The following is a 1,097,425-nucleotide window of genomic DNA, read 5'->3' as shown; positions in this document are numbered from 1 at the left end:
ACCACCACATAAAAAACTTGCCCCAGTACGACAAAAAGTTAAGGATGTCAAGCGTATTGGTGCTGAAGAAGCTGGAGTTCTTGAACTGTGGTATAACAATCTCGCAAGGGTTACCAAAACCCTTCCGCCGCACTTAGTATTCAACTTTGATGAATGTGGCTTTCAACCTGGTAAGGGAAAGCCTCAGAATGTCATAAGTGGTACAGAATACCGTTCAGATCTGCCCGAGGCAGAGCATTCAGAAAATATTACAGCACTTGAATGTATTGCTGCAGATGGCTCTTCAATTCCTCCACTCTATATTTTCAAAGGATCAACTTTCCAGGAAGATTGGTTTTATGCATCTGAACAATTACCTGAGGGTACGATAACCAGTGTCTCTAAAAATGGATGGATTAATGATGATCTTGCTCTTGAATGGTTAAATCATTTTCAGAAGCATACAATTGATCGAGTCCGCCCAGGTGAGAAGAGGTTATTATTGTTTGATGGTCATGGGTCACATAAAACTGAGGAATTTATCACACGATGCCTCAATTGGGATATTATACCCTTTTGTTTCTTAGCTCATTCAACTCATATCTGTCAACCGCTTGATGGGAAGCCTTTTCTTGCACTGAAGCAACATTTCAAGAAGGAAAATAATGAGTTATCCTTCTGGGGACGTGAGCCCGCAGGCAAATCTGAATTCTTACGTGTTATTACAAATGTTCGGCGAGATGCCTGGGGAAGTCGGCGTATTCTTCGTGATGGCTTCAAGGAACGTGGGATATATCCGACCGATGGTACTGCAATTGTTAAGGCTCTAGAGAAGGAGATGCCTATATTTGATGATCTGGTTATACCCGATTATGCTATACATGGGGAAAAAACACCACCACCAGAGTTTCCCTCATCCTCTAGTGTTGAAGCTACGCCTCCTAAAAGCATGGAAAAACGCTTGAAAAATTACGCCAAATGCGCAAATATCCCAGGGATTCAACCAAAACACCAGCGCAATATTGATCGAATATTTCAATATGCTGAGATTGACGCCGAACGCGCTACAATTGCTTCTGATACTGTTGCCAAAATGGCAGCCATACGCACGCCATTACAACGTCGAAAAAGTAAGCGTCAGATTAAGCCACTATCGCAGAATGGGATACTCAGTATTAAAGATGCCAATCGCAGTATTGCTACGAGCGCGTTAAAACGCGAGAGAACTGCTAAAACGAAGCTCCGCAACGCATACAAAAAGCAGTACGGCCGATCGCCACCACCATCTCCAAAACCATTAATTTTGCCGTCAAATGATGCAGAATTGGCAAATTTACCAGATAGTGCCCTATTTAGTATAGATACTACGCCGTTGCGTTGATATATTAGGTATAATTGCAATAAAATTCGATTTGGACGTTAATTCTATGTGGACGTGGGCCACCCATACCGCTGAAGGCGGTATGGGTGGCCAGTACGCTCGGAATGCCACGACTACCATCTACCTTGTGCCAGAGACGGTAGACGTGCTTCAATTGCTGAGGATAGGATGTTGAACACTTGGAGAAATTCCTTCAAGCAATTCTACTAACTAAACACCAACCCACAAGGACCAGCTAGGATATTAGTACCTGAGATGACATACACTGAAAGGAATCTTGTATGGGCTCCAAGGAGGCACAGCAGTAGCTAAAGCATGTAAATTTAGATCAGTGATAGTTGCCCCTTCTGCTCAGTCCACGGGCGTTAATGAATTGTGTGTGTGTGTGTGTGTGTGTGTGTGTGTGTGTATCAAATAATGGGCCCCCACGATGGGTCGTGGGCCTAATAAAAATCCCAAAGCCCATCGTAGACCCTCCACCCAACTAGGGTGACCCTCTGAGGTGACCTTGGACCTGAGTGCCAGGCCTACTAATTTGGGCTACCTACGCCTTGGAGTGTTACTGCACAACCACCGCAGCAAAACCCAATAGTAAGGACATTCCTTGCTGATTTATCTCTTGTGGAAACCGCATGCCCACAGCAGGCACAAAGACCTACGCTGACTGCTTAGGATGCCATTTTGTGGAAGTAATGTCTTCAATATTAATTAACCTCAAGTTCTCAAGATAAAGTGTGCGCAAAAATACTTACAATGAGATTGATATCTCAATTTAAGATGATACAACAAGATAGTTGTAAGAAGCAAACTGATATATGTTGTGAAGATAAACTAAATTGCACAAATCCTTTGATGCAGTGGAGGGGCGTGGGTAATGGAAAAGGACTTTTCGAAGGTATATGACAGTTGCATGGAGTAGGACGGAAAAATTATTCGAACAACTGCAGTGAGACTCCCGAAGTCGAGCGGGTGGGAGTTATATAACTATCAGTAGGCATGAGCATTAGGGTAAGTTGGGCCAAAGTTTCAAAATCGCCTTGGAAGACCCAAACGAAGAAAGGACGGTTAGTTAAGTCGTTTGCTATGTACGCAAGAAGACTGAAACCCTTACTGAAGTACATTTTACAGATTATAGAAAAATTCTCTGAGCCATCAGGATGCCAAGAACGAAAAGATCTGTGTCGACCTGGCCGACATATTTAGTCGTCGATTAGCTGCCATGGAATTTCACGTGAAAGATTTGCACAAGGAGATCATGGCGATGAGAAGGAACGGATTGGGGGAATTACCATCCGATTAGCTCAGCAAAAGGGTTTCGGTCGTCGATCGTGATCTTAGCCACTCGTGCTGTGTCATTTGCTCGCTACTGCTTGTCAGTAGCCGGTCATTGCCATTTCTGCAACTGATAAACACGTTTGGAATGCAAATGGATTGATTTTCCTAGGTTGGCAATGACATAGCCTGCGTAAGTTAGTTAGGTCTAAGGTCCATGACGGATAAAGTTCGACGGCTCCGATCTCGCTTTATCCCATCTCTCGTTCTTAATTTAGTTTACTAAATTAGTCGGAACCATGGATGGTCAAAGGCCAAACAATGCATTCTTGTGGGCTTCAGTGTGGAGTCAGGCTCCAGGGCCTTCAGGTCGATCTAATTGTTTCTTCAAAAACGACACCTTTGTTCTAGAAAATTACTGCTGTTGAGTAGATGCGTCAATTATGTCCCAAGAAAGATTGGGTTCACCCGGTCATTGAGAATGAAATGAAGACTAATAGTATGATCTCGACACGCCCTCCGTGGCTCGGTCTGATGCTTTGAATATCGTACAAATATAACCTTAAGCAAGGACTGTTGCCTGGGAAACAGAAGGGTAGGCCCGAGTGTTACGAGATTTGGAGCCATGGAACCAAGTTAGGACAACAGTACTGCTCATAGTGCTCTCCAATCGGAGCTACTCGTTAGCGAAGATCAAAAAAGAAATATGATTTGATCAGAAGAGTAAGCAAAGTTTTATCATTCATGCATTGGTGGAAATAACCTTTCATGTCCTTCGAAATGTCAACATATAAAGGATGGCTGATACTGATTGGCCGAGAATGGCACTTGCGAGGACAAAAATATTGCTAAGGTTTGGCCGAATTAAGAAGGTAGCTCACTCACAGGCCTGACAGGTTTGCCATCAAGCTCAGGTCTCAAGTCTGTCCCTCCAACTTCCGTTGGTATCGATACTGGGACCGAGTCTTGTTGAGGTTCTCGAATTCTTTCGCGACGATGGAGTCGATGAAGCAAAATTAAAAATCCAACAATTACGGCTGTACCGATAGAAACGCCTATTCCAGTCCCGATCTTACCTCCTCGGCTCAGTCCGCCTCTTTTTGTCTCATTGGCTGCTTCTTGCGCTTGGGCTGAGTCCGTGGGTAATCCAGAGGTTTGATCGATCGTTTGGCTAGCGATCTGGACTGTAGAGATTGTGGATGTGTAATTCGTTACAGCTGTTGCTGAAATGATTGAAAGCGTGCTGCGAGGATCGGATGAAAAAGACGCCCTCAGGCCATTTACTCCGAAAATCTCATTGTCAAACAAGAAATTGAGACCGTAAGACTCTGCCACAAACACTGCAGTTTTAATCTTATATGCGCCGCGAGTAATGTTGAGGTTATATCCCACGGTTGTAATACTCGTATGAGCACCCTGGAATTGAAGAAATTGAATGGAGAGGGGCCTTGCAATATCGTCGGTTGAATTATACGACCATGTGGTATCAATACCATTGAAGATGCTCACAACATCTCCATCATTAGGCCAGGTGACTTTGAATGCTGCGTGACTGCGATTTCAGCGAGTTATGAATGCTTTCAGAAATAGGGGTATTCTTACCAGAGACATGGAAGGCCAGTGAAATGAGGACATAAGACCTCACTATCGACAAGTTCATCATATTGGCAATTCCACCATAACGTCGTAGATGTGAGCTATCAATTGGCAGAGAGCTCAGAAAAGCGAGCTTGAATTCATGATCAAGTGTGGGAGGCCTGGGTCAGAAAGGGGCTAAACTATCAGTTATTCTTGGGAGATGAACCACTGTTGACAACCAAAGAAGCGAATCAGCGAAAAGTCAGAAGAGATAGTCGCCCATTCCACGTAATTTTCATTCTGTAACAAAAAGTACGTTACTTCTATTTCGTCCAGCTGACTGTAAACATTGGAGCCATTTTCCCCCTTGATTTAAATTCTAGACAGGGATAGAGCATGAGATACTGTGGCACGTCTTTGGTAGCAGTGGAAAATTCCCATTCAGTGGGTCTCAGTGGATCACCAAGCTGCTATTCCAACCCGTGCCGAACTTTGACCAGCAAACTGATAGCTTGCAATGGATCAAATACATACAGTGGTAGTAGTAGTAGTAGTAGTAGTAGTAGATTTCATTTACACTGACCCCTCGCAAAGCGATATGCAGTATACGACAACTATATATCTGAGTGTGTACATTTAGAATGATCCACTTCCTGACAGGAACTTAGAGCCTCGTCACGGCCTATCCTGGCCCATTGCCGCTTCCGTTGTTAGGCTGCCCTCATGGCGCACGACTGCGGAACCGCTGTGACGCCTCGGCGAAGTCCAATACGGCCTGAACCGTCTTCGCCCTTGAGACGTTGTCTGGTCTACCTTTCTCACCTTCGGTTGAGCCTCCCAGCAGACTCGACACGCTGTTGCACGCGTCCCCGGTTTTTTTCCTCAATTCACCCCGCAGCTCTTGCAGGTTTGGACAGTGCAGCAACACGTGGCTGATCGTCTCTTGCGCGCCGCACTCGCACAAATCATCTTCGCGGAAGCCGAACCTCTTCGCGTAGGTGGATAACCAGTTGTGGCCCGTGCGTAGTTGCGTCAGCAGGTATGCGCGATTCCTGGGTAAGTTCCCATAGAGCTTTCTCGTGTACCGCGCCGGTAGGTCGCTGTCAATCTTTCGTAAGTGAGCACCTTTGGTGCTAACTTTCCACTCCTGTTCCCATTGAGCATGAATTTTGCTGCGTATGAACGCGTTCGCCCTCGATAGTAGCAGCCGGAAGGAATGGGTTTTACCCGGTTGCGCGGCTTCCTTGGCGAGTTCATCTGCCGCATCATTCCCGGCATTCTCACAATGTCCTGGGATCCACTGGAGGCAGAGTCTGATGTTCTTTGCTTGAACCTCGGAGGCTGCCTGGGTGATCGCATGGACGATTCGCTGTCCCGATTTGTTGCTTGGGTTCCGGATTGCTTGCAGCGCCGATCTGCTGTCGCTTAAGATTGTTGCCGTCCCGTGTGTTCCCCCCAGCGATCCCAGTCTGTCTATGCGTTGGTGGGCCAGCTTGAATACCATATCGACCGCGTAAAGGATGCCGATGAGCTCTGCGATGTGGACCGACCAGCGTTCCATCGGACCCACTTGGATCTGTTGGGCTTCTAACACTTCTCCATTGTCGTTGAGTGTGACGATGGCCGCTCCTAGATGCTCCTCACGCCCGGAGGCGTCCGAGTAGACCACAATATCAGACGTGTCTTTTGCGGACTCTGCTCTTCCTCTCGCCATTTCCCGGTCGTGCTCCAGTTCGATGTCTGTGAAGGAGTCCGCTCGCCAGCGCGGCAGCGGGCGTGGGTCGATCGTTTCTAACTCATTAAGCCTGTCGACTTCCATGGTTTTTAACGCTTCCGCAAAGGGGAAGCGTGCGTAGGATCCCACGTTGTTTCTACGATTCTGGGCACGCGCCAGTGCGCCCCAAATGGGGTGGTCCCGGGGTAGAGTATGTAGTCTCGCTATGGTGCGCTGCGCTCGGTGGCGAAGACGGAGATGCGTGGGAAGTATATGGGCTTCCACTTCTAGCGCTGATGTTGCTACTGTTCGGAAAGCGGATAGGATCCGGATCAACACGCTTCTTTGGACTGTATTCAATTGACGCAGGTGAGTTTTGTCCCGAAGCGGGTCATGCCAGACCGTCGATGCATAGTCCACGATGGGCGTGACACAGGTTTGGTAGAGCTGACGCATTTGCTCTGGGCGCAAGTGTCGTAATCCACTCAGAGCGAGAGTCGTTTTGGTGGCGCGTTTGATGGCTTGCTGGACGTGTTCCTTCCAGCGGAGTCCCTGGTCGAACACCACACCCAACAGTTTGGCTGTTGGTGACGGCTTGATGTCGGTTCCATCGAAGCTGACCTTTCCTCTCAAGTGCTCTCCCTTCTTTCTGGTGATGTGGATGAGCTCGGTCTTCTCCGCTGCGAAAGAGGATCCGGTTTGTCGCGCCCATTCCTCAATGCGAGGGACATCCTCGGACTGTATTTTGGCTAGGTTCTCCTCGGTCGAGTGGCCCACTCGCCACCGGAAGTAGTCGTCGATAAATGCCGATGCACCTCCGTGTGAGTCGACGGGCTGGTCGACCAGGTCGGCGTTAAAGAATGCAAACAAGATGGGGGAAAGTGGTGATCCTTGCGCTAGACCAGCATTCACCAGCAGTGCAGTCTTAGTGCGGAAGTCGTCGGACCCAATGTTGGCGTGCCGGTCGCTCATAAAGCTTGCAATCCATTTTCTGGCCACAATCGGGATCCGTCTCGCCTGCAGAGACGCCTCCAGGCTCGCCTTATTAACTCCGTTGAAGGCGCCTTTGAGGTCGAAGGCGACCAGGGTCACCACCTTGTGCTTGTACCAGGCTTTGTCGATCGCACTAGACAGCACCAGTAGGGCTTGCTCGGTGTTCCTACCCGGCCGTCCGCCAAACTGGCTGTTCGGTAGCAGGCCGTGCTTCTCCGCAAGATAGGACAACCGTCGGGCCATCACTGCCTCTAGGAGCTTGCCGAGCGTGTTGAGAAGTGTGATTGGGCGGTAGGCACCGGGTGACGAGTAATCCGGCTTGCCTGGTTTCCGTAGGACGATGATTTTTGCGCTTCTCCACTGTCTCGGATGGTGCCCTAGCTCTACACACGCTGTGAAGATGCTAACAATAAAGGCCTTTAGATGCCTCCAAAGCTTCTTCCAAACCAGCATCGGTAAGGTATCTTCCCCGGGCGCTGTATTCCCTTTGGCTGCTTTCAGTGATCGCTCAATCTCCGATTCAGTGATCGGGTGCCACGGGAGTTCCGTCTCCGGTGTGGTAGGTGGGCTGAACTCGGGTGTATTCATGGCGGGGAAGAACGCATCCAGGAATACCTTCGCTTTGTCTTCGTTTTGGGTGCACTCCTCCGAACCCACTCGCAGTGCTGGGACGCAATCCCATGTCTCTCGGGGCTTCATGTATGTCGCAGCCTTCCAGAGCTTCCCTTCACCCGCTTCGTCTAGAAACTGCTTCCAGTGTGAGGACTTGGCTTTCTCGATGGTCCGCGTCCACGCTCGTCGTTTCTGCTGCATAGCTTGGAAGGCAGCCGTAGTGCTAGCGTGGTCTCTTCCCAGCCCGGCGCAGCTTGCCTGCCACCTCCTACGCAGTTGGTTGACTTCGACTTGTTGGACCTTAAGATCTGGAGTGAACCATCGCTTGGAGTATGGCGTGGGGCGTGTGTCAGGTGTGAACCGGTCGACCGCCTGGGCCGTCGCCGATGTGAGGTTTTCCACTACCCGGTCGGGTGTTGGCCGGGTCTTGATCTGCTTCCCTGGGCTCATCTGTCGGGCTACTTCCTCGCCGATTCTGGCCCAGTCCGCGCGCTCATACGCCTTCCTTGCTTTGGCGTTTGGCCTGCTCTGGGGTTGAAGGTTCCATTCTGAATAGGTGGCACGGTGGTCGGATCCGTAGTTTTCGTGATACAGATGGCATTTGACAAGCAAGTCCGGGCTATCTGTCGCCGTCTGGTCAATGGTCGAGTTTTGTCCCGGGTTGTTGAGTGCCCAGTAAGTCGCCGTCCCTCGAGGGAGACAACTGTGGAGGTTGTGGGCTTGGAAGAAATCGATCAGGTCGCTGGCGTCTTCAATGAATCTGGGAGCGATATAGTTGTTGCCCCACATTGGATGGTGTCGGTTGAAATCACCAGAAACAATGATGCTAGTCGCGCGCTGCTCATTTTGTGTCGCGGTTGTGATGGAGTTTTGTATCGCCGTAAGGGTTGGCAATGCTGACGAGTCATCGCCCGTGAAAAGTGGTACTGGAGGTATGTAGATGGAAAATACCAGCGTTTGGGAGTCGGCTGTCCAGATCCTGATGGCCGCGACATCTGGGTGGTCACACGGTAGTTGACGGTGCGATGAGGTAGAAATTCTTCGATTGACGTAGAGCAAGCTGCGAAACCGAACGGCGTCGGTCTGAGTCGTAGGTCGGTATAAACGCCAGGCGCTGTGGTTGACATGCGTGCGGTAGGTGGTAATATATGGCTCCTGGATCAGCAGAACGTCCAGCTCTAGGCTCTGGGGATCATTGATCAGCGCCTCCATTCTCGGTCCCGATTTCATCATGTTCAACTGTAGGATGCGGAGATTCTTCTCTAGCATCTGCTAGGGTTGGAGGTCGATGGTGTTGGGCACTCTCGATCGCCCTAGGGTGTTCACGGCTGCAATCCAGGCATCGGGCTCTCACTCCAGGCGGGCATCGCTCCCGCTCGTGTTGTCCTGCGCAGTGTCCGCATCGTGGTGTTTCCTTGCATGACCACGCTAGGTGACCGAACCGTTGGCACCGGAAGCACCGCTTCTTCTTGATTTCGCGTCGTTCAACACTGGTGATGAGTTGTCCGCTGACAAGGAACCCTTTTCGAAGCATATAGTCCACCCCCTCTTGGGAATCGAACCAGATTCCCAGCGACGCGAACTTCCCCAGAGCCTTATCCTTCGCTTTCATCCAAGCTAGTTCCTCGATGTGGAAGCTGTGATCCGCTAGGTCGTTATCCGCGATGATTTTCTCCGCCGCCTGGGCGGCCCCTGTCTCAATATCAAATTCCTCGGTGGGGGTCCGGTGTACGACGACCCCGAATCGTGGCTTCACTAGCCTCGTGTTGTTGCCCAGCTTGTGTAGCCACTCCGTATTGCTACGGGCCATCTCGGCTGACTCCGTGTTCTTGAATCGAATGATGTAGCCGGTTTTGGTAGTGCCAATGCCGGCTACTTGGGCGTCTTGGGTCGCGGTGTCGCTCTGCAACGCGGTACGAATATGACTGTTGGCGGCATCGATAGAGAGATATCGTCCGAACGTGTTTCCATCGCTGTTATCGTTGTCTCGTGGGTCCACAAAAGTCCTCTGGGTGCTGATCCGGACGCAATCCTGGTCTCTCTCGGGTCGTTGGGGGTTCACTAGGGAGGTGCTACTGCCGCCCTCCACCGCGACGGCGGCCCAGGTCTTGGTTGCTGTCGCCGGAGGGTTGCTCTCGATTTGTGTCCGCAGCGCCTTCACCTCATCGTGTAGCTTCTCGTTCTGTTCCTGGAGGACATGCTGGTTGTGCTTGACCTCCTGGAGTTCCTGTTGGGTTGCTGCGATGGTCGCGGTTTGGTGGTGGATGACGTCCTTTAGTGTGCCGATCAGTTTCCACACCTCCTTGGTGGTGATTCGACCGGCTGGATCCGAAGGACCGAAGGCATCTCCACTCCGGGTTCGCTTCCGGTTCTCGACGGTGGTCCTGGCTGCGAGATCTTCCCTAGTGAAGCCGTTGGTGGTTTCTTGAGTGTTTGTGGGAGGGCTCTCGGGCCCTCCCGCGTGTGGGTCTGCCATCGGTCAGGGGTTAGTTCCCGCTCGGTACACAACGTCGCAGTTTTATATCGCCGTAATGTCAACCACAACGCAGTCTCTCGAGTCGACAAGGTCCCTCAATTGGTACCCAAATACATACAGTAGTTTAAACCCTAAGAACCTACAAGCTATTATACGGTGCTGGTAAATATGATAGATCAGATCGGAGAGCGGTGGTGCCCCGAAAACCCTAACCCCTGGGAAGGAGCGGCCCGGTCGCACCCTATCAACAAAACCCTAGATTTTGACCTGCGCCAAGATCGCCCAGAAACGGCTCGAAAGTTCCCGAAACTGACAGGACTTCTAAATCAACTATCAACCGGTAGCTAGTGTATTTCAGGAGGAGATCGATCTACCGGTGCGCGAACGGCTGTGGCGTGAAATCAAACCGGATGCGCCGTGCTGGGGGGGGGGGGTGGGGGCCATACTGGCGCCAACCCTAGGAAAGCGGATGCGGCGCATCCCGTTTACCCCCGTGGGATAGGCCACCCGCGTAGGAAAACGGTAGACAGCGCAGGAACATCATTATGGCCCGAGTATGCTCCCACGTGATAAAATGGCGGTCATTGATGCTATAGACAGTCTCAAACCCCACATAGAACTTGTTGATATTCTAGTGGAACCAAAAGAGAAGGGTCGGGGTAGGGAGAGAGTAAAACGGCTCAACTTCTGATGGAACCCCTGGAAGTGGCCTGTTGTGGAGATTGCGCTCTCGAAGCTCCTGGTCGATCGAATAGAACAGGCGGAGTGAGACGCGATGTTCCTCACGAAGCCCGAAGACTTTTATGTATGATCCTTACAAGGCAGCATGGCATCTCTGCTTCATATTCAGATAAGCCCGTATTAACGCGATAGGGTCATGGCTGAGACCACCTCTGACGTGCTGCCATGTCTTGCGTAGCTGGGGATCGAGTGCCAAGGTTTCCAGGGCCGGGTTGGAAAATGGGTACACATCCCGCGCTGCAAAAACCTCCTTCACACTTGAATAGAGCTGCGTGTAGAGAAAACCCGCCTGCCGCTGTGGGGAAGATCGACGCGTTTCCAATGTGAGGCTGCCAGTATCGTGGAGCAGGCTGGTCGGATAAAACTGCTGCTTTGGACGCAAGGATCCAGGAGGATGCTGCTGCCCGATCCAATCCGCATACGATTCAAGGCAGCATCGTCGTTAGAGGATGGTCTGTGGCACTAGTAGGTTTATACGGGGCTCTGTGTCCGAACGGTACCTCGATGCGTGAAGTCCCACACCACCAACCCGTGAGGGCCCAGTAGGACACGTCTCTTTCCCGATGTCGACGTAGAATTGATCGGAGAGATGAGAGTCATCGATCGTGTTACCCCAATGCTGGGCAAACTCCTGCATCATACCATCCCACGTGTTGGCTTTGGTCAACGTCTTCAAGTTTTTGCCTTGGACGAGGATAGTCACGCCCGAGAATTGCTGAAGTCCAGTATTCTCGATGGTCTCTAGAATACTTGCCCACACAAGCGCGAGTGTATTTGGTGGGAGAAAAATAGAATAGAAGCTGCTGCCGAGCGACTGGGTCCACTCGCTGCGAGCGCATCTCAACTCCCCGGGCCATAGCGTTCATCCGGCTGTGATCAAAGCTAGCAGGATAATACTGGACAAGGGAGCCGTCATAGTGCCGGTAGAGTGCCGGCAGAAGAACCTGGTCCATCCAAATACGAAAGTCTTCATCCCGGAGACGGCTGGACTGCTGGTCCTCGCGATACAGTCGTGGAAACAGGAAGTAAAGAGATATATCCTCAAAACCGACCAACCGCCCAAAGGTATAATGTGGGATCTTATGCACTGGCCGCCGGACGTGGTGAGGGCGGCCGTCACTATCAACATATTGAAGCGGAAGGGGGTCAAGATGTAGACTTAAGTGAAGATCAGACACAGGCATCTGAGTTGAGTTCCACCGCACTCCAAGTTTAGCCACTGCTAGGCTGTACGCAAATCCTACGATACTATCGATATCAAATGTTACCGCGGTCGGGCGTTCTGGCTCATGGTCGGCAGCAAGGCAGAGGTGCACTGGACCAGCGTCAGGCATGGCTAAATTGATCCCAGTATAGATCTCCCGTTTTCGGTCTGCGCTGGTCTGTCCCGCTAGGTTGTCCTCACGTTTAGCCATTGTCGCGGCACTCAAGACATCTAGATATCCACCATCTGCCTGAAGCCGTTCCATATACTCTCCTAGCCCAAGATGCTCTGTATGCTGCATTTAATGCTCACTCTCCTGTTGCGTATGACACTGGTGACAGCAGCCATGGTGGTGTTGGAGTTGGTCAGTAAGAAGTCGGGCAAGGTCGTGAGAATTACTAGCTAGGTTGGCTATAAGGATTTCTGAGTCCCCAGGGTCTGGTTCCGTAAATGATTCAGTCGCCTGGACCAGACTTTCCGTCATCCTTGGTAATTGGCTGACTGTGTTCGCGTCGTTTTCTGTATTTTCAAGTGGGGCCATGATACCAGGCTCGTCAACCACATCATGTACGCCTTCTGCTGTTGGTTCATTACCTTGTAGGACATCAGGAGTCGATAGTTCCCATGGTCCTAAGGCTGGGCTGAGAGGGGGAAGAAGCTGCTCAAGCTCAGTAGCAATAGAGGGTACCCCTGGAGGGAAGGAGATTGATGGAGTTTCACTGGTATCAGTGTATAGAGGCGTCTCTATGGAGTAGTACTGATCAAATTGTTGGGCGCGTTGAGCAGCGCGGGTAGCCTGACGCTTCTCCCGCTGTTGGGCTATCTTGGACGCTTTTCTCTCTTGAACAGATCCATATTTTTGACGTTGGCCTCTTGGCCGAAAAGGATCACAGGCTAGTGTTGCCATAATAATGTAAGTAGAGCTTGATCATAAGCCCGAACCGAACAGAAGAGTGAAGAGGAGGATTGCTTTCTAGAAACCCAAAATAGGGGTCGTAAAAGGTGTTACCACTATCTTCAGATCTATCACATTAAGGGGATTGCTTTGCGTTTAACTTAAAGGGGTTTAGTTTTGAAGACAACTTCCTAAAAGGGTTTAGTGTCGAGCGGAAAGAGTGGTCAAATACCACTAAGACGCTTTTGGGTGGGATGTTCATCGTCCGCCCAATTCCCCACGTATTCGTGTGGTATTCGGTGTAGACTCGGAGTATGGTGTCGTAACACACCGAAACTAGATGATACAGACTCTCACGAGTGTTCAACCACTCTGATCTTTAATCAATCAATCATATGTTTCTATGGGACATGTTCAGTACTAGCCAGTACATCAATTCCTTATCCTGACATTTAGTTTTGAGGACAACTCGGGACTTTTTGATTACATAATCTATTTCGGTCATCCCGGCCAAAAATGCCAGAATTCAATGCAATATATTTCGTCGAGCACGTAAATAATATAAATTTTACAAACGGTTAAAGGACTGCAAATATCAATTGTACTAACCCTCAAAGTCTGAGCCTTCTAAAATACTGTGGTGGTTGAAGGCGAGGTCGAGTTGACCGTACTGGTATAAACTTAGAGGTATCTCGAGCTTGATTGAATAGTTCCTCCGATTCTTCCTTGTCCTGCTAAATTGCGCCCTTTGTCAGAAGAGAAGACCATCTTTTTTCATAAATAGCCACTTACCTCAATCAAATTTCAAGCTTTTGCATCACTTGGATACCATCTGACACGCTTCCCAAGATACTAAGGGCTTCAAGCCAGTGAAGAAACTTCTGCTGTAGAAACGTATCCACGCGACCCTTGTCATAAATGCTTAGCTCGGGAGCTCTATAACGCTTGCTCCCTTGCAGATGGTCTACCCAGTAGAAACACGCGTATTCTGCTGCTGCTAGTGGATTTGGGCTAGGTTTGCAGATATCCTTCGCAGGTAGTCCAGGTAATTTGATTTTGAAGATATAATGTTGAAGTGCCTTGAACATAACTTCGAGGGAACGTGAGAAAATCATATAGTGCTCATCTCCGATACCTTTAGGAAATACATTTACAGCTTCCTAGAGTAGAAAATCCTTTGCAGACTAATAGACAAATGTTATAGTATCTTCGCGTAACGTCAGAAATGAGCCACAAACTGCGATAATCTCGGAGAGGAATTCCTGCTCATAACAGTCGTCATCTGGCACTTCAATGAGTGAACTTAGTTCGCTAACCGTAATAGGTCGAAAAACTGTTGACATAATAGCTAGTATCTGCTTGCAAAGCTCGGCATCTAATGACCGGCGAACCTGATCAATCATTCGGCTATACAGAGCATTCAGTCCGGGAGGGAATGCTTCTAGCATATTGATAGCGTGCCTTGATGGTGTTCCATCAAGGTTTTGGCAGACCACAAAGCTACCCATAGAAAAGTATCTTGAGAGTTTAGCAACAAATGATGGCAAATCCTATCACAGATTCTGTCTTTATATCTTTTAACCTTTGCTAAAGCATCAACCTTGTGTTGATTGAATATATTCACAGCTTCGGACACGGATACATCATTTAGCTCTAATGGGATGGGAGCTACTTGGGTTGCAATATCAAGACGCTCGGTAATTTCAGGCCAATTTCGGCTAGAGACAATCCAATTTATCTGTCTGTGGACCGATGACTCCTGGACAATCAAATCTAGAAGGGAATGAAGCTTATATGTACACTGATCTAGAGCATCAATTACCAAATAAGTCATCTGCAAGGTCTTGTCTTTTAGAGAGTGTAACATTATGGGGTCATCTAGCGCCGGCCAGCCTTTTCATGACTTCACTACGCACTTCTGGACGGGCAAGGAAGCCTACTGGCCAGCCAATTACTTTCAAAGTTATTAAATAACTGTTAATTTTATAAATTTTTTCCTATTTCTCAAAAGTATTATCTGTATTTTTGACTGTATTTATATTTATATTTAACAGCTATAGTACAAAGAATATAGCGTATTCCTCATAAATTATGCTTCAAAACTAGCCCCACTCTCACGGGCCATCCGCAGCGAATGTCCCACTGTCTAGTAAAGTTCAGAAATAAGACAATAGGTGCAATGAAATACAGAGTTCTTCACATATCCAATTAGTCGGCTATAATTGAGATTGAAATCAAATGCGTTAGGCAAGACCCGTGTCCAGGAGCATTTAACCTGAGTTGAATCAAGCTGCAATCTGCACAGCCTTGGTAAATTCAGCGCTAAACTCCCAATCATTATACCCCTTTGGGTCTTTAGGAAGATATAACACATTTCTGTCGTGTGGCACGAGAGCCACATTCTCTTTGATTCGGAATGGCAGATCCGGGTTCGAGGTAAACGGCCGACCAAACGCAACAATCACATCGTGATCCTTGTACTTGTGATCCACTGCCTCCCTCGCCAATTCAGGCTCATATCCACCAGCTACCATCACTGACCCAGCACCCCGATACGCATCCAAGAAAAAGTGCAACTCATCGGTGGTTTCAATAATCTCACTACCTTCAAGTCGGCCCTCAACCAAATGCACATACGCCAGCTTCAAGGGAGCTAGCTCGCGCGCCAAATACGCAAATTGCGGCTGCGGGTCCTTCATCTTCATACCCTGAAATTTGCTGTAAGGGCTGAAGCGGATAGCTGTACGGTCCGCGCCAACAGCGTCGGCGACGGCGCGGGTCACCTCAAGCGCAAAGCGGGCACGGTTCTCGACACTGCCACCCCACTGATCAGTTCGCTTGTTGGTGACATCCTGTATGAACTGGTCAATGAGGTAGCCATTGGCGCCGTGAATCTCAACACCATCGAAGCCCGCAGCAATAGCATTGCGAGCGGCCTGCACAAAGTGATGGATGTATGACTGGATTTCGTCCTCGTTTAGGGGACGTGGGGATGGCGCCTCTGAAGAGGTTGGTACATCACTAGGAGCGACGAGGTCGAAGCCGGAGGCTTTGAGCATGTCAGCGCTCGCTACACGGCCCAGCGCCCAAAGCTGCATGTAGATGTAAGAGCCTTTCGCGTGCACAGCGTCCGCGACTTCCTTCCAGGCGGTAACTTGGGCGTCGTTCCAGATACCGGGCACGTTGGCATAACCGCCTGCTTGAGGAGTAATGATGGTTCCTTCGGTAACGAGGAGAGTTCCTGGCACGGAAGCACGCTGGGCGTAGTACTCCGTGACGATAGGGAGAGGGACATGGTGATCATTGACGCGAAAGCGGGTCATGGGGGCCATGGCAATGCGGTTAGAAAGCTCCATGCCTCCAACGCGCAAAGGGGTGAAAAGCCTGGTCATAATGGGTGAAGTGATTGCTAGAAAGTATTGCTGTCTACTAATGGAGTGGAAATTCCAATTAATCAAGAAAGGGCTGCATTGAAGTGATAAAGTTAAGTGAAAAGTAATATCAAGAAAGTAAAAGAAAGGACAAGAATCTCATAGTCCTATAGACCTTGTCAATCTCAAGATAACGAACCCCGAGAGATTGATTTATAATGAGTAATTTGTCATCGGCAGCTAGGGTGATTAGGGTCATGTGGAGCTCGGGGTTAACGGGATTTGGGGTTAACGGGATCCCCCGAGGAACAGGAAATTTTTCGGTTCGCCCTGGATGATCCCACAGGACCCAATAGGACCCTATCCCATATAGGTCTAGGTGTAGGGGCTTCTTGGCCGCTGGATCCCTCCACTCCCACCAAAGCCCATTAATCATTTCAACTTTGAAACGAACAATCTGAGGTTCAAGGTCAAAGTCTTTCAAACATAACTACGCACTTAGCACTGCTATATATTCAGCACATTTGATTACATACTGCCCACATATCATGTCTTCATACTTGGTGACAGGAGCCGGACGAGGCCTCGGCCTCGAGTTCGTCCGACAACTCAGCCAGCAGCCCGCAGAGAAGGTCTCTATCGTCTTTGCCGCAATCCGCGGCTCGCCCAGCAAAGCACTCCAAACGCTCGCAGATGAATCAAACGGTCGCGTCATAGTTCTTCACATGGCAGTGTCGAACAAGAGCAGCATTACCACGGCAGTGGAGCAGGTAAAGGACAAACTTGCCGACCGGGGTCTGGACGTCCTCATCAACAACGCGGGCATCATGCCCGCCACCCCGGAGGGCATTGCCGCCATGGACAACCTGCTGGAGGTAATCCAAGTCAATGTCGAAACTGTTCAAGACGTCACATCTGCTTTCCTCCCATTAATAAAAAAAGGAAACCAGAAGAAAGTCTTAAACTTGTAAGTTTGATTACTCCTTAATCATACAGACAATTATCCTTAACTAGATATATTTATAGGGGTTCGAGTGTAGGCGCCATTTCGAATACTCGCAAGTTTGCCCAGGCAACGTATCCTGCATACAAGATTTCTAAGGCTGCATTAAACAGTCTAACTGCGCAGTATGCTATCCAGTATGAGGAAGAGGGATTTGCGTTCTTCGCGGTTTGTCCTGGTGTACGTTTCTCAAGTTTATATTATCTTTAACTTCTACTAACTTTGGACAAAGTGGGTTAAAACTGACATGGGAAGCCAATGGGCGCAACTTGAAGTTGACACCAGTATCAAGGCAATCCTTGATATTCTAGACAAGCATGCAGTGGAAATCAATGGAAAGTTCCTGAAACTTCTCATCCCGGGGATGGAAAACGTTGAGGGTCTCCACCAGTATGATGGAGCTGAGATCCCGTGGTAGGGCGTTTGAGATAGACTGAAGGACAAATGCATATATATACTTTATTGTATTCAACCACTAAATCATTGGTATCAAGTTCGGAATTGCCGGTGTTAGATGTTCCCACTCTGAATAGAAGGCAGAAAATTCCGCACTCAGTAGGTAGAGTATGAGCTATCAACATATAGAGATATTCCGTCGTCAAAAGGACATTTCCTAGCTCAACTTAAATCCTTTCCAATCCGGCACAATAGCGTCTTGAATTACTTGCCGATATATAGGGATCCCATCAGCAAACTTAAGAGGCTCGCGCTGTTCCCCAGGTAAATTAAGGCTAAGCGTGTGTCAGCATGATACACATAGAAGACGGAAAGGCTTAACTTACCCCAAATAGCAGCTCCGTTCGATATTGTCGCGAAGCCTCATAGCATGAATAGCAAACACTTTCGCCTTCCATTCGCGCTCTGACTGTTGGGTAGGATCAATCCGGGTGTGTCCCTCGTCTCTCATCTTCCTCATCACAGAGACAATCCAATCTGCCTGCGACTCGGCAACAACCGGTCCATTGGCATACGCCGAAGGTAAGAATGGTCCTTAAGTATAGAATAAATTTGGGAATTCCGAAACCGCCATGCCCAAATACGCATGTGTCCCGTCGCTCCATCGTTCCTGAAGTGTAAGTCCTCCAAGCCTAGTGATATCTATATCCTTGAATCCACCCGTGGCAGCATCGAAGCCCGTCGCTAGGGCGAAATCTTCTGCTCCGTGAACAGTCACATCCGCAAGGACGATGTCATTGCATACAAGACGCGTGACTGGGTTGCTTCTAATGTCCACGAGAGTAACTTTTGGCTTATCCATCATTTCATAGTATTTTTGCTCGAGTGAAGCCGCTTAGCGGCGAAGGAATGTGGCGGTTTTGCCGGAGCGAGTATCTCAGCTTTGGCGGCATCCGTCATGTGCTCGTGAGTCTTTCGTCGCCAGAACTGATACATCTCGCCTTTCATCAACAATGGAAATTCCAGCTTCAACCAAAACGCGACAAGGCTTTGACCGTGCTCCGGTCGTATGGTTTTTCCACAGCGACGGTGAGTGGCGTAATATGTTATGGGATACCCAAGTGGGCGTTTGGTTGTTATTGATTTGGAGGACGTGGAATGATTGAAGCGGCCTCGGGCTCTTGAATAAACTTCAGGAAACACAGGGTATGGTTTTCGCGTCGAGACAGGAAAATAAAGACAAAGGCTCCTATCAAACTCAACTGCTGTCTTCACATAACGGCCCTGATCTTTCAGATATCTGAATTACGCAACTCCTACCATGGCCGACCCGTTTAAGGTCCGGACTTTGAAACGCAATAACGTCAAAGGTCTTGACCTCAACGCGGCCCTAAGCTCGCTGCGTCCGAGGGCGATGCTCAGGTCCCTGGAGGCATCGGGAACAGCGAGAGCAGCAGTACAGACACCCTCGAGATTGGCTTGGAGTTCCGCCTCGATCTTCGCAGTGAGGACTTGGTCTCGTTGAAGGAACTCGGGGCTGGGAAATGAGGATACCGTGTCTAAGTTGATGCACGTATCCACCAAGGTGGTGGTGGCTTGAAAGGTACGTAAAAATCTTCTGGTTTGCTCTTTCATTTGCTCTTTATCAATCAATGCTGATTTCGCATTCCCTCCGCATTAGATTATCCGTGTCGAGGCCAAAGAAAACGTGCGGAAACAGATTCTACGAGAACTCCGAGTGGGACATGACTGCAACTGTCCCAATATTGTCATCTTTTACGGTGCATTCCAGAATGAAGGGAGAGATATTGTGCTGTGAATGGAATACATGGATCTCGGGTAATTCAATCGGCGGGGAAATCGGTGAGGACATAGTTAACATGCCACGATAGCTCTTGATCGCGTTTCCGAAGATTTCGGTCCTGTGCGAGTCGATATAGTAGAAAAAATCACCGAGTCTGTCCTGGTTGGTGTTGTCTACCTCTACGAGGCCCACCGCATCATGCACCGTGATATGGAACCCTCCAATATTTTGGTCAACTCCCGCGGCAACATCAAGCTTGGTGATTTCGGTGTCGCTACTGAGACCGTCGACTCCTTTGCCGATACATTTGTTGGCACTTCCACCTACATGGCCCCCGAGCGAATTCAGGACGGAGCCTACACGGTTCGTTCCGACGTGTGGAGAGTGTGGGCCTGACAGTCACGGAGCTAGCTATTGGATGGAAAGTTCCCAAATCGTCCACGAAACAGCGCCCAAGCTGCCCAATAACGATGCTTTCCCACCTATTCTGCCTAAATTTTTTTGGCAAGTGTTTATTGAAGAAAGCTGAAGAGCGGTCGACGCCACGTGAACTATATGTAAGTTGAACTTTTTGACGGCAAAATCAAACAGTTCCAAACTCCCAGGATAAGGACGCTCCTTGCAAGTCGCTACGCGGACGCCCGTTGACCTTGGGGGTTGGGCACTATGAAAGACCAACACAACCGCAAGACCTATCTCGGGCCACCAGCACCAAAATCGCTCCGTGACGCCCAGACACCAACCTCGAACTCAGCCTCATCTCCTGTCGTAGGCCCACATCAGCGACAATTTGCAAGCACCCTCCTATCAGCAAGTCAAGCCACACTCCGCAGCAGTCACCATATACCTCAAACTCAGGCGACATTTCTCTAAAGATTGCCAACGATTTTTCCAACTCCCCATCCTATAATTCTCAGGCCCAGCCCCAGCCTCAGTTCTCTCCCTATTACTCATCGTCTCGCTCCACGCATTCTCCGCCCCCTCCCTCCCTGGAGCACCTCTTACTGGAAACCAACGATGACGACGATATCCGCTCCGGTCACCGCCAGATGCGCCAGCACCTCGGTGATCCCACTTCTGCGGTTGATGCCCCATCCCGCCCATTCATGAGTCGATGCTCCGCGAGCTCCAACAACACCAATTCCCGCACAAACCTGCACTCCGCGATGTTGCCCTTACGCACCGCTTCCCCTAATGGACCACCTCCTCTCCCGCCTGTTTCAGCAGGCGGAAACTGGCGTAGTCAACCAGGTGCCACGTCTCGGTAAGGTGATTGATCAAAGATTGATGTGCTCAAGTATGATTTATTGTCATTTCCTTCACCCCTTTCTACATATCATGTCTACGTCCATCCCTCTGTGGATAATACAGCCTTCGAGAGTTGACTGTATAGCTTCATGTATCCCCTCTGAAATAAAAACAACTCAATCAATCTCGCTGAGCTCCAAAAGCAACCAGTAACGTGGTCAACTACCGAGTGGGCCACACCACCGAGTGGGCCACCTATTCCCATAACCACTACGTTTTGTATGAAAAAAGCCACCAACACCAATTAAATTGCAAAAACTAGGCGTTATTATTAAGCGGGCACCTATTTCGCTCATGCCCTACTTCCCTACAATTACCACAACGTTGTGGTGGCCTCTCATTCGCCGATCCTGCTGCGCGCGCGGGTGCCATGGTGTCGCGATATTGGTTTCATTTACCAATTGTAGACGAATTTGCATATCCTCCACAGTAATACCGCCCTCGTAGGCAATTTGAACACTATTTATAGTATTCTTGCGCTGTTTCCGCCCATTCTCAGCCATCACACGAGTCATATTGGCCTTTAGAATAGCATGGTTATTTGCAAGTTTTTGTGCACCCTTGCTAACCTGCTCCAATTGCTGTTGTATATCGGTATTTGTAACTGATTGCTCTTCAATTAAGTGATTAATTGAAGCTATTTGCCGTCTGAAATTGACCGATTTGCATGGTGTATGTGGTATAAAATCATTGCTGCTATTGCTACCGCGTGATGGTGGTGGTGGTGTAGGCGTTGTAGGGCGTATATCTAGTTTTTGTAGTACTCTCTCAGGCGAATAGGGTATAATACCTGAGCCTGTAAAGCTTGCTATAATAACAGAGGTTTTATAGGTTGCTGCACGTGCTTTAGGGTATATATCCAGAAAGTCAAACTTATCAATATGTGTAGTACCCAATCGGGCCATATCTTGCACATACTGGCCATAAAAGTGCTTCAATATGCCAAAACAACCAACATCTAATGGTTGTAATAGATGGGATGAGTGTGCAGGCATACAAATTGTAATAATATTATTTGCCATACAAATCTCATCAAATTTAGGAGTAAGATGACTCCCATGGCCATCCATCACCAAGAGTGAGTAGGCACCACGTTGCCTTCGTTTGACATACGGAATGAAGCAATCTTCAAGCCATGAGAGGCCTATTTGATCAGTTGTCCATCCATTATCGCTGACCTCAAACCGCCAGTCTTCAGGGATAGTATTGAACCAGCCTGTCATTAAGTTCTTGGCTTTGAAAATAATGGTTGGGGGTAGAACCTCGTTCATATTGATGCACTCAATTGCAGTTACCCACTCTCGGTTACCAGGCTGTAGGAGTTTTCGCTTGCCATGATAGTCTCTGCCAGTTACAACCTTTGAAGTACTGGTAATCCCCATTGCAAAACCAGTTTCATCAAAATTGTAGATATCATCATCAAGAATACCATATTCGGCAATCTTTTTGGCATATTGCAGGAACCATTCCTTTATGACCTCTGGATCCTCACATAACGCACGTTGTGCATTATATCGGCGTGAAAATCGGGTTTTGAGAGCCTCTCGACGTTTGACGTATTTGTACGCCCAGTTTTGGCCAACGGTAGTAGTATGCCGTTCCGCAAGCAATATATTGGCCATATCTGCTACCATTCTATAGGTAGGGGCTTTTCCACGCGAATCAAGGTCCAATATCCAATCTTCTAATGAATCCTCCTCGATTGGAGTCAATTTCATTGAATTTGGGCGAGTAATTGGTCGATGGGTATTGCCATTCAGCCGCCCTTGTAACGTTGTGCGCGGTACACCAAAAATGCGTGCAGCTTCGCGAATCGACGTAATTTTTTGGTCTTTTAGGGCCTTAATAGCAAATTCAAGCCTGCCCTCTTGTTCCACCAATTTTTGGCGTCTTTCATGGCGAATTGGAGGCATGGTGGTGGTTGTAAAAGGGGGATTGCGACACGCGACGCGTCTGTGGAGATGGGTGGCCCACTCGGTGGTTGACCACGTTAGTGGGGCGCGGGACTGATCCATACAGCCCCATCTCACAACGGAGTCTCTTGTTTAGTGAGTCAGATTATATGTCAATTACAATTCTGTAGAACAAACCTTTGCGATCAGTCTCGTCTTTGGGTATGGCAATACCCACATTAATGTCCTGGGAACGAAGCGGAGGCGGGTGGGTACTCGGACAATATAAGCCAATTAGTGCCATCGATGGCCCACATGCTCACAAGTCGTCTTTGAGATAATTGGCTCATAATTGGTCTTGGCTCCCAGGAGCCTGTGGGTCGTCAATTAAAATGCTATAATTGGATACCACCAATAGAGCGGACGAATGATGAGCCAATAGGTGCCATGATTAGTCCAAATTATCCACAAAGCCTCCGTAGAAATGATTGGTCTAAATTTAGCTATGAACTCCTGGGAGCCTGACCCTACCATCACACCTACCGTAATTGGATAGCCCGTCAGCAATACCCACATCGAATTCCCGGGAACTGAGTGCATATGTGAATTTGGGTACCGCTGCAAAGAGTTATAAGCCAATCAGAGCCATGAATGTCCATAGACGCCTAAGGCCGGAATCCTGTGATCTGGAGCCAAGTTGATTGTCTGTATAGACATCTCGGAGCTAATTCCGATGGTGCGGCTTGCTTCCTGATCTGTACAGCCTCATCTCACGATATATTCCCTTGTTCTCCAACCTGATCTTAAAGTACCAATCTTCTTTTCTTAGGCTTTTAGAAATTTCGTGGATTGACAGATGGCTTCAGCACAAGAGCTATATAACCACTGCTGTGTTCGACCGTGATATTGTTGTCATGTGAAGTTATAAACATCCCCTGTGTCAAGCTAAAAAAAGGAAATGGAGCTAAGCGGGCTGGCATTGTAGGATCGCAGCTCTCCATAGATTGTCTTTCACCAGGCCCCTTAATGTACAATCATTCTTTTGTGGTGTAAATCTAGCCTACATGAAAAAGCTACGACCAAGCTTTACAGCCATCTGACACCCATTCTCCACTTGCAAACCCTTTCCACTGGAGTCAATGATATGATTGATTCATCATTGACAACTTCCTGATCCTTCGGAATGGCCTAATTTGGTTCAGCCAATATACATAAAGCCATTCATTGCACTTTACGTAATAGACTGGCTGTATATCGTCCGCATTGTACAAATGATAAGCTGGAACTAATCTGTGTCAGCTCTCTCATAGTGTAAGCTTTCATGATGGAAAAATACCTCAAGCACAATTTCCCAATTTCTTGAAATCGCGCCAAGGATAGCGGCTCCTAGCAATATAAGACCCATGTTTGATAAATGGGTCAAAATAACATGTAGCTTCTTCCGACCCTGCGTGGCACCTTTTACTAACCATAGGCACCATGCAATTTCACTGAGATGATCCAAGAAAAGTAAGAAGGGAGTAATGAAATGAATGTCATCGCGCATGAATGTCCCAATGAATGTAATTATTATCTTCGAAACCGTAGACGTCAAAGGATAAATTCTGAATGCGACACGCGTCGATGGTTTTATGAATGGATTATTGAGCTGCTGAAAACCGATGCGGAGAAACTAGGCTAGTATTAGCATAGAACTGGCTTTTCTCAAGCTACAACGAACATTTTGCATCGAAGGAATTGTGGAAAGAATTCCAAGAAGGATTCTTATCCATATAGATTGCTTCTCGCCCCAGAACAGCCCTGCCAGTACAGTGGACAGGAGAAAGGATAGGACGTATAGCGCCAAGTCCATCTTATGAAGTGGCCAACTATCTCCGAACACCCACAAGAGAAGTAGCCTGGCAATCAAAGCAAATAGAAGCATCGTGATCAGCAGTGCTTGGAAGGATAGTTCGGAAGCCATGACAAACGAAATTGAAATAGATGTGTCACGGTGAGAAGAGGGCGTCGATGGCGAGATAAAGATCACCAAATAAGGCGACGCTTCATTGAACGCCAGGAGAGCTTTAAAGTATCCAAGGAGGAGGCGAATCGTCACTCTTTACCCGTAGAATATTTGCCTTACCATCAGCTTTGAGCTTGCATAAGGCAATATTTAGATCAAGCTCCTGGGAACTATGTTAATAATGTGACAGGGACTGGCATGCAGTATACACGATTTGTGCAGGGTACGGTCCCACATGGCTCATATGTGGTACTCTAAACACGAGGAAGCTAATTTTTCTCCTGATTGCTCGCGCTAAGCCTTGTGTCTAAGGTCAGCTTGTGGTTTCCTATTTTTGGCTGTTAACGCTCTGAAAAATAAAATCCGGATCTAAAGATATGTTAGCCCTTGACAGCTAGATTCCTAGGAGCAGAACGCTTGTTCCTCGGAATCAGTCTCTTCTGAGGACTTCAGAGATCCATAATATTATTTGATGAACTCTCAATAAACCGGCAATCGGATTAGCCCAACTATGGGAGCTCACGCATACAAATATGTGAATTCAGATCAAATATTCTCGAGATCAAAGCTGCTCGCAACAAAGTCTCGTTATAAATACTGCCCTGCATGTATTTGTGATGATAGCGCAACAAGTTCTCTCTTCTCCACATCGCGAAAATCGAGATACCAAAATAGCGAGATAATCCCATCCTTTTCGATTATATGGCCCACCTCCCACCTGTCATTCGTGAGTCACTACCACACATACAATTATAAGTACGACCAAAGAGAGCTGACCCGTCTGATGATATCAGCCCTCCAGGGATCTTCTGGTCTAGTTGGTCCATTTCCATGCGACAAGTCTCTAGATATCTCTTCCTCCAACCAATGGGCACAAGCCGCCCTGTCCTTTGCTATCATGCAAGGAAAACTGTCAAACGTCCGAAAGTTACTTTGTCAACATGATATTAATATCAATGCTGGGGGTTCGAAAGCCCAACCTCCAATCCTGACAGCCCTCGAATATCAACAACACGAGATTTTGAGGATTCTTCTGAAAGACCCGCGACTCAATATCAACACTCGATACAACCGAGGATACACCGCACTTCATCTGGCTGTTATATATGAAGACCCCGCTGCAATACAAATCCTGTTGAATCACAAACGCATTGACGTCAACCATCTCGATTCCGCGGGGAATAGCGCACTTCTTCTAGCTACCATGGCATACGGCGGCCAGAACCCCAAGAGAGACGAGATCATAGATCTTTTACTTTCAAGTTGGAAGACTCTGGTGAATGAGCGAGACCAGAGAGGCCGCTCGGTACTGTGGCATGCAGCAAATACTGGCAACAAAAGACTGATCCTTCAACTGGCGCAGCTGCCAGATCTGGAGCGCGAGATTCCAGACAATGATGGCGTGTCTCCCCTGAACCAAGCTAGGAAAAGAGGGAGCATCGAGATAGTTGCGCTTCTGCAGAGCCTTGCTGCACGTGCTAGTTCAGGGGGGATATCCACGCATGACATGCGATGGCCTGATAATCGCAAACTTGAAATGTATTGCTAAAAGGCTAGGTCGTTCAAACCAACAAGAAAAATATTTCGGGATGTTTTGTCTGAACATCGTAGCTTGGGAGGTTTGCAAACTAAGGGTTTGTTTCTCGGGGGGTAATCTGTCTTCGTAATCTTCTATGTGTGTGTAGAGCCTATACATGCTGTATCTCCTCGTATATCTTAAGCTCTTACCGCTGAAAGTCTCCATCGATTGATAGGTCAGGGGAAGCCAGAGGCTAGGTCGCGAATCTAGGTCGTAAATTTCGCGTTGAGAGTTTGAACTTACTCTCCCAGCGATACGGTCCCTTATTCCTGTGGCTCATTTGTTTCATCAAGTTAAGACGCAAGAGTGTAGTAATCGAAATTCCGCTTCTGAACAGATTACTGTAAGCGTCGGCACTGGGTGTTATTGCGTTGACTCAGCGTGTCTCAAAGCGGGGCGCATGGGAATGGCATTTCCGTTAATACCGATGAGCTCGCGGTCTTGCTGGAACTAAATCTTGACTGGTGATTTTGCGGGTCCTAGAATTCTCCTAATGTGGCCTGCTAATGAATTTCTCCATTGATTTTCACTGCCCTCTACGGCATCGGCTTCTAACCTAATTACCACCCCGGGAGTCAATCATGCTCGACTCATATTTTGGGAGGCAATACTGTTTCCACATTGATCTGTGTCACCTTTACATTATAATTGCGACGTAGGAAGATTTTTGGCTTTTACAGCAACGTCCAGGAATGCTTTATTAGTCGGCAACAAGATTCTGCGGAAAAGAAGTCTTCGGGTACAGGTCGTACAACCGAAGAGTTCGTTTAAGCATCCTTGGATCGGATATTATTTTAATATGGCAGAAATCTGATAGGCATAAAAAAGCATAAAGTAGCAGGTGAATGCCAAGATTCAAATCTTAGAGGCTATAAATAAAAACTTGATAATTTTTCGATCCCAGTTTGTGTGCCGTCTGCAATATCATGCTAAACGTCAGGGTCGACACCATACAGCACAATCAAGTTCAAATGGCTTCGCATACTACCACAAGCATCATTGATAAAGAGTTTGAGCTCCTGAAGTATATACGGGAGAACCGATTGAACAAAGACATAATGAATTACCTCGATAAAACACACGACGAGATCCAACTCAGGGGTATATGCAACCCTAGAGGCCCATATAAAAAGTCTCTCATCCATTTCGCTGCAATGGGAGATTGCACCGCACTTCTTCAAAATTTGCTGTACATCGGTGCTCTTGTCGACGATCTTGATCATAATAAACGAACTCCTCTCTCTTGGGCCGCAGAGTATGGCTCGCTCGGCGCCACCAGAATTCTGCTGAAGAACGGTGCCAAGGTCAATTCCCTGGATGATATATACTGCTCGCCGCTTACATGGTTGATCAATGCTGGTAGTCCTCAATACAAGGATCTCGAAGCTACCAGATCATACCTCAAAGAGAACGGGGCCACTACGAAGGGTGCAAAACGCGCATGGATACTTAATAAATTGCGACTCCTCTGAGGACGAGAATGAGGCTGTCAAGGTCTCTTTTGGCCTAATGAAGCCAAAATTTGTCTTGATTGAAGCCAGCATAGATATTTCCAGCTTCAAGGTCCCGGCAATACAGTACAAATAGTCGGACACAGCCTTGTACGAGGCCCAAGTCTGCTAGAGCTTGTAGTCTAAAAATCTAATATCGATTATGAAGGAAGATGAAATTTGAGAAAAGAATAGGGATTCGTGTTGCCAGTTCCTCATGGCCATCAAATAGAGTGTTATTTATTGGTGACCTCACGCAGTCAAGAGAAGCAAGAAGAGTGTAGTTTGGCCATAACGGGTCACCTGTCGCTGCGGTCATAGACCGTAGCGTCAGATATGGCCCCGTCCGCGCTCCCTTGTAGGGAGGCAATGTGTCTGTATTGTAGTGGATTCTATATACAGAGGGAAGGCGGAAGGGACAAAATTGAGACTTGACTGCGTGAGAGATGACGAGCTACCAGCAGAGGCGAGCAACTGACTCTCGTTAGGCAGTTGGTCGAGGAAGAGGCCCTCAGTAATGTCGGTGTAGATATCACGTGAGGGAGGGCATTGTGAGGTGACCCCAATAAAACTACTTCCTAAAAGCGGTAGTTAGCGATCTTATCCAATCAAGACTCGTACGTGGCGGATTCCCTTCCCGGGAATCAAGTCGTAAGACTGTGGAGGTATGCAGTACCTGAACTCGAAAAAAAACCCTCAGTTCAGAGTTTCAAGGTCATTGCGAGGGGTCAGGATAAATGATACGCACACACACACTGTACTTATACCATGTGAGTGACAAATATCTGAAGTGAACTAGATTCCAACTAACAATTGCACTGCTTATCCCATAAGATATCAATCTACCCAAGATCCTCTCCTTGTCAAACGTAAAGAGCCACGCGCGGCGGCCCATGATATGGCTGTGCCGCCATCGCTATCCTTCGAGTCGGGCTCAACGTCATTCTGCTTCTCTAGCAGCTTCACCACTTCTGCGTTTCCGTGCAACGCCGCGTACGCTATTGCTGTCCGGCCATCATTGTCTTTTGAGTCCGCTCTGACGTCATCTTGCTCTAGCAACAATTTGACGACATCTTCATGCCCACGCTCGGCGGCCCACGATAAAGGTGTGCGGCCGTTGTTGTCCATCAAGTCAGCGTCAACATCATTTCGTTTCACTAGTAGAGCCACCACCCCCGCCTCTCCTTGTAAAGCTGCGTACGCTAGTGCTGTACGTCCATAGTTATCTCTCGAGTCCGCTCTGACGTCATCTCGCTCCAGCAACAGTTTGACGACATCTTCATGTCCAAGGGCAGCGGCCCGCGATAAAGGTGTGCGGCCGTTGTTTTCCATCAAGTCAGCGTCAATATCATTCCGTTTCACTAGTAGAGCCACCACCCCCGCCTCTCCTTGTAAAGCTGCGTACGTTAGTGCTGTACGTCCATAGTTATCTCTCGAGTCCGCTCTGACGTCATCTCGCTCCAGCAATAGTTTGACGACATCTTCATGCCCACGTGCTGCGGCCAATAATAAAGACGTGCGACCGACATTATCTTTTGAGTCAGCATCAACATCATAGCGATTCACCAGCAGATTGGCCACTCTTGCGTGTCCTTGGAAAGCTGCACATGTCAAGGGTGTCTGTCCGTAATCGTCTCTTGAGTCTGCTTTGACGTCATCTCGCTCCATCAACATTTTCACGATGTTTTCATGCCCACGAGTCGCTGCCCATGATAAAGCAGTCCGATTGTAATGATCTTTTGAGTCCGCTGTGACATCATTTCTCTCTGCTAGTAGTATCGCCATACATTTATTTCCATACTGAGCTGCGTACAATAGTGGCGTTTGACCCTTATTATTCTTCGCGTCTGGTGGAATGTTTCTCTTTGATAGCAGTCTTTTGATCAGCTTCTCCTCAGTGCTCTCCGCAAGTAAGTGTAAAATTGTATTTCCCTCGTCGTTTTGAATACTTGTGTGTCGAAATGTAAACCCTCCTATGAGTGTAGGGAATACAGTCAAGAGTGATATTTGGGTATGGGGGTCGAGATTCTCTACCACCATAAAAATGATCTCCATCGGAAGATAACCCCTATATCTGTACCCTTTCATAGTGCAAACGCAAAACGAATCCGAATGTTGCGGTGCTCTGTGCTGATGCCGCGCAATCACTATTTGTTGTCAGCTTTATTTCCGTCAGTAACTTGCTTAAGTCGAAACATGACTTCCTGGCCGGGGAAGGGTGAATGTCGTACGCACCATCGGGTGGAAGCACCTCTCGCCTTAAGACCTTTAGGGCAGCACTCTTGTGGGACATCAAAGCTTCACTTGCAGAAAACGAATACATGAATTGGAATATCAAAGGAGTACTTTTGCTACTGATAAAGAGGCAAACTGATGATACCGGTGGACGTTGAGACTGGATATCACTCATTCGAAGTTGTTAGGGCATGGCATAGTCACTTTAAATGCGTTTTATTCACTCCTAGCTCGCTTCATAAGAATAAATCAGCGTTTATTTTTGCGTCATATTACGTGTTATTGAATTGAGGATGTAAACAAAGATCCACGAAGAGAAGCATATTTCTAGTGTTCGCATCACATACCCGGGATTAAGTTCCGTCACTACTACGGCGAATATTTCCGATTCGAACCTGTCCACAAGAGGATAGGGCTCACTACCATTTGCTCTAACTGGACCGCAGTATGTCCCTCATCTGAGCCTGAAGTCTGGTCCCTCAATCAAGCCATCTGATGCTCTGTTGTGCAACCCCCCAGCGAACCCTCAACGGCGCTTTCTTGCGTGATTCAATGACGGTTTATGTGAGTCGTTTCTTGTCAAATGTTTCACCATCTTACGCACTCCGAGTGATGATGCCTTGTCACGCTCCCATTGAAAAAAAGGCTCGGCAGGATGGAACAGCTCTTTCGCCATAGGACCATCAAACCATCGCCCAAAAGCATATTCGACCGCATCCTCACTATCTTACACGAACGTGAATTCTTGACCTTGTAACGGTCCTGCCGGTAGGACGACATCCTATGTAGGGACCGTCCTATAGTGCCACAAGATTAGTGTCCGGCCACCCCCTGCGTTATTAGCTCCCTTAAAATCTGCCTATTTGTGTTCTATACAAGAAATAATCTATTATTGGGTGCGATAATAACGATATTAGAATGTAATAGATTATCGACTTAACCTATTGACACTAGCGAAGTATTAATGCTGATCAAGTCTCCTCGTTGCTTTACATTCCTGGATTGCCGTGTAACCATAAAGCATTTTGCTCTACGTCGCTTACGGGCTTCATGTGTCCTATTGTGCAAGAAATGCAAACTTGCGCAAGTACAAAGTTTATCTCTGCGTCGAGTTGATGCTTTGATTCTTGCGCATCGATATATACCGGCCTTCGAAAATTAGATCCAAAATGAAGTGGAATATGCAGAGCATGTGGAAGCCATTGACGGAAATGTAGACAAATAGTTTGTTGCAATGGGCAATGTTTTTCCAGTCATCAATATGTCTTCTCTGGTCCATGACTCTCCCGACCGAGCTATTACGGCTATCGAGCCTCTGACAGGAAGCGACAATTTCGCGACCTGGAAACGTCTCATGACCTCCTACCTCAAAGCGAGGCAGGTCTGGGATATGGTGTCGGGCGACCTTCAACGTCCAGACTGCTTGTTCAAGTATGCCAAGCCAATTACAGCGGACATCAGCCCCTTAGTAGATTCCCACCTTAATGGGGCGGTGAGGCAGCGAGCCATTGACACGCACCTCGAAGTGGAGATCCAAGCGTTCGAGCGCCATCGTGAATGGTCGCGTCGCGAGGCTAAGGCCTACCACACCATCTTCCGGTACCTTTCCCCCAACATCAGTATGCACGTCGCGGGATTGGAGACCTCCCGTGACCTGTGGAATGAACTCGAAGAACAGTACCGGCGCATAGAGCTCGCCACGTTTTGCGAGCTGTTCGCCCAGCTTCGCGAAACGACTGGCGACCGTTGTGCCAGCGTGCGTGAATTTGTAGATCGCGTGCGAATGCTGGTGCATCGGCTGAATGCCATCGCCCCTGGATCAATTGGCGACAGGGCACATATTGCAATGCTGTTGACACAGATCGGACCGGAATACATCCTGATCGTGGATGCCATCCAAAATGACAAAGATCCGGTCAATCCAACCACAATCGGAAACCGTCTGGCTAATGCCGAACAGACGGTACGGAGAAAGGACTCTCCCACCCCACCGCAAGGGGCAACAGGGCCATCTGTCAATACAGTCCAAGCTAACACAAAGAAATGCAACCATTGCAAGAAGCGAGGTCATATAGCCGCTAAGTGTTGGAAGAAACACCCAGAATTATGCCCGCAAAGGGACTCAGCCGTCAAGACAGAACGGAGTGCTTCCGGCTCACCAGGAAACACCATATCATCAAGCCAGGTGGAAGAACGGCAGGGCCAGCTGACTTCCAAGAGACCGAGGATCAATATCGTGAGGGCGAGGGTAACGACCCTTTATACCCACGCACCGCAACCCCGGTGGAACCTGGACTCGGCCGCCACCAGCCACATCTGCTGGGACCGGAGCTGCTTCAGTAGTCTGCGGCCCTACCGCAAGATGCTGGACACGGCGGGCAATCCAGTGGAAGCCGAAGGGATTGGTACGGTGAAGCTCACACTCCGGGGGAAGTTCAACCAACCCCTGGTGTTAAAGAATGTGTACTTCGCGCCACGCGTCGGGATGAACCTGATTAGCATGCCGAAACTACTACGAGACCGCTACTCGGTGGTGGCGCATCCACAGAACGTCTTTGTGCAACACCGAAGACGGACGGTAGGGACCGCCTACCATACGGAGGAGGATCTGCTGATCCTGCGGTGCCATGTGAGCCAGAGATCCCAAGAACGAGTCCAACTGGCGAGGGCGCCGGCGGCTCATGACCATGCAGATTCCCTGGAACCGCAGGTGGTGGCCATGGACGTCGACGACCTTCCGGAGTCAAGTGGCGCAGAATGCGCAGCGTCAACCTCTGAACTCGGTGGTGAAGCTGTGATACTTGAAGAATATGCTTGCAGAGAAGTGGACCAGGCCACCGAAGCGCTGTGGCACGCTCGGATGGGACATCTGAACCGGGGAGACTTGAGGGTGGTCCTCCGGCAGACCGGCACTCCATACCAACCACTGACTAGGACGGAGCTGCTGGCAACGCCACAGTGTCCGGCCTGCATGGCGGGTAAGCAGCATCAGAAGAGGAACTCCCGTGCAAGACGGCCACGTCTGCACTCGTCGAGAATATTTGAAATGATCCACTCGGACATTATGGAAATGCCAGTTGCCAAAAATGGCTCTAGGTACGTTATCACTTATACTGACGATTATTCTCGTGGCTCGTGGGCATATGCCATGAGATGGAAGCATGAAGCGCTACAAAATTTCCGACAGTTCGAAGCCTGGGTGCACCGACAATTCGGCGCCCGGATAAAAAGGTTCCTCACCGATAATAGAAGAGAATACTTGCCGATTGGAACACACCTCGAGTCCCAGGGAGTTGAGTTTGATACCTCGCCGCCATACTGCAAAGGGCAGAACGGGCTGGCCGAACGCACGAATCGCACTATCCGGGAACGGATCAACACGCTCCTGTCCGATGCGAAACTTCCTCCTTCCTGGTGGACCGAGCTTGTGGATACGGTCGTCTATCTCAAGCTGCGCGCTCCAGCATCAATTCTGCAGAAAAAGACACCGTTTCAAATGCTATACGGGAAGCCGCCCACACTGTTGCACCTGCGACGAATCGGCTCCCGCGCATGGGTATTGATCCCAAAAGAACATCGGGCGAAACTCGGACCTCGATCCTCCGAGTGCCGAATGCTTGGTTAATGCGAACCCAACCAGTACAAGCTCTACGAGGTTCATTCAGGGAAGGCAGTCTTTTCCCGTGATGTCGAGTTCGATGAAAGGACCCCTGTGGCGCCAATCATCAAGGGGGAGACAGGCAACGACCTCCCGGACAACGCTCCTCCATCACCTGCCTTTCCACAACCAGCGCCACCACTACCTGGCGCAATGCTAACACCACCTGCCACACCTCCGGCGCCGGACAAGCTAACGAGAATGCCATCTGAACCAGTGCCGGAGACACCTCCACCGATCAATCCAACCCACCATAAAGCTCCATCGATACCAGACCTCGGCCACTCTCTATATGGTCGTAGGAGAAGACCTTCCCGGCGGCTTCTGGAGTCGCTCGGAAAGGTGTACTCAACAGGGGTGCTGAAAGCTTCCCTGGCGGAAGAAGTCGACCCCTCGACCTTTGGTGAAGCTGTATCAGGTCCGAACCAGTTAGAGTGGTGGGCAGCCATCCAGAAAGAATATGCATCTCTACTCGAGCATGGAACCTGGGAAAAGGTTCTACGTAAAGACGTTCCGGCTGGAGAGCATGTGATCGCTGCAAATGGGTCTTTAAGACCAAGACTAGTGGAACACGCAAGGCGCGACTGGTCATCAAAGGCTACCGACAGAAACAGGGTGTCGACTACCATGAAACATTCACAGCCGTATCTCGGATGGACTCGGTCCGCGGCATCGTCGCTAGCGCCGTGCTGCGTAGATGGAAACTTCACCAATTCGACGCGGTCACCGCGTTCCTCCATGGTGATGTTGACTCATCTATCTATATGGAGTTACCCGAAGGCTTCGAAGAGCCAGGGTATGTATGCCGACTTCGACGATCCTTGTATGGCCTAAAACAGGCCCCGCGGATCTGGTACCAATGCGTCCGCCGCGTCCTGACCGCACACGGTTTCACCATGGCTCAATCCGACAATTGTGTTTTCTACAAGAGCGACTGTGTTGTTTGCGTCTATGTTGATGATTTCCTAGTTGCAGCAGCCAATGACAAGGAAATCCAGCGTGTTCGAAAGGCATTAGAGACAGAGTTCAAATTGAACGACTTAGGAACCCCACGTTCGTTCCTGGGAATCCAGTTCGAATTTCATGCGGATAGATCTGTCTCGATACACCAACAACAGTACATCCAGAAGGTGCTCTCTGACTTTTGCATGGAGACATGTCAGCCGAAGAACACGCCCATGAACCCAAAGCTTGTCCTTAATTATCGTCCGGAGGAGCCGGACTCCGACGAAGAAACCAAAGCACGATTTGGGGCCGCCATCGGTTCGTTGATGTATCTCATGGTCGGAACCCGGCCCGATATCGCGTTTGCGCTGGGGGCGTTGAGTCGCTTCACATCCCGACCGCAAGCGCACCATCAAGCCGCACTGCAGCGACTATTACGCTATATTAAGGCCACACAATCCTATTGTATCACATACCGCAACGGAAGATTGATTGGATACACTGACGCCGACTTTGGTGGCTCCGTCGTTTCAGATGGTGCCTACTCCACGTCCGGCTATGTGTTCCAACTTGCAGGAGCTCCAGTATCCTGGTCGTCTAAAAGGCAGGGGGAAGTGGCCACGTCCACGACTCATGCCGAGTATTTCGGACAGTATAATGCCATTCTCCATCTCCAGTGGCTCCGCACATTCTTGGCGGAAACGCACCTTTACACATCGCCAGTGACCAATATCATGGCTGACAACCAATCGGCGATTGCACTTTCTCGAAACTCAGAGTTTCACAAGCCGACAAAGCACTTCAATGTGAAGTTCCATTACCAGCGAGCAGCTCTGAATACCGGAGAAATCAGCCTGCGGTATGTTCCGACAGCCGAACAAGCAGCCGATGGTTTCACCAAGCCTTTGGGACCGACGGCATTTTCCAACTTCTGTAGTCTCTTAGGAGTCGAAACCACAGAAACTCAGAAGCCGACCTTCCATTAGCACAGGCGCTCTTTCCACTGTTTTCCCATGAGGTTTGAAGTGGTTTTACCGAGGTCTGGCAGCAATGTATGGATCCAGTATCGCCCTGCGAGCAAAGCGATCCTGAGGGGGAATGTTGTGATATGAGGCTGGCGCAGGCCAGGAACAAAGCCGCAACATCGGAAATAATCCCGGGTTGCCTATACGAAGAATCAAGTTGATTGCAAATCAACTTGGTCTTCCCGTTGTATATAGCCTCGTGTATCCCCTCAAGAATAATAACAACTCAATCAATTCCTCTGAACTACAACAGAAAACATATTTTCGTGGAGGAGATGTTTTCTGTGTAAAAGTCTAGTCTACAATAACTATCTGAATGGAATCCGAGAAATATTGCTTAATATTATCTTTCCTTGTCATTAGAAGTGACGGATTTGGACCCTAGACATTGGTTGAATCTTTGCGTAGGACCTTGACCGCTATCTACTGAAATACATTTTCATTTACCACTCTTCTGTGTCCTGAGAAGCGATTTCAAGATGCCAAATCAAGTATAGGTGATTTTTGCGCAACACACAGTGTTGGTAGTTTATACATAATAGTGTCTTATTTCGTATACCTACGAAACCAAATACATGCCAACATACTTTAGTTGTCATCAAATCACTACTATACATATTTGAAAGGGTAATGTAAAATTCTGAGATCAAGGGTATTATCGCTCTAGAATTCCTGTAACCCAAGAATGCGCCCTGCTGGCTCCAGGTCGTATCCAATTACCGCAATATCACCAATGTTAAGCTAGCCTCCCTTTAGATACGTCTTACAGAGAAAATCAAACATTCTTTGGCCTCTGCGTACGCGACCGAGTATTCAACAATCGTGAAGTTGATCCAGCTTCATGCAAGGCGCAGTATTTCGCCGGTAATAAAAGACATCTGACCGTATATCATGACCGCTGTAAGATGAGACAAGCCTTCAGGAGGCGCGTTGCGATAAATAGGCTCAGAACTCATGAACTGCGGCCTTGGATCATCTCCATCCTCACTTTCATCAAAATATGTGGTGGTAGGCTGGTTTTCAAGGCGCAACGACTCTCCATGCGCCTGGTCAGCAAACAGCCATCCTCCCACGCATTGCTCCTCGGAAATCAATCTCCCAAAGAGAACAGTGGATAGTAGTACCGAAAGAAGGATTCTCAGAAAACTTTCTATGATGTTTAACTCATCATCGTCCGTCTGAAACTGGAACATAAGTCGGCAATCTGGGTCGCCCAGTGACGTATGGCCGATTCCGACAAACGACACACATACCGAGAATTGGCAAACAACCTGGCGGAGTAGATTCTTCGTAAGTAACATTTTCGAAGAATAATTGCCCGTTTCCTATATGATGAACTGAAAAATACAGATCTATGAAAAACCGCTTTGGGTGGGGAGAAGCGCACATCGTGCTGTGGCTGTCATATATCGTTAGCAAGGCAGAACAGGCAATTTATAATTATCAAACTAGAAGCAAATTATGCACAAAACACAGACACATTTCAATTTAAGCAGGTGATATCGGGCGCTGCTTCTGGGAGGCGCTGATCTCCCACGAAGCATCGGATGTTAAACAATAATTATACTCTCAAAAATTGCAGATGACACAAGCTCTAGTTATCCACTATTAATACTAAAAATAACCCATTGTTCAATAGGCACGACTAGACAGGTGAAGAGACCTGACACAGAGAGAAATGAAGACATACTATCCATATTTCTTCTGACCACCCTCAATCTTTCTCCAGGGAGAATCACATACATCCATATACGTAGCGGATCCGCTACATGAAGTTTGCAACAAGAAATCCTGCCAAAACATCAAGAAGTGATCGACCATATGTGGTGGATGAAGCACCACTGTACAGGGTGCTGGAAGAAGGAGTGCTAGCGGCCTATAATAAGTTAGCTGTCTGTGCAAACTGGAAGCCCTATAAGTAGAAGCGAAACTGACCGAGCTTCTAGCAGCGGTAGCCGAAGGAATCGACGAGAATGGCCGAGAAGAGATATGTACACCGTTGGAGCTTGGCACCGAGGTCGAGATGATGGTGGTACGAGTGGCGGAGCTTGCCGTATCAGTAATTATGCTGGAGTCGACTACAGAAGTAGCGCTCTGTTCGGCAGTCTCCGTAGCGCTAGCGCTGTCAGACGTAGTAGTGGATGATGCTTCGGCGGGGGTGGCGGTCAATCCGCATGCTTCAGCAGCCTCGGACACAGAGGTCCCGTAGTATTGCCAGATGTCATACTCAAGAGCACAAGCCAAACAATCAGCCAGCTCGATGGTGAAATCCTCAGAATCACAGTATCCATCCGTACGAGCGTCGACAATCACACCGCCTTGTTGGTCAGTCAAGGAGTCGCATTATAGGGTTATATGATATGGAGCATACCGCAGTTGGCATGACATTCGTATGCAGGCGTTCCCGCTTCCTGGCGCCGGTGCAGAGGAACAAATTCTGGAAATTGGAATGCGCTGGCACTAATTACAGTGCAGGCAAAAGAAATAAGAGTGACAAGGTGCATGATGGTGTTTAAAAAATAATCAAAAGATGTAGGATTCACTGTTTTTAACGGTAAAGACTGACGATCTAGGCACCGAAGCCACGGCATTTCAGGAGCTACTTATAGACTTGTGAATGTTACTAAAATATAATGACTTGGCTGGACCGTCTCATCTAGAGCTTACCGAGGTCATACGAGATCTCGGAGGCTCGCGGATTTTCGGAACAAATTACCCGTCTCGGCCATGTCTCACATGAGCCAAGGATGCAAGATGAAATTGTGGAAGCGATGCCGCTAAGCGAGACCCACCCATCTTATCTGATTGATCTAATCTGATCAAGATCCCATTTTTCTCTCTACGCTCTTTGTACACGGGGTTTTCCGGCTTCAATTGATTCACTTGCTTTCCTTGGCAAGCTATCAAAATTGGACTAACGTCTTGGCTCATTGGTCGACATTGACAGCTCACTAACGGTTATCAGATATGCCCCTTCGGTGAGAGGATTCCCGATTCTGACATCCTGAAAAAAGTCTGGTCGTCACGCCCTTAGAAATTATTCAACCCCTTGGAAGTGGATTCGGCCCAGCCAAAGAAATAATCATACATCTCTCAGATGACTCACAGTTTGCAAGCAAGGTCGGGATGGTTAGGAAACCCCAATTTATAAACTCCAATGTCTCTCGGTTTTCCGTCTTTACCTTCCAAAACTTATTTGTTCGCCTCTTGCCAGATTAAGTTTTTTGATGATGAAGAACTACCTCGCATTAATTACTCTCTATGTCGTTGGAGTATGTGCTCACGGCGAAGAAGCTAGCACTGAGATGGGCCCGGTTGCCTTTCTGTGGCCACCTGATCGTCTCTGGGGTGCAGCACATGACAATGCCGCGCCGTGTGGCTCATCAACCGGGGCCGTGAACAGAACAAACTTTCCAATGAGTAAGAGCATATTATCTGAAAACCTTCGAAAGCACATATACTGAGAACACTCTAGTAAACGGCCAGCTCGCACTTGTGGTCCAAGACGAGTCATGGAACGTGCAGGTTGCCATCTCCCACAAAAGCAGTAAGCTAGTACCATCTTTTGTATTTATCCTGACTGACTCGCCCTCAGATCCAACTACAAACGACGACTTCGAGTCCTTCATTGGAGGCTCCAGCATCTCCGACATCGAGCCAGGACACGAATGCTACTCCGTCCCCAACCCATCCATCGACGTGGAAGAGGGAATGAACGCAACATTTCAAATCAAATACACCTCCGATTTCGATACCAACAAAAACGAAACCTACTACGCGTGTGCGGATATTACCTACATTCCGGCGAGCAAGTTTACCTACCAAGTCCCCTGCTTCAATGTGACTACGGACGACTTCACCGCCGTGAGTACTACGACTGCGGCTGGCTCTACTGCCACAGCAAGATCGGATTCAACTTCGGTTGCCAGTGAGACGACCCAGAAGAGCTCCGGCTCCGGCTCAGGTCTTTCAGGCGGGGCGATTGCGGGTATTATAGTTGCCTCTGTGGCCACTGTAGCCTTTGGAATTGCCCTACTGTTTGGATACAGAAGAATTCTACAGAAGTATCGCTTCTTTCGGCAGAAAGCATCAGTTCGGAATGTAGATTGGACGTCGCCTCATCCCATGGCGGATGACAATCTTCCATTTGGGCTACGCAAGATCAGGTGAGTTGAATAGTGGTGCAATCGCGTACATTTCAGATGTGGGAAGTGTGAACCTGTTTAGTTATTGTTTCCAGTTATTATTAGTATGAATTTGATATATGACTTTAGGTGTTTTGAACTCAGTTTTTCAAAAGTGACTAGCTCAATTTTACCTGATGTACAAAATTTCTGTGCGCAGCTTGATCGTAACAAATATGAGATCATCCATAATTAACGAAGAAGATGTTGGCCCCCATCTCATCTAAAGGTAGAATTTGTATGCTTTGTATGATATCTTGATCTCTAAACTCTAAAACCAGGTTCACATTTCTGGAAAATAAGCTCCAAGAACAACCACCTACGGACGCATTACTTGGTTCCGAGTCCTGGGCCCAAATTCAGTCGTCACACTCCATGAGCTTCCAAAAAAAGACCATCTTCTGCCTGTGTACCCAACTCTCCAACTATTTGACTACCTAATGCTTTTCTCCAGGTAAGCGAACATCCCCCCCAACCCCTGCCATCACCCACACCGAGCTCGTTCGGCCCAAACTGAATACCGCTCCACTCGGTCATATTGACCCACCCAATTAGAGCCCTATCTCCGAAACCCCCAATCCACATCACCTGCTGGACCACCAACTGTGCCCAAAACCCTGAGTGTGCCGCACGCTCCGAACCTGGCAGCCATGCTAGTGCGTCGGGATGCGCCGCCAGAAAGCACTTTTCCAGCCCCATACGCGTGTCTGCATCTAGCGGGATTGGGTACGGGTCCATATGCCCTATCAACACAGCACGCGGTAGCGCCGCGCGACTGGAACCGCGTAGCCCGGGGACCTTGGGGGCTGGCAGGTGGTCCCACCAGTCGATTGATAAAGAGACATTGGAGCCGAAAGCCACGTTTTTGAAGGTCGTGCCAAGATCAAGACCGAGGATGGTGGGGTTGCCTGAGTCAGAGCATGCTGCGATGTACTCCGGTAGTGCAACAGGCAGGCTAGCGACGTTTGACGGGGGTTGCCAGTGGCGAGCTGGGTCGGACACAATTTTATCGGGAAATACCGTTGCAATGGTTCCGACAGTAGACTTGTGTAGAAGGCGTCGGGCAAGAAGTGTAGATGTGTACCAGGATGGGAGTGTGTGGTAGGCCGAAGCAGATCGAGAATGATCTTTGAGATTTTGCTGGTTCTCCTCGTGAATTGGTCCGAAGCTTGAGAATAAGGAGGATAGTTGACATCCGAGACTTGTCTGAGTGAGGAGTAAAATGAGCAATATAGCCTTCATTCTGTGTGCGTATAGATGGTCGATCCTGCGGATAGTTTTGAGACCAAAACCAGAGCTGTCCTCTTTTATAATCTACCAACCTCGTGCTAATTCCAAACGGGATGCAACATCCGACAAATTCTACTTCTTCTTCTTCTGGTTATTATTATTATTATCGCCGTGGATTAAAGCCTTGGCTTCCAAATGAACTCCACTCCGGAGCTGAGTCCACAAGCCGAGTCCGTGTATATCACATGTCCTGCATTGTGCTCGCGTGTGTTCCAATTGACAGACCAATCTCCGCTTGGTGAATCAGTCGTTTGCGACAGAGAACGCCTGGACTGCTAGAAATGGCATGCTATAGACCATACAGCTGGATCAATCTACTGGTCTACTCTTATCTCTATACTGACTCTTCTTAAATGTGTCAAAGGCTTGCCGAACCTTTCAGACAAGACGCAATAACTCCAAACGCACATTGGGCATTCCAAATGAACTTGATCCAGTTGCGATCCGATCCTTGGTCCATCAAAGAAAAGAGGGGCGGTGCGGAGGATTGTCTCCCCCTGCCTAAATGTATGGGCAATTTCATTTACCCAGACAGTATGGAACCAAAGCCCGTCAAGCAATCAGGTTCGGTAGCTGTGGAAATCCAAATGACTGGTCACAGTACATCGAAACACACACACACACACAATTCATTAACGCCCGGCGGCTAAGCCAAAATAGCAACTATCACTAATATACCAGTACATGCATGTTAGGGTATACACCGTATCTCCTTGGAGCCCATACAGTATTTCCTTCAGTATTTGTCATTTCCGCTTCCACTCTCATAGCTGGTTCCTGTGGATTAGTATTGGTTGGTAGACTGGCTTGAAGGCGCTTCTTCAAGTGTTCAAGATCCTATCCTCGGCAGTTGAAGCGCGTCTACCGTCTGTCACAAGGCGTAGGGGGGTTAGTAAGAAGAGGTATTCTATCCATTTGTCAGCAAGCCTAGGTGGCCTCGAGTCGGCCCGTAGCGATCGCAAATCGTATTGAGGCTCGCACGGCTTCCAAATTCGGCTTCCAAATTCGGCTTCCACTTTTGATCATCGGAGGGTGATTTCCCTCCCAAGAAGAAGGACATGTTACTTCGGTGAGTGTGGGTGCATTGCAGCATTTCCGTCCGGTGTGCAGTCCATTTCCGACATCGAAAGAGAAAGTGGTCCACAGTTTCTCTTGCTTGTCCACATGCGCATTGATCGGTCTCGGCGGCATTGATCCGAAAGAGGTATCCATTGAGTCTTGCCATACCCGTGCGGAGCTGGGCTAACACGCTCGCTTCTTACCACGATAATTGGCCATATAGCTGTCGCGTGTGTTTCCCTGGAAGTGCTGTATCCACTCGCCGGGAGTGTCTGCCTACGTTGTCGGGCAGCTCACTGCTAGGGCCAGCTTGAGACCGCACTAGATTCAGAGTCGTTGATTTCATCTTAGGGACCTGTTTTTGCGAAACGGTGTCTTCTTGTGTTGCGGCTCGGGCCTGTTCTTTCGCCAGACCTAACAGTTTGTTGTTCTCGCCCGTAGGGATCCACCGTACACTGACTCGATTTCCCTTCTTCTGCAGTCTTCTCATCAGCTTGTAGATTTGGCAGACAAATTCCTGCCCCGACTACTGTCGAGGGTTCTTCAGCGTGAGAGCCGCCGCTTTGTTGCTCGTTATCAGTGTGATCCTAAAATCTTTCAGTCCCACAAGTGTTTTCAATGTATACGCCATTGACGCTAGCTCCGCGGAAAATGGATTTTGCTCTACCCTTGCGCCCAATGTGACGGACAAGAGCTTCAGTCTCACTTTCCGATAGCGAGGTGGTTGTTTCTCGATCGCCACTCCGAACCCGACCAGCTCATTCCGCGCCGAGCTGCTGAACGCAATTTGCATTGACCCGCCTGGTATGGTTGATCCCTCTGAAATGGACTCATCAGCCTGTATGCGTTTTTCCCATGGGGCTAGTGTAAACGGATTGATAGTTTCCAGCGAATCCATCTCGATGTTTTTCAGCGCGTCGGCTATTTGGTATAATGGTGAGCGGTGGTATCTCCTGAACTTCCTGATCCGATCTGTACACCTGCGGAGAGGATTGGTTTCCGGTAGCGTGTGTATATCAGTCCACATCTTCACGGCCCGTCTCCAGAATCGCTGCTGGGCAGTGGCTATGTGGGCCTCTGCCTCCGCGACCCTGGTTGCAACGGTGAGGAACGTCCCCACTATAGCTTGTGCTCCTACCCTTTGGACCCGGTTGATTGGTCCGATGTTCTGATTCTTGAAAGCGTGCATCCAGACGTTGGAGGCATAGTCCACCACTGGGGCCACCGTCGATGAGAACAGCTGCCGTGCTGTCGCCGGGCAGAGGCCACGGAGCCGTCGCAGCTCCATCGCGGCCTCCAGGCCCTTAGATGCTGCCCTTGCAATATGCTCCTTGTACTTCAGTCGCGTGTCCATCAGGACCCCCAGGATTTTGACCTTGTTTTCAGGCTCGACCGTCTGTCCCTTGACAGTGAACGGTTCTTGGTCCACTTTGCGAGCCTTGGGTGCGAAATGTATAATGGCTGTCTTGTCTGCTTCAAAAGTCGCTCCGCTCCTCCTCTCCCAGTCGAGCGCTTCCTTGATGATTGTTTCAATGCCATCTCGATTACTCTGTACGGTTGGCCCTGTGACCCACGCGGTAAAGTCATCCACGAAGGCAATTGCTCCTCCTTGGCCGTCGATCGGTCTCTGCACGAGGTCGGCGTTGAAGAAGAGGAATAGAATCGGAGACAGGGGTGAGCCCAGACGCGCTCGAAATCAGATTCACGACTTCACTCTCTCTAGTTGTTTGCCAAACTCTATCTTGCATAACGCCATACCTATTATGGTTACCCTACCCGGGCCCACAGTCTTGGCAGTACTCCAGTACGGTAATAAATAATCACATAAAAATAGCTCTCGTAACATGGATGTATGGTCTATGCCCTGTCTAGAACCACTCACTTGCAAACACACCAAACAGGCTGTTTGACAAAGATTCGGTCGGTTGCCTTTGCCTGGCCTTCTTTGCCCCTTTCATTCTCCCCTTCGGCCACCCACGCTCACTCCACCTAACTAACACAACGCACGCGCGAAGGCATACGTAGATACAACACTGGTGGGATGAAATATTTATTTGCAAACGACTTACCTGCCCTTACAAAATGCTGGACTCGTTGGGTCCCAGTCTCTGTTGAACCCTGAATGGCCAAAGTTTGCTGAAGTTTGACTCGCTAGGAAATTGAGAACGATGATTAACCTCTCCTATCCCAACGGTGATGAATCTTTAGCTCAGGAGGCCGACTTCCCGGATCAGGATTCGCAATACACCCCCACTCCAGGATACTATGAACAAACCCCACCCTCCGATTATGGGTTCAGCACTTCACCGGCCCGTTGCCCCCAGGACCGTCCTGAATCCTTCACCTCTCCCCAACCGGGCATCCCCAAGCTGCTTCAGCTTTTTGAGTGGGAAGCAAGCAGCCCAGATGACGAGCTTCACGGGAACGTCGTTCGGTATATCATCGAGTGGAAAGTGAAAGTGAAGACTTCAAGCCTTACAGTGGTATTCTACCACTTCTTCAGGTCGTCAGTATGTACAGTATCTCGATGTGTTGCATATGTCATATGTCTTAGAATAGATATTGTATTAGAATAGATATTGTATTGTACTCTTCAACAACAGCCATACTTTCAGTAAAGGTGACAGTAACACCCTCACGCTTGCACGATCGGTAACACGATTACTTAGATAAAGACCATGGCCTGCTTCAGACCGATCCGGCGAGAGAAAAAGTCATGTGATTGGACTTGGCATCAGTGGTGCACGGATTAACTTTTCACCGTCTCGTCTAAGTCATTTCCTCGAGGACATGTTATCCCACTCTGCCATGTCCTTATCTAACCACGTCCTCAGGACTTTCGGCATGTCAATCAATCTCGGTTCATTGTCATATTCCAGTTATTAGAGGAATGGCTGCGGGAATTGAACATGCCAGAGCTGGGCTGGCCTGTCTGACCTGCAAGTCTGGCAAGCGACGATGCGATAAGCGGCTTCCAATCTGCTCTCGATGCAAGAAGTATGTTTGACCGCCTGAGGATCAAGATGGGTACAATTCATATGAAGACTAAACTCAGCGTATCGACTAGGCTAGATAGGCCCTGCGAATATCCAACAGTCCCGCCATCGGAATATGTCGCCCAGCCGACTCAACCAGTGCCATTGATGGAAAGCGTGTGGCCGAACACGTGTATACCATGTACGGTGCATCGACGTAGATGTGATCGTATTATCTCAAGTTGCTCTCGCTGTGTGAGGTATATCTAGGATAGTCGGAATATTGGCTGACACGGCCGAGCGTGGCCATGATTAGTCCTCAAGAATGAGGCTGACGCGATTTGCTTTCAGAGTCGGCACCAGTTGTATATACCGAACGAACAGCACCCCAGCTCCGAACAGCTCCCGAGCTCCGCTCATTGCAACCGATGATCCCGAAGCAACTAGATACGAGCTCCAGCCAGGATTAGACTTTTCTCCACTCTCAGAAATGGGAATGGCATTCGAATCTCCTATTAGATACCGCTCATATATGTCGGATCTAGTACAATTCTGTAAGTCATGCGACGGTCACTCATTGCATTCGCCATTTACTCATCACCCTGGAGTTCTCACGTCTATAGCGTTACCCTCGGGTACGGTGGTAGCTGACAGCCTGGCCCACCATCTCCGTTCGCAGTGGATGCTGCACGCCATGTCCGATCCATGCTTATTCCACGCAACATTGTTCAGTGCATCCGCTTCGATTGACAGGTTGCTGGGCCGGCCAAATACCACGCTAACCCTGTACCATCAGACCTGGGCTATCCGCTTGATCAATGAACGGTTAGCACAAACTGAGCCAGTCTTGACTTATGGAACAATTGGAGCGGTAATACCCTTGCTATATTCTAGTGTTAGTATATTTTGGCAGGACAAAATATGCGAAACAGATACTCATGACGGGCTGTAGATGGTCTCACTTGATCGAGGGTCAGCAGTTGCTCACCAAAAAGGCCTGGTAAAGATGCTCCTTGCCGCACCGAAAACTTTCCGCGACGATATAGGACCTCTGATTGCCATCATCAAGATGTATGTGATCATTATTAATTTCTGAGCTGATCGATTTATAAAATAACATTTCTAGAGTAATGATCTCATTTGCCTGCATCTTCGACATGCTCCCCATTTGGGATTGCTTATACTCTGAATCAATTCGCCCAAATACCCTGATTCGAAATTTAGTGTCGAGGGTCACTTTTAGCAATACCGAATCAATTTTTCAAAAAGATTCTGTGGATGCAATATTGGACGTCTACGAAGCCATCTCGCGGTTGGATCATTTGGTTCAGGCTGATCACTGTAGTTTTGCTGCTGAAGTTGAGTGCGCGCTCTCCCATGCACCGACAAGTGATTCGATGGGCACAGCCGAATACAATCACCCTCTTTCAACGCATCAAAGGCTAAATGTATGCTGCCAGCTCTGCTGCCAAATATTTTGGGAAATACTTCGCCGACAATCGCGCCGCGAGGAAATTTCAAACACTACGCTCGATCACAAAGTTCGGCAGCTTTTGAAACACCTGGCGCAAATAGAGCCTTTATACTGGATCCGCAAAGCCCCGGAAGTGTTTACCTGGGCTGCATTCACCGGCGCCGCAGCGTCAGACCATCATGATGAGTGCGTAGCCTTCATTAGCCACGCGGGGATGGTATTGGCAGCCATCGATTGCGAAGAATTGACACTTATACGCCAGGGATGGAGATACTTCCATCTGCTGAAAAGAATTTGTGGAGATAATAATGCGCTTGCTGTATTGGCAGATCATTGATTATGGGCTTGGTAGATGAGATGTTGCATGATTCGCCCTTATCAGTACCCCCGACTTCTGAGGGCGTTCACCGTCCAGTCCCAGAGGTTTTCCGCCATTTTAGCATCTGATCCAGCTTTACTTGGCGCTGAAACCTTTCCAACTGGCAACAAGTACGCTCCATTGTCGGCCTCTCTCTTCAAGCTGGGCGACACAGCAGCAAAGAGGATATTCGCTGCCCCTTTCCGTGGGCCAGGCGCACCTAGCTCGACAAGCGGTTTAATTAGCCGATAAAGCGGGGTTGACGAGATTGGCCCTGCGGATAAGTTCCTAAGTACCATTAGATCCGAGTCTTGGCGAGTGGACAGGGAAAGCCTACATACGTCTTCACTGTTCCCGGATGCAAAGAGAATGTAAGAATGTCGGGGTACCTCTTGGCCAGTTCTTTCGCATGCAATACGTTGGCAAGCTTGGAGTGGCCGTACCGAGCCCAGACAGAGAAGTTCTTCATGTTCATATCCGAAAAGACTATGCCCTCTTTCGGGGCCAATTTAGCATGCCCGTCGCTGGATACATTCACGATGCGCACGCTTCCCTTGTCGGCCTTCTCTATAGTTCTTTGGAGCATTGGGAGAAGGAGCTCTGTGAACAAGAAATGACCTATATAGTTCACCTAAATAATATCAAAGAATGCTCCAAGAAAGCTATCATATGGGATATACATACTGCCACCTGCATTTCAAATCCTTCTTTTGTCTCCTCGTATGGAACGCACATGACCTAGAACATGTAAGTCATGCCTCATGAGGGGAGGTATATAACATACGCCAGCATTATTGATAAGTAAATGGAGACTTAATTCCTGACTATACCTTCATTAGTCAGAGCAATGCTCACACGCACCACAGGTCGGTAATATGACTAACTGAGAAAACCATTCCGCCGCCTCACGAACACTGTCCAAATCGGCTAGGTCTAACTTTAGTAACCGGATATCTGCCTCCGGATGCTCGGCAATGATATCCCGCTTCGCATCTTTGAACTTTGCCTCGGATCGACTGGCAATATACACACGGGCGCCGTGTTTCGCAAGCTCGATGCTGGTACCGAAGCCACTGTTGCATCAGAGAAGTTAGGACCGTATCTCCAGATATACGAGAAAATAAATCAAATACGTCAAGAAGGGTGTCATACAGTCCTGTGTGGCCACCGGTTATTATGGCAACGTTCCCGGCGAGGGCAGGGATGAAACCGTGTAGATCATTAATCATTGCTAGATATTCGCGTAATGACACTGGTGAGAGGGTGGCAATGTGTCAAGGCTAGACTACGTGCTCCTTTGCCCTTATATCTACATATTCTGCTCACATAAGGTAGCTGCGGGTGGTTTCTTCAAGTAAAGATTCGTCAGCACCTGGAGAGAGGATCAGAGGGCCAAGGAACAAGCTGCAACCGAGCGTGCGGGTGCGGGTGCGGGTGCGGGTGCGGATGCGGGCGCAAGAAAAGCACTGACTAATCAACTATCATCGTTTTATAGGGAGGAGTTTTATTGGGGTTGCCTCAAGCTGCCACGCTGCCTCACGTGACATCTACACCGACATTCCGGAGGGCTCCTTCTTCCTACAACTGCCTCGCAAGAGTCAGTTGCTTGCCTCTGGTGGTAGCTCGTCATCTCTCACGCAGTCAAGACTCGATTTTGTTCACGTCATTTCTCTACAGCAATAGCACCGATAAGCCTTGACTATATCGCTCTCCACCATGACGTTCAGCCAGTCCAGCAGTGTCACGCCTGCTCCACTTGACTCCGCTTGGCCTCCAGCCCACATTTGGGAAACCATGGGCCCGACGGACCGTGCTAGTTGGCTAGGACAGATACAGAGAGACAGGGCCAGGCGTCTTGAAATGGATGTTGCAGAGACCGACCTCCGCCACAGACGGCCTCGAGCGGACCTACAAGATGACGATAATCTCGAGGAAAACTGTGAGCCACCCCCTGAAGTCAAACCACTCATCGACATATTTCCGGGTGTCTCCGCCGCCCTTCTTACTCGCGTCCTCGAGAGGAAGTTGAAGGCGACTGAACTTATACGCTTCAAAGAGAAGTCAGTCACCGAGTTAGATCAGGAGGATAGGGTCTTCAAGATGACCGAGTCTGGAGGCACAGTAGGCTTTAAGAAGGCAGCGGCATCGCTTAAGGACTGGGGTCCCAACCCTCAAACATAGACGAGCTGCTTCCTTACATACCTAGCCGTCATAGGATATCTCTTTAGCGAGAAACATCCAAAGGCAGTCCCCAACCTACTCATGTTCATGAGGCAGATCTTGGACTTCGCCCAAACTTATCAGTGGTCAGAAGCAGTACTGCCGCTCGCCCTTAACTTCCACCAATATATTCTAGATAAGGGAGAGCTGTCGACGGAGAATAACCTTGTCACAGCCCCATTTCGCGAAAAATATATCCGTCACAATCTTACCCTGCCTGCGAAGTCGCCGGCAAACCCTTCAGCCCGACCTCGCCAAATACGGTCTACTAGGTCTTCTAATAAGGAGACTGAAGTGTGCGATAAGTTCAACACCACAGGATGCTTCTGGGAAGGCTGCAAGAGACGTCATGAGTGCACAGCATGCGGTCTAAGCGAGCATGGCGCCTCCTCTTGCCGAAAGAAGACATAGCAAGTGGACCCTGCCGTTAGGGAACAAACTGCAGAGGCCGATAGGAGCCCCGATCCCTTACCACTAAGCCTAATACCGCAGGGTCAACCATCCAGGCCAAATACTGCCTTCCAATACCCCGTCTTCAACCCAGAGCTCCCAAAGCTACAGTTCTCTCCGTCACCACTGTATGCAAAAGGCTGGAACAACCTCCTACGCCACTATCCAGGCGATCTCGGGTCTACTATCACTGGTATCCTGACCTACGGTGCCCAGATCGGCTATAGAGGCAAGAAGCAGTTTTGTTATTCCACCAACCATCACATACACGAACCCGGCATAATCTCGGCTAAACTAGCAGAGGATCTCAACCTCGGTCGCATTAGATTGGCCTCTAGGCCCTCCTTCGTTTCGTCGCTCGGGTTAGTCCCGAAGCACGATGGAGGATGGCGCCGCATCCATGATCTATCCTGGCCCCCGGGACAGGGTCTTAACCAGGGCATACCGGACTCTTGGTCAGCCATTGAATACATGACAATCGATGCAATCTACGAGCAGGTCACACAAGCTGGTCTAGGCTGCACAATCATTAAGAGGGACATTAAGGACGCCTTCCGAATAGTCCCTGTTGCCGAGGATAACCAGCATCTCCTTGCCTTCCAGTGGAACGATTCCACTTATATTGAATGCTGCCTCCCCTTTGGCCTCGCTACGGCCCCATTTCTCTTTAACCTCTTTGCTGAGGCTCTCCATTGGATACTCCAATGTCTCCTTCCGGTATTCTATATCAATCATTACCTAGACGACTTTATCGCAATTACTCGGTCTCCCTCAGTGTCCGATCCTACGGGTCCCTTTGACGAGGTTTACAACGGAGTCACTGACTATCTACGTATCCCCCGCAATACCATCAAGGACCAGCAAGGGACTTGCGTTACAGTCTTGGGTATCCAGATCGACTCTATTACAATGGAAGCTCGCCTGCCGCCAGAAAAGTTGTGCCGCGCCACGTTGGACGCCGTAGCTGCCCTTGACGCAGCGAGTCTCTCCCTCAAGCAAACAGAGAGTCTCACAGGTTTATTAGCCTTCTGTTCAAGAGTTGTCCGGCTAGGAAGAACAAGGCTACAGTCTCTGTACACCTTCCAAGCCGCCTTCCCACATGGGAGGAGCGCGCGCCGCCGTATCCCTTACGAGGTACGTGACGATTTGGAATGGTGGAGGGACTCCTTGTCTCTCTTCAACGGCGTACTCCTACTTGACCCCTGCCTCCGCACTATCACGCATCTATATACAGATGCCTCTAGTATCGGTCAGGGACTCTTCTTCTTCTCATCCAAGTCTACATCAGACTGCTGGCGGGCCAATGGTCACCAGCTTCATCCACACAATGCTGCCTCACTGGCCCTTGCTCAAGACGCACACGCGCACCATTCCCGCAATGCCGCCTCGATGGCCGTTGCTCAAGACGCACACGCGCATCATCCCCGCAATGCTGCCCCATTGGCTGTTGCTCAAGACGCCCACGCGCACCATCCCCGCAATGCTGCCCCATTGGCCGTTGCTCAAGACGCACACGCGCATCATCCAAGCAATGCCGCCTCGATAGCCGTTGCTCAAGACGCACACGCGCACCATTCCCGCAATGCCGCCTCGATAGCCGTTGCTCAAGACGCACACGCGCACCATTCCCGCAATGCCGCCTCGATGGCCGTTGCTCAAGACGCACACGCGCATCATCCAAGCAATGCCGCCTCGATGGCCGTTACTCAAGACGCACACGCGCACCATTCCCGCAATGCTGCCTCACTGGCCCTTGCTCAAGACGCACACGCGCACCATTCCCGCAATGCCGCCTCGATGGCCGTTGCTCAAGACGCACACGCGCATCATCCAAGCAATGCCGCCTCGATGGCCGTTACTCAAGACGCACACGCGCACCATTCCCGCAATGCTGCCTCACTGGCCCTTGCTCAAGACGCACACGCGCACCATTCCCGCAATGCCGCCTCGATGGCCGTTGCTCAAGACGCACACGCGCATCATCCAAGCAATGCCGCCTCGATGGCCGTTACTCAAGACGCACACGCGCACCATTCCCGCAATGCCGCCTCGATGGCCGTTGCTCAAGACGCACACGCGCACCATTCCCGCAATGCCGCCTCGATGGCCGTTGCTCAAGACGCACACGCGCACCATTCCCGCAATGCTGCCCCATTGGCCGTTGCTCAAGCCGCACATGCGCACATCAATACTAACGAAGTAGACGCCATCCTACAAGGCTTCCTACTCTTCAGCCACCATTGGCTTCATCATACTCTCGTTATCCACACGGATAGCTCCACAGCGCACGCGGGACTAAGGAAGGGCTTCCTTCATGGTCCACCTAACGCACCCCTGAAGAGCCTGCTTATCCTAGCGGCGGCGAGAGACATCCAAATCGTGCCACATTGGCTCCCTTCCGGGGAAAACACATTAGCTGATGCCCTCTCCCGCAATAACTTTCAAGAGGTTGCTAACATTTGTCCCCACTGGCAGGACCTCTCGGTATTGAACCGCCCGCGTGGTTCTCTTCACGAGCTCCTCAGCTCAATGCAGGCCACCTAAAACTGCTCTGGAGCGGCCTCAGCGCTAACACGCGTTCCGTCTATCACTCCGTTCAATGCAGTTACGAAAAGCACTGTGCGCTACAAAATTTATCGGCATGGCCAGCCTCAACACAGTCGTTAACCTCCTGGCTAACTTCACGACTTCTTGGGAATTCAAACCAAAAGGTCGTCAAACCCGATACCGCACTCGCGGACCTAGCCGCTCTACGATCCTACCATACCGACAACTTTCTTGACGATAAACTCTTTGATAATAAGCACTTTCGGCGCCTTATAGATGGCGCGAGAAGACTCAACCCCGTCACGAAAGTACGAGTCAGAAAACCGATCTTGCGTGTCATTATCACGAAACTATCCGTAGGCCTAGCTTCACTCCCGCTACAGCCCCTAGAGATAACTGCGAACCTTCTGGACGACTTGAATTTCGCAACTGCCTGCCGGGTAGCATTTGCTGGGTTCCTCCGCCTCGGAGAATTCACCTACAAGACAGAGGACCTCAACACACGCTCTATCTTCTCAGCCACAAAGCTTACGCGCTCCGACGTCAGATTTTCGTCCTCGTTAGATCATGTGCAACTCACACTCAAACGGAGTAAGACAGACCGCCGCCACGAAGGAATCCAGATTGTTCTCGCAAAAACAGGAGACGAAGCGTGCCCAGTAGACGCGCTTCAGAAGCTACTACTGCTCGACCCTAAAGGGCCCGATGCCCCGTTATTCTCCTTTCACCGAAAACCGTTCAGCCGCAACCATTTCCTCTCTACCTTGTCCACTAAGCTGAGAGCACTTGGCATCCAGACGGACGGCTACTCGGGCCACAGCTTTCGGAAGGGTGCGGCTCAACATGCGCACGATAGTGGGATCCTCGACGACCAGATCCAGGTGCTCGGGAGATGGACCTCGGAGGCATTCAGGGTGTATTTCACCACAAACGCGTCAGTTTTGTACAAGCTCAATCACCAGTTCCAGACAGGCTCGCCAGCTCCGCTATCGCTATTGCTTCCTCCACCGTCCCCTCCACCATCCTAGTTTGGCCCGGGTCATTTGGGCCTTCTCTGACGCTACAGTCTAATGCGTTTACGTATAAAACCGCAGCGACAGGTGACCCGTTATGGCCAAACTGTACACATTCCTGTTCCCATCTTGACTGCGAGAGGTCACCAATAAAGCGGGGTAGATATAATCACGAAAGATTAAGATGATTCTCAGATGAGTAGAGACGGCACACGAGAGTTGCTCCCGGGCTCATAACCTGTTGTAGTTCAGAGGTATGAATTGTTATTTTACTCTCGGAGGAAAGATGAGGCTATATATACAACGTGTAGCCAAGTTGATTTCCAATCAACTTGGTCTTCTGTATAGACACCACGGAGTTAATTCCGATGGTTCGGTAGTCGGTGGCCAATTCGACTTCATGGGTCACATGATCAACAGCTCAACCTGATCGGCACCTCCTGAATATCACTACCAGAGCATCCCTACTTCAACAGGATATTAATGGGTACTTCTGCTAAACGTGATTGATTAAGTAATTAGTTTTACCCCTTATAAATTGTTAGCTCAGGGGATGTACTAGAAATCAGACATGTTCATTACAATCCACTGGTACTATCACATATGCGGATCCATTGTCTTCCAACTTCGGCTTGATTCCTGATCTGCACCAGCCTCATATCACAACAGTCTGCGCAGACGGGCGCTGAGGTGGTACTGCTTGAGTCATTGTGTGTGAGCTATAGAAAAGTGTCGACTAGCATTGATACAGGATGCGCAGGGTGCACTGGAGCGTACAGCAAGCATGAAAGGAATATACTCATCGATCTTACGATACATTGTGGTAATCAGATTGCCTTGAGAAACTGCATTGGTATTGCCACGTGTTTTTCAACGTCGTGCATCAAAGGTTAGAACGTGCGTGAACTGTCTGTCAACGCAACACGGGTGACGTATGGCCCAGATTAATTTGATGGCAGGATTTGTCTCTCCCAGAATAATATGCTGTATTTAAAATCTATGGAAATCCGCTCTGTTGTGCACACTCAATCTTCTCCCATTCTTCCCTAATGAACCCACCCGCTGCATCCTCTTCACCAGTCGACCGACCGGCCAAGAGACAGCGAAGACTCTCCGAGGACACTTGCAACGACCCGGAAGCAGAGGATATTTCACCAGTCTCATCCTCTACCGCAGCGAGCAACCTCCCCACGGTGCAACTCAAGCAAATCCTACATCGCAATGTCGACCTCGCCCAACCGGCCCTAAGACTCTTGGATTTGTATCTATGTCTATGGGAAAGTTATGTTGTGAAATCTGCAGAGAGTATCCGGCTTGAAGATGAGCGGCGCCATATATGCGAGGTTAACGAATCGCTGGAAGAAGAAACTGATAGTCTCCTCCAGTGCTGCAACCGACAGGCAGTGGAGTTAGAGGGTCGACAACGGACAGTGAAGGCATTCCACGGGAATGTCATGTCGGCTTTGCAAATCATCGACCTCCCTTACTATCACATTGATAGACCTTGATTCATCCATGGAGCCATACATCTTTTGTCGGTTTAGAAATATTTTCACTTTTCGATGGCACGACTCATTTGGAACCTCCACGGACATGTAAGTTGCCATGTATGTGAAGCATAGCAAGGTTCTACGGCCCCATCAATGGCTGTCTTGTGATACATTCCTTAATAGCTTCGAAGAACCAAGTTCTTAGCCACCTATATCTAGTGCTGATGAGATTTCCTATCAATATATGCTTTCCCTTCACATAGCTACGTTTTCCATCGGCAAACATGAGCAGCTTGAATTTCTTCTAACTGCTCAAAGATAGGCTTAAGGCGATCCTTGCCACCCGCTTTTGTTGACTCGGCTCCCCATCTATCACTTTGGATCTCTCCAGATGTAATATTTTCATTTTTGATATATTGTGAGGTGTGAGGTCGAATGCATCCGACTTTGAAGAAGATCAAGAGGTAGAACATAACATTGGAGAAACACCACAATTTTACTACTTGAGCCTATCCCATAGGTATAGTGGAAGTGAACTTGACAAGGATTCAATCACTGATCTCGCTCGCAATTCATCAGCCCTGCCACTTGGCCTTCCGAGCACTGCTCTCAATCATTGAGAATGCTGATCAATCGCCCCCGAGAAGCCTCCAATGCTTGGTTCATATGATCAAACTGAAATAGCTGCTCGTCATGATGAGCCAGAAGCAGCCCCTTTTCATTTTCCAATCGTGCATTCTCCCTTTTCAACTCCTGGTTGGTTTGTACCAGCCTCTCACTGCCAATATGTTTCGACATGCATGAATCCCACAGTCGTCGGTAGAGTCCCAAGATTCGAGCTGCCTGAAAGGCGAGCTTTGGGTCATCCCGTTCAAGCTCTGTGAGAAGCTGTAGTATCGGTTGAAAGGGTTCTGCTGCTGAAGTTTGTTCTTCGTCAGCCGGCGGCTGGGAGGCCGGCTGCATTGATTAGCATCGTGCGCGACATTAGAGGTTAAAATGATCCTTACCTGCGTAGGAGCTTCTTCGGCTGTCAATCCCGGGTTCAGTCGCTCATTTGGAGCTGAAGTTGGATCGAAATCGGCCTTTCCGTCCCCTTGTGTGTCGTGGCACACAGTCGAAGGATCCATTTTCCTTCTCAAGGTAATATATTCGAGACTCTGGATACATGTAGTATGGTTAGCTTAAGCTCTATTTCATCTAATTTATAGGCACGAAGACGGATCAAGCTAGCAAATTCGGCTCTCTCCATAATGCTCAACGCTTGATGATGTTGATAAAACCAATCGTGTATTAGCAAGAGAAATGTGGTCCAAGAGATATGTGGTCAACAAACAACTCAGTTTGAAAGAAGTGGAGCAACGACAAGTTGACCATTACTGACAACAGATAAAGAAATTCGTGCAAGAGATAAATGTAAAAGTGATGCAGACTGAATGAGCTTTGGTGTGTCTCATCGTGGGATCATCACCGTGACTTCAGCCGTTGAAACAGTGATAAATGAGATATCGTTCGAACACATTCTTTGATACAGTATACTTGTAAAATGCACCAACTGGACGCTGTCAAAAGTCTTCCGTGAAAAAATGAGGAAATTTCCCACACTTCCACCGATTTGCATATCGCCATCTTCTTTTGTATATCTGCTCGCTGTTTGTATCAGGCTACTAGCGGCCTCGGTCTATCGCGCGCTCAGAATCTTGCCGCCCAAATCTCCCCCGTCACAGATTGGCGTTTGGATTATGCGATCGCCATTGTGGTATTTCATTTTCTTCTACTCTGTACAAAGCAGCCAACAGTCACAGTGCGATACCGCTTGCGTGCAATTCCCAAACGATCGTTTCCAAATGAATTCGCATTCTTTGAGACATCCATCTTCGGAGGTGGATTTGCACAGCCGACCTCGTTTGAGTCAAACATCAATGATGAACAAGCCGAAAGATCAATGACCCTTAATTCCCGAACATTGCTTCATCACACGTCCTACCCGTATGGCATTTCCACAACAGTCGCTTGGGGTGCTTAGTCCTGAAGAAGCCATGCGGCAGATTCATCGAAATGGTGTCGCTGGTTGCGGCTTTCAACGACCAGGGCACTTTTCGGATCCTGGCTTCATCCATTGCGAGCCGATCCCTGTCACTTACTGGCTTGAAAATATGCCACGTTCGTATCTTTTCAGCCCATCGGAGCCATCTTCCAAGCCTCATACCTCTGAGGCAAAGGTGGCCCCTACTTGCAACTCCTGTTCTATGCGACTTGACAGCAATGAAGTGCCTGCAACGAGCCCAGTTTCTATGGGGCCTGCAAACGTCGCAGCCCTTTCTTCCTCTCAGGTACCTCCGGATTGGAGCTTCCAGAAATTGCCACACAAAATACCCCAGCGGCGGTTCGAATGCACATACCCGGGCTGCGACCGCCAGTTCAGGCGCCGAAAGGCCCTCGAGCGACATCTGACATGCCACTCAAATGAAAGACCGTACGCATGCTGGGTGCCAGAATGCCATCGTAGCTTCAAACGTTCGGACAATCTGAAGGCTCATTATCTTACACATGCCAAAATGGGCGGTCGCAATCGCTATGTGGCAACATTGGACGAAACGAGCTCTACCTACAGTCCTGAGTTTCGCGGTCGATTGACATTGGACGGCTGGCCAGCTCCTGAATAACTGCGAAGATTCAAACAATAGGTATAGAAGATGATTATTCTGTCCTACAAGACCACTTCTCCATTTCATGGCTTGCGTCTGAGGTCCCGGTCGCCTTAAAGTATGAAATATTTCCCCCAGGATGTGAGATGAATATGTGTCTGCCGTCAGATAGAGTTTCCTCGCCCAGCGCCGGTTGCAAATACACAATGTATAGCCAGATTCTGATGTACAGTAATACGCATGTGATACATATGAATAAAACCATTTACTGGCTGAAATATCACTCCACCGGTTTTTCGAGCCAGTTTCTGGAACCAGAAACCCCAAGAGAGGTTGCCCTTCCTATGCATTACGGTGCCGGTGATTGAATTATTGATATATTTCCCTGCAATTATACTACATACTAGACTAGAGCATTAGATTAGATACCGGACCGCGTCCGTGCCTCTGGAACGCCGGGTAACTCCTGCCAGATCTATTTGATTGACCGTTCCTGTTAATTTTTGAAAAAAAAAAAATTCACAATTCTTATATCAAGTTTTGACATAAAACGATGTCTTTTCTGTGCTGCAAACATGTAAATCGTAAATTGGAAACTTGGGCAGCGAGGTGCAAGAAAAGAAGAACATCCCATGCTAGGCTTGGGCTCCATAGGCAAATAGTAGACTTGTCTCATGAAACACAAGCAGAATAGCCCAGCACAAGCTAACCATCCAAGCAAACATTTGTGTTCAGCAATCCGTCATATTAGAATGGCTGCTCGAGTCTGAGGAAGTTACCGGGGCCGCCGATGGTGCTGTCACTGACACATGGGTGGTTGTGGTAGACGAAGAAGTCAGTTGGGATTTATTGCCTTTCGTCGAAGACCTTGCTTTATTGCTGGCGGTGCACAAGCTTCCCTTAACCAGAGGCTCCGCAACCTTGCAACTTGCCGCATCCCCTTTGTCATTATGGAAGTTGATCAAGCCGCTTTGATGTACCTCAACCCACGCGGAATTCTGACTGGAGCCACATAACATGGCTTTCAACGACGACGAATTGGAGTGTGGGTCTTTGGTATCTGTGTTCAGGTCTTAAAAATGTCAGAAGAATTGATCCTTGTCATTAGATTGCATTGCTTACGGGAGCAAGAGATGCCGTCAAGAGGCGCAAACGGCTCCGAGATCCCGGTGCAGTTGAAGTTCTCCGTAGAATAAACGAGACACTGGTCATTATGGTCAATGATCTGAAGTGTTCCGCCAAAGACCGCCGAGATGAGTGTGGAAAAAATAAGAAAGCGATGCATGTCTCTTTCGCTTCTGAAGATGGGGTCTCTTCAGCAAACCGGGATCTGTCTTGCTCTTTAAACCAGGCATTTTGCGACGCGCGCGAAACTACTTATGTTTCCGTTTCGAACAAAGCTACAGGAATTGTTGAACATACTCTATTTCCGATAGGCTTTACATAGTCATCAACATCTTGACTTGGCCAAAGAACTCATGCCGAACGTATCTGTCAAGACTTTTTGTGATGAGCTGTCGTGGAATGAAATGGGATTCTATTTACTTTCCAATAGCTAACAGGCCGCAAGCTTTTCTCGTTCCCATAAAATAGATACAATAATGTTGGCTATCAACTTAAAGAGACACTCATCGGTAGAAGTTGTATGTATGCGCCCTTTGACGACGGTCGTACCGCTCCATTGCAATTTTGTGGCCGCTCAAGGGGTGCCCAAGTGGCCAGATTGAACCCCGAGAATCCTAAGAAACCTGTCAAAGAGCCGCTGAAAAGAAAGGACTCTCAGACCCCAAAAGCGGTTCTACCAGTTATAACAGCTTTTAATTACCGGTCGTTTGAGGTCACTCAACAGGATCTTTCCAGGTAAGCACAAACGTTTCCCACAATGCCGTACTGATGAATCCTGGCTTTCTCGTCTATCAAGAGAAGTCTTTAAGATTTAGCGGGGCTCCTGCTGAAAAGATCAAGATGTTCCAGTCATAATACAATATTCCATCATCCCAGCTATCGGCAGTATCCCAAGCCTCTGATTTGAGAGATTGAATGTCCGAACTTGAAACAGTCATCCTCTGAAGCTTGAGACGGCCAAACTCTGAGTGACTATGCTACTCACTTACTGCATTTTCTTTTTTGGTGCAGCTACAGCAACTCTCGGACAAACAGTCAGCCTCTTACTGCCAGGATTTCAAGAGCGTGAATTGGAGGCGAGCATATTATCAACCGTATGTGAGGAAATGCCAAAATATTGGAATTTAAGACTCGTGATTAACCTTTTTACTATATTCTAGGATGATGAGACGACAGCATTCCTTGTGACTTGCCCTCAAACCGTCGCTGCATCTGACTGCGGCGTTTCCGAAGCAGGAATGACGGCTATCCTTAAGAAGAACTCCGTAGAGCTGGTGGATGTCAACAAAAAGAATAGGTTGGTACCAAGTATGCACTACAGTGTAAATGATATGTTCTATTCGGTATTATTGCGGAGAGCCCCTCCCCCCTTGCGTCGGATTCACGATATTCCGTGCTTATAATCGCACACAGATATCGCTCCTATATCCCCTCCTTCGAAAGGCACATCGCCTTTTCGAGGGAGAGTTGGGCTCTCTTCGCAACGGTTTTTCTTCCTCTTCAAGAGTTTCTTTTACGATGGTGCGACGTAGTTCTGAGGCCCCCAGTCCTACCCCTGGGGGACAGACCACCCTGGGCTCCTCGTTCTACCCACCGGAGTATATATGGAATTCCCTCTCTAATACCCAACGTGACTCATTCATGTCCACTGTGTCTGCTTCCCTTGTCGCGGGCGATGGACAGCGCAAACGACCACGCATAGATCTTACCACAGAAGAGGAAGCCGACGACGGTAGGGTCCCATCTCTTGTTTTGCCAGTCCTCCCCCGCTTCCCCGGTCTCGACCGTGCTGCCATTATAGCCGTTTTTGAACACACCTTCCGCCCAAAGAAGGACCTCATAAAACTTCGCAGCCCCGAATTCAAAGCCTCGGCACCGGATGGCGAGTCCTTCGACTTGAAGTCCACATCGTCTGGCCTGCAATTCCGCAAGGTGGTTTCAATCAAGGACTGGGGCAATGACGCATCCCTGTGGGCCCACTGCTTTAGCAGTTATATCGCCATCTGGTGTGATTTCTTCGCTGCCAAGCACTCACTATGCATCAGTGGAATGGTCCTTTTCCACCGCCGTATTTGTGACCTTGCCAGGGCATATAAGTGGCAGGAGTGTATCCTGCAAATGGCCTTAGACCACCATCAGATGGTCGTCGATAAAGGCGACCTTGCCGTTTCTCTTGGCGACTGGGAAATTGGGAAAGCTCTCGAAAGCTCCTACCTACGCCCGGATAACGTGCTCCCAGCAAAGACAGCGCCGACTACCCCAACCACACGGTCAACGCGCTCAACCGCCGCCTCAAACAACGATTCTGTCATCTGTGAAAAGTTCAACTCTTTTGCTGGCTGTCACTGGCGAACATGTCACCGTAGGCACGTCTGCTCTAAGTGTGGCAACGAACACTCTATGATAAGCTGCAAAGTGAAACCAGCGAGTTAGGACCACGCCGCGGTCTGCCTTGATATATTTCAAACGCTATCACCGCCAACCAGCTGGCCAGCCCCGCGTCCCAACACCTCTATCCAGTTTGAGATCTTTGACTCTTCTCTCCCGCCCCTGCGTGATTCTGCTTCCCCTTTTATCAGTTCAGTGTGGGAAACTCTCCTTGAACGATATCCTGGCGATCTAGGGACTATTTGTAGCGGTATTCTCACATTCGGCTGCCGCCTTGGTTGTACGGGCCAGCCGACAGACCGCCGAACATCTAATCACCATATTGAGGAACCCTCTATTATCACCCAAAAGCTCTCCGATGACCTGTCAAATCGTCGAGTGCAAGTTTGCACTGGTCCCGCTGTTGTGTCCCCACTAGGGCTCGTACCTAAACAAGACGGAAGCTGGCGCCGTATCCATGACCTTTCCTACCCGCCAGGGTGCAGTGTCAACGAGTCTATCCCGGCTATCGCCTCTGCCATACAATACATCTCCATAGATCACATTTTCGAACTCACCTGCACCTCTGGACGAGGATGCTTTATCATCAAACGCGACATCAAAGATGCTTTCCGCAATATCCCCGTCGCACCGGCCGACCGGCCTCTCCTAGCCTTTTCGTGGGATAGCAAGACATACATGGAATGTTGCCTTCCATTTGGTCTTGCAACTGCACCCTTCATCTTTAATCTCTTTGCTGAGGGTCTCAACTGGCTTCTGACTGCCTACTTACCTGGGGCCTCTATCGTCCATTACCTTGACGATTTTATCACTGTTTTTCCTCCTTCTGTAGGAGATATCTCTCAGGCTATCGTCGAGTTCAATACCGTTTACATTCCTCTTACAGATGCACTAGGCATCCCAAGGAATAACACCAAAGACGCCGCGGGTACCGTGGTCAATGTGCTTGGGATCGAAATCGACACAACACTTCTACAGGCCCGCATGCCTCGCGATAAGCTAACACGCGCATCTTCCGAGGCCGCGTCGCTATTACAGCAAAATCGTGTTTCGCATAAAGCCTTGCAACGTGTGATCGGTTTCCTCCAACACTGCTCAATGGTCATTCGTCTTGGCAGACCCCGCCTCCAGTCGCTCTACAGCGACCTCGCATCTTTCCCACCTCACCAGCGCTCTCTCCGCCGCCTATCCCATGATAGCCGCGAGGACCTCGCGTGGTGGACGGACACAATCCCGTTTTTCAACGGAATCCATTTCTTTAAGAAGAGCCGCCCCCCTAGTTGCCCTCTACACAGACGCGTGTGACTCCGGTCTGGGCCTCTTCTTCTTTTTTGCGCCCTCACGGGACTCCGCCGGAGACTGGTTGTCTGCAGCACCTTACCTGCCTTCCACTCACGCCGCTATTGTGGACGCCTCCTCCGTCTGCGCTAGCGAGGCCCACATCAACACCAAGGAGGTTACCGCAATTCTGCAGGCCTTCCTTCTACACAGCCTCCATTGGGCTCATCATCGTGTCCTCGCTTTTACGGACAGTGCCGTCGCGTTCCATGGCCTGTCTAAGCAGGCACTCCGCGGGCCGGCCCATCGCCAACTGCTCATGCTTTTCAGTATAGCAGCCGCCCTTGACATAGAAATCCAGCCACACTGGCTACCTTCATCAGAAAACCTGCTAGCTGACGCATTATCCCGTTCCGACTATGGTTCCATCGCTGACATTTGCCCACAGTGGACGAGCTCCTTTCCCTTGCTCCGCCAGCCTGGTTCTCCAGCCAGCCTATTTTCGTGAGTGCTGGTCATGCTAAGCTGGTCTGGAATGGTCTTGCAGAGGGAACAAGAAAAGGGTACCGCTCCGCACAGCGCTCATACACCCGTAGCTGCGCCCTCAATGGATTACAGCCATGGCCAGCAACAGCACCAGCGATCTACACTTGGCTCACGGAACGACTGCTGGGCGCAGGTGGGAGCCCACCAGTGAAGCCCGATACAGCTATGTCTGAGCTCTCAGCGCTCCGCGCGTACCACGTCGACAACGGTCTTTCCGATGCAATTTTTGACCTCCACGCCAAGCATTTTCGTCGTATGGTCGATGGTGCTCGCCGGCTGCAACCCCCGCGCCAAAAGCGGGTTCGCAATCCAATCCCACGCACCTCAATTATAACCCTATCAGGGAATATTTCACATCTACCTGCCCAGCCACTGAGGCTCTCACCCCCCAGAGAGACGATCTCAATCTTGCCGTGGCTGCCCGGGTTGCCTTCGCCGGGTTTCTTCGGGTCGGGGAATTTACATACTCAGCTGCTGAGCATAGGAATACGCAAATCTTTGTTGCTACTAAGTTAACCCGGGGGGATATCAGATTCTCCCCTACCATGGACCACGTCCTCCTCACTTTAAAGAGAAGCAAGACCGACCGAAACCACGAAGGTGTTAATATTGTCCTTGCAGCGACAAACGACGCGGCCTGCCCCGTTGAGGGACTTTCTAAGCTATTCCTTCATGATTCACAACCTTCAACTGCTCCTTTGTTTACGCTCTCCTCCGGGCCATTCACCTCAGCCGCCTTTCAACGCGCCGTTATCTCCAAGCTCAAACGCTCTGGGGAAGATACCACAGGACTAAAAGGCCATAGTTTCAGAAAAGGGGCAGCCCAACACGCCCACGATTCGGGCCTGAGAAGTGACCACATTCAAGCCCTCGGAAGATGGTCTTCCGAAGCTTTCCGTCTTTACTTCACGACGCCCCCAACAACACTGTACACCTGGAACCGTCAATTCCAGACCGGTCATCCAACTCCGGTCTCCTCTTCCTCACCACCAGCCCCTCCACCATCCTTATTTGGCCCATCGGGTCATTTGGGCCCGCCTGCAGCCCTCGCGGCGCTGTAGTCTTCTGTCAAGGAGACCTACATCACCATGTTCGGACTGCAGGTGCCCCGTACGGGCCAAAAACATCTCACGCGTCTTCATTGTAGCAATGGTTGGAATAGAACAATATATTCCAGAGGCGGTCCTCTCTACAAACTTGTCCGCATTACGAGATACAAGTAGATTTGTATGCTTAGTCGATGTTCTCTTAGTTGGCAGCGCTTCACAAGAACAAGGGCCTTCTAGGAGACTTGGCCTAGAAACATGGCCCTCTCAGAAGAGATTTCTTGTGCTCATCTGCTCCCCAAGAAGAAACTCTTAGGAGCCAAAGATTCACATGAAGATCCCGATGGTACCGCGCACCGCCGGGCAAATTGGTTCATCAATATCGTGCACGTCCCACAACGCGAGCAGCCATTGAAATCAGCTTTTCCTCCTTCCCTAATCCTTCTGTAGCCGCAATTGCTTTCTCTTCGTGGGCGGAAATCAAGAAGATCGCTTTGGTATCATCCGCTGTTGCTGCGCGGTAGCAATGGGCCGGACGAAGGCTCTTGAGGTTCACATCGTAGAGTGTAAATCCTTTGCAGGAGTACTTTCGTGCGAGCCGCTCCATGGGTGAGGGATCCAACCGGTCTACGAGGAGACAGTCTGATTGGTTCCACTGACCTCGCTCGAGTGACCAGAACTTGATCTCGATAAGCGGTTGTGTAGACGTTTGACAATTGGGGTCGACAGGTTTTGTTGCGATGTGCCTGGTCTCTTTGTACATTGCTTCCGATTGCTCGTCAGCAGAGATCGATAGTGACAAAGTCTGAGTTTGACCTGATTGAAGCAAATCTCTAGGTGAAGCTTGATTATGATAGAGCAGATTGAGCTCTTCATTGAGCCGGCCGCTCTCCATCCTTTTTTCCAATTCTTCCTGCTCCACTTGGGCCCTCCTCAAGCCATTGAGGAAAGCCTCTAGCTCTTCAGACCTGGAGGGACGGCGTTCTTCTGACAATATTATCGTTTCTGACGAAGATCGTCGCTGTGCTGCAGAATCGATAGGTGTCTGTGCAGTAATTCCGAGGGCAGATCCAGTGTCTGGACTGGGTTCCTCTCCTGTTGCTCGCTCGCCCTGGTCCCATTCGAGTGAGACTGTTTCCAGAGAGATCTGGGTGCATTCACTCTTAGAATCTCCAAGCTCTGGATCAGCCCCGGGCGAGCAGCGAGAAGGGACCATTTCCAGCACTGAATCGCTCAGTGACCATCGGGGAGTAGAGTGATCTCCACCCGATGGACTTCTCTGATCAAAGATTTCCTCATTTTGAGCTGGCTCGAGAGGATCTAAGTCCATAGGCTCGGGTCTATTTTCTGAATGGTCGATCTCACTGGAGAGTACCAGACGTGTTGAAGCGTTGCTTCTTCCGGTAACAGATGACCTGCCTGATGCGCCCTTGTGCCGTGCAGACGTATCAAAGCCCGGTGCATGTTCCTTTTCAACAAACAACGGCGATTCCATCCCCTCTTCAAACCCTTGGTCTGTATTCAAATTGCCGCATCTTCTGTTATTGATGGGATCAACCGTTGGCGACTTCCCCCAAAAGGCGAAAAAGAGACAACGCCGGACAAAAAAGCTAGTGATTGTATCGGCGGCATCAACATCAGCATGCAGTCGATCTAAGAATAACAAAGGGGCATCTTGAATATGGGTGCGGGTCTGCGGAACCCCAGAGCGAGCGTGCGCCTTGACGGTGCTGTCTGCCAAAAGATCTTGCGGGGGACCGGGCTGATTAGGCACAGCCTCAGTAAAACAATCTACAATTCGTCGCACCAGACTATCAAAGTGTTGGTCATCGTATCTAAACCGGCTTGGCTTTCGGGCCTGGAGAAGGGCCGATCGTGCAATCTGGTGATCCGGAGAACTGTTCAGCAGCCCATCAATTTCTGGGGACCTAAAGCCGAGCCGGTGAGCTAGATGGGCCATGTCGAAGATCGCGCGCGGGTCCGGCTTAGCGCAAGTCGGTTTGGCCAACAGATCATCAGAGTTCTTGGGGTCCGGGGGCATCAGTGGATAATGTCGCATAGCATACAGCCATAATTGCTGGTATCCTGTCTCGAAGCATTCTGTCTCGGACGCATAAAGGCGTCGGAAGGTAGACTCCGAGGTCTGAATGATACACTTCCCTTTCTCTCGGTGATTTTCCCCAGACTCCGAGTCTGGATCAAAGATCGAACTCATGGCTTCCCTCACAGATCGGGGTGATGGACCCAAGAGCCGCTTCAGACAGTGAGCACAACTCTCCAGGTACTTGAAATCCTCAAAGAAAGTGTATAGGGACGGGATGAGACCATCAAAGTCTTTCATCTTGGCCCATATCGCGTTTCGCTCATCAGCACTGAACTCGGCAAACACATGGCCACTGAGAACCAGCCCGCACGCCGTCTTTTCATCAGTGCGTGATTTACCCGGTGCCAGTAACTGCAGGGCGTGAACCGTATCCTGATCGATTTTCTTCATCAGACGGCGATGTGATCCGACCAGAGAGGACCAGAAGTTCAAAATGTGGTCCAAATAGGTTGCTATCTCCTGAGAGACGAAGAGTCCTCATTAGCTAGAAAAAAAGCAGTAACCTGAGCTGAAACTCACCTCAATGCAGCCTGAAGCGATCAATCGATGAAGCAGGCTGATTCTCATTCCGCTAGGCCAAAGTCCAGGAATCGTTAGCAGTCGGTCAAATGCATGTCGGAGACGACGATTCTTCTTATTGTCAAGTTGATCCAAGCGCTCTTGATTGTTGGGCGATAGTCTCACGAACCATCGCTCGCGAAAAGCTTCATTGCCCTCGCCCTCATACTGTCTGATCTTGCGATAGACTTCCCCATCGGTCGGCTTCTTCTGATTGGAATATTCATCCACCAACGCCGCTCTCAATTCTCGGTCGATGTCTTTTGGAACAGTCAGTATCAATCTATAGGAGCGCCCGGGTATATCACGTACCGTCTGTGTAGAGATCAACCGTCCACCAGCGATCCGCCGGAGGAAGTACCTCAACACCCGCTTGTACACGATGACGGCCATGGAGACCCCGAAGTTGCCCCGCCATAAATTCCAGTCGAGGAATTTGCCGGCCTTCGGTTGTCAGCAAGGCTTCCTGTGGAACATTCGCCTTCTGCAATGCGTCTGCGAGATTATGTCGGGACACGGTCGCTGGAACATGGTTTTGGACATCTAGGCGGCGACAACGATTCTTCCGGAAGATATTTCGTAGCCGGTCCAAGTTCTTAGGGTCCAGTTCCCGTGGTAAGGGAGGTTCGAATTGAATCTGGCAGATGCTGACTTTAGCTGCACCAATGTATTTCATTCGTCGTTCTGCTGCGAGCCGCATTTCTTGTTCGGTAAAAACGTGTCGAGCCATGGTGTCAGGATAAAGATGGGGCTCAGGATTGGTTTGGTTTTATCGGGCGTGAATGCCTTTATAATTATATCTGAACTCCCTTGTTGTGGTGGCTCAACGTTGGCACTGCGTTTCTTTGTCTGTGAGGCTGTGACCCAACAGCGTCGCGTTCTGCGGGCCCCAAATGCCCATTTAAACCAAGCAGGCTTCGCTTTATGTTTCGTGCTCCTCTTTCTACTTCTAAATATTAGCCAAATTCTATCCTGCTTCCATGATGCGAAAAGTTGGCGAAAAGAGAGTGACAAAAATCCAGGCCGATCAGGTTGCATTGCTCCCCCAGCAGCAAACCCGAACAGAAGTATCACCGGTAACGGACCTCAAGCCCGGCCCACAACCTCTCCATCTAAGACCCGCACCTGGAAAGAGGTCCATCACTTCCTCAACTCCGGAACACACTGGCAAGAAAACTGGATTGATGCCACAAACCTCGCCTCACCAGGAGACTAAGCAGCGGGAGAGCGATAGCGGTCCGGGCCTAACAGCCAGAAATGAATTTCTCTGGGATACTTTCAGGAAGTACTACGATTGTGATTTAGCTGGCCCTGTCGCGGTATGCGTTCGATCCTCTGGTGACCGCGGCGTCCGGGCGGTACGCCAGTATCCGATTGAGGACGCTGACAGGGTTTTGCAGATCCTCCGCTCCATACACCATAGGAAGCTGGCCTCCATTTGGGAGTGTTTCCGGACAAAGGATATTATGTACACGCTGGGTGAGTTTGACCCTCTCGTTCTGGATCATGTTGTCGCTTGTAAGGCCTCCCCAGACGAACAGGAGCTGGCAGCCGTTATGTCTCAGGTTTGTTCCTCATTTCTTACCTATCTGCCAGATGGCCAAATGGCTGATTCCGCACAGTTTGTTGTGCATAGAAGGCAGCGCTAACTAGCATCATATGCTCAGGGCTACTCCTTGCGTCAGCTGCATGCGAACTCCCTATCATTTAATTACTCCGGCTGGTATTCCAGCTCAAAAAGCTTCACGCCACGATGCAAAAATCCCTTGATGGTCTTTCGTATCTGGTCTCTGAGACTACCCGCCTCTGAAACTAGAAATAAATCATTACAGTATAAAACCCGCCTTCCCATCACGAAAGCAGTCACTGAAGTATTAGCTTTCGTTCGTCAACACCTAGGCACGGGGATTTTCTCATCATGGCTTGTGCATTTACTGTTCCTTGATTTGCTGGTCGTCGTCACTAATTTGCACAAATAGCCACTCATTCGAGGTTTGCCCAATGAGATATTGTTGATGATTGTGGCTTTTATGGACAGCAATGGCATCTGCATCTTGAAAAATCCATGCAGGGACCTGTATGCAGACTGCAGCCCACCGGGCTCACGTGGCTCGTTGTTGCCCCTGACGCCGCTTTTTTCCCAGGTTTCTAGATCTTACTCTCCGAGATGGCTATCGTAGAGCTGGAAAGTATTTGTCACAGGCACCTGGCGGCTTGAGATGCTGTCATGGGCACACTCGGATCGCATTGGACTTTCCACGGCCTTCAAGTTGCAACCCAGGTGGTCAGGCCAAATTTCAAGGTTCTAGAAAGAATGCCGTCAGGTGCGAAAGTAGCTCCAAAGTTGGCTCGAGCATTTCGCCGGTCTGGCGATTAATCGCTTCGCGGGCCTGGGGTGGCCGCAGGTGTCTGCTAGGGGGGAGTGGGGATCAACAGAGACCAGTAATTAGACTGACAGGATCTCAATATCTCAAAAGATGCCTGTCAATGCCAGCCTCGTATCTGTTTTCACTCAAGGTACCTTTGATTAGATGACGTATAATCGTACCCGATGCGGGCCTCGGGGGTAGTCATTGTCCTTTCGGTCCCTAATTTCGGCCTTATTGCCAACGAGTCATATCGAGGACCCAGGGGTACTTGGAAACGGGAAGCGTAAGACTTTTATTAGTCTAGCTGCATGTATGGGCTGGGAGATTGCTCTCCGCATACTGTCTCCCTACACCACAGGGAGTACGTGGCAGTCGATGAACCATCACATTAAGCCGCTACCCTGCATCGGTCGGCAAGTAATAAGCCCAAATTTGTCGATCTCTCAAGCGAATTGTCGGTATAGGTCAGCTGAGGGTAGACTTCCGCAAAACTCAGTACTGGGTCGAAGATTCCGACCCAAAACCCAGTCGTCCAAAATTTATAACCCAGTTTTTTGTATAAAATACATAAAAAGTGCCAAGACCTTCCTATTTAGGATTGTTTATACACATTTATGCATAAAACTGGGTCGAAACTGGGTTACTGGGTTCTTGGCAATGCCAAGATTGGGTCCAAAACTGGGTTCTGCGGAAGTCTAGCGGAGGGTCTTTTTCGCTCCGGATTCTCCTGCTACATTTTTATTTGCTCTTTTGTCATTCGCCCCTTGACTACCCACCCACCTGAGCCTTCATGCCTATGGCGGGATCATACGGACCTGACCATTAAGGTTTTCCCAACCAGACTGGGCCATTGGGAGGAACGCTCAGAGCTGAGCTTTTGCTCTATATCCTATTATGGACTGCTCCACAATTGGCCTTGGTGCCTATTTAGCATCTAATTAGACGTCCAAAAATTATGCGCCTGTCAGCTGTTGAAACGACTCATGTCAACCTACAGGTATCCGGCAGTAAGTATTTGCACTGCCAGCTTGAACGAAGGTCTGGTGGGTAGATATGATATCACCACTTGTACGATGATGAACAGAAGGTGGAGGTGGCATTTCGATGACGCTTCGGACTTCAAGACCAAAACTTCTATTCGCCTCAATATTCCCGATGAGGAATTCATTGACACCGAATACACCCTGAATTGTCCAAATAAGTATATAGACATGATCGGCTGAAGTACGTCGATACATCAACAGGAACGAGATTGTTCTTGATGGTGTCTACCTCGATGGATCAACAATTGAGGAACCCCAAATAAGGAATGGTTCATTGCTTTCTTTTTTCTCCTGGGACCCGGCAGTTGATATATCAGAAAACGGCCAGCGATCCGATCACAGAACGTGCAGTTGTGGGCGCCTGGCGCTGCGGGCCGCAAAACTATCGATGCTGGGCTGTCATGGATTCTCAGATCACCAGGCTCTCGAGCTAGAACGCCGATGGAAAAGCATCCAAGAAAATGGACAAAATTTCAATTCAAAAAGATATATAAGTGATGGAAGAAATACCAGCGAAAAAAGTCAATAATGGGGAACATAATCGAACACGTAGAAATAATACCTTTGGCCAATTTCAGCAGGAAGAAAAAGAATCATGGAAAGTCAGTTTTTCTTTTTCTGCTCGCTGACCACTTCTTGGGCCACTTGCGCAGGCGTTTGCTCTCGCCACGGCGCCCGCAATCCGCCAAAAAAAAAAAAACCGCAGCAGAATTCAGCGCCGATCAATCTTGGTACAGCAGTGCTCCAGAAACTGGGTATGTATGGAGGTGGACTTGCGATCTGTCTTGGGTTCCGCATGACATCGGTTTACTGTACTGTAACTGCCCCGGGGCTTGTTATGTCCAACACAGATTCATACAAGGGATCCAGAGAACAGGCTAATACCGTTACTAGCTGTATCATCTAGACTCCACCAGGGAACAGACATACACGAAGGCCCCGCTCGGAATGCTCTTCCGGCCACTAGGATACGAGTGTATGATCCCGTTCAAGCCAGAAATAACACTTGGCAAGATGGACAATAGCTGAGGGCATTGAGCTGAAGATCCCTCGACGTGAGAAGCCTGCTCATGGGGTCATTTAATAAAAAAAGGCTACAAGTTTGATATCATATCTCGTCTTCAATAGGGAAACTTGGTTGTACATGTGTAGTAGGAGGGGGAAGGTACCTTTGGTGCCATCGTAGGCACGCATACCAGGGTATTATGCGGTTTGGGTAAATTAATGGGAAGCGACAAATGACGTTATCTTCCTCCCCGATAGGTTCCCCAAAGGGGCTTGGATGGCACGGCCCGCGCTACTTAAATGCGAATCGCCGCGTCCAAGTGTTTTGTGAACGACACTACAGGCTACAGCTGTTCATTGTAGTTTCAATAGCGTACACAATACAGAAACGCCATCTGCACGATTCTGCGGAGGTAGCACAGACCGAAATTTCGAACCGAAGAACATACGGCACATATTTAGATCCACATACCAAATATGAGAAGAAGGAAAAGACGGGCTAGCCGGGAGTGGGGAGGGTTCGAACGAAACTAGTGTGCATCGAGAGTGGGGCCAAGTTCTGATTGGTAGGTACATGACTCAAGTGCATCTTAGTCTAGTTGCCAGATTCTGCAGCGCCAAGATTTTCCGCGTCACACCGGAGTGAATGTATGTACCAGAATGTACGGAGTACTGTGGCCTGTCAATAGACTGACACGAGGGGATTAAAACCCTTGCCCGGCGGATAAGTTAGGGTACATAGCCGGGCCTAACGCACAATGTGAAAGAGGGCAGAGCAAGGAAGTCACTAGGTCTTACTGGATGAAGTCGCGAGGGAGAGGTGGACAGTTCGGGATTCTCTTTCCCACACTCTGGTTGATGAGTATTCTTGGCTGCGAGACCACTTGGCCTTGCATGTACAGCGGATCCATGCAATCGTATAGTGTGTGTAGTGCGGTGGCAAGAGAAGCCGGCAATCACGTCTAATTTGGATTTTCCATCGGCAATCTTCCCGACCCAAGAGAATAGGTGATCTGCAAGTACATGTATCTGATGGAAGATGTCGAATATGTGAACGATGCTGCCCAATCGTAAGCACTCCAAGGAATATGGAAATTACAGCCGTGGGCAACGTGTGGGATGTACCATACATAGATCTAAAGCTTATTGGGTAGATGAATTGTGGGGAGGTAGATCTACTGCGTTGTATGGATATTACCTACTACTTTTGATATGATAATTAATGCACTTGACTAGCCAAACATGGAAAGAGCAAAATTGATAACCACTAATGCAAGTGAAGTAGAAGCCAGCACCCCAAGTCACAGAATGAAAAAAGCAAAGTCATCAAAATCCAGACACAGAAAGCGAATAGCTCGCAATATGATGGCCACTCTTTTTTGACACCAGAAGGAAGCCCGCTCAGACAAAAAAGGCAATCCACCGTGCCTCTCTAGTTTATTAAACGACCAGATAGAACCTGACCAAAGATATTCATAACTCGTAGACAATTGGACAATGTAGATAGAAAAGACAAGGAGGGAAGACCAATGGAACCCAACAAGGAGGAAAAATACCACAAAGAGGAAATGCCATGCACAGTAAGCCGTTCATCAGCCCGTTCTATGCGCCTGCCTCCCTCTCATCCCCACACAAATTGGAGATCAGTTGTAGTATCGTGGCTAGCACTAAGTCCATGGTGGGTATAGACTGGTCCATAATAGCCCACTTGGCCCATGCCCAAGGCCGAAGATTCCAATCCTCCAGTACCATAAGATACAGGATGGTATCCAGGAGGAGGGGCTGCGCAGCTGATCATCTCATCGGGAGCGTGGTTTTGAGATGAGTTTATGCTGGGAAGTCCGGAAGGGGTTGACCCTAGACTCATCTGGCAGGGCGAAATGCTAGCACTGCCTTGTGGAGCGCGAATAGGGGGGGCGTAGTAGTTGCCGATGAGGCTGACCCAGCGAGCGGGGTGTATGTGACGTCGGATGCTCGTAATGCGGGCTGTTGCGCATCCTGGCCGCATTTTTCGTTGCTTTCCCACCCTTGGAACCAGAGCGGCGACGCTCGCGGGTTGTGATGTCTGAGCTACTCCCCTTGCGATGGTTCCCCTTACGATGGTTCGCCTTGCGATAATGGGTTGTTGATTGGATACCATGTTCATACGCTTCATCTGTGAGGTGCCAGAAATTGACTGGTTTATTGTCTTTGCTTTCACCCTTGATGGCCTCGAACCCCTGAAAAAGCCACATTAGTATTGATCTTCCACTCATTCCAAAATTGAATGTTGATTTTCTCGAGGAAATCCCTCAAGACGAAAGAGTCAAGAAGTGGAGAAACACACTGCATTCATAGACAGATTGTGACGGACGCTGTTCTGCCAACCTCTTGAAGTTGGATCTCTGTCCTTGTTGGTATTGCGTTGAAACCATCCATAGATGCCTTGGACGGTCAACTTTCCTTGTGGAGCATCTTTTAAGGCGTCATAGATCAGGGCGGAATAAGGTGGCTCGGTAATGGGATCTTCATCGCTATTTTCTCTGAAGATAATTCTCGGCGAGCTATCATCACCAACGACATTGTTGGTGGGGAGGCTGACACTATCGAGAGATTGTGATGGCGAACGATGGGGAGACCTTGAAACAGATCGTGATGGTGTTGGACAAATTTTCACTGGTTGGGCTATCTCCTCAGAAACATCTAGATCTCTAGGATAAAAATCATCTTGAACGCAGAATGAAGCTAGAGTAAGGACAGATTCTTTATTCCAGTCTGTGCAGTTTTCCTGATTAAAGCTTCTCTGTGTGTGATGGATGAGCCTGTGCACTAGGTAGTCGAAGTAGAAAGGCGGCATTCTTACTGACCTTTGGAGAAAATGAACGCAGAGGGGAAGTGTAGTATGGCTGATCTGCCACCGAAAGCCGAGATACTTCCAACGGAGTCGGCTCCTCAGTATCCAACACCGAGCCATCCCACCTAGGGCTATAATAAGAGTACGAATAAGGTATCACGGATCCTAGCGGTTGTGAGCATACCGCCCAGCTCTCATTCTCGCCCTGGGACCAGGGGTGAGACTGGGGGTAATTTATCTTGATAAGGGCCCTAGTATCGGAAGATTGAGGCCTTGTTTGTACTGAAGGGTGGTATTGCTCGTGCTCCTGCTGGTCAGTTCCCATCTGACCCAGCTCTCTGGAGTATAGTAAATAATTTTCCATCCTGCATGGATTCCTCTCAAAATATCCCGCTTGCGTAGAGAACTTCTGATCGAGCGCGAGGAGAATCTTAGACATGGACCTAGTTCAAAAGAGGAACAAGATGGAGAAGATGAAAGTCTCAGTGGGAGATAGAGGCAAGGCCGACGTAGAAGTAGCCAGGGTGACCGTTATGGCTTGGCATTGGCATTCAAGACTCCAGAAAAAATGTGAGCTGTACTTTTTTTGTTTCTTCGTCTTCTTGCTCCATGAAAAATAAAATTTATAAATAAGAACAATAAATTGAAAATTATTATTTTCCCCGCCAGCTCACTTAACTTAGTACATGCTTCAGCAGCTGCAAACAGCCTTAGGATCCTGCAATGTACCCAATCAAACATAGATATGTGGGTCGAGGCTGTACTAGTAGGTAAAGAGGGCGACAAGAGGCGAAAGGTGGGGTGGGAGTGGGAGTGGACGGGACTCACAGCAACACACAACTATACATCGTCATGTTAGGGGGGTTCCCATCCTGTGAAAAGTGCTCAAGTCTCTAACTGGTGCAGTAACACTTCATAGCACATATATTAGCCAAATGATCTCACAGGCAACCTAAGGCGGGCTCGACCTCGTGCTAGAAAGAGTTGTGCAGAGAAAATCACACTAGGGGAATGATTTTTGGGTAGCGGACACATGCAGATCTCTCGCCAACCCATCATGCATTAGCCTGAAAGCTCTACTCTCTAGATTCCTGTCCTGCCTGGCCGTGCCGGGCGTTTCTTTCTGGTCGACTGCTTCCAGCCAGCCGGAAGTCTTGAATTGCTGCACGCTCTACTTATTGCAGGCCGGCATAGTGTCACCACGACACTAGACTTTTAATGTCTCCGCGTCCCGGAAGTAGCCAATGTTTCTGCAGGCTGCAGGAAAGGAAAGCTGAGGTGCCGTGACTTCTAGCGGAGGTAGCCACTAAGCCCCCTCCCATCCAGGATGCTGGTTCGCATCCTATGTGGTCAAAATGGGGAATGGGGCTAAGGATGAAAGGTGGCCATTAATAAAGGAGTTTGAGGAGAAGCTTCTTGGTGGTCAGATTAAGATTCAGATATAGACTCCACACGTGGAAGATGTTTAGAGTTTGGGCTTATTGAATGCGGGAGCAAGAAATGAAGAGGGAAATATTTCCAGCCCAATCAATTGAGAGAGGTTTGATTCAATAGGGTATCTACTCTCTGGAAGATATAACCCGTTTTACCCTACTGCATGTACTCCACATACCACACATATCCATCTCCATTCCGATGAAACGCCTATGTATTAGTGACGTGTGTTACTTTTGGTAATAGATCTGTGAAGAAACTAATCAGTATTGTTCTTGTCGTGTTTTGTGGTCATCGAAGTTGCTTACCTTTTTTGAACGGGAAATGAAGCTGAGGAATTCCCTGTCGTACAGAAGACGTAAGTATTCTCTGTTTAAAGAGCGGTCGGAGGAGTATGAGCTTTTTTACCTTGTCAAATGTGCTCTTGAATCCCCGTTCGCGCTTCACGCTATAATCCTATTCTTATCAACCATGCTAAAGGCAATATCTTCGTATGGAGCCCCTATTATAAACTGAATAAGATAGGTGTCTTCCTCTCCGGCTCCTACAAAGGCCTCTCTACGCTTATGACTGTTCTCTCGCTAAATGTGATATTTTGGAGCTTTGGCTTTGTTGATAAGATCGGAATAGAAGATGTTGAATTTATACCCCTGTACAACCTTTGGGGGTAGATTATTATGATCGTAATGTGTCTGGCTGTATTTATTTCACTCATAACCCATTTGAACTCTGTTAAAATATCGCGGTTTACGGGGACTGTGTTTGTCAGTCTATTGGGGCTGAGTACCATTTCGAACAGACTCTTCGCTAGTAAAGATCTCTTCGTTCTCGCTGATGCCCTTGGCCAATTCCTTTTCATACAAGGCCTTGCTCGCTTGCGAGAAATGATCGTTGGATAGAGATGAGATTCTACTCCTAGTAGCAGGAGTAAGGGTGGAGCTAGAAGCAGGATTGGCAAAGGCTGTAGCAGTTTTCTCGGATTGTCGCTGTCACAGAGGAACAAACCCCATGAGCATGATCCTTTGGCGTTCTTTGGAGTTCTTTGGCCTATAAACTAAAAAATATTTCAGTAGGAATAGTATAGTATGAAGCAGCTTTTGAGGGCCTACCATTTGGCGGAGAATGCTAGATTCGTTCATGATGTCTAATCCTTTATCTTCCGCACGCACCTGTAGCAATGGGTCCAGATCCAAGCCTTCGAACTCGGCCGATCAGGCAGAGTCTTGGTGACTCTCGCCCTGGATGACAGTTGGTGCAAGGGGAGCTAGCTTTCCCCGAACAGACTCCGCCTCTTCTCGGTGCTGCTTTCGTAGATCACGAAGGCGTTCGTCGATGACAGCTTGATAGATATTTCTCAGTCTGACCCGGGATTTTCAGACTTTTAAGCGTAGTAACCATTCCCAATAGTCCGTATAGATAGGCTCATTTGGGCTCAATGTTCTCCTTACTTGGACCTCCCGATTTTGGAGCTGCTCGTATGTCTTCGGTCTCAGGAGCCAATTGATGTCAGCCGCTACGGAGCTGAGCGCCCGCGCTTCAGGTGCTGAAGTCTTTTGGCAGTCTCGACAGATACATAAGAGTGGAGACATGGGTACGGTATGGACATCATCGTATCAGCGCTATCCAATGATGGCAGGTAGAATGGTAGCCCCAGGCTCCTAGGAGCTCATACCCGAATTTGGGTCAATCATTTCTACTGGGGCTTTGTGACGCATGTGGACCTTTCATGGCACCGATTCGCTCATTATTACTTCGTAGATATCATTCTTTTAGTAGTATCCAATGATCGCATCAATCACGCTCCTGGGAGCCCTACCAATCATCCCACTCAAGGCCTGTGAGCATGTGGGCCATTCGTGGCATTAATTGTCCCATATTTCCTGGTAGTATTACGCACCTTCCCGTGTCCACTTAGTTCCCAGGAGATTAATATGGGTACTGCCAAACGCAAAGTCGAGGCCGATAGCAGAGACAATTGTTCTACGAAAACGTGATCGATCTAGTATCTCACTCACTATTCAAGGAACTCTTTGGTGAGATGTGGGCCGTGCGAATCAGTCCCAAGCTGCACCATAGTTTGTACAGAACCTGCTTAAACATAAAATATTATGCGTTTGGGCTAGTAGGTAGCCAGGGGTGAAGCATCGCTTGACGGTTGTTTATTCTTTATGGGGCAATCTTCGAGTAAAATAATGCACTCATCATCGGTTAGTAAATGTTGTCGCCCCACCCATCGCAGTAATGTACGGACACATGGTGGTGAATGCTGATACGCGTCATTGGTGCTTTTCTGCGGAATTCTCACGACTGTTTAACCGATACCAACAGTGAGAAAAACAGTTCTTTTGCTGGACCATCAGGAAAAAATACAATGCCTCCGAGTGCTGTATTAGGTGAGTGATGAAATGTTGAACCAGCTGCATTGAAGGGTCGTCTGTGTTTGTGCCCTCAGAATTCAAAGCGATCATTGCGTCGACGTAAGCAGAATGACAGGCTTCAATACTATAAATATCCGATGCCTCGCCAGCAGAACAGTCGTTCTCAGGCATTCCTTTACACACACACACACAATTTACAGTCGGATGGATGGATGGATGATTTCATTTACCCCGACCCCTCGCGAGTTGAAACCCTGGATCGAGGCACAAGTGTGATAATATTGATTCCTATGAAAGGATGCAGCTATTTATAGTTGCAGCAGCTCATCTCCCTGCTGCCTAGCAGTAGTGCCTGCCTAACAGGCAGCCACTCCTACAGATCTATATACATCACGTGACATGGGATCCAATTCTCCCCCTGTGCCAGGGACCCAAAGGGGCCGAGGCACCTCAAGGATCCCTGAATTTGATCTGGTATTTTCTGATCCTTTTTGGAACGAAATTGCAGACTCAACACCTCCCCTTGAATGGAGATTCAGACGCTCGACAAGGTCTTCGTGTGAAGACCTTGGTAAAGCTTTGGTGAAAACATCTGCCAAGTTGTCCTTTGTATTGACGCGCTGGGTATTGATAAGTCCTTCCTCCACCTTTTCCCGGATGAAGTTATGCTTGACGTCAATGTGTTTGGACCTGCTGTGAAACTCTGGATTCCTGGTGAGCTTCAAGGCTGCGTTATTGTCGATATAAAGGGGAACCGTATCGATATGGACTCCGGGGATGCGGAGGTCATTAATAAAGTTGCGAATCCACATAGCTTCCTTCGCAGCCTCGGCGCATGCAACATACTCCGCGTCCATGGTTGATGTAGCAACTGTTTTTTGTCTCTGGGATGACCACGATATGGGCCCTCCGGCAAGCGTGAACACCCATCCAGTTGTTGACTTGCGCGAGTCCTCACATCCGGCAAAGTCGCTGTCGACAAAGCCCGTCAGCTGAAGACCATGTTTGTCTGAATAGACAATTCCTTTCCTCGCGTCGCTCTTCAGATATGCAAAAATGCGATCCACGGCATCCATGTGGGCCCGGTTTGGGTTGGATGCGTATCGAGCTACATACCCGGTCGCAAAGGCAATGTCCGGTCTTGTCTGATTGCTGCTAAAGTTGAGCGATCCGACCTTCGACTGATATTCTTTGCGGAATTTGGTGTTGGCGACGTAGTTGCCCTGTTTTGCTAGCTTGACTTTTGCGTCCAGGGGAGTCTTGGCAGGGGCTGCATCTTTGAAGCCATATTTGTCGACCATTTGGTCGATATATTGTTTTTGATGGAGATGAATCTCTCCAGGCTTTTGCTCTATGTGCATTCCTAAATACCAGGAGCACTCCCCCTGGTCGGTTATTGGGAATTCCTTTGAAAATTGACCCTTGAAGTCAAGGATTGCCTGTAGGCTTCTACCCATCACGTTTATGTCATCCACGTGAACTTCGAGGATGAGCCCTTTTCCGTCATTGATGAAAACACATGGGTCATAGGCAGACATCCGCCAACCCCAGCGGACAAGAGTATCTCGGAGTTTCTGATACCACGCTCGAGGTGACTGCTTCAGGCCATAAAGGGCCTTCAGTAGCAGTAAACAGCATCCACGAGGTAACTGCACATCTCTCGGAGCTTTCATGTAGACGGGTTTGTCTAAGTCGCTGTTTAGGAACGCCGTTTTGACATCTCCCTGGTGAATGTGCCAACGGCAAAGTGCCGCCAGCGCGAGCAAGATGCGGGTGGAGGTAGATTTGACTACAGAAGCAAACGTTTCCTCATAGTCAATGCCCTCTTCTTGTTGAAAACCTCTTGCCACTAGACGAGCTTTCCGCCTGGTGACTTCGCCGTCTGGTCCATACTTGTCCGTCGTGACCCACCGTGAGGTAACCGGTTTGATGCCATGCCGAAGTGGTACGACCTTCCATGTACCTTTTTGTTTGTGCGAATTCAATTCTTCCATCTTAGCCTGGTGGTACTTTGAACTCCCAGTACCATCGAACTTCAGCTGCAGAGGTGGTGTAGCTTGTTCAGAGTATACAGATAGGCCAAATTTGAAAGTTTTGTCGCTATCCATGGCCGCCCCGCGTCGATTGTAATTCTTAGTATCATGTGAGTTGGATTCGATCGTCTCTCTCACTGATCCCGGCTCGTGAGAAACTTGAAGCTTCCTCCGACCAGCGTAGGTTTGGTAATTTTCCCGAAGATTCGGCTCGGCCAGACCTTTCATCTCGAATGGCCGGATCGCCCAGGATTCGTACGTTCCATCAGATCGCCGATAATTGCAGTTCGCGACGTGTTTATTATCCTGCGACTTGATGCATGGATAACAGGGTTTTTCCCCGTCGCAATTTAATTTCATTCTTCGACAGCGTACACATTCATCATCAGACGGATCTCCTTCCTCAAGAGGTCCCACTGAGGAGAAACCTGTTGGAAGTGAGGAATCAGGAGCGCGATAGACTCTAGTTAGCAAGCCATGCTGAGCTTTGTAGCTGCATGTCGACTTTCCATGGATGCATGCCTTGCAAGGTCGTCCGCGGTCACATTTCTTTCCACTCCTACTTCCATGGCTGCACTGGTCACAAGGAGGTGAATCCTCTACGCCCTGTGGCCGACACGCTAAGCGCTGGAGAAGGGTGCTGCACTTATTGCATGGAACCTTTCCATCGCATGTCATTATTTTTCTTGCGCACCGGTAGCATTTCTGATCTCGAGGAACTGGTACAAATCCGAGGATTCTATGCTTAGCTTCTTTTTCAGCTTGTCTTCTCCTCTGTCGTGCTGTTGACTGTTTTGCTCCATCCAGGTTCCAGTTGCAATTCAATTTTGATTTTTGACATCCTTCACATTTTGGATTACTTGAGTCAAGAAGAAAACACGTGCGGTTTGTCTGGAAGCATCTTCTGCATGGCTGGTCTTGTTGTACTCTTCCAATTTCTTTGCGCTTGTGGCGGTTCTCAGGAAGTATCAGGCGTTTCGTTTCCCTTGACTGTGGTCTGCAAGCTTGATTTTCTTTCTTGCAGATTGAACAGGGTATTCCTTTCTCGGCAGAGTCGCATCTTCTTCCGTTTCGGAAACAACGGTCGCATTTATCATCATCAGGTAGAAAATTCTTCATATGATTACCGCCATGTTTTGCGACAAACTGCCAGTAACCCTGCGAGATCTTTCCGTCTTCCGAGTAGTACCAGGAATCGTCATTCGAGTCTGATAAATCTGAGTCTGAATGGTCTAGTTCGATGTCGCGTAGTCCGTGAGTGGCCCGGCGACTTTTCCGTGGCGCTACTATAGGGTCATCGGGAGCCTTGCGTTTAGCCATGCCGGCGTGCTTGTATTGATTGAAATACTTGGACATGATTGCGGGACCCAAGTCTCTGCCATCGGTCTCATCTTCATCGTCAGCGTCTTCAGATTCATCTTGGGACTCTTGCGTCGCTTCTGAGAGATGGTGCTCTTGGTCAGTAATTTCCTCGCCTGGGGAGGTTCTAATCTGTTGATCATGGCGGTAGCCACTGTTGTCGTAGTTACTCTCTGAATCACTAGAAGTTTCAGTCTCCTGTTCCGAGTGATTGTTGCTCGGCCTCTCAGCATCTGGGGTAGGAACCCTATCTTCTAGACATGGCGCATCATGAGAATCGCTCAGGCCTTCACCGTCTTCGATCCTGGCAACGCCGATACGATAAACCTTGTGTTTTTGCGGGGAATAGATATGATAAATTGCTTCACTCTCGCATCCGACAAAGTAGCCTAGCCAGCTACGGGGGTTATGTAACTTCGTCATCTCAGCGGTGTTCCTCAGCTCTTGCGGATACGTGACATATGCTCGGCTGCCCCATATTCTCTCTCTTGTGAGGGTTGGTCTCACTCCCCGTAAGGCTTCATATGGTGTTTTTGCATCCTTCTTGCGCAATGCACGTGCCGGGGCTCGATTTTTCAGCCAAACCGCATGTTGTATAGCTTCGGGCCAGAGATTCTCGGGAATCTTGGACGTTCGCAAGAGTTCGGTGCCCTTCTCAGAGATGATTTTGGAGACTTGTCCAGAAATGGAAATTTCTTGGACCATAGGCGCAGCTTTTTCACGAATCGTACGGTTTGTCCTCTCAGCAACACCATTCTGATAGTGGGCGTATGGCTCGATGGGCTCTCGGGCGATGGAATGAGAATTGCACCATTTACCAATCGGACCTCTTTCAAATTCATTATCGAAGCGACAGCACCGGATGGTGATATTGAAAACCTTTTGGATCAGTTTGACCAGCGACTTGAAAACTTCGAAGAGCTGATACTTTTTATCGAATCGAGCGCTCCACGTATATCGTGTACAGTCATCAGTGATGAACAAGAAGTACCTGGTTCCATCAAAGCCTTCAATGGGGTATGGTCCCCATACATCCATGTGTATCATCCACCCCGGTTGTTGAGCATGACGCGTGGCGGGGTCACGCGGAATCTTAACCAAGGCCCTTGTCGTCGCGCATATGGGACATACGGCCTTGAGCTTGGCTTTGATCTGCTTCTCGGTGATTTCCATCCCAGTTGAGCTGCGCAGCAGGTTCAGCATGTTTTGGAAGCCTAGGTGTCCCAACCTCCGGTGCCATCTCCATACAGGATCATCGAAATCCACTGTGGCTGCGACGACATCACCTGGTGTCTCATCATGTGAAGGTTTCGCGGTGTCAAGGTGATACAGACCGTTGCCGAAGATGGCATGTCCTATCGTATGTCCGGCATCATTTATCCATGTCATGTACCGGTCATTGTAGATGCCGGTTAATTTGGCCTTTCGGGTGAACACTCCTGCCGAAAATAGGTTGCATTTTCCTCGAGGAGCATAGGCAACTTCCGATAGCGATGTATTCACTGGAAACCCATCAGGGCTTTTTAAGATAAGGTTGACAACTCCCGTTCCTTCAATTCCAAGGGTAGTGGACCCGTCTGCAGTGCTGATTTTTAAATTGGACGGGCGGAAAGTATCTTTCTTGAACCATTTCATGTCATTAACGATATGCATGTTCGCTCCAGTGTCAGCGAGCCATGTGTCTGTTGTACAGAAATTGCCTGCCAGGAAAGCCCCCCCATACAAGTTTAGAGAAATCCAATGTTGTAGACGCTGGATCCTTCATATCAACTCCCCCTGATCTGCGCAACTTGATGCAAGACATAGCTCTATGCATCTGTATCGGAGAGTCAGCGGTTTTCGCATGAGTTGAAGAAGAGGGACCCGTACCTAGAGTATCAGTCCGGATATAGGTGTCTTTGGAATCGGTGGGATCCATTTCCGCTACACCACCCATACCGCCAGTGACAACGGCCCTGTTGTTGAATTTTTCTCTGAGTGATCGTGGAATTTTCTCGGGGTTCTTAACCCAGCAATATTCCTCGGTATGGCCAGTCTTGCCACAGCCAGGATAGGTGCACTTGAGGTGGCTTCTGTCCTCCCGCCTCGACCTGTAACGAGTGGGGTTGTCCATGTTTATGGTGCTGCTGTTGCTCGCATCTCTTTTGGCTTTGTCCCTGGCCTTTCTCTCTTCTTTTATTTGAAGCTGGTGCATTTCTTCAACATGCATGCGTTCGAAAAGATAGTCCAGATCAGGTGAATCGTCAGGTTTGGTCGATCTAATCCAATCATATTTCTCCTTGAAGCTGCGGTAGCTAGGAGGAAGGCCATGAAGAAGGGCGGTTGCGAACATGTCGTCAGTCATGTCATATTTGACCGTCTTGAGATCAGCTTTGATCTGGCGGACTTGATTTGTGTAGTCGGTCACAGATAGGCAGTGTTCTAGCTTGAGATCGTTCAATCGATTCAGCAGAATGTCGCGTGCGCGTTCATTTGTGACCGCGTATCGCTTTTTGATGAAATCATAAGCCTCTTTGGCGTCCGCGCAATCCTCAATCTCGATTTTAATGCCGTCGGTAATCCATATATCGAGTAACTTGTTTGCAAGCTTCATCTTCTCTTTCGCAGTTTTGTGATCATTGTAATCAATTTGCTATCGGAGTGTGTTGTTGGTCGTCAAGACAACTGCCTGGCCATCATCCGTCTCATTTTCGTCGTCGGTCGTCGGACTTAAGCTTTTCTTAATCCGAGTGGACCGACGAGCTTCGGTGCCAAAGGCCTTCACAAAGTATTCATCCTTGTTGGGTTTCGGAGGGACGACTTCTTCGCCCGTGAGAAACTCAAGCACATCATTTGCTCTGGCTGCTCGCTCAAACTCGCGTTTCCAACTGATAAAGTTGGTCTTGCCTTTCAGCTGGCAATCTGGGTTGACTTCATCCATCTTGGATTGTGTCTTGTCTGGGGCCCTGAATTGGGCGTCTGGGGTCTGGTGTTTTGATCACTGATCACTTGTGTCAATCCAAAGAATAGTCTAGAAAAGAGAGGCTCATAACCAGTTGAAACCCTGGATCGAGGTACAAGTGTGATAATATTGATTCCTATGAAAGGATGCAGCTATTTATAGTTGCAGCAGCTCATCTCCCTGCTGCCTAGCGTAGTGCCTGCCTAACAGGCAGCCACTCCTACAGATCTATATACATCACGTGACATGGGATCCAATTTCGCGAACGATATGCAGGATTCAACAACTATATACATGTGTCTCTTCGTAATTGCCGTGTCTAATTTACACACACACACAATTCATTAACGCCCGGCGGCTGAACCGAAAGGGCAACTATCACTGATCTAAATATACATGCTATGGCTAATTCTGTGCCTCCTTGGAGCCCATACAGGATTTCTTTCAGTATATGTCATCTCAGATATCAATATCTTGGCGGGTCCTTGTGGGTTAGTCTTTGGTTAGTAGACCTGCTTGAAGGCGCTTCTCCAAGTGTTCAGCATCCTATCCTCGGCAGTTGAAGCGCGTCTACCGTCTCTGGCACAAGGTAGTTGGTGGGGGTTAGATTAGGGTTGGGTTGGGGTAGGGTTGATTTGTGTTGGTTGACACGGCTAAGTGGCGTCGAGTCGGCCCGTGGCGATTGCAACCCGTATTATGGCTCGCACTGCTTCTAGATTCGGCGTCCAGTTCTGATCATCTGACGGCGACTTTCCGCCCAGGAAGAGGGATATATTCCCTCGGTGAGTATGGGTACATTTTAGCATTCCTATCCGGTGTGCGGTCCACTTCCGACATCGAAAGAGGAAGTGTTCCACGGTCTTTCTTGCTTGTCCACATGCACATTGATCCGTCTCTGCGACGTTGATTCGATAAAGATATCCATTAAGTCTTGCCATGCCAGTCTGGAGTTGGGCCAGCACGCTCGCTTCTTTCCACGATAATCGACCATACAACTTGCCGGGTATGTTTTCCTGGGAGTGCTGCATCCACTCGTTTGGAATGTCGTCCGACGTTCTGTGGCAGGCCGTACTTCTCCACTGCGTGTGAGATCCGCTCTGCGACGACCGATTCCAGAATATTCCCCAGGGTCGCAAGGAGCGAAATTGGCCTCCATGCTTTGGCAATGGTGTAATTTTCTTTATTCGGTTTTTTGAGCGGTATGATTTTCGCATGTCTCCACTGCTTGGGTAACGTGCCTTCTTCCAGCGACGCCTGGAATAGCTCCAAGACCCTGTGCTTGACTACGTGCCATGTCATCTTCCAGATTATCGCCGGCAGACCATCTTTGCCCGGCGTTTTCCAAGGCTTTGCGACCAACAGCTGCCGTTCGACCTCTTCCAAGGTGATGCCCAGCATCTCTATCGGCGCTCTTTGCGATTGATTTGTGTAGGTGATTGCATGCGTCGTCCAAAGCTGGGCGTCCCTTCCTCTACGTAGACCGATGCCATAAAAACCAGTTGATCGGGGAGCCGGATGACTCCTTTGGAGCTTTCAAGTGATTTTCGGGAAGCTCACCTTATATCTCAAGTATTTTTCAAGGATGCGCTGATATGTTTCTGATCTGCATAAACCAGTGCAATGACTAGCAGTAATCCACAGCTCATCGGGGGTCGCAACCTCACGCAATCTTCCGCCGAGCAACGAGGCCAGTAGCTCAATCCTCTCTTTCTAAAGTAAGCAGGGAACCTTAAGCGGGTTGATGAGCATACCGAACTTATAAAGCAGCCGTGGTCTTTTGAACGGTATAGCTTCGGGCCACCAGTCTCGTTTGAAATCATCACATATCTGATCTTAGGCTCGATGATATTGACCCAGAGCCCGACAAGGTCCTCACAGACATAGTAAGGTAAGGCTTCAAGCTCATGCTCATAAAGTGACGATGTAGTGCTAGGATTACCGCCGGCTTTGGCTAATAACGAGACATCAGAATCTGGTCGCAGGTTTCAACTAGCATACTGACCGGCTTTGAACTTTCTTTTGGGAGGAATAAACTTGAATTCTGTAGCATGCCCAGTTTGAGCAAGAGCTTGCAAATAGGCACAAAACTCGGCTCCCACCTCTCCCACCTGATGAAATCTCCATGCCTATCGTAGAATTCTGCTGACACGACCTGAAAGACCCATGGCAAGGATTGCAATAAAGTATATAGTAGCCCTGATCAGATGTTTGGAAATATTGAACAAACTGACTGCCCATTTCTAGATGCCAGACAAAACGCGGTAGTGTAGTCTCAATAGCAACATCGAAAGTGGTGAAGCGCAGGAATGCAGAGCTTGAATGACTGTTTCTTGCGCGGCGCAAACGCACTGACCGTCGTCGCGGAAGCCGAAAGCCATGGCGAAGGTGAACAGCCAGTTGTGGCTCGTGCGTAGTTCGGTTAACAGGTACGCTCGGCCCCTGGGTAGGCTTCCGTATAATCTTCGGGTGTACGCCGCCGGTAGATTGCTGTCAATCTTCCGTAAATGACCGCCGTTGGTGCTATATTTCCACTCCTGCTTCCACTGAGCTTGAATCTTATCGCGGGTATACGCGTTCTCCTCGTCAGCAGCGGGCGGAAGGGGTAGGTTTTGTCACTTCCAGAAGAGAATTTTCAGCAGAGTCGGCATTGGTAGTTTCCGCCTTTCTTCTTGTTGTATATCGACGCCCATCAACCGAGATACAACCATCTGCGCTGTCCGAACACCGTAACTCATGTCTGCGCACGAATACCGCGGCATATCTACAAATTGCCCAATCAAGCCAATATTGCAAGTATTCTGGGGTATGACCTCAGGGCGGTCGCGCGAGGAGTGGGCTAATAGAATGCTACTCATTCTGGGCATCACGCGCGGAATGGTCACAGTGCGCCGAATGATTATCTCGGGCAGGATTTCCAGATGCCAGAGCAGTTCGGTCATGATCTCTGCGCCCGAACACTCGAGCATTGGCTTCCTCACGTAGCTCCCTTTACCCCACGGAAAGAGTGCAAAGCCCCAAAGAATGCGCACGTTGTACGGCTGCTCGAAGAAAACCGGCTGTGTGGGAATACAGATATTCAATCTCCAGTTACTTTCGGGTAAGGTGATGAATGCTCCAGCGCCGACCATAGAATGTGATAATGCACTGATCTGCTGGAAAAAGGTTAAATCCTCAGTAGTGATTGTGAAGGATTCCATCATCGATTCAGGTTTACGAGTGCAGAAATTATAGGGATTGCCGAATTTGCGGTCTCTGGTTCCAAGTTCCAACCATAGTGACCAATTTTCGTCCAGTTCCTCGCCTGTTTCGACTGGCTGCCAAATTGGTTGATGGTCGTTCGTTCCTGTTGCTGAGCCGGAGACAGTAGATCCTAGTGTCATGATAACAATGTCGTTTTGTCCAAGTTGTTTCCGTGTTCCAAATCCTCCCTGAATAAGCTCCAGTTGTGAAATGGTTTGGTGACTGTTGTGGGAAATCATCGCAATATCGGCAACCTTCGTGTCAAACTGGAAATCCACCCCCAGGCTGTGAAGAAATCGATACACGGGCATGAGAATATACTCATGCTGGTAGTAACCCGTAATATCCAGGCAGCTCAAGATACTCAAGCTGTGGAATTCGTTGAGGTATAGACGGAGAGAACGCCTGAATTCTGCTGCACTATGCCATGGCTGAAAGCCGAATCTGAAGGATTTTGCAATATATTAGTCAGAATTGGCAGAAAAGCGTCCTAATCAACTCGAAGAAATCACGCACTGAGCAGACCAGACAACCCAAAATGAGCTTTGGAAGAAGCTATTGGGCAAACAGTCTTGTATCTGGTTTCTCCCTAAACGTTTCTCCCGCTTCAGAATAAACCATATTAGCTGCAGACGTTGTTTAGAGCTCAAGTTCAATGACTTGGTAGGGATATTTCTCAGAGTGCTATTCCTTTTCACCACGAAACGTGTGCCGTGATCATATGTAACAGATGTTCGGTTTATTTCTGCGTTCTGAATGTCTTCCAAAACAGTCTGTCCCTGGTTCCCGACCGAAGGGACAGAAGCAAGGAGCTCTTTCAAAGGTGTGCCGACCGGAACAGGCAAGCACCCTGCGAACTGGTCATATCCGGCCATAGAGTTACCCTTGTGGTGCAGGGCATTTTCGATTGACACGTTGGAATCCAGGACATGTACCTTGGGGGCAGGTATCTTGACATTCTGAACAAGATACAATGCGGCCGCAAAGGATGCGGTCCCACTCCCAAGAATCCAAGCTTCGGTTGTCTCCGGAGAACGCTTTTTTCCAGCTTGGAGATCTTTCTTGTTCATCTTAGACTTCGCAATGCAGTGAAAAAGTAGAGTCGGATTGTTATAAACCGTCACGAGCAAAATAATTGAATAAACAAAAAGTGGGTGCAAGGGATGATTCAATTCAATTTCCATTATAATATAGCCGTTAAAATCTAGATCCCCGCACTTATGGTCGGCACAGAAGGTGGCAATAATGACGACATCTCGAATGGCTTATTTTTCACAAGTAACCAATCAAAATGTGCCTGCTTGTCCCCACGTGGAGGCTGTTAGACTGTTGGTGCAGCAAGGCGAACGGCTCAGGATCAACCAAGGCACTTTGGCGATGCATGACACGGCTCTGGGGATTGCTTCTCGTGCTGGGAGCTTAGAAATGGTCCGGACTTTGTTAGAACACGAGAAGATTGCTCCCGACCTAGAGAACCGATGGATGGAATCGCCGCTGAAATTGGCGGTCAAAGTGGCACATGCTCTCGTCGTTGACGCGCTGGTAGCGGATCAGAGGGTGGATACATATAGCTTGCGAGAGGCACGAGCAATCGCAACTCATGAGAGCATCCGAATGGCCATCCAGCACGAGAATGATGGTCGCAGAACTTGCCGCGGACGGGTCGCAGCTTCACGGACTGAAGGCACATTGGCCCTCGGCTTAGTGGACGCGGGTCGCAAGCACAGACCACTGAGAAGACGCTAAGGCGATACTGCTTGAGATATTTGCTGTGAGCCGCAGAAAAGTGGTCGACTAGTTAGAACTCACGATATGTGGCGTGCACTGGAATGTGAAACCGTGAAAAATAAACTTCTCATCAATCTAACGACACATGGTGACAACCAAATTGCCTCTAGGAACTGCATTTTTTTCGCACAGATTCTTCAACATAGAGAGGAGTTCTGATCGATCTATTTTTGTTTTTCTTTTCTTCTTTTAACAAGCACTTCAATGTTAACGGAGAGGAGCAACAATTAATCAATCACCATTGAGAAGGAGTAAAAATAAATCGCGCAAGAAAGAAATTTTGAATGATACAGACCGGATGGACTATCGCGTGTCTCATCGTGGAGTCATCACCGTCATTTCAACCGTTTAACGGTGATAAATAAAATATCGTTCGAACTCAGCTATTGTCATACGTGTGAAAAGCACCAACTCGGTGCTGTCAAAAGTCCCTCGAGGAAATTTGAGGACAAATCCCTCACTTCCACTGATTGTGATATATTGCTAGTTTCTTTTTCATATTTGCTTGCTATTGTAAGAGGTTACCAGAGGAATTGGTCTATCGCGCGTACAGTCTTTCGCCGTCCGAACTTCCCCTGTCGCATTGCTGCTGTTTTGGATTATGCGATTCCATTTATTGCATTACTACTTCTTCTACTCGGTACAAGGCAGCCAACAGTCACACTGCGATACTGCTTGCGTGCAATTCCCGAACAATCGCTTGCAAATGGATTCGCATTATCTGAGACAGCCATGTTCGGAGGAGTATTCGCAGACCCGACCCCATTAGAGTCAAGGACCAATGCTGAACGAAGCGAAAGCCAAATGGCTCTTGATTACCGACCCTTGCTTCATTCCACATCCTATCAGCATGGCCCTTCCACAACAAACGCTTGGGCTGTTTCATCCAGAAGACAATATCTTGCAGATTCATCGGAATGGCCACCTCGGTCGCGTTTTTCGACGATCAGGATACTTTTCCGGCTCCGGCCTCGACCATTGGGTATCGATCCCTGTCATTTGCTGTCTGGGAAATATGCCGAGATCGTATCCTTCTAGATTGTTATATTGATCTAAAAGGCCCCAGGCCTCCGAGGCAAAAGTTATTCCTACCTGCCATTCCTGTTCTACGTGGCTTGACAGTGATACAGAGGCTGTAACCAGCCCAGGTTCTCTCGCGCCTGCCAATGTCACTCTATTGATTCTCCTCAAGATCCTCCGGACTGGAGCTTTCAGAAATTGCTACATGAAGTACCCCAGCGGCAGTTTAAATATACACACTCGGGGTGTGACAGCCAATTAAGGCGCCGAAAGGCCCTCGAGCGACACCTGACATGCCATCAGATGAAAGGCCGTACACCTGCTGGGTGCCAGAATGTCACCGCACCTTCAAACGCGCGGACAATCTCAAGGCCCATTATACTACCCATGCCAAAGTGGGCGGCCGCAATCGCTATGTGGCAACCTTGGACAATATGAGTTCTGTCTACAGCCCGGAGTTTCGCGGTCAATTGACATTGGAGGGGTGGCCAACTCATGAATAGACGAGAAATGGAAAGTCCTGTCAATTCGGAGTAATTGTTGATCTATTGCCTGGCAAATTTAATGACCGACAGGAGTGTTACACAACATATCAAAATGCCATCATTATACTCTGAAGTTCCCTCCCGGTCCTACCGGATCTCTTAGATCGATTGTCCATGTTTTCTTGATTTATGCGGTATCACCCTCTAAGCTTCAGGAATAACAATGGGATTTTGTTTCAAAACTTGCGGAACAAGCCTCACGTCGAAAAGTCCTGCGCCACTTAACTCTGGTGCTCGTTGACCATGACCGCCGCCGCCTGCGGTTCCAGGGAATCCGCATGATCATGGATGGCTTGCCCCCTCGTCATTTCGACTCACTGGTAGGGTCTGTGGCACCAAAGTTGAAAATTTCTTATTAATTTACATAACAGGAGTCAAACAAATACGTTACAGTATCGCCATTTGAAGACACATATAGCGAGAGATTCGTACCTCCGCATGGATTATCAAAACGACGACGAAAAGTCTTTGCTGATGGTGTGATGCCTACACCTGCGACTGGCTCTGTTTCGTCCCACTACCGCAAATTAAAGGTGTCCGCTCAGATGCAGGCGCAGATGTCGAATATTGATCCATAAGGCCACTGACCGTCGTGTCTTCAATCGTTGTGGGCAGCGTAGAAGCATATGGGAGTTGTGAGCTGCCGCGGGACTGGAAGAAAACTTCGGGGTGCTTGTGTATTATATGCCTCAGTCGCCCTCCGCGGATCCTCTTCATGAACGACGGCTGGTCGCGGATTGCCTCCAGTGCGAGATCCCACCCGTAATGGCGGTCCTCCCCAGAGACATCCAGCCCAGGACCCTTTGCGCGGCTCCATATATATATTATAACCCTGGAGATGACTTTATCCGGGATCAGACGAAGCATTACCCCCATCGGTACCGTAAGAGCCCCAAGCAACACGCTGACTGCCCACTGGGAGGGCTGGTCAAGACACTGCACGGAAAAGGCTTTGCCACCGAGGAAAATGATCATGATCTGGCCACCGATGATGATGACCTGAATGAGAATGAACCATCTGTTGCTTAGGATGCCCTCCAAAATATTTAGACGGTTGTCAATCCGGCGACAGCTGCAGGTATCAGTCAGTAGGTGATGCTACCGGGAGAGAACCGCACTACTTGCTTGTACTGGTTGAATATCTGCATGAATACAAAAGTATTGAACACCACTGTCTGCACATACCTGATCTCCCATTTTAAGAAGAGGGATTGACCATGAAAGTGCAGGATGAGCGACACTGCTAGTTGATAGATGGCCTGGCCAACGATCATCTTCCACATTGTCAAGGTGATTAACGGCGCGGATTTGAGATCGGGTTTGCGCTCGAGAACGTATGCTGAAGGAGGGTCCGTCGCTATAGAACGATTAGGAACCTTGGAGAAACCCAAGATATGGGGAAAGGATACCAAGTGCAAGAGCGGCGAAAGTGTCCATGATGAGGTTGACCCACAATAGCTGAACTGCGCTGAGGACAGAATCCTCGTTATTACTGGCAACAGCCGAAACAAAGGTGAGGACGACAGCAGTGATGTTAACGGTTATTTGGAACTAAATGGTAGTCAGTTTCAGGTCTTGGAACGGGTTATGGTGATCTTACCTGAAGGAACTTTTTGACGGCGTCATTGACCGTGCGTCCCCACGCTATCGCCTTGACAATTGATGCAAAATTGTCGTCCATTATGATAATATCTGACGCCTCCTTCGCAACTTCAGTGCCCGTTATGCCCATTGCAAAACCAACGTCAGCAGTCTTAAGTGCCAGCGCGTCATTTGTCCCATCCCCAGTCACGGCTACGGTGTCGCCAAGTTCCTTGAGCTGGCTGACCAAAATGTTCTTGTCGTCTGGACTTGACCGCGCGATAATCTGCAGATTTGGGATGAGCTCGTTTATCCGATCGTGGTTCAACTGGCGGAATTCAGGCCCTTCGATGGTGATACCACCAGGCGTGTAGATACCGCATTGCTGGGCGATGGCTTTCGCTGTGTTAATATTGTCGCCAGTCACCATCCTGACAAAAACTCCGGCGCGCTGACACTGGCGGACCGCGTCGGGGACTCCTTCGCGGACGGGGTCCTGGATGCCGAAGATGCCTAGCATCGTCATGTTCTTGAATATTGGCTCAAAGTATGCCATTTCGCCGTCATTTTCGTGCGTCGGTGTCCCATGTGGCGGCCAGTTTTCAAAGTCCCGGTGCACAAGCGCAATACACCTCAGAGAGCGAGACGCGTAATTCGTTATAATGGTATCTAGCGCGAGCCTATTGTCCTCGGATAGCGGTGCCTCCGCCATACCACTGGTCGCATCTTGCACGATCTGTGTCGATTGGCGGAGTAAGATCTCTGCAGCACCTTTCACCAGCATCCGATACTTTCCATTATCCATCGAAACAACCACTGCCATGCATTTGCGACTTGAGGCGAACGGGAATATCTGCACAATCTTCACGTTTGCTCTCGCCTCGCCCACTGGACCAAGCCCGAGTTGCTCTCGCGCGAATGACAACAACGCCGTCTCCGTCTTCGATCCAATAAACGTCGTCACTCCATCACGCTCACCCTCGAACGCAGTCGAGTTGAGGACGATTGATTGAAGCAAATGGTTTTTGATCGATAGTGCAAGCGAGGATATAAATTTAGAGGCTGACAGAGTCCCTGGGCTTGGTGCGCTGGCCGCATCGTTCGAAGACGGTTGCTCTCCAAATCGTGACGTGGTGCCTAGAGTCACAGCCACGACACTCATTTTATTCTCGGTGAGTGTGCCGGTTTTGTCGGAGCAAATGGTTGTGGCATTTCCCATGGTCTCACATGCTCTGAGTAAGCGTACGAGGTTGTTGTCCTTGATCATCCTTGTTGTTGCAAAGGCGAGAGCGAGGGTGACCGCCAATGGCAGTCCCTCGGGTACTGCTACAACGACGACGGTGACGGCCACAATAAAAATCCGCAGAAAAGCCTGGCCTTTGGCCTCTGCACCGCCTTGGATGTCCTTGAGGCGGACTAGAAACTTGATGAACAGCACTATGAACAGTGTCAGGCCTGAGGCAAGGCCAACCTTGGCAATATAATCTGCCAGCACGTTTAGCTTGACCTGTAGCGGGGTAGTCTCGCCCTCGGCCTGGAGAGACATCATGGTTCGGCCGTAGGTCGAGTGGACACCGGTAGCAGTGACCAGAAAGGTCCCCATACCCTCTTCAACCTTAGAACCCGACATGATGAATGGATCCATCTTCTTCAGGTCGTCATTCTGCTCAACTGCCCTGTAGGCCTTGTCGCCAGGGGTTTTCCGAAGGAGGTCTGACTCGCCTGTTACCGACGACTCGTCACATTTGACGCCCTGTCCGTCAATCAGGATCCCATCGGCTGGGATTATATCGCCCGGTTCCAGGCATATCACGTCCCCGACCATAATATCATAGTTCGACACCTCCGCCCTCTTGCCCGATCGGACGACCTTGACATATCGATCCTCTTTCTTTTGGTTAAGCTTCGCGAATTGCCGTTCTTTCTGCCAATCATTCGCCGCACCGACGGTGACGACAACAAAGATGGCAACTATGATCGCTGCTCCCTCCACCCATTCCACGCCCGTTCCTCGCACAGTTTGCGGAATACCAACGGCAAGGGATACAGCAGCGGCAATTGATAGAAGAATCAACACCCTGTCATTGTACGCGATCCAGACGAGCTCCCAAATAGATTTGAGCTTCTTCTCGGGAAGCCTGTTAATTCCAAACACACGCTGGCGATCCGCAAATTGGTCCTGTGGCCACTTCATTGCTGATTCTTCCAGACTGGCATCATGCGGTGCCACGAAGGTTCGTACACCCACCCGGTCAAAACTCCCCGTGTCATCCAACACGGTCTCGTCAATGCTCAAGCCGCTCAGCACGTCGGTTCGCAGACCTTTTTCAAGCCCACTCATGCCACCTAGAGCGCTAAAGGCGCTGAAACTCTTGGGGTTTAGGAGTTTGTTCAGCTGGTCCAGCGAGAAGGCGAACTTCTTGTTCGCCGCTTCGAAATTGGACTCCCCGCTGAGTCCTGGTTGGAGCGTACCACCATCATTGCCGGAATTGTCTCTACCCAGCGATATGTGAGATGATAGAGGAGCATATGTGTCTCTGCCTTGGCTAAAAAGGTTTTGAGGAATGCTCTCTGACTCTACTGACTTGGCACCAGACTGCGTAAAGGGCACGGACACCAGATGGGTATTCGAGTCGGTCATGCCGGCTTGGTGCGAGAATGCATAAGTGCCCTAAATCGATTTGATAGCTAGTATTTTTGTATAGAGGCGTTATGGTAAAAATAAAACTGGTTCGAATTTTAAATATTTGGAATGGTATTGAGCTCGATAGCGGGGTAACAACGACGGTATCGAATTTGTCATCTGCATCTACGGAAAACAATACGGAGTATTGACCTCATAATGACCAACAGTCACCTAACCGCCAATCAGTTGATCAGCAAAGTTACGCTCCATCCAAATTAATCTGTTCTCTGAATCGAGACGACTAGCTTTCACCATTGACACTACATTATTGAAGCAGAAATCAGTCACGTTATTCACGTCAGTCACAACACTCAACAACCTAAGCCTGTGGCTACTACCATGCGACCCCTATCAGCCAGGCCTTGTTCACTTCTACGGGTCGGTCATATTTTTAGGGCTTGCTATCACGAACTACCCCAATTCAGCACTACAAAGAGAACTACTCCAACTTCTGTTGCTACCGGGCTTCCTGATGATTTTGAATCAGCGCCTTTGGCCACGGACCTGTCAGAAAAGACAAAAACTGGGCTTAAATGGGATGAAGCCCTGGCTACATTGAGCGAGGCTGCGGTGAGCTTCCACTGTTTGCATTATCATGGATCCAAGAATCTTCCACTGAAAGGTTGTCGTCTTTAGATTAGGGCAGATCAGGATGATGTTAATCTCAACCTTCAGCATCGAGTGAAGAAGACCCAGACCCCATCGACGGAAAGCAAAGCGCCGAATTTATATAAAACGTGACTGCGCTTCGGGATCAACCGAGCGAATGATCTGGTAACATGTCTTATTCGCAGAGAAGTAATAATTGAATGGACTATTTCTCCACAATTCATACAAGTGTGACCTGCAAAATACAAAGTCAGCTAATGCAGTGGTTCTTCTGGGGTGGTTGAGGACTCTAGTATCATTTATGGAGGGTACAGTAGGCCATGAACCACACTCCATCATATATTCCTGAGGTTAGAGGTTGGTATTATGGAGCTGCGTTTAAGAGCCCCATTTTGAGTACGAAGATAATGGGTAATATGATAAGGCTTAAGTTTGTTTCAGCTCAATACAGTATGCGTCAATAAGGTGCCCCGGAGTTAGACCATTATTTCTGTCCTGGTTCCTCGGGGCACACTTGAAGATACCATGATCAGTATTGATAACCATCAGAAGGTAATAAAGAGAGGATGTCTCACTTTGTTTGAGAGGTGCCTTTGCAACAGACTGTCATTCGTTTTTGATGTTTTGCTCTGAATCTTGCGCGCGGGTAGAAGAGTACTTCAGGAAGAAGACAATCATCACTTGGTAAAAGGATATCGTCAGCCATGAGGTTTCAGATCTTATTCGAGACGCATTAAAGACGCACAAGCGCAAGATGCAATAGTCAGGGCAGCGCGACGTGTCAACATCCATCTGATACTATTGATTGCGGTCTTCCCATCGCTGTTTAGTGACACACTAATTTTGTAATTAAGCTCCTGGAGCAAGATGTCGATAATCCGTTGGTCCTCTCGGGTGGCAATGCTATATTCATTTAACATACCCTTGATACTATCTTTCATGCCAACAATTTCTTGGGTGAGACGCTGCGAGAGAGTATCATATTCTTGCTCCAATTGTATCCGCAAAGCATGTTGTCTTTTCGTTTCCAAATTATACGCTGTTCGTAAGGACGATCGGAATTCTGAGCAGGCTGCCTTGAATTGGTAGGACTCGTTGTCGACAGTGGATTTGGAAATCAGACATTGTTTTGCGATATCGATGTTCTTTTGTAGGATATGTTGGATAGCTTTCGTGATTGTCACCGATTGCTCATTTGTAAAGCCGCCATTTGTGAGATCACGAACTAAGAAATAAGTATCGGGTTGATACTCGCTACGAATTGGTATCGGGCGTGGGGGTTTGTTGTGTGGTGTTATTAGTCCAGGGGGGGTCAGATAGGCTGAGGGGGTGGGCATGTGGATTGCATCGTCAAACGCGCCCTGGTTCGGGTAGGGAGATATATGTGGCTTTTTGCTTTCCGTCCGTGCAAGACGAGCGGAAGAGGTAGAGGTATCTTGGGCCCCATCATTGCCCATCACATGCTCCTCTTGCTGCTCTGAATTTACCAACGAGTTGCCTTGCTTCGAGTCTAGAAAAGCTTGCTTATCGAATGATATTGAAAAGAATGTAATTGTAGTCACCCTTTTGGCATCTTGAAGCTGCTGGCCTGGCAAAATGTTGTTCCTCTCACTGCTACTTGTATCGCCTTCTCCGGACAATGTGACTTCGGCGAGCTGGCTGGATGAACCGTCCTTCGATCGCCTGCATGGATGGAGGCTTGGCTTGGCATATGAGCAGTTGTACTATGGATGCACTTGTTGATTGTATTGTAGACTAGTATAGAAACCGGCGTGAAGGCTAGAGCCACCGCTGAAAGGAAATCGAATGGTGCGGCCGGAAGATCGTTTATATGACTGCGCGACGCGTATGAAATTTGGATGGAGAAATGGAAGCTTCGGGGTCACCATAATACGATAAGCAAAAGCTCAGATAGAGTATTGCGCTATAGAGAAAACGAAGTGTAAGGTCCACCACAATGCAGTTACCTCGTACTCCGGAATGGTGGTCAAGCAGTCGGGTGTCAATAATAACAAGAAAATATACCGCTAGACAAAGATATTGTCAGGGTGCGCATTTCTGACTCATAAAGCAATTATATATCCACCACTGGACGACAACTTCATTTGACATTCCAGATAATTTATTTCACTTTATTCTACCAAGGCTCACCTGCAACTAGAAACATTGTTGGTAGGTGAACTATAATGCAGACCGTACTCATTGGACACCAGCTCTGGGGTGTCTTCGTAATGATGTAACATCGTGTGGCGCACATAGCAATATTACCGTACAAAGGCTCACCTCACTCCTGTATATTTGCCAATCTCAGGGAGAATACCGGGTCATAATATGTGAGAACCCCAACGTGAGCATAATCATTTAGGATGTCACACACTATGAGGGGAGCTGCGTTTCACCACCCACCTACCTGTAGGAAACTAAAAAGCAGAGCCTTCGTATATTATAAATTGACTCTTATTCACTGGCAGTTGACGAATAAGATCCAAGGATACAGAGGAAAAGCAGCGAAGTATCAATGTGGAGCTTACAAACGTACGCAGATGACAGTGGCGTATTAGATGTGACGTCATGGACTGTCCGAAATCAACGGCAGAACAATGGATCAAAAGATACCGTTTTTAATTAATAGGTGACAGTAGTACAAGGACAGCCCTCGGGTATAAAGAGATTAAGTGTTTCCGAAATTCAAAGGTCTCACGGAAGAATATCCCTTAACAATCAGCTCCAGAACGAGATTTAGTGGACGGAAGTACATAACAGATTTTCTAAACTAAGTAATGAGGCGTCGAATGTTATTTGATATATATCTCAGAATATCTCAGAGGACTTCATACCCAAGGCTCATTCCTACGAAAGTTTGGTGACAATTTGAGGCCGAAGAGCAGGAATTAGTTAACCCGATGCTACGCCGTTTCACGTGTAAATATCGTAGATGGAAACGTGCGTGGAACCAAAGCTCGAATGAAAAACAACGCGACGCAGATTTACGCACCGGAAACAACTGCCTGCGTGAAAGTTTTGTTGAAGTCGATGATGACTTTCTTGACCTGAGCTTCCAGGCCATTGCTTAGTTTGCCTTCATCTTGAATCCTGGAGAGTATCTCTGGCTTATTGTTTTTCAAGTGGGCAAGGAGCTCAGCTTCCCAGCGCATAATCCTGTTAACAGATATATAGTCAAGAAGGCCATTAATACCAGCGTAGATCAAGGGTACCATCTCATTGACAGCCATTGGAGCGTACTGCTTCTGTTTCAAAAGCTCTGTTAGACGCTCACCACGTCTAAGCGTTTGCTTGGTGGCGGCATCCAAATCTGAACCTAGTTGAGAAAAGGCAGCAACTTCACGATATTGGGCCAAGAAGAGCTTGAGGGAACCGGCGACCTGTTTCATAGATTGAAGCTGTGCAGCAGAGCCAACACGAGACACAGATAATCCAACATTGACCGCAGGACGGATGCCCTTGTAGAAGAGTTCAGATTCCAAAAATATCTGACCATCAGTGATGGAGATCACGTTGGTGGGGATGTATGCAGAAACGTCACCACCCTGCGTCTCAACGATAGGAAGGGCAGTGAGAGAACCGCCACCTTGCTTATTATTCAATTTTGCGGCGCGCTCCAAGAGACGAGAATGGAGGTAGAAGATATCTCCAGGGAAAGCCTCGCGTCCAGGAGGCCGACGGAGCAACAGCGACATCTGACGGTAGGCAACAGCATGCTTTGACAAATCATCATAGATGATAATGGCATGCCTGCCGTTGTCTCGGAACCACTCCCCAATAGCACAGCCAGCGAAGGGTGCAAGGTATTGAAGAGGAGCAGCTTCTGAAGCTGTAGCTGCGACAACGATCGAATATTTCATGGCATCATTCTCCTCCAGGGTATTGACAAGCTGGACCACCGTTGAGCGCTTCTGGCCGATAGCAACGTAAATACAGTACAGCTTGTCAGTCTCGGCGTCGGAGCCATTCCATCTTCTCTGGTTTAGTATAGTGTCCAGAGCGATGGCCGTCTTCCCAGTTTGACGATCCCCGATTATCAGCTCACGCTGACCGCGGCCAATGGGTACCATGGCGTCAATTGCTTTTAGGCCAGTCTGGACGGGCTGGTTGACGGAATGGCGAGGTAGAATACCAGGGGCCTTGAGCTGAGCCCGGCGCTTCTCGGTGGTTTTGATGGCCCCTTTTCCATCGATGGGATTTCCGAGTGCGTTCACCACTCGACCTAGCATCTCAGGGCCAACAGGAATATCGACAATCTCACCAGTTCGCTTGACAATCTCGCCCTGTTTGACGAGGCGATCCGAACCAAAAAGGACGATACCGACACGAGCAGCTTCTAGGTTCATGCACATACCCTTCACACCGGAGGCAAATTCGACAAGCTCTTCAGCTTGAATGTTAGTCAATCCATGTGCACGAACTATACCGTCACTGACAGACAAGACTCGGCCTTCCTCTGGAAGGTCAGATGTCTCCTTAATGTCGTGTATCCTCTGCTGAAGCATCGAAGAGGCTTCAGCGGATGGTTTGGCGTTAGTAGCGTACGAACAAAGCTGCTTGTGAGAAGATATTAAACCTGCTGTTGGGCGGTCGAAGCATCTGTCGACCCTAGCGGCGCAAGCATCATTGATGGAGCGACTAATTAGCCGCCATGTGTTTTTAAACATGCCTAGATAAATTTCCCAACCTAAAGATTCAGATCGTCAGGAAAAGCTAGAAGATAGTGTCAAGGTAACGACTACAGTCATGATGATGTAACTAGCCGCCCACAATGAGTGCGTGGGAGCGGTGTGGGTGGGTGGCACAGCCGCACAAGTAATTAATGATTTCGCGCAACACCAATATTTGAAACCTTCAGTATAAATGGCAGCGCCTAACCGCAGTCAATTTGCAATAATCAACTTCACGATTCTTCATTTGGTGCCGTTCTGTACCTGGTATATAAGCAAGCCACAGCCAACGAAACGCCCTCGAGTCGCCGCCAACTTGATGTATTGATATTCTCCGACGCATCTGCGACCGCATTTTTACAAGTTTTCACAAAATACCTTACGTACCACAACTTCCGGTACTTACGAAAACATATGCGATGGCGTCGAGGGTTGAACAGTTATACAAGGAAAATGGCCGAACCGGCTCAGTATTCTCTATTTCAGGACCTATTATTATTGCAGAGAATATGCGAGGCAGCTGTATGTACGAACTTGTAAGTGATTATGAGTCCAACATGCTAAGAATTTTTTGACTAACTTTTCTACAGTGTCGGGTAGGGTACGACTCGTTAGTGGGGGAAATCATTAAAATAGAGCACGATAAAGTTACCATACAGATCTACGAGGAAACAAGTACATTTTTATCCGTTCGTTACCCACTTTCCGCTGCTGACGTCATATGACCGGACCGGCAGGTGGTGTAGCAGTTGGTGACCCTGTAACCGGCACAGGAGAGCCTCTGACTGTCGAACTTAGGCCTGGACTGATGGGTACTATTTACGACGGAACTCAAAGGCCTCTGGAGGCTATTTCATGCCTGACAAAAAGTATTTATATCCCACGTGGGATTGACGTTCCTGCACTCAACCGCGAAAAGACTTGGGACTTCAAGCCGGGAACATTCAAAGTTGGGGATCACATCACCGGCGGTGATATCTGGGGAAATTTATTCGAGAATAATTTACTTGATGACCATAAGATTATGCTTCCTCCGCGTGCAAGGGGAAGAATCACGCGAATAGCGGAGGCGGGTAGCTACACGGTTATCGAGAAGCTTTTGGCAATCGAATTCGATGGCAACGAAGTCGAGTATAGCATGATGCATGTTTGGCCGGTACGCATTCCTCGACCCGTCACGGAAAGTTTGTGCTGCAATTCCCCTTTTTTCACCGGACAGAGAGTCCTCGATGCTCTCTTCCCATGCGCACAGGGCGGCACGGTATGTATCCCTGGTGCGTTCGGAAGCGGCAAGACAGTCATCAGCCAAAGCATTTCCAAATTCTCAAACAGCGATGTCATTATCTATGTTGGATGTGGTGAGCGTGGTAACGAAATGACAGAGGTCTTGACGGAGTTTCCTCGGGTATGTTAAGAATACCGTACCGGACCTCGAGAATTGCTATTTTAATTCGAAGCATAGCTGTCCATAAACAAGGATGGAAAGATGGAGTCTATAATGAGACGAACTTGCCTGGTAGCTAACACCTCCAACATGCCTGTCGCCGCCCGCGAGGCTTCAATATATACTGGTATTACTATCTCGGAGTATTTCCGCGATCAAGGCAAAAATGTAACGCTAATGGCGGATTCTACCTCTCGGTGGGCGGAAGCTTTACGTGAGATTTCTGGTCGCCTCGGGGAAATGCCTGCAGACCAAGGGTTCCCTGCCTACCTAGGTTCCAAGCTGGCTTCATTCTATGAACGTGCAGGGCGAGCTCTGGCTATCGGCAGTGCAAAAAGGACAGGTAGCATCAGTATTATAGGTTCAGTAAGCCCTCCCGGTGGGGACTTCTCAGACCCCGTCACTAGCTGCACCCTTGGTATTGTTCAGGTGTTTTGGGGTCTGGACAAAAAGCTCGCGCAGAGGAAACATTTTCCTTCCATCAACATCTCCTTATCTTACAGTAAATACTCAGCAGTCTTAGAACCGCACTATGAGAAGCACCACCCTGGGTTCCCACAGCTAAGGGACAAGATGAAAAAGCTTCTATCAAGCTCAAAAGCTTTGAAACAGCTCGTGCAACTGGTCGGCAAGGCTGCACTTAATGACCACGACAAAATTACACTTGATGTGGCTTCAATGGTTGAAGAAGACTTCCTACAGCAGAACGGCTATAGTGATTATGACCAATTTTGCCCTCTCTGGAAAACCGAGTATATGATGAAGGCTTTTATGCGTTTTCATGATGAGAGCCAATGGATCATTTCTCAGGGCCATAAATGGGCAAAAGTCAAACAATACACCGCCACTACCTGGACGGCACTTCGGAACATGAAGTTTGAAATACCTGATGACGAAGCTACGGTGATAACAAAGGTGAGAAATTAGGCCCAGTACGGTCGTTAATCCAATTTGACCCTTGAACAGTATGAAAATATTCTGCGCATACTTTCTGAAATATTTGCCTCTTTTCTTACTAGTGAAGTTGACCCTGAGGAACGAGCACAGTCTTCAATATGCTAAGATGTCAAATATGTTACATGCTAGCCAAGTCTTTATCTTCCTCACTTCTGTTTGTCGGTCATTATCGGGTAAATTTGTCAAACCAAAGCATGCTGTTCCCAAAGAAACAACGGCTCCTGAGACCCACACCAGCTTAATTTCACTACTTCGGAAGGTTGGGGGACAATGTTTTGGTTATTGACTACTGGAATGAAGCACTGATGCAACCTCATCAGTGATTATGTAGATACGGTTACAATTTCATTCGATACTATGGTCATTAGGATAATCAATCTCAGATCCATGTTCTCAAAATGTGCGAAGATAAGATTATGCTGCTGGCGGGGTTATTGAATGGGTCGTAATAAAGTGCGAATAACAGTCTCGATAATAAGAGGAGGATAAGGGGCCACACAATGATCTGTCTTCACCTGAACTCTAATGAATGCCTCGTGATCCTTGTGATTCGTTCCTAACTCCTTGTCGTTCAGAGGCCTGCATGTAGTAGGATGGTTAGAACTCGTCTCAAAGAAAATGGCTTTGTGTTGAGATCCTATGTAATATGGGATAATGACTGATCTGACAGGGCTCCTGAAGAGATCAGGCGAAGAGAGAGGTTGTTACGCACGGTACCCTCCTGAAGTTCGCCTTTCTCCAAGATATGGAAGATGACCTCCCGATCATTGGATGTCCCGAACTCATGCACAAGAGTGGCCCTGCTGGCTTCATTATGCATCCCTTGAGATCCATGTCTAGTAAAATTGCAAGGTATCGTTAGCAGGCAGCTTTGCGCCTATAGGGATTTTTTGCCGACAAGGCCAAAATTTGTGGACTGCGCCAGTATATATTCTTTGACATCGAGCAATATACGAGCATTCAGGAGCGGGTACCTACTGATGCGAAGAGTATATCTTCCACACATCCATCACCTGCTCAAGCGGGATTGAATGATCTGTCTTCCATTTCTGCGCGGTGACTATGTCTGCAACAAATATGACGAAGTCCTCAGTCTGGCCCTGATAGAAAACCTTGGACTGTCTTGTATTCGCTCCGACCATTGTGGCTGAATGTTTGTATCTCTTGATACAAATAGAGCCTGTGAAAGTGAGTGAAAATATGTAAAACAGATGACAGAAGGTTATATACGGGCGCTAAAGATTAATAAATATTTTGCCGGGGGGGAGGGTTATCAAGTATTGAAAAATTCTGTTAACTCCCCCCGTCATGATGATGCGACCACTTCCCATTCATAATATGCAGGATCTGAATAACGACGAAGCTGTATCCAACTGCAAGCGGAATCTATTTCCAGGCTTGACAATGACGTGACTCCCCATGCATAATTTGGTGCTGGGATATGTCATAAATAAAAGATTGGTTACAAAGAACGAAACAACAGCTGGCTAATCAGTAGACACCAAGTTCAGCTATGTACGGAATTTTGCGAAACTCTAATAACTCCACATCAAATCCTTATCTACTCTTCTCCAATATTTCCCCCATCTCCCGTTGTCTTCCAAACATCGAGTGGGCGCACTTTCACCCCATTTCATGCAAGTACGATAAAGTCTATGTAAATTGACTGGGCTTTTATGTAGCATTACTTAAAGAGTAACTCTATGGCATACCAATGACGGGCAATCTGCTAAATAGTGGCGACAGAGGGTTCAGCGATAGGCTGTACCCTGGCTCTAATACTTCCTCTGGAATCTTATCTGTGCCGGAGACGTCACAGGGTTAGCTCACCCAAAATTACAAGACCTGGGTTTTGCCACCACCATCCTACTGCCATTTCAAAGACAAATAAGTCGTTTGATTCCAAATTTATACTGAATTCTTATTTTCCACATTGCCACAATGCAGATCCTAAATCAAATGAGACTCATACGAGGCACGCCAACAAGCCTGCTGGTAAGTCGCTGCAGTCAAGACAATATGGCCCGCACTACAAGATCAGCTATCTTCTTTCAACACAAGTCCAAGGGTCTGGCAACCAACACAAAAGATCATGAACATGATACCAAAAGGTCATCGAAAGCTGATCCAAACCAGGCAGATTCGAACAGCAAAGGTAAATATAGTGAGCATGGCTTTGCTCTCCTGCTATCATGAACCTTATGCAATTCGGATTGATAGCTGACAGATATATATGTTTAGAACTGCCCGAGTCGTCCTCCGTAGCTGATGAAACCAAAAGTCGTGATGAATACTACAGCCTCAAAATGCACCGTGAAGGACCTAATACTGAGAGTGGCAAATTGGACTCAAAATCAAAATCCAAAGAAGTCAAGGACCATAATAAAGCAATGGGTAACCGGTATGATAAACGCTAAATCTTTTTGATTCACCACCATGGACCTCTTGGTTTTACTTGTATTATCAGTCCTTGTTTCATGAACATAGCTTGCTTTCCTGGAACACCAGGACGGAGGGCGTCCGCATTCCTAAGGTTAGATCATTTGGACGGTGTCAACTGGTTCTGTGCCTTCGAAGATGCCTAGTGCTCCGAGGCAGTGACTTTTATTATTGGCATCCAGTCTCCAAGAGTGACAGTTTGTTCGTATGAGTCTACGATGTCTTGATTTGCTATCCATAATGAGCAATGAGGGCCCATAACCTCTTGTAAAATGTGCGAGTTGGATGTGTTGTCTGGAAATTCTGTGGTTCACGCCCAGTATTATAGGTACAGATCTGACCCTAATTCATGAATAGTGCGTATCAGAGTGACAGACTAATAAGATGTAAACTCGGACCCCTGAGGATTGGATCTCTCGTGTCAGCAGCCGGTGATGTCATCGCGATCATGGCGTTACCACCATGATCAGGCGCCTCTCCTGGGTCTCATTCGTTCTTCCTATCCCACACCTCTGACATGGCAAACACTATTCCAGCGAGGTTGAGATCCACTGACATTGGCCTCTTTGCCATAAGAGCAGCCCAGATCGAGAAGACCAAGCCCGTGATTGCCTACTGGTGTGAGTCTCAACCCCCCCGGCCCCTCCAGCCCCCCTCTCGGGATGTCGCAATGGACGGTTGGAGCTTACTGACTGAATCGCCAATATCGCAGGTAATTTTCACATCGTGAATCAGATCATCGGACGGGGTCTTCATAATTCCAACGATGAAATTAAAAACTACACCACCAGCCTGGTGGATAAGCTGGAGCAGGTTCGCCAAGTCCCCCAACTCGATCCTTTACCTGCTCTTTACGTGACTAACAACCATGCTGTGGAATAGTTCAAAAGGGAGCATTCTGGCGATGAATTGGTGGTGGATAGCGTTGCGGCGAGTGCACTGGTCGAGCGCTTTGGGTTGGAAGTTTTTGCTCGCGCTGAAGCTGCTATAAACGCTAACAAGGTCACGAAGTGAGCTCTCAACTGTCCCCTGTGGCTACTAAGATTCCTCTTTCTCTGATTTGATAGTAGGCAAACCGCAGATACACTCCAGGCGGCGGCTCTATTTCTCGAACTATGTCAAATCTGGGGGGGCTCTAGACCCGGAGATTGTCGGGAGGGTTAAGTTCGGAAAGTATCATGCAGTCCGAATTTTGAAGGCGATCAAGAATGGTGAAGATCCCAATTCGACTAATCCTGTGCCAGAAGAGAAAGAACTAGAATCAATCGCCAGTCGGGAGGTTCAAACATTCGATGGGTCGGTAGCGGAACAGCCCTCTCGACCCAGACAGTCGCCAATCGAGGAAATTCCAGAGGAATCCGACCATCTAAAAGGGCGGGAGCTAGCCCAGCAATTGTCTCTTGATGAGTCGCTTCACCGATCTCGAACTTCATCACTCCAGTGGCCGCCTGCAACCCCGAATTCTGATGTTCCTTCTGTACTCGGCGATGCCCCTGATTCCCCTGTGCGAACAAAGGACATCGACAACCCACAACCAGGAGACCTAGAACTTTCCTCAACATCGGGGACAATTGGGTGCTCTTCATCGGCACCGAACCTACCAGGTATTCCCGGAGCCTCGACCTTTGGTGGAGCCGATGCCTTGCGCTATTCCAATACATTGCACCCCTCCCCACTACCAGCTGCTAGTTCTTCGGTCGGCGTACCGGCCCCAGCTTCGCTCCATAGCCTATCGGGTGCTAGCTTGAATCCTCCGCATCCTGCAACTTTACCGTCCGGACCACCTCCAGTTGTACGTGCACCTGTGGCTTATGTGGCCGCTGCACCATCAAGTCAACCATCACGGTCGGTCGACGACGAGTCTATCGCTCTGGCGCAGAAACATGCTCACTGGGCGCTCTCTGCATTGACGTTCGATGACGTCGACACGGCCATAAAGGAGTTTAAGAACTCTCTAGGACACCTGGGGGCAGCGTCTTAATATAGCTCTTTTTAAAATGCTCCAACCTTTGTTCACGCATGAATATACTTGCCCCATTGATCTCGGTGACGTTGATATTTGGCTCTAATACCCATACGAGTCGTCATATTGTTGAGTCTTTCTCCGGAATTCTCTATCCGTTCACGCCCTGGTCTGCCACATCGGTCGAGGGTCCACTTAGGATTGCGCCTACATCCCATTGATCGTGACATCGATGCCGTGCAATAATCCCATAGGCCTGTATGGGAAATGGGAAATGCATTCGCAATGCTATATGTCCACAGCAACATCGGTATTGTATCGCGGCATCGCCTTCCTACATCAGGATCAACTCCCCGAATGTTTATGTCGATTGAAGTGGAGAATACGTTACTGCCAGCAGCTGGATGATTCAGCGCATACCCGATCTCCTACCTGTTTCGTATAGTAATCGGAGTATTCTCGGCGTAGCAGCCCTGTAACACGCTAAACAACCCCTGGAATATGGCCTTCTGAGCAGTGGCCTGCAGATAGTTCTTCAGACAATCAATAAATCGCTGAATGGTTCAATTGGCCCTCATGAGTACTAGTCGATACCGATATCCGATAATCCGACATTGTATTCTGACAAACTGAGGGATTGGTCAAATACCACTAGGAACCTTCCAGGATAGGCTTATTCATCGTTCACCCAATCTGTCCTAGTATGGTGTCACAACACGCCTACTTCGAATAGAGAGACCCCTGAGATCATTCAACCGATCAGAATACCTTCAATCAATAATCGGATTCTATTGGACATCTTCAGTACTAGCCAGTACATCAATTCCTCATCCTGACATATTCTTTAGGAGAAATATGGGTTACGACCCGGTATTTTAGATACAGGTCCAATCCCAAGGCATGAGTAGGGCAAGTCAAGATGACAGAACAGTACCATCAATACAGGCTCCAACGAAAGTCAACCGTGGTTGGCATTTTTGTGGCTGATGCGGGTATGAATTCCACCATTTAGCTATAGGTTGCTTGGCTTCATTCAAGACGATTGATTCTTGTGTAACATGTGCCTTAGTCCGGCCTTTGGTTGTCCAGACCACATTTGGGTGTCGTTAATTTGGGTCCGGGTTAGCAAGCTACTATCGGCTAGTCTAGAACTCAAAGCTGCTGTGCTGTTCCTCACCATCGCCTCTTCTTTCGACCCGCGTCATGCAAAAATCCTCGATACCAGACTGACAGAAAGAGCCACGCATTTCTGACAGTCTGTCAATATTACGTCTAAAAGAATCGGGACTAGCGCATATCGATAATGTGTACAAGCACATTTTGCCAATCCCAGTCCTGCTGAATCTGTAATCTGCAACCACAGCGGAAGCCCACCAATAGTGTGAGCTTTGACAACGGCCCCATTCTATAATAATCACTGACCTTGTTCTAGTGTAAAACCTGAGGACACTGGTTCATCTGCCATTCCATTGGGCCCTCCGCTGTACATCATGAACGCACGTGCACGTCTACGCATCAATAGCCTGAGTAAATTGATGTTTCCAAGACTTCGAAACTCAGAATGAAGTTAACAGGAAGAACCAGTACTGTACCACTCGTGCAATGTCCAGGATTTACAGCCTAATGAAAGCAACGAAATTAAAAACGGGTAATGCGAATGTGGAAATCAAAAGACTGTTGATACTGGTCCCCTAGATTATGGAACTGCATGGGGTTTGGAATACCCATGAGAATACCAATGACTCAGGGGTTACTACCTCGAAGGATTTAGAGATAAAGACAATACGTGAAAAGAAAAGAGGGGTACTGAGGGGTGTAGCCAGCCATACTCGTATTTGACGAGCGGTATACTACGAGTCAATTTCGTGACAATATTCATTTTCCTGACACATACTCAATCCCTGTCTCGTAAAGATGGTAATTTGCGGGCTGAAGCAGAATAACGAGGATACCTCTTAACCAACCAGAGTTAAAGAATCGGCATGTATTGCAGTTTCCGTTTCGTGGATTACTCTTCTATCATTCGCGTGAGCAAGCTTGCCGAGTTCGACATTGCTGGTCTTTCAGAAACGGCGGCGTGCTTTTCCTATTACGCAACCGGTGGAAAAAAAAAACTCTCGTAGGCGCTGGTAGACTGCATTATCAACACATACCTCCTCAGCTATGGGTGGGTAGACATGACAGCTCGAATAAGACTCCGCACTGAGGTCATCCAAGATGCATCTGCGATAGCAGTCAGAGCATAACATGAGAAGACCATTATTAATTTAACAATCAAGAAATTTAGCGCTATATATTAAATTTTATTATCAGATTTTCCCGGTAATTATGAGAAATTCTCGCCAGTAAGTGATTCGAGATAGGTTCTCCTAGTAGGTTCGTATAGGCCAGGAGCCTATACGAACTACAGGCCCCGCAGACCAACGTGGTTTCTGCAAGTAGCAGATGTAAGTTAAATCGACTGAGCCTCTCTGCCTCTGCCTATGCATTTGCATTTGCATACATACCGGACAATGTCCGGCAATACTTGGTGCCCCTGTCATATTTGAGTATTCACCCTCTTGCCGCTTTTGCTTATAGAGCAGAATTAACCACGACTATAGCCGACCTAAGCGATGGAATTTTTTAAAATTTATTTATTACTCGTGCATTTCAATACAATATGGTATCTAACACTTAGTAATAGCTGGCAAGGAAAGAAAGAAAAGAGCGAAAAAGCATTCCTTTCTCCAAATCCAAAATAACGTCGACTAAATTAGATAGTGATATAACGAAGAAAGAATAGAAAGAAAAGAGAACTGATAGCAGGAAAACAGGAAAACAGGAAAACAAGTGATTTCGCACCGGTATTACATATTTCTAAGGACATTTCAACCGAAGAGACTCCATCATAAGCGATTGCCGTATACATAGGTGGTTAAATTTCTCCAGACTGATGCCCCAGAAAGCTTTTTCGGCTGTTTCATGTGTCGTTTCGGTACAAAGATGCTTTCATGGCCCGTAGCTTATCGAAACCATCTTCATACATTCTCAATTCCGACCAGATCCGTTCACAGTATTTTGTGTCTAAGGAGTTGAAAAGAGAATCTGTCCGGTTGTCTGGGGTATTTTTGATTGGTATAGATGACAGATAATGATCTGGACGTTCTGAAAAACTCTTCTCTGATTCAGAAGTCGGGGAATTTGGTTCGTTGAACGTAAGGCTCTCTGGGAAGGAAAATTTCGCGGTCATATTGACTGGCATTGATTCCAGGTAGCGACCTGACTGCTTTGGCGTATTTCTATCCAATTCAGATGCCATGAAATATGACTCGGCGAATTGAAGGTTCTGTTGTAAAGAGAATCTTGGGGTCATTTGGCTAGTTGGCTTCTGCCGAATAATCTCAGTATCGAAGGCAGTCGATATACACCGAAAATGCGGTCTATTGTCGAAAAGGATATGTAGCTTCTAATTGGCAAAAAGAACCAGAAAGAAAGAAAGGGTTTCTCAATTATCTTTATACTTAATTTTTATATATTCATTGAAAGAAAATGCGGCAGATATCAGACATCGTTCATGGCAGCTATATCCAGCCTATAGTATCGCCGACTCATCCGTGGGCTGCATTGCCACTGCCAAAGATGAAGGAGATACTGAATTGGTTCATTACTAGAGGATAGGTTGGTTGTCAATGTGACGGATAGATTACCCTCCAATCAACTCTCTTATTTGCAAGCCTGAGGCCATGGTTTCGGAAAAGTATGAATTTAGATTAGGAAATGCACACTGTCTAAAGTCGTTGTCTAGAGTCGCATGTTCTCAGTAACATGATACTTGTTTCTTGACCCTAAGTAAAGGTTATTTTTCTGACATTTTTAATAAACCAGTCATAAAATTCCCTTCTACATTAGGGATCGCATTCATTAAGAGTTAACTGCCGCAGTTTGAGCGGCGATATTATTGGTCTGGCAGTAAAACCCCGAGAGTCTGGGATTTTTTTCATGCCTTGGAATATTTATCAGTAATATATTGCAGTCTAGTAGACTTGTATCACTACGAATGCCTGGCAATGAAAAATGTCGATTCTTTAATACAGCTAGATATCAATTCGTTGGCGGGGGTCGGTATAAGGCTCTGTGATTACGTCAAGAATGAGTACTATAGCGAGGTCTCCGATGATATAGGCCATCGCCTAGGGCTCCTTCATACTCGTAGACCTGACTACTAGACAGGGTCATGTGTAGGACGGGCCATCCCTTAAACACTAGCTAGTATAGGATGTGCTTTAAATCAGTTAAATCAGTCATGTGAAGAAATCGGTAAATGAGTCTTCGATCTGTGCCTTTGATGTGCAATTTTCTTGGCCTTCTTTTACTTTGAGTACACACAAAAAAGTTATCTATGCCTTGAATGATACATAATATCTCTGTGACTTACAGAGCTAGCAAAAGATCATGAAGTGTGAAAAGAACGACCATATGGATTTGCCGACCGTAAGCGTCATTGATTCGTGGGTAGGCCTCGAGATGGGGCGGGGCGGTTCTAAATTTTTGAACCACGAACTGCCCCTCACAGACCCGCAACCTATGCCCTCGTAGAACCGCGCCGCCCCGCGGGTCTATGCGGTTCGGAAGCGGATCGACCCTCATAGACCCGCGAATGCATAACTTTGCCATGAGTTTCCTCTTTCGGACGCATAATTTGATGAATCATCTTTGTTATTTACTGTTATTAAACATGGTTTTGGTCTTAACCCTTCCATTCATCCAAAATAACTACCAACCATTTCGAAATTAGATGAAATTTAATTGTATATAGATTATTTACTATTAAAATCACCAATTCGCCCTGTTGATAGAGTATATTACTAATATTATTGCGAGCTTTGATGGAAGGTGTGGTTTATTCGGTATACACACTCGGAAATATATATTTGAACTTGAGTGCACTACCACCATCTTTCATAAGATCTATTCGGTCTATACCTAAAACTCTATTTAGGATTTAAACAGACTATATTATATATTATTTTAAAGCTTACATTCTCTAATAATAGGTGGATCAAAAAAATATTATCTTCTGTAATAAATATAAGCTAGTAATCCACGTCGAACGATTGTACTCTTCTCTTTGTGGAACGGACTTAGTGAAATTTGAGGGTCTTGCTCGTAATATAGGCTATGTAGAGGGTCTTTCTGTGGTTTCTGCGGTTTCTGCGGTTCTTATTGCGGGTATACGAGGTCCTTTGCGGTTCTTTGCGGTTCGGACCGCAGGGAACCTCAATATAGTGGGTCTTTCTATCCAATCACTATATAGAAATAGATTTTATCTATCTAAATCTCCTAAGTCCTGTTGTTTGCTCTATAGTAGCTGATTCTCATTTTTTTTCGAGTACGTCTCTTACGCTCCTTTCTTTCCTTTCCCCCCTTTCATTCTATACTCATTTTGTCAAAATGCCACAGAGCCAGACCTCTCAGTTCTCTGATCACTATCCCCCATCGATTTTTGGCGATAACCCAGTGGATACCCTCTCCTTACTTCCATCTGATGGTCCATTCAATCTCGACGGGCGCGACACGCTAAGTTCTGCCCCTAACGTGAACTTTACCCGACCGGCGGTTCCTCCTCTGATCCCTGAGACACTCCAACGCGTTGGCCCTACTAAACAGAAGATCTATATCCTCTGGACAGAGATGGTGAATGATGATTTTATTACATGGTGGCTACAGACCGAGTTTGGAAGTCAAATGAAACGGAATATTTTCGATGTTAAGCACCAGTCAGGGTGTTGGGATCACTTTGAACAGGTTGCAGCTCCTCAAGATGGAACTCCTAAGGTTATGTGTAAGACCTGTAACCATATCCTGGCTCATCCTGCCGATCGCCACCGGGGAACAACCCATATGAACAAGCACTACACACAAGGGGTTAATTGTCGGAAGCTAGCGCCTCGGTCGCAAGATATTAGACAGATGATATCAAACGGGGTATAGAGAACTCCTATCCTTATTTCTTTTCCTTACTAATGTTATCGAAATCTCTCACTAGGTATACCACACACCCCAAAGATTGCATTTTACCCAGCAAGCCTGGATGGAGAGGTTGATTACATTTATTACTGCCTCACGGTTACCATTCCTCCTTGTTGAGCATCCTGAATTCCGTGCCCTAATCGAAATGGCACGGCTTGCTCCGTCTATGCCCGAAATCCCTTCCGCGTTCACAGTCCGCCGGCATCTCCGAGAGATAGTGGAACAACGCCAGTATACTCTTCTTTGCAAGCTCCCTCAGGGCGCAAAGCTCTCTGTTGCATTAGATTGCTGGACTTCCCCTTTTCGACAGTCTTTCATAGCGGTAACGGGCTACTTTATTGACCAAGAGTGGAACTACCGTGAGATTTTACTTGGCTTTGAGCCACTGTATGGGTCGCATACGGGGGCCTATCTAAGTACCGTTCTCCTGAATCTTCTTGAGAAGCATGAGATTACTAACCGGGTGTTAACTATCACTACTGATAACGTGTCTAACAACAGCACGTTGCTAGATAGTCTTCAAGAGGCCGTTGGATGTCTAGAGCTACCTAGCCATATCCCGATTGTTCGGATACCCTGTATCGCGCATGTTATACAGCTTAGTCTGAAAGAGCTACTTAGTCAGATGGATGCAAACCCACAGAACGATCGGGAAGAGATGGAATGGGCCGATGAAGGGACTGATACTATCACCGGGGCTCGCCAAGAGAACACGAAGATCGTGGCTACTCTTAACAAGGTCTAGTCTTCTCTTGCCTCTCTCCTATTCCATACGCTAAGTTGCTAACTATCTGCTATCTTTAGGTTCGCAAGGTGGCCGTTTACATCAACAAAAGTCCACAACGTCGCGAGAGTTTTGTGAAACTTCAGACGAAAGAGCCAAAGCTTATGCCAATCCAAGATGTTCGGACGCGCTGGAATTCAACGTTCCTAATGCTCCGACGTGCCCGGCGGCTACAGTCTGCCTTTGATACATTCTGTGCCGAATTCAACCTTACCGACATGAAGATGGATAAAGATGAATGGCGACAGGTTGATTATCTTCTCTCAATTACCTATCCCTTCTTTAAATTCACTTCATCTCTCTCAGTAACTACGGATGTTACTATTCACAATGTCTTCGGTATCTACAACACCTTATTTACTCATATTGATAAGGCAATAGCCCAGCTAGCGCGGAAGAGGGTTGGTTGGAAAAAGGTGATGAAGTCGGCGCTAGATTATGCACGGGATAAGCTGGCCGAGTATTATGGGAAAACTGATGATGTTCCTGGCGATCTCTATGCAATTGCCACTATCCTAGGGCCGCGGAATAAGCTGGCATTTTTCTCAGGGAAGGATTGGGAGCCTCACTGGGCGCCACGCTACAGGAAGTCCCTAGAGACTTACATTCAACCTTACCAAGAGCGCTATAAACGGTCTCCGTCAACCGTCCAGTCCATGAGAAACGATATATCTGACATTGATATCCTTGTGACACCTATCGAATCTCTTCAGTCTGAAACAACTGCTACAGATGAGCTCACGCGGTATCTTGGAAGTAGTAAGCCAATCCCTCCACTTCTTTATCTTCTTATGTACTCCCGTGGTTTGCCTTATACTAACCTTACTAGGTACTGTACAGGCAACTCCTCTAGTGTACTGGAAGGAACACGAAAAGGAATTTCCTATTCTAGCAAGCCTCGCCCGAGACGTCCTCACTATTCCAGCTAGTGGTTCCGGCGTTGAGCGGTTATTTAACTCTGCCCGCGATATCTGTCACTACCGACGGGGCTCGCTGAAGCCACAGACGATCCAAGATTTGATGATGTTTATGTGTACAGCAAGATTTGATGTCGAATCAGAACAGCTTGCTTGGATTGATGAGTACCTTTCTACATAAGAAAAGCAAGCAGAGAATGAGCGAAAGGATGCGGAGAGGAAGAAAAACGAAGGATTTGATTCGATCAGTGATAACGAGGAAGATTCTCTTACTATTGAAGACATTCGAGCCACGCAATATTCTACTACGTCTGTCAGTGAGCGTACACTTGGGAAGAGAAGAGCCGAGTTCATATCCGATAGTCTTATCCAACTGGATGATACTAATGAGGTTCCTCTACCTGATAATGACTACTTATTAGAGGAAAGTAGCACCCAGCGGCGTTCATCTGGGCGCGTTCTAAAGCGCTCAAGACGGGATGAGGATTATGTATATAACTAGCAGAAAATTATCGAACTCTTATTAAAGGATTAGTCTAAATAAGACCTTTTATAATACGCATATAGGGCTATGGGCATAGACCATGATTCTGACTGTAGGGTATAAGGCTGAAAACAAATACAAAAAAATACAGGCTCGTTCTGCATAAGATATGCATATTACGGGACTTAAGATGTTTGATATGTTTATAGACCCGCCGGGTCGACCCGCAACCTTGGAGGGTCGGTTCTCATCGTCCTCAAACCGCCCCGCGGGTCTAAACTTCGCGTCCAAGAACCGCCCCTCTGAGGGGCGGGGCGGGGCGGTACGCGGGTCTTGCGGTTCCATCTCGAGGTCTAGCCGCAGGAGAACTCATTTGATAGACCCGGCATTGGCAGTTGTTTTCTCTTCCTCCATTCACATTGTATCCTTACCTCTACCTCGTTCGGTTCTGAATTTTTCTCCCCCACCCTCTACTCTCGCTATATGATCCTCGTCTACAGTCTGATCAGACGTGTTGGCCCCTGAAGTCTCTGGATTTTGTGCTACACAAACGCAATTGACCAGCGCGGAGGATTCTTCGACGTTAAAAACTAACCCCCAGTGTTCTATATTGTCTCAACAGATCATTACCATTAAGCAGACCCGGGATGTCACAAACTCTTCCGGGACGGTCTGTGTCTCCCGATCTTACCCAGTCGTATTAATCCCTCTTCCAGATCGGCAATGAGTTCCCAAACCTCGTGGTACCCTATTATCCCTGGTGGGAAGATGAAGCTACTACAGTTCTCTGGGCATTCAAAGACCTCGAAATCCGTCGAGTTATTCGCTACGGGCTATTTCGTGATGAAAATTTACCACGAAGTTCCCTCTTATGCCGTAATATCAATGCAATTGATGCTATTTTTATGGCGCTGACTGGACCGCGTGAATATCAGCTGCTTGACTGTCTCTCCTATATACAATGAGTGGAGGAAATCTTGCGTCGATCTGGACCTCTATCATTTCAGCCGGTCCCTTGGTCTTGGATACCTCAAGCTCTAGTGGATGCGCTCGACCTGCAGTCTATCGCTCAGGCTATTGAGGCCGAGAGCTATTTCCAGCTCAGTAGGGTCACTTTTGAAGACATTGTGCGAGCCTCGCTGGGATACACGGCGACTTCTGTCGAGTGGTTCCTTATGCAACACACAGCCTTGTATATGCACCTATTAGATTTTCTTCGGATGTTTCCTAGTGGTATTTCTACCTACTTGGAAGTAGAAAAGGTGCAGTTTGCTAGGACTGATAACAAAATCTATTTACTAATATGGCCTCAGCATCTACGGAGAAAGAGCCCCTTCGCCTACCGAGCGATAGCACAATATTTATACGCATTACAAGCCAATTTTACTCCAGATCTGTCTGAGAAACCTATGCGTAGTTTTGAATTTGTTGCCAGCCCGATCCAGTACTTCTTTCAAGACCGACCGGAGAGTCTTCCCGACATGCTCAAGATCTGCAATCTTTTAGCTGTTAGGTTCCGCCGCCAGTACATCAATATCTCAAAGGTGCCTTGGGACAGAAAGCTCGATGTTTCGTATGCCTTCTTTGAAGATTGTCTTGGATCATCTTCGCCACCTGACTTGGCTCGCACCCTCACTGCTCTCGACAAGAGTAACTTCGCCCATCTGACCCGATCAAGTATCACTGCACATGATGGGATTACAAAGGGTCTCTTGGCCAAATGGGAAGATCTAGCCTTGTCAGTATGGGAATGCTGTTCCGCAATCCCAGATTTGACCCTTTACCTTCGAGACTGCGCACAGGTAAGTCGCTTCTTAGCAACAGTGCGAGAGCTTAGCACTATATCTGACAGGGGAATACAACCCTGCAGAACCTCTTACAGCGACGAAATTACCACTCTTCAACGGCAATACTGCATGGTCTCCACAAACATAATATATCGACTACACAGCTCCGCGATCTCAAGAGTACAGCTGGCGAAATGGTCGTTCTAGTCCCTCTTGTTCCACCAGACATGATGTTTCTCTACGATGCGACACAAAACTATGCCGTATACCTTCAATACTACGGATATTACCCGGGAATCCCATTCTTACTCCCGTATCTTCGCGAAGTACAGCAAAAAGGAGAACTGGCTCTTCAACCTGTCTTGAACTTTCTGCGGGCATAAAAGATCGGGTCTACCTGGTCCAAGTATTTAGGGATTATCTCCACTCAATTTGTCTCGGCCAAATTACCTATGTCTTCTCCTCACATTCTCCATTCTCTTACCAGCTTCAAAAAGCTCCTAGTCTTTCGGTCGTTATTGTTTCCTATGTCTGTGCGCTACCTCCGATCCCATTTCCTCGATTTGCATCTAGTGCTAGTAGATTGGCGATCTAGAAAACTCGACTAGAGCGATATGATAGATTAGTTCATTTCATCGTATGATTTCAGAGCTATTTTATACCAAAGAGTAGCTATCGAAAATAAAAAGCGTTCGATGTTCTTGGACCAAGAGTGACAAGAGAGTGCTTGAAAGCGAATCTTCCGCTAGCGAAAGACGGGGTATTCATACCATCGTAGATGGCCATTTTACTTGAATCAAGGTAATGATCATTGCGAAATTCAAGGCCCCAAGTATAAGATGCTTTGTAATTATAAAATATTCCACAATTCATCATAAATTCATCATTGCTTTTACGTAGCTCTGGCAGGCAACGCATTTTTTCTTGGTAGTTCAGCATATAACTTCTTTTCTCACTGTTGGTTTCGTTTAAATACTTGTGAGGATTCCACGGAAGAGAACTGATGACGCACACTAATATTTAACACCATGGGAACGTATATTATTGTGACAGGTGAGGCGGCAGATGGTCATATCGTTTTATTCCACTCACAAATGATAAGCCCGTTACTCTATTCAAAGACCATCTCATCAAAAATTGGCAAACATCATAATATGTTGTAACCCTAGCTCCCTACCAGCTAAAACGCAGGATTCTTCTCTGTCTACCTCATATATCAAAGGACACTTACCACACCTACACAACATCATTCAGGAAAAAGTTGTGGTGCAGCTCAGGACTGATTGACACGGCGCCCTTCTCACAATAAAGTCGCTTTTATAAGTTAGTGGGCGAGTTCGAAGATCGATTACATTTCCGTAGAACACTTGTTTGCCATCAGCCTCGGATTTGCGTTAGGCAACATCCACATCGATCCGCTGGGAACTAAGTGAACAATGAAGGTGGGTGCAGTACCACAAGTAAATATCAGCCGATTAATGATCTACTGTGCTACAAAGTTCCAGTAGAAATGATTGGCCTAATTTGGCTTTCAGCTTGTGGAAGCCAAAGCCTACTATTACACCTAAAATCATTGCATAGTCTGTCAGCAATATCCACAACGAATTCCCAGGAACTAAGTGAATATGTGTGAAAGTCTCACGTATCCGTTGATGAGGAGTGCGTTTTCTAAGCGAATAATCAATATGAAAGAAAGCTATAGTCGACTCCAGATACAAGACGTAGCGCGAGGAAGCAAAAGAGAGATGGCTTCTCGCATTCAGGGAACTAGATGCGCCATGTGGGTCCCCGTTCTCCGTCAGCGTATATGCCTTTTGTTTATCCCTGACAGGGATTTCCAGGGTATCACGTTCCTCTCATAACGAGCTTTTCTTTCTTAGAAGCAATCAATACAACTATTGCCATGATTGATTCAAGATATAAAGCCACGCGAGGTAGCAAAGTATCTCCTTGCATTCAGAGGATCCCAGGTTTGTTCCCACTGTATCAAAGCCCATTGTCAGTCATGTACATAATCTATATTCAGGATATCTCTGCTGAGCTCGGTAGTATACACACACACACACACACACACACAATTCATTAACGCCCGGCGGCTGAGCCGAAAGGGCAACTATCACTAATCTACCAGTACATGCATGTTTGGGTATACGCCGTGTCTCCTTGGAGCCCATACGGTATTTCCTCCCGCATTTGACCTCTCAGCTTTCAATCTCATAGTCAGTCCCTGTGGATTAGTATTGGTTAGTAGACTTGCTTGAAGGCACTTCCTTAAGTGTTCAACATCCTATCCTCGGCAGTTGAAGCGCGTCTACCGTCTGTCACAAGGTGTTGGGGGTTAGTAAGAAGAGGTATTCTATCATTTTGTCGGCAAGCCTAGGTGGCCTCGAGTCGGCCCGTGGCGATCGCAAATCGTATCGAGGCTCGCACTGCTTCCAAATTCGGCTTCCACTTTTGATCATCGGAGGGTGACTTCCCTCCCAAGAAGAAGGATATGTTACTTTGGAGAGTGTTGGTACATTGCAGCATTTCTGTCCGATGTGCAGTCCACTTCCGACATCGAAAGAGAAAGTGGTCTACAGTTTCTCTTGCTTGTCCACATGCTCATTGATCTGTCTTGGCAGCGTTAATCCGAAAGAGATATCCATTGAGTCTTGCCATGCCCGTGCGGAGCTGGGCCAACACGCTCGCTTCTTTCCACGATAATTGTTCATATAGCTGTCACGTGTGTTTCCCTAGAAGTGCTGTATCCACTCGCCGGGAGTGTCTGCCTATATTCTCGGGCAGCTCATTACTGGGGGCAGCTTAAGACCGCGTAAGATTCAGAGTTGTCGACTTCATCCTAGGGACCTGTTTCTCCGTAATGGCGTCTTCTTTTGTTGTGGCTCGGGCCTGTTCTTTCGCCAGACCTAGCAGATCGTTATCTTTCCTTGTAGGAATCCACCGGACGCTGATCCGATTTCTATTCTTCTGCAGTCTTCTTAATAGCTTGTAGATTTGGCAGACAAATTCTTGACCCGACTGTTATCGAGGGCTCTTTAGCGTGAGAGCCGCTGCTTTGTTACTCGTGGTCAGCGTGATCCTAAAATCTTTCAGTCCCCGTAGCGTGTTCAGTACGTATGCCATTGTTGCCACTTCCCTAAAGTATGGGCTCTGCTCGGTTCTTGCACCCAGTATGACAGAGAAAGTTTTCAGCCTTGGTTTTCGATATCGAGGTGGCTGCTTCTCAATCGCCACACACTGTATTATAATCACAGTTAGAAATTTCGGGGGCCACTGATCCGTCGAAAAGCTTACATATAAGGCCTCGGCAGCGAAAACTGTCTTATTGCATCCAGCCCATTGGCAGGGCAGTTCACGAAACCTATCTGTGGATGTGCCATTGACAGCCGCAGTGGTGGGCTCAGTACGGACGGCGGTCGAGGGCATAGAGATTGCAGTTGTCTGAATAGACGCGTCTTGCTCAGTGTCCATGACAGAGGCGGATGTCATCCAGGTCTGCTGTGTGGTACTATAAAAGCTTATATCACTTTCTGTCATGGCGCCAAATAAAGCTATGCTAACAGAAAGTCTCAACACGAGTTCAGACGAGCAAAGAAGTTGGGGCGAAACCAACCAACCTTTTAGAGTGGAAATGAGACTAATAGAGGCCACTTATTCTTGATATTGCAGTAGGAAAGGAAATATGTGATCCATCATACGCGTACCAGAGATGAACAAGGAAATGAAGTGAGTAACTAGGGGGAAGGGTGAAAGGGAGCATGCCAGGCGAAGTTATCATCGAGGCGGTGATTTCATACGGGGTGACACGTCGTTCATGAGTCGCGTGGGACGCTTCGGCGGCTAGTTCGAAGTCAACAAATACGTCTCCTCCATCTGGTATCAAAGAAAACCTTGAATATTTGAAATCCGGAACGAGTAATTATGACATCCGCAGCAAATTACTTACATTGAGCACCGCAAGTCTACTTCTGCTGGAGAGTCCGTGCACTCAGTGGTGACATTGATGAAAAGTGGGTGTTGCGTCGGAGCATTCGGCTGGATTGTGCATAGCATAGTCCGGGGATAAATGGTCATCTTCATACCAGCGATTTGGCAACATGGTCAGTCGGTTACCCAAAACTTTCAGTGATTAGAACGTATTACCAACTTCATTTAAGCTGGCTATGGTGGCAGCTTTGAATAGCCCTCTGCATTGGGACACGACACTGCCGAAGCAATCTGTCGTTAGATACACTCGGTCTAGAACCAATTACCAGCAGCTTGCGTAGGCTGGTCGTTTGCAACTCACCATGCTCGTGGGCTAGGTGAGATTCCTTATACCAGCCACAATACACTATTCCGATCGAACTCGTGGGAACGGCCGAACCAGGGCTGTGTTTCACTGCCCCTCCATGTCATTATGATTTCCGCTGAACGAGAGAGCTACAGACTTGCCGTCAATTTAGTCTGGCATCCGAATAGGCAGACCAGAGACGAGGTCGCGGGTTCGATTCGATTACACGTGCACGAGGGACTGAAACATTCCGTACCGCGGGGAATAGATGTCGGTCATATCTTCCAATGCATAGCTGTTTCTTTGCTGTTCGTGCGCCGGGCAAATCTTCAACCATGTCAGGTCAACGTATCACTGGGGGGATATTCATAGTATTTGGCCTAGGGTAAACTTGGAACTGACCTGAAACGACTGCTCTCGCGGCGAGAGATATGGGCTAGACCTATTGCTGCAACCTGGCTTGTCGCTTGCTCGGTTACAACCAGGCCTGACAACTATCCCTCAGACTGTGGCGGGAAGCTCAATTCTTTACTGGTTGAAACCATTCTCGGAGAGATCATGATCGTACTTGGTGGTCGCCGATGCTTGGCTTCTCTTCGTTATCGCTGGATGCTGCGATAGCTCACTCAGCCTAGTATGAGGCCAGATGATGCCGTCGTCGCGACGCTTTAAATCGGATATGGGACAAGAGGTGCAGGGCCGTCGGGATACAGAAGCTAAACAATAACAGTAAACTTTTGGACGGATAAGATGAAGCCAGGAGAGACGAAAACATGTCGGAACTCTACCATATGCTGACCGAAGGGCACTGAACCTTCTTAGATTTGTTCTATCAACGTGGGCGAAATGGAAATTTCAAGCAGGTGCCCTGGAACAGCGAAGTAGAAACGTACCGGGGTTCACTGGTCCGGCCCGACGTGTCTCCTTATTTTGAGGTCAATGGGGAAGTACGGCTCGGTGGTGGCGAGTGTCATCTTGGCATTTGCTCTATGACCAGAAAGAGGCATCAGCGATCTGTTCGGATGGATGGAGAGTACGTCAAAAAATTGATGAAATCCGCACGAAGTCCATAATTGCAGCCTGGCCATAGGAAAATAGGCAGAGGCAATGCACCGGAGGAACTTAGAGGAGATCGAGCGGCTCATGATCGAACGTTTGCCTTTTTATATAGGAGCCGTTAGCACAGGACGAATGCTCTTCAAATTGCCGCTAATAAAAACTTACGTCGAGCTAATGCTGTTCGCTGTATTCTAGCAAGATCGAAGCGGCTGTGTAGGGGATGACTTCGACGTATCATTATTCATCAGTAGGCAGCTTATGAAAAAACTTCATAACTCACCGTGCTCGCAGCTTCGATCATTTTTAAGGTCATCCAAGGTCCATAAAATGATTTTCTAGAGTAGCGGAGGAGGACTGATCTTGAGCATGTTCCATGTCAGCTTGATTTCAAACGACCGGGCAGCTACACTCACTTACTGTTTATAGACTTCAGCATCGAACAATGACAGACAAGTGCGATGCAAAAGGTCAGTCCATACCAAAGTGTTGCTGGCGAAGATGAAAAGCGATCGATATCCTTTGCCCCAAAGTGACAAAGGAATGCTTGAGACCGAATGTTCTGCTGGCGAGGGCTCGCGTATTTATAGTATTACAGCCAGAAATTCTGCCAGCGTCGATACGATGATCATTGTGAATTGTGAGGGCACAAACACAGGTGACTCTCCAATTGCAGCTGGCTCAACATTTCATTATTGATTTAATGCAGTATTCGAAGGTATTGTATTTTTTTCCCTGATGATCGAGCATATGAAATGTTTTTCTCACTGTTGGTCTCGATTAAACTGTCGCGAAAATGCTATAGAGAAGCACTGATGCCGAACATCAACATTCATCACTATGGTTATTACGAAAGGTGAGGCGGCGACTGGTCATGCTATTTAGTTCCATTCACCGATTATAAGTGCCTTTTTCACTCAAAAACACCCCATCAATATTTTATACAACTAGTTCCTTACCTATTTGGCATACATACTTCTTCACCGGGGAGCCCCTCGTCATTGATACCTATAGTCTAAGTCAGTCGGGAATAGCCATTTCAAATTATCATCTTAGTTGATTCGAAGAGGGTACATAGGGCCTTTTATTGCACATTACGCAACGGACTTCAATTGGCAAGCCTTGGAGGTACACCAAGGGTAAGGTGGTCAACTGATTTTCCAAGTGAATTATTATGTCGATTGTGTTTCCGTAGAACAATTGACTGCCATCAGCTGCGTCTTTGTAAAGGCAATACCCACACGAACCTCCTGGGAACTTAAAGGAAAAGGGAAGGTGGGTATCGCGACAACGAAATATGAGCCAATTAATGCCATGAAAGGCCCACATGCGCCCAAGCCTTCAGTCAGATAATTGGATGACTTCTAGCGCTAGATCCTAGGATCCAGTGGGTCGTCGAGATTAATGCCATCATGGGATACTACGAATACAATGAGATCTACCTAGGCAAATATCGGTGCCATCAATGACCCAGATACACCACACAGCCTCAGGCAGAAATAATTGGTCCGAGTTTAGCTGTGACCTCCTAGGAGCGTGTGGCTTATTGTATTCTTCCGCTATCATGGGATAGCGATCGGTGGGGTGATAGTTTGTGTTGGTCTGGCGTGTTTGTGTCGTTAATCACTGGTAAAAGGGGAGATTCACAGCTTGTCTCAACGGGCTTATTTTTTTATTGCAACAAGTGTAGAACATTCGCACGACTGCTTCGGAGTGCTCAGGAAAGGGATACTGTATGTACGCTGGTGGTTGCGGCTCACTCAGTCGTCGTGTATTAGCCGCTTTTCCTACAATAACCCGAAGTTATCGCATCGGCCTCTTAATATGGCACTCAGAAAGATTTTCAACTTCAAAAAGCGCCCGAATTTATTTTACTAACCAGGGGCCCTCACCACAAATCTAGATGATTATTTTGGTTTTTCCGTCCTGAAGGTGGTTAGAGATACGTTCCTATTACCTCAACAAATTTACTGCCCGTTCGAGAGCTCAAATTTGTCACTTTTCAGAATAAATCTGAGTATAGTACTGTATGTAGATCTTTTACTGAGGTCTAAATCCTACATTACCTATAAATTCAATCTATCTTCTCATCCCAGGTGGATATGTTCAATAAGCCCGACCTAGATTGATATCATCTTGCGCAAGAACTCTCAGGTCCCTTCTCTACCCTGCATCGTGACAAAAACCGACATTATGCGCCCCCTCCTCTTTCCAGTCCTCACTGCCATCTACACAAAGTATTGTGTTGCTGGCATTCTCAGCATTGTCGATGTTGGTAGCCAGTGCATGATATGGTCGAATAACAACCATGGCTGCACGGGACATTCAATACCGTTTAGTGTACCAAAGGGAGAGGATTGCTCAAGTGAGTACACTAATATAAGAGAATAATGGCCAGGAGACTAACATGCTTCTAGAATTGGGCGGAAAAGCCATTAGCAACGGTCACGACCTTCCCATAGTATCGGTTGAAGCATGCACTACGGAAAAGGGCCTTCTAGCGGTATGGATTTTATTAGAGAAGACTGGACGGGCCACTTTCTTTAACAAGCAAGGAAACATTTCGGCCTGTACTCTTAGCGATGGACTCAAAGTTGGAAGCATGTGTGATACTGTGGATCTAGAAGTCCTCTGTAATTCGATCTTAAATTAAGGAAGCTACATAGTTAGCTGTTGCTTTTCAGCAATAGAATCATCTAACTACACCCTTTGACTAGAGCTGACCTGAACGCAGTGAATTAATTATTGGAACAAAATTCTTTTCTGCTAGGTGTCTAATCCACGTACTATCCTTTTTTGGTTCTCTTCATGCCAAATTTCGATTACTCCAGTCAGCATTCGGCCTTGATTCTCATTCCCTCCTTTTAAAGCAAGTCATATGCGTAGTCCGCCCATAATTGTCTCCCGAGTTCAGATTGATACTGTATCCTGCCGTTCCACTGAAGTTTCAAAAGTGCCACAGTAGCCTCTCCGTGTAGCAGATGCCCAAAGCCTATAACGTTTTTATCTCCTCAATATATTGCAAGTCGAATTTCCAAATGAGTATATGGACAATCTGCCTTATAGCCTATTGCCATTGCCAGTGGGAAAGGAGTGCTGCCTTCATCGCTCACCGAGTCTGCATCAATATCTATCTTGCCAAACAGCATTTCCATAGCTTCAGTATGTATTTTTCCTGGTTGGAAAATTTGTTATTGAAGTCGGGGGTGGTGGGCTAAGGGTGAGGGCTACTTCGCAGTGTCGTTTCTCTCGATCGCCCACCACAGCGTATAATTGCTGCGATAAGCATCAGTGTTTGGGCTATATCTCGGAGGCAAACCCGTCGCGATCGTCTGTACGGACGTTGAGCCAAAAGGTGGCCAGGAACCCTTGTTCGCGACCTGATGACTTCAGAGCCCTGGGGCACCAGCCGAACCCCTACTACAAGCCCGTTCCCCTCCTAGAGGCTCTGAACACCTCGCTTGTGTGGCACCTACATTCCACAGTACCGATGGGCCACTAATACAGGAACATTGTGGGCTATCGTACACGCGGGTGGTAGTTCGGCGTGTTAGCGCCTCACTCGAGAGATCGGCGTACACAGGCTATTGGACAACCAGAAGAAGCGCGATTCTCTGGCTGGTGGGGTGTTCTGCCTGGGCACTCAGTCTGGGGCCACACCGCCCCCAACGCCGGCCCGCAATAGCGACCCTTTTAAGCGCCTCCTGACTCGCCTGCAGGATGCCATCTATAGTAAGCCCCGTTTCATCGATACAGATTGGATTCGGCGTAATCATGGGAGTGACCTCCGGGGCTTTTCAGCGTTAAGAAACCAGTATCTGCAGGAAGAGACACAGATCATCAGCACTCAGGATTTCGAAAACCGATCATCCCCAGAAACAAACGCCTTCGAGAGCCCCACTCCGATCGTTCCATTGGACTGAAAAGGCTCCATCTGCGATATCATTGGCTGCCACAGACTCTTAGCCTGGATTGGACCACTCTCAATTGCGTAGTAAGCCCTTATCAAAAGTGGGTAGTTAATTAGTCGGCATTCTTGGTAGGACCCATAGTTATAAGGCCCAATACTACGCTGAGACAGATTCTCCCCGATAGCTATGAGGAGGGTCTGTATGCGTCTCTACGGTCGGAGTCTGTGCTCAGCTGTGAGTATTGCATAGCGCATCCGTGGCGGATAGATCAAATATATCGAAGATTACTTTTTTTTCTTTAATGATAGGGACAGCTATCGAAGTTACATGATCACTAGGGGTATTTCTCGCACCCAATTAATATAATACTTCCTCTTGAAATTTCGGTACTTTATTGTTAACAGTGCAGCTATCTTCCTATATCGGGCCTATACTAGACCTCTGCGAAACCTCCTAAAGTATGTTCTTGAAACGAAGCATTACTAGAATCTTTTCAATATTGGCTTTAACGGCCCAGCTTTTTATTATGCCATTTGAAGTTTGCGATTGCCAGACTAATCCATGTCGTGCCTAGACATCCTCCAGTAGCCAGCACGTGCAGCAAGGTTCTACAAAAGTGCAACTATCTTGATATTGCCTCTTTTCCTGGCTTGGCCTAGAGGAGACACACTATTGTTGTCGGGATTCCCGAGCTCCAGATCCGGCAGTTGCGCCAGTTGAAGGATCAGTCTTTTGTTGCCAGTATTTGCTGCATGCCACAGCACCAAACGGCCTCTTTTATCTCGCTTATTCACCGAAGTCTTCGAATTTAAAAGTAGAAGATCTATGATCTCGTTTCTCTTGGGGTCCAGGCCATCGTAGGTTGTGGCAGCTAGAAGGAGTGCACTATTCCCCGTGGAATCGAGATAGTTGACGTCAATTCGCGTGCTATCGAAGAGGATTTGTACTGTAACCGGGTCATCGTATATGACAGCTAAATGAAGTGCGGTGTATCCTCGGCTATCTTGAATGTCGATATTGAGTCGCGGGTCTGAAAGAAGCATCCTTAAAATCTCGTATTATTGATATTCGAGAGCTATCAGGATTGGAGGTTGGGCTTTCGGACTCCGACTATTAACATCAATATCATGTCGACGAAGTAGCTTTCGGATAGTTGGCAGTCTTCCTTGTATGATAGCAAAGGGCAGGGCGGCTTGTGCCCATTGGTTGAAACGAAAGACATCTAGAGAATTGTCGCTTGGCACCCGATCAGCTAGAATAGAAGCTCCTTGAAGGGCTAAAAGTATCAGATAGGTTAGCCGCCTTAAGTCGTACTTATACTTGGATAAGTGGGGGTGGCTCACGAATGACTAGTGTGATATAAGCTATGTCTTCGATAATCATAAGATTATCTCGCTTTTCTGTTACCTCGATGATTTTGATTCTGAGAGAGGATATCTCGTTACTGTAATGTGCGATGATTGATCCGGCACAAAGACATCAGGGCAGTATTTATAGCGAGAATTTATTGCGAGGAGCTTTGATCTCCATAATATTAGATCTGTGTTCAGATATCTATATGTACGAGCTTCTATAGTTGGGTTACTCGAATTTCCAGCTGTACTTAGAGATTATCACATACTATTATGGACCTCTGAGGTCCTCGGAAGAGATTGGTTCCAGGAGCAAGCGGTGTATTCCTAGGAATCTAGTTATCAAGGGCTCACTTATGCATATACGTAGATGCGGATTGTCTTTTTCAGAGCGCTAACAGCCAGGAATAGGAGACACAAGCTGATCTTGGACACATGACTTAGTGTGAGGCAACAGAAAAATATTTAGCTTCTTCTTGTTGAGAGTAGCAGAGATGAGCTATATGGGACCGTGCCCTGTACAAATCGTGTATACTGAATACCAGTCCTCGACACATTTTTAGCAGAGTTCCCAGGAACTTGGTGTGAATAGTTTATTGTGCGAGCTCAAACCCGGTGGCAAGGTAAATATTCTTAACGCAAAGAATGACGACTCTCCTCCTCCTTGGATATACTAAGGCTCCCCTGGCTTTGAACTAAGTGTCGCCGTATTTAACGATCTTTATTTCGCAATCGGGACCCTCTTCTCACCGTGACACGTTGTTTCAATGTCTTTTGTCATGACTTCCGAAATATATTTCCAAGCACTGCTAATTACAATACTTCTATTTACTTTGATAGCCAGGCTGCTCCTCTTATGGGTGTTCGGAGATGATTGGCTATTTCATAAGACGGACTTGGCCCTATACGTCTTGTCCTTTCTCCTGTCCGCTGTATTAACAGGCCTTTTCTGGAGCGAGAAGAAATCGATATGGATTCAAATTCTCCTTGGAATTCTTTCAACAATTCCTTCTATGCAAAATGTTCGTTATAGCTTGAGAAAGCCAGTTCTACGCTAATTCTGGCCTAGTTTCTCCGTATTGACCTCCAGCAGCTCAATAATCCATTCATAAATCGATCGACACGTGTTGTATTCAGAATTTATGCTTTGACATTAACGGTCTTGAAAATAATATTTTCATTTATTGGAATATTCTCGCTGGGTGATATTTATTTCACTACTCCCTTCCTACTTTTCCTGGATCATCTCAGTGAAATGGCTTGGTGCCTGTGGTTAGTAAAAAGCGCCACGCAGGGCCGGAAGAAGCTGTATTTTATCTTGACCTATTTATCAAACATGGGTGCTATATTGCTAGGAGTCGCTATCTTTAGCGCGATTTCAAGAAAATGGGACATTGCACTTGAGGTGATTTTCCATTATCTAAGCTTACATTATGGGAGAGCTGACATAGGTTAGATCCAGCTCATCATATGTACTATGCGGGCGATATACAGCCAGGCTATTACGTAAAGTGTAATGAATGGCTTTATGTTCATTGGCTGAACCAGATTAGGTCATTCCGAAGGATCAGAAAATACAAATTGCCAATGAAAAGGGGTCTTAAGTGGAGAAGGGGGTGAAATGGCTGTAAATTTCGGTTGTGACTTTTTCATGTAGGCTAGATTTACACTACATAAAATGATTGTATACTAAGGGGCCTGGTAAAAGACAGTCCGTAGAGAGCTGCGATCCTACAATGCCAGCCCGCTTAACTCCATTTCCTGTCTTAGGCTTGACACAGAAGATGGATATAACTTTAGATGATCACAATGACACAGCCGAGCACAGCAGTAAGTCTACAGCTCTGGCGCTGAAGCTATTTGTCAATCGAAGAAATTCAGGGTAAGAGAAGAAGATTGGTACATTACGATCAGTCTGGGCGACAAGGGAATACATCGTGGGATGAGGATTTACAGATCAGGAAGCAAGCCGCACCATCGGAAATAGCTACGAGATGTCTACATATACAATCGAGTTTATTTAATATCAACTTGGCTCCAAATTGTATATATAGCCTCCTATTTCTTCAAGAACTAATAATACGATTCATACCTCTAAACAACAAAAATCTATTCCACTGGGTCAAATTGCTCACGCGGCAGTCTTCTCCGCGTGACAGACTAAAAGTGTTGATGCATTCGAGTCATTCACGGCACCGAGTGTCCCATCATCTCTTGGACTATATCAGTAGTATCATTGGCATCTAACGACAGCGTGTATATCGACGATCACAGGCTTCTGGCCTTAGGCGTCCCAGGGCATTCATGGCTCTGATTGGCTAAGATCTCTTTCCAGCGGTACCCAATTTCATATATCGACTTAGTTCCCGGGAATTCGATGCAGGTAGGCTATCCAGTTATGGTAGGTGTAATGGTGGGCTTGGGCTCCCAGGAGCTCTTAGCAAAATTTGGACCAACCATTTCCACTGGGGCTTTGTAGTACATGTGGATCTTCCATGACATCGATTGGCTGATTATTCCTCAGTAAATGTCATTCTAAAAATAGTGTCCAATGATCACACTGATGACGGGCTGTTCAACTAGGGTAGGTGTAGTTTTGGCTTTGGCTCCCAGGAACTCATAGCCAAATTTGGACCTATCATTTCTACGGAGGCTTTGTGGCACATATGGATTATTCATGGCACCGATTGGCTCATTATTCCTCCGCTCTATTAGTGGTATCCAATGATCGCATCAATATTTACGACCCACAGGCTCCTGGGAGCCAAGGCCAGTTATTAACCAATAATTTCAAAGACGACTTGTGAGCATGTGGGCCATTGATGGCACTAATTGGCTTATATTTCCGAGTAGTACCACCCACCTGCATCCGCTTCGTTCCCAGGAGTTTGATGCGGGTAATGCCTTTGCAAAGACGCGGCTGACCGCAGAGGTTTGTTATTCAAAAACGTAATCGAACTAGTGACTGGCTCACCCTACAAGAAACTCTGTTGTGAGATGGGGCTGTGCGAATCAGCCGCGCGCCGACCCATAGCTTGTATCTACTTGACATTGTGTAGGTGATGGATTTTCTCCGATATGCGAGGTAGGCAACGAAGAAACCTGCGGTCTACCTGCCTCCGCTGAGTTGTTGTTGCGGGGACTAACGGGCTCATCGCCGATGAGTGAAATAAAATGGCTTGACCTCGTCGCCTCACCGGTCGCATAAAAGTGCGTACTCGTGGTGGTAAATGGTGATGACCGTCGTCAGTTCTTTTCTGCGGCATCCTCATGACTGTTGAAACAATGCCAATAGCAAGAAAATGTTTTCGTGTTCTGGATCACCAGGCACAAAATGCAATGTCTCTGAGAGTTGCGTTAAGGCAATGATGGAAATGTTGAACCAGTGATAATTGAAGAGTAGTTTGTGTTTGAGCCCTCACAATTCACAATGATTATCGCATCGGCGTAGGCAGAATGACTTCCTGCAATGCTATAAATACCCGGCCCGTCACCAGCAGAACCGTCGTTCGCAAGTATTCCTTTGTCACTCCGGGTCAAAGAATATCGAACACGTTTCGTTTCCTTGGCTACTATTTGGTATGTTGACTTCAAAATCGTATAACGAAATTGACTGACTTGTTGCATCGCACTAGCCTGGCTTTTCTCGACACAAGAGGCCTTCGAACAGCAAGTGAGTGTAGCTGCCCAGTCATTTGGAATCATGCTAACATGGAAAATTCTCAATATCAGCCGCGCCTCCGTTATTCCTCTGAGAAGCCACTGAACGAACCTTCAGGATCAGGATCTGGAACGGTCCAAGCTGCGAGCACAGTGAGTTACAAGTTGCCTTCATAAGCTACCTGCTTATGATTGAAGATAATGAGGTGCCATCCTTTATACAGTCCCCTGCAGTGGACAGCAAGAACCGAAAATGTAAGTTCAATGACTGCAGCAATTTTCAAGGCAGACATCATGTGCTGACGACCCTCTATATAGGATGGCGAACTTTCTATCGCGAGTCGCTCAATGTCTTGTAAGTCCCGCTAGTGCTTTGCCCCTGCCCATTCCCAACGCCCGGTACTGCATTACAATCTCCGTACGAATGCTATCCATTCGTGGCTTTCTGTTCCTCAGAAAATATCGCTGATGATTCTTTTCTTCATAGGGCGCGCGTCAATGTTACCTTCGACCTGACAGAGCTATGTTCCCCCCTCGTCTTCAAAACTGAACCAGCTTCAACAGCCTGATGGGCCGAGCCACTGAATATCACTCCGCTTGCGCCTTTATTGTCTCTGAAGACGTGGTTGACACGACGACTTCACCCGACTTATTAGCTGGCCCAATTCAGAAAGACTTGATGCCCCCTGCTTAGCCATGCGATAAAATCCCAAAGTGCTTTCATCCGTCTCTTCGGCATTACCCTGTCCTCACAAAGGCTAACAATCAATGTGTTAGTAAGTTGCCATATTCTGACGGTCATAAACCTTTTGCCCACGTCCAATCTGAAGGCTTGTCGGTAGCCATGAGCCGGCCTCACTGTGGACCAGCGAGCCATCGGAGCATCCGCGACAACGAAGAGAAGCCGAGATTTGACGGTCACAGAAAAAGACAACTAATTTTTCGAGGAGCATCAATCAGCAAATTATAACGAGCTGTTGGAAATAGTCTTAAGGGCAGATATTTCAACCCCTGGTTACAGCTGAGCAAGTGATAAGATAGGCCGTGGCTTAGAACTACGACAGATCCCTCGACGCGAGAACAGTCATTTTCGGGTCGGGGTATGGCTACATCCATTCCTGTGGTACAATGTGATCCCAAGCCCTTCACGTGTGATCGAGATGAACCCGCTACCTGGTCCTTGGCTTGCCTATACTGATTTCAGACTGAATTACGGCAAATCTGCCTACCCTCGGTCACTAGTTATCATGTTAGTATAAAGAGACAGTGAAAGACGGCCCTAATTCAGCAGGGTTGACGAGTCCGATCGAGAAAGCGCATTATATCCGGCTGGAGATCTCATCGAAGCCACGAACAAGTTAAGTTGCGAGCGACCGTATTGCGCCAGCGGCTGATAATTGTTGCTAGATTTAGTCTATCCAACGGCAAATTACCTTCGTTGCGACCTGATGCAGACGGTCATTTAAAGCTGCTACTATGGCTTATTCATAATTGATCCTAGTAAGTACATTCTTATCTCTAGAACAATTCGGAAGGCAACTAAACATAGTCAAGTCAATGTAATAAAATTGGCTATTTTCTCCTGATACCGTGCTCAATGCAGCCGCACGTCGACTGAATGCCTCCTCGCTTTCACCACCGAGTCGCACGCACCCGCCGGCAGAAGTAGCCTCGCCAGTCCGGCCAGTCCCGAGACGATCACAACGGCCGAATTGATATTTGAAAGATGCAGGTCGGTTTGTTTTGTGATATATATGGAAAAGACGTACTTATTGACTTCGAACGTAGCCGCTGATGTTACTCTCAGTGTGGGTGTGTCACGCGTGTTCTACGCGACGCGCCAGCCTTTGCCCCCCGTAGCATGTTTCTGGTGCGGTAGGTCCTCGATGACCATCGATTTCACTACCGCCGGTGGCTGACTTTGGCGGGAAGGTAAATCGACTCCGCATACTTGGCTTCGCCATTCCGATTTGAGATGGGCAAACGGTAGAAATTAATCCACGGAGCGACTGCTAGAAAATGATTCGGAAAACACAAGGCGGGTTCGTCGATCTGACTTAGGTTCAATTGATGTACCCTGCGCAAATCGAACCCGCATCGTTAGTGAAAGCAAATGTGAAATTCCACTAGACCACGCGGGAAAACAGGCAGCTGACGCCGCTTTTGCTCCATTATACTCACTGTTTTCCGAATATTCATACCGACCCCTTCCGGGCACACATTGAGCGTTTCGAGCCCCAGAAGTATCTTTCAATCGATCAGGTCGACACCAAATGATTACTAAAATATGCTTAGAAGAACGAGACTTTCTATCGTTAGTACCCTATTGGCTCTTTGTCGGTTTTACCGCCGATGATGTACATAATCGCCTTTGTTTACGGATGTATATTTCGGATACTAAGCTGAGATACAGCGACTCTACCTGAGATACAGAATATGGCCGAGGAGCACGTGGAGAATCTCAAGCCAAGAGGATGTCATACAGAAGACCGACCGGCGAATGTATTACCACATCGAATCTAATTTCTAGAAATCGAAATCATCATTTCGCATTTTTTATCAACCTGCGCATAAGGAACAACGATCCCCACCGACGGCGATGAGTGTCTACCGTTGGCCGTCATTTCACCGCCTGGGAGTCACCCGCACTGCACATCAACAGAGGGACACACTGATCCGCCCCCATTATCACCAGCTTTCACTCTCAACCCTCACTCATCTTTGGCCCTCACCATCCACCACCGTCCATCACCGTCAACATGCCCTCACTGTCAAAATCCTCTCACCATCAAAACGTCAACACCATCGACACAACGACACACCACCAACCCACCGCCGAAAATTCGCATGTCTAGCTAGCAGGGACAAATACCCAAACCAATAGAGACTACTTGAATTTCAGCCGCCACCCCAACTGGCCATCTTACTATCAGCCATCAGCCGATGCTCTAAGTCACACTACGCGGAAGAGAATGTCTATTCCTGAAGCTCAGGGCGTGGTTGAGCGCTACAAATTACATTGCGCGAACTAGAGTCATGTACGGCGGCATTTACATACAATATTGAAGTCATTCCAGATCACGTCTTGTTGAATTCTTGATTCTATCGATATTTGGAGCAGGTCTTGGCTTCTTCGAGGACTCCCCCCGAATACTAGTCTCTGACACCACGAAGAGGTGCCTGCAATCGTCAGAGGATCAGGACGAGGACCGCGGCGCCACGGGTCGCCTAATGAGCGCAAATTTGATAACGCAGGGCTCAAGGCTGCATGGAAGCTCAAGATTATACAATCACAGGGCTCAGGGCTGTGAGGGAGAACTTGGTGTCGCAGCGGTCTCCTGCGGAGGTTCTTGGTAACGCAGGCGTCCCTGCGGGTCTCCCTTGGTTTCGCAGTGTCCCCCTGCGGAGGCTCTTGATGTCGCGGAGGTCCCCGCGGAGCACATTTATACAACACAGGGCTCATTGGCTGTGAGGGAGCGCATTTGTACAACACAGGGCTCATTGGCTGTGAGGGAGCACATTTATACAACACAGGGCTCATTGGCTGTGAGGGAGCGCATTTGTACAACACAGGGCTCATTGGCTGTGAGGAAGCGCACTCTTACAATCGCAGGGCTCATTGCTGCGAGGGAGAACTTGTTGACGCAGCACTCTCCTGCGGAGAACTTGGTGACGCAGCGGTCTCCTGCGAGGCAAACTTGATGACGCGAAGCCCGTCCCGCGAGGCACACTTGATCACGCAGAGCCCTTCCTGCGAAGAGTACTTGGTAACGCAGATCTTACCTGCAAAAGACACTCGAAGGCTGCGAGGCCCGGAGTGTGAGGAGGAAAGTCCTGCTTTTCTTTTCGGCGGGAAAAGAGCGTCTTTTATGCTATTCGGAGTAGAGGTTTCGGCAGCGACCACTTGCGTACATTTTGCCGAGTCCAGAGATTTTGACTTCAAATTCGCAGCGGGCGACCCTAATTACGTGGGTGTTGAGGCGGTTTATCAACGTTGAAATAAGAAATTTCAAGAGTTTAGAGTGGAGAGCGGGTGGAGTGGATGGGTCCAACTGGAGCCGTGGTTGGTATGATACGATGCGTGACAAATCATTCCCCTCATCAACGCCGTCGAGACATGGCTTTTTAGATAGTGAGCGAGTGGTGGTCGAAGTTTGCATCCGATATTGTGGAGGCACCAATTGCGCGCATATCGCCAGAATTAGTGTTTGACATTCGGCGTTTGTGCCGCGCGAGCACGTCTTTGCTAGGCGATGAGGCGTTCTTTTCAACATTGAAATAAGTATAGTAAAGCGTTTTGGGGTAGCAGACGAGGATGTGGCTCGTTCCACTGGATGGGACCAGGCCCACCAGGCAAATTATTTGCCTCAACGTTCATTGGCCTAGGTTCAACGGCCTTCAACGCAGTTGGCGTAAGGTGTAGGTTGAACTGGTGATTTATCAATAACTCGCTTTGGCAAATCGCTTGCCTGCCCGCTAAATTTCTGTCCGCAAGATTTTACCTTAAGCCGGAATATTGCTCTCTGCCTCTATTCACCCTGTTAGCCTCACTGTTGTCTATTCCGTTGCGAGTTACAACCACTGCGAGACGATTTGTCACCCGGATCTCTATTACAACAACGAGTGGACGATGATCGGACTGCCACATGCGCTGGCACCCAGAAACGAGTCGAGACGGCTCCATCGATGAAGAGACTTTGAAGCCGAATCTGTTACATATCAGAATATGGTTTCGTCGAGGCCCGATCAAGGCCCCGTTGCCGCCAGAATCTGAGATCTCTGCAATCAGTGAGTTCTCGGCAAACGATGGCCCTTAGAATCAACCTTTTCTAGAATCCATTTATTCCAGGGCTTTCGAACGCCGCCTGGCTCAGTACTAGGGGAATAATGTCACGAGTAGATCCAAATCGGGGCTGGAGTGCCTCTTGATAGAATTCATGGAAACCCTGTACCCATGCTTCGATCTTCGACGACCTAAATTCCCTTTCAAGCACCGTATCGGATCCTTCAAACTACTCTATGAGACGTCCGCTCGGGTATTGCACCTTTCATTTTGTCCCAGGACGGCTTCTACCGCAGCCTTTGGCCGTATGCTGAGCGTGCCCAGAGACCCTGAAACCTCTCAAAAAGTGTATTTTAGTGCTCAAAATCTATCCAAAATTTCATCTGGGAAAGACTGGAAAAATCACAGTCTTGCCCAGAGCCTACATTATTCAAGTACGAGCGCCTCGCCGCATTATTCAAGTATTGGCCCAAGACAGGGTAAGTCTGCTCCAGCCCCTGAAGTTTAGCATGGTGAAATATGGACACAGGAGACACAGTCTACTATCCTGTCCCACGCCCTTTGCCCAATTTTCCCATATGCGCATGTTAGAATGACCGATTGATTGAGTCTCCGGATTTACTAAGGAGCTTTCTATGCTTCGTGCAACAATTGCGATGGACTATCGTCTTATTGAACCATCTCCCCCCCCAAGCTTCTCGATGAGGAAGAATAGGCCTGAATACTGTATGCTACAGTGCCGAGTTCCGGCTGCAAGCTTCTTTGATCTTGGTATCTACGGGCCGGTAGGCTGAGCCCTAGAAGGCCTGCTAATTTGAATTCGAATAACAAGATGAGATATACAAACACGGATTTTGCTGCAATGGAAGACACTGAGACTCGAATCTATATTTGGACTGATGAAGCGAATCGGTGATACTTTATGATGTTCTTATTCAAACCTAATCAAGTGCAGGACATTGTGTTGGGCGATCTTGTACATCCTGACAGTATAATTCAAATCTGGTAGAGATTTTACAAGAATCACGATCGTGAGTTTTAAAAATCAGTATAGGGAGCGTAAATCAAAAGTCGCGACCCAATATCCGCTGACAACGAAGTATTTTAGTGTTGGTGGATTGCCCGAGGATCGTATCACACCGAAAAACGAGAATAGATCTCCGCAAGGGCTGAGGTAGCTCCAAAGGTTTGGAAAATTGCTAGACCCATCTAAAACTGGTCATCAAGGTCCCTCCTAGGAGGCTTTCGGCATCATGCAGGACTTGCGTGGCGTGTTGAATTAGAACTATCACAAAGGTTTTGCCGACGGTCCCCCTTGCGCTTTCTTGGCATCAATCTATGTTTTGTTTCAGCTACAAGGTCGTCCTGGTTTGTACGAGCCCAAAGTAATGAGAAAGGCTTCAGAAACTCACCTCTGTCGTCTAGTGGGCCATCTTTTTTCTTTGTGCTTCCCTATGCTCTGTCTGTTCTTTGAATTAGAGATATGGATTTCCGAGAACCTGGTGCTGGAGTGCAAAGCTCGAAAAGCCACTCACCTCGAGCTGATAGATTGAGCCTGGTCATTCACCCCAAATTCGATTGACTCTGGGGACTGCTTCCTTTCAGTGAGCTCAAAACGGACCCTTCGTTTGCGTTTGCCCCCAGGCTTTTCAGCCAATAGCCGGGCGGGAACGTGTTCTGTTGAGGTATTCGTACTAGACACGCCCAGAGATTTTGAGGAGTCCGTATGGTCTGAAGGTCGAGTCTCTCCCTCCAGACCATCGCGCAATTTTCTGCACTCTCTCCAAAGTTTGCTGCAGCGATATCCAGAGGCTTCCCCTCCCTGTTGCGCCATTGTTAATTTTTTACTCCCTTGCGAGTGTCAAGAAGAATATCCAAATTTCAATTTAGAATCTAGCTTGTCCGGCGAAGAACACCCGAGTGGCTTGGGAGTATGAGGAGGAAAGTCCTGCTTTTCTTGACGAGAAAAGAGTCTTTTTTGCTATTCTGAGTAGGGTTTCCAGCAGCGACCACTTACGTATATTTTGCTGAGTTCAGAGATTTTGACTTCAAATTCGCACTGGGCGACCCTAATTTCGTGGGTGTTGAGGTGGTTTATTAACGTTAAAATAAGAAATTTCAAGAGTTTGGAGCGGAGAGCGGGTGGAGTGGCACGCCCCACCTGGACCCTTGGCACTCCGGGGTCTAGGCCTGACAAATAAAATGCCTCAACATTGTTGACAAATGAGAAACTGTTTTTACGCCGGTGATTTGAAAATATACACTGAAGCAGCAATCAAAGGGCCAGCCTTGCCATTCAAATTCTCCGCAGCTACCTTTGCGGAAATGGTTGGCTCTATCTCATTCACGCTCTGATATTCTCAGCCAAATTGCCTAAGTGAGTATATCTGTTGTTGGTGGAAATTTCCTATCCTATGCCATCAATTTGCTATGAACGAATTTCATTCATCGACTAAGATTTTCTCGAATTGACAAAACGTTCTGTAACCTTAGGACCTCCCATGTACATTTTATTGTCTATTCACTAGTATTTCCTTAATCTTCTTGATCTCGGTTTTGACGATTTTGAATTCTCTTTCGAGCCTCTTCATATCCCTTGCAAGATTTCTACGGCAGCCGATAGTGAGGCAGGGGCCAAAATTCCTGACCCAATCATTAGCCTCACCGAGATGAGCTCCGCCTGGATTGACCGCTAAGTACACCACCAACCAGATCTCCGTATGCTCTATCAATAGCGCAGTAGGGGTACGTTTTAGATAGAGTGGTGTTGGTCAGTTAGACCGAAACCTCCAAAATGCCAGATTTTCCAACATTCTTCCAGATTTTGGTTCACCATACTAAACTTTACGAATCTTCGCCAGTTTTGAGAGCTCAAATCTCTAAGATACGCCTTTTTGACAAATCTGGCCTTCTACCATGCCTGCTGGACGACCCCAGGTCAACATGGAGCCCTATAAGGACCAAATCATTGTGCTCCTGACCCAGAAGACGCCTATTAATGTTATACTAGACATGTTGCACCAAAAAAACGGTCTCCAAATATCTCCTAGAACATTCAAGCGCCGTACGCAGGCCTGGGGTATCCAGCGACGAGCACCCACAGGCATCACCAATAACAGACCCTTACAAATACGCGTCGAGACACTCATCTGTGAGGGTAATCTGTCTCCGAAAGAGATACTCGAGGTTCTCGCCCGCGATGGCACCCCTATCTCCAACGACTCGCTTAAGCAAATCCGTAGGCGGCTTGGTATACGCCTTCACATTGATGATAAGGACGAGCAGCGTCAGCAGGAGGACGAGATACTAGAGGTACTGAAGGAGGAACAAGGCTTTGGGCTTATTGAAGGGTACGGACGGGGTCATCTTTATGCCCACTTACGCCGTCATGGGCATATCTATGCGAGAGACTGAATCTTCGATATTTGGTGTTCTTTGCGCCCCGATGCTCTTGAGCGTCGTTTGACCAATCTCCAGAGGTCGCGCGGTGCCTATAAATGCCCTGGGCCAAACTTTGTATGGCACATTGATGGATATATGAAGCTAGAGCCTTATGGGATCGAGATATATGCTGCGATTGATGGATATTCGCGTTATGTTACCTGGTTCTATGTTGGTATGCGCACCGCTATAGGGTCATTCTAAGGTCTTTGAGTATCTGACTGTCTGCCCTAGGTATAAGCACGCGAACTAGTTTCAGCGTTCTCCGTCAATATATAGATACATTATCGGCTACTGGCTTCCAACCGCGCACTATCCGCTCCGACCTAGGCACTGAGACGATGCTGATCGCCGATGCTCACTATGCATTACGGAAAGCCATTGATATCGATCCAATGCTTCAGTTTTCTGACTGCTTTTGGTATGGCCGTAGTGTCCAAAATCAACGCATCGAGTCCTGGTGGGGACAGCTTACAAGCTCTATGAATTTCGTGTGGCGTGAGCTCTTTATTTGGCTACAGGACCAGGGCCACTTTCAGGCGACTATCCCTGACCAGATTGCTCTTCTTGCTGTATATATGCCTTCTATTAAGGACACATGCGCGGAATTTGTACTGACATGGAACTCCCATCGTATAAGGAAGCAGAAAGGACGCCCCTATAGTGTTCCAGGCAAGCCATGGATGAACTACTACTATCCAGGGCAGGATACTGATGGACAGGATATCAAGGATTACCAGCACACGCTTGACCCTGCTATGCTTAGTGCTATGCGATATGACGTGGATGGCTGGGATGCTGACGAATATCTCCCCAGGCATACTATGGAATGGCGCCATACTCAGTTGCTACAAATGCAGTTTGACCCTGAAAGGCCACCAGTACGAGACGGCACCCGCCCATATGTGGAGATCTACCTTCGGCTACGAGAGCGAGCCGTCTATCATACCCAAATAGGTGCTATTCCGATCCTATCACTGTGCGAGAAGCCCACTATGTCTTCTGATTGGGCATAAAATTAAGGGAGCGGCTTGCAGGCTTGGCTTATGTTAGAGGTAAAAGTGGAGATTAATAAATATCAAGCACTAGTTCTGTCAGAACTTTATTATTCTAGGGATTGTAGAAGATATTATAGTATCTCCTGACGTCCTAGAATCTCCTAATATCCTAGTATATCCTATTGAGCATCTTCTACAAAGTACTACCCACCAAATGGCCTATTATTCCAGCGACACGCCTGATCTAGTCGATTTGACAGGGCCATATGACGATTCACCATCCTCCTCCTCCACCTATACTACTGGCCAAGGAGCAGCACCGACAAGACCCCCCTCAGCTTATACCGAGCCATGACCTGCTTCCTAACCCTATAGTATAATACACCAACGAGTGGCAGGTAGAGTTCGCAAGCGAGAGATAAAGAGGACTAGACCAGGACACATTACTAGGCCTGAGCCACCACAGCAGGCCCCAACTCTTATCCACTTCTGTCTCTGGCGAAGACCATCACTGGAGAGAAAATCATGGACGTTTGAGGAGCTTAGTGAGTTAATATATCGATGTTATTTAGTTTAATCAAGGTAGGTTTCAATTTGCTAATAGACACTTCAATATAGGTGATGTTTCCCAGTGGGTTCCTCCACAGACAATTTACGGCTTTAACGACTTTATTACAAAACATCTTCTGCCTGCGCTTAGTCCTGATCTCGGGGTATACTCAGAAATGTCTACTGATCGATATCAGTTAGCTACAGGCCTAAAAGGTCAAAAGGGCAAGAGGGAGCCATATATCCTATCCGCTACTGAAGATTACATGCGATGTACTACAAATCTCTGCGAGTGTTTTGATTTGGCTGGTGGAGCTCGTCAGATTTATGTTGTTATTATACGTGAGGAGGAACAGCTTCATATCAAACCTGAGCCTATAATGAGCCGCGAATCGAGCTTGGCCAGCGACATTAGCAATTGCACGACCCTCCCACCACCAGAACAGCCGGCTACTGACGCTAGGAGAGAGGCTACTTTAAGGGCTACTCCTCAGCGGCAGGTTACGCCACATCAGGATACACCGCAGCTAAGAGATCCTTCAAGTACGCTGCGACGTGGTGGTGCAAGACGCAGTGGCACCAGAGGCCCTCGGGTAGAAGCATCACCGGCTATATCACCACCACGTACGCGTAGTAGGGCCTCTAGGGGTATGAGGGCAGGTTAAAACTATTCAGAAACTGCATATTTGGGCGATTTTGAGCACCTACAAACAATCAGAGTTAGTTAACTCATAGTATAGTAAATGAGAAGGCAGGATTTTAAAGATATAGTTTTATGCATCTAGAATTCCAGAGGCCTTGGTCTAACTCTGTCATGACCTCTGAATAGAGGCACACTTTTTGCCCTTCTCCAGAAATACTTGCTTAACATATTTTGGCAGAAATATACAAGCCTAGGGTATGAACCTTCCATATTAGGGCTAGTGACCTTTTCTGCCGGCATTATTTGAATTTTGGCCCCAACCTCTCTATCGTCTGCCGTAAAGATTTCTCTGAGCAAGCATTTTGGATTTGTCCTTTGACATTCTGATCAAAAATTAGTCTCCATCTTGCGGCGCCTTGACGGTGGGAGTGGCTAGGAACCAAGAAACTTCATAGAACATCCGATTAAGTGGAAGAACTGACCTTTCTTTCTTACTCATACTGGATGTGTTGATTAGAAAGATGCAAGACAAGATAGACAATTCTTTGCAGATGTTTGCTTACCGACTGTTGGAAGATTGCTGCCCATCAGACTGAGACGATACAGAGCCTTCAACGGGCTCATCTTCTGGGATTCCTTTGGATCGGACTTTTCGGGGGCGTTTCACTTCAAGCTGACGACTCTTGCTACTATTCTGGCTGCTGTTTCTAGTACGGAAGGAGAAATGAGATCTTGGACTAGATGCAGTTTTTGCTGGACGAGGGATTCCGTTTTTCTCCTCGATCCGTACTCTGCATGTTTGCTACCTGGGCAAGATGTGCATGAACTCTGTTATTCAAAGAATCTGGTACGTGATTGCTTTGATCACTCATGATGTAGATATCTATAGGTGGTGGAAGGTTTATCCGAGAGGGAAAAGAAAACCTTTGGATAGCAACCACAGGACCGCGAAAGATGTAGAGATGGAAAATGAACATGTCTCTCGTATACAGTACCATTCAAGGGGAGCTTCGACTTTGTGTCAGCAGGCTTGGCTGTGAAAGTTCCTTGGCCGGAAGGCCGATGAAAGAGAACCCTCATGAACCATGGTTTCTGCATGACTGCGGAAGGATTGCTTGCGCTGCTGGTATGTTCTATCCAATAGGGGTCGCATCCACTATTCAATGGCACATGTAACGTCACAAATCTGGAAAGGGATCAGCACTTAAGGGTGTCAATATATGCTTAGCAAAAAAGTCTCTCCGCTGGAGAGTCCGGGGATCGAGACCAATGATCGACAGGGGTGGTCATTATCCCTTTTCAGACTCTTACAGGGTGTTTCCATGTTAGAATCTGGAAGTGCTTTGATTGGACTGGGAAAAGCAATACCCTTGAAACCACCTTCAAAGAAGAGAATTATGGCGAGGGAATCCTGTGTTCAAATGACTTTTGAAATTACAGTATTTGAGAAAATCCTTCAATCTTTGAAGAACTTAGTTGTGTATTCTGCCGAAGTGGCTTCTGTTTATTCCTCTTATTTCTCCCGATTTAAACGAAGCATATTTTCGGAATCGTGTTTATGCTCGCGGATATCCAGCTCAATAGCAACACACGATCGAGAGACTAAAAATTGTTTCCTGGAAAGCCCTGGGTGAATAAAAAAATGACTGTCAACTCCCATGTAGCAATTGAATTACTAAATCACCTATTCTGGGTCGCAATCTGCCGGGTAAAAATGGAAAAAGAGCCCCAAGCTCATATGTGGTAATTTAAATTTGAAAGACAATTTTTAACAGGCATTGTACCCATGCGGAAACCCAAGATCCCAATACTAGATAGATCCTGAAACCGCACAATCGCAGTCACAGTTTTGGGTTGGCAGAACGAAGCTGCTCTAATGCACATCTTTATCAAGTATCCTGTGGTTTTCTATCTATCCACCCCCCAAATCGCTACTCCCAATAAGGAGATAGCTCTTTGGTTCCACAGATACGGTGTACATAATCCCAAAGCCAGGACCTGGACTGGAATTCTCGTGGCTGAGGATGATGCGGATCCGGTGTGATATAAACTAAATGACAGAACAAATTAGCATGAGTAACCGACGAAGAGATGTCCGCGTACTGGAATGTGACTTTTCTGTGGCAGAACTACTCTCTGAAGCAGTGGATTCTGCTGAAGGTATTCTTTGAAGCCACTGGTCGATATTTTGAGCCTTGGTATCTGTGAACGGTGGGAATCTCTTCCTGGCACCCCCAAGCCGTCGAATACGTCTTTGGCGCTTTGGAACTGAGCGCCGACTAGATACCTTAGCATGATTGAGACGGCGTTTTCGAAGAATGTGATATTTCTTTCCCCGTAGTGATTCGACTGTTCGGTTAGTCTCATATTGCTCATTATAAGCGGCAGCACGAGCTTCCCAAGACAGAGCTCGGTTTGCATCTAGCCAAGGGAGAAGATTATCCTCCTCCCATTCTGACCAGCCGAACGAGCTGTGTTGAGACATCTTAGGGTCAAAAAAGCGGTGGTGAATAAAAAGCTGACTTGTGAGAATGCTGCAGGAATTTAGAACGTACAGAAAGTGGGCGTGGTGAGCTTTAAACTTTTAGCTGAAAAGATTGTCACGAAGCGACAGATTCTAGAGGCAACCCTACCCAAAATACTTGACTGATTACTGGGAATTACTGGTTATACCTGGAAGTTGCTGGTGATATGATAATCCAATGTAACCATTGAGAAACATGGTCAGACTGAGGTGATACGTGGTTCTGTTCTGCTACTGTGAATCCTCATTTATTTATGGCATTTCTGATGTTATCCAACGATGCTCAACTAGAAGGCATGATTTGTTCCCCGAAAAGTTCACCGAAAGAGCGAATGCAACATGTTGAGAGCTTGATAAAATGTCTTTGGATCACACAAAGCCATTCTTCGCTCATAACGCCACATGGCGTCACGACTAAGCATTGAGATTCACCTTTCATGCTATGGCGATTAGCTCCTTTCTTGATCAGCGTCTGCCAATTTCCCTATAGTATCTGTTCATCAATACGAGTGTACTGTATTGTAGACTGGTCCAGCCTACGTGACTCTATTGTTGCAGATATGTTAATTCCAATACAATAACTGGAAACTGTTTGCCAGCTAGAGACTAAAATGGTAGAGGCTAATTCGATCAGATCTCCGGATATGGAGACCAGTGGGGCAGGATCTCTCCGCCACCGCAGATCGTCCGTCCGCTCCGGGCTCGGTCGTGTATTTAGTATGCCCCGAACTTTTCAATTTTCTTCCTTTATTCAAAACTCCGATTAAACGAAACAGTTCAGAATAAGTTGGAATATCCAAACTCCAAATATGCCTTCTCGTCGAAGAATGTCACTTGTCGATGGACCGCACACCTTCCAAAGCAGACTGAAACGTGCATTATCTCTGTTATCTTCCGAATCGAGCAACGAAACCAGGAGCCAAAGACCAAAAATGAATCATTCCGCCCGGCATGCGTTGTCTTCCGACAACAATGGAGCTATCGGACGCAGAAAAGTTGGTGTTGAGGCCGACAATCGGGAGGGTTACCATTGGCGACCGTGGGAGATGAAATCTGAGAATGAGACAAGTCAAGCCCAGACTGCATTCGAGGGCGAGCCCGAAAAGTCCACACAAAATAGCATTATTGCACTGAAATGTGTATCCGAGTGAGTACGGAGACTGAAAATAGTTGTTCTTTTACTAATATGTTGATCAAGTCTGGATAGCCGAATGAAGTCAGTACATTTTACGATAAAGAGGGTGGAAACAATACTGATTTTTACTCTACAGATCCTTAGCAAATTCTGTTAACCGATAGGTTGCTTGGAATAAGATGACTCGGCATGACCTGGAAGATGCCCTGAGCCGGCTCGCCACCATGGAGACTCGAATGAAAGATTCGATGGTCCGGAAAAAGTCTGTAAGGTCGAGAATAGATTAGCCAATAGTAAGATAATACCTTTTGAGCAACCATCAAGTCCCAAGTCTTCAGAATGTGTATAATAGTTGTGGCGCTTTGATTTCGGGATACTCATCTTCTGTGGCCGACCATGCCATCAAAGAGGAAGACGTCATTTTCGGCTGGCTACTAGGGGGAAGACTTCTCCTACTCCTGATGTCTATTAGATGAATTTGAAATGTAGCGTGATGGTTCTCCCTATCTCCAATTACTGCTTGCCAAAGTCTAGATATGTTCGCAATCGATAAAGTGTAATTGCTCCGATCTCGGACGTGATGTCATTGCTATCCTTTCGATTATTGACCGTCCCCTGTCGCATCTTGATTGGTTATGGGGCTTTGGTTAAATGAAAAATTTTTAGGCCTCACCGCGGAATGTTCTAGGATCGAAAAAACGTACAAGCCCATTCAACTGTATCCTTGACAATGCGACCCGTTCTAGAACAATATTTATTTTCGGGGTGGAATCGGAAGTCGGAGAGAAAGATTTTGGTTCCGTGATTACATCGTTCCAATAAGACTGAAGTGGATAGAAAATTGCAGTCTAACTACTAGCTTTCCGTGGTTCAACTGAATGCTTCATAGTATCATGCAAAAAGACCCTAAAGCGGGGAAGCTGAGAAGCAGGCAGAGACGGTTCCCCAGGAAACAAAGGGGCACGCCCGAACCGTATGAAGCTACGGAGCCATGGAATTGAAGTAGGACAAAAGTACTACTTGGAATGCCCTTCAATCGGCACTATTCGGTAGTGAAAAAAGACGCACTTTGAGTTTATTGACCAAATGAACCTGAAGTTATCGCTCATACTATGGTAGAAATGAGGCCGCAGCAAATGAATTAATAATCTGAAAGGACATGCGAAGACTTCCTTGTATGGTTACGATATCCTCCCCCGGGAGATCGTCGATCGATCTTAAACAAATGACCCATACTCATTGGTCGAGGTTAGGGCTTGTGGATCAAACAGCGGCGGGTTGCTTGATCCGGAAAACCCGGGAAGCGCGCTAGGGTCGGTGGGTTCTGAAGGACCAGCGGTGGTGGCCCAATTGCCATGGAACACCTCGGTGCTAGGCAAGAAGGATGCCAGTCATTTGTTCTGAAGACTATCGATCAAATTCGCGAAACAAGACGTAGCGGAGATCAGTTCTCCGTGTGTCTGGTGCAAGACTGGCTGTATATCGTCCCATGCCACTTGGTCCTGCAACGTGGTGTTTGTAGACTCCAGCTGCTGCCGCAGCTACGAAGTCTCCTTCTTAAGCCGCTCAACTTCAGCGACTGCAGAGTTCTTTTCGGCATTAGCTTTGTGTACGTTGGACATCTCTCGAGCCTTCTCAGTGTGGAGCTCTTGAATGATCCGGGAAGTAGCTGCTCTGCCTTCTTCTCTCTCGGCAAGAATTCTTTCAACCTGCTCTTCATAATCGGCTAGAACTTTGAAACACTCCCGATGGGAAGACTTCCGACGTCGCCTCACAGAATGTTTCAAGGAATGTGTCTAAAATTGTGTTAGTCTAAGGCCAATCATGGAAGCAAAATAGCATATGAGGATAGGGATTGCCATAGTATATGGCAGGAACGGGGACTGAAATGACAGAGTTTAGCTTACGTCGGACATCTTGCTTGTCGCTGGGCTTAACGAGCCAGAGTCAGTGTCAGATCCTGAGACTTTCGACCGGATCAAGCGATTCGACGAGTTTCCGGATCTGCAGGCGCGCGATTTCGGCCGACTCGCATGCTGCTCAGTGCGACTTCGGGAAAGTTTGGGAACATTTGCCATTGCGAGTATATCTTTGTTCGTTGGAAAATTATTCAGAATACAAAGGAGGAGAATCTCAATGATTACAGACTTTGTGGGATACCATGTTATAAAGGTCTGGGTGGGGCCTAAGAAAGCAGGCGCAAAATAGCGCGAAACGCAGAATCTTGCCCCTCGAGATGATTTTGATGGCACTCAAATCAGTATCATGAGTATTCAATACACACCAGGATCTGCGGGCTGTACATAAGTGGAGACGCAGGAAAGGGAAATGATTGCCTTAGCTGTGGGGTATCTACATGATCGCCAGACCCCCACATCTTAGATCTGTGATTGACTACCCAGTTTCCACTCAATTATCTGTCTTTATTCTTACCAATTAAAGAAACACATTCAAAGATTGAGAATTTACCTCTAACATCCAACTCGCAACCTTTGCCAATGAAGAGTCTGTTTCGAGACGGTCGTTAAATTAAATCAGGAAGATTCAAAACAGCGTGACCGAATATCTCTAATTACCATGGAAGCGTCGCCGACATATTGACCGGCCGAAGAAGTTGAAGTGAGGGCACAAAGAGGGCTGATTTCCTCAGCAACCGTACAAGGGTTCTCCGCCCATGGGGATCTAGTCCATAGAGGCCCAGAACCCTACAATGGCTTTGCCACTGAGCACAGTGGAACGACAGGGGCGGTCACCCATTGATTTTTGAAGCACCGCGGTGTGAATTCTAGGGTTAGCTTATTTGACACAACCAATAAGCTCTTGTTGGTACTTTAAGCTGGATGGAGCACGATACATAATGGCCTTGGTACGATCCATTCACAGAGGCTGATGCGCAGGGTAACATACAGATGACTACAACGTGAAATATTGGTAATGTGTGGAAATGGAACCTGAAGTCTAGATGATCAGTCTTGACAAATGTTAACATTTAACAGTGGGTAGATCTGTCTGACAAGATTCAAGGAATACCAAGTTCTCGGTGAAAGTGAATATACGCCGATCGAAATTCCAGGGTAGGCTATGCTGTAGGCATGCTACGTAAAATCTTTTCCGTATATATATAGTACTCATCACTAGCCGCCTTGGTTGACTCTGTTCTTCTGCCAGTGCCTAACTAGAGGGCTGATTCAGTGACTGGATGGAAATCGACACGCAACTGAGTCAATGCCCTAGACCACTGTTTGGCTCTCTTTACGTAATAAGGTAATATAGTATCGTCAGACCTATTGGCCATATTTGCAAAAATAACTCACCACTCGCTGTTTTCAGCGTATAGCTTTGAGGAGCCTGACAAAAGCCAAGGTTTGATATCCGGGCTCTGTCTTCGGCTGGAACCATGGTTCCCGGACCCTTGCTCATCCCAGGCTTTATTCTGCAGTATTTTGACCGCGTAGATTTTAGGACAGGGCGTTGTTGAAAGACTGCAGAGGAATGAATTTTTAAGTATGATGGATGCTGGGACTTGAGGAATACTGTATTCATATCCAAGAATATTCGCTAATAGAAATCAGCTCTCAAGGACTAATAGAAAAAAACCCTCGCTTGTAGGTGATCAATAAACTTATGAAACGTGTATATCAAACCTACGGAGATTATTTTAGGCCATAGATGGCAGAAAACAATAGAAGGTCTGCGCTTGCTCTCATTCTGTCTCCCAATGTTTACTTTAGCCAATCGACTCAATATGAAACATGCTTCAGCTGGGTATCGAAAACTTTCTTTCCTGGCTCCTGGATACCTATCATAGGTAGAAATCGCGAATTCACAGTATTTGCTCGCTCACATACTATGCAACAGTCGGTCGACCCGTTGTCTCCCAGGAAACAAATCCATTGTTCGGGACCCGTAGAGTCCATATCGTTCTAGAGCAGTCTTGACGCTGGAACTTCCGACACTATGATATCACGATGTAACTACCCGCTTCTATCTTGGCGTTTAACATATCTTTTTATTTAAAGCCGGCGTCCTGTCACGCCTCATCATGAACATCTTCTTCCCACAGAGTCACAACCCTATTACACCATGGACACAACCGTTGCTAGCCTACCCCCCGCAGTGGGAGATCTGCTCATGAAGAACATCGGCATCATACAGATAGTGTCGATGTATTCCATTGGTGCTTACAGTGCACTGGAAACCGACTTTTTCACTTTCTTTTTCTTCAAGAAATATTGTGGCTTGTTATTTTGGAGTATGTAAGCCGCCTCCTGGGGAATCATTGTACATGCCCTTCCAGCCATGACCCGATTCATTTCTCAATCATCCAATCTGCCGACGTCAATTCCATTCATACTTGGATGGTATGCCATGGTGACCGGCCAAGCTGTTGTGTTGTATTCACGGGTACATTTGCTCGCCCCCATGGAATGCAAAACACGATGGATGTTGTGGATGATTGTCGTGAACGCTTTCATTCTTCATGTCCCAATGACAGTGTTGTTCTTCGGCCTCAACAGCGGCGTGGCGGGGTTTGCTCGTCCTGCTGCAATTTTTGATCGAATCCAGTTGATTGTTTTCTGCATTCAAGATCTCGTCATCTGCAGTTTTTACATCTATCACACAGTTTTGTTGTTAAAAAGCAGCCGTAATCTGCACAGAATTGGGAGCCGCAAAGTGCTCGTCAATATACTCTGTGTCAACATCCTGGTTGTGCTGATGAATATTTTGCTCCTCGTCACGGAATTCAAACTCCACTACATCCAGGTCAGTTTCAAGACGGTGGCCTACAGTATCAAGCTGAAACTGGAGTTCTCTGTGTTGAATGAAGTCCGCTCCTTTTTTTCCAATTCCATCTACCTTGGCGCTTCAGAGATCGACAAGCAGCCTCACCAAGATGATACAAGTTCATCCAACGTGAGATTGAACCATTCAAATGCCGGTCCGGGTGAGGTGCGACAAATGCCTCGAAGATCGAGCGGGGCTCAGGCACAGCTAGAGTATGAAGGGTCTCTGCATGAGACACAGAGTGATGGCCATCATTCAGTGAATGTCAGTTTACCCCGGCCAAGTCTCTCAGAGGACAACTCAGAACAAGCACTCCGTGACCGGTCGGAATTTTCGAGCGTGCTCGAGCTGTCGTTGTCGCAAATTTCGGCAAAGTCTGATATATGAGTTTTTCAGCCGCCAGTCCAAATCTGCGGTGAAATCAAAATTGAGAGTAAGGGGAAAAGTCGGAATAAAGAGAGTTTCAGTTGTTGAAGAAAATAGATTTCGTGGAAAAAGCGAATATATATGCATGCAATATCACCGAGGATAAAACACGCGTATGAGTTACACCGATGTAATCCATGTGATGTTGAATGCGAAGCATGATAAGTTCTACACCTAGTAAGCAAGACTGCAGAAATAACAGCGAATTTTACACTTTCTACATATTGAGATAGATTTAGTAGCACTCTCAAATTCCAGCGGCTACAGCCGCCAACCTAGGTCTTCAGTCAAGAAAGTAACGCAAGCGTCTCATCATATTCAGGCCTTTATGAGCGTGGTATGGTAATAACGGGTCACCTGTTACGGCGGTGTAGATCGTGGCATCAGATAGAGCCCTTCGTGCTCCCTTGTAGGGAGGCGGTGCCTGCATTTTGTGCGGTAGTGGTTTCGACGTATATGTAGATGAAAAGTGGGAGGGGCAGAAAGTAAGAAGTGATGAGCTTACTCACAGAGGCAAGTAGCTGACTCTCGTGAAGCATAGAAGACGCCCTTAGCACTTGCCAATGTCGTTCTAGACATCACGTGAGTACGGGCATCGTGAGGCAACCCCAAAGGCGCCCCCCTTATACAGCATTTTGCCAACACGATTGATGAACATCGCAGGTTGCATTTATGCTGGAATTGCTAAAAAGAATGACCTGAGATTCACTCGTGAACAAAAACTGCTAACAAGATATGGAAACTTGGAAAGAGCCGCCATCAGAAATAACACATCCGGAAATCTATGGCCAACCCAGGCCAAGCAAGAATTGACTCATATATATTAAGATCATTTTTAATTCAAGATTTCTGAGGTTAGATGCAATTATGTCATGAAGCAGGGAAGAAGCGCAATATGAGAAAATCTGCACCTCACATCTCAGCTATTTAGCACTCCATTAGCCTAATGACACTACCAAAGGAGTATAAGTAAGTTTTGAAATCCTTGGGGTTTACTTGACTTATTACACATCCATTATTTCCATTATTCCACCACAATGGCTCCTTATACTCGCCAGTCTCGCCGCACTGGAGGCAGAATCAAGTCAGACACAGCTCTTTCAAAACGTGCTCATTTAATGTCTCCGCGGACATTTAATTCAATAGAGAAATCACCTTTTACTGCCAGCAAAAGTGATGGGAGTGTCGTCGGCTTCAAATTCATCGAGCAGCCGAAGACAATTCTACGGATCAGGCTCCGGAAGAGCGCTCATAAACCAAGCGTATCGCTAGCGACCAGCTTAGTCAATCCCAACAGCTCAAGCTGCCCGGGTAAAAAGACTAAGAGAAAAAGAGGCTCCGTAGAGAGCCGCACCGATCGGCTCATTTAGTTGCAATGACTTCGCCCTACGCCCCACCGAAAAGCTGAACTATTAAAGTCTCAGAATTAGTGCCAGAAGTAGAGGGTGGCATCAGAGGACAGGCTTGTTTATTAGAGTTGTTTTGTGAGATGCTATATCAATTGTGGGTCAGAATAAGAAAAAAAAATAAAGCCACTGAAGTGTGATCATACAATACAGGAGAAGCTTTGCGCACGGCTCGATAGTTCCTTCGTCAGTGCAGAACCTGCTGGATAATAGAGCCCACAGGCAGAAATTTCTACCACTAAAATCTTGGCTATTATATCTAGCACTTGGGTTTCCTTGAACTTTCTTACCACATAATCGCAATATAAAAGTACGTATCTGAAATTGTCTATCATAGACGATTCTCAGTAGACTGCATATTGAAACCTTTTGCGGGAAGGCATAATAAGAATGGCGACTTGATCTTGTCTCTTGCTCAAACAGCTGAATTGAGGTATACTTTCCAATATGTACACACAAGCGGAGGCCACTTTGAGATATAATGATAATGAGATTTCAAAGAGCCATTTCGCGAGCTCGCCTGAGCTGATCAATAAGTACTCAACACCTTGGTTATATAAGAAGCCACGTGTCAAGGGCTAGAGAGCTGCTTACTATACATGCGCGGTTAAAGCGGCCCGGCAAGAAGAATTTGGCCGAGCCTGTCTTAGGCTAAGTTGAAATTTATTGACATCCTCTGGCCTTGCCTTTCATTCGTCTCAAATAAAAGGAACCAAAATGATTAAATTGTCTAATCATGTTAGATTTTATGTGTCTCCGTATGGGGTCCACTGGTCAAGACTAGGTACAAGTCTTCATGCCACCAACAAGTCTTCCATCTAATATTACGCCTGGGCCTGTGGCACCGAAGTAGTAGAGAAATAAACTTTGTAGGCTTGAATAAAGGAGCCTCAACCTATCAATTTGTTTCATTGTTTTTTGGCAGTATCTCTTCGATAATTGCTGACAATGAAATGTATAAAATTACTCAGAACGAAGATAAAAAGCGATGTTGGGATGTCTATTTAATTTCATATTTGAATATGAAAAGACCTTGCGCTGTTGGAAAGGCAACCCTAGAAAGACTACCTAACTTGAATATCAAACGAATTGTATTGCACTCCCCTATGGTGGCCCCAGAGTAGTCTCACGGGAGGTTGCTCCAGTGTTCGAGTGAGCTCGGACCAGAAAATAGCCAGATATCCACGGTAAACAAGCATCAGTGTCAATGGCGGATCGCTGCTTGCAGCACCGCGTTGGAGAATGACACGAGAGTATAAGTCCAAATCAGATGTATTCCATGCAGGCTCGGGTGCCAGTTCTGGGCAACTCCCATTCTTTCCAGAGGCCGAAGAAGATACAAAATTCTTCCAAGAAGACCCCCAATCATCAATTCGCCAAAAGAATTCGCCAGTTGCAATTGGTCTTGTGTGAAGATAGGTTTCGCGAGTGCATGGATAGTCGGCATTAATGCAACCAGGCTGACAGATGCCAAATGGAGTGAGCAATGAGTCAAAGGGGCGTCATCGTCATCAGTCTGCCCATGAAACAGGTAGCGAGGTAAATTTCCCACTGTGATACCCGTCAAAGACGAGATATACCAAATTTGTAGCAATGGCTGGCCTGAGAATAAGAATGGAATCGTCGGAAGTGTGACAACCCAGAGAAGAAAAAGACGACCGAGCTGGGGTGAATCATGCTCATCTTTGGTATCCTCATACTCGAACACACGAATCACGTGGTGATAGATGAGACTCAAATACCAAAGGGCAGTCCCAATCCCAAATCCCGTCACGGACAAGGCGACAATGATTTCCCCGGGGGTCGAAGGGAAGTGGAAAATAAAAAATTGCAACGTATAGATTAAAAAGTATGAGAAGCCGAAGATCCCTATCGAGGCCCCCAGGGCACAGTCGCGGACATTCTGGCCATTGGAAAACATGTTTTCGTGGAGGAGATGTTTTCTGTGTAATGAATGGATAAAGCGTGGGGGAGCTGGCAGTTTTATATTCCAGTGAGGTGCTGACGCTAGTATCCGGCTTTTTCTCAGAGAAGATCGAAAAATGGTGGCAGCCGTAGACTGCGGCACGGTGGTCACCGCAACTTTATACGAAAATCGAAGATCAACGGTCTGATCATTTTGAAGGTTTTCTGATCAGTTTTCACCTCACCGTCAACGCTAGAAGAGGGTTTTGCGAGATAAGTAGATAGGACCGATGGACCAAGACACAAACCCTTCGTATGTCACGTCATGGCGACAATTGATGAAATTGCGCAACTTGAGCGTGAGTTAGGCCAGCAGCGTGTCGAGAATGCCTATTACCGCGACTACTACACACTTTTCAAGCTGTTGCAAGATCTCGCAGAAAACGCATCTCATGATCTGCAACGTCTTTACAACTCCGACTCACTGAATGATCCGCGCAGTTCTGGCCACGAAATCCTGTGGTCCCTGCAAAATACGATATAGTATGATTGAAAAAGCATGCGAGTCCGAAAAAAGATGGAATGTTCTCTGTCGCATCGACCAATCCTACTCAGCCCGAGTTACTTTGGACCCAATCAGGACTAGGTATGTTGGTGCAGAGGCATCTTATAGGGTAAACCAACCAACAAAGGATATCGGTCTTAAGCCTTGGCGATCTCGGAAATAATGGAAATATATCAAGTGGTCGGGAGATAATTCTCGCGGTTTCTGAATAAAATACTCAACCAAGTCTCCTGTGAGAAACTACATGAAGTGTAAGACTTTAAGGACACATACGGGCCAGACGAGACAGAAAAAAATCGACTCAGTTCAAAACATTGGGAGACACTTCATCTAGCATACTTGAAATCAAACAATATTTATAATCTTGTGGTGTGCATAGTACATTCAGATAGGCTATGGCACCCATGTCCATTCAACTAAAAAGCCGATTTTTCTCGAATCTTCCACTTCAAACGCAAATGACCTAGTCATCTTCGCATGGGTGTGGCATCAAATACAGCAACAAAAGAGCTGTATCAACCAAATGATCGATGATCCGATAGATAGGAAAACTGCCAGCCATGCGGCCCCAAAAAGTCGTGAGCCAAGGATTGCCTTGACACCTATATCACTTAATTTAGCTTTTACTTCGGTGACAAATAGTCCGTACATCACTGTCACCCCAACCGTCGCGGTCGTGATAAAAAGCGCAGACAGCTAGCATGGTCAGCCACATCTATTCGTCAGATTCACTTGGAGACCCACATACTGGGCTGAGGATGGACAAAAGCCTGTCCCCTCTGTCAAAGAAAGTCTTTTGAATGCCAAGGGCGGCTACTAGCGTATTTCCAACGAGGCTAGATATGTATAGATAGATAATGGCGTGAGAGATCTGGCGATAACCCGATATTGTCGACTCGCCTACCGGCTGGAGTACCTTTTCCATTTTTGCTACAGTGGAACTAAGTGTGGAAGACAGATTAAAAGCAAATGTCAAGCTAGGGTCCGAACAGGTGGACTCAGAGTTATGTCCAGATGTGCAATAGCTCCAAAGACCCACTGAATAGTGTTGTGGAATATGGGATTTCAGCTTATCAGCTTCCGATTAAATAGTATGATGAATCGCCGACGATTTTTTTGAAGATGCTTCATCTGCACCCTCACGGGCAGTCGAGGGTACATTGTTGACCGCATTTGCTCCGTCATGAACAATAGCCGAGGAACCCACATCCTCAATCCCAATAGACCCGCGGGACAATAAATGGTCGATCTTAGGAAAGTCCGTTAGATCTACCTATACTATAAATTAACCTTTGGTCGGAAGAATGCTTGAAAACCGTCCTACCTTAAGAAAATAAAGCTCGCGGGATGTGGAGGGTGAGGAGCAGCTGACAAATATCAAGATCAGACAGGGGAAGACTGCGATCGAAAGCGACAAGGCAGCAGCTGAGACAAGCCGATCTAGCCTTGTTATCGTTCGGAGCTTCATTGCTCTAGAATATTTTTCATATACCAGAGACAGTCGAGAGAATGTATATCTGATAATTTGGAGGAGAATATATATATATATTCAGAAGATCTCAAAGCCTCTCAAATTTCCTATCATGGGCGGATTTAATGTGAGGTAAATTTCTGAATGTCTCTTTGTCGACATTTTATGAGTCTAGTGTCGCAGTATTGGCTGTCTACAGCACAATATTGTACTTCAAGCGATAAGGAGGTGGTCGGTATCAGAAAATCATAATGTCAGTTTTATACTTGAAGGTATGTGCTAACTTTGTGCCAAATCTATGAGGTCGAAAGTTTCACTACATGCCCAATATATCACATAATATAAAACATCAAGAGAACTCCAGCCAAGTAGCAAGAAGTAGGTCTACAACTTCGGCCTTCCCGAACCGTCTCTCTTCCAGTTCTGTTCTCTGAAAGTACTCTATATAGCGTCTCCTAGTCAGTCAGAAACGGATGACCTGGAGTGTAGACTCTATGCTTATACTAAGAGTCACTTCAAGCTATCGGCCAGGGTGCATATGTCCCATCTCGTCTTTGAAACGGGATTTAAGCGACGTATGGATCAGCGTCGGAATGTTCGCCGCCTCGAACGAATCTTGAAAATACAAGGTTGCAATCGTTTGATGAAGGAAAATTATGTGTCCGTCATAGTATCCCAGGCAGACTGGCAACATCGGGTGCATCCGCGGTCGGACAACGGGATTCTTCCTAGCTTGCATGTGGATTGGGATTACGGATTACGAGCGCTAGACCACGAGAATCTAATTGTTGCCGCTAGAAATACACTCGCATTCAACAACCAATGGTGGATAGTGGATGTCTATGTGGCTGATGAAGAATCGGGTATGAAGCCTTTTGCTTATCTCAAAGCTTGATCTCCTCTGAATAATGACTACTTTTTCTCAGATAACCTCAATGTAACTGCCCACAAGCTCCAGGGAAGACTCCTCCAATCATTACGAGAACGATTTTCAAACGAGCATCGGCCATCAGATGGGTTGATATATGAGCGTATCAATTACTATGAGGGCCGTCTTGACGGGCCCGAGAATCAACGGGCAGCGGAAAGCTGGTGGGCGGCCCTAGAGTCAGTTGCAGGAAGCAAGAAAGGATAGTATCTGAGATTATTCTTCAGGAACCAGTTCCTGACCCGTCAGTTGAACTCGCTACTTGCCATTCCAGGGCTTTGGGATGGAATGCAGATTGGAAACCTGCACAAAGTTACCGCTATGCACTGTGATGAGGTACGTTAGACTTCCGGTGCCAGATTTCGGTGGACCAGAGGCTAATACAACTGGTATACCAGGCAATTTCGTGCTATTGGAGAAGTATTTTGACCACATTCCTAGCCATTGTTGGAGGCCACATCCAGAGCTTACAATTAATTGACGGTGTTACTGTCAACCTCATCGAGTCCCGAGTCCCGAAAGTCTCTAAAAAGGACAAAGAATTCTTGTAGAGGAAGTTTGACGAAGGCGTGCTTTTCCCCAGTTTTTCGGAAAATGATCGACGGGAGATCTGGAACCGATTGAAAGAGATTGACTCTCCACTTCCATCATTAAAGACATTTTTCAGAGACCGTCTCTATCTGGAAGTACCACAGAGTGTCATGAAGCAACTATTTCTCCAACCAAATAGTACTGATGATAAAGTGACAATCAACAATGGTGTTCATGGATTATAGGAAATCGGATCAACGCTCGACCCGGCAGCCCGAAAGGCCAGGTTTCGAATTTACATTCTGGAGCTCTGGCACTTCAGCTTCCAGTACGGATTCGAAATGACCGATTGGAGGCGGCTCAAATCATCAAGTGGTTTGGCATTCGGAACAGCGTCTAGTCAGCAGCACTTGAATCTGCCCAACCGTACAGATATCTGGAACCATTTTCACATGAAAATAATGACCATGGGTCTCCGAACACCCAACGCTATCGACCTTTCTGCCTCGCCAGTCGTATTACCAACCGAGATACCTTGCGACTACCCTGAAGATGCATCAGACGAAGTGGATGTCAAGAAAAGGAGTGGTAAACCCTCAATAGATACTATGGAAGCCGACCGATACGCTCTATCAGTGATGTCGCTGAAGGAAAGAAGGATAGAAACCCGTGTCACGTCGAGATTTCTCCGTATATCGGTGTTCAAGAAATTCTTCGGTTATTTAATGGACCATGATGCCATGAGTGGCCAGCTGCTATGGCCCGAGCTTCTGGAAGACAGCACTCCGCATATTAGCGAGAATAATGATGAGGACACGCCGACTCTTTATACACCGGGATTGGATAGTTCGAACTGGACCAATACCAGTTCTGGAGTCCATGGGTCGGAATCTCATGTGTATCATAGCATACCCTACATGGATTTACCGGATGATTCTGAAAGCAGCTTCGAGTCCGCCCCGTTTCCGAGCAGCTATGAGTCCACTCCATTTCCTCCTTCAATTTTGATGAGCACGGCTCCGTTCCCAAATCCCCATCCCTCCATTTGATATTATACGGCATTATGTTATGAGTATATGCAGATTGCTTTCTGGGTGGCCGGAACTTTAATCCTGGATCACTTCACTAAATGGTCATGGCATGTCTACTCTATGAGGCCGTATGCACAAGCGAAGAGAAATTGAATGTGAAGCATATTGGAATGACAGAAATTTTTGAGCGGAGAAATTAATTGCTTTCGAGCAGCCTAGCAAAATATCTGTTTTTAGGAATGACTACATTCAATTCGGTTGATTACACTATCTTCTAATTGTCATATCCAAGTCCAAGTTTGAAACATAGCTATTGGTCTATTCTCGCTTTGAAAATCTGGCAGCTAGAGTAACACATGGAGACACCAGGTAAATCTGAGAGGACAGAATATATGAAATGTTATTTTGGAGCGTATTTGTTGACAGCTAGAGTAAGTAAATCTAAGAAATTTGTCTCTCCATCCACCGTGTCCTTTGCAGAACCCCCGGCTAGGTATCTCAGTATGAAAGATCCAAAGAGGTAGGCCTGGCTTGGTAGCGGTTGCGATAATAAAACGTCTTGCCTACAATTGACTGCGCTGGCTAAGATTTTTATGGCACGGTACCAGCTATCTGACCCGGGCCGTGATCTCCGGGGGTATGAAAGACGAAGTGATCGGGAGATGCGTTGTGAGCGACGGGTAATCGCCTGGCCCAGTCGCTGCATTTTGGGACCACCCCTTATTCCAAGGCTGCGGTACGCGATCAGGACTGAGTGGATATCCATATAGAGCGGAACATTCGGCCCAGGCGGATCTGTAGGTCTTGAAGTTGTAGGTCTTGAAGTACTCTTCAATATAGAATGATGCGAGAGCGCCAGGTCGGCCGCTCGTGAAGATTCCTGGCGGGGCGAAGGCAGGCGGTGTAAAATTATGGGCCGTTCTCTTCGCTCCAGGGGTTGGAGTTGTGGCGTAGATACGTGCGACAGCATCCACAAAAACATTACAATAAACCTGACATATGATTCACTCAAATCGGGGTTGAGGCTTCGAGTAGAATCGAATAGAGTAGAATCGAATAAATTATCACTGGAAGGCTTTTGAATCACATTATTTTCCTTGGAAACTGCGCTGGTTGTAGCTGATGAGTATGCCATGAGATTTGGCAGCCCAAATTTCAATTTAATGTATTTTCTCTCGCGGGTCGTGCCTAGACATTATAAATAATATTGGCTTGTGTCTTCTAGGAAGGGGAGTCACGTTTAAAATGACCATGATAGTTTATTGAGGTGAGAATCGAGATGAGTCATCAGTCACATGACCAATATGGCAGATTCTTGGAATTGGGGGGGCGGGCTGGCAAAATGAGGGTGTTGAGTCACCACTCTCACCACTTTCGATGCCCTTCCCGCCTTCACCGGATTTTCAGGTCGGTGATCACCTTCGGTAAAACTAGCCGCAGGAATTACTCTAAAAATCTACATATTTTCTGTATCAACGCATTTCCAATTCAACCTTTGATCCATTCGATCACCTCTCTCACCATTTATCCTCCATCGGTTTAATCTTTGGCGGTTTACATCTCACCGGTTTATTTTTCAACAGTCGACTTCACTCGCCTACATTTGAACATCTTAGCTTCATCAGTTCGATTTCACCGTTTAATCTTCCCCGTTTACTCTTCACCAATTACTGTTCACCAGTTTACTTGTCACCAGTCACTTTCACCAGTTTCTCTTCACCAGTCTCTCTTCACCAGTTTTTTCTTCACCAGCTTCACCAGTCACTCTTCACCAGTCACTCTTCACCAGTCACTTTCACTAGTCACTCCTCACCAGTCACTCTTTACCAGTCACTCTTCACCAGTCTCTCTTCGCCAGTCACTCTTCACCAGTTTCTCTTCACCAGTCTCTGTTCACCAGTTTTTTCTTCACCAGCTTCACCAGTCACTCCTCACCAGTCACTCTTCACCAGTCACTCTTCACCAGTCACTCTTTACCAGTCACTCTTCACCAGTTTCTCTTCACCAGTCTCTGTTCACCAGTTTTTTCTTCACCAGCTTCACCAGTCACTCCTCACCAGTCACTCTTCACCAGTCACTCTTCACCAGTCACTCTTTACCAGTCCAAAACTTACTAGTGCTTCTTAATAATCCAGATTTAAATGACCTACTTTTCACCGTTCACATCTCACCGGTTCATATCTCACCACTTCAATTCGCCGGAATAGGCAACTTCCCGACGTTGTCGGTATCTTTCCCAGTAACGGTACATACATTACCGGTATTTCAATTGCATTACGACTTATTTCCCGGGGGCGCTGTTTTTGATTGTGATACTGTATATCCGTTTTCCCGAAGCCATCAACTCGTGTTTCCAAAAAAAATGTATCGACATATATTGTAAGGCCCTTGTTGCGAGATACCCATCATGCCCATACGTATATTTTACATGACCTTTGACATAAAATCAATCAATATGCGTTTAAGATTCAATTGAGAAATGCGAAACTTCCGCTAAATCTGAAATACGTGTGCTAGACTCCTCTCTAGAAAAGCTATTCGCCAGCGAGACGGGAGAAAGGTATCTGGATTGCTCATTTTTCTTTTGGAAAGAGCGAGAGATGAGACGGTGTAGAAGCACTAGACCTATAAATGCCAGGCTTCCTCCAACTACGCTCATGACAATCAATTCCACACCCTGTTTAGAGACTCGCATTGACCAATTGATACGACTGGATGTTGGATCGTACATCCATCGGGCTGAAGTCATGATGGCAGATGTAGAGGTGCCGTCTTTCGTGCTCGTTTGTCCTAGCGTGGCTGTATCCATCGATGTTGTAGACTGAGCGGAGTGGCCTCCATGCTGTTTGGATGTAGATACGCTTCTCCAGACCCCGTCATGCAACCCAGCTGTATGAGGTAGCCCCGTATCTGATAAGCTGCCTTTCAAGCTTTCTTTGTCCCAAAACACTACGCCTCCAGGATCCCCAGTCATCTTACTGTACAGTATGGGCGTTGGCAAAGAAAGCGAGTCCGGCTCAGGTTCCGACCAAAATTCCAATGTAGATTTTACAAGAGTATCCAAAGCTTGTTGCTCCTGGTTGTTGTGGGAAGTCAATGAGGATACGTGTCTCCCATTGGTCTCGGGTATATAGAGCTTGAGGCCATGAGCTGAATGCGTGAAACCGTGTACATCTGCAGTGGTGGGTGCTTGACTCTCATATGATGAAGTGGCGGTCGTAGAGTATCTCGGTTGCGTCAAATTGGACACCAAGTCAACTTGAGAAGTGTGCTCAGAGTCAGATGGAGAAACCTCAGAAATAGCTGGACTAGGAGCAGTTATCACGAGATAATGTTCCGACGGGGGGCGTTCTTTCCTTGCTGGGTGTGTTTGGAAGCAAGGCTGCGCGAGTTGTAGAGGTAGCATGGGGAACGGACAGAGATTTATAGGACATAGAGGCTGAAAACTTGGGATTTCTACTTCAAAAGTCAGTGGGTGTTCTGTCATGTTTTACTTTCATCGATCACCGACCCCCTGGAAGTTTTGGAAACGACATTTGTCGGCATGCTGACCTAAAGCACAGCAGTGATATGAATTGTTGAGCTTTCAAAGAAAATGCGCTATATATTCTCGCAAGTTTCTCAGGTCTTAATTCATTATTTAAGTTAAGACTCGACCGAATTTCCAGAACTCCGCCACTAGAGGCCACTTTGCTATAGTGAGTGGTAAGTGTTTTTAATTTTGCGGCAGCGGAAAACATTTTGAGCCCACAACATTTAACCTCAATTTCTGGCGAAAACTAGGAACACTGTATGCGCGTAATGGAGCGTTCATAACGGTTGATTGCTTGTATAAACTATTTCATAATCAGAGCTCAACACTGCGCTGGGATAGGCATCAATAGAAATCAAAGTAGTGCAGAAAACATGTATATAATTGCTAGCCTAGCTTCTGATTAATTCCTTCTTCATATTTTGCAGATATGGCTCCTGTTTTGACTCGGGTCAAGAAAGAGCAGCTACGCAAACGCCGTAACAATCTGCTTCGTCGGCACAATGAGTTTTGGCTTTTGTATGGAATCAAAAGCTGGCTGGTTATGGAACTCGCCGATGGGCAGGTCGTTATGTATCACTCTCATCCTGACCACTCTCCACCATCAGCAGAAGATATGGTAAGGGCAAAACGAAGATTTGACCTTAAGGAGTAATTTGTGCATCCAGAGCTAATGCGTAGAAGAGAAACCGCACCAAGCCTCCAATCGTCAGAACCCCTCGCGATTACGATACAACAACCCCTCGTGAGCCGACGGATAGGAGTATCCCGCATGTCAATACTCCAATTCGAGAAAATGGTATATGGGAGGATCTGGCGTACTACCTGGACGAATGTCGTCGGCCAATTGCATGATTAAGCGGAATTAATCCTATTCAATTGATCTACAAGACATAACAAGTTTATCAAGGATACAATATATCTGGAGCTGGTATTGGTCATTCTTATTTTGATATAACCTAGCATAAAAGGTGGTCGAACGGAGTGTCATTTAACTACTTCTACACTTTGCAGCGTGTGCGACATATGAGATTCTCAAGCCGTGTAGGGGCCCTTCTCATAGCCAAACCAGACATTGGGGTAAAAAAATCGTCTTATACTTCTGGTTTATTCAACAAATCGTGATATGTAGTATCCGACAAAAGTAAAATACTTGTGCTTCAAGAATGGAGAATTAGATACCATCAGCAAGTATATACTGTCATGTGGAGTGATATTCCTTGATCGAAGAGCGATGTGGCGAATGGATTGGGGACCCTTTGATGCGATGGCGCTTTTGAAGGTTCTTGTTACAGAGTTAGAGAACAATATCCAGGAAAATTGCTAGGTTACTATGCTATCCAACTCTGCGGAGATCCTCAGTGCGCAGATTGCCCGCTAAAGAAAGGCAGTAAGTGAAATTAATTTTCCCCTTAGCAATTTTTACTTTCGCCATTAAGATGATCCCAAACGACCATGGAAACTCCTGCGAGGGGATTCGGCCATCGAGCAATTTCATGATTCAATTTCATCAATCAATTTGTCCTGTTCAAAGTAAAATCAAATATTCACATATATCTTATATCAAATTAAGCGAAAATCTGTTTCGTAGTATGATTTAGTGGCCATTATTTAAATCGCAAGTTTGCTTCAATAAAGTTTCGCCATATGACGTGACCGGATGTTCGTTTGGTAATTGAGGGCCTCTTCGTTTCCAGAATTAAGAACTATATCAGCGTTTCACTTGCTCAGGAACTACTGAAGTTGAAAGTCAGTTCCTATCTCAAGAAGATATTGATTATGCATGTTCGAGATCTGGAGAAAATCTAAATCTTGATGATCATTATTTTCGTCGAAAACCCGAATCACATATGCACCTTAGTTTTCTGAACTAGGTAAACATTTTGCTGCCAGTGCGCGCTTCTAATTTATCATTCTTGATTACCTGATTCTTCAAAAAGGATTTGGATGGAAATGTCTGTGTTGCAAATGTTTCTTGTACCTAAAATAAAATTGATGATTCTTGAATTTTCTTTCCAAATAATACACTAGGGTCATACTGTGCTCAACAGCCAGCTATTCATAGCAGTTGATTCTCGTAATATGTGCGATTATTTGATGGAATGAAGTCAAATTATGAGTCTTGTTCTGTTATTTAAAAGCAAATTGCAGCTTCAAAATTTATGTGAGGGGCTATTATGCCCCCAAGTTGGATAAATAGATTCTGCGAACAAGATAAATAGTCTGACTTGTAGCCCTGGTCTTTCCTTTTCATTTCATCTTCGTTTTTAAATTTACCATTGTTCAATTCAATCAGCTAGAATGGCGCCGCAAAAGGAGAAAAAGCCCAAGGATGCAGAGAAAAATAACGGTATAAATAAATATTTTTCTGCAAAAGATGGGAAAAAGGACAAAGGCGAAAGTTTAGAAAGATTGGAGCAAGGAATGAACGATGGAACTATCTCTCGTGAAAAAATAAACGCCGGCCTCCAACAATCCGTGATAAAAGATCACACGGGCCAGGCACCAATCAGCAGTGAACAGTCTTCCCGATCCAACCACAATGCTCCAGAAGAAGTCGCACCCCATCAGCCACCCCATTTTGTTATATCAGAACCAAATAACACAGAAGATGTCGAAATGCAGTACTTGGAACCTAAGACTGCAGATCAAAATCATCCCCACTCGATCGAAGATAGGGTTTCTTCTAAGGCAGAAGAGCAACGCCAAAAAACCCCCGCTCATCAGGATTCATCTGTCGAAAGCCAAGCTCTCCAGAACAAGGTCTCTACTCCTGACCAATTGGAAGATGGCTGCTTGGCAGTTCTGACCACAAAGGAAAAGAAAGAGAAGGGAAGCAAGAGCACCGGAGACGAAGGGTATGACAAAGATGTCGTTATAGATGGATGGGGAACCCTGAATGGCTCGTCTTTTGTCATAATCCAAGATGGACCTTTCAAATACGCCTCTTACCGTTTCGAACGGAGAAAAGACTACTCCGATCCCGACAAAGTCTACATTTCAAACGAAGCAACGCGAATTTCTCGGCTGAAAGACAAAGACCCCTCAGGCAAAATGGTCTTCCGATACACAAAGGAGAATTTCGTCGGAATTTATGGCATTGTTTGTAGCAATGGAAAAAGAAAGTCCACCTGGATGAAAGTGAAATGGAAGAATATCAGGCCTAGCGACGATGAAATCTTGGTGAGGGCGTGCTCTTGGGAGCCGAAATCCAAGCTTGTCCGCTTTTGTGGTGGTAAAAAAGCAACCGAAGAAAAGACAGAGGAAGTCTGGAGAAACCAAAAGAAACGATATGCAGAATACCAGGAGGGGGTTGCCCCGAAGTTTGATTCTCAAGGACGCAGCATCTATGGACGTTCGCCGACTCCCTGCCCACCTGAGATGACGATAGAGCAATACCGACAAGATCGAGATGCTGCCAAAATCAAAATCGAAACTCCCAACGGCTTCCGGCAGCAGTCAGACAATCTGCAGTCTGATAAAAGTGCGATCAAAACCAAAGAGGAATTCATGGAGCAGAAAATGAAGGGGGACGAATGGGAAAAGCTCAGCGATCTAGAGAAAGAGAAGCGAAAAGTAGAGCTTGAAGCGCTTTATGATGTCTATATGGAGACCGTGAGAAACTCTGGAGAAGGCCCTAGCCATGCGCCAGAGGAGACTTCCATTTCTGTCAGTTAACCACCAAACCCATCCAGCTTTACACTTTGATATACCGCGTCGTTTCGTTAAGTCATTTGAACAACAAAGAATGAGAGCAGCAACAGTAGTTAGTGAGTTAGATAGATAGATAGCAGTCTTTCTTGAAATTAGAAGTCGTATAATTTGATCTCTCATAGCCACCTATTCATGTATTGATTTCACTTTCCTGGTTGTAATCACATCACCCACTGTCTTTGACCTTTGTCGCGCTGGTGTAGTTAATAGACTTCGTGTTTTCTTCCCAGGAATCATTAATACCTGTTTTTCTTTTATTCTTTTTCTTAATTTTTTGGAAGAATGGAAATCATTCATTCCACTCAACAACATATCCTCCCGGGTTCTCAAACTATGTCAAGCCCTCTAAGGTGGCCCTGCACTTTTTTCAGAGGCCAAACACAGCGTCTTGACAGTTACGGCCAACAGCATCCCGTTTCAGATCATAATTTGTGTGTCGCCAGAGATAAATCTCACTTAAATGAGACTGCAGGTGCCATATCACGCACGGTATGATTTTTTCAACATATTCACCAAGGAGATTGTTGATGAAAGTTATGGGAAAGGTTCCCGCACCTTTATGAGCTCGTCACAATCAATATCGAACGATGAATATGGTGAGGTCCCTTCTTTTTGAGGGACACTCAATTTCAATTTCAATTGACTGAGTTATAAAGATAAATAGTTCTTGTATCATCAGGATCCTCCGTCCTCCTCTTCTTGGACAAACTTCCCTAATTTGATAGATTCACACAAATTTATCGCCCGTCTGAGTTACCATGTCAGGCTTCAAGACGCGGGAAACAACGCAAGACGAGTAACTTGCATCTGGAAACAAATTTCAAACGTCGCTCATGGACGAAAATTAGAGATATGAGAAGTTTGGTACGAAACGATGCCTAGAGTAAACAACTTCCGAATGCTCATCATGCACGAACAGATTGTCATCACGAAGGATCTCACGCTGAGCAAACCGAGTACCTGGAGAATACAAACCTTCCTTTAACATTGATCCTTCCAACATTCCCGCTCCCGACTGTGCCGCTGACAGTCACCACCACACCTGGCTTACGGACATTTATACCGCTTGGCCCGGCTTTGCCTACAAATATATCCAATGGTTCTGCTCCCTCTTTCACTCCCTCTATGTGGCTAACATTTTATGCCCTTTTTCTGGCTGGAGCTATTTATCGAAGAGGTGATTGGGTGATTGCCGGCGCTGAAGAGGCTTCTGTTTCTTTGACCTTGGCCACAAGAATCAGTATTGAGGTAATTCTTGAATCACAATCGCCACGTATTAAAATAAGCATGAATATATCCCGGTAGAAATGGCAGCATGAAATAGACAACACTATATTTCAATGCCACCCATATCGCATTTTTCTTATAAACTTTCTAAAAATGCACGCCTAATTCCTAGGAGAGAACCCTGCTCCCAGGAGTAATGAAAGTCTAGATGCTTCTGCTGCATTGCCATTTCTAATGACATAAAATAAATACACGTACTGCCCTACTTATTCAGAGTCGCAATTGTCAGGCCTAGCTACGACACTCGATAAGCTGTTCACCATATGTTCATTCTTAAGCTGCTTCCAGCGAACGACGTTGCGTATTCCACATATCCAACAAGCTTCATCATTAATCAAACAAGATGAAGCTCCTTTCTCTTCCCCTAGAGCTACTTTTCTGTCTAGCAGACTTATTAGATGTCTCACAGGATTTGCTTTCAATGGCAAAATTGAATAAACGATCAAGTCTTCTATTCCTACCGCTTCTCTACACTTTCAATGTTCGCTGCCAGAATAGCTCTTCTCTGATCTGGGCCATCCAGCACAACCAGTCGAAACTGGCGAAAACCCTACTCGAAAAATATCAAGCGAACCCAAACACGATGGATGGCAGACTTCGGACGCCGCTATTCTACATCCACGGTATTCGAACAGAAAGGCATCAAATGATCCGCTCTTTGATCAAGAGCGGCGCAGATCTCAATTGGAGAGATGATCATCAGCAAACGCCATTACTGTACTCCCTCCAAAGGAAGCTTTTACCTGCAGCCAGAGATCTTTTGGGGTACTCTGATACAGAAGTGACTGCTCGAGATAACAAGGGCCGAAATGCGATCTGGTTTGCTACCGCCCATCAGGATAAGGATTTGGTTCGGGCCTTCCTGGCCAGGGGGGTTGACACTTTTACAGCCGACTGCAAAGGAATCGACCCCATTAACCTAGCTATCTTATATCAGAGCAGTCCAATTCTTACCATGCTGCTTGACCACGTCAAAACGAAGCCTTCAGCGGCAACCCTGGATGGCCCAAGCAGCCGTGAGCATCCGCTATTTATTGCCACGCGCAAAGGGTCAAAGGAAATGGTCCAAATACTGATTTCCTACGGAGCAAATCTCAACATCAGGAACCGAAAGGGTCAGAGTTTGCTTCATCAAGCAGCTATAAAAGGATACTGCAATATTTTGCAAACTTTTCTCGATTATGACATGATTTCTATCAACGCTACCGATACAACGGGAGCAACAGCGCTACATTTGGCCGCAAAGCATGGGCAGATATCGATCGTGAAGATCTTGCTAGCCTTGCCTGACATCGAAATCAATTCCCGCGACGTGGACGAAGTCACACCTCTCTGCATTGCTATTCGCGAGGATCAACAGTCTGTGGCCATGCGAATTTTATCCGAGGAGTTAGCTGAGATTAACGCGACCTGCCGACACGGGCAAACGGCCCTTCATTATGCCGTACAAAATGGCAATATTCTGCTCGTGTGTGTTCTCCTCGAAATTGAGAGTCTAGATCCGAATATTCGGGACGGATGTGGCTGGACTCCCATCACCTATGCTGCATTAAGTGGCAGTCTACGATTGCTGGAGGTACTTCTCACGAGACAAGACATTGCGCTGAATGTTCGAAATGCCTCGCCGATCTTCTATGCCTGTGAGAAGGGCCATATGGAGATCGTACGTCGACTTCTTGACCACAATGATGTCGATTTCGACAAAGCGGTCTGGAACAAATCTCCCCTTTTCATCGCAATCGAAAATGGTCATACTGAAATCGCGAAGCTGTTGATTGACCGGTGTGGTGGTATCGATGTCAACTCACCTACATTGCTTGGAAGCACTGCATTGTCAGTGGCAGCATCAAGCGGGAATCTAGAAATCGTGGAAATTCTGCTTCAAGATGAAAGGCTGAACTGCAAGGCCGAAAATAGTTTTGGAGAAACAGCCCTTCAACTGGCAGCACGAGAAGGAAATGAAGCAATCGTGCGAGCTCTTTGCCGTGATAAACGTGCCAGAGACCTTCCAAGCTTGAGGAAAGCGATCAGGTACTCTTCAAACATCAGATTGACATACTTTCTTCAAGAACAGGAAGAAATTTGGGTCCGAGAAAGCAGCACATGAAAAGAGCTGCTGTGTTGTTGGTTTTCATATTTGAGTAGGGAGTGTAATACGTTTGAGTATGACATCCCATTTCAGGCTCAAATGATAGTCAGAGGGCTGCCACTTTAGTTTTTGTGATTTTATCAATTGAAAGCTACTTTCAATTCTCATGCCCGTAGAAATGCCTTTGTAATTGACGGTAGATTCTGGCAGGTTTGTTGGAGTTTATCTCGATGCGATTGACTCCATTACGTCGCATAATGCAAGTGAACGGACCTATTTAGCCTCATATACGCATTTAATGCCATATTTTCCTCGAAATCGCTTGAATAGAACATATTCCGTCCTGTAGGTCTGGATTTACTCAGATTTCGCCTAGGCTGAAGTTGAGATGGGGTGACCCTAACCCGACGAGAAAAAAATGTGGACGATAAAAATTAAATCATAAGGGACAGAGATTTGCGGCTTCGAGACTTGAGCATCTGAAACCTGGCCAACGATCCAATTACCCCTTGAGTAGGCCCTGAATCCGCTTCTGATAGATAAGTTATACATGGTGATTTCGCATTGATTGAATATGATAATACTTACTGATATGGTTGTTATCGATATAAGTATGAGGAACAGAAATGAGTTTACAATCATACAGATATAATTATTCAATTGCTCCCAGTTTCTGTGATCTTCTCTTTAACTGAGATACAAAAGCTAGCCAAATCCACCAAATTGTAGTAGCATACCGGACTGTAGTATTGAATTGGTCTTCGCCGTCAGAATCCACATTCAAGAAGGGTCTAGATCAATTATGGCTTTGCTATTTCTGGAATGTCAATCTTATTGCGAACGAAAGGCTATTATACATCATTTAAGGGCAAATTTGGGTAATCTCACTGATTTGTGAGTTTACCTATGTATTATGATACCGTAAATGCAGTTTTATAAAAAGCTTGACACTAAGCGAGGTATTTTCAGTTTTTCTCTGGCAAATGAGAATTAAGCCTAGCTTGAAGTTCATGCTAAAGGCCTTCAATCACAGAGTCACAGTCCAGACGAATTTTTTCTGGATAGCTTAGTACTCTAATGTACCTTGATAGACTGCGGACTCCTCCTAGGGTACTTTTTATCAAAATGCCGAATTACTTCTTCCTATGGGAGGTCTTGCTCTTTTTTGAGTTTTACCAATAGGCGATCTTCCTCTACAGAGTAACGCAGGCGTTTTCGCGATGAGTATGAGTTAGCTGAGGCATTTTGGGTCCGGGATGAAGTTATATTGTCACTTGGCATGGACCGTGATTTCGTGTTGACTTTCTCTGGGCGAGGTATACAGCGAGACAATGTACTCTCAAACAGCTAAGACAAGAATTGCAGTCGATCCTCCGCTTTAAGTGCGGAAAATTGTGTAAGAATTGTGGACAATGAAGCTTTCTGATGACCGGGGTGTCGAGTCAATTTTCCGTGCTTTTCTTTTGGGCGATTGGTGATGACGACTGAGACTTTCTGAATTTTGGAAGACCGCCGACCAGGATCGGTCACCTTCGGCAAGTGACACCGTCTGCCACGAGAACTGCTATTATCTGTATACGAGGAATGATTGTCCGCGGTGAAGCCTGCCTGGCGGATTGTGCCAGTAGGTGCAGATTCTATGGTGTTCTGATGTTCTCTAGCTCGGTAATGTTGGTCCTCCAACATCGCCGGATCTATGGTCAAATCACTTACGAAATCTTTCATCTCTGATGGGGTTGACTTTTGGAATGGCATAGACCGAGAAAGCTGATCGGGCGTGAAGAAAGGGTCGAATTCATATGATCTAATGCGGGCTTGCTGTTCGATATGCTCATCGACGGAATCAAAAATTAGACCATCTATGTCTCCGGGGCCTGGTAGATTTTCTAAATGCAAAATTTCCTCAAGTTCGAAGTTTTCCGATTCTTGATTGATAGGCGACATCTGGCTACTCAAATCCGGTTTCTGGTGATTCTGGTCGACAGATTGTGAAGCCTCATCGATGCAAACCTTAAGTGGTGGGCGGACCGGAAGGGGATGCTGCTTAGGCTGCGGGGTACAAGGGATCCGGGAATGGAGTGTCGAGTCCTTTGGATTGTTTGGAGATGGCGTGATATTGAGAGAGACAGGACTTGGGTAGCGAGGAACATCCAGAGGGCCTTGCCGAGAGAATGCCTTTTTATTGGGATTCCAAGGCCGGAAAGATTCCAAACGAAACGATTCATTAGACATTTTTAATCAGGCACAAAAGAGTATTCAAAGTGGGTGGCTCAAAGGATATCTCAAACCGAAAAAGAGCGGGAGCAAAGGAAAGCAAACTGCACTGAGGTTTTGGAATGGGGACTGAGGGTGGGAAAGGATATTCTGGCGTAGGGGGGAGGGGGGATGGGGATTTGGGCAGAAGGGTTTGGGCTTCCTGGAGTGCCAGAGTGGTGGTGCTGCGCTCCTTTTATACACCAGCTCAAGAGGTTATTGTCTTGATAAATTTGATCCACCAAATGTTGTAGGCCAGCTCACATACCACTCAGAAGCATGAGTATTGCAGCCAGATGTCCGCTATGTCCGCCCCCCTTTTCCAACACATGCTTTTGTCGTAGCCTTGCCTGAATTAAGGCAACCGCCCCGCCCTCTAGCCCTGAAATTCACCACTGAATACAGATGCGGCAGTTTTTTGCCATCATTTCATGTGAAGACGGCCAGCAGAATGAAATGATTGGCGGCGCACATTAGCCGGGCGAAGGGCCGCGGAAATTGTAGGTCTACCGGGTCTCACGGCATTCACGAAAGACAGTGGGGAGAGGTAGTGCAATGCAACCTCGAGGTGGCGAGAGCGGTGCAGTGTCCAGCGGTATGTCCGACAAGATTCCGGATCCATTGTACACCGATGAGGCGAAGATATCGAGAGAACGCCTGTAGCCCGAAGGGCGAGACAGCAGTCTAGAGATGAAGCTCTGTTTGAAGCCAAAACTTTATAGTAGGGTCAAGGGAGAATAAAGCAAAAATCCACCGATTGAAAATTCATATCTATCCCGCAAAGATCGTGAAGCGTGAAGCGTGAATTTGAGCCACGGCGAAACTTGGCCACGGCGAAAGCTGGCCGAAACGAGCTGAATTCCTGGTTATGCGACATCTCCGATCAATTAAAGGGATCAGGCAACCAGACCTAACTCGTTTGACCCTAGTGGGGCGCGAAGGAAGAGGGTTTAGTCATGTTGGGAGGGCTGGAAGAAATGAAGGTGCGTGGGAGAAGTGCAGATGAGGACGAGCGGCCTTTTATAGAAAACGGGTGCAGGGTTGGGTCTAGACTTCGGCACGACCCACGGGTACCCATGGGTACCCATACCCAACCCATCGATGGGTTAGGTTTTGGGTCCAAATCTCCGACCCATGATGGGTTATGGGTCGGAGCTCAAAACCCATAACCCATCATGGGTACCCATATGGGTACCCATATTGCTGTAAACAGGGCAAACTACGAAAAATCTCGTGATTGCATAATTAATGCAAATTTAGCTGTAATTTTAGGTATTCTAGTCACATGTAAAAGAACCTACATGATGATGATAATTGATTCAAATTAATTCTATTATTCAAATTCTAGTACTGCTCAAAATTATTGTCCTCTCTGTGTTTACGCTTCCTTGTAGACATCCGTAGCTGAGTCCCATTCTCTGGTAATAGAGGCTGCTGAGGATCTTGACCCTCAACACCAAGATCTATTAATTCAGTAGTAGAAGCTACAACAATATCCTCCTCCTCCTCCTCCTCCTCCTCCTCCTCCTCCTCATTATCACTAATCGAAACTATCTCAACATCCTGGAGATTCTCATCATTCTGTTCCTTTGACATCTCAATCTCATCCAACGTAAAATACTTCTCAAGCTGCTTCATCTCTGCCTCCTGGAGATCGAATCTTGATGCACACAGGAATAGCATGATTTCTTCAATAGTCTCAGACTTTAAACGGCCGCGTCGGTAATGGCAGACATCACGCGCGGTGTTAAAAAGCCGCTCAACACCAGCACCAGTTGCAGGGATTGAAAGAAAATCTCGAGCAAGCAATGCAGTTGCGGGAAACCGAGACTGGTTCTCACGCCAAAAATGAAGTGGTTCATCTTCGACTGGGTCTAGAAATAAATTAGTATAGAATATTAAAGATAAAGACTCTTTATGAAAGAGTTAAAGAACAAGACTGACCACTATCAAGATACTGAGCAGCCTCATCTCCAACAGGTTTTGCTATAGTCTTGCTCCCACTGAGCATCTTGTTGAGTTTTGATGTAGGTCTTGATGATGCCTGGGGTGTAGGTGAGGCTTGATCTCTGGCAAGACGTTGCTGATATGGAAGCAGTGCTGACTGGAATGATTTGCGATATGCAACACGCCACTGTTGCTCCCAGTCATCAGTTTGAAAGAACTGGAATTTGCTATCTGGTGCAACCATAGTACAAATCGCAAAGATATGTCCTTTCACACCATCTGTTTGCGAATAGTAGCCACCAAGCCTCTGTCGGCCAGCTTCAAGTGATTGGAGCATCTGCTTTTTCCATGGAATCCGCTTCTTCTTTAGCTGACCTATTGACTTCTCAAGATGCTCAAAGAGTGCATTGTAGAGCTTGAAAACCAGATGTGTAGTAACCTCCTTTGTCTTTGACAGCTCAGTAGTGTAGTCAAAGAAAGGCTCTGTAATACAGAGAAGATAATCAATCTGACGCCACTCCTCATTATTAAGCAACATCTCTTTACAATCATACTGCTCACAGAATGATATAAAGTAGCTGCGTAGTCGTTTGGCACGTCGAAGCATCAAAAAGGTTGAGTTCCATCGATTTCGGACATCTTGAATAGGCACTAGCCTAGGTTCTTTAGGCTGAAGCTGGAGAAAGGTCTCTCGCCGTTGAGGACTGGCATGGATGTAAATTGCAAGATAGCGGACCTTGTTCAATGTGCCTGAAATCTCATGTTTCTGTTGTTTTGCATTTGCCTTTGCTGCAGACGATTGCCGATCGGTCCATTTTGTCTCAGCGGCATCATTTTGGGGTACAGCTTTAAGACGATCAAGAAGCTGATTCAGACAGAGCTGGATGACATGGGCAAGACAAGGGATTCGGATAACAGTGGTCTCACTAGAGAGTGCTTGCTGAATTGTATCCACCAAAGTTTTGTTGTTTGTCGCATTGTCTGTTGTAATTCCAAAGACTCGATTTTGGATGTTGTGATGGGTCAAGGTCTCAAGGAGAACTGCGCTTAGATTTGCACCAGTATGTGAGCCATATAATGGCTTAAATCCAAGAAGAACCTCTTGATATACCCAGTTGGCATTAACAAAATAACCAGTGATTGCCATAAAAGCCTGGTTATAGGGAGAAGTCCAACAATCTAGTGCAATCGATATTTTTGACTCAGGAGGAAGGGTTTTGAGAGTAGAGCGTTGTTTATCTTGGATAATATCTCGTAATCGTCGCCGAATCGTTGTTGCAGAAGGTATCATCGGAGGAGAAGGTGCTAAGCGTGCAGATCGGATAAGGGTGTGGAAGGTTGGATGTTCAATAAGATGGAATGGTAGGCGATTTAAGGTGAGAAACTGCAATAGCTGTGTCTCCCATGTAGTTTGTGAGAATGACTGAGTAGCTGTTTGGCCCTAAAATAGTTAATATAAGATAAATAATAGTAAATAGAGAACATACTTCTGATATTAGGAACTGAGAGATATCCTCTTTTCTGTTGGCCTTGACCTTTTGGCAAGCTGCTGTTTTGAGATGCTTTAACAGAGTTGATGTACCATATAGACTTCTGCCATTTGGTAAAATTGATGCAGGATGCTCTAAGATCCGGGCACAGTTTTTACACATAACCTTTGGTGCCCCATCTTTACAAGCGGCAACCTGATCAAAGTGACTCCAGATATCTGAATTGCGATTTGTATCCCATTTGAGATTGCTTTTCTGTCCAAAGTCTGTCTGGAGCCACCAATCAACCCAATCTGTGTGAGTCATGCTGTTGTAAAGTACAAATGCCTTTCTCCGATCGGGGCCAACACGAGTAAATAAGTCAGGGGGAGGAAGATTGCTCGGTCGGAGAAAATCAGGCTCACTACCTTCAATTGGACAAGAACCAAGAATACTGTTTGTCGGCGTAATAAGAGGATTTGAAGGAGTAAAATCAGTTAACTGACCTGTGTCCCCCTCATAAAGAGAGGGCAGAAAGTCAGACTCCTGGCTTTGGCCTTGGGACATATTGACACCAACTGAAAAATAGCTGTAGAGAAAGCGAGACATATTAGGAGAGAACATACCTTTAGCAAAGAGATTGACTGAACAGACAGATTCTTCTAAATCCAGCTGGAAAAGGGGATAAGTAAAAGCAATATAGGGAAATGATATTTTATTGGCTATGGGCACAGATCTGATCCACTGAAACCCATCACCAACCCATCAAGCCCATGTGATATATCGAAAGCCCATCAAAAACCCATCGGAAACCCATAATACCCATCAGAAACCCATTTAATACCCATTCCCAACCCATTTCCCACTTTTTGGGTCGAAAAAGATTTTGACCATGGGCAGTTTTTGGGCGAAAAACCATCCCACCTATAAGATAGACTCTTTGTCTCTAAAAGCTCTCTATTACCTGGGTATCTATAGTAAAAATGAATAAATAAATACTAGTAGACTTTATTCTCTATGAGTATTTATTAGTGCTCTAGATTTTGGTAGTTCTTGAAGTGAAAAGCATTTTTGATCCCTGTTATATTGGAGTATGTATTACCTTCCTAGAGATATATATCTCCATGTTCTTCCAAGGTTAAGCGTCAAAACAGCCAAAACATTACATACTACAAAAATAGAACCACTGCTACCTAAATTTAACAATTTGATCTGAAAAAAATAAATAATTTGATTCAAAGATTCTTCTGCTGATTTTAAAAAATGTATTTTGAGAAGAGACTGTAACTATACAGCCATGAAGTCATGAATATCAAAATTACAATGATCAGTCAGCTGAATTATCCATGCCAAGCCTCAAATTTATGCACAATATGGGTTTTTTGTACCCATATGGGTACCCATGAAAAACCCATGGGTACCCATCGGGATGGGTGCACCATTTTGAAAAAACCCATAACCCATCATGGGTTGGGTATGGGTCCAAAAGTTGGACCCATTTGGACCCATTGCCGAAGTCTAGTTGGGTCGGTAAAAGCGGCCACTGCAACGCTAAACTAAACAGGGCGACAACAATGGACGCGATACCGGAAAGGGCAGGGCCGCTGCGGGTTAGGGCAAGCGGTCAATAAGGGCAGAACGGGGAGCGAATGGCGGCCGTTTCTGGCCCCCCCGCTCACCGTGTCAAACAATACTAAATATTAGAAGAAATTAAATACTAAGACTAACTTATCTCTAACTTATTTTCTTAGGTACTTTAATAACTTTCTATAACTCTAGATTAGTAATACTAATTATAACCTTTAGTAGAGTACTATTTAAGTTTTTTTTTTAGAGATTACTATAGGGTATTAATATAATATAGTTTTAGATAGGGTTAGTTTAACTTCTACTATAATAGCTATAATTACTAATATTAAAATCCTTATAGATTAATATTTATTTTTATAGTAGTCTCTTTTTCTTTATCTTATCTATCTTTCTCTTTTATATTATAGAATATAGTGATACCCTATAGATTACAGAAGTTAGTGTAAATATTATAGAGAGACTAGGACTAACTAACTTAGTCTAAAAAAATAATATTAAGATTATATAATAATCTTCTATTATATAAGTAAAAGATATAAGAATTATAATCACTAGAGAACTTAATATTATATAATTAGTAGGATAATATAAATAGATACTTGTCAGATAATAAGAGGAATTATATTAGGTAATATATTCAGTATATACTAAATAATAAGACCCAGTCTCATTAGGTAATACAAGGAAACTAGATATATAAGAAAGCTTAGTTATACTTATATATTTAGTTCTTTGCAATTAATCAATCTAAGTTACTATAGTATACTTTTTAGATTACTCTTTATACAGTTTTATCTCTTATAATAAATATACTATAAGTAGGAGAGTTTTTCGGACTAACCTACTTAGTGTACTACCTAGTATCTCCTTTGAAGTTACTCTATAGGACCTAAGTCCGTATAAGGCTTTATACAGCAACAGTACGGTTGCGAGTTTATACTTAAGGAGTACAAGTGATAGATACCACAGACAACCAACGACACAGAGAACAACTAGTAAGTTGTTTACCCAGATCTAACCACTCACAGTGACCAGTTAGCTACGTGTAACACTACCCTAGAAAAAGTGGTTACAGTCTACCTATAGGGCGAATTCTGCCCATACTTAAGAACTTCTGACCGCCATACAGTCAGGTAGACTGCACCAGGTCCCTTAGGTTAGAAATTACTTACAGTCTACTCAAGAAAAATGACTTACAGTCTAGTCAGTAAGGCGAATACTGCCTATACTTAAGAGCTCCTTACCGCTATGCAGTCTAGTAGACTGTACTAGGTCCTTTGGGTTAGGGCTATACCACTCGTGGAATCTAACAATACCTCATTATTCATCGGCGGGATATCGGGTAACAGATTTTCCTACGGTCCAAGGTTGGGGCTAAGAGGTGGTAGAAGTTACTCAACCTTGGTAGTGATTGAAAGTTCTTCCAGAGGAAAATAGGTCGACGGAGGCTTATTGATATCCATAGGCAGAGGCACTGTGGTTGAATAGTGATGATCGAATTACTGGGCTCGATACACAGCGTGGGTGGACTGTCGGTGGTTTCACCGCTGCGTGACATTCAATACTTTTTTTTTATTAGCAGATATATATATTTACGGTCGTCCTCTTTTCTGTGTCGGATAATCTGATGGTGCTATGTTAAGTGAGTAAAGACATGCTCAATACTGCAGTCAGTGGCAGGAAAGTCCTCCTTTTTTCAGGTGATACGTATAGGGGCGTAGAAAAATCTCGGCAGCATAGAAATCGAAGCTATCACAATTTCGCTAAAGAGTATACCGATATTCTGTAAGAGGTTTAGTTTTGACCACGAAATTCAGAAGGGTTTAGTGTATACTTAGATAAGCACTTCAGCATAAAAAATGATCAGATTCAACCGATCACAACTCTATGGATATTCTATTTAAGAAAATAAAATTTAAAGATTCTGAATACCAGGGTTTCAAAGCATGGGTGCAGTACTAATTTCAGATCTACATGGACGTGGTTGTTGTAAGTCGAGTTCGAGTGCTCAGTACTGGTCGCGGCAGCTGAGTTGCATTCCTTGATTTGGAAAATGCATTTTATAACTACTGGCATACCGGTTCACCCCTGCGCCCTAGGCTTGCTCGGCTAACATCTGATTCGCACAAAATACAGAGCTTGGTATATACCTTGCCCGCTGTTTCCCTTTTGGCTTTCGCCGTCTAGAGAGTGGACCCAGATTTCAAAGCATAGGCGACAAACAGAAGGTGCATCTTTCAGTCCCATACCATCAGTGGGCCCAACAATGTCTGGGCCCACTATGTAGTGAGCAGCACATGGACCCTCGATATCCTAAGGAGTAAAACAGAAAAGACCTATTTTGAAAATTTGATTGACGAATAGAGTAAGTGGATATTTAAGGAGAAATTTCTCTCGGATATCAATTATGACCGGAAGTTGCCGCTAGTCCGCAATCCACATTGGCTGGACCCTTCATTTGAGCTGCAGGCCTGGAGCCGAATCAGAGTATATCGAAACCTGGATTTAGGATCAGTAGTGCAACAATAGCTCGTGGTTGGGTTCATCGTCAATAGACCTGGCTACGACCCTCCGCATGGGTCCCTACCCCAGAACCTCGAACCTCCCCTCTTGAGGGGAGGTTCCAACCTTCCGACCCTCAACCTACCCTGAGGATCGTTGAGGTTCAGTATGCGGACCCTCGGCGACCCTCAACGACCCGCATTTGCATAAATTTTCGACGCCTTACCTCTTTCGGTTGCATAAAATTGATGATTCATCTATGTTTTTTATAGCTGTTCCGTCAATTTGTAGATATTTTACTGAATACTCCATCAATATAGCGAATTATAAATAAATATTCATGTAAAAGTAAACCGTAGACATGGTCACCCACAGATTACAAGTAATATTTGATGATATCGATATAGGGGGTGGTCAGTGGCGGTTGTCGACAAAAATGCATGTAAAGTTGTAAATATATATATTGCAGATAGTGTAACCTATGTGTATCTTCATTTGTAGAACCACTGTTTTTTAAGAAAGCTATAAAAACGTGGTTCAAATAACCTCATTTTTACATCATTTGAGCTGTTATATCTTCTTCTATTACTTTTTCTTCAAGAATTCAGGACAAATAATCTAAATATGTTGTAAATCCGGTTCAAAGATTGCAATTATTGGACTTGGTCGTTCTGATCAAGACTTTTTCTCAACTTGAGGGTCTCTTTTGAGGGTCGATGCGGGTAGTGAGGGTCCCCTTGAGGGTCGCTGCGGGTAAGCGAGGGTCTATTTGAGGGTCGCTGCGGGTAAGCGAGGGTCTATTTGAGGTTCATTGAGGTTCGTTTATTATGCTAGCCAATCAGATCTAGCTATGTGGAAACAAAAGATGATAGATCAATTCTAGCATATAGAACAGGGATGAACGGATGCCCCAAGAATCTTGCGTATCTTTTTCTACAAATTAAACAGTAAGTTCCTCACTCTCTTCTTCCTCAGTCATAGTACTATCTTCTAGTTACTAAATCTGTCATGTCGCAGCTCTCCGATGTCTACGCATCATCTAGCTTCGATGGGGTGCAATTAGACACGCTACAATACCTTGTTCCTAACGATTCCCTATCCCAACGCGAAAGCCAGAGTCAACTACTATCCGAAAGTCAGTTTGGATCAGTTCCAGACCTTCCAGACCTTCCAACCCATCGATCGCGCGTGGCACCTCAGGCCCCAGACACTCTTACACGAATCAAACCAGACCGTATCAACGAGTACGTTGTCTTTACAACTACAATGACCGCAGAATTTATTCAGTGGTGGCTTGAAACCGACTTTGGTAAGAAGAAGCGGATCAACTGGGATGTGAACCGTCGTGCAGAGTGCTGGAAAGGGTTTCAACAAGTTGCAAATACCAAAGATGGGAAGCCAGGCGTTATATGCAAACGGTGCCGTACAATTCTTGAGCACCCAACTACCAACCATACTGGAACCTCATCGATGCAGAAACATCTCGATGGGCTAAGGTGCCGACAGCGAATACCGAAGAAGGGTAATATCCAGCAACTACTTAGTGACGCGGTATATTTGAACCAGCCTATATTTAATATCAATACTAATACTATTTTCACTATTATTTAGGCTGAGAGAAGACCAGCGCCTACCTTTACCCAGCAAATATGGGAGCAGAAGATCCTAAACCTGATCACTGTATCGCATTTACCCTTCCTATTTGTCGAACATCAAGAATTCCACGACCTCCTTTCCTACGCACGGCTAGCACCCACACTACCAAGTGTTCCATCAAGAAAGGTGATTCGTGAGCGCCTTCAGGATTTTGTTATAGAACATCAACAGGAGACACTACAACGGCTTCCATCTAGTGCAAGAATGTCGATTGCGCTTGACTGTTGGACTTCTCCATTCCAGCAAGCATTCATGGCTATCACAGGATACTTCCTAGACCAGGAATGGGAGTATCGCGAGGTTCTCCTTGGGTTTGAGCCAATATCTGGATCTCATACTGGAGTGAACCTCGGTAGGGTTGTTCTCCAGATCCTAGAGAAGCACCAGATCGCTGACCGTATACTGGCGGTGACAACTGATAATGCGTCTAATAATAAGACACTTATCGCAGCGGTGAATGATTCGACTAAGACGCTACAGCAAGAGACAGATTCTACAATTGTCCAAGTGCCCTGCCTTGCGCATGTTATTCAATTGAGTCTAACTGATTTACTTGGTAAAATTAAGGCCGCCCCGAAGAATAACAACACCGAGACGGAATGGTCTGAAGATCGTGTACATTCACTTCGTGCACGCCAGCAGAAACATGAGATCGCCGATACTCTAAATAAGGTAAGCTTAAAGCTTCTATTTACGAATCATAATCCAATAACGATAATAATCCTTATAGGTTCGCGGCCTTGCAGTTTATATCAACGGAAGCCCTCAACGCAAAGAAGCCTTCTTGAATCTTCAATCTAATAATGCTGGGATAAGGCTTCTCCCAATCCAGGATGTCCGTACACGATGGAATTCGACATTTCTGATGCTTCGGCGGGCGAAAAGACTTCATGACATATTCGACAAGTACTGCAAGGACTACACCCAAACCCATTTTGCATTGAGTATTGAGGGGTGGCGGCAGATTGACTATCTACTTTGTATTCTCCAGCCCTTTTTTACGCTTACTATGCTAGTTTGTCGTACTAAAGACTCGAGTATCCACCTTATCTTTAGGATTTATAACAAGCTTTTTGATCATCTTGAAAGATCAATTCGTCAGCTTCGTCGAAAGAAAGTTCACTGGAAACAGCTGATGCTTTCCTCCCTTGAGGCTGCGAAGGAGAAACTGAAGAAATACTACGGCGAGACAGATGATATCGAAGGTAATCTTTATGCAATTGGGACGATCTTAGCGCCATCAAGTAAGATGGAGTTCTTTTCAACAGGTGATTGGGACCTAGATCCTGAGATAGGAAAGGACTATAGAAAAGAATACCGCAAGAGTCTTCAGTCTCTTTTCGAGAGATATAGCCAACGTGTACCATCAGATATGATACAGCCTAATAGCCAGTTATTAATAACTGAATCGGAGCTAGAGAGGGCCCTTGACGGTGATTCTTCACCACGATCAATTGCTCCACAGTACGACGAGCTCACCAAATATCTCCAGAGTGGTAAGTAAATAAGCCTATGTGATGAATCATATAACTAACCTCACCTGATTAGATACTATTAAAGGATCTGTTCGGATCTTCTGGAAAGATCATCAGAGAGAGTTCCCTGTTCTTGCAAGCATTGCCCGTGATATCATGTCAATTCCAGCAACTGGTGCCGGAGTTGAGCGTCTGTTTAACTCTGCTCGGGATGTATGCCACTACCGCCGGGGGTCGTTGAATCCAGAGACTATTCGTGATATTATGTTGTACATGTGTACAACAAAATTTGATATTGAGGAGGAGCAGCGGCTGATTCTCCAAGAGTATCTCTTAGACCATGAGATAGCAGCTTCGGCAGAAGCACTTGATGTCCAGACACATACCTTCGAGGCTATCAGTGATGACGAGGAGGAGGATATTGAGTTGCGTCTTGATACACCGGCTGCTGTATCAATTATGCAAACAACCCCAAACGTACCGCCACTCTCAGCGGTTGCCGCTGGAAAGCGGCCTGCGGTCACTTCTGGTGATGAGGAAGATTCTGATGCCGATGGATTTGTGAACCCGGAGGAGAACCTATTATTATCCTTCCCTAATACGCAGCATCGTGTATCAGGTAGGATACGGAAGAAGTCGAGACTACTGGATGGGTATATAGTTTGACTCTTGGCTTGTTAGAACTATGACTAGACACTATGCTATAGATGTAATGTAAACCATTCAAAAATTAAACCCCTATTCGAGGATGAACCTATGGATGCAATAAGGAGTGTATCCTCCTGTAAGGCTATACAATGATGAAGTTTTTAGTTTACAATTACAATGAAATACAGCTTGTTTCTACATAATTTATGCAATTGACGCCCAGTCACGTCTTTTACCTGTTTGTTATGTTTGACGACCCTCAGGGTCCCCGCGGGTAACCCTCATGAGGGTCGGCCTGGGGCTGACCCTCCCCGCGGGTCCAGGTCTCGGACCCTGACCCTCCGCATGGGGAGGTGAGGGTCAGGGTCGTGGAGGGTACCCGCGGGTTCTAGCCAGGTCTAATCGTCAAGTTAAGATGTGCCTATTATTGTGTCTTCTAGTGGGATGAACTAGTTCCTAAGAACGATCACAACTCAGAATGCTCGATCTTGACCTCATTCGCCTATTAGGATTACTAGCCATTACTGTCGCAGCTTGCTCCGACAAGTATTAATGACAGCCTTGCACGCGTTACCTAGGTATTGGGGCGATCATCACGTGATATAAGCCCATCTAGGCCTCGCCAGACCCGCCCCAAAACCCGAACCCGCCCACGAAAACCCGCCCCACGGGTCGGGGCGGGTCTTAGTCAGCAGACCCGTGGGCGGGTTTGTTTTTTGAAAACCCAACCCGCGACCCATACGGGTACCCAAATTACCCATGACTCCAAAAGGGGAAGGATTTGTCAGCTAGCACAAAATTATGCTAAATTATTCGTTTAGATCAACGTATTGCCCCGGTATGAGTAGAATAGATTCAACCTGCGCTTCTCTAAAAGTCCCAACCATAACATAATCACAACCTCGCTTTACATAAAGGTCTATATCTTGGGATGAGTGGTTATATTAAGAGATTACATCAAACTATAGGACTAGAGGAGACTAACTAATACAGCTCATAGCCTTCAAGTCGGCTTGAAGGCACTGTCATCCTCCCTGATGATCTTTTTTGATATCTCTCTCCCAGATGCGTAACTGGAGGTGGCAACAAATCTTCATCATCGCTCTCTGGATCTGGACGAATAGCCGTCATCGTCACATCTTGCGGTCGACTGTGAGAAGGAAGCTCCTGTGAGGCGGTGCTTTCAAATCCCAGAACACTCTGAACAGTGGGGCTCATATCGGTATCTTCGACTAGATCACTCTCGTCTATATCGCTGATAGCTGCATTCTCATCTTCGGTTTCCTTGTTTGCCTCATTTTCTTCGAGATTTTCCTGGTCCTCCCCTTCCGCCATCCTATGATCCAACAGACTCGATTGCTGGCTCTCCAGGGTGAATTTCTCAGAGCACATGTACATCATCAAGTCTTGTATCGTAGTCTCATTCAGAGATCCCCGGCGATAATGGCAAATATCCCGGGCACTATTGAACAGCCTTTCAACTCCTGCGCCAGTGGCTGGAACTGAGAGCAAATCGCGAGCTAGCCGCGAAAGCACGGGGAATTTACTCTCATTCTCTCTCCAGTATACACGCGGTGGTATTGAGGTAGTCGCTGGGAACGTTAACGGTCTTTCAGATCGATTGAGCCAGATATACTTACACTCGTGGAGATAACGATCAACCTCGTCATACCCGACTCCTTCGCTTGTTTCTACCGCGTGTGTTGGTTCAAGAAGCCGTTCTAACTCCGAGGCTTGTAACGAAGGGCGTTGTACAGCACGGAATAGCATCTCTGGGTTTCTTTGTTGATACTGTGCAAAAGATGATCGCAGATATTCACAATATCTTTTTGAAGTCTCGCCAATGCACTGCGAATACTCTGTATCATCAAAAGCACAAAGCTTATACTGAGGAGCAAGCAAAGCCGCTGTACCGTAGAGAAATCCATGGTCACGATAGGTCTTCTCGTAATAATCTTTTAGCTTTTGCTTTGCCATGAGCATGGCACCGTACATATCTTTTTTCCAGGGTGTGGTTTTCTTTCTCAGCTTCCGGTTTGAGCGTTCGATGTGTTCCAGAAGCTTCCTGTACACGAGAAAGACACTATGGATAGTCACATCTTTGGTCTTCATCAGAGCCATGGTAAATTTGAAGAACGGCCTTGTTATATTGACCAGGTAGTCGATTTGCCGCCACTCGGTATCGGTGACTTTGAATTGGCTATATTCATGGTCTCGGCAGTATTTATCAATGGTGTTCCTGAGCCGGCGCGCTCTTCGGAGCATCAAAAAAGTAGAGTTCCAGCGGGTCTGTACGTCGTGGAGGGGGAAAAGCCGAGTTCCACCCGATTGAAGACATAGAAATGCATCTCGTCGTTGTGGGCTTGCATTCACAAAGACGGCAAAAGACCGGATCTATCATAAGGAGAAGAAAATCTTTAACAAAAATTCCTGTGGTCATTTTCCGGGTCAAACATACCTTTGCGAGAGTATGCGCCACATCGCCATGCTCTAGGGAATCTCTTAGGCAGACAGCTTGGGTGTCAGACCAAAACCTTCTCACTTCTTTATTCTTTGGAGCGGCTCTGATATGGCCTAGTAGTTGCTTCAGGCAAAGCTGAATCACATGGGCCATACATGGAACGCGTACAATGGATTCCCTCGTACTAATGGCACCGCTCGAAAGAAGTGACTCCTGCAAGGCCCGGATGAGAGTCTCGTTGTTTGTTGCATTGTCTGTAGTCACACTGAAGATCCGATCCAGAAGTCGTCTGTCCTTAAGCACCTGAAGAAGCACTTCGTTCAGATTGACCCCACTGTGAGCTCCGTGTAGAGGCTCAAACCCAAGAAGCATTTCACGATAGTTCCAATCTTTGTCGATGAAGTATACTGTAATTGCCATAAATGCTTGCTGAAAAGGGCTAGTCCAGCAATCCAGTGCAAGAGAAACTTTCGCATCTTCGGGCAAGTCTCGTAATTGAGTCTCTTGTTGGGCTGCAACAGAGTCACGTAAGCGACGTCGCAGAGTCTTTGCCGAAGGAATTTCTAATTCTCCTGGGCCAGAGTGAACCAAATTGAGCAGGGCTTGGAACTCGGGATTTTCAATAGTCTGGAAAGGCAATCGTAAAATGGCTATCGTCTTCAGTAACCTTTCTTCAAGCTGCAATGTAGTGAATTTCTTGCAATTGGACGAAGCCCCTAGGAAAGCTTTCTGAATGGAGTTTGTTGCGAGTGTCTGACGGTAGGTTCTTTTCTGGCCCTGTCGACAAGACTTGGATTTCTGGTGTTTTCCCATTGCGCTTGTCCCGTGCTTCTTATGTTGCGGGTGGTCTAGCAAAGTCAAACAAGTCCTGCAAATCACCTTGGGTCGACCAGTCAAGATGTCGGCAACTTGGTCGAAGCGTCTCCAAACTTCAGCATAATGCGACTCTATCGACCACTTGATTCTTGACCGGCCCTCACTATTCAGCACTTGTCCGTATTCCGTTTTGGCCCACTAGATCAGAAATTCCATCGAGTTCTCTGATTCGTACAAGATCCAGTTCTTTTTGCGGTTCGGTCCTACGCGCTTTAGAATCGGCGGGGGTGGTTGGCTGGATGCATCAATGCTTCGCCGGAGCTCCCTATCAGGCTACGTGGTCTCTTAGCATGTTCGCTCGAGTTGGGGGGGAGGGTGAAAGGAATTCTATAGTGCAGAATCTCAATTTTCATACCGAGGATTGGAAATCGGAGTCCAGAAAGGAATCGGATGACGGTTCAATAGAGGCTAAGGGACTCAAAGATCGATCAGTTAATAGCGATGACATTTTTCTGTCTTCAATGTCATCGAGGTTCAGCCTTCAAATCTAACACGGTGTTGTCTAGTGAGAGATAATATAGCCTTGTAGATTGCATCTTTTTTTTTCCGGCGCGTTTTCTGGGTCGCGTCAACCCACGGGTACCCAAAACCCGCGCGACTGTGAACGACCCCAGGAACGCGTTTATTGGTGTCTAAGCAGCTTTTATATCTAGATCGAGTAATGGTCTTAACATAAAAGACATTTGCCTGACTAGGCTAAGTTTACGTTTGGGGTATCCCGTTGTAGCATTTGATGATATAGGGTGGGAGACATTCGGACCGAAACATGGTGCAGTTACTGTCCGTTATCAATATATATATTTCGGAGCCGATGTTATATCTTATCTGATTGTATTTCCAATATTAAATCGGTACCAAAATAGATTACCAAAAATACACACACTGACTAATCACATATTGTGCATCAATTATGTATTTTGATGGGTAATTTGGGTACCCGCGAACATTTTCCAAAAACCCACGGGCGGGTTTGTGAAATGCAAAACCCGCGATGGGTTACCCGTGGGCGGGTTGGAAAAATGAAAACCCGCCCCGAACCCGCGTTTGGCGAGGCCTAAGCCCATCTAGAACGGCTCCGCTTTCCTAGAATAGGAAGGAGAAGCGATTTCCGTGAATCAGCAAATTTGGCAAAGAATCGACAAGGGCTTTACATCTTCTTCCACATGCAAGTGTCATTTTATTCATTATTAGCGATTCTGTGGACGGAGACGGGTGGCAAAGATTACATTAAGGTTGCCACTCATACGAGACACGCCCGTAATTATCAACAAGCACCTGCCACTATGTACTGTACTCCTTGGCCGTACGCCAATCGGTAAATTACCATGACTCCGTTTCACTGTTTCACTGTTCAACCCCCATCCAGACGGCTACCTCTCTTTCCCCTTCAGCTGGGCATCTCTTGTCCTCCAATTCTCTTTAAGCCTCGACTCCGCTCCGTCTCTCTTGGCATGGGCCTCGCCGCGTCCTCCACGCTAGAGATCACCCACCTAGGTCTTCTGATTTCCCTTCCTCCGCTTACCTTTCTTGGTTCCTAAGAGCGTGGCGCCCAAAAGAAATTACCATGCGCCGGGGGCCAACCAATCAGAAACAACAATCGCACGGCTGCTACTCTACCGCCAAGATATAACTCCACCGCTAAGATGTGACGCCCAGGAGTGGAGACACAGAATGTCTCATTTTAGATATTGTGCTTGGATTAGTATTCAGGGTCAGTGAAGATCACCCCCAATACGGCATTTGTAAGTCTAGGTCGAATGAAGTAGCATCATCGCTTGTTGTAGCCCCTGATATAACGGATTGTATACGTTATGACAATGAAAGCTATTTGGTCAAGGAATATTTAGAGGCGTCAATATCCTCACACTTTCAACAGAAACCATCATCAGGATCATAACTTGGCTACTCAGCTTCTACTTCCTCATATCAATCTCTATTTTTGTCTCAAGCAGAGATACCTGTTTGATAAAGATTCTTAATCTTTTCCCATTTTCATCGCCACTTTACAGTGAAAATGTACTCGACTGCTGTTATGGCCATGTTGGTCGCTGCATTTGCGGCCAACCCTACACTTGCTCTTCCTGAAGCCCAGGGATGGAAGCACCATAGTCGTGACGCTGGTGGTCGATTTGATGTCTATCTATCCACTGATATGGTTAGCGTCGGCGCCTCGAGCCCACACTACGCTTACCAACAAGCCTACCGTTTCTGCGAGAGATCCGCCTGCGTCCCTGGTAATTCGTACACCTACGATGTCACGATCTACACCTCCGGTGGAACGTATGCGCAACAAGAACAGGGTAAACTCACTGTCAAGGCCGATGGTGACTACGACAACGCGTGGGGGGAATGGGACTGGAAGGAGAGGAACGGTTGTTAGTGTCTTCTGAAGTCCAAATCAGAATTAAATAAGCATACTGACTCAAAGTAGTGATAGAAGCGATCGCTGCGGCTGGCGACGCTGCGGCCAAGGTGGACAAAGTCCAAACTCAGTCCGGCCCAGGACTATCTGGCCCGGAATGCGAGAAGAACCCTGCCGCTTGCAAGGGCCCAAAATTCAAGACTACCAATTACTGGAGCTGCCCTAGTCAGGTCAAGGCGGTCATGCTCGATATCGAAGGAAAGGAGAAGGGCCAAATCACTGTTTCTCTCAGCCTCGACGCTCCGAAATTCGACCTTGGTGCTCTCCTCTGTAATGATGTTAAGCCACTGGTTGACAAAGCTCTGGGCACTGTCGAGAATGCGTATGGCGAAGCCATTGGTAAGATCGGAGACATTGCTTGCAATATTTTTGGTTAAGGTTTAGGCAAGGCTTGCCAGTTGAGGGAGTCTCACTAGGAAAACCTAGAGGGATTTCCCTGCTGGAAATTTCCAGACCTAACGCCAGGAAGTTGACGTGTATGTGAGGTGGCAGAGAGATATTTCATGTAAGCGGTGTTAAAGGCGGTAAGAATTGGAGGTACTGAGTTCCAAATAATAATGAACGGCCACTGTATTAGCTTTTACAGAACCAGATTACACTTAACCGGCCCCTTACAAATATTACATATTTACGGACCCTCGCAGAGCGAGGGTCCGCTACCCAATCGGATCACAATACAATTCAACCACCAAAGCAGTGCAATTTAGAAGTTGTCGGAGCAAGCTGCGACAGTAATGGCTAGTAATCCTAATAGGCGAATGAGGTCGAGGAATTGTAGCAAGCGGAAACAATCTTGAATGCAAAGGTTGATTGATTGAAGAAAGAACGAATGTTATGGGGCAGGTTGAAATACCCCATGCATGGCTAGAGTACACGGTGTTACGACAACCGTAATGCCAAATATACTAAATTACTGTACAAAACACAAGGGAAAGTGGGTCACTGAGTATGATGTCGGATTGTCGGATATCGGTATCGACTAGTACTCATAAGGGCCAATTGTACCATTCAGCAATTGATTGATTGTCTGAAGAGCTATCTGCAGGCCACTGCTCAGAAGGCCATATTTCAGGGGTTGTTTAGCGTGTTACAGGGCTGCTACTCCGAGAATACTCCGATTACTATACGAAACAGGTAGGAGATCGGGTATGCGCTGAATCATCCAGCTGCTGGCAGTAACGTATTCTCCACTTCAATCGACAGATAGGCCTAGTCAGCACCATCTTTTCATAGAAGTCCCAGATTTCCTGAGTTAGGAAAAGAGGCCTGGTTCCTGGGATCTGATATATATCCCGGACCAGGCCTGATCCGGGATTTTTTGGTTCCTGCAGAAGCCAAGCGACACTATTTCTCGAAATGGACACAACTAACCAAATCCATCTGTTCCAAGAAAGGAAGCGAAGCACCAGGAACCATGTGGTAAAACAGGTCTGATGAAAAGGAATGCTAGTACAGCAAGATGCGTAACACAGATTTCTGATGTCCGACTGTACTCGGACTGGTAGGAACTGCACGAGACTTTACCGGTAGAATTTCATAGCTCGCCCTAGCTAAGAGATTCATATGTAGATATATATTCTGCATCACCCCAACAGAGAGTGATATGTTCTTGGATAGCTCCTATTACATCTTCGGAGCAGATTAAAGAACCCATCCCCGGCTCTGCTGCACTGTTTTGGCGACAAATTCAAGGTAGACTTATTGCAATATTTGCCACTCTATCCACACTCCCGTTATCAACCGCATAATTCCACATCCACCGGTAGAAGAACAGGGTAAAAATCAGCGTCCCCATTACCACCGCCGTTTTTACCTGACGCAACAACTGTTGTTGTCGGCCTCGAGGGGTTAAAACACGGTCCCAGTTGGACAGCCAGGGGAATCGACATCGCAGATAGAAATCCAACTGCGAGCGACTACGTAGGGTTAGTATCACGTCACAGTTTTTCAGTGCTTAGAGGTAATGAGAGACACATACGGATACATCACAGAGTTAGGTCCACCTCCACCGTTATACCAACTCTGGCAGCTAGCAAATACCGTAGTGGCCATATCGCGCCGGATACCCGCCAACCAGATCTGAACAGTAACGGTTTTGGGCTCAATACTCGCAACTTCGCCGTTCAAAATGGGAGTAATCATGCGCATTGTATGATCAACACTATTTTCAATCGCCATCATGACTGACGTATGACCGGCAAACGTGTTCGGCCCTAGAATAAGGAAGAAATTGGGGAATCCATCCACGGCTGTTCCGAGATAAGCATGCGGGCTGCCACGAGTATTCCACAGCCCGTGCAAGGAGAGACCATGTCGTCCAAGGACGGAGATTGGGTGTAGAAACTTAGTGGCCTCAAACCCTGTCGCGAGGATAAGCACATCAGCACGGTAGGTCTTGGTGTTGTCCTTATCGCCAACGGTGATCGAGGTGTCGGCTGCGCTGCGCCAGTGCCGCGATTCGAGCAAGAAACGCGGATCGTGCATCCCATGCAGCCAGTCATTGTCATAGATTCGGCGCTTACACCCCATCCGGTATTTGGGCGTTAGTTGATTGTGGTATGCGGTGGGAGTCAGTGCTCGCATGTGAGCCAGGGACGATGCCTCCTCACGTTGCCTCAGGGATCCGTTCGGCCGCTGAAATGCTGTGTACCACAGTAGCTCAGATACAGCACAGAGTAACATTCGAACCGTAAAGCCGAGTCCTGGTATAGCATTGTATATGCGTGGTGCCCACTTGGCATAGGCTTCTCGTCCACCGGGTTCCTCCACACGCGGCACAAGCCACGGTGGCGTCCGCATGACCTGAGATAATGATTTGACGTTGGTTTGGAGTAGGGCCGGAGCGATCTGGGCTGCACTACAGCCAGAACCGACAAGTACGACATCTTTCCCATCCAAGTTTACCTTCTCGGGCCAGCGCGCCGAGTGTATCAGTTCTCCGTGATAGGCATCGCGCCCCGCAACACCGGGAGGCCACTCAGTTGGCTCGACCAGAATGCCCACAGCGTTAATCACCACCTTGGCCCGAATGGTTTCGACTGGCCGCTCAACTTTCGAATTTCCGCTCCATGGCTCTTGACCATGTACCCGGTAGAGCTGTAGCTCCCATTCGGAATCCTCCTCAATCCATTCCGCAGACGTGACTTCCATGTTAAGCTGGATTTTATCTGCGATTCCAACTCGTTCTACCACATTGTACAGATAGTCGACATAGTCACGACCGGATGGGAAGATAGTTCGGGACAGATAGTTTGGTGCAAAGGAGAAAGAGTAAAACAATGCCGGTCTATCGAACGTCATCTTTCAGCTTTCATATTCGCGGACAGCCATCAACTTGCTTACACATCACAAGCCTAGAAAGAATATCGGCATCCAGCACAGTCAATTGAGCGGAGAAGGAGACTTACCACACCAGGATACCGGTTGCTCCACCATGTCCCTGTTTCCTCCAAATGAGTCCAGTTCTTGCTCAAAGTTATGTTTGTCACGTGCACCTACCTCCAATGCCAGACTGACGGTCGAAGATTCGAAATTGATCGCAACCGCATTTCTGCTTCAGTCGACACCCTGCTGCGATACCTGATGCCCCCGCTCCAATAACAACCACGGGATAAAATGTGCGGGACATGCCATCATAGGCATTCGTAACCCGGATGTGTAGCGAGCTAGCCATCGCAGTTGAAACATAGCCTTACTCTAGGTGACAAAAACAGAGTAATGAAAGTGCTCTGGGGTAAAGAAGTAAATTAGAATGAATTTTAGATCCGATATACTTCTGGGCCCCAAATACAGTGCGGAGAGCTTTCGCAATGAACAAATTAGGCATTCAAGCAGGAAAAATCACTTGTGATTAGTTTGCCGATGGTTTGGTCAGCCTGTGCGTCCCTCCATTGTTACGCGACTGGTCTTTTGCCACCGAAATTGACACCAATGCCCCTTCAAGGCAGTCACCAATCGCAGGGCACACAAGACCACATGCACCCCCTCGATCCCTGAGCGGCGGGCAATCGAACAATTAGCTTGATTTCCGTCCTAGCTTCCGGTCCATGGTAGGTACAACTAGGTGCTGATGGGAAAGGCACTGGGCCTTTTGGGCTAGGCTTACCCGTAGACGAGGCCACCGCCGCGGCATGTTACATTGAGGACAAGCATACTGCAATGACGCGTGATTGCAAAAGCAGTAAAAGGCTGGAAAGTATATCATTGGGGAACCTTGGGGGCCCAAAAAATTGGGTTTTGCACGCGGGGATAGAGAAATTTGCACTTCTCGGTACTAGTTATATATTACAGTAAGGTATTTATATATCTTCTGAACTGGTATGAAGGTCATAAAGAAAATCCATTATTAGAATGCACAAGGAAATGCTGACCCACTATCAGTTTCAAAATCTGCCGGATGGAACGAGGCCGGTGGTAATTCGGTTGCCGGTGTACCTACCGAACCCGAAATTTGTCCAGAACGAATTGTAAATTGGTCATTCATTCAGCCCATAGTTAATTAATTATTTGACTAACTTTACTTGGCCCATATCTTTGTGGAGGGCGTCCATAATCTACAATTCAGGCTCGTACTTCGATTGATCCACCTGCCTTCTCGGCCCACGCAGTATTTCGAGAAACTTATTTCCCCACATATATACCACTTTTTCATGGATCATATCACCCGAGCTTCGGAACTCGACTGCAGCTGCAAACCTATACATACAATCATAATGGTCCTCATCAATGTGCCATTGAAGACGCTTGCAACATCATCAAGACAAGATCGTTGGCAAAGTTTCACCATCTATGGCCCATTAAACCCCATCCCGACATTGTTTAGACCATCTGCACATCTTGTTGTACCCGAATCCCTTTAAAAAACACCTCGGACCCCCGCCGATCATCCGCTGCAATGCGGGTTAGGGGCATTGCGTCGCTATGGCTATCGTTCATCTGGTAGTAGTACGTGGATCGCGACTCGGGGCTCTTCGTGGCCGAGTTAATCGGATTCGTGGAGAGGGGGTGACTGTTGTCACCATGGGCAGTCTTGCCGTAGTGACTGCGCCAGATGCTGCCAAGGTTGCCGAACTTGGGGAGCCAGGGGCGATAGATCGGCAAACAAGCACACAAGATGGCGACTCCAAGATTGATGACGGACCAGAGGGAAGCCTGGCCGAGTACGACTACAACGGGTTAGTAATAGGCCGCTGGATTGTATACGCAGAGACATACGAAGTTGGTCGCCCGGTCGGTAGACGTAGGCGATGCGGATGGCACTAGTCACAATCACACTATGCATGTTAGTATCTGAATGTTGGGACTATCATGCTCATTGGGGGGGGACGACATACAAGGCACCCAGCGAGAAAATACCCAGCAAGGCCAGTTTCTTCCGCCAGGAAAGCTGCAGGCTCGCGATGGTCTTGAGGGGAAGGGCAATGATTACCACGTCCAGGAGCACGTCGATGAGCTCCATGACCAGGAAGTAGTTGGGGAAGTTAAAGCAGGAGCCGCCTGCCGTGGGATCCCAGAACTGGCGCATGGGGATACAGTACAGCATATCAGCGACGAAGGCGACCACAAACCAAACGAGACAGAAGATACCCACGCCGTAGGTCTTGCGACGGAAGGAAGAGACCGAGAAGAGGCGATGGTAAAAACACAGAATGGACATTTTAACCAGGGTCACATTGACCGCATATAGCGGTGGAATGGCATACTCCGATTTCATGTACTGGATCAACTTCTCGTGGGCCTCCAGCTGGTTGAGATAGACTTGCCCACCCCCGTAGGTATAGACTCCCACCAGTATATCACTGCAAAAGCCCATGAGGACAACGACACTGGCAATGGCCAGCCAGTCGTCCAGGCCCAAGTGGTTGCCCAGCATTCGCCGGCTGCCGATGCGCAGACTGACTGCCGCGATGGACAGCACGATGAAGAAGATGCTGACTACCAGTGTCGCATAGCCCAGCTGGTTGAGCCCCAGCTTGTATGGGTGTGGTGCGGCTGTCTCGGCCATGGTGATGACTCTGGCTTTGGTTCAATCTTGTCTCTGATGCGGTGTCTTGTCGCGGGAAGTGTTATCAATTCACTTTTCCCTGGCAATATCTTCCACAACGTACCTAGGTATCCTCGGGTCCGTACCGGATACCTGCCAGCAGCGGGCCAAAGAATATATATCACTGGCATGATACCTGCAGCCTCGGGATTCTGCCCTCACCGAAAGCGACGTATTAGCGGTAATCATCATGATAACCAAGAGATTCGACAGAACAAGGGAGAGGAGAATGTGGCACTAGCAGGAGGGTGTGAAGGTTGCGACTGGCCATCTTCCTGCATGAAATAATGTGAATCCTCGCGGGTGGCGTTTTCATCATCCTCCAAATCCCTATCCAATCTACCTTTGCCTTTGGTTTTCATTTTATTTTACTTCGGTATTTTCTATTTCCAAATCTAAGTTTTGGCTCTTCGTTTCATCTAACGTGTCTCCTGCATCAGCAAAGCATGCAGGCGGTGGTTGGGTTGTTTGTATCTGGGGTCTGGGATAATGCAACCACCGAACTGGGATTCCATGCTCGTGGCGCTATTAGTACGAAAATCGGACAATAATAATGCTAGTTGGGTTTCATGGTCACCATGGAAGTCTCACCTCAGCTCCGATCCAAGGTATCGATGAGAATACCGAATGGGCATCCTGATGGTGATCGCCCGGCCATCTGCTTCTATACTCCTCTCCTTCCACTGCGGACCGCAGCCACCTCGATAGGGCTAAATCGAGGTTGGCTCTTCGCATCATTTCCCCCCCCCCCCCGTAACCCCCTTTTCCCATGTCATCCTCCTTTCCCGTCAACAGCAACCGTCATCTCTTCGTGCAGGAGTGTCTCCGCCGACCCCACCATGGACTTCCAGAACTCCAAGCATCTCGTGGCTGCGGCCCAGAAGATGCGTGCCGAATACCTCAAGCGTGCCCAGACAACCGCCATCTCTGTCCAACAAAAGGCCAGCTGCCGCAACGATCCCATCAAGGGCCCTCTCTGGGTGAGCAAATTTACTCTCCCCATTCCGACCGATGATACCTCGCGTGGCCTTCTCCTCCAGCTAGTCGACGAGGCCAACGAGCACCAGGTGCGATACGACCGCCCGGCCTCGGTCTCGCTCGACTTCGAATGGGTGGCCTACCGTCGCAATGTCCAGAAGGACACGCCAGAGCCCGCCATTGGGGAGAAGGAAAAGTACGACCGGGTGATGGCGGAGACCACGAGCCCGCTGACGATCCTCTACCTCTACGGTGGTTCTTTTGTGTTGGGTCTTCCTTCCCTGCTCCTCTCCCCACTCGATATCCCTTCTGAAGTGCTGACCGATGATCGATCAATCTTATCAGGTTGAATTCTGCCTCTAGCTATCGCAAGACTGCCGCCGCGCTATCCCAGGCCACTGGAGCCAAGGTCCTGCTCGTACGGCAGCGACTGGCACCTCAAAACCCCTTCCCGGCGGCCTTGCTGGACGCCTTCCAAGCCTATCTGACCTTGCTGCACCCCCCCCCGCAGGTAGCCCCCACGAGCCCGTGCCGGCCTCCTCGATCGTCGTGGCGGGCGACAGTTCGGGTGCCTGTCTGGCCCTGGGTCTCCTCCAGGTCTTGCTCCGGTTGCAGCGTCGGGGGGGCCACCATCACCTTCCATGGTTCTACAGAACCACCCGTCGTGCCGGCCGGGATGTCCCTGCTCAGTCCCGTGGCCGACCTCACCAATGCCTTCCCGTCGTTCGAGCGCAATGCCCGCTGTGACATCTTCCCCGTCCCCATCGAGAAGCTCCCGTACCTGGAGAAAAGCTTTCCCACCTGTCCGGCCTGGCCGACGCGACCACCTCGTGCCAACCTCTATTGCGAGGCGGGCATGCTGGCCCACCCACTGGCGAGTCCCGCCGCCGCGGAGGACTGGACGGGCACGTGTCCGATCTGGATGGGCTCGGGACAGGAGCAGATCGTGGATGCGTCGCGACTGGTGGCACGCGAGATTCACCGTGCAGGCGGGTCGATCACTCTGCGCGAATATGAGAGTATGCCCCACACCTTCTTCTGGGTCTTCGGGGCGGCCCCGCAGACGAAGCAGATCTTGGGAGAGTGGGCCCAGGCGGCCGTCAGGTTTGCGCGGGGGGAACAACCGCCATCGAGCGCGCAGTTCATCTGGGCTAGGAGCCTGAAGGCGGAATCGCTGGAGGTGGAGAACCTAGTGCCGTTCACGCTGGAACAGGCACAGGAGTGGATGTGGAAAAAGACTCACGGCTACCAAGTGCCAGGCTTTCACCGGAAAGGGTCTCGATCCAGTTTGTAGGGAACTTATCCTATCCCGGTAAATTGGAAATCCCTCAAGTACGGGGCATGATTCCCTTTGTAATTTCGTAAATTGCAAGGGGGGGTCCGATTTCCTTGCTAAGGAATCTCAGTGAGAGCAGATTTACCCATTGAATTCACTTTGGTTCTAGCCTGTCCGCTGTACACCGTGGTATGTGTGCGCGGAATACGATTGGACCCGATCGATCTGGGCATCTGACCCTAGATTCATCCAATTGGACGTTGAGACAGAAGAAGAATTCGTATCTAATAACCAAGAAACCACCAATCTCGTGTCCTGTAGCCGTCATACCCTTGTTATCTATTAAACAAAGAAATGGATGGTACCTATCAATGTCTCTCTAGGCTTCCAACAGGTTTTACCCGGCCTACCTACTCTTCCCCGCGTTGCACCGCCTAACTTCGGCCATAATATGAAGGCAAGGAACGAAGAGAGAAAGTCAAGAGAGTCATCACATCCCTGTGCTTGCTCTGTAAAATTCACTTGACTCCAGTACACCAGAATGGATTCCCTTCTACTGCTGTCGTTGGCCCTCCTGGCCCTAATCTCGCTCCTCGCCTACCGAATCTACTTTCACCCTCTCGCTCATATCCCCGGTCCTCCATTGGCCAAGGTCACCTATCTCTATGAATGGTATTACGATCTGTATCAAAATGGCCAGTTCAGCTTCCAGCTTAAGGCTCTGCATCGCAGATATGGTACCAATCCCACCCTCCATCTCCCTGGAGCTGATCTAATGTACTGTCTCCCCTCCAGGCCCTGTCATTCGCATCAACCCCGATGAAGTGCATATCGACGACCCCGATTTCTTCGACCAAGTTTTTAACCAGACGAATGGCCGGGCAGAGAAGCCCCTACGTGTCGCGGAAGCTTTTGGTCCCTATCCCGCGGTATATCCTTCCCTCCTCCCTTGTCTCTCGACCGGGCTATCCAAACGTTTACGGCGAAGAAACAGCGTTGACAGAACTAGACCATTGGCACTAGGGGGCATGACTTGCACCGCCTGCGACGAAGCGCTCTAAACCCCTTCTTTTCCAAGAAATCCGTCACCGACCTCGTTCCTGTCATGTGGCGTCCCATTGAGCTTCTGCGAGAGCGTCTGCATCGCGCCGCTCAGACGGGCGACATGCTCAATATGAAGTACATTTACGCCGCAGTAACCCTGGATATCATTAACGCCTATTGCTTTGCTCATGAGCCCCACAATGTGCACCAGCCCGATTTCGGTCGCAAGGGATTTGACGATGTGGATAGATTCCTGCAGGTCAGCCTGCTGAATATCCATATTCCATGGGTGATGCGCTTCACGTATTCACTGCCGGTAAGGCCCTTTTTCCTTTTTGTTTCCCGACCCTGGGAGATAAAATACTCACCCGGTGTTGATATGTAGGATCGCGTCAACAAAATCCTAGCCCCAGCATTGGCGGACATTCTGAATTTTCGTCAGGTACGTCCGTCTCATATGAGGCCTAACCATAGAGGCGCTGACTAGCATCTCCATAGACTCTATCTCGGCAAGTGGAGGCCATTCGACATGGTGAGGATACGGCCTACGAGAATGCCGGTCATCGGACCGTCTTCCACGAACTGTTGGACAGCAAGCTCCCCCCGGCCGAGCTGCAGAGGGATCGGTTGCGGGATGAAGCCTTCAGCTTGGTGACGGCGGGCTCCGGGACAACGTAAATCTTTCCAATCGTGCCCCATATCGGGTAAACCTAACCAGTGGCCTAGAGCATTTGTACTACGTGGGACCGCCTATCACATTGCCGCCAACCGAGCTGTACGACAACGGTTGCATGACGAGCTCACGACCGCCGTCCCAGACCCTCGGCAGTTTCCCTCTCTGGCGACTCTCGAACAACTCCCCTATCTGGCAGCCGTGGTCCAGGAGGGTCTGCGCCTGTGCGACCCCGTCAGCCATCGGATTGGCCGTCAGTTCCCCGACCAGCCGCTCCAATGTCGCGGGATCTTCATTCCTGCGAACACTACCGTTGGAATGACGGCCATGCTCACCCATCTGAACGACACCATCTTTCCGGAGCCTCGCATCTTCCGACCCGAGCGTTGGCTGGGACCCGACGGCAAGCGATTGGAACGATACCTGGTTCCGTTCAATCGGGGCACACGCTCTTGCCTGGGGATTAATCTGGCCCGTGCAGAGCTGGTTTTGATTCTAGCGGCCGTCTTCCGGCAGTTTGACTTTGATGTCTCCGCGGTGCAACGCGATCGCGACATCGATGTGAGCCGAGACTACATTCTAGGAGCGCAGGCGTGTGACACACCTGGCATTCTGGTGACTGTGAAGGAGTGCTAGGACCAGCCGGTGTTCGTTACTGTGTATTTTCATTGGTGACCACTGGAGGTTCAGGCTTGAACCTTAAATGCACCACCGTCAGCTGGCTCACTCGACCCCTATTTTTATATTTATTTTTTATATCCTTATGTTTTTTTCTTACTAGTGGCTAATCTAAACTCTCTCTCTCTCTCTCTCTCTCTCTCTCTGCTTACCATACTTACCACATACCACTAGTTAACTATACCCTAGTTATTTTCACTCTTGCTATTAAGCAAAAGGGGGAGCAAAAAAATCAACCCGACGTAAGCGCTCTGTGTCACACTAATTCTCCGGACCACCCTTGTTCCAGCCGGTTGGTGGCAGCGAGAGAAAGGAATAGAACGTGGCCTACTAGTTACATCAGCCCAAGCCCCACCTACAGAAGTTAATGGTCAAATAAAGTTTCTGGGAAGGTGGCAGTCACATTTGGGCCAGACCGCAGCGAAGGAAAATAATGCATGTCATCCTTCCAATGTCCGACAAACGGCCTTACACGAGCTGTGTCGATCCAGTACCCGCAAGGTCCAGTTTTACGTTGACCGTTCGTCGTAAATACACGGTAAACAGACAAAAGAAACAACGAAATCTGGATTCCCATCCTTGGTAGCAGGAATCGGCCATCGCGGGTACCCCGAGAGCACAATATTCGCCTGGTATTTCCAAACTCGAGGATCTGCCGAGGCCTGCAGGTGTCTATCGGTGCAATTGCTCCGCAGTAAACCACCCTGAGATGCAAGACAAATGCGGCATTCAATCCTCAAAGGATATGTCTTTCTAGCAATCCATACTATCACAATGCCCGAGGAGCAAGAAAAGCCCCCAGATACTAGGGACGACACTATCCCCCCCCGCTCCGATCCCTCAGATAATGCACAGTTGGAGAAGGACAACACGGTGAATGGTGAAAACGAGGAAAATTCCCAACCCCCAGTATTGGAAGGATGGAGACTCAGACTCCTCACAGTCGGGTGTGTATCACCTTCTGAATCTCAAATGCAGAACAACAACAGTTAATTTCGGTTCAGAATTTGTCTTTGCGTCTTTCTCTCTTCCCTCGACATCACCATAGTCAGTACCTCGCTGACGGCTATTTCCAATGATCTACACGCTTTTGAAAAAAGCAGCTGGGTGGTGTCCAGCTACCTGACCTCCTATTTCAGTACAAGCCCGTCAAACCCTCCGTCTTAGCATTCGACTCATTTTCTTACTCTTCGCCAGGCTTTCTCATTATATGGGCCAAACTGAGCGACTTCTTTGGTCGTAAGCTGATGCTCGTCACTGCGGTGGTGCTCTTCCTTGCCTTCTCGGGAGGGTGTGGATGCGCTCACACCCTAACACAGCTGTATGTAACTTATATCTTCCATCGAGAATGATGGCAACTAATTAAGCTTCTCTCAGTATTCTCTGCCGTTCCTTGCAAGGGGTTGGTGGTGCAGGTATTTTCAGCATGGTCCCCATCGTCGTGGCAGAGATGGTGCAACCAGCCAAATACGGTGCCTACAATGGAATTGTCTCCCTTGCCATTGCATTCAGCTTTCTTCTGGGACCGCTATTTGGCGGAGCCATCTCAGACGGCGCCACCTGGCGCTGGATCTTCTACATCAACCTTCCCGTCGGGTTCGTCGGACTCATTCTCGTCCTTGTAGCTATGCCGGCTGGCTTTCCCAACTCTTCTGCAATCACATCCCCAACATTCTGCAACCTCATTAGGCGAAATGTCACTCTTCGTGGCCGCATCGACTATCCGGGCTTCTCCATGCTCCTAGCCGCGTCTGTCTTGCTCATTGTGGCCATCGAGGAGGCAGGTATCTCCTTTACATGGAGCTCAACCCTTGTCATTGCCTTTTTGGTGGCCGCCGGGGTACTGCTGATTCTCTTCCTCGTCTGGCAATGGTATCTCTATCACGCCAAGTCTGCACGGGAGCCAATTTTGCCCTGGGTGTTCTTCAAGAAGCGGGTGATGATGGGGATATTCCTGTGAGTGTGTTCTCTTCTCCCAACACCCTCCCAACACCCTCCCTCTCCTTCCTTCCCGTATCTCAACACTCGAAATTGGATGTAAATCATAGAAGTACTCTGCTCAAGAATTCATGCTAATAATATATGCCGATGCAAAAAGCAACGCGCTACTATCTGGTGTCCCTTTTGTGACCCTGGTACTCGAACTGCCCCTTCGATTTATGAGTATCAATGGCCGTTCTGGTCTCAAATCGGGAATTTCCATTTTACCCTTTACGCTTACCATTGCTTTTGGGTCCGCATTAACCGGCGGTCTTACCGCACGAGGACGCGTTCCGCCCATCGTGCTGCTATTTACCGCCACCGTCCTACAGATCCTTGGAATAGGTCTTCTTTACTCGGTTCCCGTCAACGCGAGTATTCCTGCCCGCGTCTACGGATATCAAACACTGGCTGGACTGGGCACAGGCCTCAGTTTGACCACCCTCTTGAACATTGTACCATTCATCGTAGAGAGACGCGTTCTCGGTATGTTTCTTCCTTCCTGGCCTGTGGCTACCTTTCTATCCATTCGCTGACAGATCCTCATCATGATAGCTGTTGCCCTGGGTGGAGTCACACAGTTGCGCATCCTTGGCGGTGCGTTGGGAGTCTCGATTGCGACAAACTTATTGAACAACAACGCTAAGAATCAGCTGGCAGCGCAATTGTCTGCCGATGCGCTGGTGCAAATTCTCAAAGATGTATCATCGGTTCGGACCCTGTCGCCGACTGATCAGTCGATTGTGCATGCGGCTTTTGCGGAAGGATATCATCAACAGCTAGCTATGATACTAGGATTTTGTGCAGCTGAAAGTATTGCCTTGGCGCTGATGTGGGAATGGCCGATGCGACGGTTGGCGTAGCTTTATCCCTCTGCAACCTTAGTTGTTCCGTTGGATGAATTGCCAAATTGGGCCTTGTAATAAACTAAAGTTTGACTGGAGTTGCTACAATTTGACCGTTAGTTGAGGCAACAGCTTTCCATAGTTATATTTACTTACTCCAAAGTAGACTTAATCAGTCCTAGCATCTGCATCACCTTTTTCCGTCTATGATAAACAGATAATGGCCGATGTCGAGGCAGACAATGTATCATCTACCTCTCCACCCATGCCAAGAAAAGAAAAAATAAGAAAACTTGAAGGGAGCCATCCTGAAAATTACAACCCTCGATATTTAAACATAAGTCGTGAACTTAATCCCTCGACCAATCGCTCAATCGCTGGTCTTCTCTTGGGGCCGCTTAGTCTGACTGCAGGTACCCTGGCAGGGACTGTTTGCCTAAAGGAGGCAAGGCGCCAGACAAATCGATCTTCTTGCCGTAAGAAGAAGACGCGGCAGCGTCGTAGTATACCTCAACTTCAACTGGAAATAGGAATAGCCTTGACCTCGGGATTTTCCAATCACCGTGGAGATACAGCCCCGCAGTGGATGCTGCAGTTTGGAATGAGGGCAATCATGAGCCATCCTTGTTTAAATGGGTCGTATCTTGGGAGCAATCACTGGAACGTGACAGACTTACATCATTAAACACCAAAGTTGACAATCTATCTATGCAATCTAATCAGACTCTCTGCAGCTGGCATAGCACAGGATCGAAATTTATTTGCCAAGGTTAAAACAGAAGCCAAGATCGATGCAATAAGGAGGCGTTGCATCTCCTTGCTCAGGGGGTTATAGTAGCATTTCCATTACAACAACCAGAATTCCCTCCCCAGTCTAACTCTAGATTGAAATCACTATGGTACTTGAAAGCATTCAAGGCTGGCTAGCGACCTACTCGCCTGCCAGCGAGCCAGGTCCCGCAAACAAGAAACCCCCGGGAGTACGATCCAAGAAGCTTCTCAGTAGCGCGACTCCAAATGGTGTCGCTCCAGGGATGCATGAGCACCATACTCAAAATGATGAAGTTGACACGGTGCCAATTGCGATAGTTGGGATGTCATTTCGCTTCCCACGGGGATTGGAATCAGCAGAGTCCTTCTGGGAGGCACTTGCAGAGGGTCGTTCGGCGTGGTCGACCTTTCCCTCGAGTCGCATCCACTTTGATGGTGTCTATGATCCGGACCAAGAGCGTTTGAACGGGGTAGGTGCATCTCATTGTTTTTGAGAACATTCTATGGTAGACAGTGCAAACACTAAAGAGATTCTTCCTTTCTTCCATTGTCTAGTTCCCACTCAAAGGGGCCCATTTTGTCGATGGCGACGTGGCCGCCTTCGATGCACCCTTCTTCACTATCGGGCCCGGTGAAGCTGCCGAGATCGATCCACAATCTCGAATTCTCCTTGAAACTACATACCACGCATTGGAAAACGGTAGATGAAAAACTTTTACATGCAGAACCCGAGCCAAACTGATGGGTAAACAGCGGGAATCCCGATGGAGCAGGTCGTCAATTCCAAAACCTCTGTCCATACCGGTAGTTTCGGCGATGATTACAAGGCTTTTTCCACTCGTGATCCACAATTTGGCGGTCGGTATTCAGCCAGCTCTGTTTCTCTCAACATGATCGCGAATCGCATCAGTTGGTTTTTCAACCTGCGCGGTGAATCGATTAACATGGACACTGCCTGCTCCAGCACGCTCGTTGCCTTCCACACAGCGTGCCAAGGATTGCGTAATGGAGATGCAGACATGGTAAGTTTCACACAGGAACAACGTAGCAGTTTTTCATATCGTGTTTGCTGAGAAGTAGAACAGGCAATAGTAGCCGGTGCAAACCTTTTCCTGAGTCCAGATATGGCCATGTCCCTGAACAATCAGGGGTTCCTATCACCGGAAGGTCGATGCCGGAGTTTTGATGAGGATGCAAATGGGTACGGACGTGGTGAAGGCTTCGGAGCCCTGATCTTGAAACGCACCGGTGATGCCGTTGTCGACAACGATGTTATTCGTGCGGTTGTTCGTGCCACGGGGACGAACCAGGACGGACGCACGCCCGGAATCGTGCAGCCCAGTCGACAAGCACAGGCGGAGCTCATTCGGGAAACATACCAAAAAGCGAATTTGGATATGCGCTTGACCCGGTATGTGGAGGCACATGGAACAGGGACGCCGGTGGGCGGTTAGTATCTTCACACTTTGTGATTGGTAGACACCTCGAGGTAACGCGCACCAGATCCTATTGAAGCAGGGGCAATTGCGGATGCCTTCCAGAGCTGCATTTCTCCAGCTCGCCCGCTATATGTGGGCACAGTCAAATCTAACATTGGTCATTTGGAGGGAACCAGCGGCATTGCCAGTCTCATCAAAAGCGTGCTCATGTTGGAGCAGGGGATGATACCAGGCGTTGCAGGCTTAGAGGTTGTCAATAGGACCATTACAGAGAGACAACCCGACCTTGTGGTATATTCTTTCTCGCAGTGCGTTGGCCTTAATCCAAGCCAAGCTAACGCTTAATCAGTTTCCACAAAAGCTCTGTCCATGGCCGTCGGATGGTCTGCGCCGGCTGTCTATCAACTCTTTTGGATTCGGAGGTACCAATGCGCATGTCGTTATGGAAGATGCTCGAAATTACGTGCAACTGTCCGGACCAGCTAAGCGCCAAGCAAAGGATCATTTTGAATTGGGATATCCGAACCCCCAGATTCTTGTCTTATCTGCGCAAGATGAAAAAGGCATCAGCCGTCTGGCAGCCACCTACAATCAATACCTCGACGGTTCCCGGCATCTTATCAATGATACATACATTTTGCGCCTAGCATACACTTTAAGTGAACGTCGAAGTTCGTTGCTCTGGCGATCATACGCCATTTGCGATTCTCCGGAGCAGTTGGCAAAGGGGATCAAGCCATCTCCACCAGTAAGGGCTCTGACAACTTCGCGCCTGGCGCTCTGCTTTACAGGCCAAGGAGCGCAGTGGGCTGGCATGGGTCGTGAGTTACGGCAATTCAGAGTCTATGCGCAGAGCATTATCGACTCATCTGCTGTCGTCAAGGCTTTAGGATGCTCCTGGAACCTGGAAGGTAAATTTCTTGGTCACTCGTTTTGTTGTATTTCGCTGATGTCTTGAGCAGAGGAGTTGTTGCGAGATGAACGGCAATCCAGAATCAATGAACCAGAGTTTAGCCAGACACTGTGCACCGTCGTCCAGATTGCTCTGGTGGACCTGATGGAAAGTATAGATGTCCACCCCACAGTAGTAGTCGGTCACTCCTCGGGCGAAATTGCTGCTGCGTGAGTTTCTTCTCCTCGACTGAACCAGAAATAAAAAATTCAATCTAAAAGAAAAACCAGATATTGCATTGGGGCTCTCGACCGAAGGTCCGCAATTAGCGTCGCCTACTATCGTGGGCTTCTATCCTCCCGACTTGCGGATAGGAACGCCAACGATGGGGCAATGGTGTCAGTCAACTTGTCCGAATCCGACGTTATACCCTACTTTGAAGCTATCCAAAATCGATATGGCCACCTGAATATCTCCGTCGGCTGTATCAATAGTCCAGGGAATATCACCATCTCAGGAGATGCCGATCAGATCAACACCCTCAAGGAGGCTCTCGATCAGGAAGGTATCTTTGCGCGCAAGCTTGAGGTTCCTGTTGCCTATCATTCCTCACGTATGCATTCTATCGCTCCAGATTACCTCAAGTCAATGGGAAGATTGTCCCCCCGTAAGGGAGTCATGTCACTTGTTATGATCTCTTCAGTGACAGGCGAGGTTGCAACACCCAAGCAGGTGGGGCTCAAGGAGTATTGGATGCAAAACATGGTCTCACCAGTACAGTTTGCCACTGCCTTGACATATGCTGCGTCGCTGAGGGTTCAAGAGGGTGGAGAGATTCTTGGTCAAACCAGTCATTTGCAGGTTGAGGACGTCTTGGAAATAGGCCCACATTCGACCTTGCAAGGACCGATCAAGGATACATTGAAAGCAGCCAGTCAGAAACCAGTTGTTGGGTACAAGTCTGCTCTTGTTCGAAATTTAAATGCTATTCAAAGCGTGTTTGATGCCCTCGGCTACCTATACTGCCGCGGACACCATGTCAATATCCACGCACTGAACCAGCCGAACATGCCTAAGTTCTTGTCACTTACTCCAATAGCTAATCTGCCGGAGTATCCCTTTGATCACAGTCTCTCCTACTGGCGAGAATCACGGGTGAGCATGGGTCATCGGTTCTGCGAGGCACCACGCAATGACTTTCTAGGGATGCGAGTGTCAGACTGGAATCCACAAGAGGCCAAATGGAGGAAGAGAATCAAGCTGTCTGAAGAACCGTGGATTGGGGACCACCGTATCGCGCGGATGAACATCTTTCCCGGTGCAGCCATGCTAGTTATGGCTGTGGAAGCAGCCAAGAGCGTTTCTCGATCACGGTCCGATCGAATAATTGCGGGGTACACGTTGAGAGATGCGACCTTCTCTCGGGCCCTGGCTGTCTCAGAAGACCCCGATGGTACTGAGGTAGAATTCTATCTCCGGTCTATGGGGCTGTCGGCCGATCGCGAGAGTTCTTGGTCAGAGTTTCGTCTCTACTACATTGAGAATGATACCTGGGTGGAGGCGTGCCAGGGCCGTATCCAGGTTTCCTACGTTGACGAAGGCGGCATGGTTGACCAAGGACGGCAAGCTCAGCTGGAATGGAAGAGACATATCACCGAGCTGCGCCGCATGCGCAGATCCTGCTTACAGACAGCTGATATGGGGCGTATGTATAAGTCACTAGCGGAGAATGGCATCGATTTCGGACCTGCCCATCAGGTCATCAAAAAATGCGCGTACAATGATGAGATGGAGTGTTTTGCGGAAATCGATCCTCATCAATGGCGAGTCAAGGCCCGGAAATTTAGTCAAACTGGCTTTACCGCCCATCCAACGTTCTTAGATGGGTTATTCCAGATGGGGCTAGTTGCGATGACGAAGGGTGGCACCAATATATGTCCCAGTGTGGTTACTAGTATTCGTCACATCTGGATTGCGGAATGCGAGAGTCGACCCTTCCAGGATCAAAATGATGCAACTCGTGTGATGGCGTGGAATAAATCATCCTTCCTGGGTCTCGGGAATACTACTTCTCACGTCGTCGCCTTGGAACCATCCGGTCAACGATCTGTGGTGGTAGTTGATGGTCTTGAGGGCAAGTTTCTAACGGAGAAGCAGCAGAGCGGGAATTCCCGTCGTCTCTGTTGGAACTTTGACTACCGTCCCGACATTGAGCTGTTGAGTACGGAAGAACTACTAACCCAAGTAACGACGGGCTTCCCCTTGCAGCCGTCACCTGTGGAATTTGATCATGACGTTAAGCTGCTGCTCTACCTGTGTATTTTGCGAACTTTGCGGAAGCTAACAGACAAAGATAAGGACAAACTCGCTCCCCACCATCAGAGATACCTGGCGTGGATGGAGCGTGAAAAGCAGAAGTTGTCCGTAGATGCCCCTGCTACAATGGGGATCGATTTCAAAGGTGTTTTGAGTGATGACGTATTTTATATGAAGCTGCTAGATCGCCTTGAAGGTCTCAATAGCCGAGGGAAATTCTTCGCAGTGTTAGCTCGTAACCTCTACGAGATTCTGACAGGACAGCAAGATGGGCTGCAAATCATGTTTCAGACTTCCCTCGTCAAAGACTACTACCGCGAACTCTACAAGGCCACCAATGGACTGTTCAAAGCCCTAGCCTTTATCGATCTCTACGCCCATAAGCATCCAGACATGAAGATCCTGGAGATTGGAGCAGGCACAGGGGGCATGACACGATACGTTCTAGACATATTGACCCAGAACGGCTCCCGCAAAGCCGGCGCCGGCACCCCAAGATTTTCCCACTACACATACACCGATATCTCTGCCGGCTTCTTCTCTGACGCGGCAACTATGTTTGAGAGTTTCCCAAACAAGGTAACCTTTTCTGTCCTAGACATTGAGAAAGATCCCGTGAAACAAGGCTTTGAGAATGCGACTTGTGACATGATAGTCGCCGATAATGTTTTTCATGCCACCCAAAATTTAGGTACGACTTTGCAACATGCGAGAAGGCTACTTAAGACGGGTGGTAAGCTTGTACTCTTTGAACTCACCGACCCAGAGGTCGTTCGTACCAACTTTGCCTTTGGGTTGCTTCCAGGCTGGTGGCGATATCAAGATGGATACCGGACATTCAGCGCCGGTATTTCTGACGCGGTCTGGGATGATATTCTCAGGAAACATGGTTTCTCAGGTATCGACCTCAACCTTCAAGACTACGAAGATACCATATGTCATGAGCACAGTGCCATTATTACAACCGCAGCGGCTGAAGTGAAGAATCGTCCAGACCTCCCCCCACTGATCTTGATCGTGTTGGACTCTGCATCCACAATACAACAGGATGTCGCAAAGAAGCTGGAAGCAAGTCTACAGGCTGCTGGCGTTCCCCAAACCATCAACCGTTCCCTCGAAGAGGCTGCGCAAATGCCAAACTTGAGCGACTGGTTCTGCATCATGATTATTGACCTGGAAGAGTCACCCATTTTGGCTAAGATGAATCCCACCGAGTACCAACAGGTGAAGACCCTGTTGCTGGCGGATGGAGGAATGTTATGGGTAACGCGTGGAGGGGGTGCCAGACCTCAGCGACCTGAGCATGCTCTGATTCAAGGCGCATTTCGAGGACTGCGTATGGAAGAGCGACATTCAAAACTCATATCCCTCTCATTGGAAGCTACCGCAGTCGATGCGCTCCATACAGCGAATCGCATCGGCCAGGTTTTCCAGACTATTGCTACTCGGCCGGTCAATGACTGTGAGCAAGAGTACGTGGAACGTGATGGTCTCCTATGTGTTGATCGATTTATTGAAGCCGATTATCTGAACAAAGGCCTTGGCGAGTTAATGGCTGTCACCCAGTCGGGTGAGTCTAGATTTGGCGAAAATTCCGCATTATCACTCAGCATCGCCTCCCCTGGCCTATTAGACAGTTTAGAGTTCATCGAGGACGACAACGCTACCAAGCTGAAGCTCGCTCCGGGTGAGATTGAGATTGAGGTTGAAGCTAGCGGCGTCAATTTCCGAGATTGTCTTATCGCACTGGGCAGACTTCCAGGTACTAGCTATGGCTTCGAATGCTCCGGTACCGTATATCGCAAGGGACCAGAGGTGCAGAACGTGGAGATTGGAAATCGAGTCTGTGTCAGTACTGTGGGAACCTATCAAACGTATACGAGGTGTCAAGCTAATGATGCCATTCGAATTCCTGATTCCATGTCCTTCGTCGAGGGCGCCGCCCTCCCCGTGGTGTTCACCACTGCCTTCTATGCTTTGGTTAACGTCGCCAACATCCAACGAGGAGAGTCAATTCTAATTCATTCTGCGGCCGGAGGCACAGGCCAGGCAGCTATTCAAGTTTCCCAGCTGCGAGATGTTGAGATATTCGTCACCGTCGGGTCAGAGGAGAAGAAAATGCTGTTGATGGAGACTTACCACATCCCCGAAGATCATATATTTGATAGCCGTGACACTTCCTTTGTCAAGGGCATCCGTGGATATACCGGTAAAAATGGTGGGGTAGATGTCATCCTTAATTCGTTGAGTGGCGATTTCCTCGTCGAGAGCTGGCAGTGCATCGCGCCATTCGGCCGCTTCCTTGAACTGGGTAAGAAAGACATCCTCTCCAACAACAGTTTGCCGATGCTGCCCTTCGCGAAGAATGCATCATTCCATGCTATCGACCTAAATGAGGCTCGGAAGTATCGGCCCTGCCTTTTGCGACAGTTATGGAAAGACATTAGCGCCCTGCTATCCCAAGGGCGGATTTCCCCTCCTCGGCCAATTCATGTGTATGGAATCGGTGAAGTTGAACAAGCGTTCCGATACCTTCAGAGTGGCAAGAACACGGGGAAAACTGTGGTTGAATTCCGACGTGACGATCTGATCAAGGTAGGGACGCAATCTATTAGGTCAAAGGCAAATCTAACGTTTAAAGACAACTGTGAAAATCAAGCGTCCCTGGACATTCGACGCCAACGCCACATACGTGATTGCCGGAGGACTGGGTGGCATTGGTCGTAGCACAGCTAACTGGATGGCCCAGCGAGGAGCGAAAAACTTGATTCTACTCTCCCGATTGGGTGTGTCAAACGATGAAGCACGGGGGCTGGTGCGCGGTTTGCACAGGCAGGGAGTGAGGGTGGAAGTACCACGCTGCGATATCGCAGTTTACGGCTCCCTGAAACATACGTTGGACGCCCTTCAAAGCCAGATGCCCCCAATTAAGGGCTGTATTCAGTCGGCAATGGTTCTCCGAGTGAGTTTCCACTATAAGTCTCCCTGCTCCGTCGTCTATATGCTAATCATTCACCCCTCGGATAGAACAAGGTATTTGGAAACATGACGTATCAAGATTGGGCAGACACCTTCGCCTGCAAAGTCTCCGGAACATGGAATCTTCACAAGTTGCTCCCAACCAGTATGGATTTCTTCATCGCCTATTCGTCAATTGCTGGAGGAGTCGGGGGGACCGCGTCAGTCAACTACTCGGCCGCTTGCGCCTATCAGGATGCCCTGATGCACTACCGTAATTTCCTTGGCGAAAAAGCGGCCACGTTCAATCTCGGCGTCATGGTAGATGACGGGGTACTGCGGGACAATGATCCAGTGCGGACTGCACTGATTAGGACAGGTTACCTGCTTGGTATCACTCAGCGGGAGATGTTTGCTTTGCTGGAATATCACTGTGATCCGTCCCTGCCAATCCACAACTCTCCGCTGAGGTCTCAAGTGCTTGTCGGAATTGACGTTCCCTCTCGTATCGAGGCTCGCATGGCGGAAATCCCCATTATTATGACCCGACCACTCTTTCGAGGAACGTGGAATATCACGGACGCAGATGCGTCTGTGCAAGAAGATGACGTGGCTGATATAGTGAAAGATCTGGTAGCGGTGCGATCGACGGATGAGGCGGCGGCAATTATTGCGCAATCGCTGATACAGCGGCTCGGCAAGGCATTGGGGATACCTCTAGAGAACCTGGATCTGTCGAATCCGATGCACGCGTACGGAATGGATTCGTTGGTGGCGGTGGAGTTGCGGAATTGGTTCAAGTGGAAGCTGAAGGCAGAGGTGGCCGTTTTTGAAATCTTGGGGAACGCGACTTTTGAGGATATTGGGATGTTGGTGGCCGGTAAGAGTCAGGTGGTGGCCGCGATGGTGCGTGAAAATGCATCCAAGGCATGAGAATGATATATTGTAGAAACTTTGTATAACGAAATATTTCGCACCGCCATTTGATTCGTTTATAAATAAATTGGCTATGGTTATGGAGAGTTTCTTAATTACCCCTAGAAATAGCCTCTGATATTAGCCTCCCGCTTTCTATTTGCCTTTTGTGCTTCCTCTTTCTGCTCTTGGCCATGTACAAGCGATTGGGAGTCAATAGAATTGTACCTATACCTTAGTCGCAAATGGAATGGGGGGCCCGTCCTCTTTCTTCGGCCCCTGATTCGCCTGGGCCGCGTGCTCCCGTCGCCCACGGTGCGTGTCCAGAGACTGACCTGTCAACCTACCCCTGGATTAAGTCTGCCCCACGGGGGAAACAGGATTTTGGCCACCTACTTTCCATTGGCCAGTTGACAACTGACCTTGTTTTTATCGTCCTCCAAGCCGTAGAATGATGATCTTGGCACGGCCGAAGTTGATGGTGATCTTTTGATGGGGTTCGACCGGGGTGGGAGGGTCATCGAGCTAGGGTTTTCAGGGTTTTTAGGGTTTCCAGAGCACCACCCCTTCGATCTGATCCATCATATCTGCCTGTCGCACCGTAGCACCGTAGTACCGTAGCATAGATAGTAGAGTCGGCCATACTGAACCTGAGGATTTCAGGGGCTATGATCTCATGACGACAAAGAGAGCCACCATCTAGCTTGGTCTACGATCGATCGTGAGAGCCAGCCAGCCAACCCCCCCATACTATAATATACTATACTATACTATCACATCTATTCACCAGTTGACACTAGATTAGGCTTCATCAGGGCCCATGTCAGCCCAGGCCCAACCCAGCCCAACCCATTCGTGGGTTGGGCTTTGGGCCTGGGCTGACATGGGCCCTGATGAAGCCTAGTCACGTATATGATGGCACGAGGGATCGTGGCATCTCTACCAAAGCTACATGATACGTAGTAACTGGGGGGAAAGAGGGAAACCCACAAAGACCCCAAAATCCTTAGGAAGGATTGGTACCTAGGGTAGAATATATTGTACGAACCCTACTAACCCACGACGGGACGACCCGTGTGATAGGCTGTATCCTACGATACAATATATCGCAAGGACAAGGTTATCGCAAGACAAACCACAGTTTTAGGGTAGCTAAAGGAAGACTATAGGGGATCCTACAGCAGGAACCACCGCAGGAACAGAAGGATCGTACAACTAGTGTATGCTAACCTATCCGTTCGGATAGAATAGACCTAACCCTAGGAATAGCAAGGGATCCTCTCGATACAATAGGAAAGAACTAGGATATATAGGACGCTCGCTACACATATATATTTAGTTCTTCACGACTAATCAATCTAAGTTACTACAGTATACCTTTGGGATTACTCTTTATTCAGTTCTATCTCTTATAACAAACATACTATAAGTAGGGAAGCTCTTTGGACTGACCTACTTAGCGTACTACCTAGTGCCTCCTTTGAAGTTACTGTCAACCTGAGATGTGGTAAATTACCACTATCTCAGTGTTAGTGTGTTTTCAGCCCCTGCCCACATTGCCTAGTATTTGTATGGTAAATCGGGCCATGTCGGAAAGAACTGTATCGTAACATGCAGCGTAGATCTGATAGATCACATAGTCACCAGGATCACCTATTCAACAGGATCGTGGGATAGACACTCTTTTAGAGCAATCAATCAACCATTCGGACCCTCGATAGGCCATGACCAGTACGAGTCAATACGGATATCACCAAAGTTGACAGAAAAATCTATGAAATTTGTCCTGAATTACGTGGTAAACTACCATATAATGAAGAGACTAGGGAGCTATTAATTACTACTGCAGCAGAGGCATGGTCACAGATAGATATGGGGGTATTTGAGAGACTTGCTGATTCAATGCCTCGTCGTGTAAAGGCTGTTATCGAGGGAGATGGATGGTATACTAAGTATTGAGCTTCAATTTGATGATATTTGCGAGGTTTTTGCGAGGCAGAAAAAGTGGCAGAATAATTTGCAAGCAAGTGGGTCAGACGAGTTATTTTGGCTCCCCACTGTAGTACAAGGGTAAGGCATTGAACTCTATACGAGAATCCGCATCATCATTTCCAGGGCCAGAGAGAAGCGTCTACAGAAAACAGGCACGGTATGATATATTTACAGAAACTACTTCGGCGAAGTCCGATGAGAGGAAATTTTCAATACAAGTTCTACTGTCCACCAGTGATCGAGCAGAGACAAGACGTGGTATTGGCCCCATAACGTGCTTTACAGCCGTGGCTGTTCCCTCAAGTCGTGTTGATGAGGTGTATCCTATCTTTGTATACGGGTTCCCAATTTGAGTCTGTCAAATGTGACCCAGGAAGCTGGAACTATCAAGTTAGCTTTCTTTCTATCATTCCGCACTTGGAAAATGCTAACACAGCTTTGTCACAACGTCGAGGACCGAGTCGCTCTATTGTCACCATAAGATTCTCCGGGCGTGAGAAGCATTTATATGGTGAATGAGTGAAATTTTGTTAGTATCGTTTAGAATTGATAAACCTACATATTATACTGCTTATAAAACTGATTCTTGAACAGAGCCCAGGATACTCTATACAACCGAGGTAGAATTTATTGTTACGATAGATATTATGATAATGAGACGGCCAGTATCATACTTTCATCCTGTGTGACAGATATACTTTTTAATTCAGCGTCCAAACTTTGCTGTGGCAGGCTGGCCCATACAAGGTCCACGTAAGGTTCCTCCCTCCTCCATCTGTCGACAATGATACAATACAGTATATAGTATGATAAAGACGAGAAGAATGCGAACAAGAAAAGGAAAATAGGTATTCCTTGATGACCAGGAGAGTGATAAACTATAAATAAGCCCATGTTCAACATCCCAACTAGGCTTACTTGCAAGCAATCCCTGTTTACTATTAGAATACTGAAAAATAGGCGAAAGTTGGAAAAAGGGATGAGAGGAAAACACATGACAAAACATGCCGTACCTCATAATACTGGCTAGACTTTCCCTAGTTCGTACTAATATCAACAATTCCACAGAGAGTAGCAGTGTGAATGGTAAAACGAATAGTATGCCTAGTACTTGATGCGCATCTTGCGGCACATAAAAAGATCGAGATTCAGGATAAAGGGCAGGATCAGGTAGCTTGATCATATACATTCGTTAGCGTGCGGCGACTGATATTGACTTGGGGCTCTCACGTCGCTAAAAGAACCCCCGGCATTATTGCCATTAGTAGCTCCAATTATATTGTGCCGGTGACTTCCTGCTCCCACAATGGGTAGCTCCAATCAGTACCGTCCGAATAGGGAGCTCTATCGTCTGGCAAGGCTCTCTTCATATCCTTGATGGAGCTTCAAAGAGGGAAGATGAGATATTTACGGCCCGATAAATGAAGAGAAATGGAAGAGATAAAAATACACACAGCTATGATTAGAATAGAACTAGGCAAACTTTGTGAATGACAGAAAATTTGTTATGAACGAGTTTTCGTGCGTGGGGTTGTATTCGAGTTTGCCAATACAACAGGATGATCTGTACTCTGCAAAGGACCCAAAGAGCAGGCAACGGAATAGATCCGAGAATTTACCTGGGCCCCACACCGTACGCCCCCACACCCTGCGCCCCATACAGTACACCCCCACACCCTGCGCCTTACACCCTACGTCTTACACCTTACACCCTACGCCTTACACCCTACGCCCTAGCCAAAATGATTGGGGTTATGAAAAAAAGCTGTCGTCGCTACTCCTCTTGCCTTCCGTGGCAACTACCAAGATCTATGTTCTTGGATAATAATCCCAAAAAATACAAGTGCCAGACTCCACAAAATCGCTCAAAGAGGTATAGCCGCACAATATTGGCTTAGCCTCTTTAAAATCCGGGATCAAAAGTTTCTGTAGAATACGGAAGGCAATTTCGAGTTTGAGTGTACTTAAGTCGCTGGAGCCCCGGCGCGAGGTCCGTGTTAGGTAAGGCTTCTTTACGCCACGGTACTTTCAACTCAGGAAAAATGCCTTCACCTCCAAATTCCCCGCTTAAAATCGCAACGTTAGAAGAGTCGGATATAGACGAATTCGTTCGTATGCAGATTGCCGCATTTCCTTCGCAAACGGCTCGAATTCTCTACGCACCCAGCGCAGAGACAGCGGAAATTTTCCGCCTTAATCAACGCAAAATGATGAAAGAAGATCCAAGTGTGTACTTTCAAAAGGTCATTGAACCTGATACCGGTGATATTATGGCCTGCGCAAGATGGAAAATCTATCCAGTACCGAGGGACGAATGCGAAATCCAGTCCAAAAAACCTGCCACTTCCGATTCAGGCCCGAAAAAATGGCAAGACAGAGCAAAGGAGGCCTTTCACATGAGACTTCATGAATACATGCGAGATGTCATGGGCACTCAACCACTTTATCGTATGTCAAAATTTCGCTGTGGGTCGCGTTTATATTGACAGTCGTACAATGCAGATCTAGATATGCTAATGACCGATCCACGATTTTCTCGACGTGGTGCTGCCTACACACTTCTCCGATGGGGGATTTCTGAGGCAGACAGAACCCAACTTCCCATTTACCTAGAAAGCAGTAATATGGCGCGATCGTTATATGAAAAGTGTGGATTCCGGGTACTAGAATGTTTTGCAATGGACCTAGGGAAGTTTGGAGGGGCAGGAATTGAGACCGTTACCATCATGGTTCGATGGCCACGCAGCTAGTTCGATGTGAACTCGATACCGGTTGGATTTGCTACTGGGCAGAATGGTCTTAAATTTCCTAAGCAGCAGAAACCAATCTTCCACCGTGTTGGCCGGGCGGCGCTTGTAGTATCCCAAGGACATTGGACATAACGACCACTACGGCTGGAATCACTTGAAAAAGTACAGTGTCTATAGGGACAGCCATCTGTCTGCTGTATCTAATATGCACTCAACCTACATCAACTTAGATCAATTCCAAAAATCCCAGTATTTGAATGAGGGTTCGGTCTTGTGCCGGTCAACACCTGCCCGCGGAAGGTCTTACTATTTTGATAGGAGTTTAAATGAAGACTACCATCTAATTTCTACACTTAATATCATGAAGCTAGCGGATTATTTGCATTACTGTACACTGTCACGACACAGCAGAACGTCAAAGCTCCCATCAATTCGATCGTGGAGAAAATGAACTTATCTATCTATAGATTTGATCTTGCTGCCCTCCGTCTAGAATCGAGGGTCGTAGGCTCCAACGTCTTGGAACCTCTCCAAAGATATATTGATATCTGTCGAACAACTGTGACAGGGTTGTTACAATGGTCTCAGACAACAGAGCGCTACGGAATTTCCCGTTACAGGGATACTGGTGGTCATATTTTGATTCCATTGTAGTTAAGGTTCAATCTAACCCAAGGGACCTGGTGCAGCGGGCCTGACTGCAGGGCGGTCAGAATTTCTTAACTATGGGCAGAATTCGCCCCACCACCCTGGCTGCAAGCAATTTTTTCCGTATAATTACTTTGAAAATTTAGTAAGTTCTAAGTCTATGTATATTCTCTACCGTATTTAAATTTTAGAAGCTCTAAGCATATATAGCAGTCGTACAAGTCAACCCTAAATCATCCAAAACCCCAGGATTTTTTAGTTAAGGTACAACCGGGAAGAGAGAGAAAGAGAGAGAGAGAGATACATTATACACCATTTATCAGCTCCCGAAGAGCTCTTCCGGTATCACTGACGGCCGCTACAGCTCACTACTAAGGTGATTTTTATACAGAAAATACTATACATGTCATCCACCTACACTAGTTTTGTACTAATATATCCTCGTAAACTCACCAGTTATTAGTTGTCTGATATACATGATGTCTTACATACGTGTATTTCTCCTACACACGTATAACTCTAACCTAAGGGACCTAGAGCAGTCTACCTAACTACTTAGCAGTAAGGGTTTCTAACCCAAGGGACCTGGGGCTTTGGAGCCCAAAGCTCAGCGGTGAGATATAACGGGCCAGGGCCCGGTTAATATCACGTGATAACATGTAACCTTTTTCCTATAGGAAACCAAGGTAGACCGACATAAACAACTCTCCTTCTCCAAGATGATTGTAAACAGTATGCAGACCTAGCCCCAATTAAACGGTTCTCGCTACAGCCCTTCATATCTGGCAAATCAATACACGAAATTTGGTATTAACATAAAATGATTTGTGGGCCTAGAATTCGGTGTCCATATTAGATATAGAAATATATAACTATCAAGCTCATTAAGCCCACTTGAACTCACTCCCTTTATTACATCCAATGCAGTGGCAGTCGATTCATAGAGTTGGTCTCGAGGGCAAAGCTCGGCTTGAGCGTCCATACTGACCAAAAAGTCAAGAGACGTGCGGGCTAGCGATTCATGTTCTTAATTAGAAGATGGGCTCCAAATCGCATAAAACAGCCCAGGGTCCAAGAGTCGTTGTTTATGAATTGGGATCGGTTATCCTTAGGCGAGGTCTGCTGCTAAATACCGCTCCGCACGAACTTTCGAACTATTCGAAGTTCGCAAATTTCAACGAATCGAGTCGTGTTAAAATGGATATATCGATTCTGGTTAATTATTATCTATTATAGGGTCGGGATGCCTCATGTTTGTTAAAATAGATATGTTGATTCTGGTTAATTATGTCTATTACAGGGGCGGGATGCCTCATATATATCAGAACCCAATCCCTGCCATATGGTTCAGCGACCGTGATACTCAACATTGATATTAATTCAATTCAATTCGAATCTGGGAAAAGTTCGATTCGATTCGATTCGTGCGGAGCAGTATTTCTTTTTACGTATTCATTCGTTGAGAATGTAACTCTATATTTGTTCTGACTCCTCAGATAGGCGTTTGCCTCTAATATGGGTGAAATAGATTCAACTTGGACCTAGCCGCTGTAATTCCAAGAGTTGGGTCTCGGTTAGAGTGAACAGACTGACGGTCAGCGTGAACGGCACACCAGAGCAGGCAGAAACAAGCAGAAGGAACCTTATGTGGGTAGATGTCTCGGGTTACCAGAGCCAAGAAATAAATCTCTCATGAGCTAGAATCGTTCGTAGATATAAGAGACCTAGGCAGCCTGAGGCTAGATAGCGTTTCTAGTCAGCCGATCACGGAGCCTCTGATGTATCCATCAAGTTGCAATCCCTTCTTGAGCCTCTTCCTAGCTCATTCATAACTGTTCAACAACTCGATAGTCAAGTATGCCTCCCCCGCCTCTTCGTATAGACCATCTTTATAAAAATGCCATCGACTCGTCTTCACATCCGACGGTGACATGGACAACAAGTGGATGGCCTCGTTACTTAATGTGTTCAGCCTTGGATGATTGTTTACCAACTTCCTGGTGGCTGGCAAACCGCGGTGTGACATTTAAGACGTTTCTGCCTCGATAAATCGTGCACATTGCGCGGTCCCAAAACGTGAACCAAAGTCCATAATTTGTCTACAGCTCGCCCAGGATTCGCAATTATGGTGTCATAACAGGCCATAGCTAGATATAGACCCCTGAGATCGTTCAACCGATCTTCAGACCTTCAGTCAACTAATCAATCAATCATCTGATTCTATTGGACATGTTCAGTACTAGCCAGTACCTCGATTCCTCATACTGACAAGATATTTAGTTCGCGCGATAGCATTCTAGAAATACACACGTCTGTCAAGTGTCATATTCTGTCTTTTCTTTTCCTCCGGCGGTAGCAGTATCGGTGTACTGCTCATGAAGGCTCGAATGCCTTAGGAGGTTATATCTCAGTGGTCATGACTCATCGCCTTGCCTACTCTCCTGCACACTGCGTGTGTGGAGGTTTTGTCTCTCTGCGATCGACCCGTCTGCCAACGCAGACAGCCAGCGAGCATTCCCATCTTTCACTATCTAAGCTTCCTAAAGAAGCTAGAACACTTTGCATAATTCTCCAAGCTCGAGACTACATCTCCCCACTACACTAGTTACCCTTGATGAGTATACAGCTTTAACACCTGATTTATTCCTATAAACTGATAGCGGGTTATCCGTATGCACTACTACAAAGGAGGCAACCAAAGCGAATTAGAACTAGGATCGGGGTTTTGATTCTCATACACGAAGCAGGGGGTCGATAACGCTGAATAACCATATCTTGAAGAGTGCTGGTGGTGTTTGACCACTCCCACAAGTCACAATATATTCTACCATAGAAAAATTTGAAAATATGCCCAACCATTGACCTATATTTTTTGAAAGAAGTAAAGGTATTTAATTAGCCAAGAGCTGATTTTGACCGAACGCGAAGGTATAGGAGATGGTTGGAGATGGTAATTCAGGGCTCTGAAGAGTTCAGTCGTTCGAATTGCCTCTGTATTTACTATATGGTATAGGGGAAAGTTCTTAAAAATGCCATAAAACCCATGGTAAGAAAAAACAGAAACACATTAGTGGCCGTGCATCCTAACAATTCTGCCCACCCGGTGATATCAAGTACCTCATTGTCTCGAACGACGTAGTCGCCAGGCTTTTCGAAAAAGGGCAACACTCTTCTTGTCATAGGCAATCTGGATTGTATTGAGGCGATTACGGACTGCACTTAATTAGCACCTCTCCCAATACCACAGGGTTAAACGTGGAATAGGTGTGCGAATATTCCGAAATTCGATCGTTAAGCGTCCCTCTGTGAGCATACGAGTCGCACTTCCCACGTTCGTACGGGATAAGGCCTTTGAACCACTTCTATAGGTGACGCAACCGGTTCGGATTAGGTGTGCATGACGCGATGGGAGTTGCCGTCAAGAGGAGTACAATACGTATGATACCCGCCTCTTTCACCAAAAAATACTGAATTGGATTACTACCGCTCGTCTCCCATTTCGAATTGTTGAACATCCAGCCGTCCATGACCTCCTTTAAACTGCACAATTTGCCGAATCAAGACTGGAAATTCCCTCCGTGCGTACTGTTCAACGTCCTCTCGATGATAATGTGAAAGAAAAACGGCCCACTGTGCTGAACAGACTACCAAAAGGAATTAGTCTATCAATCCCGCTACATTGCTGGACATATCCTTTCTCACAGGCGTTTATGGCGATAAACGGATATTTCCTTGATCAAGATTGGAATTATTGTTAGATTCTTCTTGGACTTGAGACACTAGATTGTTCGCATCATGGTGTCCATCTTGGTGAAACTGTGACCCAAGTCCTTCAGCAGCACGGCCATGGACAGAGTGCTCTCAGTCACTATTGGTAATGCGCCAAATAACAATACAAAGTTAACAGCTGTCCAGGATGTTGGCTAAACTCTAGCACTTGATGGGGACCAAATACTCCGCATTCGATGAATTACTCGTGCTATGCAACTGGGTCTCAGAGAGCAACTTGGAAAGCTCAGAGCAAATACAGTGAATCATGAGATAGAGTCTACATGGGTAGATACACCATAGCATCCATAGGAGTTGAATCCCTAACGATTTCCAAATATTGTTAGGACTCTTAGGAAGGCAGGAGAAAGATTCCCTACCGGCGGCATATATGAATTCATGTTCGGAGTTATTAAACCAACGGATCGCAGTCCATGAATATGAGTGCCCATTAGTGTGTGCATCAACTGTGCTGGGTCGGTCCCCCATGGCTAACGTGATGCCAACAGCCTTTTCCCGATTTTGTCCCGGATGATCAAGATTAAGCGGGTTATGGTGGTGCACGAAGCGGTGTGGTTAGACCTTAATGTGAGCGCCATTATGGCATATTTACGGGGTCATACAAGTCGGTTGGATGTTCGGTCAGAGAGCGCATTAGACAACATGCAGTATAGAACTCCTGAATCATTCAACAGACCACACACAGGAATCACACAGGAAGACACTCAATCAAAAACCATTCCACTCTCGAGAGATCATACCCATTGCATACGAGCTAGTACGGATATCTGCAAACTTGACATCTAACGATTTTTCAATCCAACAAGGTATGCAACGGGTATAAGAAACGACTTCAGTCCATCCTTTAAATAGAGAGCCCAAGCAATCATTAAAGCGTCTGATGTGCAGCATTCGACCGTTCATCACGATCCCAATCACTCATAACTGCACAGCCTGAAGTCTGACAGCCCGTCTCCTCACTGGCGCTTTCAGTTTTCTTCAGCCCCTTCGCAATGGACACGACATCAACCCAGTTGGGCGGACGGCTCTGCCTACCCAAACAAACTTCCTCGGCATCCAAGCCAAACCTAAAAAGTGCATCTTCAGAGCACCACTCACCCGTGCCCATAAGGCCGACAGGCACCTTGCCGGGTGTGTCGGCGCCCGCGGGCTTGTCCCCGTCGACCTCATCCTCAGGCGGCGCAAAACCCGCCGGCACGCTTATGCTAGGCACCCCACAGAAGTTGGCCAGCCAGACGTACACCATCGACTTTATGGTCTGGTCGCCGTCACATATGCCGTACATGAGTTCCGACTCATCACGAATTGGCCAGCCAGCGGATGCGGTCGTCGGCGTCACAATGATCATGCCCGGGTGTTGCTGCCACAACCATGCCAGGTGCTGCATGAGGACATGCCGCAGCTTCTGCGCGAGCTGGTAATCAGAGGCTGGTGTCGTGCGGCCGAGCGCTAGCAGGATACGATTCGCCGGGGACAGGCCATTGGTGTCGTGCAGAAGGGTGGCGGCGTCTGTCAGAAGAGTGATGGCGTGCGCTGTTTGGCCTTCCTGTACAAAGGGAATCTCAATTGGCACGACTGTGTAGCCCTTTTGATCGACTAGGCGGTCAATGAGGTTCCAACAAATCTTCCGGACAACAGGTGTGGCGCACTCAAACCAGGCCTCGGAGATACCGAGGAGCTTGGGCCGCATTCCGTCATTATCGTACGTCGGGCCCAATGGTTGAGGAAAGCTCGATCGGGGGTGCGGTCTGCTGACAATGTCGTACAGAGCAATGAGAGATCGCATGTCGGCAGCCATTGGGCCGTTGACGGCGGCCGTGTTGCTGTGGTTCTGGGTCGGAAAGAAAGAAAGCCGGCCATGGGTAGGCTTGAGACCGTATACAGAACAGAAACCCGCAGGGATACGGATGCTACCGCCGCCGTCGCTGCCCAGCGAAACAGGGACAAGCCCGGCGGCGACGGCATAGGCGGAGCCGGATGAGCTTCCTCCGGTATAGTAGGACGTGTTGTAAGGGTTCCGTGGAGTCCCGTACGTGATGTTGTAGCCAGCTGTGTCTTCACTTGGATAGGAACTTGATTAGTGGGCGTGTCCAAAGGCCAATAAAGCCCTGGCAGATGGGCGGCAACTAACTCACCCATGCCAAACTCGTGCAGTGAAAGTTTGCCCAAAACTATTGCGCCCGCCTCCTGCATCTTTCTCACGCACCAAGAATCCTTCTTCGCGTCATCCTCGCTGCTCACCTGGGGTACATGGAGATTCGCGTAATCGTTGCGGGAACCTAATGTCGTTTTGTAACCTTCCATGTCATATTCGTCCTTCACTGCGGTCGGAATTCCGTCTAGCAGGCCCAGCGACCGCTTCTCTTTGTATCTGAGCGTAGAGGCCATGGCCGCCTCAAGCACCAAATCGGCATGCACCTCGAGCCATGCCAAAGAATGCTCGCTGGGTGGTGACTTGTCACGCCGGATAAGGGGTAGGATGGCCCGGACCACATCCACTGGGGTCAGTTCGCCCGAAAGGTACAAAAACCGGTAGAGTGCAATTGAGTTTTGGTATGTCGATGAAGCGCCAAGTTGCTCGTCCCCTTTCTCGTTGAGATATAAGTTTTCCTCGGCGTCAAGGTTCAAATTCGCAGCGTCCGAACCGTGTTCAATAAATAAGACTGTGGGGTCGTACCGTGGTTCAGTCAAGGCGAGGTGCTCCCAGATGAGGCCTAAACTCCCGAATCCAGCGTTTTTCCAGGCGCTTCTGCGAATGAAACCAACCCACTCCATGCTGCGATGGTTAGTCTCTGCAAGAGGAGCGGGCTGGAAGCATACAGAAAGGCAGCGATCACAAGAAACCAGCCACGGAGTCTCGGATTGGTCTCTCTCGTTTGTTTAAGTGGAACATCTGGACTGTGTCCTCAGTTAGCTACTTTATGGTGGCATCATCAGAAGGCTTCCGTAACGCAACTTACGCGCGGATGGGTTCGGGATAGAGAAGCAGGCGTTGGCTGGAGTGAGTTGTAGACATGGTCAAGATGGCGAATATGACGAAGGCTGAAAGCGTAAAGCTTCCGTTTTCGAGATGCAAGGGAATCACTGTCGCTGGTGATTGTTTGTGGTCGCAATAGTGGACAGAGGCAGCTAGGGGCACGTGCACGTGCACGTGTATGTATTGATGACACGGAGAGTATGTGGGCCTTATCTATGTGCGACGAACGGTAGAGAAGAAAAAGTCTGAATTGCAACACTAGATGGTAACGTACAAATTGAAGTAATAACAGATCTACAACGTTACAAAATGCCTACATAAACACTTGGCAAACATGAAACATTACGCGTCACGTAATCAAATTCCAATCCACCCACTCATTGTTACAACCCAGTACAGTAGACTGCGGCATATTGTACGATACCGATGATAAAAAACTATCGTCTGATATCATACAGATATCGGACTATCAAGCTGGTCTATAACTATTCAACGTTGAACTACAGTGTAATTCTGAACTGCTCCATAGTTAAGAGAGCGGGAGCTAGGCTGAAAACCGACTAGCGTACACTGTTATTCAGAACTCTCCTCCCATCACTCACATACTATTTTTACTTTCTGAAACCTGCCTGGAAATCATAACAGTTTTAATTCTAATCCTACAAGTTTTGCAGTCACTGTATTCAAGGCTTAGTGGTTTTATTCAAGACTGCTATTTCCGACCGTAGAATGTCTAGCCTTCCGACTCTACTTACAACCACCCAGCACCTAACTATATTTCTGACCACAATAGTAGAATATTAAGCTATCATATCAGCCACCCCCAGTATCTCCCCCCTATCAATACAGTTTTAAGAAAGATTTAGATCTTATTCGTTCTAAACATATGGTACTCCGTATAGCGACTTGAGCAGTCGTACATTATTACTACACTGCCTTAATGTCTAGCAATATTCGATTGCTCACATTTCTAACCAGTGTTATTGTTACGCCAACCATACAATGAGGCATAGGAATTGCGGAAGAGGTGCCTAGGTATGCACCACCAGAGTTGATACATCACCTCGCTTACCTGCCTACATACACACGCAGGTAGACCTTGACACAACCCGCGGGTTACCCATCACGGGTCTACCCGAAACCCGTAATGGGTCGGGTTCGGGTCAACGTCTTGAACCCGCGGGTTGGGTTCAGGTCCTGAGTGTCAGCCCGTCCGGGTTTTACCCGAACCCGCGGGTTTATAAACAGTGCAAACAAGTTGGATCTCGTGGCGTGCACAATTTATGCGATATTAAGCTGTTTCTTTGAGTATCCTGATTACAGGTAAAGCTGCAAGGTTGCGAGGAATTTAAATATTCATTTCAATTACTTATTAGTTTAGTATTCTATAAAATAATCATCATCACATCTCGGACGCTTTCGAATCCTCCCCGAAACTCGCGTTTGGGTGTCTGGAAGGGGAAGATTTGCCTTATCATCAGATTCCATACCTTCTTGAGCTTCTACGGGATCAGACACTCTACATTACTGCTGCTTTTCTCTAACACGCAGCGTGGCAGTCTGAGTGAGAGCTTGGTCTTGAGAGGCCATTGCGTCATCTTCTTTATCGTCACTGATAGGCTCAAGAGTGTCCTTGAGGAGACCTGTATTCTTCTCTTCCCGAATTGCTTCAATCTCTTGATGCGAGAGATATTCCTTCTGTAGATCCAGATCTTCAGATTCTATATCAAACTTTGTTGTGAATTTGTACATTATGAGTTCTTGGATTGTTGTCGCGCGTAGTGACCCTCGACGATAGTGGTATATGTCACGGGCAGAGTTAAAGAGACATTCAACGCCAGCGTCAGTCGTCGGGATCGAAAGAATATCCTGCGCGAGGCTTATAAGGGCTGGATACTCGTACTGATGCTTCTTCTACCAAGCTCGGATTAACTTTGGAATAACCGTGCCTATACTTGGGGTCAGTGAAGATGCTTGAGTATCTAGAATTTTACAGTACCGACCTACGTCAAGATATCTTGTCAGCTTATCTTGCTGGTGTGCCTAGACCTGTACATGGCCCATGGGCCGGCCCAAAACGGCCCAATGGCCCAAAGATAGGGCTTTTTCTAGGGCTAACATGCGTTGCATAAAATATGAAGATTAAGCGAGATCTTGGCTGTAATGCTGTGGTTTCGATAATAAAGTGATTCTGTGATACAGTAGTGATTTTTATATTGAATCAGATACAGTGAGAACAGAGATGTGAATGAAATCATAGATTATATTAAGTAGTATATCCCTGTAGCCGTATCGAAGGTATCCGGGCCCTCCCTGAAGTATGCTGAGTATTAAATTACTTAGGTAGTAGAGGCTCTTCTTCTGTAGAGCCTCCTGCCTTATCTAATGTATCCTCTTTAGCTTTATAATTATCTCTTTTTTGTTTTGTATAATACTGTAGAGAAGTCTTCTCCTTCTCCTCCACCTCCTCGTCCCCCCCCCCCCCTCCCCCTTACTAATCTCTATAATCTTCTATAGAATATACTTTGTAGTATTCTTCTGTTAAATATCTATCTTATACTCTAATTTATATTCTTATATAAAAGTAAGTTACTCCTTCTTAATATTAAATTAATTAGTATATATAAGTAGTATAAGATCCTAAATAGTTGTTATATAGAGAGAGCTATAGTAATAATAATAGATATTATAGATAGAATTAAATAAATACTCTATACCTACACTAGTAACTAGGACAGAAAGTATATCTTAAATAATTACTATAAGTACTAGGAACTACTATTTATAGTCCCTCTAGAAATTAAGTAGAGAAGTAAGTATAGTATCTATTAAATAAATAGTTAGAGAGGTATATATTTAAACTATTTCTTAGAAGAATACTTATCTCTCTTTAGATACTAATAGAGCTCTAAGAGTAGTACTATAGATTAAGCTCTATAACTATTAAGTAATATTTTAATCTCTTAAATAGACTATAGGTAAGAAGGCTCTTTAGATTATATAAGTAAGTATTATAAAGTTAAACTTTATAGGTAAGAACTTACTACTTAAGTACTACTTTATATTTACCTATAAAGTTCTTATCTTAATATTTAGAAATCTAAAAAAACTTAAACTAGATCATAAGCTCTTCCAGCAAGGCTTTTGCCATGAAGTCTCTACCCATGCCAGGTCCTGTATGAACTGCAACCACAGTGTCTAGATAGGACGCAAAAAGAGAAGGCTAGTAGGAATAGCCAATGTCGTAAAACGTCTTCATCTTTTCCGCAGCTTGAAAAGCGGATGTAATGTTGATCCCCTCACTAGAAGCAGAATTCCATACTGCATGGAGTGTTACCTCAATACCACTAGTCACATCAGGGGTATTTACATCCGTCTTTCCATCAAGAAAAATATCAGAAGCTTTGCAGGCCCGGATAGTCTTAGACAGATTAGAATCATCGACATCTGTGAAAATAGCGAGATCTATCATCATTTGACTCTGGCATTGGGCTAGAAAATCAAGATCATGATATGTTGTCCAGTTGCTAGGATCATTGTGGTAGGTGTCACAAAGAGATGGACAGGGATCGTAGCTCCAGCCCTCCAACAAACCCGAAGCCACGCCACCAGGAAAAGCTGCGACCATTACTACTGCACACAGAACGCCCTTTGTCCCTCTTATCGGTCTCATTTTTCAAGTGTTGGTCAATCAATCAAAGAAATTCGAATAAGGATAATAAATCCAAGAGATAAGAAAAACGAAGTGAGCGTTTGTAGTGAACGACCTTGAAATTGGAAAAAAAAAGTTTAAATGAAAGTATGCCTCGAAAGCTTTTGCCAAAAGAATGAGTGAGGGAGTCAAAACGTTCCTCGTGGAAGGAGTACTCTGCGACAAGAAAAGGCAACGAGCGGGATTTTATGAGCTTACTCTGTACTTTACTGACTATTTTAAAAAAAAAAATCCTTTTTCTAGGGTGCACTCGGAAGAGACGGGATATTAAGGAGTCCAAAAAGACCCAAACCTATCCTATATCTAGTTCGTGGTCTATGAGTGAGCCTCATTGGTGTAAGACCCTTGTTCCTATGCAGAGACTGCTGAACTGATCGCAGAATAAGCGATGTTACATTGTCTATTCGTCTAGAGACATATTGCTATTTTCGCCCTCTACGGCGGCAGTCAGGAACACCAAAGTCAGGTGAAACTTTACTAGTAATTGGCCAACTTGAATGTGTACGATAGTTGCATTCCCCATATATAAAACCATTGTAAAGTCATTCATAGAATAATAACATTTCCCCTCCCATCAAGGAAGAGAAACTTGGACCTCATTTCAAAGGTCCTCAAAAAGGGACATTAGCAAGCATACTACTTAAATTTTGAAGCATTTAGGAACCAAGTGGAGTTGCTGCAGGGGCCCAAATCCTGCATACAGTAGCGTCCGACGGTTCCGGTTTACGACATCATTCTCGGCAACTTCGCTCTCGGAATTTACTGGAGACAATTCAAGTAGAAGAAAACTAAATTATAGACTAGATAGATCCTGTGCAACACAGTGGTAGCATATCAATAGCAAACAGTCCGCTCCTGTTGGTGTTAGCAGCGTGGGGTCCGCTCCGTCGGAGAACTTTTGAACGAAACTCGGAGTCTCGGACAATACCATTCGTCCGTGTCACATGATTAGAACTACACCCCCTCGGGTTGACACCACCGTCACCCAGAACCCGCATCTTGCGAGTATGTGTATCAACCCTGTCTTCCAGATGAAATTTATTTGGATATTCACTCTTGTTGCTTTTTCAACAGTCACTTGTCATGCCTTTTATGACTGCCCTCGTCCCCGGTGTGAAACATGCCTTCCAGCTGAGATTTATGACGCCCCAGGAGTCGGATTCGATCTAACTTCCTCATACGGGTGAGTGTCTAGATACTTCAGTGACTTGACTACTTCTAACTACCTTTTTAACAGGACATCCGCTGTACATTTCTATAATGGAACAGTCGTCGAAGTTGTCCAGATCCATGGCAAACCCGAGTATCTTGAGCTTATGACACGTCTTGCCAAAGGAGGCAAGCCTATATTACTTGAAGATCAAGGAACTCTCCAAAAGTTCTACTTCAAGCTGTTCTCTTTTTTGGACACTTTCTTAGGCATCTCCTTTCCGGCGCGGGCAGGTTGGCGTTGGTTGAATGAAAAGCTCAAGCGGCCAGTGGAAGTGGACGACATAAAAATTGTTAGCGAAATGCTCTGGAATCTTAAACTTATCACAGAGAAGCATATACGCCAAGATCTGAATAGGGTGGCTATTACGTCTCCCGATATACAAACCTTTAGTCCAGAAATGATCAATACTGCTCTTCAAGAGCTAGATCTACAGACCTGGGCAGGTGATTGTCCATGGTACCCCAAACGTCTGATAGAGGCAGATGCTGTTTATGCCGCTAGCGGCTATGGGCTGTGCAAACGCTATCATGATCTATGGCAGTGTACAGACGAGTTTGAATGGAACAGTTCTCCGACAATCCTTTTCGTTTCCTTCACTCGCCATCTGTTATACATCAGCATTACTATTCCCAATCGTGGTGAAGCTTTCGTGCGCTTCGCAAACGATGAGATACAAACCCTTGACTTTGAGCTAGGGCTAGATTCAATTCTTGAAGCAGATAATCCAGACTTAGCATGGGCTCGTCTGCGTGAGCGAATCACTAGTTTTTTTCTGTCCTCCGAGTTTCGAATCACCGATTTTTCTCTAGCTGGCGAGGGCACGGAAAACCCTATTTTTCTGGCTAATTTGAAAGACGCCTTGGCTGGGCTGTCAAAACTTCATACTGAACCCATAATAGCCCCTTTTGGCTTGATGGGATTTAACCATGGAAAGGAAGCTATGAATCTGACTTTCGCAGCTGCTCGGGGAGCAGCCTCGTATGCAAGGAGGCGACAAGAAGTACAGTGCGACTGTTCAGAGCTTGAGGATTGTGAATCATCTCGACAAAAGGAACGGTCAGGAGGCCAGGTGAAGTTAGATTTATGATGATAAAGAATGGAGGTCTATGTAACGAACGGCGATTTAGTCGGCAGCATTTTTAAGATATTTGCGGAATTAGTTGGAAGGTCGAAGACAACGATGATGTTGGTATTGACACTTTGTCATTCACTCGGGAGGTACCTAGCTCCGTCTATCCACGAATCCAAGTTTATGTTAGTTCTGTCACGGGATTGGAGAATCCCTAGATTTTGGTCCGGGGCTGATTCGTGGATAAATCCCCCCGCGAATCGCTTGTGTGCCGATACCCACCTGAGTACTAGCCTATATAAGATCCCACAGATATGTTGAATTACAGGATGAAGGTACCTATGATGAAGATGACAATGGTTTTACTTGAAAAGGCATTCTATTATATTCAACTGTTCAAGTCTGCTATTTAGACTGAGGGGAATCCTGAGTGTAATATCATATTCTCGATACTCCAGTACCGAGGCCCAATCTCCTTATCACGCTCACGAAGGGGCGCTAAGGATGATGGCGTCCGTCAAACCATAGTAGTGTGAGGGGATGCAACTCTTCGGCTGATAAGAAAGCACCCAGAGTAAAAGTAAGTAGAAACCAGTTTGTACAGTACCTGCTTGAGGCAGGCATATCATGCACGAATATGCACTGTTATAGGAGTCTTTCGGCGAGGTCAATATCGTTGCTCATGGCAGTAAGGCTGAGTAATTTGCTGTTTCGATATTCAACGTTGATTGTAAGTATGATTGGCTGTAGTCTAGTTTGGAGATTTCGGCATGATCTCGCAAAAGTAAGTATCTCACTACCATCCCACCCGCCCGCAAGTTTATAATACAGGTAAAAATACAGTATTACGGGAAGATATAATCACTATCACTATATTGCTTGGTAAATACTATATTACTCCTACCCTGTTTATATTACTGTCACGGGGCTCGTGTCAAAGAGGGTGAGCTTCGGTAAGAAGCAACTAACTCTCTTTGTATTCCCTTTGGCAATCCGATCTTGTCTCAGTCACGCTAGGGGTTCGTGTCCGATTCGATGTCGATTCGTGCCTGATTCACGTGATAGTCAGGATGAATGACTTGACGCAGTGTTTCCTTATTCTTGAAATTTCTTCAAGAATTAGTCTCTGTACTATTCATACATTTTATTGGTTGATTCTCCTATTCTTTAATTACCATTTGAAGTCTTGCCTAGTCACAGATCTCTAGCCTATCCCTTAGTATTACCATTACAAACTAATAGTATATAAAGAAGAGTAAAAAACCCTTAGATAAAAGTAGAAATATTAGTTTCTATAGTTTAGAGTTAAAAGATAAGAGTAATCTAAAAATACTAGAAAATAACGTTAAAAATAATATATATATATATTTAGAGATTATATATTAATATCTTTTTACTAAGTTTGTTAAGTAGGTCGAAAATTCTAGAGTAGAGCCTCCTGGTCACACCCTATCAAAAAGATTAGAGAATTTTAGACTAATTAGGGTTAACTTCTACAACTATTATAAAGGATAGTAACTTCTTAGATTCAAACTAGTAGTAGTAGAAATATCAACTTAAAACTTATGAAATTTTCAGAGTATTCGTACGATAGAAGCTCTGTACAGTTAGGTCCTAAAATATATAAGCAGTGAGGGTAGTGGGGCGAATTCTGCCCATACTTAAGAAACCCTTACCGCCGAGCAGTGAGGCCCACTGCTCTAGGTCCCTTAGGTTAGGGACTAGGACTACTCTAGGAGGATAGTAGGGCAGCTAGGGGCATTACTAATATATGTTTATTGTCGTTGTCCAGCGGGCTCTTAAGTAGGCATTCTAGTAGGCTATCTAGCCCGAAATCAAACTAATTTACACGACCCTATAAGTAGGTGATGATAGTATCGGACTAGAGATTAAGCAACACTACTTTGTATACCATTATGAACTGTGTAATCTTGATCATCCGGGACAAGATAGGCGGGTAGTTGTTAGTATTGTGCTCCCGCTCATGTAAAGACTAGCATAGTACGATAAGTCAACGCACACTTATATTCGGGCACTGTGATGTACTGGTTTGATAGCTCTACATAAAGATCTATATATACGGTGTGGACCGGGGTCTACTTGGGATCAGTATCCCTGGGGGGCTAGGGACTCTGGTTTCCAGCCGGAAACTAAACCTCCTCGGTGGCAGTTATAGCGGCTACCCAGAATCGGTCCTACATACGATGCTGCCAGCAGGTGAACTAGTACGCGGGGCTGGTCTAGTCGTGGGGTATCTGCGTACGGGCGAAGAACAGTACGATCTGTCGCTACGGCTCAACGTGCTTCTCCACGCTGGCCACGTCCATATATGCCTATAGTAGCTTGGTGGTGCTGTGGGCGGCCTTAGTATAGGCGGTGTCGCTCCAGATTGTATTACTGGCACCCTTACTGACCTCTTGGCTGATCGCCGCCACCTTGCCTATTATATCCCACAGCCAACGTATAATAGCTTCGGGCCCGATGGTATCCTGGGCCGGGGTCGTGATACACTCCTAGAGCGGACGGGGGTCGATGCCCTCAAGGTACTCCGCCCACTACGTCCGATGGAGCTACGGGTTGGCTTTGTCGATAGGGCCAGGTCTAATAGTGGTAGGATCGGTCTCGGCTCGCCCGGTCACGTATAGCTTCTGGAGCTGCTGTGCAAGACGAGTGGTAACATCGACGGGGGCGGGGGGCTCCTTCGGCTATTGATTGTCCGGTGGCTGACGAACGTAGATGTAATAGGAGCCCTTGCGGGATAGGAACAACCGCTGGTATGTCACACGTTGCATACACTCTGCCTGGAGCTCGTGGAGGATAGGAAGCTCACATTGGGGTGGCCGGCCATGTGGGTTGAGCCCTAGGTTATGTTCTACCTTGATATGCTTACGTATACTGTCGATACTACGGCAGACATAGTCACAGTTCTCAAGAACCGTACACGATAGGCCGTCGGTGTAGACAGCTAAGCCAGGGATCGGGTATATGACGGAGTGGGGGAAGATGAGCCCCTGCGGCTCCTGCACGAAGCCCTGCCACGTGGATACGGTATACTGAATATACTGTGCATCCAGAGTGGGGATACGGTGGTTCGGATGCCGGAGATGGGTCACGATCTTAGTAGGCTGGATCGCATGTTGACACTTGCGGCCAACAATGACTCTATACTCCGGGAGTTGAAGGAATAGCTGTTCGGTAGTGGGTGGCGCCATAGCGAGAAACTACTAGTAGATTGTAAGCTGGGCAAGATATATACTACCGGGCGAACACTGCGTATCTGGTAGACTGGTACTATGGTATAGAAAGCCTACGAAGGGAATCGTGAATTCCGATCAAGTGTTGTCTGGTCCTTGAACCATCGCCCCTGAAGATTGGAACAGGCTAGGCGATGGGTGCGGTGGAATCGGTCAATATGATAGATCATATCAGGCCGGGGTCCGTAGCCTGAAAACCCTAATCCGACCGAACGGTCCCGCCGACCGTACCCCATCAAAATCCGGTCCGGTTTTTCACCCTCGACAGATGGATGTTCTGCAGGTCACAGTACTCTCAAAATTAGGCCGGTGATAGACCAACGACGACAGAACAACGGGTCAATGTTTGGGGCCGATCCACCGGCGGGGTCGGCAACGGATGGACCGCAGGAGAAAACGGAATGGACCGCGTTCGGGGCAGGTGGGGCCATAGTGAAGCCAACCCTAGAAAACCGAACGCTATCCGTTCCGCCCACCCCCGTGGGATAGATCAACAGCTGGGGGATGTCAGGGATCAATCGGACCACGGGGTGGAAATGGGATCAATGGTCAAAACAAATGGGATGGATGGTGCTGGGGTTGGGGGGGGGTGTGGAGCCATACTGGAGCCAAACCCTAAAACGGGATGCACTCCATCCCATTTACCCCCGTGGGATAGGGTACTTCACATTTAATTTCGTTATTCATCTCTAAACTTGCCCTTCCTACCAGCGTGGCCATCAGGTAGTTATAACGGGCTCGTAAAAGTCTATGTTGCCACGAAAATTTTCCAACGAGTGAGGAACCCCCGACAAATCAGGAAAAGAGACGCAGCTGTAAGATACATGCAAGCCGAAAATATCCAAGTTGCATCATATCCATAGCGATCAAGGATAGCGCCTGCAATCGGAGGCCCAACAAGGTTGCCGAGAGTGGAAGCTAGGTAACCACATCCTATGCGCGAGCCGATAACTCGGGGGTCTGGAGAAATCTTCACAAGAAATGCCGCCTGTAGGGAGACTGGAGCAGCGGCGAGAAAACCAAGAATAAACACCATGAAAATCAAACCGCCTTCGGTAGTCACTTTGAGCAGAATAAAGACCATCACGCCGCTAAGGCTGATAGAGATTGCCATCAAATTGATGGGACCAAGCCATTTGGCGAATACATTTATCCCAAAGCATCCGCATGTGTTTGCAGCCAGATAAATCGGCAAAATATATGAGACGAGCGCTTGATTCTTGATACCGATGACGGACGCATAACTTTCCAGATAGACAATCGGGATACACAAACCGAGGACCAACAGGAAGGTTCCAAGAAGATAAGACACAAAGGCGGGCTCCTTAAACATCTTCCAGTCGATGAAGTGATTCAAGGCTTGAGGACGAGGAGGCGTTTTGACGGGACGAAAGACAGCAGCCGCAATGAGTAGAGGGACCAGGAGGACCAACCCTATTACTCGTGTGGTCCAGTGGAATCCTATTTTGTCGATGGTTCGGCTGAATATGATTGGAAATAGAATTCCACCTAAAGAGTGTCAGCAATGTAACCCAGTGAACCTGCAGTCTATCATAATGTACTCACCAATACTACCCCCCATAGAAGCAATGCCAGTAGCCATTTCCAAGTGTCGGTCAAAGTATGTAATGAGAATGCAGGAAGCAGGTACCAAAGTCATTCCGGCTCCAAGACCCATGCAGATGCCCTGCGAAAGGAAGACCTGGTAGTACGAAGTCGAGAGACTGAGCATCATTTGGCCAAGCACAACAAGGAATGATCCAGCGTATACGAGAGTGCGGAAGAAGCCACGATCATACAGCGGCCCTGCAACAATTCCTATCGCAAGACATAGTGCCGATTGAAGGGATCCGATCCACGAAACCGTTGATGTTGAGACGTTAAATGTGTTCTCGGTTAGGTAGTATGACAGGTACACTCCGAATGAATTAGCAATTCCCCTTTGTCGAGTTAGCGTTCATCGTTATAATGAAGATATGGGATAAACTCACACTGAACTGAAAAAGATCATAAATGATCCTAAAGTTTGTAGCCAGGCGCGATGGCCTCGGTCGCGAACCACCTCGCTACTAGCATCGCCTGACAATAATTCTTTTGAGACAGGGAGTACCAACGGTACATCGTCATTCTGTTGTCGCATAGTGTCCATGATGATCAGAATGCCAGTCGATGGTTACTAGCTGGCAAGAATAATGGATTGTCTTCTTAGAATTAGCAGAGAGAGTATTTAGACTAAATGCTAGCATTTTAGAGGAAACCCAACGGATTACCTACAGCAAACCCCTTACGTCCACGGGTCCAGACAAAGTAGGACAGGGCTGGTGCGGAATCGCCTATCACAAGAATTGATTGAATCGGCATAATGTTTCTCATGCATCCTGTGGGGGGAGTGGAGAAGACAGGGTCATCTCAAGCTCGAGATGCTACTAACAGGAACAAATTATGTGAAACTCAACGAGCCCCGTTGTGACAATGACACTCTAAAAAAATGTATGACGATGTCCCTTGAATCCTTACATTTACGCTGAAGGGGTTGAGTCACATTTTCTGCCAACTGAAGCCATCTTCGCCAGGCGAAGCTCAGTCCCTCGCATGGGAGAACAAGACGCCAGCCATGTTTTCGGTGTGGTTACACAGATCTATGCGTGCAGTTCAGCTCCCTCGCAAAAAGAAGATTTAAAAAAAGCAAGGTTGGCATTACACAACACTGGGATTTGCGGACTATTAGACATAAGTTTGTAGTTTTATGCAATGCAATGCAATGCACGACCTCGAGATAGACGAACTTGAAGCTGCCTAGCATAAAGTGGCCGGGGTTTGTCAATCTAACTAGGCCACGAACTGTTTCCAACAATCTTGGGGAAAAGGAAGGGAAAGGGGGCGTTCGTGCATGGCAACGACTATATAGGAGGTAGGCAAAAGCAATATGGAAGGCCATGGTCACATGGCCACTTTTGGGCAGCAGCCCGTTACACCAAGGACCCATTTGAACCCATTTTTTGCATAATAATGCCAATAATTGCCTAATTAGGCTATTTTATACAAATTTTATGTAAATTTTATGCAAAATGGGTTTTGAATGGGTTTCTAGCGCCTTGGCATGCCAAGAAATGGGTTGAAAAATAAGTTGTGCCGATGTCTATTAATAACTGTGTAGAGTAAAGAGTAGTTACTATCACTGTCTATGGTTATATTATTCTTCGCGGCAGTTGGCTGTTTCACATATCGTCAACCTTGGCGTGATCCTCCCTTAAGAATATCGTAATATATCTGAATAGCCTCTACGACCTTATTTCAACGTATTTACTTCGCCTTCACAGATAGAGCTTGAGACTCGTAGATATATCCAAGATTGCGAGCTTTGTATCCCTAGCGTGTACCCCTGTCGTGTATCCCTGCCGTGTACCCAGGCATTTTTTTAGTGATAGACACAAAATAGGAGTAGGTATAAAGTTAGACCGAAGGTTAAGGGGTTCCAAGTTGCAGGCACGTTTTTTGAACTTGGATCAACAGCCAAAACTCCTCAACACCGACAACATGGCGGCCGTATTGCGCCTATTCAGACCGTCTCTGGCAAAAACTCCACCTCCCTTTGCTGAGAGCGACGACGTCTATCCCGTTCATATGCTAGACGACACCAAGACGCTGCGAGACATTGTCGTCACATGGACGCTGTGCTTCAACGATGTGCTGGATGCGGACAACTTGTACGCATCACTGTCAAAGCTATTGGAGATTGGCGACTGGAGGAAGGCCGGGGGGCGGCTGCGGTTAAAGGTTAGCTCTTGTTTTGATAATGTGTGACTACTCAATAGCTGCTGATTGGCCAGCAGAATAGAGAGCTGGAAATTCATGTCCCGCGGGCCTTTACGGCGGAACGTCCTGCTGTGTACTACACCCACCAAGCCCTAGACATGAATATTGAAGACCACCCGCTGGCGAAGTCCCTCCCGAAAGCCACTGAAGCCCCGTCCATCCAACCTGGGCCCCAGGTCTTTCGAGCTTTCGCGGCTTGTGAAGATGCGCCGGAGAAGCTTGAAGACTTCATCTACCAGGACATACCCCAACTGTCGCTCCATATAACTTCGTTCAACGATGCGACGCTCGTGGCTCTCTTATGGCCACACACACTAATGGATGTCATGGGCCAGCAGGCCCTCCTGCATGGTTGGTCTCTGGTGCTAGCTGGCCGAGAGTCCGAAGTGCCACCCATGCTCGGAGCACGAGAGGACGCCCTATATATAGCGACAGATAAATCTGTGGAGCAGGAGGAGTTTATAGTGGGACAGAAGCAGTTGAGGGGATGGAGCATGCTCATGTTTGTGCTTCGATTCGTTTGGGACCTTCTGTGGAATCAAGTTGTCGAGACGCGCACCATCTTCTTGCCTAAGAGGGCGGTGAATGAGTTATGTCGCCAGGCACGGGGCGACCTGGCGGCTCAGGATAACGGGGAGCAGAAGCCCTTCATCAGCGAAGGTGATGTGCTGACAGCGTGGGCAGCGCGCGCAGTGGCGTCCTCCCTACCGAAGCCACGACCCGTGACGGTGCTTCATGCGCTCAACGCGAGGTTCCGTCTCACGCCCCTGCTTCAGGCCTCCGGTGTTTACATCCAGAACATGGCGGTTGCAGCTTTCACATTTCTGTCTTCCGAAGTCGCGACTGGACCACTAGGGCCTATCGCTCGGGAGAACCGCCGCCATCTGATAGAGCAGTCGACCGAGGCTCAGGTACTGGCCTTCCTTCGCGAGCTCCAACGGGAATTTAAGTCCGGCAGTGATGCAACGCTGGTGTGCGGTGAACCCGACGCCGTACTTATACCCTTCACCAATTGGACAAAGGCCAATCTGTTCAAAGTGGTCGACTTCAGCCCCACGGTTGTACGTGTTGGGGAGACGGCGCAGTCAAGAAATAACCCGCTTGGCACTATGGTCTTCCACCACGCGCAATCAATGCGACAAATTCCCGCAGCTAGAAACGCGTTCATGGTTCTGGGCAAAGACAACAGTGATAATTACTGGCTGACTGGGCTTTTGTTGCCCGCGACTTGGCTCAAAATCGAGGAGCAACTAAATGGGATGTAATGACGGCGCCAATAAGACGGAAAATAGCTCTGTTAGATGTAGATAATGCTGCGATATGAGGCAGTTGCCGCTTACGAACGAACCCGCAGCATGGGAAATAATTCCTACGCTATCTATACAAAGAACTAAGTTAATTTCTTGGACTTCATGTCCTAGATATAACCTATTGTATCCCCTCAGAAATAACAATTCAAGCTTCCTTTGGTCTGCAACAGATATTAGACACCGGCACTCTCGGTGTCGAGGTCCATTCGACTCAACGAATGCAGAAAAGTCGACTAATACTGCGAATCCATAACTAACTATGCCTTTCTATGGTGAACTTATGCCGGCACCCTTCTGGAAAGCGAATTGCATTATCCAATATAGCAAAGATCCTGGGAAGGCATGCATGGTGTCATTGATCAAAACTGGGTCTATGACAGTCTCTACAAGGATTCCTGACTTTCCTTTCTCATATAGATTTGGGTACGGTCTCAGGTTACACATATCCGTCCAGAATGCCTTGGCATTCTTCGTGCGCCTCGCCATGACACTGTTCGGAACGCAGATAAGATGCAGATCAGCAAGCTTCTCTGTATTGTGTTCAGGTGTCATCTCTCAACGGATCGTACCATACGGTTGACGCGTAGTCGACGATCGGCGTGACGTACGCGTGGTAAAGCTGTCGCATCTGTTTTAGGCCGTAGGCGCCGCAACCCACCTAGAGCGATGGTGGTTTTGGTTTCGCGCTTAATAGCCTGCTATACGTAATCCTTCCACCGTAGCTCCTGGTCAAAGACCACGCCCAGCAGCTTCGCTGGAGGTGAGGGCGACACAACTGTTCCGTTCACGACCATCTGGCCTTGCATGTGGGGCCTTCTTTCTTCCAGGTGGTGAGGTGGATGAGCTCGGTCTTTTCCGCGGCGAAGGAGGATCCCGTTCGGCGCGCCCAGGCCTCAATATGGGGGATATCTTTGGACTATAGTTTGGCCAAGTTCTCTTCGGCCGACCGGCCCACTCGCCAGCGGAAGTAGTCATCGATGAATGCCGAGGCGCCCCGGTAGAGTTGACCGTTTAGTTGACAAGGTCAGCGTTAAAGAATACGAACAAGATAGGTAATTGAGGCGATCCCTGCGCGATCCCAGCGCGATCCCAGCGCGATTCCAGCGATCCCAGCGTTGGCTAGTGGTGCGGTCACGGTACAGAAGTCGTCGAATCCGATGGCGGCATGTTGCAAACGAGATCCGCTTCCGCCGCCAATCCCGGGGCTGGGCCGAAGAGAGCCATTTTTGATTTCGACATGTCAGTTCCTTGCGTCACCGAAGCCACGAGCGTCCTGGTTACGGTCTCGGACGGGTTGATACAGATCGGTTTCGAAAAGGAGGGGAGAAACCTAGCCGATCCTGGCACTTGCTCGGCTTCTCGGTTGCTTACGTTAGCTTATGGCCCACCAATTGGAAATAACGCTCGGAGTCACGGTCACGGACGCGTTCAGCTGATTTCGTCTAAACAAACCAACAACGCGCTACACTTCTTTGGAACGGTCTCCGAGGGATTATCTGCCGGTGATTCGAAATCAGCAGGGGGAACGACGATGTCTCTGAACAGAGCAAGCTCTTGGAGTATTGGTGAGAGATCGATGCTCGACTTCACGGTTCCGTCGACCGACCGCCATTTGCCATCGTTGTCTATTTACAGCCAACAACTCAAAGATCTTGATGAATGGCTGCTGATGTATATCGCCACTCTTGAGCAAGGGCAAAGTGTAGCCGTGAACCGCGGGGAGACTCTCTCTGCTTCTTATCTGTGCCAGCAACTCGGAAGATTATTCACAACGGCGGAACCCGACATGGTCCGAGGGCCTCGAATAGACTGGATGCAAGTTGTCTTATCCCAAGACTCATTGTCGTCAAATACGGAAGAGGATACGTACACCCTTGGAGAGTCGGTGGTGCGGATTTCGACGCAGGACATGGACCTCATTTCCTCAGGCCGGCCTCGGCAATTCCTTACACCATGGCCGCCGACTCCTGACATTCAGAAGGAGGTTAATATTTTGAGTGTTGTCGCTGATGAACTTGGAGATCTCATGAGGGCCCTCACTTCTTGTAAGTAATAGGATTCGCATTGTTTACCCAGATTGCTTCGTAGGACGCGAACTGAACACCGGATTCTCAAGTGTCGCACAAGGGCATACAGTTACAGAAGTCCCTAGGAAACCGGAAAGATATTCTATGCCAAGACGCGGGGTATGCTGCATCGATTCATCTATCTTGGATGTTTAACAAATCTGATGGTACTTCTAGGATCCTTCCACCCTCTCATCGTCCCCAATTTCACCCTTCGCCACTATCAACCAATATACTACCTGAGGAAAGGAGCAACCGGGGGTTTGATGACCAAATTGTGCCAGATTCTCCCGAAGAGCGTTCAAGTCACGTTTTGTGTGGCACCGATACGAGACATATCCAGGATCAAGCTGACGCAGGTGAAGCTATCAGGCTATCTGTGGACAATATGAAATCCGTACAGAGGACTACAACTGCCACAGTCACACCGAAGGATGCTGGAACTATCAGTCAAGCATGCGATCATTGCCAGAAAAACAATAAGACTTGCCGTTTAAAACTGCCTGGGACCTGCTTTAATTGCTCCGCGAGAAAGAAGAAATGTACGTATTCTGGGAAACCCATGTCAACGGGAAAGAAACACGTCATTAGATCTGTCGACGCAGCAGCAGAGATGCGACCTGAGGTCGCGCAATCTTCTACAACACCCTCATTTGATGTTGAGCAGCGGCGACCGCATTCGAACCCAAGCAGCCGCGCCGATTTTATTGCTAGGCCACAGGAGAGGCCACAGGAGAGAACAACACTGCCTACGCATTCGCAAGTGTCTCCGACTCCTAGCTCTCTCATTGACACCAGGATTCCCCCTGTGTCAATCGCCGTATCTACGATAGACGGTGATGCCGAGCTTCCTCTGGGCAGGTCAATCAGGAGCAGCAGTCTGGTTAGACGCAGGGTCGAAGAGCCCTGGGGAGATAGAGGTGCCAAGCAGCTCCGGGTTTTCCATAGCAGGTAGTGTAAGGGTTCGATACCTTTTGGTGTTGTTGTCACGTGACCCAATCAGCTGTGCATGTTCATCTCATTGCAATTTACCTCACTTTCTCAATCAGTGATTCAAATCCCGGAAGAGCGGGCCCTGATAAGTCGTTTCTTCCACGGCCGTCCATAGCCACGCTCTGCTATCCGGTCTTAGGTTTGCTCGGCTCGCGCAAGACCTGTAACGATATGAGGCTTCTCGGAGTTGTGTCACGTGCCGTAGCACGTGACCCGGGCACCTATCTATGTATGATAGTTGCGATGAGAGCTTCTCTCTCTTCTTTCTTTCCTTAGCTTATTACTTTCGTTTAATACTACTGTCTTATTTCTGATTTATCTGAGTTCTTATATAGTAATCAGCTCACCACCACTATTATTTCCCTTTTCAGAGCACCAAAGGTCGTACAGACACACAGTCACGTGTAGCCCTAACTAGATATCGGCACAACCCATTTTAGGTTGAAGATATCAACCCAAAACCCAACCCACATAGGTTATAGGTTATATTTATATAACCTAACCTAACCTACAACCTATCGTAAGTTATAGTAGGTAACCTACTTCAACCTATTTTAACCTATTTTTACATAAAACAAAGTATTTTTACATAAAATAAAGGTCTTAGTATATATAAATCAGATTACTAACTAAATTATATTTCATATATTTATACTAAAATAGGAACCTATTGACTTCCCAAATAGGTTTTTAGTTTGAGGCTATAACCTATATCCTATTATGGGTGGGGATGGTTTGGGTTCGGGTTCGGGTTTATGTGGGTTGTGCTGATGTCTAGCTTTAACCATCCAGAACCGCCCCACTAAACCTTTGAACTAAACCTACTGAATACGCTAAGATCGTTTGGTATCGAACTAATTAACGAATCACGATATAATGGTCCGTTCGACACCTGCGAAAGCTAAGGGCAGCGGCCAAAGGGCGCGAATAAAGAAGAAATCAGTGACCGCGATGATAATCGCGGCGCTGTAAGTGAGATGTAATGGTTACTAAGTTGTCAGGCTAGATACCTGTGACTAGGCAAGGAATCGGACGGGTAGGTAACGAAGGGTTTTTATCGTCGATACAGAGACTGATTCTTGAAGAGATCAAGAATCCGAAATGACTGTGTGATCTTTAAAATACACTTATGGTTCGGGTGGACCTGAATATGCAGGCATCTCGAAAGGGATTTAACCCTATTGTAATAAAGCCTTTTTGTGATGAAACAAGTGCATTAATACGGAACACTGAGCATAGAGAAGGAAGAAACTATAAGAGGTAAGGCTTGCGGATCAGCCGCAAGGCTGAAAAGGGGGCTAAGCCCAAATAGGAAACAGGGTCTGGTGCGAAGTGTTAAACCTGTGTCGTCCTCGAAAGTCTGGGGTATTGTATACTTCGAATGCCGTGACAATAACGATGTAGTATTGATTGTACTTTTATTTGTTCTTTGAAAAATTGGACTTAAAAGGTATATACGACTTATATATTAGGGTCTGAAAGCTGACGGTATAGGATAATTACTTTGAAACACAAGGATATGATCTCGCTTAGGTGGGGGAGGATGGTTGATCCTAGGAGTGCCCTTCAGGCCTATTACAGTGACCGTACCCCGGTGACCTTGGCGTATATAAACTCGTAACCCTCCGATAGTAATAAAACATGCCCTTTCGCTCCTAAAATCTCACGTTGAAGGATTCACAGTCGATCACGGTTGCTATCTCTTGTAAATGGCAGGTGAAATGGGCCAATCAAGGCAGCGAGAGGAAGGTCATTGGCCCCCTCGAACAGAGAGAGTACGAGTGGGATCGTCGCGCCACCGGACGTCGTAGGGGTGGGGTAACATCAGCGACAGGTCACCTAACCGCGAGAGGGTTAGCCCGGGCATTGGGAATATTGGGGCCTGATGCATGGAGGAAGATATATTGGCGGGTAGAGACCGTGATGTCTTCCACGATTCCATCTACTCGACTATCTACATATCCCGAATACCCTTGCCACTGTATAGTGCCCAAAGTTTCTCTCTCTACCCACCTTCAAGTTGCTCACCATGGCTCCTCAAACAATCATAATCAACTACACCCCCGATAAGCGGCTCTCGCTCCTGGACGCGACCACTAAACAGCCGCTTTACCACGTCAAGGTCAGCCGGCAGACGCCGCAGATGGAAATGATTCGCCTGACGGGCCACCTTCCCCCGACGGAGGGAGCTGGAACCGATGCTACTGGGACGGGGATGCGGCCTATCCCCGCGGACGAAGAGAGCTATTTTGAATCGCGTGTGTGCACGGCGCAGTTTAAGATAACCAGCCTGGACGTGATGCTGCGTATCCGTGAGCAGCGCAACATCGAGCTCAAGCGCCAGAAGGTGCTGAGTACGCGGTACTCGTTCGTCTCGCCGGCGCTGTCGGTGGGCGGAGCGAGCGGGCTGGTGGGTGAGGCGGGTCCTGTCGTCCTGACGTGGGAGACGGACTCGGGGGACAATACGGTCGGGAACTTTCGGCTGGCGCGTGAGGGGGACAGTAAAGTGCTAGTGAAGTTCCGCAATGAGGCGTTCTCCAACGCGCGGGTGGGCACCTTTGAGGTGCTGGATGGGGCGATGGATCAGTTGGTCAAGGACGAGGTGGTTATCTCAGGGCTGGCGATGCTGGCGATGAACCAGAGCTTCCACCTGGCGGGGATGGTCATGTTTGGTCGTTCTTGAGCTCTCTTGGTGCTGTTGGTGGTGTTTCTCATTGATTTCCCCTGTCGTGTCTCTTGATCCCCTGCTTGCTTTGTGATGTATGTACCTCCTGCGCTCTACAACTTGCTACTAGTACCTGAATTTACGCACTTGTTTAGAATTTCTACGTTCGACCCATGGAGGGTACTAAAATATGAACATGATTGTATTCGAAATAACTAGAATAATCTATCTTGCAAAACACTCGGAACCAACAACCGTGTACATATCCCAAAACGACCAAAAAAGAACCTCAAGCGCGCTTTTTCTGTGCATTTTATATTTCGTGCCTTTTTTTTTCACGGCTTTTCTTATTTTTTTTTCTTTCGTTCTTTTCTTTCCTTCGTTCTTTTTTTTCTTTCGTTCTTTTTTTTCTTTCGTTCTTTTTTTTCTTTCGTTCTTTTTTTCTTTCGTTCTTTTTTTTCTTTCGTTCTTTTTTTTCTTTCGTTCTTTTTTTTCTTTCGTTCTTTTTTTTCTTTTTTTTTTGCCTTACTTTTTTTTGTAGATCAAATCAAGGGCAAACAATAGACAAAGGAAATAATTACCAGGGAGTAAACGAGATAGTAGACTAGTCAGTCATAGAAAAGAAACAAGTGTAGATCGGCGAAGAAAGAAAAAAAAAGACAAAGGAAAGGAATCACTCAAAGTCAAACTGCGCCGTCACCTCATCCAACAACGAATCCAGCGAGATATTGCTATCGTCGATGAGGGTGAACGGCTCGACCGAGTCGCTGCCGGACGTTCTGTCGTCCTCGCTGATGTACTCGGCGATCCTGGCGACCTGGGCAATGGTCTGCGCCTGGAACAGCTCGGCGACGGAAAAGATGAGGCCAGCTTCGCGTGCGGCACTGACCAGGTACATAGCCGTGATGGAGTCACCGCCGAGCTGCACAAAGGGATCTGTGACGCCAATCGCGTGGGTGGGGAGGTCGAGCACTTGGCTCCACAGAGTGTGGAGGCGGGATTCGAGTGGAGAAGACGGCGGCTGCTTGGGGGATTCCGAGGCGAGGCGATAGGTCTGTAGGGCTTCGACAGAGGCGTGGTTCAGCAGGCGGCGGAGCTTACTGCGGTCGGCCTTTGCGGAGAGGTTGAGCGGCAGGTGGCGCAGGGGCACGAAGAGGTTGGGGATCATGTAGGCGGGCATCGCGTGCACCAGGGCCTCGAGGTGCGATAAAAGGGTCGAGCGCATACTGTCGGTCATGGGGAGCAGCAGCTCGTCGGACGATTCCTGAGTGACGGAAATGGTCTCCGAGAAGCAGATAAAGGCCGCCAGCGTGCGATCGGCGCGGCCAGGCGGCTGCACCAGCTCGACGGCGACTTGGGAGACATTCGGGATCAGCGACTTGATGTGGGTTTCGACCTCGCCCAGCTCGATGCGGTGGCCGTGCACCTTGACCTGTGAGTCCTTGCGGCCGAGATACTGGAGGGTGCCGTCGGCGTGGTAGTGCACCAGATCCCCCGTCTTGTAGAAGCGTCGGCGCGTGGAGGAGGAGGAGGAGGAGGAGGAGGAGGGTCTTTGAGCGTTGGCCCACGCGAGATCCTCGACAAAGACCGCGTTCGTCTTAGCCAGATCATTCAGATACCCTCGAGAGATGAGAGGGCCTTCGATGACCAGTTCTCCAACACATCCGACTGGGACGAGACGATGGTGGTCGGTCGGATGCACGACCCACGGCCTGCACCCTGTCGGCGTGCCGATATTGGTGACTGGATGACTGGAGGTCGACAGCTCGGTATTGCAAATGCAGTAGATTGTCGCTTCGGCGGGACCGTAGCAGTTGGCGAGCATGGGGATCCCCCGCCACAGATCGTGTGCCTTTTGGTTGCCGGCCTCGCCGCCGAAGATCAAGAGCCGGAGCGAGGGCACGTCGGCCGGTTTGAAGGTCGAGCTCACGGTCGGAGTCAGTGTCGCGGCAGTCACGTCGAGCTGCCGCATTGCGCCCGGCAGGTCGTTGAGGCGCTGGGAGTCGGAGGGGACGCACACGCAGGCGCCGTGGATGAGCGAGGTGAAGATTTCTTGGATGCTGAGGTCGAAGACATGGGCGGAAAACTGGAACACGCGGTCTCCAGGGCCAATCTTGAGGACGGCACCGTGGGCGACCATGCTGCTGCAGACGCTGCCATGTTCCACCATGATCCCCTTGGGCGTGCCCGTGCTGCCAGAGGTAAAAACCACGTAGGCAAGGTGGCTGGGCTGGGCACGAGGAAGGGTCAATAGGAGGCTTCCTGGCGGTGGCAGCGAGTCGACGAGCGCTTGATCGAGGCAGATGACATGCGCAGCGTGAGCAGCAAACCGATCGCGGTAAGAAGACGAGGTCAACACGACCGTTGCGTTTGTATCCTGGAGGATCGCTTCGTGACGCGCTGGCGGATGCGAAGGATCGAGAGCGACCCATGCGCCGCCAGCCTTCATAACACTCAGCGCTGCAACGGTGTACCAGACGGATTTGTCGAAGCAGGTCGGAACCATGACTTCTGGAGCAACACCGCGAGAGACAAGCAGCTCGGCGATCTGGTCGGAGACGGCATCGAGATGTCGGAAGGTGAGGTTGCCGTCCCAGGCGCAGATGGCTGGAGCGGAGGGATGCAGGGCGACCTGATCGGCGAACATGGCGGGGATGGTCGATTCCACGGGCTGGGCACTGGTTTGCGACGCGATCATTGCAGCCAGGTGGGCGGAGTGGCAATCAGTGAACAGATCCACAGAGCCGGCGAGCTGGGATGGATCGGCGACAATGGCGCAGAGCACGGCGTCGAGGGTGTGGCAGACGTTGGTCGCCTGCCAGTCGGAGAGCGCAGGGGCCCAGTAGTTGAGGGTGATGTCGATTTCAGTCGCAGAGAAGCCGACGTTGACGGCGAAATCGTACTCGGTCGGATCCTGCGAGTCGATGCTGCGGAAGCGAAGGAGGGAGTCTGCGTCGCCGCTGGGCGCGCCGGTGGGTTGGATAGACATCATCGTGTTGAAGAGAGGAGTGCCCGACAATTTCAGGGCGTGCTGGATCTGGGCCAAGGAGCAGTCTTGGTGGCCGAGACTCGTCACGTAGTTGCTCTGCACCTCCTGCACCAGCTGACGCAGTTGCTTTGCCGGTACTACAGCGACGCGGCACACCAGCATGTTGATGAGCGGGCCCAGCACCTCGCTGAGCGCTGGGTCGAGTGCTTCGCGGCCCGTTGCGAGATAGCCAAAGCAGACATCTTCCGAGCCGGTGACGGCGTTGAGAACCAGCGCCCACGCGGTCTGGAAGAGGTTGGCGATGGTGACGCCGTGGGCCTGGCAGAAGGCGTGCAGGGCCGAGGGCTGAACGTTCAGGTCGACGGTTTGCGACCGGAGGTGGGCTCGGTGTCCGGCTGCCCCGTCCAGAGGTAGATGGCAGGGCTCCACGCTGTTCAGGTATGTTTTCCAGTACTCAAGATCGGATCCGGGGTCCTTCGCCTGGATGTGGCGGATGTAGTCGCTGAACCGCGCGGGGGGGTGCTTGCAGTGGGCCCTGATAGGCTTCGGTGACCTGCCCCAGGATCATCCCGAGCGAGAAAGCATCGACAATGGCGTGGCTCATCTCCCAGGAGCAGACGAGGCGCGTTTCCGTTTCGAATATCACCAGTCGGTGCGGCGGCTGCAGTTTGTTGTCGTCATCGCGCGGCTGCGGTGTATCAAGCAGCCCCCCGAGGTCTTTGTCTGTGCACTTTCTGAGATGTGTGCGGGCGACGAGCTTACTCAACACCACCTGGTCGAACAGGGCGTTGGGGGAGACGGCATCGATGAAGAAGGTCCGCAAGATGGGCTGCTGGTCCACAACCTGCTGCCACGCGTCGAAGAGTCTCTGCGCAGTTACGGTTGTCTGCTTGCTGCTGACCTCGAAGGTGAAGCGCAGCTGGTAAACCCCGTCGGCCTTGCTTTGGCTGAGAAGCAGGCCTTGCTGCATCGGAGAGCAGGGATACAGTTCCTCGACGGCGCCGAGATCGAGCAGGCCAGCGTCGGCCAGCGTCCCCTTGCGCAGCCGATCAAGGCTACTGTAGGTGAGTGACATCAACGGGAAGTCACTGAGCGTTTTCTCGGGGCTCATGACGGGCAGGACGGTGGCGGTCTCGGTAAGACTCTCCTGGAAGGACTCGATCCAGTGGCTGATCTCGGTCTGGTGGCGCATCTGGTCGCTAAAGGTGAAGTCGAACCGGGCGATGCCATGAATGATCACTGCCGACACTTCGAAGAAAGCGAGGCGGGTGACATGGCCAGCGATATCTTCCACCCCGGGCAGGTCGGTTCGGGGCTCCTCGCGCAACAAGGCATCCGTGCGCTCGAGCTGCTGGTATTGACCCATGTAGTTGAAGAGAACCTCCATTGGCAAGTGATCCGGGAAGGCGTTGCCGGTGCCAGCCCCACTGGCGAGATAGCGCGCCGTGAAATACTGCCACCCATTGCTTACCAACTGGCGTCTGCGGTCCTTGAGTCGCCGCACCGTCTCGACAATATCGCTGGAGTCGGCTGCAGGCAGGTGAACGGGAGCCATGGTGGTGAACCAGCCCACCGTGCTGGACAGGTTGATGGAGGCGTCCATGGGCTCCCTTCCATGTCCCTCCAGAAAGACGGAGGGGGGTTTCGCGGTTGCGGAAGGTTTGCCCGAAAGAATACACGAGGGCCGCGAGGAAGAGGTCCACCGCATCGGTGTTGTATGCCTGGTTGGCGGCGCCCAACAGCGCCGAGGTGTGCTCTGCGGATAAGGTGAAGCTCTGTCTCGCTGCAGTGGCATAGTTATTCTTTCCCGCTGGAAAGACCCCAGTACTGGTAATTGGCGGCGGGGACCTCGTACGGAAGGACGGACTCGATTGAGAGGTTCTCGTAAGCGTACTGGGCCTGCAGGCTGGACCAGGACTGGAAGGATACTGAGGGTTGACTGTCTGCCAAACGGCCAGACTGCAGATACTCTTCCAGCTCCTGCATGAGGATCCGCCAGGACACCAGATCGACGACCAAGTGGTGAGCAGCCAAGAAAATGAGCTGCTCCCCGGGAGAATCGAAGTAGTCGGTGCTGAACACCGGGCCGGAAGTGATGTCGAGGGTGCGTTCACTGGCAGCCATGACCGCAGCCATCGCTGGGCGGTCGAGCTGCTCGTGGCGGCGACAGCGGTAGGAACCCTCTATCTCGCCGCAAATCAGCTGGGTAAAGGTGCTGTGTTCCTCGATCTTGTGGAACCGGGCTCGGAGCATGGAGTGGCGAGCAACGAGCTGGTAGATGGCGTCGGCGACCTGGTTGGGACGCACCGGGTGTGTGATGCGGAGGAAGAAGCTCTGGTTGAAATGCGTGGGCTGTTGGCCGGACATCTCAAAGTACATGTGCTGGACCGGGGTGAGGGCGAATTCCACGTCCGGTGTCTCCTCGGCGAGCGATACAGCCCCCCTCGGTCGTCTGCACGAGGGTTGCCAGCTGGGTGATATCGGGGGACTTGAGGATATCGCGAACGGTCAGCTGGACTTGTACTGCTCGAGCTCTTGCGACGAGCTGCATGGCGGTGATGGAGTCACCCCCGAGACTGACAAAGGAACGGTTGAGGAGGATCTGTTCGGGGCTGCGGTTCAAGACCTGGGCCACGAGCTGTTGGAGTTGTGCCTCGTTGCTACTGCAGGCAACGATGGTTCCTTCGTCATCTGCAGCCAGTGTGTTCGCTTCTTGTAGAGAATCCTCGCTCATCGCCTCCACCCAGCGAGACACCAGCTTGCGGTCCACCTTGCGCGAGATATTGAGGGCAATGCTGCTGACGATGAACCAGACAGAGGGGTTGATGTACGACGGAAGATCCCCGACTAAGCGAGAGCGAAGGCGACGCAGTTGTGATTTAGCATGGGCCACGTCTGGACCGGCAACGAGCTGCATGCGGTCATAGCCAGGGCTGGTGGCTCCGAGAGACACCACCGCGACGAGGCGTTGGCGAGCAGCGCCCGATTCAGGCAGCAGGACCAGCCCCTGCTCGAATTCGCCGCCTCGGAGGAGCTGGTGTTCGATCTCTCCAATCTCAGCGCGCTGGCCATGGATCTTGAGCTGGTGGTCTTTGCGCCCCAGGTAGTCAAGCGAGCCCGCAGACGTGTAGCGCACTAGGTCGCCGGTCTTGTAGAAGCGACGTCCGGTCCGCTTGTCATTGATCAAGGCCCAGCGGGGGTCCTCAATGAAGGACTGGCGAGTTTTCTCTTCGTCGTTGAGGTAGCCCAGAGTGACCAGCGGGCCTTCGATCAGCAGCTCCCCGGCACAACCTACAGGGGTGAGCTTATCGTGGTCCTGCGGTTCCACCACCCACAGGTGGCTGGCCAGGCCTCGGCCAATATTGAACGGCTTTGTCCCGTGCTCTCCGAGGGACCCGTTCCACGAGCAGTAGATGGTGCATTCCGCAGGGCCGTAGCAATTGTTGAAGCTCTGCACATCATCCCGCCAAACGTCCACTGCTTTCTGAGTCACGGCCTCGCCAGCGAGTGTGAGGGTCTGCAAAGTGGGAACGGCTGTTGGTGACAGGATGGAGGCGATGGTTGGCGTCAGGCACGCCCAGTTGACCTGTCCCTCGCGGATGAAGCCTTCTAGATCATTGACTCGCTGCTCTTCCGAAGGTACGCACACGCAGGCGCCACGGTTCAAGGATGTGAACACCTCTTGAAGACTAATGTCAAACACGTATGAAGCGAACTGCAGCACCCGGGAGGACGAGCCGATGTTCAAGGCGGAGCCATGAGCGTCCATGCTGGTCGACACTGCCGAATGGCTCAGGAGGACCCCCTTGGGGACTCCCGTGCTGCCCGATGTGTAGATCACAAAGGCAATATCCGAAGCGCTGGGTTCTTCTGTAGGGAGGTGTTGAGCGCTCGGAAGGCTCTCGAGAACGGCAGCGTTGACAACGAGAACCTGCACGGTGGGCTCCGAGAACAAATGTCGCTGCCGTTCGCCAACCAAGATGAGCGTGGCAGAGACGTCACTAATAATCAGGCTATGTCGACTAGTCGGGTGCGAGGCATCCAGTGCCACAACGGTTGCACCAGCCTTCAAGATAGCCAGCATGGCGACAATCGTCCAGGCCGACTTCTCGAAGCAGACCGGGACAAAGGATCCACGACCAACACCTAGCGAGACAAGGTGTTGGATTAGAGCCTCAGCTGCGGAATCGAGTTCGCCGTATGTGAAAGATCGGTCCCATCCATAGACTGCCGGTCGGGCCGGGTGCAGGAGGGCCTCGTTCTCAAAGTTCTCCTGGACGAGCCTGCGGGCGGACCGCAGGCGGCGGGAGTTCCACGTACGGATTTCGGCCTCGTCCTCGGGGCTGGCAAGGCTGAGGCTGGAGACGGGCTGGTCGAGAGGGAGCGAGTTGAGCTGCTGCAGGAGGTGGGCGAACTGGTGCAGGATACGCCGCATCTGCTTGTCAGCGAGCAGCCCTGCATCGTATTCCACCTGGATCTCAAGACGATCGGTGTGCGTGGTGACGTCCAGGACGAGGTCAAAGGTGTGGAAGCCGGATGAAGCGCGGTCGCAGCGTTCCAGACCCGATGGGAGTGCCGGGCCCTCTGCGTCGGAGCCAGGCTGGATGACGAGCAGGTTCCGGAAGCTGCAGGCCTGCTCTGCTCCAGGCGAGAGCTGTCGGATATTCTGCAGTCCCATCTGTTCGAAGCCGATCATCTCGGTTGTCTGTTCCTGGATGCGCGAGAGCAGAGCCTGCAGCGACTCGTCTTGTCGCAGTTGCACGCGGACGGGCACGGTGGCGATGGTAGGCCCGATAATGCCTGCAATTCCAGCCACAGGGATGTTTCGCCCGGTCAGTGTTGAGCCGAAGGTGGCCTCGTCTGCGCCAGAGTAGCGTGCAACAAGGAGAGCCCACGTGGCACGGATGAGCGACGAGGCAGTCGACCCGGAGCCTTTACGCTGGGTGAAGGGGAGCGTCTCTGTGAAGACGCGATGCTGTTGCTCCTCTTCGGCGGACCGCGTACCCTGAGGTGGGAAGTTGGGCGGAGCACACCCGTCAAGCTGAGCCCTCCAGTACGCCTCTTGCTGCTCTGATTTGAGGTCCTGGAGGTACGCAATGAAGCCAGCATACGCCGGTGATGGATCGACCGTCTGCGACTCGTATGCCGTGGTGAGCCGGTTGAGGATCAGGGCCACGCTCCAGCCGTCGTACACGGCGTGGTGGGCTGTCCACACAAAGTGGCGAGTTTGAGCGTTGTCGATGATGGCGTATCGCGACAGGGGCTGGCCGTACCCGATTGACTGTTCTTGATCCCTGGAGAGGTACGCGTCCAGATCGCCGTCGTAGTTCCAGCACAGGGGTTCGTCGAGCACCACCTGCAGCGTGGTCCCATCCGCAGAGTAGATGAGCCTCGTGCGCAGAATCTCAGTGGTGTTGACAGCCACATCCCACGCCGATTGGAAGCGTGGAAGATCCAGCGACGGCGGCAGCACAAAAACGTTCTGATGGATGTAGGCACCCGGCTGGGTCTGAGAGAGCGCCACGAGGCCCTCCTGCAGAGGGGTCGCCTTGTACAGGTCTTGCACTTGTTCGGGATGCACATCGCACTGTGCCGCAGCCTCCTGTCGCAGAGTCGAGACCGGAGCCGCTCGGGGAAGAAGCGAGAATGGTTCCGCGCTGAGAGGGTCAGCTTCCCCACTGGTGGTCTGCATGTCGACTGCGCTCTCTGCTAGGGGAACCCGCGCGGAAGAGGGCGCTGACGCTGATCGCCCAGCCCGCCTGTTGGGCGAGAGTCACAATTCGCATCGCGTCAATCGAATCGCCTCCGAGTCGGAAGAAGTTGTCGGTTCTCCCGATGGAGGCAGCCGGGGAGACCAAGGACATCAGCCCACAAGGTGCGCAGCTGCTCCTCGGCGGGGTTTGTGGGTGCCTCCTTCTCCTCCGCTTGACCAGGACCGAAGAGCGCGAGTTCTTCCAGCGACAGAGAGGAGCCCATTTGTCGGAGACGGGAACGGTCGATCTTTCTTGAGAGATTCAGGGGCATCTCGCGGACGGGGATTACGGCCGAGGGCAACATGTGCTGAGGAAGGGCCTGGGAGAGAGCTGCCAGCACTTCCGCAACGATAGCCCGCTGCCTGTCGCTCAGGGGAGCAATTTCATCTTCGTTGGCATGGTCCTGAGCGGTGACGTCCTCTGTAAAACACACAAACGCGGCCAGCCTAGTAGGAGCCGCGCGATCGCGAGGCGACACTGCGTCGACGGCAACCTCGCGGATCAAGAGCGACGCTGCTCTGATCTGTGCTTCAATCTCACCTAGTTCAACGCGCTGGCCGTGGATCTTGACCTGGGTGTCCTTTCTGCCCAGGTAGTCGAGCGATCCGTCCTGGTTGTAGCGAACGAGATCGCCCGTCTTGTACAGTCGGTCGCCGGGGGTGGCAGACCAAACCGGGTCTGTAATGAAGGCACGAGTGGTTTTGGCTTCGTCGTGCAGATATCCCTGGGACACAAGTGGTCCGCCAACGGCAAGCTCTCCGATGCATCCGATCGGCATGAGGTGGTCCTGGTTCTCGGGGTCGACAACCCAGAGACGACTGGCCAGTCCACGGCCGATGTTTGCGGGATGCATACCAGCGGTGCCGACGTTTCCATTCCAGGCGCAGAATATCGTACATTCAGCGGGCCCGTAGCAGTTGTGGAAGCTGGTGAGGTGGCTGTTGCCCCAAACGTCGAGGGTCTCTTGCGTGATGGCCTCCCCGGCCAGCACCAGCGTCTTCAAACTCGGCAGAGCACTTGGTTGCAAAAGGCGGGCAACAGTGGGCGTAATGCAGGCGTAGTTGACTTCCATCTGCTGCATTACCAGCTCGAGCTCGTTCACTCTCTGGTCGTCGGAAGGAACACAGATACAGGCGCCCCGGGTGAGCGAGGTGAAGATGTCGTGGATGCTGATGTCGAAAACGTAGGCTGCAAATTGAAGGACCCGTGACTCTGTGCTGATTCGCAGAGCTTCCCCGTGGGCATGCATGCTCGTTGCGAGATTGGAATGGCTCAGCACCACTCCTTTCGGCTCGCCGGTACTTCCAGAGGTGTAAATAATGACCGCAGGCTCCGACGGCTGCGATCGGTTGCTGCGATGGGCGCGTTCCAGGATCTTCTTGTTCACTTGGGGAAGAGAGTCGAGGAATTTTCGATCGACCGTAATCGTATCGTCGGCCAGGGAACTTGCCCTTTCCGTTTGCGTGGCAGAGGCAAGAATGAGCGACGACTCAATGTCGAGGACGATTTTCTTATGGCGCTCGCTGGGATGGGCTGGATCAAGACACACAAAGGCTGCGCCGACTTTCAGCACTGCGAGCATCGCGACGATTGTCCATGCGGATTTTTCAAAGCAGAGAGGAACAATGCTGCCGGCGTCAACGCCCATGTAGGTCAGGTACAGGGAAAGACGTGTCGAGAGCTCGTCGAGCTGCTCGTAGGTGAAGGCGGCGTCCCCCGCGTGGACTGCCCGGGCCTCCGGTTGTATGGCTGCTTGAGCCTCGACGAGCTTGTGGATACATTCTTGTCTGGCCCGGGGGACCTCTGCATTCCACTCCTTCAGGTGCAGCTCGTTGCGAGGACTCAGGGCATTGAACGCCGCAATAGACTGATCGCCGTGCTCTTCAACCCGACGGAGGAGGGCGTGGAAGGTATCGGCCACGTTTTCGGCTTGCCAACTAGAGATCCGGCCCGTGTAGTGGTTCAACTGAACCTGGGTAGCATCGTCGGAGAGGGAAACATTGACGGCCATCTCGTACTCTGTCGGGTCGTGGTTGCCGATGTGCGTGATGGCCAGACCATGCTGGTTGCTCGTCTCCGCCGCCGCCCGTTGCACCGACATCATCGTATTGAACAGTCGCTCTCCAGAATTGCGGAGAGCGTGCTGCACCTCGGCCAGGGAGCAGTTCTGATGTTGCAGGGCGGCGCTGTAGTCATCGCGGGCTTTCTGGGCGAGGAATGCGACTGACTGGGTGGCGGCGATGTGCAAGCGAGACACGCTCATGCTCACAAAGGGGCCGATCGCGTCGTGAATACCGTCGATGGGTGATTCGCGACCGGAGAGCATGTATCCGAAGCACACGTCGTCGGTTGCTACGAAGAGCCTGAGAACCAGGCCCCAGACCGCTTGGAACAGGTTGGGCATCGTGACGCTGTGCCTCTCGCAGAAGGCCCGGAGGCTGCGCGTCGAGGCTGGAGACACGTTGAATCGGACCGAGTGCAGCTGGTTTGCTTCGTCAGAGGTGCCCGTGTGCGAAGGCAGAATGCATGGCGGTGCTCCGGCAAGGTACCCCGTCCAGTACGAGAGGGCCTCCTCCGTGGGCATCTCGTGGATGTGCTTGACGAAGGCGGAGTATAGGGGCCCTGTACCAGAAGGCAGCAGCCCACGATACGCGGCACCAAGGTCCTGCAAGGTGACCCCCATGGAGACGGCATCCATGAGGGCGTGGTTGACCTCGAAGCGACAAAGAACCCGATTGCGGTCTCCTTCAACGATCAGCAGCTGATGTGCAGGACGTAACTCTTCATGGTCGATCCTGGGAGTTGACTGCAGGAGGTGCATCGCCCGGTCATCGCTGCATTGGATCCGCTGTGTTCGCGGGCTCGCCACCTTGAGCACGACCTGCGAGAATGCGGCGTTGTCTGCGAGGCCGGTCACAAACACGGTGCGTAGGACCGCATGCCTCTGCACGACCTGCTGCCATGCATCGAGGAGTTTCTCGACGTCTACTTTTGGCTCGTTGGTACTTTCCACCTCGAACAGGAACTCGACCTCGTAGGAGCCCTTCATCCGCAGTTGGCCGATCAGCAGACCTTGCTGCATCGGCGAGCAAGGGTAAACATCCTCGATCTCTGCAATCGAGCTCAGGCCCAGCTGCGGGATCAATGCGTGGAGGACCTCCAGCCCGTTCTCCCTGGCGGAGAGCAGTGGATAGTCGCCGATGGACGCCTTGGGGCTGAGGCGTGGGAGGGCATCGGCAATCGCCTTGAGGACCTGGATGGACCTCGATGCAAAGTGGCGAATCTGATCCTGGTGCTTCATGCGTTGGTTGAAGGCGACATCCAGCCGCAGATGGCCCTGGACCACCACCGCAGACAGTTCGATGAGCGCGAAGCGAGGGAAGTCCGGGTCGATGTCTGAAGACGCCTCGGTGACCTGGCGTGGTTCATCCTTGAAGAATGCATCGACGGCCTCCAGCTGCTGATACTGGCCCAGGTAGTTGAAGGTGAGCTCCATCGGCCAGTATGCTGCAAAAGCTTCGATGCCTGCGTCGTTGGCGAATCGAGAGGTGAAATAAGACCACCCGTGGCGCGAGAGCCTACTGCGAGCCTCTTTGACTTGGCGAATGGACTCGATGGCTGTCGCCAGGTCTCCCTTGGCAACATGCACAGGGGTCATGGTGGTGAACCACCCGACGGTGCGGCTGAGGTCGATCTCTTCGTCCCAGGGCTGGCGGCCGTGGCCTTCGGTGAACAAGGCAGGGGCATCGCGAGTGGGGAATTCTTGAACGAAAGCGTGTAGGATAGCCGCCATCAGGACGTCCACAGGCTCTGCCCGGAACGCATTATCGCTCATGTGCAGCAGGTTCGACGTGCTCTCCGCGTCCAGCAGCATACTTTCCTTGGCCGTGTCCCGCACGATGTTCGCAGTGTTGGCCATGCCCCAGTACGAGTAGTCCGCCGCAGGAGTGATGCCGTGGCTAATTTGGCTGGGCGATAGGTTATGGGCAGCATACTCAGCCTGCAGTTTGACCCAGTGCTGGAAGGGGAGCGGAGCCGGAGCGGTGATCTGCCCGTTCAGCAGAGCCTCCTCGAGGTCCGCCAGGATCACACGCCATGATACGAGATCGACGACGAGGTGGTGCGCCGCGAGAAACAACAGTGGTTGATCCTGTCCAGACACCTGAATGAGGTCCACAGCGAAGAGTGGACCCTGCTCAAGGTCGAACGCTTGCTGTGCGGCAGCGAGAATCGGCTCCACCGCCTCCGGCCGCACGGGTGCGTGATGCGTAAGACGGTACGAGGCATCAATATTGCTAGAGACCATCTGTGACCATTGCCCTTGAGACTTGGTGAATCGGGCGCGGAGCATGGAGTGATGGTGCACGACAGCTCGCACGGCGGATGCCAGGCAATCCGTATCAACTGGGTGCGCTAGTCGCACAAAAAAGCTCTGGTTGAAGTGGGATAACCGGGCCACCGGTAGCTGGAAGAAGAATGATTGTATGGGCGATAGGCTGAAGGGCTTGTCAACCTCCTCCGAGACCGCCATTGTCGTTGTGTTGCGGACGCGAGCAGACTTGCAGAGCTCGTGGATACCAGACGACTGGAGGATGTCACCCATGCGGACGGAGATTCCTGTGGCCTTGCAGCTGGATAGCACCTGCATGGCGGTAATCGAGTCTCCTCCCAAGCTGATGAACGATTTGTTGAGCGGAACCTGGCTAGGTGAGAGGTTGAGGACGCGCCCGACGATGCTCTGGAGGGACTCCTCCACTGATGTCTTCGCTGCAAAATCAGCATCCTCGGATCCCACCGATAAGGTCGATTCGTAGGTGTCCTGGTCGAGGTCGTGGATCCAGCGAGAGACGGCCGCACGATCGAGCTTGTCAGAGGCGTTCATCGGAATGTCCTTGACCACGAGCCAGACGGTGGGGACCATGTAGGGAGGCAAGTTGTGTGCGAGTCTCTCGCGAGTTCCTCTGGTGGAATGTGCATCGACAGTCTCGACCAATTCCAGAGGAGATCCAGCGGCGCGAACACGGGCATCGGCGAGTGAAACAACGGTCACGAGTCGATCGGCACACAGCCCGAGCTTGGGAACAAGGACAAGCGCACTGTGGATGGCAGGGTCAGCGAGCAGGTGGCCTTCGACTTCGCCAATCTCCATGCGCTGGCCATATAGCTTGATCTGGCTATCGGCGCGGCCCACGTAGTTGATCGACCCGTCGTCAGAGTATCGAACAAGGTCACCAGTGCGGTACATGCGACGTGTAATGCTCGGACCGGCATTAGCCACAGACCAGCTAGGGTTGATAATGAAGCTGGCCGCCGTCTTGTGCTCGTCGTGGAGATAGCCCCGAGCCAGCGTCGGTCCCTCGACCAGCAACTCACCTACAGTGCCAATCGGCGCCAGCTGGTCGGGGTTGCTTTCGTCGGCGATCCAGCCAATCGAGCCTACTGGGAATCCCAGTTTTTCTTCGGTTGGAGCGGTCGTAGGAAGGATGTCTCTGGTGACGCAGAACACGCAAGTCTCGGTAGGCCCGTAACCATTCATCAGGTTGGTGTACCCGGCCCAGGCCTCGATGTTATCTCTCTGAAGCGCTTCGCCACCGAGAACTAGGGTTGTCAGCGAGTGGACTCGCGATGGCTGAACGACGCGGACGAAAGACGGCGTGAAAAAGGCCCAGTTGGTCTGGTACTCATTCATGAAATGAACAATCTCGGGGCTCCGGTCTTCGTCCGAAGGCACGCAGACACAGCCTCCGTGCACGAGCGTTGTGAAGATCTCGGCAATGCACGCGTCGAAGTGGTACGGCGCGAATTGGAGGGCCCTCGTCTCAGCACTGAAGTGCATTCGGGCCCCGTGAGCAGCGATACTCGAGCTCGCCGCCGCATGGTCGATCATCACACCCTTGGGGACACCCGTGCTGCCTGAGGTGAAAATGATGTAGGCAAGGTTCTCGGGGCTACAGCGGTTGGCGAGGTCGACTTCGGACGGGGTATACTTGAGCTCTTCCAGCAGACTGGCAGAGACTTGCACCATGTGTAGTGCATCCACACCGGCGGACGCGCGCGTGGCAGGCGACACGACGAGAACCTGAGCATCCAGCTGGCTCATCATCGCTTCTCGGCGAGCAACGGGGTATTCAGGGCTTAGAGCCACATAGGCTCCGCCCGCCTTCCAGACCGCGATCATGGCCACCGTGGCCCAGACCGATTTCTCCATGCAGATTGGGACCATTTGCTCCGCACATACCCCAAGCTTGACTAGGTGGGCAGCGAGACGATTGGTCAGCTCATCCAGCTGGGAATAGGTGAATTTGCCGTCCCAGCCGTGGATGGCGATGGCTTGAGGCTTCTGCTTTGCCTGAACGGTGATGGCGTGATGAACGCACTGGTCCACTCGTCGAGGTGGCTCCGCATTCCAAGCTTCAATGGTGAGCACATCGTCTTTGCTCAGCGCATTGACCCGCGAGACTGCTTGGTCGAGGTTCCCAGTCTGTAGGCGATGGAGAACCGACTTCAAATGCGCCAGCACGCGGGCCATCTGGGCTTGCTCAATGACGCGCTGGTCGTAATTGACCGAGAGATCGACCTTGTCTCCTCGGATGGAGCACTCGAGGACAATGCTGTATGTGTGGAAAGACTCCTTATCGGCGGTTGTTCGGATGCGGGTGAGTCCATCAACCTCCTTGGCCTCGGCCAATTCGTCCGAGCCCTGATGCACCACCATCAGGGTACGGAAGTCGCAGGCTGCTTGAGCATCGGGGCTGATTGAGCGGATTTGCTGTAGTCCGGTATGTTCGAACGGAATGGATTGGATCGCCTGCTCCTGCACGCGGCTGAGCAGGTCGCGAACCGACTCGGAGGGGTCAAAGGCCACACGAACAGGAATCGTGGTGATGGTTGGTCCGGCGACTTGATCGATTTGGTGCACTGGGGCGTTCCGGCCGGTCAGAGTGACTCCAAAGATTGCCTCTCGTGAACTGGAGTACTTGGCGAGGACAAGTCCCCAGGCGGCGCGGAGGGTGTTGGCGCGAGTAATCCCATCGTCGTTGGCGAGAGAAACGTCCACCGAGTGTGATATCTGTCTCCCACGGCGTTGCCCGGCCTCTCCGCGGATGGCGGGGGGAAGCTGCTGGGCGTCGAGCCTTCCAGCAGAGTCGCCCAATACGCTGCTTGTTCAACCACAGGAACTCGAGATATATAGCTTATGAACTCGCGGTACGGGCGGACGGGGGTAACTGTTGCATCGGAGAGAGCTTGCTGCAACATGTTGAAGACGAGAGCCGTAGTCCATCCATCGTACACGGCGTGATGGGCGGTCCAGACGAAGTAGTCCTTGCCGGCCTCCTGGATAATAGCATACCGCGTAAGAGTGGTCCCGTAGTCACACGGTCCGGTCGAGTATCTTGCAAGGCTCGATGTAGTTTCCCATTCTATTTCGCCCTTGCAGACGACCTGCAGATTGCCTTGCCCCTCGATGTAGACAATCCGGCTGCGAAGGATCTCGGCCTGTTGGTAGACAAGTTCCCACGCAGCCTTGAATGCTGCGATATCGATCGTGGATGGGAGCTGGAATACAGTCTGGTTGAGATAGGCATCGGTCTGCTTGGCCGAGAGGGCGATCAACCCTTCTTGCATTGGAGCGCAGGGGTATATATCTGCAATGGCGTCGAGAGGCAGAGTCAACTGTGCTCCAACTTGTCGGATCAAAGAATCCGATTCTGTTGATGGAATCAGAGCGAAGGGCTCCACGGGCTCACCCTCTTCGGTATCTGGATCGTGTAATTTGGCTGCCAATGCCATATCCTGGAGGATCGGAGACTTGAAGATGTCGGCGACCGTCAGGGAAATCCGTGCATTGCGAGCCTCTGCGACGAGCTGCATGGCATTGACCGAGTCGCCACCGACCCGCAGGAAGTTGTCGAGCTTTCCAATTGATTCGATAGGCATCTTCAAGAGGATCGACCAGAGGAGCTGGATCTTCCTCTCCATCACTGTTGTCGGCGGAACCTTGTCGGTGACTTGGGCAAGGGCGTAGTGCTGAAGCTCTTCCTCGGAGAGCTGGGTGGTCCATTCCTTGAGACGTCGGCGGTCCGTCTTGCCCGATGTATTGACAGGGAGTGTCTGGATGGGAATATATAAAGCAGGGACCATGTAGATGGGGAGCAGCGTGCTGAGGGTCATTTCCATTCGCGATAGCACCGCACGAAGACTGGAAGTGACGGGCAGCAGGGGCCCTTGAGCAGTGGCAGAAGTACCATTGGCGTGTTGCTCACCCTCCTCGTAGCAGAAGAAGGCTGCCAGCCTGCCAGAAACCAAGTCGACGGTGGCGGAGCGGAGCTCAGGCGTAGATGCCGTGATGGCCTGCTCAACTTCAGCCAGCTCAATGCGTTGGCCATGCACCTTGACCTGTGTATCCTTGCGCCCCAGGTAGTCGAGGGTCCCGTCTTCGTGCCAACGCACCAGGTCGCCGGTCTTGTACATGCGCCGGCCCAGGCCACCATCCTGGGCCCGAGACCATTCCGGATCTTGAATGAACGGGTTGTTCTGCGTCACGTCCAGGTAGCCCTCTGAGACAATCGGGCCTTCGACCAGCAGCTCCCCAATGCAGCCGACCGGAGCGAGGACATCGTGGTTTGACGGGTCAATGACCCAGTGATGGCAGGCCCACGGAATGCCGACATTCGCTGGTCGTTGCGTGGGTTCGCGGCCGACGTTGCCGTTCCACGAGCAGTAGATTGTACACTCTGCAGGGCCATAGCAGTTGTTGAGGCTTGCCAGGCCGCTGGATTTTGGGCGCCAGACATCTACCGTCTCCTGACGGAGCGCCTCGCCGGCCAGAACCAGGTGCCGGAGGGATGGGACATCCGCAGGTCGGAACAAGGAGACGACTGTAGGTGTGAGAGTGGCGCAGTTGACGCGCAGGCGCTCCATGGTGGCGGGCAGATCATTGATGCGCTGCTCTTCGGACGGAACGCAGACACAGGCGCCGAAGAGAAGCGAGGTGAACATCTCCTGCAGGCTCAGGTCGAATCCATACCCAGAAAACTGGAAGACTCGTTTGCCAGGCCCAAGAAGTAGTGCAGCTCCGTGCGCCCGCATGCTGGTCCCGAGGGTGGTGTGCGGCAGGCGGATTCCCTTGGGCTCTCCTGTGCTGCCAGAGGTAAACATGACAAATGCGAGCGCTGAAGGGGAGATGGTCGGCAGTCGAGTCAGAGTCACATTGCCTGGGATGCCATCCATAAGCTGCTGGTCAACCGCAATCGTCTTGCGGGCTGACTGGGTGAAGCGTCGCTGGTTGGCGGGCGATGTGAGAATCGTTGCAGCGCGCACCCGCGTGGCAATGGACTGCAGGCGGTGGTCTGGATGAGAAGGATCCATGGGGACGCAGGTGGCTCCCGTCTTCAGGACGGCCAGCATCGCCACGATCGTCCACCGTGACTTTTCGAAGCAGACGGGGACCATGTCCGCGGCCGCGACATGACCGGAGTGGGTCAAGAAGAGGGCGAGTCGCGAGGATTGCGAATCCAGTTCCTGATAAGTCAATTGCCCGTCCCAGGAATCAACCGCCGGTGCACGAGGCTGGGCGGAAACTTGCTGTGCAAAGAGCTCTGGAATGGATTTGAGCACTGGCTGTGGCAGTGCGTGTTGCCAGCTGCGTGTGAGCTGCTCGTCCCGCTGGCTGAAGAGGGAAACCTGACCAAGGGGGGGTCGTGGGCGATTTGAGCAGACTGAGGATCGCGGCCTTGGTGGTGCCCAGGATATTCGCCGCCTGCCAGTCCGACAGCTTGGACCTCCAGTGGCTGAGCGAGACCGAGATCTCACTCTCCGAGAGCACCACGTTGGCGACAATGTTGTAGTCGGTGGGGTCGTGCGAGTTGGTGCTGTCGAAGGCGATCGCGGGCTCCTGGGCCTGGGTCTGTACCTGAGCAGACGCCGACCAGGCCGAGCCACGCTGAATCGACATCAGGGTATTGAACAGCGAGCCGTGCTGCAAGGGCAGGCTGTGCTGGATCTCGGCCAGCGAACAGTGCTGGTGGACCAGGCTGCTGGTGTAAAAGTCCTGCATGCGCAGTGCGAGGTCGAGCAGGGAGTCTCCCGGGGTGGTGGTCAAGCGAGACACGAGGATATTGATAAACGGCCCAATGCACTCGGCGATGCCAGGCACGGGAATGTCTCGTCCAGCAGCCAGGAACCCAAAGCACACGTCGTCCGAGGCGGTATAGCTTCGGAGGACGATCGCCCAGACCATCTGGAAGACGCTCGATAGGGTGACCCCGTTCTCGCGGCAGAAGGCGTGTAGATGGCCGGCGAGCGAGCTGAAATCGGCCTTGGTGGAGCGCAGCTCGTCAGGGTCGGCGTGGAAACCCTCGTCATACTTGTCAAGAGCCGGGAAGAGGCACGGCTCCACGTCTGCAAGGCTGGTCTGCCAAAATTCCAGAGCAGCCTCTTGGTGGACGGACTGGAGATACTCAATGTAGCTGCTGTAGAGCGGGCCTGGCTCATCGGGAAGCGCGCCCTGGTAGGCCAGGCTCAGGTCACGTACAATCAGCGAGATCGATGCTGCATCAATGAGGGCGTGGTTTGCCTCGAGCTGGCAGAACACGCCTCCCCCGGAGTTCTGGCAGAGGGTGAAACGAGGCAGGTGCTTAGACACGACGGGCTCTTCATCCATGGCCGCGGCGAGGGTTGCGACCTCCTCGCCATCGGGACACGACAGCTGCGCCACTGGAAGATCGGTCTCGCGCAGCACAACCTGCGTGTGCAAGCCTCCCTCGTCCAAATGGCCGCGTTCCAGGAAGATGGTCCGGAGAGCAGCATGGCGGGCGACAACCTGATGCCATGCATGCTCGAGCTTCGTTGGATCTACCAACTTAGAAAGACCACCCTTTGCGCGAACAGCAAACCTGAAGGCGATCTCATACACACCGGTTGCTTTTTGTTGACTCAGGAGCAGACCTTGCTGGACGGGCGAGCACGGGTATATATCCTCCACCTGATCTAGGTCAAAGCCAAGGGATTGGAGTTCTTCACGCAGCCCCTTCAGCTCGTCGGCCGTCAGTGTCGGCAGCAGGGGGAAGCTGGTCAGGACGCGCTGCAGGTCCATTGCGGGGAATTGCACCGCAATCTCGGTCAGGGTAGCCTCCAGCGTCGACGCCCACTTCTCGATGCGATCGAGGTGCTTCATCTTCTTGTTGTATGCCAGCGTAACACGCGCCTGGCCCTGCATTACTAGCACATTAATGTCAAAAAGGGCCAGACGCGGGGTCTGGGGCTCAATGTCGGACGTGAGCGACTGGTCCAGGTCAGCAGTGCTCTCCAGCTGGAAGGCACCCTCGGCTCGCTCAAGCTGCTGGTACTGGCCCAGGTAGTTGAACAGGACTTCGATCGGAGTGTGGCTGCGGAACGATTGCCGTCCAACAGGACTAAGGAAGCGCGAGGCGAAATAGTCACGACCGTTGGCCAGTTGCGACCGCAGTTTGCTGACCTGGGCAGCGATGCTGCCCACCCCAGACAGGGCGTCGGAGACGAGGAGGGGGAGCATGGTGGTGAACCAACCTACGGTGCGAGACAAATCCAATGCCTCGTCCCACGGCTCGCGCCCATGTCCTTCATTGAAGACAGCCGGCAGCGGTCGCTCTGGGAAGGTCTGGCCAAAGGAGTGCAGTACCGCGGCGATAAACAGGTCGACTGGATCCGTTTTGAAGAGACTGTTGCAGTCGCCCAGGAGGTGGCTGGTCGTACTCTCGTCCAAGGAAAAGGTACGCTGGGCAACGTCAGCGTAGATATTGGCAGTGGCCTGTAAGCCCCAGAATCGGGGCTGCGTCGGGGGCACTCGGAAGGGCAGGGCTTTCCGGGGCTCAATGGCCAGGGCACGATCGCTTTGTATGCGGCTCCAGGCTTGGTACGGGGTCAGGGGGTCGCCCAGCGTAGGTGGAGCAGTGCCAGAGCTCTGCAATCGTGCTTCGAGCTCCTGGATAATGACTCGCCACGAGACCATGTCCATGACCAGATGGTGGGCCGTCATAAAGAGGAGGTTTGCCTCAGGGCTGGCAAGCAGGACAGCCGCAAAGACTGGTCCGCTGACGATGTCAATGGCCTGTTGGGCGGCGGCCATCTTAGGAGCAATATCTGCGCGCAGACTGACGGTGTAGCGCTCCATATAGAACGATGCAGGCGTCAGCGAAGTCACAGACTGTGTCCAGGCATTGCCCTTCTGACGGAAACGCGCACGGAGCATCGTATGACGGGCAACGAGCTCCTCTAATGCGACAGGGACAAGCTCAGGGCTGATCGCCGACGACAAACGTAGGGTGAAGCTCTGGTGGAACCGCGTCGGCTGCTGCGATGAAACCTCAAAGTAGAGCTGTTGAACTGGTGACAGAGCAAAGGGGACATCGACCGGATCGTCCAGCAGTGCCGCGCCCACATCCGCGGTCTCTTCGACCTGCACCCTTTCGAGCAACTGCGTGAGGCTTCGGCTCTTGAGGATATCGTGCACGCGCACCTGCAACCCGTGGTCGCGGGCCTCGCTCACGGTCTGCATGGCGCTGATCGAATCGCCACCGAGAGAGATGAAGGACCGATTGAAGTTGACCTCCTTGGGCTCGAGGTTGAGGACGCGGGCAATCACATCGCGCATGACTTGGCTGATGCTCTGCGCGGGGAGAATCTCCGTGGGCTCGTCGGGCTCTGTGAGTCTGGTGATGGATGACAGGATATCGTCATCAATGGCGTCGACCCAACGAGCAATCGATGCGCGGTCAATCTTGAGCGAACTGTTGACGCGCAGCTGCGGTGCCGGAATCCACAACGAGGGCACCATGTACGAAGGGAGCACGGCGGCGAGGGTGTCACGCAGCGCCGTGATCTGCGCGCAGACCCCTTCGCGGTGGACCTGCCCAACAAGCTGGACAGCCTCGTCCCCGGCAGTGGGAGAGGCGTAGTGCTCGAGACACACGACCGCAACAAGCCTGCCACGGCACGGTCCTTGACGGGCCAGTAGGACCATTGCGCTCTGCACGGAGCTGGCCCGGGCAATATGATGTTCGATCTCGCCCAGTTCAAGGCGCTGGCCGTGCAGCTTGACCTGCGCATCCTTGCGCCCGAGATAATCGAGGGTTCCGTCAGAGTTGAATCGGGCCAGGTCTCCGGTCTTGTACATGCGACGATCGCCCGTCGAGGCCCAGGCGGGATCCATGATGAAGGCGTCGCTGTCGACGTGGAGATAGCCTTGCGCCACAAGAGGCCCTTCCACGACCAGTTCGCCGACAGCTCCAAGAGGCGCGAGTTGGTTGTGGTTGGCCTCGTCGACGAGCCATAGTTTGCTTGCGAGGCCGCGCCCAATGTTTGCTGGACTCATTCCTGGTCGGCCTACTGAGCCATTCCAGGAACAGTAGATGGTGCATTCCGCGGGCCCGTAGCAGTTGTTGAAGCTCTGGAGATGTGGCGAGCCAGCCCATCGGTCAACGACCTGCTGGGTCACAGCCTCGCCCGCCAGCGTGAGGTTGGTCAAGGTAGGAACAGTCTCTGGGTCGAGAATCCCAGCCACTGTCGGGGTGATACACGCCCAGTTGACGTTGAGGGTATTGATCGCCCCGGCCAGGTCATTCAGGCGGTCGTGGTCGGATGGAATGCACACGCAGGCTCCTCTCGTCAGCGTGGAGAACATGTCTTGAAGGCTGATATCAAACACATGCGAAGCGAATTGCAGCACGCGGGAGCCTGGGCCGATCTGCAACGCAGTGCCATGGGCTTTCATGCTGGTGCAAACAGTTCGGTGTGGCAGCACGACTCCCTTGGGCGTGCCTGTACTTCCAGAGGTGTACACCACAAATGCTGGGGTTTCAGGGGCTGAACGCTGGCCAGGCCAAGGCTGGTTTGTCCGAGGACTCGGCCCTGCAACGGCCTTAGGGCCAATACTGACTGCATTCACCGCACCGACAGAGTTTGGTGCCAATTGCGCCTCCGAGGTCAGGACCAGCTTGGCCCCGGTGGCCGCGATGAGCAGGGCGTGGCGACTGGCAGGGTGGGAGGGATCCATGGAAACACATGTGCCACCGGCTTTCAGGACTGCCAGCATTGCTATCGGAGTCCACATGCTCTTTTCAAAGCAGAGTGGCACAAGGGATCCCCTTTCAACACCCCGCCTGGCGAGTGTGGCGGCGAGACGATCGGTGAGTTCGTCGACATCCTTGTAGGAGAGCTGGCCATCCCAGGCGCAGATGGCAGGTGCATTGGGGGTGGCCCGCGCCTGGTTCGAGAATAGTTCATGAACGCAGCTGTCAGTCACGGATGGCAGTGCACGATTGTATCCCCAGTCAGCCAACTGTGTCCATTGCGGTTTGTTGAATAGATTGATGTCGCCCACGGAGTGCTCAACGTTGCAGGCCATGCTCTGCAGGACGGCGTCGAATGTGTGCGCGATCTGGCTGGCCTGCCAATCGGAGATAGACGACGACCAGTAGTTGATATGAGCCTTGACACGGCCTTCATCCGTCACTTCACTGTGTAATGTAATGTCGTACTATATAGAGTCAGCAAAATGAAGCTCAAAGTGGAGATAAAGGAGAGACAAGAAGAAATGCTATAGCTCACCTCGGTGGGATCATGCGAGCTCAGAGCCTCAAAGTGAAGAGCCATATCGGCAACGCTCTGCGCTGAGCTGCGCTGGATGGACATCATAGTGTTGAACAAGGCCCGGCCTCCGAGATTCAGCCGGTGCTGGATGTCGGCCAGCGAGCAGTGCTGGTACTCCATGGCACGAAGGTGGTCCGCGTGGACCTGGCGCAAAAGGCCGGCGATGCTCATGGCCGGATCGACAACCATCCGGGCAACGAGCATGTTGATGAAAGGGCCGACAGTTTCGTTGATGTCCTGCAGCGCCACATCTCGCCCAGATGCCAGCGAGCCGAAGCAAATGTCGTCCTGGCGCACAAACGCCCGCAGGACCAGCCCCCAGGCTGTCTTGAGCACGCTGGCGACGGTCACTGCAGTTGCCTGCGAGATCTGCTGCATCTGCGAGCCAGACACCTGCACCTGGATATCCGCTCGCCGTAGCTCACGGCCCTCGGAGTGCTCGTGGGACAGAGGGAAATGGCATGGCTCGATGCCCTTGAGGTGGGTGGTCCAGTGCTCGATCGCGGTGTCTGCACCCGCAGATTGGAGATAGCCAATGTAGCTGCTGTACAGTGGGCCGCGTGCACGGGGCAGCTGGCGAGCATAGGCGTGGCTCACGTCACGCAAGATAAGACCCATGGATACAGCGTCGATGAGCGCATGATTGATCTCGAAACTGCAGTAGACCTCGCCGTCCATTCCCTTGAAGACGATCAGACGGTGTGCTGGACTGGCCGGGTCTTTGGCAGTGGTCGGTAGCGCTGCGAGCCTCCTCAGCATGTCAGGACGGTCGACGCAGTGGAGGAGCGTGGTGGGCGCTTGCACTTGACGCAGGACGACCTGGTCAAACATGTTGCCTTCGGACACCCCGTCGATAAAGAAGGTTCGCAGTGCAGCGTGACGGTCGACCACGTGTTGCCAGGCGGCGAACAGCTGCTCGACATCGACTGGGGCTCCTGATATTTGGGGTGCGACTTCAAAGGTGAATCTTACTTCATACGCACCCGGTGTGAGGCGCTGCGCCAGAAGCAGACCTTGCTGGACGGGCGAGCAAGGATAAATGTCCTCGATAGCATTGACTGAGTCGTCGCCGTGCTGCCTGAAAAGGGACTGCTGCTGAGCGAGACGATCGAGGCCCTCGTACGGCAGGGGCAGGAGAGGAAAGTCGCTCCGGGTGGGACGAGGGAGTGTCGCAAGGAGAAGGCTGCTTACTTCCTGTGTCGATCGTGCAAACTCGGCCGTCCATTGCTCGATCGTGTCCTGGTGCAGGCAGTTGGCAGGGAATGTGAAATCAAAGGCAACCAGCTGCTGCACAACCATCGAGGAGACTTCAATGACGGCCATGCGGGGGGTCGCAGGGCCAATATCGGCGATATCGAGTCCATCGCGGGCCTCGGGTTGAAGTAGGCTCTCGGCGCTTTCCAACTGCTGGTACTGGCCCTGGAAGTTGAACAGCAGCTCCATCTGGCTGTGCCCGGCAAAGGCGGCCTGTCCCTCCGGCGTCAAGGACCGGGCAGTGAAGTATTCCCAGCCGTTGGCCGGAGTCGATCGGCGGCGATCCTTGACAAGGCGGACCAGGTCGACTGGGCTGGTCATCTCGCTGGCCGCCACGTACAGCGGCATCAGGGTGGTGAACCAGCCGACGGTGGTCGAAAGGTCGATCGAGTCGTCCCAGGGTTCACGCCCGTGACTCTCACTGAACACGGCAGGCATCTCGCGCAGACTGCCAAAGACCTTGTGGAAGGATAGCAGGAGCGAGGCGAGCAGAACATCGCTCGTGTCAGTGCGCAAGGCCCTGTGGACAGCAGGTTCCAGCAAAGCGGCGCTGGCAGCCTTGTTCAGCGTGAAGTGCCGGTGTGTGGCAGTCGCATGCAAGTTCGCCCCCTCTTCAAGACCCCAGAAGGCGACGTCTGACACCGCAATCGCACGCGGCAGGACCTTCTCGGGGTGCGTCAATGAGCGACGGGCATAGGCCTCTTGTGCACGGAGCCACGGCTGGAAGGAGAGGCTGGGGGACAAGGCTGAAGGCGGTTCACGGTGAGCAAGAAGAGCCTCCAGGTCTTGCAGAATAATGCGCCAGGAGACGAGATCGATGACCAGATGGTGCGCGACCATGAACAGCACCTGTGCGCCCTCGAACTCGAATCCATTGACCGCGAAGACTGGCCCCTGGCGGATATCGATACTCGTCTGTGTCCGAGTGATGATCTGGTTCATTTCTTCCCTTGTCTGTGCCCTGTAGTGAGTATATGCGTGGGGTTGGGCTGTCACGAGCTGGTGCCACCCACCCACCACGTCTGTGGCCGATTGGAATCGGGCGCGGAGCATCGAATGCATCTTGACCACCCTGCGCACGGCATCCTCGATATGGCCGCTCGCAAGGGGCTCCCGGAGGCGTAGAAGGAAGCTCTGGTTGAAGTGCGTGGGCTGACCGCGCGAGAGCTCAAAGTAAAACTGCTGCATGGGCGACAGACTGAAGGGGGTGTTGATGGCGTCCGCCTGGCTCACGTGGGCGATGGACAGCTCCCTAGCAGGACGAATGCTGTGACCCAGATCCGTCATTGAGCGCGCTTGCAGGATCTGCTTGACGGAGACCATCCACCCTTGACTGCGCAGGTGTGCGGTGAGTTGCATCGCGGTGATAGAGTCTCCTCCCAGGGCAACGAACGGCTTATTGATGGCGATGAGGTCTGTGGGCTTGTTCAGTATCTCCGACACGCTCGTCTGCAGTTGCTCCTCGACCAGGGTGCGAGGCACCACGTGGTCAATCTCCTCCTCGGCTACGCTCACGGCGGCTTCAAAGGTCTGGCCTTCCATCTCGGCCAGCCACTGCATCAGGCGAGGGCGATCGTACTTGCCGGAGCGGTTCAGAGGCAGGCGCTGCACCACCAGCCACGCGGAGGGCACCATATACCCGGGGAGGGCATCTGCAATCGTTGAACGAACAAGCCCGAGCTGTTGCTGGATCAGGCGGCTGTCACTATGGGGCAGCGGAGAGAGGCTCAAATCGGTCACATCCGCCATCGCAGTGGCGGCTCTGAGGGAGACAATCGCGACCAGACGACCCTTGGCGACCCCAGCAGTGGGCAGCAAGACGGCGCCATCCTGCACCTCGTCCCCGGAGAGGAGGTGATGCTCGATCTCGCCCATTTCGACTCGCTGCCCGTTGACCTTGACCTGGCTGTCGTTGCGACCGAGATAGTCGATTGTCCCGTCGGCCGGATTGTATCGAACGAGATCGCCGGTCTTGTACATGCGTCTCGCCATTGCGCCTGGTTCTCTGCTCGAGGCCCAGTCGGGGTCGAGGGTGAAGCGCTCAGCGGTCTTTGCAGGGTCGTTTAGGTAGCCGCGAGCAAGGAGAGGGCCCTCAATGACCAGCTCTCCCACACAGCCAACGGCAGCCAGTTTGTGGACGTTGTCAGGCTCGACGATCCAGAGACGACTAGATAATCCTTTGCCGATGTTGGACGGGCGCCGCTCTGGATTGTCAACTTGTCCGTTCCACGAGCAGTAGATCGTGCTCTCGGCTGGGCCATAGCAGTTGCTGAAGCGATCCAGGGCAGCTTCGGTGGAGCTCCAGATCCGGCGAACCTTCTCGGTGACGGCCTCTCCGGCGAGAGTTAGCGATTTCAGCGTCGGCACGTTTCGTGGATTCAGCAGCTGTGCTACTGTCGGGGTCAGGCAGGCGGACGTCACACCCATCTGGTTGACTGCACCGGCGAGGTCGTTGAAGCGCTGGTCCTCACCGACCACGCACACGCACCCACCGTTGGTCAACGTCGTGAAGATGTCTTGGATGCTGATATCGAAGGTGTACGAGGCGAATTGAAGAACGCGCACACCGGGTTGAAAGCCGAGCGCAGGGCCGTGGGCGGCCATGCTAGACGCCACATTCGAATGTTCGAGGACAACGCCCTTTGGTGTGCCCGTGCTTCCAGACGTATAGATCAGGAAGGCTGCATTTTCTGGCGATGCCGGCTTCATGCGTTGGAGGGTAGTCAACATCGACCCGGTGAAGGAAGGCTGCTTGCTGCACGCTTCCCGATCGATTACAATGCACTCTTCGACGAGCGGGCGCATTTCTTGTGCAATGCTCTCCGACCCGGCGAGGACAATGCGTGCCCCGGTGTCGTGGATAATGGTCTCTCTGCGGCTCAGAGGGTGCGAAGGGTCGAGGGCCACGCAGGCACCGCCGGCCTTGAGGATCGCCAGCATGCCGACAATCGCCCACATCGACTTGTCAAAGCACACAGGCACAATGGCCTCAGCACCGATTCCCTTGCCTACCAGCTGCAGAGCGAGCTGCGTGGCTAAGGCATCTAGCTCTGCGTAAGTGCAGTCCCCGTCCCACGCGCAAATGGCAGGTGCGTCGGGAGAAGCCTGGGATTGACGCTCAAAGAGGTGGTGGACCAGGGCCTCCCGCGGGGCGAGGCTGCCTGCATTCCAGGTCTCGATCTGCTGGAGATCATACGTGCTGATGAGGCTGATCTCGGAAAGCGTGCATGTGTCGTTCTGTTGCACGTTGTGCAGCTGCTGCAGGACATGCTCGAACTGATGCAGGACATGGATCATCTGCGCTGGAGGCAGAGTCGTCTCGTCGTAGTCCGCGGTCACGTCGACATGGCCCCTGTGGGCAACGCATTCCAAGACCAAACTGTACGTGTGGAATCCAGTATCCCCGGCCTGGTCCGGACCTGCCAGCTCTTTGCGTTGCAGTCCAATGGTCGATTCAGGGATCTCCTCTTCTCCACCAGCGTGAATGACGAGCAGATCCTGGAAATCACAGGCGGCCTGGGCCTCGGCACTCAGCTGCCGGATTCGCTGCAGCCCAGTGTGCTCGTACGCGATCATGTCGGCGGCCTGTTGCTGCAGCCGTTGTAGGAATTCGATGACCAGAATATCACGATCAAGGCGGACGTGCAAGGGCACGGTGGTGATGGTAGGCCCGCACATTCGGTCGATGTCAACAACCGGGGCATTGCGTCCACTGAGCGTCACGCCAAAGGCTCGACTCTCGGCGCCGCTATACGCCGCCGACACAACGGCCCATGCAGCTCGGATGAGGGTCGTTTCGGTGAGTCCAAACCCAGGCGTGGAGGGGATCTGCACGCGGAGCTTCGAGGTCCCTTGAACTCGGATCGAGCGTGATGTTGTTGGCGGGGGAAGCTCGACACTGTCGCCCCGGCCAGCTGTGTCTTCCAATAATGGTCCTCGGCGGCAATATCGACATTGTTGAGGTAGCGAATGAAGTGCGAGTAAGGGGTTGGGGTCGATCGAACAGCCGTGCTCTTGCGATATATATTCTCAACTTCTCCCACCAACAACGCAACAGTCCATCCATCGTAGAGAGCATGGTGAATTGTCCAAACAAAATGCCCGTCGACAATCGCAAATCGGACCAGGCTGCGTCCGAAGCCCGTTTCCTGCTCCTTGTCGCCGACGAGGAACTGGTCGAGACTGGGGCCCGTGCGCCAGTCGATGGGCGCCGGTCGCAGCACAGCCTGGCAGGTCCCAACCTGGGGTAAAAAGACAATCCGGGTGCGCAGAATGGGATGCGAATTGACAACCGACTGCCAGCTTGCCTTGTATCGGTCCATGTCGATGTTTTGCGGCAGGGTAAACACGTTCTGGTTGATGTACGCCCCCGACTGCTTCTCGGAGAGCGCCATCAGCCCTTCCTGCATGGGGGTGCAAGGGTACACGTCCTCGAGCTGGTCCACACTCGTTGAGGCGTGAGTGGCAGCCTCTTCTAGGAGGGCGGAGGCTTCTTCCGGCAGCAATTCGAACGGTGCGAGGCCGCTGCTGTCATCTTCCTGGTCCACCCACTGTGCGGCCTCGGCCATGTGCGCGAGCTGGGGCAGATGAAAGATGTCCGAGACGGTGAGTCGGATCGCCTGCTGGCGCGCGCTGGCAACCAGCTGCATGGCCGCAACCGAGTTTCCTCCGAGATGGAAGAATCGGTCCTGCGTGCCAATGTCCTCTACGGGGAGACTGAGGAGCTCCGACCACAGCTGCTGCAGCGCCTGCTCCATCGCGGTCGCGGGGGCCCTCTTGGCCTCGTTGCCTGTCTCCAGAGAGAAGAGCCGCAGCTGCTCGCTGTTCATGCAAGAGACGAGGCTGCGCAGTGATTTCCGATCGACTTTGCCGGACGTGTTGAGCGGCAGTTGCTGCAGGGGATGTAGTGCGAGGGCACCATGTAGACCGGCAGTACCTTGGAGGCGGCGCTGGCAGCTGCAGCAAACAACGCTCGCGTCTCTGCATGTACGTCGGAAATCGAGATAGCATCCACGGAGCCTCCAACTATCACATCGCCCGTAAGCGACACAAATGCGGCCAGTGACTGCTGGCTGTCGCTGAGCTGGACCAGGTCCACCGCCACTCGGCTGGCTTCGCCCAGGTTGAGCTGCAGGTGGTGCTCGATGTCGCCCAGCTCGATCCGCTGTCCGTGAAGCTTGATCTGGGTGTCTTTGCGACCCAGGTAGTCCAGGGTCCCGTCTTCGTTGTATGCGACCAAGTCGCCCGTGGCGTAGTACCGAGTAGGGGTTGTGTCGTGGTGCCAGGCTTGACTTCTCCACAAGGGAAGCTCGATAAACGCTGCCTCTGTCCTCTTGGGATCCTCCTGATATCCCGGGGACACGAGGGGACCACCGACCATCAATTCACCCGGACTTCCGATCGGGGCCAGCCGGTGGTGGTTCTGCGGGTCAACCACAAAGTGCGAGCTTGCCAGGGGGCGCCCGATGTTGCTGGGAGATTGGTCTGCAGCGCCGACCTGCCCGTTCCACGCACAGTAAATGGTACATTCGGCAGGTCCATAGCAGTTGTGGAATCCGGTCAGACTCGTGCCCTGCGACCAGAGCTCGATCGCCTTCTGGGACACGGCTTCACCCGCGAGGACCAGAGTACGTAGCGTAGGCACATCTGCTGGCGAGAGAAGCGATGCCACCGTCGGAGTCAAGCATGCAAAGTTGACTGCTTTTGCTCTCATGAAACCCGAGAGATTGTTCATCCGTTGCTCATCGGAGGGGATGCAGACGCAGGCGCCACGGGTCAGCGAGGTAAAGACATCCTGGATGCTAATATCGAAGACAAATGCAGCGAACTGCAACACGCGCGTGCCTGCTGCAATACCTAGGGCATTTCCATGCGCCTCCATGCTAGTGCAGACGGATTCATGGGTCAGAATCACCCCCTTGGGGACACCGCTACTGCCGGACGTGTAGATAATAAAGGCAGGTGATGCTGGATCCACGTCGGGGAGGGTCTGGCGGGCAGGGGCCAGATATTGCACTGTATCTTCGTCAATGCTCATCCGGGTTAAGCCGAGGTCGTCACAGTGAGAGGCACACGATCTAGCAGTCAGAGCGACCCTGGCCCCAGTGTGCTCGAGGATGAGTCGATGGCGGTCCTTGGGATGGGCAGGATCCAGGGGAACAGCAGTTGCACCAGCCTTGATGATAGCAAGGAAGGCCACGACAATCCATGCAGACTTGGGGAAGAGGATTGGCACCCTGGATCCTGGTGTGACTCCCATCCTCTGCACATGAGCCGCGAGTCTCGTGGACCACTCGTCCAATTCCCGGTAGCTGATCTGGTAATCCCACGCATCCACCGCGGGGGCATCGGGGTGGAGAGTGGCCTGGTGACGGAAGAGGTCGTGAACAGTGCTGTGCAAGACGCCCGTGATGATTGGAGCCCATTGACGAATCTGGTTGTGGTCGTGCGCACCAACCATCTTCAACGAGCCGATGGCAGCAGAGGGCTGCTGGATCAGCGAGTGCAGGATGGCCGTCATGGAAGAAGCAACATGCGAGACCTGCCAGTGGGAAATGGTGCCCGGCCAGTGCGTGATGGATGCTCGCGAGCCGTGGTCGGACAGCTGAACATTGACCGTCAAGTCGAACTCGGTGGGATCGTGCGAGGCAAGGCTCTTAAAGGAGAGGTGCGAGGGACTGCTCAGACTTCCTGCTCCTCCTGCACTGAGTCTCTGCACGGAGAGCATGGTGTTGAAGAGCGCGGCGCCACTCATCCCCAGCGACTGCTGGACTCGACCCAGCGGCACATGCTGGTGGTCCAGGGCGGCGAGATAGCCTTGTTGAGTCGTTCGCAGCACATCGACTGCGTTGAAAGTGCCTTCGAGCTGCATGCGGCAGACGAGCATGTTGATGAGCGGCCCAACGGTCGAGTCAATCCCTGGAACGGGAATGTCTCTTCCAGCAACCAGATATCCAAAGGCCACGTCGCTGGTCATGGTGAAGCTCTGCAGGACGAGGCCCCAGACAGTCTGGAAGATGTTGGCGGCGGTAACCCGGTGGGCGCTGCAGAAGGACTGGATGGCCTCGTGGTCGAGGTTGAGGTCGATCTCCGTCACACTGAGCTCATTTGCCTCGTGCAGCGACGGCCGAGAGGGGAAATGGCAGGGCTTGATGCCGCTCAAATATTCGGTCCAGTACTTCAGGGCAGCATCCACCGATTTCGATTGCACATAGCTGATGTAGTCGCGATACGGAGTGGCAGGGAGATGGTCGAGGGCTCCGCGGTATGCCGCATCGAGGTCCTTGAGCAGGATCGACAATGATTCCGCATCCATGAGGGCATGGTTCATCTCCAGTTTGAAAAAGAGACGCCCTTCGCGGGTGCTGCACACCGTCATGCGATGCGGCAGCTCCGATCGGCTGCTGTACGTATCGGCCGATGGGTGAGAGAGGGCACTGGAGGCCTCTTGTGCGTCCTCCACAGTCTCGACCACAATAGACGGGGTGGGGGAATGAAGAACAACCTGGTCAAAGCTGCCCTCGCCGGAAATGGCAGAGGTGAAGACTGTGCGCAGCATGGGATGGCGACGCACGACAGCCCGCCACGCCTCGACGAATCTCTGTGGCTGCAACGCATTGAGTACCTCGAACTTGAAGCTGGTGCGATACTCGTCTGCACCACGGCCCTGGCTGATGAGGAGGCCGTGCTGCATCGCAGAGGATGGGTAAATGTCCTCCACCTCGTCAATGCTCTTGACGGCGAGGTCGGCACTCAGCGCAGCCTCCAACCCGTCGAGAAGACTGTACGTTAGCGATGGGAGGAGTGGGAAGTCCGCGAGAGTCTTCTGCGCGGGCAGGGATGGGAGCTCGCGGGCCATGCGCTTCAGGGACGCCTCGGTGAAATGGAACCATTGCCTGATTCCATCCTGCCGATCCATGTAGCGGCTGTGGGTGAGGATCAGAGTCGCCTGCCCGTCTGTGATCCTGGTGTTGATCTCGAAGAGAGCCATCCGGGGCACGTTATTGGCCACGTCGGAGTAGCCTGGGACATCTTGGATGTTTCCCTGCTTGAAAATCCCCTCATTGCGGGTCATGCTGCGGAAATGGCCGAGGTAGTTGAACATAATCTCCATTGGCCGGTGGCCTGAGCCCCGGTTGGAGTACGTCGAGGCGAGATAGCTTTGCGTACTCAGGCGCTGCCGCCGGTCTTTGGCCCAGCGGATGGTGTTGACGAGATCAGCAACGTCGGGGACGTAGACGGGTGTGATGGCAGTGAACCAGCCGACGGTTTTGGTGATGTCGACCTGCTGCTCGTCGGCATCGCGTCCGTGGCCCTCCACGAAGACAGTTGGGAGTTGGCGCTGGGTGAATGTCAGGCCGAAAGCGTGGATCACGGCCGCGACGAAGAGATCGGTGATGTTGGTGTTGAAGACCCGGTGGCACTCGCTCAGCAGGACCTTGGTGGTGCTCTGGTCCAGCGTGAAGATCTCCACCAGAGCGTTCCCGTAGGTGTTGGGCTTGTCTTCACCACCCCAGTACCCCTTGGGGGGCTCCGAGACGGGGAAGTCAATCTCGGGGCGTGGAGCTTGGGCTTGGAGCTGGACCCAGGACTGGTACGGGAAGGCGTTGACGACAGGGGTTTCGATCTCTGGGGATAGGTCGTCCTCGAGTGCGGTGAGGATCAGTTGCCAGGAAACCATGTCGACGACCAGGTGGTGCGCCGCGAGATAGAGCACTCGCGACCCGTCATCGAGCTCGAACCAGTTGGCGGCGAAGACGGGTCCGTTCTGGATGTCGAGGGAGGCCTGCGTACGCACAATGGCCTCGTCCATCATTTGTCGCCTGCATGCTGTGTATTCGTTGAATGCATACGCGGCGACGGAAGCAGAGCTGACGAGCTGCTTCCACCCGCTGGCCGACGGGGTAAAGCGGGCTCGAAGCATAGAGTGAGCCATTACAATCGAGTCGAGCGCAGTCCGAACCTGCTTGCCTGTACATTGAGCAGTGCACTGAACCAGCACGCTCTGGTTGAAGTGGCTGGAGGGTTTGTCGTCCGAGATGGCCATGAACATCTGTTGGATGGGCGACAGATCAAAGACCGAATCCGCTGGATCTTGCCACAGGTCGACAGCGGCCTCCAGCTGCTTTGCGCGGTCGCAGAGCTCGAAGATGCTCTGGCTCTGGAGGATGTCCTGCACGCGGATTCCGAGCCCCTCCTTGCGGGCCTGCGAAACAAGCTGCATCGCGCTGATCGAATCACCGCCCAAAGCGATGAACGGCCGGTTGAAGTAAACTTGCTCCGGTTCGAGGCCCAGTACTCTTGTCAGAGCAGCCTGCAGTCGGCGTTGCGCGGCCGAGCTTAGCTGGTCTGCCCCAGACCGTGCCTGTAGACGGTCTGCAGCAAGTACGGTCTCCTGTTCCATGTCTTGAAGCCACGCCGCAATGCGGGATCGGTCGAGCTTGCCAGAAAGAGACATTGGAATGGACTCGACTGGAAGCCACACGGTTGGTACCATATAAGGCGGCAAGCTCGAGGCCAGAGCCTGACGCACTTGGTTGAGCTGGGCAGCCACTGCCTCTCGATGGGCGTCGGCAACCAGATTCAACTCCGATGATCCGGGTCGGTCAAAGTCACGGAAAGAGATGACCGCGGCGATTCGGTCCTTAAAAGCTCCGGACTTGGGGAGAAGCGCCATGGTGTTGGCCACCTGCTCCTGGCGGGAGAGGTGGTAGTCGATCTCGGACAGCTCTAGTCGTTGGCCATGCAGTTTGACCTGTGAGTCTTTACGGCCCACATAGTCTAGGGTGCCATCCTCGTTATAGCGAACCAGATCTCCAGTGCGGTACAGGCGACGGCCAACCTTGACTCCGTCGACAAGCGCCCACTCCGGATCGACGGTGAATGACAGGGCCGTCTTCTCAGAGTCGTTCAGATAGCCTCTTGCGAGCAACGGACCCTCGATGAGAAGTTCGCCAGTGCTTCCCAGCGGCGCCAAACGGTGGTGGTTCGTGATCTCCGTCACCCAGAGTAAACTGGAGATGGGGTCTCCGATATTGTACGGCTTGTGTGAGACCCCAAGTCGAGGATTGACCGAGCAATAAATACTGCATTCAGCCGGGCCATAGCAGTTGTTGAATTGGCTGAGACCGGAGTCCTTCCAGATGTCAACCACGTTCTGTGGGATCGCTTCCCCTCCCATTGAGAGGATCTTCAGGCCCGGCACATCGGATGGACGCAGGACGGCTGCGACTGCCGGAGTCAGGAAGGCCCAGTTCACGTTCATGTCACGAATGGCTCCCGCGAGGTCATTCAAGCGCTGGTCTTCGCTCGGCATACAGACGCACCCTCCACGTGTAAGCGTTGTGAAAATGTCCTGGACGCTGGCATCGAAGATGAAGGAGGAGAATTGAAGAACCTGGCTGTTTCCATTGATTCCGACCACGTCGGCGTGGGCAGCCATTGTCGTGCAGAGGGAGCCGTGTTCCAGGACGATTCCTTTGGGAACTCCCGTGCTGCCAGAGGTGTAAATGATGATGGCGGTGTTCTTGTGAGTGACACGGGGCGAAATAGGGGTCGATCCCGACAGCCCAGTCGCCTCGAGCAGGTCCAGGAGGTCCTTACTGACGGTAACCACAGCTTGAGGATACCCTTCAAATCGGGAAGCTTGGGACGGGCTGGCGACAATGACGCGGGCATCGACCTGTTCAAGGATCGTCTCGTGCCGGCTGCGGGGGTGGGCAGGGTCGAGGGCGACGAATGCACCGCCGGCCTTGAGAATAGCGACTAGCGCTATAACTGCCCATGCAGATTTGTCGGAGCAAAAGGGAACTATGACCTCTGGCCCGACTCCGAGCGCGATCAGATGGTGGGCAAGAGTGCTGGATTGGTGCTCCAGCTCCTCGTACGTGAAGCTGGTATCCCAGCCATAAACAGCAGGAGATTTGGGTTTGGCTGATGCCTGCTGGGTGATGAGTTCGTGGATGCAGAAGGGCTCGTAGAGCTCTTGGTCGTTGAATGTCTCGTAGGTGCGCTTCCACTGCTCCAGTTGTGTCTTGTCCCGATGGCTGAAGGTGTCGACTGTTGACAGCAGCGAGGAGGAGCTCGAAACGAGGCTTTCCATCGCCTTGCCGAATGTATGGAGGATACCATTCGCCTCCCAGTCCGAGAGGGCTGGACTCCAGTAACCAAGGGTAGCAGTAGTCTCAGAGGTGGCTGTGTTGGACTCGAGCGTAATGGTCACGTCGTACTCGGTGGCATCGTAACCTCCGATCGTCTCGAAGGAGATGGTCGAAAGCCCAGAGGTGGCTGCAATGGCCGGCTGCACGAGCTGAACGCTCATAATACTGTTGAAGAGCGGCCTTCCGCCTATTTGAAGGGCATGCTGGATCTCAGCGATTGAGCAGTAGTGGTACTCTAACGCAGACAGGTAATCGCGCTGGACGGCCTTGACCAGGTCGCTGACGGGGGTACCCTCGGACACATCAACCGCCGTTACCAGCAAATCAATAAACGGCCCGACAATCTTCTCAATCTGGTTGATGGGGAGTCCTCGCCCGGCAGACACGAAGCCAAAAGTGGCGGTTTGGCAGCCAGTGTAGGCACGCAGGGTCAGCGCCCACGCTGCCTGGTACACCGTTGCAGCTGTCACCCGGTGCGTCTGGCAGAAGTGCTGCAGTTCTGCCGATACAGAGCTCATATCGAGGGAAGCAAAGCGAAGTTCACGATCAGCACCGCCCACAGGGCCAGTGATGGGCATGTAGCACGGCTCGACCTGGCGCAGTCGAGTCACCCAATAGTCGAGTGCTGTCCCTGTAGGTTGCGATGCCAGGTATTCGAGATAGCGTCTATACGAGGGTCGTGGGCTGGTGGGTGGCTTGTGATACTCTGCACGCAGGTCCTCCATGATGATGGCGAGGGACGCTGCATCCATGATCGTGTGGTGGATCTCCAGCTTACACAACACGCGTCCTGTCGGCGTGGTATACATGGTCAGGAAGTGAGGCGGTGCTTCCATGGCATTGGGGATATTTTTGATGCTGTGGAGCGCACTGACGGCGTCTTTGTCCTGCCCACGAATGATCTGGTGCCGGGGAGCAGCTGCTCTCAGCACGACCTGGAACACATCGCTGGCCTCGAGTGGGCTGTGCATCATGACTGTGCGCAGTGCGGAGTGATGCGAAACCACTGCCTTCCAGGCCACTGCAAGTCTCTCGCAATCGACCGGATCTTGGCTGGAGGCAGGATGGACTTCGAACACCGTCTCGACCTCGTAAGAACCAGGGTTGAGGCTCTGGCTCATGATAATGCCCCGTTGGATGGGTGAGCAAGGATATACGTCGTCAACATCGGCAAAGGTATTAACCAGTGGCAGCGCCGTGATTGCTTCTTGGACCTGCTTCAAACCCTCATCGTCCACGCCAAGAAGAGAGAAATCACTGAGCGGTCGTTGAACTGGAGCGTTCAGCAGGTCTTCCACCGTTTCGTTCAAGCACTGCTCGTATTCGGCAAGCCACTTGCGAACCTCCTGCACACGCTCGATGGCTGGATCGTACATGAACGAGACGTGAACCTGTCCTTGCTTGACGAATGCCGAAATCTCGAACAGCGCAAGCCGGGGCACGCCGGCTCCCACGTCCGGTGCCACATCCCACTGCTCGCCGGAGGCAGCTTGTAGGATCGCTTGCGTATTGTTGAGCTGCTGGTATTGTCCGAGATAGTTGAACAGGACCTCGAGGGGCCAGTGGCTGCGGAACGCAGCTTGCCCTTGCGGATTCCAGGTGCGACTCGCAAGGTAGGATGAGCCGTTCCCGGGGAGGGCGTTTCGCCACTGCTTGACAAGGTCAACCGCATCAACTGGGTCTGGGGGCGGATACTTGGAGCCTGCTGGGTGCATGCGGACCGGGGCCATTGAGGTGAACCAGCCGACGGTGTTATTCACATCGGCGGACGCAATCCAGGGCTCTCTGCCATGGCCCTCGGTGTAGACTGTGGGGGCCTCTCGGTCTACAAAGACGCGAGAGAAGGACAACATCAGGGCAGCGATGAAGATGTCTGCCGGACTAGTTCGGAGGTTGTCGTTGGCTGGGCCGAGCAGCGACGCGGTCTGTTCGCTGCTAAGGCTGAAAATGCTCGATTCTGCATTATCGTAGACGAACCTCTTGCCCAGCGCACCCCAGTAGCCGTAATCCGACGCCGGAACGTCAAATGGCAATGATTCTGTTGAGCCCAGCTGAGTCTCTGCGTGTTCCTTTTGCATCTGGACCCAGGCGGGGAAAGGCATCGTCGCCGGGGTACTTAACTCGTGGACCCGGAGGTAATCTTCCAGATCCTGCAGAATCACTCGCCAGGACATGAGGTCGATTACCAGATGGTGTGCAATGACGAAGAGCACGCGCTCGCCCTCTGGCGCCTGGAACAGGTCGGCGCCAATTATCGGGCCACTCGTTACGTTGATGGAGGCTTGCGCAGTCACTGTCGCCTTCTTAACAAGCTGAGGATGAGCATCATTGTGGAACTTGAACCGATAGGAACTTTCCACGTTGTCACTGACCAGCTGGCGCCATTCGCCAACCTTGTCTTGGTGGAAGCGAGCACGGAGCATGCCATGACGCTGCACCACTGCGTGGAGAGCAGCTTCGATTGCATCTGGAGAAACGTCACCAGCAACGCGGAGTAGCATGCTCTGATTGAAGGGAGTAACCTCGTTATCAGACATTTCAAAGTACAGTGCCTGAATGGGCGACAGCTCGAATTTCCGGTTCTCCACGACGGCGACCTCGCTCCAGGGGTTGTGGTCGACCCGGAGCCCACGGGCGATGTCAGCGACGGTCTCACTCTGGAGAACATCGCGGACGTGCGTGGTCAGTCCTCGGGCCCTGCACTTGGTAACCAGCTGCATTGCGGTGATCGAGTCACCACCCAGGCTAACGAACGATCGGTTCAAGGCGACCTGGTCCCTGGAGATGTTGAGGACCTCGGCGAGGACGTCCTGGATGCGTGCCTCGCTGCTGCTCGATGGGGTGCAGTTGTGGGTTGTGTGTGTGACACCCATGTGCTTGTCGATTGCAGCCTTGTCGAGCCGGCTCACCAGGGTCTGCACCCTGCGCCGATCGATCTTGTTGGATGTATTCAGGGGAATCCCGTTCACCACCAGCCAGATGCTGGGAACCATGTAGGATGGGAGTGCAGCACTGAGTCTGGTTTGAATCCGGGAGACGATAGACTTGACTTCCCCGCTTCCATCGTCGGAGACAAGCTGGATATCCTCGCCTTGGCGGGCAGAGAGCGAAAGAACCGCAAACAGTCGCCCGCTGTAGGGTCCGCTGGAAGCCAGCAGGGCCACTGCTCCGTGGACGTCTTCGTCGGATACCATGTGGTACTCGACTTCTCCCAGTTCAAGGCGTTGACCGTTGATCTTGGCCTGCGAGTCCTTGCGCCCCAAGTAGTCGAGCGACCCATCGGCATTGTAGCAGACGAGATCCCCGGTTTTGTACATGCGTCTTCCCCTGGCGCTACCAAACTGGGCCACCCAGGACGGGTCGGTGATGAAGACGGCATTCGTCTGGTCGGGGCTGTGGAGATAGCCTTGGGCGGACACAATCGGGCCCTCGATCAGGAGCTCTCCGATGCAACCGACCGGAACAAGCTGATTGTGATCAGCCGGGTTTACCAGCCAGACGGGGCCAGCAAGAGGGCGACCGATATTGCAGGCTCGGATGGCCGGTTCAGCCACGTGGAGATTCGCCGTCGCGTAGATTGTGCACTCGGCCGGTCCGTAGCAGTTGTTGAACGCCTCCAGGTGGCTGTCCCGCCAGATGTCGCGGGTCTGCTCTGTCACTGCTTCACCAGCGAGCGTGAGGACGCGCAGAGTCGGGACGCTGCGTGGATCAAGCAAGCGAGCGACAGTGGGGGTAAGGGACGCCCAGTTCGCCTCGTACTGGCGAATCGCACCGGCGAGGTCATTATCCCGCTGTGTCTGGGATGGGATGCAGACGCACGCGCCGCGGGTCAGCGAAGTGAAGATATCCTGCAAGCTGATATCGAATACATATGCTGCAAATTGCAACGCACGAGTGCCCGTACCGATGGAGAGGGCAGCACCATGGGCTTCCATGCTGACGCTGAGGGATCGGTGGTCAAGAACAACGCCTTTTGGCACACCTGTAGAGCCAGAGGTATAGATGATGAACGCGGGGTCGGAGAGCTGGACCACATTCATGGCAGCAGTCGGCGCCTCAAGGGAGAGAGATGTCGTCAGTTCGTCGTCCACGACCAGTGCAGAAACACTCAGTTCATCGAAGCGGGAACTGAAAGCGCTCTGGGTGAGAACCACCGCTGCTCTAGTATCGTTGAGGATCGTGGCATGACGACTGCTCGGGTGCGAGGGGTCCAACGCAACACAGGCGCCACCAGCCTGGAGAATAGCGAGCATCGAAACGACTGCCCACTTGGACTTGTCAAAGCAGAACGGAACGATAACCCCGGATTGAACCCCCCAATGCGAGGAGAGATGGTTGGCGAGCTTCCTCGAAAGCAGAACAAGCTCAGCATACGTCAAGTCCCCGTCCCACGCTGCGATCGCAGGCTGGTGTGGGCTCTTGATGGCTTGACGCTCGACGAGCATGTGCACGTGTTCTTCTACATCCCGGGGCGGTGCAATACCCTCATTATATTCGGCGACTTGGGCCAGATTTCTGTCGCTGAAGCGTTCGATCGATGCGAGGTTCCGTCTGGGGTGGTCTGTGACGGAGTGCAGGATCTTGGTGAAGGTGCTGGCGACATTCTGGGCCTGCCATTCGAACATGAGAGACTCCCAGTACGTGAGGCCCACGTAGGAGCGGTGCTCACCAACGGCCACATGCACGGTCAGCTCGTACTGAAGCTGTCAGCCCTGCACAGATGTATTAGTGGGAAGACTTACCTCTGTAGGATCCTGCGCCCCAACACGTTCGTAGCGGAGCGCCTCGGTCTCGCTATCGGTTGCACCTTCTCGTTGCACAGACATGATCGAATTGAAGAGGGCCGTCTGGGAGATGCCCAGGGCGTGCTGGATGTCTCCCAGCGGGCAATGCTGGTGCTCGAGGCTTGCGGCATACGTCGACTGTACCCCGGTCAGGAAGCTCGAGACACTCTCGCGGGCGGCAATCTTCATGCGGCGGACGAGCATGCTGATAAACGGTCCCACCGTCTCCTCGGCGTCGTCGACCGCGATATCGCGACCGGATGAAATAAACCCGAAGCACACATCGTCGCTGGAGGTGTAGCTCTGCAGCACGAGCGCCCATACGGCCTGGAACAGGGAGGGCAGGGTAACTCCAACGCTGCGGCAGAAGACGCGCAGACGATCCGACGTGATTTGCAGGTCAACTTCCAGAGTCCTTGTAGTCCTTGTAGTCCTTTCCACGGAGCGTCTGGCAGTCTCCATGGGGAAGTGGCACCCCTCGAGGCCAGCAAGGGAGGATTTCCAGTACTCAAGAGACCTCTTGATCGGGTGCTGCTGGATGTAGCGGACAAAGTTGGCGTACGAGGGGCCGGAGCCTGCCGGGAGATGGCCTTCATATGCCAGCGCCAGGTCGCGCAGAATCAGAGTGGTCGCGGCCGCGTCGACGATTGTGTGGTTGATTGACAGCTTGAAGAACACCTTGCCCGACTGCGACACGCACATCTTGACGCGATGCTGGAGCCCGCCCTCGTGGTAGCGAGGAGGCTCCAAGCGGGCCAGCATCTCCATGCCCTCATCATCGGTTGGTGCATGGAGGATCTCAATGTCCGGCTGCGCGTTCTTGAGAACCACCAGGTCGAATACATCGTCGCGCGAGATATTGTCAGCAAAGAGTGTGCGCAGGATGCCGTGACGCTGCACCACCTGCTTCCACGATCGAGCCAGTCGGTCAACATCCACGTCAAGCCCATTGGAGCGCGCCGGGTCCCGCACGGCAAACGTGAAGAACACTTGATACGTTTCCGGCGCCTTGGTCTGACTCAGGAGCATGGCGACCTGCATCGGCGCGCAAGGGTACATATCTTCAACGTCGCTGGCACTCGCGACGCCGAGGGCAGGCAGGCGAGCGGTGGTCAGCCTCTCCAGGTCATCGTAGGAAAGCGACATGAGCGGATAGTCGCTGGGAGTCGGAGTAAACGGCAAGGCAGGAAGCACAATGGCTGCGGTGGTCAGGGCCTGTTCGTATCCCTTGAGCCATGCAAGACTGCGCTGGCTGCTCGACTGCATCTGCCCGCTGAATGCAAACTGGACCTGGACCCCGTGAGCTGCAGCCCGAACAAAGACCTCGAGCAGAGCCGGGCGGACTGCGTTAGGATGCACAGTCAATACTTCCTTGCCCATCGGGATGACCTTGAATAACCCTTGGCGTTGATTCTCGATGTCGAGGTGGAAGACGACTTCCATCGGCCACTGCTTGACCGAGTGGTGCGTAGCTTGTCGGCGCTGGTCTTTGACCACAATCATGGTCTTGACCATGTCATCCACGTTGGAGAGTGAGAGCTTGAGAGGCGTGAACCGAGAGAAACGGCCGACCGTACGAGCGTACGTGTTATCTCGGTCACCCACCTCGTAGCAGTGGACCACGGGCGGTTCTCGATCGGTGAAGACGCCCTTGTACGAGTGGAGAAGCAGAGCGATGAAGATATCGCGAGGGTCCGCGTGCAGTCCGTTCTCACCGCGCACAACGCCTGTTGACACGTCGGGTGGCAGGGAGAATTCAAGAGACTTGACATCCGCAGCATCGGTCGCCGTCTCCCTGTCCTGGACGCCCCAGTAAGTGTAGATCGACGGCGCCAGTGCCGTTGCAGAGGTATCAAGTGACTCCTCAGTCTGCTGGCGCACAAAGGCTTGGAAGCCAGGAGGTTTGCTGGGCTCGGTCTCCTTGAAGATGACACTCTCCAGGTCATCAGCAATGACGCGCCATGAGGGTTCATCGATGAACAGAGCATGGGCGGCCAGGTACAGGTACTGCTTTCCTCCAGGGACATCGAACAGACCTGCGATAGATATCGGTCCCGTCTCGGGGTGGATGACATCCGGCTCACTCACCATGTGCTGGTACATGTCCTGGACAGTCTGGACACGGCGGTGGGTGAACCTGAAGGATTGGTCGACATCCTCGGTGATTGTCTGCACCCATCCGGTGCTTGATCGATGCACACGAGCGCGGAGCATGGCATGGGTACCAATGACCGTCCGGAGCGCTCGCTCCACACGGGACGGCAATATTGGTCCTGGAAATTCCAGGACAATGCTCTCGTTGACAGGGTGGCTCAGCCCCTTGGACGAGCGGAGAATAACCTCTTGTCCGAGCAGCAGACGGAATGGCTCCTTTGAGGCGTCGCCGGTAGGACTGGCGTCGGGCGCCGAGCGGCTCATGGCCAGGGCAAGGTCGGATAAGGTCTTTGACCGCAGGATATCCTTGACGGCGAGTTCTAGGCCCTGCTGGCGGCACGAGGCGGAAATCTGCATCGCCATGATGGAGTCACCACCTTGGGCGGCAAAGGACCGGGCGAGAGAGACCGTGGCAGGAGGGACACCCAGAGCGCCACCGACAATGCGCTGGATCTCGCGCTCCATGGCCGTGGCCGGCTCGGTCTGCTCATTATCGGCGGAGAGGGCGGACACTCGCTGGTACATCTCCTCGTCTGCGGACTGCAGGAAGCTGGCGATCTTTGCGCGGTCGATCTTGCCCGAGGAGTTCAACGGGAGTTGTTTCAGAGGGACCCAGACGGTAGGCACCATGTATCCAGGCAGTTTCTGCGAGACCGACTCCTGCAGGCTGGACAGCAGAGAGAGGGCGAGGGTCTTGCTGCTGTTGTCGATGAGCGCCATCTGCTCGCCATCGGCCAGCGCGTGCAGCGAAAGGACGGCCACGAGCTTGTTCCCGAATAGCCCTTCGTTGAGCAGCACAGCTACCACATCTTTGGTCGATTCGTGGGCCAGGAGATGGTGTTCGACCTCTCCGAGTTCAAGGCGCTGCCCGTTAACCTTGACCTGGGCGTCCTTGCGGCCCAGATACGTCAGGGTTCCATCTTGCTCATAGCGCACGAGATCGCCGGTCCTGTATATTCGAGGCGCGGAGTCCTTGAGTCGAGATGCCCAGGGGGGACTGGGCACAAACGCAGCATCGGTCTTCTGGGAGTCGTGAAGATAACCGCGTGCCAGGGAGTGGCCCTCGACAACGAGTTCGCCCACGCAGCCGACAGGGACCAGGCGGTTGACATCCTGGATATCGACAATCCACGATCGACTGCTCACCGCACGCCCGAGCTTGGAAGGCCTATTGTCCTCCACCGTCACCTCCCGGGTGAGGCAGAAGACACATGCCTCGGTCGGTCCGTAGCCATTCATGAGGCGCACCTTCGAGGCCCATGTGTCCACATTCTCCTGTCGCATCGCCTCTCCGCCTAGAACAAGCGTCTCGAGGTGTGTAGCCTGGTTGGGGTCGATGAGCGTGACAAAGGTGGGTGTGAAGAAGGCCCAATTGACGCGCATCTTGTTCATCGTGTGGATAATTTCTGCCGTGCGGTCTTCGTCGCGCGGGATACAGACGCAACCGCCAAAGACCAGCGTAGTGAAGATCTCTGCGATGCTCGCGTCGAATCCAAAGGACGCGAACTGCAGCGCTCGTGTTGTGCTGTCAAAGTGCATGGCCCGGCCGTGGCCCATTACACTGGTGCACGCGGCCGCATGTTCGATGACCACCCCCTTGGGTGTGCCTGTACTGCCCGATGTGAAAATCACATACGCCGCATCGTGTGGGCCGGCACGCCGGGTGAGAGCAGTGGCCGAGGAAGGCAGCAACTGTAGCGATTTCCTCGACACTTGAACTATATGGATGCAGGATATGCCGTTATCCTGCGTCTCGGGCGACACGACGATCACAGTGGAGCTCAGCTGCGTGACAATTGCCTCTCGCCGGGCCAAAGGCTGGGAAGGATCTAAGGGCACATACGCACCACCCGCCTTGAGCACAGCCACCATGGCAACCACTGCCCAGGCCGACTTTTCCATGCTGATCGGGACGAAGGCGCCTGCACCGACGCCCAGGTCCACCAAATGCTGCGCTAGGAGGTTTGAATAGCTGTTGAGGTCTGTGTAGGTCAATTCCGCGTCCCAGCTGTAGATCGCCATCTCTTTGGCACGCGGGAGGGTGTGTACGCCGATTAGTTCGGGCAGCGTGCTGTTGGTGGCCGCGGGTAGTGTCGAGTTCCAGTGTATAATGCTCTGCATGTGGTCCCCGGGCACCATGTCGAGGTCGCAGACGCGCGCGTCTGGTCGCTGGACGAGACTCTCAAAGACTTTGCTGAACGTCTTACCCAGGTTCTCTGCCTCCCATCGCGACATCTTGGCAGTCCAGTATCCAATGCTCACCCTAGGGCGCTCTTTGGATGCGACAGCCCCAAGGGTGAGATCGTATTCGGTCGGACTGTGTCCTCCGACGGTGGCGAAACGCACAGAAGAGCCATCGCGCTGCACCGCATCGGCGGGCGCCTCGATCGTGATGATCGAGTTGAACAGCGGCTTTCCTGCCAGACCAATCGCATTTTGGATCTCTGCGAGAGATAGGTGCTGGTGTTGCAGGCTCTGCAGGTAGTCGGACTGTACGGCCCTTGCGAGGTCGGCGGCGGTGCTGGAAGGGGCGACGATCAACCTGCACACAAGCATGTTGATGAAGGGACCGACAATGTCCGCGACATCTGGCAGCGGAATATCCCGGCCGGAGACCAGGTATCCGTAGCAGACATCGTCGGATCCTGTGTAGCAGCGCAGGACGTTGCCCCAGACGGCCTGGATGACATTGGCGATGGTTGTCCCCGTCGCCTGCTGGAATGCCTGCAACTGGCTCGCAAACGCCGACAGGTCCACCTCAACGTACTCGAGCTGGCCGCGGTCTTCGGACTGGGTCTTTGCAACAGTCAGATAGCAGGGCTCGACCCCTTGCAAGTATGCGGTCCAGTAGTTCAGGGCTTCCATCGGCACCTTGTGTTGCAAGTGCTGGATATACGAGCGGTACGACGGGGCTTTGTCGGCACTGAGCGTCCCTTCGTAGGCCCGCGCCAAGTCGCGGAAGATGAGCCCCATGGATCGACCATCGAACGTGGTGTGGTCAATGTCGATGCGTCCGTAGACTCGCCCGTCGCGGGATGTGCACAGCGTCAGATGGTGAGGGGGTGCTTTGCGGCAGTGGATATCAGGGGTCTGGATGGCGGAGAGGGCTGTGATCGAATCGTCCTGCTCAGCCTCAATCAATCGGTAACTGGTCTCTGGATCACAGACCAGGATCTGGTAGAACAGTGCATCCTGGGCCGCAGAGTCCTGCGCAAAGACTGTGGAGAGGGCTGCGTGCCGACGCACCACCTGCATCCAGGCCAATCCCAGACGCGACGCAGCAACGGAATCAGCGCCGGCCGCTGGGGTGGCCTCGAAGATCACACGGACGTCAGATGCCCCAGGGGATCGCATCTGACTGAGAAGCAGGCCTTGCTGAATTGGAGAACACGGATATATATCTTGCACCTCACGCGCCGACAGCCCAAGAGACCGTACGCTACGGTTGACCAAGCGGTTGAGGCCGGCATAGCTCAGTTGCAAGAGAGGGAAATCGCCCAATGTCTTCTCCGCTGGGTGGTTTGGAAGAGTTTCGCTGAGCTGCACAAGATGTGCCTGGATGGCTGCCGCCCAGCGCTCGATTTCACTCTGCCTCGAGGTCTCTTGGGGGTATGACATGCTCAGTCTGAGTGATCCATTTTCGATCGAGGCGGAAAGGTCAAAGAGGGCCTGGCTGCGGGTCTTGTGCGGCGCAGTAGAAGGACCCTGCACCTGCTTGAACGCCCTACTGGACCCTTGGACGAGCATAATGCCATCAAACCCACGGAAAAGAATCTCCACCGGTCGAGTGCTGTCCACAATTGACCGTGAAAGACGACGAGCATCCTTGCTCCGGCGGACAGCGTCGATCGGACTGCTGATCGTCTCGCCAATACATATCGGCACTCTGCTGGTGAAGCAGCCCACAGTCCCCGAAGGTTGCAAAGAGAGATCCTCAAAACAGTCTCTCCCATCGAGATCGAGATACACTGTCGGAAGGTTGATGCCCTGGAACGTGCTTCCAAAAGCACTGAAAAGAGAGGCGAGAAGAATATCCTGGATCTCGGTCTGGAAGGCAGCGTTGCATTGCTTGAGCAGGGCTGACGTGAGCTCGTGGCCCAAAGTAAAGCTCGTATGTGCCTGCGCAGCCGGGGTCTTTTCGTGGACTCCCCAGTATGCGAAGTCAATCGGAGCTACCTGTGTCTCCATTCGACTGGCTAGGTGTCGAGCACAAGTCTGGAAGGCGACCGGAGCTTCGGTCTTGAATTCTCCATCGGACAGAAGGTCGCTGAGATCTTGAAGCAGCATCTTCCAAGAGGCTTCGTCGACCACCGACTGATGGATGGCCAGAGACAATAGGTTCTCGCCGGTGTGCAGTTCGAACAGGTCTGCAATGAGCACGGGTCCTGGCTCTGCGCCAGAGCTCACCTGGCTGGCCTTGACTATGTCTGTGATCGCCTCGCGCGAGACAGCAGAGTGAGAAGTGAACCGGTAGGCGGAGTTGAGCTCTCCAGAGATGGATTGAGCCCACTCGGCTGCACCAGTTCGATGGAAACGAGCCCGGAGCATTGAATGCCTCCGCACGAGGGCATCGATTGCCGAGAGCACTTCGCTTGTCTTCACCGACGGGGGCATCTCAAGCAACACACTTTGGCTCGCATTGTCCGAGTCTTCTAAATACAGCTTTTGGCCAGGGGTCAACGGGAAGTATTCTTCGACCGTCTCCTCCTGGACTCCGGCTGAGGCAGCCATGACGGAAAGCTGCGCCAGATTCTCCGCTTGGAGAACATCCAGCATGCGAACGCTCATCCCGGACGTGCGGAATCGAGATACAGCCTGCATCGCAGTGACGGAATCTCCTCCGAGGCTGATGAAGGAGCGAGCGAGGGGCACATCGCTGCGGCCCAAGACAGCACCCACAGTCTCCTGCACCCGGCGATCCATCTCGGTGGCCGGGATGATGTCGACCACGCTGTCGAGTATGATGGACAGCTCCTCGAATTCGCTGTCATCAAGGGACTGGATCCACTGGCTGATCCGGGCCCGGTCGATCTTCAACGAGGTGTTCATCGGGATCGCACCGACGACCAGCCATGCAGAGGGGACCATATATCCCGGTAGACGCTCTGAAATCTTCTGGCGGACGCGTCGGACGCTTTGCGCCGCGGTGGCTTGTCGCGTCGGGCTGATGGGCTCGAGGCCCTTGCCTGTGCCATCGATGGCGGTCAACGACAGAACGGCGACAAGACGCTCACGATGGAGCGTCACGACGACCTGCTTGACCTGGTCGCTGCTGAGGGCGTGGTGTTCGATCTCTCCGAGCTCCAGCCGCTGCCCGTGCACCTTGACCTGGCTATCCTTGCGGCCCAAATAGTCCATGGAGCCGTCCTGGTTGTATCGAACGAGGTCGCCAGTTTTATAAATACGGGGCGCGGCCAATGGTGCTGGTGCAAACGACTGCCGCCACTTTGGAGGTTGAACAAAGGATGCAGCAGTTTTGGCCTCGTCGTTCAGGTAACCGCGTGCCAGCAGCGGGCCTTCGACGAGGAGCTCGCCGACACAGCCAACTGGGACCAGACGGTCGTGGTCGTCGGTATTCACGATCCAGAGAGAACTGGAGAGAGCATGGCCGATATTGGACGCAGTCCGACCCGTCCCTGGCCGAGGTCTTTGGCAGAGCTGCAGTAGATGGTGCATTCCGCGGGCCCGTAGCAGTTGAAGAACCCATCTAGGCCTGCAGCGCTCCATGCCGCGACCACCTTGTGCGTTGCAGCCTCACCCGCTAGAGTAAGGACTTTGAGGGACGGAGCTTCACTGGGGCTCAGGAGACCAGCGACGGTAGGGGTGAGACACGCCCAGTTGGCCTGGAGGCGCTGGATGGCAGCTGCAAGATTGTTCACTCGCTCTTGCTCCGAAGGGATGCATACACATGCCCCTCTAGTTAGGGAGGTGAAGATATCCTGAATGCTGATATCGAAACCAAATGCTGCGAATTGCAGTACGCGCGTCCCGGTCGTGATGTTCAAGGCGGAGCCATGCGCCTCGATGCTTGTACACACCGAGCCGTGCTCCAGAACCACTCCCTTCGGTGTGCCAGAGCTTCCGGACGTGTATATGACGAACGCTGGACTCGAGGACGAGCGGTGCAGCTGCACTTTTCGTGCAGGAGTTTCGTCAGCCTGTCCCTCCAGCTCCTGCACAAGGGTTGGGCCAACGATGAGAGACCGAGCTCCCAAGGCTTTGAACTGGCCGTGGTTCGCTTCAGACGTCAGCACAAGCTGGGCCTGGATGTCAGTAAGAATCGTCTCATGACGGCTCGCAGGATGAGACGGGTCCATGTGCACGCAGGCGGCGCGCGCTTTCAATATCGACATGAAAGCCACAACCGCGTAGGCGGATTTCTCGAAGCAGGTTGGGATAAACGATCCGGGTTGTACGCCCATATTGCTGAGTTTTGTCGCTAGACGGCTGGTGATTCGGTCGAGAGCCGCGTAGGTGAACGTGGCATCCCACGCGGAGACGGCTTCCATGTCGGGCACCAGCGCGGCACGCTTCGCAAAGAGGCTGTCGACACATTCTTCCAGATGCTGTGGGTAGCCGGAGTTCCACTGTGCGACCTGTGTCCGGTCTGACTTGCTGAAGATATCCAAGTCGCCGGCACGCTCTTCAGCACCATTTAACATTGCCGACAGCGTAGCCTCGAGGGTGTTGGCAACATTGGAAGCTTGCCATTCGGGGATCTTGTGTGTGTAGTGGCCGAGCAAGAGCAAGATCTGCTTGCTGGAGCTGTCATGCTTGATGTTCACCGTGAGGTCGTACTCTGTGGGATCGTGGCTGGAAATGCTGTTGAGAGTGATTCCTGTCTCCTCCGGTCTACCCGATGCAGAGCGCTGGATGGAGAGGATGGTGTTAAACAGTGGAGAGCCAGAGAGACCTGCCCCACCCTGGATTGCTGACAGCGGACAGTGTTGATGAACAAGACTGCCGAGATAGTCTTGCTGGGTCTGTTGAGCCAGCTCTGCAACCGTCGGCTCGCCCACTGACCGCGTCCGGCAAACCAGCATGTTGATGAATGGTCCAACGATCTCATCAATGCCTTCGACATCGACATCTCTCCCGGAGGCGAGGTAGCCATATGAAATGTCAACCGAGCCGGTGTAGCACCGGAGCACGATCGCCCACAAGGCTTGGAAGACACTGCCGGGGGTTACCTTGTAATGCTCACAGAACTTGGCCAGCGCGTCACTCAGATGGCCCATGTCTCAGGGAGACATATCTGAGCTCCGCATCAAGGTCCTCCACAGCTGATCGGTGGGTGACCGGGAAGAGGCACGGCTGCACATCTTGCAGGTACTCGCTCCAGTATTTCAAGGCAGCATCGTGCGGGTATTGCTGAAGAAACTTGATATATGCCGCGTAAGAGGGCGCCACCAAGCGTGAATCCAGTTTCGAGTCATAGGCCCGGGTCAAGTCTCGGACAACCAGAGCGACTGAGGCGGCATCGATGATGGCATGGTTGATCTCCAGCTTGCAGTACACGCGCGACTCCTCGGTGCAGCAGATAGACAGTCGGTGTGGCGCCCGCACCACGGTGTAGTCGACTGGCTGTAGGCTTTCGAGGAACGAGACCACGTCCGACTGCTTTGATTCGTATCGCTGCACGTCGGGAGTAATGGTTTTTAGGACCACGGAATCAAACAGGCCTTCGTCTCGCACGCTGCTGACGAACATGCTGCGAAGGATCGCATGACGCTGAACAACCTGCGTCCAGGCGTGGTTCAACCGCTCGACGGAGACGTTCGAGTTTCCCACCACTTCAAACATGAAGAAGGACTCGTACGCCCCCTTTTGGCGATGCTGGCTGAGGAGCAGTCCTTCCTGCATTGGCGAGCACGGGTACCAGTCTTCGATCGCCGAAATTTCGGCAGCGGGCAGCACAGGGAGACATTCCCTCTGGAACCTCTCGAGGGCGCTGTACCCAATGGGCATCAGAGGAAAGTCGCTGAGTGTGGGCTCAGGCGCTTGCAAAGGCAGCGTGTCAGCCATGTGCTGCAGCATACTGCGGTACAGCTGCACCCAGCTCTGGATCTCGGCCTGGTGCTGGCTTTTCTTGTTGTACACCACATTGACCTGCAGTCGGCCGTCGGGCACAGTTGCGGAGATCTCAAACAGGGCCATTCTGTTTGCGTGCAGGTCGGTGTCAAAGACCTGGCCCTCCGCTGCCGTCCGAGGTTCCTGTCGCAGCACGGCGTCATCTCGGTCGAACTGCTGGTAGCGACCCAAGTAGTTGAACAGAATTTCGGGGCGGCCGTGGTGGCCAAAGGCCTCGCGACCACTGGCGGAGAGGTACCGGCTCGTGAAGTAGTCCCATCCCGCGTTGGGCAGCTTCCCACGGAGATCCTTGACGCCACGGATCGTATTTGCGAGACCGTGGAGCATCTCGGGGGCGAGGTATACAGGAGCCATGGCTGTGAACCAGCCAACAGTCCGGGACAGGTCGATGTCTGCAGTCCAGGGCTCACGCCCGTGCCCCTCGACGAAGACAGAGGGTGCCCGGCCGTGGAATGTCTGGCTGTAGGAGAGCAGCAGCCCGGCGAGGAGGAGATCGGTCACCTCGGTTCGGAAGGCCCCATTGCAGCTGCCCAGCACCGCTCTTGTCGAGGGCTCGTCGAGGGTGAAACTTGCCAGTTCGGCATCCACGTAGACGTTGGACGTGGTTTCCAACCCCCAGAAAGCCATATATGGGGTCATCGGAACGTGATACGGAAGGGCGGTGGCAACAGCCAGGGTCTGCGCGTGTTCGGCCTGCATCGCGGTCCACGACTGGAAGGAGAGAGCGGGCTCGTCGCTTAATGTGCCTCCGAGAAGGAGGTCCTCGAGATCCTGCAGCAACACCCGCCAAGAGACCATGTCAATCACCAAATGGTGCGCGACCATAAAGAGGAGCTGGCCTTCGTCTTGCACATCGAAGAGATCCACGCTGAGCAGGGGGCCGTTTTGCACATCTGGATGGCGTGCACTGTCTGTCATTATGCGGGCCACCTGAGTGCGGTCGGTCAGCCGGTGCGCCTGGAAGTGGTACGAGCCAGAGATGTCGTTGGTGATGCGCTGCACCCAGTTGGACCCCGGCTGCAATCGCCTGAACCGAGCACGGAGCATCGAGTGCTGCCGGACAACCGCATCGATTGCTTGAATAAGCTCCTGCGCTTTGATTGGCTTTCCGAGGCGAAGGAAGAAGCTCTGGTTGGACAGGGTCGGCTGCTGGCCACAGACATCCAGATAAAACTGCTGGATGGGCGATAGGGCAAACTCTTCCCCGGGCCGTTCGGGGGGGATCGAGGAGGACAGGCGCACGGGGCGGACGCAGAGAGACACCTGCGCAAGGCTCGCGCTCTGCAGGATGTCCGCAACCCGCAGCGAGAGCCCTTCGCGCCGGGCGTGGCTGACCACCTGCATTGCCGTGATCGAGTCGCCTCCAAGGCCGATGAACGAGCGACTGAGCGAGGTGGCCGCGGGCTGCAGGTTTAGGACGCGGGCCACAATCTCCTGCACGCGGCGGTCGGTGGCAGTGGCCGGGATGGATGTCCCAGTGGCCTCCTCGTTTGCTTGCGTCAGGGCGCTGAACGTCTCCTGCGAGAGCCCCTCGACGAATGCGTTCACACGCTGGCGATCAAGCTTGCCGGATGTGTTGAGTGGGATGCTCCGAACGACGATCCACAGCGTTGGGACCATGAACGAGGGCAGTTGGCTTACCAGGTGGTCTTTGACAGCCGAGACCTGCAGCCAGATGCCTTCGTCGACGGCGAATTCAATTTCCGAGCTCGATGCTTGGGCGATGGCCGCGAGGGAAACGACGGCGACGACGCGGCCTTTGCACAGGCCAGCCCGCACCATCAGAACGAGGCTGTCCCGGATCACTGCGTGCTGGGTCAAATGGTGTTCGATCTCGCCCAGCTCAAAGCGTTGACCTCGCAGCTTGACCTGGTGGTCCTTGCGGCCGATGTAGTTCAAGGTCCCATCCTGTTGATACTGCACGAGATCCCCGGTCTTGTACATACGGCGGCCCAACCCACGGCCCTGGGCGTTAGCCCAGTGAGGGTCTATGATAAAGGAAGCGTTTGTCTTCTCCAGGTCGCCGAGGTATCCTCGAGCCAGCGAGTGGCCTTCAACGAGCAGCTCGCCTACTGCACCCAATGGAACCAGGCGGTCGTGGTTGTTGGGATCCGCAATCCAGGCGAGGGTGCTAACTGCACGGCCAACTCCCTCGGCGCCCTCTGTGTTGGAGGCAATCGAGCGAGACAGGCAGAACACGCAGGTCTCCGTGGGCCCGTAGCCGTCAATGAGATCCACGCGTCCTCCCCAGACTTCAATGTTTTCCTTTCGGATTGCCTCACCTCCAAGCACCAGGGTCCTCAGTCCAGTGAGACGCTCGGGGCTGAGCGTTGTGGCGAAAGAGGGCGAGAAACACGCCCAGTTGACCTGCATTTCGTTGATGACGGCCTCGATCTCGCCACCCATGCGCTGATCCTCAGACGGCACGCAAACACAGCCGCCAAAGACAAAGGTCGTGAAAACCTCAACAATCGCCGCATCGAAGCTGTACGAGGAGAATTGGAGAGCACGCGTATCGGGTGCGAATTCCATGACCTTTCCATGCCCGGTGGTGCTGGTGCAGGCGGCGGCGTGCTCAATCACGACTCCCTTGGGTTTCCCAGTGCTGCCGGAGGTGAAGATGAGATACATGCTGTTGCCGCCGTGTGCTCGACCAGTCAGTCTCAGGTTGCGGGGATGGAAGGCCGGCGATCAGGGCGGGCGACACCTCGACGATCGTCTTCTCCGCTCCCAAGCCACGGTTCTCGCGGGTCTCAGGAGAGACCACGACGACGTCGGAGTTGAGTTGCTCGACGATACCCTGGCGCCGCTGAAGGGGATGCGACGGGTCCAAGGGCACAAAGGCACCACCAGCTTTAAGGATTGCGAGCATCGCGACTATAGTCCATGCAGACTTTTCCATGCAAATGGGCACCATGGTCTCTGCCTGCACACCAAGGGAGACTAGGTGGTGTGCCAGATCCGTGGAGACCCGGTCAAGCTCTTCGTATGTGAAGCTGGCGTCCCAGGCGCAGATGGCTGGACGGGCTGGCTGCCGGACTGCCTGCTCTTCAAAGACTTGGTGCATGCACCGGTCGATCTTGGCTGGGGGTGCAGCACTACCGGTCCATTGGTCGAGCTGCAGCATACTCTCTGCACCGACAGGACTCAGCTCGCCCAGACTCTGTTCAGGACTCTCCAGGAGTGAGTGAAACAGGGTAGCAAAGGTAGCGGCAATGTTGTTAGCCTGCCACTTAGACAGCGCAGTGCTCCAGTATCCCAGAGTGGCCTGTGGGGCGGCTTCGGAGGCGACAGCCCCAATTGTCAGATCATATTCGCTGGGATCATGACCGCTTCGGGTGCGGAACGAGAGTCCAGCGGCATTTCGCGATGCTGGCTGGTGCTGCGAGCTGCGCTGGATGGTCATGACCGAGTTGAACAGCGACCGGCCTCCAAGCCCGCGCGCATGCTGGATCTCCGCGAGCGAGCAGTGCTGGTATTCCAGGGCAGCCATAAAGTCCACCTGCAGCGTCTGGGCGACATCGCTCCCCCGCTGTGCTCCGACGTTGTTCATGCGGCAGACGAGCATGTTGATCAGCGGGCCCACCATGTCCTCGACACCTTCAAGGGGGACGTCACGGCCGGAAGTCAGGTATCCAAAGCAGACGTCCTCGGATCCTGTGTAGCAGCGGAGAACCATGGCCCAGATCAGCTGGAACACGTTGGCAATGGAGACTCCGTATCTGTCACAGAAGGCGCCCAGCCGCCCAGCGGAGCTTGCAAGGTCGATCGAGACGTGGTGTATTTCCTTCGGTGCGTTGCTGACTGCACGCGCAACAGGGAAGATACTAGGCTCCAGGCCATCCAGGTAACCCTTCCAGTAGCCATAAGCCACATCCTCTGGCTTGGACTGAATGTGGGCAATGTAGGAGCTGTACCGGGGGCCAGTGCCGTGTAGCTTTCCGTTGTATGCGAGGTCCCAGTCACGAAGCAATCCACCAAGCGAGGCCGCGTCAAAGATGGCGTGGTTGGCCTCGAGCCTGCCGACGATCTTGTTGGTGCCGTCTGCAATGCGGCAGATGGCCAGCTGGTGAGGAGGTTTGGTTGGATCCCCGTAGTCCAACAAGGGGACAGCTTGTAGGAGCTCGAGGGCGGCCTGCTCGCTCGCCGCCTCAAGCAAGGTCGACCGGATACGGGGTTGCTTCAAGACAATCTGGTCGTACACACCGTTGTCGGACACGCTGTCGATGAAGACGGTCCGCAGTATCGGGTGGCGAGCGACAAGAACCTCCCAGGCGCTCAACAGGCGTTCGCCATCGACAGCCTGCTGTGTGCTGCCTGACACCTCGAAGACGTACTGCACTTTGTAGGCGCCTTCACCACGGCTCTGAGTAAGGAGAAGACCCTGCTGCATCGGCGAGACGGGATAGACGTCTTCCAGCTCGTCCAGACCGGCCACACCGAGCAGGGGCATCCGCTGTTCAACAAGCAGGTCGAGGCCGGAATAGCTCCACTTCAGCAGAGGGAAATCGACCAGGGTTGGCTGAGGAGCCATGCGGGACAGTTGGTGCAGCGCCTCCGTCAGGGCCGTCTGGTAGCTCTGGATCCAGCTGCAGATCCGGTCCCTGTGCGCCATGCGGCGACTGAAGTTGAATGTGAACTGAGCGACTCCCTGCTCGATCTGGGCAGAGATTTCAAATAGCGCCTGCCGGGGCACTTCTTCACCAACGTCGTAGACCATCCTTTCGGATCGTGGGATCGGTTGGAACAGGCTGTCGGCCTTTTCCAGCTGTTGCTGTATCCCCAGGTAGTTGAAAAGGATCTCGACGGGCCCGTGGTGGGCGAAGCGCTGTTTTCCTTGCGCGGAGAGGAATCGGCCGGAGAAATAGTCCCAGCCATTGGTAGGAGTCTGGCTGCGGCAGTCTTTGACGTGCGAGATGGCACGCGTAACGCTGTCGGTCATGTTCTCGAGATACATTGGCATCATCGTGGTGAACCAGCCCACCGTGCGAGACAGGTCGATTTCATCGTTCCAGGGCTCGCGGCCATGGCCCTCCGTGAAGACGACGGGGGGGCTTTCGGTCGGTGAAGGTCTGCGTAAAGGACCAGAGCAAAGAGCCCAGAAGGAGGTCCGTCACCTGGGTACGGAAAACTCGGTGGACTTGATCCGACAAGAGGAGCGAGGTGACGCCAGCGGGCAGCTGGAAGGATTCCGAGTCGTGGTCTGCATACACATTGGGCTGGTTCGCCATGTTCCAGTATGCGAACGGGTCTGGATGAGCAGGCACGTCGAAGGCAAGACACTTTGGTAGGAGGGAGGTGGCGTTTGCGGAGATATATTCTGCTTGCAATCGTAGCCAGTCCTGGAAGCTTGCCGAGTTCACAAGACTGGTAGACGAAGTGGGAGACTGCAGCAGCTCTTCCAGCTCCTGGAGCACGATTCGCCACGACACCAAGTCAATAACCAGGTGGTGGGCCACGAGGAACAGGAGCTGCTCTCCGCTGGTGGTGGTGAAGAGGTCGCATCTGAAAACTGGACCTTTTGTGATGTCCAGGCTCAGCTGGCTTTTGTTGACTGCGGCGACCATCTGGTCAGAGGTAACCCGGTCGTAATGCTGAAACGCAATCGATCCGTCGTTTGCGGCACTTATATATTGCTGCCACACGCCGTCGGCTCCTTGAGAGAATCGAGCCCGGAGCATCGCGTGATTGCGCAGGATTGCATTCAGGGCCATGGTCAGCTCCTCATGTCGAATGGTCCTGCTCAAGCGCAGGAAGACGCTCTGGTTCAGGCGAGAAGGCTGGTTGTTGGTCACGTTGAAGAACAGGCTCTGAATGGGCGACAGAGCGAATGCCTCGTGTGCTTGCTGCTCCTGTTTGGGCGCTTCTTCGACGGTCTCTGCAGTCTTCGGTGATAGTTCGGTCAGGCTGTTGCTCTTCATAATGTCGCGCACGCGGAGAACGACTCCGTTGGCTCTGCAGCGCGAGGCCAGCTGCATGCTAGTGATTGAGTCACCTCCAAGGCTGGGAAACGACCTGTTCATGGAAACGTCGCCCAGCGACAGGTTGAGAACATCGGCCACGGCAGCCTGGATGACCCTCTCCACTGCAGTCTGCGGGAGGGCAACGGCCTCGACAGCGCCGCCAATCCACTGGCGGTACTCGTGCTCGTCCAGGTGGTGCACCCAGCGTGTGATCTGCGCACGATCCAGCTTGCCCGAGTTGCTGAGCGGCAGCCTGTCGACCACGAGCCAGAACGAGGGAACCATGTAAGGTGGCACCTTGGCGGCGAGGTAGGCTTCGGTGGCCGCGAACAGCGCCGACGCACCGTCCTTGCTCGCGTGCCGGACGAGATTCAGTCCACCGGACGCGGGCTGGCCCCGGTCTGCGTTGAGCGAGAGCACTGCGGTCAACCCGCCTTTGCAGGGCCCGTTGTCCGGGAGGAATGCCATGGCGTTCTGCACGGGCTCGCTGGCGGACAAGTGATGCTCGATTTCGGCAAGCTCGAGCCGCTGTCCATGCAGCTTGACCTGCGTGTCTTTGCGGCCGAGGAATTCCATGGACCCATCGGGCTGATAGCGTACCAGGTCGCCAGTCTTGTACATGCGCCGTGGGCGAGCGAAGGAGCCGGATTGAGTGGTGGACCAGGCCGGATCGACGATAAACGCAGCCTCGGTCTTGTCGGGGTTCTTGAGGTAGCCTCTCGCGAGGGTGACGCCTTCAATGACCAGCTCGCCGACTCCTCCGACGATGGCAAGCTTGTGGTGGTCCTGCGGGTTCACAACCCAGACGAGCGGCCCGACAGGAAGGCCGATGCAGGACGAGGACGAGGCCTCTGTGGCACGGTGAGCAGTTGCTATCGCAGAGGTCTCGGTCGGCCCATATGCAAGGATCAGGCGGAGCCTCTTGGCCCAGGTCTCGATATGCCACTGGGGGATCTGCTCGCCGCCCAGCACCAGCGTCTGGATGGTCGGAATCTCACTCGGAGTAAGCGTCGAAGCCACAGAGGGGGTCAGGAACATCCAATTTGCGCGGCAGGCGGCGATGAATGCGGCAATACCCTCGGTCTGCTGCTCGGGGACACACACGGTGCCGCCGGTAATCAGCGTGGTGAGGATCTCCATCACGCTCGCGTCAAAGGTGTACGTGGCGAACTGCAGCACGCGGCTGTCTGGCTCGAAGCCCAGCCCCTTTCCGTGGTAGGTTGCGCTCGTGGCATAGGAGCCGTGCTCGATCAGGGTCCCCTTGGCTCGGCCGGTGGTGCCAGACGTGAATATCACGTATGCGAGATCGCGAGGGCTCACGGGGCAGGTGAGCTGGCGCAGGGGCATCTTCTTGACGCGGTCAGTACTGACGGGGACCACGTTCCCCACGATCGCCTGGCACAGGGGACGGCGGCTGACGGAGGAGAGGATGATGGTGGCCTCGATGTCCTCGACAATCGCCTGCAGCCGGTCGATGGGGTACTTGGCGTCAAGGGGAGTGAATGCATAGCCCGCCTTGAGCACGGCGAGCATTGACAGGATCATCAGCTCGGACTTCTCGAAGCACAGAGGCACGACTGTTCCACGCGACAGGCCAAGCAACTGTAGCTCGCCAGCGAGACGAGTGGACAGGTCCTCGAGCTCGGCATACGTCCACCGCACCCCGCTGAACGAGTAGACTGCCTCCTTGGTCGGCGTCGCTTGGGTACGCTCCAAGACGAGGTCGTGGATGCAGCGCTCGACAGGCGGCGGCACCGTTTCGTTCCATTGTTCGACCTGTGCGAGTTCCTCGGGGCTGATCAGACTAAGGTCTCCAAATGTGGTGGTGGCGCTGGACCCTGCGAGATGGTGCAAGATCGAGAGCAGGGCGCCGGACATCTGGCGGGCCTGCCAGTCGCTGAAGACGTTGGTCCAGTAGTCCAGATCCACTCCGATGAGCTCCTGGCCCGCGATCTGGATGTTGACGGCCATGTCGTAGTCGGAGGGGTCGTAGCTGCTCACACTCGAAAAGTGCGTCTCTTGAATAGACGAGGGCGCATCGTTGACGGGCTTGGTGGAGAGCAGCGTGTTGAACAGCGGGCGGCCTCGGAGGCTCAGGGCGTGTTGGATCTCCCCGAGGGAGCAGTGCTGATGGGCGAGCGATGACAGGTAATCCTGCTGGGTGCGCTGAGCCGCATCCACAATGTTGGCCGAGTCGGGGATCTGGGATCGGTGGATGAGCAGGTTGATAAGGGGCCCAACAATCTCGTCGACTCCCTGCAGGGGGATATCACGACCTGAGACAAGATATCCGTAGCACACATCATCGCTGCCGCCAAAGTGCTTCAGCAAAACGGCCCATGCGGTCTGGAAGATGTTGGCCGCGGTCACTGCGTGCGCCTTGCTGAACCGCGCCAGTCGCTGCGTGAGCTCAGAGGGGATCGCCACCTTGACGTGGCCGAGACGCCGCTGATCGCGAGGAGTGCCAAAGGTTGCGCGCAGACAGCAAGGCTCTACCTCGCTGAGATAGTTTGTCCAGTACGATAGTGCGTTGGTCGCTGGGTTTGCGTGAAGGTATTCAATGTAGTGACCGTAGTGCCGCTGACTGTGGGGGAGAGGACGTCCATCAACTGCGCCGGCCAGATCGCGTAGCACCAGCCGTATCGACGCAGCATCCATGATTGCGTGGCTGACGGTGAGCTTCCAGAAGACCTGGTTGGTCATGGTCACGATGACTGTGAACTGGTGCGGAGGGCGCAGGGGGTCACGGGCAAGCTGGGAGCTCTTGACTGCATCTTCCAGCTGGGCAGGCCCTTTGATAGCGAGGAAGTCAGTGTTGGCCTCTGCAGTCTTAAGCACCGCCTGGACGAATGAACCGGCCTTGTCGACAAACACCGTCCGCAGCATAGGATGCCGGTTAACGACCTCCTCCCATGCAGAAACGAGCGAGGCGGGCGAAAAAAACTGGCCCGCCGGCGGCTTGGCTTCAAAGATGAACTGCACCTGGTAGGAGGAAGGGTCGGTCTCCTGGCTGAGCAGGATGCCCTGCTGGATCGGGGCGCAGGGATACAGCCCTTCAATCGCAGCAAATCCGCCGAGACGATCCACCGCAGCATCCAGCCATCCGTAACTGGTCTGCACGAGAGGGTAGTCCGACAAGGTAGGCGCTTGCTCCATCTCGGAAAGGGCGGAGGCGCAGTCACAGAGGGTGGACTCGAATGCCTTGAGCCAGCGTTGGATGCGCTCTGGATGCTGCACGCGGCGGCTGTAGACAAAGTGGAAACGGAGACAGCCACCGTCCACCACCGCAGAGACATCAAATAGAGCCGTGCGGGACAAAGACGGGTCGACGTCGGCCATTTCTTCGTCAAAGCCCCGCGAGCAGTGCCTGAAGAGCGCGTCCGGCCTCTCCAGCTGCTGGAACCGGCCCATGTAGTTGAAGACCAGCTCCATCGGCAGGGCAGCAGCTGCGCGGGACTCGCGACCCTTGGCAGTCAGGTAGCACCAGTTGAAGTACTGCCAGCCCTGCTTAGGAAGCTGTCGCCGGCGGTCCTTGATCGTTCTCAGCTTCTGCTTGAATCCCTCGGTGGGCGACTCCGTGCCAGCCAGAGACACGGGGCTGATGGTCGTGAACCACCCAACCGTGCTTGAAACGTCCAGCCCGTCGCTCCACGGCTCGCGGCCATGGGCTTCACCGAAGACCGCTGGGGTCTCGCGATCAGTAAAGACGTGTTCGAACGAGTCGAGCAGGGCGGTGATGAAAATGTCGGATGGCTCGGTGCGGAACGGGCTGTTGGCAGTTTCCAGCAGCATTGCGGAGGTTGGTACATCCAGGGTGAACGTTTCTCTGACAGTGTTGCCGTACGTGTTGTCTTGAGAGGTCATTCCCCAGTAGGATGGATTCGCGGCCGGGATCGTGTATGGCAACACACTGGCTTCATCCCAGTCCTGGTGCTGAACGTATTCAGCCTGGGCGCGCGCCCACGCCTGAAAGGGTGTCGACTGTCGGGCGATGCTCGCCTCACTGCCATCGGGGAGAATCTGCTCCAGTGCAGTCAGGATGACTCTCCAGGAAACGAGGTCGATGACCAGATGGTGGGCAACCAGGTACAGGAACTGGTCCCCTTCGGCGGTCTGGAAGAGCAGTGCTGCGAACAGGGGACCTTGCTCAATGTCGAGCTGCTTGGTTGCCTCCACTACCGTAGCTTGGACTTCGGCGAGCGAAGGGACATGATGAACCTGGACTGAGCAAGACTTGTCGAGGTCCTCCGTAATGTATTGGGTCCAGCCCCCACTGGTAGTCTTCTTGAAGCGAGCGCGCAGCATTGAGTGCTCTTGGGCGAGCACCTTGATTGCATTCTGGAGAGCAGCAGAATCGATCCGGCGCGTCAATTGTAGCAGGAAACTCTGGTTGAAGCGAGAGGGCTTGCCTGCTGTGAGTTCGAAGAAGAACCCTTGGATCGGAGACAGGTCAAACGTCTGATTCAGGCTATCCTGCTTCGCCACAGTAGCGACAGTGTCTTCATGGCGCATAGCTTGTGCGACCTGAGACAGAGACATGCCTTGCAAGATATCCTGGACGCGAAGGTGAATGTTATCAGCCCGACAGGTGGCGGAGAGCTGCATGGCGGCAATCGAGTCTCCTCCCAGCGCCACAAACGAGCGATTGAGGAGCACCTCTTGCTCCGCGCAATTCAGAACACGGGCACACAGGCGCCGCAGCACTTGATCCATCTCAGTCGCTGGCTCGGCGTCGGCGCCCACTTCCTCTGTGAGCAGAGCGGCTCGGTATTCCGTCTCGTCCAGGGACTTGAGCCAGCGAGCGAGGGCGCTTCGATCCAGCTTGCCGGACTTGCTGAATGGCATCGCTTCGATCACCATCCAGTCGCTGGGCACCATGTACCGGGGGACACGCTCGGCGACCGCGAGGGATATGGAAGCAACTGCCGTCGACGCCTCCTTGCGGTGGGCATCGGGGATAACTTGGAGCTGATGAGCGGCGCTCTTCCCGCTGCTGAGCCCTCGCAGTGTCAAGATCGCCGTCAATCGCCCTTTACTTTCTGCTGGGCTGTGCAGAAGAACAGCGGCATGGAGAACCCGGTCATCCTGCAAGAGATGGTGCTCGACCTCACCGAGTTCCATGCGTTGACCTTGCAGCTTGACCTGGGTGTCCTTGCGGCCGATGAAGGCGAAGGACCCATCGGGCGTATACCGGACCAGATCGCCGGTCTTATAGACACGACTACCGCTCGACGAGGACCATTCAGGCCCCAGCACGAACGAGGTTGCGGTCTTTTCGGGCTCTTTTAAGTATCCCCTGGCAACAGAGGGACCTTGAATCACGAGCTCGCCAACGGCACCAATTGGAACTAACTGGCTGTGACTCTGGGGGTGCACGATCCAGCCCAGACCACCAGACGCCTTGCCAATGTTGGAAGCACTGGTGACCGTAGGATTCACTGCAGCAATGACGGCGGTCTCGCTGGGACCGTAGGCGTTGATCAGGGCGACGCTCTTGGACCACGTAGCGATATGAGCATCGGTCATGGCCTCTCCTCCCAGCACCAAGGTCTTCAAGCTGGGAACACTCGCGGGGTCAATTGTGCGAGCAAAAGAGGGGGTCAGCAGAGCCCAATTTGCTTGGTACTCCTCGATAAAGCGGGAGATGGAGTGAAGTCGAGTCTCCTCGTTGGGGACACAGACACACCCACCGACCAGCAGCGTCGTCAGAATCTCCAGAATGGAAGCATCGAACGTGTACGATGCAAACTGCAGGACTCGGCTGGACAAGTTCATTTGCAGCCTCTCTGTGTAGGTGCGCAGGTTGGTAATGTACGCGCCGTGTTCGTTCATGGTTCCTTTGGGCTTGCCCGTGGTGCCCGAGGTGAAGATGACATACGCCAAATTGGCTGCAGAGACGGTGGGCAGGATTGTTCCTACACATGGTTCTTGCAAGAGCGGTGACGACGAGCTCACAACGACGACATGAGGTGCCAGCTTCCGGGCCAGCTGTTCGAGGTCCGGAGAAGCCAGAACAACCTGGGCTTCAAGATCGTCCATAATCGACTTCAGGCGCTCTGTCGGGTGGCTGGAGTCGAGCGAGGCAAAAGCAGCTCCGGCCTTCAGAATGGCCAGCATTGCCACAACTGCATACACCGACTTTTCAAAGCACAGAGCCACCTTGGACTCGACATTCACGCCGAGCTCGATCAGCTTGGCTGCCAGTCGGGTGGCGAGGGCGTCCAGCGTGCTGTACGACAGGTTTCCGTCGCAGCCCTCCACGGCCGGGCGATCAGGATGAGCCAGGGCCTGCTGCTGAATGAGCTCGTGGATGGTCTCTATGGCTGGGGGTGGCATTGCTTTATTCCACTCTTGAATTTGTACGAGATCGCGCTCGCCAAGGGCGTCGATCTCGCCGGCTAGAGGACTCTCCTTTGTGACAAGCTGATGGAGGACGCGGCTAAACGAATGCGCGACGCTCTCGGCTTGTTGGGCAGAGAGGATGGAAGTCCAGTAGCCCAGGGACACACTGGGTCGCTGGCTACGGTCAACAGGCACCTGGACGTTGACCGTAACGTCGTATTCAGTTGGATCATACCCATCGATGTCCTGGATCGAGACGGACTGTCCCGCCAAGGCATGTTCGTCCACGCGCTGGATGGACATGACCGTGTTAAACAGCGGGCGGCCAGACAAGTTGAGCGCATGCTGGATGCTCGCGAGTGAGCAGTAATGGTGCTTGAGGCCGTGCAGATACGCCTCTTGTGCGCTGTTGATCAAGCTGGCGACCGGGGCCTCGCGGTCGAGGTCGAGACGGCATACCAGCATGTTGATGAGCGGGCCGACAATGTCTTGGACGTTCTGGACGGGGATATCGCGACCAGAAACCAAATACCCAAAGGCAACGTGGTCAGTGCCGCTGTACAGACCGAGAACAAGGGCCCAGACAACCTGGAAGACATTGGCCAGAGTGGCGTTGTTCTGCGAGCAAAAGTCCTGCAGTGCGGCGCCTGGAATATCCTCCAGACTAACCGCAACAGCCTCGAGCTCTTTGCTCGTTGCCGACCCCAAGTGTGGAAAGTGGCACGGCTCGATGCCCTCCAAGTACTCTGTCCAAAAGCGAATGGCTTTCTCTTGGGACTGCTTGCCCAGGTAGGCAATGTACTCACCGTATGACGGCCCCTGCGCTAGTACAGCCCCATCGCAGGCTTGAATCAGATCGCGGAGAATCAAACGGAAGGAGGAAGCATCGATGATCGCATGGGAAATGTCCAGGCTGCATTGCAGATGCCCGTTCGGGGCCTGTGTGACCGTCAGATGGTGCATTGCACGGACTGCGCCCTTACTAGAGTGGCTGCGAATGCCATTCAGTGTAGTGGGCGCAACCAAATGGCGCAGGACGATCTGATCATAGACGCCCTGCTCGGCCACAGAGTCTACGAATAAAGTTCGGAGAGCAGGATGGCGATCAATCACCGACTGCCAGGCCTCGAGAAGACGTTCTGCATGCATACCAGAGCCAGCCTGGGGCACGACGGCAAAGTCGAACCGGATCTTATATGTGTCTGGATTCTTGCTCTGGCTGACCAGTAAGCCCTCTTGCATTGACGAGCACGGATAGACGGCCTCAATATCTTCCATTCCAGACAGTCCCAGCGCTGGCAGGCGGGAGCGAAGTAGGCGATCGATGCCCGAGTACGAGATCTGGAGGAGGGGGAAGTCGCTCAGGGTAGGTTCTCGGGCTCGCCGAGGTAGTTCTCGGGCGGCGGTCTCTAGGCAGTGCTGATACCCACGAATCCAAGCCTCGAACTGCTCCTGTCGCTTGCCATGGCGGTTGTACATCATGTCGACACGCAGGCGGCCCTGGTCGATGACGACGGAGACCTCGAGCACGGCCCACCGGGTCAGATTGTCCGCCAGGTTGGAAGCGTACTCTGCCGCAGTCAGATGCTCCTGGCGAAGAAGCGCATCATCGCGCTCCAGTTGTTGATATTGTCCCAGGTAGTTGAAGACAAGCTCCATGGGCCAGTGGTCTTGGTACGCCGCGCGCCCGTTCTGGTTGAGGTAGCGAGATGTAAAGTACTTCCACCCGTTTGCTCCCAGGCTGCGTCTGCGATCCTTGACCCGGCGCACTGCCTCGACTAGGTTGGGTATCTCGTCCGAGGCAACATGGACGGGGGCGAGAGTTGTGAACCATCCCACCGTGTTGGACAGGTCTATGGCAGCCTCGTCCCAGGACTCACGACCGTGCCCTTCGCTGAAGGCAGTCGGAGCCGCCTTGTCGACGAACGCCTGGGTGAAGCTGAAGATTGCGGCTGCGAGGAACAGCTCCATGGGCTCGCTGTTCAAGGTTCGGTTGGCGTCACCCAACAGCTGCTGTGTTGTCTGTGCATCCAAAACAAAGGACCTCTGGATGAGATCTCCATAAACGTTGCTCGTCAAGCCCCAGTACTCAGAAAGGTCGACAGGCGCAACAGTAGTTGTCTCTTCCGGCTCAAGGTGCTGCTGCGCATATTCCTCCTGTAGACGCAGCCACGCTTGGAACGAGAAGGGGCAGTCAGCCTGCAAAGAACCAGACAGCATTAGCTCCTCCAGGTCGTGGAGGATAACTCGCCATGACACAAGATCAATGACCAGATGGTGTGCAGCAAGAAACAGCAGCTGGCTGGATGGAAGATTGATCAGAGCTGCGGCGATTAGAGGACCTGTCTGGGGGTCGAGAGCCTGATGAGTGGCGTCGATGATGGGAGCAGCATCGGCCCGGCTCGATGCCTTTGCGGCCACAACGTGGTAGGATCCCTCGGTCTCGAGGGTGATGGTCTGTTTCCAGTGGCCGCCCTGGTGTTCGAAACGGGCACGGAGCATGGAATGATGTCGGACGATCGCATCCAATGCTTGTGAGACTTGACTGGCTTCCAAGGGGCGTGACGGGCGTAGCAAGAAACTCTGGTGCATCTTCATGAGCTGTCCCTCGGTCATCTCGAAATACAACTGCTGGACCGGCGACATGGCAAATTGCTCGCCGACAGTCTCGGTTGCGCTCACTGACGAGACCTCATGGCGAGGCTGGGCCAGCAGGGCCAGGCTGGAGATGGTGCGTCTGCGGAGAAGGTCTTCAACACGCACCATGAGGCCTTCACGTCGGAGACGGGCAGCCACCTGCATGGCGGTAATGGAATCGCCACCGAGGCTGACCAACGAGCGGCCTCTGGGGACGCTGTCTTCTGGAAGGTTGAGGACACGGGCGAAGGTCGAGGCGAGCAGTCTCTCGACAGGTGTGCAAGCCTCTCCTCCCAGCGTTTTCTCCTCATGGGACTCTGCCTGGCCGAGTGCCATCTGGGAAATATATTCCTCTTCCAGCTTCTCTACTGTCCGGCGGACATGCGCACGATCGATCTTTCCCGAGGTGTTCTTGGGAATATTCGGCACTGCAAGCCAAACGGTCGGCACCATGTATCGGGGCAGCTCCTCTGTCACACGGTTGAGTAAAGCATCGAGTCGGCCCTCCGCCAGTTGACGGTCCTGCGAGCTGAGTAAGGGGAATAGCCCAGCCATGCTGGTGCTCGCCAAAGGCACCTCCATGACGGCGACGAGTTTCTCCCTCAGAGGACCCGATGTGGGCCACACCACGATGGCACTGTCGAGGTGGTGATCGATCTCACTCAGCTCGAGACGCTGGCCGTGGATCTTGATCTGCGTGTCTTTGCGCCCGATATACTCGAGCGACCCGTCCGCCTCGTGCCGGACCAGATCGCCTGTAGCATACATGCGGCGCGAGCCAGTGTACGGCTGGCCCTTGGTCCAGGCTGGCGCATTGAGAAATGATTGCTGCGTCTTGACGGGGTCATTGAGATACCCCCGTGCAAGGAGCGGTCCTTCCACAAGCAACTCTCCAACACATCCGATCGGGGCAAGACGGTCGTGATTTGCAATGTCGACCACCCACAGGCGACTGGCCAGGCCCTGGCCGATATTCGCTGGCTTCTGGCCTCGTCCAACGTCTCCGTTCCACGAGCAGAAGATGGTGCTCTCGGCGGGACCGTAACAGTTATGGATCTTGACTGCCGATCCCGCAAACAGGTCAATGGCACGACGGGTAACGGCTTCTCCGGCAAGAATGAGGGTTGAGAGGGTAGGGATATCCGCGGGGAGAAGCGAGGCAACGGTCGTGGTCAAGCAGGCAGCAGTCACTCTCATGGAGGCCATCGCTGCGGCGAGATCACCAGTCCGCTGCTCTTCGGAGGGCACACAGACGCAACCACCGTGGATGAGGGTGGTGAAGATATCGTGGATGCTAATATCAAACACATGGGCTGCGAACTGGAACACGCGCGAATTCGGGCCCGTCTGGAGGACCTTGCCTTGCGCAATGGTGCTGGTGCAGACGGCGGAATGCTCGAGGACAACTCCTTTGGGCGTCCCAGTGCTGCCGGAGGTGTAGATGAGGAATGCAGCATTGAATGGCTGGATGTGCGCCGCAGTCTCGGGCTGCTTGGAGGAAAGCCGGTTCACGAAGGATGCTCCGACAGCCAGAATGGGAAGGTGGTGAATGGCTTCCTGAGCCACACGCAGCGCGCGACCCTCGCTGGCCAGCACGAGCGTGGCACGCGCAGTTTGTACGGTTATTTGTAGGCGACGAGGGGGGTGGGAGGGATCCAGGGCCAGACAGACTCCGCCTGCTTTCAGAATGGCCAGCATGCTGACGACAGTCCACGCGGATTTTTCAAAGCAAAACGCCACCGGATCCTCCAGGCCGACTCCCAGAGAAATCAGATGGCTGGCGAGGGAATCTGACAGCTCGTCCAGCTGGTGATACGTAAAGCTGGTATCCCAGCCGGAGACCGCCTCTGCCTCTGGACGGAGGAGAACCTGTCGTCCCACGAGCTCGTGGACGCAGCTCGCGAAAGGAGAAGGCAGACGATCTGAATTCCAGCGGAGCACCTCCATCTGATCCGACGGGCTGCAGATGTCGATATCTCCGACGAGCACCCCGGCCGCAGAAGTGCTCAGTTGCTGGAGGACGTGATGGAGCTGGCCCAGTATTCGCTGCAGCTGGATTCGGGGAACCACATTCGCGTCGAAGTCGACATTCACCTCGATATGATTCTCCGCCACGCAGCATTCGAGCACGAGCGGATACGTGTGGAATCCCGCCCCGCCTCGCGAGGTCTGCTGCAGGCCGATGGGGCTGGCACGCTGGTTCTCGGCGGGCTGCACGACCAGGAGACTCTGGAAGTCGCACGCTCGCTGCGCGTCTTCGCTGAGCCGGCGGATGTTCTGCAGGCCCGCGTGCTCAAAGTCGATCATGCGGGCTGCCTGCTCCTGGATTCGCGAGAGTAGCTGTGCCACCGTAAGTTCCGCATCCACCGAGATCCGCAGAGGGACGGTGGTAACGGTTGGCCCGACCATCTTCTCGACGCCCGGAATGGCGGCATTGCGGCCCATCAAGGTAGCCCCGAAGACGCTCTCGGACGACTCGGAATATCTTGCGTGAACGATGGCCCACGCCGCCCGAACGAGCGTAGAAGTGGTCACGTCGGACTGGCTGCGCCCGAGGGGGAGAGTCTGGCTCAAAGTATGGTAGTCTGGGTTGGCCTTGCTTTGCATGGATGGCGAAGGAAAGTTGGACTGGGGGGGCTCCCGCCAGTTCAGAGCGCCAGAAGTCATCGCAGGCAGCCTGGTCAATCTGCCCAAGATATCTTAAGAAGCCGGAGAAGGGGGCAACCGTGGGCAGATTGGTCTCCTTGTACGCAGCCCCCACGGCGTCGAGGATGATTGGAATGCTCCATCCGTCGTAAAGGGCGTGGTGTGCAGTCCACACGAACCAGGTCTGCGCCGCCTCCGTGGTGATGTTGTACCTGGCCAACCGGCTTCCGTAGCCGACGGGGATTGCTGCGGTTGTCAGTGACTGATCCAGGCTGTTCGAGGAGTCCCAGTCAATAGTCTCTCTGCTCAACACCACTTGGAGGGTCCCGCTATCGCCTTCGATGATGCGCGAGCGCAGGATTGGGGTGTGGTCGACTACTGTCTGCCATGCAGCACGGAAACGATCAATGTCCAAGTCTACAGGCAGTTTGAAAACGTTGCGGAATATATAGGCTCCGGGATGGCGACGGGTGAGAGCCATCAGGCCCTCTTGCAGGGGTGTACAGGGATACGCATCCTCGATCGAGTCGGCGGGCAGCCCATGCGCTGATGCCAGCTGCAGGAGCTGCGAACGAGTTATGCCAGGCGGCAGGAGAGCAAAGGGGCTCCGGTGGTCCATTCGCTTATCATTCGCTACCTGGAGAGGCTTCATCAGCTCCACCATCTCCGACAGAACTGGCGAAGCGAATATTTCGGCGACCCGCAGCCGGAAGCCAGCATCCTGGGCAGCAGCCACAAGACGCATGGCGGCGATGGAGTCTCCACCCAGTCTCATGAAGCTGTCATCGACTCCAACAGCCTCGTCTGGGAGGTTGAGGATCTGTGTCCAGAGCCGGTGCAGTTGCCTTTGAGCGGCCGTCACTGGGGGTCTTTTCTGGGCATCTGCCAGCGAGTACACAGACACTTGGTCGCGGGTCAGACTGCCGGCAATCTCTTGGAGTCTTCGCCTGTCCATTTTGCCAGATGCGCTCTTGGGGAGAGCGTTGAGGCGGATGAAGATCGAGGGCACCATGAAAGATAGGAGACTATTAGCGAGCTTTGCAATCACTGTCTGTAGATCGAGGGAGTTGCTGTCCAGCTCCAGCGGCCGGACGGACTGGCCAGCTGCCGATTCCGTGGCGAAGAACAGAGCCAGTGTCTCGCTGGTGATCTCTGCAGTCGGCTTGATAACATGGGCAGCCACATCGACGATGCGTGTATCTGCCCGCTTGGCTTGGTGCTCGATATCGCCCAGCTCGACTCGCTGGCCGTGGAATTTGACCTGGGAGTCCTTACGAGCCACGTACTCGAGAGTTCCATCAGGGCAGTAGCGGACAAGATCGCCCGTCTTGTACATGCGGCGCGGCGTCTCTTGCCACGAGGCGCCGTCAACAAAGGAAGAGGCCGTCAGTTCCGGGTTATTCAGGTACTCACACGCCAGGAACGGCGATTCGACAAAGAGCTCCCCGATGCAGCCCACAGGCGCCAGCCGGCGGTGGTCCGACGGCTCGACTACCCACAGTGTACCGCCAACGCCACGTCCGATGTTGCTAGGTCGGGAATTGATGCCCAGGGTGGTGTTGACTGCGGCCGCCGAAGTTTCCGTCGGACCGTAGAGGTTCTGCAGGTCGACTGCATCCTTCCATGCGTCGACCACCGCAGGAGTCGGAGCTTCTCCCGCGAGCACCAGCGTCTTCAACGTCGGCGCATCCTGCGGGCGAATCAGTGCGGCAACCGTCGGGGTCAGATCTGCAAAATTGGCGTTGAGCTCGGTGATAGACGCCGCGAGGCGATTGATACGGTCCTGCTCCGCCGGAATGCAGAGGCAGCCTCCGCGGAACAGGGCCAGTCCAGTGTCCATGAAGCTGACGTCAAAGGTGTACGAGGCGAATTGAAAGACTCGAGTCTCGGGAGTGCCTCCCACAACGGGCCCGTGGGTGGCGATGCTGGTGGACAGGCTGGAGTGTGAGATGAGAATGCCCTTGGGAGTCCCAGTCGTGCCCGAGGTGAACATGACCGTTGCGATGTTGTGCGGCTGCACCAGGGGCAGAGATGCTTCTGGAGTAGAGGGCAGCGGTACGTCCACTGCCATTGTCGGCGCCGGACCGTCTGCAAACAGGCTCTCCAGGTCGGTGGTGGTCACGACAAGAGGCGCCTTCACCGCGTCAACAATGCGGTGCAGTCGCGCGCGAGGATGGGCAGGATCCAAGGGTACAACCGCGCCGCCAGCCTTCCAGATGGCAAATTTGACAATCGGCGCCAGCACCGATTTCCGCAAGCACATGGGGATCATGGCATCAGGGCCGCTGACTCCGCGGGCTACCAACTGCAGCGCCAATTCCGTGGATCGTTGGTCCAATTCGCGGTAGGTGAGCTGCCCGTCGTGGGCATGCACCGCTGGGGCATCAGGTCGAAGCTGGACCTGGTTGGCGAGCTCGTCGTGGGTGCACAAAAGGACCGGCTCGTGGTGCTCTTTGTTCCAGTCGCGAATCGCCGCCAGGTCTCTCGCCGTCAGCATGTCTATTTCAGAGAGTTGACCATTGTTCTCGTGGTCGTTGAGCTGCTGCAGCACTTGCTCCAGCTGATACAAGAGGCGTTGCATCTGCACTGGCGGAAGGACGCGGTCGTCGAAGCTGGCCACGAACTCGATGCTCCGCCCGTCCAGCTTGCACTCCAGGACGAGCGGGTAGTTGAAGAAATTGCGTGACTCGATCCTCTCTGCAGGCAGAATGGATGATCTCTCCCTCTCTTGCTTTGGCTGCACGATGAGCAGCGTGCGGAAATCACAGGCCGCCTGCGCAGCCGGGCCCAGACGGCGGATGCCCTGCAGGCCAGTGTGCTCGAACGGGATCATTGAGGCAGCCTGCTGCTGGATTCCCTGTAGGAAGTCAACCACCCTTTGGCCCGGGTCGATGCGGACGCGGATGGGCACTGTGGTGATGGTCGGCCCGATCACCGTGTTGACGTCCACACCAGGAAGAGACACGTTCCGGCCGGTCAAAGTCGCTCCAAACACGACATCATCCACTACATCGCCGTCCGAGTACCGCGCCACTAGCAGCGCCCAGGCAGCTCGGACCATGGTGGAGAGGGTGACCGAAGCCCCAGCGCGACGGGCAAAGTCAAATTGGTAGATGTGTTTTTGGCGTGATACTGGTGAGGGAGATGAGGCAGGGAAAGAGGCCGCCGGCGCATCGCGGAGCTGCTCTCGCCAATACTCTTCCGACGGCGGCAGATGCTCCTCGATATGGTGGATGAGGGCTTGGAAAGGGGGACTACCGACTACAGGCTGGCCCTGGTAGGCCTGTTCGACCATCTGGATCATCTGAGGCATGCTCCATCCATCGTACATGGCATGGTGCACCGTCCAGACAAAGTACCGGTCGCCCTCGGGCTCCTCGATCACGGCATAGCGAGCGAGAGGAGCGCCGTAGAGGAAGGGTGCGTCCCGGTCGTGTTCTACATACTGGTCTACGCTCGAGCCAGTCTGCCATTGGATCGCGTGCGAGACCGCGACTTGGAGACATCCTCCGTATACGTTGGAATGCACGATTCGGGTGCGCAGAATGGGCAGGGTGTCCACCACGGTCTGCCACGCGGCCTGCAGCCGGCCCAGGGCGACTGTTTCTGGCACTCGATAGACATGATGCGCCGTGTAGGCACCTTGCTGCCGGCTCGAGATGGCTATCTGGCCCTCCTGCAGTGCGGTGGCCGGGTAAGCGTCTTGGATCTCGCCTCGTTTGATCTGGCAGCGCGCGGCGACCTCAGCAAGGACTTCGTCTGCCGCGTCGCCCAGGAGCTGAAAGGGAGCTACTGTCGCTGCCACTGGTGCAGTTGTGTGGTCGGCGTGAGCCAGCAGGCTTCCAATCGTCTCCCCTTGAATATATCTTCCACTCGCAGCGCGATCCCTAGCATCTGCGCGCTGGTGGCCAGGCGCATGGCGGCGAGAGAATCCCCGCCCAGCTCGAAGAAGGTCGCGTTGAGGTCGAGGGGCTCGCTGAGGCGCATGCTCTTCCGGAAGAGCTCGCGAAGCCCAGTCGCGGTGAAATTGGAGCCAAGCTCCACGCCGTCGTCGTCGAGCAGGTCGTCGTCGATGGCCACGGTGACGTCGAAGCTGGGAGCCATGGCCTCGATCGCGTCGATGGACAACATAGTTGGTTCCTGGGGGTCGGACATGGCAGTTAGCTGTTGATAGTTACTCTCAGGCTTGTTCAGAGAAGCAGCAGTCATGAGTAAAAGGGTTTTAGGGTTTTGGATGTTCTTGTTTATGTTCTGGTTATGGTTATCGTTGTAGACGCTGGCAGTCAACTCGAGCTCGGGGTGACCTTGAAGCTTGAAGTTCTGAGACAACTGTGTCAAGCGAATCAACAGGGCTCTGTGAGCAGCTCTGGCAGTTGCTCGTCGGGCAGTATGCGAGGACTGAGCTAGGGTCCAGCAACATGCGAGCTCTACTGGTGGGTACGGCCAACGTCCGTTGGAGTACAGCTAGCAGTACTAGTGTATGTATGGTATGACAGGTATCTTTTGTACGTATGGTATGTATGTATCGTGTGTATTTGCGACGAGTCCTCTGTGCGAGTCAGGGCTGGCTAGGTGACCAGTCCCCTGTGAGCGATGTGAAACCGCCCCCAAGGCCCCCACGTCGAGCTGCAAAGCCAAGCGCGAGATAAGCCAACATAAGGCGTGCCATATCGCTGTCTCGGCGCGGGGGATTACAACATATTCCAAGGCCCCCCTCGGGCAGGAAGCCTGATTAGAGAGCCCCACAGCCAAAGCAAGGTGACATCGTGTCCATTGTGCAATATCAGTTGCCTCTACAACTAGGCTGTACTCGTCTGTCCAGCCTCCCTCTTCCTGCAATTCCCTCAACGATGCTTCTTGACAACCCGACCCTGATCCAGTCGGGCCCCGCGGCCGCAGCACCCCTCTTCCTGCTTCACGATGGTGGCGGCACCATCTTCAACTACTTCATGCTCGGCGACCTCGACCGGCCGGTGTACGGGATCCAGGACCCCAAATTCGGGAGCGCGGAGCAGTGGGAGGGCGGCATGGAGGAGATGGCCCGGCTGTACATCTCGTTTATCCGCGCGGCCGTACCTCAGGGGCCCATTCTGCTTGGCGGCTGGTCGCTTGGAGGGCTCACAGCCCTGGAGATTGCGCGCATCCTGGCCGGCGAGGCAACAGGCCTCCAGCTGCGTGGGCTGATCTTGATTGACAGCCCCCAGCCGGAGGAGTGGGCGAATCACCGCGACCGCTTCTGCGATGCCGATGTCTGGGTGACGGAGACGACGTCGGCCAAGACGAAGCAGGCGGTTGACTGGCGCATGGACGAGTGCGACAGGCTGCTGGACGGGTGGAGGGCCCCGCGCTGGCAGCAGCCACGGCCACGTGGCGGCCGGGCCGAGCCGCCCGGAAGCCTGACCCAGCGCGCGCACGGGCTCCTGCGGCACAACATTCTTGGGCGGGCCCCGCCGCCGCCAGAGCTGCTCGTGGCTGGCTCTCCTCCCCCGGTCGTTCTCCTGCGCGCAACCGATCGTGTGCCCGTCCCCGCTGGATCGAAGCCCGGCAGCCTCGTGGACGTCGACCTGCACCGGGACTCGACACAGCTGGGATGGGACCGCCTCGAGTATCCCCTGCTGCACGCGGTCTACGATATCCCTGGCCACCATTTTGACCTCTTCGAGGGGTATGATCGGGTGAGTGGTGACGAGTCGCTATTCTGGCTCAGGCTAACGTGCGTGCTCAGCTGGAGAAGGTTACGGAGCTGCTGGGCCGGATTTATCGTGAGATGGACGTGTAGATTATTAGTCTTGGTACGGAGTAGAAAGCTTGCATCCCAGATTCTGCATAATTAGGGCTCAACCAAGACTTTGGCGCTTGTCTGCTCATAATTCATATCGCAATACAGTAGATTCATATGTAATTATGATCCATGGTCGAGTGGTAATATTTTTGCACAACTGCTCCGCGTTCGAATCCCGCCTGGATCGACTAGCATCCTATTACTTTTTTATCGATCCTGCCACGAAACCATCATTTTTTGTAAATCTAAAGGGCTGTATAAGCTTTCTGTGTACTAGTAGTAATTAATTGATATTAATGCTCTGCAGCCCGCCCAAAGCGCCGTCGTCGCCCGAGTTTGCAGATTCAATGTGTCGAGATATATATCTCGTACTAAACCGCTACCAAGGGGACCACCATTTTCCACTCTCAACTAACAACACTACTGTATTGGAACCCAGCTGAAACGAACTTCTTAAGCTACAGGGGTCACCTAGCACACCTCTTCAATTTAATATTCAATTCGACTCAGTTCCAAGTGCACAACAACCATCTGTTCATGTCTCGAGTACTTCAAGGCGGATGACATGGATCGGATCGCAGCCGCATTACCGAGGCAACAAGGCAACAACACAAAACACGTGATCCCATCATGCCCTAAGAAGAGCATCCCTTCAGTATATACAATGATGTACCGAGAATAAATTCTACCATGGATTACATATGGACAAACGGCTAGAAGTCTCCGCGAAAGAAGAAGTATCGGTGTGCCATACGGCTAACATATGCGTCTCCGGGCTAGTATTACGGCAGTATCAGGTTCCAGATAGCTAGAAAAACCCGTCTTATAGTTGTTAACATCGCACGCGTCCTCGGATTGACAATGCTTCGAGAGATGGCACACAGTAGGCGGCATCTCAGCTGGACAGTCCGAAGATCAAAAGACCCAACACAACATGTCGTTCACATCGAAAGCACAAAGAGCCATCACCGTCTCTTGACACCATCGAAAATGCTACTTTCCCTCCTCCCTCGACCCCAAAGCACTTGTATGAACCGTCTCCACCGGCCAAATGCGCACCGTATTGAGATCCCAGATCCCCTGCGCGTACGGGTGATTGGCAAGTTGCTCGTGAACCGCCTCACGGCTGGCCGCACGGAGGGAAATCACATTCCCAGGTTTGGATGCAGCCTTCCGATGAGATGCAGTCGTCGTGTCCTCTCGAGGGGCATGCAGAATCTGCCCCGCGAACGTCTGATGAGCCAGGGAGATCGGCGCGGTGGGTACGGACGTTCGATCTCCATGTGGGAGATCGCGGATCACCACGAGACTGCATGATGCATCTGTTATCCATGGCTCTGGTAAGAAATAAGGTAGGGTTACATACTACTCGTGGAGCCGAGGACGTGCAGCAGCAGCAGCAGCAGCAGCAGTAGCAGCAGCCGTCTTGGCTACGCGGACAATGGATGGACTCGCCGACATAGTGAAAGGGATCTTGGGAATGAATGAGAAGGAGAGAAAAGATCAAGATAAAGGACGATGAGTAGACGCCTGCCGTTCTTACGAAGCCCGCGGACTGGCTAGGACTCCCTTGGGAAAGGCCTGCGTGATATGGACGACTACAAAAGCTAAAGAAGGGGCCACCCCCCCCAGGCTTACGCCGGACCATCCCTCAACGCTGAAAGACCAGCAGACACTGCTTCTTCAGACTCCCATTGCAGCAGCTCCTCGCGACCATGTCTTCTGTTCGAACCGCTGCCCGCGCTCTCCACACCGTGGTCACCAGCAAGCCGCCTGTGCGCGAATGGCTGGTCATTCTTCCCGACAATACTCAAGTGGCAAGGACCATCCCCAACACAATACCTGCGATACACATCACTAATAAAGTACCAGCTGGCCCGCCGTATCGCAATCCGGCCTCAGCACTCTCCCAATTTCGTGCGCCTCCACAAGGAGGGCTATGTCTCCTGGGCCGGTTCGTTTCCCCGCACTTTCCTATTCTGGTATTCATGGCCCCCATCTGTCTTGATTCTCTCGAGCTTTCAGCTGAAACCAACAAAGGCCCCATCTTCGCCCGGCCATTCGTCAAGGGCGCCGTCGAGAACCGCCCCTTTGTCGGCAGCGTGATGATCGTCAACGACACCGATCCTGAGGCAATCCGCGCGAAGCTCAAATTGGACATATACACGCAGGAAAGGATCTGGGACTGGGAGAATGCGGAAATCCTCCCGTTTCACACGTTGGAGCGCAGTCCTGCCGAGTTGGAGAAGTAAGGATCAAGCCCCCACCCCACCGTTGCTGCAAAATGTCACCCTTTGGCAGTAGTGTGTTCTTGGGCGGTGGGGCTGCTCATTGTTGCTGCCTGAACGCTTGCGCGAGATGGAGTAATCCTGGTGGCTTAAGAAGTTCGTTTCAGCTGGGTTTACAGTAGTGTTGTTAGTTGAGAGTGGAAGATGGTGGTCCCCGTGGTAGCGGTTCAGTACAAGATATATATCTCGACACATTGAATCTGCAAACTCGTCGACGGCGCTTTGGGCGGGCTGCAAAGATTAATTACTACTAGTACCTACACAGACAGCTTATACACCCCGCTCCAAGGTTACATTTACAGAAAATGATGGTTTCGTGGCAGGATCGATGAAAAAGTAACAGGATGCTAGTCTCAAGCTTTAGCGCTCGAGTGCCAAGGCATATAGATTGGCTTCGCCCGCAGTGTTTCTCACTTAGTATCATTTACACCATTTTGATTGGAGCTGCATGGCTAGTGTACTGGCGTAACGATACATAACGAATGTCAGAACCACCGCAGAGACAAATGTACCCAGAAACGAAAAAAAAAATAAAAATTGAAGAACAACAGAAATCACTTTGGAACACCCCAGTCCTTGCCCGGCTCAGGCAAGGCCACCCCCATCGCAACATCCACACGTTCCTCCATGGTGACATTGCCGTGTCTTCTGGCGAGGACAGCGCTTCGCACCGCGTCCCTCCAGCCGGCCCACCAGTCCTGCTCGCTCTGCACAGCACACCGTCGTCCGGCCTCATTGGCTGGCACATTTGCGAACGGCCAGATTACCTCGATGCACTCGTAGCGCTTCGTGGGGTCCCTTTTTGCAGGGGGCTGTGCGCTCCAGTAGAAGAGGTCCTTGAATGAGATCCTGGGCGACCCCTGCTGGACGACCACCTCTGCAAAGGTGGCGGGAAAGCTGATATCCAGGGCGCCCCGGTACCGCGTCGTGGCGATCGTGTTGCGGATCAGGCCCTCCAGGCTGCCTTGGTCGAAGTTGACCACGCGGCGCTTGAGCGAGAAGCTGAGGAAGGCGAGGGCCCGTAAGCGATGGAAGACCATGCCGCCAAGGGGATGAGAAACAACAAACGTACCTTTTCACCGGAGCGGGATCCTCACAGTACTGCACGACCAGCTTCTCCAACTCCGCCGGCGCAGCTCCGGCCGTGGGAACCGGTTCACCGTTGGCAGAGATCCTGCCCCCGTCGAGCTTGCGATACGACCAGCGTTCGCTGTCCGAAACCAGCAGCGGGAGCAGGTTGAGGGTGAGATCGAAGTCGCTCTTGACCTCGCCATAGACGGAATGCGATCCGCGTATCTGCAGGAGTAACTTCGGGGGCAGATGCGCCTGCTCGTGCATCAGCTGCAGGAGGGCGTGTGGATCGCAGCTGAAGCGTTCGTCGCGCGTTACCACCGCCACGCGGTCATCTTGCAGGACGGCACCTGCGATTCGATACTGGGTGTAGTCTATGGCAAGGTGCTGCTGCTGCTGTTGGAAGAGGAGGCCCGGGCTGGATGTGGATGTGGAGGTCGACGGTGGGGGCCGATCGGCCGTCGACGAGTAAACGGGGGGCAGCGGATTGGCGTCCTGCTTCGAGTCTGCCATGACGGGGAGCCTGTTGCTTACGATGTACTGACTGGGTGGGGGCTGATGCGATCTTAATATATCCGATATACTGACTGGGTGGGGGCGTTCGCAGGCCACGCTGCCAGGTGGGGGCTGATGCGACCTTAATATATCCGATAAACTGACTGGGTGGGGGCTGATGCGATCTTAATATATTCGATGTACTGACTGGGTGGGGGCGTTCGCAGGTCACGCTGCCCAGGTGGACACGCCACTGGCGTCAGCCACTGCAGATCAGCCCAGCAAGGTGGGTGGAGCACACGTATCAATACTAGCGTGTATATTTCGATTACAGTACAGACTAGATTACTGAATTACACACGGAAACAACACGACCAACGAATCTGACTCATGCGGAGTGGAGCAGCTGCGCGAATGTAGAACTCCCCTGCAGCAGCAGCTCCTGGGCGTTGCCCAGCTCAACGAGCTGCCCGCCGCCAAACACCGCAACCTGGTCGAAATCCACCAGCGAGGCGACCCGGTGGGCCACCGAGATGACTGTGCAGTGCCGGAGCTCGTTCTGCAGCAGATCCGCTACGAGGGCCTCGGTGTCGCTGTCGCCGCTGCAACCTTGTTAGTTTCGAAACAGCGTGTTGGGGAGACTGGATTCGATGTGGCCTACCTGCTCGTCGCTTCGTCCAGCACAATCACGCGGGACCCATGCATCAACGCCCGTGCCAGACTGAAGAGCTGCTTCTGGCCGTGGGAGAAGGGGACCAGGGCCATCTCCGCGTCCAGGCCGCCGGCCGCGGCAATCGAGTCCCACAGGCTCACTCGCTGGAGGGTCGCCGTGATGTCCGCATCCGACACTGTACCTGTTGGGTCTGCGTTGAAGCGCACCGTGCCAGACAAGGTGTGCGCGTCTTGCGCAACCGCTGTCAGGCGATGGCGCACCACTTCCTTCGGCACAGTCGCCAGATCAACCCCGTCCACGACGATGGAGCCCCCTTCGATCTCCATCATGCAGAACAAGGAGAGGATCAGAGACGTTTTGCCGCTGTTTCCGGGTCAGCGTAGGAACGGGGCTGGAGAGAAAGAGATGCTACGAGTCGTACCTTCCAGTCTTCCCGCAAATGCCGACCTTCTCGCCCGGACGGATGTGTAGATTGATGTCGTGGAGCACTGGCTCTCCGCGGCTGTGCATCACTCGCTGGTTAGTGGATGATCACCGTGAAGAATTAACACAAACGAGGAACCTACGTATAAGACGCCGACAGGTTGCGAATCTCGATTTCACCGCGCGACGGCCAGTCCGCCGGCGGCTCAGAAGCATCCTCGCCCGTATCCTCGCGCTCTGTCGCAGCGGCAAAGGCCTTGACACGTGAGATGGACCCAATAGAAGTTTCCAGCTGAGTCCACGAGGTGACGAGGAACTTCATCGTCTGGTTAAACGACATGATGTTCAAGAGCGCGACGCCCGTATACCCGGGGCTGACCAGCGACTTTGCCTGCATGGCGAGGACGATCAGAACAATGGCCATGATGGCGATGATCATGTCGATGGTAAAGTTGAGCCATCGTTGGATGGAAAGCAGGAGGTAGTACGGCCGCTGCGTGGTGTCGAGGTAGCGGAAGTTGCGCACCGCGTATTGGACTTGCCAGCCGTAGGCACGCAGCGTGACGAGCCCGGAGAGACTCTCTTCGAACTGGGTGTAGAGGGAGGACTTGGACTCGAGGTCGAGGAATCGCAGCTGGCGGGAGGTGCGCAGGTAGTACTTTTGCAGGAAGTAGAAGACGACGAAGAGCAGGGGCACGGCGAGGGCGATGTACTTGGCCGAAACAGCGAGCAAGACAATCTGCCCGACGCAGGTGAGGGCGGCTAGTGGAGATCAGCGTGTGACGGTTAGGGAGACAGATAGACAGAGTCGTATGAAGAGGACTGACCGATTGCTGCACTCAGCGCCGCCGAGGGCAGCTCCATGTCAATAAGCATCAGATCTTGACTGAATCTGTCGTTCTTGGTTAGCACTCTGAGCGGGGGAGAGGACGAGGGGCTGCTAACCGGTTGAGCGTGGTTCCAATGTCGGTAGAGGCGAAGAAATGCATGGTGGCTCTGGTTCAATGGTTAGAGGACATGTTCCCTGCTGGACAGGGGGCACGGGGCTACTCACTGGGAGACCGTATCGGCGAGGACTCCATGGAAATGAAGCGCAGAGTCCGGGACCATGAACAGGAAAGCATCCCTGCGACAACACCGTTAGCGCTGGCAAGCAGTGACTTGTCCTCCAGTAGAGAAACATACCAACAGCCCACGATGAGAGCGAGGACAGAGCCGAACCCGAGCGCGGCATAAACGCCCACATATTTGCCCGTCTCGGCGCCCGCATGCTCGAGCTCGCTCTCGGACCACCATTTGATCCAAATGTCTGTCCTGGTCAGCAGTGCGATGCGGATGAGGATCAGAGGATTTCACTCACTGGGGAACGACGTCCCAAACACAAAGATGACCATGGAAAACAAAAACACGCCCACCGCAAACCAGCCAAAAGCCTTGAAATAGAATCGGTACACGGTCCAGTCACCTGTACTGCGCGCCAGGTCCTCTTCCGAGGGGAGCTGGACATTGAGGCCGGCGTCGGCTTCGTCGACTGACTCTACATCAGGGGCAATCGGTGTCATCCCAAGCCCCTTCTCGACCGAGCCCTGGAGCTGGCTGACGACGCTCTGGGTCTGGGTCTGGGTCTCGGGGGTCTCGATGCCCGCTAGAGATGGGGGGGCTGCTTCCTTCACAGGGGGTAGCGAGAGGCCGAAGACGTATCCCTCCCGCTCCAGGAGCTCCTCATATCCTCCCTGCTCCACAATCCGGCCCTCAGAGCCGAGGACGATAACGTGGTCGGCAGAGGGGAGACGTCGAGCTGCAGTTGTCAGTGACGGATCCAGGATGTAGAGCGCAACAAGGAAGAACAAGAGAGAAACTCACGATTAGAGCTGGTCCAGATGACGGTGCGACCCTGTCCGCGCAGGAGACCATGCGGCCCTAACACACGGTCAAAGACGGCCTTCTCGGTGTCGTTGTCTAGCCCGCTCAGGCAGTCATCCAGGAGCAGGAGTTCGTGCTGGCTGTAGACTGCCCGGGCGAGATCCAGACGCTGCCTCTGCCCGCCGCTGAGAGTCACGCCTTTGCTGCCGACCTGCGTTTGATCGCCCAGCGGCCAGCTCGCAATATCGGGCTCCAGTCCGCATGCCGCCACGACGGTGCGGTACCAGGCGGGCTGGTACTGGTAGACCCCAAGAATACCTTGCTGGACGGTCCCCACCGGGGATCCACGGGGACTGGGCACAGTACGCAAGATCCCAGGAGGACAGGCCGACGAAGCCTTCAGAGACAGGAAGCTCGCCAAGGAGGGCCATCAGGAGGGTCGTTTTGCCCGACGCAACGGGGCCAATGACCATGTTGACCGTTCCCCGTTGGATGCGGAAGCTGATGGCTGGTAGGGTCGGCTCGGCGCCGGGAGCCCAGCCAAAGGCGCCCTCGTGCACGACCACCGTGTGGCGAGCCATTAGAGACCGAGCCATGACCCGGGCCTGTTTCTCGGAGGCGCTGTCTCTGCTAGACAGGGATTCGACGGTGGTCGTGGACGGATTGAGTGCGCCGCAGACTCGGGATTCCTCGCGGTCGGGGAGGCGGAGATACTCCTGCACGCGATCGATGCACGCCCGGGCACCGATCAGGGTCGGAACTGCGGTGTAGAGGGTCGCCAGGGGCCCGGTCAACAGGGCAAAGACGGAGAGCGAGGTGAACGCGCGTGTTGTGCTCAAATCGCCACGGTGCGTCAGCGCATAGACCAGAAAGGTCAGGACCGGGGCGATGACGGGAGTGGCGGTTGCTGGAGAATGGTTAGCACATATGCACAGGGGCGTGATGTAGCGAGCAGAACGCACTGAGCATGATTGTCCCCAGGAAGATCTTGCGCAGTCGCTTCGACGCCTCCACCTCCACTTTCCGAAGATCGCGGATGATCTGCCATGCTGGGCCGGCGAGACCAGACAAGCGCAGCGATTTCATGATGCCCAGCGTCCCGGCGGTGGTGGCGACGCGCTGTTGGATGGCCAGAATCCACGCTGTCTGGCCTTTGGTAACGCGTTTGGCCAGGATGACAGCCAGGATACTCGCCACTGCGGCTGGTTAGCGGGCTGCATCACAGATCAAGATACAAGACGACATACCAATGCCGAATCCGACGGGGATCACGACGGCCACACCCAGCTGCCGCTCCAGCAGCCAGATGGCAATGGCGAGCTCGACCACACTGGCCCACGTCTCGTGAACCTGCGTGACGCCGCCAGCGATCCGCTCGATGTCGGTGCTCATCAGCGTGATGGCGGCGGCAGGGCTGGCGGCGCTGGACGGGAGCAATAGGGTCTTGCGGTAGATGGCGGCGACCAATCCACCACGGATCTCGACGACCAGCCGGTTGGATTTGTGGCTAAACTGGCCGGTGGTGACCTGGCGGGGATGAGCAGGGGAAACCGGGGAGAGGGACAAGGGCAGGACAGGGGCTGACGAACCGCAATTCCAGTGTACACCAGCGCATACGCACCCACCATGGCGTATCCATGGTTCTTGTTGACCGGCGTCGAGGGCGCCGCGCTGAGATTGATCGCCGTCTCGATGAGAAAAGGCTGCACAACCGTCAAGGCGACCAGGCAGGCGCGCGGGACCAGACCAGCCAGCAGCGTCCACTTGAAACAGCCGACGAGCGTCCACAGCAAGGCATTGCGCGAGGTGGACTGTCTATGCCGCTGCCAGTGGTCCGTCACGTTAGCCTGGATCCCCTCCGAGTGTAGTTTGCGGTCGAGCGAGAGGAGGTCGCGCAGCGTGAGGATCTCCCTGGAGCCCCGGAGGAGTAGTGGGTTCACCCAGCCAAAGGCCGCGCGGTTGAAGAAGCCGGCCAGCGCCTCGGGTCCGTAGTGCTGGTAGCTCGGCAGCAGGGTCGCTCGCTTCTTCTCGACGCTCTCGGCGACGAGCAGCGAGGCTTTGAAGGCGAATGCGGTGGTGTAAACGATGGGGATGGCGCGGCTCACGGGGACGAGCCACAGCGTCCGGACGATGGCGAGATCAAACAGGACGTTGAGCGACAGGAAGGCGAGGATGACATTGCCAGGGCGGACGGTGCGGACGTGCTGCAGCCACACCAGGACGGCGAGCAGCAGGCTTGCGAAGAAGGAGACGATCGAGACGGCGATGGTTGCCCGCGTGCGGTATGCGTCCAAGCTGCGCAGGACCACCAGGACGAGCTGCAGCTGGGCCAGCGCAGCAGAAACAGCCTGGCCGATGCGATCGCGTTAGTGTCAGCTCTCCAGCAGCCAGAGGGCGTACCGACCACTTTGCCCGCTAACCACCACCCCTGCTGCACCTTGCGGGCTCTCCCCAGCAGGTGCCAGACATACGGCGGGCCGACGAGCAGGAGCGCAACGGCCGGAATGAGGGTGAGAATGCTCTCCTCGAAGAGCAGGGTGAAGTCGAACTGTCCTCGACAGCCGCCGGCCCAGGGGCCAAAGGAACGGTCGTTGTCCAGCGTGCAGTCCATCGGAGGCTGCGATAAGGACGATAAGCTACGAAGTTGGAGGACGATCGAGCCATCGGCGACGGGGGTGTGTTTTGAAGAAGGGCATCGTTTTCCCCCTGCAGCGCCCCCAAGCGCCCCAAAGCCACTGCAGCGCCCCCAAAGTTCCTGCAGCGCCCCCAAAGCCCCCAAGGGCCCAAGCCCTCTTGGCCGGCATCAGGACAGGCTTCGGCCGGCCTACCCGGTCGTTTTGCGTGATACAGCGTATGGTGTATGTACGGGTTCGGGGAATTTCTGCAGCTAGTCGATCGCTAGTGCAACGTCAGGCTGATCTGGGGGCCGTGGGGGCCATGGGGGCGGTTTCCAACACTCTGCAAGGCTGCAGGCAGGCTGACAGGGATCGGCACCTCCGTATGGAGCAGAGTACAACATACTGTGTAACCACCCTCTCTGCGTTCTATTTAGGTGGAGCACGCGTCCGTCGCTGTGTCTGGCATGATTCCCTGTCAGCCCGTTTGCAAGGCTGGATTGGATAACTGCACGATGGGGCGAACTAAGAAAACCGGGCGGGCAAAGAACCCTCCTTCCCGACCTTGTCCTCCTGCTTCGCCTTCTTCTCTGCCATTGACCAGCGCTGCCGACGAAGCAGAGACGGTCGTCGAGTGTTTCTTCTCCCTCCTTGACGCCTCCGCCCACAGCCCGTCGGCGTTTACCGAAGACCTCATCCACCTGTTCGAGAGTCCAGCGCGGCGGGAACCGTTGCTACGTTCGTGGAAAGCATGGCGTGACAAGAATAATCGCACACTGCAGAAGAGTCTGCCAACTGTACGAATTACAAACATACCCCAGTCTGGGCCTCCGGCGCAGAAGGTTCAATTTAGACGAGCACTCACGCCCGCACCCGCACTCACACCCGCACCCGCACCAGCACCAGCACCAGCAGTTGGTGTGTGGTGCCAGGGGCCGCCAGTCGCTCGTCTCGAGCAGGAGGAAGTGACAGAGGTCGAGGAGGTCTCTGAGCCGGTGCGCGGCCGGAAGAAGAGGGTGGTGGTGGCCTGGGGGTGATCGAGGGAGCTGGGAAGCTGGGAGGCTGGTAGAGAGAGGCGCTTGTAGTAAGCCAGAGAGATATAAATATATCATACTGCAACCAACATCCACGTTTCTGGCTCGAATTTTCCCTTAGTTTTGCCCATGCACGTAAGCAACATGCTGCAGCTGGAGGAGGTCTATATTGTCTCAGCCGCCCGAACCCCCCAGGGCGCCTTTCGCGGGCGAGTCTTGTTGTCGGATGCGTTGCTCTACAGTTCTGACGCCCTTCCAGTTCCTTGCGCGGCCTCTCTGCGATTCAGCTAGGTTCGTGTGCAATCAAGGGTACGTTCGCGATGTGCAGGCTTCTCTGTGTGGCGTGCTGATCCCCACTATTAGGCACAATCGATCGTGCAGAGGGCATTGACCCAAGTGCGGTGGAGGAAGTGTTTATGGGAAATGTTCTCTCTGCTGGGCAAGTGACCTACTCTTTCTGTTGCACACACACATCTATGTGTATATATACCTCTCTCTTGCGCGTACTGACCGACTCTTCGCCTCCTGCAGTCTCGGCCAGAACCCAGCCCGACAATGCGCCCTCGCCGCTGGCCTCCCCAACACCACCGTCTGCACCACCGTCAACAAGGTCTGCTCTTCGGGAATGAAGGCAATTACGCTGGCAGCCCAGACGATTGCCTCCGGCCAGGCAGACATCGTCGTCGCCGGGGGCATGGAGTCCATGTCGAACGCGCCTCTGTACATCCCCCCGAACGCAGGCCGGCAACAGGCGCTGAACGGGCTGCTCGTCGACGGACTGACTGATGCGTACGGCAAGAGACATCACATGGGGATCAAGGCGGAAATCTGCGCGTCGACCCATCGCATCCCGCGGGTCTTGCAGGACGAATACAGTGTGGAGAGCTACGAGAAGGCGCAGACTGCACAACGACAGGGCTGGTTCAACGAGGAGATTGTGCCTGTTACCCTGGATGACCAGCAGGTGGTGGACCACGATGAGCTTCCTGGCAAGGTAAGATTCTCAGAAGCAACAGCAACGGCAACAGCCACAGGATCTGACCGACACAGCTCGATCGAGAGAGGCTGCCGACCGTAAAGCCCGCATTCTCCCCCCAGCGGGGGAACCGTGACGGCGGCGAACTCGTCTCCTCTCAGCGACGGCGCCTCTGCGGTGCTTCTGATGTCTGGGACGAGGCTGCGCGAGCTCTTGATCGAACCGTTGGCCCGTCTGCGAGGCTGGGCCGACGCCGCCACCGACCCTTCCCAGTTTCCCACGGCGCCTGCACTCGCTATCCCCAAGGCTCTCCGTCGGGCGAGCGCGACCCTGGAGGAGATGGATGTAATCGAGATCAACGAAGCGTTTGCGGTTGCGACCCTTGCGAACATCCAGGTCCTGGGGATCAACCGTGCCAAAGTCAACCAGCACGGGGGCGCGGTCGCTCTGGGTCATCCGCTGGGTGCGTCGGGCAGTCGCATTGTGGTGACGCTGCTGTCGGCGATGAAGAGGAAAGGAGGCAAGCTGGGCTGTGCGGCGGTGTGCAATGGAGGAGGAGGCGCGAGCGCACTGGTCGTGGAGATCAGCTGAATGTAGATCAGACAGAGATATTATTAGTGTAGACACTCCCCACCGGGCACAGCTCATCCAATGCTTTTCCTGCAACCGTCCTTTTCCTGTTTTTCTCCCTCTTCTCCTCCGGCACAACTTGTAAGATGCTGAGCCAACGCCTGCTGCATCGCTATCCGCTCCATGCGCAACTGCGTGAGCGCCCTCGCGCTCGCCCTGCGACACCGCTGTCTATCCTGCTCCAGACTCGCTACAGTTCAGCGCAGGCAGGAGCGACCATCGACCTCCGTACGACCGTCCCCGCGCCGCTGGACCTGCCCGCCCGACAGCCCGGACAAGGCGCCGCGAGCCACCTGTATGCGACGGGCAAGGCCTACCTGGCCTTCTACCGCACAGGCCTGCGCCATGTCTGGCTGAACTACCGTAGCGCCCGCGGAATCCAGCGCTCCCTCCGCGACCAAGGCCTGACCGTCCCGCAGGCCATCGCCAAAGGCCGTCTGACGCGCGCGCAATTCCAGCTCCTGCACCGCAATCGCCATGATATCCGGCGAGTGCCCCTTTTCGCCCTCGTCTGTGTGTGCTGCGGCGAGCTGACTCCGCTCGTCGTGCTCCTGCTGGCAAACCAGGTGCCGTGGACGTGCCGGACGCCCTCGCAGGTGAGAAAGTCCCGGCAGCGCCAGGACGCGCTGCGCATCTCCGGCCAGCAGCAACAGAATATCGCGCACAATGGAAACGGCAGAGAGGCATTGGTGCGGGCCTCAGGCGTGCTGGGTTTGCGTGGTCGTTGGTTGCGGCCCCCAAAAGGCGTGCTGCAACACCGTCTCGATCGCCACGTGAACTACTTGGAATGCGACGACAGGCTTATCTTGTCATCGCCCGATAAGGATGGCCCACGCGAGTGGGCTGTGACAGAGGTGGAATCGGCGCTGGTGGATCGAGGGATCAGTGTTTCCGGGAGGTCGGAGAAGGAGCTGAGGGACGCGCTGGACAACTGGCTGTCAGATCGCTCGCAGGCCGACGTGCGGGGTCTGCTGCAGCGCAGGGTAGAGGGCTGTTCAACGGCATAGATCATGGGGTTTTGGAGATTGAGATGGCAGGGGTCGGCAGTAGTGGCAATCCTGGACCCTGTTTTCTTGAGTCGAGCAATACTAGTGCATTACCAGCTGTATCATCCTTGCCTGCTGTATTACCGTTACCGTAGATTGCCCCGGGGTAACCTCCGACTAGCAGTCTTGGACTAGAGATGCTTTGCTTGGAGCTGTTGGAGCTGTTGGAGCTGCTGCTGCTGCTGCTGTTGCGACCGCTGAGAAGACGCGCTGGACATGCAAGAGGAGACACTCAGAGTGAACCGTTGACCATTGCATCGCAGCTAACGCTGTACACTCGCAAAGACAGAAAACAAACTACAAACTACAAACACACACACACACACACACACACACACACACACACACACACACACACACACACACACACAGGCAAGTCCTCCCTTCGCTACGTGCTAACCCTACAACACTGCAACCATGGCGGACAGCAAATCGAAACCCGTCAAGATCCGCAAGGAGCTCATTCAGGACATCTACTCGTGCACCCCTCTCCAAGAGGGCCTCATGGCGCTCTCCATCGGGCGACCTGGCGCCTACGTCGCCCAAAACACCTTTGAACTCGCCGCCGCCGTTGACATGGACCGATTCCGCCGCGCCTGGGACGCCGTCGTCGCCGCGACCGACATCATGCGCACCCGCATCGTCGCCTCGGAGAAGGCGGGCGCTCTGCAGGTGGTGCTCAAGGCCGAGGAGCCGCTGGGATGGCAGACCGGGACCGACCTGCGCACGTACAGCGAGGGTGCGCGCAACCAGCCCGTCCAGTACGGGGCACCGCTCGTGCAGCTGGGCCTGGTGACCGACGAGGCCAGCGGCCGGCGGTACTTCGTGTTGACGACGCACCACGCCGTCTTTGACGCGTGGAGCATGGCCCTGATCCTGCAGCACGCGGAGGAGGCATACCGCACCGGATCGGCCGGCCAGGTGCAGCTGCTGCCGTTCAAGCTCTTCATCCGGGCTCTGCGGGCCGGCCAGAGCTCGACATCGACCGACCAGGCCTTTTGGACGGATTACCTCGAGGGCGCCGATCCCCCGGATTTTCCAATCCTCCCCGCCGCAGGATTCGCTCCGCGTGCAGGGGCCAGATTCGACTATTCGATGCGCATGACAACTGGGGCTTCCCGATCCATCACTGCCGGAACCTGTGTACGCGCAGCCTGGGCGATCCTTCTCGCCCGGTATACCGCAGTCGACGATGTGACGTTTGGAATGACCCTGTCCGGGCGAGACGCCAACGTCCGTGGCATCGAGCAGCTCGTCGGGCCCACCATCACCACCGTCCCCGTCCGGGTCCGCGTCCCTGCTGTGTCCACAGTGGCCCAGTACCTCCAGAAAGTCCAGGGCGAAGTCACCGCCATGATCCCGCACCAGCACGCCGGCCTGCAGCACATTCGCAAGATGAGCCCGTCCGCCCGTGCCGCAGCGCAGTTCCGCACCCTGGTCGTCGTTCAGCCTGCGCTGGCGCGGGGAAAAAGCAGCAGCCAGACTCGCCAAGCAGCCTCGTCGCTGGAGATGACGCACGTCCCTGCTGAGCTGCCGGGCTTCCACACGTATGCGCTGGTGGTCGAGGTGAAGCTCGGCGCCGACCAATGGACGCTCGAGGCTCAGTACGATGAGGCGGTGATTTCGCAGCCGCAGATCCGGCGTATCCTGCACCAGTTCGAGAACATTGTCAGCCAGCTGCTGGTTGGCAAGGAGACTCGGCCGCTGGGCGAGGTCGGCACCGTCAGCCAGTTCGACCAGGACCAGATTGGCGAGTGGAATGCCGCGCTTCCCCCGCGCATCGAAGAGTGCATCCACCAGCGCATCCTGCAGCAAGTCCGCGCACGGGTACCTGAGCGAGCCGTCTGCGCGTGGGATGGAAGCTTCACGTACAGGGAACTTGGGCACTGGTCCGAGCGACTGGCTCAGCTCCTCGCTGGCCATGGTGTTGGGCCGGGAGTCAAGGTGCCTCTGTGCTTTGAAAAGTCCAAGTGGGCTATCGTTGCCATGCTGGCAGTACTTCGAACGGGCGCAGCGATTGTCCCTCTTGACCCAAAACACCCTGAAGGGCGATTACGCACTATCGCCCAGGCTGTTGGTGCCACTATTGCGGTGACAGGGGCGTCGACGGCGTCCACCATAGCGAAAATTGTAGGCCGGGTGGTTACTCTCGACACTAACAGCCCTTGGAATGAGCACCAGGCTCCAAAAAGACCCCTCACATCCCGCGTACGGCCAGACGACCTGGCAGTGGTCATGTTCACTTCTGGAAGCACCGGCGAGCCCAAAGGCGTGCTGCTCCGACACGACAACATCGTCACCAGCGCGCAGGCCCACGGAGAAGTCCTAGGCATCGGCCCGGAATCGCGCGTATTCCAGTTTGCCGCATATACCTTTGATATCAGTCTGCAAGATATTTTTACCACACTCATCCGCGGTGGGTGCGTGTGCGTCCCCTCGGAGGATGATCGCCTGAACAACCTCCCCAGTGCGATCAACCAACTACAGGCCAACCATGCATGCCTCACGCCCACGGTGGCCTCTCTGCTCACACCGGCGGAGGTTCCGACCATGAAGACTCTGACCCTGGCTGGAGAAGCCATCACACAGACCGCCGCCGATATCTGGTCGAGCGCCGTGGATCTGAACAACTGCTACGGACCGGCCGAGTGCACCATCTACTGCGCGTGGCAGGGCCAGATCGGCGAGACAGGCCGAGTCGGAGACATTGGCCGAGCAATCGGAGGCGTACTATGGGTGGTCGACCGTGACGATCCGCAGCGGCTGGCCCCCATCGGCGTCACTGGCGAGCTCGTCGTCGAGGGGCCCATCGTGTCCGACGGCTACCTGAACGACCCAGGCCGCACGGCGCAGAGCCTCCTGGATAACCCAGCCTGGCTGCAGCTGGTACAGCGTAGCGGACGTGTATATCGAACAGGAGATCTAGCACGGTACAACGCCGACGGCAGCCTGCGGTATCTGGGGCGAGGCGACAACCAGATCAAACTGCATGGCCAGCGAATTGAACTCGCCGAAATCGAAGCGAATATCCTGCACAATGCATCGGTGCAGGCGGCGCTTGTGATGCTTCCACGCAAGGGACACTGCTCCAACAAGATTGTGGCCCTGCTCTCGTTCCCAGGCAGGACACCGCGAGCAAAGCGATTCGGGTGCTGGAAAGGGCAGCGAAAGAGGCGGCCATGGCGCAGATTTCGCGCGTCCGCCAGCACCTGTCGTCCCAGCTGCCCGAGTACATGGTGCCGACGCTGTGGCTCCCGCTGGCTGCGCTTCCACTCAACACGTCTGGGAAGATCGACCGGGCGGGGCTGCTGAACTGGGTTGAAGCCCTCGACGAGACGCTGTACCAGCAGGCACTGGATGCCGTGGGCGACGATGACACGGAGGATATTGTCGCGACCGAGCTGGATGTGGCGCTGCAGGCCGCTGTTGCGAAGACGCTGAATCTCACCGAGTCAACACCCTCCATGGGCAAGTCCTTTGTCCGTCTGGGCGGCGACTCAATCACGGCGATGCAGCTGGTGACGCGGTGCAGGGCCGAAGGCATCCTGATCAAGGTGTCTGACGTGCTGCAAAGTCCTTCCATCAGCCAGCTGGCCCTTGCGGCCCGCAAACTCGATGTGGCCGAGACGACGCACTATGAAGAGGTGCTGGACCAGTGGTTCACACTCTCGCCAGTGCAGCTATTCTACTTTGGCCTGGCTGGAAACCATGTCAACCACACCAACCAGAGCTTCTTCCTGCGGCTTGACCAGCCAGCCTCAATTGCCGACCTCAGCAGCGACATTGAGAGCGTAGTGCGCCGCCACTCCATGCTGCGAGCCCGATTTGGACTGGAACATGGAGGGTGGAGGCAGAAAATCACCACCGACATCTCAGGATCGTACCGATTTCAGGCACACGACGTCGACTCGCGCACTGCCATCGCCTCCCACATGGCCAGCAGCCAGGCTGCCATTGATCCCGTCCATGGTCCCCTCCTGGCGGCGGATGTCTTCAACATCAAGGGCGACGGCCAGCTGTTGTATATCGTCGTGCACCACCTGGTGATTGACCTGATTTCATGGCGGGCGATCCTCACCGACCTCGAGTCGCTCCGCAAGGCTCGCCAGACTAGCCCCCCTACAGCCCGTCTCCTTCCAGGCCTGGGTCTCTGCGCAGGCGCGGCACGCCCGCGACCACCTCCTGCTGGACCGCGTGCTACCGTACGAGGTGCCCCAGGCCGACTACGCCTTCTGGGAGATGCAAGAGCAGCCCAACGTGCAGGCAGACATCACGACCCAGAGCTTTGTGCTGGACCAGGTGATAACCCAAAAGCTGCTCGAGGAGTGCAACACTCCCCTTGGAACAGAACCCGTCGAGCTCTTCCTAGCGGCGCTGAACTACTCGTTCAAAGCCACCTTCCCCGACCGTAGTTTGCCAGCCGTGTATATAGAGGGCCACGGCCGTGAGAGCTGGGATCAAGCGAAATGGGACCTCGGAGGCACTGTTGGGTGGTTCACCACCATCTCGCCTCTGCATATCTCACACGCAAACTCCCTCTTTGAAGCGGCTCGACAAACCAAAGATCGGCGTCGCAGCCTCCCCCAGCACGGCGGACCGTACTTTGCCGCCCGCTACCTCACCCCAGAAGGCCGCGAGCGCTACGGAAATCACGCGCAGATGGAAGTCTTGTTTAATTACATGGGCCAGTTCCAGCAGCTCGAGGCCGTGGACGCGGTCTTGAAGCCAGAACCCAAGCAGGGTGACGAGATTGCCGTGTCCGATGTCGGTTCGACGGTGACTCGCATGGCGCTGATCGACGTCTCGATCGTGATCCTACAGGGCGTCGCTCGCTTTGACTTTGCCTTCAGCAAGCGGATGGCCAAGCAGCATCTGGTCCGCAGCTGGGCACAGAACTACAGGCACGCCCTGGTGGAAATGTGCACTGTCCTATCGTCAACGCCGCCTCAGCGGACACTCGCGGATTTCCCACTCTGGAAAACGTCGCACGACGACTTCGATCAGGTGCGCGCACTCGCCTTCCCGGGGGGCAACTTCGAGGAGGCAGTCGAAGACATCTATCCCACTTCTCCCATGCAGCAGGCGCTGTTCCTCAGCCAGAGCCGCCAGGATGGACTGTATGAGACGGCCTTCACTTTCCGGCTCACCGCAGCCTCCGGACCAGTGGATGTCGATCGTCTGCTTGCCGCCTGGAACCACGTTGTCGACCGGCATGCGATGCTTCGAACAGTCTTTGTCGAGCGTGCCCGGGGAGATGGGCTCTTTGACCAGGTGGTGCTGCGACGTGTCTCGCCGTCGACAATCTGCATTCGGCCCGACTCTGTGTCTGCCTGAGACACCCTCGAGCAATGCCCTCGAAGCTCACACGGCGGCGACGAGAACACTCTTCGTCCACTGCACCGTCTTGTTGTCTGCGAGGCACCCTCGAAGGAGCTTCTGGTCCGCCTTGAAGCCAGCCACGCCATCCTCGACGCAGCATCCATCGGCTTGATGGTGCGAGATCTGCAGCTCGCCTACCAGAACCTTCTCCCCCTCGACACGCGCGGCTCCCTACAGCGAGTATATCCGGTATACCCAGGACAAGCCCGAGGGTGCTGCAGTCCAGTACTGGACGACCCACCTCGCCAACGCACAGCCCTGCATCTTCCCCTCGACCTGGAGCAACGAGCCTCCAGTGCTAGAGTCCACAGATGTCGAGCTCACCGTCTCCCTCGCCCAGCTTGCCCAGCTCGGCGAGACCATTTCCGCCACGGTTCCGAACATCCTACGTGCTGCATGGATCCTTGTCCTACGAGCATACACTCTAAGTGAAGATGTCTGCTTTGGTTCTCTTGCGTACGGTCGAGATGTACCAGTGAGGGGAATCCAGGAGATTGTCGGACCCTTTATCAATATGCTGGTCTGTAGACTCGCCATTGAGCCATCGGAGACTCTCGCCACGCTCGTGCAAAAGGTGCAGGGAGACTACGCCGCCGCGCTGGAGCACCAGCACTTCTCGCTCGCGCAGATCCAGCATGAACTGGGCCAAGCTGGCCAGAAGTTGTTTAACACGATTTTATCAATTCAGCAAGGCCCATCGGGCAGCTCCCAGGATGCAGAATTGAACTTTGAGAACGTGGACGCATATGACCCCACCGAGGTAAGATCTCTGAACCATGAGCGCAAAAACGTCTAGGGACACTGACATAAATATCCCTGAACAGTTCGACCTCACAGTCAACGTAACCACGATGGAGGATTCCATCCGCATATCCCTCAGCTATCTTTCCCCCGCGGTCTCGCCATGGCAGGCGCAGAACGTGGCCGGCACGTACGCGCAGGTGCTGCAGAGCATGGTCGACGGCCCATACCAGCCAGTTGCCGACATCGCCACGTTCAGCCCCGCAAACGAGCAGCAGCTTACCGCGTGGACCAGCGCGATGCCTACAGCTATCGAAGACTGCATCTACGACTTGTTTTCTCGAATTGCTGCCGCGCAGCCGTCTGCCCCTGCGGTGGCCGCGTGGGATGGCTCGCTGTCGTACACGGAGCTTGACGACCTCTCGACGCGAGTCGCCATGAAGCTGGTGTCGCTGGGAGTAGGACCGGGTGATCTGGTCTTGCTCTGTTTTGAAAAATCTATGTGGGCGGTTGTGTCCATGCTTGGGGTGTTGAAGGCTGGAGGAGCCTGCGTCCACCTCGATCCTGCACATCCGGCCGATCGCTTGAGTCAGATTACCGCAGACACCAACGCAAAGGTCCTCTTAACCTCATCCGAGACCAAACACAAAGTCATGAGTGCAAAGCATCAAACCTTTGTGGTCGACGCGGCTGCAACCGAGTCCATGCCAACGGCATATCCCCTCAACCGCCAGCTTCCGCAGCCTACGACACCGGCATTCGTCATCTACACCTCTGGCAGCACCGGGGTCCCCAAAGGCGTGGTACTGGAGCATCGGACAGTCTGCTCTTCAATGCACGCACATGGAACAGCACTGGGGATCCAACCTGGCACCCGCGTGCTCCAGTTCGCCGCGTACGTCTTCGACATCAGCATCCAGGACGTGTTCACCTCGCTCACGCGCGGAGCCTGCGTCTGCGTGCCCTCGGAGCAACAGCGCATGGATATGAGTGAGCTTGCCGCTTTTATCCGCGAGAAGCAGGTGAACTGGATGGGGCTCACACCGACGGTGGCTCGCCTGCTGGACCCTGCAACGATCCCAACCGTCAAGACATTAACCTTGGCTGGTGAAGCTGTAGACCAGGCGACTGTGGATCGCTGGAGCAACGCTGGATTGACTGGGTTCCACAACTGCTATGGGCCTGCAGAGTGCACCGTCTACTGTGCGCACAATGCAGCTGTTGGGGCTCGTGGCCAGAGCGCGGCGAATATCGGACGCGGCCTGAACAGTTTGCTCTGGGTGGTGAGTCCACAGGCGCACGACCAGCTGGTGCCGATCGGGGCGATCGGTGAGCTTGTCGTTGAAGGGCCTCTTGTTGCCCGGGGCTACTATAACGATACCGCAAAGACAGAAGCCTCATTTATTGTTAATCCGCGGTGGGCGGACCGTTTCCGCCCTCAGGGCTGCGGTGACGAGCGGAGGATGTACAGGACGGGGGATCTGGTGCGATACAATCCGGATGGGTCGCTGGACTACCTGGGGCGGAAGGACACCCAGGTCAAGATCCGTGGCCAACGCGTCGAGCTTGGAGATATCGAGCAGCGGATCCTGCCTGCTCCGGACGTGCAGAATGGGCTGGTCGTGGTGCCCAAGGCCGGTCCAGGCAAGGGCCAGCTCGTCGCGGTCGTCGCATTCAAGAACAGCCCATCCACCGGGGGAGTATTGGAGATCGTAGCGAGAGACGAGGACACCAACGCAGCCTTGGCTCGACTCGGCGAGAACATTGCAGACAGCCTTCCTGCCCACATGGTTCCTCGCTTCTGGCTGCCTGTGGCGGAGATCCCCCTGAATCTGTCTCGCAAAGTCGACCGCGCCCGCATCGCCCGCTGGGTCGAGGAGCTCGGCGAGGCGTCCTTCCGCGACGAGTCGGCCGACTCTGCGCCAGCAACGGCGATGGAAGGCCGGATCCAGCAACTCGTGGCTAGGGTTCTGGGGATTCCGCTGGACAGCGTCAGCATGAGCAAATCCTTTATCAGACTAGGCGGCGACTCGATTACCGCGATGCAAGTGGTGGCCAGAGCCCGGGAAGAACGAGGGATCCGGCTGCGCGTCCGCGACATCATGAGGAGCAAGTCGCTCGTGCATCTGGTCTCGCTGGCTGGTCGCCACACTGCATCGGACGAAGCCTACACGGAGTCTGGGGAGCCTGTCTTCGGGCTCTCCCCCATGCAGCAGTTCTACTTCGACTTGGCAGACCAGACGCCTTCCCACTACAACCAGAGCTTTCTCGTGCAGCTTTCGCGGACCGTCAAAGGTTCGGCCGTTGCAGCGGCCCTGGATTCAGTGGTGCAGCGACATGCGATGCTGCGGACCTTGTTCTTCCAGGCTGATGGACAATGGCAGCATCGTGTGCACTCTCCGTCCTCCGCATATCGTTTCCGAATTCACACCATAAACACACAGGATGAGGCCGACGATGCTATCCTCGCCAGCCAGAGCAGCATCGACATTCACAAGGGCCCGATCTTTGCAGCCGACCTGCTCAACCACACCGAGGGCGACGAGCAGCAGCTCTTCCTGACGGCACACCACCTGGCCATCGACCTTGTCTCTTGGAGAATTGTCCTTGCGGACTTGCAGGATATTCTTATGACGGCAAAGCCCCTCCCCCAGCCCCCGGTGCAATATGCAGCTTGGGTTCGGCTGCAAGCGGCCCAGGCAGGGACTGCCACTCTGCTCCCCGAGCGCGTCCTTCCCTTTGAGGTCGCCGGGGCGGACTATGCGTACTGGGGCATGCAGAGCAAGTCAAACCGCTACGGGGATGTTGCGCACGCAGTGTGCGAGATCGACAAGGAGATCATGAGCACAGTCCTGTCGAGGGCCTACGAGGTCTTCCGAGCAGAAGCCACCGATATCTTCCTGGCTGCCGTGCTCTTCTCGTTCAACCAGACCTTCTGCGACCGCAAACCACCCACAATATTCACCGAAACGCACGGTAGAGATCTCCCCGATGAATGGGATGCCGACATGGATCTGACCGGGACCGTCGGGTGGTTTACTGCGCTGGGCCCTTCTTTCCTTGCCCGCGACGAGGCGCAGGACATCGTCGAGGCCCTCCGGCTCATCAAGGACCAGAGACGCAAGCTACCGGCCAGCGGAACAGCCTACTTCATGTCGCGATTCGGCGACCAGCGGGGACGCACCGCGTTCAAGAACCACATGCCCATGGAGCTGCTATTCAACTACCTCGGCCAGTATCAGCAGCTGGAGCACGATGACAGCCTGTTCCGCATGGTCTCCAAAAGCCCCAGAACGGCACTGAGTGATGTACATCCGCAGAGCACGCGCATGGCGCTGATCGAAGTGTCTGTCGTCGTGACTGCAGGCTCGACTGTTTTCGACTTTGCGTACAATGCCAACTCCAACCGCAAGGACCAGATCCAGACCTGGCTGCGAAACTGCGAGAGCTGCCTGCGGAACATGGCGCGGGATTTTGCGGATCTCGCACCCCAAAGGACACTTAGCGACTTTCCTTTATTGGATTTCTCCTACCCAGATCTGCAAAGCATCGTACAGACCCGCCTCCAACCCATGGGCATCGCGAGTCTGACCCAGGTCGATGCAATATACCCAACCTCGCCCATCCAGGACGGAATCCTTCTGGCACAAGATCGCTCCGAGGAGGTCTACAACGTGCACTTTCAATATGAAGTCTCTCACTTCCGCACGGGCGTCTTGACCCTGGTTGACCAGAATCGCCTTGTGCAGGCCTGGCACCAGGTGGCGGCCAAGCACGAGATCCTGCGAACCGTCTTCGTTGACGCAGTCGCGGAAGGCGCAGTCTTCACCCAGCTGGTGTTGCAGGAGCCTCAAATCAGCATCGAGCTCGTGCCCGCCTGCGATGACGACGAAGCGTTGGCCATCCTGTCCCAGCCTGCCCAGCACACCGCGGGCGACAAGGGATCGCCGGCGCACTGTTTGCGAATCTGCCAGACGAAATCCGCTCGGACGCTGTGGAAGCTCGAAATCAGCCACGCGCTCATCGATGCGCAGTCGATGGCCATCGTGCTGCAGGACCTCAAGGCCGCATACGAAACCGGCACCCTCGACGGGGACAATTCGGTGTATTCCGCGTACATTCGCTACTTGCAGCGTTGTCCGGCCCACGCTGCTTTAAACTACTGGAAAGCATATGTCCGAGGGCTGGAGCCATCACATCTTCCTACAAACAGCAGCAGTGACGATGAGCCGAAACATGAGCAGCAACATGTGGAGATCAACCTGTCGACAGTCGCAGCCCGACTCAGTGCTTTCTGCCGCGAAAACGAAGTCACCATGTCGACCGTCTTCCAGGCCGCGTGGGCGCTGGTCCTGAGCTGCTACAGCGGTGATTCAGCCGACGTGAGCTTCGGGTATCTCTCGTCTGGCAGAGACATCCCTGTCGAGGGGATCGAGTCTGCAGTGGGCCCCTTTATCAACATGCTCGTCTGCCGCGCGGCGACAGGTGCAGACGTCCGTGTCAACCAGCTGTTGAAGCAGATCAAGGACGACTATCTCGCCGGCATTGAACATCAGCACTGCTCGCTGGCGGAGATCCAGCACTCTCTGGGGCTGGCGGGCCGACGCCTATTCAACTCCATCATGACCGTCCGACACGATACCAGCGATGAGTCTGCGGGCAATCCCGATGGTCTCACATTCACCTCCATCGGCAGCCACGATCCGACCGAGTACGAGATGGTGGTTGGGGTGGTCATCTCCGAGACAAATCCGCGCTTCTCGCTCACGCACCAGAGCCCCGTCATCTCGTCGTGGCAAGCCCAGAATATCGCACAAGCCATGCAGACAGCGCTCGAATCCTTCCTGACCAACCCATACGCGGAGCTACAGACCATTGATCTCGTTGGAGGAGCCGCGCAGCATCTCATCGAAGGGTGGAATAGCCATCTGCCCACAACGAACCGCGCGTGCGTCCACGATCTGATTGAACAAACGGCACAGAAGCAGCCTTCTGCGATTGCACTGTGCTCTGCCACGGAGCAGATGACCTACCGCGAGGTGAGCGAGCTGTCCACCCGTTTGGCGAGACACCTCCAATCGCTTGGCGTGGCCCCGGGCACATTGGTTCCAATCTGCATGGACAAGTCGGTATGGGCCGTTGTCTCTATGCTGGCAGTCATCAAGGCAGGGGGCGCGTACGTCCCAATCGACCCTGAATTGCCTGTCAAGAGGCACGAAGGGATTTTAACCCAGTTGCCGTCGCAGGCTGTCTTGCTTACTTGCCCACACACATCCTTCCACGCCCGGTTCAGGGGAATTAAACTCGAAGTCACACCGGAGATGCTGCACGGTATCAGAATATATAACCAGCAGCCGCTCCCCTCCGTACATCCGACCGATTCAATGTATGTGCTGTTTACGTCTGGCAGTACCGGAGAACCCAAAGGCGTGGTCGTCGAGCACCAATCGGCAGCGACCAGTCTGGTCAATCACGGCGCAGCGATGAACCTGAGCGCTGATTCTCGAGCCTTGCAGTTCTGCGCCTTCTGGTTCGACGTCAGCGTTTGCGAAATCTTCGGAACTCTGCTCCACGGCGGAAGCGTGTGTATCCCTCGCGACCAGGACCGGAACCTGGACATTGTGCAGTTCATGGATGAGATGAAAGTCAACTGGGCCTTCTTCACTCCCTCATTCGCCTCGCTCATCCAGCCAACGCAGGCGAAGCATCTGAAAACACTGGTTCTGGGCGGCGAGGCGATTCGACCGTCGAATATCAGAGAGAACGCGGACAAGGTGGAACTGATCAACGGATACGGGCCCACCGAGGCAACGATTTTCAGCCTCGTCCACCATATCAGGTCGTCCACCGAGGATCCCAAGGTCGTTGGTCGGGCCGTCGGCTGTCGCGTGTGGCTGACCAGAGTCAACAACCCGCACTGCCTCGCCCCCCTGGGAAGTGCCGGAGAGCTCCTGATCGAAGGTCCGCAGCTTGCGCGTGAGTATTTGGGCAGTCCGAGCAAGACCAAGGAAGCATTTGTCGAGGAGCTCCAGTGGTGCCAGCGAGTCGATGTTCATCCTCGCCCACAGAGGCTGTATCGAACTGGGGACCTCGTGCGATACCGTCCCGACGGCGCTCTGGAGTTTATCGGAAGAAGGGATAAGCAGGCCAAGGTCAACGGGCAACGGCTTGAGCTCGGTGAGGTGGAGCAGCATCTCAGCGCGCATGTTCATGCAGGGATTGCTCTGATTCCCTCCCAAGGCCGCCACGCAAAGCAGCTGGTTGCCCTCGTCTCTCTGCCTGGGCTGACGAGGAAGCACAATGAGCTTCGCCTGGTCGACATCAGCCATCGTGAGACTGTGGCATCCGCTATAACAAGGCTGCAGGATACGCTACTGGAGCAGCTCCCTCGGTACATGGTGCCCACGGCCTGGCTAGTGGTGCAAGACATCCCTCTCGGTTCAGCGGGCAAGCTGGATGTGAGGCGGGCCAGCGAGTGGGCTGAAGCACTTTCCGAACTGGATCTCCAGCATGCCGAGGCCCTGGCGACCCCAGAAGACTCCGCAGCCCCAGTGTCAGATCTCCAGCTGCAGATCATGCAGGTCCTCGCGCGCGTCCTCGGGATTCAGTCCGATAAGGTAATGCTGCACCGATCGTTCATCAGCCACGGAGGAGACTCCATTACCGCGATGCAGGTGTCTGCCCAATGTAGGGCCGAGGGAATCCTTGTGCGCGTTCAGGATATCATCAAGAGCAGATCCGTTGCTCAACTATCTTCAACCGCTCGCCTTGTTACGGAGACTGACGCGTCAATCTCGCCGATTTCGACGGCTGATCCAACCGAGACCGTCTTCGCGCTCTCGCCCATTCAACAATTCTTCGTTGACTTGTCTGGACACCCGGCCTCGCGCTTCAACCAAAGCACATTCGTTCGACTCCGCGATGCTATCGACCCAGACCGCGTGGCCAAGGCTGTCCGAGATCTAGTTCAGCGGCACTCCATCCTGCGCGCACGCTATGTTCGTCGTCAACATGAATGGGCCCAGATTGTATCCAAGGACATTGGATATTCATTCCAATTTCAGCACCACCTCGTGCCTCGCAGCAGGCTGGCAGAGATTATGCACGCAAGCCAACTAAGCCTGGACGTCGAGAGAGGCCCGGTGTTCAGCGTCGACCTGGTGCACACAGACGACGGCGCCGAATTTCTCTACATGGTCGCCCACCATCTGGTCATTGATCTGGTCTCCTGGCGCGTTATCCTGCAGGACATCGAGCATCTGCTCACGGTCAAAACACCGCTGGCCACAGTCCCCTTCCCCTTCCAGGCCTGGCTCAAAGCACAGGCTGCTCATGTCGCTGAAGTCTACACTGTCGATGATGTTTTGCAGCACAGTGTGGTGCCGGCTGATTTCGAATACTGGGGCTTCAACGAGCCCAAGCACAACGTCTATGGCAACACGGTCAGCGGTCATTTTAGCCTAAGTGCAGAATCCACCTCGGTGCTTCTGGGGACCGGCAACGATGTGTTTGGAACAGACCCCGTTGACATCTACCTTGCTGCGCTCTTCTGCTCTTTCCAAGAGACGTTTCCTGCCCGGCGGACCCCGAGTATCTTCATCGAGGGCCACGGAAGAGAGTCGTGGGACGATACAATCGACCTCGCATCGACCATTGGCTGGTTCACAACTCTGTTCCCCGTCTCCGCTGCGGAAGGAGCACAGCCGGAAATCTTGGATCTGATCCGGCACACCAAGGACACCCGACGACGCGTGCCCAAGAACGGGTGGCCGTACTTCAACCTCCGATATCTGCAGGCGGCAGCGTTCAAAGACCACGCACCAATGGAAATCCTCTTCAACTACTTCGGCCAATACCAGCAGCTCGAGCGCAGCGACGCCTTCCTGACGCCCGCCGAGAAGCTGCCCGACGAGGCGCGCATTTTTGAAGTCGATCTCCAGCAGCCCCGGCTTGCCCTGATTGAAATCTCCGCCACCGTGGCCCAGGGAGAGGCTCGCTTTGACTTTGTGTATCCTGGACAAATTTCCCACCAGGGAAAGCTGACCAAGTGGATCAGCGCGTGTCAGCGCATTCTCACATCGATCGCGCGCCAGCTGCCCACGATGCGCGAGCAGCGGACACTGGTTGACTTCCCGCTGCTTTCGATGAGTTACGCGGGCTTGGATAAACTCGCGAATGCAGTATTTCCTGCTCTTCGAGTTGGTGGCTTCGACCAGGTTGAAGACATTTATCCATGTACCCCTCTGCAGCTGGGTATTCTCCTCAGCCACACCCAAGAGGAGCAGGCCTATGCCGTCCAATCCATGTGGGAGGTCAAGGGTCAGATCGATGTCACTCGGTTGGCTGATGCGTGGAGTCAAGTAGTGGATCGCCATGCGATTCTGCGGACCGTATTCATTGAAAGCGTTGCAGAGCAGGGGGCCTTTGACCAGGTGGTGCTCAAAACGGTTGACAACCGGGCCGATGTTCGCCAGTGCAGAGACGGAGACGCAGTCCGCGTGGTCGGCGAATACTGCACGACAATATCTCCCTTTGGAGGCATTCCCCACCGCTTCACCATCTGGGTGACCGAGGGCCGCCAGCGGGTCTTCTGCAAACTCGAGGTGAATCACGCCATTATCGATGCAGTTTCTTTCTCACTCATCCTGCGTGACCTGACCGAGGCGTATGACAACAAGCCCACCTTCCTCGAGATGGAGAGGCCTCTGTACCGGTCGTACGTCGAGTACATCCAGAGCAAGCCCAAGCAGGCCGGCATCGACTACTGGAAGACTCACCTGCAAGGCATCGAGCCATGTTACTTCCCAGCCGACTGTGACCGCCACGCGCAGATTGGCCAGCTGAACTCGGTGGATGTCGAGATCGCCGACTACAACTCCCGCGTGAAGCAGTTCTGTGCCCAGCACGGAGTGACCCTGGCCAATCTGCTCCGGACTGCCTGGGGCCTGGTACTTCGCGCGTACACGGGATCCAACGATGTCTGCTTTGGATATATCAACTCTGGCCGAGACATTCCCGTCCATGACGCTGTCCATGCGGTGGGGCCGTTTATCAACATGCTGGTGTCGCGGGTTACGTCTGCATCAAGCGATAGGATTTCAACGGTGTTGGAGAGCGTGCAGTCTGCGTATGCCGAGGGACTCGAGCACCAACATACATCGCTGGCTGATATACAGCATGCTCTGGGCTTGTCGGGGAAGCCGCTGTTTAACACCATCATGTCCATTCAGAGCTCTTCTGGCTCTGCTTGGGTAGATCCCAACACCCCTGCGATTCGGTTTGAAAATATCGGCGCGCACGATCCAACCGAGGTAAGTTGCCCAATACAATCTCTGAACTTCAGACACTGATCGAGGGAAACAGTATGAAATTGTGGTCAATGCCTCTCTCTCCGATGCTCAGGTGCATGGAGTATCGCTCAGCTACCAAGCATCGCGCATCTCGCAGTGGCAAGCGGCGAATGTTGCGAATACCTTCAGGGCTGCGCTCTGCAGCATGATTGACCGACCAGACATTCTCGCTGCTCAGCTCGACCTCACCACCGATAAAACTCTGCGCCAGATTAACCAGTGGAGCCCAATGTCTCTACAAACAATTGCTCGCTGCGTTCACGAGGTGTTTGAAGAGCGCGCTGTCCAGACGCCTTCGGCGCCCGCTGTCAGCGCATGGGACCTAAGCTTGACGTACGCGGAATTGAACCAATGGGCAAATCGCCTCGCACACTATCTCCAAACTCTCGGTGTTGGACCGGAGGTGCTGGTTCCGCTGTGCTTCGACAAATCTGCGTTCAATGTGGTTTCCATGCTCGCCGTGTTGAAGGCAGGGGGTGCCTTTGTCCCTCTGGATCCCACTCACCCAGCTGAACGTCACAGGGCCATTATTACTGATACAAACGCACGCGTCGTACTCACGAGTCCTTTGTATAGCACGCATTTCAGTGTTTTGGTCTTGGGTGTTGTCATGGTCGACCTGCAAAACCTCTCTCAGCTGCCTTCCAGCGAGGTCTCAGCATCAACAGTGAGCCCGTCGAGTGCAGCGGTGGTGATATACACCTCTGGAAGCACCGGTAAGGCCAAGGGAGTAGTTTTGGAACATCGCAATCTGTGCACGAGTATGGAAGCCCACGGATCTGCCTTGAAGATCGGACCCTCCAGTCGGGTCCTGCAATTCGCAGCACATATCTTCGATATTAGCTTGCAGGATATCCTGACCACCATTACGAGGGGAGGCTGTGTCTGTATCCCCTCACTGCAGCAGCGGGACAACGATCTGCCCGGCGCCATCACCAAGTATCAGGTCAACTGGGCCTGCATCACCCCGACCGTTGCGGGCCACTTGCTGGAGCCCAAGCTGGTCCCCACGCTCAAGACCTTGACCTTGGCAGGCGAAGCAGTCTCGCAGCGCGTTGTAGATATCTGGTCTCCAGCAGGCGAGACGAAGCTCGAAAGCTTCCATAATTGCTATGGCCCCGCCGAATGTACCGTCTACTGCTCATGGAATGGCCGCGTCGGCCAGGAGAGCAAACCGTTCAACATCGGCCACAGCCTGGCGAGCCGACATTGGGTAGTCAACGCCGATAATCACAACATCCTTCAGCCCATCGGAAGTGTGGGCGAGCTGGTGGTGGAAGGGCCGCTGGTTGCGCGAGGTTACCTGAACGACGCTGCCAAAACAGAGGCCTCGTTCATCACAAACCCTGCCTGGGCCGCGGCGGGTAACGAGACCAATCGGAGAATGTACCGCACTGGCGACCTGGTCCGGTATACGAGCGATGGGTCGCTCGATTATCTGGGCCGCAAGGACTTCCAGGTGAAGCTGCACGGTCAGCGCATCGAGCTAGGAGAAGTTGAGCATGCGCTCTTGCGCAACGAGCGAGTTCAGGATGGCGTCGTTCTCTTTCCTCGCTCTGGCAGTGAGCAGCAGCGCCTCGTTGCCATTGTCTCTATCCATTCCAGTGCTGGATCAGGTTCCAAGACAGCGACTGGCACGACTCGCGTCTTGCAGCCTGTTCATGCTGACCAAAAGAGAGCCGCTTGCAGGCAGGTTACGGAGGTCAAGGAAGGCCTGATGAGCCGGCTACCGAACTACATGGTGCCCTCCGTCTGGATTGCCGTGCAGGATATTCCCATCAATGCATCTGGCAAGATCGACCGCGCTCAGATCACAAAGTGGATCGAGAGCCTGCAGGGAGCGAAGCGCAGTGAGTGGGTCATCGACACAGAAGAAGAGCACCTTCCTGCCCAGAGCGGCGCCGCACTGCAGACCTCGAAACAGTGCCAGCTGCGCAATATCGTTTCCCAGACCCTCAACTTGTCACCAGAGAGAGTGCGCTTCAGCCGTTCATTCCTGGGATTGGGCGGAGACTCTATCACCGCCATGCAGCTGGTCGCCGTGGCTCGTGGACAGGGGCTTGCCGTCAAGGTGAAAGATGTACTACGCAGCAGATCGCTCACTGCCTTGCTGGATCGGGTTCTGGAGGCCTCGCCAACAGCAGAGGCCGGGCAGATATCCGAGAGCATAGATTTGCCCTTCCCCCTGGCACCAATGCAGCGCCTGTTTATGGACATGTCTCAAGAGCCCGAGACACACTTCAACCAGAGCTTCTTCCTCCAGCTTCAATGCCGCATATCGGAGTCGGAAATGCTGCACGCAGTCAACGAGATCGCTCACCGTCACAGCATGCTCCGAGTGCGCTTCAACTACAAGAATGATACCTGGGAACAGCGAATTCTTGCGCCAACTCGCGAGGCTTATCGGTTTACTACACATCACGGGGTGACCTCGGAGGAGATTGCGACAATCCTATGCACAAGCCAGAAGTCTCTTGATCTCGTTCAAGGCCCGGTGTTTGCAGTAGATTTCATTGATAATGGCAATGAGCGACTTCTATACCTGGTGGCGCACCATCTGGCCATTGATCTTGTTTCCTGGCGTGTCATCCTGGGTGAGCTGGAATTACTCTTGGGTGGGAAATCCCTGCCATCTCACCGACCCTTCCCCTTCCAGACATGGGTTCGACGCCAGATCGAGCGCGCTGAGCAGTTGGAAGTGGCCAAAGAACTTGGATTTTCCATCCCCGCAGCCGACTTTGCGTACTGGGGAATGGACAACCGGCCCAACACGTATGGAGACACAATTCGCGAGGGATTCACCCTCGACCCCTCCGTCACTCAATCCATTCTCCAGGACTCCAATAGAGCATGGAACACGGAACCCGACGACATCTTCCTGGCCGCATTCTTATCATCTATGGCTCAGACCTTCCCCAGTCGTCTCGAGTCTTTGCCGGCCATCTTTGTGGAGAACCATGGACGAAAGGCCTGGGACGACACCATTGATCTCGCCCAGACTGTTGGCTGGTTTACGACCAAGTCGCCTGTCTCCGCGCGTCATAGCGACCTGCAGAGCCCGGCTGAGTCGGTCTACAAGGTTAAAGACCTGCGCAGGAGAGTTTCGCACGGGGGCCTGATGTACTTTATGTCGCGCTTCCTGACTTCAGGCGGCCAAGAGGCATTCGGCCATCACTGGCCCATGGAGATCCTGTTCAACAACCTGGGCCAGTACCAGCAGTTGGAGCGTACCGACACTCTCCTCAAGCCCCACGCACCTGTTGCTGGAGTTTCGGATGTGAGCCCCCGCGCCACACGGCTTGCCCTGATCGAAGTATCCGTGGTGGTGGTGCAGGGGGCTGCGCGGTTCGACTTTGTCCTCAACAAGCACATGAAACATCTGGATCTATTTGCCCGCTTTGTCCAGAACTACGAAAAGTGTCTGACTTCACTCGCCAGCGAGCTGCCTACGATGCAGCCCCAGCGGAGTCTCTCCGACTTCCCCCTGCTGCCCTCGCTCACCTACCGCGGACTGGATCGGTTAAACCAGGCACTCGGCGACCTGCAGCCCCTCGTCGAGGACATTTACCCTTGCTCTCCCATGCAGGATGGCCTTCTGCTGAGCCAGAGCCAGTCGCCGGGAAATTACCAGATAAGCTTCACCTACGCTTTGCATGCCCCAGAGGGTGCTCCCGTCCACGTCGATCGCCTTCAAAAGGCCTGGCAGCAGGTCGTCAGCCGGCACGCCATCATGCGCACAATCTTTGTCGACAGCGTGTCGGATGAGAGTGCGTATCTGCAGGTGGTTCTCAAGAATATGGATGCGTTTGCTCTTCCAGAAAACCGAGGCTTTGCTCAACCAGACCACAGCCTGGTCATCTCCAACAGCGGTGCAGCGCAGACGATTGTCGAGCTGAGGGTGAACCACGCCCTGATCGACGCAGTATCCGTCGGCCTCTTGCTGCATGAACTACAGGCCGCTTACGATGAAGCTTTTCTGTCTACGGAAGCCCCTGGATATCAGAACTACATTCGCTTCCTTCAGGCAAAGGATCGGAATGCGGCGGATGAGTACTGGGCCAGGTATGTCTCTGGCGTCGAGCCCTGCATACTGCCCCCAATGCCAGACGCGTCAAGTCAGGAGAAACAACTGCGCTCCTTGGAAATCCCACTAGACGAGATCACCCAGAGCCTCCGCCACTTCTGCGAGCTGCACGAAACGACCGTCGCCAACTTCTTCCATGCAGTCTGGGCCCTCGTCCTCCGCACTTTCGCCGCATCAAACAATGTCTGCTTTGGCTACCTCGCCGCAGGCCGAGAGGCCGCAGTACCGGGCATCGAGAGCATTGCTGGCCCCTTTATTAACCTTCTTGTTGGCCGCTTTGATATGGATGAAGCCAATACCGTTTTGGATGTGGTGAAGCGTGCCCAGTTGGACTATGCGGCAGGCCTCGAGCACCAGCATTACCCACTGGCGAGCCTGCACCATTATCTGAAACTCGAAGGGGCTCCCCTGTTCAATACTATCATTTCCGTGCAGCGTAGTGCTTCGCAAGCGACAGATATCGCTTCCCATCAGCCGTCTTTGACCTTTGAGAGCGTCAAGTCTCATGATCCCACCGAGGTAAGGGCTGCTCCCATCGAGAATATATAACCAAGATATTGACTCCTTGTAGTACGACCTGACAGTCAATGTCATGTCTTCCGCCGCCCACACTTCTATATCGCTCACATACTGGAATTCTGTCCTCTGTGACTGGCAGGTCCGTAACGTGGTGGACGCGATGAAAACCGCCATCTCGACCCTGCTCGATGCCCCGTCCACGCAGGTCCAGAATCTCAGGCTGGTTGGGCCACGCAGCCAAACTCTACTCAGAGAATGGAACAGAGGCTACGAAACCACCCTTTCAGTTCGCTCCACAGTTCATCGCGAATTTATCAAGGAGGTACAGAGGCAGCCGCAAGCCCCCGCGCTTGCCGCATGGGATGGGTCCATGACCTACGAGGAGTTGAACACTGCGGCGGTCCGGCTTGCTACCAGACTGAGCGTACTGGGCGCCTGCGGTGCGTTGGTTCCCTGCTGTTTCGAAAAGTCCATGTGGGCGGTCGTCTCGATGATGGCGGTGCTCATGGCAGGAGGTACGGTGGTGCCGATGGATCCGTCTCACCCTGATCATCGCTTGGAGGCGATTCTGCGCAATGTGGATGCGAAGCTGATCCTCACGAGCGATGCTCTGGCCCATCGATTTAAACCTCTCGTTGACGCCGCTCTGCCGGTTGGAAAGGACTATGTGGATGCCCTTCCTACCGTCACTGATGCGCTTCCGGATGTCGAGCCGGAAACGTTGGCCTTTATCATCCACACTTCTGGAAGTACTGGAGTCCCCAAGGGCGTCATGCTAGACCACAAAACTGTTTGCACGAGCATGGAAGCGCACGGCAGCCGCCTCAATATCCAAGCCGGACAGCGTGTGCTCCAATTCGCTTCGTATGCATTCGACATAAGCCTGCAAGACATGTTCACCAGCCTGACACGCGGTGCCTGCGTCTGCATTCCTTCCGAGGAGCAGCGACTAAACAGCCTAACCAGTTTTGTCCAAGAATTTGGCGTCACCTGGGCGGGTATTACACCAACAGTCGCTGCTCTCTTGGAGCCGGCCCAGGTTCCCTCGCTCAAGACGTTGACCTTGGCCGGTGAGGCGATTACCCAGCGGACGATCGATGTCTGGTCAAACGCGGGTCTGCAGAGCTTCAATAACTGCTACGGCCCTGCCGAATGTACTATCTACTGCTCATGGCACGGCAAAGTTGGGGCAGACCCTGCGCACTCCGCCTCGAATATCGGCTGGCCGCTGGCGAGCTCTTTCTGGCTGGTTGATCCGTCGAATCCGGAGATTCTGCTCCCCGTGGGCTGCGCGGGTGAACTTCTTGTTGAGGGTCCTCTGGTCTCCCGAGGATATTTAAACGACCCGGATCGAACTCAGGCGTTGTTCATCACAGACCCGGCGTGGACACCCCTGGTTGGAGGGGGCTCAGGTCGCAGAATGTATCGCACCGGTGATCTGGTCCAGTACAATCCTGACGGTTCTCTCAGCTACCTTGGCCGGAAAGATACGCAAGTTAAAGTGCATGGTCAGCGGCTGGAATTGGGAGAAATTGAGTCGCACATTCGGTCCAGCGCCCTGGAAGACTCCCAGGTGGCGGTGGAGATGGTCAAAGACTGGGGCCTCGTTGCATTCGTGGCCCTACCACAACACGCCGCGAGCGACACGACGATTCTCCAGTTGGACACCCAAACGAGAAAGACGCTCGTCTCCCTCCGTACCTCACTGGACGCTCTCCTGCCGCTTTACATGATCCCCGCGCTCTGGATCCCCGTATCCCACATCCCTCTCAATGCGTCGAGGAAAGTGGACCGACGTGCCCTGGCCCTGATGGCGTCAAGCCTGTCTGGGGAAGAATCTGCACTGTATTCTCTCGACGCGGCTACTGGCGAGGATGGCGACAATGGCCTGATAATGACACCCGGCGAGCGACGGCTGCGCTCCCTCTGGTGCAGCATCCTCCAGCTTCCCGAGGACAAGGTGGGCGTCAACAGCAACTACCTGCGGCTCGGAGGTGATTCCCTCGCTGCAATGCGCATGGTCGCCCTGGCCCGGCAGGCCGACGCCCACATCACGGTAGCGGATATCCTGCGCCATCCAGTCCTGAAGGTCATGGCCACCAAGCTTGAGCTTGATTCCGCTGTTGCAGAGGCTATTGCGCCGTTTGCGCTTCTAGATGATGGAACCCGATCAAAGGTAACAAAGGAGCTTGCGGCACTCTGTGGGGTTGAGGTCGCCAAGGTCGAAGATATATATCCCACCACGCCGCTGCAGGATGGACTGATGGCGCTGTCTCAAACTCAGACAGGCGCCTACCTGAACGACATGGCCTTTGCCATCTCTCCGGAAATCGACATTGCCACATTAAAAATGGCATGGGAGCATGTCGTGCGATCTGTGGAGATCCTGCGGACTCGCGTTGGCTTCTCCGAGATCGCCTCGCGCGCCTACCAAATCGTCATCGCCGATGAACTCCAGTGGCACGACAGCTCTTCCCTGCAGGCCTATCTCCGTGAGAGACAAGCACTCCCAGTCGAGTACGGTAGCCCTCTGAACCGGTACGCAGTCATAGACGAAGGGGCTGGCCGACGGTTCTTCGTCTGGTCCGCGCACCACGCAGTCTACGATGGCTGGAGCACAGGGCTGATCATGGCCGACCTCCAACGCGCGTACCAGAGCACAACCCCCGTCGAGATTTGCCATTCGCCGTATAATCAGTTCATCCGCCACCTGCTGGAGGTTGATTCTGCGGTCGAAGAGCGCTTCTGGCGGTCCCAGCTCCAGGGAGCCGTAGCCCCCAGCTTCCCTCCACCGCCAGCAGCTGACGCCACACCTGCTCCAAGAACACTCACACGCACGGTGCCTCTTCTTCAGACTTCCGCGAGCGACGCTACGGAGCCCTCCATTATCCGCGCCGCCTGGGCGCTCCTCCTCGCTCGATACGCCAACTCCGACCAGGCTGTCTTTGGAATCACCCTCTCCGGCCGAGACGCCCCTGTCGGCGGCGTCGAGGACATGGTTGGCCCTATAATCACGACTGTTCCGCTATGCATTCCCGTATCGCAGACCCAGCCAGTCGCCCAGTTCCTGCACGATGTACACCAGCAAGCGACGGAGATGATCCCCTACGCGCACAAAGGGCTCCAGAACATTCGGCAATTCGGCGCGGATGCAGAAGCAGCCTGTAACTTCCAAGCCCTCCTCGTGATCCAGCCAGCTGGAGAGACGGACGACAATGCGGCATCTGGAATGGGCGTCGAAGCAGTCTCACTGGCGTCTGAGGCGGAGGGAACACCCCGCGGCGCGTTCCACACGTACAGTCTGGTGGTGGAATGCGTCGTCCGCAAGGATTTCGTCGATATCTCCGCCTTGTTTGACGAGAATGCCATTCCAGCTGCCCAGATGGAACGCATGCTGGCACACTTTGCTCGCATCTTAGGCCAACTGCGCGATACGAGTAATATCGATAGCCTCATTGGCCAGCTTGAGATGATCTCTGAGGACGATCTCGCCCAGATCAGGGCCTGGAACTCTGAAGTACCACTGAACCGCGTGGAATCATGCGTGCACCATCTCTTCCAACAGCGGGCCCTCGAGCAGCCCAATGCACTGGCAATATGTGCATGGGACGGGGAATTCACCTATCGCCAGCTGGAGGAGCTTTCGAGCCTGCTGGCATTACAGCTGGTTGGGAAGGGCGTCATGGCGGAGACAAAGGTGCCGCTCTGCTTCGACAAGTCCAGCTACGCGATCATCGCCATGCTCGCGGTTCTCAAGGCTGGAGGGGCGTGTGTGCCCCTCGATCCAGCGCATCCCGTCACCCGCCACGAGACCGTCATTGCCGACACGGGAGCGGCTGTCGTCCTTGTTGGGGAAGAGTACAAAGATAGGTTCCCTCGTACGGGAGTGGAGAGCCTTGTGGTCTCCGAGCGGTCACTCAAGGAAACGACCGTGATGCCAGGCCTGTTCCTGGCTCTCCAGAAGGCTACAGTGGCCACCCCGTCCAGCGCGGCGTTTGTGATATACACATCCGGCAGTACCGGTGTACCCAAAGGAGTGGTTCTACAACACGATAACGTCTGCAGCAGTCTGGAAGCCCATGGATGCGCGTCAGCACTGAACATTGGACCCGGAACGAGGGTTCTGCAATTCGCCTCGTACGCCTTCGACATTAGCATTCAGGACATCTTCACCTCGCTCACCAGAGGCGCGTGCATCTGCGTGCCGTCCGAAGAACAGCGTGTCAACTCTCTTGCAGATGTGATCAACGAAATGCAGATCAACTTTGCGGGCATTACGCCAACGGTGGCCAATCTGCTGCAACCTTCCGATGTTCCATGCCTAAAGACCATCGCATTGGCTGGCGAAGCAGTGACCCAGAAGACCATTGAGATCTGGAACAAGACTGACGTGCAGCTGTTCAACTGCTACGGCCCTGCAGAATGCACCATCTACTGCGCGTTGGCCAAAAATGTTGGCCAGGCGCAGCGCCAGCCGGCAAACATAGGATTGGGCTTGAATTCCAGGCCCTGGGTTGTGGAAGCCTCGAATCACCAGCAACTCACCCCACTTGGGCTCGTTGGAGAGCTGGTAGTTGAAGGCCCTCTAGTGTCGCGAGGGTATTTGAACGACCCAGAAAAGACCGCCGCCTCCTTTATCATCAACCCGGAGTGGGCAGACATAGCCCAAGGCCAGGAAAGGCGCATGTATGTCACTGGCGATCTGGTGCGATGCAATCCCGATGGTTCACTGGACTATCTGGGGCGAAAGGACTCGCAAGTCAAACTTCGTGGCCAGCGCCTGGAGCTTGGGGACATTGAGCACCACGTCTCCTCGCGCCCTGGCATTCAAAGAGCAGTGGCCCTTGTGCGCAGCCAAGAAGACGGCCAGCAGACTCTCGTGACTGTTCTGCAGCTCAGCTCAGTCAATCAGGCGGACACCGAGGAAGAGCTGACTCTGCTTTCCCCTCAGTCTCTTGCTTCTGCTCGGGCAACCATTTCGTCGCTCAGAGAGTACCTGTCCAGCGTTCTGCCGGGGTACATGGTCCCAACGGACTTCCTGGTTGTGAGCTCAATCCCCCTCAACATGTCCAGGAAGATCGATCGGGCCAGAATGACAAGATGGATTCAGAATCTGAGCCTGGATGCGTTCAAAGACATACGTTCCGCCTTGGAAGATGCCCCCGCCGAGCTTTCACGCCCTACCACAACCAAGGAGAAGCAGATCCAGCACCTCATTGCCCTGACTCTCAACAAACCGGAGACTAGCCTGCCTCTCAGCGGGTCCTTTGTCTCCCTCGGAGGCGATTCCATCACGGCGATGCAGCTCGTTGCCCGCTCTCGCAGCCTGGGCATCGCCCTGAGCGTCAAGGAGATCCTCCGCAGCAAGACGATTGCCGATGTGGCCCAGCGTGCGACAATGCTTGATTCCTCGCTGGATCTGGTGGAGGAAGAGACCGGCGAGCCGTTTGATCTGTCCCCGATCCAACAAATGTACTTTGACATGTCGAACCAGGCAGCCACTCATTTCAACCAGAGCTTCTTCTTGAAGCTGACGAGGTGGATTGACCCGAATGAGCTGCGCGCTGCGATTGCACGACTCGTGCAGACTCACTCCATGCTGCGGACCCGACTCACCCGTGCCGGAAGCATCTGGCGCCAGTTCGTGCCGCAAGAGGCTGTGTATCACTTCGAAGCGCACAGCGGATGCTCTGATGGCCAGCGGGAGCAAATCATTGCCGCTCGGCAACAGGAGACCTTGGATATCGAGAAGGGACCGGTCTTCGCCGTGGATGTTTTCGAGTCGGTGGAGACGAGCAGGGCACAGTCGGTATTCCTCGTCGCCCATCACCTCGTCATCGACCTGGTTTCTTGGCGCGTCATTCTGCAGGATATCGAGGATATTCTTGAGGGTCGTGAAGCTGCACTTTCGAAGCCACTGCCCTTCCAGACGTGGCTTCGGCTCCAGCACGAGTATGCGGCTGGCCTCCATGCCGAGAAGGTTCTTCCTTTCCCAATCGAACCAGCTAATATTGGTTACTGGGCCATGGCAGATAAACCGAATGCTCACGGAGATTCGCTCCAGGGAGGCTTTGTCCTGGATAGCGAACTCACTGCCCAGCTTCTGAGCGACCGCTGCCACCAGACCCTGGACACTGATGTCACGGATCTGATGCTGACAGGGCTGCTGTACGCGTTCTCCACAGTATTCACCGATCGTGTGATCCCCACCGTTTTCAGTGAAGGACACGGACGTGAGCCCTGGGACTCCCAGATAGACCTGTCGCGCACGGTGGGCTGGTTCACGACCATGGTGCCCCTTCACGTCCCGACGGCAGAAGATATCCTGAGTTTGCTGCGACAAGTCAAGGACCGCCGGCGTCAAGTGCCTGGAAAGGGCTGGCCGTATTTTACCGCTCGTTATAGCAACCCGGACGCACGCCAGAGTTTTGCTGACCACCTGCCGATGGAGATTCTGTTCAACTACCTCGGCCAGTACCAACAGCTGGAGCGGGACGCCGCCTTGATGAAGCCTGAGCCACGACCAGCCAGCGCTTCGGACATTGGGAGCTCGACGCCCCGATTGGCTCTCTTTGACATCTCCGTCGTCGTCGGCCAGGGAATGACCAGCTTCAGCCTCGGTTACAACAAGCAGATGCAGCACCAGGAGAAGATCGGTCTGTGGATCGCAGAGACAGAGCGGTCTATCAAGGAGCTGGTCCAGAGCCTTGTGGTCTCGCCGAAGCAATACACCCTGAACGACTTCCCGCTCAGCCGGAGCATCGGCTACGAGGGCCTCACCCGACTACAGGACGCCTGCGTGGGCGAATTCGCCATCCGAGGGATGCAAGACCTCGAAGACTTCTATCCGTGCTCTTCAATTCAGGCGGGACTTCTTTTGGGCCAGCGTCTCTCTCCGGGCGCATACGAGGTGCACTTTATGTTCGAGGTTCTCCCTCGGAGCGGCGAGGCTGTCGACCTCGACCGTCTGCAGGCCTCGTGGCAGTCTGTCGTCAACCGCCATGCAATGCTCCGCGCAATCTTTACAGATAGCCTGTCTTCCGACGGCTCATTCCACCAAGCCATCCTCAAGCATCTGGACGCTCCTGTACCCATTATCCCATGCGATACGGATATCATGACGGAGGAAGCGCTGTCTGAAGAGGCAAGCCAGATCGCCCTCGACCCAAACCGGCCTCTGCAGAGACTCGTCCTGTACACCACACGCAGCGGACGGGTGTATGGGAATCTTGTCATCAACCATGCCATAATGGATGGAGCTTCGCTGGGGATTTTGTTGCAGGACTGGACTCGAGCGTACACCGACCAGCTTCCAGAGAACCGCCCACTGTACAGCGGCTACATCGAGTACACGCAGTCCGTTTCGCAGGACGAGATGAGCCGGTACTGGATGGAATATCTTGCAGGCGTGCAGCCATGCCATATCCCCGTGGATAAGCCCGGTTCCCCACGGGGCACACAACTGAAAAAAATCAACGTGGACCTGAGCTCGACCCTGGAGGCGATGAAACAGTTCTGCGACGCCTACTCTGTCACTACGGCCAATATCCTCGAGACTGCATGGGCGCTGGTCCTCCGGGCGTATACCGGATCCAGCGACGTGTGCTTTGGCCATCTGGTTGCCGGGCGCGATTGCCCTGTCGAGGATGTCGGGGAGGTCATTGGGCCATTTATCCACACCCTCGTCTGCAGGCTGGCGTTTGAGGACGATGCTGATGTTGTGGCCGCGGTCCAGAGGGTCCAGACGGAGTACACCTCCAGCCTCGAATACCAGCACTGCTCGCTGGCGGAGATCCAACATGGTCTCAACATGCGTGGAAGAGCCTTGTTTAATACCATGATGTCAATCCAGCGCACCGTTTCTGCCTCCGTGGACGCACCGCTATCATTCAAGACCGTTGGTGCCCATGATCCGACGGAGTACGACATTGCGGTCAGTGTAGACCTTTCCAACGAGGGGGTCAAGACGACCATCAGCTACTACCAGTCAGCTCTGAGTGACTGGCAGGCGGGCAACATCGCGAGCACCTTTGCAGCTGCCATCCGTGGCGTCGTCGAGCATCCCTCGCTTCCGATCAAGGCAATCGACCTGTTCAGTGAGGCCAACCACGCCCAGCTGCAGACCTGGAACTCCGACAAGGAGGAGGCAGTCCTGGTCCGCGAGTGCGTGCACGACCAGTTTACGGCACAGGCAGCCGCGCAGCCGCAGAGCCCAGCAGTGTCGGCCTGGGACGGCTCGTTCACATACGCAGAGCTGGACCAGTATTCCAGCATCCTGGCCTCGGACCTTGTTGAAGCTGAGATCACCCCCGGCACAATTGTCCCGCTTTCTTTTGAAAAGTCGTGCTGGTACGTTGTCGCCATCCTAGCCGTGCTCAAGGCTGGGGCAGCCCTGGTGCCGCTGGACCCGGCCTGGCCGCCCACTCGACTCTCCCATATCCTCAAGGACGTCGCCGCCCGGACGGTGCTCACATCCTCCAAGCTAGAAGCCAAGTTCCGCAACCAAGGGGTCGACGTCATCCGCGTCGAGAGCACAATCGTGGCCCGGCCGATGAAGCCCTGGACTGCCCGGCCGTGCAAACCCGAGGATGTCGCGTCTCTCATCTACACCTCAGGAAGCACCGGAACCCCCAAGGGGGTAGTGCTTCAACACCGCAATATCTGCTCCAGTCTGGGTGCACGTATTCCGGCCCTGGCCATCGGACCTGGCACTCGGGGTCTGCAGTTTGCCGCACACGTTTTCGACATGAGTCTTGACGACATCCTCGCCGCTGTCACGCGCGGCGGCTGCGTGTGCATCCCGTCTGAGGAGCAGCGGATGGACATTGACGCCCTGTCTGCATTTATGCGGGAGCACGAGGTCACTTTCGCGACTCTGACGCCTACATTCGCCAGCCTGCTGCGGTCCCACGACATCCCCACGCTCCGCACCCTGGCTCTCGGTGGCGAAGCCGTTACTCAGAAAGTGCTGGACATTTGGACCCGCGCAGACCCGCCGCTCACGGGGCTGCACAACTGCTACGGACCAGCGGAGTGCACTTTCTACTGTGCCCGGAACGGAAACTCGGGCAAGCCGGATGTTCGGCCATTCAATATCGGGCGTGCAGTTGGTAGTTCACTCTGGGTGACCGAGATTGATTCTCACGAGCGACTCGCGCCGATTGGGAGCATGGGCGAGCTGGTCGTTGAAGGCCCGTCCGTCTCTGCAGGGTACCTCAACGATCCCAAGCGAACAGACACCTCGTTCATCATGGATCCACCATGGAGACGTCTGTTTGGAAAACCACAACAGGGACGCCGGATGTACAAGACCGGCGATTTGGTCCGCTACAACGAAGACGGCACACTGGACTACCTCGGCCGACACGATTCCCAGGTCAAGCTGCACGGACAGCGCCTGGAACTGGGAGAGATCGAGGCGGCGCTGCAGACCCAGGACGGGGTCCAGAGCTCGGTCGTCCTCCTGCCGCGCCAGGGCAACTGCGAGGGCCGCATCACCGCGGTACTGGCACTGGGTCGGGCTGTCGAGCAGCCGGAAGCCCACAGGGTTCCAATGCGTCTCCTGACAGCCGAAGAGCGACGAGAAACCAGGGACCTCATAGCCGCTGCTCGTAATAACCTCTCCGCGGCGCTCCCACCGTACATGGTCCCGGATGTGTGGCTGCCTGTGACGGACATTCCTTTCAACCAGTCCGGCAAGCTGGACCGGAAAATGGTCGGCCAATGGATCGAGAACCTAGAGGCGTCTGGACTGGAAGCTGTCCTCGATGATGAGAATGCAACGACCGGGATAGAAGACAAGGGAGAGTAGCAGAGTTGGCGACCCAGCTGCGAGCCCTCTGCGCGCATATCCTCAATCGCCCCGAAAAGGAAGTGCACCTGCATCGCTCATTTGTCTCGATGGGCGGGGACTCGATCACGGCCATGCAGCTGACGGCGGCGGTCCGAGCACTGGGTCTCCGGGTGTCGGTGGGCGAGGTGCTGAAGAGCAAGACGCTGGCTGAACTGGCCGCGCGCCTCAGTCCCAACCAGCCTGTCGCCCCCAGGGCTGTGGAGGACCCCGCTGACCAGACCTTTGCGCTTTCGCCCATCCAGCAGCTGTACTTTGCCGTCTCACACCAGCGCCCGACCCGATTTCACCAGAGCTTCTTCCTCCGCCTGTCGCAGCCAGTCGCTGCAGAGAAGATGGCTCGCGCAGTCGACGCCATTGTACAGCGGCATTCGATGCTTCGCGCCCGCTTCGTAGAGCAGTCGTCCGACGAGGGCTGGGCGCAGCAGATCTCCACCTCCCAACGGCCCTTCTCTACCTACGCTGGTCTCGCACGTGAGCAGGTTTGGGAAAAGATGGAGTCTGTACAGAACAAACTGGATATCGTTCAAGGCCCTGTCTTTGCAGTAGACATGTACCATTTGTCCACAGGCGAGCAACTCGTCTACGCGGTGGCTCACCATCTTGTGATCGATCTTGTCTCCTGGCGAGTGATCTTGAGTGATCTGGAACAGCTCATGCGCGGCCTCGAGCTGACACTCGACACTCCCCTTCCCTTCCAGGCCTGGAGCAGGATGCAGGCACAGTATGCCGAGACCCATTTGGACGCGAGTTATATCCCTTCAACCCTAGGAAATGGAGATCCGAGCTACTGGGGCATGGCCGACACCGCCAACACATTCGCAGATGCGAAGCTTGAATCGTTCGCCCTGGATACGGAAACCTCAGCCCTTCTCCTCACGGGCTGCCACCAGGCACTGCGAACAGAACCCACCGATATCCTGATGGCATGCCTCCTGACCTCCTTCGGAAGCGTCTTTACGGATCGATCACTGCCCACCTTATTCTCAGAAGGCCATGGCCGCGAACCGTGGGACCAGGGGATCGATCTCGCCGGCACGGTTGGGTGGTTCACGACCATGGCTCCCTTGCAGGCTCACCTTGGGCAGTATGCCCCGCTGGTCGATTCTGTTCGTCACGTCAAAGACCAGAGACGCTCAATCCCGGGCAACGGGTGGCCGTACTTTGCCTGCTCTTTCCTCAACGAGCAGGGCCGGAAGAAGGCTGTCGACCACACCAAGGTCGAAGTCATGTTCAACTATCTCGGGCAATACCAACAGCTCGAGCGAGAGGACGCTCTATTCCGACAGGAAGAGAAACTCCCCAAGGAGCTGGCCGTGTCCGACGTGGCTTCTGGCACGGCGAGGATGGCTTGGGTTGACGTGTCTGCAGTGCTCGTACACGGAGTCTTCAGCTTCAATTTCATCTTCAACCAGAAGATGCGTCATGCCGAGAAACTGGCCCGCTGGATGCAGCAGTTCGAACACGATCTCCGCGCGGTGGTAAGCTCCTTGGCCGATCACCGTCCTCGCCTAACCTTGAGCGATTACCCGCTCTTGCAAACAACGTACAGTGGCCTGGACGACCTCCAGAACGAGCGGCTGCCAGAGATTGGTGTGGCCGAGATTGAAGAGGTGGAAGAGGTCTATCCCTGCTCGCCGATGCAGCAAGGCCTGCTCCTTAGCCAGAGCCGCGAGTCGAGCCTGTATCAGACGCAGTTCCGCAGCGAAGTGACGGCCCTTGCTGGGGCCCCCGTCGCCGCCGATCGTCTGGCCGAGGCCTGGCAGAGCGTCGTTCGCCGCCACTCGCTCCTTCGGGCGGTTTTTGTCAATGCTGTTTCCACCGAGGGTATCTATGACCAGGTGATCCTGAAGGATGCCCGCGGCCAAGTTCATCGCGTGGTGTGCGATGAAGATGCCGATGCACTGGAGGTCCTGTCCCAGCCGCGAGTGGCCGCCGAGGACTACCAGCTGGCCCATTCTCTGACGTTGTGCGAGACGCCGACTGGAAGGCTACTGTGCAAGTTTGAGTTCTCCCACGCTATCGTCGATGCCGCCTCGCTCGGCATCCTTGTACGTGACCTGGCCGCTGCGTATGAAGGCCGTCTGGATCCGCTGCCCGGGCCCGCCTACAGCGAATACATCCGGTACCTCCAGGATCGCCCGCTTGCAGAGGGCATTGTGTACTGGAAAGCCCATCTTCACGGCATCGAGCCCTGCCTGTTCCCGACCCTTCACAGCAGCTCCCTTGTGAACCGCACGATCCTCAAGACCACCTCGCTGAGCCTTAACGTGGACCCCGAGCTTCTGCGCACCTTCTGCGCAAGCCACGGAGTGACTGCAGCGGTAGTTTTCATGGTCGCCTGGGGGCTGGTCCTGCGCACGTATGCGGGGACTGCGGACAGCACCTTTGGATACGTAGTGATGGGGCGAGACATCCCTGTGCCGCGCATCGGGGACACCGTCGGGCCCTTTATCAACATGCTGCCGTGCCGCGTGCGCACCGCCAGCGGGGCAGGAACGGTATCAGACCTCTTGGGCGAAGCTCAGGACGCCTATGTCAACGGCATCGAGCGCCAGCACGTCTCCCTGGCGCAGATTCTCCACGCCCTGGGCCGCTCCATGGAAGGGCCACTGTTCAACACGATGCTGTCGGTGCAAAAGACGACGGAGCGTGCAGCAGCACCGGAGGCACTCTCGTTTAGGAATCTGGGCGCTCATGATCCGACTGAGGTTAGTTGCACATCCGTATTCGACAATTTATATGTTCCAAGGCTAACATTCCACAGTACGATCTGACAGTGCAGATCAACACGTCGGACACTGGAAACACCGTTTCCATCAGCTACTATCCTCCGCAGGTAACGGACTGGCAGGCTGCCAATGTGACGCACGCCTTTGAAGAGACCCTGTGGCAGATGATCCGCCACCCCAACCGCCCAGTCGCCGCGGTCGACATCCTCAGTCTGCGCGACGAGCAGCAGATCCAGAAGTGGCGTGTTGCACAAGAAGAATTGATCGAGGATCTCGTCCACGAGCGCGTGTCGATGCAGGCTGCGCTGACTCCCTCGGCGCCTGGTGTCTCGTCCTGGGACGGCGACCTCACGTATGAACAGCTGGATGCGAAATCGACAGAGCTGGCCGAGCATTTCCGAACACTTGTCCCCGCAGAAAAGGCTGAACCATTCGTCGCACTGTGTTTTCAAAAGTCCAAGTGGGCGGTCGTTTTTATGCTGGCAGTTCTGAAGGCAGGTGCAGCATGCGTCTCGCTCGACCCTGCCCACCCTGCCAGTCGTCACCAGGCCATTTTGGAAGACTGCAATCCATCTTTAATCCTGGCGTCGACACTGCATGAGGCAAAGATGAAATCTGCTGCTCCTTCTATCCCAGTACTAACGATCGACGACTCGACGGTCCTCCGCACACCCCATCAGCCGACGTCTCCACTGCAGCCCGTTGTCCCAAGCAGCGCCGCGTTTGTTATTTACACATCGGGCAGTACTGGAACACCCAAAGGCGTCGTATTACCCCATTCCGCGGTCTGCAGCAGTATGGCAGCCCATAACAGGAGCCTCAAGATTGGCCCTGGAGCCCGGGTCTTCCAGTTTGCCTCCTACGTCTTTGATATAAGCATTGGAGATATCTTTACCTCACTTACCAATGGAGGGTGTGTTTGCATTCCGTCTGAGCAGCAGCGACTGGACAGTGTGAGCGACGCCATCACCAGCCTCGCCGCCAACTGGGCGTGCCTGACACCGACTGTGGCGAGCCTGCTTGACCCCTCTGCACTCTCGGGCCTGAAGACACTTGTGCTGGCTGGTGAAGCTGTCAATCAGCAAGCCATTGACACCTGGACCGGCGAAGCCTCTCCACTCGATCGCTTCTTCAATTGCTACGGTCCTGCCGAGTGTACGATCTACAGCACGTGCAGAGATCTGACTGCCTCTGCGTCGCACCACGCCGCCAACATTGGCCAGCCCCTGCTGGGCCAAGTGTGGGTTGTTGATCCGCAAGATCACAATCGCCTCCTTCCCCTGGGCTGCGTGGGAGAGCTGTTAATCTCGGGCCCACTGCTGTCGCGAGGATATCTCAACGACGAGGCAAAGACCCAGGGCGCGTTTATTCGCCGTCCAGGCTGGGCCTCCCGACTCGACCTGAGCAGCGAAGAACGGCTATACAAAACCGGCGACCTAGTCCGATACACGCCAGACGGCAGCCTGGATTACCTCGGCCGCAAGGATTCGCAGGTTAAACTGCACGGACAGCGCATGGAGCTGGCCGAAATCGAGTACCATCTCCTGAAGCATCGCGAGGTCACCCAGGCCGTCGTGGGGATCCCTGCAGCGGGTGCTTGCAAGTCTCGCCTGGTCGCTGTGCTTGCGCTTACAGGAGCGCCGGAGACTGCGGGCGAGCTGGAAATCAACCCAGATCAGCATCCTCGCTGCAGTGCCATCCAAGGAAATCTGACCAGCGAGCTCCCAGCGTATATGGTTCCGTCCGTGTCCATCGTGGTCCGATCGATTCCCCTCAACTTGTCCGGCAAGGTTGATCGCGTAAAGGTGGCGCGCTGGGTGGAAGGGCTGACCGATCCAGGCGTGCTCGGGGAGATGGAGACGGTGTCTGAGGACGAGCTCGAGACGAGCCAGGAGAAGGAGGGCACCATTGAGTCCTCATTCCGGGAGATCGTTGCCTACGTGCTCAACGTCGACCGCTCTTGCTTGATCTCCTCGCGATCCTTCGTGGGCCTCGGCGGGGACTCGATCAGTGCGATGCAGGTGTCCTCTCGCGCCCGTGCCCAGGGCTTGGTTGTCCATGTGCGCGACATCCTGCGCAGCAAAACGTTCCGCGAGGTGATTGAGTCAGTTCGGGCGGCTCGATCGCAGCAAGTCGACCAGGCTGCTAGAGAGGACGACTACGACACCCCCTTCGGCCTCTCGCCCGTGCAGCAGCTCTACATCGACGGCGCAAGGAATGAGATCAACCGCTTCAACCAAAGCATGCAGTTGCGATTCAACCGGCCAGTATCTGTCCAAGAGGTTGAGGCTGCCGTTCATGCAGTGGTGCTGAAGCATGCGATGCTGCGGGCGCAGTTCAGCAAGACACGCGACGGCCGCTGGAGTCAGTCGATCCCGCGAGAGGCGACTGGCTCCTACACGATGAGGTCCCACAGCATCACAGGCAGCAAAGGGCAAGACCTGGCCAGTCTGCTTCAGCATGCTCAGCAGGCGATCGACCCCACGAGCGGACAGGCCTTCTCAGCCGACCTGATCGAGATCAGCAACGACGGACAGCTCCTGTACCTCGTTGCGCACCACCTGGTCATCGACGTGGTTTCGTGGCGTGTCATTATGGAAGACCTTTCCAACCACATCCAGGACGGGCAGCTTGCCCACCGTGAGCCGCACTCGTACTCGTTCCAGCAATGGCTCCGTGCTCAGCGCGAGTACGCCCTGACTCTCCCGGCCCCAACGGTGGTTCTGCCGTTCGAGGTGCCGCCAGCTGACCTTGCGTACTGGGGCATGGCCGATGCGTCAAATCGCTATGGGCAGGTCCTGTCGGAGCGCTTTGTCCTCGATGCCAGGACGACCAGCACGCTGCTTCACGACTGCCACGTCTCCCTCCGCACGGAACCCATGGATGTTCTGATCGGAGCCCTCTTTGCCTCCTTCAAGCAGGTCTTTTCCGACCGCCGCATGCCTTCCGTGGTCACTGAAGGCCACGGACGCGAGCCGTGGTCGCCTGGCATGGATCTGTCGACAACAGTTGGCTGGTTTACGACGATGCTGCCTCTGGCCGTCGACGATACAATCACCGAGCTCAGCGAGATCATTCGGCAGACCAAGGATCGGCGTCGCCAGGTCCCCCACCGCGGATTCGACTATTTCACATCACGCTACCTGAGCGAGGAGGGTAAAGAGGCCTTTACACACCACGAACCCGTCGAGATCCTCTTCAACTACCTGGGCCAATTCCAGCAGCTCGAGAGGACCGACAGCCTGCTGCAGATGGAGCGAACAGTAGCGGTGTCAGACGTTGCAGACAATACCTCCCGGCTGGCATTGATCGAGATATCGGCGGTGGTCAGCGACGGCCTGCTGCAGGTCAACTTCGTGCTTAGCAAGAGGATGCGGAAGCTGCCCTACATGCGCAAGTGGGTGCGCGCGTACGAGCAGACTCTGCGCGCCGCTGTAGCTCAGCTGGCAGTGATGCCGCCCCGGCCCACGCTCAGCGACTATCCCCTGCTGGCTCTGACATACGAGGATCTGGATCGGCTGCAGGACGAGGTGCTGCCGCAGTGGAACGTGTGGAGCTTCGAGGATGTTGAAGACATGTACCCTTGTTCTCCCATGCAGCTGGGCCTCCTCCTCAGTCATCGCCGCTCGACGGGCGCCTATGAAGACAAGTTTACCTACGAGGTTACCCTGCCCGGCCCTGGGACCCCAGATCCCTCCCGGCTACTGGCCGTGTGGCAGAAGCTCATTGACCGTCACGCAATGCTGCGGACAGTCTTTGTCGAAAGTGCCGACGCGCGGACCCTCTACGACCAGCTGGTCCTCAGGGAGGGCGAGGCCAACACAGTCTTGCTGACCTGCGCTGATGACGCCGTCGCAGCTACGCTTGCCGCACAGAAGCCCCTCAGCCACGAGGAGCGCCGAAATCGACATCGCGTGACAGTGGTCCAGACGGAGAGTGGCCGGGTTCTTCTTCAGCTGGAGGCCAGCCATGCGATCCTCGATGCCAGCTCCATGACGAATCTGCTGCACGATCTTACGCGAGGCTACACAGACGACCTGTCTGCAGCCCCTGCACCATCATACCGCAACTATGTCGAGTACCTCACGTCCAAACCCGTAGAGGACTCGATCGAGTTCTGGAAACAGTCCCTGGGTGAAGTGACCCCCTGCCACCTCCCCCTCCCAGATGCACTAGCCGACACGCCCCGCGAGTATGCAGCGTTGAAAATCGACCTCGACTGGGCCGCCCCTTCGCTCTCGACTTTCTGCCGTGCCCAAGGCGTCACGGCCGGCAGCGTCTTCCAATCCGTATGGGGTCTGCTGCTGCAGCGGTATACAGGCATGGCCCAGGTCTGCTTCGGCAACATCACCTCCGGCCGCGATGCCGATATCGCGGGGATTGACGAGATTGTTGGCCCCCCTGATCAATATCCTGATATCACAGATCTCGATCGACCGAGAAATGCGGCCGGTGGATCTCGTTTCCCAGGTGCAGGCGCGCTACGCGGAAGGTCTGTCGCACCAGCACGTCTCTCTGGCCAGCGTCCAGCATGCACTCGGCACCGCAGAGCAGGCGCTGTTCAACACCATCATGTCTATTCATTGGTCCCCCTCTACCTCCGCTGCTTCGTCATCCCCGGAGAGTCTGCGCTTTGCGCCGGTTGCCTCGCATGATCCTACAGAGGTAAGCCACGCACCCAATTTCCTCCCCAGCAGAAGCACAAGCTGACCTTGCTTAATTTCTAGTTTGACATGACCGTCACCGTTGTTGCTTCGCCAGTAAGTGTCCATGTCTCGCTCAACTACTGGCAATCAAGCCTCTCCGCCTGGCACGTCGAGAACATCGCCGCCACCTTCACCACCATCCTCCGCACCCTCCTCGCAGCCCCTGATGCCCGCTTGTCGGAACTATCGATGCTCAGCGAGCGGGACCTCCAGCAGATCCTCGACTGGAACCCCGTGCGTGGCGAAAGACGGGAAATCTCAGTTCCTCAAATGTTCCAGCACGAAGTCCAGGCCCGCCCGGATGCCGCTGCAGTCGCGGGCTGGGATCGCAGTCTGAGTTACCGCGAACTCGACCAGTTGAGCGACATCTTTGCTGCGCACCTCGCACGCCTCGGAGTCGGACGGGGCGTCTTTGTCCCCACCTGCTTTGAAAAGTCGACCTGGGCGATCGTCGCTATGCTTGCGATTCTAAAAGCTGGCGGCACATGTGTACCCCTCAGCCCAGCCTACCCCTTTGCGCGCAATGCTCTCATCACCAGAGAGGTCAGTGCCTCCGTCGTGGTCACTTCCGCAGCAAGTGCCCAGCACGTAGAGGACCTCGAGGTTGAGCACGTTGTTGAATTGTCCGAACTGATACTCGACGGCGTGTCCGCAACGCTGGAGACGCCACCAATCCATCCGGACGATCCTGCGTTCGTCATCTATACATCCGGCAGCACGGGCAATCCCAAGGGCGTCATCCAAGCGCACGGAGAGGTGTGCACGAGCGTCACAGCGCAGGCATCCGCATTGGGCTATACTTCAACTTCGAGGGTGCTGCAGTTCGCCGCGTATACGTTCGATGTCAGCATTGGCGATATCCTAGGAGCATTCTCACAGGGCGGCTGTGTCTGCGTGATATCCGACTCGGATCGCGTAGGCGACTTGAGCAGCGCGATCCAAGCCATGCAGGCAGACCATGCGTGTCTTACTCCCACAGTAGCCCGTACCCTTCGCCCAGCTGATATCCCATGCCTGCGGACACTCGCCCTCGGCGGCGAAGAGCTCGCCCGAACTGACGTGGCCATGTGGGAAGACCACGTTCGGCTAGTCAACATCTACGGTGTAACCGAGACGACCGTATGGTGTACCACAGCGGACATTGCGGGCGGCGATTCGGTCGATCCCAGAAATATTGGGCGCCCCTACGTGGGCCGCGTCTGGATCGTGGACCCGGCCCATTCCAGCCACCTGGCGGCCGTGGGCGCCGTCGGCGAGCTGATCATCGAAGGGTCGACGCTGGCTACTGGTTACTTGAATGACGAAGTGAAAACCACCTCTGTTTTCAGGTTGTTTATCCTGCCGGGCGTCGACGAGGAGCCTACTCGCCGCTACCATTCTGGCGATCTTGCGCGGTACAACGCCGACGGCACGATCACGTACATGGGCCGGCAGGGCTCGCAGGCTAAGATCAGAGGCCAGCGAGTGGATCTGGGCGAGGTGGAATACCAGTTGCGCCGCGCCCTCCCCGCTGTCGACGACCTTGCAGTCGAGCTGGTTAAGCCCTCTAGCCGCGATGGGCAGGAGATGCTCGCAGCCTTTATGTGTCTGGAAGGCCAGCAGGAACTCGAGCATGTACCGGGCGTCGAGCATCTGCTACAAGTGTCAGATGGGCTACGCGAGACGTTTCTCAAGACAATTGACGTGCTGTCCGAGCATCTCCCCTCCTACATGGTGCCCTCGCTGTTCATCCCCACCGCCAGCATGCCCCGGACCGTCTCCGGCAAAACCAGCCGCAAGACCCTGCGCGAGCTTGCAGCGGCCTTTGGCGCCGAGCAGGTAGCGCACTACGGTCTGGCTGACCGGACGAGGCAGCAGCCGACGACCAGCACGGAGAAGGCACTGCAGGCTCTGTGGGCACAGGCTCTGAATATCCCCGCGGAGTCTATCGGTGTTGACGACAGCTTCCTGCGCCTGGGCGGCGATTCGGTCAACGCTGTGTGGCTGGCGAGTCTTGCGCGAGGGCAGGACCTGCCTCTGGCCGTCGAGATGGTCTTCCAGAAGCCCAAGCTGCGCGATATGGCGCTGTTGGTCGACCAGGCCCGCAATGCTGAAGACAAACAGACCCAGGGTTCAGAGTCGGCGGCGCTGATAGAGGAGATCCGGAACAACTATCAGCTTCCGTCAGGGGCGATCGAAGAGGCCCACCCTTGCTCCCCATCGCAGGAGGCGGTGATGCTCGCCACTGCGCGAGACCCTTCAGCGTACGTGCTACAGAACGTGTTCAACCTCCCTGGACACATCGACCGGAAGCGGCTGCAAACCGCCTGGATGACTGTTATCAGCAAACATTCCATCCTGCGCACTCGCATCTTCCATTTGTCACGACATGAAAAGGCATTCCAGGCGGTGATGAAGGAGGAAATGACGCTCGTCACGTTTGTCGAGCTGGATGGATATCTGGAGAAGGACATGGCCATCTCCTTTACATACGGCCAGCCTCTAATGCGCCTTGCCTTTTCGGAGCCTTCCTCCCTGGTCTGGACCGTACACCAGGCGATCTGTGACTCGACCTCCCTATCGCTGGTTCTGCAGCTCGTCCAAAGAGCGTACCAGGGTCTATCTCTGCCTTCCACACTTCCCTTTGCGACTTTGGCGCACCGGGTGCAGGATCTCAACAGCGATGATCGCGCAGCTTTGTTTTGGAAGTCGCAGATGGCCAACCTCCAGACAACACATTTCCCCTCGGGGCTCGTTGGCACGCAACGAGACCCGGCTGAGTCGGAGCTCGGCCACCTCATTACCCTCCCAAGTCAGGACAACCACCACTTCCTCCCGACTGCGGTGCAGGGCGCATGGGCGATCGTCATGAGCCGCTGGGCAGATTCACCCGACGTCGTCTTCGGCGAGGTGCTGCCCGGGCGCGAGATGCAGCTGTCAGGGATCCAGCGCATGATCGGGTTCACTACATCGCTGGTGCCGGTGCGAATGGTAATCACCGCAGACCAGACGGTGCACCAGTTCCTCACTGCCATCGACGATCAGCGAAGGCAAGTTGCCGAGTTCCAGCACATGGGCCTGCATAACATTGCGCGACTGAGCGAGGAGGCAGACGCCGCCTGCCACTTTGACACGGTGCTGCAGATGGACCTTGCCTCCTATCGCCCACCCCTCGACGAGGCCTTCTGGAACCGCCGCGAGCATGAGCGCTTCCGAGCGAACCCCAACTCGTACGGCCTGCTTCTCGAATTAGAGCAGTCGGGCGCCGAAGGCGATCTCCACGTCCTCGCCCGCTATGCCTCGACGACCCTGTCGGAGGCCCAGATGCAGCGCATCTTGTATCAGTTTGAGAGCATCCTCCTCCAGCTGATCAGCTTGTCCAAAGATTCGCGCAGGACCATTGGATCGCTCGAGCTTGTCAGTGAAGAGGACACCATGGACATCGAGCTCTGGAGCGGTACTCCTCCGCCGCGTCGAAGCATCTGTATCCACGAGCAGATCTCAACCTACGCCACTGAATATCCAGATTCTCCGGCGATCGATGCATGGGATGGATCTCTGACATATCGCGAACTGGACAAGCTCTCATCCCGCTTTGCCACCGCTCTAGTTCAGATGGGAGTTGGCCCCGACGTGTTCGTGCCCCTTTGCTTTGACAAGTCTCTCTGGGTAGTTGTTGCACAGCTAGCCGTGCTGAAAGCAGGCGGTGCATTCGTCTTCGTAGACCCCACGCGTCCACGTGAGAGACTTCAGGGAATCGTGACAGCGGCCAAAGCCCAGCTCATGCTCTGCTGCGCGCGGCATCGCGGCATGTGCGAGTCGTTTGTACACAACGTTCTCGTCATCGACGACGAGTTGGTCCAGTCCCTCCCCGCGACAACATCAGACAATTACGTCTCCCCTAACGCTAGCCCCGACCATTCCGCGTACGTGATCTTCACCTCTGGCAGCACCGGAAAACCCAAGGGAGTGGTGATGGAGCACGCATCCTTCGTCACCGCGGCTCTGGTCCACAGCGAGATGATGAACCTCGACCGCAGCTCGCGCATGCTCCACTTTGCCTCGTACGCTTTCGAGGCGAGTATCCTCGAAACAATTGTTGCGCTGGTCAATGGTGCCTGTGTGTGTATTGTCTCGGAAGAGCAGCGCCTGAACCACCTGCCACAAGCACTCGATGAGTTCCAGGCGACGTGGGTGTTTTTGACCCCCTCGCTGGTTCGAACGATCTCACCGAGCCAGGTGCCCAGTCTGAAGACACTGGTGCTTGGAGGCGAAGCTCTTGGCCGCGACAACATTGAAACCTGGGTAGACAAGGTACACCTGATCAACGGCTATGGGCCATCAGAGACCTGTGTCTTTTCCATCATCAACCGGGCGGTGGACCTCAACACCCACCCACTGGACATTGGCACCCCCGTCGGTTCGTCCTGCTGGATTGTTGATACGGCGAACCACGACCGGCTGGCCGCAGTCGGCTGTGTCGGTGAGCTGCTCATCGAGGGACCGACGCTTGCCAGAGGCTACCTCGACGACCCCGTCCGGACAAGCGCCAGCTTCATCGTGGATCCCAAATGGGCCGTCACGCCCGGTGGCGCCCCGCGACGCATGTACAAGACCGGCGATGTAGTCAAATACAGCCTCGACGGATCCATCACCTTTGTCGGGCGGCGGGATGCACAGGTCAAGGTGCACGGGCAGCAGGTCAATCTCCTCGACGTGGAAGACCACATCCGACGTGAACTACCTAGCCTGACTGATGTCGTCGTCTGTTTTGTGCCTCTCGAGGCGCAGAGCCAGCGCAAGGCGCTCGTCGTGTGTCTGCAACTCTCCCCCTCACAGGGAAGCATGACCGACGCGCTCCGCCAGATGCTCCGCGGGCTACAGGCCTCGCTGACCTCTCATCTGCCGTCATATGCAGTCCCGTCAATCTACCTGCCCATGGTGGCTCTCCCACAACTGCCCTCAGGCAAGGCCGATCGGAGAAAGCTGGCGGATATTGCATCTCGCCTATCGGCCGACGATATCCGGCAGAGCTCTCTGGCGGCCGAGAAGAAAGAGGCCCCAGTCACGGAGATGGAAGAGACCATTCAAACCCTGTGGGCCGACGCGCTGCATCTGGATCGGGCCTCGATTGGAGTGGACGACACGTTCATCCAGCTCGGCGGCGACTCCCTGGCCGCCATCAACCTGGCGGCTGCTGCGCGCGAGCGTGGACTATCCTTGAGCGTGGCACAGGTCTTCCAATATCCTCAGCTGAGGGAGCTGGCTGCTTCGCTCGAAGTACAGACGACCGGGAATGTAACCAAGGCGTCTGATCAACAATACAAGCTACTCCAGTCGACTGAGCCAGTCGAGGAGATATTGCAGCGCATCGAAACGCAGCACGGCATCCGCAGAGAAGATGTGGAGGAGATTATGCCGTGCTCCTCGCTGCAGGAAGGCCTCATGTTCCTCTCGATCCGACAGCCGGGTTCGTACATGTTCCAAAGCGTCTTCAAACTGCCGGAGGACATCGACCTCAGTAGGTTCAAGCGCGCGTGGGATCTGACGGCCCAGCGCAACGCCATCTTGAGGACTCGCATCATACACACCGAGTCCTCTGGCTCGCTCCAGGTCGTCATGAAGCAGACCATGCCTTGGGTTTCTGTCGACACGGTGGTCAGCGAGTACATCACGCAGGACCGCAAGCAGGAGATGGTGCTTGGAGTTGCCCTTGCGCGCTATGCAATCGTCCGGCCAAACCACGCAAATAGACGCTTCGTCTGGACCGCGCATCACTCGCTGTACGACGGCTGGTCGCTGCCGTTGATCCTGTTCGAGGTTGAGCGCGCATACATCGCCGACGGCCCTCCCGGGCCCGCACCGCCGCCGTTCAGCCGCTTCATCGAGTACGTGCAGGGCATTGACTGGGCCGAGCTGGATGCATACTGGCGCGGCCAATTCGCTACGGGGACCCCGACGTCGTTCCCCGCCCCGCAGTCGGAGCGCTTCATGCCCTGGGCGGATACCAGCGTGACTAGAACGGTCCGCATTGGCTCATTGATCGGACAGGGCATCATGTCCGGGACCCTGATCCGCGCGGCGTGGGCTCTGGTTCTCTCTCACTACTCGGGGTCGGACGACATTGTCTTCGGTGCCCTGCTCTCTGGCCGCAATGCTCCCATCGAGCGCATCGCCGAGCTCACAGGTCCGACCATTACTACTGTCCCGGTGCGCCTGGGCGTCAAGATGGACCAAACCGTCATGGAGTTCCTGCGCTACGTTCAGAACCACAGTACTAAGATGATCCCCTACGAACACGCCGGCCTCCAGCGGATCAAGACGCTGAGTCCGCAGCACGAAGAGATGACCAATTTCCAGAACCTGCTCGTCATCCAGCCCGCGCAAAAGGTCGGCAGTGGCAGTAGTGGCGGAGGCAAGGGGCTCTGGAAGCTGGAGGATGTAGCTTCAGCCGGCCTGGAGGAGTTCCTCACGTACCCGATCGTGCTTGAATGCCGACTGGGACCGCAGCAGCTGGATCTTACAGCCAAGGTCGATCGCCGGCTGGTCTCTGAGGGCCAGATGGACCGGATGCTGCAGCATTTCGAAGCCGCCCTGGATCAGCTCACACACAGCCCCGACGTGCCGTTGGGCCAGGTCAGTCTCGTTGGTCACCAGGACCTGACTGACATGCTCGCCTGGAATGGCGAGGCGCCCGAACGCCTCGAGCAGTGTATCCACGAGAATATCATGCAAGTAGCGGCACAGTATCCGTCGCACCCCGCGGTGAGTGCCGCCGACAAGCAGCTCACGTATGCCGAGCTCAACGTGCTCACCTCCCGGTTGGGCCACTACCTGACTACACTGGGCGTCGGACCTGAATCTCTAGTCCCCATCTGTTTCCACAAGTCCGCCTGGGCGGTCGTGGCCATGATTGCGATCCTCAAGGCCGGCGGTGGGTATCTTGCCCTGGACCCCGCGTATCCGGCGGCCCGCAAGAAGCTCCTGACTGAAACGGCCTCGGCGCGTGTCGCTCTTACGAGTGCTGCGCACCAGGAGGGGCTTGCGTCGTTGGTAGAGCATGCAGTCGTGGTTGACGAAGGTCTCATCGCGTCCCTCGCCATGCACGACCGCTTCACCCACGCAAACGTCACCTCGTCCAATGTAGCCTTTGTCGTCTTCACCTCGGGGAGCACAGGAACCCCAAAGGGGATCGTCATGGAGCACGGCGCCTTCTGCTCCGGCGCCCGCCAACACGCCGCAGCGCTACGCATCAACCGCGAGGCACGGGTGATGCAGTTCGCAGCCTACACGTACGACGTCAGCATGGGCGAGATCTTCACGACACTAATGCACGGCGGCTGCGTGTGCGTGCCGACGGAGGACGAACGTATGAGTAACCTGGCCGCCGCCATCACTCGCACGCAGGCAACCTGGCTCTTCCTCACCCCGACCGTTGCCAGTCTCCTACAGCCCGATCAAGTGCCTTCGCTGCGCTACCTCGTCCTGGGCGGCGAGCACGCCACCACGGAGAACCTCGACCGGTGGGGAAACAGGCTGTGCCTCATTAATAGCTACGGACCTGCAGAGTGCGCGGTCTGGACTAACTGCGCCTTTGGAATTACAGCGCAGTCCAGTCCGGCCAATATCGGGAAGCGCATTGGAGCCAGGCTCTGGGTGGTAGATCGCGATGACCACCACCAGCTTGTCCCTGTGGGATTCGTTGGCGAGCTGCTAGTTGAAGGTCCAGGGCTCGCGCGTGGCTACCTCAAGGAACCCAGCAAGACAGCAGCGGCGTTCATCACAGACCCCGAATGGGCACGCAAGGGGAAGGCTCAGGGCCGGGGCTCCCCCCCCCGCCGCATGTACAAGACCGGAGATCTGGTTCGGTACAACACCGATGGAACATTGAGTATCGTTGGAAGGAAAGGCACGCAGGTGAAGCTCAACGGACAGCGCCTGGAGCTGGGCGAGGTTGAACATCATCTATTCCGTGATGCCCAGATCCAGCATGCCATGGTCACCATGCCACGCGCAGGCCGGTGTGCCAGGCGCCTCGTCGCCCTGCTGGCTCTCAAGCAGTTCGCCCCAAGGAAGAAACAGAAGGGGAAGATCAAGACATCCACCATCCACCTCGTCGACGTCCAGCACCACGAGGGCATCGTCCTCAACGTTTCCCGCCTTCGCGGCGTGCTTGCGGACCGGCTCCCGAGCTTTATGGTCCCCACGGTGTGGCTCGCGGTCGAGGAGCTCCCCCTCAACCTCTCGGGCAAGCTCGACCGCCCACAAATCTCCGCATGGGTCGATGCACTGGACGAGGCTGCGTACAACCGCGCTTTGGACGTCAGCAGCGCAGCCTCGCTGAGGCGCGAACCCACGACCGAGATGGAGCTCCGGCTGCGCAGCCTGTGGGCTCGCGCTCTCCGCGTATCCCCGACCACGATCGGCGCCGACTTCGACTTCTTCCGCATCGGAGGCGATTCCATCGCAGCGATGCGGCTGACGGCGGCAGCGAGGGCCGCGGATATTAAGCTCGACGTCGCGACCATCTTTCGGTACCCTCGCCTCAGCGAAATGGCCCTGTCTGCCTCTCAAGGCGAGCCCGCACCCGTGGTGGGCGAGTACCAGCCGCTTTCGATGCTGGGCACCGTCAGCCTCGGCGAATTCCTCGAGACGTGCACCCCGCCGCAGCATGCGCGCGCCGAAGCCCAGGTCGAGGACGTCCTCCCGGCCACCGACCACCAGTCGTGGAACCTGGCCCGCGGCCACCTACGCACACGCGGCTACAACTGCTACTTTGCCATCCCCTTCACTGGACCCCTCGATGCGTCTCGCCTGAGCAAGAGCTGTGCGCAGGTGGTGCAACATCACGCCATCCTCCGGACCGTCTTTGTTGCCCGCCAGGGCCAGCTATACCAGCTCGTGCTGCGCGCCTACAACCCCGAGTTCCTCCACTACGACTGCGATGACTGCCCCAGGCAAGAACTCGTCGCCTCAGCTATCCAAGAGGACATGCTCCGCCCCGTGCGCCTGGGGGCCGGCAGCATCCGGTTCATCCTGACCAAGCAGGGGCGCCACCAGCACACTCTCATCATCCGCATCCAGCACGCCCAGTATGACGGGGTCTCGGTCCCGACCATCCTCAACGACATCAAGCTCGCCTACGCGGGCACGCCGCTGGCCCCAGCCCCCGACTTCTCTCTGTTCATCCACTACCAGCAGCAGGCCAATCTGACCCAGGAACGCGCATTCTGGCGGCAGTTGCTGCAGAATGCGCCCAGCACGCAGCTCGTCGTCCACGACCGACCCGCCTTCCAGAGCCCGGTCAACCGCTCCATCATCCGCACCGTCGAGCCTCACTCGCTCAGCACTCAGGGCATCACCTTTGCAACTCTGACCAAGGCCGCCTGGTCGCTCGTCCTCGGGCAGCTGCTCTCCACCACCGACGTGGTCTTCGGGCAGGTGACCGCCGGGCGCAACTCTCGCCACGACTGCATCGAGGAGATTTCCGGCCCCTGTGTCAACATGATTCCCGTGCGGGTGCGCATGGCCGCCGGCTGGACCGTGGGAGACCTCCTCCACGCGGTGCAAGACCAGCATCGCTCGACGATCCCGCACGAGACACTGGGCTTCCAGGACATCATCGAGAACTGCACCAACTGGCCGCGCTGGACGCGCTTCAGCTCCATCCTACAGCATACAAACCTAGGCCATGGGGTCGGAGAAGCATCTGCAGCAACCATTACTTCCGTCCAGCTTGCAGCCTTCTCCCCACCCACAGACTGCGCCGACGTATGGATCTGGTCGGCTCCTGCTGCCGACGAGGGCCAGTACACCTTGGACTTTACCTACTCGGACCGCACATTCCCGCCCGCGCTGGCTGATCAGCTCGCGGACATGCTGGCAGACTCGATCCAAACGCTTTCATCCAACGTCGAAGCTCCTCTCTCCACATACCTCCTCTCCAGCCCCTGCCACACTCCATTCCCTCTAAACCGCCCACCCATCGCCCGCACCCGCACCTACCAAGCGCACAGAGACGAGCACTCTGAATCCCCCCCTCTCCTCTCTTGCCTCCTGGTCCCAAGTCGAGAATGCCTGGCGCCAGGCCCTCCCCAACATCGCACCAGACACCTACACCGCGGATACCCCCTTCTTCGACATATGGGGCGACCTCATCTTCGCCGTGCAGCTCTGTGCCCTCTACAGCACAGGCAGCCCCCAGGCACTCGACATCCAAGTCGAAGAAATAATCCAAAACCCGACGATGCGCGATCAAGCTCTGCTACTAGCCTACAAGGCGCAGCACCACCGAAGACGCAGTTCGCTCGTGCGGTACCCGACGCCTTCTGTGCGCCAGTCCATAGCTGACTCCCAGGACAAGCGGACGATCGTACATCCGTACGGAACCACGCGGACGGTTAGTGCGGGGAGTGATGCGAGGAGTGAGACGAGGGTTTCCCGGGGGGAATTCCCGGCCGTCGGCGGATGATACTACCTCAGCGGGGATTCGGGCGTTGACAAATTCGTTGACAGCGGTTTATGGGCTTATGCGGTTGCGGTGAAGGGTAGGCAGGCCCTGTGCTTTTTGTGTTTTTTGTGTTTTTTGTGTTTTTTGTGTTTTTTGTGTTTTTTGTGTTTTTTGTGTTTTTTGTGTTTTTTGTGTTTTTCTTTTTTCGTCTTGATTCTCTCCTATCTTTCTGTCTTTCTTTCTTTCTTCTGTTCCATCTCTTTGCATCCTTTCTATACTACTCTCTTATGTTTCGTTGTGCCTCCTTTTGTTGATTCCATGATTTGCCGTTTAAATAAGCCGTGAAATAGTCCTATATCATTTTATCTATCCATTTTTTTTACCACAAAGTTCGCCGCGCGTAGAGCAGGGGAATTTATATCTATCTCACAGCTCATCGAACCAGAAGAGAACATTTGCTCGACGTATTCTTCCTGCCAAGTATCAGCATGCAATGTGGCTGGATCACGCCTGATCCGGTCCGGTCGCTGCTCAAAAAGACACTTCTTTAGTTTGTGCGTCGGGTCCGCACCGAGCCTGACGAGCATTTGGAACAGGTTGACTGCCCATGTTTCGCATCAGCATGGCTCGCATCCTCAAGGCGCCAGTTACGTTTCTCCGAATACGGTATGCGCTGCGAGCGCCGATGCAAGACGAGGTCGATGACAACATCCGCCTGGTTGTGCTTCGCGGTTTCCTTGGCGGTGCTGGCCCAGACATAGCTGTTGACGAGGGGCTCTCCGGGGTATTGCTGTTTGCACAGGAGATCCGCGATCAGGGCCCTGTCCCCTTAGAGTTATGACGAACGCCGCAGCAGCGCCTTCCCCCTTTGGGCCCAGTCCCGCAGCCTTCACGTTTATGATTGGCCAGAACCCATGCTGATAGGATTCCTTTATTTAAGTGTACAGTTCTACGTCAAAAGTTTCCGTCAACCCCACCACAACCGAAAAATATATAATCGATCGCTCTACTTTAAATTCGAACCACGCAACCAAACTGACCCTATCCCATGGGGGTAATTGCAGTCCGGCGGGCTGCAATTTAGTCAGCATTTTTTTGTATGGAGTTAGGGTTTCCGAAGCGGGTGGACTGCAATTACGTTCCCATGTAGTAGTAGTTTTCCGGTCCAAATTTCGACCAATATGAATTCTGCCATTGATTTAGTATACCCCCCCCCCCGATTTAGGCCCATCCGACGATCTTTAGAGGTGGTTGCAAGGGTTCAAATTTGGGCAATAATTTTGATGGGGTACGGTCGGCCGCGCGACGTCACGGACTTCGTGTCAAAGACTGGTGAGACTTAGGTCTAGGCAATTACCCTACTCTGGCGAATCGAATCCTGTGCCTATTGACCTCGTTTCGGTCACGACATCTGCCCGATTCTGGCCCGATTCCCACGTGATTACTGGGATGAATGACTTGACGTGACTGCCCCTCTGTTCTTGAAGTTTCCTCAAGAATCAGTCTCTGTTACTATTCTGGATATATAATATGCCACCGGATGGTTTCGAGCCCGAAGTCTCTGCGGCCAGAAGACCCCGAGACAAAGGTTCCCAGCAGGAAAACCACGTGACTAAAACAAGCTATACCCAAAGCGGTTTAGGTCACCCGCCGGTGCCACCAAACCTTATATTGACAGCGCATTTACTACAAGCAAGCATGTCAACCATACAAATTGCTTAAGCCATATAAGCCTAGACTTATAGCACCTATGGCTCGATCACTTAGGCCCAATGGTCCCTATAAGCCTAGGCCTAATAGCTTCAAAGCCTAAGGCGTGGCCCCCGTAGTCTAGGCTCGGCTGCGAGCCTAGGCCTGAGACATCGGCATAACCCGCAAAAACCCGAACCCGAACCCGAACCCGACCCAACCTAACCCATTATGGGTTATAGCCTCAAACCCAAAACCCATTTGGGAACCCAATGGGCTCCCGTTGTAGTGTAAACATATCAAATATGACTTAGTAATCTGATTTATACATGCTAAGATCTCTATTTTATGTAAAAATAGGTTAAAATAGGTTGAAATAGGTTACCCTCTATAACCCATGATAGGTTATGGGTTGGGTTGGGTTATAAATTTATAGCCCATAACCCATGCGGGTTGGGCTTTGACCCAAAATGGATTGTGCCGATGTCTATGTAGAACATAAAGACATTAACACAAATATTAATATACTTAAAGAGAGTAAGTACTATAAAATAAAGATACTATGTATCAGAAAGAATACTGTTAACTAATAGCTATAAGAGGTCAATACGTAAAGGAGTTACTATACTATGTTAGAGCAAATACAGGAGAAACTAGGGCATAGCTAAGATTATATTCACAGTAACAAGGATAGAGGAGAAAGTATGAGTGGCCATAGGGTACTAAGCAAACTAGCAGTAGCTAATTATATTCTTTGTAGGGGTTTTCTTACCGTTATAAGGGTTTGATTACTTATTTTACTATGACTATACACCGTATCTCCTTTGTTTTTGTTACTACGGGTGTGGTGTTAGGATAGTTCTGGTTCCCGATGGAGGGAACGCCTACATAGCCACGGCACTTACTAGCTAGGCCGTATTAGGTTAATAGAATCTTGAATTGAATTGAACTGAATTGAATACACAGAACGCTTGGTTATTGCGGACCTTGACACGTATACATAACTACGCAAGCGAATGTTCGTTGAAGCTAATCTAGAAACGGAAAGGAAAGGGTGGAGGAAAGCTTTTTCGTAGGATGGCAGGCGCATTGACCAAGAGCCTAGGCAACTTTGTTCCTACTGTCCTTAAAGGCATAACTCCTAACATCCTACTTAGTTTGTCTGAAGGATTACGCAATCCCCCTCGATGCTACAGTGAAGCGCATCGAGATCACGGCCCATTTTCTGACATTAAGAGCGGATTTACTGTCGCTAGAAAAGGATTTGCATAGGGAATAGCAGACGTCGTCTTTGTCTCTTCAAGAAGACGGAACTGACTACCATCTGGTGCTATTTCAGCCATGGTGCCAATGTGATGGCCTGGCTGTCTTCTTTCGCAGAGGGGAAAGGCACGCAAGTCACTGAGAATTTTTCGAAGCTAATTTAATTCAGGTCAAAACACCGAAAATCAGCTGTTTGCTAGTCAGGCCGTGATCCAATCGAGGTTCGGTTCGTGGGGGGCCGTGGACCCTGTTGGGTGCCGGCATCGTCGCGAATAATTTCTCCCACTGAGTTGTGCGGTGTTGACCTTTACTGTTATTGTCGAATAGAATTTCCTCATTTAATCCTAAGAAGGTAGTGAGTGCGAAGGGGTATAGCGGCAAAGGCTGTTCGAGTATTATTCGATAATTCTCCACAATCCAGTTATGTCAACCTCCTAGTAGTTCCCCGTGGATAATCAAGAAAATCCTCCTAGGCGAAAGCTTATTTATCTCTATAAGGCAGGTAGAAGCCGGCGCTAGTATATAGCTTTGCTTTGGGCTTAGCTAAGGCTTTAACCAGTGAATTATTTTGTCTCGATTAATATTTATAAGTAATAAAACTTAGTCCCACCTATTTCGCGATAAGTGCTCCGTCATAGTAACTCTATTCCTACAAACAAGATCTTCCGTAATAATCTTTTCTTTATATCCAGTCTAGCTAAAATTATAAGAAGAATATCACTAACCTTGTTTCCTAGCCTAACATAGTACCCTACACAGACACATATACTCATAAGCTCCAGGTATAATCTACGTAAGACTCTTTGGCCAGAAGTTTAAATTATATAACATAAGCTACTATATATGTACAGATAGTAGTACAACTTCAAATTATATAGAAGTTATTAGTCTTTGATAACAGATAGCTAGTGATATAATATAATAATAAGGTATTTTAACAGTGCTCACAACTTAGGTATAAAGCCCGTAACATAAAGATTCTAAAATCCGAGCTAATTACTACTAAATCCTTTGATACACAAAAGAGGAAAGACATAGTTACCTAGATCAAAATTTCCTGCAAAAATCTTCAATAATTTGGTATTCTTAAAATCCTTTTAGGTATATTCAAAAGAGCTATAGTTACCACCGTCTATAAACCTAGTACAGTAGGCGTATTCTGGGACCTTACCATCCAGCTAGGTACACATGCCTAAGAACTCCTTACCTGTATAAGTAACCTATATTTTGAATTACTAGATTTTTTATTAGTCCTAAAGCAAAGAATTTATTAGACTCTTTGAGAAAACAGTAAGGTTATTTATGAGGGAAGGGGTTCCTACATAGGAGCCTCCGTTCTGGCCACAATTCTTATTTTCGTAGAACGTGATATCCCACGCGAGTGTTGTGGTACATAGTGCGAGGGTAGTACCAATTGCGGCGGGGACATACATTTTGATGAAAATCCGATAAAACTATCGGGACGTGTTGGAATATACTGAGAGAACTGAACAATAATAATTTGGTTTAGGTCTTCAGGGAGGAGTATTGATAATGGTACAGAAACCTGGCTTTCATCCGACTGTATGTACCATCGGTCATGTACACATTAGCATAATTTCGAATTGGCAACCAACGTTGATTGCGTCAACCTCTATCTCATAGTCGAATTCTTTCGGAAAAGAATACATATACAATCTATTGAATACACTGCAGTTGCATTTAATGTACTACCATATCGAAGCATATGTAAACATCATCATTTCGCACTGATTATCAACTTTTGAAATCGTGAGGGAAACGAAGATTTCCACTATCACGGCGATGGGTAGTTATACCGCCGTTGTTGACAGCCACTTCACCGCTCGGTTGTTACGCCGCACCGCACATCAACATGTTGATTCACTGTTCTCGCCCCCATCATCGCCGTCATCACCACCCCTCAACCCTCACCCCAATCCCCACTCTCAATGCTCACCCTCAACCCTCAACCTCCGCGCCTTCGCCGCTGATAGCGGTCCCGACGGGCGGCATTCTTCTCGGCCCTCGTGGCGTATCTTGCCGGTGGTCCTCTTCGGCCCATCTTGGGCGAGCTTGTGTGAAAAGAAGGGGTTAAAGATTTTCTTTCCGTTCCTCTTGAGATTTATGACTTGTTAACTTCGAAGTTTCAAAGCAGCCTGGGCAATTCCAGACAGTCTTATTGGATGGAGTATTCACTCGCGCTATCAATGATTAGCGATAAGCAATGCGCCCAGCATCTGTCTATCTTCGTATTCTGTCAAAAATGTACGCTTGGCATCGTGTTGTGTTTTTACTGGATATGTCCGGCAGCAGGGTCAATACGCACTTTTATTCACTTTTTTTTTTGAAATATTAGTAACTTAATAGCCCTACTTATTTTCTCTTATTTCTTAATATAGAATGATAGAGCTATCGTGGGGGGCAGAGGGAAACACAAAAAGAAAGAAATTTTCTGTTGCGCTCACCCCGTCTTGATCCGCTTTCTTTGGGAGAGACTGCCAAAAAAAACCTTGTAGATGTTCTTTGCGCTTTTATATCAATCCCCGTATGGCAGGAAAAAAAAGCTACCCCGACCTCCTATTTCTTCACCTTTTTACTGCTATAAGGGCTTACTAGTCCAATTTCTGTTATTCACTAGGATGGCTGTATTCTTGACATAACCTACTTAGGCCGTAGTATAGCACGTGATTTCGTCCGAGTTTCTATTGGCTGGGAGCATTTCGTCTTTCCTGCCACCAATTTTCAATATTTTGGAAAGACAAAAACGAATTAAGGGTGAGATGGATGGCAGATTTTTAATCAGTATATAAAATCTTCCACTTGAGGGGTGTGGTGTTGTGGTCACTTGCTATATTTTGCCTGTTGGATGGGCCCACAGCTGCTCCCACATTTCCCCCTCAGCATGATCAGCTCGAGGGTAGACGCGAGGACTTGATAACAAGTAGAAAGACGATGTGGTCGCTCATCGAGATCCTAGTGCATTAATACGTCCAGTTCAGAAGCCATCTGAAATGTATCGGTTGCAGATTCCTCTAGTCATGGGGCCATATCAATCTCTTAGACATTCACCTTCAATCACTTGCCTCAATGCCTCCGTGCAGCGTCATGACGCTGATTGTGCACAGAAATAACCAAAAGAAGCAAAGGCACAACGAGTCGCACGGAATGTACAGAATCGTGTTAATTGTTGTGCCAAATTCACACACTGCCAGTCGACCAAGACTTGCTTGTACGTTATTATTTTCCAATCACTGACAGGGTAAAATTTTTTTTTTTTTTTCAGTTGCTTAGTTCTGCTTCTTGCTATAGTTTTGCTTTTTACTTATTATTTTGGCATACTAGAATATGTAATATATCTTTCATTATTATACGCGAAAAGAGGAATTATGAGTGCCGAGAGGTACAAAGCCTACAATCTTTCTGATATTCTAATGAGGTAGCGTAAATGCAGCCGACCTCATTTCTAATTATAGGATTATATGGAAAAAAGCGTTTATAACTTCCAAACTCAAGGACAACAGCATCAAAAAATAAGAACAGAGAGATGGAAAAGAATGACGAGAAGTGAAAGAAACAGACTTGTAGAGAACAATAACGCCATTCATCTGTCACCCAATCTTCACAATCGCAAGAAAATGTGAGCTACCTTCTCAGAAGGTCATTTACCCACTAAAATACGACTAAAGTCAACACTAGACTCAAAGGCGTACACGGCGAGAGCCACTGATTAGCGAAGCAGAGCTGTTTGAGCCGCCGACCAGGCCAGTAACAAGCTTATCACCGAGTGCACTGATGCTTTCCTCGAACTCCTCAGCGCTGCTCGCATCCCACTTGGCATTATTGCCGGGGACGGCATCCTTGCCGGAGAAGGCAATGTAGAGAACATCTTCATCGTCATGACCGCTATCGGCATTGTACTTCTTGCCAAAACACAGATCAGCCGTAGCGAGACTCGCCTCGCCGATCAAGGGCTTGCCATCGTCGCCGTTGGTGTCACCCCAGACACCGTAAACAAGACGGTTGTTGCAGATCACCGCCACAATACTCAGGGGCTCCACGCCGACCTTGCGAGGATCAAATGTGGGGTGGTAGTCGCCTTCATTGCCGAGAACGATGTATCTAAACTCAAGGTTAACAACTGAACGTCAGGCCGAGAGAGGTAAATGTAATCAGATGAGCTTACGGGTGTATGTAGGCGTTCAAATCCGAGATACCACCATATTCCTTGACCTCATCCTGCCATCTGGTCTGCGATTGAGTATCGCTTGAGCCTCCACAGCGACCATCGCCCTTGGTTTGATGACCATCGCAGTCAATGTCCATGTTGGCGAGCTTGCTGCTAGGGCCCTTGAGATAGAATCCTTTGTCCTTCATGCCCTTTCGGCAGTACCCGTAGTTTTTGGACCCGTCGTCCTCGTCGTAGAATCCGCCCTGGAGGAGGTCGCTTCCAGAGCAGGTTCCTCCATTCTTGATGGCGTCGTAAAATGCTTTCAGGCCCCTGGGGACATCCCGGGCGATCCCAGCTTGGGGACCAAAAGCAAGAAGAAGAGTGATGGCTGCCGCGGTGGATTTTAAATGCATGTTGAAGCTTTGGGCTGAAAAGATTTAGAAATCCGAAAGAAAGTTTTGGAATTCTGACTTGATGACCATTGAAGAGAAGTGAATCGGATACTCTCTTATACCACGATAAATGCTACCATGGGTGTTCTCGACCGGAATACGAACCCGGGCCGGGCAAACGACACGGTAATGGGGCTGGGTGTCAGCATATCCTCACCTTCACAGGTTTTTCCTGTATGAGGAAAAATTAGGCCAATCAAACCATTTGGGGCCGATCATGACTTCGCTAAGGCCACGGCGAACACTTTCCTCGACCCCAAAAAACCCGACGAAAGCGTCACGGGTGTCCAAATAGGAAACCACAAAAGTATAAGACGAATGGACTTGTGGGCTTAGTCCAATGAGAGCATTTTCTGGACAGGCACGTGGCGCAGGTCGTTGTCCCTGCAAAAATACGGGGCGTTTCTTCGTTTAATTTCTGCAAGGAACTGCCTGACGATCGCATGGGGCCAAGATGAAACCTCTCTCGGCCGGACAAAATCATACGGGCTGTGTTTTGGAGATTAGGGGCATTTTGATATGCTTAACCTGATCAGGTTAGTAAGTACGAGCAAAGCACGAGCCACTCTGCCCTATGTCGCATACGGACAACTTTGGGGTGGGCCAACCCGCCTTCCGGATGTCTTTATCCTAGCGATCTCCACTGATCGTCGCTGCCACATCGCGGATGAAACTAGCGCCATTTGCGCCCCAGCGCCATTTGCGTCGGCGGTTGTATTTGGTGACTGGTTGCTGATCAAATGTCTCAATTCATTGAAGTTTCTAAATCTGACGCGTTTTTAGGTCTCTAGAGCTTCTTGACTTATCTCGTTGAATGCGTACACCGATCTCGGACGGCCGTCGGGAGGTTGGAGGCGGTTAGCTGAGAATACCTCGGCCACCGTCTATAACGACTTGATCACCATGCTTCCGCGTCTCTGAGGGAATTCAAGGGATCCGTCTATAGGCGATAGGCTACGATAGTGGCTCGAACATACATGGAATTTGGGTTTTGCAGGATCACGACGCTAGGCCCTTCGCAGATCTGAAGCCACATAACAGAAACACGGAGATGAAGCATTCCAGGGAAGTTCTACAGCTCATCGGCAATGGCCAAGTCTAGGATGGCCCCAATCGCCCGTTTGAGGACTAGGATGACACCTGTGGATCATAGTCATTGCCACCGCATGGCAAGAACGTGGGTCGAGTCTTTGTGCAGGCTGCAGGGAATATTGGGGGAGAGCGGATTTGGCTGTTTCGCCTTGAGAACGAGCATGTAAAAACGGGGCGAGCGATGGTAGAGGAGTTAGTAGAAGGAGATAGCTGGGTTGAACGTCCAGCCAGATACACGACTTATGATGGATCGGGTCCCTTTTCCGCGGCTCTTGGCAGGGGTCATGACTTGCCGAGCTGCAGTGAGTGGGGCTTTTCGGGGCCCTGGATTGAGTAATCCCAACTAGTATACGGCTCAGGGTCACTCCAGAAAGCTTCATTGAAAGCTTCAAAGCGTATCTTCTTCGGTACGAAATTGTTGCTCTTGATCGTCACCTCTTGATGGATTGGGGATACTGGGTTGTAATACGTTGTTTCAGGCGTTTTACTGACCGGACAGGCCTCCCTTGATACTATGGGATTCTGTAGGATGTGACTATCAATGCTCTCTGGAAGATCTGCATGATGGCTGTCAAATTCAGCCCCCAATGCGCCACATTGGCGATGTGACATCGCCGATCGCTCCCATTCTCATGCTGCCCGGGCCGGTGTCAGTGCTCAGGCGACTGGTGCTCTCTGGCACCTACCGCGCGTTCTCGAATGGCTTCATCGAAGCCAGCCGTGAAGGCAAAGGTATAGGGGGGGCAGGTGGAGAAATTATGATAAATGGAAGCATCGCCACCTCGAAAATTCTACACTAGAATCGACATTGCCTTGCTTATTTTATTTTATTACTATCCACCTAAAGGGTGTTCACTCGTCCCTTTGCCATCAATATGAGAGTCATCGAGCTCAGCCTTTTGGCCCACCTTGCCAGCTCCGTCAGCGGACTTGCGTTGGGCCAGCAGCAGAGTGAGAAGTTCGGTCTCAATGCCGACTGGAAACGCAACAACCTTGTGCAGGCTCGGAAAAATGGGTCACCCACGTCCTCTTCTGCTGCGTTGGCTAATCCTACTGTGGATACCAATGCCTGGAAGAATATGCAATGCTCTCAGATTCAAGGAGATACCAAGCAACAGTGGGAGGAAGCCAATGCCAAGGACGCGTGGGACACTACCCTTGCGGCATGGCAGACTGATCCAAATGGTGGCTTCCCTCAATACGTCAGCACTTACCTGCACGGGCCGAGTGGCATGCGATGTACTGATATCTCGAGTGAGAACCGCTGTTCCCAGCCGGTCGACTGTCAGGACGCTACCATTCCTGCTGGGTATGTTATGCTGATCTCTAGTGTGAGCTGCTGAGACTCCGCTAACATTTGTTAAGAGCGATGATTTTGAATGGGTTCGCTGGAATTCATCAGGTGCGTTTTGACTGAAGAAAGGACGTCGATTATAAATACTAACAGATTATTAGCTGCATGCATCGGCCTACCAGGCAATCGAAACGGTCCAGATCGACGTCACGGACCAGTCTGGTACCTTCACTTCTACCTTTGCACCTCAGCCACCGGACAACTCGCTGCTTGAGAAGAACATTTTCGACGCTTGTAATCTGGTTTTCAGCTTCGGGGTCTCAATGATTTTCAACGTCGGTATGGTTTGCAAGACTCAGGTGACCGTGCACTTCGTGAATCCTGGGTTAATATCTTCTAGCTCTTAAGAACATGGAGAGTCTCATTCTCAAAGGCATTGCCGGTGATATGACCTCGGCTGTCCAAAGCACTGTCGGCACCTACTGGAAGACCAACATGAAAGGGTATGATTCTTATCTTCGTTGAAATAAAACCCGTCGCCCTGACAGACCTACAGTGCGGTGGAAGGACTCAGGGCGCAAAACACCATAGCTTCATACTTGGGCGAGACGATGAGCACATGGAAAAATCTGGAGGCACAATATCTGCAGTCGATCTTTTCGGGAACTGAGGCCTCCAATGGTACCGATGCTCTCTATGCGCTTATTGAAAATGGCGCTATGACAAAAGTCGCGGGTAATCTAGATCTCAGCAGCACCAGTGATCAAGTGAAAAAGATCGTTTACGGGCAGATGATTCCCTACGCATGGAGCGTCTCGCCTAGTGGATCGCGGCCGTTTATCTGGTGAGTCCCAATTTTTGATTCCCTCTTCGATGTTGGAATGAAATTTTTTAATCAAAGCTGCAATCATTCAGGCAAAGCGATGACGATTGCGATGGGTCGACTAAATCCATCCCCGAAAGCGCCAGTTACCTCATGACGGATGACACTGCGGTCAAGACTAATGTATGCTACCGTGGAAAGATTCATTACGTTCTGAATGCGCACAAGAATGCTGGTGACTCTTTCCGCACCATGCCCCTTCCTGGTGGCGATCACAAGACCCTAGATGGATCCGCATGGGGTGGTATCATCCTCGAGGATATCGTTGAGAGCAGTGTGGAAGGGTGGATCGCAAACAACAACCATAACGGCTATCCACGCCCGGACACTGATAAGATTGTCACCAACTTCGGTAGCGTGGTCCCCAGCGTTCGCACAGCTGGTTTTTTCAATCTGCCAGTCTGCGGGAATGTGTCTGCTATCAACCAGTCTCTGCAAAATGGGGATGGGAACTCGCCTTACTGGCCCTGTGACGCTCCTGAGGGGTACACTAGTAGTGGCACCAATATTGTATGTTAACTCCAATCTCCAGCGCTCTAAAGAAATTTGCTGATGTGAGAATAGCACGTTAGCAGTGGATGCATTGTGATCAATGATGCGAAGCGCTGCCAGACCTGGGGTGGACCGTACAGTAAGTCGCCTCGAGTACTCAGCAAAGAGAGCATCGCTGACAATTCATAGACGTCGCCGACCAGAATCAAGGAAACAGCACGGCCACTATATACGCCCAATTTGATGGCGACAACACTCTTAACCAAAAGGTCACACCCGGTTGCAAGATTCAGCCTTCGTGGCCTCGCGGCTACGGTGATCTCGACTTCACCGACAACTGTCTGAGAGACCGCAATGGCCAGAACATTGAGTGCTGTAGCAGCGACACGATCACTACGGATGTTGTCGAGAACCCGTATGCCAAATAGACGTACGTACATTTGGCTCGGCCAGGTTTGGCTCGGAAATTTCTGAGGCTGGGACAAAGGCCAGAGCTTCATGCCGTATAGGCGTAGTCAGTTCACACCGCTATATCTAGTTTCTTTGAGCTCCTATAGCTTTTAATTCTATACATATCCCACTGCGACCGTCTTTCTTGCCAGCCTGAGATTATAAGGCCTGGTTAGCTCTTCATTGGTTTTACATTAGCTTTTTCACATATTAGGTGAGTCTAAGATTCGAGCCACGACAACTATTTTCAAATATATTCTTATGTTACTGAAAATCCTCCTATTTTCAACATTTTCAATAGGCATAGCATGGTATAGTATATGTTATATTGACGTTGAAATGGGTCTTTAGAGCGATTTATATGATCTCCATGAAGGGCCTAGCTCCCGGACCAAGTGGGAAGGAACCATGGATCAGAATACCAGAATAGCGGCATCCAACCAGGAAGGTACGAATGTACCGGGCCTGGTAGGGTAAGTATAAAAGGAAGGGGTGCACACCCTTTGGCAAACTCCGCGACGAATTACGATTGCCATTTCCCATCTAATCGCATCCTCATTTACCCACTGGTCGAAACCTTTCTTATCTCCGACTTCTCCTTCGGCTAACTCTTCACTGATATCTGCGAGATTTCTAACGAGACAAACCAGCCAAATTCAACTTCCTCCTCTACGTGCCCCTCTCCTTGCTCCCCTTCCTTCTGGTAAGTTGATTAAACCTACCCTTTGAGTGGACGCGCATGTAATCGGGGACGAGCGAATTAACAGGTGCTGAATATCCTCTGGGCCGTCACAGCCTCTATCGCACCCAAAGGCGCTACTTTCTAATTCTTCGCGCCGTGTCCTTAACCTCGAAAACAGATCAATTCCGAGAAAAAGGTTGCGATGCTAGACTTGCATTAAAGCTCCGAGTTCACGAAGGGGATAGTGGTCTTCCAAATCCCAATCTGCTCAAAATATATGCTGCATTGGAAGATTCCTTCGTTTGAATGGACAGCGAGAAGTAATCAGGAACCAGTGCGGAGCACTCGAACTCGAATTACAACAACCACGTCCATGTAGATCTGAAATTAGTAGTTCACCCATGCTATGATACCCTGGCATTCAGAATCTTTAAGTTTTACTTTCTCAAATAGAATATCCATGGAGTTGCGATCGGTTGAATCTGATCATTTTCCATGGTGAAGCGCTTATCTAAGTATGCACTAAACCCTTCTGAATTTCGTGGTCAAAACTAAACCTCTTACAGAATATCAGCATACTCTTCAGCAATATTATGATAGCTTCGATTCCTATGCTGCCGAGAGTTTTCTACGCCCCTATACGTATCACCTGAAAAAGGAGGACTTTCCTGTCACTGACTGTAGCATTGAGTATGCCTTTACTCACTCCACATGGCACTATCAGATTATCCGACGCGTAAAAGAGGACGACCGTGAATATATATATCTGCTAAGGGAAAAAAAAGTATCGAATATCACGCAGCGGTGAAACCGCCGACAGTCCACCTGTCCTGTGTATCGAGCCCAGTAATTCGATTACCACTATTCGACCACAGTGTATCTGCCAACGGATATTAATGAGCCTCCGTCGACCTATTTTCCTCAAGAAGAACTCTCGATCGCTACCGAGGTTGAGTAACTTCTGCTACCTCTTAGCCCTGACCTTGGACTGTGGGAAAATCCGTTACCCGATATCCCGCCGATAAATGATGAGGGGTTGTTAGATTCTACTATTGGTATAGTCTACAAGCCTTCTTCTATAATATTGCCAGATAATGTACAAGAATGGATAAACTAATCTGCTCCTATATCTGCGGTTACTGAAAGCCTGGTCTAAGCGACTGACCTTTTTGGTGGTTTTAGCTCCTGAGTAATCGGAAGAAGATGTAACTAATACAGATAGTGATAGTCAGGATGAATTACTTGACGCAGTGTTTCTTTTGCTCTTGAAGTTTCTTCAAGAATTAGTCTCTGTTACTATTCATACATACTATTGGTTAATTCTCCTCCCTTTTTGGATTACTATCCGAGGTCTTGCCTAGTCACAGGTCTCTAGCCTGTCCCTTAGTATTTGCCATTACAAGTGGGGCCTAACAAAACAAATCGCGTCGACCTGATCCGATTTGCCCCCCATGGGATAGGGTTTGGGGAACAAATAAAAGAGTATGGGGTGGACACCGATTTCCAGAAATACTGTATTACGAAAAGGACAACGATAAAGGTTTCGATTCCTTCCTCGAGTGGTGTGTCAATATGATCGGCGCGAAGGAAGAGAGTGCGCAAGGCCATTTTCGTCACGCGGGTTTGAAGACAGAGGTTCTGGAAGGGTGAGGCTATAGATCGCCATTAGCCGTTCGGACCAAGCCACAACAAGGAGAAATTTGAATCTCATCGCAGCCTCAAGAATACGACGATAGGTGAGGTGTGGCGCCTGAGGCCCTGTATGCATCCTATGTGGGCGACGTTCTGGGAGCTAGCTTCTTCCCTTCCTCCCTGCCACCATAATAGCACGTCAATACGCGTGTATTCCCTTTCATGTTCTTCTCTGTCGACCGCCAGCTTTGTTCGATCATACTGAACCCTACTACTCAGCGTCGTTTCTCGATGCCAAGAATGTCCGGCGAATGACTAATCCTCGAACTATAATTGCCATCCATCTCGTTGCTGGTAGATTCAAGTTTTCCAAAATACTCACTCCAAAATTCACATAACAACATTTTACACCCCCAGAGTCGAGTCATGGCCGGAGGATCCTTTCATTTCTTTCCTCGGCTTCCCACAGAGCTGCGACTCGAGATTTGGCGTCTGTGCCTACCATGGCGCGTACACGAATTGGATTACCCGACCGACGAGGGTCTCTCTAACCTTGAACCTGACTCGGATGGCTCCTACCCCTGCAAAGTTATACCCACAGCTAAATTGAATGGCCTTCCACCCGTCATCACCCGCGTCTGTCAAGAGTCGCGCAACGTTGCCAATGAATCAGGGAGTGTTCCTCGGGCTGGTTTCTATGCCGATTTACCAGATGATGATCGTTTCACCTCTTTTTCAAGTGTTGGCGCCGACGATTACTGGCTTGATACCAAGCGAGACACCGCGCATATTAATTGGACTCCTCTTTACCAATACACCTACGATGAACAGAGCGAAGGCAGTGCCTTGGGCTGTGTAGCCTGGCTAAGTCGCCAGGTAGTCGGTCATCCCTCAATCATGCGCGAATGGTTTCAATGGTATTGGTTCAACAGCGATAGACGGTACAGTCAGAACGAGAGATTTGAAGTTTTTGACGAAAGACCCAGCTGGTCGGTTGTTATGCATGTTGTTATTATTCATGCGAACTTCCGAGACGCCGCTCAATCTGGTTTGTTTGGACTGCTAGGTGACGCAACCGTGCAAATCGTCTCTGTGTCCGACGAGGACAAAATAACGGCCTTCTACGACTTTGTACATGAATATGATCCTCAGACTTCTGCTGCCGGGGAGTTTGAGCGGGGTCCCATGGAAACCCTGAGGGGGAAACTGAAATTCGACCTTGTCAAGACTATGGGATCCGACAAGCTTGTGTCGAAAATACATCCAGCCATCATGTTTCGCCTTTGCACAAGGATTAGGGGGTGTAAAGGCTCTAAAAATAAGGATTTGTCTTCTGAATAGCACATCTGCTAAAGAACTCACGTCTACCAAGAAATAAAAAATTTAAAAGACTGTAAAATACTGTTCAATCTCTAAAGCTAGCCTGTAAGAACAAATTTTAAGGTACAGTAATTCGGGACATACAAGTGCTCGGTCTGAGTCGGTAATGAATATTCTTGAGTACAGTAATATTCGAAATCAGATTTACCTTCAATCTCTCTTTCTTTATCTCCCAGGGCCCCATTTGACGCACGCTAGTCCAAATTAGGACATAGTTCCGCTGGCTTTGTGCTGTCAAGGTACCCACGGTCAATCAGCGTAAATTACAGTATTCTCAAGATTTTGTCAAGAATCGATTAGTCGTTCTGGATTGGTGTATTTCTCTCAAGTACAAAAAAAAAGACTGCAAACTGTTCTGGGGAACCATAACGACCCCAGAATCTTTGGATCAACATCTCCGACCCACAGAGCTACAGTAGTTTTCGAAAGTCAGTTACAGAACCACTCAGGTTCGCCTTTACAGGATAAGTTTCGGATACTAGTGATGATTCCAAGTATCAGGAGGGATCTCATTTCAAATACTGGTCCAAAAGATCCACTGGACCAGGAGCAGAACGGAGACTTACGAGAGTTATATCTACAGTCCCTCTGAATTAGAGTCTTTGTTTTTGATACAGACTACATTCAATTCTATCTATCCTAGTAAACCTGGTCATCAGTGTAGCCAAAAGTTTAGTGTAGAATTTCTGTAGGGTCATTATAGCTATAATACAGTCAAATATGGCCTAAATATTTATATTTTATGCAAATCACGTAATATGATATTTTTCACCACTTATGGGCGGGTTATGGGCCGGTTGGGCATGCCCATGAATGGGCGGGTTTGCCAATGGGCATGCCCATGGGTCTGCACAGGTCTCAGGTAAGAATATCTCACCCCCGGTGAGAATCGATTTGCACTGGTGGCTAAAAAGACGGAGAACCCGCGGAAAAACCAGGCGCCGAAGGTGGGTCTAGGTCACGTTACCTTTTTACCACCGGTCTGCTGGAACCCGATTGCGGCGTCTCTTTAACACTGATGATAACTTTGAGATAATCAAGTACCGATTCTCGAATGGCCCTTACGACGAGCTGTTGTCCCATCCCTAGATCCTAACTCCCACCACGATTTCCTTGTTCAGGATTATCTGCACCGAGCGGACCTCACTGTCACGCTCTGTGTAACCTGCCAAAGCTCCAAGCCTTGGCTCATATACCACGCTCTACCTCAGCTGGAATGATCTGATGAATATATGTCGCAGAAACCGCGAAAGCTTCAGCGCATTTCAAGAGCATGTAAGTCCTCCGAACTGCTATTTGATTGACCTGGAGTTCCCCACTCTTAATCTTGAGGGTCTCATCCCAAGGCAAGTGGGCCCTGCATTCGCTAATGTATGCAACCCAATACAGGCGACTTTTGCAACAGACGCGGCATCAAATGCCGCCAAAACGAGGACCCGCTAGGTCGCTGTCAGAATTGCGTGGACTTCGATGTGCTATGCACCTTTGATCGCCCCGCAAAACGCCGGGGCGTCAAGGCTGGGTCTCAAGTGAGTGGTCGCGATATTCAGCATGAGAGGGTTACAGACGACCATGGTATTCCCGCGCCTGCAGCGACTGCGAGTGGCGAAAGAGCCTCAGGCTCGTCGATTCCCCGCAGTTCGCATCGTCCATCGATCTCCGGCGATCCCTGGTCTACCTTTGACCATGGCTGGTCCACAGCCGAGAGTGATGACCGCGATGTGACGCTGCACAATTCTTGGAAAGCGTTTGCCATTGCTTGTGACCGGCAAATAAAAAGTTTAGTCCAGGTGTATCTCGAGACCGTCTATCCGATGTATGATGGTTCCCTGTGATCTCTGGGTGATTGTTTGACTGAAATTACCATATCTAGTTTTCCCTTGTTCCACATGCCGTCTTTCATTGAGCGGATCAACAGCAAGGAGCACCTCCGCAATCAAGGGCTCTTTGCGTCCACGATGGCTGTTTGCTCTTTGGCCTCCGGTCGTGCCCGTGACGGTGCGTTGTACTCTAATCGGTGGCAACGACAAGATCTAATGAATCCACCCTCCGAGGCTTTCTTTGCTGCGGCTCGAGACTCGATTCCTCGGGACCTTATCGCAGCCAAAAGTATTCACTATATGCGTGCGTGTGCTATACTTGCTATAGCCAGCATCCAAAACGGCCAGATCAAAAATATGCAGAAGTATTCCGGCTTATACCACACCTTGATTTCGATGGATGGCCTGTATGATGAAAAGCTCTGGCCAAAGGACTTGAGTCCGATTGAGGCGGAGGAGCGGCGGCGGCTTGTACGGAATATACCCTTTATCTATTACCGCCCCCTGGCTGACTGGATCCTTAGTTCTGGTCTATCTACACGCTGGATATATATTCGAATGTTGTGTGGGGAGGCGTTATTCGATATCGTGAGGCCCATTCCTTAGTGCGCTATCCTACTGAAGTGGACGACGAATTTATCACAATTCACGGCTATGGCGTGCCAACTCTATCACCGGAAACGGATTCGGTTTCCTCCAGCAAAGTGACCATCGTTTCTCGCCAGCCCGTGGCCTGGCTGCGTGGTTGGAATTTCACCACAGACCTCTACCGTATTCTTGAGCATGTGGTCGATGGCAATAGGCGTCGCTTCTCGTCAGCTAACGGGACGACACAGGTATGGTCACTATTTGACTCATTATCCATATCAGAGCCGGCGGTCATGGACAGGGTCATGACTATGTACTCCGCACTCCCATCGCAGTTTCGCGAGACGCCGCCAATGACAGGAGACATGTCTAAGGACTTCTTCGGGTTCCAGTCAGCCAACATTCAGGCGACACTACAACTCCTTCGAATGGTGCTTTTGTCTGCTGAGGAAATTGGGGTGGAGCGAAAATGTGATGTCGCGGGTGAAGTGCTTAACGTGTTTTCGAATGTGCCCATAGAGTACTTGAAAGCGATCAGCTCCCCTTTGGTATGTGCAGTATCCATGCTTCTCTTGGTACATGTACTGATCAGCCCCAGCTCCATCACCTTGGCGGAATTGGCTACATCCTCGGCTCTGTCATAGAAGGGACTTTGTCTGAAGTATCCTACACGCGAGTTCGCACGTTACTGTACGTTAAAAACGATGCAGCATAAGTCAGATGATATCCTGAGTCCTAGCTGATTTCTTATTTCGCCTCTAGTCTTGAAATGGCCGATCTCTTACAACGTCTCGAAACAGGCTCACAAAGTGCCTCCGACGCTGCTGAACGACTGCGGGCCCAGGTTGATCGAATAGACGGTTACATGCGTACCTCACTTCTGCTGGATATTTCCGCGCCAAGTAACGCGGTGCCAGTCATCAACGGATTACCAGAAGTTGCTGTCCCGTCAGCATATGCACAGAACGCCTCCGCAGTCGGGACCGCGCCTGGTGCTGACGTTGATCAGATGTCACAATTTCAGCTGCCACCAGAACTGCTCACAGATTGGCCATGGCCGTTGGATTCTTATAATACGGAGGGATTTCTGCCTTTGGCCTTCGACTAGTTTCATTCCGGGCGGCGAGGGTAACTGGCTTAGGCACATCGTGAAAGGTGTTATCTATGCAATACCTGCTGCAAAAAGGACGATTGTCCGCTGGGATTGGTGACAAGACACAGTCCACCCCGGATCGTCCCCTTTTTGACTTTGAGCCCTTCCATGAATCCGCTATTATCATATCAATCGATCACTTCCAAGAACGGGGTGATAAATACCCAGAAATACTAGTACGGACCACCGGATAACCAGCACGGTGGCAAACTTTCATGACTCTTGTCAAGCAGAAGGAACAGGAGATTTATGTACACCGCAGGCGGCGTCATAGGTTGCTCTAGACCAGGCTCCAGACCACGTCTCCAAAATCTTCGATGAAGGCAATATCCTGCAATATCCTGGAAGGACACACATATACCGGCGATGGGTTCAACATTGTCTACTGTTCTCGGGTTGCCAACACAGCTCAAGGTAAAAGAACCTGCTCGGATTCAATGAGGTGCGCAGTGTCCGACTAGAAAACTGATTCAAATGCTCTGAACTTTATTGGGAGTAATCTGTTTTTATTACGATAGATAGACGAGACTTGTGAAAGAATCCAATGTCTCGTGTTTTCATCAATGTGATATGTAGCCTATGCACACTCTCAATACAATGTATCTTGCCTTTCCGTGCATGGAATTAGCAGTGATTATAGGTAAATGTCTCTCTCTCCCCAAAAGAGATCTTTATTTACCACTTGTTGTTGAATACCTTGCCATCAACATAGTTGACGAGTTCCTTCACCGGGGAAAGATGATCGCGACCCGCACCGAAAAGCATACCTTGGCGCATGACTTTGCGATAGTTCTTGCCCGGAGACACCTTTCCGAGCACATATTCTTGACGATTCTCGACGCGCGTGGGAACAGGGATGGAACGGCCCACCACAGCCTCCATACCCTGCCAGGCGAAGGTGATGGCCTCTTTGGCACCGCCGGGAATCCCGGCCTCATCCAGCATCATGATGCGAGTGTTGGGATAGTGCTTCTGGATAAATGATGTGATGTTAGGGTTATAAGCGCCCCCGCCACACATAAAGATCTCGGCAATCTCAAGGTCTTTAGGGGCATAGCGACGGTAGTGATCCACAATAGCCTGGCTTGTGATACGGGTGACAGTGGCAACAACATCGTCAGGACCAAGACCCTTAGTCTCCGCTTTGGTGATAAGTTCATGCGCGAGCGTGTCCCGGAAAACCTCGCGGCCCGTAGTTTTGGGCGGTTCTAGGGCAAAGTACGGGTGGCGTAAGAAGTCGTCCACGAGCTCCTGGTCAACAATCCCACGCGCACCCATCTCGCCGTCTTTGTCATACTCGCGCTCCCCGTTGGTGTAATGGCGCACCACGGCATCGATGAAAACATTACCTGGGCCAGTATCAAAGTCGTAGCATTCGTTCACGCCGCCGTGGGTGTCTGGCGGGATAAAGCACACGTTCGCGATGCCACCGATGTTCTGGCAGGCACGTAACTTGGTCGGGTGGTGTAGCACTAATGCGTCAAAAAACGCAATCAGTGGAGCACCCTGGCGCCCGGCAGCTTGATCGCTCACGCGGAAGTCTGTCACTGAGGTGATCCCCGTGCGCGAGGCCAGGAATGTTCCCTCGGCCATCGTCAATGCGCTTCGAGTCTCGCCTGGCTCGGGCATGGAGAGCAGCCAGATCATCTGGCCGTGGGAGCCCAAGAGATCAATCGAGTCAATGTCGACATCAAAATCCTTGCAGAACTGTTGCACTGCCGACGCAAACGTCTCGCCTAGGATAACGTTGACTTCTGACAACTCAGACGGAGAAGTTTTGTTGTGCAGGATCATGTTCATAACCCGTTTCTTGATTTCCGCCTCCAGCGGGATCTCTCCATACTGTATACAGCGTCAGTTTGTGTTTCGTATGAATGATGAGAGTATCTATCTAACCTTCAGTAGCTCAAAGTGCATAGACGACTCGGGCGTCTCCTGCCGGAAACGACAAAGGGCACAGTCGATGCCATCCTGCATTACCCGTGAGTTTCCTCTTCTTATGATAATTAGACTGGAGCACACACCATCGACGTCCCGCTGTTCAGGCCGAGGACAGTCAGATCCAGGGCATGGCTAGCATTGCCGTTGACCTTATTCGAATCCATAGTTTTGATTCACGCAGGAGTGTCTAATACTTTTGTTGGATCGTGCGCAGAGAGTAATTAACGAGGACTAGGCCGTATTTAACGGACAGCTTAACGCCTATAGGCACATTGTGGAGAACACATGGCTAGCGCGATTAACATTGGATTACCAATTAACCTTAACGGCAACACTGCTAAACGGTTGTTTAAACGGTTAAATGTTAAGTGGCAAAACGGGTATCGACCCATTTCCATTGCCAGTGTCAGTGCCACCTGCCAAGGCCGGATATAGACTATAGAGTATAGAGTACAGGAAAACAAGCTTAGAACTTCGGCAGACGCTGATAAACGGCTACGCGTCTAAACAAGAGCCGAATATTCGTCAACCCCGGGCCTCCCCCGACTAAACTCCATATCCGATCGTCCGGGGAAGGCCCTGGGGATGGATGCTCCACCTTATAAGGACTCGTGAGCCCTCGATAATTCAAATGCGTCTGAACCAAAGGTAGAGAGACAACAGACAAAGATGGGCTATACGACGCTTTGGAGGCGGCTCTCGCCGCGGCAGCTGAATATCACTATCCAGTTTTTCTCTCTCGTCTCCATCTTCTTCGAAGGCTATGACCAAGGCGTCATGGGCGGCGTCAATGCTGCGCCCAAGTACGTGACTGAAGTCGGCATTGGGAAGCCAGACGGCACTGTGACAGACACGACGCACCAAGGTGGAATCGTTAGCGTCTACTACCTGGGCGCTATCTTCGGCTGCTTTGCTGGAGGATGGTTGGCTGACAGACTAGGACGAATCAATGGTCTGCTGATGGGTGCATTGTTTGCCTTGGTCGGTGGCGCATTACAGGCTGCCGCTCAGAATTCTGACTTCATGATCTGTGCTCGAGTAATAACGGGCATTGGTACCGGAGGTGAGTACTTTATGTAGCAGCAGATTGTTCAATCTTGTTCTGACTCATGATAATATCAGCCTTGACCGGCATCACCCCTGTTTTAGTGTCGGAAACTTCTTCTGCGAGTCACCGTGGCGGATTTCTGGGATACGTGTTTATCGCCAACTGTAGGAGACCCCCGAAGCATTCTTATTTGACTAGCTAACGGATAACTTCTAGATCTCGGGATATCAGTCGCTTATTGGATCTCATTCGGTCTTGCTTTCATCAATAACGGATACTCGGACGTGCGATGGCGTTTCTTACTTTCCTTTCAATGTTTCCCAGCCTTGATTCTCGTCTGCTGCATCAAGATGCTGCCGGATAGTCCCAGGTATCTCGCTTCGGTTGGTCGGAATGAAGATGCACGTGAGCTGTTGGAGCGCCTTCGTAAGGATAGGGCCAGCCCAGAGGAAATTGATCGGGAGTACTTGGAGATTATCACACTTTCGGAGGGAAGCCAGATCAGCTCTCCAATCCAATTCGCAAAAATTCTCCTCGGGAAAGGTGGAAAGCGACATCCGAATTTAGGCAGACGAGCTTGGCTGTGTGTCTGGCTTCAGATCATGGGTTCCTGGACAGGAATTACAGTATGTGCATCTCAGTCAGCGTTGCCTTGAGATTGTTTCTAACTTTTGAACACAGGCTGTCACTGCGTATTCTCCAGTTCTCTTGCACCAGGCGGGATACAGCACTATCAAGCAAAACGGTCTAGCCGGAGGACTCAACACAGTTGGCATCATCGGTACCATAATAAGCGCTCAGATTGTTGATCGCCTAGGTCGCCGTGTCTGTCTAATGGGTGGTTCAGCAATCCTATTTGCTGTCAATTTAATTGTACGTTTCTACTCATATGGCAATTGTGGTACCTATCTCTAACTGCTGGCCAGGCTGGAGCTGTCTACGAGGGCTCTTTGCAAAATCCCAGTAAGGCTGCGCAGTATGCGCCCGGGGCCATTACCATGTTGTTCTTGTTTAATATTGCGTAAGGTGACCAGACCAACTTTAGCTGTCCAGCCATGCTAACTCTGGATCTCTTTAGTTACGCTGCAACATGGGGTACTGTCGCATTCCTGTTACCCACGGAGATATTCCCTAGCGACTTGCGAGCTCAGGGTAATGGATTTGGTATTACTGGGTGGGCTATCGGTGTAGGAATGACCACTTTGGTCAATCCTATTATGTTTGAAACCATGAAGGTAAGATGCATACGCGATTATGTAAGGAAGAAGCTGACCTATATCACACAGAGCCGTACCTACTTTCTCTTCGCAGCTCTTAACTTAATTTGGATCCCCATCATCTTTTTCTGTACGTCGATGCTATGAGAAAGGATATAGATTGAGCAGAGCTAATCATCGTTATAGTCTACCCCGAAACCCGCAACCGTTCCTTGGAATCCATCGAAGCATTGTTTTCCATATCGAGTCCCTTATACTGGAAGATGGAGCTGGCGTATAAAATGCATGGCAATGTCTTGATGGAACACAAAGTCGAAAAGAACGATGGGTTTGATGCAGGCCAGAACGAGTCGACATCGTATGAGAAACCCGAGGTGCAGACAATCGCCTAATGCTCTGGGTCTCTTGTACAATTTATGGGATTGGATATGGTTGATTCAGCAATCTCTTTCAAGTGGGTGACAATTTTTCTACGCTAAAATCCAGCAATAAGAAAGTCCAATATGAGATATTTGCTTAAGTCTACGCTCATTTAGCTTTAACCCAAGGGACCTGGAGCAGCGGGCCTCACTGCTCGTACATTTTACTGAGGCCTGAGGGCTCAGGCCCAAGGTTGCTGAGTCAGCCAGTGCCCGCCGTGCCTGTCATATAGATAACTTCTCTCCATAGATAGCTTCTCTCCATAGCATCTTCATGTCACCACCATCTTCAGTCTCTCATGCGAGTATCCTCATCCTGTGCCTCTAGTAGATCCATTGCAATGACAGTCATGTCATGTCCTTCAATCAGGAACCGAAACTGGTTATCAATAGCGGCATTGATAAGCCGTATACGGTAAGACTTTCCGAATTCCATCGTCATATTAAAGCGATCTCCAATAGTCACGGATGATGAGTCTTTATCCCTCTTAAGAAAGCAGGAAGGAAGCAGGTGGTTTGGCTGAGAGACATCCTGAAAGCTACATTCATTTGTATCCTCTGCGGGAGACCAAATGTTCGTTCCATTCAGTAAGCAGTTGGCCAATTCTTGAGGACCAAACGTTTGAATTGTGTCGTAAGCCTGTGATGAAGGGCTATGAGTCCAGTCACTGGGGATTAAAATGCCTTTATATTCATCATAATTTCCGCTTGCTGGACCGTTTATGATTATCCCCCCAAATACCCCCTCCATGCCTGTAAGCCAATATGGGCGTGGTACCAGGCGGTTGCCTACTGTGTTGCTCGCCATCTATACGTCCGGTTTTGCTGAGGAGGAATTGGGCACTGTGTTATCGATGCCACACCATCGTTGAGATTACTTCACCATTGATTAATACCATGCCAGTGAATCGAAACCCCAGCCTCCACGCCATTAGTCTCTGCAGTTAGATTGTTGCGGACGTGAACGATGACCCAGTCACCCCAGTCAGCAAAATTTGGTGGTCCGGGTATTTTTCCATTGACGGCAATAGTGGCACGGTCATGGCCGTCTGGTCGATGGTGATGGTTCCCCACCACAGACTCATATTCGCGCGTAACGCCTGTATCCGGCCAATCCAACTCATAGTCCGTGTGGATGTTGCGACAGCACCACGATGTCCGGGTATTTGGGGAGTTCCCTCGACAAGGAGATTCAATATGACATGGACCTCTCGTATCATTCAAAGGAAGTATCTCTGGGCAAGTAATTGTATGTTTCGCCTTCGAATCAGATTGAGAAGCATAGATAGAGCCAATAAAAACCGAAAAAGCTAATGATGCGGCGATTGAGAGCTTCATCTTCAGAATTATGCTCATCGAAGCTAATGTATCTGTCCTCAATATGATCTGGTAGACTGGCCCCAGAATAGTTGGGCGATGGCATCAGTATTTATGTTGTAAATTTGAAATGTTTGTCCCATAAAGACAGTGGCGACTAAATGAAGAACGCCTCTTTCATTGATTTTTAAAATGATCCGACATTTCCTCGTGCAGAGATGACCTTGCGTCTCAAAAGTGGATTGGAAATACAATGATGATACTTGTCGATAACGTGGCGTAGGTTTGAAGATTACGAAAGCCTAGCGAAAAAAACGAAATAATACCTTTTCGTACTCTATTCATGAAGTGGGCTGGGCTCTGCTACGGGAAGGCGTCAAAAGCCAAAAGGTAATGACAGAACAGAAAGGTGATTAAGTAGTTAACCCAATTTTTATGCTGTAAATTGTAGTAGAAATCAAGTGACCGACAGTTATGTTTTGCCAGATACTGCCCTAGCTGTTGTATGTAGTCTTAAGAGAGGCACCTAAGAGAGAACAACGTAGACAGCTACCCTCATCTAGATCAGAATTTTACTAAACAGTGCCTACGGCACTCAGAATCAGGTTCCACTGCCGGTGGCACCTTCCTACCATTCGGTCGCTCCCATTCTAGGTGACGTGTGCAGTGGTGTTGTGTGTTGTGAGGCCGTTCGACCCGCCTGTGCCAGGCTGCCTTCGAGCACCTATCACCTCCAAATTGTATTTCCTCATATTCCACGCTCTGTCTTTAGTTAGATATAGGATATCCAGGTTGGTCCAATAAACAATATCCCTGACCATGACAATGGAGTCGTTCCGAGCCCCGCTTATGATATATCCGTTCTGTCTAGTGTAACCTGACAGGCGTATTAGCTTGTCTCTTATCAGATTATATCCAAGTGCAGGGGTTCATTAAACAACCCAAATTATTTCTATCTGCATTGATATCTTCCGAGTATTTAATTCGTCAGATAGCTACAAAAAGGGTTTCCACTAATCAAGGACGGGCTCATTTTCTATTATCTTTTCCTTCATTTAAAAGGCTCACACAAATTGAAAATTATTATGTAAGGTTTGTAGACCAGATTCTGTAAGCCAATGAGTCATTTCTAATTCAACGGCATTCACAAGGAATTTCCTTGGCAAATGACGCGAGTGTCGCTACACTATATCAATTCAAGTGAAACAGTGTCTAACGGGATATTACACAGCTATTATAAATTAGGGCAATTTTATCATATAATGGAGACGTAACGAGAGCCGCTCAATCAATTTATTGCGAAACCCTAAAATTCCCTTCATACGCAAACAAACAAGCGATCTACCTAAAGCGAACCCTAGGGGCACTGACTATGAATTTCATCAAACGCCACTTATTCTTGTTAACTGAAATGGCTCAATGGGCAATTTCTCTAGAATATCCTATAAAGTCCGTCGGAACTGAATTCAGCCTATTTGCCTACGGCGAAGGAATACCTGGTCTACGTGTCTTTGCGGTAAATGGCAAGTCTCCCGAGAAAAGATATTTGAGCTTGACAAGAAAACGTGCCTATCTAATTGATTATACAGGCTTCGCTGCTCTCGGTAACATCTCGATGTCTAAGGGACTCAACACCGCGGACTTCAAAGGTAAAGACTGGCTTTGTTCTATTTCCTTTACCAAGGTAGTACTTATTCTGGCTTAGTGGGAATTCCCAGTGGCCATGCCAATCGCCCGGCCAACTGGATGGTATATAGTGATGATTTGAGTACCGGGACTCCGGAGACTGCTTTCATTGGTGCTGAGAATGCATTCACGGGCCCGTGGCTGGCTTTGATTAAAACTAGCGATGGGGCTCGACCAGTCGGATTCGTTTCAAATGTTACAACAGAACCAGGTGCTATGACGGATGTTTGGTGGTTATATGAGAAGTATGTCGAAGTTGCCCCAGAGAATAAGTCTGATGTGGCATTTTCGGCCCGTCAACTCGAGGGAGCTGCCATATGGCAGTTAATGTGGAGTGAAGCCACGGCCCATACACCGGATGATATTTCAATCACTTTGCGGTCAATAGGGCCAGCATCTAATACCGTCATGCGTAATTAGTTTAATAAATCTATTTGATGAATAGCTACAATAAATTGAGCATCCCATCATTATGGCCGTGTTACAAAAGTCGAGAAGTGCCCATAATCCTTCAAAATTCGAACCAGGACCAAAGGGTTCTCAATAATATTTACAGCTGTGGGGACTCGAATATTGAAAAATTGTAGTATTTTGACGAAAAGCAACAAAACTGAGAAAAAAAGAAGAGAGAGAGAGAGAGCTCTCATCGCAACTATCGTACATGAACTGGTGCCTGCGCACGTGACCCGCAGGTCAACATGATCAAGTGACGTCCTGGTTCGTCATAACAGCCTTCATCAATAATTACCTATGCATCGAGAGGCATATGACACTGTATAGGGCTTCTATGTGATATGAAGAATGTTGATTGTCACTGGCAGGAGTATGAAGTTGCTGCGCTAGATCCCTATGCGGGTTTGCTTTGGAGCCATGGATACACCCCAGTCTTACTTTTTTTTTTCTTGTGTGCTGGAGCTTGTCTTACCAGATGGATGTCGAGTGATTGGGTGGTTTTCCTAGCCGGACTAAGCTGCGACACGGCGCCATCGTGAGCAGTGATTCTTTACCTGCAATCGTGACCTTGTGCCAACCTACCACGTGAATTTATCGGCATGAGATTTAATATTATCTTGTACATTCAAGCTCAGCGACTCTAAATATACTCTGTAATTTCCTCCAGCTACTTTTGTTGTTGAGTTATTCGTCTGCAAGTTAGCCAAATCTTGTAGATTCTGCCGTGATATGTTAAGGGCGTGTAGAAGAACCGCCTTCCTAGGTGGGTTATTTTCGTGACTTACGCTAAACCCAATACATTATTAGAGATTTGAATCAAAATCCTGCCCGTTCCGTCAAGGCCTCTAGAGCCGTATTCTTTCCATCAGCAAAGTAAGCTTCGGTCATAGCCCTTCAGATTAGCCCATTTTCAGTTCTTGACTTTCAGAGATATACTTTGAATGATCCCTAGAAGTGTAGAAAGTTTACTTTATCTAGACAATATATATTTTAACAAATCTACAACATAGATACCAGAAGGATAAATCAAAATTAGAGTTCCAGACACCCTATCAAGTCCCCAGAATAGTGAATCTCGCCAGACACTAAAGATAAAGTCTGTAAAAACACATACTTAAAATCACAGTACACAGGGCCACTTTATTAACTATAAGCAGTATGGTCGTCCAAGGTTATTCCACGATATTGATATCCTAGGGTTCTACAGCCATAGCCTTAGATAGACTGCGACGTTGCCCGTCCATGGGCACCAGGGGAAGGCCCAATGCCCGTTATGGACGGGCATTGGGTAATCTAAGTGAAGGTATTAAGCTAGGAGGGAAGAAGAGAGGGAGAGAAGGAGAGATGCTCCCATTACAACTATCTACACATGAGCGGCTGCCTGGGTCACGTGCTTTGGGCACGTACCACAGGCACCAAAGGCTTCGATCGTTACAGAGGCTAATCAAATATATTCGAATCATATTAGTGTATGGCACCTAGTGGTATTATAAAAGTATATGTTCAAAGACTTATATTCGTAACTTCAGAAAGTAGATAGCTTTAGAGAGGGATAATTAGAGTTTTTAGGGTTTAAACAAATGATATGTTCTATTCGGGATTGTTGCGGAGAGCCCCTCCCCCTTGCGTCGGGTCCACGATATTCCGTGCTTATAATCGCACACAGATATTGCTCGTATATCCTCTCCTTCGAAAGGAACATTGCCGTTTCGAAGGAGAGTTGGGCTCTCTTCGCAGCGGTTTCTTCTTCAAGAGTTCCTCTTGCAATGGTGCGACATAGTTCCGAGGCCCCCCAGTACTACTCCTGGGGGACAGACCACCCTGGGCTCCTCGTTCTATCCACCGGAGTATATTTGGAATTCTCTCTCTGATACCCAACGCGATTCATTTATGTCCACAGTGTCCGCTTCCCTCGTTGCGGGCGACGGGCAGCGTAAGCGCCCACGTATAGATCTCACCACAGAGGAGGATATCGACGACGGTAGGGTTCCGTCTCTTGTTTTGCCAGTCCTCCCCCGCTTCCCCGGTCTCGACCGTGCTGCCATTATAGCCGTTTTTGAACACACCTTCCGCCCAAAGAAGGACCTCATAAAACTTCGCAGCCCCGAATTCAAAGCCTCGGCACCGGATGGCGAGTCCTTCGACTTGAAGTCCACATCGTCTGGCCTGCAATTCCGCAAGGTGGTTTCAATCAAGGACTGGGGCAATGACGCATCCCTGTGGGCCCACTGCTTTAGCAATTATATCGCCATCTGGTGTGATTTCTTCGCTGCCAAGCACTCACTATGCATCAGTGGAATGGTCCTTTTCCACCGCCGTATTTGTGACCTTGCCAGGGCATATAAGTGGCAGGAGTGTATTCTGCAAATGGCCTTAGACCACCATCAGATGGTCGTCGATAAAGGCGACCTTGCCGTTTCTCTTGGCGACTGGGAAATTGGGAAAGCTCTCGAAAGCTCCTACCTACGCCCGGATAACGTGCTCCCAGCAAAGACAGCGCCGACTACCCCAACCACACGGTCAACGCGCTCAACCGCCGCCTCAAACAACGATTCTGTCATCTGTGAAAAGTTCAACTCTTTTGCTGGCTGTCACTGGCGAACATGTCACCGTAGGCACGTCTGCTCTAAGTGTGGCAACGAACACTCTATGATAAGCTGCAAAGTGAAACCAGCGAGTTAGGACCACGCCGCGGTCTGCCTTGATATATTTCAAACGCTATCACCGCCAACCAGCTGGCCAGCCCCGCGTCCCAACACTTCTATTCAGTTTGAGATCTTTGACTCTTCTCTCCCGCCCCTGCGTGATTCTGCTTCCCCTTTTATCAGTTCAGTGTGGGAAACTCTCCTTGAACGATATCCTGGCGATCTAGGGACTATTTGCAGCGGTATTCTCACATTCGGCTGCCGCCTTGGTTGTACGGGCCAGCCGACAGACCGCCGAACATCTAATCACCATATTGAGGAACCCTCTATTATCACCCAAAAGCTCTCCGATGACCTGTCAAATCGTCGAGTGCAAGTTTGCACTGGTCCCGCTGTTGTGTCTCCACTAGGGCTCGTACCTAAACAAGACGGAAGCTGGCGCCGTATCCATGACCTTTCCTACCCGCCAGGGTGCAGTGTCAACGAGTCTATCCCGGCTATCGCCTCTGCCATACAATACATCTCCATAGATCACATTTTCGAACTCACCCGCACCTCTGGACGAGGATGCTTTATCATCAAACGCGACATCAAAGATGCTTTCCGCAATATCCCCGTCGCACCGGCCGACCGGCCTCTCCTAGCCTTTTCGTGGGATAGCAAGACATACATGGAGTGTTGCCTTCCATTTGGTCTTGCAACTGCACCCTTCATCTTTAATCTCTTTGCTGAGGGTCTCAACTGGCTTCTGACTGCCTACTTACCTGGGGCCTCTATCGTCCATTACCTTGACGATTTTATCACTGTTTTTCCTCCTTCTGTAGGAGATGTTTCTCAGGCTATCGCCGAGTTCAATACCGTATACATTCCTCTTACAGATGCACTAGGCATCCCAAGGAATAACACCAAAGACGCCGCGGGTACCGTGGTCAATGTGCTTGGGATCGAAATCGACACAACACTTCTACAGGCCCGCATGCCTCGCGATAAGCTAACACGCGCATCTTCTGAGGCCGCGTCGCTATTACAGCAAAATCGTGTTTCGCATAAAGCCTTGCAACGTGTGATCGGTTTCCTCCAACACTGCTCAATGGTCATTCGTCTTGGCAGACCCCGCCTCCAGTCGCTCTACAGCGACCTCGCATCTTTCCCACCTCACCAGCGCTCTCTCCGCCGCCTATCCCATGATAGCCGCGAGGACCTCGCGTGGTGGACGGACACAATCCCGTTTTTCAACGGAATCCATTTCTTTAAGAAGAGCCGCCCCCTAGTTGCCCTCTACACAGACGCGTGTGACTCCGGTCTGGGCCTCTTCTTCTTTTTTGCGCCCTCACGGGACTCCGCCGGAGACTGGTTGTCTGCAGCACCTTACCTGCCTTCCACTCACGCCGCTATTGTGGACGCCTCCTCCGTCTGCGCTAGCGAGGCCCACATCAACACCAAGGAGGTTACCGCAATTCTGCAGGCCTTCCTTCTACACAGCCTCCATTGGGCTCATCATCGTGTCCTCGCTTTTACGGACAGTGCCGTCGCGTTCCATGGCCTGTCTAAGCAGGCACTCCGCGGGCCGGCCCATCGCCAACTGCTCATGCTTTTCAGTATAGCAGCCGCCCTTGACATAGAAATCCAGCCACACTGGCTACCTTCATCAGAAAACCTACTAGCTGACGCATTATCCCGTTCCGACTATGGTTCCATCGCTGACATTTGCCCACAGTGGACGAGCTCCTTTCCCTTGCTCCGCCAGCCTGGTTCTCCAGCCAGCCTATTTTCGTGAGTGCTGGTCATGCTAAGCTGGTCTGGAATGGTCTGGCAGAGGGAACAAGAAAAGGGTACCGCTCCGCACAGCGCTCATACACCCGTAGCTGCGCCCTCAATGGATTACAGCCATGGCCAGCAACAGCACCAGCGATCTACACTTGGCTCACGGAACGACTGCTGGGCGCAGGTGGGAGCCCACCAGTGAAGCCCGATACAGCTATGTCTGAGCTCTCAGCGCTCCGCGCGTACCACGTCGACAACGGTCTTTCCGATGCAATTTTTGACCTCCACGCCAAGCATTTTCGTCGTATGGTCGATGGTGCTCGCCGGCTGCAACCCCCGCGCCAAAAGCGGGTTCGCAATCCAATCCCACGCACCTCAATTATAACCCTATCAGGGAATATTTCACATCTACCTGCCCAGCCACTGAGGCTCTCAGGGCCCCAGAGAGACGATCTCAATCTTGCCGTGGCTGCCCGGGTTGCCTTCGCCGGGTTTCTTCGGTTCGGGGAATTTACATACTCAGCTGCTGAGCATAGGAATACGCAAATCTTTGTTGCTACTAAGTTAACCCGGGGGGATATCAGATTCTCCCCTACCATGGACCACGTCCTCCTCACTTTAAAGAGAAGCAAGACCGACCGAAACCACGAAGGTGTTAATATTGTCCTTGCAGCGACAAACGACGCGGCCTGCCCCGTTGAGGGACTTTCTAAGCTATTCCTTCATGATTCACAACCTTCAACTGCTCCTTTGTTTACGCTCTCCTCCGGGCCATTCACCTCAGCCGCCTTTCAACGCGCCGTTATCTCCAAGCTCAAACGCTCTGGGGAAGATACCACAGGACTAAAAGGTCATAGTTTCAGAAAAGGGGCAGCCCAACACGCCCACGATTCGGGCCTGAGAAGTGACCACATTCAAGCCCTCGGAAGATGGTCTTCCGAAGCTTTCCGTCTTTACTTCACGACGCCCCCAACAACACTGTACACCTGGAACCGTCAATTCCAGACCGGTCATCCAACTCCGGTCTCCTCTTCCTCACCACCAGCCCCTCCACCATCCTTATTTGGCCCATCGGGTCATTTGGGCCCGCCTGCAGCCCTCGCGGCGCTGTAGTCTTCTGTCAAGGAGACCTACATCACCATGTTCGGACTGCAGGTGCCCCGTACGGGCCAAAAACATCTCACGCGTCTTCATTGTAGCAATGGTTGGAATAGATGATATGTTCTATTCGGGATTGTTGCGGAGAGCCCCTCCCCCTTGCGTCGGGTCCACGATATTCCGTGCTTATAATCGCACACAGATATTGCTCGTATATCCTCTCCTTCGAAAGGAACATTGCCGTTTCGAAGGAGAGTTGGGCTCTCTTCGCAGCGGTTTCTTCCCGCCCACCGCGGAACCCTCATGTATGTACTAAGTATGCTTCCGCATAGCTTTACTTCCTCCTGAAATATACGGAGTGCTACGGGCCCGCCTGCAGCCCTCGCGGCGCTGTAGTCTTCTGTCAAGGAGACCTACATCACCATGTTCGGACTGCAGGTGCCCCGTACGGGCCAAAAACATCTCACGCGTCTTCATTGTAGCAATGGTTGGAATAGAAGATACATATTTATATTTAAAACCTTTACTAAATAATAATTTAGAACTAGAAGATATTAGATATCATACTTAATAGGGTTTCCTTATTAGAATATACTGAAGTATATAATACAAACTCTAAATTTTTATTATTATTTATCATATGCCAATCTATTCACGTACTTACTAGACTCTCAAGTCCTCTCGTACACCGAAGTTTTCAATAGATCGCTCGGACAGAGAGCAGATTGAATTCATTATCACTCTTAATCTTCCTTTCCGATGTCTCGATCGCAAGGAATTCGTATCGTTAGTTGAAATGGCCTGTCAAGCGCTCTCCAAACCTCAACTACTCTATTCTTGGACTGCTCAACGCCGGCTAAAAAGGCTAGTCAGTGAAGAGCATTATACTATTCTTTCAAGTTTGTCTCCCACGTGGAGATATATGGATTGGATAAATGTTGACCGAAAATAGATGGAAAAAATTGCTAGACCCAAAGAGCTCCAAAGACATTAATCTAGTACTGGTCGCGTATTTTTCTTATTCTGACAATAGAAGTCAGAGGTTTCAAATTGCCAACTGGATGCAAGGCTTATCCTTGCTAATGGTACCCGTCAGATATTAGTGAAAGACCTCCGGATCCTGTGGAAAGGGGCTATTTTTTGATCAAGTGAACCCAAGTCCAGGCGAATAACAAATAAAATCCGGGGCACAGGGTTGACGCCCGTCGTCAGATTCAGCTGCTTACATAGGCCACAGCCCATGGCCATGTGGTCAATATACGTCTTGAGACAGGCAGATAATATGATTTATTTGTTTCATTGTAATTATCGAGCTCATTAGTAGTATGTTTGTTGGAAGGCTATGGGGGAAGTAAATGGTAAGCTTATATGATGAAGAACCTCAATCAGTATCAGCTCAGTGACTCGTCGACACAGAAAACCAATCTTCTGAGGTAAGTATGCTTTGTATGTAGTGTGACTTAAGTGTCTTCTATGTCAGTCGCTGATTTCTATGTGGACTGGAAGAATCCACCACTAATAGAATTCTCGAGTCCAATCCGGACTGAGCTCAGATATTCGGTGATTGGAGGAAATCCAGCCAATTCAATTTATTCTGTTTTCTCTACCCCACCCCCCTCCCTACCCCCCCCAATCCTGGCAAGCATTGCAGATGCGTATGTTTTATACCCCTAAAGTGGTGATAATGACAATAGCATGCATATAAAGACCCCCTTCCTCATCTCTACTATATTTTTGCTCTTCTTCATCAACTCATTGAAGTTCCAGATAAATTGGAAATTTGATTTTGCTCAAAACATTATCGCTTGAAGTTTATTATTTGATCACCAGGATGAAGACCCCCCCTTGTTATCCTTTTCCTCCTGGCACCTATATTTGCCTATTCAATCGAACCTCGCCAGATGAACGAGGCGAATCAAATGCCTCAAGATGTGACTCTTCGATTCTACCAAAGATCAAATCCAAATGGCGGAGAAGACTCATTCTATGTCACTTCCGGAGCTGATTCCAAACGACGTCTAATCAAATCTTTGGGTCAAGTCAACCGTATTGCATCGCATGTGCAGCGAACCGCTGGTTGGAATAAAGAATGCACCATTGAGGGGCCAGATAGAAATGTCATCGCGCATATCGACAACGCCCATGACGACATCCCACTAGGAATTGGCAATCCAATTTCTACCGATAACCTAGTTGTTACCTGCAAGTAGGTAATCCAAGTCTTGTGGTATATTACATATATGTACCTAGGTAGCCAGCTATCCTATCAGGTCCTGTCGTGATGAAGTACTATGTGTCTTTCCATGCCTCGGTACAGGTTTTTGGCCTAAGCGGGCGAGGTTTTCCCTGTACCATTTTGTAAATGCAGAGGCAGTATAAGAAATACGAGATCAATATAAGATTTTGTCAAGTTGAGATTACCATTAGCACCCTTTCGGGACAGGATTATTCAGCATGTGCTCGAACCCCTAGCCAGACTGCATTAGGTTAATAGAATCTTGAATTGAATTGAATTGATCCACGCTCGGATTTCGGAGATAAGTAGTCGATTCGGCGTAGGATAAAAATCAGGTAAATATATAACCTTCACTGCTGTGCAATTGTGTAACAAATAAATGCGGCAAGTCTCTCTACAATCCGCCGGGCAAATCAGAATACGCATTGCAGGTGCCGGGAGTACATCCTGAGCAAATAGCAGAATTCATGAAACTGAACAAAGATGTGTGTATTCTGAAAATTAGAACTGCGCGCGCTTCATATCCCCCTCGAAAGTGGCCACCTTGTTGCTAAGGCGCCATATCACGGGACCCGATGTTAAGAGCGTTAATCCCCACTACCGTACTTATGTGGGGATCCAGTATAATAACCCTTCAGTATTTGCGTAGACAAAACCTTTACCAAAACACCATCGACATATAAGACCAGCCAAGATAAAACAAGCAAAAAATAGGAGCAACGCGGTCCCCCTTTTTTGACTCAAACAGACCCTTCCAACAAAGCACACGCCTTTACTATAGCCTCCGACACGGCCTGAATGTTCGTCACATCGAAGACCTGGAAGTGGTTACCCGGGATGTCGAAGCATCGCACTGTGGCCCCAGTCACTGCTTCCCAATCCTCCGCAGCCGTCCTTACATCCGACCTGTCCTGCAGCCAAGCGTTCTCGATGAATTTGGGATTCATGCCATCTCGCGGGTTGCTAGTGTCTCCATCTCGCCGCCAGCCGTCAGCGGAGCGGAGCAAAATGGCAGGCGGTGCTGGGCTATGCGAGAAGTGCGTAGGCTTGTGCGCGCCCAACAAGGCTGCGCACGACAAGAAGCTCTGATGCGTAAGTTGCCGGATTGCTTTGCCCAGTGCATTTGGCGAGGGTTTTGCGCTGCCGGTGACGGCCTCGATGATGTCGGCTGAGAGAGGATGATGATCCAATGGAGGCGGCGAGTCAATAAGGATAATCCCTTTCACGGCATGGTTCCTCGCCATTAGGATCCTTGCCGCCTCGAAGGCGACGACGCCGCCAAAGGACCAACCGCCTACGAGACAAGGGCCTTCGGTGGTATGATGGACCGTGTCAGCGTAGTTTTCTGCCATCTGACGGAGGCTGGGCCATGCTTCGGCTGTGTTGATAAACTTGGGATCGTGTAGCGCGTAGGCCTGGCGGTTGAGTGACTGCAAGCGATGATACTGCATGCAGACACCACTGCCATCGTGAACCAAAAATAATGGCAGAGCGTTGGGGCTGGCAGACGCGCCACTCATGATGACTTCAGGTTGTTCGGAGAGTTTGAGAGCGCGTGTCACCTTCTGCACCATGACGGCATCGAGATTCAGGACGGGGGAGAGGTTCATTCTAGGGACTCTGCGTGAGTTGTTCTTTGAGGGGGTATACGTTGCCTCTTCGACTTGCTTGTGCACGTTGCGCTATAATAAACAAGCATTAGCCAAGCACGAACCTTACTCGATGGACTCAGCTTACCCCTAGGAGGTCTCTGGCAGAGCACATACCAATCTTTCGACATCGCCAACGGTGCGACAGTTCAAAAGGTTCGCAGCAGATGTGGTCTTCCCATCTTTGAAGATCTCCTCGAGGCGAACTTCAAGCTCCAAGATCATGAGAGAGTCGATGCCGAGATGTTGGAGGTTCGAACTTGACGAAATGGTGTCTGGGCTGGTTCCACAGGCATCGGCGATGATCGCAGAGACATCTCTCTTGCTGACTGGCGTGGCTACCGCACAGGGGGGAGTGCTGGAGCTGGTCATCGAGCTAGTCGACAGTCCTGAGACCGGGGTGATTGATTGAGAGGGAGTGTCTTGAATAGCGCAGATTCGCTCAATGTCTCCAACCGTCTGGCACTCCTCCAACTCTGAGAAGCTGGCATGGGGGAACTTAGTCGAGATCTCAGATTGCAGTTCGATCATCATAAGAGAATCAAATCCAAGACTCTCAAGGCCTGTAGTCTCGGAGAGCACTGAAATTTCCACTCCACAAGTGGTAGCAATCATGGCCCTGACTGATGGTCTAGATGTGTCAGGTATCGGAACCTGGACCGGGTCCTGAGCTGAAGGGGCATAAGATTGCAAAGCCGCTGCTACTGCAGGCTGATGAGCGGAGCCCCCCCGAAAGCTTTTTTGCGGTGATGGCGAGAGCCCTGCCGATTTTCGAGAGCTCAATCTGTTGAAACACCATGCCTTTAAACACTGCCAAAACTCCTTGGGAGTCAAAGGCATAGGCATCTGCAATCGTCAAACGTTCGCTGACGACATCGTTTAGGGTGCCTAAAAGGTTAGATTATGCTCGAAACAAACATTGAGCTGCGTTACTTACAATATACCTCGAAGGTTTCTCCAGGAGCGAGAGATTTTCGAAGGACAGTGGCGGATGTAACCTCCTTACACATGCACAAAATCTGGATGCCGACCCTGATATTGGCAGCGAAGCCTGCGACGTGCAGCAAGACATCCATGAAGATAGCGTTCGCAGCGGGCAGACCAGCAGTACCAAGGCGGTCATCGGGATACTGGCAGACGGCGTGGGTATTCCCACTGGCTCCATCAATTCGAATTGACTGCACCCGCTGGTACGGCTCTGAATAGGTGACCACCCTAGTGAAGACCATTTCGTACATGGCTCTCTTCATGAGGATCTCCTGCCAGGCCCGAGCCGTGTTTGAGACCATCTGCTCTGTCTTGCGAACCAGCATGGGGGAAACACGGGCATACTTCATCTGCAGCGTCGGACTTGACTTGCGCTTCAAGATTCCCTTGCAGTGCGACGTGCCATGATTTGCTCCAATTTTATTGTTGTAAGAGAGTATCTCAAACTCATAGGATCCCTGAGAGCCGTTAAGAGGCTTGAGTATGGCTCGCACCTGCAAATTTGTCAGCGAGAAATGGCTTGGAGGGTTGTGGTAACTATAGAAAAACAGAACTTGCCGTTGCAGTGGGTTCGTCATGATGCAGCAATGGTGCAACGTAAGTCACCTTGGACAAACTCCAGACATGGGCTGTTCCCGATTCGGGCTCGAGGTCTTTTATTGCCGATAGTGCAATCTCATGATATACCGATGCGGGACAAAGAGCATGTTCGGCAACCAAATGCCCAGTGATGAAGTCTTTGAGTAGATACAACGGCGTATCGTAAATCGCCGATCTATCATCTAATGTTGGCTGCTTCACCGTCTTGGCGATGAAACTGTCGATTCGAATGACGGGTTGGACAGCCTCGGTATCGATTCCTTTGGCTGTAAATTCGGATGGGTAGTGGACGCCGAACTCTTGTTTTGAGAATGGGATGCCAGGTATGTCAACGAGATGAGGTTTGGACACGCCATCGAATGGTTTACGCCAGTTGATGCCGGTGGAAGTATTATAGAAATTACACAGAAGCTGTGCCATGGTGCTTGAAGGTGAATTGCCTTTTCGCAGAGTAGGAAGAAGATCGACCGATCTTTTGTCAACGCACGTGCCCAGCATAGGCAGCAATGACGGGTGCGGGCCAATCTCTATCCATCTTGTGGTCCTCGATCCCATATTGGTGGTAAGAAATTCTTGAACTCCTTTGTGGAAGTTGACCGTCTGTCGACAGTGTGACGCAAAGTACTCTTTAGTAAAGGCATTTTCGCCGGCCACAACGGTACGCCCGAGAACGTTCGAGACCACGGGAATCTTTGGTCGGCCTAGATCAATCGTGGAGACGAATTGGGTAAGCTCGGGGAGGATGGGATCCATTGCATTTGTATGGTAGGCCAAGGGCACATCAAGCACCTTGCTCTTGGCCTTGAGGTTCTCACGAAGATACTCCTTGAACGTTTGAAGCTCCTTGATTGGGCCACCAACAACGCAATCGTTTGCGCTATTGTCGCATGATATTGAAAAGCAGGGAAAGAGCTCTGAGTTTTGGATCAGGTCTTGCACAGTTTCAGCCCCAGCATTGACAGCAAGCATGGAGGTTGTTTGAAGCTGGCATTGACCCATCATCAACTTCGCACGACGAGCGACCAAGCTGAGCCCGCTGAAGGTGTCGAGAACTCCAGCAATAACTAGAGCAGCATACTCTCCAAGACTATGATTTCGATAGTCAGTAAGCATTCTCTAAACAAACCTAAGCATACTCACCTGTGGCCTACGACCGCACTTGGAACAATGCTCCAAGACATAAGTAGTTGCGCAAGGGAAACTTCTAAGACGAATATCGCTGATTGGAACGCTTGCAGTTTTTCACACTCCGTGAGTTGCTCGAGTCCGTTTTCTTCATCGGCAGCAGTGATAATTTGGACACACCCGGGATAGTCGCGTTCTTTGAGATAGGCGTCGCACTCCCACACGGTCTTGGCGAAACTTGGGTAGATTCCCATCAGTTCAGCACCCATGCCCAAGTACTTTAAATTTTTTTCAGTAATGCACGCTGTAGTGGAGAGAAATTTCCAGACTTACCTGTGAGCCCTGACCAGAGAAAACAAAAACGGCTCTCGGCTCTTTGACTACTGAATCGGAGATGTGGTGAGGTGTCGCTTTTTGGAGTTTCTCTACCAGGTCATCGGAGGAGGTTGCGACAACTGCGATGCGCATATCGTAGATCTGGCGCCGGCTTGTGCTTGTCGCACAAATGTCTTGGAGCGATTCAAACCTGCCCTTATTCACAATATGCGAGATGAGTTCATCGCGAAGCTTTGTTAGCGAAGCCATGCTCTTGGTGGAGCACCCAAATACGTAGCTGAGCGGGCTACAACTTCCCAAATCGGTCGGTTGTTTAGCTGCGATGTACTCTTGCAAGAGGACAGCTCCGTTGGATCCTCCGGCACCGAAGTTGTTTAGCATCGCCATACGTGGCTGGCCATCGATTTGTGGCCATGATGCCCCTTCTTGATTAATGACAGCACCATCATAACCAAGATTTTGAATGCGTGGATTTAGCACCTTGAGGGATATTTGAGGCGGGATGCGATTATGCTTCATCATGAGGACCAGCTTCGCCAGCCCGGCAGCCCCAGAAGCAGCCTCGCAGTGGCCAATATTCGCTTTGATTGACGTCAAATGAAGGAGATTATCCGGTGATCTATCCTGACACAGGACACGCCGCACACTCTCCAGCTCCACTGGGTCTCCAGCTTGGGTACTGTCAAAGGTTAGCATCAATGCTGCACATATTTTTCACGGCGGAGACTGACCCAGTGCCATGCAGCTCAACAGCAGTGACCTATTACCGTATCAGTAAACTGGCGCCTTCCAGAAGCAAGTGACAGGGCTTACCATGTGAGGGTCAATTCGTGTTTTCCGAAAGACGTGTTTAAACAGCTCTTCTTGTGTAGGGACGTGGGGATGCGTAATGGAGTGAGTGTTACCGCTCTGGTTAATCTCCACAGCTTTGATGATTGCGTGAATTCGATCGCCGTCTGCTATAGCATCGCTGACTTTCTTAATGACAAAAGCGCCGCACCCCTCACCACGACAATACCCGTCGGCAGATGCATCGAACGCTTTGCATTGACCAGATGGGCTCAAAAAGTGTGCACGGTCAAGGCCAAGGTACATCTTGGAAATGTCAGCGGATTCAAACAACACCGAAGAAAGGACATACATCGGGGCTCGTGATCGTATTGACGGCACCAACGAGTGCGGCGCGGCAATCTCCGGCGATTATCGATCTGGCGGCTTGATGCAGGGCAACTACAGAAGAGGAGCAAGCCGTGTCCAGGGTTATGGACGGGCCGCTCCAACCAAAGACGTACGAGATGCGTGCACTTTGAAAGGTGCGCAGAGTGCCTTCTGATGTTAGAGTGATAGTCTATTCATATTAGAAGATTCCGTGTAAGCATACCTGGGCTGTAGTAAACATCAATGTCGTCCTTCATATTCGCAGGGTAATCCAGCGTGGCATTGCCGATCCAGCACCCGAACGTATCACGATTGTTCGAAGGCGTTGAGTCCGGCACGTAGCCTGAATTTTCGAGTGCTCTGAATGCCGTTTGGAGCATTACACGCTGCTGCGGATCCATTGAGCGCGCTTCGCGTGGGGATATATCGAAAAGGCCGTTATCGAATTGGAAAGGGTTTTGAAGGAAGTTGCCGTATCTTGTATTGAGGGTGCGATTAGCACTACCCTTCTTCAGTTCCTTTGCATGGTAAAAGTCATCGATATGGAATCTCGACTCCGGTATCTATTTGCGCATTGCGTAAGTGGCTGTGGAGAATCGAACATGGACTTGACAGACCTCTGAGCATGAGTTAACTCCATCAACCAAATTCGCCCATAATGAGTCCACATCGGACGCATCCGGAAGGTCGACCGCCATGCCAACAATGGCGATGTCGCCTGGCGCCAGTCTGGAAGCTTTGCGGTATGAGTTGGGAGCGCCAGCGAGTGATATCACATCGCGTATTTTCACGTTGCTTGGTAATTGGAAAGCAGATGTTGACATGCCATAGCCGGGGCCCATGTTCAAAATTTCAATCGTCGTTCCAGCAGTGGAAGAGGCAGAAGCCTTATTGACGCTATCGAAGATTGAATTTTGAACCGAGACCCAGTCGACAGGATGAAGCATTATCATGTCCAAAATAGTGTTGATGACAGTACCTGAGTCTTAGATTAGTTCCTGATAGGCCACAAGATGGGAGCAACAAATGACGTGTAGGAGCATTCACTCGAGATACAGCTCTTGGAAAGCTTGTATACATTCCGAGAATGGCCCACGGCGCACGCGAGATCTTGGGCTTACATAGAGGTCCTGCCTCGACGCAGTCTATTGGTTGTCCGTCAATGGTGGAGAGCAACGGGGCAACAAAAGCCACAGAGGTTGACATCGAGGGGCATCGCTGTTGAAGATCCTCATATATAGTTTGTTTAAGAGGAGCAAGCCTGTCGCAGACATGGTAAAGCGAGCGTACGTTTGTTGCCCGAGTGCGACACTTGGGAGGGAGTTGGGTGGAAAGGAAATCCTGGAGATGTTCTCCAGTCCCGCTCAAGGTCACGCAATTGGGCGAGTTCAAAGCAGTCACAGAGACAGTTTGGTCGGTCTTGTTACTGATCAGCACAGTTCAGGAGCGATGCGAATGAATTAGGGGATGTTTACCTGCGTTGTCGAGGTTGCGATGATTTCTTTGGCACGTTCGGCATTGATACCGTCGACAACAACGCTCCAAGGAAGGCTAGGCCCACAAGCGTGAAGGGCCAGGTAAGACCTCCGATAACTTTCGCTACGGATACCGATCCAGACGGAGACGTAGAAGAGGTCTTGAGCTCGAGATAGAAATTCAATAGGATTGCGGGATGTGGAAACGACCGTGGCAGGGAGGAGGCCGGCGCAAAAGGCAGCGACCTCGAGCAATTCGCTATGTTGCGGTAGTTGCCCGAGGTATCTAAGGATCTGCGAGAGATATAATGTAGTGTGTTGTACCACCACGTTTCCATGGTAGCGTTCATTGGGTGAGAGCACCTTTTCGGGTGTGTTAAAGTCCTCAAGATCAATGTCATGGGAGAGGATGCCGGAGCGCATGGCGTGGGAGATTTCAGTGTGAAAGATGGCATGGCAAGCCTGCAAGAGAAGCTGAGACTCAGGTAGCAACGCATCACGCGCCGATGCGTCTAGGCTAGACTTGGAGAAGAGTACATCAGAGCCAAGACCGGCGAATACGGGCGTGTGAAGTGACATATTTCAAAAAAGTTGTTGTGAGCCTTGTCTCTTTACCAGGCCGACGTGAGAAAAGGGCTTGAACATTACCTGGACTGCAATATATACAAGCATGGCGGCAAATAATCTGTGTCGGTCATGATGCCATTTGAGCGGACCTTGGCCTTGCACAAAGGCATGCTAGGGTCGATTGGAAAGCATTTGCTTCGACTGCGAAAGGGACGATAGATATGATTGCCCGATCGGGTTAGCCTAGAGTAAGCATGGCTCGGAAGAGTGAAAAGAGGACAATCGAGGACCCCACTCCGCAAGGAGTAATAGGAATAGGGCGGAGTGAGACTTCTGGGAAATCGGCTCCGTAAAAAGGCTTCAAAAGCTGCCGAAAGTAGTAGCCAGTTTGCCGTTTCCTATTTTGATATAGTAATATGACAGAATTACACGTATTGTATACTACATATCATAAAGTTACAATTTCATATTTTATTTTTATCTCATTTATCTTGATTCCAAGTAGACCGAGAAAGATGCGAAGCTAATGCACCAATTCCTATACTAAAAGGAAGTAAGACGGCTAATCATCCTATAGCTATGTCTCTAAATATAACGGAAAGCCAAGGATGAAATTGAAGATACAAAGATACGATAAATTAGTGTCAGGTACCATAAAAAACTTCATTTTAAAATACATATATTTCCCGTATTGTATCGCGAAAGTCACTTCAATTCCAAAGATGGAATCGCCCTCGTTCTGTATTCGAATCTGAAACGGAAGGGCTATGGCACCCAGATTACCCAAAGGAGTCCATTACTGCTGTCCCGACAAGCTTGGTGCATTACGAGAGGAGACTCTCGTCTATCTGCCATCGGCGTCGTCTCTTTCAACTACATTTGATAGACATTGCATCCACCCTCTCTCTTCTTCTATCTTTCTCGCCGTTATCAAAAGAATAATTGACCTCCACGCAGCCATGGTAGGCCTCGGTAAAGTCAGCAATGGTGACAAGCCATACCAGCTCCATCTCGTGGTCATAGGCGCCGGTCTCGCCGGCCTTTCGGCAGCAATAACTACAAGTCTTGAAGGCCACCGCGTGACCGTGCTTGAGAAAGTATCGCAACTACAGGACGTAGGCGCCGGTCTTCAAGTGACGCCAAACGCCACGCGCCTGTTGAAACGCTGGGGTCTTTTCGATGAGCTACGCAAACGTGCCGCTGCGCCGTCGTCCTTGACCGTTCGCCGGTACGACGGTAGTGTCATGCTCGCGCAAGAGGACAGCTTTCAGGAGAAGATGCAGGATAAGTACGATGCGCCCTTCTGGAATCTCCACAGGGCGGACTTGCAGAAGGCTCTCGTGGGCCGAGCAATCGAGCTTGGTGTTGAGATCCGACTCGATTCTGAGGTGATCGATTTCGACTTCTCTGCAGCAACGGTGATGCTAAAGGGGGGAGAAATGGTACACGGCGACGTCCTTCTGGCCGCAGACGGCTTGTGGTCGCGTAGCAGGAGCCTCTTCATGCAGAAAACAATCCTCCCGAGCCCGACCGGCGATCTCGCCTGGCGCATCATCCTCAACCTCGAAGACCTGAAAGACCCGGAGCTCGTCGAGTGGGTGTCGAAGCCGACGGTCAACTTCTGGATCGGTCCCTATGCCCACGCGGTGGGCTACTCTGTCAGGGGCGGGAAGCAATTCAATCTCGTCCTGCTCTCGCCCGATGATCTTGAGAAAGACTTGAGCAGAGCGGAGGGCAACCTTGATGAAATGAAGAAATTGTTTGCAGCGTGGGATCCAATGTCAGATTCCTACTTTATATCTCCACGGACAAAGAGCTGACCCAAGAAGCTTGATGAAGTTCCTTAAATGCGTGCAGAGTGTGGACAAGTGGAAATTAATGCACTGTAAGTCACATCCCAAATGCCACAAGAATATCTCTGATGGATCTGCAGGTCCCACGCTCGACCAGTGGAGGAATGATAAGGGGAATTTTGTCATGGCGTAAGTCACCATGCGTCCACTCTCAAATACTCAAGCGATGCCTATGCAGTAAACCGTCTCTCTTACACTTTTCTAGCGGCGACGCCTGCCACCCGATGCTCCCCTACCTCGCTCAAGGCGCCAACTCCTCTCTCGAGGACGGCGCCGTACTCGGACGCCTCCTCGGCCACGTCAGACACTCCGCCGACGTTCCTCACGCCATTAAGCTCTACGAATACCTGCGGAAGGAGAGAAGCCGCACCATTGCGCTTGAGACGTTCAAGCAGGTAGGCTCATCGGTTCATGTTAGTTCCCACCGTGCCATCCTATGCTGACATGCACTTTGCATCCCCGCAGCGCGAGGTCTTCCACTTGCCTGACGGGGAGGCACAGCAACAACGCGACGCCGTTTTCGCCGCCGCCATGGTCAGCGGGCCCACACCCGCCTTCAGTAGCCGCTGGTATGCCGAGACACCCCTGATTTGTGCTTGAAATTGTTGGAAGTTGTAATACTGATCATTGTGTCGCGGTAACAGGACGTGTCCAGCCTTTCAGCCCTGGCTTTATGGTTATGATGCGTACGCTGAGGCTGATCGGGCGTTTGACGCGACGAAGCAGTAATCTGCAGGGGGGTCTCATACATAAGCCGCTTTTCATTGAGATTCGACGACTAGATCCATATTGTGTTGTTAATGAATGGATGAAATTATTGTACACAAACCATTATGGCATGGACTTGACGAACGCGTTGTGCGATATCTCTATAGTCGAGTGTAGTGCATCATGAAGCCTTTCGCCAACATCTGGGCTGAAGACGCAAACTCGAAGTGCTAAGTCTTTCGATCTGTAGATGGCTACCTCTTACGTAGAATCTAGGATTGCCTTACAGTTCTTCAGCATCCTCTCATTACGATCGTCTTCTCTTCTTCGTCTTAGGTCGGCATGTGTTGATGAAATACCATGTGAGGAATGGCTGCAAAGCACATGCAAGAGACTGCAGGGGAGGAGCATTGTATGTCAATAAGTGAATTCTGCGAATAAGACTAGAAGTGCAGACAAAAAACTGCACAGACGCTGGCCACATTAGGAGAATTGCACCCGGTGAGTGTACCCCCATCGGGTTTCGGTGGACTTTTCGAAATGCCCTCAGGATTCCGGATACGCCCTGCCTAATGTGGTAGCGGGCCTGACTCTGAAATGGTAAAGATTATACGCAGCGTACAGTATTGTAACGAGCACTGCATACAAAACTCTCCTAAACTCGAAGGTTTGCAGACCCACTTCGTACCGGACCCCGCGTCATTGCTTGAAACAATACAGTCTTATCGCTGTTACAACCTGACAAGCTGCGGGTCCCGAAGGCCCGAAGTTTCAGCCTCGTGTTGCTACATCCGGAATAGCCATAAGGAGGACCGAGGGATCCATCAACTTCCATAAGGATGACTCGATCTCGGGAACTGCCCGCCATGGTTCGTCATAGATCGGCCTTCTTAAGTCTGACATCTTCCCCTTCCAGTTAGAAACTTCCCACGCAAGACTATGATCGACAAGGCCCCCAATATCATCGCAATGTAATATTCAAGTAGAGTAGACATAAAGGGCTCCTTAATGAATTTTGGGATAGATTGAGAATCAAGTATCTGTTCAAAAATTGTGATTCTGATGACCATGGCATTCCAGCTCGTATCCACGCTTACAGGCTTACTTTCATTCGCTTTGGCCTATGATCCAGGCGGTTCATACCCTCTCGGTGCTGGCGGCATCTTGAAAAACGCCACCGATTATCTGCCTTATCCGCTTGCGAACTTCACAACTCCAAATGTAAATCCCGCGAACCTGCCCAAAGGGTGCCAGAATGGCCCTCACTCCCGAGGCTGCTGGGGCAACTACTCCATCGACACAAATTACTACGAAGACTCGCCTCGTACTGGAGTGACGAGGGAGTACTGGCTTGAGGTCCTCAACAGCACCGTGTCCCCAGATGTGCGTCCATGCCCGCGTTTCCCATCTGTCGATACTGACTAATTCCATCAGGGCTACAAAATGGGTGCTCTCACTTTCAACGGTAGCATGCCCGGACCACTGATCGAGGCTGATTGGGGTGACGAACGTAAGAATCTTCTCCCTGCAAAGCAAGGCCATTCACTTAGAATGCCACAGTCGTTATCCACGTCACGAACAAGTTACAGACCAATGGCACATCTATTCACTGGCATGGCTTTAGGCAATTGAACAACAATGACGCAGATGGTGTTCCCGGTGTCACCCAGTGCCCCATCGTAGGTCTTTCTCGCGCAGATATAAATCCAATCTAACGCGACGCAGCCACCCGGAGAGACGTATACCTATAGATTCTATGCCGAGCACTATGGAACAGTAAGCTTCCTTCAATCCACGTAGATGCGTTACTTACGATCTCCAGACATGGTACCATTCCCACTTTACAATGCAGTACTCTGTGGGTCTTCAGGGTCCGATGATTATCCATGGACCTGCCACGGCCGACTATGACGAAGACTTGGGAACTGTCATCCTACAAGACTGGGCGCATGAGTCGTTCTTTGCCTTGTGGTGGTACGATCGGGTCTTCAAGCCCCCAACGCCTCAACTGCCTCCCTCGCTGGATAGTTCTCTCATCAATGGCAAAAATGTATTCCCCTGCGATAATAAAGATCCTCGATGTGTCGGTGGTACCAGCCGTCCTGAGTGGCACTTTGAGAAGGGCAAAAAGTACCGTATGCGCCTCATCAACACCGGTGTTTACTCCAACATGCGATTCTCCATTGACAACCATACCTTGACCGTCATTTCCATGGATTTTATACCTATAGTCCCCTATAAGACCGACAACGTAGGTCCATCATTCCACATATTCACTCTCCCATACTCACAGTATTCAGGTCGCCATCAGCATGGGCCAACGTTACGACGTCATTGTCGAAGCAGATGCAGACGTCGATAACTATTGGCTCCGGTGAGTGGTTCCCTCACATTTACAGATCTCTAAAAGCTGACTTTCTACAGTGGGACCTGGCAGGAGAAGTGCTGTGCAAATCAGCAGGCCAACAACACTCTCGGTATTATTCGCTATGACTCTTCCTCGAAAGAAGATCCCAAGACGAAGACCATTGTCAACACGTACCCCGACAACTGCCGTGACGAACCCATGGAGAGTCTCGTCCCCCACGTCGCCCTCGACGTTGGCAAGCCCAACGAGATCCAGCAGCTCAACCTCAGCTTCGTCACCCCGCCTGCGCCCAAGGAATTTTTGTTCACGCTCAACGAGAACTACCTCTGGGTCAACTGGTCCGCACCGACGAACCTGCTCCTTCTCGACGATGTTAACAAGTTCCCCGACGAGTACATGGTCTTTGAGAACCTCTCCAACGACAAATGGGTCTATTTTGTCTGGAATGACCACTCAGGCCGCAACAGGTCGCACCCCATGCATCTCCACGGTCATGACTTCTATGTCCTCGGCACCGGCCCGGGTAACTTCACCTCAAAGTCGCCTCTCAATCTCAAGAACCCGCCGCGCCGCGACACGGCAACTTGGCCCGAGAGTGGTTACATGGTCATGGCCTTCAAGACGGACAACCCGGGCACCTGGCTCGTCCACTGCCACATCGTATGGCATTCAAGTGAGTCTCTGGGTCTCCAGTTTGTCGAGCAGCCGGGGCAAATGTCCGCCCTGCACCAGAACGCATCGTACATCCGTGACACATGCGACAAGTGGAACGCTTTTTGGCCTGGGCCAGGAACGTACGAGGAAGAGGACTCTGGCATATGATCGGGGAGAGGGAGAAGAAATATGTTGAAATATAGGCCGCTGACAGACATGGACGCGCGACTTTCATCTCGCTCCTCTCGTGTTCGTGCTGGTGGGAAGAGGTTGTGCACAGCCTTGTATAAAGTTGACAATCAGAACGAGTAAATTCCTTCAAATGTGGCTTGCGTAAATAGCCAAACCTAATAGCTACTTTGAGAATTCCAGTTTATCCTTTCAGATGCGTCGTCAAGATTGAGACCTGCTCTTGAAAATAACGTCAGGGCATCGCAAGGCTTGCAGCCCGTGGTTTGACTTGATTCAAGCCGGGTGGGAAACATACAAACCTTACCGTTGATTTAATGCGTACCATACCGTGAACCTGTTATTTGCGCAGGTATAATGTATTATTTGTTTTGTAAGAGTGCTTCAACGGGCTCTCCTAACGAGCTGCTCCCAGGTTTACATTCTTATGACCTAAGTAAATAGCAAGATTGTGGCTCCTCACTTCTGCTTACTACGCATACCTTTATTTCATGTGCGATTCCTAACATTACGAAAGGTGCCCTTTGCAATTAAAACATAGGGTTAGGGGGGTCAAAATGGTCCATAGTGAACGTTAGGATCTTCAGATGGAGAAGAGTTCAAGTAGGAGATAGTGAGATTGGAGTAAACAGGGCGTAGAAAAAAGCCGCAAGGAAGTGATTCTTGGGCTTTCTATATTGATAGGTCTACTTAGATTATCTTCATGTTTGGATTGCAGAAAAAGGTTTTCTGGTAGAATTCTAAATCAATCTAGTACGGGGATAAACAGCATGGTTAAACAGCGTGCTTTAATGGGCTGGTAAACAAACGAAGAGGCGAACATAGGAAGAGGTGTGCATGCTATAAATCCTTGAATAAAGTTAGAGTATTTGACTGAATTATGATAGATCCCAGAGGCGAGTAATGGGTCCCCTGAACTTCAGGAGGTAAACGGAAAATGAGAAAGGTTTTGACGTGAAGATCGATACCGCGCCTGGAACACAGAAATGTGCTACTCTGGGTAGCTGACAGCCTAGGTAAACCAGCTGGTGTTTTTATCTCACGGAAGTTTTCAATCCCTACGTGTTGGCCACTAACTGGGAAAGGCCTTAAATCACCGACTACCAATTTAAAAACACGACGGATGAACATGCTAGGCAATATGAGAAACGGGGTTTCTGCGTTGAGGAAACAAACATTCTGAGTTCAAATTAGTGGCGTCCAAAGGTTTGCAGAGAATAGCATCACAGATGGCCTGGTGTTGTAATTTCTAGTGAGTGATGTCCAAAGTAGAAAGTGCGTGCGATACTCATTGTGGGAGAATTCAAATCCTAGCATAATGTGTCGTGAGGGTGAAGTTTCTCTAGAGCAAAGGGCAATATTACTTTGAAGATGGTTGTGACTGACACCCTTTTCCTTGTCCGCGCGTCGCAAATAGATTTCCCACAGCGAAGGCGCCAGTAACTAATTCTAGGTGATTAGTCATTATCAGGCAGTGGGATCCAAAAGTCGGAATGCAATCATTGGGGCGGAAGGTGATAGCTCATTGCGCTCCCTGACAATTCACCCCTCTCAGTATTGCCTTATCTCCAAGGCAGCCAGGTCCCCCCCCGCATACTCAACCGAGTCGGTACTGTTCTGTCCGTTCGCACCAGCAGACCCTTTGTACCTAGTGTATCCTCAAACGGCCGGGGCCTTAGGGCAGAGGGCAGGTGGGCTCGCAGGAGGTGGGCACTGGAAAGAAACTTCCCCCGGGAGGAGTACCGGAAGTACCCTTCAGGGGGTACTTTTCTCCTCTGGGTACTTCCCAAGGAGAAGATCTCTTCTCGACTGCCTTAGGGAGAAAACCTCAGCTCGTCTGAGACCGCCGCTCCTTGCCTTATTCGGAGCTCCCAAAGAGGGAACCCGGTGGCAGGATAGCCTTGCCCGTCGTATTCGCGATTCAAAATGACCTTCGTTCGCCCTAACAGAGCGGCACCGGCCATCCTTAGCCAGGCTCGGCCCTGTACAGTGTGAAGATGTGGAGTTTTCTACTACTCTGGTCGGCCGTTGTCGTCTGCTCAGCCGTGGCTAAAGATGTGGAGTTTACGATCAACTTAACGTGGGACTATGGCGCCCCGGACGGCTTCAGCAGGAAGATGATTCTCATCAACGGCACCTCGCCCGGTCCAGCCCTCCTTCTAAACCAAGGAGACAACGTGAAGGTATGAATAGACGCCAGATAGGCATGATGCTACAGCCGAGGATTTGTTCGCCTGGGGCTGACAGCGCCTTGTAGTTCCTGGTCCACAACAATCTGCCGAGCAACACCACCATCCACTTCCACGGCATCACGCAGCTCAAGACACCTTGGTCTGACGGTGTCCCCGGGATTTCGCAGAGACCGATTCTGCCGGGGGAGTCATTTCTCTATCAGTGGACGGCGGATGACTATGGCACGGTAATTGGAATTCACCAACACACCTAGTCACATCTTCTAAACAGCCGCAGTACTGGTACCATGGCCACTACCTCTCCGACATTAGCGATGGTCTGTTGGGTCCCATACACATCAATCCTAGCCCCCAGCAGCCCCTGCCATACAGTCTCATCAACTCGTCGCCGGCCGAAGTGGCGGCAATGGCAAACGCAGCGACTCATCCCCAGCTCGTCACGATATCAGACTGGAGTCATCTGGACTCGGCGGCCGTGTTACAGGCAGAGATTGACACCAACCTCGACTTGTACTGCACAAACTCGATCCTGATCAACGGGCGAGGCAAGGTGAGCTGCCTACCCATATCGAAGTACATGTCGCTGGCAACGCCCGACACCCTACAAGCCCTGAACGGGCAAAACATCACCGCGCAAGGCTGCTCGCCTCCTGGAATTGCCGAGATTGAGGGCAACTTCCAGTTCAACCTGAGTGCGCTGCCACCCGCGTTGGCGTACTCGTGCGAGGCCACCAACACCACCCAGTCCGTCTTCTATGTCAGCAAGACCGACCGTTGGGTCAGTTTCAACTTCATCCTCGGCGCCTCCGTGCAGACCCCGATGGTCTCCATCGACGACCATGACATGTGGATCTACGCCGCAGACGGCCAGTTTGTGCAACCGCAGCGCGTCGACGGGATGCTCATATTTAGCGCGCAGCGTTACTCGGTGCTCGTCAGACTCAAGGACAAGCCCAGCTATGACGCCTATACCATGCGCTTCTCCAATGTGGGAGGCAACCAAATCCTTTTCGCCACGGCCCTGCTTTCGTACGCTCCGAGAGGCAAGATTGACACCATCGCGCCAGACTCGCACGCACTCTTCAATCAGGCTGGCAGCGCGATCAATGGCTCAGTCGTTACCCTTAACATGAGCTCCCTCGCACCATATCCCGCTATAAAGCCCGCGCAAGACGTAGATGCGACGCACATATACAAGGCCAGCCGTGATGGCGCCGCCTGGAAATGGACCCTGAGCGCAAGTCCAATTCCCCTTTCTTCCTCCCTCCCTTCTAATAATCTGAGAAGCGCAAAGCTGACCGAAGACCAGGGATCCATCTCCTACCCAATGTCCATAACGGACGGGTATCCCCTCCTCTTTGATCCCAACAGCACAGCAGCTCTCAACTCCAATCTCACAATCCGCACCCTCAATGGAACTTGGGTGGACATTATCGTCCTGACTGATCCCGGTAGCCAGAACCCCACGCAGCCACCACATTCGTTCCACAAGCATAGCAACAAGTTCTTCATAATCGGCAGCGGTAAAGGCGACTTCAATTACACCTCCGTCAAGGAGGCTATGCAGGCGCAGCCCGAGTCCTTCAACCTCGACAACCCCCCATTTCGCGACAGCTTCGTGTCAAGTGCCGTTTGTGAGTCTCCCTTTTGAGTATTTAATATTCCTCCCCCTGAAGCACCCCGATCGCGTGTGTGTAGACAAGCTGGCTGACCCCACGCACGTAGCGCCGGGTATGCCAACCTGGATCGTGATTCGCTACCAGAGCATGAACCCTGGCGCCTTCATCCTGCACTGCCACATCCAGCCTCATTTCGCAGGCGGCATGGCCATGGCAATGCTCGACGGCGTAGACAAGTGGCCCGCAATCCCGGCTGCGTACCGTCCGGATGGCAGCGGCACCGGGATGTAGGGTTGTGAGTCGCCATCCGAGCACTGGCGGTGTCTTAAGAGTGATATTCGTCCAATGCAATGCAATACAACCGTTCATTCGTTCATTCATTCATTAACTTGAGCACGTGTGCGCAGCAGTCTCTATTCTAAGTAATTTGTTAATTCTAGCTTTCCGTGTTTATTTATAATCGTTTGACCTGCGTAGGCCCATCGTAATCCGTATCATCCCCGTCGTCGCAACCTTTCGGGAGTGGCAAGCATTTCGCAGTTGCAATCGTTCGTCCTGTTGCAGTAAACCCTTCTGGACCAAGAGCACCCAGAATGATTATGTTCGCTTCTTGACACTAGCGAGTCCTTCAAGAGGCGGTGGCGTGGTGATGGATACGCACCCGGGAACTAGCCTCAAGAGTCGCCAAATTGCATGGTCGCCGAGTTATAGTCCGGGGTGTTGATTTGCAAATCTGAAGGCATGAAGGGTGGAAAGAGCACGCTCCCATAGATATCGTTGGATGGAGGGACACTCTCAAGGCCGGCGGAGGACGTCTGCTGCTCCTCCTCGAGCAGCGACGCGAAGAGGTCCCAGCCCATTTGTTCGTCGTTTGAAACTGCGCACGAGCCCTGCGTCATCATGTTCTGCAAACTGTTGGCGAGCGACTGAACAATGCCCTTTGCGGAGAGAGCGGTCGGGCAGGTTGGGGAGAAGAACTCGAAAACGGCCTGGGCGCGTGTGAGGGAGTCGAGCGCCCGTGGTACCACGGAGCTCAGCGAGTTAACAGAGACATACGCCATAATTGTCAGCGTCGCATTCCAGAGCGGCTGCAGGACCTCTGACCAGCCATAAAGGACGTCAGACATGGAGCAGATGGCGAAGACCGTGTCGACGGTTATGGTTGCGTGGTGTAGGGCGCTGGCAATGTGCTGCTCCACGTGGGGCTGCTGAGAAGAGGGTGGTGAAATTATGCCGCTAGCATCGTTAGAGTGGGCGTAGTGTAGACGTATGAAGGGACGCTGGATCAGCGTAAATACGTTGTGATAATGGAGTTCTAAAAGCACCGCTTGCCGCCGCAACCAGCCGGGCAGGGCCAGGACACGATTAAAGTCAAGCATCTCAGTATTGCCAGAGCCGTTCCCAGACTGGCTCAGCAGCAGCAGCTCTGAAGGTAGCTCGTTGCGCCAGACTTGGAGGTTTTGGAGCGCGGACGCGAGATTGCGGGCGTGACCTTCGAGAGCGGCCGGGCTATTGCCAGCGTCATCGACGAGGTCCGCGGTCGAGACGCACGCGCCAATATCAGTCACAATAACGGCGAGGTTGACCAAACGTGTGGAGTAGGTGTAAGCGTTCATGCCTTCGTGATAACTGGGGGAGGAGAAGTAGCGGGCGAGGGCGTCCTCGGCAGGAAAGGGACATTTCACCAGGCTTTTCTGGCTGGCGGGGGGCATGTCGAGCTGCAGCGAGCACTGGAGATCCAGGGAGAAGACCATCCACCACAGTTGCATGCGAGCAGTCTTTCCGACCTCGGGCAGATGGCTCGGTGGTGGTCGGTGGAGTTTGGCAATGTAGGCCTTGCGGACAGTGATGCCGAGCAGGTTGTATGCGTCACGGAACGCATTGCCCTTGATAAGGTAGAGGACCATGAGAGCATGGCATCGGAGGACCTCTAAGGTCACATCTGTGTTTGTTCTCATGCACTCACGACAGCGATGGAAGTATTCAAAGCCGGGCCAGGTGGCTTCCGGTGAAGGCGCTGCGTGGTAGTACTGCCGGGATGGTGGCTGCTGGAGGCCCAATATCCGCCCGTCAAGGCCCGTGGCACGGCTATGTTGTATGCCCAGAGCGATCATGGAATCGACTAGGGCGGACCTTGCCGAATACTCATCAAACATCGTCGGTGGTGGCAGGGCATCGAGTTCGGCGAACTCGGTCTTGCTGATTATCTGCAGCAGCGGATGGCAGTCGTCCCAAAAAAGCCATAGATAGTAGCTCCATTGGTTCTTCAGCAGCGCGTTCGACGCGAGAGGACGTTCCCCGGAGGGGACGGTGGGATGCGGGAGCTGAGGAAAGAGGCAGCCGCCGAGGGCAGAGGTATGTGAGAAGACTGGCTGCCCGCTGGCAAAGAAGCCCTGGACATGCGCCAGATTGAAACATTCCTTGGGGACATTATCCGGTGGAGTTCTTGTCGCCCATGAGCTATCATGGCTCATGCTCATGCGAGAGGCAGGAACATATGGGCTGTTCGGACTGGTATTGGCGGTGGGGCTGCTGGTGCTCGCGCTGTTATCGCGACATGCTGTGCGTAACGGCGAGCGCGAGGGCGATCTTGGAGGAAAGACTGACGACGACACACCTCTCGTGGGATCGCTGGTGTTATTGTTGTTATTGTTGTTGTTATTGTTGTTGTTGTTGCTGTTGGTCTGAGAGGAGCGAGGAGGAGCGTAGGAAACGATGCATTTTGCCTTGATGCTGACGCATTGTGCGCAAGGCTTCTGCTCGTCACACTTGATACGATGCAGGCGGCAGCGGTGACAGGCTCGGGCGGCCTTTTGCCGCTTGGCCAGCGCATGAACGGTTTGCTCGGCGCTGGGGTGAGAGTCTGTGCCACTAATCTTCTTGCTGTTCTTGTTGCTGGCGCGAGCTGATCCGGTGCCTTTGCTCTGGCTGCGAGCCTTGGCAGGCGCGGCAGAGAATCGGTGAAACATGTGAGGCTCTGTTGCGCTCTATCCGTTGATCGCGATGCTCATGGGTCTCCGCGACGAGAGAGGGGTTTCCTGGTGGACGCTTGCAGGAACCTTGGAGGTATTATACTTGCAGCAATCGGGGGGCCTTGCAGCAGCGATCCTGCAGGATGGATGTATGATGCCATGGGGTCTTCTCGCGTCTCCGATAAGCCTCGCCGAAACGTTCCAAGCGCCACGAACTTTGGAACCCACTGAGGTTGCTGACTAAGCCCCTTCCCTAATCGTTCGTCGTTGGTCGTAATGATGTACTAGACCTGCCAGCTTTAAAGTGGACGTCGCAAGCTGCAAAGGCAACTCGGGTAACATATGGCATGTCGATCTACATTTGATTATTTATATTTCCCCAATTTCCAGTGTATTAACTCGGTTCAAATGATTCAGAAAGTCCTGGGCTTGAAAATCGAATAGTATGCTTAATACTGGCAGATCAATTTGCGGACAGAAGAATGTACTCATACAGTTTATTGATGGAACCGGCTCGAATGCACCTGGCACTTTTAATTTTCCTGAAAGGTTTTGTCTCATATGTATCACCTAGTCAGACCTATGGAGGCGGCAGGACAGGAATGGTTCTTCATTGCAAATCACTTTTCTTCGGTATATCCTATTTATGGCTATTTATAGAGGATGATTTTGTCACTATACGAGATTAATTTATTTCCTCGCCAACGGAGTGATCTTCAACTGCCCATTTTTCACATTCCAGCAGGGGTGAGAATCCAAAGGACCATCTGTGATTTTCGGTCGTCCGTCTCTAAGCAGTAGGCGGTGATATTCCTTGCGAGGGTCTCACATCAACATAGCGATGGATGTAACTCCCGGGAACGACAAATCTATATTAAGTACCCACTATAGCTGGCTTTAGATACCAGACGTTAGCGCATGGAAGCAAAGAGGGGCTTCCCCGTATCCAGTGGAGCCCATAGTGGGTCTTGGTATATCAGGCCGCCACGGCGGGTACCTCGGCCAGTTCCGCGACCCTCCCGGTCTCCATATGTCCGCACGGGGGGGCCCGGCCGCTACCGGTCCCACCCATTTTCGCGATAGAAAATGGGTCATTTGACGCCCTTCAATCAAAAAGTCCGCACGCACAGATTTGGCTCTGTACGTCTGTCTGTTGGTCTCAACACCCATTCTCCATTAGGGGTACGATGCGAGGGATAGAAGGTTCACCCACCAGTGGTGGCGAGGTCTACCGGATATCCTGTCCCTAGAGCTGGAGCCTACAGGTCCTCTGCGAGCCTGACTGTCTGGAAACTTTCTAAAGGGTCCCGATGCTGGGTACGATCCTAGAAACAGGAGGTCTTATTGGCAGATTGAGAAGACAATGAATGAGTGGTCTTCCCGGACTTTTTAGAACTAGCCATTCTTCGACTTTAAAGACGTTATAGGCTCCACACAAGGGGGTGAACGTGGTGGAAAGATAGCAAGCCTGTGGTGAGATTTGAATCCTCAAGATGATTTTCAGAAAAAAAAACCGGGTAACCGTTGTCTTTGCGAGTAAGAGAGGGATAGTTCACGAGTTCAGCATCCTTTACCTCGGCTTGGGGTCCGTGCACTTCATGATGCACTGCTAACCTCTAACTCTTACGCGCTATCTTTCCACTAATTCTTCAAGCATGTTCTGGGCTTACAAGCCACCTCTAGGCTACAAGCATTTCGCTAGACTCACCGGTATGTACCGCTTTGGCATATCAACCCTGCCGATCTGCCGGTCAATAGACCCTGAGATTGGTGGCAAACTGTGCCCCAAAACTTTGAAAGAATATGGACCTTTTACACAATTTGATTCGTTCTCCAGGGGGGGAGGGCTTAAATCTTGATCAGTGCGTCATTTGCTGCACCGTGCGCTGTCATCGCTCAGTCTAGCGGTTGCATTAGCGCCTTGGGATGAGATTGTGGAATATCTTGGCTACTCAGCCAAATTTCCAATTCTAGTTAGTCTGTTCTTTGATGCGATTTGCTTCTTTTGGGGTGGTTAGCTGACTAGTCTCATTCGAACCAATAGTTACACGCTATCAACATATACGACGAAGCTTAACATGGACCGTCCTGACACGCTAAAGAGCACGAACAATCTAGCCTTGACATACTGGAATCGGGACCAATCGGAAGAGGCGGACCGGCTCTTTATCTAGGTCTTTGAGAATCTCAAGACGAAGCTTGGTGCGGACCATCCCGACAGGCTAACGAGTATGGCCAACCTAGCGTTCTCGCATTGGGGCCTAGGCCGATGGGAAGAGGCAGAGCAGCTCGGGATACAGGTCTTCAAGTCTCGCGAGACGAAGCTTGGCAAAACCCATCCTGATACGCTAAACATCATGAACAACCTAGCGTCGACGTTCTGCAACTAGGGCCGGTGGGACGAGGCAGAATAGCCCCAGGTCCAGGTTAAGAAGAAGGCTTGCAAGGCAAAATCCGGCGCGGACTTTGCCCACACGCTGGCGAGCATGGTAAACCTTGCCTTGACCTGACAATTTAGAGGTCGTCAGGCGGAAGCAATATGTTTGCTAAGAACCAGCGTGGCCAAGCAACGACTAGACTCCGCTCATTCCAATACTTTTGCCTTTTATGATGTTTTGCAGGAGTGATTAAGGGATCCAGCTACCGAGCCATGATCAATTTACCTTTCATTGTTCATCTTTTACCTTTAGGCCTCAGTATATTCGGTAGTATAATTTGGGTTACCATTCGCAATGATTCCTTCCACTAAGGCCAATGCGTATCGGCCTGCGGCATTTCCCTTACAAGACCAATGATATGGAATCATATCGCTATGGTGGCGATTTGGGATCTCAGAAACTGAGAGACGCCTTGTTGCAGTGTCCCTCTGTACTCTAATCTACAAAGAGCCAGGCTCGACAGGATCGCTCGCACCGGACTTGGAAGCACGACTGGGTACGATGTAATCGTATCTCACCCGCTGGTGGCCCGCTACGTAGCCGGATTAATAAACCGAGCTTAGATTCTTGATCAATTCCGCCAAATTGAACCGGAACCCGAAAGAAAATGACCACAAACGAGCCGACCTTGAGACCATAGAGTAGGTGCGAAGATGATGCGCATCCAATATTGAATGCAGCAAAAGCCAGGTCACCAAGAATGGTCAATATGCTCGCACTCTGCCGAAGCCCTACGGCAACGCAGTCAATTGCGAATGTGGTGGTTGAAGAAGTCCTGATGCCGAACGGGTAGAGAGGCAAGGGTACGGAAATGCAGAAGAATGCAGTGAGCATTATTTGATCTACTTTGAAGGGGTTCAAGGTTTCTCGGATTGTTACACGTTCATTTCTATGTAAATCTCGATAAGCTTTCCTTTGTATTGTCTTTTTCTGCCATGTATGGTGTTTAGGACTTCACCTTTTTGCTTCGATTTGGACAGCAGTGCCTGAATAATCTGACCCAACTAGTTAGGCACCGTTTGGTCAATTGCCCCAAATACCTGCAGTCTTTGCTCCAAGGGAAGCTTCTGTGGTTTTTCTCCTGGCGCGCTACCATCTTTTGGAACGCCAAATACCATTTGTGCTTTGAGCTTCCAGTTCGATGGGACACTCCACGTCTTCTGCACCTGGGCATCGATGAGAGGGTTGTAGTGCTGCAGGTTGACCCCCAGCCCCAGGGCCTCGAGGGCGGTCCACAGGTAGTACTGGTGCATGCCGTTGCTCTGCTGCACCCACTCATCTGTCTTATCCTTATAGATGTCCGGGGCGTTCTCTTTCATCGCGGTCGCGCATGATTGGTCATCCCAGAACAGTATAGTTCCGTAGGCGTTGGCAAAGTTGGCGATGCGGTCCTTGGTGCCCTCGTTCCAGCGCTCCTCGCCAATCTTCGCCAGCAGTGCATCTGCAGTGATTAACCAGAGTTTCTTGTGGTCGTCTCCGAACACGACCGTCAACCGGGCCGACTGGTTGTCAAAAGCAGATGGGACGGTGAGGATGGCGGCCTCCGCTAGCTTAACTATGGTGCTGTCGGGAACCGTCGTCTTTGAATCGAGGGCGCGGATGGTGCGACGCTTCTGGGTTGCCTCGGAAAAGCTCATTGTGATGATTGGAGATGCCATTGTGAGACTGGCGAGACGGGATGATGCTGATGCTGATGCTCTGCTTAAGGTTCGAAAAGTTGAGTGAAAGATGAGAGAGGCCACGGCGGCATGAGCCAGCCTTATAGTCATGAGGCAAAACGGTCGGATTTTTTGAACACACTATGAGTTCGTCAGCAGCATAATTAATATTGTTGGTAATGGGAAGCCAATGCATGGGGTCCAGCGCTGTCTATAATAGAGTGTTCCGGAACTGAGCCCTGAAATTACCGCATTCGGACCTCGGCCCCACATCGGCCCCGGAGCGAGGATGGCAGAATTACCAAATGTGGTAATATGTCTTCTGGAATGCTTATATATACGATCTTGGACCTGTTGGATTGAGCCCTTCGATTAGAAATAGTCCCTATAGACTCGATTTAAATCTGCACCAGTACCACGTCATCACCCTGCAGATGATCAATCGTCATGGAGGTGACCTAGCGAGGTATACCTTTCGGCAGCGACCCCCTTTATAGCCCTCGTCGAGACTGCGACTGTCACCTCTTTCCAACAAACAACAAGAGCAATGGACTTCATCAGACGCCACTTCAGAGAGTCCACCTCGACGTCCGTCGTAGAGTCGGACGAGGAGCTTTTCTTCGACAAGGATGGCCACCTCGAGTTTGCACCGAACGACCCCGAGAACCCAAAGAACTACTCGTATGGACGCAAATGCTACATCACCACTATCGCCATCTGCCTCGTCATGAACGCCACATTCTCATCTTCTGCCCCGTCCGGCTCTTTCCAGGGTGTCAGTGATGACCTCCACGTTTCTGTCGAAGCCGCTGGCCTCGTCACCACCCTCTTCCTCCTAGGCTACTGCGCTGGTCCGTTGTTCTGGGCGCCCTTATCCGAGTTCTATGGCCGTCGCTGGATCTTTTATATCTCCTTCACCTTATACCTTGCCTTTGGCTTCCTCTGCGCCTTTACGCCTAATTTCGCCGGACTCTTGGTTGGTCGTTTCTTGACTGGCACGGCCGTCAGTGCTGCCCTGACGAATGCACCTGGCATCCTCGCAGATATATGGGGGCCCGTCGAGCGAGGCAACGCCATGATCTTGTTTGCCACAATGACATTCGTGGGACCCGCGCTTGGTCCCGTGGTCAGTGGATTCCTCCAACTCAAGGAGACGTGGCGTTGGACCTTCTACGTCCTCCTCTGGATGGCGGGTGCCACCGAGCTGCTGCTGATCACTCTTCCGGAGACCCTCCCCATGATGGTCCTGCGTAATAAAGCCCGCCGCCTACGCAAATTACCCGGTAAGGAGAGCGTAAAAGCTCCAGTCGAGGCGTCGGATCGCTCCCTGGGAGGTATCTTCAAAGTCGCCCTGACCAGGCCTTGGAGACTTCTCTTCGACCCAATCAGTTTCTTCGTCGCTATATACTATGCCGTCGTCTATACTCTGCTGTATATGCTTTTCAGCATCTACCCTATCGTCTTCCAGCAGAAGCGTGGCTGGAACGCCGGCGTCGGTGAGCTGCCACTGATCGGCACAGTCATCGGCGCGTGTCTCAGGCGGCCTAGTGTTGTTCATCAATAACCAAATAAACCAGAAAAAACACACTGACGACCGCAAATCGGTCCCAGAAGATCGCCTTCCCGGAGCGATGGTGGGAGGGGTGATGTTCGCCGTGACGATATTTTGGTTCGCTTGGACGGCGGTATACAACTCAGTCCACTGGGCCGTGCCAACTGTGGCAGGCGCCTTCCTCGCAACGTCAATCCTGCTTATATTCGTCGTCTTCATCAATTATATCATAGACTCGTACCTGATGTACGCCGCATCCGCCGTCGCAGCAAACACGGTTCTGCGGTCCGCCTGCGCCGCGGCATCCCCACTCTTCACGCAGTACATGTTCGACGCGCTCGGTGTGGGAGGGGCTGGTTCGCTAATCGGAGGCGTGGGCATACTGATGATGCCCATTCCTTTTGTTTTTTATAAGTACGGCGCCGCAATCCGGGCGCGGTCCAAGTTTGCGCCCACGGACGAGACGCCACACCCGCCTGTGGATGAGGAGAAGGCCGTAAATAGTAGATCGCCCAGCCACACCTTTGAGAAGGAGTACGAACCGGTTGATGAGAACACTGGGGGGCACGAGCGAGTGATCGGCTCGAGCGAATTGCCCTTGACGCCGTACGCAAAGGCCGTATCTGATTTTGCAGTCCGAGCATCGGAGTCTAATAAGTATCCATATCAGATTGAATTGCCAAACTCCCTTAAGTAAGGGGTGGCGGGGCCGCAGGGAGGCGGGATTACGGGTAGTTATCGATGGTTACTATACGTTAATAGCATAATTCAGCTACCATGATTAACATCTTAATGAAGTGATATCCGTAACTTTAATGATATCGTATGTTCCCCAAACCCTCCAAAGTTGCCTGATTCAAGAATGGCACTCATTTTCACTTCAAAGACCTCTCGTTCCGCCCTTTCTTCCACCTAGTAACCCACTTTCACGCACTTGCTTCCACCATACCCTCCTATGCTAGCTATCTCTTCTTGTCCCTGCGAATATGTCACCTCTTCGTAGTGGGTGTCTCAATCTAGCCAGTCCGATAGCTCTTCACGCGCCTTATTTTGGTCTACTTAATTAGCACTTAATCAAGACGTTGATCTGGAAGGTATTTGACCTACTACCGGCGACATTAAAAACCCTAATTCTCCAAATCCTTTGCCCTACAATGGTTGGGTTTTGATCTTTGGTATCAATTTCAATTACTTCAATTAACGAAGAAGATACTACTCTACGGGGGTGAAGTAGGTGATAAAGTGGGTTGGAGTGAGAGCAGAGCGGTGAGCCTAGAGGAGTAAATGGCAGAATGTCCGAAAGGAGCAATTCGCACTAGACGTAGTGGGGGTCCTCTAGTTAGTTGTTTTTCCGTATTTCGTCGCAGGTCACTTCCCCCTTCTAGGTGTCCGAAGATGCGATCCGGTCTCGGGTGATATATGTGTCATGTGTGGCTTCAGGTAGCTTACAATATGTCGGATCATACATCAAGAGGCAATGGCTTTGAAGGTTGGTTGTACGATGCTCCGTCTATTCTATTCGAGTTCTCCGTGAGGTGTCATATCACGTTAAACTAGCTGCCATGAGGAACAACACATCTGAGGAGGGTGCGAGCCTGAATTGGCCCCATGCAAATCCTGATGCCTCTGCTGCCTCTATTGCCTCTGCCGTCATCAACGAAGACTACCACATAATGGGCCAAGATTCTATACCAGCAAAGAGCCTGGCCACCTTGGGCCAGTCAATTCAGCAATCCCAACCTCCTGCAGCGCAGACGCTATCTCTAGCATGCGAGTCCGTCTTCGTGGCCGTAATCTGCCTTGCCCAGTTCCTCACGCAGGCCGGCGTGGGCTCCGTCCTCGCCATCCTGCCCGTCCTCAGCGCCAGCCTTGGCATCACGAACCGTGGCGTCCAGGCCTGGCTGATCGCGGGCTACAGTCTGACGGTCGGTACCTTCATCCTCGTATCCGGCAGGCTTGGTGACCTGTACGGCCACAAGCGCGTCCTGCTGGCGGGCTATGCATGGTTCGGCGCGTGGTCCATCATCGCGGGTCTCGCAGTGTACTCCGGCTCCGTGCTTTTCGTCTTTGCGCGCGTTCTCTCGGGTATTGGGCCGTCGCTGATGCTGCCAAATGCACTCGCCATCCTCGGCGTCATATACCCGCCGTCGCCGCGCAAGAACCTTGTCTTCGCCCTTTTCGGCGCCGTCGCGCCAGGTGGCTGCGTGGTAGGCGCTGCACTTGCGAGCTTGTTCGCGATCACCTGGTGGCCATGGTTTTTCTGGGTAATGGGAATCACGCTACTTGCGATTGCTGTGCTGGGGTATCTCGTGATTCCTGAGGACCCGCGGGTGCTGAGTGGGAGGTCGCTCTCGGTGCTGGAGTTTATCGAGGCCGTGGATGCCCTGGGCGGTGCACTGGGGGGTTACGGCGCTGGTGCTTGTCAACTTTGCGTGGAACCAGGCCGGCGTTGTGGGGTGGTCCGAGCCGTACGTCTACATTCTATTGATCCTCGGCGTCCTCCTCGTGCCTGTCTTCTTCTGGGTCGAGTTTCGCGTAGCGCGGTCGCCACTGCTACCATTTGACGTCTTGAATGGAGAGGTCGGGGTGGTGCTCGTGTGCATTGCGTGCGGTTGGGGCAGTTTCGGTGAGACTGCCAACCCTTAACGGGACGGACCCAGGAAGGCTGACAATATGAAGGTGTCTGGATCTTCTACGTTTTTCAGTTTTTTGAACATACAAGAGGCGCAAGTCCCCTCCTCGCGACAGCATGGTTATCTCCCGTCGCAATAACGGGCGCCCTGGCTTCCCTCACTACTGCCTACCTGCTTGGCCGTGCGCAGCCTGTGACGATCATGGTAATCGCCATGGCCGCCTTCACCGCCGGCAGCATCATCATTGCCACTGCGCCAGCAAACCAGGCCTACTGGGGCCAAAGCTTTGTGATGAGCTTAGTGATTCCATTTGGCATGGGTAAGTGCGAACTTCAGACATGATCCAGCGGTCAATCCACTAACACGATACCCAGATATGAGCTTCCCAGCCGCAAGCCTTATCATCTCCAACGCGGTACCACGTGAGAAGCAGGGTGTCGGTATGAGTCTCGTCAACACAGTAGTCAACTACTCCATCTCCATCGCGCTCGGCTTCGCGGGGACGGTCGAGATCCAGGTCACGAAGGGTGATCCAGGCCCCGGGGCGGCGCTAAGAGGGTACAGGTCAGCGTGGTACCTTGGTACCGGGCTTGCAGGACTCGGGCTGTGCTTCAGTGTTGTCAATCTTGCGATAATAAAGATTAAAGCGAGATCGAAGCTGCCAGGGGGCAAAGTCGAGGGCAGGTTAGATCTGGAGCGTGTTAAGCCGAAGTCAAATCCGGGAGACTCGTGTTAAAAATCGTTTAAATGAGTAGATGTCGAATTGAGAGGGTTAAAAAATGAGTGATAAAAGATTATGAATGATTACACACACAGTTTATCAAGACCCGGCGGCTGAACCGAAAGGGCACCTATCACTGATCTAAAAATACACGCCTTAGCTACTGCTGTGCCTCCTTAAAGCCCATACAGGATTACTATTAGTATATATTATCTCAGATATTAATATCTTAGCGCGTCCTTGTGAGTTAGTACTTAATAAGTACACTTGCTTGAAGGCGCTTCTCTATAATAATCAACACTGCTTCGTCTCTTTCCTAGAGCTTGCTAACTAGGTTGGGATGTAGCGGATAGTATATTGGCGCTGAAAGGAATGAAGTTTATCTCATATCTTTTATCTTCACTCTTACCTTCACCTTTATCTTCGCCGTCTTTATCTTTTTCTTTATCCTCATCCTCTTTATTATTGCTAATTGGAACTAGGGTAAATTGGCCTATTCTTGTCTCTTGTTGTTAACTAGCTTACTGTCTCTCTTCAGCTGTAGGCTCTTCCTCCTTATCAGATTCACCTACAAAATCTATTGTATTAAGATCAAACTCAGAGATACAGTAATATATCATAACATCTTGTATAGTAGTCTTATTAAGATAACTCTGTCGATAATAGTGTATATCATGAGCAGACTTAAAGAGACACTCCAGACCAATGCCGCCAGCAGGGACAGTGAATATATTATGTGCTGTACTTACGAGTGTAGGATATTAATACTTATACTCCCGCCAGAAATTACAGAGATTCTTGTTTAATATACTTATTAACGAATAGTTAGAATGAAAAATCAGCGGATATTCAAACTGGAAGTAATACACCTAGATAGATATAGGCATAACCTACTGATGGGTAGACATCGGCACGACCCACTGATGGGTCCTAAATACTAAAACCCAACCCAACCCCATAACCCTATGGGTTTTACCCAATAACCCATAAAATACCTATTTAGACCCAAAGTTCTGCATAAATTATTCATAAAATTATTTTTCTATTTTTTTTTTAACTTTTTTACTAGTAAAAAACTAGCCTTTTTAGCTTTAAAATTCATCAAAATTAAAAAAGTTTACATTACAATGGGGCCCTAATAGATTACCCACTAGTGGGTTTTCGTGAGTCGTGCCGATGTCTACTCATGAGAAACTTAGATTAAAGACGTAGGCCTTTCTGCTACCGTACGTTATGAAACTGGTGGAACCGCTCCACTCTCCAATTGACATATTTGCTCTTTAGACTAAAACTCACCAGGATATATTCAGAGTTCGTCCGTGACTTATATATATATTCCTTCATACGTAGGTTACATAATGGTTTTGGGCATGTATTCATATAGACATCAGACACCTCCATCCGTCTCCTGACGGAGATTAACGACGAAGTCAATTGATTTGCACCGTCTTACATCTGCCGGGAGTAAACCCGACCGGGGCCCTTGAGATTCCAGGAGTGCGTAGCACAGAAGTTCCGGGACAATGCAAAGATTGATTGACCTATCAAGACCTTGCACCGCAGTGGCAGGACAACTGAAAAATGAGGCTCGCCCGACTGGGGCAAGAGCTATCCCAATCTACGACTCCTACCAGTTCTCCATAGGCAGAAATTTCTGTTGTTCCCTCAACTTGGCCTCTTTGCGAGGGCGCCAATAATGGCCTCACTTGCGCCCCATTGAATGGGCCTGGCCACAGGCCAAGTCACGACGGCACAAACCTGCCATCGTGGCCTATTTCCCCTATAGTCTTCCTTCTTCTCCCCTCCCTGCTCCCTCGATCATGAGTGTATCCCCCCCCACCCTCCTCCCCGTCTATTTAGGGGCCCTTTCCTTCACAGTCTTCGTTTTTTTTTTGCCCGCCTTTCCTGCTTCCTCGACCTTGGGTGTATCTCCCAATACACCTGCCACTCGTCCTACTATAAGTGTACTGCTGACCGCTTGACTGTAGCGTGGTTTCGTGGCCTCTATCCCTCCCGTGTCCTCCGTACCTTCGCCGCCCCTGCGCTCTCCCCGATCTCACCAATGAAGCGCTCTCGATCCCGAAGAAGTAGAAAACTGGGAATTGCCTGTGGCGAGGATAATATAACTGCGATCTCTACTAGTGACTCCGATGAGCAGGGCGATGCTACCTATGAGACGGATCTGACGGAGGCGGACGATTCTCCAAGCCCACGAAAACGTCTCCGGTCGGATGAGAACTGCTCCGTCTTGGAGCTAGGGCTCCCTGGCGAGTTAGCAGAATACTACGATGATCCAGTAGATGATGATGGAATTGATCTGTCTGAGATTCCTGAGGATATCGACGGAGATCTCCATCTCGAATACACCATGTGAGCGTATGTCCACCGCTATTATCGAGGGTCTTGTTCAGTGGTTTTCCCGTTGTGGAGGGCTTAAAATCCATAGAAGATAGGAATAGAGATTGGATAATATCCAGGAGCAAAAAAGCAACAGGTATATTCTACCGGGAGTGATGGCAAATGGTGGCCGGTGCCCTAGGTGCAGTGTCCGATCCCTGAGCCCAGCGTCCGCTTTAAAACAAGGTTACCTGTCTATTGACCGTGGCACACCAAGGGCTAGGGTTAGTGGGGGTGGAATGTGCGATAACTAATGGTACCGTGGGAGAGCGGAAAAAAGAAAGAAGGAAAGAAAGACGGAGCAAAAAAAGAGAAAGCAAAACTAGACCAATAGATCAGGAGAAAACAAAAGAAAGGAAAAGTCTTCTTGAAAAGATTGCCAACGTGAGGATATATTAACTATCATATTGTTTAGTCCTATCAGCCCCTCCCAAGCCCCCCCGCGCTGCCAAACCTCAGACAGTAGATCAGCTACTCAATACCATTAAACTGCGGTCACCAATCCCAAGCCATGAAAGATCCATCAAACTGTTCGTGGCAGAATATGGAGTCAGCCTTTAAGCCGCTGCGGGTGTTAACTCCGGCACATTCAGCCGATGAAACGGCTCACGGATGCGATTGCCATCTACTAGAAGTCATCAAAATTGGGTACAGAACTCGAAGAAGGCAGTGTATGTTAGTGAAATCGTTTAGAGTGGATAGGGCAGAGGTTTTTCGCGCTTTTGAGAGTCTGTTTAAGAATATATATCGTGGTCATATGCGCCTGGGCTTCAAAATCTCCGATGAAAGTTTATCTAATATATAATCACAATCAAGGGGATAACCCTTCATTTGAGGACTTCTTTCATTCTGTTTTCATGCATCACTTCATTGGGGTTCTCGCATTCTCGCATTCTCGCATTCTCGCATTCTCGCAATCTCGTGTTTCACATAAACCACGAAGTCAAGGCGGAGTTAATGGCTTTATTAACACACTAGTCAAACACCTTATCGCCAAAATTCAAAATGTCTTCCGAATTAGGACAAGTTGAAGCGTGTCATATGGACCTTTCCTCTCATCTCCAGATCCAAAGTTAGAGCTGATTCTATAAAGATTTGCTAATATTGACTAGTATAATCCTAACGTTAATTAGAGTAAAGTTTATTTTTTACTGAACTGAGTAAACCTTTAGCTATACTGTTTTACCCCCAAGTTTCTGCTGTTACGCAATATGCAGTGTTCAAGACGCCTTTGGAATAGCGAAATCTCCCAGTTTATTCTCTGTAATTGTGACAAATACAAAGCTTTCTCTCTTACAACTCTTAAATGTGAAGTATCATACACCACCCGATTCTCCTTCTTCCCTCCCCCCTTTGACCTCTCACTGCACAGTAAAATTAAGATAACCCTGCCCCTCAAAACCCTCAAGAGTAATCATCTGGAAAACTGGATTACCCGGTGCCAGTCCCAACTTCTTCCAGCCATTAAAATGGGCAGCGACATTGACCGTGCCGGTCGTGCGATGAGTACGTCGAACCGACCAGTACTGCTTGAAGCTAGTCACACCATAAATCTCAGCCACGTTGTCGTATGAAAGACTGTACACGTCGTAGATACTGCCATCACTTTCAACCTGGCCAAGGATATTTCCATTACCCGGAGTGCCGGTGCCGTGGGACTCGACAATATACCACTCGGTGACGGGGTCGGTAGTCCATCCGTAGATAGCCAAAGTCCAATCACCGGAAGCAGTAAAGTAGCCGTCCCAAGTAATAGAGCTATCACTCATAAGTTAGTGTTAACTGGTGCTGGCCTAGATACTATATCCAGGAAACTCACCGAGGGCTGCCCCCCCTTGTAGCCCTTTCCGCCTAGGAATTCCGTGTCGCTGGACAACTCCCATCCAACTTGGAACTCGCCACTATTGGGGAACTCGGTGTAACCAGCAGAGGCCTTGTTGTCATTGTAGAGGGAGTAATAGAATCCGGCAGCGTTCACGCCATCTTGGCTGTTACTGAAAGCAGTCGAGCGTCGTTCGATTCCTTCATTCAAGGTGACATTGCCGAGGATTTCAGCGTGTCTCTCATGGGTGCCGACAGGCTTGGACAGAGTCGGTGTGGTAAGTCCTAGAAGGGCCGGTACGAGACTAACAAAATACTTGAGAGACAACATATTCGCAGTCATTCACTTTGAATATCCTCATCATGAGGCGGGACTACAAGCTGGGGGTTTCAGTCTTTTATACTTGGCCAAGACCTATATATTTTAATTATAATATCGGTGTGGAAATTGGACAGAGACCCTCCGTAAGAGTCAAATTGCATATTCCTCCATTAGACACCTTCCTAGCTTCAAGCTTCGTATAACTTTGATTCCCTATTTGTAGACGGAGTCCCGTTTTCACCGATCTGTATAGCGGTCGAGATCACGCAATCAGTCAACACGTGTAGGCCATACTCTGACAAAGAATGAGTAATAACGCAAAGAAAGTTTTTATATCATGTATCTGAAACGTGCCGAAAGCCGTGTCGTCGACATTTGACCGATTTGGTAACGATTCCGTTTTGAGTAGTACGATGGACCCTTTCTGAATAGATAGAGGCGATAGCTTTTCGGTGGGGATAATAGCCTAAATTTGGCGCTTAAATCAAACTAACTAAACTAGTTCTTTTATCCATCGACTAAGGGTAGTTAGGTTCTTTTGCTGAAACATGGCAGGATGATCTGAGGCATGCACGGTCCAGCCGGAGATTTTTTAAGGCTGCCACATAGGTCTAAAAGTATCCGTGTCTTTCTTAGCGGAAGCGGTGGGGCTTTCTAGGCGAAGTCAAATTAAGAGCTCGGCAAGTCATGCATACTGAACTGCCGAGTACCGACCACTTTCGAAGCTATTGCTCTACATATCTTTTCTTAGTAGGTCTAGCTTTGGACCCACCAAGCACCAAGTAGCGAAGCTTCGCCATCGTTTACAGCCCTCTTGATTGGTTAGCGCAAAAGTGTCTATAATCCGTATGTCGAGTCCAGGTGAAGCAAGGCTTCATCAATCCAGATATTTACATCCATCCAGATATTTACTCCATTACTTTCAAGAATAAGATCTCAGTAGACGATAAAGAGCCACAGATTCTCACACGATTAATCGTTCGAACACAAACTGAAACTCCTTGGCCTTGGCAGCCAGCTAACCGCCCCACTACTACACTTGATAGCTGGGCAAACCCCTGCATGAGCTGCCTCGACTGAATTGGTTTCAGGTATTTTTTAAAATGGCCAAGAGTCTATGTACAAGATTTGGGAACGTATACAGGATGACAGACAAGAATATAAATACTGATATCTAACCACGCCGATCTTGAGAGTTTTCTTACAGCATCTCATTCTTTTCTTCTTTTCAATTCATATCCTGCCGGCAGGAATTCGTTAACACTCTTTCTCGACCATATTTTCTTCTGTTCTTCAATTTCCCTCGAGATGAAGTACTTCGCAGGCTTTCTCGGAGTAGCCGCTGTGCTGGCCCAATCTGCTTCGGCACACTACATTTTCAGCAAACTCGTCCTAAACAACGAAGCTTCCGCGGACTGGCAGTATATCCGCGAGACTACTCGCACAGTTGTCTACGAGCCCACCAAGTTCACCAATACTTACGACAATCTGACTCCCAGCGATGCTGATTTCCGCTGCAACTTGGGCTCTTTCAGCAACGCTGCTAAGACGGAGGTTGCTACTGTCGCTGCGGGTGATACCATCGGGATGAAGCTGTTTTACGATACCAGTATCGCGCATCCTGGACCTGGTCAAGTTTGTATGTTGATACCTACCTATTTCCGGTTAAGTATGTTTGAGTACTGACCAATTTCATCTAGGGATGTCCAAGGCACCCACCGGTAACGTCAAGGAGTACGAGGGTGATGGCGAATGGTTCAAGATCTGGGAAAAGACTCTTTGCGATGAGAACGCTGATCTCACTACGAATGCTTGGTGTACATGGGGTATGTCAGAGTTTGACTTCCAGATTCCCAAGAACACCCCGCCTGGCGAGTATCTTGTTCGTGCCGAACATATGGGTCTTCATGGTGCGCAGGCCAACGAGGCCGAGTTCTTTTACAGGTAAGAGATTCACAACTTCGCGACGTCACCTCGTTACTCGTTTGACAGTGATCTAATGATCATGTACAGCTGCGCTCAAGTCAAGGTCACCGGCTCTGGCACTGGCTCTCCCAAGACCACTTACAAGATTCCGGGTCTTTACAATGACAACATGACATTATTCAATGGGCTTAATCTTTGGGTGGATAAGGCGAAGGATGTCGAGGCAGATATTGCGCAGACTCCGATTGGCGATGAACCATGGACTGGTGGTAACAGTGGCAGCTCGTCTGCTTCCAGCTCGTCTGCTTTTAGCTCGTCTTCGATTGCTTCATCGCCTTCCTCGACTTCATCTGCCTCGTCTGCTCCAGCTTATCACTGGGGTTCGTCCTCCTGCGGTAACTACTAGGCCAATTCCGATGCTCTGAGTGAGCAAGCCCGTTTCCTGAGTTATTGTTCGAGTCGCGCGTCTTCAAGGCCATTGAATTACAGCAATTAAGCCCCGAAAGCGCTTCTTCATGTTAAATATGTCTGGGAAATATGGGATGTGGATCTGTCCAGTTCTACGGTGCTCAGATTGGTAATAGGTGTCTTGAGCGGTAATTTATCTTCGTCAGTAGTCATGAATTCATCGTTACACTTTCCCCTTGATATCTTCCATATGTACTCATTTCGTTGGCTAGTGCAATTGTATTTCCTTCTACTGTGTAATCATTGATACCACTACCTAGGTAATTCGTACCAACAATCCTTTTAATTAGAGACTAGATCTCTTCGATACTAATCAGTCCAATTATCAGTTACATTATTCCTAACAATATCACTATGTGCACAAACAGCCGCTCAGCCTCAGCCTCTTTCGCCATACATGCTGTAGCCTGCAAAGGTACATGCTAAATAGTATTTGAAACCGCATCAGTACTAACCATGCAAGACTAAGGCGAACAGGTGGATCGGTCTAGTGCCGCAAGAAAAGGGATATAAGAAGCTGAGCGGACGCGACCACGATCGCAGTCACGGTCACGGTCACGGTCACGGATGTCATTCTATATCGCGCCGCCTCTGTTTTCAGACGGGCCTTGTAAAGAAGCAAATTGTGATATTTCTGAGTCGAGGATAAACCGTCTTTACGGGAACTCACCCTAAAGAAACGGGACCATGGCCGAGGCAAAACTGCTCGGCCAATCAGGCGACAATTAATTCGAGCGAGGGCTGACTCGTTCATGTACGGAGTACTAGAGTGTACGAGAAGAATAAGAAGCGAAACTCAGCTGAAACATTATTATAGTGATCAATTGTAAGTATCGATAACCGACTTAAAGGCAGAAGAAACATTTCATTCTCACAATACACGGACGCGTTTCGCATCTGCTGCCTCTGCTTGACATAGCCGTCGCTGCTTAGCGGGTCCGCATCTCGGAGTAGAGCGGTAAAAGTCGATGATCAAAGCACGCCCGAGCTCTTCACTTCAAAGTACATTATCTCGCCTGAGTTGCTCGTGTATTATTCCAAGTTCTTTGATTTCCTTGTTCGATTTGTGAATTTCGCGGCGAAGTCGCTGCGTCAGGCCCATCTTGGCGGTGCTTTCACCTCCCCAGCCCATTACGAGCATATGGCGGATTTGTCTAGCGCCATGAAGAAAGTGTATCTTTGCTAAATCAATCGTTCCCAGAAACACAGGCATGGTGAATACTTAAGCTTTGCACAAGACCTGATACACCTCTTCGCGGGATACTTCCATCCACAACCCCGAAGTGGTGCCTTTACCGATGACCCGCGTAGCCATATTTCGTGCACGCCAATTTGGAAGGCGCACCGTAAGAGCCACAGCGACCAAAGGGAATGCAACGATCGATGTTCTCGTCTAATTGGCTTTTCAATGAAATCATCAGATCATCGGCAGAGATAGGATGCTGGGTCGGATCCTCGGACCCTCAAGATAGTGGACCACATTAGGACAGAGCTCGTCCCGGTAGTCCTCAGTCTATAAGCTGAGTAAACATCGCTGCCTGCAAAATTCCGCTGCACGGCGTCGATAACTGCCTTCTTGGTCACGTCCTCATTTGCTGGTCCTGACTTCATGTTCTTGGCTTAATCGCTCGAAGATGTGGAGGCTCGTCTAGGTCTTCACTAAAGAACTACTGTGCGATTTTGAAGAATGGTCTATAAATATGGCTATCCCTCTGTCAAATGGCCATGCCTTCATTACACCGCCATTGTCTGTTGAAGAGGCACATCTTATTTACATCGGATACCCGCGATGCGTTTCTCTTCTGTAGTTTTGTCAGTTCTGGCTCTGGCTAATTCTGTTCTGGCTTACCCTGGCGGACACCACATCAGCTGTCGCGAGATCAGCCGTCGGTCACTCATGGGCCTTTAGTGCCGTGACAACGTTGCGAAGCTCCACGAACGACGCATGAAGCGTAGCGTCAAATGTCGCTGGCATAGACACAACACTACTTGGTCTATTCATACTGAAGCCCCCCTACTTCGAAACTATTCAAAATGACACCTGTGTTCTGACTCCTGAGGTCACTCAGGGACCTTATGTCTACCCTACCTCGCAGATTCTGCGCCAGGACACGACCGAGGGCCAGAAGGGTGTTCCTCTGTGGTTGGATATTGGTGTCCTTAACCTGGCCACCTGTGAGCCTCTGGAAGATGTCCTGATCGATATGTGGCACTGCAACGATACAGGATCTTACTCCAGTTTCACAGGTCTTTCTCCCAACACCCCTTTCCTAGAGCTTCTTGAGCAGCTGCACATCAACGAGTCTGACTATCAGATTGGCGTTACTGATCTGCACACCGACGAGACAAATTTCCTGCGTGGCATGTGGCCCACCGACAAGAACGGCATGATGGAGATGAAGACCATCTTCACTGGTAAGTTCAATACATACCCACTCAATCATTCTTGGGTGAACAGCTAACACACACCAAGCTTCTACATTGAACGTTTCATTCACATCCATGTCCAGATGTACACTGGCGTAGGCAGCTTCAATAATTCGAAAGGTTTTGCAGAGGTGTGTGATTCTCACAGGCTAAAGACATGCTGTTTTCCAAAACACCGCAGCAGCTAATGAAATCAAACTTGCTTAAATACAATCTGCCCCGCCAATAGAAACTGACAATTAGTTTACCAGAAAAGTTTCATGACCAATTCAGGCTGAATTTCTAGGAGCGATATAGTTCTTGGAAGTTGCCAAAATGATCACAGCGTTGAAATGACTGCATCTGTTTTTAGTTTGTCGTTTCCAGGAATTGAATTATCGCGCGTTTTAGTTTTCGAGTAGGGCTCCTAAAGGAATCATTATTCGTGAATAATCATGAATCTTTCCAAATGTGGATATGTGGATTGAATAATATGAATTGAATGAAACATAATTCATAGCTATTCATATAAAAAAATACCATACATAACCATTCATTTCATTACATCCCAATAAATCTACCAAGCTCATATTCTCTACCCCATAACAAGTTACATCTGAGACTGTAGCTTTTATCGACGAATTTAGATGCATGCACCACCCTAATGTCATATCTGGTACTGCCATCTCAAGATCATCAATTTGGAAATATCGAGCACGGTGATCTCTGTAAACATCTGCATCATCCTGCACGTTTCAACTGATTTTCACTACCGAAAGCACAGTGTCTTTCAGCTCTCTCCAAGGCTTTTCAACACACCAATAGGTTCAATAGATTTCGTTGGATACATGGACGTCTTAGTAAATTTCTCCAAGCTTCCCGACTTGGTCGCCTCCATCCAGTTCATTCCTTGTATCTGAAGCGGCAGAATGATTTTGGCCTGATGAGATCGAGTCTCATCTTGAAAGATCCCTCTGAGAACTACTGGGACTTAGGATATCGATATCCTGCTTGTGGCGTGGCAAATTTGGCCCTGTACCACCTTCATAGTGCCGCGAGAATGGCTCACACATTCGACAATATCCCTCTGCTTCTTTCATTGGTAGGTGGACACAGTGCTCTTCCGCTACGCACTTTATTACTAAGCGTTAGCTATGGACCGTATATTGGGATTATGACAACTTTACAAGCCATTTGAGGGTAATATAGCCCGATGGACATAATTTAAAGGGCTTTCTTAGTGGCCACCATTCAATGGGAGTCGCCAAAGTCTCCTCAATCCTAAGTTTGACTCGATCAAGTATGGATGGCGGTGGTATACTAGAAAAGCATATTTCATGTAGATCGTCAAAGTAATGACATCGATCTGAGCATTTTGAAGGGTCGTGAGAATGGAATGAACTTCACGATAAGGAGGAATGAGTGCATTTAGGATCGCAAGACAAAAAAGGCTGTTTGATAGCAATAGGCGAATCTAGGAATGTTCCATGTTCAAAGGGTGTGTAATCAGCTCGGTCTAATTCATGGAGCTATAACTATGTATTGTTCCCGTAGCTTTATTACCAGCTTATATTTAATAGTTAGGTCCTACCTTATGTACTGGAAATTGTTAGTAAATACCTTATATGATCGTTTATACCTATCTTACATTAAGAATATTTTCCTTAACTTAGCCCAGTAGAGGGTGAGAAGTTTCTCCCTCCTAAGTTAATAAAGTTAAGATATATAGACTTCCATGAGGGTGATTTTTTCCTTATAGTAACATAATCTTCTGTTAAGGATTTCAATACCTGTGGGGTGGGATCAGGCTCCTCTTTGGAGAAGTTAGTGTTAGTCGCTTTGTTACGAGAAAGTCTCCATCTATTGTGTATCAATAAGCTTTAATTATCCAAGATATTATCTTGATTACCTATAGTACCTAGTTCAATACTATGTTCTTGTAGTTGCGGAGCGAAGCTAGAGTAAGTTACTCATGGTAGATAGTATCCACCACTTATTCCTGCATGTTCTAATACTTGTGTGTGACCCACATAATAGAGCATGTGCCTTCCTCTCGTCCAGCTTCTTTTCGATTTCTTCTGGGAGCATCTTTGGTCGAGTAAATGGGTAAAAAAGAATTTAGGAATGGCAGATTGGACTCGCGCCCTCAGGCTTTTATTATTTACCATTGCAGATTGGGAGAACGCAAACACATCGCAGTGGGTATTCTCACCCACTCTCGCCCCGTTCTCACCTCTCTCACCCTAGTCTCCAGATTTCTAACCCATATCACCCGCACTCACCCTACACAGAAACTGACGCTAAAGTTGCGTGAGGCTAGCACAAAGAAAATAAAGGAATCCCTGCGTAAACAACGGGCGGATCTTGATGCGCAAGAAGACGCTCTGGAAGCTAGGTTGGCCGAAGCTGCCAAAGATATGGCCGCTTTAAAGTTGGAAGAAAATGGGACCTATAAGACGAAGGGAACCTAGGCCCCGTTCCTGACCTTGTCGCCCGCTAGGGGCTTTCAGATACAGTATTCCTCAAAGTTCTACATTTCCCGTCTTTGATTAAATACTGAAAGATGGGAATGCTCGCTGGCTGTCTGTCAAGCAGACGGGTCGATCACAAGAGGACAAAACCACCACACTCGCAGAGTGCAGGAGGGTAGTAGACAGAGCGTGACGCTATAGAGGGATGAGAGATGAGAGAACAAAGAATAGAACCCTTCATAAGCAGTATCTCGATGCCGCAACCTCAGTAGTCTCAGTAGAACATTTCACAGGGGGAACATTCCTAGTTGTTATTGATACTATCGAACGAACGCTACTTATCCTCACGAAACAAAACGATAGCCTTGTTGCTAAGGCCTCAGTCACATGACTCCAGGATACCGATGTTGAGGACGGAAGTTCCCATTACAATAACTATTTATTCATGATTCCTTGTATTGATAGAGTTTTCAATAATAAGGTTTCACGCTGACGGAACAGATGTAAAAAGCAGGGATGGATCATCAATTTTATCCATCCAAAAGGGGTAAGGCGACAAAAGTTTATTTACATGCGGCTTGATGAGGGTAACCCTGAACCGAACCTGTCGACCCTCAGGTTCGGGTTAGGTCCAGAGGTCCTGCACCTCTGGGCGGTGTAATGCCAGGCCTAGTCTCCATTAGAGTTGTAATTTGTATACGTAAATAAACGTCTAATTCATAGTTTTAACGATGTTCTTGGACAACTGGCGTAGTTTCAGTAGTACTAGTAGGTCTATAAGGTAATATAGGACCCTTAGGTACTAGGCACTGTGGCAGAGATCGTACACGTGGAGGCATGGTGTACTATAAACATGAATACATTCACGCGTGCACGCGTGCACGCGGTATTATATCGTGTCGCGAGGTTGAAACTAACCTATAGGAAGGCGGCGTATATGGCGGAAATAAGGGGGGGTCTCAGACTTTAGTTTCGCCACTGTAGCCGACTTGTCCCTTCGTGAAATGCGTCTCCCCTGATTGGGCGAAACCTCCACCCCGACCGCCGTAGAAAAGGTTCATGCGCAAAATATTATATAGTTTGTGTGCCTACGACCGGAGACCATGTCAAGCAGGCGGTTTGACTAAATTTCAAATCGAGAAAGAAATGAGAAGAATCCGGTTTTCGTCTGATTCACTTGGAAGATTCATGATGCTTCAAACATATTAGGCAATGATCCTCCAATAGAATTAGTATAGTGCACACCTAGGCACCTGGGCACCCGGGGACCTCGGGATACTCGTAGTATTTTGGCATCGCCCGTGGCCCCTTAGTGCGAACTATATATTCAGCTTGAAGTTGGCGGAAGCTACCGGTAGATTAGATTCATTGCTTTTTGCGCATACTTTTTGAAGTGGTACTACGGATCCCTCTCATCAGAGATCGGAAGAGGATGAGAAGCATGGTGTCATTTAAAAGAGACGAATGTTTATGCATTAGAAACTTGAAGGGGAACAAGAAATAGCAGATAGCTTCGATTTGTCGATGTGGTTAGTGCATTGCATCTTGGATGCCTTGTCTGTGCTGCTTTTCCCCGCTTCCGCTATCGGTGTGGGGCGTCGGGGTGACACTGACACAACTCGAACTAATATGCAAAGCAATATGAGTTGACGTAATCCGTACAAATATCTCAAATGCATGCGTAAAGGCTAGAGTGGGTGCTGTATCATCCAATTTGATGTGCAGCCCGCACATTGATGCATGGCCAAGATTTCGCCATCAAGCCTTTCGAGTCGCAATACGAACATCGTGAGGAGCCTGAAGGATCTACATCGTATGGTTACGGCGTTGGTTAGCATATCTCTCAAGTTGAAACAGCTGAGTGGCGTTGAGTATATCCACTTTGAAGTGGCCCCCAGATAATTGTCGCATTAACCTATACGGCTTTTATTGTACTCGTATCCAAATCAGGGTGAGGTTATGGCCGGGAATGGGTACTTCAAGTTGTTACAATCCCAGATATAGAGCATAGAGCTAATAGTATCATTTACTGTGTTTTAGTTTGGCTCTGATCACGATTATGTACCAAGGCACTTCGTACTAGTATGATCAAATAGCAATATATCGATATGCTTGACTCATCGTCCCATTGTATTCGATCAATCGGTATGTTAATGTGTGTAGTGACCGCTCCATTATTTAACTTGTGCTATCTCGATCCCCACTGGCATCAGAAAATTGATCGGGGTAGTTTTTCTTCATAATCAAACTCCTTAGGAACACCTGGTGAGCCCAGGCTAGCAACAAAACTATCAAGGTTCTCCTGATTGTTGCTGGCCACCAAAGTGTAGAAATTGCCACTGTTCCAAGTAACAAAACAATGGTCGAAATGTTGCTTCAGAACACGCGCCATATCGTCTAGAGTCACTTGATTTTTACTCATTGTGACAAGCACGTCTTTGCCTTTTGCAGCAACTTCACTACTACTGAAATATCGCGATTTGAATCCGTAATCTTTCTGCAACTCACGTCGCTCATATTCATCCATGTCTCCGTGCCGAAACTTCTCAACGCAGAGGAAAATACCATCTCTCTTCAGAAATCGAACGGCAAAGCTCACTTGTTCCTCTCGATTTGGCGAGTACATCTGAAATGTAGTATCTTCATGAATAATATCAAAACCAGAAGCAAACTGGGCCAGCTCATCATGAGAGTTGAAAACATCGTTGGTCAATCGATGGAAAGGTCCATGAAAAAAAGTGGCATGGGGAGGTTTTCCGTTAATCGCGAAATTTTGCGCACTCATGTCGTTAGGACTACAGCACAGAGCTTCGACACTTCCTTCGGAGAATTGAGCAATGGCACGTGCCATGCTGCTGTCGCCAGTGCCGATTGAGCGGTATAAGAGTGGGCGATTAGAGATGCGCTGGCTGTATTCAATGATTGCGTTCCCCAGACGATAATTTTCCTCCAATCGGTAGGGAATACTGCCATAATAATGATTCGCAAAAAGTGAAGATCGCTTGATATATTCGAAAACCTCGGCGAACCGACCGAAGTAATCGCCATGCTTTTCGAGCAGTGCTCTGTCGAATAATCTCGTGTCGACCTCGGGGTTCCTGGTTGTACGTCCAGACTGACCGCGGGCTGTAGATTCAAACCAGCCCAGTAGTTGATTTATGCGAGGTGCGGAGTTACATTCCTCGAAGAAGGAAGTAAAGTCTCGCTGCGTGGGCGCGAGTGGTACTTGTGGGATGACGGCCGTCATATTCGAAAATGGCAAGGCAAAGGTTGAAAAGGGGCTTTAAAAATTCGATCGCTTGAAGGCTGAGTTCTGTTATGAAAGTAGGTTCAAGATGCACTGGCACATTTTGCCGGGACCACAGAAGTAGGAATATTTCCAAGTTTTCACCCAAGGTGAATGTTCAATATCATTTCCCTTCTTGGTGTGTGTGGCTAGCTGAATTATGTAATTTTGCAGGTGATCGATCGATAAATTTCGCTCAGACCTATGGGTCCCCTGCATACGCTGCAGATTACAGTCTCACAGCAGATACGCTAACCCGGATGCTGCCGCTATTCCCCCACAGCAGCCTCCAATCAGCCCACAAAGCGAAATGCATAAGTGGCCTAGAACCAAATGTGATATAATTGAACAGAGGAATCAGGTCCAATAGGCCTCACTCGTGGACCAAGGAAAATCAGTATTTACATAATGGCAACTTGTCATGGTGTGCTTTTTAACACTCTATGATTTCTGGTCCAAAACCATAGCTGACACTACGAATTCCTTGAATCCCATATAATGCATAGAAATTCGCCTCGCATACCAAATTTTACTTGGTCACTCGTGAGAAGAATAATTGATAACTGTTCAGCATGGGAGATATTGGCCAAGGTTCAGAGCTATGGATGCCTCCTATGACTCCCCAGGCGCTGCCCATGGGTAAGAGCAACATTTATCCACTGGGTGAACGACATGTAAGTAGAGATGTCGAAGATTCGCTACATAGTGAAGACTCACCAGTAAAAATACAGGGTGTCAGCGTCTCATTGCCAACATGGGATTCTGTGATTGGATTATCACGAAAGGAAAAATGGGTTTTGGATCATCTTGAAACTAGTTATCCTCGGTATTGTGTTTTATTCGAAAAAGAAGCATTTAAGCATCCGTTAATCAGACAGACAGCTTCTATATCAACAAGCCAGTGCGAGAACTCTCATTGGCAGTTCTACAACGACTGCTTCTCCCCGAGACTAGCACAAGCTGTATGTTATTCTCTTCAGCTGTTGCCGCCCGGAAATGTCTTGCAGCGCTTGAGAAATCTGCGGAGAAGGGGTCTTCGCTGGCTGTCGTCCGGTTTTTTTTGCCCCCAGAATCGGCCCAGGGCATGACGTCCTTTCACTGGGCAAACTTTTCTGCTGTCCTTTATCCGCCAGATCTATTGAAAATAGCAATGGCCTTTTGGAGAGATACTGGCAGTGGATTGTCTACTCGCCACGCGGAGTTCTGCATTGGTGAGTTTGAATATCTGGACTGTGATTCTAAAAATCCAGATTTTCAGAGTCCAGCGCCCTCCAAAAGAGGTCATCACGGCATTCCCCAAACTCTGGCATGTGTTCAGAATGCAGCCAACAGCATGCCTGGACTAAAGTCTGTCATTGCGAAACAAGCCAATTCAGACCAGCCAGGTGAGGCAGCTGTGAGTCCAGAAGATGTGTTCCTCTATCCCACTGGAATGAACGCCATATTTTCGCTATCAGAGAGTTTATCTTCGATGAAACCAGACTCAAACGTCGCTGCATTCGGGTATGATTGGTCTCATTTACCCCTAGTATCTCTTTGCCCGATTCGAAACCCAGAAATAAGTGGACTAATGATATTTTCGATAGTTGGCTGTACCCAGAGACTGTCCATGTACTGCGGCAGGATGTTTGGAAGACGTGCCTCTCATACAAATACGGCACAGAAGAAGAGTTAGATCAACTGGAACTTGCACTTCAGTCCGGTCGGAAGATCACAGCTTTGTTCTGCGAGCTTCCAAGTAACATCTTACTATCTTCACCAAATGTCCGCCGGGTTAAAGACCTTGCAGATAAATTCGGGTTTATAGTGGCATGTGATGACACTGTCGCAGGATTCGTCAACTTGGATGCAATTCCATACGTCGATGTGATGATCACAAGTTTGACGAAAACTTTCAGTGGCTCTTCCAATGTTACCGGAGGAAGGTTAGTTTCAAGACCCATAAGGTTTGACCTAAATTTGCTCACAGTCTGCAGTTTGATTATCAATCCAAGTTCGCGCCATCGAGATGCCATCAGAGCAGCATTATCTGCAGACTATGAGCAAGCGTTCTTCCCCTTGGACACCCTTACACTCATAGATAACTGCCAGAACATGCCTTGGCGAGTGAAGCGTTGTAACGAAAATACCCTTCCACTGGTTGATTTGCTGAAAGCCCACCAGTCAATCGCTGCAGTCCACCATCCATCCATTGCTCCTACTTCATCGATCTATAAGGATCTAATGCGCAAGGATGGAGGCTATGGAAATGTGATAGGTATTGTGTTCCATCATCCGGCAACCGCCAAATATTTCTACGATGTTCTTGATGTCTGCAAGGGGTCCAGCTTTGGAACCAACTTCACGCTTGTCATTCCATATGTCCAGCTAGCGAACTACTGGGACCGAGAAAAAGTCCCAAAATATGGATTGCCGCAGCACATTATTCGAATGAGTGTTGGGCTTGAGGATAGCGAACAGCTGTGCGCAACCGTCGCTAAAGCCCTCAGGCTAGTAGAGACTTTTGAGTCTCAAAGCGTCGTATAGTTAATTCGAGTTCCAGTCTTGCAATGGGCATGCCAGCGTGTACCAGTGCCGTGCAACCATCACCTTGGACGGTTTTGAAATGGTTAGGGAATTTTGTACCTAGATCACCTGGGGTCACGGTGGTCCATTACTACCTAGGAAGCACTGCTAGTATTAGTAGTACTACTAGAAGTTACCTACTACGAGGTACACAGGTCACGCCCGGTAAATTATATTTCGGTCGCTCACATCAATGCACACTGGCAGGTAAAACCTTCAAGTTCCAAGGTTCAAGTTCAACCTTAGAAGTGAAATTCACCAGGGCAAGTTCCAAATTAAACTCGAAGGTTTCGAATATTTAGCTAAAGGTCAACTGGGCAATCACTCAGACCTTTGGAAGACCATCGTTTAAAACGAATTTGCCAGTTCTCTCCCACTGATAGTCATGAGCTTCGGCAGGAGGTCAAGTTGATGTATCGCGATCGCGCGTGACCGGTAGCCAATGAAAGAAATTCCGGGTCTTGGACCACTGTCTGCCATTGCGAATACTTTGACGAAGTTGAAATTCACTTCGACCATGAAATGTAGTGTGTAAAAATCTAGTTTCAAACCGGATGCCCTGTCATTGCTCATCATGTGATCGTAGGAGCATGTGATCTAATCACGTGCCCCTCCGCATTCACACGATCACGTGCAAGAATATGAGCATTCACCGCCCAACCCAACCTCCTCTTTCTCTCTTCCCATCATCATCTCCTCTCATCGTCCCCTTGTCATCCTTCTCCCTCTAACATCATCCTGTAAACGAAGTATTTTCTCCTGCCGTTCTCGCCACCAGTCCTGCCATTCCTGTGATTCCATAGGACTCTGCGATTTCACTTGTTGACTTCGGATTGGGCATGTGCTCGTGACCAGGCCGCAGGAGATTTTACAACATTTGCTCTCATCTTGTTATCATCATCATCACTTTTCCGAAATTTGACGCGAGTCAGGGCTGCTCCATCTTGTTCCAAAGCCCGGGTGGGAGGGCAACTCGAGTCATCGAGGGTTTATCACTTAATCTAGCGAATGTTGCAACGACACAATGACCACCCCATCACCAAACCCGCCCTGGGTCTTGAAGAAGGCAGTTCTTGTTCATGCGCCCGACCTGGGTATTTCATGTTCTGCTCACCTTCGAATTGCCCATAACGAAACTGCCAACCAAGGATCCATATCCCTTCGGATAACGGCAGATCTTGCTAACCTGAATGGCAGATCGCAGATGCTTACGCTAAATATCCCTCCAAAAATAATCGAAAAGTGCGCATTAGCCCCGAGAAGCAACGATGGCCTCTGTCCACCACACCTGGTTTCTATGATACGGGCATCTGTCACGAATGTTTCGGCCGTCTCGACATTGAGCCTGAAGCTCGGTACCACTGGCATCGTTCTTTGTCCATCCGGGGCGGATACTCTAAGCCCAGCCAATCCAGGGGATTCTGATTTCGATGCCTTTGCAAAGATCTGCCGATCCGACTTCCTACGGCTACACTTTTCCAGACGACAATTTGTGAATAAAGAACTTGATCGATTAGAAGCTTTCTCTCATGTCTTGCGTAACAGAAGTCTCCTGGCGGAAACTTTTGACCACGCTCGCCATGGCGTGGTCGAGAGAGATTGGCGGGCCTTTAATCTATCACTCGATCCACCTCCATATTGCGAGCAACCCGCATCCGGGCAGGTGAAGCTGGTAGATCCACCTCTATATAGTGAGCAGTCCATATCCGAGCAGGTTCTTGGAAAACGCCGAGGTATATTCTCAACTTCTTATCGTCTTATGTACTTTCTTCATCCCGTACAATAACTTATTCACATTACATAGCCCCATCTATCCCATCCGACAATGAAAGACGAAAAAGCCCACTCTTTTCAAGCCCTCAGCCGCCCGACTCCCCAACTGAAGTCAATACGCCGAGCATCCTGTCCATGTCACCACCCCCGATCCGTCCAACTTACTTTACGCGTGCCACCTCTCCTGGTCTTAAAGAACGTGACATACTTGGGCGTCTTGAACATGAATTGCGCGGTCTTTCCGATGACATGATCTGCAAACTATTGACGCGATCAGGACACCGACATCTGCTGGCTCCACCCGCTGGTAGAGATAGTGACTTGCCATCTGGGTCTGAGAAAGTCAGCTTCGCCGAGGTCGATACCGTTGAACGCCGTCTGAAACAATATATTGATCAGACTATTGAGCGTCGTATCAAATCACATGTCGACCAGATTGTCGATAGCGCCCTGGGCGAATGCCGTGACCACATTTTCGACGAATGTAAAACGAACGAAGCCGAATTCCGTGAGCAGGTCGACGATGCTAACTCGGAGATACGTATTACGGCCAATGAGTGTATGAAGGAAATGAAAGAACAAGCGCAACAGCATATGAATGATATCGAGGATCAGGGAGTTGAGGTTGAGATGTCGGCGAAGGAAGAAGCCGCAAAGCTGCAGCGCTGGTTCCATGCTTCTGCCCAGTCCTCACTTGATAGAAATTCAAGTTCTAGCCATAAACTGAATGCCAGGTGCAGATCTGTTTAGATATAGTTTTGCACATATCTTAAATTGTTGCCTTGGGCTGAATATAGTCTGTATTCTTCCGTTAGAGGTAAGCGACCAACGCACTCCAGGGTTTCTAATTGAATAGGTCACTCCAAATCCTCTCATACTGTAGTAGTACTAGCTGATCGGTTGATTTTCTTTCCCTTGCTGTGACACATCATAATTCAATGCTCGTTTAATATGCCAATAATAATGTTTACCATTGTGCTTCCAATGATGTTGACTCGCCGTCATTTACAGTACCATTCAAGTTGGCAGGGTATGGTGGATTCGAAATGGGCTCTCATGCCTAAGTACATGATCTGTTCCTTGAAACCTGGAAGTTGGATGCTACCGTGAAGCGCCTCGATCTGCATTGTCTATGAATAATATGCATCAGCTTCATCTCAATAAATTAAGTGTGTGACATGCGTCACTATTTGCGCTCTGGTGCAATCGTAGTCACGCTAACAGCGAATTGATTGTAATATCAACCAATAGTCTATGCAGGAGCCGCAATCGATGATCATGGCGATCGTGTTCGTGGCAAGGGCGGCCCCACCAGAGACCCGTGTTGGCGATTGCGTTGCATGTAAGGAGAAATTTCTTTTGCCCCCTGGACGCCAAGTCACTTCAGCTCAAGGTCCATATAGAGGGATGCGTTCGCTCACTTGAACTTGGAACTCTCATTCCATACTCGCCATGGATAACTCGTCGACAGCGCCAGAATGGCGCCAGAATTGGCGTTCATCGACCTGGTTTATCGTCACGGCCATGTCTGCGGCGTTCTTCACTGGTATGCTCAACCCCCCCTCCTCCTTGTTAGCCGGAGGAATATGAGACTAACTACATTGTCACTTCCATCAACAGACACGTTTCTGGCCAGCTTCATCGTTCCCATTCTCCCCTATATTCTCGAAGGCCGGGTGGGCTTAGACCCGTCTCAGACACAGACCATGACATCATGGCTGCTGGCTGGGAATGCAGCAGTCAGTGTGCTGATCCGGATGCCTTTGGCGCATTTTGCGGATCAGTCTACTTCTAGGAGGGGCTGGTTCATTTGGGGGTTGGGATTGGCCTTCGTGAGTACTATTGCGACGGCGTTTGGGTCATCCTGTATGTCAAAAGTCTCACGCAGCATTGGAGAGAAACGGAATAGTTGACATATGCTTTTATTGCTAGTGGCCTTGCTCTTTGCTAGTCGAGCCGTACTCGCCATTGCTAGTAGTGTGATGTGGGTGGTAGGATTCACGACTGTGGCTAATGCTGTCTCGATTCACAATACTGGCAAGTCATATGCTGCAATATCCGTTGCCTCATCATTGGGTGCTTCGAGCGGGCCTATGGTATCGGGAATCCTGTTCCAATTAGCGGGATACTGGGCAGCATGGATATGTGCCTTTGTACTCCTCGGTGTCGACATGGTCTTTCGACTATTGATGGTAGAAAAGCAGAAGGCCAAGAAGACCGGTATGTGCTCCCATGCCAGTAAGAGTTGAATCGCCTACTGAAACAAAATCTACAGATGTCACAGGGAAATCCGTTGCAGAACGGCACTCGGTCTCTGAAAGGTCTCCTCTACTCTCAGCTCATGACAACCAAACTGGGACCGTCGAAACACAGGAGAAAGGGCCGAATTTCTATCGATGCATATTCAGCAAACCGAACTTTACTGGCGGCGTATATTGCAGCTTTATTTCGGGTCTTCTGACAGCCATATTTAATGCTACAGTTCCACTTCATACTCGCGACGCGTTTAATTGGGGTGGTGTCCAGTCTGGTCTTATATTCGCTGCCCTGCAGGCTCCCCGGCTTGTAATGTCTCCTTTGGTTGGTTGGCTGAAGGACCGGGTTGGCACACGGATGCCGACAGTCTGTGGATTTACTATCTTGGCTCCGTTCATCTGGCTTCTGGGCGTTCCCGGAAGCAAACAGTTCCTATCTACGAGCTTCGAAAACTGGGGACCTGAGGTCTATGTAATAGCCATGGTTTGCATCGGATTTCAGCTTACATTTTTGAATGGATCAGGGACAATTGAAGCTACCGGTAAGCCAAATGCCTCATCCCATCCGTACTTTCAAGATGAAATAAAGTGAGACTGATCATTAACATCTGTCAAGTGGCTGTGAATACTTTGCAAAAAGAGCACCCTGGTAGATTCGGCCCGAATGGAGGAAAGTCTCGTGCCATTGCCATCGCTGGTATTGCCTACACATTGGGATTATGCGTGGGCCCTATTGTTGGTGGGGCACTAAATGAAAACTTCGGATACTATGTTATGAATTGCGTTGTTGGTAAGGACCATCCCTTTCCTTTCCAGGTGGCAGAGACGTTCGACCCTAACATCTTCTAGCCGGGCTCTGTCTTTCAACTGGTGTTGTTGCGTTTCTTTGTCTGCCCTCCCGGGTAATGAACAAAGCATAAAATTCTTGAAGTTGCTACTCGTACCTATGTACTAGTATCTTACTGGTACCTAAGTAGTTTCTCAAACGTGGCCATACTGGCAGCCATCAACTTGAATAGTACCCAGTATATACCTAGGCTAATAACCTTGGAGCCTTGGAAACCAAGATATTCTTCACAATCTCAAACGTTGAATTAAGCCGAAGAGACTCCTGTCAAGTGAACTCCAGGACTTGAAGCTCTTTAAATAGTGCTGGATCTTTACAGTGCTTGTAGAACTGGAAGATACTAACTAGTGAAAGATGGGAATGCTCGCTGGCAGTCTGTCAAGCAGACGGGTCAATCGCAGAGAGAAAACCACCACACACGCAGTGTGCAGGCGAGTAGGCAAGGCGATGACAACTAAGATATAACCTCCGGTCTTGTTTGATATCCGATGTTGGACCCTAAACCTTAAGGATCCACCGTCGTGGCGAAGTCTAGTGATGATCTGCAAGATTCTCACGCGTTACAGCCAATAGGATGATATTTTAAACCGAGCAGAGGTCTGTGCTGAGTGTATTTACGGATCTGTCGGGCATATTGGTGCAATTTATGTCCTGGTGAGCTGCTTTCGTGAAGTATCTCCCTCCTCGGTTCGGTGTACCAGTAGACCTAGCTGTGGTGATTCCTGAGAAAGTGATGCCTTGGTGTCTAAATTTTATGAAGGGAGTTGATTAGAACCAACACTACGAGTATTTTATATTCACTTCCTAATTTTTTTTGAAAAAGATAGCTCTCCGATTATTATACTCAAAGCAACTCATCATGATTGTTCCGCATAGATCCATTACTTCGAACCATTAAATAGACCATATATTATTAACCTTGGCAAAGGGTGACGTTATTACATACTCCCATCTTCAAGGATATTGTCAATATATCGCATACTAGTACTAGTACGCCTAGCTGCTGGTCATTGTCTTCATGACGGGCTTTTCACTGATTGGTCAATGGACTCCAGAAATCTTGCGTGGTCAGATCTTCGCATGGGAATTTTATTTTCGATTACCTTTAGAAGACCCGGCGATGTCTACTGTGGCTAGCGAAAGCTACGACTTCATTATATGAAATTTAGAAGACCGTAACAAAATTCGATTGGACCTTGAAACTGAAAGATCAATAACCTATAATACCCTTTCACGATTGAGAAGCAGTGGCAGGGAGCTGTCCCTCCCACTGTGCTTTCGCCAACTCATAAAGACTATCGTCAGTCATCATATCCCACCCAACCAGAGCCAACCCCTTTCCAGTAAGAATCGCTTCCTCGTGGGCTTCATCAGTTCCAGCACAAGCCGTGAAACTTGGGTGGTGCGGGAAACAACCCTCCGGTGTGGGGATGGCGAACATAGAATGAAGGGTTGGTGCGACGTAGCTGACATTGCCTTGTAGGATGTTAGAGGTTATTCTTTTGGGGAAAGGTGGACTTAAGGTTCTACTCACCAACATCTGAAGATCCAGTAAGGACCTGCCCGTGCCGCTGAATGACCTTCTTTCCGTAGCCCGCCAAGTGGCTCGTGTATCTCTCACAAAGCGTCTCGTTTAAAACAATGTCGGTATAAAGGCCCTCCCTAGACCGTCAATTTGCGGTTAGCATCCACTAGATCAAATGCTATTCCGAAGGACAAACTCTTTGATTTTAATTGTGCAGCCTGTCGTGGTAGCCGCCCCTTCCATACACTGACGGACTTTGGCAATGAGCTTGTTGAGACCCTGCAAACTTGGGCTTCGAATTTGCCAGTAGGACTTTGTGTACGCCGGAATGACGTTGGCAGTCTTTGGCACATCTAGAAAGGCCCCATGAATTCGTTCCTCGGGGAGAATATGCTGTCTCAGGGTCGAAACTCCATTGTATGCCTGAACTAGTGCATCCAATGCATTGATACCATCCCATGGATTACCTCCCGCGTGGGCATTCTTGCCAAAATATTCCACGTGTAGCTCTTTACGGGCATTCATCAAGACTCCTGCGACTCCATCACTAGGAGATCCAACCAGGTTCTTTGGTCCACCATGGCTGGAGAGAATATTTAGAATGGTTCGCGCATGATAAGGATTTTGAATCTTGGAAATCAACAGAAATATCTGAACTTACGCCATCAAAGAGATATCGACGCCCTCATAAGCCCCAGCATCGATCAATTTGGCCTTACCACCACCATTCTCTTCAGCAGGAGTACCAAGTAATTGAACTCTACCTTTAATTCCAAGCTCCTTCTGCAAATAGCTCAAGGCTAAAAAGGCTGCAATGCTGCTGGTGGCGATGAGGTTGTGGCCACAGGCATGGCCGATACCAGGCAATGCATCATACTCAGCGTTGAAGTTTATAAGTCGGCCCTCACTTCCGCTGATACATTCGAAAGATGTGTCCACTCCATATGCATGCCGTGTGACTGTGAATCCCTGGCTTTCAAGGAAGTCGCAAATAGCGTCATGCGCTTTGTGTTCTTCGTATGCCAATTCGGGATTTGACCAAATCTACAATTCTCAGCTCCTGATCAGCCGGGTGTCTCGAAATCTATAAGTATGGGAAGCGTGCAGTGAAGTCATACATAATTGTTCAATTCACGGAGCTGTGTGGCTACTTTCTCAAGGGCTTTGTCGATAGCAGCCTTAGTTTTCTCAGGTGAGATCGAGATATTAGTGGTCACAATCATTGTGTAGAAAATAAATCGTGATCACAGTAGTAAATAAGGGGCCAGATCAGTGAAATCACAGAGGATCTGGTGATATGATAATGCAAGAGGAATTGTTGGAATAATATAACTTCTGATGTTTGTGCGAATGTTCCTCTTTTATACTAATTCTCTATTACCTTCATATTTTCAGAAATCACCTCTGAAGTAAGCAGCATTCAAGGCGCGATGTTCAATTACATTTGCATAAGTCCGTGGCTCAGGAATAAAGGTTATGCGATTCCTTTGCTAATTGAATATCTTGGCATTCACAACGGCTTGATTGGCATATCATGATTACCTATGCTCACAATTTGGTAGTTATGCGCTATGCCGTTCGATGGTTTTGCATAAGATAACAAATGGCCAATGCGAGGGCGACGATTAGAGTTTCTGGATTTAGCATAGTTCAAAGTGAGCCTACCGTCCACCAATCGGAAATCCTAAATTTGCCGACCTGGATGACAGTTGCCAAGCCCCAGAATCTATACGATAACCCCTCTCGAGTTCGCTTGGTCTCAATCCAATCAACCGGCGTAAATTTGCCGACCAATTTCCTCTACTTGAGCGACTCTTTCACTTTACTCGCGATCAGGAAGCTTTCCGCGGGAAAGGAGGCCCTCGAGGCTGTTGAGGTTCATCGGATAGGAAATCTCTTTATCCATGACAACGAGCTGCTTCAGATCTAGTCCTATCGCTTCTATCTTCTATCTACACTCAAATTTTGAATTCTGTGGGGAATAACAGAGTGAAATAGTTGAAAATTGGGATCTCATAAGCGAGAGTTAATGTCAAATGTCTACAATGGACAGATAACGATAACATGGTGCACGGCATTAGAGTTTGATCGTTCTACAATTTTGAACATAATTTCCCCAGCCAATCCACGTCTGGGTCCTCTCCAAATATTTGAGCCTGAGCATTATTGGACATTGTGTCTATATTTTCATTCTTAAAATATCCTTTCATCTACTCGCGATGGGTACTGTGCAAGAGCCAAACGAGTACGATGAGAAGGCCATCAAAGGCACAGCTGAGCTGGCGCAGGATGCTAGTGTTGGTGAATATGTTGACTATCAGGCCTCCCCTGAAGAGGAGCGTCGACTTCTATGGAAGCTGGATCTCTTGTAAGTGATGGACCGTCTATCGACAGAAACCCCAGACCAAAGTCCAAAGTATCGCGTGTTGAGAGATCTTACAGTATGATCCCTATGATGGGAATTTGCTACATGCTACAATACATGGATAAACTTGCTCTCAGTCAGGCCACTCTGATGAATATACGAGGGGATCTCGTAAGTGATATTATCAATTCTGTCCCGGCAAGATCATGATGCCAACCACTTCAATTACATGTAGCACCTTGTCGGTCAGGAATATACTTGGTGCTCTGCCATTTTTTATTTTGGTTATCTCGCCTGGAGTGCACCTACTTCATATCTCATCATTCGTCTTCCGCTGGGCAAATACCTAGCCGTCTCAGTGTACGTTTGACGAATCCTCGACTCCTTTGGCCACTGTGGCGCTAACTTGGGCATGTGCAGGTTTTTATGGGGTGGTATCCTGATGTGCCATGCAGCCTGCCAGAATTTCGCTGGCTTGATCACTGCTCGATTCTTCCTTGGTGTTGGTGAAGCTGCTGTTGCACCTGGTTTTGGTCTCATTACTGGAATGTTCTACAAGAGAGAGGAGCAGCCCGCTCGGTAAGCAAATTTCTATTAAAATTATCAAGCAAATGAAACATCGAACAACAGAACAACAAACTGATCCGCCTCATTCTTCAGCCAAGCAGCATGGTTCATCGGTAACTGTGTTGCTAATATAATCGGAGGTGTGGTTGCGTATGGCATTGGAAATTCTCCATCAGGAATCGAGAGCTGGCGCCTCTTGTTCCTGGTTCTCGGAGGAATCACATCGGGCTATGCGATAATTCTCTTCTTCATTCTTCCTGACTCTCCCGCGAAGGCCGCTTTCCTTACCGAGTCCGAGCGGAGGATCGCTTTGCAGCGAACACTAAAGAACAAAACAGGAACTACCCAGGTGACAGAAGCATTCGACTGGAGTCAAGTTGCCGCTGCTGCAAAAGACCCACAAGCGTGGTGTCTCGTCCTTTACACTTTCTGCGTCAATCTTGCCAATGGTGGTCTCACTAGCGTGCGTGATTTCGATCCTGATATTGTTCGAATCTCCACTCACATATATATAGTTCTCCGGAATCATTGTCGCAGGCTTTGGATACTCAAACTTCGAGTCCCTCTTGCTTCAAATGCCTATGGGATTTTCCCAGCTAGTATTCCTCATTATAACTGCCGCCATTGCTACATACATCCCATCATCACGGATCATGGCCATGATTTTGAACGTGGTGGTGGCCGTGATCGGAGTTGTTTTAATCTACACTCTTGATGACATGCAGAAAGTTGTTAAGCTAGTTGGCTTGGCTTTTGTTGCTGCATTTGCCGTTAACATCCCACTCTGTCTGAGTATTGTTACCTCCAACGTCGCTGGATCTACAAAGCGAAGTACTATCAGTGTCGCTGTCTTTGCCGCTTATTGTGTGGGCAATATTGTCGGGCCGCAATTCTTTTACGCTTCGCAGGAGCCAGTATACTCGGTAAGTGTGTCCCGTTGTCGCGATTTCGTTCTCCTGGCTCACATTATATCCAATAGAGCGGTATCCAAGCATCCCTTTGTGGGTTAATACTCGGTGTGTTCTTCTTGGGATGTCTGTTTGCTTATTATGCCTGGGAGAATAAGAGGAGGGATCGGCAGAAGGGGACTGTATCTGAGGATCTTGATACTCATGATATTATTGAGGAGATCCACAACAAGACAGACAAGGAGATACCAACCTTCCGGTACACTCTCTAGTGTACTTGCATTATACCCATCTATATACTGATCTAACCCCGCAGTATCCATGGATTTAAATACTGAATGGGGAGGTGTGTACCAATTCAACTTTCAGATGAAAGACTACTTCCTACGGTGTTTGGTTTCCAATTATTCATTATAATATACCGGGGTAGATGTGTAGACGTGTCCGTTCTTGACAGATCTTCTGATCACATGGTGCGCCTGTATATCGCTGAAGTTCACAGCAGTCCCAAGGCTGTCTGGTTGGCGGCCTGTGCGTAAATTAGAATTCCATGCGGAGAAATTCGGAAGTGTCGGATTGGAACGAGGTTATTTTAGGTGCGGGGTATTGAAGTATAGCAGGACCGTCTCGGGAGAGAAACGCGATAGCTGGTCCGTGTTCTGAAATCTGAGTTGGCCATCGAGCTGACCATTGAGTCGGAGGGCCGTGGCAGGTCATAAGAAGCTTCCCTTGCTAAACCTCGAGCTGTAGTCACTAGCCTTGCTAACCATCTCCCGGCGTTGGGAATTCGAGATCTTGGAAGAAACCGCCATATCCTTCTCGCGATCAAATGCGCGTGTGCTTGGATCGTCCTCTTCCTCTTTGCGCTTACTCTCTGACTTTTCCAGTCGGGTCTTCTTTGCAGCACGGTCCTGTGGGGAGGAACGAATTAGCATAGGATACACATAGATTGGGTTACCGCAACAACAAATAGCACTCACATTGTATTTTTTGATCTTCTCCTCCATTTCCTTATCCTTGGCCGCATTGAAATTGCCCGCCAAGGATTGTGTTGGTCCGCTAGAGGGGGCACCGACACCCATGACTTGATCTTCCAACCGTCTCAATTTCTCTTCGGGTGTCTCCACCCATGCGGCATCAAGACCCTTTGAACCCGCTGTTGCCGAACGAGCTGATTTTCCTGTTTGGAATTTGCGATTCCGGAGCTGTGTTGGGTCGATCTTGGAGGCCCAGTCGCTGTTCTCGGGTGGATGTAGCATCCAGTCATCTCGTTGAGTCTCTGGCTTTTGTTCCTTGTCAGGCGTATTCGAATGGGCAGACGAAGCAGGTATAGCTGTAGGAGCCATTGATTGTCCGGCTGGAGGAGGCAAGCTGGGTCCAAAGTCGTCGTCGCTGTCATCGCTATCACTGCCACTGGCGGCATCTGAATTTGAGGCTGAATCGGCGGGTGTATTCTCGGTAGGTGGAGGGAGGGATGGGCCGAGGATGCGTCGTTTGGGAGAAGGCAGGGTTTGACCCTCGCTAGGGTCATCAGAGAGCTTCCTTTTGTCCATCTTGGCAGATCGACAGAGTATCACAGAGTCGACAGAAGATGTTGAGGTTGGAATATCAAATCGACAGAGTGAAGATCACGGGGAGTCACGGGGTAGTCTTATCTTATCAGTGATCAGGTGATGTCATGGGACTGCCCGATTTCACCCTCTCGTTGTTTCCTTTCACCGAAACATTCCCCCATTCCTCTTTTCCCCACTCTCGGGGAAGTCAGGAGCTTGAGAGAATACCTTCTTCCCTCGAGATATGCTTCTTCTTTTACTCCCTCTTTCCTGAGTCCCCCATATACTGAATATGGGCTGTCTCTCTGTTCACTCTCAACCGGTATCGGATCCGGTACAACAGCGGTCAACTGATAGCTCGGAGCCCACTGCTCCACAATACCAACAACAACAACAATCAGAACAATTGGAAGTGCACACAACTCAACCTTCTGAAGAACCATCCCCGAAACCTCCTCGAAAATTCCTTGCTCAGCCTATCGAAACAACATCACGAAGCTCTCAAAAACCATCCACCACCTCCTCCACCCCCACCTCCACCTGCGACCCCGCCACGCCAAATGATCCACTACCACCGAAACAGAAGGAGGACAATCAGCCTCCACCTCGTAGAAGGTTCCTCCCTGAACCCGTCGAAACCACAACAAGGACCAGCAGTGGAGGTTCAACATCGACCAAACCGAGAAGGTTTACACCAGAGATCATCGAGACGGAGTATCGCTCCGTGGATCCCGATCAACCTCCGAGCCGGGACACTCCAAAAGCTCAAATTGGACAACTTGGCCTTCACACAGAGGGATCTCGTTCACCAGCCCGGCTGAGCCCCAATCGTGCTATCCCCCACCCAATCGAGTCCAAGTTCTCATATGTAAACCTCCTCCGCCGACAAGAACGGTCTCGTCGCCATTCTTTTCAAGTGCCAGACCTCCCTTCCATCCCGTCAAACAGCAGCGAAGAATCAGACAATGCTTCCGAGTCTCGTTCAGTATCCCCGTCCCCGAAAAAGCGAGCCACCAAATCTGCCAAATTTCGCCAGAACAATAGTACTAGACACACTCTGCAAGAAGGTGGTGATTCCGGCGAGTTTTCCGAATACCTGCTTTCACTAGCTGCACGCTCTGCCGAAGAACAATTGAAAGACCAGACACTTGCTGCTTTTCCCAATGAACAGGTCTACCAGCATTTTGACCATTTTGCCATCGACGATGAAGCACCGTCAAGGAATTCAGAAGAAGAGAATTGGATATATCCACCAAAGCACCATCTCAAGTCCCGGAGACAATCTTCAGCAGATCTCACTTGGGAACTCGAGCATCTGCGTCATCACAAAGAAGAAGCAGAACAACGCTCAAGAGTAATGAATCGAAGACGGAAACCAGACCTCAAACTCTCCAGTCCAAAGCGCCTGGGTCCAATCCCTCCAATGCTGGGAGGGGACATCATCCTACCGCAAAGTCTGTCACCGATAGGATCTTTCACCAATAAAAATGGCACTCAGAGCGAATCAAATCCATGCACGGACTGCGGTGCTCTCTGGTGCGGACCAAGTCGCCCCGATAATGGCCGAGGGTCCGGTCTCTGGATGGGCACATGTCAGAAAGACGAAGAAAACAACAACCGCGGCTCTCAGATAATGACAGGGATCAAGACCCCAATGTTACGGGATGACAGACCTCCAAGTCTAAGCCCTAGCCCCAGCCGCAGCCCCAGTCACACCCACACCCACAGTTCTTCCCCAGATGCCCACGCCCATGCCCGCGCAGCTCGAAGAGAAGAACAAGGACACCCTGCCCGCTCCATTCCCCGGAGCATCCCTGGTACGAGCCAGGGTCTCGGCCTGAATCTCAATTTGAGCACAGTCAGCTCCATTGAAGACGAATTCAACGACGAATTCGTCACGCAGATCTATAACTATCTCTCTCTCGGATACCCCTGCGTGGCCCGCGACTACGACCACGAACTGAGTAAGATCTCGGGCATTCTCGTCGAAGACATGAGAAAAGATGATCTTCACACCGACGCCAAGGGATACGTCATGGCCCCGGAAAACGAATTGGCCGTGGCTTGTACAAGATGGAAGGCCCTCCGTTTGTACATTCAGGAATGGGCTCGACAGCAGCCCAACATGGCCGAGGAGAAGAAGTGGGGTGTAGGTGTTCCGGAAAGACGAGGAAGCTGGGCATTCTAGAAGGCCCACGGATAATTTCATTATTTCATTGTCTTCCTTCTTTCCCTGCTTTTTTCGGGCCTTGGTTTATCTTTCTGCAAGCATTCATACCCGGCGTGTTATATATTGCATACATACAGAAGCGCTTAGTTTATATACGATGTTGACGATGTTGACGATGACGATGACGACTATGATGAAGGTAGAATATAGAGAATCTTGCAACCATTTATTTCATTTCCCACCTACATAATTCGCCGAGTGTCAACGAGCACCTGGGCAGAATAGTACTATGAAATTTCAGTGCATCGATACAGCACACCTGTATGATCCCAGGGATGTAAATTCCCGACCTTCCCACCACGTCACATCAAGCCATCCCTTCACCCGAAACCTGCCAGTGGCAAGTACTAGTTACTACCTAACTAGGTAGATAGTAGTAGTACTAACTAGTAGTTAATTACCTAGCAGGTAGTAGCCAACTTTTAGACAAGGATTCATATTCTGTGTGAAGACATTCCCAAAATATTCTCAATTCGGGGTCTCCATCTAACTCTAATACAACTTGCAATGGACCCTTGCTACAGTCCACTCACTGAGGAATGGACTCTTTCCACAATTAAAGAGAGGAGGGGGTTACCGGGAATATTTCAACAACTGCAGGAATTTCAGGAGCTATTTGTACAAGGAAATCAAAGAATAGGCCTGGAACAGCTCACGTGGAGAGAGAGATTCAGGCAAATCGGTCTCTTACCTCTTGACGATCATACAGCAGTGCAAGTGAATTCTAGCCTTTTCACTATGAATCACATGTATAAGAGTCAAGTTCTTTCAATCTGCTCGGTTGAACTACTGTAAACCTTTGAATCATGATGTATTTGAGTATTGCAGTTTGACTTGAAAAGGCACTCTTAAACTATACACTGCAATTGCATACCATGACAGTCTGGGCGACAGAAGCTTTCAAGATAGTATTATCAACAACATAAATGGTATCCAGGTTTGAAACTATTGAGATTCTTGAGGTTCGCGGAGTAGGAAGATACCATGCGCTAGTGCTATAGGAGATTGAAATAGTGCGAGTACCTAGGTAAAGGGAGTACAGAATGAAGAAATAGCCAGTGAGTCTGAATTTAAAAGCAGGCAAACTGGTATAGGGGCCTTTCTTTTAGTGCCATGACAGCTGATATGAAAAAGGTCTGTCAAATGGATGAGAGTCAGTTCCAAGGTTCCATGTACCTACGTAGCTGTGACTTAGGAGCTCAAATTTCAAGAAAATTCTTTTACCTAGGTATGTTCCCCGATAAGCAATGTTCTTTCTTGACTAACAATCGGGTTTGGTGATTAATACTGCCGGTGGGTACCTAGGTAATTGAGCCGTTGATATATTACTTTACGAAAGAGTGAGTGAAGTACCTGTAGTAGCTTCGAAGGTTTGAAAGAGAAAAAAAGAAACTGTAGAATCATGATTGGCTGTCCTTCCGAGTCTCTGATCATGATGGGCTGAATAAAATTCTGTTAACCAACAATGATCGTGTTGATCACCTGAGCATACATTCCCGGGCTGATAGATGTCACTGTTGTAACCTAAATTCTTCTGATCACACCATCTATATTAGCACCGAGGTTCAAACTTGTCGCCACCGTCCACTCTATAGACAACAACCTGAGAAACCGTGAAGCTTTCCCTAATGACTTCGCCCTGATTCTGGCCCAAGGTTTCACTCCGCCCTTTGCCCTGAAGAACATCATTGTACGTAAACTCACTCTGATTGGCACCATGATCATTCAACACGAAGGCCACTCGGTTTCTGGTCGGATCAATCTGTAAACCAACTTCTGACTCCTGATGATCCCCCATCCAGTATTTAGCGGCAGTATCCTGAGCATGGCTCTGTGCCATTTCTTTTGGTAAAGACCGAGGAACTGAATTCCCTTCTTTCAACCTGAACATTCTAGTATTAGGTTGAAGCTGGAAAAGAAGTTGCAAAGGGACGGGTTCAAAATTCTTAGCCATCTCGGACACATCTTGTTCTCCATTTCCCTCTCTCTTTGGGGCCGCGGCGTAAAGAGCACCCATGATACCCGGGATGTAGCTATGGCTCTGAGCTTTGTCCCCGAGGAAAAGAACAAGGTGAGGCCGATGGTCAGTACTTTTCTCCGTAAGACCCTTGATGATTTGGGGGAGAGCCAAAGCATTATTTGAATCTCGCATTGACGATTGGTATGTTTCTTCAAACGAGACGGGCCTAATATCCCGATGGAGTTCAGGTTTTCCGTGAAATTCGGTGACGGGAGGCACAAAAAATGAGACAGCACGCAGAATATCACGTATTGTGGAGTCTGGATGTGATTCTGCTCTTGATAGTGAACTGGTCTCTGGGATGGGAGGTTGGAAGATGAGTGCCCATAGTTGATGGAAATGTAGCTCGAAATTTGGCTGGAATCGAATGGTTGAGTCAGACTTCATTTGATACTTCTGAATCGAGGAGAATCTTACCAAAATATCAAAGGCTCGAGAAAGGGATTTTTGTACTATGAATCCCTCCGAGAGCTGAAATTGCGCAGCGAGTATATTCACAAGCTCATCTTGTTGGGGTGTCGGTTCCTCAAGAGTGCCGTAATGAAGTTTTTGCTGACTCCACGTTGGCTCAAGCAGATTGACCCTCATTAACATTCTCATCATAGTAGTAAAATGCTCTATTTTTAGCCGAGAGCGATAACTAGCACTTTTGTCATCGAGGAGAAGCTGCGCTGATGGAGCTAGTTCATCAGGACCTGGGATTCCCTTGCCATCATAGGGCCCAGTTGTGGCTACAATATCCATCATGTCGTCCTTGATATACGAAGAGGAGGTATTGTTGGTTTGGTTTGAATCGGGGATTTCGGAACTCAATTGACTGATACTTCGCAAGATCCGGTCAAAGTTGTGTCTGCATGTACAGGGCGTGCCATCTTGTACATAGGCCCAGTGGACCTTTGACCGGAATGTACCACACATAGTACCTAGGAGCCCCGTGCCTTTGTAGGCAAGCATTATCAAACCACGTTCAAATTCGGGTCGTGCTAACTTTTGAGTATCGGCATTGCCATGATTTGGGAACGGGTGCCAGGCATAGAAACAAAAGCAAGACCAGAGAACATCAACTGCTGTGTCCGGTATTCTTGTTCCCGGGAATTTGGCCGTGATATGATTTCGAAAGCTTTCTTTTGTCCAATCTGAGCCATCATCTCGTTAATAGTATTCTTATGATAGTGTTTGAAAGTTAGCAAGTATCTCTTACATGGCTGCTCCTGGAGCGAGTTTTGAATACTACACGCGTCGAAAGTCGCCTGATGTGTTTTGTCCTGAGTTCCATGCTCAATCAGATAATTATGTAGTTTGTGAAGAGCGATTTCTAAGAATAAACTGTCAGCTTTGTTGCACTACGGGCTGATTGACAAATCTTGGGGGACGAACCAGGCGTGACGGTTTGTTGATATTCTGCAAGTGCCCTCTCATAGGGGTCTTGTATGCTCACACAGCACCCCATGTTTGGCTTTCAAAGTTTGAGATGTGGAGGTGATAGGTGGAGGTAACACAAGGGGCAATGGACATATCACAGGGATAACTCGAATACTATAGAGCATTCAAGTGGAAAGTTGGGGGCGGTGCCGTCATGGCTTGATTACTTGTGGGTCCATTACTAACTCTAGCACGCACAACCATTCTAGGTAACTAAATAATGTTGGTGTTCACTCTGCTCCACACATTTCGGCCCCTGGGGCCAGGACTCCCGAAATCGTAGGGTGGCAACATCCAGAAATTTGGCCCCTCAACCCATCAGTGCGGATATTTGACGATATCGGCATTAATTTAATTCTGTAAGCGATTTTTATGTTCCTAATTCAGATTATAGAGCAATTAATACTTTTCGATAAGGCTTGGTAAACGCGAGCGGCTGCGTAGAGGTTTCAATAGTATTCGGGGTATTTTATGTTAACCGCCCTACACAATGCCTAGGCATATGCCCCCCCCTCTAACACCATCCAAGATTCATCCCAAAATTACGTACTAGTAGGTACTAACTAGTGTTCCCAATACAAATTCAAGTTTGGACCCAGCTTCAAGTTATACGCCCAAGTCCCTACGGTCGCGATGCCTTCCCTCTCCGTGGCGGTCTCTATGGCCACCATCTGTAACAGGGTTCTACTGGTATACTTCCTACGATTCCTTTTCAGAGTTATTTATTCTGAAAGTACGTAGGTATTGAACTTCAACTTGAAGTTGTAGGTACCTAGGCAGTAACGTGTTTCACCTCCGAGTCAGCCGCCATTGACTCCCGTAGCCGCCTCAAGAACACATAGAAATATGATAAATTACAACTTCAACTATCTAAACAACCAAACTTTTTTTGATTCTAACTTACAACATAGGCTCTATGTATTAAGAAGAATGATATAGTGAGTACCCTTTCTGATTGACCTAGGTAGATCATTATTCAAGTTTTATATTAGTAGCTAATGATACAATAAGTAAGTAGTGATCTACGAATTTGGGATGTGGGGACTATAGAGTATACCTAGGTATCTCCGCGATAAATCTCTCTTTTGGGGATTATAGGGTTTAAAGATTTTTCACGAATAGTATTTAGATCATAGAACCTTAAGTCAGCCCCTTAGATTGAAACTTGGATGGTTGTTCAGATGTAATGTTGTGATTTGAATTTAATATATTTATTATGTGTATCGGGACGGCCAATTCGGTCACGGTAGTAGGTAGGACCGGGGCAGACCCGCGGGTACGTGAACAACTCTATGCCCATTGGCCTCACTCCCAATTCACGGGGATTACTAGTTTGAAGTCATTCCGCCCACCCCGGGCGCCACATGTACATGCTTCAAGTTATCTGTTTCAAGGTCGATTGTTACGGGACACATCGCCGATCTTAACCTCGTTCGGCACAGCAGTGCGACAACTAATGAGCTCTGAGGCGAGTCACCCCAATACCTTGATAAGGAGGACCTGGTGGATGGATTTACCGCTCAAGTGCCAGTCAAGCACGAAGATCTTGTGGCACCCAGCAAACCTGTCGCTATTGAAAATAGACAATATAGATGGGGTGGCTTGTTGACAAACTGGCACACTACAGGTAATGAGAACACACGGAATGGAGCCAGGAGATGAAGAAATGCGCTATCTTCTTTTTCTCTGGTGTATATGGTATAATGGCAGTAGCGGCGGAGACGTAGCCTCCAGCAATCGGTTCCCCGGACATTAATTCCCGTGCCATTCCTTGAGTTCCTTCTCTACGAGAAGTAAGAAATCCAATGCAAGATTCTGTGGCAACTCTGCCTTCGAAACACGAGCATCCATCGCAAGACCCACTACCTCTGGCCGATTGTAGTTTTCAAGTACCCAGGCACCGGCATTGATTTTCGACCTCCATGTGGACGTTTTCGCATAACTCAACTCACGACACGCATTGAGAACGCCATCAGATGTTATGGGGTCATTTTCACGTTGCCAGGCCAGAGATTCAATCATGCAATCAAATATAAAGTCCAACCTTGGAGCAGCAAAAGTTGTACTGGGAGGTGGACCAATGAGCGACTTTCCCAATTCACGACCAATGGCAATGTCAAGCAGAAACCAGAATCGAGGCTCAGTTCTAGCAGTCAGATTCAAGTAGTCATCCATATCCTTTCCCGTATTGAAATTCATCTCAAACACAGGGCTGGCTGTTTGCTTGGCAGCATTGTCTTTAGTGAAAAGGACGAATTCAAGTTTGCGTGCTGGACAGGGTAGAGCAGCATGGCCTATGGTGCGAGAAAGCTTGTGATAATCAGGTATTGGTGCATGGACGATCGCATAAACGTCAACGTCACTGGTACCAGGCTCATATGCGCCGTAGCCAGCAGAGCCAAAAAGGTAGACAGCTAACAGATTTCCTTCCAGTTCCTCTTGTAGACGGGTGACTAGGCGGTGTAAGTAAGTGTCCAAGATGAACTGGCTTGATGCTGCTTCGGCTGACATATGGTCTAGTTGGCCTAGTGATTGAAGAGAATAATTAGCCATCTTGGCTATATTCACAGGGAAGTTTCACTTGGCTTGACTGTCAGGGAGCCTCAGGGTTTGATAATGTCAGTGTCGTAAGAGAGCCTCATTGAACTTGGTGAATGGAAAGGAGAACGAATAATTTCAAACTTGAAAGATGGATCGAGATAGCCCTGCCACTTTAAATAGAGCCCCGGAGCACTTGAGAACAAGCACGCTGTGGGATCCACGGCGGGATACCCCACCACCCTGGGGCACAGGAATCCGGTTAAGTGTGTGGCGGTGAGTTTGATAACTTGCCCAGACTATTAATAACCACAATTGTCGCCAATTAAATCGAGGTGCATTTGACTAATCGAACCACTTGTCGGAGCAGCTGTGGGCCCAAGTAGCATACACGAATGAGATAGCAAAGAGTCTTGATTGTGAACGTCTCCGTTACCATACGATTTTGTATGGTAGCTCGGACAATCTATCTACCGAATATTACAATCACGTTACTAAATACAACATATGACAAAACAAAGCTCCACATATTCCGACACACCCCCTCAGCGTTCAACGACGCCTAAGGTTTTCCATATCAGCGTGTTGAATGCTGAACCCTTGTTTTCAGGCCAATGAATGGCTTAAATGGGCAGTTGAATAGCCCAAGGTGGCAGCAACTGCCTCATCTATCGATGTACGAACGAATATTCTGCATTCGAAGCATACCGACGAATTTTTCATGGTTCTGTGATGACAGCGCCTTCGTGAGGCCATCGGCTGCCATCTGACCAGTGGGCACCCATTCAATGTGGATGCGTCCTTCTGAAACCTCCTGCCTCAGCCAGTGGCTATGAATGTCAACATGACGAAGCTTGGTGTGCAGTTTGACGTTGGCATTGGAGATCAGATCAACCGTTTGTTGGTTATCGCATTTCAAAATAATGTGATGGCTAGGTCTGAAACCTAGGTTGGTGAGCAAGCGCATGGTATATTGAACAGATCGCGCTGCATCAGAAAGGGCCAGAAGTTCGGCCTCAGTGGTAGACGTTGTTACTGTACGCTGCTTGGAAGCTTTCCAGTCGACAGGACCACCATATATCTGGCAAATATAACCAGATGAGCTTTTCCGATCAGTGTTATCACCATATGAGGCATCACTGGCAAATTCCACTGATTTTAAGCCGCTGCAGGGGCCATATTCAATTGCCAGGTAACGGGTCCAGTACAGATAGACTATCACACGGTCAATAGCATCAATGTGCTGTGGCCCTGGATTAGTGAGAAACTGGGCCAATTTGGCAGTAGCTCTGGCAGCATCAGGTCTGGTGATTGTGGTGGCATATTGAGCTGAGCCTAGTTTGGTGGAAAATTCCTCGATCCTGGCCTTATCTGGTAGGCCATCATGAAGCTTCAACTCTTGCCCAGGTGCCAGTGGTGTGGTCACCCTTGAACGATGGTTAAGATGGTATCGGATAGCTATCTTTTCAATATAGGCATCTTGGCATAACCAGAGCTTCCTGTGCTCTCGGTCTCGAATGATACGTATGCCTAGGAACCAGCGAGCATCACCATGGTCGGTGAGCTCCCAGTTAGCATGGAGGTAACGCTCCAGCTGTTCGGCTTGATGCCGTTGGGATGGATCACTAGCAATAATGATATCATCCACATAGAAGAAGACAATAATGTCTTTTCCAACGAACACGCAGGGGTCCTCAGGCAGCGCAGTTAGTCCTATCTTTCCTAGGACACCTGAGGCCTCCTGCTGCCATAGCTTCGGGGATATTCGAAGTCCATATAACGCCTTTTCGAGCTTCCAGCATAGGCCGGGTGGCGAGTTTGAACCATCCGGAAGCTTGGTATACACTGTTTTTGGTAATGTGCTGTTGAGGAATGCATTCACAGCATCCAATTGCCTAACATCCCAGTTGAATGCGGCAACGAGGCCAAAAATTATGCGTGCAGTTCGAGCGGCTAGGGTAGCGGCTCTCTTTTCATCTGATGTTACCCTCTCAAGATCACCGCGTACGCATAGACGAGCTTTGAACTTCCGGAGATTGCCATCTTGATCAAACTTATAGTCAAAGACCCATTTCAATGGCAACACCTGGACAGAACAGTCATTCGGTTCTTTGACCTCTTGGAATGTTCCCTTGGTACGCAGGCTATCGGTCTCACGGGCTGCGGCAGTTAGGAAGGCCTCGCAATGAGGATGACGGAGCATGTCCTTCCAATTCTGCGGCGGTGGTGGTAAGTCATCACGATGTTGGTGGTGTTTTTGTTCGGCATTGAGGCCGGTGGCAAATGCGGCCAATAGCTCCTGAGGCTCTTCTGCATGGTCCTCATGGATAGGAGCAGCGAAATAAGCACAGTCGTCCCGGTGGGTTGATCTCCGCTCACGACGACCTTCTAATATATTCGACTCTTGCACAGTGGAATCGATATTTCTGGGCGCCACAAGTGGTGGCTCAGGCGGCTGATCTGGTGGGGCCTGTGTGAGTTCTTGGTTCAATTGAGCTTCACTGTCCGATAGTGGCTCTGGTGTAAAAGAATCGAAATTCTGCGGAGACTGCTCAGGCAGTTGATCAACGCTTTGATAACTCTCCACCCCTTCAGTCTCTGCAGCAGGGTTTCCGGTCGGAAAACGATCATGTGACGGTGTAGATAGTAACGACGGCAATTCATCGTCAGGGAATACTCCTGGTAATGTATGCTCAGAGTGATCATCCGGTTGCTGGGGCATCCATTCCACAGATGGTGGGGTCAATTCCTGGATTGGTTCCGCACGATCATCCGGTTGCTGCAGACCCTTAGGCTCAGGTGTCCGATATGTCGTCTGAATTGGCGCATAGAATTGACGTTGCTCGGCTATAAAAGGATCAAATGAATGGGTAGGCGGTGCTGGTTGGCCAGGCTGTGGCATCACTGTGCTAGCCGTTCCAGGGCCAGTCACATGATCCATCCAGTTATCTGTCAACCCTCGTTCTTTCAATATTACATGATCAACCTCACCCTTCGTCATAGCATCTGCTGCAGGAATGGGTAATGGCTCCTCCTTCCAATATTCAATATTTGGATGCCAGCGTCGCGATTCATCGAAAACTGCATCTCGCACACGAATGATATCGTTCTTCCGAGGTCTCCATATTCGCCAGACATTCGATGCTTCATATCCGACTAAGAAGCCGATTTCAGCGCGCGGACGGAGCTTATTTCGTTGAGGAATTCGGTCCAGACGAAAATAGGTAAGACTACCATATATTCTGAGACCAGAGAGATCTGATTTCTTAACTCCATCAGCATCCAGTAAAGCGCGAGCTTCATCCCAAGGCACAATCCATTGGGATTTATCCTTCAAATAGGTCGGTGTGCGATTCAATATCCATGCAGCTGCCATGACCATCTCGGGCCACAGAGCTTCTGGCAATTTGCCCTCAATTCGCAGCTTTCTGGCTTTCAAGGTGATCACACCCCCTGAGCGCTCACCTGGTCCATTCATTTCCGCATGGTGTGGTATGGTGTGGGTGATAATGAAGCCTTCTTGTTTTAGCTCTTTTTCCACATCCTCCCTCACAGCCTGCTCGTTATCCGCATGAACTGCTATAATAGGCAATTTCAGGACCTTCGTTGCAAATGCAAGGAAATGCCTAATGGCCACGACCGCGTCATTTTTGAATTGGTGGGGATACACCCAATGGAAACGAATTCCAGACACATAGAAGTGTGTGAAATATTGCATCTTATTGTATGCAATTGGCATGACCACAATGTCATAGAAAATTTGACCGTATCGGCCGAATTGACGACCCCAGGGACGACGTGAAATTTGTCGTGGTGCCTGAGATAGTCGGCAGATCTCGCAGTGAGACTGATCTCCATGATCAGGAGTTGTGGAACCATCTATCTGGATTCCATCCACAAGCTCAGCAGCTTTCTTGACTGTGATTGGCTGAATATGACCTAGCCTACGATGCCACACATCAAATGATGCTTTCGAGCTTCTTGATGAAGACGATTTCCGCGCCGCCATCGCGTACTGCGTCTCGCATCGTTCTTTCCTAGCGGTAGGACTGACGGATAGTCATGCTGTGGCATCACTGGCCGGTTGGTCAAATAGCCATAGACCAGCTCCACGATCATAGGTTACTTTGGCAAAAGCACTGCTATTAGCACTGCGCATGCATCCACCGTTCTCATCCCATCGGCAACCTCTAGCCTTCGCTTGACTATATGAAACCAGGTTGACATGAAAATCAGGGGAATATTTGACGTTATAGAGTCGGACGACACTTGGTCCACCAGTGATAGGGTCAACACAGAGCATTCTGACAGTTCCAATACCTTCAACTCGTGTGAAGCTATCGCCAGTTCGCATAGCCGCCTTCCTCACAGTATATTGATCAAATAGGCTGCGATTATTGCAAACATGAATACCAGCTCCGGTGTCCAATATCCATCGATCCCTAAGGTTCATTTTGGCTGTAGTGTTCATGGCCAGGTTATCCTCCTCGGGATATTCGTCATTCGGCAACGTTAATGCAGCAATTGGTGCTGATTTTTCGGCAGAATAATTGCCAGAACCGGTTAGTCCATTGCCATTTCCAGCCGTTTTGGCTATCTCTTTGTCAATGAATCTCTTCCAGTTGACGTGCTCTTTTAATAGACGTTCCACACGTGCCATTTTATCCTGATCCGGTGGTTGCCAGCCCGCAGTACGAAGCTTCGGGTTCACATAGGCGCATTCCCATGGTTTATGAGATCGATCCATACACATACAATATCGTTCTGCAAGAGGAATGTCTTTCAACGTTCGCTTCTTCCGGTTCGGTGCACTGGCAGCGGCACTAGGCGTGGCCTCCTCATGGTCATGGAGTGTGGAGAAGGCATTATTTGGTCTACTTTGTGAGACCTGAATACTTAGAGCAGCACTAAGTGTAGCTGGGACTATCGGTGGTGATGGTGCCAATGCATTGCCATAGTGCATACGATAGTGGTCAAGGAATTGAGACACCAATTGACCATTATCCAGCTTCTTCTTCTCATGAACAACCAATTGATATTGGCCAGTATGCCAATTCGGTACGAGATGCCTTACTGCCACTAGGAAGTCCTCATTGGCTTCCGGACTGCGGCCTGCTGCTAGCATGCGATCTCTCATTTGCTCCCATCGGCGTGCCCATGCTCGAATATCCTCACCCTTAGCTGGTGGCACTTGAGAGTATCTAGACCATCGCTCACGATATGTCTCGTTTGTTGTGTTTGCATTCGAGAATCGATCTCTGAGAAACCTCAGTCGCTCATACAGAGTGCTAACACTATATAGTCGTTCAGCCACAGTGGCATCGACTGACTGCATAATCATACGTCGGATAGCAGCTAGTGCTTTACTCTGCCGTTCCCATTCAGGGAATTCCATCTTGTATATTTCAATAGCCTCTGTACGTTCCGCCTTCGTCAGATTTCCCCAATCTGGTCGTTCAGGCCGTACAATCGGTTCAGGCCGTTCTTCATCGTCGGCTTCGGGGTCTAGGAGGTCCCATATACCATCGGTTTCGGCCTGTTCTTGGATATAACGAATCCATCGGAGCCAATCGGCATCCGATCTCAGTTTAACACTCTGAGGAGCGGAGACTATGGTTGCTTCCATCCCAACTAAGTCGTATCGAACGATCGTGGTCGAATAGGGGTACACAGCGGTTCGGACAGCTTCAGGGGTAAAACGACACTCGGAGGTCAACAGTGGTTGAATTGAGTGCTGGGAATAGCTTCAATATTGATTAAATAGATATTTCTTCCAGGCGAACCGGGCTCATAACTGTCGGAGCAGCTGTGGGCCCAAGTAGCATACACGAATGAGATAGCAAAGAGTCTTGATTGTGAACGTCTCCGTTACCATACGATTTTGTATGGTAGCTCGGACAATCTATCTACCGAATATTACAATCACGTTACTAAATACAACATATGACAAAACAAAGCTCCACATATTCCGACACCACTCCTTTAATGCTTGAATTTCCTACGCGAATTAAATATCCCACTATCACCTCTAGAAAGCTATCCCCAGCTTAGAATGCCTAGCTATATTATCATCCTCCATGACTCGGAGGCTATCCGAGTTTCTAGGGCTTATAAAAGCACATTTGTGAAACAAATCTCCCATGACATTACTAGTATTAGATTACTCGCATACTATGCTAAGACTATAGCTTAGTGATATTACTCCATTTCCGCTCTTTCAGTAGACATTAATTCACTCAAAGGCCTTCCCGTCCCCGTCGACCCCGGATATTCCCTCGAACATTGCGAATGAGAATCCACCGTTTCCGTCTTCGAGACACGCTGATATTGCTTTAACTTGGGCTCAATTGTAGGAAGCGGGGATAGCTCGTCCCTGTGATGATTCGATGCAGGTGTCACTTTAGGTTCCCTCTGACGGGACTTTCGCCGGAACCAGAAGAACATTCCTATGGCGACAGCTAGTATCAAAACACCCAGTGGAACGCCAAGCCCAATACCGATTTTGGCCGGTGTTGATAGACCCTTGCTATGCTGAGGAGTCGATGTAGTCGTCGGCGATGGAGTCGATGTTGTCTCCGAACTGGTCGTAGAGGTGAGGGAGGTAGAAGTGAGGGACATGGAAGTTGAAGTCGAGGTTGTTGCTCCGCCACTTGCAGTCGTGAAGGAAGATCCAGCTTGGAAGTTGTACGAGGTTGGCGATGGATCATCTGTGTATCTCTTCGAAACCCCGAAGTCTGTACTTGAAATGTTGTTGCCATACGCCTCCCCGTCGGCAGTAAACGGCTGAATCATGAAGCTGCAGCCTCTCTCCACGTAATTGTCCCGAGTCGCTGTCCATATGTAGCTGTATTTATTGGATGTTTGACCTGAAAGATGTAATCAGCCAAGGCCATGTGAAGAAGCCAAATAGAATCATGGCTTTCTCACCTTCCAACGGGTAGTCAATATTACCACAGGTTTCGTAAAGGGAAATTCGCGGGGCATTAACAGTCCAGGTTACATTCACCTGGTCTGCCACAATGAAAATCTGATCTTTTGTTGGGAAAGTGAACTTCCCCGCCATACTGTCGGTGTCGTAGCTATTAAGAGAGGAAGATTTCTCGGCGGCAAAGGGCGGCTTACTGGGGCCTGGAGGAGAGCAGGGCCAAAGTCATGCGGGGAAGGGGAAATAAGAAAGTGAAGTTGGGGGAAAGGGGCAGAAAGTAGTTTGGCGAGGGGTTTCGAATGATCGGGGCGTTAAAAGACTGGAATTTGGAATCACATGAGGCTAGAGAGTAGCTAATGGCGTAGTTCGATCGTGAACCCTGTCTAGTGCAGCGTGCTAATGCACTAAGAATCTCCACCCGAGGATATAAATGGCGCAAAGTCTGGTAAATATGGTCAAAGGCAGTGTAAGGACTCAGATAATTTGAAAGACAGCAGTAGTATTGAACTAAGGTACTAAGCTGAGAGAGAGAAGAGAAGAAGGAGAGAAGTTACCATCACAACCATCTACACATGAGCGGCTGTCTGGGTCACATGCTTAGTCACGTGCCAGGCACCGAAGGCTTCAATCGTTACAGGCAGTGTCAAATAGTTGACTATCAAAAACCAATGCTTTGTCGAAGGGTACTGACGCTTTCAGGTCGATTTATGATCACTCGAAGTGCAATAACCAGAAATAGGAATTGAATGCCAAGATAGGTGAAAGGGAAGCCATCATTACTCATCAAATCAATTATTACTATCTGGCTACATACTGCGCTAAAAGAGAGCACTTGAAGCACAATCATGATCAAGGCTTAGCACCAGCAGGCTTGACAGACGCCTGCTGAGCTGTATGCAGCAACCCCGGAGCCAAGGCACTGCGCTCATCAACTCCAGAGCCCTCGGCGTACCGTTCAACACTAGAGGCTCCTGTTAGCAATATACTCGTGGTCAGTTTGAAAACGAATGAACTCACAGGGATAACTCCGCAGCGAGAGTGTCGTTCCGAAATGCCTCGCGAATATCAGGCACGTTACTCTTGGCGACATTGTTACCAGCGACACCGGGCTCACTGCAATTATCACCAAGCCACCTCTTCTTCAAAGCAATTTCGAATCCACTCTGGTCGACGGAATGCTTGGCGAGTTCACACATGTCGACGGCACTGAATTTGTAGATCTGAGCGGCAACCGAGTATTCCTCGATCAGGGGTTCCTTCGTGAATGCGAATTGCAACGGGTCATCGGTTGACAGGGAGACATTGAGTCCACGCTTGAAGAAGCTGGCACATGGGTTCTTGTCGTAGGTGAGGAACAGGGCATTGTTACTCAGCGGAGACATGGCGATACCAATCTGGTGCAAGTAGTAAAGATATTGAAGCAGAGGGACCTTGCGCAGTAAGATGCCGTGACTGATACTATGGCACGCAAGGAAGCCCACGGCCAAATGGTCTGGGTCACCCGCTTCACCGCAGTGTGGCCGGAGCACGAACGTGTTGAACCCCCGGCGCTTCCGCCATTGGTTGAGGGACGCGATGTTGGCGAACATGAAGTACAGCCAGTAGCTGTAGGGGGGATTCTGCTTAGTATCCCAGTCTCGCGGGATGGGATACTTGCGGTAAAAGCGGCGCTCCGTTTTGCTTTCGTCATCGACACTGTCAAATCCAACGACGCGTTGCAGGAAGATGTGGAGCTTGGGATGGCTGGAAGGATCCTTGGTCACCTCAAACAGAGGTTGGAAAACATTGGTGATGACCTGTTCGAAGTTTTCCATCATACCGCTGGACTTGTAGACATCATAGAGACGGGGCACTTGAATCAACCAGCGGACGTTGGGGGAGAACAGTTTGTTGTCGACCACCCACGCGGCCAGCTTGTCCCACTCGTCGGGAGATCGTCCATAGATGGAGATTCGCCATTCGACCATTTGATATTTGCTGGACTCCAGATCGGAGATGACTTCTTTCGTAATCTCGGCCAGGTATCGGCCCTTGATGTAGTTGTCTGTCTTCAAGAAGATTTCACGGAGACGAGATTCGCCAACGGGGTTGTATTTGAGATTGAATTTGTCAAAGCGATGGAAAGAATCGGTGTGAGCCTGGGAGCGTGTTAGGGCCATATAAGATGGAACAGCGGATGGGGAAACATACGTGCATATCCAAGGTATCAATACTGAGATCGTAAGCAGTCAAGTTGATACTTTCAAATACTTCTCGCAGAGTCAGATGCTTCCCATCACGGAAGAGAACCACCTCATCGGGGGATTTGCGCATCTTGCTCTTGATAAAACGAAGCAAATGCTTCTGATTCATACACGCCGAGTGATGAACGTGAGTGTCGACCTTTCGGACGTTGTAAAAGTCACGGTGGGGGACTTTCTTGCTGTCTGCGACTTCCTGATATTCATTCAAGAGGGTGTACAGCTGATACTTGCCTTCCAAGTAGGAGAGACGCTTGAAGGCAAAGCTCTTGGCCGGTCCGTCCGTCGAGACATCCACCACGGCATCCAAATCCATGTAGAAGTCCCGCAACGAGGGGATGTGAACGGCAGGCTCTTTGGCGTCTTCCGACTCATAGACCTGGTAGACACTACTCCGGTCCAAACGGTATGTCCAATCCGATGGGCCGGGAACGGGCATCTGCTCTTCCAGATCGAAGTCTTCACCAATATCCTCGCCCATCTTTCTCTTCTTCTCATTTAAATCAGAGGAGCCCCCGGTGGTCCCCGGTTGGTATTCCTTACCATCGTCCCAAGCGGGCTCTGGCGGTGGTGGGTAGAGAACCCAGTCAGGTGCATCACGGGGATTATCTCCTGGTCGTTGGAGCGAAAGTTCCATATACTTGGTTCGACGATCCAAGAGACCCTTAATCTTGCGGTAGATCGAACTCAACTCGGAACTCACAGGATCACCACTTGGTGCGAACCCATTGGCACCTTGGGGGAGACCACCAATGCCGAGGCCATTCCCTTGGAGGCCTTCTGCCGCGGCGATGTGTGAAGTCTGGGCGGGACTGAACGTGGCTGCATGGCTTCGAGCGGCGAGATCTGCGGCCAGTTGGGCACTGTTGGGCTGAGTACCATCGCCGCCAGTCTGGGATACGGTAGAAGGATACCACTCTGCGTCAAGCATGATGGAGTTTCCTCGAGGGCGAGAGGAATCTCCGTGGAACGAGCTACTTCCTTCGTTGGACTCGACGATGGAGCTATTTGTGGGCACCGGGCTCACGGGGACACCTTGAGCGGTGTTCTCGCCCGATCCAGCTCCTGTCTTCGAGGCCTGTTGGTGATGTTGATAGAAGAGTTTTGCCTCAGCGTGACTCATAGACTTTTCATAGGCATAGTCGTAGGTTGCAGTCTTCTGTTGCTGGTCTCGAGGCCACAACTCGCCGTTATCATCCTGTGACGGGTCCGAGTCCTCGCGAGAAGGAGGGACGGTGGCCTCGTCGCCAGAGCTGAAGTAACGGGGGTATTCATCGTTGGGGGTGTTGGCATTTGAATCAAGACCAAGGTCGGGCCCGAGTCGAGTTGATCCCATGACTGTTGTTGATCGGTTGTGCGCCACCGGAGCGAATGGAGGGGGAGGGGAAGCGGTGGCTTTGTTTCAAGGGAGGGAATTGGAGGTGGTGAAGTATCGGATTATTGGATCATTGCGGGACGGGAGAATGGGAGCTGTAAAGTGAATATATATATCTGCAGTCGATAGGTATGTTATCTGCGATAATGATTTTTTTTGACCCTGTGATCCACACCGGTGAGCCTCGCAGGTCCAGATCGGGGTGGGGTGGAGCCGATCGGAGGGAATGTTTGGATGGATAGATTGATTGGGTATCAATGGGGGGGATCTTGATCTTGTTGATCTTTGTGGTGTTGTGATTGAGATTGAGTGTACGAGAACGATTAGGGATTTAGGGGAGAGAAGAGGAGAGAAGAAGAGGATGTTGATAGGAAGGAGTGGAAGTGCAAGTGGAAGTAGATAGGCAGGTGACTTAGCTATGGTAAGTGAGGAAGGAGCGGGACATGACGTCCCCGTGGCAGCAGCGACCCAGTCAACTCCCCCAATAAGGCAGTCACGGGCAGTGGGCAGTTCCACTCGCTCCTTCCATAACAACAACTTCCACTTCCACTTTCCCCAAGTCACTTGACTCGCCAACTTCAACTTCACCTTTACATCTCCCCACATTTGCATATCACCTACATACTCAGTGGACTATTTCACCCACTGTTCTACTTGACTACTCACAGGTATTGCCCATCCCCTGCAGCTACCTGCCCCTCACTGCACGAGGCATCATCATTTCCCCTCCACCTTCTGGAACAGGAACTGGAGCTGTGGCTGAGTCCGAGTCTGACTCTTGGGTGCCTAAACTGATGCTGATATACTTTTTGAACAGTAAAACAGTCAATCAACAACTTCTCTCGACTCTTTACTGGTGCAAATACTCGATTTCTCTTTCTCTTCCTCTCCCCTACTGCCACCATGGCATCTCTCAACCTCTCGACCAACGGTCCCTCCATCAACAAAAGCTACCAATCTGTTGTTAACGCCACTCTCCCATCCGGCTCTCCAACTTATGGTCAATGGGCCCTGTTCTCCGTCTCCGCCCCACTAGTCAATGCCTTTCAACAGGATGCCGGAAACAAAGAGAGTGTCCTGAAGGTCCAAACCACCGGAGGTGAGTGACCACAGCCGCCCATTGTGGCAATTCGAAGCCCACCGCAATTGTAATTGGAACACTGACTGATAGCAACCAGACGGTGAATTGGACGATCTCATCGAAGAGTTCTCCGAGGGTCGAGTTCAATTCGCCTACCTCAAGGTCATTGATCCCAACACCGGTCTGCCCAAGAATGTATTGATCGCCTGGTGCGGTGAGGGTGTCCCTGAGCGGACAAAGGGCTACTTCACCAGTCACCTGGCCAGTGTTTCCAAGTTCCTACATGTAAGAAACCAGGCGCCCGCATTTGTGGCGCATCCTTTCAATCTCATCGCCGAATCTCAGACTAACCATCTGCTCTCCGCTCAAATAGGGGTACCATGTGCAAATCACAGCTCGCGCCGATGGTGACCTGACCCCCCAGGGTATCATCCAACGGGTCGGAGATGCTTCGGGCTCCAAGTACTCGGCTTCATCACAGGGTCCCGCCGTAACTCCCGCTGCCAACCCCCGCCCTCCCGTCGCGACTAAACCCGCCTTCACCCCGTCCCGATCTGGCGGCATTTCCGTCCCAACTCCATCAGTCGCCCGCCCTTCCGTCTCATCAAATGTCGATGATGATGGCTGGGGTGCCGATGCTCCTCCCGTCACAAGATCTCAACTTGAAAAGGTCCAGCCAGCTTACCAACCTACCCGCGTGAACCTGCAGCAATTGAAGTCGGAGAACCAGGCCCCCGCCCCACGACAAGTCCCCACGGCTTCGGGAAGCGGTGCTGATGTGGTGGGTGGCGGCTACCAGCCCATCGGCAAGGTCGACATTGCGGCCATTCGGCGACAAGCAGCCGCGTCAGGTGAGACGAAGGATGATCGTCCTTCGATTGTGAAGGGGTCCTACGAGCCAGTGGGCAAGGTGGACATCGCGGCCATTCGGGCCAGAGCCCAGAAGCCCGAGGATGCCCCCGAGCCCACCAGAAGCCCTGCTCCTGTTCCTCAGAACGAGCCCGTGAACTTGCCCGTGCGACCGGCGGTGGTGGAGAGCTCTTCTGAGCGACTGACATCTTTGCCCAAGCCCAAGGTCGCCAACAAATTCGGAGGCGGCCCGTCGTTCGGTGGCACCAAGCCGCCTCTTCCTTCAGGATCCTCGGCCGCTGTTGCCCCCGCGCCTATCGGCAGCGCCAGCCGTACCTTTGCCGACCAGGGAGGCAAGACTCCGGCCCAGCTCTGGGCAGAACGCAAGGCCAAGGAGCGTGGTGAAGCTCCCGCTCCCGCTCCCTCCGCGGAACCATCGCAGCCCATCCAGAGCCAGGCCAGCGGTCAAAACGAGTGGAAGAGTTCTTACGCTGGCAAGTCTTGGGCTACCGTCCAGACCGTACAGGATCGGGCGGCCCCCGAAGTGGCTGATGTGCGAGCCAACGAGCCTGCTGAGTCGGCGCAACCTCCCTCTCACGTCCATGATGTTCGTGACCAGTTCGCCCCGGAGCCCTCGCAGCCCGCTCCTCCTCCCGTCCCCCAAGCCAATCGTCCCGTCCCAGCTCCCATTCCTGTTCCTATCCCGGTGCCTGGACTCCCTGCTGGGCCTACAGAGCCCACCGAGCCCGAGGAGGAAGAGCACGATCGTCAACAGGAGCTCCCTACTCCTCCCCCGCAACCGCGCTCCCCCACTCCCCCCCACACCTCCCGTCCGCGAGAGCTCCCCCATCCAAGTCGCGATGCCCGTTGGCCGCGGTGTTGAAGAGCCAGCCGTGGCAGATGCTCACGAGGAGCAGGACGCTCCTCCTCCCCCGATGCCCGTCCGGAGCCTGCAAGAGGCCATTCCTGACGAGAGAGATCTCGAGGAGACCCAAGACCTTGGCCGTGCCACCGCCGAAGCCACCGCTCCTGATCATTCCCAGGGCGGAATTCGGGCTCAGGTCCAATTCGACTACGAGAAGGCCGAGGACAACGAAATTGAACTCCGAGAGGGTGAGTTCGTGACGGAGATTGAGATGGTGGACAAAGATTGGTGGTTGGGTGTTAACGCTCGTGGAGAGCACGGTCTCTTCCCTGGAAACTATGTTGAGGTTGTGGAGGATGACGAGGCCGGTGCGGCTATCCATGAACATGCTCATGAGCCTGTCCGTGAACCTTCTCCCGAGCCTGAACCAGTTCATGTCCCTGCCCCCGCGCCTGTTCCCGCTGCTGTGCCCGCCCCACCCCCGTGGCACCAGCCAGCTCGAAGGGACAGACAGCGACTGCGCTCTATGATTATGAGGCAGCAGAAGACAACGAGATCAGTTTCCCCGAGAATGCGAAGATTCTGAACGTGGTAAGTGATTATATCTGCTCCCTTTTGCTTTACCCTGAAGCCCTAAAACTGACGTGTGACGTTAGGAATTCCCGGATGACGATTGGTGGCTTGGAGAGTACCATGGCAAACAGGGATTGTTCCTGCCAACTACGTCCAACTGGATTAGATATATTCTCTGTCCCTGTCACTCTGTCAATTCCCGTACGATTGTGCCTGTAAATAACTTAGCAATCAATAGCAATGCAATAGCAATGAATAGCTATCAATAAACAACAGTACTTCAAAACTAGTTATGACTACCCTAATAGTAGAGTCATTGAGTAGAGTGGGCCTCCCTCATCACGTGCCACCTACCATCAACACTTCAACTTCCCGCGACCTCCTCCGTTCATGCCGCGCGCGAGGGTCCCTTCATTTCTATTCCTTTCTTTTTCTTCCCTACTTCCCTGCCACTATCGCCCTATCCATCTCGGGCTTTTGGTCCTTTTTGTCCCTTCACTATGGCTGCGCTGGGCGAGGATCTGCTCGTCACTGTGAACAAGCTCCAGGACTTGGTCTTTAACACCATTGGCAATGATTCCCTCGATTTGCCGCAGATCGTGAGTGGATCCCTCCTGCAGAATTCATGTTTATATCACGCGAAAGAAGACACTCGTGTTGACTAACAATCACCTCTCAGGTTGTCGTCGGCTCCCAATCCTCCGGCAAGTCGTCCGTCTTGGAGAACATCGTCGGACGCGATTTTCTACCACGTGGAAGTGGCATCGTCACTCGTCGCCCTTTGATTCTCCAACTCATCAACATCCCGAGCGATCGCGACGATCAAGAACATGACGAGATCAATGTCCCTCACACCGCAGCCAGCGTGGCTGGTCACTCCGAATGGGCTGAATTCCACCACCAACCCGGCCGCAAGTTTGACGACTTCCTTCAGGTGAAGCAGGAAATCGAGGCCGAAACCGCTCGCATTGCTGGAAGTAACAAGGGCATCAACCGACAACCCATCAACCTCAAAATCTTCTCTCCTCATGTCCTCAACCTGACCCTGGTCGATCTGCCCGGTCTCACCAAGGTGCCCATTGGTGATCAACCATCCGACATTGAGAAACAGACGCGTACCCTGATCCTGGAATACATCGCCAAGCCCAACAGTATCATTCTTGCTGTTTCCCCGGCCAACGTCGACCTGGTGAACTCCGAGGCTTTGAAGCTGGCCCGACAAGTGGATGCCATGGGTCGGAGGACAATCGGTGTGCTGTCCAAGCTGGATCTCATGGACCACGGCACCAATGCGATGGATATTCTGTCCGGTCGCGTGTACCCGTTGAAGCTGGGCTTTATTGGTGTTGTCAACCGTTCTCAGCAGGATATCCAGTCTGGCAAGGAGCTCGCGGATGCCCTCCGAGCTGAGGCCGACTTCTTCCGCCACCACCCTGCCTATCGCAATATGGCCAACCGATGCGGAACACAGTACTTGGCCAAGACCCTTAACTCAACTCTGATGTCTCACATTCGGGACCGACTACCCGATATCAAGGCCCGCCTCAATACCTTGATGGGACAGACCCAACAGGAATTGGCGAGCTACGGCAACAAGCAGTTCAGTGGACCGGAACACCGTGGATCCTTGATTCTGCAGCTTATGACCCGGTTCGCATCGTCTTTCATCTCATCCATTGACGGAACCTCTTCCGAAATCTCGACCAAGGAGCTCTGCGGTGGAGCTCGGATCTACTACATTTTCAACGAAGTCTTCGGAAACTCCCTCGAAACCATCGACCCTACCCACAACCTGACCGTGTCGGATATCCGCACCGCCATCCGCAACTCCACCGGTCCTCGACCCAGTCTGTTCGTTCCAGAACTTGCATTCGACCTGCTAGTCAAGCCCCAAATCAAGCTCCTAGAGTCCCCCGCCCAGCGCTGCGTCGAGCTCGTCTACGAAGAGCTCATCAAGATCTGCCACACATGCGGCTCGCAAGAACTTGTTCGCTTCCCTCGCCTCCAAGGCAAGCTCATCGAAGTGGTCTCCGACCTCCTCCGCGAGCGTCTGGGCCCTTGCTCAGGCTACGTCGAATCACTGATCTCCATTCAACGAGCCTACATCAACACAAACCACCCCAACTTCCCTGGCGCCGCAGCAGCCATGGCCTCAATCATCCAGAACAAGCAAGAAGAAGAGCGCAAAGCCGTTTTAGCCGAGGAAAAGCGCAAGCGCGAAAAGCGACGCATGAAGGAACTCGGCGCCGCGAACGGGACTGCCAACCCGGAAGAAGAGGACGCCCAGTCTGAGAAGAACCACCTTCCCATCCGCAGTCAGTCGTCAAAGGGAGGACGCAGCTTGTCCCCCAATGTAGGCCGCGGTGCAGAGAACGGCATCGCAGCGACATTGAACGGCACTTATGGACAGAACCACGCGACTGGTTTCGGTGGTCAACCTTCTACCCGTGACTCATTCTTGAATTACTTCTTCAGCAATGGTGGTGCAGGCGGTACCAGTACCGGCACGCCCGTGTCCACCCGCTCAGCGCACTCCGTCGAGCCAACTATCAGTCAAAGCCTCCGTCGCTCCGAAATGCGGTCTCCACCAATGCAGGCTGAAGAGTATCCGGCTCCGATAGATTATGGAGCTGATGGATCCAGCTTCGTACGTTCATTTCCTCCCCCCTTTCCAGCCTGAATCAAACTAACAACATCAGCCCCACGAAAACGCCGAACCAACCCTCACAGACCGAGAAGTCCTCGAAACAGAACTAATCCGCCGCCTAATCTCCTCCTACTTCCACATTGTCCGCGAAACCATCGCCGACCAAGTCCCCAAAGCAATCATGCACCTTCTAGTAAACCACAGCAAAGACGTCGTTCAGAACCGCCTCGTCAGCGAATTGTACAAGGAAGATCTCTTCGGCGAATTGCTGTACGAGGACGACGGGATCAAGGCCGAGAGAGAGAAGTGTGAGAAATTGTTGGAGACGTATAAGGAGGCCGCTAAGATTGTGGGTGAGGTTTTATAAGGTCTTCACCAGCCTTTTGTGTTTTCAATAGGGGGACGTTGGATTGATGGTTGTGCTATTTTATTATCTTGATTGCGTGGGTTGTATGTACAATTATGGGGCTGATGCACATGCTCGTGATATACCGTTTCTTCGAGTTCCAGTGTCTTGTTTTGAATTATCTTGTAGAACATGAATTGATGGTTCCAACAAGGGATGTCATTGTATCCGCCCGGTTTACTCTACATCATCGGACCCTGGAATAGACTCAGAGTATCTAGATACGAGTGTGCCCTGTTTAGAAATCGGTGAATTCAGTCTAACAAGACACAGTGCAACCACACGCCCGTCTATCATACCCAATTCCAATTCCAAGTTGGAATCGAATGTCTCTTTTGATTTGATGCATCCGATCGGGCGATCATATTGCCACCCTCGCGGCTTGCCACCCCCTTCATCTCATACAAGTAAATTTAAAGGTGTAGAATATGGTCTCAACTGTGCCTATCTCCAGTTTGGGTTGCTAGATGGTTAATTGAAGGGTAATGAAGTATCACAAATTAGTACACGTTTCTCTCGGTGTGCCAATACCTGGAGGCATGTGGTCAAACTTGAACACCTTGTATAGGACATTGTGTGACAATTAAATAGTTAGATACGATCTATGGCACTACCTAGGTAGAAAGCCATTTTCTTTCTTTATAAGGGAGAACAGGAGAAGAAATCGAGTTGGAATTGAATTCATTCAAACATCACAACTGAAAACGAAGCGTTGTATCCATGCTCGACAACGAACGCCACAGCAAAATGCCGATCATCCAGTCAATGAAGCACTCGTCCAATCCTGCAGTCAAATTGACTTTTGGATTCTTCAACGCAATCCTGAAATTCCTTACATCAATCTCAGACATCTTCCTATTTGTGTTGAGCCTCAAGGTGTTTCCGCTGGCCTGGCATGTAAGCATAAGCACCCAACCATATCAGGCAAAAACTACCTTGGTATTGATATTAAGCTACACAAGGCCAGAAGCTACTACTCTTTCATCTTTCGGAACAAATTCAACAATCGCCCCGTCCCGCTTAGTACATTTCACAAACCCACCATCTTCCAACCAACAATATGGACATCAAACACACCACTAGGCGAAATAGACATAATGGGCCACAAAACCAACTCAACCTACGCAACAGACTTCGACGTCGCGCGAAATTACCACATCTGCTCCCTTTTCCGAACAGGCATGAAATCCTGGGGCGATCTATCATTCATCAATCCCCAAACCCGCGACACTGGCACCAGCACCAGCACGGATTTCAGTACGGGATTATTTTATCCCGCACTCGCAGGCGTGAATTTCACATTTCACAAAGCCATTCGGCCCCGACAAAAGTACGAAATATGTACCCGTGTGCTATCTTGGGATGAGAAGTGGCTACATCTGATTTCACACTTCGTAGAGAGGGGCACTTGCAAGGCTGTACACTTCAGTGATCAAAATGGCCAACCTGATCCGGAAAGGGATACTGGTATTGCGGATTCACGGGATCATGGTCAGCTTGAAGAGGGAAGTCCCCGCGCTGTTATATTTGCTACTGCGATGGCGAAGATTGTTTTCAAAAAGGGGAGGAAAACGATTTCTCCATCTCGGTTCTTGGGTGATTGTGGTCTTCTTCCTCAGCAGGACGGTGATTGGAAGGTTCCAGTTCAGGAATCGGTTAATCAGCCTCGTGACGAGAATGAAAAGGATCATGAGAATATGGCCAACTTGAAGATTGGCGAGACTATTGAAAGGATGAGAGCTGATGGATATCGTCTATCTGAGCATTTGAACAGCCTCGAAGACGGATATTCTTTTTACAATGTGAATGAGAGTGTATACTTTTCCAAGTGTTGAGTGGGACTCGGAGGGAGCATTGGGTTTCCCTCGACTTCAAATTTGACTTAACTTGGTTTGCATATCCACTGGCATGGCCCACTGGCAGTTTCAAGTTCTTTCCAAGGTTTGATGACCAAAGTTCAAAACTGTAAAGCCCTACCTCCAGGGCTGGGAATTCATATATAGTCACAATAATTTGATATTTTCTTGGAATCATTCAAGTTCCTCTTCCGTTCCGTCAACCTTGGAAAGACTCGGAAATTCATGTTCACTGTGCGATGATTACTTTGCGCTTATTGAGTGTCTCTGCTGACAGAAACAGCTCATATTTTGTTGCCAAAACCCCCCTATACGCCTTGACCAATGTCGGAAGGGCTTTAAACGTGCGTGTTGAACAGGTAAATATCATTGAATATTGCCGTGTTTCCTTTTTATCCACTTTATGCGTGCTACACACGAGGGCCTTGCGCCATGACCTAGATGGCTTTGCTCGAAACACCTCCCCTAGGCGGCCTCTCGACGACCAGGGAGGCAGCTGGCGAATTAAAAAAAGGGCTCACTATATTATGAATGGGAATGCTTAATCATACTAATCACTGTCTAGTACGAAATTCAGATTGAAATCAACAAGGGGTATAGATCATACTAGTAGGGTAATATACTCGATTACCCTGGTTCTCCATATGGGATACGTAAGTGAGATAGTTAATAGGTTATTAAACCTAGCAAGCAAGAAAGTAATTTCTCAAGGATCCTGTTATAATAGTAAAATCTAAGTTCTACCCCAAGTTTCCCTATTTATTTGATATTTGATCAGTCATCAAATACAACCGGAATTCTATCCGCGACTCCCCGGTCTCGTTCTCAGCGGCGTTGTGGTTCCCGCTCGTTGAAGTTTGCCCCGCACATTACATCTTCCTCGGATATTCCAGTGGGCCGTCAGGATGGAGAAGCCCCGAAATAACTCCAGCTTAGCCATTGCGCTTGATTGTCTCCAGTGCTGCCGAGCCCGAGTCCGAGTCCCTATATATACAGCCGGATATACCCCATGCCACTGCTGGACGAGGTCCATACTGATAGACATTCCGAGTCATTCGCCATAAACAAAGTTGGAATTTTTTTAAAAGTTTCTCGACACTCAACCTTGGAACGAACCCATCCCACCGGCCTTTAACAACCAAAGACCTCGATATACATCCATGATGGGGGTCGAAAGCACAATGAAATCTGTTGGGTCGGAGCTCGCGGCGGTGTTGCCTCAGGGCAATGGCGCTTGGTTCATGCAGCCCCATCTACGGTCCCTCAACTACTTTCTTTTTTCCATGATCATACTTTCCTCAGCAAACGGGTATGATGGTTCTCTAATGAACGGAATCCAGGCTCTTCCCCAGTGGAATCGCTTTATGAATCAACCTTCCGGCTCCTGGCTCGGGTTTATCAATGCTGCCCAGAGTCTGGGCTCAATCTGCTCTTTGCCCGTTATAGCGTGGTCTGCCAATAAGTTCGGACGAAAGAAAACTCTTTTCGTTGGCTACTTCTGGCTTTCTGTAGGGGCTGGGTTGCAGACAGGGGCGCGAAGTCCAACTATGTTCCTCCTTGGACGACTCTCTGTCGGCGCAGTGACAACCTTCTTTTCGATGCCCGCGGCGCTCCTTATCACAGAAACGTCATATCCTACACATCGAGGCATTGCAACCTCTCTGTATAACACAGGATGGTATATCGGTTAGTTTGTTCGACTATCTCGGCACAAATACGTTGTCTAACTGATCAAAACATTCTAGGCTCGACCGTCGCAGCATGGGCCACATTTGCATCACGCGACTATGTTGGCAATCAGGCTAATTGGGCATGGCGCATTCCCTCGATCCTTCAATTGCTTATTCCACTCTGTGCTCTCCCTGGACTTCTTATGGCACCCGAATCTCCTCGTTGGCTGACCGCCGTTGGTCGCCCGGATGAGGCCCGTGCTATTCTTACAAAGTACCATGCCGGAGGCGACGCAGATTCTCCACTAGTGACGTTCGAGATGTCCGAGATTTCCAGTGCGATAGAGAGTGAGCGACTAAACCGGAATTCCACATCCTGGCTTGACCTTGTACGAACCAAGGGAAACAGGCACCGCTTTCTCATTTCGGTTACGATAGGCATATTCAGTCAATGGAACGGCGTGGGTATTGTCTCCTACTATCTTGCACCAACTTTAGCCGCCGTTGGAATCAACTCAGTCACTCAGCAAACCCTCATATCAGGCTTTCTGCAGATCTGGAACTTGATTTTTGCCGTGCTGGCAGCATTCACAGTTGACCGACTGGGACGGCGACCATTGTTTCTAATTTCCTGCTTTGGCATGTTGACATGTTATATCGTCATATCTGGTCTCTCTGGGTCGTTCGATAAAACCGGAGCGGCAAATGTAGGTGTTGCTGTTGTCCCATTTATCTTCATCTACTACGCATTCTACGACGTCGCTTTCACGCCACTTCTGTATGGCTACACTTGCGAAATTTGGCCGGTAAGAAATCTTCGTATCTTTTATGATGAACTGTTTGAGATATCTGCTTGCTAACAACTTCATTTTGGCAGTATGAGCTTCGTGCGCGCGGTATAGCGTCAATGAATATCTCAACTCAAACCGCCCTCTTTTTCAACATCTTTGTCAATCCTATTGCCCTTGAAGCCATCGCTTGGAAATACTATCTTGTTTACGTTGGCCTATTGGTGATAATTACAAGCACGATCTATCTATTCTACCCAGAGACAAACGGTCACAGCCTGGAAGAGATGGTGCATGTTTTTGACGGCGAGGATGCTGTACCCGCTCACTCGGTTTTCGGATTTGCCGGGGATGAAAAGACAGGCGCAGTTTTGCAGGTTGAAAATGCTTAGCTGCTAAATCATGGACTAGTCAAGGAAGCTGGGATGGGTGTAACGTACCAGATGGTTGTTACTATTGTCATGGCGCTGGTGCCTTGGCCGGGTGGTACACACTCCGGCAGCATCTGTTCTTAGTTTCTTTCGCCTCTTCATCTTCATCTTCGTTTCCTCAATCTGATTAATTTTGTTTTCTGATACTACACGCCATTTTTAGCGTCGGACCTGCGCTTTTCGTAGGGGGGGTTTCTGTCCCGAGGTTCTATCGATTGAATCAGCTAGTAATGGCAATTCAGGGGAAATGGTATTGTTGAAAACCGCCCAGGTCAAACTCCAGAAATATACCTAGGTAAGCATTAATTCGACCTTTGAAACCCTGGAACTTCCAAGGGGTGAGCCCTAGACTTGGCGATAGTCAGGTAGGTATCTCCCAATTAAACACTGATTTACGCTCCTACTGGTATGTTATCACTGCATCATTTCCCTTCATTATATTATTATCACTTCGTGGTCATAGGTGTGCTGATTGCGACATTTCCATCCGAAGGTTACTGATCATCGATATCCTATTAGTAATAGCCCCAGGGACATTACGGCACCCTGGGGTTTCAATATCCATGGATGAATAGGTGAACCGAATTGTGATGAGATTATTATGTTACATGAATTTGCTGAAAATACTAGTAGTACCTTCTAGTAGTAAATTCTACATCATGACGGCCCCATCTCACTTTCACGCGATACCACTGCCCAGGTGTAATGAGACATAAGTATCATAAGACGAAAATTGAGGATTGAGAAATATAACATGTTTCTCCACCTAGCTGACACCCCCACCGAGATGCCAGCCCTATGAAATGCATTGAATATGAAAATTACAACTTCATATATCTCAACAGCGGAGCTTTCCTTTTTATTATGAATCATAATATATATTTTTATTAGAGTAAAGAATAAAACGTGGGAAAGAAAATTGATTTGGATAATTATTTGGTAGTATTACAAAAAATACCCTGTAATCTGTATAACTCAGAGAAAAATATATTTCCTGGGTATCTATATTTTAAAAATATCTCTTTACTCTAAAACCTTGGAGACTAATAAGTAATACTATGTAGAGTATATTCTACCTTTAGATAAACTCCTAGATAGAAACTTGTTGAGTTATAAAGTTGTAATTTATCATATTTACTATGTGTTTCGGGGCTGTCAGCTCGGTGGTGAAACACGTTAATACATAGTATCTAGGACTAGATCGCCATCAAGTGCTGTTCGTGCGATCAGCCTTCAAGATCATAGCGTATAACTCTATATCGTCCCTCGCATCTGCGACTGTTGTCTTGGGGGTTCCTCCACTCAGGACACATTCATAAAACGTCTGAAATTCCAAAGTGTACGCATCCTCGTACGTGGGTCGTATCACTCGCTCCTGAAAGCCGCTACGGCCAAAACTTCCTTCAACCTTCTCCCGGATAGTTAAAGTGGTTGGCAACCCCTTTATGTACGGGGAATCGTAGTTGATCCGAATTGTCTTGTCGTCGGAGAAGACTTCGATGCAGCAGTCGAAGGCGGGTATGTTATTGAATCCAGATTCATATGTAACAGGAAACCCATCGTACTGAAATAGTGCGGTCCAGATGCCTGGAGGTGCAGCTGAGGTAGCTAAACAGCTCTTAGGCATGCCGAGCAATTCCCGCATTGCAGAAAGATCATGGCTTCCCAGACTGTTGAAAAAATGTCAGTCGTTCTGTGCTTTCGAGTCGGTATACTTTGCTTGATCCGAGTCTTGACTCACCCCCCCTAGCAACCTCAACATAAACTTGGATGATGGTGTTGCCTCCACGTCAAACTCCTTCGTCAAAGCTTGCTCAAACATGTCCTCTTTCCGCTCATTTAGCTCATCGATATCATCCTTGGAAATATCATCAAACCTTCGAGGGAAGGTACCAGATTGATCCACAAAGTCGGAGTTGGGACCAATAATGTCGCGAACTCGAGCGTACCGTATGTTTTTAATTTCCTTTACCTCCTTCACAGCTTCCAGAAAGGCTAATGAGTATCTTCTCATATAACCCACGAAAACCTTACCCTTGGAGGATGATTCGGCCTTTGAAAGGATATCGATATCTCGGTAGTTAAGAGCTGCAGGCTTCTCTAGCAAGCAGTACTTGTCATACTTCAAAGCAAGGATTGCGTGAGAGACGTGGAAGGCATCTGCGGTAGCAATGATGACAACATCAACGTCTTCCGAGGAGCAAAGTGTATCAGCATCTGTTGTCGTCTTGGGTGACCCTGGGGCTACTTTGGCGGCACAGTGCAAGAGGGCCTGCTGAGAGACATCACAGAGGTAGGTTGTGACAAATTTATCCGACATGTGATTGAGGTTAGGAATGTGAGCCACTTGCGAGATTTCCCCGCACCCAATTAGACCAACGCGGAGGATTGGTTTCGCGGTGCCGTTGGCTTTGTTGACTGTCATGGCTGCGGACAAAGATCAAGTTGAGCAATGTGGAATATCAATGAAAGAGCTTCAGGAAAAAGAAAAGACGAGGATGGGGTTGAACTCGCAGGATCTCGTGGCCATATCGATTTAATCACAATGCCTTATATAATATTAGCGTATCAAAAAAGCCCACGCAGCGTTGAGACATTATTGGTGGTACTTTCAAGTTGGATGTGTGACAGAGTGAAGTGGGACCTTGATGGGGAGTTCCGGATAGAAAATACCAAGGTCTGAGGAATGATCGACCCACCTCTAACCAATTACAACTCATTTCTGTTTGTCAGTGCCGAGAGCTGAAGTGAATTGCCAAGACTTTCCTCCACAATCCTGCGGCAAAGAATCCGTAACTCCCCGGCTGAACATCACAGTTCACATCTATCCCCAGCCCCCAGCTTCCGAGCTTCCCCTGTCTAGCAAAACCATCCGCCAGCTGAAGTGACTGGGTTTACTTCCGATTTGCTCTCTGCTTCATTTTCCGGGCAGTATGCACCAAAATGGATCCTCCGCCAACCCCGCGTCAAGACTCCAATGCCAAAAAACGATCGACGCCGGATACTTCCCGGGAATTCTACCCACGCAAAAGAGCCCTAGTAGCCTGCGAGGTATGCCGTAGGAAAAAGGCCAAGTGCGATAACGAAAAGCCGGCTTGTGCGACATGCCGTGACCTCGGCATTGACTGCGTCTACCGTGAGAAGCGGTCCGATCACTCAACGTGAGCCTCCTTTCAACCTGGAATTAACAGCTACTATACTCGGCAGCGAGCTTAAAGAACCCCAGATATGATTTGGCCAGTCTCGAAATTCTGGATAAGATTGGGAATGTGACAAAACTTTTGGAAACACAGAGTCTCCAGATATCGGAGCTAATATCTGACTTCCTCGCTGCCCAAAACACTCCAACTACACTTCCCCCTCAAGTCTCTGTTAGCAACAATGAAGAGTTAAATGCGCCTGGCTTTCCATCAGTCCAGAATTCTGGTGTTTCCGAAGACATCAATCGTCGCTGGTCCGGACCTCTTGACGAAGCTACCTTACTCTTGGAGTCACTCACCGTTGCAGAAAAATATACCGGGACGTGTGAGGATTTACTGGAATGGCCTATCTTTGAAGCTCAACACGATCGCTCTGAAATAGAGATCTTGATTCTCAACCCATCTCTAGCCCGCGAGGGTCAAGAAAGGGCCCAGGGATTATCTATTGCCGCCGATCCAGACAGACGATCTGGTTATGACCGGGGAATCCGGGAAGAGGACGTTCCGAGGCTCCTTGATCGCTTCCTGGCCAACGTGCACATCAAGAATCCTATTCTAGATACGAATTACATCATACGCGTTGGAAAGAATATTGCTGAAAATGGATTCGAGTGGGATGCCCCATCATGTCTCGTGGTATGGAATCTTATTTGCTTTTCCCGAGTTATCTCGAAGGGTGCTATAACTAAATCCTATCCATCAAGCTAATCGCAAGTGCTTTGGGGCGTCTCTCCTCATCATTCACGCCTGAACATATTGTTTCCCATCAAACATCATCAAATAGTATCGATGATGCTGGTGAATATTCCACAGCAGAAAGCTACTACGTCGCTGGCCAAAAGCGAATTGGCCTGCTCGAAACCTCAATCATCGCCTCCCAATGCTACTTTCTATCTGGCGTCTACGAGATGTATTCCCTGAGACCATTGCGGGCCTGGTCATCGTTTAACCGGGCCTGTGTTATGCTTCAGACCTATCTCAAAATGAAGTTAAAGACAAGTGAAAGTCCTGCCGAGGAGCGACTGGAACGCCGTCTTTACTGGTCATGCTTAAAATCCGAGTGGTAAGTAAAAACTTCGTCGCTCACTTGGGTATATGAGATACTCGGTATCAATCTCCATACTAACGTAAAACCTGAATTAGTGAGATACGACTGGAGATATGTCTTCCACCATCTGGTCTCTCCACGATAAACTATCCAGATGCGCTCCCAACCCCTCCCGGCGGTGATCCAAATTTACTCCCCGGTGGCTTAAGCGGTGATCCCGATAGTCACACCCCGGGGTTGAGTGCAGAGCTGGAGCAGAGCTGGTTCTATTACCTTTCCGACATCGCTGTTCGTCGAATCGCAAACCGGATAGTCAATACCTTCTACCAGGGCAATGCAAGCATGTGGTTATCGATACCCATTGACAGAATGACCCACGCGGCAACTGAGCTAGAGCTTCAGTTAGTGCAATGGTAATCATTTCCCAATATCCATGTTCTATCTACAAATCAATTCTCACATACCACCTCATAGGCAAGAGGCTATTCCTGATGCCATGGCTCCATCGACTGCTATATCCCCAGATGTCCACTCCGAGGCGCTCTGGCTTGTTCAGCGTCGAGTGCCAGAGCTTCGCTTACTCCTCTACCGCCCATTTCTCTACCTTGCAATCCATCAATCACCATCGTGGCCACACCATACTGTGATCATACCTTATGTTGAAATTTGTCTCGACGGCTGCATCAAAGGAGCGCTCCAGGGGGTCCAGCGCCATCGCCACCACGGGACTTGGTATGTGAACCGGATTGTATTTTCCTGTGCCTTGATGATTCTTGCCGCCGTTAAGAGTCGTCGTGTGGATGTTCCCACTACTTGGCAAACAGCTGTACATACTGCTATAGCTGGGTTGTCATTTTGGGAGAAGGAGGCGCCAGATTTGGGAAAGGGAAGAGTCATATTACAAACAATCCTTTGCAGTATTGACAAGATCGATGTTGAAACGACCACAACATAGACAGTTGAATGATGACATTTCATGAAGTTTTAGTATTGGCGCTTTTCTTTTATTGTGTGCAAAATTGTCATTGACTGCCCAGGTGGTTCATGGCTTCAAATTCAATGCATTGCAAATCATACTCCGTAGTACGCAGTTGAAAACACCCTAAGTGTAATCGCGTAGAGCAGCGAAGGTCGTGAATGTCCACGAAAATATAACTAAGCTTAACAGCAGCTTATACTATAACTGCAGCACTGAGAGAAAGACCTCAGTCATGACTACCCAGGTGAGAATGCCAATACGAGGCTTCATTTGATATTCATTTTCAAGCTTCGGTCAAAAAGCCCAAAGCTTACAACTTGCTTTCACATGTAAATGTTTCCCAATTAAATTATTGAATAAAGACAGTTCCGCGATTGATCTCTAGTCACATGAATACCTAGCTCCCCCTTGACGCCTGACCTCGTCCAAAATTTCTAGGACCCGTATAGTCTCTCCCCAAGGCATAATCTCATTCTCAGTGCGACCTTCCGAAATATCAATTGCGACCGCATCCGCTTCCCAGTAAAAGCCCATGCCGGGCTTATCGAAAATGAAAGTTCTGGCCTCAGCTGTGGCATCCCCATCCCGAGCTTTTGAGTGAACTGTGAATTTCTCTGGGACTGAAGTACCAGGTCCTTCGAGAATAATGAAACCTTCTGTTCCTTCTATGCGACAAAACTGGGGAGCTGTTGCGAAAGACAAGGAAGATGTAACAATGGACTGAACCCCATTGGGGTAGCTAAGAATAGCCGAGGTCGCAACATCAGCGCCGTTGGCCAGTTTTTGCGACGCAAGTATGCTTGGCATCTGCGCTTTACTCGCGATATTTGGGTCCGCCGCCAGAAGACCCCAGGTCAGGGAGTATATTCCTATATCAAGCAACGACCCGGCGCCAAGATCTGGGTTCTTCAGCCTGGAATCATCTGGCAGAGAATCAATATCCATGTCCAGAGAAAAGTCACAAAATACACGCTGGACGCGACCGATGACATTCTCCTCGTGGATCTTCACCTGCAGATCGCGCATAAGTGGGAAGAAGCGCGTCCACATGGCCTCCATGACAAAGACATCTCGATCTTTCGCAGCGGCAAAAACTTCGCGTGCCTGGGACGCATTGAGAGTGAAAGCTTTCTCGCATAACACATGTTTTCCGTGGGCGATGGCATCGAGACAATTGCGTACGTGGAAGGCGTGTGGTGTCCCGATGTAGACTATATCAACAGAAGGGTCGGCATAGACTTCCTGATAGCTGCCGTAAATGGAGGGTGGTTCTTGGGGACAATATTGTTGCGCGAAGACCTGTCCCTTCTCCCGAGACGAAGAACCGATGGCTTTGATAATATGCCGTGCCTTTGCATCGGGCCGATCGAGAACCAAGTCTTTGACAAACCATGAAGAGATCAGTCCCGTTGCAATAATTCCCCAGCGAAGGGTTGGCAGATCGGGAGCGGGCATAGCGGACATTGTTAAAAGGAGCAGAATGAAGGGGTCGAAGAGCGGGCTTTTTGGAGAATACGATACCTGTACTACCGGTTCTTTTTTTCTTTTCTTCTTATACTGTGAACCCGACGAGCGCCAATGGCTTGGAGCTCCAGCTGATATTTTTCATCATGACTCCACTTCCATGAATTAGTTAGTTAACGTGGCCGGGGAGTGTCGGCCCCACACGGGGAGTCACGGAGAAGCTAATCGCCCCAACTTCTTCAGTGCACAAGGTCTGGGGTAAGCAAGTCCTGTGCGGGGTCTCTACTACTCCGTGCATCCAAAGACTGCAGCACTAGTACTGATGGATGATGGGAACCAGGAAACGGTACATGTATACGAATGTCTAGGAAAGAGTGTGTGTGTGAGGCTCGGAAGGCGAGGTGAAGTGCCTGGAGTGCTGCCTAAGGCCTACACCCCACCAAGTAACGTAATTCCCGGCCGACCTGCGCACCCCAAAACACATAGTAAATGCAATAAATTACCACTTCATATCTCAACAAACATATCTGTTTATGATAAGATATGAGAGTAATATAATCTAGGCAGTATTTCTAACCTGCTAGCGAGGTATGAGGAAATTATAGAAACTAGTAATAGAGATATGTATATTTCTATCACCCATGTCAAAATTACGCTGTATGATATGGTAAAGCGCCGAAATAACCTTCTGAATTGGTTAAAACTAAGATATGTTATTTCATATGATAGGAAAAGCCTGTATTCGTATGATCAAGTAAAAATAATCCATGGTTGTTGAGATATAAAGTGTTAATTTATTGCATTTACTATGTGTTTTGGGGTGCGTAGGTCGACCGGGAATTACGTTACGTGATCTGTTTTCAGAGCTTTGGGAAACGGGATATGATGAAGTAATTAATTGTGCCATGTCTTCGAGCGGGCCTCTGCTATCGCTCGTGTATTTTTTTCATGTACGATCTTTACACATGAAATTGTGCGTTAGTAAGTTTACGATTGAAGCATACTGGAAGTGTGCTCATTCTTGATTTATATGAATACGATTCCTGTTATGTAGGTAAATGGAGCAAAATAAGTTGAGTTCTTCCACATATCAACTTAGAAGATTTGCCCAAGCAACGCTTCGTCAATTCGTCAACAACCGTAGCTGGCAGAAGCTTATAGCAGGCCCACTCCGAATCAGTTCGATACTATCAATAACCTGATTAAGTTGTCTTATACCAATAGCCTAATCAAGCTGTGTCCGGTGTAGCTGCAGTTGTGATTGGGTACAAGCTGCAGTGAGATTTTGTGCCTGTTCCAATCAGGTCTGGTTCGCTTGTAAGCGAGATTCCCGCGGTAGTTTCGGCTAACCTGTTTTAGCAATCCTTACGACACTGTGCATCTGTAGCTTCCAAGAAAACGCAAGGAGAGAAGGTGGTGGTGGTACAGATAATAGAGGAAAAATAAAAGAACTCCGAAAAGATCCAAAAATTGTTGCAAGACAATATATCTCCTGTTGTTTATTCTTTGTCGGCCTGCAACTTTGGAAATACTAGTCTCATGGCTTCTTCGACAACAGTCCTTTTCATCCCTGGCGCGTGGCACAGCCCTCTATGCTTCGATGCAGTCATTAAAGGGTTACAAAACGACAGATACAATACCGACGTTGTTCACTTGCCCTCTGTTGACCCGGTCATACCCCATTCGGATTTCGCGGATGATGTGTCTCAGATCAAGAAGCAGATCGAGATTGCCGCTAGCGCTGGGCAAAGAGTGATTGTGGTGGTTCATTCATACGGTGGAGTTCCAGGTTGCGAGGCAATCCGCGGCTTGGATTGGGAAACCCGTCAACTCAATGGTCAACCGGGGGGTGTTGTTCATCTTTTTTTTCTGCTGTTCCTTTATTGTCCCCGAGGGAAAATCCTTGATCAGTTCTTTCGGTGGTGAGGACCTTCCTTGGTTCAATGTTTCCCATGATCGTCTGCTTGTGACCCCGGCTACTCCCAGAGACACATTCTACAACGACATGACCGAAGTCGAAGCGAAGAAGGCTGCCGATGCATTAAAGCCACACAGCTATCAGACATTCCACAGTAAACTTACCTTCGAGGCTTGGAGATACGTGCCTTCCACGTATCTCTACTGTCTACAGGATGCGGCAATCCCGATTTTTATACAAAGGATGATGGTGGAAGAGGTCGCAAAAGGAGTCAGAATTCACACCGATGTTGTGGATGCATCGCACAGCCCCTTCTATACAGCTCCAACACAGGTGGTAGCTGCCATCAAAAAAGCGGACAATGAGCAAATCTGAATGATGTTCAGAGGCTTTATAAATTACACTTGAACTTCGTCTTGGTTTATTGTACATAGAATCCATCGATTGAACTCTATTGCGGTGCCCAAAGCTTAATTTCTTTATCTATGGCCGCCACAGTCATGGTGATGAGCCTGTAAACCACATTTTCGGAGACAGCCCCTTCTTAGTACACACATTTTACATTTGATATCTACGATGACCGTCACTCTTCCAAGCAGTACGACCGCCGATTGTTCTTCTTTTATGTGCAGCGGAGGAAGTTATGGAACGGGCTGTTGCATCCTTATACTAGTGAATGATTGGGGCCTGTTACCGGGAAACAATTCTAGGCATGGAAGCACATGTGCTCTAGAAAATTTCTCGATCAATCATCCGAGACCATCGGACCCAGGGGATGATGCGGCGCCTTGACATCGTCGCCGTGTGTCACCTTCTCCGCTTCTTGGATTAGAGCCTTTTTCAAGTTACCCTGCTACCAAATTGATCGAGGAACAATCAATCGGGACATAGCACTGCACTTTTGGCCCTGAAACTCGTATGCTGATCGTATAGCGGCCGAAGCTATCCAATCAGAGTCATCGCTGCAAGAGTTGTGAACGAGATGAAAGTTCGTGCCGCCACTATCGCCTACTATCCGCGGGAAACTTTTGTAGATATTGCTTTTGGCACCGATATCAGTAAAAGGGGCCCCCAAAACAGTAGATAATCCAGTATAATGAAGTCCAGTGAGATGCGGGCTGCCCAGGGCTGGCTTGACGATATTTGTCGGATCTGCCCGTGGCAAGAACTGGACGACACCTTTAGGTAGACCGGCCTCCTCTATTATTTGATATATGATATATTTAGAAAAGACCGCTATAGGTGAAGGCTTCTAAATAACAATATTTCCCAGAATTGTGGGGGTGAAGCTAATATGTGTTCTAAGAGCCGTGAAGTTGAAACGTGAGATGGCTAGCACAAAACCTTCCAGAGGTCGATAATCCAACTTATTAGTTGATGAGTTATATTACTTGATAGGCTGTTGATCGTATATTTGGGTGTAAAGGTAGACATGGAAATTGAGAGTGTTTATGAATTCGGCGACGCAGTGACTATTGGTCTGTCTGTAAGTCTTTCCTTCTCCGATTATAATTACTACTATAGGTTTCTAGTGATATTTGGGGTTTTCTACTAGTATTGTGGCTTTATAGCAGATGGCTGATCTATCTTTAAAATATATATTGGCCTATTTCTTTCTTGTCTCTAGTGTACTAGGAATAGCCTCTGTTTTGATAGTTTCTGAATCTACTTTGTGATACTGTGTGAGCGGGGCACTATGTTGATCTTAAGGATTTAGCTAGCTGCTTTTATGACTAGTATATATGTGTTTACTGTTGATATAATAGGGATTTAGTAATAGTACTTTTAAACCTTGTGAGGGCTGCTTTTAAGAGTTTTCTCTCTTGAGAATCATGGGGTATAGAAGGGCGGAGCTAAAGTTAGTTAAGTTTTTTGATTAGTGACTGCTTTGAGCACCGGGGATTGGATATATAAATAGTCTGCTCTAGATGGTTTCGGATACTGAGTAGTCGGTATTTTGTTAATAAGGACGGATATTTTGTAGAATCTAATTGTTGAAGGGGATATAAGTTGCTGAAAACAGGACTTGGAGTTTTTTGATATAGTAGGACTAAATTTATTATTTTAAGTAAGTCAAGAATTATCTTGGGCCGAGATGATATTAAAGAATCTCTTGGATTGAGGGGTGGTGAAATGAATCTCTATAATATTCAAATTTCGGTACCCTAGCTGATTGATATCACGGAAGTGTTATCCGAATGTTCTAAAACCCTATCATACTATGCCTGGTTATTAGAGAAGAAGTGTATTGAGTGGCCATGGACATTTTGATAGATGGAATCTAGCTTTTGGGCTTGTCTGAGAAGGATTGAATCAACTCCACGTAGGCCTACATTATTTGAAAGGCAATAGTCGATCAAGTGCTGTGTTATGTGTTCATAGAGTGCAAACTTGGATAAATAAGATTTACATCCATGGATGAAAGCATACCTAGAGGTATTCCTTCAATATCCATGGATCTTGGCACAGTCACTAGTAGGAGAAGATATGGATATCATGTACATGAAACATTCTATTACATCCTGTGTCACACTCTCCCCGTTCCGGGGTTTAGCTACCGCATTTCCGTCCCCAAGCCATTGTAAAGCCTGGGGATAATTATCTTGCCGGGTGGTAAAAATGAAACACAGCCTGGACCGCAAACATCGGGATCGTGTCAAAGATGTACATAAATACCTCGTGCTTCATCAGGTACCCGTCATTCCCTTGGCAAAATTCCACAATGCGATATAGACACCGAAAAATAATCAAACCCGAGACCGCAAATAAAACATAGAGTAAAGATCCATACGGCAAGCCACGCAGCGCAGTCTTGGTCTGCTGGACCCGCCGGCCAAATATAATCGAGATCGTGAGGAATGCTCCGAAGAAGATGAGTTGGATAAAAAGGCCAACGATGGTTATGATCTGTCCCATGTCCGCCATAGCGGAGTTCGCCATCATACCGCCGCCGGATGCCTGTGTCAGGAATGCGAGCACATCTCCGATCACAAAAATCTTGGTCACCTTTTGTGGCGACACAATGGACAGGTCCGGCTCTCCGGCATAGATAACGATTCGACCATATATCATATATATAGTAGCGGCGTAAAGAGAGGGTGGCAATAGGATGCAAACGTTTTGTCCGATATAGGGGCCCATAGCGGTCGTATCACCTGCTGAAGCGGTACGAAATACATAGCCCAAGGTCATCACTGTACGCGTGAGTTTAATTAGCGGGATCAACGTTGGTTACGCAATGGCCAACTCACTTATTGCCCCGACGATGAATGTTGTGAAGAAGTAACACTTCAACTTTATCATTTGAAAAACATGGTAGCCAGCACTAATTGCGTAGCAAATGAGTGCAATGATCGCTCCCGCCTTGCTGGGGCTGTAGTCATAGAAAGACCAGTCTGCCATGGTGAACGTAGGTAGTATCAGAAGACTGTCAACTTGAATATCAAACGCGAAGTCAACCAAATGAAATGAAGTAAAAGAAATGAATGAATGATTCAATGGAAGAGTTGATAAGCAAAAGAGCCTTGGAATGTCACGAAAGAGTTGTCGCGCTCTTGGAGAAATTCGACAGAAAGTCCCTATTATGTAGTGCTTAAGGCCCCTTGAGCCCTGGATTTTTATTTTTATTTTTAGTTCGCTGTTGCCACGTCTTATTTTCAACTTGATTTTAGTAGCTAAATTAGTAGCTAAACCCACCAAAGGGGAGGAAATTTAGGTCTATCTGGAAATATCCAATACCCATCCCTTAGTGTGTTTTGCATTGGCAAATCAAAAGGCTCACGTACCCGTACCTCTAGTGTGCCTGGCGGAGCGATGACCGCGCTGCCTCCTGACCAAAATCATTAAGGTTACGAGTACGTGCGGTCTCCGATTGGCCACTGGATTGGATCCACGGAAGGAAACAAAATTTACCTACACATGTGGGCTTAGTTAATTAGCGACGGGAAAGGCTGAGGGTCGCCAAGCACTTCCAGGGATATGGGGATCCACAGTCAAAAATGTATGTATACGATTACGTTGGCTACCTGATTGGCTGGATATAGTTTCAAAACCGATATATGAAGTGGGGCTTCACTGCTAGTTCAAAAGCTTTTACCACTCAATAGACTCCGCCACTCTTGAAAACGTGTATGCACGGAACAGACTGTCATACTGCCCAGCAGCTCAGGTATTTAGTGATCAAGAAAAATTCTTGCCTTTTGTTGGATTGGCATTTGAGGGGCGAATTATAACACAAGCTCGCAGTCAACATTTGGCTTAAAGACGCTCCACCTACCCCAAAAAATTAAGACATTACTTCCAATCTTTCATTATCACTCTTCCAACCTCATAAAATCGACTCTATCACTGTCTTCAAATCAAACTAAAACTTACTAACATCCTTGTTCTCGCTACGTCTTCTCAATTCTCTTTTCAAAATGGCGAAGTTAGAGCCAATGGCCAACGGCTACTACCTTTGGCATTATATTCCTTCAACAGCCGCCGGAGTGATCTTCACTGTACTTTTCTTTATGATTACAGCATTCCACTCATGGAAGTTATTCAAATCCAAGGCCTTCTTCACCCTTCCATTTGCCATTGGTGGGCTGTGTAAGTCTTTCCCATCTTTCAAGTTGCTAAATTGTCTCGACATGCTAACGATCTTGATTTTATAGTCGAAATCATCGGCTACGCTGCGCGAGTGGCTGCCCACGACAAGACTGGCGAGCTGATGCCCTATGTCATCCAGAGCATATTTCTCCTTCTCGCGCCGATCCTCTTCGCTGCCACCGTCTACATGGTTCTTGCACGCATTATCAGCAGCGTTAATGCGGAGCAATACTCCCCTATTCGCATTAAATGGGTGACAAAGATATTTGTCGGTTGTGATATCGTCACCTTCCTCATCCAAGGCAGTGGCGCCGGAATAATGGCCATAGGCAGCATGAGCACGACGGGGCAGAGCATTGTGCTAGCTGGTCTGATTTTGCAAATCATCACATTCGTCTTGTTCCTAGTCACGGCGATTGTGTTCGAAAAGCGCATGAAAGCGTGTTCTGCCACGGAAACTCCGCATGTTGGCTCGCCTTGGAAGAAGCATTTACTCAGCTTGTACGCAGTCAGTGCTATGATCCTGCTTCGCTCAGTTTTCCGTGTCATTGAATACGGATTGGGCAATGACGGGTACTTGCTGGCAAATGAATGGCCTACCTATGTTCTAGATGCAGTTCCCATGTTCATCGCTATGGTTTGTTTCGCTTATTGGTACCCGAGTGAGCTGCAGCCATCTTTGATTAAATCAGAGTCAGGGGCCGAGTTGGCTTCTGTGGGAGCAACACTGGAAGTTTAATTGAATTCAAGTGTAATTATTTAGGCGCCAAATTTGCTTCACTGATCTGTGCATATCAGCGGCAGGGTATATTGCTGCGCTTTTCCTTTCTTTGTTCTTCCGCTCAGCATATGGGCTATGTACTGGACGTTATGTTACTGTCTGAGTTGTTGGGTTTATGCTCGGAATTTTATGAAGGCAAGCGTTGGTTTTTGGCTTTTGATTTTTGGTCATTGGGTTTTTGTTCATGTCCGTTGATGCTATGTGTACGCAAGTGAAATGAAGAAAGACATTCCTAGCCCCCCTTGTTGAAAATTACATTCTACTTACTTCTCCGAGATGCGGAATTGGTTTGCTGGCTGGTACTAAATTTGCCCAACATAATCCGATGACTGATGAATTATTCTCAGATCAGTTGAACGATTTTGGGAGTGTATACACTATGATGTTAGATGATGCCATAATTGCGATGTTGTATGAATAGTTACTGGGGAAAATCAGGTGAACAATGAACAAAGTGATTCCGACCATGGTAAAGGGTCCCTATGTGAACACTCCTTCAGCTCATCATTAATGACTGAAAAATTCATAAAGACCTTTTGGCCAAGCAAGCCCTTGGCTTCTTTTCCAACTAATTACTTCATTTTTCACCTCATTCACATTCTATTGGGAAAACCACCAACCGAACCCCGATATATCGAGCCCACTCTAATTATGTTATGTTGACTTGAACAAATTTCCCTTATCAAGCATACTCAAGCCTAGCTTGTTTGGTTCACCTGCTGAAACGGCCATTCCAACCAGACTCCGAGAGAGGGATCTAGCTGTTCTTGTACTTCGCTGAGTAATTTGTTCGCCCATCCCCCAATCCAGTATTGTGGTTCTCCATATTTCAAAAGGACGCTTGAGTGAGCAAGAATCACTAGGGCAAAATGATCATGTTTTGCTAACATTTCCGCAAACTCATCGCTAGTTTGGCACATCCAAGCAAAAAACCCTATTTCCACCATCTTCGAGCACTCCACAAGCTGCTGAACAGCCACCATGTACGTAGAAAGATCCCTGTTGCCAATGTTTGTTGATCGGACATATCGCACAAATTCGTTGAGGTAGTTCTCAAAACATTTTATATCTCCCTTGCGAAATTGGCGGAGGAAAAGAGGGCTCAACACGCCGCTCTGTAGGTCATGCCAAGATGAGTCCATGATTGTTCGCACACCCCGTACGTGGACTGCCCAGTCTGCGATGGCTCCATTAGTCGCGTAGAGAACATTTTTACCATTGTTGGAGGCACCAAGTTCAAAGATAAATCCGAGACCAACACAAGCATATATCGCATGGCAGTTCGAAGGAGATATTGCCGAAAGAGCTGCGGACGAGGACCGTAGTGCTTCTTCATATTGTCGGTGTGCATATGAAAGATAAAATGGATCAGATGTTGTGCGAGATAGATGTAAGGCGGATATAGCGAAGATCATCCGCAAAAGAAATGTATGTGAAAAAGCGAGCCCGGGGGCATTTTGCTGCCATACATACTGTTGCTCAACCCGGTCGGATAGCGTGAGGTAGGTTGAAGTGGTAAAATGATGAAGAAGCTTAAAATCCGTTGTGTCAATGTCACTTGGAGGCTGCGGATGACTTGAAGACGATCTTGATGATATTGCAGGAGATGGCGCGCCTTCGCCTCTATCTTGAAGGGATAATTGAGATGGGCTGGGCTTTGGTGGCATCGGGACACTTGGTGCTGGAGGCTCCCGAAATTCACATTGGACCCTATGCTGAAGACAATTTGTGCACGCGGGCTTCCTTTCATCACACTGTGGATATCAGTTAGTAATGGTCTTTCAAGAGACAAATTGCGGGAAAATCGGGTATGTCAATCATAATTATATTTCATCATAGATAGAAATAAGAATCCACAGAAAAGATGGATACGATTTCGGGAATCAGATACTTTACCTTGATCCTACGCTTCTTACAGCTCACACAACCTGATCTCGACTTTTTGTGCGACCGTCGAGCCAGAGGCATTATGACTTAGTAGACACTGCAGAAGAATAGAGACCACTAGTTGCGGACAACAAATCAATCAAATAATATTCGATCGGAAATGAGGTGATCTTTGCCAAATCACATAGGTTTGCCACAGAGTTAAGATTGTTGAGAGAAAATGGCGGAAAACTAGGCGGAGTGTATGGCAAAATACTGGTGGGTACGGTGGATACAACCGCATGAACGCTAATTCCAACAGGATTAGTGGGTATTTTATTCTGACCGCCTAGAGGCGTACTAGTAGTACGTAGCGTTCAGCCGGTTGCATCTACCGAGCGCCGTACTGGGGGTTTACAGTGGCGTTACAATAGTTTGAACCACCTGGGCAGCAGAAAAAAAAGGTAATCAACTCCAGGGCCTGAAACCGATATCCTACTATGGGATTCATGTATTTTCAAGTTCCAAAATACATCACCATTAAGCTACAACCTTGGAAATCTTGTACTAGTACTATTAACTTGAATTCTTCAAATTACATCAGTTGCAACGGTGATTTGAGAGGAGTTCGAAGTTTCATAATGCCCATTGTTAATTACAGACGCCTGAATGGCTCCTTTCCACACTGAGAGATCAATCGATTGTTTCCATTGGGCATGACGAGAAGTTGTCTAAATCACATTACACGATAGAGTACCAACCTACATACTCCGTACTAGACCTGTACATGGGCCGGCCCATGGGCCAAAATTCGAATATCCGGCCCAATTGGGCCGGCCCATGGGTTTTCTTGGCGGCCCATGGGCTGGCCCATTTGGCCCATTTAGCCCCCAAATTTGCATAAATTATATGCAAGATATTCAATATTACTAGTGGTATTTGATAGTGTTCTAATTATACAGCTTTAACTATGGCAAATTACTAAATAGATTACCATTCACCAAATATACTGTAAGTCAAAAGATATATATTCCTTTACTCGCAAGCTAGTAGGCCTTCTTGCTTTGATCGTTTGTGAATTCGATGTAGTTGAGAACTTAGGTTTTCTTAGATTTTTTAATACTATAGGGAGCGCAGTAGTCTGATTCGATTCTCTATATTTTTAAATTGATTAATACTACTTTGGTGGTGGCTTAAATCCATTAAAATATTAACATCGGAGGGTGAAAAAAAAATTCGATGCCGACATCTAATCCGCGGGGGATAGCACTTCACGAATATCTAGGCTGAATGGGCCGGCCCATGGGCTGGCCCATTAAATTAACCAATCAGAGACCCTTAATAGGGAGTCTCCTGGCTAAGTTGCTAATCAGACTAGAGCTGCGTACACAACGCGTCCCCCCCTGAGTCTCTGCTTTATTGATCTTTCAGCTAAATAGAGAGTATGTACTTGTAGAATAAAATAGTTCGTTACCTCTTTCTCTACTCTCTTCTATCTATTCAACAATCCTCGTTCTTTAATTAATTGCCTATTCTTCATTATGCCTGAAATCCAATTACCAGAGATAACCCTTATAGATGATGGCGAGGCATGTGATGTTGATGATTCATCTTTCCTGGATCTTTACTCTGACAGTATTGCGCCTGAGCACTCTGCAAGTCAAACAACACAGTCTTTCCAACCTATCAAGATCCCAGGGTGTCTTAAACCTATCAACAACCACATAATATTCGAAGCAATGAACAAGGAAGAGTTTGTTGAATGGTGGCTTCGTACATCTGCTGGGCAAGCTGAGGATGCGAGAGTATGGGATACAAAGGGCTGCCGAGCAGATATCTGGGCTTCATTCGACCAGGTTGCTCACTGTGTTACTGGGAAGCCAATGATGATGTGTAAGCGATGTGGTGCTATTCTCCACCACCCCAATGCTATAAGTCGTTCTAGTAAGAGCGCACATGGAACTACTGCGTTACGCCGCCATCTTACACGTCAAACATGCCAGGCCAGAGGGCAAGCGCAAGGGAAAGGGTCTCATCTACAGCGGCTACTACGGCATCAGGTAAGGACCTTCTTTTCCAGCCGGAAAACCATCTAATGCTTCTCTCTCTTGATTAGGCAGCCATAGCCCCTGAAGCATTCAACGAGAACCGATGGAAACAGCAACTTATTACAACAATATCTACATTACGCCTTCCCTTTACAACGATCGAACACCCTGAATTTCTGAAGCTTATCCGACTAGCTCAGCGAGCTCCCTCTCCTATCAATATGCCCTCTCGCGTAACATTACAACGTCAGATTCAAACAAAGGCAAAAGATCGTCGGAAAGAGATACTTCGGAAATTGCCAAAGCATGCAAAGCTTTCAATTAGTCTGGACTGTTGGACCTCGCCCTTTCAACAAGCCTTTATGGCAGTATCTGGCTATTTTATTGATTCAGAATGGGAATACCGAGAGGTTTTACTTGATTTTAAACCTCTTGAGGGTGAGCATACTGGGGTAAATCTCAGTCAAGAGGTTCTTGAACTACTTCGAGAGTATGAGATTAAGGAGCGAGTATTGGCTATTACTACTGATAATGCGTCCAATAACTTAACCCTTGTTTCTTCTCTCCAGGAAACTCATCTCTCTCAAGGCCTGAGCTCTGATACCATTATTATCAGAGTACCATGCCTTGCTCACGTCATTCAGTTGAGCCTTAAGCAGCTCCTTGGTCAAATAAAAGCAAACCCTGTCAATGAGAATGTTGAATCTATTTGGTCAGAAGAGCATATGCAGAAAGCACGTCAAATAGCAAAAGAGTACAGTATAGCCAGCACCCTTCGCAAGGTTTGATGATCTAATACCCTCACTATTCTCCGAATCTCTACTAATTCTATTATGGTTTACCTAGATTCGAAACCTTGCTGTATTTATTAATGCAAGCCCTCAGCGCCGTGCGAATTTTAGGAACCTTCAGCCTGAAGGCTCTCAACTGTTTCCAATTCAAGATGTACGAACACGCTGGAATTCAACATTTCTGATGCTCCGCCGGGCAAAGCGACTTCAGTCCTATCTTAATACCTACTGTGTGGCAGATCACCATACTGATCTTCAGCTGAGTAGAGATGAGTGGCAGCAGATTGATTATTTGATCTGCATTACGCAGCCATTCTATCAATACACCACCGCTCTCTCAAAAACCAAAGGCATTACAATTCACATGGTTTTCAGTATCTATAATTGTCTGTTTGAGCATCTTGAAAGCCGCCAGCGTCAGTTGTGCCACAAGAAGATCTTATGGAAACGTCAGATGCTTCAGGCACTGGAAAAAGCAAGAGATAAGCTCAAGGACTATTACTCAGCGACCGATACTCCAGGGCTTATCAACATATATACCAATGGAACTATCTTAGCGCCGCAGTATAAGCTTGAGTTCTTTCAGACCCCTGAGTGGCAAGATAAGGACTTTGCAGGTGAATATAAAGCAGCACTCGAGCAGCAAATTCTTGCCTATGAAGTTCAACTCCATGATACTTGCTCACAATCTGAAGGGCCTTCTTACCCACAGCCTGTTCAAGAGATTGAAATATTGCTTGATAGTTATAGAGCTCGACCCGCAGTACCACTCTCAGAGCTCCATCAGTATCTGAAGGGGGTAAGTATTCTCCCAAAACACAGTTTCAATACATACCTCTCTAACTATTCATTCAATAGGTACTATACTCACTTCCCCACTTGATTTCTGGAGGGACCATGAGCAGCAGTTCCCAGTGCTTGCAGCAATTGCTCGAGACATGCTTTCTGTCCCCGCTACCGGTGCAGGTGTAGAACGCTTATTCAATTCTGCCCGCGATATCTGTCATTATCGCCGCGGCTCTCTCCATGCAACGACTATTCAGGATCTCATGCTGCTCATGTGTGCTAATCGATTTGATATTGAGGAGGAGCAACTTGCTTTTATACGAGAATATAAAACAGAGTACGAGATAGATATTCAACAGGAGGATACCACAAAGCATATTCTACAGGAGATCATAGAGATTAGTGAGGGGGGGGAGGAGGAGGAGGAGGAGAAGGAGAAGACTCCTCTACAGCATCATACAAAGCGAAAAAGAGATAATTATGAAGCTGAAGAGGATACATCAGATGAGGCAGGAGGCTCTGCGGAAGAAGAGCCTCTACTACCTAAGCAATCTAATACTCAGCGTGCTTCAGGGAGGGCCCGGATACCATCGATACGGCTACAGGGATATACTACTTAATATAATCTATAATTTCATTCACATCTCTGCTCTCACTGTATCTGATTCAATATAAAAATCACTATTGTATCACAGAATCACTTTATTATCGAAACCACAGCATTACAGCCAAGATCTCGCTTAATCTTCATATTTTATGCAACGCATGTTAGCCCTAGAAAAAGCCCTATCTTTGGGCCATTGGGCCGTTTTGGGCCAGCCCATTAATGGGCTATGGGCCGGGTTTTTGACCCAATGGCCCAATTGGGCCGACCCAAATGGGCCGGCCCATGGGCCATGTACAGGTCTACTCCGTACAGTACCCCTAAATTCAGCACTTCCAAATCTGGGGTCTTAGAATGAGGTAGGTTAATGCAAAGGACTAGGATAGCTAATGAAGATCATGGCAGCTCCAAAGTTATGGTATGACAACATACAAAGTAAGATCTAACAGGACATCTGGGGCTTGAATCTACTAGTAGTGCGCATGCGCCCTGGTGTCAGTGTCTGAGTAACATAAATAAGTCCAAAGGTCTGCTCTTGAGTCCAGCCCTGGAGCTATAACTCTGAGTCATTCACCCAAATTCTTGTGATATTTCCCCTTGTGTTGTCACAATGAGAGCTACCCCAGTCTCCCTCGTCAGCTTCGCCTTGCTGTTCGGGCTCGCCAATACCGCTGGCGCTTACGACAGCACTTGCAAACCACCTCTCACTGGGGAGCAAGAAGTTGAGCCCGTTGTCATGGCCACCTATAGCTGTAGCCGCTGGGGTGACGGTAACCACTATACTGGTCACAATGAGCCCGCCGGAACTCCTAAAGACTGTGCTATCGCGTGCTCTAAGCGATCTCCAGAGGGCCCCTGTACCTGGTATAGCAACACATGCTATTTTTATAAGCCGGGTGCCCCTACTGTGGCGGCTGCTTCTGCTCACTCAGAGGCAGTCACGATCGAGACGCGAAAGGACTGGGATAGACTGAAGCTGGCGTATGATCAATGTGACGCAAACTGCCAATCAAGTGGTGGCAATGGTGGACCCCCTGGTGGTGGCGGTAATGACCAAGATAAAGGTCTAGCATGGCCTGCAGGATGTCAGTAACTATGAAAATTCACAATCTTCATAAGAGTACCAGCTAATCTAGGGCATTTAATTCAGGCGGCCACGAAGATAAAGCCAAGGTGACAGCCAAGAACGGCGAAAAGTTTGATGTGTATTGCAACCAATGTGAGTGACTAGTTAATCCAGGCATGATGCACACGGCTAGTGAGCCCAGTGCTGCCAATCTTGAGATACTATTTATGACTGATACAATTACACAGTGGATGAGCGCGGCGGTGGTGGTCAGATCGGGTATTTTGTCACAATAGAAGAGTGTATTGAGCGTTGCTCATTGAGCTCCAACTGTGTACGAGCTGTCTACCAGACAGACAAGAACGCTGATGGCACCCGCTATTGCTACAACCGTCCGATGTACGGATCCTACCGTGAACCTGCGCCCTCAACGAAGCCAGATCAGACCTCTTACTACACTACAGCCCACAAGCAAGTGTAGTTAGCTATATAACAACAGTAACTACAATCAGTTTTCGCAGAGCTGCACGTATACCCACGTGGAAGGCCCGAAGATTCAATCTTGAGTTTTATGTGGAATTGTGAATGTAACTACAAAAGATTTCCCGCCGCTCCGCGTGTGGTTTTGTCCCACTGGGTTTCCCACATGCGTTTTGAAAATGCAGGAGAAATTGCAATCAATTGAGAGTTTCTGATAAAAAACAACTTACAGATAATATAACAGGCTGCTGTTTTAAGTATATCAAGAGCAAGGACTGTTTACATTACACATCGGCTAGCTAGTACCGGCTGCCCATCACCAGATAGTTCTAATACTACCTACTGCCTACCCAGTTACCAGGTACTCAGAAGTTGAGGAGCTTGTAGGTCGATCGTAACCATAAAGTACTACGAGAAGTAAACAAATTACTAGATCCGGCTGGTCTTGCTATTTTAGATTTAACGCTGCAATGTGACGCAACTCCCTCGGATATAAAGACTGGCATTGTTCATTTTCTCTTCCCTGTTCTATTATCACGCCTAGTAACTACTGAGTTGAACTTTCCAATCAAACTCCCAATGCAATATATTATGCTATGCAACACTGCAATGTCTATACACCCGGGCAATAAACCACAAAAGCCCAAGCAATGTCCAAAGCCATCTAATATAAAGACGAATAGAAAGCAACAGGTGAGAGAACCCGAAATGAAACCAAGAAAGAGAAAGAGAACCGAAATGCAAAGCTCCAAGAAAGACGTTTATATTCAGATGAAATCATTGAGTCTTCTCCCCCTTCCCCTTCGACGCATTCCGCAACCTCGCCCCTTCAATCCCATACAAGCCCCCACCGACAAAGACCAGCACAGCACCGAGCAAAACCCCTGATCCGAGCTGATTTCCGAAGAGATAGATGGAAAGCAGGAGGGAGACGAGCTTTCGAATATTCAACGCAACGGTCACGGTCAATGAGGACGATTTTGCCGAGAGGAGATGAACGCCGCGAATGCAGAGATATTGCGTTAATGCGTTCATGAGTAGATAGGATACCTGAATAGGAATATGGTCCAGGATACTCTGGACCTGCGGAGAAGCATGGACCAATTCGAGTATAGATCCGAAAATATTGCCGCCTGAAAGCGGACTGGTCTTCTCCATGTCTAAATGCGAAAGAAGAGACGGCGAAGAAGCCACAATCCGCCACTGCGAATACAGAGTCGACCAACTGGAGAAGAAAATCGGCAGCGAGAGCATATGCGAGTAGAAAAGGGCTTCTTTCCAGTGATCGCGGCCATAAAACGCATAAAGTCTATCAGCATAGATACCCTGAAACGCGGAGAGAAGCATAGCCAGCGCGAGAATGCTGAATCCGATGACGGTGTTTTTCATGGCCTCGCCATCTCCTTCTCCGTCCAGGCCGATTTCCAAGGACTGGCCTTTTGCTTGTGCGTCTGCTAGGGCTGCGGCCATTACGCCAACTGTCAGCATTGCGATGGAGATAATTTGGCCGCGGGAGTAGCGCCGGCCGTTGTAGATGTATCCGACCATCATTGATGCGACGGGGCCGCCGGAGCGGAGGATGATGTGTAGGGGCACGGAAATCTTATATGCGAAGGCCCAGTTGTTTAGGAGGTTCACTGAGACGAAGTATGCGGTGTAGATGACCCATGAGCGGAGGGGGATGGCTCTGGGTTTGATGAATAGGGCGGAGAGTCCGGTTGATGGGGAAATGAAATGCGGGAGGGTAAATAGAGCGCATAGTGCGAATTGTGCAAATGTTATTAATGGGCCTAGACGGAGGAGGAAATCCATTAGATTGGGTCGATGTCGATTTGGCGCGGGGAGTGGGCGATATGCGGGGTCTTACCGGCAGTGGGTTGTTCTCTATTAGATACTTGGTTAGCATGTTGATTCCATGTTATAGACAAGCAGATCTGGTGGGAGAGTAGTATGGCACTTACTTGATGATTGCTTCCAGAGCGAAGACCTGCGGGGCGAGCAGTTAGCCTATGCTCTTTGCGCTCGTCCATGCAAATTGGCCTCGTTGCTGATATTGGTATGGAAAAAGGCAAAAACTTACGTTCGTGCAGCATCCTCCCAAAATCAAAAAGACCATTAGGACCAGATTCGCCAAGTTGGGCACCACGGCATGCGCAGCCGCCGCGACCACCCTGGCATTGCTATCATCCTTCTGTGTCGAGTTGAGGGCGGACGCGGTTTTGGTTGACACGGTGGCATTGTTCGATTTGCCAGATGATACAGTGTAGGTGTCCGTCCGGCGTTTGGGACCGTCATTGTCGTTAATCATCTTGTTCGTGGGGCTCAGTCGCGAGGTGGGTGGGTTTGTTGACTGTAGCGGTCAAGTCGCTCTCCCACGCGCCGCGGGGTTGAAGGCGGTGGTGGGGGGGGTTTTTTATGCGATCAGTCCGAGCAAGTTCGTATGCTTATTCAATTGTTCGTTATATGTGCAGACAATGAGGGGGTTTTCGGGATTTCGAGGCGAGAAGGAGTGGAGGAAGCGAAATGGAGGAAGAAGGAAATGCGGAGGTCAAAGGGAAAGCGGAGAAAAGCACTCGTGGCACCACATGATACTACTACGCACACTACATAAATTAGTAGTATTGGTATACTTCCTCATTATATTCCATTAGATGTCGTTATTTTACATGATCCACTGCACTAATCCTCAATATCATCATCACTGAGAATCAACTTCTCCTCTTCCTGCTGCAGCGACGGTCCAGGTCCAGCATTGTCAGAATTGCCCTTCGGTATAGGCACCAAATCATCCTCCTCATCTTCCCCCTCGACCCCATCCAAATGACTCCCCCGAATATTGGTGATCTGACGAAGCTGCCAAGCATCAGGGTCCTCGCGTTTAATAATCGCCATATAAGGTAATTGGTCCAGCAGAACATCATGCCTTCGCATCATAGTTGCCACCGTCGTCCTCGTATGATCATCCGAATCTCCCAATCGACGATTCCTCCAAGCACTAACGCCAGACATTTCCCCGGAAAATCCACTGGCATCTCGCTGAGACTGAAACTGTGGATTTCCATTGCTGCTCGGGTCAAGCAAATGCTTCATCCAGGCATCAACTAACCCATCAATTTCCTCCGTCTTCCGCCACAGCCGCAGCGAAGAAGGGTATAGCATCTTGTAAGCATCACCCGGACGACCCTGTCCAGCAACGGGTGCAAGTTTGCGTTTCACAGGATAAGGAAGTGCGAATAATAATCCCCGCGACGCAACCTGAAAACTTATCTCATCTTGTCGCAACATGTCCACACCCCCAGTATTCAAATTAGCACCGATTCCACCGCGCGTTCGAAACGTGGACCTGCGATCTGCGCCGAGAATATCGCTATCGGACAACGCTTCAATACAAGCATTCAGCGAGTCGACGAAATCATACCCATCGCAAGAGGGAGGATAATTCTCATGCAAAGCGCTGATAAACGTAGAGATATCAGTTCCCGTTTCATCGACCAGTTCATCCACAGCAACCTGCGAGACCTTCGGTCTGCGATGCTGCGCTAAATGCTCCGGTGGTTGCGGGAGAATGATAAAATCACTAGGCACAAGGCTAGCATCTAGCCGTTTATTATAAACGATTTTTCCCACGGCGTGAAACATGCCCAGACTCGCCTCTCGCTGGGATATCAACTCGAGGGATTCCTGCTCCATGGCTGTGAGGGGTTTATCTGCATCGGCGCGGGATTTCTTTTTCGTGAGACTTCCCCCCCAAGCATCTGATGAATCCGAACCCGCCTTATCACCCTTCAAACACAGGAATTCTAGAGAAGATATTGCGCTGCGAATATCGCCGATCTCGGCAATTCTGGTTAAAGCAGCGGGTCCGGGAATCCTACTTCGCTTGGAAAAGTTCGCCTCTTTTTCTAACACCGTTCGGAGTGCCTTCTGCATGAATGTAGCAGCGATGCTGTTAAAGTCGATGATCGTCGTGTTGGGATGATTATACAGCGTTGGTCCAAGTAATCGGTGAACGGTCAAATTATCTGAAATCGACGATGCGGATGTCAACATCGTCTCTGAAACGACCATCACGATTGGCGGGTGCATCCGTCCACTCCAAGAAGATTGGTCAGACGCTGATGCTGCGAGGTAGCGCTGTATAGAATTTCGGAATGCGGCTAAACTGGATGAATTTCGATGCAACACTGTTGGGAATTCTTCCACAAGGAGAACGCGGCGATTTCGAGAGGCCGTAGTCGTGGCACTATTTGTTTTCGTCTCCGCTGACGTCGATGCCGAATCTTGTAGATCAAGGCCACCAAATCGATCACCTCGTCCAAGATACTCTTCAAATTGTGCGCTGGAAGAGACGTAGTCGCGGGATGTATGTTCTGGAACAGGTGGATTCCTCCATTCAATGATGTCGTAGCCCAATGCTTCGGAGAGCAGGGAGATTGTTGTCGTCTTGCCGCAACCTGCCGGACCTCGCAGGACCAATAATTTCTGCTCTGATTAGCCAATGCCCTCACTGTTGCCTTGCGATTCTGCATTGCCGTGACTTTGGCTCACCTCTTTCCTTCTTCCCTCGAATACATCGTCCAACCACTTTTGTACATCGGAGACCTTCCGCTTGTGAACTGCTAGTTCGTCTAATCCAACCGGTCCGAATCGCTGTGCCCAGGGCCGGGTATCTTCGTATATGGGGGTTGAGACTGGGTCCTTGGATTGTTTGTTTATGCTGCCCGAGGCGGGGGCCATGAGGAATCGTTTTGATGGTTGACTCTTAGGTTTTGTGGTCGTGCGTTTCGACAACATTCGCCTCGATTGTGGAGGAGGAGGCTTCTGATTCGAGGTCGAAGTGACGTCCACTTGAGAGAATATCTCATCGTAAGAGCCATAATCATCTTCAATGTCATCCTCGATATCATCGGCAGCTAGTGTCGTCGGTGTCGCAGCCCGGGTGGGGCGCTTGGCCTCGAACTTCTGTGCAGACCATCTCTGACCTTCTGAAGCCGCTGAGAAGAAGCTGTGAAGTGATTTGGGCTTTGATTTCGTGGGGGAGGCCGAAGGAGGGCGGGTTGCGGTTGCGGCGGCGCGTGAGCGCGTGGTCTTGGGACGCGACGAGAGGGTGACGGGTGCGGGTTTTGGTGGAGATTGAGATTCTGGATTCGTAGAGACTGTTTCTGATGGCGCTTTGTCTTTCACTGCCCTGCGCTGACGCTTTGGAGGGCGACCGTCCATGATGGGCGAGCGAAGGAAGAGGAAAAGCGTGGGCCGATAAGATTAACTTGTTAAATGATAAGGATTACCCCATTGGGAAATGTTAATGAGACTACACTTCTCCACTGCGGAGTAGAACCCAATGGTGAATTCGAATCAGGATTCGATTAAAATTGAAATTGGAAGAAATTGAGTCTGTATTATTTGGAGTAATTTGCTCACAGGCCAACTTGCTAAGCAGGCTGATTAGTTTATTTCTTCAATAGTTCAAATGCTTAGCAGACTGAGCAGTATAAACTTGGAATAATCTGATTCCCAGCTAATTTGAAACTACCTCGGTGAATTTTCCTCTTTGCTGGACTTCTCTGATTCCATTCTTCGATTCATAAGTTCCTTGACTCGTCGGCGATCCTGAGTACCCTTTCTTTTCTGACAGCATCTCGGAACTGCAAGTATGGCCTTTCCAATGTATTTAGATAGGTCTGGTTGGAATAGAAGCCATGTCTTTGCGTAGTCATCATTGCCATCCTCCATCTCGATGATAAGATTTGTGGAGTCGTTTAGCCGCGTGAAAGTCTCTGCATATTTCCAAAGTGAACCGGCGAGCTGTAATGGGCATATAGTACTAGTAAGAGAAGTATTTATTTTGATCATATTGAAATAAGTGCAGTAGTGCCTAGGTCTGTTTGAGTCCATATAGAACGATGAGGCACTTCCCCCAGATAACAGTTCAACCTTGAAAGTTGACCAATTAGGAAGAGGGTATGCGATCAAGGCCTCGCCCTCGAGAGTATCTTAAATAACTTGTGTATTATGCCGCGAGGCAAGGCCAGACAGCCTAAACAGGAAATTTGGAGGGGTTGGATGGCGCGCGGGCTAACTTCGCAGCGCGGATCGTCGGGGCTTAGCTTTTGCAGTTTGGGGCACGCTACAGGTGGCTCCAACCGAATGGACGTACAACGCGTAGGCCGTGAGATTAGTAGGGACCCAATATGATTCAATGTTTTGACCGTTCCGAATCACGGCGAGCGGGATGGGGCACTACTCTACTGATGTACAGTAGTTGGCTGTTACCCACTCTGGTTGCGTAGAATGTGGACTGGTGGAGATGGCGGTGGTGGTCCAGGGGGGGGTGGAAGTGATGGAAGTGTGTGTGACGCAGGGTCCACCGGTCGAGCCGAGCAGATGGAGATGATTAGAAACTTTTGATTATTGGTAATTGGTATGGCAGGTGTAGCTCAGTTGTTTTTGGTGCATTTTGGACCCCGACCTAAGCGCCACATGGTGGCTGAGCACGACGTGGCTAGTGGAAAGGAGGTTTTGAGTTAATCCCGAGAAGAAATTGTAGGGATCGACCGGTCATTACGGACCTAAGGAGCGTTCCAAGCCCGGCAGCGATCTGTGGAGATAGGATCTACTGGTTCCACGGACTGCTCCACTGTCGAGTAGTCGGAGGGCTGTGGCATTATCAGCTGGTGGTTGTTATACTACTAGTACGCACCTAGGTAGAGGTAGATACATGGTGCCTCGTTGGCCCAGTTTTATACAAGCGGTAAGTTATCATATTTCATACTACCCGATTACTCCACTATCATCTCTTAATCCAAGCTTAATACCTAGGTATTTCAATACAGTACACCACGCTAAGGACCAATATGGCTACGGTATATGATAACCCTGGGTACAAATACATGCAGCCAAGGGGGGCAGTTAGCACGTTGAACAAAAAGTCACCGGTGCGTAGCAAGTTATCACCTAGGTTGAAAGCTGAACCCTACGATTATCTATAAATGCTCCTCCACCGACAACTACCGAGCTAAAAATTGATCACAAAGCTCTATATCATCCGAAAATTTCGGTTATTGACTTCGATTGGTAACAAAAATGGATTACTCTCTTTACAATGCAATGTTGTTGAGCGAAAATTCCCGAAAATGGAACCAGGAACATGTTTATGTCACCGAACGACATACCGATCTCACATCAGACAACACAGTATTAGACCATTGGTTCCGGGATGCTCAGAACTTCGCTCCCGACCAAATGCCCAATTCTTTCTCTCTATACAGCCATGACTTTAATCCCTTCACTATACCTTCGAGCAAGTGGAATACAAACTCCGGGGTTGAAAAAACCATTCAAGAAAGTGTTCCCAAAGATAGGACGTCATCCTGCAAACAACCCAAGTTGAAGACCAAGTAAGGTTTCTATCCCCTTCTTAAGATCAAGTTTGTACCATGCTAACTATTCCATAGCGCCATGGCCCCTTTAGTATGCAACGAAGAGAATTGCAAATCTCCAGGCCCATTTTCAAACCGCGGAAGCCTCAAACGCCATATCAAAACCCAGCATATTGCCCCAGGCGCATACAAATGCCATCATCACGCTTGCCCTAAGATCTTTAATAGAAGGGATAACTTGAATCAACACCTAAGAGCTGTTCACTGGGACAGAATTTGAACGATACCTGGTCTCTAACACGAGAAGCTTTTGATATCAGTATCTTCACACGAATACAACGAACCGGATGGCTGTTACTATTGTTATGGCAAAAGTGCCATAGCCGGATGTTATTCATTCCAGCCCCACCTATATCTAGCAACTTCCGCCTCTTCTTCTTCTTCTTCTTCTTCTTCTTCTTCTTCTCAATATAATCACTTTCGTTTTATTACACCACACGTTGCTTAATACTCATATTTTGATCTGCAATAACCTGAGCCTCTCGCAATAAAAGATGTTCGAGTTCGAGACTTTGTGCTTGCTACGGGAAACAGTTACTACTAGTAGTTTAACTGTTCCCAGGTCAAGTTTTAGATAGGCAGCTATTCCTGGTGGCCATCTGTCTGGATAATACATGGCAGTAGCGGTACTAGTACCGATACCTGCAGTAATTACCTAAGTCGATTCAATTTCAGTTCTTATCAGGAGAACTCGTAAATTGAAAATACCTAGGAAAGAGTAGACTGAGGCAGAAGCGAGGTTATGATTGCGCGTTGTGGAATGCAGGCCTCAGGCCATCCTAGGCACCACTCATCCCCCGGATTCTGGAATCACCGTTCGCTGTCCCCCGCATGCACTGACTATTTCCTGGTTCCATCCTCCGTCACTGAAAAGGTTTCTTGGATCCGCCTGGAGCACGGCGATTTCTTGGTCCATGCATGTCTCGCAGCGCAATGATCTCAATCTTCCAATCGAGACCGATCGGCAAAGGGGGCTTTCCTAAAGTGTTTTGGGGGCTGCAGGATGGCAACTAATCGAAATTAAGCAGCGTGGCCCCTTTGGCGAGACAGGCCCTGTCTCTCATTTACTGAACTTGAGGCTAGGTCGCGAAAGACATACTGGCTGTATGAGGCGAAATCACTTCGAAGAAACCACAGAGGAGCCAGAGATTGTCGATTCAAGGATACGACAAAGCAAGAAAATATTCGATTGAAGTTCTGGTTCGTGGAAATGATACCTGTCACTCTGAACAACAGTATGCGGCTTATTTCGATGCGTGGACACATACGAACCAGAGGTCGGTATGATCGCAAGGCAGCCAGTTGGGCAGAGCTGCATAACCGCCGCCAAACAGCCCCAACAACCATGATAGGCCAGTCCATGACACATGATGTTCCACTCTAGACTCTAATCAGAATGATCGGTTCAGCGCCCGTTTGCGACCACTGCGAATCTCTTTTCCTCCTCCTCTTACTGAAGTCGATCCCCACACCAGAAGTCATCATGTCGGGCCTTGAGGCTTTCAGCCTTGGCTGCAATATCATGACAGTTATTATCTTTACCCTAGACACTGCAGAAGTATGTCGCAACACCCGCGAAAGTGGCAGTTCGGATAAAAATCTCGAGGAAAGCTCAGAAGACATCGAGCGGACTTTGAACAACGTCGAGCGCCTGCTACAACAACAACCAGTAGGACTGACAAAAGTAGAAGTTGACCTGCGAGGACTAGCTGCAAAGTGCATGGGATACAATGAAGACGTTCAGAAAGAACTGAAAAGAATCTCTCCTAAGAATTCTACGAAACTTGCCGCCTTGGGATCTACTGTCAAGACTATGATGCGTAGGTCTCATATTGACAAGCTCACGAGTAGCCTGAAAGCCGCACGGAAAATAATGGATTCTGCGCTACATACAGTGCCCTCGATCAGCATCACAAAGACGTCCTGACAACCACGAGCAATTTATAGGTGTTTCGCCGAGTTCGACGCAACAAGAGAGAACCAATCCTGCGAGACATTACTTAATAGTTTGAGATATGAGAATATGAATGATTGAAAGAACAAAATTACACAACGACACAATGAAACGTTCGAATGGATTTTTGAAAGCACAGGACACTGTCCTGACTCGGGAACGACCAGCCTAGGCGATAACCCAAGACCGCCAGCCACACCCGATAACGCGAATACTGATCTGACCATTTTGCAATCTCCACACGGAGAAGAAAGCAAAGAATCAAACATCCATGCTGATCTAGTGGAATTGCTACAGAAAGATGGCGATTGTCTGTACTGGTTTAACGGGAAGCCCGGGTCCGGCAAAAACACGTTCATGAAGTTCATAGAGAACGACAAGCGTACACGAGAAGCGTTAGAAATTTGGCATTCACAGTGCGCAATCATATCCCCTTACTTGTGGAAACCTGGAACGGAGGACCAGCGGAGTTTGAAGGGGCTGCTTTGCTCTCTCGTCAATCAGATTCTGACTAATGAGAGGGCTGTTGCCATTCAGCTCTTGGGCGAAAAGCCAACCCTGAACCACAGGCGCGTTTTGACCGACTGGGATGTATGCGATTTGGAGGATCTGCTGTTTCGAATCTTCCATAACTCGTCTTGCTCATACCTTGTTCTCTTGGACGGCCTGGATGAACTTGCTGAGCCCCATGGAGGGCTGAGCGAGCTGTTCAATTTGTGGAACAGGTTCGTGGCAGCGGACAGAGTGAAGCTCTGTCTTCCAGTCGTCCTGAGTATATTTCCACGGTTAAGCTTGCTTCCAATCCTTTCATACGTATGCAGGATTTGACACGATCGGATATCCACAACTACATAGCCGACTACCTCAGAGACTTACAACTCGATCCTGCCAATGAGCTGTATCAGAAGATCCAGAAAGAACTTTTGCACAAAGCGGAGGGCGTTTTTATCTGGGTGTATCTCGTTCTGAGAAATGTCAAGAAGGCAGCACGATACCTTCAGTACATCAGGCAGAAAATCCCCGGTCACGCTCCCGATATTGCCCGTCTTTCTCTAATAGCAAATGATGAAACACTGAAGAGGTTCACAAGGCCAAACGGGATTCCGTGTGTTGATAAGTGGAATGAAATGTGTGAGGATACATTCAAAACTCTCATCCCAGTTTCCGCCAGACTTCTAGAGGCCTTTCACTGGCAAACTGAGCCGAATTTGGAAAGTCCTCAGTCGGAGGACGAGCGTAAGATTTATACATGGGAGCGTACCGTTGTGAACTTCATACACAGAACTGCCATTGACTTTCTGGACAGTGGCGAAGTGAATGAGTTGTTTGGAAGGCACAACTCACAAACCGAAGAACCTTTCTCCGTCATCTTGAAAGCGGATATAAATTATTGTTCGGTTGTCCATAATGATTTTTTCTCTAGCTGGGCAATCTTGGGCTCGTGAGTTATGCACAATGAAAATTGTCACTCATCGAAAGTTTCGTGACTTCCTATCTCTACTCCACCAATGTGCTATGAACGAGTCTAGAGGACTCGTTCGACCACCGCAGGCAATAGGCTATGAGAACTTCTTCTTGCTCAAAGCGTCTCTTAACGGGCACTATGATTATGTTAGAGACTGGCTAGAATCCTCTGAAAATTACAACTGGCATGTGTCGACTTATGTCCTGATCGGTGCATGTAATCCCCGCCCAAAACGGACCTTCTATCGGTATCCAATCACCCGCGACACTTTGAAAAAACACTTTGAAAAAACACTTCCAATCTGAGATGGGGGTTCTGAGTCCGTCTGCTGTTCGAAACGCAGGTGACAGCATCATGCTCGCTTGGCGTTGCTTCCTGCTACACGAACTTTCATTATGGCAGGAAGATAAGGGTGTGAGCAGCGATGTCAAAAAAATAACGGGCGAGATTTTAGAACTTTTTATCCAAGTTGGAGTGATGGCGGAGTCACCGGGGCCGAAGTACTTGATTGTCGAAGGAGAATCCGTTTTAAATATGGTAAAAAGTCACAACGGTCCACAATCGGAGCTCAGACATCAATTCTTCAAAGACCATCCAAACTACCTAATAGTTCGCACACTGATATACACAGAAGTCAACGATGCATTCCTCCTGCAACGACTATCCAGTAAGATTTCTCGGAAACCAGATTTCCTATCAATTTACGAACGGGATGCCTTCATGAAGCCTATTTTGGCCCGCCAGACGAGGAATGAGGTGGATACACTTTTTCACATAAAAACCGACGAGGGGGGGCTTAAAGCCTCAAAGGACTGGATTTTTGGTGGAGCCCTTAATTTTGACAAAGATACGTTTCCCGACAATCAACCTCGGTACATTCAAGCTGTTAGGTTGGGAGAGTTTCCAATTACAATAGACGCTTTAGAGAAGATTGGATATCATCTGCCGCTGGTGAATAAGGGCTATGACTGTTGGCATAATTAGATTCTACGCGCAGAATGTTTGAACGTCCTTGGGGCGGAGCTCCGTGATGGGCTTCACAGGGCCAGCCTCTTGCGCAATCCTATGCCTACCAATTCAGATCCCTGGGGTTTATGTTTCAAGTTTTATCTAGTAAGACTAGTAGCGATCGTTAGCCCAGAACCTCATCATGTAGAGCTAGCAGCAGTACTACTACATGTGGTAGTTAATATAGTAGTATGCTTCCCGAGGTCTATCAATCCGGTGCCTAGGCTCCGCGCATACATTCCGGCTTTTTGTTCGTTATAACTACCATACGCCATGGTGCGTAGTATGAATATTTAAGTTCTAACTGGATCCTCAACAACCTGAAGGAAACGGTAATCTACAAAATGGTTAGAACTCTATTCGGAGTTTAAAAGTTGACGCGATATAGTAAGAAAAAAGCAGTAATGCTATAGTAGTAGCAGGCCACTAACTACTACACCTCGATGGTGAATGAAGGTAAATTGCACGAAAAGAGCAGCGAATTTGGCGCCAGTTTGAGCATCTATCGTGCCAGAACCGTACTCCCAGATTTGTTCAGGCATCCACATCCAGATCATCTTCCCATGTTGTCCTCACGCCTGGCCATTTCCCCCTACCTTGGATAGCACGCATGCATGCGCATTCTCCGGTCTTGAACTTCCAACCTCACGCGGCAGCAATTCACCCATTAGTGACAAGCCGACTCGCCAAACTTAACTTCTGAACAATGCAATGTTTTCGTTAAAAACATTCGCATTGTCTGACTGCTTAGCAACACTTGTACCGTCGATATCAACCATACTGTCCGAGCCCACAGTGTTCAGATTGTACACGCTGATCGACGACGAGCCTTCAATACTGAAGATCGATTTCTGACAGCTCCTTCCAGAGTCCTGAGCCGAGCATGCTGCGATATGTTAGTTTGACACGTGGGTAAAGGGGGACAAGGAGTGTGATACAAGCATCGTTGTTGTCGAAGAACGAGTATAAACCGGCGCCGTATACAAAGATATCCGTCGAGTCCAGGACCCGCAGACCCCAACCTTCAGAGCAATACTTGTCTTTGCCTGAGCAGTGTTCCGTAAAGTTGGGATCGTGGAGTGAGGTAACCATCGGGAAAGGCGATGTCGCCAGGGGATTCGGTTGGTAATATCTGTTCTGTCAGTTAGTAACTGCTAGCAAAGGCTTATTAACCTTGGAAATGAAGATATACTACTCACGCGGACTCTGTCTGGATCTGCCCCATGTATATGTTCTTTGTCGATGCAAGCTGGTATTGATAAAGAACATTGTGTTCGACCGAGGTACCGGAGCTGAAAATTGCGAGGAGATTAGCTTCTGAGGCTCCCTGCACTCCAACGCGTGTTGTGGAATTTCAAATTAAACTCACAGCCAAATATTTCCTTCGGTACTTTCAATATTCAAGCCACGCCCGCTATAGATGGTGATTTGGCCATTACCATCGAGATCACTAGCTGGTCAGCAAAGTGTCACGATTCCAAATGAAAGAAAGGATGAGCCTACTGATCCGCAACCCAAAGCCAGTTATTCTCCATGTACAACCCACTTGCCGAAGGCGTAATATGCATCAACATAAACGCAGCAATGCAATTCTTGTTCAAATTATCAGAGGTCACATCGGTACCTGGAGTTGCAAGGCACTGTGAAGTTTGAAGCTGGGAGCCTGCGAATCCTCCAATTCGCACGTGGACATCCCACATTCCAGATGGGCTATCGGAGGAGGAAGCCAAATTCCACTCGATCGCAATGGCCCCTGCTTGAGCACCTTGTGTACTGACAATCATATCGGACCATTCAACCTGGCCGCTATCGCCAGATGCCCCGACTTTAACGACTGGCTTGGGATTGTCAATGTCATTGAAGAAGCTCCCACTGGACAAAATGACTGGGTATGTTTCGCCCACTATCTTGGAATTTGCAGGAATTTCCAGGGTCTGCGTCACAATATATGACCCGGCGTCGAAAAAGACGATTTTACCAGCAGATGCAGCATCGTTGATAACTTTTTGCAGAGCTGCAGTATCATCTGTCTTTCCGTCACCCTTTGCTCCCCCACTGCGAGTGCTGCTGAAGGAGGATGCAGTAAGACTTCGGTAGTTTGGCTTCGAGCGCTCATAGAACTGTTGTCCCTGAACGAGAGATGCAGGACGATCGTTTGGGGAAAACGTGTCCTGGAAAACAGTTGGTCCATTCGGGGTATATCGATGTCCTTGACCCCAGGCTGCAACGTGAAGGTTAGGTCCCGCAAGAATGGTTTGCTTATTCGGTCCTTGAACAACCACTGGGACATTCTGAGTCGAAACGTTCTCGAGAATGACACTACCTGCGGTGGCAGGCTGGGAAGTGGAGTCGCGCGAAGTGAGAATGCCGACCGGGGTGTTCGTGATGGAACTGTCCAGTAAGGTAATGGAACTGACACTCTGCGCATCATGGCCACCTGAAGTGATGTCGATTCCGACTTGGCAGTTGTTGATATTGATGTTCTTGTATGTCCAACCCCAGTCCCAGTAGTGGCTGATAGCGGTGACAGCGTTGTTAAATGTCAGGTTGCGACTTGTGAACTGCTGATTGCCAAGTGCGGCGCCAATGTTTCCACCGTTGAAGACAAGGTCACCCATATAGCCGGCGGAACCTGGAAGTTTTTAGTCAGAATGAGCGAGTCTGTATGTGGATACGGGGTATACAGACCACTTTCAATGAAGAGTCCTTGGTGTTTAGTTCCGGACGCGGAGCTCATCTCGAAGACCACGTTTTCGAGGCTAGTTGCCTGGGCTGTTGGCCAATGAATGCCACTAACAGTGTTACCAGCGGGAATATCGCGAAGGTCAAGAACGATATTCCGAATTGATCGGAAAAAGACCACAGTGGATGCCCAGTTGAGATCCGAGGAGAAGTACGGGTCGGCATCAATAAGATATCCACCTTGGAAATTCGACGATCCTTTGATCACGGGCAGGTTGTTGGGGTCTCCAATGATCTGCGTATAGTAGTAGTCAAAGATAGGGTATGAGATCTTGTAAGTTCCCGAAGGAAAATAGACCACTGCTGGAGTTGTCGTGTCGGACGGGCAATTCTGCCCACATCTGTTACCACTGCTGATGGCTGCGTTGATGGCCGCCGTGTCGTCGGTGACCCCGTCTCCTGAGATTGGTATTAGTATTAGTATTTTTATCATGTATTATCTCCATGAAAAATCAATTACCTCGAGCACCGAAGTCCTTGACATTGCGGAAAACCTGATATCCAGAAGCACCGAAGGCAGAAACACCCTGGTGACTTATAGACTCCAGCCAATAGGATGACCCTTCGAGTGCCGCTTTGTTTTCTTTCAATGTGGCAGTGTTTGCCTTGGGGGGGAGCCTTCTTTTCGGGGCCAGTGTAAGCTCCATAGTTTCCGTAGTCCTTGAGCGCAGCGGCGACAGCAGCATCAACAGACGGAATGTCAAGCTCGGCGGCAGTTGCCCAGAGGGCAACGAACAGAATGGCAAAAATATTTAGAACACCCATTTTTTGCCAATGTTTTGGTTTAAATTGAAATTCTAGAGAACTACTACAGCCATCATCATCAATTTATATGTCATGCCATTCAACTAACCTTTGAAGAGAAAGGATGGATGAAGTTGCACTTGATGGCAACTTGAACCTTGGAAGCTCGCGGAGTTACCCGTCTACCCCGGACCCCGGACCCCGGACTCCCCTGCGGAACGGGCCATGCGTGCCAGTGGCTTGGGTCTAACGTGTTGCACGTTCTCATTTGAAACCCCCGCAAAAAGCGCTGGTTGGATATTCCGCTACTTCAATTTGCAGAAATTGCCTTTGCTCCGGCGCTAATGCAAGGGGGCGGTGAAGAAAGCATCGCGCACTGATCCCACAACTCGTCCATGAATCCGCAAATCCGCAGATGAATTCAGTCAAATATTGATATTGACAAAATTTCTTCTTTGAATTGACCTTTTGAGGCGCCCCGCAATTCCGCGGTCATTGCAATAATTTGGTGGCTCATCTTTCCCCGGCAGAATAACAGGGATAAAGCCGGGTAGTAGTAGCGAAAGCGGAAAGTTTCTAGCCTGCTATCCATGGCTCATGATGTAGGATATTAAACCATGTTCGTGGATACGGGATTCAGTCTGGGTATGGGTTACATTGGCATATTCGGAGCGGCGTTAAACACGGCCTTCCGCGGCCTATAACTCGCTGTTTCACCGTAGTTTAGAACGAATCTTCTCCGAGCTTTCTCTCACTTGTCTCAATATATTCTTTCACACAAGAAACAAATCAAAAGCTTCCTTATACTAGTACCATTTCAAATTCAAAGAAGAACAATGGCTCATCTTTCTATTTTCTTTGGCGTGCTTCTTTTCCACAGTGTACACGGTCTTACTGGCAAACGAGGTATTGCCTACAACAACAACAATCCCTCCGGTAACGCAGTCTACGCAAACCTTTTTAAAGGAAACAGCAAGGTCTCATGGGGCTATGACTGGGGATATCCCTCATGGAGCCTGGATTCCTCATTCGAATTGTAAGACAGGCTCTTGAGAAATGTGAACTTTGACACTAATCGGATGAACAGTGTACCGATGCTCTGGGGGCTCCCTAATGGGCCCGATGCAGACTGGACTGCAGCTGTGCAGACTCCCGGAACGCTTAACATCCTTGGATTCAACGAACCCGATCTGACTTATGATGCCTCGTCCAACATTCTACCGGAAAAAGCCGCACGTGGTTATCTCACGTACATGCAGCCGTTCGCGGGAACTGTACGAATCGGATCTCCAAGTGTGCTGTGGAATAACGTGGGATCTTCATCAGGCGGTGCCTACAACACCGCTACTTGGACTCAGTATTTCTTGGGAAACTGCACGGGCTGTCATCTGGATTTTGCTGCGATTCATTATTACCAGGACTGCGTTACCCCGGATGGACAGAACGGGGCTATTTGGTTTGAGGGTAATGTCACGAATGCGCATGATGTCTTGGGCCTGCCAATCTGGGTCACCGAGTTTGAGTGTTATGGCAGTGAGGAACAGCAGATTGCGTTTTTGGACCAAGCTCTCCCTTGGTTGGATTCGCAGGACTATGTGGAGAGGTATGCGTATTTCGGTGCTTTTCCGGATTTTCTCATCAATGCAGATGGTACGGCACTTTCGGATCTGGGGGATACCTATGCCTCCACCTAAATTTCCAAGTTCATCTAAGACAGATAACCTGGGCAGTGAGAGTGAGATAGTACTCTGTTTTGGTGAATAAAACCATCAAAAACCAAATCAAATGGCATCTGGAAATACATCTTTGAACTCGAACCTTCAAGTTGGAATCTGTTCTTTTTCTTTCCGTACCTCAGGTTAGAGAACCGTGTAGATTCAGAAAGGTCTTTCCAGTCGTCAGGTACAAGTACTACTTACTAGTACTAGTAACTTTAAGTTGTACCTTAGAGCTTGAAAGTCTACAGCTTGAAATTTGGAACTAGTATTTCTAAGCCCCAACCACACCTTGGCCGAAACAACTTCCAAGCTGTCTTCAAGTTAGCCTTTTCTGATGTTGGGCCGTACTAGTAGCATGTTAATTGATCTTCCTCACTCGATTTGCATATTGTCAGAGAGCGCCACGCAAATCTTGAAATGATCACGATGGGGAGAGGGACCGAACAGATTCGCTTAGTTTCTACCTAGGTACAGGGCATGCGGAAGGGCGGAGAGAAGAGGAGACAGACTAGCTTGTGACTAAATTCTGTCACCTGGAGTAGCTCAATCTCTTGTCTCCGCAAATAAAACCTCTGATTGACCATCAGATTTGACTCTTACTGGATATTTGATTATCCCAAGTCATTGGTACAGGGTATCCCCTGAATTTGCTTTCATAAACGGGATGTCCTGCAGGGAAACTCTGCAAAGTATGCATGTTTAATTAAAAATGGCTGAAGATGCGGGGTTCATGCCCAATCGGCCAATTTTGACCAGAACTCCGGCACTAAAGGAGCTAAAATGCAACCACAGCATATCAGTGCTTTATTACTATGTACACAGTGGAATTATGGAGAAACAAAACATTACTGTGTGCACAGCGGAATCACGGAGTTAGGAAAGTTTGTAGTTTTCAACATCTGGAAACTTCTTTTCTCTCTCAAACTGAATAGCAATAGTAATAACATAGTAGCCATGGCAGATGATCAGGTTACAGGGATATCAAAGCCACCAAAGACCATAATGATAAAAGAGTCACAGTTTCCACGGTCAGGGGAGAAAAAGCATCAATATTCTCTGCTGTGGAGAACATTCTTCAAGTGGCGAGGTACATCATGATGCGTTTTCTTGTCAATCACACTTTATGTTTCTACATATACCTCAAAGCTGCATCTGCCTTCTTCAAGGTGCCTTGCAGTACTCCGTTGGTTATTGAGAGAGCGGACCCACTGATCTCACCCGGGGGTAGCCTCCAATCATGTCCATACCATCATGGGAGGATCAGGTTTTGGATTTACAATGGATTATGAGATGACACAGACGTCAGAATGCAACTCTTGCTCTCCAATTGAGGACAAATCCAACTACTGGGTTGCGGCACTCTACTACCATGCCCAAAATGGTAGTTTCATTCAGGTCCCACAGAACGGTGGAGCATTGATTTACTACGAGTAAGACTATCTTGCCCTTTAACCAAAAGATGATGCTGAACGACCTAGACAACGTCCAGACCCAACTACCAACGGTAAAATCGTGGCTCCCCCGCCTGGTTTCCGGATGATTGCTGGCAGCCCATTTGATCGCCAATACAAGGACACGATCGCTGCTGATGCGCGTAGCTTCGCCTGTCTCAATTATGACGGTCCTGCAACACCCCAAACAAATGGGTTTCCAAAGACAAACTGCCCCAATGGCCTCCGTGCACAGATTTACTTCCCTTCCTGCTGGGATGGAGTCAATCTGGACAGCCCCGATCATAAGTCGCACATGGCATATCCGACTCAGACCTATGATAATGGCCCATGCCCACCATCGCACCCCGTTCGAATCGTTTCCATCTTCTACGAGATTACCTGGCACACCGAAGAATTTGGAAACATGTGGTATGGTGACAGCCAGCCATTCGTTTTTTCTTTCGGCGATCCCACGGGGTATGGCTTACATGGCGACTTTGTCAATGGGTGGAATGTTGACGTTCTCCAAGAAGCAATTGACACCTGCAATGATGGTGGCGGTGATATAACCGAATGTGCACCAATCCATCTCTATCCCGACACCGTCACAGATGGCTGTCTTTTGGAACAGTCGATCGACGAAGAAGTCGGAGGGTGGCTCAATGCTCTCCCAGGCTGCAATCCCATCCAACCAGGTCCCAATGATGCCACTATATTTACTGGATGTGGTGCACCCACGGAGATTGGATCACCACGACACTACTACACCGATGTCACCACTGCACTGGGCTGGGAGTGGCTCGGTTGCACGGTCGATAACGCAGGCGGCGTTCGCATTCTCACCGGCTCCAGCTCACGGGGGTCTGATATGACTGTTGAAAAGTGTATCCAGAATTGTGAGGCGGATGGATACAAAATTGCAGGCCTGGAGAATTCCCAGGAGTGCTATTGTGGCAATATCCTTGACCCTGCAAATAAGCCGACAACCACCCCGATGGGAAATTGTTTATATCCTTGCAGTGGCGACCCTGGTCAGAACTGTGGTGGGTACGGCTTTATTGGACTTTACCAGGAATGTAATGGGGATTGTCAAAACTTGCAATACCCTGTGGTGCCCCACTAGGACCGGTAGGAAACATTTTGGGACCCCTCGGTCGAGTCCAGCTTGACAGGACCTGGAAGCTAGCTACCAGTAACGACTGGTCATTTTCTTCTTTCTTCTCGCCTGCTTTCTTTCTACTATTCTCCGAGGTCCTCGTCAATTTCATGAATTGCATCTTAAATTCCAACTAGGCAACTTTGATCTGACTGTGGTCGTTAGTAGCGTAGCGATATCAATATCTAGGTAGAAAGATATATTATTTCAAGTTCCTGATAACAGCCGTTACTTCGTTCAAATCGTGGCCCTAGCGCTTCTAGTTCTGGTGTCCGTGTGACAAATTTCGATTGGCTAGATTGTCAACTTGAATGTATCGTCTGCTAAACTTCAAATTAGTAGTAAATGTCTGATAATCATTTCGATTCAGATGATGTGACTCGTGTCACGGTAATAATCGCATTCCAAGGTGGTATTGACACTTGTTCCATGAGATATTAAGTTCAACTTGAACAGCGTGAGAGATATCATGATGGATTACCTACCTAGGTAAGACCTCCTATTTGAGACTTTGTTTATTGATACGGCTGTGGTTTGGGCATGATATATCTAGGTATTTCGAGGTCTCAATCTGCTGATATGCTGGGGTCAAAAGGACCCCGTGCCCTGAAAATAACCGGCATAGAGCACAAAACGGCAACAAAGGGGATATTTTAACTGAAGAAAGCAGGTAAGATATGAAAGAGTAGTATATATTACGAATAGCCTGAAAGATGAAAACTCGGAGCATACCAGTACTAGTAGTCAAAGTTGATTCAATAGAACGTACCAAGTAGAGCTACCCCGGTTCTAGTACTAGCACTCAAATCACTGGCATTCGAGCGTTCACAAAGCCCCTTTACCTAGGAATTAGTTACAAGTAGGCTCCATTACCATCATACCGCCAATCCACTGCTCGTGCCTCAAACTTCATCCGGATTCTGTTTCTCCTGTACGTCGCCAAAGGCCTTGTCTCCATCGAAAATCAACGCTACCTCTTCCAAACTGCGACCCTTGGTCTCAGGGAAGCCAAAATAGACCAGTGCAATTTCAACAGCAATCACACAGCAGTAAACGATATAGTATTTCCAGCTGATCGCATCCATTGCGATGGGGTTGGCATATCCATTAAATAGAATAGCACACGTTGCCGCGATTTGCATGATATTCGTTCCCTTGGCACGGAGATGAGTAGGAAGTACTTCTGTCACATAAACCCAAGGGGGTCCATTGAGACCGGCATTGTAGAAGAACTGATACATGAAAATCATGACGATGACGCCTGTGCCGAGACTGGTATCTTCGAAATGGCGCTGCTCATTGATTGCAGATAAAATTGTCCAGATCATATAGCAGGCTAGCATGCCCACAGTGGAGAAAAGAAACAGCCTTCGGCGACCAACTACCTCCATAAACGAGGCAAGAATAATTGAGACACCCAAGTTGAACACCGTCAGACCACCGTTGATACGGAGTTGCTGCGGGTCGGAGGATAAACCAATGGAGTTGAGAATCAGGTGGAGATAGTAGGCGATCAGACCGTTTCCAGAGAGCTGCATCATGCATGGGACTGCGATGATGATGAAGAGGCGATGCAAGTTACCGCGAGTGCTTATAAACTCGCGATAGCCGGTTTGAGAAGCTGCTTTGGCTGTCTGGATCGATAAGATAATCTCTTTCATCTCGAAGTCAACAAGGGGAGAGTTCTCGTCTCCGCCAGCATGATACTTTGTCAATACCTTTCGGGCTTCGTCGTAGCGGTCTTTCTGCACAAGATATCGGGGCGACTCGGGAAGCATGTATATGAAAATGACTTGCACGAGGGGAAAGAATCCCTGCAGAAGGGACGGGATGCGCCAGGCCCATGACAAGTTTGGGCCCATGAAGTACGTTCCGTATGTAATCCACGCGGCAAGCAAAGCTCCTAGATACCACAGATTGTTGTAATAGCCGACTAGGACGGATCGATGTGTCGGATACGCCAATTCACTGACTAACATCGGTGATGCCTCAACTGCAATCAAACCACCAAATCCGATCACCATGCGGGCGACCAGAAACATGGCATAGTTCTGGGCGGCGCATTGAAGAATGGCTCCAACCACGAGGAGGGCTGATCCGAGAAAGATTGGGAATCGTCGGCCTGTGTGGTCACAGAGCCAAGGGGCGATGGGGAAGGCGGCGATTTGACCGAAGATCACTCCGTTTGAAAGTGATCCTAAACGTGTACCAGTCGGATGGCCGAAAAAGTCCTGCCACTGGCTCATCGACTGCAGGCCGTTGAGCATGGAACCATCATAGCCGTTGGTCGTGGAGGATAGATAGGGAATAATCATTCCAAGATTGAGGAGCAACAGATGATGGCTCTTGTACCATGGCTTGCCGGTACGTGGGAGAACGCTTTCCAGGTTCCATTCACTGGGGTTGTTGGTTTGAATATCATGAACCCAGGTCTGAGTCGTCGGTTTCTCGCTCTGGTCAGCCATCTTGATCGCAGGTCTGTTAATAGGATCCGTGAAGTAAAAGAGTAACTTGAACTCTCACTGCCATGTCACAACTGAAATTCCGGTTGTGCTGCTCCCATTATATTATTATATTTCCATCGCATCAATCCGTGATTCCGCAATGAACATACCATTTGAAATTGATGGCTGAACTCAAGTCTCTGGTTTCAACCGCCTTCTCCTTTCATCCTTTCGTTATGCCTGTCCAGGGGAAGCCATTGGGCGTGACAGTGTTTTTGAGGTCCGCAATTCCGCTTCGGCTAACTCATTGTGGCGTATTATCACCGCTAGTTTGTTTTGAACTAGCTCACAGTCGTCGGCTTACGGGCCAGTTCGGGTTTAGTTCCGGATGAGCACCCATCCCCCCCGCAGTGGCATCCCCGTCGAATATCCCCCCGTCTGGGGAAGATGCCAATCAGCCGACATGGTAAAAACCACCATGTTTCCCCATACTAATATGCAGGGTCAGGTCTAACCGGTTTGGGGTAGAGGTGAAAAGATCCTGCGGACCCTGCGTGACCAAAGCGCGAATACGAGAATACCCAGGGCACCCTCTCTTCTCCGAAACTCCGCTGGATACTTATTTCATTTTCTGGCCTGCACGGAAGATCCCATCGATCAGATCAAGCTTGTGCTTTAGTGGAATTGGACTACCAATCTGAAGTACATAGACAGGTCTCGGTCTCCCAGATGGAATGTCCTACTCCACCTGGCAGCAAACCGGATGTCCGGAAACGAAAACATGCCCGTGCAGCCGCGACCTACCCCCGGAAGAGAGCAACTCAAGCGTGTCAGACCTGTCGCATTAAGCGGACGAAGTGCGATAATACCCGGCCATCGTGTGCATCCTGCGTGCGGCTTGGGGCGGAATGTTCTTACCAACAGATGTGTTTATCGACGTAGGTGACGAATGAGCAATGGGGCCTCCGGTCGAAATTCTGGAAAGAAAAGTTCAACTAATCAAGTAACAGATTCGACCCCGCAAGCCTGGCTATCCTGAAAAGAATCGATGATCTGGAGACACTAATCCACACCAAGGTAAACGATCCAACTTCGGTGGTTCTGCCTAATGCTCTCTGCTCCACGTCGGCGTCTAGCAGTCCCCATGGTGTTTGGGCATCTGGGCTGGAGCAGCTGACACAATGGGAACCATCTTTCATCAACATTGAGGAGGTTCTGAAATGGCCTGTCTTTGAAGACCATAATTTTGACCCGCGACTCTATCAACTATCTCCATCCGATGAGAAAACAATACAACCAGACCTAAAGATTGCCGTCGACCTTGATCTTCGTGTCGCCGACCATCTCGTGCGGAGCTTTTTCGATAATGTGCACATTTTCAACCCCACGCTAAAAGAAGAAGACATCAACGAATACGTCAGGTCTGTGCAATTAAATGGTATTGGGTGGGATGCGATGTCTTGTTTGTTGGTGAGTTCCTCTGATCTAATTTCATATACCAAGCTCACATGATACTAGCTTCTCATATACGCCAATGGTTCAATCGCAACATCATTTGTGAAGAATGGGCAAGGCGTAGATTCCAATCTCTTTCGCCAGTCAAAAGAATTTCTCCAAGGCGAAGCATATTTTCTCGCCGCCCAGAAGCGAATGGGCATTTTGCTCTGCAGTGGCGGCGTAATAGAAGTGCAATGCTTCTTCTTAGCAGGTGTATATCTAATGACAACGTTGCGGTCAGTAGAGGCGTGGAGGATGTTTGTGCAAGCACTTGCATGCTGCGAGGGCTTCTCCATTCTCCGCACAAATGATTGCCATGAAGATGCATGGGAGACAAAGCAGAGAATATACTGGACCTGTCTGAAGTCTGAGCTGTAGGAAGACCAAGTTTCAAATAACGAGAATATGGCTAACATTTTTTTGATAGTGAGCTACGACTAGAATTGAATCTTTACCAAAAGAACTTTCTCGGTCTAAAATACCCCACCTTCTTTCCATCGCCTCCAGAAGACCTTAAGTCCCGGGATGAAGCGGCATGGTATTTCTATCTCGCCGAGATCGCTTTGCGAAGATTGGAGAACCGCATTCTGAGCTATCTTTACCAACCCTACGATGTTATCTCAAAACCTAATTTAGAATCTGTGATCCTTGATTTCGAGGAGCAAGCAGACGGTTGGTAAGTAATATCCCGAATTAGAAAACAAATTAACTCACAAATGCTAGGTTGCGATCTCTCCCCGAGGCATTGACTCCAGATTCAAATGACCTATACACAGGCCAATATGAGCCCTTCCGATTCATTCTGAGTGGCCATTTCCTTGATTGCCAAGAGACAATGTACTGGCACTTTTTGGTCGAAGCGATATATAGCCGAGGCGACAGAGCCAGCAACACTTTCCTTCACAAAGCACTGAAGGTCTGTGTAGACAGGATAGAGCAGAATCGAACGGGATTTTACCATCGGCATCACGGAACATGGCTAATGCTTCGATCGTGCGCAAGGAGTGCTATAGTGTTACTCGCTGCTGAGCGAAGTGTGAATCTTGTCTGCTTTTTGCCTATTGGGTGGGAGGGAGCGGTATTAGATGTCAGTCGAATGTTGGAATTTTGGAAGGACGAGTCGAATGATATAATGGGGTTGTTCAATATTCTTCATGTGTTGCTGCAGGCGAGGGCAAATTAGGTCGATGTTCTAAGGTTGTTGGGTGTATTTAATTTCATTTCCCAATCAGTCATTCAAATAGGCAGGCAGCAATGTATAACTCCGGGCCAATTAAAATTGGAGAAAATAAGTGATCTGTTCAAATATTCTTATCAGCTAGAAGGTCTCGGGTGAATGTAGTGTGGCCCGCGATGGTAGCTCCACTCTAATGGCGCAAGTCCGATACTCCGCGTTGCTCCCTGACACGCATAGTTTAGAAATCCAGATAACAAAATAGCTCCAATATTTGTTGGCCTTAAGAATGTGATTTTCCCGGCTCGAATCTCATTTGTTTTTCTTCTTCTTCACCCAGCTCATACACCGTTGATCCACTAATCATGTCGGCGATTGACATCGAACATGTCCTTTCTGAGCTATCCCTAAACGAAAAGGTCTCATTACTTTCAGGTTTGTCCTCCTCGAGGCTGTTCCAAGCTCTTTTAGCTCCCCCAGCCCCCCCAGCTCACAAGGGAAATAGGAATCGATGGCTGGCACACATCAGGAATCCCACGACTTGGCGTCCCTTCAATCCGCATGTCAGATGGGCCAAATGGAGTTCGAGGCACGCGCTTTTTCAACGGGGTTCCCTCAGCTTGTTTACCCTGTGCCACAGCACTAGGCGCTACTTTCGACAAAGAACTTATATTTGCTCTCGGAAAGCTTCTCGGTCTGGAATGCAAGGCAAAGGGGGCCCATGTCCTCCTAGGGCCAACGATTAATATCCAGCGAAGCCCGTTGGGAGGTCGCGGGTTTGAATCTTTCTCAGAAGATCCTGTACTCTCGGGATCTTTGGCTACCAGTTATTGTTTGGGTGTTCAGACTGAGGATGTTATTCCGACACCCAAGCATCTTGTATGCAATGACCAGGAGCATGAGCGTGTTGCTGTTAATGCTCTTGTCACTGAGCGTGCGCTAAGGGAAATATATCTACTTCCATTCCAGCTCGTCATTGAGGGCGCCAATCCCCAGGCCCTTATGACATCTTACAACAAGGTTAACGGATGCCACGCTAGCGAGAGCCCTGATCTGCTCCAAGATGTTGTTCGGAAAGAATGGAATTATAATGGCCTAATCATGAGCGATTGGTTTGTCACTACTCCTCAAATTGTTACGTTCCATTGCTTACCAGAACAGGTTCGGTACGTACAGTGTGTCTGAGGCTGTCAATGCCGGTCTGGATCTTGAAATGCCAGGTCCATCTCGATTTCGGGGGCCGGGATTGGTCCATGCCGTCACGTCCAACAAGGTCTCGGAGAGGACTATCAATGATCGAGTTCGCAGTGTCTTAGATCTGGTGAAGCGAGCGGCAAGCTCGGGAATCCCAGAAAACGCACCTGAAACCCAACGAAATCTTCCCGAAGACAAGGCATTACTCCGCAAAGCAGCCGCCGAGTCAATAGTTCTTCTCAAAAATGACGATCATATTCTACCTTTGGATTTGACGAAAAAAACCCTCGTCATTGGTCCAAATGCCAACATCGCGGCGTATTGTGGTGGAGGCTCTGCCGCTCTGCCAGGGTATTATGCCATTTCACCCCTAGAGGGAATCAGCGGCAGCTGTACTGGGGGTGTAACCTTCTCACAGGGATTGTATGGCCACAAAGAGCTGCCCCTACTAGGTGAACAACTGAAAACCGAAGATGGCCAATATGGCTATACATTCAGCGTGTTTACCGAGCCATCTTCCAACAAAAGCAGAAAAGCGGTAGATATTCTACACATGAAGAGCAGCTCCGCGTTTTTGATGGACTACAAGCATCCGAAAGTACACTCCGACCTTTACTATATCACCATGGAAGGCATATTCGAGCCTTTGGAAAGTGGAATATACGACTTTGGCCTCACTGTAGCGGGTACCGGAGAGCTCTTCATCGATGGCGAGAAAGTAGTCGATAATAAGAACAATCAGCGACAGGGGACGTCATTCTTCGGAATCGGTACTCCAGAAGAACGAGGCTCCAAGTACCTCGAAGCAAACAAACGGTACAAAATTATGGTCGACTACGGGACTGCGCCGACTTCAAATCTGAAACTGCATGGAGTCGTGTCCTTTGGACCCGGTGGAGTGCGAGTGGGAGGGTGCAAGCGCATCGATGCAGAACAGGCCATTCAAGAGGCTGTGGATCTTGCAGCTACATTTGACCAAGTCGTTGTATGTGTTGGACTGAGTGGGGAATGGGAAAGCGAAGGATTTGACCGTCCGCACATGGATCTGCCGCCGATGTCAGATCAACTTGTTGAAAGAATTCTTGCTGTCCAGCCAAATGCTGCGGTTGTTGTGCAAAGTGGAACTCCTGTATCAATGCCTTGGGCTCGGGACGTAAAGGCTCTTCTTCATGCGTGGTATGGTGGGAATGAAACGGGAAATGGTATTGCGGATGTCATCTTCGGGAATGTGAATCCGGTAAGTACAAGCATGGAGCAAATTATAGATTATAACTCGACTAATCTTCGTTCAAGTCTGGCAAACTTCCTCTTAGCTTCCCAGAGTTTATCGAGGAAAACCCAGCATATCTGTCATATCGATCAGAAGGAGGAAGAGTGCTGTACAGCGAGGACATATACGTTGGTTATCGCTACTATGAAAAGGTCAAGCGAGAACCTCTCTTCAGCTTCGGTTATGGTCTCTCATACACGGCATTCCGACTTTCGGGACTAGGTACTTCTCAGCCATTGGCAGCTCGCAACAACATCAAGGAAGAAGTGTTGGAAGTTTCTGTCTCAGTTGAGAATACTGGAACTTGCAGCGGTGCAGAAACCGTTCAAGTATACATTTCACCACCTAACAACGCCAGCATTTCCCGCCCTGTGAGAGAGCTTAAGGGGTTCAAAAAGGTCAAGCTACAACAAAGTGAGAAAATGGAGGTCATGATTACTATCCCGATTGCTCTGGCTACCAGTTTCTGGGATGAGAGATCGTCCGCCTGGTTGAGTGAAGCGGGAGAGTACACTGTCACTGTCGTTGGAACGGGTGAGCAGAATATACTTTCAACAGGATTCGTGATTTGCCAGACAAGAGAGTGGACTGGCCTGTGTGGGCCTGTTATTACTGCTGCATCTCGGCATGTCAATGGAAACGGAAAGTAGAAGATGTTATAGACTGGAAATCGTACAGAGCTGATGGCATACATGATAATTTTAGCTTCGGCCCAGTTTCAGATTCATGCAAGCCAAATCAAATTGTCGGCATTTCAATGTTTTCCTTCGAACCTCGGAAGCTTTCTGACCTACAGGGCTCCGAGTCCCAGGCTGATCCAGTCATCTGGGCACTTGGAGACCTAGGTCCAGAGCCAGTCTTCGAAGTAGGATACTAAGTAGCTAGAATGTAGGCCCTAGAGTTACCTAGAGTTAAATACCATCGCAAAATCCGAACTATACTACTATCAATTAATATCCACTTTAGCATGAATACAGTTCTAGTAACTATATTGGCAAAGATACACTGATTTAATGGTATTTCTGAGAACACAATATTTTCTAGAATACAGCTACCGCGACTGTATTTTTAGAATACAGTACCCTTAATAACGCCATCGAATGACTGTTTTTTGTTATTACTGTGGGTTTGATAATATTATCAGTATAATTGTATTTTTACAGGTGTATTCCAATTTAGAATAGGTAAGCATCTGACAGGCGGGATGGCAGGCGTACGAAAAGTTGTACTAACATCCACCTCCAGCTTGAAGCCTGTCCAGGGTTGGCATCATGAATCATGATCTCAAAATCTTTATTTTGATCCTCTCTACCTAGGTAACAGACCTCAACCTTGGAGCCTGAATCCACTCCAGGGCTGGCACTGCCAAGAAAAATCACCCTGGTAGGAAAATGTACACAGATAACTGCAATTATGATATCTCATCTTATGTCTTAGGTAGAGGGTATATATATCACACGGACAAGATATCGCAAACAAAACCTTCCAACCGAACCGATCCACCCAAAATGAACCTAGGAAACGAAATAAAACAACCTCGAAAGGTTGGCAAACAAACACACACAATATTAAAGTCGATAGTAGGAAGAGACCCAACACCCACCTTCTCTCAAACCCCGCCAAAAACATCATAATAATAATCCTCATCCAAGCCATCCCTCCCCGGAACTGGCGGCGCCTCCCCAGCAAACGTGGCATCATCAAACCTAACATTCAAAAGACGAATCTTCAGCCCGTAATTACCAACCAGATCAATTAACTTGGTCGTCTCGGCTGTAATAGGTTGTTGATTGAGCAGCATCAGTAGTCCGTCCAACCATTCCGAAGCCTCGCTGTGTGAAGACGGTCGAAGTGTGAGGAGGACGATTTCCTTTTGCGTGGAGGCTGTGCGGTGGTGTTTGGATTGGCCGCCGTGGTTGGAGGGGGCGTAGCCGTGAATTGTAATCTTTGTCGCGGCGCGGGGAGCTGTTTTAACCGTTGACGTCGATGTATGATCCGGCGCAGAGATATTCGATACAACCGAAGAGACGGTAGATAAATCAACTATGGAGCGTTAGTTGAACCCTCAAGGCAGGATCATGATTCCAAGGGTGATGGACAACATACTCTTCTCCGGAAGAACATCCAACTCCGGCGCGCGATCCCCCAAATCACTAAACTCGCCAAAATGCAAATAGCGCCGGTTATGCGAAAGCTGCACATACTGATGCGTAGCATTCGACCTGACCCCACTATTCGCACCATCCTTCTCAATCGCAAACCACGCCCCAGCAAGCAAACACCTACTCCTCTGCTCCTTAACAAACTGCAACGCCTCATGATGCAATTCCTCCCTAACCTGCCGCAAATGCTGGCCCCACGCATCCTCATACGTAAGCTCAAGCAGCTCCATCTGCAACTCTCGCAAACGCGCATACTCATAATTAGCCAGTTCATCCTCCACATCCTGGACATCTTTTGTCCGACTCGCGCCACCGACAACAGACTCGATTAGAATACGAACAAGCTCAATGAGTTTATCCAGATCATCTATCTCCGCAGCAGTAGCCTTCCACATTCGGAAAAACGCTTGTAATCCCGCAACATGCAGACGGGTCCAGTGTAATAGTAACGGTCTGAATAGTCTATCGACACTGGATCGCGAATCGAGAAGCATGTAATTCTTCGAATCGTCCATTTCAGACTTATCGACTTCGAAATGCTCGTACAGGATGGACGTCACGGCCAGACTGGCGCGTGCGATGGGACAGCGTTGGCGCGAGGGTTTGGTCGATTGCTCTAGGAGCATTTTTTGAAATTCATCCTGGTGGCTGCGGACATAGTCTGCCAAATCCATCATGGCCAGAAAGCCGACGCCGTAGAATTCTGTGGCCGGACTCTCTGATTCGAAGCCCAGTCTGCGCCATTTCTCGGGATGGTGGCGTTTGGAACGTTTGGCGTTGTCGGCACCCTCTTTTTCCTTCTCCTTCTCCTTCTCGAGAACCTCTTCCGATCCTTTCTGATTACTGGCCAAATGAATCCCCTTCAATGCTCGCCTATGCTCAGGTTTCTCCTGATTCAGGGGAATCTCCTTCCACTTCCTAAGGAGAACCTTAGTAAGAGACTGAAACTCCAGCAACGGATGCGCCAAATCCTGCAACGCAGAGTCCTGCATAAGATCATAGACCGCGCGGATCACCCCAAGATCCTGCAATCTCTGTATAAACTTCGGCCACTCGGCCTCGGAGTCGTAGGTTATAGAGTCGCGCATGAGGGAGTTGATCAATTGCAATGCATTGGCGCAGAGTGCATGGTCAGCGGAGGACAGCCGGCTGACGAGCATTTCTAGGAATTGGGGATAGATCGCGATGGCGGGTTTCAAGGCGCGGAAGCCGAACATATCTGGTTGGGGCGAGTTGCGACCTCCGGCGTGGGGGTGGGAGACGACTGAGACGCAGATTGACATTGCGCCGCGGAGGATGTTGACTAGGGGGGTGTGTGACGATTAATTCGACGATCTGTGGGTGATATATCATATTAGCATGGTATTCATTTCATCTGTAGCGGTTCTTTCATCGGCTGTAGTGTGCATCCCATCCCATCCCATGCCAACAAAGACAGTACTCACCCTTTCGACCAATTCCACATCCACGCATTCCCAGCCTTTATCAACGTCCAGCAATCTGGAAAAACTCGTCAAGCTGTAAGCAAGAGTATTCCCACTGGCGTGCAGGGTGAGGTATCGCAATCGAGTCAGTCCTCCCTCCGCAATGAATAGGTCGGCGAAGGAGGGATCGCCAATATTGCCTTGCAGCTTGAAGACGGCCATTTTGCGGACGGCATCTTCATCGCTGCCCAGGCGCTCCACCAATTCGGCGACATTGACGTTCTCCATAGAGGAAGGAAGATACTAGTACTCCTAGCCTCTGTCCACGGGTGTTGGAGTGGAGTGGAGGAGGAAAGGAAGTGCGGAGGAAGTTCGGAGCGAAGGCGGCGTCAGGGGAAGTGGGGCCAAAGGGTTTACTTTGATTTAGTTTATATTCACTTTATATTCAGTTTATACATGTATTAAGGGTTAGGGATTATGGATAGATTATTTGTAGGTACGCAGTTTAGTGAAACTCGTTTGTACATTACTAGTTATTCGTCATACATAGGGCAGTGCCCGGGGAATCAGGGAATCTATATACAAACACCAACCAACCAACTCCAGAGAGAGACAATGCTAATGCAGATGCAGGCAGACCAGGCAGATGCGACAGATCAGACAGAGCAGAGTAGAGCCCAGGGGACACCGATCCTACTACTCCTACTGATGCTACTGCCTCACCTCCGCCAGCCAACATTCCAAATAACATGGGCAATATCTCGCGCAGTATTCACCGTATCAACCACACGACCAAGGAGACCATTACTAACAGGTTCCCCTTCACCGACCTCCCCCTCCCCCGTATGGCATAAACATACCCGAGGTGGTGAGTCGAAGTGGTCGATTGGTCATTTCGTCCTCATCAGGGACAAACCACGGCTGATCCTGGGTGCGATAATGACCTGTAAAATCGAGACTCGGGTCTTCATCATCGTCATCAAGGAGGAAATTGGCGGAGGATTGAGAATGAGGAGGGCGGAGGGTTTCCACGGAGGGAGTGGGTGATAATTTTGTGGAGTTAGAGGTAGAGGTGGAGGGTTGAGAGGATGGAAGAGATGACCAGCGGTCAAGGATTGACATTGACTCGCGTGGTTCCGGGGTATCGCCGCGGTATTTGAGGGTGGTGGAGGGTAAGGGGGCGATGATTTTGCTGTCGCTGCTGAAACTGTTGCGTGGGGTACTTCGGTTGCTGAGAGATGCTTGACCGGAGATCTCTCGCATCATGACTACTCCGTCGTCAGACGAAGACTCGTCATCCACTGCTGGCCAGCCTTCATCACTTTCCTTGACGTCGACTGCAATACACTGCTCCACCTCATCGTTGAAGTGGATGTGTCGCCGCTCACTGGGGGAAGTCATGCCAGAGGAGGAAGTGGTGAGAGTGCCACCGAGGGAATATGTCGAGCTCCCCGTTCGGTGATGAATTTGATCGAGGTCTGTATTGGATCGGGGGAATGGTGGACGCGACCATCCATTTGCCTCTTGGGCCTTGAGGATGGCACCCGCATGCTGGAGGAGGGTATGTTGGGAGAGGGAGCGTTGGAGAATAGCTTCGGAGGCGGTTTTCTTTTTTAAGATGGGCTTTGGCTCGTAGGAGTTGGGGGTTTCCAGACGGCTTGGAGGGGGGAACTGTGGGAATCGGCGGATGTGATGGTATCAGTTGAGACGGAAGTTTTGAGGGGACCATAGAGCCAAGTGACATCACAGTCCTTGAGCCTGGTATTGTTAGCGCAGATCTTCTGATGAATGCAGAGGCCACTCACCAATTTAAAGTCTCTGGCGAGATGGTTCCGAGGTTATTCTTGGCTTTGGCCCATGTCCTCCAAGAGGCATTTTCCAGTCGGACGCCATTACTGTAGTCACCTCTGCGGGCAGTCACATATCGCCAAGAGGCCCAGATATCCTCTTCCTTCCATTCATGGGCAAGATAATCGACATGACGCGATGGCTCATCCTCAACTGAGGTATCGTCGGCAGCGGGGTGCAAGATTGTGGAGGGAGATGAGAGCTCCGAGATGTCGCTGAGGGCATCGAGATCTTGTATTTGTGTCTGCGTCACTGATTCTGACTCTGGCTCCAGCTCTGATTCCGATTCTGTCCCTGGCGATACCTTGTCGGAAGGGAGTAGTTCCTCGTCTAGCGATAGACTGCTGAGAGAAGGTGTGTAGAGGGGATGGTCGGCAGTCGGGGTGAAGTTCGGAGAGGGCGGAAGGGAAGATTCAGTGGAGGCGACGGGACTAGGAGAATCGTGGGGGAGGAAATCATGTTGCATGGGGGATTTTGAGAGGGTATTATGATGGAGATCGAGGAAATATCTCTGAGTAGTAGGCGAACGTAAGGGATCTGGGGAGAACGACCGGGGGGGTTGCCAGGGCCGTCATGGCTGGGGGGTAGTCATGTGGTGGAGAGTAGATCAGAGAGTAGTTCGGGGGGGTTAGGGTTTTAGGGAGAAGAAAGAGAGGAGGGTTTGCAAGTCAAGTGATGTGAGGGTGTGAGGGCGAGGGTGAGGGTGAGTGGTGAGTGGTGGTGGTTGAAAAGGAGGAGAAGAGAAGAGGGAAGATCCGCAAACAGAGAAAATGTGGGGAGATTCCAACTTCAACTCTACACACTTTCCAAGGTTGACACTTCTCTCTCTTTTTCCTTTTTTTTTCTACTTACCTTCCAGGAGTGCTTCTATATACTTGAATCAAGTTCTATTTCTATTTCTATTTTGTTTTTTTTTTCTGGTTTTTCCTTCCTCATTTTTCCTCGTTTGCCACTGACAATCCCACTAGTGCAGCGCACCGGCCCCAGTTACAGTTACGATGGCCAGACCTTCGATTATTCCCCACTTTTGCGTCCAGTGGAGCCTCCGAGTCAAATCATGGAATGGAATACTCTCAAGGTATCACCGCACAGAACCAGCAGGGTCTGAGCACAACACAATGCATGGTGGGTGGCACAGGTTGACCAGATTTTAGGATATCTATGCCTATCGAGATATCCTCCATGGACCATCATGGATACATTGTGCATTCTACTATTGCCGACTCTCGGAGTATCAATGGTGACAACCTTGGAAATCTTGGAAGTAGCACTGGCACTCCACTATTCGACCAAGATACTGCTACAGAGACAAAGACAAGACAAAAATACTGCCCTATACTGATCGACTCGTCTCGACCCACTAAACTCTGAGCACAGGCCTGGCCCCGGACACTTGTTGGTGCCGAGAAGATAAGCTCGAGATTTGTGCCATCGAGGCCGATATGATCGATGACTATGAGGCTTGAGGGGAACCAATCGAGGGAAGTGGCGGCATATCAGACACCCGTCCAAGGCTAGTCAATCAGCCTGGTCCTGACTGGACTGGTACTGGTACGGGTACTAAATGGAACTGAACTGGAACTGGAACCTTCAAAGTCTCCTCCTATACTATCTCAAGACTTCAAGTTAACTCCCGTTGACATTGTCAAAGACCAACTTACCACTTCCACCACTCCACCACCACCACACCAGGATTGCATCACGCACGGAGCAGCACCAAAGCTAACATAGCTCGTCGTACTCCTAGAATTGCCTTTTGTCTGTGCGCTTGCAGCCTGGGCAACTGGTATTGTCGTTGTCGCCGAGAGGACCAGGCCATGATTGGTCCAGGCTTAAACCCTCCCAGCATTTAGTCGTCCGTCATTCTCCGGGCCCTCGCACCAGGCCCGTGGGCCAGTGACAGCGCCGCATTGCTGCATGTCTTCTTCGTGGAGGCGATGAGTTCGGGCCCCGGCGCCAACACCACCGTTGAAACCAAGGTGCGCTACTGCGTCTAGATCCACTATCAAGAGCACGTCGTTCTGGCCCACCATGATGGACTGCACCCTCACTATGAAGTAGCCCTCCGTACTCAACTCAATCCTGCATAACGTTCACAGTGGATCATCCGCGGAGATGAGATGATTCAATCATGGCGAGGATTGTGCAAATTGACGCGAATCCCCACGGGCCCCCACGACCCACGACCCACGACCACACCCCTGACGCCTCGGAATTGCGGAGCCACCAGCCGGTCCTTTCACATCGATCGACTAGGAAGGCTTGAAGGTGAACGAGTTTGAGATCACCATCGGTCTGTGCTGACTCCCATCTTATCCGTTTCTGGGAGTATCTTGGTGCATACGGAGAACCTTCAACCCAGCTATCTTCATGTAATGTCCCTATCTCGCTCATCCTATCTCTGTTTCCGTCCCATTCCCATTGATATCTATTTTATCTCTGCCGCGGGGTCCCCATTCCTCCGCTCTTCGGAGTATTCACCTTAACGCCTGCTCCACACCTAAGCTACTCTACTCCACCTGGTTTCCTGCACATCGTACTTTGTCAACGCACTTGTACCTACATCCTCTACTCCGTACTAGGCGGACATTACTTTCCACTACTGCGCGTCTTACCAGGGTCCCAGCCACGGTGGAGTCACCTATCCCACTGGAACCTACTTATGCACAACACTGACCTGACACTGACATTATCTTATCGGAGCTCAACGGCTACCTGACGCAGCTGCGTGCGGATCTATCATCACCCGGGCACCAATTGCACGGATCGGATCGGAGCAGTGCAGTCCAGCGCAGTCGCTATCTCGCTCTCGCTTGCTTTCGCCCCTCGGTCGCAGACAGCAGCTCGACCGTTAACATGCATGGCCCCATTGACAAACGGGCAGGCAGGAAGCACGCAGGCGAGCAAGGCTCGGCCAGGCTTTGGTTGGCTCTTGCCCAGTCGGTCTCAGTCGGCCCCAGCTTCTCTCGTCACGTCAATCCTCTCGGTCCTCCTTCCTCGTCTCCTTCCCCTCCCTCTCATCCCTGGCGATAACAACGGTGCATTGTCCTTCTGTCACTGGGCGGGGTTGCTCGTTTCGTCTCAGATACGGAGATGGTGAGCGATATGATCTGCATGGTGTGTTGTCAAAGTATGATTTACGAGTAGCGTAATTAGATACGCCTCAGCGATTACCCATTAGCAATTGACCAGTAGCATCTATCCATCCATCCATCACAATCTGTCTATATCCAGTGTATCCCATGTATCCCGCAATCCCGGGCCGAGATTATTCGACCGGATCACGGGATCAAGTCACGTGCAACTCATCTTAGTCAGCGCCCCGCACCGCAAACCGCCCGCACTGCCTCAGCCCGCCAAAGCAGCCGCCTTAGACTAACCTGACTTGAATTTCATTAAAATGGCTGAAGTCGCAGATACACCCGGTTCTCTGGAGCCGCAGGCCCGACACATCGTATACTGTGGAGGTGAGTGAATTGAGCTGAGCTCATCGAGTCGACTTGAGTGAGGACCCTGTGGTGGTATGGTGGGCTGTTCCTTTCCTTGCTCGCCGGATGGAATTCGTTGCTGGAAGAGCTGGCCAGACCAGGCTGGATCTCTGAACCCCACCCCTTCTGTGACACACAGTACAGTACCTTGTACACATTGCGAGTCTTGGCTAACGCAATACCTCTCTAGTATGCACTCTACCGCCCGAGGTATGTACGCAATCAAACATTCCCATCCCACGTTCGATATGATTCGATATGATAGCAAGCTCAACTAGCTCCTATCGCTTGGACCTCGACCCCGACCTCTTTCCGAAACACAAACGAATCCAGACAAACAAAACAGGCCTGACCAATCTCATCTCTAGTATTGCGAGTTCGGCGGCACCGCGAAGAAATGCGAAGAATGGCTCGAGGCGAAACAGCCTGATCTTTGGACAAGATTATACTCAGAGGGTGAGCTCCACTCCTCCCACCTTATACAATTATACAATCGTACAATTATACACTGCATCGGCATCTGCATCAGTATCAGCATACCCCGATACCTCGACTATCATCCTCAACTCGTCCCGCTCCACCCCCATCTTTATCACTACCCCCCCTTCCCCACCCACTCACACCCAAACAATCCCATCTAACACCCCCTCCAGACGCAGTAACAGCCAACCTCTCAACCCTTTCCCTCTCAGCCCAAGAACGCGCCGCCAAAGACGCCGCCAAAAAAGAAGCCCGCGCCGCCCAATCCGAAGCCCGCGACGCCGAACGCAAAGCCGCCTCAAAGATCCAAATCAAGCGCGTCGAGCGCAACAAACGCAAACACGTCACCGTCCTCGTCGGCCTCGAAGTCTTCGGTCTAGAAAATAAGAAAATCGCCAAGGATCTCGGTAAGAAGTTTGCTACGGGGTCGTCTATGACACGCTCCGCCGCGGGGACGGAGGAGATTACCGTTCAGGGAGATGTTAGTGAGGAGATTCGGGAGTGGTTGCTTGAGGTGCATGGGGATAAGGTTCCTAAGGGGAATATTGAGTTGATTGAGGATAAGAAGAAGAAGAAGGCTGATGCTGCGGCGGGTTTAGCCTGAGTCCTATACCTTGAGGGTGGGGTGTGATGTGATACAACTATGGGATGAATTGATTGCATTGAGTGCGGGTTGGATGACATACGATTTCATTATGGCTCTGGGTATCATGACTAAATAGCTTCAAACGCTCAAATGTTTCTGTACAGTGGTAGTTCCGAGCTTGACTATAACTCGTCGAGAACCCGCAGGGGATCGTAATCTGTGTCCGTAGCTTTCGCCTTCGCCATTGCTTGCGAACTCGAACTTGACCTCCTCGAAACCCCCCCAATCTCCATCTGTAGATCTCGCCTGGAGACTCTCCCGCCGATCCGCAAGACTGGCCGGATACCAAGCCTCACCCTCCACACGATCATGAAGAATAGACTCAACAACAGCATCCGTAGAAGCAAGAACAGAGTCCGCTCCAGCTTCATATTGACTGCACCGCGCCTCCTCCGCCTCCACCAACCCCGATCCCAATCCCAATCCAGAATCCCCCTCCCTCCCCCCCGGGCCAATTCCTCAGGAAAATCCCCAAAAGCACAACCAAAACCGCCGACCCAACAACAGCCCAGAAAATCCTCAATCGCCGACTGATCCTCTCCTGCCACTCCAACTCCCTCCGCTCCCAAGACTCAATCTCACACCGTACATCCTTCAGCCGTTTCCCCAGATCCTCAAACTTCTCCCTCCCAACTCTCATCCTCTCCTCCAACGCAGCAGCCTTCTCACTTTGCGGCTCAAAGCCCTTTAACTCGATAATCTGTTTTCGAACACCAGTGTCCAAAGAAGCCGTCTCCCTCTCAAAATCATTCAGAAATGACGCCGCCGACTCGGATAATTCCTGAAACGAGGCTATCGTCGCATTCAAGCCCGTTATCCTCTCTAGAAGATTATAGTATGTGTAATCGAGTCGTCGCGTAACGTCCGTAGCTTGTGTCCCCGTTGACGCCAGCGCCGAACGTAAATACCTGCATGGTAATTAGCTTAACTTAACTTTACTTATTCACTCCTCGGTAGTAAACGGAGAAAACATACGATTCACCAACCTTCCTCCTCCGCTTAACCCTCTCCAAATCCTCCATACACTGAATCTGGGACCGAATCGGTCCCAAATGCTCATTTTGCTCGGGGACATCGAGTAAACTGCCCCTCCTTTCGGACCAGCGAGATGACCTCGTCTCCGTTGGTCGGAGGAAATCGTCGCGGTCTTTGTCGCGGCGGGATTGGAGGAGGCCTCTCGCACTTGCTGAGGCGAGACTCATAGGGCGGAGACGGAGATCACGGGATTTGGAATGTTTGTGTCGTGGTTTGTTCTCGGGGGGATGGTGCTGGTGGTGGTGGTGGGTGAGACTTAGGAATGGGTCGCGGCGGGAGAGTCGGTGACGTGGTTCGGGGGATCCGTGGTTTTGGGTGGGGGCGGTTGAGCTTGGGGTGGATGTGGTGAAGGAGGATGATTCTTGGAGGCCTTTTGGCTGGCTTAGTCTGAATGATGATCCTCCTAGGGAGGTGGTGTGTTTGTGTTGGACATGGCGAGGGATAGTTTTGTCTGCAAACGGAGTGGAGACGTCATTAGGTCGGGGGGTGGTTGAGGGTGATTTGTGGGTTAGGGGGAATGTTGCGGAGACGGTTCGGGTGTGTGCGAAGGGGGTAGGACGGTCCATTTGGGCATTATATTCTGGGAAGTGGGTGTAGTCTTGGAGAGGATGAAAAGAAGATGTGAGGAGGTGAGATGGAGTGAAGTGCGGAGGAGACGCGGAGGCGCCAAGACGATCGACAGGCAGTTGCGCAGCAGCAAAGCCACAGTGTTTACAGTCTACAGTTTACAGTACACAGTGTTATACTACGCGAATAATTAGAACAAGCTGCTAGTTTTGTAATTTAAATAATTGCTTTTATGTAATGGATCGCTATGAACTGAATCGAATCCTCAAACACTCCCAGAAACGCCAGTGCCCAACGAGAATTAGCGGTAGCTGTACTAGACAGCAGCTAGCTGAGCGCAGCCTAGCATAGCTGTGCTGTGCTTTGCTGTGCTGTGCTGTGCTAGCTTGCTGTAGTATCCGGATAATGCAGGTAGATGGAGTGTATCAATGTACATCATGCAGATACTCCACCTTATGAGTTGAGAAGCTTGTTGCGCTTCTCTCTGCGCTTCAAGCGCTCGACGCGCTTGGCATGCATCTTCTCGGCCATCTTCTCGTAGCGGAGCTTCTCCTCCTTAGCAGCGCGCTTATCCTTGATGCGCTGGATGTGGGCCTGGAGAGGGTCAGCATGTTATCGTGGGATGGCAGGGTGGCAGGGTGGCAGGGTGGCAGATGGTAGCATGATAGAGAGGGGATAAGAACATGAGTTGCATCCAACATTAGGGCTTTAGGGATAGAAAAAGAAAAAAAAAAGGAAGTAATAGCAGTGATAGCTATCCAAGTACCCACCTTACGCTCGGCCTCTTTCTCCTCCTTCATCTCACGCTCCAACTCCTTCACGGCCTTTGCCTGGTCCGAGGCCTCCTTCCGCTTAGCGTAAGAGGTCAAACCGGAGTTCGGGCGGAAAGGCTTTTTAGAGGAATCATGCCAATTCTTGCCTGAAAAGGATTGGATTAGTCGGAGTTAGGGTGGAGTGGGGACATGGAGTTGGAGTTGGAGTGACATACCGTTCTTGCGCATGCCGGTGGACTTGGGAGCCTCGGCGGCTGGCGCGGTGGCCGTGGCCGTAGACATTGTAGAAAGTGTGTGGGTGGGTGGGAGTATGATTGAGGGTATCACTGTGTTTCGAGCAACTGTAAATGTACCACTGTGACAGTTGTTAAGTGGATGCAGAGTTGAATAAGATAGACCGAGTTGGTCCTGAAGTCGGAAGTGAAAATTTGCTCGGAGATTATCAGATCGAGATAATCAGCCTTGGCACCCGCTAACACGAATTTCCTTCACCAACACTGCCTCATTCACCACTGACAACCTTTCTCTCTCTCCACTTCTCCCTGGACTCCATCCACAGTCCCGCTTTCACCGTATTTGGCGCCAAAAAAGACCAGTTTTCTTGGAATCTGACGACCTCGCTTCTGCAAGACTCTTGGCTTACTCCATACTGGCCGACTGTCTCATTCACCGCCAAATCCCCTCTTTTTTTCCGGCCCCTCTTTGACTCTCTGCCTGACGGGCCCGATCAAATCACTCACTCTTAAATACTTCCCCTCCCTTCTTTATATCTGCTCTCTCCTGCTTTACAAAATCATGCTTCTGCGATAGCCCCGTTCATCCACCCCCTCTCTTCCTCTCCCCCCTGGACTCTTAAGCCTTGATGGCGACGGCCGAGCATGCAATCACGGTCAATGAAGCGATGGAGTTGCCCGCCCTCCCGCCTAACCAGGGGGTCGAGGCTATGAAGGATATCGTCTTCGGATCGGTGAGTTCCACAGTTTATCAGCATTGCTGGGCATCGTTGCACTCCGCAGTACCCCCAGCACTCCATCGCAGTGGCAAATGACTCACTATCTTCTCCCCAGTCCGCAGGAATGGCAGGAAAACTAATAGAATACCCCTTCGACACCGTCAAAGTCCGCCTCCAATCCCAACCCGAACATCTCCCCCTCCGCTACACGGGCCCACTAGACTGTTTCCGCCAGTCCTTCCGCGCCGATGGCCTCAAGGGCCTATACCGAGGCATATCAGCCCCCCATGACCGGCGCCGCCGTCGAAACAAGCTGTCTATTCTTCAGCTACCGCATAATCCAAGACGCCCTCCGAGCAACCGTCTTCCCAGGCGTTGACCACCTCCCCTTCGCCGCCCTCCTCTTCAGCGGCGCAGCATCAGGCTCAATAACCTCCCTCGCCCTCACCCCAATCGAACTAATAAAATGCCGCATGCAAGTGCCCACCTCAACATCAGTCCAACCCCGCCCCCTCGCCCTCGTCGCAGAAATCTTCCGCCGCGAAGGCCTAATCGGATTCTGGCGCGGGCAGCTAGGAACCCTAATCCGCGAAACCGGCGGGTCGGCTGCCTGGTTCGGCGGCTACGAAGGCGTCAGCTCACTATTCCGCGCCCACAACATAAAAACATCCCCCGACACCGACGGCACACTTTTCCTCCACCAACAACTCATCGCCGGCGCAACAGCGGGAATAAGCTACAACTTCCTCTTCTACCCAGCCGACACGATCAAATCTCGACTTCAAACGGAGGATATCTCGCTCCGGCAGCCCGGTGCCCAACGGCAGACTTTTTGGTCTGTTAGTCGGGCGTTGTGGAGGCAGCAGGGGTTTAAGGGCATGTATCGTGGTTGTGGAATTACGTGCGCGCGATCGGCGCCGAGCTCGGCTTTTATCTTTTCTGTTTATGAGGGGTTGAGGTCGTTTTTTGGTTGATGGCTTTGGTTGCCCTTTGGTGATTTGATGTTCTGCATATAGATTTTGTTTGGGCATAGTTGTTTGCTTTTGTTTTATACCCATAAAAAAGATATTGTTGTGATATAGATTTTGAATGGATTATGAGTGTTGAATTGTTTGTCGACTAGAAGAGGGAATGGACTAGTTGCACTAGTAAAGTGTCATTTGTCTTCCCTCTTGCCAGTGATGGTGTCTATCAAACCTGGAACTACGACTTGAAAGTACTACCCGCAGAATCAGGCTGTATACTCCGTAGGTATGCAGTATAGGATAAACTTGGAGACGATCATATACAAAATCAGACAACGTGACGATGAGAAATTATACTCGACCAATCAGAGACCCACAACAATGAATGAGGCATATTCAGCCCACACATTACTGGGTGATCGCAAGGTACGAGTTCTTTATGATCTCGCAGCAGCCAATTACTTTGCAACAATTGAGAAATTTATTTCCCTTGTATCCATCCATTAAACTCAATGCCGCCTCCAGGGCTCGGCTGGATGCGTTGAGATACCCGATGCGAAAAATGCAGCCACGTTCTACTAGTAAATGGGCTGTACCTAGGTCTGGTACAGTCCAAAATTTGGTCTCTGGGGCCCTTACCCCTCAAATTCAAGTTTTCATCATTCAGCCCAGTAGGAACCATCGAATTGCAAAAATATATTTCAGCTTGAGGTCCTCTGGCCAGTGGCCATGTTGAGGAGCCGGGCACAGCTATGTAGATCCACGTTGTGTTATACTACATAGCTTTGCTCAAGTTCAAGTTCAAACGAAACGTCGTGAATGCTACCAAGATTCCCAGTATTAGATGGAATTACTACTGGTATTTCTTGTTTCTGTTACAATCAAGCAGTCGGTGGAGAACTTGAACCTTGTAAGGTACTACTAGTAGTACCTAAGTATCAGCAGAAACCCGAGGATTCCCGGCCCACTGGCAGTCATGCATACTATCCCAATGTGTTCCTTTCTCACCCCAACTTCCAGAAGACACGCAAATTCCCGAGGTCCTTCAAGTTCCCCGCAGATTTATATATATCCAAAGCATACCTAAGCAGCAACCTTACCAAGACCTTCAAGCCAAGGTTCCTCCGAGTCATCCTCACAAATCCGCAAGGACCTCAATCAATTGATACAATTCGCGCCCCAGATCACCATTCACTCGATATCTCTCCGAAAGAATCGAATAGTCCGGAAGATCACTCGTTTCCGTCCAAGATCCAACAATACTACCAATATCATCAAGCTCATCATCAATACGGACCTCACGAATAACCCTTCGAAAGCCATCCAAATACAGTACCAGAAGCTTTCCCGTCTGGAAGGCTTCCTGATCTGCAACAACCATATACGTGCTCGTAACAACTTTCTGTAATGCCATCCCAGTCGATTCAATCACCGAATCCCGCTCATGAAGCCACGCTGCAGGATCATCCTCTTTAGCGGTAGCAAGATCTCTCTTGAAATAGATATACATATTCTTCAGGATATCATCCCCTGGACCAGGGACACGCTTGACTACACACTCACCATCACCAGAACGAACTTGAAAAGGCTGTAACAAAAGCGGACCAGCAAGCTCAGGTATAATATCATAGATCTGACGCCATGACTCCGAACCAGGCCCAAAATTAAACAAGTCCTCACTATCAAGAACAGCCCATTCCGCCTCTTCTCCAAATTTTTCCGTATCGATCCATTCTTCCATTTGCGTATCATCTTTGACTCTCTGGTCTGAGTTCAAGGCACTGTAATAAGTCCGCAAGAGATAGGGACATATATGATCCGGAAACGGATACATCGCGTACCATCGCAAATTTTCACAGCGATAAGGTCGAAGAATGATGTCGATTTCTTCAGTTGTGGGGAGTCGAAATCCGGTACCCTGGGCGGGAAGATCTTTCAAGTCAGGCATTTTGAACCATTTAAAGGGGAGAGTGTTTAGATTGAGAAATTAAGTGACTAGTCTGCTTCGTTGTTGGTTTGGTGTTTTCGTCGAGGAGAAGGACCAGTTTTGTATGAAGTATTGCTCAATGGGTAATTCACCCCAAGCGGGCCCTGTCTTTTCCGATTCGGACATGATGGTGTATGGTGGAAGTATCGTAGAGCAGAGAGTCCTGGGGAATAAACAACGGAACTTGAAACGATTCAAGCGGGGCTTGGGGAAACTGTTTAGATAGGTTGCCAAGATAAATAGCCTCTATTTTGGAGGGCTCATCTGTTTCATTGGAACTTTTTAATGTTACTGTAGGTATTACTAGAGCGACGGTAATCATTTGAATGCACAAGTCAAGCGGGGATTCTTTTGGGTCTTATAGGCACCTGCGGGTGAAAAAGGTAATACAACATTGGTATGTGTGCCCAGCGAAGTAATAGAGAAGAGTACACAGAAAGGCGAAAATTATCAGTGGCGAGAGAGAAATAATTGGAAGTAGCTAGATATAAAGAATTTGTTTCTGTGAGAGGCCCCGGAGCGCATGAATCAAGTACACAGTAATTATAGCAGCCCTGGAGTTGAATCGAGATATGTGCAATTTTTATCCTTGTTACGTTTAGGCGCCAACTTGAAGCTATTCCAATTCTAGGACTCAGCCTTCAACCCCCACATTGGGCGTACAGTGTGGCCCACTAGGCCTATCCGCCAGTCTTATTCCCTGTTCTAAGGCCGCGGTCACCTGATGTTGAACACTTCCCCTCCTTCAGCTGAAAATAAGATAGTGATTACTGTGGTTAACTTCAAACGACACAATTTCTGTCAATATGGCCTCGTCGAAATCCAAGTCATTTGGGGCCAGTAACAGTGGAAAGCAGGTCACCCACAACGTTGGTACAGTAAAAAATGGCCTAGGGAGATATCAAGTAGGTGAGTCGGGAACCCGACATCCATCTGTGGTCCGACCGCTAAAGAGCACCACCCAACCTAGAGCCTTCGCATTTTAGTACAGTTCCGTTCGCTCGTGATCTACAATTCATTGACCGTAGAGCACTATTCGCTCAACTCCAGCTGAAAGGCTCCGCTCCAGCAACGATAGCACTACTCGGAGGTAGTCGCAGTGGGTGGGTTAAAGACGGCTCACTTGTTATGCACTGCTAATACCAAGAAGAAAATCACACCTAGCTATCGAATACTGTTATCGAATCCGTGACCAATCCCCAGAACCTGGGTTTTCTGGATCGATGCGAGCAACGCAGCGCGCTTCGAACAAGGCTACCGGGAAATTGCAGCCCGAGCTTGGGTTCCTGGTACAAAAGATCCTGACGCCAATGTATGTCAACTTGTCATTGAATGGCTCCAGAGAGGAAATTTGGAGAAATTCATACTTATTGTCGATGGTCTCGATGATAATCTTCTTCTGGAACGCCCGTCACTCCTGAAATTTTTGCCTCAAAAGTCGAGCTATGGCTTTATCATTGTGACAACACGGAGTAGAAATATGGCTTTAATGGTTGCCGAGGAAAGCGATATCATTTCGATAAAGCCGATGAACATGTCACCGAAGAAAGCAGCAATGAGGAAAGGAGAATCAAAAGGCTCAAGTCAAGCTCCTGGCGTTATCGCATCAGGATTCGCAAACTCGAGGCTGCAGGATGGAATAGAAAAGAAAAAGTATTCTCATGTCGTGGCAGTCGGCCCCAACAAGAGTACTCCGAGTCGTGAAAGGATACGTCAACACATGGAAAAAATGAAGATGGACTCAAAGATTGATTTTAATCCCCGGTGCACTGAACATGTCGGCCACGGAGGGTTCGCCCAGGTCTTCAAAGAACCAGGAGCCCTTATTGGCATCAGAAAGCCGTGGGTTGCTGTCAAGCGCATTCTTAAAGGACATAGTAATGCACCGTTTGCCATCGAGAAAGATGAAATCGTCCGGGAGATCGTCACGGCAGCAGACCTAATGAAGGAGCAGGTAAGTCGCCGAATGCCTTACCCATTGAGGTCTCCTTCTAATGAACATTGCAGAGCGACCTTTTCGTGGAGTTCTTCGGGTGGAGTGAAGATGATAATTTCGTCTTCCTGGCTATGGAGTATGTTGAGCTGGGTGATTTGAAAGCAAATTCCCATTCACCGTGGGCTGAGCACGATACGAAGCTGATCATGCATCAATTATTGGAGGGGCTAGTGAAAATGCACCGGGAAAATATCGCGCACCGCGATCTTAAACCACAGGTGGGTGGAAATTTGGATATCATGATGCTCAACTTGAGTGCAACGAAAAATACGCTAATTCGAAGCATAACAACAGAATATACTTCTCATTTCTCGCGATCCACCCCGTGTCAAGATTGGCGATTTTGGTATCTCCAAGCGGGTTCCCAAAGACAGCTCAACGAGATATGATACTAGATACAGTAGTGGAGGATACTGTGCCCCAGAGATCACGAAGGGAAAAGCAAAAGAGCAGTACACAAAGGCCGTGGATTTATGGTCCTTGGGATGTATTATGTACGAGATGGTTGTGGGAGAAAGACTTTTTCGGGACGATGTACACGCAGCGTATGAATATGGCGATATCATATCAGGTCTAGAGAGTACTATGAGTCGGAAATTCAGCGAGTATGGGATGAGTCTCCTGATGTCGCTGATTGCAAATAATCCCGCTGAAAGACCTAACGCGGAAGAGGCACTGTCACACATCTGGTTCCGCTGATAGGTAGTATAAAATCAAATTTTCCTGTCATAGACTGAGAAATCATACACACGGCCTTTGTTTAAACATGCAGTCAAGGTGATTGGCAAATTTTTATATATGGCTTGTATGGATTAATTTTTTTGCTGCAAGTGAGAGCGCTATGCATATCTCTAACGATTCAGAGAATACCTAGAATACTAGTAGTACTTCTTTTCAGAAGTCATTCTTGCAACTTGGATCATGAGGCTATGTGCCTGCTCGGCAATAGCTCAGCATAGCTAGCCAAGTACCACCCAACATTATAGTGGCAGAAGACTTTTGACACTCATTACGATAAGGCGTTCGTCATATCTTCTAATGGGTCTAGCACCTCCTTAACAAAGTCCGCGTCCTTTGCTATCGACTCCCTTTTCACATCTAGGCACCAAGCTACCAATTTCTGATACCTGGCGCCAACTCTGGCCTCTAAATTCAGGCATTCTCTCAATAGACCCTCTCGCCAGGTGACAGAATCATCGGACAGTCTCCTCATAATCATTCCCATGGGCTCCCAGAGGCCTATTTGGAGTAACACTACGCCAAGGCTGTATATGTCATAGTTCTTGATGTATCTTTCGCTTTTGTTCCCAAGAAGCCTGTCTGGGTGTTGAAAGACAGCGAAGTCCCAATTCTTCCCAGCCAAGCCAGATGCTCTGATATTAGACGTATCGGTTCCCTCTAGTTTGGTTACCATGTCACTAGTGCGGATCATGTCGAAGCCCATCAGATAGGGGCGCCCGATCGAGAACGGGAATTTCGCTTTGTGATCCTGATCGGCCTTTTCCAGAATCACAACACTCCTAGACGTAATATTTTTGTGAACGAAACCTGCAGTATGGAGGAAAAATATTGCCTCTGTAAGCCTGTGTGCTAGTTGAAGCCGTTGGTCGAGCGGCACATAGACACGCGGGAATGGCGACCTGTCTAGCCGTGACTCCAGAGTGTTCATCGAATCAATCTTATACGGCGCAGTTTGAGCGAAGAAGAACCGCCGACTGGGAACATCCAAGAAGTAATGAGAAATCTGGAGTAGACCTATATTCATAACAGGGTCCAGACAGTTGAGTGCGACGGCGAGCTGGCCCAGTCCGCAGACTAGGCTGTCAAACTCGGAATTACCGGGCACAATACCGGGTGGAAAATTCCGGCTAGCTAAAATGCATTGATCATTGCCAACATGTATAGGCTTGATTGAGGTGTAGTTGGAAACTGCCCTGGTTATCTCATCTGGAGGCGTGCACTTTAGCATACTGTGAACCTTCTCATCTCTTGCTCCTTGAGGGAGATTTAAAAAGTCTCGCAGTTGCATGTTTGCCCGGATAACAGGCGGTATAGGTGCATCAATACATTCTGAAGCCGGTGACACGAATTTGAAGTCCGCGGGTAAGGCGAGGAGCTTTATATCAAATCGGTTGGACCATTCGTAGAGCTCTGCCTCGAGTTCCTGGAGTTCGCTCCGCCGACTGATCCACAACACCTGGTTGCGCCCTCGCTGGAGCCATCCGGATCCTTGGATCTTGCTCATATTACCAGCGGCCTTTCCGGCTAGCTTTGCTAGGTACTTTGCGGTACTTTCAAGAAGTTCCTCATCCTCGTCGGAGAGCTCATGTGTCGGGTTCTGCTGCCGCCTCTCCTCAAAATACTGGATGATTTTATTAACCACCCGGAGGTCCCAGTTGAAGCGATGGAAGAGGGATTCCGCATCACTAGAATACGCGGCGTTGGCAGACAGGAACTTGAGTATGATTGCGAAAGCCGGGAATACTGTTCCGAATATATCCATGGTAATAGCCACTTCTCACAAGTTGGATGCGAAGGGGTTAGGGATTTCCCACGTGTGGTAATGTGGCTGTTCGGAACCCAGTTTCAGGAAAGAAACCGCTGGCTAATCACACTGAACCACGTGCATGGCTTTGTTTGGCCGATGACATTGGTGGGGAAGTTGCGTCTCGACATGCAGGGCTTTAGTAGTGGCGTTACGACCGTCCATCTACTCTCTCTGCCTTCTGCCTCATTTTCAACGAACCATGGTTTTTTTTGTTCATGTGGTATTTATGGCAGAGAGATCATTACTCATCGAAGGTGACCACTTCAGCCTTAAGTCCAGAGGGGAAGGTGTTGTATGGTCGGAAGGGGATCTTTTTTCGTCCTATTGTAGGCCGTGTGATGGGGTAAATGGCCGCTTTCATATCTCGTAGCACACCTAGAGACTGACGAGAAACCTGGGCTTTAAAGAGGAAGATAGAATTGAAGTCAAGTACATGCGTGATGAGTAGGCGCGACTGAAAGATAGTTAATAACTTAGCATAGAGAGGTAGTCTACGAGGACGAACAGTAAACATAAGCACCTTCGGTGATGCCGAGATCGACATCTTCTGCTGAAGCTGCGCGAGTGCCAATAGATGGAACAATAAGTACGGATCCTCGGTCGATTCTGTCTCGGGTAGGTTTGGGACTTTTTTATGCTTGAAGTATAGCCTGCGATCTCGAGTGATCCTTGTGTAGTGGACATAACCCACCAACGGGGGTGATGATCTGGAAATCAGGTTGCCACGGAGATGGAAGACGAGGTAATCCGGGCGATGAATAGGACGAAATTGGAAGTGGAAGGAAGGACCTTAGTGAAGTTGGCGGCTCTGTAAATTGGCGAACTGACTATCTGCAGGCCGAGAAGCTGGAGTGGGCGTTCCTGAGTGTACATAGAATACCGTGCCAGGGGCCCGCCAGCGGTTTGACGCCGGCATGCTGGTAGATTTATGATACTTCCTACAATATTATGTGTATATATGAGCGTGTAGTGTCTGCAAACCTTGGAAGTTCAGGGCAAAACGTACCGAAGTCATTGACTGTGATATCAAGATGCAGGTGTGGTCGTGTGAATGTGAATGAGCTACCTAGGAATAAGATATTAGAAATCGTGGCTCCCGAGATCTTTTATAAACGGATGGTAGTACAGTTGATGTGTAGATCTTATTCATGATTCGACAAGAGAATCGGAATCTTTGCGATCTTTGTTCAAGTCGGAGAGTCGGGTTCAAAGATTGTGGCCTTTGTGGAAACAATGGTGGGCTGCCTCGAGATGGGCCGAAGATCATATACGGGCCACAAAAAGTGAGGATGCTAACAAAGGAAATCAATATTCGTTTTCGCTACCCCTTCTAACGCAACAAAGACATCAGGGAGTCGATCTGTACGGCACTGTATAGGTACAGCATGCATCGAAATCAGATTCACCAGCTACACCCAAAATTGAACCTTACTACTTGAAGGTACCTACCCAGCATGTGGATCAATCAATCATGGCATCAGAGGATAACCAGCCAGGGGGTCTACGTCTAGTCCTACTACCCATGGATACATTTAAATTTCTGAGGGCTTTCCAAGGTCCACGGGCTCTCATGTTTGCTAGTGAACATCGTATACCCAGGTGATCATTTAAAACAGTTGTACAGCAATCACTAGACTCGGAAATACCTCTAATCCCCAGACCTGACTTAGAAACGGACTGGATAATTTCCAACCTCCACCTGGGCGGGGCTCCCAAGCGCTGCCCAGCTGAAGCCTCATCTACCCAAGCGATTGCAATATATGGATACTGTATCACTCTGCGTATCTTTATCTCGTCTGAACCAAATCCACTACTCGTTCGCAGTATTGATCCTTAAAGCTTTCCTGGACCGATTGCCCAAGCTTTGCCAATAGTCTCCGCAGTGCCGCGCGATCCTCATCGTCACATCTTGGTGACGGTCTCTCCCCATCCTCAATGCTTCCGATATTTTCGAGATCCTCACCTCGTATATAAGGTGAAGGGCCATATCCATCGTAGCAGCACATGTACCGATCGTGATACAGCCCGACCTTGATATCCCTCTCCTGCTCAAATGGAATATCCGGGTACCAATCACTACGGCCGATTTGAAAGTGTCGCAGTTTTGGCAGTTTCTCTGCGAAAATATCGAAAATATCGTGCCATCGCTTGTCGAACGAACCGTATAATTTTGGTCTGCCCGTGCGGCGCACCAAGGTGTCCCTACGTAGAGCGCAGGCGTCCACATTCTCTTCATTCATACCAAAGTCGTAGAGGACGGCGCAGTCATCGAAGTAGATTTCCTCGAGGGTGTCGGCATGTTTCAGAATCCAGTCGATTTGGCTATCATGGAAGAAACAAAAATTTCCTAGTGATAGCGTTTTCAGGTGTGGAAAGAACAGATTGGAGAGGTCCAGGTGAGGGTAAAAGCCATAGTATTCACGCGAGCAGAGTGAGAGATGTTGGAGAGAAGGCGCGGCAGGACTCAGCCATGTGCTGGGCAACTCCTTGAAAAACTTGCGGATTTCCGGATACTGAGATGTTTAGAAAAGATATCTCAATGGAGGATTGGGTGGGCTTTACCTCGAGGTCATGCTCAGGAGCGGCTTCATTTGACTCGGTGGTAATACTTAGGCGAAGGGACAGTAGGCCCGACAGGACCTTTCCCATTCTCTCAAGTGTTTCCGGATCTCTGGGGTTATCCACTTGCAGGTTGCGAATACCAAGATCTTGGATTGGGTGCCGTAATGATGCGAGAAGAGAGAAGAACTTATGCATTGCTTGGAAGCGAAATCGAGACGTCTGGGGCAATTCCAGGGAAAAAAAATCAGAACCCGTGCTGTCTGAAGTAAACCCCTGGTCGAAGCACAGAACGGCGGCATTCAGCCGAGGAAATTCTTTGACTTGCGGAACAAGATCGTCCCAGCCTTGGGGCCATTCTTGCTCTTCCGCCTCTTCGTAATTCTGTGCGAATTAGTTGTTGCTTGGAAGTGGATTAAGATAATCGTACTATATTTTCGTCCACGGTGTCTATGTAGATCTTTCGCGGAAGTCGACGTAGACTGGGATTGTTCAAAATCCCTTGTAACCCGTTTTGGCTTGTCTCGCTGGGTTTCAGGTGCACAGTCCTGTAGAGCTGATCGGTGGCCAGCTGTGATGTGAAACGGCAGGATTGGCGCAGCGACTTTAATGATGAATGATTCACATAGGAACACGTGCGAGCGAGCAGCTCGCTGGGCAGATTGAGAAGGCGTGACATCTAGGCGTAGTCACAGACCCGGAGTGATAACTTGCAAATTCAAGATTGAGGAGTCGAAGGGCATATTTCGCTTAGCTCCGGATCTCTAGGCTCCCATCGCGGCGTCCAAGCTTCCTAATTCGGTAAAGCCTCAATGAGTCACATGACTGGGAAGTAGACTATATCGGGAGCGGTATAACACTTATACCTAGATAAATACAGGTTTTTAAGATATCGAGTTGTAATTCATTACCTCAGATACTATTTTACAAACTAGAATAATCTAGCAATACTAAGACAATACCACTTGAATATAAATCAAACAATCCATTTTTAAAGACAAAGATTAACATAATACTATCCTGAGCACTATACTCTCTCGACAAAAAAGGAAAAAAGGACGGTCAAAAAATAGTGAGGTCGGCTTACACATCAGATATGTATGCCAAGCACGCAAAGAGCAAAGAAAAGCCTGAGATCAATAGATGGGAAACAAGGCTTACGCCACGGAGCTCTCCGCCAAGCACACGCCACAATCACAGGTATAAGCTGGGCTCAGCTCATTCCAAGAAACACTAGTAATAGTCTCAGTGACACGCTGAACCGGTCTAGCGCGAGATCCATATTGATTCTTCATTACATCAAAAATGCAATGCGTGTCCTGGCGCGTAGCTCCCGCACCTTCAACCATATTGGCCAGTCTGTTAGCGTGAATATACAGCATGGAAAGAACAACAGCGATCTGGTCGTCATTTGCAGAACGGTGTTTAATGGGGCTCTTCAAGCGGCGAGCAACAATGATCAGGCGATCAATCCGGTCCTGAAAGCAACTGGGAACAAAGTGAAGCCGGTCATCACGATCTTCGGCCTCGTTCTGATCATAACATCTTGGGACCTCTTCTCGTTCTGATCCTGGGTCACCTTCCACTTCCGATCCAGAATCTTATAATTCCGAAAATCGACCTCGCCCACACCCCGAAACCCCGCTAAACTTAGTAGCCGTGGAAGAGTGGACACGAATTTCTTAGCCATGTTTCGACTTTCATCACTGTTGAAAAAATTCACGAGAGTGCTGCCGAAGATTGATGACGATGTAATCTTGCAACTCGGCCCATTCTTTACAGTCAGGAACCCAAGGACAGGTTTTCATGTTATCCGGAAGCCAGGAGACGGTATTCATGGTGTTTTCATAGTGATACATAGGATCCATGGTGTTTTTGTATACAAAGTATCTGTATGTGTATCTGTATGTGTCCGCGAAGTCTATCGTAAGAAGTAATCAAGGGTTGCGTGGTAACGTGTGATAATATAACGGAGTCACCCAGAGAGAATGCGGAGATCTGAGAGAATATGAGTGCTTAGATGGTAAAGCTGCGGAGTGATAGTATGAGAGTGACTGGTTTCAAGTTCTATTATCCTAGAACTACTGGCGCTTCTATAGATATCTGGCAGATCTATGCAGAGTTGTGATTTATGAGCTAAACAAAGAACCTTGCAAATCATTATTATTTTTATCCAAGTCTAGAGCTTAGCTTCCAAGGTTCACACGAAGACAATAGCCTATACTAAGAACAAAGAATCAAGGAATCAAGGCCGGATTGTTTGAGGATAATTCCAAGGTTTGTAAATAAAGGATTGATAACAAAGAAGCGGAGTGTTTGAAAGACATGGGATGCTAAAAAAGGAAATCTATATTCGTTTTATCCCTACTTTGTAAAACACCAAACATATTATTCGATGTATGCAGTGTTCTATAGGTACTATTGAACTAGTTTGTTTAATCCAAAAGCTAGTTCAGAGGCAGCTTGTAGTATTAGTGTCCTAAGATAAGTAAATATCACTATTTAGATTTAAAGCTGGTTATGAAAATACTTCTAATACCATATTTATATTACCCTATTACTTTTGATACTATTTTATCCTTGTAGACTATACACCTCTAGTATTTCAGACCGTTAAAGATATAACTTGAACTATATAGTACGTTGTATATGGATTAATATTCCTATAGCGATTCAAAAACTATCTAGCTATCAAGACTTTCATGACTATAATGATCGGGTAGAGCTCAGAAAATATGGGGTAAATACAGATATAACTAGCAATTTATAAGAATTTCTATCAGTTCAGTACTACTCCGAGGACTATATCTTTGATGAAAAGAAAACAGTAGTAACATCTACTGATAGGTAAGTCAAAAGATAGTAGAGTCAGCTTACATCCATGCCCAGCTATCAAATATGTTTACCGAACAAGTCCTTAGTTGTCGCGACAAAAAGGAAAGGAAACTTGAAAGATCAATAAATACTTAGGTAAAAGTAGACTTATACCTTAGAACTCTCCATCGAGCACATATTACAATCACGCGCATCAGGTAGGCTCAGCTTATTCCAAGCAAGGAAAGCCTGGGTTCCACGTAGACTTGGTTGGGCCTGAGATCCCACTGATCAGCACTGGCAGTCAACTCTGTATCCTGACGCAGAGCCTCCTCCCAATTTCCTTGATCGATAGCCTGCTAATATGAATATATAGCATGGAAATAATGGTATTGGTCTCATCGTCATCCATAGAAGGTTTTACAATTTCTAACATCAAGTACAAAACATTATCAGCAATGCGGTTCAATCGGGGGTGAAAGCAAGTCGGAAGACGATCACCTCTGCCGCTCACGCCTCTGATGACCTTTTTCGCATACCAATCTAATATCGAGTTTATGTGCCTTGCTAGTGTATTGTAAACAAATTCATGAGCCTCCAACTTGACTTGTTTTTTAGGAAGCTTGCTGGGTGACGAATATACCAACCCGGCATTGAATTTAGTAACCCTGGAAGTTCTGCGCAAACAAATTTCTCAGCCTTCAACTTGTTACGCTTTTCAGCAACTGAACAAGAGTACTGCCGAAGATCGATGACCAGGCGGTCCTGCAACTCGGCCCACTCGCCATCGGTGCCACAGAAGAATGGAGTGAAAAAGCCATGATGGCTGGTCATGGTGTATATATATATATATGGGTATATAGATAGGTCACTGTAGGTAGATGTATATTACCTAGTGTAATGGAGATTCTCGCTCTTCAACAAGCAGAGATCCCGTGAGGTGGCACCTCAGCAATAAGGTGTCTGTAACGGGATAAGCTGTTATAAAGAAAGCTCGTGCGTTACCTACCTTACTATATATACTAGTGCCTGCTTATATCGAAGCGAGAGCTTCAATGCTGATGGTCTTTTTGGACTATTGGAATAGCATGTGAGCGTAGGCATTTGCTGTTACAATATTAATAAGTAGCATATAGATATTCTAGCCCTTAGTAGGATAGCTAATTAAATAAAAAATTTGATAAGTTGAAGTGGATATTAGTATATTCCCTTACTATAAATATATATAATTTGTAATGGTTACTAAGTTATCAGGCTAGAGACTGGGCAAGGGTATCGGATGGTAGAGATCAGATTGGACAGTCGGTACACAGACTGATTCTTGAGGAGATCAAGAATTCTGAATGATTGTGGGATCTTTAAATACACTAGGGTTCGAGTGGATCTCGATAAGCAGGTGGATCGAAGGGGATTCGAGTACGGATCAACGTCGAATGTCTGGGGTGCTGTATACTCGAATCCTGTCATGGGGCTCGTGTCAAAGAGGGTGAGCTTCGGTAAGTAGTAATCAACTCTCTTTGTATTCCCTTTGGCAATCCGACCTTGTCTCAGCTACGCAGGGCTTACTTGAAGCTACTAATAGCTTTTTAGTAGCTTCTAGTGGATCAAATATTAGAGCTACCTGCATGTGATTAACTTCATAAAGTTCATTAGTAACATCTAGGAGCTATTAGAAAGTGCAGTAGGCACTACCAACGGGACGTTCTGAAGGTTGGTATAGAGACTGCAGATGCGCTCGACGGGTTCCGGCAGCTTAGGATCTTCAAGTTTGATACATGATGCGTAGATAGAGGTGGTTGCGGGATGACCTTGGAGATATCCCCGTGATATCAAGTCATCGCTAGAAGAGGTCGCGAGGCCACTCGTCCGCGTTCTTGATGCAGTATCCTTATTATCGACTTAGGGAGACCAGACCAGACCAGGATGCAAGATAGACATAGAGGAATCAGCCAGGACGAAAAAACAATGCATGGGAACGCGCGACTTCATGTGCTCATCGGCAGAGGGTATTATGGGTATAGTGCTATGCTGCTCTCTAAAGACCAAGGTTGAAAAACGTAAGATCATTAATGGATTCTGGACATCCCTCTCAGGTGGTTTCCGGCCTGGGGCCTATCCCCACTGCCTTCTGGCAGTTCCATCTTCCCTCCTAGCGCACCCCGATAGCTCTCATCCATCTGGGCTCATCCATCCTGTTTCTCCTGCGTAGGCCTTCTCCAGCGCCATCAATCATCTCTAGTTATGAGCGTCTAATTCGTGAACTGAATTGGTCGCAAGCTCCGCGGGCTGATTTTGCCCAGATCCAGCCAATTCGGCAAGCTGAGAGCCAGGAGCCGGTCCGACGCCAGTGGGGTGCGAGTCGGCAGGTTTCTTCTCCGACATGCTCTTCGCGGAAGTGAGCACATCTGCCTTTGCGTTCCCGGTCGCGCTTGCTTCATACGGGCCCTGGGGTGTATTCTGCTGATTTGCGAGCTTGGCTTTTCGTTTTCGACGGCCAAGGAAGAAGAATATCGCAGCGACGATGAGGAAAGCACATACGAGACCAACAACGATTCCGGCTATCGCACCGCCGGATAAGGTCGACCCAGAGGAGGAATCGGAGGATGTAGATGGACTTTTTGAAGTCCCTGTAGTCGCTGTAGTCTGGGTCGCAGTAGAGATAGAGGCTGTGGCGGTTGGTGCTCCCGAGACGAGTACTCTGATACCGCGAAAGCGCCCGCCGCCAGCGAAGGCCTCCCATTTATAATCTGTGCAGGAGGTGTTGAAGTCGCTCGGGCTGTGCTCGCTATCCGGGCATTCTGTACGATGATATATCAAAAGGCAAGCCTTCAAAGTGTCTTCGGGATCCCATGAGACTGCATTTTTATTAGGAAGATCGATATCGGTACAGTCCAAATTCTTGGTCCCGTGGATGGTGGTCGTCTCGTTGGATGAGTTGGTGTATCGAAATGTCCACGCTTGGACCAGTGGAAGAAGAGCGAATATATAGAGTAGGAGGTCCATTGTCAGCCTGATGGGCCTAGCGAACATGGCGAGCGAAGACTGCCAGTATCAGCCCTAGGGACTATGGGGACTTGAGTAAGGTGGGCTACGGGACTTGAGTAAGGTAAGACTCGATGTGCTGACAAGGCAGGGGAAAGGCTGGTTGGGATCACGCCAAGTTTGGGTGCCGGCCATGACAGAATGACTAATGCTATGGGCGTGATACTCACAGTACTTATCGTTTGCGGGTTAATACGCAGACGAGAAAAGTTTTATTGCGCGAGGCTGGGATATGCGACAGATCGAACTATCTATTTCCTAGCGGTTTCGTAATAATGGTAATACTATGACGTCCCGCCTACTCCAAGGGCAATGATTGATCGAAACTTACTCAAATACGGTATAGTGGGCCATTGAAACAGAGGAGCCCCAAGTGGGCACATGCAGTAGTTCAACTAGTGTTCAGGGTTCAGAGAGCGTACAGCCTCGCACTACTGCAAGAGAATCCCTGCCAACCGGACTGACTCCCCGTCTCGGGTTAGTTCTCCGTATCGGTTTCTCTCCAGACGTATCCCCCACCGTGGCTTTGCACTCCAGGGCATCGGCGACATGCGAGCCATGTGACTGGGGGGTGGTGCGGACCACTAGCTTTACTAACTAGTATTATCTACATATCCACATCATCATATGAATCATCAAAAGGACAATTGAAAACTCAAATAAAAAACGGCATAAACCTCGCAGTCCTCTCATTCCACTTATCCCATTCCTTCCCAAACTGCCTTTGCAACTTCTCCTCCTTATCCTTAACACGAGCCCGCATCAAAAAAAAAGACCAAGAACAACTAACCCCGCAAGAATCGGTAATCCCCAACTATCCAAAACATGTATAATCTCACCCGAAATCCAACACGCCGGAGCCCCATCCCAGCGAAAGAATAACCCAGCAACGCCAAGACCAACCAGCACAAGCCCCGTATAACCCGGATGCTGAATCCAACGATACACACCCGACGTAATAAGCCTATCAGGCGCAGCAAGATGAAAAGTAAATGAGCAACCGAGTCCTCTATATGCATAGAAACGAACAGCAGATCTGAGGTATATGTTAAAGAACGACAGGTACGTTATATCGCTTCAAGTGAAAAGATCTGCATTGCGATTTTCGACGCGCGGACATATGTGCGAGATGCGGGTTGGTACAACATATTCGGACATAAACACAATGACAGCATGATAAAGTAAGACGAAAAGAACAATCGACCGAACGATAGCTGCGAAAGACCCGACGAAGAAGCTTAGTCGGTCTTTGATGTTTCGTTCCTTAGGCGGTGGCGGGGGATTCGGTGGGGTTGCGCAGAGTGCGAAGGAGTGACTCGCTGCGAGGATGTTGATGATGAGAGCTAAGGGTCCTGGAGCCAATGTGTAAAGATTCTTGAATTTTTATGTTGGTGTTCGAACCAATGCCGCCGAGACAGATCAATGTGCATGTGGACAAGCAAGAGAGACCGTGGACCACTTTCTCTTTCGATGTCGGAATTGGACCGCTCACCGAACAAAAATGCTGCAATGTACCCACACTCATCAAAGTAATATATCCTTCTTCTTGGGAGGGAAGTCACCCACCGACGATCAAAAGTGGAAGCCGAATTTGGACGCAGTGCGAGCCTCAATACGATTTGCGATCGCTTCGGGCCGTCTCGAAGCCACCTAGGCTTGCCGACAAATTGATAGAATACCTCTTCTTACTAATCCCCAGTACCTTGTGACAGACGGTAGACGCGCTTCAACTGCCGAGGATAGGATGTTGAACACGTGAAGAAGCGCCTTCAAGCAAGTCTACTAACCAATACTAACCCAAAGAGACCAGCTCTGAGATTGGAAGCGGAAATGATAAATACGGAAGGAAATACGTATGGGCTCCAAGGAGACACAGCGTATACCCAAACATGCATGTACTGGTAGATTGGTGATAGTTGCCCTTTCGGCTCAGCCGCCGGGCGTTAATGAATTGTGTGTGTGTGTGTGTGTGTGTGTGTGTGTGTGTGTGTGTGTGTGTGTGTATTGAAACGTCCCTCAATCGTTTACTGACACACGAAAGATGTTTCACGTCGTGGGTAAAGAGGCACTTAACGACCACACCGAGTATTTCGCCTGAAAGAAGTTCGAGCCAGGCGGGCTGACGTGCTGAGGACATTGCCAAAGGAAGGATCAGTTACTTTATTATCTGATCCACTTAGCTCGATTTACAACTCGCCATTGCCGTCTTACAGTGCTAGTAAAGCTGCTTTAAATGTGATGATGGTTGAGCATTCAAAAAAACTAGGACCGAAAGGAGTGAAAGTCTTCGCGGTGTGTCCTGGGTTTGTTTGTTCTAATATTCGAGGGAAAAAGCAAGAGCAGATTAATGGCCATGGACGCGCGGGTAATCCTCTAGTCTCTGGCCAACTTGTGTTAGATATCATACAGGGCAAAAGGGATCATGTTGTTGGAAGATGTATACACAAAGATGGAGTCTATCCCTGGTGGAGTCTATCCCTGGTGAGCATGGTCGATGTTGCACTGATTGAATAACAAGGCTTCTCCGTCAATTTTAGAGATCTAGATATGTTTACTTTTTAATCAATTATCTTGATAGACGTTCAAAATCATGCAATTCACTATTTACAATGTTTTGTGACGAGTAAGCCCCCTAGGCTATCACTTCGACATGGGAGTGACAGAGAAAGGTGACAGCTTGCCAGATTCGCGAGACATAGTCTAGCTTTGGTATTTGACTTGTTTGCATTATTATAGAAAATTCTAGATCCTTTGGATTGTGAATACAGTTACGAGACAAATCATTGTATTCTACTTAGAGTCATGCATGGTATCGAGACTGATACGGGAATATTGATATTCCGCATATATACCTGATATGGACTAAAAGTTCTTGGCAGTGGGGCTGTAGGATCATTCTAAGAGAGTAGACGGTTGCGCCAGTTTCGGGACGTACTGAATAAGAAAATAGTAATCAAGCTACTCGCAAGTCTGAAAATTTGGACCAAAACCATTATACGAGAATTTTAATGGAGATTTTAATTTATCTCAAATCAGCTTCCAGAAGTTAGCGAACCATCTGAGTCCGTGTAAGGCTTAGCACAGCAACAGTACAATTACAAGTCAGTACTTGAGGATTTCTAGTGGTGCTTGAACGACGCCGATACCAACCATCCTTCAATAATTCGTAAATCTACTCTAAGAGAACAAGGTACGTTCACCAACTGTTGAACCACTAACCGTGACCAACTAGCAACGCGTAACATATAGCAGTACTAGGAAAGCCTAGGCAGGATTATTGCCTATCAAATAGTAGTAACACATGGTTTTTGGAACATATTTTATTTGCTAGGCCCTAATTTAGGGAGTGGACACACTTCTATTATTTTTATGATAGAATAGTAAGCAATTTTATTCTAGTATACTAGACTTTATAAAAATATTTACAAATCTATGATAGTTCTATTAACCTAATAGTCATACTTATATGTTCTGTCCTTAAAAGAGAAGCATCTAGTGTTGAAGTTTGTGAAGAGGCTGGCTGAGATTGAGTGATGTGATACTATCTAATTGGTTCTCGGCAAAACTGTATCGACTCAAAATTACTCTAATATATGTCTAACATTGGTTCATAATAATTCATAAATACTGACCTCTTTTATAGTAATATCCCGATCTAAGCATTCGCTAGAGTTTCTTCTCCAACCCCTTCTCTTTACTTCGTTTTTGGATTGGTATGCGCTTCCCTGACATGAGTTATTGGGTATATAGAAGGCCCTAAGCAAGTATAACTGTGACTTTATCCCCAAGCTCTGTCAAGAATTTCCTAGTGTTCTGCCCCAGATCGCCCGAAATGTATTCGTACAAAGAAGGAATTCTGACTGATGGTTTATATCACTTTTGCCGACCGACCAAGACTCCGTAATTTCATTTTCTTATATTATACAAAGTATTTCCGGAAATCGGTGTCACCGTTGTACTCTTTCATTGTCACCCTAACCCTAAATTGCCAAGATACACTAGACTATATCGAGCAATAAATATAGCAATTTTCCGTTTTTTTACAAATACAGTCACTTACAGAGTTTCAGCTACATATCATATGCTTCCGTGTGTAAGGTAGATACGAGTATTGCTGCAATCTTTGGGAGCACTGCAAACAGTTCAAACAGCTCCAGGCTCTTGAGCCAAGAAACACTAAATCGTATTCGGAGACTTATCGGAATATCGATTTCCCGGTTTTTCTCTTGCGTTACACATCCAAATTACGCATCGCAGGTCCATGAGTTTATTATTAGTATGTCATTTTGGAACACAGTACACCAGAAAATTTCAGTAACTAACAATTCAAAAATTCCTCTCGAACTGACACACGTCTTATGGTTGTGCTGATTGAAAATGAACCTGATTGGCGAAGTTTCTACTAGACCTGGCTACGACCCTCCGCATGGGTCCCTACCCCAGAACCTCGAACCTCCCCTCTTGAGGGGAGGTTCCAACCTTCCGACCCTCAACCTACCCTGAGGATCGTTGAGGTTCAGTATGCGGACCCTCGGCGACCCTCAACGACCCGCATTTGCATAAATTTTCGACGCCTTACCTCTTTCGGTTGGATAAAATTGATGATTCATCTATGTTTTTTATAGCTGTTCCGTCAATTTGTAGATATTTTACTGAATACTCCATCAATATAGCGAATTATAAATAAATATTCATGTAAAAGTAAACCGTAGACATGGTCACCCACAGATTACAAGTAATATTTGATGATATCGATATAGGGGGTGGTCAGTGGCGGTTGTCGACAAAAATGCATGTAAAGTTGTAAATATATATATTGCAGATAGTGTAACCTATGTGTATCTTCATTTGTAGAACCACTGTTTTTTAAGAAAGCTATAAAAACGTGGTTCAAATAACCTCATTTTTACATCATTTGAGCTGTTATATCTTCTTCTATTACTTTTTCTTCAAGAATTCAGGACAAATAATCTAAATATGTTGTAAATCCGGTTCAAAGATTGCAATTATTGGACTTGGTCGTTCTGATCAAGACTTTTTCTCAACTTGAGGGTCTCTTTTGAGGGTCGATGCGGGTAGTGAGGGTCCCCTTGAGGGTCGCTGCGGGTAAGCGAGGGTCTATTTGAGGGTCGCTGCGGGTAAGCGAGGGTCTATTTGAGGTTCATTGAGGTTCGTTTATTATGCTAGCCAATCAGATCTAGCTATGTGGAAACAAAAGATGATAGATCAATTCTAGCATATAGAACAGGGATGAACGGATGCCCCAAGAATCTTGCGTATCTTTTTCTACAAATTAAACAGTAAGTTCCTCACTCTCTTCTTCCTCAGTCATAGTACTATCTTCTAGTTACTAAATCTGTCATGTCGCAGCTCTCCGATGTCTACGCATCATCTAGCTTCGATGGGGTGCAATTAGACACGCTACAATACCTTGTTCCTAACGATTCCCTATCCCAACGCGAAAGCCAGAGTCAACTACTATCCGAAAGTCAGTTTGGATCAGTTCCAGACCTTCCAGACCTTCCAACCCATCGATCGCGCGTGGCACCTCAGGCCCCAGACACTCTTACACGAATCAAACCAGACCGTATCAACGAGTACGTTGTCTTTACAACTACAATGACCGCAGAATTTATTCAGTGGTGGCTTGAAACCGACTTTGGTAAGAAGAAGCGGATCAACTGGGATGTGAACCGTCGTGCAGAGTGCTGGAAAGGGTTTCAACAAGTTGCAAATACCAAAGATGGGAAGCCAGGCGTTATATGCAAACGGTGCCGTACAATTCTTGAGCACCCAACTACCAACCATACTGGAACCTCATCGATGCAGAAACATCTCGATGGGCTAAGGTGCCGACAGCGAATACCGAAGAAGGGTAATATCCAGCAACTACTTAGTGACGCGGTATATTTGAACCAGCCTATATTTAATATCAATACTAATACTATTTTCACTATTATTTAGGCTGAGAGAAGACCAGCGCCTACCTTTACCCAGCAAATATGGGAGCAGAAGATCCTAAACCTGATCACTGTATCGCATTTACCCTTCCTATTTGTCGAACATCAAGAATTCCACGACCTCCTTTCCTACGCACGGCTAGCACCCACACTACCAAGTGTTCCATCAAGAAAGGTGATTCGTGAGCGCCTTCAGGATTTTGTTATAGAACATCAACAGGAGACACTACAACGGCTTCCATCTAGTGCAAGAATGTCGATTGCGCTTGACTGTTGGACTTCTCCATTCCAGCAAGCATTCATGGCTATCACAGGATACTTCCTAGACCAGGAATGGGAGTATCGCGAGGTTCTCCTTGGGTTTGAGCCAATATCTGGATCTCATACTGGAGTGAACCTCGGTAGGGTTGTTCTCCAGATCCTAGAGAAGCACCAGATCGCTGACCGTATACTGGCGGTGACAACTGATAATGCGTCTAATAATAAGACACTTATCGCAGCGGTGAATGATTCGACTAAGACGCTACAGCAAGAGACAGATTCTACAATTGTCCAAGTGCCCTGCCTTGCGCATGTTATTCAATTGAGTCTAACTGATTTACTTGGTAAAATTAAGGCCGCCCCGAAGAATAACAACACCGAGACGGAATGGTCTGAAGATCGTGTACATTCACTTCGTGCACGCCAGCAGAAACATGAGATCGCCGATACTCTAAATAAGGTAAGCTTAAAGCTTCTATTTACGAATCATAATCCAATAACGATAATAATCCTTATAGGTTCGCGGCCTTGCAGTTTATATCAACGGAAGCCCTCAACGCAAAGAAGCCTTCTTGAATCTTCAATCTAATAATGCTGGGATAAGGCTTCTCCCAATCCAGGATGTCCGTACACGATGGAATTCGACATTTCTGATGCTTCGGCGGGCGAAAAGACTTCATGACATATTCGACAAGTACTGCAAGGACTACACCCAAACCCATTTTGCATTGAGTATTGAGGGGTGGCGGCAGATTGACTATCTACTTTGTATTCTCCAGCCCTTTTTTACGCTTACTACGCTAGTTTGTCGTACTAAAGACTCGAGTATCCACCTTATCTTTAGGATTTATAACAAGCTTTTTGATCATCTTGAAAGATCAATTCGTCAGCTTCGTCGAAAGAAAGTTCACTGGAAACAGCTGATGCTTTCCTCCCTTGAGGCTGCGAAGGAGAAACTGAAGAAATACTACGGCGAGACAGATGATATCGAAGGTAATCTTTATGCAATTGGGACGATCTTAGCGCCATCAAGTAAGATGGAGTTCTTTTCAACAGGTGATTGGGACCTAGATCCTGAGATAGGAAAGGACTATAGAAAAGAATACCGCAAGAGTCTTCAGTCTCTTTTCGAGAGATATAGCCAACGTGTACCATCAGATATGATACAGCCTAATAGCCAGTTATTAATAACTGAATCGGAGCTAGAGAGGGCCCTTGACGGTGATTCTTCACCACGATCAATTGCTCCACAGTACGACGAGCTCACCAAATATCTCCAGAGTGGTAAGTAAATAAGCCTATGTGATGAATCATATAACTAACCTCACCTGATTAGATACTATTAAAGGATCTGTTCGGATCTTCTGGAAAGATCATCAGAGAGAGTTCCCTGTTCTTGCAAGCATTGCCCGTGATATCATGTCAATTCCAGCAACTGGTGCCGGAGTTGAGCGTCTGTTTAACTCTGCTCGGGATGTATGCCACTACCGCCGGGGGTCGTTGAATCCAGAGACTATTCGTGATATTATGTTGTACATGTGTACAACAAAATTTGATATTGAGGAGGAGCAGCGGCTGATTCTCCAAGAGTATCTCTTAGACCATGAGATAGCAGCTTCGGCAGAAGCACTTGATGTCCAGACACATACCTTCGAGGCTATCAGTGATGACGAGGAGGAGGATATTGAGTTGCGTCTTGATACACCGGCTGCTGTATCAATTATGCAAACAACCCCAAACGTACCGCCACTCTCAGCGGTTGCCGCTGGAAAGCGGCCTGCGGTCACTTCTGGTGATGAGGAAGATTCTGATGCCGATGGATTTGTGAACCCGGAGGAGAACCTATTATTATCCTTCCCTAATACGCAGCATCGTGTATCAGGTAGGATACGGAAGAAGTCGAGACTACTGGATGGGTATATAGTTTGACTCTTGGCTTGTTAGAACTATGACTAGACACTATGCTATAGATGTAATGTAAACCATTCAAAAATTAAACCCCTATTCGAGGATGAACCTATGGATGCAATAAGGAGTGTATCCTCCTGTAAGGCTATACAATGATGAAGTTTTTAGTTTACAATTACAATGAAATACAGCTTGTTTCTACATAATTTATGCAATTGACGCCCAGTCACGTCTTTTACCTGTTTGTTATGTTTGACGACCCTCAGGGTCCCCGCGGGTAACCCTCATGAGGGTCGGCCTGGGTACGACCCTCCCCGCGGGTCCAGGTCTCGGACCCTGACCCTCCGCATGGGGAGGTGAGGGTCAGGGTCGTGGAGGGTACCCGCGGGTTCTAGCCAGGTCTAGTTTCTACCAACATAGCATTTGATCCTACCCTGCTTCCCTGCTGATATAGAAGGACGATATCATTCGTTGTCATATACTTTGACACGGCTATTACCTTTTTGAAATAAAAAAAACCAATTTATCTATTATTGTAATATCTCCATAAGTATTATTTGCCCTAAGCCCTTGAATTCGTTTTAACAACGGACCGTCTTGCACTTCACTATCGTTATCCTTGATGGAGCGACGGCGTGAACATTTGCACCAACTCGACCATTTCGGGTTCGATCCCGCTCCACAAGCTACGCGCACAAAACATCAAACGAAAGAAAAGAAGAGCACTTGCGATTCAAGTGCAACCGATGTTCGTAATCTAACTCGCGAAGTGGCCACAAGGCTATCCTTTGATGAACATGAGTCGCATAATGCATCGAGATCGCGTCACTGCAACGATAATTCGCTTAAGTCCCCTTTGAAGCTCCCAGACAAAGAAAATACAGAGAAAAAGAACAACTTCTGGGGCTTTGATCCAGCTATTGATCAAATTCAAAGGTCAGTTGCCTTGGAAGAGGAACGATCGGAGCATAAAGACAATAATGAAAAGACCACGGGAAAGCAAGAATAACGACAAATATGGATAGGAAATATTACTAGTAAGGCTAGATGCTCGAGCTAGTATCGATGTCGGAACAAGGTATTAAAATGACACATAATATGAATTTTCATTTTTTGCAGGGTTTTACTTTCTGAATGGACTGATTAACGTAAGAAATAATCTGGTATGGTCTGAATTACAGTGAAATTACACTAGAGATATGCGTTTGAGCATATCAAAGTATGTATTTTAGGAAAATATTTGGCTTACATATACTGGAGGCCAGTTCTAAAATATGTCTGGAGAAGTCTTTAGATTGGCGGGTTTTTGCTAAGATTATGCCAAACATCTGATGAAATTTAAAAAAATGGCGTAGATTCCTGGTCGCTTCATTATACCATGATTCATTTTTTGTAAGCTATGAGGCCATCATAGACAGTAACAAGTCTTCAAGCTGCGGATTTTGGAGTTCTGGAGTCACGTCTGGTAAATCTACATCGCAATCGTACAGGGAAGGAATTCTTTGTTGCATTCCCGTAGGAGGCAATTGATCCCGAGCGTTTCTTTCGCTGCTTGGATTTTCGGATGGAGCAAAGTCACCTGGCATGTCCTTCTCAGCCTCAGAACCAGGTCTACCACTTTGGGCTGACGAATATTCTTCTTCTTCTTCTTTTGTGCTTGGAGTTTGATAGGGTTGATGAGCTACTGGTGGCATGTCACTCAGGTCAAACTCCCTTGCGGCTGTGAGGCTGTGGATACATTTATTGGCAAATTCAAAAGAACGATAAGCAGCGCCTGAGGTGTTTCCTAGGCATTGCAACCATCGAATACCTTTCTTCGCTGCTTTCAAAACGTCTCCGGTTGGTTCAGAAACAACGTGAGCTTCTCCAAGCTTGGTTGGTACCGGTCCAACTGATATATCGAGTAGTAGGATTACGGTAGCTTGTGTGAGGACATGGACAAAATCCCACCACTGAAGCAGCTCATAAGACCACTTCAATGACACTTGATCAGGTAGCAATTTGATGATGGCGAGAGAAGCTTGAAGACAAGCTAAGGCTGAGAGATTACTAAATCTCGAGCGGGGTAACCGTTTGCCAGACGCCTTCCCCGCTTTTTCGAAAGCAGGACGGTTCAGGCAAGGCCGATTCAAAATAATTCGAGTGCTGTAATAGCTCATAGCCAGAGATATTTGGAACGCCGATTCAATCGTGTGGAGGAGATTGCCATGGTTGTCTTGGAAGTGAAAGGCAGGGTTTAACCGAGATACCCAGTGATCCATCCTTTTGTTATATACTGATATTCGGTTCTCAATTCTGCCCCAATCTATTCGATTGCTTTGGGTTGAATAGACGCCACTGCTGATGGCGTGAGCGATGAGAGATAGATCGACCATGTAAAAGTGATAGAGAGATGGACTCGGATGTAGTGTCTTGAGTAATTTGTCGTGAATATCCGTGATCTTTGGATTTGTTTGCATTGTCCAGCATAGATTACGGAGTTGCGAATGCGTGACATCATCTCTCTGTTGGCCAACAAATCCGGTATGAGCCAAGCTAGGAAGTGGTAGTGGCGGAGGCAAGGAACTGGAGGCTGATCCAATACAAGAGACTCTTCCAGTCATAACCGAGAGGAGATGTTCCAAGCGGAATATTGACCACCAAAGCTGCTTGCGGGCTTCCTCAGAATCGGCGTCAAGCCCATCGTGCTTTTTGTGAAGATTCATTCCCAAGGAAATTCCAGACCGTGCAGCGATTCCAATCATTTTCCACGATCTAGAAAGGAAGCGCGTTAGGCTGGACTGGAAACGCTTTATACCTCAACGACTCACCTATTTATCTGTGATATGGTGAGGAAATAGAAAGCCATCAACGACTCAAATTGCACTTGCTGCAGATCGTCATGCTGGTAAAGCATATTTTCCGAGACACTGAGTAGTTTGGCCCGGGTAAAGAAAACGTCCTCGCTGATGTCTGGAACTTCTTCTCCAGACAATCGCAAGATAGCAGATCCGATGGCAAAGATAATATTCAAGATTGCAAGCCACTTCCGACCCGGATTCAATCTATCTAGGTAGCAATGGTCGTATTGGGCACAAAATAGGTCTCGTCGAATTAATGGTAGGGAGGGTTGCACCTTGTCGAGGTAAACGCGGAATAGCTCATCTGATAGAGCTTTTGACGGTAAAGCAAACGCATTCGGCACAGCTCGGTTTCTCAAGCTTCTGTCATCAAGATGGTAATTTGTTGACGACAACGAGTCATGCGGCACGCATTGCAGTGAGGATTGAGGCTGCGTGATTTTGTCGTCATATTGCCTCGTTGCTTCAAGACCCAGCCGCTGCATCCATACAACCTCAGAGTTTTTTCCCATGTAGCCAGTTGCCCGACTCTTCTCGTCCCGATTAAAATCTTCGCTAGCGACATCAACATCATCAAGAGAGCCCATAGACGATGCAGATGAGGCATTAGAGTTCTGTCTCCTGTGTTTTGAATCTCCAGTCTGTGGGTTTCGCTAAAATAGAACCCCCATCAGATATCGTGATACTCGTTCTGGGCGATAAGCAAACCTTTAGGAATTTGTCGATACGATCCGCGATGGGACCTTCGAATTCTACAGATAAGTCTCGAAGAAATCCTTCATATGCTTCCCTCTTCCCCTGTTCCGACTCAAAGTCCTTTTGGAGCCTGACAAGTTTTCTATCCGAATATAAACATTTGTCGAGACCCTGAGCAGTACACTGTGCGCAGCGTGGTCGATTGCCGTCGCACTTTGCTTTCCGTGCTCGGCACGCGTCGCAAGCGCGACTAATGCGTCGCCCGCTAGCCGCCCGTCTTTCGTGCGGTATTCGCGGAATAGGCAATTTATTTGTCATGATGTTGATGAATACGAAAAAAAGAAGGTTTTTCGCTCATCAAAAGAGTACGGCAAAGAAAAGAAATAGTGATCTGTGTGAATGGAGTGGCGACAGTAGTTGGCTCAGAAGGACTCCGCTAACAATTCCATGACGTCATGCCAACTCAACAATTGTCGTCTGTGTTCGTGCAACGAATTCTCGCGCCCTAGACCGCGAATAGTAGAATTATGGGTTTATTTAGGACTGCCAGAAGATGTTTCTGCTCTTTCTTTGTCCAAATGTCCTGTTGTGCGACGAGCCATGGCTCCCAACCTACCAGATCTACGCTCGATTTGACTTGTAGTATGGCGGTGATTGGCCATTTATTTTCCTATAAGCCGGAAGTGGTGGCCGAAATAAGCAAAAAATTATTTAAATGCCACGGTCAAACCTGCAGCCTTCGTCATCTTCTGCTTGACCTTCGGATTAATTTTCCAAATACCAAGCTGTAGGGAGATTTTGAAGTAGAATGTACAGTAACTAAAAGTGTCAGGCTGCCAGCTTCCGCCCTTACAGGTAATAAACGCTTTCCCCGCTAGTATAATAATCCGGTAATTCACGTTACAATCCAAAACAGATGAGGGTGACGAGTTTCTTCCGAACGCACTTTAGTGTATCTTGGCATATAGGGTTCGGGGAACAATTAAATAGTGTTGGGAGTGACACCAATTCCCGGAAATACTGATTTACTATTTTAATCCTGTGTATTATTTACTTCTAGACATTCCTGATGTCAGACTCGGACTAATAGGAATATAAATATTGAAGGACGGGAATGCTCGCTGGCTGTCTGTCAAGCAGACGGGTCGATCACAAGAGGACAAAACCACCACACTCGCAGAGTGCAGGAGAGTAGCAGACGAAGCGTGACGCTACAGAGGAACAATAGAACGAAGAATAGAACCTTTCATTCGCAGTATATCGATACCGCAGCCTTAGTAGCCTCAGTAGAGCATTTCATAAGGGGGAACATGCATGATTGTTATTGATACTATCGAACGAACGCTACTTATCCTCTCGAAACAAAACGATGGCCTTGTTGCTGAGGCCTCAATCACATGACTCCGGGATGCCGATGTTGAGAGCGGAAATCCCCATTACAATATATAGGTCATTATTCCGAGGAAATTTTAATTTTTTTAGGCTCTCTAAGACAGAGCTTTTTCTACTAGATTAATCTCTAATAATAACAAGTCATAGTAAATCAACATATTCTCCTATATTATAAGTGAATAATTTATCGATTTTCTCAAGTAGTAAGGGGTTAGCTAGTATAATACTAGCTGATACTTAAACTTCCTGCTTAACTATCGTATTTATTATAGACAACTTATAAATACTATTACACAGAATTACATAGCTAAAATACCACATTCCTTAGCATACATCCCTCAAAAAATGGGGTTCTTTTATTATTTTGTAGAATTTAGAGAGTGATATTACACTGTCCTTATATAGGAGTAATAGCATACTAAGACAAAACTCCTTGGACTACTACATCCTGGGTCATCTTATCTCCACGGATAAAGAGTCAAAAGAAACTTTTATCAGGTTAAGACTGGAATTTTTTGACAAGAATATAGCGGTATCATACTTCTGGGGCGGGAGAGATACCTCCCAGAAGCGATAAAGCCTAGAGAAGATCTTAGCAGCATTCGTGTCATTTAAGTATAAAAATACCCTAGGAGATACATCGTGGCTCCTAGGAGCTAGTGATAGCATTCCGAGGAGCTCACGCTACAGTCCTATGATCAATGTTCAGCACTGTGAGGGTTTCACGTATCTGTTGGGCCTTGGGGACAGCAGCTAACGGCCCCATGAGCGTCAACTATTGGCTCCTGGGAGATTCGTCAACACTTGGCCAGGATGTAGCGGAAGTTCATCAAGTAAATGTCAGTGAGCTTTTCTTTGCTTTATCGTCAAATTGAAGGATGCGAAACTCATGCCACAAGAAAACCACCATCTCATCCTGGTATAAATCCAGTTTTTCGAGGAGGCGCTCACAGAGAGCTTTAAGCATAGGTGGGGCGATCGTCCGTCGCCGTCCAATACCGTCGAGAGGGGCCCTGACACTTGCAAAGTATCGCAGGTTTGAGCGGGCAGTACTGATTGACCGTGGGGTACAATGGGCAGCTTTGGCGATTTCTACGTTAGTATATGAATTTGAGTCTTGTATCATATCACGAATATGCTCGAGTCGCCATATGCCAAGTTTTGGTGCCATTTCTACCTGGCGGTACTGCAGCCACCATTGCATTGCCGACGAGTTCTGTCTGTCGTGCCACGTCAGTCGGTCACGGCCCAGATTGTACGATAGCAATGTGGCTCAGACACGCTCAGTTAATCATACGCGAATTACTGCTGTTTTGGGGTTGGAAGGTAAAAAGAAGCTTTGAAAAAACCACCAGAGCCGCATCCATGAGCCATTAATGTCTTGGAAGAACACCATTTTAACCAGACCAGCTTTTGATTTTATTAGAGATCCCCGTTTCTCACGGATAACGTGCCACGTCTAATGAATACCAATGCTGTAATAGGCCACGCTATTGCAACCACGGGCGCTAACTGAGACGATTCACGGGCGCTTACTGAGACGATCCACGGGCGCTAACTGAGATGATCACCAGGTGAATGTCTCTCTCATTCGCTTACTTCAGTCCCACTAAACTATTTGCGACCATATGGGCACTCACGGAAGTCAGCCTGTGGATGTTCTAGTCGACGCATTCTCTGCGTATAGACTCCGTACCAGTCTGAACACCTGTCAGACTCAGTAACATCTAGCCCCTAAATTTGAGAGCGAGGTTACATATGTAGCCACCAACTGCTCAGACATACAGTTCGCTCCAGACATACGCGTGCTTCACCTCTTAAGGTCGAACAGCTTCTTTGAAGATTCAATTGAGAATACCCGCTGAGATGGCTTCCAGTACTTCAGACTACGCTGCCTATGTCACAAACACTGATTTTATAGGCTGGGACATTGCACCAACGCGTATGTTCTCTCAACCCTTCAGATAGCTCAGACCCTGCCAGATTTTGACCCTCAACGTACTGACCTTTCCTAGCCACACCGGTTATCTGTTTGAACAGTGGCGTATGGACAACAAGCGGGTCTTTCGGAGACTGCAGTTCGACGTCAGGCCAAGAGTTTGCTACGTCCTGCTATCAGGGGTCCAGCTTAGTGAGGGGATCGAATACAGAAGCATGGTAAGAGCACCGGCGCCTGTTTAATTCCCTTTCTGATGAATATAGCGGAGTTGATTCAACGTGCGATTACCAAAGAATCTTCTCCACGACCGGTCAAGATGCCCGAGATGCTAAAACAAGATACGGCTGCGTGAGCAACTTTGCTGCGAACAATATCTATCGCACACTTCCCTCGCAGTGGCTAGCAACCACGACGTCGGGTGAGGCGAGTACTTCATCATGTACGTTACCACCGACAGAAATATCGGTAGAGCTATTATGGATGCTAACTCACTCGTTTTATAGCAACCACTTCATCCTCATCGACCGAGACCAGCGCCGCCGCGTCTTCGAACTCCTCCAGCTCGGGTATAAGTGGTGTTGCAATCGCAGGAATTGTCGTCGGCTGTGTGGCAGCAGGTGTTATCATTGCACTGGCCCTCGTATTCCGGAGGAGACTTTTAGCTTGCTGTGGGTATAGCAAGAATATGCAAGTGAAAGCCAACCCGTCATGGTCTCCTATGTACGAGCAACAAAACACGCAAGGTGCATTTCAGTCACAGCAGCAGCACTCGTATACTCGGCCGCAGCCGTTGGAAATTTCGGCGCAGCGGGAACCTCGTGAGCTAGGTGATTCCCGTGTGTCAAGGCCGGTTCGATGAGTGCATGATTGAATGTTACAGTGGCTCTTCCTGTTTCAAAGGCCTTTTGGGTTCAAATTTTACTTTTGCCTATAATGCTGGAAATAATTGTTTCGTCTGGGGTTTTTAGGTCGAATGACACATTCTTGCTTTTGTTTTTTTATGTCATTGTTATTATATTTTCATTATCAATACGAAAGACGGACATGTGGCCGTACTGGTACTAGTAATGATGACAAAAATGTCCAAGCCAAACGACCGCACCTCAATCTTGTAATCTTTTAGTGGCCGTTGAATTCTTTTGAAATTGGCAGTCAAGGATGTTTCACAAAATCAAGCGCTCAAACTGTGAATCTTGGAACCGGAGCCGCATAAACTTGACTTTATCGGAGACCACGGACCAGATATATATTTGTGGGCTGATCGGCCCATTAAGGTGACTGCAGCCGGCTCAAATCTTGGAACATCGAAGAAAGAAATACATTTCACTGCGTTCGGTTCTTTTTTATTTTGGAACATGACATTTTTGGTCATCGAGGGAAAAAGCGAACAAGGGGAAAGCGAGACTTCTTTTGCGGTGCGAGAAGTATCCAAACTCAGAAGGTTTGTAAAGAACTCTTGCATAAACAATGCGATCAGAAATTTTCCTTTCCGATCGGTTACTTTCAACTTTAATGGACATTGGAATAGAACTCATCTAGGGCCAAGTCTATGACCAGTTCCAATGGAAATTTTACGTGAAACGGAATTGACTCAAATACCGCCTCATCTGCTGCATGCAGAAAGAATATCTTGCCATTCCAAATTCGGCGACTTTGATACTGCCAATAATGACATTTTTCACCAAGGCTCGGACATGGCATTGAGAAGCTTGGCTATTCTATCTGCCGGCTACTGTTGGGGCGCGGTGAGTCCAACACACCTCAGTTCCTTGGACAAACACTAATCAATTATAGCCCCGAGCTGGAAATGATAAGGGCCCATCCGCCATTTTGAGTTCCAACCTAGTCGAGCAACTCGTCACGTTCGACCGTTTGTTGGAGATCATCCGCATTGTACCCCCACAACGCCGTGGCCAGTTGTGTCTTTGATGGGATGGAAGGTCAAAACGACACTGGCATTGTCTTACCTGGGCCGTATGAGTGATCTTGAATTATGATACCGGTCGAAGGAATTCAGATCTCGCGTATGAGTCAGGCAGGTATTTCTCATTTCAGGAACTGTCGAACGGACTGGTCAAATATCACTAAGATCATTTTTGGCCAATTCCCCTGTACGGGTGTGGTATTGGGGTTAGACTCGGGAGTAACACTAAGACAAACCCTCAGGGAGGGGGGGGGAGGTGTTCAACCACTCCCATCAATAATCAATCAACCATCGGATTCCATTGGACATCTTCAGTACTAGCCACATGTGCAGTACCTTGAAAAGAGTAGAGAGTACCATTATACTCAAAATAGGCCATAGAATCCAGAGATATCAATATTTAGGAATAAAAGAGTGAAAAGAGAAATCACTATTTATCCTGTATTCCCTATATAGAGTCTAATCTGAGAATTTTCGACTATAACACTACCTGGGTAAACTGTCCGGGAGTCTTTGACCACACGTATATATGCTACGCGAGCCTTGGAATATTGTTGGGAATTTTGGACCATAAGGATGACAATCGTCAAAGTTGAATATCTTCGTCAGAAGGTAACTTGAAGATAAAATTCACCAAAATAGTCATTAGAGTCTGCCCTCTTCCTCTGTCTTCTCTGAAAATAAGGGCTACTAGGTAGTAGAATAGTACATAGGTTTTGAACGATAGATAACAGGCCAAACTTGACTTATAGAATCTTGATCAAGTCGAAGCCCACCCCAACGTCTTGTATCCATCGCTTCCGTCACCACCGCCCGAGCCGTCGAAGTATGCCTGTTGACAACGAAGCCTAGGAAAGAGCTGATTGCTGAGGTTGACTGGCATCATGCTGACTGCAAAATGCTAATTGTCTGGCGTCCGTGGAACGTTCGTCAGTTGCTGCTTGGATTCTTGCTGCCGCTCATGTCCGCACGATGCAGATTGTTGCGGATTTTGACGTGACTCATTCGAGCCTCTGATAGACGTCAGCTGATAATTCTCGACTTGACCATAATATCTTGGGAGTACCGAATTACCGAAGAAGCTTCTTAGCGGCGAAATAGCCAACAGTGCCTAACAGACCGATCTTGAGAAGCGCCATCCCTCTTCTGGGTCCGTATGGTCGGAATGAAAAGTTGCCTCGAGCAGAGAGTTGTCTGGCATAAAACCGACTGTATCGGCGAGAAGGATAGTCCATGATTTATTGTTGAATGATTCCTTAAAACCTCGCAGGTGGACGACGAATGTTTATAGGTAGATTCAAGCCGAGTCCGGAACTCCTCGGCCGAGCGGGGCCGGCTTTCCCTTTGAATAGCCCGGCCTCGGGCTCGGCCTCGGGTGTGCAGCAGCGCCTTTGCGCACATCACCAACAAACAACATCGGACGTCCGGGCTTTTACTCAACGTCGGGCATTGCTAGTGGCAGCATGTATGTCAGGGCTCCTTTCTTATGCAGGTCTTTGCCTCTTGTCAGAGGTATATAGAACTGACCATGTTCTTTAGAACCAGACTCGTTATTTTAATAGACGTCACAAGCACAACTACCATTTACGCGCCCTATCAAGTACCTTACAGCAACTATGCACGACAACCGCACTGCTGAGCTCGAGAAGGGCAGTTCGACCTCTTCAAGAACATCGAGTCCAGCAGAGGCCAAGCCTCAAGCATCTGGCCCACCAGAAGCACCTGAAGGAGGCACAAAAGCCTTCCTATCGCTACTCGGAGGCTCCTTGGGTCTTTTTATCTCATTTGGATGGGTCAATTGTATTGCTCTGTTCCAAGCTGAATATGAGAACAACCAGTTGAAGACCTATGGCAGCTCGGAGATATCCTGGATCACTTCGTCCGAATGTGAGAGCCTTCTTCCCCAACCGGCCGTAAAACAACAAACTCATTTCAATCTAGTTTTCTTCATGCTGTTCATGTCGCCATTATCTGGATATCTATTCGACAACTATGGACCACGATTGCCGATATCTATCGGTGGATTAATGCATGTGATTGGCCTCATGATGACCAGCTTGTCAAGCAAATACTACCAATTCTACTTGGCACAGTCGGTTTGCTCAGGGACCGGCACATCGCTCATTTTCACTCCAGCAATGACTGCGGTTTGTGTGATCACTCTTTAAATTTATCTCGCATTTTCTGAAAAGTTTCACAGCCTATGACTTACTTCAAAAAGCGTCGCGCTTTGGCAGGAGGATTGACCGTTGCAGGTTCGAGTCTGGGTGGTGTAATCTTTCCCCTCATGGTCAACAACCTCCTTCCAGAGGTCGGCTTTGTATGGACGATGCGAACCTGCGCTTTCTTGATCCTTGGACTCTGGGCTATTACCATGCTCACCGTCTCCTCCAACTTGCCCCACGCTCGCAAGGAGTTCAAGCTTGCGAACTACCTTCAGCCTTTCACGGAATTCAACTTCTTGATCTTGTTGACGTTCTGCTTTTTCCTTTACTGTAAGCCGTCTATCATTATGTTTCATCGCACCACAGCTAACCAGAGTTTAGGGGGATTGTTTGTCCCTTTCGACTACCTTGTCACGTCTGCTGTGCATAACGGAATGTCAATGACTATGGCCTACAATCTGATTCCCATCATGAACGGAGCGAGCTTTTTTGGACGTACGATTCCCAATGGCCTTGCCGACAAGTACGGCCGTTTCAATGTGCTTATTATCATGCTCCTTTTCACTGGTATCATCACTCTGGCCTTGTGGTTTCCTGGTCGCAGTAACGCGGCCAATATTGTCTTCGCCGCTTTGTTTGGTATCGGATCTGGCACCACCATTGGCTTGACACCGCCCCTTGTGATGGCTCTCTACTCACCTCAGGAGATCGGGTTTCGAATCGGGTTGGCTCTTGCTATCGCAGGCCTTGGTGCCCTTACGAGCCCTCCGATTGCTGGTGCAATTGCAGCGACAGATGGAGGCTCTTACCGCTTTGCGGCCTTATTCAGTGGCGTGAACTTCATGGTCGCGACAATATTTTTGGTGTGGCTGAGGTGTAGAGTTTCAGGTTGGAATCCCCTCACAAAAGCTTGATGCCTAGGCAAGGACATTGAGTGCAGCAGCCTGCTGCAATTACAACGTCTAGTGAAGAGGAGGAGACTGGCATGGAGGCAGAGAAATATAAATTGACAAACGCGTGACATGGCAGAATCTCTTCTGTAAATATAGAGATTTTAATTTTAGTGTTACATCCGGATCAATCTCTGTAGACAAACAGACTATATGTAGAGATTTAGAGAGTCCGGAAATTGATTTCATGACCATGAAGATCATCACTTCTTCGATACGTGCTTGTCAAATACTTGATAACACCTCATAATTTGATCTAGCTAATTCTCTCTGGTCATCAGCGAGGCGGCGAATGCGTAGGAAGCTGATTGTACCGCTCTACTGCTGTATAAAGTAAATACATGCATAGCCCTCGATTTGAAATATCGATCGAAAGATTTCGGCGAGCGTTGCCTCCGACAAGCTTTCAAGAAAAATATGCTAACAAACTTATCGCATCGTCATCACTACCTAACCAGATCAATCCCAAGCTTTTCCAAGTGTACAAGGCCGTATCAGACTAGTCTTGCCATATGCTAAAGTTTAGGAAACAGAAATTCTTTACGATAAGCATATATCACTTGGGGCATATCACCCCAGGCATTACAAAAAGCATCCAAGGCAGTAAGATAAATCGAGAAAGCAACCACGATAATGAATTTGAAATCTTGTTCTATATGACTAGACGAACGAGGAAGACAAAGAACGATAATTCACATCAAGGCTGCTGCTGCTGCTGCTGCCAATGCCTGTTGACAACAACCTAGCAAAGCCTTCAAATTTTGATCAACCGTACATCAGGTGCATCCCGATTCTGAGATCCTAGCGGCTTCTCGCCGACACGCAGACTCTCCAACCGGAAACTCTCGACAGCAGCCACGGTCGTCAACTTGAAAATCAGATCTGCGAGATGTTTGCCCAAACAGCGACCCAAAGCCGCGCTCGTGTCATAGCGCATGAAACCGAACCGCAACGCTTGAGGGGTCACTTCCAGGAACCGATCCGGGCGATATTGTGCGCCATTGATGAACCCTTCAAGGTTCGTTTCTCAAGTGGCTTTGGTTCAGCTGAGTCTTATCCACCTGGGATCTGCCCAGCGTTGAGGAATTAAGACAAAACATCTCGATGAATAACGACGGTACGATACTTCGTGAGCCTTGGGCACGTATTCTAAGCAATATCATGGAGCCATGGCTTCGAGAGAAATGCGATGCGAATCAATGATCGATACTGCTATGGGTGGGCCGTGGAAGGCCTGGTGCAGTACGAGGATACAGTCGAGGTTCAGATCCATGACCGAGTATCGAATATTCGCAAGCCAATTCGCTCCCCATATGTTGCCGGATGCGATGGAGCATGGAGTGCGGTGCGGAAAAGTTTGGGCGCGGAGCTCGAAGGCGGGCCTATGTGAGTTCCGCTATGTATTCTGGTGGCCCATGGGCTCAAAAGAGACAATAAGACTCCTTTAAAGCTAACTCCAAAGCTAACTCCAACAACGATAGGCATCGAGCCGTGGCCCTGACCCATTTCAAGTCAAAGGATCTCGAGCGAATCCATCGCCAGGGCCGATTTTGGCATAGTCTTTTTCCCATGGACCCTACAACCAATAACGGCTCTATTAGCGGCGCCATCATCGCGCAAGACGGAAAAGAGACCTGGACAGTCCACGATTATCTAGGCTCTGACTACAATGCAGACGATGTGACAGCCGAGAAGACAGTCGCCCAGGTCCTTGGTAATATGGGCTCACCCTACCCGATTTCTCTTGATGAGATCACTGCAACCTCCATCTTCACGCCGACAGTAGCTAACGCCAAAACATGGACCAGCAATCATCAGCGCGTCTTCCTTGCCGGAGATTCTTGTCATCAGACAATTCTCTCGGGCGGCTACGGAATGAATATGGGCCTTGCTGATGCTTGGGATTTTGGCTGGAAGCTCGCAGCCACTGTTCAAGGCTGGGGTGGCACTCACTTGCTGAGGACATACGAACAGGAACGTCGTCCTGTGGCTGCGCTGATGCAACACTGGAGCAAAATCCACATGATGAAACTCATGGGGCTTTCAACAGCTGTGAGATTGGATCCGGTCGTCATCGAATCCATGGATGAGCACGGCATAGCCCTGCGTGAGGAGATCGATCAGTACGTTCAGGAAAACGATGACCAGAACCAGAGCTTCGGCGTTGTAATGGGTTACCGCTACGAGTCGAGTCTGGCAGTACTGAACGAGAAGGTGGATGTTGAAAGGGCAGCACCACAGTTCGACTCACGCAGCTACATCCCAACTACGTTCCCTGGTTCGCGCGTACCGCACGTGGCTTTGTCGGACGGCAGCGCGATTTCCGGTGGATTTGGGAAAGGCTTCACCATGGTCGCATTTCTGCAGAAGGAAGCAGTAGCAGCCGGAGACCAATTTCAGATGGCCATCGCACTGGCCAGTTTTGCTGAAGCAGCAAGCAAGCACAGTATTCCTTTAAAGAGCGTTTGTTTGATGAATGAGACTCATGCGTTCCGAATTTGGGATGCTTGTTTTGTCCTCGTGCGGCCTGATGGAGTTTCAGCGTGGCGCTCAGACAGTCTGGACAAGGTGCACAATGCATCACAAGTGTTGCTTCAAGCAACAGGTCATTCCTTACCTTTGTAAGCAACTCCTTCCGAGACACATGGGCAGAGACGATCGAACATAGAACGGAATGGAAAGAATTGACCTCAATCAATCACGATCATCATTTCGCGACGACAATCTTCCTGTGAACTTGCTCTATCAAATAGTTGGAACCAAAAAGGCCGAAAAATCCAGGTAGTTGTAGTCCTGACTTCAGTCAGTAGTGCTATATAAGAGGCGTATATCTGGTACTTTGTACTCACCATTGCGCTAATATCCAGGCCGTCAAGAAGCCCATTATCGATCACCTCCACTTCTCTGGGAGTGTTGGCGGCCCTGTAAGACTGTAGTACATCGTAACACTCCTTCACGCTGTCTTTTGCAGTGTTCAGCACAGGAGACAAAACGGGTTGGCCGCGTTCCATGGCGTATATCTGGGAAAGAATGCCAGCAAGAAAGATGTAGCGTTTCAACGTAGGATGGCCCAACTTTATGATCTGCAGTAATTGTTCCTTGATGTGTTCCAAAAGTCGAATGATGGGCGCTCGCTGGGCGCGCGTCAGTTCAGCGAGGGGATCAAGGACTGATGTGTGGTTGAGACCAATCGAAGCAGATGACGGACCGGAACCCGTTTCCTCCAGCTGAGACACAACCTCCAAGCCCAAGACTGAAATTACGTCCAGGCTCAAAGGTCCGCGAAATGACCCTGTGCTCATCACCATCAACTTGGACAGATCGTCAAGAGAGTCCGCAGGTAGCCGAAGTCGCTCGGCATAAGTGGCGATGATCATCGCAGACTCCTGGCAAGCCCTCCGGGAAAAGTAGAAGCGGGGATCCTTTTGCGCTTGTAGCATGAAAGGCCGATGCAAAGCCAAAATATACTGACGAATCTGCATATCAAGGAACGCGTGATGCATGCTTAGGAATTTCGACCAATGCGACCGACAATAACTTGCAAGAGTACGGCAAATTGTCTGAAGTTTCGTAGCTAGCTCAATGGCCTTTTCGTATGAGTGCTCTAGTCGCTCGTTTTGGACCGCCCTGACAACTTCAAGTCGTAAGGGCAGGGACTGACGCATGAGAATTTGTATCGACGATTCCGTATAGCTTGTCAACGGTTGTGGAGATGGAGACTGTTTGCTGGCTGGATCTAAATCAGCATCACTGACATTAAGAGGCATATGATCGTCAAAATCGGTTGAAGAAAGAAGCAAAGGGATGGAACAGTCCATGGAACCATGGATTACGAGCTCTAGGACCGTTGTCCAAAGCCTCGTTCGTAGCTCGGCTTGGAAAGGAGACAGAGAAAACAGTTGTGGATCTCGGTGCAGGCCCATAGTCATAGCCACCCGAAGTAGACCACTTTCCGACAGCCACGGCGAACGGCCGACTAATGTTATCTGCCGCGAAACCAACAGAAGACAGAAAATTTGAATTCCATCAAGATTGTTGGTAGTTTTCTCTGACGGTCCAACCATCCAGTATTGAGCAGCTTGTATCCAAGTACGCCGCGAGCGCTGAATAACTTTGTCGTCGTCGTTGCTGAAGACGCTTCCAATGGCCAACACCAAACCCAACTTGATTGCAAAGTTGGTAACTACAGGCTGCGACTTGCTGAAGTATTGTTCGTATTCTGCCCAGAATGTGGGAATGTGAAAACAACGATAGATCAACTCGAAAGTCCGCATGTAGTGATTCACTAGTCGGTCACAGATTGCACGAGCCGGCATCGTACTCAGAATTTGAGGAACTGGGTCATCCATCTGCGGTACCTGCTCTTTTTTCATCGTGAGTCGTAAGTTGCGTATCTCATTCACCGAATCGGCCAGCTCGGCCTTGGTATCCAAGAAGGTCAATTCAACGTCACTGTCACCGACATAGCTGACTTTGAACTATTGATACGTCAGCAAATGTTCAATCTGTCAATGTGTTCATTAGAAAGGAGCTTCGACGAAACCTTCTCAGCAGTGTGCAGCCAGTGGCTTGAAGGAAACAGTTTTACCTTCATCGGGTTGTGACGAAGTCGAGGCATGACAGAAGGAATTGTTAGAGACTTATCGCCCGTGACAGCTGAAGGCGCAGGAGGAGCTTGGGAGAGCTCGGCAAGCCGCTGCTCGACGTTTTGGATGCGATCAGACAATGCCAGCAGCGTGGGATGATTGCTGCTGCTGCTGCTGCTGCTGAGGTTGTGCTGCTGGGGATCTACTTCTGGTAAAACCGAGTGCTCAAGCTGCTGTATACGTCGCTCTACGCTCCGAATTCGCTCCGATTCATGCGTTGTTCGTTGCCTCTTTGCAGGGTGATCGATGTTGTTGTTTGGGGCAATGCTGAGCGAGCGAGGAACTTGTTGTTGGACATTATTGCCCTCACTTCCACGGTCTTCCAGTACGAGACTGGGTTTCTGCTGATTTCCATGATATGTGCACGTGACCGAGCTTCTAGAGACTTGACAGGCTGAACATGGCGATTTGAGATCGCAACGTACCTTTCGGCGGCGGCACGGGTCGCAGGATTGCACAGGTCGGCGGCTCCGACGAGCGGGTGGAGATGCTGACCGGGTACTGCCAAGGCTCTGGTCCTCAGCCATCTTGACGATAGTGCAAATTGCAGGTATTGGATGCGCGGTCAACGGGCATCAATGACGTTGGAAAGGTCGGAGGGAAAGCTCGGGGTCGGCAAGCTGCTGAAGTGAGGTGCTGTTTCATCTTGAGCTCGGACTCGGACTCGGGCCCGGGTCCGGACTGTTCGGACTGTCCGGGCTCGGGGCTCGGGGCTCGGACATACTCTCAACGTCCGCCGCCCACCGACCAATTCAACCTCCTGAGTACAGGTATTTTCATACAGCCCTTATTGGTGTCAACAGCTAGGCTGTGAATCCCTTGCCGATCATTGATGACATAATGTCGTCGCTTTCGATCTTCGGACATAGCCTTCGCTCCTAGGCGTCAATGCATCGTCTTCTTCTTCGTTCGATTTACAGGAATTTAGAAACGAGTGAAACGCGGATGTATGAATAATAAAGAGTTGCAAGGCATGGATCTAACAGTCTGGCATTTAACAGTCATGCTAATGTTCTAAAGATTGAGCTAGTGTAATTCTCATGCCGGTTGTCGTTCATCGATACTAATTTCCTTCCTGTGCTTTGTGGAAGGCAACCAAAACACCAGTCTTGTTACTTGGTCTAATCCGCATAATAGCATGGTATGGATTCGCATCTCTGGATTCGATTCGCTCGTAGCGCATTACCAAACGAGCTAACATGTATGCACTCTCCGTCATGACCATCATCTGTGCTGGGCACCTTCTAGGACCACCGCTGAAAGGCACGAACTCCCAGAAGGGCTTTAGCGCAAGGAAGCGCTCAGGACGAAAATCGTCTGTGTCTTCACCCCAGTATATCCTATTGCGCTGCTGTGATATCTTAGTCACTTGGACCATATCCCCTTTGCAGACTAAGATAGGATCCTGGCCGTCTTTACCTCCACCACGTAGGAGAGTCGTGTCGTTCAGACAGATACGGACTTAGGTGACGTTGTTTGGGTTTAGTCGCAGAGTCTCATCAAGACAAGCATTGAGGAACTTAATGCCTCTGAGAGCGGAGAAGGTGAGTTTACCAACCGCTTCGTCATCATCCCCTTGAACTGCTGTCAGTACCTCCTCACGACATCTTGCCCACGCATCCGGGTGACGAACCAAGTGCCAGAGGGTATTACTGATGAAGATCGAAGTTGTGTCGTTGTTTGGGACGAGCAGCAGGGACAACTGAGACCGCAGATCTTAGTAGTCAGAGTCGTGTGATGCCATGTCCTATAGAAGGTCTTCCCGCTCAGGGCCTACTTTCTCTCCAGCAACGATGTGTCCCTTGCGGATTCTGATTTCTTTGTAAGTTTCTGTGATATGTGTGTCGACAAAGGCATGAACCTCGTATACTGCCTTGAGCCACCAGTCCCAGTTGAATCACTTGATCATGCGAACGACCTGCATGCGCTGGCGACTGCCACGGAGAACATCCAGCATGGCCCATGTGATTCTGGCCTTGTCTGGTTGATGGAGGACCCCCACAGGCTCCCCAAGAATGAAATCAGTGGTCAAATCCAGGAACTATGTTCGTATGAGCGTTGTAGTATAACGTTCAAATTGCCTTTTTGCAAGCGCGACTTACCCATCGCTGGAGCAGGGGCTGGATGTTGAACGTCTCTCCATCCGGCAGCAGTAGAGTGAATAACGACTCCACATACGGCCTGATCCGATCAGTGTTCATATAGAAATCGCGATTGAAGAACGGCTTGATGAGGAAATGGCTGAATACCCAGTCGTCCCCATCAACGGTGTTGACACCTTTGTCTGCGAACGGATGGAAAGCTTTCGTACTGCGTCGGAGAGGACTAATGCCAAAATCCTTCCAGTTAATCGCTGTCATAGCCTTACGGTTCTCCGTGTCGGTGGTGTATATTTGGCGTTTTCCGAGGAAACGGATTTTGAATGTGCTCGGTTGGCCTTCATGTATAGCTGCCAGCCATGAGATAAAAGTGTCTCCACGGAGGGCCTTCATTTGGCTCAAGGCGAGATCGAGGCCAAGAATGCGATCCCATTGAGGATAGGACGGTATAACACCGCAGCCATGGGCTTTGCGTCCTTTGTATTCTTTGAATCGCACCCACAGTAGGTTGATGAATATGGCCAGTAACCCAGAGGCGACGGCCACAGACCAAAGGTTGTCGACGATAATCATCGTGTGGGCAGGTTTGTCAATCATAGAAATTATCGCCAGCAACTTCTGAGGAATGGATTCCGCATGTTTGATGCGATGAACCGAGACGTGTTTAAAGCATAGAGACGCAAACCTCGTTATAAGGCCCGGAGGCCTCTTCAGATGAAGAAAGTGCAGCTCCGTAAGATACTCATGTTCAAATATCATCCCCGATACTCCACTCTCGAATCTCGGACTTAAATTCGGGATCTTATAGCAACCACAGCTAAATGCAACGCCTGTCGGGTTGCTCGAACAAACGAATGTACCTACATATGATCTTTATGCATATGGGTCTTACTATGAATCTTAGCCCATAGGAGTAAATTCTACCTTTTTGGGGATTAGTGTATTTGTGAGCAACATAGTGAGATACGCTATCTCTTTTAGGTATAGTCTATAAGATAGAACAGCGATCATCATCGACCCGCAAAATGTGGATAGCACATCTATGCCAACGGGATATAATAAGATAGATAGAAATCCAAAGATTGAAAGCGTGTACTGGAGTAAATCCAGATTTCAGATAGTAAAAGTTGTGGGAACAATCGGGGATTTATTTGGCCAACTAGGAGTTTCTTGATCGCAGTCTCTGTTATCCTGGAAATCCTGCCGCCTTTATAGAGACTTGGTTGATATATGTGGAGTTGCGATTTTCACCTGGAAAGTAAATCATCGTGGTCCTTGCCCGAGTCTGAAACTCGATTTCCAAGGTTCACACAAAGAGGACCTTTCTTGAGATCAAGGACAAACCGAGGCTCAATAAAGTTAGGAGAACCTGAAAATGGAGGATATGCGGTAAAGACGAGGGGTATTCGAAAAAGAAACGGATGCTGAAAAAAGGAATGGATGCTGAAAAAAAATTTCAATGTTCTTCCTCCGTGGGCTTTTGAACAACAAGGTAATTGGTCATTCGACCTCACCTAGCGGAGCTGTTATACTAATGCTGTACCACTAGTACTGAAAAAGCGTAGAAGCTTTTGCAACCTGGGCATACAAACGTGAATATTCTGAAAGGGTCTTTACGTGACCAGGTGGTAGAACAACTGCGTAATATCGCAAGTATTCCCGTACCCGGCGAGGTCTATATAGTGGAAGTGACCTCGGGATCTAGTAGGTCAGGTGACTGAACCTATACCCAGAGCACTTGAATCAAACAGGTAGAGACTGGAGTATAGATAATTAAAGTAATTGAGCGTCATATCCTGCTACAGCGACAATGCTCATTTCCCCATGACCTCCCTTCGCGGCAGCATCGAGATAATCCTGCACGGTCAATACGAGTCCCTTGTCACTGAGCAAATCCCCCTCTTCCAGGTGTCCTCGAAGAAAAGGGCCGTTCATACCTCCATTCAACTCCCACACCTGTCCATCTTTCTGAACAAATCCAACAAAATGATGATGGTTATCTTCCGCAGGAGAGGGGGCCACGGATGATCCCCTGGAAGCAGCCTCCATATGCGCATCTTCCAAGAATTTCGAGTTGTAGAGTAAATCTGCCCTCTCCGCTGGCCCCAATTCAATCGCCCGTTTTCGTAGCTGATCCAACTCCGAGTCAGGTGCAACATAGAGTCCGCCCTCGTAGTTGAAGAGACAATGCAGAAGGGCCATAAGCCCACACGCATGGCCGATAGTCTGTTTCATCCAGATGACCGGCTCATCGGGACCTGAGCCTTGATATTCGGGGATTGTCGGTTCTACATCGGAGCGAGCCGCATGGTAGATCGGAGAATGGGCCAGGACAACAAGAGCATGAATGGGACGGGGAATCCATTCGAGCATGTCTGGTGATGTGGAGAGAACATCGTGGAAGCTCAAACCCGGGGCGACGCCGAGATTCTCGCAGAGGTGGGCTAGTACATCTGGGTTGTTCTCTGTCTCACTCTCGTTAGAAGTGCTCCTGGCCTCTCCCCGTCTCCAGGTGCGACGAACCGAGAGGGATAAATGTCTTGCGGCCGTTGACAAGCTGTGCCGAGGGAGGCATAGTGGGACTATCGGCCCAATAGACCTGTCATGGAGGTGAAAATGGAGATCGAGAAGGAGTGGGGAGAAGTTGAAGTGGGGAGGTAAGCTGGAAAGCGGAGAAGCTTCGCAGGGCTGAAAAGTCTTGGCATTTCGGACAATCTTGGCAGTCACGAGATACAATACACGTGCTGCACTTTGATTTCAACATCATTTCACTCCTGCATACTTCTATTCACATTCTGATGGATACATCAAAGAACATAGGAGGCAGCATTGCAATTATCACCATAATCGATCCATTTTCCGTGCATTAAGCAACATAACTGCAAGCTTCATGACCACAATTTTGCACAAGCCCCCAATTGGCGGGTGATTTGGCTTCAAGCTTCCCGGGAAAAGCTTGTCAAGTGGTTCCTGGCATCTTTCCGACATGACACGACAGAAAGTATTTCATTCTTGATCAAAATGACACAAAAACCGGTTCCTGATGTCAATGGAGATCGCTAACCATCACGGTCCTCAAACTGCCGATGCAAGTGAGGGTCCATCCGACCCAATCATTTTGTTTCCGAGGTCAGCAGAAGAAATAGACCCACCATTTTCAGCCCTATGGACCTTCAAGCATAGCTCCAAGCATGTGTGTCAGGAACAGACTTGCTGTTATTGGTGGTTCAATCAGCCCTACAGGGTCCACCGCTGAGCTTTCGGGATATTGCAAGCCAGGCAGCAGCCGCAACGACATTACGGATTTCACGAAGATATGATTTTGCAATTCGACTCACAATGAGCGACTCATCGCTGCGACCCATCACGATCCCAAGGTTCTCACCAACCCAATTATAAAATGAATTCCATGAATTCTTCCCTCCCATCCTCACATCCTCACATCCTCCCACACTTTCTTTGTCTTCCCCATTTTCTTCGCGACTGGGCAAACCAGGACGATGACTTCCTTTGATCCCACCCACGTCAATCTGAAGACCGCCAGCAAGGAAGATGTCCTGTGCTACTTGGAGATTTCCAGCAACGACTACAATGGCCACATGGGTGCGCGTATTTCAGCCATTTTCGTGATCCTCTTCGTCTCATCGGCGTTCACTGTCTTCCCCGTCGTTTCGAAGCGCATGCCGGGATGGAAAATTCCCCACAGCGTCTACATCTTTGCTAGATACTTCGGCACTGGTGTCATCGTTGCCACGGCCTTTATTCACCTGCTCGACCCCGCCTACAAGCGTATCGGTCCGAAGACCTGCGTCGGCCAATCTGGATACTGGGCCGAATACTCCTGGTGCGCGGCAATCGTCTTAGCCTCAATCATGGTGATATTCCTCCTCGACCTCGCGGCAGAAGTCTACGTCGAACAGAAATACGGAGTCCAGAAAGACGAGTCGGCGACCAACGTCTTCATCTCCCACGAACATCACCTCGACGTGAAGCCCGCTACCGACGCTGAAAGGAACGCGCAGACACAGACCGCCTCGCCAGCAACCGCAGATAGTTGGGACTCGGCCGCGCTTTCGAAGCAAGACTCAGAATTCGACGAGCGATCATTCCGCCAACAAATCACCGCTTTCCTCCTCCTCGAATTCGGCATCATATTCCACTCCGTGATCATAGGGCTGAATCTCGGAGTCACTGGCGCTGAATTCGCCACGCTCTATCCCGTCCTCGTTTTCCACCAGTCCTTCGAAGGTCTCGGTATCGGCGCCCGCATGTCCGCCATCCCCTTTGGCAAACACACCTGGCTCCCGTGGATTCTGTGCGCGGCGTACGGTCTCACAACTCCCATCTCAATCGCGATCGGCCTTGGCGTGCGCACTACATACTCCCCCGGCTCCAAGATCTCCTTGATCATCCAGGGCGTTTTGAATGCTGTGTCGGCGGGCATTTTGATTTACAGCGGATTAGTCGAGTTGCTGGCGAGGGATTTCCTGTTCGATCCGTGCCGGACCAAGCGTCGCTCTCGTCTTTTGTTCATGGTCTTCTGTACTCTTCTCGGAGCGGGGATTATGTCTTTGATAGGCAAGTGGGCCTAATTCAAGTGTGCAAGGAGTTCTCGGAAGAGTCTTTCTGTGCATGGATGTTTGTGACTCGATGGTGTACTTCGGATGCTCTTTCATCGGAGGCTTTCGTGTGAATATTCACTGGGCTTTTAGCCATTTCTAATCAATCAAATCAATCTTAACTCTTCAATGATGCGATTGGGTACTACTGTCAGGTGCTCGTATTCTAAAAGTAGGAAATGAAGGAGAGCCTTGGAAATACTGTTCTCCGTATATTTACTCCATCTATTCCTACGATGCGAAATACAGGAGAGCGCGTAAGTATCTTGAGTGGAATATCTGGATTCCCAAGGTCTGGAAGACCAGGCACACTGAAATTTCTCTGGGAGTATCCATATTATCAAACTCTGGGAATTTTCACGCCCCCGGGCGTCTTTATGGCGAGGTATAGGCTTTTTAAATGAAAATTCTCATATCGCATACTGATTCAAAATTGGAAGAAAATATAAATGAAGGTGATCATGAACTGGAAACGAAAGTGAAGGAAATCCATCCAACCCTCTATTTATAGACAATGTGACCCTAGAGATCGATGACCATGTCACGAATCCTCACAGTCACTCTCAACAACCCTGACCTGGTCACAAATGTATTGAACAACAAGAGGTATTTCAATCTCATCCACCTCCAAAGAGATCCCGAGTTTTCGGGTCTCTTCGTTGTGCTCGAGGTCATATTTGTCGCGTTCTGAAAGGAATTTAATCATTCGCTCATACCAAATCTCCTGCAGGAAATCCATCAACGGAAGCCCAAGGGCATCAAACTGAGCGTCAAATTCAGATACAAGCTTTTCAAACCTCTCAAGAGGGACTGTCTGCTCTTCTCTGATTTCCTGAAGGTCGGATTCGTCACGGACATGCTTCCAAGGAGGGAACCACCGGATCTCGGTGCAACATGTGTGACTCAGACTTAGCCCATCAAACGTGAGATTTCTGATAATTGCGTGGCATACCTCGAGCTTGGACTGGTTGTGATCAATCATGATCTCAAGAAACCACCGAAAGGAGGATGCAGCCTGGCTAATGTTTCGTTCCCTACCCAGATGCAAACCAAAGATCACATCCCGCATAGCTACCGAAAATGGAGTGCATCCATCGGCAGAGCATGAGCAATAACATCTGTCCCTGGTTGACAAAGAAAGCAAATGAGTTTCAATTTGCTGAAGGTGACGTAGTCTAACATGAGGGTCCAAGCGGTCATTCTGCCCGCATCCACGGTGGATCCACCTGGCCAACTTACTATTGAGCAAGTGTAAAGTTGTAGAATTTGACCCGGGCAGAGTCCGAAAAATGCTTGCTCCTTTTGAAATCATCCATGCAATCCTCTCAAGGTCCGTATAGCCATATATGTATGCGCAGTGGCCCATTAATGGCGTATACTCTCCTTCGAGCGGTAGATCAAAGTCTATAAATCCAGCCTCATATATTTTATCCAGACTGACAGGGGAAATGTCGTACCCGCAGAAGAGAGACCTCTCCTCAAAAGGCCGCAATGATTGATCCATTTCATGTCCCTTAGATATCAATGCAGCCCATAGTGCAGTGGCATATGCATCAGGGAGCCCGGTCTCTCCTTTCCTGAGATCACATAATTCACCAGGATGGATGTGTGCTTCCGCAATATCCAGAAGCTTCCTACGCCTTTTTGCTAGCTCTTGGATAAATATAGATCGTACCATGTTAGAGGAGTTATAGACAATGTCAAAGTTTGAAATTCGGTATCCGGTCCCGAGTAAGATATTAGAACATTCGACATATTCATCAATCTTGGTTTCTTCGTCGTTGATACCGGAGCCTGCATGGTATGATTCGGGTATTCGGATTCCTGGTTGCGCTTTCATCAGTAATTTGACACCGACTGGCCATCCCATTGCCACCTGAATCAACGTAATCCCATTCAGGCTATCTTTGGAAGGCGCCAGTTTTGACTCGAGAAGGCCTTGTAAATCTGTCTCTGATTCTCGAAGAACTGCTAAGAATTCAGAGGGCAGATCGATAGCTGTGGGGTATGTCAACAAACTGCCCAGATGTCCCTGGTACTATGATCAAGATGCATTCGTACAATCGTCATGCCTGCGCAGAAGACATTGCATGTTTATCTTTTCGATCCATGACCGCGGGGCCCAGTTTATCGGTCCGCATTTTTCGATGATATAAGAGGCCAGATCAAGTTCTTGTTCGGTCCAAATATATGCATGGCATAGCATGCGTAAAGGTGAGGATGCATTCCGATAATTCGTAGTGACATTGTGATCCAGCATATACGTGACGAATTTGCGAATTCCCGGAAATGTATCTAGATTGAACGGAACAAGAAAGTAAAAAGTGAACTAATGAAAGAGTGGTAAGATAATGTGCAAGTCCCACATTGGGCCCTGGGAAGTCTTACGTCCATCGCAGAAAGGGAGGATTCATAGAGGAATATTTCATCAGAAAGCCTCATCTTCCCTTCTTCAGCAGCACGCTGGAGTAAGGGAATCCAATTATCGACTTCTTCCGAAAGCTCGCGGGCCGTTAGATCCGGTAATCCAGGCCTTTCAAAAATCCGTCGTTCATGATCAAAGGTATCTAACCAATTTTTGGAATCAACAACAGCATGACAATGCAATGACGCAATCGGAAATACGCCTGGCTCGGTTGAAAAACAAAATGTTGCCGTGAAAGCGCGACCGAGCCACCTGCTATAAAGCCTGTATTGCTTTCTCTCCTGTGTGGTTCGAAGATTTTTCCAATTGAAGCCGAGCGATGGGCGACAGCTCTGGACACTGAAGTTCCCACGACAGGATATTGAGTGGGTGGTTTGTTCGTGAAAGAAGGTTTGGTGAGAGGTAGCTGTGATGGAAAGTTGGAGTGTGTCCTCAAAGAGATTTAGTAAACGTCCTTTGCGGGGGAGTTAATTTTATTACCATTTTCTCAAGGAGTAGATCTTGCTTCAACCCGAATTGATGTACCGCGCGTGCTGAATAACTGTGCTTCGATCAGATACTGCGGTGCCACACCAAAGGACGGGCACAGACCTTACACATTCAGTGCTGTGGTTAGATCTAGTTCCATACTATGCAGACAATCTCGAACTTCAAAGAGCTCTTCCTTTTTGAAATGATACATCGCCTTGTTCAACGTCGATCGAGCTCGTGAACGCACACTCGTTGTCGCAACTTGAGCTTCATTGAACTGGTCAATCGGCCTTTTCAGTCTATCCAGGTATACTTGTAGACCAAGTGCCTTTGACTCGAGATCTGCGGCAACTTCTGGTGAATCACTCCTCGTTTCATCGATCAACCCGTCTAAGCCTCTCAGCAATGAACGAATGTTGGTGGCTTTTGTTGCAAGGTGTTTCATATCATCAGTTTGGCCCTGCACATTTCGAGCATAGCGGGCGATCTCGCCGCAAACAGACAGACCGAGAGAAATGACCCCGACCGCGCTGCCGGTAATGGAGAAAGGGTCGGACATTTCTGATCATGAACTGAGATGTGAGAAAGAAGGAAAGACTTGAGTCGACAAAGGGAGAGGAGGCATTCTGAAGTTCGGACTAAGGAGGCAGTGTCTGAGGCTGAGATGCATGCGTTGGCAGTCCTGGGCGGCTATTCGTTGGATATCGGGCTCGCGTGATGAATCGCATATTTTCACTGCCTGGTTAGTGGGGTCGGCTCGTTAGCGTGCATGTTGGCGGTACTTGGCGCTGGTAATATTACAATATGAAAACAGCGAAATTAAAATTCAAATCCTTGTTCAATTAAATACCAATTCAACAAAATTACCGTACATAAAGTGTCGTCGACTGGAGAGTGGACATGCCTTTGACTACGCAGTGCACCAATCGCTAGTAAAGTGGATACGAAGCATACATGTAGCAAACATGGGTCCGAATCCTTGAATGGCCCGTGATTAGATGGCGACGAGAATCGAGTAGGGTATTGGGCACGCAGTTGTACACACCGATATTCCGGTGTCGAGATCGATTGAAAGTTCGGTTGAAACCAAATTGGCCGCCACGTCGGAGGAGGGTGTGACTTTGCCAGTTGTAAGATGGTGAAGGAATGGAAATATTGGACTTGTGTCGTGAATTGATACCAACGGCGTTCCTGGTGATTTTTCCGAGTGGTGGAAGCCTTGTGACTTCCTCGCTACCCCCTCACCCCCACGATGCGTAGGTAGCGGTTCAACCCCCGGGCTCTTGGAGAGCTTCATCGAGAATGTAAGATCCACAGTCTGCCATGGACAGCACCTCGGAATGCACTCTCCCTGATTCCAGATGATTAAATAACTCGAGGTCGGCCATATGTCAAAGTGACACGTGTATCCTGCCATGAAAATCGTGTTGAATGTGATCGAAATGAAGGAGTCTCCAACGGGTCTCTGGAACATCTGCTTGGAATGACTCATGCTCCGACTCCAAGCTCTGTCTTCCTTATTTTGTGCTTGCAAGTCGGACATTTGTTAAGCGATGGTGGGAGGAGAGGCAGATATCGATTGCCTAAGGAGATGAACCAGCCCGGTGGACGATGAGTTAGTCAAGTTCCCTCGTTCAAACTGGGCTCATAATTTGAGAGTATCGGTGAGGTACGTTTCTTCTTACCAAAAGAAAAGTGAAAGCAGGAACGAGTCCGTCCGCTACCTGGCCGATTCGCTCCCCTTCTTCAGATTCATTTTTTGTGCAGTCCATGTAGCACTGCCCTGGGGACAAGCGATGGAATCAAGGATAAAATGGGTATTTAGAGAAAGGATTGCACCCCCATGTTGGTAGGGGTGAAGTGGAGGGTGAGAGGAAGTGTTGGAAGAAGAGAAGGTAGAGTTAAGATTAAAGTGGAGGTTGGTTTGTTTACTTTGGATGGTTGGCAGGCACGGCTACGGCAGGCACGGCAGGCACGGCCAACAATTTCAGTGAATGTGAATGTGGCAGGTGCCAACCTCGAAAGTCAATTGGCTGCCTAAACTCGATTCTATTGTATACTTCCTATACTTGGTATACAATATCAATGCGATCAGAACGATTGGAGAACACCATTTCCTGGCACTTGTTCACGTTATAGCAGAATCATAAACCAACGGTTTATTCACTAGGAGACAAGGCTTTCATCTCCTCCCTTGTCCCAGGCTACTGTATAATACAATCCAAAAGAGTTAAGCTCAAGCTTAGAACTACCTCGTCATTAAAGGCTCTCAATACTAGTATTCATCCGATTTTCCCAGCTTGTGCTTGTAAGCTCTATCTGGATATCTCGTCGATGATAGACCTAAGTAAAATGACTTCCCTTGTTCAGTACCTGTTTCAACAAATCATTCTCTTCATTCACTTCCAATCTGTACATTCAGCCGGGTATTTAAATTCAATATACATGATTTATAGACTCGTCAGGAAATCGCGGAATGATTAGAAAATACCGGCGAGCATATACCCATTTAAATGTCGCGTAGAGCACTGGTAGCAATCAAGCCGTGCTGTCTTTCTTTCTTGGGGTAAATACCATATTCAGTGGACCAGTCACCAAGGTAAAGGTATCCTTCTTAGCCTCGAGGAAAGCAGACTCCGTCTGTCCCGGTGCAAACGAAACATCATATTTTGTGAAAACTTCCGCAACAACACGCCGAAGCTCCATCAGGGCAAGTTGCTTTCCGACGCAGGCATATGGTCCTAAAGAATGCATTAGCAAGACCACCACAGTTCAGACGACTTGGAGTGGCAGTCCGTGACGTGATTGCATACCGGCATTGAAAGGGATAAAAGCAGAAGCGTCCTTGACCAGGTCCGGTTGTGTAGTCCATCTCTCGGGGAGAAATTCCTGGGGTCGCTCGAAGATGCGCAGATCTGAGAAAGTAAGCAAAAGCGACATACACAGTCGGGAAAGGGGGACATGGTTTACCTCTGAACATTGTGTGTGTGGGAATGCAGACCATCACGTCACCGGGAATATACCGATCGCCGATAGAAATACCCTCGGGGGGTGTCAAGCGTTGAGTTCCCGAAGGAACGGCAGGATGCAGACGCAGAGTTTCATTAATTAGAGCGTCTAACAGCTTGACGCCTGCCAACTGTTCCTGCGACAGAGCTGGTAGGGCATCAAGCTCTGCCTGGAGCTCTTTTTGTATTCTCGGCTCGCTTGCGATATGGAAGAACATGCTGGTCAGCGTTGCTGCGGTTGTATCACTGCAAGGTCAATGTGTTAGCAAAAACGACTCAATGCGGACACAATACGTTCAATCCTCACCTTCCAGCAACAATAATGAGATAGGCATCACCATAAAGGTCAATATGATCCTGCTTCGTTTTCGGGCCATTCTGAAATGCGTCGAGAATCCATGAGAAGACGTCCGGGCGATCCGGTGCGTTCTATTGTAATTGGGTTAGCGATTTACCTAACTATCCCCGTGCGATGGATTACAAACCTTGATTCGTTCGTCAACTTGCTCGCCAATGAATTTCCAGAATCGAAGGTAATCTGCGTTCAGGCCGGGTGTTCTCTTGAAGAATGGGAATAACCATGTCAAATGGCTAAATAGGCCGACGCTTTGCATATCTGTGTGCAGCTGCTTCAGTATATAGGCCTCCTTCCCATCAACCAGCATATTGAATGATTTCCCAAATGAAAGATCACCCATGATGTCGAAGCTGTAGTAATTGAACCATGCTGTCATGTTCATGGGCTTGCCGGCAGACCTTTCGATCGCGGCAATTAGCTGATCTGTATAATGAGTGACGCGAGGTTCATAATCCCGAAGTGCTAAAAATTGTTCCGAGGTCAGTGAGGATCCTTCTTTTAGGAAAGCGAGGGGTATAACTCAATTCCATACCTTTTGAACTGAATCCCTGATCCCAGACTTTCCTTCTCCGAGCATGCTCTTTCTTATCTCGCACCATTTGGAGAGAAACCTTCGGCTCTAGGACCGTGTACCAAGGCCCCTTGCTCACCTTCGCCGCACTACTATATAGCGCCTTGACAGCCAGGGGGTCAGTGATCGACAGTTCAGTGGGTCCTAGAAAAGCGAATAAATGTGTCAGAGGCTCCTCGGGTAGCGCATGCAAGTGGGCCTCGGGGTGAACATACCTAGCCGAACATAATCGCCATGCTTTTGATGCAATTTCTCGACTTCCTCGTAGAGCTGGAACTTTTTCGCCGACAGCCCAGTGACATAGAAGTTTGACAACCTGGCGAGAAACGGACCAGGGAAGCTGGATAGACGGTGCCAAAAGGCGCGATAAAATAACATGCTCGAGTAGAGGCCCAGGATGTGATATCCGAGAGCTCTGAAGGCCCAATTTGTCGGCATGGCAGTGTCCAAAAGGGTTTCCAGTACGTTCATGCGCTCGAGGACGCTTAGAGCGATTAGAAGGAGTCCGTAACTCTGGAAAATACCAAGTGACTTCACGTCCCATTCGCCATGGCGGTAGAGGAGAAGGTGTGCTGTCGCGCCGCTCGCGAAAGCACTTAGCGACCACGGATCCATCGGGTAAGAAACCGTTTTCTCGGAGATTTTCGTTAACTGGAAGAATGACGAGAGCGTCAGGAAGTTCCCGGATTCGCGAGATCGCAGAGCGCACAGTGGTACCAGGCTATTCGACTGAGATCGACAGACGTGGATCACCCGTTGAGATACCCGTCGGAAGGATCGAAAAAACCGGGCACGACCCGGCTTTTGTAAAAGTTTGGAAAATGTGGGGGGGTGTGGGTAGCTCAGCTGTCGCGAGATGGGAAATGCTGCAAAACACTGGTAAGCGACAGGCCAAAACTCGCTAAAGAGCGCCTCCAAGATGGTATTGTTTGTTCTGAGACCCCATCGATTCAAGTCTCCCGCGTTGTCTCCCGGGGTTCCCGGAGATGGCAGCAATGCCGATGCGGGGAATACGCGATGAGTGCAGGTTAGTGTTGTTCTAGCACCCAGTCAGATTCAAGATATTACCACCTCGGCAGGTGAACGGATTAATTGGGTTTCTGGATGGCTGGGTCGGTGTGGGTCACGGCCCGGACGAGTAGGTCTCGACTTCGTCTTTTTTAGAAAGAGAAGAAAACCCCGAAACTACACCGATGGCGCTGGAATAATCTCAGATAGCCTTATACTGTAGCTTCGTTCCAAACCCGGAACTCCGGGTTGTTTTTGTGCCGCCCTCTGGCCATGTCGAACAGCTTCGAAGGTATTGGCTTGAGCTGAAGCTGACCTCATCTGTTCGGTTTTTTTCGTTTAACGTGATGCAGGTTCTGCTCCACTTATTATCGTTAATGTTTCGAACTCTATTACTTTATCTGAAGCACCCGGAGTACGGAGTTTGGAGTTGAAAGATATCTCCTCAATCTGCCCCGCACTAGTTCCCCTCGCCAATGGCTACCAATTAATACGGAAGAAATCAATCACATGTGCAAACATGATCCGTATCTAGGTGGATAACTGCTCTCCACGCCAATCAAAAATTAAACCCCTAAATGACGTATCTTTCCATGTGAGAAACACTACCTTATTAAAGCCAATAAATAACGACTGGGTAGGGCGATTATCTCAACACACTTATCTTGTGTTGAATCCCCTATGGCGGGGTACAAATTATTCATTGCGTTTGATTTCCCCAGGCTCAGATATGTCAGAGCCAAGATTTATACTATATCAATCCATTTATTCTCACTTGAAGCGCTGGGGATTAGTACAACCTTGGAAGAAATCCTCACTACCTCTATTGGCTGCCAGAACTTGAATATAGCTAGGTATCAAAGTACTTTGATAATGAACAGTAACGCGAACCACCGCGTACAAAAGCTACCTGCGCTACTAGCTCTAGGTGTCCTTCATCTTCCGCCCCTCCTGAGAAGTATGTAGGCGTGGCTTCCACTCCTCCACCAACCCGGCATAATCCCTAGGCCGGTGTGGAACAAAAAGGCTTTGCCACCACGACCCTTTCCTCGCAGTCCTCAAACCCAAATCCCCAAGCAAGAGATCCAAATACGGCATGATCTCAAAGACAAAGTCGGCAGTCCGCACCCCATGGCCCGCCGGGGAGCGCAGCGCACAGAACTCTGTGTGTAGTACTGTCTCGCTAACTATAGACTCCTTGTCTTGATGATTATGGTGAAGCTCAGACCCGTGGTTAAGGTAGACTAGCGCCCACAGGGCTTGCACTTCAGCGACAAGGGGTGTGTTGAACGTGGTCACAGTCCCTAGGAAGGCGATACTATGGTCATCCCATAGCCCGGGGGGAACGATGAAGCGAGCAAGACGGAAGGGGTGCAGAATGGTTTCAGTAGTGTGAATTTGACCCTCCGCATCCTTCGTGTGGTAGGTTCTTCTCTCTGGGCCGGTGTGTAGCATGGGTAGAGGCGTGCATACGTCTTTGCGGGCCTGCTTAACGAGCTCCTGATCAATTGGGTCCGCAGCCCACGGAAAGCCCATCGCTTGTTCGGCTCCATCAGGCAAGAACCGAATGCCAGGAGATACTTTCCAGCCTGTGCATAGGATAAGTGCCCTCGTCTCCAGCACAATGCCACCGTTGGACAGAATGACCCTATGAGGCTCCAGCCGCTCGATATCGGCAATATGCACCTTCACCAGTCCCCGCCGGATCAATCCAAAGAAATCGCCGGCACCAGGGAAATTGATAATACTCACCGCGGTCCCCATCCAGATAAGCTTAAACCAGGGTCTTAGCTTTGCCGTCTCCTCGTGATCACTGTATCGATTGGCCCGAACCATATCCCACTCCAAGGAGGCCCAGAACAGACGCACAATAATACGGCCGAGCCATGTCCCATGTAAGAAGTTGCGTATCGGATGGCTTACCCAGACGCAGGGGCTGAACCAGCCCAAGGCACGCACGAGAGGGAGACTTTCAAGGAGGAGGTTGAAGGGCGAGAAAACAGCGGCCGGGCTCACCCACGCGGGCCCAGTCCCAGAGGGCCTAATGACCCAATTGACGTGGTGTCCCTTTGACGCGCAGGCGTAGACGGTGTCCCATGCGGATTTGCTCCCGCCGAGGACCGTTATTGGTGTGTGGTCGTCGCGAGTACCTTCTTGTTGGTCGCTTGTGTTCAAGTTGAGATTGCTGGGCTTAGCGAAGATGATGTCTTGGTGACGGGCGAATTCTTTTGCGTGGAACAATGGCGCGTTGAAAGTTTGCTGGCCAGAGAATGTAGGAATACGCGGCTGGGAGGTAAGCCCCGTGGCGAGAATCAGTTTCCGCGTCCGTATAGTATTACTCTTCTTGTTTCCTGGTTCCACTGTTGTTGTGCATTCAATGATCCACTCTTTTCCCCCTCCATCTCCCTCGCAGTATTCCACGCTGTCAACATTGCAATTCAAATTAATTTTATCGCTGATCCCGAAGTGGGCAGCGTACGCTTTCAGATATTCATGCATCGCTCTGCCTGTCATATGCTCACCGGCCTTAACTAAACCGGGAATATTGTCCATCATAGGAAAGTCACTATATTCGTATGACCCTAGTAGATTATTCGTCCTGAGATCCGGATATAAGCGTTCCTCTGCCCAGACACCCCCTACCGAAGCGGCGGAATCCAAAACCACCACATGGACACTGGGATCTAGCGCGAGTGCTGATTTGGCAGCCGCGAGACCGTGCCAGCCTGTCGCGAACAAGTTTCAATTGTCATTAGCTGCCAAAGTCCCCGGCAAACAAACATATAGGGTAAAAGATTTTTTTGGGTATGAGAGAATCGAATTTACCAGCACCGATTATGGCCAGGTCAGCTATTTGCGTTTCCATTATCATTATAGGACTTAATGAGTTTGTTTTCGCTACACTCGAACGGTCGTTAAAATTTCATTTATTGGAGTGAGTAATTTGGTAAGTGCATATGTAAGCGTTGGTTTCAAGTTGTTATTACTATCAGCCATTCCCACCGTCCTTATATAAGTAGTACTACTCTGCTTCAGGCGCCCAGTCCCCAGCCAGCCACCACAGTGGAGTCTTACCCGTGCCAACCTAAATATCCGACCTAATAGTGACAGCACAATTGAATATGACTGTAACGCTAGCAGAACACGGACCACCTAGGTAATTAGTGTGGTTGTTGGGCAGCAACATCCATAGCTGTGTATGTCACTTCATTCTATCCGAATAGTGGTACTTTTACGTGTGTTCTACATTCTGGGGAAATTGCATGGCCAGCTTTAACCTGCTCTGCTTGGAGTCTGGGCCTCCTGGCTCTAACATGATTGAGTCAGCCGCATCCCTTTGAGCCCCCCGCGCGTGTATCTGACCGCAGATCGCGTGTGCGAAATCTAGGCAGTAATTTTACAGCCAGTGAGACCCTAGAATCATAAGCGCCAAGAGAGCTGAATAAATTAACGAGCAATGCGACCACGTAGCTTCGATAGACTCAAGCGAAACAGCACACGTCTTGGCGACGGAATCGACGAATGAGCGTCGAGAACGGGAAGACTCGGAGTTTTAGCACTATGGCACTCAGCTAACTTTGCGGGCAGGTCGCGCAGGGTATTAACTCTTCGTTCTTTCCTCGTTTCGGGCAGTTTGCATGACGATTGTAAAAATCTCTGTGGTCAAAATTCCAGCACTAATATCACGCGAATCCATTCACCAGTTCAACCTTGAAAATTGCATCTTGTTCTGCAAATGGCCCATAGAGGCGCCGTCATCCCTGTTTACCTTGAATTATCGTATGTGTTCGACAGCTTTGCCTCGAACCGATCGTAGATGGACTGATGCACATGAATGTGTTTCGCCGCGAATACAAATCTCGCGAGAATAAGCGGCTTCTGAGTCATTGACAGAGTTCGAGGAGAGGGCTGTCGAGATATAAGCAGACAAGAGGCAAAACATTGCGCAGAGCAGTACTAGTAAAGTCCAAAGCCCTGCAAGTGCTGAATTGGGTGGCAAGTTCAACTCTGTTGATAATTGCAGGATAAATCCTATAGGTCGCAAGATCGTACAAAATGTTCGTGAAATACTATTACTCGGATGCTATACAATGTACACATTATATATAAACGCTTTAGTGTCCGTCGATCTCGGGATCTATATGGCACTCCGAGTCCACACCGGCTTGATTCTAAGTTGTCGATTCTTCGTGTTTGATTTGGATAGAGGGTATGAAAAACCATATCACCTCGATGGGATGAAAAATCACAACTCATCAACAAAATGAATAGCTAGACTCTCCATGCAAAGTCAAATTTCAGGACGATCTCGTAAAGGTTGACTGGACTGTCAGCACTAGGGACAACCTAGAAATCTTTCGCGAAACCCCTACCATCCCCACAATTCAGACCAGACACGGCAAAGCGCATTCAATTTATTCCATATTATTCGTAAAGTTCGTTGATGCCTTCCAAAGAAAAACTGATATGATTGGATGTCAGCACAACCCATGCAACTCCGACTCCGCGGGAATTCCGTCGCCGATCATCGGACCGCAACATATAGTTATCAGATGATCTGATAACAAACACCCTTCATCCTGTGGTACCTTGCACCTTGCACCTTCCACCTTCCACCTCCGATCAATCTCCACCCCCCATCAACGCAGCCATGTTGGCTCACCTTCTCCTCTTCGCCAAAGTGTTTGGTGTAGTCTTCAGCCAAGCCAGCACCTATCTCCGATCGTTCATCTCATCCTCCATTCACCGCCGAACCTACAGCCCAGGCTCCAACCCCAAAAACATCGTCGTTGTCGGCGCTTCTTTCGCCGGCTACAATGCCGCACGCTGTCTGGTGAACTCCATCCCGTCGGGTTACCGGGTCATCATCATTGAAAAGAATAGCCATTTCCAATTCACCTGGGTTCTACCTCGATTCTCCGTCGTCGAGGGCCACGACAAGAAGGCCTTCATCCCATACGGTCCGTTCCTTCGCGCACCACCGGGATCGCACTTATGGATCAAAGACACAGTCGAGGAAATTATCCCGTCCGAGGATGGGAGCTCCGGGGGAAACATTCGCGTCTCGTCCGGTGAAACATTCGACTTCGAGTATCTCGTTCTGGCAACTGGATCATCAGCCGCTCTTCCGTCCCGCGTCGGGCAGGAGGACAAGCCAGCCGGTATTCAAGCACTTCACGACCAACGGGAAAAGATCGCGGGATCCCACGATATCGTCGTCATTGGAGGTGGACCTGCGGGGGTAGAATTGGTGGCAGATGCGAAGGGACAATTCCCGGACAAAAACGTTACGCTCATCCACTCGCGCAAGACCCTCCTCCATGAGGGATTCGGGATCAAGATACATGACACTCTTAGCAAGGCCTTGCTAGAACTTGGAGTGAATCTGGTCCTCGGGGAAAAGCCTGCCGTTCCGACCGGTGAGACGGTTGGGGATATTGAATTGAGCGATGATTTAGTTCATTTCGATTGTCTGGTCTGTCGCCCCGTGCCCATTGATCGTTTTACCTGCTAATCAATGGATCCAGATCAAATGCGTAGGCCAGAAACCAAACACGGCACTAGTCAAGTTCGCAGCCTCCTCCGCCTTCTCCGAGTCTGGACATATCCGGATCAAGCCTTCGCTCCAAATCGCCGATGACAAATACCCCCGTATCTACGCAGCCGGTGATGTGATTGATGCGGGAAATATCAAGAATGGTCGTTCAGCCATGCAGCAGGGCCAGGTCGTTGCACAGAACATCGTTCGAGCTATCCGAGGCAAGAGCCAGATCGAATATCAGCAGAAGTGGTGGGAGGGATTGACAAAGCTGACTATGGGTCTGGTAAGAATTTGCAGCTCAATGTCCTTTTTATTTGTGACTCTTCGTATGATTTCTAACCATTTCGATAGACTAAGAGTGTCGCATACGCTTCAGATGGGCGGGCTGAGTGGGTGATTCCAACGAAGTCGAAAATCGATCTCGATTGCCCAGGAGTTTGGAAGTTCCTTGGGGCCACACCTTTTGTGGATCCCGACGAGGAGAAAGAGGATAACTGAGTTACTGAGATGATGATTTTGGGATCGCTGGCCTGAATTACATATAGAACATGAGGACCTGTGAAAATGACGCCGAAAATGACCACTTTTTGACGCCAGAAACAGCTTCCTTTCCACCCGTAACTTTGGATGTCCAGCCGCCTCTTGACCGCCCACTGCCCCGTAACACCACTATTCTGCACCCACCTAGCACTGTTAGCCATTCTCCGGTCCTGATATTGACGCTCGACTTGCACAGCTCGGCATTGAATAATAGCCCGGTCAGACACGAGCCTTCATACCAAAAAGGAAAAAGTAAAAACCGGGCATGCAGGCACTCTTTCCTTCCTTTTTACCACTGGCTTAGGGAGGTTTTAATCCGGCTTGGCAACCGTGATGAAAGATCGCTGATATTCTTCTGACGAAGGAGATTAGCGAGTGGGAGTAATGAGATATCCTGGTTGCTGAGATAATAATGAGGCTGGGATCACGTGCATACACATATGCCTGATCACCAGCCTATCTGTATCTTAGACAACACATAATCAACTCCCATCATTAACATGAACACTGAAGCATCACTTATCAATCAACACGTACAGTAGACGCGACAATGTTTGGTGTCCCACTGTCTCTCCACCATCTTGGGACGGCGATCCACTCCCCGAGCCTCTATGCGCGGTAGGGTTACATTACATCGGTCTTAGGCTCTAGGCTCCTAGTCATTACCTGGTGGGTCCTCTGCCACGATAACGAAGGTCGGCGAGCGACATGGCCGCCAATTATAATGTCTTCCTTGCGGGGAGATCTCTTGTGCCTTACATAATGAACTGACTGGGTGTGGCTGACATCCCCTTATATAGAGCTAACTTGCTGCCTAGCCTTCACTGACTTTCATCGCCCCAATTTATTGTTCTGTGCCTCTATTGAAGCATTCTGACACCAGATCACCTGTTTTTCAAATTTCTGTTAATAAGATAAAAAACAAGATGCTGTCCGAATTTTGGTAAGACTACTTATCCACCCGTCCATACTATAGCAGCCTCGTGAGACCATTAGCTGATGGCCTAAAGCCCTACGTATGCAGTAAGTCTCCTCCGGTTCATTAGCCGATGCACGATGGAGTCTTCTGGATATTGAGTGTGTGTGGACAGCCATTATTTGGAGCCTTGGGCTGTGCGAGTGCCATTATTTTCACGAGCTTTGGTGCAGCCTACGGAAGTGCCAAGTCTGGCGTTGGGGTTTGCTCCTCGGGGATCCTGAGACCTGATCTCATCGTGAAAAGTATGCCTGGGTGAGAGAATGAACTGTGTCTCAGGGGTTAATAAAGGTGCTAGACATCGTTCCTGTTGTTATGGCTGGTATTCTCGGGATTTATGGGCTAGTAGTCTCGGTCTTAATTGCGAACAACCTCGTTCAAAGAATCCCTCTCTATACAAGCCTACTTCAACTGGGTGCAGGTCTGGCAGTTGGTCTTTGTGGACTAGCTGCGGGGTAAGTTGAACAAACTTTGGAAACTTCTATAATTTTCGGCGAATTTGCTGATTAGGATGAAGGTTTGCGATCGGTGTTGTTGGTGACGCTGGAGTCCGAGGAACGACCCAGCAGCCTCGGCTTTATGTTGGCATGATACTCATCCTAATATTTGCTGAGGTCTTAGGTGAGATGTGAAATCCATGTTCGCAATGGCATTTGAGATAGGGCTAATACATCTGAGACGAAGGCCTATATGGGTTGATTGTCGCTCTCCTCATGAATTCCAGGGCAGGCGTCGTCGATTATCGGTGTGATTGATCAAAGCTTTGCTTCCTTGGAGCTAAAGATGAGGCAGTAAGGAAGGTGGCTTAGGGTGAAAATGGAAGTACATCATGTACCCCGAGGGTCTTGGATTCTACTTGTCATGGGATCGGGTACATATGGACACAGATTGTGGCTCGGTTTAGTGATATAATGGAATCCATCGGATTTATCACTTCAATCATATTCTGTAGTTGACAAATTCAGCATCATCTTCACGTCATGGTCTACTAGTAGTCTCCGGTGCTCCTCCTCAGTATAATTGGATCATTGGTCTCGAACCAAAATGCCCACGTGCTGCATGTATTGATGTCGAGATTATCCCGGCTCGATTTCAAACCCACGTGTTGGAGCTTCGGCGGTGCCAATGCGTATTAATTCAGTTTGTGATAATCGACGTATTTCTCGATCAAAGAGTCCGTCTGTCCATTCACAAGCTCCCTCGGAAACACTAATCCCTGCGTGCAACATCCAGACTTGTTCATCTTAATGACCCCGTGAAGGGGTATCAAGTTGTACTTGCTGACTATGTAGACAAGTGCAGTGAATGCTGGAATGCAAACCATTGAGATGACCACTATGCTAGTAGTATCTAAGTGAAATTGCGTGAAGTGAGAGCGGCGAAGAAAAAATCAAGCATATCAATCCAGGCAGTATCAGAATTTCAAAGACAAGTGGCATATTCCTACACACAAAATCCGATTTTTTCCAACTTAATGCCGTCTCTGTATAAAAGAAAATGCCATGCTTCGCGCTCCCGATAAAGGCTGTAATCCATCTCATACACATGGCGTTCCTTGAAGAAGGCAGAGTGTGGATCGCGCCAGAATTTGATTCGGCAAAGCTGAAATAACAAGAGCTATACAAACAAGCTTGCAAGAAGTATCCTCAACGCGTGAAACTTGAGATAATGAGTGATATAGGGAAGAGTCATCGTGATGAGTCTACTCCGACATCGGCCAGTGTGCAATAGATTCTATGATTGCTGAAGTGGTAGGGCTGCGACCAGACTTCCGCGAAATTGTAATTGTGAGTATTCCTTTTGTGAGGGGACAAAAAGCAGTCTGCTCGTGGATGACACATGGCGTGTTCAAGAATATTTAGTGGGTCATCACTCTCGGAGATGACTCCTGCAAGGATTCGCTTGGGTCTGCGTGTGTCCAAGACCGCTGCGATATACAGTCGTTGGCTTAACCCAGCGCGATGTAACCTCATTGCGTGTCCTGAGCTGAATGAACGGTTGTCCAAAACGGGTGTCAAGAATTTACGGAGGTCTCGGAACCGATGCGTGAGTTTTGACCCTTACGAAGACCCATAATTTACGCGAGAAGTCGTTTTTGATAGGGTGGAATTTTAAGTGATGTGTGCTACACTGGCACTTTATAGATATAAAGGAGGCCGGCGGTATTAGAGGCGAACAACGCTCATTGGCAGAGGAAAACCTAGATAGCTTCGTAACCTGGTAGACAGTCAGTCCTTTGGGAAAGGAGTAGGAGTATCGAACTAAAGCCACACGATGCCGCTGCGGACTGGATCATTCCAGTGGTTCTGCTCCTATACAGTTACTATTCTAGCCTACGGAGTTAGAACAAGCTAGGGCTCGGATCAAGCGTCATCTCTAATAAAATAAAAAGGGTAGTATGTCGGATTATAACAAGGCACAATAGTCGGTAGGGGTAAGAGGGAAAGAAAGGGGGCGGTAATAAGTATAAGATAGAGGAGTTCCAGGGAGGGGAAGAAGGAGAAGAGAGGCTAAAAAGGCAAAGTCGGGTCTTTTATATTAAGATAATACCGGGAGAGGTTACAAAATAGCGTATTAGGGTACTAAATCTAAAAAGGCAAAGTTAACTGGATACAGTAATTTAAGGATCCCTATATCATACTCTATATTATTGTTCGAGTGAGATAGATAGATACCCTTTTTAATAATTAAGATAAACTAGTGTCTAGTCTTCCTTGTATCTTTTCCACCACCCTATAAGGATAGATATTCTCTTACTCTTTTTTCCTTGTTAGTTATATTTCAATACTAATTCCGTAGGGTCGCAGGATCTGTACACACTCACTAACCGAAATATCGTTATATATAGGAATTATTCAGTCCCTGGAAATCTTTAAAGGCTATCCATTCCCTATATCCAGGCCTGCTCTTGCGTAAATCCATTTCCAGGCCCAGCGAGATCTGGAAAAAGTGGTTCAAGAGGAATATTGATGTCATTTCCCGACAGAACTAAAAAATATTAATCTGATAGTGATCAAAAGGTGAAGACTGCAATACATACCTTGGTCAAAGTCAAGAAGAGCCTGAGATATAGCCGAATCTTGAATAAAGTCGAACATTTCCTCGTTTCGTATTGCCTCAGGGATTTTTGTGCCTTGCTCTTGCTCTTGGTCCTGTTGATCTTCCAAAGCATATTTCCTTGAAAGATCTTCCGGACTCGGTCTGCTATCCTGATATTGAACTTTTCTACCTGAAAGACCTTCAAAGTAAATTTGATGTCCTCTGTGCTATCATCGAGTTTCGTAATCTTAAAGGTAGACCGGAAGGCGCTGATGGGTAAGCCGAAATTTGATTCGAACTTCTCATGAACTAACTTTGATACTGATCCTTGCTATCAGAACTAAATTTTTTCATGCAGGGTGATTATCAACTGGCACATTGCCTGATAGCTCAGATTATTATGTTCACTTTCCGTGATAGAGCTTTTACCAATAACCACCTCATAACAGAGCTTATTTGGCGGCTGTGAGGACTCGAATATTGAAATATTGTAGTATTTTGACGAAAAGTAACAAAACTGAGGAAAAAAGAAGAGAGAGAGCTCTCATCGCAACTATCGTACGTGAACTGGTGCCTGCGCACGTGACCCGCAGTTCAATATGATCAAGTGACGTCCTGGTTCGTCACATCATCCTCCCCCCCCCGATAGGATCTGGTCCCCAGGCCTCGATTACCTGTATGTGCCGTGGCTTAGGCTTACGATCATTATTGTTGTCGTCGACGAATTCATTATCTGCTGCCGCCTATATGTTGGGTAATTGGTCCAAGATTTGGACCCATTAGTGGGTCGCGCCGATGTCTCAGTCTGAGATATACCCTATCGATTAGCCGCCATCTTCGCCAGATCTTAATCCAATTGAACAGCTTTGGGATTGGATAAAAGATTGGATTGGCGATCGATATTTGAGAGATTATGATCGTAAGCTATCTTATGATCGTTTACGCGAGGCTGGACGAGCTGCTTGGGATGCGATACATACAAGCTTCTTAGACCAACAGATTGGACTTATGCAGAAGCGCTGCCAGGCTGTCATCGATGCACAGGGAGGCTATACGCCTTACTAAGCGGTAATATTTTTGTATTCTAGTGGTTCAATTACATAAGCTCGTAATAAAAACTGGCAGAATATCAGTCATGAGAAATAGATGGAAGTACCACGCTAACATTATCATTGAGGTCGACCTGCGTCGAGGGAAAGTCGGAATTTCGAAGACTCACACGCCGATGGACCAGACGGCACTTGCTGTCTCCGTTAGATCGAGGCTTTCAAGCTCTGGGCGAACTTTTGGAGTGGGCCCGCGCGAAAACCCCAATTTGACGGTGCGCATGCAGCGAACGATGCCGAGGCAATATCGTTCGCGGCTGAAGATTTCCCCTCAGCATTGACCGCAAATGATCCACTTTCTTTTGGTCCGTGTCGCTGTGGAGATTCATTCTTTCGGGCCGGTCGCGAATCGGGCAGGAGATTTGTACTTAAATATATTCACACTCCCCACACTGCCTTATCCTTCTTACTGTTATCCGCTAAACACCTTATGCTTGTTGGATAGCGCTGCAACCAAAAGTTCTATACTAGGATCAACTTCCGAGTCACGATTTCTTTCCCTCGCAGACAGTAAATTGCCCATCAACTCTCGACATGACCGCAGGAGCGCCTGGTCATTTCAAAGCAACCTGGATGGGTGTGACGACTATCCTTTTCGACGACGGTGAGACGTCTGTGTTAATCGACGGTTTCTTTACTCGGCCCGGCCTCACTTCCATGGCCCTCTGGAAAGTCGGCTCCGACGAAAAGATCGTCTCACACTGCCTGCAGAAAGCAGAGATTGACAATCGCCTCAAGGCTGTCCTGGTCGCTCATTCGCACTATGACCACGCGATGGATGCACCCTTGGTCTGCCATAAGACGGGAGCCAAGCTTGTGGGGTCAGAATCAACTCGTCTGATTGCTGAGGGCCACGGTCTACTCCCATTAGACCAGACCGTTATTATCAAGGATGGCGATGTTCTCAACTTTGGCAACTTCCGGATCACCGTCTTTGAAAGCCCACATTCGCCGGGGGACACTTCTCCAGGTCAGATAAGCAGCCCGCTCCAGACACCGTGCAGATTTACGCACTTTAAATCCGATAAATGCTACTCATTTTTATTTGAGCATGGCAAGCACCGAGTCTTTGTACATCCCAGCGCGAACTTCACCGACGGCAAGTTCCAGAATGTAAGGTGCACAGATGTATTCCTAGGTGTGGGGGTTTTAGGTAAACAGACGACAGAGTTCCGGGAAAGGTACTGGGAGGAGACCGTCGGAATGATGCAAGCCAGAAGGATCATACCTGTCCATTGGGATAATTTTTGGAAGCAGGTAGGTAGCCCACTGGAGCCTCTTCCTTGGCCATTTGACAAGTGGTCAGTGACTATTGCATGGCTGAGGGAAAAGGCCGCCGTTACTGGTGTTGAAATTCATATTCCAAAACTCTGGGAAGGTTTAGATTTCGACTAGCGGTGTTCAACTTGGCTTGTCTAGCTTCCTGGAAAAACATTTGGTACTTCATGAGCCCGAATCGGCAAGGTTGCCGAAACCTGTTGCTTAGTTGAGCATACAGTATATTCAGAAATGAAAAATTCTAAAGAGCACGATCAACCTTATTGAATAGTTTTTTCCTAAACACATTCCGGCCCAACAAGAAGGGGGAAGAAGGGGGGGGTTGGGTCAAAGTTGGTCAAACACAACCCCCCCCCCCTAAGTACCCGAAATCTTGATATTTTTTGATCGGATCTTTTAGATCCTTTCATCCGATGGCTACTCCGTAGTTCTATCTAAATGTCATATCATATTCTAGGATTGTCTCGTGGAAGGGCCTGACCCTATAGGGTTGGGGTAAGCCTGGATTTTTTTGATGAGGGATGCCAAGCTAAAGGCCGGCGGCGGGTAGCTGTATAGCTAGGGTTGCTAAGCTTAGATTAGTGGCCTTAGCGATCAGACCTTATTACTATCGATTCGCCAGTTGCTAGCTATAATATTCAACCCGGGGTTGAAATCCTTAGTAGGTGAAGGACCCTTCTACCAGGTGAGGCTATCCGCAGCAAAAAATGAAGGTTTGTCCAAGAGAATACGAGAACTAGTGAGGTGTCGATAAACCTAATAGAATAATAGTTTATCTTGTATCTCTTCCTTTTAAACTAGTTTCTGTTGTCCTAGACTATCTAAAACCCGAAGTCGATAAATGTTTTCCGGGCAGTCTAATACCGGACCACTAAGGGACCTCGTCTTAAACCCCTAGATTTAGAAAAGTATGCCTAGCAAACAAACATGTGGACTAAGCACTAGCGTTAGATCAAAAATGATCTCTGGGGTTTTAAAGTCATTCCCATTCGCTATATTTAGACCTGTACATGGCCTATAGGCAGGCCTATTCGGGTCGGCCCAATTAGGCCATTGGGTCAAAACTCCGGCTTATAGCCCATTAATGGGCTGGCCCAAAACGGCCCAATAGCCCAAAGATAGAGCTTTTTCTAGGGCTAATATGTATTGTATAAAATATGAAGATTCAGTGAGATCTTGGCTGTAATGCTGTGGTTTTGATAATAAAGTGATTCTGTGATATAATAGTGATTCTTACATTGAATTTGATATAGTAAGAGCAGAGATTTGAATAGAAGTATAGATTATATTAAGTAGCATATCCTTGTAGCCGTATCGAATTTATCTGGGCTCTCCCTGAAACACGCTAAGTATTACATTGCTTAGGTAGTAGAGGCTCTTCTTCTGCAGAGCTTTCTGCCTTATCTAATATCCCCTCTTTAGTCTTATAATTATTTCTTTTTTTGCTTTGTATAATATTGTAGAGAAGTCTTCTTCTTCTCCCTCTCTTTCTTCTCCTTCTTCTACCCCTTACTAATCTCGATAATCTTCTGTAGTATATGTTTTGTGGTATTCTTTTTACCTGATCCTAAGCCTTAGTAAGGGACATATTGGTATATTTCCGACCAAAAAAGGATGTTCCTTCTTGTTTAACGCGGCCACGGAGTAACGTGTTTCACCACCGAGCCGCCAGCCCCATAAAATGCAGTAAATATGAAAATTGTAACTTCAAATATCTCAACAACACAACTTTCCTTTTTATTATAATTCATAATATAGGGTTTTATTGAAGTTAAGAATCATACAACGGAAAGAAAATTAATTTAGATAATTATTTAGTAGTATTACAAAACATACCTGGTAATTTATACATTCTAGAGGTTAATATACATATGCATAGCATGAATATACTTCTGTACTCTAAAACTTAGAAACTAATTAGTAATACTATTTAGAACACTATACCTTTAAATAACCTCCGAAATAGAAATAGTTGTTGAGTTATAAAGTTGTAATTTATCACATCTACTATGTGTTTTGGGGCTGGGGGCTCGGTGGTGAAACACTTTAATAAGATACGTCAAATTGACGTGCATAAGATGCTAAATTGGGCTTTTCGACCGCACTAACGGCTCCGCAGGCCTCAATTACACGAGTCCCATGAGATTTATCGTTTTTAGGCATGGTTGTGGATGGTGGCGTGTAAATTTGATGAATTTGAAAATTTTTTGACATGTGGACAGAAGACCGGTCGGAAGCCACAGCTACCCGTAATTTACAATCCAGAGTCTTTGTCCATCGAGCCTGTCTAGCCCACCCGGTTTTCCGACAGCTTCTTTCAGTACAAGGCCAGTTTGATCTTCTTGTTAAAGTCAACATTATCTTTGGCGCACTCAATTCGAGGAATACAGGTGCCGAAGACCCTATCCCACACGCGTGTTTGTTTCCCGTAGTTATGACTTTTCCTGTATCCAAAACGGTGATGCAGGTCATGGTCCTCGATGACTAGCTCTGCATCAAAAAGCCTCCATAGCCATGTCAAGGGTCCCGGAGCCGAGGCATACATACGGACACCACTGTGACCTGAGACCTCTGAGAAGGTGATGAACTGTTGACAGGCAAACCATTCATAGAATCCCATCGGCAGTCCAATGCACCTCATAGTCCAGAATGTCATCAATGGTATTCCGAGAATGTCAAAGAAATCTTGCTCTATGTCTGCATACCCAGCGAGCAGCATGTTTGGATGCTTGGTGAGATGATGTGTACGGTGGAACCTCCACAGCCCGTGGACAACATGCATCAAACGGTGGTACCAATAGAACCAAAAGTCTAGGATAAGGCCGTAAAGGCCAATCTCCGGGATGAGAAATCCCCAGTGCAAAGAGGATGGGGGCTCGTTGGTTGAGTAGCAAAGGTAAACAGTGGCAAATGCACGCATAATACCCCCCGCAGTGATGGTCAAAAATGTTTTTCTAACGCCCACATCTGGTACTCCGTCACGGTCGTGATTGTCGCCGTCTAAGAAGCCGATGGAGTGTCCAAGGTCCTTGAAAGAATGCAAAGCCCTAGTCATCATCACTTTGGTAGCCTGTTGGTAAAAGAAGAATGCAATAAGAGGCCCGAAGTTGTTTCCCACCAGTCGCCAATACACTTCATGGATAGCAAACGGTATTACCGTGTAAAAAAGGACGAAACGGTTAAGTTGCCAATCAGCAAGATAAGACACTTTGGTATCTTTGGAGAATTTTGGGACTTCTCGATCCAAATCGATGTGATGCAAATTACCCGAATCGAGCAGTTTGTGATAGATGGTCCACTGGCTTTGATTCCTCCGCCAAGTGGACCTCATAGAATCTTGCGGGTTCGAGTGGCTGGTAGTCATGGTGTTCGCTGATGGATTATCAGCTTGGAGAGAATTAAATTAAGAAGCATACTGCTCGCCTTTTATTTTTGAGCATTATCTATTGAAAGTTGAAAGCCAGATCAAGGATTTTCCGTGAAATGGCCACAGATCATTATTTAAGCCTCGGCATTTCACCATGAGATTCTCCAGGTGACAGATCGCGGCAAAACCCACGCCGCAATACGCGGGGTACCCTGCTGGGAAAAAATTACGATTGTACACTCGTAGTTTACTAGTAAAGCCGATGTAGTAGTCCTTGTTCTTTTCAAGATCTCCCACTCACCACCAGTCAGAATGGCTTCGCAATCTGGTCTTCTTGAGATAGGATCGACCACGCAAAATCTAGAATAGCTAAAACGAGCAAGGCTGTGAGGCGATCGTACAGAATCTTGAATGAGGAACAATGCCAAATCTAACACATTACTAGGAAATAGTCCGATATGCACAATATTCAGATCAGCAAGGTGAAAAATAGGAGCACTATGACCCTAACTGATATAGTTCCGTTTTCTAACTCCGGCCTAGTGGTATTAGGTGTTGAGTTAGGGCGTTCCCAGGACTTGGAGCTTCACATCCCCCCATTAGCCCCCTTCCCATTAAGCTGGAAGGTGCATGGAAAATCACATGCGTGTGGCGGTGTGATCCGCAAAGTGAGTGGAGTTACCGGAACTGTTCCGGCAGTCGTACATTTAAAGTAGACGCTAGCCACGGCATGGTTGAAAGGACCGGAATCGTCCCGGCAGACCCACAATTAGTGCAGACGCTAGGCACGACACGACATGATTAAACAAACGACCTCTCGTAATGTTAGGGCCGGTTCGTGTGAGGTTCCCGACATATCATTGCTTACCTGGGCTGGTGTGACACGGACAAATTATTGCTCCGAGATAAGATATAATGGATGAAACGTTCGATAAATACTGTCCGGTGCATCCTTTTCGGAGGGTTGGTTCGTCCGAGGTGCCAGATTGCCTCGGCAAGGACGACTGTGATAGTTGACGAAAAGGTATCAGAAATGCAACAACGATGTTGGGTACCGGATAGATATTCTTTCCTTTTACCCCATCCCAATTGCAAATTCCCGGAGCAAAAATGACACGTGCTCGGGACTCGGGAAGAAAGACGGGTCGCAATATTGACAGTAAGGGTATTCGCTTCCTTTGGAAAGGATATCGTTAAAAAGGATGCGACTGACCATTCTAGACCCAGTGACACGTCTTTTTTGCTCAGTTTGCTCGTTAAAGTTTCATCGTCGGCACGAGCTTCTCCAGCACCAAATCATGCATAGTCACAGATACTGCGGACAGTGCCAAACTATATTCGATAATGATGAAGATCTCAGTCAACACTTTCTGAGATCAAAATGTGTACGTGGATTATACACGCAATCTATGCGATAGTGAAGGCAGAATGCAGGATTTTCAGTGCCCTGAAACTACGTCCCAACGTCGGCAGCTCCATTTCTGCTGATTCTATGCAATGCATTTGATTTGCACTTAAACATCCATGGATGCTTTCAATTCAGGACTTTATATAGTCTGATATATTAGAAATCAAATTTAGAAGTTGCAAGCGCCTAAGTCGGTGACACTTTGGTAGGCCACCTAACAACCGGCGGAAGCTGCATAAAACTTGTTTACCGTGCGGTTCTCTCATAAATACCGCCATGTTTACTATGTTGTATCAGATACTTGTATTATGATAGATGAACGACCCGTAGCTTCCTATGGCTCCTAATGTTCATCTGGTTGATTACCATGCCAGAATTCCCAAGCCTTCCTGAGCCGATCTTCACTAGAGAATCGGAGATGCCGCACTATAATTCCCTATTCTCTTGTCCTATACCTAAAAATACATAGAAGATCTTAGAATATCTTGTGGTTCGACTTTGTGCCATTTAACTAGAGCTAAGCGAAGCTTAATCTGGCCAAATGAACCTTGTGTCACAAACATATTCTGTTTCTAAACGCCGTCACGAGCTACCGTCTGGTTACTTGATAAAGAGGCTAGTGGCTCCGAATGAGAAGCGGTTCGTCAGCTCATGTAGCTCACATAGCAGAAACAGGTGGTACATACAAAATCAGGCATTGCCTCTTTAATATTCTTGACCACATCACGAAATACCACGAACCTGGAGATACCCCCCCTTACATACTGCCTGTGTCAATATGAAAATTCCAATCATGGAAATTGAGACAGCTTTGAGCTTGAGTAAATATTAATGTACAGAATCCTCTATGGTGTGGAAAGGCAGACGCGAGGAAGTCGTAGGTTTTGGTGATTGCTTCTTGGGTTATGTTTGGTGACCTAGCTTAACAACCTCCTTTTTGGGGGGGAGTCGCTATGAACGGTTCAAAATATGAAAGTCAAATGTACTGAAGCCTCTACATCCGGCTGAAAAGACGCCCTAGATTCTGCATGCCTCCATAATAGAGGCCGAGGGCCTTAATGAGTTGTTTTTGCTGCAGTACTTTTCCGCATTGATATAAGGTTTAATATCAGACGACTGAGAACCCAAGGTACCTATCGAGGAATACAAGAATCTTTGCCATAGGGCTTGTTTTTTGGTACGTCCTCTCCAGTCGCAACGATTTCAGAAACCAGTCTCCCCTTTCCATCTTCCAAGTCTCGTGATAGTAGCCTCCGCCTCTGATCTCGACCAACCCCATAGTGTGTTTCAGTATAATTTGATCTTCCATACCCCATATAGCTCCCACCTCGTCATCAGCTTTCAGTTGCAACTCTCCTGGACCAAACATATGAAGAGTTTGTGCACTCGCGAAGAATTTGCTGAAAAAGACCGTAAAGGCCGCAGAAGATGGGAACGCAAACGAAGTATTCCCAGCCTTTAGGATGGACCCGTCGGTATCGTAGAAACTGAATTCCGCATCAGGCAGTGCAACTCGGTCAAATTTGTCCCATTGCTTGGTGTCAATGTATCGGCCGTATTGTGATTTCTTCCGGATGATTACTTCGGCAATTTCGACAGGAATCGACATGCTGGTTATATTCTTTATCCAGCTGGTCATTTGGCGCTCATAAAAGTTTCTTTTCTGAGAATTGTGCTCACCTGGTATCAGCGCAATATGGGGGTGGGATTTATCGGGTAGAAGTCTCCCAGGGATTAATTTAGCAGCTGGGAAGACTCCTTAAATAATCTGCCGGGCGTCAAGGGGACTGCGGGGTACCCCGGATAGTTATTGATTGCACCCGAGTATTTCCAAAATGCCAGGGATCCATTTTTCCCCTTTAGCAGACGAGAAAAGCCACCTTATACAAACCTCACTGATGAGTCGTGTACCACCGTCCTTATCCGAGGTTCTGATCTGTCAAGGTCTGAATGGCAGAATCAGGGTGGCAAAAACTTTTGCTTTCCCCGTATTTCGTACCGACATACCACCACTGTATGAGTGACGCATCACTCCCCAATTTCTCCACACTGTACCCGAGCATCTTGCTGCCAAGACATCGTTCTGACATATCATTCCGGCTTTTCTTGTGTACCAAGGCACCCCGAGGTACAACTTTATCCAAATCCGGCCTAGAGTGCGGCTGTTGCTGTCGCTAGTCTTCCAAAAACAAGTCGGGCCTCGGGTGGGCAGCTTTTCAAACTTTGCTATCTTTTCGTGGCGGAGGAATAATTGCGCCGTGCCGCTGCATATGATTTCCTGGTGGGGATAAGGCGGTATTAGTCTGTCCAGCGTGCTGTATCGGAAGGAATCCCTTTGGCATAGGCAAACTTTGATGCAGAGTGATCTAGGGCATGTGGGCCGAGGTGTTGAGTCATTTCATGTGCTGCAGTTTTGTTAAAATAAGGCTGGGAAAAGGTGGTCGGAAACTTGGTGGAGGATCGAATGGGGTGAACGAAATCAGATCAGGTTACTGAGAGAAGAGGAGATATGTGTTAGACTTTGGATATGGACTACATTGCAACAAACTTCACAGCGGTACTCAAAAAACCCATGAAGCTCAAAGTAGATATAGCTGTTGAATTTCTTCCTTTCTTCATATTGCCATGTTTGATTTTATCTATTAATTAAAATCCCCAGGACCCTTCAAATTCGCGTATTGAACGGTGGAATTGTTGAAATTCATATAAAACTATACTGCCACAGCGAAAGGCTAGATTACCGTGATAAGATCAGCCATTAACCTCCTGCGAATTCAAGAGGCACAGTCATCCGCAAATATTTCCCTATTTTCCGGCATATCCACATGCAACAGATGACTCCATCCGTCGTATTTTTTGGATTCCCTCTTCTTGATCGTGTTTGTTTGGCTCTCAACCCATTGTTTGGTAGCATTGTAGCTGGTGAGCCGATCGGCAGTGCCGTGTGCGACGTCAAGGGCCTTCACATGGTTACTGAGCCTCGATTTCCCTGAAGATAGGTCGGCGGCTCTTTCTAACATATTTATCAGCATCTCAAGCCTCCCAATAGGATACATGAATCGATCATTGCTAATCGCGTTTTGCACTGCCTGGTCACGGACCAGTAATTGAAGATGGACATGCTGTCTAACTTGAAAATGTGGGAAAAGTCGACAATCTGACGGTTATGTTCCATGGTCTCCTATTAGGGAACAGGTCAATGTATGGCGCTTCCAGCATGATGCCTCTAATTCGGGAGACCAGGCTCTCGTACTTCGGTATCGAGGCCAATGTTGCAAGTAGCCCACCACCCATAGAGGGACCCATAACGAAAAGAGGCACAGCAGGTGGCGAAGCCAGTTGTGCCTCAATGAAGCACACAATATCCTCGAGGATGAGAGAGGTTGGGCCTGTGTTACCGCGGTCTCTCCTATTATGCACTGATCGGCCCCATCCACGCTGGTCAATTCCTGTGCACAGAATCCTCTGCCTTGCAAGGGTTGGAAACAAATCATAGTAGGTGTTGATGTGGTCACTAAAGCCGTGGAGATGTACCAGCTTCGCGAGTGGCGGAGCTCTAGGCTGTGGAAAGGGGTATTAGTATGGTGGGAAAGAATTAGGAATAGGAAAAGATTACAGTCCAAGTCTTTTGGTAAGCCAAACTACCATCCTTGGAAACGGAAGTGGCCCTCTGTTATCGGAACTGCGGTAGCCATCTGATGAATATCCAAATATGGTCGTAGTCGGCTTACTTTGGGGTATGAGGCTTGGTGGAATGGCATGCGATGATTAATTGCTCCGTTTTTAAGTTTGAAGAAGCCTGGCAAAATGAACAATTGAAAGTTCAATACCGAGATGCGAACTGTGCCGTGAAGAAAAGTGCATTTGTGATCAGATGATCTCTGTTTCAAATGATGGGAGGTATTCAGAGTAATGAGCCTTGGCAATAAACCAGCCTTCCTCGGAATGAGCCCATGTTTTCGGAACGCATCCGGCACAGTGGTGCGGCGGAACGGACCCGGACCAGAAAAAGAATAGAAAAGGAGACGTAAAAAGCGTCCTCGTAGCCATCTCGCAAGGCACAGGAAAATTGGCTTTGCACTGCTTGATTTCTTAAATTTAGCAGTTCATTTTTGACCAATCCCACCTTCCAGTATGGAGGACCGCCGGTTGCCGGACATGAAACAAAGACTCGATATTGCTATTGTCGGCGCAGGTATCTCTGGTATCAATGCTGCATATCGGATTCAAAGCGCATTTCCAGACTACAGCTATGCTGTTCTTGAATCTCGTGACAGCATCGGTGGAACGTGGGATCTCTTCAAGTACCCAGGAATCCGCTCTGACTCGGACCTCTTCACTTTCGGATTTCAATGGCATCCGTGGAACCAGCAGAACCCCATTGCAGAAGGTCCGGCCATCAAGAAGTACCTACATGATGCCGTTGCACAACACAGCATCGATAAGCACATTCTCCTGAAGCACCACCTAAAAACTGCCTCCTGGTCATCTGTGGATCAACGGTGGACGCTCCAAATCGACAACAATGGATCCTCCAAAATATACTCTGCCCGTTTCGTTATCTTCGGAACAGGATATTACGACTATCGCGAACCTCTCCGTGTCCAGATTCCAGATCTTCAAACTTTCAAAGGTCCAGTAATCCATCCGCAATTCTGGCCTGAAGATATGGATTATACCGACAAGAGAGTCACCGTGATCGGCAGTGGTGCCACAGCCGTTACTCTTGTGCCCAAATTGGCCGAAAGGGCGGCACATACGACTATGCTTCAACGCAGTCCCACTTATATCATGTCCGTTCCCAACGCAAAATCCGGATCGTTGCTCAGCCGTTTAATTCCAAGCCGGGTTGCCAGCAAGCTCATACGAATTAATTGGATTATTACGCCGCGCCTCTTCTTTCTTTTTTGCCGACGGTTTCCAAATGCAGCGCGTTGGATCATCCGGAAGGAAACCATTTCGCAGCTGCCTAGTCATATCCCGTTTGATCCGCACTTCAACCCTCGGTATAACCCCTGGGATCAGAGAGTGTGCCTGTGTCCTGATGGGGACTTTTTTAAGGCTTTACACACAGGACGTGTCGAGGTAAAAACTGGGACCATCAAGGCCATAACAGAGACTGGCATCCAGCTCGACTCAGGTGATTTCATTGGAACTGATATCATTGTGACCGCCACGGGACTAAAACTCCAAGCTGCGGGTGGGGTGGCCATCGACATCGACGGCCAGCCATTTGACCTAGCCAACAAATTTCTCTGGAACGGAGTTATGCTGCAAGATCTTCCTAATGCAGCTTACGTGATTGGATACACCAATGCCTCTTGGACGCTGGGTGCGGACGCGACGGCTCACTATGTTGTCAGATTGCTTAAGCGTCTTGATAAGAAAGGTTATACTGCAGCCGTGCCTAGAATGGGGAATGGAGAGAAGTTGAAAGAGACGCAGCTGCTAAATCTTAAGTCGACCTACATCGCGGCGGCAGAAAGGAGTTTACCAAAGGTGGCGGAAACGGCGCCGTGGCAGCCTCGAGATAATTATGTCTCGGATTATAGATTTGCTAAGTATGGTAGGTTTGACGATGAGACGTTGGAATTAATTAGGGAGCCCAGAATGAAGATAGTGGCTTAGATATATTGGATTTGTGCACTATACCGGTATATCTGATGTTTCTATTTCATGCGCAGTGGGAGTTTGGGGGTTTTGTTTATTGCTTTTCCACCTAAACCGTATATAAATAAATTAGGCGCAGACAGTACTACTATATCTAAAGCATATAAATGCTTGAAGAATTAACATTAATTACCACCGTGACACACCCCCCCCCTGTGTTAGTTTGAGGTTTGTGTTAATTTGCTTTCTGTATGGCAGACAGTCGTATTCGTGGAGATTATAAATTATGCTCTTATTCCCTGTTTACTTTGAGTTTCAAGTCCTCAATCCATCTCCCTTAGGCCATGTAAAAGAGAGATAGTCCTCTCATCCATTTCTACCCCTCCTAATCAGCGGTAACAAGCTGCCTACTAGTGACATCTTTTTCCCTCGAAGGCATGCACCAAAGCTGAGATTAGCATCTACATTCTGATAAATAATTATAGTTCTCCAAAAAGCTCACCACCGACAACAAACCAGCCGGGGGCTTTATATGCGGCGGAGAGATCAAACATTCTCCCATCTAATAACGGGCTTAATAACCTGCTCCACAGATGTATCAGCATAATCTTTTGGAAAATCTTCCGAGGGGTACTGTACATACTCTGCCAGAGCGCAAATCCTCCATAGCTTGCTCAAACGAATCCGGCGCATATACCTTGGCAAGCTTGTCGACGGGGAATTTTCCCTGCTTATAGAGATCTATCAACATTGGCAGAAGCTAATTGCAATCATTGAATTAGTAAAAACGGTTCCAGGTATCTCCACTGGCTATTGTCTCACCGAAACAGGATTTGCACCGCCTTCAATTACACCCACGATCCGTTTGCAGCCCATCATGAGAGCAAGTGGATCAATTTTAAGAATAGACCCAGGGCGAGAAACACCCACAATAGCCAAAGTACCTTCATGGCCTAAGGCTTTAACCGCAGATTCGAGCAGATGGTCCACACCTGTCGTGTCAAGAACGTAGTCAACGCCGTCGGGGAAGATTTTGAGTAGCCCTTCCGTAAGATCGGTGATAACCTTCGTGCTCAAAACATGTGATGCACCTAAAGACTTGGCGAGTTCCAGCTTCGCCTCCAACATATCAACTGCGATAATTGTTTCAACCCCTCTAGACTGTGCAGCTAGCATCGCGGCCATCCCGACAGCGCCCATACCAAGAACAACGAAGGTGCTCTTTGGCTGGGGCTTGAGGACGTTGAAGACAGTACCAGCACCAGTGAGATATCCGCAACCAAGCGGGGCCAGGGCTGCCATATCAGCAACAGTAATCCCTGATTCAGGTGAACACTTGATAACTGAATGCTCGCTTACAATAGCCAGTTTGCTCAAGGAGGACTGGCCGAAAAATTGGCCCCGAATTGGTAGGCCTTTTTCTCCGGGAAAAGAAATGGGCGAGTCAGCAGCGCTGACACCTCGAGCACCGGCAAAGTTGATAACTGTCATATCACGACAGAATCCATTCCGGCCTTCACGGCAAGGGTTGCAAATATCCCTATGACAGGAGCTGAAGCTTAGAAAGACTAGGTCGCCTTCCCGGAGAGACGTGTTTTCGACACCACTGCCAACACGGCGCACAATTCCAGCACCCTCATGGCCCAAAACGGCGGGATAGTCACCAACGGGAATGGCTCCTTGTTGGACAACGATATCCTGTAGGTCTTCCATTAGCGTGACATCGTGTGTATTCCGTTGCAAATTATGAATGCATACTGTGTGGCACAGGCCCGTATACTTCATTTCGATCAAGACTTCATTTGCCCGGACCTCATCCAGAATGATATTCTGGAGGGTGAATGGTGCACCTGGTCTCTCAACCACAAATGCGGTAGTCGGAATCTGTTTCTCCGGGATCATGGTGGGGCACGATCGTGCGATAATTGGCTTAACTATGAATGCAATGGGAAGGGTATCGGTTAAAGTAGAATATCCAAAGAGCGTAGATTTTATAAATAAGGATACGCAATCAAATTGCAGGGAAGAGGTCCATCTTTTTTATAGATTGAAAGACTTAAGTTTAAGACCTCTTTATGACAGCGAATAGGTCTCCTCCCGCAGTGATCGATTTATCCTCACAAACCGACTTCAGTGACCAGCCTCGGTAAAAACAGCCAATCTCACGCCGAAAGTGAAGCGTGAAACCTCGGTTGATGGGAAAACAGGAGAGTTTCTTGTGTTTCTAAGCAAATAAAGACAACCGTTTGACATTGCTACATTCTAACTTGATCAACCACTAAGGACTTTCAAGTTAATACTCTGGCACCCTCCCATTCACGTACATACAATGCTGAAACATACAATGGCATCCCTCGACATTATTCAACAATATACCAACTCCGCTTTATCAAGTCCCAAAACATCCCCCGCAGCAGCCTCATGCAAAAGACTCTCGCGATCCTACTCACACTCAGTCTCGCTCGTTCGGCCAATCGTTTGTTCTCAAAATGGACTCTGCAAAATTGGGCCCGCAATGAAACCTGGCAGCCCGCTCGTAAGCTCGTCATCCCTACAGAGGTGGCACCAGCGGCATCAGAAAGCAGATCATGGAAGACCTTTCCAGAACAGGCGTACGCGTCATAATGCTTGAAAACAACGAGCCTAATTTCCTTTTGCCGATGAACTTTGCCTTTAACAAGGCTAATATTACTTACTCGATAGATATTGTAGATGTTGCCCTGAATATTCGAACCAACCATGGTGAGCCGGCAGTGTTGATCAAGAATGCTGGTCTTGCGCATTATGAGATGATTCTTGACAAGCCCGAGGCAAAGATTCGGCAAACGTTCGAGGACAATACCCTTTCGCATTTCCTTACGGTCAAGTAGTCTTTGCCAGCTATGATCAAGGCGAACCATGGGCCTATTATTACTGTTGGTAGCATAACTAGCTTCGTGGCTCTTGGTGAGATGGTTGATTACTGTTGTTCAAAGGCGAGCGCGTTGGCCTTCCACGAGGGGCTGCGTCAGCAGTTACAGTACTGGTACAATGAACCAAATGTGCGCACTAGGTAAGTTATAGAGTTTTCACAATTCTCCTTGACGTTTTGGGATCACTCATTCAGTCCCTTCGTCAGCGTCATTCGCCCTATGTGGGTTCACACTCCCTGACTGGTAAAGAATCCCACAACCGTCCGGCCACCATTACCCCTAAGGTTGTTTTCGAGTCTATTTGCAAGCATATTGTCACACAGAGCTGTGGTCAAGTGATTTTGCCCACCAACAAATCAGCTGCTAGCCTGGTAATAGCGATGCCAATTTGAGTGAAGGAGGGCGTACGTTCATCTGCTTCCGGAGAATTGAGAAGGATGCATATGGCGCAGCAGACCTGCAGTTCATGACCTAGTTTTGCTTGACAATTAATTGACATGTAATCGGATTGAACTAGCTGTTGCGCACACTAATTTGGGTTGCAGGCGGCTTTGCTCAGTATAAATATGATGGGATTTTTATTTTAAACATGCCATTCACTTAAGTAACAATGCATAGGAATATTTTGGATAAATAAATGCGTGTTACCTTTTCCCTTTACGGAAAGAAAATGTCAATTTGTAAGTTACATCTGAACTTAGATCATGATGTATGGGGATTCATTTCACTATCTTCAATCCATGCAGGTGCAGTTTTATTTACTTACACCAAGGCCATCAATTGATATTTACAATTTTCTAACATTCTGTCTATCAATCAAAATCCAGAGAATGGCATTTAGGGAATGGATGTCATTGACAATAGGGACAAGAGCATCCAAAAAGCCATTCCAATTGAACTTGAGCCTCCCATTATCACATTCTGGCTTTCGCTAGGCCATCGCTGTCCTAGTAATATGTTAGCCCGGGCCATGTTTGTAGATATTGAAACTCTTACCGTATCCCTTATTTTGGTGTAAGTTCTCTTCAGGTCGAGAGACTTCAGATACCATTCTCCGTCCTTCAGCTTCCATGTTTCATAATAGAAGCCTCCACCCCTTATCTCAACCAGATTGGTCGACTTGAGATATATCTGGTCCTCCATACTCCAGATCGCCTTGACTTCATCCGCCGATGTCTGTTCCAAATCACCAGGACCGAACATATGAAGGGTTTCGGCATTTGCCAAGAACAGAGAAAAGAAATCCACGAAAGCTTTGCATGATTTGAACGATAGCGGGTCATTCCCGACCATTACCACATTTCCGTGGATATCCCAGAAATTAAGGCGGGCGTCATGGAGCATGATCTCATGAAATTTAGACCACTGTTTTGAATCAACGTAGCGACCATAGCGTGCCTTCTTTTGGGCAATTGATTGCCCGACCTCGAATGGTACCATGTTGTTTTCTCCCGGTTTTGCCATTGAAAATATAAAAAAAAATATCAAGCTGTGAGGACTGGCCCTGATACTATAAAGTAACTTCGGTATGCTATTCCTCCGTCGGCAGAACTTGTCCCCGAGTCCGGGACTACACCCGGATGTCTCGGTATATCTTCCGGGGTTGGCTATGCCGTCTTGTCAATACTACTGAGGCCTGAGGGCTCAGGCCCCAGGTTACTGAGTCAGCCAGTGCCCACAGTGCCTGCCATGTAGATAGGGTTCTCTCCATAGCATCTCTCATGTCACCACCATCTTCAGTCTCTCTGCGAGTATCCCTATCCTGTGCCTCCAGTAAAAACCAGCTCGTTTGTAGCGAGGACCCGTAATAAATGAATTTATGAAAGCTGCTGGTTACACGATGAAAAACTTCCGACGCCCTCAATTGCACAATCGGTATTTCCATCATGTTTGACCGTCTTTGCCGTAATGAAAGCCCAAAGCAGCGCCGAGGTAAGCTAAACGGGTCGTGAAGACATCTCTAAAAGTCGATATTGCTATTGAAATCTTTGCCAAGGAATCAATGCCAGTATAAATTGCCAACCAAGTTTCAATCCCGTAGAAAATGAAGTATTACATAATCGAACTCCGTATACGAAGACTTTGGTCTAAAGTGGTTTCCTTTTGCTGGATGTTCGAAAGATCTCCGACTGCTGCTTGTGCATTTTCTTAGGGTGAAGTCGATCGTAATCGATGAGAGGGTCACCGTGAGTGGAGGAATGCAAATGGTGACAATGGTATGGTAAAGGTTTAACTGCGGACAGTGATCTGTTGGCGGTAGGTTGATCACCGAGGGTGAAGGCGACCAGACGACCAAGCGCCTCTGTCTTTTCCACTCAGCAATCACCAATCAACGCACGGAGTCTCTAACTCAGGTAGCCACCATCTATCGCGACTGGGCGTAACATTACTAGTCGATTTCACCGTCCAATTGCTTGGCATTACTTATTAAATGCTTTGTCATCGTAATCTTTTGTTAAATAGTTTTCCTGGTGTATTCTAAATTGAGCATACTGATACGATATTCCATATAAAACTACATTTCCCCATTATGACTGATTCCAGGCCGTGAAAGTTATGAGCCTGGTTTCCTTGCTACAATAGGCAATACTGAAGCTATTCATACTCGCTTATTGCGTAAATTGACGCGAAATCGACAAATCTGAGGGTGTGGATGATTACCCCTGAATCCACCACAATCCCTATTCGATATGTTGAAGGACCAACCCTGATATAAAAACCTGCAAAACCGACAGTTATATTGTAATAAGGATTGTAATTACATCTATAATTATCAGCAAATTGTAAAGTTTAAGATATTGACTAGGCAAGACAAGGATGGCACGATCGAAAAGGACCGTATATTCAGAATTAAATCAAGACTAATTCTTGAAGAACCTCAAGAATTCTATATCACAAAGGTTTTATATCTCTGGGAACAGTGTACTCTGTGATCCACACCGCTAATTCGTATCGAATCTGACCTATCTCAACATGATCAAAGGTTTTCCCTGTCACAGTACTACTGCTATAATAGGGTTTTGAGCACAAATTCAACACTAATGGCTATCTTGTAAAGCACATAGCATGTATCTGAGTCAAAGGTGACCTATAACATATATCTGTTAAAGAAAGGAGGGCTGCTATACTCGCTAGAAGGACTTTACGTATGGTTTTTGCTCTGGTTACAGTATTTGATCTTAATCTTCATTAATCAGACGTAGTCGCTACCTTTCCAAGCAGTGATCTGCCTACGCCTGTATAAATCTATATACGTTAGGGTTTCGCTAGATAAGGACGTTAATAGAAGCTCAGAAAGATACCATATAGACTTTGTATCTCACCAAAGCTATAGTAGTAAGAAGCATCTATAGTATTAACAAAGCTAGGTCTAATACTAGTACCTAAAGATCTCTATATATTGTTAGAGATAGAATTATTATCTTTTTCTACGTTAACAATATTCTTATCACTTTACACCTGTCTGCTGGGGACAAATAGCAGAAGAAGCTTTAGCTCTCCAGGGCTGCTAAGACACATTTATCTTAAACATAGCAGCAAATTATAACCTTGTAGGCTAACTAATAGTATTGACACTGATGATACTAGAAGAATTAAATCCATTCAATAGCACTACACAGTAAAAAGATATTGATATTTTCGCTTAGAAGATCAGTTCCTCTCAATATTTAACTATAATTACATACGTTGATACTGCTAGACTAATAGCTAAACTTGTGTAGTTTATAAAGAACCTTAGACCTACACACCTATAAGTGATCGATCGAGTGTTCGTCTATCTTTACTACAGTCGTCATCTCGCTATTGAATATAGCATCGATAACAGACACCTATCTGTCGAATACACTTTAGATACCCTATTTCGTGATAGATACAGATCGTAAAAGCTCTACAGGCTACATTTGCTAGGTGTATACAGGCCCTGTTAACTAGAAAGCCTCAAAGTAATCGTCTATAACCGAAGCTAAATTGCTTACACTATCCACGCTACACGCTCTATACACTATTAGGAACACCTATTCGCCTGAATCAGATTCAAACCAGATCATTCTATTATCCTGAAATGTAATAACCACAAATAGTGGATCTAGCGAACAATCCCAGGGGAAATCTTTACACGAAGCTTCGCTACGTTGATATATAGAGTTGTTAGGTGTGTCAGGAGGTAGAAGTAGGACATATACAGATCAAGTAGGTGCCTACAGCAAGCATAGCGGCCGACGGTCTCACTAAGTCGTTACTGTAGCAAAGCACAAGGCGTTTATCAAGATACTAGGGATACACAATATCGTCACCTATATCAACAAATAAAAAGGTAATTGGCACATACTTCGCGAGGACAGAGTCTATTTCCTATTTCGGACAGCGCTTAAACGCCTACACCGCACTTATTCGGGACCAGACAAACGAGAGCCATCGATAACACCAGGGCTGGAAAATGTAACTTCGAATAGAGCGGACGGAGTAGGGCATACAGCATGGAGGGTACACCGGCACTTTATAGATATGAAGGAGACCGGTAGTATTAGAGACGAACAATACTTACTAGCAGAAGACAACCTAGATAGCTTCGTAACATGGTAGACAGTTATTCCATTAGGGAAGGAGTGGGAGTATTGAACTAAAGCCACATAATACCGCTACATGCTGGATCATTCCAGTGGTTCTGTTCCTGTACAATTACTATTCTAGTCTGAGGAGCTAGAACGAACTGGCGCTCGGATCAAGCGGTATCTCCAATAAAATAAAAGGGGCAGTATATCAGATTATAACAAGGCGGAATATTCAGTGGGGGCGAGAGGGAAAGAAAGGGGGCGGCGATGAGTGCAAGATAGAGGAGTCCTATAGAGAGGAAGAAGGAGAAGAGAGGCTGAAAGGGTGAAGTTGGGTCTTTTATATCGAGGTAAGGCCAGGAGAGGTTACAAAACAGCGTATTAGGGCACTAAATCTGAAAAGGCAAAACTAACCGGATATAGTAATTCAAGGATCCCTATATTATACCCTATATTGTCGTTCGAGTGAGGCAGATAGATACCCTTTATAGTAATTAAGATGAACTAGTGCCTAGTCTTCCTTATATCTTTTCCACTACCCTATAAGGATAGACATTCTCTTACTCTTTTTTCCTTGTCAGTTATATTTCAATGTTAATTCCGCAAGGTCGCAGGATCTGTACGTACTCGCTGACCGAAATATCGTTATATATAGGAATTATTCAGTCCCTGGAAATCTTTGAAGGCTATCCATTCCCCATATCCAGGCCTGCTCTTGCGTAAATCCATTTCCAGGCCCAGCGAGATCTGGAAAAAGTGGTTCAAGAGGTATATTGATATCATTTCCCGAGAGAACTAAAAAATGTTAACCTGATGGTGATCAAAACGCGAAGACTGCAATGCATACCCTGGTCAAAGTCAAGAAGAGCCTGAGACATAGCCGGATCTTGAATGAAGTCGAACATTTCCTCGTTTTGTATTGCGTCGGGGATTTCTGCACCTTGATCTTGGTCTTGTTCCTGTTGTGTCGGAGCCTCGGACCCACCCCCATAATGTGCATATTCGATCCGCTGCGTTGTAGATTGAGAAGATTGCCGGGTGGCACTGTTACTATCGAGCATCTCCTTCAATTCCTTCTCCATGACCAATCGGGTCAAGCGCTCCAGAATTTCCAAGCCCTGTGATGCCAAAGTCGACTCTGTTCTCGATTTCAAATGTGTTTGCATCTGTATCAAGCGTCGCAGCCCCATCTTCGACTCGTGGGACTGCGGACTAAGCGGTTCAATACTAATCAGTATGCAAATCATCACGCCAGCAGTAAAGGTGTGAATTCCGATGAATGCAGCGGCGTAGGTATCGGCGGCGAGAAGGAATATTGAAGACTCCCCGAGATTTGATGTATGCAGTGCAGCATCCCGACACGCGGATAATGACAGACGCAGTGGATTTGGAGATGGGGTTTCGCCCTCGCTCACAGCGCGGGGGATCATTCTGTAAGCGAGAAGAGGGCGGTGGAGGAGGATTCGCGCATTTTCATACGCAAGTTCGAGGGAAAGAGCTTGCAGTTGATAGATGTGCTGCTCGAATCGGGGTCCTGAGGCACCTATGTCATAATCCATCTCTTCCACGGAAGCATAGTTTGCATGATTAGTATTTGGATGTAAGGCTTCTGGTATCTCCATTTTCCATTTTCGCAGCCGTTCATCTAGGCGCGATACCTTGTTAATGAGATTCTGCAGATTCCGCGAATTCAGATTGTCGGTTTGAGGAGCCCCCTGGTGGCTAATTCTGTATAGATCTGTAAGAATGTCCTTGACAAGAACGGAAAGCTTGGACATCAGGTATTTGTAAGATAAAAGACTCGCTGGACACTGGTGTGTCGTGTCAAAAGTTGCGGGTGATTGTCCGGATGATGTAGCCAAAGGGTCCAATAGCTCGACATCGCAATCCGCATCCTTGATACCGTGTGGATATCCGTATGACATCGAGCAAAATGTCTCAATTTCGTAAATAGCCCACCAGCAACGCTTTCTTGTTTCAGCAAGCCGCTGTGTCGCAGGTAATCTAGTATCTGTATCTCCGGCTGGAAGTTTGCGATGTAAGTTCAATGCCTGTGCGACACGGAGTCCACAGCCACACACCGGCCAGGCAAGACCAGGATTTCCATGATACAGATAATATGTGCCCAGCAAAACACATGTCTGAACGGCTTCCAGCGAGCCGAGTGACACTATATCCAATAATCTGGATCGAATAGTTGACAGTATCTTCTCTCTCAAATCTGAATGGGCGACATTGTGATTTCGCAGAGTCTCCCGCCGTGGGAGCCTGCATATTGCAGGGCGATGGCAATCACAACAAGAAAGGTACTAATAAACCCGGGATTTGGATATTTTGTTACCAGATCCTGCGCCGAGAGCTCGTACATCTGTTCCCAGTTCCGCCGGAAGTCGTCTTGGTGAAATATCAAGATGAACCAGTGCACGCGGTCGAAGTAGGTGTCGACTAATAAAGAGGCAACTTCTCGCGAGGGAAGTAATCCGATCAGCTCTGCTATCGCAGAACGCGATCCTTGCATCCAGGGGATTTTTGACCTTCCGGGTCTTCTTTCCGGTGGTGAATTGATTGTCGCTCCACCGGGAAACGCCGTTGTCATGGATGTATCGGGTGTAGAAGAATTGTGGAATTGAAAGGCCTAGCTCGTTAATTAGCAACCACTTTCTCCTCTTCGAACAGAAATTCAAACCAGCTCTATACTCACATCTGCTACCAACGACATAGTCGAGCTGGACCACGTCTGATCAACCGAACGGTCGCCAGCATTATCGTCCTCCCCATGTCGATCTTGTCCTTCTTGTCGCAACACTGTCTCCCGAGCAGAGCTTTGCCGTGTCTTCTGTCTCTTCTGCTTAGGTCGAAATGGACTAGCAACAATGAACTGGTCCGACTCGCCCATTTGACACTCTATTCCTGCGTGTACACATAGTGTGCATGGGCGCTGAATGTCGCACTGCGAAACGATTCGTTAGCGCCCATCCATAATGACCACGTTTCACTTCAGACTCACTCTCAACTTCTGGCGGCGGCATCTTTCGCAAGCTCGGCCGACTTTTGTTCGTTTTACTCGTGATGCCATTCTCCGATTGGATTGGGAATCGCAAGGCTTGGAGCACCCCAAGGGAGTGTTTCGGGATTCTCGGAATCAAAGCCCAAAACGGTCATCTTTCCGTCGGGAACATCTCAGCACGTGACTTTGTTCGAGACTGTTGTCGCCACTCTTTTGGCTCTATTCTTACATGATGAAATAACTTGAATTATGCTTTCAAAAATTCGTTCTCTTGGTTATGATTTCAATGGAGTTAATTAGTGTGGACAACCTTGGGGAACTGAGAGATACTACCACTGATTCTGTCGGAGACCTGAGTCGGTAGTAACTATTAGTACCTGACATCATGGTAAATTCCTCCGGGGCCGGACAAGACCTTCAGATGGATGGATCGTTGTGAAATTTTCAGAGATAGTGACCCTTAGAGCCTCAGAAATTCTATCTCCCGGGGTCAAATCTTCAACCTGCTACACCTAGGCATCGATGTGACGAAATTTCGACTAAAAAAGCCTCCCGCCGGACGCCCGTTGTGATATGATGAATTAATCGTCAAAATGTTCTGATAATTTCAACGCCGGAGTGTTTCTGCATTAATTATCTCACAATGTGGTCTGGTGGCGCAATCCCCCATTTGCGCAATGTTGCAGCAACATACATCGTGGAGGCGATGGCTTATGCAAAGCACACAATTTAAGCAGACCCTTCAGGGCTCGAGTCAAGATTCTTGGCTTTGCTTAATTAAAGAGGCGTTTTCTTGTTTTCAATTCCCCTGGTCATGCCCCTTTTAACCTTTTAGCGCGTCGCCTTGACTCGGAGTTGGCCATTCTCAGGAAGTTTAGTGCACTGACTCAGATGTATTCGAAGTATGCTTATCCAGTCGGCTGACACGATAAATCTGGAATTGCAAACCATTATCCCAATCTGCTCTTCAAAATTATCCCAGTAGCAAAGTATCGGTTATATTCTAAGAGAGGAGTATAGAAGGCCCACTGGTTTAGCTTGCATAATGCCGGCATCCGGCAACATCCGCCTATATAACTCGGAACTGCCGATTTACGTTCGATCTACGATCATTGCCATTATTCTCGAAGTTCGATCATATTATACGGAGTGATCCGTGAGGGGTAAATAAGCCTAGCTCCCCGTGAATAGTCGCATCGATTGTGGAGCTTCATCAGCCCAACCCCGCCACGTTACCGTATCTGGAATCGTCCCCCGCCGTGGCGTTCTTCAAGCATCGAAGGCCACATCCATATCGCGGAGGTCCGTCGGTATGTCTTGGACCTCTTTCATCCAGCGCTTAGACATTTATTGTGAAGCATCAAGATGATTAAATCACCTCTCGCTTAGTCGGTTTTCTTAAGCGAACGCTTTGTCGTATATTCAGGTAGAACTAATAAGAGCCAGTGTTTAGTAAAGCAGAACGTTGACAAACGGCTACTACTTAATGGTAATAAACATCTGAGGGGCTTACTCGGGCTTCCCCCACCCCTTGAGATTACTGCAAATCTCCCGAGTGACGAATCGCAGTCCAGAAATCTAGACCCTTATCTCCGGTGGGTCTCTGCCACGAGACCAATTCGCCAGGTCCCCGACCCGATGTTACCCTGATTGACATCGCTGAACTCTACGATTGGACCATACAAAAACAACATGAGATGATCACGAAGCTTTAATTCGAATTTACCCACTATCGCGCGAGCATTTGCAGCTTGGACCTCGTGGTCTGCAGGTTGGTTTATGACCCGAAAATGACCAAATTTGGGAATCCGCTAGATCGCTGCAAGTTTACATGCATCTTAGTTCCTGGCCTTCGCGAGGTCATTCGCTCACCACTCGAGCAAATAAGAGTGGAGAAAGGACCGGTATGATCGAATGGCCAACCCCTTCAAGCCTTTTCCAAGCCCTGGGCGCATTAGCAGCCGTAGCTTGCAGATCGGCGTTCGGATTGCTCAGAAGGGGAAATCTTGTTCTCAGTCTTCCCGATGGCGCGATGAATGAATGACTATTGTATAGCGCTCCTCTATCTGCTACCACTACTCTCCTTTGAATAAACGAGGCCTGGAAATGTATAAAAGGACATCAGAATCCGGGTCTTTGGTTTCATCCAACACCAAAGCATCTCCCTTCTCATTCTTCAGACAATCCCTTTCGAGATATCATCATGGTTGTCATTGACAAGATTCCCATTACCCTCGCCTTGCTGGCATCAATTGCTGCAGCCGTTCCTACTACTGCTAAGCCAGCCAGCAAGTTCTCAATCAACCAAGTCTCTCGCCCCGCGACGAAGACCACCAACTTCGCTGCGAACTATGGGAAAGCTCTGTCCAGATATGGAGCTTCTGTTCCTTCGCATGTTGAGGCTGCTGCTGCTGCCAGTGGTAGCGCCGTTACTACCCCAGAGGCCGGCGATGTCGAGTATCTGACTCCTGTCTCTATCGGCGGTACTACCTTGAACCTGGACTTTGATACTGGTTCTGCTGATCTGTAAGTCAATGAAATGCGTCTCAATGAATGAAATAAAGTATACTGATGAATCTATAGCTGGGTCTTCTCTACTGAGCTTTCCAGCTCTTTGCAAAAGGGCCACTCTGTCTATAACCCCAAGAATAGTGGGACTAAGCTGTCTGGTGCTTCCTGGTCCATTTCCTACGGCGATGGAAGCAGCGCAAGCGGTGATGTCTACACCGACACCGTTACTGTCGGCGGAGTCACTGCCTCGAAACAAGCTGTTGAAGCTGCCAGCCGGATCAGCTCCCAGTTCCAGCAGGACACGGACAATGATGGACTTCTGGGTCTCGCTTTCAGCAGTATCAACACTGTGTCGCCGAACCCCCAGAAGACCTTCTTTGACAGTGTCAAGAGCTCCCTCGCAAAGCCTTTGTTCGCTGTTTCTTTGAAGCACGCAGCCCCTGGCGTCTATGACTTTGGATTCATCGACTCCTCCAAGTACACGGGCTCCATCGCTTATACCAGCGTTGACAACTCTCAGGGATTCTGGAGCTTCGATGTTGATGGATACAAGGTCGGAAGCAAGTCTGGCTCTGGCTTTTCTGGAATTGCCGACACCGGAACCACCCTGTTGCTTCTTGACGACTCCGTCGTTTCTGCTTATTACGCGCAAGTTAGCGGTGCTAAAAATGACCAAAGTGTCGGTGGATATGTCTTCCCTTGCTCCACCACCCTTCCTAGCTTCAGCGTTACCATTGGCTCCTACACTGCCACCGTCCCTGGCACCCTGATCAACTACGGTGACTCTGGCGCTGGATCCTGTATTGGAGGTATCCAGTCGAACTCTGGAATTGGCTTCTCTATCTTTGGTGATATCTTCCTGAAGAGTCAGTATGTTGTCTTTGATGCCAGTGGACCCCAGCTGGGCTTTGCTCCCCAGTCATAGGCTGCTTGATGTTCCTCGGCGTGCTAGGGGGCGTTTCTGCACGAGAAAACGCGTTGAATTTCAATGATCTACAGTCAATTTAGTTGCCATGTATGGTGTAGATGTGTTCAACCTCCAATTTTACATTTTCGTAAATATTCTTTTCCACATTGTGTATTTTCTTTAATTTAGATAGTAAGAAAACCTTGAGTGGCTGAAGATACTGTATCATAAGATAAGATACTGCCTTGATATATATTATAGACTATCGATCAGTCTAAGGAATTCTAGTATTGGAAATAAATATTGATAATCGAATATGAAGGGCTATAAATTTAATGACAAAATAATTGAGTAGCAAAACTTTTAGAGAGATTAATTGCAAATTTTTAATCCTTTTGCTATCACCATTCGAATTCCTATGTTTCAGGCTTTATTAGATGCTCCCTTGCTTTATGAATAGAATTTTGTGGATGCTTACCTCAGTATATTGGGTGATAGATGGTCCGTCTTGGCGCGCAATACTTGAAACGGCCTGACGAGTAGCATTCGTCATTGCAATGGGACCGCAAACCCCAACGATTATACGATCATCTGAACTCTTCTTGGAAACTGTCGCGACGGAGCCAGCTATAAGGCTATTGAGATCAGGACGTCCCGAGCAAATTTTATCCGGAGAGAACTCATCATTGGAGTTCATGTATTGGGGACCACCCTTCTCAATGTCCCTGACTTCGGAGTCTGATGTGGAAGATTCCATGGGAGCACCTGTCGTCTCTACTGGGGACTTCTCTGATAAATCTTGAATGTTGAGAAAAGAAGTCCCGGAACTGTCAATCGTAGCTTGACGAGTGACATAAATGAACAAGTTCACACTAGGGTGGTTCTGGAGCCGCTTGAGTTCTTGTGAATACCAGGACAGGTTCTCTTTGAGAAAATATTAGCTTCAGTTATCATGCATTGGTATATTTACAACTTACCCTGTTGTCTCACAGCCCAGATAAAATCAATAGTCTTGACAGTCGTGTCTGGTTTCTCAATCAAGTCCAGAGCGATCGCAAAGGTAAAACTTGCGCCACTGCCACCTCCAACCAAAATGACTTTGTCAAATCGTTGAAAATTAGGGACCTGACCATAAGGGCCATCCACTGAGCACCGGAAGACTCTACCCGGTGAGGTCTGGGCGGCATTATACAGGTCTCGGGTAAACCCATCATAAACACGAATCACGAATTCGGACGGGTTGGATGAAAGAAGAGTGAACGGATGACTTTCAAACCAGCGGATAGCGGGGACCCACAAAAATGCATGGGAACCCGGTGTAGAATTGATACGACGATTCAGTCGCACCCGAATGGCATTGTCAGGTAACGCTGTGATGGATGCAGAGTTACCAAAGAAGTTCCAGCAGATCTTAGCCGTACGGATCAACCGATCGCTGACCCAAAGACAAGCCGTGAATATAACGATTATCACCGTGGAACTCGAGAATTTCGGACGGTGCATCCCGACCGTAATCATGATCAATATAAAAAGGATGATATGAAACATATAGAAAACTGCAAATTTTTGGCATCAGCGAAGTCTAGTAGTGGAGGGGGAGAACTTACGCTCGTAGTATCCTCGCATGAGGTAAGTGATAGTTGAGAGACCAATAAGAACCATAGCCAGGCCTGCAATGGCTCCCGCAAAATTCTTGACCTCTTGCATAGAATCAAGCTCTCCGGAGTCTGCCCATGCAGCCAAATACACAATGCCATGTAAACAGCTGGTGAATATACAGGTGTAGCCGGCGACCTTGTGAAGAGGGCGTAGTTTCTCATATGACTTGGCTGTCAAGGGAGCGAGAGGCGTGTTCTTCAGAGCCAAGAAGACTAGGAGTACCAAATTGGCTACCGCAATCCTATCAGATGTTCAGGTTAGTGGTGAGGGAGGATAGTGAAAATCAGATGGTGAATGTAACACACCAACCGAATCGCTTGGCAACCTAAAAGCCCATGATTGTCAGAGATTGAAAGCATAGTAGCAATAGATAGAGGAGGAATATCATTCCAGCAGGTAAATCGTACATAATTCATATTCGTAAGGTCGACATTAGTCACCGCTAGAATCAGATTGACAGCCCAGTAGATGGTGTACAGGGCAGATCGGCCGATGTGAAGCCCCTTATATGAGCTAGAGAAAAGTCCCCGAATAAATCTGCAACGATATATTGTGAGCTTCTATCCGGAGTTGTGATGAAATTTGAATCTACCGGGTTTTGCGGGCCAAAAAGCTTTTCTGACGTGGAAAACCCCGAATTTCCATCACTTCAAGCCAGTGATGTATGGCGAAAAGGACCATGATAGAGCCCATAGCAATGGCAAAGTATTTGTTACTCCATTCATTGTTCGACTGTCGAAGTACCTTCGCAGCAGCTTTCGCGGCCTTTGCATCGCTCATAGTGAAATGGTACTATACTGGAAAATCTTGGGAGGAATTTCGAAAAGGCCCGCTTTGAGATCTGATAAACTCGGAACCAAGCGATTATTAACCTACAATCGGTCTTTTTCCTATAACCCGAGAATTACCGTTTAACGTAACATAGATAATTACGTTGAATTTTTCCTGGAGCCGTGCGTATTTCTTTGCCAAGCCAACATGATCAGAGACAAATTTTTGTGGGTCGTATTGCATTTCCAATATGATATAACGGAAGTTAAGTGGATTTGGATGGATATTACTCACGTTCTATGTACAATAGAACTTATCTCGGGCCATCGTCCGACACTGTACGTGTAAACTTTCTGTTTCCTGGTATTGAACTTATTCATGAAAGCCAGCTATGAACTAAATCAGGATCCCAGTCTTGCAATTAGCCCTGGATTATACCAGATTTACTTATCTACTTCAGAAATTACATGGGCTAGCCAAATAATTCACTCAGGCTCATCGAATATACTAGAACTTTGCGGGTTTTGCGGCAGATTGAAAATTCACGAGGCAATATACCCAATTGGGTAACCGTAGAGGGTCCAAAATCCATCTAATCAATCAGATATCAGAAAATCAGGCTATACTCCGTAAAATACCAAACCCTATCATCTGCGTCATTTGAACCGCCACCGAAGTAGGCCGGATCTACTTCCGTAACTGGTCTAGGGCAATATCCAAACCCCCAACCATGTTACGTAGGAGAGGGTTTCCTTGGCATTTGTACTTACGTGAAAATTAAATTTTTGCAGATAGATGAGAATCGCATTTCTGTCAGGTTTTTTCCACCCCCGGCGGGCTCTTCAGCTTTGCTAAGACAGAAGTACGGATAGTCTCACCAGATTGTTCTCTTTGGAGGTTTTTTCTGCACTTGTAATTTATTCTTCTTGGCAAACTGAAAAACTCAAAATTACCGATAACATGGAGCGACATCGAAGGTCCGCAGTATTTCCCCATCGGGAGCATATTCACTGGTAGTATCCACAATTATTACCAAGGAATCATGGAATCAGATAGCCCACGTGTCCCAAGGAAATGATACTAAAGCTTAGCAGTTTTCGGTGGAGTAGGGCGGAAAATTACATTGTAAATTCGTGAATTTTGAGCATCCCATACTCTGACGGGAATCAATACTGTGTTGTTGCTTTCCCATAACCCCCCTTCCAATTCTAATTAAAAATTTGCTTGGGATTTTGAAGAATTTCTAAATCTGGTTGAGCATGGCCGGCTACGAGCTTATCCTCTTAAGTATGCAATAAATCACTCAACCAACGAAGTTTCAGTTATTACCGTATAAATTCTAAAATATATTTCAGTAGGTAGTCGTTACGGAAGAGTATGATATCTTGTATGAATTTTCTTCAAATTTTGGAACACCTGGTTCTCACCAACCATTTGATCAGATATAACGCGCCATATATGGATCGATATTCTCAATCGCCCGGTCTAAATGGCCAGAAGGCTAGTATCTGCCTGCTTTGCCGGGGTGCTGGTAGTACTTTCCTCTGTAACCACTGGGTCGTCGTAGGGACGTCGAAGAACGAAAGCTTTCGCCTTGCCCTTTGTTCGCTCGACACGCTGCATTGCCGGGTCAAGTATGGGAATTGCACCACGCTTCTCGCGATAGAACATGAGCCCATAACCAATCATCACACAGATCCAGTACAGATTGTACGAGATCACAGAACCGTAGTCAGCAGAATTTGTCCAGCCAAGAAGCGCGTTGAAAATACCCCAACCGCCACCACCTCCTAGCTCTGGATTGCAGCAGTTCACGTGCCAAACGCTCTTTCGAATATCATAGGACCCAGCACCAGAGCCAGTTTCCGAGGCGTCTCCTCCAATGATATGGTTCCATGTATTGTTTTCGAGGTACCAGACACCACGTGAGAATAGCCCTCCGGCAACAAGGTAGAGGAAGCAGGTTGAGATAATCAGGAAGATTTGCATCGAAGTTTCTCTGCCACCTCTGTAGACCATTATTAGTACTGAAAGTATTAGATTCATGAAAGACATACCGATAAATAATATAACCAACGGCGACGCCTGCTAGAAGACCACAGACGACAGCCAAAGGAAACGAAGTTGCGGGAAGCCCCAATCCAACACCACCAACATAAACGACCGCTTCAAGACCCTCACGAAGAACTGTGATGAATGGCAAAGTAAACATCACATATTTCTCGAGCCATCTCTTCACACGAGCTCTCTTTGTCTCGTTGGGATTGTTCTGGGGCTCGAGAGCTTTGGCGAGCTTGATCCGCCATTTATCTTGAAGCTTGGACACGCGCAGGAGAGCAGCGCCCATGATCGTAATGATAATAGAAGCGATAATCCCCAAAACACCCTCCCAGATATCCTCTGTGCTGGAGAAAGTGTCTGTTCCGAGGCCATAGAAAGCACCAATCATGCCTGCGCCGACAGCAAGACAAATGAATAAACCAAGACCGCATCCTAACCAGACCTGTTGCCATATCCTATCAGCTTATGAAATCTGCACAGAAAGCACGTCGGCATACCTGTTTCACCAATTTTTTGTATGTCGGTCGATCTTGTTCGTAAAGTGACTGTTTCAGAAAAGCCAGCAGAACAGATACTACCACTGTCGTTTCAAGACATTCTCGAAAGCAAATGAAAAACACTGGAAAGTCGCAAATCAGTCAAACATGTTATGCCACAGAATACACAGTAAACGGACCGGTGACAGCGAAGACGCGATTATCACCCATCTTGGATTATGGTTAGACTCGCAAATCGGTTTGTAAGGAAGTTTTCCAAAGTATGTTCTGTTCGGAAGAAACAGGGGAGAGGGAGGGACCGTCCGATTGATAAGACAAATGGCCGCGATAGACCGCGATCAATTTCACATTGCGAAAATTACCATGGTATTTTCGTACCTATCTCGGGCCGCACTCGCGTATTTAGGTTATTGATCCAACCTAATCAGATGTGGAGTGGAGTCGGAGAAGAGGTCTTAGAGTGTGAGCGTGTCTCATTTCCCTAATAGGCATCGAGCCGGTTGTGCTTTTCGGCAAAATGGTCCGTCGTGGAAGTCTCTGAAACAGATCTCCCCATAGATAGTTCGAAACCGACCAATTGAATTACCATTGACTGCCACGTGCAGTATCCTGGGTTACATTCAAGGAAAATCAGTGGGGTTCGGTGATAAAATGGGGTCTGATGGCAAGTTGCTAATCCACCAAGTATCTAGCTACTTCCTCGCTTCCGGGATGCCGGCAGGAGGAATACGATTCCAATCTAGGCTCGGCTAAGGTGTCCTTTTTTTTTTCAAAATCACACATTTTACGAACCAGTAATTCAAAGTGCTTATTTGTAGAGTGGAGATTCATTTAGGAAGAAAAAAAGGTAATACAGAGTAAAGTCGGTATTCTAGTGGTAATACCTTAACCGGTAATCTTAAAACTATAATTTATCTGATTGCTTGGAAATAATTTAACCTCCCGGTTGAAAAGCTTTTTTCTGGGCAAGATTGATAAGATGGGTGGCGTGCAGACAAGATCCTTTTTGACCAGCAGATGACCGTCTAAATTGCTGCATTTCGATTTTTATTAGGATGAGAAATATTTCCTAGGTCAAGTCAAACCTGAATATCCTGGGTACTTCTAGTGCAAGCCGATGGACTTACAACGTTTTGACTCATCTTGCGGTCATGCATATCGGAGAAATGTGATCCACAAATGGAGGCCTTCGTTTTAGGGTGAAGTGTGGTAGCATTCCAACTATCTCGCATTGGTTATGCTATCTCGTATTCGGGTCCACTCCCTTCCATTTTCATTGCAAGAATGAAAATTTTTATCTGATCATTACAGGGTACGGTGCTCCACTCTTATCCCCGGAATATGCCGTTATATGCCGTATATGCTTAAAATAGTGTGGTGCCAAGCTATACTTGGCATTTTTTCTTCCCAAGCGAAACATATGTCCTGAATACTACACATGGCCAGATCGAATTGGATTTGAACTTGGCAAGCTGGCATAGTTCTTCTTGGAATTCAAAAACCCCTCATCATCAGATTTCCGCGCGTTCAAAGACTCCACTGGCCGGCCGAGCTAACCGGGGGTCCGGAGCACGAGCCTTTGCCAAGCCCATTCTGAGAAGGCGAACTATGGTATGACTGCGCCCCCCTCCCCCCCGGGTATGGTACTGGTATTTCACTGATTGATAAATGTATCTCGATACAGATGAATTGCTAGGTCAAATGATTTCGGCGAAGGGGTATCCGGCCGCGCTGCCTCTGCCCTCTCGATTCGTTTCCGACTTCTAAGACCTTTTCATCCCTTTCCGCATCTGCCTCCTTTCTTCCCACGATACTCATCCCTCCCTTTCCCGGGCATTTTGAGACATGGAACTCCTGCGGGCGTTTGTGTTCCGTCTCGCGGCGCTATTGCTGTGCACACAATACTGTCATGCAAAGACTGTGACCCTGGACTTCAACGCCACTTGGGTCAATGCAAACCCCGATGGACTTCATGAACGAAAGGTTGTCGGGATCAACGGCCAGTGGCCTCTGCCTGTCATCGAGGTAGACAAAGGTGATCGTCTGGTTGTGAATATGTTCAACGGGCTTGGTGACAAATACACGTCGATCCATTGGCATGGAATGTTCCAAAATGGCACAAATGATATGGACGGACCTTCAATGGTGACCCAATGCCCTATCGCCCCTGGTTCCTCTATGACCTACAACTTCACCGTTCCCCAAAATGGAACTTACTGGTATCATTGCCATACGGATGCATGCTACCCAGATGGTTATCGACAGGCTCTGATTGTGCATGACAACCAATCATACTTCAACGATATGTATGATCACGATCTTACTATCACACTGAGTGATTGGTATCATGAGTTGATCGAAGATATCCCATTCATTCGAGTTGAGAACCCTACGGGTGCTGAGCCTGTCCCAAACTCTTTCCTCTTCAATGACACGTTGAATACCAATATCGCGGTCGAAGCTGGCAAAACCTATCTGATGCGATTGATTAATATCGGAGCTTTTGTGGCCCAATATTTTTATATCGAAGATCATACATTTCGCATTGTTGAAATTGATGGCGTCTATGTGGATGAACAGGAGGCCGATACTCTCTACATTGCTGCAGCCCAGAGGTACTCCATCTTGGTCACCATGAAAAATTCAACAACAAAGAATTACCCGATCGTGACTGTGGCGGACTCGGTCTTACTAGATGTGATTGACCCATCTCTTCAACTCAATCAAACAAATTGGCTTGAATACAACAGCAGCACAGCACATCCACAGGCTGTTATGACGGTGGACGTGGCTTCGGACCTTGTCCCATATGATGATATGAAGCTGGTCCCTCATGACCGAATGGCTCTACTTCCGGAACCCGACATGACCATTGAGGTCGACGTTATAATGGACAATCTTGCGAACGGCGCAGGTTACGCCTTCTTCAACAATATCTCATACACAAAGCCTAAGGTGCCTACACTGTACTCTGTCATTTCCTCTGGGAACTACTCGACCAATGCCGAAGTTTATGGAGAGTTCACACATCCCTTCGTTCTGGAGCATAACCAGGTCATTGAGGTCATCCTCAACAACCAAGATACTGGCTCTCATCCATTCCATCTTCACGGCCACAATTTCCAAATGGTCAGCCGAACTCCCTCATATGGACCCAATTTTTACGATTTCGCCGACGGCGACCCGGTCGCGTACAATGCGACCGAGAACCCATCCAGCAGCTTCCCGACTTACCCTGCACGACGAGATACTTTTGTTGCACCACCGCAGGGCAACTTCGTCATCCGCTTCGTCGCCGATAACCCCGGAGTTTGGTTGTTTCATTGCCACATTGACTGGCATCTGATGCAAGGTCTCGCAATGTCATTTATCGAAGCCCCGAAGCAAATCCAGGAACAACTGTCACTGTCAGACAGTCAAGTGAGTGTTTGCAAAGCTGCTGACGTCGCTTATGAAGGCAATGCAGCAGCCAATACAGACGATCTGCTCGACCTGACTGGCCAGAATAGACAATTGCCGTGGTTACCTGCTGGATTTACGACGAAGGGCATTGTTGCGATGGTTTTCTCATGTGTTTCTGCATTCCTGGGGATGGCTTTTATCACAGTTTACGGCGTGTCGGGTATTCAATCCAAAAGGGAAGAAACAGCCCAGGTCAATGAGAGCAATGAGTTTTGATTTTGTTATCTGCGCTTCATATAGAACTATTTTTGAACCGAACATTTATCCGATCCGCTCCATTGGTTTTGACCTCGTATCTTCTCCAAAAGTCATATCTGCTTGCTCAGAGTAAAAGTCAATTGCGAATTATCACAGGCTGTATTTCCTACGAAAATAGTTCTGCCGGTAGGTCCAACGAACGAGTCAATTCCAAGGTTGAAAGAACCCGTAATATTGAGCACGGCCTGTTCTACGGATCACTTGAGGTACTTGTAAATTTGTTACTTACTTGTGTGGCTTATGTGACTGTTTCTTTACCATGTTTCTACTTCAAGTTGTATTTTACCTATTCTCATCTGGAGCTTACCGGGAGAAAGGCCAGAATGGCCGGTTGAGAGGAGATAGTACTATTCAGAGACCTATAATGAGACATATTACTACCATAGGTATGTGCTCATTGATCAAAATAGTAGCTATTTGAGAGCACAGTAATGCCCAAATAATATGGAAATAGACATCATCAAGAGAATGTTCCCCCAAATGGAAAAGGCAATAACCAAGTCCAAAATATCACGCACTTTATTGTCTTGTTACATTCCAGCTGAATGTAGCTCAACAGCTCATAGATTACAGCTGCCCAGTCACCCTTTGAAGCTTGTGTTGAGGGTGGGTGCCTACTAGGCATCCCAGGGCTCTTACCTCTTCTAGATAGCCTCACCTTAGCTCTCCCATCCCATCACCATCTTCCCCTATGTCTAGCTTCTCCTAGTAGTGAACCCCAACAAACTTAACTTCAATTTTGTTATAAGAATTCTATGAGAGAAAGAGCAACAAAAATGGCCAGACTCTAACGTGTTTCACCACCGAACCGGCCTTTGAGTGCGAAGTAGAGTGGAACAGCAAAGAGAGAAGTATCTTTGGCCTCAGATCGGAAACTCTTTTCTCAACACCAGCCTTGCTTTGAACACTGGCTATCGAAGTTCTAGTATTTTGTCATCACTGGCTAAAAAAGGACGGGGCTGCATAAGGATCGGCGTGTGACACCCATCGCCGCTGCACCACGGTATTTGTTATTAACACATGACTTGCATGATTCACAGAACCAGTTGGGACTGAAGGGTTTCTGAGGCTGAATATCGCTTTTTCTGTGAACATTTTGTCGAGTTCTAGTTTGTTGGGGCACTTTCAGCGCAACTGAGTGAATCGGATAACTACACAAGCGCAAGGTAAATAGCAAAAAATCTATTTCCGGTTCGCGTTGAAAATGCATTGATAAAAAAAAGTAGACAAAAACACAAAAACAGGATATAAAGGGGAATCACGGTTTGAAATAGGCGACACCGCGCGTTGAGACTCTCCGACACGAAAGCCATTAACACAATAAATGTTGAGCTAATTGTGGGAAAAGTCGAATAGGGAAAGCCGAGAGAGAGAAGGTGTGGGCGGAGATAAGAAGCGAAAATGATAAAACAGAAATAGCGAACAAGAGCACGCAAGGGTATGAGGTGGGGAACCGGACTGTCTAATTAAAACATAGCATTGCGATGGCCAGAAAGTGGTGTTGACGCAATGTGATATCTGCCCAGTGCTCCGAATGTCAAAGTGAAGAAATTTAACCAAGCGCGGGTAAACGGCGGGAGTAACTATGTCTCTCTCAAGGTAGCCAAATGCCTCATGATTTAATTAGTGATGCGCATGAACATATGCTTCTGAAGCCTTTAACATCAAGGCGTCGTGGCTGAGGGATATGTTTTCCGACCATGAAATCTTGACCAACATTACTACTAGTAGTATGGATGGTGCAGCATTCCTTGCAAACAAACGTCATTTCGAACTCTTCAAGTTGCAGCCCTATTACAATATCAACTGGGATCTTGGCTCTGAAATTATGGTCCCGGATTCTAACTTGGCCGGCGTGGCTGTTGCCTCCTTGTTCCTGGGCCTTTATGTCCTCGTTTTGTTTGCCCTTGTTTGCCCTTTCATTGCATGGAAGTATCTATCCCCGCTGGACTTTACGGCTGGAGTCTTTCGCCATGTTCCGTCTTGGTACCGCTTTCGGCCAGAAAAATTCCACGGTCCTTGTTACACGCGCAAATGGGTGCCGCATCTACAAACACCCCCAAAGAGGCAATCATTCCGGCGGAGCAGCGGGAATTCGCCACTCCACCGGAACAACGCAAATCAAGAAGTATATAACCCCCGCTGGTCGAGTTTAAACTGATGGATACGATCTTCAGACACAGTCTATTATTCAATCTATCTATCTACTCGATCAAATCAGGCATCTTTCATTCACCAACATGACATCCGCCACCAACACCAACACCAACACCATCACGGTGACTCTCACCCAACTGGCCAAGATGATCGACCACTCCCTCCTTCACCCAACAATGACAGATGCCGACATCGTCAACGGATTACGTATTTCAAAGGAATGCAACGTCGCCACCGCCTGCGTGAAGCCATACCTCATCCCCCTCGCCAAACGCGAGCTCGCCGGCTCCGACGTCAAGGTCTGCCCGGTAATCGGATTTCCCCACGGCAATAGCACGACGGAAATCAAAGTTATCGAAGCGAGCGCCGCAGCCGACGCGGGCGGCGTGGAGATTGACATGGTCGTGAACATCGGCAAGGTCCTCGGTGGAGACTGGGAATACGTGAAAGACGAGATTGCCGCGATCAACACGGCAGTTGTCAGCCGGGGCGCAATCTTGAAGGTAATCTTTGAGAACGACTATCTCCGGCCAGAGCATATCATCCGGTTGTGTGAAATCTGTACGGAAATCGGTGTCGCGTTTGTGAAGACCTCGAGTGGGTATGGATTCGTCAAGCAGCACGACGGGTCATATAACTACCTGGGTGCGACGGTGTCTGATCTCAAGCTTATGCGACAACACTCGGGACCCGAGGTGCAGATCAAAGCGGCTGGTGGAGTTCGGTCGCTTGATGATCTGTTACATGTGATGAGTCTGGGAGTCACAAGGATTGGCGCGACAGCCACAGTGGCCATCTTGGAAGATGCGAAGAAGAGAGGTATTGGGATGGAGCCCACAACGGTTGAGTTCAAGCCGATGTTTGAGAAGGCCGGGGGTTATTGAGAGATCAGAGCGGTAGGGGAAAAGGAGGAGAGTTTAAAACGGTTATCATTGCGAAAAAGAAAAAAGGAAAAAAGAGGGAGAGTCAGTGGCATACATTCATGATTTTAAGAATCTTCGAAATGACAGTGCGACAAGGAAGATGCCTATAAAATGCTAATTATTGTTGCGCAGATTAAATGCACCAGTGATATTACTGGACCACTAATCTTCCTCTCATATAAAAGATGGTCTTGTATGTCATAAGGCATTCTGAGAGCGTAGCTATAGCCCTGCGAAACAAGCCAATGAACTGTTGTGAATATCACCATGACTGGAGTTCCGTATCAATAAGGAACAGATAGCCAGTATGTTGAGAGCTGCCTTGTGTTTTTCTTAGGCCAACTCGCGTGAAAAGCCTTTCGTTCAATTCCATAAAAGTTATACTCCGTAGCTGCTAGCATATCGGTTAATACACTGTTATAGGAATAGTAGGATACAGTGACCACCATCATGACTCAGTTGGTTGGTCGAATGCTGACATTTGATCAAGCGGAATCACTTCGGAATTTGTGCAATATGTAGTTCGAGAGTAAGGAAACCCCAACCTCATATGAAAAATTATTCAGTAATAGTACTAGTGGTAGCTCATTTAACTCAAAGGGTCGTGTTAAATACTATGGCCCTCGCATTACTGGAAATCCGTTTATAAGGATAATTCGTCAGATGTGGCATAATCAGGCAGCTGAATATTGAGAAATTGAGGCAGTTAGGTTAGGTAGGCACCTCACTGATACTTCAGCCTTTTAGTTAGTTTAAGGCAGGTGGAACATTCACTTCATTCCCGGTATCAGTTAGAATGAGCATTCCTAATTTTCCTCTATCGTAGTCTCCCTGGACTTTCCTAAGCTACTAGTAGGAATTTATTATCCATAGTTCGATCATCTGTGAGAATTATCATGCATCGGTAGCCAGACAGATTCCTCGAAATGTTCGTTGCTGAGGTATATGAAAATGCCGACATTCCGAGTTTCTGGCCGGACATAGTATTCTGGTTACTAGTATCATACTTAATTTGAATTTTCAATATTCATTCCAAGTTGACAACCTTTGGAACTTGAAGGCCCTGGGTTTATTGTCCACAGGTGCCCAGGTGCCACTGTAGGCAGTATACTAGTCCCAACTCCCCACAACCCCACTGAATACTATGTATTCAATTTTGAATTATCAAGGTTGCTAGTTTTGAGCCAAAATAATTCTAAATAATGTCCAATATCCTCTTTAACTCTTTTCAGTCCCTGCCTATAAATGCGGGCTATACAAGGATCAGGGCTACACACCGCTCTCGCCGTTAGTTATCACCTTCATTCTTTGTTATCAACTCGACTTCCCCACTTCACTCCGCTCCACCCTGCAGAATCCAACAACAACACTTCCTGTCAGCTACAGCGCCAACAGCTGAATCTCAAGCTCAAAATGCCACCTCTTCCAAACGCGGTAACAGCAGCCGAGCTACAAATTCTCTCATCACGCGCTATCTCTGCCAAAGAAGCTGCCTACTGTACTCTCCTCCCCAACCCATCCCAGCTCCGCTTATCCCCGCGCGCGGGGGAGATCAAGCTCTCTTCCGCCTTATGGTGAACCGAACAGACCTGACCAGCTAACCCATTCTTACCTCACAGGCCCGTACTCCAAGTTCCGCGTCGGGGCATGTATCATCACTGACGCGGGCGAGTACATCGTCGGTGCGAACGTCGAGAATGCTGCGTATCCGGTTGGAACATGTGCGGAGCGAGTTGCTTTTGCCACTGCTATAGTATGTTCAATCATTCAGCCTTTCCTTCCTTGGAGGTCTTATACAGAGCATATACATTCCATGCACTGAATTTGCATTGAATCCAAGCTAATATACTTGTGATGTATCGCAGGTCGCCGGACACAAGGACTTCAAGGCCATTGCCGTTGCAACGGATATCAAGCCTGGTGCGTCACCTTGTGGAATGTGTCGACAGTAGTAAGTATCTCGTTCTATTGGAATATTTTCGATTCCAAGGATCGCTGATTGTGATGTTCCAGTATGCGCGAGTTCACGACCCCCCTCGTTCCCGATCTATATGTATGATGGCGAGGGAAACTACACCGTCAAGACTATGGGCGAGGTAAACCCACCTCCCTCCAACCCCCGGGATTTTACGATACTGACGTGTTTGCTAATTAGTTACTTCCTGATTCATTTGGACCGTCTCATCTGCCAAAGTAAACCAGACCTCGTCTTGTATGCGATTCCGTCGCGATATCATGTCAGGTGCGGTCGGTCCAAGACTAAGGACTTGGCAATTTTACCATGTCATCTCGGTCATTTTATAGTCGGGGATGTTATGAATACACATACTTCTCATCAGAGACTATCCCTTAAGATCACCGCATTTGCGGAGTGCGTGTCGTTGGTGTTAACTTGCTTCATAAAAAAGGTCGTCATAGGGCTACCTGGGGCTCACGGCAGCCCAAAACCAAGGCAAGATACGAGTGGCTCCCGAGGTAATAGTTCCAATTGCATCCTCGACGACTTGTCAGCCAGGCGAGCTATGGTGTATATCCACGTCGATAGCGGGCGGTGGGACAGGGACAGGAGCAGATATGTTCGAGTCGACAAGGGAAACTTGAACAGGAGCGGATGTTGCGGGATACTAGTAGGCGCTCCTGCTTGAACAATTAACTAACGACGCTAGTATCTTAGGTATTTACGACCCAGCCATGATCGTAGAAATTGAGGAATAACGGGGGGGGGTGGGAATAGCACGATCGATCAGCGAAGGAGATAGCTGAGGGTGTCGAAGAAGCAGAATAGGACAAAGTGAGTCGAGGTCGGCCCGAAAGCCTCATGCCTCCCGAGATCTACGGGATGCCGACTCCGTCAGTGCTACGGCAACTTGGGCTCAGAGCCCTGGAGCCACACTCCAGGGCTGTACCTAGGTACCCTATTCTATATCATCGATAATCCATCCAACTTGAAGTCAACATTCAGATTGAGAGAGGCACATTCTAGCCATAGCCAATAGATAACCATAAAAAGCAACTCGAACTCGAAATCACCGAGTCCGGCTCTATATCCGCCGATGTATTTGCGCGCATATGCGTACAGAAAAAAGGAAAAAGAGACCCAAGGCAAAGTAAAAAGAAGAAAAGAAAATAATAACACGCATCGCTCATAATAACACATCAATCCAATAGATTCCATAACATTGACATCGGCATCCATCACAACTTGAACTTGGAAATCTTCCCGAAACACACAGCAAGATGGAACAGAGATACCCGAAGCAAGACAAGGCAAACTACGCCTCCTCCTCCTCCTCCTCAAAATCCTCCGCCCCCAACAACTCATCCTCATCATCAACAACGCTATAGTCACCCCGTCTCGCCGCAAAAGAACCCCTAGTCGCATACGGACGCTGATATCCACCACGACCACCACCCATTTTAAACAATCCAGCCCCACTCCTCCAAAGACTACTCAACAGCAACGGCAAAGCCTGCGCAACAGCAACAACAGCCGCAATAACCGCGACAGGAATAGCAAGAGCGACTTCGCGCGCAGAGCCACCAGAAGCAAGACCCGACTCGCCGAGACGAATCTGGCCGAATTTGCTGTCCCAGCGTGTGTAGACGAAATATCCGAACGCAGCGGCCGCGGCTATGGGAATGACGATCGCGAAGAAGAGACCCACGCTGCTGATTCCGTGTTTGCGGTCGAATTCTTCTTCTTTGTTTGGGCAGGCGTGCATTGTTCCTTTGTCCATTGCGTCACGGTCGCCGCCTTGGCAGGTTGTTTGTGGGAGGCGGCGGTAGCCGGTTGGTTCGTAGTATTCTACTAGTTCGGGGTCGGAGGCACAGGCGAGGCTGTGGTCTGGTTTGGGTAGGCCGGGGACTAAGCCGCAGCTGCCGTCGGATTGGATTTCGTAGTTATAGTCACTGATTTTGTTAGCTTCAATGTGCATTTTGTATTGGGCTGGACTGGACGGGGCTTACCATTCAAAGTCTGCGCGGGTGCAGGTGCAGTTGTTCGCGATGATGTGCGAGTGTGGCTCGCGCCAGTTGACCCAGCACTCGGCATCAACCTTCTTAATATGGTACTGCTCGACATGGCCGAAGAGACAGTTATCATCTTGCAGTGGGTGTTTTGGGGTCCAGAGGTCGAAATCCTTGCTCGCTTCGTCCGAGTCAATATCCGCACATGTCCGGCTCCACAGACCGCTGAAATCGAGGTTGATGGTCGCCATTTTGGAAGAGGCGGAAGATGACCTGACATCTTTGCCCCAGAGAAGGAAGTTCTTCGATGTATCCGAAGGCACGGTGGAAATGTCGCCGATGGAGATCTCGGTATCAGAGAATTGGAACTCGATCCAGGTACTACCGCGGTCCAGACTGTAGTGGATGACCTTGGTTGGCTCGAGTTCGCGGACAAGAACAACGATAGAACCTGCATCGCCGAATTCCCACATATACCTGCCCTTCATAACGTTCTTCCAGGAAATTCCGCCGTCACTGCTGAGGAATGTGTCCGCTTGATCACTGCCGGAGAGGTATTCGCCAACGTTACCCACGCCGAGAAGCAGACCGATGGCAGAACCCGAGTAGAATGTATCCCGCCAGTCGCGACGCTCGGTGTATCCATGGATGTGCAGAGCACAGTCCTCCGTGCCATGACCTTCTTGAACGGAGCAGTCGAATTTCTTATCTTCGACATCCCGAGACGGAGGCGGGAGTAATGCCCACTGTCCACCGTCATTGTGAGTGGCGACAGTGCGCAACTTCTTCGATTCAGCCTTGCTCTTAACCTCGTCCCGGTTCACGACAACGTTGGCAATGGCAACACCTTCCAGATTGGCGATGCGCTCGTAATCAATGTATCCATAGTCGTTCTCACTCAGTCCCTCCAGACTGGACACGAAGTAGGTACCATTGCTATTACTCTTGACCAGCGAGCCAAATTTATGCCCGGACTCGCCGTTCGCCTCAACGTTCATGAAAAGCGCATGCTTAGATCCCGGAACAGCGGTGTACTGCTTAACATCGCTGTAGGCAAGATTATGCGGGAAATGCGCCTGCGCAAAGACCTTTCCATCCAGACTGGTGCTGACATTCAAAAACTCATGCTGTTCCGTCGGGTACGTTGCGACAACGAAGAAGCCATCCATCGTAACGAATCGGGCAATATTGTCAAAGATGACATCCCTCGGCGCGAGCCAGTCGCGGTTCGGATCACCGCCGTTGGTGACGAGTTGTCTGTCGTTCTTGACTAGCTCGTTTTGGTACTTTTCGCAGATGATGAGATGTTCTGTGCCTTCGACGTTGGGCTGGTATCCGAATACGCATTGACCGACCCCGCTAACCAATTGCTTCCAGTCATTGCCAGAGTTGGTGCTGATGTAGGCATCCATGGCGCAGGCGGTGCCATCGCTTCCGTCGCAGTCGTCGGATCCCATCCAAATCGCCCAGTCCATGTTCTTCTCGTGGAATGCCAGTGGACCGATATACTTGTCGACGTACTTGGTTGGTTTCTCGCCCGAGTGGAACTTCGCGCCGCGGTTGCTGGTATACCAGAGCTTCTTCTTGTCGGTGAGGAAATACGCGCCGTCGGTGTAGTGGTGATGCGGGATCATGTCGGTGATACTCTCTCCCTTCAGCTGGGAGGGTTGTTCCCACTTTTTGCCATGGTCGTGGGTAATCCAGAGTTGGCCATCGGCAGCAAGTTGGAAGATTGTCTCGTCGTCTCCGTTGCTGCTAGACTGACGTTCAAGGTAGAAATAAGTCGGTTTGGCCGAGGTGAACAGCGACGGCTTGCCGACACGGATCTTGCCATCTGCAACCGGAGACCCGGTGGAATTTCCACAGGGCTGTTCAATCTCTTTGTCGAGACTTTCGCCGCCTTCCCGGATACAAGTATCACCGGGGATCAATCGCCAGCCAGACGGACCGACAAATGTATCTTCCGGCTTTTTGCACGTATCGGCGGGAGTATGCAGAGAGACCGCGGGAAGACAGCGCTTGCCATCATCGCTACGCTTGAAGTTGTAGTCGCATTCGAAGTCCTCGGCCGAGCACTTGCAGTTCTCAGCTTTGGGAGAGTCAATGGTAAACTCATCCTTGATAAAGCATTCGGCGTCAGATTTGCGACGACGGAAAACCTGCTTGTGACCCATCAGACAGTCCGGCTCGCCCTTCTCATCCAAACGAGCGACCCAGTCCTCGAAATCATCCTTGTCGCACTTGCGCTCGTGGAGCTCGTCAAAGTCCAGCTGGTAGATGTGGAACTTGGGCTCTTTGGTCATGCCAACAAGCACGAACTTCAAGCTAGTCGAGTCAGGCGTGGTTGTGATGAAGAGTGGCTTGATGTCGTGCTTCAGCTTGAGCGTTTCCCACTCTTTGCCGTGGTTGATCGAGTACCGCACTTCGTCAGTGGCATCGCCGTCATCCTTCACAGCAACGATAACACCGCCGTGATCGCCAAACTCGAACCGGTGAGGTCCTTTCAGAGCCTGTCGCCAAGTAACGCCAGCATCATCGGAGACATAAAGATTGCCCTTGGAGTATTTCTCCAAGTAATCGCCAGTATTACCCACGCCCATGACCAGACCGGGTGCCGGGCTGGAGAACATGCGTCCGAGAGCCGCCAATTCATGCAATTCCTCATACGAGGTCAGCGAGTGAATATGCAACGGATCCCCATCAGCCTTGAGAGAACCAAACGTCCTCCCATCATCAAAGCTGATCTTGGTAGTAAGCTTCTTCTTCTCACTCGGATCCTCCTCAACCTTCTCCCAATTCTCAACCGTATTCACAATAACAATGCCCTGGATATCCGCCAACTTCTCAAAGTCAACATTGCCCTTCACATTGCGATTCGTATGCTCAATATTCGGAGTGAAATAAGTCCCATTGGAGTTCGACGTAAAGAACACACCAACCGGGTTCTCATTCAGCACCGTCTGCACATCAACCTGGATACTATAATTCGTACTCTCAAGAATCGTATACCCATCCTGCTCAAGTCGATGGCCCCCAAACTCCGCCCGATGCCACTCCCTCGAATCATCACTAATATAAAGCGTCTGCTCCATCGTCCCGCGAGACTGAAGCGCAACAACAATATACTTCTTGACAGCAACCATTCGAATCTCAACACCAGGCACCGGTCGACCCCAATCAAGATTAATCTCAACACCCCCATCCTTAAAGAAATCATTCGACGCAAGCAGCCTCCGACGGAAAAACGACTCCAGATGCCCATCCTTCTGCCCAGTAACAACGCACATCACCCGGTCCGCAAGATCCTTCGCAGACTCCAGATCCCGACCGAACTCAGGCGTGCCCGCCGCCCACGTACAATCAAACGTATCCTCATCCTCGGCCAACTTATGCACGGACTTGAAGTCATCAACCGTATAATACGCCGTAGGAAGACACCCATGAACAGAGCAATCGCGCCCCATAAAGATAACGCGCTTCGCATCCCACCCATGAAACCTGAGCGGAGAATACTTCCTCGCATCATTAGGCGTAGTATCGATTTCAAACTTGTTCCAGCTCTCACCGCGATCAGTAGTGATCCAGCCCTTTCCGCTCTCACCGAGCGCATAAGCGCGGCTCTGATCAAACGGGTGCGACTGTAACATGACGACGGCGCCTTCCATGGCCGCGCCGGGCCCTTTGATGATGTCCCATTCTTTCCCGCCGTCTGTGGAGATGTAGGCGTTTCTTGCGACGGCGTCTTCGAAGAGGATTGTGTTTGAGCCCGGGAAGTAGAAGAGGTTATTTGGTTGACGGTCGAATTCGGAGGAGTGGGCTTTTAGTTTGTCTTTTTTGGCGATGGAGGGCGTTAGGAGGGAGAGGAGCCCTACTATGAGGAGCAGCCACCGGGGGATCATGATTGGGGACGCGTCGGCATCGGAGGGTGGTGGAGGTTGGTGGGAGCCTGGGGATGGCGGAGATGGAGTGGAGATAGGGTGTTGGTAATGGAGGAGGTTTGGTTGTATGAACGAACGCAATCGATGGCGTAGAGAGTAGTGTAGAGAAAATGAAATGGGATGGATGGGATATGCCCAATGGAAGTGAGTACAAGTTGAGGGTGAAGGTGAAGTTGAAGGTGAAGCTGGTAAGGCCGAGGCCACGCAGCTCCGTATCACGTGATGGGGCCGGTCTAGGTTGAACCATGGAAATACTTGAAGATCAGCAGAGAAGTATACATTTAAGTAAATAAAGTCAATAAACAAGGAATGTTGAAAGTAAAACTCGTATCCAGGGTACTGACAGCTGTTACAATTGAAGATGATCAAGTTGAGGTGCTGATTTTAGTGCTGATATACTAAGTGGTGTTAAAGCTGAAGTATACCGGGTGATCGACATAATGAACTTCCCCTTCACCTGCCGGTTCTTCGATCTGTTCAATATCCTCCAAAGAAAAAGACGAAAAGGATACTATCTGCTGGCCATCACCTCTATACCCAGTGCCACCTTTGATAATTCTGGATTACCCACGTATTTTCCAGAGTTCTACTTTCCTCCGCTTCTCCCAGCCACTACGTAACTAACTGTGTAGCACCGGCCGATCAGCTCACAGAAGTAATATCTCTCAAATTGCACTGGATTCCACAGTTTATTCACTTCTCAGGGATTTACCTTATATCAGCTGTTCCTCTTATTCGCTCCAGTCGCCGATTTTATGTCTTTGACTTTGAATCGAATCGCAATTCTTGCCTGTCACGGTATCAAACACTCGCTGTTTGTTTTTACCAGTCAATACCATTCATATCCCGGGGTTCGTGCAGCCAGGGCAAGACAAATACAACCATAAATACTCAGGGTAGGCATAGAAAATTAGAAAGCTTCGAGTAACAACTCTCACAATTTTAAGATAGATACTCGCACTGGCACACTTACAGAGAGGGCAGGTATCACGAGTTATAATAACTACTAGTCCTACTACTACCACTACTACCACAAGTACTGGTCGACATATTCCTATAGTAACTTGAATAAAGCACTCAGCTTCATGGATTATCAAAGACACTAAAAACGAGCAGCTCAGCAGCAGATATATACAACGCTGCCTATATACAAAGCCACTGGCATCAAAGCAAAAGGGGGAATAAGAATAAAAAGCACTCGCAATGCAAGGCTAAAGAAAGGATAAAAGTGAAAAGTAAAAGCGAAAGTATGCCACTGCTACCACAGTAGCAAGGCTAAGTGTATATAGCAAGGAGGTGATATCATCCTCTCCGCCGTAATTTCCTCCACATCTTCCTAACAACACCCTGCTCCTCATCCAGATCATCCCAAATCTGCTGCGTACGATCCGCGGGCGGGAGTTCTGCCAGGCGCAGGGGGTCATCCGGTGTCGCGGACGGGGTCGGAGATTCTTCACGCAGGTCCGGGCGGGTGAGGGTCATTTTCAGAGTCATCTCGCGATTACCCGGGAGGCGGTGCGGGGTCTTAGATGATTTGGGGAGAATGGATTGGCGGCGTTGGAGGAGGGATGGGGTGGGTGCTTGCGCGTGTGCGTGTGCGTGTGCGTGCGCATCGACGGAAGGACGGGGTGTATCTCGCATTGAGAGGCGGGGGAAATTTTGTTGGGGTGAGCTTGTTGCGGCTGGTGCTGAGGCTGATGTAGACCCCGCTGATGTAGATGTAGGTGCGTAGCCGTGGCCAGATCCCGGGGCTGAGGCGGAGATAAGTGGGGGTTCTTCGATTGAGTCTCCCGGGCTACCGACGACGTTGCCGTCGTCGTCTTCGAAGAATGTTCCTGCGCAGGTGCGGGATGGTCGGGGGGATATTGGTTCTGGGGAGATATTCTCCTTGTTTTGCTGGTGGATTTGGTCTAAAGAGGGGAATCCGAATTCGATTGCCTCGTCGAATTTCTGCGGTGAGGCGAGGTAGACGCGGAGTTTGAGCCGGGCATCTGGGTCGTGGTAGTACTGGGCTGATGGGTCGATGCTGGAAGTGGACGACTTGGCGGCGTGGCTGCTTTGTAGACGCCTAGATGGAGGCCGGGATGTTGAGCGGCGATTGGAGCGCGGGGTGATTGGGGAGATGGGGGAGAGTGGTGGGAGTGGTGATAAAGGTTGGATGGTATGGCTAGTTGGGAAAGATCGGGTTGGCATGGACGGGGAGGGTCGATGTTTCAATGTGTTGTGTGTGGAGAAGGAGAGCGAGCGTCGAAAGGAGGGAAGCCGAGGCAGTCTGCCTTTGCCTGTTGCGGCATTGGCGACATGCGAGTGGTACTCGTCCAGCGAGAGATCGAGATCACCATCTTCATCCAACCAGCGGAAGCTGTCATAGATGGATTGGTCCATGGTGGAACAAGAATCCCACTCGGAGTCGTCCGAGTCAGAATCGTAGAAGACCGTAGAAGGCTGAGCCACGGGCAGCGTGGATTCTGAGGGGAGGCTGTCACCAGAAGACGAGCGGCGACGAGGTTGAAAGTGAGAATGAGAGTTGGAGTGGGAGGAACGATTGCCTCGATAAAAAGCCTCGTCAGCGGCGTCACAAATAAGGCTTTGCCGATATGCGCGACACAGGCGACGGCGTTCCTCGGGGGAGAAAAGCTTTTGTTGGAGTTTAGCGGGGAGAGAATGAAAGCATTGCGAGTCCACTTGAGTGACGAGGGCAGCCAATTGCAAGGAGCCGGGCTTGCGTAGTTTCTGAGGGGAACGAGAATGCGAACGATGATGGGGATGATAATGATGACGGCGGAATCTCGAGCCTGAGGACCTCTTCGAAGAAGGGGAAAGACGAGTCGAGGTCACAGTCGAGGGGCTCCGCCTTGGACGGATGGGCCGAGCCCGGGGGGGAACTGGTGGCATTGACAGGATGGTTTGGCGTGGAGCAGGGATCGCTCTGAGCTAACCGAAAGCGCATACGCTCGACATTCGAGAAGAACTGGTCGAGTCAGCGATGAACACTTGTGGAGAGGAAGTGGGGGCGATAGGGGACGATCCAATGTGATAGGAGCAAGCGAGAGTGGACAGCGGAGCACACTATCGAGTACCCCTGAGCCAGCTCAATAATGGTTCACACTATTGACCTGGCCAGTGGACTGTGCACTGAGCCCACACACTGAGCCCAGACGAGTAAAGTCGTTCACACATGGTGATGGAATGGAATGCCAGGGAAATGGAATGGAATGGAATGAGTGGGGGATGAGATGTGGATGTGAGTGAGATGTGTGAGGTGAGGAGGTGAAGTTGGGTGATGAGGAAGGAAGTCAGGGGACCAAGGGAAGCCCTACTTTGCGACGAACAGCCGGTGGAAGAGACTCAAAGTCTTGAGCATTCATGCCGAACTGAATACTCCGTACGGAGCAAAGAACTGAGTGGTCTTATTTAGTCTGCGACTAATTGATCATAGATTCAGAACAGGTGTGTAGTAGGTGTAGGTAGTGTAGGCAGTAGGTTCTCCGTATGTAGACTCTTTGCTCTGCTTTACTCCGTTGATGCAAGAAGCGAGGAGCTGCTCTAAATAAGAATGCAATGCAAGCGCCTCCTGTCAGGCTTCACCTAACCCGACGTTAGGCTCAGGACTCAAATCCTGAAGACAAAGAAAGGCAAAAGTCACGCACAGACGACAAGTACCTGTCAGAGTATGTAGCCGAGTGGAGCCAGCGCGACGATGGATGTGATGAGATGTGATCAATCGTGAACGGCTCATCGGACAGCAAACGGCCAACAAACAGGTGTTCTTTCAGTCTTCCCTGGCTGTCTGGTTTGTACAATCATTGCCGAGTATTCTACTGCGGTAGAATATTCCGATCAACCTGTTTCACTAGTTGCTATGCTTTGCTTTTCCAACCCTGATATCAAGGTTACACAATTCAACTGGGCCGACAACTCACCAGAACCCTGACCAGGGACAACTAGGACAGCCTTGCGCGGTGCAAGTCTGGATCACCGCAAGGGGTGGAGTCAATCCCAGAACTCCGTTCCGTATGCTCATCGTACGTAATTCAGATGAATCGAATGGTGGGATCTCAGATCGATCGCGTGGATGTGATATAACATGATCTTACGAACTGTTGGACAAGAGTACATAGTATGGAGTACTAGTACCTATACATCCCTTGGTATCCAGCCAAGTCACCCACACTAACAGTGTCCACCTGGGCCAACCCCCATCCATCCCAGTCTAGTCCTTCAGGCTGCCCAGGTGTACTCATCCCCGTCTAACTTGAACCCGGCGCTAACTGACACAGATCAAACAAAGCAAAGAAACGTGGCAACACGAGCTGAACATAACAATTGAACTAACGTCCACTAGTAGATTATGCCAACTACATAGAACGGTTCGTATCCAGGGGAATTCAGTTCGTGTCGTGTCAATCAAAAAAGCAAGGACAGTACAAAAGTACATCTACATGCATTCCAGTACTTGTATCCACCTCCGTACAGACCCTAAACCCCTCCATGCGTGTGTATGTGATCTATCAACCTTCCACACACATTTTTCAAGGTTAGGTGTGTCTCACAGCATCCGCCTCTACGTCAATATGCCCGTCACGGGCAATCTAATTAACTCCGAGACTTTCTCCCTCCATCCTCCTAATCGAACACGTCGAAAGAATTCCCCTCGAAAAACTTAGAACCACATAGAACTAGAACTAGAACCTGCAACCTCCCGCTTGGAAAAAGAAACGAAAATCTCCTATTCCACAACACGAGCGGAGATGCGAGTCATTTACAAAGTAATTTCCCTGGATATTAGTCTGTAGACAGCCGTTGCGCCATCCCATTCCATTCCATCCAATCCAATCTCGAAGTACTCCGTAACTCCCGTTCTTATCGGCCCCACACAAACAAAGACGGAAACAAAGAAATGAGGCGCTAGTTTGACGCTAAATTATTGAACTCTGCTCTTACAGTACTCGGTACACTCCATGGCTCGGCCGGCAGAGCCAGAGCCAGAACTCGACTTGACTCGACTCTCAGCCCCACATCTGACGTGTCTGGTTGACCTCCTGGTGCGCGCCTTAGCCTGTATGGGCATACATACATACATACATGCATACTCCGTACGCCGTACATACATACACACAGTAGGTACTCGCGCCACGCCACGCCAGTTTTAGAGTTTTAGTTCAAGTTACTAGTACCAATGGCAATTACCTTGGACTCGTACAATCCATACATTGCTCTATAATCTACTCCATACCCCTTACCAAACAAAACACCTACAACGCATTAAGAACCTGCTGCAAAGCCAACGACCCCGAATCCTCCCTCCTAGAAACATAAGCCCGAACCTCCATAACACTAAGTTTAACCTCCTGCCTCTGTCCAGCCGACGACGACCCCGACCCCGACCCCGAAACCGACCCCGAAGCCGAAGCCGAAGCCCCAGAACCAGATTGCGCACCCCCAGCAGCCGTCGCACCACCACCACGAATACGCTCGCGCAACGCCTCAACGCCAATAACGAATAAGCTGCCCACTTCCAGCAACACGTCCAGCGCGCCGCCGGGCCCTTTCGTTTCGGGGTCTATGTCCCATGATCGGAGGAGGTCGGTGTATTGCGTCATGTCTTTTGTGACCATTAGGCCGCCGGGCCCGGAGACGGAGAATTTCTTGAAATGATCTAGCAAAAGGTTGCGCGTGCGCATGGCGATTTCTGTGAGAACTTGGCGGGTGTTGGCGCCGCTGGTTGGGAGGGTTGTTTTGACGATTGTGTGGAGGCGGGTTAGGAATGTGCAGATTGAGGCGCAGGTCTGGATGTTTGTTAGTGGGGAGCAAACAGAAGTAGCAGTAGCAGTAGTTAAGCCAGCCAAGCCAATTAATTGTGGAATTAGGCTGGCTGGCTGCTGATAGGATCACTCACCGGCGTTTGTAGCATCTCCAACCATGACGGATTATCAGTGTCTCGCGGGCGGAAGTCGTTCTTCTTTTGTGTCGAGAGTAGACGGGTCACCCACGCCAGGGTACCTTCAATCATCTTCTGCTGGATGGTATTTATTTTTTCCTCGATACGAGAGGTCGTTTGACTCGTGCGCTTCTCCATATCCCTTCGTGTGGTAATGCTGCCCGCAGCCAAAGGAAGCAGGACTGCATTCACACACATCACCATTAGCGTAGTGATGCTGATAGTCGTTCGGACAGACGGAAGATACGCAAAGTCAGGCTCGTTCTTGCCGGACTCTTGCGATGTGGCTGTCTCCAGGGCTGCATCGAGGCAAACATCGATGTATCCATCGCCCATGGTGATTAACAGCACGTTCAGCATCGCCGAGACATCTTTGTGGGTATCTGTGTTGACGCTCAGCTCGAGGCCACGGCCGACAGCCTCAGCCAGCCACTTCAGCATCCGTTTGACGTCGCTGAGACTCGGCTGTCCGTCTTCCTCGGTGAGTTTGATCTCGGTTAATCGGATTGTCTCGGGGACTTCGCCCAGCTTTGCGACGTGTAGGAGCATTCGTCGCTGGATCGGGGAGACCTCGGGCGAATCGAGGCGACTGATGAACGCATCGCGTGCGGTGGAGAGAAGCTCGGTGCCGGGTCGAGAGAGCGAAGCCATGAATGTAGTAGCGGCCTTCTTGCGACGGGCTTGGTATGTGGTAAATTTAAACAAGACCGCATTGAACAGTTCCTCCAACGTCCGGCGTTCGCGTTCAATATAGGAAGACCCAACGAAGTAGGGAACGAAGAGCTCTTCCAGCTGCTGATCCAAGAGAAGCGCACTTTGAGAAGAAATAGCCTCAGGATGCTCCGTCAACCCATGCGCTTTAAGATCATCAATCAAAGCACTGATATACCCGCGCGAACTCTGCAAACACCGTAGAAACGCCAACGAAGAAACCCCACTAGCTTTCTCCAGCACCATCTCCAACCGCTGCTGAATCGACTGCTGGAACACGCGCTGGAGAAACTTACCCAGCACCTGCTCGTAGTAAGGAAACGCCCGACGAATAATCGCCGACTCCTCCTGAACAACAACCTTAACCTCATCAAGAAGAGACTGTAAACTCGGCTCAACGCCCGGCAACTCCGCATCAGGATCAGCCATGCGCTCCCAAGAATCCGCATCACCACCAACCTCCTCCAGCTCATTCCGACTGCGATCAATAAAGAACTGATGCTGATTAACAAACAGCGCAATAACACTCGCCCCACCATTAAAATCCTGCAAAACAGTCGCACAATCCTTCATCCCATCGAAATTCGCCTTCCGATAGAAATCATCAAACTGCTTCAACAAGTCCTTCTCCAACGTCTCGGAGAATTTCTCAATAACCTCCCGCGTATTGCGACGCGGCGGACCTCCCTCCCGAACATCTTCCGAAGAAGCATTCGAGCTTGCCGCATTACTCCCTTCGCTTCCTTTATGTCCGAGCCCATATCCAAGCCCATTCCCATTCGCAGTAATAGCACCGGAATTCTCCCTCCAACTCTGCGGATCCAACCGCTGGCTAATTCTCAGCAATTGCCTCGCAATATGCGCACTTCGAACCTTCGCCTCCGCCGTCCCGGACCGTCGGAGATTCTCCAGCAGCGATATTTCCCCGCGATTACTCACGCCCTCCCAACACTCAAGTAAGAAATGAGCATCCAGCGCCCGACGACGCTGCCGATCAAGTTCCTCGAGCTTTTTGCCCGTTTCAACGGCCATATTGCCTGTCCCGCCCCCTGTATTGCCATTGCCATTCCCGCCCGCCGCGTCTAACCCACTGCTTCCATTCAGCGAAGTGTCGAGTTGTTGGAAGGACTCGATTGTCTGGCGGAGTTTGCGGCCTAGGGTCGTTAAGTTCTGCGAGTGTTGGGCTTCTGCGCGGCGGACCGCGGCGGAGAGTTCGTTTTCGCGGATTTCGAGATCGCCAGAGAGATCGCCTAGGCGGCGTTGGGCGTGTTCGAAGGTGCGGATGAGGGGTTTGGGGTCGAAGGGTTGGTTTGGGGTTGTGGTGGATGTAGTGGTGGGGGGTGGGACTGTTGAGCGGCGGTTGGAGATTGCGGTGTCGGAGAGGGCTTCGATGAATTCTTTTACAATGAAGTCGCGGCTGGAGAAGTCGTCGAGGGTGAAGCTGGGGCCCTTTGGGAAGACGGAGCGGGGGGTGGATGTTGTTGATGCATTGTCGAGTGTCATGGTGGCCGGGTGGCCCCGGAATGGGAGAGGAGATGTATGCGCAATGAGGAGGAGGTAATTAGTATGGCCCTGGGAGGGGTAATTGAGGTGCGCAGGTGGTGAGTGAAGGTAAAGGTGGAGGTGGAGGTGGAGTGAGGGAGTTGGAGAGAGGAAGTTGAAGGCGGAAGGAATCCGGGGAAGCTGCAGTCACGGTACTTCAACATTACAGTATAGTATAGTTAGTATATAGTATAGTGTATGTGTATAGTTTATAGTGTATAGAATACTTTGTTTCATTTGATTTATTCTATTATTCATAATTTTATTATTTATTTATACTCGAGGACACTTCTAGTCTCAAGTTGAGTGCCCTGGTTACTACCGTGACTTAGGTAACTTGAACTTGAAGATATAACTACCACCACCATAAAGTACTATAGCTCTAGCTACCTAGTAGTACTAGGTAGGCATCTTATTCTACAACTCACATCTATGGATATTCATGAATTAAAACAGCCATGACTCGAACAGAGCGTCTTGTAGATTTACTAGACTCTCAAGCAAGATTTATACCCTTTGAGCACAAAGGTGCTTATATAAGCGTGTGGTTAATCCGAGTCGTATCAGATATTAAGTATAATGCATATCTAGATAATACAGGATGTAGTATATATGATTCAATCACGAGCTTCAAGTTTAATAACTCACTGGTACTATTCCGGAATTCCAAGTTTATAGCTAGTAGTATACTATTCATGGATACATAGATACTCAGCCATTCTGTACTGCCACTTGGCCTCAAGGCAGCATCATTATAGCATATGCTATTGCTATATTTAAAAAAAAAAAATTATTCAGAGTATCATCCGAGTTATCCTCTATTTCTTTTATTCTATTTATTCCTATAAAAGTACTGGAAAGTAGTCTATTCTGATACTATCAAGTTGCCAGGTACTATACACTTCCACTTCTATCACCACTCCGCTTCCTTCCAACTCCACCTCTCCTCCTCACCACCTCGGGCACCACCAAAATGCCCTCAAGATCCTCGCGCGAGACAATCCGCGCCCAAATAAGAAACAAAGGCGATGCTCTCACCCCAGCCGACCGCGAAGCCCTCTTAAAACCCTACCTCCCCGATCCCGCAGACCTCACAACCTCCCGATCAGCCCGCTCATCCCGCCTCCGAAGCAAAAGCAAACCACGCAAAACCCCCATCCGCACCTTCATCAAGTCCCAAATCCACCGTCTCGCCTACGCCCTCACACACATCATCTTCGGCATCGTCGTCCGTCTCATTCAAGCCTACCACGCCGTCGTCGACCGCATCCTCGCAATCGTCTACCACCACCACCGCACCCCAGAACTGATCCGCAAGGATGTGCGCTCTCTCAAACGACTCCCGCAACACCTAAGCGTAATCCTCACCCTGCGCAAAGAAGATGACGCCCTCGCCGTCCTGATGGACGAAGTCGCCGAACTCACAGCATGGTGTACGTGCGCGGGAATCGCACAGCTAAGCGTCTACGAGAAGAGTGGTACGTCCAAATTAACCCAATGCCGAGTCCGGGGGGCACCGTGTAACTAACTTCTGTCTATCTACATAGGCGTCCTGAAATCTTGCATCCCAGCCCTGCACCAAATAATCTCCACAAAACTCGCCTCTTACCACGGAACCTCACAACAGCCCTCCCTCCAACTCTACGCCCCGCACCACGCCGTCCACGGCCCCAGCACTCCCTCCGCTGCCAACGACATCACCTGCCTCCTCCTCTCCTCAACAGACGGCCGCGAAACAATCGTCGACCTAACCAAAACGCTCGCAGAGATGTCTCAGAACGGTAAACTCTCACCCGAAGACATAACCCCCCGAACTCGTCGACGCGGAAATAACCGAAATAACCGCACACCCGGTGCGAGGAAACGGGTCCCGCGCGAGCGGCAGCCTTCTCAAGGCTGAACCGGACCTGTTGCTTGTTTTTGGACCCTTCCTTAAGCTTGATGGGTTTCCGCCTTGGCAGTTGCGGTTGACGGAGATGTATTGTACTGGTGATCGGAGTTATGGCGCGACGGGGGATGGGGAGGCGGTTGAGTATCAGGGTTTTATGAGGGGGGTTGTGGCATTATGCTGGGGCTCAGATGAGGTTTGGGAGGTAGGGATGTGAATGGTGGATGAGATGAGATGAGATAGATATTGAAGATGAAGACTGTTGGTGGTTGTGTTGGGCTTTATTATACCCTGTGGTCTGGTGGCCGCGTTTAATTCTACTATGTTTAAGTTACATATATTAGTGTTATATTATCCTGTTTGATTCTTGAGTGCCCAGGTGTATTTTACAGTTTATTAGCTATTTAACTTGGAATTTACGGACTCGGAGTGTACGTGTTGTGGTGGTGAAGCAGTATCCAGTGCTATAGAGAGAAGAGAGAGAGAAGGTGAAGGGAAGCATCAATGAATACTTAAGGATATTTCCAAGTTGTTTACAGGTAATAATGAATACCAGCAAGCCCAGAAGAAAACCTTGGAATACTAGCATAGTGTAAGTGTGAAAGTATAAAATGAAATATAATATTATGCTTGGGCACATAAAGACAGGTATCATGCCAAAACAAGAAATGCAAATGCAGATGCAAATGCCAATGCCAATGCAATGCAATGCAACACACGAGAAAAAAACAAACCAAAATATAAAGAAAATACCAGCGCTATGCCGCGCAAACTCCGAGTCCTAATCAAACCATCAAAACCAGAGTCATGTCCATTCCATCCAGTAGTCCCGTCTCAACCATAAAACCCCGAATTGAATCCATCCCATATATCCATATCCACGATAATCATTATTCCTGCACCGTGCAGTGCAGTGCAGTGCAGTGCATAACCCACTGCAGTCAAATCTCATTCACATAGTCTTCATAACCTTGAATCGAATTCAACTTCCAAGGTTCATCCACCCATCCTAGCATCCCCATCCAAAGCCCACTCCTCCCAAGCAGGCGCAGACCTCACACAATCCAAACACCTAACAATCTCCACGCCCTCCGAAATCCCCTCAACAGCACAAGAAGAGCAGATCTTCCTTCTCGCACAGCCGATCTCATCGTACGGATCTCCCGCCGCGGCAGGTGCGGCACGGGCACCCGGGCATGCGGACCCGTCGCAGAGGCGCAGACAGATGTAACATGCTCGTTTGGCGCAGAGATCACAGTCTGCGTAGGCGTCGAGGACTTGGCGGGTTGTGGGCCGGCGGTGGCAGATATGACAGGGGCGGAGGGCGGAGGGGTGTGTTGTTGATGTTGTTGATGTGGGTGCGGAGGTTGGGGCTGGATATGGGAGGGGGACGAGGGTTTTTGGCGATACGGGTGGTGAATAGGGGTCTTGGGGAGTGGCGTATATATTCGGGGAGAGGAGGGATTGTTGTGGGGGGGGCGAGGAGATATGATGAGTTTGAATGTTGGCTGTGTGGTTGGAGTTGTTGGAGATGGCGGCGTTTGCGGGGAATGCATCTTGGTCTGTAGTCGAAGTCTTTTTCGGTTGATTCGTGGTTATGACTGTGGTTTTGGTTGTGGTTGTGTCGGTGGACGATGTATGGGTCGCAATTTGCGTGGTCTACCATGTACGGGACAAAGGAGGTTCTGTTCATGTTGATTGTATTAGCTTCAAGTTTGATTTGGGCTGGGGTAAACAGGAGGAGATCTTACGGGCGGGCTAAGGGGTCTTCATTTTCACGCTTGCGTTTCCTCCAGGCGAGGGCTTCGTCTGTGAACCCAGGCATATGTTTCCGGTGTATGTTCACAAAGAGGGTATAAGAGGTTCAAGTTGAGTGAAGTGAAGTTGGGAGAATGTCAAATGTGAAATGTGAAAGGGAGGTGAGGTTGTCCAGCAGAAATTCCAACATGCCTTCACCGCCTGCGGGCGGTGTATAGCGACGAGCATAGCGAAGTATACAATGAAGTATATTGGTTATAACTATTAGTTATGACTAGTATGCACGGTCTAACTAATTAGTTGTGAATGGTGTGGGTAGAATGATTCTAGCAGCCTCGACTCGAAGAAGGCGACGTTTGACCTGGATTATAATCAGATCCGCCCTACTATCTCAAGGTATGAGCTCACTCCAAGATCAAAGGCTCTGTCAGCATAAGCGGTCTAGATCAAACCAGTAACCTTATAGATTGTAGATACATAGCCATAACGATATCATGAAACAGGTCCAATGTTGGTTTGAGGCTACTGTTGGTATCGTCATTACCGATGCCGAGTGGAAGTTTCTCTGCTGCTTCATAGGCAGGTAGCTCCTCTCGATGAACCACTGACAAGTCTCCACTGCGTAGACCACAGGCAGCGTCGTTCTCAACCTCGACAGCCAAGTCCCTCTAGACGCTTATTCATTTGTCCGAAATTGGTGTGAAAGCCAAGGCACCTCCTTCCTTGGAAGGCGGCATACCCTCCAGGTCACCAATCAGATTAAGTATTTGAATCTTTGATTGGTTCCGAGGTTTGAGGACGCTTGAGGTGAAGATAGCGACTGTAGAATAGAGGGGAGTGAAGAGAGCAAATAGAGTCATTTATGATTTATATAGTTCATTTAACAAATTATGATGAGGATAGGGGAGAAGAAGATGTATGGAAAAATGATGATATGTGTAGATGGACGAGGAAGAAGAAGAAGCTATTTAGGCAAGATCAAAGGTATTCAGAATAGTCTGAGGCATACCAGCCTCAATAGGTAATATCATATCACTCAGTTGAGGTGAGCCATCATCTCCAGGGCTTGAAGTTGTTGATATCGCGGCCACGAGCCTCCGGGGCGGGCGTGAGGGGGAATCATCGGCGGTTATGGAAAGTTCTAAATAAATGTCAGTAGAAGAAGGATAAAAAATCCAGCTATACAAAGATTAATCAGCTTGTTATTTGCCGGTCTGATCATTCTCCTGGTTGGTATGGATCTAGTAAGCAGCCTGAGTACATGCTTGTTTGCTTTCGGCACCAAAGAGCTTTGAACTAATTATCTTGATATCTATTTCGCCTAAGCCCACTTGTCTTCTTTTTAATTTCTTCTTCTTCAGTTACCGCTTTTGCCTATTATGATGAACCGATTCAGTAAACGAGTGGCTAAGGCAGTAAGCTCCGAATCCAAGCATGTACTTCGTATTCTATCTCGAGGGCTGTATACTTGGCAGCACTAAGTTAGCGCCATTGGTCGCTGGTCATATATAGATCACTGCATCCCCTCCACCCAATTATTAGTCCTCTGACTGGTATTTTCTTTTCCCCCTCTCTTCTTCCTTCGCCTCGCGGACGGGTCATTTTTCCCACCAACTTTTATCGCCGAATGCTACCACCGTCGGCGCTTCTTACATGAGGGGTCATCAGCTCCTTCGAGTTCAACCCCTCTCCGTGTACGATCTGCGTTCACCACGGCCTCGTTCAAAGTTCTCGCTCAGCCCCCACCTTGGTCTGCCAACTTGAATTGCCGAAACTTTGCATATCTAGGTGATACCCTACACCCTTGTCGCATCTATTTCTGCTTTATTTTCGAGGCCCGGAATGCCTCCCTCACAGCCCGCAGAGGGTGACCCACAGCCCTTCGTGGAAGCATGCCCTCCAATCATTCGAAATGGATTTACCATACTATACGGCGATAGCAATAGTAAAATCGAGTGAGATCCTGTCTTACTGATCACAGATGAGCATAGCTAATATTGATTTAATTGTTTAGTCTCGTTTTCCTTCACGGGCTAAATGGCCATCCGAAATCCACATGGACACACAATACAACTGATTTCTTTTGGCCATGGGAACTGCGCAGGCACATCCCCGACGCCCGTGTCTTGTGCTATGGATACGATTCCGATGTTTCGCCGCAACTTGGCACAAATCTGATACGTATCAAGAGTTTAGCGGCGTCGTTTTTAAGCAACTTGGTTAATAAGAGGCAAGAGGACTATGTACGTTGTCACCATTGCCTCGTGATCAAAGGCGCTACTACGTGGGACTGACAAGAGTTTCGCAATAATATAGGAACTTGATCGTCCTTTGGTCTTCATCGGCCACAGCCTTGGCGGACTTATCATCAAAAAGGTTAATATTCACATCGTCAAACCTGGGTTGATCCCGTCGAGTTGCCTTGCTGATCAGGCAAAATATAGGCCCTCATCCAAGCTTCCCAGACTGTCATCACGGAACTTGATGATGCGCACCGCATTTACCAGGCGACCAAGGGCCTTATCTTTTTTGGAACACCACATGCAGGCAGTGCTGCCGGAAAGAAACTTCGAGTTCAAACCCTTAAGCTGATTGCCAAAGTGGCCTTCACGAAGGTTCCCCCCCAAACTCGATTCGGCGTTGGAATCCCACTCGGACGAGTTATTGGACCTAGCGGATGACTTTCGCACCATAAGCTTGTATACAAAAAGAGAGATTTCGATATACTCTTATGCCGAGAGTCGAACTACCCCAAAACTCGGTGCAGTGGTAAGACTTTTTTTTCTCTCTCTATTTCCTTGACGTCTCTAAGTAGATCTAAAAGCTGATTTTAATACGCATATAGGTAGTAGATGAATTCTCTGCCTTTGTAGGCTATGACAAGGAGGTCCGATCACACATCCAAGCGGACCATGAGGGAATCGTGAAGTTCGATGGCGAAACGGATGCCGATTATACAAATGTGTGGGGGAAGATCAACAGACTTAAGAGATTAGCTATCAGTGTCCCTGCTGGTGTGTGATACTTTTTTTTTTACTACTTTTCGCTTCAATAAGTACACACGTCTGTCATTTTATCCGATATACTTGTGTTGCGCTATCAAATGAATCATTCGGTATTTTCTTGGGTTCCATGAACAATTTAGTAACTTTCAAGTCTAGAAAACAATCATCAATCCGAGAATTCGATGGAAGAGATCACCATCCTCAGATGTCTCAATCAATCCGCATCTCATTATGAAGACTTGAAACACAGTCACTCAAGCCGTCGGGTTGGGGGAACTTGCTTGTGGTTCCTGAGTGACGAAACTTATAAAACATGGCTGAACCAAAATACAAAAAATGTGTTGTTATTTTGCGATGGACCTGGTAGCGGAAAGTCGGTTTTGTCAGCCTTTTTGATTGATGAGCTAAAGAGGCGCTCTCAGACCAATGCAAATTGGACGATTTGCTATTTCTTCTTCCAGGAGAATAACTACAGTTTGAGGACAGTGACATCGGCTCTTTGCGCACTACTCCTCCAGCTTTTTGATGACGAGTCTAGTCTCCTTGTTCATGCCGTGAAGGAGTATAGAATCAAAGGCCAGAAGTTTGCGGAAGATTTTCATGCCTTGAGCAGAATATTTGGACAGGTGGTTCAACACCATCCTCGTGAAAAGGTCATTTGTATCATCGACGGCCTGGACGAGTGTGAGGAGACGGGCAGAGACTTGTTGATTGATCGTTGGGTGGGGGGGCGGCGGGTCAGGATCCTCCCAAGCCACAGACACGGCGTGTCAGAACAAGTTGAAATTCTTTGTTACCAGTCGTTACGGCTGGATTGAAAGACGATTTACGCATTCTTCAATTCTCAGACCAGATGCTGCCGCGGTCAACAAAGCAGTCAACAAGGAAATAGCCATCGTGGTCGAATCCGAAGTTAGCGAGCTGGGTTTGCGAATGAAACTCAGCGCTGAGCTTCAAACCACACTCAAGGCGCGCCTTGTAGCCAACGCTGGTCACACATTTCTTTGGGTATCTCTCACCCTGGACCAATTCCGAAGAAGAAAAGACTTTACGGGCTCAGAAAAGCAATGCTGGGCCATTCTCAATGACCTCCCCGCAGACTTGAACGCGGCTTACGAGAGGATATTGAAGCGAAGTACAGATCGCAGATTGGCGCAGAAGATCCTACACATCATTATCGCCGCGGCTAGACCTCTCACACTTGTTGAGATAGGCATTGCCCTGGCAATTGAGGTACAATCCAAATCAACCAAGGACCTGCAGTCTAGCCGCTTTCCTTTTATCGAAAGCTCCATCCAGGACATATGCGGCGGACTTGTCAAGATTATAGGGACTCGACCAAACCAGAAGATTGATCTCGTTCATCACACGGCGAAGGAATTCTTAGTTACTCGGCCTTCCCAGCCTATGCCTCGCGACCAGGGATTCTTGGCCCTCTCTATCTGGGCAATATATTGTGTTTATTTCCCAGTCATAGACTTCCTTGCCAAATTTCTGGGTTTATGGAAGCACTCACTAGACCCAGTGGAATCGGATCGTGTTCTAGCAGAAATATGCGTCACGTATCTTTTTTTTGAAGAATTCAGCAACTGCCCTTTAGTGATGAACCATGAGGCCAAGGCGATCGACATTCGTGGAACTGTTGATCGTTACGCGCGGGAATATGACTTCCTTGACTACGCCGCAACACACTGGGCTACACACTTCCGCAAATCTCAATACCGTGCTCAAGCGACCCTGATGCAAGCAGCGCTTGAGCTTTGCGACACCAAGTCTAAGAAATTCCAGACATGGTTCGGGGTTTACTGGGCTCTGGTAGACTCACTGTGGCCATGTCCTGAGAACCTCACAGCTTTGATGGCAGGGTCACTTTGCGGGCACAAGAGATTAGTTGAATTTCTTTTGCGGAGCCACGAAGTAGATATCGTCGCAAAAGACGACAGTGGAAGGACTGCGTTGATGTGGGCCGTTGAGAATGGGCACGAAGATGTGGCCCATTTGTTGCTACAGAATGGTGCAGACGTCAATGCAAAAGACACGAATGAATGGAATGCCCTGCATAAAGCAATTGAAAAGGGATACAAGGAATTGGCTCAGCTGCTGCAAGTGAATGGTGCGGATGTCTCTGCTGTCACACAACGTGGACACTCCGGGATCCACTTTGCAGCCCGAAACGGATTTCATGATCTGGTACAACTTATGCTGGATTGTGAAGTTGACGTTAATATGAGATCTGCAGTCGGGGAGATTGGAAAATGTACGGCCATGCATTTCGCTGCTATGAATGGGCACAAGGAAGTTGTCTCTCTCTTGTTAGAGAATGGCGCCGATGTCAATGCGGAAACTGGGCTCATCGGAGAAAATCTGGCACAATATACCCCTCTACACTTCGCAGTCGTAGAAGGACACTTGGAGGTGGCAGAGCTGCTGTTGGAAAATGGAGGCCTCCTTGCCGCAAGGGACGCAATGGGAGAGACTCCATTGCACAAGGCAGCTAGTAGCGGCCATGAAGAAATGACCGCCCTACTACTGTCCAAAGCAACCTTCGTCGATATTGACTCAAAGACTGAGACCGGAGAGACCCCTCTGCATCTGGCAGTAAAGAAGAAGGATCATGCGGCCGCTACGTGCCTACTCCTGAAGGGGAATGCCAGCGTTAGGGAAAAGGATAAGAACGGGGCGCTAGCTTTACACTATGCAGCAGCCAAGGGCAACCATGTGGCAGTTCGAGAGCTAATCGCCCGAGGAGCCAAAATTTCGGCACGGGACTATGATCAAAAGAGTATCCTACATTACGCAGCACGATGTCAAGAACACACCGTTGCACTAATACTCCTGGAGGAAAATGCGGATATTGAGGCACAAGATGCCGATGAGATGACGGCATTGCACGATGCAGCGGTCCATGGAAACGACGATGTAGTAGCTTTTTTACTATCCAAGGGTGCCAATCCTTGCGCACGGGATTACGATGGCAAGACAGCACTTCACCATGCAGTCGCCAAAGGACGCGATGCCGTCTTTAGGCTGCTCCTTGCCAATCCTGACGTCGACCCAAATTCCAGAGACAATGCCGGTCGGACACCACTGTCATGGGCAGTCCCAAACTTTTACCGGTCTGAAAATGTTGTTGAACAGATGCTGCGTTGCGAACGTATCCACCCAGACTCCAGGGACAACGATGGACGGACACCTCTATCTTGGGCAGTTCAATTTATGCAAATTAATGACCCCGTGGCCAGCCTGCTAATTGATATTGGACGTGTTGATCCGGATTCCAGGGACAACAACGGACGGACACCTCTGTCTTGGACTGTCCAACATATACACTCGGATATCCCCGCGGCCAGTCTGCTACTTGAGACCGGCCGTGTTGATCCGGACTCTAGGGACAACAATGGACGGACACCTCTGTCTTGGGCCGTCCAATTCATGCATTCGAACGACATCGTGATCAGCCTGCTACTTAAAACCTATCGTGTTGATCCAGACTCTAGGGACAACAACGGACGGACACACCTCTGTCTTGGGCTGTCCAATCCATGAAAATAGATGACCCCGGGCCCAGCCTTCTCCTTGGTACCGGTCGTGTTGATCCGGACTCCAAAGACAAATACGGTCGGACGCCCCTCTCATGGGCAGTGCAAAATGACCAGCATGATCAGTGGGATCATGAGGCGGCTGTCAAGTTCCTACTGGGCACTGAGCGTGTGGACATAAACTCCAAGGATATGGATGGCCGGACACCACTCTCATGGGCGACGGGAAAAAACAAGTCAAAGATTATACAACTTCTGGTCAAAACCGACGGAATTCAACCGGATTTGCCAGATATCAACGGCCGAACGCCACTTTCATGGGCAGCACAATATGGCGACCCACATACTGTGAAAGTCTTGCTAGACACCGGTCGCGTCGCACCCGAGAAATGTGATGGAAATGGCCGAACACCGCTCATATGGGCAAGGGAGAAAGGAAATAATGATGTTTTCGACCTTCTGATCCGTTACCAACGTCGCTATGTGTATAAAGACCAGTTGGGAGCTATTGACGGAAGGTATGAGATGGAAATTGGATACGAGAGTGGAGATCAAATGGAAGAAAGCGAGGAGCTTGGACGACGCTATAGTATCTAGAGACAGCACTGCGATCTATAGATTCCTGAGACTATGAGTGCCCTCGGCACCCGTTCTCAACACCTAACTGAGTGGTTAACTACCTAGGTACTAACTATTGATCAAAGGCTCCAAATTTTCTACGTAGCAAATAAGAGCTCTTTGAGGAATATTCATGTTTCAAACATCATTCGCCAATCTCAATCTGCTGAAACACAATATTCACCAGTGTCAGAGAATACTGTACAAGCTTACATCAATATTGATTCTGCAATGAGTTCTGCACCGGTAATTGGTTTAGACTCATATCAGTATTGGGAGTCTTTCTTGCAAGCAAATCACTTAGATGAGATTTTAGATGAAGAATAAATGCATCCAACCACCATTAACAGATCATGAATTATTTCCTAGCCAACATGAGCCATGGTATATCAACTTAAATCAATCTACACCTCTATTCCAACCAAGCGGTAATAGCCCCCCCCAAAAGCCACCCCCATCCACTCCTCCTCATCAAACCTCAAATCCCCATCAAACCCATGCTCCCCATCCCTCACCGTAAGCGTAACTCCGGGCCCAGACCTAACACCCTTTGCCTTCTCAACAAACCCCTCAACATCACCAACAGGAACAATACTATCCTGCTTCCCATGAATAACCGCAATCCCACCTCTCGGAAACTCAACCCCCTCACTCTCAAGCTTATCAATCGGATACAACATCTCACGAGAAACTCCCTCCGTACCCCGAGCATATATCCCAGCCAAATGCCCATGTTCCGCCGCAGCAAGCATAAAGCTCAAACTCTCCGGCCCACTCCACTCAGACTTCACACCACCAATCTCAGCACTAGCCATATACTCCGTATAAACCGACTCGGGAGTCGAATGACCAAATGGCGGGTTCGCAAGCACCGTATTCGCCGAACCGGGATTAATCCACGGATACGAAGCCGTCGCCGCGCGAATCTGCCTCGGATGCGCCAAAGCAGTATACACGCTCAAAAGCCCACCCGCCGAATCCCCAGCCGTAATTATGCGGCCCAAATCCGCCTCAGCATCATGCTTCTCCAGCAAAGCCCCGAATTCCGGTCCATGAAGCCATGTCCAGAAATCTTCTATGTCGGCGTAGATCTCGGGACTGGTTGTTTCGGGTAGGAGGCGGTAATTCGGCGATACGATGATCGCGTTGTGTTTCTCGGCCAGATCGGCTAGCCAGTGCGGGAAGAATGGCATGAAAAGGCTGTCGCCCATTACGAGGCCGCCGCCATGGTAGCGTAGGATGACGGGGCGGGGGCCTGTGTGGGCGGTTTTTGGGATCAGGATGTCGGCGCGGATTGGGTGGTTGTTGACTTTTTTGTAATGGGTTTGGAGGAGGTTGAAGTTGGCGATTTTGGCGTCCGTCATGGTGATCAGGCTTTAAGGTAACTTGAAGGGGAGGGGTTCAATAATCTAAGTGGGGTAAATTGCGTATAAATAATAATGAGTATGCTGAGAGTGGGGAGAACTGTATGAAACTGGCCATCGATGCTCTTTATATACCCCTCGAACCTTGATAAAGTGAGTTGATCCAAAGAATCACGGTGTAGAATACCCGAAGTGCGCCATTTGGCCCCATTTAATCTCTCGGCCTTAGAATAAAGCCGAGGCCGTGGCCTGCGTATCTGCCAATAAGAGGATGGGATTGAGGATTTGAATCTTAGCGGATAGGGTTTCGGGAAATGAGTGCATAAATATGAAGTCGTACTACATATCTTGTATATTGCTCTGTTTGCACTGGTGATCGTGTTTGCACTGTCGATCTGGATCCCTTGGCTCTTCCCCACCGGGCCGAATCCCGAGATCCCGACTCCCGGCATTATCACCTTATCCCCGGAAGACTGTACTGGATATGTGCTACGGATAGAATTTCGGCTGTTGATGTGTAGGAATGGATGGGACATGATCATCTCCTTCTGCAGATAAAGTAAAGAAGAAGAAGAAGACCCAATCCCGCCAAATTCAGGATCTGGAATAGATTGTACTGACAGTCGGGCGGGTCATGTGAACATCATGATATAAGAAGAACTTGAATAAGTATAAATTATTATTATCGCCTCCCCTGGAGATTCCACTCAGGTTCTTCCGACATGTTCAACCACCAACCTATCATGATTACTTTGCACCGCTGACCCTGACCATCCCGATCACATGGGAGACCATTGACTAGTTTCTGATCTTGATATGGAGCCCCGTATGCCGGGAGTGACGAAATGCGTCTTCGAGAGAAGTTTATAAAGTCACTTTTTATTTAGTAAGGCCATCGTAGCCCTGCTAGTGGGATAGCCTTACTCTTGAAGAAAACTGCCAGATGGAATTAAATTTCCTTGCGGGTCTTTCAGTCTGTCGTAGACTGTCAGTGGTTTTTTAAACTGAAACTTTTGGAATTCTTCTTTCAAGCACGGTTCCGAGTCCTCCTACCTAGGTATTCAAGTTCTAACTTGAAGCTCTGGGGGTTGTTCAAGTTGACTTTACCTTGTCCCATTACTACTATTGGAACACTGGTAGTACTAGTTTCCAGTACTAAATATATATATCAATCGAGTTGGATACCTCCAGGGCTAGTAGGTACTAAAAAGGCAGCTCTTGATGGGAATAAGAGGAGATAATGAATGAGTATATAGATTCTCCAATCTATCATTCTGCCCACAGACAAAGATGACCTTGATTAACCCTGTAATATAGAGTAAAAACTCAATAAATGACTTGGAAGTATACTATTAAATTAAGCGTCGTGGCTGTTATATACTGAACTACTGAGCTTAGATATCATCCAAGGTCCATTGGTCTAGTGGAATGACGTTCGGTTTTGATCGTTAGACACCTCCGAAAGGTCGTCGGTTCGAACCCGGCATGGACCTTTTTTGTCTCTCTTTCTCTCTCTCAACATCCAGCTGGGGGCTTGAGTGATTGCTACTTTTTTGATCTGGCTAAGTTTTTGGAATATCCATCAACTGATTGCTATCTTGTTTTTATTAATTTGTTCGCAGCTTACGGCCTAGAATATGTGTGCAGGTGCAGTTCTATGAACATCTTGCTCTTTGACTAGCTTATCATGACCACACGTGACCTGATCTGGCATAATCTTGAAAGCTCTGTTTTCTTTTCACGTAGGTGAATGACTGGCTGTTTGTTGATTTTCAATCATGTTCTTTCATAGAACCAATAGATATGGCCCCTTGTGAGATCCCCGACTTCACATACCTAGGTAAGCTGTCCCGCTCTTTCCCCGAAGACGCAATCCTGCGTGAACCGTGACCCTCAGAATTAAAAATAGAATTGCTGATAAGCTTAATTTTACTACAGGCAGTGTCAAAATATTTATAGAACCTGATTCTATACTCATCATCTCCTTCTGGGCCGTGGATGTGCAAGATCAAGTTCTTGGCAACTTAGGTATACCCGGCAAAGATCTTATCCGCGCCTAAAATTAAACTCGAACTGAGACATTGTAGACAATCGCATAGATTGAAATTAGCAATTCTTCAGAGTAGATGATTTACAACCATCTAGAATGTCGAGTACAATTTTAATCTCAAGTATTATGCTGTAAGATACCAAAGGTTCCGCTAGGAGCAACCCGAGAAGCCGCGGAAGGAACCCGCAACTCCGATCGGCTGTCCGATCGGTGACGGGGATGGACGGGGATGGATCGGGATGCCGTAGAGAATACTGACGAGTCGGGAAGATCAGCCCAGTCCGATTCGCAAGGGAGGCTGTGTTTGTTCTATTTATTCCAACCCTGAATCCTAGTTTCCCTAGTTTCCCTAGTTTCCCTAGTTGCGTCAACCCTGTTCTATTCCTAGAATACAACTGGTATTGAAGGGTATCGTGGGGAGCTTGAAACTGCCGACGATCGGCAGTTGGCGGTAGTCGGTTATCAGAAGTATACAGGGCAGAGTAAGAGGATTATATTCTACTTGGAGATAGATGATCGATATTGTAGTGTAGAGGTATTCTACTCTGAGATTATCTGTAGACAGAGTAGACTATACTAAATTGTATTGGATAGCATCGTAATATATAGCTATAGAGTAACTAATTACATTGTATTGTACTACTATACTCCCACGTCGTGGGGATGTGGGGAAGCAAAACTCCGGTTTTTGCCTTGCACTTCGAAATTACATCTTTAGACTTAGATTAATTATTCTGCAATTATTCTACTTCTAAAATAATTCTACACTAAATTCACCGCCTCTGGTTGGTCCAGCCTAATCAACGCTACCTTGCGTAATCCTTCCGATTGCGTCGATTTACTTTAACCTTAAGGAAACACCTCCAAACCGCAACTCCGCAACTTCAACTTCTCCTCCGACTCCCTCAATTCACCCCCCCCCCCTTCCCCCTCGCAGACATAGCATGTGTCCTGCGCAAATCGCTCTTCATGGATGAGGGCTCCGATAAGGCCCCTCGACGCAAGAGGGTCTCACGCGCCTGCGACCGCTGTCGTAGCAAAAAGGTACCCATCACCGCACTACCCCAGCTACCCCCTCCAACTCTCCTCTAACTCTCCCTCACGTAGGATAAATGCGATGGCATCCGTCCCACATGCTCTGCCTGCCAGGCCTCCGGTCAATCCTGCTCCTACGACCCCCACGCAAAGAAACGCGGTCTCCCTGAAGGCTACGTCCGCGGACTCGAGAAGCTCTGGGCGCTATCACTCTGTAACATCGACGGATTCGAAGATACCATGCTGGCCATGCTAGGCGCGACCGCCGACTCTGCCGATCGTCGCGCCAAATTGATGTCCGTCTGGTCTGAGGATACTTCTTCCGAGAGTCTGCATGAAACCTGGAAGACGAGTCGTCTGTATGGCGCGCTGGAGAAAATGCTCTCCGGCTCGGAACAGACCCCCGCGATAGCTACAGGCACGGGGAAACGGTCGCGTAACCCGAATGATGATCTGGATGATACTTGGGGGTATCGCTTTGGGAGGGAATCGAGTCCGCTTGGTCCGGCTGCGCCGCGAATTGTCGGGCCTGTTTCACTTTCGCTTTCGTCGGCCTCAGCCTCGATGTCAGGAATTTCGCCAAGTGCGAAGCGCTCGCGATTGGCGCAGGCACAGTCACAGGCACAGTCTGATCGTGGTCTCTTATCATCTCCACAAAATCTCCAGTTACCCCCGCAAACCTCCCAACTCCTCGACATTTACTTCGCCGCAACACACTCCTGGCTCCCAATCCTCGCAAAACACAATACCCTCCGCGCTTCCTACCTCTACGCCAACACCGCCGTCTCCCTCACAGCCACGACCCCCGGTTCCGGCGACCATGCTGCACTATGGGCGATCCTCAGCTACACAATCACTCAATCCCGAACCGATCCCCGCTCCAGTCCCGTCGGGACACTCTCCTTAGCAAAAGAGTATTACACCATCTCACGAAATCTCATCCCCCTCGAAAAAGACCGCTATGAACTCGGCCATATCCAGGCATTACTATTACTTACACTGGTGAACATGGGACTGGAGGATTGGACAGCGGCATGGTTATTAAGTGGACAAGCAGTGCGCATGGCGATCGCATTAGGACTGGGCTCTTTCACCGATACGCGACAATCCGATGAGCTCAGACAGGGCAAGGCGGTGTTTCTAGGCTGTTTTGTCATCGATTCTTTACTTTCTTTCCGCCTTCGTCGTTGTCCGGCCATGTCAGCGAATGACATTGCAACGGTCGGTCTATTAGAAGAAGATGGACTAGAAGAGTGGAATTCCTGGGCCGATGTTCTTCCCACGGCCAACGCCAGCCCCAGCACCGCGCATGGGAAGGTCCCTCCGCGCCGAGGACCACTGATGTCTCTCAGCTGCTTCAACCGCCTAGTCGAACTAGCCAGCGTGCTGAACAAAATCTCACGCAATCTTTCAATGGGGTACAAACCCGCAACATTCGCCCAGCAGCTAGTCATGGACCTGAAACAATGGGACGACGGACTGCCTCTAGGCTGCCGTCTAATCGGACCGGAAAGTATCTACCCAGAGCGACACTCAGCCTTACTACCGCATCAAAGTTATCTCGGATTAACATATGTCGCCACCCTTCTCTGGCTATATGTCTGTCTCATCCCGGGGGAACAGGGCTTACATCGCGCTCAACGGCCCGCGACAGAGGGCGCAAAGAAACTCCTTTACCGCGGGTTATCCATGCTGGGCCAGCATCTGGAGAATTTCCCGATCTGCGGACTGCCCCCGATGTTCGAGTTCGGGCTCCGGACTATCTCCGAGCAGGCATTTTCGTTACGCCAGGTTGATGCGTCGGATACGTTCCCGTTTGCGCGGTGGGCGGACGAGTTTCGTCAGAAGACGAGTGCTCTTGTTTCCACCTGGCCTGCTTATGGTTCTCTTACCGCGGCCATGGAACGGTCTCAGCAGTCACAGTCACAGTCACAACAGCCGAATGGGTATCACCCAGCGCCAGCGCCAGCGCCATTTGGAAGTGGGGGCATGCTAGCACCAACCACGATCCCGAGTACTGTTCCTGTATCTATCCCCGTCCCCGTCCCGGAACAGACATACGCCTCATCCATAATGGGAATAAGCATACCAGCCGACACCCAAACAACGCCAAAAGACACAATAATGTCAAACACAGACCTCATGATACCAGAAATCCCCCCCAATAGACCCACCACCAGAATACCCCCCCACACCCACACCCACACCCACACCCCTCAACTTCCTCCCCTCTTCCTCCTCCCTCCGCGACGAATCCCGGCCCCGCCCCCGGCCCAAACCCGGAAGATCTAGACGCTATATTCAAAGACCTAGCCTACCTCGACACAACAGAGTGGTCCTCGAACCGCGAAGCAGGACTCAAAGACTTCGGTTTTCTGGATGACTCCACATTCCAAGCTTTCTGTCATGATCCGGATCGACTGGGCTCGCAGCCTCTTGTTCATCCGCCTTCTATTGCGGATATTTGGCCGCCGCCCGGCTTTTTCCCGGAGACGTTTCGGGATGTTGAGTAAGCTTGGATTGGATTGGATTAGAGCTGGGAGGATTTGTATATACCCGAGAAGAGAACTTGAATGGGAGAATGAATACTTTGTACAGTTTAGATGTTGATGGATTGGGTGGATTGTTTTGTTCAGCTGAGTTGATACTGAGGTCGTAGTAGTAGTGGTACCTCCAGGGCTCCGGCTAATTGAACTTGTATATATCTACTAGTATTACCTAGGTAGTACTACTGTTTATAACTGAAGGTATAGATTTTTTTTTTTTACTGCCAGTGTTTTGTAGTCATCTTTCATAGCTGGCCGATTACGAGCACAATTATCGGAGTGCCTAGTTTGGTCTATCTAATTCAGCCTCGGGACTCGGGCGAGGGATCTCGGCGGGGATTTAGACTCGGCTTGCCGTCTTGGCAGAATGATAGTTTTGCATGAACTGGACATAGCTTATTTCTTTGATTGATTGGTTATATTTCGTATGATGCATGAGAGTCCGGTCGCCCCCCATACAAGCGAGTGTAAGTCTGACCAGCAGACAAAAAGTGTAAGAAGCAAGCAAAGCAGAATTGCGCAGCCAACGCCGCCGATGCCCTCGGGCAGAACGTAGGAAATATGTGCAGAGAATGGTATATATACAGGTGAAGAAAAGGAAAATGCTAAACGGATGTTGGTGTGGTGTGGTGTGGTGTGGTGTGGGGTGATGGTCAGAGATCAGTCAAAAATGTATTCGACCTGAGGACAAGACGATTGGAAAGTTCGCAGCAGTTTCTGCACACGGTGGGTCATCCAGCCGGAGTACGTGCCGTTGCTCGCTGCGCCGTGGAAGGTCGTAGAGGCGTGCTTGCAGGTATTCTCTTTCTGATTCCAGCTATACTGCAGACAGTCCTTGTTTTGCGTGCAGGCTTGATGACAGCTTTCCAGGGATGGTTTGGTGGGTTCGTCGAAAATGATATCTGTCGGTGACATGTTGTCCCAATCATCGCGACCGGCGAGAGTCCCGTTATGGATGAGATCGCGGTAAACGTCGGCGTGGAGGAGGAGGGCATTCTTGCCGCTTCGGAACCAGGACCGGTCAAATCGCCACATTTCCTCGATGTCTCGGGGGGGTCATGCGGTGGTATGAAACGGCGGGGTAGCACCAGGGCTGGCGACCGTAGCCCTCGGAGAAATGGTCGATCTCCCAGGGTCGAGTGGTCAGCATCATGGGCCAAGCCCAGGTGAGAGGGATTTTGATTTGGTCAAAGGCTCGCGCGAGGACGCAGTCTCCGGCCCACTCGTCGGCGGTCATCTTCTCCAGCTCGGCTTGGTGTTCGGAGCGGTAGGTTTGGAGACGCTCCATTGCCGGTCTGGAGAGGATGACGCCGGAGCCTCCGTAGGCAAATAGGATATCGCCGATTTGCATGGGGCTTCCGATGTAATAGCTCCGGGTGTGGTCCAGGTGTGCTAGCCAGTTGATCAAGTTGGGCCACACGACGTAGGTATCGGCCTCGATAAAGATGTACCACTTAGCATCCGGCATCGCCTCCAATGCGCCGTCGATCATGGGCAAGAATTTCCACTTGTCCAGCTTCCATCCAGGGTTGTTGGTCTTTCCGAAGGGGCCGTTCTCGTGGTCGCCCCATTCTTCATCAGTCAGGCCCTTCCCGGCCCACCTGCTGCAGACGGTGGTAGATGTTGAACTCGGGCTCGCTGTTCATAGTTGCTTCGGTCACGTTGCTGAGGACATCGTAGGTTGGCACGCCGCTGATGGTTTCTTCGTAGTCGGAGAAGATGGCGTAATTGGGGACACATTGGAGGGTGGTGCGGATCTGCACGGGGACCTTTGCTTGAGACTCGGTGGCGCCCGTCTTCAAAACAACAAAGACATCATCCATGTCCCGGCGAATGTGCCCACACTGGTGCTCCTCCAGCTCCTGCTTACTAGGTTTGGGTGTCTTCGGGGCGGAGTCACTGGGCGGAGTAGCATTTGGCTCTTCGATAATGATATGGCCTTGCTCGGCGTGAATGGTATGTTCGGCATTATTGACTGCGCCCGAGTGGCCGTGGGGGTTGAGGTAGAGGTAATAGATCAGGCTGAGGGTAATGAGTGGAGAGACGATGAAAATCCATCGTCGTGGAGAGGAGAACATTGTCGCGGGTCGGAAAGAATGGACGATCAGTAAAGGAGTGTATGTAAAGAAGGCAAAGCCATGGAGAAGAACAGGAAGAGGAGGAAAAGTTGCAGCTGCAGTAACAGTTGAAAGAAGTGAAAGAAGGGTGAAAATGGAGGGACTGCAGGGACTGAAAAAGGGAGATGGAGATCAGCCTTGACAAGGACAGGATAGGACAAGACAGGACGGTTCTCCATTCCTATGCCCCCTCCCCCCCTCATAGCCTCACAGGCTGGCGATCGATGGGGAATCGCAGGCAGGAATATTGCTGATTCGACGGCGGCAACGAAGCGCTGGAGTGATAGGTCGCGCATTGGGACAAACTGGAGAGGGATCAGCAACCACGCGGCCCAGGGGCCAACGAGGCCGTGGCGAGGGTTCAAGAACCACCCGCCGACCCACGGTGGGCGTCATCGGTTGCGGGTTTTTTGGCAGGCGAAGCAAGGATCGACTGGCGCCGAGGGCGCTGGCACTGGTGGGGTATCCAGGAGGGCAGAGATCGCCAGGGATGGGATGACCCGGGGCGGTTAGCGAGAGTAGAGCATGCCGGAGTCAAAGTGCAGAGTTCAAAGTGCAGAGTACAGAGTACAGACTTCTCATGGAGTAAGTGTATGTACGAAGTACAACAGATTGAGGGAACTCATAGCTTCCGGTTTCAGAGTTCAATGTTCAGAAACTGAAACTGTGGGGAATGTTGAAGTGGAGAAAAAGTGTGAAGCCAACCGAGGTTGATGGATGACTCAGCATTTGCTGACAGCTGAAACAAACAAAAGTACACAATCAGTTTATGTCCTAGTTGGAATGGCCAAAGGATTGTTTAAGTTGCTAAATTAAATTACAGTCTCCTTACCAAGTAAATGAACTCGAGGGTGGCTCAACTTGAAGTAATCAGGTGTTGAATCGCGGAAGTGCAGCGGATGCGCAGGTCAGGCCAAGCTCTATTGAAAAGCAAGAAATAGTAGTTATATGATAGAATCCATGAATATAGCTAGATTTCTCAATTTCGAGTTTTTTTTTTACTAGCCCTGGACTCGGTGTATACTCTCTATTTTCAAACACACCAGAAATACATCTTGGTCCATGGTGCTCCCTTTAAATATTCAATTGATTCCCCAGTGCGTATTCCCTGTACATCTATAATTACTGTGGCTGCACAATATTGCCAAGTTGCAGGGTGCATACAGTTACATCCATGGATGATGCAAGAGAACATGAAATCGAAAGGAATATCAACCCATCACCAGTAGAAAAAAAATAATTCAGATCTTAATTGAAAAATGAAACACTAGTCACAATATAAGCTTCTTTCTAGAAATCACCGCAAACTCGAACCCCTGATCTCCACAATGAACCCCTATGATTACGCCACATTCAACGAGCTCTCCGAAATGACATACCTATGGAGTGCCAGAAGTTTGCCCCGAGTTGATCTTAGTCCCCGCTACTCCGTACTTCCTACCATCTTCCTTGTGCACTGTGCTTTAATTTCGGCACGAGCGTTGCTCTCTCCATGTGGCAGTGCATTCTCCCGTGGCCCCCCCACTGAAGATCCCCAAGCACGTCAATAAATCCACTCAATATCTCAATAGTATGCGATAGATTGTTGTAGCCTGCTTTAAAGGTGATTAAGCTTTGGGTGAAGCATCTACTCAACCGTTCGGCTCATTTTAGCTCCAAGGGATCTTCAGGGGTAGATGGGGGGTAGACGGCACGTGGGAAAGGGCGTTGACGTACGGAGTAGATTCACCATAATAACACATTCAAAATGGCGCAGGCATTGTTTGTCTTGATATCACTTAACTACCAATTGACTAAAATGCTCTAGAAAGCTGCTTATACATACAAAAGTGTCATCGTAGTGGCATGCCCGACAAGGGCGGTACTAGTATAGTCAGTAGCCACGCCTACAGCACGACAACTGCTAAAATACAAATTAAAAGCTTCCATATTTACGGAAGCAGAACGAATAGAATGACCATGGATGAGGAATCATCCCGAGGTCTGAACTGAAAAGACTTAGATACAGGACAAACGCTCTGGCTATGCCCTGGGCTCCCAGCCCCGACCTGAAGTAAACTCAGTGATTGCTAATCCTAAGAACAAATCATATTCGTCCTATCGAGAGCTCGCACTGGTCTCCCTGGGGACTCCCCAATCGTTGGCGTGGAGGCTATGGTAAATTCAGTGATAGTCACAGCGGTGATAGTGATGACCGACGCGAAGACATAATCATATTCAATGGATCCCCGTGTACAAGGGGTGTTGCCTTGTAAACTAAGATAGTACGGATATGGAATGACTCATTACTGATGCCTGGGATATAAGTCTTCACTGGTAAAAAGAGAACACCCAGCCAGAATATCTCAACTGGCCCAGTTACTGGTTCTTAATTATTGACTTATAACAGACCAAATTGTGATACTGAACCGCCAAGCCTAGTCATGTGATCTATAGTTCTGCCGGAGTATCCCGTTCGAGGCTTGCAAAAACAGACAAAAAGAAAAACGATAGCATGTCCTGGTTTCGATCCAGGGTCCTCCGGGTTATGAGCCCGGCGCTCTTCCCCTGAGCTAACATGCTGATTTGATGAAGAGTCTTTAGTATACTGACACTATGAAAGCTGCTCTGTTATAGCCGGGAGGATTTGGGCATGTTACTACAGGGAAAGTGCGCCGGGCTCATAACCCGGAGGTACGTCTAAACCGAATCAAATAATTACCAAATTCATCACTAATATAAACCAGGACATGCTATAATTTTCCCTTCTTGATCTGGATAAGCAAACCAGTGGCGGGGACCAGTGTGGTCTGAGTCATGGTAGGTGGACACCCCCAAGAGAAATGGCATGGTATATAGGTAGTGTTAGATTTTCAGATTAATCTTACCACGCCGACATTTGAAGGTGCCAAGGTTGTATTTGAGGCCCCAACCATATAGGTTCATGGGTGCCAATACTGGAAATATTTATGCGCCCGCGCTCGTAATACCCATTGTTTTAGCCTACCGTAAGCTGTACAATATATTCACTGGTAAGTGGGACTCGGAGAGGCTAAAAGACCAATTTGATGAATACTTCATTTCCGATTGTGGTACCCCGAACAAACTCTTTTTGGAGAAAAATCAAAACCAGTGTACTTGTGGTAATCTTAATCTGAAAGCCAATCAAATTGAATTCGAAGCTATCCATAGAACCTGAGCTAACAACGCCGCAGGCTTCCAGGATGCCGCGTCTTTGTCCCTACTGTTGAGGATGGGGAAGGAGTGGATGCATGACAAAATGATGATATTGGTGACATCACATATGTAGATACACAGCAGCCTCTAGATCTCCTATCAGCTGTGCAAGGCTTTGGACTAGAGGGGGCGCTCGCTCAGGCACACATGGCCGGAGCAACGATTGTCCACTTCGAGCTCCTCGCACGAACCAGGCGTTAACTAATTATAGCTTGAAAATATAAAATCTTAAAAGTGAGTTAAATGTCCGAGTGGATGGGTTCCTATTTCCTCGCGATAGATTTTGTAAAGATCTTTTTAGTTTTTAGAATATAATAGAGAGACTCCATCTGTGAGGTTTGGCAAGCCTTGTATGATTTAAGTCAATTAATATCAAGACTAATTCTTATATAATAAGAATTAACACATCGTATAATACTAATAAAATAACTAGAATACTACGGCTTAGGTAGGCCTAGGTATATAAGTTTTTAATAGGAGATTTGATATAGAAACTTTATTTTAAGTAAAGCTTAAGTTAAAAAAAACCTAACTAGAAGATTTAGATTGAGATTTTTTAACTTATTATAAGAGTTAGTTAGTATAACTAATTATTATATGTATGTTCTATATAGGGGTCTGGTCCTACTATAGTTAATATAACTAATAATAATGATATCCCGACAAAAGCAATTTATCTGCACCTGCATTCATAATGAGTCCCTTTGGTGACCGGATTCATGGAATTTGGTTATACAATGCAAGTTTCTTTCACTTCAAGTTGACTCATATACACTCTTCTTACGCGAGGTGTCTATACGTAATACTCCCTAGTGATCTATGCGGGTTGAGAACTTAAAGGATACAAATTTCAATTGCAAGAATTTCCGATCCGGTTGATAAGTCAGGCTTCATAATGATGGGACCCACAAATTTACCCACAACTGGCCTTTCATCTTGTGAAAGGAAAGAGATTTGCAGAGCTCACGTTATGGTCATCTTCCAATTATTATTTGCTCTATCAATTCGTGTGCTTTATATAATTATAGATTATACTCCACGTCATGTTATCTACACTACCTCCGAGTCCTTTTTACCCAAACTATTCCTTCCTATGCACAGGAAGCTGCTCACTCCCCTCAGGAAGTAATCTCGCACCACCAGAGGAAACAGATCGCCCATCGTCAACCTGCACAACAATATCTGTCTTAACAGTCACGAAACCATCATCCAAATGCTCGGGCTGTTGTGCCCGAGAAATCCGACTCTCAGATCGCTCGGTAGTACCCCAATGCGATTGATCATTCTCTTCATCTTGCCAATTCCCCCCTGTTACTGTTGCGGAATCCAGCCATTGGTCTTTTTGTCGTCGCTTGAGCTCCGTATCGTTCGAATTATCCGTATTATTGTTGTTATTATTCGATCGAGATCGGGACCAGTAGCCGACTGGTTTGCCGTCGCGACGGTTATCAACCACAGCGCGGAGGAAGAGACGGGCGACTGGTGCACAGGATGCGAGCAGGATGCTGTAGTTTTCAATTCTGCAAGAGTTCATGTTAGAATCTACCAGGCTGAGATTTTTATCTTCAACTCACTTCACCCAGAGGACAAACGAAACGATGTTATAAGTAAAGTCCAGCCGGTCACCGAGGGATTTAAGTTTCTGTAGAATTGTATATTAGCACTGTGCAGATTGATATTCCGAGGAAACGTACATAAGTCTTCACAATAGATGCAGCCCCGGAAAGTATCAGAGGACCACTTAGGGTGAGTGTCTGCCAGATGCGACGAGATCGGACTGTGCTGTTGATTTTGCGGAACTGAGACCAGAATGAAACATTGGGCTCACGATTTAACGTTCGCAGGAAAAACTGCCAGAGTTCCACGGCAGCAAGAGCAGCGAGAGCAAAATCGATGATCGTGTTGAAGCCTGTAAGGACTCGGTCAGTATAATATCATGCAAGTGTAGATGAATTTGAGTACTTACCTCCCTGGACAAAGCCGACAGTTGTTTGGACAGATGGTGATTGACACACGACCGATCCATCCGCTGGCAAAGGAGTCCACATGTATTTGAAATATTGAACACGATCCGCGGAGTGATATGGATTAGGCCCACACTGGACAATTATTTGTACGATAGTGATCATATTCGCCGCAATTTGTATAATGGCACAGACGATGATCGACATTCGAAGTTTCCGATCACTCGCCGCGAAGCAAGTCAACAAGAACCACATCATTCCAGTTCTTGAAACCATCGCCGAGGCGACTGCAATTGGCTGGGACATAAAGTCCCACTTCATAGCGTGGAATCTCTCTTCTTCAGAGAGATAGAAGAAGTGACGTCCGAGACCCCAATCGGCACTATATTCCAGTCAATCAAATACTCCCATACAGAGTCCTAGAACAAATAAGAACACTAACCTTAGTTGAATAAATATGATGTGCGTCACATCGAAGCCATAAGCAACAAGGAAGAACATATCTTCAATGCCCCAAATTCTTCCCGGGGCAGTAACCTGTGGTAGAGCCCAGCGAACCCAAGCCTTGACGGCATATCGAAAGAGCAGAGCGACGCCAACCACTCCAGTAAGCGCCTAAGTGACAGGTTAGTTACCCAAAATACCACATGGAAAATGACAGGCTTGGCCTACCCAACACGCAGCAAATGTGCCAGAGCCTATTCATACCAAACGTCAGTCATTAGCAACCAGACCTGGTATCCCTGAGCATGCGACATACCGATATCGACATCTCCCTCTCCGGGTCGAGGGATTTCCATGGCGATGATGTAAGGGCCAACTTTGTGATCGATATTCAACTGCAGCGCGCGACTCGCATTCAAATAGCAGGCATCAACGGAAAACGAGAGGGGAATCGCATCGATGTTGATGGATCACACAGCGCTCGCGTGGATCATATAGGAGTGGGGGTGAAATATGGCACACTTCGGTAGAAAGTCAACGACCGATTACCTCGCAAACAACTTAGAAGTAAGCCCTGCCATCGCAGTTCAGCGGACTAAGTTTGACTGGGCCAACAAGGGGGCCGAGATGGGGGGATGATCAGGGACGATGATGAATCACAGGAAGGGCATGGATATCGGGGCCACTGGTTGGTGCGAACCTAATATCACACTTCTGTGATTGAGAGATTAAGATACACCCGAATAATGGATAAAAAGGCCAACAATATTTCACGCGTATTCCAATGAAATGTGCGCGCTAAAATTGGACTTCAGATACACTTCCCGATTTCCAAGGAAAACTCGGAGGAATAACGGATTTGTTCAATTTCCACCCCGACTAGCTAGTTTATTTCCCTGCGTGGGTGTCTCATTCCTGCAAGGCCCATGTGGTCGCGGTGGCACAGGCGACATTCCAATGCGAGCTGGGGCGACGAATGGCAACCATGCAACCGCCATGCGTCGCCAACGCAAGGGTGGTACAAACCGAGGCCGTGCATTCAATAGTTGATCCGAAGGTTTGGAATGGGGAAAAAGCAATGCCCCTCTTCAGCGGTTTTTCGTCCGGTGTGACATTTTCCCTAATGCATCCATAAGTACCCAAAAACTAGGTAAAAGAGATAAACCTACGGAAGTTCAGAGCACTGACAGTGGAACTCGGGCGCTAATTGTCCGGGTCTTAATCGGAAGATCAAATAAGATTCACAAGTGGGTCGAGGCTTGAGCCAAAGGCAAGGAGATCCGTTCTAGTCTGTCATTGGTATAGTTAATAAATCAAAAGAGGGAACTTCGGCCAATTGAAGTTCCTAATTTACCCGGGAAAAGCTTTGACGCGAACTCAATACTGTCAATTGGTGGGGAGGGGTACTTGTGTGATTTACTGAGTTGAGATCTCGGATGTGATGAATCAAGCCGATCATCCATCACATTCGACTCGTCAATTCTTAGGTGTTCATGCAGAGCGCAAATCATATCGTGAATGATCTGAGTTCGCATTGAGGATCAGGCACATCTCGTATAAAATTTGTTCAACTGGATACTTTTGTCGGTATTTTACCGAGCCAAAGTATAGTCCAAAAAGACCCGGAGGATTACTCCACTTGATTAACATTCTCACATCCACTTGTTCCAGTTCCATTTCCATGTCAGTATGTACGTATGGAGTACGGAGAAGTGCGTCAATCTACTTTACACGCTAGGCAAATGAGCCAGTTCAACTTGGGGCCAGAACTCTCGAGATTCCATTTGATTGATGATTAATAAATTTATTACTCGCTTTTCAATCTCATCTCCACCAATGATTCTCCCGCTCGTACATATCCCTCAAACCCAACCTCCAACCCCGAAACACTCGCTAACTGCCTCCACTCGGCCGGGCTTCGCTCGCGGCCACCGTACAAAGCAATCATACTCGCGTGAAGCGAAGTATAAGTCATATTTTTCGCGTATTCAATAATAAGCAACCGTGACTCGGCCGTCATCGCCCGCGAGAGCTTCTGCAAAAGCGCCACCGCGTCCAAATCAGGCAGGTTATGCAGGATATGCTGCAGTGAGTAAATGCGCGCGCCCTGAATCGGCTGCTCGGGACTTTCCTTGTAATTCCATTCCATCAGCCGCACACCGGGGACATCGTCAGCGTCGATCTCGGTGTTGAACTCCTGCACAACTAGATTGGCCTCTTGCAGATGTGGATAAGCCGCCTGAACTTCTAGGAGTAGTTCGCCCCGTCCGCCCCCAATGTCGACCATAACAGGATTCTGATGCTGGGACCCTGGTTCGCCAAGGGCTTTGCCGAGATTGTAGCCCAGTGAGGCAACACGGTCTGGAAAAGTGCCAAACTTGATGAACTTGCCCACCATGAATTGATTGAAGCTATCCATGCGACCTTGTTGTTCCATAATCGAGTAGGTGTGTTCGTGGGAGAGCTTCTCCTCCCCCATAAGTTTGTAAGCATACTGGATAGGCCCGTCTGCCTCGGAGAAGGGATAGGCGAAGTTAGTAGCCTGAAGCTTCTTCATCATGAACGCGCCGGCCATCATCCCTTCGGTGGTGAAATGCACGGCGCCATGCTGCGCAGAAGGCATGTCAACCATGTGTCGAGTGATTGCATTAGCAGCAAATATATCATCAGCCACGCGGTCGACTAGGCCCAGTCCGGACATAATGTACAGCGTGTCGGCTAGCGAGCATTAGTTAGTAGAGTAAATAAAAGTGATCACACTGGTACATAGCAAACAATGGGAGGCCGCATACATACATGCAAGTCTGACAGCTGGAAAAAAAATTAGTTATAACATACTAAATCAGAGCAATTGATAGATGACAGACATACCAATTTCAGGATCTCCGCTTGAACATGCTCTGATGCGCGCATTGCAGGCATTTGCCACTTCTTCCGCGGTCGCATGTCGGCCCAAACGAACCAATTCGCCAAAGAGGTCGAAATGGACTGCCACAGGCACGAATCCAAGAGAAGCGGGCTAACCAGTCAGATTACGCCCAAAGCAAAATTGAACTAAGTTCGGCTCCAGCACAAACTCACCACTGTAATCGTAGCTGCGAGGGCCGCGCCCGGGGGGATGGTAGGTGCCGGTGAAGCCAGACCAAGTAGGCCTGCTAGGCGAGCTAGAAAAGACATGATTTGGGCTCACTTAAAAATCGGATGAACGCTACGTAAAGAGAAGAAGGAAGATGTGATCGGGTTTGTTGTGCTGGTGTCTTATGTAGATGAGGGGGGTTGTGCGTGGCCCAACATTCCAGCATGAATACTCCGTACATCAAAGAAATGCGGACGAACGAGTAAGTTAGAATGTCCATGCCACTCTGGAAGGTAACTTTGTAGCCGAGATACTGCACCGAATTTGGCCAGCCACTTATTTCGCGAGACGAGTCTACTACAAGTCTCAAGTCCACAAATCATATCAAGCAATGCGCCAGTAAGGGACCGAAAGCCCTCGCCGATCCCAAACAACGCAAAGAGCGGCATAATTAATGCCCCTCCCCCCATACAGTGCAGTATTATAAAATACAAGAAACCAACTTTAGCCTTGTTCAAAGGATCCAAAACCCAAACAACGCCCTGTACCTTTGAGTGGCGCTAAGTGGACCCCGCCTCCAGAAGGGATCTGCGCGAAAATTCACTGTGGAGAAGGGCGTAAAGCCGTAATTTGATCTGTGTGATTTCAGTCCATGGCCCGACCAATGCAAGTGCGTTCTCTTCTCTCGGGTAATCGGGAAGAAATAAGATACATAGATCGTAGGTAGGTTCGTGAGACCGGGCCCAACCAAACCCTGCCCAGCCTTTGGGTGAAGGTGGAGGTGGTTGAACTAAATTAGTTAGTCCGTAGTCGTACACTTCAGATAGTTCTAAGAAGGGGGTTATCACTTTCCGCCTTTTCCTTGGTTTCTTTCCATATCTTTTTCTACCTGTCTCCTTGACATCTGTGCGACTTCACGCCACGCGAGAAAGACTTCTGCCATGTGTCAGAATTCAATCTAACCTCCCCTTCTTCCCTCCTTCCATGCATAAAACCTTGGTCTTCCCGGGAAACGATAGTCGCCCACTCAAGTGCAGGTGCAGGACTCACACTCACTTTTATCCCCTCCCCTTGCCGCGTAGCATCCCTTCCGGATATCTACCGAGTCCCAATCGGCAATTCTGGTAAATACCAGCACTACTACGCAAAATGGAAAAACACTCCCCAGACGACGTACGCGAGATGGACTCTCCTTCGCTGTCGCAAGATGCTTCAGCGCATGAAGTACAGTCGGGAGAAATGAAGGGGGATACAGATGAGCGGAATCCGCAAAACTGGAGCCAGAGGCGGAAAACACTGCTCTTTCTCGCGCTGATGTCGAGCTCGTTGCTTGCAGATGGGTATGTCTGCTCCACCTACCGGTGATCATCGCAGTTAAACTAATTAGCTTTATCTACCACAGAGCTATGGTTTGGGGTGGTACTCTCATTACTCCCCAGGCATTGGAATGGGGCATTTCCATAAACAAATCCGCGACAAGCATGAACTGGGGCATTTTACTCCAGGGATTCGGTGGAATCTTTGCTGTTCCGCTCGTTGAAGCGTATGGTCGGTATGTCGAGTTCAGTCTCGGATAATTCATGCGGTATGGTGCAATCTCGACTGACTGAGTCTCCAGTTTCCCCGTCTGGATCTGGCCGCAGGTCATCACAATGTTTATGGTCCTGGGCGCGACGCTTTCAACAGACTACAACACCTTTACGGCTTTTCGCTCGCTGCAGGGCCTTTTTGGAACAGTCCCTCAAGTCATTGGACTGCCCATTATTCACGACATGTATAGTCCAGAGGGTAAGTAAATGTCCGATTTGAGCGCATTGTCACAGCTAACTGATTTTATTAGAATGGCCCCGCATGATCAACATCTGGTGAGCTGAACAATACCCACGCATGCTCCCATCTTCACCATCCCTATCAGGCGTCAATCTAATCTCACGTAGGGGAACAACATTCCTCGTCGGACCTTTCCTCGGCCCCGCCATAGCCGGCTACATTGGTGCCGGCACAAACTGGGTCTCCTCTTTTGGGGTACTGACAGCTCTATACGGACTATCAACAATTCTCGTCCTCGCCTTCGGCCGAGAAACATACTACAACCCAGATAGACAGCCAGGCTCCCTACTAGGCTCGTATTTTGGATTCGGAAACACTGGCCGACCGAAATGGAAAACGCTGGGATACTGGTGCAAGATCCTAGTGATTTATGTATTCCGATTCCCTTTATTGATGACTGGGATTGCCATTCTGATTACTTTCACCTGGCCTATTGGTATGTCTAGCCCTGGATTCTTTCCTTGTGAAGTCTCGTTGCGATACGCTTGGGAAAGAGGTTAACGAGTCCAGGAATCACTACCACCATCGATACTTTCCTCCACAGTCCTCCCTACCTCTTTGATACAATTGAGGCATCATCCATGCGCTTTGCTGGTGTTATTGGTGCACTATGCGGTATGCTTCCTCCCAATAGCAGCTCCATTACATGTTGAATAGATACTAACTCATTCATCATCAGGCTGGGCCTTTGGTCACTTCTTCAATGATTGGATCTATCGCCGACACCAACATGCCTGGCAGACTGAGTATCGACTGCACGGGGTGTGGTTTCCAGTCGGGAGCATGGTGTGCGGACTACTTACGTACGGACTGACAATGAATTTCGGTAAACACTGGATTGGAATCGCGTTTGGGTGGATCATGGTTAATATTGGAATGGTGGGCACGATTGTGTATGTTTCCTCTTCCACCGGACAGCTATGTTGGATGTTTTTGGCAAATGCTAACTCTAACCAGGGCAATCACGGCATATTCTTTGGAGAAATACCCCAATCGATCTACTTGCGTGTCTGCCATTCTCAATATGTGGCGAACCTGCGGAGGATTTGCAGTGGGGTATTTCCAGCCTGCCTGGATTCAACGGAATGGATTAGGTCTCGTCTTTGGAATCCAAGCTATCGTGGTTAGTGTTTCTGTTGTGTTGACGATAGTGCCTGTCCTGTTGAGGGAGCGACGGAAGGCTGGAACGGTTGGAACTGTCGGAGCAGCTAATACTGCGTAGTAAGTCTGAAAGACTGGATGGTTTGGTGTAGTAATTTTTTCAGTATACATACTAGTAGTACTTGCAATTCAAAGTAATTTATCGCTATGTTTTTCGAGACGTAGGTTGATACTGTGAGAAAACTGGAGATGATATAAGTTGTTTTGTCATTCGATTGCAGTGTGTTTTATCGTCAAGTGGATATTTAAATCGCTCCACGGTGGGAGTTGAACTGGTTCCTGCCAGGATAGTAGTGTCATAAGATTGAAGTTGAAGTTATCGAGGTGCCACCCTCGCCCCAGTGAAGATTCTAGCTATACCAGTTGCCTAATGCTAACAATTCTGATTGTGCAGTGAATAAATTGACCGGATACCAAATATTGAAATATCTACCTCGAATATTAGCTATCTACAGTACTGAAATCTTTCCAATAGCGCCAACCAACTCAGACCACACCTCCCGAGGCAGGCATGCCTCGAACCGCTTTTGACTCTAAATAGGTTGGCTCTTGATAATTTCCAAGTATTTACTGTGTATGTTAAAAGCAAAAAAGCATGTCAAATATGCACGACTTCTTTTGGTTGTTGATGACTCATCGCTGATGCCTGAATCCAGGAAAAAAGAAAGGATAGCATGTCCTGGTTTCGATCCAGGGTCCTCCGGGTTATGAGCCCGGCGCTCTTCCCCTGAGCTAACATGCTGAACTGATGAAAAATGGTCCTGAAATTGACGCTATGAAAGCTTTTCGTGAAAACCGGAACGCATTTTCATGGTATATCACGTGCGGGTCTACAAATATCAAGGTGCCGCCACAGTCGTCAATACCAGCTTTAGACACATTTGAATACATCATTTTGCACCTAAGAACAGAATGGAGCGAACGGAATAGTTTGATCCCAAATTAAAACCATTTATAATTCTAATGATTTTTTCACGAATTTTCATGCAGAAAATGTACGTCACCACCGCGTGTCCCATGGCTAATCACCACGTGATGATAAACATATGGACTCCGCGGAAGTTCACCACTTCAACTTCGATGTTGACGGTTGACGGTTGACATTCTCTCCTTTCCTGCCCATCTCCATCTTCATAGCCGTCCTCCTCAGAAATGGCGGCTAAAGATTCCGCATTCCCTCTCCGCCGAGGGTCGGATGCCTCGGAAAATGACTTCTTTGATATCCCTGACGAGTCATGGATGGCCATGACCAAACGCCAACTACGACACATCCGTACTTGGGTCATTCTCTTCGCCCTCCTTGTTTACTTCCTGTGGCCGAAATCGATCCCGCTTCCTCCGCAGCCCAATCCCCACATTCATTATGACGAGGTCGACTGGACGCGCTATGCTTACACGACGTACGCGACTAGCGAGACAGATCTATGCAATTCCTTAATGGTTTACGCGAACCTGCAGCGCTTCGAATCCAAGGCGGAACGTCTGCTATTCTACCCAGACGAGTGGGATCTCATTGTCGACGATGAGAACGATCGTATCAGCGAACTTTTGATCCTGGCCAAGGATAGATATAACGTCCAGATGTCGCCAATCAAGGTTGAGTCAATCAAGCGACCATCAGAACGTAAGTGGAAGGACACGAGGGGAGAGGACACCACACCACACCGCATCTGTGGCATCCGTGGGACCAAAGCTGACCACTATTCCCACTAGGATTCGCCGACGCAACCTGGGACACTAGTTCTGCCAAATTCAACGCATTCGGCGTCATTCAATACGACCGCGTCATCCACCTCGACACCGATATTACCCTACTTATGCACATGGACGAGCTATTCTTCCTCCCACCCACCGTCGTCGCCATGCCCCGAGCCTACTGGACCCTTCCCAACTCCCACGCTCTCAGCTCCCAGATCGTCGTCATCGAGCCTTCATACAAGGAATTCCTCGGATTACAAGAAACCACCCGTTTCGCGACGCACGGCCAATTAGACGTGTGGAACGGGACAGACAGACTTGACACCACGATCCTGAATTACCGCTACGGAGACAGTGCGTTGGTGCTCCCCCCACAAGGAGTACGGCCTGCTCACGAGCGAGTTCCGCAGAAAGGAACATCACAAGTTTCTGGGACCGGAGAAGGACTGGATTCCTGACAAGGTCATGGCGGAGAGCAAGTTTGTGCAGTTTTCCGACGACCCCTTGCCTAAACCTTGGGTTATGTGGCCGCAGGGAATGCTGGCTCAGATTCAGCCTACATGCGATAATAAGCCCGGCACATCTGAGGAGAGTGGATGTCGTGATCGAGAATTGTGGAAAGAACTTTATGATCATTTCCGGCGGCAGCGAAAGGTTCGTATCCCTGCTTTGTGTGTGTGCGTGCGTGCGTGTGTTAATTGGTTCATTCGATGCTGACTACTCTTTCTTTGACAGGAAGTTTGCAGGTTACTGAGCTACCCTGCTCCAGTATAAGAGGTCGAGTCTCTCAGGAGTGACCCCATTGTTTGAATTGTAGATTTGAGCGTATCGGAATTTTGGCGTTTGGAGAACGGGCCCCGGACATGATTGTACCGAATAGACAATATAAGTCGAATTCGAGATCGAGGATGAAGCTTGAATGGCCAATAGAAATGCCAGTGATAGGGTATCATGCAGAAAAGTAAAAAGAAAAAACCAAGCAGAAGAGCAGAGCAGAGCAAAGAAGAGAAGAAACAATCGAACACCATACCGAGGTGATATCAAGAATATCCCATCCCTTTCCTCCACCACCCCCAAACCCCGCGCTGAGCCATCAGACTCCCAAACTCCTTCACGCTCTCAACTTCATTCAACCCAACATCTCTGCCCGTCGCGCGTCCCAAGCTCAGGTCATCGGGTATAACCTCTGATCCAGATCCAGATTCAGGAACAAGTTCCGCCGGCTTACGCACCAACTGGAAATCCTTATATCGCAGCCTCTTCACCACTCCAACCCACCCCTCCACCTGGCCTTGTTCCAGTCCCTCAACGTACATGATCCCCGGACACCCGCCGGAGCGAAGGAGCACGAAGCAGCTATGTGTGTCGGCGGCACGTTTCAAGGCGGCGACCTTTTTGCGGGAGGTGATGTGGTGTGTGCGAATGAGGGCGTTGTAGAGGGGTGTAGGCATTGCGAGTGTTGAGAAGGGCGAGATGATAAAAGAAAGGAAGAAAAGAAGGATAAATTTTGAAGGTGGAGACGATCTTGGCTTGTCTTAGTAATGGGGTATTTGGAGGCATTTGGGGGAATGTGAGGAATTATTGGCCGGACGAAATTATTATAATTGCTTTTGATGATTTGGGATGATAGTACACCACCTAGGTATATTCACTGTTTATTCTCCCAGATCTGTTTATTTTGCAATGGTTCTTTTCAAGGCTCGCCTTGCTCCATGCTTATTCCTCCGTATTCAATTCGCATACACTCGATGAATCACTCGTCTCGACTGCATTTGCAGTAGTCTACGGAGTATACGGAGTACATGATGCACAAATCCCCGCAGAAAATACGAAAATGATACGAGAAAAATACGAGAGCTGTTTTATTGGTCTGAATGAATTCATCTCGCTGCATCTCGCTGCATTATCATGTAGTTCACCTGCAATTGTGGGTTCTCATAGGATTTTCCTTTTACGGAAAAGCTGCCGAGAAGAAATTGATTGACTCAGTTCAACCCCGCGGGGAATTCCTTCTTAAAATTATTGAGCTCTTTGACACCGGAATCCTTTTCAGCGTTGGAATTTTCGTTCTGGCTTGATAATCTAGGCTTTGCTAAATTGCACTGATTCAACGCATCATGGGGATCACTGAGACAGGTGAATCGCTGCAGCTGCCTCCAATCGAGGACCCCAAGCAACATCCAGGCTATACTGGATGAATATGGATTAGAATTCACTCCAAACGGAGAGTCAATTCGCTGGTCCGTGGGAAATAAAAGACATCCGCGCAATTGGTCTACCTCTCGCAAGATCTACGACACAGGCTTGGTCATATTCTTAGACCTGTTCACTACATCCGTTAGTACGGCCGGCAGTTCAGCGGCCGATCATGCCCGTCATGAGTTTGGAATTGGAAAGACACTTGCTATTTTCCTCTTTGTCTCGCTTTCTTTACTCGGCCAGATGTTCGGCGGTATCATATTTCCCGCTTGGTCTGAAGCTTTCGGTCGGAAAAAGCTCTACATCGTCAGTACTGGGTTATACAGCGTGTTCTGCCTGATCGTCGGCATTGTTCCATCTCTGGCGGCCGTTATTGTTGGACGCTTCTTGGCCGGGTTTCTTTCTGCGATTCCGGCTATCGTTGTTGCGGGGAGTATTGAGGATATGTACAACTCGAAGGATAGAGTGTGGCTTATTTTTCTGTGGGCTATTGTGGCTAATATGGGTCTTGCTTTGGGGCCTATTATGAGTATCTTTATCACAGTTTCTCTGAACTGGTATGTGCGAAAATCGGCCCCTCCCCCGAGATCCGAAGACAAAATTGACTTGATGTAGGAGATGGGTATTCCGCATTGCCGCGGTTGTCACCGCGATAATCACGGTCCTTCTATTCGGAATCAAAGAGTCCCGACCATCCTCAGTCTTGGAAATAGAAGTGGCAAAGGTCCGCAAAGAAAGCGGAATTCATACCCTGAAAGCATTGAACCCAGATCACACCCCCGATCTAATGACATTCGTTCGAATTGGTCTCTTCCGACCCATTCAACTATTCTTCACCGAGCCAATCGTTTTCATGGTGGCGATGATGAGTGCAGTGGCCTTCGCCCTGATCTACCTCTTCACCGAAGCCTTACCACCTATTTACGTCTCGATGGGCTTCTCAACCACATCCTCTTACCTCCCCTTCATCGCCATCTGCGTGGGTCTCTTATCCGGAATGCTCACGCGCATTCAAGACATCCGCATCATCCAAAAGTACAAAGAACAAGGCATCCCCCTCGAACCAGAGCACAAACTTCTCGGCTTCTCAATCGGTGCGCCAATCCTAGCCGGCGGGTTGTGGTGGTTCGCATGGACGATTCCGCCTCTAGTAACCAATATCCACTGGCTAGTCTCAGCGGCCGCGCTCGTCTTAATTGGATACGCCGTCAACGAATTCGACTCCGTGCTTGCGGGATATCTGGCCGATAGCTATATGGGGTATGCAGCTAGTGGATTTGCAGCGGTTCAACTTCTTCGCTCGTCGATGTCGGCTGTTTTCCCGCTTTTTGCGACGGAGATGTTCCAGGGGTTGGGGGCTAATGTTGCCGCTTCGATTTTGGCGGCGTTTGCGACGCTGTTTTGCGTTATTCCGCCTCTTTTTACGAGGTATGGAAAGAGGATTCGGTCCAGGAGTACTTTTGCCAAGTATAGTTTGCAGGTCTATCGTGAGAATGGTGTTGATAAGAACGGTTATTGAGATAGGCGTGCTTGGTGATATTTGTTTTTTTTTTTGGTGGGATAAGAGTTTTGGACTTGGAGTTGATAGAGGTACTCTGGTATTTTTAAGCATGATGGGAGCTGCGATGAGAATATTGATTTGCATATTTCGGTACTAGTAATATACATGAAAGTTTAATATCTAAGATACTAGTATGAGGGATTGCACTAGATAAAGAGATGTAGTAATTGAATTAACAACAGTTGATAACTTTGAGTCGAACATGCGAAAGGTGGGAACTATGGGCTGGATCGGAATTTGATGATGTAACTCTGTTCTACCACATTAGATCTTATGACAGGAGCAGATCAAGAAATGATCAAGTCAAACAGCCTGGAGAATATCGCAACACTCTATTGGGTGAAAATTTGAAGTTCATTCGTACAATGTACATGGCTGCAGACGAAGTCATCCGCTACTTCTTCTTAACCATCACCGCCATTTCCTTAGATAACCGGGGCCAGTGGCCTCATATTGCCCATTGCTTTTTCGACATGTCAGACCACGGACATTTTCTGCTTGTAATATCCACCGACGGATTCATGACAGGCCGCACTGACCACCATGCACTCCGCATTGGCATCGCATCGGCATTGCATCGGCCATCGCTTTCTGCGGCAGCTTCCCAGCAGCTCCATCCAGATATCTGCCTATCATTACAAAATGATTTAAAAAAAACAATCCAGAACTGGCTGGGAATAGCCGCGTCGAGAGATTCACCGCCCGATCCAACCTGTCAGCATGATCCAATGCACATTGGATCCGCTTTTTTCTTCGGTTCCAGGTGGATCTTCTCCTCAGAGTTTCCTCATTTAGTCGGCTCCCGCGGTCTCCGCGGGTTCCCTCTCCAGCGACTTACCACATTTGGGTAAAGTTGCGCAAAGGCCCCAGTGGCCAATATGTTCCTTGTCCCTCGTGGCGCACTTCCCTCGTGGCCGCCTGAACCGTCCGGAATTCCCATTGGCCAAGCTAGATCCTCCGGCCATCAGATCTTCTTGTTCGTCATGGATCATAGTTGATGGCGGACCCACCGGATGTCTCCGATGGATGAATAATTTTTTTGTTTGTCCTTTCGGGGTGCTGCCATTGGTTCTTTGTTGATTTAGAGTCATCTTGTAGCTTGGCTCCTCTTTTTGGATTTTTGGATTCTTGGTTCAAGTTCTGGCTCTCCTGGAGCTTCTGCTTGTCATAAGATAAAATCTTCTCTTCATCGCCACCTCTTCTCATCACACAACCATGCGAATGCTTGTTTTCCTCAACCTTTCATCATAGCAGTATTTGATCAGGATTCATCATGCCTGCTCCTCTGCACTCGCGCCCCCAGCCTTCATTCACTGCGGGGCACGAGGAACCATCTGAGGATCACGGCCCTCGTGTCCACGTCTCTCACGCAGATGAAGATGCCATCGCTGATATCCATCGCACCCTGACAGAGAAAAGTCAGCCTGGTGCGGTCCAGTACTCCGAGCCCCACTCCTCGTTCGACAAGTTCCTGGAGGAGCAGGTTCAAGGAGGGAAAAAGCGCTCCAATTTGGGAGTCAGCTTTCAATCTGTTTCGACCTGGGGCGAGGGTGATGGGCATGCCAATGTGAAGACATTAGGTACGGCCTTATGGCGTACCTTGACTTTCCAGGATATCTACGAATGGACATTCCAGCCGTGGGTATCATCGAAAAAGCCCGAAGATGGACGTCAACTCATTCGGGACTTTTCTGGCGTCGTTGAAAGTGGCGAAATGATGCTGTAAGTTGTTGATTGAAGAGAGATTAGGCTTATTGCTAACTTTAACAGGGTCCTGGGACGTCCAGGAGCTGGATGTTCGACATTCCTGCGCACAATTGCAGGCCATCACTCCTCCTTCCTGGGGGTAACAGGCGCCATCGACTACTCTGGCCTGTCCCCGGATGAAGTCCGCAAGCATTATCGCAGTGCTGTGGCATACGTGCCCGAGGAAGATGTGCACTTTCCCACCCTTACTGTGAAACAAACTCTCGAGTTTGCCCTGCAGAGCAAAACTCCCAAGCGCTATCAGAATCGAATCCCGCGGTATCTGGAGATCTACGGCCGCGTGTTTGGCATGACACACACGATGAACACACTCGTTGGAAACGAGTACATCCGTGGTGTCTCAGGTGGCGAACGCAAACGTATCTCTATCATCGAGTCATTGGCCACCGATTCATCGGTCACCTGCTGGGACAATTCGACTCGTGGTCTCGATGCATCATCTGCGCTGGACTATGCTCGGAGCTTGCGGATCATGACTGACACCTGTGGTAAAGCTACACTACTGACACTATACCAAGCCTCAGACGCCATCTACGAACTCATGGATAAGGTGCTTCTGATTGACGAAGGCAGAATGTTGTATCAGGGTCCGGCTAGCCAGGCGAAGCAATACTTTGAAGACTTGGGCTATGAATGTGCTGAGATGCAAACTACTTCCGACTTTCTCACCAGCATCACTGTGCCTGAGCGGCGACGATTCCGCGCTGGCTGGGAAGACCGCGCCCCCAAAGGTCTAATTGAGTTAGAGAAGGCTTTCCGAGAGAGCTATGCTTTCAAGAATGTTCAACGATCCGTGGAGATCTACGATGACAAACGAGTCAGCGGCAGAGTCAACGGATCTTGCCAAACCGACTCGGAATGTGGAAGTGTCGAGGAGTTCAAGCGCAGTTTGCAGAACGACAAATCTCGATTTGTATCTTCCAACTCTCCATACACTATTTCACTCTTCCGTCAGGTTGTGATCTGTGCCCAGCGCCAGATGTGGCAACTCAAAGGGCACATGAGTCCCCTTTATATCAAGTTTATTTCTTGCATTGTCTACGGCTTATTGATCGGATCAATGTTCTACAACCAGCCCCAGACCACCGATGGAATGTATTCTCGCGGTGGTGTGCTCTTCTACTCCTCCATCCTGTTGGCCTGGTTACAGATGTCGGAGTTGGAAGAAGCAATGCAGGGACGAGATATCCTCAGTCGACAAAAGAAATTCGCCTTTGTGAGACCCAGTGCTGTCTGTATGGCTCGTGTCATGCAGGATATGATTCTCACCGCGTTCCTGACCATACTTTATCTCCTTGTGATGTATTTCTTGGCAGGGTTGCGTTCAGATGTAAGCCTACACCCCCCTCACAAACATCCATACGGTGAAAGGTTCTAATAATTTCAGGCTGGCCCTTTCTTTATCGACTTTCTCTTCATTTATACATGCACGGTCTGTCTCACAGCTCAATTCCGCGTTTTTGCGGCCATGTCGAGCAATTTCGAAGTCGCTCTAAGATATTGCGGTGTGTCGGTCTTGTTCTGCATTGTCTTTGGCGGTTATGTTCTCTCTGTCGACAAAATGATCCAGGATGTTCCCTGGGTGGGATGGATTGCGGTAAGTGAAGTTGATATAGTATGGCCCAAAGCATTGACTAACTTTCTTACAGTATATAACGCCAGCGCTGTACACCTACGAGTCCGTCATGGCTGCCGAATTCCACAATGTCAACTTCACCTGCACGGCATCGTCAATTGTACCAGAAGGAGCCAACTACACCGACATCGCATACCAGACCTGCGCTTATGCTGGAAGCAAAATCGGCAGCACTGTCGTCAACGGAGATGACTACTTGGCCAGCCAATTCGGATTCTACTACAGCCACGTGTGGCGCAACTTTGGCATTCTTTGTCTCTTCACCGTCGTCTTTGTTGGACTTACTTGCTGGCTTAGTGAAGTCATGGAGTGGGAGTTGGATGGTGCTGGTCCAATTCAGTACCGAGCCCCGAAAAAATGGCTTAACCGGAAGAAAACCTCTGGCGTTGACGAAGAGACAGCCCCTGTTCCGGTCGACCCTAAAGCACCTCCTGCTGGAGCTCAGGGAGTCAAGTCCGACCAGGTTTTGGCTGCGACCGAATCTACCTTCACCTGGTCAGACTTAGAACTCAACGTTCAGATTGGCAAAGAGACTCGCAAGCTTCTCGATGGTGTCAATGGATATTGTAAGCCTGGAACTCTGACAGCTCTTGTCGGAGCTTCTGGTGCGGGAAAATCTACTTGTGAGTTAAAATTCTGGTGGATTACTGATATGATCTAACAATCCTTAGTGTTGACTGCACTTACTCAAAGACAAAGCGCTGGCACACTATCTGGCACGATGTATGTGGATAACCAACCAATTGGTGATTCCTTCAACCGCCAGATCGGGTATTGCCAGCAGATGGACATTCACGACGAAAGTAGCACAATCCGAGAGGCTTTCGAATTTTCCGCACTGCTTCGGCAAGATAAGAACATCCCGAAAGATGAGAAATTGGCCTACGTGGAAACGGTTTTGCAGACCCTTGATTTGGTGGAATTGCAGAACGCGGTGATCGGTTCCCTGGATATCGAAAAGAAGAAACGTGTCACAATCGGAGTGGAGCTTTGTGCACGACCACGTTTGCTTTTGTTCCTTGATGAGCCTACCAGTGGACTAGATAGCCAAGGCGCAACCAGCATAGTTGCTCTCCTTCGCCGGTTGTCGGACCAGGGGCTAGCTGTCCTCTGTACTATTCACCAGGCGAACCAGCAACAATTCGAAGAGGTAGGTCATACGTCCCCAGCCTCTCATTCATTGAATATGTTTTAACTCGTACAGTTTGACCGCGTGCTCGCACTAAGCCCAGGTGGAAACACATATTACTTCGGACCCGTTGGAGAATCTGGCCAAGCAATTTTCGAATATTTCACCAAACATGGACACAACCCTGAAAAGGTCACCAATGCTGCTGATTTCCTTATCGAGGTTGTGGTGGGTGGTATGAAGTCTTCAGGAAACCATCTCAACTGGGCGTCCATTTGGCGCCAATCCGAAGACGCAAATACTGTCAAGAAGGAAATATCCGATATTCGTTCCCACGAAAATGTCCACCAAAAGACCACGGCCCCATCCCTTCCTTCAACTTATCAACAAATCATCCTCCTCACTCAACGAACAAGCCGACAATTCTATAGAACAGCAGAGTATCCGTACTCGCGTTTGTATGCCTCGTTCCTCCACGCACTCATCAACGGCCTCACATACCTCCAAATCGGAGACAGCACGACTGATCTCCAGTCCAAGGCCTTTTCCGCCTTTTTGGTTCTCATGCTTGTTCCCGAATTCATCAACGCCATCTCCATGCGCTTCATTCTCAATCGTGACATCTGGTTGGCGAGAGAGGGTCCAAGTGGAGTCTACAACTGGATCGCGTTCAGCACCGCGCAGATTATTTCTGAGATCCCGTATGCCATTGTGGGTGGAACAATCTTTTATGTTCTGTATTACTTCATGGTTGGACTGCCTCTTGGTTTTGCTGCTGGGTACAGTTTCCTGATGTTTTTCCTGTTTTTCCTATTCGCTACATCTTGGGGACAGTGGATCGCCGCTCTGAGGTAAGTACCTGAAGCTCGATCTCATCATTCAATTCGATATATTTACTGACCATATTCAAGCTCCGACTCCATGGTCGCCGCAACTCTCATGCCATTCTTTATAATTATGTGCGAATTGTTCAACGGCATTCTACGCCACCATGAGCAGATGCCCGCTTTTTGGAAGTACACGATGTACTACATAACCCCCTTCACCTACTGGATTGGCGGTGTTCTCACAGCCGTCCTCCGCGGAACCGATGTCACCTGTTCGCAAAGTGAATTGACTCTCTTCGAGAGTCCGCCCAACATGACCTGCGGCGAATACGCCGGTCCCTGGCTTGCGAGCAAAGGAGTTGGATATCTCTCAAATACGGACAGTACTGGTACCTGCGGTTACTGCCAATATAGCCGTGGAGACGATGTGAGTTTTCCCAAAAACAAATATTGAATGAAATGGAACACGAAAACTGACCGTTTAAACTACAGTACCTTGCTAGCATCGGCCTGGACGAATCGAAGATGTGGCCCTACTTTGGAATCTTCCTTGCTTTCACCATCACAAACTACCTCATGGTTTACTCTCTTGTTTATGTTCGTTCTGTTATGAAGCCTTTCTGGAGGAAGTCATGATGCGCCGCATCCTTTAAATTTCTATTTCAAGTCATAGCGACCACATAGCGGCATTTGAGGTGTTTCATTTCGTTCTGTTCATTCTGTTAGCCTCATCCTAGCTCACTGCAAAAATGTCACTTTGAAACAATTCAATTCTAGCCGTACGAGCTTCGATAATAACTGTATAATAATAGCATTTTGCATTAAGACCAGCCATTAGTTGCTAGTAATAACTACTAGTTCACCTTATCTGTCCTAGAAGCTAGAAAATGACGTCATGAAGCGGTATAGTGGGGGAAATCCGAAAAAAAAATGCCGTCCTCCCCCGCCTATTTTCGCTCTGCGCGTGAAGCTATCATCAATTCTCTTTTTCTCGCTATCTGCCTATATGAATCAAACGAAGGTCCAAGGTTTAAAAAGCTTACATATTATACAAACAAGATGAGTGCAAGTACAACCTAGAGATAAACAATTACTATAGCGGATATCATGAGCTCGGGCTAATTACTAAACTAGACAGAATTTGTGCGTTCCCTATTAGGTCACATTATACAGAATTTCCTCTGGGAGGCACAATCTAGCTTGCTGAATTGATATAATTTTGCTATTACATACCTAGGTGCTAATCGATACATAACTACTTTAGCTTGTCAGTTTCGCGGCCCCGGAAGCCAAAGAATATAACTATGGCGCTGAGCCTGGAGAAACGTAAGTTGTTACTACTTTCTCAATCTACAAAGTACCAGCATTTGGGTTTGAATTAACTGAGAAAATGGAATATATTAGTCAGAGCTTTTTGATTGAATTTGTTACAAAAACACTCACCGTGGTCGGTGACAAAGTTGATAGCGCCATGCACGTTCCAGCTCCAGAGGGGCACCCTTTCTCACATGCGCTCGTGTATGTCATTCCCCTTCAAATCCAGCTAACTGTACGCATTTTTAATTAAACATATAATATATCAAGTGTCAAAACATCCGATATGGATCCAGAGGATCTCCAAGAGCTACTGGCTGATGCCTGGGCCAGGACACAAGTTCCCGCCGGTGATAAGGAAGGGTCTCTTCCAGAAGTCTACATCAATGTCTCGGAGGCATTTCCAAATGAATAAACACCAAAGGAAGATGTCTTACCCATCGGGTTGGCTATCTGAACTATTTACGAGCGGACGGAATCTAGCCAGTTATAATGAAGCATGCGAAAAATGAAAGCCAGCGGGTAATTAACACTTCCAATTGCCTTGTGTACTACATCAAATAATTCCATACAAACTCGACCCCGATTTTGGATTAATCACATCACTCTCATACGCATTCCCTAATACGCATACCGGAAATGGGGGTTCTCCTTATCCGTTAATCCAGCCCACTTAGTCTCATCAACCATGCCATCATCAACATGCCCCTTATGCTCATCACGGCGACGATTCACGAAGAAATAGTACGCAAACAGCACGACCGAGAGAAAAGCAGCAGCAGCCTGAGTTGCCAGAACTGCAATCTTCGCAGGCCGATAATCCGGTGCGTCTTTTGCTTGGAAAGTCTGCGGGCCGATAATGTTACCCACAGAAAAGGAGCCCGCGACAAGGGCACTTGCGAAGGCGCGTTTCGTATGACCGGCTGTATTTGCCATGGTCCATTGGTAAAGGATTGGGAGGGTGGCTACGATCGCGTTGACGAGGTAGATGCCAATGAGAACGCCTGCAGTGTTGCTTTTCGGGAGGAATGACATCAGACCGCCGCCTATTATTCCGGGAATTGTGCATAGGACGTTCCAGGCCCAGCGGTTGGAGGTCTTGCGAATTCCGTACCCGACGAGTAGCGTGAAAAAGATGCTCACTATACCTCCGGGTGTATTCAAGAGAGCGGAGATGGGTCCTGTGAAGCCGAAGCCGGCGATGAGGGTTGCGGAGTACGTTGTCACCACGCCGCTGGAGACAGAAATGAGGATCGTTGTCAAGGTGATGAGCCACAGTTGGGGGTCGATGAGAGCTTCGCCGATTTGTTCGATGTTGATCTTTGTGCTCCACACGCCTGTCTGGTTGGAACTGACGTGTTGAAGGAGCGCGACTTTCTCTTCCTCCGACAGCCACTTTGCTTTGATTGGGGTGTCGTGGGATGAAGAAGAACGTCAATGCTCCAACAATAGAGGTTATCAGACCTAACACTATGAACATGATACGCCATCCTTCCAGTTGGGCATGCTGGACATGCTGGAAGGCAAAAGAGATGATGCCGCCAAGTATCTGTGCGACTCCTAGTCCCATATACCAAAATGTGAAGCGAGGTGCCTGCTCGCTGCGTGTGTAATACTGACTGCTAATTAGCATCAAAGAAGGGCCGATCGTGGCCTCGAAGATGCCCAAGAAGATTCGCGCAGCGAGTAAAGTCTTGTAGTCCTTTGCGCCAGCGGAGGCTGCCGCCGCAACGCCCCAGAAAAACACATTGCCTCCGAGCCATTTCGCCGCGGGGACTTTTTGCAAGAAATAAACTACACCGGTCTCAGTATTTATACATGGCAGTCACGTTCAAATTGCGGTGGAGGAGATGTGATGTGATGTGATATGGTGACATATGCAAAGCAAGGGATGGCTTACCATTCGGTACTTCTGCAATGAGATACGCAATGAAAAACCAGGATGCCGTGTTGGAGAACTCGTTTCCTTTGAGATGAAGTTGGGCTTTGATTCCCATAACAGCCGCATACTAAACGATGTGAGTACGGGATGCAATGCGATGTCGGTGCACGACGATCCGATCGACCAGCGAGGGTAGATCCGGGGTGGGACAGATGCGGAATCAGAATCGGACTCGATTCAACTTACATTCAACATGACCTTATCCAAGAACTGCAAAACATAGCAGCAAAACATGTACGGCAACAACCGACGATCAATCTTTCGTCGCAGCGCCGCAAGATCGACATTCGCGTTCACATGGTGATCCTCAAGGTAGACGACCGCGTCGTCGCGGTCTACTGCTTGAGCTGCTGGCTCTTTTTCGCCCATTTTTCCTATGAAACTGCGAAATCGCAGGGCTCAAGTACCAAGCCTGGGGGTGCAAAAAGAAATTTAGATGAAGCTGGGGTGTGCTGATTATGAAGCTGGGGTGTGCTGGTTGTTGAGGGGGAGTGAATGGCAAAGTTTAAAACAACAAAGTTTCGCAGAGATGCTACGTACAGATGGCACTTGTACTGGCATGTACGAAGGTAGTATCGGCAAATGTACTATGTACGGAGTGAATCTAATGAGTTAGTTCTGCACTAGCTGGGGGGCTCACAAATCAGTCTCATTGGCCCTGTGCAACCAACGTGGAAATGAAGCACTATGAGACACTGGATCCTGCGCATCGACCAACGAGATCGGCGAGATTCCCCGATACCAGGATCGCTAATCGTCGACTGCCCCGGTGGAGTTGAATTTTCTCGGTTGTAGGTTCTCCGTAGATCTAGATTGATGGGGGTGGTGTCCTACGCGAACTGAAACTGTAATTGCTAGCCTTTGAGGAACAATGGTTGGTGGTAGGGGGGTTTCGGGCGCAAGGGGCGAAGGTTTTCCCTAGACCAATGCATCCAAGGATCCTTTGATTACCCATGCATACATGGAAGATACAAAGAACTTCTCGCTAGAGCGCTAGAGTACCTTCTCGCAGATTTATCGATCCCAGTTCCCTCCACGTGGATTATTCTCCTTCATCGATGCCTCATTAACTGCCACGATGGGATGGGTATACAACGCCACTCCCGAGGTCGAGGCTGCGTCCCAGTATCCTGTGATTCTGGGTGTATGCCTGAGTCTAACGATACTGATGGTGATCACAGTCTGTTTGCGCTTGTTTATGCGGGCGCAAGCGAGTCGACTTGGAGCAGCGGATTATGTGATGGTTATGAGTATGGTGAGTTTCTATCTCTATAACCTTGGAAAACATTTGTTTTTAGGTGCTGACTGCATGCAGGTGTTTAGTATTATCTACAGCGCTCTTTGTATTTCCCGTGAGATTGAAATCTCCAGTCCATGAGTTCCCCGCAGGTCTAATGTAAATGAACAGAATCGCGATATGGACTCGGTCTTCCGCTCAAGTTGCGACCAAAGGCTAATTTGGCCACATACACCAAGGTAAACAGATCTCAATACAATAATACTTGCTTTTCTTTAGGAAATGAAGCTGATAAACTCATTTAAAGATTAACTACGCAGGTCGTCCATTTTACCAAATTGGCATCGCCGGATTCAAAACTTCTCTTTGCCTCAGCTACCTGCGACTATTAGAGGGCACCTCGAAAAGCATCTACAGGATAGTGATCTGGATTGTCATCGGTCTCTCGACTGCGGGTCATATTGTGGGAGCTTTGATCTTGATATTCACTTGCACACCAGTGTCGAAAGCGTGGATCCCCACTGAACCTGGATCCTGCCTACCTGTTGGCGCGACATTTTACGGCCTTGCAATTTTCACGATCATTTGCGATGTTGTCATTATTTTCCTACCAATTCCGCTGCTACTCCGACTCAATATAAAGCCCGCGCAAAAGGCAGGCGTGGTCTGTCTTTTCTTATTGGGGCTGTTTACGACGATCTGTTCAATCCTTCGCCTGACGCAGATCCACCGTGTCGCATTTGGCGACGGAAATTCCACCATGTTGGTGCTTTGGGGGACGATCGAGTTTAACGTGGGGGTATGTTTCTCCCCTGATCTGCTCCCTTCGTTTCATCCTACGAAAGGCGATCTAATTACTAACTTTCGAATGTTACAAGAATATCGTTACTTGTGTCCCGTACCTCGCACCTCTTCTCAAGGGCTATGTACGCGATTTCCGCTCTAATAGTGGCCGCAAGTACTATAACAGTAATGGTCAGATTTACGCGATGGAGAACTGGACCAAGGATGGGCGCTCTCAGCTACAATCGCACGCTAGTGCGCCAAAACGTACGCCGAGCGAGGAATTAATTCTGTCCAGCCATGAGCCATCGCATGGGGGAATTGAAATGACGGTTGAGTACCGGGTGTCGAGGGACACTCTCGCAATTCCTAAAGGTTCCTGATTGGATGACCCTGTAGGATTTGCGCCTAGAAAGTTTGGGCGGAGGGCAATTTGAAATCGATGGTTGTAATATATATTTGAGTCTGGTTTTGATATTAATTTAAGACAAAATTGAGATTACGGCCCGCTCTTACTACTAGTAGTACATCTTCAAAGGAATTGTACTACAGTAGTATTCTCCAGGGCTACAGCACTCGGAAGGATCGTGGCCCCCAACTGAACCAATTTATTGACGGCATTAGCATCATAACCTTCCGGGATATTTTTCATTTTGCTTGCTGCTGAAGCAAGATACTTTTGCTTAAGTTCAAACTAGCCAGGGATGCAAACCACGCCAAACTCAATGCATTTTCGCTTCGGGTCGGGCTTCCGGTTGCACCCTTCGGCCCCAGCAAGTGGACCGCACGATCCACAAGTCATATTGGTGTTTGCCTAGAACTTTGATCCACTTTGGCAGAGCTACTGCACGCCTAGGGGAGACTGTTCCCTTAAGGTGGGGGGAGCTTAGCCAGTCTCTCTGCAACGACAAGGATTAAGTTGACGCCGCGCCGCTGATCGTGGGTCGGTAATGGGCGCTCGGCGGAGTCCGGTTGCTAGATCCTTCGACCAGGCTGTTAATACCCTATCGGGTGAATGAATTAGGCAAATGGAAACGGATAGGGAATCCTATGCGAAGGGCCTTTTTACCGGAGAAAATTCAATGCCTCCAGGGCTGGCTGGCAGGCTGGAAGTTCAATATAATATGCTCCGTAGAGGTGCATTAGACGCTTCGGAAGTCCACATCGGGGCGCAGGCGCTGCTAAACTTGCCCGAATGCATGGCATTGCATGATCCTTCCGTAAGATACAAAGTAGTATTTAGTCGTATTGCATGTTTATGCCACGGGATTAGGTGCTGACGGGGTCTTGTCTCGGGACACGATCACTATGTTTCAGCATGCCAATGAGACGCCCTCCCTGATTGTACTGGTCTTTCCCCTATTTTTCTTCTTGCCCGATCTCTTTTCCTAGAGGATATACCTAATGACTTTGCTTTTTTAGACTGCGTGCGGTGTACAGTGGGAGTGCTGCGAGAGGTGCCCTATTATGGCCTTACGTATTAGGCACAAATGTGCTGACTCATCCCATACCTTCCTCCAATAGCCATATCAGATACATCATTCCATTCAGCTATTCCCCTCAGTCCCTTCGGTTAGCAAACTGTATTCCTCTTACAGGTGACACAAGCTCTGTACTACATGCATGCACAGCTGCTGTACAATAGTTGGACACAATGACGATCCTTATCGTCGGCGCTGGCATTTCAGGCCTCATCCTCGCTCAGCATCTCAAGAGCAAACAAATCCCTTTTCAGATTTTTGACCGCGACTCCGCCCTTGATGCCCGCACTGGTGGCTGGGGTCTGACACTACATTGGTCGCTCCCTGCGCTGCGTTCTTTACTGCCAGACGAGCTGGTCCAGCGATTCCCGGAAACATTCGTCAACAAAGATGCCGCCGCACGCGGTGATGTGGGGAAATTTCAATTCTTTAATCTCAAGTCGGGTAAAGCGTTGTACAGCGTTGATGCAGAGGAGCGCATCAGGGTCAATCGGGGGCGGTTGAGAGAATTATTGACGACGGGGCTGGATGTGAAGGTACTTTCAAATCGGGCTGAGAATACAGGGATGAAACAGTTAAGCTGATCAGCGCAGTGGAGTAAAACCCTCGAATCAATCGAATCAACGACAGAGGAGGTGACGGCACGGTTTGGCGACGGCACCGAATACAATGGACAGCTTTTGATCGCTTGCGATGGTGCTCGGTCGCGTACACGACAAATTCTTTACCCCGATGCTGCGATGAATCCACTCCCGGTCCAGTTACTTGGTGCATCGACACTCTACTCAGCAGAGGAGATGAAAGGCGTGCAAAATATCGACCCTTATATCTTCCAGGGCTCTCATCCTGACACGGACGTCTTTCTTTTCTTCAGCTGTACGTCCCCGCACTCTTCATTGTGAAATTGGCTAATCGGATCAATTAACAGTCCTTGATACACCGAGTAACTTCGATGAGAGCAGTCGGGATCGATATCATGTCCAGATTATTGTATCCTGGGCTGATATAAAGGGAATAAATGTTCCGCAAGAGAACTCTGATCGCATCGCGCTGATGAAAAGGCTGTCGGATAACTGGGCCGAGCCATTTAGATCACTTGTGCAGCAGCTGCCCGTTGATGCAGAGGCGCGATCCATTCGTATTGAAGATTGGATGTTCCAACTCGGTCGGAAACATGCACACCCTCGCGTTGTATTAGTGGGGGATTCCGCGCATACGATGACGATGTGTATGTTTGTCCCAATCTACTGCCACATCTACAATCACTGACTATATCTAGTCCGGGGCGAAGGAGCCAATAACGCTATTGTTGATGTTTTGGACTTGGTGAAAAGGGTAGATTTGGAGAAACTGGAGTATGACAATCGAGAGAAGCCCTTTCTTGTCTGCCCATGATGCTGATGATTCTAGGTCGTTCAATGTGCCCTCTCTTTCAGCGTCTTTGACGGCCTACGAAAAAGATATGTTTTCCCGTGCTGAACCCAGCTTTCGCAACTCTCGCCAAGCGTGTCTGGATGCGCATGATTTCTCCAAGATCGAAGGCAGCCCACTTGTGATGGCGCGAAATCTCAAGAAGGATTAACACTGAGAGCGGAGCCCTGTCATAGCCTCACGCCTCGCCTGTGCTAACTCAGCCCGCGCCCACTAACTAACTAACTAACTGTATGTAGATAGACTAAATTTGTTTACTCCGATGGCCATTTCACACACTTTGTTACATTTATCCATTCTCTTCAGTCCCTCCGGTTATCAATTTGCCTTGGGAGTGTGGTGACTACTGGTATCTACCGGGTTATCCATTATATGATATCTAGAAAATGCATTCTATTAATCACCTGGGCGAAAACCTGCCTAAATATTGAACTCCAGGCTGCGAGCGATATGCTGTAATCCATGGATATATCCTCACTGTCATGATCACCATTGCCATGCACTGTGTACTAGTATGACCACTAAGATTCTAACTTGAAACTTGAACCTTCTCCTCAACTCGAGTTACCGACACACAAGTCTTCTCTAAACACATCGCCCTAAACCCAAGCAAATTCTGACTTTGAGTCTGCAAAAACCTGCGAAATATTAGCAATACTTATCAAGGCAGACTGAGCAAGGAAGGACTCACGCTTGGTACCGTTGAACATTCAAAACTTCCCTCTCAACCAAAGCCCTCAACGCCCACCGGATATCACCAACAAGGCTTTCGCACCGACTCCGACTAAATTCTTCCCGCACAACAGCACGCATCATACTCATACCTGCATCGGCGGCCATTTTATACGCAGGAACAATCCACCCGCGTTCACGCAGTTTCGCAGATACGGCGAACTCATCGAATAGAACCCCTTGCTCGGGCCCGAGTCTGAATGCCACGACTGGAAGACCTTGGCCACCACCTTCGCTCATGATGATGAACCCTAGACCGGATAGTTGACTGGTGAGATAGTCCGCTGTATCAGTGAGGTTAGCCATAATAGCAGTGTATCCTCTTTTCCCGAGACGGATCATCTGATAATATTGTGCGATGATGTGAGAGGCAGGCTTGGAGAAGTTCAAAGTGAAATTTAGCTGATCCGAGCCTAGGTAGTCGATGTTGAAGATGAGGTCGTCGGGTAAGTAAGAAGATGAGCGCCAGAGAGCCCAGCCTATCCCGGGATAGACCTGAATATTGTTAAATATGACTGAAGTGGGCAGGAAACTGCATCAAATGTTGATCTTAATCAGAGGTAGACTTACGAGTCCATACTTGTGGCCGGAGACGTTTATAGAAACGACATTCGACAATGAAAAGTCCCATTCCAGATTTGGATTCACGAATGGAGCAACAAATCCACCACTAGCTGCATCGACGTGGATAGGGGTGTCAAGTCCCTTTTGCACAAGGATATCATTTATGCCCTTGACATCCTCGTATTGGCCCGTGTATGTCGTTCCCAAAATGGCGCAAATTCCGATCGTGTTTTCGTCGACGAGCTCCACTGCTTGCACCGGATCGATAACATACCGCGTTGAAGTACAGAGAACAAGCTTTTCCTCGATCTCGAAGTACCGCGCTGCCTTTTCCCAACAAACCTGTACGCCGCTGCTCATGATCAGGTTCGGTGACGAAGTATCTTTCCCTGCGGCCGTTCGGGCGTTCTGCCAGCGTTTTTTCATAGCTAGGACAGCTAGCATTATTGCTTCCGATGACCCGATACAAGCAGTTCCTATGGCCGTGGTCTCATTGTTTTCAGTCGGGGCGTGAAAAAGGTTGGCTAGGATATTGATGCAGCGATGCTCGGTCTCGACGGACTTGGGGTATTCTTCTTGGTCGACGACATTCTTGTTGGAGGATTCTGCGATGAGCTTTTCGGCTTCTTCTTCCTGTGAGCTGTTAGAGAGGCAGTCAATAGAAAGGTGAGGATAATCATAAAATTCATACCATGTAGGTTGTCACAAAACTCGCGAGGCTTTATTTATTTATTAGCTTTTTTGTAAACCGTCGGAAATGGTCTCTGCATACTTCAACATGGGATGTCCATCGAGGATCAGGTCATCTTTGATCATACGATAAGCAACCTCTTTGGGCATTTCCTCTTCCGGGAAACATTGCGCCGGCATATACTGTGATGCAAATCGCGATCCATACACGTTGGACGTCCTAGACGATCCACGGAAATGTTTGGAGAGTTGTCCGGACATGATGAGCCTGACAACTAATTGAAAATTGTAATATTACTACAAAATTCGGGAAGCTGAACAAGTTCTCCTATTTATGCTATCGAGTGATCGGTAATCTTACTGGAATAATCACGCATAGAAGCCCCGACAACGTGATGAGGCATTTTGGGCAGAAAGGAGAATGGGGCTCAGACGCGGCCAAAAAAGGTCTCCAAATGTTCCGACTACATCCGTCGCGACTATTTCCCTTGAAGGTTCCTCAAAGATCCTCGCATTATTTGTATTTGGATCTACTATTGCCATTTGACTCCACTGTACTTCGTAGTTGCTTTGTACCATGTTCTCTCTGGTCGAATTTTTTTTTGGCCAAGCCTTCTAGAACGATTAACGTTACCCCTGTTTCGATCCCGTTGTACCCGTGTGATTGATCTACGATCACCTTCGCCACTACCCCTTGTTTCGTTGATTGAGACACATCACGCATTCTGTCGCGCCATTTTCATCGTGTGCTGACAATAAGCCGCGACAATGCAATGTCGATCCGTGCGTGCGATCAATCCCGCGTAAGAATGCGCTTTTAATTCTTAACGCGTTAACGGCGGAAATTCCTGTAGTCTCAAAATGATTAGATGAATATTTCTGGTATAGCGACCGGTTATTTTAATTGAATCTATCCTGTTGGCTTACAGTATTTCCACACGTCGTTATTATGGCTCGTAGCGAATGGAAAGTCCGAAAGGGAGAGCTCCATGGAATATCTAATTCTTTATTACTTCAATTGACAAACTTGAAATGGAAAAATTATAAATTTGCAATGAGTGTGGATGATACCAAGATACAGCAGGGGCTACCTTAGTCTCGGGTACATGTAGCCGGTTCACGACTCCGAAGACAATCGAAGCGACCCGGTCGTGCTGCGAGGCAACGATTCAAATACGCCGGTCTCGCCTCACTTTATCGCTCATTGTGCGGAATTACTATAGGGACTGATTTTAAGATATTGATTCTCATCAACATGGAAAAACAATCGTTGGAGCCCACGTTCGCCAAATTACGGCCTTTAGGTGAGCGTACCTAATTTCTTTCTCTCTAGATTGAAGATATAATTAACCATCATGAATCAGGCCACGCCGAGAGATACTCCGCAGCTCGCAGTGACCTGGGAATATATCTCAATGTTGCTTTAACAGCCCGCTACAAGACTTCCGGCAAGGTCGCAGTGAAGCCGGCGCTCTTCCATGCCCTGACAGCCCTCATAGCGAAACATCCGATTCTCTCAACAATCCCATGGGCTACTGAAACGACGAAGCCATACTTCGTCCGTCTTCCGACGTTAGATTTGGACCATGTTGTTAGCTTTTTCGAGGACGATGCAAATGAAGAGTGGAGAGATTTCGTGGACAAGGTTCTCGAAAAAGAACACAATACTCCCTTTGAAAGTCGAGCTGGCACTAGCCTTCTCCCATTCTGGAGATTATCTGTGATAAATCACCGGAATATCTTGGATACCTTCACTTTGATTTTTGTGTTTCACCACTCACTCATGGACACCCAGAGCGCTCATTCATTCCATCAAGAATTGGAAGAATACATGCACCGATACTCGGGCCAAGACCTTCCAGTCAATACTGTCATTTGCCCATCCACAACACTACTTCCACCTCTGGAAGGAATGTGCAATCTGTCAATATCCGATAGCTTCCATCTATCCCAGAGCACTTATCATGAACCGAGCCCAGAAAGCTGGACGGGGGCACCTCAATCCACACCTGTGAAAACTCGCTTCGGATCGATATGGCTTACTGAAAAAGACACGCGAGTGTTGAGAAATTCTAGTATAAGGAACAAATGTTCAGTAACGGCAACACTTCAAGCGCTACTGGCGCACAGCATATTCGCTGCTCTCCCCTCTCAATATACAATACTGCAGGGTGACTGCGCAGTCTCTCTGCGACGGTTTCTTCCACAGCCGATAGAAGCTACCAGTCTGGGATGTTATGTCGGATCACTATCGGTCGTCTATCACAGAAAACCCACATTTGACTGGGACGATGCTTTTCATACTAAGAAAGCGATTCGCGAGACTCTCGCCATGGAGGGAAGAGACATGCCTGTTGGTTACTTAGGCACAATTTCGGACATGCATTCCTGGATGCGAGAAAAGCTCACCAAGAAAAGAGCAGCAGCCTTTGAGCTCTCTAATATTGGAACTGGCCTGAATGCGAAACCTGGCGGAGATGGTTCACATTTCAGGATCGAGAGTATGCTCTTCAGTCAGAGCTCGAGTGCATGCAGTGCGGCAATTAAGATAAGTGCAATTACCGGCCCAGATGGGAATATTGCATTGGGGTTCAGCTGGCAGGAAGAAATTGTTGACGACGTGATGATTCAAAAAGTCCAGAAGGTGTTACAATATGCGATTGAATCCTTGAAAGACTAGAAACCTCTTGGTTACGCGAATTGGGCCACAACCTTGGAATATACCTGCTACCTTTTAGGTTATCTTTGACAAACAAGTTGGAAGCCGAAGTCTATTTTTTAGTTGAAGAGCAAAAAGCAGGCTATGCCTAATTGGTGGTAGAGAGATGGTAGCGAAATTCGATTACGATATTCTAGTTGGATAAAAAAAGGAGGCCCACTGCCCCTTATCCTAGTGGAACCAGTAGTGGAACCGCTACGCCACTGGGCGCCAAAAACACAATGCCAAAAAATACAAAAAGTAATGCATCATCCGTGAATCGAACACGGGCCTCGTCGATGGCAACGACGAATTCTACCACTAGACCAATGATGCTAGTTGATATGTGAAGTCGAAATACATGGTTATCTGAATCATATTCACTAGAGTACTTGGTAAATAATTATTTCAGATTGAGTGACAAGGGTTCGATTTGGCGCTTGAGACTTTTTTTTCTCCGGCGACGAATCTAACTTGAGTATGCTGTTATGATTCACTAATTTCGAGATTGATTGTGGAGAAAAATTGACTCCCAAGGTTGTGAGTATGCTTTCTGCGACATTTTCTCCATGATTTCCCCCGCACAGTGCGGGCCTGTGCCGATTTGGTTCTCGGGTGATTGTACCCGAATAGCAGGCTTTTCTGCCGGAAGGGAAGTAAAATGTTATTTAAAAGAGCTGTTCAAGTTGCAAATCCCATGCCTTGGCTCCCAAAACCATCGGACCTTTGTATTATCCCCCATTTCCGATATTATTCCCAAAACACCCCGCATTTCTCCCGGACGGCAATCATCATGTCGAAACTTTCCGACTATCGCTTGCTTTCATTCGATGTTTACGGCACTCTAGTTGACTGGGAAGGGGGAATTCTCCATGCTTTCCAGCCAACTTTGACCAAGAATAATGCACAATCTGCACGACAAGATCTATTAGCTCTTTATCACGAGTTGGAGCGAGAGCAACAAAAACAGACTCCTGAGATGCCCTACCACGAGCTTCTGACTACTGTTCATCCGAAACTTTGCCAGCGGTTGGGACTAGAGACACCTACCCAGACTGAGAGCAGTTCTTTCGGCGAATCGATTGGACACTGGCCCGCATTCCCCGACACCGTCGAGGCTCTTAAGCGCCTATCCAAGCAATTCAAGCTAGTTGTACTATCGAACGTTGATCGTACTTCCTTTGCCAAGACCAACGCTGGAAGCCTTCAGGGTTTCCATTTTGACCAAGTCATCACTGCCCAAGATGTGGGCTCCTATAAGCCTGACCTGCGCAACTTTCAGCATATGTTGGATGCCGCGGAATCCGCCTATGGAATTCAGCCCTCCGAGGTTCTACAGACTGCCCAAAGTCAATTTCATGATCATCACCCCGCAAAGAAAATGGGGATCAAGTCTGTTTGGATTGAGCGCCCTGGAGCCACAATGGGCAATCTTTCACAAAGTATTTTTGACTGGCGCTTCGATACATTGGGAGATATGGCGAATGCTTTGGAGGCTGGAAAATAAGTCGTACTGCTATTTCAAGTGCCCATTTAAATTTCAATGAAATGTATTTGATTCTCATTATTTAAAATTTTATTATCAAATAAAATTTACATTATAAAGCAGTCGATGTCGACTTTGTGATAAACCTGGAAACTGCTCCCGCTGTACGTAGCATGAAAGACAAGCGACATGTCCTAGTCCAAACTGGAAACTCTGAAGTCGAAGTCTTGTTAAATTATAGCCTCAAATGAGTCAAATTTTGAATCATCATAGAAGGACCCATGTCAGATGGAAATTGGTTGTAACAGCAAATCCGACCCGCCGGGTACCTGTACCCGAGTTGAGATTACATCCGGCAAAGAGTCGCAAAAGTTACTGGAAAATCCAACCCACATTCCCAAACTCATAGCAAAATGCTAGTCGGCTCACACATGATGGAAATAGTCATATTTGGATACTCTCGCTCGGGCCGGGTTTCCGGGTCACGTCTGCCGGGCTCCGTCACACCCGCAATCAACATGGCGATGACAAGAGATCAGTTGGCACAATGTTCTTATTTTAGATAGAGCCCTGGAGCTAGAGAAGTGGTAACATATATTATCTTCATCCCCCTTCATATTACTTCAAAAGAAAATCATTTTCCGCCTTTCAATCAATTCTCTTCGACGAGGGTTGAGCGTTTGCAACAGAGTCAGGTCATTCGCAGTGACTCACACCGTTCCCCAAGCAAGTTTTGACTTCATCTATTCAGGCAGTCTATCTATCCCATACTCATCTTGAATCCAGCTACGAGACAAGTCTTTGCTCATTGATGCATGTTTTGTCAACGGTCAATGGATTGGCGCCCAATCTGGCAAAGCCTTCGCAGTCACTGGTGAGCTTGGCGATTGGCAGTCTATTTGCGAAAATGATTCTAATGAATAATAAAAAGATCCTGAAACCAAGAAATTCATTGGAAACTGCTCTGAATTCGACGTTCCGAATACCGAGAGGATTATCAAGGCAGCACACGATGCACTCCCTACCTATCGCCAGATAGCGTTAGGTGAGAGGTCATCGCTGTTAAGAAAATGGAATGATCTCATTTTGTAAAATGTGGACGACATCGCGAATTTGTTTACTTGGGAGAATGGAAAACCATTTACCGAAGCCAAGAGTGAAGTCGCCTATGCGGCAGCCTTCATTGAATGGTTCAGTGCAGAGGCACCACGCCAATATGGCGATTCTTCTTCTGATACTTCTACGGGTTACTGTGTATTTTGTCTTTAGGTTTTAAAAAGCTTACCTAGTATCACCGATCATTCCTCATCAATTATTTGGCTTTATAACATTGAATATAATATTAGTGGTAGTATTCTTCCGTAAGCATAATTCTTGTATCCCTTTTATAGTATCTACCTTTGATATATCAAATAGTAAAACTTCAAACTCCAATTATATCTGCTATATTTTTATTGCCAATTATTATTGCTAGTGTGGTATCTACAGCTATCTTGAAAATTCAGGCTTTTTCGTAGAATTCCATCCATGTTCGCACTTTTTGTTTGCTAGCTTGCACATTAAATAATCCAAAGCAAATAAAAAAACCAGCAAGACCACCCACTGCTCTAAGCTATGCGGGTTGCTGAAATTCAGTGTCATTATCAAGCTTGTTAGACACCATATCAACAGACCGAACGCGTAATGACAGCTAAGGACCATTAATTTTAATCCAAATCCAAAATTCTTAACAGGCGCCTAGGTAGGAAAGCCAGCCCAATTACTCAATCAAGCTTGTAATGCTTGCCAGACTCCCCCACACAACTTCCTCTAGATTTCCATGTATCCAGAACCCACCATTGCCATCCTGACTGGTCACAACAGTGTTTTCGATGCGCATGCCAAGCTTTCGGAATAGACCAGGCATCCTGACAAACGGCTGTACGTACTCAGGTTGGATTGTTGGATTCTTGCCCAATTGAAAATCTGTTTTATACAAGCATATATGCGACCATGAGGTCACAAGGAGTTCCGTATCAAGCATCAGTGGCTTCCCCAGGGAACGTTTATGGTGATCAATGATTGGGCGAAGGCAATCCGTTGTACGCGCATGGCGGATGGTCTCACGAATATGCGCAGCGAGGTCAATGATGTTTTTCACCCCAAGGCTAGAGTTGTGAGGCGGCTTGGGCACTTGAACAATGACCCAAGGATTATGAAGGTCCGTATCTTGCTTGATCTGTCTTCGAATGTTGAGGACAAAGGAAAATGCTGGATATCTCTGATGAGAAGAATCTTGCTTCCAGGATTGGGATGCGGTTGACGCCTGTTTGATTCAAAATTAGAAACTCCCCAGAGTACTAATTTTGGATTTTTGAATCGTACATACCTTCCAGATAAAAGCCATTAGAAGGTCATTGAGAGTCACTCTTTGGCCATTCTCCATGGCTTGCAATCTGAAATTATTGATCACAGAAGAAGAGACTCGATAAGAGCTTTGAACTTGTTGTGAGCTGGAAAAGGTCTGTTTGATTCCAGCTCTGATTAGTGGTTTCCATCCCACAAGAACGGTTTCCAATTGGAGCTGTGCAAGTTTAGCTGGGGAGATTGAGGTCGAAAGCTTGATGTCGCTTGTTTCCAGAGACTGGTCGTTATCTTTGAGGACAATAGAAAAGCGTGGTAGGAATGGCCGGGCGGATCGGCCGGCGAGAACGGACTTATAGGTGTCGATAATTCGGTGCAATCCTAAATATTATAGATACATTTAGAAACTTCCGGCATTCTACATCAAGAGTCACAAAACATACCGTCAGCATCACAAAGAGGGTGTTGGACATAGAAGCCCAATAGACACGCATTGTCGAGAAAAGCAGCCTTTATAGATAACACAGGGGGGGCGTAAAAGGTCTTTCATATCGTTTGGAAAAGCTAATAAAGATTCGATATCTTCTTTAGGGGTATATGTGCCTGATCTATTGCGTGTAGGGAGCAGGAAATCACCCAAAGAACAAGACAAGATTTTCGATCGCCAGAAAAGACGACGTGAAACCTCATCATCCGTATTCTCAATCAACAGACCTCTCTGCAAGATGGCATCGAATGTCAGCTCTGGCCCTTAGGAGGATAGGCTGTACGCTAACAAGTATATCAAGTCTCCGATTCAATATTGGGCAAGCCTTTAGTAATTCAAAGGCTGCAGCTTGAAGATGATCAGGATCAAGCTTATCGGGGATTACCATCACCACACCATATTCCATGAATCGAGCAATCCCTAAATCGAGACAATGTAGGTCCATATTGCTCAACATAAGGTAGCTAGTTTTTTCAGATATGTGAAACTGCGGAGTGTTCAATTTCAGAAAAGCAGGTTCATATTTTATCATATTCATTGTAATCCAAATGCAAGTTTGTGGAAGCACAACTATTATATTGAGCTGGATAGCCGCCCTGCGATCCATTACTGGAGCAATGAATGCTTCTTGAGATACGTAATGGCAGATGTCGTACCACGTCGTCCACACCATACTCTGCCTTTAAAAATGCAGGTTTCTACAAAATAGGATTCAATGGCATATTGAAAATTTTCGCAACATATTTTTCATATGCGCGAGGCATTTTGGTTGGAGCTCATTGCCAACTCCAGCTCGATGCACAGGCTTCGCATTGCATGTGAAGGCGGTGTGGTCTGCCGATAATTTTCGAATGAATACATCTCGGTGTTTGTTCCATTCAGGTGAATTTTCTGACGTCAGTTTAGCTTTGTGAAACCCACCCGCTCGGCCCGGCTCGTCCCGGCTCGTTTGTGCAGCAAATATGCATTGTCGACCCTCGATCTCGAATCATTAGGCCGATAGATAAAGCAAAAGCAGCCTAAATAATCCATTCATTTCTCTACAAAGCATTCGCATAGCAAGAACTATCGGGAAATGATCTTCACACCTATTTCCTAGTAGTGCTAATCTGGCTGTCATTGATGATCATCTCATCTAATGCCTTGTCGGAAGTAACCCGCGGAAGCACGGGAACTACTGGAGGGTATGGAATTCTACCATACAAGGAGGGAGATCGGATGATAGTGCAGGAGATGATGATCCGATGAAGCTATCTGGGCCTGGAACTATCTACACATAACCCTGCTGCGGGCTGACCCAGCCATGGGGATGCCTGGAGCCACAGGCATACAAAACAGGAACCTTCTCGTCCACCTTCGCCTTTAGCAAAGTTGGACCCTCTGAGCGAATGAGCCACTCAATTTTATCTGTGATCTGGGATATGGGACACAGCGTCCAACCAATGAGCCTTGATGCCCATTTCCTCAGCAACCGTCACAAAGTCTGGATTTCGTTGATGCGTGTGGGAGTATCGCTTGTCGTAATCAAGATTCTGCCACTGTGTGACCATGCCTTGCTCGTTGTTGTTGAGTACCAAAATCTTGATGTTAATCCCGAACTGCGCGGCCACAGCCATTTCCTGTATCGACATACTCATGGATGCATCCCCATCAATATCAATGACCATTGCGTCAGGTTGTGCGACTTGGGCGCCAATGGCTGCAGGAAGCCCGAAGCCCATAGTTCCTGCTCCTCCAGAAGTGATCAACGAACGATTCGCAGTCCATCGGAAGAACTGAGCCGCCCGCATCTGATTGGACCCAACACTAGTAGTAATAGTGACTCGCTTGCTTAGTTTTTCAGTAAGATCACTAAGACGCATAATGACTCACTCGGGAGATATTTGAGTCACTTCCTTTGGAGGCGTCGGCTTGATCGGGAATGTCTTCTTCCATTCAGGAATTTGGCCCATCCACTTCAATCTGCTCTTCAACTTCCGAATATGAGGAAGCAATTCAGTTAGACTGGCGATAACATCTCCTTGAACATTTCATTTCACGGGATGACTTTATTGATATGAGGGGGGTGGATTTCGAAGTTTATGATGCCGCCCGTTGGTTTTTGCCAGCCGCTCTTGCAACAGGAGCAAAACGATCGGGATCGCCTATGGCACGATCACCAAAGCGTGCGCCCAAAGTGATGATCAAATCCGCTGCTTGGATCACCTTATTGGCATATGCAGTACCATGCATTCCTAGCATTTGAAGTGACTTAGGATCGTGTTCATTAAAGCATCCAATGGCAAGAATACTGGTGGCAACAGAAATGCAGGCAATTTCAGACAATTGTGCCATTACTTTCGGGCCTCGGCACACGAAAGCACCCCATTATCTGCGTAAAGAGCAGGTTTTTGAGCTTTTTTGATAAGATCTGCGCATATTTCGATGCTAGCTGATCGGTTCGCTTTGAGGACATCAGATCGTAAAATGATATTGTCCAATTTGGAGAGGCATTGTGTTGTAATAAATCTAGCGGGAACTTGAAGAACTGCACTGGTCACATATTTGGGTAGTACCACTAGGACAGGGCCCGGTCGTCCACTCATGACAATCCGAAATGCATCATTTATTTGAGCGGCAAGATCTCGGATATCCCATTTCATGCAAGGGCCCGTGATACCAATCACCTCCGCTTCTTGAAGGGCCTCTGTGCCTATGGCATATGTTGGAACTTCGCCGGTGAGAACGACCAGTGGAATGTCATCTTTCAGCGCGTCTTGTAAAGGCGTGATGAGATTAATCGCGCCCGGCCCCGAGGTGGTCAGACAACTCCTGGCTTCCTGGATATGCGGGCATATCCCTGCGCCATATGACCTGCCCTTGCTCATGTCGCGGAAGAGCAAATTGGAAATGAGGACAGCTGTGCAGAGCATCAAAGACTGGCAGAATCGCCCCGCCGGGATATCCAACTACTCACTGTTTATGTAGTCAGTTCCTATATCATCGACCAATGCATAGAAAATAAAAAGCTAATTCCCCTCTCCCTGCTCAGGATCAACTTACAGATAGAAACAACGTTTTGTCTTCGAAGCATTTCACATAAAATCTGGCCACCAGTCAGATCCATCAGAGATCGATCGAGGGCAAACTTCAATGTTTCACGTGACTTGGTAGATAAGAAAGAGTCCAAAGGAGGAGTTGGAACCACACGGTGTTTCATTTCAAGAACATTGGCCGTTTTCGATGATAAGTTAATTCTTTGGACGAGTTTGGAGAGCCCAGTATGAATCACCGAGGATTGAACTGGCAATTTGAGTGATCCTTGGAGAGTCTTCTTCGCAATCATTGTAAAATGTACGTGTTTGTATTTGATAGAGCTCTCAACAAGTAGAAGCTTCAGTTACCGGGGAAACATTCTGGACAAAGGTGCCGATACCATCTGCAAGTCTGGATGCGAAATGAAGGTGCATACTGCGAGAGGGGATGATGTAGTTCACTGTCAAGGCATATATGGGAATATTCTAGGCTAATTTGGTAATGGTGTACGGTCAAGTCTCAACGATGCATCTTACGCTTGTAAATACGGAGCTACTTTCAATGCACACGACTCATTCAACAGCTGTTCAGGGTTGATTGTTTACATGTGTTTTGATTTGATAGGCAGACATAAAAATGAAGCCGTAGGATCGATCTGTGCGACGCCATCTTCCACCTGATATCATTACTTGATCAGATTCCCTTTATCAATGCTGTTGTTGGATGGTTGCAGGAGATTTTCTGTCTCCAAAAAGTCGGAATTTGGTACGTATATTTGTGTGGTACCGAGATTGGACACGCACGTCAGTGTGGTGGCGAAGTCAGATCTGCAAAGATAGAGATAGCAGTGAAATGGCCGACTAGTATATTACTTTGTACAATCAACTCTTATATTATTTTGTACAATAAAATGGTTTCAAGAATGCCATTGAAAGTAGGGTATGATGGTTTTGATTTTGATACTGTGGAACTTCTGTTGCATGTTGCCTTGGTGCACTTTTGGGACCTCATAAGTTGTATTCAGCTTGGCGATAACGAATCACTCGGTTGTTTTTAAAGACTTCTCTCTTGCAAATGTATACATTTGAATCATAAATGCCGCAGATAAGGAAAGTGAAAAACACAGAAAGGAACTGAAGCGGTGTGGGTCAAAGACAATCATCTCCAGACTTGGTATCTAATGCAGAAGAACCCAAGGAGGAGGGTAGGAGTAGGGGTGGGAACTGAGTAATCGATTCCATCCAATAGTGATAGCACAAGCTTGCATTCCAATTCGTGGTCACACTTGTTATTCAACTCATAAGAAGGCTCTTCTCAAACCAATGTTGGCTACAATGACAACATTCAATTTCCTTATCCCACCGTCAATTCCACTCAAAAATTGGAGCTATTCTCAACTATCATTTTTCTCTATCCTTTCGACAAATACAGTATAATTCGAGTTAGTTGAAAACAGGAAGAATGGATGAAATTCCAAAGAAACAATGGGCTCAGGTCTTTGAGAGCAGTGGTTCAGGTAACCATAAATTTATTTCTTTTGAAAGCTGCGTTCTTTCTTACAAATGACGTTCTTTGTTTAACATTTATAGCTTTGAAATTTACCCAAGTTCCTGTTCCCATGCCCGGCACTGCTGAGGTGCTAGTCAATATCAAATACTCGGGCGTATGTCATTCAGATTTGCAAGCATGGAAAGGGGGCTGGCCACTTGATCCCAAAAAAGATCTTATCGGTAAGAAGCACCTGATTTCTGTGCCTTTAATCTCAGTTTTCCAGATTTCAACTGTCAAAAGATCATGCTGACATTCTCAAGGAGGTCATGAGGGAGTGGGAACTGTTGTTAAGATAGGAGAAGGAGTTAAAGAAGTAGCTGTGGGTGACCACGTTGGAATACAGGTGAGAGAAGAATGCTTGTCCCTGTTGCTCATTTTTCTACTCTGTCAAGTATACTAAATGAGCCCACTTGACATAAAGTGGATCAACAGTATCTGTGGTTCTTGTGCGTCCTGTGACTCCGATGATCAGAGGTCGTGTGCAAATGCTCAGTTTTCTGGGTACACCAGAGATGGCACTTTCCAACAATACGTCGTCTGTAAGGAACTCTGTGCTGTTCGAATCCCTCTAGAAGCGCCTTTAGACAAGATTGCGCCCGTGAGTCATCTGAACTTTTTTTACCTGAATTTCCAGCTCAAACAAACATGGCGCGATTCTCATGGCTTGAATATAGATTCTTTGCGCTGGGGTAACTGTCTATCGCGCTCTTCAAGAGACCGGCGCCCAGCCGGGTCAGATTGTTGGTACGATATCGTTTATTTCGTCCTGACTTTATCAATTATAACTATTCAAGTTCATTGCTGATGGGCTATATTAGCCATTGTTGGTGCGGGTGGGGGGGCGTCGGTACCCTAGCTTGTCAATATGCGAAGGCGATGGGTTTTCGAGTACTTGCAATATCAAGCGGAGCTGAGAAGAGGATGCATTGTGAGAAATTGGGCGTCGATTATTTTGCTGACTATAGAAGCTCCAAGGATCTTACTTGTGACATCCAGAGGCTTACCAACGGAGGGCCTCATGCTGTGGTAGTGGTATCATCATATGATCGTCCCATCTCCCAGGCGATCGAGGTGAGATAATACATTTACCCCTCCCTGCAGATCTCCCCTTCCTAAGAGCACCTCCCTTTGTTAAGTCGTCTAGAAAGGTCATTTGGCTAAAATGAATTTTGCAGTATATCAGAACTCGGGGAACAATCGTGTTAGTTGGTTTGCCACCAGGGGCAGTCATCAAAGCCGACCTCTTCTCGGTCGTTTTCCGCATGATCACTATCAAGGGATCTTATGTTGGCACCAGAGAGGATACCGAGGAGGCACTACGATTCTTCCTTCATAAAAACCTCACCATGCAATGCAAGATCATGGAACTTGAGCAATTACCCCAAGTCTATGATATGATGGAGAAAGGTAAGTGAAGCCTTACTCTCAATTGACTAAGCTCTCTGAGTAGTCCAAGCTCACCATGGAATTTAAACTTCTCTTCAGCAAGTGTCAAAGGCCGAATAGTATTGAGGATGCCTGAGAGTGCGGGTGTGACTGAGCTCTTCGCCCGACCGAGCTTGATGTCGCCATTGATCACCCCAAGATTTTCACCCACAGACCATAATATCGGCACCCTCTTGGCCCATAGAATGGAAGAGCTGGGAGTTAAGGACTTCTTTGCCGTCCCAGGTACTTGCACCAAGATTCCATAGATTTAACAACACTCAAGCTTACTAAACTACTATAATTGAAAGGCGACTCAAACCTGCTTCTGCTTGATCAAATTTTGAAAAATCCAAGCCTGCGGCTTGTTGGGTGTTGCAATGAGTTGAATGCTGGCTACGCTGCAGATGGATACGCGCGGAGTTCCCCCAACAAAGTTGCAGTTGTGGTAGTCACCTTTACAGTTGGGAGTCTATCACTGCTTAATGCAATAGCTGGAGCCTATTCAGAGCGAATCAAGATCATCATTATCTCAGGCTGTCCATGCTCAAAATTACTGACAGAGGAAAGTCTCCTCCATCATACGACAGGTGGAGCGAGTAAGGACCAAGCACTGCGTGTATTCCATGAGTTTACAGCGACATCAATCCGCTTGGTATCCAGTGAAAATGCCGCACTCTGCCTGGATGAAGCTCTATCTCATTGCATTCATAAATCACTGCCAGTCTACATTGAGATCCCCACCGATCTAGTGGGGGTTGTGGGCAATGTACCAACTCCTTTGCAGATTTCACCGCCTCTACCATTAATTCAGTCAGGGGCCATCGATGAAATCATATCCCCACTGATTACCACCTGGAATGCAGCGCACCGGCCGATCTTGATTATTGGTGCTCTGGCGCATTTCTTCCTCTCGACAGAAGCTCTGATAGCACTAGCTGATAAACTGGGTTGCGCCGTCTTCTGCCAGCCAGATGCTAAATCAACGGTACCAGAGTCACACCCTCAGTTTGCGGGCACATTTTGGGCCACTGCTTCCAGGCCCGAATGTAGAGATACTGTGATGGACGCTGACCTCTGGGTGGTGGTTGGAGGGCGTTGGTCTGATCTGCACACGTTCGGGGGGCTCAATATCCAAGAGGAGCGCCGACGCATGATTGATATACAGGAAACATCTATACGAATGCCGAATGGCCGGCTAATTCAAGATTTATGCCTAGCCGATGCTCTTGGCGCTTTTTTGCGGTCCTCAATCCCCCCGAAAAGAGAAACACTTTTTTCATTCCAATGGAAATCTCGTCAACAGACCAGAGTCAATAGTCCTGTACCTGGCGAAGCTCTCACCATGCGTGGAATCGTGGATGTCATCCAACAGTTGATTAAGAGCAATGATACCTTGATAGCTGATACGGGGGATGCTTGGTTCAATGCCGCCGAGATCTCGCTCCCAATGGGAGCGAACTTTCAAATTCAATTGGTTTATGCGTCACTGGGATGGAGTCTACCTGCTGCGCTTGGCTGCCAACTAGCTCGTCCAGATGCGCGAACAATCCTCATGATTGGTGATGGCGCTTTTCAAATGACCGCTCAAGAGCTAAGTACTGCTATCCGAAGTAGAGCCAACATGATAGTCTTCATCTTCAACAATCTGGGTTATCAGATAGAGGTAAGTTTTATTATTCGTTTCAAAGCTATATATTCTGCTTCGAGATCCCTTTTTTTCCTCTCCATCTTTGAATCAAAAGGCTCTTTTACTAATGTTTCTCTATCCTTCTTGCATTTTTCCAGTCTGCGATTCATGATGGACCCTATAATTACATCGCCAATTGGAACTATGCCAAGTTTGCCTCGGCCATGTGTACGCCCAAGCACACAAGAATATGCAACAACCCGTTTGCGCCTACAATGGACAAAGACTTGACTCTCAATCCGGCATTTTTCTCGATGCAAATCAAAACACATGCTGATCTGCTGTCAGCACTAGATCGGATAAATTCTGAGCCATGGAAATTGGCCCTCCTAGAGTGTTGTATTCAGCCCGACGATGTCAGTGCCGGTCTACGGCAGCTTGCAGGTGCAATTTCTGAAGCAGCCAAATGAACTGATCAATTTGACTAGAGTTGATTGATATATTTGTACCCCAGAATTTGTCTTTCGAGGTAGTTTGACACATACCGAATGGAATCTTGTTTGTATAGATCACGCCATGATTATATCTAAGCTAAAAACCCGCCTACACACTACCAAAAGATCTTGACCTGACGCTGGTTACTCAGTGCGTATAATAGTGCTGCTATGAACTCAACTCGATGAAAATGTAAGATTGTTCTTAGTCCCGAATAACTTCGTTCACTGAATGGCGGAACTTCTTGTGTGAGGCAATCTTGCGAAAGACCTCTATATTAAGTGGGTTGGCGGATAGAAAAACTCGGTCGATGCGAAGAGGGACTGCATTGTTGAATTGAGCACATGTCAGGCGCAAAGATTTGACATCGGCATTGGTTAGATAGCCTGCGATGCAACTCCATAGTTCAAAGGGTAGGTAGGGGGTGAGGCTTTCACGAATCATGATGCATTATTGACGAAAGTCCGTTGGGTGTATAGTGCCGCTTCATACACGACAAGTGGCAAACCCCGTCACCAACCACGTTCCGCCCGGGGCCACCCAGGTGGGGGCCAAGAGCCCCTGCGGTAGCTCGTAGTATGATTCTTAGCTAGGCTTACCCATTCTCACCCTGTCTATGACGCACTCACCATAATCATCCAAGTCGCGCGACGTGCTCACTTTATTCCCAAAATGACATAGTATCTTTTCGGATATATTCCTCTACTCTGGTATCTCTAGTACATACGACCATAGGGTGTGGAGAACAGGGCTTCCCGTCCGCTCAGCCGTACTTAAGCCACACGCCGGCAGGTTAGTAGTATGGTGGGTGACCACATGCGAATCCCTGCTGTTGTATGTTTTTTTTTTTTTTGTATTTTTACCAGATGCTAGTTTTTCCTGGAATTGGTGCCTTGCCGCTTTACTCTTCAGTCTCTTCGGCCCTTCACCTGAACGCCCTGAAGACCCCTGCATGGATGACGTGGCAACTTGGCTAAACCTGCCATGCTTTTTTGTCACGACAAATATCCCTTTTTTATGTCACCTTGCTCTTGTCTTGTGCTGATGGATAGTCCAGATACATTGTTACCATCACTACTGGCTGATCCGGGATTGGCTACCTTATATCGAAAGACACAGTACATTTTCAGGAATCGAGGAAGAGTGACTAAATCGTGTGGCTATCCTTCCTCATTTATTTCCCTGGAGCCTCCCCAACGCTCACTCCCCTGTATTAATAATCCCTGAATGTACCAGAATCGACTTGCTGTGTTATATCTTTATTCTGCTCATAGATAGTAGATGGATTTGAAGACGACAGTGCTATCTGGACTAGAATAAAACATGCGTATTTCACCGAAGCTAGCTCATGAAAGCGATGGCTCCCATCCTACGGGCCAACTGCAGTGCGAGAAGTTGAGGTATACTTTCTCACCTTATCTAGCAGCTATCAGTTAAACTTTAGACTACAAGTTTCAGTTCGTGGGGACAATCAACGGAGCTAGACGCTTTCAGATATTCGACTTGATATACGTTAACGAGGCAGAGATCAAAGAAAAAGCTGATCAAGTCATTGCTTCGGTACCGAACGAAACTGGCTGTAAATTTGAAAACGGCTGCATGGGATACGATCACAGCACAAAATTTCCGGCATCGTACGATGGTGACAGTGAGTGCATCTATTTAAGTGGGCTGGAATGATAGAATAAAAGAAAACCAAACTTCTTGACTGGAGACAAAGGTGCTAGGTTTCACGAACCCTTTGGTATTTTTACTAGTTCAAACTACCTAAAAGCTGCTTCTTGGCCTAGAGCCACGAAACGCTCTTGCGTCTCTGCCCTAGGTAGTCTCGTTCCGCCGGGACCCAGGCTTCGTTGAGCGAGAAACGCTACTCGATAGAATGTATGCAACAAAGTACATTATGTTGACTGTCAGATCTTATCGGAAAGTCTATATCTTGATCGCCGTGCCCCACCTCGCGCCCTCCTATTCAATGGAAAAATCTTGGTCCAACTATGCCATATAAGAACTGTCAGCAGCGTCGTGGGTATGGCGCAAGCCCAATAGATCCAGATCTTTCCCGAGACTCTCCAACCAGAGTCAGCATAGTTGAAAAAGGACATGCTGAAGACTGCGCATATAAAGGTTGGAGGTAGGAAAGTAAGAGTAACCAAGGAAAGGGTTTTCATAGTGCCACTGTCTTCAAGAGCGATCTGCGTATTCTTTTGAGCGATCTGCGTACTCTTTTGAGCCCCCATGTTGAAAGCCATCTCAATCTCGTTATGGACGCGCTTCTCGTTTGCAGCTGCTTGATGACTCAAATTACCGAGATAGCTCTGGAAAAATGCCAGTCGTGTGTGGACATCTTCCCAGACCTCAAAGGCCAGTTCTTTACCATACAAAGCTGTACTCGTTCTTTGAGGGCTGACAAGGCTATCATGGCATCTCAAGATATGCTCCAAAGTGTTTACTGTAGCATCCAGGCTTTCAGTAACATGGATCGCATGCCGGGTGACATCATGATGTAGTCGTTCATAACTTGGTGTATGGGTCTTTTCAATGCTGCGCACCTTATCACGAATGCGCCAAACTGAACGCTTGCTGACACGAGCGACACGCTCTAAAATATAATTGTATACCCATAATGGATCACTCAGTTGGGTCAACTGTACATCTCCTCTTTCAGTTTGCATTACAAAAGGAACAAATTCTTTCATGTCGAGCAAAAGAATACCAGTCTGGCCTGTCAAGTGTGAAAATCGGGTAAAGATGTGGAATCCCGACCAGTAATAGCTCAGGTCTATATCGACAAGCTTGTACTGGAATAACGCCCACGTGTCTTCCCGGGTCAACTTATCATCTATGGTGCTTTTGGAATGCTTGTAACTTACTGAAGCCTTCGGCGCCTGTATCTCGTGTAGTCTCATAACCGAAAAAGCTGTTTGAGCTTTCAGTGTATTCTTCTTCCCAGCATAACGATGGCATATAAAAGATGTCGGACAACTTCTGTCGACATTCTTCACAAAACAGGGCACTATGAGCCTCAGTGTGGCTTATTAAATCAGCTCTGGAAGGAACTCCTTCTATTACAGCTAGAGAGAGGGCATTGGGGCTCACAAACATCACGTAGACTCGTGTGTCCTCATGCAGTATACGAGGGGGCTCTCCTCGCGCCCCGAGGTGTAGTTCCCCCAAGTATGTATCCTGGACTTGCCAGTCGTGACCTTTGAAATTAGGATTCTAGTCAATCTTGCTGGGCTGCTGAGATGCTTACCCTCTTTCCACTGCAGGATGCTTATCTTCGGGCAAGACTTACGACAAGTCTCCTCCGCAGTCATGTGGAGATCGTCAATGCTATTTACCTTGTGGCAAGAACTATATCGATAGTGAAAAATGGAGAGGTAAGCTTGGTGGCAGTTTGATTAAGTAGCTTGGTCGGGCAAAGCAGTGTAATTCAATCAAAAGGACCGGGGCTGTGTCGCAAGGCTGTGTCGCAAGGCTGTGTAGATAGCGCTAATATGACCAGTCAGAGAGAAGTGGGGCCCAGATCGCCTGAGTCTTAGGACGGGCCTCACGACAGCGCATACATTTGAATCCAGCCTAGCCACTCAAGTTTTTAAAGTCATAAACAAACTAGACACTTTCTAGCGCATCTCTACCCTATTTACGCGTGGGAGGGGTCCCACCGCTGACGGCGGTACTGTAGGGAAGTGTATGTATTAGTTGTCAGTATGGCGGACGATAGCGGCCAGGGGGGGAGGAATCATGTAAGGTAGGTAGGTTTTCGGCCGGTAGAAACCTCACCTCCACGTGACCACCTTATATATATTCAAATATCTATATTCAGGGTTCACTAAATTATAGACTTTTGGTAATTAATTTGGTAATTGACCATATTTAAGGTGTTTATCCCGTGGCATGCCCCAAAAGCCCCCAAGGCACCCCCGCCCAGGGCCCCCCTAAGGCCGTCGTTTGCACAGGTCTAGCTATGCTATAAGTCTTCCTCGTAACTCACTAGACTCCAGCCCTCAGCCTTGCCTTTGGGAGCCTTAAAGAAATTAATTTGCTGACGCTGTATGAAGATACGTTGTTGCTATCACCACTCTGTGGTCCGGTTTGGCTACCTTCTCTCGAGGGACGCAGTGAAGATTCTATCAGGGACTCCGTCGCCAAATAAACGAGCTTAGAAAATGATAATCCTTGGATAATTCCCTACGTACTTTGAACCAGTGGCTACTATGAATGGCAGACTGTGGTGGTTTTCTATTATGGCCCATTGTTAGGTCCCACGCCCACTACCTATCCTTTTTCTAATGACCAACTATGAGAACTTTATAGCCGCTGTCGTTCAGCGCGAAGAACTCTTTAATTTCGATAAATAGAAATTCGAATGTTAAGGGTAGAACTTAAGCTCCTAAGTAGTTATTTAACTAACTAGCTGGTTCGTTGCTTATTACCGAGTTATGCTCAGACGGTGGTTTAATATGTGATTTCATGCTGGATAAACATTTCACCGGAACCTAATCATCCTTTTACAATTTGGTAATCATATATTCTCCTATCTCCTGCACATGAAGAGTCGGGTGTTCAGTACCCTGTTGTATTCATTATACTGATCGCACCCAAACTCAACGAATCAGTTTACTCCTAATATAACAGGCCTCCCTTTGCTAAAGGGAAATACTATCTCCTTGGACAATACTTTGACCGACGACGACAATATCTTGCACCGCTAAGACTATCTACAAAAGCTGAAAGTCTTCTGTTTAGACCTTCTTACCGGCTGACGTAATATCAAATCCTTAGTCTTGTTCTATCTTTGTGTGAAATATTGTTAGGTTGCTTATGAGGCAGATTGGGTATCTGGAATTAAAGCACTATTTCAAAAGTTAAGGCCAAGAAAAAAGCTCCAAACTGACATCTTTTCTTATTTTTCCATATTACAATGTGCCTAGATGCCTCTTGATCTGATTTCACCTATATGTCTATCTAGATCTTTAAAATAAATACTCTTGCCTCTACGCTCTCACTGTATCCGTCCAAGGATACGGATACCCTGGTTCTGTAAATATTTATCCTACTTTACAATATCCTCTACGTTCGGAACGGTAAAACAGAAATAATGTTTGAGTCGGACTACTTTACTACCGCTGTCTTTGCTTTGCGTGGGTAGTAACTGCGATAAAACAGACGAGCTTAGGCTATAGCCTGGAATCTTTCTACCTCGGTCTTCGATGTTGTTTGCGGTTGTACTGAGTTGAAAAAGTAGTAGAGTCGTTGTGCCTAGAGCAAAGCTGCTCGAACGGAGCTAAATACTAACACTATTAGCAAGATAACTATGGATCTCGAATATAGAAACCTATTTTGTCTAGGAGGAAGCTTGCTATATAGTGCTTGAAGGTGTTGTGGCCTTGTACGTACTGACTCTCTAAACTACATAATTCCTAAGGTCTCTCGATAAAATTTGGTTGAGTCTCGTAAATATGAATATATAAATATATTTCCAGAATATGGCTTAGGGGGGGGGCAGCTGACTTAATTTTGACGCTAGTCATCGTTAAGCGTTTACTTGAAAATATGAAAGTTAGAGTAGAGAGATATATCTTGAAATTAATATTAATCTTTGTTTGACACCGCGATTCTCGGCTAGGCAGATTGTATGCGAAGGTATATGCTTTGAATACGAGTTTCTATCTAATAGAAGCTTTATAGTTGCTAATTAGTTACTAAATTTAGCTAAAGTTTGGTTTAATAATGATTGGTTCTATTTACCCCGCCCAGGAGCAGGTTAGATTACCAGTTCTAAGGGTTTGGCCAGTGATGTACCAAGCCAAATACATATTTTGAACTTATCCTTCCAGGCAACATGTTTGTAACATAAATATTTGATATTACTGATCAAATGATTATACGAGGGCTGAGAGGAAATTTTCGCTAGCACGGAGCAGTGCATTGAAATACATAGTTTATATATCTAACCAGACAGTAGTGTATTCCGAACAAAGCCGAGCCTGGGGGTATATCTCTGAATATACCTTGTATTGCTCGGTTCGATCATTCTCAAGTTAGACTTCTCGTTCGTATTGTCTTTCAACAAGTCGGATCACTTTATCGCTTTTTTGTCATTTTACTACGGATCGGCCTAAACATGGCCGGAACTCGTACATGCGAGGCCAACGCGTGGAATGCATTTCTACAGTCCGAAGACGCCCTCATTTTATTGCTCGCAAAGGACTACATGATGGTCCTCCCGAGAGTAATAATGCTCGCCAACGAAGCCCTCCTATCAACTCTGTCCAGCGATGCATTTCAGCTATAGAAGTAATATACTATAACTGATGATCGAGTGCTTCCCATTGATGGCAATAAATCATATGCACCCATTGTGTCAAAAGTATCTGCGGAAAGAGATATAGGAAATAGGGAAGAAAATGTAGGTTTTACTGCTCTTTGCTCCAGTATATGGCACCGTTGTGAAAAAGAATTGGACAGAAAGATTGGGAAATCGTGTCTCATCAACAAACTCCTGTTTATGTTTCCTGCTTCTTCACCTATGTCTTATAACCATTATAAGGCTTTGTTCTAATGTCTGAAGCGGATAAAAAAGACGTACGTACGCCCTCCACGCCTCTCTAGATCTCTTATGAATCATTCCATTTGGAACTTGCATGAAATTCAATCTCAATCTGCTAAAGGACCTCTCTTTCTGGTCGGCGTGCAGTGCTTGGGTCTTTTCATCTTACTCTCTGGGGGTTAATGGTCGCCTAAATAAGTAGGGGCGACTGTGTTAGGACGACGACAACACCAGAGGTGGTTAATTTTGGATCAGTAATAATATATAGCATTCTAGCTCTCGTTAGCTCGAATTTTACTCTTCAAAATCGAGACAAGATATGAACTCGGAGTTATTTGAATATCTATAGATCAGAAATCAGTGGATACGGCATTGTGGTTTGCCTGTGCTTCGACTATCAGTAGATTTCCAGTATACAGTATAGATCAAAAACAGATTTACCACCTACATACAGAGAACTTTTCTTGAACCCTCTTTCGAGACATCGCTATACCTATTACAGTTACTCAAGCCCTAAACCCCTTCTTGGGCACTATTCTCTAGTACCTTGTTAAATATTTTCTTGCCAGAGTTTACAAAGGTGACTTTTGTATGTTAGTTCCGGCCCTTCACGGGAAGGGCTAAAGGAGTGCCCCGCTAGGGCGGCGAGCCGCCTAGGACAGACTCGTGGGCGCTAGGTGACTACCACCATACAATATCTGTTGTATGTTTTGTTTTTTTAGTTTCTTGTTCTTTTTTGGATTCTATTCCTTGCCGCTTTACTCTTCAGTCCCTTCAGCCCCGCACCTGAACCCCCCTGAATGGCCCCTCAGCTAAACCTGCCGTACTTCTTGATGCCTTTGCAAACCACCCCACCCTTCCTGTTTGCTATCTTTTGGGGGGTCTGAAACCTGGCTCTTGCTGACGTTGTACGAACTAGACACATTGTCGCAACTACTGTATACTACATCAGGCTGCATTGAACAATGCTGAATATCGTGCTCTAATTCAATATCCGAGATATGTATCTGATTCCAACAATCTCAAAATTACAGATTATTACAATTCGCCACTGTTATAACCGAGCTTGTCCGACTTTGACTTGTCTTTCATAAGAGGGAAGCCAACATTCACACTCCAGCAGCCATGGTCGGTGTTGAAAAGCAAGGCTCCGCCATACTTCTCAGTTGTCGTGTCCGTATCACCTGTTATGCACATTAGCGGTTATCTCAAAGATACTACCACAGTAATGGAGTCTACTCACAGTTGTCAATTGCCTTCATGAGTGAGCCTTCACAATCAATAGGCTAGAACACATCCTCATCCGCGGCTGTCAGACAATTTGTTTGATCGTCGGCAAATCGAATGTCCACCTCAATGTTTCCACCGTAGCTAGAAATCCGGTACCAGTGAGGGCTGTTCGGATGAGCGGCGTCTGCGAAATCATGTTTACACAACTCGTGGAGCTGGCCCTTGACGAGATCTCGATCAACAGGCATCATGGAGTCTGTTTGAATATTGTTGCAAGATGTTTCTCTGACGGTGGTATCGCGATTTATTATAATGCTCCAAAAGGAGCCATCCTTCGTTGAAAGCTCGCCACCTTGCTTTTTAGTCGTGGTGTCGGTGTCGCAGTTATCGACGAGACTCTTGAAATTTGAGAGACAATCCTTTTCATCCAAAGAAGCCAATGGAGACACTTCGCGCTTGTTTTTGTGCATCTGGGGCGCTGTTGCTGTGATCTTCACACTAGCATAATTTTCCGACGCAGTGAACGTATCCTCGACCTGATTACCGAAATACCATTGACCACTACCAGCAGCCATTTTGCAAATTTGTCTTGCGAATCCCTTGAAAATGAAGGTCAGATTTCTGGTGACATTAATATTCAGGGCGGTTCGTTCTTACCAAAAGCTCATCACGGCCCGCGACCATGTTGCGAGGGGAGCTGTCATCAGAAGCACATTTCTTAGTGTCCACTGTAGTGCGCTCCGCTTCATTTTCTTTCGAAGAAATCTCCCTGAATATGTTATAACCATATGATGCACCGCAGTCCAGCTTACTTGAGCCTTTGTCTTGGATATAGTGACTGTCTGATCCTTCACATGTCTGCAGAATCGAATGGAAAACATCGGTACAATTATTCCCGCAAGTGTCGTCGCCACTTGCTGGATCATATGAGAATCCAAAGATGTACTCTTCGTAAACGAACGATTCCCCACGGAAGTCACATATTCGAATTTTAGAGGACCATATAGTGATTTATTATTTAGAAAATGGCTATTGAGAGACATACTGCGGGTTCGATGTTGAGATGCAGAAGTGCGTTTCCAAAATTGACGTTAAATTAACCTTGTTCGGTTCCAATATCAGTGATTACTACATCTGGCCTGAAATCAGCTCTCCCTCCCTTTGATGGTTATCTAGACTCTAGGGAATACCTGATCATTCCACTTGAATTGGATAGAAGATTGTGAATAGATCATACCTGAGGTCTACTGCATTGAAGACGATTTGGTGTTGAAATAGCGTCACCGCTCTCATCATGGCCCGAAAGAAGAAAGCTCCCCAGTCACAGGTTGCACAGACTGCTGATATCCCTGTGCTAAAAACCATCCTCAATACACAGACTGAGGGTCTCCCTGAGCCAACAACCCCCACAGTTACCCTTCCTGATGTCCCCAGACTTTCTCTCGCTTCCGACATCGTAACATGGACATCTGCAATCAAGAACTGCCTGAATGTCGAAAATTTAGATGGCTTGATTGATAACACAAAGCCACGATCGGCTGTATTAACTGAGCCATTGCCGTTGAGATGGAAATCCTAGTCTCTAAAACTTCGGGATTGGCTGTTTAGCCAACTCGACGACTAAATGGCCAAGTTTACAAGAGGCTCATCTACACATCCAGTATACGTTGATGACCTCTGGGGGGAGATTGAAAAAACTCTATAACAGAGTTTCAGAACTGAATGCCAACAAGACCGCATGCAAACTCTTTAGTATGCGACAATCAGATTTCGCCGGGCCAAAAGACTACATACTCTCTTAGAAATTGAAGAATATCCCCTGTACCACTATCAAGATAGGCATCACGCCATATATGTCTACTGTGATCATGCTTGACCAGCTCGAACCGGATTACCCTGCAATGGTTGCAGAGATACGTGGGTTAATTGCAATGTACGGAGAGAACGCGGTCAACATGAAACAGTCTCAATTCGTTGAAATCTGCGAAATGCTTTTGACCAAGGTCTTGTATCTCCCAATATTTACCGACGATGATGCTTCGACTGAGTCGCCTGGAAATGCTGTTCAAACTGAAGCAAAAGGAAAGAAAATCTCAAAGTGCTAGACCCAGAAGGGCCCCGAGGGCAATATCTCTCGGAAAAAATCCGGAGAGCTCCACCAAAGGGCAAGAACTATGCCGAATATGCTAGAAAATGGCGTCAAAACACTCCACAACATGATATCGATAGAAAATGTTCTTACTGCAACATTTGAAATCACAGCTGCGCCGACTGCTTCTACCTTGCCGATGAAAAGCCGTCGGGATGGAGTCCAGATCCATTATTGTGGTGCTTCGAAGATCAACGCACGAAGGACAAAATTGGAAAGCGACAATTCAACGGCAAGCGACAATTGAAAACAGTCGGAAAAAGGTGGAAATTTCTCTCCGAAAACCGCTCTACGTTTTTGAGACTACCAGCCGAAATTCGCAACCGAATTTACGCACATCTCTTTACCTCAACTAGAGTCAAGTTTGGCCAAAGCGATATCGACTTGAAAAGGTCAAAAACGATGAAACCTGCACCTCATTCCCTAGCTATTCTTCGTACTTGTCGTCGAATCAAGCAAGAACCAGAGCCTCATTGGCTCGGATTTATCTTGTTCTGTTTCGAAAACCCAGTCCCTATGCTTGATAAATTCTCTACCCTTCCTTTGGGCACTGTTTCGAAGATCCGACATATGCGTATCGGTGGGCGCGATTTGAAGCTCTCTCGGCCGGGTGAAAGCCATGTGGATTTCTACAGGATATCACGGGTCCTCAAGTTACTTCCTGGCTTACAACTGGATACATTGACCGTCCTTGGACCAGTCCGTGGCCATGCGTCCTATGAGATAATGAGCGAATTGATTCAACATGGCACTGGTTGGAGAGAGCTCCACTTCATCACACCAACTTCCAATATACTTCGTTTCAAAATAGTGAACTTTTATGCCGATGTTCCCCCAATCTGGCGCGAAACTCAACATTTGGGAAGCGTTCAGAAGATGTTACCGAATACCTGGGCACTGGGCAGGGACTCAAATCTATTCAGATATTTGGAGCTGTCTGACGAAGATGGTATCTGCTAGTAACTTGATTTTTGGAGTCTCTATCTATTTCTGCTTTGAAAACAACTTGAATTAAGCAGGAACCTTGGAAACTTTGAGCCAGCTGCCCCTGAGATCCCTACCATGCTCAATAGCCTGGGAACTATCCGCCACCAACCCCTTGATTGAGATGTATCACACATTCCATCAACCAACGCGTACTGATAAGCCGAGAGCATGCAATGTCGATCCTTACAGGATGAAGCTGCCACGGCAGTATCGGCAACGCAAAAATACTCGGCTAAGCTTTCCTGGTATGTAGATCCTGTTTTGTGGCGTCAAGGCCCGGCGTCGCGCCCGACTGATGGACGTCAATCCCGTCGGGATATCCTGGATATTTGATTCAAGCCGTAGATCCTACATGCGGCTCCCCACCAGCCACTAGATTATTGCTTGTGATGTCTCGCACAGGAGTGAAATATGTTCCACAAGTTCCATATGCAGCTGCGGTTATCTTGATACATGACACTCCTGAGATAGGGGCGACCGATCGGGATGGCAGTCAAAACACCCTCATCAAGCGTAGGGAGCATTCTTGGCGAATGCGTCATTCATCATTCATCATAAAGGCACTTTTGCATACTTCATACACTGTCTGAATATCCAAACTTTCTCATGTCGTCAGGTCTCGGCTCGTGTGTCTCACATCTAGAGAAAGTCGACTTCACGGTCGGCTTTGCTGAATTGTCGCCTGATTTCTCATCGAGACGATGCTTCACCCGATCCTTGACCTGAGCAGTTTCAACGTGACAATTACATTTTTAGGTGAGGCCTTTTTTCTCCCTATGAAGGTCTTTCTAACCTGCTAGGCCTATTTATCCTTGCTTTCGGGTTCATTTCCATCAAACTCAAGCAACGATGGTACCTTGGTGAAGCCTGTATGTTGTACGTGATTTCTTGACGCAACTCTCACTGACCATCCAGTGCCGTCATTTGTGGTCGGCACGCTGCTAGGCCCATTCTGTGCGGGCCTCATCGATGTCAATCGGTGGGTTGGGGACGATGATGTGGGTGACGCTGCATACGTGAGTACTCCGACCGATCAGTTTAATACACATTCACTGGTTCTGACAACCTAGGCCCTCACTCGTCTCGTTATTGGTATTCAAATGGTCAAGGTTGGCTATGAGCTGCCCAAACGGTATCTTCGGTTACGACTGGTCGAGTTGACAATATGTCTGCTTCCTTTGATGACACTGCAGTGGCTCCTCACATCTTCATGCATTCTGTTGATGATACCTCACTTGTCGTTCGTGAGTCACTTTCATTCGCTCCTCCAGGCATTTTCCTGGCTAACTTTTCAGCTCACCGCGTTGATCATCGGATCTTGTGTGATCTGCATCGACCCGGTTCTATCCCAGGCCATCGCAAAAGGCCCGTTTGCAGACAAGTACGTTCATCGACACTTGCGCGAGTTCATCTCAGCCGAGGCCGGAGGAAATGATGGCTTCGGATTTCCATTTTTAATTCTATCGATCGCCCTCCTACGCTACGCCGAGTCACCAGGTACCGAAATATCTAAACGCGATTGGATTGGAGAGAAAGACACCGGGCGGTTTGGAGGAGATGTTGGTCGTGCGCTGGCACACTGGGCTGTGGAGGGGGTGCTATACATGATAATCATGGGCTCTGGTTATGGCTTGCTTGTTGGATTCCTTGGTCGAAAGGGTATAAATTTGGCTTCGAAGCGAAGATGGGTTGACAAAGAGAGCTTCTTCTTGTTTCCAGTCGCCATTGGGGTTTGTGATCTGTGACCCCCACCTAGAATGGATTCTAGCTAACATTTTAGATGTTCATTGTCGGCACATGTGGGTGTTTTGGATCCGACGAGACATTGGCCTGTTTCATCGCTGGGTGCGCACTGAATTGGGACGGATTATACCATTCTGAGATTGAAGCCCGGCACGATTCTTTCAACAACTCCATCGAGATGCTTCTCAACTTCGTTACTTTCATTTTTATCGGCGCAGTAATGCCCTGGGACCAGCTGCATCTACCACAAGTCACTGGGATTACTGTCCCTCGACTCATTACACTAGGTGTTTTGGTGGTGTTATTCCGTCGCATCCCAGCAGTTCTCATGGGGTATCGCTTCATGCCGAAGGTTTGCGGCAGTTGGAAGGAAGCCTTATTCATGGGATATTTCGGGCCAATTGGTGAGTGCAACTTTGAAATCTGGTCAAAGATAATTTGACTGATCTTGCAGGTGTTGGGGCTATCTCATATGTCGAGTACGCCCGCCGTCTTCTCCCAGATCCGGGAAAAAGCGATGACGAAGTCAACTATCTGACTGCAGCAATGGTCCCGGTTGTCTACTGGCTTGTATTCTTCTCGATTGTTGTCCATGGACTCTCGATTCCAGTGCTGAACGGTATCTACAAATGGCTTCGGGTTCCGACAATTCACGATCATCCTGTGGAGGTTCTTATGCTCTCCGAGAACGAGCCTATTCCTAACAACTGCGTCGTACATCGCGAATCGCAATTGGTGACGGTAAATAATCGCTTCTCGCGTATCTCTTGCGAGAGCCGACCAGGGCACAATCGTGAAGAGTCGGACATAGCTAGGCTAAGATTTAGTCGCGATTGTGAGTTATCGCTCGGTCGTTTGTCGTCAAAAGAGACATCCACAAGTCAGGCGGAGCACATCAGAGAAATGGTTTAGCATCTTGAAAATATATATTCCCGTGTCATCTGGGCAATCATCATCAACATTGGAATCCATGCAGTGGACATTTGCAGTCTTTGAAGCAAATTTTCCAAGGTTGAAGGCACTGGCGCTTACTGGAAGCTCGGTTTCGCAGCTGCCCAGGTGTATTCATTTTGATCTCTCCAGTAGCATCAAACTTGAACGCCTCGGCTCGAATGACCTAAAATTCAGTCGTGTATTCCCAACAACGCACAGACTCGCTTGTTCCAACTTCCCGAGCGATCGGCATGATCTCATATCCTCGGTCAGAGGAACCCACATGCGATGATCCACAACGCGACGCGGTTATAAACCCGAGCGCCCGCGGGGAATACCAACCCCAACAACTCCATCATGTCGTGAGTAATGGTGCCTATCTCTGAATCTCTTTGCGCGTTGCTGACAGACGATAGTTCCTTCATCACCGCCCTCGGCCTCCGCGCCACTCCCGGTCAAGCAGTCCCCAACCATGCGACCTCCTTTCTGCTCGCGAACTGGGTCCTCGCGTACGTGTTAATGAGCACGCGTGGAACGAAGTTTCGCCTTGGCCTGGACCACAATGTCGCGCCCAGAGAAGATGTCAGCAAATACGGCGAAGCTGCCGTGCAGGCGGGCAAGATCTCTCGCAGCGCGTTGAACAAGTTGAAGCGACAGGAGGCGGCACATGCGAATGCCGTTGAGGGCTTCCCCCTGTTTGTCGCAGCGAGTATGTGAATTCCGATTTCTGAGCGAAATGCGCTAACTGGATAGTTCTTGCTGCTCTATTTGCCGGTGTTCCGACAGAGACTATCAACACCATTGGTGTCTGGTACACAGCGTCGAGATTGACTTATAGCTGGCTGTACTCTCACATTGAGTCGCCAGGACTGAGCTACCTGCGCTCGGTTGCTTGGTGGTCTGGAAACATCAGCTGCATCACAGGTCTGGTTCTCGCTGGAAAGAAGCTGTAGATGTCTATATCTACATCCGTGAGGAAATACACGGAGCAGTGTGCTTTGAAATTTTGCAAGATAGATGTTGCGACTTCAGAACCTTTTGCGGTCGGAGATTCCATAGAATTAGGAAAGAGAGGACCCCACAATGGTAAAAATATTAGTGAGATACTCTTGATGAAACAACTGTATCCCCGCAGCTCGCTCTCGTTGACCCCGCGATTGGTGGAGAATCTAGTCTCAATGCGCGCAAATCATCACAACCAAGACGGCGCAATCAATCCCAGCCACTGAGAGCTGAATATGCCCCTGCTAGTTCCCCTTAAGCTAAATGCCAACCTCTTTGTAAACTTTACTCTCCCCATACCCATTCATTTAACTCTCCTCTCCGCATCCTTGGCACACGGAGAGCAATCGGCAGCTTTTCGGGCTTTGTCCCTGTTGATCATGCTCAGCAGCCATCTCATTGTCAATTCCTACAGGCGGGAAATCTTCGTGTATCCCCGCATGCCAATGCCTCTAGATTGATCCGGGGAAATAATGTTGGGGTTGGCGTTCAGTGAAGGTATTTAAGAGATGCCCACGACTCAATTGCTTCTGTCACTGTCTGGCAAGCTATTTCTCAGTTCTAACAAGATGAAGGTCCTTGCAATTGCAGCTCTGTTTGCTGGGGCAGTCTCCGGCCTCGCCTCAAGTCATCTGATTCCCGGGGCGCATGTTATACCGGTAAAGGAGACCGCTGCTCTCCGCAAGGTTGGCGCTCATGGACAGAAGTACCCGGATCGTCGGACAGTTACCATTCGTCCCTCGAAGAATGAGAAGGACGATGTGTCGGCCGATTTCCTTTGGGGTATCAAGCAGGCCAACCATGGTGGACGTTTGGTTTTGCAGAAGGGAAAAACGTATATGATTGGCAAAAAGCTGGATCTTACTTTCCTGGATAATGTTGAGGTCCAGCTAGATGGTGAACTGAAGGTAATAAAAACCCCTGAGCAATATGCGGCAAAGTTGGGTACTGATTGCTAGTAGTTCACCGATGATATCACCTACTGGCAGGCAAACAACTTCTACTACTCCTTCCAGAAGTCGATCACGTTTTGGCGATGGGGTGGCAAGGACATCAAGATCTTTGGCAAGGGTACTCTGAACGGAAACGGTCAAGAGTGGTATGATGCGTTTGCTGGACTTGAGATTTTGGTAGGCAATTCCAACGGCTACTCGGAATAATCCAAAGTTACCATGCTAATGATCCCAGGACTCGAGCAACACTTTCTATCGACCCATTCTATTCCTGACCGAGAATGCGACGCGCGTCAGTGTTGAGGGTATCACCCAACTCAACTCACCCTGCTGGACCAACTTCTTTGTGCAGAGCAAGGACATTTCCTTCGATAATGTGTTCATCAACGCCTACTCCACCAACGCATCCGTAAGTAATCTACTGTTTTCCTGCCTCGACACTTCATCCAACTGACCGAGATAGTCTTTGCCCAAAAACACCGACGGTTTCGATTCTTTGAATGTGGACGGACTCAGCGTGACAAACACTAGAATCGACATTGGCGATGATTGCTTCTCCCCAAAGCCAAACACTTCCAATATCTTCGTGCAAAACTTGTGGTGCAACAACACCCACGGTGTTAGCATGGGAAGCATTGGACAGTACGCGGGTCAGATGGATTATATCGAGAATGCGCATATCGAGAACGTGACTCTGCTGAATGGACAGGTAAGAACAAGAGCACAATAATTGAAACACCTCAGTGACAGGCGATGCTGACCCCAATAGAACGGAGCCCGTCTCAAGGCATGGGCCGGTCAGAACGTCGGATACGGTCGCATCAACAACATCACCTACCGCAACATCCATATCGAGAACACCGATGCTCCTGTCGTTCTGGATCAGTGCTACTTCAACGTAAACGCCACCGAATGTGCTGCTTACCCCTCTGCAGTTAACTTCACAAACATTGTCTTTGACAACATTTACGGTACCTCTTCCGGTAAAAATGGAAAGGTTGTCGTCGACTTGACTTGCTCGCCGAACGCTGTGTGCTCGGGTATCCAACTCTCGAACATCGATATTACCAGCCCAGCTGGAGACCCACCAGAGATTGTTTGTGATGGCATTCAGGGGGATATTGGAGTGGATTGCATTTCGAGCAATAGCACTAGTTCCTAGAGAGATCGAAAGAGGCCTGTCGATGAGAAATTTTCAAGAGGAAATCGAGCGATTTCTGTCATGATTACGCGTTTTGAGTTGATTGTGGCCTGGCGAGAGGGGGGAGCCAATACTAAAATGTACATAAAAGTATGATAGTGGCAATTGTATCCCCACAATAACGACTTGGCAAGTCTTTTCAAACGACATTACACGTGTATGAAGTGTTTATCATTGATCGGACCAAGGGAGCTCTGTAATCAAACTCCTCATCTCTCTTCATTTTGAGATGTGTCCATGGGTGTTCTTGGAAATTGTGGGGAGCTAGAAACGCCACCTCCGCCAAGTCGCCAAGAAGGATCAAGCATTATCCTGACAGCCATACGACGAGGAGATTATCAGCGAAGGGCTTGCGGAGATGGATGCCTTCTTAAGAAAGTTTCTCAATTACGCCCATGCTGCCCTCCTATCGCAACCAAAAGCTCTGCGCACTGATCTTCTCCACACCCCACGATCTCCACAAGGGCAGAATCTATATCCGCTGTTGCATCTAGACTCACAGACGACCAATAGAATCGAGACCGCGATACCAACTCAACCAATGGACCGCCACAAAGACTCATCTCCGAGGATCCTTTCTGTCTTGTCCGGGGTGGAGATGCCCCCGCCCCCAGATTAGGACCTTATCCCCGGACTATTCGGCGGAGAGCTGAGTACGAAGAAAGGGGGCTATAAAAGTAGAACCCCGTTCTTCTTTGCTGCAAGATCATCGTTAACAAAGGAGTATCCAACATGGAGAAAACAAGCAGCGATTCCCACCACGTCGAGGGCGTGAGCCCAAATCTTGAAACCGGGAAGACGGACGCTTTCTACGTCGAAGATCGTGTTGCTCATCTTTCAGAGGAACATCGACAATATCTTCTTGCGAGACATGGCACGCTAGATCTTGATCCGATCCCTGATATGAATGATGCCGATCCTTATAACTGGTCTACATGGCGGGTAAGATGAATCTTGACGGAGAGGTGATGAAATGATGAAGACGATGATACTAACGCGATGCAACACGGTAGAAAACGCTAAACCTCTCTCTAGTCGTCTTCCACGCTATGATCGGTCTCTTCACGGCCGCCTCAATCCAATCCGCTTTCGTAAATATCTCAGCCGACCTCGGGGTGAGTATGCAGCGAACAAGTTATCTTGTCTCACTCTTCATCGCTGTGCTGGGTGGCGCACCGCTCTTTTGGCGACCTTTGAGCAACAGATTTGGTCGCAGACCCATCTTTCTCATCTCATTGATCTGTGCGCTTGTTGGTAATATCGGTTGCGCGGAAAGTCACTCGTATGCCACAATGGGTCTTTGTCGTGCTATCACCGCATTCTTCATTTCACCCGCCGCAGCTATTGGCAGTGCTGTTGTCGCCGAGGTGTTCTTCAAGAAGGACCGAGCACGTTGCATGGGGTATTGGACTTTGATGGTGACGATCGGCGTTCCGATTGCGCCCTTCTTATTTGGATTTGCGGTGATGAGGGTGGGATATCGATGGATTTATTGGACACTTGCCATCGTGAGTCCTCATGCTTGCTTAATATCTCACAAAATCATAGCGGACGCTAATTCTGTATCAGGTCAACGGTATCCAGTTCATTGTCTACCTCCTCTTCGGCTCCGAATCCCTCTACCTCCGCAACGAAACGGCCAGAAGCAACGTCACAAGCGTGAAGGAAAGCATGTTCAAATTCCGACGCATTGATCCGGCACCTTTGCGATTGTGGGACTTCATCCAGCCACTCAGCTACGTCATGAAGCCCTGCGTGATGATACCTGCTGCCGCCTACGCAATGATCTTCCTCTGGGGCAGCATCATGCTCACGATCGAAATACCGCAGATATTCCCCGAGCAGTTTGAAATGAACACGCAACAAGTCGGATTGCACTTCCTGGGTATCATCATTGGCTCAGTACTGGGTGAACAAGTTGGAGGTTTGATATCCGATCGGTGGATGCAACTGCGCCAGAAGAAGGGTGGACAGTATCCGGAGCCGGAATACAGACTATGGTTGAGTTATATCGGTCATGTGTTGACAGTTTGTGGCGTTGTCGTGTTCTGCGTACAGTTGGGCAAGGCTGGTGATAAGTGGAATATCACCCCTATCATTGGAGCAGCAATTGCAGCTGGTGGTAATCAGATTGTCACTACGATCAATATTACCTATGCCGTGGACTGCTATCGCACAGATGCGGCGAGTGTAGGCGTTTTTATCACATTTGTGCGACAGATTTGGGGGTTCATTGGTCCTTTTTGGTTTCCGCAGATGTTCGAAACAGTTGGATGGGGTGGTGGCGCTGGAATTGCTGTGGCATTGATTTTTGCTGTCAGCATTTTGCCTACTGTCCTTTTGCAATGGCGTGGGTCCAAGTGGCGTGCCTAGAGCACTTGTGGAGAGTCACAGCACATCGCCGATTCTGAATTGGATTATGACTACCTAATATTTCTCACTTCTATTCCCTCAATAATTTCTAAATGCACCCTTTGAGGGCTCTATAACCCCTAAATTCTTACATTCCCTACCATAGTACATGTAATTCTTCTATTTATCTGCATAAATCCCCAAGCTTTGAACCGAGACGCGGAATACTCAATAGTAACAAGAGTGAGAATTGATCCAAATCCGGTTCAACTGCGGTCCTTCCGCAGCCTAATCACTCCCGTTGGCAACAGCGAACGACAACAGCAAACAAAACAAAAAGAGAAAGACGCCGAAAAAAAGCCCAAGTCCTGGATTCGATCTTTGAACCTGGAGAGTATACAAAAATGGCAAAAAGGTGGTTCAAGGCAGCTACTAGCGTTTCATTAATCAACCTAACCACTCTTTCCCCCAAACAGGTAGGGCCAAGACCCCTAAACCATTCGGAGCTACTGACAAGGGGGATTTACTCTTCAATTCTTAAAGATACTTCCGAGAATTATGACACTTTAATATTCAAAGTGCTCTCTCCTCCGAAAGAAACCAGCTACAACTTCTTACATTAGCCAGCTAAGCATCTTACGCAAGACCAGGGCGCCTAGGAAAACAACGCACTTGGTTCATACAGAGTAAAGTATAAAGATCAAGTTACTCCATAATTATTCAAAAACAAACACAATGTACATAAAACGCCACCCAATCATTTCTCATTAACACCGTGACATCCCTCACGATTCTTTTCAGCTTCAGCTCCGATAGTCCACAGTATTGGACCTACTACCACCCCTCAACCCTCCGCATAGCCAAATTCATCCCCTCAACCGGCTTCGTCGTAACAGCACCAGCAACATGAATCTCCTGCTTAGGATCCTGCATCTGAAAAGCAAACCTACCAACAACACCTGCAACCGCACAACGCAACTCCGCCCTCGCAAAATCCTTCCCAATACAAGCACGCTGCCCATGCAAGAAAGTAATCTGCGCAAAATTTGTACTCGCGCCTCCATTCTTGTTCGGCACACTCTTCCCCGTCTTGGGATCCGTATCAATCCAGCGCTCAGGCAGGAAATCTTCGCCATTCTCGCCCCAGAATAGCGGGCAGCGGTTGATTGCGTACGGGATTAGGAGGATTCTTGTTCCCTGGGGCACACGCTTGCCAGCGATCATTGTGTCGCGGATACTTTCGCGGATTGTGGCGGGAACGGTGGGGTAGAGGCGGAGGACTTCCTCGCAGACGCCGTTTAGTAGGGGGAGAGATTCGAGGTCTTGGTGGGTTATCGGGCTTGATGCTGAGGGGATTTGGGTGCGGATTTCTTCGCGGAGACGTGTTTGGTATGTTGGGTGGAGAGTGAGGAGGTAACAGGCCCATGTTAGAGCGGCGGCGGTTGTTTCGTGCTAGAAGAAGTGGTTTAGTTAGCGATGGAAGCTGTGCAGAATGGATGGCCGTGGCTGTGGTGGATTTCAACTTACGCCCGCGGCGAGGAATGTCAGCATCTGATCGACCAGTTCTTCGTCCGAGAAATCTCCACCCAACATCATCGTGCCCAGGACATCGGCTTCGAGGTCCTTGGCTGAAGCCTTGGATGCGGCGAGAGAGGTTCGCTTTTCCTTGACGATATCGTTGCAGAGGTTCCGCAGGAATCCGGTCTCGTCGGCGACGACCTTGTTCAAGCGCCAGGGAACGCGCTGGGCAATCCACTGGGGGAGAATGAAGTTCATGGCGAGGAAGGCCATTTTCTCAGTCGTTGGCTCCAGGATTCTGAGGAAACTTTCCGCAACCTTGTTATCTTTATTTTGAATGGAGCGGAAATCACGGCCCATTGCTACAGGCCCTATAATGTCGAGTGTGACTCGGCTAATCTGTCAGCATACCGAATCTGCAGTGAAAGAGGTGGATGATACGAGACATACCTTCCCCAGACGCCCATCTCTAGCTTGCCGACTTTGTCTTCGGGGCTAGTTCCCTCCATCGGGTTTTCCGCGAGCTCTTTCTCCATTTCTTCCAGTAACTGGACCGTCTTTTCCCACATGAGGCTATACATGGCTCGAATGTTCTTGATATTGAAAGCGGGAGTCAGGGCTTTGCGCTGCTTCCTGTGGGCGGGACCTTCGGAAAGGATGAGACCAAAGCCTAAGATCCGGGCGAGAAAGTTGCGGGCACGCCAGGGCTTCTCGAAGTCGTATGTATTTGTGCTCATGATATCGAGTAGAGCCTGGTGATTTGTAGCGATGAGATAGCTCTGGCTGATACTGTCACGCATGTGAATAAGGCCATCGTTGGGGACCGTCTTCATCCATTCCAGCGGGGTGCGGCCACGGGGCGAGTCGAAAATGATCTTGGCATTGTTGAAGAGGCCTGGGATTGTGGGGAGATGGCGGAGTGGATTAAGGAAGAGGGGCCATATGAGAAAGTTGTAGATTCCTTTGAATAGGAGATTGCTGGCTAAAGCAGCAAGGACGAGAGTACGGAAGGCGAAGTCCGGAAAGAGGAAGTGTTGGATGAGGTAGCCCTCGGCGATGGACAGGGCTGAGAGGGCCGGAATATTCATCTTGGAGGGTAAGAGGGGAGATGACAAGGAAGAAAATGTGGGGGAAGGTCGAAGCAACCTTAGGAAGCTGGGGAGAGCTGGGGAAGAGGAATTTTATCTTTTATCTAATGGCTCCACTTCAAGAATGAAGATGAGCATAAAATGGAGCACTAATGGAGCACTGAGTATATATGGTCAAGTATAAGCATCTTGAATAGTAATCATAAAAAATCATTGATATAATGTGGGATCACAATAGTATTCCCTGGCATCCCTTTTAGGCAACCAGGATGTATACACATGAGAACCACCAGAGCATGACAGTCCGATGATGTATGTCCGGCCCTTTGAAGGTGGACTTTATGCGGCGCCCGGGGATATTTTACTATTTTGGGACTAGTGTTGCTCCACTGGGCTAGCGTGAAAATAGAGTTGCAGGTTCCTGCATGTGAAAATGAGGGGAATTTCAAGGGCAGCGCATTATTCAAGGCAGCTATGAACCATTGAATGCGGGGTGGGATGGAAATAAGTGTGAAGATGGGAGTATATATGCATGTGAATGGAATGGTGCCATCATAATGTACAATAATGAGTTCTACGCGTTCTGTATCTTGGAAATGATCCTGTGATGATGGGATTCTCCAAATTTGTTTACCGTCAAGTTGATAGTCGCACAGATCTTAGTAGGGCTGAACGTGTTACGACATGGATTATGCAAGTGTTTCTTAATATAAAAAATAATATTTACTGCGTAATATACGGTACTATTCTGTCTACTCTGCCAACTCAACCAACCAACTCTTAACCTTCTTCCCCTGCGCCGTCTCCGTCGTATCACCAAGATACAAATTGTAGATCGGCGCAACATGGCACTCACGATGTCCAATAAACAATTCGACACGTTCAAACCCTTCCTTGAATTTCGCCGCGAAGTCCTGAATAATCGGAAGGAGAATCTCATTACCGCCGCCCGTGATAAGAACGCGGTTGACAGGGAAATTCTTAAACCACTCCACCGGCGCATTGGATAGATCGGTATAGTTATCCCGCGGACTCTTGCCAATGTATGCGCTAGCCCATGGTTGCGCGACGGCTTGGGTGATCAAGTCACCGCCGTGATAAATCTCTTGATCGGGGAATTCGGTGTCGAGGAGGGTCCATGGTGCGATCATGGCTGCGCCGCCAAGCTTGGCGTTGTTGTGTAGGGGTAGGGGTTCTATTTGAGGGTGGGGATGGGCGAGGTGGGAGAGGACACCGCTGACGAGGTTTCCGCCTGCGGAATCGCCGCCGAGGAAGATTGTTTCGGGGGATCGGCCAGTTGAGAGAATGTAGCGCGCTGCGGAAACGGCCTGTTTTAGTTGGGTTGGGTATGTTTCGGTCGGCGCGAGGGTATAGGTGAGGGAGAAGACGGCGAGAGATTTGTTTGAGGTTTTAAGGGTTTGAACGAGCTGTGCGTAGAATTTGAAGTAGCCAATGTTGGCAGGCAGGCCAAATCCGCCGCCTGGAGAGACGTTAGCACTGCATTACATTGCATTGCCAGACTTTGAGGGCTGTCAGGGGGTAGATGAGCTTACCGTGGTACCAGATCATCACGTTGGTCGCATCGCGATCACCAATCCAGTGACCGAGCGCACCGTGTTCCAACTGGACAGTCTGAGCTTGAATGCGGGCCTTGCGGGCATATTGTTCGTAGACTTTGTTGGACGTGGGTGTGGCATATTGCATCTGCGACGGGGTAAGACGTGCCGTCACCTTGCGCATGACGGCATAGCCGATGTGGAGGAAGAGTGTTTTCGCTTGTCGCTCGGTGCGCCAGAGGCCAGTTATGATTCCAAAGAAGGCGGCGAGGGAGATGGAGGCGAGGGCTGGGAGGAAATCCAGCTTCTGCTGGAGGGTGAGTTTGACAGACATGGCCGGTGGTGATATCGAGCAGAGCGAGCAATGAAGGCTGCGCAAAGGTCAATTGCGCATCAATAAAGCAGTCGAGGCGTGTAAGAATAGCGCCAGAATATAAGATAAGACCTCGGCCCTGACCGAGGTACGTGAAGGTGGAGGGAGGACAACATCCTCGGTGGGTCAGTGTGAAAGCGAGAAAAGCAAACTGTGGAGGAGTTCGCACTGCTATCCACTTTCAGTAAAGATGAACATACACCCCCCCTACCGAGGTACCCCAGCATTGAGTAGAGTGTACGCAATAATGCGAGTATGGCATGGTGATATTACTCTACGAGACAGATTATTTTCATACCCTGAAGGATAATAAAGCAGGGTAGAAGAAAGAAGATATAGATCGGTAAATAGAATACGGTATATTACAGAATGCGGACGGATCGTGAGGGACGATACTGTATTCTGATAACAGCACGGAAGAGAAGCCCTAAAATCTTCAAAAGATAGACAGTCGATTGTCGGAAATATCAGAAGCGTTGAATGATAATGAATGTACAATAGGTACTGGTACTCTATAGAGATACGAAAACACTCCATACGACCCAAATCAATCTATGCCATCATCTAATACTCACGAGTGCCCCAACATTGAGTCCATGCAGAGAGACCCACCGATCGCCGTGAAACCGAGGCATGTGAGGGTCTTCTTTTAGCAGTGCCAAATGCGCAGAGATTATAAGATTAAAGACGCTCTCGTTTTCACTTCTCCACTCCACTTCTCCCCAACATCTCCCTCTCACATTTTGCCGCCACAATGAATGGTCATGCAAATGGCTCTGCTGGCTCCCCTGCCACCGACTTCGACGTGATTATTGTCGGCGCTGGTATCTCCGGCATTAACGCCGGATATCGCGTGCAAGACCAGCTGCCCGGTTTCTCCTACTCTATCCTTGAAGCTCGCGACGACCTTGGTGGTACCTGGGATCTCTTCAAATACCCTGGTATTCGCTCCGACTCCGATCTCTTTACCTTTGGTTTCGCCTTCAACCCATGGAACCGCAGCAATCCCATCGCCGAGGGCAGCGCCATCAAATCCTACGTCCGCGACACCGCTGAGAAGTTTGGCATCGCGAAGAACATCCGATTTCGCAATCGCCTCAACTCGGCTGATTGGTCTTCTACCGAAAATGTCTGGTCTTTGAACGTTGACGCAGATGGTACCCCCACCACTCTCCGCGCCCGCTTCGTCATCTTCGGCACAGGCTATTATAACTATCACCAGCCTCTAAAGGCCAACATCCCCAATCTAGATGACTTCCAGGGTCAAATCATCCACCCACAATTCTGGCCCGAGAACCTTGATTACGCCGGTAAGAAGGTTGTCATCATTGGCTCCGGTGCCACGGCTATAACTCTCCTCCCCAATCTCGCGGAAAAGGCCGAGCGCGTCACGATGCTCCAGCGCAGTCCAACATACATTCTCTCCCTGCCCAACCGCTCCAATTCCCGCTGGCTCGCCTACCTACTCCCCTCATCACTGTACCACCGCCTGCAACGGTTCATCTGGATCTACACCTCGCGCATCTTCTTCCTCTTCTGCCAACGTTTCCCGGGCTTTTCCCGCTGGATTTTGAGGCAGAATGTTTCCCGCCAATTACCCTCTCACATCAGCCACGATCCCCACTTCAAACCCCGCTATAACCCCTGGGACCAGCGACTGTGCGTCTGCCCGGATGGAGATTTCTTCCAGAGTCTACGCCGCGGCAAGGCCGATGTTCGCACCGACACAATAAAAACGGTTACTAAGCGCGGCATCACACTCAACTCAGGCGAATCGCTCGACGCAGATATCATTGTCACCGCGACGGGTCTGCAGTTGCAAATTGCGGGGGGTTCGAATCTCACCGTTGACGGGAAGAAGATCGAGATCGGATCCAAGTTCCTTTGGAATGGGGTTATGTTGCAGGATCTACCGAATGCCAGTTTCATTATTGGGTACACAAATGCTTCGTGGACTCTTGGTGCGGATGCGACGGTTCAGTTTATCACTCGTTTGCTGCGCACTATGAAGGAGCGGAAGCTTGTTTCGGCTACGCCTCGCATGCGTGCCAATGAAGAGAAGACTCTTGAAGAGCGTCCTTTGTTGAATCTGAACTCTACTTATGTCACGGTCGCTTCGAAGCATTTGCCCATGGCGGGTGATAAGGGTCCCTGGCAGGCACGTGATCATTACCATAAGGATATCAAGTTTGCGACGAATGGCGATTTGGAGACTGGCATGGACTATGTGAAGGGCAATGTGCAGTTGAGGCCTAAGCAGGCTTAGATTGACGATGCTTGGGTTGGTGATTGTATATGATTAGTTCGGATATACCAGTTATGATTGGCGTTTGGATTGTATATTTCAAGTGGTTTGGCTTTTCTCTGTTGAAGTAGGGCGATGTGTCAATGGAGCGCCTATATATACACTGCCAGTGATAAAGTGAATATAGCATGATTGACAGTTAAATCCGATTTTATCTTTGTAGTAGTTACTAGTACACCTGGGGCATCGGTACGCTTGTCTAATTTGTACTAGACGAGCATGAAGTTAGTTAGCGGGACCCACAAGTATCTCTGCCTAGAGCCCTGCAGGGGCCTAAAGGGTAGATTCTTCCGAAGTCCTATTTGAAGTCAAAGTTCCCTTTCATATTTTCTCGGAAATACCTCTGTTCATTTTGCATGGTCAACAATGGAGTTATCTGCGGTTTATTACGTACTACTCTTCCTACTTTTTTGCTACTATGTTACCTACCATTATCCAACGCGGAATTTTACCCCATCACCGAAATTGACTCCGTCTGCGATGAACGCGCTGGTGGAAGAAACAGATATAAGCAAATTCTACCATCACCCAACCTGGCCACACCGCTGGTTCCATCCAGAATTCACCGATGAGGCCATCAGAACGTGGCAAAAAGAGCTCTGCAACTCGGGCGATAGATGCCTGGGATGTCGTTTCCTGAGAAACCTTGGGACATCGGGATCTCCGTGGGGTTATATTATATACCGAACCGTTTACACGCCCGAGTCAGAAGAGCTTTGGCCCATAGCCATGGAAAAGCTGACACGGTTGACATTTTGCGAGTTCGAGGCCGAGTTCAAGAATCACCACGTGAATGCTCGCAACTCCCGCCCGGAACGATTGGTGAAAGAGGCACACAAGAATGTGATTATTTCCGATCCGGATTACTGGAATGGTGCTGGCATTGAAACTATTCGGGCGCATTTTGCTGAATACCTGCGTGCGGCCGGTGAGTACAAATCTATCGGCACTTCTCGATTTGGGGGATGTCTTGTGATCGATGAGCGGTCTTTGAAATCGATTATCGCGACGACGGACCCTTTTAATGAGAGGGGTGAGCGTCAGTGGGGCAATGTTGGCTTTGTTGGCATGGTCGATGGGCGGTATGAACAGGGGATAAAGTATGATATACCAAGTTACAAAGGGTTCATGAGGGTGAGGGTTCGTAACTTGTGGTGGATGTACATAAATTTTGATTTTAAGTCCATGGATGACCTTTGCCATGATGTTCCTGATGGCTTGATACCAGTCTATGACGGGGGAGATGGGCAGGCGCACGATGAGGAGGGGAATGATTGTCGTGCGGAGCTTGCAAACTTCCGGGAGCGGCACCGGGCTGGACGACGGCTGGTATAAGTTCAGAGATGAGCTCACCCTTAAAGCTGACGGGGGTGTTGAACCTTTATATTAACTTTTCACTAACGCCTAGTTTAGGCTTGGTTGGGAATGGTTTTGTCGTCAATTACGATTTCCTTTTATCTTCGAATCTCCGATGCGACCCACGGGTTCCAACAGTCCAGCACAAATCATGACATAGAGTGTCAGGCGTAATGGTAAAACAACTGAATACGACTTCTCTTCTGAAAATCAAACCAAAAGTTATCTCCGTCTTAATCTTAGAGTTTTAGATCATGATGCCCGTGGCAAGCCAAAGTTCCCCCACTGCTGAAACACCAACATGTTTGCTATGCGGAATGCAGATGCCAGGACTAGGACACGATTTGCAAGCGACACATATGTATTTTTATAACAGGAGAATCATACTATGTAGTGGTCGAAAAGAAATGGAAAACTTGCTACACTGGCAGGTCTTATCGAAGCCACCTCATGGTTTCCTCCAAAGAAGCCGAAAGTACATGTATCCCTGGTTTTTCACAATGGAGTTCCAACCTATACCGCGCAAGTGAGTCTTTATCGGCCATTACATTCAATGCCATTGCTTATGTGTCCAGTAATTGAATAAACAAGCTCAAGATGCTATTTATCGGGAATAAGCGTCATCGGAAACTGCGCCAATCCAAATCCGCTTCAAGTTCCTGGGGCCTATTATGTTCCCACGGACCCTGCTAAGGCTTGTGTTCGCAGCGCACCTAAATTTCGATTCCATCACAAGATATTAACCAAGTTCTCGCCTCGGGGTATTGGGAGACGAAACCCGTCCAAAAGAAGGAACTAGCAATCGGATATTATGTTCATGCCCACTGTTGGACACTTTTCGGCCATATTTTGGGAACAGAATTCACCCTATCAAATTTGTCAAAGCTAGCCGAAGTGTCTCGGAGGTACTGGCGTCAAGAAGAAAAGCCAGTCAACAAGCCTGCCATCGAATCTACTTCGCTACATAGGCCCAATGATGATACTTATCAAAGTCCGCTATTTATTCCTGGAATAGGGGAAACCATCAACCGGTTCCAATTTCTATCGTTCATGAGACCAGGAGTTGTTTCCACATTCAGTCAATTATCTATGGATATTGCAGTTTTGATTGCAGATTTGGTTTGCCCCGTAAATTATAGCCTCAAAGATGTTAGGGATATAGAAATTCTGGTTTCCATATCTCAGTGGCGATTGCCCCAATCTTTCTGGAGCCTCCGATTGGACGAGATCGCAATTTTCGAGCTGAAACCCCTCAAAAGCTCCAAGACTTTAGTGAATTGGCAGCTACTCCGTCTTGCGCTGATGAGACTTGTTGTCGATGAAACCTCACCTGTGTCAGGCGGCCTTTTGATCCGAGCGCAGACAATGAGAAAAATGGAAGGGATCAAAGAAATGTATCTCCCCAATGGAGAACGTCGTTACTAGAACAATTTTTCCAGTCGCATTTGCTCTGAAGCTTGCTGAGAGTTTTGCTTTTTTTAAGAGTGAAGGAAGATATATAAGGAACCGTTGAAGTGTCCGATACAGAAAGGAATATCATTATTATCGTATCTCAATAACCCGTGACTGGGACAGCCTAATAATTCACCTTTTCCAAACCCCTCTCAATTAAGTGTTTTAAAACATATTAGTTATCTACCTTCTCTCCGCATCTTCCTCAGCCCTTTCCTCAAATCCTCTGCCAGTAGGCAGCATGTTGAGCTCATCTTCCTCGCGATCCAATTTGTAGTTGGTCAGCCAGAAGCCAGCGCAGCCGATAAACGCAAGAATTGCGGTAAGAGCATAGTTCCAAACCAGCAGAGGATCGGCAGAGAGTCCAACCATTGCCTGTCCGATAGCGGCAGAAATTGCGTTCATGAAAAGTGCCACGGCTTGGACGAGAGAACGCATATTCTTGGGGGCTTTGGTGAAGGCGTATTCAAGGGATGTCACGGACGCGAAAATCTCGGAGAGACCACCGAGAATGTAGGTGAGTGCCTGAACCCACACTGAGATGTCGCTGTACTTGCCCTCCACTTCCAGGCAGTAGTTGGCTTCCTTCCCGCAAGGTCCGACCTTGTAAATATAGTACTGGGTCACAGTTGCAACGATCATACCAAGTCCGGCGGCAAAGAAACCAGCTGTGATTCGCTTGAGTGGGGTGAAGTTGAATCCCATTCTGCGAAGACCTGGGTAAACGAAGCGGTCCATGATGGGAATAAAGATGATCAAAGCAAATGGGTTGAGGTTGTTGACGATATCGTTGGGGACACCGCCGAGTCTCATGGTTGCGGCTTGGGAGGTCAAGTTGTTCAGCATCTGGTTGTATGCCAGCCAGTACAGCGGATACCAGAGGAAAACTTGGCAAGCCTTGAGACCACGGCGCACCTCATCCACCCACGCATCATCAAAGGTCATCCACACCGGCTTGTTATCACCCAGTCGGCTTGGCTTAACATGGTCCCAGAACTCACGGTCGTTACCGCTGCTGTTGCTCTTGAACCAATTGATAGGGTTCCAGCTCCAGCGACCCTTCATTGCGAGTCTCCAGAGACGGAATGCCTTTCCGTAGACAGAGCCAGTGGGTTGAACGAGGTTGTAGTTCTTGCGGCAAAGGATTAGCACGAGTGGGCAGACGCAGAACATGCATGTGGGAAGCAGGTAAGATAGCCAGAAGCCGATGTAGCGCTCTGCATAAACCATGCTGATCTGACCAGTCAGAGAGCCGATATTGATCATAAGGTAGAAGTACAGATAGATGCGAGCAATAGTCGCAGCAGGGTCGACAATCACGCGCTCGCCACTCTTCAAGGTCTTGATGTAAGGCTTCTCATCGGGATATTGCTCTGCGATCAGGGGGGAGATGTTGGATCTAAAAGGTCAGAAACGTTGCTGCAGAGTATCTTATGTGAGAGACCTACTTGAAACCACCGGTTCCGATGCCCATGATGACAAGTCCAATAGAGAAAGCACCAATCGAGCCACCAGGCCTAGAGATGACCTGTGGAATGGCTGAGATGATCAGGATAGTATGGCCGACTAGAGCGCAGGCAATGGAGGCGAAGATGGTGCGGAAACGACCCCAGTATTGATCAGCCACCCAAGCACCAGCGAGGGGCATAATGTAGGACCAAAACTGATTGACTATTCGTTCAGCAGAGTCAGCTCTGTCTCATTCGCGCAGGAATATTCATTCATGATGCCAAAACTCACACAAAGTCAATCCAGTCGAGGCACGTTGCCCCATGCCCAGAGCACCTGGGACACCATTGGAGAAGTCAGTCGTGAGAGCGCCGGAAGTGGAGCCTGGTGGTAACGGTCGCTGAATGAAGTTGACGACTGCTTTTGTTAGTCTCGACCTTTGTTGATGCTTTCATTGGGTTGCGCTTACAAACTGCCGTGGTTCCATAGTAGGAAAAACGTTCGCACAACTCGACGAAAGCGACGGTAAAAGTCTGCCAGGGAAGCTTTCCAGAGACACGTCGTAGGGTAGCCAACTCCTCGTCGGTTGGGATTGTTTTCAAGTCATCGTCGTCACCGATAAAGGATTGTGGAGCAGCCTCAATGCTGAGGTCCTGCTTCTCACTGACGGCGAGGTTGTGTTTCTCGTCCACGATGTCGTGGGCGATGGCCTTGGACTTGGCGATCTCGGCCTGGTCGACAGGATCGGAGACATTCATCGCAGGCAAAGGAGCACTACTTAGTGCAAAACAGTATAGTGTAGTGCAAACGAAAGTAGTTGAAATGCGAGACTGCGACGGATGAGGAGAAGATCAGAGGGAAGTGGGCGTGTAAAGCTTTTAAAGTCGACCAGGAGGTGCGGCACAACTCGACCAGCCACCACGGTTTAGCATCAGTCTAGTGCTATTTCAGCTTGTGACACCTATCTCGCGTGGCTATCTTGTGTTTCCCCAGTTTGCGTCTTAGACTAGTCTGTGGTCGCCATCGGTCGGACCCCCCCCCAGCGGCGTAGTACTTGGAATCTAGCCAAGCCAGGCACCGTCGGTATCCGATTGATTTTTCCTTTTCATGGCTTGCCCGAATTTTATTTGGATATCTTTGTCTGTGCCACAAGCTTGCCACTGGCCGTAAAAAGTCGCGTGCCGCCGCGTATCGCAGGATCTTGCCGGGATGGCACAATCGGAAGTCTGGGCGGAGATTGGCTGGTGGTGAGCTATTGGCCCGCTGCGATGGTGCTATGATTACGACTGGCCAACATTAATGCCAAGGATCCTTGGCTTGCACTTGGCTGGCAGGACGCAGTGCAACATCACAGCTTGGCCGGGATATTCATTGGAGCAAAAGGCGGGCAGCATTATGAGTGGCGGGCGATAACCCTAATTCAGCATATCCCGGCAGGACGAGAGAACTTGTGGATCCTCTCATTTGCCAGCTCTATCCTAACCCTTTGCCACGCTTATCCTGTACTTTGACTTCTTTGATAAAGCTATTTCTGAATGTAGAAGGTGGAATAGTTGACGCATGACCATAAAGTGCAGCTAAACTTCTAGAACGCGCCACACTGAGGTGGAATTTGGACCCTGCATCCAGAAACTTCATATTGACTAGGAACTAGCGTATAACAGCACGAGATAACTCTCCTATTGATACAGATTCAAATGGCCCCACTCGGATTCAACCGAGCATTGGCATTGTCGTTTGTATCGTCCTCCCCTTTATTGGCCGCTCGGGTATTGGCATTGGCATTTCCTCGTGCACTCCCCTCCAGCCCGTAAAGTACATCCTCGGACATGCCTGGGATTACCATCTCGAATGTCTCACGCACCACCGCATATTGGTAGTATCCACATCGCGCGATCGGCTGCGTCTTACGAACATCCAGCAATCCATCTGTCAAAACTTCGTCCCGGATATGCACGGCCACGACCCGTCCAATCACCACATCGACGGTTCCCATCGGCGGATTGCCAGGTAAGCGGACAGTTGAGTGATACTCACATTCGAACTTAACCGGCGATTCTGCCACCATTGGAACATCCATAGTGTGTGCGGCCTCCTTGCTGACCCCCGCACGGGTGAACTCGTCCACCCCATAAGGGACCTGTTCGGCGGAGATGTTGACCGCTTCACGCAGATCCCATGTTGCGAGGTTCCAAACGAATCGCCCAGTTTGTTCCGCATTTATCACTGTGTCTTTGCGTGTGCCCGAGACTGTCTGGTTCGAGGAAAACATCACATATGGCGGGTCAAAGGTAAGGTTGTTGAATTGCGAGTAAGGGGCCAGATTGGCTTGGCCATCGTTGTTCTTGGTCGAAATCCATCCGATCGGGCGGGGGATCACGCAAGCCTACGCACAAATCAGCATGGGGCTGGACAGCATTGGTGGCAATTGGAAAAGTCTACCTTGAAAGGGTCATGCGGGAGGTTATGTTCTGTCTTTCCGGGCTCGTAAAACATTTTGCTGAGATGCTAGGTGTCTGTTAATATTCTGTTCTGTTGCCAATTGAAGCTCATTTATACCCCGCAGAGACCTCCTGCTCTGCTTTGCCGATTCCGAAGCCGTGATCCACTCACTGGCTGCATGAAATGCGGAGATCTCGGTTCTCGGCTTCGGACCTCGGGGGTGGGTGCCATCCTCATCAAATTGCATGGTATAAAGGGTACTCAGTTTGTATACTCATAATAGAGTAAGCCGGCACCTCGGACTCGGGTCACTTCGGTGGGTATACTACTCTGGCACGGCATCCCGATGTAGGTCCGAGTTTTCCGGTGGGCTACTTAAATACGAGTTCTCTCCGAGACAATCAACCTACAAGTCACAATCACACAATAATCTTGTATACGGCTTACCATCTTTTATTATCCATAATATCATGGCCCATCTCAATTTCCGAACATTCGTCGAAGCCCTGAAGGAGGATGGCGATCTCGTCGAAATCAACGAGCCAATCGACCCCAATCTTGAAGCCGCAGCTATCACTCGCCGCGTCTGCGAAACTGACGACAAAGCTCCTCTCTTCAATAACCTCATCGGCAACCAAAATGGTCTTTTCCGTATCCTCGGTGCCCCGGCTTCTCTTCGCGCCTCGCCCAAAGATCGCTACGGCCGTCTTGCCCGCCATTTGGCTTTACCACCCACCGCGTCCATGCGTGAGATCCTTGACAAAATGCTGTCTGCGTCCGAACTGCCCCCTATCGCCCCGCGCATTGTCGAGTCCGGCCCTTGCAAGGAGAATGTCCTCGTTGACGGTGAATTTGATTTGACTACTCTCCCTGTCCCTATGATCCATCAGCACGATGGTGGAAAGTATATTCAGACCTACGGCATGCACGTTGTCCAGTCGCCCGACGGCTCCTGGACCAACTGGTCCATCGCACGTGCAATGGTTCATGACAAAAACCATCTCACTGGCCTCGTTATCGAGCCCCAGCATATCTGGCAGATCCACCAAATGTGGAAGAAGGAGGGTCGCGATGTCCCCTGGGCTCTAGCCTTTGGTGTTCCCCCTGCTGCCATCATGGCGTCCAGCATGCCCATTCCAGACGGTGTATCCGAGGCCGAATATGTCGGTGCCATGACAGGCGAGGCACTGGAATTGGTCAAATGCGACACGAATAATTTGCACGTTCCTGCCACTGCCGAGATTGTCTTCGAGGGTACCCTTTCCATTACCGAAATGGCACCCGAGGGTCCTTTCGGCGAAATGCACGGTTATGTTTTCCCAGCTGATACCCATCTCTGGCCCAAGTACAAGGTCGATCGCATCACATACCGCAACAACCCCATTCTCCCCATGTCCTCCTGCGGCCGTCTCACCGATGAGACGCACACAATGATCGGATCGCTCGCCGCAGCAGAAATTCGCAAGATTTGCCAGAAGGAGGGACTGCCCATTACAGATGCCTTTGCACCATTCGAGTCTCAGGTCACCTGGGTGGCCCTCCGCATCGATGGTGCTAAGCTTCGTGAGCTTAAGACCACCCCGAAGGAGTTCTCCAAGAGAGTTGGCGATCTTGTGTTTAACTGCAAGGCGGGTTACACTATCCACCGCCTGGTGCTCGTAGGTGAAGATATCGATGTTTACAATGGCAAGGACGTTATGTGGGCCTTCTCGACGCGTTGCCGACCCAATCTCGATGAGACTTTCTTTGAGGATGTGCGTGGATTCCCTCTCGTTCCGTATATGAGCCATGGCAATGGCTCGCCGGTCAAAGGTGGAAAGGTTGTTTCTGACGCGCTGATGCCGACTGAATATAAAACCGGTCGCGATTGGGTTCCGGCTGACTTCGAACATTCGTATCCAGAAGAATTAAAGGAGAAAGTGAAATCGAAGTGGGTCCAGATGGGATTCAAAGACTTGGAGTAGAGAAGAAGTATCTTCAGTCTGCCCAGATGTACTACTAGTAGAAGATAGACAAATAGACAAATAGATTTTTATTGTTTCATTTCATACCAAATTTCCGAATGCAGAATTGTAAAATCTCCCCATCAGGAGTAATCTACAGCTTGAAATTGTCCTCCCGAGAGTCATTCCATTATATCTGAGTCCCTAGACACACTTCCAACTCTCTGCAACCTTCTCGTTGCCACCAATATAGACTTGTCTCTCTGGGTAAGGACAGAGTGGCCTCTGTCGAAGCACTCCCGAATCAGGATCGGTCGAGTTGGTCCACGTAGTCGCAATAACCTGCTTGATAACCATCCCCTTCTCAACCCAATCCATTAAAGCTAGCAGCGCGTCATGCTGCGGGTCGTCTAATCCAGCCCGTCCCGCCCATGCGTTCGATCCCAGACGACTTGCTTGGGAGCCACCAGAGATAAACCAGGGTGCTCCGACGGGAGTGTCTCCCACATGTTCCATCCCCGGGATATAGAATAATCGAAACCAATCTCGGACAATATTCAAGCCTCCAAAAAGATCCAATGTGCGCTCATAAAAGACACCAGATGCGCGAGGCACAATGCCACCATCGGCAAGGCCGTGGAAGAGGAAGAGCTTGCCACCACGCTCGCGAAATCTGCCGAGAGCGTTATAATCCCAGGCCGTGCATTCACCCGGGTCGAACTCTTCAGCAAGCAAGACTATGCTGTCGTTGTACTGCTCCCAAGTCCAGTCGGGATCGTTCAATACGAAGTTCTGGATATAGCCATCCCCAAGGGCGGATGGTGCATCGCCAGAGAGAATCATTGACCAAGTTGCCTCGGAGCCTAGTTCCATTCCAGGAAAAATAAGTTCTCTATTAACAGTATAATTGGCGTATATATCTCGCAGAGTCTTGAGTTGAGGGGCCGTGAGACACGCTGAGGTATTCTGGACATCGTCATCACAAGCCAATGCTAAGCTATCAAAGTCGCACTCATTCGGAGATGATACAATGCCGTCGACGACTCCATCGATGGCATCACATTGCTTGATAACTTCCGTGGCGATGACGGAGAATCGATCACTCGGAATGTGGTTGGAACCTGATACGGGTAGGTTGTAAGTTGCAACTTTGCTTGTCCATGGCTGCTGGTGTGCAGTCCACCACGCTGGGGCGCCAATAATAACTCCATCAAATGAATCGGCATGAAGCTGCACTTCTTTGAGACCTTGTCGGCCGCCAGTCGAAGATCCGGAATAATACGAATACGCAATGTCTCGGCGGTAGAAGGCTTCAGTCAGAGCTTTGCCAAATACGACCGACCCGTGAATTGCTCGGAAGCCAAAGTCTTTCCGCTTCTCCTCATTATCAAGTGCCCATGAGACATCTGTGCTAGTCGAGTTGTGCCCAGTATCTGTCGAGACAACAGCGTGGCCATAAGTCACGCCGTTACCCATGCTTAGCCAGTTGATGCCACCGGCAAATCCCCCCATTGCCAACTGCGAGAAAACGCTGGTTCCACTGAGAAGGAAGAAAGAGACCAAATCGATAAGAAGAGATAGCAGAAGTGGTGACGTGGACAATTACAGCGCAGAGCTCCGGGAGACTTGTTGAGTTTGAGGGATAGGCAATGTCGGGAGCGCCCTCGCCGTAGCTACCCCCAGATTCAACGAAGACCGTCGATAAGACAGTTGCTTCTTTAGGGAGGACATGCTCAAAAATGGCCTTTGTACAGGTACTGCTATTTCTAGATGCTTCACTCACTAATGCGATAAATGAAGTCACAAGAAAAGCGTATAGTGTGGTACATCTCATGTTGATGGCAACTAAGAAATCAGTGACTAGATCAAATAGCGAAAATACAACTAGTTAGAATATTGACAGAATACCAGGATATTACAAAGCGGCAAGAACTGGACGCGGTAGTCTTTGAATAAATAGAGAGTTACAATTCGGCATCCATTTGACCCCACATAACCCACTTGAAGCCAGCATCATATACCCCACGTTGTTGATACAATTGTCTCCAAATCTGGTTAAATACCATGTGGATTTCTCCATATTGCGGCGAAATTAATATTAAATGGATAATCGCCGACATGAGCTGATCTCAACTCGAGTTCTATGCAGTCCTTGTTGAAACCTACCTCGAGATTCGCCAGATGCACACACAGTTTGCATACGGGTCAAATTTCCGCCGGTCCTGTCGGTAAATCAGGTTATAATTAGTTGAAAATTATGTCGGAAAATAGAATATAACTGGTCGGATTAGAGGCGGAAAAGAAAAAGGTGTATTTACCAAATGCCATCAGGGATGTGGGGCTCATTTAGAGTCCATGAAAAGGCAATACAGAGGATGTGGGACAACGATGTTAAAGATCAAGGCTAGCCCCAAAGGTGCAAAGGTGATACCGTTGACCCTTATCATACAGTGACAAGATTGAAGCAGAAACTATTCCAAAGATACCAATAGGCGATATCGGAGTGGGGAACTATGAAAATCCTGCGATGGACGTTCTTAGTCGATATATGAAGAAGTTTATCGACTGGTTAATACAGTGTGGGGACATATATATAGTCACCCTCATGTCCAACTCGAAGATGAGGCATTGGTGAGCACCATAATCTCATTATCGAAAGGTTGTCTTTGCAATCTCCACATGAGGCTCAAGACAAAAGGTTTCGATAGTTTGTTTTTATGTATTTAGTATGCTACCTAGGTATTAAATTTCAACTCTAGTCGAAATTCATGGATATCCATCGATACATGGCCGAGGGCTGGAGTGTGTTTATTTCTTTTCATGATTTGCCACTTGGGCAAGTATCACACTGGCCATTTTTGCAAGTATTCCGGGTCAGGATCACTCAGAATTCACATGGGTAATTATCTAGGCATATTAGACTATCTTGATCGAATAAGCCCTTGAGTCGACAAAAATTCAAAGAATTTTATTGCTATTCATAATCGAACTTCACAATTTGCAGCATTCCAGCCTCGCCGTCACCGCAAACTGGCCCGTGCACGGAACCGGAAGACTCCGAGTCAACTTGAACCAGTCAACTCTTGCATTTGTTTCCCTTCCCACCTTTACTCTCATGATTTTTACACTGGGATGACTCGGAACTGATATAAATGCAGTCAAAACACTTATCGCATCAATCTAGTTTCTCAGGAACGCCAATCCCGCTAAGCATAGCTGACCCCTGCAGCCATCTCGGATCTCGGCATGAATGTCAGCCAAGACGAAGCAGACCGAGTTCTCCGACTCAGATCCCGAGAACGCGAAACACACGCCTGCTATCCCTGTCGGAAGCGCAAAGTGAAATGTGATGGCTATAACCCATGTCGGACCTGCATTCGTCGCAAGCACCCACACATCTGCTCCTATCAATTGCGTGGGCGAGGGGGCCCGTTGTCGCCTGTAGCTGCGCGAGGGAGCGTCGGGAATGTGAGGTCGCCGGAGGGCTCGGTTGGTCAAAATCTTGATGTTGATGCTGAGGCTGGTCCTCATCGACCTGCGGAGGCTAGCGATGTGCGACCGGACGATGCTTCGAAGAATTATGTGTATTCTGGGGATAACTCGGTCGTCTCGATTCTGCGTCTGAGAGCGTCTGATGCGAATGATTCCGTGGCCAGAGAGGTTGGATCGGTACTGGGTCTTCAGAATACCTTCAATTCGTACCCATTTATGGATTCCAAAACACCCCATGAGCGGTGGCGGTCGTTACTCGGCATTTTGCCGCAGCGAACAGAGGTTTTGAAGTATGTCACTTGTTATTCATCATGAACGCATAAGCTAACCAGCAGATTCTTTCATTATTATCGCGTGACTGCGTACCCTTTCAATCCAATACTGGCGGACATGGATCGGTTTGAGTCAGATCTGTGCACTTATCTAAATGCCCATGCAAACGGGGACCTCCGTGACGCAGAAAAAATCACCCAGCGTTGGGCAACGGATAAATCGATCGGCCACATCGCCTTGCTGCTAGCCACTTTGGCAGCTGGCGCACATTACTCCGATATCGAGTACCCGCAGCGCTTGGAGCTTTCTACAGACTTTGGTAAGTTTGCTTTTCCGGGATTATTGCTCAAGCTGACCATCAGCTCGCCGGTCATTTCATGCTCTTCGCCTGGCAAATTTTCTCTTTCGCCCGTCATTGGACATAATTCAGGCACTTTTGATACTAGGGAATACATTACAAAATATGGGCCAGTCGGATGCGGCTTGGGCGTTGTTAGGCACGACCATTCGGTTGGCACAGACCATGGGGCTTCATACCGAGCGCAGCACCGTGCATTGGCCTGAGTATGTGCGAACAAAGGCAAGGGCCTTATGGTAAGGGACATGTGACTCCAGGCTATGCATTGGGAACTAAATAGAATCTTCTTAGGTCGACAATTGTTTGGCAAGATAGCTTACTCTGCCTTTGTTACGATCGCCCTCCCATCGTATCAGTTACCGGATGGCCGCTTGGCACCTCATATATCGAGAGGCAGGGCCTTTCCTATACGGAAAACATGCATTTCATATGTAGAGTTGGACTAGATATCCTAGGACCTGAGGGTCTCAGGCATTGCTGCTGCTGACAGAGCAATCGAATATTTGCAGCACATTGACAGTGTCCACCAGAAAGCTCAGCCGCATTTGCATTCTCGAGAAAATTGTACGACATTACAACAACACCTTGAACACCTCGCATTGAAGATGCACACCTCATTTTGTGTATCTGTTGCTTGCCGTCCAGCCATGAAACAAGCACAGACACAGCCACCACACTCCGATATTCTCCGATCACGCGCGAAGGGAAGCTTGATTGACGCTTCGAGGGCATTCCTCGATTTCCAAGCGCTTAGTGTTGTCCCTCTACGCAGCTGGTCTATGGTACATACTGTCTTAAGCTCAACCCTTCTGCTCTGTATGTGGGAGGAAACTCGCAACGACCCCGAATGCCGCGATCTCCAACAAAAAGTAATCGATGTCTTTTCTTCCTCTGATTCACGACCCGATGATGGGGGAGTGGCGGAGCCAGATCAACAGTGGCTGTCCGCTCGTCATATTCGGGCGTTGGTGACACTCCGAAGTGCCCTTGACAGGGAAGGAGATCGATCGATGGAGAATGAGAACGCTGCAACAGGATCAAATGCGGTTCCATTTGATGGGTATGTCTATCATCTCGTCTTGGAAGAAAATTGCTGACTATGCAGAAATTTTGAAAGTTACCTTGAAATGCCTAATGCCTTCGACATCTCTCCGGTCACGTATCTTGATTCAATCATGAATGGTGTGTGCGACCCGCGACAGAGATTATTCTGCGACTAACTCTAGCAGTGCCGATGTTTGACTTCACACAAGAAAATGGGTTTTTATGACTGAATGAACATACTAATAGACATAGCCTATAATGAAAATATTGAGGTGTTGAAACATCCAGAAAGAAAATTAGATAATCAGCTCAGTCGTATGTAGTCTTACCCTTCCTTATTCAAGCTACCGGGCGTTTTGCTGTATGAGCTAGCAGCATAGGGCTTCCACTAGTGTGCAATCCCGAGGTCGCTAAGCCTTCCTTATTGGTTTAAATTTTTGAGAATAGACGGGTAGCTCGGATCACTTTGACAGGGCCACTCTTTTCCATCTTGGACTTCTGTGGCCTTGTTTCGGTCATTCTCGTCCCGGGCCGCGTGTTCGGGGCTCGGTCTCGGATCCTCGGTCTTGCTCGGGGTGGGAATCGGGCCGAGCAGTCTTCACTCTGGTCCTCATCTTGCCGATTATTCTTCAAGTCGACTGAGTTAAGCTTTGCCACAGTTAGTTATAAGAAAGCTAGCTTGGTACTTTCTTTCGAATCTCAGTCTAATACCACGATCAGATCATACAGTCTTGCATACAAACACTGCATACCAACCCCACCATACAACAACGGAAATAGAAACACCTACCTCTCTCATGCTGTCTCTACTCTCCGGCACACAGACTCCTCAGTCCGGTCGCGCCTCGCCTGGAAGCTCTCACGGCCAAGACACAATGCACACCGGACACCATGCTCCAACAGCCCCCCGGAAACGAATCGTCGTCGCGATGACTGGTGCTACCGGCGCCGCCCTTGGAATCAAAGTCCTCATCGCCCTTCGTCGCCTGAACATCGAAACACACCTTATCATGAGCAAGTGGGCCGAAGCAACCATAAAATACGAGACAGATTACCACCCTTCGAACGTCAAGGCTCTGGCCGACCACGTCCACAACATCAATGACATGGCGGCGCCAGTAGCGAGTGGTTCATTTAAAACGGATGGGATGATCGTCGTACCCTGCAGCATGAAGACCCTCGCAGGAATTCACAGCGGGTTCTGTGATGACTTAATCTCGCGTACGGCAGACGTTATGCTTAAAGAGCGGCGCAAGCTTGTTCTCGTCGCGAGAGAGACACCGTTGAGTGATATTCACTTGCGGAATATGCTGGAGATCACTCGCAGTGGAGCTATCATTTTCCCGCCAGTTCCAGCCTATTATATTCGGGCTGCATCAGTTGATGATCTGATCAATCAGAGTGTGGGGCGCATGTTGGATTTGTTTGATTTGGAGACGGGGGATTTCGAGAGGTGGGAGGGCTGGCAGACTGAGAAGTGAGCGAGCTTCCACTAGATGACCAGACCAAGGTTGTAATGTCGGGGTGATATTTTGCATGGCATGTTCGGCGTTATTAGCAGGAATAGATTGGGTACCACACCTTCACGTGAAAAAAAAATATGTACACAAAGTTTCTAGTAGACACAATGAAAGCGAGGATGCATATATGACTTCTTTTGGTCGATTCTCCGGAACACACGCGGCTTGGGTAGGATTCTCGCTTCTGCAGCTCTCGGATGAGTTGGACTGGGCGAGTGAATACGGTTGAATACGGTTGGGCCTTGCTGCCTAGAGTTTCCAAGAGTTTCCAAGAGTTGACCGAGCCAAATAACTATTCATCGCCAATCGTCCCCCTCCTATTCCTTTCTTCACGGCTCCGCCCGAGAACATTTTTATTTCCGACCTGCCAGGAACAAGGGGCATGCCAATAGAATCTACTTGAGTGAAGCTTCTGCATCTTGCCACTCCCTCTTCGCAGATGACTGACCTGAATAGGCGTATAGTATACGACGGCGATCCAACCGAGTCCACCCGTCGATCTCCAATTCCGCCGGTTTAGTGGTAGGGATGTTCCCCACACCCCCAGGATTCGCGGGGCCGATGTGGTCATCTTGCATTCCAGCGTTCGTGCGCACTCTTGATGTGGTCAGCCGACGGCCCTGGGCCTGAGTATCTGTCCTATCATCGTGGTTCTTCAGCACCCGCACACGGCGCTTACGCCTTGGCCTTCTTCGTCGACCTACCAGCTTGTGCCTTAACAGCCGTTTACATCTAACGAGCCCCAATATGCTCAATATCGACACGCGCATGACATTCTACGGTGAAGATTCCTTTCTTAGAATAGATGCAACTCCAGTCCGATGCCGAAAACCCCTCTCCTCCTCGCGGGGTCGATTTGAAGCTTGCGATGCTTTTTCTCAACCGAGGAACCACATGTTTTTTTTTTCTCGTCCATTGAGTTCGCCTAGGAATGGAGCTACTATGAGACGTTTAAAAGCTACCATATGGTCCCTTGGAGGGCAAGAAAGGAACAAGGAGATCTCACAAGTGTTCTCTCAGCTTCAGTTAAGATGATGTTGGTACAGTTAACTCTATATTTCCTGCTTGCCCTACCAGCGGCCTTTGCTGCGCCGGCACAAGAGAAGAGAGCAAGTGCCCCCACTGTCACCATAACGAAGCCTGCAGCTACGGTTGTTGGATCATCCTCGAACAATGTGGACAGTTTCAACGGAATACCCTTTGCCCAAGCACCCACCGGATCTCTTCGACTAAAGCCCCCGCAGGCCATAACTTCTTCTCTTGGAACAGTTCAAGCTACTGGCACTGCGCGCTCGTGCCCACAGTTCTACTTCTCTACTAACACTGCTGGTTTCCCGGTGTCAGTTTTGGGAGAGCTAGCAAATATTCCTATATTCCAAACCGTTTCCAATGCCGGTGAAGATTGTTTGTCCGTCAGTATTCGACGTCCGTCAGGAACAGCCGCGAATGCAAAGCTACCAGTTCTGGTTTGGATTTTCGGTGGCGGATTTGAACTCGGATCAACCCAAATGTATGACGGCTCCAGTCTAGTATCTGCCTCCGTGAGCTTGGACATGCCAATCATCTTTGTGGCTATGAACTATCGCGTTGGTGGATTTGGTTTCATGCCTGGGTCAGAGATATTGAAAGATGGCTCTGCAAATCTAGGCCTACTCGATCAACGCCTCGCCCTGGAATGGGTGGCAGATAATATTCAAGCCTTTGGGGGAGATCCATCGAAGGTCACTATCTGGGGCGAGTCTGCAGGTTCCATTTCTGTCTTCGACCAGATGGCTCTATACGATGGCGATAATACCTACAATGGGTCTCCGTTGTTCCGAGCGGGAATCATGAACTCCGGGAGCATTGTTCCGGCAGACCCTGTTGACGGAACCAAGGGCCAACAGGTATACGACACTGTTGTTGAGTCTGCAGGGTGCGGATCTGCTAGCGACACACTGGAGTGTCTCCGTGGTCTGGATTATACCAAGTTCCTTAACGCAGCAAATTCGGTTCCTGGGATTCTTTCATACAATTCCGTCGCTTTATCATATCTTCCTAGACCAGATGGCAAGATCCTAACGGACTCACCTGAGAACCTGGTTAGCAGTGGAAATTACGCCTCTGTTCCTTTCATTGTCGGCGACCAAGAGGACGAAGGAACCATTTTTGCTCTTTTCCAAGCCAACATTACCACGACTTCGCAGTTAGTGGATTATCTGAAGAATATATTCTTCCACGGTGCTTCTTCGGCTCAGTTAAATGAGCTTGTTGCGACATATCCAGATGTGACGACAGATGGATCCCCGTTCCGCACAGGTATTTTCAATAACTGGTATCCGCAATTTAAGCGGATCGCAGCAATTCTAGGAGACTTAACTTTTACAATTACACGACGCGCATTTCTCAAGCTAGCAAAGGAGGCGAAACCGGATGTAGCCGCATGGTCCTATCTATCTAGCTACGATTATGGAACTCCTATTCTTGGAACCTTTCACGGGTCAGATATCTTGCAGGTATTTTACGGAATTCTGCCCAACTACGCGTCGAAGTCCATTCATTCATATTATTTGTCTTTTGTCTATGACTTGGACCCTAACTCTCGGGCAAGTGATTTTCTGGACTGGCCTGATTGGGGCACGAATCAAACGTTGATGCAATTCTTCAATGACCGTGGAGCACTTTTGGCAGATAATTTTCGACAGGATACTTATGATTTTATCCTAGAGAATGTTGGATCTTTCCACATCTAGGTCGCACTACTGGGGATCAGAACATATGTCATGATGAACTTGAAATGATAACATGATGTGTTCCGTGAAAGGACAACTAAGTGTGACAATTTGTGGTAACCTGAACGAAAGAGTAAATCAAAATTATCTCCATGTTGCTGTCACTGTAGCTGTTGAGCCCGAACAGCCCGTAGGCACGGTGTACGAGCGATTAGGATCACTTTCCCAGGTCACCGACGAGGACCCAGTTGTCTCTTCAATGAATTTATATTCGAAGGACGATCCGACTGGAATCGTAACCTGAACATACCAAAGATGGTTTGAAGAGGTATACTGATCGGCAGAAAGTGCAATCGCACTACTGGTGTCCCAGCTACCCAACTGACTGATCGAACCAGACAGATAAATTTGCTGTCCAACCGAAGTAGTCACGATTTCTTTGAAAAGTACTGGTAGTGCTGTAGCCTGGGTGCAAGATGAGGTTGTGGTGCTAGCAGTTGATTTGGAGGTAGTAGTCGTTGTAGTGGAACCTGAAGATGCACACGGGCCACTACTAGTTGCAACAGAAGCCAGCATGAGAACGCGAGGTAGACCAGATGCCATTGGAACTGGAATATTGCCACTTGAGTCAACAGTTACGGATGTGCAAGTGTACATTTCCATGAGCACAGTGCCGGAAGAGTATCCACTGCCGCTGAGACTGAGGGTATAGGAGCTGCCAGACGAGCCGTAGTTGGAAAGAACTGTTATAACTTGAGATCCACTTGATCCTTTCTTCATGGCAATCGTGTGACTATCTTGATAGAATGGGGCGTTCTATAATTATTAGATAAAGTTTCTAAAGGGGTAGAGAACAGTACCTTGGAAGTTATATAAGAAGAGTCTGAAGAAACGGCCAGACTGCGGATTTTGTTGGTCGTTGCAATATATTGATATAGAACAGCAGTTGTTGAGTAGCCAGAAAGCCAGGTCGCTTCGCGATTCGCAGGATCACTGCCTCCGCTATAGTGCTGCTCTTGACCGGCGTAGATGATCGGGATACCATCTGAAAGAAAGAGGAAGGAAATGACGTTCTTTGCTTGCGAATAGTCACTCGTGTATCTGCCTAATTAGAGTTTGTATTTTGATGCAAAAGATTTCACTTACGAGGCAAATCGAGGGTTATCATGGTTTTCAATGAAGTTGCCGAGCAAAGTGGGATCGGAGCAATCCGAAGCAACTGAACTAATCATGTTGTACAAATCACTGATGCTACCACTGGAAGACTCGAATGCGTAAAGTAATTGATAGTAGCTTATGGGTCAGATATAGGTTTCAAGATAGAAAGATCAGATACTCACATGGGGTAGTTTAAGACTCCATCTAGGTAACTTTGGTAGGGACATGTGTAGGCTGGGTCGCCAGAGAAAACCTCTCCAACACAATATACGCCTGCCGCACTGTTATAGCCCGGCCAGAAGGACTTTTCAACATGTTTCAATGTGTCGATTCGTAGCCCGTCGACTGATATGATATTAGCAGAGACATCAAAAGAAAACGGGAAACATACTAGAGTAGTTTGAAACTAGAGCGGAAACCCAGTCGTACCAGATTGTCTGGACTGAAGATAGCTCAGTGTTTACATCAGGCAAAGAAACCGTGGTATCTCCCAGCCAACAGTCCTCAACATTGGCTTGGTTAGAATAGTCGCTTATCAGACAATACGAATGAAAATATGAGGACGAGTCGAAGGGATTGAAAACACTGTAATCAACCGTATTCCCCGCGCCATTGTATCCCTATCTTATAGTAAGCATTGACAATTACGTACGAAATTTTGACTTACCATATGATTTGCCACGACATCCACCATCAGGTACATCCCCCGAGCGTGTAGGGCCTTGGAAAGAGCCAGGATGTCAGCAGCAGTGCCGTGGTTTGAGTTGACCTCATATCTAGAACAGTTAATTCATCGCATGATTCAATTCTCAAGAAACTCACATTTTCTGTTGCCAGTAGCCATGATAGGCTTCACCATCACCGGTATTGCCATCGAGCTGTTCAGTCACTGGGGTTATCCAGATGGCGGTGAATCCCATGCCTTGGATATAGTCCAACTTATTTTGATCAGCATTCTATAGCCAGTGTATTTCCAGCACGCGTACATGATTGATGATTCCTTGCCAGCTTCCGCCACAATAAACCTATATCACTGGGAATTAGCAGGGTTGGTTTTCAAGTTATCTTCGGGTTTAGTACATACCCTGTTTGTAACATCACAAGCAGCTGTGGTTGAATTATCAGAACGTCCAAATCGATCAGTCAACAAAAAGTAAATTGATTGAGACCGCCATTCCGCCGGAGTGAGTGCGGAGATAGTCTGAATGAGAAGAAGCGTTACAGCAAGTAGAATTTGCATTATGCCCCGTTGATAAAGTGGATAGTAGCACTCCCTGGTCGAATCTAACTCGCAGCCACTGGCGCAATTTATACATTAACCCCGCAAAACGAACGTTTCTGCAGAGCACAAAAGCGACTTTCATCTATTTCGTAATTAGATCAGCCCATATGACCCCGGCTGATTGTCGGCTCATTGAGCCAATGATTCTGAGTGAAAACTATTAAACTTCAATTTTTCCGGTCCGCCCGGGGGCAGGATAATAGTTTCAAAGAAGCCCCTGGATTAACCCCGAAATTCTAATTTCAATTTTTGATCGACTTTTGTCCGCCTGCATCAAATAGTGTATTGGCATTCCAACTAGATGCAAGGGCAGTAGCTCAGCTAAGCATTTTTTAATATTGTGTTCTGTATGTTAAATCAAATGGCGCAATCTCAGTTGCTTAATATGGCCCGCAGCACGTAGCTTGTGAGACGCTTCACAAGTTCGCAGCGAGATATGTTCAGTCTAAAGGTATGATCGTATTCTTCGATGCTTCCGTGTACCTTCTGTCCTGCAGGCACATATGCAATTAGAATGCTCGGTTAATTGATCTCTGCCTGCAAGGTCAGCCCTAGCGTCCAGCGCCAGTCTCCAAGAGGGAGATCCTCCGCGCACTAAGTGGACATTGTCGATCAATATTTCCAGAAGCGCTAAAGGCCCAGTTTCGAAGGAGAAATGCAGGTGATGGCTGCTTTGCATGCGTGTTAAATCTCCTGACAAAACGCCTCCTTCACAAGCGAAGCGGGCACATTATGGACGGAGAGGCGAGGAAAATTGATTGGAGCTCACATCTCCAAATAACTCGGCGGGCGTTCGGCTAGACAGGGACGGAGAATCTGCGGGGGTGATTGAGCACATCTGCAGAATACGGACCCCGGGGAGGCGCAGATGTGGCTTTATTCTGAAGTGCTGGTATGTATTCTGTAATATTTTGTGAGTGGAAAAATTCGCGACGATGACCATAGCTAGGAGCTGTGAGAAAAGAAGATTATTGCTTAAGTAGAATGCAGAAGGCAAGAAGCCTCGAAATGAAGGATGCTGATTCATTAGAGGGGTAGGTACTTCATTCTCGACAAGTCGTTAGCGCGTCCGATCGTGCAGAAGCAAAACTGACTACGACGAAAGCCACAAACGAACTAGCCTGCAGCCCCCCGATCTCTGCCTCGTCACATTTCCCCACCCCCGGTAAAGGCTCCAGCAATTTATTGTTGAGATTTGAAATCCGACTGAAGCGAGCAGACAACAACGTGGCCATGCATAAAAGCCATGCGAATACCCTCCTTTGAGCAACATCAGACGGAGACAGAGACCGTCGATCCTTCATCATGGCTCCCCGCATCTGGACTGCGCTCTGCGCGCTGACTTTTGGCTCGACTGTGCTTGCTGCTCCGCAGATGTTGGCACCTCGTGCGACCGGTAGCTTGGATACCTGGTTGGCATCTGAAACTACAGTTGCGAGAACAGGTATTCTGGATAACATCGGCTCCGGTGGCGCGTATGCGGCCACCGTGAAGTCGGGAATTGTCCTCGCCAGTCCGAGTACAGATAGCCCTGACTGTGAGTCCCAATATTCAATCTTACTGGACAGGAGTCTGACATCGCAGATTATTATACTTGGACTCGTGACTCGGCTTTGGTCATGAAGACCCTGGTGGATCTGTTCAAGAATGGCGACACAGCCTTGCTCACGGTCATTCAAGAGTACATCAATTCCCAGGCATACATCCAGACCGTTTCCAATCCCTCTGGGAGCCTCTCTAGCGGTGGGCTTGGTGAGCCCAAGTTCAATATCGATGAGACAGCGTACACCGGATCGTGGGGCCGACCGCAGCGTGATGGCCCTGCCCTCCGAGCTACTGCGTTGATCTCATTCGGACAGTGGTTGATCGTGAGTCACTTTCTATTCAAACCCTCATTTTCAATTTCTAACCCACTTTCTAGAGTAATGGCTACACATCCACTGCGACTGATATTGTCTGGCCAATTGTTCGCAACGACCTTTCCTACGTTGCACAAAACTGGAACAGCTCTGGATACGGTAAGGCAAACCAAAAGCTGGGCACGAACATTGCTAATGAAGAATAGACCTGTGGGAAGAAGTCAACGGCGAGTCATTCTTCACGACAGCTGTCCAGCACCGTGCCCTGGTCGAAGGCAGCAAATTTGCTAGTCAGGTGGGGTCATCCTGCTCGTACTGCGACTCCCAAGCACCACAGGTACTTTGCTTCCTGCAATCCTACTGGACCGGCTCATACACCCTGGCAAACTTTGGCAGCAGCCGTACTGGCAAGGATGCGAATACTCTGCTCGGCAGTATTCATACATTTGATCCCGAGGCGGGATGCGATGACTCGACCTTCCAGCCTTGCTCAGCTCGTGCTCTGGCCAACCACAAGGTAGTCACTGACTCGTTTCGGTCCATCTACACTGTCAACTCAGGTAAGGCCGCAGGAAGTGCCGTTGCAGTTGGTCGATACCCTGAGGACTCTTACTACAATGGCAATCCGTGGTATCTGTGCACAATGGCCGCTGCCGAACTACTCTATGATGCATTGTACCAGTGGAATAAAGCTGGTTCTTTGACCATTAGCAGTGTATCTTTGAGCTTCTTCACGGACGTCTATAGCTCAGCTGCCACTGGTACTTATTCATCAAGCAGCGCTACATATTCTTCGATCGTTAGTGCAGTCAAAACATATGCTGACGGCTACATGAGCATTGCGGTAAGCAAACGCGCTTAAACATATCTCGATTGAAATCAGTACTGACAATCTACAGGAACAATACGCATATTCAAATGGTTCCATGTCTGAGCAGTTCTCCAAATCTGATGGAACTCCAGAGTCAGCTCGTGATCTGACTTGGTCGTACGCGGCCTTGCTCACTGCAAACAACCGCCGCAACTCGGTTGTTCCCGCAGCATGGGGTGAGACATCCGCAAGCAGTGTCCCAGGAACATGCTCTGCGACTTCTGCGACTGGAACCTACAGCACTGCTACCAACACGAACTGGCCAAGCACCTTGACAAGTGGATCGGGATCTACTAGCACTACCACCGCTGGTGGAACAACAACTAGTGGAGGTTCGACTACTACCACTTCCAAAACAAGCACTACAACCACATCATGCACAACGCCAACCGCTGTAGCGGTGACTTTTGATCTCATTGCAACCACGGTGTATGGTGAGAGCATCGAATTGGCAGGTTCTATCTCTGCGCTTGGTAGCTGGGACACCAGCAGTGCCATTGCCCTAAGTGCGAGTCAATACACCACCTCCAACCATCTGTGGTACGTTACAGTGACTCTGCCTGCTGGTCAAGTCTTCCAATATAAGTATATCCGAGTTTCGAGCTCTGGTACAGTCACATGGGAGAGCGATCCGAATCTCTCTTATACCGTACCAGCAGCCTGCGCCACGACTGCTGTGACAATCAGCGATACCTGGCGATAGATAGCCGTAAGGCTCATTTTACTATCTGAAGTCGTCAAGAGGGAACATCGGAGAAATTTCTCGAGTCTGAAGCCAAAGAGTCAATTGATCGCACCCGCTGCGAATCGAGAGTCGGACATTATCTGTTTATTGAAAATTCTGCTGTTCCTGGGTGAATTTGGATATAGCTGTTTCTTAAATACATGTTGAAGTCAAAGCATCTTCTCCAAATCTTTACAATTAAATCTTAAGAAAAATCTATTTCCGGAAGTCTAAAGCAGTATATTATAGTTGATGATTACGGATAAAGAGTCCGAAGAAGGCGGCTGCGAGGGAGCTCACAGACGATACAACATAAGTTTGCTTGAGGCCCGACAAGTAGCAAGCCACAACAACTTCGCGAATTTGGCCCGTCAAATGGGCAATATAATCCGTGTCTGCCATCGCCCGCCGGATGATGTTCTCCGAGCCAGGCCCTTGCACATTCCGACGTAACTGACTCTCGAACTCGATCCCGAGAACCGAGTTGCACATTGTAACACCGGCTGTCATCGCAAAACTAATCAAAAGCATATAACCCGAAGTAGCCATTGCCATTTCATCTGACGGTAGAGTTGCCGTCATGGCCACAAACCCGGCTGCCGAGGCGATTCCAGTGCCGAATCCACCCGGGAAAACGTAAAGTGACTCCCAGAATCCGGTGTTGCCATTCCAGAAGAAGTATAACAGGACATAGGCGATGCACGAGATTAAACCAGCCAGAATCAGAAGTAATTGATATCGCCCAGTTTTTCTCACGTATAATCCCGCCAGAATGCCTCCAACGGTGTTTCCGATGATTGTGGGAACCAGATGACCACCGGATGCCGTGGTTGAAGCACCTTGGGTAACCTGGAAGTACAGCGGGATGGAGAACAGCATTCCCAGTTGAGCCATGACCTGAAGAAACCCGACTATGTAGCTTATAGCCACGTTGGGCCTTCGGAGGATGCGTAGGTTGAAGATTGGATCTTTGGCGACGTAGGCTTCGACAAGAACGAATGAGATGAGGAGGAGCAGACCACCGCCGCCCATAACAACTGTTATCCATGAACGCCATGGGAAGGACTTGCCTCCTTGATCAATCAAGGAAGTGATGGCGATTATCGCTCCTCCGAGGAAGGCCGTTCCCATGAAATCCACTTTAGCGAGTTTCGACAGCCTGCCGTCTTTGTTAGAGGCTGGTTTCTCGCTAATATTAAGCTTGACAACGACTAGTAATGCGGCTAAGGCGACAAATGGAACCTGGATGAGGAAGAGCCTGCATATAATCAGAAATCGTTCCAAAATGAATCGTTAGTTCTACTTACCACCTCCATCCAATTGTATCGCTTAGCCACCCGCCCACAGGACCTCCCAGGCTGCGACCAAGAGTCATCGAGATATTGACATAGGATCTCCAGGTTGCCACATCACGTCTGGGGACAATATCTGTGATAATAACAGAGCTAATAATCATCGTGCCCGCTCCGCCCATTCCGCTAATTGCGCGGCCGAGAATAACCGTCCACATCTGGGGCCCAACACCACTATCGACAGGTCAGTAAGATAGCACCAGCACCCTTAATCGTTAAACATACCAGACAATGCATCCAAAAGCAAAAAGAAAATAAGAAATTAGGAGAAGGGGTTTGCGGCCGTAGATATCGCTCAATTTTCCGTACTGTATAGTTGGTTAGTTTCACGTTTCCTAGTCCCAGTGTGCAGTTCACCGTAATACATACCATCGGCTGAGCAGCACAAAGACCCAGTGTGTATCCAGTTGATAACCAACTAGCATCGCGGAGACGATTGAAATCGGAGGAAACGCGACCCGCGGCGGCCATGACGAGTGTGGCATCGGCATTGGAAATGAATTCACCTTCAGTAACGGAAAGTTAGTTTTGTTTTGAAGTGAACAATGTATCCTTCTGTACCTAATAACAGCACTGCAACAATCGCTCCTACGCTTGCTGCAGTTTTCACCGTCGGCTCTGTATCTTGAGATTCTCCAAGAAGTGGACTTTCTTCATCCCCGGATGTGGGCACATTGCTGACTGATTGGGACGGAACGATGCTCTCTTCGCCTTGGAACGCATCCTGCGTGCCATATTGGCTTTTGACAACCATTTCGTCCTGTCAGGAGGATAGCTTCAGTAATTCTCGACGCAAGAATCTTCGACCAGCCAAGTTTTCTGGGGGTGGGGAATGGGCGGAATTAAATGTCCGACGACACGAGAATAATATAGGATAATCGGCACATGGCACTATAAGCCATTGTCTGTGCCTTTCTCGTCGGTCCATTCAGACTGCATTATTGTGTTATCATAGCGATCGCAAATCACGCGATTGGTGGGGCACTCGGCAGTGTAATTGACTAGCTCCGATAATGCTAGAGTTGACATGAACTCCGTACCAAGGTTGGAATTATGTTTCTTCCTACCAACAAGCGATTAGTGAATACTTTAGTATCTTTGTTCGGAATTCTTCTTCTTCTTTATCTTAATTTATTTTTCAGCGATATCGAATCGCTTACATACACATATACATACATCTTCAACTTCGATTTGGATCGCCATTAAGACCCGCAATTGCATCATGCCCCGCCGGCTATTTTTGCCGACCAAAAGCCCGGGGTTTTGATTCTATACAAACTTCGAGGGAAATTTTACAACTACTCTTCATCAATCTCTGAAGTAAAATTGGACAAACTAATGGCATGAATATCGGTGACTGGCAAGCTGGTCCTCTTTTGTATCCCAAGGTTGCAGTTGACACCTCATCCTGCTGGAACTTCATTCGACTGTTTGGTTCTGAAATCAGTTAATCTACCATTGTTTAGGGAAATATATACAGCACCTTCTTCATCTAATTTCTAATAATTAGAAGCTCACTTGGGCAAATATGGTAACGACGCTTCCAAGATCCATGGATCTGCGTACCGATCAGGTTTGATAGTAGGTGTGATGGAGGATGCCCAAGAAACTATCAACGTCAACAATTGCCAGCTTAACCAAACATTCCCCGTCTGGAGAGCATGCAGAGATGCCATTCTCAATCTTACTAAATGTGAATATTTGCGTGAGATATCGACGGAGGGGAGATGTGCAAAGAGGCTTATGTCGGGGGTCTGCCATCTGTTCGCGAGTGGCTACTGCAGGTGTTCGGTACAGGGCGTGGCCAAACTCTATATTGACGCTCTCCGATGCCTTCGTTCTATAACTAGTAGTGAGTGGAGCCCCAGGAGTCCCTCGGGTTACATATATTTAGGACTGTAGAGCTTCAAGTTCATACTTTAAATGGCTCCAGGGCTCGCTTTTTAATAGGAAATAAGGAAATGACTTTCGATGTATCTACTCAATCAGGCAATTCGCTTCGGGCTTTCCAATCCAGGTTAAAAAAAAATTAAGTCTGTTCAACGCTGTACAGCATGATAGGATCGCGGAATATAATATAACATAATGTACGCCTATGAGTACTCCAATTGCTTGTGATTCTCTCAGTAAGCGACTCGGAGATACCCGTATCAGCATTGCTCAACTTCTCTAACATCCAATAATAGCTTTCAAATGAAGAAAATGACATCAATTGGAGTTGTATGAAATATACTTAGACTCAGGTGCAGTTATGCCTTTTTTGACCAGGAACAGTTGGGATCCCGATTATTTTTCTATTTCAGAGGAACAAATAATAATCCGACCGAAGTTAACCATCTACTAGTACTCTGGTTGCTAGCAATTGACAATTGTATGGTGTATATAGTAATTCCAAGACTGTCTGGTCTGAACCAATAAATGAATGTTGAGAGAAAGGGACATCCTCTCATGCTATACCATCTATCTATCTAAGAGCATAGTAGTACGAGAGAAGCTATTCACGTGTGGGCTGACAAAGCCTGCAGGCATCATGGGTCCCACAAGGCTATTTCCTCAGCAGAATTGGTCCATAGTCTTGACTTTAAGTTCGAAACTTGGAGGTTTTATTTATATATTTATCCCGAGATCCCTCCGAGTCTTTGATTCCGACTCGGAGTTAGGGAAAACTTCACCACGGCTAACAAAACACTTTGGAAAAACAAATTTCTAAGCAATAATTGTTGAGGATGGCTGCCTAGCACCCACTGTCTCAGACGACTTAGGCCACCCCTTCCCTAGATAGCTTTATCTTAATTTAGCTCGCTCTTCCATCTGATCACTACTTTCGTGTCTGTCTTCCATTTTGGCTAGGCCTCCGACAGAAGTGATAAGAATTATGATATGGATGCCATTCACGACGCGCCCTTGATTGTCTAAGGAATTCCTTAATCAATGACTACGACTTGGGATCGGCTCACCGTACTTTGCCGAAAATCCTCGACTCCTTGCGGTGCAACAATTCCCCGAAGGCGGAGGCGGCGCAATTCTGACCGAAGTGCCCTAAGAAATGTCTCCGAACTCCATTAACTCCATTATGGGGCTTGATCAGAAATCGAAAACTCCCAAAAGAAACAAAGGAGGACGGCAAGCTGGGCCCGGCACAAATAGAATATTTGGCACACCGAAATTATCTGCCCCGGATGATTCCACCAAGGTGGCGTCACAGACAAGGAACTTGCGAACTCTGAAGCTAATCCGCCACATTGACACCTCAGGATTCACTCCATTGGCCCGTGGCGGCTCATGATTCGATCGATAAACTTAAACTGGGTCTTCAAAATCTTAAACTGGTAATAGAGACGCACTAGCACCGCGCTGACGCTGTTTGACAATTTACAGTGCTGATGGGCCCCTTTGCCGCTTATTTCCGATTTGTGCCAGCCATCCACAGCCACTCATCTGCGACAACATGACTCAACCGGGGTCCACTTTGAATTGTGCGCGGACATTAAACAGTCTTAAAACCGTGATGACCTCCCGATTTCTGGTTCATGTTGATCCACGAGTGGGCCCTCAATTGCTGCTGGAGAATTTGGCGGAAGTGCGAAGGGTCAAATGGGATCCAGAAAATTCCACAATGGATGGAGTTAGCTATGACGCCGGGGTATTGTTGCTGGGTATAAAGGCCCCCGTTCCCACCCTCACAACGAGTATCTTATCACATTGAGCTACATTTATTTCATTTCGATCACAATCATCAATCATGGGTTCTACCGATTACAAGTTCAAGGGCTGGATGGGCCTCGATGCCAGTGCCGCTGAGGGCAACATGAAGTGGCAGGAGTTTGAGCCCAAGCCCTGGGAGGAGACTGATGTTGATATCCAAATCACCCACTGTGGAATCTGCGGCTCCGACATGCACACTTTGCGCAGTGGATGGGTACGTGGAAACGAGCTTGCTTATGACCTCGAAGCTTAAGCTAACATGTGATACTATTATAGGGTCCTACCACCTACCCTTGCTGCGTCGGCCACGAGATCGTCGGCAAGGCCATCCGCGTCGGATCCAAGGCCACCGGTGACATTAAGATTGGCGACCGCGTCGGTGTTGGTGCTCAGAGCGGCTCGTGCCAGAACTACGATGGAAACTGTGAGGCCTGTGCCAACAGCCTGGAGCAGCACTGCAACCGCATGACTGGAACATACAATGGAACATACATGAACGGCGGCAAGTCTTACGGAGGATACGCCCTATACAACCGCTCGCCATCGCACTTCGTTATCAAGATCCCCGATGCCATTCCCTCCGCCGAAGCTGCCCCTATGCTGTGTGGTGGCATCACCACCTATTCTCCTCTTCGTCAACACGGCTGCGGCCCCGGCAAGAAGGTTGGTATCATCGGTGTTGGTGGACTAGGTCACTTCGGTATCCTTTTCGCCAAGGCCCTAGGTGCCGATAAGGTGGTCGCCATCTCGCGCAAGGCCAACAAGAAGGAGGATGCGCTCAAGCTGGGCGCCGATGCTTATATCGCCACCGATGATGATAAGGACTGGGCAAACCAGAACAACCAGTCTCTGGATCTGATCATTTCGACCGTTTCTTCGTCTAAGATGCCTATCGTCCAATACTGCCAGCTTCTACGCACCCGTGGAACCTTCGTTCAACTGGGTGCCCCCGAAGATGGTGGTCTCGAGATCCCTGCCTTCAGCCTGATCGTTAGGGGTATCAAGCTCGGTGGCTCTTTGATTGGTAGCCCTGATGAGATCCGTGAAATGTTGGATCTGGCTGCCACCAAGGGTATCCACCCCTGGGTCGAGGAGAGACCCATGGAGGATGCCAACCAAGCCATTTTGGATATGGATGCGGGCAAGGCACGCTATCGCCTTGTGCTTGCCAACAAGTGGTAAATGCAAAACGTGACGACTTAAACAACATATAAACATAGATACCTGAATAGAGCAATACCATAGATTAATGGTGAATTCCAAGAATCCAATCATTTTTGAACATGAGATGTCGAGCATGAATTTGAGAATTTTCCCTGTTAATAACTAAATCATCATTAACACAATATTACAAAAAGGAAATGAGGCAATCTCTGGATCGTTGGTACCACCAAGGCTTGGTCGCTTAACAAACGGCGAAGACTCCATTGACACCTCACCCCGGGCCTTTTGACTTTTGCCTGGTCTCAAAATCCTGTCTTTACCGCAAAACCCCAAGACCGATAGTCAAAAATACAATCAAGTGCAGAGAATGGGCTGCAAGGAATTGGGATGGAATTGCGAAACGTATACTCCGTACCTTCTATTGATGACATGTCCCAGGCATACAGATCGCCTTCCTTCCTGCACGTCAAGCCCCACTCTCCCACTTCCCTTTCTCTCCGACCATCTCATCTCCACTCCGTACCTTCTCCTTCTAAAATTATTGTCATCGCCACCCTGTTTTCACCCACCTGTCAAGCCCACCTCTGTCCTTTACTGTTCTCGCCGCCAGTCCTGCCATTCCTGTGTTTTCATAGGACTCTCCAATCTCACTTTTTGAGATTGGATTGGGCGCGTACTCGTGACCAAGTCGTAAAGACTTTTCCCTTTTTACTCTCATGTTATAATTATTTATTCACCATTTCATGAGAGTCAGGGCTGCTCGACATCGATACAAAGCCCGGGTGGGAGGGTTACTCGATTCATCGAGGGTTTTCCTTTTCGTCCAGCGAAAATCATAACATAATATGACCATCACATTACCAAACTCGCGCTGAAGCTTAAAGGAGATTATTATTCATGCGCTCTGTGCCCGAGTTTCGTTTCTGTTAGGCTCCTTCAACAATAATGAAGCTGTATCTTGTTTATGTTCGAGCTTTTATAGTGGCCACAGCTATTGAGACATTTGTACGTCCTCTATTGCAATTGGAACGTTAGAGCTGTGGCTTGCGATTGATAAATTCCATAGAGATAGAAGTTGTCTGCTCGGCTATCGTTGGTCGCCGAGTGCCGAAATCCGGGGAAATGATAAATTTCCCCGCACTCGGTGAATATGACACTTTCACTCCAACAGACACTCCAGAACTCCACTCGCCCTCGCACTAGGCTCAGTCAAGTCTAGGATACACCCTTGGGACCGCCACTACAGTCTGCTTATCATTCAGTCCGTCGGATCGGAACTTTCCCCGATAAGAAGTCCGTCGCTTCTCCCCCTCGTTTGGTTTCTGCTGGAGTGACACCTCCCCACGCAATGAGTACGCCTGGTCGAGTCTGTGCTCGCTGCGCACGCATTGTTAGTGCTTAACATCGAGCCTGGGCCATTGGCGAAGACTAATATCCAATAGAAACAACGATGCGACGGCAGTCAGCCGTGCTCACGGTGTAAACGTACGTTTCCGTCATCTCGCTCGCAAGCACCCTCCATTCCGAGGGTAACTGACTTCTTTTGAAAAAGGTCTCGGTCATATCTGCAAACCACGAAGTCCCACGGAGCAAGAACCCGGACTAGCAGCAGCATCGCGACGGCCCCGTGCATCGCGGTCCCGCGGCGGCTGTTTGTCCTGCAAGGCGAGGTAGATCGATACCTGGAGTGGAGCAAGCCATATTGTCGGAAGCTGATTGAGTTCACAGGAAGAAGAAGTGCGATGAACTAAGACCGCGATGTAGTGATTGTCGACGGCTGAACCTTCCTTGTCAGTGGGCACCCAGTATTGAGACGACGAATGACCCGAGCGACTCTTCTTCACCAGAGTCCCATGCGACCGAGTCACCCATTACAGACTTGATTCCACTATCCGACGGTGATCGGATCATCAATACCTATATTACCCCCGAAGATGACGAAGAATTTATCGCCACGCTCTTTCCACATCCTTTCCGCGAGCAACAAACGATTGCGCCCCCTATCGACCGTCCCCTGCTATCAGCAAACCCATATTTGAGCAGTGAAGAGGACCGATCGCTGTTCAATCACTATATCCACGTCGTATCCCGCGCGCTCTCCCGATCCCATGATAACGATCGGAACCCATTCCTGGTCACACTGTTACCATTGGCAGCTGCATCGGATGCGGTCACTAGTGTCATCCTTAGCTTGAGTGGATGCCACTGGAGGAGAGTCTATCCCAGCATCTGGGGATGCGCCTTGAAGCGTCAAGGCAAAGGTTGGTTGGATACTGCTGTAAACACAGAATTGAAGCTAATGATTTTCAGCACTGACGCAGGTGAATCGGTTACTCGGTCAACCAGATCGTCATTCTATTTTCGAAGCATGCGCGACCGTATTGCTGTTATGTCTAACAGAGCTCTTTGATGGCACATCTAGAGTATGGAAATGGCATTTGAAGGCCGCGAGTGCAATTCTCAAATCGCCAGCTTTTCGATCGCTCGTTTCAACGGATGAAATGAATTTTTGCATCAGTCTATTCCATTATCTCGACTCGATGTCAACAATATCTCGCTGCAAACCCCCACTTCTCCATGACAGTGACAGCATGACCGAATTGACAACCTCATTCCGCCGAGATAGCCTCCCCATACAAGAGCGCACCCAATCCACTGACGCTATCTACGGAATATCACCAGCCCTCTTCGACATCCTAGGGATGGTCAACATTCTGGCCAATCACCGTAGCAAGCGTGTCGATGAGCTATCCGAAATTGGCTTCCGAGCTGCTGCGACACAAGTGGAAAGTCGGATCGACGAGTGGCGCGCGGATCACGATCGGAACGCGGAGCAGGAACTTGATACGGAGCGCGCTACCACTGCGTTTGAGTGGGCCATTCGCTTGAGATTGCATCAAGTTGTCGAGGGCTACGACCCACTTCACGAATTTGTGGAGCGGGCCGTTTCGACGATATTGGATGCAGTACAGCTAGTTCCATATGCTAGCAGCGTCGAGGGCTGCCTTCTATTCCCTCTTGTTATCTCTGGTTCTAGCAGCATCAGCATTGAGAGACGCATGATAGTCAAAGAACGTCTCATGGTAATGGAGAATACTCTTGGGTTCAGTCATATCCAGCATGCCCGACAACTTTTAGAAACTGTGTGGGGTGGCACACCTAGTGCATCTGATATGAACTGGGCTGCTATTAGGTATAGCCAGTTTCCAGGCGTTGTTTTCATCTAGCCAACAAAATTAATGATGATATTCCTAGTCAAGGAGGGCATTTATGTCAAAGGACAGGTTGTTGTGACATCTAAAATTCAACTAGACTAGGTAACATATAAAACTCCCAAGCACACAATTTATAAGCCAACTTGAATCTTCTTCAATTCCGACACAAGCGCGGCCAAGTGGTCTCGCATGTTATATCCGCAGACTTCCTCGATCGTCAATTTTCCCGGACGGTCTGACGAAGAGCTCCAGCCAATACGTTCGCTCAAATCCTCGCGGGCCCGAAAGCTCGCTTCCTGTACTCGAGTAGCGCGAGGCTTGCGCAGCTTTTCGTACAGAGCCAAGCCTTCGGCTGTACTGTAGTTCTCACGAAAGTTCTTGTTAAAGACAATTCCTAAAGCACCAGCATCCTCAAACGCCATGCAAGAACCTTGAGACTGGTCGGGCATCATGGGGTGTGCTATTATCTGATAAGTAATTCAACAACGAAAGAGGATCAATCAAAACATACCTGCATCTCCAAGCAGGCAGACTTTACCCTTGGCCCAGAATGGATAGGGCTGGTGTCTATACACTAGAGGAATAATTAGTATTGTCGGCGCCAGCCCAGAGATGAATAACATACAGCGCCACATCTTGATGTCTTCGGCATTGAGCATCAACTTTTGCATTCTCGGGTCCAGATCGGGGAATGTCTCAACTAGCTGCTCTGGCGTTGCGCTAATGTCCCAGCCATCTTCGCGGAGGTTATTGAACGACGCCGGGTAGAAGCAGTAGCAGCTCACAACCTCGCCATTACTGCAAGGCGACATGACAATCTTGTTGATTCCATATCCACCCCAGTACTCAATAGCTTCGTTAGATATATAGTCTTCTAGACCAAGCTCCCGCAGCTTATCGGCACCAATAATACATCTATAGCAGCAAGAGGTCGACATTTCGAATTCAGGAGTAATTCCAATGAGCTCTCTTGTCGCAGACTAGAAAGTATAATTAGCGGCTGGAATCAGATATTTCCTCCAAAATTAAACATACTCTAATTCCGTCAGCGGCAACGATGATGTCGGCAGTTGCCTCGACGCCGTTCTCAAACTTGATTGTTCCATCTTCGGCCTTGACCTCGATCGCCTTGTGGTTAACTTTAAGAACACAGGCAGGGCCCTCGCCTGGCTCCTCGAATGCAGATTTAATGAGCTCTTTGTGAATATCAATTCGGTGAAAATTATTATAGTCCTGTAATGAGGTCATTAGCTGCTGTGTGCATTTTAATCTCCGTCGACACCTTATTGCGTACCGTGCCAAATTTGGACTTGTAATCGCCTAGGGGATAGGTGCTTTGCACTTCCCCGTCCGACCAATTGTGCATGATCAATTGCTTTAGAATAACCTGTATTGAATTAACGAAAATTATTCTGAATGGTCACTCGGTTTTTCTTTTTCCACTAGACCTACTGGCTTTGCCGCTTTCACATCCACACCCCACTCCTCCAGAAAGCGCGATCCATTCGATGCCGCACTCAAAGATGCGCCAACTTCACCAGCAAAATCATATCGCTCATAAACAGTCACGGCGTGTCCTTGGCGACGCAAGGCGACAGCAGCACCAAGTCCGCCGAGGCCGGCGCCAATAATGGCGATTTGGAGTGGAGAGTCGGTACGCGAAGGCATGTTTTCTCTGATAGATGATTTTAGACCTGACACAAAGAAGTAAAATAAGGTCTTTCAAACCTCAAATATATACAGATTTCAAAACTGAAGCTATTCCATCGCGTCGGATGCCAGTTCTCACCCAGAAACATCACCCAAGGATGACCGCGATAAGCGACGGAAGACTCCGCTATCTATGCGACGGCTGCATCATGTGGCGTCTCCGCAGCCGATCCTTGCTTCTGTCATCTTCGCCGCTGTCGCCTAGGCGAACCCAATCAGGAGCTAGTGATACAGTTGTCCGGGGAAGCTGATAGTGGTCCATGCTGCTCACTATCTCCCTTCGTTCTGGTATCAAAGCTTCCCCGTCCCGTTAATAAAATGCTCGTTGTGAGACGCCATGCCTGCCTGCATGCTCACCATTACCTTGAACTGAAATCCGGACCCCTTTGCCAAATATTTGATGATATTAATCATGGATAAGAAAAATGAACTGAATGACAAACTCGATTCACCCGAGGATTGCTCCTTGGGTACTCTGACGATGGAGGACAAGAGATTGCTTCGCAAAGTGGATTGGCATATCTTGCCCATCATGTTCTTCACATACTTTCTACAAATGATTGACAAGATTTCCATCAACGTATGTTTTTTGACCCATCTCTTGCTCCTCGTTTAGCTTCACATAGCTGACACCAGGAAGTACGCGAATGTGATGGGACTTCAAGGCGATTTGGGGATGGCTGGAAATGACTTCTCCTGGCTGGCAACCGCTTTCTTCATCGCTTATGCAGTGGCTGAAATTCCCCAAGGAGCTCTCCTACAGAAGTTCCCAGTCTCGAAAGTCCTTGGAGTCAATGTATTTTGCTGGGGGATCATTCTTTGCTGTTCATCCGCGACGAAAAACTTCAGCGGAATGCTTGCTCTTCGTGTGCTTCTTGGTTTGATGGAGGCTGTTATCGGTAAGTCACAGCGTTCCATATTTCATGTACTAAGCTAATTACACACCAGCCCCGTCCCTGACCATGTACACGAGTATGTGGTATACCCGTGCAGAGTCGACACCGCGATATGGATTTTGGTATTGTGGTCTTGGTATGGGCCAGATTATCGGCGGGTTGGTCTCTTTTGCCGCTCAACATGCATCCACAAGCTTGTCCTTTGGTGGATGGCGCATTATGTTTGTGGCAATCGGAGCTGTCAATATCTTAGCGTCTTTGCTGGTCCTTTTTATTCTCCCTGAAAGTCCTGCCGAGGCCAAGTTTCTCAGTGAGGAGGAAAAGCAGCGTATTTCCCAACGATTGTCAGAGGACGCGGCTGGTGTTGGAGACAAGGTCTTCCGCTGGCGATCTGTCCTAGAGGCCTTTGCAGACCTGCAAACCTGGTTACTAGTTCTGCTGACAGTTCTCATCACCATACCCAGTGGCGTGATAACAACATTTTCGGCCATTTTAATCAAAGGATTCGGATACAACTCGAAGGAGAGTGCGCTATTAAATATGCCCAGTGGGATTGTGAGCATATTTTCTACAATGGCATCTACATATGCCATTGCCAAAGGGTTCTCACGCTGGCTTGCAATCGACATTTTACTGATTCCAACTCTCCTGGGCTCGTGTCTCATGTCTTTTCTGCCGAGTGAAAACAAGGGAGGCTGTCTAGCTGGCATTTATTTGGTCAACACAGTATGTGCTTTTTGGGCTTCTTTTTTTACATCTCTAACATTCTCAGACCGTTGCCCCGCTTGGTATTATATATGCTTGGACGGGCGCCAACTTCAAAGGATACACTATGAAGGTATTGCAATATTCCTCCTTCCTAACCACTTGCTTATCTGACATGAAAAGGTTTCTGGCGCGGCAATTATATCGGCTGCATTCAGCATCGCCAACATCATCGGTCCTCAAACATTCCAAGCTAAAGACGCTCCCCGGTATGGAAAACCCGGAAATCCCTCTAATTATTCTATAATATTGATTTTTTTGCTTTTTTAATCAGGTACATTCCAGCTAAGATCACACTGGTCGCGGTAAACGCAGCTGCCATTGTTGTATCTACAGTCCTTCGGATGCTTTATGCCCGACGCAATTCCAACGCGGATCGCCTGGGGACACCAGCAAGGAGCAAAATGGAGGCTCGTCTAAGTGACAGCCATACGAACGATGTTCACGATGACACGAACTTCCGTTATGTGCTCTAAGTGGAGCAAGGATTTGTCTAGGATAGTTTTCAGTTTTCCATGTAAATTGATAGCAATATAAATTGAGAAAGCGTCGCCTAATCTGAGTTCCAGATCGTATTCATTCGGTTAGACATTCTAAATAAATCAACGCGGGTAAATGGAAAAGGAGGTCAAAGTCGCAATGCTTTCGACTCCACTATCTATCCGACGGCAGCGGGTGGATTTGTCCGATCGGCCTTCAGGAGGTCGAACTATAAGAATCGAACATTGAACACTCCTGTAGATCGAAACCAAAACCACTGATATTGAAATAATATGGCACCTGTTGATTCCGGATCTCTTGTGCTGGTGACTGGTGGCAACGGCTTTATCGCCGCCCACTGCATCGCTACCCTCCTTCGCTCCGGTTACCAAGTCCGAGCGACCGTTCGATCAAACGAAAAAGGTGATTCAACACGAAAGTCACTCAGTGCTGCCGGTGTCGGTGCGCGCGATCTTGGAGGCTTGGAATTTGTCGTTGTCCCTGATCCGACCGACCTTCAACGTCTATCGTCTGCCTTGCAGGATTGCCAAGCTGTACTACATTTAGCATCGGCTTTCAACTACGATGCAGTGCCAGCAGAATTCGAAGAAAAGCTGATGATTCCTGCACTTAAGGGTACACAAGTTGTCTGTGAAGCAGCCGCACAACGGTCAACTGTACGACGAGTCGTGATCATGTCAAGCTTTGCCAGCGTTTATGATGCCAGTCTCGGACTTCAGCCCGGCCGTGTATACACTGAAGAGGATTGGTGTCCGTTGACCTACGAGGACGGTGTGAATGCAACTGCTGTTGTGAGTGCCCTTTTCTCGCCGTCTATTTGAAAGGGGGTCTTATTCTAATTTGAATCAGCCTGTCGCTTATCGTGCGTCGAAAGTTGTCGCCGAGCGAGCGGCCTGGGACTATGTTCGTGATCACCAAGTGAACTACCAACTTGTCACACTCTGCCCTGGGATGGTATTCGGAAAGATGATTCACCCAATTTCATCTTTATCCCAGCTGAATGCTAGCAATCAAATTGTGTGGGGAGTCCTGAATGCAGGCAGAGACGGCGAAATCCCCCCCTACTAAGGCGCCTGGTATGTTCGAATCTCCTACCCTCTCGAAATCTCAGTCTGCTAATGAAGTTTTCAGTATGGGTTGATGTCGAGGACCTGGCAGAAGCCAGTATGAAAGTTTTGAGCTACCCAGCAACTGGTCATGACCGTTTCTTGGTCACACAGGCATCGTACGACACCCAAGAGATTGCTGATGTCGTTCGTGCACAGCTTCCAGATAGACATCTAGCCCCACTTGGTGAGCCAGGAAGTCGCCTCGCTCACACACATTATTCTTGTGATTCTTCAAAGGCACAGAGGATGTTGGGACTCAAATTTAAAGGGCTGAAAGAGTCAATTATTCCTTTGGCTGAGCAGCTCTATGACATGGCAAAGCTTTGACTGGATGGTAGACAGATGGTTACAACATAGCTTCTAGAATAAGAAAGAATTAAAAGCACCTAAACAAAAATACGATTCTAGTATTCAGCCCGGCCAATCTCGTCTGTAACACAAAATGCCTGAACTCATCTGCTTCTCCAATAAGCTAAGAGAACAGTATTGAAGCTTTTGGTTCGATATTACTTTCCATCGCCAGTCACCGTCATAAATAGTAAATTCCATGGTTGCAAGTATCTTTATCGCGGTCGGCAGTTCGAACTGTCGCCAAAATGACCACCTTAGTCACAGTCCCTCATATCCCGGGGTCAGAGTTTATATTATATTAGATACCTTACGGGTCATATTGGTTGCAAATTGAGCAGAAATTAATATGAACAAGTCCACATGAATTGTCTATTTAGAGGATTAAACATATAACAAATATCATTTAAGCGTGGAGCGTAGCCTTGATATGATCTGCTGTCATATCGATAAATTCCTTCGCCTGCCACAAATCTGCGTCACGAGTTAGAAAAACGCCGTATCATATTCGGAGTCTGCCAAAACTTACCCTTATCCATGTGCATAAAGGGGTGAGGAACACCCGCGAACCGTTTTTGAATAACCTCATTTCCACCCTCAATCAGCTTCCGCGCGTACGCCTCACCCTCATCGCGCAGCGGGTCACACCCGGCTGTGTAAATAACTGTCTTGGGAAGGCCGGTAAAGCTGGGTGCTTGCAGGATATCGGCGTACCACTTCACAGCAGCCAATTGCTGCTCACGAACTGGACCCTCATCTGCGAGACTTTGCCACTTCAAGTTATCGAACCACTTCAGCCGAGCCCAGTTCAGTGTAGGTGCATGTTCCATTTGATGCATGGATTCCCATGGTGCATCCGACGCCGACTTGTATTTGGAAATATCATCAACCACAGGAGTTCCTACGGCGACCAGTTTGAGAGGAATATTGTCGTCGCGAGCGAGATGAGCGCATACTAAGGCGATATTGGCACCAGCAGAGACTCCTCCCAATGAAATGCGCGTTGGGTCTATTTTGAATCGGTCGGCTCCTTTGGCGAAGATGTGTTGTAAGGCCGCAAACGAATCTTGGACTCCGATTGGGAATGCAAACTCTGGCACCAATCGGTAGTCCACATCTATCACACAAACATTGGCCTTAACGCAGATGTGCTTGCAAATGTGGGATTCGGTGTCGAGATCCCCCAATCCCCAGCCTAGCTTCAAATCAGAGGTAGTTCTCAAGGGGATAGTTGACCTGATGCTTTTCACATACCTCCACCATGGAAATCAATGTGTACTGGCCATGGACCCGGTGATGCAGGCTCATATACTCGCACTGGAATAGATTCGCCGTTGTGGCCAGGAACCTCGCTATCGTAGACTCGTGCGCATTCTGGTGCAGGCCCCGTGCCATAAGAGTAGAGGACTGAGTATTTCGTACGTAGAATCGACAAATCAATTGGACCTGCTGGGGTATTCGCGACGTGTTTGTTGTAAAGATCAACGAACACTGGGTCGAGGTGGGGAAGAACAGAGGGGTGAATGGGGTTGAGAGCTTCGTGCGACATGGTGACGGTGGTGAATCGATGACGAAGTGAAATTGTTCAGGAATATTATATATCTTCAAAGGTTAGCTTTGATTGTTTCTCAAGACCGCGCAGGTCGTATCGCGTCGCCACAGCGTCGGGAGATACACAGCCCCGCGGCCGTCGCATTGGCCCACGTAGCCGACCGTCGGAAGGTAATTTTGAAGCCGTGGAAACTTCATGTGGATACGCGATAACCCCGGACCCCGCACGTTATCTATGCGACGGGGCTCTGATAAAGTCGAGTGTGAAGTGCCCTTGGACACAAAAAGCGCTGACCGCGACAACAAGAATGGGGATCTCATAATCGTCACTATCATGGATCCTGTACTGATCGTTGGTGCAGGAATTGTGGGCTTGACCCTTGGCCAAGCTCTGAAGCAGAAGAATATTCCCTTTGAGATATTTGAACGGGATGAAACTCCCGATGCGCGTGGACAGGGGTGGGCCATCACCTTGCACTGGGCCCTGGAATATATGCACAAGATGCTCCCCCAGGACACCCTCAAGCGCATACAAGACGTCCAAGTGGATCCAGATGTTGCGCTCAACGACAATGGCAATTTTTTATTCATCAACCTCGAAACCGGAGAGCCAAAATATAAGATACCCCCGAGCGTCCGGTGGCGCGTGAATCGCGAAAAGGTGCGGCGCGCATTGCTGCATGGAATTGAAGACCATGTTCACTGGGGTCGAAGAGTAGTCGGAGTTATTCTGCCCGAAAATAAAACCAAAGTGCAGTTGGTTTTCGCCGATGAAACAACCTTGACCGGACGTCTTGCTATCGGTGTTGAGGGTAGCCGATCGATGGTGCGACAGATCTTGCGACCAGATGCATTCGACAATGTGCCCGTGGGCATCAATTTCACGGGTGTTGCAGTTGATTTGACGTCAACCGAGATTAAGTCTTTGCGCGACATGGACCCTTTGCTATTTCAGGGTTGTCATCCACCAACAGGGGCTTTCTTTTGGTTCTCAATGCTTGAGACACCCAAGGTAAATGGGACTGCAGGCACGGATGCTGAACGCTATCGGGCTCAAATATGCATGTCTTGGCCTGAAAATACGCCAGAAGACAAAGTGGCCGACACGGATGAAGCCCGACTAGCCAATATGAAGAGACGCGCCGAGGGCTTCGTGCCCTTCTTACAGCAGGCTGTGGAGCGGATTCCTGCTGGGACAGCTGTCACGGAGATCAAGCTAGCAGATTGGGAGTGCCTTGAATGGGACAACCAAGATGGTCGTGTGACTCTGGCTGGGGATGCTGCGCATGCAATGACAATGTGTAAGTATTTTCAGTACGCCAGACTGCATCACTCACTAATAATCGCAGATCGAGGAGAAGCTGCGAATCACGGTCTGCTAGATGCTTATCATCTATCGGAGGCCATTGAAAAGATATACGGCGGGTCTTCCCTTGCATCTGAGGCCATCAACGAGTTCGAAACAGAAATGAGGGAACGGACAAGTCGGGCTGTGCGCCTCAGCCGACAGGCTTGTCGAGATGCACATGATTGGACGAGATTGGATGAGACATCTGCGATTTTAACAAAGAGGGCTATTGTAGGAAAATAGCCCTTCACTTAATTTTACTTTATATACCGAATCATCAGCTCGCAGTTTGAAAGGGAAATTCTCCTAGCAAGACAGAACTTCGGATCTCTAAAGATTGAATTATATTATGAAACTTGCTTGAAAGACACGACGGGTGAAATTTTACTAGCGGACAGGAACTATGTCATATAGGATGGGTAATCAAGAAATGGATTCAATCGATTGACGCGACCACCAGCGAGCTAGATTCCCATGGCGAGGCTACCAATCTCAGATATAAGTATCCACACGGAAAGGAACTTCAGTCTATTTAGGCGAGTCGGGTAATAAATGATCGAAATAAATGATCGAAATAAGTTAAACGCAAGAAAGTAATCCATAGCAATCGAAGGAATTTCTATTCGAAATCACAGAGCGATCATGCCAACACCAGCCAGGAGAGCGGTAGCGATGTAAGCAGCAACCTGGAATGATCCGAAAGAAGCACTCGAGTGAAGGCCAATGGGAGAGGCGAAGCTGGATGAAGTAGAGCTAGAGCCAGAGCCAGAAGTAGCAGTGGCCTCAGTGGAGACAGTGCCGGTTCCAGCAGTTCCAGCCTCCTTGATCTGAGCGGAGCAAGTACCAGTAGCCTTGGTGGTGGCCTGGGTCTTAGCAGAGCCGCTGAAGGAGCAGGCAGAAGCGTCCTTGTCCTGCTCGTCGTAGTACTTGTTCAGAGCGAAAGCAAGCTGGTCCTTAACGCCACACATGCTGTAGGCACCATACTTGCCAGTGGTGGCGTTGGAGTGCAGACCACCGCAATCAGTCATACCGCAAACAACACCCAAAAGGGTACCGTACTTGGCTTCCTTGACGCTGTCGCTCACAACACAGGCGGCCTGATTGGCGATACAGTCACAAAGGGTGGAATCGGGGGTCGGAGGAAGGGGAGTAGCTTCGGCCAACCAGGTCGAATCCACAGTCGGGCAAACCTGCAGGGCAGTGTTGGTGGGAGTGTACGAGGCCTTGTTGGTACCAGTAGGGGAGGCAGTGGCAATGTGGTTGGAGTAGGAGGTGAAGTCCTTCAACTTGCTAACACTGGTGCTGTCAACGACAGAGACGAGACCTGGATGGAAGATTCGATTAGTTTTCGGTCCACATTTTACAATAAAGATTAAACGTACCGTAGTTATTTGCCTCCTGGAAGTACATGTAGACAATACCACCAGACCAGACCTCGGACATGGTGTCGCCGTACAGGGCGTCCACCTCAGTGAACTGACGGGGCTGAACCTCGTTGCAACCATACTCGGCAAAGAATACAGGAGAAGTGTAATTACGGAACTCCTCAGTTCGGGTACTGTAGCCAGACTTCTCATAAGTGGAGTTACCACACCAGGAGTAGACGTTGTATCCCCAGAAATCGATGGCCTCGTCGTCACTCTCACAGTCCAGATAGTTGGCAAGGTTAACACGAATGTTGGTCACATCAGCAGTGGCATATCCGACACCCATGCTACGGTATCCCTTCTGCTTGATGTAAGCCTTCATATCACGGACAGAGGCCTTGACATAAGCGCTAGCATCGGTAGTGGCGGCGGTGTTAGAGATCTCGTTACCGGCGAAGAAACCGATGGTGTTGTTGTACTGCTGAAGCTCGTCGATGACACTGGTGTAGCGGGAGTAGAGGCTGACCTGCCACTCGGGGTCGGCACGGTTAATGGAACTGTTCGGGGACGAGAGATCGGAGATAAGATAGATGCCGGCATCTTGGAGAAGTTTCATGCAGGCGCTGTGGTCGGCATCGGGGTTGATGTAGTAGGTCCGAATGATGTTGGTGCGCAGCTCCTTCATGATAGGAACATCACGCGCGCAAGCGGTGGCATCGGCCAGAGGATCCTTGCTGTCGTCGTCTGTCCGAGTCAGTATCACGGCTTGTGTGTGGAATAGTAGCAATCGTACATTGATACGCAACACCACGCATGTAACTGCGATATAATTAGTACTTGCCATGGTAGATTGGGGTTTTTAGCCTTATAGAAACATACAATTGAGTGTCATTGCTAGAGTAAAAGAATTTGGAGCCCTGTTACAGTAAGGTTAGAAATACTGCGTCGCTCTGCATCTGTGGAATCAGTTTACCTTAATGACAACGGGGTCCATGGTGCTGGCCACAGCAGCCGTGGCAAAGGTCGCCAGCGACAACAAAGAGAACTTCATGGTGGGCGTGTATTGGGCGAATAAATCTGACGCCAGTTGTAGTAGATATAGCGAGTGAACGGAGGATGCCTCCAAAAAACAGGGTTCGAATGCGAGCGAAAGAAGAGGCTGGAAGGACGATTAGAAAAGAGCGAATGTCAACGTTCGATTGAACAGATGAGAATGGAAATCTATGTCGAAGGAGAAGAAGTACCCCGGGTGGCTTTGCCTCCCATGTCCATTAATAGTTTCTAGTGTGATTCCTACTGTCCTGATTTGCTACTTTGCCCCTGACAACATGAGGGGACGCGTATAACTGACCCAGCCAGCATCCACCGAGCTAATGGCCAAAGAAATCACCGGTCCCTCACAAACACCAGACTTGGGCGGATTCCCGGATGTCAACTTTTCCTAGTTAGAGATGATGGACCGCGTCAACCGGCATTACTAGGGCTAATTTAGATAGGAATCGGTTCACTAGTCCCGAACAATCGATACCTTCCAGCCAATAGTACCCCACTCAACTCAAAATTGGCCCAATTTCTGCAGCCTAGCGCTCGTTAGCGTGTTCTAAGTGTCGAGTCGGCGTCTTTCGTCGTATCCATGAGGCGGTACGAAAAGTTCATCAGATAGGCAGCTCACGGCAACAAAAACAATAATCAGCAACTGAGATACTTCTTCCGCTCATGGTAACGATGAGTGAGATGTTCCTGATCGGTTGGATAAGTCTTTTTGAGAAGCTGGCGAGTGTAGTGAAAATATTCGTCGGCTGACGCGGTGGAGTGGGGCCCTACCTTGGGATGGCGTCGGCAGTACGTGTCCCTCACCACCCACAAAACCCGCCGCGTTATTTTCCATATTTGAACGTGGCCACAATTTATGTCCTGGAAATTTTATCTTCGACATAATTTACGGTGCAAGGACGGCCTAGCTTCACTTCGAGCCTGTATTGTGTGGTGAAAAGAGGTTAGCGCCGAGATATCCGTACAGCTAGTATACTCGGAGATGTTTGCTCTGCAAGGTTAAGCTTTGCTACACTACCCACAAAAATAACGCCGATGTGCAATTAATTTATCCCCGATGGGTCAGTCTTCTGACAGACTGCTCCGTGCGAAAGGACTTTATCGTACGTCTTGATCTCTGATTGGCAGTTGCTGAATCGATGGATCAAATGCCGGTCACTTTCCGGCGGTGCCACCATCGGGGGGCCTATCTATTTCTAGAATCCTTCCTTAGATCAGATATTGGCACCGATCGCAATGCCAAGAAAGACGATCTGGGGAAATCTTGCATATCAATCCATCAAACATTTGGTGGCGGGGAATCTTTATCTAGCCTTAACGATACACAAGGCTATCTTCCCCACAAACTTTTCGGCTGCCTCGCGTGGGCTGCCTTCTCGCATCGGCTGTCTCGCATGGTCTCGCCTCCTCACTCGGTCATTCAATCGCTACAATCTCAACAAGTTGAGTCCGGCCTCGGGCATTCAAGATGCCGTGCCTTCGTCCTAGATGGGAAGTAGCTCTCTCCTTTCAGCCACCACTTTCGTGTTTCTTTTTCTTCCCATAAACCCCAACACTACTAAGGAGAAGGTTTTGCTTGAATAAAAGTCAAGGTATATTCAATATCCCGAAGAGCTCTCGATAATCACAAATATTCATACATCCCGGGTGCATCGGGAAAAAAAAATAAAAAAAATAAAACCATAAAGTATCCCATAAACATCGTATCCTTGGAACCCTTAAAACTCCCAAATTATCGCTTATTATATTCGTCACATGCGATCCTGTCTTCGGTGGGAGTCGATAGCGGCTTCAAATGACCGAATTGTGTCCAAAGGTCGCTCGAGACGGTTTCGTGTCGGGTTGGAGTGGTCGGGATCGGCTGGGATAAGTTAGCAATTGGGTTCAACGATTATTTTGATATTATCGGAGGTCAACGTACTGATTATGTTGCCACTTCGGTCCTTATGTTGCATACTGCGAAGGGAAAATTGATCACGGGCGCCAGGTTCGGTGTTCACGGACACTGCTGGGGTATTAGCTTCAAGTTTGACTTCTCTAGTTGAGCCAGCAAAATTGGAATCGTGAGCTTACTGGGCTGGGCCTCGTAAAGTGCCATATTGGGGTCGGCCTTAGTCTGGAACGATGTCTTGGGTCGGTCCTCAGACTGAATGGAGCCACTGCGCTCACTTGATGCTCTTGCTGAAGCCATTTTGAAGGTGTGGTATGGTAGCTTAGATGATGGAAGGTGGATGTCTTGTAAATAAAGTACTAGATGTGTGTAATGTGTCTTGTACAAAAAGTAAAAATTATGACATGAATTTTGGGCGTGATCTGCTGGGGATTGCCCTTGGTATATATAGCCGAGGTATGTAAGAGAGAAAAAGAGAAAACCATGGAAACCCTGGGAGCTGTCATGCCGCGACTCCCCCGACTAAGAATAGAAGTTGACTGATTGGCGAATCACACATGAATCACATATGGATCACGCAAACCGTGGCAAGACTGACGGATCACAGCGGAAGTCCACCAAGCCGATCACGATCAGCGGGGGTTGGCCATTCACACAAGGGCCAATCCCTTATGACGTTACGTAGCGCACACGCCGTGTTCCCACTGGCCGGCCAAGCAGCAGCTAAAATCATAGGAGAATGCTTAGCATAGATCGATCCTATCAGAGAAAAAGCGACACGCAAGCAGAGGTGGCTGGAGGTCTCTGCGACTCTCCACTCAAGACCAGGTACCCGCGTTTGGCCGATGATCATATGGATCAGATGGATCCTTGAGGGGCGAGGGGCGAGGGGCAATCAGCGTTCCCCAAAAATGGTGCCTGCAGGGGCACCGACCTTCACATGCAGGTACAAGGTGCCCTTGGAGTCCAACATACCCCTTGCGGTCATACAATCGATTTCAGAAATGCAAGAAAACCCCGGAAACATTCCTCCCCCGTATTTTTCCATGGTTCCTCTGGGGTATTCGCTCAACTTCACTCTAGGGCGACCAATAAAGTTCGAATACTGAATAATTCAATGGCTCACATGGATTCTCTGACAGCGAGTGACGTTCTATCTCGCCGGAATGTGAGAGTACCCGAGTGTTGACCGGAATTAGTGATGTGCATGGCTGCGGTCGGATCGCGCACAGGCCGTGTTTGAGATAAGTGGGCCCCTTGATGAATTAACTTGAAAGTTGGCTAGGGCGAGCAGGCAGCGGCATTATATCAGAGTGGCCGCGAACGGCCAAATCTCAGGCCACGACAACAGACTCGTAATTCTGGAACAAAGCATCTCAGCTCGGGGGTAAATACTCCGTACAAGCACGCCAAATGGCACAGAAGTACGTAGTTATACATACAATTCGTTTGTCAAGTGGCAAAAATCATGGTCGACATTATGTATTGTCGCTGCAAGCATCCAAGTTCCCAACTTCTTGAGCTTTGAAATATTCCTATGCGTCGCAACTATCAATGGGAAATCTAGATTTGTATTCATAGTTCATCGCCTATCATATCTATCGCCATTCCCACGTGAACCAGTACCCTGTAACGGTAAATCCTCTCGTAAATGCACTTTTAATCTTCCCAGGGTTCGACAGGGTAAGCGGCAGCTTGCATGAGCACTGCCCCGATCAGTTCATCATGATCATGATCAAAGAAATGGCCTATTCGCATCCAACCCAGCAGGAAGGTCCCTCTCCACTCCATGTAGCGACTGTTGGTCAAAATGATTTGCTTCGCCTGGCAGAACTCTTCTGCTCTGTCACGCGGGCGCAAATAAATAAAATAAAACAAAAGTCAATGATCTCAATTCGACAAGATAGCTAAGAGAACGTGCTATCTCGTGAAAGATCTCGTTCGAGCATATCTGCGAAAGGATTGATTCCACCAGTATCTGGACCCATTCAACGATTTCAGGAACAAGGTCGCTCCATGAGTGATATTCGGCAAAGCATCTTCCACTCTGCAAGAATGATCCCGCCAGATTCAACCAGAGCCGAATTGCGCAAAAGAAATCCGACAAAAAGTATCGGGATGAGACTTGGGCCGCCGGAGATATGAGCGCACTCGCTCCGCCTAGGTGTTTTACTCACAACATCTGCCTTGTATCGTTGAAAATCTCCACGTATCGAGATCTATTGCCATTCAGGGTTTGCTTTTGAGCAGCCAACGTAGGTATTGAAAGTGCATGCGCAAGCTCACATACCGCGCGACCGTACACAGTACTCCATACGAAGTAGATCTTGCGCCTTACAAGAATATCTCATCGCATCTCATTCTAGGCAATGCACGACAGCAATCAAGCCAGGGGCCATATGTACTCGGCTGGGGCCACATCCATGTAAAAGGATGCACCAAGTGGAGGCACATGTCTCGTGGCTTATTGCTGAGCGACAATCGTTGTGGACTCGCATGACGCTTTTCATGGCGATCGTAACTTTGGCGTTCTTGGCGTGATATCAGTCTGGGTGGGTTCTTGAAGCCGGAAATTTGATGCATATTCAATGTCCGGGAGACTTAAGGCGCGTCTCTAGCAAGGTTGAAGATCGTGGTGAGTTTTCTCATAAGTTCAATTGACCAAATTTAAAGTTGTCGGACTTTGAGGAGTTTCTTCCCTTGACTTATCGCTTTGCAGAAGTCGAACAGCATCCCCTATCGGCCAGCATCTGAGGCCGGAGATCGACATTAGCCCACGTGGGATGATCAAGTCGACAAAGAAGCAAAAGACGAGGGCCAAGACATAAGGCAGGGGATTTTCATTTTGCAGCCCCGGTCGCACATCCTGGCAAGTGACAGAAAATGCGAAAATCGCCAACTGTCATCATTGGACGGGGATGATATTCGGGGCTGGAAGACATCCACTCCGGAAAGATCTGCGCTAGCCTTGTCAAACAGGAGGTAGAATGCATTAAAGACTTCCCTCCCCGTCTTCAAACAGTACATGTACTATTGAGACTGAACAAGGATCACATATCACGCGAAATCATAGAAATCTATACAAAAATTCCAAATTTTGCGGGTTGAGATAGTCCGGATTCGTCAAAGGGCCAGCCAGCCCCATGACATCATCTCCCTCCGTGTTATTAAACAACTCATACCAATCCATGTTGATTGCAGCTTCTTCTGAGAAATTGGGGAGCGGAGCTTCCTGCGTGCTGATCATCATCTCGTTATTATGCGAAGTTGCGGAGAGAGGTTGGACCGTGTTTCCATAAGTCATTTCAAACGATGGAGAATCAGGAACCGGAGACCCTTTTGCAAGCTGATCAGACAGCGTCGAGGGAACTCCACCCTCGGCCAGTCGCAGATTTTTTGCAGTGCGGTCATCTAGACAGCGGAAAAATAGATCCAAGACCCAATTCTCCAGGTCCCAGGATTTTTGAAGCTCTTTAAGGCCGAGGAGACAGAGTTTGGCCCTGTGTTCGGCTAGCTTGCGAGCTGTGCCTGTGACTCGTCCGAAATGAATTGTATGGATACATAGAGCAGAGAAGGTATGGGTGATACTATTTAGACGAGACGTTAGCTGGATGTCGTAATCATTACGAGGAAGGGGGAAATCTCACAGGTGGACCAAGCCGTGCTGCACTAAATTTTCAGACAGCATATCTTCGAGAATTCGAGTACTCCTTGTCGCTGCATCCAAGGCAAGATTCCCTTCCGGGCTCATCAATGCGCTTGGAGGTTGCAAAAATATCGGTCGATACAGAAGGACGTACAGATTACTGCCCATTTGTTAGTAAAATACGTCTTTTTCGTAGGCCTGAGTGGATTCGTTACTTGTAAGCCATATGCAGCATCCCGACGAGATAGGTGACCTGTCGACTAGGAGAAGATTGGAAATGCATCTCTTGCGGTAGATTTGACTCCCAGTCGACCAATTTTTGGTGAAGGGCTGGGCGCCGTGGGTTGTCTAGCTTTGATCGGCCTGGTAGATATTGACTGATGATAACCTCTCGTACTTCGCGATGTGTAAGTACAATGTTCTCATGATTGTCGCTCTAGGCATCCAAGGTTGTACTAACATATTTTTGCAAGCTGGGCCATTCCTATCACATAATTGACATGTGCAGTCGGCGGTTTTCGAAAGACTTCAGAGAACTCGGTAGCATCGAGCTCCTCAAAATCGGATGGCTCCAGCTCTGCGGCTTCACAATCTTCATCACGAATCCGAGATGGCAAACCCAAGGCAGCAGACGTTTGTTGATCGCGTACCTGTTGCGAGGCTGTCAATGCGAAAGATCCATCGCCGCACATCTTGATAGTTGACTTACGTATAGAGCCCACCATATCCTCTTCCATATTTTCTGGTCACGGGAGCTCAAAAATGATAGTTTCGACCTGCTTCATCAGATTTTGCACTTAGAACGGTATCTTCAAGGGTGAAAACTCACATCACATGCATTCCCTTCTTTTGCGCCAAGTCAGTGGCAGCTCCGAGCCAAAAGCGCACATCTCGCTCCTCGGTCGGACCGCCACGCCAGAAGCTCAGAAGAAATAGCGACTGTAATTTAACGATCGTGTCTGTTTCCCATCCGACATCGTATATTTCTTTTGCGCGTTGATAAAAAACCCCCTTGGCTTGATATCGATCGGTGAATCCAATTGTTTTCAGTGTGAGGTCTGAGCACAGGCTGACCCCGACGAATAGCATGCCTTGGAGTAACAACGGCGATATCGTATCCTCTTGATACGCATTTTGTACCTGTGGGCGGTCCAGAATGGGGAAGCAAGGGTGAAACCACTCAAAGTATGCTTGGAGAAGCACTTCACAAGCGGTAGGGGCTGGAAAGACCAGGGCACTCTCGCGGATAAGTCGTTCCTGCAGGGATTTCCGCTGCAATCCAAGTGAAGTATCTTCGGATTCCTCGGGACTGCAGACCTCTGGAATAGAATAATGGAGCCGACCCTTCTGGATCCCGCACGCATACCCTTTGTCGGGCGATCGTCGTCCCTCATCAACCACGCATGTCAGCGGGCTCGATTCGCCGAGGAAGACCGTTTTTTGAATAGCATTTTCTGCAGTAGATGGTCGCACTGAGGGTTTGTAAAGACTTGATCGGTTTTGAAGAGGTTCTGATTGCAGCGATTGCCCTTCTGGCGGCGCGCTCTCCTCGACGCGGGAAGTTTCCGCAGTAGCCGAAGCCAAAGAATTGTTTTTCTTTCGGCGAGGATACCTAAGGAAGAATCGATATATTGATATGCAATCCAGGAAGTGGGCGTAAATGAACTTTGCTTACTTTCCACGCCGCGATACCCCCAATTCACAGGTAAGATTCCATGCCGTGCAGTTGCGGCATGGTTGCATATCAAGCACATTGCATCGCACGCGCCGAGAATTGCAGGCTAAGCAGGCTTTTTTTGCACGCATTCGTGGTTTATCGGGTGTTATGCTCGCCATTATGGTGATTGAGATAGGCTGCTTCCCAAAGTTGTGGGGTAAATTATTAACATAGCGCGGGCAGGAGGCTTATTGACTCGGCTTCGCTCGGCTATTTCAAGTGCGATAGGTTGGTTTGAGTCGGCTATATGGGTCTTCGGTTATATGCATTTGCTCCGTATTCCCGAGTTTGCCACTTTTCAACAAGTTTAAGTGGCATATTTCGAACTTAGGCCTGCATTGAATTGTAAGAGTCAATTTGCTGCCGCTTTAATGATTTCTCTACTTCTTTCCAACTTGAAGGTTGCCTTAGATTACCCTCAACTCTTGGAACTTGGGTTTGTATCTACCACTAGCCGGAGGGACTTCAAGTTTGCGACTCGGATATATATTGAACACCAACCTTGCAATATAGGTCTAGACTTGAACCTTCCGAGGTTCCAAGGTTGTAACTTGAGTTCAACAACTTCCTTGGAAGTTAAACAAAGTTATCGATACCAACCTTCAAGTTGGAATTAAATTCCCTAGTTCGATTGAAAACATTCAAGACAAGTCATAAAAGCTACTACTAACAAGCACATTTCATGCAAATTATGTTTGTGAATTCCGGTTTTCTCAACAAGGTATTTATCTTAGTCAATGCTTCTACTTAGTCAATGCTTCTACTTAGTCAATGCTTCTACTTAGTCAATGCTTCTACTTAGTCAATGCTTCTACTTAGTCAATGCTTCTACTTAGTCAATGCTTCTACAATAGTTAATGACTATGGGAATACGAGACGCCCGTAGCGCCGATCACAGCCAAAGCACGGAGCCAACCTTATTCGAAGTCTAGGCTCACAGAAGGTTCGCGGCCCTCATCGGTGCCAAAGTGAAATCGACCCATGCATAACTTGAATCAAACTCGGAGCCAATATTTCAGTTAAGCCCTCGGTGAAGCACCTGGAATGTAGGGATGGTTGTTAGGGAGACACCTGGGCAGACAGCCCCGTGTCAGGAATGCTAGATTGATGTATGCTAGGCCAACTTGTCGATTAGAAGAACTCCTGGGTGTATTACCCGCGATTCAGTTCCTTCTGTTTCAATACCCTCACCCCAGATTTACAGAGCCCTCCGCCAAACACGCAAATATTTGACCTCATATTCACTTCGCAGGTATTGCATCATGCGCATTCAATCCACTTGGCTGGGCGCTCTGGCGAGTTTACCATGTGTCCTCGCATCATGGCCTATGTCTTACAGTGAGATGGTGACCCCCTACCGTAATGACGAGCCTAAAGTGAAAGTCGAAACACTTTATCAGTTCCCAGAAAATGGTTCTTGGGTTGACAACATCGTCCTGCGATCAAATGGAAATATACTTCTCACTCGGCTAGACGTACCGGAAGTCTGGTCTGTCAACACTACGAGCGGAAACGCGACGCTGGCCCATTCCTTTACCAACGCGACGAGCTGCTTCGGCATCGCCGAAATTGAAGACGACGTTTTCGCGGTAGTGGTAGGAAACTTCTCCACAACTACGTACCAGCCCACTGCAGGGTCATTTACCGTTCAGAAATTGGATTTCAATGTCGCCGCAAACGAGAGCGAGCGAGTATCCCAGACCGCAACAGTATCGCACATCGTCGCACTCCCCGAGGCACAAGCTTTGAACGGAATGGCCGCGTTCACCAAAGATTCCCATCTTGTTTTGATCGCCGACAGTCCAAAGGGAGCCGTTTGGAAAGTCAACCACAAGACCGGCGACTATGAGATCGCCCTGAATGACACAACAATGATGCCGGCAGAGGGACAGGCCTTGCCCCTGGGCATCAATGGATTGAAATTGGTTGATGGATACATTTACTATTCGAGCACCACACGAATGCAGTTCTGTCGCGTCAAGGTGGACGAGAATGCCAATGCTGTCGGAGAATTCGAGGTCATCGCCAGTGGATTCCTGCCAGATAATATGGATGTGGCCCCGGATGGCACAGCCTACATTGCTACCGACCCGCAAAACTCTGTCGTTCGTATCACTCCTTACGGCCAGATCTCGTTGGTTGCCGGAGGTCAGCTTTCTACGCAAATCCCTGGTGCCACATCCTGCCGTTTAACAAATGACCGCAAGACTCTCTACGTGGGAACAAGCGGGGGGCAAGTGGCACCTGTCTTGGGAACGTTCAAGGAACCCGGGAAGGTGGCTAAGATTACCATGGTGTGATTATTTTGGCAGGTTTAGCCTCAAAATTGTCGTTCTCTCTCTCTCTCTGTTGATGGATTTAATAATATCATGTATGTGGATAATACGGGAAAGATGGCGTTGCACGATGGACAAATGATATTGATGTGAATCTATTCAAACACTAAACAACTTTTTTTATTCTGCCTTTTAATTTGAAAATCGGGTTTTCTAATGACTTATATCGATTGTGAAACCATCAAGTTTCATCAGTCCCATTATCCCATCTTCCTTCGGGCGACTGGTCTGCTCCGCATTTACTATCATTCTTACCAGATCCTTATATCATTCATCAATCTTGCCATGCCTTAACGTCGATCGATAGCTTCCAAAAACTTACCCAACCCCCACCGTTTATCCAGAGGGACATCCAAGCTGTCTTGTCACTCGCGCAATGGACAAATCTTCGAGCAGCTGGTATGGCACTTCAATTGAAAAGGGTTATCCCATGCCGGGGTAAAACATGATTTGTTCAATTCTACAACGAAAACCTAAAAGTAGGAGAGTCGGCAAGTATTATCGGACGATGATCCGCCACCCCGTTCCTACGCCCGGCAATCCAGTGGCGCCATCGGCTGCGGTGGGGGACCGCCCCGGCTGTGAACTTCTCCGGACGCCTCGGACATTTCCTAAATGGGTAATTTTGCTCGGAGTTAATCAGATAAAAAGTAAGGCGCTTGCTAGAAATTCCGGGGTATTTATAACGGCAGCTGCTGCCTCTGTAGCCCCGGTAATCTTTATTTTTTTTAATCCCTTCCCAGCATATATCACATACAATGGTAGCCAACGCTCTTCGGAACATCGTCGTCGTCGGGGGCTCGTTTGTCGGTCGCGTGAGTCACATTATGAACCCAACTGGACTAGAACATTATCTGACACCTCACAAAGGGAACGGCCCAGGAGCTCGCGAAAATCATCCCTCCAACTCACAGAGTACGCAGGAAGCCGATTTATCTCCTGCTGCATGACTGAATACAGAGTACTAACCCAAGTATCAGGTCCTCCTAACCGAGCCCCATAGCCACTTCCATCATCTTTTCACATTTGTGAGTGCGAGAGATAAACCCCTGGCTTGATTTCTATTCAATTTGCTAATAATCGCGGTAGCCCCGATTTGCCATTGTCCCCGGACAAGAGCACAAGGCCTTCATTCCTTACAGCGAAATCTTCTCTGGTGCACCCAATCCCGCCGCACATGGCGTTGTCCAGGCCCGCGTCGTGTCTGTGAATTCGCAACACATCGAGCTTGACCGAGAATGGCAAGGAAGCAAGCAGATACCTTTCGACTATGTCGTCTTGGCGACTGGTACTCGGCTCTCCAAGCCCGCGGCAATGGACAGCGATGAAAAGCTGCCTTCAGTCGAGTACCTGCAGAAGCACCAGGCCGATGTCAAGAGATCAAAATCAATCCTGATCGTTGGCGGTGGTGCTGTTGGCGTTCAAATGGCTACCGACTTGAAAGAATACTACCCAGAGAAGAATGTCACCGTGGTCCAATCACGCCTGCGCGTGATGCCGAGCTTTCACCCACAACTCCACGATCTTGTCAAGCAACGATTTGACGAGCTCGGTGTTCGATTGATTACTGGTTCCCGGGTTACCATCCCATCGGGGGGGCTTTCCCAATGATGGAAATGCGTTTGACGTACAATTAACCAACGGGACAACAGAATCAACTGAACTTGTAATCCTGGCGACCGGACAAACACCAAATAATCAAATGGTCAGTGGCCTGACGCCTTCAACACCCGATGGCCCATCTGTGATCAACCCCGACAACGGATACCTTCGAATTCGACCAACGATGCAGCTCTTGGATGAGAAGTACTCGAATATCTTTGCTGTTGGTGACATTGCCGACACAGGCGCACAAAAAGCCGCCAGACCAGGTTCGGCGCAAGCTGCGGTCGTTGCAAAGAACATCCTGTCTTTGATTGAGGGAAAGAATGCGGAAGATACCTTCGTCAAGGGTCCTGGGGCGATTCATCTTACTTTAGGAATGGTGAGTAGTTTAGTACAGTGGATTATCCGCTTCAAGTTCGTTCATCACAGTGCTGATACGTCGCTCTCGCAGAAACATAACGTCATTTTCCGCAACCCCAATACCGCAGAGGGCGCAACAGAGCCTGTCATCATGGACAAACAAGAGTAGGTTGACCCTTTCCAAGTATAAAGCCCTCAAATTCTAACGAGTTTTTCAGTGGCCAAGAAGATATGAATGTTGAAGCCATGTGGGGACGGCTGGGTATCACCGTCGACAATGCTCGCCAGTATCACCTATAAGAAGAAAACCACTAAATAATACAACAAAGGGCATGGATGCATAGTTTTTGGAATGTATCATTTATTGAATTGCATTAGAGTTTCGAAGATACAAAATCACTAGCTTGATCAATAATACAAATACCGCTCTAGAGGAGTCTATCTGTTGTCGACTTAAACCTTCACTCTCGGGGTCAACCGGGCCATAGAGCTCTGCTAATTCTAGAAACAGTCGATAGAGGTAGATCGAGATATCAATCTTCCTCGGAACCTGCTTCGACCACGTGTAACCAGCTTCGGCAATCTCCAGACAGACGCTCTCCTTCAGGATCATTGATAAGGAAATTCATCAAAGCAGGAAGCTCTTAAATTTCCATTGTGATAGTGATATAGTGAGCCCACGGAACAAGACAATCATCATGCCATTCCTGGAACCAGGTTTGGTTCAGAAAAATCGCCTTTCGCGACAAAAGACGATAAAATCGCGTGCTCATGCCATTTCCGTCGAGGTCGAAAAGATAGCGGTAACTGAGACATGTATCTTCGGGTTCGTAATTGGACGGCCCTAGAGCCCTTTGCATATCTTCACAAGCATTGCGGTCTCCATCGAACTCACACTGAGTGTAAGCACCCATTCGAACATCGAACATGTCTTTGAAAGGGTCCGTTTATTGTTTAGCCTCCTGTCCTTGAATCCAAAATGCCGACTTGCGTCTGGGACATTTGCCGCATTTTTGGAGTGCTTAGATAAAAGTGACGAAACTTTGTCTATGGCCAAAACGCCAGTTGAATCGTCTTGCTTGTCCACCATTGGACGAGCCACGCCAGTATAAACCAGGCTTTTTGTCCAGAAATGGAACTTCATCGTCCCCAAGTAATGGATGCGCCACATAGCAAGGGCAGGGGATCAAGATATCTCGAAATGAAGACATGCGCCCGCAACTTAGGATCGGAATTGGCGAATGGATATATGAGAATGAGCTGAGCGACGAAATAAGAGCATGCAGCTTTCCAGGCTCAGGAAACTGACAAACATCCTTCTCGTGACCAAGGCGGCTTGTCAATTCACGAGGAATTTGCGAAGATGAGTTTTTCACCAAGTTCTCGGTTGATCGGCCAGAGCTCACCGTGAATTGAATCCTCACTGACTGCTCCCCAGATTTGCTGAGGATTCGCGGCTCGTCGATAGTACTCATGTAGAACATGGAATTGTAGGAGAGAGGGGCGGAGATAGTCCGAATGCGGTCGGGATTGATTGCTGGAATGCCAGAAAGCTCTCATCCACCTCTTGATCTAGCGAGCTAAAAGGAAGTAGAAGACTCAAGAATAATCTACCAAATTATTATCTTCTATATTTTGCTTTACCGCTGGTCTACCTTCAGAAATGGTGCTGCCATGCCCTGGGGAGATCCACAGGTCATTTATAGTGCGGGTCTAGAGTGCAATTTCGGCGTTGAAAGCTTCTCAGCAGTAAGTGTTAAATGGTTTTTACATTCGATATTGGTCTCATATCGAGTGAACTAAACTATAACATCAAATAAATAATCTTGAAAATCATTTTGACAACGGGCAAAGCCTTTCTCCGGCAGTTTCTACGCCTCGCTGAAGCTAGCTCGGTTGGCTCTTAAAAATAAGCATTTGGCGGACGGCCGACCACAACTCACCCGGCATTTCATACCACGCGGAATTCATGCAGCCACGGGCGATCTTTCATTAACTACATTTTCGGAGCCTTTGACTAGATTGAATTTGTTATGTCCGACAGATGAGAACCAAAGATAAGAAAAAAACATCAGACAATCAGACCCAACTCTGTTCAATGCTTATTTATCTCCGCGGGGGGTGTGTCAACCCGATCAGCTGTGGGTCGGTCGGGGGCTGAGATGGATTTTTTTTGTCTGGATGCGCCTCTTATCACAAAGTGGAACAGCTAGACAGTTAGGTGCATCTGAATGAAACTTACATATGCAGGCGGCTCCCCGTGCGAGATTCATGAAAATATTTTCACCGTTATGGGATCTGAAGAATTTTCTGCATCATGTCGATAAATCATCAGAGCGACGACGCTTGTGTGGCGGACTTTGCTAACAAGAGCGAGGCTGTTATCATTGGAGAGGAGAAAGGTGATGGACCTGAAAATCTACACTCTCGCAAGAAGTGGCAGAGCAATGTCACTATCGTCAGTTGTGTAAGTATCGCAGTACCGAAGACCGAAGACCAGGTCTTTATCGATGTCCTTGCTAACGTTCCAACCAGTATATCGCAAACTTCAGTGACGGGTTTCAGAACAGTTTGGCGAATCCGACCAATGTTATTTTCAAGAAATTACTTGGGTCGGGCGGCTATTCTGCCGACATGAAAACGCGAATTAGCAACTCTTTGATCATTGGAGCGATCTTGGGCGTTGTAGTTCTTGGTTATACTTCCGACATGTTCTCTCGGCGATCTGGACTACTATTCACGTCCTCGCTGGTGGTAATCGGTACATTGATGTCCACCGTTGCTCTCAGCGTGCATCCATCACAGGATATGCTTTGGTATTTCGTCATCGCGCGAGGTATTGCAGGCTTTGGCGTTGGAGGTGAATATCCTCCCAGCGCGGCTGCAGGCATTGAGGAATCAGACACCGTATGTCCTTATCCTGCTTATTTAACACCAATTTTTTATTGATGCTGAGTACCGCAGATCATGAGAAACTACAGAGGGCCACTTTTCGTGTCTTTCACCACGCTGATGGCTACACTTGCTGGTCCGATCTTGCAAATTATTTATCTCATTTGCTTGATCGCCAGCGGCAACAACCTTACGATTACATTCCATGCGATATATTCGATCGCTACTATTATCCCTCTGATAATCATTGTACTCCGCATTTTCATGACAGACTCGGTTTTATTCCATGAGTCCAACCTCACAAAACAACGCCGATCGCCAAAACTATACCTCCTTCTCGCCCGTCGATACTGGTGGCGCATTCTGACAACCTCTCTCGCATTCTTCCTTTACGACTTCATCAACTTTCCAAACAACATCATGTCAAGCAGTATTATTGCATCACTCGTCAAAGATAGTGATATCCGAAAAACCGCAATCTGGCAAGTCATCCTAGCGGTTCTCCCCGTGCCAGGTGTCATGATCGGCGCCTGGCTCACCAATGCAATTGGCCGGCGAAACACTGGAATATTGGGCTTCGCAGGCTATATGGTCCTCGGTTTTATTATTGGAAGCACATATGACAAGCTTTCCGAGAATATTGCCGCCTTTGTCGTTCTATACGGTCTTTTGCAGGCATTTGGACATTTGGGACCAGGCGCAACAATTGGACTCATCTCTACTGAAGCCTTCCCTACAGCCATGCGAGGAATGGGCTACGGAATTGCGACTGCCTTTGGAAGAACTGGCGCCGCCGTCGGCACTGAGTGTTTTACTCCGTTACAGACTGCTGCTGGAAACAGCTCGACATTCTACTTAGCAGGCGGCGTGGCCATTCTTGGTGTTGCTGTTTATTGCCTCCTACCAGAGAGCAGTAAGCTCGATCTGGAAAAGGAAGATAGGTCTTTGGAAGAGTTTCTAGCCGAGAATGGATATTCCATTGGGCAAAAGGACAAAAGCTGAACGGTGGTGTGTTCTCTCTTTTGTTCGAAGATCGAAAGAATTGCAACGCTAGCCGACTCATCATCGAATTTTTGTTTACAAGGTCGACATTTCACGTGGCAATGGATTTGATCATCATGAATTTTGGACGATTAAAAAATATAGATATGGATGGGAGCGCTTTCTGCATGAATAATAAATCTAGATTCTATATTATGTCTAATGTACAAGTTTTTATTACAGTAATGGGCGCCCCGCTCCGTTTAGCGAGCAGGTTGGACCTCATTCCAAGCAGTAGAAATCTTGCCCCAGTATTGCTCTGGATGAAGTCTCATATGGCCCACATGCGGTGAGCCTTCGAACATCTCCAGGTCAACGTTGTAGCCATGGCCCTTCACCTTAGCAACAGCCTCCTCCAGATCCTCCCACCAGATGATCTCGTCTTCCTTAGAGTAGAGGTACAGTCTGTTTGTCTCGACTGAAGCAATTTCATGATCGTTCATTACTCGAGTCGCCCAAACTCCCGAGGGCTCAGTACCACGTAGTAATTCCCATGCATAGTTTGCCCACAAGAACATCCACCACAGGCCTTGCGTAACTGCAAAAGGCCATGGGAAGTATTTCGCTGACCCAACAGCCATGGCCCGTGACCAACGACCGACTTGGGAGGCAAAGTCGAGGCTACCTGGCGTAGAATCGCATACTAACAGCGCATGGGGAAGCTTTTTGTCGCTGCCATGGCGTTGTTGGTAGGCAGTAAATGCGGCGGCGAGGAAGATGCCTCCGGTGTTCGACATGGCGTGTATTAGGAGTCGCTCATCTCCGTTGCCACTTCCATTGGGCGTCGGGAATACCGTATCAATTACGGGTAGCATTGCTTCAACCCGGGCGTCGAGGGGTTGATTCGATGCTTGAAAGGTGCGAGATAGCACAACAATAATCCTGGTACGGGGAAGAGGTCATTGTAGCCATCCGAGTATTTTGAGACATGCTTCGGCATGCCGTCGCCCCACCCAAAGATAATGATAGTCGTTGGTTCATGAGCTAGTGCTGGTTTGGTCTTGTCGTTCCCATTCCGAAGGTATACCCTATCCGATATCGCGGTGAACCCGGGGAAAGGCAGTGGTTGTGGAGCCATTTTTGGCAGGGGGCTAGCGGATTCAATGGAACTCGCTGCTGAACCTTGAAAATATTTAGAGATTTGCGAAAGGGAAATGGTGTCTCCGTGAGAACATGGGGTGAGGGATCTCCTTTACCTAACAATCCAGTATTATATACCAAAATCTGCCCCAGATGGTAGATAATCAGAAAATTCGAATTTGGAAATTGATCCGAGGGGCCAAGCGCAAAGCGAGGGTTCGTTGGGAAAATGCAATCGAACTGGCCAGCATTCCGAAAATAGGTGGGTCGTTGGGAGAGAATTAGCGAATCAAAATTGATATTCCCATCTTGGCTTAACGTGCCTCGGTACAGATCTTATTCTTCATTAATGCTGGTCACCGTGCAAGTCACGTGCATTTGAAGAGAGAAAAGGACAGCCATAGGGTTCGAGTCAATATAATTACTTTTCAAAGAATAGCCCCGGAATTTAACACCAATATTCAATTAATTCCTAACTTTCAGAATCGAAGAGTATTGTGATTGCCTATTGAAGTCGCCGTCGAGTCGCGTATAACCGATGACATAAGCAGCATCAGAACCAAAATAACAATAACAATAACAATAAAACTAAACACTAGCCGCCTTGATTATGTAGAGTGAATTTCAACTTATTAAAGCAATGTGAGTCAACCGAAACTTTGTACTTTAGTCAGAAGGTAGAGTGTCGGTAGGGTTGGAAATATTAGACAAGACTACTCCATAGTAAACAAAGTTCTCATAAATGACGGACATATGGTCTGAGAATTGGCTAAGTTAGCATATCTAGCCCACTCAATTCAATTCAAACGTTTATTAGCCTGTTGCAATCTAAGTTAGAAACGTATGTGTGTGCAGGAGATTCTTCCATCGGAGATACGAGCTTGTTAAATACCACGCTCAGTCTTAATCACAAAACAAATTAGAACAGCGCAGTGCCAAGCAAAGCGCGTAGAAACGTGTCGGACACACGCGAAGGGCGTGTTGGAACAGTGACAATTCTAACAAGGGCCAATAACCACGCCCCGATTGTCCTGCGGCCAAATCCCACCCCCAGCCTCGACTCCCTTGACGGTCGCGACTAGTTAGCCGACTGATCTTACCAGATTCAAATCATAACCTCCATGGTCATATGAAAATTCACTAGAAAATTCAAAATAATTACAGACTTTTTTTTAAACATAACTTTCTAAACATAACTTGATATGCGATCCATTATTCATGGTTTCCATTTTGCGTATTATCTGTGGAATAGTAAATTCTGATGTGTTATACTAGATATTATATCGCCTAATTGGGAAATTCCTTTTTTTTAATGGAGGTCCCAGTTATCGGTTACAAATAATAAAAGCATGCTATCCCCTCTTTCACCTATGGCATTGCTGAAACATCGTCTTTTTGAAATCTAGAAATGGAGATCTGCCTACGAAATCTAATTTTAAATTCGGTCTAGAATTATGTTCTTATTTGAAGGAATACCATATAAATGCGTGACTGGTCATAGAAACATGAGATGCACAAACTCACAAATTCACAAATTCACAAGTTCCCAAAATAAACAGAGGTCAAGCTTATCCTAATTTCAAATCAGAATGAAGTCTGAGTAGGTAGGGTAGATATTAATGCCAGAACCAAAGGCCATTTGACGAAGGGCGATAGGGTTTGTAAATTTACCTTTTCTAAATGAGTTAGGGCCAAGAAATTTTAAATTACAGTTATGAGAAATGATTAGAGGCATAGAATCGCAGCATACGCGACATGTAAATCAGTTTGCATCTACTATATTCGGGCGAAACTCTGATGACTCATCAAACCCCAAGAAATTGCAAGCCGCTTCTGTCTTGGTGATATATTAAGATCACTCATAACTGATCAATAAATTGGCGGAAATGGAAGCCTTGGCCGTGGAAATGAAGAAAAAATTTGCCGGGGGCTCCTAGTAGACATGGAAGCTCTTGACGAAACTCTAAAATCGAGAGACACATTATGTGCGACTAGAAAGGCCAGAGCCAGCAAGATCTGTCGTAGCTTGACGCTTTAGAAGTCAAAGCGCAAATAAAAATGACGAGAAAGACGAAGAAAGTGGTCTGGTTCACGAAGCTCCGGTGGAGACCCTTTCGGCTATACTTCTCCCATCCACTTCCACTGCGTTTTGGAGTCGGTAGAAAGTCGCACAACCCGCCATTCGCAATGGTTTTTGATGCTATATTAGCAGACAGATCCCCAGCATATGGTGCATAATATCGACTGAGAATCTTGTTCAATAAGCCATCTCGAGACTGTAATCGCACCAAAAACCGGGAGGTTTGGTAGATAGAATCAACACGTGCATGCCGAAGGTCGTGATATTGACAAAACATGCTCTCTATTTGTCCAGGAGTTGGGATCTCAGTCACCAAACCTTTTTTCATCTTCAATATTATGTTTGCTAGGGCGGCAGCATCTTCAATGGCCATGTTGGCCCCTTGACCGATATTAGGTGTCATCTTGTGAACACTATCACCTATCAGCACTAGTCTGCCATGAGACCAGTTCTGAAATGTATTCTTTTCCAGTACTGTCATTGAGGCCGTCTCGCGATTTTTCCATAGACGTCCGAATGTGATATCCTTGTAGAATACAGTTTTCCTCATTTCCTCTGCGGCAACCGAAGTATCATGTGATGTATAGCGAGGACAGTTGGGATAGACGTATTTCTTGTCTAGTTTTTGTATGACAAACCAATAAATTCGGCCGTCCTTGCCATGAATTGTCACTATTGTCAGGCCATCGAACAACGCATTGACTTGTTCACCTAGATTCAATCCTGGAATCGCAGAGGAGATGCCGAAGATGCAGCGGAACTCCGCCGTGAGACCTATGGATCAATTAGCACGAATCATCCCACCAGATGGTTATGCTTTCACTAACTGGTCCTGTCCTGTCTAGTAATGTTTGTTCCGCTATCTTTCTCTAACATCTCCCATATTTCATTCCGAATTATGCTGTGAACACCATCCGCCCCTACAACGATACTGCCTTTATACTCCCGACCATTGCTCGTAGTTACTATCACACCATCACTAGAACTTTCAATAGCTATAACCCTCTCACTTAGAAAAATCCCATCGCGATCGGCGTATTTCGTATAAAGAATATCCAGCAGGCGCTTTCTGTCTAGAAATGCGATCAGAAACCCGAACCTATTGGCATATGTTAGCGTTTTTAGATATAAAAGAACCTTATCAGGGTTTCAAGCTATCGAACCTTTCATTAATTAGCGTGGGATAGTAACTGCTGAAACTAAACCCATCTGCAAAGGTGATGATTGCCTTTTTCAGTGGTTCAATGTATCTTTCAACCTCATCATATAGTTGGAGTTGATCGAGCACGCGGGCTCCATTCGGCAGGATTCCGATGGAGGCTCCAATCTGAGGCGCCGGATCGCTTGATTTCTCCAGAACAATATGGCTCACCCCGGCCCGTTGGAGTCAATGTGCGATTTTTAACCCTCCAATTGAGCCACCCACAATGATGACCTGAAATTCTTCCTTACTCATTTTGAAGTTTCTCGTGGACCTCAAGACATAAAAAAGTTTTCAGATGCTTGAGGATATGAGGTGATTAATAGAAGTCACATTGTTAATTCCTGGGCCCATATATCAATATGCTTATTATTCCAGTATGTTGAACTCTTTTATTTAGGACACGCTTGGGTACGAAATAGTACTTGATGCTATTCGTCTCAGAATCACAATACACAGTATTGCGATTTGCCCGTTTGAACATGTATCGGGCATCCGGCCCTTCCGTAAGTCGCCATCTCCCTTATTATTCCGGCAAGGAATGATAAGTTGATTCAGTTTTATGCATCATTATTTTCTAAATGTGGAAATAGTTACATTCAGATTTCGACCGCATCTCAGGCTTGCTTCTTTATCCTGCATATTGCCACGCTTTTTTCATGTCGCCGGATATACCAATGACAGATTTCGTACATTCCGCTAAGCACAAGAAAGACTCTTAGGTTCCAACCAGCTAGGTAGTTATTAGGCCAAGCGAATGATTCTTACCAGTACATCGAACCTAGACTAGCAAGTTTCACTGCACAGCTTGAACCGAAGAAACGGGACGCCCTAAGAATAATGAGCATTGAAGCTCTCCCATTCTTAAAAATACACACGGTCTTCGGCTTTTAAGAAATTAAACTACACCCAACACATATACAAGGAACTGCGTGTACTGCCTCAACAGAGAGCCGACTTTGTTCACCAATGCCTAAAAGAAGCTGACATTTGACTGCTCCCTAAGAGCTGACCAGTGACCGTCCAATCTCATTCGCTAAAACCATATGACTGAACATGAACAAAAAAATGGATGTGCTGAATATCAAAAGCAGATTCTGTTCAGCAAGTGGGGCATGATTCCATTCTCGAGATGCAAACTTGATTGCTGGGTATCTGGCAAGGAAGTTAATAAGAAGCCTGCATAAGAATACGCATGTATCTACCTGACCTTTGGGGGATAAATGGGACAGTAGACAATGTCCAATGCAAAATTGTAGCAGAGTGGCAGGGTTTACATTTCATGTGTGCCTTCTGTGGACAAAATTGGTCCTTCCGGGCGCTCGGGAAGCGTCAAAAACACCCATAATTATGTGTTGAGTTAAAAGATGTGGTCGATGTGGGATAATACATCGATTGGGTAAGGGCAAATCTAGCCATAACAACGGCCAATTATACATTTATATATGCATTCAATTGTGATATAGGTTTATTTTGAAACAAGCCCAGCTGTAACATATGTTTCAAGCCGAAAGTAGTGGAATCGGGCATCATTCACGCCCATGTGAGCTCCGTTTACGTATTTGCCATACTTTTATCTCAGTCACTGCCAAGCTGCTATTTGAATTGTTTGACAATTAACATGAATACCCAATCAAGTAATATGCCTTGCATGGTTTTTTTCTGGAAACAGAAAACTAAGATTCCAAGAGTTTAGATTAACCCGCATGAACTACCTAGATAAATAGCTCAGAATATATACCCAGCTTGATTCAATGGGTCTTAGCTATGATATTTTAAATTCAACATGGGTTGGTTAAATATTTAGGCCGGGTGACGGAAAACCTGCGGTACTATTGATTTGACGTGTAAATCAAGTGGCAGTTGAATGATTATGCAGGACGAAATAAAATCTGATTTCATGATATAATAGAGCTTACTATAGCTGAGTATATACTATATCATTTAGCTGCTGATCACTGGTCGAATTTAGATCGGAATGACGGCATATGTGACTCTCCTCAATAGGTATTGCCAAGAAAAGCTGACATGGGAAGTTGTTGCAATACTGGTGTCCAACTCAATATCAAACATCCTTACACCTGGCATTGTCTTGGGCATGGGCGAAGTTCAAAAATTTTACTTGCAGCTTTTATTGCCCTCATTTTTATATGGGCGCCACAACTAGCGTAAATAATTTATCGGCGGCTATTTGATAGTGGATTTCTATGGGTATGGAGCGGAACTTTTGCCTGGGAAATAAGATGTGAAAATAAAAGGTGTTTCCATTTTCTTGAACCAAAGACCAAATCTTAAAGCAAAGAATCAATCAAATTTCGAAACTGAGATAAGCATCCTCTTTGAGCTATGAAGTTCTTTTGGGGTGCTGGGGACACGGACATGGGGACCTTAGTCCCCATGATTTCCTCGGTCGCGGCTACTGGAATCCTTTATCTCGTTTTCAATTATGCATTTATCCCGCGGCACTGGTCTAAGAAGGCCCAGTTAATTGGAAGTCAAAATCCCGAGAGAATAACAGGACTCGAGTGTTCATATGGATATCTCCGGCAAATATATGGGAAGCACCATTGGGCACCCTTTGTCAACAAGCTATCCCCTACACTTCGCGAGAAAGACGAGTTCAAATATGACATGGTGCTCTAAATAATGGATGTTGTCCATCTTTGCTTAATTCTAGTCGATGATGTGAGCGTCCGACCCCATATAGCCCTATTGGACTGAACTCAGGCTCATCTTCTCTTCCCAATTTTTCCAGATATCGGACGGAAGTGATTTTCGCAAAGGAGTACCGGCTGCTCATACAATTTACGGTCCATCAGAGACAGCGAATCGCGCTTACTATAGAGTTACTCAAATTCTTGCCCAAACGGTCGATAAATTTCCGAGCTTGTCGACCTGGTTGGTCAATGATCTGCGAGATATCCTTCAAGGCGAGGATATGTCCCTTGTTTGGCGGAGAGATGGAATTTGTGGCTTTCCTACGGCTCCAGCCGACAGGGTTGCGGTCTATAGACAAATGGTTTCTTTAAAGACCGGTTCTTTGTTCCGTCTGCTTGGGCACCTCGTTCTTGAAAACAAATCCATGGATGAAACCTTCAGTATTGTTGGGTAAGCTATCTTCTCCAGGCGGCATATAAACTAGGTAGGAGCTAACTATTCACTGTCCCAGATGGTACTCGCAATTGCAAAATGACTGCAAAAACATTTATTCATCTGAATACGCGAAGATGAAAGGACAAGTAGCCGAGGACTTGTATAACCGTGAGATGACTTACCCGATCGTGATTGCATTAGACGCCCCTGGAGGGCATTGGGTGACAGCGGCTTTATCAACCCCATCACGCCGGAGTATTAGAAATGCTCTCAATGTGATCCAAGGTCCATTTGTTAGGGACATATGTATGGCGGAGTTGGAAATGTCTGGTGCCTCGGTAAGGGAATGGTTGGCTATATGGAAGAGGAATGAGAAATTGGACCTGAAGTCATGAAACCGTCTCCTTAGCCTAGCACATACAGGACATCATTATTTATGTGGTGGAACAAACATCGGTTGCACTTTTTGTTGCGTTAATGGTTCTGGGTATTGTGGTAGCCTTAGTGGGCGGAGTCCACACACAGTACAATTTTTCTTGTCCGGTCATATTGCCTGCTAATCTATTGAAATGAAATATTTGATGATTTTCTCCAATAATCCAAACAGAGCAAAAACAGTAGTAAACGCTTCACTGGCTAAATCTAAGTTGTTTCGGTATCGCCGACCACCTCGGGATCTCGAGAAATAAGGCCAGCGGCCATGCAGATATGAGTTCTCCTGGGAAGGTATAGCCCATCTGATAAAGTGAAATACAACATAAAATCCCTTCCTCTGCTATCGACTATTATAGCACTGCCTATGATATAAAAATTATATCCCTTGCTACTAGGAGTACAATACAAATAGTACAACAATATAGATGATGTCATCATATATATCACGTGACCACATGGCTGATCGGCGAGTTTTACCCCGCGGCAACTGTTGATAATCCACATCTTGATATTCTCCAAGAACTGAATCACTACCGACAATATGGGTATTTTTGGTCATCATCATCTCGACCCTATCACCGAGCCCATTGCCATTTTCGAACAATTTGTCTCAAACGAGCCGCAGACATTGATTCTGAAGGAGAAGGTGCTTTCTGTCTCTGGGGATAGCTTTGAGATCAAGCTAGCTACCGGGGAGCCTCTTCTCAAAGTTCATGGTGCTTGGATATCCCTTTCTGGTCGCAAAAAGGTCGAGGATACACACGGCAAACACCTTTTCGATATCTCCAAGGAGCTTCTACATCTCCATACAACTTACGCCATCGAGGATCCCCATAAGAAGAAGATATGTGAAGTGAAGAGTAGTCTGAAATGTATGTCATTGATTATCATTTTGCGAGCCTTGGCTTTGAAATACAAAATTGAAGACCTCACTGACCTTCCTAGTGCTGGGCTCAAAAGCCACCGCGACCTTCACCGACCATAACGACAGGGCGGTGACATTCACCATGAAAGGAGGCTGGTATGACCATAGTGCCGATATAGTCAATGATAAAACCGGTCAAACGGTTGCACGCATTGACCGAAAATTGCTTAGCGGTCGTGATCTTGTGTTCGGCCAACAGACATATGCTGTCGTCGTTGCCCCTGGTGTAGATGCGGCTTTGATTGCCGCCCTTTGTATATGCTTTGATGAGAAGAATAATGATGAACGTGGTGAGTGAAACTACGTTCTGAGTTTCCAATAAATGCATTGGGACATGGAATACCCACGAAAGAACAATCTATATGTCTGTATGTTCAAGTTTTACAGAATTCACCAGGTCATTTCGTTACCTCTAGGGAGTTGTATATCGTTATTTTTTTTGGGTAAATCTTGAGAGCTACATATAGATATCATGACTTGAACTTTGAAGGTTGTCTCCCATTTAGAAGTTCCTTGCGATGCACTTCCTCGTTGCCTCTCATCTGCATCCAAGGCGGAAATTACTATAAGCGATTCCCAACAAATTAAAACGATGCTTCCAATCCCTCTATATCCAAACTTCACCTTTGTCCTTCACTTTTCGGGTCAATGCCTATCGGACGAAGCTATCTCTGGAATACTCTGGGCCATTGCAACAGAGAGCGATCCAAACAAGGCTACCAAAGCACTGGTCCCAGGCTGGTAACAACATCAAATAGGTCATTGCTTCAAGGGTGGGTTGGCTTCGCGAAACTTCGAAAGGAGGTTCCGGAACTGTTGAATTCCTTCTTGTAGAAATTAAGGGCGCGAAACGAAACCCAGATGAACTTATTATAACCAGACTAACAGGCCCTTTTTTTAGTTTAGACACCGACCGCACTTCCGGCCTTAAGATGATACAAGACAACTTGGGAATTGGTGCAACTGTCGTTGGTGATATAGTAGCAAATAAATTAGGCTTCGATGATCTATTCGAATATGTGGATAAACCACCAAGCGGCTTTCGCAGAACAAACCTTCCATTTTCAAAGGGTCGTAAATTGATTGCCTATGATCCGGCAATCCCATGAACATATCAGAACTAAATGCAGAGCTGGAGTCATATACTCCAGGTTTTTTTTTTATTCCTTCCGTATTCCTTCCGACTTTCTAAGGTCACCGATTAAACACCTCTCTCGGCCATCTCCTCGCCTGAAAAATCAGCACACTATGCCAGGAATCCCCCATCCACAACAAGCCGAGTACCTGTGATATAGGAAGCATCGTCGGAAAGGAGAAAAGCGATAGCGTTTGCGCACTCCCTTGGTTTTCCCAGGCGCTTGACAGCAATCGTGGTTGCAACTTGCGCAGATTCTTCGGGATTGGTGTTCGTCATGGGAGTCTCGATGACACCAGGTTGAAGCTCATTGACTCTGATATTTCGTGTTGCCCAGTCAAGAGCGGCGACGCGGGTTAGACCCCTGATGGCGTGTTTGCTAGCCGAGTATGCGGCGCGCTGTGGAAGACCACGATCCGCAAAGACGCTAGAAACATTGACAATAGCACCACCGCCAGATTTATCAATGGCTCCAAGTTGAGCTTTCATGCAATAGAACAAGGATGAAATATTGATACTAATAGTCTCATCCCAAACTTTTTTGGGGAGGTCGGTGATCTGACAATTCTCACCGGAGACACCGGCATTATTCACAGCGTAGTGAAGAGCTCCGAACTTGGCCAATGTGTTTTTCACAACTTTCTCGATCATGTCTAGGTCGGCGACATCTGCAATCTGAACAAGAACTTCGCCTCCCAGGGTTTGAATATTTTTCTCAACCTCACGGAGTGGACCTTCTCTTCTGCCCACGATGACGACTTTTGCACCTCTTTCAGCAAGGAGAATAGCAGTATCCGCGCCAATTCCTGTGCCAGCGCCAGTCACAATGACCACTTTATTTTTGAATTGGGTATTAATTGCCATTCTGGCTAGAAGAAGAAGAAAATAAGAATGATGGTAGCCGTAGTAAAATGAGAGAGCAGGTGACAGATTGTCAAAATTGAATTCGTTGAGGCTAGGGAACGACTGAGTAGTAAGTTTTTGGCTATTTATATACATTTCTCACAATATTAGCGTCGAATCCATGTAATACTTTCTAAATATAATCAAATTTCCACTGTCTTACTTGTTCACTCTATTGAAACGGTGAGCTGACATCCACTTCTCTACTTCTCTAACAAGACACTGTATGTGAATAAAAATTACCAAGCTCAATGTGCGTTATTGTTCGGTTATAATAATCACTTTAGTTCCGACAATTTACCTCGGGGTCCGTGCTAACTTTAACGGCGATGGCACTTTCGACAACTCCACGCTGACAGACTACTAACTCCTTCGGGACTATTTTTACTTCACATTCAGTTCTGCCGTTGTATGAAGACCGACTGTTCGAAAAAGGCCCCATACTGACAGACTACTAACTTAATCGAGGACATGGTCCAATCTCTAGAAAGAGTAAGTGCATAAAGTGGCTGCATCGCATTCGTCGTTTTGATTGGATTTGGCAGGCAATGTGGGGCGGGCTAGTAATATCGAAAATGAATAAATAATTACCATTAAGTTCAGTGGGGTTTTCATGTCTCCTTCCACAATCGGGAGATTCCATGCGAACACGAGTGGGTGGAGTTCGCTGGACGGGCTCGCAACCTATATCGATGGAACTCTTCAGCCCCAAAAATAGGCTCAAGGCTGGCGGTGGGTCAATACTATCGATCCGATGCAGAATGCTGCCTAATCTTGACGACCATACGAAGTAGAGGACCTGATTTTCCAGCCGACTCATCTGCTTTGCTTTCTAGGGCCTTGGATCTTTATCAGGGGTGTTCCAGCTTTCGGCTCTTCGTCTAATCATCAGCCCATGTCAAAGGGCTCATCTATAAAGCCCATAGTTGCCCTGCCATGAAGAGCGATTTGATCGACTTTCCACTTGACATAATCAAAACATCTACTCTTTTGAAAATATTGGCCTCGCGATGACAAACTCACCACCCATAACCACGGCCCTGGAAGCCGACTACGTGATTGTCGGCGGAGGAACGGCAGGTTTGGTCTTGGCGTTGCGACTGTCCGAGAACCCAAACACGTCGGTTATCGTTTTGGAGGCAGGCAAAGATCTGATTCAGGATCCGAGGGTTCAGATCCCGGCACTTTGGACTACTTTGATGGGAACTGACGCGGACTGGCAATTCCAAACCGCTCCCCAAGTAAGTGAAAGCCATAATGCCCCTTCGTCAAACCTTGATCTAATGATCAAACTAGAGTCTCTTGGACAACCGATCCATCAAATCTCCTCAGGGCAAAGCTCTAGGTGGATCATCTGGAATCAATGCTCAGGCCTTCATGGCTCCTACTAGAGCAACTATCGACGCCTGGTCCAAGCTAGGAGCAGCTGGTTGGACATGGGAGCAATTGCGTCCATACTACAAGAAGGTTTATAGCCTACAGCTTCCCGATGAAGCTACCCAGAAACATATTGGTACTACTGGCTGGTTGGACAGAGATAGTCATGGATCTTCTGGTCCTATCAAGGTGTCTTTTTCAGCTGGCATCGAGAGTCCGGTGTTGAAAGAGTGGCTAGGGACATTTCAATCAATCGGTTATGGCATTACTGCCGATCCATTTTCTGGGCAGTCCAGTGGAGGCTACAGCACCCTGGCCGCTATTGACTCCGAGACAAAAACCCGCAGCTATGCAGCAACAGGCTATGGTCTTCCCGCCATGCAACGATCCAATGTACGGATTATAACCGAAACACTAGTGCGAAGAATTGAGTTCGATTCCGACAGCATCGGGGATCGTAGTCCGGAGAAATCCAGTCAGCCTAGCATAGCCTTGGCAACTGGTGTTCAGATTTTGCTTCAGAATCAAATCCATAGCGTGAGAGCCAACAGGGAGGTAATCATCTCGGCTGGGGCGATAAACATCCCAAAGCTTTTGGAATTATCCGGCATCGGGAATCGCAAGATTCTAGATCAGCTCCATATCCCACTCGTGATTGATAACCCGAACGTCGGCGAAAATCTCCAGGATCATCTCATGAGTGGAATAAGTTTCGAAAGTGTGGATAGCGTACCGACAGCAGATGGCTTGATGCGTCAAGAGCCCGAGGCACTGCAAAGCGCCATGCATCTATATACTGAGCATAAGACCGGGCCCCTCACGAGCCCGGGAATGCAATCCGGCGCTTTCATGCCGTTCCGCACTGATTCTGGCGGCGAAGCTTATCAAAAGGAGGATTCCACTAGCATGCAAGAGTACCTGGACAAATGGCCGATTACCGCTGACCAGCGCGAGAAAGAGATCCGCCACATATTAAGCCAACCGGGTGCACCAACATCTTCCCAGTTAAACTTTTTGGCGCAGGTGAACTTGCATGAGACTGGAAAAACATTTGTGGGCCAAAACCTGTTGCCCGGCAATTTCATTAGTCTGGGACTCCTTCAAACACTGCCATTCTCCCGCGGCACGGTTCATGTGTCAAGCGTGGACCCGGCCAAACCGCCAGTGATTGATCCACGCTACTTCTCGCACCCGTTGGACCTCGACATTATGGCACGTGGGCTTTTGGATATTCATCAGATCCACAGAGTGAAGCCAATCTCAGAGCTTCTAAAGCCAAATGGACGACGCAATCACCCAGACGCCTTCCTGACAGATTTGGAAAGCGCAAAGAAATATCTCCAGGCAACTGCAACCTCTTCATATCATCCGTGTGGCACAGCTGCCATGTTACCTCTGTCTCGAGGGGGTGTGCTCGATGAAAATCTCCAAGTATACGGCACGAAGAATCTTCGAGTATGCGATGCCAGCATTTTTCCATTAATCCCTGCTGCCAATATTATGTCCACGGTCTATGCAGTGGCTGAGCGAGCAGCGGACCTCATCAAGGCTGGTTCAGAGGGGCAGTAGTCTCCTCAAGGTGAGCTTTGGGAAACCCACGACAGGTATTTCCGAAACAAACATCGAGCGTGGGTAGCTGGAGCCCAATAAATTTAATAAATGAAGCATTAATCCTTCTCTCTTTGTCAGTCAAGGTTGTGGCTCTGCATCTTGTTATTCTGTTATCTAACACAAATTGAATTCACGAAATTTCATACATTAAATACATGATGATTCCTCTATAACCCTCACAGGATAAAATTCATTACTGAAGCCAAGCTCCCCATCTCTGGGAGACAAAAAGTTAGATTCAAACACTATTATAGATTTTTGCAAAATTTGGACGCGACCAGATTTTGTAAATTTCTTCAGTGGATAGAAATCCGGATTTTTCTCCCCATATACTAATTAATATATAGTCCTCCAGCTCGAAACTTATTTAAGCTTTCCAAGGTAGTCGATAATTCATAAAATGAGACTATCCACGATATGTTTGATTCAGGTGGCAGCATGGATAGATACGTACCAATGGCGAGAAAGCATAACTTCCAAAGTTAATCTTCATTCGATTCGGCTACATTGGCTACCACATAAATTACCTGCTATGAAGAAACGCATATCGGGAAATAGTAACCAAGTTCAAGAGCGAGAATCCGCGCAATTATGAAACCTCCATCCTTATTTTGTGCTATACCGAGGAAAGACTCACTTCGCGCCACTTTTCATCCGAGGCAGCAAGTGCATCACTCGCTGCGCGGCCATATTCAACCGCTTCAGGGCCAATAAGCAGGCGTAGAGGCGGCTCCTTATCGTCCAAAACTTTCAAGATAATAGCCGCAATCTTGCTCGGGATAGAAGGCTCGCTTCCGTTGGATTTGCGAAGGGTCTCGACAAAGGCCCCCACTGTCGGCTGGTATGGCTCGCTAACTGGGGGCACATGCATCGAGGAGCCTGCCCAATCGGTCCTGATGCCGCCAGGCTCAAGTACGGTAATCTTGATACCAAGGGGAGCTACCTCTCGTGAAAGGACTGTCGAAAAGCCACCAACAGCCCACTTGGAGCATTGGTAGGCAGAAAGACCCGGAGAGCCAACGCGTCCGCCAAGCGAGGACACCTGGAAGATATGACCGCCTGACGTCTGCTGACGAAGGATAGGAAGAACTGCCTTCGAGACGAAGACTACGCCAAAAAGGTTTGCATCGACTTGAGACCGGAAGTCGTTGATGTCAATGTCCTCAACGGCAGCAGTGTTCGCGTATCCGGCATTGTTGATAACAACGTCGATTCGGCCGAATCTTTCATGTCCCGTTTTGACAGCCTGAATGACCTGATCATTATCGGTTACATCAAGGGCAACGGGGAGAACTCGGTCAGAGCCAAATTTCTCGACAAGGTTGGCGAGCTGTTCTGGCTTTCGTGCGGTGGCGATGACAGAATCTCCATTGTTGAGGGCAGCTTCTGCTATGGCGAGGCCAAGACCACGAGACGATCCAGTGATAAACCAGACTTTCATAATGAACAGCAGAAGGGAGGATAAAATAAGAAATATTGAGTAGATTGAGGATGATGGGGTGGAGGGACACGGGATGTCATGGTATATTTATACTTACATGAGGATCATACAGACAACTTGAAACGGTCGATGGCCAATTGGCCCTTTGTAACGAGCAGTCGCAACCTTGTAATTGAGCATACAGCGCATATTGGAGCGTACAATCTCGTTGCGGTCAGCTCTCCCTGTCTTGTTCTTTTCTAGGATGGTATCTATGTATGGCATTATAGTCAGAACGCTAGCCTGAGTTTGAGAGTATCCTTACTTTACCGAACTAACCAAATCCAGACAATGGTTCACTTTCCCAAAGTAGTCAAACTCAGATACTACCCCGCCATGCACTTTGTTGTTTGGGGGCCAAATCCATCCCAAAAAGCTGGTCCAATAGGGTCATGCGCCGTTGTTTTTTGCAATATTTCATATTTATCTTGCAGATCGAGAGATTTCGCGCGAATACGAGCCGGTGGGGGCAGTTTGTCGAAATGTAGTTGAATCGCTAGCGGGCCGAGCTGCTGAATGATCTAGATAAGTAGTGCAAGCCAGATACGAATGATGTGTTTGACAGCCACAGATTAAGACGGCTGAGGAACTTCGTCCCATGCTAGCGGATTATGTTGGGGTTGCCCTATGCTTTACAGCAAATGGAAGACTTTGGGTTGGCAGCATTGTCGACGAAGTATCAGTCTAAGACTAAAGGTCTACAGTATAAGTAGAGGTATCTTGCCCTCAACCACAGAGTTCATATTTCACAGCAGTAATAAGTACGCAACATTATTACCTTTCTATTATTTTTACGGTCTGCTTTCAATTAATTTCTGGCTCTTCACTATGCCTCTTTGGCGCATCTATCATGCCACCGAGGCGCTCTCGGTTGCAGACTAGGCTGAACTCGCCCAGATCGTGACCAACCTCTATTCCACCCCACCCCACCCCGGGGCACTCTGCCCGCGTTTTACGTCGACGTGATATACATCGAAGTCCCTCGGAATAATTTTTTTTGTGGCCGGCAGTCCCCTAAATGATTTTGTTCAATTCAGCATCGAGCATCTCGCCAACCACGTGAACAAGGATCCCGAGCGTTTGATTAGCTTCCATCGACCCATCGACGATGCGCTGATTCCCTTCTTGAAGGAGCGAAGAGTCGAATGGGGGTACATCTTGGTTAATGGAATCCGCGAGGAATGGCAGATTAATGGCTTTGCTCCACCCCCCTTTCTTAGTGATGCTGAGCGACTTTGGGCCAAGGAAGGGTCCGCCGTGCCATACTAAGGTTTCCGACGAGGAGATACTATCGATTTGATGGAGATGAGGTTTTTGTCTATAGGGGAGTTGTATCTGGGGTCCAAGTGAGCTACCGGAAATATCTGTCAAGCCAAAACGGTTGTCATGTTCGCGTTTCTACTGAAGTACCATATTTTTTATTACCGACAGATGTTTGAGCTTACCTAGAGTACGTCAATGTTATTGATTGAGAGTGTACATTTCGGGAAGGGACTGAGTTACTTGTAACGTACGATAGTTAGTAGACGTAAACCGAGTGTTATTGATGTTGAAGTAAAACGAACTCGTCATTAACTATTTCAAAAATTCTTCAAAAATAACCACATGATACGCAATAATATCTAGTGCTTTTCTTTAAGTTTTATAGACTTTTTGGAATATTTTCAAAGTTCATTTCAATCAGAATAGAAATTTACATAAATTCTAACTAAGCTTAAGACAGTAAGGGCTACTTGATCAGAAATCTTCTTTTAAAATCTACAATTAAAACTCTTCTTATTCAAATTATATAAAAAAATGAATTAGAATATAGAAAATAGCCTTATACTATATAATAAAATATGGGAATTTTAGAATAGCCACAGTAGTTAGTACCTTCTAGCTGGAAAGTGGATCTCTGAACGTACTAGATCCACCACACGTCGAAACGGAAGGTGTATCTTTACCAAATTTCGTGGCTTCAACAAAAAGCCCCGCGAGAAAGCACTCTAACATATGCTAACTGTAGGAAAGTTGACCCGGTGGAACGGTCCGTGTTAATCTAAGGAGGGGTTGAGAGATCTTCTATCCGCTGTGCAGAATGAGAGATTCTGCCCGAATACGAGTTGGTGGGGTCATTTATGTATGTTTTTTTGGGGAATTTGATGCCTCAGGCATAAAGATCGCCCCAGTCCCTGAACATCACACATCTTACATGGATTTTCATTTTACAGTTCTGAGCTTCTCTCAATTTCAAATCTCTTGTTGAGGGCCTCTCAAAGGTTTCAGCCTTTCTGTTGTGCTCACGACGCATTGTTTACTAGCCCGCCACGACATTTTTTCAAAAATATGTTGGAGGAACTGAACATGCTATTGTAGCCTTTTAGAGTAGCTCTCAGTACTCCGTAGTCCATGGCTACTACTTTAAGCAAGACCCAGGCATGTCCAGCGACCTCATTGCTTTGTTTTCTTGACTCTGTAATAGAGGCCCCCTTCTCCACTATCAACAATAATGCTAAAACCATTATCTTCAAAACTACCACCGGTTTCTTTTGGGGGGGGTTGACAAAAGTATGTTGACATTCTTAATATAAAACTTACCCATCTTCGAGTCATTCAGCTTAACCCTGCTAGGTGTGGTTGTTTATACATAGTCATCGGCCGAGTGGATAGCACACGTACTTTGCTAGGCGGTCAAACTTCGCTTCTCTTGGCCAATGACCCCTTTATTTTTTTCCCCGCAAATTTTGACTCGATGGGCCAGTAAAACTCAGCAAGGATGTGGCTGAAGCCGTTGCCAACGCTTATCTGATGGATTTATGGGTAAGTAAACATGCCTTCGGGCTAAATAGGAAGGAATAGTAGCTTACCAGTTGTTGCTAGCGAAACTTGACCTGCTCATTTAGCATGCAAACTTTTCCTCGTATCGGGAGTCACTCCAGTTCGGCTAATGATCTACGCAGTTTACACGCTAATTTGAGATCGTAATAACCGTGAAGATTTGCCTTATCTGCGTCTCACCAGGTCACCTGGGCCAGTGGTCATCGGGAACGGGACCCGACTCGAGCTCTGCAAAGGAGAGACCAAACGAACAGTTTGATTTTGAACGACATAGAGCTCAATATGCCCCCCAAGGGCGAAGGGGAAGACCCCCCCAAATACGGGTTTCCAATTTGTTGCGGAAGATCCATCGTCTGGCAAAATTACGTCGAACAACCTTCACAAAGTACGATCTCATGCCGGAAAATGGATATGGCGCCAACTTCGACATGGTCGAGACAATGCGAACACCAGGCCCGGACGCAATCATCTCGACTCCGACTCCGCCGTGTCAGATACACATCGAATCCCAGAAATGTCGGAACCAAAAGAATCCCGACCATTCGAATTGCCATGTACTTCGTCGGCAGCGCAGTCATCAAAAATACAAACCCTAGAGGACGATTGCATCGAAAACCCCCAAATAAATATGGAGCCTTCAACGCCACGAACTGATTCCATTTCTGGCATATTAGATCCATTCCAAAGTCATATATCGCCCTCTCCTCTGTCAGATGAGCTTGTTAGCCATTCAATGCAATACTGTAGGCCAGGGCTACCCACGCTACCGAATTTGGTCCACTAACCTATCCTCTTAGGTCTATCTGTACTTTGGCCCGAGATGATGCCACGATCTTCAATAGGTGTGAATCATGCTGGCGTTCAAGGCTGGTTCTCAAACTCCCTCTCAAATTCAGCTCTTCACAGTGCGATGCTCTTTGGATCTTATTCCCACCGCCGGGTAATGTGGCAAATGAAAAGACAAAGCTACTTCAGTACCGATGATGAACGGAACATGGCGATTTGTGAATCAGATTCAATCAAACGGATAAATTTGGCGATTCAAAATCCACGCGAGGCAGCCACCGATTCTATTATCTTATCCGTCCTCTGTTTAGCCACCAATCGAGAACGTCCGATAGGTGATCATTTTCAGAAGTCGCCATTCCAGTCACCACTGCGCAGTTTGCAATGGCTTAATGTATATGGCCGACTATCTTCAAACCCAGTTCACCAGGCCGGGTTAGTACAGTTAGTACAGCTCAAGGGTGGGTTGGAGAAAATCGAGATACCTGGTCTTGCTGGGGTCATAGCCTAGTAAGTCTTGATAAATGGAAAGGACACTGGGTTTCATTCTGGATGTTGCTCTGACGCAGAGACATGAAAATAGCTCCAGTGTATTAGGCGCAAGCAGATTTTTGACCCGACCATATTTCACCTATATTCCCCTTCAGCCAGGAATTTCATTGATGCTGGAGGATGTCATCAACTCACAAGTTACTCGGACCTATTCACCGACAGATTTATACGATGAATTCCCCGTCACCTCTGAAATGCAACATATTTTCCGGGCCTCCCGTTCATACCTTGCCTTGGTCCAGACATACCAAGATGGTATTCCTATAGCCATGGTCACACTAGCCGACTACCGAAATTTGGTACAATGGCACATTATGTCTCTTTCACCGGTCAGTGAGCTAGAAGGTAACATCGATGAGCTATCCCCATTATATGAACCTTGTCGGCTGGCGCTCATCATCATGGGAGTTGGAGTTATATTTCCTCTCCCCCCTCAGTCAGCTCCTTTATTGTATCTCGCAGAAATGCTGCAGACGGATATCCGATCAAAGACAGATATAACTCAAAGTCTTTCTTTGGTGGGTCGCAAAATTAAACTCTGGTGCCTTATTGTCGGCACTATTGCGGCATCTGGATCGGCAGTCAGAGCGTGGTATATGGAAGAGCTCGCATTCCATGCTCAATTGCATTGTCGACCTGAGTGGAGTGAGATCAAGCGAGATTTGAACGGAATTTTGTGGCTGGATAGCGCTTGTGAACTGGCAGGGAGCCGAATATGGGTGGAAGCCTTGAGCCTTTCAAATAGAAAGGATCTCTTCAGGCATACCCAAAGACATTGATAATCGGTCAAGCCAACTGTCCTCAGACTCTGCTTTGTGAGGACCGCGAAATCCGTTCATGCATTTGCCAGGGACATTTAAAGCAGAATAATGGTCTTCAAACCGATCCCAGCCTCTGCTCCCCGATGAAGATAATGGTCTATTGGACATGGAGTATCTGCGTCGGTCCCCATCGGACTTGAGGCCCGCTGACAGCTGGTGGAGTAGTGAAACGGCCGATCCGATTCCTTCGAGTGAGAACCGCGTCAGGTTATCGGCAGCAGCGGTTGGAATTAACCCAATGAAATCAACTCTCTTCTCAGGAAGGTTTTCCTGGCAACCCATCAGTATGTCATTCTGAATTTCACGGAGGAAGTATCGACAATCATCAATTCGAGTTAATAAATGCTGCCTCCGGTTTTCATCATTCTCATCGCTCCGCACAAGCACTTTTGTCTCCGCAAAAAGACCAGGGCAACTAGCGATTTGATGAAATGCATACTCGATCAGCTCTCCCAGGCGACTAGCCCTTCCGCGTTGCTCTTCTTGTTTCACGACCTGTGGGATAGCATCTTGCCATTCACGATCTTCCAAAAAACATCTCTCCCCGCACATAAATGCGTCATATACAATGAATCCTCGAAATGAGACAAGCAAAGTCCGTGCTAGCCCTTTGGTGTGCGCTTGAGGCCCTCGAAGCCGAACAAGGGAGGAGATTCCACGCGAATGGAGCAGCCATGATGTTTGCCCCGTTGCATTTGACAACTCATATACGCCAAGCAAAATAGCCGTAGCCAATGTATCATCTGATCTGGCTAAGGAAGGTTTCTTTAATGCTTGTCCCAAGTGCTGCAGTGCGCGTCCGTACACCTCGCGGCTGGTTGATATCTGTGGGTTGTCTCCGTGATTTCGACCTAGATGTAAGCTTCCCAGACTACGCATTGCCCAGTCGAGAGCTTTGCTGAAACGAAACTGAGAGCTGCGTGCCAATTCCATCCAGTTAAGTTCAACACGAGTGCTATATCCGTGAAATTGTCCCGAGAAATTGGCCTCCACAAACGCACAAAACCCTTCTCTGTATTGCTCGTTCATAGTTTGATTGACCAAACTCGGTGCTATCGTTTCGTCCATTGAAGCAGCAGATTGGGGCATCTTTTCTCGAGCGTGATCTGTATATGACGCTAGAACTTGAACCTCGCGTTGAAGTGGCTGCTTGGACTGGGGCTGGCTTTCGGGTGGTCTCTGAGATACTCCAGAATGATAAAGAAATTTCCGCGCTCTTTCATACCCAGGGCACTTTAAGCCTCGCCCTTGACATATGTTGCAAGCAGGAAGAGTCTCATCGCACTAGGGTTGGATTGTTCACAATAATTCCATCGTAGGTCGCTGTGGGGTGGCTTGGCTTACCTTAACCCGACGCTTGAGGCAGGCTAGACAGCCTTTACTCCGCAGTATACCGCCCATCAGAAAATCTTCCAATCCACAGGTCAATGGAAGTCAGGGGAAATTTGGTTTCTTTTCAATGGTGGCTTGATTCCTGCTTCAGCTGAGCTGACGTGAGCGTGACAGTTCCAGTGGTTTTTGTGGGGACTGGGATAACCTGCCCCACATGGTCAGTCGCAGTCTAGAATGAGCTGGTAAACTTTTGGGCACACGAATGCCAAAGCGTTCCTAGTTCTCGAGCAGCTTTTCTAAAAAGAAAGAAAGAAAAAAGAGAAAGTTGAATCACAAACAGACTTCTGATCGCTCAAGTTTGTTCTACTAAGAGGGATCCCTGGGTCAGCAGGGTCCTACTCATCGCTCGGTAGGGTAAATGAAAAATTTAATACTTAGATTCTAAGGCATCAAATATCAATCAAGTCGAGGCATGAAGGCATGAATAATGAAAAATATAGTGGCGACGGAGGTGAGAAGGGAACCTATGAGGTAGAACTGGGGGCACCAGATTTCAAGTCACCTAACATATTACACGTAATCAACAACACAAATTCAATATTAACTTGCCAACCGCAACATCTTTTTATGAAGTCTCAAATACCGGATCGGTCAGTCTACTTTTTAAAGAATGTTTGGTAGGGTCTATGGGGTCTCTGTGACGGTTTCAAGCTTGACATTTTTTAGTATCCATTATAGTAGGAAAATACAAAATTAGATATTTATTCATACGACCTGTTTTTAACGGCATAATTTGACCTTGTATGTGTATGTGTGGGCTCGGATCTTTCGCCCATAATATGGTCACTTCGTTTTTCACAGGCACACTTTTCATCACACATCTTGAAGGTTTACATAATTGTCAACGACAGGGCCCTTTCCCACCAAGATCTTACCCGGATGGACAAAGTGGAAGATTGCCTGTACAAAGAACATCGGAATCGTGTCAAAAATGTACATGTAAACCTCATGTGAGTACACATATCCATCAGTTCCGCCAACATACTCGATGATGCGAAATACACATCGTCCAATGACCAATGCAGATACCAGAAACAGAATATGCAGAAGTCGACGCCATGGACCACCAATAATATGGAGATTAGCCTTCCCCAGTCGACGCTGGAAAACGACAGAGACGTAGAGGAAGAATCCGAAGAAAATCAGTTGAACAATCAATCCAACAACTAGGATCTTCTGTCCAAGGCTGCGCATACTATCGACAGTCTGCATACCACCACCACCTAGCTGTAGGAGGAAAGCGGTAGTGTCTCCCGATACGAATATTTTTGTCACCTTGCGAGGTGCCACGATGGATAGATGAGGCTGGCCCACGAAATTGACGATTCGGCCGTAAGTCATGTAGATTGTCGCGGCGTAAAGAGATGGTGGGAGAATGATGAACATGGATTGGCAGATATACGAGACAAGGCTATCCGGGCTTCGTGCAGAGATCAAACGGAAAATGTAGCCAAGCATCATCACTAGTAGCATATATTAGTAACTTCCTGTTCTAGGACATTTCTTGTGATTAGTCCTCACTGAAAGCACCGATAAGAAAAGCGGTAAAAAACCACGTTCTTGTCTTGATCATTTGCCAAAGATGAAAAAATGCGCTCGATCCGAACAACAACATTGCAATTGTAGCACCTGCCTTGGTAGGCTCGTAAGGATAGTAGGTTGAAGACCCCATTGTATGCAAAGATTTTCACCCTAGTAGCTTCAATGGACAACTTTTCAAATAAATCAAAGTAGTCATAAACAACCCTGAGGTCGATGATTCTGCAGCTTTGGAGGGGGGGGGAACAGAATAAAGAAAATAGAAAAGAATGAGCGGGGTGGTGAACGTCAAATTTTGACGCAGTGTTTTGGTAGAAATAAAGGACTGTAGAAAGTTCGGATCAGGAACTTCTTTGAATGAACTGTTTGCGGATCAGAGAGAGAGATATTTAGTCTACTACCTAGGTACATTGATCCAACAGGCAGCCATCGAGTGGACCTCAAACTAGACCAGGGGTTGTGTTGGTGATCCACCAGAATATTGTTTCATGTCACTATTCCTTTGATCGGAGACATTACTAATTATATACCGGCAAAGATAGCAGGCTGCTTATACGCGGAACGGAAAGGTTTCAATCGGTTCGCGTTAGCCAAATGCACCTAGTTCCAAGGTGGAAGAAAGTTTGTCCCCGATCAATATATTGCGGCGTAATTAACGCTCTCATCATCCTTGGCAAGGGATAAAAAAGAGTTCCAACAAAGTTATACTTTTACCGCTTTCTAAAAGCCCTAGATTTGCCATTTTGATGTGTTTTAAAATCGACTAAAGTATATTTAATCGCTGCCAGTAGAGGCCACAATAAACGGTTGATCCGGATATGTACCCTAGGCATACTTTTATATCTTGTACGGAATATGTTTGTTAGAGAAATTTTTAGCTAGATGGAGTTTCATAGTTTAATTCCGACTAATCGCGTTGACAGCAGTACTCGTATTCGTATCATATTTTCGATCCGTTTCCACTTGCCGTGGTACCCCGAAACCCACAGATAAAAAGAGCAGTGGGTTTAAAACGGCCAATTAGAATGGCCACTATACGCGTATACAAAATAGAATTCTTATGTTACTACGCCAAGTTGGTAACGTGTGGGCTCTCACATCCTTCAAACTTGAATATTAAGTTTTGCTTTTGCCTCAAGCTCGCATGAGTGGTTGGTCGCCGACGGTAAGGCCAGCCACACAGTTCAGTCCAATGTTTATTGTCGGAGTTGAGCGACGGCGTAAAGACTAGTACGGTCGGATATAATTCCAGGAGAGCTTTTCTAGGGAGAGACTGAAGCGTCAACCTGGAATAGGAAAAGTGGTAATCTTTGTCCTTTGCAGTTCAAAATTAATTACAATAAGTCGTCAAACCAGTCAAACCTTGACTAGATCCAATTTTCAACACTTTCAGCCCAGATCTATTTAAGGGTTCGGACCCAATATTTTCACAGTAGCAGTCCTTCCACGCAATCCTCATGGAAGATCAACCTCCGAGGTACTCCACGCTAGAGGCCGCTGGCTGGTCGGGTGATTCTTGGTTTCAAAATGGAGGCAATGTCAAAGGTATCAGTGACATACCTATCTCCCGCCACATTGTAACATATTGTAATATTGAATTTTGACATGGCTCACTGCATGATATCCTCCGGGACTATGATTCTCTATTGGCATATCACGGCCTCTTATCCCTCAACGAGGCCTGTCGCTTGATATTGCATCCTAGTATACCTTTCCACCATCCGGTATGTTCTACCTCCATTTGCTATCATTGATTCAAAGACGATATTTACATCTTTATGATCTACCTAGATATCTTTAGGAGGAGGGGGATTTCCAGGTCCTTTTAAGTCTGTGTTTCAATGATCTTCAGTTTGGCTCACGGTGGGGCCTTCCCAGCAGAAGACCTGGGCATGTATATAACTTGAAGTTCCAGTCTGCGGACCTTAATTAAAAGGTTTGAGCCCACTGGCAGATGTGTGAGTCTACTTTGGTTAAAATCCCTTGAAATTGACAGAGGCTCAGAGCCATAAAACTGCCAAGTGTATGTGAAGGACTAGATATCTAGGAGGGGAAGCAGTAACGGAAAGGCATATAATACTGAGGGTCTGAGATATTATAGCTGAAAGAGTAGTACTATGAGTCATTTTATCGCTCCAATGTTTCCATCAAGCAGGTCTCCGTGGCGCAATTGGCTAGCGCGTTCGACTGTTAATCGAGAGGTTGGAAGTTCGAGCCTTCCCGGGGACGCTTAATTTTTGTCATTTTTATTTTTGGCGGGGGTGCGTGCGGGTGCGGGTAGAGATGAGGGGATGATAGTGGAGTGTGCGTGGTGTTGTGGTAAGTGTGTGTGGTGGTGAGTGGAGTGGAGTGGGCCTTGTCTTTACAATCTAGAATGCTGCAGAGTACGCAGGCTGCGAGCCTATCTTGTAGTAGGTACTACTTACTGTCTTATCTTATTAGCCTCTCCATACTTAGGTTTACACGTTAAATGCACCTATCTCTTGATAGCCAGGCCAATGATAGCAGTAGTATTAAACGAAGGTATTAGGCTGAGAGAGAGAAGAAGAGAAGGAGAGAGGGAGAGAGGGAGAGAGGGAGAGAAGCTCCCATCACAACTATCTATATATAAGCAGCTGCCAGGGTCACATGCTTAAGGCATTTGCCCAGGCACCAAAGGCTCTGATTATTACATAGTCTCCCTCTTTAAAAGGTCTAAGCCCAAGGCCTTAGCTTCTTCATTAGTCTGGTGGTACAGGAGTATCATTATCGTTGTGATCTGCCTTAAATTTATAATTCTTCGTAGTGTCCAGCTATATTAAGAGCCTTATAGGAGGCCTAGACTTCTTAGGGTAGTGTAGATAGAAGAGAGTCATTTTCTCTGGAGTATTCTTAAAGCCACTTACGTAGTACTACGTGTTACGCGTTGCTAACTGGTCACGGTCAGTGGTTCAACAGTTAGTGAACTTACCTTATTCTCAAGGAGTAGAATTGTGAATTGCTGAAGGACGGCTGGAACTAGTGTTGTTCAGGCAACACCAGTAATCCTCAAGTATTGACTCGTAATTGTACTGTGGCTGTGCTAAGCCTTACACAGACTCAGATTCTGTTGAGTAACTTCGAAGGATATACTAGATAGAGCGCTAAGTAGGTTAGTCCGAAGAGCTCCCCTACTTGTAGTATATTTGTTACAGGGAGTGAGACTAAATAAAGAATAATCTAAAAGATATACTGTAGTAATTTAGATTGATTAATTACAAAGAACTAAATATATATGTGAAGAGAGTGTCCTATATATTTAGTGCTCCTTAGTATAGTATATTAGAAGGTATATCTAGTAGTATACTAGATTATACCCTTCTGGCTATCTATTAGTATATCTACTAGTATACTTTAAGGTTATATAGTACTTTTACTAGGTAATAGTCACCGTAGGCGGCATACTGAGATGCCTTACGCCTAAGGCTGACCCACACCCGCAGGTGTGGGTCAGCCGGACGTCAACGCAATTCGGTTCTCAACGCAACTTTTTGTTATTATTTTGATAACTACCACCACCAGCACCACCACCACAATGCCTAGTCAATACCAAGCAACCGAAGCACGTATTCAAACCGCTTGCTCAGCGGCTAGAGGTGTCAAAAACCCCAATATCGTAGTGTTGGTATGTGAATATAACGTCTTCGCGCACCGTCCCCGCACGTATTATAAAGACTGTGTATCTTGCACCACACACTATATAGCCTACAAATATCTAGATAATAAGTAAGAAGCTACATTGATAGACTGGATTAGACGTCTTAATAATCTATATATTCCGCCTATAGCTAGAATAGTAGTTATAAGTACTAACACATTATTACGTCAACAAAATTCTACTATAACTCCGTTTAGAAAAGACTAAATATACTATTTTATTAATAAATATCTCCCAAAAGACCTTAATTAGGTCTACTAAAAGCCTACAGACTAGGATTATATTACTACAAAAGAGATTAGGGGTTTAACTACTTAGTATAAGTATCTAGAACCTTTTTTAAAGAAGATCCTACTAAAGTATATCTATAATTTTGATAAAACTAGATTTTTACTTAGCTAGGATTGACTGTTAGATATTATCTTAAAGAATAGTTATCAAACTAAAACTTATTTATTTAAATACAGTCAGTTATTAACTAGAATTAAATATATTTTAGTTAATAGGTAGAAGATAGAGTTATATTTTATTGTACTAGGATTAGTTTATCTAATATAGTAGTATAAAAGTAGAATACTCTTAGAGGAGATAAGAATAACTATTTTAGAAACTAACTATTCTAATAATCTTCTTATAATTAATTAGCTTAAGTTTTTCTATTATAATACTAAGAATTATCTACTAAAAAAAAAAGATTTAGCTATAGCTTTTAATTATAGATAGGTATTATAGCTATCTTACCTATAAATTTCTTAAGCTATATAACTTCTTTAATATTATTCTATATTACTATCTATTTTATATAATATATCTTATTTAGCTACTTAATAGATCTCTATTCTATATATTAAAATAAGTCTATTAAACTAAAAATAATTAGATTACTTAATAGAGTAGAGATCCTTATAATATAGTAATTTTTTTTTCAGAAATTATACAAATTTAAGAGTAAACTTTATAATTATATACTATTTATAAATTATTTACTGATTATAATATTCTATCCTATAATCTAGGGCTAATTATTAATTATTTAGTAGCTATAACTATACTAAAGCTAGAATTATAAATATTTAATAGTTATAATAGTTTATTATTACTACTAATATAATCTAGTATTCTAAACAGCCCTCCTGATTAATTTAGTATACACTATATATATAATAAATTAAACTATATAGTAGAATTTAATAGTATTTCTAAAGAAATTAGCTACTAAATATATTGTATTAGGTAATTATAGGTATAGTCTATAAAGGATATTAGTTTATTAACTGATATATTAGAGAATTAATTACCTAAAAAACCTATAATTATATATAAATCCTAAAAGTAATTAGGTAAATTTAAAACCCTAACTACTAAAGATACTATCCACTATACCTACAATTAAAATATAAAGGATCAAAAAAGGAAGCTAATACACAGGTTTGCAAGATAATACCTTAGGTACCTCTAATATTATACTTATACTATATACACTAAAAAGAGATATATTTAGCTATCTGCTACTATTATCAGATAGTAACTAGCTATTATATAGGCCTAACTAGGAGGTAGTATTACTATAATAGTGAAAATAAAAAAATAAATTACGTTGAGAACTGAATTGTGTTGACGTCCGGCTAACCCACCCCCCTTAGGGGGTAGGTCAGCCTTAGGTATAAGGCATCTCAGTATACCGCCTACAGTAACTATTACTAGTATTTTTAGTGTAAGATAGGTAATAGTAGAAAGAATATCTGTTCTTATATTATACTAGCTATTTTATAATTTTGTATAGTATTAATTAATACAGTAAATTAGTAGCTAATTCTGACTATTAGCTATATAATCTATTTCTATATTTCTTTCCTAGAAATGTTTAGCTCTTAGTAGTCTATCTATAAACTATAGCCCCTTATATTATAGAGTCTGTAATATTACCTTCCTCTCTTCTTAGTTCTTATCCTTAAGAACCCCTTATAATTACTTACCTTTCTTAAGTAAGTATTAGTTCTTTCAGTTTTTAATTTTCTTTATTATCATTTATTATATCTAAATTTACTATTTCAAACTAAAATACAATAAGTATACTAATAATAATTACTTTACTTTTAGAATTAAATAGTCTAGTTATCCTATACTATTTCTTTATAATTATTATTTTATTTATAATAAATATTATATTATAAGTCTTTATATAAATAGTAAGAAGTATTCTACTTATACTAATTACGACTAAGTACATAAATAAAGCTTTTATACTAATAAAAAATAGAATAATTTATAGTAAAAGAAGTAAAAGATTTTAGTAAATCTTACAGAGACCTAAAAATAATTTCGTTAGTATTCTTGAAATGAATAAGATAATAGTAAAAAAACTTTACCTATAGAGATATTAATAGTTTCTAAAAATTTATAGTAGTTAGATATTAGATTATAACTTAGTAATATTAGATTATCTTAATAAAAATAATCTCTCTTTTCTTACTAAACTTTTAGAGTTTAATTACTTAACTAAGTAATAAGATATTTATTAGTTATTTACTAAATTAGACTTAAGTCTAATAAGGATAGTAGTATCTCTAGACTAGATGCTAAATATTTTCTAGACTATTATAGATATCTCTTCTCTTAATAAGTTTTTTTTTACTAATTCTCTAGTAAAACTATTAAATTAACTAGTAGTAGTCTATTAGATTCTTAATATATTTCTTCTAATTTACTAGATAGTATGATTTTCTATTAATATACTTTATATCTAGAATATTCTTGACTTTATATTTATTTTTAGTCTCTTTCTCTATTTCTATATTCATAATAAATTTAGTATTCTCTAGTATAATTTTAAGTAATAAGATATAAAATATTATATAAATATATTATATACTATCTAGTAGTTTTAAGTAATAATTAACTAGTTCTAAATTTCCTTTAATCTTAAATAGTCTTAGTTTTAGAAACTCTAACTTTGAATTTAGTTACTTAGTCTTAATATTCTAATATAGAAGATATACTTTCTCTCTTTTTTTAAAGTCTAGTCTTTTCTAGTAGAATTTATTATAGTAGTACTTTATTTATAGATTAAAAAACTTAGTATCTCTAGTTAACTAGAGATATATTTATTTAAGTTCTAAAACTAATAATCATAATAACTCTATTTCTATTTGTTTTTTAATTACTTTACTAATAATTAAGGAATTATAATTATAATTCATAAAGAATAGTATTTTCTTAGTAGTTATATATATACTATTATTATATATAAATTATACTAATAGTAATAGTCCTATCTAATTATTCCATTAGTAGTTTATATAGTATCTTAGAAACTATCCTAAGATTAATTTATTTTTTCTATCTAACTATTTATTTATAGATAGTGTATAGTAGAGAGTCTATAATTAATACCTTTAATATTTGTAAATAATTACTATAAAAAGCTTATCTCTATCTAAGATTATTTTTTAGGTATTCTATAGCTATTAAATATATATCTAAATAATAGGAATACTATAGTATTAGTATTATGAATATTATACTATAAAACTCTATAACAAAATACGCTAAAGCTCCGGCTATAACAACCGATAGGTAACACCTAAGTGGCACCCATGCCGACAGCTGAGCGGTACCTATACCGACGGCTGAGAGGCACCCGTACTGATAGCTGAGTGGCACCCGTGCTGACGCCTGAGTGACACTTATACTAATGCCTAAATAGCGCCTATATTGGCACCATTAGCTCACCGATACCCCGCCTATAGCGCCCATACATTGCCTAAGCCTACCTATAACAAATAGGGTAGTTATAATAATAAAAGCTAGGTGTAGCTATAATACTTGATTCACATATAGGACCTTCTTGCCTATAGAATAACATACACAACCAAGACAAGCAAGATAATCAATACAATATCAGTAAACATTGCAAACACCAATCTTCTTTCTTATTGAACAAACAAATACCTTCTTCTTCTTTATCCAACCTTCCCTAAGCCTATTGAGACATACAAAGTCTTAGAAGTATTAATTATTTCTATTATTAGGATTATATATAAATACTTTGTTAATTAGTCTACTACTACTATAATTATATTATATCTATCTAGTTTTAGTAGTTTAGTTCTGAATATATCTAGTTAAAGAATCCAATTATAACTTAGTTAAAGATATAACTAAGATATAGTGAAGATTTTAACTAAAAAGATATTCTAAATATAAGGATAATTATACCTATTTAGGTTAATATATCCAGAACCCCAAGGTCGCCTAAACCTATACAAAATAGGATCTAAGGTCGCCTAAACTTACTCTCTAAATAAGAGAGGTATTGATAGCAAAAGAATATAGTACTATTATAAAGAAGCTATTGGATATATAGAGGGCCTATACCCTCCAGACAAATCTAGCAGAACCATCATCTTTAATTATTCTGAACACCATCCTTATTGATTACTTAGTCAATCATCAAATCTTTCTACCTATTACCTAATAGGTATTTCTTGAAGCTATTCAGACCTCCTCTGTAGCTTATAGGACCCTAGGTCTTATATTAGTAATAAAGTCTAGTATAATCTATTCCTATAATTATATTAATACTTCTAAGTTCTATAACTTACTATATAGAATATATTATAAAGGTTCATCTTACTAATAGATATTATATTATTTAATATATCTAATATGATAGGGATTCTGCTCTCAATATCAGAGTTATGTGACTAGAGCCTTAGTAATAAGGTATCTGCTTACAGGGAGATATTTAGTTCATACAATAGTATTCTAGGAATATATATACCTGTCAAGTGTCACAATATAGTCTTTTTCTTTTCTGTGGTAGTAGTGGTATTAGTATACTACTTATAAAGACTTAGATACCTTAGAAGAATATATTTTAGTAACTATTATCTTACCTACTCTTCTATATACTATATATATAGTGGTTTTATCTCTCTATAATTAATCTGTCTACTTAATAGATAGCTAGCAAGTATTTCTATCTTTTATATAGTAAGTAATATGGGGAAGACTTATTTGATAAAAGAGTAGCTAAAAATAGAGAATAATACTACTATAAGAAGTAGGTATTATATTTAACTCTGAGAGAGAGTACAATAATTTTAAACATATTATAATGAGGGAAGAGTAACTTAGTCCTAGGTAGAATTAGCCTATTAGATATTTAAAATATTAGTAGAAATATTTACTAGAATACTACTATCTATAGAATATATATAGTTTTTATAATTAATACTTACTGATTAGTATACTGGAGATACTATAGTACTAAAAGACCTACTAAATAATACCTAGTTAATTATATAAAGTAGTATTTTAGATATATCTAGTATTTAATACTATTAAATATATTTTTGATTTTTATACTACAGTATATACTTAAGGGCTCTTTATTAGGAAGTAAAGAGTAAGTTTTATCTAAACCACTACTAAAAGAACTACTATTAGTATAGTAACTATTAGAATTATTATTATTGCTATTACTATTCTATACTAAGAATTCTGTTCTCTATTCTATTCTCTATTCTATTCCCCTTTCTTTATCTTTATCTTCTTTATATCACTTATTAATATCTGAGTTCTACTTTAATAATTCTGATACTATATTATCTTATTTATTAACTATTAACTTTCTGGTCAGAAAATTATATTCTGGCTTTAAAGAGAGATTATATAATTGAGATAATATAACTATCTGTAGTACTAATAAATATAAATTACTACTAGTATTATCTTTTTCTAAGTCTACTATTTCTAAGGTTATCCCTAATACTACTAAATATAAACTATCTTAGCCTCTATCTTAGTCTGTAGAACCTATATCTAAGTCTCTACTACTACTACTATAAAATAAATACTTACTATAATCCCTACCTATAGGAAAGAAAAAGACTATATTATAATACTTAATAGATATATATTTTGTAAAATACTATTACACAAACTAAATATCTCTCTATAAGTAGATATTTTATTACTAAGGCTCTAGTCACCTGACTCTAATATTAAGAGTAGAATCCCTATCACAATAGTTATTATAGGTTTAAGATACCCTAGGATATTAATAGGTTAGAAAGACTATATTATTTAACTTATAGAGTACTTAGATATAATACTATTAGAGTAAAGATCTAGAAAAGATAAAATTTTAATGTTATATACCTTAATAATATCTATAAGGGTTATCTCTAGTAATTAGATTTTAGATATAATAAAGAATAGGTAATTAATTAAAGAATAACTATTGTTAAATAGATAGAAGAGAGTAAAGAACAAGATTACAAACAATTTTATTCTATGAGTATATACTCTCTATTTAGCTTAAAGATTAATAAAGTAGAGACTTAGGGGGGGTATATTATATAAATAGCTCTAGTCTAATTAGTAATTTAGCTAGGAGACTCCCTATTACAGATATCTAATTAGTTAATTTAATAGGCTAGCCTATTGAGCCTAGATATCTGTGAAGTATTATCCCCTGTAGATTAGATATGAGTATTAAATTATTTTTTACCCTCTATTATTAATAGTTTAATAGATTTAAGTCACTACCAAAGTAGTATTAATTAGTTAAAAATTATAGAGAAGTAAATCAGACTACTACACTCCCTATAGTTTTGAAAAATCTAGAAAAACCTAAGTTCTCAACTATATCAAATTCATAGATAATTAAAGCAGGAAGGCCTACTAGCTTATAAGTAAACAAATATATATCTTTTAACTTATAATATATTTGGTGAATAGTAATATATTTAGTAATTTACTATAGTTAAAGGTGTATGATTAGAACACTATTAAATACCACTAGTAATATTGAATATCTTATATATAATTTGTGTAAATTTGGGGGCTAAATAGGCCAAATAGGCTAGCCTATGGGCCGGCCTAATTGGGCCGGATATTCGAATTTGGCCCATAGGCTGGCCCATATACAGGTCTAATTCTAAGTAAGTACTCCCCTATTATAACCCTATTTATCTAGGATATTATTCTATATCATTAGTTATTTGTATTATTATCTTATCCTGAGTAAGGAAGATTTAGTATTAAATTAGTTACTAGCTTAGTATTATATGATAGAATATTAATTTTCTATAATGTATATAATATCTAACTTATTAAATTTAGAAAGCAATTGTAAGACATAAAGTCCTTTAAGCGTTAGGGGATGGTTAAATAGCTTCACCAATTACCCAAAGAGGAAGTGATATTGGGATATTGGTCTTGAGCTTAGTAATCAAAAAGGTGAGATAAAAGAGATCAATAAAGATAATAAAGAATATAGGTTTGCTAGGGGGTATAGGCCCTTTTTATGTTAAATTTCCTGGGCAGTAAGCCATAGTAGACTAGGCCTGATTAGGCCTTAGGCAGAATATTATTCATCAGTGGTGTGATAAAATAGGCTAAGCCTATTTAAGCCTTTGGCAGAATTCCAAGTATCTGAAATATATAGGGATATTTTAATAATAGATAGTTAAGTCTTTAACTATTCTATAGTTATAGAAGTTTCTGTTCTTTATATATTTAGAGTAATTAAAATTAATACTTAGTCTTTTCTCAAATATAGAATATAAACTAGTAAAAATTCTTATAATCTTTATAAGATATATAAAAATTAGGAAGATACTTCAAAAATAAAATAAAATAATAACAATAATAGAAATAGTATAATAGGAAAACCTTAGACTATATCAAGATAGATCAGATCTAATATATATTAGTAATATTAATTATAGAGTATACTATTCTAAATATACTACCTACTCTATTATATTATTCTTATCTTACCTAGTTAATATGTTAACTATTATAATTATAATTCTTCTTTTTCTAACTACTTAAACAATAAAATATTTTTTTACTAGAAGAATTATTAAAATCTCTCTAATAACAATTTAATCCTAATTATAATAATTACTATAATAATATTTAAAGAAACCCCACTAGAAACATAGAGTATTATAGCTAAAAATAATTTAAATCTCTAATAAGACTTTTCTAGTACTAGTATTATAATTCTAATTACTAGAGTTACTATAATCTTATAAAAAAAGATTTCTTTAAAGTTTAGAATATTATAACTGATAATAATAACTAATAATAATAACTTTAATAATAATTTAAATAAGGCTAATACTATATCTTTACTAATTTTAGAAAAAAATTATACATCAAGAGTAAATCTAATAGTTCAAAATAAGACTATAAAGATTTATAAGTAAAAAAGTAATAATATAGTCTCTACTTAAATTTATATATAAATAGAGATTAAAGATTAAGATAGGCTTACTTAAGATAGATATATTTGCTAAGTTATTTAATTTATAGAATAACTTAGTAAATATATCTTCAAAGATAATTCTAGTATTTTTCAGAATAATATTATAAAGTTCTAGAGATGATTAAATATCTAGATTTAGAATGCTAATATAAATAGGTTAGAAAAAAAAACTAGAATAACTTAAAGATACTAAAAAACTATAATAAAACTATTTTATAGACTAGACTATCTATTTTCTTTTTAATGAGAAGGATTTTTCTATCTAAGTAAATAATAATCTTAAAAAGATACAAGTGAAAAGATAAAAAATTAAATCTATTTTATTAATAATTTACTATAATTGTATAATATCTTTTTCTAGTTTCTAAAATAGAATAAATATACTATTTTTATAGTAAACTTAAGTAATAACTATCAGTTTATATATATTATCTTATAAAAGATATATCTAAGATCTAGAAAAAAAAATTAGTATAATATAAGATTAGTATAGCTTTACAAAAGTTTTATAAATAAATCAAAAATAAAAGCAAAAGAAAGACATAAGAATTTTATTAAGATTCTAAAATAAAACTTATTTTCTTCTTATCTATAAAAAAATAATAAATAAAATAAGAATAAAAACTCTGAAAAACTATATAAAGAATAGAAAAACATATTCTTATAAGATTTTGAGGACTCTTTGAAAAACTAAGACTAATTAAGCTCTAATTTAACCTAAAAACCAAAGAAATCTTTATATAGAATATATTTAAAGTATAACTTAAGACTATAGAAAAATATATATTTTGATAGGGATTCTACTATTATAGGGATTATATTAAAGAGGGTAAACTTTAGTAAGAAGTAATTAACTCTCTTTATATTCCCTTTAGTAATCTAATTTTATCTTAGTTATACTAGAGATTTATACCTAATTTATACCTAATTTATACCTAATTTATACCTAATTTATATAATAGTCTAGATAAATAACTTAATATAGTATTTTCTCTATTCTTAAAGTTTCTTTAAGAATTAGTCTCTATTATTATTTATATATATTATAAGTTAATTTTTCTTTTCTTTAATTACTATCTAAAATCTTATCTAGTTATAGATCTTTAATCTATTCTTTAGTATTTACTATTATAATTCTAATTCTTCTCTTTTAACTATCTAAGACTAAGAATAGTTCTCTCTATCTACTAGAATCCTATTTCTAAATTTAGTAAATTTTACTTTAAATATATAGATCTAATTTACTCTATTTCTAATATTAATTTAGAATATATTTAAGTTAAAGAATATTAAAGAAGAATCTAGTCTAGATTCTACTAGAACTAATTTAAATCTAAACTAAAAGAATTTTACTATAAAACTATTATTTTTTAATTAGAAAAGAAAGAATTCTAAATACTCTATTAAAGAATAAATTTATAACTAGTTTATATAATAGTAAAAACTAAATAAATTTCTTAAGTTTAAGAAATATACCTAAAAATTTTAAGAATAACTCTATAGAGAAATTTCTCTAAGTAAAAATATATTCTTATACTTAAAGTTAACTAAGATTAAGGAAATTAAAGTTTCTAATCTTACTACTAAGTTTATCTACTAAAAATAATATTTTTAAATTAATATTTTTTTAGTAGTTTTTTAGGAAGTTTTTTATATTTATTATTTTATTATTTAGAATCTTTATTCTAAGACTAATAGATTACTTTTAGTACTAAAGATCCTATAAATTCTATAATAATTATTTAGAAAGAATTCTTAATATAGACTATTAGTATTATTTTTTAATTAGATAATTTTGAAATAGATACTATTTTTAAATATAATAAATTTTAATAAGATAATAATAAAAGTCTAACTTAGTTTTATTTTTATCTCTTAGGATATAAAAAATATATAAAATAAATATCTAAAAAAAGAACTAATTTTAGTCTAAATTAGATAAATTACTAATAAATTCTTTTTATTAACTTATAGACTAAGTAAGACTTTCTTAATATTAAATAGCTAGATTAATAAGATAAAATATTAATAGAGAATTATAAAAAAAGAAAAAAGAAATTAAAACTATTTATCTAGAAATAGTTCTTAGTTAATTTTAAATTAAAGTTAAAATAATAATTTTTCTTAAGATAACTAAAATAAAACTAGAAATAAATAACTAAAATAAGATAATTTAAGATTAAATTAGAAGTAAAATAAAACTAAAAGATAGTTAAAGAATACTAGTAACTTTTTCTAACTCTTTAGTACTAGTAAGAAATATTTTTATAGAACTTACTATAAATATAGTTTTAAGAATTATATTAAACTAAATTACCTAAAGTTCAAAGATACTAAGATAAAGATCTAAAAAACTAAGAAAACTAAAGATAATTTTCTAAAAATAGTAGAAAAAGATAATAAATTAAACTAGATTCTATAGATTTAGATTTATAGTTTTAAGTAGAAACTATTATATAATTATATATCTCTATTATAGTAAAAAAAGATATCTTAATATATACTAATTTAGATATATATACTAAAGTTAACTTAATTAACTATAAATTTATTATTAAGTATATTTTATAATTATAAATAGATTATCTAAAATACCTAGAAAAAAAATTCTCTTTAATAGAGAAGGTATTAGAGAGAATTTATAATTGATTTATAGCTATATTAGTATTTATTATCTAATCTTTAATATTAAATTATAATACTAAGATTAAAGGTAACTTTAGTATTCTAGATTTAGTAAATATTACTCTATAAATCTAGAAGTAATTATTTAATTCTAACTATTAAATTATAAGTATATTATTATATATATTTCTAAGAGTCTAGAGTAATTTAACTTAGTGATAACTTTATCTTATAAATAGACCTAAATAGAAAATTAGTAAATAATAAACATAACTCTAATATAGATAATATTACTTATTCTTAGTTAAAGTAGAGTATAAATAATTCCCTATAGAACTAGGTTATAAAAAACTTATAAGTTGCTTTAGAAAAAACTAGACTAAATTACTTCTTAAAAGAAATTACTATTAAGAGTATCTTATAATCTATATAAGAGTATAAAGATACCCTAATATCAACTATATAGAGAATTATAACTACTTCTAATCCTAATAAGATCTTGTCTTTTAATCAACTTTATTACTAATTTTCTATAATTATCTATAAAATATACCTAGTTAATATAATTCTTAATCTCTAAACTAATAACTAGATAGAATAGATAAACTAAGTATTAGAAGACTATTTTTAGTATTTCATTAGTAAATAAAAAAGATATTAATTATAATTACTAAAAAATATTTAACCTACCTCTAAAATATCTATAGAAAGATAAAAAAAGATCTTCTATAAGTATAGATATATAATAGTAAATACTAAGGGATAGGCTAGAGACCTATAGCTAGGTAAGACTTTAGATATTAATTAAAGAGTAGGAGAGTCAACTAATAATATATATAAATAGTAATAGAGACTAATTCTTAAAGAAACTTTAAGAATAAAGAAAATACTATATTAAGTTATTTATCTAGACTATTATATAAATTAGATATAAATTAGGTATAAACCCTTAGTATAGTTAAGATAAGATTAGATTACTAAAAAAATATATATATAAAAAGAGTTAATTATTTCTTACTAAAGCTTACTCTCTTTAATATAAGCTCTATAATAACTATCTTATCTTCTAATAAAGCTTAACCTTAGATATTTATAGTTAAAGAGATATAATCCTTTAAGTAATAGCTCTATTAGACTATACTCTTTGAAAACTATCTAATAGTAATCTAAATTAGAAAATTTAATATAAATAAGATAGAAAAAAAAACTGGAAAACTTACTATAAGAAAAATAACCCTAGAAACTATTAAGAAAAGAACTTTTAAAAATATTAAAGAGAAAAGAAATTAAAGATAGACTTTTTAAAAGAAAAAACTATTTAAAGATAGAGAAAATCTAAAATTTAAATAAGAAAAAACTAGGAAACTATTAAAGAAAAAACTATTACTTCTTAGATATATATTTCTTTAAACTAAATTGAGATAAAAACTAGCTAAAAACCCTTCTAAAAGAGAGGGAAAAGATCTAGAAAAAATTTTATTACTTAATTTACAAAATATCTTCTTTCTCTATATCTATCTAGTATACTTTATACTAGATAATATAGAGATAGCTATCTAAGATTGATTTAAAGTAGTATTAAAGAAGAACTAGTTTTAGAGACTAATAGTTCTAAAAAGATAGAGAAGGAGAAAAAAAAGAATAAAGATATAGATAAAAAAGATAGATCTAAGAATAAAGATAATAATAAAATTTATATCTCTTAGGTATAGAAAACTATTATACTAGTAATAATTATTTAAAACTATAATAAGGAAAAAAAAGAGTTTAAGAGATTATAAGGACTTAAACTATAACTAAAGAAAAAGAGATTATTACTTAGACTAAAGTTTTAGTAAAATTAAAACTTATCTAAAAAAGTAGTATTATTATATTTTATCTCTAAAAACCTAAATATAGCTTTTATTAAAAATACCTTAACTATACTATATTTATTATAGTTATCTAAAGAGAAATTATATATATTAGACTATAAGTAATTCCCTTTAGTAATAATTTAACTACTAATTAGCTTAGGTTTCTAGATTAATATATAGAGATATATAAACTCTTATTATAATACTCTATTAGGTTAAGGAAGTTATTATAACTAAGGGATCTATATCTATTAGTGGTATAAGTAGTAGTATAGTAATAATTCCTTCTATTACTAATACTCCTTAAAATATTTATAATATTTAGATTACTTAGGGTTTTACTACCTAATTAACTATAATTTAAGGTTTTTATTCTTTAGAAAAATTATATTCTTATATTCTTAGATAGTATAATAACTAGTATAGTCTTACTAGTAAGAAGATAACTAATACTAAAACTAGAATTATTTATTTAAAATTAATTTTTAACTAAAAAAAGATTAATATTACTCTTAGTTAAAAAGGAAATACTAATTTCCTTTACTATCTTAAAGTAGTTAATAATAATTATAGTTTTTAGATAAGTATAGTTAGATCTTTTTATAAAGGTATTACTTTAGTAATAACTTAGTATATTAGTTAAAAAGATAGACAACTCTTAACTATAATTAGTACTAATATCTATAATCTTATAGATATATATACTTAGAATTAGTAGAATTTAGTATTAATTTAGAATATTTTTAGTATTATTTTATATTCTATAGATTTTAATAGTATAATTTATTTATTTTAAAGTTATCTCCTCTTTTAATATTGTAAATATTCTACTAAACTATATATATTAAGTTATATATAAATAGTATAGATAGAAGTAAATAGTAATAACTTATTTATACTTTCCTTATAAATATAAATTTTAAAGATTATCTAATATTTACTATTTTATTAACATATTAGTTTCTTTTTCTTTATCTCTTTATTTTTTTAACTTTATCTTTTTAACTTTACTTTTTTATCTTTACTAATCTTTTATAATACTAGTCTTTATTTATTAAGCTTAATATACTTACTATAAATAAAGTTACTTACTTATACTAGTAACTAGTCTTATTTAAAAATAATTTATAAGTAAGACTATTCTAAATAAATTAAGTAAAATAGAATCTATCTTTACTACTAATACTATACTACTTAATAATATACTTAAATATTATTCTAGTTACTCTCTAACTTTTAGTATCTTTTAATTTAACTAATTTTAGTTTTAAGATCTTTATTCTAGAACTATTAATATACTTTATTCTTTAGACTATAGTTCTAGTAATATTAAAGAGAGTTTTTAGTTCTAAAATCCTAAGATTTTAGTAGTTAGTTATACTTCTAAATTATTAGTCTCTTATATCTCTAACTTTTTCCTAATCTTAAGTTATATTATCTATTTCTTTATTTTTGAGATATAAAGTCCTACAAGCATCAGGGGATGTTTGAATAGCTTCACCGATTGCCAAAAGGGGAAGTTGTATTAGAATATTGGTCTTGAGCTTAGTAATCACAAGATGAGATAAAAGAGATCAATAAGAATGATGATCAAGGTAGGTTTGCTGGGGGGGGTGCAGGCCCTTTTTATGTTAAATTTCCTGGGCGGTAAGCCACAGTAGACTAGGCCTGATTAAGCCTTAGGCAGAATATTATTCATTAGCAGTGTGATCAAATAGGCTAAGCCTATTTAGGCTTTTGGCAGAACTCCAAGCATCTGAAATATATTTTGATATTTTGATATCATATAGTTAGGCCTTTAGTTAAGCTTAACAATAATAGTTATATTTGATAAGTCTTCTGGTTAAGATATTTAACCAGAGAATAGTTAAGTCTTTTTAACTAATCTTTATATATTCAGATTATTTTATTTAGAAGTAACTTAATTTTATTTAAGGTTAATATAGTAGTAAGTATTAAAAATAATATTAAATTTAATATTTATACTAACTAGTCTCTAAAAGAAATTAGAAAAACTTATAAAGAATATATTCTACTTTAGATTAAAAGTCTTAAATCTAAAGACTCTAATAACTCTTTTCTATATATTTTATATATTTAGAACTTAGAGTCTTATAAGTATAAGATTTATTAAAGAAATTATAGTAGATATAATTTAGTTTATCTATAAAACTACTCTAATTCTATTTTTATTTACTAATCTTTTATAGTTACTAAGTTTTATTTAGGGAGATTCTTATAATTTAGACTTTTTTTTACCTAGATTAAATTTTTATTTACTACTAATAAGAATAAGATTATTTTTTTACTAAATACTTTTATATCTTTAATTTAATACTAAATTATTCTTCTTATAAAAAACTTTGAGTAATTAATATTTATTTACTAATCTACTAGTAAAGTACTAAAGATAGTTAAGTTTTTATATATTTACTCTAAAAGTAGAATATCTCTGAATACTACTATAATACTACTAAAGAAAATCTCTATAGATCTTAGATCTATATTTTCTAGTATTACTAGTTTTTTTATTATTATATTAGTAATAAAGAGTATAATATTTAGATAGTAACTAAAGATTAGTCTATATAGAATATTTAGAATCTTAGTAATTACTATTTAGTAATAACTTAAGATTATATATATCTTGTATTATTAAGAACTTATCTCTAGTATAAAAGTTCTAGAATTTAAGTAATAATATAGAAAAAATATTATATAATTATTTATACTTATTTAGAAGAATAAACTAATATACTAATAAATTAATATAGTCTTAGACTTAAAATAGTCTAATTTATCAAGAGAATAATTTCTTTAGTTAATTCTTAAGATAGAGATTCTTAGTTAATAGTATTACTAGATCTTTTTTTAAAAAAATCTTTTCTTTATATTATTTATTATAGTCTTTTTAATAATATTCTTAAATAATTTAAATTAGTTTCTTAGTCTTTTCCTAGATATTTTAAAGTTAATTAAGTTTCTCTATAGTAGTAGAAACCCTTTTCTTAATCTTTTTATTATTATTATATAATTAGAAATTTAGGAAATACTTAAGTAATAGTTTAAAAAAAGATTTCTTTATAGACTAATTAATAGTATTATTACTTATAAATTAAACTATTTTTAGTAGTTAAGACTAATTTATTCTCTATTTATTAATAAAATAATAGAGATAGTTTTCTAAGATTTAATTTATTTATCCTATCTAACTATCTATCTAAGAATAAAAAGTAGTTAAAAAATAAAGTTTTATCTAAGAATAATAATAGAGTTTTAACTAGAACTTACTAGTAAATACTAATTCTTTATTAAAGGTAATCTTCTTAGAGTTACTATATTTAAACTTTATCTTAGAATAAAAAATTTAGTTAGTTTTCTAGTAGTAATTATAGTAGAAATAGTAAAAAATTAATTATATTTTATAAGATAATTAATAATTACTAAAATTATATCTATAAATTTTCTCTTAATTCTTATAGAAAATAGATCTATATAATAAAATCTATTATTAATTTAGTAAAAGATTAAGTAAAAATAAAAAGAAAATATAACTATCTATAGAAATAGTATCTTAGAGCTATAATTTATTAATAAACTAGATATATTTTTATATAGAATTAAATTTAATTAGAAAGATTTTTTTAGTAATACTTTCTCTTTAGTAATTCTTTAGTTTTATTTTAATTAGAATAATTTACTAAAGGATTATTATAGTATAACTTAATAAACTTAATATATAGTTTACCTAAAACTAGAATATATAAATAGTTACTATAATAAAGTAAATATTTTAAATTTACTTTCTAGTATCTACTAATTAGTTTACTAATTAAAATAGTTTCTTTATATTTATAAATTATAATATCTTTATTCTATAAATAAGTTATAAGACTCTCTAAGTTATTAGAAATATTTTCTATAAAAATATCTTCTACTACTATTATAGTATAAATAACTCTAAAGAATATATATTAAGTATAACTTAATTCTTTATAGAAGTTAAAATTATCTAGTTTAAGAAAGTAGATAGATAAATTCTAAATAGACTTTTCTCTAGTACTATTAGAATTATATTAAGATATAATTAAAATATTACTAATTTAAATAAATAGTTCTAATTCTTAGTTTCTAAGATTATATTTATTAATAGATTAAGTATTAGTTTCTAATAACTTTCTATAGACTAGTATCTTAGTTAATATTAAGTATAGACTAATTTTACTACTTTCTTTTTTAAAATATTTATTAATTATAATAAACTTTTAAATAAATAAAGTATAAATTAGATCTATATCTTAACTATAAAAGAAAATATTTTAATATCTAGTATATAAGAAAGACTATCTACTAGATTAATTTTCTCTAATTAGTATTTAATAATAAAATTAAATAGGATTAAGTATAAGTACTATTATATCTACTTTCTATTAATCTTCTACTACTATATAAATAATTTTAAATTATTATAATTTAAAAAGACTTTAATTTAGTATAGATTTCTCTTAAGATATTAATACTAGTACTTATATAACTATAATATTATATATAGTTTATAATCTAGAATTAAATAATAATATTCTATAGAAGTAAATTTCTTTAACTAAAATATAACTAAGTATTATACTTCTTTATTATTAGATTATAATAAAATTCTAACTATTCTAAATCTAGATATATCTATTTTAATATAAATAAACTAGTTAAAATTAAAGAAATATAGTAAGAATACTTTCTTAAAAGTATTAAAAAGAGAATAAAATATAGTTAATTCTCTATTATTTAACTTTACTACTCTAGACTTTCTTTTATTTTTACTTCTCTTAAAGAATTTAGTAAGAAATAATATAATTAAAAAGTATTAGTATATAAATTAAGAATAAAAATTATAGAATCTAAAAAAACTTAGATATCTCTAAATATCTAAAGTTATTACTATTCTTAAATAATTATAATTTTTTTCTTATCTATTATAATACTATTATAACTAATAATAAAACTAAGGAATTTAACTTCTACCTAATAAAAAATATATTTAGATACTTTAGTAAATAACTAAGTATTTTAAAATTACTTAAAAACTTATTAGATATATTTTATATACTAATTATAAATTTTAGAGAAAATTAAAATATTATCTAAATAAGTAATATAGATAATATTAAGTAGTCTATAGAGTACTATATAGATATAACTCTAAAATATAGCTAAAGTATTAGTAAATCTAAAAGATATTACTATATACTTAAACTATCTATACTAAATATAAAATATAGTTTTCTATTTATTACTTTTCTTAATTTAGATATAATAGTATATATTTTAGATATTTATTTTAATAAAGTACTAAATACTTAAAAGATAGTTAAAGATCTCTAAAATAAGAGATAATAGATATTAATTCTTAATTAAAACTTTATTTAATCTTTAATAATTAATATATAGTTATAGATCTCTATTTTTCTTTAGTATAAAGAGAATAGATATTTCTATAGGATTTTTTAATAGATAAATCTTTCTATTTTCTAAATTTCTATTAAGATATTCTTAGAGAATTTTTAATTTTATTTAAAAGAGAGAATAAATAGATCTAAAAGAAAATATATTACTTTCTTTAAGATTAATCTTATAATTAGTCTTCTTTCTTAGAGATATAATCTTAGATTTTTAAATTTTAAATATAGATATATAATTCTATAATTTAGAAAGAATTTAATTAGGATTTAAGATATTTTTATATTTATCTTTATTTAGTAGAACTAAATTATTTTCTAGTATATTAAGTACTATAAAAATATAAGTTTTACTTCTATATACTTTTATAAAATATAGTATAGTTAATATTTTATTATCTAACTTTTTAATCTTAAATTACTAGTAGTTTTTCTCTAAAACTAATATAATTTTATAATTAATTAGTATTATATTTAAAAAAACTAGAGATTCTTTAATTCTTAGATCTCTATTAACTATAATATAGAGTTAATTTAGTATCTTTTTAATACTATATAAATTACTTATAGTAATAGAAATAGTCTAAATATTATAGATATATATATTTTTTCTAATTACTTCTAAGATAGAAAAGTTAAGTTTAGTATATTATAAACTATATTTAATAATAAAATTATAGCTAACTAAATTAACTTTAGTATATATATCTAAGTTAGTATATATTTAGATACTTTTTTCTACTTAATAGAGATATATAATTATATAATAATTCCTACTTAAGATTATAAATCTAAATCTATAGAATCTAGTTTAATTTATTACTTTTTCTCTCTATTTTTAGAGAGTTATCTTTAGTTTTCTTTATTTTTTAGATTTTTACTTTATTATCTTTAAACTTTAGATAGTTAAGTTTTATATAATTCTTAGAATTATATTTCTAGTAAATTCTATAAAAGTATTTTTTACTAATATTAAAAAGTTAAAAGAATTTACTAGTATTCTTTAGCTATCTTTTAATTTTATTTAATTTCTAATTTAATCTTAAATTATCTTATTTTAATTACTTATTTTAGTTTTATTTTAGTTATCTTAAGAAAAATTATTATTTTAACTTTAATTTAGAGTTAACTAAGAACTATTTCTAAATAGATAGTTTTAACTTATTTTTTTCTCTCTTATAATTCTCTATTGATATTATATTTTAAGAAATAAAAAAACTAAATTAAACTTTATTATTCTTTTATTAAAATTTATTATATTTTAGAATAATATCTCTATTAAAAATAATCTATTAATTTTAAAGTAAAGATTCTAAGTAGTAAATACTCTTAGTAATCTTAATATTCTTAGATTAATAGATATAAAAAATTTCTTAAAAAATTACTAAAAGAATATTAATCTAAAAGTACTATTTTAAGTAGATAAATTTAGTAGTAAGATTAAAAATTTTAATTTTCTTAATTTTAGCTAACTTAGAGTATAAGAATATATTTTACTTAGAAGTAATTTCCCTATAGAACTACTCTTAAAATTCTTAGATATATTTCTTAAACTTAAGAAATTTATTTAGTATTTACTACTATATAAACTAGTCTTAAATTTACTCTTTAATAGAGTATTTAAAATTAGTTCTCTCTTAAGTAGAAGATAAAGATTTAGTAATAAAACCCTCTTAGTTTAGATTTAAACTAATTTTAGTAAGATTTAAACTAAATTCTTTCTTAACTACTTCTTTAACTTAAATCTACTCTAAATTAATATAAAAAATAGAGTAAATTAGGTCTATATACTTAGAGTAGAGCTTACTAGATTTAAAAGAAGGGTTCTAGTAAGTAGAAAGGACTATTCTTAGACCTAGGTAGTTAAGAAAGAAGAATTAGAATTATAACAGTAAATACTAGGAGATAGGTTAGAGATCTATAACTAGGTAAGACTTTAGATAGAAGTTAAAGAGTAGAAGAATTTATTAATAATATATATATAAATAGTAATAGAGACTAATTCTTGAAGAAACTTTAAGAATAAAGAAAATACTATATTAAGTTATTTATCTAGACTATTATATAAATTAGGTATAAATTAGATATAAATTCCTAGTATAGTTAAGATAAGATTAGATTACTAAGGGAAATATAAAGAGAGTTAATTATTTCTTACTAAAGCTTACCATCTTTAATATAAGCTCTGTGATAAGATATATAGTAGAAAATATATAATAGTAAATATAAGCTAAAAATATTAAAGTAAAGAGATTTTATAAACTTATTAATAAGAGATCTAAAACTTAAAATAATATAAAAACTATCCCTATAATATATTAAACTATTTAAGAACCTTAGCAGAATTAGAATAATAATATACTATATTACCTTACCTAATAAGTTTAGTAAATTTTATAATATTTTTCTAATTACTACCAGAAAACTAGAATAGACTCAATATAAACTTAAAGAAATCCAAAATAAGAAAATAATTAATAATAAATCCTATTATCTTATAAAATAGATAGAATAGCTAAGTAAATATAATATACAGAAACTAACTATAAATCTTACTAACATTAAAGATATACTCTATTTCTTTGAATAAAAATAAATAAAAGATAAAGAACTATAATAGGATTTTTTTTTAAAAAAGAAAATAAGACTAATAATAAGATTTCTATTTATTTTAATTTAATCTATTAATAGTTAATCAAATAATAAAGAAAATAAACCTAAATCACCAAAAACCTATTAAATTATCTATAGTCTACTAAATTACCCTAATACAATATAAAATTTATTAATAAATATTACTTGACTAATATCTTTAAAAGACTTATAAATTACTAAGTATTACTAACTATAACTAAAGTTAAAAAACTGTAGATAGAGTAATTTATCAAGAATAAATACTCTAGCGATAAGACCTATAATATAGATATATTATTATTCTAAGAATAGCTTAAGATAGACTATATCTTAGTATCTCTATTAACCTTAGTCCCCTATAGTTAAAAGTCCTTATTATAGATTATCAGAATCAATTAAAAAATAGTAGCTTACTCCTAACTACTCTAGATTATTATAGACTAGTAATTAAGACCCTAAGTTACTATAGTACTATTAAAATAGATATTAGAAGATTAAGAATCTTAATGAATATCTTCAACTCTCTAAGTATTAAAACTAGCATCTATTATAATAGAAGTGGTAACAAAACCTTATAAAAATCTAGATAAAATAGGATACTTACTTATAAACTTTATTACTATTTATATAAAAAGACCGTATTTTATTAAACTAGAATCCTAATTATAGAAAACTAAAAAAACCTTACCCCTATAGTCTAAAGTCTAAAATTGATAAAGAATATAGATTATGTAGTGAAAGTAGAAGAAATAGTAAGAATTATAAAATAATCCTATAATAATATATAGGTAGTAAGATTCTTATAGCAAGTATCTACACTATTATTATCACTACTATTATTATTATTATCTTTATCTTTATCTTTATCTCTATCTTTATTATCTCCCTTACTACCTTCTATACTATCTCCTAGAGTAAGAACTATTATACTATACCCTTAACCTTAAGTAACTATAGTCTCTTACACTAAATCTTATATAATACCTATACCCTGACCTCTTTTTAGTATAGTTTTAACTAGGAGTATAAAGAATTTTGAATTAAAAGAATTTCTGGGATATCTTATTAGATAGAGAAAGTTAGTAATATATAGAATTTTGTATAGTTTTATATTTGATAGTTACTTTATTATAGTAAACTCCTTATTAATATACCACCTACTATAAATAAAGTAATAATTTATTAAAAAAAAGAAACTATAGATATCTTCTTTAGTGTATAATAAAGAGTTATACTAATTATAGATACCTTAGGCAAGGCCTCTTGAAAAGAAGAGAGATAGTTATGATAGGAAAATCTTGGATTATATTTAGATAGATCAGATCTAATATAAATTAATGATATTAATCACAGAGTAGACTATTCTGACTATACTGCTTTGTAAGGGATAGGAATTAGACTTAAAAGAGACATAAAACCTTTATTGTCATGGGATTCGAAGTATATAGCACCCCAGATATTTAATATCGATCTGTACTCAAATCCCCTTCGAGCCATCTATATATTAAGGCCTACCCAAACCCTAATATATTTAAGATCCTATAAGTATTTAGGATTCTTGATCTTATTAAAAAATTAGTCTGTATATTAACTATTCAATCTAATCTCTACTATCTGATATCCTTACTTAGTTATAGGTCTCTAGTCTAATAACTTAGTAACTATTATAATTCTAATTCTTCTTTATTAACTATCTAAGGATTAAAGATAGTACTCTCTATATATTAAAACCCTATATCCTCCTATAATAGTACTTATTCCGAATCCGCTATATCTCTAGCTATTTAATAACCTAAGATTGAATTAATTCTAGATTAATCTAGAATCTCTATTAAACTTATACCAGACTAGATACCTACTTATAAGACTACTAGATATATTATTAATATATTACTATTCTCTTCCCTATATAGAATATAGATCTAAGAAATTATAAGTAAATTAATAACTAGAAGTATTATAGAACTTAATTAAGAAAGCTTTAAGAAGAAGAAGTATAAAATTAAGTATCTTAAGAAATTTCTAGTAGTTTATATATATCTTAAGAAACTTACTACTTAAGTCTCTGAAATTTATATAGAAAACTTTTTAAATAGTCTACCTATAAATTATAGATAAATTAAAACTAAGAAGTATAAGAAAGTAGAGAGTTTTAAGATTAATAAATTTAAAAGATTATTCAGTATTTAGAAGTAAGAGAATTAGCTTTCTTAACTTAGTTATATTTTCTAAAATAACTCTAAGATCTATAAGAATAAGAAGATAAAGATTCTTATAGAAGTTAAGTATCTTAAGTCTAATTATAAAAATAATTAAACTATAGAAGAAAGATATTTTAAAAATAATAATAATAAATATCTTAGTAGTTAGAAGTACTTTAAAGAGTAGACTCTTATCTTAATATATAATAAAAATATCTTTACTAAAGAAGTTAGTAATAAGATAGAGTACTATTACTAGTAAATTAATAAGGAATTAAAGGTTTTTTACTATTATCTTATAGATCTAGAGTATTATCTACTCTAGATATCCTAAAATAAATAAACTTACTATTATATATTAAAGCTATAGTAGTAGTTAACTCTATATATTTAATAATATACTAAAGATATATCTACTACTTAAGTAGAATAGGTAAAAGAAATATAAAGTATATAGGAATTTAATAAAGTAAAAGTATAAAAGTATAATCTATTTAATAGTAATTTAAATTTAAGTTTAAAATACCTATAATCTAATAACTTATTTCTAAACTAGTCTAATAGTAAAGAATAAAATTAAAGAAGTTCTAAGTATTTATACTTAAGAAACTTTTATAGTCTTAGATTAAATCTAAATTAAAATAATTTTAATTTAAATCTAAATTAAAATAACTTTAATTTAAATCTAAATCTTTTTTATTTTAGAAATAGACTTTATCTATTTTCTCTATAGAATAAAGATAATTCTAATTATACTTCTATTACTAGAACTAGTCTATCTAGTTTCTTTAATAAAATACTTTCTAAATCTTATTTTAACTATAGTAAGTTAGATTACTAAGTAAGTAAATATTATTTACTACTAAAAGTCCTAAAAATTAAGATTTAGAAAATCTACTTAAAATTCTAGTATTATTATAATAATACTTAATTAAAGGATTTAGGAAAAGAATAGAAATTAAACTAGTTTCTATAGATTCTAACTCTTAGTCTTAAGTAAGAATAGTTATCTACTTCTATATTCTAATCTATATTTAAAATAATATTAAAATATATATAGATATTAATATCTATATAGAGATAGATCTTATTAGTTATAAATTTATTTAGAAATATTACTTTAATTAAGCTAAATATAGTATTTTTCTTTTAGAAGTAATAGACTAATAAGATATCTCTACTTATAGTATATAGACTATTCTAATTACTATATATAACTCTAGAGAAATAAAATAAAAGTTTTTATATCTCTATATTATAATTAATAGAGACTTTTATCTCTTTAGATCTTTAATACTATTATTAAATATAACTATCTAAGAGATATAAATTATATTAGTATTATAGTAAAGATAATAGTAGTTTAAATATAAAGAGAAAATAATAGAATAGTTAAAACTTTACTAGTTTATAAAAGTATATAGAAACTAAGTCTATATCTTTATAGTTATTAAAGTATCTAAAGAAGTTTAGTTTTTTCTAGAAGATAAAGAAAAATTAGCTAAGAATTAAAAGTAAATTCTCCCTAAATTAATAGTATTTTAGAATATATTTAAAGTTTAAAATTCTAAGATTATACTACTATAAAAGAAGACTAATTACTTAATTAAACTTAAAAAAGATATATTATCTCTATATAGTCTAATCTACTCTCTTTTATAAGTAGAACTTATAGAGCTATAGAAGTATCTTAATAAAAATCTAGTAAATAGTTAAATCTAACTTTTTAAGAACTCTATAGATACTTCTATTCTATTTATACTAAAAAAGAATAGAGGTCTATATCTCTATATTAACTATTAAAGATTAAATAAAGTCTCTATTAAAAATTAGTACTCTCTACTTCTTATTTTAGAGATTCTTAACTATCTTTTTAGTACTAAAGTTTTTAGTAAGATTAATATATAAAATATATACTATTAGATTTATATTTAAGAAGAAGAAAAATAGAAGACTATATTCTAAATAAAATATAGCTATTTTAAATATATAGTAATATCTTTTAGACTTACTAATATATCTATAATATTCTAAAGTTATATCTATACTATACTCTATAGTCTTCTTATATTATATATTTTAATAATATTCTTATCTTCTTAAAGATATATAAAGAATATATAGAATATCTAAGTCTTATACTTAAAAGACTATAGAAAATATAACTATTTATTAAAGTATTAAAATATAGTTTCTATAAGTCCTAAGTTAAGTTTCTTAGTTTTATTATTAATTAAAATAGAATTTTAATAGATCTAGAATAAGTTTAAATTATTTAAGAATAGAAATAACTAATATTCTATAGAGATATTTAAATCTTTCTTAGATTCTATAATTTCTACTAAAGATTTATTAAAAAATACTTATTAATTATATTACTACTTATAGAGTTTCTTAAAGAAAGTAAAGATAGAAGAAAACTAGAAAGTATTAAACTAAATAATAGAGAATTAAAAATATTTTAAGACTTTCTTAATACTTTCTTAATAGTATCTCTTCTCTATTACTTTAATCTAGAAAGATCTATCTAACTTAAAACTAATATATTAGATTTTAGAATAACTAGAATTCTTTTATAATTAGATAACTAGAGAATATAGTACCCTATTATATTTTAGTCTAAGAAATTCTTACCTATAAAATAAAACTATATAATACTAGATTAAGAACTATTTATAATTATTTATTTATTTAAATATTAGTATTAATATTTTAAAAAGAATTAGTATTAGGTTAAGATTCTAATTAATTACTATAATTTAAAACTTTTTATAAATTAACTAAAGATTAATAGAAAATAAGTATATTAGTATCTCTTTCTTATTTCTTTTAATTTTATAATATATTACTACTTAGATAAGATAAATTCTATAGATAGATTATCTTATATTTTAGAGAAAAAGAAAACTCTATCTATAGAGAAGATATTAGAGTTAATTTATAAAAGAATTATAGTTAAATTATTTATAAAAATATAGTAGTTTACTATTAGTATAAAACTATCTAAAGAGAAAAGTAGAAAGAAATAAAAATTAATAAATATAACTATATTAGTCTATAGAAATCTATTATAATCTCTCTCTTTAACTATAAATAGTTTAGTTAGTAATCTAAAGTTAGAACTAAATTAGATTTAAAATAATACTACTATCTCTATAGATTAGAAGAATCTAGAGAAAACTATAGATAAGTCTAGTAAAGTTAATTATTTAGATCTAGAGAATAATAAAGAAATTTTCCTAAGTTAGAACTATAATATAACTAAGTTTCTTCTAAATTAGGACTATAATATAATATATTATAAGATTTTAAGTTACTCTTAATTTATACTTCTTTAAATAGTATTTATTATAACTATAAATAAAGATTAACTTATAGATAAATCTCTAAGGAAACTAAAAAAATTAATTAAAGAACTCTAAGATAAGGATAAAATAGTCTAGAAAAAGATTAATATAACTCTAGAAGATATTCTATAAGAAAAGTATTAGAGTATTAACTCTAAGAAACTTCTATACTATAAAGAATATTTATATATTTCTATTATAGAGAATTTAAAATAGAAATTAATTAAACTCTATTATAATAAATAATTTATAAATTATTTTAGAAAAATCTATATAGAAGAATTAATTAAAAGAAAATTTTACTAGGAATACCTACCTAGAGATATATAAGAATATATTAAAATATACTTAATATACTAAGGAGTTAAAACTCTAAAGTATTAACTTTATAGTAAACTTTAATTCTTTCTAATTCCTTACTAGTTATTTATAGAGCTAAGTATAGATTTTATAATAGGACTACTAACTATAATCTTTAAAGAATAAAAATATAATATAATTCTAGTAATTATCTACTAACTTATAAAATTCTCTTAATTTCTCTCTATATTAATAATAATATCTATAGAAGATCTTACTAAACTTTTCTTTAATTAAATTAAACTTAAATATAGAAACTTAGAGAGAATTATATCTAATTAAGATCCTATTTTTATAAGTAGATTCTAGTTATAACTCTACTACTACTTAAAAATTAAACTATAATTCTCTATAATATTCTACTTTTAAATTAATAGTTAGATAGAAAGACTTAACTAAATTTTAGAAAATTATTTTAAATATTTTATTAATAAGAAGTAAATAAATTAGACTTAACTTCTTAAGATAGTTTAATTTATATATAATAATACTATTAATATATCTACTAATAAAACTTCTTTCTATATACTACTAGAATATAATCCTAACTTCTAAATCTAAACTCTAGAGAAAGTATTTAAAAAGAAAGTCCTAAATACTAAAGAATAGATAACTTATCTTTAAAATATTTAAGAAGAGACTTTAAGAAAGCTTTAAATTATATAGAAAATATAATAGAAATTATATAATAAAAACTATAAACTAAAAGACTTTAATATTAGAACCCTTATATCTCTTTTAATAAAAAATATCTACTTTAAAACTAAAGAAAAGAAGTTATCTTCTTAATAAATTAGACTCTTCTAAATTCTTATAAAAATTAGTATATAGATATATTATATTATACTACTAAAGAAATACTTAAAATTATATAATATTTTCTCTATCTCTCTTCTTAAGCTATAGAATAGCTAAAATAAAGATAACTTACTAATACTAATATCTAAACTTAAAGATAAAGAGAAATAGAAGATTAAAGAGATTTAAGATAAAAAAATATTTAACAGAATTTTATATTACTATATTAAATAGATTAGATAGTTCTTAGAATATAATTAATAGGAATTTATAGAGTACCTAGAAAATATAAAAGATATAATATCTTTATTTAGAAAGAAGTAAATCTAAAAAATTATTTTTTAATAATAATAAAAAATTACTAAAACTTCTTTAAACTATATCTAAATTAATAAAGAAAAAAAAAGAAAACTACTCTATTTAATTTCTACTAAATAAGGATACTTAGTTATAAAAAAGAAGAATAGATAAAATAAAGAAAAAAAACTACTATAGAAATAAATATTAATCTATAAGTACTTTAATATTAGTAACTATAGCTATAATAGTAGAAATTAAACTAACTCTATCTAAAACTATATTATATTAATATCCTATAGTAATCTCTAAGAAAAAAACTTAAATAGTACTCTACTAAAGATTATAATTAGTATTACTAATCTAGAGTTATAGAAAGTTATTAGAATATCTAGAGAGATAAGTTAGAGATAAGTTAGTATTTAATTTTTTCTAATATTTAGTAATAAATCCTATATAATTAATTATAGTCTAATTAGTATTTCTTATATTAAAGTATAGATTATATATAGAAAGATAAACTAAGATTATCTTATAAAATAATATTAGAAAATAGAGAGATTCTAATATAGTTACTTTCTTACTTACTATATCCTATATAGATATAGTACTTTTAGAAACTATAGTAGTAGTACTACTAACTTTAACTTTATAAATCTAGATAAGAATTAACTAAAGTTAATATAAATTACTATAGATTCTATAAGATAACTAAAATAGATTAGTATTAAATTAAATATAAATTAGAAGAATATTATACCTAGAAATAAGTCTTACTTTTCTCCTTATAGAGAGTATAAATAATTAAATTTATATAATCCTAATTATACTTAATTAAAGAAATAGTATCTATAAGAGTATAAAAAACTACTTCTATAATATACTTCATATAGAATATAAAGAAAGGATAAGAAATTTAATTATAAAGAGAATAAAGACTAAGATTTATACTTACAATACTTCTAGGACTAGATTCTCTATCTCTATCTCTATTACTACTCTTAGTTCTATCTCTAGTATAACTTTTATCTTTCTAATAACTTTCCTAACTTATAGTACCTCTAGTACTACTAGAGAGACTAATAATAGTAAAAACTAAAGAAGTAATAGTAAAAGCTAAAGAAATAGTAGTAGAAGCTAGAGTAGTAGTTAATATAATAAAAAAATATTAAAATAAGAATAATCAGAAAGATAAGGATAAGAGAAGTAAAGAAAGAGAGAGTTATAAGAGAGAAACTTTTATTATAAAGTATCAAAGAGAGTATATTACTTTATTTATATCTATATATAAATATACCTAATTAGAACAGACTTTAAGATCTTTAACCAAGAGTAATACTATTATATTTAAATTATTTAATCTAATTTATACCTTTATTAATAGTTAAGCTAACTATCTATAAAAGAGGAGGATAAATTATCATAGGATTCAAAGTATATAGTACCCCAGATATTCAATATCGATCCGCACTCAAATCCCCTTTAAGCTACCTATATATTGAGGCCCACCCGAACCCTAATATATTTAAGATCCTATAAGTATTCAGGATTCTTAATCTTATCAAGAATCAGTCTATATATCAACTGTCCAATCTAATCTCTACTGTCTGATATCCTTACCTAGTCACAGATCTCTAGCCTGATAACTTAGTAACCATTACATTTATGATATAGAATTCTTGAGGTTCTTTAAGAATTAGTCTTGATTTAATACAGATCTGATACTGAATATACTGCCTACTTTGCTGGGTTATTCTTGCCTTGCCTAGTCAATATCTTAACTGTTATAAATAGATACTAGAGATATTTTTAGTAAAAAAGTTAATAATCTCTTAGTAAATATATTAGAAGATAAAGTTATATAAAAACTTCTATAGTAGATATAGTTGTAATTAGAGTATAGTTATAGTCTTATTAAATAATTCCTAATTTTTAAATATACATAAATAAAGTTTTTAGACCTATATGAATTCTTTTCTTAATATTTAAATATACTATTCTTCTTGACAAGTTTATCCTTAATTTATATAAATTTATCTTTAACTTAGATCATCTTAAAAGTTAGATAAGTAATTGACTACTAGGTAGAGTAATAATATTAATAGTATAAATTAATTAAATTTATAATTTTCTTAGAATACTTATTTACTTATCAATAATTTCTAGATTAATAGTATGATACTTAGTATATTTTCTAGAGATCTTAGATAGAAATAGCTGGAAGGGGGTTTAATAGACTCTAGAATTAGAATTCTTGATAGGTAGACTAACTCCTAAAATAGGGATAGAAACTATAAAATATTAAGGTATAGATTTAGTGAATATATATTAGGACTTAGTTAGGTAGGATTATATAGTAGTATAGTAGGAATAAGTAAGATATAAGGACTAGGATATATATTAATAGGTTATAGAATAGAAAGTAAACTAAGATATAACCTAGAGAACTATATATAGAGAGAGATATTAGGATTAAAGATAAGTATACTTATTATGTAAGTATATGTATAGTGTCCTTCCCTAGATGAGGGCTTATACTGTGACACTATTAATTAAAAGTTTTTCTAGAGAATAAAGTAGTTATTACTATTACTAGGAGTAACTTTATTTAACATTAGCATACTCTTATTTATCTTTATACTACCTATCTAAGTTAAATAAGTAATAGACCTTGCCAAAGCCCGGGCCGGGCCTCAAAATCAGGCCCGAGCCCGTCAGACGGGCTTTACACGGGCCGTATGTAATATGTAATATGCTTAGTAATAAATATATAGAGTGGTAAATACCGGTAAAGTACCAAAGCCCGCGGGCCTATAGCTCAGAAAAAAGCCTGTGGGGGTCGTGTGGGGGTCAAAAAATGTGACCCCCACGGGCTTTTGGGCAAGGTCTAATAAGTAATACCTACTAATATAATTCTAAACTCTATATATAAATACTTTATAGTATAGATTTAAGAAACTAAACTACTAGAAATAGAAGCAAAAAGAGTCTACTACTATTTAGTAATTTTCAAAGAACTTCAGTATATTAATATTATTGTTGTTATTGTTGTTGTATTTATTCACATATCTGTCAGAGCTAATCCCTGATTTGATAGTAGAACCTAAAAGGTGGCAGGGGAAAATTACCTTACATAATATTGAGAAATTTTATATGACCTAATACCTTGTTCCCACTAGGATATGATATACTTTCTTTCTCTATCTATATCTTATCAATACTTGAAGTATAGGTAGAACCTGCCTATTCCTACTATATTCTACTACTATTATCAGTAGTAAAATATTGATAGAATAGGGTATTTCTCTCTAGATACATAATCTCTGTCTTTACCCTCCATATTTATTAAGACTGACTAACTTTGGTCTTATATAACTAAAGCTAACTAATATAACTATACCTAAAAGTGATAGTTAATATTAAACTTACACTAACTAATAATATTAATATATATACAGAGAGAAAGTGATTATTTACTATAGTAACTAATAATCTATATTACCAGAAGATTAATTAGACCTTGCCAAAGCCCGGGCCGGGCCTGAGTTTTAGGCCCGAGCCTACAGGCTGGGCTTATTTAGTAGCTAGTGGCCTGGGCTATGGGCCGCTAAGGAAGCCTGAAGCCTGTGACTAGCGGTCTGTAGGCCGGGCTGTAGGTCGCTAAAAAAGCTTAGTAGACCTGTGACTTATCTATTCAGGAAGGTATACGATGTATAACTTATCAAAAATACTATTGACCTTATATTTTTTAAAGCTGTATTAGTTTGGTTCTTATTTTATATATTTTCTCCTTCTACCTTAACCTATATAAGAATTAAGGTATAATACTTAGGACTAGTATCCTATATACTATATAATTTAAAAGAATTTAAATTTAGTATAATACTATTTTGAGATAGTCCTTATACTATACCCTACTAAAAACTGACTACCTAGACCTGTAACTCTAATATCTCCTTATCCCTAACTATTGATCTATTGTTATTACTATTCTCTATAGTCATCTTACTAGTAGTAGTAGCTAGTTTTATATGTAGATCTATCTTCTTCTAGTAGAAGAAGGAATTATTACTAAATATATACTTCTCTAAATCCTTTATATATTAATATATATTAAAAAAGTACTAATAGATAACCTTATACTAGGTATAAACTATAGTCTAGACTTTATCGGAGTCTAGTCTAAAGAGATTATTAAGATTAATAATAATAATAGAACTTATCTACTTTTACTGTCCTACTAAATAAACTAATATCTCTATTATAGTTAGTAGTTAGATAGTAGTTAGAAAGATATAGACTATCTTACTATACTTTATAGATATATAGCCTAATAATATCTTAGAGGTAGATAATAGATTCTAATAGGCTACTAAGAGTTCTTTCTACTATCCTAACTCTGGAGTATCTAATATTATACTATTATTGTATATCTGAATATACTATAAGATAATAGTATAGTAAATAGTAGTTATTAGTCTAGTTAAGCCATAGGGGATAGTAGGTAGAGTAAATTAGATTTTTCTAACCTTATATATCTAGTAGACCTAGTTAGTTAGGAAGGATATTATATAATATATTATTAGTTTAATATACTTACTTTATCTACTAGGTTTTATATTTTATAGTATCCCTAGAAGTCCATATTATTATGTCAATTCCCTATACTAACCTATTCTTTTACTTTTTATCCTACTTAGTATGATATTTTTTGATACTATTCTACTATTCTCTAATATAGTGGTATATCTTAGATAAAATCTCTGTATAGTTTTAGTTATTTTTATTAGTTAGTAGGTAATTTATATAATATAACTACTATTATAGGAGCTAGTTTAATACTTATTCCTAGGGGGGATAATAGATAAGATATTTTCTATTTCTATATTCTCTAGTAAAGAAGTATCCTAAGTATTATCTATGTTATCTATATTAATATTAAGATTAGGATTTATTATAGATATAGATAATATAGTTGAAATATAAGGAGTATAGTTAATAATATTACTATTATTATTAGTATTAGTACTAGAATTATTGTTATTATCTTAATCTTTAGGATTAGTCTCCTTACTAAATTTATAATAAAAGCTATCTTAGCTAAACTATATATTATAGCTTTAAATCTATCTAGTTTAGGACTTTTTAAATTAATATAGATTAATAGTTTTCTTAAGATTACTCTAGGTAATCTACTTTTAACTATAGTTACTCTATTTTTCTTCTCTAATCTATTTGATTATAGTATTATCTACTATATTCTAGATATTTTTAAAAGTAAGCTCTATATTAAGTATTTTACTAAGTATATTAAATATTGATTTTATATAGAGATAAAGAAGAAGAGACTATATATAGTTACTCTATATAGTAAGTACTCTCTAGCTAAGAGTATCTATTATCTTCTAATTAGAAGTATAGTATTAGGTTATCTTAGCTGTCTCCTTCCCTTTCTCTTTAAATTAGTAAATATTATAAGTATTCTTATAGACCTTATAATTCTAAATCTAGATATAGATATTATAAAGTATCTACTTAATACTATTAAGTTACTTAAATATAATATCCTAGTAGTTATTAATAATCTAGTATATATCTAATTTTAGTAGGGAGTTTAGTTACTTAAGAAACTTTTTAGTAGTCTTAAAGTACTTTATTCTAATTATTAGACTACAAAGGATTTTAGTAGAATCTAAGATTAGAGTAGATACTATATTAGTATACTAATAGAGAGATAAAGATATTTTATTACTTTTATAGTTTTTGTAACTCTTATAGTTCTTATAGTTCTTATAGTTCTTATAGTTTTTATAGTTTTTATTACTTTTATTAATTTTATAATTATAGTAGTTATAGTAACTATAGTTAGTATTATGGATAATTTTAGTTAGTAAGATAGAGTATTTAGAGACTTAAAGTAGAATATCCTTATTTATTATACTTTAGAATATAATAAAGTACTCTTTCTATAAATAAAGAATAGAGTAGAAGATAGTTAAAGATTTAGTTTTATCAAAGAATTAAAGATTTTAAAGATTTTAAAGTAAAATAATGAGAGAAATTAAGATAAAAGAAAGAAATTTAAAGAAGTTAATTTTGAAATAAAGTTATAAGAAACTTATATATTCTATATAGATTTTTAATTAGCTAGTTTTTAATAGTTAAAAGAGAAAGTTATTAAGTAAAAAAGATATACCGAAAGAAGAATTTTTATATAAAAGAAAGATATAATCTAGAATAGGAGAAAAGATACTTTATAAATTAGACTAGACTATATTTTTCTACTAAAAGATAATCTTCTAGGTAGTAGTAGTAAAGAGATATCTATATAGTAATAGCTATACTAGTAATACTTAGAGTTATTAGATATAAACTAAAAAGAAAACTTTATATATAGAAAGTAACTAACTAGATTATTATATATCTACTAAAAAAAAATAATATATATAGTAGCTAGTAAGATTACTTAACTAGTATTAGTCCTTAAAGTTATAAATATAGTAAGTATACTTACTATTTTTAATTATTATTACTAAAGATATATCTTTTATAATATATATAGATTAATATAGTTCTACTTATTTTTATATTAATAAACTATAGATAATCTATTTATATAATATCTAACCTTTTATAGTTATAGGTCTAGTATTTTAGCTAGGGCCTATTATATTATATAATAATATTATATTAGTTCTATCTTAGGCTAAATTAGGTATTTTACTCTGTAGTCAAAGATATATATATATTACAGATATATCTAAATCTATTTTCTAGTAGGACCTATAATATAAGACTTAATTTCTTTAATATAGATATTAGATAATATTAGAAATACTATAAAAATAAAAAAATTCTTAATTTTAAAATATATTATTTACTTTATAATAACTTTTTATCTCTAACTAGTTCTGTTTAATAGAATTTACTTTTAAGTATTAGTAAAAATTTAATTTTAGATTTAGTATAGACTATAAATCTATTAACTATAGACTTATAGACTATAGATATACTAGTCAACCCTAGATACCTACTTTATCTTAAGATAGTAACTAATTAGTATCCTAACTATCCTACTACTTTAACCTACTCTATACCTTACTCTAAGATACTAATATACTCTTTTATCTAATTTCTCTACCCTAGTACTCTTACTAAAATTATAGTTTTTATAACTACCTATAATATTATAACTAGTTTTACTCTCTAGTTATATACTAGTTTTAGTACTAGTTATACTCTAGTCTATCTTTATACTAATTAGGGTCTAAGATACTCTACTTATCTACTTCCCTACTTCTTTAAATAAATTAATTTAATATATAAATCATATAGTTTTAAAGTATTATAAAAAACTACCCTTATCTTTCTACTAAAAGATAAGTTATACTATTCTTTCTAAAGTTAAATAATTATTATCTTTTTACTAAAAGATCTCCTAGATCTACAGGCTTTTTAATAACTTATAGACTTTCAGATAGTCTATAAGATCTAAAATATCTTTCTTCTTCTAGGTAACTTAGGGGGTTTTAGCTACTCTCTATTAAGATTAATAAAATATTTTATATCTATATAAATAGAAGTAAGACTTTTCAGATTTCTTAGTTACTATTAATTGGAATCTCCCTTTACTTATATCTTAATTCTCTTAGTTCTTAATAGATTAGTTATCTATATAAAGTTATTTTATTAGATACTTTATTAGAAGTACTATTTCTAATCCCTATTAATCTCTTACTTAGTAAGATTTTCTACTTAATTCTATTCTCTAATATACTCTCTAATATATATTTAGTTACCTCTTTAGTTAGTACTTTATATCTTTCTAATTAGCTAGGAAACTTAAACTCTATTCTATAGAAAATTAAGTAAACTACTCTCTACTATAATTATTACTGTTATATCTATACTATCTATAATATAATAAAGAATATAGAGACTTTTTTAACTTAGTAATTTTAAACTAACTATAAAAAATTAAATAAGATATATTAGGATAGTAAATAGAGCTCTAATCTATAGTAAGAGTATTACTAAATAGTAGAGATAGATTTAAATAAGTTAAAAGTACTTTATTGGTTATATTAAGTTATTCTTAAGTATTCTAAATATAGTAGTAGTTTAACTATAATAACTTATAATTATAATAATCTAAATTATAAGACCACTTATAAATAGAATATAATTAAGAAATTTATAAAATTAATATACTACTCTATCTACTATTTTAATAACTATCTTTAGTTTACTAATCTAAGTATTTTTTATAGATTACTAATTATACTACTTAGATTACCCTTACTTTATAGAATACTACTTAATTATATTTTATTACTTAATCCTATCTCCTATTTTAGCTACTTTTATATCCTAACTTTATTAACTTAATTAAAATAGTATAATAGATATTTTTAAGACTTTCAATTCTAAACTCTAAAGTAGTAAAGTATAAACTTAGTCTTATAGTAATATAATACTAAAATAAAATACTTAAATTACTCTTTCAGAAAAATAAAATTTTAATTACTCTTAATTACTAGATCTCTCTATTTTAATAAATCTGTATAGTAATTACTACTTATTTTATTAATACTAATTAGAACTATTAAGAGTTTTTACTTAGTTTTAAATATCTCTCTAGTAAATATTTAGGCTCTAATCTTATAAAGATTCTTATTATAGTTTTTTAGAAATATAAGTTAGTAAATTAGATCTTAATAGTTACTACTAATAATATATCTAATAATAAAATATTAATATAAAATTTTTATAAGTCTAAAGAACTAGAGTCTTTTTATAAATAGATATAAATTATCTAAATTCTATATCTTATATATACAATCTAGTTTATATTAAATTAGTTTTTTAGTTATATAAAAAGAAAATTAGTTATATACTTAAGAAAGTAAGTAACTATCCTTCTCTTATAATATAGGAAAACTAGATACTAATATACTATATTTCAAAGTTTATAGTCTTATAATCTTTATTAATACTAGTCTATAATATTATAAAAATTTTGTAGAACTCTAATCTAAATAATAAAAGATTTTTTGAATTTAAGATATGAGAATATACTAAAACTTAACTTTTTTATACTTTACTAAGTAAAATATCTTTAGCTTTTTGATTATCTTAAAAAATCTATTCTCTAATTAAGAAAGAAAAGAGTTTCTTAGAAGAAATTAATACTTACTACTTTTAAAACTATATAGAAAAAACTTAATAAATATTATTCTTAGACTTATAACTCTTATAGTAATCTTTTTACTATTATAACTATTTTTTATTCTTAGAAGAAGTTAAGATTTTTTACTACTTAGGAATAGATATAAGAAAAGAATAACTCTTAACCCTAGAATAAAAGTTATTAATAATATCTATAGAAATATTTTAAGACTTATAAAGTCTAATAATTTAAGAATTAAACTAATAATCTATATAAGTATAGTTCTAACTATAGAAATTTTAATAATATTAAGTATTTAGTTAAAAACTCTATAATAGAAGAACTATAGGAAAATAATTAGAATAAAATTAGATCTATCTCTAATAATTTAATATTATATAAGCTATTACTAATTAGCTCTAAAAATATAAAAATTAAAATATTCTTAGTTACTAGAAGAATTATAAATAAGAATATTCTTTACTTATATATTTTATAAAGAACTTTCTTACTATTTCTATAACTAGTATAGAAGTTAAGTATTTATTTAATTTAGTTTATAATATATACTATCATTAATAATATAGTTTACTAAGTCTTACTATAATCTAGGATCTTATAATACTTAATTATATCTCTAAGTTTAAGACTAAAACTATAGATTTAAATATCTAGGAAGTATATCTCTTATAGTAGAAGATAAAGGTAAAGTAAGAGAAGAGAAGAGTATAGAGGGAGAAAGATAAACTAGAGTCTATCAGTAATAATAAGAAGGAGGATATAGTTTAGGATAAAAGAGCCCTAGTAATAGCTTTAGTAGATTAATTACTAGGTACCTAGGGGATAATCTTATATAAATCTAAGCTAGAGTAAGATAAGTATTCTGATCTAGATTTACTTCCTCTACAAGAGATCTAGTTTTAAGTATTAAGTAGAAACTGTAAACGGGTAAGATGTGATGATAATATATTTATACTGTACTAGATTTGATATAATCTATTTTCTGTTTGAATATATAAAAGATAACTCTTAGCTATAATAATTACAATATAATACCTTAGAATAATAAATATATTATGTACTGTCAGATTCTCTAGTGTTTGTCTTGTTTGAAGGTCTGTAGGCTAGGCCGGTCTGCCCGCAGGCCTTGTTTTAGGCCTGTAGCCTAGGCTACGGGCTATCTGGGCTGCTAAAATTAGCGGCCCGGATAGCCTGGGCTTAGAAGCCCATAGGCTTTGGTAAGGTCTAAGATTAATTAGTTATACTAAAACTATTATAGTAGTAGTAATATAGTAGTAGTAATATAGTAGTAGTAGTAAATATATAGATGAATAGTAGAGCTCTAAATTAACTAATGAACTAGGTGTTTAATATAAGTATAGTACTAGTAGAGTACGTAAGATCTATATACTCTGAATATATTTTTAATAGGTTAAGTGAATAGTATATATATAAAGTACCTATAGGGACTAAAATACTACTATTACTTCTATTTCTTATAGATAATCTGCTAACATTATATAAGTATAGGATTATGAGGATATAGATATACTAACCTCAATCTAGACTAACGATAGTAGTTTTAGTCTCTATATGTATACTAAGATTGTAGAATACCAAGATCTCTAGGCACTTAGTAGATTTAAATACTAATATTATACTTCCATAGTTACTTAATTACCAAATAAATCTAACTATTAAGATATTATCTAGAAAACTTATAGGAATATCTAACTACCTAGATACCTATTTAATTACTAGTAAAGATCATATAGTTTATAGTAATACTAGACTACTATGTCTACTTTATATGATAGTTATTTAGAATCTATAGCGTAAGTTAAACATTATATAGTTTATTAGTATAAATAGTATAGTTTAGAAGAGTACTAAGATACTGACTCTAGGTTCTAACTAATATCACCATAGTAGTTCCTACTTTATCCTCCAAACTACTACTATTAGTATATATAATTATTATATTTAGGCCTATCTATTTCTCAACAATTTAACTATACTCCTTGATAGTACTAACTTTGTTAGGGATAATGTAAGTAGCTAGTAATTTCTACTAAAGAGGAATGAAGAAGGGAAAAAAGCTGTTTAAAGTACTAGATTTAAATATTAATCTTATCATAGATATATAGTGTTTAAGATACTATAAAGAGGATATAACTAATAGGAGTGAAAGACAACAATATCTAGACAGTAATAGCAGTAAAAGCAGTAATAGTAGTAATAGTAGTACTAAAGATAATAGAGATAGTAGTAGTAATAATATTATAAGTAACTAGGATAGATATAGAATAATAAACTATAGTCTACGGCTAGAGAGTCAAAGCTTTAGATCTAGAGAAAGTGATGTCAGTGATTAAGATAGGGATAGTAGTAGTGGTAGTAGGGATAATAAATAGTATAGGAAAAATAGGAGAATTATGTATAATAGAGATTAGTGTGTCTAAGATATAAATACAAATATAGAGATAGACTTTCTCTATAAGCTACCATATTAAGATCTCTATAGAGAGTATTTATGATAGAACTTTAAGGTTATCTAGTATTAAATAGAGTATAGTACTTTAATCTAGTTACTTTTGATTATTAAATACTAGTGTACATCTTAGATATACTATACTAAATATTTAGACATATAATCTAAAGTAGTAATACTACTATCTATATTCTACAGAGATATAGGGTAATAATAACCTAGATCATACTATTAATTAAATAGAGTATAATAGTTAATTAGATAGTTCTCTTATAATAATAGAAAAGTCTCCCTAGTTAGCTATTAATTAATAAAGATATTTAGATATTTAATTAATTTACTAGATTTCACTTCCATATTCTTAAAATATTCATATCTACTTAGTAGTAATATTAAACTTTTAAGAGTAAGAGTATAGATATTTGTCTAATTCTTCTAATAGATATAAAGACGTCTATACTTATTAAGTATAAACTAAAATATATACTAACAGACCTAGTAGTTATAAAGATAATATAACTATTTAAAGTATTTACAATTCTTCTATATAGTTTAGCCCTAGACTATAACAATAATATGATTAATATAACTTTCAAGAATGGATATATAGCCTCTAGAACTAGTATTAATAAGATTAAATATCATTTTAGGGCTAGTTAAGCTACTTTCTAGTTTCTTTATACGATAAGAGTTAAAGAATAGATATATAATTAGAGAAAAAGATAAGTCTTAGGGAATGTTTATAGTAACTAGTTCTATTTTACTAAAATTCTTCTATAATTATTATTAATATAGTTAACAAAGTAATAATTAATTTATATATCATTTTAGGGATATATTACTTATAAAGATAGTATAGTAATCTTACATAATGTATACCATTGAAGATTCTAGTAATATCTGGTACTAAGACTATAATTACTAAAATCTTTCTTACTATATTTTATAGACTTTTTTATAGACTATATATAGTATAAAGTTATATAAGTAATCTATATAGTATCTACTATATATCTATAGTAATAAGTTATAGATTTTAATTGGTTGACTTAACTATATAGTAAGTATAGATTTATAAACTTTACTAAGAGTTAAAAATGATTAGATTAAATAATAGGTCTTAGGTACTATATAAATAGACTTTCTAGGCTTCGAGATAGCTATTATGATAAACTCCTAAAAGTATATTAGGAAGTATTTATATTAGAAATAGATATTAGAAAGATCTATTATAAATTAGAGAATTTCATTGATTAAAATAATCTACTTTAATATAATATTTAGGATTCTATCAGGTCTAAATATCTTATATAGAGTAATTTACTTAATAGTATATATATATATATACTAGTAGTAATCAGGAGAATCTTAATAGGCTTAGAGTAATAATAACTATTAATATTAGATAGATTAGTTCTAAGAATAGTAGGAAAAAGAATCATGTAGAAGAAAGTTACTTTCTTAACTAGTAATATATTCTCAGTCTAAAGTATCATTAAATATAAGGATAAATATTGTTAGTTAGTCCTATTCTTAGATAGTCTTAGTAAAACATTAGAAATTACTACTTATATATAGTTATACTAGCTTTTTTTAAATGATTTTCTTACTTAGGTAATCTAGTTTATTCTTTAATTACAAGTATTTTACTTAGATCTTTATTTGGACTTTTTTCAGTATTTTATATCTATCCTTAGACTTATTAGATCTATTAATATAGAGGGCATTAGAAGTAGGGTGCAGATGAGTTAGAATTACTAGATAATAGTAGTTTTAGAATATAAATTTTAGACTAAGTAGTATATTAATAATAGTATTAATAGTACTACTAATTATAGTGAGACTAGGTATATTGACTAACTTTTATAATAAGTTAGAAATAATCTCAATCTTAATCCTCCAATTAGCTTTCTTTTACTTAAGCTTTATCTAGAGTAGGGTTTCTATTAGAGTACTAGATTTAAACTTCATTAGTACTAGTATGTAACTAGTAGAGTAAATACTTAAGTTAAATCTAATATTAATAGATCTTTTAGTTAAAGATGAGGATTTGAAAGGTAGTAATCCCTTTGTTTATTACGAGATTAAGTCTATAATCCCCTATTATTATTATAAAGATTGGTAGACTATATCTTCGACTATATATAATAAATAGTACAAATGAAACTTATCTATGTATATCTCTCTAGTATTATATTACTAGAATCTCTATATTTTATATTTTCTTTTTACTAAAAAAGATATTATTCTCTTATTTTTTAGCTTATTATAATTAGTCTATAGAATTTAAAATTATTATTATATTAAATATTACAATATAACTTAGAATTAATACGCTTTAGATAGTAATTAATAATTTGAGACAGAATACTTAGAATACTTGAAAAAAGAATTTATATTTTCTAACTAAAGATATTATCTAATTTATTATTACTATTATACCAAAGCTATTCTACTTCTACCAAAACGCGATCTCACCATATCTTGCCCTACACATATTATAGAATATATTATTTTGTTTATTACCCTACAGTGATTATTTTAATCTACCTTTATACGCCTTGTGATATTATAGTGAATACTATAGTGAAGAGGAGTAAAAAGAGGTCATCTAGGGCCTTATAGCTAAAACCAGATATTTCAAAACCTTATCACAGCAATAAATACCTATTTATATAGGCTAATATTAACGCTATCGACTAAATTATTTATTTCTAGAAGTGGTGTATAAGTAATAAATTTAACCTCCCTTCTCTTGACAAATTCCTTACTTTTCTTGATATAGTTACCTCTCTGACCACCACTATAGAGAATAGTAATATCTTTGCTAAATTAAGGGGCATCTATACCCTAATTATTTAGTAGGATAATTATTACACTACTGCGTTCTAAAAGATCACTATATAGTAGTAAACCTCTTTTACTTCTGCCCCTAATACTTTCTCTTGATACTTATATTATAAAGCTTTTATACGTAGGACTAGTTACATAAGTAGCTAGTACTTACTAGTCTCTATGTAGATAGATAGTATAGAGATAAATAGAAGTATATTACTATTAAATAGAGTTACTTCTAATGGTAGTAGTATATACTCCATTCTCCAAGAGGACCTATAATTAATAGTCTGTAAAATATATTATCAAGTTATTAATCCCTTATATTATCCAAACAGTAAGTAGAAGATAGTATACTAAATAAATATAACTACTAAGGGTAAATTTAGCCAGGATATAATAGTTTATATATCTACTAGGTAAGTATCATCTAGTAGTAATATTCTACTATAGGCTAATTAGCTCCAGAATATTATACATATTAGTAAAACTACATTCAATCTAGCTATAAATTAGTGCTAGATCTTTAGGTAGGATACTAGGTTTTAAAAGCCTATATATATAGTAGTTATGTAGGATATCTATACTACTTTCTCCCTAGAGAAAGACCTACAGGTATTCTATACTGAAAATATAAAGTGTCTCCCCTACCTATCCTCTAATATACTATTCACAGAACCTATGGAAAATTTAAATAGGGGATATATTATACAGTATTGATAGTATCACTAGTAAATAAGGTAATATTAGAGGTGTAAGACTTTAAAATGAGACCTCCGTATTAGTATATTTATTCTCTGGGACACTAAGATATCTAGGGATCTAGTATATTTAGATACTAATATTATACTTCTATAATCACTTAATTACCTAATTAATCTAGATAATAAAGTACTATCTAGAGGACCTATAGAGATACCTAATTACCTAGATACTTATCTAGTTATTAGTTAACATTATATAGTTTATAGTGATACTAGCCTACTATATCTACTTAGTATAGTAGCTATCTAGTTCCTAGAGAGTAAGCTAAATACTATATAGTTTAGTAGTATATATAGTATAATTTAGAAAAGTACTATAATACTTACTTTAGCTTCTAACTGATATTACTATAATAACTCCTATCTTATTCTCTAAGCTACTTCTATTAGTATATATGATTATAGTATTTAGGCCTATCTGAACTTAAAGAATTTGACTATACTTCTCAATAGTAGTAGTTTTATTAGAGGTAATATAGATAGCTAGTGATTTCTATTATAGGGGAATAATAAAAGAAAGGATTTACTTTAGGTACCAGATTTAAATACTAATCTTATGATAGATATAGTTCTCTAGATATTATAGGGGGGAAATAATCAGTAGTAGTAGGGGGTAGTAGTACTTAGACAGTAGTAATAGTATTAAGAGGATAGTATAATTATATATATTGCTAATTAGTAAGTCTAAAAATTAAGGTATAAATATAGAGATAGGCCTTTTCTATAAACTATTATAATAAGATCTCCATAGAGAGTATATATATTAGAACCTTGAGGGTATTCAAAATTACAGTCTTAAATATACCTATAATCTAGTATAGTACCTTGATCTAGTTAGTTTAACTGTTAAGTACTAGTATATAATCTAGGGTAACAATACTACTATCTATATCCTATCGAGATATAGAATAGTAATACCCTAGGTTATACTAGTAATTAAACAGAGTACAGTAGTTAATCAGGTAGCTTCCTTATAATAATAGGTAATATAGGTCACTCTAGCTACTAATTAATCAAGATACCTAGGTATTTAATTAATTTACTAGTTTCTATCTTTATATCCCTAATCTATATCCATATCTATATAGTTTATAGTATATAACTTTTAAGAATAAAGGTATAAAGATTCTTCTGTTTCCGTTAATAGATATAAAGAAATATATACTTATAGGTCTAGCGGTTATAGAGATGGTATAACTATTTAAGATATCTATAGCTCTCCTATATAGCTAAGTCCTAGACTATAATAACAATATTATTAATATAATCTATAACTATAACTATATAGTCTCTAGGGCTAGTTAAGCTAGCTTCTAGTTATTTAATAAGATCAGAGTTCAAAAATAGATATAGGATTAGAAGAGAGATAAACCCTAGAGAAAACCTATAGTAATTAGCTCTCTCTTACTAGGGCTTTTCTATAATACTATTACTATTCTCTATCTAATTAATAAGCTAGTAATTAGCTTAATTATTATTTTAGGGATATATCTCTTATATAGGTAATATGGTAATCTTAAATAGAATATATTATAAAAGATCCTAGTAGTATCTAGTACTAAGACTATAGTTATTAAAAACCCTTTTTATTATACTTTATAGGTACTCTTATAGATTATATATAGTATCTAGTTATATAAATAGCCTATATAGTCACTAATATATATCTATAATAAAAATTATAGATTTTAATTAGATAACTTAGCTATATAGTAAATATAGATTTATAAGCTATACTAAGAGTATAGAGTAATTAGATTAGATACTAGGTCTTAGGTACTACATAATTAGACTTTCTTATATTAGACTTCTAGAAATATTTTAGGAACTATCTAGATTAGAGATAAATATTAAAAAGATCTATTATAAATTAGAGAGTTTCGGGACTTAAATAGCCTACTTTAATATAGTATTTGGGATTCTATTAGGTCTAGATACTTTATATAGAGTAATTTACTTAATAGTATATATAACTTTTTTATTAGTAATTAGAGAGATTTTAATAAATTTGGGATAGTAATAGCTATTAATATCAGATAGATTAGTTTTGAGAACAGTAGAGAATCGAATAGTATAAGAGAAAATCACTTTCTTGGCTATAATAGTATATTCTTAGTCTAAAGTACTATCAAATATAGACATAAATCTTATCAGTAAGTCCTATTTATAGATAGTCTGAGTAAAAATACTAGAAATTATTAATACTATTAATTGTTACTTTTATATAGTTATATTAGCTTTCTTAAACTACTTTCTTACTTAAGTAACCTAGCTTATACTTTAACTAGGATTATTATATTTAATCTCTATTTAGGCCTATTAGACCTATTAATAGAGAGGTACTAGAGATATAGTATAAGTTAGCTAGAAGTACTATAGAGATCTATTTCAAAAGTCTTATACCTTATATAGACTATCCAGTCCTAAAATACTATATTACTATATTAACTGTCCCTATAGCTATCACTCTCTACTAAAAAGTATATATTTTCTACCTAGTCTTTAGAGTACTTTTTTAAATAGTTTTTTACTTTATCTATAACTAGATAAATTTAGTTATATTTGAATTAGATAAATTAGAATACTATATTAGATACTATACTCTTATAAAATTAAAAAATATACTATTAGATATAGTAGTTATATATTAGTACTTTATTCTCTTAGACTTATATTTTTAGTTATAAGATTATATACTCTCTAGTAAAAAGTATTTACTTTAGTAAAAGAATAGTCTTTTAATAGTAATACTAGTTAATTCCTTTAACTTAACTTTATAAGAGCTTACTAGTCTTTAAATTCTACTTCTATCTAGACTTTTTACTAGAATTTTAATACTAAATATTTAGATAATATATTAAAGTTTAAAGTTTCTACTACTCTTTTAAAATAGGCTTAGTTTTAGAATTTAGTTACTCTACTTTTTAAGAGTTATATTATATTTTTTTTTATAGTTTCTAGACTCTAATAGTAGTATAGGTCTTTTTTATTAAAAAAATAACTCTAGAACATATACTTAAAAGTATCTTCCTATTATTTATGAATATAGCTTTAGATAAAAACTTTATTTTTTATATACTAGATTCTATATTCTCTATAATAGTATAAAAGAATTACTATTATTTTATCTAACTATATTATATCTTTAAAATTATGAAGTATCTAGTATTTACAATAATATTATTACTCTAAATACTATAATCTTATCTTCTATATTAATCTAGATTTCTAAGTTAGCTTTATTTTATAATATCTAGTATACTTTAAGATTTATTATAATATTATAGTAGAAATATTAAGACTATTAAGACTAAGATTACTAGTAGTATTAGTATATACTTTCTTTTTTCTAAAATAATTATATTAAATCTTAGATATAGCTATGGTCTCTGACCGGTCTTCTGTCCATATATAAACACTATCTATATATAAAAAGAAATTGATATTTTGTCAATTTTTCAACATAATAGCGTAGTATCTATACCAAATAGCGTACTATAATGTAGATTTACTAATTCCGTATTATTTAAAGGTAAAGTTATCTCTTTTAGAGATAGTAGCGGTAAATAGCCGTATCTCTTCTTATAAGTATTCTGAAGCTTTATCTTTATAGTCTTCTTTTTTTTTAATATATTAGCAATAATACTATGATTAGTATTCCTAATACTTAGTATACTACTCTATAATAGCAGTTTAATCTATTACTTACTTTTTTTACACTATAATAACGTCTATATATCTACTATTCTGGCTATACTTTTAGAAGTAATATTTATGTATTCTACGTTAATTTTAGTATACTAAAATATACGATCAAGACTTTACTAATACTTAGGTATAATACTAGGGATATTCATATATTTAGTGTAGTTTTTTAAGTATTATTTAATATTTTTAGAAGGTATAACTTTAATAATAAAGAAGAAGAGAAACTCTAGTAGTAGTATATTCTCCCTATATATAGTATATAAGGGCTTCTCTAAGTATATAAATAAATATTAGTAATAACTTATATAAATTCTAACTTACCTATAGGTTTATATACGCAGAAGAATATCTTATTATTAACCTTCTTAAAATACTATTTTAATACAAGAAAAGACTTCCTATTAAATAGTAAATAAATATAGGTAGAATAAAGTAAGAAACCAAACAGTATAATATTTAAATTAAAGTATTTAGTAATAAATTCCTTAGCTTTATAAGAGCTATAACTATCAAATAGTAATAGTTATTACTTACTATCTTATAATTAAGTAAATATATATATATATTAAAATAATCTAACTATTCTTAGAGATAGTAGTAATTATACTCTTAGGTAAATTTTTAGATTAATAGAACTAATCTTCTTAGAAAGTAGACCCTTTCAATATAAATATTAGAGGAATTAAAGAGCTATCTATAGTAATATATTTAAGTACTATAGTAGTTTTCAAATACTTTACTTCAAGGAGATCTAACTTATATTTAGTACTACTAATTACTATCTATATCTTTTCCTTACTAGATTAAAAGCTATATTTATTGAAGTTATATACTAAGTATAGTAGAAGGGTTTTAGCAACCCTTATAAGATACTTATACTACTAGATAAGGACTCTAGCTTCTTTGGTACTATCATAGTTATTATTTTTTACTTTGTAAGAGACTAGAGTAAGCTTTCTTAAAGCTAAAAGCTATTATATGAAACAATATACCTACATTTTAGTAACTAGTTTATAAGGGTTTTTAGTATATATAATAATTAAGTAATTAGTATATACTTCTACTATTATAGATATTAATAGTATATAATAGGATACTATATATTTAACCTAATCTTACAATAACTAATCTTAAACCTTAGTAAAGGCTATATTATTAGGTTTTTGGTTAGAAAGTAATATTTAACCCTCTATTATATATCTATATAGTACCCTATAAGAGATATTAAATTTATATACAATTTACAATAATTTTGGGTTTTTAATAGTACAAGTAGCTTTATAAGCTTTAATTTTATACTTTTTATAAGCTTTATTAGTTTTAGGTATAATTACAAGTAGTAGTATTACAAAATTACAAAATATCAATTTTTTTATATGTAGATAGGGTCTACCCTTATAGCTAGAGGCAGAGAGGGTAGATAGAAGATCAGTCAGAGGCTATAGCTTATGATATCTTTAGTTAAATCTTACTTTCTAGATTACCTAAAATATAGTTTATCCTTTACAAATTTATTAAAAATTTTAGGGCTTAAGTTATAGTTAAACCTCTGTTTAATTGCGTATATATATAGTTAATACTAGTCTTAGATAGACTAGTATTATAGATAATTTGTTTAGAGATTTTAGTAGTATATATTTTTATAGCTACTACCTACGTATATATAGTAATATCTATTATAGTAGTGATAGTAGTAGTAGTAAGAGTAGGGTAGAGAAGTTTAAATAGGGAATATATTATATAGTATTAATAGTACTACTAGTAAATAAGGTAATATTAGAGGTATATGACTTTTAAAATAGACCTCTGTAGGTATAGGGTATTTTATAAATAGACTAACTAGCTTTTTAAACTACGGTTCAAGCCTAAAGTAGTATAATTTATATTAAATACCTAGTTTCTTAGTAAATTTAAAGCTCTAGTATTATTCTATATAGTTACTACTACTATAATAACTATAGTATAACTACTCTTCGACTAATATAGGTTATTAGTTACTATAGTAAATAACCTCTCTCTCTCTATATATATATATTAGTATTGTTATTTGGTAAATTACTGTTTCTAGGTATAGCTATATTAGTTAGCTATAGTTATATAGAGCTAAAGTTAGTCTTAACAAAGATAATGAGTAAGAAAAGGGATTATATATCTAGAGAGTGGTACCATATTCTATCCGTATTTTACTACTATTATTGGTAAGATATAGTAGGAATGGATAGGTTTAAAGTATTATTAGGAGTTATAGATAGGAGAAGGAAGTACACTATATATTAGTAAGAATAGGGTATTAGGTTATATAAATTTTTTAAGTATTATATATAGTAGTTTCCCCCTACTACCCTTTAGGTTCCATTATTAAATTAGTGATTAGCCCTGATAGATACATAAATGAATTAATAATAACTATATAATATAGTAGAATATTACTATAAGTAAAAATAAAGATAGGTGGTTATATCCCTATAATAACTCTATTACTATCTCTATTACTATAACTAATATCTAATATACTGTATTAACTATTAAAAAGATATAAGTCCTTAATTACTATTTTCTAGTACCTAATAACTACTAAACTTATACTTATATTACTCTATTTTTCCATGCCTCTATAACTACCTATATTACTAAATCTAAAACTACTAAGATATCTTTCTAATATAGTCTATCCGTATAATAATAATTAATTAATTTTTTATGATCTAACTATATATATATCTATAGTAAAAATCTAGAATAGTACTATAGAGAGATCTAGTTCCTAAGATCTAGTATTATACAACATTATACTTTTGAAATACTCTTATACTGTACTATTATTAGTTTACTTAGTTTTCGTAGTAGTATTAGTAATAGTTTAGATTAAGAATAGGTTTTAGTTAATTTTAGCTCTAATACTAGCTCGAGTTATATATCTAGAGTACTAGGGTTAATATAGTAGAATTAATCTAGAAGATATATTAATATAATAAATTTAGTAATTATTATGATAGTAAGGTATTATTAAACTAGCTTTTACTAGGGTAGGTACAGAAAGATATTATTTAGCTTAATTTAAAGTATAATATATTTCACTTTTTAATAAGTTAAGGTAATTAAGTAGAATATATTTAAATTTGATAGTTCTATATAGTAGGGAAATTTAATATTAATATACTTGATTTTTGATAGATATAAATAGAGACTAATAATCCCTCGTAGAAATTAGGGATTCAAGATTAATTAGGTAGTTTTTAATAAATACCTAGTCTAAAAATATTTATAGTCTTTATAGGGTTTTTAAAACTAAGCTAGTTATCTAAAAGATAATAATAATATTATTACTTATAATCTACTTCTGATTAATTTTCCTACTATCTATGATTTTAAGTATTATTTTAATATTTTATATCTTAATAGTATATACTATTATTGTAGGTTTTATTTTTATTTATTTTTAGTTTTTATAGTATTTATATTAAGTTATATTATAATACTAATTCTATTTTTATATCTACTACTATTTTATATAGAAGATTATTATTAAGTTAAAACCTAATACTTTATCATATTTAGTACTATATAGCCTAATTACCTATTCTTACTCTTTGATCAGTACTACTAGAGACTCCTATTATAGTACTTAGATAAATATTTTCTTTTTATTTTCCTATCTATTTGTAATATTTTCTAAGAAAGTTATAAGATATCTACTTACTTTTTATATATAGACTTCTATTAGTAACTATTTTCTCTTTATATAGATAAGAGCTATTTTTCTAGATTATTTATAGTAGTATAGTAAAGTAGAGACTAGTTTATAAATATAGTAGTATTTCTTTAGTAATTTAGTCTATACTAATAGTTATAGGGAGGATATAAGCTTTAATATTAAGGGTTTTAGTTATAGAAAGTATTTATCACTAGAGTTCAAATTTACTTTTATATAAAATTTAATTAATTAGTAGTCTTACTAGTAATAGTTTTGGTATTATTAGTAGTAAGTACTATATAAATATTCTAAAAAAGTACCTATAGTAATATTACTACTAAGTAAATCTTATATATCACTTTAGTAAATACTCTTTATATAGAGCTGGTAATATACTAGTTTTATATTAATAGCCTTTTTAGTATCTAACTTTAGTAATAATATAGTATCTAAGTACTTACTATACTATCTACTATTACTATAGTATTCCCTAAAATTAAACTTAACCTATATATAGTTTTAATATAGAAACTATTACTCTAGATTATTGAATTCTAAGTTTATACTAAATAGACCTACTTATACTCTTTTTTACCTACAAAAATTACCTATCTTCTTCAACTATAGTATAATCTAGAGGATAATAGATATACTACTATCTTCCTATTCTCCTATCATTCTCTCTTAGTATATTCAGAGAAAAAAAGCTATTACTATCTAATACTAGGAAAAAAAAGACTTACTAAGATTATAATATGTTACTATATATCTTTATATTAGCTACAATACTAATGAGTAGGATTCAAATATAGAGAGAGAGAAAAATAGTAGATATAGTAGATTTAATCTTAGTAATAAATTTATTAATTATCAATATTATTAAGTATAGAGATAATATTTACTAGTAAGTAATATTTCTAGAGCTAATTACCTCTACTTTATATGTGCCTAAATAGTATATATACTAATAAAGGGAATATTAGTATTATTATTAAAATAGGTAATTATATTATTAGTAAGTTTTATAATTTTTTTATAACATAATTCCCGGCTACCTTGGCCACCTATCCTATTAGAATAATTTCAAAATTAGTTATCTCAACTAAGACCTATTTATTCAACTAAGTATAGTAATATTTAGATATATTAATCCTGTGGCCAATCTCCCTACACCTAGGAGAAGCTCTGGTAGCTAGCTAATTTACCTAAATAGGTAAATAACCCTATATATACAATTCTGTCTTATTACCTTCCACTGTCTAGTTTAGTGACTTAAGTAGCTATAGACTCTCTTTAATAGTCAGACTCTCTTTATAGAGTATCTACTTAGTTAACCGATTATATTGCTGGTATTTCTTCTTATTTACTTTACATAGATTTGTATTCTTCTACACTAGTAGTATAGTTTTATATAGTAATAAGTAGTAACCCTTAATAATCTAATCTAGTATAGTCTTTGATGGGCTAGAAGGGCTAATTAACTGTTACTTTAGTAGATCCTTAAGTATTATAGCTTACTTAAGTAGTTAAATAACTATTTTAGATATTTCTAGTATAAATTAGCTAGATCTACTACTTAGTAGTTATTTTGTGGTGATAGAGTTTGTAGAGAGATACTAAGCTTTAAAAGTACCCTCTCTGTATTGACTAGTACTATATTACTAGCTATAAAGCTATTCTAGATAACATTTAGTTAAAAAGCTTTAAGCTATATATATTGAAAGTTATCTAGAAAATCACACTTATCAATATAGTTATATTCTCGGTATAAAAGATCTTTTATGGCTAATATAGGCTAATCTTATCTCTTGTCTAGCTATTACTTAAGACCTTAAATCACTAATCTTATAGTAGATTATTAAACTAACTAGTAGTAGTGACTATATCTTTAAAAATTATATATAGTAGTAGTAAATAGCTATCTATATAGATAGTCTTGATTGTAGTAATCTATTCACGATTTCCTAACTATAGTATTAATTACTAATTGTAGTATTTAGCTTATACAACTATTTTCTATATAGTTATACGACCTATAGTAAAACCTATCTTTTTAAAGTTATAGATATTCTCTACTTATATACTATTCTTGTTAATAATACGCTATATAGTAGTAAACCACTCTTATAGTGATTTTAAGTCTTTGTTTAATATGTACTAAGAGTCATAATATCTTGAGAAATATATATAAAGCCTATTATAATCTTTAATAAATATTGATAGCTAACTAATTCTTGCTGATAGTAGGTAGAGAGTTACTACTATGTGTAACTAGTAGAATATTAGCTATTTCTGCTATAGTAGTAGGTCTAGGGGCTACTTTATATATAACTATAGGGATAATCTATTTAGTAAATGGATTATCTTCTAATTAGGCTAATATATAGTGTGGGTTATGTCTCTCCAATATAGAGACAATATAATAAGTATATATTTATAGTATAGTGTATAGTATACCGTATAGCTTTACTATAGCACAGATAGACTTAATGCAGCTATTTTAAATATTATTAAGGGCTAAAGACATCTTACCCTCCTAATTACCTGACTTTGGCCAGGTTTTAGAGTAAGCTAGTAGCATAGTAGACAGTTAAAGTTAATATATTAGTAAGAAGATATAGTTTTAGATAGGGTAGTTAGGGTAGCTAGGAATTATATTAGTAAGTTTCTTAGTCTTATTAGTAATAGGGGTAGTTCAAGGGATATTTTACTATAAACTTAGTATATCTAAGTTTTTATAGTTAGGATACTAAAAAGTACTAATTAGGTATATAATACCAGGACTTACTATATCAATAGGTAAAATCTAGATTAAAACTACTTTAATATACTAAGTAAGATAAACTAGATCTAGAGTCTAGGAACCCTAGCTATTAAGATAGAGTAAAAGGTTAATTTTGCCAAGAGATAGTTTATTTTTCCTTTACAGAGTAGTTTAATTCTAGACTATAATATTATTATTAATATAACTTATAGTTATAATTATATAATCTCTAAAGTAAGTTTTAATAAGATTAACTATAATTCTAGAACTAGTAAAAAAAAGTTTCTAGATCTTTAATAAAATTCAAAAGAAAGATAAATCTTAGAAAATAAGGTAATTTATAGTAGATATATTTGCTACTACTTACACTATTAAAGAGATAGATATATAAGGGTTTTAGTTATAGTTCTAGTCTTTTTTTTTACTTGATATATTTCTTTTGAGTACTAAGGATAGATATTGTTAGATAATAGACTACTTGATTAGGTCTATCTATATTACGCAATATTATACTAGTTTACTAAGATATATAAGTCTTATAGAGTTTTATAAGGGAAGTTTTATAAAGATAGTAGAGAGGTCTATTTTAAAAGTCTTATACTTTATACAGACTACCTAGTCCTAGAATACTATATTACTATAGATTAACTATCTCTATAGCTATGACTCTCTACTCTCTTTATATTTATTACTACTTTCTAATTAAATAATCTCTTAGATATATCTAGGGATATATTTAATCTACCATTATATTTACTCCTATAATAAATCTTGCTAAGCTCTCTACTAAGTAATAATATATCTTCTATCTAGTCTTTAAAATACTCTTTAAAGTAATTTTTCACTTTATCTATAACTAGATAAACTTAATTATATTTTAATAAAGTAAATTAGAATACTATACTAAATATTATATCTTTATAAAATTAGAAATATACTATTAAATATAGTAGTTATATGTTAGTACTTTATTCTCTTAGACTTATATTTTTAGTTTAATCTTAGTATATAATTTCTCTTATCCAAAATAACTATATTAAATCTTAGATATAATAGTATTTTTAGCTAAATTTTGTTTTCTAGGTTAGCTAGAATGTAGTTTATCCTTTATAAAATTATGAATGATATTAGGGCTTAAGTTATTATTAAACCCCTATTAATTATATATATATATAGTTAATAGTAGCCTTAGATAGACTGGTATTATAGGTAATCTGTTTAGAGATTTTAGTAGTATACATTTTGATAGCTACTACCTGCACGTATGTAGTGATATCTATTATAGTAGTAATAGTAGTAGTGGTCATAGTAAGAGCGGATTAGGAAAATTTGAATAGGGAATATAACACATAGTACTACTAGTAAATAAGGTCATATTGGAGGTGTAAGACTTTTGAAATAGACCTCCGTAGTATTTAAATATACTTTTTACTTTGTTTATTATCTAGAAAATAAGTCTTTATTCTATTTTTCTTTTTATTTAAATACTATATTAATAACTTTAAATCATATCTCTGGTACTGTTGTTACTTAAATAACTCTAATACCTATCTATTCTATATAAATATCTAATAGATCAATATTTTATTGGTATTTACTTTTATTTCTTATAGGTATAATACTTAGCCAAGTTTTTAAGAAAGTTTATAATTTCTAAATTAATAGAATAACCTACTATTATACTGGTTTTCTTAAGGTATACTAGCCTATAGAATATTTTATATACTATAAATCTCTCTAAACTATAATTAAATCTATAAATTTGTATCTATATAACATACTAACTTTAGACTATAAAATAGTTAAATCTATTTTTAAAGAAATAAATAAAATAAGTTAGTCCTACTTTATAGGATATCTTATCTCTATTTATAAATTTTCTTCTTTTAATAACTTCTAAAAGTAAAGATATTATAAATCTAGTGGATATTTAGTCCTACATATTAGGACTTATATAAGTATTATCCTTTACTAATTGATTATTCCTATTCTCTTATAATTCTAACTATCTCCCTCTCTACTATTTATAGAATAGTATTAGGTTTTATTGGAAGATAATTTTATATAGCTGTAACTAGTACCATAATCTTAATAGTAGACTATTTCAATAGGTTAGTAAATTAATTATCTTATAATTAAGCTTACTATATCTAAAACTACTATATATAACAGATTATTATTAGGTATAGTAGTTAATATATACCTAGTCTTGGAACTTAAATTTTATTGATATAATACTAATAAATTTTACATGACTTAAAACCTTGTGTCTACTAGTATATAGTATACCTTCTTGTTATATCCACAACTTACAACATACAATATATAATACTTAAAACTCTCAACTTAACTTACCTATTCCCACTATACTCTACTAATAATAGTGGCAAAATACTTCTAGAATAGAGTACTCTTTTCTAGACTTATAATTTATTTTCTTATTCTCTATCTTTAGTTAAGACACTAGTCCTATATAATTAAAACTAACTAATTAAACTATACCTAAAAGTAGTAAGCTAAAATCTATAATATATTAAGATAACTAGATGTAACTACACTGTACTAGCTAGTAATACTGATATATATATATATACAAATATATTATTTACTATAGTTACTAGTAGTCTATATTAATAGAAGAGTAGCTATACTATAGTTATTATAATAGTAGTAACTATATAATCTAATAATAGGGCTTTAAATTCACTAAGAAACTTAGTATTCAATATAAATAAGATTACTTTATCCAAAAATTACTATAGAATATAGATTAATCCATTATTATTTTTGATAATATCTCTATCTATTTCTTTTCATATAATTAGATTAGTATAAAGACTATTCTTTAGTTAATCTACCTAATTACTATTCTTAATTTTACTGATAATAGTTAGAATCTAGTAATTATATATTAGGTAATTATCTTTATTTGTTATAAGTATAACTAGAATAGTCTCTTAGATCTCTAGTATTTTAGGAATATATATCTATTAAGTATTATAACATAGTCTTTTTCTTTTCTATAACAGTAATAATATTAGTATACTACTTATAAAGACTTAGATACCTTAGGAGATTTTATCTTAATAGTTATTATCTTATCTACTGACTAGTATACTATATGTATAATAGTTTTATCTCTCTACAATCAATCTATCTACTTAACAGATAGTTAGTAAGTATTCCTATCTTTTATATAGTAGGTAATACAGAGAAGACTTATTCAATAAAAGGGTAGTTAAAAATAGAGAATAATAGTATATATAATAATAAATAGGTATTATATTTAACTCTAAGAGAGTATAATAATTTTAAATTTATTATAAAGAGAAAGGAGTAACTTAGTCCTTCCTAGGTAGAGTTAGCCCATCAGATATTAGAAATATTAGCTAAAATATTTACCGGAATACCACTATCACTATCTATAAAATATATATAGTTTTTATAATTAATACTTACTAATTAGTATACTAGAGATACTATAGTACTAAAAGGTCTACTACAGATAATATCTAGTTAATTATATAAAGTAGTATATTAGATATATCTAGATATCAGATATACCTAGTATTTAATACTATTAAATATATTCTTATCTTTTATACTATAATATATACTCAAGGGCTCTTTATTAAGAAATAAAGAGTCAGTTTTATCTAAATTACTACTAAAAGAACTACTATTAGTACAGTAACTATTGGAGTTATTATTATTACTATTATTATTTAGTACTAAATTTTTTATTCTCTATTCTATTTTCCCTTCTTTATCTTCATCTTCTTTATACTATTTATTAATATCTAAGTCCTACTTTAATAAGTCTAATACTATATTGTCTTATTTATTAACTATTAACTTTCTAGTTAGAAAACTATATCCTAGCTATAAAGAGAGACTATATAATTCAGATAATATAACTACCTATAGTATTTATAAATATAAACTACTACTAGTATTACTTTCTTCTAAACCTACTACTTCTAAGACTGTCACTAATATTACTAAATATAAACTACCTTAGTTTCTATCTTAGTCTATAGAATCTATATCTAAGTCTCTACTATTATTACTATAATATTAATATCTATTATAATCTCTCCCTATATATAGTAATATATAATATCTTACTCTTGTCCTTCTCTACTACTAATCCTAATATACTAGATACTCCTACCTTAAATGAGACTAATATATTCAAATTTCTGAAAGCTAGAGAATATATACTAGTAAAGTAGTATTGTTTATTATATAGTTATTATAGACCTACTTCTCTAGTATTACTTATAAATTATATATAGATAAGTTAAAAGTTATAAAAGTTATAAAACCTATAAAACCTAGAAAGAAAGAGATTAGTAAGTATTCTATAAGAACTTCTTAGATTATTACTATACCTAGAATAATAAGTAATTAAGATATAATAAGAGATATCTTAATAAACTTACTAATAATAATTAATTAATAAACAATAAAATTAAGTATTATCTAAGTAAAATTTATAAGATTTCTATAAAGATCTTCTAGCTTAGTTATATAGGTAATAGTAAGTATATAGATCTACTAATAAAAGGTCTTTCTAAGTATATATAATATAGGATTATTAAGAATTATATCTAGAGATATTATTCTTACTATAATAATATTACTTACTCTACTACCTATTAGAGTATTATTAACTACTTATAGATAGACTTAGATATTTAAAGAAAGATTATTTAGAGGATACTAGTACTATAGTCTTAGTCTTATACTTAGCCTAGTATTCTATATTTTATAAAGAAGATATATTAACTACCCTAAGATGTAACTACATAATAGCTATATAGGTCTATTTTAGATTTTATTATTTTTATTACTTTATTTTCTATATCTTTATTATATATCTTTTTCTTTTTTATCTTTATCTATTATTAAAAGGGCAAGAGATTAGTTTCTGATAGAAAATCAATATCTTATAGTCTTATTTCTTTATATAAGTCAAGGGATAATTAATCTTCTAGAGAGGGTAGTATATAATATGGATTCTACTCTTGATATTAGAGTTAAATAACTAGAGTCTTAGTAATAAGATATCTACTTATAGAAAGATATTTAATTTATATAATAGCATTTTAGGAATATATACCTATTAAGTATTATAATATAGTCTTTTTCTTTTCTATAGTAATAGTAGTATTAGTATACTGTTTATAAAGACTTAGATACCTTAGGAGGTTTCATCCTAGTAGTTATTACTTTATCTACTTACTAGTATACTATATATCTAGTGGTTCTATCTCTCTGTAATCAATCTGTCTACTTGATAGATAGCCAGTGAGTCTTCCCATCTTTTAACAGTTGATTCTTCTACTAAATATACCTATTTAGTTATAAGCTATATCTAGATAGTATTTAATTCTATAATTATATCCTACTAAGATCTCTACTTATCTTAGTTATTATCTTATTGGCTCTTTTATATTTATATAAAATATAAAAATTTTATAGTTAGATTTAACTAAAACTTAATATTTTACTCTCTCTAGATATACTCTCTATATCTTAAGTACTTGTACTATAGCTATTAGTTCCTTATTATAGATATTATAGTTAGGTTCTATAAATATTATTTTTCTAGACTAAAATATAACTAACTATAGTTTTTTGTTCTTTCTTAGTTAAGTAAGTTATATCCTAAGTATATAGTCTAATATATTAGTTTCTACTATATATAGTTTATTCAGAATTATTAATATAAATATTACTTATTTAATAAATAATTTCTTAACAATATTAAATAAATTTTCTAGTTAATTAACCTAGATCTAGTTTAGTTTCTCTTTATTAATTTATTAAGAGTAATAGTTCTTAAGATTATATAATTACTACTAATAATTAATTAATAGATTTAGAAAAAATATAATTAAATTTTATTAATATTTTTAGGTATTAAATAATCTAGAATACTTCTAATTTTATTTTCTTACATACTAAATTTATTTTTACTAATTATAAACTAGAAAATCTATTTTATTGATACTAGGAAAATAGATAGTCTCAGATAAGTCCCTGAGAAAAAACTAAGAAAGAATTATCTAAGTAAAAAATAATAAAACTAATTAGATACTAGAAGAGATTAGTTAGATCTAAGAAAGCTATAAATAAAGGATTAGAATTATTAATATCTTAAGTAAACTTTATAAAAAATAATAATAATAATAAAGAGTAGAGCCTAAGATATAGAAACTTAGAGCTATAAAAAAAACTAATATAACTCTAGTTAACTCCTAGCTTATAGAGTATAATAGATATAATAGTATCTATAGAATAAGCTAGATATAGTAGAGAGTTAAGGGTAGACCTAGTATACCTAAGAATCTACTAACTCCTAGAAACTAGTAAATAAGTTCCTAGGAATACCTTAAGAGTCCCTAAGATATAATAAATTTTCTAAGATAGTTAAGAAATATCTAGAGTTATAGATAGATCTAGCTAGAGAAGAAATTCTAGAAATTCTAGAAACCCTACTAGAGAGATACTAGATAAGTTATTAAGAGAAATAAAAGCTATAATTGATCTATAAGATAGATAGTATAGTCTCTAGAGACTCTTAAAGAATCCTTTTTAATAAACTAGATAATAAAGAACTATATATTATTAGTATAGAAAGAATAATAGCTATATTATAAAGAGAATTATATTTATATTAGATATATATATAATACTCTAATTATAACCTAAGAGCTATAATTAGATATTATAACTATAAATATAAGATATATATATAAGATAAACTAGATTATAGAGAGATTAAATCTAAGTTATTAATATAATTATAATATTTAAAGTAGAGATAATAACTTATAGTAATAGTATAGGGAAAATATATAAGAGTAAAAGTATCAATAATATTCTATAAAGAGAATAAGATTAGTATATAAGTTATAATTAACTTAAAAGTTATAGGAAATTTTATAGATCTAAACTTTATCTTAATTAGTAGAATACTAACTATTAAGAAGAGTTAAATTACTTCTATTATTAGACTTAATAGAGAAAAGTTAAGTAAGAGACTTATATATTATACTAAATAGATTAATATAGTTATTAGTAACTAATAAGAATCTATATACTTTAATATCATAGAACTAAAGAAGTATAAGGTAATACTTAGTATCTTTTAGCTATACTAGTATAGTCTAAGAATTAATTAGTAAAGAGATAAGATTTACTTTAACTACTATAATTATATATAAATAGAAACTAGATAAACTACAGAAGAACTACTAAATATTAAAAGATCTAACTCTAGGATAGTAGATATCTATTATAGTCTATATAAAGTTAAACCTAAGTAGAATTAATAGTCTAGAGATAGAGTATTAGGAAAGATTATAGATACTAATATTATTATTATAATAGAATAGTAACTAAATATATCAGATAATAAACTTAACAATTATATTATAATATACTATAAATTATAATAAACTCTCTATATAATAGAGAAAGAAATATAGATATCTAAGAAATACTATAAGTACTAAAATATGTTTAAGCTACTAAAGGATAGTATACTCCTAAAATATAGTCAATTTAACTATAAAATTAGATTTAAAAAAGATAAAAAACTAACCTTCTAACTAATCTATTAAATGTCACTAATAGAAATAGAAATCTTAAAGAAATATATCTAGAAATTGTTATTATTATTTAGATATCTAATTATCTTTATACTAAAGAAGGAAAATAAGCTTTAACTTTATATAGAGTATAACTAATTAAATAATATTACTATTAAAAATTAATACCTATTATTTTTATTTAGAAGATATAAGATTATATCTAGAGAAGTATTTACTTTACTAAATATAATATTACTAATATATATGATTATCTTAGAATTAAGAAAAGTAATAAGTAGAAAATAGTATTTAGAATAAAGTATAGATATTTTAAGTATATAGTTATACTATTTAGACTTATAAAAATTTCTATAATATTTTAATACTTTATCTTTAGTATATTAGAAGAATATCTTAATAATATCTTAGTATTTTCTAAAATTATAAAGAAATATATTTAATATAATAAGAAAGTACTATAGAAACTTAGGAAAGTAGAAATTATACTTAAACTTAAAAAGTATAAATTCTATATCTAGAAAATATTAGATTTTCTAGGATATATAATTAGTAAATATAGATTTAGTATATAAGAAAATAAGATTAGAAGTATTCTAGACTTGTTAATACTTAAAAATATAAAGAAAGTCTAATAATTTATAGAATTATATAATTACTACTAATATTTAATTAATAAATTTAGTAAGATTGTAGTTAACTTTGATAAATTATTTAAGAAATACTAAAAGTAGATCTAAGATAACTAATTAGAAAAATTATTTAATAATCTTAAAAGAATATTTATTAAATAAATAATACTTATACTAGTTAATCTAAATAAACTATATATAGTAAAAACTAATATATTAGACTATATAATTTATCTAACTAGAGAATAATAGAAAACTAAGATTAGTAGTATTCTAGTCTAGGAAAATATAATATATAGAACTTAACTATGATATCTATAATAAGAAATTACTAGTTATAGTATTAATACTTAAAGTCTAGAGAATATACCTAGAAAGGGTAGAGTATTAAATTCTTATTAAATTAGATTATAAAAATCTTATATTCTTTATAAGTATAAAGAAATTAATAGAATAATAAGTAAGATAAATAAAAATCTTAGTAAGATATAATTATAGGATTAAATATTTACCTAGGTATAGTTAATAGTTAGATAAATATACTTAGTAAAAGACCTAACTATATAATAGGGATTAAGAAAGCTATTCTAGCTATACTTATAATAAATAATAATAATTATCTAGTATATAATTACTAGATTTTAACTACTACTAGTAAAATTAGGAATAATAGATAGATTAATAGACTAAGGGAAAGTCTTATTAATAACCTAATTTATAGAATAGGATCTACTTAGAGGATTACTAATAAGAATAGAATAATCTATATTCTATAAAAGCTATAGTAAGAGACTATATAGTAGTACTATAATAGTCTTATATATAGATATATAGAAGTAGAAAAAATAGTAGAAATTATATTAAGGAACTACTATATCCTAAATATATATAGAAAGATAAGGAATTATATTAAGTAATATAATACTTATTAGAAAAATAAACTATCATAATATACTCTATATAGTAAGTTATAGAATTTAGAAATACTAATATAACTATAGGAATATATATACTAGATTTTATTACTAAACTACTAAAATTAGAAGAATATAATATAATTATAGTAGTTATAGACTAGTTAATAAAATATTTATATATAATACTAATAATAGAGATAATTAATACTAAGACTATAATATAACTATTATTTAGCTATATATTTATAAATTATAGAATACCTAAGAAAAGAATATTAGAAGAGATAAGCTCTTTATAAGTAAAATATAGTAATTACTTATAGATATAGTTAAAATTAGATATAGACTCTCTACTATCTATTATTTCTAAATAAATAGTTAGGTAGAATAGATAAACTAAACTCTAGAATAGTACTTAAAATACTATATAAATTACTAGTAAGATAATTAGGTAGAACAATTATTATTTATATAGTTTATATATAATAGTATTATATATATAACTATAAAAGAAACTCTATTCTTTATAAACTATAGATATAATTCCTTAATTATTAGAGAAACTATTAAAAGATAAGTAGAGATAGAGTTATTAAGATATCTAGTTTTAGAACTTAAATAGCTATATCTCTAACTAGTAAGAGATATTAAAATCTTTAATTTATAGATAAAGTACTATTATAATTAAGACTACTAGAAAGGACTAGACTTTAAAAAGAAAGAGAAAACATACTTTCTATATTAGAATATTAAAATTAAGTAACTAAGTTTAAAACTAGACTATCTAAAACTAGGACTATCTAAAATTAAAGAAAAAATAGAACTAGTTGATTACTACTTAAAGCTACTAAATAGTATATAATATATTTATATAAACTTTTAAATTTTATTACTTAAAATTATACTAAAAGATATTAAATTTACTATAAATATAGAAATAGAGAAAGAGAACTAAAAATAAATATAAAGTAGAAAATATCCTAGGTATAAAATATATTAATAAAAAATCTTACTATCTAGTAAAATAGAAGAAATATAATATCTTAGAAAATATATAGGAATCTATTAAGAAGCTAATAGACTATTACTAGCTAGTTAATAGTATTACTAATAGATAAAGAGGACTTTATAGTCTAGTCTAATAAAAAAGTATCTAGGTTATCCTAGAGAAGAAATAGTAAAAGATCTACTTATATAATTATCTATATTAGAGTAGAATCCTTGGATATTATTATCAGAATTTAATAGTTTATATTAAAGGTATAATTAATTCTTTTAGAAGTAGTATAAGAAGATTTAGTCTTATATTCTTTTCTACTTAGACTTAATATATTTATCCTTAAGGTATTATAACTCTTCTACCTTATTATACTTAAACTTCTCTAATTTAGTAATATCTTTATACTTATAGATAATAAAGTTATCTATATATTTATATAATAATTTCTCTTACTTATAAAGATATATTAGCTTAGTAAAAATCTTATTCCAAGCCTAAAAAAACTCTTTCTTCTAGTTATTAAGAGAGAATTAAGACTTTAGTAGCTGATATTACTCTATATTAATAAAAGACTTATCTATTGTCTTATACTTAGTACTCTAACTAGTATGAATATAATAGAAATAACTTTTAGAGTAATTAGAATAAATATAAATATATTAGAGAATAGGTATAATAAATAAGGTATAAGAGACTTAAAACTCTTATAATTAATTAACTAATAAAATTTATAACTAGAGATACTAGAAGATAATATAGTTAGAAGAATATTAGAAGATAGAAAATCAGAAAATAAAAGAAAATAGTACCTACCTAAAAGAAGTAGATAGTTATAAGAGATTCTTAAGAATAAGAACTAAGGAAAGAGGAGAATAATATTATAGATCTAAGATAGAAGAGATTGAAAGTATAAATAGGCCACTAATAACTAACTATTCTATAACTACTATAACTGTCTATAGTATCAATACTAAGGTAGTTAGAGATAGAACTAGATATATATAAGATACTCCTTATATATATATATTTGGTTCTTTATAATTAATTAATCTAAGTTACTATAGTATATTTTTAGATTACTCTTTATTTAGTTCTATCTTTTATGATAAATATACTATAAGTAGGGAAGCTCTTTAGACTAATTTACTTAATATACTACTTAGTACCTCCTTTAAAGTTACTTTATAGGATCTAAGTCTATATAAGGCTTAGTAAAGTAATAGTATAATTATAAGTTAATACTTAAGGGGTTTAAGTAAAAGGTATTATAGACAACTAATATAATAGAGAATAACTAGTAAGTAAAGTGTGTAATACCCTATAGGCTTTTGGGCAAAGTCTAATACTCTTAGTGTTTCTGAGATATCTATATTTCTTTTTCTATTATATAGAGAGCTTATTATAATATTTTCCTTAAGTTTATTATCTAATATATTTAGTTATTATTCTGTTATTATAAGAATATTAATATTTATAAATATTTATAATTCTTTCTTATATCTTATCTCTAGACTACTTACTCTACTTAAGTTTACCTTTATATAGACTATAATAAATATCTATTATTCTAAGACCAGACTTTTCAATACTTAGTGGTTTTTCTCTTTTCTATCTAATTTATATCTATATATATATATATATGTGTGTAGTTAAAGTAGATCTTATCTTTTTACTAATTAATTTTTAGATTACACTAGTATATTCATGGATTACTAAGTATTATATTATATTCAAGATTTGATAGGTCTCAGTAGGCTTAGGGAAAGTTAGATAAAGAAGAAGAAGGTATTTGGTTTGTTCAATAAGAAAGAAGATTGGTGTTTGTAATATTTGCTGATATTGTGTCGATTGTCTTCATTGTGTTTGGTTCTATAGGGAAGAAGGTCCTATATATATATATATATATATCACAAGTGTTATAGCTACACCTAGCTTTTATTATTATAACCACCTTTTTCATTATAGGTAGGCTTAGGCAATGTACAGGCACCATAAGCGGGGTATTGGTAAGCTTAGGTGCCAGTATAGGTGCTATAAGCCGAATACGGGTGCCATTTAGGTATCAGCACAGGTACCACTCAGGCGTCAGCACAGGTGCCACTTATCGGTTGTTATAGCCGGAGTTATGGCATTTTTTGTTATAGGGTTCTATAGTATAATATTCATATTATATCTCTCTAATTCTACAATGTTAAAATATATAGATTCTAGATAATTACTAATAATTATGTTAATTTATTTAGTATAGTATATAATTTCTTTACTTGACTTTTCTCTATCAAGTCTAATATGAAATTTAATTTAACTTTTTTAAATAGTTAATATTTTACTAGTTAAAATAAAGCTTAGATCTATAAAGTTTCCTATAGTTTCTAAATCAATTATAACTTACATACTAACTTTATTTCCCTTATAGAGTATTAGTAATATTTTTATCTTTATATATCTTCTCTATATCATAACTAACCGGCCCCACATTAAATTTATACAATATTTATTAGACCCTCACTTACGAGGGTCAGACACCCAAATAATAACATACCCCCAAATAATACTTTATATAAAATATTATACTTTAACTTTATCACGTCACTACACCACTAATATAGCAGATACTTATACATAATTAAGCACCATATTCAGCAGACATATAAAAAAGCACTCCTATAATCTCAGCTAAATTACACACAAATTATAGGTAACTTTAATATACTATATTAATGGCTTCTTTACTATATACAGGGCACTAATTTATTATTTAAATAAGAACCTAACAGTCACAAGCTTAATTCTATATAAGAAGAAGCTCTATATTATTAATAAAGTATTCTAAGATTACTATAGCTAATCTGTTAACTCTATAAGAAACAGAACCTAAGATAAGTATAATTAGTAATAAATAGCTTGAATACTTTCTTAATTAATACTCTAAGTATTATATATAGGTATAAAAGTCTTGAAATTAAATAGCTTTATATATATACTAAGAATTCTATAGAGAAATAGTTTAAAAGCCTTCAGTATACAATTAAAAAATATAGAATTAACTAAATTATCTATTATTTCAATAAAATAGACTTTTGGATTAGGGTTAGTAAAAATTAGTAGATTATTATACAAAAGCTATATTAAAAAATAAATTCTAGAAACTATATAAATTATAAATATATAACTATTATTAAGGCTATATTAACAGATAGTTTTACTGTCCTACTATTAATTATTTTAGCTATAAAATAAATTTAATATTATTAGTTTAAGAATATCAAGAATAATAAAAGAATTACTATAACTAAAACTGGCTATATAAATAATCTACTTATATATCAGTAAATTTAAATATTTAAAAAATCTATATAATTATATACTAAAGAATCCTAGTAGTTATTTATCTATAATAGTTTTAGTTTATATTTAAAGTATAAATCTATCAAATTTTACAGAACTTTAACTATTTAACCCTTCTTCCTAAATACCTATACTTTATATTTAGTTTATTAGATATTAGTATATTTAATATCCATAGATACTACTAGATATATAAAGTTTCAGAAAGTTAATTTTCTTACTATGATTACTTTAATCTATATAAAAATCTTTATATTATATATAATCAAGTTTAGATATTAGTTATCTAGTATCCGATTATTTAATCTTACTATTATATATAATAAAATAGTTAATTATATACCTAAATATACTAAATTACTACTATTACTAAGTAAATCTAAATCTTTAACCTTATTACTCTTAACTAATTTTAGTACACTAATAACTATTTAGAAGATTTAAAAACTTAAAAAGAAGCTTCTTTGAAGTAGTAAAGATATATATAACTATAAAATAGCTATTCAAAGCTTATAAAGTCAGTATAGTTAGCTATATACTAATTAAAGAAAGTATAATAGGAAATAGGAGTAACGAAAGCCACTATACTATGTCATAATAAGTAATATAATATTTCAAGATCTGATATTTATACGTAGGGTATTGTATTAGCTTAGAATATATAAAAAATAAAATAAGATAAGGAAAGATTAACAGAATTAGAAGAAATTAACAAAGTACACCCTAAATAGTATAAAATAATGGAGGAATTGAAGTGTGAATCTAGGTATTCAGGACGGTGTCTATAGTGCTGAATTTAGATATATTACACTTTATACATATGAATATTATACTATAAGAACCCTATAACAAATTACGCTAAAGTTCCGGCTATAACAACCGATAGGTAACACCTAAGTGGTACCCGCGCCGACAGCTGAGCGGTACCTATACCGACGGCTGAGTAGTACCTATACTGATAGCTAAGTAGTATCTGTACTGATAACTGAGTGGTACCTGTACTGATAACTAAGTGGCACCTATACTAACAGCTAAGCGGTACCTATACTGACGCCTAAGTAATACCCGTACTGATGCCTAAGTAACACCCGTGCTAACACCTAAGTAGCACTTATACTAATACCTAAATAGCGCTTATATTAGTACCTCAGTTTATTACGGGATTCTGAGTATACAATACCTCAGATACTTAATATCGATTTAAAGCTAAATCCCCTTTGAGTTACCTATATATCGAGACCTACCTAAACCCTAATATATTAAGATTCTATAAGTATTTAGGATTCTTAATCTCTTTAAGAATTAGTCTATATATTAACTACCTAATATAATCTGTACTATCTAATATTCTTACCTAGTTATAGGTCTTTAGCCTAATAACTTAGTAACTATTATAATTATAATTCTTCTTTATTAACTACCTAAGAATTAAAGATAGTACCCTCTATATATTAAAATCCTATATCCTCATATAATAGTATTTATTCTAAACCTACTATACTTTCTCTGACTATTTAATAATCTAAGATTAAATTAATTCTAGATTAACCTAGAACCCCTATTAAACCTAAACTAGACTAGATATCTATTTATAAGACTACTAAATATATTATTGATATATTATTATCCTCTTTCCTATATAGAATATAGATCTAAGAAATTATAAGTAAACTAATAACTAGAAGTATTATAGAACTTAATTAAGAGAGTCTTAGGAAGAAAAAGTATAAAATTAAGTATCTTAAGGAATTTATTACTTAAGTCTTTAAAATTTATATAGAAGACTTTTTAAATAGTCTATCTATAAATTATAGATAAATTAAAACTAAGAAATATAAGAAAATAGAAAGTTTTAAAGTTAATAAATTTAAGAGATTATTTAGTATTTAGGAGTAAGAGAATTAGCTCTCTTAACTTAGTTATATTTTTAAGGTAATTCTAGAATCTATAAGAATAAGAAGATAAAGATTCCTATAGAAGTTAATATCTTAATTTTAATTATAAAAGTAATTAAACTATAGAAGAGAAATATTTTAAGAAGAATAATAATAAATATCTTAGTAACTAGAAGTATTTTAGAAAGTAGACTTTTACTCTAATATATAATAAAAATATCTTTACTAGAGAAATTAGTAATAAAATAAAGTACTATCACTAATAAATTAATAAGAAACTAAAACTTTTTTACTATTATCTTATAGACTTAGAGTATTATCTACTCTAGATATTCTAAGATAAATAAACTTAGTATTATATATTAAAGCTATAATATTAGTTAACTCTATATATCTAATAATATATAAAAAAGATACTTACTACTTAAATAGAATAAGTAGAAGAAGTATAAAGTATATAGAAATTTAATAAAGTAAAAGTATAAAGTATAATCTATTTAGTAATAATTTAAATTTAAGTTTAAAATATCTATAACTTAATAACTTATTTCTAAACTAGTCTAATAGTAAAGAATAAGATTAAAAGAGTTTTAGATATTTATATTTTAAGAAATTTTTATAATTCTAGATTAAATCTAAATTAAAATAACTTTAATTTAAATCTGAATTTCCTTTATTTTAAAAATGGACCTTATTTATTTCTCTCTTAAAATAAAGATAATTCTAATTATACTTCTATTACTAGAACTAGCCTATCTATTTTCTTTAATAAAATATCTTTTAATCCTTATTTTAACTATAGTAAACTAAATTACTAAGTAATTAAATATTAATTACTACTAAAAACTTTAGAAATTAGAATCTAGAAAGTCTATTTAAGACTTTAGTACTATTATAATAATATTTAGTTAAAAAACTTAGAAAAAGTACTAAAATTAAACTAATTTCTATAAGTTCTAATTTCTAGTCCTAAGTAAAAATAGTTATTTATCTCTATATCCTAATTTATATCTAAAATAATATTAGAATATATATAAATATTAAAACTTATATAGAGATAGATCTTATTACTTATAAATTTATCTAGAAATATTACTTTAATTAAATAAAATATAATATTTCTTTTTTAGAAGTAGTAGACTACTAAAATATCTCTACTTATAGTATATAGATTATTCTAATTACTATATATAACTCTTAAGAAACTAAATAAAAGTTTTTATATTCCTATATTATAGTTACTAAAGATCTCTATCTATCTAGATTATTAGTATTATTATTAGATATAACTATTTAGGAAATATAAATTATATTAGCTCTATAATAAAAATAGTAGTAGTTAAAATATAAAAAAGAGATAATAGAGTAGTTAAAATCTTACTAGTTTATAAAAATATATAGAAACTAAACTTATATCTTTATAGTTATTAAAATACTTAAAAAAGTCTAACTTTCTCTAGAAAAAAAAGATTAAATATAAACTAGAATTAAATCCTTTCTAGATTATTAATTTTTTAGGATATATTTAAAGTGTAAAATTCTAAGATTATACTACTATAAAAGAAAACTAATTATTCTATTTAACTTAAAGAAAATATATTATCTCTATATAGTCTAATCTAATTTTTTTTATAAGTAGAATTTATAGAGTTATAGAAGTATCTTTATAAACTTTAGTAAATAATTAAATCTAACTTTTTAAAAAGCCTATAAATATTTCTATTCTATTTATACTAAAAAAAAATAGAGATTTATATCTTTATATTTTATATTAATTATTAAAGATTATATAAAGTCTCTATTAAAAACTAGTATTCTTTACTTCTTATCTCAGAGATTCTTAACTATTTTTCTAGTACTAAATTCCTTAGTAAGATTAATATATAAAATATATACTATTAAATTTATATTTAAGAAAGAGAAAAATAGAAGATAGTTTTTTATATAAGATATAGCTATTTTAAATATATAGTTATATTCTTTAGTCTTACTAATATATCTATAATATTTAAAGTTGTATCTATACTATACTCTATAGTCTCCTTAATACTATTTATATTATATACTTTAATAATATTCTTATTTTCTTAAAGATATATAAAGGATATATAAAATATCTAAATTTTATACTTAAGAAATTATAGAAAATATAACTATTTATTAAAGTATTAAAATATAGTTTCTATAAATCCTAAGTTAAATTTCTTAGTTTTATTATTAGTTAAAATAGAATCTTAATAGACCTAGAATAAGTTTAAGCTATTTAAGAATAGGAATAACTAATATACTATAGAAATATTTAAATATTTCTTAGATTTTATAGTTTCTATTAAAAATTTATTAAAAAATACTTATTAATTATATTACTACTTATAGAACTCCTTAAAAAAAATTAAAGATAAAAGAAAACTAGAAAATATTAAACTAAATAATAGAAAATTAAAGACTTTTTAAGATTTTTTTAAGACTTTCTTAATACTTTCTTAATAGTACCTCTTTTTTATTACTTTAATTTAAAAAGATCTATTTAATTTAAAACTAATATATTAGATTTTAGAATAGCTAAAATCCTCTTATAACTAGATAATTAGAAAATATAGTACTCTATTATATTTTAGTCTAAAAAATTCTTATTTATAGAATAAAAGTATATAATATTAGATTAAAAACTATTTATAATTATTTATTGATTTAAATATTAATATTAATACTTTAAAGAGAGTTAGTATTAGATTAAAGTTTTAACTAATTATTATAATTTAAAACTCTTTATAAATTAACTAAAAATCAATAGAAGATAGATATATTAGTATTTTTTTCTTACTCTTTTTAATTTTATAATATATTACTGCTTAAGTAAGATAAATCCTATAGATAGATTATCTTATACTCTAAAAGAAAAGAAAGTTCTACCTCTAGAAAAGATATTAAGGCTAATTTATATAAGAATTATAACTAAATTATTTATAAAAGTATAATAGTTTACTATTAGTATAAGACTATCTAGAGAGAAAAATAGAGAAAAATAGAGAAAAATAGAAATTAATAAGTATAACTATATTAGTCTATAAAAATCTATTACTATCTCTCTCTCTAACTATAAGTAGTTTAGTTAGTAATCTAGAGTTAGAACTAAACTAGATTTAAAATAATCTTACTACCTCTATAGATTAGAAGAATCTAGAAAAGACTATAGATAAGTCTAGTAAGACTAATTATTTAGATCAAGAAAATAATAAAGAATTTTTGTTAGAGCTATAATATAATATATCATAAAATTTTAAGTTACTCTTAATTTATATTTCCTTAAATAGTATATACTATAATAGTAAAAAAAGATCCTTTTATAGATAAATCTCTAGAAAAACTAAAAAAAAATTAATTAAAGAACTCTAAGATAAGGATAAGATAGTCTAAGAAAAGATTAATATAATTCTAGAAGATATTCTATAAAAAAAGTACTAGAGTATTAACTCTAAAAAACTCTTATACTATAAAGGATCTAAGATGAAAATTAATTAAACTCTATTATAATAAATCATTTATAGATTATTTTATAAAATCTATATAGAAAAATTAGTTAAAAAAAATTCTACTAGAAATATTTATCTAGGAATATATAAGAATATATTAAAATATACTTAATATACTAGAATGTTAAAACTCTAAGATATTAATTTTATAATAAACTTTAATCCTTTCTAATTTTTTATTAACTATTTATAGAGTTAAGTATAGATTTGATAATAAAATTTCTAATTATAGTCTTTAAAGAATAAGAATATAATATACTTCTAGTAATTATCTACTAATTTATAAAATTCTCTTAATTCCTCCCTATATTAATAATACTATCTATAGAAAATCTTATTAAACTTTTCTTTAATTAAATTAAATTTAAATATAGAAACCTAGAGAGAATTATATCTAATTAAAACCCTATTTTTATAAGTAGATTCTAGTTATAACTCTACTATTATTTAGAAATTAAACTATAATTCTCTATAATATTCTACTCTTAAACTAATAACTAGATAGAAAGACTTAACTAAGTTCTAGAAGATTACTTTAGATATTTTATTAATAAAAAGTAATTAAATTAGATTTAACTTCTTAAAATAAATTAATTTATATATAATAATACTATTAATATATCTACTAATAAAACTTTTTTCTATATACTACTAGAATATAATTCTAACTTCTAAGTCTAAACTCTAAAAAAATACTTAAAAAAAACCCTAAATACTAAAAAATAGATAATTTATCTTTAAAATATCTAAGAAAAAACTTTAAAAAAAACTTTAAATTATCTAGGAAATATAATAGAAATTATATAACTAAAACTATAAACTAAAAAACTTTAATATTAGAACTTTTATATCTCTTTTAATAAAGAATATCTACTTAAAAGCTAAAGAAAAAAAATTATCTCCTTAATAAATTAGACTTTTTTATATCCTTATAAAAATTAGTATACAAATATATTATATTATACTACTAAAGAAATACTTAAGATTATATAATATTTTCTCTATCTTCCTTCTTAAACTATAAAATAACTAAAATAAAGATAATTTACTAATACTAATACTTAAACTTAAAGATAAAGAGAAATAGAAGATTAAAGAGATTTAAGATAAAATAATTTTTGATAGAATCTTATACTACTATATTAAATAGACTAGTTAATTATTAGAATATAACTAATAGTAATCTATAGAATACTTAAGGAATATATAAGATATAATAAATTTATTTAGAAAAAAGAAAATAAAATCTCTAATATATTACTAGAAAATACTATTAATTAGATAATAAATTATCCTATATACTATACTAATTATAAAGGAAAGAATAATAAAGGAAAAGCTTATAAGTCTAAGATTAATACTAAATAAGATTATTTAGATCTTAGAAAAAGAGAAGATAAATCTAGAAACTTACTAAAGTAAACTATAAATATCTACTAAATTATAAATACTTTAAATAATTACTAGTATTATAATAGTAATAGTTCCTATAGATAAATTAGTCTTAAATCTAACTATAATATTCTAAAAAAAGAATTAAATTATACTCTACTAAAGACTATAATCTATATTATTAATATTAAGATAAAGAAAATATTAAAGATATACTAAAGATCTACTAATATTAGTAAAATATTTCTTCTAATAAATAGTTACAAAAGTATTATAATAATAATACTTAATTAAAGTAATTATATTCTACTAGTAATATATTATAGTATCTATATCCATAGATATATATATATATATATAATAGTATTAGCTATATATCTAATATAGGAAGTAAAAAATAGCTCTAGAATAATATTCTAAAGAGAATACTTTTTCTTAAAAAAAAAACTTTCTTTTTCTTTCTCTTCTTTTTCTTCTTCTTTCTTATTATTATCTAAGGATTATAGACTTAGTCTATTATTAATACTACTTATATCTAAGATTAATATACTATTATTACTATTATTAGTTATAAAGAAAATATTAAGAATCTAGATATTAAAGAATAAAATAGATAGAATAAAGAGAGTAAATTAGAGAGTTAAAAAGAAAGGATAAATAGATAAAGAACAAGACTAGAAGAGAGAGAAACTTTTATTATAATAATAATAAATAAATTATACTACTTTATTTATATACTATATAAATATATCCAAAATAGTGTTATATTAGAAACCTTTATTTAGAAGAAGTATCTTTAAGTAAGTTATCTATTCCTACTAATATTATATTAATATCTAGGCTAGCTATTACTTAGAGAAAAGAATAAATTATTATAGGATTTCAAGTATATAATATCTTAGGTACTTAATATCAATTTAAAGCTAAATCCCCTTTAAGTCACCTATATATTAAGGCTTACCTAAACCCTAATATATTTAAGATCCTATAAGTATTGAGGATTCTTAATCTCTTTAAGAATTAGTCTATATATTAACTATCTAATCTAATCTCTACTATCTGATATTTTTACTTAGTTATAGGTCTCTAATCTAGTAACTTAGTAACTATAATATAATAAATTTTTTTTTTAGAAAATAATAGTATTTTATTCTAGTAGTATATTACTATAAAATTAACTTCATACTTTACTATTTTAGAACTTAGAATTAGAAGTCTTAAAAATATCTATTATACTATTTTAATTAAGTTAATAAAGTTAGAATATAAAAGTTGTTAAAATAGAAGATATAATTAAGTAATAAAATATAATTAATTAGTATTTTATAAATTAAGTATAATCTAAGTTATATAGTTAGTAATCTATAAAAAATACTTAAATTAGTAAACTAAAGATAGTTATTAAAATAGTAGATAGAGTAGTATACTAATTTTATAAATTTCTTAATTATATTCTATTTATAAGTAATCTTATAACTTAGGCTATTATAATAATAAGTTATTATAGTTAAATTACTACTATATTTAGAATAATTAAAGATAGTCTAATATAATTAATAGAGTATCTTTAATTTATCTAAATCTATCTCTACTATTTAGTAAAACTCTTACTTTAAGTTAGAACTCTATTTACTATTCTAATATATTTTATTTAATCTTTTATAGTTAGTTTAAAGTTACTAAGTTAAAAAATCTCTATATTATTTATTATAATATAGATAGTATAGGTATAATAGTAATAGTTATAGTAGAGAATAATTTACTTAATTTTTTATAGAATGTGAGACATAAAGTCCTACAAGCATCAGGGGATGTTTGAATATCTTCACCGATTGCCAAAAGAGGAAGTTGTATTAGAATATTGGTCTTGAGCTTAGTAATCACAAGATGAGATGAAAGAGATCAATAAGAATGATGATCAAGATAGGTTTGCTGGGGGGTGTAGGCCCTTTTTATGTTAAATTTCCTAGGCAGTAAGCCACAGTAGACTAGGCCTGATTAGGCCTTAGGCAGAATATTATTCATCAGCGGTGTGATCAAATAGGCTAAGCCTATTTGGGCTTTTGGCAGAACTCCAAGCATCTGAGATATATTTTGATATTTTTGATATCATATAGTTAGGCTTTTAGTTAAGCTTAACGATAATAGTTATATTTGATAAGGCTTCTGGTTAAGATATTTAACCAGAGAATAGTTAAGTCTTTTAACTAATCTTTATGTATTCACATAGAATAAAGTTTAAGTCTCTTAACTAATAAGGAAGATATAAAATACTAGCTAAAAAGATAACTAAATATATACTAGAGAGTATATTAGAGAGTAAAATTAAGTAGAAAATCTTACTAAATAAGGAATTAATAAAGATTAGAAATAGTACTTCTAATAAAGTATCTAATAAAATAACTTTATTAAAATAGATAACTAATCTATTAAGAATTAAGAAAATTAAGATATAAGTAAAAGAAAATCTTGGCTAATAGTAACTAAGAAATCTGTAAAGGCTTATCTCTATTTATATAAATATAAAATATTCTATTAAATTTAATAGAAAGTAGTTAAAACTCCCTAAGTTATTTAAAAGAAAAATATATATATTAGATCTTATAGACTATTAAATAGTTTATAAATCTAGAGGATTTTTTAGTAGAAAGATAATAGCTACTTAACTTTAGATAGAAAGAATAATATAGCTTATCTTTTAGCAGAAAGATAAGAGTAGTTTTTTGTAATACTTTAAGACTATATAGTTTATATATTAAGTTAATTTACTTAGAAAAGTAGGGAAGTAGATAAATAGAGTATCTTAGACCCTAATTAATATAAAGATAGACTAGGGTATAGTTAGTACTAAAACTAGTTATAGTATTATAGGTAATTATAAAAACTATAATTTTAGTAAGAATATTAGAGTAAAGAAATTAGGTAAAAGAGTATTTTAATATCTTAGAGTAAAGTATAGAGTAATTTAAGATAGAAAGATAGTTAGAATATTAATTAGCTATTATCTTAAGATAAAGTAGATATCTAGGGTTAATTAGTATATCTATAGTCTATACTTAATCTAAAATTAAACCTTTATTAATACTTAAAAATAACTTCCATTAAATAGAACTAGTTAGAGATAAAAAAAACTATTATAAAGTAAATAATATATTTTAAAATTAAGAATATTCTTATTTTTAAAGTATTTCTAATATTATCTAATATCTATATTAAAGAAATTAAGTCTTAAATTATAGATTCTACTAGGTAATAAATCTAAATATATTTATAAAAGATATATATCTTTAACTATAGAGTAAAATACCTAATCTAGTTTAAGATAGAACTAATATAATATTATTATATAACATAATAAATTCTAGCTAGGCTAAGATCTTATTTTATTCTAGTTATAGTAGTCTCTATCTTTTTTTTAATAGGTTTCCTTTTAGCTTAATAATAAATAATATCTTTTAGCTAAATTACTAGTCCTAAAACTATAAAAGGTTAGATATTATATAAATAAATTATCTATAACTTACTAATATAAAAATAGGTAGGACTATATTAATTTATATATATCATAAAGGATATATTCTTAGTAATAATAATTAAAGATAGTAATTATACTTATTATAATTATAACTTTAAGAACTAATACTAGTTAAGTAATCTTACTAATTACTATATATATTATCTTTCTTATAAATATATAATAATCTAGTTAGTTACTTCTTTTATATAAGACTTTTTTTTAGTTTATATCTAATAACTCTTAGTATTACTAGTATAGCTATTACTATATAGATATTTCTTACTACTATTACTACCTAGGAGATTATCTTTTAGATAAATATATATCTAGTTAGTATACTTTCTATATATTAGGCTCTCTCTTTAGTTTATATTTTATAACTACTAGAGCTACTAGTATAGTTATTATTATATAGATATCTCTTACTACTATTACTACCTAAAAGATTATATTTTAGTAGAAAAATATAGTCTAATCTAGTTTATAAGATATCTTTTCTTCTATCCTAGATTATACCTTTCTTTTATACAAAAATTCTTCTTTAAGTATATCTTTCTTACTTGATAATTTTATTTTTTAGTTATTAAAAGTTAGTTAATTAAAATTTTGTATAGAATATATAAACTTTTCATAACTTTATTTTAAACTTTATTTTTTTAAATTTCTTTCTTTTATCTTAATTTCTTTTATTATTTTACTTTAAAATCTTGAAAATCTTTAATTATTTAATAAAACTAAGTCTTTAACTATCTTCTACTCTATTCTTTATTTATAAAAAGAGTACTTTATTATATCCTAGAATATAATAAATAAGGATATTCTACCCTAAGTCTCTAAATATTCTATTTTACTAACTATAGTTACTATAACTATTATAGTTATAAAAAGTAATAAAAACTATAAAAGTTATAAGATATCTCTAGCTATTTATTAGTATACTAATATAGTATCTACTCTAAATTTAGATTTTATCAATATCCTTAGTAATCTAATAATTAGAATAAAGTATTTTAAAACTACTAAAGAGTTTCTTAAGTAGCTAAGTTCTCTAATAAAACTATATATATACTATATTATTAATAACTACTAGGATATTATATTTAAGTAACTTAATATTATTAAGTAGGTACTTTATAATATCTATATCTAGACTTAGAATTATAAGATCTATAAGGGTACTTATAATATTTACTAATTTAAAGAGAAATAGAAAAAAGTAGTTAAGATAGTCTAATATCATGCTTCTAATTAGAAAATAATAGATAGTCTTAGCTAGAGAGTACTTACTATATAGAGTAACTATATATAGTTTCTTCTTCTTTATCTTTATATAAAGTTAATATTTAATATACTTTGTAAAATACTTAATATAAAGCTTACTTTTAATAATATCTAGAATATAGTAAATAATATTATAATTAAATAGATTAAAGAGAGAAAATAGGATAACTATAGTTAAAAGTAGATTACCTAAGATAATCTTAAGAAAACTATTAACTTATATTAATTTAGAAAATCCTAAACTAGACAGATTTAAAACTATAATATATAGATTAGTTAAGATAGTTTTTACTATAATTTTAGTAAGGAGATTAATCCTAAAGGTTAAGATAATAATAATAAACCTAGTACTAATACTAATAATAATAGTAATATTATTAACTATACTTCTTATATTTAAATTATTATAATTCTAATTCTTCTTTCTCTAACTACCTAAGCTATAAGATAGTCTTTTACTAGAATATTAATTAAAATCCCTCTAATAATCTAACCCTAGTTATAGAAGTTTTTCTAAAGTCTTAAAATATTAAAACTAATAATAATCCTCTAAGTAATAATATAACTAAATTTAATACTAATTTAATCTATCTTTACTAATTTTAGAAAAAGGTTAAATAATAAGAATAATTTAAATAATTTAAAGTAAGATTATAAAAACTTAAATATAAGAATGAATAATATACTCTCTATTTTAACCTATCTCTATTTAACCTATTTATAATTAAAGATTAAAGATTAAAATAGACTTACTTAAAATAGATAATTTATAAAGTTATTTAGTCTATAAAATAGAGATATTTAGCTAACTAATATTAAATATATTTTTAGAGAGAATCTTAGTATATTTAAAGATAATATTATAAAGATTCTAGAAAAAAAATTAGATATTTAGATTTAGAATACTGTTATAGAACACAGTAAACACCCCACAGATTACAGGAACTAGCATAAATATTATAGAAGGACTAGGACTAAACAAACTAACTTAGCCTAAGGAAACTATATCAGGATTATATAACAACCCTAGGTTATGTGATCAAGAAGATAATAAGTTATAATTATAAGTTAACTTAATATTATATAATTAGTAGGATAATATAAATAGATACTTATTAGTAATAAAAGAGCTTATCTATAATAAGTCTAGAATATATTAGTAATAAGACCTAGTTATATTAGTAATAAACAAAGACTAGATATATAAGGATATTGAATATAATATATATCTAGTTCTTTGTGATTAATTAATCTAAGTTACTATAATATATCTTTTGGATTACTCTTTATATAGTTTTATTTCTTATAACAAACATACTATAAGTAGAGGAGCTCTTTGGACTGACCTACTTAGTATACTACTTAGTACCTTCTTTAAAGTTACTCTACAGAATCTAAGTCTGTATAAGACTTAGTATAGCAACAGTATAATTATAAGTTCAGGCTTAAGGAGTATAAGTAATAGATATTACAAAACGACCAACAATATAGAAAATAACTAGTAAGTTATTTACCTAGATCTAACCACTTATAGTGACTAGTTAGCTACATATAATAAATACTAATATAGAAAGAGTAGAAAAGGAAAAAAAGCTAGAATAATTTAATAACTATAGAAGACTATAGTAGGACTATTTTATAGATTAGACTACTTATCTCTTATTTAATGAAAAAGTTTTTTCTATTTAACTAAGTAATAGTTTTAAAAAAATTTACTAGTAAAAAGATAAAGAATTAACTATATTTTATTAATAATTTATTATAATTAAATAATATCTCTTTTTAGTTTCTAAAGTAGAATAAGTATATTACTTTTAAAGTAAACTTAAGAAATATTTATTAGTAAATATATACTATTTTATAAAAGATATATCTAAGTTCTAAAAAAGTAGATTAGTATAGTATAAGTATGAATATTACAAATATTACCGCTGCCTAGGCTGTACAAGCCTTAGAGTGCGGGAGCTTATCTAAGTTATGCCAGTGCCCTGGGGATTAATATGCCAGTGCTCCGGGTGTAACTATACCAGTGCCCCGGGGGCTACTGTGCCAGTGCTCCGGGGGTTACTGTGCCAGTGCTCCGGGTGTAACTATACTAGTGCCCCGGGGGTTACTGTGTCAGTGCCCCGGTTGTAACTATGCCGGTGCTACTGCTACTATACTAGTGCCTGTAGTACTAAGGCCTAATACTTAATAATACCAAGACTTAGTAATATTGCCTAAGCCAGCTAATATATATATAACCTTCTCCCCCCTATACACAAACAACAATAATCATCATCATCTTCAATCATTCTTAACATCATTCTTATTGATAACCACCAATCTTATATAACTACTACCCAATTAGTAGTAGTTGAAGCTATTCCCAACTTTCCCTAAGCCTATTAAGACCTACCAAGTCTTACAATAAGATTAGTATAACTTTTAAAAAACTTTATAAATATTTTAAAAGTAAAAGTATAAGAAAGATATAAGAATCTTATCAAAATCCTAAAAGGAAAATTAATTCTCTCTATATTTATAGAAAAATAATAAATCTAAATAACTATATAAAGAAAAAAAAAGAATAATTTTATAATATAATTGTTACAGATCTTATAATAAGGGGCTACAACTTACTAATAGGTTACTAAGAGCTAACTAAACTGAAGGGGTATATATTAGCTCTAAAAGTTATATATATTAAGATAGGTACTTAAGATATCCCGAGAACTATAGGTTAAGAATAATTAGACTAAGATATATAAATAGCTATTCTTTCTACTATTACCTATATTATACTAAAAGTATAAGTATATAATAAATAACTATATAACTATATAATAGTATCCTATCTATTTATATAGAATAGACCTAATCTTATAGTTGGATAAGAATCTACTTTAAGGAAAAGGAAGAACTAGATATATAGGACACTATTTATATATATATATATATATATATATTTAGTTCTTTGTAATTAATTAATCTAAGTTACTATAGTATACTTTTAGGTTACTCTTTATTTAGTTTTATCTTTTATGATAGATATACTATAAATAAAGAAGTTCTTTAGACTGACCTATCTAGTATACTACTTAGTACCTTCTTTAATATTACTCTATAGAATCTAAGTCTATATAAGGCTTAGTATAGTAATAGTATAATTATAAGTTAATACTTAAGGAGTATAAGTAATAGATATTATAGATAACTAATAATATAGAGAATAACTAGTAAGTTATTTATCTAGATCTAACTACTTACTATAACTAGTTAGTAAAGTATATAATAATAATTAGAATTCTTAAAAAAACTGAAACTAGTAAAACTTTAATTTAATTTAAAAATAATGTATATATATATATAAATTATACTTTAAGTATAACTTAATTAATTACTAGAAATCTAATTACTCTAAATCTAAGAATAATAAGATAATTTTTTTTTTTAAAAAATGAAAAGAATTAATTTAGAAAACTAAATTAAAGAAACATTAGTTAGAAAAATAGAAAAGAATTAGATTAGATTCTATAATTCTAAACTTCTAGTTATAAGTAGTATGAATATTATACTATAAAACCCTATAAAAAAATACGCTAAAGCTCCGGCTATAACAACCGATAGGTGATACCTAAGTGGTAACTGTGCCGATAGCCGAGCGGCACCTATACTGACGGTCGAGCAGCACCTATACCGATGGCTGAGCGGCACCCGTGCTGACGGCTAAGTGTCACCTATGCTGACGGCTGAGTGGCACCCGTGCTGATGGCTAAGTGACACCCGTTTTGACGGCTAAGTGGCACTTATGCTGATGCCTAAATGGCGCCTATATTGGCACCTCAGCTCACCAAGACCCCGCTTATAGCACCCATATTAGCACCTCAGCTCACTGAGACCCCGCTTATAACGCCTATATTGGCACCTCAGCTCACCGATACCCCGCCCATAGCGCCCATATATCGCCTAAGCCTACCTATAACGAATAGGGTGGTTATAATAATAAAAACTAGGTGTAGCTATAATACTTGATATACATATAGGACCTTCTTGCCCATAGAATAACATACAGAACAAGACAAGCAAGACAATCAATACAATATCAGCAAACATTACAAACACCAATCTTCTTTCTTATTAAACAAACAAATACCTTCTTCTTCTTTATCCAACCTTCCCTAAGCCTATTGAGACATATAAAGTCTTAGGCTAAGTTATAAAGAATTTATAGAAAAACTTATATAAAATTTAGTAATATTTTTTATTAACTAAGTTATACTTAGTATATTTCTTTTTAATAGTTATATTTACTAATAAATAATATAAAATTAGAAAAATTAGAAAAACTACTTAACTTAGTTATTTAGTTATAAAATAAAGATCTTATAATTTATAAGTATATTTAATTAATATTAAATAAGAAATTAAAAAATTTAAACTAATTTATGAATATAAAAAAGTTACTTTATTATAAGAACTATCTTTATATCTCTATCTTAGGAAATTTATATATAAAATTTATTAAAATCTTATGTAATATATAAGAGTATAAAGATACTCTAATATTATTTATATAAAAAATTATAACTATTTCTAATCCTAATAAGACTTTTTATAAATCTCTTAATAGACTTTATTATTAGTCTTTTTATAATTGTATATAAAGAATTTAGTTAATATAATTTTTATAATTATATACTAACTTACTAAGTTAATAATCTTTCTCTCTATTCTAAGTATAATTATTATAGAAGAACTAGCTAAGTTTTTCTATAATAAGATTTAATTAGTATATAATAATCTAAAAGGAATTATCTCTAATTAAAAAAGTCTATTTACTAGTTAGTTTTAGTTAAATCTTAACTAATACTTAAATTTAAAAAATTTAACATAGTTAATTTATCTCTAATCTAATTAATAGATAAAATAAATAAACTAAGTACTAGAAAACTACCTCTAGTATTTTAACAAAAAGAATATTAGTTATAATTACTAAAGAATACTTAATTTATATATAATAATATAGTAAACTAATTAATAAAAAAATTCTCTTTAAAATACTAATAGTATATAAGTCTAATTTCTAACTATAAGAATATAATAGTACTTTTTAGAAGAATATATCTTCTTTACTAATAAAAAATATCTGTAAAGGAATAAAGAGAAATCTTCTGCAAATATAGATATTATAATAAAAAATATATAATAGTAAATAATATAAGTCAAAGAAATTAAAGTAAAAAGACTTTATAAATTTATTAATAAAAAATAATCTAAAACTTAAAATAATATAAAAACTATCCCTATAATATATTAGACTATTTAAGATTCTTAACTAAATTAGAAAAATAATATACTATATTATCTTATAGAATAGATAAAATAACTTAATAAATATAATATATAGGAATTAACTATAAATCTTACTAATACTAAAAAATACTTTATTTTTTTGATTAAAATAAAGAAAATATAGAAATAGTTAAGATAGTTTTTTTAAAGAAAAAAAATAATAGAAATAATAAATAAAAATTCTATTTTAATTTATTAAAAATTAATTAAAGAATAAAAAAAGAAATCTAAATTACTAAGAATCTATAAAATAATCTATAATTTACTAATTATTTTTACTAAATCTAGAAGATTATTAAAAAGTATTACTTAACTAATATTCTTAAAAAAATTTATAAACAACTAAATATTATTAATTATAACTAAAATTAAAAAACTCTAAGTAAGATAACTTATAAAAATAGATATTCTAGAAATAAAATCTATAAAATAAATATATTATTACTTTAAGAATAACTTAAGATAGATTACTCTTTCTATATTTCTATTAACTTTGATTTCTTTTAGATTATAGTTCTTATTATAGACTAATTATAATAGGATATTATAGTGGCGGCTCACTATTCTGTTACAATATACTAGTGTACTACCTACCTTCCTTTATATATCAGTGCCTAGAAATATCAAAGTAAGAGCTTCAATATTGTGGTCTTTTTAGTCTATTGGGATGGCATATAAGTCTAGGTATTTACTGTTATAATTATATCGAAGCTCTCCGGGTAGCTTAGGTCTGAATCTGGTAATCCTCCTAGATGTATATCTAGATACTAGGTTCGAACCTAGCTACTTACAAAATCCTCTTTCTCTGATATATTAAGTAGGTGTTTAAAAGATTTCTGTAAATATAAGACACGAGTTTGGAGATAATATTATATAAAGTAATAGGCTGTTCTATCTTCTTCTTCTTCTTCTAATATAAGTCTGGGGCTTTGTTTATAGCCTAGGGACAGGCTTTGTTAGGAAGGGGAGATAGTTGTAACGGGATATTGTGGTGGCGGCTTGCTATTCTGTTACAATATACTAGTGCACTACCTACCTTCCTTTATATATCAGTGCCTAGGAATATCGAAGTGAGAGCTTCGATATTGTGGTCTTTTTAGTCTATTAGGATAGCACGTGAGCCTAGGCATTTGCTGTTACACTAATAAAAATTATTAGAAAATAGTAACTAATTCCTAACTACTCTAGTCTACTATAAATTAGTAATTAAAACTCTATATTGCTATAGTATTATTAAAATACTTTAAATAAGTATTAAAACTAGGATTTATTAAAATAAAGGTAGTAATAAAATCTAATAGAAACTAAAGTAAAATAGAATACTTACCTACTTATAAATTTTACTATTATTTATATAAAAGATATAATATTTTAATAAACTAGAATTTTAATTATAAAAGACTAAAAAAATCTTACTCTTATAATTTAAATTCTAAAATTTTAGAAAAAGTATTAATTATATAGAGAAGATAAAAAAAATAGTAAGAATTATAAAAATAATTCTATAATAGTATATAAGTAATAAGATTTCTATAAGTAATATCTATACTATTATTATCTCTAATATTATTTATAGTTACTTTCTCTACTTTCTTTTTCTTCTTTTTTTTTATTACTACTATTATTATCCCTATCTCTATCTCTATCTTTATCTTTATCTCTATCTCTACTATTTTTATACTATCTTCTAGAGCAGAAATTATTAGAAAAACTATTATATTATACTTATAACTCTAAATAACTATAGTATTTTATACTAAACCTTATATAATACCTATATTTTAACCTATTATTAGTATAGTTTTAACTAGGAATATAAAGAAATTTAAGTTAAAGAAACTTTTAGGAATATCTTAATAGATAAAGAAAGTTAGTAATATATAGAATTTTATATAGTTTTATATATAATAGTTACTTTATTATAGTAAATTTCTCCCTACTATACTATCTACTATAAATAAAGTAGTAACCTATTAAAGAAGAAGTTATAGATATCTCCCTTAGGATATAACAAAGAATTATACTATTTACAGATACCTTAGGAAAGACCTCTTTAAAAGAAGAGAGATAGTTATAACAGAAAAACCCTAGTTCATACTAAGATAGATCAGATCTAATATAAACTAGCGGTATCGACCACGGACTACATTACTCCGATTACACCGCTTCGTAAAGAATAGGAATCGGGCTCGAAACAGATATAAAAACTTGGTGATATAGAATTCTTGAGGTTCTTCAAGAATCAGTCTTGATTCAATTCAGAATATACTGTCCATCTTAGTTGTGCCATCCTTGCCTTGCCTAGTCAATACCTTGATCATTACATTCCCATACTTAGTTTAATGTATTAACTACACCTATTTCTTAATAGTAGGTAGCATCACACTATCTTTAGTATATACCTTAGTCCTTTATAATTATAGCTATAGGCCTTGTGATATCCGGATTTTCATGAGTGCTCTGTCCATAGTTTTTTAAGCAAGTAAGCTCAACTTCATAGTCATGGGCTGTATAGTTGTCTTATATAGATAAAATGTAGCAGGCTTATTAACCCAACGAAGGTGGTTTCCCTTCGTGCACAATCTCCATTATTTTTGCCATCAAGCGCTAATATGTGCCTTCTCCCTAGCAAGCAAGAGTTTAAATAAGTGTGTCTTGCCTAAATAGACTACATCCTTGGATAATCGATCTGCAGCATCATTTCTAGGACCATCACAATGCCTTAACTATTAGACACTCTTTAATTCGACTTTCATGTGCGCCTATGCCTGGCGAATGCTCATTGAATGTCGCGAATTAAAGTCTCTGGCAGTCTTGGCCCCACAAGGCCTGACAACGAGCACTATGAACAATATTTTCCACCGAGCCCATGATAGATTCAAAAGCTTCATCCCCAGGCCCGGAACCCTCGCCATTACCTGCATCCACATCGCTCTTCACGGCGAAATCAAGCGGAGGAAAATATTGGTGAAAAACTTCTGGAACCACTGAAATACACCTCAGATTCCGTTCGCACTCGAGCATCAGCTGAACGTCAAACGCTTCGCCCTGGCATGCTCCCATTTCGCGCAGTATAATGCCAGCACCCTCATGAGAAACAGCGTAGGCAAACGTGCAAATTGGGTTCCTCGACCAGTACACTGCCCGCTTATGATCAGGTAATTTTGCAAGATCATCCGCCATCCAGGTCCGATAGTCCTCATGCGGGCATACATGAGCGTCGTCGAAGGTAATCGTTTCGGAGTCCTCATCCCAGTGTTCCGCGCAATGACCGAGCCAGAGCACGTCCCAGCTTCGACCATATGGTGTTGACTCGGTCTCTGGGGTTTTGGTAAGTTGACGCACAGCGGACGAGATATTTATCATTTGTTTGCGAATTGCAATGTCCCAGTCGGCGTCGTCTTCGAGGATAAGGGCAGTTTCGAAGTTGGATTGGTAAACATGTTTGATTATGTCTAAGTGGGCAAGCCAGGCTTTGCTAGCTCCAGTTGTCGGGTGGTCTTTTTCATACACGTGAGGCCCTATATTCGCGAAGGCATCGGCGAGACGATCATCCACTGGAGGCTTCGGTGGAATCGTGATTTCGAGGCGTGTGAGCTTTGCAGCGGCTTCGAGGCCTCAAGTGCGCCACGAAGGGCGTTGGGATAGAGTTAAAATTTGTTGAAACTTTGATTTCCGTGAGTGACGAGCTAATCTTTTCCCGAAAACATTAGACTTCACTTACTCCTAATGTGCTATTTCCAGCATTTTCTTCCGGTCGGCGAATTACCGGGGCTGGAATAATTGAGGGAAAAGAGGTAGAGCTGCCCACCGGCGCGGGGATAACTTGAACTGCTGAAGAGGGAGGTGCCCTATCGCAAATGTGGAGAAGTAAGCGCCAGGCACATAAAATCAAAGCAATGGCAAGCAAACAGTGTAGGGCGATCGTATTAACATCGTGAGCTTTGATTCGTTGCAGAGTCAGAAGGTGCGGAAAGGGGAACACGGTTTAAATTATATTGTGACCTTAGTTGACGCTAAGTACGTTGTCTTTTTTGACCCCTCTGGCTATATTAGGATTTTCCTATTCATAAGCCGATAGGGAAAGCGGCCTACGCAGTACGGCATAGATCGACATCAGTTTCACCATTTAAACACAGAGATCCTTTCCCGAGGGCCCACTTTCTAGCCCACTAATCTAAATACACTGCCTGGCCAGCGTGATTCGTTGGCATTAGCGTGGCAGACTGGACCTGATAAATAACACGAAATACTTTGACCATTGATCCAACATGACGTTGTTCCCCAGCTCGCTCGTGTGACCACATCCCGCTTGGCAACGATATTCGCCACATATTCTATTCAAGCTTTGTTGTGCTTAAGTAAGGATCGAGCTCCAGCGCCTCCATTTCCCAAACCAGCATATGGAGACATTGCCTTCCTACCAGAAAGTGAAGGCGAGCTACGTCTACATAACGGAATGGTACAAACTGTGAGGATAAATGCCCCATTATAGCTGTCCCTCTTGAGAGCGAGCATTACCAACATCTCTTCGAACCTCTAACCAAGCTATACTTCTACATTATCGAGTACCAAGCTAGAGTTATTTGTCATCTGGCTAGTTCTCAACATGTAAGAGCGTGGCAGGATCTCACGGGCTCTAATGCCTGGGGGGACATGAAAGCTAGGCTGAAAACACTGGGCGCAAGCTGCCGTAATTCCTTCCAGATCGAGGTGGATTCAGAGACTCAAAACAGCATAAAACAAATAACCCAGGAGTTATATGAGTCTCTCTTGGTTCAAAAGGAAATTATTCAGGACGTTCGAGATGCTAGAGGACATGATACATGGCAAGAAGTGCTAAGGCTTTGAAAGTTACCACAGAAGACTTTGAAGGAAAGGGGAAAAAATCCCAAGAGGGTGTGAGGAACATGTGAGTGGTTCTTAATGATCAGAGCTTCCTCGATTGGGGTGACAGCGACTCGGATATTCTGTGGGTCTCGGCAGGACCTAAACGTGGCAAGTCTGTCTTGTCGCAAACTTTGGTTGATGAAGAACATCTGAACAGGATAACGATTTCCAACTCGGCTACACAGTCATCTGAATCAATTGTAACCTATCTCTTTTTCAGAGAAAGCGCGGGGAGAATCAACGGTGCACAGGCACCATGTGCAATACTTCTTCGGCTCTTACTCACATCTTCACCGACCTCGTTGGCCGCGAAGGAGGCAGTGAATCAAATAGACCCGGGTCGTTGCGAACGCAGAGGGAGGCGAACTGATATGTGTTATAGATGCGCTGGATGAATGCGAGGAGCATAGTAGGCTTGAGATTATCAAAGCTCTGGGGCAGCAGCTTTTCGAGAAAATAGATGAAATTCGCTGAGAAATCGATCTTCTTATCGATGAAAGAGTCTAGGATGTCACGAGGGGATTTCGAGAGGAAGATCGCCAAAGAGTTACCCAACATCTCGAAAAATTGGAGCATCGCACGTATCTCTGTTTACATCTGACCCTTGATGTTATTGAGAAAAGCCCTGTCGACTACAGTCGGATATTTGACGTCGAAGAGCTGCTCATCTATCTGCCCACTTAGGTGTTCAATGCATACGAGAAGATTTTGTCTCACAGCAAGAACGCTAAAAGGGCTCAGGTTCTCCTTCGCATTGTACTAGTTGCTGAACCACCATTGATTCCCGGGAAGCTAAACTGGCATTGAGCGTTGCTCTCGAGAAACGTGGGTCTTTCGATATGCAGATTTCAAAAAGAAGATATGGCCTGAGCCTGATTTCCAGGAATTTGTCATGGACCTTGTGCTTTGTTCATTAGTGTCCATGATTCCAAGCTATCATTTATCCACCAAACTGCGCGAAAATTTTTGATAACCCGCAACCCGGGTTGTGAGAAGACAGATTGGAATGGCTTCTGTAGCCTATCAAAGTCCGATCAAATATTGCCAAATTTGCGTTGATCATCTAATTTTGCCTGGTGTGCTTGACTACTTGTGTGTCGATTACTGGTATGTCTGGGGATAAGTTCTGGGGCCAGTCACTCCCTTTTCTCTCATATTCAGCTCATTACTGGCACTTGCATTTTCTCTCCCCAAGACTCGGGTACAGCCATCCCATGCAGCTTGATTGAGTCTCCACATAGGCGTTTCTCTCCTAATGACGGAAAATTACAGATTTAGACACTTGTCAATGGCCAAGGGTACGCCAAAGGAGGGGGTACAATTTGCAATTTTACTTGGTCTCCATCAGGTGTTTGAGTTGTTCTTGAAAGGGGGCTCGAGTGTTAATCTACGAGATACTTCAAACAGATGAACACTTGAAGCAGCCTTGTTCAAAGGCCATTATCAGACTATTAACATGCTTCTTGAAATGGGGCTGATATTAATCTCCAAGATGAGAATTTTGACACCACACTCCTTGCGGTGTCAAGGTGGGCATACACTCGGATTGTTCAGCTCCTTATTGAGAGGGGATGCTAATGCTAATCTATAAAATGGATATTTGGACACCACACGTCAAACGGCATCATTCTGGGATCATCATGAGATCGTCCAGACACTTCTCAAAAAAGGGTGCCAATCCCAACAGCCAGGTTGCAAGTTCAAATTGGAACACTGCACTTGCAGCAGCATCACGCAGAAACCATCATCAGATCGTTCAAATTCTTATTGCGAATGGAGCTGATGTCAAAGTGGCCATCTGGTATCAGCCTGAGGTTTCGAGTCACATCCAAGGAGGGGTGTCAAAAGACAGTTCGACTTCGTTCAGGGTCTGGGTCACTATGTAGGTTCTCTGGAAAAAAGGAATGACAGTGCCTGTTGCCTGTTGCATTAGACTTGGGTTTAAATCGCCCACTTTAATAAGACTATCACCGAGGCTTGCGCTCAGGGAATATATTATCTAATCACCAGCATCTGCGAAAATTCCTATTGGTCCTAGGCAAAGGCTTGCAATGTTGTACAAGCACCATTGACTAAATGGCCTAGAATATGACCACACAACATCGGCACTGCGTACCAAAACTGGCGTAAAAGGCCAGTTGAACCTTTGATAGCTGCTTGCCCTCCTGGAAACAATATTCAGCCCTTCAACTGTCAATTCTGATTACCTCAATTGGAGATCGCAGACAATCAATCCGGGGTATACCATACCATACATACCATACATACACCAAGTCCCAACCAATCAGAATGCAAGTCATTCGCCTTACCCGCGTTCCTCGGCATGACCGGTCACATTCCCGCGTTCAACGCCACTGGCCCCCTCCATAAAAATCTCTCTCCTCCTCTCCTTTCATCCAACACAATCAACCTTGGGCCCAATTCCCCAAACACCCAAAATGTCCTTCTCAAATCTCGTTTCTGACATCGCATTCCGCGACTCAAACGCAGACGAGCGCGGTTCAACGATTTCCCACGCCCAGTCACGCGCTGCCCGATCATACGCCAGCACAACAGCCACCAGCGTCAGCATCTCTGGAGATATCTCCAGCCAACTCCATGCCGGATACAGCCACCCACTCAGCCGATCCTGGCAAGCAGAGCGCCAATTGACAAAGGTAACCACCATACCACACCCATCCACCCTCACCACCCCTAACAAATCCCAGGACATGCTCATCTACCCGCTCTTCATAACCGACAACCCCGACGAAGAAACACCAATCCCCTCCCTACCAAACCAATACCGCCGCGGCGTCAACAAACTAATCCCCTTCCTCGCCCCCCTAATCCGCCGAGGCCTCCGCTCAGTAATGCTCTTTGGCGTGCCCTTGCACCCCTCCGCAAAAGACGCCCTCGGCACATCCGCCGACGACCCCTCCGGCCCCGTAATAACCGCCATCCGCCTCCTACGCACCCACTTCCCAACCCTCTACATAACAACCGACGTCTGCCTCTGCGAATACACATCCCATGGTCACTGCGGCATCCTAACCGAAGACGGCACCCTCGACAACGCCCAATCCGTCGACCGAATCGCCGACGTAGCCCTCGCCTACGCCCAAGCCGGCGCCCACTGCGTCGCGCCCTCAGACATGAACGACGGCCGAATCCGCGGCATAAAACTCAAACTAATCGAAGCCGGCCTCGCCCACCGCGTCCTGCTTATGTCCTACTCCGCCAAATTCTCCGGATGCCTCTACGGACCCTTCCGCGACGCAGCAGGATCCTGCCCCTCCTTCGGCGACCGACGGTGCTACCAACTTCCACCCGGCGGACGAGGTCTCGCGCGGCGCGCAATCGTGCGCGATATGAACGAGGGCGCGGACATCATCATGGTCAAGCCGGCGAGTAGTTATCTGGACATTATCCGGGACGCGAAGGAATTGGCGCAGGATTTGCCGGTGGCGGCTTATCAGGTTAGTGGGGAGTTTGCTATGATTCATGCCGGTGCTAAGGCCGGGGTGTTTGATTTGAAGAGTATGGCTTTTGAGAGTACGGAGGGGATTCTCAGGGCTGGAGCGGGGATTGTGGTTAGTTATTTTACGCCGGAGTTTTTGGAGTGGTTGAAATAGGTTAAACCTAGGGTGTGCTTTCTGCAACTATATGCTACTATTTTGGGTTGATATTTCACCACACACACCAACCAACACACCACCACCATATTTATTTCTGACAAAACGAGATACCCACCATGACTTTTACTTTTTATTGTTGAGCCGGTTGTATCTACAATTCATACCCTCTCTTCTCTTTTCTATCTTCTATTCTCTTCCGTTCCACTTCAGCAGTTTGACATTTCGGCATATAGCAAAAGCAACTTAAATGACTCCAAAAGTTTGAACATGGTTCATATTCACATTGTATATATACTATAGCAACAAAGAAAGTAAAAGAAAGAAGCATAAGATAACAATGGGTAAGATGTGGAAGGGAAACAACGTCAATCGCCAAGTAGATTGGGGGGTGGGTGGTCACATAAGAAACAACAAAAACAAAGGATGGCCACTGGTTACATCGGACACAACCCTTCTGGAAGCAAAGAAGAAAAAAGGCAAACACAAAAAAGAGAAGAAAAGGAACAAAATGGGGGGAATCACCAAAACACTCGCCGACTTCAACTTCAACTTCACTTCGCAAAGCTCAGCCCAGCGAGCTCCTCATCTTTAATCTTCACCTCACCTCACCACCACACCTCACATATAGCTAGGCTTAAACCCCTGGAAGCCATAAGCAACAATATGAGTCTTAACCACCTCCCCAGGGGCAATATAAGCACCACGACCAAGATGCACGCCAGGATAAATCGTACAACCAGCCCCAAGATAACAATCCTCCTCGATAGTAACCGGTCTCCCCTGATACCGACTCTGCGAGCCCTTGCGCTCCTGCATACTCGAATGCGCCATAGAACTAAGCAACGTAACATTCGGCCCAATCCACGTATGAGCCCCAATATTAATAATGCAATCATCAACAAACAAACAACCCTGGGAAATCATCACATCTTCCCCAATATGAATATTATACCCGTAATTGCACGTAAACGAGCTTTCAACAACAGCCCCCTGCCCAATCGACCCGATAGAGCGGGGCGCGGCCAATCCAGGTGAATTCGCCACACTATCCGAAGGCGGGACGAGAATCTCCTTCAAAAGACGATTTTGCTCCTTCGAGCTCAGCCCGTTGACAGGGTTACAAGCATTATTGAATCGCCACAGAGCGCGGCGGCACCGATCGCGTTCTTCGACCAACTGCACGTCGAAGGGACGGTAAAGTTCTCCGCGGATCATTTTCTCTTTTTCGGTCTCTTCGCCTGAGACCGCGCGTCCGGAGATCTGGTGCTCGATGCTCAGGGCCATGCGGGCCTGTGCTTGCGGGCTGTTTGTGTCCATTGGCGCGGTGGGTGGGAGGGGCGGTCGTTGTTGTTGCTCGACTGCTCCGCCTTGAAAGAGAGGCATGCTGGCTTTGGGATGGGGGCCTGGGGGGGACTTCGCGGATTGGGGGGGACGACCGCGTAGTCTGGTTTCGGGGGTCCTTCGCGAGGTGGCATTTCATGGACTGGGGGGGACTTCTCGATAATCTGGCTTTGGGATGTGCTCGGAGACGTAAGCGGGCTGGGCTGCACCGGCCCATCCTCGTTTCGACCATGATGCATGGGTGCCAGTTGGGCTCGTAGTATACTGTTGTTGTTGCTGTTGTGGTGGTGGGGGTGGTGGGGGCGGCTGTTGCTGTTGCTGCTGTTGCGGTGGGGGCGGTTGCTGTTGCGGTTGCTGTTGCGGTTGCTGTTGCTGCTGTGGTAGGGGTTGTGGGGGTGGTGGTGGTGGAGGGGGTGGGTGTTGATGTTGATGTTGGTGTTGATGTTGGTGATGGTGTTGGGCTGACCGTTCCCCCTCATCTACCGCAGGTCGCATCTTCCGTTCGGCGTGTTCGACCATTCCCGGCCGCTCATGATGTTGGGAATTTTCTGGTAGATACTGAGCCCCAACCTCGGCGTAGCCATCTTTAGACTGCAATGGAACGGGTGCCTTCGCACTGGATGGCTTCTGCCACATACTCCGCGACGTGTAACCTTCACATAGAAAGCCTCCACGGATGCAATTATTACCTAATATGCGATGTTAATGAATGCTCCGGGGTTTGTTGCTCTCTCTCAGTAGTATTACTTACAGGCAGGGTGTTGTTCGTCACATTTCTTTTTCCGCCGGCGACACGTCATACAGCCAGTCTTGGTTCGATTGCTGAAGACGCGTTTCCTCTTTGGTGCCACCTGAACGGCGGCCGGCGAACGGTCGGACGAATAATTTGACAAATTCGGTGGACCAATGGAAATGGACTGGGACGGGAGAATGCGAGAAGCTATATCACGTTCTTGACCTTGAGCTTCACGTTGCAAGGCATCGGCCAAGTGGGCATCGGACGGATCGAACTGCTGGGCGCGTTGTGCCTGACTGATCAACTGTGAATCATAATCGGGCCACGGGCCGGATGGTGCATCATTGGTGTCGGATCGATGGGCCGATGCAGGTCCAGGATGGGAAGTTTCGAACTCTGAGACTGAGCCCGAGCCCGAACCTGACACTGACCCCGCTCCATTGGAAGCGGGCGGGCCATCAACATCGGGATGATCTAGAGAACCACGATTGAAACCGGTCAGATCGCGTGGAGAGTGATCTTGCTGCTCTCTAGACTCGGATCGCTTTCGCTTGTGGTTAGGGTGGTTGTGGTTGGAGTTGGAGTTGGAGTTGGGGTTAGGTGACGGTGAAGGTGATGGGCGTGAATTGCCGCTGCCGCGATCGTGGTCCTGACGCTCAGCCGAGTTGGAGTGTCCCAGTGACTGACCCAGTCCTAGACTTGGTTCCCTCGGACCAGAAGAATCCTGATCATTGTGAGGTTTTGATGGAGCGGATACTGAATCCCTTCCATTTACCGCGGTGAAGCGCGAAGGACTGTGGTCGGAAGCATTCTCGTGGTTGCTCATCACGGGGGCGGTTGCGACGGCGGTCATGGTCCACTTCTCTCTCGCGCGCGCTCTTTGTACTCACTCACTCACTCCCTCTCTTCCACAATGTTACAGTGTCTCGGAAGGGACCGAGTAAATAATGTATGAAGGTCAAGAAAAAGGGAAAGGGAAAGGAAGAGGGGGAGGAGGTACACAAAGTGTAAGAAGCAACCGCCCAGAGGCGCCGAAAAGCGGCAATGGGAGGGGGGAAACCCGCAGGATGCGCTTGCGAGCTGAGAAGGTCAATGCACTGACTCTGAACCTGAACCTTTTTTCTTTTTCTTTTTCTCCTCTTCTTTTGGGAAATGCCAAATTAATGGAGGTTCAGATTCTCTTCCTTTCTGTTTGGTATCGTTGTACTCGGCCGGGTTAAGGGGGGGGGAAATCGCGGTAACCTCGCCTGGGGTGGGGCGGAAGCCGGGTGGTTCAGCGGCAATGGGGAATGTCAAATGGGATAGAATGGGATGGATGGGATGGAATGGGGAATCAAGAAAAGAATTAGGGATATCAGAGATATAGAGTAGACAGTTCTAGTATAAAGAGTAGAGGGGGAGGGAGGATTAAAGAGAAGGGTGTAAGGTGGGAAGAGAGAGAGAGAGAGAGAAGAAGAAGAGGGAAGAAGGGAAGAGAAGGGGCGAATTGAAGAGGGAGAGGAGGGGAAGAGAAGAGAAGAGGAAAGAGAGAGAGAGAGAGAGAGAGAGAGGGAAAGAGGGAAAGAGAGGGAAAGAGGAAGGAAGAGAAAAAAGAAAGTGCTATACACTCCAAAGTACTTTGACTAGAGTACTTCCGGGAAAGAGCTGGCCCCCTCTTACTCTACACTACTTACACTACACTAGCAGTCTAACACTACACTACACACCTCTCGTACGCCTGAGCCACATAGCGACACTCTTCTCTGTGGTCTGGCTGACCCTAAACCTTCCGGATCCCTCAATTCGGGCCAAACGAATGGGGGGCACTGGGGGCGAAATAACAAAAATAACCAAAGACCTGTTGGCGCGCGAGATCGGCAAGGACGGCGTCACGGGTCTTCGCCAATCGGAAGACCAAAGCGCGATACGCAGTGAGGTGTGCGCGGGTCTGAGACAACCATTCATTTCCCGACCGGAGCGACGATGGCGCGCGTTCCCAGGCGCCCCGTCTGGTCCGGTGGAGCTGACCGGCCAACACCGCGCGGGTGCGGGTTGGGCGGTTATGCTTCGCTTATCAGTGGTGGGCATCATGGATGTGATGTGATAGAGAGTATACTTACCGTAAGGTAAGTATGATCCATCCCTGAGGGCACTGTTGAGGGCTCCCTAAATTATAACTACTCTTCTTTTATAACCCCTAAACCCCTAACCCTTTTGCTATAATTATAGTTGTAATATATACTACACTAGAGATGGTACCTAGGTATGCACAACTCGTACTCCCGTGATACTCCCGTGACACTCCCAGTAATAGCCTACTTAGGGCACTTGTTTAGGGTTCCCTAAAGAAATAAACCCCAGACTCTTTTATTTTAGGGAACCCTAAACAAAGGCCCTAAGTAGGCTATTGCTCTATTACTCGATCACTCGATTATGTTATTACTATTACTATGTTACTCTGCTATACTCGATAGCTCCGCTGGGACGCTGACTAAGATCACCAACAACAACACTCACCGCCAGTGTGATTCCCATCTTCCCTGTGGTCTTTTCATAGATCTGATCTGATCTACTCCTTTCTCTCTTCTAGTCTCCATCTTGAGCTCCATCCAATCATCCTCCTCCCTTGGAGCAGTGCGTGCTGGCAAAAAAAACCCCCCCTCCCCATACCCTACCCTACACTTTGGAAGTTCCTGGCCGACCTGGCCGACCTACCCCACCAGGTTTAGTCTTCCTAACATCAACCTTCCCCTCCGCCCACCTTCTTCCCCTTCCATCAAATCACCACCCCCAGCCAACCGCCCTGGCTCCGACTACTTTCTTCCCCTCCCGTGTCTAGCCTTCTTTCCAGATTGTCTGTCTGGCTAGCTCTTTGGTGATATCGGCGAATTCGCCAATCTCTGCCGGCGTCATGTCTCTTTCCGTTTCAGAGCTGGACAACACTGTCCGAGCCTTCTTTGAAGGCAAAGGTGACGTGGTATGTCCATCCTGTTCTTCATGCAAATGCAACTTCCCACGGCTAACCCCCAATCCAGCAAAAACAAGCCCAACAATCTTTGACCGAAGTAAGCTTGCCTTGGCCTGCCGCGCGCCGCGCGCGCTTCCTCTCCCCCGACGCGAAGATTCTGAAGATTCCGCCTCTCCCTCTCCCCCGCCTACTACGGTACTGATCCGATCGACTTGCCTTTTAGTTTAAACAAAATCCCGATGCCTGGGTCACCGTGGGTAACATCCTTCAAGAGGCGACCTACCCTCAAACGAAGTGTAAGTTGGAGTTGGCTTTGCTTGTGCCCTGGTCTTTGATGAAGAAAGGCTGACTCGTGTTTAGATATCGCCCTACAAGTTCTTGACGATGTGATCATGACCCGTTGGAAGGTCCTGCCCAGGGAACAGTGCCAAGGTTAGTTTTCCAGTTCCTGAGGGGAATCTCACCCCGAGGGACCTCTCCCCGGGACCTCCCTCAAAGCCTTTTCTAACAATCCCTTTTTCCCTTGTAGGAATTCGCAATTTCATCGTGAACTTTATCATCGAAAACTCCGGCTCCGAGGAGAAGCTCCGCAGCGAACGCGCCTTCTTGAACAAACTGAACCTGGTCCTGGTTTCAATCTTGAAGCAGGAATGGCCACACAACTGGCCAACCTTCATCAACGAGATCATTTCATCATGCCATGCCAGCCTATCCATCTGCGAAAACAACATGGCCATCCTCCGTCTCTTGTCAGAGGAAGTCTTCGATTTCTCCCAAGACCAGATGACCTCGGCCAAGGCTCGAAACCTGAAGACTTCCATGACTCAAGAGTTTGCCTCCATTTTCCAGCTCTGCTCCGAAGTCCTCAACACCGCCAACCAGACCACCCTCGTCAAGGCAACTCTCGAGACCTTGCTCCGTTTCCTGAATTGGATCCCGCTGGGCTACATCTTCGAAACCCCCATCATCAATACCCTCCTCACTCGGTTCCTCGACGTTCCCGAGTTCCGAAATGTCACTCTCAAGTGTTTGACCGAGATCGGCGGCCTGCAGATTGGCGCTCCCTACAACTACGATGAGAAGCTGGTGTTCATGTTCACCGAGACCCTGACCAAGGTCTCCAACGTCATTCCCCTGACTATGGATTTGAAGGAGACATATGCCCAGAGTAACGGCAGAGACCAAGAATTCGTCTCGAATCTGGCCCTCTTCCTCTCGAGTTTCTTCAGTGCTCACTTGGATCTCGTCGAGAAGTTGCCCAACCAAGATTACCTCACCCACGCCCACTTCTACCTGATCCGAGTCAGCCAGATTGACGACCGCGAAGTTTTCAAGATCTGTCTGGATTACTGGACCCGGCTGGTGCAGGAGCTGTACGAGGAGATGCAGCAACTCCCAATTACCGATATCAACCCTCTGGTCACAATGGGCGTGAGTGGCCTCTCCAACGGCGGTGCCCCCCACCCAAGCACCCTGGCCAACTACCCCTTGCGCAAGCACAAGTACGAGACCGTTCTCTCCAACCTTCGCACCGTAATGATCGAGAAGATGGTCCGCCCCGAGGAGGTTCTGATCGTCGAGAATGACGAGGGAGAGATTGTGCGCGAATTTGTCAAGGAAAGCGATACCATTCAGCTTTACAAGACCATTCGCGAGTGTCTGGTCTACCTGACGCATTTGGATGTGGTGGATACCGAAACTATCATGATCGATAAATTGGCCAAGCAAGTTGATGGATCCGAGTGGTCCTGGGTCAACTGCAACACTTTGTGTTGGGCCATCGGTTCCATCTCCGGCGCCATGAATGAAGAGACCGAGAAGCGGTTCTTGGTCACTGTGATCAAGGACCTCCTGGGCCTGACCGAGCAAAAGCGCGGAAAGGACAACAAGGCCGTCGTCGCAAGTAATATCATGTATATTGTGGGCCAGTACCCCCGCTTCTTGAAGGCCCACTGGAAGTTCCTGAAGACTGTCGTGAACAAGCTCTTCGAGTTCATGCACGAGACCCACGAAGGTGTCCAGGATATGGCTTGCGATACATTTATTAAGATTGCTAACAAATGCCGACGCCACTTCGTGGCTCTGCAGCCGGGCGAGAACGAGCCCTTTATCGAGGAAATCGTTCGCAACATGCGCAAAATCACGATGGACCTTTCACCGCAGCAGATCCACACTTTCTACGAGGCTTGCGGTTATATGATCTCCGCTCAGGGCCAAAAGACTCTCCAGGACCGCCTCATCGAGAACCTGATGGCGTTGCCCAACTCCGCTTGGGACCAGATCATCGGCGAGGCCAACCAGAATGCGGCCATTCTCCAGGATTCCAACACCATCAAGATCATCGGAAACATCATGAAGACCAATGTTGCGGCTTGTTCTTCTATCGGAACATATTTCTATTCCCAAATTGGTCGAATCTACCTTGACATGTTGAACATGTACAGGGCCTCCAGCCAGCTCATTAACGACGCCGTCGCGAATGATGGCCACATTGCTCCCAAGACCCCCAAAGTCCGGGGTTTGCGAACCATCAAGAAGGAAATCCTGAAGCTGATCGATACCTATGTTGAAAAGTCCGACGATCTCGAGATGGTCAACGCCAACATGGTGCCACCCCTCCTCGAGGCGGTCCTCCTCGACTACAACCGCAACGTCCCGGACGCGCGTGAGGCGGAGGTCCTCAACGTCATGACAACCATCATCCACAAGCTCCACAACCTGATGGAGGATAAGATCCCTAGTATCATGGACTGTGTGTTCAGCTGCACTTTGGAGATGATCAACAAGGATTTCCACGAGTACCCAGAGCACCGTGTGCAATTCTTCAAACTCCTCCAGGCAGTCAACCTTTACTGTTTCCCTGCATTGCTGAAGCTCGATGCCACTCAGTTCAAGTTTGTCATTGATTCTTGCATGTGGGCTTCGAAGCACGATAACCGCGAGGTGGAGAACACCGGTCTCACCATGTGTCTCGAATTGATGAACAACATGGCCGAGACGGACCCGCAAACATCGGCGATCTTCTTCCGCCAATTCTACATCCCAATTCTTCAGGATGTATTCTTCGTTCTGACCGATAGCGATCACAAGGCTGGTGGGTGCCCCAGTTTCTCTATCCATTCCCGTATACATTCCCGCTAACACATCTAAATCTAGGCTTCAAATCACAAGCCATGCTGCTCTCTCGTATGTTCTTGTTCGTCGAATCCGGAAAGATCCAAGAACCCATTTACACCGCGGAGCAAGCGCCCGCAGGAACCTCGAACAAGGACTTCCTGCAGGAATACGTCGCAAACCTCCTCCAGAGCGCATTCAAGAACCTGCAAGAGTGAGTTGCCCCTTCTCAGCCCTCCTTCCCATCCCCCTCCCCCGCGCCCTGCTAACCCTCTCCAGCGCCCAAATCAAGCAATTCGTCATCGGCCTATTCACCTTCACCGACGACCTGAACAAGTTCAAGACCCACCTCCGCGACTTCCTAATCTCCCTAAAGGAGTTCTCCGACGACAACGCCGAGCTCTACGCCGAAGAACGCGAGCAAGCCGTTCGCGACGCCCAAGCCGCCGAGCGCGACCGCGCCATGAAAGTCGGAGGTCTCCTGAAGCCCTCGGAGATGGAGCAAGAAGATGAGCTCTGACTGGATCGAGAATACCGCGAATTGGGGCCGGAATCCGAGACAGCGAACGGCCTTGACGGCTGGTCTTTTTATGAGCTTTGATTAGATGGGAGGCGAGGCATTAGAGCCTGGCCTGTTTCTGATTCGGATCTCTGATCTCTGATCTGATCTACTTCGACGGCGTAATCCTATGTGATGCGATGCGATGCGAACTAAACCAAACCCCAAACCAACACAACCAACCCTTTCTAACTATTTGATCCCCCTTTGTAACTCTGCCACTATTCCCAGTGATCAGGTCGTGTCTGATATTTGAGATAGCTTTCAACAAAAGAATTTTCTATTAAATTTAGCCTGTAATGCTGACTGTGTAGACAGACGTAGGTAAAGCTACTAGTAACTTGGAATACTATATTCTGATTGATAGATACTCTTTGGCCGTTTAGCTGCAGCCACAGGCTTGACATACAAATCACCACGTCATCATACTACCTAGCTCACCATCAAACATTTCCAGTGTGTACTAATACTTACTCACAACCATCCTTATACCCACCTGGGTGGGCATATACTAGTATACAATAAACCATTGTCCTGCATCCCACTGGCACTCAACCCCGTTACTTAAGCGCCTCTAAAGCGGTGAGCTTATCAATCGCAAGGTAACCCACCTGCCCACCAAAGTTTCCAGCACTCACCAACCTCACACACCTCACACCACACCAAAACCAGAACCAACCTTGCAAAATGTCCCGCTCAAACCAAATAACAACCCCACAATCCACCACCACAACCACAACCTCAACACCTCGCCCCTCCTCAACCCTACCCACACCCCTCCCCCAAACCCTCCGCCTCCGAGGCGACGACAGCGCAACCGGCAGCGCAAGGACCAGCGCCGAACCCGAACCCGAATCATCCCGCCGCATAAGATGGAGCACCGACGTCGTCGACAACGAAGGAATGGGCAAGAAGAGTTCAAAAGGTACCACCACCCCACCCCACACCCCACACGCTAAAAGCAAAGCAAAGCAAAGCAGTCACTAACAAACGTAGTATGCTGCATATACCACAAAACCCGCCCAATAGGCGAAAGTAGTTCCGAATCATCCAGTTCCGACGACAGCGACAGCGACAGCGAGAGTGAGAATGAGGCTGATCGGCGGCGCCTTCGGAGAGTTGGCGGCGGGCGTGGACATGGGCATGGGCATGGGCACGAGCATGGGGATGGAGATGAATGCGGACACGGGCACGAACACTCGCCTAAACAGAGGAAGACCAAGCCAAGGAGGAAACCCAGTCCGAACGCTTATGAGAAGATGCCGAAGTCTAAGCCCGCGGGGTCTTGAGTTTATTTGGAGCGTACGGGATATAGTTTTTACCTTGGGATGGAATCTGGGCTTGATGCGGCTTGGGTGATGATATTCATACATACATGGCTGGGTCGGATGGGTTGGATTGGATTGGACAGGACTACGCAGGACTACGCCCAACACCATCATTAGAGCATTGCGATGCGATGCGATGCGCCCGGCCCGTGGATATATCGCTGATATCAGTATGGCTTGATCCGGTTGCTCGTCATTACCTTAGATGCGGAAGAGCGAGCAGAACTCGGGAGCAAGTGCTTCACGGGTGAAGGTCAGGTCAGGGCAACATGACGGGACTAGCTCAGATCAGCTCAAGGAACCCCCCATCTTCCTCAAATAAAGATCGGATATTCTTTTTTGCTTTACAGATACAAGCAGGAAAGTCATCAATACCAATCCAATTCGCAACAATTAAACAAGAGGGTATCTGTAACGCCGCAGGGCAGTCTAAAGTAAATACAATCATCCAAACCATGCACCAAGAGCTCAGCTCAGCTCAGCTCAGCTCGCCCCATTCAAACCATCATACTTCTCCTTCTGGCACCGATTCTCGTTTCTCGGGCTTCGGCAGCGGGTAATTTCCACACGTCATCATTATCAAAGCTGCTATCCGCTTGTGATGACCACTCATCGTCCACAATGGCACTCTTCGGATTCGACGAGTGTCGACGAGATTGTCGGGCAGGTTCACGGGTTGAACGCTCATCTTTGTCGGAAGGGAGAAGCTCGTCCGTCGCCGTCGACACTTTACGTCTGCGCCGAGATACTGCAATCGTATCTGACCCTCCATCTGACAAAACATCCGGCAAGACCGCGGCATGTCCAGGTGTACGTGAACGTGAACGTGAACGATCCTCGGTCTCCGACCTTTCAACAAACTGATCATCTCCATCAAGACTTTCGCGACCAAGCTGGAAGCTAGAGGATCGGCGATCCGCCACCGCGTCGGCCATATCCTTCGTCGAGCGACGCATTTTAGCCCGAAGACTCGGCTCCGCGTAGCTGACCACTGCACCGCGACGTCGGGAGGGACGCGAGACACCCGTCTCGTCAGACATATCCTCCATACTCTCTCTCGATTTCGCAATCGGGGAGTCTTTGACAACAGCAGCAGTGATCTTTGTCTTCGGCTGACTCGACACAGCATCTTCCGTAATCGATTGGTTGGCACGTTTAGGTTTCTGCATCAGAGAAGGCGGGCGACCACGAGGTCGTGCAGATGGTGGTTTTGTCGTTTGGCTCAGCATCTCCTTGGGGGTTTGAGAAGGCATATTTTTGTCTCGTCCGAGTTTCTGGCGGGACTTGCTGTCTACTTGTGAGGCGCGGGATTTCTTCGGGGAGGCTAGGTTGGAATTGGCGCTTTCTGTTCGTGGTGGTTAGTTACAGTTTCACTTAATAGCAATGGTCAGTGGAAGATGGGCTGGAATTCTTACTTGGTTCAAGAACCTTCCGTTTCGTGGTGTTTGCAGAGCCTCGTTTCATGTTCACGGGCGTTTTACTGGGAGAAGATGAACTCTCTTGGGCCAGGAACTGGAATGTATCCTTCTGCTTCTGGGGACTGCGACTCAGTCGACTAAACTGGAAGTCATCCTCAGGAGCCAGATCGAACAAGGCATCGTCGTCAAGACTAAACTTGCGCTTAGAGCCGAATTTCAAACAAGTTCCAGTGTTCGTATCGGCCTCCACCTCCGCCTTTGAGGTTGCTGTTGCTGTATGGCCGACACTCTCCACCTCATTATCGCTGGAGGCAGCTGCCACTTCGGGTCTCCTTTTCTTCTTGCGGGTCTCGAGGGTAGCGGGGAGGTAGGCTTCGGGGCTAGGCGAGAGATTGAATTTATTTTCCAAAGGTATTTCGTCCGATCTGGTCGTGTCTTCGATCGCGGTCGTAGTCGCAGTTGCGGGCTCCAGATGATGCATCAACGGCGATTCAGGCATGCAGGAATCACCCTCCACAAGCTCATGAACTTCTTGCGGCCTGCACGAGAGTTAGCGATAGCCCTTAAGCGCTCCCCCCCCCGTTCATCTCAAGCGGAACAAAACTCACTCTAACGTTTTCCTCGGAAAATATTTATCTTCCAAGATAGCAGGTAATTTCCCATCCTCGATTTCCGCATTGTAGTCCGGATCATTCGCGCGCGGAGGCGCCTCCGCCATCTTAAGACGGTCGGAGTTAGCGACGAAAGACCGATCCTTGAACATCTTCCCAGCTTTGCGAGGAAGTGCTCCCAAATCCGAAACAAGACCGTTCAATTCGGCCATTTTCGCATCGAGACGAGCTTTGATTTCGTAAACGCCGCTCTGGAGCGCCTTGGCGGAATCCAGTCGCTCATTTTCTTGGGTGAGGGTGATTATTTGGCCGCGGAGGGAAACGTTTTCGCTGAGGAGGTGCGAGACTTCTGATTCTAGGCTGCGGATGCGCATTGATTGCATGGAGTTGACTCGCATGATTTCGCGGTTTTGTCGGACGAATCGCCTCTTGACTGAAAGCATGATGGTTAGTGGATTTCGAGAGGCCAGAGGCCAGATGTACAGGCAGAATCAACTTACGAGCGTCGACTGACTCGGCCGGAGCCGCGTAGTCATTGAGTCGGGCCATGGTGGGATGGCACCGAGATCGAACGCAGGCAGGACGTGGAGTGGATGATGCTGCAAGGTAAAACGGGTGAGGTAAACATCAATGTTGATGTTTGTCCGCTTCAGGTTTAGCCCCATAACTGGATGACTCATCTAGCCCCTCAGCGGGTCACGGGAACGCAGTCACTGGGACAAAGTCACGGGATCGCGTCCCACTATGATCACATAATAATTTATTGATGAGATGACGGTGGAAGCGGACTAGAAACGATTTGTTTGCCTTTGTCTTTTTGCCTTCCACGCATCCCATCGCATTCCCCCACGCCTAAGAACGCCACATTCCTTCCTCCCTCACAGAAATGGCCTACTCGTCCCGACCAACCTCAATGCTTCCAGGCGGACTACGCCAGCCAGCCAGCCAGCCCTCATCAGCGCTGTCGACGCGTATCGCGGCCAAAAAGGCCGAGCTCGAGAATCTCCGCCAACTACGCGATTTGAGCGGCACCCTGGCCATGCAAATGCAGGCGCTCGAGAGCAAGATTGCCACGTTGAAGGATGGCACGGAGGGTATGTTTTTTTTTCTATCTCAGCCCTGCGATTCGATTCGATTTGATTTCCCAGGGCAGGGTTGTACCACCCCGACCCCGCTGATACTGATTCGATCCAGCGGTTGCGTGCGTACTTGCCAATTGGGATAACGTTCTTCGTGCTATCAGTCTAGCATCCAGTAAGCATCGCCGATACCCTATCCGATATCATATCACCCCAGCATTCCTTATCAGGAGGGGCTATCAGGAGTCTTAGACACTAACGTCATGCGCAGAGAAAGCTAGTGGTCTTGACGACGCCGCCGGAGCCGAGGGGGGCCGATGACCTGACTGAAACTCGCTTGCCAGCCACCTTGGTTCGCATCCCTGCTGAGTCAAGCGACAAGGTTGGCGAGTGAAACAGAGGAGCAGAGCAGAGACAGGGCAGAGGAATTGGCATTGGCATCATTAGCAATGCTCAATTTCATTGAATGTCTGTCCTTCACTCTCTGTCATCCCCTCTCTCCGCCTGCCACATATCCCTCGCCTCTCCATCCAGTCCAGCGCTGCCGATTCGACTCGATTCCGTCATTTCACCCAGTCGCATCGAATGCGGAGAAAAAGCCCGGCCCGGTTGGGATGAACATGCAGCAGCCATCTCTAGCTTCAGCTCCAGGTACTGCACTGCACTGTACTGCACTGTACCTGTGGTTCTGTTGAGTTCCTTGGCCTTCCCCCACTTTTCTACCCCTTTTCTACAGCTTACTTGTCACCCCTGGGCCACGGGCGCCACGATAACCCTGGGCGGATCATGTAACGGGTCCTCACGGATGCTCATAGGGTCGGGAAGGATAAGATTAGAGAAGAGGGGGGGTGGGAAGTGGGAGAGGACCTTGGCACGAAGCACGAGCACGAACCTTCCCCCGCATTTGACGGCAGCGCAGCATGGATTAGCAGCATTCCTCACTCATCGCGTGACGGTGGTTAGCGTCCCATGCAGCTAAGTTTATCGAAGGGACGTGCAGGAGTGCTCTATAAAGTTTTTGAGACCAATGAAAGGCACCAATGAGGGAAGGGTACCCTACGGAGTACATACATATACTACTGTGCGTATCCCTATTATTTAGACCAAATTAGACCAAGTTAAGCCAAGATGAGTTAGACATGAAACCGCACAGACTTGTAATACCAACCGGGGGGGGGATGTGGCTAGGATAGGAATAGGAATAGGATGGAATAGGAACTCCACTTCATCCTATGGCGTATCAGAGACTCCGTAGTCGCCATCACCATCGCCATCGCCTCCCAAGGTAACGCTCAGACCGCATGTGCGCAGATGACAGGCCCGCGAGGTCAAGGTGGAGCCCGTCGATGATTGCCCGTTCGAGGTTCCTGCAGGAATTCGCTCAGGTCCGTTGCTTTTTTTTTGTCGTAAGCGCCCGAACCACGCCATATTTTGGTGGTGCAGACGTGCAGGTTGGTCAATAATTGGCGCAGTACTGCGGGGGGGACCAGCAGACCGTGGGAGTTAGTGTGAAGATGGAAGTAGACTGAATGTATTCATATCATCATACTGTACTCCATACAGGTGATCCTCAACCAGGTACTCAGGTACCTGAGTACCTCAGTAATAGTGGATCCAATACATGCCTTGTTGCCTCGCACATTGGCCAACGGGTGTGTGGCATGATTGTCCTACCGAGTGGGGCCCCTATGAGGTGATGTTGATCGTGGTGATGCCCATGGTTTACTCTTACTCAATACATATCTACGCCTCGTTCCGCCTTGAACTTTTCTTTCCCCTCCATCTTCACTACCACCTTTACCACCTTTACCACACTTCCATCATCTCCATCACCTCCATCACCTCCCATAATATCCATCTACCATGACCACCATGTCTACCGAGTGGTCTCTAGATTTCTGCCTGGCCTGTGACCGTCAAACATCCGGCGGTCCCTACTGCTCTCAAACATGCAGACTCGCTGAACTGGATCGTCCTGAAGATTCTTCATCTTCATCTACATCTCCTCGACCAGCCAGTGGCCCCTCTCATTCGAGGTCATCTACCCTTGACTCGACTCGATCATCTCGAAGTCTGTCAGCATCATCCTCTCAAACCTCTCTTTCCTCCTTGAAAAGTCACACCTCCGATACCACCATTTCCGATCATCTTCAAGATGAGCTACGCGACTATGCGAGTTCCTTTGATCCCGTGCGAGATTTAAAGCGACGCTTGACTACTACTTAATACTATTAAGTATTGGCTTGATTCGACAAATCCCTCATCTCAGCTGAGATGACTCCACATCAACAATCTCTCAACCCCACCTCGGGCACCTCCAACCTCCCACCATCAACCTCATCAACCTGATCTACTTCATTTACCTCACTTTCGGCCACCGCCCAGCGAAACACAACATTGCATCATTGGAGGGGGAATTAAAAACCAAAGGCGTCTCATTGAAAAATGACTTGAATTTACACGGATTATCATGAAGGGCAACACCCCGCCCAAATCGGCTTTATATTTGACTCTGTTCTCACGACCATCTCCCCATACCTATACCTATACCCATACCCATACCCAAACCTATACCCACTGCTACCTATTATACTATGATATCCCGGAGTTGCAAGGATCGGATCTAATGGACACCCCTCTCAATTCGATACATCCACCAGACTGCTCGACTGTTATAAGGCTCGGCGATCGCCTGTGCTCCGCTTGTTTATTTGATTCTTTTATTTTCTTACTGTTATAGCTACGGCTCGCTACGCACAGGAACCACAGAACGGTGCAGAATGTAGAATATCTGATATATTTCAATTCAATCCCACGCTCAGAAGCGATCAAACCACCCCAACCCCCATCCTCTCAAGTTTCTCATTCCTCACACGTACCACGTACATACACGTAGCATGTACATTTCCATAATGCGTTGTATAGAGTGGGGTGACCCTAATTCACAGAACCACGGGCTCCACACAAGTGGATCGTCACCGGCGAGGGTCCACAGGCGGGTGTTTTTTCCATTCTCTCTCTCTCTCTGGGGTGGAGTAGATCTTTTTGGATTCCTTCCTTTATACTTTCCACTTTCCCATCACCTCCAATTGGCCGGGCCACACTCACGCCTTCACAATCTCGCCCAACGCCTTCGCATCTTTGGGCACAAATCGCACCTTATACTTCTGCGGAATAGCAACCAGACTCGTAGGATCCGAGTTCCCCCTCACAGGATGCCAATCCGTCTCATCATGCGGTTCGATGCGGAAACTGTTCAGTGTCCGCATGAAGACGAGATAGAGCTCGCGGTTGGCGAGCAGTGAGCCCGCGCACATGCGGTAGCCCATGCCGTATGTGAAGATTGGCGCGTCGGGTTGTTCGAACCAGCGCTCTGGGCGGAATTCCTCTGGGTCAGTCCAGACGTCGGGGTCTATTGAAGTCAGCCAGTCAGTTGGTATTTTTTTTCCCAGTTCATACGGGTTAGGATGGATGAGAGCTGGCTCCACTTACCCATATTACAAGCCCAAGCATTGAGGAAAAACACCGTCCCCTTAGGAATAACAATTCCCTCATAGGTAATATCCCGAATGGAAGTTCTCGGAAGAGCCAATCTCAGAACGCAAAAGTATCTACAGAACCGTTAGAACAGGCCTCACCTCTCGCAAACCCTCACCCTCACCCTCACCAACACTGTGACATACCTCAAGCACTCCCTCACCAAAGCCGCAACATAAGCACACTTCTGATCATCATCAGCATCACACATCGGCTGACCAGCCCCATAAAACTCCTCAATAGCCTTCGCAGCCTTATCCTGCACATCCGGCCGACTAGAAATTAGCCCAATACTCCACGCAACAAGCGTCGTAACCGTATCAAGCCCGCCCGAAAGCATCGTCAAACTAATACTAGTAAGTTCCTCCGCATTCAACTTAGCCTCCTTATCCAAAATAACATTCGCCTGAATACAAGGAACATGCGTCCCCTTCTCCATCCGCTCATCCAGTCCCCGATTCAAATCCCCCAAATACTTATCCCGCCGCAGCCTCATCTCCGCCGCCTTCTTCGAATTAGAACTAAACGGATTCAACCTCAGCAGCGGAATATAATCCTGCATATTCCCCGTCGTTGAGCGGAATCGGCTAATCTCCTCCTCGACGTGCGTGATTTCGTCGAAGAGGGCTTCTTCCTGCGAGGCGATGCGGACGCCCCAGTTCAGCGTGAGCGCGAGGCTCAGACTTAGGCGTTGGATCATGGGCATCGGGTCGACGGGGGTGGTGCCTGCTTTGCCGTAGCGGTAGAGCTCTTCCACGAAGGACTTTGATTCGACGTCTCAGGTGGGAGACGTAGGATTCGACGGATGGTCTGTTTAGGGCCGAGGCTGCGCCTTTGCGGCGGCGTTTCAGCGAGTCGCTGTAGGGCGATGTGCCGATTGTTGTGCCGGCTGTGTTTGATACGATCTAGCGATATAAGTCAGTCTCTCGTCTAGCCCGATCTGGCGTGGCTAGTCCCTTGACTACCTAGGTAGTCTAGTGCTTGTGACAAGTAAGAGCATCCAGACTGCACAAACAGATAGTAAACTCATCCCAACTCAACTCACCTTGTGAAAAGTATAAAACTCCGGCCTCGAGCTAAGAGCCTGCGCATTCTGACCGAAAAGAACCTTCGCCGACGCAGCAGAGTTCACCACAACGACGGGAATATTACCCAACATAATCTGATAAACAGCCCCATGTTTCTTCGACCAAGCGCGATACTGCTCCGCAGCATTAACACGAATCTGGCTTAGATTTCCAATCAACGGTAAGCCCGCCGGACCCCCGAGACCCTTCACACGAGCCGAGTAGCGAATAAACTCGTTCAAGATAACGTAAAGAATAGGCACCACGACAGCCGCGACACCGAGAGTCTGGAGTGGAGACTCAAGGGCGCGGGCTTGAAGGGTTGATAGTAAGGCTGCGATGGCCATGGTGAGGACCTAGCTAGACCTAGCCTGTGCAAGAGAAGGGGGAAAGACGAGGGTTGTGAAAGGCTTATTTTGGTGAATTTTGACCAAGGTCGGCGAGAGAGGGCATATTCTATAAGGTTGGCCGGCTACATGGAATGGAATATTTCCGTCGCTGTGATGCGGAGGTATACAATGTTACCCCACATTTTGTACCCCAGGTGTGACTGGCTGGATTCCGCACTCAACTATGTAGTACCCGGGAAGGGCTCGGATCAATTGTGTTTTGCTAGTATTTTGTTTTGATAACGATGACCATATTACAGTTGTATATTCTATATTCTATTGTGGTATTCGACACGCAGTAGAATATATCCAATCGTAGACCTGTAGCTGGTAGTCTATGACACTCTCTCCGTTGGTTATTGGTCGATGATAGGGCGGTGAGTATGAAGATTCTTTCTGCCGGAAATCACGGAAATCAGCCGCACTCCCGGAAATCTTGCGCTGTCCTACAATGGAATTCCTCCATTACAGGCCCTCTTTTACCTAGGCACTCGATATCTATAGTCTTTGATTGGCCATAGAAATAGCCAACGAGGCCTACATACTACTAGGCTTCGCACTGCACAGATATTTTTCTTGCTTTCTCATAGTACTGTGACAAATCACGTGTTAGTGCCTGGGGCATGAACTTGTATCTGCGTGTAGCTTCTTCTTCCTCTTCTTCATGCTTAGTAGTCTTACGAGTACCACGACTTTGTTGGTATCATGCCTACACCATATATAGACCTTCCTCATACCTGGATGCTTTACATATACCACCACCAGAATGATGAGAAAGACATTGTGTCCCCAAGCCCAGGGTACCCTGGCCACTCCATTTGTACAACCTGGATGGATGCAATTGAGACATGAAACCGCATCAGATGAATCCAGAATACTCACTGGCAGTAGTAATACTATTTACTGCGAATACCCATAGCCTGGGTGCCCTGCAGGGTCCCGGGAGCATTGACTGGTCGCTGATCGCACAGCTAGACCCGCCGCTAGTGGCAATGGCCTCAGGGCTGTACTCCATCCAGAGCATAAGTATAAAGATAAATATAAATATACTGTAATCTCCTATGCAAATCTCCCACTGATAACAATCAGCTGCCTACCAGAGGTCTACCTGGCCAAGTATTGAAGCACGGGAGAAAAAAAAGGTCCGGCTCCACCCAGAACACACAGGAGAATGCCTCATCACATTCCACCAGAAATCCTGCAAGGAGGAAACAAACCTGGAACTTGATTGGAATTTGTTTCCACTGTACTCCGTACCAAGTCCACCCATTGTATCCCGGTTTCTTAAAAGAAAAGACAGGATATCAGTCAGGGACCTCCAAACCGGTCAGTGGAAGATGACAACATCAAAGGCGAACCAAGTGGGTGGATCGACGAAGACGCGCCCCTGAAAACCGGGGCCGCGATCTGGAAGTGGATCGAGCCGCAAGTCAGCTGCGCATGCAGAGATTTGTTGGGCCCAGACCTGGTGTGCTCTTAGCGGATAAGTTCTGGATGTCTTCTTTAGGGTAAGGGGATGGAGACCTAGGGGATCTGCCTAAGAGTTCGGGAATGTCCACCGAAGCTGTCCCTTGAAAAATCGAAATCTCTGCGCGGTCACATGTAGTCCAAGTGGACACAGTCGAGTCCACCTTTGAGCACCTTGAGCTCTGAACTGAAGATCTGATTGGTGGGACAATGAGCACTCTCATCCAGTTTGTGTGGTGCATGGACACCGTCATGCTGATCCACCTGCCAATCCAATGCCAATGCCAAAGCCAATCAATGTGGACTGTGCAAGCTGGAAGGCGAATGACGCAGGCGCAGAGAGAGGCGTGCTTGGCCCAGGAAGAAAAAAAAAGGATAAATCGAAAGGGTGATAATACTTCCGCCAAAAAAGAAGGGGTGGGGGTAAAAAAGATAGAGAAGGTGTAGCGATCTCGCAAATCTTGCCTGTCTTAGAACAAAGTCACGGTATCACCTATGACTGACAAGTAGCCACAAGTTTGGTTCTTCCCGTGATTATCTTGATTTCTTCTCCTCTTCCACTACTCCAAATCTATTCTTCCTTCATCTTTTCCTCCCTTCCTCCTCTCCACTCTCCCATATTTCCTGCTCATCCCGACGAACCCTCCCACAGCTCGGTCCCCCCTTCCAATTGACCCGAGCTCTACCCTCAGAACTCTCCTACCTTAACTCCGAAAACTCGACCTCGACCTCCCAGATCATCCTACACATAGCGCTTAGATAATGGCCGCTCGTCATTCGCGCAAGCTCCTGCGACCTCTGCTCTACACCTCCGCGGCCGCGGCCGCCGGAGCGGGCCTTCTCTACATCTCCTACCGTCCTCGTAATATCCCCGGTTTTGAAGCACCCGCAGTTCCACCCCCGGATACCACGAGGGCAAGCTCGTCCCTCCCAGCTTCCCTCTCATCAAATCTCGCCTCGAACAGATCCAAGACTTGAAGAAGAGCCAGCAAGAAGACGAGCCTTATGACCTGTTGGTCATTGGTGCCGGAGCTACCGGCTCCGGTATCGCTCTCGATGCTGCGACGCGAGGATTGAGGGTCGCGATGGTTGAGCGCGACGATTTCAGTTCCGGAACTTCTAGCAAGAGTACTAAGTTGGTTCACGGTGGTGTTCGTTACTTGGAGAAGGCTTTCTGGGAGTTGGATTACAACCAGTGAGTTTTTCCTTTGCCTCTGTGGGCTTTAGTGACCGACCGCAATCTCCGCTACCACCAGCGCAACCCCAGCGCAACCCATCCCACCCATACTGATCCGATTTTTCCTTAGGTACGCATTGGTGAAGGAGGCTCTTCGTGAGCGTCGCTGGTTTTTGAACACAGCTCCACACTTGTCATCATGGCTGCCCATCATGGTGCCGCTGCAAAAATGGTGGCAGGCTCCCTACTTCTGGGCAGGTTGCAAGGCCTATGACCTTCTGGCTGGCTCCGAGGGCATTGAGAGCTCCTACTTCCTGACCAAGAGTAAGGCCATTGACTCTTTCCCCATGCTGAAGCGTGACAATGTGGTCGGTGCCATGGTCTACTATGATGGTGCTCACAACGATTCTCGCATGAATGTTTCCCTAGCCATGACCGCCGCCCTCTACGGCAGTACCGTGGTGAACCACATGGAGGTCACCGGTCTGACCAAGGATGCGGATGGAAAGCTGTGCGGTGCGGTCATGAAGGATGTGATCCCCGGAAAGGATGGCAAGGAGAGTAAGGAGTTCACGATCCGCGCCAAGGGTATCATCAATGCCACTGGTCCCTTCTGTGACTCTATCCGCAAGATGGACGAGCCCGAGACCAAGGAGATCGTTGCGCCCAGCTCTGGTGTTCACATCATCCTCCCCGGTTACTACAGCCCCTCGGACATGGGTCTCATCGACCCGTCTACTTCTGACGGCCGTGTCATCTTCTTCCTTCCCTGGCAGGGTAACACCATCGCCGGTACCACCGATGCCCCCACCGAGATCACCGCCAACCCCGAGCCTTCCGAGGAGGATATCAACTGGATTCTGAAGGAGATTCGCGGTTATCTGGCTCCCGATATCAACGTGGAGCGTGGTGATGTCCTGGCCGCTTGGTCCGGTATCCGTCCCCTGGTGCGCGACCCCAACAAGACCAGCTCCCAGGCTCTGGTCCGCAACCACCTGGTCTCCGTCTCTGCTTCCGGCCTGTTGACCTGCGCCGGTGGTAAGTGGACCACCTACCGCCAGATGGCCGAGGAGGCTGTCGATGAGGCTATCAGCTCTTTCAAGCTGAAGCCCCGCTCCCTGACCAACATCCCCGACATCAGTGGTGTTGGTGGCAGCGGCCTCGTGGCTGACGGTGCTACCCTGAACGGTACCTGCCAGACCCACCAAGTGCGTCTGATCGGTGCCCACGGTTTCTCCAAGACTCTTTTCATTAACCTGATCCAACACTTTGGTCTCGAGACCGACGTCGCTAAGCACCTCACCGAGTCCTACGGTGACCGTGCCTGGCAAGTTGCTGCCCTCTCCGCCCCAACCCACGAGCGTTTCCCCGTCCGTGGCTGCCGTATCTCTCCCCTGTACCCCTTCGTCGATGGCGAGGTCCGCTACGCCGTCCGCCACGAGTATGCTCAGACTGCCGTTGACGTCATTGCCCGCCGTACTCGTCTGGCCTTCCTGAACGCCGAGGCTGCCCTGGAGGCCCTTCCCCAAGTCATCGATCTGATGGGTGATGAGTTGAACTGGACCCCTTCGCGCAAGGATGTCGAGTGGAAGGACTCACTCAAGTACCTGGCCTCCATGGGTCTCCCTCAGACTTTCATGAAGCTGTCCCGGAAGGAGGTGCAGAGTGGCCGAGTGATGGAGCTTGATGAGGAAGCATACAAGAACTTCTCTCGCACTGGTAAGCCACCACCCTATCTACCTTCTACCTACCTATGAACACTGCTAACCATCACCAGAACCCCCCTGCCGATATCCTCGAGCACGATGCCGTTGCCACACCTGAGAACGCCTCGGATGCCTCCAAATAGATCTTCTCTTATATATATAAACTCGACTTGTACAAATAGAAATGTTTCCTTAATGTTCACCTGTGTTCACGCGTGCTTTCCTTGTCTCTAGGTCTAGACCATCTTCTATGCGACGGCAAGTACGCCTCTCTCAACTTTGGTGTTGACCACCAAAAAGTATAATCACTCAATTGTGACTTCCTTTCCGCGAGATTGCAAGTTTTCTATCTTCCAACTACACACCTCGCCTTTTATCCCCGATTTCTGTATTTTTGCAATGACATTGACAGCCCAGCAAGGGGACAATACCCCGCGCCGACTTGAAGCAAATGAGTTCAATGTCGATGACAAGCCCGTTTCCCCGGCCGTGAAAGACCCATTCGGCGATGAACGCGATGCGACGGTGAAGTATAAGACCATGACATGGTGGTGAGTGATATCTGATATCTGATCACTTGTCATGCCTCTCCTCTTCGCCAACTTCATTGAAATTGATCTCCGTTTCATCCAGGCAAGCCGGCATGAGTACGTTCACCGTCTTTGCAATCATAATCACCGTGTCGCTAGAACTGATAGTGTCAGTCATGATCGCCGAAACCATCTCACTCGGCATCCTCTCTCTGCCAAAGGCGTTGTCCATCTTAGGTCTTATTCCGTATATACCCACTCTGCTCTATCCTGCTCTACCCTGTGGCTTTGCTGACCTGACCTGACCTGACCTACCTTCCAGAGGCATCTTTACCATCCTCCTGATCGGATCCATCTCCTCATACACCGGGTACACAATTGGACAACTCAAAACCCAACACCCCGAGATCCACTCTATGGCCGACGCAGGCGATCTCCTCTTAGGAAAAGCCGGCCGTCGAGTCCTCGGATTCGGCCAACTAGTCTTCTTCATCTTCGTAATGGGAAGCCACATCCTAACCTTCTCAATCATGATGAACGTCCTCAGCGACCACTCAGCCTGCACAATGCTCTACTCATCAATGGGCCTCTTAATTTCATTCCTACTAACTCTCCCCCGCCGCCTGGAGCGCCTCTCCCACCTCTCAACCGTGAGTTTCATCAGCATCATCGGCGCAGTATTAACAGATATGATCGGCGTCTCCGCAAGCAAAATGGCCGCCAGTCCTATCACGCTATTTTCGTCCCCGGCACCGACTGTCCACGACGCTTGTCTCGCAATCGCAAATATCATCTTCGCTTATGCAGGCCATGTCGCGTTCTTCACTCTTTTCTCGGAACTCAAAGATATAAAAGATTTCCCCAAGGCCCTTTCCCTCCTTCAACTGTGCGAAATGGTCATGTATACGATTTCCGCCATTGTGATATTTCTCTATGTTGGACCGTCCGTTACCTCGCCCGCTTTGAATTCCGCAGGTATACTGTTCCGCAAGATCTCGTATGGTATTGCGATTCCGACGGTACGTGTATTTACTTCTCTTTAATTTGCTTTTCATCAATACCCGAAACCTACTTGCTAATTTTCTCCCACCTCAGATCGTAATCGGAGGCGTCGTAAACGCCCACGTCGCAGTCAAATTTATCTACGTCCGCATCTTCCGAGGTACAAATTCAATGCATACCCGGTCGTTCACGGCTCGGGCCGCGTGGGCCGGCATATGCGCTGTGATTTGGATTGTATCGTGGCTGATTGCAGAAGGGATTCCAATTTTCAACGACGTGCTCGGTCTTGCGGTATGGACTGGGTCAGTGCGGTTGAAATCGAGTTTCGTTTCTGATTGGTTTTCCCAGAGTTCCTTATTCGCCAGCTGGTTTTCTTTCAGTTTACCGGGTTTCTTTGGGTTATATTTGAATCGAATAAATCGGGCCCCAGCTGTTGCCGCTATGAGGTGGAAAGAGAGAGCTTTGTATTGGTTTAACGTTTCTTTGGTGGGTTTGGGGTTCGTCTTTGTGAGTTCTTCCTGGTCCACTGATATCCCTTCCCATTCTCCCGTGAAAGATCCAGATTTCGAGAGATGAAGATGGGCAATCATACTGACCTTATTACTATTCTAGTGTGTGATTGGCCTATATTCTTCCATTCGGTCCATTGTTCGCAATTTGTATGAAGGGATTGGAGGTGAGAGCTTTTCTTGTGAAGACAATTCGATTTACTAGACTGCAGTCTGCAGAGAAACTTTGCTGGAACTCGACTTCGACCTCGACCTTGTTCCTGAACGTCACGCTATCTTAATCTTGCTTTTACAACCCAGTCTCCTCCCCACTTTCTTTTGGATGTAAGTAGAAGCAAGCAGTAACAACAATACACTGTCACCGGGCTTGGGCCCGAATCAATGCTAAAGTTAATATTAATATTAATGCACAAGGATCAAGCCCAAGACCCACTTGTAGAAATCATGCAGGGCCGGGATTTGAATGAAGTCGGTCAGGTAAGCCTTGTACATCAACCCGCAGACTGTAGGGTAGGGTAGGGTAGGATAGGGCAGTGGTATACGCACTCTTCTCTCACCGTCTTGTCTGCCTGCACCTCGTAAGAACTGCAGCACCGTGTCTTGGCAGGCCAACCGAATGAGAAAGGACACCTTCACCGGTCGTGATCGTGGTCGTGATCGTGATCATGATGCTATCCACGGGTACCCTGCAGAGCCGCCCTCTTGACACTGAGATCGACCGTGACTCGACATAATCTAACCCGCGGACCCGGCTATGAATGTAGCATCAAGTGATTCAACTCCGGCGAAACCATATATCAATCACACCACCGGCCCAACTGGTCTCTAGTTCTCCCCGTTAATTAATACCCTACCCTAGACGATAACAGCTAGCAGCTCACTAACCGACAGCCCCAATTTTAGCTGAGGCACAGAACCAGTCGGAGAATTCCTGATGGATTAGCACTAGTAATACCTAGTACCACGCTATGTACAGCACTGGCACACTCCACGATGTCACCGCGGCTCTCCGGCTTATAACCATTGGCACCTGGGCATTTCACTGGAAAGTCGAGATCAAGTTTATAAATATAGATAGCGGCGAAAGACTTATGCCGAGACTCTATTCCAGCAAGGATTATATTTATATCTGTCTTCCAAGGTTTGAAAGGTTAATTAATTTCTTGTTGGCGGAAATTTCCACCCGTGCTCCGTATCATATGATTCATGAATCATGATACTCCCCAGCTAGACGCCAGTCAACTAGTAGTAGTAGTAGGTATATGTAAGTATGGATGGATGGATATTTGTACACATGTATGCCCTCCGTCTCCTCTCGTCTCGACAGGGAAGGGGACCAAGAATTGAGAAAAAAAAACAGACAAGAGACATAACAAGCTGAGCTGTCCCCTCCCCGCCTCTCCCCAGCAACTTCCAAGGAACAAAAGCAACAATTTGAATTCGATTAGATCCCTCCACTCCAGAAATATGCGGAGATGCCCTGCCCTTGGGAACCCAACGCATGTGTTCCCGATAAGTGACAGGGATGTCAAACTGCACCCTATCCAGTCCTGCCCATCCTGCTGCCCGGCAGAAAAAGAAAGCAGAACGTAACGGCCATACAATTTGTATTCTATCCCCACTTTTGCTGGGATCGGTGATTTGATGGGGGGGATCGGTAAAGTCTCGAGGGCGAGGCTGCGCCAACATGGGCTCAAGTTGGATTAGACTTCAAGTTCTTTCTTTCATTCTCTTCCAAGTTTCCCCCCCCTCCCCCGCAAATCCCAAATTTCCTTTTTAAAAAAACTCCCCCACAAAGCAAAGTAAAGCAAAGCGCTTCCCATGAAACCAAACCGTCCGATTCAACGCCGTCGATGAATTTTCTCCCCCCACCCCATTTATCCGAGCCCGGTGACGAAGAAGGGCGGGAGAGAAAACGTATGTAATTGTAGTTTGTATCGATATTTCGCCCATGCGAACTTGAGGGGTGTAGCAAGGACAACCAGTCCAATTCTTCCCTCGCGATTTGATCCGATTCGCGATTCGCCGTTGTGCGCCAACCGCCAAAATGCAGACGCAGACGCAGACGCAGACGCAGACGCAAATGCAGTCTGATCATCGTCGTCATCTCTCGACCGCCTCGAGAGTCCATACATAACACAGTACGCATGGATATGGCACAGGTGCGTGGTCGGTGCCGCTGCATCTGCATGATTCACGCCGGACCGGCATCCACTTCACATACGCAGCCCAAGCGAAATGCGACCAAAAAAAAACGAAGCGAAAAGAGCCACACAGACAGACAGACAGACACGCACCGGACCGGACTGGACCACCACCAGAGCCGGTGAATTATTTCAAGTCTGCATTCGGGGAACCGTAAGAATTCCAAAAGCGCGCGACGGCTTGTTGAGCGACGGTTGAGCCGCGGTATCGTTCGAGGAAGTAGTTGAATAGGGCGAACTCATCTCGCGTGAGGACGTAGGTATCCGGATCGCGCTGGATTCTCGTCCATAGTTCTGTAATGGCTGCTTCGAGGAGGGCGGTTGTTTGCGCGTCTACTGAGCCATCTTCGCAATTCCGCGCGCGTTCTAGCGCTTGTCGGATGGCTGTTGGGTCTTTGGACATGGCGAGGTAACTTGAAGAGGAAAGGAAAGGAGGAAGTGGTGGTGGAATAGGTTGTGTTGTGCAGTATGTGCGAATAATAAGAAAGAATGCGTAGTTGCTTTATTCTTCCCAGGGCTTCTCGGTTTCAAGTTGTTGTATTGTATTCTCAACCTCAAGACTTCAAGGGTATCAACGCGTTCAAGTTGTAAGTTGTAGGTGGAAGAAAGCGAAAGTTTGCCGCAGACCGGGTCGCAGCGGATTGAAGAGGGCGCCCGAAGGGCTGAATTTGAGGAAGAAAACGTCTTCACGGGAAAAATAAATTCTGCATGCGACCAGACGGAAATCCGAGTCTTTTCAATTATAAAACGGAGCCGAAGTGGAGCAAGGGAAGGGGGGGGGGGAGGGACCCAGCCCAGTAGCTCCGAGATACCAAGTGTAATACCCGGGTGGAAAAGACCAGCAGGAGAATAGGATTTATTTTAACCAGGCCCCGTTGTACAAGGACAGGTACAATCCGGTCTTCATCCCGACAAATTAAGGTAAGGAAGTGGAAAAAGCATCAATGCGGAAGCATACCAATTACCAAGTACGTATATCAAGAAGACGGGAAGTCCGAGTTAGACAAAGGTAGAGCAGAGCAGAGCAAAACAGAACAGACCAAAAGGTCCGGAAGCAAATTAGGAAGAACACGATGCACACATCCTGGTGGACTGGGGCCACCTGCAATTAAGAAAAAGAGCCAACGTGGTGGGGGTGTGGTTTGCCATGGACGGGCTCGCCCGCGCGGTGGAAGCGTTAATGGTTAGCACAAGGGCCCTTGGCGTAACGGTTTTTTCGGGCCAGAAAATGACATGCTCCGGCTAGGATCGAACTAGCTGGGGAGGATCGAGGCGAGACCACGTCGGTGGAGTCTGTGATTCGTTGAAATGTTATAGGGTTCAAGGGTCGGACATATCGCTAAAAAGCCATTAGATTAGCGGCGCGGCCAATCCGACTCGCCTGTGGGAACGGCTGGATGCATGTAGTACCCCAGCCCCTCTAGTGGTCCCTCCAGTGGTTGCCCCTCCCCCCCAGAAGGTCCAACAAGTCCGGTGCATCAGACGAGTGGGGATTCTATAGGGCCCACCGGCCGGGGAGGGATGGATGGGAGGGGAGGGGACCGTTCTGACTTGCTTTGTTGAGGCTCCTTCAATGATTGCGGTTGGTCTCTCTCATTCCCACCCCATTTTCACTGCTGCGAATCATCGTTTTCTGCTTGGAAATATCCTGGTTCCGGGTTATGTAGCCTTGTACATCCGGTACGATGTGGTTCGTCTGGCCCTTCCCACCGGGATCGTCGATGGGAGGCAAAGCCTGTTGTGTGTGTTTTTTTTTTTTTGCGGGCCCCATGTATGTACCCATGTGTACTCCGTACCTGAGTCGGGCGGAGAAGCTCTCTCACACTTTCAAAGATTAGCTCGGCAATTCGGAAGCCATGGATCTAAGTGGGTTTCGACTTGCCGTCTGCCGGCCGGACAGGAGGTCCTACATTCCACCTGTCCTGTGGAGTGAGAGTAGGCAATATTGCGTCAACTTTCCGATGCTCTCATTTCCGGAGACGAATACGCGCAGTACGGTGGCCGTGCTCGCCAACTAGCAGGGGTTGTAGCAGGGGAGTGCTCCCCTGCTAACAGGGCTCCCACTTCTCATGACTCGCATCCAAGCGGCTCCATCACTGCGCGCATCTATACCCAGCGAGACATTTTGAAACAGACCAGGAAACACAAGATCATCAGGACGATCCTGATTTTTATCCTGCAGGAAGACGGGAGTGTGATCGGAGAAGATCCATCTCAACCCCTAGCCGAAAAAACCGGGAAAAAAAAAGATACATCCGAAAAGTCCGTCAGAGTACTCCGTAGGTACTCCGTCCATATTGCGTAGAGAGTAACCATCTCGGAAGCATCCACGCGGCCAGCAGAGGCTCAGGGAAGTGGTGGAGCAAAGTCAAAAAAAGACCTTTTAGCATCGGCACAGCGCCCAGATACCCAGATAGGGACATTGCGCCGGAATGAAAGTTCTTCTCTCCACGTCTCTGCCGAGCACGAGTAACTTGATTTTTTGCGATTTTCCCCTTCGCTTCGTTTCGTTTTGACTTTTCTTATTTTTTATTTATTTTTTATTTTTTTTATTTTCATTGGTTTTAAGGGGGTGCTTCGTTTCAGAATCCTGGAAGCCCCAAAGCCCTAAAGGAGGGTCTGAGCTTGTGGCAGCTCCACCATAACTTTAAAAATGCGTGGAGCGGTGGTTATGGTTCCGGAACGAGGGCCGAGGAGCCACGTTCCACTCGATGCTAGCGTGTGTTTGGTTTTTCTTTTTCTTTTTCTTTTCTATTTTGGAGACACTCACGAGGCAATTGGTGACACAAGCTGGGAGGCGAGAGCCGAGGGATGCTCGGGGAGGAAGCGGGTAATCTTCGGCCGAGACGAACGAGCTAGCTTGTGTTGGTGCTGTGCTACATGTATGCTTGATTAATATGTATGTCTGGACGACTAGCACAACTTGGTACATAAATATTTCATTATTCCAGGATGTGAATACGGTAGGTGGGTAGTTTTATACTAGTACTAGTACTCGTAGTACTTATATGGATCCGGCTTTTCCGAGTTTACAGCACAACATTCTACTACCATGACTATATATACCAAGGTAGGGAATAGCCATAGGACAACTTGTATGTTTAACTTGAGCATTCAGCCTGAGACTCTGCTTGTACCTCGGGTAGTTCTCAATAATCGGGGGCTCCATACATTGCCCGATGAGAGGTACGGGCATAGAGTATATTACCTTACTACCTAAATAGCTAGAATAACTCATAACTTCAAGCGTGTCTACCTAGGCAAGTCTTGGATATATCGCCTTAGCTATTCATTTTATACCTGAACATTCAATTGCATGTTGTCTCAATGTCCTTCATACCTAGCATCCCTACGTGTAGTAACCTTCTCGAGTAGGCAGGTAATCCCATTCCAGAAGATGTACATAAACACAGAGTGATAATTTGACAATTAACACATGACTATCCCTTACTACAACTATAATGAGCTAGTATAGCTACCGTTGTAGTAAACATAGTTGACTCAAGTCTCGCTGCTGACTCGCTGACTAATCATATAAATCTTTCCCGCAAGAATTCCCCACCAAGAACATCTTGAACGAACTCAACTGCGCCGAGAGCCAATTCCCTCGCTGTCCTCTACCCCTACGGGATCCTTCGCCATGGTCTACTACTTCACATCCAACGTGGTCTCCCCTTCCGCATTCATATACGTCGGCAAGGACAAGTTCGAGAGTATGCTATTGAATCTCCAACTAGCCCCGCGGGAAGGCAACATTGAACATTGAACACTCCTAACGGCTTTGCTTGATTAGACGAGGACCTGATCAGCTACGGTTTGGACGAGGATGTTTGGTATGTGAATGAATGCCTTTAGACTCAGCAGTCTCGCGCTTGATCAGGAATACATACTAACCGCATTCCGAAACAGGGTTGGTATCCTACCCTCGAACAAACACATTGCGCGCCAACCGCTCTAATGCCATGTCCCTCCATAGTTCCACGTTGACAACCTATCGAGTGCCCACGTCTACGTCCGCCTACGCGAAGGAGAAACATGGGATAATATTGAAGGCCCACTTCTAGAAGACTGCGCGCAGCTCACAAAGGCCAATTCGATCGAGGGTTAGTGTGGATGAAACCTGCCTGGTGCTGCCGCTTGGGGAAAAAGAAAAAGAAAACCCCTCAAGGCAATCGGGGACTCAAAGAATCTTGGAGACTAACAAGCATACACAGGAAATAAAAAAGACAACATCACAATCATCTACACGCCATGGTCCAATCTCAAAAAGGACGGCTCAATGGCCACAGGCCAAGTCTCCTTCCACAACCAAAAGCTAGTGCGCAAGATCCTAGTCCGAGAGCGCGAGAACGCGATCGTCAACCGACTGAACAAAACCCGAGTCGAGAAGTTCCCCGACCTCCGCACCGAGAAGGAGGAGGCGGCGAAGAAGAAGCGCAATAGCGAGCGCAAGTCGCGCGATCAGCGATTGGAGAGGGAGAAGCTAGAGAGGAGGGAGCGGGAGCAGTTGAAGTGGCAGAAGGATCATGCTTATGATGATATGTTTAGTGATGAGGCTATGATGAATAGCAGTAACCAGGATCGTGGAGAGGATTTCCTGGATGATTTTATGTGAATATCGTTCATTTTGTAGGTATATAGGTGAATCTGGACAAGCAAATGAAGATATGACCAGTAGTAAAATAATTGAATCATAATTGAGGGAGTAATTAACTGCTAAGACTCGGAGTATATTTGTGGAGAGCAATCCCGCTAGGGCGGAAGGGCCAGCCACGCTAGCGGAGATGTTGACAGCTTCCAGAGATCCCATCGGATACATCTCTGTTCCTCCCCCCCACCCCCTCCTCCTTAACTTCGACACACCATGCCCGAAGACAATCCCCCGTCTGCTGTTCAAGGTATATTCACCTGAATACCCCCTGCCCCCTGAGTTCTATCACTGACCCCGCCCCCACCGGTCACAGGCGCGAAATCCAAGAAGAACAAGAAGAAGGGCGCAAAGGCAAAGGCCAATAATGCCCAACACATTGGCGAGGATCAGGGGCTTGATAATGCGGCGACCCAAGATAATGACACTCACGTAAGTACTGGATTTCTACCAGCCGCCATTGTTACCCCCCCTGCTGAAACGTCCTAGGACAACCCCGACACTGACGCCGCGGACGACGATGTGACGAATTCCACCGGCGACGGCGACAACAGACCCAATACAGCCGATAGCAGCGTTCCAAGCCAAAGCCAACCCGCCGATGACCAGGACCACACCGATATTCCAATCCGAGAGACTAGACACCCCGCATCGAACGATGCCGAATCCGAGCCCGAACCGAAAGACCGCTTTGACGCCCTGGTACGAGACCGAGACTCACTCCGTGCCGAAGTCACCGATATGCGGAAATCACTAGAGGAGATCCAGTCGAAACACAAAGCGGACATGGAGGCGCTGCAGGAGAAATTGGAAGACACCGAGACAAAGAAGGAGCAGGCAGAAACGCAATTCCAGAAGCTTATGGAGCGAGTCAATGCGATCAAGTCACAGCTCGGCCAACGACTCAAAGAGGACGAGGTAAGTACTCCAGATACTGATAATGATAGCGTCGTGAACCTTTACTGATACCTCCCACAGGAAGAATTAGCCAACGCGCGGTCCCAGATCGAAGACCTAGAAGACGAAAACGCAGCCCTGAAGTCACAGCTCGAATCCAAGTCCACAGAATTAGTCGGACTATCCGAAGAATCAGCCGAGAAGTCAAAGGAGATCGCTACGCTACGGGACCGATCGACACTGTCCCAGCAGAACTGGCTCAAGGAGAGAGACGAGCTGGTAGAGCAGGAGTCATATCTTCAATCCGAATTCGAGCAGGCAAAGGAAGCCATGCACAACTGGGAAGTCCTCGCCATGGAAGAACGATCCATCCGCGAAAACATGGGAGAGAAGGTCGCAGATCTCGAAGAGCAATTGAGCAATCTTCGAGAGGCTTATGAGAAAGCCGCTGGTGATCGCGACAGCCAGCAATCTACGGTTGACGGTCTGCAGCGAGCGCTGCAAGAGATCCAAACAGCCCGGAAGCAGGAACTCAGAGAACTTGTTGAGAGCTCCGACTCCCAGCTCGAGGAGCTGAGACGATCTCTACGCGAGGCGCAGCAGCAAGCTGGTGATGCAGATAAGAATCTCCAAGCGGCGCAGGAGGAGCTTGAGCGGGCACGACCTTTTGAAAAGGAAGTCAAGGAGAAGAACCTTCTTATCGGAAAACTTCGGCATGAGGCTGTTACTTTGAATGACCATTTGACAAAGGCGCTACGCTTCTTGAAGAAGGGAAAGCCGGAGGATAATGTGGATCGGTATGTTTGCCCGTACACACCAGGCAATGAATATGCTAACATTTGACACCAGTCATATTGTAACCAACCATTTCCTACATTTCCTTGCGCTGGATCGATCAGACCCAAAGAAGTTCCAAATCCTCCAGCTTATCGCAGCCCTTCTAGGCTGGGATGATGGTGAGTTCCGCCCTTATACCCTCTTATCCCCTTTGTATATGAACCCCTGCTAATATACCCTTTAGAACAACGAGAACAGGCCGGCCTTGCACGACCCGGTACTTCAAGTACTGGCAAACTTAGAGTACCAGGCACACCCCTCCGCACCCCCAGCACGCCAAATCTAGCCACCGAATTCATGGACAACGGCGCATCAAGCAAAGAAACCCTCGCCGAATTATGGTCCAACTTCCTAGAACAGGAAGCCGAGGTTGGCAAGATAAGCGCAATGCGACGAGGAAGTCACCCAGGCCCGTCCCAGTAAAGTGAGACTGCATCATCCCATGTTTCCATATTCATGTATAGAGCTTTCAAAGAGAGGAGGTCCAACAATTATTCAGACAACTACAATTACTACACTACTACACAACCTCCTACACAAACTATAGACTCGGAGCTAAGACCGATGTACTGACCGCCCAATTCTGCCGGACGTTTTCGTAAATTGTGGGAAACTTCGACTCATCCCAATTCATCCATGCATCATTTCACTTTCGCGCGCGCTCTCCCTTCTTTCTCAACATCTTTCAGCGCAACCCGCTCTGCACATAAAATGTCCAGCGCCGGTATGTCTTCATCTTCACTTCCACCACCACCCCACTCCTCCGCAACCTACCAACAACCAAAACCACAACCCCACCCCAAACAAACCAACCTAACACCAAACCCAGTCCAAAACTTCCGCCCAGTGGTAATCTCCGGCCCAAGTGGCACCGGCAAATCCACCCTCCTAAAACGCCTCTTCGCCGAATACCCCACAAAATTCGGCTTCAGCGTCTCACACACAACCCGCGCCCCACGCCCCGGCGAAACAAACGGAAAAGACTACAATTTCGTCACGCGCGACGCCTTCAACTCCCTAATCGCAGAAAACGGCTTCATCGAAAACGCCCAGTTCGGAAGTAACCTGTACGGTACATCCGTCGCCGCGATCAAGACCGTCGCGGAGCAAGAACGCATTTGCATCCTGGACATCGAGATGGAAGGTGTGAAGCAGGTGAAGCAGCGGGAGGATCTGAATGCGCGGTTCGTGTTTCTCGCGCCGCCGAGTATGGAGGAGCTGGAGCGCAGGTTGAGGGGGAGGAATACGGAGACGGAGGATAGTTTGCAGCAGAGGCTGAAGCAGGCTAGGAATGAGATGGAGTATGCGGAGACGGGGGCTCATGATCGGGTTATTGTTAATGATGAGATTGAGCAGGCTTATGCGGAGTTGAAGGAGTTTATTGTTGATGGGGGGCGGTTTGGGGCTTAGCCTACCCAGTACCGTATAGAGATGGGCTGGACTAGTTGAGGTCGAGCTTAGGGCTGGTGGGATTCGTCATTTTTTGCGATTTGTTAAGTGTATAGATGCTAGCTACCAGGTATCCAGCTGCAACTACCAAGATGTAATGGATGGAAGTTGGGTTGGACTGGAAGCCGGAATGAGAATATTATTAACCCCAATGTAAAGCTGGACATGCCTGCTCTCACATAGAAACCCATATACCACACCCTCCCATCATTTTGCAAATACAAAACTAGACCTCAGCATAGCATCAGCCTCAAGCCAAGAATGACAAATCTCTCATGAGGGATAATTAAGGAAACTAAGTACATGGAAAAAACCAGATACCGAATGTGAATGTTCAGCGCTGGTTGCCAGACTCTGGTTATCCCCGACAAGACAAAAAAATCCTAGATAATAAACGGGGTGACCGTGCTGTGGATACAGAATATCGGAGGCGGAAACACGCAAAGAAAAGAGAAAAGTAAAAAAAAAGGGGGGATATCTGCAAGGGCCTGCTGGCGTCGAAAGGGACAGGAAGTTTTCGGAGGTGGTGGGAGAGTGAGAGCGATAGCGAGCCTGGCCGAGCTGAGGAATTGGTTTGATATCGTTGGCGCATCAGGGCGGCGACGGCGCGCACGCTTTCGCTATGGCTGAGAAGGACCGTAACGCAACGCCATTCAAGAGGAGCTCAGCTCATGCCGAGTCAATCTAGTAGCCGTTCATGGCAGCGCGTTGAGAGTTGCGGCTCAGCTCCCGGTCCGCAGAGGGACTGATGGGTCGGCTGCCACCGGTAGAGTGGCCGCCCTGGGCGCTGCTCTCCTTCAGAGCAAGCAGCTGCTTGGCGCGGAAGGTCTCGTAGTGGATCTGGCTGGTGGTCTCGACCAGGTCCTGCAGGTGGGTGCGGGTGAGGAAGTTGCGGAGGTAGACGAACTCGCAGTGAGTCTCGTCCTCGACGTTGATCACGCCCCAGCGGTTCTGGCGACCGCGGACCTGCTTGCCGTTGACGACGATGGTCTTCTCACTGCCGACGACGGAGAAGGGGATGATCTCCTGTATAATTGTCAGAACCAGAAACAGAAAGGGAAAGGGAAACTTGGTTGCGGCGGGGGGAGGGGCTTATATCTCTACCTTAATTTGAGCGTTGATAGAGCGCTCCTCATCATCGAGCTCGTCATTATCGTAGGGGTACATCTTGAGGTTGTGGAAGGAGAACTCCTCCTTAATGCGCTCCTTGAAGGCCTGGCGCTCCTCAAGGGTCAGGGAGTCGGACTTGGCGATAACGGGGACGACGTTGACGACGTCAGAGAGCTTCTTGAGAACGACGATATCGATGGGCTTGAGACTGAATTCCGGGAGAATCAATTAGCACAGAGCATATTGGCGGGGAGGCATGAATTCGCGGGGAAGAGGAACTCACGCATGGCCGGAGGGCTGGATGAAGAACAAGCAGCAGTGGATACGGGTATCTTGGATATAACGCTCACGCTGCGCGGTAAGCTCCTTGCGGAGGTATGCCGAGTGCTGGTCCTTGATGTACTTGACAATGGGGTCCCAGCTGAGATGTGTTAGCAAGTGTATTCCGCTGTGGTTGTATGGTCTGGTTCTAAGACGGGTGACGCGTACCATCGGTCATTGTTCACCTGGTCACCGTAACCGGGTGTGTCGACGATGTTCAGACGGAGGCGAACACCGTTCTCCTCGATGACTAGGATATCCGGTCAGCAAGTGTTCCAATGCGCAGTCCAATTATCTTATAGTATAATTGGACAATTCCCCCAGGCACACGTACTATGCGAAACAGTCTGGATCTCGGTAGTGGAACGAACGGGCTCTTGAGGGGTGAGACGACCCTTGGAGTCGATCAGGTGGGATGCGAAGATGGTGTTGACCAGGGTGGATTTACCCAGACCGGTTTGACCTGGAAGCAGGGGGTGTTAGTATTAGTTGAACGAATTGCAATAGATCTGATCTGATCTGATCTCATGGATTTCATCAAATCTCCCAGTAGGCCTCTCACTCACCAACACACATGACATTGAACTGGAAACCACGCTTCAACAGCTTCCGCTCGATCTGAGAGGTGATGCTGTCGAAACCGACATGGCTGTGAGGGAAAACGGTAGGCTGCTGAGCCGAAGCAGCAGTAGTAGCGGCGGCCATTATGAAGGAGTAGGTGGAGGTAGTGAAAAGAGAGGAGGTCAAGTTTCGATTTCCCCAGGTGAAGATGGAGAACCCCTTAAGGTCGAATGTTATTTCCCTATCAACTCAGGGGTGGCCCTTGCCTAGTTGGGTTTAGCGTGTCCGTCTTTTTCTCCAACTCCAACATTAACACCGTCAACACCATCAAACATTATCATTGCCTTCACCACCACCACTTCACCATGGCTCTGCGTCTCTTCGCCCCGGCGCCCCTGCGCATCTCGCCTACTTTTATCCCCTTCGCTTTCGCCCTCCCAATCTCCATCACTATCCCCCCGCTCCTCGCCGATCTTTGGGAATCCGTCCTCCGCGCCGTCCCCAAGAAGAAGACCTCCCACATGAAGAAGCGTCACCGTCAAATGGCCGGCAAGGCCCTGAAGGATGTCCAGTCTCTGAACAAGTGCCCAGGCTGCGGTCAGGTCAAACGCGCCCACTTGTTGTGTCCTCACTGTGTGAGAGGTACGGTCCATTCCGGAAGAACCGGAGAGCCTTTGAGCCATCACATCACCTATATGATGGCTCACATGGTGATCGTGTTAATACCCAATTGGTCCGGGCCCAATAATGCTAACCAATTGCCAATTATTAGATATCAGGGATTCGTGGAAGACGGCGCAGACCACCGCATAAAGGCGAATCGATCGATCTCGACAATGATCATGACGGAAGCGAGCTAGGCTGGTCTTTTCACGACAAAGCCTCACCTCACCTCACCTCACCTGTGGGCTGGCTGAAGCTTGAATGGAGGAGAAGGAGAGAAATGCAAGAGCATTGAGTGTATTTCTACAATTGGGATTGGGATGTGGCTACGATCCACTGCATGGCCTGGCGTTTGAATTCTGAATTCCCGGCAAAAAATGATTCACCTGTGATAGCATATATGTATTCCACCTGGGCACACATTTGGTCCAATTGGCCAAACAAATAAAAACAAATTAAATAAACCACTGCATATGAAGACATAAGATATTAATACAAATACTATCAAAGTGACCCTGGAGTTCCCCACTGGTTTACTGAGTGGCTAATGTGGAGAGGCCTCAGGCGCAAAGGCGGAACTGCAGCTTCTCTCCACCAAACGTCATCATCCACCAAGAAATAGACCGAACAACCACTCGGAAGCAGAATGGTGAGCACTATGATCTATCTGATCTGAACCGCAAAGAGAAAACCCACCGTTATACCTGATAGCTAATTACCCAATCAGTCACGACAATATCTGGCGTGGGGCACTGCCGATAATGGTAGGTGGTTCCCAATGCACACAACTGCGCCGAGCTAACAAAGTCAGCACACCCCGTGGACATCTTCTCCGTAGCTGTAACAGACAAGTCAGTCCTGTCAGCATCAGGAGCTCCATCAATCAAAGTCCACTCGACCCTCGACACGGAATTCCCACTGGTGCAGTCTCTCGATGGCGCGCACACACTGGGCTGCCACCACATCGTTACCGGCGCCAAGGGCACGCGCGCCATTAGCGCTGGATTTGCCGGCGAGGTCAAGGCCTGGTCTTGCCAGGATGGGCACTGGTCGGCTGACCAGGTAGTCTCAGGTGGGTAGATAGAGTCAATTTTACCCCTCTATGTGATGGGCCCCGGTCAATGACTGATATCATCTCCCCGCAGCGAATCTCACAAACGTGGATGCTTGGGCAATTGCCTTATCCGAAGATGGCCAGTATCTGGCTGGTGTTTCTCAAGACGGCCATGTTCGGGTGTGGGATCTCAATGATAATGGCACTCAAATACGAGACCATGAGACTAAGGGTAGCTTTGGTACATGTATTGACCTGGTGGGTTACTTATTTTATTACCGCATTTGCTTTCCTTGCTTTGCAAAGATACTCCAGGGCTTTACTCTTACTGACATTGCTACCACAGTCCCCCGATGGAAAATTCATAGCCAGCGGTCATGAAAACGGAGCTGTTTATATCTTCAAGACTGAAGATGGCCGGATGCCATTTTCTTTGTCTGGTACGTTGCAATTTCCAACTCCGAACATTCATTCATGCGCTAGTTCTAATTAACACGCCTCACAGGTCTGGTCAAACCTGTCCGAAGCGTCGCCTTCTCACCAGGAGGAAAGATCCTCGCAGCGGCTGGAGACTCCAAAGTGATCGTACTCTACGACACATCTTCCGGTCTGCAGATTGCCAATCTTTCGGGCCATAGCGCCTGGATCTTGTCTCTCTCTTGGAGCGATTCGGGCGAGTACCTACTGAGCAGGTGAGTGGACCGCACTAGTGACCCGAGTGTGACAATTATCTTCAATCAGAGGCAAAACCTAACTCTACTCCAGTTCATTCGACGGTAAGGTCAAGGTCTGGTCAATCGACACCAAGGCTTGCGTCGCCACCCACTCTGAGACCGAAAAGGCTGTCTGGAGCGCGAAGTGGCTCCCCAAAGCGAATAGGTCCGAGGGATTCGCGACTGGGGGCGCGAATCGGAGCATTGCTTTCTACCGGGAAGCTACTGGTGGTTGAATGGAAGGCTAAGCTATTTACCAACGCGTTGATGATCAATAATGAAAACGATTATCCTGTGTATAGAATACAGAAAATTTCCATATCAAGGATATTTCCAACGCCAGAGTGATCATATCCACATCCATTCCCATTTCGTTCACTCAATTCATAGTCTCAGCAAAAAGCTTCCTCATCCTCTTAAGAAAAGCCCCAAAATCCCGATCCTCATTAACAAGATCGACTTCCCGCTCCAAAGCCTCAGCATCCAACTTAGGCCTACAATGAAAAACCTCATAATCCCGACTCGCAGTCCCCAACTCAAACCAACCCTCCGCCTCCCAATCCTTCTCAGAAAGATGCGAATAAACAAACTTCAACCGATCCTCCCTTCCGGCCCCCTCAATCCTTAAACAAAGATAATCCTGCCAAAAGTCCAGCTCGGGGTTATTAAGTCTAGATTGCGCATCGAGATGTTTCGCGTGCGCCTTTTGCGACTCAACGCGCTGGGCGATAGATTTCTGCGTCTCGGCAATTTGCTGGCGCAGACGGTCGCGTTTTGAAAGCCGCGTGTCGCGCTCGACGGTTATGGACGAGATGGCTGCGTGCATTTCGGCCGCTTCGGCGGATTCTTTGGATAGGGTTTGGATGTGGGTTTGGGTTTTCAGGTTTATTATTTCGATGTCGCGTTGGCGCATTCGTTCGTCTTCTGCAATCGTGATATTGAGTTAGTGGTCGAGAAAACAAAGATAACACAACAAGATTCATGGCGATCGTACCTTGTAGTTCGGCGAGGTTGATGTGGAACTGATTGCGTTCTTCCAAGACTTGTTTGCGGCCGCGTTCAATGACGGCGTCAAATTTGGCTGTGAACTGGGCCATGCGATTGCGTAGATCTTCGAATCCGAAGTTGATGCTGGGGAGTGAGTCGGCCATTGAGGGGGCATCTGCTGAGGCGAGGGGCGGGCGCATGCCGCTCGTTGAGAGGGATGGGTCGAAAGTAGAGGCCATAGTGTGGGCCAGGGTTGGATATGATAGAAAAAGTGTTGGCTTTGTCTTTACGCGCGATGCGATGGAGAGAAGAAGTTTGAAGTGGGGATGTTCAATGTTAATGTTAAGGTTGAAGTGATGTTTGGGTTGCGCCGCAACGGGCTTATCGATAAGAAACATCCAATCTCAAAAAATCCAATCGGGCTCGACCTTCACCTTCAAGCTGAACTACTTCAACTTCGATTCCAGGCGCATCTCTTCAACTTGGACCTGGTGTCCTTTCCTTGACTTTTGTCTTGTGGGATTAGCTCTGCACCTGCAGGTCCGGACTTCAACTTTCCACATCGACATGTCCTGGCGGGGCCTTGCGCATATTGCGAAGCGCCAGCGCAAGGCAAGAAGGTCCCATGGATGAACATTCCGAGAGTGCTCTACACTATGGGCACACAGGAAGAGCTGTATATCAGCCAGATACACATTCCTGGTCCTTTGCTCGCTCATTTACACGGCCTTCCTTAATCTCAAATACCGGGTTGACTCGAACAACAGTCCCGTCACCACTGGCCGCAGTCCAACGTCAGCGTTTTATCGAGCATCTACCATCCTCAGGACAGGGCCTGATTCCGAAAGTTCTCCCTGACCTGGCATCAGATTGGTCCTCTGTGCGGAACGATGCGTTTTCAAGAGTAGTCGCCAATACGATCAAGTCTTACGACCCTCAAGCCTCTACCTTACTCGATCTTGGATATGCCGATCCCGCTCTGGAGAATCTGAATGCTCGGCAGACTGTTGCTATTGCTGCTGCTGTGACCGGAGAATGCGGCAATATAATTACGTTCCGAGTACTGGAAGAAGATCACGTGCAACTAGATGACGACCACCCACTGCGTATCCCATGTATCAGCGACGACGACGACGACGACGCCGAATGGTCGAGACGAGGAGCTCCAATCCTCCAAGTCTGCTTTGCGCGATCCTTAGAGGAGAGACCGCACTGGATGGCCGCTCGGTTACCAGACGTAACAGTGATATTTCGCCCTCGTTTATACCGTCGCGAAGCTGTGCCGACATACGTTCCCGAAAGCGATATTGCAGAGTTTGCAGTACCACGGCGGAATTCCCCGCTCGATGCAAATCCAGTATTGGAAATATCAGTCATGCAGACTGGAGGTGCGCCGCATGCTGATGTTACGTTCAACCCTTGGTATCCTCGTCAATTTGGCATCATCGACACGGAGGGTTATTGGACTATCTGGGAGATTACGGGCCACCCTCGAAAACGGAAGTCGGCATTTGCGGCGAAATGTTTGAAGAGAGGCTCGCTGCCTTGGATGGATCAGTTTCAGGATCCGAACGGGCCTCAGTATGATGGATGGGCATCGATCGAGTGGGTCGGTGATGTGTCAACGGTCCTTGTCTCTGATCGTCGTTGCGTTATGGTTTCTTCAATAATCGGAGATGAGACTCGAGCTTACCCGGTTAAATTGGGTCTGTCTTTACAGTCAGAATGGGTCCTGGATGTACTCAGAAGTGCACAAAACACATCACATTTCTTCGTCCTCACGACCACTCGATTGCTCTGGTTTGATATGGCCGATGCACAGCCAAATAGAGGCGGAGAGACGCCATCCCTGGGAGCCCGGCTGGCCTGGCGTCACTTCCGAGATCCTGAGGACCTCACATTACGCCTTAGTAGTGTGCAGATGGGGAACCATCTACAGATCGTCCTTTACTCCCGCCTCGCCACGCTCGTGCAGACGTTTCAAGTCCCCGTGGTAAACGAGGAACAGACAGAGTCTGGTTCTGCACCTGACTCTGTCATGCTCGATATCCCATCCGCAATGGAGGTATCTTCGCTCGGGGAAATTTCTCACACCCCCTATTCAACCTTTGTCTTCCGACAAGTTGGCTACGCTCCCATCAACCCAGCTATTACAGAGTACAATACCAACATGACTCTCGTCAAATTATTCTGGTCCGACTCAACCTTCGCCGTGCACGAAACTCTATTTCGAAGCGCAGATGCAAAGACCGAGGAGCATGATGACCTCGCCGAGGAGAGCCATGAAAGCCATGTCCTACATCTGAGAAAGAAGTTACCTAAGTTACGTTCGAAGATGAAAGACGACGATGATATTGACAAATTTATTGTCGATGACTGGGATGAATCTACCGTCGCTCCCCCACGCGCGGGTATTCAGAACAGGCTCTCAAGAAAGAGCGACACCTCATTCGATTCGCAGTGGACATTAGACATGACTACTATATACGAAGCTGCGGTGGCCGATTTGCTAGCCGGTACAACTAAGAGTGATTCCGAATCGCTCAATCTACGGCCCACTCTCACCCAGTTGACCAGGGGGCTGCAAAACAATACGCTGAGTACACTTACCGAGTGGAACACCACTGAAACATTGCTCGAGTTATGCGACGGCCGCCCCCTACTTGATGATATCGACCAGGGCGCCGAGGATCTAGCCGGACTAGTCGCAACTGCCCTGAGATTCCAGGATACCGAAACCCAGAGAAGCTTCATGGTTTTACCGCTACATTTCTCGAAATTGTTTCATGGTGTTCTCAATGTAACCCAGGGAGCCCACTCCGGAGCCCGCTCCGGATTAGATTTCCTGGATACATATGAACAGCTTGTTACTGATTGGGTGACCAGTCTTCCCCATGGAAAACAAGGCATACCCGACCAAACCCGAATTCTCAAAGAGAAAATGATTCGCCAGATAACTCTCGACCTCTGCCTAGCACGCCTTGTTCGGATTTCCAATCCAACTGACATGGCGGCCCGGGCCGTGGCCATCGAATCGACAAGCCAACGCCAACCTGCCCTGAAACCAACGAAGACATCCTCGGGAACTGCTATCTCATTACTCTCCTCTCAGAGGGAATTACCAAGCAGTCAGATATTACCTAGCTCCCAGGTACTCCCAAGCTCAGCGCCCTCGACCGAGAAACCTTCCAAGAAAGACAACCAAAAACGACTATACAGCAACCTGGCCGCATTCACAACCCTCCGAGAACCACGTCAACCCCGAAACGTAGCCATGCTCTTATCTCACTGGACGCCCGGCACAGACCCATCAACCTACGAATGGAACAAAACATCCCAAATGCTAGAAAACGAAGAAAGCCAGCGAATGTCCGGCCCAGGAACCCCACGAAGCCAAAGCAAGCGATCCCGATCTCGATCAAAATCAGCCGCGCCAGATGTTGAAGCTGCAGCTACACCTACATCTACATCTACAACGGCCCTGCCAATAACCCTCCCACCTACACCCGTCGCACCCATGATCCGAGCAAGAGCAAGTCAACCCAGCTGGCCAGTGATGGCCCTCACTTCCTCGCTACCGATGACTAGCAGTCAAACGGTCATTGATGAAGAGCCAATGACTCAAATCGAACCAGGACCGTTCGGGACACGCGAGAGTCTAAAAAATACGTCTAAGGCGAAGAAGAAGAGGCGGGCTGCTGGATTCTAGGAGTGGGATTTATGCTAGACATTGCTCAATCATTACAGCAAATCAAAGGGAAGAAAACCACAATAAGAAATAATTAAGACATGGCTATGGTCAAAGACTGAAAACAAAGTACACACTATTGAAGGATGTAAACAGCGCACCTAAAAGTTCAGCTCGGCGCGGCGCTCTACTTTTGACCTGCAGTAGCACTTCAATAGTCGGAAGTTAAAATCACACTTCCTGGGAACTGACTCTGTACTCCGTACAGCTTGTGAATTAATGATACTAGTAAGTGCCCACGTGGCCGCACACTAATAGGAATCATGATGGCAAGGTTGGCTATAACCTCAAAAATAAACTGTAAACTATCGGGATGATGAAACATGGTCAATTTCATTCCAAGGTTCTTCTCAGAAGGATCGATAAGAAGGCTTCGGAATGTGACGTACACAGAAAAATTAATCGGAGAATACCTCGATCTCGGAAAATTATAGCCGGATAATTCTATCAGGTAAGTAAGGGGCTATGCATAGGAGCAGGAACTCACACTGACTTGTTTACTCCGTACAGAGTGTGTACTCCGTAGATCACAGTTCGCTGCTGATCAATTTGTGGGGGGAGACACCGAGGTTTTCCGAGGATGATCTGTACGGATGCGACCCGCTTTTTACTCTAGCTGTAGTACATCTAGTACATATTTTCGATCCTAGTGTATGGTTTTGCAGCGTATAGCAAAAGCAAATTGATGTCAAATAACCTGCATAATCTCTTGTTTCGTTTTGTTAGATCTTACCACTAAGATAGAAATGGGGTTGTGGGTCGCAGGGAACTGCGACCAGAGGGTGTGTATAATTGTTGTTTTGATGATTCGATAGCCCGGGAGATCGAGGAACTATTGAAAAGATATGCCCCCTTGTCCTACCTACGGAGTACTCACCCTTGACCCCATGAACTGGTTGGTAGGCCACACTGCCTCAACACTACAGACATCTCTAACCCAGATTATTGTGCTCCGTACTCCGTACTCCGTGCAGTGATCTAAACACTACGGAGTAATACTTAAGGGTTTAAGACAGCAGTGCTTCATGCCAAGGAGAATACCCCATAATAGGTAACAAATTGATATGGCTAAGGGGGTAAAATATCATTGAAGATCGGCATGCAGGTTCAGCTGGCATTCACTCACGATCCACTCCACAGTCCCGATTCTGATCACCCCACGGCCACAAAAGTGTATAAAGGCAGCCCGGATACACATGGCTCTCCACGCGCTCTCCTTAATACCAAGAATTTTCTCAAAAACTTTCCTTGTCAAAGCAAAATAGTAGGTGCTTCTTCCAAAGCCCTTCAGTACTCGAAAAAGAAATTAATGATTAATGTCAATCTATTACAGACTTCAAATCATACAAAATGAAGCTTCTCGCATCAATCTCCTTTTTCGTTGTCGCCTCTCTCGCGGCCAAATACCCTGCCGGCACCAACTGCCACTCAAATCTAGAGTGCAACGACAACTGCCTAGATGGAAAATGGACAATCACGAATGTGCAGGGTGACTACCAGCTTGTGTGCGATCCAACAAAAGATGACCCCACTCAATACTACGCCGCTTATTGTGAACGCAAACGAACGACGCATAGTAGCGGTGAAATCACCACTGAGAAAGGTTTTAATACCGAAGGTACCAAAGCAGCATGCGGCAAAGTTGGGGGGGGGCTTATTGTGATGATTTGTGCTTCCTTTCAGGGAAGCGCAGCACTCAAGGCGATATTTCCCAGAGCTGGGTAAATGCCTGTAATGCAGAAGACTCAGAAAGTGACTTCATCACCTCTGTGACGGCCAGCGAAGCAGTTTCTCACGGATACGGGTGTGATGTGAACACAGTTTTTCCAAACTCAAAGCGGGATATGGCGTTCCGGGCTTAATCTACACTATCCGGTGCCTGCTATCCTGGGAATGGTTCAATTTCAGGAGGTTTATCATGTATCTTATGCATATACATAAAGAGGTTAGATTACGACATCAGAAAGGCCCATGTCAGGTTGAGACTTGGTTCTTATATTCTAGTTCTCAGGTTGAACCATCTAACGATGATATTTTGAGATAAGATGAGAGATTTTGTACTTTGTATCTAGCACTCTCATACTGGCAAATTAGCCAGAACAATACAGTATAATGCTCCATTTTTGGATCTAATTTTTTCAATTCTCCAAATCGACAACCACTCTCCCTCGCTGCCCACAAATTTTCGATTAAATACTAAGGTCCCTTTGCCGACACTGTAAAGTTTAATCCGAAGAGTAGGTACCTCATTGTCATAAGTAAAACAATTACCAACGAGAACCATTTTCAGACTGAAAATCATACAGATGGAGCTTGTCGCGTCAATCTCCCTTTTTTATTGTATATAGTGGTGCTCGACTTAGTGTATTATATCAAGTGTGGATTTTCATCAAGTATATAGCCTTCCAGTACAAAGTTACCAGGAAGGAATTTCTTTGCGAGTTTCACGGGTACCATTGCGTTCGTTATGCTCTGGATAGATGCCAAGATTTGGTATCAATTTCCTCTTTTGGATTGGTACTTTCCGGTGGAAGGTGCGATAAATAAGCCTCCCCCTTCCCTTTTGAAACCTTGAAAACTCGTACTAGTACCTAACTAGGTAGGTCATACCTTCCTGACCGGACTGTATCAGCAAATATTTCCCAAATAGCTTAGGTAGTCATCTCATCCAGTAGTACCTCTTCCCCTTGTCAACCACTCACTCGTCCCACTCAGCCCTAGCATCATCTCAAAAGACCCCCACTGACCAGCCATCGAAAATCTACATTATTCCAAGAGAAAACCTTGTCCCCTGGTTCAGTTTTACATACCAATGTTCCTCTGTCTATACCCGCCAACCAGATGTCTCACCTGGAAAGCATACCTTCGTTGACCAATGACTCCACCGCGAAAAGTATCTCTCCATCAACCTCGTTAGATCGAATATCCGACGATCACGACCTAGATGCACTGTTCATTCATATTGATCTAATGGCCTCACTCATGTCGACTGTTTGATTTGACCGGGAATGACATGGCGTCCAGGGGCTTTCTGGAGAAAGCAGAAATCACCCATCAGACGTTTTCGCATCTGGCGACAACTGTGTGGGCAGAAATCAAGCTACACCAAGACGCAAAATCTGCCGAGAAAGCCGCTGCGGACAATTCACACTCCATATCAGGGATGATTCAGAGAAGAGAGACATCCCTATAGGCTCAACAATAGGTGAGTCACACCACTAGTTTTTCAATCGAGTCCTTGCTCAAATTTCACTCTAGAATTGGAGTCTTGGTGTGGCTCATACTGATCCTCTATAAAAGAACGTGGTTTCCTTATACGAAAGTGAGAGATACTATAGTCCCATTCACCATCGAATCAGGCTTGTCCGAATTGTCCCATGAGCTATCGCACGTCATGAATACATTAATAGTCGGTGGAGATGGTCTTGTCAAAGCCTTCGTGATCTTGAATTTGCCACTGCATCGTTCAACTTGGAATCATATGTATTCTTTCATTCAAGATCTGATATAGTGTAAACGTTAACTACTTTGGCTCGTGCGTGCTAGACAGGATTATCCGAATGCGGAATGGCGGCAACATCATGTTCCGTATTCTACCAGCAGTCACTACTCTAAACAGACCTGAGAAACTTGACAAGTACACTTCTTCCCGAACCAACTAGTCAACTACAATATTTTCTTACGTACCCAGGGAAAATCACAACAACTTGAATGAGAACCTATCGATTGACGTGAATTGGCAACTGTATTGTAATAATCCAAATTGACCATCTCATAAAAAGTGTACCATTACAACTTTTTGTTCAAATTTTTCTCTGCCCTAGAATATGTTTAGCTAATCATGAGGCATGGCGAGGTTATATTACAATGCATTATTGTGTTTTGGGTGCAGAGACCGTGTATACAAGCAAAGGGCGAGAAAACTTGTAGGATTATCATCTCATCCAAAAGACCCCTGGGCTGAAGCTTAGCTGCATCAAACCCCCCGACTCACCCGGTGGGGCTCTCCAATCGCACAGCCGAGCCGTGACTTGGCGGCTCTTCTACAACGAGTCTAGGCTGACATTCTCGTGACACGCTCTTTTAGGGCCAAAACAACCTCAACACGCTCTCCAATTCTAATAATTTACCATTCCTTATATCCTAAACTCCGATCAAAATTATCAATATGCTCAATGCTGTTGCGCTGATATCTTTTCTTCTCTCGGTGCGGTCTACCCTTGCATCCTAGGGAAATGGCAACCTCTTTAAACGAGATGCATGCGATGGCACTGACGCTATGCTAATTCTCTACCACGATTACCTGAATGATGTTTGCCCACAAAAGTACGAAGTGAATTCAAAGGGGGTCTGTGACCATATAAATGCGGAAAACTGGTGTGTTGCGTATTGTCAACAGTCAACCCGTTTTGTTTATTGACAGGAGTTTCCTTTGGGCCCTTAGTGTGAAGGCCCTTGCGATATTTCCAATTTCTCTAGGAAAATGACTTGGTCTCTTGATGATATCCAGTTCTGGCCTGAATTCGAGAAAGCAATGAATGAAGTTATCAGTGAAGGCGGGCAGTCTTCTTTCACAGCTAATGTGGGGCCGCAGTGCCTCTCAGTCACGTGCATTTCCCAATGTAATTGCTCCTCCAATGCATTCCAATCGATATCATGGGATTGAGACTAGATTTTTTCGTTCTTATGCTTGCTCTCGTTGACCGACATGACTAAAACGTGTCATCCGATCTCACCATTCGGCTACGTAGAATCCGGTCTTGAAGCACCTTTCCCAACTTAGCCCTCAGGACTGAAAGCCAATAGGCACTTAGAGTCAGGGTCACTGTTACGCGTTGCTAATTGACCACTGTTAGTGGCTCAACAGTTGGTGAACGTACCTTGTTCTCAAAGGGTAGAATTGCGTATTGCTGAAGGACGGCTGGATCCGACGTCGTTCAAGCACCACTTGTAATCCTCAAGTATCGACTCGCAATCGTACCGTTGCTATGCTAAGCCTTACACGGACTCGGATCCTATTGAGTAACTTCGAAGAATGTGCCAGGTAGAGCGCCAAGTAGGTCAGTCCGAAGAGCTCCCCTACTTGTAGTATGTTCGTCACGAGAGATGAGACTGAATGAAGAGCAACCCAAAGGTATGCTGTACATGTAACCAGCTCCAGACAAACTCAATCATCTCGGCTGAAAAGTCCGAAACAGCTTATTTGCCAATGGAGCCTTCTCGAGACCATTGGAAGTAAGGAAGCTCCGATTTGATACGAGGACACATGGCAGGGCTTTTTTTCCTCGAGGCTTACCTGCTTGCGATGAGTGTCCACGGACACGGATGATAGTTGTTATTGCCAAGATCAATTAGAAAAGCGGGAGTACTATTTTACTACGCTATGTACCAATGCAGTAGCAAATGATACTTGATTCAGGGCTCCATAAAATTTTATTGATGCTCTCATTTTGCTGTCCTATGCCCACAAACCCGTCCATTCCCAAGTAATACCACCTCAAACATGTAAGTTGGAAAACGCAAACCCAGCCTAATTCACTTCGCAACTTCCTCCCCTTTCAGCAACATTCCACCCCCAAATCACCCCCTATTGGCCCAAGACGGAACCTTTGGCTCCCATGGGTCAAACTTTTCATTATTCCTCGCATCCCAGGGCATCCACCTATCCAACTTCTCCCCCAACTTATTCAAATCACTATGCGCACTGCCCCACTCATTATTCAACAACTTCCGATTAAAATCGCAGTGCATCTTCTCCAGCGAAACAAGCGGCGCCCGCCACCACCTCCCCATATCATTCTCAATCTCATCGTCCTTGGCCTCGGCTTTCCGCAGCGAGTGCGTACCGCCCGATCCCAGGTGATACACGATCTTGGCGTGCGTGCCCTCGAACCGGACCGTGGACGAGTGGTGCGTCGTATAGTCGCCGTGTGCGGACCAACTGACGAAAAACACCTGGTCGTTGAGCGTCCAGACAATCACATGCTCCCAGTCATGCCTATGCGCGTTCCCGGGGCCCTGGTCGACCTCGAAATAGTATCCGTACAAGTACGCGCACCACCCGTGGTTGCACCGCTCGCGGACGTACGTCTGGCTGTGCTCCAGGCGGTCCTTGTCGCGGCAGCCAAAGGGGATGTAGGGACCGTGCGTGGAGCGAAATCCAAACTCGTTGTCGGCGTCGGTCGCATTCGCAGCGAAGACGACTTGCTCGTCATCGGCGCCGGCAGCTCGCGGAATCCCTGGTCCCGTACCTGGCGGACGCGGTGGAGCGAGGTTTGGGCCGATGCCAGCGTTGACTCTGTAGTCTGTGCCGATGGCTGCGGTCTGGTAGCAGCTGTCCTTGTCGAAGTCGAGGACGGGCTGGAATTTTATGGCGCCGTCGCTGGCCGTGTCGCCAAAGGGAGTGAGGATTTCTGCTAGGCTGGTTCCTAGCAGGAGTGGGAGGAGGAGGTGTAGATTTGAAAGTTTAAAAGCGAGCATTATGGTAATTGCCCTTTCGATGAATGGGGGTCAGGATTGTCTCTACTCAAGGATAGAATGCTCGATTCCGGAGCCGTCCTCGGCCTTTTCATATATCCTTCGCATTGTGGCATGTCAAGAGGGGAAAAAAAAGAGCACGCTATCGCACTTCGCAGCTGAACCACATTTTCTCCTGCCGTGCTTTGAACGAGGAATAGCATAGCCTCACCTGAATTGTCGGGCGCGTCTCAATGCATAGATGAGGATCCGAGCGCAGTCGTATCGTGCGACGCCACAAACATTTGGCTAATATAAGCAGGGTGATACTGTACTATAACATCCCTGCCGCGGATACATCCATGGCAAAACGTCATTCTGCATATTAAATCGTTCTATTCCTCTTCTCGACTCACCGACCCCACTAAAGTCGCCGACTCGCCGTTTACTCGACAGGGATCTTTCAGCCCTAGCGACGTGGCCGGCCTAAATCCCGTGGGCTATTTTGCCCGTTCTGTATAACGGTCTTAGATCAGCAGAGGTAATCGCAGATTGGCTTTGCTTTGCCCGGCCAAGGGTCCAACCAGAAGTGGTCGAGACCGGGCGATTGGTTTCAGCTGCCATTTCCCTAGGACAGATATTGAGCCCTACATGCTTCTTGGACCCTTACGTCCCTGCCGCGTCGGCGATCCCGCTGCGCACTTCGCACTTCGCACTCGGGCTACCAGTGTCTAAGCAGAAGTGGCATGATCTTGCAGCAATCAAGCATTGTGCTGAGAAAGTCGGTATATACTCCGATACAACAGCCCATAATGGCTTGCAGAGACGGCTGAAGAAACACGAGAGCTGAACAATTTCGGGCGTATGCAACGTCTTTGCTTGATCCTCTGGTCAAAATATGCGCTCTAAGTCGCTTGGCATTCACTGTTCCACCGGTATCCCGTCTCTCATTTCTGCACCGCCGCTGGTCGATGAATGTTAAAGAGAAGCCGAGCCCTCTTCGAACGGCAAATCTATCACTCAATCTGTTGACTCTATCAAGCCCCAAAATGGCCGCCTTCAAGCCAAGCGACATCCTCCTCCTCCTCACAACAATCTTCTCCCTCCTCCAACTATCCTCCGCCCAACGAACCCCAAACGAAAACCTCGTCCTAGCCGACTGCGGCATCGGCCTCGGCGTTAACGGCGGCTCCACGTCCCGCGAAATGATCTACTACCCGGGCGACGTCTGGACAGGACAAGGCCTCCAAACCAACAGACCAACAATGATGGTCAACGTCCCCTGGACGGGTGCGTACCCCTGGGGGCAGCAGGGCGGCGTGTCGGCGCGCATGCCCAACGGCGACGTGTTTACCGTGCACATCAACCCGAACATCAAGGACCCCATGGCGGCGGGCGACGCGTGGCATTTGTTTGAGATGAATGTCCCGCTCAAGTGTTATTCGTATCATTATATGTGGGTATATAAGCTTGATGATGGGAAGTGGTGCGAGAGTGCGTATGTGTGTAATCATCGGGGGACGCCCACGCCGCATCTGAAGCCTGCCCCGGCTCCGGGGCCGGCGCCTGCGCCTGCGCCGAATCCTAGTCCGCCTCCGATTTGTAATGTGTTGAATAACTGATGTGTTGGGGGTGCTGAGATGGAAATGCAGAGCTGGCTGAGGTTGGTGGCTGTGGTTATTTGTGGAATGCGGTGTGAGGGCCCAGGGCTTGTTCATCGCAAGTCACTCAAACAAGGACGAGTGTGGATATTGGTCTTGAGTACCTATTAAAAAGAACTGTGTAGTGAATTTTATTTTCATGTTTCCTGTTTGAATTCTAATGGGCCGACAAGTACTAAAAAATACTGATAATTTACTCCTACAGCGGAAGAATTAATTTCAAGAAATGGGATCAAAGTCACTGCGTGGGTGACATGCGCGGTAGAGATATTTACTCTGTTGAGAATCTACGGAAAGCACCTAGTGGTGCATTCGATGGTACAACAATATTTGTCTACACCGACTGTGAGACTCGATTGCCGCTACCTATGGATCAGCAGAAAAGTTCAATCTACAAAATGCCGGGCGTCGCTCTGAGCCACGTTCAACATGCTTCTCTGTATTTGGAGGGTTATAACAGGCGGCAGGTCCTGTAAATCGATCAGGGAATACCAATCTAATTCTCCCATCTATTTTGTCGAAAGTCAACATATTTTTCAATAAATTGCGTACCTAGCTCTGGAGAGAATAAGGCTTCTGACAACAGAGACTACATATACGGGGCTTAATTAGGTGCACAGCACTATATCTAGGCTCTTAACAGTGTCGACTAGTCTCATCCACCACTCATCTTTCATCATCATCTCTCTCGCCCCCATAATGGTAGGATTCGATAATCCCTAATGATGGAAGGGTGAAACGAGGACGCGCAAAGAATGGTGGATACTCAAGTCACTTTATCAGTTCATTCTATGCAATGAGAGGCGGCTATGTATTTTTTTTACAGTAGAAATCGCGTTTCTCGGTGCAATATAAGCTTAGTACTAAAGAACCACCAGCTAGATCCACCTGGCGAAATTGTGAAGCTAATCTATTCGTTTTATCCCGTGGTATACGGTTAGGCTGTAGACTGACAATCGGACTGGTCACATAAGGTCGGAGCCCACTCCCCCGGTTTTTTTTTTCGAATAGTGAACATGACAAAACCAAACCATGCTACACATCTTGCAGGGTACCAGGATAGCGCATCAATTGGCGTTTGCTACTTGTGATCAAACGATGCAATACAAGCCACTAAAGACGAACGGGTTTAGTGTATATACATGGACCCCACAACAACTAACTCTACAAGGAATAAAAGATGTGATCGAAATGCTAGCTTGTACCATGGCGTCAGAGTCCACTCACAAGGGTGATTCTTTGGGGCTGATGGCCGGAGAAGGCCATTTTGGCCCCCGCCACCGCACAAGCTTCTTACATGTACAACTCGCCTACTATATAGGGCTAGTTCCTTTTAGGAACAACCAATGGTAGACTTGGAAGAAATGAACTCCCAATCTTTGATGTGAACAACTGGTGCATGTAAATAACTTTTCCTCCCTAAACCAACTCATATCAAGTCCCCAAGACAGTGAGATTTATGCATAATGAAACAGCCATGACGTCGACGGCTGTATCTAATGATAGAAATCCATGCGTGACTAGATGAGATCTCTGCGATGAGTTGCTGATCATTTTTCGCGCACAGTTTATAAGAGTCAAATTGGTCCACCTGTCAGTCGACTCAAGCATAGCATTTTCAGGCACCTCTCCCAAACTCTCTTCTTAAGTCACTTTGCGGATATCCACCGCGACTATGTCCGTACACGACTCTACCCATTTCCCGCCAGGGACTCATATGCTGGATGACCGTATGTCACTTGCAAAGTCCACCCTCTCCCTCATTTGTAAGGTATCTGACTTTGATACAGAAACTAGCAATGGAAGCGACAATCAACAAGTCGTTCTCAACCCTACACCCTCAGATGACCCCGATGACCCATTGGTAGGGCAAAAAAAACTTCAACCACGTCCCTAGGTGACCTTATGAGCTGACCAAAGCCATTAGAACTGGACCACGCTGAGAAAATCAGTGAACTTTGGTCTGACTTCTACATACGTCCTGTTCACCTTCGTCCTGCTTGAAATCAGCTCCCCCTTACAGCAGCCTGTTTACGTCAAAATCCTCGGATTCAGCATGAAAATCGTAGGCCAGGCGGGCGGTGCCTCATACGCAGGCCTCGCTTTAGGATGTATTCTCTTCGTTCCCTGTGTGCATAAATTCGGTCGACGACCCGTTTATCTTATAAGCGCTCTTATTCAATTTATCAGCGCCATTTGGAATGCGAAACTGTCGACCAGTGGCGAATGGATCTTCGTTGGATTGCTCTCTGGTATCGGAGGTTCAACCGCCGAGGCTATTGTGTTGATTACTATTGTCGATCTGTTCTTCGTCCACCAACACGCTCGTATGAACGGTATCTTCCTCTTCATGCAGAGTCTCAGGCGCACTGGGCGGCCCCATCGCCGGCGGTTTCATTGTCAACTCTATAAACTGGCGCTGGGTCTGGTGGATTACCGCCATCTGCCTGGGCGTTAATCTGATCCTGGTTATCTTCGCCTTCGAGGAATCCAAATATGTGCCGCGATCACCTGTGGGGTATTCGAAGATTTCAAAGAAATACGAGAGCTCGGATGCCAATGAAACCTCCTCGGCCGATATCAGCAGTGGGAATTTATCCTACGGCAGCAACGAGACTCACTATGACCCGCATCAAATTATGGAATCCCAGACCTATCCTCGCAAATCGTATTGGCAACGCATGGCACCGTGGACGAAGACCGATGGACCGGTTCTCCGCAGCTTTTACCAACCGTTTATTGTTCCTTTCATGTTCCCTGCTATTTTATTCACGGCCTTCCAGTACGGCATGATGCAGGCTTGGTTCGGTGCCACTACAGTGACTGCACAGGAAGCATTGCCCAATCCACCTTACAACTTCAAAACATATGAGCTTGGTTTGTTCAATCTTGGAGGTTTCATTGGTGTCATATTTGCCGCGCTCGTTACCATTTTCCTGAGCGATTGGCTTGTTATCAAGCAGGCTCGCCGAAACGGGGGTATCTTCGAGCCTGAGATGCGTTTGTGGCTACTTTTCCCCGCCATTATCTGTGTTGCTGCCGGTTCCCTCGTTTACGGTATTGGACTTTCCAAGGTATTTATTCTCTTTTTTGTCCCTCCCTCTTTCGCAAATGATTAATATGTCTAATAACTCATCGTAGACCTGGGCTTGGTACGTCCTTGCGATTGGAAATGCGATTTTTGGCTTCGGATTCATGATTACTTCCGAAGTTGCCCTGTCATACTTGACCGACTGCTATCCCCTGGTAAGCTCGAGTCTTCTCACGCTATCGTGGTCATTCAGAAGGAACTAGAACTAATAAATTTAGATTCTCAATGACGCCCTTATCTCTGTGGTCTTTATGCGCAACCTTCTCGCAGCGTGTGCTAGGTTCCCAGTTAGCTCTTGGATCACCGGCATGGGGATTCAGAACATGTTCATTCTCATCGTAGCCATTACCCTTGCGACGCTTGCCTTCCCGGTTTTGTTCATCCTTCATGGAAAGCGGATCAGAATACAAACTGAACAAAATTATACAGAGCTTGCTGCAACTCAGCTAGCTCCGAGACCAGCTCCGCAGAAGTATTAGACAACGGAGCTAACATCTCAAGTGGAAGGTGACAATGTATACTGTGGTGCATTCGTGGTCTGGAAGTTATCTGATCATACCATTGTGACTTGGGGCAATGAAACATGGTTTTCTCCGGAGGTGTTGATTGACTTGACAACTTACAGTACTTGAATACTTGTGGCTTTGAGGAGAAAATCTAAGGATTGATACTCCTTGCTATCTCATATGTCTTGTCCTAGTATTTCATTTTGACTATTTCGAGTTCCAAAGGTTTTGAAGCATTGATATTGCTTGGTTTTCGGTTTTCTGGCCTGTTTTAGCGGACGAATTTTCTTTGGTTCATGACTTCAAGCTAGCTTGCAAAAATGACTTGTTTTCGAAATACTTATTACACTGGCAATTCTAGTAGCGTCCAAAGAATTATATGAGTCGGAACCGAACCAACTTCAACTGACTACACGTGGCTCACCAAAACCGTGACGATGGCTCGAGGGCTTTGTTAGTACTTCACTGTAGTTTACTATGAATGGCGAGACCAGATTCAAGAATCCAAAATATAAAATTCTCGTCAAGCCGCGTCAAACTTCAAATTCTCCAACGAATTTCAATCGCGTTCCCAGGTGTGCCCGATTCATACTCATACATTTTTGCTCCAGATTTCAAGGAGAAGCCAGAAACATCCGGGAATGAGTATCTCATTAAAATGCTGCTCAGGCTATTTCAAAATACCTGCTATTAAGTGCGCCTATTGTTGAAATATTAATGCCTGAGGCTTCAGTAGCCTCAGGTATACAAGCATGCAATAGCTACAGGCCAACAGTCTTTCATGTCTTGATAACATCATAGCTTCGCTCTATTTTCCCCGCCTCTGTCATTCGACTACTTCCTCTCATCACCTCTCTCCTTTCCGTAACCATCAGCATATGCCATATTAAATACTACCGCTGCTTATCCATCCCTCAATGACACACTGTGTTTCTTGAAACCGGCATATGGCCACTTCTGGGTTTTGCCGTTGACTTCCACCTCCATTGAGCCACATCCTTGAGAAACTAGATACCTGAACATTTTCTATACAGGAGTTAATAATGTTAGCATTTAACGATTTCCACAAAGAAAGTTTGCTTGAACTTGCCAGCTCGTCCCCCATCCCCTCCACTCCATTATAGTGTATTTTCCCGCCCCAGGGGTAAGGGCCATTGTCTTTGAGCCAATCCAGATCGCACACCGGAACGCTCATGAATACATTTTTGGGGACTTTGCCAGGGTCCTTTGCGTTGAGATATTCATCTGCGATCGCCTGACTTGTCGAATTCTCAAAGTTGGCGCCAAATCCAAAAGTCTTTTGTGTCCACTCGGCCCCCTTTGCCAGCGTCAATAGGTCGAGGGAATATTGTTCCAAAGTATCATCATCAGCACCGTAAATCTCGGGCCAGTCATAATTGCTCCGTATAATATCGGCCTTGATGATGAAAAAATATGCCGTATCCCCTTCACACACACGAACCAATGATCTGTGGTAGGCCTTCAAAGGAAAGTCATCACTACAGGGGTGATGGACATGTTTGTCGTTTTCCATTCGGGTGGACAGCTTCACGATAAAAACCCTCTGCGATTGCCACAGGAAGCCGATTGAGCCACTCCACATTGCCTTCAGCATAGCGTTGTTCACAGCGTATGTGTCCTTGGTTCCCACGTCATCATCAGCAAAAAGGCCGTCTTTCAATGTCGACACGATGCCTTTCGCGTCGTTTTGATAGAATATATGATTTTTCACATCGTTCTTTACGGTTCCCAATGTAACATTTCTTCCCCAGTAGGTGATAGCATCAAGCATGGCGTTCATCTGGTGGGATGTGAAGTCCTGGAGATGATTGAGTGCATTGAGCTCATTTTGAATCCTAAACAAAGTCAGATAGAACTTCACGCGGGGTCTTTCGAAGACATACACATCCTCGGCACTTGACAGCAACCCATTATGAATACCGTTTCCAATAGTGCTAGCCCCACTAGCAGCACCAGACACTCCGCTGGTAACAAGAAGACTAGACATGGCTGGAACAGCCGCCATCCACGCGGCAGATAATCCACTCAAAGCCCCGAAGAGACCGGCGAATAAAACGGCGATCCAGGTCATATTCGGCTAATCAAAGCAAATTAGGAGGCATTTTAGCACTGCAGAATAAATCCAAGACTTACATCAGGGAGTGTTGTTCGGATAAAATCAGCCGTAATGTGAGACGATGTTGCAGCAAACTCGTTTCTAGCATCTCGAACGGCGGATGATATATCCGTCACCCAGGTGTGAAAGTTGATAATTGAATATAGGGCATAGTAGTACCGAGGATTTGAGCCTTTCTTGCAAATTTCGGGGTCAAGATCTTGCACACAGGGCTTGTTATCAGCTGTATTGCTGTTTTTAGGGTTAGCAAACAGAAGCTATGGACAGTAGGCGATCTTGAAAGAAACCTACAAATCACACTCAAACTTCCCTATCCCATCTGCCTTGGATGCTAACCAGTCTACAAATGTGCCTTCGTAGTCCTCAGGAATAGAGTCAGCCCTATATTTGTTAGCGAATACCGCTCGTCTGAAATAATGATTTCTCATTCATCTCAGAAAGTAACTCACTCATCTTTGAGAAATTCTGCCATTTTATAATCAGCCCATGTCGTCGCATTCCTCATGCCCTGTATACAGGCCGCCGTATATTTTGGCTGTGTAACACCTGTCGCTGTCGTCGTGGATGCAGTAGCGGTGCTCCTGCCAGTTGCAGTGGTTAGAAGGGCCGGAGAGCCCTCATCCTGTTTACAAACAACAAGTTCCTTGACGGGAAGACCATCGCAAGTCTTCACATCCTTACCATTCACCGGAAATCCATCTGAGTCTTTTCCCTTATTCACAGTGCATGTGGCACTCCAGTGTGCACATTTGAACGTGTACCCACTAGAGTCATACTTGCAGCCCTGCAAGAAGGTATCGCCCGGATCGGTGTCGTAATTAATACTCGGTGGTAAGTTGGTACCATCCCCGCTTTTGAGTTTCTTCTTCGCATTGGCTCCGTCACACCAGTTAGGGTCTTTGCCATCCGAGACGAAGTACGTGAGCCATTTGGTCTTTCCATTCGCTAGCCATTCATCCTTGCCTTGAAGTGCAAGAATCATTGACTCGGTTTTGGTTGCCAATGCTGCATGGCCACTCGATGTTGTAGTTACAGCATGAGTGTCACCTTTTCCCGGAGACGCATAGGTAGGCCAGGTCGCTGCTCCTAGAAGCATCACCAGATATGCAGGCGTGGACCACATTCTATTGGGCTGAAGTCGAGAAACCACAAAGTGCAAGTAAATTCCCAAATTTTGAATATATTGAACAATCACTGGGGGAAGGACTGGACTATATAGCAATCAAAAATACCTAGAAACACGAGAGAAACCACTACACGTCCCAGTATATTTCCTCAGTGCCTCCAGCTCCAGGATTCATGCCAGCAAGGATGAATGGCCCCAGTTCGCACTTATTTCCTCTTCAATTACCAGCCAAGAATAGGGGGCCGCATGGTTGAGGGAAGAGGATTGGAGAAAATTGCTAAGTTTACAATAAATAGTAAGTAGATCGTAGCAAAGAAGCCATTCCAGCAGACAAGGGCCCATTGCTTACTTCTTGTAGGCTCGTTTGTACATTTCCTTTGATCATCGGTTTGAACATTAAAACTTCGCAATTGGGGCAGCAACAAAAGAACTGGGCCAAAATATCTAACACCCGGCAAAGTTACCCTGTGCCAGGCGTGGCCCCCGCCATATAAAATTTATCCCTTGGGTATGGCCCGGCGTGGCCCCCGATTCCGGCCCCAAGAGAATCCCTAGGATTTTCCTCCACCATTAAACCGATACCGCCAAGAACGCAAATCCAGATTAATAGCGCATTACTCTTGATATACTAATCCGATCGCGGGCTGTCGTGCTGTGCTTGACCAGCCCACCATGTGAGACACAGTCTCAAAAGGTTGTTGGGAAGTGGAAACTTCAGCTTTTAGCGTCATTGAAATGCGATTTTATGATACACTAGTACATGATGTTAAATCTTCATATACGACTTTCATATCACGCAGGTATACAAGATAACTTGTGCTCTCGGCATTTTAACAGCCCCTTGAGTGAACGGGACAGGCGATATTCAAACCAGGCATCAATAGATGATGGAAAGAGAAGTTGCAACATCCATGCGATACCTTACAGCGATAGCATAAGCTTTGAAGGCATTTATTGAATGCTATACTATCAAGAGATACAGAGCTTGCTGCCACTCAGCTAGCTTCGAGACTAGCTCCGCAGAAGTACTAGTATTGGACAACGGGGCTAATATCTTAATAAAAAGTGTCGATATCCATGGATATACCGTGACTATGGTCCATTTGAGGTCTGAATATTATCTAATCTTACCATTGTGACTTACTTCTGGGGCAATGGAACATAGGTGTCTCTCGATGTGTTAAATCACCTGACAGCTTAGAGTATTTGAATACTTGTGGCATTAAGAAAAAAATCTAAAGATTGATATTCCTCGCTGTCTCATATCTCTTATATTTCATTTTCACGATTTCGAGTTTTGAAGCGTTTATACTGCCTGGCGTTCGGTTTTTTTGGCATGTTTTGGCCGACAAATTTTCTTCGGTTTATGATTTCAAGCTAGCCTGCAAGCAAAATATGAGACTGTCTTCAATACTTAATCCGATATGGTAAAGACTGGGGGATATGGTGAAAATTCCACGATATGTTGTTGAATTTAGAACAGAAAACTATAATGTTTCTACGCAGATATTATTGAGTTTAGTGACCTTGTTGACGCTAAACCAAAGTTGGGCTCAAGCACCAGATTTATACTAGTAGAAAAGCGCTTCTATCGTGAGCCCTGGAGCATAAATGGAGCACGCCTATCAGAGGATATTTTCTTCCGGGGTCTACTATTGTAAATTATTTACTAAAGCGATTGTGCATTTTTGTCTCCTATCCTCATTTTCTTTGTTCTTTTCTTTGTTCTTGGCCCCTCGCCAACTATTTAAATCATTTCTTTGGAATCGTATAACAGCCTCCCAATCAAAAACACCACGAGCAACAACCGACGATTCTACCCTTCTTCTGATATCCCGAGAAAGATACTATGCATTAAGGACGAAATTCTCAAGGAGCAACGATCTAACATAAGTCGAGACATTAGTAAATTATTATGTTATCATGTTATCGATAGAACCGACCTTAAAGGACTTGAAAGTCGGGTGGCTTATAAACTGAGCGGCCATCACGCAGTCACCATTTGTCGGCACGCCATAAGAGCTGCCCTGGCAGTCTTTGCGATCATAGACGTAAATGTTCCAGCCACCGCCCTTTCCATTGAAAGAATAGAAATCGACATTCTGGTTCGTACAGCCCTGGGGCGTATTGGCAATCAAGGAGGCGTCATTACGACCGTCGCAGTGCGCGCCTTCCCACAGGTTAAGTTCATAGTCCCCCAGAGCAACAGCAGAGGAGGCTGCGAAGATGACAGAGAGTATAGTAGCCGAGACACGCATGATGGAATATGATTGAAGATTTGTAGAGGATATTGAATGCTTGATGGTTTTGAATATATTCAAGTTGGGTTCAGACGGAAGTATTTATACCTTTCTTACACGGTGACTGAGTGTAAGTGATCTGAAATAGCGCTACAAAAGGGAGAGATAACCGGAAAACTGGCCCCCAGAGCCCACTTAAGGAATTTTTCTTGGCGACAGATGTACACAAGTTCTCCAAATGGGTACGTGGGTCATGATACAATGATCCAAGCTTGATAGAGAAGTGATAGTCAGTTCTTTAGCTAATGGGTCACATAGTTCTTGGCAGGGTCCACGTATACTTAGCACATATAGGATAAAAATGGGTTACTGCAAATGAGAGAACTACTATTCTGGGGCTTTATACAGTTGGAACTTGACACTGCTATGTATGATGAGTCTTAGACCGCATCGAAGTATTCAACTGCGGTTTCTTTTAAGAAGCCGGCGCTGACAGAGACGCACCAACTCCAATTCTATGGATGCTTGACGGGACTGCGTCTCTTGACAACTTGCTGAGATCTTGCACTCTGACTAAAAATGGCCCAACCCTCAGTGAGACACAGCTTGCCAAGAACGGCCCCCAGCGGCCCCCTGTGGATCTATCTCTACTATGGGGCACAGTTTGGTCGCCACTCGCTTCTTCTAATTGAACGACTCGCTCGGGGAGACTTTTGTATGGCCCGACCTGATGTGAATGAAAATGTTGGGTGCGTTCATGTACTAGGCGTGTACAATCCACGGTGGACGATTCAAGATGACTCCGTCTCGCAGAGTTTAGCGCTACAAAAATGAAGCTGCAAAAAACTCAGGGTATATCATTATTTAATTATCTACTTAATTCAAATATTCCAATGTTTATTAACATTATGAAAAGTAAAAATGAACTAGATACAGCTCCTACATATACAAACATTTGAAATAATCCCATGAAGCTGTACCCTATTTCATCGGAAGTGGAGCAAATTACCCCATACTAGCGCCTTGATCATCACCAGGTTTGTTGCCTCTTGTTAAGTCCCGGGTCAGCTCAATATTCTATGCCGGAAAATCGGCTGTACATTACGAATTATGAATCTACAAATGTGCATCACAGGCTGTAGAGAGAATTCATGCTCAGGTGGAACCTTGGAATTCACAAACACATTATACTTAAGTTTCCTGTCACAAGGGGCGGCATTGCACATGTTAATCTCAATTTTGAGATCATTTTAGCAGAATACTTCCCAAAAATAACGCACATGTGGAATGAGGCCCCTCACTCGCCACATAGATATATGGGGGCTGAAAAAAAGAGGATATCTATACCCGCCAAGATTTGTCAGTCGAGGATCATATTCCCAGACACAGAATGCAACTTGCCAACCACGCTAAACCAGATTCATCCAGCCAAAAGTGGAGCAATCTTTAATAAGTAATCCGATATGGTGTCCGTAAATGGGGGATACGGTGGAAATTCCATGATTTGCCGTGGACTTTAGAACAGAAAACCCTGGTGTTTCCACGCAGACATTATTTCGACATAACTTGGGGTTGGGTACGGCAGTCCGTACCCGCCACAGACCCCAGGCTATTGAGTCATCCTGTGCCCACAATGCCTATCCTTTAGATAGCTTCTTCATACCACCACTATCTCTCTCTGCTATTGCTAGTATTATTATCCTACCCCTCCTAATAACTACTAGCTAGATAGCAGTAGGGCAGTTTTTTAGCGATAAAATATAATTATTTACTTTGAATTGTGCTAAAGCAGCGAATTGGAGCGCGTGGCGTAGAGGTTTCTGCCAGTCAAAAGTTGTTGGGTACCTCGCGGGAGATAAGCCAAAAATAGGTTAGGATATGGACACGGAATTATATTAGTCGAGCGCCAGTTCTTTACAACAGCGCTTCTATCATGAATGCCAATGAAATATACATTCAGAGGATATCTCCTTCTAAGCTCCACCGTAAATTATCTTACCCCTTCCCTGGGTTACATATTTCTTTCCAAATGACCTTAGAAGCCTTTGATGTACCCTCGATCAAGATGTGCCGTCCGAGTCCAGTAACTCTTTTGTTTAGAATACGTTTATCAGAGAACCTAACCCCGAAGTTTCCGCGTTTGTTTTCAATGGGACAGAAGAGAAAGTACGGGAAGCTAGAAATTCCTTTCAAAGGTAAATATGAGTACTTTTTCTAGAAATAAGATCCTCTTGACTTAAAAGTGACAGGTTTTTAGCGAATATTAATTTGCCTGAATATAAACACTAGCTTTAAGAGGAAAATCTAATTTTGAAAGTTATAAAAAGTTACTTTGGCTACTATCACCTAAATAGTAACTTGGAGCCAATTCTGCGGAAGTCTAGGGGCGCCTAGCGACTGATCAAGCCAGGTTTCCCGATCTTTTACAGTCAGCAGACATATCCTGCGTACTGCAGTTTCTTCTGTTGTTCCAAAATTTACGACGTTTTCATGAAAACAAAAAACCTTTTCTATTGGTTTGCGTTTGGCTAAGGCGGCAACCGGTTGGTCATGGTTTTTCCTGGTGCCGGGGTATGAAGGGGCTGCTGTCGTTGGGCGGCCAGGGCATTCGACTAAACCGAAAGAAATAACAAAATACAAGAAGCAAAAACAAAAACATACAACAGATATTGTATGTCAGCGGTCACCTAGCGCCCACGATTCTGTGTTAGGCGGCTCGCCGCTTTGTTCGGCACTCGTTCCCTTTATCGGAGGAGCCAAAACTGACATCCAAAAGTCGAATTCGGGAAAACTGGAGAAAACCTAACCAGGTACCAAATTACACATGAGCGATAACATAAATAGTTTCCGGTCTTCTTTATCAGTCTATCCGTCTGCTTTGACAAACTGCATTAGGGGGGTTCATCCCTTTCAAAATCCACCCCAGAACATTGAGTAGCTAAGGCTATGCTAGCTAACCACCTCAAGGATGTATATTCTAATTGATCCATTCCATGATCTAGTGTTTTCTCATGTGGTACGGCGCTTCATAGCCGCAATCGATCCAACAGATTTTACACTGTAATTAGTGAAATTTAGGCCAGCAGAAAACAGTGCTTCTTGCAAGCCTGGTCTCCAAAATTTCCCAAGGTTCCCTATATAATTTTGGGACACAGCAGCTACACCTGGTCCTCCACACCATCATTGCAATGCCACTCAATACGTGTGATAGCGATGCCCTCTCGAATATATGAGCAACGGCCACGTATATAAATCTTAGAGAGTCAATTTAAACTCTTCTTCTTGAACAACCACTCAGATCCTACTAGTTTTGTTGGTGTGGTGGTGGTAGTTGACCGTGTTAGTTTCAAGATACTATAAGTAAAAATTACGTGCTCTGCATACTGATTCGTTAGAGAGAGACAATTTGTATGGGCGGAATAGTTTCAATCGGAGGCCCTTTAAGGTATAGCAGCGAGGTTATGTTGTCAAGAGGCCGGGTGCACTCTTTGTGTCCCAAATTTGTATGGGGAACACCAGTAGATTTGGATACTGAGATAACAGGCGGCCCCTAAGAGCGGCGAGCTTCAATAACGTATAAATACAGTATAAACCCTGTTGGGTCGATCGGAATTTGCGGCTACGGAGCGCCGTAATGGGGGAACATTCTTCATATAGCAAAGCAACGGACTTATGACTTTTAACCTCACAGATTTTGGTCAGATAACTCCTAACCAGATCTGCATGTGATTAACTTGCATGCTGCCGGGCTAATACATGTTGATTAAATCACTAAATCTGTGTCTCTAAAATGACACACGCTTTCTCACTCACAATCCTGCCCTTCAGCATTACTTCTTGATCAGACTCAAGAAAGGGCTGACCCATAACCTTCAAGAACTCAATGCCCCTTGCAGTCTCTTCTACCTGGTGTGCCAGCATTAAACCATGCACACAGATCTTGATACGATGCTCTCCTCCAGCAACGTCTGGTGGGTTAACCTCCTGCCCATGTATATTCTCAACCCGCATGGTCTCTGCATTGAACAGATCACCAGGTCGATAATGTACTATCTCGAATCGCTCTGTTGGTGAAGGAATGCATGAAGCGCGAAGATCAAATGCATGTTCAAGCATGAAGTACGCCTGACTTCCAATGTTCTTTCTATTGTCCTCAATTTTCGATTGGTCCATAAGAGGGATAAGAATCTTCATCAGTTCATCCCGAACATCCTCGCAGTGGGGTTTCAGGATATGGTCCTTAAAGCCCTTATCGTTGATCATATCGTCGAATGTAGTGGCATGAAATGTTTCCAGGAAGCCTTCGGGGGCTAAGGATGATATGTCAACAGAGTGTCTTTATCTCAAATAGGATTTAGTCAGATCTCACCACAAAGCTCGATAACCCGCTGATATTCTCTCGCAACAAAGCCATCACAATGGAAGACTGCCCAGATATCAGAGTAAAATACCCGATCCCTAATGAAAAGGAACAAAAATGACCGAAAGACCAGCCAGGGCTCAATGAATAAAAATCCGACATCGTCAATCGTTCTGGTCAAAATTTCAAGAGTGTCGTGGCATTTTTCATCATTTGCGATTAATGCTCCAAATTCTTGTGGACTCAAAAGACACTTCTTCAAGGAATTGGCAAGGCGAACCACAGCCTTCTTAATTTTGATCATTCCCCCATCACTATCAGATGGTCCCTGTGCCCAATTACATCTTTGGTGATTTTCCATAAATTTATCGATTCGACAAGCTTTATCAACTTTGATGCTGAGCCGCTTTATCACTGAATCTCGAGCTTCTATCTCATCAAGGTCTGCGCGGCTGGGGTGACTCAATCTTCTGCTCGATGGCTCAGTCTGGGCAATCTTTCTTTCGAGGTCTTCGTTTTGCTTCCTCAAACATTCAAGCTCTGCTTCCATGTTTGTCACTTCTTGTGCTTGGGCGGCTAGCAATGAGTGAATCTGCTTCTTGAGAATTCTATTCTCCTTCGCGTAATCCTTGTGATCTTCTTGTTTGCTGATAAGATCCATTGCCAAATTCGACAAATCCTCGCTCTTGCGGCCGACCAAAGTGGAGCTAGATCTTTCATTTTTGACATAATCTGGCCTATCACCTGTCTCGTAATATTTTTTCTCCCCTCTGATCACAACAGAGTCAAGCTTTTGCATTTTCACGCTCGGTTGTTCGGTTACCTCATATTCCTTGGCATTGCTAGCAATCTTCTGACCAAACTTGGATAGGTTAGGGAACGTCGCGTAAACAATCTATAGAGTGATGTCAGGTCTGCAATCCTTGAGAAAAAAAAGCCATGACCATTTCTTGTACTTCACAGACCTTTTTTTTTTGCAACCTTCTCGTCCTTGCTTTTGCTGATGTAGACGCACGTGCCGATTTTGAACGCTTTTTTGACGATTCTCTTTCTCTCAATCCATTTCTTGGGTTGTGTGTTGAAACAAGTTTGTTGCTCTGTGCTTCAACAGAGGCAGGTCTAAACCTGTCAATACTCTTTGGAACCCGCTTTAGATAAATTATGTCGTCAAGTTTGATGTCGGAATTGATGTCGCGGACAGCCGGACCAGATTCCATTGGCACGTAGGTATAACCCTTCATTCGCTGTTGGCAATTCTGAAAATCAGATGAGGCCTCTTCGATCTCGACGCTAGGACTCTTGGTGGCCATCTTTGAACCGTTTGAATAGAGTGATAATGATTATTAAAGACCCTAGGGTTCAGGACTTTGAGAAAGCGCGTCTAATCCTTTTTCAGTTAACGTGTTCGCGGCCGCCCGCATTTACCTTCGCTTTTCAGGTTTCAGTTAGCCTAATCTTACCTCCAACTGGATCTAGAGCCAGTATCAGTGCTGAAGCTTCCGCAACGGGTGGTGGCTTTGTCTTTCTCTCTTCAGAGGAAATGAAGCTAGGCAGGGACCTGAGGGTGCGCAGAGTTTTTCCAAGTCTCGTGATGCACTAATGCAACTAGTGATAACCCCTGTCACCTCAGAAAAACAGCATTGGGGGCGGTTAGCCGAAATCTCTACATTTTCAATTTTCCCTCCTTTTTTTTTTAAAAAAAAAAAACAACGGGCGGAAACATTCTTTACCCTTCGCCAGACCACAGACCAAGTTTCTTCTTGCATCATGGGACGAGGAAGAAATCAAGCACGGAACGCGCCCCCTCGAACGCGTCTCAGGGCAAAGAAGTCGCCATCGCCGCCTTGTGATGCCTCGGTCGGGGATAGCGATGCTGAAATGCCAGACGCTGATCCCGAGTCACCCTCAAACTTTACCTTCATAGTTGCTCTCGACTACGGAACCACCTATACCTCAGTTTCTTATATCAAATTTGACCCCAAGGATCGGCCAGATGATATCGACCTTCATGAAATTCAAGCTATTCAAAACTGGCCAAGGGCACATGGTGGAACAAACCCACAGAACAAAGAGGAAGTTCCGAGTGAAAGCTGGTATGCAAATGGGCAGCATTACTGGGGATTCCTAGCTTTCAAATTACGCCAGACACTTCAGATCCGTCGAGAGTCGATCGTGGGCTTAAACTTTTGTCCAAAAGTTCTGCTTTCTGGTAACGACGAAGATGAGATCAGCAGGCAAGAGCTCCGGCAAACCTTGGCGACCCTTGGCAAGAAGGAAACGGACATTGTGACGGACTATCTTGTCGAAGTTCTCCGACATACAAAAATACAGCTCACATTAATTGAGGGATATAATGATTCTTGCGATGTTGAGCTTGTTTTGTGTGTTCCTGCAGCCTGGGATGCAACTGCTCGACGTGACTTGCAAGAAATCATGGGAGAAGTTTCTAATAGAGCCCAGTTTGGAAGCATCTATAATTTTTGGATGATTCATGAGCCAGAAGCTGCTGCGGCCATGGTGTTGGAAAGTGAGACGCGATTGGGAGCCACAAAGACAAGGATCAATTGGAGCAAAGTATTATTACTTCGACTGAGCAATAGATTATTGGATCCTGCTAACTGGTTCATGGTACAATAGGGGGATACATTCATCGTATGTGATGCCGGAGGGGGAACTGTGGTATGTTGTCTAGCAATATACCATTCATTCGGGACTGATGGTCGAAATTGAAGGATACCATTACATACCGAATCGAAGGAATGGTTCCTGTGCGGTTGGTCGAAGTGACAAAGCCGATAGGTGAGCTAGATACAAGCTCTTAATTTCGCTTTTATAACGATGAATTGGGTACTAGGGAGCCACTGCGGATCGAAATACATCAACGATGCTTTACAACGCAAAGTCTTATCCATGCTGCAGGATGAGACCTACCTCGAAACGGATGGAAAGACATTGAAGAATGTTGTGGATAAGAGCGTCATGCATCAATTTGAGAATGAGACCAAGCAGAGTTTTACAAATGAAGAAGGGGAATCCTTCGAAATACAAGGCCTCAGAGAGAATCCAGACAAGCATTTTGAAAGCTCATTGCTCAACGTTCCACGGTTTGTTGAGTTTCTTTATTGACTTTATTAAGATTTCCAAATGTGTCTAACGGTTAGATACTTTAGATCTGTCATCATGGACTGCTTTAACCCAAGTATCGATGGCGTCATTAGACTAATTGAAACACAGCTTGTAGCTGCAAATGCAGCCATGAAAAGAACGCCAGAATCAAGAAGAGGAAAACTAAAGGTAGGTCAATTCTGATCTAGCTTCCTTGTCTGTTAAGTTTGCCTTCACTCATGTTAAACTAGCGAGTTTTATTGGTTGGCGGCTTTGGCAATTCGTGCATGTTACAGGATTCTCTCCGTGCTAGGTTACCAGACGGAATGAAACTTGCATGCGATCTACGCAAGTAATATGCCTTTCAATATGATTGATGCGATCACGAATTTGAGTTTAAACGCTGATAAATTCGAAGGGATCTGTCGCAAATGGTCTCGAAGGGTGCAATTCTACGTGCAGTCAACAAAAAGAATGGTCCTCGACGTCAGATGTACTCAAGCTATGGCTTTCTCCAAAGTGAGGAGTATAACCCTGAAGATATGTCACACAAATACTATGATTCCGTGATCCACAATGATGCAAATGGAATTTCCTATGTTCGAAATTGCATCTCCTGGCTTATCAAGAAGGTACGTATGCGGTATTTCAAATTTTCCCTCTGAATAAAACTTACAAATCTTACAATTGGTTTGCAGAAACAAAGACTTGATACAGTTCATGTTTTCACCTGTCAAAGCTATCAAATATTTCGGCAAGGACAAGATTGGATGCTCTATGAGAGTATTTATGTATCTGATGGTGACGTCGAGGATAACTTGCAGTACAACCATGGTAGCAACAAAAGTAAGTATTTTCTCGTCACTTATTTGAAGGGCAAATTGAAGCTAAAAATTAAGGTGCAATTGTGGCTGGTACAATAGAGGTAGACATGAGCTTTCTCAGGGATCAGGGTCTTGTACAAGCAAGGCAGCGTGTTGCTACAAGCCCCTGGTACTGGTTAGTTGAGTATGATCTCGTCATGGAAATTCAAGGGCTCAATCTAAAGTTTTATGTCAAATGGCCTCGTGGTGGGGAAATGCAAGGTCAAGCCGGCCAAATCCCTATTGCCGCCGCTTTCAAACCCGGTACGGCTTAATCAACCCAACATATAGTTTTTTTTTCTCTTCGCCAATTAGGCAAGTTGTGTCAACGGGCCCTTTCGATATGGGAAGATTATGCGTGTGCATGAAGTCGAGTATCCCCACAAGATCAATCCGAACTCATTGAAGCATCTTTTTCAGATGAAGAGTCCTCGGAGAGGATATCTATGTACTCAACCTGACGTGCTGCACCTGCCGTTCCTTCTGTAGTCCGCTGTTCAATCTCTCTTATCCAATTTCGAATCTCCTCTGAATTGCCTTTATCCACCCAGTAGCCATTGGGCGATGTTGAGCGATTCAAATATCTTGAGTATTCTTCGGAGCATATGCTTGATTTCAGCTGTATGGTGGTGTAGTAAAGCCCCCTTTCTGAGGTGAATTTTACAAGTGCTGATGCTTTGTCTTGATCGTGATTTCCCTGTACAAGGTAGAGACAACGTTTTGGCATGTCTGCGCTGGCACTGATATTATCAACAAGGACACATCCATTTTGGTCAAGTTGTATAGGTGCCAAGTGAGGCCAAATTCGTGTACCGCTAAAGCGAACAGTTTGCTTGCGTCGAGTTTGAAAAAATCGAAGATAATGATCTCTTGGCTCACGGCGACCGACTTTATGATTATCGTAGATTATTGTCACGAAGTCGACCACGATATGAGAACTGTCAAATTTCCAATCGGCCTTCATCAAAACCCGTCGGGCACGCGATCTTTTCCCCTGTGAATGTGTGGTGTTTGAGAATGACACCATTGACATGGCTGCTGTCAGATTATCAACGATAGATTGCTCTCTGAGTTGTTGAATAAGAATAGTGATTTTCGACTCGGTAACAGACACATTGTTCAAGTGAGCGTTGATGTTCGTTTTGGGTGTCACGTAGTTGATGAACTTTGACATCGCACCTTCTGATATGGCAAGGTATGTCAATTGGCGCACAGGTTCCCATTCAGCACCAATGAACATTTGTATTGCAATTTTGAGAAAGTAGATCTCATCAGATTGTGGGCTTAGACCGAAGGGCTTGTTCGAGGATTCTTCTGTCCATTCACATTCCAGGGCGAACAATGTATTTCCCGTTACACGCCACGAGTCCTTCAGAGTGCTCAGAAGCACAGAAATCTCTGAGTGAGTGGCATCTTCTGATTGAAAGGAAAGTAGAAAGTCTTCCACATCGTCTTCTGCAAGAACTAGTCCAAGAAACCTGGTCTGGAGTACTGATGCATCCCTAATCACACCATGTGGAACAAGATCTAGCTCCCATGGCCAGTTACTGCGAAATGACTGGCTGAGCCGGCGTTCAGGGGCAGAGAATTGAGTCTCTTGTGATCCGTTTTCCGTCCAAGTCGGCTCTCTGCTTTCAATGGTGGAAAAAATATCTGGGTCAGGATAGAGGATCTCTTCCATAGATAGAGCATTAAGCTGGGCCAGAATCAATGGTCGATATATATCTCGAGCCCAATCAAAGATATAGTCTATAATGAGAAGAATCTGGAGGGCTTGGTCTTCTTTGGTAAGATTTCCTTCCCAGACCGTGATCATGTGCTTCATTTGTTTAGCTTCCAAGGTTTACTTCTCAGTACCAAAAGAGCAATCAGTTCCTGTGAACTTACAAATTCGGCCCTCCCCGCCCTTGTGCTGTGCAAAACACAAGCTGAGACATTCCAAAACTGCCCCGCATAGCCAATGAACCATACTAGTGGCTCAAATGTCTCGTTCCCGGTAGCTGTGCGGAGGTCCATTTGTAACTGCAAAAGGCGCTTGATTGCAAAGATCGTTTGCATTCCGATAGCATGAAAATCAAATCCACTTTTATTTGATTTCGCCTCTATTATCAGGAATGGAAACAACAGGCCATTTGATTCCTCTTGGTATGGGCTGACTTTCACTGTATCGCGTAGCCTTTTCCGCTCTCCATCTACAAGTGTTCGGCTATCGTCTGAGTTCAGTAGCATCCTGAAATTCTCCGTTTCGGTCAAGCCAATTGCTCGGTCTGGAAATTCAGTGCGCTGTTGTCCTGCGCTATCGGACGGGACCGGAGTAGAATACCTGATCGATTCTTCCGCGCGGTCGGAAAAAATCATGTTGATTCCACGATCATACCTTTCCTCAGACACGTTAAATGTTGGCTTTGCTTATAATAATTTCCGTAAGAACATGTAAGAAAACGTACTGGTCATCACTCCAACCTTGAAGGTCGCTTGGGCATTGACAAGGGTCTCGTTTTCCACGTCGCTGCTCTAAAGAAGCGACTTGAGCAGGAAGATTCCCGATATAAAGACTGTCGGCTGCAGCTTCAATCTCTGATCTCCATAATCTGGCTCGACATCGGGTACTTCAGCCGTCGAGGTTCAGTAATCTTTCAACACATCGGAGGCCGATGAAGTAGCTAGCTTCCCGTTTCCAGAGATTTTCGTGCTTACCAAGTGACTTCAACTGTAAATCGGTAGAGAACGAACGATTCGACATTCAGTCTCCACCCTGGCTCATTCCTCCTTTCATTACCCAACTTTCTCGTGATCTGAGCAAGGAACCGACTTTTTTCTTTATTTTCTGCTCTCCATGGCTTTTCAAAAGAGTCAATTGTGACATCAGCATTGTATTCGCTGTCTGATACCGCTCCCAACTTTTTTATATCTTCAAATAGCTTGCGGTGGGCACTTGGCCAATGACCCCGACTGACATATCCCATGTACCGGATGCCACACCTCTCGGCCTGTCCCACTCGCTGGCGAAAAGTAACTTCTTTCATGATTTGAGGAGTATAGTTTGAGGGTATGGGGACATGGCAAGATTTCAACAGGAAACAGGAAACAGACGGCACCAGCGACATGGTGTTAGTGACACCAACACCGCCCGGGGCTGCCCAGTGGGGGCTGGGGCGCAAAGGTCCACCGAGGCGGCTATTGAGGCGTTTTTATTGGGTCGAAGAGTTGAATGATATTTCTGGAAAGGGCTGAAGGGGCTGAAGTAGTGTGCAGCAATTATTCGCACCGACTGTTCCAGCTCGGATCGACTATTGTACGGGCTCAGACTGTACGAGAAAGTGAATTGTGTGAGTGTGAGTGTACCACGTGGCGACGGAATCGATTTTGAGTAATGGCGGGACCGCGATGCGAACCCCTGAACCGCCCAACCGCGACGAACATGAAGAATCACCGCCGCGAATTGGAAGGGCATAAACCAGTGGTGCAGATGCTATTGGATCGATGTTCGGACGCCAACGCCGTAGGTCGAGACTATGGCAATGATTGGCAATGATCTCCAGGTCGCGGTAGACGTAGGTCAAGAACACACACATTCCCAATAAAATGAATAATTACTAGCCTTTTAGCTTGACATAAATTTTGCAAACAACAGATCGCCGATTGAAGGTTGCGCGACTAGGTTGAAAAGAGCGTAAGTGCCGATAAAAATCACCCCCGGTCGTGCGACTGCGGCTCATTATATCCTAAGCGAGCGAATATGTGAAAAATCGACCGATCGTAGTAGCTGCTAAGCTTCTCTGGCCAGTATCTATAGAAGCCTGTTTTACCATTGGCTTTGACTACGAAACAGAATCTAACTTAGGAGTTAGATACCAATTCAAGAGATCATGGCGAACCAATACCAAATATGAAATTGATTGGCAGACTAAGGATACATTTGTTGTCTCTCAATTTGTGATTCCTGCATTCTGAGTAGGGTAGCTGAGCAAAGGAGCCTGTGCCTAGCCACTTGTCCCGCGGATTTTGAGACACTTCGCATTTTCCTCCGCCTTCGTCTCTTCTAACTTTCCTCTATGATATTTCTTTAATATAATTATGACTGAGGCAGAAAATTAATAATCGGCCTTATTTTTTGTTGCTCTCCGATTCAGTCCGTCAGATCTACTCGGAAATGAAGATACCGTTACCTTTTTTCAACAACCCCCCCGGAGAGAAACACCAGAAAACAATAGATCCAGCGTGGAGAAGAAAGACACAGCAAACTATGCAGTTACATCCCAGCATAGTTAGTTCGACCACTCCAGACAATGGTCGAAAACCCGATCTCTATCGGGCGGCCGTCACAGAAGACGTGGCGAGAGTACTATCCATAATGGAAAGCCAGCCCAACCTTGGATGTGAGAGGGATTTCTTGGGGAGAACTGCATTGCATTGGGGCGTGGAGAAAAACCAAATATCTTTTGTGGAGAAAGTTATCAGACAATCTGGTATTAACGTAAATACTGGTGATAATTTTGGTCGAACGCCATTACACTGGGCCGCAGAGAAAGGATACCCAGATAGCATGCAGTTGTTACTCAAAGGTGGAGCCGTTGTTGATGCTCAGGACACCTTCGGGCAAACTGCCTTATTTCGAGCTGCTTAGCGAGGAAGACTGGCATGTGTGGCACTGCTACTTAGCCAGGTCTGATATCCCTGATCTGAAGGGGCAACTGCCTCTTTACCTGGCAGCTAGATGTCGCCATATTACGATTATAGAGCTGCTTCTCAACAAAGAAGCCAATATCAACACTGAACCTGCTGGGGGCAATAGCCGCAGAGCTCTCTAGGCCGTAGCGGGTGGTGTTCATGTCAGTATTGTGAAGTGGCTTCTCAATAAAGGAGCTGATATTAATACTGAACCTGCTGGGGGTGATGGTAATACAGCTCTCCAGATAGCAGCAGGTAGTGGTCATATCAAGATTATAAAGCTACTTCTCAACAAAGGAGCTAATATCAACGCTAGGGGCAATAGCCATACAGCTCTCCAGGCTACAGCAGGTAGTGGTCATGTTGGGATTCTGAAGTTGTTTCTCAACAAAGGAGCTAATGTCAATACTAGGGAATATGGCCTCATAGCTCTCCAGGCCACAGCAGGTGGTGGTCATGTCAAGATTGTGAAGCTATTTCTCAAGAAAGAAGCTAATATCAACACTAAACCTTCTAATTTTAACGGCCACACAGTGCTCCAGGCTACAGCAGATAGTAGTTATGTCAAGATTTTAAAGCTACTTCTTAACAAAGAAGCTGATTTTAACACTGGGCCTACTTAGGGTAATAACTAGATAGCTCTCCAGGCCGCAGTAGGTGGTAGTTATATCAAGATTACAGAGCTACTGCTTAACAAAGGAGCTAATATTAACACTGAACCTACTAATTATCACGGCTATATAGCTCTCCAGGCTGTAGTATACAGTGGTTATACCAAGATTGTGGAGCTACTTCTTAATAAAGGAGCTGATATCAATGCTAAACCTAGTGAGAGTGATAGCTGTATAGCCCTCTAAGCCGCAGTAGATAATAGTCATATCAAGATTGTGGAACTACTTCTTAACAAAGGAGCTAATGTCAATACTGGAGATAATGACCACACAGCTCTCCAGGCCACAGCAGGCGGTGGTTATATCGAGATTATGAAGCTGCTTAAAACAGCCAGTACACAGACCTCCAAGTTAAAGTTGCCAGGGTACACCTTTGAATCATAGTATCAATTATGACAATCCATGTTACGAAATCTACCTTTCTCGACTGTAGACCTCTACCATCATGGATGAGGTTTCTTCCTCGAACTCCCTAGACCTCCTCTATAGATGGTCACATTGCCTCCCAGCAGGTGTATCTGGCTCGCAGGCAGATCCCCCGCGCAGCGGCCAGCGTCAACCAAATATCTAGTAGAGAGCAAAGAGTAGCCTCATCCTCTTTTCGGGGTGATCCGGCATCCTTTCACTGGGTTTATCAGCTTGTTTTGAAGTCTTTACACTCTTGATGAACTTACACTACTGTATACTATCAGAGGATGCATCCGTAGTTCGACCTCCATAACCAAAATATCCGGATTAATGAAGATTTATGAGCAGTCTTATTCTACAGAGGTCGCCTCCGCATCTTGGGTTTCAATCAGGGTGCAGATGCTCGGGCTAGATGGGGGTGGAGGGTAGAGTGGTGTTTATTGGTGATCACCGAGAAGCTGACGAGACAAACGCTGGTGCAAGGGGACGGCTGCGCTTCGGAGCTTAGCGGATCAATAGCACTTGTTCATACTCCGCACTCGGGTGTGCAACTTTGGCTATCTTCGTGAGATCTGTCTTTCGCTGCGCAGAGGTGTCTGAGGGGTTTAATGGAAAGTTGGCGAATGATCAAATCACGTTCATGATTCTAGAAGGTGCAATGACTTGTCTATCTGGCTACGAATTCTGGCTTCCACAGTTGCAACTCGATCTAGACTTTGTGTTAGGAGCACAAATTTATTCAACGGTGATATCGGGCAATTTTACTGACCTAGCGCCTTTGTCAATGTTTGGTACTTGCACATTTGATGAAAAGTGTCTGGACTTGCTTAATTTCAGGCGTTTTTCCTGGTGCGATGGTTTTAAAGTCGGAAGGACGCAAAGCCTTTTGTTCTCCGAGATCTCAGAATCTGTGCTCATCTCAGATCGCTTTATATAGCGTGTGATCGTGTGATTGTTGTAGAAAAAATTTAGGGCTGGTGTTGGGCATTATGGAGCGTTCGAAGTATATATCAAGGGGAATGAAATTTCTCAATCACGAAAAGCCGTTGATGCATGAAAAGGCATTTCCCACCGCTCCGTCCAGCCAACCTCTTCTCGTGCCGCTGGCAAGGTATACAGTTAAGATTTTAGTTCGTCCTTTTCGCACCGAAGGTGAGCGGTTACTAAGCCCTGATGATAGGTGAAGGAAAACGTGATAAGTGATGGATCCACATGATAGGACCACGGTAGAAGATCACCACGGCATGTCCTACCCGTAGTATGTATATGTTTAGCCTCAGGCCCCGATATCGTTTAGCAGGGCATTGGTTCAAGGAATGCCATTTCTCTTAGTTTTTCGTATTCACTTCTGCGCCCTTCGCCGACAAATTTTTCAATGCGTCCCTCGAAAGAAGGTAGCCAAGACCAGACTAAACTGTGGTGTCTGCGACAATGTATCTGGCTCGTACAGCGTCAGCAATAGCCAGGTTTTAGGCCCCCAAAAGATGGCAAACATGAAGGTGGGGGTGGTTTGCAATGGCATTATAAAGCACAGCAGATTTAGCCGAATGGCCACGTCATCGGTTCAGGGTGTTCAGGGCGTTCGGGTGCGGGACTGAAGGGACTGAAGTGGTAGGGCGGCAAGGACACTAAACCCAACGAATCAAGAAAAAAACGGGTGAACAAAAACATACAACAGCAGGGATTCGCATGTGGTCACCCACCATACTACTAACCTGCCGGCGTGTGGCTTAAGTACGGCTGAGCGGACGGGAAGCCCTGTTCTCCACACCCTATGGTCGTATGTATTAGGTATCCGAATCAAATGGCCATTTGTCAGGACCCACTCCCAAGAGTCGTATTCTAGGCACCACATCGAGCATGTTGCTGGACTAGTATTTCTGCATCGCAGAACTTCGTCATCCCGAAGGGTTTTCAAGACCATATTGGAGGTCGATCATGGCCTTCAAATGCTGTTGAATATAGCAGCCGGTATTTCTCCTCGCGGCGTATTAATTCACCATTGATTTCCCCGATTGGGGAGGTCAAGAAGGTCTGTTGTATTCCGGTCCAGGCCGAGACAGGAAGATCTAGGGTCGCCGTTCCAGCCCGGATATCGCGCAGAATTAATGTCGCCGAACCAGTGAGTAAAGCGCCAAGCCAAAGGATACCAAGGCGACGTTCCCGATTTGAGAGAAAAGTGGCCAACGACCATCCCTTTGCTGAAGGTGTTGTTGTATTGGGAACCGCCAATGTCGGATTCAACCAGGCACTTACGAGGTTACTACAGCTTGCACAATCTAGTCTTTCTTCCTAATATAGTTAGGAGCACATCTGATGCTATTTTCAATCTTGGTGATCTAACACTTGCGACCATTCCACCTGATCAATCAATGCAGAACCTGCTTTCATTTTGCCAAAGTATCGCTTCGCAATGGTGCGCAAGATGGATTTGTCTTTGAGGAGAACCAACGTGCATGTGATTTGCGCACAATTCTGTGCCTCTTAAACTATATAATCTCATATTCCTCTTGCTTCAAGGGCATTTCGTAACGTCTTTTGGAAGCCAAAGACATGTTCCGGTCCTAGCATGGTGTAATGAGCGCCTCCAACGTCGTGAAAGCGCGGTGGCGATCGTGAAAAATCTTTCCATTGACTCAAATGCTCAGTTACCCATTGAGCTTTTGAAGAAGCCGCCACCGCCAGAGGATTGCAGTAGAAGACATCTATTCCAGCAATAGAACTGACAGGATCGTAGTCAACTGCCATGCTTTGTAGAGCAAAGGCCAAACAAGCCCATTTCGTGATGGCTTCCGGTGAGAGGGCCAGTTCAGCTAGTCGATTCTCATCGGCTTCCACCATCACCTTCGCCAGGGTATCTTCCCGGGTAGCATCTTTCAGCTCTACCGCCAACTCCCGCGCACGATACTCGGTAATGAGATCTAAAAAGTAGGAGAGATGGAGGAGGCATTCTCTATAGTCTAGCTGACGCATTCGAGCTTTGATATGGGGCGGCAGGTTGAAGGAGCCAAGGAAGCGTACTTCGTCTCCATTGTTCTCCAATACTTTGCCTACTTCAAACGCCAGCATGGTACCATATGAATAGCCTGCCAAGGCATACGGTCCATGTGGTTGCTCTTGTTTGATGGCGGCATGGTATGTGCTAACAACCTCTTCAATGGACGCAAAGGGCTCTTCACCTTCATTGAAGCCACGAGCGCGCAAAGCATAGACCTTCCGGTCTGCCAGGAATTTTGCAAGGTTCAGAAAAACTAGAACCTCGCCCACTCCAGGATGAACGAGCCAAAGCGGTGTTTTCTGTCCCTGGGACTGCAGTGTAACTGTAGGGCTATACTCACCGGATTTTTGATGACTCTGCTGAAATTTCATGGCACTGGCTAAGTCGCGGACAGTGGGATTCGTCATCAACGTTATGATGGGGATTTCATGAGCGAGATTTAGATGCTCTTCGATTTTCTTCTTCAGTTTGATGAGTTCTACCGAGGTGATTCCCATGTCGAATAGCGAGGACTGTACATCGAACTCCTCTTGGGGCAATTCAAGAGAAACAAGGAACAGATCGAGTAGTTTCTCTTCTAGTTCATTTGAAGGATTAGCGCGAGCCGTCTTCCGGTGCAGCTTGATCGATTCCGAATTAAGTTCTTGATAGGATTTGTAATCGCCTTTCTCAAATGCCGACTTGATTTTGGTCCGCGATAGTTTGCCCAAGGCTGACTTTTGCAACTGTGATTTATCCACAGGTATAACTTCCGGTCGAGCACCGGTGGTCATCATGGTAATTTTGGCGATGGCGTCCGCTGTTTTCGCTCGCGCGACGTTATCATCGGGAGCATAGCTTGGCAGATACACCACGTAGATAATCTCTGTGTCACCTCCTGAGGGAAACGAGGAAAAACAACACGTAAAGCTAGGGACCAGACCAGGTATTTCACCTGGCTGATCTAGCGCGGTTTCGATCTCTTGCGGACTGTATTTAACGCCGTTGACAATCATCGATTCTTTGGCTCTTCCAATCATGTGGAGATTGCCTTTGTCGTCAACGGAAGCCAGATCGCCGGTCTGGAACCAACCATCACTGGTAAACGATTGCTCATTTGCTGTCGGATTGTTGAAGTATCCCTTGAAGAGTATCGACCCCGACAGTTCAAGGTTTCCAACGGTTCCACTGGGCGCGATGATATTTTCCGCAGTACGGATTCTCATGTTCAATCCTCTTATACATTTCCCTGCGGATGCAAACTCAAGACCTTGTTTGATATCATAGCCAGGAAAGTCCAGATTATAGATGGCGCCGCCGCAGGTCTCTGTCATTCCGAAGCCCGTAGCAATAGTACTCTCTGGAGCGCCGTATCGAGTCAGCAGTTTTACCACTGCAGCGCCAGTTTTGGTGACATTTGCCTCGCCACCTGAGGCGATATATCGGAGGCAGCTGAGGTCCCAGTCATATGTGGTACAATGGTTCCCGTGGTCCTCGAGCGCGGTACGAATGCGAGCAAGGAAGAAGTTCGGCGCAAAGGTACGGGAAACGCGATGGCGGTCTATGATATCGAGAAAAGCCACGGGGTGAGACAAGACATCCGATGCATGCACATGGACCTGATCTTTGTGTGCAAAGAGGGCCTGAAGATGAATTTCCACAATGGCTGCAACATGGTCACAGTGGACCCAGTTCAGGAACGAAGTATTTTCCGGTAATGGAACCACTTGATATTTGCTATCGAGTGCCAAAAAGATCTGCTGATGCGTGAGAATTACGGCTTTGGCGTGACTAGTGCTTCCGGAAGTCAACATCAGTATGGCAATGTCGTCTGGCTTAGCGTTGCGACAGATGTTGCGCAATTCAGAATCTGGGGTTTTATCCACAGCCAAAGATTCGAGAGCAATGGGCGTGATGGCATCCTGTCCTCCGAATTCAAACATTTTGTTGGCTGTCGTCAGGCAACTGGGCCCTTTGAAAGTGGTAGCCAGGTGTCTCAGATGTGATATACGTGCTGAAGGATTGTTGGATAGTGTTGTAGACATTGCTGGAATACATCCGGCCAGACTGACAGCCCAGAACCAGACAATGTTTTCCCAGTGTGTATCCAGATGAATGAGAACCACTCGGCCTGGAGAGAAATCTGGGCGGCGGCGAAGAGCCCAAGAAGCCTTCTGAGCGTCTTCTAGCAGCTGACGATAGGACCATGAGTATGGCTTGGTGGTATTTCCGAGCGGATAGCAGACTACATGACCACTGCTTTCCTGGTTGGCGGCAGCCTCCAGCAGGAGTGTTAGGTTTGTAAACGTCATTTAGGGCTCAAAATACCTAGATACAGATGTTTATCCAGCTAGTGAACAATGATGGAAAACAGTGGGTTACTGAATTTTCAAGAACTTTGTATATCTTTCCATGGACGGTGAAGATGAGTTTGAGGATGTGGTGGCTGTATGTCTGCATGAGCCTTGCTTCTTGACATGAACGTCTCTGCTGGTCTCAAAGTGCATCGTGTAACCCCCTTTTACCCCCTTGTCAATCGACATTCCAGGCTTACTAGGATGGCGCCTGCATGCATTTGACGCCTGCAATCAATTGATACTCCACTTGGTTCCTGTATTCATCGTCGACATTCGGTGTTGGGGCTATATCCAGGGGTACATAGCCACGAACGACGGCCTTCTTGGACTTTATTCTTCTGGCTTCATTCAAATAAATCATGTATGACCTTGAAAAGGTAAATTGTGTACTTTCCCTCCTTGGCCATGCACAGCAGTCTGACCGTCTACCGCAGATTATCATCATTGGAGGAGGGCCAACCGGCCTCGCAGCAGCCATTCGCTTAGCTCAAAACAACAAGCTAAGCCCGGTCATTTATGAGCTTCGCAATCCAGGAACTGCAAGTCTAGGTGGCTCGCTAGGAATTCCCGCCAATGGTGTACGAGTCCTGCACCGTCTGGGTCTCTGGGATAGCATCCTTCCGCGCAGTGTCGATATCACAAAGAACGTCGTACACTCCACATCTGGCAGTGTTTTGAACGAAGTTGATGTCGCTTCAGAGGCAAAGAATCGGACAGGCTTTGGTTATCTTCGCATCAACCGCGTGGATTTGGTCCAGTGTTTGCGCGATGCTACGCAAGAATACGATATCCCGATTCACTACGATAAACAGATCCAATCCATCGACGATCTCGGGGATTCCGTCACGGTCACCTTTACTGATGGCACTAGTGACACTGGCTCTCTCCTACTGGGTTGCGATGGAATCCACTCCTCGGTACGCAGAATACACGTCGATGCAGAGATTGCGCCAGAGTATTCGGGAATCTCCGCGATATCATCTATTGTCGACGACGTGACAAATCGAGATCCTAAAGATACAACCTCTTTACATTCGACACTCACACCGCATGGTATGCTTGCAACTGCGCCATGTGCTGACAATCAGATCTTCTGGTTTTTCAGCAAGGAGGTGCCTCTGCCTCAAGGATCGAGCTCAGCGGACGTTCGTGATGGCTGGATGCTTCACCGCCAGAAAGAACTGGCCGACTGTCGAAACTCACTGTCCAGCGTTCTAGATTGTGTAGAGGGGAAGTGGGGAAAATATTTGCGGCAGCTTGTGGACGCAAGTCAGGACGTACATTTTTATCCGCATTATCGCATACCTCTCGGTGGTCGGTGGTTTGTTTCCTCGGATAACCCACAGGGATCGCCGCGGGTCTTGTTGCTCGGAGATGCCGCGCATGCCGTGCAACCTCATGCTGGACAAGGTGTGGCCTTGGCACTGGAAGATGTGATCCTTCTATCTGGACTGCTGGTCCAGTACCAAGATGGTGACCACGCAGGCCTGCAAGGGGTATTTGACCGGTTCGATCAAATTCGTCGTCCGCGTATACAGCGCATCAACGAGGTTGCAATGCGTAATGGAAGGATGCGTCGTAATCAGACACCGTGGGCAGTATGGTGCAAGGAGTGGTACATGTGGACTATGCTACGTATCAATCGGTTTTGGGGCATGTCTATGTCGGGTGTATTGAATGGGGATGTCCTGTATGACGTTGAGAAGGAGCTAAAGCAGGTAAAACCGAGAGAGTTGAACTAGAACTGGAAGTCTGTAGTGATAAATTTTTCACATCAACCTGGAATTCTTTTGCTGAAGCCAAATGCTAGATTCACAAATATTTTAAACATCTCGCAGTGTGGCCGAAAGTTCTCCTTAACGTGTGAGAGCATCATGACTATATCAAAGACTACCGAACTAGGGTGGATAGGCATGTCAAATTAGGGCGAAAATGGTTGAGCTTTTGCTAATCTCCAAGAAATACTATAGGGCTTGGAAACATGGGTCTTGCCATGGCATCAAATCTCCAAAAGCATCTGCATTCCCAAGGCCTTTCGCCATTGCGCATCTGGAATCGTACGACCAGTAAAGGCGAAAATATCACGAACCTCGGTGGGATCCAATGCGAGACCATAGCGGGATTGATCAGCCAGTGTGATATTATTTTCATCTCGGTATTTGCTATCTGCATCTTAAGTCTACTTGGATGTCTAATTTGAATACTTTAGCTAAATAACGACGATACGTTGCGAATCGTCCTTAAAGATATCATCCACACCGCAAATCTGACAAACAAAATATTTGTGGATACTACAACTGTTCATCCAGATACCAGCAAAGATATTTCTGCCAAATTGAAAATGGAAAAAGCGTCTCTAGTCTCAGGTATGCTGTACGGTTCTCCCCCATCCTTTTCTCGTCTATACTAATCCAAAAAGCTCCTGTTTTTGGCTCCGCTCCAATGGCTTCAGAATGTAAGGTTCTAATAGTTGCTGCCGGCGAGCCTGACTCGATCCGGAACATATCCCCTTACATAAAGGGCGTGATAGCGCGTGATATGCTTGAAGTGGATGAACGCCCGGAAAAAGCGTCTCTGCTGAAAATTATTGGGTGAGAAGGCTTTCGCTATTTTCCCTTCGTTCCAATGCACGACTAAGCGCAATTCAATAGGAACTTTCTCGTTTCTGGTATGACGGAAATCGTCGGTGAAGCACATGTCCTCGCCGAAAAAAGTGAGATGGACCACGGAATAGTTGAAAAACTGTTGGAAGCCCAGTTTGGACCTCTCCCAACCATGATTTCTAGGCGATTGACCCAAGGGGTTTATATTCCACCCAAAGGTCAGTCTACGCGATATATTGTAGGAGCGTACTGACACACTGAACCCTTGACACTAGGCGTATCCCCGTGGTCAAATTTGGATCTAGCTCTGAAGGATACTGGACATGCCATTGACTGCGCAGGAGCGGTGGGAACTAGGCTGCGAGTTGGGGAAGTCATACAAGATCATCAGCAGCGTGCCAAGGCCTATTCCAAGGAGCATAAAAGGCAATTAGACTCGGCAGCCTTATACGGTATTATTAGATGCGATGCAGGCTTGGATTTTGAGAGTGAATTTGTGAAACAGAGGGATGCTTAGAGAATATGTGTGGTATGCAATATGTATTCGACTTGTTGCAACCAGCAGTGCATCCTCTAAAAAGAGACATAAATACATGGAGCTACTGTATACTCTCTGCAACTAACTCACCGCTATTCAAGTGCAGCTAGGAAGTGATGGCGAGGTGAAAAACTTGCAGGATGCCTGTGGGTCCGCGTAACATTGTACGCTGTTATCAGGACGAAGAATGCATATCAAGTTACATCCTTCTCTGCAAGATTAATTCACCGCTACCGGGGTGCTTCGACAGGTCACAACAAGATGATATGCTCTACGGATCGTGTCTGCATAGAATTTCTGCATCAAAAGTGTCTTGTATAATGTGGGAGATCGGTTTCACAGTCCTTCAATTGCTATATCATATCCCCTGGGCTTTATCCATATCTTCTTTCATTTTGTACGTGCTACCGGTGCCGAGCAATGGATCTGGGTAAACTTGCATCTTCAATCCGTGATGCAACAGAAATTATTTCCAGTCAGCCCATTGACTCTCAGCAACTAGCTGAGTTGTCACAGGCTTGCGAGAGTCTTTCCGCAATAATCGAACAGCCGAGGTCACGGTTAGAGAAGGGCACTCATGCGGTAACTATTTCAGGCGTCACGATGATTTTGTGTTCACATTAATCTGAGACCCAATAGATGACCCCAATAGTAGCTGTCAGGATTGCTATTGATATGAACATATTCAATTTTGTTCACAATTCCCCAAAGGATGAGTTTGAGGGCTGGGAGATTATCTCGCAAGTGGGTGGGGATTCGTTGCTTGTTTGTATGTAAACTCTCCTCTGTCTCATTACGAAAGCCTTACCAATTACTTGGACTCGATAGCGCGGATACTGCGGTCTTTGACAGCCTCTGGAATCTTCAGCGTCACTTCGACAGGGACCTACAAGCCAGATGCCGTGATTAAAGACCTCGCTCGAGGTGGTTATCTAGAAAGTCGGATTTTGATGAACTTGTAAGTCTGAAAACGTTGCTTCCCAAATGTTCTCACTAGCTGAAATATTTGCACCAGTGATATTCATTTCCAAATTTACGCAAAACTTCCCCAATACTTGAATCAAACCAAATATGCATCGCCCTCGAACGCCTACGCAGGGCCTTTTCAATCGATCCTGAATACAGACCAACATTATTTTGATTGGATGGAGTCACATCCGATCCAGCTCGATGCCTTTAATCGTACAATGCAGGCTGGTGCTATGCGCGACAATTCTGCGCGATGGACCCAGATATTTCCTATCACAGAAAAATTGAAGATCTTCGAGGGTCAAATGGCTTGTACTGATAAAGGGCTTCAATTTGTGGATATTGGAGGAGGCATCGGCCACGAGATAAAAGTATTGCTGGATTCAATTCCATCTCTTCGAGGTCATTTTGTTCTTCAAGATGTATCAAGTGTCATCCAAGATATATTACCGGAACTTTCGAGATCTACGGATATACGATCAGTGCAGGCTATGGCGTACAACTTTTTCGAGCCACAACCGGTAGTCGGTGCGGATTTCTACTTTTTGGGCCGTGTTCTGCACGATTGGCCAGATTCTCAGGCACGAACCATTTTGCAGCACATCCGAGATGCGATGGACGAGGACTCAGTGCTTCTCATCCACGACCGTGTGCTGCCGGACTTTGCTTCCAATGTTCATCCTACAGATGCTATCATGGATCTGAATATGATGATATTATTCTCATCGCTCGAACGAACGGAAAAACAGTTTCGAGCGCTGCTTAGTTCCGTGGGGCTTAAGCTGGTTAATGTGTGGCGGTCCCCTACGGCTGGCGTTCATCGACAAGCGGTACTCGAGGCAATTCGGGCATGATAATGAAGCAATATACGAAGAGTTTTGCAAAATAAAATACCGCTTGGATTACATATGATGGTTCATAGACATTGCCATATCTGCAACGAAGCAAAACATGACTATGTTTCATACTTGTAATATCGGACATGAATTTGTATGTTTGCTGGTCCCAAAAATATCCTCAATTAGCTTCAATCCGATGTAGCACTCATTTATCTTAGAGGCTATCATAAGTCATTTCTTGCCTTGCCAAGGGTCAGATGCACGAACAGAAGCGAACATATAGTATCGGGCTTTAGATAGAGTTTGTATAGTCTAAGCCGACTGGTTTATTGCTATTACTTTTAGAAGGGCGAAAGCATACTGCGAACTTCTTTCTTATTCATAACGTGTCATTTGGCTTTGGAATAGCCATAATTCATTTGATCAGAAGTCGAATGTGACTTGCGTTCAACAAAAGGTTTGCACGTAAAACCAATCACATCTACGTCGATGAAAAGAACGGAATTATGATTTTATAGAGCTGTGAACAACTTTAAATCTTCAATAAGGCTAGCCAGCTTTGCTGAATCAATGTGATACTTTGAATGATCTCAGCTTATGAAGCAGCTTGAATTAGTCCAAGGGCGCCTTGCTGAAGATTGACCGTCATTCCTTGTACAATATCATCGCGAAATTTGTTCAGATCCAACTTGAGCTCCTCTTTCTTGATGCGATCACAGGTTAACTCACCCAACTTATCTTTACCCAGCTTCTCTTTATCTGTGAACATGTTCATAGTGCCGTCTACCTTGCGAATCACACGCATACAGAATTCCACTGAATCGGCCACCTCTTCTGTACTCAACTTTTCTCCACCTACTTCCACAGTTCCTTGGATAACTAGGGTTATTCGATTAGTATCAAGATCCGAAAGATTTCAGGTCAAATTTGTAAGATAAAGGGACACTCACTGGGTCGGAAAAAGCTGAAAGCACGATCAAAGTTTTCTTCGTCATACTCATTCAATACAGGACTCTCCAGTCCTGTGATTTGGGCGTATGCACTGGTTACCACAAGCAGAAACCTCGTATAAGACTCTCTGATCTTCTCCGAGTGCCAGTTAGCTGCTATCTCTTCGCTGCAATCTCCTTTGATCGCCGCGCAGATTGAGGCAGAAGCAGATAGAGCTCCAGTCAATGCCAAATGTACTCCCGAAGAGAACAGAGGGTCGATGAAACACCCGGCATCTCCAACAATGCGAATGTAGGGACAAGCGTATTTCGTGGCGCTGTATGACCAGTCGGTGGCAGACTTGATTTCCGAAACAAGCTCGGCATTTTCGATTAGTTCAGAGATCATTGGGGCATCATGTACGTTCTTCATAAAGAAGTCCTTCGTATTCGGTGACTTCATCGCCTTCTTTCTTGCTGTGAAGCTGGTCTGCTGCATCACTAAGCCAACAGAAGTTGTGCCGTCATGCAGAGGAATAAACCACGCCCAACCAGTTCCATCTAAAAGCGATTTTAGCATTTTGAGTGTCTTATCATGATTCTCGTGCAAATATTACCTTTGAGACGAGGGAAAAACGGATCACCTTCTGCAGGGGTACCCTTCCCATATGTTCCAGCATCTTTGAAATATCCCCATGTGGCAATGTTTTTGAGACCCTCGTTGTAACTGCGGTTCTTCATGTACTTGGTACTGATGAGACCAGCTCGGCCACTCGCATCCACTAGGTAGTCGAACTTTATCGTACCACTGGCGCTTTTGTCCTTGGATCTCCAGGAAGCTGACACTGGACGTTCTGGCTCCGAATCATCATGGCCTTTCTGGCAGCCAATTGACTTGAATTCGACCGCGTTGACCTTGACTCCATCGAATACTTTGGCCCCGCTATCTTTAGCGTGTTCGAAAAGAATTTGATCGCACTCAGAACGGACAACATTCCAAGCATGTCCTCCAAACGCAAGGAAGTTTGTGTCTATTAAGCAGTCAGTGGTTGATGTTCAAGTTGTAACACAATGTTGATTTACATGCTGCGGGCTTGCTATTATAGCTGAAAGATGCCCCATTCTACATTGATCTTTAGCCGGCTATCGTCTCATTTTTGGAATCCAGCTTCGATACTGACCTTATGTCTGAACCCGTGGTTTTCGAATTTTTCATAAACCTCTATGAATTTTAAGAATTCCCTTGTAGATGGTAGTAGGCTCTCACCAATATGGTATCTGTATCTCTTGTCAGCCCCGAGCTACCTTCTTGGCTTGAGTATACCTTGACTGACCGAGGGAAAATATCAGCTTCCAACAATACGGTGGAAATACCTTCCCTTGCCAGAACTGAGGCAGCATAAGACCCGCCAGGCCCGCCACCTACTACCAAAACAGTGCATTCTTGTGGGATTGACATGCTGACCTCTCTAGAAGGGCACCTTTTGAATTATTGAAGATGCTTTTGAGAAGAGTGTAGACCAGTGTTAGGGTGATATCCTATGGAGATATCTCACATTTATACCCCGATCAATGTGGATATTCTACTGGTACCCTATTAGTGAAAATAACTGTAAACTTGGTTATTTTTTACCAAGACATTTAACTAGTAAAGGCTGAGTCTCATTGGATAAGTTTGACATTCCAGGTTTCTCAACAGAGAAGAAAACGAGGTCAGCAAAAGCGAGAGAAATGCTCAGTCTGAAATTCCTTGCTTGCAGCCATGATGCTGTGAAACGCTCTTACTGCAGCATTCTGAATTCCGTGCTCCTTGCAGGTTTTATCGCTGTGGTTGACATTTTGTATACTAAGCTACATATGCAAGATGGAAATATGTGATCGGGATTTATCGTTCAATTAAATTCAGCACAATATTTTTACACCGCAAGTTGATCTGCCACGGAACTTCCGATTAGAGCTTTGGAAAGCAACGACTCCCTTGCTGGAAATTCTGCCCTACGCTCGTCAATCACGGCACATGTTTTGACGCCTTTGTTACCACAACTTTGACGCAGTAGGTCTAGACCACAAGTAACGAGGTCAGAGTAGCCAGCTCCCATACGCCTTTTGTAAAAGCCTCGAAGATACTGGATTTATCTCTTGTCGCGGTTTTCTTCTCGTTAATTCTACCTACAAAAGCTGTCAAGTTCGACATCACGCAGTTCCGCTTCTACGACTTCTTTCTAGTTGCCAAATATTCATCCTTGGGGTCTGTAGTTAAAGTCGCTTATGGCTGAAATACGCGGTCACTATCACATCAAGTTTGATTATATCAGGTATTCCTTTGTGTAATTGAACTACGGTTTATCTTGAAGGAAAAAGTTATTGAAGAGAAGATCATAACAAAATGAGTGATAAGTACTCTAATCTACCTTTCTATTTTCTTAAAGAGGACATTTATTCCCAAGTGCGGCACGTTGTGCCTCTTGATTTTGAGGTTCTCCGGCAAGGCCCTCTGTAACTTGATCTCGAAATGAAAGACCAGGTACGCCAGAATGAGCCGGAGCTCATCCGCTGCAAAAAAGCGCCCGGGGCTAGATGATTATAAATAGCAGGAATTAGTACATCAGACCTCCATGGTTGGCAGAATGAAGAATACCAAAGTAGAAGAGACTTACCAAACGTGTTTTCCATCTCCAAACTGAAGGTAGTGAGGATTCGTAGAAGTATATTTGAACATTTCCGGTGTCTTGGAGTTATTGGCAAGTTCATAGAACCGTAGACCATCAAATTCAAAGGGGTCTTTCACGTATTCTTCGTCAAATAACATTGGTGCGTTCGGTGTCATGAGAACTGTCCCCTTTGGAATATGAAGACCATTCTTGAATCTGAAGTCTTGCTTGACAACACGAGGTGTCCCGGCATGATCAAAGCAGTTATAGCGATGTGATTCCTTTATGAAGCTGTCCAACACTTTCATTGAATCAATTCCTTCCTTGGTCCAAGTATCATTGTTGGCCCGAAGAACCCCGATGACCTCCTGTCTGATAAGACTAATATATTTGGGCCTTGTGGCAAGCTCACAGAGACACTGGACAAGAACCACAGTAGTGTTAAAGCTAGCTCCGAAAGTATTTGCAGCAAGTAATTGGGCAATGTCTAGCTCATTCAGATTATAATCCTTCTGCTGCTGGGTCCATCGCCAGAACCAATCTGTTAAGTCCTGACAGTATGATAGTCGTTTGGTTAGCTCGTATATCCGCAGAAAAGAAAGAACCTGGCCTTTCCTGGGCCAAAGCTGCAGATAAAGAACAAGAAACTCACCGAAGGCTGTTTTCCTGCCTTTTCCCTCTCTTCTGATTCCATCTTCCGTGTGTTTATCAAATTAAGAAAGAGCTTTTGCATCCGATTTGATAAATTCACAACTTTGGATGACCGTGCTATAATACTTTTGGAAGCAGAAGTCAATATCAAAAATATCGAAAGTCATATGTCAGAGCTTACGGTTTAAGGAAGTCGGGGAATCTGCGAATATATGGGCCTCCAACAAGCATTTCGGCTGTGTAATCACAGAAAAGGTCGATGCTCTCTGGATTGCGACACTCGTCCCCTGCTAGTAACTTTGCAACCAGGCCCATCACAAGGCGGCTGGCGATCGTATAACAGTCGAATTGATTCCAATCATCATCGCTCTGCAGGTGATTATGAATCTCTTGTTCAAATGAGTGCTGAATCTCCTCGATGAAGCTTGGAAAGTATTCATCCCCTGACCTGGTGCGGGTTCGAGACCAGGTAAGTGCTTTGCTCATCATTGAGCTCGGTATTTTATGAAATAGTCCAGGGGCCGTAAATCTGGATTGAAAAAACTATAGTAATATCGGACATTAGTCCAGCTCAGCCTGAGATATAGTATGCTCTTACCCCTTGAATTGGAGCCGTGGAAGATAGGTACTCATCTGAAGCATTAAGGTACTCCCTGATCATGGCATCATTGCAGATACAAACATTCCAGCCAGTTGGCGTGGCCACTTGAAACGCAAAGTCCCTGTGCTGTAAAAGAGTCAGTGACTTGTATGACTCGAATGGAAATATCTGGAGCCAACGATGAAAGGTCTTACGAGTTCATATCCTTCTTGAAGCAGCTGGGGTCCGCATGTACCCCAACGACGGGCATTCTTCCAAAACTGAAAGACTCCCTTCTCTCCCACAACAGGAACATCAACCTAAGATTTCATCGTTTCAGCAAATTTCAAAAACTCCACATGGGAACCTCAATTATCACAAGAAATCTTGATAAGAGCATAAATGAAGGGAGACACACCCATGATCGATAATATCGAAACCACTGACATATTGACAGCACTATCAAAGTTGCGCTTCCTATTAAAACGAGTGGGTTGTCGAGTAGAAAACCATACAAAGCCTTAGACATTGACATGATCCTCAGCAATAAATTTTAACTTGTTTTTGGTGAAAGCAGATATCTGAACCTTGGCAAGATTCGGAGACCATGTACAAAGACCGAGTAACATAAGTGGTTTCAGTCACCGCCAAAAATCAGAATATCGTTTCTCTCCCCGCGACGCAAGGGCGCTACAGGGGTAAACTGCATACTTCTGGCGTCGTAATAGCTCACTCAAATTCCAATGCAAGCATGTGCGTGTAACCTGACATGTCGGGATATAGTTCCGGGTATGTAAAAGCAGCTTTCGGGAAGGTTCTAGTCAGTTGCCAATTCGACCTTGTGGGTCACCTGATCACTACCTACGGAAACCAGGCAGGGATGCCCTGGCATCCTGTAAGGGTCTACTCGGTCTGTAGGACGATGGAGGAGAAGATGATGTCCTATTCTTCCTTTAAGGGAAGGAGATATCGTCCTCCGTCATCACGTGGATGACAGACCGGTCGCTAAGACTAGATAACTAATGGCGTCTAACACATCCTGTTGAATTAAGGGATACTCTGGTATGACATCGTTCCTGGTTTCCATGAGTAGCGATCAGGTGACCCACAAGGTCGAATTGGCAATTGAAGAGAACCTTCCCGAAAGCTGCAAAAGCACACTGGCAAATGATTAGATCGTGGTATATAGGAAACTGCAACTGCACAACAGACGGCATGCCAGATTGGGTAAGCCCGCCATACTCCGCCTTCAGCCTATCACTGTTGCTACGGCTGATCTTGACTAGCAAACAAATAACCCAGCAGAAAATTCACCTTGAAGAAACATACCACAACTCGGTTGGTAGACCCTGTCCCCAACAGAGTGAGCCAATCTCATTAGCTAAATTATCGCAATCTCGATCCTACACTATTTGGGGCTGGGTGGTTCTCGAAAGGGGGTTTTTTGCGAATTTCCATGGACTTCAAATTGAAAATTGGGTTCCAGAGAGAATTGAGAATCAACCGCAGAACAATGAAATTCATGCTGGGCTAGAGATTTCGCATCCGATAGCAACAATCATGATAAAACGTGCTAATCAATATACTTGGAATGAAGGCGTTTTGCAAGTCGGTCTTGCTGATCGCTGTGAGCCACACACCCACGAAGGCAAAACAAGCCACCTGCGTAAAAAGAGCCCAAGAAATAAATCTCAAGGCCGAAAATCCCTCTATGGCGTACAAACCCCAGCCTTCTTTGCCACCTGTCTTCTGAATAGAAGGCAAAGCAATTTTTTGGTATCATGGGCAGGACTGACATAGTAGAGTTACCCCACGAAGGATTTTTGAGACCCTTTGTTATATTCTTAGCTGCTATTTTTTACCTGGGTCTTAGGCGAATGTACTTCGAAATCGTACTCTGGCCGCAAGGTGGGAACTTCATTCGAGCCAGGATCGACTTCTTTATGATTGTCGCTGAACCAGTTGAAACTGTACAATGAGCTCATGATGCGTTACGGAAGGGCTGATTCACTGACTTTGATAAATACAACACAATGACAGGATTTCCAGGTGAGATAGTGCCTGAAACGGCCGCGAGCTTTGATGTATTCAGCTTTGAGGATTCTGTAAAGCTCTCTATCATTGCGTAGGGTTTGGGAATTTGCCAGCACAGAATGAAGCGTTTCTCGAATATCACTCCAAGGTCTGTCAACACACCAATATATTTCTTTGAAGACAGGCAATCTTCCGTTGGCATTTTCATCTTATTCAAGGTCGTTGTCTCCAAGATGGCCCATGCTATTGTCGAAGGTAGGAGAAGAGCCTACGTGGTGGTGAGCCGAACTTCCGGATGAATTTTCCGGTTAATTATTTCTGGAACCCAGATAGTCAACATCCTGTTGGTAGCGTGGTAGAGCATACTTCGATTGACTCCTCTCATACGGTAATATAGGCAAAACATGTTTGGCGGTATCGGTTTGCTTCATCCACTGGCAAGTGGATATAAAGCTCTTCGGGTCTGTGCTTGACATGGATTGGTAAGTATTTCATACGCAGTTTATTAGACATACTTACCATCTATTTCATTGTCACATGGCCAGGTGGGCAAAGCACATACTGTTGACGCACTGGCCACCAATCAACATGAGCTGCCACAATGGTTTCTATGGCCAATTTTGTTCGATCGAGAATCAACGGTCTTGGTATTAGAGAAAAGCATACGTAATAAAAACCGTCAGAGTAATCTTGTTCATCGCGACATTATAGCTGGGAATAAAACTTGCGAGAATTTGAGGAGGAGAGGTTTACACTCCCGGCTCTTGAAGCCCGAAAAAGTTTTTACATACCCGGAACTATATCCCAACGTCTTATAAGATCGAAGGCTGTCTTGCCCGATCTGTCCCGAATATCGCCGTCTGTATCGTAATCAAGAAGCAACTCGATAAGTTGGATTTCCCCAGAGCTAGCCGCAATTTACAGAGCTATCTGGCCCTCTTCATTCTGGATGTTTGAGTCCGCGCCATTCTCAAGGAGTACTTATACAATGTCTGCGTGTGTTTCTAGTACAGTAGTCTGGAGAGCAGTTCCATACCGACTATCCTGAACCTTGACTTCCACACCTTGGTCAAGAAGCAATTGTACAATCTCCGTGTATCCATCAAAAGCAGCAGCCTAGAGAGCAGTTCCATGCTGACTACTCTTAGTGTTGAAGTCTGCGCGCCTTCGTCAAAAATCAGTCGCACGACCTCCGTGAGTCTTCATGATGCTGCCCTGAAAAGATCCATTCGTCACTGTCCAGCTTTCTGAAAGGTTCGTAGGTGAGACCTATGCAAGACTGATGCCCAAGGAGATAGAAGGCGGATGTGATGGTTCAAAACAAATTTCTTATTTGGTGTATTATTGAGTGACGGATAGATAGCACGATCTGGTTCGACCGTGTCTGTAGAGAAGGGGAGAACCAGGTGACCTTCACTGCTTGGAAGTGGTGTATACTGTAAAGATAACCCTTCGCGCAGAATATTAGTATGAAACATTATCTTACGGCGCCTTTACTTGAAAGCTCAATAAATGAGCCATTATAATACTTCTATAATTGGCGAGAGTAATACGCAAGATAAGTAGGGAATCGTAGATGCCAGGAAAAACTTATCTCATGCGAAAGCAGACGTCCAACAATTCCATATTTCGGCTCGGCTGAGAGCGCAAGCCAGTACGGCGATCGCGCGACTGGCAGATCTGCTTACATTTTCCTCCACTTCTCTTTCGAGGCTTGAGCGGGGTTTACACTTTTCTCATTCTGGCGTTATATGTCGACATCTACACCCCCCCTGATCCTATATGGATCTGGAAATCTAGTAAGCGTCAACCCCAGTTCCAAAATAGTTGTCAGCCCAGTCTTGCAAGGCGCTTGGTCGACCTCCATAGTCCGAGGCATATTTAGAAATGCCGGGTGAGTAAAGCACCAGGAGCATCTGTGTAGCGGAGCTCGGTGATCTGGATCAATAGCAAAAATGCCTTACCTGCATCGACCAGGGTGGAGAGCGAAAAGAGGGAAATATCAAGGAGTTGGGCGGAGAGGGGGAAGGAAGAGACTACATACTACCACGCACAGGAGCGCAAAGCGACCCAATACGCCAAGCTAGATCTATGTAGCCAAAAAATGGAGCAGACTTCACCAATTAATCTGATATCGTGTAAATAGAGGTGACGACGGAAAGACCACCATTGTGCGTGGTTTTCCGGGGTAGAATCGTGGCGTTTCCGTATAGTGTAACATGTAGAGCTTTATAGAACTACGCACGGTGAGGCAAATCGATAAAGAACGCTAAGCCGGAAAGAATAAGGCTAATAATAGAAGCCCTTTATAACGGTCCGATATGGTTTAATGGAATGGCCACGATGTGGCGTAGTCAAGTATCAAAAACCGTGGTGTTTCCACATGGATATTTTGACTGAGCATGGCGCCTTCACGCTATACCTAGTTAGGATTATGAGCCTAGCATTAGTTACACCATAACTATCTAATCTAGCCCTATGGGTCGAGTGGAGTCCGACCGAACCCGCAGAATTAGCCACGCTTCCAAACGCCGCTCCTTTTCCGGTTACGTCCCAAGGTTAACAGTCAATTACACTTTTCAACGAAAATAATAACGTCACTGCTAAGCTTCACTGACTGCCTGATTTATTAGATAGACAATCAATAAGAAGTTAGTTTCCTAGATTCTTTTTGACCGTATTTTAGCCACCTCAGGACAATCATCACTTCTTCGTATTATATGTCTACGGCCCGATATCCATAGAGTTTATTACTACGAAGATGTTCTCCAGCTCATGTGAGCTCCTTCATAGGGACAGCTTCTTGCAAGACCTCCTTTCAAATATACCAACATATAAATATGAAGGAGAAACGCAATTCTGCATGATTATGGATATAGAGCTCCGCCGGCTTGAAAAGTCAATGATTGCTCAATCCCAGCAACTAGGGGCTCCTCGGGAGAAGGCCGACTATCCGGGAATGAAAGACGATTCCTTGTTGTCTCGTAACGTCCAAAGGGGGAATAAACAGCAGACCTATTCACATCGAGTCACACGTTCCTTCCTAAAAGACGAATCGCCCAACATCGTTTCCGTCAACCAGCCGAGCGACTCACTTGGTCAAACAGATAATATTCTAGACGGCGAGCTTCCCAGTGATTGCGTCCTCTTCTACATCTCTAGCCGTTCAATCCAGTCCGATATCCTTGATTCCCCTGTGCTGTCTCGCCCCAACCGCTATTCCTTCGATCTCGCAGCAAACCTTCTACTCGTCAAGATGGTCACAATAATCCACTCTGACATCGGTCAGTTTGTCAACCTCGCGCTGATCCGCATTATTACCCAGATGGGTCTTGCAGCCAACGTTCGCTTTTACGCCGGGGCTACAATCAGGGAAGAGGGCCGTGGCAAAGAAGCAGATCAAGGCTGGGGACCTCTTCCAGTCCCTCAAGGTTTTCACCATAAGCCCATGGTGACCCTAGAGGTGGGAGTTTCCGAGTCTCACATAAAGCTCCGGCGGGACGTTGAGTGGTGGCTGCACCCAGCCAAAGGCAATGTCAACACAACAATCACAATCAAGGTCGACAGGAAGCATCCCCGGCTTATGATTGATCGATGGGAGCGTATTGATGGAGTGGTTCAAAGCACTCAGCAGACCGAAATCTCAAAGGTCAATGGACAAATGGAATTGTCCAATGACTCTCTGACCATTCCCTTTGAATCTCTTTTCCTACGGCAACCAACTGGAAATGAGAACGACATTACTCTGGATAGAGAGACTCTTCAAGAACTAGCTAATAGAACGTGGAGTTTACAGGGGCTCTAAGATAGGGTTCTCAGATTGTTCCTCCTCGCTAATTATTCGCTGAATATCATACTTGTCCAAAATTTACTATTTTATTGATCTTTTCCTCTTCATCCGCCTTCTCACTTTCATCTAATATATTAAGCTACCCAATACTTTTTTCATTGAACTACTATTCCCCTTCTCTATTTTATGGTCAGTTAGTCTACCATTCAGCGCCCAAGTGGAGGCTGGGGTTGTGCCGCTTCCTCCCGCCCCCGGAATGCGAAGTATATTATATAGAGTGGTCTAAATTTTTCGCTGCTGTTCTGGCTAATGAATTCATATCCAAAAACTTCTTACAATAATAAAGGTTTCAATATTTAATATTCTAAATGCTAAGTATAAGAACCTCTAAAATTTCTCAAAAGTTGATGTAGTGTTTTCGGTAAGTAAAAGAAGATCCCAACAGAATTTAGAGGATTTTTATCGTAGATCTGTGAAGTAGGAAAACTTGGCGTTTAATACCAGATTGGGCAAGACAATGTTATTAAGTACCAAATTTAGCAAAAGGTAGGTCTACTAGAGAGCCGCTTTAGCACAAAGAAGACCATCTTTAACCATTGATATCTATATCAATATACGTCTAATCGGTAAATAAAGGATACCTTCCTATAGCCCTTGTCTTACTATGTAATATATGTTTCCTCAAAGTAGAAATTTTGTCACCTAGAGGGTGAGTTATTTCCAGACATTTGACCTTTAAAATGCCCATAAAACCCATAGGCACCCTGTCCAAAGGCGGGTAGCGAGATTCCGGCCCATGGGCCGCCCATTGCACAGGTCTAGTCTAGTCCTGGGTCCAATATTTAGGCCCAAAATTAGGTCGTGCGTAAGTCTAGCCCCGAAGCTCCAGATACCTTGCCGCGGGTATACCCGCACCTATTTGCCAGGTCTAGCTATAGCTAACAGTATAATTTTAGAATACTAAAAAAAACCACTAAGAAATACACTAAGATTAATCATAAAATTAATGGAATTTAGGGGCCTAATACATGATTCCTCCATACACGTCACGCCTAAAATCCCTCCATGGCGGCTTCCGCCACAGAGCGCCAGTGGGCCACGCGGTCCTGCGTCTGGCCTCGCGGGCACACCTCGACAATGGCTCGAATGTGATTGACTGCTGTCTGCATCATCTCTTGCCTTGCATTCAGCTGGGTCTGCTCCAAAATATGCTTTACCCCCTTTTCTCGGCAGATTTGCTCGCTCCATGCGGGTCTGCTCTGCCTTATCGTCAGGGTCCCATTTTATGTTCCACAGGAATGCCCGCGGGGGGTTCCACCTCGGGCCGGGAACCACCCCGCTGAACTCCCAGTCTCAGGACCGCGGTGATTGGACACCCTGGCTGGTCCGGGTCGCACATGATGTTGGCAAACTGCATATCTTTGTGTGCCATGATGTAGGCGACGCGGTTGAGCTCTGCCTGGTTGTCTGGCCGCCGCAGCTGCGCCATGAACTCGCGGATCCGGGAAATCAAATCACGGTAGGGCTCCAGAGAGGGATGGACCTCGATCACGTCAATATACCGCTCGAGGCAGCTGTTCGTATACGCCGAGTAGCTAGGGAACCCCTCGGCTGGTATGGGATTGAGACTTTCGAGTGTCTCCGTACTCTTGACTTCGGTCGAGGCAGACCAGTACTTGTCCAGGTCAGGAGTCTGCTAAAAGTTTTCGTCGATAGGTGGTCCGGAGGTAATCTCGCCCGTAGGTGTCAGGGTCAGCCCGCCCACATACCCCTCATGCCAGGGTTGCGCATGCAGCTCGATCAGATAATCCGTCAGTTGGTGGACCATCTGCTTCTTGACCTCGTTGGATAGCGTTGCATATATCTGATCGACGCTGATGCCGGACGCTTTCTCGAGTAGGGTAAACGCATGTCCGATCACGTTGTTCTCCGTCGCATCCGACTGAATGATGGCCGGTACGGGAATAGAGGTATGCTTACCGACCCAGGTCATGATGCCAACCTCGTTGCGTGTCTTGATGCCGGGTAGCTGCCGGCCAGAGACGCGCAGCACGAGCGTAACGGTGTTATCCTTGTTTGCTCGTGCTGTGATACCTTGTGCCGAAGCGAAATGGATGAGATAGATGGAATGAAAGGCGGCTTTGACCTGCAGGGGCTCGATGGAACTTGGCGCAGGGAGATCCAATGATAGGATCAACGAGGTGATAGTCTCCGCGCTCAAGGCAGGAGGCAGATAACTATCAGGGGTGCCCATTGTCAGGAATTAAAAAGTCTCCGAGACAAGAAACAATGGGAATAGATTCTTGGAAACAAAGATGGCGAGGACTCGCAAGCGGAAGATATAGGTGTAACGGGATTCCCGTACTAACGCGCTACCTGTAATCCTTTATATATGTAGTCTGGAAATATCAAAGCAAGAGCTTTGATATTGTGGCCTCTTTTGGCCGAGTGGTATAGAAATGCAGACACTAGATCACGTTACAATAGGTGGATTGCCCAGGGTCAAAGAGTGCGTAATAGAACGGCGTCTTTATATTGTCAACGTTATAAACAGAGTGCTGGAAATTACGTATACCTATGCAACTCGTTACATACGCGGAGGAAAATGCCGATCAGTTATACATATAACCAAAAAGTGTCTTAGAATCAGGGAGATAGCAGATTGGCCCCTTATCAGCGCTCTCAGAGGTTGTCAACTATCAGTAAATTTACTAATTATTTAGAGAAATCACCCTACTTTGCAGCCATCCGCCATGGTGATGACATAATCCATCCAGGCGACACTGGCTGCTCGGTGCGCCACACAGAGGAGCGTACTATCCCGGAAGGACTGCTGCAGGATTCGCTGGATTATCTCATCCGTGCTGTGGTCAACATTTGCTGTTGCCTCATCGAGCACCAGGATGCGCGGCCGCGCCAGCACCGCCTGCGCCAGAGCCACTAATTGCGCTTGACCCGCGGATAGATTGGTGCCCCCAGCCAAAATGTGTTGGTCTAGCACTTTTTGGCGGTCAACGCCGTCAAATTGGTCCTCGATCTGGTGCCATGCCACTGCTGACAATGCCTCAAGTATGTCTGCATCGTTGCTGCGTCGAGAGGGATCTAAATTCTCACGCACCGTGCTATCGAAGAGCACGGCATCCTGAGCGAGCACATGAACAGATCGTCGATGTTGGCGCAGTGAGACCGTCGCCAAGTCCACATCATCAATCTGAATAGTGCCTGCTGTGAGTGGTACAAGGCCCGTTATTGCCGCGATGATGGTCGATTTGCCGGAGGCTGGACGATATTTGACTGTCAGCCAATCTGTAGTTCTGGGCGTTCCAAAAGTCACTGTGGTATCGAGATTTGTAAGAGATATATTAACGCACCGCTTGGGCCTACGATCCCTACCTTGGCACCCGCGGGGATGATGAGATCAAAGTCATAGAGAGACGGTTGCGAAGCTTGAGCATACGTGACTTCAACTCCAGAGAATACCACGTTGCCACTCTCCGGCCAGGAGGATGCGATTTCTCGTCCCATGGAAAAAGAATTGATCTCTGGGGCAGGCAGCATCAGGTACTGATTGAGACGCTCCATAGAGTTCATTTCAACATCGAGGTCAGTTAAGGACCACAGAAAAGTGTCCAGGTGTTTCGCTATTGTGATGCTCAAGCTGAGAGTAGTCGATGAGAAGGATGGTTTGCATCCAGGAATAAGAATAGAGAAGCGAGGAAACTCATAAGAATACCTTTAGAAACCCCTTGGGTATCTTACCCCGTGGGAAATGCACGTCTGAGACACGCTAGAAGTTAACATATCAAATACTCAAAACTGCATTACATACAAAGGTTGGAAGACATGCACAAATGACGCCAACCGATTGCTCAATGGAGGAAATAACTTAGTAACTATTATACTAATACTATTAGACCAGCCTGAACGGAGTTAAGCAATCCTAGACCGCACAGTGCGCAGGTTGCACCAAGTAGCAGGACGGAAACGAGTTCCACTCGCAAAGTAACCCACGTCTCTAGTGCGTAGCGGACGCTGATTCCGGCCATGTTCTTGGACAGGACCGCGCGATGCCGCTCCTCAAATAACTCGATGGCGGAGTACGCTTGGATCGAGACCCGCGCACCCATGGCCTCGTTGATCACGGCGAGGACCGGGGAGCCGAGCAGCATTTCTTCACCACGCAGTCCTATTCACTCCCACATGAATAAAGACAAAACGAAGGAGGCATACTGGTGATGTTTGTCCTGCAATTAATGTGTTAGACGCGGATGTCGCATTGATGGATGCGTATTCATATTTAGTCTACTATCTCGACCTCAACTGTTGTATAACTACAACGCCAAAAATCTATGTATGTTGATACAGGATTAAGAAATCTGAAATTCAAATTGATAATGATAGATATCTAACAGCGCTGTATCTAAAACCGACAGCTAAAAGCTAAGCTATTTGTATAATTTGGTGATACAAAATTCGGGCCCCTCGGGCTCTTTATCAAGAAGCTCTTCCGCTGCAACTTATTACCTGGCTATACCACAAATCTAGCCAACGGCATAGTTTGCAGGGTCTGACATACGTAATTTTTTAAGTTAAGACGACCGCGGGGAATTATTGTATTGCCTGACATCAAGCTAATTCAGTATCGTGGTCTGGTCTGCTGAGATGATAGACCAACCTTGACAAAGTAGGAAACTGAAATTATCCTCTGAGTCTAGCTAAGGGAGATTCCGCTGTGGGGAGGCGTGCAGATACTAAGAGACTAGCTATCTTAGAATAGGAAACTGTGGTCCAATAATGTTCTACTTGACCTCACCCGGGAAAGGTTCGTGAGAAAGTCGCGCTAGCCAGACAACACCTACCCTATACCGATAGCACACAGAGCTACGTATCGACCAGTAGCTGGGTGACCTGCGCATGCAAATGCTCTGTTATTATGGGTTCTGCAGCTCGTTGGCTAGTATACTTGAACGCACCACGGTATTTTACCACTGGAATGCTTTCCACATCTCGAAGCGCCTGCCAGATTGGGGACCCAACCTGCTGCGCCTTCGGCCTATCACCGTTGTTGCGGTCTTCGCCTCTCTCAAATCCGTCAAAGCAGCTAGTGCATCCATCATTTGGTCTCAACCAACCGCCAACAATTCATGAAACTCACAGGGGTTCAGAGTTGACAACGCAAAGTCAGCGGCAAGGGCCACAATTTGTTCTCCGCCCTCAACAGTTGACGCAGCACGCTGGTTCCCGAATAAGACGACAAAAGCTTTGACTTAGCCCAATCGACACAGATACGACAATTGACTAGCAAAATGGTTTCTTGTAACAGGGTGCAGGGTACGGGTGACGATAAAGATTGGGCCAATGTTAGCCTCTCAGCGTCCACTGCGCAGTACAACACGAGAGACTGAGTGAAAATGAATGTTTGCCGGTATATCGAGAAAATGATATTTGCGTATTTTTGTTCCACAAACCGAGCCACTTACAGAATCCCGCTGTGATCGCCAAAGTGGCAGTGATCATCGTTTCAGCTGTTAATGTAGTGAGCAACAAGCACCGGAACTCTTATAGCCTAGCCATAGTAACTTGACGGGGACACACCGTAATTTTATTAGCAGATCATCAGGTTGTGTTCTAAGGGTTCAGGGCGCTTTAATGGATGTATTTTCTTTTTGCCTCACCTTTCCTTTTGAGGGCCCTGATATAACGTATAAACTTTCTTATAGTAGAGTTTATTCTTTCCCAGCAAGATAAAAAAGTATATTTTCTGCTTAATCTTACGAGTAAGATTATGTACCTAGTCACTTCTGGAGACTCGCTGTTAGTATGGATCCCGGAATGGACCGGCATCCTGATCCGAATAATATAACTATATTACCTTCTTTAGTGCTAGAACTAGACCTGGGCATGGGCATGCCTATGCCCAGGTCTACTCCGGAGCCAGTTCAAACTATGATCAAGCGAAGAATTATCTGGTGAAGAAAGCAACACTGATCCAGAATTTCTATGTTGGTGGTCACCTAGCGCCTACGGTGCGCATGTCCCATGGTAGCTGCCACCTGATAGTTGTGAGTTACAAATATTGTCGTCATAATTGATACCCAACCCCTATCATACACGGCAAGCTCAAGTCCATTTGGGATTTCCCATATCTTCAGCTGCGAACATCGAAAATGATGTCCTTTCAGGATTTTCTTCCGTCAACCACACCCAGATATAGATATAAGGGTTATCGCGAATGTCTTAGACTTTTCGAAGAAGAGTATGAAAAGTTTGAGCATGAAGAAGATCCACTCGGATGCGCGTATAACCCTTATTTCATTATGGATATTGACGAGCGCTCCTTCCTTGAGTGTTTTGTAAACTCGGGGGATAATCTACTGACGCTGTCTTGGGAAATTTATGATCATGTCTACCAGTCCACGCTATTGAAAATGGAGTCCCCAGCTCACGCTGTTGCCATCGGGACGTTCAACACTATCTTTTCTGCCTGGGCCAGGAGAGTGACCGACCCCATTCTATTCAACACCACCACCAGAACTGTCCGTGGTAGAAGCCGCACCAAGAACGCCGATATCTCGTTCACACCAGCGGAGGTGCCGAGTGGTCGGTCGCATAAGTGGCCAACTTTCGTTGGCGAGGTTGCATGGTCGGAACCTCGCTCAAAGCTGATAGAAGATATGAGGTTCTGGCTAGAAGACCAGGAGAATTCTGTCAATGTCGCCATAACAATCAGTGTGCTCCGCGGTCGGATTTTGATCGAGAGCTGGGAAGTGTCTGACAATAAGCCTCCATCGCCGACCCAAAAGATCGAAATTGTGCGCAACCCTCAGCTCGGCTGCCCTCAAGTCAGTGGCCGCTTAGAGATCAAGTTTTCCGATGTTTTTTTAAGGGAGCCCAAGCCTGGGGCCAGGGAGCGAAATTTCATCATGACAACAGCGGATATGCATGAGTTGGCGACTGGTATCTGGGAATACCAATACTCAGCCAGCTCAAACAACTCCCAGTAAAGGCACAGTAATGATTTGGCAGTGTGGACTCCGGGGCATTGGTTGTTATTCTTATTGTCATTCTTATTATTCTTATTATCATTATCATTATTAGCGCCCGTTCTCATAGTCTGACTCCAAGAAGGTATTTTCATTAACCAACATCATAGTTCCACACCTAGCCGCGATGAGGATTCCGCTGAGGAAATACAACTTGAAGACAGCATATCGACGCACGGCGGGCAGGAACATCAAAACCGATTGCTCTTGCGATGTAAACGCCGATGTAGGGAGCATACAGATGACTTTTTGGCCCTTTATACTAGTTAATTCTAGCTCCCTAAATATAGATAGCACCTCGATATAGCTAATTATATTAGAGCATAATTTAATCTTACTCGCTAAAGAGATCCGAAAAGAAGACGTAGTACGCTTTAGACTTACCTCTAATATAGAGAGCGTAAGTTTAATATAAGGAACGCCGAAGATCACCTTTCTATCTATACCTACGGAGAATAGCTTAGATATCGATATTTTAGCATTCTCTATAGGGAAGCTATATCTAAGCGAAAGGGGCGCAGTTTGCAGTCGAGGAGTCGCGCAGGAGATAACAAGGGTAACGGAGCTCGGTAATCCGGGTCAATGACAAAATGCCTCAGCAGCAGAGCACGGACGAAGATGGGGCGAGCTGAGAAGCAGGGGGCGAAAGAAGAAATGTTGGATCCAGGGGGGGGGACTATACGGAGTATACAACCACGCACGGGCACGCACAGCGACCGTCAGCGCTAACACCGTACTTGATAAAACTAAACTGGGAGTAGCCTCCACCGTACCCGTCCGATATGGTGTAGTGGCTAACATCGCCGTCTCTCACACGGCAGCCGGGGGTTCGATTCCCCCTATCGGAGTCTATCGCCTCTGCTAATGAGCAGAGTATTCTTTTTTTGAATCTCTATTATATGCCTGTCCTCTTCAGTCTTCTCTTGAAGTGCCTGCAATTTTGAGTTGGTGTTGAGTGCTTTTTTCTCTGCATACTTATCGTTAATGCCCGGTATCCTACTTGGAATCATTTCCAGGTGGCTCATAAAGCTGTACCTCTTAAGGTTGTCGTGGAATCGAGTCCTCGCAAATGATGATTGAGACATTCTCGTCCGGGCGGGAGACACTGGATTCTATTCTGAAATATATTATAGATTGTAAGGTTTGAAGTTCTCACGAGAACCTTGAAATTAAAAGGAAAAGGAAACCTTTCAAGTCGAGTTACGGTTAGCAAAAGCAGCCTGAGGTTTTCTAGAGCAGAAATTATAGGCAGGTAGTATACTGACTTCTGTACCTAGGTAGGCTGTGACTGGTTGCTGATATTTTATACATAATACAAAATATATGTACAGCATGTCGCACCTGGGCAGGAGAGAGACACTGAGGTTTTCCGAGCCCTCGCTGAAATGTACTGCTATAAGCTATTAGTTAGTACCTGGGCATGTTTCAAGTGGATCGATAATTCGATATCCATTAAGATGAAGCTATAGGATTCCTTTAGTCCATGGTCCTACCTCCCCTTATTGCCCATATGCTCATACCCGTCGGCATGGCGGCATTAAACCTTCCGAGATCATGTATACTTCGAGGACCCGTGACATGTAACTATACCATTACCACTAGTACTGACTACCTACCTAGGGGTAGTATATAAATATTCAACAAGGATCAACCAGGCCGTATCCATCGGCTTCGGATTATTTAATAGAATGACGTGGTTCAAATAAGCCCATCTCCGCTCAAAGTGCGCGTTTATTGCGTGATGACAAACAGCCAGTCCTATATTCTCCAATCGCAGAAACCGCTCAGAGATGACAAATTGCACCATTCCCACCTAAATCTCGTAGACTTAAAAGCTTAAGGCACCAAGCAAAATAAAATAAACCCATGCTATAGTACCTGCCACTTTCCTTTCATTTCCGTTCTGCCGAACTAGCCCACCCCCTTGCTTTGTTTCACCCACGCGGCCTGGTCTTCTCCCTTCAAATTCAACGCCACTCCCATTTCCACCAACTCCACCTCCTCCACCGCTTCCCTCAAAACACACTCGAACACACCATGTCCGACCACCAATACACCTTCAACATCTCCATGAGCTGCGGCGGCTGCTCCGGCGCCGTCGAGCGCGTCCTGAAAAAGCTAGACGGTACGCCATGCATACCCCGCCCCCGCCATGCCTTGCCCTGCCCCTCACGACACCTACCTTAGACCTAGTGCGCTGCTATGGCCTTAGCTAACTAACCACCCTCACCCCAGGCGTGAAAACCTTCGACGTGAACCTCGAATCGCAGACCGCAAAGATCACCACCGAACCGAGCCTCTCGTACGACACTGTCCTGGCGACTATTAAGAAGACCGGCAAGGCGGTTAATAGCGGGGAGGCGGATGGGGAGAAACAGGCTGTTTAGCCGAGATAAGGCCGTGAGGATGGGACAAAGTTTGAAGATTGGGTTTTGTTTTTCTCCGAGAGAGTTTGCGGAGGAGATGAGACCTATGATTTATCCGCCGGGTCCCGTTGAGTGTCATTTGAGAGCGCAATATACCTCTGCATTTTTCCTTGCATTAAATCATGATACGTTACTTGATCTACTTCAAAAGTCCGAGGACAGGAAAGAAGGAGAAACAGCCCGACAACTGCAAATCTCGCACGCAAGAAACTTGATTGGAAGCCCAAAGGCGCAATCTAATCTAGACAAGACGGATGGGTATCATAATAAAGTAGAGTAGAGTCGAGTCGAGTAGACGAGACAAAGGACAAAAGCACCGAAACAACCATGCAGATGCAATGCGATACAATCCCGCAAACGTGTTCATATGAAATCCCGCAACTTTGACCGAACAAAACGCCTCTCCAGGAGTACTCGTGCTCGTATTCGCAAGAACAAAACAAAATCAATCGACAATGACAACATGTCTGCTGCCCTCGGATATGGACTGGGGCTGGGGTGTCTGCGATTCCACTCTTTGTACGTAGATGGGCCGGCTTTGTTCGGCCATTTGGAAAGCGCGGGGGTCGTGGACGCGTCTGTGGATGTGAAATGTTAGTTTGTCCCTGAGTGATCCCGAAGAAATCATCATTCCCGTCCGGAGAGGTCTGGAACCTGGAACGATGTTGGTCTGGTCTATCTTACCGCTTCGGGCCGGGCCCGCTCCCAGGACGTCTGTCACGAGCGCCTGCGGGAGGTGGTCCTCGGGGCTGGCGATTTCCAGACATAGGCATAGCCTCTGGATGAGGAAGAGTCTGGTCGTGAGAACTGTGAGTAGCTCGGGAAGCTGGAAGTAGGTGCTGCTGCTCCGGTAGAGGCTGCGGCAGGGAGTGAGACGGAGGAAGATCCTTGGAAATAAAGTGCTCAGGAATCCTAGCTCTGAAGGGCTGGCCTTGGCCTTGGCCAATGGGATCTCCGGCGCGCGGCTGCGGCTGCACCCTTGGGCGTTGAACGTAATACTCGACCGGACGAACTTCGCGAAAATCAACGTGGCGGACAAAGCCGTCAGCGTAAAGCTTCACATTCAAGGGGGCACCGGGAACATGAGGGCGAGAGTGAGGACTATCACCATCTTTCCAGGCACGAGGATCAATCACTGCAGGTCGGGTGTGAGGGCTACGATCACCATAGTAAGTAGGGCGGGAAGAAGCGACGGGGCCGGTTCTGAGAATGCGATCATCTCAGGACCATTCCACTGGTTCCAGGAGGGCCGGACTGTGAGTGCATATCGGCGAAACGAGTTCGATCCAATGCTGGTCTGGCATCCTGCGGGGCCTGGGCCTGAGCCTGTCTCTCTCTTTGGTATGGATCTGCGGGAACGAGGTAGTCCCGATGAACGAAATTCCCGTCCATTACGCGATACTCGGGACCGAGATCATCGCGGCGGTATTGGCCTCTTGCGGCCAACCCGTCGGAAACAGAAACCGGCATAGCAATGGGCCTTGTGTTCCAAGGATCGGGGCGCGATTCCTGGGATACGGGCGGGGGTACGTGATAAGCCAGTCGTCGTCTCTTGGAGTTTGGGTCATCTGGACTGCCAGGCTGAGACAGCTCTCCTGGCTGTTTGGGTGTTACGGAACGAAGACTCATCCGTTTCGTCATGTTCTCCAGTCGGACATCCGCCTTTCGCTTGTCCTGTGGCCAAGGTGCTTCGATTGAGGGTAGTACGTAGTCCTGGGAGGTAGCATTTGGTCTGGTCGCATGAGAGATAGGAGCTTCAGTCCGGGCGCCAAACTGATTCTGGCTAATCGAATGCAGTTCTTTGTGCGCGTTAACGAAAACTGGCGAGTTTGCGTTGTTATTGGAGGTGGGGATCCGCTCGGGACGAGCATTGGAAGTCAAATTCAAATGAGCCTTGCCTGGGGGTGGAGGGTAAAGAGCATGTCCAACGGAGCGAGGACTCCTATCCAAGAGGTGGACATCAGATGAATTCTGTGTAGTTAGTACTGGTCGTCCACTGGTCCCATGTTGCTGGGACACAGTTCGTTGGCCCTCCAAAGGCCCGCGTCTGTCCTGGATACCTACATAGCCATTTCCTGCTGGTCGTTCTGGAGCAGCAGCCGTACGGTGGACAGTATTTTCAAACCGACTGTGACCTGGAATGACTCTAGGGGAACCTTCCAACGGCGGAGGAGGAAGCTCACGGCGCCTGGGAGAGTCTGCGAGTTCACGAGGAGGGGCTAGGGGACGTTTTCCGTGGCGTGGGCTTTGCTGCTCGGCCGTGACACTGTTCAAGCGGGCCTGTTCGGTGCCATGTGCGGTGCCATTAGTCCCGTACTTGGTCATTGCGCGGTTCCACGCCTGGTATCGACTAAATCCTCGGCGATCGACGGCCTTCTTGGGTACTGTATGCACAAATCGGAACCCCGGCGGTGCTTCCTCGGACATCTCGCGCAAGGGGTCCAGGGTTGAGGTGTTCACAAAGTTAATGGGTTGTGTTTGAATGTCATGGGCTCTGGCATGACTGGAAAGAATTTCCACGCTTTGGTCTCGGTTATCTCTTGAAGTGAGGACTTCCTCCTCGATTTCACTGTCATCATCGTCATCCGAGATCACGATGACCTCTCGGAAGACATCTTCAAGGACCTTTTGGCCATTCTCATCATCGCCACGCCAGGCGACGAGCTTGGCCAGAGTCGGCTGTTCAACGGTCGATCTCGCCTCGTGAAAGGAGCCCGACTTCAAAAGCTTGTCGTAATCGGTGTAGAGATGGCGGATATGGGCCACCACGGCAAGTTGTGCACGACGAGCTAGAGGCAGCTCGGAGGCTGTGCCTACCTTTCGCTGACCCTATGTATCATAGCTATCAGGTATTCCCGATCTTCCAAATCCGTCTGGTGAGTTCTGAACGACGTACCTTCTGAAAAGCAGTTTTAATGATCTGATGTAAATCATTCTGTGGAATGTTAGGGAAGAGATCTGTAATCGCGTCTCTTGCCTCCGTGTTGATGGTCAATTGGTCTTTGTTGGCATCAGCTGTCGGGCGAGCCTCTTTCGAGCTCATGGTATGGAAAGGCACCGCCTTTCCGGTGCTGGTGAGATAGAGTCCCAACTCCGAACAGACCGCTGCGACCACAGTGCTCGGGAAATGGTAACCTATGCGGTGAACATGGAGGGATAGATTATGGGTTGTTGTATGCGGGGTGGTCTAACGGAGCATGAGTAGAGTTCAAGGGCCATGCATGACTGCATGAGATGAGATTAATATCCTCCTACCGAGACCGCATAGATCTGAGATCCTTCTTTTCGGCATCTTTCTTTGCAAGCTGTAGTGAGATGGGGGTTTCCAGCCGGGATGAAAGTGTAACCGGTTGGAGCGCGTGCTTCGAAGCTGATCTATATCTCGAGTTAGCACAGCAGATAGGAAGAAAGGGAAGGAAAGGAAAAGAGTATATAGGTTTATAGATCAAGACAAGACAAGTCTCCTCTTTCGTATATAAATCTCTCTCTCTCTCTCTCCCACGAAAGGGAAACACACAACACTCTGGAGTTTCTTCTTCTCCTGGGTGACCGACTCCATGATCACTTTATGTTTTCGAGCTCTCCGCTGAACAGCGCGGCTGGGGGCGCGCCGGACCGAAGCCGAGGCGGCCCTCCTGACAACGCGGGCCATTCTGTAGGGTTGTTTGCTTAGAAGCAACCTCTTAGAGAGGTCTTTCACACATGGTTTCAAGGGGGGGGGTTGCGTTGGTGGCTGGGGTGATATGACGGAGATCGGAGAACACGGGCGGTCAGAGCATAAAAGTACGATAGAGACGGGTTGGGGCCGAGTGTTAAGGTGAGTTGTTGAGTTGGGTGGACGCGTAAGAGGGAAAAAAGGACCACGTCCTGTTTCCGGTGAAAGAAACAACAGGAGGAAAGTTCAGTAAAGTAATAAACTCGACAGAAATAAAAGTCCCGTGCAGAATGTGAATGTGGATGTGGATGTAAATGTGAATGTTCTGAAGTGGGGGGGAAGTTGAAGTTCGGTGCCCAAAGTTGCCCGGCCCATTTAGGTTTAGCGTGGCAGGAAGGAACAGCTTGGTGCATTACACTCCGATACACTACACTACACTTCACTTCACTGCACTACATTACATCCTTGACTGAACACAGCTATCTCTACAGCTGTATAAGCAGCTATTATACAATGGCCACCGTTGTTCCATCAAAGACTGCCGTGCTTCATGCATACCGTCATCTCTTCCGGCAAGGCCTCAAGGCCATTCGATACTCTGCGCCCGGCCGCTATACCCTACGTACCATTATACGAAGGTCTTTTCGTTCCCCCTCCGAGCAATTTGACGCGTCGCGCATTGCCAACACTTTGCGCTTCCTCGAACGGGCTACGGCCGCTGCCAACATGGAACACAGAATTGTGAAAAACATCCTGATCACTCGATATTGGGAAACTACCCCGATTGGCAAGGATTCTCGCATGTAAGTGGACATGAAATGGCCCCATTCCATGCGGCCCAGTGGGGAAGAAGAGAGGGAAAGAGAAACATCTTGATTCTGATTGCTAACTTTGCACCCCAGGCTGCGGAACTTGGGACTCGTCAAAGAGGAGACGGTCCTTCGCAAAAGTGCCTATGAACACTTCAATTTGACCCTCGAACGACTAAATGAGAGTCTGGGAACTTGTCTAAGATGAACTCGAGTATATGGCCCTTGTTTATCTCAACCCAAACAATGGTTGTCTATCTCATTTGCTACCTCCCCTACGTTGGGCGTCCGTGCCTTTCTTGGGCAGGAATCCAGAATGCAGTGAGGAAGCAGCTGACCTAAAAGGGTATCCAGCCACCAGAGTTCGTCCGTTCTGGAATTTCCAGTCGTCGCTTCTCCCTTGCGGCCCGGCATCGTTGGGTACAATGGTCCCTCTTTTGACCTTTTCGTCACCTACCGCGCTTTTACGTTTGACGTCTGACCAGCCACCTGCAAGGCTGTCAAATGGGACTGACTAGTGGAAGAACCCCTTCATCACCACCAAACTTTCAGCACCCGGAACCCTATTCTTTTACCCCGAATAGTTCTCCATCCAAGATTCTTTTCAAGGTCGGCAAACAGATTGGCTGCATAAGGGGCTGCAGATCGGATGATTTTTGCGGGGAAAGACAAATTGGTCAAGAATAGAATATCAAATGGTATGGAATATTGTACTAGATATTACAATATATGCTCAGCTGTGTACGGAGTACACTGTGACCTCTTTATTATATACATACACAGACTCTATTCTATTCTTCTTCATCTTCTTCATTCGGGCAGTGTTGAACGGGGTAACTTTGCTAGCGCCGATCGGATGATTCAGCAGAACGTCACATGCCAAACAACCTCCGATCTTCTTCCTCCCCAAGGCCACACAGCCTTCTTTCACGAATCTAGGGACGTTTATCTCGTATACGTCCATGGATGATCACTGCATTTGATGTGATCCCCCATTCAGCCCTTAATGAGCAGCTACGTCAACTCGCTGCTGGTCGAACTCGGAATCCGTGCCCCCCCACCACACGGACGAAGCGGAGCACTCTCGGGGCGACGAATCAATAAAGCTGCCTAATAACAACGATCCTGTTCTCTCCCCTGACCAAGATCGTATTACATCGGATCTACCTGCTGGAAATGCAGGGTCGCTGCATGGCCCTAGCCCTCCTTTCTTCACGCCTCTCCTGAAAGACATGGATCGCCGAACTTCGGAGCGCGAGCGTCAGCACCAACACCCTCGATCTGTTGAAACGCAGCACGATGGCGAGTTCCCCAGCGAGGACCAGTCCACACCTGTCACCACCACCATCACCAATAACATGACCGACAATCCAAACCATATTGATATGAATACACAAAACCTTGGAAACATGCGCCTGCAGGAGGACGAATCGGGCGCCATACAAACTGAACGATCTGGCGGCGGAGATACACAGTCAAGACGAGGATCGCAGGCAGGGCCAGCGCAAAACTTGGACAATAGACTTAATGCTGATGTGCTGGCTTCATCATCATTGCCCGCTGATGATGGAATGGGATATTTGAGGAAAAAGATCATTGCAATTCGGGACCGAGACCTGGACAACAACGAGAAGGCGCGGATGGTCCACAATCTCATGACGGAAAAGTACAACAAATCGTCCCGCGCATCGATGCTGAAGTCTCCAACCTTAAGCAACTCCCCCCATGCATCATCCACCCAGCTCACCCTTGCCTGCAATGAATTCATCGCCAGATCCCTGTCATACGAGCCCGAGCCCCACCTTGGACATGCCAGCCCCTCCATACGAGAACCATTTCGCCCTCACCACTGAAGATTTGCAACCAACTTATGTCCCACGAGTCGAACCCGATTCCCCAGTTGTTGAAACCGGGGATGAAGCCGGCGACGAGGCCGGTGACGAGGACACAGAAGAATTGGACGAGGCCTCTCTAGGCTGTCAGCATTATAAAAGAAACGTCAAGCTTCAATGCTTCACTTGCAAGAAATGGTACACGTGCAGGTTCTGCCACGACGAAGTCGAGGAGCATCCTTTGGTTCGCCGAGATACGGAGAACATGCTCTGCATGCTCTGTGGATATGCCCAGCCTGCAGCCCAAAGTTGCCATCAATGCGGGGAAGATACAGCTCACTACTATTGCGATATCTGCAAGCTGTGGGACAACGACAGCAAGAAAAGTATTTATCATTGCCACGATTGTGGGATTTGCCGAATTGGCCAAGGACTTGGGAAAGATTTTTTCCATTGCAAGGTGAGTGCTTTGGCTTATGTGGCTACCGTTGGTTGGGTCTTGGCTTGGCCGTACTAACAATTCACCTCATAGACCTGTTGTGTGTGCTTGCCCATATCCATAGAGGATACTCACCGATGCATCGAAAGATCCACCCAGTGCGATTGCCCCATCTGCGGGGATTACATGTTTACTTCCCCAGAGACTGTTGTCGTAATGCGATGCGGCCATAGTCTCCATCACAAATGCCTTTCCGAATATTCAAAAACATCATTCCGATGCCCAATCTGCAGCAAGACCATAACAAACATGGAGTCGACATTCCGAAACCTAGACCGCACGATCGAGAGTCAACCAATGCCCGCTGAATTCACAGATACCAAAGGACTCGTATATTGCAACGACTGCGGCGCCAAATCGATCGTCAAATATCATTGGCTGGGATTGAAATGTGACTTATGCGAATCTTATAATACAGCCCAGATCCGCATCCTGCAAGGGGACGTTTCTGCGGTCCTTGAGGAAGAGGGTGTGAACGAGCACGAGCACGAGCATCAGCATCAGCACCAGCACCAGCACGAGCCCAACGAGACCCCCTCCCGACTAAGATCAGCATCGTTGCATGTGGGAGAGGAGGCCTCGACATCCCTGGCAGCACTGCATATGAACAACACTCCTCCTTCACAGTCCCGTCTCAGTGTACCGGGATCAGCTGGTCCCGATAACCGCTTTGTCTCCTACAACATGACACACAACCGTGCGATCTCGCCCGTAGTCAGCAACTACTTTGGTCTACCCACCGAGCGTGAATCAGATAAACCATCTTCTCTGCCATTCTTTGGGAACCCGCTACGATCAGAGGGTGACACCGATTACGGGGCATTGAACTTTCTAAGTAAAAAGCTTCGAGATCGTTACGGATTTCTTTCGAACGATCCAGCGACTGTTGAGCGCAAGGAGGGAGCTGGAGGTGAAGGCGAAGGCGAGGGTGAAGAAGAGGATGATGACGATGAAGCAGAATCCTCTTCTTCTTCCGGATCCGAAAACGAAAATGACGATGACGACGACGATGGAATTGACCCCATCGACCTCCTCGGCCATCGGTGATTGAAGATACCATCAACATAATTGATTATCGATCATTGACAAACCCATCTCTGAATAATTTGAACATCCTGGTAACTCATCTTGGAAGTGATCTCGCCTTATTCCCGTCAACGCATCACATCGCGCACTGCGAAACAACTGGACCGCACAGTGCGAGATGATTAGAATTTCTGCAGCTCACATTTTATCGAGCCATAACCTTGGGCTTGCGCCTGTATTCACGAAATTTGGATCGAACCCACTTCTCGCTAGGGTGTTTCGTTCTTCACCACCCCTCCAACAAAGTCGAAATTGACTTTTCGGGATCCTGACTGAGTCCAAGCTTCTCGAGGGCAAAGACAGCCAACCCCGATGAGACATACGCCCGAAACAGCTCTCACGTCATCGGTAACCATCAATCTCGGCCTACCTTTTCACGTCAATGGTTCGCCGGGGCAATCTGATCCATAAATAGCCTGCTTTACCAGCAAGGCTACCTGCATTTGCCAAATTTAGAAAACCTGCATAGCATCACGACGGAATGAAAACATTGAAACTTGTAAATTGAATTGAATATTGCTTTAAATCCGTCGATAGAGTCTCCCCACGTTTCTCTCCGCCTTCGCGTTCTCCTGCTCCAAAAACTCCATGTCAGTAATTTAATGATTCATTAGACAGATGATCTGACAGGCAGCGACTCCTGCTTCTGTGGCACATTTTCCATGTGCGCGGTGGGAGTTTTGTTCTCTTCGCCCGCGACTGTCCTGGCTTCAACTTTCTCAGAACCACCTTCGCACTCTCCCGCCTCAACGAAGTCCACATCACCGAAAATCCTCTCCATTCGTTCCAATGATACACCTTTTGTTTCTGGGAGGATAAAGTAAACAGATACCTAGTCCACGTATTAGCATCACTAGGATCAAAATGAGGAGAAAATACTCAGAGCAGTGTATAACCCTGGATAGGACACAACTTACACCCGCCGCAACATTAAGACCAAATAACAGCCAGTAGCTATGACCTCCGACCTTGGCATTAAAAGAAGGCCAAGATTGAGTCAATAGAATCAACCAGCATGTTTGTCCAAGCATTGACAGACCAAATCCCTATCAAAGATTAGCATTCAATTTCGGACCCCCATTTCATCGAACAACAGGGTATTATCTCCACAGCCTCTGGTTGCTCACCTTATCGCGAACATGCTGGGGGAATATCTCCGCAACAACCGCAGCAGCAATAGGCCCATTAGACCAGCAATAAGTAAGGCCAACAATGAACAGCATTGCCACTTCAACAATAGCAGCAGCTTTATTCGAATTCGAAGGGAAGGCGGTCGTAAGGCAAGACATGATCAAAAGAGCGAGAGCTTGGATGGAAAATCCAGCGAGAAGAAGACCTCTCCTCCCAAAGCGCTCGACAGTAAAAGTATTGACCAAAACAATGAGAAGTTGAAGAACGGCCTGGATCCCGTTGATAGATAGGGCCTGGGACCCGGAGTCCCATCCGAGACTTTGGTAAATGAGAGTGGCGTACATAGTCAATGCAGCAATTCCACCGCACTAAATTAACAACAGCACTAGTTAGAAAACTGCCAATGAAGTAGAATTAGAGAAGAGCAGGGAGATACAGCCATTCGTGACCATACTAGTAGCATTACCTGTTGAAGACCCGCAGCATAAAACCCAAAAGCAAGACGCTTCCGCATACTCTTATTCTTGAGTAACCCAATATACCCCGTCTCATATCTCTTCCGAAAGTCCCGCGAGACAATCAGCTCATGGAACTCGACGCGAATTCGTTCATCCGAAGGCACGCCGGACCGAAGCCGACAAAGAACCTTCAGACACAGCTCAGGCGTTTCGGGGTATTTCTCCAGCATGAAGCGAGGACTTTCCGGGTACCAAAATGAAACAAAGATAAAGGCAAGACCAATCGGGATCTGAATGAGATTTGAGACTCGCCAGGCGATGTTATAGGGCGATTTGTGAAAGGACATTCCGTAGCCGGCCCAGAATGCTATCAGTGTTCCTAACTGGTATCCGAACTGGGAGACGGTGCCGACAAAACTGCCTCGTAATTTTGTGGGTGCGCATTCGGCGACGTAGAGGTTTGTGGCAATGTAGACACAGCCAAATCCGAGACCACTGGGATATAAAAATCTAAGTATCAGAACAGAGCTTTCATGAAATCATCGGGGTCCTGGAGGTCCCGAAGTAGGGTCAAGAGAAGCTCACGTCAAAAGTCGACCTAGAATCAGGACGCCGAAATTGTTGGGGATGACTTGCACCACTCTGAATCTCGGACACACTAGTCAGTATATTATTATTTGGCAATATCTGCCAAGGGGAAATCAAATAATCTCATACACTCCAATAATCATAATGCAAATAGAAATTCGCAATGCCCAAAGACGCCCCAGCCATCCAGCAAGGAATCCACCCAGCCAAAGCTGAGCCAACCCTATAAGGAACTGAAGATTAGTCTTTGCTATACAAAATGATAGAAAAGAAAGCTGCCCGGATGGGAAAATACCAGTCATGGCCCAAGGTATAGTCGCCACCAAACCCGATCTATTAGCATCGATGCTATAGTACTCGATAAACTGCTTATCAGCCAGAATGACTGTCATAATTCCTGCATCATAGCCGTTGAAGCAAGTCGAAAAGACCATGCCGTAGAGAAGCAAGGCCGCAAAGCTAGAAAAGTTGAAGGTCAGCGGGGTCCAAGTCACAGAAGCAGCTTCCTCAAGGCTTGTGTTGGGGTTGCAAGTGTTCCCTACCGGTCATCTTTAGGAAGGAATTTCTCCACGATACCCATTTTCGCACAGATTGCCCCAGGGCTATCGAATATTATATCGATGGAGTGGATTTAAAGCCAAGGGCATGGTCTGACGCTACAACTCCGAGCGTAACTATGCGATCAACGTGGTATATATACCATTCAGCACCTGAGCAGCACCCGGAGTTTCGGGTCTCCACATCAATGTGGGGTGATTATCTGGGGTACAGAACAATTCAGCAAGCACTGACCAATGCCAGCCCAGACTAGTAGTAGTCAAAAGGCTTCAAGTTCTCTTGCGGGGCCGAGCAGAATGACTGGTAAGAATCTCCCTACCCGGCATTGAACCCCCGGCATCGGCTTCGCTTCCCCCGCCGGAGCATCTCCGCCGGAGTCTTGCCATGCGGACATCCCACTCGGAGCAAGCGCCATTGCCGGCGGGGAGTCATCCGTGACGGCTTCTCTGCATCTCTGACAGGCCGAATGGAATGGGATAGGCCCGCTCAAGCTCCGAGAGGTGTCCCGGACCCCTCGGCATATAAGAAAGAAGCGAAGCTCGCGCATCAGCTTACATTTTCTTTCCCTTTGATTCTGATTCGATTTTATCCCGATCTCAAAGTATACTGTATCTACGATGGAGTATCCACAAGAGTCTTTCGTCAGGACGACCTTCACCCCAGGATCATTCTGGGCCCGTCGACGCGAAGTCGTCCGCGCCCAAACACTCCGCCACCAACTGCAGATGCTCAAAAAGACTGGGCGATACGAAGCATTTAAACTAGGCTGGCATCCGAGCTACTCAGATCCTCCAACCGTCTATCCAGTTCCAAATCACCAATTCTGGGATTCCGATGTAGCGAAGTGGATCGAAGGTGCTTGCTACTTACTCACGGACGACTTCGATGCCGAGATAGACGAAGCAGTGCAGGAACTGGTGGCGATGATTCGAGGCGCGCAGCACGACGATGGATATTTGAATATCCATTACTCTGTCGTCGAACCTGGCAAACGATTCACTAATCTACGGGACATGCACGAATTGTACGTGAAGCTCTTGAATTCAGCATACAACCCTTATTTTAGGATTCAATTTAATGCTTTCCAGATATAACGCAGGCCATCTCATCGAAGCAGCCCTCGCCCACCACCAATTCTACAAGAACGACAAATTGCTCGCGCCAATTTTGAAATACGTCGATCTACTGGCTTCTACATTTGGAGCGTTGGAGTATCAAATCCCTGGCTATCCCGGACACCCGGAAATCGAATTAGCACTACTGCGTCTATACAAAGTAACCCAAGACGCCAAACACCTCCGCCTAGCCCAATTCTTCATCGAGGAGAAGAGGGAGCCCGCACGGCGGGAAGGGGAAACGACACTATTACGACGTGGAGAGGGAGGCGAGAGGCGAGAGTGAGCATGATTTACCGATGTGTTATCCCGCTGCGAGAAGTTACTGGTAAGAGCGAACCTTTGTCGGTATAGTCTTTGAAACAAACACTAACGATAGCTGGCCAGGTATCAACAAGCCCACAAACCAATAATCAATCAAGAGACGATCGAAGGACACTCAGTCCGCGCAATGTATCTTCTCACCGCAGTCGCGGACCTGGTTCGAATTTCCACATCGCCCGACACCACAAGTGGGCTGGCAGGTAAATATCTACCTACCCTCCACCAACTGTGGTCAAATATGGTAGAAAAGAAATCCTACGTCACGGGTGGTATTGGGGCAATGAAGAAATGGGAAGGCTTTGGAATCGACTACTTTCTTCCCCACGGAACTGACGAGGGCGGGTGTTATGCGGAAACATGCGCGGCGATTGGAGTTATGATGCTTGCTGAACGCTTGTTGCAGGTATGACTTACGCTATTCACCCGGTGATATCGATTGGGTTCAAGTTCGATTAACGATACCCCAGATCGAATTGAAGCGTGAATACGCAGATATAATGGAACTCTGCCTCTACAACGCCGTTCTAACCGGCATGAGTCTAGACGGTAAGGCATTCACTTACGTGAACCAGCTAGCCTCGTCCGACCAGGATCTCTCCCAGCGCCACGAGTGGTTCGAATGTGCCTGTTGCCCACCAAATGTTACCCGAACACTTGGGTTTCTGGGCGGATATATCTGGAGTCAGCGCGTTGAAGAGTCGGAGGCGAGTGCAAATTTGAAAGCAATTGTCAATGTGCACATGTATACATCCGCAACGGTGAATATAAAAACAAAAGTATCCACGATTCAAATAAGCCAAAAGACAGATTGGCCGTGGAATGGCGACGTTGACTTTGAGATCCGTGCCGAGGAATCCGAATCCGAATCCGAATTCGACCTCGAGTTACGATTGAGAATTCCCGGCTGGGCCTCTGAATGTTGGGAGGTGAGTTTAACCTGATTCTGGCCCCAGAAGTGATACAACTACTAGTACGATGCTAACTCCGCAAAGATAACCCCGCATCCCAATAAAATCGACATCCGAGACGGATATCTCTACCTAGACCCCGAGTATATTCGCAAATATCCGAAATTCCACTTCTCGTGCCCAATGCAAGCACGCATAGTCCGACCTCATCCACTGACGATGCAGCGAGTCGCATATGTCACGCGGGGTCCGATTGTGTATTGTGTGGAGGATATTGATCACCCGTGGGAAGGTGATCATTTTAAGGTATGTGAAACCTACGCTACGCTATTATTTTCTTGGATGGCGACTGTAGGATATCTCAATTCTAAACGTGCTAACAATAATATTTGAATACAGAGAACTATATTCGATCCGAAAGTGCCATTGCGAGAGGAGAAACGGTCCGATCCTGATTCCTACGTGGCTCTGCTTGCAAACAAAGGCGCTCTGGGACAACTCGATACTTCTGCATGGGATGGGCAGATCGTGGCCGATGACCAAGGCGAAGGAATAATTACAGGCGAGTCAAGAGATCTTTGTTTTATCCCGTATTATCTACGTGCGAACCGAGGAGGAAGAGGACAGATGAGGGTAGGACTACGAGTTCTATGAAGGGAAAATTCCGATAGAGAGAACCCTAGATTTAGATCTTCACTCGTAAACAATGTCAAAAATAGCGAAAAGTCGAACTACACATCAATGCAAACACTTTCCAGAACACCGTCTCGTAGAATTCAATTCATGTTTATAGTAATAATGCCATTCCATTCCAGTCATGATAGTATCAACCCCCAACCACATCCAATCCAAGTCATGACCAAACCATAAACCACATGTCGTACGCCCAAGGAAATCATTCATGCATACCCTTTTAGGATTGTTTGAAATCGTCACACCTCACCTCCCACTCAAGAAGTAGGAAGGGTAACCTGGGCAACGCCATCGGTAACCTTCTCAACAGCGTCAGCGTCAACGCTAGGACTCTCCGCACCACCCTTAGCGGTAGCCTCGACGCCCTTCTTCTCCTTCTTCTCCTTCTTCTTAGCCTTGGCAGCGGCCTTCTTCGCAGCAGCCTTGGCAGCCTCCTCTTCCTTCTTCGCGCGGTCGGCCTGAGACCCACCGAATGAATCGCGCCACTCGTCCGCCTTCTTAGGGTCGATGCGAGAGAAGAGATACTTCGCCTTGCCAATCTTGTGGCCGCCCTTCAGGCTGGTGGGCTTCCAGCCGTCCTTGAGATCATCCAGGGAGGGGATCTGCAGGAAAGGAGCCTCGAGCTGCTCCAGGATAGACTTCGCAGTCGTGGGCATGTATGGGGCGAAGACAGCAGAGAGCAGGTGGATCAAGTTAAGCACGGAACCAACGACGGCAGCAGCGCGCTCGGGCTCGTTGGCAATCAACGAGTTATCCAAGCGGTTAGCTTGGATGAGACCGTTACCGGCCTCGGCAATCTTCATAGCAGTGGCGACACCAGCGCGGAGGTGGACGCTCTCCATCTCGTCGATATACTGACGAGTGAGAGTAGTGACCTCCTCCAAGAACGGGTTGAAGTCCTCCGGGACGGTGAATTCGGGAATAACGCCGCCGTAGGATGCAGTCACAAGCTTGATAACCCGGTTAACAAGGTTACCCAGCTTAGCCAACAACTCGCTGTTGTTGCTGTCGACAAAAGAGCGCCACTCAAACTGGGTATCGCCAGTCTCGGGTCGGTTCTTGAGCAGGTAGTAGCGCCAGACATCAGCGGGGACGCCGGTATCCTTAGCATTGGTACCGAAGACACCGACACCGCGGGACTTGCTGAACTTGCCGCCCTCGTAGTTGAGATACTCGGTGGCGCTCAGGTGGTGGTTCATAGTCCATGTATCCCGGGTACCGATCTGGGTGGCGGGGAAGATAACACTGTGGAAAGGCACATTGTCCTTGCCGAGGAATTGGTAGAGCTGGACATCTTCAGGATTGCGCCACCAGAGCTCCCAATCATCCGTGTAGTTGGCCGTAATGGATGGGTATCCGATACAGGCCTCGAACCAGACGTACAGCACCTTGTTATCATATCCGTCCAGAGGAACGGGAACACCCCACTTCAGATCACGGGTGATACCACGATCCTTCAGACCCTCCTTCAACCAAGACTCGGTAATAACGCGAGAGTTCTTGGGCCAGTCTCCCTTTGAGATAGACTCGGCAGACCACTTCTCAACCTCGGGCTGGAGCTTGTCGAGAAGAAGGTGAATGTGTTTCGTCTCGCGGCGCACGGGGGTGGCACCGTCGAGCTTGCAGCGGGGCTTGATAAGGTCGAAAGGATCGAGAAGGTGACCACACTTGTCGCACTGATCACCGCGTGCATCGTCGTAGTGGCAGCGAGGGCACTCGCCCTCGACGTAACGATCGGCCAAGAAGGAACCGTGCTGCTCGCAGAATGGCTGCTCAGCGGTGCGCTCGCCCAGGAAACCGTTGTCGTAAAGGCGCTTGAAGATGGCCTGGGAAATTTCGGTGTGCTTTTCGGTAGGGGTACGTCCGAAGTGGTCGAATCCGATACCAAACCATTCGTAGACTTCTTGATGGATCTTGTTGTACTTGGCGCAAAGCTCCTGCGGGGTCACCTTTTCCTCCAACGCCTTTGTTTCCGTCGCTGTCCCGTACTCGTCGGTACCGCAGATGTATAGTGTAGAGCGTCCGCAGGTCTTGTGGTATCTAATTAGGAATGGGTTGTGAGCTGGGATCATCATATAGAATCGCGGGGTTCAGGGCCATCCATATTGGGCTGATCTGATTGAGTCATACCTCGCAAAGCAATCGGCACTCAACACAGAGCCGACGACGTTACCCAAATGGGGGACATTGTTGACATAGGGTAAAGCGCTAGTCACAAGGATATTGCGCTCGCCCTTCTTGGGCAGAATTGGGTCTGAAGTCATGTTGGTTGGGGGGTGATGTAAAAAGAGCGTTGGAGGGGTTGCGGGAAAATGGAAAAGTGGACATCTCGTGACATTCGCCCCGCATATCAAAAATTAATTCTAGAGCTCTCTTTGTTCCAAGGCTACCTTGCTTTCATCTTGAACCCCCTTACATATATCTGAATTCATATTTGATCATGGACTCCAATCTACTCGACAGTCTTCTTGACATTGAAGAAGACTTCTATAAAGAAGGTTATGACCTGGGCGTCGCCGATGGCGCTCATGCCGGCTATACCGAAGGCAGCGTCTTCGCCGTGGAGAAGGGCTTTGAGAAGTTTGTAGAGATGGGCCGTCTCTATGGGAAATCCCTTGTCTGGGCTCAACGACTAGCAGACTCTAAGACCAAAGCTGAGACATCCGAACAAAGCCCGACTACGCCAGTCAAGACCAATGCCTTGTCTCTTGACCCATCGATAAGCAAAGAGCTGCCCCAATTGCCTGCACACAGCGCACGACTCGCCAGAAACCTACAAACTCTCATGGAATTGGTTGATCCGGCCTCGTTGGATATGAGCAATACCGAGGAGGCCGTGAATGATGTGGATGAGCGGTTGAGAGGTGCGGCCATCAAAGCTAAGCTGATTCAACGAGCTATGGGCGAAAGCGAAGACGGTATTGGATCGATTGCCAAAGATGGATCAAAGCCTGGAGATGGCACTGGAAGCATTGAGGATATCAGTGCATTGAATGTTCGTCACTGAGAGCCTCTATTCATGGGCTGTCAAGCAACTACGTCGCCCATCGAATCCCCTCTTCCATCTCAATTTGAAGTGTTATGTCTGGTATCGGAGGCAACGGCTACATCAGTCAAAGTGCGGATACCAAGGGCAAACACCGGTTGCAAAGTCACATTTGTGACATACACCGACGCCGCCTAAGAAACTGAAAAAAGGCACGATTGAAGCTTTGCCGAAAGTCCAAGGTCACACTATCTAAGTGACCGGAAGAAACGGCTATCTGAGCTACATACAAGCTACAGCTTAGACCACCGATGTTCTCGCCCGGGAAGATTCCATCCAATCTTCAAAAAAAGATATCATCACAACCACCGCCGAGCAGCAATATACCTACTACGGGAGGTTTCTTTTAATATACACAATGCCCAGGTGTATACCAAACACCTGCTAAAATCCTTATGCAATCTCAGTCAAAAATATATTGATATCATAATGAATCCTTCACTCAAAAAGAAGGTCTAACTTTTTCATTCATGCCAATTCGTAAAAATCCCTACAGGTCCAAGCTACGGATAGCCATAGCCATAGCGCCCTCCTTGGTCTTATGACCACCAATGAAACCACTAGCGTGGACGAAGATCGCACCAGCAGGCAGCTTCTCCTGACCAGACTTCTCAGCCTCGGTAGCCATAACACCATCTAGGTCCTGGTCACGCACGCCGCGCCACGCCTCGGGGAGAGGCTTACGGGAGACAAAGCTACCCTCAGACTCAGAAACACACTGCACACGCCACTTGGAATCTTCAGCCGCGGACTCAGGGTACAAGACGTAGTAAACTTGCTCGGCACCGGCGGCAGCAGCCTCCTGCTCGAAGTTGTACAAGTGTTCCTTCCAGGGAACGCCGCCCTGGGGCAGGATCAAAATACGGCCGGAAGAGTGGGCGTCGGCGCGGGACTTGTAGGCGTTGCCGACGGTGGTGCGAGCGGGCATCCACGAGTTACAGGCCTGGTGCAGCTTGCGGGCGAAAACGTTTCCGATCAGGGTACTCGCGCGGCCGAAGAGGGAGTCTTCGTCCTGGGGCTCGCCGGGTGGGCTGGTCGGGTCGGGGTTGTTCATGTCGCCGACGATGGAGGCGAAGGGTGACGCCGCCGTCCTTGAAGCGCTTCTCCAGGTTGGCGGCGGAGAGGGCGGCGGGGTCGTAGGCGGAGATACCGTTGTCATTGGCGTCGATGGCTTCGATGAAGTCGGTGTACAGCTTCTCGTACAGCAAGTCGACGTCGGCGTGGTCCTCGGGCAGGGACATGTGTTGGGCGATAATGGCGCGACCAAAGTGCATGTACACCAGGCCGGCGGAGGAGAGCTTGGTCTCGTGCTTGGGGAAGGAGGTGGAGAATGTCCGCTGGTGGTGATCATAACGGTTGATGGCGGCGTCGTAGACACCGCCGACATCGACGACGGTGTGGCATTCCTCCAGCTGGGCGGGATCGCGGGTGCGCACGAGCGGGGAGGAGGCGTATGTGGGCAAGAGACGGAGCAAGTAGACGGCGAGAGCTTCGTCGGCGTGGAAGTGGCCGCTATAGCGCCAAGGTTAGCTCAGGGTTCTGAAAGATATCAGCTCCCAGGAAGCGGGGTAGGGAAGCTTACTTGTGAGTCCCGATCAAGGGGAGGAGGTCTTGAGCTTCTTTGCAACAGTTTCGGCCATTTTGAAGGATTGACGAGCACGAAACATAAACTTAATGGGGTAAGTTAATGAGTATAGAAAAAGCGGCGCGCTATTAGGAACTGCTCAAAGCTGGCTGGTCCGTCTTATCGGGGTGTCCGAATCGGGTAATTAGGGCAGGATGTGGGGGCTACTAGCTATCACGTGTAGTCATGACCCCACGTGAGGCACGTGACTTCACGTGAGGGCAAGTACAGCGAAGTACAAGTAGAAGTACATGCACACTGCACATAACTATAGATGTTATTCGCTAGTTATTCACTATTAAGTATATAACGTAAAGTACCAGTACATACATCTAGCTGATGCAGTCCAATCTGATCACTCTGTCCGAGCACAACGATCGTGGTTATACTTCTTGCACATCATTTGAGATTGATAGATCTTCCAATAAGATTGCGTATCCCATTCCTACTAACTGGCTAGTTAGTACCTAACTAGTAGGTGGTAGGCACAGACTGCAGTACAGTAAACATCTAGTTACACCCCATTTCCTTAGGCTATCTCGTAATTCACCATCGATCGTGCTTGGACCGCCACTAATCTCGAATCTCTCTAACTCATCCTGCTCCCTTTCTTTTTATTTCTTTCTCATACTGCCATTCTTCTGATATTTTCACATTTTCCTATTTTCCTACAATACAAACTACAGTACTAGTACTCAGTACTAAGTACTAATACTCTGGCATTCCCCTCCACCGCCCTTCCGCACGTGAAAGAAGATAAGCTCGAGAACAGAAAAAGAAAAATAAAGTCACTCGTGTGCCTCTTTTCTTTCCCACCACCCCCATCTCCTTTGCGCGCCCCCGCGCATCTTTCCTCCATGTGGCTCTTTCGGGTCTTCTCGTCGGCCGTCTTCCTCGCCGTGACCGTCTCCTCCATCCCGCTGGCCTTCGACGTGGGAGGCAAGACGTGCGGTCTGGCCTTTTCGTTATCCCTGGCCACCTTCTACTTCCTCTTCTCCTTATTGAGACTCACCACCCCAGAGCGCTCATGGATTCGCTCTTCGTTGATCGTCATCATTCGCTCTACCCAATGGATCCTCATTCCCATCTTGTTGATCTGGTCCCTGAACCGCTTCTCCGTGGACCCGGATAATAACGGCGGTTGGGTCGAGCGCACCTTTACTGGAAAACGCGCGCAAGATAGCTCTGTTAACGAATGGATCTTCGGTCGCGATGGCTTGGTGGAAACAGTCACTTTGGGTAATTGGGACCGTCTGTTGCGATGGTCCACCCCCGTCTTTCAACTCGCCGAGGGCTTCTGCAGCTTGTTGGTCATTCAGGCCGCTGGCCAGATCACCCGATGGCTCGTGAATCGCGGTGGTCGAAGTGATAGCTGGATGGTATGTTTCCCTCCCCTCCGAGCGCAGTAATTGCGAATGAACACGCCGCAAGCGAATGAATAAACCGACTAACCTCCTTTGACTCGCAGATCGGTCTGCTCGTCCTCTCAGCAACAGTCATCTCCAGCTCCGTCTATTTCCTCTGGCGCGTCCTCCAATTCCCCGAGATCTCCAACGTCGACGCGGCCCTGATCGGCGTGTCGGTGACCTGCGCCGTGATCCTATGCGCCTGGGGAATCGGCAGCGGCCGCGGTAACCCCGTCGAGAGCTCTCTGCTCTTCGCCTACATCGTGCTCTGCATCTACCAGATCTTCACCGACTACCAGCCCTCGCATCCCATCGAGCAGATCACCTCGCCTGCGCAGGCGGGTGATTTCCCCCCTCTCCCGCCCATCTTCATGGCTTCGTACACGACACTCATGCACGCGCTCTCTCTTCTACCCTCGATTATCCACGCACTATTCAACGTCATCACGGCCGTCTTCAGCGCCGTCACACCGTCCGTCCTGATTTCGCTTGCTTATCGCCTGTTGGTACTCTACGCATCTACGCGCATTATCCCGGCCGTGCGTGAAGCTGGTGCTCGCGCTCTTTCCCAGGAGGCTTCTCTCGACGACTCGGATGCGGCGGGGCAAGTCCTTGGCTTTATGAGCTACTTCGCCCCGTCCATCCTGATCGCTGTTTACACCAGTCTCTTGATGCAGCACTTCGCATCGGCGTCACAAGCAATGGGAGGCAGCGGCGAGTGGTGGAGTAGCCAGGGCGGCGGTGGAGGCAATATGTGGCGATGGATTAATCTGGCCTGCACTATGGGTCTGTACGCGGTTGAGCTTTGGCTTGGAGAAAACGATGATCTCGATCACGGTCTTGCTGGACATTGGAAGACAGATTGATTTGATAGCTTGTGTTTCACCCTGGGGTACTCCAAGCCTCACAAGGTATCTGATCTTCTTCAATCTCCATCCGTGGCAACGCAAAATAAACATGCTGCAGCGGTCGTCCCATTTCCGACCCAAATCCAACCCCCCCACTGGCATACCCGTGAAACAGAAACCTTGGCCGTGGTATATTCTTCGCCCCGCATCACGGTCTTCTAGCTTCTTTAGCTTCTTGAACAAGGCCAGGGCCAGGACACCGACCCCACCCACCATTCCCCGGTGTATCAACTTTCGATTTTCCGGCGCCATGTACCCCCATGCCCACGAGCATTCGGACGGATTTAACCACGGTATTCCCTTTATCTCGATCACGACCAGCACCACCCTACCTACCGGCGATTTTCCATATGACGCTATACACGGGCGCATCTGAATACTCTCCTCCCCACCCTGGCTTTGTGACACCCCCGCTTCGCTCTCTGCGCATGTATAACTTTTTCCCCAAGTCCATGTCCCTCTATGTTCGGAGCTCGCACAATACCCACTCCTGTACGCACACGAATGTCATTTCATTTTTTCTGCGTCCCACCTCCCGTGGCTTATCCTGGAGCCTATCTATCTATCCCCCATACCCACCAACCCAAGCCCCTTATGACCCAAGCAATGATACCAGACGCAATTTTCTTCGCTATTTCCAAGTTCTTTTTTTTCTTACCTTCCTGCCCACCTACGCTACCCCTGGGTGTTGGCTTGGCACACCTACACTTATACCCTTTATCGCTTTCTACTGGCTTCGCTTCTTAATCGACTCGACTCGACTCGACTCGATCATAATACTCCATGCCCAGCCTCGGTAATGTGTCGTGCCATTCCGTGGTCATCACCTCTTGCTTGGCCGTGCTGTGCTGTGCTGTGCTGTGTACATAATATCCGGAATCCCTTCGGCAAAGTAAGAACATAACATACCATTATCTTAGAGCATTATTCGTATGGGCCGTGGTTCATGGTTACCCTCTGTAGGACAAAACAATCTCGGAAGAATCTGGGATCTTCCACCTACCCTACCCAACTTAAATAAGCCCAGACTGAAAAGTAAAAGTACCTACACAACTCCACACGCCCTAAACAGCACAACTCAATACAGTCAGAGACAATACTTGCTATACTATACTGCTGTTCCATGTAATAAACAAATTGAAGAAGAAAAAGATAAATAAACAAGAGAAAAGAAAAAGTAGTTCTGAATATTCATTCTTCCTTGCCCTTCCCTGTCGTGGCTTGCCTTGCCGTGCCGTATCTGGCACAAGCCGACAAAAAGTAGAAAAAGAACCCCCGAACACATCACCATAGCGCCAGGCTTTTAAAAGTAAAAACCACTGAGAAATGATCCCAACCCGTCAAATCAAAATCAAAAACAAAGAAAGAAATTCACACAACAAAAACCATGCAATGCATCTCGATGAGGAAAGAAAAACGTAGATAGAAAAGACGGAGTTATCAGTGAGTGGGGTGGTGGTGGTGGGCAGACCAGACATAGCCATAATCATGACCATGACTATAGTCAGCACGGACAGACATCAATCATATCAACGACGCCAAACCGGACCGAGCCAACCCTTGGGAAAACAGCCCTGCCACACCACACCAAACCACCTAACTACCCTCACCGCTGAATAGGAACACCCTCCCTCGCAGCAGGCGGACTAACACTCTCATCCTTCTCCTGGTCCTGCGGACCAGAGCCCTCGCTGAGACTACTACCGCGATGCAAGAAGCCCCCCCTCCTTAGGGCTGGCGCGCTGAAAGCCCACCGAACCAGGGTGTCCGCTGATAGAGCCGGGGATCTGCTGGCCGCCTTGGGCACTGATGCTGCCGTTGGTTTGTGGGGCGGGGTTGGTGCCGGGTGAGGTTGCGGTTAGATGGGGGATGTTTTCTGGGACGGGGTGGCGGGATCCGATGCTTGTCACGTCTTGGGCTTTGCCGGCTTTGCTGAGGGCGTAGTCGCCTGAGTCGAAGTATTTGCGTTCCTGGGGTCGAGTTAGTGGATTGGTTGGATTGGTTGGATTGGTGGAGTGGCGGTGACGTTTGGGAATGGGAGGGAGTAGGAGTTCATCACTTGGATGGAGATGGAGAGGGAGGTGATGAAGGAGGGGGAGAGGGAGGGAGAGGAGCAGAGCGGAGCTGAAGGTACTGTGACTCACCTTGAGTTTGTTCTGAAGGAGGTCTTTCTTGTTGGGCATTTTGCCGTAGAGGCGGAATAGACGCTGCTCATCCGAGGACATGGCCTGGAGGGGTTAATATAATACAACAGAGGGGTAAATTAGGTTGTGACTGGGAGATGAGAGCTCACGCTAATGTCGACCTTGTTTTGTTGATGGGGATTCATGATGGTGGATGGAATGGTAGTGGAAGTATTGGGGGGGGGGGGGAGAGAAAGAGAGAAGTTAAGGCGAAGTCCATGACGGAGCTGTGGACTTCCGCGATAAAGCGCGGGGTGATCAATTACTTACAGCGTACAGCAGTTATTACAGCAGTTTGCAGTGTATTCTACGTATTCTACGCATTTGTGATATTTCTATTTGTGAAAGATTCAATATTCTGTTTCCTGTTAATAATTAATACCAGATATACTATACCTCGTATACCCATACCTATACCTACCTTAACCCACCCGAAATCACTTCACATCGACCCGCATCCGCACATTCCTTCCACTTTTCTCCCAACCCCGCCACCATGAGCCAAACTACACAAAGAGCCTTCGTGGTCGAACACCTCGACCCCGAATTGGGCCCATGGTCCGCCCTTGAGTACGGATGCATCGCTCGCGAATCCCATGATCGTGGCGCCCGATTCCTGCTCAGTTCCGTGCCCGCAGAGCTGCAGATGCCCGCCGACCTGGCGGCCACCCCAGGCCTCGAGGTGGAACAGCGCAGTGTGGAAGATATCTTTGCTGACAAGAAGGAGCGTGTTTGTCTGCTGGACCCCGCTGCTCAGGTTGAGTTGAGCCCCGAGGACGGTGATAACTTTGATGTCTTTCTCTTTGGCGGTATTCTCGGTATGAACGAATCCTTTAACATTTCAACCCGGTGACTATGGGGAGGAGAGGAGTCCCGCACTCAGAGCAACATTGAGTTTGGAGGCTAACATGTACTTGTATTTCCTGGATGACTGCAGGCGATGATCCTCCTCGCGGTAAGTGCTCTCTCCATACAGCGTACACAGAGTACATGCATATACTCTGCATGTACTCTGTATTGGATCTACCTCACTGACAACATCAATCATAGATCGCACCTCAGAATTGAGGAAGAAGGGCTATGTTGGCCGCCGCCTGGGACCTAAGCAGATGACGACCGACACAGCGGTGCGTGTCACTCGTCTTGTCGTGCATGAAAAGGGTAAATTTCTTCTTCTCCTATACATCCTCACTATTATCAAGCCACTGCTAACTCTTCCAGTCCCCCTGGAACAAATCTCCTACGTCGACTACCCAGAAATCCTGATCAACGAGCACGAACGGACTGAGATGCCGTTCCGCTACGTGAAAGATGCCGCTGGCCAGCCAATCATGCCTCCGGTGAGTGCCCCTCCAATAACGCTAAGATACTTAGGACTTAGGGGCTTGTGCTGAGACTCTTCAGGGATGGTGGATCTGATTAAGAAGGACGCCGACAAGTCCATCGATCTATTCTAAACGTAAAGCCGGCGGGCTTGGCTGGGTTGTTCCACCGGTTAGATCAAAAGTACTCTGTTCAGGGCTAGTGGTAGGCACTGCTAGTTATTTATATCTGTTTCATATTTTCCTTCCTCTGCCCTCCTACATAAGTACAGTAGTACTACTAGTAGTCGTATCATGATCGTATTCTCTTTCCTCCCACTACCTGAGTACTAGGTATCTTCTCCTATCTTATTCTGCTCCTCTTGCGGCCAATCTTTCTCTATAGACCGCCCGAACAGGCAAGGGGCAGTGAGCATCACGCAGTTATATACAGTATCGTATTAGTATAACAGTTATACCAAGCACTGTGTTTTGTAATAAACACATAATACCAATACATAACCATAACCCAATGCCACGCCAGCCTGTCCGCTTGTTTCGTCATCCTTTGAAACCACCTCAACTTCTCCCTTTTGCTTTAGCAACACGTCTACACTTCTTGTAACTTCTTTTGGCCCCAAATTCACCCTTCTTTCCCCTCCTTTCATCCCGGCCTCGACGATCGCTTGATTCGCGCATCGTCTGCGCCGGGCCTCTGCATCTGCATCTCATCCCTTCCACCTGGGCATGATTGCGACCATCATCAGCTCTATCGCCAACACCAACCTACACCGTGACCCGCTACGATGATCCCTATACCTTCTTTCGCCCGCTCAAAGGGCAGCGCCTTGGTCGCTCTCATCTTGGACTCTCGCTCTATTATCACCTTCGCTAGCGACGGCCAAATCAGCCGCTGATTACTATGTTCACGATCTTCCGGGCGCGCCCACAGATGGGCCGCTATTGAAGATGCACGCCGGGTGAGTTTGATGCGCGGAGGGAACCAAAACCTTCTCTATACCCAACCTTGTTTCCAAGGTTCCCCATATCCAATACATCCTTTTGTCTCATTCTAACCATTCTTCAATCTAGCCATATCGAAGTCGACCCAGCCACAAACGGCAACCTATTCTTCTGGCACTATCAAAACCGCCACATCGCAAACCGACAACGGACGGTGATATGGTTGAATGGTGGCCCGGGATGCAGTTCTATGGATGGCGCGCTGATGGAAGTCGGCCCCTACCGCGTGACGAATAATCAGACATTGGAATACAACAAGGGTTCTTGGGATGAATTCGCCAATTTACTCTTTGTTGATCAGCCCGTTGGAACTGGATTCAGTTACGCAGAGACAAACAGCTATCTGAAAGACCTGGATCCGTTGTCGGCGCATTTTATGATATTTTTGGACAAGTTCTTTGCCCTGTTCCCCGAGTATGAGAAGGATGATGTGCGTGAAACCCTATCTGAGCTGGCTGTTGAAGACCAATGCTAATTGATACCCCTTGACAGATCTATCTCGCCGGTGAATCTTGGGCCGGTCAATCTATCCCATACATCGCCAAAGCAATCCAGGAACGAAACAAAGCCGCGAAGAAAAACGGTAAATCGAAATGGCCGCTCAAGGGCGTACTTATTGGCAACGGCTGGATCTCGCCCAAGGACCAATATCCGTCATACTTCGATTTCCTCGAACGAGAAGGCCTTATCGAACAGGGCACCGATACTTACAAGAAGCTCGACGCATTGAACGAATACTGCAAGACGCAATTGAGCGAAGCCGAAAACAAAGACGCCCTCAACGTGGAACCGTGCGAACTCGTCATGAGGAGTTTCCTGGACCTGACCTCAGAAGCCGGCCAATGCTTCAATATGTACGACGTGCGCCTGAAGGACAAAGTCACCAACAGCTGTGGCATGGGTTGGCCTCTCGACCTGGACAACGTGGAACCCTACCTCCGACGAGCCGACGTCGTCAAAGCTCTAAACATCAACCCGGCAAAGGCATCTGGCTGGAGCGAGTGCAACGGCGATGTCGGAAAAGCCATGTCAACGCTGAATTCAAAGCCTGCCATCACGCTTCTCCCGGGCCTAATCGAGTCCGGCCTCAACGTCCTTCTTTTCAGCGGCGACAAGGATCTCATCTGCAACCACATTGGAACAGAGACAATGATCCACAACATGAAGTGGAAGGGCGCCTCCGGTTTCGAAACCTCCCCTGGAGTCTGGGCCCCACGCCACGACTGGACTTTCGAAGACGAACCAGCCGGCTACTACCAGCACGCCCGAAACCTGACCTACGTCCTCTTCTACAATTCCAGCCACATGGTCCCCTACGACCAGCCCCGACAAACCCGCGACATGCTAGACCGCTTCATGAAAGTGGACATCGCCAGCATCGGCGGCAAGCCCGCCGTCTCGCTAATCGACGGCGAAAAGCTACCCCAAACATCCGTCGGCGGCCAAACAAACAGCACCGCCGCAGAAGAACAAGAAGAGAAGAAACTCAAAGAAACCGAGATGCACGCCTACACCAAATCCGGCGAGGCGATTCTAGTCGTCGTCATTATCGGAGTCCTCATCTGGGGCTTCTTCATCTGGCGCAGTCGTCGCTCGCACAAGGGGTACTACGGTGTTAAGAATACATCCGAGATCATGCCGCGGTCTGTCCTGGATCGATTCGGGAATAAGCGCTCGACGAATGATGTCGAGGCTGGTGATTTTGACGAGTCCGAGCTGGATGATCTTCAATCCCCTGGTATTGACCGTGAGCACTATGCTGTTGGTGATGTCAGTGATGAGGAAGCGGAGGAGGGCGATGGCCTGCATGATAGTCGTGCTGGGGCAAAACGTGGTAGTCAACAATGATTTGAAACAGCATATTGCGGGCGCAGGCATGGTGCCTTTCATTTTTGATGCTTTTGTGTGATTCCCCTTTTTTTGATGTGCATCAGGTAACCGTTGCCTGGAGTAGGTCTCGTCTTGTCTCGGATTGGATTGGATCGAACTCGGACATTTCCATAGATTAAATGTTAAAATATATCCATTGCTATGTATAAGCAATTGTCAAGTTCTCAATTAATGAGTACTAGTAAAAATCCCCTGTAATAATTCATTCTACGAGTCCCATAGATATCAACCCCACCTCAGCCAAGCTTAACTTGCGGCCAAAATTTCCCCTCCGCACTTCACCCCTCACCTTCACCACCCTCAACTCACCTTCTTCACATTCACCTCCCACCACTGGCACACAGCCACCACATTCAAAATGGCACCCTCAAAACTCACCCACATCTCCGACCTAACCCCACCCTCCCTCGAACGAACCTGGCTCACAACCCCCCCACCCGACCCTCCCCATCGTCGCAACCTGCAGCTCCGACAAAACAGTCCGAATCTACTCCCTAACAAACTTCACCCTCCTCTCAACAATAACCGGCGGCCACAAACGCAGCGTCCGAACCGCTGCCTGGAAACCCCACATCACCGGCGAAAGCGTCCTAGCAACCGGCTCCTTCGACGCAACAGTCGGAATCTGGCGCCGCTGGGACTCCTACGGCACCACTGACACCACCCCCACCACCACCAACACCACCACCACCGACGCCTCCGAAGATGATCACGGTGACGACTCCGACGAAGAATGGCGCTTCGCCGTCCTCCTCGACGGCCACGACTCAGAAGTAAAATCCATCTCCTGGAGCCCATCAGGCCTCCTCCTCGCAACCTGCGCACGGGACAAATCAATCTGGATCTGGGAAGACCTCGACGACGGCGACAACAATTTCGAAACAGTCGCCGTAATGCAAGAACACGGCGGCGACGTCAAATGCGTCTCATGGCATCCTGTCGAGGAATGTCTCGCCTCCGCGGGGTACGACGATACTATTCGGGTTTGGAGGGAGGATCTCGATGATTGGGGTCAGGTTGCTTGTATTAAAGGGCATAGTGGCACTGTTTGGTTCTTGGATTGGGAGGGCGTTGATACTTGTCCTACCACTTCGTCCTCGACAGCAGCTCCGCAGGAGCTGTCAAGCCAGTGGCGTTCGCAGCGAAGTCTCTCCGGACCGAGACTCGTTTCCTGCTCGGACGATCGTACAGCGCGCATTTGGCGCCGCGTGCCGAAGGAAAGTGCCAACTCGGCGCTGTCATCCGCGCAGACGGGGATTCCGAGTATTATTCGGCCTAGCGGGACGGATGAGGAGTGGGTGGAGGATAGTTGTCTTCCGCATGCGCATGAACTGGCTATCTACGCTGTTGCTTGGAGTCGGCGGACGGGGATTGTTGCGTCTGTTGGTGCTGATGGGCGGATTGTGCTTTATGAAGAGCGGTTTATTGCGCAGGAGGGTGGAACTGTAAATTCTGCCGACGCTGACGCTGATGCCGAGGCTATGGATACGAGTGATGATGCTACGCCGGCCCTGTTGCGGACGGAGTGGTCGATTGTTGCGGTTGTGGATGGAGCGCATGGGATTTATGAGATCAATCATGCGGCTTGGGCTAAGAGGGCGGATCGGGGTTCGGGGGGTGAGGAGGAGGAGGTGCTTGTCACGACGGCGGATGATGGGAGTGTTAAGGTTTGGGGGTTTCAGCGGTGATTGAGGATTTGATTGAGATGGGGTACTAGTATATATCATGTCACGACTCGGATCTTATTTGATGATACTGGTACTCTCTTAAGATCTGGTATAAAATGGATGCGGCGGATCCGGGGTTTACTGGAGGCTGTCACAGACTTCCAATCTGGTTGCGCCACTGTACAGTACCTACCAAAGTACATTGCAATTAAAATTTAGAATAAAATGAAAAGACACATTAATCGAATGCTTGAAACCATGATATAACTTGAATCCTTCTTGTATGAATAAAATGTAGTATTGCAGAACTTGAACCTCAGTTATAACCGATCTAAACGCCTTGCCTATACAATGCGCAATACCCTGCCAATCTGCCAGTGCCTATCCCATCCCAGCGTCACTGAAAAAAAAAAGGAAAAAAAAAAACTCGCAAAGCCCCCAGAACCCATTAGAACCCGATCATATATGTATGTATTATCCAAACGCCGCCGAATCCCATTACTGCAAAGCCCCCTCTTCATATACACGTTCATAAACAGCCCCATGACACAACCAATCCACTTCCTTAACCTTCTCAAGCTCATCAACCAGCTTCCCCACCTCATTGACAAACTCGGGCATACCCGCACCAGCAAGACTCTGACTAGCCGTCGTCGTAGCCCGAACTCGCTCCGAGGCACTAGACGCACTAAGTCGGGAAAGAACATGGCTCCGCAACCGCGAAAGCATCAACTTAGCAACCGGATCCGAAAAACTAGGCGCCGAAACATTCCCCACCCCATTCTCCGCAAGTCTAGAAATTTCAGGATTGATCTGGACAACCTGCGGAGCAGCGGTGACAACAGCTTTAGCAACAGGCGCCAGGACGCGGCGGATCGTCGACGAAAGCTGCGCGCTCGCATTCGGTGGCATCGGGTGCGTGGACTCTAAGATGGACTGGACGCGCTCGGCGCTGATTTCGTTGAAGTCTCAGGGACATTATGCGGTCGGCTTCTGTTTTCCAGTGGGAGCGGGCGTCTCTTTTCAGCAGGTTCTTGGCTGTGAGGAGGATCGAGGCTGTTGCGACGATTTGGAAGGCTTTGGCGTGTAGTCGTTCCAGACGGGACTGGTCTAGGACTAGTGTTTCGGGGATGAGATCCTCGGAGACGATCGCGTTGCTTAGGACGAGGTCTGCGAGGCCGTAGGCGTAGACTCTTGATGCGGAGGGTTGGGGTTCGCCGTGGATACTTTCTGGATCTCGCTTTTTCATTTCGTCCACGATCATTTTGCGGTGGGTTCGCCAGAAGCGGCGTGTTTTGCCTAGGCTGGTTGAGCCGTCGGTTAGACCCTTGTCGAAGGTTCGTTGCTCGTAGCCCGGTGCTTCTTGGATTAGTTGGGGCGCTGCGACTTGGATCATGAAGTTTGTGTGGTCTAGCGAGAGGAGGTCGATTATTCCCATCAGTCGGGCTAGTTTGTCAATCGCGTCTCCTGAGGTATCTTCGGCAAAAGCCTTGACTGCGGTATCACGGTATGGAGCACAGAGACGGGGCAGGATATTGTTCATGAAATCGAAAAAGTTCTCGTAAGAGAATGTCCCCGCTTTGCACTGGCTTTCGACCAGCTTTGGGTCCAGTACTTCGCTGATAAGCACGTAGAGGGAGTTTCCGGGTCGTAGTGAGCGTAAGAGTCGGTCTTGAATGACAGTGGCCATGGCAACAGTCCAGCCGGTGCCATGTCCTGCCTCGACATCTTGCCTCATTTGCTCACACATGTGTTCCATAATCTTCTCCCGAGGACCAGTGTAAGAGGTTTCCTCGATCTTAAACTCTTTGTTTATAAGTAGCTCATGAACTAGCTCTCGGTTATCAGGCAGAGCTGTGAGGATCTTTGTAAACCGCTCATGCGGCGATGTGCGCTGCTTCTCGAGTTCGTGAAGGACCGTGGAATCAATATTGTTGAATGATTCGCTGATGGGAGAAGTGACGTTTTCAGACAAAACGTCCGTCGACGAAGCTTCAGCAACCTCAGCGGATCGAGGAATAGCCTGCTTGGAGGAGGATCGCCTCTTTTCTCGCTTTGCTTTCTTCAGCGAGACCCGGACCATTTCCATGGCACGATCAGATCCCGCGAGTCGCTTGAGTCGGGCTAGGAGAAGAATCTGGTTCTGTCGAATACCCTGTCGATAATCCTCCGCAACGCCGCCAGCTTGATCATTCTTGACGGTTTGCCAGATGAGCTCCAACTCAACGAACTGCGCCAGCATGATCTCAATCAAAACGGATGAATCATGCGACTTCCAAGCATGGAACGCGGAAAAGAAAACATTATGCGACTCGCATAGTATTTGAAGATCAGCCGTAATCACTGTCGGCGAACAACAGCCGGACGAAAGCAACGCAATGACCTGATCAAAAGCCACAAGAAGCTCCCTCGCCTTGGAAATAAGATCCTGCTCCTGTTCACCATCACCGCTCAAAACCTCAGCCGGATGCGTGACAATCAAATAGCTGCTCAGAAACGTGCGCACAGCACCACGCTCGCCCATCGCTCCACCCTCCATATCCTGTAACCCGCACAGCCGAAGAACCTTGGTCATAGTATCCAAAACACCACGGTTCGACAGAAAAGCTCCCACCTTCTCAAAAGTCATTTCCCGCACCTGCTCCACCGAAAGACCCAATCCCTCAAACTCCAGCATCACAGCCTTAGCCCGATGCGTCCTCCACACACGCTGGATCTTCCTCGCCGCCGCATCCCGCGTCAGCGACTTCGTCACAGACCGCGCCATCTTCTTCTCCTCAGCAACAGGCAAACTCCCCGTCCGCTGCCTCCGATGCGTCTGCTGATAAGCCGTGCGCCGCTTCTCAGCCTCGGCCAATTTCTCCGCCATCTCTAGGCGAATGCGCGCGTGTTCAGAGGCCTGCTTCTCGCGCTGATCTTCCGCCTTCTTCTTCGCGCGCTTGACCTGGTCCTCGCACTTAGCCGCAATGTCCGCAAGGAGGCGTTCCCGAGCCTGCTGTGCAGCCAGCGCTCGTTCCTCGATATGCAAGTTCCGGGTAGCCGCCTTTGACAGCGCGGCGCGCAATCTCACCTTCTCAGCATGTAGGGCGCGGTCGGCCAGTCGCGCTTTGCGAGTCTCGATGATGGTCGTTCGGCGCAGGTGTTGGGCGATATTGTCTGTGCTGGTCGAGCCGTTCGAGGAGGCGGAGTGGATGGAGGAGATTGAGCTGCGGCGCGAGGAGGCTGTTGAGCCGCGGCGGACTTTGCTGTTGCGGCGGTAGAAGCGGGCGGCGATGTGTGGTGGGAGTGTTAGTGGTGGTGCGGCGGGTTCGTCGGAAAGCATTTCCACGTCTGGTTCGCTGACGGTTTCGGGGGAGAGGGGGGTTGGGCCCGCGTCGGGGAGTTGGATCTCGATATCCGAGTTACGACGCATTTTGACGAGTCTGTAGCTCGGGGCGAGACTGCTTGCTCTGCGCTGCGCTGCGCTGCGTTGCTCTGCTGCGTAGGTAGGACTGGAGGGGCAGTCCGGACTGATAAGCGATTAGAGCAAACAAGGGGATAGTCAGAATCGCAGGTGCAGTTTGACGTGCGTAGAGGGACAGGTTCAGTGTCGCACTGGAGATCTTATATGAAGGTTCAGGATTTTGAAAGGAGGAGTATGAAAGCGTGAAACGGAGAAGATGAAGGAGTATGCTCGTGCTTGTTCTCGTGCTCGTGCCCGTGCGGCCGGGGTTGCGGAGAGATCTGTGCTGCGTTTCAGAGTGAAGGAGAGAAAGGGGAGGTTAAATCATGGCGAAAATGCAATAGTAACAAGGGATAGAATAGCAGAAACAAAGATGACCGAACTGGAACTCGCTCCGAAAGCAACCTTGGAAGCAGTTCGGAACTGTTGAAACAGATGGAATCCCACCGCAAGCAGCAGAAGACGTCAACAATGCTTAGATAAGCTGAGATGATGACATGAGAATACTCATATTGGGTTAAATGTATACATGGTAGACTATATCGATAGTATTATATTTGGTCTAAATACCTACTTGGAACAAGAATCTACATGCCATGTTCTAGTCAAGTTGATCTATCGTGTTTCTATAGTTCCTGTAGTTCCCACTGTAGGTGCAGATGCACTTAGTCAGACAGCCACGCGTACATATTAAGTACCTAAAGGTAACTATGTAACAAACTATGGGGAAGATGTACTACTTACGAAATACGGAGTACCAGGTCCGGAGTAATACTGAATTAGCACTGCTTAGCCTGTTTCAGATCACCGTTTTGATCGTCATCATCTCATCATTTGATCTCATTTCATCCCTGACACTCACGGTCACTGCCACTCATGCTGGCCACGGGGCCATATATTTACACTTTACACTACTCGCACCACTATAATATAGGTACCAGGCTTCAGGTTAAAGATCCCATTTGCAATTCTCTTTTAAAAGTAAAATACACGCCGGTGTGAAAAAAAAAAATTGGGTTCATTACATGCTCATAGCGCCAACGGCCAGACAAAGCGAAACGCCCAGCCAAATTCCTCCGTGTCTCCTCCCCATTTGTACTGTCATTTCAATCAACGCTTGCGAGCTCCACCAGGTCGAGGCTTCATCTCATCCGGCCCCACAGGGTGCAGCATGACCTTGTTCGTAGTCTGCTGGGTATTGGCCGAGTATCCCTTACTCCAATCGTAGCTAACAGCATACGCAAAGATATTGCCATTGCGGCTGAAAGCAGTGCTGGAGATCGGACCCCCAACAGACGGGTAGCCCTTGAGTCGGTGCTTAGCATCCTTATCCCAGAAATGGAACGTGCCGTCGCTACCGGCCGTGCTAAATGTTCCATGCACAGGGTGGAAATTGATCGAGTTGACAGAGTAGATGTTGCAGATGTCCCGGTTCGCGGGCGGGGTTTCACGATGACACTTGAAGGAGAAGTTGGACGCAGAGTCCTTCTCTTCGACGTACTGGATGGCACAGCGGCCTTCGATACTGCCGACGGCGAAACCGCTCGCGTCCGCGAAGCAGCTGACTACCCGCGTCTGCCACTTGAGGGGGGGATTGCATGGTCTTGTAGAATTTGGTGGGGTTGTCGAGGTTGACGATGTTGATGTATCGGTCCGCGGTGCCGATGACTAGCAGCTTGTTCTTGACATCCATTGTGTAAACGCGGTCCTGGCATTCAATCTGTGCGATCGGGTTCGACTGTCGCAGATCCCAGTATTTGACTGTTTTGTCCCATGAGCCGGTGATGAGGAGCGGAGATCCGCCGACGGATGGGTTGGGGATCATGTGGACGCTTCGAATGGGCGCATCGTGCGCGGCGACCTGGACGGGGGTCGTAGCTCCGGCGCCTGAGATCGAGCATGCGGGCGGCCTTGTCGGCACCAGCACCGACGACCTTCGATCCATCCTGGGAATGCATTAGTTTGGCAGCTCGGGTTGGGGAGAATGTATAGCCAAGGGTATTTTACCGGAGACCAGCAGCAGCTCAAGACGGGAGCCTCGTGTTCGAATAGAGCTTTTCCATCACTCAGACCTTGTTCGTTAATCTCGTAAATGCGGACTTTCTTATCCCACGATGCAACAGCCAAGTGATCGGAGGCGGGTGAGAAGGCCATGTCAGAGATGCTATCCTCGGGAGGTTGGTTGAGAGCTACATCTTTTGAGATGTCGCCTGTAGTATTCGCCGCACCGGCAGACGCGGACGCAGCGCTGGCGCCGCCGCCAAAGAGAGTCGACATCACAAGGGCGCGCTGTGATTTGTTTGAGTGAGGGAGTTGCGGGCGTCGGAATGTGAGAGAAAGTGTGATGAGCTGTAGCGTGACTCACACTACGACTAAGGCCCAGCGAAGGGCGAAAAGAGGGTTTGGTGAGGGAGGATGGGGGTGTTTGGAGAGAGCTGGAAAAAGTAATTCGTGAAGCTGGTTGAAGCCGGCCAATCTCGAGCGCGATGCCGGCAGAATTGACAGACCGCCTTCTGTTTACAACAGCCAACTATAAACACTACCACCATCAATTATCAAAGTATTTAAATAGGGCATAGATATGATTGGATCTATCAAAGAGAAAGGGTTTAGAGAAGGTAATATTCTCAAAGCATTCTTTTGAATTTAAATAATCAATAAACGCAGAAATATCATATACTAGGGTCATATAGCCATAATTTGGAGCATGACATCATCAAAGGCAGTTTGGCCGAGTGGTCTAAGGCGATTGACTAGAAATCAATTCTCTTCGGAGGCGGCGGTTCAAATCCGCCAGCTGTCGGTTTATTTTTTGCTTTTTATAAAGCAATACCTAGTGTAGTGGGGAGGATTCTCTGTATAAAGATAGGAGGACCGAGCGCTGATAACTGAAACTGAATGGTTATCAAGGACTACTTGGATAGAATCAATTTCTCTTTGTTATGCACTAGCTTCATACAATTTACTATGGTTTTGTTTTTCGTTTGGCAAGAAATCGGAATTTTTGAGATAGCTCAGCGCTTTGTTCGAGTTGCGTCCCAGTTGAATCGACCTTCGTATCAGAGAGTGCGACGCCAACAAGCACCCCCACTTCACTAGGTACTACTAGTAGTAATTTAGCTACCTTTTAACATTTTTTTAGAAAATACTAGTAAGCTTCAATCCCAGATTCCATACTAGAAATTGTACACCATACCCACTGCATCCATCCAGAGCTTGATAACCATAAGAGTGGTGAACATATCTGGGGTTCTTACACACCTGGGCAGACAGAAGAGTTCACAGAGTCCGCTGTGAAAGTTCAAAATTTGACCCCAGAGCAAAATCTGCAGGCTCTTCACAGCGCCGTCACGGAAAGTCCACATCATAATATGTATGTATATATATATCCCTCTCCCTCGACGTCTTGGAATGCTGGCGGGTTGGAAATACCTGGGGCCTATCGAGAACCTTCCAATTTGTCTCGAGCCAGGCTCTTGTCAATGGGAAGGGCTGTGGCTCCGGGGCTTTACTAGTAGTAGTGTGCCCTGGTCAAGTTTGAGCGGCAGAGGCATCTGCTGGGTTGTTATCGAAACCCTAAATTTACTTTTTGATCAACTACTAGCCTTTTATGACCTTCCAAGGTTGAATATATATGTCCAGGTGTCTTAAGAAAGTCAGGTATGTTTTTCTTGACAAGAGACTTTCAAACCTTGGAATTTGCCCGGTGTACTGAAGCCCTTCCAAAATGGGACATATAGTAGGGATACTAATG

The 1,097,425-nt window shown here is 47.1% G+C and overlaps 350 protein-coding genes across 350 annotated transcripts in view; 179 read left to right on the top strand and 171 right to left on the bottom strand.

Annotated features, from left to right (window-relative positions):
* The window catches only part of N7533_011706 (transposase), a gene marked incomplete at both ends in the record, with an annotated part of 1,716 nt that extends 356 nt beyond the window's left edge, over nt 1–1,360 (top strand). The window contains one exon of the mRNA XM_057108356.1: nt 1–1,360. This exon is cut by the window's left edge and continues 356 nt beyond it. Coding sequence (XP_056955734.1) covers nt 1–1,360 — 1,360 coding nt within the window.
* A 2,136-nt stretch (nt 1,361–3,496) lies between these two features.
* On the bottom strand, nt 3,497–4,295 carry N7533_011705 (uncharacterized protein; the record flags this gene model as incomplete). The annotated part of the gene is made up of 2 exons (XM_057108355.1): nt 3,497–4,176; nt 4,235–4,295. 2 exons carry the CDS (start codon nt 4,293–4,295, stop codon nt 3,497–3,499), a joined length of 741 nt encoding a protein of 246 aa, XP_056955733.1.
* Nucleotides 4,296–11,188: 6,893 nt separating this feature from the next.
* N7533_011704 (uncharacterized protein) lies at nt 11,189–12,251 on the bottom strand (the record flags this gene model as incomplete). The annotated part of the gene is made up of 2 exons (XM_057108354.1): nt 11,189–11,573; nt 11,644–12,251. The coding sequence occupies 2 exons, from the start codon at nt 12,249–12,251 to the stop codon at nt 11,189–11,191; spliced, it is 993 nt and encodes a 330-aa protein (XP_056955732.1).
* N7533_011703 (uncharacterized protein) lies at nt 12,252–12,857 on the bottom strand (the record flags this gene model as incomplete). The annotated part of the gene is made up of 1 exon (XM_057108353.1): nt 12,252–12,857. One exon carries the CDS (start codon nt 12,855–12,857, stop codon nt 12,252–12,254), a length of 606 nt encoding a protein of 201 aa, XP_056955731.1.
* Nucleotides 12,858–13,449: 592 nt separating this feature from the next.
* On the bottom strand, nt 13,450–14,712 carry N7533_011702 (uncharacterized protein; the record flags this gene model as incomplete). Its single annotated transcript, XM_057108352.1, has 4 exons — nt 13,450–13,591; nt 13,683–14,005; nt 14,039–14,395; nt 14,428–14,712. 4 exons carry the CDS (start codon nt 14,710–14,712, stop codon nt 13,450–13,452), a joined length of 1,107 nt encoding a protein of 368 aa, XP_056955730.1.
* Nucleotides 14,713–15,130: 418 nt separating this feature from the next.
* N7533_011701 (alkene reductase) lies at nt 15,131–16,237 on the bottom strand (the record flags this gene model as incomplete). The annotated part of the gene is made up of 1 exon (XM_057108351.1): nt 15,131–16,237. One exon carries the CDS (start codon nt 16,235–16,237, stop codon nt 15,131–15,133), a length of 1,107 nt encoding a protein of 368 aa, XP_056955729.1.
* Nucleotides 16,238–16,764: 527 nt separating this feature from the next.
* Nucleotides 16,765–17,637, top strand: N7533_011700 (SDR family oxidoreductase; the record flags this gene model as incomplete). The annotated part of the gene is made up of 3 exons (XM_057108350.1): nt 16,765–17,183; nt 17,243–17,399; nt 17,452–17,637. The coding sequence occupies 3 exons, from the start codon at nt 16,765–16,767 to the stop codon at nt 17,635–17,637; spliced, it is 762 nt and encodes a 253-aa protein (XP_056955728.1).
* A 1,299-nt stretch (nt 17,638–18,936) lies between these two features.
* On the top strand, nt 18,937–20,687 carry N7533_011699 (uncharacterized protein; the record flags this gene model as incomplete). Its single annotated transcript, XM_057108349.1, has 4 exons — nt 18,937–19,119; nt 19,297–19,396; nt 19,508–19,782; nt 20,217–20,687. 4 exons carry the CDS (start codon nt 18,937–18,939, stop codon nt 20,685–20,687), a joined length of 1,029 nt encoding a protein of 342 aa, XP_056955727.1.
* A 6,487-nt stretch (nt 20,688–27,174) lies between these two features.
* N7533_011698 (uncharacterized protein) lies at nt 27,175–27,675 on the top strand (the record flags this gene model as incomplete). The annotated part of the gene is made up of 1 exon (XM_057108348.1): nt 27,175–27,675. One exon carries the CDS (start codon nt 27,175–27,177, stop codon nt 27,673–27,675), a length of 501 nt encoding a protein of 166 aa, XP_056955726.1.
* Nucleotides 27,676–28,530: 855 nt separating this feature from the next.
* Nucleotides 28,531–29,367, bottom strand: N7533_011697 (ankyrin repeat domain-containing protein; the record flags this gene model as incomplete). Its single annotated transcript, XM_057108347.1, has 1 exon — nt 28,531–29,367. One exon carries the CDS (start codon nt 29,365–29,367, stop codon nt 28,531–28,533), a length of 837 nt encoding a protein of 278 aa, XP_056955725.1.
* Nucleotides 29,368–31,189: 1,822 nt separating this feature from the next.
* Nucleotides 31,190–32,138, top strand: N7533_011696 (DUF4219 domain-containing protein; the record flags this gene model as incomplete). Its single annotated transcript, XM_057108346.1, has 2 exons — nt 31,190–31,891; nt 32,055–32,138. 2 exons carry the CDS (start codon nt 31,190–31,192, stop codon nt 32,136–32,138), a joined length of 786 nt encoding a protein of 261 aa, XP_056955724.1.
* Nucleotides 32,139–36,395: 4,257 nt separating this feature from the next.
* N7533_011695 (uncharacterized protein) lies at nt 36,396–36,857 on the bottom strand (the record flags this gene model as incomplete). The annotated part of the gene is made up of 1 exon (XM_057108345.1): nt 36,396–36,857. One exon carries the CDS (start codon nt 36,855–36,857, stop codon nt 36,396–36,398), a length of 462 nt encoding a protein of 153 aa, XP_056955723.1.
* Nucleotides 36,858–37,321: 464 nt separating this feature from the next.
* Nucleotides 37,322–38,060, bottom strand: N7533_011694 (uncharacterized protein; the record flags this gene model as incomplete). Its single annotated transcript, XM_057108344.1, has 3 exons — nt 37,322–37,432; nt 37,492–37,874; nt 37,928–38,060. The coding sequence occupies 3 exons, from the start codon at nt 38,058–38,060 to the stop codon at nt 37,322–37,324; spliced, it is 627 nt and encodes a 208-aa protein (XP_056955722.1).
* A 726-nt stretch (nt 38,061–38,786) lies between these two features.
* Nucleotides 38,787–39,726, top strand: N7533_011693 (copper acquisition factor BIM1-like domain-containing protein; the record flags this gene model as incomplete). Its single annotated transcript, XM_057108343.1, has 2 exons — nt 38,787–38,976; nt 39,032–39,726. The coding sequence occupies 2 exons, from the start codon at nt 38,787–38,789 to the stop codon at nt 39,724–39,726; spliced, it is 885 nt and encodes a 294-aa protein (XP_056955721.1).
* A 380-nt stretch (nt 39,727–40,106) lies between these two features.
* Nucleotides 40,107–40,982, bottom strand: N7533_011692 (uncharacterized protein; the record flags this gene model as incomplete). The annotated part of the gene is made up of 1 exon (XM_057108342.1): nt 40,107–40,982. The coding sequence occupies one exon, from the start codon at nt 40,980–40,982 to the stop codon at nt 40,107–40,109; it is 876 nt and encodes a 291-aa protein (XP_056955720.1).
* Nucleotides 40,983–44,257: 3,275 nt separating this feature from the next.
* On the top strand, nt 44,258–45,025 carry N7533_011691 (uncharacterized protein; the record flags this gene model as incomplete). Its single annotated transcript, XM_057108341.1, has 2 exons — nt 44,258–44,599; nt 44,924–45,025. 2 exons carry the CDS (start codon nt 44,258–44,260, stop codon nt 45,023–45,025), a joined length of 444 nt encoding a protein of 147 aa, XP_056955719.1.
* Nucleotides 45,026–46,916: 1,891 nt separating this feature from the next.
* N7533_011690 (retinol dehydrogenase) lies at nt 46,917–48,125 on the bottom strand (the record flags this gene model as incomplete). The annotated part of the gene is made up of 6 exons (XM_057108340.1): nt 46,917–47,184; nt 47,238–47,527; nt 47,581–47,634; nt 47,681–47,720; nt 47,781–47,969; nt 48,049–48,125. 6 exons carry the CDS (start codon nt 48,123–48,125, stop codon nt 46,917–46,919), a joined length of 918 nt encoding a protein of 305 aa, XP_056955718.1.
* A 487-nt stretch (nt 48,126–48,612) lies between these two features.
* Nucleotides 48,613–49,077, top strand: N7533_011689 (uncharacterized protein; the record flags this gene model as incomplete). Its single annotated transcript, XM_057108339.1, has 1 exon — nt 48,613–49,077. The coding sequence occupies one exon, from the start codon at nt 48,613–48,615 to the stop codon at nt 49,075–49,077; it is 465 nt and encodes a 154-aa protein (XP_056955717.1).
* A 418-nt stretch (nt 49,078–49,495) lies between these two features.
* N7533_011688 (uncharacterized protein) lies at nt 49,496–52,110 on the top strand (the record flags this gene model as incomplete). The annotated part of the gene is made up of 2 exons (XM_057108338.1): nt 49,496–49,542; nt 49,623–52,110. The coding sequence occupies 2 exons, from the start codon at nt 49,496–49,498 to the stop codon at nt 52,108–52,110; spliced, it is 2,535 nt and encodes an 844-aa protein (XP_056955716.1).
* A 7,917-nt stretch (nt 52,111–60,027) lies between these two features.
* Nucleotides 60,028–63,659, top strand: N7533_011687 (uncharacterized protein; the record flags this gene model as incomplete). The annotated part of the gene is made up of 5 exons (XM_057108337.1): nt 60,028–60,767; nt 61,023–62,053; nt 62,133–62,381; nt 62,501–62,848; nt 62,968–63,659. The coding sequence occupies 5 exons, from the start codon at nt 60,028–60,030 to the stop codon at nt 63,657–63,659; spliced, it is 3,060 nt and encodes a 1,019-aa protein (XP_056955715.1).
* Nucleotides 63,660–64,020: 361 nt separating this feature from the next.
* Nucleotides 64,021–67,036, bottom strand: N7533_011686 (DUF3723 domain-containing protein; the record flags this gene model as incomplete). Its single annotated transcript, XM_057108336.1, has 3 exons — nt 64,021–66,207; nt 66,268–66,566; nt 66,619–67,036. 3 exons carry the CDS (start codon nt 67,034–67,036, stop codon nt 64,021–64,023), a joined length of 2,904 nt encoding a protein of 967 aa, XP_056955714.1.
* Nucleotides 67,037–67,289: 253 nt separating this feature from the next.
* On the top strand, nt 67,290–67,955 carry N7533_011685 (uncharacterized protein; the record flags this gene model as incomplete). The annotated part of the gene is made up of 2 exons (XM_057108335.1): nt 67,290–67,871; nt 67,929–67,955. 2 exons carry the CDS (start codon nt 67,290–67,292, stop codon nt 67,953–67,955), a joined length of 609 nt encoding a protein of 202 aa, XP_056955713.1.
* Nucleotides 67,956–72,606: 4,651 nt separating this feature from the next.
* N7533_011684 (uncharacterized protein) lies at nt 72,607–72,957 on the bottom strand (the record flags this gene model as incomplete). The annotated part of the gene is made up of 1 exon (XM_057108334.1): nt 72,607–72,957. The coding sequence occupies one exon, from the start codon at nt 72,955–72,957 to the stop codon at nt 72,607–72,609; it is 351 nt and encodes a 116-aa protein (XP_056955712.1).
* A 3,244-nt stretch (nt 72,958–76,201) lies between these two features.
* On the bottom strand, nt 76,202–82,413 carry N7533_011683 (transposon polyprotein reverse transcriptase; the record flags this gene model as incomplete). Its single annotated transcript, XM_057108333.1, has 4 exons — nt 76,202–76,329; nt 77,910–79,713; nt 79,777–79,829; nt 80,529–82,413. The coding sequence occupies 4 exons, from the start codon at nt 82,411–82,413 to the stop codon at nt 76,202–76,204; spliced, it is 3,870 nt and encodes a 1,289-aa protein (XP_056955711.1).
* Nucleotides 82,414–82,568: 155 nt separating this feature from the next.
* N7533_011682 (uncharacterized protein) lies at nt 82,569–83,353 on the bottom strand (the record flags this gene model as incomplete). The annotated part of the gene is made up of 2 exons (XM_057108332.1): nt 82,569–82,576; nt 82,630–83,353. 2 exons carry the CDS (start codon nt 83,351–83,353, stop codon nt 82,569–82,571), a joined length of 732 nt encoding a protein of 243 aa, XP_056955710.1.
* Nucleotides 83,354–83,392: 39 nt separating this feature from the next.
* N7533_011681 (uncharacterized protein) lies at nt 83,393–83,680 on the bottom strand (the record flags this gene model as incomplete). The annotated part of the gene is made up of 1 exon (XM_057108331.1): nt 83,393–83,680. The coding sequence occupies one exon, from the start codon at nt 83,678–83,680 to the stop codon at nt 83,393–83,395; it is 288 nt and encodes a 95-aa protein (XP_056955709.1).
* Nucleotides 83,681–85,411: 1,731 nt separating this feature from the next.
* Nucleotides 85,412–88,011, bottom strand: N7533_011680 (oleate hydratase; the record flags this gene model as incomplete). The annotated part of the gene is made up of 3 exons (XM_057108330.1): nt 85,412–85,456; nt 86,425–87,385; nt 87,458–88,011. The coding sequence occupies 3 exons, from the start codon at nt 88,009–88,011 to the stop codon at nt 85,412–85,414; spliced, it is 1,560 nt and encodes a 519-aa protein (XP_056955708.1).
* Nucleotides 88,012–90,780: 2,769 nt separating this feature from the next.
* On the bottom strand, nt 90,781–94,516 carry N7533_011679 (cation-translocating P-type ATPase; the record flags this gene model as incomplete). Its single annotated transcript, XM_057108329.1, has 4 exons — nt 90,781–91,366; nt 91,408–91,651; nt 91,704–91,845; nt 91,895–94,516. The coding sequence occupies 4 exons, from the start codon at nt 94,514–94,516 to the stop codon at nt 90,781–90,783; spliced, it is 3,594 nt and encodes a 1,197-aa protein (XP_056955707.1).
* Nucleotides 94,517–95,596: 1,080 nt separating this feature from the next.
* Nucleotides 95,597–95,876, bottom strand: N7533_011678 (uncharacterized protein; the record flags this gene model as incomplete). The annotated part of the gene is made up of 2 exons (XM_057108328.1): nt 95,597–95,773; nt 95,829–95,876. The coding sequence occupies 2 exons, from the start codon at nt 95,874–95,876 to the stop codon at nt 95,597–95,599; spliced, it is 225 nt and encodes a 74-aa protein (XP_056955706.1).
* A 13-nt stretch (nt 95,877–95,889) lies between these two features.
* On the bottom strand, nt 95,890–96,627 carry N7533_011677 (CCDC90 family protein; the record flags this gene model as incomplete). The annotated part of the gene is made up of 1 exon (XM_057108327.1): nt 95,890–96,627. One exon carries the CDS (start codon nt 96,625–96,627, stop codon nt 95,890–95,892), a length of 738 nt encoding a protein of 245 aa, XP_056955705.1.
* A 1,530-nt stretch (nt 96,628–98,157) lies between these two features.
* N7533_011676 (F0F1 ATP synthase subunit alpha) lies at nt 98,158–99,678 on the bottom strand (the record flags this gene model as incomplete). The annotated part of the gene is made up of 1 exon (XM_057108326.1): nt 98,158–99,678. The coding sequence occupies one exon, from the start codon at nt 99,676–99,678 to the stop codon at nt 98,158–98,160; it is 1,521 nt and encodes a 506-aa protein (XP_056955704.1).
* Nucleotides 99,679–100,208: 530 nt separating this feature from the next.
* N7533_011675 (vacuolar ATP synthase catalytic subunit A) lies at nt 100,209–102,214 on the top strand (the record flags this gene model as incomplete). Its single annotated transcript, XM_057108325.1, has 4 exons — nt 100,209–100,379; nt 100,434–100,518; nt 100,581–101,248; nt 101,306–102,214. Coding segments are annotated over 4 exons (1,833 nt in total), but the record flags the coding sequence as incomplete, so codon positions are not given.
* Nucleotides 102,215–102,881: 667 nt separating this feature from the next.
* N7533_011674 (SBDS family protein) lies at nt 102,882–103,386 on the bottom strand (the record flags this gene model as incomplete). The annotated part of the gene is made up of 2 exons (XM_057108324.1): nt 102,882–103,080; nt 103,223–103,386. The coding sequence occupies 2 exons, from the start codon at nt 103,384–103,386 to the stop codon at nt 102,882–102,884; spliced, it is 363 nt and encodes a 120-aa protein (XP_056955702.1).
* Nucleotides 103,387–104,263: 877 nt separating this feature from the next.
* Nucleotides 104,264–104,661, top strand: N7533_011673 (uncharacterized protein; the record flags this gene model as incomplete). Its single annotated transcript, XM_057108323.1, has 2 exons — nt 104,264–104,399; nt 104,465–104,661. The coding sequence occupies 2 exons, from the start codon at nt 104,264–104,266 to the stop codon at nt 104,659–104,661; spliced, it is 333 nt and encodes a 110-aa protein (XP_056955701.1).
* Nucleotides 104,662–105,200: 539 nt separating this feature from the next.
* Nucleotides 105,201–106,664, top strand: N7533_011672 (VTA1 family vacuolar protein sorting-associated protein; the record flags this gene model as incomplete). The annotated part of the gene is made up of 4 exons (XM_057108322.1): nt 105,201–105,303; nt 105,396–105,496; nt 105,566–105,693; nt 105,776–106,664. The coding sequence occupies 4 exons, from the start codon at nt 105,201–105,203 to the stop codon at nt 106,662–106,664; spliced, it is 1,221 nt and encodes a 406-aa protein (XP_056955700.1).
* Nucleotides 106,665–112,079: 5,415 nt separating this feature from the next.
* On the top strand, nt 112,080–112,619 carry N7533_011671 (zinc finger BED domain-containing protein; the record flags this gene model as incomplete). Its single annotated transcript, XM_057108321.1, has 1 exon — nt 112,080–112,619. One exon carries the CDS (start codon nt 112,080–112,082, stop codon nt 112,617–112,619), a length of 540 nt encoding a protein of 179 aa, XP_056955699.1.
* A 2,947-nt stretch (nt 112,620–115,566) lies between these two features.
* On the top strand, nt 115,567–117,013 carry N7533_011670 (uncharacterized protein; the record flags this gene model as incomplete). The annotated part of the gene is made up of 4 exons (XM_057108320.1): nt 115,567–115,719; nt 115,851–116,105; nt 116,157–116,645; nt 116,714–117,013. The coding sequence occupies 4 exons, from the start codon at nt 115,567–115,569 to the stop codon at nt 117,011–117,013; spliced, it is 1,197 nt and encodes a 398-aa protein (XP_056955698.1).
* A 7,142-nt stretch (nt 117,014–124,155) lies between these two features.
* N7533_011669 (uncharacterized protein) lies at nt 124,156–124,594 on the top strand (the record flags this gene model as incomplete). Its single annotated transcript, XM_057108319.1, has 2 exons — nt 124,156–124,327; nt 124,380–124,594. Coding segments are annotated over 2 exons (387 nt in total), but the record flags the coding sequence as incomplete, so codon positions are not given.
* Nucleotides 124,595–137,120: 12,526 nt separating this feature from the next.
* On the bottom strand, nt 137,121–137,502 carry N7533_011668 (uncharacterized protein; the record flags this gene model as incomplete). Its single annotated transcript, XM_057108318.1, has 2 exons — nt 137,121–137,127; nt 137,204–137,502. The coding sequence occupies 2 exons, from the start codon at nt 137,500–137,502 to the stop codon at nt 137,121–137,123; spliced, it is 306 nt and encodes a 101-aa protein (XP_056955696.1).
* Nucleotides 137,503–138,584: 1,082 nt separating this feature from the next.
* On the top strand, nt 138,585–140,125 carry N7533_011667 (uncharacterized protein; the record flags this gene model as incomplete). Its single annotated transcript, XM_057108317.1, has 3 exons — nt 138,585–139,018; nt 139,148–139,284; nt 139,344–140,125. 3 exons carry the CDS (start codon nt 138,585–138,587, stop codon nt 140,123–140,125), a joined length of 1,353 nt encoding a protein of 450 aa, XP_056955695.1.
* Nucleotides 140,126–143,230: 3,105 nt separating this feature from the next.
* N7533_011666 (uncharacterized protein) lies at nt 143,231–143,784 on the bottom strand (the record flags this gene model as incomplete). The annotated part of the gene is made up of 2 exons (XM_057108316.1): nt 143,231–143,349; nt 143,403–143,784. 2 exons carry the CDS (start codon nt 143,782–143,784, stop codon nt 143,231–143,233), a joined length of 501 nt encoding a protein of 166 aa, XP_056955694.1.
* A 971-nt stretch (nt 143,785–144,755) lies between these two features.
* On the top strand, nt 144,756–145,122 carry N7533_011665 (uncharacterized protein; the record flags this gene model as incomplete). The annotated part of the gene is made up of 2 exons (XM_057108315.1): nt 144,756–144,970; nt 145,095–145,122. The coding sequence occupies 2 exons, from the start codon at nt 144,756–144,758 to the stop codon at nt 145,120–145,122; spliced, it is 243 nt and encodes an 80-aa protein (XP_056955693.1).
* A 1,377-nt stretch (nt 145,123–146,499) lies between these two features.
* N7533_011664 (uncharacterized protein) lies at nt 146,500–147,036 on the bottom strand (the record flags this gene model as incomplete). Its single annotated transcript, XM_057108314.1, has 2 exons — nt 146,500–146,754; nt 146,866–147,036. The coding sequence occupies 2 exons, from the start codon at nt 147,034–147,036 to the stop codon at nt 146,500–146,502; spliced, it is 426 nt and encodes a 141-aa protein (XP_056955692.1).
* A 2,221-nt stretch (nt 147,037–149,257) lies between these two features.
* On the top strand, nt 149,258–150,130 carry N7533_011663 (uncharacterized protein; the record flags this gene model as incomplete). The annotated part of the gene is made up of 1 exon (XM_057108313.1): nt 149,258–150,130. One exon carries the CDS (start codon nt 149,258–149,260, stop codon nt 150,128–150,130), a length of 873 nt encoding a protein of 290 aa, XP_056955691.1.
* A 2,649-nt stretch (nt 150,131–152,779) lies between these two features.
* Nucleotides 152,780–153,496, bottom strand: N7533_011662 (uncharacterized protein; the record flags this gene model as incomplete). The annotated part of the gene is made up of 1 exon (XM_057108312.1): nt 152,780–153,496. The coding sequence occupies one exon, from the start codon at nt 153,494–153,496 to the stop codon at nt 152,780–152,782; it is 717 nt and encodes a 238-aa protein (XP_056955690.1).
* Nucleotides 153,497–153,805: 309 nt separating this feature from the next.
* N7533_011661 (uncharacterized protein) lies at nt 153,806–154,024 on the top strand (the record flags this gene model as incomplete). The annotated part of the gene is made up of 1 exon (XM_057108311.1): nt 153,806–154,024. The coding sequence occupies one exon, from the start codon at nt 153,806–153,808 to the stop codon at nt 154,022–154,024; it is 219 nt and encodes a 72-aa protein (XP_056955689.1).
* A 510-nt stretch (nt 154,025–154,534) lies between these two features.
* N7533_011660 (SUR7/PalI family protein) lies at nt 154,535–155,206 on the bottom strand (the record flags this gene model as incomplete). Its single annotated transcript, XM_057108310.1, has 3 exons — nt 154,535–154,741; nt 154,794–155,114; nt 155,189–155,206. The coding sequence occupies 3 exons, from the start codon at nt 155,204–155,206 to the stop codon at nt 154,535–154,537; spliced, it is 546 nt and encodes a 181-aa protein (XP_056955688.1).
* A 759-nt stretch (nt 155,207–155,965) lies between these two features.
* Nucleotides 155,966–158,024, top strand: N7533_011659 (uncharacterized protein; the record flags this gene model as incomplete). Its single annotated transcript, XM_057108309.1, is given in 6 exon segments — nt 155,966–156,379; nt 156,443–156,623; nt 156,672–156,780; nt 156,843–156,965; nt 156,996–157,205; nt 157,221–158,024. The coding sequence occupies 6 exon segments, from the start codon at nt 156,055–156,057 to the stop codon at nt 158,022–158,024; spliced, it is 1,752 nt and encodes a 583-aa protein (XP_056955687.1). The 5' UTR covers nt 155,966–156,054.
* A 2,443-nt stretch (nt 158,025–160,467) lies between these two features.
* Nucleotides 160,468–161,412, bottom strand: N7533_011658 (uncharacterized protein; the record flags this gene model as incomplete). The annotated part of the gene is made up of 1 exon (XM_057108308.1): nt 160,468–161,412. One exon carries the CDS (start codon nt 161,410–161,412, stop codon nt 160,468–160,470), a length of 945 nt encoding a protein of 314 aa, XP_056955686.1.
* Nucleotides 161,413–161,968: 556 nt separating this feature from the next.
* Nucleotides 161,969–162,193, top strand: N7533_011657 (uncharacterized protein; the record flags this gene model as incomplete). Its single annotated transcript, XM_057108307.1, has 1 exon — nt 161,969–162,193. The coding sequence occupies one exon, from the start codon at nt 161,969–161,971 to the stop codon at nt 162,191–162,193; it is 225 nt and encodes a 74-aa protein (XP_056955685.1).
* A 1,646-nt stretch (nt 162,194–163,839) lies between these two features.
* N7533_011656 (uncharacterized protein) lies at nt 163,840–165,216 on the top strand (the record flags this gene model as incomplete). Its single annotated transcript, XM_057108306.1, has 1 exon — nt 163,840–165,216. One exon carries the CDS (start codon nt 163,840–163,842, stop codon nt 165,214–165,216), a length of 1,377 nt encoding a protein of 458 aa, XP_056955684.1.
* A 1,666-nt stretch (nt 165,217–166,882) lies between these two features.
* Nucleotides 166,883–168,646, top strand: N7533_011655 (ankyrin repeat domain-containing protein; the record flags this gene model as incomplete). The annotated part of the gene is made up of 1 exon (XM_057108305.1): nt 166,883–168,646. One exon carries the CDS (start codon nt 166,883–166,885, stop codon nt 168,644–168,646), a length of 1,764 nt encoding a protein of 587 aa, XP_056955683.1.
* A 1,329-nt stretch (nt 168,647–169,975) lies between these two features.
* On the bottom strand, nt 169,976–170,860 carry N7533_011654 (uncharacterized protein; the record flags this gene model as incomplete). Its single annotated transcript, XM_057108304.1, has 1 exon — nt 169,976–170,860. One exon carries the CDS (start codon nt 170,858–170,860, stop codon nt 169,976–169,978), a length of 885 nt encoding a protein of 294 aa, XP_056955682.1.
* Nucleotides 170,861–172,225: 1,365 nt separating this feature from the next.
* Nucleotides 172,226–174,864, bottom strand: N7533_011653 (uncharacterized protein; the record flags this gene model as incomplete). The annotated part of the gene is made up of 3 exons (XM_057108303.1): nt 172,226–172,755; nt 172,826–174,269; nt 174,316–174,864. 3 exons carry the CDS (start codon nt 174,862–174,864, stop codon nt 172,226–172,228), a joined length of 2,523 nt encoding a protein of 840 aa, XP_056955681.1.
* Nucleotides 174,865–179,397: 4,533 nt separating this feature from the next.
* Nucleotides 179,398–182,209, top strand: N7533_011652 (uncharacterized protein; the record flags this gene model as incomplete). Its single annotated transcript, XM_057108302.1, has 5 exons — nt 179,398–179,940; nt 180,001–180,717; nt 180,776–181,541; nt 181,594–182,139; nt 182,202–182,209. The coding sequence occupies 5 exons, from the start codon at nt 179,398–179,400 to the stop codon at nt 182,207–182,209; spliced, it is 2,580 nt and encodes an 859-aa protein (XP_056955680.1).
* A 943-nt stretch (nt 182,210–183,152) lies between these two features.
* Nucleotides 183,153–185,953, bottom strand: N7533_011651 (uncharacterized protein; the record flags this gene model as incomplete). Its single annotated transcript, XM_057108301.1, has 5 exons — nt 183,153–183,760; nt 183,809–184,562; nt 184,627–185,608; nt 185,681–185,778; nt 185,861–185,953. 5 exons carry the CDS (start codon nt 185,951–185,953, stop codon nt 183,153–183,155), a joined length of 2,535 nt encoding a protein of 844 aa, XP_056955679.1.
* A 1,566-nt stretch (nt 185,954–187,519) lies between these two features.
* N7533_011650 (uncharacterized protein) lies at nt 187,520–188,304 on the top strand (the record flags this gene model as incomplete). Its single annotated transcript, XM_057108300.1, has 2 exons — nt 187,520–187,880; nt 187,934–188,304. The coding sequence occupies 2 exons, from the start codon at nt 187,520–187,522 to the stop codon at nt 188,302–188,304; spliced, it is 732 nt and encodes a 243-aa protein (XP_056955678.1).
* A 1,310-nt stretch (nt 188,305–189,614) lies between these two features.
* Nucleotides 189,615–191,600, bottom strand: N7533_011649 (flavin-containing monooxygenase; the record flags this gene model as incomplete). Its single annotated transcript, XM_057108299.1, has 5 exons — nt 189,615–189,843; nt 189,906–191,213; nt 191,270–191,280; nt 191,335–191,366; nt 191,426–191,600. The coding sequence occupies 5 exons, from the start codon at nt 191,598–191,600 to the stop codon at nt 189,615–189,617; spliced, it is 1,755 nt and encodes a 584-aa protein (XP_056955677.1).
* A 1,145-nt stretch (nt 191,601–192,745) lies between these two features.
* On the bottom strand, nt 192,746–193,931 carry N7533_011648 (uncharacterized protein; the record flags this gene model as incomplete). Its single annotated transcript, XM_057108298.1, has 3 exons — nt 192,746–193,092; nt 193,142–193,200; nt 193,261–193,931. 3 exons carry the CDS (start codon nt 193,929–193,931, stop codon nt 192,746–192,748), a joined length of 1,077 nt encoding a protein of 358 aa, XP_056955676.1.
* An 878-nt stretch (nt 193,932–194,809) lies between these two features.
* N7533_011647 (uncharacterized protein) lies at nt 194,810–196,242 on the top strand (the record flags this gene model as incomplete). Its single annotated transcript, XM_057108297.1, has 2 exons — nt 194,810–195,213; nt 195,294–196,242. 2 exons carry the CDS (start codon nt 194,810–194,812, stop codon nt 196,240–196,242), a joined length of 1,353 nt encoding a protein of 450 aa, XP_056955675.1.
* A 523-nt stretch (nt 196,243–196,765) lies between these two features.
* N7533_011646 (cytochrome P450) lies at nt 196,766–198,577 on the top strand (the record flags this gene model as incomplete). The annotated part of the gene is made up of 6 exons (XM_057108296.1): nt 196,766–196,961; nt 197,020–197,153; nt 197,234–197,584; nt 197,654–197,710; nt 197,767–197,942; nt 197,995–198,577. 6 exons carry the CDS (start codon nt 196,766–196,768, stop codon nt 198,575–198,577), a joined length of 1,497 nt encoding a protein of 498 aa, XP_056955674.1.
* Nucleotides 198,578–199,393: 816 nt separating this feature from the next.
* On the top strand, nt 199,394–201,462 carry N7533_011645 (uncharacterized protein; the record flags this gene model as incomplete). The annotated part of the gene is made up of 6 exons (XM_057108295.1): nt 199,394–199,566; nt 199,624–199,666; nt 199,720–199,940; nt 199,997–200,575; nt 200,718–201,085; nt 201,155–201,462. 6 exons carry the CDS (start codon nt 199,394–199,396, stop codon nt 201,460–201,462), a joined length of 1,692 nt encoding a protein of 563 aa, XP_056955673.1.
* Nucleotides 201,463–202,340: 878 nt separating this feature from the next.
* On the top strand, nt 202,341–210,753 carry N7533_011644 (uncharacterized protein; the record flags this gene model as incomplete). The annotated part of the gene is made up of 10 exons (XM_057108294.1): nt 202,341–202,685; nt 202,771–202,915; nt 202,969–203,237; nt 203,301–203,664; nt 203,719–203,945; nt 204,004–204,565; nt 204,617–204,776; nt 204,837–209,457; nt 209,504–209,824; nt 209,890–210,753. 10 exons carry the CDS (start codon nt 202,341–202,343, stop codon nt 210,751–210,753), a joined length of 7,878 nt encoding a protein of 2,625 aa, XP_056955672.1.
* Nucleotides 210,754–220,782: 10,029 nt separating this feature from the next.
* Nucleotides 220,783–222,930, bottom strand: N7533_011643 (amidase; the record flags this gene model as incomplete). The annotated part of the gene is made up of 4 exons (XM_057108293.1): nt 220,783–221,974; nt 222,046–222,690; nt 222,735–222,812; nt 222,875–222,930. 4 exons carry the CDS (start codon nt 222,928–222,930, stop codon nt 220,783–220,785), a joined length of 1,971 nt encoding a protein of 656 aa, XP_056955671.1.
* Nucleotides 222,931–224,415: 1,485 nt separating this feature from the next.
* On the bottom strand, nt 224,416–224,643 carry N7533_011642 (uncharacterized protein; the record flags this gene model as incomplete). The annotated part of the gene is made up of 1 exon (XM_057108292.1): nt 224,416–224,643. The coding sequence occupies one exon, from the start codon at nt 224,641–224,643 to the stop codon at nt 224,416–224,418; it is 228 nt and encodes a 75-aa protein (XP_056955670.1).
* Nucleotides 224,644–227,547: 2,904 nt separating this feature from the next.
* On the top strand, nt 227,548–228,903 carry N7533_011641 (uncharacterized protein; the record flags this gene model as incomplete). The annotated part of the gene is made up of 3 exons (XM_057108291.1): nt 227,548–227,608; nt 227,678–227,786; nt 227,841–228,903. 3 exons carry the CDS (start codon nt 227,548–227,550, stop codon nt 228,901–228,903), a joined length of 1,233 nt encoding a protein of 410 aa, XP_056955669.1.
* Nucleotides 228,904–231,590: 2,687 nt separating this feature from the next.
* N7533_011640 (uncharacterized protein) lies at nt 231,591–232,097 on the bottom strand (the record flags this gene model as incomplete). The annotated part of the gene is made up of 1 exon (XM_057108290.1): nt 231,591–232,097. One exon carries the CDS (start codon nt 232,095–232,097, stop codon nt 231,591–231,593), a length of 507 nt encoding a protein of 168 aa, XP_056955668.1.
* A 790-nt stretch (nt 232,098–232,887) lies between these two features.
* Nucleotides 232,888–234,288, bottom strand: N7533_011639 (major facilitator superfamily domain-containing protein; the record flags this gene model as incomplete). The annotated part of the gene is made up of 3 exons (XM_057108289.1): nt 232,888–233,648; nt 233,706–234,079; nt 234,131–234,288. The coding sequence occupies 3 exons, from the start codon at nt 234,286–234,288 to the stop codon at nt 232,888–232,890; spliced, it is 1,293 nt and encodes a 430-aa protein (XP_056955667.1).
* Nucleotides 234,289–235,676: 1,388 nt separating this feature from the next.
* On the top strand, nt 235,677–237,147 carry N7533_011638 (uncharacterized protein; the record flags this gene model as incomplete). Its single annotated transcript, XM_057108288.1, has 3 exons — nt 235,677–235,916; nt 235,982–237,016; nt 237,112–237,147. The coding sequence occupies 3 exons, from the start codon at nt 235,677–235,679 to the stop codon at nt 237,145–237,147; spliced, it is 1,311 nt and encodes a 436-aa protein (XP_056955666.1).
* A 1,355-nt stretch (nt 237,148–238,502) lies between these two features.
* On the top strand, nt 238,503–239,318 carry N7533_011637 (uncharacterized protein; the record flags this gene model as incomplete). The annotated part of the gene is made up of 1 exon (XM_057108287.1): nt 238,503–239,318. The coding sequence occupies one exon, from the start codon at nt 238,503–238,505 to the stop codon at nt 239,316–239,318; it is 816 nt and encodes a 271-aa protein (XP_056955665.1).
* Nucleotides 239,319–242,353: 3,035 nt separating this feature from the next.
* N7533_011636 (uncharacterized protein) lies at nt 242,354–243,007 on the top strand (the record flags this gene model as incomplete). The annotated part of the gene is made up of 1 exon (XM_057108286.1): nt 242,354–243,007. The coding sequence occupies one exon, from the start codon at nt 242,354–242,356 to the stop codon at nt 243,005–243,007; it is 654 nt and encodes a 217-aa protein (XP_056955664.1).
* Nucleotides 243,008–243,662: 655 nt separating this feature from the next.
* N7533_011635 (non-ribosomal peptide synthetase) lies at nt 243,663–248,231 on the bottom strand (the record flags this gene model as incomplete). Its single annotated transcript, XM_057108285.1, has 3 exons — nt 243,663–246,401; nt 246,487–247,599; nt 247,827–248,231. 3 exons carry the CDS (start codon nt 248,229–248,231, stop codon nt 243,663–243,665), a joined length of 4,257 nt encoding a protein of 1,418 aa, XP_056955663.1.
* A 115-nt stretch (nt 248,232–248,346) lies between these two features.
* On the bottom strand, nt 248,347–251,670 carry N7533_011634 (uncharacterized protein; the record flags this gene model as incomplete). The annotated part of the gene is made up of 1 exon (XM_057108284.1): nt 248,347–251,670. One exon carries the CDS (start codon nt 251,668–251,670, stop codon nt 248,347–248,349), a length of 3,324 nt encoding a protein of 1,107 aa, XP_056955662.1.
* Nucleotides 251,671–251,768: 98 nt separating this feature from the next.
* On the bottom strand, nt 251,769–258,446 carry N7533_011633 (uncharacterized protein; the record flags this gene model as incomplete). Its single annotated transcript, XM_057108283.1, has 1 exon — nt 251,769–258,446. One exon carries the CDS (start codon nt 258,444–258,446, stop codon nt 251,769–251,771), a length of 6,678 nt encoding a protein of 2,225 aa, XP_056955661.1.
* A 221-nt stretch (nt 258,447–258,667) lies between these two features.
* Nucleotides 258,668–261,184, bottom strand: N7533_011632 (uncharacterized protein; the record flags this gene model as incomplete). The annotated part of the gene is made up of 1 exon (XM_057108282.1): nt 258,668–261,184. One exon carries the CDS (start codon nt 261,182–261,184, stop codon nt 258,668–258,670), a length of 2,517 nt encoding a protein of 838 aa, XP_056955660.1.
* Nucleotides 261,185–261,281: 97 nt separating this feature from the next.
* On the bottom strand, nt 261,282–266,114 carry N7533_011631 (non-ribosomal peptide synthetase; the record flags this gene model as incomplete). Its single annotated transcript, XM_057108281.1, has 1 exon — nt 261,282–266,114. The coding sequence occupies one exon, from the start codon at nt 266,112–266,114 to the stop codon at nt 261,282–261,284; it is 4,833 nt and encodes a 1,610-aa protein (XP_056955659.1).
* Nucleotides 266,115–266,218: 104 nt separating this feature from the next.
* N7533_011630 (uncharacterized protein) lies at nt 266,219–271,291 on the bottom strand (the record flags this gene model as incomplete). The annotated part of the gene is made up of 1 exon (XM_057108280.1): nt 266,219–271,291. The coding sequence occupies one exon, from the start codon at nt 271,289–271,291 to the stop codon at nt 266,219–266,221; it is 5,073 nt and encodes a 1,690-aa protein (XP_056955658.1).
* Nucleotides 271,292–271,332: 41 nt separating this feature from the next.
* Nucleotides 271,333–272,370, bottom strand: N7533_011629 (uncharacterized protein; the record flags this gene model as incomplete). Its single annotated transcript, XM_057108279.1, has 1 exon — nt 271,333–272,370. One exon carries the CDS (start codon nt 272,368–272,370, stop codon nt 271,333–271,335), a length of 1,038 nt encoding a protein of 345 aa, XP_056955657.1.
* A 68-nt stretch (nt 272,371–272,438) lies between these two features.
* N7533_011628 (uncharacterized protein) lies at nt 272,439–283,397 on the bottom strand (the record flags this gene model as incomplete). Its single annotated transcript, XM_057108278.1, has 1 exon — nt 272,439–283,397. One exon carries the CDS (start codon nt 283,395–283,397, stop codon nt 272,439–272,441), a length of 10,959 nt encoding a protein of 3,652 aa, XP_056955656.1.
* An 81-nt stretch (nt 283,398–283,478) lies between these two features.
* Nucleotides 283,479–291,068, bottom strand: N7533_011627 (uncharacterized protein; the record flags this gene model as incomplete). The annotated part of the gene is made up of 1 exon (XM_057108277.1): nt 283,479–291,068. One exon carries the CDS (start codon nt 291,066–291,068, stop codon nt 283,479–283,481), a length of 7,590 nt encoding a protein of 2,529 aa, XP_056955655.1.
* A 218-nt stretch (nt 291,069–291,286) lies between these two features.
* On the bottom strand, nt 291,287–292,753 carry N7533_011626 (uncharacterized protein; the record flags this gene model as incomplete). The annotated part of the gene is made up of 1 exon (XM_057108276.1): nt 291,287–292,753. One exon carries the CDS (start codon nt 292,751–292,753, stop codon nt 291,287–291,289), a length of 1,467 nt encoding a protein of 488 aa, XP_056955654.1.
* A 178-nt stretch (nt 292,754–292,931) lies between these two features.
* Nucleotides 292,932–296,333, bottom strand: N7533_011625 (non-ribosomal peptide synthetase; the record flags this gene model as incomplete). The annotated part of the gene is made up of 1 exon (XM_057108275.1): nt 292,932–296,333. The coding sequence occupies one exon, from the start codon at nt 296,331–296,333 to the stop codon at nt 292,932–292,934; it is 3,402 nt and encodes a 1,133-aa protein (XP_056955653.1).
* Nucleotides 296,334–296,376: 43 nt separating this feature from the next.
* N7533_011624 (uncharacterized protein) lies at nt 296,377–298,767 on the bottom strand (the record flags this gene model as incomplete). The annotated part of the gene is made up of 1 exon (XM_057108274.1): nt 296,377–298,767. The coding sequence occupies one exon, from the start codon at nt 298,765–298,767 to the stop codon at nt 296,377–296,379; it is 2,391 nt and encodes a 796-aa protein (XP_056955652.1).
* Nucleotides 298,768–298,804: 37 nt separating this feature from the next.
* On the bottom strand, nt 298,805–310,690 carry N7533_011623 (uncharacterized protein; the record flags this gene model as incomplete). Its single annotated transcript, XM_057108273.1, has 1 exon — nt 298,805–310,690. One exon carries the CDS (start codon nt 310,688–310,690, stop codon nt 298,805–298,807), a length of 11,886 nt encoding a protein of 3,961 aa, XP_056955651.1.
* Nucleotides 310,691–311,036: 346 nt separating this feature from the next.
* On the bottom strand, nt 311,037–315,598 carry N7533_011622 (uncharacterized protein; the record flags this gene model as incomplete). Its single annotated transcript, XM_057108272.1, has 2 exons — nt 311,037–315,167; nt 315,263–315,598. The coding sequence occupies 2 exons, from the start codon at nt 315,596–315,598 to the stop codon at nt 311,037–311,039; spliced, it is 4,467 nt and encodes a 1,488-aa protein (XP_056955650.1).
* Nucleotides 315,599–316,239: 641 nt separating this feature from the next.
* N7533_011621 (thioesterase domain-containing protein) lies at nt 316,240–317,168 on the top strand (the record flags this gene model as incomplete). The annotated part of the gene is made up of 2 exons (XM_057108271.1): nt 316,240–317,064; nt 317,121–317,168. The coding sequence occupies 2 exons, from the start codon at nt 316,240–316,242 to the stop codon at nt 317,166–317,168; spliced, it is 873 nt and encodes a 290-aa protein (XP_056955649.1).
* Nucleotides 317,169–318,164: 996 nt separating this feature from the next.
* On the bottom strand, nt 318,165–318,632 carry N7533_011620 (uncharacterized protein; the record flags this gene model as incomplete). The annotated part of the gene is made up of 2 exons (XM_057108270.1): nt 318,165–318,480; nt 318,538–318,632. 2 exons carry the CDS (start codon nt 318,630–318,632, stop codon nt 318,165–318,167), a joined length of 411 nt encoding a protein of 136 aa, XP_056955648.1.
* Nucleotides 318,633–318,886: 254 nt separating this feature from the next.
* On the top strand, nt 318,887–319,423 carry N7533_011619 (uncharacterized protein; the record flags this gene model as incomplete). Its single annotated transcript, XM_057108269.1, has 1 exon — nt 318,887–319,423. The coding sequence occupies one exon, from the start codon at nt 318,887–318,889 to the stop codon at nt 319,421–319,423; it is 537 nt and encodes a 178-aa protein (XP_056955647.1).
* Nucleotides 319,424–320,013: 590 nt separating this feature from the next.
* N7533_011618 (uncharacterized protein) lies at nt 320,014–321,043 on the bottom strand (the record flags this gene model as incomplete). The annotated part of the gene is made up of 2 exons (XM_057108268.1): nt 320,014–320,461; nt 320,532–321,043. 2 exons carry the CDS (start codon nt 321,041–321,043, stop codon nt 320,014–320,016), a joined length of 960 nt encoding a protein of 319 aa, XP_056955646.1.
* A 370-nt stretch (nt 321,044–321,413) lies between these two features.
* On the bottom strand, nt 321,414–326,595 carry N7533_011617 (uncharacterized protein; the record flags this gene model as incomplete). The annotated part of the gene is made up of 15 exons (XM_057108267.1): nt 321,414–321,627; nt 321,687–322,061; nt 322,120–322,200; nt 322,265–322,883; nt 322,949–323,013; nt 323,067–323,117; nt 323,176–323,247; nt 323,307–323,430; nt 323,482–323,919; nt 323,985–324,337; nt 324,369–324,891; nt 324,947–325,180; nt 325,232–325,511; nt 325,574–326,332; nt 326,389–326,595. The coding sequence occupies 15 exons, from the start codon at nt 326,593–326,595 to the stop codon at nt 321,414–321,416; spliced, it is 4,395 nt and encodes a 1,464-aa protein (XP_056955645.1).
* A 519-nt stretch (nt 326,596–327,114) lies between these two features.
* N7533_011616 (uncharacterized protein) lies at nt 327,115–327,636 on the top strand (the record flags this gene model as incomplete). The annotated part of the gene is made up of 2 exons (XM_057108266.1): nt 327,115–327,396; nt 327,421–327,636. 2 exons carry the CDS (start codon nt 327,115–327,117, stop codon nt 327,634–327,636), a joined length of 498 nt encoding a protein of 165 aa, XP_056955644.1.
* A 622-nt stretch (nt 327,637–328,258) lies between these two features.
* Nucleotides 328,259–329,200, top strand: N7533_011615 (thiolase family protein; the record flags this gene model as incomplete). The annotated part of the gene is made up of 2 exons (XM_057108265.1): nt 328,259–328,707; nt 328,732–329,200. 2 exons carry the CDS (start codon nt 328,259–328,261, stop codon nt 329,198–329,200), a joined length of 918 nt encoding a protein of 305 aa, XP_056955643.1.
* A 125-nt stretch (nt 329,201–329,325) lies between these two features.
* N7533_011614 (uncharacterized protein) lies at nt 329,326–330,246 on the top strand (the record flags this gene model as incomplete). Its single annotated transcript, XM_057108264.1, has 1 exon — nt 329,326–330,246. One exon carries the CDS (start codon nt 329,326–329,328, stop codon nt 330,244–330,246), a length of 921 nt encoding a protein of 306 aa, XP_056955642.1.
* Nucleotides 330,247–330,702: 456 nt separating this feature from the next.
* N7533_011613 (uncharacterized protein) lies at nt 330,703–333,597 on the top strand (the record flags this gene model as incomplete). The annotated part of the gene is made up of 1 exon (XM_057108263.1): nt 330,703–333,597. The coding sequence occupies one exon, from the start codon at nt 330,703–330,705 to the stop codon at nt 333,595–333,597; it is 2,895 nt and encodes a 964-aa protein (XP_056955641.1).
* Nucleotides 333,598–333,749: 152 nt separating this feature from the next.
* Nucleotides 333,750–336,460, top strand: N7533_011612 (uncharacterized protein; the record flags this gene model as incomplete). Its single annotated transcript, XM_057108262.1, has 3 exons — nt 333,750–334,487; nt 334,612–335,609; nt 335,842–336,460. 3 exons carry the CDS (start codon nt 333,750–333,752, stop codon nt 336,458–336,460), a joined length of 2,355 nt encoding a protein of 784 aa, XP_056955640.1.
* Nucleotides 336,461–336,515: 55 nt separating this feature from the next.
* N7533_011611 (uncharacterized protein) lies at nt 336,516–345,755 on the top strand (the record flags this gene model as incomplete). Its single annotated transcript, XM_057108261.1, has 1 exon — nt 336,516–345,755. The coding sequence occupies one exon, from the start codon at nt 336,516–336,518 to the stop codon at nt 345,753–345,755; it is 9,240 nt and encodes a 3,079-aa protein (XP_056955639.1).
* A 145-nt stretch (nt 345,756–345,900) lies between these two features.
* On the top strand, nt 345,901–350,388 carry N7533_011610 (uncharacterized protein; the record flags this gene model as incomplete). Its single annotated transcript, XM_057108260.1, has 1 exon — nt 345,901–350,388. One exon carries the CDS (start codon nt 345,901–345,903, stop codon nt 350,386–350,388), a length of 4,488 nt encoding a protein of 1,495 aa, XP_056955638.1.
* Nucleotides 350,389–350,431: 43 nt separating this feature from the next.
* N7533_011609 (uncharacterized protein) lies at nt 350,432–360,169 on the top strand (the record flags this gene model as incomplete). The annotated part of the gene is made up of 1 exon (XM_057108259.1): nt 350,432–360,169. One exon carries the CDS (start codon nt 350,432–350,434, stop codon nt 360,167–360,169), a length of 9,738 nt encoding a protein of 3,245 aa, XP_056955637.1.
* Nucleotides 360,170–360,258: 89 nt separating this feature from the next.
* On the top strand, nt 360,259–362,985 carry N7533_011608 (uncharacterized protein; the record flags this gene model as incomplete). Its single annotated transcript, XM_057108258.1, has 1 exon — nt 360,259–362,985. The coding sequence occupies one exon, from the start codon at nt 360,259–360,261 to the stop codon at nt 362,983–362,985; it is 2,727 nt and encodes a 908-aa protein (XP_056955636.1).
* Nucleotides 362,986–363,104: 119 nt separating this feature from the next.
* N7533_011607 (non-ribosomal peptide synthetase) lies at nt 363,105–367,595 on the top strand (the record flags this gene model as incomplete). The annotated part of the gene is made up of 1 exon (XM_057108257.1): nt 363,105–367,595. The coding sequence occupies one exon, from the start codon at nt 363,105–363,107 to the stop codon at nt 367,593–367,595; it is 4,491 nt and encodes a 1,496-aa protein (XP_056955635.1).
* A 78-nt stretch (nt 367,596–367,673) lies between these two features.
* On the top strand, nt 367,674–377,975 carry N7533_011606 (non-ribosomal peptide synthetase; the record flags this gene model as incomplete). The annotated part of the gene is made up of 1 exon (XM_057108256.1): nt 367,674–377,975. The coding sequence occupies one exon, from the start codon at nt 367,674–367,676 to the stop codon at nt 377,973–377,975; it is 10,302 nt and encodes a 3,433-aa protein (XP_056955634.1).
* Nucleotides 377,976–378,697: 722 nt separating this feature from the next.
* On the top strand, nt 378,698–378,916 carry N7533_011605 (uncharacterized protein; the record flags this gene model as incomplete). The annotated part of the gene is made up of 1 exon (XM_057108255.1): nt 378,698–378,916. One exon carries the CDS (start codon nt 378,698–378,700, stop codon nt 378,914–378,916), a length of 219 nt encoding a protein of 72 aa, XP_056955633.1.
* Nucleotides 378,917–384,725: 5,809 nt separating this feature from the next.
* N7533_011604 (glycoside hydrolase family 75 protein) lies at nt 384,726–385,608 on the bottom strand (the record flags this gene model as incomplete). Its single annotated transcript, XM_057108254.1, has 2 exons — nt 384,726–385,146; nt 385,211–385,608. The coding sequence occupies 2 exons, from the start codon at nt 385,606–385,608 to the stop codon at nt 384,726–384,728; spliced, it is 819 nt and encodes a 272-aa protein (XP_056955632.1).
* Nucleotides 385,609–387,614: 2,006 nt separating this feature from the next.
* N7533_011603 (uncharacterized protein) lies at nt 387,615–389,836 on the top strand (the record flags this gene model as incomplete). Its single annotated transcript, XM_057108253.1, has 8 exons — nt 387,615–388,048; nt 388,105–388,141; nt 388,195–388,372; nt 388,434–388,536; nt 388,590–388,877; nt 388,949–389,426; nt 389,481–389,547; nt 389,598–389,836. The coding sequence occupies 8 exons, from the start codon at nt 387,615–387,617 to the stop codon at nt 389,834–389,836; spliced, it is 1,824 nt and encodes a 607-aa protein (XP_056955631.1).
* A 2,762-nt stretch (nt 389,837–392,598) lies between these two features.
* N7533_011602 (2EXR domain-containing protein) lies at nt 392,599–393,513 on the top strand (the record flags this gene model as incomplete). Its single annotated transcript, XM_057108252.1, has 1 exon — nt 392,599–393,513. The coding sequence occupies one exon, from the start codon at nt 392,599–392,601 to the stop codon at nt 393,511–393,513; it is 915 nt and encodes a 304-aa protein (XP_056955630.1).
* A 1,271-nt stretch (nt 393,514–394,784) lies between these two features.
* On the top strand, nt 394,785–397,068 carry N7533_011601 (uncharacterized protein; the record flags this gene model as incomplete). The annotated part of the gene is made up of 6 exons (XM_057108251.1): nt 394,785–394,827; nt 394,942–395,368; nt 395,426–395,843; nt 395,897–396,508; nt 396,559–396,650; nt 396,723–397,068. The coding sequence occupies 6 exons, from the start codon at nt 394,785–394,787 to the stop codon at nt 397,066–397,068; spliced, it is 1,938 nt and encodes a 645-aa protein (XP_056955629.1).
* A 720-nt stretch (nt 397,069–397,788) lies between these two features.
* Nucleotides 397,789–399,218, bottom strand: N7533_011600 (uncharacterized protein; the record flags this gene model as incomplete). The annotated part of the gene is made up of 3 exons (XM_057108250.1): nt 397,789–398,955; nt 399,010–399,084; nt 399,138–399,218. The coding sequence occupies 3 exons, from the start codon at nt 399,216–399,218 to the stop codon at nt 397,789–397,791; spliced, it is 1,323 nt and encodes a 440-aa protein (XP_056955628.1).
* A 505-nt stretch (nt 399,219–399,723) lies between these two features.
* On the top strand, nt 399,724–401,711 carry N7533_011599 (sugar porter family MFS transporter; the record flags this gene model as incomplete). Its single annotated transcript, XM_057108249.1, has 8 exons — nt 399,724–400,117; nt 400,177–400,266; nt 400,319–400,728; nt 400,784–400,975; nt 401,029–401,123; nt 401,181–401,337; nt 401,389–401,449; nt 401,506–401,711. 8 exons carry the CDS (start codon nt 399,724–399,726, stop codon nt 401,709–401,711), a joined length of 1,605 nt encoding a protein of 534 aa, XP_056955627.1.
* Nucleotides 401,712–402,027: 316 nt separating this feature from the next.
* On the bottom strand, nt 402,028–403,094 carry N7533_011598 (extracellular dihydrogeodin oxidase/laccase; the record flags this gene model as incomplete). The annotated part of the gene is made up of 2 exons (XM_057108248.1): nt 402,028–402,422; nt 402,635–403,094. The coding sequence occupies 2 exons, from the start codon at nt 403,092–403,094 to the stop codon at nt 402,028–402,030; spliced, it is 855 nt and encodes a 284-aa protein (XP_056955626.1).
* Nucleotides 403,095–404,466: 1,372 nt separating this feature from the next.
* On the top strand, nt 404,467–405,161 carry N7533_011597 (uncharacterized protein; the record flags this gene model as incomplete). Its single annotated transcript, XM_057108247.1, has 2 exons — nt 404,467–404,704; nt 404,740–405,161. 2 exons carry the CDS (start codon nt 404,467–404,469, stop codon nt 405,159–405,161), a joined length of 660 nt encoding a protein of 219 aa, XP_056955625.1.
* A 1,923-nt stretch (nt 405,162–407,084) lies between these two features.
* N7533_011596 (uncharacterized protein) lies at nt 407,085–409,616 on the top strand (the record flags this gene model as incomplete). The annotated part of the gene is made up of 2 exons (XM_057108246.1): nt 407,085–407,813; nt 407,964–409,616. 2 exons carry the CDS (start codon nt 407,085–407,087, stop codon nt 409,614–409,616), a joined length of 2,382 nt encoding a protein of 793 aa, XP_056955624.1.
* A 203-nt stretch (nt 409,617–409,819) lies between these two features.
* N7533_011595 (uncharacterized protein) lies at nt 409,820–410,716 on the top strand (the record flags this gene model as incomplete). Its single annotated transcript, XM_057108245.1, has 1 exon — nt 409,820–410,716. One exon carries the CDS (start codon nt 409,820–409,822, stop codon nt 410,714–410,716), a length of 897 nt encoding a protein of 298 aa, XP_056955623.1.
* A 1,356-nt stretch (nt 410,717–412,072) lies between these two features.
* Nucleotides 412,073–412,911, top strand: N7533_011594 (uncharacterized protein; the record flags this gene model as incomplete). The annotated part of the gene is made up of 2 exons (XM_057108244.1): nt 412,073–412,134; nt 412,539–412,911. 2 exons carry the CDS (start codon nt 412,073–412,075, stop codon nt 412,909–412,911), a joined length of 435 nt encoding a protein of 144 aa, XP_056955622.1.
* Nucleotides 412,912–413,677: 766 nt separating this feature from the next.
* Nucleotides 413,678–420,846, bottom strand: N7533_011593 (polyketide synthase; the record flags this gene model as incomplete). Its single annotated transcript, XM_057108243.1, has 14 exons — nt 413,678–414,619; nt 414,704–415,209; nt 415,292–415,474; nt 415,524–416,067; nt 416,261–417,260; nt 417,314–417,576; nt 417,632–418,313; nt 418,366–418,394; nt 418,448–418,729; nt 418,776–418,960; nt 419,016–419,355; nt 419,410–419,771; nt 419,914–420,211; nt 420,268–420,846. 14 exons carry the CDS (start codon nt 420,844–420,846, stop codon nt 413,678–413,680), a joined length of 6,195 nt encoding a protein of 2,064 aa, XP_056955621.1.
* A 947-nt stretch (nt 420,847–421,793) lies between these two features.
* N7533_011592 (FAD binding domain protein) lies at nt 421,794–423,416 on the top strand (the record flags this gene model as incomplete). Its single annotated transcript, XM_057108242.1, has 6 exons — nt 421,794–422,614; nt 422,664–422,719; nt 422,768–422,816; nt 422,893–423,082; nt 423,153–423,256; nt 423,332–423,416. 6 exons carry the CDS (start codon nt 421,794–421,796, stop codon nt 423,414–423,416), a joined length of 1,305 nt encoding a protein of 434 aa, XP_056955620.1.
* A 1,041-nt stretch (nt 423,417–424,457) lies between these two features.
* Nucleotides 424,458–426,585, top strand: N7533_011591 (laccase 2; the record flags this gene model as incomplete). The annotated part of the gene is made up of 7 exons (XM_057108241.1): nt 424,458–424,778; nt 424,830–424,905; nt 424,956–425,074; nt 425,121–425,171; nt 425,218–425,646; nt 425,696–425,769; nt 425,820–426,585. The coding sequence occupies 7 exons, from the start codon at nt 424,458–424,460 to the stop codon at nt 426,583–426,585; spliced, it is 1,836 nt and encodes a 611-aa protein (XP_056955619.1).
* A 2,018-nt stretch (nt 426,586–428,603) lies between these two features.
* N7533_011590 (multicopper oxidase) lies at nt 428,604–430,708 on the top strand (the record flags this gene model as incomplete). The annotated part of the gene is made up of 4 exons (XM_057108240.1): nt 428,604–428,789; nt 428,864–429,025; nt 429,076–430,432; nt 430,497–430,708. The coding sequence occupies 4 exons, from the start codon at nt 428,604–428,606 to the stop codon at nt 430,706–430,708; spliced, it is 1,917 nt and encodes a 638-aa protein (XP_056955618.1).
* A 383-nt stretch (nt 430,709–431,091) lies between these two features.
* N7533_011589 (uncharacterized protein) lies at nt 431,092–433,386 on the bottom strand (the record flags this gene model as incomplete). The annotated part of the gene is made up of 1 exon (XM_057108239.1): nt 431,092–433,386. The coding sequence occupies one exon, from the start codon at nt 433,384–433,386 to the stop codon at nt 431,092–431,094; it is 2,295 nt and encodes a 764-aa protein (XP_056955617.1).
* Nucleotides 433,387–436,143: 2,757 nt separating this feature from the next.
* N7533_011588 (uncharacterized protein) lies at nt 436,144–436,398 on the top strand (the record flags this gene model as incomplete). The annotated part of the gene is given in 2 exon segments (XM_057108238.1): nt 436,144–436,257; nt 436,276–436,398. 2 exon segments carry the CDS (start codon nt 436,144–436,146, stop codon nt 436,396–436,398), a joined length of 237 nt encoding a protein of 78 aa, XP_056955616.1.
* Nucleotides 436,399–436,831: 433 nt separating this feature from the next.
* On the bottom strand, nt 436,832–437,485 carry N7533_011587 (Nitroreductase; the record flags this gene model as incomplete). The annotated part of the gene is made up of 1 exon (XM_057108237.1): nt 436,832–437,485. One exon carries the CDS (start codon nt 437,483–437,485, stop codon nt 436,832–436,834), a length of 654 nt encoding a protein of 217 aa, XP_056955615.1.
* A 547-nt stretch (nt 437,486–438,032) lies between these two features.
* Nucleotides 438,033–439,734, top strand: N7533_011586 (MFS transporter; the record flags this gene model as incomplete). Its single annotated transcript, XM_057108236.1, has 2 exons — nt 438,033–439,037; nt 439,063–439,734. 2 exons carry the CDS (start codon nt 438,033–438,035, stop codon nt 439,732–439,734), a joined length of 1,677 nt encoding a protein of 558 aa, XP_056955614.1.
* Nucleotides 439,735–440,599: 865 nt separating this feature from the next.
* On the top strand, nt 440,600–442,406 carry N7533_011585 (MFS transporter; the record flags this gene model as incomplete). Its single annotated transcript, XM_057108235.1, has 4 exons — nt 440,600–441,412; nt 441,480–441,663; nt 441,717–441,989; nt 442,045–442,406. The coding sequence occupies 4 exons, from the start codon at nt 440,600–440,602 to the stop codon at nt 442,404–442,406; spliced, it is 1,632 nt and encodes a 543-aa protein (XP_056955613.1).
* Nucleotides 442,407–444,453: 2,047 nt separating this feature from the next.
* Nucleotides 444,454–444,765, top strand: N7533_011584 (uncharacterized protein; the record flags this gene model as incomplete). The annotated part of the gene is made up of 1 exon (XM_057108234.1): nt 444,454–444,765. One exon carries the CDS (start codon nt 444,454–444,456, stop codon nt 444,763–444,765), a length of 312 nt encoding a protein of 103 aa, XP_056955612.1.
* A 1,384-nt stretch (nt 444,766–446,149) lies between these two features.
* On the bottom strand, nt 446,150–446,940 carry N7533_011583 (glycoside hydrolase family 11 protein; the record flags this gene model as incomplete). The annotated part of the gene is made up of 3 exons (XM_057108233.1): nt 446,150–446,546; nt 446,608–446,639; nt 446,677–446,940. 3 exons carry the CDS (start codon nt 446,938–446,940, stop codon nt 446,150–446,152), a joined length of 693 nt encoding a protein of 230 aa, XP_056955611.1.
* Nucleotides 446,941–448,239: 1,299 nt separating this feature from the next.
* Nucleotides 448,240–449,236, top strand: N7533_011582 (lytic polysaccharide monooxygenase auxiliary activity family 9 protein; the record flags this gene model as incomplete). The annotated part of the gene is made up of 3 exons (XM_057108232.1): nt 448,240–448,570; nt 448,632–448,875; nt 448,945–449,236. Coding segments are annotated over 3 exons (867 nt in total), but the record flags the coding sequence as incomplete, so codon positions are not given.
* Nucleotides 449,237–450,547: 1,311 nt separating this feature from the next.
* On the bottom strand, nt 450,548–450,936 carry N7533_011581 (uncharacterized protein; the record flags this gene model as incomplete). Its single annotated transcript, XM_057108231.1, has 2 exons — nt 450,548–450,718; nt 450,787–450,936. The coding sequence occupies 2 exons, from the start codon at nt 450,934–450,936 to the stop codon at nt 450,548–450,550; spliced, it is 321 nt and encodes a 106-aa protein (XP_056955609.1).
* Nucleotides 450,937–451,114: 178 nt separating this feature from the next.
* Nucleotides 451,115–451,787, top strand: N7533_011580 (uncharacterized protein; the record flags this gene model as incomplete). Its single annotated transcript, XM_057108230.1, has 2 exons — nt 451,115–451,215; nt 451,277–451,787. 2 exons carry the CDS (start codon nt 451,115–451,117, stop codon nt 451,785–451,787), a joined length of 612 nt encoding a protein of 203 aa, XP_056955608.1.
* A 2,068-nt stretch (nt 451,788–453,855) lies between these two features.
* Nucleotides 453,856–454,202, top strand: N7533_011579 (uncharacterized protein; the record flags this gene model as incomplete). The annotated part of the gene is made up of 2 exons (XM_057108229.1): nt 453,856–453,933; nt 454,023–454,202. The coding sequence occupies 2 exons, from the start codon at nt 453,856–453,858 to the stop codon at nt 454,200–454,202; spliced, it is 258 nt and encodes an 85-aa protein (XP_056955607.1).
* Nucleotides 454,203–456,411: 2,209 nt separating this feature from the next.
* On the bottom strand, nt 456,412–457,449 carry N7533_011578 (class I SAM-dependent methyltransferase; the record flags this gene model as incomplete). The annotated part of the gene is made up of 1 exon (XM_057108228.1): nt 456,412–457,449. One exon carries the CDS (start codon nt 457,447–457,449, stop codon nt 456,412–456,414), a length of 1,038 nt encoding a protein of 345 aa, XP_056955606.1.
* Nucleotides 457,450–458,060: 611 nt separating this feature from the next.
* Nucleotides 458,061–460,014, top strand: N7533_011577 (uncharacterized protein; the record flags this gene model as incomplete). Its single annotated transcript, XM_057108227.1, has 5 exons — nt 458,061–458,162; nt 458,220–458,314; nt 458,371–458,991; nt 459,075–459,413; nt 459,465–460,014. 5 exons carry the CDS (start codon nt 458,061–458,063, stop codon nt 460,012–460,014), a joined length of 1,707 nt encoding a protein of 568 aa, XP_056955605.1.
* A 1,063-nt stretch (nt 460,015–461,077) lies between these two features.
* N7533_011576 (uncharacterized protein) lies at nt 461,078–462,576 on the top strand (the record flags this gene model as incomplete). The annotated part of the gene is made up of 2 exons (XM_057108226.1): nt 461,078–461,786; nt 461,858–462,576. 2 exons carry the CDS (start codon nt 461,078–461,080, stop codon nt 462,574–462,576), a joined length of 1,428 nt encoding a protein of 475 aa, XP_056955604.1.
* Nucleotides 462,577–463,278: 702 nt separating this feature from the next.
* Nucleotides 463,279–464,930, top strand: N7533_011575 (MFS transporter; the record flags this gene model as incomplete). The annotated part of the gene is made up of 5 exons (XM_057108225.1): nt 463,279–463,372; nt 463,447–463,692; nt 463,759–464,046; nt 464,102–464,623; nt 464,698–464,930. 5 exons carry the CDS (start codon nt 463,279–463,281, stop codon nt 464,928–464,930), a joined length of 1,383 nt encoding a protein of 460 aa, XP_056955603.1.
* Nucleotides 464,931–466,159: 1,229 nt separating this feature from the next.
* N7533_011574 (M20 family metallopeptidase) lies at nt 466,160–467,676 on the bottom strand (the record flags this gene model as incomplete). Its single annotated transcript, XM_057108224.1, has 5 exons — nt 466,160–466,404; nt 466,463–466,590; nt 466,650–467,036; nt 467,115–467,497; nt 467,572–467,676. 5 exons carry the CDS (start codon nt 467,674–467,676, stop codon nt 466,160–466,162), a joined length of 1,248 nt encoding a protein of 415 aa, XP_056955602.1.
* Nucleotides 467,677–468,056: 380 nt separating this feature from the next.
* N7533_011573 (uncharacterized protein) lies at nt 468,057–468,383 on the top strand (the record flags this gene model as incomplete). Its single annotated transcript, XM_057108223.1, has 1 exon — nt 468,057–468,383. One exon carries the CDS (start codon nt 468,057–468,059, stop codon nt 468,381–468,383), a length of 327 nt encoding a protein of 108 aa, XP_056955601.1.
* Nucleotides 468,384–468,672: 289 nt separating this feature from the next.
* N7533_011572 (uncharacterized protein) lies at nt 468,673–470,565 on the top strand (the record flags this gene model as incomplete). The annotated part of the gene is made up of 7 exons (XM_057108222.1): nt 468,673–468,821; nt 468,896–468,989; nt 469,054–469,178; nt 469,239–469,397; nt 469,479–469,848; nt 469,901–470,308; nt 470,365–470,565. 7 exons carry the CDS (start codon nt 468,673–468,675, stop codon nt 470,563–470,565), a joined length of 1,506 nt encoding a protein of 501 aa, XP_056955600.1.
* Nucleotides 470,566–471,006: 441 nt separating this feature from the next.
* N7533_011571 (GPALPP motifs-containing protein 1) lies at nt 471,007–471,846 on the bottom strand (the record flags this gene model as incomplete). The annotated part of the gene is made up of 2 exons (XM_057108221.1): nt 471,007–471,204; nt 471,274–471,846. 2 exons carry the CDS (start codon nt 471,844–471,846, stop codon nt 471,007–471,009), a joined length of 771 nt encoding a protein of 256 aa, XP_056955599.1.
* Nucleotides 471,847–472,138: 292 nt separating this feature from the next.
* Nucleotides 472,139–474,034, top strand: N7533_011570 (uncharacterized protein; the record flags this gene model as incomplete). Its single annotated transcript, XM_057108220.1, has 1 exon — nt 472,139–474,034. One exon carries the CDS (start codon nt 472,139–472,141, stop codon nt 474,032–474,034), a length of 1,896 nt encoding a protein of 631 aa, XP_056955598.1.
* Nucleotides 474,035–475,628: 1,594 nt separating this feature from the next.
* On the bottom strand, nt 475,629–477,050 carry N7533_011569 (uncharacterized protein; the record flags this gene model as incomplete). Its single annotated transcript, XM_057108219.1, has 1 exon — nt 475,629–477,050. The coding sequence occupies one exon, from the start codon at nt 477,048–477,050 to the stop codon at nt 475,629–475,631; it is 1,422 nt and encodes a 473-aa protein (XP_056955597.1).
* A 2,220-nt stretch (nt 477,051–479,270) lies between these two features.
* N7533_011568 (uncharacterized protein) lies at nt 479,271–480,029 on the bottom strand (the record flags this gene model as incomplete). The annotated part of the gene is made up of 1 exon (XM_057108218.1): nt 479,271–480,029. One exon carries the CDS (start codon nt 480,027–480,029, stop codon nt 479,271–479,273), a length of 759 nt encoding a protein of 252 aa, XP_056955596.1.
* Nucleotides 480,030–482,503: 2,474 nt separating this feature from the next.
* Nucleotides 482,504–483,057, bottom strand: N7533_011567 (uncharacterized protein; the record flags this gene model as incomplete). Its single annotated transcript, XM_057108217.1, has 2 exons — nt 482,504–482,526; nt 482,559–483,057. The coding sequence occupies 2 exons, from the start codon at nt 483,055–483,057 to the stop codon at nt 482,504–482,506; spliced, it is 522 nt and encodes a 173-aa protein (XP_056955595.1).
* A 1,562-nt stretch (nt 483,058–484,619) lies between these two features.
* Nucleotides 484,620–485,931, bottom strand: N7533_011566 (uncharacterized protein; the record flags this gene model as incomplete). The annotated part of the gene is made up of 3 exons (XM_057108216.1): nt 484,620–484,649; nt 484,708–485,760; nt 485,884–485,931. The coding sequence occupies 3 exons, from the start codon at nt 485,929–485,931 to the stop codon at nt 484,620–484,622; spliced, it is 1,131 nt and encodes a 376-aa protein (XP_056955594.1).
* A 323-nt stretch (nt 485,932–486,254) lies between these two features.
* N7533_011565 (uncharacterized protein) lies at nt 486,255–487,119 on the bottom strand (the record flags this gene model as incomplete). Its single annotated transcript, XM_057108215.1, has 2 exons — nt 486,255–486,922; nt 486,984–487,119. 2 exons carry the CDS (start codon nt 487,117–487,119, stop codon nt 486,255–486,257), a joined length of 804 nt encoding a protein of 267 aa, XP_056955593.1.
* Nucleotides 487,120–487,830: 711 nt separating this feature from the next.
* Nucleotides 487,831–490,557, bottom strand: N7533_011564 (uncharacterized protein; the record flags this gene model as incomplete). Its single annotated transcript, XM_057108214.1, has 3 exons — nt 487,831–487,942; nt 487,999–489,119; nt 489,172–490,557. 3 exons carry the CDS (start codon nt 490,555–490,557, stop codon nt 487,831–487,833), a joined length of 2,619 nt encoding a protein of 872 aa, XP_056955592.1.
* Nucleotides 490,558–491,499: 942 nt separating this feature from the next.
* Nucleotides 491,500–493,977, top strand: N7533_011563 (putative actin binding protein; the record flags this gene model as incomplete). Its single annotated transcript, XM_057108213.1, has 4 exons — nt 491,500–491,695; nt 491,775–491,962; nt 492,051–493,293; nt 493,382–493,977. 4 exons carry the CDS (start codon nt 491,500–491,502, stop codon nt 493,975–493,977), a joined length of 2,223 nt encoding a protein of 740 aa, XP_056955591.1.
* Nucleotides 493,978–494,464: 487 nt separating this feature from the next.
* N7533_011562 (dynamin-related GTPase DNM1) lies at nt 494,465–496,978 on the top strand (the record flags this gene model as incomplete). Its single annotated transcript, XM_057108212.1, has 3 exons — nt 494,465–494,563; nt 494,644–496,611; nt 496,664–496,978. The coding sequence occupies 3 exons, from the start codon at nt 494,465–494,467 to the stop codon at nt 496,976–496,978; spliced, it is 2,382 nt and encodes a 793-aa protein (XP_056955590.1).
* A 1,136-nt stretch (nt 496,979–498,114) lies between these two features.
* On the top strand, nt 498,115–498,852 carry N7533_011561 (uncharacterized protein; the record flags this gene model as incomplete). Its single annotated transcript, XM_057108211.1, has 1 exon — nt 498,115–498,852. The coding sequence occupies one exon, from the start codon at nt 498,115–498,117 to the stop codon at nt 498,850–498,852; it is 738 nt and encodes a 245-aa protein (XP_056955589.1).
* Nucleotides 498,853–500,036: 1,184 nt separating this feature from the next.
* N7533_011560 (general substrate transporter) lies at nt 500,037–502,022 on the top strand (the record flags this gene model as incomplete). Its single annotated transcript, XM_057108210.1, has 4 exons — nt 500,037–500,559; nt 500,619–501,349; nt 501,421–501,708; nt 502,005–502,022. 4 exons carry the CDS (start codon nt 500,037–500,039, stop codon nt 502,020–502,022), a joined length of 1,560 nt encoding a protein of 519 aa, XP_056955588.1.
* A 947-nt stretch (nt 502,023–502,969) lies between these two features.
* On the bottom strand, nt 502,970–504,187 carry N7533_011559 (Gfo/Idh/MocA family protein; the record flags this gene model as incomplete). The annotated part of the gene is made up of 2 exons (XM_057108209.1): nt 502,970–503,432; nt 503,517–504,187. The coding sequence occupies 2 exons, from the start codon at nt 504,185–504,187 to the stop codon at nt 502,970–502,972; spliced, it is 1,134 nt and encodes a 377-aa protein (XP_056955587.1).
* A 518-nt stretch (nt 504,188–504,705) lies between these two features.
* On the top strand, nt 504,706–506,965 carry N7533_011558 (uncharacterized protein; the record flags this gene model as incomplete). The annotated part of the gene is made up of 5 exons (XM_057108208.1): nt 504,706–504,898; nt 504,970–505,598; nt 505,667–506,025; nt 506,106–506,411; nt 506,485–506,965. 5 exons carry the CDS (start codon nt 504,706–504,708, stop codon nt 506,963–506,965), a joined length of 1,968 nt encoding a protein of 655 aa, XP_056955586.1.
* A 405-nt stretch (nt 506,966–507,370) lies between these two features.
* On the bottom strand, nt 507,371–508,453 carry N7533_011557 (Gfo/Idh/MocA family protein; the record flags this gene model as incomplete). The annotated part of the gene is made up of 1 exon (XM_057108207.1): nt 507,371–508,453. The coding sequence occupies one exon, from the start codon at nt 508,451–508,453 to the stop codon at nt 507,371–507,373; it is 1,083 nt and encodes a 360-aa protein (XP_056955585.1).
* Nucleotides 508,454–509,992: 1,539 nt separating this feature from the next.
* Nucleotides 509,993–510,746, top strand: N7533_011556 (alpha/beta hydrolase; the record flags this gene model as incomplete). The annotated part of the gene is made up of 2 exons (XM_057108206.1): nt 509,993–510,205; nt 510,243–510,746. The coding sequence occupies 2 exons, from the start codon at nt 509,993–509,995 to the stop codon at nt 510,744–510,746; spliced, it is 717 nt and encodes a 238-aa protein (XP_056955584.1).
* A 2,223-nt stretch (nt 510,747–512,969) lies between these two features.
* Nucleotides 512,970–513,773, bottom strand: N7533_011555 (RTA1 domain-containing protein; the record flags this gene model as incomplete). Its single annotated transcript, XM_057108205.1, has 2 exons — nt 512,970–513,565; nt 513,623–513,773. The coding sequence occupies 2 exons, from the start codon at nt 513,771–513,773 to the stop codon at nt 512,970–512,972; spliced, it is 747 nt and encodes a 248-aa protein (XP_056955583.1).
* Nucleotides 513,774–514,789: 1,016 nt separating this feature from the next.
* Nucleotides 514,790–515,700, top strand: N7533_011554 (RTA1 domain-containing protein; the record flags this gene model as incomplete). Its single annotated transcript, XM_057108204.1, has 2 exons — nt 514,790–514,961; nt 515,027–515,700. The coding sequence occupies 2 exons, from the start codon at nt 514,790–514,792 to the stop codon at nt 515,698–515,700; spliced, it is 846 nt and encodes a 281-aa protein (XP_056955582.1).
* A 740-nt stretch (nt 515,701–516,440) lies between these two features.
* On the bottom strand, nt 516,441–517,409 carry N7533_011553 (uncharacterized protein; the record flags this gene model as incomplete). Its single annotated transcript, XM_057108203.1, has 1 exon — nt 516,441–517,409. One exon carries the CDS (start codon nt 517,407–517,409, stop codon nt 516,441–516,443), a length of 969 nt encoding a protein of 322 aa, XP_056955581.1.
* A 5,038-nt stretch (nt 517,410–522,447) lies between these two features.
* N7533_011552 (uncharacterized protein) lies at nt 522,448–522,930 on the top strand (the record flags this gene model as incomplete). Its single annotated transcript, XM_057108202.1, has 1 exon — nt 522,448–522,930. One exon carries the CDS (start codon nt 522,448–522,450, stop codon nt 522,928–522,930), a length of 483 nt encoding a protein of 160 aa, XP_056955580.1.
* A 1,230-nt stretch (nt 522,931–524,160) lies between these two features.
* On the bottom strand, nt 524,161–525,691 carry N7533_011551 (uncharacterized protein; the record flags this gene model as incomplete). The annotated part of the gene is made up of 4 exons (XM_057108201.1): nt 524,161–525,173; nt 525,251–525,267; nt 525,345–525,370; nt 525,464–525,691. The coding sequence occupies 4 exons, from the start codon at nt 525,689–525,691 to the stop codon at nt 524,161–524,163; spliced, it is 1,284 nt and encodes a 427-aa protein (XP_056955579.1).
* A 371-nt stretch (nt 525,692–526,062) lies between these two features.
* On the bottom strand, nt 526,063–528,603 carry N7533_011550 (uncharacterized protein; the record flags this gene model as incomplete). Its single annotated transcript, XM_057108200.1, has 2 exons — nt 526,063–527,865; nt 527,932–528,603. 2 exons carry the CDS (start codon nt 528,601–528,603, stop codon nt 526,063–526,065), a joined length of 2,475 nt encoding a protein of 824 aa, XP_056955578.1.
* A 3,741-nt stretch (nt 528,604–532,344) lies between these two features.
* N7533_011549 (uncharacterized protein) lies at nt 532,345–534,093 on the top strand (the record flags this gene model as incomplete). Its single annotated transcript, XM_057108199.1, has 4 exons — nt 532,345–532,642; nt 532,916–533,501; nt 533,540–534,012; nt 534,083–534,093. 4 exons carry the CDS (start codon nt 532,345–532,347, stop codon nt 534,091–534,093), a joined length of 1,368 nt encoding a protein of 455 aa, XP_056955577.1.
* Nucleotides 534,094–535,941: 1,848 nt separating this feature from the next.
* N7533_011548 (glycoside hydrolase family 55 protein) lies at nt 535,942–538,756 on the bottom strand (the record flags this gene model as incomplete). Its single annotated transcript, XM_057108198.1, has 8 exons — nt 535,942–536,135; nt 536,188–536,381; nt 536,449–536,541; nt 536,619–536,699; nt 536,753–537,881; nt 537,938–538,390; nt 538,452–538,518; nt 538,553–538,756. The coding sequence occupies 8 exons, from the start codon at nt 538,754–538,756 to the stop codon at nt 535,942–535,944; spliced, it is 2,415 nt and encodes an 804-aa protein (XP_056955576.1).
* An 815-nt stretch (nt 538,757–539,571) lies between these two features.
* Nucleotides 539,572–540,429, top strand: N7533_011547 (glycoside hydrolase family 128 protein; the record flags this gene model as incomplete). The annotated part of the gene is made up of 2 exons (XM_057108197.1): nt 539,572–539,771; nt 539,823–540,429. 2 exons carry the CDS (start codon nt 539,572–539,574, stop codon nt 540,427–540,429), a joined length of 807 nt encoding a protein of 268 aa, XP_056955575.1.
* Nucleotides 540,430–541,704: 1,275 nt separating this feature from the next.
* Nucleotides 541,705–543,009, top strand: N7533_011546 (DUF1996 and WSC domain-containing protein; the record flags this gene model as incomplete). Its single annotated transcript, XM_057108196.1, has 2 exons — nt 541,705–541,883; nt 541,932–543,009. 2 exons carry the CDS (start codon nt 541,705–541,707, stop codon nt 543,007–543,009), a joined length of 1,257 nt encoding a protein of 418 aa, XP_056955574.1.
* A 935-nt stretch (nt 543,010–543,944) lies between these two features.
* Nucleotides 543,945–545,507, bottom strand: N7533_011545 (sugar porter family MFS transporter; the record flags this gene model as incomplete). The annotated part of the gene is made up of 1 exon (XM_057108195.1): nt 543,945–545,507. The coding sequence occupies one exon, from the start codon at nt 545,505–545,507 to the stop codon at nt 543,945–543,947; it is 1,563 nt and encodes a 520-aa protein (XP_056955573.1).
* A 742-nt stretch (nt 545,508–546,249) lies between these two features.
* On the top strand, nt 546,250–547,663 carry N7533_011544 (transcription factor domain-containing protein; the record flags this gene model as incomplete). Its single annotated transcript, XM_057108194.1, has 4 exons — nt 546,250–546,377; nt 546,497–546,956; nt 547,005–547,357; nt 547,411–547,663. 4 exons carry the CDS (start codon nt 546,250–546,252, stop codon nt 547,661–547,663), a joined length of 1,194 nt encoding a protein of 397 aa, XP_056955572.1.
* Nucleotides 547,664–548,522: 859 nt separating this feature from the next.
* N7533_011543 (beta-glucosidase) lies at nt 548,523–551,271 on the top strand (the record flags this gene model as incomplete). Its single annotated transcript, XM_057108193.1, has 4 exons — nt 548,523–548,592; nt 548,798–549,269; nt 549,319–550,588; nt 550,645–551,271. The coding sequence occupies 4 exons, from the start codon at nt 548,523–548,525 to the stop codon at nt 551,269–551,271; spliced, it is 2,439 nt and encodes an 812-aa protein (XP_056955571.1).
* Nucleotides 551,272–552,230: 959 nt separating this feature from the next.
* On the bottom strand, nt 552,231–554,495 carry N7533_011542 (ELMO/CED-12 family protein; the record flags this gene model as incomplete). The annotated part of the gene is made up of 3 exons (XM_057108192.1): nt 552,231–552,664; nt 552,728–554,086; nt 554,225–554,495. The coding sequence occupies 3 exons, from the start codon at nt 554,493–554,495 to the stop codon at nt 552,231–552,233; spliced, it is 2,064 nt and encodes a 687-aa protein (XP_056955570.1).
* A 534-nt stretch (nt 554,496–555,029) lies between these two features.
* Nucleotides 555,030–556,521, bottom strand: N7533_011541 (protein phosphatase regulator REG1; the record flags this gene model as incomplete). The annotated part of the gene is made up of 3 exons (XM_057108191.1): nt 555,030–555,878; nt 555,917–555,965; nt 556,013–556,521. The coding sequence occupies 3 exons, from the start codon at nt 556,519–556,521 to the stop codon at nt 555,030–555,032; spliced, it is 1,407 nt and encodes a 468-aa protein (XP_056955569.1).
* A 1,366-nt stretch (nt 556,522–557,887) lies between these two features.
* Nucleotides 557,888–558,088, bottom strand: N7533_011540 (uncharacterized protein; the record flags this gene model as incomplete). Its single annotated transcript, XM_057108190.1, has 1 exon — nt 557,888–558,088. The coding sequence occupies one exon, from the start codon at nt 558,086–558,088 to the stop codon at nt 557,888–557,890; it is 201 nt and encodes a 66-aa protein (XP_056955568.1).
* A 1,367-nt stretch (nt 558,089–559,455) lies between these two features.
* tma22 (putative RNA binding protein Tma22) lies at nt 559,456–560,627 on the top strand (the record flags this gene model as incomplete). The annotated part of the gene is made up of 4 exons (XM_057108189.1): nt 559,456–559,522; nt 559,734–559,753; nt 559,912–559,999; nt 560,197–560,627. The coding sequence occupies 4 exons, from the start codon at nt 559,456–559,458 to the stop codon at nt 560,625–560,627; spliced, it is 606 nt and encodes a 201-aa protein (XP_056955567.1).
* A 409-nt stretch (nt 560,628–561,036) lies between these two features.
* On the bottom strand, nt 561,037–562,270 carry N7533_011538 (uncharacterized protein; the record flags this gene model as incomplete). Its single annotated transcript, XM_057108188.1, has 2 exons — nt 561,037–561,577; nt 561,645–562,270. The coding sequence occupies 2 exons, from the start codon at nt 562,268–562,270 to the stop codon at nt 561,037–561,039; spliced, it is 1,167 nt and encodes a 388-aa protein (XP_056955566.1).
* Nucleotides 562,271–562,724: 454 nt separating this feature from the next.
* Nucleotides 562,725–563,326, bottom strand: N7533_011537 (CGR1 family protein; the record flags this gene model as incomplete). The annotated part of the gene is made up of 3 exons (XM_057108187.1): nt 562,725–562,865; nt 563,042–563,190; nt 563,260–563,326. 3 exons carry the CDS (start codon nt 563,324–563,326, stop codon nt 562,725–562,727), a joined length of 357 nt encoding a protein of 118 aa, XP_056955565.1.
* A 580-nt stretch (nt 563,327–563,906) lies between these two features.
* amcA (putative mitochondrial ornithine carrier protein AmcA/Ort1) lies at nt 563,907–564,970 on the top strand (the record flags this gene model as incomplete). The annotated part of the gene is made up of 3 exons (XM_057108186.1): nt 563,907–564,011; nt 564,112–564,162; nt 564,218–564,970. The coding sequence occupies 3 exons, from the start codon at nt 563,907–563,909 to the stop codon at nt 564,968–564,970; spliced, it is 909 nt and encodes a 302-aa protein (XP_056955564.1).
* A 1,126-nt stretch (nt 564,971–566,096) lies between these two features.
* On the bottom strand, nt 566,097–566,909 carry N7533_011535 (uncharacterized protein; the record flags this gene model as incomplete). Its single annotated transcript, XM_057108185.1, has 1 exon — nt 566,097–566,909. The coding sequence occupies one exon, from the start codon at nt 566,907–566,909 to the stop codon at nt 566,097–566,099; it is 813 nt and encodes a 270-aa protein (XP_056955563.1).
* A 1,759-nt stretch (nt 566,910–568,668) lies between these two features.
* N7533_011534 (serine/threonine-protein kinase) lies at nt 568,669–569,643 on the top strand (the record flags this gene model as incomplete). The annotated part of the gene is made up of 3 exons (XM_057108184.1): nt 568,669–568,902; nt 568,956–569,162; nt 569,239–569,643. The coding sequence occupies 3 exons, from the start codon at nt 568,669–568,671 to the stop codon at nt 569,641–569,643; spliced, it is 846 nt and encodes a 281-aa protein (XP_056955562.1).
* Nucleotides 569,644–569,953: 310 nt separating this feature from the next.
* On the bottom strand, nt 569,954–571,447 carry N7533_011533 (uncharacterized protein; the record flags this gene model as incomplete). The annotated part of the gene is made up of 1 exon (XM_057108183.1): nt 569,954–571,447. The coding sequence occupies one exon, from the start codon at nt 571,445–571,447 to the stop codon at nt 569,954–569,956; it is 1,494 nt and encodes a 497-aa protein (XP_056955561.1).
* A 1,832-nt stretch (nt 571,448–573,279) lies between these two features.
* On the bottom strand, nt 573,280–574,730 carry N7533_011532 (uncharacterized protein; the record flags this gene model as incomplete). The annotated part of the gene is made up of 3 exons (XM_057108182.1): nt 573,280–574,005; nt 574,055–574,435; nt 574,482–574,730. The coding sequence occupies 3 exons, from the start codon at nt 574,728–574,730 to the stop codon at nt 573,280–573,282; spliced, it is 1,356 nt and encodes a 451-aa protein (XP_056955560.1).
* Nucleotides 574,731–575,361: 631 nt separating this feature from the next.
* N7533_011531 (uncharacterized protein) lies at nt 575,362–575,619 on the top strand (the record flags this gene model as incomplete). The annotated part of the gene is made up of 1 exon (XM_057108181.1): nt 575,362–575,619. One exon carries the CDS (start codon nt 575,362–575,364, stop codon nt 575,617–575,619), a length of 258 nt encoding a protein of 85 aa, XP_056955559.1.
* A 3,481-nt stretch (nt 575,620–579,100) lies between these two features.
* On the bottom strand, nt 579,101–579,895 carry N7533_011530 (EGFR-like transmembrane domain-containing protein; the record flags this gene model as incomplete). The annotated part of the gene is made up of 1 exon (XM_057108180.1): nt 579,101–579,895. The coding sequence occupies one exon, from the start codon at nt 579,893–579,895 to the stop codon at nt 579,101–579,103; it is 795 nt and encodes a 264-aa protein (XP_056955558.1).
* Nucleotides 579,896–585,268: 5,373 nt separating this feature from the next.
* Nucleotides 585,269–588,080, top strand: N7533_011529 (uncharacterized protein; the record flags this gene model as incomplete). Its single annotated transcript, XM_057108179.1, has 5 exons — nt 585,269–585,811; nt 585,872–586,588; nt 586,647–587,412; nt 587,465–588,010; nt 588,073–588,080. The coding sequence occupies 5 exons, from the start codon at nt 585,269–585,271 to the stop codon at nt 588,078–588,080; spliced, it is 2,580 nt and encodes an 859-aa protein (XP_056955557.1).
* A 578-nt stretch (nt 588,081–588,658) lies between these two features.
* N7533_011528 (uncharacterized protein) lies at nt 588,659–589,045 on the top strand (the record flags this gene model as incomplete). The annotated part of the gene is made up of 1 exon (XM_057108178.1): nt 588,659–589,045. The coding sequence occupies one exon, from the start codon at nt 588,659–588,661 to the stop codon at nt 589,043–589,045; it is 387 nt and encodes a 128-aa protein (XP_056955556.1).
* Nucleotides 589,046–589,433: 388 nt separating this feature from the next.
* Nucleotides 589,434–591,890, bottom strand: N7533_011527 (uncharacterized protein; the record flags this gene model as incomplete). Its single annotated transcript, XM_057108177.1, has 3 exons — nt 589,434–590,790; nt 590,847–591,517; nt 591,585–591,890. 3 exons carry the CDS (start codon nt 591,888–591,890, stop codon nt 589,434–589,436), a joined length of 2,334 nt encoding a protein of 777 aa, XP_056955555.1.
* Nucleotides 591,891–594,830: 2,940 nt separating this feature from the next.
* N7533_011526 (EGFR-like transmembrane domain-containing protein) lies at nt 594,831–595,762 on the top strand (the record flags this gene model as incomplete). The annotated part of the gene is made up of 4 exons (XM_057108176.1): nt 594,831–594,906; nt 594,980–595,121; nt 595,167–595,342; nt 595,407–595,762. 4 exons carry the CDS (start codon nt 594,831–594,833, stop codon nt 595,760–595,762), a joined length of 750 nt encoding a protein of 249 aa, XP_056955554.1.
* Nucleotides 595,763–596,597: 835 nt separating this feature from the next.
* N7533_011525 (arginase) lies at nt 596,598–596,832 on the top strand (the record flags this gene model as incomplete). Its single annotated transcript, XM_057108175.1, has 2 exons — nt 596,598–596,648; nt 596,698–596,832. 2 exons carry the CDS (start codon nt 596,598–596,600, stop codon nt 596,830–596,832), a joined length of 186 nt encoding a protein of 61 aa, XP_056955553.1.
* Nucleotides 596,833–598,443: 1,611 nt separating this feature from the next.
* On the top strand, nt 598,444–599,906 carry N7533_011524 (MFS transporter MCP family solute carrier family 16 member 10; the record flags this gene model as incomplete). Its single annotated transcript, XM_057108174.1, has 3 exons — nt 598,444–598,714; nt 598,769–598,974; nt 599,028–599,906. The coding sequence occupies 3 exons, from the start codon at nt 598,444–598,446 to the stop codon at nt 599,904–599,906; spliced, it is 1,356 nt and encodes a 451-aa protein (XP_056955552.1).
* Nucleotides 599,907–600,696: 790 nt separating this feature from the next.
* On the bottom strand, nt 600,697–600,879 carry N7533_011523 (monooxygenase; the record flags this gene model as incomplete). Its single annotated transcript, XM_057108173.1, has 1 exon — nt 600,697–600,879. One exon carries the CDS (start codon nt 600,877–600,879, stop codon nt 600,697–600,699), a length of 183 nt encoding a protein of 60 aa, XP_056955551.1.
* Nucleotides 600,880–601,131: 252 nt separating this feature from the next.
* On the top strand, nt 601,132–602,567 carry N7533_011522 (monooxygenase; the record flags this gene model as incomplete). The annotated part of the gene is made up of 2 exons (XM_057108172.1): nt 601,132–601,328; nt 601,424–602,567. 2 exons carry the CDS (start codon nt 601,132–601,134, stop codon nt 602,565–602,567), a joined length of 1,341 nt encoding a protein of 446 aa, XP_056955550.1.
* Nucleotides 602,568–602,632: 65 nt separating this feature from the next.
* On the bottom strand, nt 602,633–605,115 carry N7533_011521 (Zn(II)2Cys6 transcription factor; the record flags this gene model as incomplete). The annotated part of the gene is made up of 2 exons (XM_057108171.1): nt 602,633–604,420; nt 604,486–605,115. 2 exons carry the CDS (start codon nt 605,113–605,115, stop codon nt 602,633–602,635), a joined length of 2,418 nt encoding a protein of 805 aa, XP_056955549.1.
* Nucleotides 605,116–605,651: 536 nt separating this feature from the next.
* Nucleotides 605,652–607,260, bottom strand: N7533_011520 (cytochrome P450 52A11; the record flags this gene model as incomplete). Its single annotated transcript, XM_057108170.1, has 5 exons — nt 605,652–606,049; nt 606,095–606,290; nt 606,366–606,461; nt 606,504–606,629; nt 606,691–607,260. 5 exons carry the CDS (start codon nt 607,258–607,260, stop codon nt 605,652–605,654), a joined length of 1,386 nt encoding a protein of 461 aa, XP_056955548.1.
* A 1,200-nt stretch (nt 607,261–608,460) lies between these two features.
* N7533_011519 (ubiquitin carboxyl-terminal hydrolase) lies at nt 608,461–609,262 on the bottom strand (the record flags this gene model as incomplete). Its single annotated transcript, XM_057108169.1, has 2 exons — nt 608,461–609,152; nt 609,211–609,262. The coding sequence occupies 2 exons, from the start codon at nt 609,260–609,262 to the stop codon at nt 608,461–608,463; spliced, it is 744 nt and encodes a 247-aa protein (XP_056955547.1).
* A 925-nt stretch (nt 609,263–610,187) lies between these two features.
* zrfA (high-affinity Zn(2+) transporter ZRT1) lies at nt 610,188–611,279 on the top strand (the record flags this gene model as incomplete). Its single annotated transcript, XM_057108168.1, has 1 exon — nt 610,188–611,279. The coding sequence occupies one exon, from the start codon at nt 610,188–610,190 to the stop codon at nt 611,277–611,279; it is 1,092 nt and encodes a 363-aa protein (XP_056955546.1).
* A 568-nt stretch (nt 611,280–611,847) lies between these two features.
* Nucleotides 611,848–614,761, bottom strand: N7533_011517 (uncharacterized protein; the record flags this gene model as incomplete). The annotated part of the gene is made up of 5 exons (XM_057108167.1): nt 611,848–612,377; nt 612,546–613,304; nt 613,368–613,635; nt 613,695–613,839; nt 614,328–614,761. The coding sequence occupies 5 exons, from the start codon at nt 614,759–614,761 to the stop codon at nt 611,848–611,850; spliced, it is 2,136 nt and encodes a 711-aa protein (XP_056955545.1).
* Nucleotides 614,762–616,740: 1,979 nt separating this feature from the next.
* N7533_011516 (cytochrome P450) lies at nt 616,741–618,754 on the bottom strand (the record flags this gene model as incomplete). Its single annotated transcript, XM_057108166.1, has 7 exons — nt 616,741–616,943; nt 617,016–617,117; nt 617,173–617,456; nt 617,518–617,639; nt 617,696–618,030; nt 618,101–618,283; nt 618,355–618,754. The coding sequence occupies 7 exons, from the start codon at nt 618,752–618,754 to the stop codon at nt 616,741–616,743; spliced, it is 1,629 nt and encodes a 542-aa protein (XP_056955544.1).
* Nucleotides 618,755–620,071: 1,317 nt separating this feature from the next.
* Nucleotides 620,072–622,019, bottom strand: N7533_011515 (uncharacterized protein; the record flags this gene model as incomplete). The annotated part of the gene is made up of 2 exons (XM_057108165.1): nt 620,072–621,873; nt 621,974–622,019. The coding sequence occupies 2 exons, from the start codon at nt 622,017–622,019 to the stop codon at nt 620,072–620,074; spliced, it is 1,848 nt and encodes a 615-aa protein (XP_056955543.1).
* A 1,779-nt stretch (nt 622,020–623,798) lies between these two features.
* On the top strand, nt 623,799–625,187 carry N7533_011514 (NAD(P)/FAD-dependent oxidoreductase; the record flags this gene model as incomplete). The annotated part of the gene is made up of 3 exons (XM_057108164.1): nt 623,799–624,623; nt 624,676–624,972; nt 625,041–625,187. The coding sequence occupies 3 exons, from the start codon at nt 623,799–623,801 to the stop codon at nt 625,185–625,187; spliced, it is 1,269 nt and encodes a 422-aa protein (XP_056955542.1).
* Nucleotides 625,188–626,275: 1,088 nt separating this feature from the next.
* On the top strand, nt 626,276–627,007 carry N7533_011513 (V-type proton ATPase proteolipid subunit; the record flags this gene model as incomplete). Its single annotated transcript, XM_057108163.1, has 4 exons — nt 626,276–626,450; nt 626,504–626,660; nt 626,723–626,826; nt 626,890–627,007. Coding segments are annotated over 4 exons (507 nt in total), but the record flags the coding sequence as incomplete, so codon positions are not given.
* A 3,877-nt stretch (nt 627,008–630,884) lies between these two features.
* Nucleotides 630,885–631,745, top strand: N7533_011512 (MBL fold metallo-hydrolase; the record flags this gene model as incomplete). The annotated part of the gene is made up of 1 exon (XM_057108162.1): nt 630,885–631,745. The coding sequence occupies one exon, from the start codon at nt 630,885–630,887 to the stop codon at nt 631,743–631,745; it is 861 nt and encodes a 286-aa protein (XP_056955540.1).
* Nucleotides 631,746–633,945: 2,200 nt separating this feature from the next.
* Nucleotides 633,946–634,992, bottom strand: N7533_011511 (sterol desaturase family protein; the record flags this gene model as incomplete). Its single annotated transcript, XM_057108161.1, has 1 exon — nt 633,946–634,992. The coding sequence occupies one exon, from the start codon at nt 634,990–634,992 to the stop codon at nt 633,946–633,948; it is 1,047 nt and encodes a 348-aa protein (XP_056955539.1).
* A 2,519-nt stretch (nt 634,993–637,511) lies between these two features.
* On the bottom strand, nt 637,512–638,012 carry N7533_011510 (uncharacterized protein; the record flags this gene model as incomplete). Its single annotated transcript, XM_057108160.1, has 1 exon — nt 637,512–638,012. One exon carries the CDS (start codon nt 638,010–638,012, stop codon nt 637,512–637,514), a length of 501 nt encoding a protein of 166 aa, XP_056955538.1.
* A 1,165-nt stretch (nt 638,013–639,177) lies between these two features.
* Nucleotides 639,178–640,051, bottom strand: N7533_011509 (acylglycerol lipase; the record flags this gene model as incomplete). Its single annotated transcript, XM_057108159.1, has 3 exons — nt 639,178–639,492; nt 639,566–639,959; nt 640,020–640,051. 3 exons carry the CDS (start codon nt 640,049–640,051, stop codon nt 639,178–639,180), a joined length of 741 nt encoding a protein of 246 aa, XP_056955537.1.
* Nucleotides 640,052–640,537: 486 nt separating this feature from the next.
* Nucleotides 640,538–642,031, top strand: N7533_011508 (flavin-containing monooxygenase; the record flags this gene model as incomplete). The annotated part of the gene is made up of 1 exon (XM_057108158.1): nt 640,538–642,031. One exon carries the CDS (start codon nt 640,538–640,540, stop codon nt 642,029–642,031), a length of 1,494 nt encoding a protein of 497 aa, XP_056955536.1.
* Nucleotides 642,032–642,559: 528 nt separating this feature from the next.
* On the bottom strand, nt 642,560–643,915 carry N7533_011507 (NAD(P)-dependent alcohol dehydrogenase; the record flags this gene model as incomplete). Its single annotated transcript, XM_057108157.1, has 3 exons — nt 642,560–642,595; nt 642,657–642,773; nt 642,836–643,915. 3 exons carry the CDS (start codon nt 643,913–643,915, stop codon nt 642,560–642,562), a joined length of 1,233 nt encoding a protein of 410 aa, XP_056955535.1.
* Nucleotides 643,916–644,434: 519 nt separating this feature from the next.
* On the top strand, nt 644,435–644,883 carry N7533_011506 (uncharacterized protein; the record flags this gene model as incomplete). Its single annotated transcript, XM_057108156.1, has 2 exons — nt 644,435–644,549; nt 644,717–644,883. The coding sequence occupies 2 exons, from the start codon at nt 644,435–644,437 to the stop codon at nt 644,881–644,883; spliced, it is 282 nt and encodes a 93-aa protein (XP_056955534.1).
* Nucleotides 644,884–644,895: 12 nt separating this feature from the next.
* On the top strand, nt 644,896–645,400 carry N7533_011505 (uncharacterized protein; the record flags this gene model as incomplete). The annotated part of the gene is given in 3 exon segments (XM_057108155.1): nt 644,896–645,065; nt 645,077–645,260; nt 645,293–645,400. The coding sequence occupies 3 exon segments, from the start codon at nt 644,896–644,898 to the stop codon at nt 645,398–645,400; spliced, it is 462 nt and encodes a 153-aa protein (XP_056955533.1).
* Nucleotides 645,401–645,839: 439 nt separating this feature from the next.
* On the bottom strand, nt 645,840–646,389 carry N7533_011504 (uncharacterized protein; the record flags this gene model as incomplete). Its single annotated transcript, XM_057108154.1, has 2 exons — nt 645,840–645,872; nt 645,922–646,389. 2 exons carry the CDS (start codon nt 646,387–646,389, stop codon nt 645,840–645,842), a joined length of 501 nt encoding a protein of 166 aa, XP_056955532.1.
* A 1,601-nt stretch (nt 646,390–647,990) lies between these two features.
* On the top strand, nt 647,991–648,809 carry N7533_011503 (uncharacterized protein; the record flags this gene model as incomplete). The annotated part of the gene is made up of 3 exons (XM_057108153.1): nt 647,991–648,071; nt 648,129–648,261; nt 648,682–648,809. Coding segments are annotated over 3 exons (342 nt in total), but the record flags the coding sequence as incomplete, so codon positions are not given.
* Nucleotides 648,810–650,257: 1,448 nt separating this feature from the next.
* N7533_011502 (fungal specific transcription factor domain-containing protein) lies at nt 650,258–651,403 on the bottom strand (the record flags this gene model as incomplete). The annotated part of the gene is made up of 1 exon (XM_057108152.1): nt 650,258–651,403. The coding sequence occupies one exon, from the start codon at nt 651,401–651,403 to the stop codon at nt 650,258–650,260; it is 1,146 nt and encodes a 381-aa protein (XP_056955530.1).
* Nucleotides 651,404–651,693: 290 nt separating this feature from the next.
* Nucleotides 651,694–652,374, bottom strand: N7533_011501 (fungal specific transcription factor domain-containing protein; the record flags this gene model as incomplete). Its single annotated transcript, XM_057108151.1, has 2 exons — nt 651,694–652,113; nt 652,180–652,374. 2 exons carry the CDS (start codon nt 652,372–652,374, stop codon nt 651,694–651,696), a joined length of 615 nt encoding a protein of 204 aa, XP_056955529.1.
* Nucleotides 652,375–654,688: 2,314 nt separating this feature from the next.
* On the top strand, nt 654,689–655,921 carry N7533_011500 (pepsin-like aspartic protease; the record flags this gene model as incomplete). Its single annotated transcript, XM_057108150.1, has 2 exons — nt 654,689–655,011; nt 655,069–655,921. The coding sequence occupies 2 exons, from the start codon at nt 654,689–654,691 to the stop codon at nt 655,919–655,921; spliced, it is 1,176 nt and encodes a 391-aa protein (XP_056955528.1).
* Nucleotides 655,922–656,336: 415 nt separating this feature from the next.
* Nucleotides 656,337–658,342, bottom strand: N7533_011499 (ferric reductase family protein; the record flags this gene model as incomplete). The annotated part of the gene is made up of 6 exons (XM_057108149.1): nt 656,337–656,827; nt 656,881–657,459; nt 657,511–657,803; nt 657,868–657,887; nt 657,970–658,099; nt 658,155–658,342. 6 exons carry the CDS (start codon nt 658,340–658,342, stop codon nt 656,337–656,339), a joined length of 1,701 nt encoding a protein of 566 aa, XP_056955527.1.
* Nucleotides 658,343–659,818: 1,476 nt separating this feature from the next.
* On the bottom strand, nt 659,819–661,101 carry N7533_011498 (FTR1 family protein; the record flags this gene model as incomplete). Its single annotated transcript, XM_057108148.1, has 4 exons — nt 659,819–660,341; nt 660,391–660,836; nt 660,892–661,013; nt 661,071–661,101. 4 exons carry the CDS (start codon nt 661,099–661,101, stop codon nt 659,819–659,821), a joined length of 1,122 nt encoding a protein of 373 aa, XP_056955526.1.
* A 1,635-nt stretch (nt 661,102–662,736) lies between these two features.
* N7533_011497 (multicopper oxidase) lies at nt 662,737–664,569 on the top strand (the record flags this gene model as incomplete). The annotated part of the gene is made up of 1 exon (XM_057108147.1): nt 662,737–664,569. One exon carries the CDS (start codon nt 662,737–662,739, stop codon nt 664,567–664,569), a length of 1,833 nt encoding a protein of 610 aa, XP_056955525.1.
* Nucleotides 664,570–666,851: 2,282 nt separating this feature from the next.
* On the top strand, nt 666,852–667,652 carry N7533_011496 (2-deoxyribose-5-phosphate aldolase; the record flags this gene model as incomplete). The annotated part of the gene is made up of 1 exon (XM_057108146.1): nt 666,852–667,652. One exon carries the CDS (start codon nt 666,852–666,854, stop codon nt 667,650–667,652), a length of 801 nt encoding a protein of 266 aa, XP_056955524.1.
* Nucleotides 667,653–669,104: 1,452 nt separating this feature from the next.
* On the top strand, nt 669,105–669,888 carry N7533_011495 (cytidine deaminase; the record flags this gene model as incomplete). The annotated part of the gene is made up of 5 exons (XM_057108145.1): nt 669,105–669,125; nt 669,178–669,444; nt 669,557–669,611; nt 669,705–669,787; nt 669,847–669,888. 5 exons carry the CDS (start codon nt 669,105–669,107, stop codon nt 669,886–669,888), a joined length of 468 nt encoding a protein of 155 aa, XP_056955523.1.
* Nucleotides 669,889–670,963: 1,075 nt separating this feature from the next.
* Nucleotides 670,964–675,556, bottom strand: N7533_011494 (vacuolar protein sorting/targeting protein 10; the record flags this gene model as incomplete). The annotated part of the gene is made up of 2 exons (XM_057108144.1): nt 670,964–671,600; nt 671,658–675,556. The coding sequence occupies 2 exons, from the start codon at nt 675,554–675,556 to the stop codon at nt 670,964–670,966; spliced, it is 4,536 nt and encodes a 1,511-aa protein (XP_056955522.1).
* Nucleotides 675,557–676,897: 1,341 nt separating this feature from the next.
* N7533_011493 (uncharacterized protein) lies at nt 676,898–678,963 on the bottom strand (the record flags this gene model as incomplete). The annotated part of the gene is made up of 3 exons (XM_057108143.1): nt 676,898–678,328; nt 678,399–678,566; nt 678,928–678,963. 3 exons carry the CDS (start codon nt 678,961–678,963, stop codon nt 676,898–676,900), a joined length of 1,635 nt encoding a protein of 544 aa, XP_056955521.1.
* A 1,887-nt stretch (nt 678,964–680,850) lies between these two features.
* Nucleotides 680,851–683,750, bottom strand: N7533_011492 (exocyst subunit SEC10; the record flags this gene model as incomplete). The annotated part of the gene is made up of 2 exons (XM_057108142.1): nt 680,851–681,384; nt 681,495–683,750. 2 exons carry the CDS (start codon nt 683,748–683,750, stop codon nt 680,851–680,853), a joined length of 2,790 nt encoding a protein of 929 aa, XP_056955520.1.
* A 1,012-nt stretch (nt 683,751–684,762) lies between these two features.
* Nucleotides 684,763–685,689, top strand: N7533_011491 (ditrans,polycis-polyprenyl diphosphate synthase; the record flags this gene model as incomplete). Its single annotated transcript, XM_057108141.1, has 2 exons — nt 684,763–685,267; nt 685,337–685,689. The coding sequence occupies 2 exons, from the start codon at nt 684,763–684,765 to the stop codon at nt 685,687–685,689; spliced, it is 858 nt and encodes a 285-aa protein (XP_056955519.1).
* Nucleotides 685,690–686,673: 984 nt separating this feature from the next.
* N7533_011490 (uncharacterized protein) lies at nt 686,674–687,502 on the bottom strand (the record flags this gene model as incomplete). Its single annotated transcript, XM_057108140.1, has 3 exons — nt 686,674–687,239; nt 687,280–687,362; nt 687,429–687,502. 3 exons carry the CDS (start codon nt 687,500–687,502, stop codon nt 686,674–686,676), a joined length of 723 nt encoding a protein of 240 aa, XP_056955518.1.
* A 3,292-nt stretch (nt 687,503–690,794) lies between these two features.
* On the top strand, nt 690,795–694,576 carry N7533_011489 (ankyrin repeat domain-containing protein; the record flags this gene model as incomplete). Its single annotated transcript, XM_057108139.1, has 4 exons — nt 690,795–690,803; nt 690,863–691,162; nt 691,215–693,890; nt 693,938–694,576. The coding sequence occupies 4 exons, from the start codon at nt 690,795–690,797 to the stop codon at nt 694,574–694,576; spliced, it is 3,624 nt and encodes a 1,207-aa protein (XP_056955517.1).
* A 425-nt stretch (nt 694,577–695,001) lies between these two features.
* On the bottom strand, nt 695,002–695,961 carry N7533_011488 (uncharacterized protein; the record flags this gene model as incomplete). The annotated part of the gene is made up of 1 exon (XM_057108138.1): nt 695,002–695,961. One exon carries the CDS (start codon nt 695,959–695,961, stop codon nt 695,002–695,004), a length of 960 nt encoding a protein of 319 aa, XP_056955516.1.
* A 3,019-nt stretch (nt 695,962–698,980) lies between these two features.
* Nucleotides 698,981–701,338, top strand: N7533_011487 (putative C6 transcription factor; the record flags this gene model as incomplete). The annotated part of the gene is made up of 2 exons (XM_057108137.1): nt 698,981–699,055; nt 699,119–701,338. 2 exons carry the CDS (start codon nt 698,981–698,983, stop codon nt 701,336–701,338), a joined length of 2,295 nt encoding a protein of 764 aa, XP_056955515.1.
* A 914-nt stretch (nt 701,339–702,252) lies between these two features.
* N7533_011486 (uncharacterized protein) lies at nt 702,253–703,670 on the bottom strand (the record flags this gene model as incomplete). Its single annotated transcript, XM_057108136.1, has 3 exons — nt 702,253–702,638; nt 702,694–703,196; nt 703,222–703,670. The coding sequence occupies 3 exons, from the start codon at nt 703,668–703,670 to the stop codon at nt 702,253–702,255; spliced, it is 1,338 nt and encodes a 445-aa protein (XP_056955514.1).
* A 4,336-nt stretch (nt 703,671–708,006) lies between these two features.
* N7533_011485 (uncharacterized protein) lies at nt 708,007–709,689 on the bottom strand (the record flags this gene model as incomplete). Its single annotated transcript, XM_057108135.1, has 7 exons — nt 708,007–708,445; nt 708,500–708,567; nt 708,620–708,834; nt 708,892–709,271; nt 709,332–709,504; nt 709,562–709,587; nt 709,650–709,689. The coding sequence occupies 7 exons, from the start codon at nt 709,687–709,689 to the stop codon at nt 708,007–708,009; spliced, it is 1,341 nt and encodes a 446-aa protein (XP_056955513.1).
* A 1,451-nt stretch (nt 709,690–711,140) lies between these two features.
* N7533_011484 (putative O-methyltransferase) lies at nt 711,141–712,510 on the bottom strand (the record flags this gene model as incomplete). The annotated part of the gene is made up of 4 exons (XM_057108134.1): nt 711,141–712,051; nt 712,130–712,144; nt 712,205–712,352; nt 712,415–712,510. The coding sequence occupies 4 exons, from the start codon at nt 712,508–712,510 to the stop codon at nt 711,141–711,143; spliced, it is 1,170 nt and encodes a 389-aa protein (XP_056955512.1).
* Nucleotides 712,511–713,558: 1,048 nt separating this feature from the next.
* N7533_011483 (putative MFS transporter) lies at nt 713,559–715,461 on the top strand (the record flags this gene model as incomplete). Its single annotated transcript, XM_057108133.1, has 8 exons — nt 713,559–713,749; nt 713,812–713,961; nt 714,028–714,197; nt 714,250–714,274; nt 714,347–714,675; nt 714,750–714,854; nt 714,919–715,132; nt 715,197–715,461. 8 exons carry the CDS (start codon nt 713,559–713,561, stop codon nt 715,459–715,461), a joined length of 1,449 nt encoding a protein of 482 aa, XP_056955511.1.
* A 1,091-nt stretch (nt 715,462–716,552) lies between these two features.
* N7533_011482 (uncharacterized protein) lies at nt 716,553–717,815 on the top strand (the record flags this gene model as incomplete). Its single annotated transcript, XM_057108132.1, has 3 exons — nt 716,553–717,024; nt 717,114–717,368; nt 717,454–717,815. 3 exons carry the CDS (start codon nt 716,553–716,555, stop codon nt 717,813–717,815), a joined length of 1,089 nt encoding a protein of 362 aa, XP_056955510.1.
* A 323-nt stretch (nt 717,816–718,138) lies between these two features.
* On the bottom strand, nt 718,139–718,549 carry N7533_011481 (uncharacterized protein; the record flags this gene model as incomplete). The annotated part of the gene is made up of 1 exon (XM_057108131.1): nt 718,139–718,549. One exon carries the CDS (start codon nt 718,547–718,549, stop codon nt 718,139–718,141), a length of 411 nt encoding a protein of 136 aa, XP_056955509.1.
* A 700-nt stretch (nt 718,550–719,249) lies between these two features.
* Nucleotides 719,250–720,816, top strand: N7533_011480 (uncharacterized protein; the record flags this gene model as incomplete). Its single annotated transcript, XM_057108130.1, has 2 exons — nt 719,250–719,854; nt 719,913–720,816. Coding segments are annotated over 2 exons (1,509 nt in total), but the record flags the coding sequence as incomplete, so codon positions are not given.
* An 833-nt stretch (nt 720,817–721,649) lies between these two features.
* N7533_011479 (uncharacterized protein) lies at nt 721,650–721,850 on the bottom strand (the record flags this gene model as incomplete). Its single annotated transcript, XM_057108129.1, has 1 exon — nt 721,650–721,850. One exon carries the CDS (start codon nt 721,848–721,850, stop codon nt 721,650–721,652), a length of 201 nt encoding a protein of 66 aa, XP_056955507.1.
* A 281-nt stretch (nt 721,851–722,131) lies between these two features.
* On the top strand, nt 722,132–726,853 carry N7533_011478 (putative ABC multidrug transporter; the record flags this gene model as incomplete). Its single annotated transcript, XM_057108128.1, has 8 exons — nt 722,132–722,580; nt 722,629–723,955; nt 724,013–724,222; nt 724,275–724,884; nt 724,933–725,411; nt 725,466–726,241; nt 726,302–726,644; nt 726,710–726,853. The coding sequence occupies 8 exons, from the start codon at nt 722,132–722,134 to the stop codon at nt 726,851–726,853; spliced, it is 4,338 nt and encodes a 1,445-aa protein (XP_056955506.1).
* Nucleotides 726,854–727,521: 668 nt separating this feature from the next.
* On the top strand, nt 727,522–727,946 carry N7533_011477 (uncharacterized protein; the record flags this gene model as incomplete). Its single annotated transcript, XM_057108127.1, has 3 exons — nt 727,522–727,543; nt 727,576–727,735; nt 727,802–727,946. The coding sequence occupies 3 exons, from the start codon at nt 727,522–727,524 to the stop codon at nt 727,944–727,946; spliced, it is 327 nt and encodes a 108-aa protein (XP_056955505.1).
* A 206-nt stretch (nt 727,947–728,152) lies between these two features.
* N7533_011476 (putative MFS transporter) lies at nt 728,153–729,842 on the bottom strand (the record flags this gene model as incomplete). Its single annotated transcript, XM_057108126.1, is given in 4 exon segments — nt 728,153–728,868; nt 728,888–729,325; nt 729,432–729,540; nt 729,660–729,842. The coding sequence occupies 4 exon segments, from the start codon at nt 729,840–729,842 to the stop codon at nt 728,153–728,155; spliced, it is 1,446 nt and encodes a 481-aa protein (XP_056955504.1).
* Nucleotides 729,843–730,551: 709 nt separating this feature from the next.
* On the top strand, nt 730,552–731,876 carry N7533_011475 (uncharacterized protein; the record flags this gene model as incomplete). Its single annotated transcript, XM_057108125.1, has 5 exons — nt 730,552–730,728; nt 730,789–730,825; nt 730,882–730,949; nt 731,018–731,509; nt 731,589–731,876. 5 exons carry the CDS (start codon nt 730,552–730,554, stop codon nt 731,874–731,876), a joined length of 1,062 nt encoding a protein of 353 aa, XP_056955503.1.
* Nucleotides 731,877–733,147: 1,271 nt separating this feature from the next.
* On the top strand, nt 733,148–734,556 carry N7533_011474 (FAD-dependent oxidoreductase; the record flags this gene model as incomplete). The annotated part of the gene is made up of 5 exons (XM_057108124.1): nt 733,148–733,510; nt 733,568–733,850; nt 733,903–734,202; nt 734,254–734,329; nt 734,385–734,556. The coding sequence occupies 5 exons, from the start codon at nt 733,148–733,150 to the stop codon at nt 734,554–734,556; spliced, it is 1,194 nt and encodes a 397-aa protein (XP_056955502.1).
* A 536-nt stretch (nt 734,557–735,092) lies between these two features.
* On the bottom strand, nt 735,093–736,652 carry N7533_011473 (uncharacterized protein; the record flags this gene model as incomplete). The annotated part of the gene is made up of 3 exons (XM_057108123.1): nt 735,093–735,632; nt 735,708–736,341; nt 736,474–736,652. 3 exons carry the CDS (start codon nt 736,650–736,652, stop codon nt 735,093–735,095), a joined length of 1,353 nt encoding a protein of 450 aa, XP_056955501.1.
* Nucleotides 736,653–737,646: 994 nt separating this feature from the next.
* Nucleotides 737,647–739,071, top strand: N7533_011472 (uncharacterized protein; the record flags this gene model as incomplete). Its single annotated transcript, XM_057108122.1, has 2 exons — nt 737,647–737,695; nt 737,756–739,071. The coding sequence occupies 2 exons, from the start codon at nt 737,647–737,649 to the stop codon at nt 739,069–739,071; spliced, it is 1,365 nt and encodes a 454-aa protein (XP_056955500.1).
* Nucleotides 739,072–739,882: 811 nt separating this feature from the next.
* On the top strand, nt 739,883–740,596 carry N7533_011471 (Haloacid dehalogenase/epoxide hydrolase; the record flags this gene model as incomplete). Its single annotated transcript, XM_057108121.1, has 1 exon — nt 739,883–740,596. The coding sequence occupies one exon, from the start codon at nt 739,883–739,885 to the stop codon at nt 740,594–740,596; it is 714 nt and encodes a 237-aa protein (XP_056955499.1).
* Nucleotides 740,597–742,334: 1,738 nt separating this feature from the next.
* On the bottom strand, nt 742,335–743,412 carry N7533_011470 (uncharacterized protein; the record flags this gene model as incomplete). Its single annotated transcript, XM_057108120.1, has 3 exons — nt 742,335–742,880; nt 742,944–743,270; nt 743,362–743,412. The coding sequence occupies 3 exons, from the start codon at nt 743,410–743,412 to the stop codon at nt 742,335–742,337; spliced, it is 924 nt and encodes a 307-aa protein (XP_056955498.1).
* Nucleotides 743,413–744,808: 1,396 nt separating this feature from the next.
* Nucleotides 744,809–745,357, bottom strand: N7533_011469 (Thiamine pyrophosphate enzyme C-terminal TPP-binding; the record flags this gene model as incomplete). Its single annotated transcript, XM_057108119.1, has 2 exons — nt 744,809–745,211; nt 745,278–745,357. The coding sequence occupies 2 exons, from the start codon at nt 745,355–745,357 to the stop codon at nt 744,809–744,811; spliced, it is 483 nt and encodes a 160-aa protein (XP_056955497.1).
* Nucleotides 745,358–745,738: 381 nt separating this feature from the next.
* N7533_011468 (Thiamine pyrophosphate enzyme C-terminal TPP-binding) lies at nt 745,739–746,272 on the bottom strand (the record flags this gene model as incomplete). Its single annotated transcript, XM_057108118.1, has 1 exon — nt 745,739–746,272. The coding sequence occupies one exon, from the start codon at nt 746,270–746,272 to the stop codon at nt 745,739–745,741; it is 534 nt and encodes a 177-aa protein (XP_056955496.1).
* Nucleotides 746,273–747,881: 1,609 nt separating this feature from the next.
* Nucleotides 747,882–749,665, top strand: N7533_011467 (zinc-dependent alcohol dehydrogenase; the record flags this gene model as incomplete). Its single annotated transcript, XM_057108117.1, has 8 exons — nt 747,882–747,936; nt 748,010–748,150; nt 748,232–748,314; nt 748,393–748,569; nt 748,646–748,725; nt 748,790–749,042; nt 749,147–749,378; nt 749,457–749,665. The coding sequence occupies 8 exons, from the start codon at nt 747,882–747,884 to the stop codon at nt 749,663–749,665; spliced, it is 1,230 nt and encodes a 409-aa protein (XP_056955495.1).
* Nucleotides 749,666–750,741: 1,076 nt separating this feature from the next.
* On the top strand, nt 750,742–751,496 carry N7533_011466 (uncharacterized protein; the record flags this gene model as incomplete). Its single annotated transcript, XM_057108116.1, has 2 exons — nt 750,742–751,062; nt 751,185–751,496. 2 exons carry the CDS (start codon nt 750,742–750,744, stop codon nt 751,494–751,496), a joined length of 633 nt encoding a protein of 210 aa, XP_056955494.1.
* A 1,935-nt stretch (nt 751,497–753,431) lies between these two features.
* Nucleotides 753,432–754,217, bottom strand: N7533_011465 (uncharacterized protein; the record flags this gene model as incomplete). The annotated part of the gene is made up of 1 exon (XM_057108115.1): nt 753,432–754,217. One exon carries the CDS (start codon nt 754,215–754,217, stop codon nt 753,432–753,434), a length of 786 nt encoding a protein of 261 aa, XP_056955493.1.
* Nucleotides 754,218–759,112: 4,895 nt separating this feature from the next.
* Nucleotides 759,113–759,879, bottom strand: N7533_011464 (uncharacterized protein; the record flags this gene model as incomplete). The annotated part of the gene is made up of 3 exons (XM_057108114.1): nt 759,113–759,258; nt 759,318–759,344; nt 759,393–759,879. 3 exons carry the CDS (start codon nt 759,877–759,879, stop codon nt 759,113–759,115), a joined length of 660 nt encoding a protein of 219 aa, XP_056955492.1.
* A 719-nt stretch (nt 759,880–760,598) lies between these two features.
* Nucleotides 760,599–760,883, top strand: N7533_011463 (uncharacterized protein; the record flags this gene model as incomplete). The annotated part of the gene is made up of 1 exon (XM_057108113.1): nt 760,599–760,883. One exon carries the CDS (start codon nt 760,599–760,601, stop codon nt 760,881–760,883), a length of 285 nt encoding a protein of 94 aa, XP_056955491.1.
* A 972-nt stretch (nt 760,884–761,855) lies between these two features.
* N7533_011462 (uncharacterized protein) lies at nt 761,856–762,413 on the top strand (the record flags this gene model as incomplete). The annotated part of the gene is made up of 1 exon (XM_057108112.1): nt 761,856–762,413. The coding sequence occupies one exon, from the start codon at nt 761,856–761,858 to the stop codon at nt 762,411–762,413; it is 558 nt and encodes a 185-aa protein (XP_056955490.1).
* A 728-nt stretch (nt 762,414–763,141) lies between these two features.
* Nucleotides 763,142–765,095, top strand: N7533_011461 (putative plasma membrane antiporter; the record flags this gene model as incomplete). The annotated part of the gene is made up of 7 exons (XM_057108111.1): nt 763,142–763,196; nt 763,241–763,309; nt 763,356–763,456; nt 763,511–763,684; nt 763,736–764,170; nt 764,221–764,587; nt 764,638–765,095. 7 exons carry the CDS (start codon nt 763,142–763,144, stop codon nt 765,093–765,095), a joined length of 1,659 nt encoding a protein of 552 aa, XP_056955489.1.
* A 390-nt stretch (nt 765,096–765,485) lies between these two features.
* Nucleotides 765,486–766,069, top strand: N7533_011460 (MAPEG family protein; the record flags this gene model as incomplete). The annotated part of the gene is made up of 2 exons (XM_057108110.1): nt 765,486–765,825; nt 765,870–766,069. 2 exons carry the CDS (start codon nt 765,486–765,488, stop codon nt 766,067–766,069), a joined length of 540 nt encoding a protein of 179 aa, XP_056955488.1.
* Nucleotides 766,070–766,687: 618 nt separating this feature from the next.
* Nucleotides 766,688–768,233, top strand: pgxB (uncharacterized protein; the record flags this gene model as incomplete). Its single annotated transcript, XM_057108109.1, has 5 exons — nt 766,688–767,026; nt 767,081–767,248; nt 767,307–767,480; nt 767,535–767,780; nt 767,841–768,233. 5 exons carry the CDS (start codon nt 766,688–766,690, stop codon nt 768,231–768,233), a joined length of 1,320 nt encoding a protein of 439 aa, XP_056955487.1.
* Nucleotides 768,234–769,004: 771 nt separating this feature from the next.
* On the top strand, nt 769,005–770,645 carry N7533_011458 (uncharacterized protein; the record flags this gene model as incomplete). Its single annotated transcript, XM_057108108.1, has 3 exons — nt 769,005–769,214; nt 769,286–769,780; nt 769,842–770,645. 3 exons carry the CDS (start codon nt 769,005–769,007, stop codon nt 770,643–770,645), a joined length of 1,509 nt encoding a protein of 502 aa, XP_056955486.1.
* Nucleotides 770,646–771,458: 813 nt separating this feature from the next.
* On the bottom strand, nt 771,459–773,230 carry N7533_011457 (cytochrome P450; the record flags this gene model as incomplete). The annotated part of the gene is made up of 3 exons (XM_057108107.1): nt 771,459–772,076; nt 772,152–772,536; nt 772,593–773,230. The coding sequence occupies 3 exons, from the start codon at nt 773,228–773,230 to the stop codon at nt 771,459–771,461; spliced, it is 1,641 nt and encodes a 546-aa protein (XP_056955485.1).
* A 752-nt stretch (nt 773,231–773,982) lies between these two features.
* On the bottom strand, nt 773,983–775,120 carry N7533_011456 (lipase/thioesterase family protein; the record flags this gene model as incomplete). Its single annotated transcript, XM_057108106.1, has 2 exons — nt 773,983–774,710; nt 774,784–775,120. The coding sequence occupies 2 exons, from the start codon at nt 775,118–775,120 to the stop codon at nt 773,983–773,985; spliced, it is 1,065 nt and encodes a 354-aa protein (XP_056955484.1).
* A 793-nt stretch (nt 775,121–775,913) lies between these two features.
* On the top strand, nt 775,914–777,425 carry N7533_011455 (flavin-containing monooxygenase; the record flags this gene model as incomplete). The annotated part of the gene is made up of 1 exon (XM_057108105.1): nt 775,914–777,425. The coding sequence occupies one exon, from the start codon at nt 775,914–775,916 to the stop codon at nt 777,423–777,425; it is 1,512 nt and encodes a 503-aa protein (XP_056955483.1).
* A 519-nt stretch (nt 777,426–777,944) lies between these two features.
* On the top strand, nt 777,945–778,799 carry N7533_011454 (uncharacterized protein; the record flags this gene model as incomplete). Its single annotated transcript, XM_057108104.1, has 1 exon — nt 777,945–778,799. One exon carries the CDS (start codon nt 777,945–777,947, stop codon nt 778,797–778,799), a length of 855 nt encoding a protein of 284 aa, XP_056955482.1.
* A 1,656-nt stretch (nt 778,800–780,455) lies between these two features.
* Nucleotides 780,456–782,479, bottom strand: N7533_011453 (uncharacterized protein; the record flags this gene model as incomplete). The annotated part of the gene is made up of 4 exons (XM_057108103.1): nt 780,456–781,671; nt 781,721–781,943; nt 782,013–782,138; nt 782,191–782,479. The coding sequence occupies 4 exons, from the start codon at nt 782,477–782,479 to the stop codon at nt 780,456–780,458; spliced, it is 1,854 nt and encodes a 617-aa protein (XP_056955481.1).
* Nucleotides 782,480–783,414: 935 nt separating this feature from the next.
* N7533_011452 (flavin reductase family protein) lies at nt 783,415–784,217 on the bottom strand (the record flags this gene model as incomplete). Its single annotated transcript, XM_057108102.1, has 2 exons — nt 783,415–784,107; nt 784,164–784,217. 2 exons carry the CDS (start codon nt 784,215–784,217, stop codon nt 783,415–783,417), a joined length of 747 nt encoding a protein of 248 aa, XP_056955480.1.
* A 416-nt stretch (nt 784,218–784,633) lies between these two features.
* On the top strand, nt 784,634–786,127 carry N7533_011451 (UbiD family decarboxylase; the record flags this gene model as incomplete). The annotated part of the gene is made up of 1 exon (XM_057108101.1): nt 784,634–786,127. One exon carries the CDS (start codon nt 784,634–784,636, stop codon nt 786,125–786,127), a length of 1,494 nt encoding a protein of 497 aa, XP_056955479.1.
* Nucleotides 786,128–786,310: 183 nt separating this feature from the next.
* On the bottom strand, nt 786,311–787,618 carry N7533_011450 (uncharacterized protein; the record flags this gene model as incomplete). Its single annotated transcript, XM_057108100.1, has 1 exon — nt 786,311–787,618. One exon carries the CDS (start codon nt 787,616–787,618, stop codon nt 786,311–786,313), a length of 1,308 nt encoding a protein of 435 aa, XP_056955478.1.
* Nucleotides 787,619–789,352: 1,734 nt separating this feature from the next.
* N7533_011449 (Zn(II)2Cys6 transcription factor) lies at nt 789,353–791,499 on the top strand (the record flags this gene model as incomplete). Its single annotated transcript, XM_057108099.1, is given in 7 exon segments — nt 789,353–789,888; nt 789,934–790,190; nt 790,234–790,465; nt 790,521–790,665; nt 790,685–791,289; nt 791,335–791,411; nt 791,459–791,499. The coding sequence occupies 7 exon segments, from the start codon at nt 789,353–789,355 to the stop codon at nt 791,497–791,499; spliced, it is 1,893 nt and encodes a 630-aa protein (XP_056955477.1).
* A 571-nt stretch (nt 791,500–792,070) lies between these two features.
* On the top strand, nt 792,071–792,754 carry N7533_011448 (UbiX family flavin prenyltransferase; the record flags this gene model as incomplete). The annotated part of the gene is made up of 1 exon (XM_057108098.1): nt 792,071–792,754. One exon carries the CDS (start codon nt 792,071–792,073, stop codon nt 792,752–792,754), a length of 684 nt encoding a protein of 227 aa, XP_056955476.1.
* Nucleotides 792,755–793,824: 1,070 nt separating this feature from the next.
* Nucleotides 793,825–795,525, top strand: N7533_011447 (putative extracellular lipase; the record flags this gene model as incomplete). The annotated part of the gene is made up of 1 exon (XM_057108097.1): nt 793,825–795,525. One exon carries the CDS (start codon nt 793,825–793,827, stop codon nt 795,523–795,525), a length of 1,701 nt encoding a protein of 566 aa, XP_056955475.1.
* Nucleotides 795,526–795,648: 123 nt separating this feature from the next.
* N7533_011446 (putative alpha-amylase) lies at nt 795,649–797,902 on the bottom strand (the record flags this gene model as incomplete). Its single annotated transcript, XM_057108096.1, has 9 exons — nt 795,649–796,320; nt 796,365–796,605; nt 796,651–796,797; nt 796,845–797,007; nt 797,054–797,282; nt 797,330–797,438; nt 797,485–797,600; nt 797,649–797,687; nt 797,747–797,902. The coding sequence occupies 9 exons, from the start codon at nt 797,900–797,902 to the stop codon at nt 795,649–795,651; spliced, it is 1,872 nt and encodes a 623-aa protein (XP_056955474.1).
* Nucleotides 797,903–799,249: 1,347 nt separating this feature from the next.
* On the top strand, nt 799,250–801,377 carry N7533_011445 (putative glucan 1,4-alpha-glucosidase; the record flags this gene model as incomplete). The annotated part of the gene is made up of 5 exons (XM_057108095.1): nt 799,250–799,481; nt 799,529–799,812; nt 799,866–799,962; nt 800,010–800,647; nt 800,703–801,377. 5 exons carry the CDS (start codon nt 799,250–799,252, stop codon nt 801,375–801,377), a joined length of 1,926 nt encoding a protein of 641 aa, XP_056955473.1.
* Nucleotides 801,378–801,641: 264 nt separating this feature from the next.
* On the bottom strand, nt 801,642–803,504 carry N7533_011444 (uncharacterized protein; the record flags this gene model as incomplete). The annotated part of the gene is made up of 5 exons (XM_057108094.1): nt 801,642–802,656; nt 802,706–802,924; nt 802,976–803,058; nt 803,120–803,256; nt 803,312–803,504. 5 exons carry the CDS (start codon nt 803,502–803,504, stop codon nt 801,642–801,644), a joined length of 1,647 nt encoding a protein of 548 aa, XP_056955472.1.
* Nucleotides 803,505–806,492: 2,988 nt separating this feature from the next.
* On the top strand, nt 806,493–807,637 carry N7533_011443 (NAD(P)-dependent alcohol dehydrogenase; the record flags this gene model as incomplete). Its single annotated transcript, XM_057108093.1, has 2 exons — nt 806,493–806,669; nt 806,732–807,637. 2 exons carry the CDS (start codon nt 806,493–806,495, stop codon nt 807,635–807,637), a joined length of 1,083 nt encoding a protein of 360 aa, XP_056955471.1.
* A 1,330-nt stretch (nt 807,638–808,967) lies between these two features.
* Nucleotides 808,968–810,846, top strand: N7533_011442 (uncharacterized protein; the record flags this gene model as incomplete). Its single annotated transcript, XM_057108092.1, has 5 exons — nt 808,968–809,009; nt 809,062–809,104; nt 809,172–809,289; nt 809,348–809,880; nt 809,930–810,846. 5 exons carry the CDS (start codon nt 808,968–808,970, stop codon nt 810,844–810,846), a joined length of 1,653 nt encoding a protein of 550 aa, XP_056955470.1.
* A 119-nt stretch (nt 810,847–810,965) lies between these two features.
* N7533_011441 (uncharacterized protein) lies at nt 810,966–812,502 on the bottom strand (the record flags this gene model as incomplete). Its single annotated transcript, XM_057108091.1, has 6 exons — nt 810,966–811,294; nt 811,346–811,408; nt 811,460–811,814; nt 811,870–812,067; nt 812,129–812,221; nt 812,287–812,502. The coding sequence occupies 6 exons, from the start codon at nt 812,500–812,502 to the stop codon at nt 810,966–810,968; spliced, it is 1,254 nt and encodes a 417-aa protein (XP_056955469.1).
* Nucleotides 812,503–812,956: 454 nt separating this feature from the next.
* On the top strand, nt 812,957–814,681 carry N7533_011440 (uncharacterized protein; the record flags this gene model as incomplete). The annotated part of the gene is made up of 6 exons (XM_057108090.1): nt 812,957–813,124; nt 813,161–813,443; nt 813,493–814,166; nt 814,213–814,278; nt 814,329–814,414; nt 814,480–814,681. 6 exons carry the CDS (start codon nt 812,957–812,959, stop codon nt 814,679–814,681), a joined length of 1,479 nt encoding a protein of 492 aa, XP_056955468.1.
* Nucleotides 814,682–814,978: 297 nt separating this feature from the next.
* On the top strand, nt 814,979–816,142 carry N7533_011439 (uncharacterized protein; the record flags this gene model as incomplete). The annotated part of the gene is made up of 4 exons (XM_057108089.1): nt 814,979–815,497; nt 815,556–815,723; nt 815,746–815,782; nt 815,838–816,142. 4 exons carry the CDS (start codon nt 814,979–814,981, stop codon nt 816,140–816,142), a joined length of 1,029 nt encoding a protein of 342 aa, XP_056955467.1.
* A 427-nt stretch (nt 816,143–816,569) lies between these two features.
* Nucleotides 816,570–817,712, bottom strand: N7533_011438 (alpha/beta hydrolase; the record flags this gene model as incomplete). Its single annotated transcript, XM_057108088.1, has 3 exons — nt 816,570–816,637; nt 816,693–817,358; nt 817,418–817,712. 3 exons carry the CDS (start codon nt 817,710–817,712, stop codon nt 816,570–816,572), a joined length of 1,029 nt encoding a protein of 342 aa, XP_056955466.1.
* A 198-nt stretch (nt 817,713–817,910) lies between these two features.
* N7533_011437 (FAD-dependent oxidoreductase) lies at nt 817,911–819,305 on the top strand (the record flags this gene model as incomplete). The annotated part of the gene is made up of 2 exons (XM_057108087.1): nt 817,911–819,015; nt 819,064–819,305. The coding sequence occupies 2 exons, from the start codon at nt 817,911–817,913 to the stop codon at nt 819,303–819,305; spliced, it is 1,347 nt and encodes a 448-aa protein (XP_056955465.1).
* A 386-nt stretch (nt 819,306–819,691) lies between these two features.
* N7533_011436 (glycoside hydrolase family 72 protein) lies at nt 819,692–821,480 on the bottom strand (the record flags this gene model as incomplete). Its single annotated transcript, XM_057108086.1, has 5 exons — nt 819,692–820,386; nt 820,445–821,173; nt 821,223–821,248; nt 821,309–821,346; nt 821,403–821,480. 5 exons carry the CDS (start codon nt 821,478–821,480, stop codon nt 819,692–819,694), a joined length of 1,566 nt encoding a protein of 521 aa, XP_056955464.1.
* Nucleotides 821,481–823,233: 1,753 nt separating this feature from the next.
* N7533_011435 (DUF2406 domain-containing protein) lies at nt 823,234–823,673 on the bottom strand (the record flags this gene model as incomplete). Its single annotated transcript, XM_057108085.1, has 3 exons — nt 823,234–823,343; nt 823,404–823,487; nt 823,556–823,673. The coding sequence occupies 3 exons, from the start codon at nt 823,671–823,673 to the stop codon at nt 823,234–823,236; spliced, it is 312 nt and encodes a 103-aa protein (XP_056955463.1).
* Nucleotides 823,674–826,440: 2,767 nt separating this feature from the next.
* On the bottom strand, nt 826,441–828,825 carry N7533_011434 (Zn(II)2Cys6 transcription factor; the record flags this gene model as incomplete). The annotated part of the gene is made up of 7 exons (XM_057108084.1): nt 826,441–826,960; nt 827,021–827,179; nt 827,235–827,415; nt 827,480–827,669; nt 827,729–827,795; nt 827,849–828,631; nt 828,695–828,825. 7 exons carry the CDS (start codon nt 828,823–828,825, stop codon nt 826,441–826,443), a joined length of 2,031 nt encoding a protein of 676 aa, XP_056955462.1.
* Nucleotides 828,826–829,998: 1,173 nt separating this feature from the next.
* On the top strand, nt 829,999–831,036 carry N7533_011433 (uncharacterized protein; the record flags this gene model as incomplete). The annotated part of the gene is made up of 1 exon (XM_057108083.1): nt 829,999–831,036. The coding sequence occupies one exon, from the start codon at nt 829,999–830,001 to the stop codon at nt 831,034–831,036; it is 1,038 nt and encodes a 345-aa protein (XP_056955461.1).
* A 794-nt stretch (nt 831,037–831,830) lies between these two features.
* On the top strand, nt 831,831–833,337 carry N7533_011432 (uncharacterized protein; the record flags this gene model as incomplete). The annotated part of the gene is made up of 6 exons (XM_057108082.1): nt 831,831–831,887; nt 831,943–831,987; nt 832,053–832,100; nt 832,162–832,624; nt 832,725–833,202; nt 833,256–833,337. The coding sequence occupies 6 exons, from the start codon at nt 831,831–831,833 to the stop codon at nt 833,335–833,337; spliced, it is 1,173 nt and encodes a 390-aa protein (XP_056955460.1).
* A 344-nt stretch (nt 833,338–833,681) lies between these two features.
* Nucleotides 833,682–833,966, bottom strand: N7533_011431 (glycosyl transferase family 90 domain-containing protein; the record flags this gene model as incomplete). Its single annotated transcript, XM_057108081.1, has 1 exon — nt 833,682–833,966. The coding sequence occupies one exon, from the start codon at nt 833,964–833,966 to the stop codon at nt 833,682–833,684; it is 285 nt and encodes a 94-aa protein (XP_056955459.1).
* Nucleotides 833,967–835,354: 1,388 nt separating this feature from the next.
* On the top strand, nt 835,355–836,931 carry N7533_011430 (uncharacterized protein; the record flags this gene model as incomplete). Its single annotated transcript, XM_057108080.1, has 3 exons — nt 835,355–835,504; nt 835,573–835,944; nt 836,002–836,931. The coding sequence occupies 3 exons, from the start codon at nt 835,355–835,357 to the stop codon at nt 836,929–836,931; spliced, it is 1,452 nt and encodes a 483-aa protein (XP_056955458.1).
* Nucleotides 836,932–837,173: 242 nt separating this feature from the next.
* Nucleotides 837,174–838,048, bottom strand: N7533_011429 (DUF829-domain-containing protein; the record flags this gene model as incomplete). Its single annotated transcript, XM_057108079.1, has 2 exons — nt 837,174–837,852; nt 837,924–838,048. 2 exons carry the CDS (start codon nt 838,046–838,048, stop codon nt 837,174–837,176), a joined length of 804 nt encoding a protein of 267 aa, XP_056955457.1.
* Nucleotides 838,049–840,041: 1,993 nt separating this feature from the next.
* N7533_011428 (FAD-dependent oxidoreductase) lies at nt 840,042–841,586 on the bottom strand (the record flags this gene model as incomplete). The annotated part of the gene is made up of 4 exons (XM_057108078.1): nt 840,042–840,904; nt 840,958–841,229; nt 841,294–841,473; nt 841,537–841,586. The coding sequence occupies 4 exons, from the start codon at nt 841,584–841,586 to the stop codon at nt 840,042–840,044; spliced, it is 1,365 nt and encodes a 454-aa protein (XP_056955456.1).
* Nucleotides 841,587–841,948: 362 nt separating this feature from the next.
* On the bottom strand, nt 841,949–842,179 carry N7533_011427 (uncharacterized protein; the record flags this gene model as incomplete). The annotated part of the gene is given in 2 exon segments (XM_057108077.1): nt 841,949–842,094; nt 842,113–842,179. 2 exon segments carry the CDS (start codon nt 842,177–842,179, stop codon nt 841,949–841,951), a joined length of 213 nt encoding a protein of 70 aa, XP_056955455.1.
* A 50-nt stretch (nt 842,180–842,229) lies between these two features.
* Nucleotides 842,230–842,615, bottom strand: pyr4 (meroterpenoid cyclase pyr4; the record flags this gene model as incomplete). Its single annotated transcript, XM_057108076.1, has 3 exons — nt 842,230–842,304; nt 842,345–842,510; nt 842,542–842,615. The coding sequence occupies 3 exons, from the start codon at nt 842,613–842,615 to the stop codon at nt 842,230–842,232; spliced, it is 315 nt and encodes a 104-aa protein (XP_056955454.1).
* Nucleotides 842,616–843,977: 1,362 nt separating this feature from the next.
* On the top strand, nt 843,978–844,819 carry N7533_011425 (polyprenyl synthetase family protein; the record flags this gene model as incomplete). The annotated part of the gene is made up of 3 exons (XM_057108075.1): nt 843,978–844,016; nt 844,087–844,439; nt 844,501–844,819. The coding sequence occupies 3 exons, from the start codon at nt 843,978–843,980 to the stop codon at nt 844,817–844,819; spliced, it is 711 nt and encodes a 236-aa protein (XP_056955453.1).
* A 581-nt stretch (nt 844,820–845,400) lies between these two features.
* N7533_011424 (LURP-one-related/scramblase family protein) lies at nt 845,401–846,082 on the top strand (the record flags this gene model as incomplete). Its single annotated transcript, XM_057108074.1, has 2 exons — nt 845,401–845,731; nt 845,805–846,082. 2 exons carry the CDS (start codon nt 845,401–845,403, stop codon nt 846,080–846,082), a joined length of 609 nt encoding a protein of 202 aa, XP_056955452.1.
* A 948-nt stretch (nt 846,083–847,030) lies between these two features.
* N7533_011423 (SDR family NAD(P)-dependent oxidoreductase) lies at nt 847,031–847,783 on the bottom strand (the record flags this gene model as incomplete). Its single annotated transcript, XM_057108073.1, has 1 exon — nt 847,031–847,783. The coding sequence occupies one exon, from the start codon at nt 847,781–847,783 to the stop codon at nt 847,031–847,033; it is 753 nt and encodes a 250-aa protein (XP_056955451.1).
* A 1,049-nt stretch (nt 847,784–848,832) lies between these two features.
* N7533_011422 (GMC family oxidoreductase) lies at nt 848,833–850,768 on the top strand (the record flags this gene model as incomplete). The annotated part of the gene is made up of 2 exons (XM_057108072.1): nt 848,833–849,063; nt 849,119–850,768. 2 exons carry the CDS (start codon nt 848,833–848,835, stop codon nt 850,766–850,768), a joined length of 1,881 nt encoding a protein of 626 aa, XP_056955450.1.
* Nucleotides 850,769–851,426: 658 nt separating this feature from the next.
* On the bottom strand, nt 851,427–852,251 carry N7533_011421 (Bcboa17; the record flags this gene model as incomplete). The annotated part of the gene is made up of 1 exon (XM_057108071.1): nt 851,427–852,251. One exon carries the CDS (start codon nt 852,249–852,251, stop codon nt 851,427–851,429), a length of 825 nt encoding a protein of 274 aa, XP_056955449.1.
* A 4,934-nt stretch (nt 852,252–857,185) lies between these two features.
* Nucleotides 857,186–858,358, bottom strand: N7533_011420 (uncharacterized protein; the record flags this gene model as incomplete). Its single annotated transcript, XM_057108070.1, has 1 exon — nt 857,186–858,358. One exon carries the CDS (start codon nt 858,356–858,358, stop codon nt 857,186–857,188), a length of 1,173 nt encoding a protein of 390 aa, XP_056955448.1.
* A 1,116-nt stretch (nt 858,359–859,474) lies between these two features.
* On the bottom strand, nt 859,475–860,333 carry N7533_011419 (RTA1 domain-containing protein; the record flags this gene model as incomplete). The annotated part of the gene is made up of 2 exons (XM_057108069.1): nt 859,475–860,124; nt 860,183–860,333. 2 exons carry the CDS (start codon nt 860,331–860,333, stop codon nt 859,475–859,477), a joined length of 801 nt encoding a protein of 266 aa, XP_056955447.1.
* A 90,090-nt stretch (nt 860,334–950,423) lies between these two features.
* Nucleotides 950,424–952,285, bottom strand: N7533_011418 (uncharacterized protein; the record flags this gene model as incomplete). The annotated part of the gene is made up of 2 exons (XM_057108068.1): nt 950,424–951,244; nt 952,237–952,285. The coding sequence occupies 2 exons, from the start codon at nt 952,283–952,285 to the stop codon at nt 950,424–950,426; spliced, it is 870 nt and encodes a 289-aa protein (XP_056955446.1).
* Nucleotides 952,286–952,799: 514 nt separating this feature from the next.
* N7533_011417 (uncharacterized protein) lies at nt 952,800–953,093 on the bottom strand (the record flags this gene model as incomplete). Its single annotated transcript, XM_057108067.1, has 1 exon — nt 952,800–953,093. The coding sequence occupies one exon, from the start codon at nt 953,091–953,093 to the stop codon at nt 952,800–952,802; it is 294 nt and encodes a 97-aa protein (XP_056955445.1).
* Nucleotides 953,094–954,955: 1,862 nt separating this feature from the next.
* On the top strand, nt 954,956–956,131 carry N7533_011416 (porphobilinogen synthase HEM2; the record flags this gene model as incomplete). Its single annotated transcript, XM_057108066.1, has 1 exon — nt 954,956–956,131. The coding sequence occupies one exon, from the start codon at nt 954,956–954,958 to the stop codon at nt 956,129–956,131; it is 1,176 nt and encodes a 391-aa protein (XP_056955444.1).
* A 621-nt stretch (nt 956,132–956,752) lies between these two features.
* On the bottom strand, nt 956,753–957,517 carry N7533_011415 (acetyltransferase; the record flags this gene model as incomplete). Its single annotated transcript, XM_057108065.1, has 1 exon — nt 956,753–957,517. The coding sequence occupies one exon, from the start codon at nt 957,515–957,517 to the stop codon at nt 956,753–956,755; it is 765 nt and encodes a 254-aa protein (XP_056955443.1).
* A 93-nt stretch (nt 957,518–957,610) lies between these two features.
* N7533_011414 (uncharacterized protein) lies at nt 957,611–959,064 on the bottom strand (the record flags this gene model as incomplete). The annotated part of the gene is made up of 2 exons (XM_057108064.1): nt 957,611–958,164; nt 958,227–959,064. 2 exons carry the CDS (start codon nt 959,062–959,064, stop codon nt 957,611–957,613), a joined length of 1,392 nt encoding a protein of 463 aa, XP_056955442.1.
* A 942-nt stretch (nt 959,065–960,006) lies between these two features.
* N7533_011413 (uncharacterized protein) lies at nt 960,007–960,294 on the top strand (the record flags this gene model as incomplete). Its single annotated transcript, XM_057108063.1, has 1 exon — nt 960,007–960,294. The coding sequence occupies one exon, from the start codon at nt 960,007–960,009 to the stop codon at nt 960,292–960,294; it is 288 nt and encodes a 95-aa protein (XP_056955441.1).
* An 807-nt stretch (nt 960,295–961,101) lies between these two features.
* N7533_011412 (exportin CRM1) lies at nt 961,102–964,792 on the top strand (the record flags this gene model as incomplete). The annotated part of the gene is made up of 7 exons (XM_057108062.1): nt 961,102–961,167; nt 961,226–961,255; nt 961,382–961,454; nt 961,519–961,590; nt 961,688–964,252; nt 964,315–964,486; nt 964,552–964,792. The coding sequence occupies 7 exons, from the start codon at nt 961,102–961,104 to the stop codon at nt 964,790–964,792; spliced, it is 3,219 nt and encodes a 1,072-aa protein (XP_056955440.1).
* Nucleotides 964,793–965,518: 726 nt separating this feature from the next.
* On the top strand, nt 965,519–966,120 carry N7533_011411 (PPP1R11/YPI1 family protein; the record flags this gene model as incomplete). The annotated part of the gene is made up of 2 exons (XM_057108061.1): nt 965,519–965,756; nt 965,828–966,120. 2 exons carry the CDS (start codon nt 965,519–965,521, stop codon nt 966,118–966,120), a joined length of 531 nt encoding a protein of 176 aa, XP_056955439.1.
* A 536-nt stretch (nt 966,121–966,656) lies between these two features.
* Nucleotides 966,657–968,737, bottom strand: N7533_011410 (shugoshin family protein; the record flags this gene model as incomplete). The annotated part of the gene is made up of 4 exons (XM_057108060.1): nt 966,657–967,504; nt 967,575–968,116; nt 968,186–968,621; nt 968,689–968,737. 4 exons carry the CDS (start codon nt 968,735–968,737, stop codon nt 966,657–966,659), a joined length of 1,875 nt encoding a protein of 624 aa, XP_056955438.1.
* Nucleotides 968,738–969,074: 337 nt separating this feature from the next.
* N7533_011409 (DASH complex subunit DAD2) lies at nt 969,075–969,519 on the top strand (the record flags this gene model as incomplete). The annotated part of the gene is made up of 2 exons (XM_057108059.1): nt 969,075–969,282; nt 969,383–969,519. 2 exons carry the CDS (start codon nt 969,075–969,077, stop codon nt 969,517–969,519), a joined length of 345 nt encoding a protein of 114 aa, XP_056955437.1.
* A 978-nt stretch (nt 969,520–970,497) lies between these two features.
* N7533_011408 (uncharacterized protein) lies at nt 970,498–970,695 on the bottom strand (the record flags this gene model as incomplete). Its single annotated transcript, XM_057108058.1, has 1 exon — nt 970,498–970,695. One exon carries the CDS (start codon nt 970,693–970,695, stop codon nt 970,498–970,500), a length of 198 nt encoding a protein of 65 aa, XP_056955436.1.
* Nucleotides 970,696–971,139: 444 nt separating this feature from the next.
* N7533_011407 (uncharacterized protein) lies at nt 971,140–971,493 on the top strand (the record flags this gene model as incomplete). Its single annotated transcript, XM_057108057.1, has 1 exon — nt 971,140–971,493. The coding sequence occupies one exon, from the start codon at nt 971,140–971,142 to the stop codon at nt 971,491–971,493; it is 354 nt and encodes a 117-aa protein (XP_056955435.1).
* An 878-nt stretch (nt 971,494–972,371) lies between these two features.
* On the bottom strand, nt 972,372–974,218 carry N7533_011406 (uncharacterized protein; the record flags this gene model as incomplete). The annotated part of the gene is made up of 5 exons (XM_057108056.1): nt 972,372–972,679; nt 972,760–972,878; nt 972,951–973,567; nt 973,596–973,709; nt 973,850–974,218. The coding sequence occupies 5 exons, from the start codon at nt 974,216–974,218 to the stop codon at nt 972,372–972,374; spliced, it is 1,527 nt and encodes a 508-aa protein (XP_056955434.1).
* A 2,271-nt stretch (nt 974,219–976,489) lies between these two features.
* Nucleotides 976,490–978,661, top strand: N7533_011405 (glycerol-3-phosphate dehydrogenase GUT2; the record flags this gene model as incomplete). The annotated part of the gene is made up of 3 exons (XM_057108055.1): nt 976,490–976,589; nt 976,700–976,922; nt 977,035–978,661. The coding sequence occupies 3 exons, from the start codon at nt 976,490–976,492 to the stop codon at nt 978,659–978,661; spliced, it is 1,950 nt and encodes a 649-aa protein (XP_056955433.1).
* Nucleotides 978,662–979,192: 531 nt separating this feature from the next.
* On the top strand, nt 979,193–980,183 carry N7533_011404 (uncharacterized protein; the record flags this gene model as incomplete). The annotated part of the gene is made up of 2 exons (XM_057108054.1): nt 979,193–979,257; nt 979,463–980,183. 2 exons carry the CDS (start codon nt 979,193–979,195, stop codon nt 980,181–980,183), a joined length of 786 nt encoding a protein of 261 aa, XP_056955432.1.
* Nucleotides 980,184–980,282: 99 nt separating this feature from the next.
* On the bottom strand, nt 980,283–980,732 carry N7533_011403 (uncharacterized protein; the record flags this gene model as incomplete). Its single annotated transcript, XM_057108053.1, has 1 exon — nt 980,283–980,732. The coding sequence occupies one exon, from the start codon at nt 980,730–980,732 to the stop codon at nt 980,283–980,285; it is 450 nt and encodes a 149-aa protein (XP_056955431.1).
* A 2,250-nt stretch (nt 980,733–982,982) lies between these two features.
* N7533_011402 (uncharacterized protein) lies at nt 982,983–983,258 on the bottom strand (the record flags this gene model as incomplete). The annotated part of the gene is made up of 1 exon (XM_057108052.1): nt 982,983–983,258. The coding sequence occupies one exon, from the start codon at nt 983,256–983,258 to the stop codon at nt 982,983–982,985; it is 276 nt and encodes a 91-aa protein (XP_056955430.1).
* A 3,237-nt stretch (nt 983,259–986,495) lies between these two features.
* N7533_011401 (uncharacterized protein) lies at nt 986,496–987,470 on the top strand (the record flags this gene model as incomplete). Its single annotated transcript, XM_057108051.1, has 4 exons — nt 986,496–986,568; nt 986,649–986,688; nt 986,855–986,958; nt 987,070–987,470. The coding sequence occupies 4 exons, from the start codon at nt 986,496–986,498 to the stop codon at nt 987,468–987,470; spliced, it is 618 nt and encodes a 205-aa protein (XP_056955429.1).
* Nucleotides 987,471–987,719: 249 nt separating this feature from the next.
* N7533_011400 (putative Golgi matrix protein) lies at nt 987,720–989,660 on the top strand (the record flags this gene model as incomplete). Its single annotated transcript, XM_057108050.1, has 6 exons — nt 987,720–987,753; nt 987,820–987,935; nt 987,993–988,421; nt 988,482–989,197; nt 989,250–989,356; nt 989,422–989,660. 6 exons carry the CDS (start codon nt 987,720–987,722, stop codon nt 989,658–989,660), a joined length of 1,641 nt encoding a protein of 546 aa, XP_056955428.1.
* Nucleotides 989,661–989,873: 213 nt separating this feature from the next.
* On the top strand, nt 989,874–990,647 carry N7533_011399 (guanylate kinase; the record flags this gene model as incomplete). Its single annotated transcript, XM_057108049.1, has 2 exons — nt 989,874–989,961; nt 990,067–990,647. 2 exons carry the CDS (start codon nt 989,874–989,876, stop codon nt 990,645–990,647), a joined length of 669 nt encoding a protein of 222 aa, XP_056955427.1.
* A 723-nt stretch (nt 990,648–991,370) lies between these two features.
* On the bottom strand, nt 991,371–992,822 carry aspD (septin aspD; the record flags this gene model as incomplete). The annotated part of the gene is made up of 6 exons (XM_057108048.1): nt 991,371–991,712; nt 991,791–992,004; nt 992,080–992,217; nt 992,286–992,367; nt 992,452–992,580; nt 992,684–992,822. The coding sequence occupies 6 exons, from the start codon at nt 992,820–992,822 to the stop codon at nt 991,371–991,373; spliced, it is 1,044 nt and encodes a 347-aa protein (XP_056955426.1).
* A 221-nt stretch (nt 992,823–993,043) lies between these two features.
* On the top strand, nt 993,044–995,344 carry N7533_011397 (SKI complex subunit WD repeat protein SKI8; the record flags this gene model as incomplete). The annotated part of the gene is made up of 8 exons (XM_057108047.1): nt 993,044–993,388; nt 993,451–993,582; nt 994,069–994,105; nt 994,153–994,413; nt 994,487–994,653; nt 994,742–994,835; nt 994,901–995,087; nt 995,161–995,344. 8 exons carry the CDS (start codon nt 993,044–993,046, stop codon nt 995,342–995,344), a joined length of 1,407 nt encoding a protein of 468 aa, XP_056955425.1.
* A 143-nt stretch (nt 995,345–995,487) lies between these two features.
* N7533_011396 (kinetochore Spc25 family protein) lies at nt 995,488–996,334 on the bottom strand (the record flags this gene model as incomplete). The annotated part of the gene is made up of 2 exons (XM_057108046.1): nt 995,488–996,032; nt 996,103–996,334. The coding sequence occupies 2 exons, from the start codon at nt 996,332–996,334 to the stop codon at nt 995,488–995,490; spliced, it is 777 nt and encodes a 258-aa protein (XP_056955424.1).
* Nucleotides 996,335–996,720: 386 nt separating this feature from the next.
* N7533_011395 (uncharacterized protein) lies at nt 996,721–999,804 on the top strand (the record flags this gene model as incomplete). Its single annotated transcript, XM_057108045.1, has 1 exon — nt 996,721–999,804. One exon carries the CDS (start codon nt 996,721–996,723, stop codon nt 999,802–999,804), a length of 3,084 nt encoding a protein of 1,027 aa, XP_056955423.1.
* Nucleotides 999,805–1,001,193: 1,389 nt separating this feature from the next.
* N7533_011394 (uncharacterized protein) lies at nt 1,001,194–1,001,705 on the top strand (the record flags this gene model as incomplete). The annotated part of the gene is made up of 2 exons (XM_057108044.1): nt 1,001,194–1,001,461; nt 1,001,527–1,001,705. The coding sequence occupies 2 exons, from the start codon at nt 1,001,194–1,001,196 to the stop codon at nt 1,001,703–1,001,705; spliced, it is 447 nt and encodes a 148-aa protein (XP_056955422.1).
* Nucleotides 1,001,706–1,004,011: 2,306 nt separating this feature from the next.
* N7533_011393 (uncharacterized protein) lies at nt 1,004,012–1,004,263 on the top strand (the record flags this gene model as incomplete). Its single annotated transcript, XM_057108043.1, has 2 exons — nt 1,004,012–1,004,050; nt 1,004,075–1,004,263. 2 exons carry the CDS (start codon nt 1,004,012–1,004,014, stop codon nt 1,004,261–1,004,263), a joined length of 228 nt encoding a protein of 75 aa, XP_056955421.1.
* Nucleotides 1,004,264–1,005,423: 1,160 nt separating this feature from the next.
* N7533_011392 (NPP1 family protein) lies at nt 1,005,424–1,006,323 on the bottom strand (the record flags this gene model as incomplete). Its single annotated transcript, XM_057108042.1, has 1 exon — nt 1,005,424–1,006,323. One exon carries the CDS (start codon nt 1,006,321–1,006,323, stop codon nt 1,005,424–1,005,426), a length of 900 nt encoding a protein of 299 aa, XP_056955420.1.
* Nucleotides 1,006,324–1,007,348: 1,025 nt separating this feature from the next.
* Nucleotides 1,007,349–1,007,921, top strand: N7533_011391 (uncharacterized protein; the record flags this gene model as incomplete). The annotated part of the gene is made up of 1 exon (XM_057108041.1): nt 1,007,349–1,007,921. The coding sequence occupies one exon, from the start codon at nt 1,007,349–1,007,351 to the stop codon at nt 1,007,919–1,007,921; it is 573 nt and encodes a 190-aa protein (XP_056955419.1).
* A 1,714-nt stretch (nt 1,007,922–1,009,635) lies between these two features.
* Nucleotides 1,009,636–1,011,530, top strand: N7533_011390 (uncharacterized protein; the record flags this gene model as incomplete). Its single annotated transcript, XM_057108040.1, has 5 exons — nt 1,009,636–1,009,824; nt 1,009,888–1,010,296; nt 1,010,325–1,011,034; nt 1,011,102–1,011,206; nt 1,011,270–1,011,530. The coding sequence occupies 5 exons, from the start codon at nt 1,009,636–1,009,638 to the stop codon at nt 1,011,528–1,011,530; spliced, it is 1,674 nt and encodes a 557-aa protein (XP_056955418.1).
* Nucleotides 1,011,531–1,012,443: 913 nt separating this feature from the next.
* Nucleotides 1,012,444–1,014,817, bottom strand: N7533_011389 (uncharacterized protein; the record flags this gene model as incomplete). The annotated part of the gene is made up of 6 exons (XM_057108039.1): nt 1,012,444–1,012,583; nt 1,012,644–1,013,413; nt 1,013,462–1,013,655; nt 1,013,712–1,013,925; nt 1,013,986–1,014,075; nt 1,014,144–1,014,817. The coding sequence occupies 6 exons, from the start codon at nt 1,014,815–1,014,817 to the stop codon at nt 1,012,444–1,012,446; spliced, it is 2,082 nt and encodes a 693-aa protein (XP_056955417.1).
* Nucleotides 1,014,818–1,016,733: 1,916 nt separating this feature from the next.
* Nucleotides 1,016,734–1,017,078, bottom strand: N7533_011388 (uncharacterized protein; the record flags this gene model as incomplete). The annotated part of the gene is made up of 1 exon (XM_057108038.1): nt 1,016,734–1,017,078. The coding sequence occupies one exon, from the start codon at nt 1,017,076–1,017,078 to the stop codon at nt 1,016,734–1,016,736; it is 345 nt and encodes a 114-aa protein (XP_056955416.1).
* A 3,753-nt stretch (nt 1,017,079–1,020,831) lies between these two features.
* Nucleotides 1,020,832–1,021,323, bottom strand: N7533_011387 (uncharacterized protein; the record flags this gene model as incomplete). Its single annotated transcript, XM_057108037.1, has 1 exon — nt 1,020,832–1,021,323. The coding sequence occupies one exon, from the start codon at nt 1,021,321–1,021,323 to the stop codon at nt 1,020,832–1,020,834; it is 492 nt and encodes a 163-aa protein (XP_056955415.1).
* Nucleotides 1,021,324–1,021,418: 95 nt separating this feature from the next.
* On the bottom strand, nt 1,021,419–1,022,219 carry N7533_011386 (uncharacterized protein; the record flags this gene model as incomplete). The annotated part of the gene is made up of 1 exon (XM_057108036.1): nt 1,021,419–1,022,219. One exon carries the CDS (start codon nt 1,022,217–1,022,219, stop codon nt 1,021,419–1,021,421), a length of 801 nt encoding a protein of 266 aa, XP_056955414.1.
* Nucleotides 1,022,220–1,023,187: 968 nt separating this feature from the next.
* Nucleotides 1,023,188–1,025,663, top strand: N7533_011385 (Hsp70 family protein; the record flags this gene model as incomplete). The annotated part of the gene is made up of 7 exons (XM_057108035.1): nt 1,023,188–1,023,994; nt 1,024,058–1,024,099; nt 1,024,153–1,024,219; nt 1,024,275–1,024,524; nt 1,024,944–1,025,157; nt 1,025,224–1,025,371; nt 1,025,449–1,025,663. 7 exons carry the CDS (start codon nt 1,023,188–1,023,190, stop codon nt 1,025,661–1,025,663), a joined length of 1,743 nt encoding a protein of 580 aa, XP_056955413.1.
* A 113-nt stretch (nt 1,025,664–1,025,776) lies between these two features.
* N7533_011384 (uncharacterized protein) lies at nt 1,025,777–1,027,746 on the bottom strand (the record flags this gene model as incomplete). The annotated part of the gene is made up of 2 exons (XM_057108034.1): nt 1,025,777–1,027,207; nt 1,027,276–1,027,746. 2 exons carry the CDS (start codon nt 1,027,744–1,027,746, stop codon nt 1,025,777–1,025,779), a joined length of 1,902 nt encoding a protein of 633 aa, XP_056955412.1.
* A 5,891-nt stretch (nt 1,027,747–1,033,637) lies between these two features.
* Nucleotides 1,033,638–1,036,427, bottom strand: N7533_011383 (non-ribosomal peptide synthetase; the record flags this gene model as incomplete). The annotated part of the gene is made up of 1 exon (XM_057108033.1): nt 1,033,638–1,036,427. The coding sequence occupies one exon, from the start codon at nt 1,036,425–1,036,427 to the stop codon at nt 1,033,638–1,033,640; it is 2,790 nt and encodes a 929-aa protein (XP_056955411.1).
* Nucleotides 1,036,428–1,036,831: 404 nt separating this feature from the next.
* N7533_011382 (FAD-dependent oxidoreductase) lies at nt 1,036,832–1,038,214 on the top strand (the record flags this gene model as incomplete). The annotated part of the gene is made up of 1 exon (XM_057108032.1): nt 1,036,832–1,038,214. The coding sequence occupies one exon, from the start codon at nt 1,036,832–1,036,834 to the stop codon at nt 1,038,212–1,038,214; it is 1,383 nt and encodes a 460-aa protein (XP_056955410.1).
* Nucleotides 1,038,215–1,038,346: 132 nt separating this feature from the next.
* Nucleotides 1,038,347–1,039,592, top strand: N7533_011381 (NAD(P)-dependent oxidoreductase; the record flags this gene model as incomplete). Its single annotated transcript, XM_057108031.1, has 6 exons — nt 1,038,347–1,038,375; nt 1,038,432–1,038,627; nt 1,038,682–1,038,838; nt 1,038,892–1,039,063; nt 1,039,124–1,039,293; nt 1,039,351–1,039,592. 6 exons carry the CDS (start codon nt 1,038,347–1,038,349, stop codon nt 1,039,590–1,039,592), a joined length of 966 nt encoding a protein of 321 aa, XP_056955409.1.
* Nucleotides 1,039,593–1,040,033: 441 nt separating this feature from the next.
* N7533_011380 (uncharacterized protein) lies at nt 1,040,034–1,041,436 on the top strand (the record flags this gene model as incomplete). Its single annotated transcript, XM_057108030.1, has 4 exons — nt 1,040,034–1,040,195; nt 1,040,253–1,040,382; nt 1,040,442–1,040,571; nt 1,040,629–1,041,436. The coding sequence occupies 4 exons, from the start codon at nt 1,040,034–1,040,036 to the stop codon at nt 1,041,434–1,041,436; spliced, it is 1,230 nt and encodes a 409-aa protein (XP_056955408.1).
* Nucleotides 1,041,437–1,042,016: 580 nt separating this feature from the next.
* On the bottom strand, nt 1,042,017–1,043,809 carry N7533_011379 (uncharacterized protein; the record flags this gene model as incomplete). Its single annotated transcript, XM_057108029.1, has 6 exons — nt 1,042,017–1,042,300; nt 1,042,372–1,042,911; nt 1,042,968–1,043,381; nt 1,043,434–1,043,473; nt 1,043,532–1,043,628; nt 1,043,685–1,043,809. The coding sequence occupies 6 exons, from the start codon at nt 1,043,807–1,043,809 to the stop codon at nt 1,042,017–1,042,019; spliced, it is 1,500 nt and encodes a 499-aa protein (XP_056955407.1).
* Nucleotides 1,043,810–1,044,757: 948 nt separating this feature from the next.
* On the bottom strand, nt 1,044,758–1,046,503 carry N7533_011378 (cytochrome P450; the record flags this gene model as incomplete). The annotated part of the gene is made up of 6 exons (XM_057108028.1): nt 1,044,758–1,044,923; nt 1,045,008–1,045,552; nt 1,045,654–1,045,777; nt 1,045,834–1,046,195; nt 1,046,251–1,046,374; nt 1,046,448–1,046,503. 6 exons carry the CDS (start codon nt 1,046,501–1,046,503, stop codon nt 1,044,758–1,044,760), a joined length of 1,377 nt encoding a protein of 458 aa, XP_056955406.1.
* Nucleotides 1,046,504–1,051,168: 4,665 nt separating this feature from the next.
* Nucleotides 1,051,169–1,052,071, top strand: N7533_011377 (uncharacterized protein; the record flags this gene model as incomplete). The annotated part of the gene is made up of 1 exon (XM_057108027.1): nt 1,051,169–1,052,071. One exon carries the CDS (start codon nt 1,051,169–1,051,171, stop codon nt 1,052,069–1,052,071), a length of 903 nt encoding a protein of 300 aa, XP_056955405.1.
* A 1,255-nt stretch (nt 1,052,072–1,053,326) lies between these two features.
* On the bottom strand, nt 1,053,327–1,054,310 carry N7533_011376 (uncharacterized protein; the record flags this gene model as incomplete). Its single annotated transcript, XM_057108026.1, has 2 exons — nt 1,053,327–1,053,752; nt 1,053,822–1,054,310. 2 exons carry the CDS (start codon nt 1,054,308–1,054,310, stop codon nt 1,053,327–1,053,329), a joined length of 915 nt encoding a protein of 304 aa, XP_056955404.1.
* Nucleotides 1,054,311–1,054,784: 474 nt separating this feature from the next.
* On the bottom strand, nt 1,054,785–1,056,225 carry N7533_011375 (uncharacterized protein; the record flags this gene model as incomplete). The annotated part of the gene is made up of 4 exons (XM_057108025.1): nt 1,054,785–1,055,350; nt 1,055,428–1,055,697; nt 1,055,816–1,055,843; nt 1,055,965–1,056,225. 4 exons carry the CDS (start codon nt 1,056,223–1,056,225, stop codon nt 1,054,785–1,054,787), a joined length of 1,125 nt encoding a protein of 374 aa, XP_056955403.1.
* Nucleotides 1,056,226–1,058,223: 1,998 nt separating this feature from the next.
* Nucleotides 1,058,224–1,059,060, top strand: N7533_011374 (uncharacterized protein; the record flags this gene model as incomplete). Its single annotated transcript, XM_057108024.1, has 1 exon — nt 1,058,224–1,059,060. The coding sequence occupies one exon, from the start codon at nt 1,058,224–1,058,226 to the stop codon at nt 1,059,058–1,059,060; it is 837 nt and encodes a 278-aa protein (XP_056955402.1).
* A 2,076-nt stretch (nt 1,059,061–1,061,136) lies between these two features.
* Nucleotides 1,061,137–1,061,486, top strand: N7533_011373 (copper metallochaperone ATX1; the record flags this gene model as incomplete). The annotated part of the gene is made up of 2 exons (XM_057108023.1): nt 1,061,137–1,061,224; nt 1,061,335–1,061,486. The coding sequence occupies 2 exons, from the start codon at nt 1,061,137–1,061,139 to the stop codon at nt 1,061,484–1,061,486; spliced, it is 240 nt and encodes a 79-aa protein (XP_056955401.1).
* Nucleotides 1,061,487–1,061,970: 484 nt separating this feature from the next.
* On the bottom strand, nt 1,061,971–1,065,177 carry N7533_011372 (DUF2293 domain-containing protein; the record flags this gene model as incomplete). Its single annotated transcript, XM_057108022.1, is given in 6 exon segments — nt 1,061,971–1,062,103; nt 1,062,210–1,062,744; nt 1,062,761–1,064,354; nt 1,064,422–1,064,712; nt 1,064,781–1,064,900; nt 1,065,043–1,065,177. The coding sequence occupies 6 exon segments, from the start codon at nt 1,065,175–1,065,177 to the stop codon at nt 1,061,971–1,061,973; spliced, it is 2,808 nt and encodes a 935-aa protein (XP_056955400.1).
* Nucleotides 1,065,178–1,065,693: 516 nt separating this feature from the next.
* N7533_011371 (uncharacterized protein) lies at nt 1,065,694–1,066,197 on the top strand (the record flags this gene model as incomplete). Its single annotated transcript, XM_057108021.1, has 2 exons — nt 1,065,694–1,065,983; nt 1,066,083–1,066,197. The coding sequence occupies 2 exons, from the start codon at nt 1,065,694–1,065,696 to the stop codon at nt 1,066,195–1,066,197; spliced, it is 405 nt and encodes a 134-aa protein (XP_056955399.1).
* A 1,024-nt stretch (nt 1,066,198–1,067,221) lies between these two features.
* N7533_011370 (CHY zinc finger protein) lies at nt 1,067,222–1,068,338 on the top strand (the record flags this gene model as incomplete). Its single annotated transcript, XM_057108020.1, has 2 exons — nt 1,067,222–1,067,655; nt 1,067,732–1,068,338. 2 exons carry the CDS (start codon nt 1,067,222–1,067,224, stop codon nt 1,068,336–1,068,338), a joined length of 1,041 nt encoding a protein of 346 aa, XP_056955398.1.
* A 231-nt stretch (nt 1,068,339–1,068,569) lies between these two features.
* On the top strand, nt 1,068,570–1,069,367 carry N7533_011369 (zinc ribbon domain-containing protein; the record flags this gene model as incomplete). The annotated part of the gene is made up of 1 exon (XM_057108019.1): nt 1,068,570–1,069,367. The coding sequence occupies one exon, from the start codon at nt 1,068,570–1,068,572 to the stop codon at nt 1,069,365–1,069,367; it is 798 nt and encodes a 265-aa protein (XP_056955397.1).
* Nucleotides 1,069,368–1,070,016: 649 nt separating this feature from the next.
* Nucleotides 1,070,017–1,072,163, bottom strand: N7533_011368 (uncharacterized protein; the record flags this gene model as incomplete). The annotated part of the gene is made up of 6 exons (XM_057108018.1): nt 1,070,017–1,070,238; nt 1,070,324–1,070,452; nt 1,070,534–1,070,905; nt 1,071,004–1,071,490; nt 1,071,941–1,072,042; nt 1,072,126–1,072,163. The coding sequence occupies 6 exons, from the start codon at nt 1,072,161–1,072,163 to the stop codon at nt 1,070,017–1,070,019; spliced, it is 1,350 nt and encodes a 449-aa protein (XP_056955396.1).
* Nucleotides 1,072,164–1,072,758: 595 nt separating this feature from the next.
* N7533_011367 (glycoside hydrolase family 127 protein) lies at nt 1,072,759–1,075,261 on the top strand (the record flags this gene model as incomplete). Its single annotated transcript, XM_057108017.1, has 7 exons — nt 1,072,759–1,073,165; nt 1,073,230–1,073,538; nt 1,073,644–1,073,983; nt 1,074,048–1,074,506; nt 1,074,573–1,074,794; nt 1,074,888–1,075,121; nt 1,075,208–1,075,261. The coding sequence occupies 7 exons, from the start codon at nt 1,072,759–1,072,761 to the stop codon at nt 1,075,259–1,075,261; spliced, it is 2,025 nt and encodes a 674-aa protein (XP_056955395.1).
* Nucleotides 1,075,262–1,075,438: 177 nt separating this feature from the next.
* On the bottom strand, nt 1,075,439–1,077,445 carry N7533_011366 (methionine--tRNA ligase MES1; the record flags this gene model as incomplete). The annotated part of the gene is made up of 2 exons (XM_057108016.1): nt 1,075,439–1,077,221; nt 1,077,312–1,077,445. The coding sequence occupies 2 exons, from the start codon at nt 1,077,443–1,077,445 to the stop codon at nt 1,075,439–1,075,441; spliced, it is 1,917 nt and encodes a 638-aa protein (XP_056955394.1).
* A 176-nt stretch (nt 1,077,446–1,077,621) lies between these two features.
* On the top strand, nt 1,077,622–1,078,188 carry N7533_011365 (Yae1 family protein; the record flags this gene model as incomplete). Its single annotated transcript, XM_057108015.1, has 1 exon — nt 1,077,622–1,078,188. One exon carries the CDS (start codon nt 1,077,622–1,077,624, stop codon nt 1,078,186–1,078,188), a length of 567 nt encoding a protein of 188 aa, XP_056955393.1.
* Nucleotides 1,078,189–1,078,717: 529 nt separating this feature from the next.
* N7533_011364 (MYG1 family protein) lies at nt 1,078,718–1,080,039 on the bottom strand (the record flags this gene model as incomplete). Its single annotated transcript, XM_057108014.1, has 3 exons — nt 1,078,718–1,079,245; nt 1,079,310–1,079,739; nt 1,080,020–1,080,039. 3 exons carry the CDS (start codon nt 1,080,037–1,080,039, stop codon nt 1,078,718–1,078,720), a joined length of 978 nt encoding a protein of 325 aa, XP_056955392.1.
* Nucleotides 1,080,040–1,080,708: 669 nt separating this feature from the next.
* N7533_011363 (ICE2 family protein) lies at nt 1,080,709–1,082,123 on the top strand (the record flags this gene model as incomplete). The annotated part of the gene is made up of 2 exons (XM_057108013.1): nt 1,080,709–1,081,230; nt 1,081,320–1,082,123. The coding sequence occupies 2 exons, from the start codon at nt 1,080,709–1,080,711 to the stop codon at nt 1,082,121–1,082,123; spliced, it is 1,326 nt and encodes a 441-aa protein (XP_056955391.1).
* A 1,742-nt stretch (nt 1,082,124–1,083,865) lies between these two features.
* On the bottom strand, nt 1,083,866–1,084,390 carry N7533_011362 (endosulfine family protein; the record flags this gene model as incomplete). Its single annotated transcript, XM_057108012.1, has 2 exons — nt 1,083,866–1,084,135; nt 1,084,310–1,084,390. The coding sequence occupies 2 exons, from the start codon at nt 1,084,388–1,084,390 to the stop codon at nt 1,083,866–1,083,868; spliced, it is 351 nt and encodes a 116-aa protein (XP_056955390.1).
* A 454-nt stretch (nt 1,084,391–1,084,844) lies between these two features.
* N7533_011361 (SAM-dependent methyltransferase) lies at nt 1,084,845–1,085,805 on the top strand (the record flags this gene model as incomplete). Its single annotated transcript, XM_057108011.1, has 5 exons — nt 1,084,845–1,085,166; nt 1,085,286–1,085,303; nt 1,085,399–1,085,509; nt 1,085,570–1,085,692; nt 1,085,753–1,085,805. 5 exons carry the CDS (start codon nt 1,084,845–1,084,847, stop codon nt 1,085,803–1,085,805), a joined length of 627 nt encoding a protein of 208 aa, XP_056955389.1.
* A 690-nt stretch (nt 1,085,806–1,086,495) lies between these two features.
* kexA (serine-type carboxypeptidase kexA) lies at nt 1,086,496–1,088,520 on the top strand (the record flags this gene model as incomplete). Its single annotated transcript, XM_057108010.1, has 3 exons — nt 1,086,496–1,086,629; nt 1,086,742–1,087,102; nt 1,087,165–1,088,520. Coding segments are annotated over 3 exons (1,851 nt in total), but the record flags the coding sequence as incomplete, so codon positions are not given.
* A 400-nt stretch (nt 1,088,521–1,088,920) lies between these two features.
* On the top strand, nt 1,088,921–1,090,250 carry cia1 (iron-sulfur cluster assembly protein CIA1; the record flags this gene model as incomplete). Its single annotated transcript, XM_057108009.1, has 2 exons — nt 1,088,921–1,089,014; nt 1,089,043–1,090,250. The coding sequence occupies 2 exons, from the start codon at nt 1,088,921–1,088,923 to the stop codon at nt 1,090,248–1,090,250; spliced, it is 1,302 nt and encodes a 433-aa protein (XP_056955387.1).
* Nucleotides 1,090,251–1,090,727: 477 nt separating this feature from the next.
* N7533_011358 (IQ calmodulin-binding motif domain protein) lies at nt 1,090,728–1,093,641 on the bottom strand (the record flags this gene model as incomplete). Its single annotated transcript, XM_057108008.1, has 2 exons — nt 1,090,728–1,091,181; nt 1,091,207–1,093,641. 2 exons carry the CDS (start codon nt 1,093,639–1,093,641, stop codon nt 1,090,728–1,090,730), a joined length of 2,889 nt encoding a protein of 962 aa, XP_056955386.1.
* Nucleotides 1,093,642–1,094,781: 1,140 nt separating this feature from the next.
* On the bottom strand, nt 1,094,782–1,095,948 carry sonA (putative nuclear pore complex protein (SonA); the record flags this gene model as incomplete). Its single annotated transcript, XM_057108007.1, has 3 exons — nt 1,094,782–1,095,129; nt 1,095,173–1,095,617; nt 1,095,686–1,095,948. The coding sequence occupies 3 exons, from the start codon at nt 1,095,946–1,095,948 to the stop codon at nt 1,094,782–1,094,784; spliced, it is 1,056 nt and encodes a 351-aa protein (XP_056955385.1).
* Between the last annotated feature and the right edge of the window lie 1,477 nt (nt 1,095,949–1,097,425).

Source organism: Penicillium manginii, assembly GCF_028828005.1.
Source record: "Penicillium manginii strain IBT 31320 chromosome Unknown utg000008l:1.0-3226943.0:1.0-3228205.0, whole genome shotgun sequence".
NCBI classification, from domain to species: Eukaryota; Fungi; Ascomycota; class Eurotiomycetes; order Eurotiales; family Aspergillaceae; genus Penicillium; species Penicillium manginii.
Note: the sequence above shows the minus strand (reverse complement) of the source record. Positions and strands in the feature narration are given on the sequence as shown.